The sequence below is a fragment of the Leptinotarsa decemlineata genome, unplaced genomic scaffold (assembly GCF_025532065.1).
Source record: "Leptinotarsa decemlineata unplaced genomic scaffold, Ldec_3_MD MMD2_tig00000505_RagTag_RagTag, whole genome shotgun sequence".
Lineage (NCBI taxonomy): Eukaryota > Metazoa > Arthropoda > Insecta > Coleoptera > Chrysomelidae > Leptinotarsa > Leptinotarsa decemlineata.
The window spans coordinates 10,314,638-11,403,970 of NW_027412549.1; the positions used below are offsets into that span (position 1 = coordinate 10,314,638).

A 1,089,333-nucleotide genomic window follows, 5' to 3' on the forward strand; every position below is an offset into this window, starting at 1 on the left:
GACCAATAATCTTAACTTCTATGTACTGCAGAAGATGAATATAATAGTGTTACTGGGTTAAAAATGGTAAATGTGATAAACATCGGTTCATTTGTTTTCATTTATGAATTTAAAAGGGTTTCGGCGATAAATTTTGATGACAAAGTGTCAACCTCAATTATTGAGGGATCATTTTCTTGAACCACAATCCTTGTGTAGATCAGACGGGTTTTTTTTGAATAATGTTAAAGAAAAACTGATTGAAATCTGTTTTGTCCGTTAACCAGCTGTCGCTACGAACGACAACTCTTGTGCGAGCTAAGGACTAACGAATTCTTATGTTTTAACGTGTGATTCCTAACACGGATTGGACGATAGCAAATGAAAATCGATCGTTCAGCCTGGGGCTTGAATCACCGACCAACATGGCGGTCGATTTGAGTGAGTGAATAAAGCACTCACGTCGAACTGACCGGCTTCCGAATCACTTTGGGATTCTGTGGTTTTCCGCAGCTGCACTTTCGGGCAACTAATGTTCATTCTGCATTATATTGAATGAATGAACTGCATTAAATTGAATGAACAGCAATTTTATTGGGTAATTGCACTGCATGATACGATAAAAAACATAAACTGCGTTTCAGGGCTCAGACGTAAATTAGGCGTAAATATGATAGAACTGGCTGATAATTGATTATAGCGTATCTATTAAAAATACACTTTTATGTGAAATTTCAATTTGATAGTATACGGATTTGTGTGTCCCGGTTTTGTGAACTGTCGAGTGGAAATCTGACATTGAAGTGTTTTTCAATACGACAGTAATTCTGTTTTATTCATATACATCTATTCAATAGTCATTCATTGTATATTACCGATGTTTTGTCTGAAAGCACCTCCAGCGGCGGCCTTACCCATTGCGAGGCTCCGGGCGGCAGGTCTTTGTGAGGCCCTTTGCCTCTCGTGGAAAGTATGTGATGCGAAAGTCGATTTGAACCAGACCGTCTGGTTGTTTGGTTTAGGTATTTGTCATGTCTAATGAAATGACGAGAAATGCTATATATATACAAATAAATAAAATTTGAGTTTTAAAATATTTTGTTTTCAAAGGTTTTCAAATTAATGAATACAGAAATTAAAATTGATGTTTGTGGCTTTTCCTAAGACTGAAATCTTCAATTAAAGCATAATAATCTAACGAATGAGCTACGTCATTTTTGATTGAAAGAATAGAAAGGGCTGAAAGCCGTTCTTGTGTCATCGAATTCCTCAAATATTTTTTGATAATTTTCAAGCCTCGAAAAACTACTTTCAGCAGACGGAACTGTTACAGGTGTGGTGGCAATAATTCTCAGAACTATTTCGATAGTCGGGTAAACTTCGGTTAATTTTTTTTCTATTATGTATTTCAACACCGTGATAATGTCATCGTTTTCTTCATATACGAGAATGAACATACTTAGTTCTTCGTACAATTCATGTCCGTCAATATCACATGATTCCCCTACTGTCATATATATTTGCAAGTCGTTGCATTTCTTCAAAAGTATACTATCACTAATTCCCTTTAATCTTTTTATATTATACATGAAACCAAATATGCTCTCATGATGTTTAAGTGCCTCAAACATAGCATGACAGCTTGCGCGCACATTGTCGACAATTACATAAAAATAGTTTATTTTAAAATTCTCTTCCGCATTCAATTCTTGAGCTTCATCTTCTCCTTTATAATCAGAATGCTTTTTTTACGTCGTCTTCTGACTTCTTTGAACTGTCTGTCAATATAATTTTCTTCGGCTATTTCTCTCGCTGATACAAGGGATGACTGAAAACCATTTTTTCGATAATTATCGAGCCAATTTGTGAATGCGTCTAGGTGTTGTTTAGCCACATCTAAGTGCATGTTTTCACTTTGCCACATTTTACTTATAACATTTACCTTTGTAAGAATGTCATACCATATGACAAGTGAAACTACAAATTCGTAGGTAGTTATTTTCTTTTCTATAGAGTGACATTCATTGATCAACTGACAATTTTCTGATAATTCCTTTAAAGCATCACATATTTCACTTAGTTGGTATTTAACGGCCTTCACCGATGCTACCCTGCACTCCCATCTAGTTTCAGAAAGTGGTTTTAGCGATAATGATATCACATGAGCATTTAAAATAGCCCACCTCTGACTTGAGCCGGCAAACGAAGTGTACAACCTTTGTAGCAAACCAAAGAAAGATTTTGCTTGGACACAAGACGATGCTGCATCTCCTAGGATGAGATTTCAGCTATGCTAGTGGCAGCTATCCTAGCTATGCAAGTGGGTTAATTTCAAGAATATGTTTTTGGACCCCACTTTTCTCACCACGCATATTGACATCATTATCATATCCTTGGCCTCTGCAGTTTTTCAATGATATACCCAACTGTTCTAATTCTGTGATTATATAGTTAGTTAAACTCTCAGCTGTAGTTTTTTCGACGTCTAAGAACCAATCAAATGATTTTCAATTTCAGCTGTATTTGTATTAAAGAATCTTATAATGATTGAAAGTCACTCAACGCGAGAAACGTCGCGAGTACAATCAAGAATAATAGAGTATTTTTTTTTTATTTAATATACTTTATTGTCTGAAGAATAAATTCTTATTGACAAAGCCTTGTGCGAAATATAAATAACATATACATGAAATCACAAAAGTAAAATCACTAAAAGTAGGTTATAACATGAACTGAAAAGAGACATGTAAATAATAACAAACGTTCAGGATATAAGAACATGGTCAACAAAATGTAAATAAATCAATTTAAACTAAATTGAATGAAATGAAATCAATAAAATACCGTAGATATTACAGTTAGTCTTCTCAATTAAAAATATCATCATAGAATTCTGCTAAGCTATAATAAGGTCTCCCAGAGAGCAAGTCTATTATTCATTATTTTTTTAATAATTTGAGTCTTCACGTGACTTGCCATCAATTGTATGAGCTCATTTTGAATATTTTTTCCAAGATACTGATCATGAATCGTCTTATCCTGTATTTGTTTCAGGTGAAGTCTCAGCACTGGATCAACTCGTGATATTAACTTAACTAAATCTATAAAGTTGCCGCTTATCTCACTCGAATCTGAGTCAGATGTTAACTTTTCTCTACGACCCCTGAAAGCAAAATTGTGGGATGCTAAAAAATTTACGATTGCGAGTAATCGTTCTGAAATATCTCTCCAACGTAGCCTTTCTTGTCAATTTTTGACTGATGCAAGGAGACAATAGTGGAACAGCTTTTTAAGCCATTCTCTAAATTAATCCATTTCAACATACAATCCTTGTGCTGTCGAGTAGATTCGTGAGACTTCAGGTAATCACCCAAGTGTTTCCAATCACATACTCATTCACTTGATGTATTTTCTCTCCCGAATATTCTACATGGAGAGCAGTAAACGGCATCCTTTGTTTGTGAATGAATCATCCAGCGCCTGTCAAGCTTTTCACCGTTAACTAATATCTTATTATAATGATATTCGCTGAATCGACTTCCATTACCATTTATGGGAAATAAATCAACTTGAACCCGGATTGGACCTTTTGATATAATCTCAGTTCGATCTACATCAGTAATTGTTATGGGCCACAAACCAGAGTCATTTTGATGATTCAGATCTTCCATTCCAGCAGTCATGACTGTAGACATAGACTCGGGCTCAGATTCGGGTTCTTGACTGTATAGCGTTGACGGCGGCACCGCTGACCTAAGAGACCTAAGAGAGTTAATTCCTCATCATCCTCGCTGTTTTTACTTGATGACGGCGGCGGCACCCATGATGATGTGGAAGGAATGCTTTCAGCTGGATGAGGATTAGAGTCAGAGTCACTTTCAGTTACTGAATGTTCTGTAGAGGTTTCTGTTTCTTGATCATCACTTTTTATATATTTATATGAAGATCCACGTAGATTTTCGTCGACGTAGGAACTCGATTACTTAAACTAACTAACAGGAAGATATTATAATAACTAACTTTGTTTCCCACCAAACTGTTTCAGGTAAACTATAGCAGGTATTGAAATTGGTAATTTAAGGGCCTAGGTAATATTAGTTATGGGAAATATTTATATTGTTAAACTCATATAAATGTTAGTTTATATTACTACATAATGAATTTTAGAATTATGTTTTGAATGAATTAATTAGTTAACTAACTTTATTTCAATCAGAATTTTTTTAAATTTACTTGGGTTGCTGCGCGAGGCCCCTCCAAGAGCGAGGCCCCGGGTGATTGCCCCGTTCGCCACCCCCTAAGGCCGCCTCTGAGCACCACCTTAACAACAGATTTGGAACTGGGTACGAGAATTTACGCCCAATCTCTGAAAGAACAATGGATGAATTTGCGAAATTTCAACAAAGATGTAGATTATATTTTCATCATCCGATGCCCTGCAACTCCTCATTGAACTTATCTACTGAACAAAATTTTAATCATGAAATATCATTTTCCAACGTCGGTATCTTCAGTTGTCACATCCATTTAAGTGTTTGAAAGCTTATGAACTAACTGAAAAATCTTCTAATTTGTTATCCATTGCTGATGTTTGATTCGAAGAAATGCGTAAATGAGAACTACAAAATGAGAATTTTTTTCAAATACACTGTCTGAAATCAAATTTTTTTTAATGCTAGTTCGATCTATGATTTTCAGAAAGTTTTTGTAGATCTTACTAATATTCTTCATTCTTCAGTAGCCTCCTCAATAATGACCAAAAACGAATACATTCGTCGAAAGTATGTACAGTGATCATTTCACTGATATAACTGATATAACTGAAATAGGAACGAAATTTAGTTTTCCCTCATGCAAGACCATGAATTGAAATTGACATGCAACATACTAGAATCTGAGAGAATTTCCCCAGTATTTGAATAAAATTTCCACTGGCACATTTATTAGAGAGCTAATGGATAATCAAACGCATGAACGAAAAGGACTCTAAACTCCCGATATATTTGGGATCAGCTCAAAACTCTCTTTGAATTGAAATATTCTTTACTCTGATTATTATTGTGTAGTATGCTTTATGTAGAATGAAACATGTTCTTCATTTCTAAGGTCTCACACTTAAGAACTGAATGAATTTTCAAAATATCATATGAAGAAAGCCAAGATGATTCTTTCTGTTTTTATACATGGAATCCTTCAAAACTTCCGATTGAATGAACTTCATCTGAACGAATATAAGGACATATGCTTTCACTGCCGGAGTCACTGTCAAATAGAACAAAACCTAGGCTAGTAGGCTGTGTTCGAATGGAAGTACTGGCTTCAGTCCTAGCTGAGCCTTCGATATATAACGTTCGCTCTCGCAGTCACTGATGAAACCGCAGTAGCAGACGAAATATTTGGTACTTTAAATTTCATTCGAACACACCCTTCTAGCCCTTTTTGTGTTTATTTTCATATCCCTATGATTCAGTCCTACTATTTAGCTTTTGCAAATAAACCAGAATCTTTCGAACACACGTTACAGATATATTCTTATTCATTCCATATAGAGAATAATAGTGACAATATCAATTATAATAATTGGTCAGACAGATGCAAAAACTGTTATTCTTGTCTCATTTCGCCTGCCTTGGGCAAATAAGTTTTAGACTCAATGATCGCTAACCTCACAGTTTGGGAAGTAGTCATTGATTGATGATGCTTGCGCACCCTCTAAATTTATTGAAGGGGCTAACCCAACCTTTTTGCTTTTTGCAGTTAACACAGTTAAAAATAAAATGCACGAATCTGATTTCATCAGATTCGTGATTTCGTCAGTATAGCTCAATGTGGATTAGGACCAAAGCTTCACATTGAATCATTTTCAATGTAGGAGGTGAAAAGATGAATTTCTAGATCAATCTTCTCTATTTTATAGATCTGTGAACTATTTCTGTACTGGTATATTTTCCCTCCTCCTTGAACCAAACACGGCTTGAGAAAGCTGTTATATAACGAAACATGTGTCACGGTTTTTATAAAACCGTTTACAGTGAAAATCATATAATGAACTGTATTAATTAGTTTTAATAATATGGATTTTCATCAAATTGTGTTCCAACCTGAAAATCAGATAATATGTGAATAAGGTGGGTGGATACTGATGAAATATGTAATGTAGATATCAACTATAGAATGAAATGAAATGCACTTTCATTCCACTGGAATTGTAGTCTGTTATAATTGAACCATCACAATTTTGTTTTTGTTTTCAACGAAATTTGTTCTGATTTAACGAATTTGACTCAAAACTTTCAATGTTACTGGGAGCATTTCGAAAAACTTTTGGAATGAAGAGACTTTGAACATTCTTTATCGATAAACTGACTCTTAGTCAACTGGATTGTTTTATGTGATATGCAATTCAAGTGGAATGAGACTTGCTGATTGTTCGTTTCTCAGGTTAACGGTCAGTTGAAGTCATTGAAAGTCAGTAACTTGTCCCTGATCGCACACCAAATAATGAACGCTATCCTTCACACGTGAAAATCAACTTTTTGTCGGGCACGCCTTCCTTCATGACGAAAACTTCAAATGAAAATTGGTGAATTGGCGCAGAGGTAGTGCGCCCGACTCAACTGGAAAGTCGTATGTTCGATCCCAACCTTGACCAGATATTTTTCTCGAGAGAATTTGTCTAGTTGAAGCTGGTATGATTTTACAACCTTACATGGCTGACGGACTGCAAATAGCCATGATTCTCCCTTAGTGGCTAGAAAAGCTATTAACATTACCTACCCAGGATACGAGGCTAATGACCAAAGTAGTCGATGCCGATGACACCTCGAAAACAAATAAAAAAAATGAATATGTGACACTTCATTTGACAGGTCTTTCAAACCTGTGATATCTTCGACATAACAACATTGAACAATGAAAAAAAAATGATAATTATGCAACACCTGTTGCATAATTATCAATGAATATAACAATGATGAATACATGCAGTGAAAATCTCCTATTCTAATTCACAATATCCTTAATTCCGTCAACCAGTTACTGCTGAAGTTGTTGATGTTTATTTCAATTCCACACTGAAGAAGTGACTATCAGTTCAGTTTTTTATCACTAGCAAAATGGTTCATATGCGGTAAGAGCGGATCGAAATAGTGCATTTGAACTACAAACATTCATAATCTGCAAGGGACATTGCTCGTGTTTTTAACAAATTACATCCGGGAAGAACTGTAAGATATACGTAAATATGTTTTGAAATTATTGCACAAATTCATTGAAACTAGTGACATTAATGACAGACAATATAACTCTTCCAAAATACTCAATAACGAAGGTGATGTTGCAATTTCAGACAACGTTGCATCGATGAAAATATACATAGTGCTCGACTAAGTTGTCAGAATTTTTTGCTAACACGATTTTTTTCCTTTCAAAATAAAAATGATTCATGAATTGAAGGAATATAAGTTTGATAGAGAAGTATATTTTGTGAAATCCTTTCAAAACGCGTCAACCGTGATGAACCTTTATTTCACACCACATACTTTTCAGATGAATGGATATGAATGAGCAAGTAAATCCAAATGTGAATTCCAATATAAAGGCCCAAATCCACAACCACCATCCCCGATAACTAAATATTTGGACAGGAATTTCAGGTAACCATAACATAGAAACATCATTTTTGGGACAATATCTAAATAGTGAAAGATGTTTCAATTTACTGAGGAATAAAATTGCCAAACGGTATCAGTGTCATCAAGTAATATCCTTCATTGCCAATGGCGGCCTCTTCCAACGAAACAGGGCTCCTTCTCCTTGCATACTACCAGTGTCTCAAAAATAACTTCCTGGATTCATGAATTGGCAGGAAAGATTCTACAAGTTTCCTCTTCAACATTTGACTCCACTGGATTATTTTCTACTGTGGATTATTAACGGAAAGCTTCTGAAGCTTTTCAGAATTATGAAAAAATCAATGCAGTCAGAGGTATGGGACGTAATACACCATTTTCAAATAACAACTATAGTTGCACACTAGTTGTTTATTGGATATATCAATGCGCACCTAAGCTTGCCACTTTGAAAGTTCTCAAAACTTCAATTTTCTTCTGACAGTTAGTAGGAAGATTTTTGCATTATGTTATTATTCATGGAAGCCTTCTGGATTTATTGAAACAGATTGATATGTAATTTTTCCACGGCATGAAGTTTCTGGTATAATGTAACTGATCGATCAAGAATCAAGCGTATGAAAAATGTCAAAAACATTTTTATTATACCGAACTTGAGCAGTTGGCAAGCAAAAACATTGTAATATACTTTGGCGAAGTCAATATTTTGCATAATTTGGCGAAGGTTTACAAATGTATGGAGATCATGGTGAAGGCACATCTATGTATGAGTACATTAAGATACATACAAATATTTTTATATCCCTATAGCATGTTATTTCATCCATCTCCTCTCCATCGTCTTGATTACGATTGAATTAGTGGAAGGCAAATAGCATCGATTTAACAAACTTTTCAGATAGTCGAGTTCTGATATTCCATTCGAAATATTCTAATAAGATGTCAACCTCTTTCGAGTGAAAAGTTCAACTCTCGTGTATCACGGAACAAGATCACATAATAACTATATCATCAACTCTTCTTATGCATACGTACTGAATGTATTCCTTTGAAGGAAGGATTATCCAATTCGTGAATATCATTTCTCTTCACCAACAATGAATTCATGTATCGATTTGATATGATTGTATATCACAATTGAGTTATTGTGACGTATTTCTGAATATTCCATGAACTTCAGAAAGAATGGACCGAAATTGTTAACGAACTCTGTTTTTGACATTCATTTGAGAAAATCCATTATGTGTTATTGTATTCAACGAGAGAAATTGTCAGGTTCACATTACGGCTCAATTCAATATTTATTATATTCAAATTTCTATGAACTGAAATGTAAGGAGAACGTGACATACTCAGTAATAAGGGAAGCAACCTAACTAAAGTGTAAATTATTCATATAAGAATCTTGGAAAAGTGAAAATACAAACTCTAGTGGGGGGTGAATTATCAAAAATATTTATTCGGCTTTCATAAATCCGGATATTACTTACGGCTAGGATATTTCAGAAAGAGTGGGATACGAAAATATGAAAAGTTTATATTTTATAAGAAGTGGCGTCTATATACGAATGTCATGAATTCATGTACGGCTTTCCATTAATCAGTGGGTTATTTCAAATATAATGCATAAATTAAGGGCGGTAAAGATGAAAAAAACCCTCACCGCAGAGTAAGGGGTTGAAGATCATTTATTCTTGTACAACATGAAGTCTATAATACCATTTGAAATGTGATATCTTCATAAAAAATGAGACAGTTTCAAGTATTTGTGTGATTTTGATTATTAATAGTGATCAGCTCCAAAAAAGTGTGAACCATAATTTCTTTTGTGAAATTGAGTTCAATGAGAAATTAATTTTAATTTGAATTTCATTGGATCTAACTTTTATTGTCTACTATAATATAATATGATTTGAAATCCCTGAAATAACCAATGAAATGAAAAATTGAAATGAATAACCTGAAATAACAATTATCTTGAGCAAAAAACCCTAAAATAGAAAAAAAGGTGCGTCATGGGACGCCCGACAAAAGTAATAACTCAATCTATTTCGAGTTGAACTATTTGATATTGGAATTGTTTAACTTCAGAAAAGCTAAGATTATTTTTTAAATTTTATGTATATCAATATGATAATGTAAGGTTATATATTGATGAAGTTTTTAATGATTAGGTAACGCGTTGGGTAACGAAGCGGTTTACCCTCCCATGAGAAGTTATCTCTCAAAAAATTGAGAATAAGCAAAGAATTGAAAATTTTACAATCCAAAATGGAATTAAAATTTGAAAATTCCATGTCGAGTTACTTCACGACTTTCGGATGTTAGTATCCGCAATGGTCTCTGGGTGATAACTGGACTATTCGTCTAAGATATGACTGATGACAGGTCATTCGAGTGCTTTCACCTATCTCCTATTTCCACTCTCCGCTTCACCGATTTAGCGGGAGATGACCGTTTAACGAGTTGGCCATTTTTCGCTTGATTATGGGTTTCCATACGTTGCGTATCTCTACGTTAGCTGAACTGAATGTGTCGTTGGTCAAAACATATGCAGTTCCTCAAATTTCCTTTTGAACCAGTGTTTCTTTGGGTGAATGATCTCAGTATGGAAAGACTTGATGTTCTGTATCTGTATCTGTAGAGTAAGGAGGGTGAGTGTAAGCCCACGCACTTAGGCCACATGTGACCCATTGTACATCCTCCCAAGGAGTTGTCCTCCCAGGTCGTCGTCCATCCTGTCCTTTCCAGGAAGGTGGACAGGTCGCTGGGAGACATCTCCTTTATATCGGCAGGTGTAGGCCAAGACTCGCCGAACACACACTCTCTTATTGACGATAACTCCGGGCACTCGCACAGGACATGCCTGACAGTCTCATCTTCCTGTTCACACATCCTGCATAGAGGTGTGTCCACTAGCCCCATATTATGTAGGTGTTTCCTTAGCTGACAGTGGCCAGTCAGAAATCCTACTGTAAGGCGTAGATTTTTCCTGGTCATCGCCAGATATTTCTTCGGCGCCAGCTTCCCAGGGTCGCCCAAGGTGATCCTGGCAAGATTACATCATTTGATTTCATCCCATCTCTTCAAAGATTGAGCATGGGTGTAATATTTGACTAGTTCCGCAATTGTCGAAGTCATCAGGCCGTGGGTGCCGCTTGGTCCTAAAATTCTTAGTCCAGCCGCTTCCTCGGCTAAAGAGTCGGCAATGCGATTACCTTTACTCCTTTCGTGCCCTTCAATCCACCTCAGGATAATGTTATTATCTACCGAGGCTTTGGCTGAATCTTGGTGGCACTCTAGTGCTAGCCCTGAAGTAACACGGTGTCTGTTCAAGGCTAATAGTGCTTGTCTGCTATCAGTGCACATTGTTATGTTTTTGCCCGAAATTCTTTTCTTGGTTATTTCTTTTGTGGCGATTGAGATACCAGCCAGCCACTTGATGTTATATTGATAAGTCAAGATTTGCTGGTTCCTCCTCTTTGTATGTTTCTCTTGTACTCGGCAATGCGGTTTACTGATGGCCTCTTAGTTTTACCGATATAGTATTTATCGCACTCCCAGGGTATCCGATGAATGCAATTCTTGGAATCGCAATACGCCTTTAATGGTCTGGTTTTCTTTAAGCTGCTACGGATGGTTTTTGTGAATCTAAAGCAAGTTCTGATGATGTACTTTGAGCCAATTCTACTTATCCTATTCGATAATCTTCTGATCTAGGGTTGACCTTCCCTGGTTGTGACAGCTCCTCTTCATTGCGAGGCTCTTGCTGTCTTCTAGCCAGAGTCTATTTCACCATCACTTCAGAGTAACCATTCCATTGAAGATATTTTGATGATGCCTAGTTCCTTCTCGAGACCTTCCTTAGGAGACCGAAGGCACAGTCTTCTAGAGTCTTGAGCCTCGCTTGGTAGAGAAGCCTTCACAACCTACATCAGAGAATAGTCGGAAATTAATGAGTCAAAGTACTCATCAGAACTTGCTTCAGATCTATAGGAACCTCACGAAAACCAGGCCACTCAACGCGAACTGTGATTCCAAGAATTGCATTTACTGGATACCTTGTCAGTGCAGAAATCCTATATCGGTAAAACTCAGAGCGCATTGAAAGTTTGCAGTGCTATTTGCTCCATAGCAAATAGAAATCTGCAAATCGGAAATAGCAGAGCATGTTTGGACTCATCAATATAACATCAAATGGTCCCAAGCTTAAATCATCCACAGAAAGGAACACTTGTTCGAGAGAAAAAAGCTGAATATATGTTATCCAACGACACATTCAGCCAAGCTGGCGTGGAGATACGCTACCATTGGAAACTCGTAATCAAGCGAAAAACGGTCAACTTCCGCCAAACGCTCATCTCCTGTTGAACCGGTGAAAGCAGTCGAATGACCTTTGATTACTCATCTTCCGAAGAAATAGTCCAGTCATCATCCGAAGACGACTGTGCATACTAACAATCGAAACGTCTTGAAGTGTTTTGGATTGAAATCTTCTAATTTTGATTTCAGTTTGGATTATTCAATTTTTATATTCCATTATTTTCCATTTCAGGGTTTTTGCTCAATATTATTGTTTTCAACAGCTATTCATTTCAGTTGTGTATTTTATTTGTTCTTTCAATGATTTCAGATCATAATACATCATATTAGATAATGGGAGTCAGAACCAATCAAATTCATAATGATACATTGTAAACCACCTTCAAACAACGTCAATTCTATTTATTGTAGGGTTTTCATGTTGACACATAAGTAGAAATATACTTATTGATGGATCCCTCTGATGCTGACTGTATGAACGATGTAGCTGTTACAGCTATGACATGACGAACAAATCTGATTACTTACCGCTTCATTCGCCACTTTGAAAAACTAGAATTTACACGAAAACAACCAATAATACTCATTGTTGGTGTCGAGTGAATGTTGAATTATTGTCAGGTCCAACTCATTCCGTGAATAAACGGTTTGATGGTATGATTTACGAAATTTGATAAATAAATTTGTAAAGACTTCATTATCGTCAGACAGTTGAATATTCTAAACGACGGAATGAGTTTTAAATGAGTTTTTATTTGATATTGTGTTTCTCGTTTTCAGATTCTGAACGAAATATAAAACTGCTAATTACTAGGGATCAGCTGGTCCAATCTTCAGAAATAAAAATATATTTGATAGAAGATCGAAACATGTATCATACAAGGTATAAAAAGATTTCTATTTGGAAAAGGATGATAGAGCCTCCTCGTCGACAAGTGACGTCATAATGTTATTTTTTCACCAAATTGTTCATATACATATTTCAAATTGTATCTCCAGATACATGAATTATTTCAGAATAGGTGACTGACTAAACTGATTCTGGACAGTGATTTTCATAAAAATACTCTAGAGTAAAAATGTAGTTTTTGATTTCTGCTATCTACACATTTCAAAATATAAGGCTTCTCAACAAGAGTCACGATTTCAGGAGAGAATAATGGGATATCTAGGTTTAATGAGGACTCAAATCACCATCCATATATGAGTCTTGGCTAGGGGTTGATCTTACGTTCACCTCCTCATGTACCAACAAGTTCGTACGGAAAGATGAAATAAAAGACCGTTGTTGATATAACGAATATAGAATATTCCATAAAACCTATACAAGATTCATTTATCGATGCACTTTCGAAAAAAAAATTTATATTTTTTTATGTTTTCCTGACTCATTTTTTTCCACCGCGTTTGGTGGGAAAATACACCAGTCGTGATGTAAAGAAGCTGTATGATACTTGAATTATTGTTTTCATTTCTAATGATATTAGACATAAGTTCATTTTCCACCACAGTATCATGAAAATCACGCATTTCCAGATCTTATTCATTTTTCAATAGATTGAGTAATTTCTCGATGATATTATTTTTCATCAAAAAGAACGAAATTCGATCAAGTGAGCTGTGGTCGAATGGAACCCAAAGTACCAATCGTTTCATCTGCTACTGCGGCTGATATCACCAGTGGTATGGTATAGCGTTAATTTCATTCTCAAAACTATAAACTTCATTGAAAAGCCTGATATTTCAATTTCAGAGGAGAAACTTTTTGGCTTATTAATGCTTCAGAAGAAATTATGCTCATGGAAAGAAAATGAGAAATAAGGTTAATTTTTGTCATGATTATTATTGGAGATTTATCCCAAACTCCAAACCGTTGTTTTAACACCTCGACATGTGTTTCGATCACCAAGTGATCAAGAGGAACATTAATCTTTCTTTCGAATACCGTTCTTTCAACACCTCGACAAGTGTTTGGATCACCAAATTTTTGAGAGGAAGATTATTTTTCCTTTTGTTTGAAGGTGGTTGACCATTTTTCATGGTGCATTTCATTAGTTTAGACTTCTATTGTCTAATATGATATAAATTGATTTGAAATTCTTAAAACGCAAACAAAACCTGAATTACAAGCAACAACTCAAAAATAAAAAAAAATGTAACTATCAACACGAGATGAAAATTTAAAGAATTAAAAAATCATTAAAAAGAAATGAAAATTGATAATTAAAAGGTTCCAAACAAAATTATCCCACGACGTTCCGATTGTTAGTATCCAGAATCGTCTTTAAGTGATAACTGGACGTATTTCTCAGAGATCTGACTATTTATAGTGGATGTAAGTGGATGTGTGTGGATGTGCATTGTGGATGATTTCAGCTTGAGCTCACTTGGTATTATATTGATGAGTCCAAACAGGCTCTGCTATTCCTGATTTGCTTGTTTCTCCTCGCTGTGTGTGTTTCTTATGCTTGCAAACTCTCAATTGCCTCATGATTTCCCGCACTCGCAGGGTATTCTTTACCGGATACTCTGCCAGTGCGAGAAATCTTGCAATTCTTGGAATCGCAGTCCACGTTTGTTGGCCTGGTTTTCGTGAGACTGCTACGGATAGTGTTCCCAGGTCTGAAACAGATTCTGATGTTATATTTGGACTCAATCTTTCTTATCCTTTCCAAAAATCCTCTGATGTAGGGAAGTACAAATATTGGTTGTGGTGGCTTCTCTTCCTTGTGGAGCTCTTGCTGTCTCCTAGCTAAAGCCTGTTCCATCATCACTTTGGATTATTCTTCCTCTTGAGGAAAATTAATCACTTGTTGATCAAAACTCGTGTCGAAGTGTTGAAATAATGGTTTGGTATTGGGATAAAACTCCAGTAATATTCATTACTATACCAAAGATTCCATAGAAAAGGTGATCTCAGTTCTATTCATTGAATCATGATCATTGAGAGACGATGGGTTTCCACTGCGTATAATCTGATTCATGCTGAAAATCGCACCTAAATCACAGAGGTTCAAAATTCTAAAAGTTGTTTTGTCAATGCGAACGATAGGTTTCCATTTTGCATCTGCTGTTTTCTTCCATCAGTTGATTTCTCAAAAATGATTACAGATGTTCAAATATATCCATTGTGAATATTCATTGAGAGAAGAAGTTCAAAGTGTTCAATAACAGTGATTTTTTCAGAATTATTTCACGCCAGAAATTTCAGTTTCACCCTCCATTACAGGGAAGAAGGCTAAAGCGGTAAGCGAACTTCTTATGGAATTGATTGCAGTGGATATTTTTCGGAGAATACATGCCGATGCAATCAATGCAACGGCATGAAGAACCTTGAAAATGTGGAAAAAATCGAAGCTGGAAATTTTTGTCTATTCCAAAATGTTCCAATCGTAGCAACATGTAATGTCGAGTAAAAAAATAGACGAAATTGCTAACTATCATTTCATAGACTCCTAAATATCGGTCTAGAGTCCTATCGTTATTCATTTCTTCTTGGATGTGTTGTGCTCGAAGTTTGTCCCTCCGGTCTCCAGGTATGCAAAATAAGGCGCATGTAGGAAATATTAAGGAAATAAATCCTTCCGAAACAAAAACTTTAAGTTACATGCAGACACATGAAATGGAATATGTACTGCGGCTCCGCCAGAATTCAAAATATTTGTTTACTTCGCCAGAACACGAAAATTCCGGCGTATTCGCCAAAATCAAAATTTGTAGCGATTAGCCGGGCATATGCCGCTATTCTTTAACTTCAAATGGTTTGATATTTATCTATTACATGTGTAGGAATGTTGAAGTAGGAAGATGTGTCAAATTAATTTGTTATGTTATGAATACTTTTGTTTTTCGATTATTCCTTCACAAAAAGTTGAAAATATATTTAAAACGCTCTTGTTAATACTTCGTGTTGAATTATGAAGGCTGATAAAACAATTAGATTGTGTATTCGGACACGAATATGGATAATGACTGATTGATCAATGTGTTTTTCCTTTGCATAGCTGAATGTTTTTATCATTTATATTCATTATGCATTACTTCACCTACTGCTTTTCAATTGACACAACCTTTGAATTCACACTCGATTCACCACTTCAATGGTACAGTCATCTTCTATCATTTTCTTTTTGCTTGTCATATTTTTTTCTTCTCCCAATATCAGGAGTATCGAGATCCATTGTGTTGGTATTTAGTATGTGATAGTTCATCCTCTATTCTAAGTGGAAAAGTTAGTGGTTTTAACTTCAATTGCATATCAATTTGAAGATAAAGTTACGATCTATATAATGTTGGTGTGAAAATAAACTTTAAGTGATCATATAAGGAAGACTCTTCGAGGAAACTTCCAGTCATTATAGATAAAATAAAACTTGGAATTAGAGAAAGTCTGAAAAAGTATCAGAGGATCAACTTTAAAATTCTTCCAGTCTTATCTCTCATATAGAGAGCAGGCAGTATACATAAATGGTAACTTATCAGATGAAAGGTCTATGAATAATGGAATACCTCAGGGATCCATCTTGGGTCGATCCCTCTTTGTAATCTATACAAATGATTTATTCTATTACCATTCACCCAGTACAGTAATCTGCTTTGCCGACGACACCACAATGTTACAATCAAATTCTGAGATCCCAAATTTACTTGCAAATGCCAAAGAAACCGAAGATGAAGCAGAATACTGGTTTACATCCAACAAACTGAAACTTAACAAGGAAAAAACTTTTCGTGTGCAGAAAAAAGTCATGAGAATTATAGCTGGACCTCCATTCGCCGCACACTGCCAACCACTTTTTAGAAAATTGGGAATAATGTCCTTGCCATGTTTGTTGATTTTCAACTCAGTGTTGGAAATACATAAAAACAAAATACTACTCTCCAAATACTCAGATCATCATAATCATGAAACTAGAAATGCGAAACAACTCAGACAGCCAAGATTCAGACTTGAAATGTCATTACGGAATTCTCTGGACATGAGAATTCCGTAATGATGAACTTCCATATAATGTCAATTTGTTTAAAAGGAAAATCAAAGAGTACCTACCTTATACGAAATTGTTTTTATTCTATACATGATTCCATGCTAATCAGACTGATTAGCCTTAATTTTTTATATTACTTCATTCAAGAATCTCTTTCTTTTTTATAATTCGATTCTTTATTAGTTAACTCTTTTTTAAATCATTTTCAAAATTTATATTTAATGATGCTTTAATGTTGTTCTCTATATTGTTCTCTCTATTTGCATACTAATTTGTATCAATTGCTATGACTTGTCACAAATGTATGTTCATAACGTGATTAAATAAAAATCTATATATCTATCAGTTATCAACGAAACGAAAACATTTCATACCATTAATATTCTTCGAAGCCCAACATATTTTTTGTTGCAGCTTTGATTTTAAAACTGATTTCCAAACGTTGTTATTTTCTCTTTAAGATGGCACTATTTTTGTAAGGTTTTGTAGTCCATCCATTTGATGATGGGCTCGGCGTAGGAGCAGTCATTTCAAGTTTCTCTCGAATATTTCTTCACTAGTTGATTTCAGCTAAAACTGTCAGAGAAACCTTCAAATATTCGATTTAATCTCTCCTGGTAGGTTGGATGAATCAATTTTTTCGCATTTGCTGCTATTTTTCCCTGGAGATCTAATTATGAATATTGTTTTTTTATATAACATGCTGAAAAGTTCAAAAATCCTGTGGAATTCATTCACATTTCTCCAAAATGAACAAAAATGATATGGTCAAACACAATGACGATGTGAAATCCCAATTTCAAAATTATTTCATCACTTAAAGTTCTTTAATAACGCTATTCAAGTAAGAAATGTTACATAAGTTGTATGAACCAATATCATTTATTGTTTTATCAACTTCCGAAAGCCTAATAAATCGTTGATGTTTATAGCAACCAGATCTACATAAAAGTACGATTAGGTAAATGGAAGAAAGTTCATTTCTTTCAAAACTCTGAATATTTTATTGATACCAGAAACAAAGGAAGGAATTTCATTAAATTGCTGTCTTGGGAATGTTCCATAGGTTTACACTGAATGGGCAATAGAGAGAATTTCTGATTTTGGTGATTCATGCAATTAAGTTCTAACAACCACCGTGATGAAATAGAAAACTGATGAATTTGTCTGTTGTTTCAGATTACTACTTATCAAAGTGTTTCATGTCAGAGAAAACGTATGAAGAACCCAAATATTCGATCTGAATACAGAAAGATTCGAAAACTTACCCTATCAGTCGTAATACACACCAAGAGCAAAAATGTTGGCAACACAACACATGTTAATATATCCTATACTGATTTTTGATCAAACCCAAAATCGAATCAAAAATTGTCAAATTTACAACTGCTGGGATTCCAACCTTCGCAACGATTTTCAATTACCGAAACGAATTATTGATTCAGTCTGGCTTGATATGAGAAATTTCTTTTCTGAAGCTACCGCAATCCATTCGAAACGAATTGTTTATTTTTACTTGAATGAATTCATTGTGTTCGGAAACAATAGTCAGACTGACCCAATTCTATTGATGTAAAAACAAATATTGAATATTCTTCTTTTTGGGAGCTATTTTTCTGTTATTATTATGTCATTGTAAAAAGTTTCGAACTAAAATATTGTATACTGTCAAATTCATCAATGGAATGTTAAACAATTGTCGATCAATAGCTTCTCCAAAGACTTTTTATATCCACGTTTTTCTCAATAGGGGGTCTTTCAACAGGGACTTTCGAAATTCTCTCATTTTACGGTCGCCATATTTTTCTAACTAGAGGACTCACTATTTGTAATGTGGTGAATGAGTTGGAGTCCACTAGTTCACTAAACGATCGACCAACACTCGTACGTCGACGAAACGCAAGATCTGCCAGAAACACCTTCGCTGCATGTGAGAGTGTGCAGGAGAATCCAAGACGGTCGATTTCACGTCGCTCACTAGAACTCGGTCTTCCGTAGAACAAAACTTGGCGAATTTCGCTCCATTACTTGGGCAAGCACTGGAACAAAATTCGACTGATTCAGAAACTGAGGGTACACGACCATAGACAACGATGTGTTTGCGATGAACCTAATTTTCATAAAAAAATCATCTTCAGTGATGAGGCCCATTTCTAGATGAGTACATAAACAATCAAAATTGTAGAATTTGGGACGAAACCAATTCACATGAGATTCAAGATCGTTTAATACATCCCGAAAAACTCACTGTATGGTGTGAATTTTGGGTTGGCGGCATCATCGGTCCATATTTTTTTCAGAACGGCGTTGGCCAGGCCATCACTGTCAACGGCGAGCACTATACGAGTAAGTCGATGATTACCAACTTCTTCTGGACTGAATTGAATGATCTGTATACAGACGGCATGTGGAGGTGATATGCAATTTAAGCACGTTAGACTCTTTCTTGCCCATGCCAGCGGTCAAATTCAGCCTGATCCATGCGCCAGAGTCATAACAAATTGAACGTTTTGAATGCTTCTCACCTAGGGAAGCCATAGCGAATATTTGAACGATATTACATTTTACACCTAATAGCATCAATAGGTCTTTGAAACGAATGGAAAATTTCGATAATATCCCATAAACACTTTATTTTATTCAAATTTAAAGATAGGAAGAGCTCCTTTGTATTCCCTCTCGAAGTTCTCAATACACTCCATTCATGAAATACTAAATTGAAGAGTCAATTATAGCCTTAGGTTTTGCCACCGATTGTTTGAACCCTCACTAGTTTTTCATGGAAAAATAGGTACTTGTATATTTCAACCCATTTCAATTGTAAGAAATACTTCGAACAACACAAGAACTACAGAAAAACTCCTTAATATGCCTTGAGAGCGATGTCAATGCAAAAGTAGCGATTCATTCGAATTCAGATTACTGTAGATTATATTCATCTGAAAAGAAAACAAATGTGTGACTTGGAAGAAAATACTCTCTAGATCCTCACAGGTAACCTGTACCTGTGAACCATCTTCTAGAATATTCTTCACGGTATCCATAACGGGGAAGTGGAAGAATTCCAGTTGATTGGTCATATTGAAATTACTAGATGTTCTAGGTGTACATTTTAGCTACAACGATACACAATCTGGAGGCTGGAAAGTGTGAATCATCGTTCGAACGTAAGCTCAGGAGAATTTTGTTTGGCAGACAGATTCATGAGTTGTCAAGCTCTCGAGAAGTGATTTGAAGATCGTTGTGGAGTACACTTTCTGTTCATTGAATGTCACCAATATTTCGAAACAAATGGAATTTATCCATGACAATTTTCACAATGTCCACATTTTTTTTTAATTTCTATACACCGTGGCTTCCTCGGTAGAAATTTCCATCAATGTCAGTCCATTCATAATATATACTTTTTTAAGATTCCCTTATTTATGGGAAGGATGATCTTTTTTTAATGGATTTGAAAGAAAACACAAACATTCTGAGGGCTGCATTCCAGAATGCGTCGAAAATATTTATCATTTTTTTTGTAATGAACAAATATGAAGCGTTTTCAAGACCCGCTCTAATTTTCATTTAATTCTTACCTCGCTAAAATTTTCACTTCTCATTTTTGAAACGAGATAGTTATAAATGGAACATTTATTTTGTTATCACTCATCAAGAGTTGTAGGTCTTCTGTTCTAGGTATAGATTGTTGAATTTTTTTATACAATACCAGCGATTCAATCGAATCCCTTTCGAGTCGAGATTTTTGTATCCATTAAACCAAGAGTCAGTAATGAGATGTTGCCAAAATTATTTGAGAAAAATTATCAGAATAGACTTGCTTAGGTAATTCTTGATCACAAGAACGGCAAGGAGATGGGGCCATTTTTAAAGAAAGTAGTGAAGGAGAATTTTGAAAGGGATTTTTGAGTGGTGAACCATGTTGTTCAATTTCAAGAATTTGAACGAACTAGTTTTGGATACAGTTACACATACAAAGTGTTTCAAATTCGATCCTCACCATTGGGATCTCGAAAACTACGAGAGATACGAAGATAGAAATTGGGGCAAAGTTGCGCATTCACGTGACTAACAATTTGCCGTTGAGAATGTTCAGAAATTCCGCGGACATCCGGAAATATCCAGAAAACACAGAAATTTTGGTAAATGGTTTTCTGGCTTCATTTTACGAAGGATTCGAAAATGGATTGCACTTTCACATTGCCACTTTCTTCCTGCTACATAATGGTATTTTCAGATTCGCTATCTGATGTTTCGTTTTCCGGCCACAATCATTAACTTTATTTTTTCCTATGGGCGCTACATTGGATTCTTTCTGTTTTGAATAGAACCAGATTGTACCTTTTCAATGATGTCTCGTAAGTGATGAAATTTCCGTTGTCGTAACACTGTTTCGATCGTATTTGTAATACATTTGTATCATCTGTCAGTTTTCTACATTCGTGAAAGCCATTTTTTGCCAAAAATTCAATGACTTGTACAATAACAAAATGTCATTAAGTGTAACGAATTGAAAGTAAAATTTAGAAATATCATGACGTGTAGATTTCCCGGGGTTCATGTTTATCTGCATATTATTTATTGTAATTGAGAAGGACACATTGTCTAACTTACCTCATACATACCTCATTTATCAAATTTTCTTTAGTTTTCTGGTCCATTCTGACTGCGTGTTTTTCCTCGGCTTTTCAAATGAACCAAACTCGGTGCGATTTTGATGCAATAACTCGAACATAATTCGATGTGGTTGTCGTCACTGTTTCTATCGTATTCATAACAAATTTGTATCATATCTCTTTTTTCTTCATTCGTAAAAGCCATTTTTCGCCAAAAATTCAATGACTTCTGAAATAACAAAATGTCATTGAGTGTAACAAATTGAAAGTCAAATTTAGAAACATCAAAGTCAAAGAATATTATGATAAGAATTAATTTTTTCGATATCTTCAATTTTTCGAAGAAGTATGATAACTTTTTATACATCATTGAAAAGGTAAAATCTGGTTCTATTCAAAACAGAAAGAATCCAATGTAGCGCCCTTCAGAGAAAGTAAGGTTAATGATGGTGTCCGAAAGACGAAATGTTGAATAACAACTCTGAGAACACAGCAGATTATATGTTGTGATTATATATTTTTTCAAATAAAGTTTGTGAAGATCAAATCGTGAGGTGTAGTTTTTGAAATTACTATGGATCTTCATCAAGTAACGGCCGAATTAATCAGAAAAATGAAAATAACAATAGTATGAACCTGAACTGAGTATACTCTGGTGAGGCAATGTTGTTACTATTCCTAACTATTATTTTTTCATTGATATTATTCTTATAAGTAATATTTTTCTTTTTTTTTTCTGGACTTTCCTCGGATAAGTTGAAGCGTAACTTCATCTATACTCAACATTGAGTCATTACAATTTTTACATACGAATAAATGACAAACTTGGAGCATATTTAGATTTTAATTTCTAGCCTTGTTCAATTTTGTAGTCAGTATTCTGTGAATACCAAGTATTTTCAGAATTTCCTACTTTCATTTTTTTACTTCATTGCTGTGATTTAATGAGCTTGATTCTAATAGTTTTGCTTACACAGTCGATCAGATCACATAATATTCATTTCATTGGCACTGTGATGCTATACAGAAAAAAAATTGATCGCTATAGCGGTGAATTGGCGCAGTGGTAGTGCGCCCGACTCACGACTGGAAGGTCGGGAGTTCTATCCCAACCTCCACCAGATATTTTTCTCGAAAGAATTCATCTAGTTGAAGTTGGGAAGATTCTACAACATTACATGGCTGACGGACTGTGAAAAGTCATAATACTCCCTAGATGGCTCGAAGAGTAATAACATTGACTACCTAGGACACGAGGCTAATGACCAATGTATTCGAAATCGATGACACCAAGAAAAAAAATATTTTTCTACGGATGCTACCATACGTTCAAAACGAGAGATTTCTCACGCAGTGAAAAATATCTGCTATTACAGTGAGAAATAATTTCTCACTGTAATCACGATAACTCAAGTCAGTCATGAATTATCACAAGTTAGATTTAAATGACACGTTCTCCATGTTGACAACGCTACGCCGACGATTCGCGTGCAATATCCAAGTAGCCCATTGTCGACGTTTCTAAAACATCAAAGTCGAAGCACTGCATAATTATTGCTGTCAACTTACCCAACGGAAATAGTTTATTTTTTATTGTTATGGTATAAACAGTTCATATTTATGAAATATTGAATATAACGGAATACGGAGATTTAGAGTTGGAATACATTGTTAGTTTATTTTGAAGAGATGTCAAGAAGATTGAAATCATCAATATTATGGTTTCAGTACTCGATGCTGAGGAGTATCTTAATCAATAAAAATTGTATTGATATATCAAAATACATAAAACTACGTGCATTTTCAAAACGCAAATCTGAAAAATATGCTTGAAAACAGTCAAAAACATTAAATTCTGAAAAAAACTCAACCATTTTCAAAAGATGCACCTGATGAAAAGTATTTGCTGATGAAGGTATGAATTGAAAATTTTCGAATTGTTATCAAAAGATGAATATATTGTGGTGTTTTCAGGCTGCTTTAGCTATTGGCCTTACAGGGGCATGCTGTTTTGATGAACTCCGAAAATTAAAAATTGATGACATGAAAGATCTTAATTCGACCCTTTCAATGAAAATACCCGATACTAAAACCAAGCTTCCTAGAAATTACACAATCAAAAGAGAATTCTACCAAATTTACAAAAAATATGTGAAGCTTCGACCATGCTCAAAAAAACACGTTTTTTCAAAATTACAAAGATAGCAAATGTACGAAACAGCCTGTGGGGATGAATGAATTTGGTACCATGGCGAAAGAAATAAGCGAAATTTTTGCAATCACCTAACCCTGAATTATATACTGGCCACTGTTTCCGAACGACATCTGCGACTATTTTAGTTAATGCAGGGGCAGATCACTGTTGATCACTATTTTAAATGGAATATAAAAATCAGTTGATGACATACAAGTATTATTATATATGTATTTTAATTTTCAATACTTGAAAAAAACGCAACCGTAGAAAAAATACAGTGTACAATTCGTAAGAAAATGACATATTTCCACTCGCTTGATTTGCACTCGAGAGAAATATGTCGGTTTTCGCACTTGTTTTACAATATACTATTGATTGCTGAAATTTCAGGATTTCGAAAAGTTTGTATTTTGAACGAAACCTATAGTGCGTACAGGCGAAGAGATGCTGTACGCATTGTGTCTGTCTTTCGGGTAAATCCATTATAATTTTTGTATTACATGAGAGATAAGGTCACATTATCAGTGCTAAATAGTATTATCAAAATATATCTATTGACTCCCGATGAAAATATACCAATACGAACTATTTTTGCACACAACATGGCACCGGACAGGACATTTCATTATGTCTTTTAGTATTTAGCCATTTTCTATAAATTTAATGTTGAATTCTTTTAATAAAAACCATGGGGAATAATACATCTTTTTCAGTTACGCAATGAGAGCGGTTTCAATTATATTTACTCCTCAAACTTGACGAAATGGAAAATTATTCTCACTTCAAACAGTCCAAGAAAGATGAAAATGGAACAATGGCATTCTGAATCATTTTCTTGATGAATGATAAAAAAGGCAAACTTTGTAAATTATTCTTGCTGAAACTTCAGTACAATATATTGATACAAGTGAGGAAAAGAAGTGAATCAAATATTTCAATGAAGCTGTTGAAAATTGAATGAACAAGTTCTACAACAGTATTACTTAATATCAGTCAGACGATATGTATTAAATTTGATCGATAATACCAAAACAAAGTAGAAATAGAGCACAAAATAAGTCAGTCTACGCTCAGGTGACTATTTCTGCCTCGTATTAGAAGTTGAATAAATCTGATCTGGTATCATTAAGTACTATACTAGACACACCTACTTCTTTATTGTCTGGAAACTGTGATCACATTTGAGCTACGTGAAAAAGTATCCGTATTCACCAAAGTAATGATTTCTAAAATTGAATATTTGCTCAACTTGATGAAATGTTTTTATTGTGAACAGTGTCTTACGAAGATTCTCGTTACCAACAGCATCAGGTTTCTTTGATTAAACCTTGTCCTTTTTATTGAACCGTCTCGATTGAAATTTAACTTTGGTACTTTACGCCATTTTTGTTTGATTTCATGAAACTTCAGCTTCAAGAGAGATGAAACAGAAGGGACAATAAATTTCATTTTGAACGAAACTCATTGTGATAAGTTTATTATCACTATCATGGACGGTGTTATACATTGTCATCAAGTAAAAACAGGGAAATTTGAATATTCAACCGGTAACTTGCACCCTCTCCCCAATTGTGAGTCATCGGTATAGCCAAGGATTCTTCTTCATCTGTGGATTGTAACATGTGTCTGTTTGGGGACTGTTCATAACCAAATTAAACTCCACAAAGTTCTATTTATTCGTGGGTTTCAATGTATTCAGTACAATGAATCCAGATATTTCATTTATCCACACAAACTGCACGGTTATATTTCAGTTGTCAGGGCGTTCCAATGAAAACTTGACTTCCCCTGTAAGTCAGAAACGGACTTACTTCAATGGAAAATTAATTTTTATTTCTAGGGGGACTAATTCTAATATGGAAATCATACCCGAAACTTCACGTCCCCTTATTTTTTCAATAGCGGAGGGTCAAGTGATACATCATTTGAAAGGTCTTTTGACCCTTCAATAATTTTATGATTTTTGTCGAAAGTGGTTCATTCGTTATTGAGAAATTGAATTTTGAACGTTTTATTTAAGAAAAAACAGAAAATTTGCTGTCGTTCATTTTAATGAGAAAATCACCAACAAATAATATCAGTGGAAAAAAATCTTTGGAAGAATTGTTCAAAATGACCTTCACTTACTTTCATACAGGCTTTCGAAAGCTTTCCGTAGATTATTCAAGTCTCAAGATGTCTCACCCGAACATCAAACTGTAGGGTTGCACAATCCTGCTGATATTTTATTTCATTTTCTACTCAATTGTCATCATTTTCTAGAATTTCTGTAACCATAGGATCAACACAGCCTTGAAATAGAATTGAGTATGTGTGTCCATTGAGATTACCTTCAAAGAAGAGTGGTTCAACAATATGATAACCAAGAATGCCGGCCCAGACAATTCAACTTTTGTAGAGTTTGTGACTGTGTTTCCATCACCAAATGTGGATTCATATCGCTCCAGTAACGACAATTATGTCTATTTACTTCACCATTCAACGTGAAAGTACATTCGTCTGAAAAACATGTATTGTATAATAGGTTTGGATTGTTGATCAATTTCTTGCTGAACACTTTACAAAACTGATGTCGACGATTAGGATCATCTTCGTTCAATTCCTGAACTAGCCTCACTTTGAATGGATGGAATTTGTAGACTTTCAAAATCGAAAATTCCTGCAGCAGCTTTAGCACATTTATTATTTCGATAATAGGTTGCAACAATTTCTATTCTTTCTTCATTAGAATAAACCATGTTGAAACACAGTGAACAAGGATCACTGAATAATAATTCGTGAAGAAGTGACAGTGGCCAACTATTTACTTTTTCTTCTGGAAGAACTAGATTCAACAAAAATTACCAGTGCAGAAAAAAAACTAACAGTGTCGTCCATTTCCAAACTTTTGCTACTAATTAAATACATTCTATATATCCAGAAGACCTGGAACAGAGAATTCTTCGGTAATGCCGATTTTTGACTCCGGACATCTTCAATAATGTAAGGAACTCTTTCGAAAGTAGACTGTAATATTGTATGGAACTAGATGGAGGTCATTTTGAACACTTTATCCGTTGATTATGTTACCATTGATATTACTTTTGTTGATTTCCTCAATAAAATGAGCGACAGAGAATTTTCTGTTTTTTCTTAAGTTTGGAAAAACCTTTCAAATGATGTATTACCCGACGCCCCATGTTATTGAAGGAAATAGGGGTGAAGTTTCGGGTATGATTTCCATATCAGAATTGGTCCCCTTAGTGATGAAAAATTGACGTGTTTCTTGAAATTTTCGATTACACTTCCGTTTCTGACTTACGAGGGGATCAAGTTTTCGTTGACACGCCCTGTTTGTTTAGATAAACAGAAAATTCTCTCAGATAAAAACTGAAAGAACATACCCTTCCGAAACATACTTCAACATGAACAGAGAAATCCTCTGAAGGTAAAATTTATTTCGAAACCACTACTTTTCCTATCCAATTTTTGCCAAAAATATTCGGTAAGAGTTCATAATGGGTATTATTCTTGAGAACGATCCACCGTTTTATAAAACATTACCAGATGAAGCACCTATTTCTCTCGTAACATTACATTATCTGAGAAAAAATTTGCTATTGTCACGAAGACAGTATGTGAACATATCCTTTTAGTTAGTTGATCATAGCCATAAATTCAATTCAAATTAAAAAAAAAGTATATTTTTTCAAGATATAATTGTTTTGTTTCCCAGTTGTACCATATTAATTAATTTTCCAAGAGTCTCATGAATATTGTTTGTTTCTATCTCATTTATGGGGAACCCTAACCTCAAGGAAAACTGAAAAGCATTGGAATGACCTAATCAATATTATTTATCGAAAGTACTCACATTTCATTTTGGACATTCAAGATCCAGAATAATCTTAAATGCTTGATATTTATGAAAAACCCCAATTAAGGGTAGTCAAATGATATATTTGACAACTTGGATACTAATTCAAATTCATGTTAGTGTCACTGGTTCATTTCGTCATGGATTCAAAATTTAACATGATTTCAACAAACAGATTCCACCAAAATTTTCACTATAAAATCTACGGTGATACAATTTTGGACTATGCATCAACAACTCCCACGTTGGTCATCAATTATGCATATTTTTTTCTGTTAATGATAGATGAATTGAATTTCACTCATGCAGTTTTCATTGAAATCGAAATGCTAATCCCCAATAGTGGAAACATGTAGATAGTATCATAAATTAGTCCTGTTACCAATGAGCGGTTTTCCCACCTCACCAAGGTCTGATCTAATACATGTTGTGGTTGTCAATGGAATCGAACTCATCAAATTATTTGTTGCCATTTCCTTGCTATCATGATATAATTCTGTTCTGTATTATCACCAGCTTTTATCGATCTGTGATTCTCATTGTGGAAAATTTAGGATAAATAGACAAAAGTGAACAAGAAAAGATTTGTCATCGAACTGAGTTATTCATGGAAATGTGAAAATTTTGAAGGCTTTCCATAGTGGCAAATGGTATGTGCGCAGTTGGACTTATATTGTGGCTGCTGGCCTTACAAAGGTGGGTGGCTGGCAGCGAATTTCCAGATCGAGAATGCTGTGACTTGCCTTCACCACAGCCTTCTACAACTTCTTATCCACCAACGGAAGCTTTTGTTACAGGACGTCCAGGTGAGTACTGTTGAAGAGCAGATCTTATTATATATGGTATCAGTGGATTATATCTGAAAAGTGAATTTCTCTTAACAAAATTGTCATGAAACAATTTTATCATTGATGTTTTCTTCTGAAAAATTATTTCTCCACTTGTCAAAAATAACTATCACTATAACTTCTCATCTATGTGTTGAATTAATTATGGAATTGAAATAAAAACTCATGTTTCATCTACACAATTCTGAATTGAGCCTGAAATATGACCAAAACGAGACATTTGATTGAAATGGACTCGCAATAAACATTCACACTAATATCAATAAACTTTCACTTTGATAGGGGAACATTCACATAAGTGATAACTACATGTGTAGGAAGGAGTACTCACTTCTTATCCTCCACAAATTTTTCTCCGAGTGATAACGATGGTCGTAACTTGACTTGAATACGGTTACACCGTAGAATACAAAGAATAGAATCAAATTTTTGCATAACTCAATTCTTTTTTCTGTACCTATACTGGTAGTTTTGACTGAACGTGCGATATTGTCAACTTACTTTCAGATCGATTTGATATTAAGTTTCAAAATTAGGAGACATTTTACATCACGAAATGAACATTTTACATTCGGAATTCTGAATAACTCTATTTGAAGCTTACTCCAGTTTATTCCAATGAATGTTCAAAATGTTGGAATACGTCTAGGGTAATTTCGTTATGAATGAGAGGTTCTCAGTTGTTACGACTGCGGCTGTGTCACAGATATTTTAGATTTCAGGAATCCCCACGAAAAATATAATGACGTCATATCATGTAATCTGGTGGGTTCTAAGGAATCACGTTTACCTATCAACTGGTTTGAATGATTGTCATCCATCCACTTTTGAACAAGCCTGTTATGATGGGGAGGTATCTCATCTTGCTGAAACGTAACGCCAGTCGAAAATACATCCAGTATTGTCAAATATCCAAACCAGTAGATGGGTAGATGTAGTTTCTCAAGGAAGCCTACTAGATCACCAGATATGATGCGTCTAGATGTTTTTTAGAGGGAAAGTTACAGCTGCAGTGCACAATACACAACCGCCATCGATTTCAGAATTCGTGGATGAAAAAAAGAAGTGATTGCCACGAAATTACTCCAAGATCATTCCAGAAAGTGAATGGTTACCATTTTCACATCCATTGGAATAGACTGGGATTATTTTCGTATACTAAAAACTATGATATCATTCATTCACAGATTCTTACTCGGGAACAGTTTTTTCGATTTGAAAAAAATTTTGAATATAGAATCGAAACACCCATCAAAAGACCTATCTTTCTAGTTTCCAAAAAGTTGGTAGTGCTCTCTCGGCGACGAGGTTTTCTTCATGAAATTACTGAAAATCATTGTTTCTCATGTAATTCTATTTGACCTCGATATTCTACCCCATTCAATATGAATATCAATTCCTAGGTGGAAAAAGTTCGAATTTCAAATATGAGCGAGCCTTTATACAACAAATTGCTGCACGATATGTCAAACTCTATCTCAACAATGTTCTAGTTTGAAGAAAAAGCAGAGTCGCTTAAGATTCTGTTAGGAATATGAAAAAATCTGCCATCTCTGAATAACGAGCTGAAATGAATGCATATCTAATAACCCACGAGGATTATCTTCTACATGATAACGAAATGCAAAATGAAATTATGAGCAGTTCTCAGGAAAAACCTGATACCTGGTATATGTTAGAAAAACAAAATATATTTCATCTACATAAATTAACAGTACCAAGCAAATTTCAATCATTTTTATTCATCCATTCCCTTTCCTGGAATAGAAAATATTATGTCAGTAAAAGTATGCACGTTACATGAAACACAAGAATTGTTTTTGTTGTCTACTGAAAATTTCAGGTATTAATATTGATGAGAAAATAATATCCAAATATGAACAAAAATTCATCGAAACCAGTAATTGACGTCAATAACTTCCACTGAAATGTAGTGATAAGTGACAACAGATTGGCCATCAGAAGAAAATATACATAAAACCGACTATAAAAATAGAATCTCCTGTTATGAACATGATCTCAGTCGATATTGTGTTTGTTCGAAAACTCTGGAACTGCGGAAGCAATAAAACGAAGAGGAAACAGAGTTAATGTATATTTTGAATGAAAATGTTTTGGCTCCATGAGTCACTTTGACCGTCGATTCGGTACTTCATCTTATATATTCATCAATTGGACTGATATTCTGACGGGGCGGAAAAATCAATCTGTAGAAAAAAATATGAATATCCTATTTTTTAGTTGAGAATAACTATAAGGTATAACATATTCATAGAAAGAGAATTATAAAAAAAATGAGAATCCTTGAAGACGTTTCATGATGAATTTCATTAGTTCGGACTTCCATTGTCTGATATTATATTGAATGATTTGGAATCCCTGAAAGAACTAACAAAAAAAAAAAGATTAAAAATGAATAGCTGAAAATTGAAATTATATTCAGAGCAAAAAAAAACCTGAAATGAAATACGAGTGAAAATGGAACAATTGAAAAAACAATAAGAATAAAAAAATAAAAAGTTAGGAGATTTCAAGTTAGGTTACTTCACGACGTTTCGATTGTTAGTATCCACAATCGTTATCTGGTGAGGCCTGAACTAATTTCTTTGAAAGATGACTATGGGTCATTCAAGTACTTTCGCTTATCTCTGCTTTTCTTTTTCGCTGCTTACGGTTTTCAAATAATAAGTACATTCAATCCACCAGAAGTGAGTTTCGTAAAATCAACCACCTCATCAAAATAATTCAGAAAGACGCCATCATTCTAAGAGAAATGATAGATATGTGATTCAAAAATATCACAAAACAAATTAACGAAAAAGAAGTATAAATATTTTCATTCACATAACAGAATACCATTCAAACGACATGGTTGACAGCCACGTCCTAAAAGTAATGACTAGCTATTGGAGAATAGCAAGGATAACGATGAAGCACAGGCAGGAAAATCAACTTCTTGGGTACCAAAGTAATCGGTTATTGAAGGAAATAGAGAGTAGAAAAGTGTTTATAACCATTCATTCGTACTTCTTTGATTGACGACTTGTTTATTTTGTGGAAATTCATGTTCACTGAGGATACACTTTACAGACACACGTTTGTCCATTTTTCAAGATAGTTTTATATTTGTTGACTAGTTTCGGTCATTACACCATTTTCAAGTCTAAGTCTTAGATCACAGGTCCAAAGACAGTAATCAACTACGGATGTCAAGGTTCTAGGTATACTCGTAAGTAGAAATGAAAGAAAGAAGTTCATTCATAGACTAACTACATGGTATCGAACATGTCAATTTATACTCATGAAATGATTATCCAAAGTGGTCATAATCAACAAAAAACAAAAGTTTTTATACAATTTGAATTGTTAATGCAGATTTGATAATAAATATGTGAAGAAACGTGTAAATATACATTAAATATAACATATGTATATATATATATATATATATATATATATGCATATATATATATATATATATATATATATATATATATATATATATATATATATATATATATATTATATATATATATATATATATATATATATATATATATATATATACAGTGTCACCATTAGAGTGCGCATCATATGGGAAACTTTTTTTTCGAAAAGTTTCAATGAAGTTTAACTTCGGCACTTGTTCGTGCTTTAAATTTAACTTAAAATGATGCGGCCAACTGCGACCCACTGACGTTCAGTGTTTGTAAAATTCAACTTTTTTTTTGGAAAAAATTTGAAAAGTGCATTTCTAGATCGAATTTAACAAAAAGTTACTCAAAAAAGTTGTGTCTACGGCAATTTTATATCCATATGCCAAATTTTATGCAACTAGGATAAAGTTAACGTTCTGCTTATTTTTGACAGATATCCCCTTTATTTTAAAAAACAAGTTCGGTTAATTGTCATCAATTCATGTATACATAACAAACTCTTTATGAACTTTTCTAATACATTTTTACTCATACGGACATTTTTAGAGAGAAATTAAAAATGTGCTATAAAAATTTTAACATGACTGGTGCAAAGTTTCAATCACTTGGCTATTTTCTGAAACAAACCTTTGATTTCGAAAAAGCAGAGGCAACTAAAAAAAATGCAAATAATTTCGATAGATAAAACAACAGTAATTATAGAAAATACAAATGGGTACAAAAAATTACTTATTGTTCTAAATGAGGTTGTCAAACATTTATAGACTACATTTTAGTATGTCGTCCTCCACGTTCAATACAAATTATGGTCCTTCTACTGACATCTGTAATAAATCGTGGTTTTATATTTTCACAGCACTCGCCAATGGTATTTTCCAGATGTTGTATGTCAGTAAATGGTCTACTTCGGTACACTTTTAGTTTCAAGTAACCCCACAAGAAAAAGTCTAAAGGCGTGAAATCGGGTGATCTAGGTGGCCAATAATGTTCCCAATTACGTCCAATAACTTTGCCTCTGAACATCTGTTGGAGAGACTATTCCACAGCAACCGTGTGATGTATTGGTGCGCCATCAAGCTGATACCATAGGTCGTATTTATTATTTAATGGCATATTATCTAAAACATCACTAACCTCATTATTTAGAAGGTTGAGATAACCGATGGATGATAAATTTTCCCTAAAGAAAAATGGCCCAATTATTTGGTCGTAAAGTATCCCACACTATACATTAGTTTTAAAGGAATATTGATCACCACTTCCAACTGTGAAATTGGGATTTTCTTGGGCCCACCATCGGTAATTTTGAGAACTTACCGTTCCATTTGAAGAGAACGTTGCCTCATCTGTCCATAAAATTTTATACGGAAACTTTACTTTTTTTTCTCTCTCCTTGAAACCAAAATGAAAACCCCAAACGGACATCAAAATCTCGTTCTTTTAATGTGTTGATAAGTTTTGGCTTGTAAGGCCAAAATTTATTCTTCAATTACATTTTTCTAATCGGTCTTTTTTATAATATCGGTTATGCTCGTTTGCCCGTGTTCCATGACTTTTAAACAAATGTTAAGTTGGGCCTCCTCATCATATTTACTAGGAGTGTGCTTTTTCTTGAATTGATTTGCTACGGATCCTGTGCCTCTGAATTTCGACATTATCCTTGATACAGTAGTATGTTGAACATTTTTTCCTGGATGCCCTTCATTAAAATGTTAGCTACTTGCCTGTATGGTGTATTCTCACCACATAGGTATTGAAACTATTTCTATTCTTTCCTGAAGAGACAACATAATTGCAATAATAACTGTTAAAAATTTGACAAGTAAATCAATAACTTGACAACACCATAACATGCAGTTTGTTTGTCAAGACCTACTTAAAAATTTTATTCAACGTGATTAAGCATCCTTACCGCCGTCGTTAGTGTTTATAATTAATCTGTAAATTAAGAATATTGAAATCTTAATGTAATTTCAACTCTAGTAATTTTATTAATACTCATTGCAGTTTTTGAGTTGTGTCTGCTTTTTCAAAATTGAAGGTACTGACGTTTGTTTAAGAAAATAGCCAAGTGATTGAAACTTTGCGTGTTAAAATTTTTATACCAAATTTTTAATTTCTCTATGAAAATGTCCGTATAAGTAAGTAAAGTTGAACTCCATGATGAGTTTGTTATGTATACATGAATTGATGATAATTAACCGAACTTGTTTTTTTAAATAAAGGGGATATCTGTCAAAAATGAGCAAAACATTAACTTTATCCTAGTTGCATAAAATTTGGCATATGGATATAAAATTGCCGTAGACACAACTTTTTCAAGTAACTTTTTGTTAAATTCGATCTAGAAATGCACTTTCTCAATTTTTTTTTTAAAGTTGAATTTGACAATCACTGAACGTCAGTGGGTCGCAGTTGGCCGCATCATTTTGAGTTGAATTCAAAGCACAAACAAGTGCCGAAGTTAAACTTCATTGAAACTTTTCGAAAAAAAAGTTTCCCATATGGTGTGCACTTTAATGGTGACACTATATATATATATATATATATATATATATATATATATATATATATATATATATATATATATATATATATATATATATATATATATATATATATATATATATGAAATCGAGAAAAATTAATGCAGTCAAGCTGCTGGAAAATAATTCCATGAAAATCAAAAGATAAATAGATTAGTACTTTTTGATCATTCCCATATTGATTTCAATTTAAGAGCCACTGGTATACAGCTGTTTCAGCCTATTGGGCATCGTCAGTACCGGGCAGGCGGTCCTCGATTGAAGACAAAATGAGAAAAAGCCAAGAAAGTATTAGATAAAAATAGCTGCGTAAACGCAAGCGAAACATAGGTGGTTCCACTTATGTTTCGCTTATTTTTCTGTTACTTCAAATGAATCCTTTATATTGTACTCATTGTCATAATCATATGCTTTGCTTTGTCATAATCATATACTTGTTGAAGGGAAGCAGTAGGTGCACCTATAGAGGCTACGATTGGTCTCACCGATAGTGTGGGTTTATGTATTTTGGGCAAAGCATAGAAACTTGGAGCGATACCATTATAGCGAGTAAGTTTCTTTTTTGTTGTTTCATCAATGTAATTACTATCTTTTAATTCTTGAATGGAGGCATTGCATTTTCTTTGGAGGTTGTTGGATCTTTGTTTAATTCTGTATATGATGTGTTATTGAGGATGATCTCATTTGACAGATTTATATACTGTTCTTCTTTCATAACAACTGTTATATTACGTTTGTCTGATGAGGATAAGAATAAATTTGGATTTTCTTACAAGAATATTTTTGACTTTAATAATAAATTTCGAAACACCGTTGAATGATGTGATGTGTTATGGATATGATTCGTAATAACGTTTGAAGCCCTTGCCATAGTGATATTTCTCTGAGACTGGTCTAGAATATTCGACATAATATAATCTGCATCAGCTGAAATGTTCTTGATAGGAATGTCCTTGCCTACTAATGATTCAATACTGAATTAGAGGCCTATAATGTCAGAAACTTCAATACCTCATCAGGTATGGGTATGTTAGAAATGTTCTTTATCCATTTCGGATTCGATTTCAATTTTAAATAAAAATTTTTTATCTAAATTTCTATCTAAATCCCATTCGGTTGATAAATAATATGTTGTTCAATACACATCAAGAAAACCTTAATTTGACAACCAATTCAAATACCCACTCTATCAATGGCAATATAACTAGTGATGCCCTAGTCCAATATATTTCCAAAACCTTACCCTTCATTAAGGAGATAACTTCCAAACTATCTAGAAATGTCTTACATTTTTAAAAATAACAATTGTATGAACAAAAGAACAGATAATATCACTTAACTGAAATTTATTCCTACTTATTGGATCTAGACAAGAACTTTCACAAGAACAATATCAATTCGAACAATTCCATTGTATACCAAATCTCAATTTTAATCCAATCATAAAATTTTTTGAACCAAACATAAATTTAACATTATCAACTAGAGTACACTTGGTACTCCTAGTGGAAATTTTAAGTTATCTATCACTTGTCAGAAGTCACTCTGTCATAATATTTCAAAGTTCTAACCTCAGACTAGTTCATTTGAATCCTGCACACACGAGGTGAATAACGGTCTGACAGAAATTATATGGTAAATATATATATATATATATATATATATATATATATATATATATATATATATATATATATATATATATATATATATATATATATTTCAACAAGTATATATATATATATATATATATATATATATATATATTTATATATATATATACTTGTTGAAATAAAAATGTAAAAATGTAAAATACGCATAGATGTACAAGTATATAAATATAAAATCAAAATATAAAAGAATGAGATTATTCACACATAGATATCCACAAAAATGCAATCATCGATACATTCTTGTAATATATAATAACCTTTAGCCAGTAAGAAATCTTTCAGTGATTTTTTGAATTCAAGAGTATTACAGGCCTTCAGGTCTGTGATACTCATATGCTTAATACATCTTATGCTGGTCTACAAGCCCTCAAAATATTTTTCAAATGCGGGTGTACTGTGAGTTATTGAAATGGTAGCGTTTCCTGTGCAATATTGATGGTGGTACTTGTTTTTCTTCAGCTCATTTTCACTTTTTTAATGTGCAAGCAACATTCATATATGTAAACGCAGCAGACTCTCAAAATCTTTTTACTTTTGAATATTTCCCTGCAAAAATCACGTGTCATGATGTTGAACATCAATGTAACAATCTGTTTTTGTGTAGTAAATATCCTATTCATTTCGGTAGCAATTCCCTATAACATAATGTGAAATGATAATGCAGAATATACTAATGCATAATAAACTTTGATAAATATAGAAAAATGAAAGCATATCAATGAAATGAATGAAGAAAATTCAGGTATCGTGAAAGAAAAATTATTCGACGCCACTATTAGCCGACTATGGTGATTAATAACGTCTAAGAAATCTAACTGAATGGTTCGTTTTCAATTCGACGTCTTAGTCCAATGATAGTCTGAACAAACACAGCTCTCAATATTCAAGGCGATATTCATTCGATATTAGCACGCTTGCAACGGAACGAAAGAAGCAATAACGACACCCTCGCCGATTGAGGAAATTCAGGTATTTTTGATCGAAGCATGTAGGATAGGATTCTCGATCCCTGAAGACACGTTTGTCATGAATGTGCGGGAATGACTTTCAATCACGAGTTCGAAGGTTGTTTACTGTTTTCTGTCGATTCGCTCAATTGTAAGATAATTGGCCTGCTGTTCGCATAAAAAACATTCAACATTCAACGACAGTAAATATATATATTTCGTAGAAGGAAAATGATCTGAAAAGTAATCATCAGTTCAAAACAAATTATGTGACTTTTCACTCAATCAGTATGATGACAAAAATATCATAATATCAGAATTTTTTGAGATTCAATATCATGGGAAATATTTACGTGCGGATTGAATATTCACAAACTATTTTGTTTTGTATAGTATTTTGTATAGTCTTTTTCAAATAAAATTACTTTTTAATTGATTGAAAACACAAAAATAGGTGAAAAGTCTGAGTATGGTATGTCCATACTGTAAAACTTCAAATACTTGGTTTTGGTATAGTATTATTCAAAATATAAATTGTATTTCATTGTAAAATGAAATACAATTTATGAAATTTGTATTTCATCTCTCCCAGAATGTTCATTGGGTACTTTGATGAGCTGTCGCGAATGATAGGTAGAGTTGTCAAGAACTATTACACTATTCGCATCCAAATTTGGGATGAATGTGTTTTCAAACCATTGCTCGAAAATATTAGTTTCCATGTTCTTCTGATAGTCAACATTGCAGTCCTCAAGTTTCTTTCCAAAAATTCGGAACCCATCCTTTACTTCATCCGTAATGCAAAATTAATTGTGATCTTTTGTTTGCAGACATGTTAGGTGTACACATTCTCGAACCATCAGTCAACCCTTTCGTAACTGTGTCGTGAGTGTCGTACCAAGTTTCGTCCAAATAAAAAAATTACTATTGTTCTGTCTATATTTAGTTATTTGTTCCAAGTATTTGTTACACAATTTCACTATTCTTCTGCTTTTCATAAGTGCTTGACGTTTGTTTCCAAATCCAAATCCCAGTTTCTTCATTCAATTCTGAGGAGTTTTGTCACAGCAGCTCACGTTATGGCCAGAAGTATTCAATTTCTTTCTTTTGATTTCAGTTGTAGGAAACTCATTGTTTTTGTAACAGCCGTATATTGTTTTTTGGTTTTTTGTGAGATGAACATCTAAAGGTTTCGGTAATCCTGTATCATTCGAATCCTGTTAACTGGTATCTCTTTTTCGCATTTTTCACCATCGCTATTGGAATCACTACACTGGAAAAAGTCTGCGTAGTTATCACACCCGTTATTACTATTAGTACTTGTCCAAGGACGCCACAGTTTGAACAGATAACAAAAATTCAAGGTGATTATAACTGCACCAATTTTGAATTTCAACACTCAAATAGCGATCAGTTTCTGAACTGAACACGATGGCGATTTTATGACTCTTCAGCCAATCATAAAACTCGGTTAGTAAAAATTATCTAATGCGAACTGCCAATTCTACAGTCCACGTGAACTATTTCGTAGCCGGTACATTTCCATGTATTAGTTTTTTTGGCCTATGAGAGTGCCGCCAACTTCAAGGATGCCCAACATCATTCACTTCGACTATACCTATGTGTAAAGACTTATTTTATCACTATCATACAAAAAAAATTATGTTTTTCATTGTTTGTGTCAATTGTACATCATTGTTGAATGATTATTATGTCTATGAATTTTGTTTTATTAGCTTGAAAAGTAATTTTTTTGAAAAACATTTTTCAAACTCCACTGTATAGACTAGTTGCGAGAGATAATTGTTCGAGAAATATCAGTCTTGTTGGAATATTTATATAGAGATGGACTTGAAGTTCAGAAAAGAAATATTTCCAAACTTCAAAATCTCCCCATATACTGCACATTCAACAAACTCTCATTCTCATCTAGACACTCTTCAACACGAACTAGAGCATTCTCCAAGGGGTGTCTGACTTCCTCAAGTGTATGGTGACACCCTTCACACTCGAAAATGAAACACGATATGAGAAGTGTCTACACCGGCATGAAAAATAGTCAATTTTCTGTGTGATTGAACTTATCATTGTCATAAATATCGCCAATCCATCGGTATTGTTAGTAGAAGGGGAGATAGAACACGTGAATAAGACGAACACTCGCTTGATTAACGGCAGAAGAAGCCTCCAAGGAAGATAAATTGCCAGCTAGTGGTCTGTTCGGATAGAATGCGGGTGTCTGTTCTAATTGTGATCGATGAATTTTCTCATTGGATCGAAACCATTCGGAATTGAGTATTGTTAATCGGTTGTAAGGATGAGAAACATAGGTTTAACAATAGAAAGCACCCTTCATGCTGTAAATGGAACAATGTCAAATCACGCTTTTTGATCAATGTGCTATTCATTGAAATTCATATCACCTCAGAACGGAGTGAAAATAATTGCGATTGACTCTGTTGAATCAGATTCGATGAACATAATAACTGATATTGGCGATTTTTTTATTCTCCTGAATTTCCCTTAGTCTTTCTAGGTTCGGAAAATATCAATTTATAATCGCAGTTTCGAAACAAGGAATTATTATAATGTTCATTCGCATTCATTCAGTAATATATAGACGAATAAGTTACAGTCTTTCTATAAATGAATAAATAAATAAATCTACGAGAAACAGAAAACAGATTTTTAAACAGATATCTATTCTCTGTATATCAACGATATATTCTCATTAGAAACAAATGGAAAATAATAAGGTTTGCTGACAGCTATTTTATGTACCGCTGAAACATGTGATGATCTAAAGAAGGTGACAGAAAAAGATCTTATCAATATATTTGATTGGTTTCAACACAAAAACCTCATAATCAACCTCGAAAAGACCAATTTTGTTCCATTTACTAGTTACGAAAGCAAACTGCCAAACTACCAAACACTATATCCGATCAAAAACACTCAAAAAATCCAAATACACACTAAGTTTAAGAACAATCTGTTCAAAATCTGTTTTTCCGTTAATCAGCTATCGCCCCCATACGAACGACAACTCTCAGAAGTTGAGAAACTTGTGCGAGCAGAGGACTAACGAGGTTTTACCTTTTAACGTGTGATTCCTAAAATGGTTGCAGAATCATCCCAGCTAAAAGATATTAGATATTACTCACTTCAAAATATTATATCATGCACTGGTAGAATCACGCTTGAGGTACGTTATCTTGTCTTTGGGGCTCAGTAACAAGAGTACACTTGAAAAATTTAGATGTTCTACAAAAACTAAATCTTAAAATAATTTATAATAAAGTATATACATATTCTTCCAATGACTTGTTCGAAGAAACAAAGGTATTCGACTTGAGACAGATATACATATACAATGTGATAATCTATACTTATAAAAACAAACAAATACTCCAGCAGAACAAATACTCCAGCATACAATACTCGCATTAAATCAAGGGAAGTCGTGAAAACAAATCTCGCCAGAAAACAAATAGGACAAAGAACGTATACTTACCTTGGCGTTAGAATGTATAATGAATTACCAGAAATATACAAAATCTATATCAACCGTATAAACTCCCACGAACTGATAAAAAAGATAATAAAAAGAAACTTGCATATGACATAGAGATATATAATACATTCACTTGTCGAAAATTGAATTTTGCTGTCTATTTTTTCTATTTCACTCTGTAAATATATATGTTACTATGTAAGTGTTTGTAAAAATATTTTCAAATTTCATAATTATTTCAAATCTTTAAATTACTGTTTAACTTAAATGTATTTATTTCTTTGGGAAACATTCTGTACAACAGACGAGAAATAATGACACCCAGAATTTTTTTATGCCATTATTGTAAACATTCTAATGTCTAGCAATCGAAACGTCGTGAACTTGGTTTGAAATCTCTTTTTTTGATTTTCTTGATTTTCACTTTTTTTTTTCACTCTGTCATTGTTTTAGTTTTTCATCTTGATTATTTTATTTTTTTTATTGTATTTTCAATTCACGTTTCACTGCTTAACTATTCATTCTGATTTTATTTGTTTTTCCATAGATTTCGAATCATATAAGACAAGTAAAATTCGTTTCATCTTGTTGTAGCAAAATGAATTTTGGGGACTTTTGACATCAAATTTTGTATGAAAGGAAGCAAATTATCTTTATATCTATCTGCAAGAAGTCGTGACGGTCAGCTATTATCGATATTTTGTCTAGTAAAGACAAGAAAAAGCCACAATAACGGGAAGTACCTAGTCATAGACTACTTTCAATCTCGATATTACACGGGATCGGTTGGTGCATTATTTATGTTCTGTAAGCGGGAAAGAAACGGTGAGGACGAGCATTCCACTTCTACCATTCAAAAATTATTTCATATTGGGAAACATTTTGACAGTGACAAATGACATTATCAAAATGTATTGCATTGTTAAATTCAAAGAGTTTCAAGATAACGTCGAAATTCTGATTTCTACTTGTATTTGAGTCAGGTAACTACCGCGGATACCTTATCCACAAATGCATCTTGGTGACGTCAACTTCACAGGGAACCGGGCGGAATTGTGCCATTCGAAAGATACCAAGATACCTACATACGATTATTGCAATTGATGCAGATGATGTGTCAAGATTAACATGAAAAATTGATGTCTAGAATTCCGTAGCAATCAGTTTAGACGAAATTGTTCTTTGACAGCTAATATTCGTGCATCCAACTGGAAAGAAGAGAAAATAGTGCTGTCGTCAATAAAGTGAAATATTCGCAGTACATTCGGCCAATATCTATTGCTGAGAAGAAACAGATGACAGTATCTGAGAGAGTCATGTCCCTAACTATTAGTGAACGACGATTTTTGAGAATAGCATTGCCTCCAATATAAGAACTTTTTGTTTCTTTTTTTATCTCCCCTTGCAAGGGAAGAGGGGGGATATTTTTCGTGAAATATCATTTCTTGACAAAACAGGAGTTTGGGTCATTTTTGTCGAGACGAGATATGACAAGAGAATCATTTTATGACGAGAGAGAGAAAGTGCCATTATAAAAAGTCACCTGATTTTTCAAGCATAGCTAAAGAGAGTTATTTTATTTGCATTCTTGATACAAATTTCCTATTTTGAATAAACATGTGTTGGGTATTCAAAGCAATTCATAATTCGAATTTGGGAAAAAAACAGTGGCGAAAATATAAATACACGAAGAATATCCTTCTTACTATTCACTATTTCTTCTTGAGTGATTTGTTCGATAATCGACTCTGCCACATTGATTGGAAGAGGCTGACAATTATCGGCGACTTTGCCTTCGATCAGGTGGGATGTGCATTGGTCTTCGGAAAAGTAATCTTCTGGACAGTAATACGTTTTCTCTAATACTGGGCATGGACTGACTTCGAACTGGATATTGTGGTTTGCTCGTGCCAAATATGGGTATTTTGGGATAAAAATACTGTGATTTTGGATGATAGGATAAAGGTGGAAAAATGTAAGAACTTCGTTTCCGACAATAGGAAGGTGTATTGCGAAAATTATTCTGTCATTCGAAAAACTTACTTGTGCACCGGAAAATTGATAATATGTCAACATAATTTCAAATTTCGGGATTTTTTTAATCAGAGTAGATGTTTCTTAAATAATTTATTATTTCTTTCAGTTCAGAACTAGGTATTATTGAATTATGTAAGGTATTTAACTTCGCAAATGTGAATCTTCTAGATTATCGATAAAAGTAATCATATTTTGGCAGTCAAGGGTTATTTGTGAAACAATTCCTTGAAAACTAATGTGATTCGTCAGGTCGCCAATGGTTTTTTGAACTGCAACTTGAAATGTTTTTAGACTGTTTTCTAATTTTTCTTGATTTGAATTCAAAATTTGGATAGTTTTATTATAGTGATTGATTAATTCTTTGGACAGAGATTTGCATGTTTACCTCATTAATCATATTTTCTTGGTTACGGTCTAATATAGCGATACTTTGGTCGTATCGTTTACCATCGTCAACATCAAGAGTACCGAATAACCAATTTTCGATTTTTCCAATAACATTTATCATACCTCTTTTAATACGGATATAGGGTTGGAGGTTTTCTAATTTCTTTTTTGTCATATCAATAAGATACTCGGTTCTGACTAACAGGCTGTATGCTAATCTATGACAGGAAATTGGGTTATTAATTTCCTTATCAAAATTATTTTTGATTATTTGGAAGTAGTCGTCTAGTTTGTTTAATTGTTTTATTATAGAGCTAAGTTGTATGTAATATAAAAATTTATGTTTGCTGTATTTAATTCTTGCATTTCCCAGCTGTATGGGAAGGATGGGGTTGGTTATAGGGGTTAATTGAATATCGTCACTTTGGACTCGTAGCACGTGAAGTAAAAGGTATAGCGGTACCAATACGTGTATCTTCATGTTCTTTTACTCCCTGTAACAATAGTTTTTTTGAAATTTCTGGTTTTCTGGCTATTGTTTTGTGGTAGGTGCCTTTATTTGTTTTAAGTTTTATATCGGTCTCTTCAATAATTTCAGTTTTCTTAAATTTCGGTCGATCTTTATTTCGCGCCTTTGTTCTAATATACGCAACTTGTTGATTTGCAAACTTTGGGGATTCATTTCGTTGGGTATTTCTGTTTTCAATGACTTTTTCTTTAGTGATTTGGTTGGAATTTTGAATAGATTGATACAGTTTTTTGACATTTTCTTTGTGTTTTTGAACGTAATCGGAAACAGTTATACGATCATCTAAATCAAATGGGTCTGTGTTATTAATATGACCTTCAATTACTTCGAAAGGTGTAAATTTGGTAACACTATGTATTGAATTATTATAGCCAAGGACAGCTCTTTTCATCAGCTGTTCAGGTGTGAACGATTTTCCTTCTTCCTTTAAGCATCGATAATGCTCAATCAGTGATGAATGAAATCTTTCAACTGGTGAATTAGAATTACTGTTTTTTAAGTTGTGTAATGCAGCTCAATGTTATAAATTTTAAAAAAATTTCTAGATCTTTATTTTTGAATTCGGTGCCTGAATCAGCGGTTATTTTGAGTGGTAAACCGTGATGGGTAATAAAATTGAGTAGATTTTCGACTACCAAAACTCCGGTTAAGGATTTTAATGGATATGCCTGACCGTATCGTGAAAATGTGTCGATAATTGTTGAAAAAGTTTCATTTGAAATTTTGGATGTATCTATGTGAACATGCTCAAATGGCTTAGACGTTGTAGGTAATAGGTTGAATTTAATTATAGGGGGATTCCGATCGTATTTGTTTTTCTGACATGTTTCGCCATTATTAATATAATTTTGTATATCTTCTACCGTTTTTGGCCAATAAAATCATGAACTGAGGGATGTCCTCATTTCATTTATACCTATATGGCATGTTTTCTCAATGTTTTAAGTTCCTCTTTCTGTTCTTTCAATGTTTCTACATCCTCTAAGAATGTTGGACAATGAACAATTTTGAATGAAGAATTCTTGAGTAAATTTTGGATTGTTGTATTGAACATTTGTGAGACTGCTGGGTTTTTAAAATGAAAGGCAAATGTTTTTTTGGATCGATATACTCTTTAATGAGTTTAACAATATTCTCGCTCAGATTTTTAGAGGGTATGGTGATATAAGACCGCAAATTCTCGAATACATTTTCTATTCTACATTTAGGTTTTTCTATGTCACCAATAGCTACAATTATTTGATTTTTATATCTTTTAACTGGTCTTTCTGAAATGGGAATTTGAAAGACAGGGTCTTCGAGAGAAGTGTGAACGGTTTGTGAATCCGATGTTTTTTCGATTTCATTTAATTTTGGGGGAACAATTTGAATTTCAGATAATATGTTAATTTGTTTTTTCGGTTCTTGCGGTTCCAGGACTTCATTGAGAACGTCGTTGTCTAAGACTGGAATATTATCATTATTCAAATAGATGTCGATAAGTTCGTTTATGTCTCCAGGATTATTTTGAACTGAAAGTGTTTCGATAGCATTGAAGTCATTTGTATGAGGATTTCTGGAAAAAGCATCCGCTGCTTGGTTGCATTTTCCTTTCTTTTATTTCACAACATAGTCGAATTCCTCTAATTTCAAACGCCATCGCACAAGTCTGGAATTAAGTTCCTCCAGTGAGAAAAGCCACTGAAGGGGTTTGTGGTCTGAATAAATTGTAAATTTTCTGCCGAAAAGGTATGGTCTGAAATATTTGCAACTCCATACAATCGAAAGAAGTTCTTTTTCGATAGTTGAGTAATTAATTTCAGATGGCGCCAAGGGCGTAATTTGAAGCATCAGTTGTGACTTCGAAGGGTTTTTCAAAATCGGGGTATGTGAGAACCGGTTCTGAAGTCAATACCGATTTACAAGTATTGAAACATTCGATAAATTCTTTAGTGTGTAACTTTTACGTTCTTTTTAAGACAACATGTGAGAGGTTTTGTTAGTTTTGCAAAGTTGTTTATAAATTTTCGATAGTATCCCAATAGTCCTAGGAATTACTTTATTTGGGATTGGAAAATTTTGAACAGCTCTGATTTTCTTTGGGTTTGGTTTTATGCCTTCGGGCTTGATAACATGACCCAAAAATTCTACCTCTTTTCTGAGAAACTTTGATTTATCCAGTTGGATCTTAAATTGTGCCTCTCGTAATTTAGAGAAGACCAATTTCAAGTTTTGGAGGTGTTCTTGGAGTCCAGTCCTGAAATAATTATGTCGTCCATGTGAATCATGCATACCTTATTCTGTAGGTCTTTCAGAACCTCGTCTAATACGCGCTGAAGACTTGATGGACCGTTCTCAAGGCCATACGGAAGTCTGAAATGCTCGTAGTGCATTGAAGTAGTGGATTGAATTTTCGGCCATCTCGATTTGATGAAAACTGCTTGCCAAATTGAGGGTGCTAAAGTACTGAGCTCGTCCCAGTTCATCTAAAATGTCGTTTATGTTTGGGAGTGGGTAACGATCACTAATGGTTTTATCATTAAGTTTTCGATAATCGACTACCACACGCCATTTTGGCTTCCCGGAAGCATCCATCTTTTTTGGAACTATCCAGACCGGGAAGACCAGGGACTACAGCTTGGTCGTATTATATTTTTTTCAAGCATGTCTTTTATTTGACGCTGAACTTCGCTCTTATGAACGTATGGATACCTGTTTGGTCTGGTATGTATGGGTATTTCGTCTGTGGTCTTGATTTCGTGTTTGACTTTGGAGGTGAATGTTAATTTATCTCCAGGTTTCAAAAATATGTCTGAAAATTCTTTGCAGAGTTTCAGTATAGCATTTGTTTCTTCCTTGTTCATGTGGTCTGTACGTATCAAATCAGCGATATTAATTTCGGTTGCCAGTTTAGGTGAGTCCGTCCCTGTATTTTCGTAAGAATACATTTCGAAAGTAGAGGATTGAAAGCTCTCTACAGGAAGTGGTTGTATCAATTTCACTGATATTGTTCTATCGGTGGGGTTTTGTACTTCCATAAGGGCGTAACCATTTTTTGAAGTTGTCAATATTTGCGGAATGAAAAGATCATTAAGTGTTCCCTCAAGGGTGAGAATTTCACCTTCAGGAACTGTGACAGGCAGATATTCAAGTACTCTTTCTTGTGGGTTGACAGAGAAAGAAAAACTCGTATCTGTAGACTGTCTGAACTTGAAAGGAATTTCAACATGATTTCCTATTAGTCTCTTATTTACAAGGTCTATATTCAGGTGCATATTTATCAAGTCTGATAAGCCTAAAACTCCGTCAAAGTAATCGTGAAAATGAAATAAAATAAAAGTAACTTAATAGTTTGTGTTGAACTCTGGAAAAGCAGGTATCGAGGCTTGGTACCTTACTTTCTGACTTCCTAAAGCCGTTTTGATAATAGTATTTGAGTGATAAATTTTGTTTGGGAATAATTTTTCATTAATAGATGGTTTAATAATCGATCTTGAACTTCCAGTATCGATTAGTAGTTTAATAATTTTATTTTTGTGACTAACTTCGACAATCTATGTCGCTTAAGTATTCATTCTGAAAATTTGTTTCGTTTTCTAAATGAACAGCATTTTCTGAAGAGTATGCTTCTTCACTGAGGCTCGGATTATCATAAAATTGTTGATCTGTGTCATTATATTGGAGAAATTCATCGTATTCGTTAGAAAATAATTCCTCAGATATAAAATTCGGTTTTTGACTTGCGGTAAACATTTTTTGAGGGTTTCGGTAATAATTAGGGTTCCTAAAAGTGCTGTTTTGTTGAGAAAAAGGTCTTTGAGACATTTTTGTTGGGTTTCTTGATGTAGTGGACATGGGTTCCGGTAATTGATTAGGTGGAATATTTTTTGGTTTGAAAACATTCTGAGGAGGTCCGAAAACTTCTCGGTTTGTGGGGTATCTTTGCGGTGGTATTTGTCTGGGTTGGATATTAATAGGTTGGCTTGGCCAATTAGGTCTAGTTGAGAATTGTGGATTGAAAAAATGTTGTTCATTTTTTGAAAAATAATTTGGGTTAGAGAAATTTTCGTTTTGACAATTTTGTCTTTGAGGTTGTATGAATCTAGGGCCATTTTGGTTGACATTTGGCATGATGGATTGTCTACCGAAAGTATTGAACTTTGGTTTATAATCATTTAACGAACCATACATTTTTTCAAAATTTTCGAACTCGTTTACGTATGCCATGGCATCTTCCAGTGAGGCCGGCTTTTTAAGATGCATATTATTTCTTAAAATACCAGGACAACCAGCAATGAAAGTACTGAGGACGTCTTTATCGTAGTGAGTTGTTTGGTAAAGTTTTTCTTCTGGAGTTAGGTCTGGGTTGTTACTGACTCTTTGAACTACATTACTTTTGGTTAATTGAATTCTACTACCGAAAGTCATTAGGTCTTTTCCCCTATGGGGTCGACTTCTTGTTAATTCTTGAACTAAACAGTGCAAATCTCTCCTATCCGAAAAACATTGTTTCAGAGCAGATTTTAAGGCGTCCCAAGTACTAAGTTCGGTTCTGTTATCAACCATATACTCGGCTTTACGTGTCAATTTTTCTTGAATACATTCAAGAACGTGTTCATTAAGTGAAGCATCATCAAACACATTGTACGCGTTAACTATAGCATCGCATCTACTGATAAATTTGTTCAATGTATTGCTATTACCATCAAAAGTTTTTGAATTGTTTATTCTAGATTTGGAAAGGTTCCAATTTATTTGAGTTGGTTGGGGCGGAACTGGTGGAACCACTGTAGGTTGAAAAGTATTATCAAAATGTTCAGTATTATTTGCTGAACTTTCTTGAAATGATAAATTATTCAATCGTGATAAAATATCTTCAATTTCACTCATAAATAAATAATTGTTTTTCTCAATAAATACTTACTTAAAATTACTCGTCTCGAATAGACAATTTGTTCGCAATGAACGATAGTATATACTATATACTATATACACAGGGTTCGTGAAGGAAATATTTAGCACTTACTTGTAAGTTCCAGTTCCTTCTCCGTTGATTCTTTGCAGCTTCCCTGGGGCTCTGTAGTCTCCTTGTCCGCTCGTTCTGGGTGGTCCTCGAAGGATTCTTGTTGAATTTGTGCTGAAGGGGTTGAAACTCCACGACGCAAATAGTTCGTTTTCACGCTGCAAAAATCCTACCGACTGCGCCAATTAAATGATTGGAACGGAAAAATAACTTTTTGAAAAGAATTTATTTTACAAACTAGAGACGACTGTCTCTTACGAGAGCTACAAACAGAATGATAATTAATATATTGTTAACTGGATGCTGACTGCATGTCGAGATGAGGGATTCCTGGAATATCTCTTACTCAGCTGAATCTCCGTGTGAATGGCCGTGTCGTGGGAACTATGACCACATAACTGATGAGTACTTTCTAACATCTTTTTAGAAATTTGAATTTGTAAAGCAATGGTCGAATATGTCTTGTGACTTCACTTATGTGAGTATTTCATCGCATATGTGAATCAATTGTTACTCCTAGGTATTTAATGTTATACTTGTGTGATTGGCCGCGATGGTAGTGCGCCCGACTCACGATCGAAAGGCGGTGGGTTCGATTCCTTCCTCGACCAGATATTTTTCTCGAGATAATTTATCTGGCTGAAGCTGGGATGATTCTGCAACCGTTTTAGGAATCACACGTTAAAAGGTAAGACCTCGTTAGTCCTCAGCTTGCACAAGTTTCTCAACTTCTGAGAGTTGTCGTTCGTATGGGGGCGACAGCTCATTAACGGAAAACAGATTTCAAGCAGATTTTTTTTAAACTTAGTGTGTATTTCGATTTTTTGAGTGTTTTTGATCAGATATAGTGTTTAGTAGTTTGGCAGTTTGCTTTCGTAACTAGTAAACGGAACATCAGATTGAGCAGCTAGGCTATTGAGTGTGTTGTACACAATGACATTCCAAAATCAGAAACTTTTGAATGGAATTTGAAGAGAATTTCACTCATGAATATTTCAATTCGATCTTTAAAAGTGAAGAGGGGGGTTGAAGTTCACTACTAAGTTGTTTTGGTTTCTACAAGTGTATTCGAAACCAGTTTGAGCGAACGTTTCTTTTCCACGTTAACAAATTACTTTCATTAGCAACTATCGTATTTGAACAAAATTATAAAATCATCAAAATGAGTGTTTCAGAAATGAGTTGCATTTATGTTACTCTGCCTTCAACAATGACCAACTGCCTTTTCTTCATACTTCAATCACAAAACAAAAGGCACAAGTAATAAACATTCGTAATATCTTCCGTTGAGGCCCTAAAGCGTCTAAACAATCAGTCAAATTCAACTTTCGATGATAAAGCGGTGCTCTACGTATTTGGAAACTTTCAACTTCTTTGCTGATGTTTGCTGCCTGCGGCACTTTGCAATCTTTCTTGTTCCACGAAAGAGCATAATAAAGTCAAAATAGCATCGTTAGCGGATCTCTGATTCTTTTGAAACCCCTTCAAGTATTCCAGTGTTCAAAAACTTTCATAAAATTAATATTCATAAAGGAATGATGAGGTAATAAAAATGGTTTTGTGGATAGCCTAAATTTCAGAAGAAACATTTTTGGTTTTCACCTTCCTAACAGCAATATTTTAATAGTTAACTTACGAATAATATTATACCATCAGCTTTACTACTACACCACAACTACAACTACAAATATATCAAATATATTGAATCCTGTTCTTGGGTTTTGGATTCTTTTGGAAAAATGAAAAAGTCTTTTATTAATATATCGAAACGTTTCAATCGTTTATTCAAAAAATTTTTTCATTTACATTGGACATTTGACGTGGTTTTCTGAAAAAAAAATACAATTTTTCTTTCTTTTGCCTTTCCTTTAAATTGATACATTTGTTGAATGTTTGTAACCTCTTATTTCGTACGTACCTTGCTTAAAATTATTGATAACTTCAGGATGTAAATAGTGCTGATATGTTGTTATTCGAATGATGATCGATAGTGAAAGTTTTGGTCATGTTTTTCTATGTTGTTGGTCTTTTTCTTTCAAATCTTTGTTTCCATGAAAATGGCAGGCGAAAGGATCTTCTGTGTGTGTAATTCCGGTGATTGATGGAGATGAGGACGGAAATGACTCATTGTTGTGTTGAAATTTGATTAGTTCAATATTAATTTTTTCGCACATGTGAATTTTTTTTTCACAATTTTTTGTGAAGGTTCAGTTCACAAGCTGAAATTTTGGTTTCTTCAAAATTAGGGTTGTGATCGTCTTGTGTGATATGTTCGTTAAACGCAGTACTTGATTTTTTTATATATTTGCGGCCATTTATTCTGTTTCCTAAAAGTTATGTCATACCAATACATTGTTCGTTACAGTCAATGCATGGAATGCTATATATAAGATTGAATTTTGTAAATTGCGGATCTCGCTTTTGAGAGGGGTGTAAAATTGTTTCGAAGTGTTATATGCTTTGAACCTGACATCACGATTGCGTTTATTAAGAATATTGTTTTTATGTTATCAAATAATTTTTCAATTTTCAATTTTACAGCCCTCGCAAAAGTAGAGATCTCCGATTTAAAAAATTCAACCCTATATTAAGTATTTCATGCAATGAGTGTAACGAACAATATATTGGTATGACATCACAACTTTCAGAGAACAGAATAAAGGGACATAAATATATTGAAAAATCAAATACTGCGTTAAACAAACATATCTTACAAGACGATCGCAACGATCGCAACAAATCAAAAATCAACACATGAATACATCATTTCTGTCCTCATCTTCATCAATCACAGAAATTACACACACAAAAGATCCTTTCGTCTGCCATTTTCAAGAAAATGACGGTTGTTCCAATTTCTCAAAAAAAAACATCATCAAAACTTTGATTTTCACATCTTCATGAATGCAGATTGTAGTAACTAAACAACATATCAACACTATTCATATTCTGTAGTTATCAATAATTTTAAGCAAGGTATGTACAAAAAAAGGTAATAAAGATTTGAAAAATGTACCAACTCAAAGGAAAAACAAAAGAAATAAAAATTGTATTCTATTTCAGAAAAACCACGTCAAATGTCCAATGTAAATAAAAAATGTTTTTGAATAAACAATTGGAAGAGCCCCTGGCCAGGGTTGAAACGTTGTGATAAATGAATGAAGAAAGACTTTTCCATTCTCCCAAAACCCGAGAACCACGTAACAACTTTACTAAACAGGATTCAAGAACCTACCTAAACCGAATACGATGCAAAAGTACCTACACAAATCCCAAATTTTTGAATTTCAAAATTCATCATATACAACCAGTAAGTACGTACCTTGCCAACAAATTTGGGAGGCCAAGGAAGTTATGGGAAGTTTCGGAACCGTGGGGCCATATGACGAAAATGTCATCTACGTATCGCAACCAGCAAGAGGGTTTGTGTTCGAACGTATCAATAGCCTTGGTTTCGAAGTATTAGATGAAAAGGTTAGCAAGAACTGGTGAAAGAGATAAACCCATGGGGGTGTCCTTTACTTGTTTGAGAAAGGTACCTTGAAAGAGGAAGTATGTGATGGGCATACAGTGAGGGATGAGGTCGAGATGCTTTTGGAAATTTCATGTCTGATAAGAGGATTTTGTAAATGAATACTAAACGTCGAAACTCACAAAGCTGTCAATTTTTTGGTTATCGAGGTTTTAGAGGATTTCAGTGAAGTGAAATGAATCTCGTACGTATGCCCAGCACTGTTCTGCAAGAGGTTGGAGAGTATCTGTAAGGTGTTCAGCAAGGTTGTGTTGGAAAACCGAAAGCACTGACAATGGGGCGAACATTGGGTTTGTGTATTGTCGGGAGACCATAGATGCGGGGGGTACGTGGGAATTTTTCGGAGAATAAGAGATTTCTTAGTTTCGGTAGAGAGATTGGAGTTATTGATAAGGGTCTTGGTTCTATTCTCAAGGTAGTTCGTTGGGTTGGTCTCTAGATTAATAGTTAACCAAGGTGTGATCATCAATATTAGAGTTTCAACTGAGAGCATGAATTATTTCAATAGTACCAGACGGAAAATATATAAATATCATACTTCATTCTGTATTAGAAATGAATTTGAATATGCTGAGTTTCATCGTTCACTTCTTCAATGGAATGTGGCTGCTACAAACTCCGTATCATTTTACTTCAGAAAAACTACCCTAAACTCAATGTAAAAATTAAAAAGGACCGATTATTGAATAGAGACTTTCCCAACCCATATTGTGATACTTTTCATTGTTCACTTTCACTGTTAAAATACAACTTCTTGAAGAAAGTACGTTGAAAATATATTGCAGCGAAAGTTTCGACTCTGGGACTATTCTATTCCTAACACGTTTGCGTGCAGACCTGACATACTAACCCTGGGTCTATGCCTTTTGATAGATTACTTGTCTGAGTTCGATACTGGTAACATGGGAAGTGAAACTAATTAATTTATTTCCGTCAGAACTCTTCAGATAGGAAGTTAATTCATATTTTATCGTAATGTTTATGGATTATGGTGGACTAACTGGATTGTATTCATTGAAAATGACTTCAACTGGATAATACAAAAAATTAATAGTACAGGATAACTGGGGACAGAAATCATTACCATTCTTTGTATAGAAGAAGAGAACATGAAAAGGCACATCACGTTATGCACATATAATTTTCCGGCTTCAATAATACACTTTGAACTCAAATAAAGAAACATCCCGATACACGAATTAATTAGACAAAAGCCACAAGAGTTAAAGAGATAAAATCATTGAAAATTTCGTCGTCGTTTGGAAAATTCAAGCCAGAACTGACAAAATGCAAATTAGTACCAGCTATAAAAAAATTAACATTTTGAAGCTCAGTATCATTGAATTATTCAATACATTGAGTGACCTTATTGTTAATAATTTGATTTATTCTATTCATCTACTTCATTAACGTAAATCTGCATAGTACCTCCATTCTAGTACCCCTCACTCAACTCTATATATTATCAGTTTTTCATTAGTAATATCAATAAAACTTCATTTCTGGGGAAGGAAAGTTTTGACTTTCTACTTCTTCATTTCAATAAAAAAGTGGGAATCTAGATTATGCAAAGAAGTAACCTTCAGACACAAACCAAAAGAAACAAACAACCCTCTCGAAACAAGCACTTCCATAAAAACTGTGGATTACACGGAAAAAAATATTTCGAAACAACTACTTTTATATGAACAATAAATTAAATACAACTCATATCATCGATGACAGGACATGATGACACTCATCCGCTTATTTTATTCAATCTCAACCACAGAAATCTTGTTCAAATTGGAAGGGACATGTTTTTAGAAGAGAATGAATGTCATTACGTACTGTTATTGATGACATAAGTGAATTCAATTCATTCGTGACATAAGGTCTTGATTTAATGAACGGATCAAGTGTTTTATTTTGTACTGTTCTGTTTTATTTCGAAACATGAATGTTTGCCATTGAGGATGACAGTGTTTCATGTAAGTAGAATATTACCTATTTCATATAATATATTGTGTAGCAATCCTCTGAATAAAATCTTAATCAATTCCATAACGAACGTTTGTAGTACAAACTGATTAGGACAAAGTGTTTTCAATAGAATTCAATGTTCATATGAAAGCAGTTGAATCGAAAGTATCCTTTGTTTCGTGTGAGTCAACGTTTATATGAAAGTAGTAGTTTCGAGAGGGCTTTTATTTCAGTTTGTGTCTGGAAGTTACTTCTTTGCATGATCGATACATCTTCGTAGAAAGTTCATCTTGAGATCAATTGTTTTCTTCTTTTCTTTGAAAACTTCATTTCAATAATTTATTTTGTTTCTCATTTTGGTAACACAGAATTGCCATTAATACAACATATCTGTGATTATGTGTATTTTAAATGTGATTGAATATGTTTTATTCATTCTCATGAATTGATCTCAACCACACACAGGAACAAATGGTCAGTAGAATTATAATAATTTATTCATCATTCAGATTCAGGAAAATTGTAAAAATTTCCGAAGGAAGAAGAAAAGATATAAACTTCAAGTTTCAACTGTATTCGACTACAGATATTGATTCTGCCTAAAAAAATATCTGTCTCATATGGAAATTGTGGAAAACTTCTAAAGAAAGAAAGAAATCAATCAGGTTCAGAATGAAGTCATTACAAATATATGTGAATCATGTATAATGGAAATAATAATTATAATTATTATTATAATACTATTAATAATAATTAAAATAATGAATAAGCATGGATGGCTACTAACACTCTTGACCTCTGGTGAGTTACGCTACCACTTACCCGAGCAACTGATGCAAAATGGGACCGGCAGCCTGCGCACCTAGGAAGGAGAACACTAGTATCCGTCCGGTGCCGGCCGTGAGTCCACACAGCAAACCACCCGGTAGACCCAAAACTCAATTCCTAGTAATCGAGGAAGGGACCCCCACAATATACCCGCTTGGAGGGGTCAGAGGCAAGGTGGTGGGGTCCATCACTATGATTTGCCTACCAATGCCAATCATGGCAATGAAAGCAGACGCTTCAGTGGACGCATGAGCTGAGAGATAGCCTTATGCATTGCTACCAAAGTAGTGAGTCCGCGCGTAAAGTGAACATGTCAGAAATTAATGATCTGTAATGTGGAACACATCCGATAATGCCGCTTTTTCCGCCCAGAATTTTAGAGATTACGTATCCTATCTTCGGCGGCAGGGCTATATAGCTCCTTCCCAGTCTACTGAAGTGGTAGAAGTGACAGTTTTACCACTCTTTGGCACGGCTGGGGAGGAGACTCGCATCATGTCACCAATGGAGTCAATCAGAACACGCAGGGCGCTCTACAGAATTAGGCCCATGAAGCCACAAGAACTGGCTTCTTTGGATGCGGAGGTTTATAGTGTTCTTAAAGAAGAGACTGACATCTGGAAAATCAACACCACCGTGTTTGTCGTCGTCCAATCGCTTTCCGAATCGGAAGGACAAAATCTCAGCCTTGCGATTCGAAAGATTGAACGGCGTGTACACAAGATGGAGGCTGAGACATCGGCGAGATAACATTAGTCTCGTATCCAATGTGTGATGGATTGCAGGGCGGCCAACAGGCCTTTCACGCTTGCAGTGCGTCGAATAGTCGTCAAACTACAATGTTGTAACTCTCCAAATTTTAAACTTTCAAAGGTGAAAACTCAAAGTTAAGAATATGGAAGTTATCACTTATGTGCTTATAAGCTGCTCAGATTGTTACGGGGAGAGTGTGAGTAAGTTTCAACAATGATTGGTAATAGTCGAAGGCAAATTGAAACTGACTACTACCAATATAACAAAGTTGACTTGACCGTCTCGATAAATGGGCGCCAGGTAGCAAATGAAAATTAAATAAAGATAATTACTACCAAAGAAATTCTCTATCTTGGCGGAGAAGGCAGAATAAACCAGCAGGAACAATTAACAACTTTAATTACTAATAAAAAAAAACAACAATAAGCTGAAGGCTATTCACAACCAAAAACTTGTAACGCTGAAGGCTATTTAAATTCAGAATATTTACAAGTTGTCAATCTGATTCAAAGATGGTCCTGGTTGGATAATACCTGGGTGGGTGGTTTGACGATGCTGGTCCTAGCGAAGTGCTGTTGGGCTGGAATCGACTGGGCTAACAGTACCTTGACGACGAGGACGACTCAATGGTCTCTATAAAGCAGGACAATGGTTGTTTCTGGTTAACTGAGCCTCTTCGATTATAAATTATCAGCAAGGGGACCTCCTGGTAACACCAATCCTCTACCCAGTATTTGGCCTCCTCAAGGTTATGCGAAACAAATGGAATTAATCAGAATTGAAAAAAACAATAGTTCAGGGAACGAAGGATATCCTTAGAACCTTAGAGTATATTCTGAATTTTATTAAACAAAATTTTACTTTCAAAACCAAGTAAAGGTTAATAATAAAATAAATTAAAAATATTGAACTAGAACAGCCAGTATTCTCCTAAGAAAATGGAGAATATTAACTTCCACTATAAGTGGTAGGCAATAAAATTGATAATTAAATGAATTCCTTATGGACTTTATTGAAAATCTAAATGAATCTAAATATAATGAAAAAATATCTTTGATAATTTGTAAGGATATCGTAAGGATATGCAATGCAAATTCAAGAGTAAGAAATAATGAAAAAGCGATAAGATAATAAGATACGCGATTCAAATAATTCTGAATCCAAAGGAAGATAAATTATGGGTGACAATTCCTAAATAAAATTTTGTCAGACAATTTTGGATTCAGAAAGAGCTACCTTTAACGCTGACAGGGGTGGCAGATACAAATGGTAAAGGCCAAAGATACTACCTGGTAGACCTGAGCAATGAGTTGTACAGACCAGAGATTGAATTTCCGAGAGAGGAAATTCCAATGCTAACTACTGCACAGCTCGGAAGAACAAAGAACAACTCTCTCAGGTTCGCATTTATTTCTCACAGAGATATCATTAACAATGAACAAATAAAGAGAAAATAAATGCTCACCTGAAGAATTCCCCTGTTGGCTCCTTGTCCGGCTGTACCAGCAGTCAGCACCGTACTTGTCCTCCAGTCGCCAGTCAGACCTCCTAACTGAGGATCAGTCCCCGGAACAATGATATTATTATCTGAAAAAGGTATTCTGAGTAGACACGGTTTCGATAGATTTGAAAAGTTGAACCTTGAAAGTTACCAAATTTCAGTGAATAACCAAAAATATCTTATCGATATTCTCCAATGGAATCTTCCTAAAAAGTAATTAGCACTGAAATTTGATTCCTTCCAATGATTCTTTAAATAAACGGAAATTTGGATTTTAACCTCAATCCTCGTGGTCTCGGAAAAAAACCGAAAATTGGAAACTGTAAATCAAAATAATTTACTCAACGAGTTATCTAAACGTTCAGTTCAATTCAATCTACTGTCTGCACAAATTAATAAAAGATAAATCAGATAATTAGGTCTTTTACCAGAAAAATGCCTTCTACCCACTTTTTCTGCACACCTGTTCACGTTCACGGTCGCTACCCTTCTTTTTCTCTTCTCTTGATATCCATCGATTTCTCCGATCTTTTTCCGCGCAAGCGGTCTTCACTCGAAATTGAAAGAGGGAGTGACTACTGTCCCGGCATTACTTCCATGCAAAATATTAAATATTAGAAATGGAACGAAATTTTCGTTACAATGTATCCATCACATTTTGAGTCGAATTGTGCTGCTGACCACCAAACAGCATTGCCTTGATAGGATACGAATGCTAGTCCTTAGGTTCCGCGAGAAACCTTCTCGCTTATTCCAAGAGCCTCCACATGTTATGGATAATCCGCCGAGAGCTGATCAGGAGGAATCCTTCTGGAAGGATCTCTATGAACAACTTAGACACTCCAGCCCTAGCGCAGTTCTAAGCTCCCAAAAGAGAGCTTCGACAGCCTGAGCTCAATGGACTGCACAACCCCATAACTCCAGGTCCAGATTGGCTCAAGAATTACAGACCGATAACATGCTTGAATTCGTGTTATAATTTGTTTACAAATATCTTATACACGTGAATACCGCGGTTGACCGAGTGTTTGATCATGTATATGAGCAGAGGGGGTCGATGAGAGGAGTCGTTGGATGTAGAGAGAACCTGCTCATCGATAGATGGATAACACAGGACTCGATACAATATAAGCGTAACATCTCTATGGCCTGGATCATTTACCGCAAGGCATTTGATACAACATCACATCTTGCTTGTGATCAGCTAACTTGCGATACCCGACAAAAAAGTGAGATATCTTGAACAACTGATACCACTCTGGCGAACTCGCCCTGAAATACACCAGTCGATGTATTTTAGGGCGATGCGGGGACTACGGAGAGGATGTGCAGCTTGTAGACGGAAGCATCCTACACCAATTGGATGCCGGAGAACCGTATACTTACCTCAGATTAGAAAAATCCACTCACAAGACGTATAGTTCAAGTAAACTATTTATTATACTGTTGCCGGGTTGAAACGCACTTATAGCCGAACAAAGCAAGCATAGAGCTAGTGGCGAGACTTGGGGGCAAGGGAGATTGCGACCACATACTCGAGTCATGTAAGTACAGTCCCAAGTGATTTTTGAAAATGGCTCCAAAGCAGGAGCTGAATCATCGAAAAGATGAAAATTATAGACGCGGTTCAACCCGGGCAACAGTACATATAATAAATATTTCGTTTATATAGGTGAGTGGGAAAATAGAGATTCAAATAACAATGTGGTAATTGAAAATACTACTTACTCATATACATATACAATCCATCGCTTCAAAAACATCAAGTTTCTTCAAAAGCTTCTGATGATTCCTCTGCCAAATTTTTATTTCTCACTATTACTGTCGTCAATTATGAATTTATTTTCACCATTTATATGGAAGTCTCCAATCTCCATATAGTCTTTTTCAAATAAAAATCCTTTCTTAATTTTTTTCTTTCAGTTTTCTTTGATAATATTAGATACTTCATCTTTAAGTAGCTCTATTACCTCTTTTTCAAATTTTGGAAAATTATTTTTGCGTCTGATGCTTTGTTTCTTTTTTCCCCAAATCAACTCGATGGGATTGGAAACATAAAAATAAGGGGGAAGTCTTAATATGGTTTGTCCATACATTTCTGTAATACCCTCAAGGGTATACACTTTCTCAAATATTTTTGTCTATAAAATCTCAAGTAGTTGGTTTAAGGTAAAGTTATCTTCAAAAAACAAATTGTTATCCATTAAAAAACGCAGTTATCCAGATGAAAAAATTCTCAAACAGTGGAGTTCCGAGGTGTACTAAGTTGAATACCAAAACAATGAGCAGCCACAGTCCATCTCGTATTTCTGACAGGTACCGCTCTTGAAGGAATCGAATGTGACAAGTCACATGAACACCTCCCGTGAAAGTATCTATAGAAGAGGGACAAATCTCCAAACTTTCTTTGATGTTCCAGGCTATCAAGGTTGCACGTGATATTCGCGTTCCCAATCAGGCGAGAACAATACTTCAAAGAAGGTCTGATTTGAGCTTTATAAAGCATCAAAAGTTGCATAGGTGTGTAAAGTTTTCTGGTTCGGAACATTGTACCAAGCTTTTTCAGAAGCAGCCTTTGTAATTCCAGCGACATGATTGTGCCAAAAATATTTTTTGATTTGAACGCCCTACAAACTTATCGAAGCAGATAGCGAAATTGTCTGACCTGACATAATTATATCTGGGTTTTTGTGACATTGAACTGATATTGGTTACTTCCACCCCAATTCGAAATTACTTCTAGATCTCCATTTAGATATGCAACCTCCTGCTGCTGGAGAAGATGTGCCTCCGCAGCCAATGTCCTGGAATCCAAATGGAATGAAGAAACTGCTGTCGTCAGCAAAGCAATTTATTGGAATCTTGGTTTTTTTCCAGTAAGTCGTTGATATATAATGAAAAGAGGATTGGACACAATATGAATCCCTTGGAAACACCAGCGTTGATGGTGAAAGTATTCGAGAGATCTACATTCACGACCACTTGCTGGGGACGTTCTCTCAGGAAGCTGGAGAGCCAAACACAGAAATGATCCGACAAGGCATAGCATCGAAATTTCACCAGCAAACTCTCATGCCACACACGGTCAAATGCCTTAGAAACATCAAGCGCAATAGCTCTTAATTCTCCATGTTTCTCGATTGCGTTATTCGGAATATGGGTAACATATGATAGAAGGTCACCTGTTGATCTTTGTTTCCGAAAGCCCATTCGATAATCGCTGAAGATTTCGAAGCCTTCCAAATATCGGAGGATATGGTGGTTAACGACTTTCTTCAGGATTTTTGATATCACTAATAGCAAAGCGACTGGTCTATGGTTATTTGGAAGATTTTCATTCTTTTCAGAAATAGGATGAACACAAACAATTTTCCAACAAGATGAAAAACCTCTTTCTTGTGAGATAGGTTGAAAAGTCTGCAAAATACTGGTGCGAGATCAGTTCCTCACTTTTCAAGTACGATGACTGGCACTTCATCAGGGCCAGACGCCTTGTTAATATTGAGCTGTTTCAAATTTCGACTAGACGCTGGTGAGAAGTAATTTCCGGCATTCTGGATCCGCTTATGTTAGTGATAGAGTTGTGGATTTCGTTGAGTTCTGATTAATAGCATTAGTTACCAACCAGAAGGATCTAGACCCGTTGGGATTGGCAAGCGGTTAAAAACTAATTCTCTGATTGTGAGGTTCTTTGCTTTCATTTAGCCTAAGTTTGCAGCTGATACGAGCATTAATAAACCTAGATCGGTATTCGGCACTGATATTTTTGCGCCACTGCCGGTAGGCGATATTTTTGGAGGCGACAGCTTGTTCGTAATTATTTTTCAACCAAGGTTTGCCGTCAGAAAATCGTTTCATTGAAAAAGAAACATATCCATCCATGGATGATAGAGTAACTTCCGTGAGTTCAGAAGTACAAGTGAGCCCACTGCATAAGATATGGAGACACAGTTCTTCAGATCGTATGAATTTCAGATATCTCATGAAGTTCTGGAGCAAATTTTCCAAACCTATGCTACGTTATGTACGATCATTCAATGTCTTATGGAAAGTCTTTTTCTTACTCAACGAGTATATTATCGTTTCTCCGCAAAAACTGATGGATCTCCATTTGGCGTGAACAATGAGATATCAATCATTCCACGATACGTAGACGAAGGGTTTTGAATTATAGAAAATACTGTTCAGTTAGCAATCAAAGTTTTTTATCATCTCGGGTAGGTGGGAATGAATTTTCAATTTAAGATATTGAAGTGGATTGATGGGGGTTCACTGTCTCTCTTCTCAATTAACCGTACCAATCAATATTCATTACGAGTTGGAGACCTTAATTTTCAAAGCCAACAAAAAATAACATCATAAAAACAATTTCATTGATGAATACTATATAGAAGTATTCCATAAGTACATTTTCTCTGGATTACTCATGTTGAATTAGCTAGGGAGCAAAGATAAGCTTCAATCAGAACTAAATTTTCGATTCAGAACCGCAAACTGAAATATTTCTGTCAATCAATTTTTTTTTTAATATTTTATTGAATTGAAGTGCGGATAATTTTTGGAGAGATTGGTTTTTGAGCAAAAAGTTTTTGACTTTCTGCTTCTTCATCTTCATATAAAAAATATGGAATACTTCTGAAGAAAGCAAAAAAGAGAATATCTTTACTGATATGCGTAAACTATGCAATACATATAAGCTGTTTTCAGATACAATATGAAACATCAAATTACACTACAAAAAAAAATCTTTTGAAAAAAGAAAAAAATCTTTTGAAAAAACTGCTTCCATATTAACATTGATTTACACGAAAATCACTATTTCCCATTCAGTCTGTACTTCAAAAATCCGTTATTTAATTGAAACATATTCCATTCACAGAAACGTGACAAAACGTTGAATAAGAAAGAGCATTGAAATCAAATTCACAATTACATGGAAATCTATCATCTCCGAGGTTTACTTCTCAAAATTTTGGGTCGAAAACACCGCCACATTAGCGCAACCCCTTCAACTTTTGAAGGCGAAAGATCACTATCTTGTATCACCGTCACGATGTCGATACGTTAAAACGATTATAAAATCATTTGTTCAATCCCAGCCATGGAAATTCAGTTTGAATTGCAAGTTTCCTACATGTCTTGTGAAGAGAGTAATAGAAAGCAAAAAACTGTTTCAGAAAATGATATTTTTTGGTTTGCTATTTGGTACCAACTTTTTATGATTGAATATTGATGGTAATATTTCCATTTGTAATTTTGGAAGTGATAACTTTTAATGGGAAGGTTAACCGCTTCGGCATCAGTCTGTCGGGGTTCCCTTTCTCTCACGCATACGGTAGAGGCAGGCAGGCTCCTCCTCTCATGTCGGACAGACGCTTCTCTCTACTCTTTTTGAGAGATAATTTTCAACTGTGATAGTATTTTCGAATGAAATCCTAATATTTTGAAAAGGTTTTAATTTTTTTTTTCAATTGTATTAGATAACATATTGATATGTGGGATAGAATAATGTTTAGAGGTTAAATCATTATCAATGGAAAAAGGAACATCTCGAAATTGGAAGAATATACTTCAAAAACTTCAATATTATATAGTTCAAGCATAGTTATTGGAATTTCTTGTGCGGATTGCAACCAAATCTACATATGACAAACCGGTAGACTCCTCTAAGACAAAATCATAGCAAACAAAAGTGATATCAAAAACAAAAAAAAAAGTTGCACACTTCGTTAACCACAAATCATCATATAATAATGTCAAGATATTAGACCAATGTAAAAACTTACGCAAAAGAATATTCCTAAAATGTCCAACATTTTTGTAAATCCCTCAGTATGAATTCTAGAAGGGATATAGAAGGGCTCAACATTATTTATACTTACTTGCTCCACCCAGAAAACCATAATAGATTTCACAATCATCCTGTCACTAATTGGAACAATCAACAAGTTAACCACAGTTTATCAATATCAAACGATATATGAATCAATTCAAATGTTTTCTTTTCAGGACAGGGCAACTGATTATTTATCTTTCAGAATCAAATTATGATAATTCGTACGCTATATACAAGGTGAGGACTTCAGTGGGATAACAAAAAATCATTGAATTGAATATAGGCCAATGAAGTGTAAAGAAAAATAGATGACCAATGTAGAAAAAATAAAAAAAATATTTTAATTTTACACACTTGAAGGGCTTTCCACTCTGAAACATATATCGAAGAATCGATTCTTAAAAAAAAGTCATGAAAAATTATCGTTTTCCTTCATTGAAACCATTAATACTTGTTTAATCTTCATTTCAAAATACAAAACCAACTCTCGATCTTATCATTTGTACTTAGACTATAACCCGAAAAATGAGTTACTTTTGCTGTTAGTGAAGTAAACATTTTGAAGTAATGAAAACAAAAACACATTTTGGATTTTATTTGCCACAAAGTGTTATATGGCTCTCAAAAATTCAAATGAACTACGACTGGCCACTTTTCAACAAACACCGTACAATTTAAAAGAAACAAGGAACTAGAACAAATTTTCAATTTTGGAAAAGTGACCTCTATATGTAAAATTAATAAAACAATCCTATTTCGCATTATTTGTTTTTCGTATCAAATGGTTCATTCATTTTGTAATGTCGATATCGTATAAATTTGTTAGTTTCTGTTATTTACTCAGCTCAACTGGGATTATTGTTTTCATTTTTCTAAGATTTTCACATTTATCACCTACTGACAGTATAAAGCTGAAATTCACTTTTTACTTCAGGACTAAAAAAATCATATATTCTCAGGAGGTATTATAAAACCTTATAAAAATTTTGCATGGACAATCGAAATCGGTTGAATAATGGAAGAAACAATATTCAGTATGATCAATGCATGTGCGCTTCTTCTGGGAATGTTGACCATATCCTGCAGGTTTGTAAGCCTGATATTTCACTTACGAATACGATAAATATCATCAATTGAGGCAACAGACGGAGGGTTCTGTTTTTCCTCAAAGCGAATTCTGACAATGCCTACCATTGTAGTAGACGAAATGTCAGACATAAAAACTATTGTTCATGTCGTACGTTCATAGGCTTGTCCTTTGGAGGACAGTTGACTGCAGCAATGCATTTTCAGTTTAGTGTAACACCACTGAAGAGAACTAGAGCGGGTCGAAACAGCGCTGCCGGTGTTGATTCATGAATGCGAAAAAAATTGGTTCAAAAGTACACAATCATTACATATTTCATAATGTTATACTCACTAATATTTCATGAATTTCACTAAAGAACATAAAATATTTTTGAATATTAGATAAATTATGTAAATTTTCATTCTACATTGCATGATATCTGTATAATTTGATGCTTTTTTGATTGAATTTACATGTTACAGTGAAATCGATATGATCCATACCCTTTTGTATATATTCCTTATCTTTGGCGATAATTTCTTTTCGAATAACTCATCCGAATATTTCGATTTTGTCAATGCTTTTCCAGAATTACCAATTCTACAAACACTGAAAACAATGATTTTCCTTATTGCATATATTATTTGAATCACTCCCTGTCAAAAATTACTGAGATGCATGCAAGAAATGTTGAGTTTTTTTTTTTCATATCATTAAAATAGTCATCAAACTATAACACGATGATTTTCAATTCCACTAACATCAAAGGTGATTCTTGAAATAATTTAATTGAATAATGTAAATGATTCCACTAATCAGACGAGTGGTTACATGAATTGTACATTACATACATATCAAACTGAAAGTCACTTCTGAATTATGAACATTTTCAACGTACTTTCACAAAATCAGACCCACTACAATGAAATTTCAATGGTGAATTTACATTATTCGTGTAATTTCATACAGTGAAATCCACACATCATCGAAATTTCAATACGATAATTCCATAAAACTCACCTAATTCTCACGTAATTCAATCAGTATTATCACTTAAATTATCATGTAATTAAATTTACATTAAGTGTGTATTATGTAAAAGTACCTTATATAACCTTGTCAACTAATTGCCAACGTTTTTTTATGTGAGGTCACATTTTTCTTTTTACTTATTTTACTGTGAGTTTCCAACTGGTTGCCTTAACGTGAAAGCTGCAGTGAAACACAGAAGACGAATCTCGCCGGCTGTCAAATTTGGCTTCGCAACAGGCTGCCTTGAGGAGCCTCGATTATCATTGATATTCGAGAATTGAGTTTTCTGTCGATCCCGTAGATTCGATCCCATTGATGACGTCGTCGTAAGGGTAGTTTTTTTGGCTCATCATTCAAGGACAGTAGAGTCCAGCAATTCAATTGTGATTCAGCCTAGCACCACTGATAAGATCTATGACGGATCGAAACAGCGCTGTCTGGTGTTGAATCATAAATGCGTTATGTTTGGTCTCTGATTTTCAACCCTTTCGTTATCATGGGTTTGTTTAATTTTTCCTCAATACTTGTCACATTTTATTTCTTGTAGTTCAACCCTTTCGCGACAAATGATGGATATATCCGGTATTTCATAATTTGGCTGTGGGACTGGTGTCGGATATACCCGACTTACATCAACATAATTCTCCAGACGGTTGTCTTTTAATTCCGACCTAATTCAAAATTATCTGTGTCTGTGGGACTATTGTCGAGTTAATCTGTGCTGACTAGCTTGACTAAGGGACGACTGTCGGTAAAATCCGATCCCGACGGAAATACACGGCCGTCGTCGAGCGAATACGTTAGTTAAGTAGGTATACGTGACTTTACTGGTTTCCAGTATTCCAGTACTGTTTAGAATGTCGTGCAATGAAAAAAGACTGACAGGGCGTCACTTTTCGTCATCAGTTCCAGCCACAGATAAGTCAAAAAGACCTATGAGGCGCTTTGTTGTATGTGCGCAGACAAGCGTTAGAGAGAAAAAAACAAAAGAGTCTCGATATATCTGTAAAAATTGTAATCTAGGTTTATGTACCGTCCCTTGCTTTTTTTTGTAATATGAACAATTAAGCTTGAGTTGCGTAGTTATTGGCTACGTTAAAATATTGAGAAATACACTTATTTCAATACATTGTTATGGATTCATTCTTAACTAGACGTTATAGTTAAAACATTCAACCCAGATCTGGAAACTGCAACCGTTTACCTTTGGAATGAATACGTTCCTCGATCCTTAGGCAACTTCAATAACAACTGAGTCACATCTAATTATCGATGTCTGAAAATGTACAACAATTCTTTATGCAAACAAATACATCGTAACCAACCTCTGGATAAATATTGAACATCAAACAATCACTCAAACTGGCTCCTAATCCGTCCAATCGATTATTCTCAATGAAAATAAACATAATTTTCCTCGACATTCTCACAAACTCGTTGTGATCATGAGTTTCGATAAAAACATGTTGGCTATAAATCGATATTTTTGGTACGGTAAATGTGACTTAGTGAAAATCATGGAATATTCAAGGGTAATAATACAACGTACACTATTCAGGTAATGATATGTTAAAAATAGGCGAATGTAATATGCTTTCATCATATTTTCAGCGAGGTTAGCTGATCGTTCACGTAACAAAAATTTTGTTCGTTTTAGGAAAAAAATTATATACATATGAAGAAATTGTTTCATTCAACTTCGAAGATTTGTTTTTGTAAATGACTGGAGTATGATTTGTATAATTTACTGTTAAAAATATTTTACTTCAAGTGTTTTTTTCAATCTTGCTTTGACCGAAATCGTTTTTCATATTTTTAGTAATTTTTCAGCACTTACGATTTTAACCTCAGTTTTTGCATAATGATTACTTAGGCAGTATGATTTTAAAACATGTAACAGTGTTACTTTAATATTACCATAGAGGTGAATTATAATGAAACAGGATGATTGAGGCGAGAGGGTCATGAAAAACACTGCCAGGCAATTTTTTTGACAAAAACTCGTTGAGTTCGCTTATGAACGAGACAAGTTTTGAACTCAAAGCTAATGTAAAACCTTCACACTTCTGATTGATACTTTATCGTAAAGAGGTTTCAACCTCCTATTCACTGTTGCTTGACTTCCGAAAAGGGGTATATTCGTTAGGAAATGCTAACAAACGTTTGTCGAGAAATATAGGACTTGAATCAATTTCAAATTGAAATATATCGTAATAAGCTGGATCTTGAGAATGAATTCCTTCTGAATAATTTATAGTGTTCACCAGAGTTTCGCTTAAGAATAGCTGTGAAGTGATTAGAAATTATCTCAAATCTTTCAAATTTACCAGTGTCCCCACATGGCTGCGTACAGGTTGCAGAAGTTATATGCATATTTTTGTGAAAAAAAGGTTTTGGCTTTCTACTTTCCCATCTCTACACAAATAAACAAAGTGGATGAAAGTAATTAATTTCAAGAAGAACCAAACCAGCAGAATTATTTCATTATTTTATGGTGCTGCTACAGTTTAATTTTGTTGGTATTCTATAATCACTTGCAAAATACTAATTGATTATATTAGACGAGCCGTGAACATAATTCAGTTGTGAGCAATGAAAGTGTTTTATAAATTTGTCGTAGAAAGGTGTATAAAATTAAATCAAAAATCCGTTATGAAATAGTCACGAAATTATTACAGAAACGTTTCTACAATCAACTTATAAAACATATTTTCCTATAAAAGTAAATCATGTCGTAGCAGTTCCATAGCACTTTTCTGAGTGAGGTTTTTATGCTATTTATAAAACTATTTCAAGATTTTTTGGGAAAGAAAGTTTTTGGCTTTCTACTACTCCATCTGATACAAAAAAATGGATGAGAGAATCTTCCAAAGAAAGGAAGGATTAATCAATTTGAAAATAAATAACTCTATACATGGATGTGTAGATCATGCAAAGAAGTAACTTTCAGACACAAACTGAAATAAAGTCCTCCTGAAACAGCTACTTTCATATAAACATTGAATTACACGAAAGAAAAAATTCTTTCGAAACAAATACTTCTATATGAACACTGAATTATACAGAAGATACTTTTCTCTATTCAGTTTGTATATCGAACAGTTGTGGAGGAATAAGAATCAGATATCATTCACATGAGTTCTACTTTGAATGAATGGTAATAAATTGTACTCACATGGAACACTGTCACCCTAACTGGTATACACGTGTTTCGCCTTAAGACACTTGCCCTAAGGCTCTTCAGTGCCAAATTGGATAACATTATAGAAAATACACACACTTCATTCATGAATTACGATTTTGAATGTCACGGAATAAGCTTGATCTGCTTATGTCATCGATGACATCGTAATGACATTCATTCACCTATTTGATTTAATCCCAGCCATGAGGAATCTTATTTGATTTGAAAGGGTTATATTTTTAGGAGTGATTAATTTTTTGGGAAAGAAAGTTTTTGGCTTTCTACTACTCCATCTGATACAAAAAAATGGATGAGAGAATCTTCCAAGATTATTTTATAACTGCTTTCTGTAGCTTTAATGAAATTATTTTAGTGAAATGCTTTCAAACACAAGTTTGTCTTCATTATCACATTGTCCCTTTAGTGATAATTTCCCAACTATTTCATAGTATGGTATATTTACTACAATTCCAAAATAATCAAATAACTGTTATAGAATCAAATCGTTGACGCCACGAATAAAATGCAGCATTTAAGAAGGACAAGCTGACATTGATTTTAAAGGTCGTGTAATGAAGTATAATTTGTCTGTTTTATTCGATCAGTGTCCCAATAGCTTTATACCTAACGTCTTGTAATATTGGTCATTGGAAAAATGTAAAAAAGTGGTTCTTTTCAAACGAATACTCACATAACGTAGTGCTTCAATTTTGTTCTTGGTAAAAACAGAAAAAGGTTATTTATGATTAAAATCCGTCGATTTAAGTGAAGCACCAATGTTTACATACACTCAAATGAATAGCTCAAAACTCCTTCGAGCTACAGCTTAAAAAAAATAGTCTGACTCTGCCGCAATACCATCACTCCTAGAACTAAGTGTTTCTTAACAGTTATATAGGAGTTATATATAAGCTAGAATACGTCAACACTCTTGCTATTGATAATAAATTATTTTATAGAACGACGTCATTTTGAAGTGATAGGAATTCGGAATAGTGAAATCAGATGAGATGAAAATATGAAATACTGCACAGATATTCATCTGTGCATGCATGCATAACATGGATATTTGAAGATTATATTATTCAGAACAAACCGAGTTAATTTGCGACTATAAAATGAATACGTCAACAGAGTGAATTTTTGTATAATTAATAATTTTTTCCAAAAATTTCAATAAAAGAGTGGCGCGCTTAAATTTTACTGAAGATGAGCTATATATTTGTCAATAAAATTTCATTTGCAGTTAAAATATCAACAATCTATGAAGCGCAAATAATGTCTTCAACACTTTTATAAGAATAAAAGAGGAATTATTGAAATGGCCCCTACCTTTCCATTTGTTAATCTTTAGTTGGTGACATATCTATTATATTTTCCTAGTGTCCAATACAAAATTGCTTCTTGCGCCTTTAAGAAAATACTTCGAACAATTTTCGTTCGTTCGTTTTAGGCTGTATTATATTTTATAAAGCCTACTTGGAATTACCAAAAAATTGTAATTCAATTATTCTATAAGATTCTTTCGAATAGGGTTAGAAAAATTTTATAGTAACTGCCGAATTGTTGATGAAACTGTTTTATAGTGTTTGTGAAAAGCCTTACAAAATATTAATAACCAACTTAATAACCAACTATTAATAGCCAACTTCCTTTTTGTAGCTGTTTTATAAACACGTTGAAAACATTTCTGGGAGAAATAAAGTTTTACAATTTGTTTCTCCGAAACATTTTCATAACCATTGAAAAATTTAAAATTTCTAGTTGGGTAACTCGGTACATTGATGGGTAGCTCATGTAAAGAAGTAACTTTCAAACACAAACTGGAAAAAAATTCTCTCGAAATAGCCACTTTTATAGAAACATTGAATTACATACATCAAAAAAAACTTTCGGAAAAAAAATTAATAATTTCTAGAAATATACCCCCTTTGATTCAATCAAGATTTCTATGGCTGAGATTCAATTAAATAAGCGAATAAATGTCATTACGTACTGAACTACTTCGTGACATTAAGTCGTGATTTCATGGTTGTGGTAGCGCTTTACTCCGTAATCATGAAGAAAGTTTCTTTTGCTCTCACCCGAAGAGCGTGCATTTGACGATATCGAGATCTAGAAATCTCTATAACAGTACAGAATATTTGAGAGTATTTGAGAGCTTTCCAAATCGTTCCAGAAGATACCGAAATATTCTGTAATGTTGTGGAATTTCTGGTCATTTTGGAATATTCCTGAATATTTTTTAACGCTGTGGAATGTTCTGGAACACTGAGAACAATTTGAAGTTTTTTTTTATAGATGAGGCTACCCATTGGTCGAAGTATAAATCAAGATTCCGCCACCTCTCATATTTTGAAGTTATTCTTTCATTCCAACTACATTTTAATCTCATATCAACTTCCTGAGCTATGCTGGGTACCCTAATTGGTCAATTCAATGAGTATGGATGAAATTATCTCAGAAAATTGGTCACTAATATGTGCGGCAGTCGTAGTTTCCCGAGAAAACCTCAGAAAGTAATTGAAACTTTTCCTCCTGGTAATGCTGACTGGAATGATTTGAGATAAAACTGAAACAGAATAACTTAAAAATACATCGTGATATCAACTATCAGATGAAAATATATATTCATCATGAACCAAGCAATATTCAAATAAAGATGCGAGTCCATAATTTCAGATGTCTTCGTATATTTGCATAATATCGGTCATACGATAGTTGTCGTAAGACATATGCAGATATAAATAAAAAAATAAGTTTGTAATGAGGCGTTCACAGAAATGACTTTGAAATCATGTTTTTATAATCGTCACCTGAATGACCTTTGTTGTAGGGCATGAAATATAATTTTTTTTAATTTACATATTACTACACACAGAAAATGAAGGAATAGTTGAAGATGAAAGTTAGAAGTAGGTAAGTATTGCAGACGCGATTACAGAATGCAGATAAAGCCAATTATTTTCATTCCTCATGAAACGTTTCATGTATGAATTGAGTATTTATGATTGGCATTTGAAAAACGATTGTTTTGAGATTTTTTCTGGTGTTCTGAATATTTGATAAAACACAAACTTTCATGGGTATATCTCATAACCTATGATTTTCAGTTAGCTGATGTAAATTCAATTTTTTTCATTAAATGGAATGTCTGTATTCCTGCCGATGTATTCCGAACGTTAAAAGATAATTTTGCGTTTCTGTATAATCGCAAACAGAAATTCTCCCAGAAAATTAACTAATATTTGGGAATGAAAGTTTTTGGTAATCCGAAATAATACAGTAGAGACTAATTATATGTTATATGCTCATGGCTGTCATCTAGGAGACATCTGTTTAGGGATATTATATGCACATTACTTCCATGCTTCAAATATTTAGTAATGGTACAACGTTATGGTGTTTTTCATTCAGAATATTTTCAAAAAAATAGGGCTCATTTATATTATAAGATCGGTAATGGTCCAACGAAAACAATAATTTTGATGATGAATGGTATATAATTGTTGAAGAAGACTCAATGAATCAGATTATCCTTGTGTTGCATCAAACGGATTTCAACTGGGCGACAGAGATGTGATCATCTCGTTTAGTGTCGAAAACTAGAATAAGTTCCTCAGCCGCCCAGAGCTACCTCTGAGAAAAAGGCTTCTATTACTGCTCTTTTATGATCATGGGCCATGTACAGAAGACGTTCCGAACTCCTTACAGACTCCATCCAAACCCCTCTGGAGATGGAGCATTTTTTGGATGCTCACGTCGAGTTGACACATCTTCTTCCGAGGTAACTTTATTACTCCACAGGAGTAGACTGAGATCGGAATGGCAAGAATATTCGTAGCAGCTAGTCTATTCTTTTCTGTTAGTTCCGATGACCAGATCTGTCAGAAATTGTGCTGATACATACCGCGGAAAGAGTTCCTTACTGAGGATACTTCTCGTAAGTGGTGTTAATCCACCTCTAAATAAGTATACGTATCTCCATCATCCAGATATGACATCCAGATACAAACAATTTTATTCAATCAGGCATGAATTATCGATCAAAAACAATATTTTATTGTGGAATCATAGAATTGTTATACCGGAAGGTCTTAAGAAACAAATATTATCACAGCTTCATTCCTCGCACATTGGTGTAATGAAAATGAAAAGTATTGCCAGGAATAATTTCTATTGGCACGGTATGAACGCTGATGTTGAAAGTGTGTCTAACTCATGTAAAAATTGTTCAGTTAATAAGTCAAGTCCACTCAAAAATAAATTACTTCCCTGAAAATGGCTCGATGAAATTTTTTATCGAATTCATTTAGATTATTTTGGTCCATTTCTGGATAATTATTAATTGACTATATTCGACGCACATACAAAGTGGATTGAAGTGATGTGAAGTCGGACAACGCAAAAAATTTCACAAGTGGTGAATTTCAAATATTTCTGAAAAGATATAATATTACGCATATTACATCTTCTTCATTCAATCCTCAATCAAATGGTGCCGCAGAAGTAACGGTAAAAACTGTTAAAAAATCCTTACAGAATGCTCTAGGTACAAATAAAAACATCGATATTTCTACAGCACATTTCAATATTAATGTTTGGCCGCGATATACGTAAAAAATTCGATTTATTGAAACCTCCTATAGACGATATCAAAAAAAGGATAGAAAAACAACAGGTAAAACAAATTGAACATTTTGTTGGGAAGGAAAGACCAACATTTAATATAAATGAAAATGTTATCGTAAAAGACTATCGTACAATAAACAAGGTAACTTGGATACCCGCTGTGGTTAAAACAATCGTTTATGGAATCGTCATACAAACCAGATATTAAATCAAATGTTGTCTCTCGTTTACCAATTTATGACGATGGTGAAGATGCAAAACAAGATCATAAAAAAATCGGAAAATCGACTTTTGTTGATGAATCAAGTACCACCGTGAATATTTCCAACTCGGTAAACCTGGGTACGACAAGTAGTACTAGTGAAAACTTTGAAAGACCAAAACGTGTTATTAAATCACCTGATAGGATATTTATATTTGTTTTACTTGCATAATTATAATTGTATTTTTCAAATTATATAACTTGATTAGAGAGGGAAAAGTGCTGTGTATCATACTGTAAAAGTTTCTTATTAGTCAGTGGGCTATGCTTGAAGACTGGCCGTAAACAAATCTAAAGTAAATGGAACTTCAAACGTTCAAGCCAGTCTCTATATACCTACACAGTAGGTTTAATGGACTGACGCCTATCAGAAAAGATGAGAGACGAATATTCTCGCAGGGAATATATAAGTATATTTCACATCAGAGTAATGAATAGTTTATAGTAGTGGTTGTTTATATTAACTACTCTCATCAACCCATAAAGAGCATATATTATATTTTTTTGAGCTGCCAGTATCATAATGATAGTTGGACACCGCTTTAGCTACTTTTATCATCTGTATAAATGAATTAATTATTGAGTACAAAAATCTTCATGAATTAATCAAAACGTTGTCAACATTCAACATTTATTTCACTGTCATTGCCGATTTCTAATGGAATTATACTTTCCGAGAAAATCACATACGTTCAAAGTTTCAGCAACTGATGTAATCGAATGAGAATTCATACCGTTGTACGAGTTTTCATTTCGCATTCACTGATGATGTTGAATGGTCGCTATGGAAGCAAAAGAAATCGAATACATTATGAATGTTATACCCGTAGCTGGAAATTTGCACTCACATATGAATGCATCGTTTACGAGCATTAAATTTCAGTTTTTCCTAGAAATAACCATGAAAGTCTCAGAACATAATGAAGAAAAAATCTCATTAAAATTAAAAAAGGAGTAATTATGTATATTTCCTTCATTCTTGTAACCCCTGTGGAGAAGTTTATTAGAATTGTAGCAACAAAAATAGAGAAGAAATGAAAGCAAAAGAGAAAGGGTTAATAGCCTAGTTCAAAACTGAACTGTTTCAGTGTGTTGTATGGAGTTTTTTGTCAGTCAACTGTTATCATTGTACAAACGCCATCCCTTGAAAACGAAAAAAAAATCAAAAGTTAGGGATCTACCAGATCTTCTCTTTCGGAGTGCAATTCCTAGTAAGAGTTGGACCATACTCAACAACATAGTTGAAATGGAACTGATAATGAAAATAATTGTGTTTGTATCAGTGTAAACTTACTAACCAATCGGTTATTGATTACAGGTACTTGTAAAAGTATTTCGAAGATTTTTGTTGGTAGGCGCACGAAATGATTCTGAATTTAATTGAAAACGATCTTTCAGCATACAAAAATGTAGATCAAAATTTTATTCCACTCACAATTCCAAATTTGGAGTCGGTAATCCAAACTTGAAATGAGGATTCGGAATTCAACGCTGGAATACTGACTTGAAAACTGAATTTCAAACTTAATCTTGATAGTCTGTATGTATGTATGTATGTATGTATATATGGTATCCATGGACTGTCCATTTAATTTTTTGAATCCTATTTGCACGATAGACCACAGTGTGTATCATTACATGGAATTTAATCGAATGTGAAATCTGTCAAAGATGATGTACCCCAAGGTTCTGCACTGGGGCCAATTTTGTTTATTCTATAGACAAATGACCTAAATTTCTATATATTTCCCAAAAAATGTTTTCTATTTACGGACGATACCACTTTGATGGAGTGTCACAGTGATGTGAATAATTTGACTATTTCTGCTAACGCCACCATGAAGTCTGCGAGTAACTGGTTTGTTTCAAATAGGCTTCTCCCCAACGAGGCTGAAAATCAAAATCTTATTATTTCCGCAAATACCAATTTAACCTCGGGTAAATGTGCTAAGCTATTTGGGATCCATATAGACTACAGATTAAACTGATCATGTCATGTCAAACTGGCCAAAAAATTATCAAATGTTATTTGTGTTATTTATGATTCGTAGACTAAAAGAATTCGCCGGTATCAGAGCGGTTAAATCTTCTTACTTCGGACTCTTCCATAGTCACATGTTATACGGCATAGTGTTAGTGTAGTCTTGTTATTCCAAAAAAATGTTCGTCTGATATCTAACGCAAACTTTAGAGATCATTGTCGCCCACTTTTTAATCATCTTAAAATTATGCCGTTTCCTTCAGCCTTTATATATGAAACATTGATTGAAATTCATAAAAATAGATCCAACTATATTTTACAATCGCAACAACATGAATATCCAACGAGATCAGGAAATCTGATAAGAACTGAGAGATTCAACAGAAAAAATTCATCGAATTTGAAATTTTATTTTAAATTACCATGTCACATAAAACAACTCAGTTTCTACAGTTTCAAGCAGGAACTGAAGTAATTTTTTTGAATCACAATTTTTATTCCACAGATAAATATATGTTATATAAAAAGATGATACGTATGATTTCGAGTAAGGATTGTTCTCATTTTCAACATTAGTTGTTTGATGTTTATTTGTATTTGGTATTGTGAACATTGTTCTGTTATAAAAGCATTGTGATATGTTAGTATGTTTGTATTGAATATATATTTTTCAATTGAATACTATGTTTTATTGACTTTGAATTGTAATAATTAAAATAATACATTTATTCGTTACAGTTGGAACTTAAAATTTTTATGCTAGTAAGAATATTCAGTTGAATTGAATATTTTACCTTTGTTTTCATTTGAATTAAATGTAGTAAATATTAGAGATATTGATTGCTGGAAATATTGCATTTGATTTCAATTATAACATCTGTTTATATTGAACAGAATAATAATAAATCATTATTATGAATTATGATATCTCAACTACAAATTACAACATAATCCTTATTATTTTCGCTATAGATTTCTTGCAATAATAAAATTAAAGTGAAAGTATTTTATTGAAGTTGGCCACCGAGCGCTAGAATTTGGTGTATTTTGCAAAAAATATGACAGTAGGAAGATGGTATCTATATGTCTAATACACTTGAAAATCCATACTCTATTCATTCAAATATATTATGACTACAATAAAAACTCAATTCAAATTGAAATTGAGAAAATTAACCTCAAAATAACCTCATGAAAATTTTTCTATTCTCCGACTGATAGACAAACAATAATTGTGATCGAGATCTTGCAGATATCAAAATAATGGAAAAACGCAACGTTCTTCAATACAAGAACTCCTATCATGTATTTCATAATTGGCACTTTGTCAAAGACGCTCTTTTCCCCCTTTTTGGAGAACAGGAGGTTGAGATAATGTTAGATAAAATGTCTCCGGGACGTGTTCTGTTTCGAAAAAGATCCGGTGTTAAGTGTCGATTACGTCTAAGTTACAAATGACGTGGAAAATAAGTTACGTGATGTGAGAAAAATAATTGAGTTGTGCAACGCTTGACTTGGGTGGGTTAACAGGCTTTGATGAGGATACGTTGGAAATCAACACTGTGATATTCAACCAAATTTAACTGGATGAAAAATACACAAGGAGTAGGCTATAACAAATATTTCGCAAGGCATACCAGTTTTTAGCAGAAAGTGTTTTTATTGGAACAAAATAAAATAAGAAGTGATAATGATCTGACAATATGGGAATGCTAACGATGGTATCTGTGTTCATATTTGAAATTTGCTTGTATATTTTCAAAAACTGACCTTGATTCCTAAAAATACCGATATTCTTTTGTATACGTAGAGGTAACGGCTGTATTTCGTTTTGAGAATGATGGATAACACAATGAATGACATCTTCAAAATAATTGTTTCTGGGCGTTGTATGTATATAATCATATTCGCGTTTCGGAAAGTACATACAAAATGGAATGAGAATTTTTACTATAGTAAACAGTGACATATTCATCATCATATGAAATATGCATGAAAATAAAAAAAATATGTCGATACACATCTGTTACTCACTTATGTTAGTTACCACTTTTATGTGTATAGGGCGTTGCAACGAAAACTTGACCCCCTGTAAGTCAGAAATGGATGTGTAATCGAAAATTTCAAAAAACAGGTCAATTTTTATTCCTAGAGGGACTAATTTTGATATGGCAATCATACCCGAAACTTCAGCCCCCTGCGGTCAGCCACTACTCCCTATTTTTTTAATAGAATGGGAGGTCGAGTGATACATCATTTGAAAGGTCTTTTGTCCCTCTATCACCTCTGTGATTTTTCCAGAAATTGATTAATACGTTATTGAGAAATTGAATGTTGAAGGTTTTTTTTTTCGCTGTCGTTCATTTTAATGAGGAAATCAACAACAAATAATATCAGTGGAAACAGAATCCATGGATAAATCATTCAAATTGACCTCCACCTAGTTCCATAAAATAATACAGTCTACTCTCGAAAGCGTTCCATACATTATTCAAGATGTCCGGAGTCAGCAATCGGCATTCTCGAACAGTTCTCTGTCGCAGGTCTTTTAGATTTGTAGCCTTAGTAAAGTACACTTTCGACCTCGGGTGTCCCCATAGAAAAAAGTCCATCGGTGTGAGATCAGGTGATCTAGCTGGCCACTCCACTGGACCCCTTCTGCCGATCCAGCGCATTGGAAAACGTTTGCCCAAAAACTGTACCTTCCGAACATCAAAATGTTGTGGTGCACCATCCTGCTGGAATCTTATTTCAGTTTTTTCTGAATTGTAATCATTTTCTGAAATTTGTGTAGTCATGGAATCTACATAGTCTTGTAGGGGAAATATTCAAGTATGTCTCCATTGAGAAGTTTTCCAATGAAGAATGATCTAACAATATGATTACCAAGAATTCTGGCCCAGACAATCAATTTTTATGGAGTTTGTGAATATGTTTCCATCACCAAATTAGGATTCACATCGCCCCAGTAACAAAAATTATATCTATTAACTTCACCCATTTAACATGAAAAAATTTTCCTCTGTAAAACATGTATTGTATAATATGTTTGAGTTATTGATCAATTTCTCGCTGAACACCTCACAAAACTGAAGTCGACAATCAGGATCATCTTCGTTTGATTCCTGAACTAGCCGTATTTTGGAAGGATGGAATTTGTAGGCTTCCAAAATCCGAAAAACACTAGTAGCTGATACATCAAACGCTCTAACTACTTGTCTGATAGATTGTCTATTATTCATTTGTTCATGTCCTAAAACTGCAACTTCAACTCCGTCCTTTCTGACATGACGGGATACTTCATGTTTTCTGTTGTGAACAGAACCTGATGTTCGAAACTTATCCATTAACTGTTTAACGTATTGATGGCTCACGTTGTGGTCTGGATGATTCGTATTATAAATTCTTGCAGCAGCTTTAGCACATACATCATTTCGATAATAGGTTGCAACAATTTATATACTCTCTTCGGTAGAATAAACCACGTTGGAACACAGTGAACATAGATGACTGAATAATAATTCCTGAAAAAGTGACGTTGGCCAACTATCTTTTTGTTCTGCAACAAATAGATTCAACAAAAACCACCAGTGCATAAAAACTGACAGCGTCGCCTGTTTCAAAACATTCACCATTAATTAAATAAATCCTACACATCTAGAAGACCTGCGACAGAGAATTGTTCGTGAATGCCGATTTCAGACTCCGGACATCTTCAATAATCTAAGAAATTAAGAAATGCTTTCGAAAGTAGACTGTATTATTATATGGAACTAGATGCAGGTCATTTTGAACATTTTATACGTTGATTGTGTTGCTATTGATATCACTTTTGTTAATTTCCTCCATAAAATGAGCGACAGCAAATTTTCTGTTTTTTTCTTGAATGAAATGTCAACATTCAATTTCTCAATAAGGAATGAACCAATTTCGAAACAAATTACAGAAGTAATAGAGGGACAAAATACCTTTCAAATGATGTATCACTTGATAGTTGCTGATCGCAGGGGGGGGTGAAGTTTTGGGTATGATTTCCATATCAGAATTAGTCCCTCTAAAAATGAAAATTGACATATTCTATTAAACGTCCGTTTCTGACTAACAGGAAGGGTTAAGTTTTCATTGAAACGCCCTATATATTATACACAACTTTCAATTCAATGCTTTCTGAAAGCATCTCATAAGAATTGATAAAAACACTCATCTTTTGAAATCTAGTTGATGATTGATGTTATGAGTGATAACAAATATTATCTACTATCATCGAAGTGCGAAACTAACATTTGAAGAATCCAAAAAAAATATCAATACCAATTCGTAATGCATATGACTTTTCAAAAATAAGGTGAATGTTCAAATATCTCGGGCTACGTACATATTATTAGCGAATTTAAAATATTTTCATGTTGGTACACACGTCTCAAATTATATGTTCACAATTTCAGCAGTTCAGCATGTTCAGTTTTTTGATGAGTATATTATAGTGAGTGAATTATATTATACACAGAAGGTCGAGAAGATGTGAATGACGACGCTCGCCCTGATCGTCCCAGGACAGCAACAAACGATGAAGATGTTGAGGAAGTGAAGAATATTGTTACGAAGAATCATTGAATCACTATTATAGAAGTTGCTGAGGATATCGGCATATCGATTGGCTCGTGCCATTCAACTTTCCCGAATATTTTGGACATGAAGCGTTTAGCAGCGAAGTTCGTTTCAAAATTGCTGAATTTTGACCAAAAAACCATCGCATAAGTATCGCTCAGGAATTGACTGACATCAAAGGCGATTCAGATCTGTTCAACAGGGTCATAACTGATGACGAATCATGGGTATATGGTTATGACATCGAAACCAAAGTCCGATTATCCCAATGAAAGAGCTCAGGAGAGACAAAGCAAAAAAAAACAAGCCCAGTACGATCAAATGTCAAGGTTTTGCTGACTGTTTTCTTTGATGATCGTAGCGTAGTGCAGCAACAGTTCTTACCACGTGGTCATACGGTGAATATGAAGTACCAAAACAACGAACTGAAATCTTTATTCATTTAAAAACTTTTAATTTTTGGTACAGAAACAACATACGTCATTCTAGAGGAAATTAGAAAACATTCATCATGATGTTCGAAAACTTCATCTGTCATTTGTGAATACTCTGTATGGAAATCATTCCGAGTTGAATGGAGAAATATCTTGGGAGAAAACTTTCGAACCAAGTTTCAGACATTTATTTTTTCACGACTGATTCAGTACGTATAGAAGAGGTTTTTTTCGAAAACACCAATTCTTCAAAAACCCGGTATAAATAATTCAAACAATAGCTTCGTTAATAACGGACTCAGAAAACATCTGATTATCAGAGGCAAGAAAGAAACAATTTTTTTCATAATTTCATTTTCAGGGAATAAATAAAAAGTGTTGCAATTTTTACCAACGTTCAATGAACAATCAGAACAATCAGAAGTTTCATTAAAACCCGAAATATAAGGAGCTATTGAAAGAATTAGTTTTTTTTGAATATACAACCACTCAGATTATAAGTACAGGATATTATACTCACATTCAAATGGGTATTTTTATATACTCTTACATACTGTGAAATCGACAATTATTTATTATAAGGTGTGGAAGTACCTGGCGGTTGATTAACAAAATCACTATTGGAATTAGTTCCAAAGTTATCTTTTGCATCTTAGTGAAGATTCATGAGATTGATGAATACAAAATATCCAACAGGTAACTTCATAGTATACTGATTTGGAAAAATCGTCATGAAACAATTGAAATTGCATTCATTTTCCTTACTGAAATTTTCCAATCTTGATAGATGTGGTTTTGATAATCGCAGATCATATCATAGTAGCGAAATAACGACTGACAGCTATTTGACATGACATTTGTTGATTTTTGAAAGTTTGCTAATTTGCAATCATCCCAATAAACTATAGAAAGTAGAAGCAATATTGAATTCGAAAATGTACCCCTCGAAATTTTCAATGCAGCAGGTGCTGCACTGCCTGAAAATATCCGAAAAATGTTAGTCCAGTTCCGAAAACGTCTATGACTTTTTCACGAAATGCAAAACAATTACAGAGGATGTAATTTAAGCTCATTTGACGCAAAAATCTGAAACTATCAACTCCTTTATCATGGAAATTACCATTTCAGAGAAGAAAAATGTAAAAATAGCCACATTCCCAAATGTTATCGGATTTCTTGAAAGGAAAAATGTTGGTTGTAGTGTGAATGAATTGGAAGCCTTGAACATAGTGAAAAATATCCATTACTGAATGTGCTGAACGTTACGATTGTAGGATATGAAAATATCAACATAATTTGCTTCAGTTTCAGGTATCAAAAATTATTGGGTTAGTCGATAGGTGCAGTTGAAAAGAAAATATTGAGAGAACTTTTAATGTAATTGGATCAGAGAACTTGCGTTCGTATAGGCAATTTTTATCTTCACGGCCATCCCATGACAGATTATTCGTGAATTCGTGATACAGCCTATTGATATCCACAGTTTAAGGGATCTCAAACTGAGAATCGCAGAATTTTCAAATTCGCTCAATCCTTGAACTAACAAGGCATAGGATTCGTCGTACTTTCGTGACGTTATTCACTAATGATGGAATCACAAATTTGAAGAGATCCGGTGGCTGAAAGTCTACCAATATCGCTGAAGGATATATAGACAATTCACCTGAAAAAAATCAAATTGCCAATAATGCTATCAAATAATTATCAAATGGAAACAATTTTACCTAGCCTAATACGGCTCGTTCTATAATTTTGTCTGTTTGCCAAAAAAACACAATTTTGTAGATTTCTGAGGTGGATTACTACTCTGGATCAGAATGGGTGAGTTTCACAGTAATATTTGATGTATATAAGATATTCTTCATGAAAGTTTTCGATTCTTTGGGAAGAGATACGTGAAGAAGACGTAACAGAAATTATTATTGTTGTATAACAATTAAAAAAAAACAATTTTCATATTGAATTATCGATGACCACATCATTTCGTTACCGAAACTGAGAGGCAATGTCACTCTTCTTGTGAGTGAGTACCTTTGCCAAAGGTCAAAATCAAATCAAACAATTTCCATTCTGAGTAATTTACTTCAGGAAGAACATCTGACAATTATTTTTCGCAGAAGTCCTTCATGATTCCGTCATGAAATTTATTCAAAGTTAAGAATCAACGAATATGTTATTCAATAGTAACATTCGACCCAGATTATTGGACTAACCGTTATTAAGAGTTTTTAAGCTGCCGAAAAATCAATCAAGGCATTTAAAATGACCTAAACTTTAAATATATATTCCTTTCTCCCTGAAAAAATATTCTGTCGTTGAATTTTAGTTTTTGGTTTTATAATTTTAATTTTTTTTTTCAATTTCTCAAGAGCTTGCATTGAACATTTTGGATTTTGATTTTTTACATGTTTAGAATTTGGTTGACTGGGATTCCATTGGATTTATTTACTTTTGCAATTCCATTTCATCAAATGGGCAGCTGCTGTAACTCGATACCACAAACATATTGGGTACAGATTTGAATCCTGACGATTATTTAACTTTAAAACTGAAAATTCGTTCCTGGGAATCTATAAAAGACTCATCTAGCATTCCTTAGAAGAATGTGTCATGTGATGACTAACCACACACAGCACTACAGCACTAGTTGTTTCATTTAGTGGGTGATGCTGTGGTTTGCTTTTCCATCTCATGAGTTCAAACACAGATTTTGTGATTTTGAAAGGTACTCTCCCGAGTTTCATTGAAGGAAAATGATGCTTCTCTCCTTCTCTAGTTTTGATTATTTATTATTTGGTATTTGGACACCTTGTTCAATTTTTATTTCTGCTTTCTCCATCACCATCATATTCTTGTTTATTTTATTGTCAGAGATATTCATCAGTCTTCAAGGTTTATATTTAGTATTCACCGTTTTTCATGAAAGTATATTTATTCAGATGAATGATTTTCTTTCATGTGATCTGTAGATAATCCTCTTGAAATAATTCTAATATTTTGGACGTTCATTATTTCAGACTATAAGATGAAGATTGAATAGAGGTGGTAAACCCCAAGAAGTATCAAATAAAAACCTTCAATATGAAGAGAATTTAGAATTGTCGAAAATTCATCCGAAAGTAAACATCCAAACAGCAAAATGAATCGAACATCAGGCTTGAAGGTGAATATATTTTGGAAAATAGGATGTGGAAAATATAAATCAATTTCTGATCACAGACAAATATATGAATTTTATATCGAAGCAATATAACTAGCTGGTTTGGTGATTCTTTGCCATCATTTATGTTTTATTTTGATTTTTTCTCGTCTTTTCATCATTTTGCAAAGTATATTGGTATCTCATTCTCAAAAATTTCGAACAGGTATTAATACCTTATAATTTACTGTTAACATGTAACCCCTTCTTATATATTCCATTTCATTGCATATCTCATATTGAATTTTTGTTAGCAATTCATTTCTTAACTGAACAAATTTGGTAATGTCGTCATTTTTTATATATCCTCGTTCATATGCCTTGTTTTCTGTATATTGGTTAAAACCCAATTATTCTGCTTATCAGATTTTGTTGACTCATATCAGCTTTTCACTGTACTACAAAGTATTTAATTTACTGATAGAAAGATAACCCTAAGAATGACACTTTTTTCTTATGGATACGTTATCAGTGTTTCTTCAGAAACAGTGTCTGTCTTGAAGAAAATGTTTGTCATTGATGTCGCAGAGATATTTGAGACAATGGCATTAATTTTGGGTCTGCTAAGATCCACTTACCAAGTTTATCGTTAATTGAGTTGTTGTTTGCAGTCGTCTCTAGATACTGTTTCTCTGAGGGGGTGCTTTATGATTCTACGTCCTGAATGCAGTCTCAAGAGAGTTTTGCGAAACATCGCTTTGGGAACTCACTATAGTTCTGTTTATCAATTTGGCAAATATACTTTGTGACCTATATTTCGAATATTGTATACAGAAGTCCTTTAAGGGATGTACACCAACTTTGTAATACTATATTTCATAATAGAGAATTTTTCTGTTGTTACTTAGCTGCAGTTTTTCAGAAATCAGTTGGTGCTCTATATTCCATATGAATTCTGACGCCTTCGGAAGGAAAACGAACAAGATTGTAATGAATTGATTTTATAATAATACTAATGATTATAATAATATAGTCGTTCTCGACCACCAGAGCAAAACGATATTTGTCGTGGAGTTTTCAACTCCTGGCGAGACGAATATCGTCAGAAAAGAAGAGGAAAAACGGATAAAATATCGAAATTTTCTCTTTGAATTCCGCAGACTCTATCCACTCTACGGTGAAAAAATGATAATAATAACAATAATAGGAAAAATGGATAACACATCCAGATTTTCACGAACTCCGCAGACTCTATCCAGATCACTCTGTCAAGATAGTTGTTCTGATTATTGGAGTCCTTGGTAGAATGATGCCCTCTCCAATCTCGAATCTCAAAATGATACCGGCTTGCCGCACTAAGGCAGAAATTTCAGCCGGACAGATGCAGGAGGCTGTCATTCTTGGCTCACTGCGCTTGCTCAGGACACATGATTCTTGGACCCAATGATCACTTACCTCACGGTGTGGGGAGTGGTCGTTGGTTGATAATGCTAGCGCGCCCTCCCGAATATATCGGGGCTTCGGGGGATAGGGCCTGACCAACGCACACTACGGTGAAGAAAAAATAATAATAATAATTTTTATCATCCTGTAAGACAATCAAAAAGGGACATTGTGTAGGATTAGTCAGAAAAGAGCTCAAAAGTAAAACTAATAATAAGATAATTCACTGAGAGTAATACATTCATTGAATTTTTCATTTTATTATTCAATCATTGCATGGCAATAATGTTAGTATTTCAAAATTTAAAAAAAAGCTTTCGCAGCTTGTACTTCTTGAGTCCCTGCTATACATCTTACAATCTTCTTCTGGGCGACAAAAACATCTTTGCATGAAGAGGAAGCTCCCCAGAAAGTGATACCACACCGACGACGCGATTCGTCGTGTACACCTGAAAACTCCACCGTAGAGCATGATGAAATTTTATCATCTTCAATTCTCAAGTTGAAACTGACAATTTCTTTTTGTTTAGCATGAAATCTTATTAAACGTGTTTTTTGATTATTCAAATGTAGGTAATTTTCCCTGAATCAGGTGTTCATTTTTTGCAGGATTGAGTTACCATTGGTTTGTAGATTTTGATCTATTTTATCTGATATAACCAGTGATGTCATCTGCATTTAGTGTAAAAAGAGCATGTGTAGAGATGAAATTCCATATTATTTACATATAATAAAAAAAGTATAGGGCCCAACACTGATCCCTGGGGGACACCTAAATCAATATCTACATAATTGGATGTATATAACTATCTCACATCATCATTATCATTGATGATACTGACATATTGCTTCCGTCTTGAGACAAACGTTTGCAACCAGTTAAGTGCATTTCCTTGTATGCCAATATTATGGAGATTTATGTAAAGATTTTCGTGATTAATACAATCGAATGCTTCACTGAGGTCGCAGAAGACCCCGATAGGGCACTCACCCCTGCGAGTGCGAGTGATTTTGGGATCTCTTATTTGAAAATATTTTTACTGCATCGGATAATCGAGAGGCGACTCTCATCACTGATCAGACGATACATAGTAATTATCCATTGTCTCATATAGATCGAGTCTGTATTCGCAATAGTGGTTCATTCAATGAGGAAAAGTATGGTAGATATTTCACATTCAATGAATACTGTAAATACTTTTTTTTCAATATCAACGATTTTATTTATTTGTAACTCATAATATAACGTTTTTGACTCAAAATGTTTTTTAATCTCATTCAAAGTTTTTGGTGTACCTCCTCTCCCAACTTTTCCTTTTTTTCATACTTTTTCTCCTTGACTTCATTTTTTTTCTTCTCAGCCTCGTTCTGAATCCTTTCATGTTCTTTTTCATACAATTCTCTCAATTTATCACCCCATCCTAACTTATCTGCCAGAAGTCCACAACCTTCATCACAATCTCCCAGTCATAACACATCTGTAAAGTTATCCTCAGAGTCAACGTACATTCCTCCACCAATACCAAGCAGAGCCATTACTCCGGAACGATGGCTGGCCTTTTCCCGGTTCATCAACAATCTGGGTATATTTGATGATACGCTGTCTGCTAAAGATACACATGGCTGAACAACTAGAGAAGATCCTAAAATAATAATAAACTTTTTGAAGTCTTCATCAAGTAGAGTGTGAAATTTAGTTGGTAAATATATTCTCCGAAAAACACTCTGGTTTTACAATTCCAGGGCATTTATCATGTAACATTTTTATGAAATAGTGGGAAATTATGGATTTGAATGTACCAGGATATAATACCTTAGCCAACAAAAAAAGATTTTGAATTTTCCAGGAAAAAATATAGCTCAAAAATTGCTTGTGGGTGAGGTAACTTATATTTCTGCAGATTGTGGTGGATCGAAAATCTGAAATACCAGCAGAAGTTGATATTCCAGCTCCAGCCATCGTGATGATGATTTTACAGTTTCTATTATTTATATAATCGATAACACCATCTACACTAACATTATCTAATACCTTCACTTTTTCTGAATCTGCCTGGTCTTCTTCTTTATCGTAAGACCCTAGCTTCTCGGCTAGGTATCGTCGTAAATGATCCATAGTCATTCCAGCTGTACTATCACTAGAACTAGAAATTGACCCAGCCAACGCATCATCCGCAACTTTATATCCTGAGGACATAGTGAAATTGAGTAATCATTTAATTCTAAGAAAAAAATGTGTTTATTCAATTCAACATTGACCCTAATTCATTTTACTCATTTTCCACCTTTATGTATATACAATATAGAAAAGAACGACTGTTCTGAAATTTTCCGAATGTGAACAAAAGGAGTTATTGAAAAAATTCAATACTTTGGAATGTAATTATTCATTTAATGTAGAAGCGTACAAGACAGGCCAATAATTCAGTCGATGTCATTATGTTTTTGAATTATCTTCCTGAACTCAAAGAAAACTAACAATTGTGTTGGAAAAAAATTGAGTGAAATCCTCCAGATATTTATTTGAATAATATATCATCATCAACAAGTTACTAACTACTATTAATTCAAATTGTTCGAATGTTATGTGAAATTTCAAGAAATAATTATGACGGTCATAACGTATGCATCCAGTCTTTGATTTGAAATAAAAAAATATTTTGAAGGTTGAAATGATGACACAATCTTCATTATATAATTGAAGTTTGAAATATTATCACAATTGGAACTTTTATGATAAAAAATATCATTAATAGAAATAATAATCATCAACATTGCCGTGCACCGAATTGTAGCAATGACATTTTTTTTCAAAACTAATATTCTTTGTTTATTGCAACGTGATTGTAGGCTCCTTTTAATTCAGCTCCAATTTGAACTTCCTAATTACATTTTAACGTTTTTTAATTGGTTTCAATAATGTATTCGTTGCCATTCTTCATTTAAATATAGAATATTGAGTTTTTGAATGATTTAACTGAAAAAACATTTTTTACTGGTACAACATTTATTTTTTCACATGAAATTTTAGCTACTCTCTTCTCATTGTTTCAATATGTTTAAATGATCCCATCCAGAATTGAGGTCACAAAATTTCGTGATATTAGATATTTCCATCACCTGATTTGATTGAATTTTATGATATAGTTGTTCATCAGTTAGAAGAATAGTATGAACGGTGTTACAGAACGATCTGGTGGAAATACGTCAAACACAGATCACATGAAAAATTACATAACTGACGTATGTTGGTGGCAGAAAAATACAACACATTAAAATTAATTTTACAGGGACAAAAAACAGTACTAATCGAGATATCCTAATATTCTTGAACATGCCTGAACATAAGCCCGTGAAGAAGTATTTTGAAATAGACTCTCATATATCGTGTGAAATCATATCCTGATAAATAATAAATCAAAGTTGAGGTTACAGTAAATTTAAAAAAAAATGAAGGAAGAGGAAACTCAAAACGAGATATAACAACGAGCAGCAATGTGATCGATAGGGTAAACATTCCAAGAACAACTGAAATGACTAAGACTCGTCTACAGAATGCCAAACGCAATGATTGATAGGAGTCAAACCAGTTAGCAGACGCAAAACATTAAGGTTCTAAAAATATGATGTCAATAAAAGAAGTGGAGCTGGAAAGGCGAAAAAAGTACAGGAATATTATCGGATATCTGATACACAGGGAAGGGCTCAAAATGAAACATCAAATTTGTGAAAAAATTATACAATCCCATATTAACTTTTTCATATGACAAACAGTAAACACTCTATATGCTATCTCAAACCACAAAGAAGTGAAAATGGAAGCTCTTACATAAAGAAGATAAATCATTATATTTTTTGAATCTAAAGTGTATACCATCGTAGTAACCCTGTAGCGCGCATATAATAACGACTGCGATGTAACAATCTGATAAATGAAAATAGGTTGAACAGATGAAACTGAAATCGAGTTATGAGGATAAAATGTAGTCAGGTTTTAACCTCGCATAACATACTCGATTTCAACAGTCACGCTCATCTTCTGAAAGCAGTAAATACAAAATGTAACCCGCAATGTAATTATTCCCAGAAAATCCAGACATTTATATCCAGTCAATTACAAGTTGAATCGAGTTGTAATTCAATAAGCTTGTGAATTTGATATACCCGAACAAACCGCAGTAACAAATTGAAATCGAAAAGTTCAGAGTTTATTGAGTCGAACGGTTTTGATATCCAGTATTTCTTCAATATCCTAAAAACATTTCCTGTTCAAAAGGATGGGGCTGGAGAAATCGTTAATGATTCATAGGGCGATTCAGAGAAGATATTGAATTGAAATAATTGGGAAGAATTTTCTCCACGTTTTGATAAAATCAAATGAACACGCTTTACTATTCCAAATGTACTGTTTGACTCATTGAAAACAAAATATAGTTATTTCAAAATGTGTATATGAAAACGCTTTAAATTAGAAACGGATCATCATGAAGTGATGAGAGATCCCTATCTTCAGACTTGAAACAGAGGCTTAGTGTGTACCAAACAAATAAGGGAGAGGACTGATACCCCTTGAAAAATTATTTTAATTATCTATTCTACTAGCATGAATTCAATAATTTTTATTTTTATTGTTGCAGATCAGTGATTAAGTTGGGCAGTGAATATGTTCAAATATTTAGGTTGATCAATAATATTTCCACTACACAATATCGTAATATCTAGATCCAGTTATTGCTGGAAAAAATATCATCTGACGTATTACGGACCTCATTTCCACCCAATCTCAATCATGAATGAATGGAATTTTTGCAAATTAAGCCCCTGCACAGGCTACCATTCATTATTTTGTTAGTCAAAAATGAAGAAAATTTCATAACTGGGATATTGAAATTTAGGTAATTGTTTTCACTTTTTTACAAGAGTACTTTTTGATAATTGTTCGTTTGTTAACAGAACAGATCTCATAATGACCAACTGATCGATAATTGATTTGGTAATATCCTAAGATAGTATATTGAGATAATACCGGCTTACTAACTTATTAGTCGCATAACCTTCAGATAATATTGTTTTGCAAATGGCAGAAATCTTAGGCTGATGAATATAGAAGGCTGTCATTCTTGGTTCGCTACGTCTGCTCAGAGCACAGGATTTTAGGGTCCAATGACAATTCATTTCAAAATTATTGAAAGTGGTCATTGGTTAAGGATACTAACACGCCCTCCGAATGGCTGGGAGCTTCGACTTCAGGGCCTGACCAGCAAACAAAAAGCTCGTTAATTATTGTGTCATTATTACATATAATATCATTGTATGTAAGTTAATGGTGATCAGTTTGAATATTTCATAAAATTGATTTTTCAGTTCAGTTTCACTTTCTGGTTCACAATGAATATTACTGGAGTTTTTTCCCAACACCAAATCGTTATTTTTAACACCTCGACACGTGTTTCAATCACCAAGTGATCATCTTCAAAGAGGAAGATTAAAACACTTTCAATACACGTGTCGAGGTGTTGAAAATAACGATTTGGTATTGGGAAAAAACTCCAGTAATATTCATTACTACACCAAAGGTCCCAAAGAGTGCATCATAAGTTCTGGTTCACAAATAAATATGAATTTACTCAAGAATTTTATATCGCTTGGCGTTCTAATATCAAAAATGATGGATACGTAATTGAAATATCTTTCAAATAAAGTGCTGTATTTGTGATTTTTGATATATGGGGTTTGATATATGGAAATTGAGAGAGATTGATATGGCTGAGAAAGGGTTTATTTTCACTTAAGAATGCTCGCAGCAGCTGCAAAGTTAGGATAAATGGAAGCAAAGAACTTCACAACCAGAGAATTGAGGATAAATTGCTTGCCAATTCCAACGGGTCTGGATCCTTCTGATCGGTGGCTAAAGCTGTTACTCAGAACTTCAGAAAATCAAACTAATACAAGCGGATTTTTCATTCGCAACAACATCCATAGTAAAAACAATCTACTAGCTGAACAATTTGCGTCCCACCCCACAGTCGATTCTCTGGGAAAGGCACCACCCACTATTTCCACACTAGAATCCACGATGCCTGAAATTACTTTTCGACATCTAGTCAGGCAAATTTTGAAAAAAGGCATCTGGTCCTGATGAAGTCCCCGTCATCGTTCTTCTACAATCTACTAGCTGAACAATTTGCGTTCCACTCCACAGTCGATTCTCTGGGAAAGGCACCACCCACTATTTCCACACTAGAATCCACGATGCCGGAAATTACTTTTCGACATCTAGTCAGGCGAATTTTGAAAAAAAGCATCTGGTCCTGATGAAGTCCCCGTCATCGTTCTTAAAAAGGGCGCAAATGAACTCGCACCAGTATTTTGCAGACTTTTCAACCTGTCTCACAAGAAAAGAATTATTCCTTCCTGTTTGAAAATTACTTGCGTTCATAATTTTCCCAAAAAGGGCAAGAAATATCTTTCAAATAACAGTAGACCAGTCGCTCCACTATCAGTGTCATCGAAAATCATGAAGAAAGTCGTGAACCACCATATCCTAAAATATTTGGGAGACTTCAACATCTTGAGCGGGAATCAATATGACTTTCGAAAACGAAGATCAACAGGCAACCTTCTATCTTATGACACCCATATTTGGAATAACGCAATCGAAAAACATGGAGAATCAAGAGCTTTTGCTCTTGATTCTCCATGTGTGTGCCTTGAGAATTTTCCTGTAGTGCTTGTGCTCTGTCTTCGAAAAAAATATCTAAAAACTGAAGTTAACGTGTTTCGCCATTCATATTCCCAATATCAAATTATTTTTTCATGGTGGTTTGTTTCAACTGGATTGGTCAGTATTGTTTGTTAATCTAATCGTCTTGAGATTTTTTTTCATGAAGTAGTATGTATTCACTTGTTTCACTTAAACGAATATATCAGTCCCAATATTATTGATTTTACGTTTCAGTCATTTCATGAGTCTGCTGTCCTATAAAACTGATCCTTGTTATTTCAAATTTCCAAGCAGATATTCAAGTATTGCAGAAATATTTCTTCTCTTTCCTCACGTAATTTTCTACTATTCACGTAATATTTGCGAATGGAACATTGAAATATAAATTCAAGGTGATCTACTTGACCGATTTCAGCATAGTCCTGCTGCTCGAAGAACTAAAAACATCTGCAAGATAAAATTCAATGTCCAGCGTGATATTATTGGTATATGCAGTGGATCCGCGTTGAAATCAATCGAGTACCAGGTACACTGCTGCTTGAGTCGGATCTTTCCTGCACTATTGAGAGAATCGGTCTGCAGGTGATCTATTCGGCTGATTTCAGTATGTTCCTGCTACTGGATGAATGAGAAACATCTGCCAGACTAATCTCTGCAAAACTAATGTCTGTCCGATATAATTCAATGTCCATCGTGGGGTTAACCGGGTAAGTAGTTGTTTTCCGGCAGGCATTTACCAGAACCAACGGTTTAGGTACTTTGGAACAGATGAATGTTTCAAAATTTGGAAATTTTGACATATTCATTTTCATAATGTTTTTTGTTGAATATTGACCTCTCGAACTTGACGTTTGATTCACTATATTGTCTGATACTCTTGTTCGAGGAACACACGAAACATATAGAATAATCACAAATGCTTTCGGTAGCATATAAAGTTACGAATCGATTACCGAGCTCGAGGTTATCCAATTTGAGGAAACGCCTGATTAATTTCGAATTAGTGCAAAAGATTCATACTAAGTCGAGGCCAATAGTTGCTTCCGCAGAAACTGCATCAAGACCCCATTAAACTGGCTAGACAGGAACATAGCAAAGGGCAAATATCCAATAAGAAAATAGTAATTAAGGAAATAACCCTTCCTTTCTAATTGGACTGAATTGTTTGAACTGAATTGTTCAACTTCGAATGCGAACCGATTCTAAATATGTATCTCAGGAAAAGTATAAACTGGGAAAATATCGCATTCTTCATCTATCCTAGCCCTAACATGTATAATATTCATTTATTTATTTTCAGTGAAATACAAAACGGAACAAACCCAAAAAGAGTATTCCTAAATGATGAGGTGAAAATAACAATAAATAATTCAATTGTTATAAAAATAATATGCAATATCGTGTTATGAAAAATTCAGTGCAGTGCATATTACAATAGTTAAATATGAAAATAGTGATAATATGACCGTTTGAGAGAGGCGGTGAAGGTTGCGAGGGAATTAAAAAAGATATGAGAAGATAAGATATCAGATAAGAAGAAGATATCAGATTGTGTTATATTTTAATTTGTGCTGGATTTTTGAGATTATTAAAAAAATTTCTATATATTTCTTCGTACCACGTTTGCTATTATAGATAAGACGAATATCTTTGTCACAAAAATATGACGCAGCAAATATATGAAAATATTGTGCCCTGCGGCAAAAGATGTATGTAAGTAACACAAGACCAAACATTTCATTTATGAATTTTTATTTTTTCTCGAAAACTTAGTTATCAAGCAATACCAAGGGATCAACCAGGGGATACAACCAAGAGTCAGTAGGAGGAGTGTATTTATTTATTGTTGGTTGTCCGATTGGTATTGCTCTAAAACAACAAATTTTGAGTTTGCAAAATTGTACCTTCATCTCAGAAAATTTTCAGGTCGAGTGGTATTTGTAAAAATTATTTTCTGAAATATTCTCAGCAGAGTTCATCGATATAAGAAAAAATATGAAATTTTCAACAAGAACATAAATTTTAAAGTACAATCATGAAATATTCAAGAAACATTACGTTGTGAGATTTTCCATAAATAGTTTCAAAAGAACGCATCAGATGTTTCGCTATACGAATACTTCTTCGGGCGTTTCTACACTTATAGTGTTTGTTGACTACCTTAATGATTTTCATCGAGTATAGGTCGATTTCATCAGAAATACAATTATCAAAGAATAAAGGATGAAGAAAATAACTTTTGTCTGATTTCTACTAAGTTTTTGATTTGTTTCGACCGGTTTCGATTTGTTAAACCATTCTCAAGACTTGAAACCGATACCTATATTCAATATAATCTCTACGAAATGAATGGGTCATCAATCAAGTTAGAGTTATTGAAGACACAATATTTGAATATATGAACAGGGCTCAACTCGTATTCCCCAATTGTTGAAATATATCGTGTTTTTAAATTAAAATAAACACATTTCAAGTAAATCCCTCATTAGAATATTATTTTTGTATAGGATTAAATAGTATTACCTAAAAATTTTTTTTATAACTTTTTTGTTCCATCTTTTATAATAAACGCTAGATAATCAAAAATATATAAGTAATGAATTGTTTATAGGTGTAACAACTTCTTTTATTTATCTGACAAAAAATACATGATACGGTTTTTATTTTTTATTAAGGAAGTGATAATTTAATATATTATCTATTAATATATTATAATACTACATTAGAGCAAAAAGGAACTACTTCATCCACTAAATATATTTCATATAATTTTTTTTGCATGAATGTAGAAAAATGAATTTGAAGGACTAATGTATTACTTTATTTAATTTTCGATTTTTTTCTATTATAAGAATTGTTTAAATTTTTTCTTTCAAGTGACCTATTTTCGTCGGCCTTTAATTTATTATATTTCTTTCCGTGTTAGGAATCACACGTTAAAAGGTGAGACCTCGTTAGTCCTTAGCTCGTACAAATTTCTCAACTTCTGAGAGTTGTCGTTCGTATGAGGGCGACAGCTGATTAACGGATAAACAGATTTGAAACAGATAGATTCTGATAAAATTGTTCTCAGTCTGAAAAATTCAGAAATAATATTTACAATTCTTTTTGGAAGAGTTTTCACAAGTCCCGGCCCTTTTCTAAATCCATTTAAATGATGTTTTTCGAAAAACTTGTTCTAACCAATTATCTGTGGGTTCAATAAGTTTAATCGCCCAAACCAGGTAGATCATTTTTATGCTTCTTAGCAAAGTATCCAGCAATATATTCTAAAGAGTCATCTGTTATTTCTGGAATATTTGTATTCGAAGTTGAAAGAATGTTTGTAGACATATCAGAACTACTAGATGAAAATGAGCTTCTGCAATTTGATCCTATTGTCTGCTCTAAAATCGTGTCTGCGTTAATTTCAATTTCATTTGAACCACTGCTTCTGATTTGAGAAAATCCATTTTTGAGAGTGAATTTATCCCCTCTTCTGCAGCGACGAATCCATTTTTTTTTGCAAAGTTGTGGAAACCATATCCTTAACAATAGGAAAAGAGTGAAATATTACATTAGTAACACCACTTTTCTTTAAAGTCAACTGATTGTTTCTGCAAGTTGACACTGCACAAATACGACAAGGCATTTTAACTGAAAATCACAAGGTTATTTAATGGTTAGACAATTATTACTATTATTTACAAAAATGTGGATATTGAAAAGAGAAATTGAATTTTCTATGTTGAAAGTGGTAGAAAACAGATATTTTCATTTCTCTCTTCATTATGATTTCCTACCACGTAGTAACGGCTACATCCATCAATTTAATGTGAATATTTCCAATTTTTACCTCAATTTAATTTAAAAATATTAAAAAAACAAAAAAAAGTTCCACAATGGCAAAAAACAAACCTCAAAACGAAAGAAAATAACAGTCCAGGGGCGTCTACTTGTTACACCAGTTTGAAAAATGTCCGAAAGCTCAAAAAAATATGACTTTCACAATAACAAACTCAATGTTTCAGAAACCTAATTGGTATAGTTCAATAAAAATTCAATCAAAATAAACAAAAACAATGTAATACTGTCCGAAAATAATCCTCAAAAAATGTTAAAATAACACACAGTCTTATGGCAGCTACTGAAAGTATCACCAGTGTTACTTCACATCTGCTCGGTGCTTCTTCAACGTGGCGATATATGTAAGTAAGCAATCTTGTATGTCCATTTTCGTTGGCTTCGCCCACTTGTCCAGCTATAACCAGCATACTGAAATTGCTGTCTGTTCGAATTCAAGGGAATTTCAGTTGACATCGAGCGGTGACAGAAAAATGTCTAGAACTACTAGTTCTGACGGAGAAGAAGTCATTATAGTGGCTGCATTATTGAATGAAGAAGAAATTAGTCACAAAAAGAAGTATGTGAGTACATCTCAATAATCAAAAGAGGGCAAATCTGGGAAAGTTTCATCATCTTTTCAACGACCTGAAAGAAGACGAGGAGAAATTTTGCCAGTATTTCAGAATGACTCCAGACAAATTTTCAGAACTTCTGGATATTCTAGAGCCTGCCTTAACAAGCAACTCAATTTTTACTTGTCCATTTTCATAGGTATCGTCTGACACTCTGCTGTCAACTGATGAAATAGCAAAACAGAGAGACAGAAACTTCCCAGACAGATTTGGACAAGTTGATGCTGGCCGGCGACGCGCTATTTGGCCAGTCCGTCACAGCCGCTGGAATCCTTTCCGGCGGCGGACTCTATTCATTTTCATTGTTCCAATCCTATCCGTATTTTGACGGAACGGGATAAGCCGTACTGTGCTATACCGGACAATTGGGCGACGAACTTTAAGGTGTTGTTACGGTCATAATTGAAATGTAAAATCAAACCTGTGAATTTATGTGAAAACATTTATGCAAAGTTTCAATATTCAGTCACAATATATTTGTGATACATTTGTTAGAGCCTTTGGTGTAGTAATGAATATTACTGCTGTTCTATCCCAACACCAAAGCGTTGTTTTCAACACCTTGACACGTGTTTCAATCACCAAGTGATCATCTTCAAGAGGAAGACAGAACTTGATCTACATACAATGTTGTCCTCATTTATGCCCTAGACACCTCTGCTAGGTACCCTGCTTCTTGATTTTCTTAAAGTCAATTTCACAATGTTGCCTTATCTACTAATTAGGTGAATCTGATAACTGAAATTATCATTTCAACAAGCTATTTGGTAGGAGATAATAGGCACAATGGGGACGTTAAGAAAAATGAACAATAAAAAATAATTTCTTTGATTACTTTTTGATTATTCATTTGGTACCGAATTTGATGAAGTAATGAATCAAATAATATTTTTAATTTTAATTTCACAAAATGTTCATGAACACTTCATCGTGTCCCGGGTAGGGGCAGTATATGGTAACCAATACGGGACAGTATGGATTACACTATTTTATTTGTCACAGAATAAGCAGATGTGGATTTCTTCTAAATCTGCCTCATCAATTCCTGCACAGAAAGACGCCCCGAAGACTTAACTGGGGGTTCGAGTCAACACAATAGATGCATAAGACAGTTGTTCAATTTCGACATACTCTTTGAATTGGAGATGGGAAAACGCTATTTTCGTCTTATATAGATGGTTTAGGCTGAGGCTCTGAGATAAGAGTTTTCTGATGTGAATGTTTCCATATTTTAGGAAAAATAGGTTCAAGAGGTACCCTTTCAAGGGGAGGCGACAGTGGTTGCTAAATTTCAGCAGTTGAAGAAGTTGTTTCAAGCTCATCATTTGTGAACGGTATGTCTGTTGTTGATGCAGCTAAATAATCACAGCTTGAATATAACCATATGCAAAAATTTCACTTATTTGGAAAGTTATTATTATTTGCCCTAGGTGCGACCGTAACCAGTTAGGACAAGCATGATCATAATAGTTTCATGAAGCCAACATTCAAGGGTTGGAGAGTGTGGGTGCAATGGGGGGGGCAAAGGCAAAGCATAACAACACTATTTTTACGTGCATTTTTAATTACCTCTATATTTTGCGTATGCGTTACGTACCCTTCGAGAAGTTACAAGACCAGATTAGGTATTTGGGCCCTATAATATTTGACGAACCGTTGCAACCAGCTCATGAAGGTTTTAGTTGTCATCAAGCCTCGAGCGTTGCATTCCGCCGTTTTCCCTGGGGGAGCTCGATCAAATAACTCCTGCTCCATTCTCTGTCGAGGAAATATCAGCATAGAAGGCATTAGTTTCAGCTGCATTGAAACATAATCCGACGGTAATCGTCTGCCATCGTTCTGCAGAAGAAAGGGAGCCTACTTGATTCCTTCCTTTTTCAGCAATGATTTTACTCTTTGTCCTGGAGACGTATGATATTCCAGTCTCGTCGCAGTTAAATTATACTTTTCATAAGCTTTCCCAAGCAACGAATAAAATTCATTCACGGCTATTTTGTTAGGCCTTGGAACCGATCTACGCCAGCAATTATTATAACATTGTTGAAAATGTGAGTCTTACCATTTTTTTCCTGCGAGCTGATAAGCTAGTTGTCGTAGGATGACAGTTGTTAATCCAAATAATTGTTTCTCCATATCTTTCACATACCTAACATTTTGGAAAATACGGGTTTAAAGTTACCTGGAGATGAATTGAGAGATAACTCGCTGTCCTTATTTTTGCGACGTGACGCTCCAATGTGATTTGTGGAACACCGTTCAATAGAGCTGCTTTCTGTAACCTGCTGATTTGCTTAAAACTGAATCAATTGCCTCTGGAACTTTTCTTTTCGTGAGTTCGTGCCATTTTTTAAAAACCTAAAACGAAATAAACAATATTATTATAATATTATCAAATGTACAGACCATTCAGGGGCATAATGGGAATGGGGCACAACGGGGTATCCCATTGTGCCCCATAGCCATTTCCCTATTATGCCCACATATCTAACAGACTTTTAAATGAACAAAAAAAAAATGAATGTTCAGAATTATTTTTCACAAGACATATCAATAGTTGATGTAAGTAGTAATACATATTAAAAAATATATAGTAGTAATCTGAATACATACCTTTTTAGACGCATTTTGATAACCGCTTAAAATTAAATAAAATATCACCGAAGAAAAGAATTGGTCGTCAAAAAAAAACGCTTGCACTCTAATCGCCGGTCACTGCCACACTTAAGGCCGATGCGAAATGCCCTCTTATTGGCTAAAACAGAACACGACTAATGTACGTAGTTACCTGTAAGTGTGGGTGGCCCCGTCGTGACTCGCGTCCCAGTTATGCCCCCACCCCTATTGGTCCACCATTGTTATTCATAATATTATTATGTTGACTTACTTCTAAGCTCTCCCAGGCATGTAGATGCCTGTTGTTGTTAGCTTGTCTGACTAATCTCAATGAACTAAATTCTATGGAATGGTTTTCATGCAAAACATGATGGGTTACTGCTGATTTTTGTGATCTTTCATATTTTAGGTGAGCTAAGTGTTCCTTATATCTTATTTCAATAGATCTTTCAGTCTGTCCATAATATTTTGCATCGCAGTTCCTGCATCTAATTCCGTAAAGACTCTGATGTATGAGTTGTAGTGTATCGGTGATATGGAACTGAGATATATTTATTTCGATTTTCGTCGTTCCTAAAGGTCGAGATTCCGTTCATTCTCAACCTAAACTTTTTCTTCCTTGATGAATTGATATATAATATATATAATAATAATATAATAATAATAATAATAATCTTTATACAAAATAGACATCCTAATATACAAATGGTAATATGATTGTGAATATTAAATAAAATTTTAGACGAAATATATAATATTATTAGATGTTAGATATAGTATTAGATATAACATGCGAAAATAAGAAAATGTACTAGTGGGAAAATGGACAATGAAAAGAAAACAATAGATGCAGATCTTAATCTAATAATTCTGTGATCGTATATATTCCATAAGGGAGTGTTTAAATTGTTGGAGTGAATTGCTTGATTAAGCTCTTTATTGGTGGCCTAGCCTTCAACTTTTTCATTATTTTATCGGTTTGAAGAGAAAAATCGCTGTTGAACTATATTTTGCGTTTAACCTTCATTTGTTCCATTTCATGGCTTCGGAGAAACATATCTAACCTAATACCTATCTAGGTTCAGCTCTGCTCGATTTCAAATTACCATCAAATAGTGTTAATGTTAATATCAATATCACAATAGTTTTATTCATCTCAGGTGCCATATTACATTTGATTTAAATAAATAATTTCAGGAATTTTCATTCGAATACTAGGATTTCAATCAGCTGTATTCATAATTGATGAAATGAAAGAACAAATACAGGATATTTTCGAAGAGAAAAAAATTATCATATGAAGACAAATCAAAATTCAAAATCTGGTGATTATATCTAATTTTGAAAAATATGTATGCATATTTTCAGGTGATGAACTGACATCTTGGAAATATTCAATGAATGGTATCCTAACCTACAGCATCAAAAATAATCTTTTATTTCACATTATTATGAACCTCTATAAAAATATCTTTCTGCGGCTATGTCGAATTTAGTTTGGGTTCTGTATTCTCATTCTAATCGAACAAAGTGTTTATTCATCATTCATATTAGAATCCATTACACTGATTCAGTTTTGTCATTGAAACACTATGTACAATGTGTTTTAATAACATTTCATAAAATACGTATATTTTTTAATCAACAATTTTGGCAGTCTCATCGCATACAAGCTCTGCTTTCGCGATGTTCTGTGTTGGTGTTTATTTGTGTTTATTTGTATATTATATAAAATATAATCGATGTAAATTAATTAGCATGTGAACAATTGACAAATAAACATATTATTATATTATTATTATTATTAATGTAGGGGTGCACCTGCCATTATTGTTTCGTGGCCACTTTTGAACTTTATATAATTAATCAGACTTCATGAGAAATCTGAACAGTCTGTTGATCGTACAGATACGCATGTTTAGAAAACATACATTTCTGATGATAATTTGTGAATGTATCAGGTTTGTCACACACTAGAATCTGGAGAACGCCTACAGAAAACAACTATTTTACCTTATACCATGACGGATATTGAAGTTTTCATTACTGGGGTAGGCGTTACAATGTTCTGTCTTATCTTGATCAACTACGTGGAAGAATGGAAATTCTCTGAACAGAAAAATCTATTGCACTTGGTCTTTTTTCTCAATTTCATTATACTTATTGAAATAATAAAACGTTCAGATCTAGTTCAGGTCAAAATATCCAACCTATCAGTCTTTATAGTTATCAGAACAAGTTCTTTAATGACTGTGGTTCAATTCACTCCACCACATTATTGTACTATTAAATGTAAGTGGATTGAATGAACTGAGTTTCCGTAGTCTAATAATAGACATAATATATTTGCTGTTATCACGATTCTCTATCTAGGTATATATTCAATTCACAGTTCACAATAGGGACAAATTAGAATTTTCCTTTTTCATTGTATTCTGCACTGCTTCTACACCATTTCGACACAAGGCAAGCTTCTACGAATCAATGTCTACGCAGGGGTCGGCAAGTAGTTTTAGGTGAGGTCCGGTAACTGTGGGAAAATTTTGACAAGGTCCAGAAAAAAACAACTGATAAAAATTAGGTGCTACCTATGAATTATTTTGGTTTCAAATAAAATTCTGAATTATGAAACACAACACCTAAAATGAATGTGAGAAAATACACCGACGGTCTTGCGCCAGTTTTTTATAGTTTGGTTCTCAATAGGAACAAATTCGAAGTATGTCTTCTAGGTGGTCCGTTAATTTCGAACGATATTTGTTTTCTGAAAAATTATTCTTTGAGAAATATGTTTCACATACATATGTCGAACCAAACATAGTGGCCAAATGTATAGCTAGTTTCTTGAAATTTTCATATTTTGCTTCAGTCCAAAATTTTTCAGTGGATACCGTTTTATATATTTGCAAAGACACATCTTCTTGCAAATCGATTATCTCTATTTGAAGTGATGCCGTTGGCAGCCACATCTGTCCATTCTGCTGCTACATCAATTTCAAACAACGATTCAAGAAACGGAGATAACTTGCCCTTTTCTGCAAAGTCTTGGAATCTTGTAGCAAATTCGTTCCCAAGATTGTACAGAAATTTTACATACACTGCAATGCCTTTTTCAGAGTTTTTTTATATTGAAGAGTCGTCGGAATATGAATTAATTCTTGTCTTGCAATATCTTTTCCAAAGATATCCAGCTTACGACGAAGAAAAGCAGACACGTTTTGTATCAGATATCATATTAATTTTCTATTTCCTTGTGATTCTGTGTTGACCGCATTTGAATATTTCAAAATATCTTTACAAATAACCACGACCAGCATATTACGCTTGTTTGTGCTTTCTGGCTGCCTCCGTATCTAAGTTCGCCAAGAAGGAGGTTACTTCTTCTTTAATCAGTCAGAAACTTTTAATAACTTGACCTTTATTTAGCCAACGAACATGTTGTCGTGTTGCAGTAAGTCAGAAAACGCTCTCAGAAAGATACTCTTCGAAATGTCGGTGCTAAAGAACAGAATAAGATATCATTAATCATTAATCAACTTGACCAAGCTGTTCATCACTTATTTCAGTGTAGCACTAAGTATTCCAAAAAGGCCTGCCTGGTGAGTTACGCACTGATACGATATTAGACCTGAGTTTTTATCCCTGATTCTCTTTACTACACTTTTTATTTTACCAATCATTTTAATAATAATAATAATAATATTCTGATTGATTCGGCCGTTACTTGATGAAGATCCATAGTAATTTCACAAACTACACTTAAACGATTTGATCTCCACTAACTTTAACTAACTAAAGTTAGTGGAGATCAAATCGTTTAAGTGTAGTTTGTGAAAATAATAATAATAGTTTATTAACCGTTTGTTGGTACATTAAGTACATATGGTAAGTCAATATTATATTATAATTTGTTACACTAAAAAATTAAAAAAATAAAAAATAAACGGACATATTTATAAATAAATAAAATCTTTCAATTCGTACATATGAATTGGAGAGTCAGTATATATAAAAAACAAACAATCAATATCGTTTACCATTTAAAAACTTAACAGTCATGTAAAATCTGTGTCTATCAAATTATCATTTATAAACTCTTGGTACCTATAATAGCACTTTCTGAGTAAAAAATTTTTAATTTTGTTTTGAAATACCTTATCATCGTCAATTTGTTTCAGCTGATTTGGTAACTTATTGTACGAACTGATTACATTGTACCGTGGGGAGTTCTCATATAATGAGGTTCTGTGCTGTGGAATTCTTAAAGAAGCTCCATGCCGTGTATTATGTTCGTGCTCAGATCCATTTGTCGCAAGAACCGATAAGTTATGTCTTGCGAACAAAACACATTTTAAAATATAAATGGATATGAGGGTTAAAATCTTTTTTTCTATAAAAATAGGCCGACAATTATCCCTGAAATTCAAATTAAATATAAGTCTAAGGATTCTTTTCTGAGCCACGAAAACTCTATTTAAGTCTCTTGCTCTTCCCCAAGCCATGATATTTAAACTAAGTCGAAAGTGAACCATTGCGTAGTAGATATTTAGTAAGCCTGCTTTATCTAAACTGGGCTTCATCTGCCGTATAGCATAAAAAGCTTTGTTCAGATTTGCACATACATGATTGATTTGTTTTGCCCAATTTAGGTTGGCGTCAAGATGAATACCCAGGAATTTAACTTCTGTGGACGTGTGCAAGTCTTCAATGTCGATAACGTTGTGGGGTCGCCATTTCCTGTAAAACTTCACAGCCACTGACTTCGAGGTGTTAAGGATTAGTTTGTTTCTCTGACACCAGGAGCTGAAATCATCGATCACGGTCTTCATGTTGGAAGCAAGTTGTTCAACAGTTGAACCTGATACGGTAATGGTAGTATCATCGGCAAACATTGTAACATAACCTGTTGTTTTATGTTGCGGCATGTCGTTAACGTATAGGAGAAAGAGTAGTGGTCCGATAACAGATCCTTGAGGTATACCAAGTTTTACGGCATGAGAATCAGAAAGTACATTATTACAAGGGACATATATAGTTCTTTCCGTCATGTAGGATTTGATCCAATTCATGATGTTAGATGAGAAATTACATTGTCTTATTTTTTTCAAAAGAAATTCTACGCACACCGTATCGAATGCCTTCGATAGGTCAAAGAATAGTGATAAGACGTAGTTATTTTTATCAATCTGAGTGTAAATGTAATCGAGAAGATGGTAGGAAGCTGTTTCAATGGATCTCTTTTTAACAAAACCGTGCTGAGAAGTTGAAAGTATGGCTGGGCTGGGGCCCCGCCAGTTGAAAGTGGCACCATTTTATCTTAACTGATGTTAGATTTAGTAATAAATTCATCAATGATCTTGAATAAATCTTCTCCTTGAGTGTAACCTTTCAACGGCAATATGGCTAGCAACTCTTCCCTAAAAATCTGACACTCAATATCAAGAAATCTTACGAAAATAGACATTTTTTCATCATCAACAATATCATATGAATTATCAAGTGTTATGACGTAGCAAGGTGCCATTTACAGAAGTCCAAGAAGAGTGTTTTCAATATCAGGAACAAAAATTTTCGTTTTTCGTGTATTACTTCTCGCTGATAATGGAATACTTTGAAATGCAGTTACATATTTTTTTCTTCAGAAAGTGCCGTGGCTACTAACGTATATTTTTTTACAATCTCAGATTCTGAAAATGGTTTTTGCTGTTTATTGAGCGTCCAGCACACACGTAGCGCTGTATCTGTGGATTTTTTTTGCTCGCTCATGCAACAAACTAGTAATTTTGTGCCTATTTTTTGTGAGAACTGAGATGCGCATGAAGTTTTTCTATACGAGCCTTATTGCCAAGAGGAAATTTTTTGTTGCTTTCCCTGCCCACACGCCCGCACCCCCGATTTTGATACTAGCTCGCGCTTGTTTCAACAAAACAAAATAGTGGCAAGCGCGCACAAACACACATACAGACAGGGTAAATAGGAAACTAATAAAACCATATCACTTGAAATAAAATAAGTACATACTTAGTTGAATTCTATGTGGCTCAAAAATATTACTCCATTTAATAAAGGTACAGTATACCTAATCCACGTATCGATTTTTAACTTTGTATATAACATATTACAAAATTTGGCGGTCCGATGTTCGACTTTTCGCGGTCCGCAAACGGACCGCGGTCTGCCTGTTGCCGACCGTTGGTCTACAGTGTTGGCAAATGCTTTCGGTTTACGGGGTGCCCGGCAATCACCGGTAACTAGAGGTAAGTCAACCATATTTCACTTATATGAACATTCGACCTCAGTTCTCCTTTTAATCAATTCAATATACTTAGTAGACTCTTCAAACGAAAATAATGATTTTGATACTTTTAAGGAAAAGTTGTTACGAAAAACTAATAAATTGATGACAATATAAATAAAATTTAGGGATTTCAATCGTGTCCACTCATACTGTTTTTTTTCCACCTGTAAAAAATGAAGAAGAGTTGTGCCGAGGTCAAATTTTTCATATGTACACAACTCAACAACAAATACACAGTGAAAAATTATTGAAACTAGAATTGAATGATTAGATCATGCTGATACACAATACATTGCGTCTGCTAAATCTCAGTAAGGCCTGTGATTACGTTTATCATGATTTGTTATATTATAGTATACGGGGATCACCTCCGAAACTTACCTTCTCATTCGGATCTATGCGACAGAAGACAATTGGTTTATGTTGATGATATTCTACAAGAAAACTGATAAGACACGAAAGTCCTACAAGGATCGACATCGAAAAAATAACAACAGATATTAAAAAACTATTCAAAACTATTCAAAAAACTAACTAGCAAACGTCTCATGACAGCAGAGAAAAGGAAAAAATTGTCATCAAGTATTGGTAGCTCCCCCATTTGGTCATTACGCTCTGGAATCGTAACAAAAAAGTATTCTCATAATTATTTTTACTCAGACCTCTCGGAAAAGTCCTACCATGAACACTTCTCTTTCGGAATACCATGCCCTAATACATTACATTCGCATTGAATAAACGGTATTACTCTATTACTCAATTGTCCAAATATTCATAGCACAAAAGTGGTCACTTCGAAAATTGCTCGAGTAGACCCAAGAGAACACGCTGTCAGCCTTCATTCGGTGCCATACCACTTTGTAACATATTTATCTTCCGTTCCTGTGGAAATAACTGTAAATATAGTACATTTCATAATATCTCTCGTTGTGTTTATCTGTTTATTTGAGCACGGGAAACTCAAAAACTACCGAACGGATTTTCATACGATTCTCACCAAAGCAGAGAATAATACAAAACGAAGATTTTTGTTCATGATTCATTGATATTTTGTGCGATATAACATATATTTTTGGAATGGAATGAAGAGTAACTTTGGGCTGAAGTAGGTATTTGGGTTTTGCAAATTTCCTGCCAAATAACTTTTAGTTATCACCTGCTCGAAGTAGTTAATGTCATAATAAAAATATCACTTTATTCACCAGAATAATAAAAATAATTAAAATGAAATATTCAAAGATTTGATGATTGAATCAAATGTAAAGGAGAATTTCAGGCACTGTCATTGTGACATTTTCAATCAATCAATCAATATATTCAATTCAATTATAAACATATAAAATAATTCATATTATATAATTCATTATGAATGAGTAAATGACACCTAGGCATACAGATGCATGTATTGTGCTTATTCTCTCATTCATGAACGAAATTTTAAGTGTAAAATAAATAATAATTTGACATTTAGTGATTAGTACACACTGATAGAAAATATATAAATTCAAAGAATACATAGAAAACATAGAAAGATATCGGGAAAAACATAGGAGACATCGGGAAAAAATCAATTGTTTTTCGAGGCAGTGTTAACAGGTATGTTGATTTCTTTTTAAAAAATATCAATTGTTACTGGAATTTGATAAGATATTGTTTTACGACAGTTTTGCATTCATTTATGTTATTGATATTCTTCAGGTTTATTGGAAGCATGTTGAATAGTTTTGGACCGAAGAGAAAGACTGTAAATTGGTATTTGAATATTTGAGTTTTATGAGAATCTTGTGGGTTTAGGTACATTGGTTATATATTCGAAATAGGTGTGTTAATGCTCACAACAGCTGCAAACTTGAGATAAATGAATGCAAAGATCTTAACAATCGGAGATTTATGGATAAACTGCTTTCCAATCCCAACGGGTCTAGATCCTTCTGGTCGGTAGCTGAAGCTGTTAATCAGAACTCCACAAAATCTACAATTACATTAATAACACAAGCAGATGGTTCAATTGCAACAACAGCCATAGAAAAAGCCAATCGACTAACCGAACAATTTGCGTCCCACTCCACAGTCGATTTTCTGGAAAAGGTACCACCCACTTTTTCCACATTAGAATCTACAATGCCAGAAATTACTTTTCGACAGCGTCTAGTCAGGCAAATTTTGAAACAGGTCAATATCAAAAAGGCGTCTGGTCCTGATGAAGTGCTTGTCATCGTACTTAAAAAGTGCGCAAATGAAGTCGTACCAGTATTTTGCAGACTTTTCAAGCTGTCTTAAAAGAAGGGGTTTTTTTCTTCTTATTGGAAGATCAACAGGCGATCTTTCATCTTATGTCACCCATATTTGGAATAACGCAATCAAGAAATATGGAAAGTCAAGAGCTGTTGCGCTTGATTTTTCTAAGGTCTTCGACCGTGTGTGGCATAAGGGTTTGCTGGCCAAACTTCGAGGCTATGGCTTGTCGGATCATTTTTGTGTATGACTCTTCAGCTTCCTGGAAGAACGTTCCCTGCAAGTGGCCGTCAACGAATACTTTTACTATCACCGCTAGTATTCCCCAGGGATCCATTTGTCTCCATATCCATATTGTTCATCAACGACTTATTGGAAAAACTAAGAATCCAAAAATTTTTCCCGCACAGGCACCGATCTAAGAGCGCCTTAAGGATTTTCCAGTTGTGCTTGTATTTTGTCCTCAAAAAAAGGTTTGAGAACATCCATGAAACTGGTAGCTGTATAGACATCTCACATTCAATAACTTTGTAAATATAGTACATTTCATAATATCTCTCGTTGTGTTTGTCTGTTTGTTTGAGCACGGGAAACTCAAAAACTACCGAACGGATTTTCATACGATTCTCACCAAAGCAGAGAATAATACAAAACGAAGGTTTTTGTTCATGATTCATTGATATTTTCTGCGATGACAAGTCATTGTGGTCGTACTACTATGCCGACAATTTCAATTTTATGTATTTGGAAGAGGCAATTCTTCTCCATATGCCCAGCGATCATAAATATGGCTTTCGTTAACAAAGATCAACAGGTGACCTTTTATCGTATGTCACCTTTATTTGGATTTTGATCGTGTGTCGCATGAGGATTTGCTGGCTAAATTTCGAGGCTATGGCTTGTCGGATCACGTTTGTGTATGGCTCTTCAGCTTCCTGAAAAAACGTTTCCTGCACGTGATCTCTCAAATACTTTTACCATCAACGATGTTTCGAACTGATAAATTATATCAACGATGGTGTTTCCCAGGTACCTATATTCTCTTCAAACCTTCTTTTTGTATATCAACGACTTATTGGGAAGAAGCAAGAATCCAAAATGTTGCTTTGCATACTTGTTCCGTCATTCCAGTTGAATTCCAGGATATCGGCGGGGATGCACGTGTTCAATGGCTGCATGAGGTTGCATATCTTAATGAGGATCTAGAAGTAATTTCGAATTGCTGTGGAAGTAACCAGGTTAAATTCGATGACACAAAAACCCAGCCATCGGTTTTCTCCAAGAAGATAAATGTCTCCGAACCAGATATAATAATGTCAGGTCGAACAATTCCGCTTCATGCTTCGATAAGTTTGTTAGGTTAAAATGGACATCAATATGTTTTTGCACAATCATGTCGCTGGAATTTCAAAAGCCGCTTCCCAAAAGCTTACAACACTGTTCTGACCTAGAAAACTGTACACACCTTAGTAACTTTTGATGCTTTATAAAGTTAAGATCAGACCTTCTTTGAAGTATTATTTTCATATATGGAGCTCCGCCTCTAAGAATACCCTAAAGCTCCTGGATTCCATTCAGAGAAAAGCCATCCGCCTGATTGGAGACGCGAACATCACTTGCAACCTCGATAGTCTGGAACATCGAAGAAAGGTTGGAGATTTGTATCTCTTCTATAGATACTTTCACGGAAAGTGTTCAACTGACTTGACACATTTGATTCCACTAAGAGCGGTTGGTACATATCAGAAATACGCAACGGACTGTGGCTGCTCGTCGTTTTTAAGTTCTTATCAGTACACCTTGAACTTTAGTCTAGCGATTCAAACCCAATGTGAATAACTAATTTCGCACAGGCGCCGCTCTTAGAGCACCTTAAAGATGTTCCTGTAGTGCTTGTGTTTTGTCTTCAAAAAAAAATGTTGATTTGATTCCAGCCATATGCATTTCATTTGATGATCAAAAACTATTTTTTCAATTGAATCTTTGTACATTAATAGAGACATTTTGAATAAAAAGAAATTATCAATTCTCTAATAACAGTCTCACTGCAACCAACACCGAACAGAATGTAGAATTAGAATATTAAAACTAATTGAAGTTTTTTATTATCAATTAGATTTTCAGTTAAACATTTGAAAATGATCAATGTTCATTCGATCAACTCTTAACATCCGCATCTCATTTTCCAAATCGGAACTTTCAGACCGTTTCGGTCAATGTGATTTATTTTACGATATTACACAGACCGGAAAACAATCTAGCAGGCAATAAAAGTCTTCGTCTTGTTTCCACACATCGAACTCTCAGCGAATGTAATTAATATCTTTTTGCTGTGAGATAATTAAAGTGCCGAAGTCTCTGATAAAATTGCATTACGGTAACAGTTTATTAGGATTTCGGGAAAGGCCATCAAAAACGTTTTATTGGAATTGCTCGCATGGCAGCAGTAAACTAACTTTTCGGGTGGAAAAGTAATGAAGTTATTGGTCTTTTTCAGTGATTCGGCTGACAGAAAAGTTATGCTGTATGTGTATAATACTTCTTGAATTTAACTAATTTGGACTTCCATTGTCTTATATGATTCAAAATCTATGGAAGAACAAATGAAAATTTGACGATTGGGTAGGTCTGAAGTTAGTGGGTTTAGTCGACCCTCCACCGCAACCCACAAGGGTTTATTGTGGCTCACACCTATTCACACTAGGCCAAATAAACCCAGCTTCTCAACGAAGCCGATTAGTTTGTATGGTGAGTGGTCTTTCAGGTCAGATGGTGAGAGTACGGATCTGCTGAACTCAAAGAACCTGATTCGGTCCCCAGCGGCGCAGGCATAAAGTATATGCTCTACTCTTTCATCATTTTTCAGACAGAGGCGACACACACTGTCTTCCGACAGTCCAAGTCTCTGCATATGATGATTCAAATGACAGTGACCTGTAAGAAGGTCTGTTATACATCGTAGTTCATCTCTACTGTAGTCCAACAACTGTTTGGACAAGCTTCGAAGGGTGAATAAACGCTTTGGAATGAGCCAATCCTGAAAGATTCTGCCAGAAGTCCATAAATCTTCCTACCATCCAGGTGTTCAGTGTTCGTTTGGCAAAGCCCAAAGCTTTGCCAATGACAGGTTCTGGCCCAATGAAGCCACTTGCAGCACCCTAATTTGCAAGAGAGTTAGCAGCTTCATTGCCTCCCAGGCCAGTATGGCCAGGAATCCAGACCAGAACCAATCTGTTAAGTCTTCCTATCAAGGAGAGACGTTTTTGGCAGTCTGCTACCAATTTAGACGTTGCTCGGTAGGAGCCAAGAGCTCCCAACGCCGCTTGACTGTCCGATAATATTTTTATTGACTTGTGAGTGAGGTTGGATTCACCCCGCACACAATTCAATGGCATACATTTTCGCTTGAAATACAATCGCATAAGTTCCTAGGCAGGAAGTAACTTGGTTTTGAATCTCCTCAACTCTTCAATGTTTTTTCTAATTTTTTTATATTTCCATACTCTTTTCACATATTTTCATTTGACGTTTAGTTACTCATACATAATTGATACTCTGGATATTCATTTCAATTTTTATTTGTTCCATCCATAGATTTCTATTCATATTGGAATCATATCATACAAAACCACCAAACTAGCAGAATTTACCATAAAATACTCCTTGTTACCCCAAATGCCCAAAATTGTTGATAAACAAAACGTTAGAAAATCACATACATTCAAAAATAACATATATTTTTCAAATTTTATCCTATTTTTGTGAATATATGGAATGAAGAGTAACTTTGGTACTCCTGCTCGAAGTAGTTAATGTCATAATAAAAATATCACTTTATTCACCAGAATAATAAAAATGATTAAAATGAAATATTCAAAGATTTGATGATTGAATCAAATGTAAAGGAGAATTTCAGGCACTGTCATTGTGGCATTTTCAATCAATCAATCAATCAATATATTCAATTCAATTATAAACATATAAAATAATTCATATTATATAATTCATTATGAATGAGTAAATGACACCTAGGCATACAGATGCATGTATTGTGCTTATTCTCTCATTCATGAACGAAATTTTAAGTGTAAAATAAATAATAATTTGACATTTAGTGATTAGTACACACTGATAGAAAATATATAAATTCAAAGAATACATTGAAAACATAGAAAGATATCGGGAAAAATATAGGAGACATCGGGAAAAAATCAATTGTTTTTCGAGGCAGTGTTAACAGGTATGTTGATTTCTTTTTAAAAAATATCAATTGTTACTGGAATTTGATAAGATATTGTTTTACGACAGTTTTGCATTCATTTATGTTATTGATATTCTTCAGGTTTATTGGAAGCATGTTGAATAGTTTTGGACCGAAGAGAAAGACTGTAAATTGGTATTTGAATATTTGAGTTTTATGAGAATCTTGTGGGTTTAGGTACATTGGTTATATATTCGAAATAGGTGTGTTAATGCTCACAACAGCTGCAAACTTGAGATAAATGAATGCAAAGATCTTAACAATCGGAGATTTATGGATAAACTGCTTTCCAATCCCAACGGGTCTAGATCCTTCTGGTCGGTAGCTGAAGCTGTTAATCAGAACTCCACAAAATCTACAATTACATCAATAACACAAGCGGATGGTTCAATTGCAACAACAGCCATAGAAAAAGCCAATCGATTAACCGAACAACTTGCGCCCCACTCCACAGTCGATTTTCTGGAAAAGATAACACCCACTTTTTCCACATTAGAATCTACAATGCTAGAAATTACTTTTCAACAGCGTCTAGTCAGGCAAATTTTGAAACAGGTCAATATCAACAAGGCGTCTGGTCCTGATGAAGTGCTTGTCATCGTACTTAAAAAGTGCGCAAATGAAGTCGTACCAGTACTTTGCAAGACTTTTCAACCTGTCTTTAAAGAAAGGGGTTTCTTCTTCTCATTGGAAGATCAACAGGCGATCTTTCATCTTATGTCACCCATATTTGGAATAACGCAATCGATAAATATGGAAAGTCAAGAGCTGTTGCGCTTGATATTTCTAAGGTCTTCGACTGTGTGTGGCATAAGGGTTTGCTGGCCAAACTTCAAGGCTATGGCTTGTCGGATCATTTTTGTGTATGGCTCTTCAGCTTCCTGGAAGAACGTTCCCTGCAAGTGGCCGTCAACGAATACTTTTACTATCACCGCTGGTATTCCCCAGGGATCCATATTGTCTCCATATCCATATTGTTCATCAACGACTTATTGGAAAAACCAAGACCCCAATAATTTTTTTCGCACAGGCACCGGTCTAAGAGCGCTTTAAGGATTTTCCAGTATTGCTTGTATTTTGTCCTCAAAAAAAGGTTTGAGAACATCCATAAAAGTGGTAGCTGTATAGACATCTTACATTCAATAACTTTGTTTTCTTGTAAAGTTTTTCCATTGAGAAGCGTCAATTTTTTCACTATTATTTTCAGTAGCATGTTTTGTACCGATTGTAATAAATGCAGCGTATTGTTGAAAGTACCACCCCAAAAATAATACAATATCAAATTGGTGATTCTGCTGGAGAGTTATATACTGTTAGCAAGTTTTTCTTGAAAGCATGTTTCGGAAGTTGTAAAATTTTTGCATGTGTCACTTGTTCATCCCATCTCGAATGGTGGTCAATAACTACACCCAGATATTTCATGAATGTTGTATTCTCAATAATGGAATAATTATATAATAACCGGTTTGTGCAACTAGGTTTATGTAGATACCATTCGATTTCGCTTGACTGATTACTCAAATTCAGTGAAAAAATCATGAATTTGGTTTGTTTGACATTGAAACTCACAGTAAATTATCATTTGTTTCACTTTCGAATATTAGGGCTGTGTCATCAGCTCAGCAACCTATGTGCCCCTGAAAATCTGGGCTCTCTGTAATACTGTTTATGTAAGCAAGGAACAGAATTGTTCCCAAAACTATTCGCTGAGGCTTATCAACAGATATATCCAACTGTTTACTGATTTCATCACCGATTTTTACTCTCCAGGTCCTCTGTGATGAGTAACTTTGCATCAATAGGACATGAGTATATTCATATAGATGTTACGAATGAGTGCTTCGGCTGTTATCATTCATAACGGAGCTGATTAATCAATGAGACAAGTATCGAAACTTGAAATACACAATAAAATATGATATTGTTTCATGTAACTGATATTTTATATCAAAACTGTTGTTATAACAAAACGTTGTTTAGCATTCCTATGAGTGATATTTGATTCAGTTCCATAACGAATGTTTGTATACTATAATTCCAAAATAAAAGACATCAAATTCTCAGAATGACTGATCTGTTTGCTTCAACCTGTCTCTTGCAGTGGCGTACGGAATCCATGCTAAACAGATGAGGAAAAATGACGATTAAGTATATAGAATCACAACCTTGACAACAATGTTTTCGTTTTGATGCAATAATATACTTACTTTTAGGTACCTACCTTTATGGAATAGTACTATAGTACGAACTGAATGAGAAAGGGATTTTTGCATAAATTGACGTTATGATGATTCATCTGATTCAATGCTCCTGTGAAAGTTTGTATGTGAAATAAACTTCTGTGAATGATGTACATATGCTTATGAAGATTTTTTCAAGGTATTCATTTTCTTTCTTTATGATGTTCGACTAAGAGAAGTTTTTGATAATACTGAAATGACTGTTCTCCCATGGAGTTGTTAACGATATTTCGTAAATGGTCACCATTAATACTATTTCTGATATTGAAGTAAACGAAACTATGAAGATCAATAACCATTATCTTACATTACTAAAACAAATTCAAATCCAAGATAGAGTGGATGTAAACATTGACATGCCCTACGTACGTGATTTTGAAAATCCCAAGAATTGGCCAGGGTCGTATTCATAACCAACATCTTGTTGATCGCAAATGCTATATCATACTTAGGAAAACTTTTTTATAATAACGAGTGAGATGTACAAGTTTTGCAGTTTAACGGGAAAATGCAGATAATATGTATAATATTTCATTAGATTTTTCACAGCGCACTCAAGCATTATATGAAAAGAGACGTTATTATTTCTTCATTGATAATTTTCATTTTATGTTAAATCAAAAGGAATATTAATCAAAATTATTCAACTGGATGAATTTGTCTCTTCATCAGTAGTGTCATCCACACCAATCTGAATTATCAGTGGCTCGATTTATGCCTCGACTTGTCTCGACTTCCGATATTACACACTTCTCCTATTTCTCCGCTGTGACTCTTTTCAAAGCCTCATAAAAAGTACTTTGAGATCTGCAAATTTGAACGTGGTCTTATGCTGAGCTACAAAATTCTTCACATCCGCCCATATTAACTCGATGGGATTGAGCTCGCAGTGGTATGGAGGCAGGCGAAGGACAATTTTGTTTTGACCTGCTGCCATCTCATCGACTATATATTTTTGGTATTCAAGCTTGCACTCCTTGACAATTTTCAGTAGCTGTACTCTTAGCATTGAGTCTTCAGAACTAATATTCTTTGTACGCAGCCAATTTTGGATTTCAACCTTCTTTGAAGACGTTGTTGGAATCTTCTCTAACCGTCGCGAATGATGAGGTGCATTGTTCATTACAATCACAGCGTTATCCTCCAGATGGTGTAGAACATTGGAAAACCACTGTTCGAAAGATTCACCGTTCATTTCTTCGTGATAATCTCCAGTTTTCTTCGACTCGAAACACCACAGCCTTCAGCAACAAACCCATCCTCATTGCCGATGTGACAAATAATAAGCCGTTTGCCTTTACGTGAAATTATGAAAAGGTATGTAAGTAAATGAAATAAATACGAGGGTTACTTTTTATATATTGAGATTGAGGCAGGTCTTAATATAAATATAAGTTTACCTGATGGATTTGTTAATCCGGTGGATAGTCCATCTAGAAAGGCCCTCCTAGATGAAGTCACAGTTTCATCGACCCATACTTTAGGGGTAGTATGGCCAGCATTAACCCAGGATTCATTCATATAATAAATTGTTCTCTGTTGTTTCATATAATATTTGATTTTGGTCAAATACTCTCTCCTCCATAACACAATTTCCTCTCTATCCAATAATACACCATTGCGCCCTCGTTTTTTCCATACAAAATTCAAATGTTTCAATACTTTATGGAATGTTGACCGCTCAAAACTAGGCAATAAAACATCTTCATTTATTTCTGTGAGTACTCTGTCTATCATGGGTATTTCATTTCTGAAAAAGTACTGATGCACTTTCCTCCTGATTGCATGTTTATCAGCATCATCTATTGATTTTATAATGGTTTGACAATGCTGATTTGTATTTGGTTTGGAAAATGTATGATTTTGTTTATATCCCCGTAAAACATTGTAAATCGAACCACAACACACTCCAATTTTATCGGAAACTTTCGATACAACTTCGTCGACAGTCGATGTCTTAATTTCTTCCATCTCTTTCTTGAACACATTTAAAATCACTTCTTTCATCTCAACACTCAAATGTCTTTTTTTTATCGTTTCCTGGCTGGACTCAGAGGATAGCTCACAGTGTCATCAGCAGTGTCTTCACTGGACATCTTGGAAAACAATTTTAAACAATATACTATAACGCACGCCACACAAACACGCAAACGACTGATTACAATCCTGTGCTGGTACCGAACTCATACCAAGAAGGCCAATTTACCAATGGACGCTGCCCCTTCTATCTGACACTGGGCAGTCACGTGAACATCACGCTTCGGTTTTGTTTTGTTGCACTCTATCTTGGATTTGGATAGACTTTAGAATATTATCAGTATCACCGTCCGCTGGCAATATAATCAAATTGGCTCTAACATACTAGAACAAATCTATTCACTTTTGAAAATAAATTCAATCACTCCAACCAAGTTTTGAAAACGTAGCAAGTGCTCTTATTTATCACTATCCAATTTGCAGTCAAACAAGAACCCCTTTGAGCAACGTATTTCACAGTTATTCGAATCGAGAAACAAGCTCTAATAAAAAACATGTGAATGACGTATTCGAACCATGTCATGTAAGTATCTATATTCGATACCATTCCAGCAAAGTGAAAATAAATTAGGTTTCGAGATTCAACTCGAAAAAGGGAGAATAGGTAGGTATGTGGACATTCTCTTCTAAAAATCGTATTACGTCTATCATTTTGTAGACGGTTCAATTTCGTTATGAAAGAAGATTCACTTCTAAATAAGATTTTCTACAAACCTCTCTCATTCGAAGAAAATAGTATTTGTTTTCTACGTAACATCTATAAATTTCTCTGAGATACAATCTAACATACAGTACGATGCAAATGTATGGAATCAATTGGATCTTTCAAAAATAGGCGTCTTTTGAAAGAAATCCAAAAACACGTCATCTTTTTGACGACCGTTTCGTTATCGGTGTTGACGTGATGACGTAATCACATTCAAATTGATGACCTTCAGCAATGATGGAATGTGAAAGCTGGGCAGTGAATTGCTTTCTGGAATTTTCGAGAATTTCGGAGGTTATTTGTGCAATATCCGTTATAATGCGTTCTCTCAGTCGTTTTAAATCATTAGGTGAACTCTGCTCTTCAAGTATCCTCATAAAAAAGTCAAACTCATAAACAGAGTCAAATCTGGAGACCTTGGTGGCCATTCGATCTGTCCTCTACTCACCTCGAAAAACAGTGTATTCAAGTGGGTTTCCATTTGGGAATCACTGATTCAGTTGTGATATCAGATAACCCCGAAGAAAGTGTAGATACCAAGCAGCAGTTACGCTTTCCACCAAAAAGTATGCCCCTATTATCTAGTTGTTTCAAATTCCAGCCAACATATTAACTTTTTGTGGATATTGTGTGCTATGCTGCTCAATCCAAAGTGGATTTTCTCTTGCCCAGTATCGACAGTCTGACGGTTTACATGACCGTTGAGCATGAAAGTAGCTTCATCTGAAAATATCACATTCTCCGATCTTTGTCAGAGCGTGATATGGTGATATGGTTTTTTTGGAAAACAAGTACCCCGTCAAGTTTTTGGGCTTCTGAAATTGATTTTCTACCACTTCTAGGGAGATCTTTAACATGATCCGTTTCCCGAAACAATTTTATTGTTTTCTTGTTGTTGTTGATTGATAAACGGGTTCTCGGTTGGGGTATTTATTATTCAATGAATCTCGAACTTCTGCTCGAGTCCTTACTTCATCTCCACAGCTAATTGTATTCATTTCCATTCGTTCGGTGTCTGTAAATTTCATTGCCACATTATAAGTGATTTAAAATTTTTTATAGAAATAATGTCAAACGCTCCAATGACACTACACTTCAATGACATCGACATCAAGTAGAGTATAGAACGCTTATCATTCAATGCATTTCTTGCCCGAATCAACAAAAAACAATAGTAGACACCACTCTATGTTTTATTTTCCGTGGCGGTCATTGGCATAATTCAGTTCAACGAATGAGTATTTATTGTAATTTCGTTTTCCTAAATACATAATTTTGGTTGACCCTGTGCTAATACATATTGGAATAATTATACCGTTGAATAGACCTTAAGTAGACCTCTTGAATGAGGTACCACATGACCCCTAATTACGTCATTACGCCATCACCGGCGACGAAACGTATCTCATATACTGGGCCGTCAAATATTGAAGTTGACGTTTTGATTTCCTTCCAAAAAATTCCATACATTTACATCGTACTGCATAAAAATCTCGTATCAAGCACTCCTCCGAAACGGACCGATCGATTTTTATTAAACTTTGTGGTGTCTTCTTGGTAGGTATGAATATAGGTAGTATTTTTCATAGCACTAGGTGATTAGGGTGATTCAGGGTGATTCAGAAATTTTTTCAATGTTTTTGAAGATTTTTTTTATATGATTTGATTTGGCAGCTAATTCATTCATATAAAAATATAAAAACATAAATATGAAAATGGAAAAGGAACGTATAGAAATAGTAACTTCAGTGTAGTATTTGGGATTTCAACTTGATAATTGCTCATCATTCGACAACCATTTCGAATATATTGAAAACAAGATTGCAAAAAAATATATACTTTTTCAAGAACCATCAGTAACTTATCAACAGATAAAAAAATTATGGTGAATAAATCAATAATCTAACCCCATTTTGACTATTGTACATCTATTTTATTCTCTTTTGATTTGAAAAAAGTGCAACAAATAAAAAAACTAGAAAATCGGGGAATGATAATAATTTTAAAATGTAATAGGTATACACTAATGTCTACCATGCTATCTGCTCTACAATGGCTCCCAATCTCCAAAAGATTATTCTATTGTTCCATGGTGTTCATTTATAAAATATTAAATAAAATGACCCCACCATATTTGCTATTATCATTAACTTCAAATAAGGACATTCATTACCGTTCTACCAGGCACAACAGTCACATTCATATGAATAGGACAAATACAAAAATTAGTATGAACAGTTTATTCTTCAAAGGTTTTATCTGATTCAATGATTCACCTGATTCAATTAAATCTACTCCATCATTGAAGATTTTCAAGAACGAACTGTTAAGATATATTCATGATGGAAATTGAATAATTCTTTTTGTTCACTTCAAATAATGTATGTATATAAAGTTGTATTATATTATATAAAAATTAAATTGAATATACTATATTTTAAGTTAGCTAAACCTGTATTTTAGGGAATCGTAATTCAATGAATTATTCTTGTTGATGATGAAATTTGATTGATTTGTTCAGTTCAGAATATTCCTAAGCTTTCAGAAATATTTTACTTCTCATCTCTTTTTTTCCACTTCCATTCAAGGCGACCAAAAATATCAGAATTTATTATTTCAACAGAAATCCTTTCAAAATAACTGGTGTCTAAGTATCGTTAGCGGAAATAATCCGTATTTAGAAGATGATACCTAACCAATAGTCGAATACGAAACAGTTTTCACGTGATAATGTTGTTTTGGCGAACAGGTAAGCATTTGGTATTTACTCGCAAAGTTATTCGATGGAATCATCTTATCATTAAGTGAGATTATTTCTGGTATTTCGAAATAATGATATAGATGAATGAGTCTGAGAAGTTATGACATAGATCGGTATGTTCTCAAAAAAAAAAAATTTGAGTCGTCACGGGACGCTTGATAGATGTGAAACATCGAAATTGTTTTGTACAAGTGATGTGCCTGAAAGAACAGATCTCGACGAGGACTAATATGGCATAATGTGGAAATGAAATATTGATTTTTTTTTCAGTTAGGTATTCAATATATTACTCAAGATCCTATATTACAAATATCAATAATAAATGTTTCAATATAAATTCAACTATCATTAGAAAATCAATTTATTGATTAATTATTTGATGTTCCTGTTAATAACAAATAAAAAAAATTGTGTGGTACTCGCTATCAGTTGACTTTGACCAGTTAGTCTTTATGAAATTTGTTCTCCAAGCAAGTTTTAGTAGGAATGGAATTAAACCTAATCAATAATTAATTTGAAAATATTATATGACATTGAAATTGTGTAAATTTTAATCTACCAAGAGAGTAGATTTTACATTTACTGACCTTTGAGACAGACAAAATATACATGTGCTAAATGCACAGATAAATGCACACTTTGATTATTAAATTAAAAATATGATCAACTTATGACTTGAGAGTATGTCGTTTCATTTCTGATAATTTTTGTTCAGTATTCATTTATTTAGTGAAACACAGGTTATGAATACTATAACAAATACAACTGTAAACAATATAAGTATCCGAGCTGAGTGTAGCAAGAGACATAGTGAAACGCCAAACCAGTCAGAAGAAAATCGCACAGTCGGTTGCGCATGGCGACTCATCGCCACGGCAGCAATCGGTTATACCTGCGGCTTTAGATGTTTCACATCGAAAAATCTACCATTATAATGATTTTCCCACATTTATGAGAAACTCGGTAACGCTTTTCCAGTTTCGATCTTCTCATCCTGAAATCTAGAAGCTGATAGGTAAAACAAATGAACATTCATACACATTCAATGTAGTAGGTATAATGTCTAAGCATAATTTCTCCACCATTCGAAGGCACTGTTCATATTTACTTGATATCATCAATAATTGAATTCTGCATAATAATATTACAATAGATAGATGCAGGGACAAACATTTGAATTTTTGTAACAATGATTCTCTGTGTATCAATTTCGATTTTCAAACGTAGATGTAACATACTCCGTGGTTTTACGAAATAGACACCACAGTGGGCAAATACAGGGCAAACGTAACAAGACTCCTTCTCAAATTTTGAACGGAACAAAATTTCAAGGTCGAACCAAATTTATATGAAAAGCATGATTCTCAAAAAAATTCTTTAAGAAAGGCCATAGTGTGGCCGCACTATGAAATAATAATGGGAAAATTCAATTGCAAGTACCTCTTTTTCTAACCACAAGTTGTAAAATGAATTTCACGTGTTTTTATCTTCCAGTTTGGATGATTTAAAAACTAAATTCTGTTTCAGCTGATGTTATGTTTCAGTATTACGGAGGGATAGTTAGGAAGTGGCTAGATGACAATTATCCAAACCGTTGGATATGCAAAATGATATCTCAGAATAGCCCGCTAGATCACCTCAGATAATACCATCAGATTTTCTGTGGAGATTCGTGGAATCTAAAATATACGTCATATTATTGTAATCTATTCGAGAGTTCACAGATAGAACTACCCTAGGAGCATCCCATAATTTATGGAAATCATTTGTGAACAAACTTCATTATCTGCGGAAAAGGAATGAAGAACATACAAAATCAGTTTTGAGTTTCCGTTCCCATTGAAGCGTACCAAATGAGATACTTTTTCACATGAATTTTGTGAGTCCTCAAAGTCTTGTCCCATTCAGAAGTTGAGAGACAGAAGAAGTCTTTCGAAGTCCGTACTTTGAGGCACTATTCCGTGTTCTCTCAAATTCAACACAAGCTGAATTTGAGGTTGATTCATGAAACTCTCCTATGTCGATGGAAGTTAATAGCAATTTTTGAATCTTCAGAATGGAAACTGGCATGAAAATTATGTTTCCATTGAAAATCGATGATCAAACTTCTCACGACTTGCGGCTATGAAGTTGAAACTGGCTCCGCATACCCTTCGTGTACTCCTGGATATTTCTGAACCGGCAGATCATGATAATTTCAGTATTCAAATTGCTACCGTTTTGTGAGTTCAGAAAATTCATGAGATAATTGAAAACTGATATACAACTTTGAAGGGAAATCCATTGTGTATGTAGAAAAATAAAAATAGAGCTCATTATGGTTAAAAACATAATATAGTTTTCGTCTTGTAATTTCATGAATACTGATCACTACGAAAAATTACCCATCTACTTTGAGCAAAAAGTTAATGATGGAAAATTCAAAATTTTTTTGATAAAATCATCAGAACGTTATGCAAGGACGGAATGAGAAATATATATATATATATATATATATATATATATATATATATATATATATATATATATATATATATATATATATATATATATATATATATATATATATAAATTCATGTACGTGATCTGTTCCATACTCACCGTACATTTTTCCAAGAGAAGAAAATGATAATAATGAGCAAAAAGCTCAAATCTTAAAATCATACCGGCTTGCCGCACCAAGTCAGAAATCTCAGCCGCAGAGATGTTGTCATTCTGGCTGTCATTGTTGGCTCACTGCGCTTGCTCAGGGTACATGATTCTTGGACCCAATGATTACTTACCCCACGGTGTGGACAGTGGTCGTTGGTTGATACTGCTGGCGCGCCCTCTCGGAAGTATCGGGGCTTCGGGAGCTAGGGCCGACCAGCGCACACTACGGTGAAAAAAAAATATCGAGATGTTCTCTTCGAACTCCTCAGACTGTATCCAGATCACTGTGTCAAGATGGTTGTTCTGATTATTGGAGTCCTTGGTGTAACGATGCCCTTTTTACTCTCGAATCTTAAAATTCAAACCAGCCTGCCGCACTAAGGCAGAAATCTCAGCCGGACAGATGCAGAAGGCTGTCATTCTTGGCTCACTGCGTTTGCTCAGGGCACATGATTCTCGGACCCAATGATCACTTACCCCACGGTGTGGGGTAGTCGTTGGTTGATAATGCTGGCGCGCCCTCCCGAATGTATCGGAGCTTTGGGGGATAGGGCCTGACCAGCGCATACTTCGGTAGAGAAAAATAATATAAAAGAAATGAAAAATAAATTAATAATAATAATGATCACTCGCACGAGATAACAGCAGTGAAAAACTCTATCCGCGGCAAGTATCTTCGACAGGTCTTGATCATCGGAACTGTCGGGGAAGAACAAAGTTGCTGCAACAAATATGCTTACTGTTCCAATCTTACTCTACTCGATTGGAGTAGTGGAGTGGACTCGGATGAAGACCCGTAACATGATGCATCTCTATAGGGATTTGCATCCCAAATGATCCATTCCACGGTTGTACTTACCCCGACAACAGGAAGGCCGTAAATTTCCGAGTTTGAAGTGTCACCATGACAGAATGGTACTGGATATAGCCTGTAAGAGAGAGCAGGAATTGAAGCATTTCTCTTTAGGGCAGCTGTCCGAGCAGCTGATGAACTCGGTTTAGTTTTCGACAGTGAACGAGGTGACCACAACTCTGTCACTGAGTTGGAATCCGTTCAGCAGAAAGTTCATATAAAAGCCGTAGAGATCACTTCACTTCTGCGGAAACACCGGGATAAGCCAATGCATGGGGTCTTCTTCAATAACATTTTAGACATTGGCTTATCAAAGCGTCTGACTTTCGCTTTCCTCAGGTCGAGTGGGCTGGAGTCGGAAACTGAGAGGTTCATCATGGCTTGCCAGAAAGGTGTCTTTAACACCTTTCTCTACCGCAGTCGCGTGATGGGTATAGAAGTTTTTGACACCAGGTACAGGGCCTTTCGCGAGGCGCCCGAGACCCTAATGCACTTGCTGTCAACATGTCCAGTATATGCGGTCTCGGCCTATATCCATCGACATAACGCGGCCCTGAGGGTGCTATATTACCATCTACGGCACTCTTATAGTATTTTTGAGGATTTTAAATCCGTTGTAGGGAGTTGACTTTTCAGCTCCTGGCGATAGAAATGTCGTCCGAAAAGAGGAGAAAAACGGATAAAATATCGAGATTTCCTCTTTGTACTCCGATGACTGTATCCAGACCACTCTGTCAAAATGATCGTTCTGATTATTGAAGTTCTTGGTGGAATGATGCCCTCTCTACTCTCGAATTTCAAAATCATACCGGTCTGCCACACTAAGGCAGAAATTTCAACCGGACAGATGCAGAAGGCTGCCATTCTTGGCTAACTGTGCTTGATCAGGGCACATGATTCTTGGACCCAATGATCATTTACCTCACAGTGCGGAGAGTGTTCGTTGGTTGATAATGCTGGCGCGCCCTCCCGAATGTATCGGGGCTCAGGGCCTGACCAGTGCATAATTCGGTAAAAAAAACACAAAAAAAAATATAATTCATTAAAACTTTTCATTTCCCACCCTCAGGCTCATGCAAGCCAATAAACCGAATGTAACTCTTCTCGGCCATCAAAAAAATACAATTTTCATCGTGTAGTTTTCAGTTCTCGATGAGACGAATATCGCCCGAAAAGAGAAAAAAAACTAGTGAAATATCGATATTTTCTTCTCAATTGTTAGGATTATTGATCTAATTATCGGAGTACTTAATGTAGTGATGCCCCCTCTACTCCAGAATTTCATGATCATACCGGCTTGACGCACGAAAGCAGATATTTCGGCCGGACAAATGCGAAAGGCTGAAATTTTTGGGTCATTGCGTTTGCCTAGGACACATAATTTTTGGACCCAATGATCATGGTGTGATGTATTGTCGTTGGTTGATAATACTGGCGCGCCCTCCCAAGTGTGTCGGATTTTCCTGAACAAACCCCTACCAGCTTAACTTTCGAGAAATATTGATAAAAATGATGATGATAATGATGATTCCATCTCGAACAAGAACAATACGGGAGTTAAGGAGGGAATGTATAGATCGTTGCAAGTATGAGAACCAACTCCGACATAATACGTCATCGGAACTATCAGGGAGAAATAAAGTTACTGCAACAAATATTCTTAACGCTTTGATATCACTCTACTCCTTAAGAAAAGTGAGGTGAATAATTTCGGCACTGAAATCACTTCATTTCTGCTGTTATACTAGGATAAAGCGTTATATGGGGTCTTGAAGATCTTATCTAAACATCTGACTTTTCCTTGCGGTAATTCGAGTAGGCGAAAGCTGTATAATGGGTTCATCATGGCCTGCCAGGATGTTGTCTTCAACACCTCTATTTATCATTGTTACGTGATTGGTCCTACACCCGGTGCAGAGCCTGCCGTGAGATCCATATGCATTTGTTAATGACATATCTAGCATACGTGGTTCCAGATGACATCCCTTGACGTAACGAGCCATTACGAAGAATGCATTCTCATCTTCGACACTCTTATGATTTTGAAGAGACGAACGTGTTACGTTTAGCTCCGGGGAGTATGAAACTGGTAATTCCTCATCTCCAGGTTCATACAAGCTAATAAGTCTGATGTCGTTCAGTTTTCAGCTACATTTGAGACGAATATCGTCCAAAAAAGAAAAACGGATGGTCTACCGAGATTTTTTCTTGGAACTGTGCAGACTCGATCAAGATCACACTGTTGAAATGGTTGTTGGGATAATTGGAATCCTTCATGGAATGAAGCTTTCTCTACTCTCGAATCTCAAGATCATGCCGGCTTATCGCACTAAGGCTGTACAAATGAAGGCTATCCTTCTTGGCTCATTACGTCTGCATAAGGCACATGAACCTAACCAAAGCCACCTTCCTGTTACTGCTAGGTACTGACCTCCTTTCTAGAGGGACTTGTTGTTTCGATTTTTTTTTTTCGATTTTTCCCATCTTTCTATTCAGTGTGGTACAGATTTCTGTATGCTGAAGCATTTCAATTTGATTTTTAGGAATTTCACTTCAAGAACATCGTTCAAAGTGAATTTTGTTTTGGAATTTGTTTTAGTGACTTTCATTTTGCTGCATTCTGATACGAGTATATAATTGTGATGCACTGTTTGGAACCTTTGGTGTAGTTATGAACATTACTAGGGTTTTTTTTCGACACCAAACCGTTATTTTAACATCTCAACACGTGTTTCGATCACCAAGTGATCATCTCCAAGAGGAAGATCAAACTGATCATACTTACAAAGCTTTTTTTATTTATACCATAGATACCTGTTCTAGGTACCTGCGTGTTAAGTGTCTTGAATCAATTTCACACTATTGCCTTATCTACTAGTTTGAAATCAATTTTACAATGTGTCCTTATGTGATGGTCAGGTAAATCTGATGATTGAATTATTGTAAGCTATATAAAATTAATTTCACAATATTTCCTCATCTACTAGTCTTAAATCAATTTTACAATGTATCCTCATATGTAATAGTCACGTAAATCTAATTATTAAAATAGTATTTCAACAAGTTATATGGTATACTATTAGGTATTGGTCCACTATGGTTATTCATAATATTATTATGTTTTCTTATTTCTACACTCTCTAGATGCCTGTTGTTGTTAATTTGTCTAACTGATATTGATAAACTGAAGTCTATGGAATGGTTTTGTTGCAAAATATGATGGGCGACTGCTGATTTTTCTGGTCTTTTATATTGTAAGTGTGCTAAGTGTTCCTTATATCTTATTTCGATAGATCTTTTTGTCTGTTTATAATATTTTGCATCACAGTCCTTACCTTTGATTTCGTAAATTCCAGACTTTTCCGAATTCACGACTTTTGTTTTCTGGACTTCCTAAAAGGCTCTGTAGTGTATGACTTGTTTCAAAACAGCCTCCATAGCTAGTTCCTTGAAAGTCTTCTCAAAGTTCTTCGTGATTGATGGTATGGAACTGAGATATATTTATCTTGGTTTTTGTTCTTTTTAAAAGTCGAGATTCCGTTCATCCCCAACGTAAACTTCGAGACATACACAACAGCTTGTTGAAATAATATTTCATTTATTAGATTCACCTGACTATTACACAAAGACACATTGTAAAATAAATTTAGAACTAGTAGATAAGGCAATATTGTGAAATCAATTTTATATAACTTATAGTATTTTAATATTGTTAGATTTACCTACTTATTACACAAGGACACATTGTAACAATAATTTGAGACCAATTTATAAGGCAATATTGTGGAATTAATTTTGTATGGCTCAATATATTTCAATTACCTGACTATCACATAATGACACATTGTAAAAATGATTCAAATCTAGTGATATGGCAATATTGTGAAATTAATTCAAGACACTTAAGGTAGCTTTGTAAGTATGATTAGATTGATCTTCCTCTCGAAGATGATCACTTGGTGATCGAAACACATGTCGAGGTGTCAAAATAAGGGTTTGATGTTGGGGAAAGACTCCAGTAATATTCACGAGTATATAAATTAGTCTAGTTATTCAATGACTCACTTACAGAAAATTCAGAAATTCAGTTAGGACCAGGATCAATGTCACTCATTTTTCCTTTTTGATGTTTCAATTTTAACATGGAAAACTGTTACCTAGCCTTGATGAATGTAATGGAATTCGAAAATTACTGTTTAACTGAGGAGATAAGGAGATGAATTATCAATCGAAGAGAATCTACAGTAAAATAGAAATTTGAGCTCACAACAGTATGATTCAAGTGGTAACTTTTGTTTCTATGCATATTGAGAAGGAAAAAACTAGTTTATAATTCAACTGAAATGCATTAAAGTTATATATATTTTTTTCGGTATTCAGATAATGGAACAACCTCTTTAAAATATTGAAGTAACGTTGTTTGGGAAACCGGAAGTATAAATTATTCCAGCCGGCAAACTTCATGCTAGCATGACCTTCTCGCTGAGTCTGGAAAACTCGAAAAATATCACGAGAGGCCTTATATCGGCATATTGAATAAAGAGGAGAATGAATATATTGTAAGAGTTTTCCCATTTTTTCCTATTTTCGCAGTATTCTTGTTGGATGAACCTCCTCGAGGAGGGTCACATGTGATCATTCATGTCCTTGATATTCTCCATGATTTTTTTCTCTTCATAATTTATCTCTGGAATTAAATTTCGCAAACCAACGTCGAACAATGCGTTCTTTATCACTATTATTGTCAAATGCCTGATTAATTTTTCGGGCTGTTTTGGCAGCGCTATGCAATTTGAATTGCATGATTAAAAAGTGAACAAAATTAAAACATGGAAAAAATTAACTGCATCAATGTATAGAGTACAAAATTCTCTATAGAACAGTATATACCACGACACAGTATAATAGTTATATATTGAGATATGGAGCTACAAAAACACATTGAAATGGACAAAAATTTTGAAACAACCTAATACAATAAAGCATGGTGAGGATACTTTTCTATATAGAATTAGTTCAACTGAAAAGAAAAAATGAAAGTAAGACATTCTGCATAATAGTCAATTTATGAATTGCATTATTTGAACTGAAAAGAAAAAATGAAAGTAAGACATTCTGCATAATAGTCAATTTATGAATTGCATTATTTGAACCTTTTTCTGGTTAATTTTATGCAGAAAAACAGAATGAGTATCTCATTAAATGGGTACAGTAAAAGTTTTTTTCTCAACTAGAACAATCGATAAAGATTTCATCTGTCAACCATTATGTGGAATTTTATATCCCGTTGAAAATTCACAAAAAAATATATACATGAATTTCAAATAACTTAATGCAATTTTTTTCACTATTCAAATTTTACATAGAACTCACAAAATGTTCGAATCAATTCACTGCAGATGAAGAAGAAATCGCAAGCGTGTTCACCTTTGCAATGTCTCTTTTTGCGGTACATCCCTTATTTCCGGTCTCGATCTACTCACTGTTCTGATATTTGAGATTCAATATATGATGGAAATTCAGTTTACTTTATATGTAAATTATTTAAAGACTATAAATATTGTAAATCTATCATGTATTTTTTTCAGGAGCAAAACACAAGCACTACAGGAAAATCCTTCAGGTGTTCTTAGAGCGATACCTGTGCGAAAAAAGTGATTCAAATTGATTTTGAATCACTGCAGATCAAAACCATTTGGAAAAACATTCTCAGGAAGTTTATTTCACATAAACGCCGTTCTGTGAATGAAAGAGTTTCTAAACAATGAACTTCGAGGTGTACTTAGTTGAATTTCGAAACAATGAGCAGCCACAGTCCGTTGCGTATTTCTGATATGATTCGCTCTTGGTGGAATCAAATGTGCCGGGTCACTTGAATACTTTTCGTGAAAGTATCTATAGGTGACAGACAAATCGCCAATCCTACTTTGATGTTCTAGGCTATCAAGGTTGCACGTGGTAATATAAGGGTGGAAATATAAGGAAAAATGAATTATGGCGCTCCTAGAGTCAAAAAACTCCGGAGGTAAAATAACTCCTCAATCGGATCTCCGGGTGGAGACTGTTTCAAGGGCATCATCCTGTAGACGTTATTCGAAAACCACTATTTCGGACAGTCAGCAGAGTCTTCCTAACATTAGTCCACAGGGAAATAGCATGGTAACTACAGTTGCGAAGATGCCCACTAGCAACTTCAAAATCGATTTCTGAAACATCAGAGAAGTCAACTCAAATATAACCTCAGTGCACCAACATCTGCAGTCAAATAGACCTCATATTCTTGCACTCACAAAAACCAAAGTCAGTGCTTCAACAAACCCCGTCAATTTTCTATATCCTAGCTATGATTTCCACTCCCGATTCAGATGTAACTCTGAAATATCTCTTTTCATCAGAAGCGATCTCTCCTGTCAACGAGAGGAAATGCTGGAACCCCGGAACTATGATGTTATGTGGTTCAAAATAATATCACAGAAGATCACCAAATTCATATGCTGCCTTTATCGACCACCTAACGATACACATTATAGGGCACTATTCTATTTACTTTGTTATTTTTTTCCCTGCTTCGTCTTTTTACAAAAGAGAAAACATGGCAAAGTAGCTCCGGCAGCTGTTCGTTGGCGGCATATGGAAGTGGATTGATTACTGTGATTCTGTCAAATGAAATAAGGATACAATAAAGGCGCCACCGTCTTTTTTTATAAGGTCTTATTTGAAAAAGATCAGAAACCTAAGGTAGAGATTACTTACAGCAGCTGAAATAGAAGAAAAACATACCCAATTTCATATTATTTAATGAGATGAATATCAAGTCGTACGGTACTATTATGCAATTATAACAAAGCTTGCGATCATATATATTGAATTAAATTCAAAATTCATAAAAAAAAAATGTATGCATGAATATATTGAAAAACTTGGCTGTCTATTCTTCAAATCTAATACGGAATGAAACAGTACATTCCAATATCAAATAGTTCTACAAAAACATCAACAATGAACACTTTTTTTTTTCGAAGTGCAACATAAAACATACGACGAATTTAAAAAAAAAACAAGAAGGCTACAACTGAGATTGTTGTCCCTCTTTAAATAAGATTTGTGAAGGATTTCAAAACATAACCATTCAATTATATTCACCAAGTATTACTGTAGTACTGAATATAACTCTGAGTCATACATTTTCAATTATTTCACTGTTTCTATCTAACTCTTATTTCATGAATTTCTACAAAAAAAATTAATAATGGAGAACACCACAGTAAAAAAAAGGAATCGAAAGCAATCGAAGCCCTGCACGTTGAGACGTCAGTGTTATTCCTTTTCCCTGTTTTGTCTTTTCACAAAAGAGAAAACATGGCAAAGTAGCTCCGGCAGCTGTTCGTCGGCGGCATATGAGAGTGGATTGATTACTGTGATTCTGTTCAATAAAATGAGAATACAATAAGGGCGCCACTGTCTTTTTTTACAAGGTATCATTTGGAAAAGATAGGAATAGGAACACTCTTGTGGCCCTGGTTGACGTTTCCAAATCTTTCGGGGTGCAGGATTATATTGAGAAAATTTTTCGTAGGAAAGGAAAACCCTCTGGTACCAAGAGGGTTGTTTTCTGCAAATGAATCGACAACTAGATTCTCCAAAAGACAATATTTTTAATATCAAACACAAAAGGGTACTGCCACTATACATCACATAACATGGATTCGCTTCTAATTAAAAGGGATGGGTACTCCTTATCTGAATTCAGTTTGTCGACTGCTTGTCGTTCTGAGAAATAATTCTGTCAAATTTGTGGGATCTCCATAGAGTTCACACACTAGAGACTATCGGAACTAAACGAAGTCTAACCGTTTATTAGAAGAAAAGAGAGATGGAATGCGAAAAGGTAAATTTGTCAACAAATAATATGTTTGCGAGTGTATAGGTGCTTCTTGACAATATACCATCAATATACGGCTTATAAAATAAACGTTGAACGAGTGAGCTCAAGATTATTCCAATAACTGTATACAACATTTATGATTATTTACATGGACGTAGACACTGTACATGTGTACATGGGAGGTAGGTTGATACGTTTTTATCAGATTTGGTGGTTTAGGAAAACTATTTGGTTAATATATTACTACCTTTTGCAGTTCCTAAACTGGTGCAATATACAGGGTGAAATATTGATCACCTTAAAACAAAAATATATGCAGTGAGTGGAAACGAAAACGTAACAACTTACAAACACCATTGACTTTCTGTACATCAGTCATCCCAGTGCCGAAATTTCATATTCGGTGACAATATCGAATAGCTCAAATCAACAACAAACAAGGTGGCGAAGCTGAGGCTTTGGCAATAAGTAGCGGACCAATCTGAATTCTTGACCGTGATGGAGAAAATACTAGTCTTCTGGATCTATACCTAACAACCAATCCAGGAATTAACAGTCACCGTAAGGTTTCCCTTGGCATCTTTCGACCACAAACTCATTTCAGTGTTGACTGAATTACCGATGAATGTTGAGGAACAATCTAAACCGCGCAAAGTTTGGTATCACAGATCAGCTGAATGGGAGGATCTCTAAGACCATTTTCGAAATTTCCCCTGGTTAGATGTTTGTTTCAGCTCTAAAGATCCATCAACTCGTGTTTCTGAAGTCACGAAAGTTATTCTATCATCCATGGATGCATATATTCATTTCTCAATGAAACGACCATTAAACAGCAAACCTGGTTTAACAAAAACTGTGAGCAAGCCGTCGCCTCCAAAAAATCTCGCTCACCGGCAATGGCGCAAAAATCCCGGTGCCGAAAACCGAACTAGGTTTGGTAATGCTCGCAACAGCTGCAAACTTATGATAAATAAAAGCAAAAAAACTTCACAATCACTGAATTAGGGATAAAGTGCTTGCCAATCACAACGGGTCTAGATCCTTCTGGTCGGTAGCTAAAGCTCTTGATTAGAACTTCACAAAATATAGAATTTCACCACTAACACAAGCGGATGGTTTAATTGCAACAACAGCCATAGAAAATGCAAATCTACTAGCTGAATAATTTGCATCCCACTTCACAGTCGATTTTCTGGGAGAAGCACCACCCATTATTTCCAAACTAGAATCCACTATGCCGGAAATTACTTTTCGACAGCATCTAGTTAGACTAATTCTGAAACAGCTCAATATCAACAAGGCGCCTGACCATGACGAATTACCTGTCATCGTACTTAAAAAGTGTGCAAATGAGCTCGCAGATTGCAGATTTTTCAACCTGTTTACAAGAAAGGGGTTTTCCTTCTGATTGAAAGATTACTCACGCTAAGCCTATTTCCAAAAAGGCAAAGAAAAATCTTCCAAATATTTATAGGTCAGTCGCTCTGCTATCAGAAATATCAAAAATCACGAAGAAACTCGTAAACCACTATATAATGAAGTATTTGGAAGGCTTCGACATCTTGAGCGATAACCTACATGGTTTCTTGAAACAGAGATCAACAGGCGTCCTTCTATCGTATGTCACCCATATTTGGAATAACGCAATCGAGAAACATGGAGAATCACGGGCTGTTGCGCTTGAAATTTATGAGGCCTTCGACCGTGTGTGGCATGCGTGTTTGCTGGCCGAACTTCAGCTTCCTGAAAGAACGTTTCCTGCAAGTGGCCGCCGATGGATATCTTTCGAATACTTTTACCACCAACGCTGGTGTTTCCTAGGGAACCATATTGTCTCCAACCCTCTTTTTATTGTATGTCAACGACATATTGAAAAAAAAACAAGAATCCAATATATTGCTTTGCTGACGACAGCACTTTTGTCTCGTCGGTGAAGAGGTACCTCCGGCTAGGGAGGTGAACAGGCAACAGGAGGTTGCATATCTAAATGAGGATATAAAAGTGATTTCGAATTGAGGTGAAAGTAACCAGGTTGTCACAATCATATCTCCGGAATAACAAAAGATACTTCTCAAAAGGTTGGAACACTCTTCCGAACCAGAAAACTGTACACACCTCAGCAACTTTCGACGCTTCATAACGCTCAGATCAGACCTTCTCATATATGGATATCTGCCCTCAAACATACCCTGAAGTTGCTGGATTCCATACAGAAAAGAGCCATTCGCTCGATTGATAGCCTGGAACATCAATAAAAGATTGGAAATTTATCTCTCTTCAATAGATACTTTCACGGAAGGTGTTCGAGTGACTTTGCACATTTGATTCCACCTAGAGCGGTACATATCAGAAATACGCGACGGACTGTGGCTGCATATCGGTTTGAGGTTCAACTCAGTACACCCCAAATTTCACTGAAGAACTGCGTTGGTGTGGAATAAACTTTCCGAGAATGTTTTTCCGAATGGATTTGATATCCAGCGATTCAAATCCAATATGAATCGCTACTTTCGCACAGATACCACTCTGAGGGCGCCTTAATTATTTTCCTGGAGTTCTTGTGTTTTATCCTTGGAAAGACAATGTGATGTTTGCGTCTCCAATCAGGCAGATACATAGGAACAATACTCCAAAGAAGGTCTGATCTGACCTTTATAAAGCACCAAAGGTTGCTGAGATTTGTACAGTTTTCTGGTTCGGAACAGTGTTTCAAACTTTGGAGAAGCAGCCTTTGCAATTCCAGCGACATGATTGTGCCAAGACATATTGGTGCCCATTTTAACCACCAACAAACTTGTCGAAGCAGGAAGCGGAGTTGTCTGTCCTGACATTATTATATTCAGTTCTGAAACATTTATCTTTTTGTGATCACTAATGTCATCTCCTGATGAAACAGTGACAGTATGTAAACATGAATTCATCCTCTGGGGTTTCATTTAATTTCAAATAATCAATAATTTTTCAGCGCTCGAATTATCCAGAAGATAACTAATTTTTCTATGTCCCAACATATGTTACACTACAAACATATGATATTTGTCTATCATTTATGAGACAGATAACATTTTGAATTAAATTTCTTTTTGAATATTCCATGTCGACCAAGAAAACATGAAATACTGGTGCAAACGATTTAATCTTCGTACTTTGAAGAAAAAACCTCCAACGAAGTAAGGAACGAGAAAAAAGTATCTTATGGTTGAGGATTGTGAATATAATTTTATATTGTCCTGTAAATGGGTAAGTGTGGAACAATAAAGCTATCATTATTTTTATTAGTATCTGAAATACGAGAAAATACCTATAGATTACGAGCAACGGATGATGAAGTAGCTAAATTGGAAAGTAACAGACAGAATATTCTGTGAAGATATCTTCTATGATTGTTCAATCTCACCAGAAGTTGAATGATTTGAGTAATTGCAATCGGGTAACAGATATTATTCAATGAATGACATTGTTGAAAGTAATCACATATTGTTGTTTACAATCCACAAAGAGGTAACAATGTTTAATTTGTTTTACGGCTGATGTAACCAGAAATGAAAATTTTCGAGCTTCAATGTAAAAACAAGTTCTGCTTATTAGTGATGATTTAAAAAAAAAAAACAAAATCAAGACGTGTTGCCTATGAGGCCGAAGCGAAAATCAGGTAATGCACGCTTTTTGTTCATTATATTTCACCATTCCATCAACAAGAGTTGTTCGAGATGACAAATAGGTCTGTACAAAATTTCAGAAGAATCAATTGTCTCCTGAAGCACACTGTATGATAAATATATTTCAATGATTCAAGTATAAGTTCCAAAAGTTTCGCTATTTCTCCACGTTCAAATGACTTGATGGTTGATGTTGATATCATTCCCAGTTTTGATTAACCCTCAGAGCCCCCAAGTTATTTTCTTTCATAAGAATTTGGCAGTTAATCAACGATCACTTCAGAGAACTTTCCACGTTTCTGATGCACCTTTGACGAATGAGAAACAATAGAGCGTTATTAGGCTTCAAAGATGTCGATTTAGCAAACTTTGATCTCAAATAATGCCAACGTTTTTTATCTGTTTCCTCGGATCTTATCGATCTCGGCAAAACTCCAGGGAACTGCTGACTTTCCGTGCAAGAACCTAGCAATTCTGGAAGAAGTATATCTGACGGTGAATGTTTGAAATACTTTCGTACGACAGAATAAAGGATGTAATTTTGAAGAACTCCGCTATGAGAAAAAGTTTCAGAAAGTTAATTCACAATTCTAATTTGAAATTATGATTCAGATGAACTGTTTCAAGTCTCTTTTTCACTATAAGAACATGAACTACATCAAACATTTTTCTTTTGGAGGAAACTAGGTGGATATGTTGTCTTGAGTTTGTTCGATGCTGAAGTGATAAGTTTCCTTGTTAATGTGAAGTGTTTTTTTTGTTGGTGTTTTCACTCCATATGGTATAATTGACGGAAAAAAATTTCATTATAATATTAAAGAATATATCGAAAATTATATCAACTGAGTTTTTCATCTGATCAAATCAAATCGAATAAATGTTTTCTTCTAGACAATATAACATTGTACAAGAACAGTAAGGTTTGTTAGGTAGATAAGAGACAATGAGATACCTACTTAGATATGTAGATACAGTACAAAGTCAGGTTAAAAATAACATTAAAATGCTATATATGAACAAAAGCAAATATAAATTACCACATATGAGATGACAAATCAGGTACATGGTTATTTAGTTGCTTGGAATTATTAATTCAAAAAGTTTGAACATTTCTCAAATAAATAAACTTTCAAATATTTTTTGAATACATTTTTATGTTCCAGACCTTTCAGGGTATAATAATTAAGAATTTCACTCAGAATATAATTGTAGATTTGGAGCTACTCAGTAGTTGTCATTTGAAGTGCAAACACAACATGTTAGATCCAGGATTATTAGATAAAATTGCACTCTACTCTTCAGGAATCATTCTCCACTACGATAGTTTGTGATAGCCTTGGATCATTTCACCTCTCTATATAAGAAATTATTCGCCGAAAATTTTCCATTCTCATGCGAGAAAATTAGATTACAGAAAACGGTGGAATATAGCAACTGTTATTCCAGTTACTCATATGAGATGATAGACCACCTGAAAACAATCAAAAATTACTCCTAATTTTTGGAAAGAAATCACCCCAAGTAGAAGCAGTGTGACTGAATAAAACTTCATCTTTGATCGTATAGCGGAAACTCCCCTCCAATTTTGTTGAAAATAATCATTATCAGAAATACAGTCCATGACTTTGAAGGTACCACGTCTACATCATTCCAGCAGAGCAATATATCCGGAAATATATTCTAAACTTCACGGATTTCACATTCCAACGTTGATCTGATAACACTAGTTCACAGCCAATTTACGACTGTAATGCCAAAGGCAGCTCTTTGTTAATTTTTGGTCCCTAAATGCAAAAATGATAGTCAAAATTTCCTAACACGTAAGATTTTTGAGTTATGATTTTTTCCACAAAAATGTAATGAACAAGATATTCCAAATTTGCTTTTTTCCTAAATTGAGGAAATTGTTTAAAACCTGGCAACACAGCGGCTCTGCCAAGTATTCGAATCTGCTTCCGCTGTATATGAGACTTGTAACACCGCTTCTCGAACTTCCGATACTCGAAGTTTCCATAAAATACCAGAAATACGGAACCGCTATAAAAGTAGCAGCTTGACAATCGGATCATCAAATTTAGTTTAACGCGAGTAGTGATGAGTCAGTATTAGAGAAGCGAGTTGAGCAAACACGCGAATATTAAGAGTATCATATTAGTGTTATCTTCGTGAATAAAATAACTCCTGTAAACGCAATATCACATATCTGAACTCGACGTACGCAACAGTACAAAAATGTCCAAAGTACAGAAACGTGACTGCGTTAGTCCCGCGGAAAGTTTTTGCTATATATGTGGTCAGTTTACTCCCAAATCGCAGAAACTGTCAAACCTGTGCAGCAAATCTAAGTAACTGGTTAAATGGCAAACGCTCTTCTATGCTTTTTGCGGTTCCAATGATTTGGCGAGAATCAACAAATCATTACAACGACTGTTACTTATGCATGACAAAAGTGTTCGGTTTTTCAAGAAAGAGCAAACACAAAATTGTATATTCAGATATTCCTTCTGCAAGAAGGCCGGTTCTTCATGGACAAGGTTTACCAGTTCCAGCACCCCCGGCAAATTAGGAGGAAGATTTGGAAGTGTATGATGGTCAGGTAGGTTCCCATGATGTGCCAGAAAAAGACGGTCCTTATTTTCCCTAAGGTGAAGGAAAAACAGCCCATTCAATCCAACAACCTGAATTGAATGACCTAGTTCGGGACTCTCACTTGCGCAAAGAAATGCTGAACTATTAGGGTCTAGATTACTTCAATGGAATTTACTAGCCCCTAAAACCAAAGTTACAATATTAGGAAAAAGTAACCATGAACTATCCTCGTTTTTTACTATGCAGGATAAAATGTGTGTTTGTGTGAATCCAAATGGTGTGATTGATAAATTAGGATTTGTGCATAACCCGGACGAATGGCGTTTATTCATTGATTTGTCTAAAACAAGTTTAAAAGCCGTCCTGCTCCGTAACGGTAACAAAAGACCCTCTATTCCTCTTGCACATGTAGTTGCAATGAAGGAAACACACAAAAGTATGCTACTTATTCTAAATGCAAAGAGTTATAATTCGTATAAGTGGCAAATATGAGGTGACCTGAAAGTCATAGGAATATTACTAGGTTTCAGGGCGGATTTACGAAGTTTTGCTGTTTTCTCTGCCTTTGGAACAATAGGGCAACATATATTTGTTGAACCACAAATTAGAAAACTACTAAGTGATCAACAGTTTGATCCAAGCAGTTAGCTGCGTGGAGTTCTTTCAAAAGAATTGTTTCGAAGTTTTCAGGGAACAAGGAAGCAGAAAATTACGAAGTACTTGTAGAAGAAATACTTGAAAACTACTGCAGAATGGTATGTTGCATGTCTCTCAAAATCCATTTCTTGCACTCCCATTTGAATTATTTCCCAGAAAGTTTGAGTGCTGTTAGTGACGTTCTCTATAATATGTGAAAATTTTCGTTTGAAATAAAAATAAATATAACTCAAAATTTTTGCGTGATGGAACATTTTTGATGTTGAAGTCGCAGGATGCTTTAAACTCTCATTATAATACTAGTCGCAATATTTTTTCTTATTTGTTGGCTAGTGTAATTGAAAGTAAAGACCAAAAGAAACGTAGAATTCAACTATCGTTAAAAAACAAGCAGGCATGGGCTTCTCCTTCTGAGAAGTCGTCACCTAAAAGATAAAAAAACCTGAATTTACGCTCACACAGGATAAACAAGTGGTCTGCTACAGAATCAAACATCGACATTTACCGCCGAATAGAAAATAGCTTTTTTTGCAGATTTCACTACAAGGTAACAAGATTAAATCAGCATTAGTAATTCAATAATATCAATGACGACAAACTACACTATGAATCAACAGGTATCTTTGAACTTGTTCATGCAGAATCAACAAGGGTCTACGTCGTGAGTCTTGTTTTTTGAGGACAGTTGAGAGGTTTAGTTTAGCACTTTTGATGAGGCCTGTGGCAGGTTGGAACAGCACTGTCTGATTTCTTACTATTGCATTTTTGGACCACTTTCAGATAAACCTGCAGAGAAAGACAACAAGGGTTTGGCCTTCGATATCGAAGCTTGGCTTTGCAACAGACCGTCGGCGTTGTAATCAGCTTCAATAATTCTAGTGTAGCTAATTCGTAACAAGAACATCAGGTTTTGGGATTGACGATATTTTTCCACAGAAAACTATTATCAGGTATGATTTATAAGAAAATATTTTTTTTTAATCTTTATGTACCTACAGACAGAGCGATCAGTTACCTTTTTATCATATGTATTAATTTTGAGCATTCTACTGATACAATGAATGATGAAATGAAGCCATAGAATGAATGTTTCGGATTATTTGGATTTGATTGTTGAATTCAACAGCTTGAATAAAATATACTTTATCTATACCAAAATTTGAATATGTTTTCTACCGTCAAACATTCGACCAGGTAGTCAATTTTTGGAAAAATAATCATTAGATTTTGGGAAAGGAAGGTTTTGACTTTCTACTTCTCCATCTTGATACAAAAAATGTGGAAATCTCTCGAAGAAAGGAAAAAGCAATCAATTTCTAAAATCACCTCTATACAAAGATGTATTGATCATGAAAGAATTGTGTATTTTGGCTTTATACTTCTCCATCTTGATACAAAAGAAACTAGGATCTTCCAAAGAAAGAAAGGAAGCAATAAATTTCAAAAATTAATAACGTCCATCAATAGGTATGAGGGCGACTATTTTGCAACCTTCACCATCATTTTATTATTTTTCCTATTACAGTTAGTCAACTAGCCGAAAAGTAACTGAACAGTCACTTGTGCTCAATTTTTCCCTTGATCTTGTACTCGTATAATCAAATTCTATCATGATTTCCCTACTTATATTTTGATTCCCCTAATTTATAGTTTCTGGTTTCCTTTATTATCGTTATTTTTCTGGTGCAAGTTTAGCTAGAACCTTTCGGAATGTATTTTTTCAAACATTTCATATAGGAGTAATTTCTGAAGGTGTTATTACAGGTGAAATAGATTACTTTTGTACTGCTGAAAAATTATTTGGTTCTGTTTGTTTCTCTTCCACTTTTTTTAGGATTGAAGAATTTCATAGTAATTTATGGCCCTTCTAGTTCACCTATTATTTCTGTAAATACTGATAGTATCAAATCAGAAGGACCATTACCTTCAGCATTATTTCATTCAACTACTTGAAAAATTATTGAATCCTCACCTATGCTCATCTTTTTTTTGTCTCTTTTGTACTCAAATATTTGAATTATATTGTTTAATTCATTTATGGTGTGAGTGGCCAATATTCGGATTCATTGAGATTGTTATTTTCATTTGTATTGGTAATTTGAGGAAATGATCAGAGTATCTGTTTAAATCTGTTTGAAATCTGTTCAAAATCTATTTTATTGTTGATCAGCTGTCGCCCCCATACGAACGACAACTCTCAGAAGTTAAGAAACTTGTGCGAGCTAAGGACTATCGAGGTCTTATCTTTCAACATGTGATTCCTAACACGGTATAGTCGGGAACTTTTGGCATTTTTGGCACCTGACGCTGAAATGAATAAATTTGACAAACTCACCCCTTCTTCACTGTAGTGAACAGGTATGCCCTGACTGTCATCATCACAGCCAACCAATTGTTTCCACAACGGTGGCTGGGAAGGGCCAAAATTCACTGAAATCCTCTTATGGCTAGATTCTTCTATAGAACTGGAGAAATGTGGGAAGAGAATATGATTCCGGAATAAAAAGCACATTGAGTACTAACGTGAAATAAAACTATTTTTTACAATTTTCTTTGATGACATTTCTGTAAGTTTTAAGGACAGAACACAAGCACTACAGAAAAATTATTAAGGCTCTCTCAGAGCGGTGCCTGTGCGAAAGAAACGATTCACATTGGATTTGAATCGCTGGAGATTGAGTCCATTTGGAAAAACGTTCTTAGGAAGTGAATTCCATATAAACGCAGTTCTCCAGTTGAAAGAGTTCTTAAACAGTGGAATTTGCGGTGTACTTAGTTGAACCTCAAAACGATGATCAGCCACAGTTCGACGCCTATTTCTGGCTCTCCTCTGGATGGAATCCAGCAACTTTAGGGTATGTTTGAGGGCAGATATCTATACATGAGAACATAGTACTCCAGAGAAGGTCTGATCTGAGTTATATGAAGCATCAAAAGTTGCTGAGGTATGTACAGTTTTCTGGTTCGGAACAGTGTTCCAAGCTCTTGAGAAGTAGCCTTTCCAATTTCAGCGACATGATTGTGTCAAGACTTATTGGTCTCCTTAACCCCCAACAAACTTATCAAAGTAGAAAGCGGAATTGTCTGACCTGACATTATTATATCTGATTTGGAGACATTCATCTTCTTGAAGCCCTTTTTACACTTACTGTACCTCAGGCAACAAACTAGAATTCAATTATGTTTCAAAAATTATGGAAAACAATGATTCGAAATATTCTTTCAACAGAAAACCATGAATCCAATTCGAATTCTTTATAACTAAGTCAATGTTGGGAAACTTTTCAGTCTGTCTTTACTGTTATATTCAGAAATATGTGTATTTCTCAGGTTCAGTATCGTAAATCATGGTAACAATGCGAACCGAATCATAAATCTGAAGGGATTATTTCCATATGTCTCAGCTCCTTCATTTTTATCATTCGCTTATACGGGGTAACATTCTGCTGATAAAGTTGAAAAATTTTGAACAACGTCGGAAATTATTCGTTCCAAACCATATTTCGTAAATGAATTCATAATTTCATATGGAGACTCGTGATATGTGATATCATCATACAGACAGTTGAAAATATGTTCTGTGCTTGATAGAATTTTTCAATTTGATTTTGATTCATTACGTGATCTGATGATTTGAAAATATTTTAGTTTGAAACCACTGTGATAAATATTTCAGAGGAAAAAACTGTCATCAGCCGTATACGACACATGAACTATTCCTGAAAATATACAATTTTTAATTTTATTGTCTAATATGATTCTAATGTGATTTGAAATCTCTGAAAAAACAAATAAAATTGAAGTGATCAGCTTTGAATATCAATTTTATTGAGCAATAAAAATTTTAAATGAAGTTACAATAAAATAGAAAGAAAAAATAAAAATAATAAGCAAATGAAAATCAAACAATTACAGGTGGAATTAAAAAAGGGTTGAAGTCAGTTCGTTTGAAAATTTCCGGTTTGAAACTTTTTTAACTTCTTCAATTTAATTTTTAACTGTTTTTTTTAATTTCTTTCCCTATATTCTTTATTGCAATTTATACCATTTTTAATTGAATGGGAGGGCATGTGTTGGTATTATTTTTGTCAATTTATAATATTTGAGAATATTTCTCTCAAGGTTTTGAATTTGTGTAGAATACATTGCAGCTTTTTGCAAATGAAGTTTATGTGCTCATTTCATTCAAGATGTGAATCATCAAGGTATTTTGTCAAAATTGTATTTGAAATCGAACGCTATCTGAACGAAATATTACCAGATCATCCACAATGTACTGTGCATAGGACTTTCCATTGGTATACCTGGATTCGTTCATACAATTTATTGGAATATAAAAAAACTTTAGATCCAGAAAGGAATTTCATTATATTTGAAAAGATTTGGTGATCAATTTTTTAAATACTCCTAATAGTTCTCCAGTGATTTCTAACAGTGCTATAAGCAAGGTCCAAAGTAGTATTTTAGAAGATAGTCTTGATATCAAGACAAATTATGATATAATTGTTGATAATGCAAAATTATGAAATAATTCGAAATTAATGTAATAACAGAATATTCAACAAAACAATTTTTGTCTTAGTTATATAGTCTCGTCAAAATGACCGTCACCAATTATGCTATACTTTATTAGAAATAATTTGTTATAGCTGTTTTATAAATTTCAGAGAATCCATTAAACTCATTAACAATGTAATTGTAAATTTTGAGCTGCTTACTTTGTTGCTGAGCTCATTTTTTCATATTCTCAAGATTTGAAATCATGCTAAGGATTAATGGGATCTCACCTTTCAACATGCGATTCTTTGCAGAGAAGAGTATGATAATGTAAATCGTCGAGAATATCAAAAGCTTATCGATTCTGATGGTCTGAATTCATGATACTGGTGGCATTCATCTTGTTAAAATAGATACTTCGAATTAAAGATTTTATGAATTTGTCTATCTCTGTTGTTATCTTGATGAAGATAATAATAACAAGGGGAGTTTAAGATTTTCAACAAGGTTACTGAGGTCAAAGTCTTCAAACTTTTGAAACTTTCATTTGATCTCCTTCAAGAACTCTTTACATTATGTTGTATAAGCAATAACACTTGCAGTTCAATGGCAAATCAATTGTTTCCCTTGAAACATCACTAAATGAAATGAGTACAAAAACACTTTCGGAATTCGAACACATGGTGGAGAAGTTGAACATAATCAAGAACACTTTAATTGAATACTGAATGAATAATATGCAACTGGAAAAATTGTCATGCCATTTGCAAAATCTTCCATGGAGAATAATTCAACCACCAAATGTCTTGTGGAAATTGTGAAATATGAAAATGCAAAAAAGTTACCATGGAATATGGAACTCATTCTGGAGAGTCAGTAGAGTAAATACCTTGGATTGAACTGAAGAGCATTTCTATATTATTTTTGATATCACTCTCTTCATCAGAAGTCTTCCGTTTTGACCTGTATCAATGTGGTTGAAATCTGCACAAGAATCGCATGAACTATGAATGGTAAATATGAAGTTGGTTTTTTGTCTTCAACTGTTGTGTACATGTGAATTGAAATAATAATGTTTTTGAAAATAATAGTAAAAGCTTTCGATATTGTTAGCTACAAACAGTTGTTACAGGCATTTAAAGATCTGGAAATCAGAGGAAAATCCTAAATTTTGTCTCGAAGTTATCTTCTAGGTGAAACGAACGTTACGAAAGTGAATGATACAATGAGCAACACCAAGGCACCACCAATATTGTTTCCAGTATACATAAATGACATACTGAATATCCAAAGAGAAGGAAAACTTTTCAGCTACCCTGATGATGTATACTGCGAACAACAGGACCGAACTGAAAAATGAAACCAAAACCAAGCTTACTGAGTTATTCAATATATTATGTCATAAATTACTTACAAATGAGTTCGATAAACACGTTTTCGTTTCTCATCGTTGCTATAAAAATAAACATCCACGTTATGATTAAATTGAAACTTAGATGAATCAGAATTTCATCAAATAATCAAAACAATTGAGAAAAATAATCATACTGAATATTTTGGTTTCATCATAGATTTACATCTTAAATGGGATTACCATACCAATTTCCTGAAGAATGTCTCCAGATGACTGCTGTATAATTTCAAACATGTTTCTTATCATACCACAGCTGAAAATCGTTTATTACGCTTTGGTTCAGTCGCGATTACAATATGCAATTTTGATATTAAGTGGCATTGCTTCTTGTTGGGGTACTCCAAAAAAATTATTTTTTTTTTTAAGGCAAAACAAAATACTCATCTATCGACAGATCTTTTTAGGGATCAAATATGTTTGATGGAAGGTAGCTATAGTACGGTCAATTTCATAAAGTACACCTCACTTTTTGATCTCTATTTGATCTATATTTTCCAAATAAAGTTTGTGGAGATCAAATCGTAAGGTGTAGTTCATGAAATTACTATGGATCTTCATCAAGTAACGGCCGAATCAATCAGAAAAAAAAATAGTACGGTCAACTTCAATATCCATATGAAACCACAATGGGTTATACCTCATAACATACCCTTACACGACTAGAAGGTCTCATGCGAAAATAGAAACAACTTTTTGCTCCAGATACCTTGGTCAGAAAAGACATATTTATTTGAGTGCAAAATTATTTAACCACCTTCCAGTAATTACAAACCTTCAACTATGAACAACTGTTTGAAAAACATCAAACACTATATTGACAACATGAAAAGAGAGATAGCACACTGTCTTGTTGTGAACATGATTTTTTTTTTATGATTTTCTCAACAATTTCAAATCATTCATCATCAGAAAGATAAATTAAAATTGCGCATTGCTTTAATGTTTGTATTGCTTGAATGTTTTTGATTGTATGCCTCAATTTTTGTTACCCATACGCAACTGAAAAAACTTTTTGCGGGTTTCAGGTATCCATCCATCCTGTATCAATGCTGAATGAATTGATACTTGAAATGTTATATTTGAGTAATTTTTTTTATATTTTTTCCCTCAATCTGATATTGTTCTAATAGTATTCATATTCATTCAGCTAAGATTGAAATTATGGTTCGAAACAATATTACATTCGTTGTTATATTGTACAGAATTAACGTTTTCGATATATCCCTTATCCATGCATCCTAACTCAGTGGGGTTTTCTCTGTTTTTGACGAAGAATGAGTTGAGGTCGTATCAATATCATTAAGTTATATTCATATTCGTAAATTGATCCAATGAAGGTATGCACCCCAACTCAGTGGGTTTTTTTTTCTGTTTTTGGCAAATACTAAGTTGAAGTAGTATCATTATCATTATCTTACATCTATATTCATGAATGGTCAAATGAAGGTATCATTATTACATTATAACACATTTTTGTTTGAGTGTTTTAATACGGAGAATCAAAATCATTTCAACTAGGATTTATCCTATCTTTGCTGTACTTTTATCACCAACAAATATATTTTTCACTTTTCACATTTCTCGGTACCAATAAATTGATAATCTCCACTCATCAGTGAAAACCTCATTCGAGGTAATAATTTGCTGTAAATTCCGTTCAATACTAATCGACGGATCATTTATACATGAATCTCCAATGTTACCGTGGAGAATACTAGACCCTCAGTTATTTGATAGAGAGTCAGAGATCGTACAGGGAAGCAATTAAACTTTATAAATATCCTAACAACTTCATCGACAGTATAAAATATGCAGGCAACTTCTGGAAGTAGAAACACACCATTCATTCCCATTAATAATTCAAGAATGGAAGACAGATGGTCCCTATTCCCTCCAAAACTTTCTTCAAGGGTATTAAAGACCCATCTGGGAATGAACAAACTATTTTATTTTTGACGATAAAGTTGTGTGATATTCATATCGAGTTCAATTAAGACAATATCCGAAAGAGCTCAAATAATTCTCTGACTATTTCAATCTGAAAAGTACTTCCCAATACATGAGTTTCATATAATTTCCATAGCGATTATCAATAAACGACAAACAAGAATAACTTGATTACATATGATAGAAATTCGTTCTCTGTATTGATTCACAGGCATATGTCCATATGAAGTATTCTCTATTTACTATTTTTCCCTATTTTTATAGTTATTATGGTATTCCTTTTTTTTTACAAACCACCAAAAAGATATCACTTCACTGAGATCTTAATCTACCTACTTCCACAAACACCGACAGTCATTCCACCGGTTCTAGTTAGGTCTTTATGTCTCTTGGCGAGAGATGGGGGAAAACGGTAGTGGGAAAGATGATGGAGTTGGTAGTGGAGACAGGTTTGTGACTCGTAGAAGCGAGGTGTGCAATGTTGAGATGTATAGCGTGATAGTAATGATATCCATGAATGTGGAATGTGGAATGAATGTTGAGGCAGTTGGGACGTTTTTCCATTTCAATAGAATCACGGATTATCCTGCTCTAAAGAGCTGTTTCATAATAATATTTGAAGAGGGGTGAGTCTGGATATGATTTACGACATCAAGCTCATGCATAGGCTGCGTTGAAGACTCTTCTATTGATCTGGCCGATGTAAGTTTTGGAGCAGCTGAAACATGGCATTCCATATATGAACTGTGCTTCATCGGATATTACATATTCAGATGTTCGTAGAAAAGTGGACATTTCATTGTTGGCTGTAAATACTGTTTTAATATCGAGCCTCTTCAGAATTGGGCTCAATTCCATAAATTTACGAAATAAAAGCTTTTGGGTGCCCCGTCTATTCATCCGTCTGTTTGGGACGTTAGATACGGGTTTCCTGAAGTTGGATGGATCTTTGGATTTGTGATTCGGGATAGTCGTTTTAGCGAGGGGCGAATTTGATTTCGTCTAGGTCTTGAATCTATTGTGACTATCAGTGAGTCTGATAGACCTGTGTATGAGATAATTTAGACCAGAATTTGATTAGGCAGGATGGCGATGGGACTAAGCATTGACCTAGCGCTTAGTGTGGGTGGTCGCTTCTAACGGATAGTCTGCTTGATGCCCTCGACAGAAGAAAAGTAGATCTGTAAACTAATGTAAATGACCTTGACATCTTGTCATCTTGGCAAGGTCTACGTCGGGAAGTGTACCTTGTAATATCCTTCAAATCATGATGGACGTTGTTCACAGAAGGTGTCTGAGGAAGTAGATGTCTGTCAACCCCCGCAAAACTGTGAGAATCCTCTCTACTTGGAGGAGAAAATTGGACGATTTGATGCCACTATCCCTCAATAGTGAGGTCATTTCATTCGAAATGGAGGTGAAATATCATGGTATCGTGAAAAACTCGCCTGAAACGCTCACTTGCAAAATGTTTCACACAAAGCCAGACTATCCCTATGGACATGTCATAAGATTTGTGATGAAACTTGGGGGTTTGGTCCCAAACAAATCCATTGGATTCATGTAATGATTGTCAGACCAATGATCACCTATTGTACAATCACCTGGTGGCCGAAGGCTTTTCAGAAAACGGCTCAAGTGAAGCTCTTTGGCTTACAGATACAAGCTCTCCACAATTTTCTGGAGAGAGAGGCTATATAGACTAAATACAGACTCGTGCACATTGCCAATTGCACAAATCAATTCAATGCAGAGCGTAACAGACTGTTGGTTAATGCTGAAAGACAAGACATTCTGGAAATGACCTCTTACTGTATGCCTCCAATTGTCAACTACGAACTGCCTTATGGAGTACTATTCCCGAGTAGAGAGGACTGGATCCTCCGGGAGAAGAAATATTAAGAGCAGATAGTTGTTGGTTCACAGATGGATAAAAAATACCTTCAGGTTCCGGTGCAGGTGTTTTCAGTCGCAGACGCAGGACAGAAATGTTAGCCTGCTTACTAACTTATGCGACTGTATTTCAAGCGGAAATTTACGCTATTGAATTATGTGCGGAGAGTCAAGCGGCGTTGAAAGCTCTTTGCTGCTACCGAGCCTGTAAGGCAATAAGGCTGCTGACTCCCTTGCGAAGGAGGGTGCTGCAAGCAGCTTCATCGGACCAGAACCTAACCTAATAGGTTGGGTTAGGTTAGGTGTGTTAGAAGGAATTATTGAATATTGTTATGGAAACGTCCAGAAATGAAAGTGAGTCATTATTTTCAACTTCCACTGTGAATTTCAGGTTGAAATTCATTTCAATATTCGTTAGAACAAGAATATGTCCGTTTCAGTAGCATTTCATCTGTCGCTTAAATAATTCACTCACGAGAAGTAAAGCAGGCGGAGAACGAGAACTGAGAAAATTCATAGAATAACATTTCATTTCACTGAACTACGACAGAAAATTCAGATGTGATGAATACAAAATGGGTTTTATTCATAATAGAGCAATGCCTCTACGAGTCAAGAAAATAGTGGAGGATTCATGATTCGTCTATCGAGAAATGGAAAATCTTTCAAATATTCATTATATTATTCGGTTTGGAATCGTGCCTGCGGTTGCTAGTGGCTCAGTGATTAATCGAGACTATAATTTGTGGTGATGCATTCCAGAATATGAGCTGTAGACGTGTTGCTTGAATCATTGAAGATAGTGAAATTGATTTTGTACAATCGAAATGTCTGGCTTTTTCTAATACCTGAAAAATTGTGAAAACTCCTCAAGCCTGAAAACTCCTCAAGATATACCTGTGGAGTTTTTCATGAAGAAAAGTTTGGATATTCATACATGTGTCTTTGATTTACAAACAGATGTTTGTTCTAAATTTAATGTTCCAAAGAAGTTTTCATTTATTATTGCAGAAATATTTGGTACATGGAAATTTGATATTATCGGCAATCAAACATAGGATCAACGTCAACCACCCAGATTTTCACGTTTCTCATGGCAGGTGTCGATAATCGAATATTCTGCGCGATTGAGAGAGGTTTTTAGAAACAGTGAAAATTAAGCCGTAGCGAACGAAGAATGCACGGAATCCGGTCGAAAGTTAGATAATACTGGCGATTTTCTCAATGAGAACATATACCGGGTGTTTGATTGCTGTTGATATATGTTAAAAAAAATTATTATAATATCAAAGAAGAAAGTACTACAAATCATGAAATTATGAAACAACAAAAATTAATTGGCGCTCCGGTGCGACTTCATTGGTTCCAGTGGGGCATCTGCTTTTTCAGCTGCAGAAAAACCCGGAAAAACCTGCAGCACCACATCATCTAAAAACCTTGATTTCCTAATGTCCTCTCTTTCGTTACATGAAATATATTATTATTATCATTGAATAAATGTTAGGTGGGATAGCCCTTGAAACATATTAGATTCAAAACAGAGAATGGAAAAAAAGATTGTGATAATGAAAAAACCAAATGAAAAGTTAGTTTTTACAATTCCAGTAATTGTCCGGAGAACTTTTGGAAGCATTATTTGATGATGCTTAGGGAGGCCATGCCAGTGGGAAAAAATACGATTACAGAGAAAATTTTGGCAGTACAGTTTCAGGAATCTTCCTATCACTATTTTGAATGCCTGTTTTCTCAGTCTTCCAAAATCACTTCGCACAAAAAAGTCCAAATTCACCGAGTAGTGTCTGTGAAGGATTTTTAATGTTTCAATTAGATCATCACATAATGGACGATTGGATATAGAGAATAATTCAAGTAATTCAAAACAACGATTAAATCGTGGGTCACGGATTTATGGGGACATCTTTGTGATACGCATTTGGGTTTTCTCCAGCGCTAAAATGTCCTTGGCCCTTGGCAAAGTAGGGATTCCAAACTTGCACAGCATATACATTTTGTGAAGTTTTGATAACAGTTCAGAAGAAATATTTTTTACAATAAGGTACAATAAGATTTCAGTGGAACGCTCTAGATAAAATAGTGCTCTTCTGGGTTATCAGAACTGAGATAAAGAATACTACACTTTTGCTCAATAAGACTCAGAAGACACATTTGACGCCTCTTTTCTACTCGCCTAAGGTCATTAGCCTTTGTATTTCTATGTCGGTTCAGGTTTGCATACAATTGTGTGTCATTAGCAAAAAGGAATATGTTGGTTCGGAAACCACATAAGATATTGCTAACAAATATATTGAAGAGCATTGGCCAGTTACGGATCAGAGGAAAACATCGCTTACTCAGTGAGGGATCAGTGATAATAAAATTCTTCAGTTCATTTACGAGGTCTGTTCATTAGATAAGATGAATTTTCATTTTTCCTGAAAAATATTCATTTATTTATCAATTTCTATTTTGTTCTCTGCGAATTATTTTCCCTCGTATATGATACACTTGTGCCAGCGTTTTTTCCAAACCTCAACGCAGATCTGATGTAAACTTTTTGGTGTGTCGGTTTTCATCAACTCAATTGTCGTAAAACGCCGTTCTTCTATAGGTCTCTACAACTTTGGGAACAGGAAAAAGTCGTAAGGTGACGAATCTGATGAATACGGTGGCTGAGGTATAAGTTGTTGTTTTTGGCCAAAAAATCACGAAAAAGTAATGCGCCTCGCAAGAGGCGCATGACCATTTTAGGCAAATTGCCGTTGACGTCATTCAACAATTCTAGAGCGATGTTCATGCGACGACTATTGTTTGGTCAAAATTCAGGAATTATGGAACCAACTTCGCTCCTACACTCTTCACGAAGAAATGCAAAAAATCACTTATCGAATGTAGATAACCCACGAAATTTTAATATTCACCTTATTTTTTGAACATATCTCGGGACTCTGTCAAATGATTTCACTGAAAACCAATGGTTGACAGAGTCTAGTAGATGTGAATCGACCACGGAGAAATCTATGTTGCTGGTTTTTGAGTACTTCAGTCTCTTAGAAAAAATAAATTAGTTCCTTGATTGATATTCTCTCCATCACATCGCATCACGTCACGTCACGTCACGTCGCGTCGCGTCACGTCACGTCACGTCACGTCACGTCACGTCACGTTACGTCACGTCACGTCACACATTACATCACATCAACACTCAAATATATGCGTTGTAATTCAGTTTGTTAACTTTTTTAATTTACAATGAAATCTTGTTCAATTTTTTTTTTTTCATTAGATATGAGATTTTGTTCCAGATATCTACAATAATGCAATTCGAAAAATAAATATAATTCAATATAACATTAAAATAGTTCAAAAATAACTTTTCAAAACGCTCAAAGGTGGGAACTCGTTTCCTCCTTTTCACATGAGGATGTATGCATCTCCACTTACAAGCGATTTCAGTAAAATTGGTTACACGTGTGAATCATTACATTTACTTACCATCATAAGTATGCACTTTGAAATTTATAACCTTTTTTTTACAAAGATTCATGAACTACTCACTTATCAATGAAAACTAGGTAATTATTTTTTCATCTCTATATAAAACATGCTAGGCTGAATTGTAAAACAGCCTCGGCTGAACTTCGCCCTTTCATCGAAAGGGCGAAGTAATCGAAAATTTCAAAGAACACGTCAAGTTTTATTTCTAGGGGGGAAAATACTTCACCTCACTGCGGTCAACAACAACTACCTCCCCTATTTTTTTCAATGGCATAGGGGGCCGAGTGATACATCATTTGGAAGGTCGTTTGTCCTTCTACCACCCTTGTGATTTTTTTTGAAATTGATCCATTCGTTATTGATAAATTGAATGTTGAACGTTTGTGAATGTGTTTCCATCACCAAATGAGAATTTACATCGCTCCAGTAACAATTATGTCTATTCACTTCACGATTCAACATGAAAGAACTTTCGTCTGAAAAACATGTATCGTTTAATAGGTTTGGGTTAGTGGTCAATTTCTCGCTGAGCACCTCTCAAAACTGAAGTCCAAGATCAGGATCATATTCGTTTAGTTCCTGAACCAGGAATTAAAGGATTTGAAAAGATGGAATTTGTAGGCTTTCAAAATCCGAAAAACTATAGTAGCTGATACACCAGACGCTCTAGATACTCGTCTGATATATTGTCGATTATCCATTTGTACATATCCTAAAACTGCAACTTCAATTCCTTCATTTCTGACAGGACGGTATACTTCCTGTTTTCTTTTGTGAGCAGAAACTGCTCACGTTGTAGTCTGGATGATTCGTATTATGAATTCTTGCAGCAGCTTCAGCACAATCATTATTTTGATAATAGGTTGCAACAATTTCATTCTCCACGTTGTAACACAGTGAACAAGGATGACTGAATAATAATTCCTGAAGAAGTGACAGGGACCAACTAACTACTTTTTGTTCTCCGACAACTAGAGTCAACACAAACCACCAGTGCAGAAAAAACTAACAGTGTCGTCTACTTCAAAATGTTTACTACTAATTGAATAAATTCTACAAATCTAAAAGGCCTGCGACAGATAATTGTTCGGGAATGCCGATTTCTGACTCCGGACATCTTCAATAATCGACGCTTTCAAAAGTAGACTGTATCATTGCATGGAATCGAACATGATGGAGGTCATTTTGAAGACTCTATCCGTTGATTGTGTTGCCATTGATATTACTTTCGTTGATTTCCTCAATAAAATGAGCGATAGCGAATTTTCTGTTTTTTTCCTAAATAAAACATTTAATTTCTCTTCAACGATTGAATCAATTTCGAAATAAAAACAGAAGTAATAGACGAAAAAAGACCTTTCAAATGATGTTTCAATCGACCTCCTATGCCATTGAAAGAAATATTGGGAGAAGTTGCTGACCGAAAGGGGGTGAAGTTTTGGGTATTATTTCTATATCAGAATTAGTCCCCCTAGAAATAAAAATTGACGTGTTCTTTGAAATACAGAATTCAACATAAGTACGTTAAATTATCCGAATGGAGTATCTTTGAGACATTTTAAAATAAAAAGCCTTCATGAACTTGTATCCGGAAATGCTTCTTTTCGGAGATACGTGGTGTTGAAATTGAATTTTTGTGTTCGTTTTTTAAAAGTAACTTGTGAAAGAAATAAGGTATTTGCACGAAATTTGGTACTATAATGTTTATTGATGTGAGAAATCATAGTATTGTAATCATTCTCACGTAACATCTGAAGGGCACTGCGAACGCTGTCATTATTTATTTCAAATTGCCCTAACTTTTTTACAGTGAACTATTGGTACTTCTCATGAATAAAACTTATTCCCACACCTTTTCGAAGTAAAAAAGTCACACTTCCTCAACACCGGTGGAGGTGATCGTTTTTGAGATATTTATTTACAATTTTCATGATTCATGATAGGCAGCACATATTTGAAATGCATAGTAACATTCACCATTATAATGCGAAAAATGCGGATCTCATTGCTCCTAAATTTGTACGATTAATTAAAAGCCAATATAAATTATCAAGCACCTAGTTTTCATAATAAGCTTTCTTTATATTCTGAGAAGTTATCCTATAATAATTTCAAAACAAAAATTAAACATATACCTATACAGAAAAATTATTACTCATCCAATGATATTTTATTTTTAATGCTAATATGGGTTGTTACTTAATGGAATTTGATTACCTGTATTTTGATAATTTGACCATAATTTCTCCATAGAGTTATGTACTTTTGATTCATTTTTAATTGTCATTTGTATGTTACTCCAAATGTATTTCATTCTGTTACGACATTCTTGACGTGGACGAAATCTCTATGATTGAAGGCACAAATAGCTATCTATCTATCCTTCTCGGTTTATACGAATTCGTCAAAAACAACTTCATAGCATTATTGATCCCATCATTCTTGGAACGACACTTTGCATGTTAGGTAATATGAGTAGGGTAAAAATACACCAAAGTGAATTGTTCGAAAGTTTTGTAACTTGAGTTCGCTTTTGGAAATTCTAATTGAATTCCGTCACCCATGATGTAGCATTTCAGAAGCGACTATAAATCACATGAAGATGAACTGAGGTCAATAATTTTATTTTGAAAGATGTTTTAAGTGAATGTAGTACGAGACACAATCGTGTTACTTGATGTTAGGTTAGTCAAATTTTATGAATGCGATAAGTTACTGACTAATTGGACTCTTCAAACATTCTTAATGCGCAGTAATTTTTTGAGGTGAACGTTTTAGTTTGACTTCTTTCGAATTCCGGAGAGCAGAAACTCAGAAAGTATCAAGAAAAATTGACTCTATCACATCAGTATTGAACGAAAGTTAATTTTTATGGGGAAGAATCAGTTTTGTATCGAGCTGACGTGGGTATTTTCACCTTCCACGATTTGAAAAATATGGAAATTGTACTGTTGGAGGTTTTCAACTCAAGACATCACCAGAAGATGGCAAATGGGAATTTGCCGAAACGTTTTGAGAATAATCCTTATGGGGATAAAATATATAGAACACGGAGCGAAACCCGAGAAAACAGCTCATCGTACTTTGTTCGTGAGAATCCTTCTAGTTAACATCTCAACTCAGGTATTTCAGGTACTTCTGGTAAATTTGCCTGTATTTGTACTGCATCAGGTACTATTCCTTGTGTTCGATCTTCTCTAGGAATGTGTATGGTTTTGTTTAATATATTGAATGTGAGTCTTGTTGTGTTTTGATTTGTACTTGTTCCTCGATAAGTGATTTATGACTGTTAAATTTATGAATGTTCAAGTTTTCCCAAATGTCCATGCGGTTTTCCTTGTTGACTTGTTTTATGAGTTTTATGTTGTCTGGTGGGGCAAATTATGTTTGTTTTGTATGGCGTGTGTTGCGAGGTTTGATTTATATACTATTGGATTTATGTATGCCTTTTTGTGCTCATTGTACCTTCGGATCAGTTTTTTCTTATATATATATATATATATATATATATATATATATTATATATATATATATAAAAAAGCATATCTGGAATAAAGCAATTCTACCTTTCTGCTTTCCAGCAACACGATTAGGAATTAAAATGAGGAAGTCGGCCATTTCGCATCGTCAAACAAAATGAGTGTCGAAATTAATTCCTGTAGCGCTACAGCTTCATAACAGTTTTAATTGATTAGTTCCTGATGCTGCAAATGATGTATTCCGGCAAACGTGATTGGTAACATTCACAGGATTAGTGCATTAAAATCGGATTGAATAATACAAAATATTTAATGGGCTAGTGTCGTGACCACCAGGGGCTAGCAGGGGCGCACGAAGGCTTTCACACGCAACCATATCAGAACGTTGTAATCACACATTAGGAAAGGTACAGGCCGGCAAATGAACAATTTCAGTAGCGCATCAGTGAAAGTGAGTTCAAAAATTATTTCAGTATGATTATGATAATAATATTGGTAATAATGATGATAATAGTAGTGTTGATAATAGTGGAACAAATGCAGAAGGCTTTTTTTTCGAGGACAAAACACAAGCACTACAGGAAAATCCTTAAGGCGATCTCAGAGCAGTGCCTATGAGAAGGTGTGATTCACATTGAATTTGAATCGCCAGAAATTGAATCCATTTAGTAAACTGTTCTCAAGAAATTCATTCCACATAAACGCAGTTCTCAAGATGAAAGAGTTCTTGAATAGTGGTGTACTGAAATGAACCTCAAAGCGATGAGTAGCCACAGTCCGTCGCGTATTTCGTACCGCTCTTGTTGGAATCAAATGTGCCAAGTCACTTGAACACTAATCCTGAAAGTATCTTTAAAAGAGGAACAAATCTTCAACCTTTCTTCGATGTTCAAGGTTGCACGTCATAATTGCGTCTCCAATCAAGCGGATGGTTTTTTTCTGGATGGAAGCAACTTCAGGGTGACTTTGTGGACTCCAAAGAAGGTCTGATCTGAGCATTGAGAAGCATCAAAATTTGCCGCGGTGTGTACAGTTTTCTGGTTCGGAACAGTGTACCAAGCTTTCGACTAGCAGCCTTTGCAATTCCAGTGAAATTTTTGTGCCAAGACATATTGGTGTCCATTTAAACCGCCAACAAACTGATCGAAGCAGAAAGCGGAATTGTTTTATCAGACATTATTATCATTTATCATTTATCTTCTTGGAAAGAACAGATGCCTGGGTTTTTGTGGCATTGAATTGAACCTAGTTACTTTCACCCTAATTTGAAATCACTTCTTAGATCCTCATTGAGATATTCCACCTTCTGTTGCTGGTGAAGATGTGCCTCCGTAGCCGATGTCCTGGAATCCAAATAGAATGACAAGACAAGTGTGCTGTCGTCATCAAAGCAATATATTGTATTCTTGATTTTTTTCAATAAGTCGTTGATAAACAATAAAAAGAGGTTTGGAGACAATATGGATTCCTGGGTAACACCAAGGTGAAAGTATTCAAAAGATATCTATCGACGGTCACTTGCAGGGAACGTTATTTCAGGAAGCTGAAGAGCCATACACAAAAATGATACGACAAGTGATAGCGTCAAACTTTGGCCAGCAAACCCTCATACCATACACGGTCAAAGGCTTAAGAAATATCAAGCGCAACAGCTCTTGATTCTTCATGTTTCTCGATTGCGTTATACCAAATGTGGTTGACATACGATAAAATGTCGCCTGTTGATCTTTGTTTCCGGAAGCCATATTGATGATCGCTCAAGATGTTGAAGCCTTCCAAGTATTCGATGATATGGTGGTTTACGACTTCCTCCATGATTTTTGATATCACTGATAACAAAGCGACTGGTCTATATTTATTTGAATTTGTTTTTTGCCATTTCTGGAAATGGGCTGAACGCGAGCAATCTTCCATCAAAAAAGAAAAACCCATTTCTTATAAGACATGTTCAAAAGTCTGAAAAATACTGGTGAGGGTTCATTTGCGCTATTTCAAAGTACGATGATGGGCACTTTATTAGGAAAAGAAGCCTTGTTGATATTGAGCTGTTCCAAAGTTCGCCTGACTAGACGTTGTCAAAAAGTAATTTCCGGCATTTTGAATTCTAGTGTGGGAATAGTGGGTGGTGCCTTTCCCAGAAAATCGACTGTGGAATGGGACGCTAATTGTTCAGCTAATTGATTTTTTTTTCTATGTCTGTTATTTTGATTGAACCATCCACTTGTATTAGTGGTAGAATTATGGATTTTGTAAAGTTCTGATCAACAGCTTTAGTTACCGACTGGAATGATCTAGACCCGTTGGGATTGGCAAGCAGTTTATTCCTAATTCTCTGATTGAGAAGTTATTTGCTTTCATTTATCCTAAGTTTGCAGCTGTTGTGAGAATTAACAAACCTAGTTAGGTTTTCGACACTGGGATTTTTGCGCCACTGCCAGTAGCCGATATTTATGGAGGCGACAGCTTGTCCTTTTCAAAAAGGAATATATTCATTTAAGGATGATAGAATAACTTCCGTTACTTCAGAAGCACAAGTTGATGAATCTTTAGAGCTGAAGAGCTGAAACAAACATCTAGCCAGGGAAAATTTCGGAAATGGTCTTGGAGATCATTCCATTCAGCCAATCTGTAGTGCCAAACTTTGTGCAGCTTAAATTATTCTACAACATGTACCGGTAATTCACTCAACACTGAAATGAGTTTGTGGTTAGAAGATCTCAATGGAGACCTAACGGTGACTGTGTGAATTTCTGTATTGGTATAGATCCAGAAGACTAGCATATTCTCCATTACAGTCAGGAATCCTGGTTGGCTCATTTATAATCTGAGTAAGTCCGCTGCTTATTGCAAAAGCCTTAGCTTTGCGACCTATTTCGTCGTTGATATTTGGAAATTTAGGCCATTCGATATTGTGGACATTGAAGTCACCAAATATGGAATATTTGGCACTGAAATGATTGATTTGCAGAGTCAATGGTGTTTGCGAGTGAAGAAAATAATGGCCTATATTGTGTATCGCTAGGTGGTCGATAAACGCAACATATGTTTTCAGTGATCTTCTGTGATATTATTTTGAATCACATAACATCAAAGTTTGTTCGCTGCATATTCTCAGGACACATGATTTTCGGGTCTAATGACCACATACTCTACATTGTGGAGAGTCGTCCTTATGCCATGTCATAATGCTGGCATACCATCCAATTGGGTCGGACCTTTGAATACAGGGTCTGACAACTACCGATCTGTAGAGTCAGAGGCAAGATGGTGACACCGGACATTTCGACCGAAGAAGCGAACTAAGAGCTTTGTTACAGGAGTAGCAAGCTCATGAGGAGAGAATACATGGCAAGAATGCATATTCCATGATATGAAATACAACCAGAACATATCGCCTTTCAGAAGAATTCAATTCAGAGGAATTATGTGTCCTATCTCTGTCGGCGAGGCTATGTTGCTTCTCCATAATTCGGTATACGTGGCAAGGCTTTCTCCGATGGAATTGCATGATGTTTGCAACATGCCACTGGAACACGCAAGGCTCTCCACGAAATAAGTCCCCTGAAGTCACAAGGACTGATTCGCGTAAATGCTGATACCGTGGAAATTAACATCGCCATGTTTATTTCCAAGTTGTCAGCATCTGCTGATTGCTAACTGCTGTGGACTCGAAAGAAGCTGTACCACCTTGTATGCATTAGTAATCTTCGTCGTTGATACAGTATTCCGAAGGATATGAGTGGGAAAGATCAGAGCATATCAAAACGGTATGAGCGTAACATCTCTATGATCTTGATCGATTACCGCAAGGCTTTTGATATAACGTCGAACGAACCTTGTCAATATCAGTATACGTCACATCTACTTATACATCCGAACATATATGGTGTTACGTTACGGTCCATTGTCTCATATGGATATGCGACTGAAAGTCGAACCATAATTGCATGAGGCGTTATTCCGTATCTCTTTTGCTAATGTCACCAAATTATTAATACGAACAAAATATTTCATCAAGAGAACACAATTATATATTTTTTTTATTTGTTTCTGCTCAGACTCCATTTCATATATTTTTCTGAAGGTATTCATTCAATATTTGTCAATTTTGTCCAACTCATCTCTCATTTCTACGAAGAACTCAACCTGATTTCGGTAGCCAGGCGGTTCGACGTGAGTGTTTTGTTCACTCACTCTAATTGACTGCCGTGTTGGTCGATGGTTCAATCCCTAGTCTGAACGATCGATTTTCACTTGCTATCGGCCAGCCCGTGTTAGAAATCACACGTTAAAAGGTATGACCTCGTTAATCCTTAGCTCGCACAAGTTTTGACTTCAGATGGTTGTCGTTCGTAGGGGTGCGACAGCTGGTTAACGGAAAAAACAGATTTTAGGCAGATTTTTTTTTGAGTACAGACCCAAGGACGGATACCTGATTCTGAATCTCATTTGACTGATCTTTGTGAAGTTGTATTCATACTCGTGATTCAATTCGTCGAGAATTCACTGCTATTTTTTGTGTACTTCACTGAAATATTTTCCAATAGAATGAAATTCGATAATGTCGATATACGAATGCATATTTCAAATATTCGAATATATCTAAACTCTGTATGAAAATTTCATATTGCCCAAACAAATTATAGATAGATTCACATATATATATATAGTTATTCATTGAAAATATTCGAATGAATTAGAATAATTGAATCGAAATGTATTTATACGTAATATATTTGAAGTCGGATATATTCTTTCCGTCATGATGAGTTGCCTTTGAAAAATCCTACCAATGAAGTTTGTAGGAATGAAAATATACTTTGAAATAGTCCAATACCGCTCAATGTGAAATAAACAAATAAATGTGCTGCTGGATGAGAAAAAATCTTGATATTTAGTGATTCCACCATGAGGGTTATGCCGGTTCTTTCATAACTCTAGATTCAAATAGTTAGTGTCTTGTAATTCAGAGAAAGTGTGGAAAACAATTGGGAATGTGGTTTTTTGTGGAAAATGGTTTTCAAAGGCAATACAGTTCTCGAAACTCAATTAGGTGTTGAAATATTTGATTTCGATTTTGACTCGATTGATTACATTTTTGAAAATTGCTATATTTAGCACCTTAAGAAAAAAATTTCGATATGAGCTTTTATTAAATATTTTCCATCACTACACTGAGATAATTTTTTTTCAGTCATATAGTTTGATCAGGTTACTTTACATTTTCATTTGTGATGAAAGTAAATCTCTCGCATCATTTTTTTTGGTTTTCATATTTCAAAAGGAATGATTTACTAATGCTATTTTTTTGAAAATCTGTTTTTTTCTTAACCAGGTGTCGCACCACTATACGAACGACAACACTCAAAATTGGAAATTTGTGTGAGCTGAGGACTAACGAGGTCTTACTTTTCAACGTGTGATTCCTAGCATGCGATCACATAGCGATCACACGTCCCACTACTGATGTTACTTCAGTGAAAGTTTTCACTGAAAACATCGAAGCTGCATACAGATATTTTTATCATTGTTGTTGTTGATCTGCACTCCAACAGAACAAATCTACTTTTTGGAGTACTTGTACTAAGTACTCAAATTATAATACTTCTTGTACTTTCTGAAATATTGGTATTGGAATAATTTCAATTAGTCTCGAAATGAAAGTACCAGTACTTGAATATTCAATGCTGGATAACTCGTATATTAATGATAATCTTAATTGGGGTGGAAGTAACCAGGTTCAATTCGATGCCACAAAAACCCAGGCATCGGTTTTCTCCAAAAAGATAAATGTCTCCAAACCGGATATAATAGTGTCAGGTCAGACAATTTTGCTTTCTGCTTCGATAAGTTTGTTGAGGGTTAAAATAGACACCAATATGTCTTGGCACAATCATGTCGCTAGAATTGCAAAGGCTGCTTCTCAAAAGCTTGGAACACTGTTCCGAAACAGAAAACTGTACACACGTCAGCAACTTTCGATGCTTTATGAAGCTCAGATTGGACCTTCTTTAGAGTATTGTTCTCATGTATGGAGCTCCGCCCCCACCCATACCCTGAAGTTGCTGGATTCCATCCAGAAAAGAGCCATCCGCCTGATTGGACTATCAAGGTTGAAAATCTGTCTCTCTTCCATAGACATTTTCACGGAAAGTGGTCAAGTGACATATTTGAATCACCAAGAGCGGTACATATCATAAATACACGACAGACTGTGGCTACTCATCGTTTTGAAGTTCACCTCAAACTTTACTGTTCAAGAACTCTTTCATCTGGAAAACGGCGTTTTGAGAACGGCGTTTATGTGGAATAAACTTCCTGAAAACGTTTTTCCAAGTGGATTCAATCTCCAGCGATTCAAATCCAATGTGAATCACTACTTTCGCACAGGCACCACTCTAAGAGCGCCTTGAAGATTTTTCTGTAGTGCTTGTGTGGTGTCCTTGAAAAAATCAGATTATTCGAGTATATGAAAACCGTATCAAGTATTTTAACGACTTTAAAATTAGAAATACTAGGTACCCCAATACCTTTGATTAAGTTTCATCAATAATTACAAGTATTTCTGTTGACTGTTATATAAAACTCGGTATAATTCAATATCATTAGTAGGAAGCTTATGTTGTGTGTTGTTGTGCGAAACTAAATTTTCTAGAGTGATTGTGAAAGCTTGATACTAATATTCTACTAATATTCTAAAGAATCAAAAATGATTGGTAATTGCGTTCTTCGAGAATATATTGAATACTTAGTTAATTGATGTAGCTTTGCACTCTAATTCATCTCAGATATTACGAAATATCAAAAATTTCTTTTAACGAAAATACATGCAGCCAATTTTTGTTATTCTCAACTATTTTCTATTCAACTCACATGGTATATCAAATTCAAATTTGAGTGATTTTTTCCATACTTGATCTGGAAAATATAATATTTGATGTCTGAGGATCAGGTGAAATTCATATTGAGTTAGGTTAGGTAAGGTTACTTCCAAAGTGAGTGGGTCTATTCGACCCTCCACCGCAACCCGCAAGTGTTTATTATGGCTCACACCTATTCACACTCGACCAAATAAACCCAGCTCCTCAACGAAACCGATTAGTTTGTATGGTGAGTGGTCTTTCAGGTCAGATAGTAGGAGTACGGCTCTGCCGTACTCAAAAACCTGATTCGGTCCCCACCGGGGCAGGTATAAAGTATATGCTCCGCTGTTTCATCATTTTCCAAACAGAGGCGACACACACTGTCTTCCAACAGTCTGAGTCTCTGCATAGGATGATTTGAATTACAGTAACCTGTAGGAAGGCCTGTTAGACATCGTAGTTCATCCCTACAGTAGTCCAACAACTGTTTGGTATCAAGGTGAATGAAGGCCTTGGAGTCAGCCAATCCTGGAAGATTCTGCTAGAAGTCCATAATCTCCTTGTCATCCAGGTGTTCAATGTTCGTTTGGCAAAGCCTGAAGCGATGTCAATGATAGGTTCTGGTCCGATGAAGCTGTTTGCAGCACCCTTGTTTGCAAGGGAGTCAGCAGACTCATTGCCTTTCAGGCCAGTATGGCCAGGAATCTAGACCAGGGACAATCTGTTAAGTCTTCCTATCGAGGAGAGTCGTTTTTTGCAATTTGCCACCAATTTAGAAGTTGCTCGGTAGAAGCCAAGAGCTTCCAACGCCGCTTGACTGCCCGAGAATATTTTCATTGACTTGTGTATGAGGTTGGATTTTTCCAATCTCTCCGCACACAATTCAATACCGTAGCGAAAAATTTCCGCTTGAAATGCAGTCGCATAGGTTCCTAGGTAGGTTAATATCTCTGTCCTGGGTCTGTGACTGAAAACACCTGCACCAGAAGCGGAAGGTGTTTTTGATCCATCTGTGAACTAACAACTATCCGCTCTTAATATTCATACTGAGTTGACCTTCACAACTAAATCTTCCACTTGTATTTTATATCTAGAGCATACCAAAAGTTTCGCCGGAATTCTTTGAAATCATACGTCTTTATCAAAAAGGGATGATTTTAGTTGATGTCTTTGGTCACCTGGTTATTCTTACGATAAACATAGAAAGCAATATTAATATCATTCTATCTTTCAAATTGTACCTCACAAAAAATTAGATTGATTTTTGAATGAGTCCCATCATCAATGTCAAAATTTCTGACAGTAGTAAAATTTGAGTTGGTAGTGGTAACATAATTGTTATGTTTTCAACAGTTTTATATATTTTTCATTTATCTTTTTTTTCATGACTGGAGAATGAGTCTATCAGAGGTTCGAGAAAATCACTATACAGGATATATTGAATATATTTTTGGCATCTAAATTTTTTTCAAACAGAAGCCGTTTCTGTTCGGAAATGTGCTGACCAAATATTTATGTTCAATCGTTTGTTTGAATATATTCGCATTTTTATAAAGTTTATTTTGATTTATATTATATAAAGTTGATGTGCTAGAAACATGAAATGTTTACTCGCTATAGTTCTTTTCCCTGCTCACTTTTATATAAAAGAGAAAGAAGTGAAATATTAGGATCTCCTTCAGCCAGCTTGCGTGCTTCATGGCTGCAGCGTGTCGCCATTCTCGACGGTCATTGTATCGAGGTAAAGTGTACAGGTCAACTTTTATGCGAAGATTAGGGTTCGGATAAGTACCGAGCAATTTCCCGAAATCATGCCATGAATACGCAGAGCACGAATGTACTTTGAATATGCTGACATACACTTTGAATGATTTGGTATTTGCCGTTTTTCAATTTCATCGTTCATCGATTGTTGTAGAGCGTGTTGCACAGTGGTACAATTAGTTCACATGTACAGTCGATTGTACTTTTTCTTATTCAATATAGTGCCTCGATGATAATAAAGTAATAATTGTACCTTGATGTGTTCTGAGTTTTTGATTTTTCACAATCTGAGAAAGCTATACATAAAATAAATGAATAACTGATCTCTCTGTTTGTCTGTTTTTGTGTACGTTTTTGCGCGCTATAATCTCAACTGATTCGGCTGCGGCCTTCACTAATCTGTTGTGGAAAACTTCATGTAACTTTTAGGGTTCAGTCTCCATTCGTTAAAGAGAAAATATAGTCGGTTTGTGGAACGATATTCTCATAAATTGAAAATAGGCAAAAACACGAGTACTTTTCAACAATTAGAAAATCGAGGGAAACCTATAAACTGATATCGAATTGGAGGGCAGTAGCTATACAAAATATATTGAACCTCTAAAAAATAATATGCGAAAATTTGATTTTTTAATTTCCACTGTAGAAGTTGATATAGAATATGAATAAATATGCTTACTCTTATTTATCGAAATAATATGCTCATCTGAGTATCATTGGAAATTTTAACAAGGGGTTTACACATTCAAAATTTGATTGATTGAAATTGAAAAAATTTATATATGATGGTATTGGACGATACTTGATGAAAATCCATAACTAACGTATTCAGAAAACACTTCATTGTGAGATTTTCACTGAACAACTTTACAAAAACGCAACACGTGTTTCTTTACTACAGTAAAGACACGCCCAAAGAAGCCATTGTATGCAAAACCCTTTTTGCGTTTTTGTAAAATTGTTTAGTGAAAATCTCACTATAAATTATTTTTTGAAGAAATTGATATGATATACAGATCCAAGATGAACAATTATTCCAAGGTTTCCGACATCTTCTACTCCAAAACTGTGATAAATACTATTTTTCGACACCATTTCCCACTCCGTTTCGGCTGACGCCGAAACGGATTGTGAAATCTGTTTTGTTCTAATTTCTAATTTGTCAATATAGAAAAAATATTGGATATCAGTATATTTCATTTGAGGTGTTGCTACTAAATGACTGTTCAAATATGTGAATTATCTGGTTGGTTGAATTAAACAATCTAATCATTCAAACAGGTTTTTCTTTCGTTATTTTTTTTATCAGTGGGATGCTCAAAATCAAAACATATAATGGATAAGTAAATAAATATAGAACATCGAACCAAAATCTGCCCAAGTAATATAAAGAACAATTACTGCAAATTATGAAAATGAACGTTTGTAACTTGAACGTTTTCATTCATTCCGTCCATGAATGAAATTAATTATTGAAAATATAAAAAAATCTTGAGATACAGATTTTTTGAAACAGCACTTCGTAAAATAGTACTTTTCCCTTCATTCCCTCCATTGCTTTTGTAAGCAAAATTTATAATTACAAATCACCGAATATTTCTCTTCGGAGGTTCTAATTATTCAGAAACTTTTAAGGGTGAGTTTTTCAGTTTGTTCATCATCACATTCAGGTAGATTCTCTAATGAACTGTGTTCATTCAAGTTTCAGATTATAAAATATTGAAGATTCAGAATGAAATTACAGACTCACATTTAATACCATCTCAATCATCCATTATAAATTGGTCCATTTCAATCGAAGTCTCTCACTCACTTTCTTCGCCTTGTGAGCCATGAAAACTGTGTCCAACCTGTCATGTTCTTCTCCTTGAAATTAATTTTCTAATGGCGTCTGCCTTGAAAAACAAAGGTCTCTTAACTTCTTTTCTTGGCGAGATTTGAGAAAAGCATGTGCTTTCAATAACATTTTGTGAATTTCTCAGCCAAAAGGGAAGAAAGACATTGGGTAATTCATCTTTCCAGAGATAGACACTCACATGAAATCATATTTGACAATTTTTTGAGGCTGTACATCTTCCGAAATGAAGGATTCATATTTTAGCTTTCATCACTGCTTCAGCCTCTATAAGCTGCTTCTTTTATGACTTCGTTACCCTCTAGGGGAGATAACTTTAAACCAGTTTGATTTAATCGGTGATTATTATGAACCAATTCAGTGAACAAGTGCAGTTGTAGGTAGCTGACCATTCATTCGTATATCATGGCTTGTTTGCACACTTCAATTTACAAGCCTCAAAAATACAAGAAATTGATACAAAATTTAGCTATATATAATATATTCACTTGCTTTGCATCTCATCGCCATATAACAAGCTTAGGTTAGGTTAGGTCCAAACTGAGTGGGTTTATTCGACCCTCCATCGCAACCCGCAAGGGTTTATTGTGGCTCACACTAATTCACACTCGACCAAATAAACCCAGCTTCTTTACGAAGCCTATTAGTTGGTATGATGAATGGTCTTTCAGGTCAGATGGTAAGAGTACGGCTCTGGCGAACTCTAAAAACCTGATTCGATGCCCAGCGGGACAGGCACAAAGTATATGCTCTGCTATTTCATCGTCAATGAGGTAGTCAGATAGCCAAGGTGCAAGGTTTCCGCACATCAGCTACACCTGACGATGCCTTAGATTCAACCGTGCAGGGCTTCTGGTTTTGGTGAATCATCACATGAGCGCAAACATTTCCTAACCTGCTCATGTGGGGTTTGTTCCTCCACTTGAGACAGATTCTGCGTACGCCGCTCAAGAATTTGGTGCCAGGCGGTTTCATAAGGTATCCCGCTCTTGAGGAGATGACTCAGTCGTTTCCTGACCGCACTACCAACCCTTTTTTTTTAGGTTCAGTTATTGGATCAGGAGTTGGAGGGTTGAGAAGCTCTCGCTCCTGATCTAAATTTACAGGGAGGTTAGTTGAAGTCGTAAGCTCGACATTCGTCTTCTCTGTAGACTCAGCGTCAGAAAGAACTTTCAAGTTTACTCTGAACATAAAAGTCCCACGAGTAGCTAGGGAAAGGAGTCTATCACGGCAGAGCCCCCCCGCATTTCCTTGACAAGGCGCATTTCGTTGATTTAATAATTGATTTTGTTTTCGTCTCTTGTATTTTCATTGTATGAAATACGAAAAAAGTATATGAACTTTTTTAATTGAATTTCATGAAGGTAACATTATACACTCATTTAATTTTTATTACGACTTTTCTTCACTTAGGGCCACCCTCATCAAATTTTTTTCAATTTTTATAACAAATACTGATGCGTCTTCCAATCTGCAGTCATCAATGCATAGAAAACTATTTTTTTTCATGTTGGGTTTCTTCATTCAGAAAAATAATAGTGAGATATATATATATATATATATATATATATATATATATATATATATATAAATATTTATATAAATATTTATATATATATATATATATATATATATATATATATATATATATACCGATATATAAATATGAATAAATAAATAAAATATAGTAAATATTCAATATGTCTACCTTCAGACATTACGCATGCGTCTAGACGTCGGTGCAATGAGCCACGTATTCGCTCAAATATTCCTGGAGTCTCTCTGATTACCCTGCATGCATCGATGATGCGGTTTCTTAAGTCCTCTACATCGCGAACAGGAGTACGGTAAACGAAATGCTGTAAATGGCTCCAAATAGAGAAATCGAGAGGATAGAGATCCGAGGATCGAGCGGGCCAGTTCTGTGGTCCTCCTCGACCTATCCACTGATTTGCATGTGTTTCAGTTAAATGCTGACGTGCTACTTGACTAAAATAGGCGGGAGCCCCATCATGCATAAAAACATATCCTTTCTGACGCCCAAAGGAACTTCCTCCAGCAGTACTGGATGCACTTCTCTTAAAATTAAATCATCCCCAATAACTCCGAGCCACACGTTAGGAGAAAATTGTTCTTGATGGTTATTTTCGACAATAGCGTGAGGGTTTTCATCAGCCCATATGTGGTAATTGTGAAAATTAATAATCTTGTCCCGAGAAAAACTACATTCGTCTGTGAATTTTATCATCTTTAGAAAGTCACAATTCTTTCTAATCATTTCCAGCATCCAATTGCAAAATTCAAGACGGTTCGGAAAGTCTCGCGGTAACAGTGCCTATACTCGTTGCAGATGGTAAGGGTATAAGAGTTGTTCCTTTAAAATTCGAAATACCGTCATATGATCAACATTTAGCTGGAAAGCAATCTTTCTAGTACTGGTATTAGGTTGTTCTTCAATCAAATTAAGTACTGCTTCCTCAAGTTGTGGTGTTCGTAGTTCTCGATGTCGACCACAATCCTGCGTTCTTTTGTCGAATGAACCATATTCTCGTAATCGTTAATGAAGTCGGGCAAATATTCTATGTGAAGAATGCTGCCGTTGAGGATACATTTCAGCATACCTTCTACAAACCTCTAACCCATTCCCCTGCGACAGACCGTAAACGTGATGCATGTCAACCATTTCCTTATTTGTGTGTGTCATTTTAATAACAAGTGAATTATTATAGTAACAAATTAAGAACAGAACAACAATACACAATCAGTATTAATTCAATTTCAAAAATTCACAAACTGACAGCGTCATACCAATTTAATTGTCACTATCGCTAATAGCGACCAACTAGATAGATTAGTTTCGTATTTTCGCATTTATGACGATGTATCTCTGTAGTTGTTCCTAAAGTAATTTTTTGCTGCGAACTGGTTTATTTTTGGCAAAAAACCCAAGGTACATTTTTTGTTTAGAATAAAATAGGCTATCGGAAACAAATTTTCAAATGGTAAACAGATAATAAGACAAAAAGTTACATTGGAAATAAATTTTAGAGGTTGCGTTTTCCACCCATTACAACCATGGGGTAAACCATGGCTGACTAAGTGTCTTTTTGATAGTACAAAACGTCAGGTTGATTTCAATATTGTAACTTCTTTAGTGCTTGTGAAAAAAATGTTATACGGGGCTGTATCTGATATTGAATTTAATATTGAAATACTCAAAATAAAGGAAAATTAGTTGCATATATATATATATATATATATATATATATATATATATATATATATATATATATATATATATATATATATATATATATATATATATATATATATATATATATATATATATGATGAGCTGTTTTCTCGGGTTTCGCTCCGTGTTCTGTGTATTTTCTCCCCATAAGGATTATTTTCACAACGTTTCGGCAAAGTCTCATTTGCCATCTTCTGGTGATGTCTGGTTTTTTTTCAACTAGACTGATTAATTCGAACTCTGTGTCTCAATTTATAGGGATGGATGTTTCCCTTTACCTGCGTTGCTGCCACTACCTGTGATTGCTCGACTACCTGTTTTGGTCTTATTACCTGAGCTGCCTCTCCTGTCTCTGTTATTGTACCTGTATTGTCCTGTACCGAGTTTTGCCTCTGGAGTTGAGCAGTCTGATTGCTTGTGCGAAGTGATAAAACGGATCTCCATGTTGATGGTAATCTTTGCGCATCATCCCTCTTGTTCATATTATTAGGTCGTTTTTCAATTTCGATTGCCTCTCTGATTGTTCGTGAGTAAAAGTTTTCGTTGCTTGCTAGCATTTTTGTGTTGTCGAAATTGATGTTTGAAGTACGTGTTGGAAGAGAGAAGACGTGGTGACTTTTCCCTTCACTGCTAGTTTGTGTTCATCTTTGAGCAATCTTACATACATACATTCATACATACATACATACAGGTGAAGCTAATATAAAGCGTGTAAAAAATATTTTTGGCTTTTCAGTTCGATGTTCTTCAAAAGCGTGTTTTTTTATTTTTTTTGAACTATATTTATTTTTTACTCTTAAGTCCGATTTATTGTCAAAAATACTTTTTTTTTAAGTTCTAGTCACTAGTATTATAAATCTTTAACAGACGGCGCACGAAGAAGGCGTAAAATTCCCTCAAAAAACATAATTGAGTTTGATTATTGGTTTGAAGTCTTAAATTCTATAGTAATAATGAGATGCAGCAAGTCTCCAATAGAGGGTGGACAGTTCTAAAATTTGTTTCGATGTTAAAAGAATAATTGCAGTAATAATTTCAAAAAACAATTCAGTCTTGATGTTTTGATTTTAAATTTCATTCAAAATTTTAATGGACTAAAAATATTTTTTCAGTGAATAATTTTAATTTTCAAATCAATCTTTTGATTCGATATGTATGTCAAGCACCTCAATTCTAATTTTTCGATTTTTTTGAAATATTTGAGTTACTGAATTTTTTAGGTGTACAATTTACGATAAGGTTTTCGTTCAAAACTTTTTTCTGTACTGAATCACGTGTAATTGAAAATATTTAAATATTTCATCTGTAGTACGAAATTTCGCTAATTATAATTCATAAAATATGTTTTTCATTTTGATTTTCTTTTGAACAACCTATCGAGGAGGTTACGTAAAGCGCCATCTGCCCGCGAATAACTCCAGCGAAGTTGCATTTCATTTTGTTTTTTTTATGACCATCAAAAAAAGCGTCAATTATGTAACCATTTCTTGTTGGGTAACTGAGCCAAATAATCCCTAACACACACCTTCGGAGTATGTCACAATTAATTACCTTCAGGGACATTCACATATGAGCAAATTAACAAATTTATAGATTATTTCCAATTGCAAGTGAAAATTTTTTACTTAGAAATTTCTTGAATAGATAATGAATAATTGAAATATAGACTCAAGAAAAAAAAAAGCAAAATTAGATTCACTACGACTCAAATAACTTAATGTTACACCAATTTGTAAGCTGTTTCTTGGAGTAGTTGTGAGAACACTGGACTTGAGTGTCTTTGGTCCTGAGTTCGTTTTTATCAACGATGAATTATTTTCAGTTTTCGTCCACTCAATATTTGAACTATTTGAAATTAATTTAAGATCAAAGTTTAAAAATATTTTTGAATGCTTCGCTTCACGAACGAATCTTATTTTGAGATATTTCTGTTATGAGTTTTATGAAAGGTATAGTATTTTACTCGAGAAAAATGGTCATAACTGTTAGAATGAGTGATGGCCACATTTATTGCTCTTTGAATAATAACATTTGTGAACATTCTTTTGTTTGAATGAATTTTATGAAAGGTGATTATTATAAGTGACAAGCAATATGACCGAAAATAAATTGAGGCATACATACTATGTTACCTGTCTGAAACAATAGGTAAATAATAAAGTTGTGGTGGCCCACCTTTACATGAAATATCAGTTCCAATAGATATGATTCGGTAATTATGTATGTAGCAATGCCTGCTTACCACATTTCAGCTATAAATTCTATACAGATAGTATCGAGTATATATCCAACAGGACCATAACCTTTAAATTTTGAAACGCGCCACCCGAATGAGTTTCAACCTAAAAATACGAAGGGTGTTCTATTTTGAGATCAAAGACAGATTCATTTTTCAGGGGAACTTAAAAAGGTACGAAGTAATTTTTCAATTTTCAATTTTTATTTCCTCAAAATTATAGTACTGAGTATCAAATCTTTACATATTGCTCTTTAGAATAAATTTCGAGATCGATTGCAATAGTCTAGGCAAAATTGCCTGTCTGCCATGTGCTCGATCAGATAAATTTTGAGTTAAATGTACATTGTGTGACATGGTGATATTGAATATTTTAGTTCCAGATGTGATCAACATAGGAAAGAGGATGTCAACACTTGGTATTTTTTTAGGTTGTTTTAGTATTCAGTATATCGTAAAATTTCTTAGAATAATTCGTAAAACTTTTTTTAATATTGTATTTCTCCATTTTTGGAATCTGTTTTGGGTCAATTGGTATGGCGTTGAAAAATTTGAGACCGAAAACACAGAATGTTCTTTGTGTTAATGATTTTTTTATAGCGTTGGATATTAACATTCATGCTTGTGGTAGACCTGTTTATCCTAGTATTTTTCTAGTTGAATTTCTCTTGATTTATGAATCCCCTCTTCAAACATTGGTGAAAGTATAATAGTTTAAAATTTAATATATTTGCTTCCTGATAAAGCTTATCGGTGGAAAAAAGGTAAATTGTTTTTTTCAGGCTCATTTCTAATAGTGTGTTTTGTGTTGTTTCTATAATGTTCAGTATGTTGTTGAAGACTCCACCCCATATGGTGATGCAGTAAGAAATAATTGATTCGGCTAGGGAGTTGTAGAGCATCATGAGGTTTTTTTCTGAAGAGAATGCCTTTTGAGAGAATAAAAATTGTGTATGAGTATATGTGTTTATCTAGGACTAACCCTAAATATTTAATCGACGTTATTGGGCAAATTTCAACTTTTTAACTTTCAACTACCTTGAGAGCAAACGGCCTGATATAACCACGAGTTCGTAATTCGAGTGATTTAATATGTTGCTGGTTGCTTGATTAGCGTTGCTCAAAAATACCAAAGTTTGAGTTCAAAACAATGGCCATTCATCTGAGAAAATTTCAGGATTGTGTGGTCGGCATTTGCAAATATATTTTTCTGAAATATTCCTAGCTGAACGCATCGATAAAAGAACGAATTATCAGTTCTCAAATAGTATCAATTTCATTACTTGAATAACAAGGCATTCCGAAATGCCTTGTTGTCATGGAAATGACTTTCCAATATCTGAACAGATTACGTAAATGACTGAACTCGTATTGTTCAACAATAGCCGACATAATCAACATGTACAGATGCTTCATCAATACGTCGCGTGTTTCATTCGAATTAAAAATGTTTTATCATACGAATTTCTTTCCTGAGTATCATAGATATATGAATTGTTGGTGTTCAAGGTGGAGTTCTTTTTGCAAGATTAATATTTTATTTTTGTGAGGTTACGTGAATCAGTAAAGTGTGACTTTTCGTTTTTTATTTCGGTCGCTTGCACCTGTTCATTGTACTGTTGAGTTATATTCGATTCACATACCTATTCATTCAAAATATCTCACTAATGTTGGGGTCTAGTCACTATCATAATCATAATATATCAAATTTGACCTGTGAATTTCTGTAGAAGCAAACATGCAAAGTTTCAATATTTAGTAACAATCATATTAGAATATTCAATTCCATTTATTCAATTTGATTAGGAGAGTGACAGTGATAGAAATTTTGAGAATGAGACATAATTAAGCCCTGAGAATCACATATGGTTCAAGAATATTGACACCTAGATGTCGCTGTTGGGAATAAGCGTTCTATCGCTTTTTGAAGAAAATAATCATCTAAAAACGCATTCAAGTTCATCCAAGAGTTTGTATTGCAATGAAGGACAATGCAGTATGAAAGTAGGTTCCATGTAATTTATGTTGGACATCGAAATTGTTCGAAATTCCCATTCCTTCTGCACGCTCGGTCGGGCATAAAGCAGTGTTAAAAGATGGTCAAACAAACCAGGAACAATCTATGAGATTTCCTGATGGTAATAGCCATTTAAATTCGGCCGTACATGTGGAAAGAGTTATGTTGGGAAATTCTGCAATTCGTTATTGGGAAAAGACTTTGGAAAATTGTTGAGACAGCAGGCGTTTTCAATCTATTTTTAATCGAACCGATCGTTGTTTCACCGTCACTTCGAATTTGTTCAGTTACAATAGTGCACTCTAGTGCCGCTCCCAGATATGTGCAACATGTTCAGACAACAAAAGGGAAACATGATATGAAATGTACGACAACCACTTCTCTTGTTCCCTCGTTATTGAACGATAATTGCTACATAGATATATATATATATATATATATATATATATCGATACTGAAATATGAACCAAGTTAACAATATTAGCCCAGGCCAAAGGTATACAGTGTGTGTAGTGAATCAGTTTGTTATAAAATGAGTTTTTGATGAAAGTTAGCAGTTAGCATCACCGCCTCGACTTCTTACGGAAAACATCTTTATATCTCAATCAATTCACATATCAATGATAATAATTATACAATTTCCACACTATACATTTCATTCGAGAGGCGTTTCATGAATGATAATTACATAATTTTTTATCATGGATAGTGCTATTGATTTTCATAAAGTAACGAGTTAGTTTATTCATAATTATTACATTTCACACATAAACCTTCCTTTCGATTCAATTCGGCGATTGGCCAAATAAAATCTTTTTAGTAGTTTTTCAATTTATCGCAATCGAACAGACATGCAGAGGAATAAATAAACTTGACAGAAGACTTCAATTCACTATACGCGTATGTAGTGATGCCACAGCAAAAACTAAAAAGAAAATGAATATTTCAACTATAAAGATCAAAAAATGTATCAAGAGTATGAGTACAATAAGTAAAATTTTATAAAGAGTATCTTCTAGTATATTCACGTTTGTTGTTTGATGAAATTCGAAGGAAGAGTTATATTTACCCACTCTATATGCTTATGTTCCATATATTATCTAGATTTCAAAATCACATCCTTCCCTTCAGATGTATCGTATTGCTCTTAGTTATCTCAAATAACTCTCTAGACCAGTAGTTCCGAAACTATGGGTCGCGATCCACTAGTTAGTGGGTCGCGGGATCAATTTGGGTGGGTCGCGGAAACAGATTAAAAACACCCAATACTTCAGAATTGTTTTTCCAATATGGATAAAGTCTAGGAGGAATATCGAGTTCTTTCGACCATAGTCTCAAAAGAGCACATGGGGTTTTCAAACACATATTTGTGTGAGAGGGCATTCTCCACTTCAGTATATTTAAAAAATGAATATAGAAATATGCTTTGTGTGGAAATTGACCAGCGTTTGAAGCTTCCAACTCTCAACCAAGATAAAGAATCTCTTGTAAATCTTTAGCATCATCTTCGCAAGTCACATTAATTACATTAGTCTCATTTTTTAATTTTTTGTAGTTGTTTAGTATTAAGATTTTGAATTAAAAGTTCCGTACTGTACTTTGTCTTCAATTATATCATCTTTACCAATTTCTTTCAGAGGTGTATTCTTCAATAGTCAATTTTCACGATTATAAATAATAATAAAAATACTATTAGCAATAATAATTACAATTAATATTATTCAATATGTGGGTCGTGAAAAAATCACAAATGAAGGTGGTTCCTCAGGCAAAAAAGATTGGGAAACGTTGCTCTAGACTTCTATATTGCGATCTGAAAATATACTGATTCCTCTCTTTTTTCAGTTTTCCTCACTTCATTATTTGATATTGAGGGAAAAATACTAAACAGCATTATGCAAATGAAATTATTTAATAATGCCTATAAAAGTTCTAACCCGTACTTTAAAGGTATTTCTCATTTCTTTCCTTTCATATTTTATACCGTTTCGCTAATTTGTCTTCGCCATATTTTCATGCCGTCTGCACAACGATATAGGTACTCATTTTAATGAACGGTGTTTTAATGAAGCGTAACCGAGCAAGAAGGAATCGCATACCTATGTGCGGGTTTTTTTTCGGTGAATTTTACCGCAGTGTTTCTACTTCACTTTTATTGATTTCGCAATTCGTCGTTTCTGAAAACTCTTGTGTACTCATTCCAAAGATAGAGAGAGAAAAAAGAAGTCAATCTCGCTTTTGAAATTTAAAATTGATTTTGTATTATTAGATACAATAAAACAAAATCCCTCCACCGCGTATGTATGTGTGACCGCGATAAACTCAAAAGCTACTAAGAATAATATCACACGGTTTTCATCAAGAATAATAAATACTCTCAAGCGACTGAAGAGTCTAGCCGTTCTGTATAAACATGTTGATAGATGATACTAGAATCGAATTCTGTATCATTGATTACATATATGGCGAAACATCTATGCTTTTTGAAAAGCTTCGAGTTTATCGAGTGAATGGATTCAATTATTACCATCCACCACATTCAGCAAAAATTGGCTTCAACTACTGGAAGTTGACAAAATTATTCATAACAACGTGAGCAATTTGATTCTTGTTTTGACATTTCCAATTAGTTATATGGGTAGTGCCAAATTTCCTATTGAACGCAGGAGTATTTTCCACAATTTTATTTCATTTCCACGTTCATTCCATTGTTTCCAATAACACAACACAACAAAAAAATATTTTTTGAATGTTTCCTACACTAAATTAGTCAATTTCTACTAATTTTGGGGTGATAAAAACGAAAATAATAATGAAAAATTTTTATTAGCTCTGGTTTTTGAGATACACAGTACTTAATCTTAAAGAGTAGTTATACTATACGTGAAAAGTGAAAGTACATAAAACAATATTGTTATGTTTCTTTTAGAATATTTTAAGTACAAAATTAATAAAAAAAAAACATTATTCTTAGTGTTTTGACAAATAAAAGAAGTTTGTACCACCAAATTTCAATTAAGTCCATCCGATTCATTGTAAGATCGCTGTCGTTTAGCTTGTCTTTTATAAAACACTTCTGGAGCATCCCTACACACAGACCAGCAGTAGTCTGCAAGCATTGCTTCATTCCAACGGCCCTGATATCTCTGTTCCATTAAGGCAATGTCTTGATGGAATCTTTCTCCATGTTCTTCACTCACAGCTCCACAGTTTTGTGGGAAGAAATTAAGATGAGAGTGAAGAAAATGAATTTTTAAGGACATGTTGCATCCAAGTTGGTGGTAAGCTTGAAGAAGCTCTTTAACCAATGCTGTGAAGTTATCATCTCTTTTGTTACCTAAAAACCCATGTACAACCCCCTTAAAGGCTGCCCAGGCTCTTTTTTCATTTCCTGTTAAAATCATGTCAAAAGCAGGATCATTTACGATTTCACGGATTTGAGGCCCAATAAAGATGCCTTCCTTGACTTTAGCATCACTAAACCTGGGAAACTTTGCTCTCAAGTACTTAAAAGCTTGTCCTTCCTGGTCCATGGCCTTCACAAAGTTTTTCATTAGTCCCAACTTAATATGTAATGGGGGAAGGAGAACATCCTTAGGATCTACAAAAGGCTCGTAAACTACATTTTTCTCATTAGGGTTTAGGTCTCGTGTAGGCCAGTTCATTTTTTTATAGTGAGATTTTCTATCCCGACTGTCCCACAGACACAAAAAACAACAGTACTTGGTGAACCCTAATTGCATTCCTAGGAGTATAGCAATGACTTTCAGATCACCACAGATGTGCCACTTGTGTTGTTCATATTTGATTGATTGGAGAAGTGTTTTCATATTTATATACGTTTCCTTCATGTGAACTGCATGACCTATAGGAATAGAGGGTAGCTGATTTCCATTATGCAGAAGTACAGCTTTTGAGCTTAGTTTTGAAGAGTCTATAAACAGTCTCCATTCAGATGGAGTGTGATCCAAATTCAAGCAGTCCATCAAACCAAACATCAGAACAAACTACGAGGTTTTCTTTTTTCTCAAAAAAAGGAAGCAAATCTTTTTGACGCTGTCTGTACTGATATATTTTCACATCATGTTTTAGAAGATTCCACTGTTGTAGTCTTGACCCTAACAGCTCAGCCTTTTCCTTAGACAAGCAAAGATCTCTTATAAGGTCACTCAACTCTGTTTGACTAATTCTGTGCGGATCACAAGACCTATCGCTTACCTCAAAATCAGGGTCATAGGATGTAAAAGGATGGGTTGCTCCTTCTAAACAGTCTTCATCACCTTCCTCTGAAATTTCATAGTTTTGGGGTGGAGAAGGGACTGGCAAATTGTCTGAGTGTGGTACAGGCCGAAGAGCAGATGGGAGATTAGGGTATTTAACCGTTCCTCTTTTCTTCATAGATAAACCTTGCTTAATGGGAGGAGTTAAGCAGAAATAACAGTCGTCTGTATGATTGGTAGGCTCACGCCAAACCATAGGTACTGCAAAAGCCATTGCCCGGTTTTTATTTTTCAGCCACTCTCGCAATATGACGGAACAAGAATTACAACATATATGAGGAGCCCATGATTTATCTTGGTCCCCAACTTTCACACCAAAATAATGTTCATAGGCTATCTTAACGGTAGGTGTCATTCTACGTTTCTGAGCCTTAAATGTTATTTCACCACATATATAGCAAAAGCTATCGACAGAATTCACACACTTTCGAGGCATTTCAGATCAGCACTTAAATTAATTTAAAAATCAACTTCACACGATAATTTCAATAGCAACCACGTGCGTACAATTGACAAACTCACATAGGTTATGTTTACTACTTAAGAACAGCTGATGAGAGGGGTGTTATGTAAACAAACATGTGTACCAACTGTTGGTGATGAAATATTTCATTTGTTGAAAACTCAATATACATATATATAATATAATGATACCATATCTTGAAAACAAGAGCTAATATATAATTTTTATGGTCACTTTCGGTTTTAACACGTGGAAATACATTAAAATCATCTAATTTCAACCCCGAAACAAAAACTTTGTTGTGTTGTGTAATTAGTTATTCAATTATCGTTTTTTGTCGTTATTTTTTATATAGCTGCAATATTTAGTTCATCAAAGTGAGTCATAGAAGTTATTTAATTTTTTGTGGAGAATATATTTTATGTATCAATTGATACTGACATTCATGGATCCCGAAATTCAGTTGACAATGGAGAAAAAGGAGGAACGGAGTATCACTTTTCTGGATGTATCAGTGAAAAGACGGGAAAGTGGCAAACTGGACCATACGGACCGATATTCGAACAAGCATTCCAATCATCATTCGCGACAAAGAGGTTATTGAAATTCTGGTAGAGGGGGAAAGACGTACTTGCGAACTGGAAGGGCTACAAGAAGAAATGTATCATCTGAAGAATGCGTTTCTGAGTAATGGATATAATAAGGTCGAAATCAATCGAGGCTTACTTATGACCCACACATAAACACTTCCCTGTGACATTGGGGCAAAAGGCCAATGCAAAAACTATTCAGCTCTACATAAGCGGTGTGACGAATCTGATTGGAAAGATCCTCGAAAAACATGGAGTTGGGGTCATTTTCAAGCCCATAAGATCTGAAGAGGCTAATCTGATGTCATCTAAAGACCCCATAGACCCTTTGAGTACTACAGGAGTATATTGAATACCACGTAGTTATGGTTCGTTCTACATCGAAACCACGAAAATAAGTTTCGAAACGCGCTTAACTGAACATAGAAGAAGTCACATGGCAGATTATTTGAATCGGTAGTTGTGGAACCCCCTACCTCAGAGGACATGGCTGCCATAGTAGCCAAAGGAATAATTTCAACCGTAAGGAAGAGAGCTCAAACATCAACAAGACATGGATACCCAAAATCCAAAATCCCAAAATACTTTATCAAGAATTGAAAATATCACATCTTCATGCCACTATTCATCACCTGAAGGGTGAATTGTGAAGGGATTCCTCTTCGTTATGGAAGTACCCTGACGGCCCCATTGACAGGAGGCGGTGGGGAACCGCATTCACCAAAAAATGCAGAATTCATTCGCCTGTATTACGCGTTTGCCTCCTGCAGAAGCACATGCAGGATGTTGAGATCGTTCAAAGATCATCACCGCTATGATAGTCAGGATTCGCCGGATAATCCTAGAAAAAGTTCATGAAAAAAACAGGACTGAACTATCGATGCGAGTTTTCAATGCTAGTTTCTTCATGAACTCACAGGCGGTTTTCTACTCGCCGTTCTTGAAAGATTTCCAAGAACACATAGATCAGTTCACCGTGTCGGCGGGGCTGATTTTGGTGAAATCTAATAATCGTGACTTCACTAGTTAGCGGGCTTTGATAGTGTCTGCCGGAGTAGCAGACTGAACGTCAGGTATGGAAACATGCAGTCCACGGTCGTGGAAGCCTACACACCATGATCATCATTGGTATATCAAGTTTCCAATGATTGAATGATGAAAAATATGTATTTCTGCTGTTGTATTCAAAACAAAAGGTTGCATTTCCATATAATTACAAACAGATAATGGGTGAAGAAGCAAGTAATTATTATTTCCAAAATATCGTTACCTTAAGGTCATATGGAAGAAATCGTTTCGAAATGCAAAGAGACCAGTTATTCCGATTTCTTATGAAACGCTTATATATTTTGTGTTCATCGATGACATAAGCAGATGCTATGCTTTAATATAACATAAATCTTACATATCTAATTCATTATAACATTAAAAACAACAGTACAAAAATAACATTTCAAAACGCTCAAATGTGCGAACTTCTTTCCTCTTTTTCATAAAAGAGGATGTATGCATGTCCACTCACAAGCGATTTTGTTGAAATTGGTTACACGTGTGAATCATTGTATTCATGCCACGTGCCAGTATAAGGATGTTTGCAAAGTGCTGTATAATGTCCGATGTAGGTAGATCCACTGTGATTCGAAAGTGCATATAGATTATAACGATAAGGAGTCACATTTTCTGATGCATAATTGTTCATCCATCTAGAGGAAATTCGATGGCAACATTTAACTTGCCTCTAAATCTTTCTGTTTCAGAAAATCTTTTAAAATGAATGACTAAGATGTAGAGAAACTTATGGATCGATAGAGACTTTGTGCATTTTCTTCTTTCCTTGCAACTTGAACACGTCGGTTTTTCATGTCCATCCAAAGTTTTCTCTCTTGTGAAAAAATCCAAGCACTGTGATGAACTCAATGGCCCAGTTCTTTGTGGTATGAGGAGTGCCAAATCCCAGAAAGGATCGAAGGTTACAGATGAGTCTCCACAATGTGTGCACTTCATCGTGGATTTTAATTGACCAACGAAATTATCTACAATCTTAGAGTTATATGTACCTACTCAAATAAATCAGCCATGACTCTTGCGCTTTTTCGCTGTCGTTCAATTTTTCGTTAATCTCCTTTAAGGTCGGTTTAGGTTTCTCAATAATTCTATTAACGTCATTATGTAAACCTTGTAAAAGATAATGAAGGAACTCATGGACGTCTTAATGCGCATGACCCATGAATAGAGGGGCGAAACTCTGAATCTGACTTCTTAAGGAGACTGTGTTCACTGTTCTATCAGATGAATCTTCTGACCACAATTCCTTGATAACTTCTGCGAAAGTTTTGATTAAAGCACCTTTTCCAAATATTCCAGTTACCATCTCGTATTTGGTAAACATTGGATTGCACTGTTCATGAAACAGGTCTTGCCAATATTTTTCAACCGATTAAGCCCAAGGGTTTTGACTGATTCAATTGAGTTGTAGCTGTTGGTGATACGTTCGCCACCACTGTTTTCATTCCAGTAATCACGGATGTAATGATTCATTCCGTTATTGAACCAACGAAATGAGGAATTTGAAGTTAATTTTCTTGAAATTGAATCAGGAATGCTCATGGTGGTTTTTTCGAATTTGTGAAAGAAAGATAATTCAAGAACTTGTTTATTTTCCTCTGCAACTTCTGAGACAATTGGGCAATGATCAATCTGCTGACTCCATTTTGCGTTGTTCATAGGAAATTTCGATTTGATTTGTGGCTTCAGGAATATTTCATCTAATTCTTTAGTAGACGGAAGAGTTCCCAATATAGATGTGGCATTACCCTTTGAATGGCGATACTGATTCTTCTAGTCAAAAATGAATAGGCTCGGTTGTCATTAGTAGAATTCATCATTCTTCTACCAATTCCTTTCAACAATTCATGAGCATGAGATCCAAAAACACCAAAGGTTTCAATAGCAACAGGAGAGAAACAGTAAGAATCTAGCAAAGTGGAGTATTTCCAAAATTTGGATTTCTCTGTAATCATAGCAGCCGCACCAGTGGAATTAGACGTAGGTGTGAAGCTGCAACAGTATCCACGCAGGTGGAATCCCAAACCAGAGATTTTACAATTTTCCAAGGAATTAGACTCATCTCGTCTGGATGCTCACCATCATCTCGACTAACACCAAGGAGTTCAAAAACTGAAGGAACCTCTGCAGTGGCTAGAGCTCTTTTTATAAGATCATTAGTGGAATGATGTCTTGAAAATCTACCAGAACTAAATTTACAACTCAGGCCATGGTAACCATTTTCTTTTACAGTGGATCTACATCTGCATTGACTAACACAAATAGAAGAACCTAACCGAAGACCTACCGAAATCCTAAAAAATGCATCATCTAAGAGGGTACCCAAAGAAGCCACGAGAAGAGTATTCAGCCAGGCACAGAACAGCTTTGAGTCTAGCCATTTCAATATCGAAACGTTCAGCTGACTCAAGAAGTTGAATATGAACCAAATTGATCATTGGATAATCCCAGGCTTGCTGACACTTATTATTTTTGTAAAGGTTATTTTTCGTTTAAGATAATCATTTATTTTTACCATTCAAGTAATACGCATCAGAAATTTAAGACAAAGATTTGGAAAGAATGCAGTTGATCAAATGACGAAAACTGTCATAAGAAGACAGAAATGCTGGAAGTGAGAGAGATGAGGCTAATCGAATACCTAAACCACCAGAGTTAACTGGGAGAGTAGCTTGACTCCAAGTGAAATCTTCGAATTTATTATTGGTAATTTCTTGTAAAGATTGGCGTAAGGTGGAATCGAATTTCTGTAACTCCTTTTGACATATCCAATTTGGACTGCATCTCACTCCAAGTGAAATCTTCGAATTTATTATTGGTAATTTCTTGTAAAGATTGGCGTAAGGTGGAATCGAATTTCTGTAACTCCTTTTGACATATCCAATTTGGACTGCATCTCAGGGTATACAATAATTTGAGGATTGCCAAACAGTATTTCAATGGAAAATATGCTATATGGGAAGGAAGACTATTGAGACGAGATGACATTAGAATTAGAGACTCTGTGATAAAGCCTCTACAGAGAGAGGAGCTCCCAATTAAGGCCAGTGTGTTTTGGGAACAATTTCAATTTGTGGAGAAATCATTGTGAAAGGATTTGTAAGCATCTGAAAAGGAGCAAAAATTTCACATTTGTCAAAATTTAATTCAAGTCCAACATCATTAGATAGATAAATTATTTTTTGAAATTCCTGTAGAACAGAATCTATATTACCACCAATTTAACCATCTTCTAGGTACCAACAATTGGAATCAGTGTTGATAGACTTTGTCAGTTCATTCAAAGTGAGGCAGAAAAGAGCAGGACCTAGAGGATTGCCTTGTTGAACCCCTCTCTGAGAAAAGATAGTATTTTTTCCAAAGTTCAAAAATGTTGAATTTCGGTACACAAGGAAGTCAAAGAAGACAAGAGCTTTTCACCTTTACAACCAGAACTCTTTGATGTCAAGTCTTGTAAATGGAAAGGTCTGAGGGAGTCTATTCCTCCTGCTGAACCAGTGCGAAATGATCTAATTGCTTTCAATACTTGTTTTGGCGTCAGACGCCAGATGAAGCCATTGTATGGCGAAACACGTGTTGCGTTTTTGTAAAACAATTTAGTGAAAATCTCACAATAAAGTGTTTTTGGAATACGTTCGACTCTCGAATTTGCGAATGGAAATTTCTGGACAGGTATTGGAAATGTTCTTCTTGATGAGAGAAGTGAGAGATTTCTTATGATTTTCTTTATGTGGTGGAAGACAAAAGCATCTGTATGCAAAACAAAGCAAATATTCCCAATGAACTAACGAATTGCTCTGAGCTTTGCTCAAAGCTTCTGCAGCACACATTCTTGCTCCTTTGGAAATTCTCTTCAATATGTGAGAATGGAGTTTGTATAGAGAAAGTCTATCATTGATAACTTTGGTAGAACTTGCACCAGATTTGGATTCGACATTCGGACTCATTGTACAGGTTTGGATGGAAGAGGAAAACGTTGTTGACTCAGATTTATGAATTTTTGAAAAGTGGATCCTCAAACCTTTTGTAGTTTTGAATTTCTTATTGCAATATTGACAAAACGAATATTTTATAGTTGTATCGTGTTCAGTTGTAGAAGATAGTTCTTCTGTGATCTGCGCATCATTACTGCTAGATAAAGTAAACTTTTCATCTCTGAGAATTGTATCCTGAACATTTTTCTCTACAGCAGGCCTTGTTATTTCAGGTGTAGTACATTGCATTTTCATTACTCCTTCGTCTTCTATCCAGTGTTCAACACATTTCTTCGATGGTTTTGACATCATTAGTGAATCTCTCACGAAAGATTTGTGCTGTTTGGTGATGGGGATTTTCATTTTCAACTATCAATAGAAAAATCGAGAAACAGGGACTCACGAATCGGAGAAGAATTGGTTTATAACGGAGTGCAAAAAACTAGTGTTCATGACGTCATCTGAAAGACGTTTAGTTTAGAATCAGCGACCCGCCTCGGCTCTGCACGGATGGAATGTTGATACTGAATATACTTTCGGCCTTTGACGCACTATTTATGGGTACGTGTTACCGGTTTCCCGGCCGGTACCGTCGCAACCGCTATGTCACTGAATTTTGGATTTGTAATATCTTCGAGAATATTCATTTAAATCACATGCTAAAAAGGGCCATATTGATCTATGATAAATGCACAATGTATTTGAGGAAATCGCTTCGTAAATAAGCCATTATTTCTCCAGGATAAGAAATGGTTATTGGGAGTTTTCCCAAAGAAATAGACATACACCATCACGAGATTTTTTGTAGACCTTTTTAAGGTCAACGGTACTGTTGTACATTTTTCAATCTATCTTGTAGGGTTCAGACAGCCTTTGCTGGCTGAATATTTGACAATTACACTTACTATAGTGATATTAAATATCACAATCTTTAAATTTCATAATGAAAGAAGCATTCGAAAAAACCTAAATCTAAATAAGTAATACTACCTTACCAAATTATGTATATTTTGAATTCACTTTCCATATTCGATCTCTCTAATAATATTTCATGCTTGAACACTTTTATACACTTTTCAATGTATCCAAGCGTTCTTTATAATCCAAAGACAATTCTGTTGTGTAGCTGGTTTGGTGTTTGCTGCATAATAGGTAGATCGTTGATACAAATCGCAGCGGAGTTCATTTTTCAGAAGTCTATTGCTTGATCACATTGTGTGTATACACAACCTTAGAATTTGTAATGCGTGAGAATTAGTGATGTAACTCCAATAACATATGTGAAGTAATATACATTCTTGTACATTTTGTATGCACATTTTCTATGATCCTGATATGACGATTTTTATCATATTGTGTACGTACTTTCCGAGACTTTAGGTTATTCAGGTCATTTAACGTTCGTACAAAACGGGAAATTCGGATTTATCTCTCCGAAAAATACGTATTATAAAACAATCATTATGATTCATCATTTCAAAAACAAAAATCAGACTTTCCTCTAACGAATCACGAATACAGGACGTTCTCCAATTACAGTAAAACATGTGAAAGTTCGTTCAGGAGCAAGTATCAGGGTCCGTGTCCAGAAATGCTTTATTTCCAAGATCTGTTTTTTTATTGTTACTGTAAATATCGCTTATTTTTTTTGGATTAAATTTGGCAATGTTTCCAATTTTATTTAGGTACAAATCGTTTCATTTTTTGATTTGCTTTCGTAGAATGCTTTGTTTTCCTGAACAAAATAAAAACGAAAAGCGGATGAACTAGTGTGCAATGCATTGAATAAGCACCATGCAATTGTTTGTGATGTTCGCCAAATTGATTTGATTGAAGTATTGAATTGTCTATTATTTTGATTGAAATACAATATCTCCGTATGGATTAGCCAAGGATAATGATTCTTGAGTATAACGCATATGCAGAGACAAATATTCCAATCGTCTAGAGCCTCATGCAGAAAATTTTTCGAAGTTTCGTGGGCGTCTCGATATTTTATACTGTTTTTTGGGGTGTATAACCTTCCACAATCCGAAAAAATGAAAGACATATCAATAAAGAATCTGCTGAAGTGTAGTAAAGAAAAAACTTAAAAGTTCACGCCGAAAAGTTACTGCGTAATATAAACTACTGGAAAGTCCAATTAGTCAATAAATTGTCGTATTCATAAAGTTTGCCTACAAATTGAAAAAAATCTATAGAAAAAATTTAATATTGATACTTATATTCACTATATTCACTATAAATTGATGAGATGCCGAATGTAATGAATCATTGTTAGTTTATTGTAGGTATAAGTTTGAAAATGTCCGTATAGGACGAAACTGCAGTAACGTTAGTTAAAAATAAAAGTGGTAAAAAACATAGAAAGTTTCATTTATCTTTTCTTCATTACATTCACTATGAAAATCTCGCCTCAAACTATAATATTTTCAATTGCTCTTGTCACAAGTCAAAAGAATGGAATGTACAGATGTCACATGCGACAGTCTACATGAACACACATACTAGATGTTCTCAAGAATTTAGTACAGTGGAGGTTTATATTTCCATTTTCAACCACTTTTTTTAGTAATAGCAACCGAAAAAATAGTATAAAAACACGAAATTCTCTATTGAGAATTTTTTTTATGATTGGATACCTGAACCACTTGTAGCACAAGTTTCTGGCGCGATGTCATTATGAATTTTCATGAAAAACACTCATCTTGTGACATTATGATTTGAGTATCAATTTTCCCCAAATATTTGGGTGGGAATTATCGAAGATTTGTTGATTGGGCATATTATCTTCCCCACATTTTCAAATGGAGGAATTGGACAAGTCACTTAACAACCTAATCAAGTTATCACGATAATGAGATGATTAAAACTACAGTTGTATCAATCATCTCGTGATGATGTTAACTTGGTTAGCGTTATTGTTCTGATGAGGAAAAAGGGTTTTCAATAGATCAATGATGTGAAATATGTTTTTAAAAAAGTTCAACACCTTATATTTTGGGAATAATAAATTTTCGGACTCATATTTATGCAAACTTTCTTCATAACATTATCTCCTATATACATTTCCGTAATGTAACTAGAGAACACCCTGTGTATCTCTATTTTCAATCACCTATTTTGTTGAAGAATTTCTCAAATTTCTGACTCTGAGTGGGATCTTCTGAAATGCAACGAATTCGAATTTTCATACACTCATCAGTCAACAATTTCTGGAACAGTATCATTTCGCAGTTTCTTTTAGTGAAATCAGCTCTTATAGAATATTGTATATTTTTAGGAAAGGAAGTTTTTGGCATTACTCCATCTTGATACAAAAAAGTATGGGTCGGTCGGTAGCCAGGCGTGGGTGCTTTGTTCAGTCACTCGAATTGGCACTGCCGTGTTGGTCGGAGGTTCAAGCCCTAGTCTGAACGATCGATTTTCACTTGCTATCATCCAACACGTGTTAGCAATCACACGTTGAAAGGTAAGACCTCGTTAATCCTCAGCTCGCACAAGTTTCTACTCCTGAGGGTTGTCGATCGTAGGGGTGCGACAGCTGGTTAACGGAGGAACAGATTTTCAAACAGATTTTCCAAACAGAATTATGGAAGCAATCAATTTCAGAAGAAGTAACTCTTCACATGGATGAATAGATCATGCGGAGTAGTAGCTTCCAAACACAAATTTGAAGAAAAAGCCCTCCTGAAACAGCTACTTCCGTATAAACATTGAGTTTCACGGAAATTGTTTTTTGAAACAAATACTTTTATATGAACACTGAATTATACGAAAATTACTTTTCTCTACTCAGTTTTTATTCCAAACTTTCGTTAAGGAGTTGAATCTGATATTATTCACAGGATTCCTACACAGTATAGCAAATAAAAGGTAAAAGTTTCACCTACATGGAACACTGTCATCCCCAGTGGTAGATATCGATGTTTTGCCATAAGACATTTGCTTTAGGGTTCTTCAGTACCAACCTAGATAACATTATAAGAAGAAACATACAATTCATTCTTATAATGTTATTCAGATTGGTACTGAAGAGCAAATATCTCACGGCAAAACATTCATTCAGTATATTGTATAGGGATCCTATGAATGATATCTGATTCAATTCCTTAACGAATGTTTGGGAAACAAACTGATTGGAAAAAAGTGTTTTTTTGTATAATTTTGTGTTGACATGAAAGTATTTGTTTATAAATAATTTTTCTATCTGTAATTCAATGTTTATATGAGAGTAACAGTTTCAGGAGGGCTTTTTCTTCCAGTTTGTGTTTAAAAGTTACTTCCTTGCATGATGATCACATCTATGTTTATGATCACTTCTTTCGAAATTGATCGCTTCCTTCCTTTCTTTAGGAGATTTCTACATTTTTTTATAACAAGATAGAGTAGTAAGAAGCCAAAAACTGTCTTTCTCAAACTTTCACTCTAAAAAATATAACCCTTTCAATTTATTGTAAATTCATTAAGTGGATTGAAAAATACATTCTCCTTTGATTTTTTTACAAATGGTTGTTGAAAAATTTCTTCAGCAACATATATAGTGATTCAAACATGAGAGTGATTTGAACTTACCTCAAATTACTGAATTCGTCTGAACCCCTGAATCTGCTTGATGAGCTAGTTCCACTGGAGCGAAACAGCATTCAATGATAGGTCGACGAAGTTCGATCTATACGCCCTTCCGCTACATCTTCTTCCAACGTTCGCTGAATAAAACATCAGGAACTTGATGCATTTTTAAAAGAGAGATGTTAGCAAAGTGATTATAATTGTTAGTTCAACTAATATACAACACATCTATGACTATAAATGAACTTTACTAATACTTTACTAATCATTCAACGACTCCAGTAAATGAAGAATGTCATGTAATCACGAAACAGACTCCAAATACCGTTTTCTATAATATTTAGCTCAATTCAAATCACTAATTTTTATTTCATATGAATCTATATCTATTGACACAATTTCAACAATTTTACTTGTGAAATGAATTTTCCAATCAATTTCAAATAAAATCTTCGGAAAACTATGGAAATTACTCTTGAAATAATTTTTTAATACATTTTGCTTAAGTGAAATTGGTAATTTTCATTTCATTGACCCATCGCTACCTATTGTCAATCATTAGGTTTTTTAACTTATAAAATATACTGCCTTTTACTCGCGACTTCGCTCGCATTTATGCCATTAAATACGTGTCATTGCAATAGAAATGAATCAATATGAGAACTATATTTTATTGCTTGGCTGGGATTATCAATTTTTAAAAATCATTACCTAACCTAACCTAACCTAACCTAACCTTTTTTTGGTGGGGTGGAAACTCTCATGGGCACTGATCGCTTGATGTCCATCGCGAATCAGTAGTGCCGGACTTTTACCGGCTGAAACCACCCCCGTGCCCTCTCCCGTACCCGAACTATCCGAAGGACATATCATCAGGTACAGGCGGCATTTCCCTGCCTTCACTCCCTATATTCTGCTTCAAACCTTCTCTCATGCTCCTTTTGCCTCATTATCTCTTCCAAGTACCTCTCTTCCACTGATTTTGACTGTTCATCATCTTTTTCTTCAGGTTGTCAGGATTTATTTCTCCTATTTCCATCTCTAGATTATTTCTCTTCCTTTCCCATCTAGAGCATACTAATAGAGTGTGCCCGGACGTATTATTACTCTCGGGACAGTAAGCGCATTTGCTGCCTGTTGTCTTTCCTATCTTCCATGTATATGCTCTAAAAGACCCATTTCCACTAAGGGCTTGAGTTATGAAGTCATTTGTCTTTTTAAACTCACACCTCCACCATATGCCTATATACGGGATCAGGCGCTTGGTCCATTGGGCTTTTACAATGTTGCTTTGCCATCTTTCCTGCCACTCTGCTATAGTTGTCTGCCTCTCCTTCCTCTTTGCGCTTTCATCTACGAACGGTCTAGCATCCAGCCTGATACGCTCCCTTATCAATAGGTCAATGGGTGGAATCGCCGCTATTACGTTTATTGCCTCTGCAGAGACCGTTCTGTAAGCCATTGCCACTCTCAGTGAAATTCTTCTCTGCGTCGAGGTTATCATCATCCTGTACCTCTGCACACGCATTACCCCACCCCATATAAGCACGGACTGAACTACCCCATACATCGCCCTTCTCTTTTGTACACCTGCTCCCCTTATATTTGGTAGAAGCTTGGTCAGAGCCGCAGTCTGTTTATCTGCTTCCTCGCATAGTTTCCTAACCTGCTCATTCCATATACCTTTGTCATCCAAATACGCGCCTAAATATTTAACATATTTTTTACACTCGACTTACGTTCCTTGCAGCCTGAAAAATACAACGTCTCTCTTTCTAGGACCCTTCAATATGATTGCCACAGTTTTGTGAGGTGTGAGTGCCAGTCCGTTTCCGTCCATCCAACAGTTTATGAGTTCCATCGCACCGTTTCCTTTCAGCATCAGATCCCGTTTATTTCTGGCTGTAATGACTACTGCAAGGTCATCTGCGTAAGCTACTGTGCCACACCCGTCCGGCATATTCAGCCTCAGCACTCCGTCGTACAGGACGTTCCACAGAGTTGGTCCGAGAACCGAGCCCTGCGGAACCCCCTGCGACATGTCTCGTATATATTTTCCCTTGTGGAGGGTTCTGTTGCTTAGATATGAGCTCATTACTGCCAGTAAATAGTTACCCCCAGATCTATCAATCTGTTCATTATCAAATGCCATTTTGCAGTATTAAATGCATTCTTGACGTCCAGCAATATGACAGCCCCCCACGACCTTGCGTCGCTCTTGATGTAACTTGGTTCATCGCTGTCACAACCGACCTGTTGGCTCTAAAACCGTACTGTGCCTCCGATATGCCTCCTTTACTTTCCAGCTCTATTTCCAGTCTGTTCTTGATCATGTATTCGTACAACTTTCCAAATCCATTTAGAAGACATATTGGCCTATATCCTGTACCTATACCCTTAGGTATAAGGACCACATTTGCTTTTTTCCAGTCGGGGGGAAATTTTTGCTCTATCAGCAACTGGTTCAGAACCCCAGAATCGGGTTAGGGATTTGACCCCACGGCCATCCTCACGCTTCCGGGAGTATGCCATCTGGGCCTGGCGCCTTTTGGGCTTCATCCTATCTGCAGCTACAAACAATTCTTCCAGAGTAAAAGGTGGTGGAAGCTCGGTTATCTCGTACGCGTTTACCTCAACCTGATCGTATGGCGGGAATAGTTCTTCAATGATCTCAATGCATGCTTCCTGTTCTAGGACATACGGTGTCCTGGGCTGTTTGAGTCCCTTTACCACCATCTTATATCCTTGACCCCAAGAGTACTCTTCCAGCCGATCACATAGGAGGTTCCATTGCTCTTTGTGGGATCTCTTGGTGGCATTGCGTAATTATCTTCTATTTTCTTTATATTCCTTCTCTAATCGTTCTATGATATCGGGTTGTGGTTGCCCTCCGCGAGCTCGACTCAGATTTCTCCTAGAACCATTGCACCTTGCCCTTAGTGCGGTAATCTCCTCGTTCCACCACACCGGTTGCCTCATGCATCCTTATCCATACTCACCTCTTACGCATTTTTCAGGGGGGCAGATCCCACTCTGAAGTGAGATCTTCCTTCACCTCCTTTACCAACTCCTCCGCATATGTCCGCTGACCCCCGTGAATCACAACAACCCGGAGTCTTTATTTATCCTCTTCCTGTCCCCCCCGTAGTTCTTGTTAGTGATAGGGGACATTATATACCACCCTTACCGTACTGCCGATGAGAGCACTTTCGATGATCTTCCTTACAACTTCTCTGTTCACTTTCTCTGGCGTGGCCAGATAAAGTATGTCTCTCCTTCCCTGTCTCCCTTCCCTGTCTCTCCGCTGCCTTCCTTAATCTCCTCATAGTGTTGTATAGCCCCTCCCAGTTATCTGGGCCTCTATATTTTGCCAGGAATATATATTTGTTTTTGACCGTGTCCCCCCCTTGCTCGTTTTTGTGTTTGTCTCATTTATAACGTACTCCACTTCCATTGTTTCCACAGTCCCCCTCAGTTCTGGGTATCTTTCCTTCATTCCCTTCAATTATTTCTCGTTTAGGGCTTCCTTTCCTATGAGGATAATGATATCCGACGAGTCACTGGCGTTCACCAAGCTCCCAAACTCCAACCTCGTATTCACGAAAAGGTGCTCCGGCCACGCTCTGTCTATGATCTTCATTGTATCTTCAAGACTGCCGATCATCTCTATACTGACCTCTCCTCCTCTGTCTTCATTCCGGCATCTATTTTATTTCTGCCCCGGGTACTTTCCATACACAGCTTCATTTCCTCGTGAATGGTATTCGAGATGGCACTGGCCTCCCATGCTGCTGTTTTTATATCCGGGTCAAGGTTTCCGTTCCACTAACCATTTCCGTAAGTTTTTTCAACTTCCTCTGCAACCTTTTGACAGCGGTTTCTAACGAGAACAACCCGTCCTTATTTTTTTCCTACTGTCCGGGCTTTCTTCAGGTCTTTTTCTCTTCCAAGATTCCTTGTCCTCCACGTCCCTCCAACTCAACTCCTCATCTGATCCAAGCAGCAACTCTAGCAGAGCACCACTCTTCTCTGCCGCCTCTCGTTCCTCCCATTTGCTGGTAGGGGTTCTTTGCAGTACCGTCCTCGTTCCGAATGGGTCTTCCTGCTCCTTCACCTGCTCATTCCCTGCAGTTTGCTCTTATTCTTCTCTATATATATTATTCATAAGTTTTTCTATTTCCCTCTCCCTTTTTAACTCAACAGCTTAAATATAGTTCTGCTAAGCAATTCCTCATCAATCATATATCCTGGATTGGGGCTTCCTTGTCCGGGTTTCGAGGCAACTACGATCTGCGTACCCTCGTGTTCGTTTCCTTCTCCCATTCATATTTGGTTATATTTTTTTTTCATATTGATTTCCACGAGCAGCTAGGAAAGTTCGGTCCGCCCCTGCAGAGCCCCGCGTGCAGGGGTGAGGCATTTGACACCGAGAGGTGCCATCTTCCCGTGGCTCCGTCCACGACCATATTCTGTCTGGTCATCCACCTCTCGGCACGGGTCGCATGACACCTTAGGTTACGGAATTTGGAAGGGTTTACTCCCTGGGCGAGGACAGACTTGAAAACAAAGATCCCTAGCCCTCGAATACTCTACTAGCATCGGGATAAAAAAAAAACAAGAGTTGATCCAGGGAAGTCGATAGCTCAAAGATAGAAAGGAGAAAGCAGATCCACCCAAGACAAGTTGAAAAAAGGGTGGAATCTGGGCTGGAGAAATCCCAGAGACGCCATGCCTGCACACCATATATGTGTCTCCAGGAGGATTTTTTCTCGAGTATCCCCCCCTCTAGATCCGTTGAGTTCTGTAAGAGACAGGTCCGCCACGAGTAAGCACTCAACGATCTTGCCGATGGAGAGGCTATTTGCTTCGCATCACATCGACCTGGAAAAGGAACGTATTGCTATTTTCCGCGGCGCCTTCACCTTTTTTATTCAGGCGGTGAGACCGCGCGAGTCCCTAGGACCCTACCTAACCTAACCTAACCTCACCTAACCTCACCTAACCTAACATAACCTAACCTACTCTACTCTACTCTACTTTACTCTACTCTAATCTAATCTTCTCTATTCTACTCTACTCTACTCTACTCTAACCTCACCTAACCCAACCTAACCTAACTAACTTAACCGAAACTAACCTAACAAACAATTTTTTTATCTAACATAAAAAAAACAATAAAAAGTATCCTATGTTACTTCTAATACCTCCAAGAACATATGTAAAAAATTTCATGATTATCGGTTGGGTAGTTTTCGCGTGAAACCGTAACAAACAAACTTACATTCGCATTTATAATATTAGTAGGGATGTTTGTATAGATTCGGCCAAATTGAACACTTTCAAAAGAAAACTCCTGGTTTTGAAACTAGATAAATGAAAACTGATGGTTGTGTCTGGGGGTCAAATTTTATTACAAACTTATCGATATCAATCATCGTTTCTGAGTTACAGCATTTTTTCGAAACTATGAATTTTGAAAAAGTTACTTTAACGTTTTTCCTGTCAGAAATTCCGTGTTTCTATGGAAACATTTCCAAGGCACTTTTCTACGTAGAATTCATGAAAACCAATTTTTTCAAAGACACATCCTGTATATTCCTACTTATTTTAATATAGCTTAAAAAACCTCAATCTAGCAACCTCAAATGTAGCACACTTAATATTTAGAGTCATCTTTGAAATATAGAGCTTTTGGGTTTTTTCATGTAGTCTTTGAAATTGTTCAGTAGAAGTAATCAAATGTGGAAAAAGCTTTTCATAGCAGTAAATAAAACGCACAGTTCCAATGAAACAGATTATAGTATATTTACTACCAGTAAATGAAACTTCAACAATGATAATAATAGTGATAAAGAACAAAGAATGAAATATATTTTCTCAGAGAAGGTGTTCGAAATATCTACCAGCATCTTCTATACACAGGCGACACCTCTGAACATTTTCTACCGTATCAATTAGTTCAACAGGAGTGAGAGAAGCAACACTTGGCATCGGTGCCACTTCCCATTCGTATCTAGAATTGGTCGACAATGTGAAAATGAGATTTTTCAACTTCCCCCAGAGGTGAAAATCCATAGGCGTTAGGTCCGGTGATCTGGCCGGCCAACGGTTGGGTTCTTGATTGGCTATCCAATTATTACCAAAATTGGCAGCCAAAATATTGATAACAATTGCAGTGTTGTGAGGCAAAGCCCCGACTTATTGAAAATGTATTTTTTTGAGCTACATTAGTGGCAATTCATCAACAAAGGGTTCAATATTTTGCCTTAAAATTTCTAAATAATTCTGAGATGTGCAGATGAACGGACTGATGATTCTATCCCAGAAAACCCCTGCCCACATATTAAACCCAAATCTTTCTTGACTTCTCTGCTCCACACAGTATTAAAGTCGTAGTGGTTGAAAATGCAAGCACGACTGCTCACATAAGCATCGTCTGTACGAATACAATTCAAAGAAAAATCACGCACTTGGTTACAACTTTCCAAGAATCACGGGCAAGAAGTCAGGCGGCGTTCAAAATCTCCTGGTTTGAGTTGATGAATTCTGCTGGTCCTGTATGTCTTGAATTTGTGTTTCAAAATCTTCCTAACGGTGATTCTTGATAGGCTTGTTAATATTTCAAAATTTCGCTTTGACGTTTTGGGATTATTGTCAAAAGCTCCTAAAATGACTATTTTTTTCAACTCATCCTTTTGTCTCTGAAAAGTTGTCTTTTCTCTAGATACCTTTCGTAATACAAATTGCTTGCTGCTACTGCATTTTCCCGGTTTGCATAAAATAGACTATCACATCTCCTTTTTCATAATTCTCATACTTCATTGCTAACGTTTTTGAAAATTGAACAAAAACCACTAATTGAAAACAGTCCTCACTGCCTAAATCAAAATTTGATAGTCACCAGTAAAGATTTGCATTCTGTTTTATCATCGCATCGTCCAAACCTTACTTGATCAAAGTGTGCGTTTCAAAGTCTACATCTCTTCATTTCAAAGTCTACATCTCTTCATTTCAAAGATGACTCTAGCAAAACATCAAGTGTTCTACATCTTTGTTGTGGAATTGGCCGCGGTGGTAGTGCGACTAACGTTCGGAAGGCCGTGGGTTCGATTTCCGCCTCGACCAGATATTTTTCCCGAGAAAATTTATCTGGTTGAAGCTGGAATGATTCTGCAAACGTGTTAGGAATCACACGTTGAAAAGTAAGATCTCGTTAGTCCTTAGCTCGCACAAGTTTCTCAACTTCTGAGAGTTGTCGTTCGTATGGGGGCGATAGCTGATTAAAGGAAAAACAGATTTTGAAAAGATTGTGAACAGGTCATTTTGAGCTGTATTGAAATATTCACGAATATATAGAGTTTCTTATCGAAAAAAAATTTTTCATCAATAACTATTGATATCTCATTTAAAAAAATGAGTTTTTCACGACATTGAATTCTACATAAAAAAGTGCTTCGAAAATGTTTTCATAGAAACAAAAAATTTTCGACAGGAAAAAAGTTACAGCAACTTTTGAAAAACGCACATTTTCGAAAACTCAGAAACGATGATATGTAATAATATGCGGTTTCCACCATTGAATTCGTCACAAAATTTGACCCTCAGATACATTCATCAGTTTTTATCTATCTGTTTAAAAACAGGATTTTCCCTTTTGAAGTGTCCCATTTGGCCCACTCTGTATCAACTTCAGTAAATGGAAGATATTAGAAAACTATAGAATACACTTCTATTTATATTTATTCGTATGTTTTGCTCGAGTGAAATCGGTACTATTTCTCCTGTCAAATAAAATTCGTGATTTAATTTATTTATGAAATATCATAAAGACAGAATGAAATGAAATACAATATAATACATGCCCCTCAGATGGCATAACACATATTATACAAACCAACAATGGAAAATAGATATCTGTTTAATCAATGCAATATTAAGGTTTCCAAGTGAATAATAATAATAATAATATTATATTGATCCATACCATTAGAATGAGCCTAAAAGAAGCAATTGGACAAGTCAGTACATATCAGATACATATATAAAATACAACTATAAAACAATCATATTCATATAACATGAGTTATTGAAACAAGTGAACAAAGCAGCAAAAATGAAAAATAATAGAAAATATGTTTTACTAATGTAAATAAGAAAAAAACTCTTCGATTGTACAGGGGCTAATTTCAAAAAGTAGTTGTTTCATTTTATGTTTGAATACTTGTTCCTTGGTTATAAGTTTGAAAAACTCCGGAAGTGCATTATATAATCTCAGCCCCAAAATCTCAAACGCGTTCAAACGTAGAGATAAACGTGTTTTGGGTATGTCAAAATATGTTTTGATGTGGGTATTATACTCATGGAAACGTTGGTTTTGTTTGAAAATTTCTTCATTTATATGGATGTACAATAAAACTTCCTGAATGTAGAGAGCAGGTAGAGGCAAAATGTTCATTTCTTTAAATAATGTTCTACACGATGATGTTCGTGATGCGTTCGCAATGGTTCTAATAATTATCTTTTGCAGTACAAAAACATCGTGTGCAGATGGAGAATTTCCTCAAACAATAATACCATATTCAATTCTTAATTGTATCTATCCATAGTAATATAAAAGTAGACCAGGGTAGTCTAGAATTCTTTTCAGGTTTTTTAACACTGCTTATTGAGTTGACAGTGTTATTATAAGAGTATAGGCTTTCACAGTCAGTGTCAATGTTTTGGTTGGTTTCTGGATTTTGCAGTGGTCTTCTTTGGTTACAATCCTCAAACATTCCAGCTGCAACTGCGGCAGTCATCTTTAGTGGCGTGTTCGAAATACTCTTCTTGACATATCAACTGAAATTATCAACAGTTGATACCGACTTGAAGCAATACTTCAAAAACATATTGTTGAGTGAGTGAAACATCGGAAGGCAGCGTACTTTACCCAAACAAGAGAATGGAAACCTAGAGTCGGACTATGGAACTATGGAGCATTGAAAAGAAGGGATCAAGTTATCATCACTCGCCTTCGATTAGGACACACCAAACTCACCCCCTAACACTTAATATCTCTAGCAGGTCAACCACAGTGCCACATTTGTGGAGTTGCACTAACCATACAAAATATCACAGTGCAGTGTCCAGTGTTTTAATCAGAAAGGGAAATGTGCAAAATACCGAAGGAAGCTCAAGAAACCATGGGCCATTTCACTTGTAGCAAAATTATGAATTACTCAAGTGCTCTGAACTTGTTCGACAAAGTATAATAGGTTATTGTAATGTAGTTACTGCTTATGAATATTTTTTCCACCGCCAACAAATACCCTGAAGAGGCATTAGCCTATAGCAGGGCCCCACACAAACATACCTAACAAATGAATTGTAATCAACTAAAAATTTTGAATAAACGATTTTCGTTCATTCATCCACCGCTAACAACCATAAACTTGATGCGAATCTTTTCAAATGAAGAAAGTATTGAAAATAATTACTTTCTTCTCCAGATTATGTTGTTGTGAATCAATTAATTGAGAAACAAAGAACTTATTCTGCGAATCGGATTAACAAAACTTTATTTATACATTAATATTTTACTAACTTCGGTATACGACAAGAGGTGAACTGTAATATTGTCTGAACTTAACTGTGTCTGTTATGACTGTGATTTTTATACTTTTCGATAACATGTTGTTGGACGTGTACGAATAAATAAACAAATTTGATAACATAAATGAGTTCAGTTGAGATTGAATACATAAATCCTTGAACCATTAGATATGAATGTAAAGCTATCAACTGAATTTCAAAATATTGATATATGAATGACAAATAATAATGATAGGAAGAAATACGGACTTTAGATTACAAAGTTGACCCTTACGTATACATAACAATCTATGATATGGAAAGGTATCCAACAATGTACTGAATTTTCCATCGCTACATAATACAAAAAGCTCAGAGGTAGAATCTTGGTCCTATTTTATTTCAATTTTCAAACGAGAAACTTTCATTTGTTTATTCGCAGAATTCTATTGACCATAACAATAGTGTGTAGCGTTTCCTTACTCCTCGATCTGAAGAAAGAAAGCGGTACCTTTGCCCAGTTGTAATGACTAGCTCGAGATTTGCAAAGGCAAGGGCGCAGGTCAGTTTTTAACTTTTTTATAGAACTTAAATAAGTGTTGAAAAAGGTTACTGAATTGAAATCTTATATTCGGACGCCATCTACGGAAGTTTCTATGACTGCTATATTCCTTTTCAACACTTGTCACTGTAGACCAACTCAGTTATACTGGGATAGCATACCAATAAATCATGGAATATGATTAACTTGGAAGTTTTATTAGGGTTTTGCATCCTCAACCTTGTAATGAATGAATTGACAAAAATACTAGATAATCTCTAATGAATCATCACTGTATTAAAACTCGGAGTGTCAATATTTTGTAATTATTTATTCTTCCCGATAGTTGCTTCAACAGGAAAAATAGCAGAAATTATAAACTTCGGATCGGTAACTTATGTCCTGAAACAATCAACGAAACTCAAGACTTTTTGTTCAACAGTCCTCCAAATAGACTCCTCTAATTCTTGAGGTCCGGGACACTGGCAGTCTCCAGTAGTAACCAGCTCAGACTTTTGTTTCACAGGGCAGCCAGACACGTCAAAGACGATCTCCTCATTGTGTCCAATTTATTTCTGTTTTCATGTTAGTAATGGCTCTTATATTTTTATTGGTTCTTATGCTCTTATATTCTAGATCATATGCTTTTCACGGTTTGCCTAGGGTTGCTGATGACTTCACGATTAGTTGAAATTGATCATTTCCAAATATGATATGATATAATCAACTTCCAAATTAATATCTGTTAATACCTCAAAAAGTTGGAATTCATTCTGATGAATGATTGTGAAAAATTTTACCCAAATCACCATCACGTGCTCTCTATATCAAGCGAGGCACGAAAGAGATTCATTCCTAATTTCATCTTTCATCATTAGTTCAGAACTCAGGCAATGTTACCACCTACTCCATCAGTCCCTTCAGAAACATACACGAAGCCCATCGGTTCTAAGTATAACATTACTGAAAGTAGATATCTATGTCCGTAACTCACTTCTCACTCTACGTTAATCAGTATGAAAAACAATTCTATGACTGATCAAAAAAAGAAGAAGAGTACTAGTTGTTGAAAGTATTTTCAAGTGTTCAGATTGTCTTTTGAACAGTATCAAATGAAATGTGGAAAAATGGAATGTCACGAGTGTAGACTGTATGTGATGGAATTGACCGATACTTGATGAAAATCCAGTTTACAAAACCGTCAACTGTCTAGTGAAAATCTCAAAATAAAGTGCTACTTGAATAACACTGGTGAACAAATTTGCTATATCAAAATTTAAAATACCTCCGTCTTTAGTTCTTATTCTTTCAAGTTTCTCATCGAAATAAATAGTATTCTCTTCGAAACTATTTATATTATTTTGACGAAGGATTTGAAACTAGAAAAAGGTGTTTCTGATATTGATTTCATATATGTATTTTCAGTGAACCATAAAAATGTGAGGAATTATTCTGATAGAGGTTTCGACTACGTTCTGATTCTGCCAATCCACTTTAGTATTTAATTACTATTCGTATGACTTTTTTTCCACTGATTTTGTTGATTATTCTCGTAACTTTTTATTATCGCCTTGTATTTTATTTCATCATTATTATTATTTGTTATCGAATCCAAGAATCATTGTGTCAAAGCTGATGTTGAAATGATTTTCACTTTCCTCTCTCCGCATGAACATAATTCAGAAAGTGAGATATTTTAAGTATTTTTATAACTCGATTCATACTAAAGGTATTTATTCCGAATCTTTTCGATTACCCTGAATGAATTTTCTGATGGCTAACTTTTTCACAATTCCTGAATCATGCAATTTAAGACATTCCATGTAGTGCGAAAGACCTTACAAGTGATTCCAAAAAGCGCTGTTTGTAAACCTTTGCCTACGCTCAACTCAGAATGGAATTCAAACTATTCCCGGCCTTCGTAGTTATTTCCTTTCCGACAATTTGAGCTTTCAAACTCGGCTTGTATCTTTCATGTTGGTCCCGGAAAACGTATCGATCCTTACCCTAGGTCATGAAAGTTTGAGGTCGTTAATAAGACGAAGCTATGCCGCACTGTGTGTTTATTCCTAGCTTCAGAGCTCTTAGCGTAGTTATGGGAAGGACCTCAGAATTATTTTGCTGCGTTCGCAACATAGCACAAAATCAATGGTTAATGCCATTCCGGAAATGGTTTTACAACTGATTTTAGGTAACCAAAGCATAAAGTTTTATTTCTTGATTGTATTTTTATACTGTGATATTTAAGAGTTGTGCGTAGATTCCATCTGTATTGATAACCGATTCCTTTATGACATTGGATGGAATGCTCAACTGAATAGCAAAATTTCGTTCTGTTAATTCTGTTACTAACCATGTTGTTCTTTGTCGAACTATGATAGATCAAAAAAAAGTGCTCTTACAGATTTCGAAAGCTACTCAGTCTGTTAACAGAAGTTCCATTAAGAAGTCTCACTAACTCATAGTTCACAAAATATTTGAGAAAAATACAATTATTTTAATTTTGCTCTAAATATCTCGTAAACAAAAAATATGATTGATTATCCGAAGAACATCTTTGTTGGTCTAAAAAAATCCATGAAAGATATTATATGTCCAGATAAACAAATGAGTGGTTTAGAAACCATTTGTATGAAATTCATGAACTAAATATCTCACTCAAGATATTTTTTTAACTACACATTGCTTCTGGAGTCGAAATTTACATTTTTCTAGTGACAATTTTTGTTCCACAGTATTTCATTGCGTATCTTCAGTTGATTTTCAGATATGCTCTAATATTCCTTCAAAACCCTCAGATGTAAAAAACGAACATCATGGCTGTATATGAAAGAGCATATATTTTGAAATCAACTGAAGATAACGATTCAAAATGAAGTGGTTCAAAAATTATCAGGAAGAAAACTCACAAAAATTGAGAAAACTCAAAGGGGCCAAATAAATTTCGAATCAACTCTGTGAAAAACCTGGTTGCGATTGCTAAGATTGAAGTTGAAAAATATGAATATGAAACTAAATTGTAGTAGTATTAATAAAAGATTAATATCTATCTATCAGAACAGTCAATTTTCTTATAAAGTAGAGTATAAACAGCAGCTAACTCGTTTCTTGAACTCATGTTTTTATTTTTCTCAATATGTCGTCGAAAAACAATTGGATTGATTTAAAACCCATTCAAATTTGTAATATTTGAGCAAAGCAGAACCAAAATAAACTGATCTCGAATCTGCCAATTCAACAATGAAATGGCAGCAGTAGCTCTCTGAAAAAAAATTGTAATTTTTCATGAAAAAAACGTGGATTTATTCGAAAAAAGTATAAAGCAAGGTGAAACAATGTGTGTAGGTAACGTGGTGAGACCACTCTCAGACCACTCAGTGTCACCAACGGAAGCTTCGAGTTACAGGGTGAGTGGTCTGAGTAGCCTTAGCTCCAGAGATTCAGCCACTCAGAGCTTGTAAAGATTTTCACTGCCAATAATTAAAGCATTGCAAGGTAAAACATCATCTTTTGTTTAAAATTCAAGGCATTTCGTTGAACTGCTAGGGGGAATCGAAGTGAAAGAGCAGGATCAACTGATCAGTTTCGACGTGGAAAGCCTCTACACCAACATTCCTGTCGAAAAAGCACTTCAAATCATACAGATGGAGCCATCTGAAGATGGGGACCTGATAGATAGAACAAACTTATCGATACAAGTAATCACGGAATTACTAGGATGCTGTGTACGAAACTGCTACTTCCAACTGAAAGACGAATTCTTTACGCAAGATGAGGGACAGCCAATGGGATCGCCACTTTCACCACCAGAGTTTCAAACCAGTTAGCTCTGACTCTGTGGGCTCTGACTGGCCAGTTTCAAACCACTCCGTGGTTTTAAACCGGCCAGTCAGAGCACACAAGAGCCTAGAACCCCACAAGAAGCCCCAAGTCTGGAGGAGATACATAGACGACACCTTCATAATATGGAACCATGGGAATGCGGAACTAGGCACTTTCCTGAAGCACATCAACAACGTAAGTCCTTCCATTTCTTTCACAATGGAGACGAAAGTCCACAACGAATTGCCTTTCTCAGACGTATTGGTAAAGTGGACCGACACTAAATGGAAAACATCTATATATCGAAAACCCACTCACACAGGATAGTATCTGAACCAGATATCCAATCACCATCAATCGACTAAGAGAGAAATCATCAAGGATCTACTAGACCGTGCTTTCGGGCTCTGTAATACAAAGGAAGATTTCGAAAAGAAACTAGGCATCATCAAAAATGACCTTCAACGGAATGGGTACTCCAGAGTGATGATAGCACAGGCTTCAGCTAGAAGACAGCAAGAGCTCCACAAGGAAGAGAAGCCGCCACAACCAGTACTTGTATTTCCCTACATCAGAGAATTATCGGGATAGATAAGAAGAATTAGATCCAAGTATAACATCAGGACCTGCTTCAGATCCGGAAACACTATCCGTAGCAGCCTCACGAAAACCAGGACACCAAACGCGGACTGCGATTCCAAAAATTGCATTTACCGGATACCCTGCGAGTGCGGAGAATCATACATCGGTGAAACAAAGAGGCCATTGAAAGTTCGCATTGCTGAGCACAAGTAACACACACAGCGAGGAGAAACCAGCAAATCCGGAATGGCAGATCATGTTTGGACTCATCAACATAATATCAAGTGGGCTCAAGTTGAAATCATCCAAAACACTGGTTTAGGAGAAAATTAAAAGAAGCCGCGTATATGTTGTCCGACAACGCATGTAGTCAAGCTACCGTCGAGATACGTAACATTTGGAAACCTCTAATCAAGCGAAAAACGACCAACTCCCGCCAGACGGTCATCTCCTGCTAAAACCATTGAAGTGGAGAGAGGGAAGAGGGGATAGGTGAAAGCACTCGAATGACCTATAAATAGTCACTCAAATGAAATAAACATAATAAACTTGATAATGGGATCAAACGCGAAACCGGTCGTGAAATAAAATTTTCCAGTGGTATTTAGACAAAAGGGTTTTTATTCATTTCATTTGAGTGATCATGAATTACCATAAAGTGAACAAGTCATCAATCACACATATATAAATAGTCAGATCTCGGGGGAATAAGTCCAGTTATCACCCGAAGACGATTGTGGATACTAACAATCGAAACATCGTGACGTAACTTGGTTTAGAATCTTTTGAATTTAATTTTTAATTTTTTTTAATAACGTTTTTTACTTTTCAGCTTCAATTAATATTTCTATTTTTAATTTTTTTGGTTGTTGTTTGAATGTTATTTCTTTGTAATTTCAGTTTCTTGTTTCATAAAATTGTTATTTTCGGTTGATCTTTTTGATTTTTTTTTCACGGATTTCAAATCAATTTATATTATATTTGACAATGGAAGTCCGAACTGATAAAATACACCACGAAACATTGTCAACCACCTTCAAACAAATGATAATGATGATAATAATAAATGGTTTCATTGGTTTCAGTAGATTTTCTTAGTAACTATATAAAACCATGGGTGTACGAACAAGAATAGTTCAGAGTGTAGTCAACGATTTGTATATGAATTTAAATAAATGTAATTTTCAAGTAATTAATATATTGAATTGAGATTTTTGAAACATCCCCCTCCACCAGTGTTCCTCCATAGTAGGTTTTGATAACTGCCTGTCAAACAACAACTAATTCCCTTGCCCACAAAGGACATTCAATTAAATCTACCAAACATGTGTGCAAGTTGTTCCGTTCGTTATTGAGTTTGTTTTTTGTTCCAGGGTGAGAAGATCACTGAATCTTAAAAAATTCGAGCCTTGTGATTGCGTTACATAAAAAAATCCCTAGTTGAACAGAAATATGAGAGAATGTAATTTGAACACTCTGAAAAAAACTGTATTGAAATATAAAGTCGATTATTGTAAAATGACATGAATGATCAAGCTTGAAATCTCATCAGACCTGCTATAACAATTCAACGTAAGGTGAATTCTAATTCAAAAAGAATTCAACTGAAAGAAAACTTCAAACAGTTGTTATAGCAACAAAATTGCGTTCAATGCTGCTGTCACAATCGTTTGAACTTCACGGACCAAACTTTTACAAATTACTTTAGTACCAATCAGTTTTCACATTTTACTGCTTTCTATACCCAGGAGTAACGCTTACGTTGATTCCAATTCAGGTTTTCGAAACAACTTTGAATAAATTCTTTCCTGCGTCTGCACACATCAGTTGATTAAGTACTCAAATTCATTACTTCTTCTTCCCGAATACCGACATAATCGCATCGGTAAAAGTATTTGAATGTGAGAAATAAATCAAGTTCAAGGTCTTTATCGGTTTTTTTTTCTTGATTTTCATAATGTGCCAGTCTGGATGATTGAAAACTGAGTAAACAATTAATAGGACAGTAAACATTGTGATAACACTACAATGATTCCACTTCAATATTTCCAAAAATTTACTCAAGACTATTAAATATTACTGGAGTTTTTCCCCACACCAAATCGTTATTTTTATTACCTCGACACATGTTTCAATCACCAAGTGATCATCTTCACAGAGTAAGACCAAACTAGTAACTCACGCGAAGCTAACGCTATTTATGCTATATAGGTCATGCCTTATCTAATAATAGATAAGACGAAATTGTAACTTAATTTAGGTTGGTATACCTGTATGGGCGGTACACCTGGATGGTTTACCTGTATGGGATAACTATATAGCATAAATAGCGTTAGCTTCGCGTGAGTTACTAGTTTAATCTTCCTCTTTGAAGATGATCACTTGGTGATCGAAACACGTGTCGAGGTGTTGAAAATAACGATTTGGTGTTGGGAAAAAACTCCAGTAATATTCATTACTACAGCAAAGGTTCCAAACAGTGCATCATAAGTACTCGAGACTCATTATCAATTAAATAACTTCACTTGAACAAAATAAGTTATCTGAAAATTAATAAACATCACTCAATTTAATATATAGGTGAAATGTGTTTTTCACGAGCTTACATATTTTGAAGCAGAATAATTTTCTAAATGTCGCTGTTATCAGACCAGTTCTTATTCATATTTGATAGATACGTTCAGAGTGATTCGTTTTCTACTATATTGTATGTAAATAAGAAAACAAGTTCAACATATTCAAATCATCTTGTAGAAATAAATCATATTTTCAACGAAAAGTTCGATGATTGATTTACTTGCTGATTTACCTGCAAACTATCGCTAATTGAGCAGTTCATTTTGAATATAAAAACAGTACCTACATCAATTGAGGTATTAGGTTTGCAAAAGCAATTAACTTTCAATTTTTTCACGTATATAATGGTTCATCGGTTCACGCTCATACAAAAAAACTAATTTTGAGCATAGCAAAAATATTTGACCCATCAGGTTTTCTTGTACGGCTAACAATTTTCACAAAATATGCCTGCGTTAATCAGATCATTTTTTTAATTTCCCCCTTTTTATTTTTTGAATGGGTCGACTCAAAAAATAGAAATTTGGGATAATGAAATGAATGCAAGAATACTTTATTTTGAAATGAAATTGACAGATGAAACTTTCAAGATGGCGACTGGGCGAATACTTCACAACCCTAGAATATGAAGTCAATATTACCTGAAGACAAACACGGTCGTTGGATTGGCTGTCGAGGTGCTTCAGAATGGCTAGTCCGCTCGCCAGACACCTTTGGACTTTTTTTATTGGGCTATTTGAAGCAAAAGGTGTATGAAACTGAACTTGCTTCAATATTGAATATACGGCAGAGAATAGTGAGTATTTGTAGAGATTTTCACGTTACTGTGTGCGAAAATGTTCGGCGTGAAATATCGGATAGGCTGTTCATATGTCAAAAAGTTCAAGGCAACCATTTCGAGCATCATCTGAACTGATTTCAAGCTTTTTACCTCATATTATGTAGTTAAATGTCAATGTATTCAGGCAATTATTAAAAGTTCCGCCATTTTGTAGTAGTTGAAGATATCAACATTATATTACAGGGTTGTGAAGCATTGTTTGAAAGCTTCAAAGAGATGTGTCATAAAACCCCCTTTCCATTTAATTTTTTTTCACAGATGGCGCACAGTCGCCACCTTGAAAATTTCATCTGTCAATTTCACTTCAAAATAAAGTATTCATGCATTAATTTCATTATCCCAAATTTAAATTTTTTGAGTTGACCCGTTCAAAAAATAAAAGAGGGGACATTAAAGAAATGCACTGAGCATTTTAGAGTTTAACAGATAAACTCTGATTTGATTCAAATTGTTTTTTTATGCGCTAAAAAGAGGATTGATCCCTTGGAATGAATGTCTATTCTGCGACTTCCACTTCAGTTTTACTGTCAGATTTATTTAGTTTTGGAAATATTCAAGAACAAAATCAAGATTTTACTTCCACAATTTGAAAAAATAAAAGCTAAATCAATAGAGAATCTGCTTGAGTGTAGTCAAGGATGAACTGAAAAGTTCACCCCGAGAAGTTACTGCGTAATATAAACTATTAGCACTGGCTCTAACACAATTCGGAAGAAATTAGAACTATCACAATTCGAGGCGAGAATTTTATAGTGAATTTCAGGTTCCGAACACGGAAAAGTATTGTTTTCCGGAACTTTAACCACTTAAGAAATCTGAGTATCGTTACTCAATTTGTAGGCAGAATTTTTGAATTCAAATCATTGAATAATTGAATTTTCCAGTAGTTTATTATATTGTGATGAACTTTTCAGTTTACCCTTTACTACTCCTTCACTACCCTTTATAAACACAAAAAATAGTGTAAGATATTGAGTCCTTTACCAAAAATATCGTTTGAAGACAAATAAAATTTTTGAAAATATCCGCCTACACATGCAAGATTATCATTCTATCACCTTGCATTGGATCTAATCGTCTCCACGTAGGTGAAGCACATTCAGAATTCAAGCACATACAGAATACAAGCAGATACAGAATAAAAATTTTCCAGAATTTGGTATCCTGAATCATCTGAAAATAATCCGTCAGATTGTGTATTGTGGATTGTGACGTCATGAAATAGTGGAAAATAATATGAAGTAACAAATTGCGTTGCATACTTTTCAAATTTGAATTTTGCTAAAAGTATTAACGAACTCTAACCTAAAAATTTTGTACCATGCACTTGTAGCGAGTCACCTAAACTACGGAATTACTTGTTGGGGAGGAACCTACCAAACGCACCTTCGCCCTCTTGAGGTGCTCCAGAACAGGTTCCTGAAATCAATACTGTCCAAACCGCCTTATTATCCAACGAAGTGAAAGTTTTTGATATTCGCCAGCTCTTTTATTATGATATTATCATCCATTACCGTAAGAACAAGAATTTCGCTCTAAAGACTCACTTGCACAAAACCCGCAGAAAAAATGATCATGTTATTTCCCAGACACAAAAATCAATTTTACAACACTCTTATACTTACCTGGCTCCGTTCCTATATAATACTATTCCTGAGGAGATTTGTACTTTCCGAATGATTCACTTGTTAAAAAAATAAAACTATTAATTTTTTCTCAACCTGGGATAGTAGTTTTCGATTTTGTTGACAGAAAAAATACTTGAATTCAATGTACTTGATTAGGTACTATCATTCCAATTAGGAAACCACACACTGCATCGTTTTATTTATATTATATACTTCATTATGTTCCAACTATTGTGCTATTTTCTTTCATTAGTATATAGGTATGTATTATTCTTTTCATTTATTTAAAAAATTCACTTTTATTTACATTGTATTTTACATTGTGTAACTGAAATTGCCACTAACGATAGTTATATCTTGAACCCTTATATATTCTTAATACTATCATTAACGTTATAGGATCAACTTTAATATTTATATATTATATATGTGTATTAATAAATTTTTGAAATTGTATTATTCCTGTTATATGAACCAAGTGCTTGTGCACGTATCGTCATTTTTCTTTATTCAACTATTTTTATTATTATTATGTTGTGTGAAACCTTCCGAATGAATGAATAAAGTTATTAGTAATATTATTATTTCAGGACTACAATGGCTTAAGCTACCGTAAGGACACTGGCTTCAAGTTATTATTGTTATTTATTCAACATTCAAAACTAACTTATAGTGAAAAACATCCAATGATTCTACCTGAAAATGATAAATCAACTCGCTTAGTTAATGAAGACTCTCACAGAAAAGTTTTGCACTCTGATGTGCAAACTCTTCAATTCTTGATTTCACAACAATTTTGGATTTTATCCGCGAAAAAACATATTGAAGCTATAATTTTCAATTGTTAGGAGTTTTGGTGTTTATTATCCAAATCTTACCAACCTCCTATAGGAGATTTTTTTAACTTCAGAGTTCCAAAAATGAAGTCTTTTCCAACTGTTAGGCTTGCCTATGCAGGTCCATTTTAAATCTCTTCTGGAAAATTACGCGGTGCGAAGCCTATACAGTGTGTAACAACGAAAACTTAACAGAGCCGTTTTTGAATATAAAAAGTAAGATTTAAAAAAAAAGCTCGGACACGTCGATTTCTACTTAAAAGAGGACACCTTTCAGACTAATCAGATTTTTTGTAGTATACACCCCCTCGGAGGGGTGCGTCCGACGACCCTTATTTAGATAGGGAAAGTAGGTCGAGTGGCACCTTGTTTTGAAGGTCTTTCGAATACCTTTACATTTCTGTTGAAAGAAAATTTTTGTAACGATTAGTTTTCGAGATAATTTGAAAATTTAAAGGTATTTTTATTGAGTTCATCTCTTTTTAAAATAAATCAAATTGTTTTTAAGGTACAATTCACGTTCAGAACTTTCATAAAAAAAATAAATTTTTGCTTTTTATGACAACCTGCTAATACGTGTCCATTTGATTTCGTAAAAAAGTAAGAAATATTTGTTTATTACGAGGAGATTTTTCCGGGGGATGGGGTTGATTACCACCCTTACATTTCAGGTAAATTGAGTGGCACCTCCTTATGAAGGTTGCCTTTTGACGTGGATATTTTATGCTTCTGATAAAAAAGTGATTCATACTAAAAACTTACCTACACAACGAATACAACCTGCTGATTTCCTTAAATGCTGATAACACAGAAAAATTTAAAAAACTGTTTTAGGGTTAATAAATCCCAGTAATTGTTTTTAAAGCACACACAAAAAAAGTAACACCTAATAAGGGTAACTCACATAGGAAATTTGGAGTGAATGTTCAAAATGTGCGCCATTTTGCTCCATGCAACAATAAAGATTCTGTTTGAATTTTGCTCTTACATTATTCAACATCTCAGGAGTTATAGTTCGGCATTCATCAATAATTCTACGTCTTAATTCATCCAAATTGGCTGGCTGTGTAGCATAAACTTTAGACTTTGAATATCCCCACAAAAAGTAGTCCAGTGGTGTTAAATCTGGTGATCGTGCTGGCCATTCAATTGGACCTCTTCTGCCAATCCATTGTCCTTCAAAATGATTATTCAAAAAATTTCGAACCTGCTGGGCATAATGGGGGTGGTGCACCGTCTTGTTGAAAATGAGTAAATTCATCTTGACATTTCGGATCCTGTTCAATTATTTCAACTATACTAGGTTGTATTGCCTCTTCAAGAAGTTGTAAATAAGAATCACCGGTTGAATTTCCATCAATGAAAAATGGACTTATAATATGATTGCCTAATATTCCGGCCCAGACATTCAACTTTTGGGGATGTTGGGTATGTATTTCTGCATATTGTCTTGGGTTTTCATCCGACAATAACGGCAATTGTGACTTTTTACGCAACCATTTAAATAAAATGAGCTTTCGTCCGAAAAACAGATGTTATAAAGCCCTCACAAAACTCCTGTCTTCGGTCAAAATCATCCCCACTGAGATCATGAACGAGTTTAATTTTGTAAGGATGGAATTTGTAGTTTTTAAGGATTCTCCATGCGCTCATATGACTTATTCCGGCCATTGCTGATAAATCTCTGGGATTGGCGATAACTTGACCAATCACTCCAATCGCATTGTCGTCATTCACTACCCTTCTATGAACATTTCTTTTCTTATTCAAAACCGAAGCCATCTCCCTGAATTTTGTGACCAAATCCAGAACGTGATTTCTGCTTAGGTGTTTACCAGGGTTTTGCTCGTGAAATAAAATTGATGTTCTATTAGCATTTTGGTCGTTGCAAAAAAATAAAGCAATAACTGAAACCCTTTCAGCAGTAGTGTAAGGCATTTTCAAACAAATAACAAAACACGACCCGTTTCAACAAAACAGTCGAACGATGTACTAATGAAAACTGGAAGAAGAGGAGTGGGTATTGATTTTAAAAAAAGGATTTTATTTAACAAAAAAGTGATAAAATGAACTGCACGAAATTTTTTTTATTTAGGCATACAAGTTACCGAGTGGTCTGTCTAATGTATTATTAACATGGCGATTTCAACTTCAAATTATTTCGAAAACTAATCGTTACAAAAATTTTCTTTCAACAGAGTTGTGAAGGTATTCAAAAGACCTTTAAAACAAGGTACCACTCGACCTACTTTGCCTATCTGAATGAGGGTCGTCGGACGAACCCCTCCGAGGGGGTGCGTACTACAAAAAATCCGATTAGTCTGAAAGGTGTCCCCTTCAATTGGAAATCGACGTGTTCGAGCTTTTTTTTAAAATCTTAATTTTTATATTAAAAAATGGCTCTGTTAAGTTTTCGTTGTTACACACTGTATATGTCTTTTTGTATGCATGGCCACAAAGTGTATTCAACAAGCGATGCATTTATGACTGCCTTTAAAAGATTTATTCAGTGTAGATAATGTAAATCGAAGAATTCTATACTTTGTTAACTCAATATAAAATTCGCGTTCTTTGTGTCAATCACCTACTGATCTTAAATAATTGCTATATCCAGATTCAACTCATTCCAATATTAACAAATTAAGTCGTTGGCAATTATTGCAAAATCTTCACCAGTATTTCTGGAAAACATGGCATTCACACTCTTCAGCAAAGGAGTGAATGATTTAGTTTCTAATCCCGGTTATAGGGAACTGATTGATTGGGCCGTTACTTGATGAAGATCCATAGTAATAATCATAAACTGCATCTCACGATTTGATCTCCACAAACTTTATTTGAAAAATATATCACGACATGTGAGGTTTGAATACTATATTCAAATCACTGTTGATGAAGCTACTGTGTTAGCGAAACATGTCGTGATATATTTTTCAAATAAAGTTTGTGGAGATCAAATCGTGCGGTGTAGTTTTTGAAATTATGGTATTGACTTGAAATGAACAAACCCCTACTTCAAAATGGTATTGTTGAAAATATGTTGCAAGAGTTGTCATAAAACATCAATGGATTATATACATGAACCAGCCTCTTGAATCACTGTGAATAGTCCTTTCGATAATTTTTAGTTTGTCACGCTTGAACAGACAGTTCATTGCATTAATGATTATTTTCAAAATAGCTCCTTGAATGGCATATATTGGGCAATAAATGATCGTTTAACGTTATATCAATTAGGTTTTCAGGTATCATTCATTACCAACATAAAAAAATGTTGGGCGAGGAGCATGATTTTGAATTTATTACATGTTAATAAGTTTTAATCATATATATTTGATTTGTTTCATTGCATTTTGAATGAAGAAAAGCTTTTAGTAGTATTGTTCGGTTTCTCAGACCTCATTCACTTTATTTGAATAATGAAATTTATAGAAAGCACTTCCCTGATTAGAACATCTTACAAAGTGATAAAACGAATTCAGAGGTGTGCTGAAAAGTGTTCGATCAGATCAACATCAGGCACAAAATAGTTATCCACCTGGCTAGAAATTGTTATAATGGTTGGTTCATAATCGTAACTAAGGAATTTCTGTAATTTCTTGAACACATAAATTCTGCTAGCTGTCAGAAGTGAGGAAGGAGTTGAAATACAGGAAAGTTTTTGAATTCCCAGTAGAAATTGCAGAAATGGAAGGAAAGCAACACTACATTTCCTACCACAAAAATGACATATTATCCAAATTGTGATGCTGGTGTATTTTTTTTAATTTCGTTAAAATGTTCTTCTTAGATTCCTTATGGTCGAAATATGCAATAGTATAAAAATCTTCAATGGTGAATGAACAATAATAACATTGCCAATTACCAACAATTTGGTCACCAGATTATTCCAAAATTTGATTCCGCATTTTGTTATTTCATCAACAAAAGATTCAATAACCTTTTCGTCGTTATGCATTAGTGGGCCAGAAATGTCACTTATTGCTCGCATGGAAATTATTAGAAACATTTGATTTAAATTCCAATTATCCTTATTTACGTTCAATTGAAAAATTGTCTCATATATTTGTAAACATATGTCTCTATTGGAAAAAACTATAACCCGTTACGGAAAGCCTGGCAGATCTAGAACATAATAATAATATCTAGAGCATAATAATATTTTGTGACCCCTATGATAATTTTTGAGTACTGAAACATTTATAAAAATATGTAATTGGATGAAAAAAATTTATTATGGCTACAATATTCTAGTAAACTCAATAATATCAGCTAGTTGTTGCAGTATATCATTAAAGATCCTTGATTATGAATGTCAATAATGGATTTGTCAATATAAATTCCACCATCATCAAAAAATTTTTCAAAAAATAAATTTTCTGATGTTTCTGTCAATAACAAATGAAGAAAACATTCGTGTGCTACTCAGCTAATTTTGGAATACAATTCTGTAAGTCTGTATGAAATTCATTCTTCAAATGCTTAAGTGCATTATTTTTCATAAAAATTAAATTCAAAGTAATTATTGAATATTGAAGAAAATTATATGCTAAGGAAATTGTGTGAATTGCAAAATACCAAGTGAGTAGATTACATTTACTGACCCTTGAGATGACCAAATATACACGGGCTCAATGCACAGATAAATGCACACTTCAATTATGAAATATTAATTAATCAATTGGAAAGAAAGTTTTTGGCTTTCTATTTCTCCATCTCGATAGAGAAAAATGTGGGGATCTTCCAAAGAAAAAAAGGAAGGAATCAATTTTAAAAGAATTAACTTTATACATAAATGTGTAGATCATGCAAAGAAGTAACTTTCAGACACACACTGAAAAAAAAGCCTTCCTGAAACAGCTACTCCCATATAAACATTGAATTACAGGAAAGAAAAATTCTTTCGAAACAACTACTTTTATAAGAATACTTTGCCAAAAGTATTCACTCCTAAAAAATATGTATACTTTAGTGAACACAACTGTATACACCATGAGTATTCGAGCTGAGTGTAGCGAGAGACATAGCGTGACGTGGGAAGAGGATCGCACAGTCGCTTGCGCTTGGCGCCATGGCATGTATCGCCACGCCGCCAGCAATCGGTTTTACGTGCGGCTATAGATGAATTTCAAAGTCAAAAATGCGTTATATATTTGTTTCTCGTTTCGCACATCTTAATGAGCGTCAAACATGCTATCAGTTCGACAACTTGAAATTTCGTTTATCATATGATCCAAAGTGACCACTGGTGTGCACTCTACTTTGATACAATAGGTATATGAAGTATTACATAGATCATAAATAAGAATATTTCAACCAAATTCTTGTAAAAATTTGTTATGATCAATAATATGTTTATGAAAAATCAATCGTTTATCACAAACTCTCAAATGAATACAATATGCAAAAGTTTTGCGAAAGCAAGTAATCCAATGTTGTTCTCAATTATGAATCTTATAAACAAAAATAATACTTCAAAGGAACCTTCAAAATGAAATTTTTTCATAATTCCGTTCGAGCTTGATACTGATTCAAACAGTTTTTCCATAAACGCTAAGTTACTGCAATAATGGACTGAAATACTTATTCTGTAATTATGAAAATCCTTTGCTGAAATTCAGCTACACAAAAACAAAAAATATAAATCATATTCCATTTGCTGCTTTCGAAGACTCGTTCATCATACCTGGAAATGACATCGCAGAGAGAAGTTAAATGCCCCACAGATACTTGATTATTATACCTTTTGACTGAGTAAAAACTGAGAGGGATTTTCCCCCGGACCACGGACAGAGGCAATTACCTCTTGATTTAGTGACTGTTCGCCTGTCTTTCAACCCTAATACATTAATCACCAGAGGAAAGAAGCAGAAAGGCACGTCTTGTAATGTGGTTGAATGTGAGTGGGTGTCATTTTCGGTTTTCTCTCGATAGTGTTTTCTTCTGGGGCGAGAAGCGTTTAATATTTCTCAGCGGAAAACCACTACGGGAAATATTTTTTTGCCATTGTAATATATTCCTGACAGCTTCGGATGTGAATCGGAATGTTAAAAGACTGTGAAGTTGCAAGAAATATTTTTCGATGTGAGAATTCAGTTAAATGTGACAGTTTTATAACCGTGACCGATACACGATATTCAACTGCTCTATATCCGTTCTTTTTTAGTATTTTTTTTTTGCTGATTGATGATTCATTTGCAGTTTTGAACTAGAGTTTCTCAAATAAACTGTTCCATTTAACTCAACCATAGCAAGAACCTCAACCTCAATCTTTTCATTCATAATGAAGATTTGTTTATGCTCTCAACTTTGATCTTGGTTAGAATGATTCTTCTACTACAGAAAATGCTGGTGGATTGAATGATGATGATTGAGATATCTCTGAGCATACAACTCAGAAGTATTTCTTTAATTTTCAAGGTATTCTTCGAATATAAGAAAAAATTTTCACTTTCTCACTCTTCGAACTGAAATTAGAATAAAATTGAGAAACTTCCGCTGTCTAATCATTTGCTGTCATTACCTCAGTTGTTTTATTTTCCAAAAAGATTGATGGAAATGACATATTCCACAGAATTGGATGACTCATTAAACAGTATTCCTCTTAATTATATCCCATTCATGTTTTTATTTTTAATTCGATTGCAAAAAGATTATTATCGTTAGATTCGCCAAAAACTGCATTGGAAGAACTCTCCTGTCCTCATAGCATTCATTAATACCGAATCTCATTTTGATACCTCTCTGAACACTCTGAAAGTTCTGAATGTCCAGAGTGATGATAATCAATTCAAATGGTAGCAACTCTTAGTAGCTGCCATTATTTTCATTTATCAATAGGTTATTGCAAATGTTCAATAATATCAACAAAAATTCAAATTAAAATTCGATTTGGGATGGTTTCAATTGTGTTTTGAGTAGGTAACCCTATTGCAGTTTAATTTTTTCAAAAGATGAAGAAATGAAGAAAAGACATTCAAACTTTTTATGTTTCTTTCCACTTTTATTTGTAAGTAACGTTACTGCAGTTTCGTTCTATAAGAACATTTTCAAACTTTGAATTGAAGGGGTTATATTTTTAGGAGTGAATAATTTTTGGGACAGAAAGTTTTTGGCTTTCTACTACTCCATCTTGATACAAAAAAAAAAGATGAGTGAATCTTCCAAAGAAAGGAAGGAAGTAATCATTTTAAAAATAAGTAACTCTATACATGGATGTGTAGATCATGCAAAGAAGTAACTTTCAGACACAAACCGAAAGAAAGTCCTCCTGAAACAGCTACTTTCATATAAACATTGAATTACACGAAAGAAAAAAATGCTTTCGAAGCAAATCTTTGGAAGATTCCCTCATCCTTTTTTTGTATCAAGATGGAAAAGTAGAAAGCCTAAAACTTTCTTTCCCAAAAATTTTCAAACTTATACTCCAAACTGAAAAAACTGAGTTTGAAAATGTTCTTATAGGGCGAAACTGCAGTAACGTTAGTTACAAATAAAAGTGGTAAAAACATAGAAAGTTTCAATTCTTTTTTCTTCATCAAAATGAGATAATTGGGAATGAATTCAACTCAATTCGGAATTATATTGTAGAATAGAACTGAATAATGGATTATTTCTCCTCATTCATAATATTGTTGATACATTTATTTATTTATTGAGAAAGTACACACAAGATTAGAAAATATTTTTATATACCTACTTGTAATTATCACCAATATCGTAGAGTCTGTTATTTAATGTAGTCGTAATATATTTCTCTATTGTGAAGTAGAGGGGTGAATATTTTGATTATTTTGACATTATGGTAACTCATGCAAGTACCGTTTCATTTCAATGAGAAAAATGACATCATGAGATTAATTGAAATTTACGGAAATCATTATTTCAAATTCGTGCACAAAAATGCATGAATTGTGGAGTTTCAAATCTTTAAATACTCCTTTCGATAAAAGACGCTACTTCTCTCTATGATATTGAATATACTCCTTTCGATAAACGACGCTACTTCTCTCTGCAATATTGAACATCGAACACTTCACTTTGCCTAACTCAATTATTTTCTGAATTGCCGATGAGAGATTTCCTTTTACTTGTTCCAACATTCAAGTCGGCCAGCGGTCAACACTTAATCACTTTCGAGTTACTTTTTGGCAGTGGAGTTGATTGCCAGAATTGAGAACGAATAAAGTGAAGTGGAAATATCCCATTCGTGATTAGAAGACTTAGTTCCGGAAAAGCTCTTATATGGGAGAATTGAGACCTTAGTACTATGGTTGCCTATCAAAATGTAATACAAGTCATGCGTGTCCAAACAATTGGCACTAGAAATCTTATTCAATAATACTTTTCTTTTGATTATCATCATTTCCAAATGATTACAGATTGGGAATTTTTCGGTGATTACTGTTTCATGATCAACCTGCAATTCGATTCATTTTAGTTATTTAGACTGAAACAATATCAAAAATTTGCAAAGAGTTGAAATAAGCCAATGCACCAGAGGTTTAAGATAAATCTATATCCTGCGTTTTTATAGTCTGCAGCCTCATGTGAGTTCTTGTCATCTCTTCATACCGTCTTATTTTCCGTACAAGGTCTCGGACAAGCTCTCTCTATCCCTTTGTTTACATTTTTCACAATCTAGTATATTTACCAGATCTCATCATGTTCATTATGGACTCATTTTCTCATCTGGTCTCGTACGAATATGTTTGAGACCCTTACAGTTTGTTCAGGACCCATATATATGGAGTAGGTACCGTGTTCAGTATGTACACTGGTCAGTCTTTTCATTGTCCGTAATTTCTGAGTGTCTTGACACCCAATATAGAGATACTCTATTGATGGTCATGTTGCATTCTACTTTGTAAGATCCTCCCTCAATATCCAAGAAAGAAACTTGAATCACTTTCTTGTTCTTGCAAGTGTAAGACCCAGCATAAAGCCGCTTCCGGTAACATACCTGTACGTAGATTGATGTGTTGGAAAACATATTCTCACTGTGCATATCAGAAAGTTTCATTAATATTTTATTCAAGGCTTCCGTCAAATCTCGTCCGCTTTTCACAGGTTTTGAAATTGAATAGACTCGTACTGAATATGTATCCCAGAGAAGATATGCCTCTAAAGGGAACAAAAGAAATAGTTCGTTCCTTTCTGCAGCATTTCTGGATAAATTATGTTCAGTCCTAGTGAATTATGTGACTAAATGGATTTAGAAACTTGTTACCGCTCCTCTACGAGTTACAATTGGTGGGCTGTTCACTATAGAAAAGAAGGGGTGAGTTCGGTGATTTATTTATTTGAGCGATAGGTAAACTGAAATTTCCAAAGTTCCCAATTATACTCAAACAAACGAAATGAAATAGAACAGACAAGCCACAATGAAATATTCAAGTCACAAGACAGAGAAAAAACCGTTGAGCATAGATGACTATTCAATTATTTTCTGAGTAGTTGAATAAAATGATGCTAGAAGTAGTAGTATAACTGATTCGATACTATCAGAAGTTCCAGGAATAATAGGTAAACTAGATGGCCCATAGATTAAAGTGAAATTCTCCAATCCTAAGAAAACTGAAAGGGCCACAAACAACCAAATAGTTCAAACGGATGGTTCGAACAGATGGAACAACCAACACATGGTGGTGCTCTGAACTGGAAAACCTCAGAAAGACAACGGGAACGACATTTAACAAGGCAAAACGTACAAGACTTGAAGATTACTGGTGTATATATCAAGCCAACCTCAGAGAGTTCGAAAACGTAAGCAGACAAAAACAAAGAGAAGCCTGGAGAGCCTATTGTGAGGCAGTCGAAGACTTTCCACTAGCTTATAGGCTACGAAAGGCACTCTTAAATGACCACCACAAGAGTATCGGCAACCTGACGAGGGTAAATGACGAAAGTGCAGTCAACCTCCAGGAGAGTGCTGAAGTTCTTATGGAAAGTCACTTCCCAGGTTCTGTCTTTCCTGAAACGACGAACTGTACGGATGTACCAACAACATCCTCACAATACGACTAGCAATCTGCTAGTGCAGTAATTGATGATGATAATATAAGATGGGCTATATCGGGGTTTTCCCCCTCCAAGTCACCAGGACCTGACGGTATAAGACCAGCCCTACTTCTGGGGACTGGGGACTGTACATTTTTATGCCGCATCTGTTTGGAATATTCAGAGCATCTCTAGCTTTGAGGTATATTCCCAGTAAGTGGAGGGAAGTAAGAGTAGTATTTATATCCAAACCAGGTAGGATGGACTACAGCCTACCAAAAGCATTCCGACCAATTAGTCTCACATCGTTTTTCTTAGAAACTATGGAGAGGCTATGTGAGCGGTACATAAAAGATGAAGTACTAGTTCACAACCCACTTCATCCAAATCAGCAAGCATTTACTCCGGAAAGGTCTACTGATTCGGCCCTTCACCATGTGGTTGGCAGAATCGAGAGATCATTGGACAACAAAGAATCCACCCTGGATATATTCATAGATATCGAGGGAGCGTTTGATAAAACAACCTTTCCAACAATTAACCAGCAACTACACTCCAGAAACATATCCCTGGTATAAGTAGAATGGATACTCAAGATGCTCTCTAGTAGAGCAATACGTATTAGTAATAAGTATTATTTCTTTACTGAGTGTACTCTCTAAAGTGATCGAAAAAATAATGACTATCAGACTTAACAACTATCCCAATAAATTCCACTTATTAACCCTTTCTCAACACGGTTTTAGAGAAAAATTCTTCACTGAAACTGCTACAATTGAACTGATACAATTTATTGATGATGAATTAAGTAGTAAAGATTTTGTTCCGTTCCGTTCCGTTCCGTTCCGTTCCGTTCCGTTCCGTTCCGTTCCGTTCCGTTCCGTTCCGTTCCGTTCCTTTCCATTCCAGTCCATTCCATTCCATTCCATTCCATTCCATTCCATTCCATTCTATTCCATTCTATTCTATTCTATTCTATTCTATTCTATTCTATCCTATCCTATCCTATCCTATCCTATCCTATCCTATCCTATCCTATCCTATCCTATCCTATCCTATCCTATCCTATCCTATCCTATCCTATCCTATCCTATCCTATCCTATCCTATCCTATCCTATCCTATCCTATCCTATCCTATCCTATCCTATCCTATCCTATCCTATCCTATCCTATCCTATCCTATCCTATCCTATCCTATCCTATCCTATCCTATCCTATCCTATCCTATCCTATCCTATCCTATCCTATCCTATCCTATCCTATCCTATCCTATCCTATCCTATCCTATCCTATCCTATCCTATCCTATCCTATCCTATCCTATCCTATCCTATCCTATCCTATCCTATCCTATCCTATCCTATCCTATCCTATCCTATCCTATCCTATCCTATCCTATCCTATCCTATCCTATCCTATCCTATCCTATCCTATCCTATCCTATCCTATCCTATCCTATCCTATCCTATCCTATCCTATCCTATCCTATCCTATCCTATCCTATCCTATCCTATCCTATCCTATCCTATCCTATCCTATTCTATTCTATTCTATTCTATTCTATGCAGGATGTGTGAACAGAAAGATGAGACTCTCAGGCATGTCCTATGCGAGTGCCCAGAGTTATAGTCAATAAGAGAGTGTGTGTTCGGCGAGTCTTGGCCTACACCTGCTGATATAAAGGAGATGTATCCCAGTGACCTGTCCACCTTCCTGGAAAGGACAGGATGGACGATGAACTAGGAGAACTCCTCGGGAGGATGTATAATGGATCACAGGTGGCCTAAGTGCTGTGGGCTTACACTCACACTCCCTACAGGAAAAATAATGATTATGTCAGGTCAGGTCAATGGCCGACTTAAAGAAGCCAGAAACAAAAGTGAGGGAATCATTTCACTGAAGAACTGACAAAAAAGTTTGAATACTGAAACGCAGTTTTATATGTCAGAAGCGGACATATAAAACCAATCATAACTCACGTTAACGATACTCAATTTCCGATTCTTTCTGACTGAATGTCTATCAATTTTTGTCGGAAAAAAAAATTCAATAATATTCACATATATAATTGAATATATTCACAACATGAGAAATATTAGTCTCTCATTTGAAACGATTGAGTGGAGATTCTCAACCGATGACTTGGAGTTGAAGTTCAGTGAAATTTTACTCACTACACTAGACTCAGGTAGCTGGTCAATAGGTGGCCCTAATAGTGGACAATTGGTACAATTTGACAAATTATTTCGATAATTTTACAAACAATTGTTAGATTTAGATAGATTGCTGCCTGAAAACAGGAAGTTGGCGTATTGCGGGCAATATAAATCAGAGCTGAGATCGTGACAGAGTGTTCGTTATTAATTATACATAGTTAAGTGTTTTTCTGAGCTTCAGTGTTTCTTGTGCTATTCAGGTGAGCTGGAGCTAAAATTTCAAAAGTGGTTTTTGAACACCAAATACCTTTGATGTGCTAAATCTGGTACAAATAAAAAATTTGACAGGTGTCAAATTCAGAAGAGGAATTTGACAGGTAGTGGTTTGTTCGATGGTTTCACAGGGTGATTTATGTATAGGTCTCAGTTTTAGTAGTAGTGATTAAGACAAACAAAATATTTGGTATACGCTCAGTTACGTCAGTTTGATTTGAATAAAATGAATACAAATCTAAGTGAATCTAATATAACGTATAATTTTCGCAGTCTCAACGATATTACTGAAGATATGAATAACGAGAAAATTCTTATTTCACGAATTGTTTGCCTTTATCAGCAGAAACAAGGAAAGTTTCGAAAGATTTCAGAAGAATAATGCAACTGAAAATTAATTCAGACTACAGCAGTAGTCAGTAGTCAACAGTGCAAAATAGAAATACGATGGTGGTATGTGGGAACAATTGAGGAAAAAAGATCAGAGGAAATTATTGCTTCATATTTTCATAACAAAATGAGACTATGTGGAAATTTGAATTTGACTTTCAGTGAAGGTGAAGTGGAAATTTGAAAAGGTTTGGTTCGAGCTAAAATAGAAGGGAGTTTAATAGTGAAAATTCACAATGATCAAGATGAATTATGGTCAGATGTTTCACTACTAAAGGAAAATTATGAAAAAAAATCACGAAAGAAATCAGGTTCAGAGAAAGTCATAGGAATGAAAATGATAGAGATAGAAGTAGTGACAAATGTTATAGTCTAGTACCAGCTGAAGCTCAATTCGTTGATATTATTTTGTATCCAACTTCCACTGAAGATGATTCTTTTGGTTAGAGTTACTAATTGCAACTTGGTAGAATCGAACGACAAACTTTAAATGAAACAATCTCCGTCATAGCTCAAGAGAGGGCTGTTGCCAACCAAACACACTCATGCTCATCAAATGCAGGGTTGCTAATGAAGTCGTAGTTCCAGTTGAGAATTCAGATGAACTCAGACTTGCCACAATAGAGAAACATCAGAAGTTGGAGAAAATATCATAACAGCTGACATGTTGAACATTGAACAAGAGACTGGTTAGAATATAATTGAAAGGGAGCTACGTTGTACGGATTTAATACAAATGGACATTGTTAATAATATCAAACCAATCACAAGCAAACCATATAGAGCTTTCAAAAGAGACAATCGAAAATATTATCCAAAATTGTAGTGGTAATGAAGTTGTTACAGACACTGAGAGTTCTTATGCAAGTCCAGTGATTTTAGTACCCAAAAAATCAGGTGAAACACGACTAGTGGTCGATTATAGACACTCAAATAAATAAACTGAAAAGTCCATATATCCTATTCCATTAGTTGGAATAGGATATATGGACTTATTTTACACCTAAGATCTTGCTCATGGTTATTCACAAGTACCATTGACTGTATATGAAGAAGCCAAAACTGCATTCATAACTCCATATAAACGAGGTAAGTTTGAAAGAATGTATTTTGGTCTATCCAATGCTCCATTTGGAATCTTCAAAGTCATGGTATTAGGTCCGCGAAGAAATAATGACTGACAAGGATTTCAGTGACGGTCAGTGAATAGAAGAATTTGTTGTATTGAGTGGGATCACTAAATTCTGTTAGGATAGGTCGAATATGATTTGAATAGCTTGTTGCCTGGAATTTGATGGGGGATTTGTGTCAATGTATATCAGAGTCAAGATCGTGGTAGAGTGAAGTGTTTTCGGAGCTTTAGTTTTCCTCGTGCCATCCAGGTGAGCAAAAGCTCCCACAAATGCGGTCGTCCAAGACTATCCGTGAAAACTCTACTGAGCTGAGGCTCCTTACGCCTTCTATCAATAATGATAGCTATTCTTTCATGAACTTGATGTGACAGTCTTACCTGGAAATAAATTAAATTCCCAACAGTGTCAACCTAAACAAAAATATACAGAGAAAAAAGAAACATTTGGAAAGGAGATGAAGTCAGACAACAACTGGACGAACATCAGCTAACGGGTGCATTGAAAATTATCATAATATATTTTTCAGGTCAAAAAGAACATACATCATAACTTTCCATTCATTTTCAGGCGGCCCACTCTCGCGATTGACAAAGATCGAGTCCGAGAGATATTGTTGGCTGGTTGCTAATCAGCTTCATGACAGATGACTGACAGGCAATACATATTTCGATAATTTTCTTCAATCAAGCTGATCCAATGATGAGTTCTTTCTGACTGATTTTCTCTGTTGTGACTACTCATATGTCTCTGGTACAACACTTGTTCAATGGCAAAACATATCACCGTTCTTATATATATCAAGAGTTCTGATATGGAAGCAACATCGAAATTATCGTGAAGTTCCCTTACCACATCGATTGGCTGTACTGCTCTCATTAGGAGTCAGATGTATAACTCCTGAAGTATTCCTCTTCGTGATCGTGCTCATGGTTTATTCAGTTCTCTAGAAAATTATCCACTTACATAGTGCCCACTATTTACATAAAAACATAGCTCTTCAACTGACTCTCACAAGATCAGTATCTGCCGTTTTTATGTTTGTTTTTTTCGGAACCCTCAGGTACCTGCGCTTTCATTATAACGGATCATTCATAGAAGAGAATGTTTTTATTTGCTTCACAGTCGCCATTCAATGCTAGTCTACCGTGAACACATTTCAAATGTAAAAGTCCACGTCTACGGGAAAAGTATATTCGTAGAACGAACAATTCGCTTATTGTGCTTATTCTAGCCGCGAAAAGCATTCTAAACTCATCTCCTGCGACTAGCGTTGTTCCATCCTGAAGAGAGTATGAGAGGAGGCAGGTGTGCTTCAATCTACCGGAAAACTGGAATTTACATACAGCTCATGATTGGAGAAACAATGGAGAAAATATAATTGAAACTTTCTATGTTTTTTACCACCTTTATCTGTAACTAACGTTACTGCCATTTTTGTCCTATAAGGACATTTTAAAACTTATACATTAAATTCATCTGTGGTAAAAAACATATAAAGTTTCAATTACCTTTTTTTCATTATGATTTCCTACCACGTAGAAACGGTTACTCCATCAATTTATTGATTGGAGAAACAGTGGCAGAATGGTCATCTGGTACAAAAATAACCTGCAAATACACCACATGAGCTCAGCTTGCATTTGCTCAGAAGCATTGCATATCACTTTAGTGAACCCGCTCCACTGAAACATCTAGTTATTCTATACTCGAAACGGAGTTGGTAACTTTGAGAACGGATGGGTTTTAGGACAATTTCCTCATCTTCAATTTGTTCATTATCGCTATTATTCGTTGGGCTTGGGAGTATAACTATGATATTCTCGTAGACTCAAAGCATTAGGTCACTTAGTTGTTTTGTGTGGACAACCCAAAAATGTATACTTCATACTCTAGAGAATATGGCCTATATTGGTCATTGGAGAACATTAGACACATGCTATCAAAATAGAAGTAGAAATATTGAAATCACTAAAAAATACACTCGGAATTAGCGTTTCAATAAACATTTTATCTAATAACGTTAGAAAGTGATTGGCATTACTTTTATTCCATCACAGTTTTTTTCTATTAAATCATAGTCTCTACCACTTATATATTATTCCAACATGATTGGTATGTACTATAGATGTAAGGTTTTTGAGAGCAATTGATACAGGTTGAACAAAATTTTAATGGAGTTACTGATCGAAAAAACTGTGAAAGAAGTGCCATTATCAGTTTCTTGATACTTGGTAGTTTTCCTTGCCACACGGAATATTTGAAAACATGTTTCATGTCTGCAAACGTGAAAACATACAGGCTGATTATGCTCTAACTCGGAATGAACGTTGTTCCTAAAATACCTTCGTTTTATGAAACGCTAAGGGTAAAACATTTTCGAAAGATAACAGATATCGATATTGTCCCTCTTTGTTTCTTCGGGCCATCTCAATTTCCCTTCTTCTCATCCTCCATTTCAAACGACTTCCCCTGTCCTAGATCCATGGTGAAACACTTCGGTACGTGTTTTTCCATCATTTTCGCGGGAAGTCCTTACTTTGATTATAATTAAAAGTACAGTTCGCTGTGAACGCCCGGAAGCTTTAGAATTTCGTATCAATTCCACATTAATTGGTTGTCTGTTACTTTCACACCGTCGTATTGCTAATTTTCCGAACGGGTGAATTCAAATCTCTGATGAGTTCAAGGGTCAGAGATGACTGAAAAAGGAGAAGTAATTTGTGTTGTTTCAGTATATTAAATGTATTTTCACATTATTCTTGGCATGGTGTTGTCCTTCTTCCACGATTCCGGATATGATATTAATTTTAAAGATGGCATGCACTGCCATCGGACTGTCCAAGCCATTTCATGAGCTACATTCGAGTTGACGCTCGATCGGGTGGGTGTTGCTTCCTATGTAACTAACAAACTAATTCATGAATCTGATTGCACCTTCCAAAAGGGTTTTTACTGGTATCTTCCTAATGATGTGGGAAATGCTGTTCCTCAGTGGTAGGATATAGTTTCGAAATGTAATAATGTCCTTGGAACACTTTATTAATCCCAACTTGAATTCAGCTATGATGATTCAAAGACAGTGAACCATAGAAAAATCAGTTAGACAATGTGTATCATTCCCGCTGAAATCTAACAACTGTCTAGTTACATTTTTCAATACATAAATAACTCAGATGAAATAAATACCAACATTCCTACGGAAAACGAACGTTGAAAAGATTTTGGAAAAACACAAACTCAAGCCATACAGGACCAGAAGAGGTCTTCAACTCAAGACCAGGAGGTTTTGAACGATAGCAGGAATCGAATATAAAAGATATAATTTCAATAAATTTTGGTTGGGATATATTGCACTTGCTTTCTATCCTAGGCCATATTATCTCAATACTGGCTATTATGAGCTCTAGAGGTATATTAGTGAAAAGAGACACTACGTCAAGACTCATTAGCTGAAAATCTGGTTGTGATTGTTTTTCGTTGAAGAAAGTAGAAAATTCAAATGAATCTTTGACGTAGTACTCGTTATTGAAATCATTCGCATCAGTTAGAATATCTGTAATCATTTTAGTTATTTTACTACTGGGTGCATTGAGAGATGATATTATGGGTCTAAGAGAACTAGTTGGCTTGTGAATTTTAGGAAGACCAAATATTTTGGGCATTGTGAATTGTAAATTTTAAATGACTTTGCCTCTTCTTCATTCAACATTTTCAATGATTCCAAGTTTCAGATGAGTTCGTTAGATTTTTGTTGAATAGTTGAAGTTGGATCTCTTTGTAAAATTTCATATGTATTACCATCTTCTAATAACTGATTGGATATCTCTAGGTATTTTTCTTTTTTCATAATTACAGTAACATTTCCTTTGTCAGATTTGGTTATGATGAGTTGATGATTTTTGAAAAATTATTTGGTTTTATTGAATATTTTGTCTGAAAAATGATGATTATTTTTGTTATTTTGAAAATGGTTGGTTATTAAATTTATGATTTGAGCTCTAAATAGATCATTATTTTTATTGGTTGTATCATATGATATGCTTCTACATCAGATAATAATTTTGGTATAGAAATATCAATTGTGTTAGGTTCTATACTGAATTTTGATTCCAATGCTAATGGAGAGAAAACGTCATCTGGTATTTCTGAATTTGATAAGTTTTTTATCCAATTATCTTTGATTTTTATTGAATTAAATTTTTTTGATTTCAAATTATTTAATTTATTGATATTTTTTCTTTTAATTATATTGAATAATTCATCGTAATGGAAAACTTGTCTCTCTGTGAAATCTAACCAAATATTTCTAGGAAATTTATTTGAAATTTGTAATGATAGATCTTTAATAGACTTCTCTAAAAAATGCAAATTATTATGTGTTAATTTAATTTCTAAATTCAACATCTTTTTCTTCAAATTTGAATTGAAATTATTAAATCACCGAAACTTTTACCATCATGTATCTCGATCAGCAAATTAATTTTTTTAGAGCGCCCGTACACGAACCACATTTTGCGGTCGGATCGACCACACAATTGCAGTCGCGTTCCAGCGAACTCAAGCCGCTCATAAGAAATACTGTACTACACGTACACAGGCGTCCACAAAAGTCTGCAGTCAACTTGCTGTTGATCTCCGCCGAGATGTCATCGCGACATCCGCCGTACACTAACCACAAACTTGCAGTCTTACCCAACCGCGTACACCGTGGTGTACTTTTTCTCATATTGGTCTCACAGCATTCAATTTTTGATGTCAGTTGCCTCAACTGCAAGCTCGATTTCTATGACCGCAAGTCGACCACAAAAATGTGGTTGGGTCAACCACGAAGTGCAGTCAACGTGACCACAATGTTGTGGTTGCCTCAACTGCAAATATGTGGTCAGTGTACGGCCGGACTTAGTGTTATTACTAATATGAGTGGGTATCACATTATGTTCTCCGCACTTTAGTAAAAATATTCTTCGGTTTCTGATAGCTGCAAATTTTTTATTTAGGTTGGTCCAAGACTTGAGATTTTTAACCATTTCTTTTCCAAAATGTCTTCTTATTTCTTGGAAAAAATAATTTCTTCAATTAGTAGGAATAAATTTCAGCGACTGTGAGTAGTTATGTTTTTTCTTTGGTTTCGTGGGTTCAGCAGTCAAATAATGTGAAAAAACTTTCGAAAAAACGGTTTTTATTTACAATATTTGCCAAGCTTTCGCTTCATTTTGAAGCTTCTTCACGGCTATCTAAAATACAATTTGGTTCAATTTTAACAGAAAAAAGGTTAATATTGATACTTACAGTAAATTTAAGAAAGAATATATAAGAACACTGTAAAAAATAATTGTAGAAAGTTTGTGAAAAATGTTTGTCAAAAGATTGAATTTAAATTGACTTATTACTTGTCAAAATTGATATAACTTTTGTTTAACAATTTTGAAAAACAAATAGTTGATGTTCATGGAAATATATAGTTATGTTTGATTTATAACACAAACATTGTAAATAAAAACCGTTTTTTCGAAAGTTTTTTCACATTATTTGACTGCTGAACCCAAGAAACTGGGGATGAGGGAGGCGCGTTTTATATTCAGTATCAGCATTGCACTCGTGCGGAGCAAGAGCGGATCGCTAGTCAACTTATATGTTTGATTCTTCATTTCATACATATTTTTACTAACCTTGGCCGCATCTGTTTGTCTGTATCCTATGTATTCAGAAACCACCGAATGAGGTTTCATACGATTTCCGGCAATTTGTTCGGTGCTTTTTTTATAGATGTGCTACGGAAGCCACAATATACTATTGCAGGTTACAAAAGAATACAATATTTACAAAAAATACATTGGAATTTTATATATATATATATATATATATATATATATATATATATATTTATATTTATATATATATATATATATATATATATATATATATATATATATATATATATATATGATGTGTTGTTCTTCCGGGTGTTCATCCGTTGGGTACTATTCGATAGTCGACGTTTCGCCATCATCTCAGATGGCATTATCAAGACGAGTTACTGCTTCGCTTCGAGAGGTGTAACTGCGAAGCAGTAACTCGTCTTGATAATGCCATCTGAGATGATGGCGAAACGTCGACTATCGAATAGTACCCAACGGATGAACACCCGGAAGAACAACACATCATATTCTACCATCCGTGAAAACCTACATTGTAATATATATATATATATATATATATATATATATATATATATATATATATATATATATATATATATATATATATATTTATATATATATATATATATATATATATATATATATATATATATATATATATATATATATATATATATATATATATATATATATATATATATCTTTGATATCAATTTTATATATCATAAATAATTCGATCAATGCTGAAATGAATGTGTTTGAATTTCCATAATTTTCACAGAAATGATCTATGGTCAACAGTTTTAATTTGGTTTTAAACTGTTTACTCATTATCGATTTCACATTATCCACCATCAAGCCATATTTCACCTTTCACTTTTGTGTATTATTCTAGCCATTAGCGATAATGGCAAGGAAATTACAATTACGCTCAAACTCTCCATTAGGGTACAGATGAATAAGCAAACTTACTATTCCAAGGTCAATCTATTGGGTGGAAATACATTGAAAGGTTCTGAACGTGTTTTGGATCCAATTCATTTTTTATATGAACAACTCAAACAGTTTTTAAGTATTGTCTTCTAATTATCCTGAGCAGAAATTTATACATTTTTTCTTCATATGCTAGGAATCGTATATCGCTGTTAATCTTGAGCTCGTTGAATATTGTCATTCGTGAAGGAGCGTCAGATGGTTTATGGAAAAACACATTTCCTCAAAAGACCTGACAACTGGTATGTTGTTTCACAAGTTACCTGGAACATACTTTTATTTAAAAATGTTAATATTTTACACATTTCAGTTATTGAATGAAGTCAATAAAGTTCCTCGAGGTACTGAATTGTTGAAATTTCACACAATTTACACGAATATATAAGTTTCCAGAACTTTTCGCCAGCAGACCGAAAGCTTCACAGAGGAAAGGAAAAAGTAAGTAAGTGAAGGTGGCATTGAATCAAATATTGTCCATTCGACTTCAGAAGTGCCAAAAAAAATTGTTTGGAACTATGAAGCTCATATATGAATGGAAAATTATCGAAAACACCACGCTGGTGTTATGGTCGAATATATTATTGAACATCTCACGTGATGATTGTGAAAAAACTGGGGTTGAAGAAGGATGCTACACCTAAAATTGAGAATCAAAATTCAAACAAAACCTAAATTCATTTCTGGAGTGAATTTGAAAGCTGACGTAAATACCTTAATGTTGTCAATAATGGCAATGCAATGAAGCAAGAAATAAATGTATCATTTAGCATCAGCATCATATCAGAGGACACATGGTACTCATTAGTAAAATTACAATGCACTTAGTTCAATGAGGAATATTGTCAAAAATGCAAATGGCCAAAAATTTAAATAATCTCCAAGACCGAATAACGAAGTTTGGTTTGTGGGACATTCATATCAGTTCTATTTGTTACCGCCATATATTGCCATCAATAAGCAGAAAGTGCGGAATATCAAAAAATTTCAAAATTAATTTTGTGTTTTTTTTGTTTCAATAACACATCTGGTTTAAAATGACCAGTAACGTATACATTGTTACATTTTGTTGAAGGAAAATCAAATAGACCCCAAGAGTGACTATTATTACTCCAGTTGAATACTTCGAATGAGCGAATGATGAATTCAACAAAATTGAGAGACTCACTTCAATCTCATTTTTTACCACTTTCACTCATGTCTGTTGTTGAAATCTTAGAATTCCACCCAACTCACACGAATTTGAAAATATTGACATTTGAAAACAATTCAGAATTGAATAAGGGTGATGACATCTCTCCTCACGAAGACGATACGGCACAAACGTGTCAGTGGTAAACTGGTAAACTTGGTAAACTGGAAAATAGTGAAGATGAAATTACACATCGATAAGAACAAGACAGTTTTTTTCAACAATGTTCGAAATTCATAATCTAGACTGTCATTCTTTCATCACCAATGAAAAATTGGAGATGTGGAGATGTAAAATATGTCTGTTCAAAATATGTTTTTCCGTTAATCAGCTGTCGCCCCCATACGAACGATAACCCTCAGAAGTCTAGAAACTTGTCGAGCTAAGGACTAACAAGGTCTTACCTTTTAACGTGTGACTCCTAACATCGAATGATGCTTCAATAAGCCCTACTTCTTCGCACTTAAAGGGCATATTTATGAAAAATCAACTTTCAGCCATTCCTCATCACAATAGAATGGATATTAACTAACGATACGTATTATCATGTTGTCCCAATTATAACAATTGATGGTAACTGCTCAAAAAGGATGCTCAGTACTATAGTCTATCCAGAAATGAGAGAAACTACAGCGTCATAAATAGATATTCCTTTGTATTGAAACGTTCGTTAAAGGCCATAGTAGAGGGGTTAGTCTTAGTCACAGTTATATTATTCAGAGCGCGTTTAATAAAAAGCTATTCAACATGGAAGCCAGTTGTTCAGGAAACGTGAAGTGTCCGAAACTGTCAGCATCAAACATAAATGATAAAACAAATTGTTATGAAGCTTCATAATTCTTTATCCGCCCAAAATGAAAAGTTAGGGGAAATAGTGCAAAAATTCGCGAGTATGACCGGTGTCAATAGATCCACAATTTTGGAATTATTGAGGAATTCAAGCAGCTTTCATTACTTACTAATTATCTTTCATAAATATACGAACAATCTCACACGACCTGAAACCAAATTTAGGCAAGCATAAATTAAAATACTCAGTTACGAAAGTGAAACTCTGTAATATGTATGTAATTGGAATTTCAACTCAAAAACATGTAGGCATTTTTATAAACTCAGGGGATCTAATATGAGAGAAATGAGGGAATTAAATTAGAATCGAATACAGATCTCAGTTTTTTGTATTAATTTACTTTCACATTAACTCTGCTTTGTTTGGTAGGAATTTGTTTCGAGAACCTGTAGCCTGAAGCCAAAATAAAACTTAACTCCTTCGGTTAACTTCTTTGCCAACAAACAATAACAAAACTGAGTTTGAGTTTGTATAAATCCTACGTAACCACGATTCCGTTCATTTCTGTTTTATTTCATCTGATCAAAATGGAAATATCCTGTTGAAATAAAATGAGGAAAGTTAGTTTTGTGTTGATTATACTTATCAAAATAAAAAGGGATTATTGTATTTCTTCGGATGCCTTTTCACAATATCCGCATTCATAATCTATTTTTGATGAGGAAGCCTGTATTATCATTGAGAATCTGTTAATATAGAACTTCTGAAAATGTCAATTTCAATCACCAAAATCACACAATTATTGAGATGTTACTTATTTCAAGAGCAAGTTTCATAGATATTATATTCTTGTTTATTTTCATAGATAAATCTCGCTACTTGTTTTTATATCATGTTCATTTCATAATTCAATGAATTGTGGGGGTTGATTTGATATGTTCTTGATTTTTTTCTTTCGAGCATGTTAATGAGTACATATGTTCAGAAATATTTTGTTCACTTGAATTTTTATTTCAGTTATCGCCAGACATGTTCCCCAGTCTCTTCATTTCATTGAATTCGTCATTGTTGCTAGATCAATCCCTACAACTTTCATTCAAGGATCACCCAACTGACCAGGTTATAACTATTTGAAACTGCTAGGGAGGTCATTCAGTTTTCGCCATTTCTAAAATTTTTAGGCCGTCTCAGACTGACATCCTTCTATTTTTTGTAATATCTTCCGTAAATCGTTTCATTTGATCCCCCTTTCATGGAAGTGTTAAAAAATAACTGGTCTGCCATATATGATCCAGAGTGACGTCAAGTTATATTTTGTATTCTTTTCAGCGAAAGCACATGTCACTTTGCTCATTGTGTTTCGTCCATCAATACCTTTTATTTGATACCCATCTGTATTTGTAGAGTAGGGAGGGTGAGTATAGGCCCACAGCACTCAGGCCACATGTGACCCATTGTACATCCTCCCGAGGAGTTGTCCTCCTAGGTCATCGTCCATCCTGCCCTTTCCATCGACAGATGTAGGCCAAGACTCGCCCAACACTTTCTTATTGACGATAACTCCGGGCACTCGCATAGGACAAGCCTGACAGTTTCATCTTCCTGTTCATATATCCTGCATAGAGGTGTGTCCACTAGCCCCATATTATGAAGGTCTTTCCTTAGTTGCCAGTGGCCAATCAGAAATTCTACTGTTAATCGTAGGTTTTTCCTGGTCATTGCCAGATATTTCTTCGACGCCAGCTTCCCAGGGTCTCTTAGAGTGATCCTGGCAAGACTGCATCCTTTGATGCCATCCTGTCTCTTTAGGGATTGAGCATGGGTGTGACATTTGACTAGTTCGGCAATTATGGAAGTCATCAGGCCGTAGGTATCACTGGGTCCTTAAATTCTTAGTCCAGCCGCTTTTTTGGATTGAAGGTCGGCCCCTCCTGTCATGCCCTTCAACCCACCTCGAAATGATGTTATTATCTACCAAGGCTTTGAATAAATCTTGGTGGCACTCTGGTACTAGCCCTTAGTTAACACGTTGTCTGTTCAAGGCTGATAGGTCTTGTCTACTATCAGTGCAGATTGTTATATCTCTTCAAGCCCATTTCATTCGATATCCATATCAGATACTGTGAAAACGATAAATCAACATTTCGTAACGTCCGCCATATAGGATTGAAAATAGCGACGTAATCGTGGATTGTCACAGGAACAAAACGTGTCTGTTCAATTTTACCTCATTCGAATGCTAGGGGTGGGTAAAATTTAACTTGCAAGATTACATACACCGGGAAAGGTGAAACTAAATGAAAGCTGGATAAAAATTGTGGGATCGAAATAATTCATTTTAATTTTTCATTTTGAGTAAAAGTTTTTCCAACAAATTTATGTGAGTGAGTTTAATCTTTCTCTTGAAGATGATCACTTGGTAATTGAAACACGTGTAGAGGTGTTGAAAATAACGGTTTGGTGTTGGGACTAAACTCCAGTAATATTCATTACTACACCAAAGGTTCCAAACACTGCATCACAAGTACTCAATATATCACATATCAGGTACAAGCTGAATTGTAATGGTGGCGGCTGACATAGAAACATTTTCTTGAAAATGAAATGATGATTTGACAAAACGTAAAAAAATTAAACCGTGTCATCCATATGGTCGAGTAGAGATCCCTTTTTTCTACTGTATTCTCAAAAATATTCAAGTATATTGATATGATGATACAGCCTAAATAATTCGCATCAAATGAAGATTCACCTAATTGAAAATGATTACTTTGTTACAGGTCCCAACACGAAAACAACGATAGCTATTTTGAACTGTCTTTTGGCAAGACAATTATGCTTTGAAGATGCATCTTGTTCGGCCATACTAGAAATAATTCCAAGAGTGTGTGGTCCGGAAGTAGGTGAGTTTATATCAGTATAAGACAATGAGGCCATGCTTCCAAACCATATTTTGGAATGTCGAAATCTGACAGTAGTGATTAAAATGTGAAATGATTCAATATAGGTAACCCATAGCCTTCATTCACTGTTGAAAGTTTCTTCAGTTACTCAAGTTTCCACTTCTCATATAATCAGTTGGAGCACTACAGTGAGCAATTCAGAACTTTTCATCGAGTCATCTTCCTCCTCCACATAATATTATAGATATTCGAAAAGTACTGTAAGCTTTCTGTTGACCGAAAATCCATTATATTAGATAATCAAAATGCAATTTCAACATTTACTATTAATTCTATTTCTGCGTTTGACACACGAAATTCAGACAATGTGAATTAAACAGTAGAATGCTCTGCCGCAGGGTTAACCAAACAGCGATATACTTCATAACATTTGAATTGTAATCGTGGTTAGCGGGTTATATGTTCGTATGCATTACCATAATATGGTACTAACCATACTTGTCAACAAAAGTTAATGGGATTTCTCATCGGATAATCGATCCTTATATAGCAGAAACTGTTTCGGAGTTCGGAGTTCTGAAAATTATCCTACCGAAAGAGATAAAAATAATCATTGTGGTTATATTGATTGTTAGGAGTACCTTCTTGTTCAATTATTGACCCATTAATTTCTTAAAATTCATATCGAACATACGATATGGAAAAATAACTGTTGTCTAATTTCTAATGAGATTTTTATCTCTGTTATGACTTATTAAATCATTCTCAAGTTTACCTGAATTCAATGAAAACTTTGTTGTTACGGCAGGGAAGGTGCTACGAAACACCACTAACAAGTGGTCATTGTAACAAAGTAGAAAAAAACTTTACTCCATCGCTCCACCACTTTTCAAACTGAAAAAAAGGAACCGAAACGTCATGATTGTTTGAGGAACTCACTACTACATTGTGATAATTGAACTTCATTTAATTTCAATTCATGGAAAATATCTGGAGGAAATATTCAATGTCAGCATAGGGGATGAAGAAGTGAAAAATGGTACAGATTGCTCTGACAGTATCGAATAAATAAATTATCAAGTGAGAGACATAATACCCATGCATTGATATAGCCATAAATATGAAAATTTCAGCTTTTTGACCACCTCAGATCTGTGTATTTCGTTTGGAATGATTTCTGTTTTCGGGAAGAATATAGATTCTAGAATACCAAAAACAAGATCTTGATATCCCGAGAGATACTTCGGTTAACACACCTAAATTAACACTACTGTCACTTCGAAAGAAACTGATTGATGACAAGGCACTAGAGCTACCAGAGGTAGCACTTCACTTCTGCATATGTGAAATACGGAAAAGAAGGAAGAGATGGGTCATAGGTCATAGTGAACTATGAAAACTGAGAAAATAAGTTCCATTCCAACATCACAGTAAACTAAGAGCTAGTGCAAAAGTAGCCTGTGAAGTAATGAGTACAAAAGAATGATATTCACAGTAGAAAGAAATAAAATTGAATTAAATATTGAATTCAACATAGTAATGAGGATGATGATAATAGTAATACTAATAATAACTCTCCGCGACAAGTATCAACACAAACTTCGAAATATGTGATCATCGAAACTGTCGGGAGAAAACAAAGTCGTTGCTTCGAATATGCTTGCCATTTCAATCTCACCCTATTCGTTTCGAGTAGTGGAATAGACTCGAGTGGAGCTATTTCAACTCGACGTAAACACTCCAAAAATGGTACATAGGATTTTGTATCCCAAATCATTGGTTCCACGGTTGCAGTTCCACCGATAATAGGGAGACCATGGACATCAAAGTTTGATGTGTACATGACAGAAGAAGTTCAGATCCTCATCTCTGCGTAGTCCTCGACCATGAGAGAGCAGAAATTTGAGCGTTTCCCTTCAGAGCAGCTCCCCGAGCGGCTGATGAACTCGGTTTGATTTTCAACACCGAACGAGGAAATTACAATTCTGTCGCGGAGTTTAAATCCATCTAGCAGAAAGCCCATATGATAGCTGCAGAGATCACTTCACTCCTGGGGTATTACAAAGCTAATGCTTCAATAACATTGAAGATCTCGGCTTATCAAAGCGCTTACCTCAGATCAATTGGGAAACTGAGGGCTTGCTCTCAACCTGCTAGGATGGTTTCTTCAATACTTCAGTCTACCGCAGTCGTGTGATGGGTATAGAGGTTCCTGACACTGCAAGACGCCTGAAGCCCCAATTCACTTGCTGTCAACAGCCCTGAGAGAGCTGAATAATCACCTTTCGCACTTCTTCGGTATTGACGAGACCTGATGTTGCTTAATGCTCTGAGAGATATTGGATCCGTTGTGGGAAATGGGAAATGCTGAATCTATTGAGAATTTTCAAATGTTTCAATTCAATTTGAACAAATCATTCAACAAGAACATACTAAAAGTAGTAAAATGAAAAAACATATTAGTCTATTTTTAAGTTTTTTTTTTTATATGTTTGAAATTCCTTTCCAACAGGAGAACCCAGTAACAGAAAATGCTATTATTACAGTATATATGAGTATATATGAAATAAATTTTAAAAATAATGGAATATAGAAATGTATAAAAGTAAGTGCTGAAATAAAGTATAAAATATTCAAATACGTAGAATTTCACAGATTTTTTCGAAGTTACTGCACAAAAAATTCAATGGTGATCGTAGCGTAACATTTGTGCGTGATGTTTCGCAATATAACTTCAGCTTGTGTCGACCTTCACTTCTTGGTACTGAGGAATTCATCTCCGGTGAGAGAACCGTACTGTCAATATTGTTGTTAAGTAATTTATTCAGGAATTTTATACCAAAAATAACTTTCCTATTTTCCAAAGATGCCATCAAATCCTATCAATGAAATGTTATGATCGATGCCTCATGTGGGGTATTGTCCATAAACTTTTAGACATAAGTATTTTAGGAACTTCCTCTGCACGCTCTCAATTGATGTTTTTGGTAGTCCTAAACTGGATTCCATAACACAGAGCCATATTCTAACTTAGATCTGGCAGACGCAAAATATAGCAATTGTCTCAGCAAGAATGGTGCGCCCTCAAATGAAATTAGTTCTCCTCAATTCGAGACAACCTCCGTCTTCTTTTTTCGGGTTGCCCTTAAATGAATACGCACCTCAAAGAAAGCTTTCCAAAATTCCACCTACACGACTATAAGTGGCCATATGTCGTTACAACGTGGTGCACGTTAGGCTTCGTAATGGAATATAGTGCCCTTATAGCATGTTAGCGATAGTTATCACTCGTTCGCTAAAAAGCCGCGTTCAGCGCCATGTTGGCGGCGGAAGGCTGCCAAGGGGGTGGTCAAAGGCCACGCGGGGCGAATGTCTGAAATCGATCGTTGCACGTAAGGGCAAGTAATACCTCTGCCATAAGATTTATTGATTGACCTGCGTGCATGTTTAACGGCGAATTATTCCTGAGACTATTCTTTAAATTAACCCAGCCATATTTGCGCTGCGCCCTGCACGATAAACGACTGTTTGAATAGCGGAGTTGCCAGGTTTCCTCTTTCAGTGAAATGAGATGCTGATTAGGGGAACTTCTTCGATGCACTTCGAAGTTTTCTTCAGAATGGATCGAAGTTCTCACTCGAGTAACTCCATTCAGAAATTACTGAGATAGATAGATAATAATTCTGACTTAATTTGCGTCACTGGCTAATTTTGATTATTCAGGTTGCAATTGCAACAAAGATGATATGAAGTGGAGTGATAGTAGGAAATTTAGTAATAATTTTAGAGGAAATGAATTGCATCTACCTAATAACTGAATATATTAATAATGATCATTATGATTGAATATTGTATTTGTCTTCGAATTATAGTTTTGAAAAACTTGTCGTGCAATATTCTCGTAGAAATAAGTACGGCTTATCAAATCTAGGAAAATACTTGAGAATTCCCAGACAAGGATGGTAACTAACACTCTTTAAGAAGTATTAGATTGATTCAAAAGTTCTATCTGTTTTATTGATATGTGTTTTTGTAGCTTCATATCTCAAAATATATTCATTTTACCGTGTCGTGGTATAGATTAATATAGAACTTTGTAATCTATACATTGATGCTGTTCATTTTTTTCTAAATTTTAATAGTTTGTCTCTTCTAAGCTTATTACCATATGATGTCGTTGCATGATTTTCAGCCAATTTTTCTTCACGAATTCAAATTGAAGCAAAATGCTACCAAAACAGCCAAAAGAATCAACCAGGCATTTGTCAGATAGTGTTGATGAACGCACTGTTCGACGTTGGTTTGCGAAATTTTGTTCCGGAGATTTTATCCTCGAAAATGAGCCTCGAAGATATTGACCTACAGTAATCCAAGACTCTGGTGAAGACTGACACATCACAAACGGTGGGTGGGATGGCGGCAGAACTAGGCATCAGCACTCATGCGGTTTATGTGGCTCATTACAAGGCGTTTATTCACCCTTCTAAGCTTGATACCGAACAGTTGTTGGACTACAGTATGAATGAACTACGATATCTAACAGGCCTTCTTACAGGTCACTGTCATTTGAAGCATCATATGCAGAGACTCGGACTATCGGAAGACAGTGTCTGTCGCCTCTGTTTGGAAAATGATGAAACAGCAGAGCACATATTTTGTGCCTGCCCCGCTGGGGACCGAATCAGGTTTTCAGAGTTCGAACTCTTACCGTCTGACCTGAAAGACTCACCATACAAACTAATCAGCCTCGTTAAGAAGCTGGGTTTATTTGATTGAGCGTGAATAGGTGTGAGCCACAATAAACCCTTGCGGGTTGCGTTGGAGGGTCGAATATACTCACTCACTTTGAACCTAACCTAACCTAACCTCATGCGGTTTTTGATGGATTTCAACGTAATGGAACGGTCAAAAAACTAGAAAATTGGATTCCCCACAATTTAAACGATCTACAGATCGTTTGAATCCTAAAGAAGAACAGACATTTCAAAGTCTCTTCTGCTTTGTTGCTTTTGCGCAACATATCAAACGATTGTTTTTCGGATCGTATCGTAACGTGTGATGGAAAATCGATTATCTACGACAACATAATACGTTCCCGCCAATAGTTGGACACCGATGATTCACCCAGGCACTTTCCAAAGGCAAAAAAGACTATAGTTACTGTATAATAGTCAGCGACTGGTGTGATACACTATAACTTTCTGCAACAAGGCTTGATCATCACAGCAGAGTCCAATTGAGAGCAAATATACCGAAAATTGCGTCAGCAGCAGCCAGCAATGATCAACAGTAGAAATCCGATCCTGCTCCACAACAACGCCCGTCCGCACGATTCACAAATCACCGTCTGAAAATTAAACGGAATGAGCGTCGAAGTTACTTACACTCCATAATAATCAAATCAATCAAAAATGTACTTCAATGTCGAAGAAATAAAATATTATTGACAAAGCGTAAATAAATAAATGGAAAAATACAAAGTCTAACGCTTACATGTAGACATGACATATGATTCTTCAAAGCAGTTGAAAATTGATTCACATCAACGTCTCAGTCGATATAACCTCAAAGATTCAGGATAGCTTAGGTCAGGTCCAAAGTGAGTGGATCTATTCGACCTTCCACCACAACCCGCAAGGGTTTATTGTGGCTCACACCTATTCACACACGAACCAATAAACCCAGCTACTTAACGGAGTCGATTAGTTTGTATAGTGAGTGCTCTTTCAGGTCAGATGGTGAAAACCTGATTCGATCCCCAGCGAGGCTGCTGTTTCATCATTTTCTAAACAGAGGCGCCACACACTGTCTTCTGACAGTCCGAGTTTGTAAGAAGGCCTGTTAGACGTCCTAGTTCATCCCTACTGTAGTCCAACAACTGTTTGGTGTCAAGTTTCGAAGGGTAAATGAACGCTTCGGAGTGAAGCGGAAGATTCTGCCAAAAGTCCATAAATCTTCTTGCCATCCAGGTGTTCAATCTTTGTTTAGCAGAGCCTGAAGCGATGCCAATGACAGTTTCTGATCCGATGAAGCTGCTTACAGCAACCTTCTTTGCAAGGAAGTCAGCAGTCACATTGCCTTCCAGGCCAGTATGGCCAGGAATCCAGACCAGAGGCAATATGTTGAGTCTTCCTATTGAGGAGAGTCGTTTTTGGCAATTTGCTACCAATTTAGACGTTTCTCGGCGGGAGCCAAGAGCTTCCAACGCCGCTTGACTGTCCAAGAATATTTTCATTGACTTGTATATGAGGTTAGATTATTCCAATCTCTCCGCACACAATTCAATAGCATAAATTTCCACTTGAAATACAGTCGCATGGGTTCCTAGGCAGGCTGATATCTCTTTCCTGGGTCCGCGACTGAAAACACCTGCACCAGAACCGGAAGGTGTTTTCAATCCATATGTGAACCGACAACTATCTGCTCTTGATATTAAAAAAGGTTCAGATACTCAAAATCTGTCTTCAAAATATTCTTCCAAGCTATAATATACTCTCGTAAGTAAAAGTTTCTTTACACGTTCTTGAAATTTTTTTGAGTCTGTTATACTTTTCATTAAATATCTTCCAATTCTCAAATATCAAATATTTGGGTAATATTGAAGTTGCTCTTGGCAGAGGTAAATTAGGATTTTGCCGGGTGTTATATATTCTGTCGGATTTTTTTTATCTGAATTAAGTCAAACTGTCTACAGAATGAAGATGCAGTAGATCGTTTGTATTCTACTCTTAATCAACACTGGTCTACAGTGGTCCGAATGATTGGCTCTAGATACCCTTTCTTTGAAAAACAAACACTGATTGCGTCAGCTACTTGCTACAGGAACCACAGAATGCGATACCATACTTCCCCATACCTGTCGCCAACCGATTATCATCTTTTCAAGCACTTGGATAACTTTCTCATCGGTAGAACCTTCGCCAATTAGGACCAGGCAAAAACGGCCTTCGTCGAATCCATCGAATCCCAAGCACACACATTCGATTCCGTAGGAATCAATCGACTTGTGTTACGTTGGTGAAAGTGCACTGATTAGAAAAAGGCTTATTTCGAATAAACTGAATGAGTACTCATGAAAACATTCAAAACTTTCGAAATAACCTATTACGTTTACCCGTAGGTTTATTAAATTCCAGATATAACGTAGTTACTTTTTGTTTTGGTTTAAGTACGGTCGGTTTAGTTACCAACTCGAAACATTCAACAGGGCCGTGGATCAAAGATGTTATTACCAATAAAATAAAAGATTTCTAATCAAAATGGGCGCCAAGTGATTTGGCCGGCTTTTATTACAAAAATCACTAAACTATACAAGATATAACTACAATATTCGATCCTAAACTAATACCCAGGGTGTGACCTAATATATATATGGATATATATATGGATATGATAAATCACGAAAAAAAAAAAACTTCAAGGTCACTGAGTCTTAATGTTCTACTCAACGATATAATGAGCCGATTCTTGCAAGAACTTCGGTGGGAAGAATTGAATGTGAACAGGCAACACATCAATCATTCAATTCTTCTTAACTATGAATACGGTTCCTAGTATAACATAAAATATAGGCATCGGTTTGTCCTTAATTAATTCACTTCACAAAACTATGATCTTTCAATTCTTATGTTTATTGCTTCCGTAACGATTTTTTTTTTAAAGAAAAAGAAAATCCTCTACGAGGTACTTATCCTTGTCGATTCTATTATCCAAGTCCGTTGCATATAATCACCAGGTAAAAAGGTGTAGCAATACCAAACTTTAAGTAGTCGCAATACTTCGGGAAGTAAAACAGGCTAAAACTTCCTTCTGGATACACAACAAGTGTAGGAAACTCATAAATATGGAACGTGGTCCGTGACAAATGAAACGTTTCCTCGTGTCGAGATCCCTAGCACAACAGGAGACGTTTCGAAATCAATGTATTATCTTAATCCAAACTCGTTTGAAACAAGGGTTGAATTCACTTTCAAATAACCCAAAAATGAACCAAACATTCAACCCTTAACAGCCTTTGAAATGTATATCCGCACTTTTGCGAAAATCCATCAATGATACTTAAAAACACATTTACTAGGCAGATATCTTCATGATTTTCTCCAGAAATCGCTATCTCATTTACGTCGTTTCCAATCAGTACCGAGCCCAAGAGTTTTTGTCGCATAGAAAAAAAATTTATGAAGAAGTGATTACTTTTATAGGGTGTTCGTGATACAGGAAATATATTCAATTGAAGTTGAATCGATGCAAGGAATTAATTAAATAGAAAATATCGTAACAAACCTTATACAATCTTCGGTACAAATAATGTTATCACATAAATTGTAGCTACTCGAAAGTTGCGATAATGAAAGTGTCATCTATGAAGACAAATTGTATTCAGCTACCTGAGATATTCAGAATAATTGAAAACAAGAGAAAGATTCTTAGACGAGTCATTTCATCGATTATTATTGAGATTTTTTTATTGATACTTGATATACATTGAGGAATTATACTTGCTATAACTGGATACTTCAGAAGGTACAATGTGATGATTAAAATGATTATAATGGAACAAATGAATATTTCCACAATCAAATTTTGAGGTTTGTTTGAACAAACAAACAAACAAACAAACGTTGAACACATGGACAGAATCAGCGACTTATACCAGAGATATGAGAGGATATGAAGCTTACCAGGGAGAAAACTCACTCCAATTTCTTGTGCAGAGCGAGAGAAAACAATATCATCCCCAAAGGTTTTCTGCTGAAATCGCCGGAGGTCAACTTTGATGCAGGATTTCAGAGAATGAATTGGAGAAATAAAAAGAAAGACCTTGAAAGAGGATCATGGACCAATATTTGCCAAGATTGAGAGTACGAACTTGAAGATTCACCAAAACATGGAGAATACCCACAAAAGGAAGTGGGGAAAGTTGGTGGGGAAACAATGCCCAGATGCAGACCGAAAACAGGACAACTACTGAACCGCCAACGACATCAATATCAGTTTCCGCCCGCTCTCGGACATAGAGGAATCTTTGTTGAAGAAAGGTCTGAACTTCACCATTGCGTCAACATCTGTGCCCACGTTGAAGATGATTACTGCAGTGGAATCCACCAGTTTCCTTATTCATCAGATCTAGGCAAAAAATTAGATGGATCGAGAACCAGTTCCAACATGTAACATCTGTTCGGAAAATGCTGAAACAGTAGCACATATACTTTGTGCCTGCCCCGCTGCGGACCGAATAAGGTTTTCAGAGTTTGGTAGAACCACACTCTTACCATCTGACCTGGAACATCACTCACCATATAAACTAATCGGCTTCGTCAAGAAGCTGGGTTTATTTGGTTGAATTTGAATAGGTGTGAGACACAATGAACCCTTACGGGTTGCTGTGGAGGGTTAAATAGATCCACTCACTTTTGTTCTAACTCAACCTTCTGTCATAGAATCAACTTTGATTGATTGATTCCTACAAAAACAATTGAAAGATATGGAATAACTGCTTCACGAAATTTCATGAAAAAAAAAACTTTTTCATAAACGATACAAGTTTCACATCTTTGGTCTTATTATGCCACATCGAATTGGGAAACTGTGAAGTGTCGCTCAATTTTAATGACCTAGTCATTACGTTTATTATTTTCCGTGTGGGAAATTTTCGGTTACGTGACCAAATATAAGTAAGAATACGAAAAACTTTTCAGCTTGATTGGCATTCACTCAAGGAGGCAGGTTGACACCCTTTAACGGAAAATTTAATAGTTTACGTAGAGAAAAATATATGTTTTCTTAGTTAATCAGCTATCGCACCCCTACGAACGACAACCCTCACAAGTCGAAACTTGTACGAGCTGAGGTACGTGTTATTCCTAACACGGGTTAGACGATGGCAAGTGAAAATCGGGCGTGCAGCTTGGGGCTTGAACCATCGACTCACACATCAGCCGATTGACATAGTGAACAAAGCACTCACGTTGAACCACCCGGCTACCTACCGACCAAATGGGATATAATGAATAGAATATATTTTTTACGAGAGATACGTTTTCAAGAAAAAAGTTTTTAGCTTTGTAACAAACTTCCAGAAAAAGAAAGAAAGCAATCAAGTTCACAAATAAGTAAAGATTATTCATAGAATTTACTTTCAGATACAAACTTGAAAAAAAAATGTTTTCAAAATCACTTCCACATGAACATTGAAATACATGAAAATAAATTATTTATTAGGTACAGAACATTTGGTATGGAATTGAAACAGATATCATTCAAATAACGCTACATATATATATATATATATATATATATATATATATATAATATATATATATATATATTATATATATATATTGCTTCTTTGCATGATCTACACATCCATGTATAGAGTTACTTCCTTCTTTTCTTTGGCAGACTTCATCCTTCTTTTTTTGTATCAAGATGGAGTAGTAGAAAGCCAAAACTTTCTTTCCCAATAAATATATATATATATATATATATATATATATATATATATTATATATATATATATATATATATATATATATATATATAATTGATAGTGTAACGACCGTATGTATGTATAGAATAGTAGTTTTTCGGGGATTCGGTCTGATTAGAATAAATATTTACTCTTTTTAGCTGCCCGAGCTTTCGCTAATGTTTATTAGCTTTATCGAGGGCTGTAATATAAAAAGGACATGATAAATATATATATATATATATATATATATATATATAAAACATAATAACGGATAAAACAGAATACCTGTGCTATTTGAGAATATTCAATTTGAAAATTTCAATTTTGAAAGAAGTCTTCAACATCAAAATGACAACTTTTTGACATTGAATAATGTGAAATACTTTTTCAAATTTTTATTATCGTTCATTATGGGGATTTATACTGTGTTACTATTACAGGATGTATTCAGATTTATATTTTTTGTTAGTAAAAATGAATAAATTTTGCTGAGGTTGTCGATGTCTGTCTTTTTGTTGATATTGTTTTCTTTAATTTTGATCCCAGCCATTTCCAGAAATTGCCTTTTATTTGAATCTGGTTCGAAATGGAGAATTTTGGTGTTAGTATAATTGGCTGAATGATCATTATCTAGAACATGTTGTGTTGTAAAAATTTAAAACGAAATTCTTGTGCACTCACACAACATGTTCTAGATAATGATCATTCAGCCAATTATACTAACACCAAAATTCTCCATTTCGAACCAGATTCAAATAAAAGGCAATTTCTGGAAATGGCTGAGATCAAAATTAAAGAAAACAATATCAACAAAAAGACAGACATCGACAACCTCAGCAAAATTTATTAATTTTTACTAACAAAAAATATAAATCTGAATACATCCTGTAATAGTGACACAGTATAAATCCCCATAATGAACGATAATAAAAATTTGAAAAAGTATATATATATATATATATATATATATATATATATATATATATTTATCATGTCCTTTTTATATTACAGCCCTCGATAAAGCTAATAAACATTAGCGAAAGCTCGGGCAGCTAAAAAGAGTAAATATTTATTCTAATCAGACCGAATCCCCGAAAAACTACTATTCTATATATATATATATATATATATATATATATATATATAATATATATATATATAATATATATATATATATATATATATATATATATATATATGTGTATATATGTATATGTATATATAGGTATATATATGTATATATATATATATATATATATATATATATATATATATATATATATATATACAGTGTGACCCATTTAAAATGGAACCACCCCTGTAGAATGTGCATTTTTCAATCAATCTCAATTTTTTTTTTATTGAAATATTAAGCATGAAAAACTGTATCTTGACACTAACTTTCACAATTCTAGTTTCATTTCCAAGGCACTCTATGGTTTTTTTTGTTTGTCAAAAACGGCAAAAGTTTATTAGGCAATTTTTGTTTTCAAATTTGACTACACCACTGGATTCGTAGTCGTTATAAATCAAAACTGTCAAATTTTCATTAAAAAATATTTGTTAACAACGAAGTTACAACAACTTCAATTTTGAAAACAAAGTATTTGTTTGTAATTTTTATTCAGATTATAGACATATTTGAGATCTGACAACACTGTCATCACCAAGTATAACACCAGTGAATTTGTACAGTGAAAATCCGAAGTCAACAGCTCAATGCGTTCTACAGTTATAACTCCTGAAAATATGGTAATGTGAGAGATTTGTGGTGCAAGCGTTTTGTAATAAAAATCTGACTACGCCACTGGATTTGTGGATAATATTCCCTTAAAATCATTCATTTGAGTGTAGGTTACGAGAAGTGTATTCTAGAATAACAGAAAATTAAAAATTCATTTTCAAGTTATGCAGTACTTAGTACATTCTTCCGCATAGCCGCTAAAATCAAATTGATTTAAAGCATGGAAATCATTTATTCAATAATAAAACAGAGAGCAGGACAAAAATTGTTCCCTGTAAATTCTTCATAACTCAGCTAAAACAATCTTTTAGAGGAGATATCAATAATTTGAGGAAGCTGAACTCATTATGCAAAGGTTTTATATCAAGAGTAGGCTGTGATTTTGACAGTTAATCATAAATAAAATAATAGTTGTTAGTTACGTGCATTTAATAATGGCTTTGCAATTATCATTAGAAGAAAGAATTGAAATTTTGAGAATTTCTGGGGACAATTATCATAGTGAAAGAGAAGCAGCTAGGATATTTAATCACAGACATCCAAATCGACTTCCCATTGACAGAAGCACCGTCAGTAAAATTAACAAAACATTTAAAGAAACCGGTGCAGTCAGCAAACATATTTTAAAAAATAATCACCGAAGAAGAAATTTAAACGAAGGTGCTGTTTTAGATTATTTTAGAAACCACCCAAACAGAAGTTTACGAGTCGGCAGTTTGGATTTAAACTTACCGAGAGAGACTATTCGACGATGTCTTAAACAAAAGAAAATGAGAGCATTTAAACCTAAATTTCTTCACTCTTTAAAGGCAGGTGATGAAGTGAAACGTATGGAATTTTGTTTGTGGGCACAAGGCGAGTACCTGAATACAAGAAATTTTTTAATGTTTAGTGATGAAGCTTCTTTCAGCACCAATGGGGTAGTTTCATCACAAAATGCTCGGTATTGGGCTACGGAAAATCCGCACTAGATCATAAATTGTAAAAGTCAATATTCCGAAAAAGTTAACGTTTGGTGTGGTATAGTACAAAATAGAATAATAGGTCCATATTTTTTTTATGGAAACATAAACGGGCAAAATTTTTTGGAATTTCTAAATAACCAATTATCGGACGAAATAGATGAAATGCCTCTTGCGGAACAAGTAAATTTATATTTTCAGCTCGACGGCTGTTCCGTGCACAATTCGAGGATTGTTAAAGAGTGGCTAAATAACCAGTTTCCAAATCATTGGATAGGACGAGGTAGTGACTTAATTGAATGGCCACCTAGATCGCCTGATCTAACAATATTAGACTTTTTTCTGTGGGGTATTCTGACACAAAAAGTATACAGAACAAGACCAACGAATCGAGCTGAACTCATGCAAAGGATACGACAAGCTTGTGCCGAAATTACAGTTCAACAAATAAGAAATAGTGTAAACAATATTCGGAAGAGATACGATAAATGTATTGAACTTAATGGAGGTTTGGTAGAAGCCACAAAAATTTGAATGTTTAGTTTTAAATCAATGTTTATTTTAGTATCAGTTTTTTCTTAATGGCAATTAATTGTTGAATAATTACTTTGAAACTTGTTTGTATACATTTTGTTTTCATCAGCTATAGAAGAAGGTAGAGTAAGTTCAGAATCTCATAAAATGTGATTTTCCAGGTGCGCTGTTACAAAAGTACTATTATTTATTATTGGGAAACTTCCAAAAAGCTTACAAGTATGACCATTAATACTTCAAGATTCTATCAAGATTTGGTAAAAGCGCAATTGGGAGATCCCATGACATGAGATTCTGAACTTGGTCTACTACTGCGTAACTTGAAAATGAACTTTTAATTTTCTGTTATTCAATTATTCAATTTTTATTTTAATTTTCACTTCTCGTAACCTACACTCAAATGAATGATTTTAAGGGAATATTATCCACAAATCCAGTGGCGTAGTCAGATTTTTATTACAAAACGCTTGCACCACAAATCTCTCACATTACCATATTTTCAGGAGTTATAACTGTAGAACGCATTGAGCTGTTGACTTCGGATTTTCACTGTACAAATTCACTGGTGTTCTACTTGGTGATGACAGTGTTGTCAGATCTCAAATATGTCTATAATCTGAATAAAAATTACAAACAAATACTTTGTTTCCAAAATTGAAGTTGTTGTAACTTCGTTGTTAACAAATATTTTTTAATGAAAATTTGACAGTTTTGATTTATAACGACTACGAATCCAGTGGTGTAGTCAAATTTGAAAACAAAAATTGCCTAATAAACTTTTGCCGTTTTTGACAAACAAAAAAAACCATAGAGTGCCTTGGAAATGAAACTAAAATTGTGAAAGTTAGTGTCAAGATACAGTTTTTCATGCTTAATATTTCAATAAAAAAAATTGAGATTGATTGAAAAATGCACATTCTACAGGGGTGGTTCCATTTTAAATGGGTCACACTGTATGTATATATATATATATATATATATATATATATATATATATATATATATATATATATATATTATATATTATTCAATAATGAATTCTACAAAAAGGATTTGAAGCTTTATATCTTCTATTGATTATGTGCGAGCGCTTTCGACAGTTGGTAGTACTGTCATCATCTGGCACTCCTCAAACTGTCTCAAAAGCAGCGTCTTACCTATCTTAGCAAATTTAGAATTGAAAATGCATTTGAAATGTCCTTTTTATCTATTATTTTATCTGCATCATTTTTTAATGATTCAATTTTATGTTTCTTTTTTTCTGAGCCAGTTAATTGTTTCACTACGCCCCAAAGTTTCTTGCTGTCTGCAAAGCAAGTGTCATCTGGATTCTTTTTGGTTTCGTTCGACATAAAAAACATGTACTCCAACATACCAGTCAACGAAAGTATAAACATCATATCTGATAAACTAAAACACCAAAACATAGACAGAACCTACATTAACCAAATGGAACACAGTCTGAATACAATACTCAATCAAAACTATTTCGAATCTGAAGGAAAAATTTATAAACAAACAGATGGACTGGCGATGGGATCCCTACTATCTAGCATTATATCCGAAATATACCTGCAAACTATAGATGAGAAAATCTTAACAATAATAAAAAACACATAATGAAAAAAGAGAATGGTTCAAATACATTGACGATGGACTGTACATATCACAAAACAATGGAATAAGAATAGATCAAATAAAAAAAGAAATTAACGAAATAAATGAAAAACTATGTTTCAGCATTGAGGAAGAACACAACTCAAAACTTAACTACCTGGACATAACCATCGGATATAACCACAACAAAACACAATTTCAAATGGCAATATACAGGTAACCTACACAAACAAGCTCCACCATACCCACAAGTTCAAACCATCACACAAAATGACTGCCTATAACGCATTCATATATAGAATGTTAAGGATACTACTAAGCAATGAAGCCCGAAACAAAGAACGGAATATCATATACCAAATAGCGAACGAGAACGGATACACCCAAAAGACAATAGATATATTAAAAAACAGAACAAACAAAAAATACAGAACAAGGATCAAGCCACCTCAACAGCCAAAACAACACAACGATGGACAGCATTTACGTACGTAGGACACCAAACCAAAAAACTAACAAACATCTTCAAACCATTGAACATCAACATCACATACAAGCCAAACACGAAAATTACACAAAAAAACAGCTATGAAAAAGAAGAAGAGAAAAACTAAAACGGGGCCTACAGCATACAATGCTCGGACTGCAACAATTTCTATATCGGCCAAACCATGAAAAAATTGATCCAAAGGTACGACGAGTACAAAAAGGCATACATAAACCCAATAGTACATAAATCAAACCTCGCAACACACGCTATACAAAACAAACAATTTCTCCCCACCAGAGAACATAAAACTCATAAAACAAGTCAATGAACCGTATGGACATTTGGGAAAACATCCATAAATTTAACAGTCATAAATCACTTATCGAGTAACAAGTACGAATCAAGGCACAACAAGATCCAACACAAAGAATAGTACCTGATGTAACCCAAATTCAGGCAAATTTACCTAAAGAACCTAGAGGCGTTTGGACCGTATAGAAGGACATACAAAAGGATTAGACGTTCAGTTTGAGTAGAGCCTGGATGATGATAGTACGACCAGCTATCGAAAGCACTCGCATATAATTAAATAGAAGTTATGGAGAATGTATATATATATATATATATATATATATATATATATATATATATATATATATACAGACAAAAGTAGTCTTTTTGCTGACTAGTCAGAAAATAAGTGAAACAATATTTGGGTATGCAGCAGGCCAAAAATTTACTGTACTCTTATAACACAGATTCCAAGCTTTCGATAATCTTTATTATCATCATCAGGGATGCTACAATAAGGATAAAAAACAGTCATATTTATAAAATAATAATTCAAGCCAACTTACAGTATATGTGAGGTTATGTGGCAGGTTGAAAGAAGTATATACGTAACATATATGAAAAATTACTAAGATGTCACTTACAGACAAACAATATATAGTAGATTCAATGATATATCATTATATCATTGAAAAGGAAACCACGTGCATGATTCAAAAAAATTAGCATGCGCTGTATACGCCAATTACGGGGCTCAAAACGAATTGACATTCGACATCAACAAAATTGTTTGATCTGTGGCATAAAACCTTAACATTTTTGCAAATTGATTTTCTGGCAATGTCTGGCTGTAGACATCGCATGTTTAGATTCCATTACATTTCAAAACCAAGTAATTTTTTATTTAAACAATATCTGGAACAATTTTTGAGTAAAACTTATCCTAATGGATTTTATATTAAACAGTAATAATGAGAAAGGATGATGATGTATTGTATATGGAAGATTCAATCTGTGAGAAGAATACCATTAGATGAGATTTGATGATTTCTTGTTTTGTGATTATCCATACAAATTAAATAAGAGTAAATTTCACTTAGGTGATTTAAGTCAGTTTTTTTTATTCATGGAGTTTTGTGAGTGTGCTATATGTACCATTTCTAGGAAAAGCCTCTTGGTAGTGTTTTTTTCGGTTGATAAATGTATGGATTATAATTCAATTAAAATTTTATCAGTTGTCGATTGATTGGTCAAACCACCAACACTGACATAAAAAACTTGGCAAGTTGACTTGGTTGTCACACCAATAGGTGGTTCCACTTATGCCTCGCTTACGTTAACGCAGTTATTTCTATTAAGAACTTTTCATGGTTTTTCACATTTTGTCTTCAATCGAGGACCGCCTGACCGGTACTGACGATGCCCAATAAGCTGAAACAGCTGTCCACCGGTGGCTCTTAAATTGAAATCAATATGGGAATGATCAAAATGGTACTCATTTATTCATTTTTTATATGTTCGTTAGTCATCACATGATCCTGATAAACTTTTCATTTTCTTTGAAACAACTGAGTAAGGTTATTGTAAGTTGTGTTGACGTTCGTTGACATAGTGAGATTATTTCAAAATGGAAATATACTTTTTGCTGGTAGTTAATAATTTTTTTTTGTTATGTTCGTCGCTATTTGGGTAATTTTTTGAGTACTGGCCGAAATATAGCGATATTGTTTTTGTGTGTGTGTTCCAAAAAATATGATACAACTGTAACGGTACATATGGTATCTAACGTAAAAACAATTCGCAAAATATTCAAGAATACAAGGTGAACCATGAAAAACCTGAACTGAACAAGAAAAAAAATACTTCAATGGTAATGAAAGGGCAATTTGAGTTTCTGAATTCAAATATACCTAAGAACAAAAAATACATATGATCTTTCGAGATACAAGCATAATCCATGTTTCACAATCAGCCAACCCCTCTACAGGGTGAATCTCCAAGAACTACATCGATCGATTTTGAATGGCGTCAATTTGAATAAAATATTTTGAAGATGTCAGCACTTTTGGTTATACCGGAAGTAGGTGTCAACTTCGTTATTTTGAAAGGAACACCTCATATATTATTACATTTTTGAATTATACATCAGAATCAGAATCTGAGTCTAACCGTTTTTGACAAATTTAAGTTTTTATATCAAAAGTGATGTTTGTATGCCCTACCATAATCATCATTTTTTTTATGAGGAAGTCTTGATTATCTTTATGATTTGGTCGGGTTTCTCGTAGAGCAGAACCGAATTTGATGGACTCTATATGATATTTCGTCTAAAATGACTCTTGTCAAATGGAAACCCTCCATTTCTGTGATTCAATCATATTGAGCATTGAAAATAAGGGTAACTTTGTTTGAGGTTACCTATTCCGAAAATTAGTAGTTTTTGAAATATCTGCAATTTGAAATTTTTCTATCGACAGAATACTTATATACGGTTTCTGAATTATGTCAGTTGGCTAATGTCCTTCTTTCGTGAAACAAAATGTAGGGCATCTCCAGAGGCTCCAATAAATTCAAGATATCGCCAGAACACTCACTGACACGACTATCGTCAAATTTCAACCAGTCTGTTTCGTCTCTGATCAATGCGTAATACTGGCCAAATTCAACGCCAGAACTACAGTGAACACTGACTGCATGAAGATCATAATAGTAATTGAAGTAAGTGTTCATTCATTTCGAACCTTCGTAAGAGTTTAATGCTTTCGTCAGAGGTTGAGTCATGTTTGAAGAACATTAGTGTTATTATTAGGTTGACTGGTGCTTCAGCTATACTTGTTTTTTTATATTAGTCAGTCAGTTTGGCGCATGTTCGGCAATACAGTTAATCATCACCCGTTAAAAGTTCAATTTTCAGGTGATTCAACAATAAGCTTTGCACGGACGGTTATAAGTTATATTAGGAAAGGCTAGTTGAAATTCCAGAAAATCACATTTGTTTTTGCTACCTCTTGAACTTTCACTACAAAGTAAACAAGTGAGGATTTTTCCAGCAAAAGATCTACAAACACAAGACGAGATAGACTGTACGGAATCATTCAATACAGAGCGAATTGGAAATTGATTGGACATATTCATTAAACTTTCACCTAGTGACCCTAGGCTTTCAGCTGGACATAAACACAGATGTAATACTGGAAAAAGCCCGCGTAGAATTCATCCTGAGTAGTCTGGCTCGATAGTTCTCACAGTTTTTTGTTAAATTCTGCAAATTTTCTTATTTTTATCATCAGACGGGTGCCATATCAAATAGCATGCTCACCTTTTTCTGTAGTTCTTTACAACATTTTGTTGAATACACATGAAGATTTGAAAGTGACATCAAGATATATATCCTCTGAGATGATATTAATAGATTCAGTATTTCATGAGAATTTGAACTTCCCTTCTTCACAGTCCACTGTGAAGAAGGGAAGTATTGTGTTATTCGAGATCTACTCAAGTGAGGTTCTAGTTACTAGTACTTCAGGCAAAACTCTTAATACATTTTTTCCGTACATATCGCTTCATGTACTTTTCTATGCCATTCTTGTTAATTTATAATCTATCTGTTGAATGAATCGAATTGGTTTAAGCACTCATTTCGAATAAAAGAGAATATATCGCAATACAAATAATTTCTCTCTCTCTCTATATATATATATATATATATATATATATATATATATATATATATATATATATATATATATATATGAGCCAATAATCGATCAGAAGCATGTATTCATTGTAACTCGGCATTCTTTTCATTGTTTGTTGTAATGAATCAACCAACGAAGTATATTGATTGACCTGAACTCGGAAAAATGTACCCCATCGATCATTTGAATTCCCAAGTAAATGAAAAATAAATCAACGCTTCGTTACTTGAACATTACATTTTATCCTCATAACCTCAGTTAACATTGAAACTTGAATTTGAAAAAGAGATACATACGGAAGAAGGTATCTTCAGTAACACTTTTTCATTTTCGTTGTCATTGAACTGAAAATTAAGTCGTAAGTTGAACTGATCTATACTCAGATATTCGAAGAAAATCCTTGATGGAACCATTTCAGTATAGTGTGATATATATCACACTATATATACATACATATATATTTATATACATACATAACATAACGACTTTATGTCACGGGAATGGGGTGTCTCTGCTCTTGTTGCGATGACTGTACGTAGAGTTGGGCTGATGAAAAAATGCGTATACGTCATTAATTTGTGCATCCGATTTAAATCTGGCACGAACTAATGAAAACGAAGCGATGTGGCTCGGAATGACCTAACTTTTCATTGAAAATTTGCTTTAATTTTTGAAATTCACTTACCTCACAAGGTTTAGTGAATTACCCCATACTATGATTTTGGGTTGGTTTCATCAAATTTTTCTGAGCTTCATTGATTTCAGTGTGAAATTTGAGAAAGAAAGTTTTTGGCTTTCTGCTACTTTGGCTTTCTGCTACCTTGATACAAAAATTATACAGAAAAAATGTTTCTCTACTCAGTTTGTATTCCAAACATTCGTTGTGGAATTGAATGGGTTTGATATACTTATATCATCGATGACATTGAAATGACATTCATTCGCGTATTTGATTGAATCCCTGCCAAAGGAATCTTGATTAAATTGAAAGGGTTATATTCTCAGAGATGATTGATTTTCAGTAAAGATATTTTTTGGTTTTCTACCTTTCATCTTGATACAACAGTGTGAGAAACTTCCAAAGAAAGAAAGGAACAATAAATTTGAAAAAATTACTCTACAGAGATATATAGATCATTCAATGAAGAAACTCTCAGACACAAACTGGAAAACAAAGTCCTCCTGAAACAGCTACTTTCATATAAATGTCGAAATAGACAAAATAAAAACTTTCGAAACAAATACTTTTATATGAACATTGAAATATATGAAAAACACTTTTCTCCATTCAACTTGTATTTCAAACTTTCATTATTGAATTGAATTAAATATCAATCACAGGATTGCTACACAATATACTAAATGAAAGATGTAAAATTTCACTTACATGAAACACTGTCATCCTCAGTGGTAGACATCCGATGGTTGACCGTGAGAATTAGGATTCTTCAGTACCAATCTGGATTCAATCACGAGTCATTCAAAAAATTACAATTGTATGTCATGGAATGAGTTTTATCTACTCATGTCATCGATGACATCCGCTTATTTAATTAAATCGCTGTCGAAGGATACTTGTTTCAATTGAAAGTGTTGTATTTCTTGATACAAAAAATGTGGGAATCTTTCAAAAAACAGGAAGAAAGCAATCAATTTGAAACTGATGACCTACCTCTCTACATAGATATCTACAGATACAAACTGGAAGAAAAATTCTTTCGAATAAAATACTTTTATATGAACACTGTACTCTTCAGTACCAAATCTGGATATCATTATAAGAAAAAACACACGAAAAATTCATAAAATTACGACTCCATGTCACGAACTCAGTTCAATCTACTCATGTCATCGATGACAATGCGTAATAACATTCATTTGCTTAGTTGAGTAAATCCCAGCTATAGCTATCTACTTCCTCGTATTGATACAAAAGAATATGGAAATATTTCAAAGGAAGGAAAGAAAAATCAATTTCAATCAAATCCAACAATAAATCTCCGCTAAAAATATACCCCTTTCAATTTCAACAAGATTCCTATGGCTGGGATTCAATCAATGTGTGTCATTACGTAGAATAAACTAGTTCCGTGACAAAAAGTCCTAATTTTATGAATGACCTATATTGCACTGTATTGTGTAACAATCCTAAATTTAAATCGATTCCATAACGATTGTTTGGAATACGAACCGAATAGGAATTTTTTTTATGTGTTTCTTATAGGCATTCAAATAAAAATACTTGTTTTGAAAGTTTTTATAACTCTTTCGAGAGGGCTGTTTCTTTCAGTTTTTGTCTGAAAATTACTTCTTTGCATGATCTTCACATCTTTGAATTGAATTTGAGCGTGCTTCCTTTTCTTCTTTGAAAGCTTATCACATTTTTTATATCAAAGTAGAGAAGTAGAAAGCCAAAACATTTCGTTTCCAATGAAATACTTAAATACTTCGTTCCATGAATTGATACAATAATTGCTTGCTTGAATCGAGAAGTAAAAAACTTTGGTGAATGAACGATTGATCAGATATGTGACTGTTTCAATAATAGATTTGACAAAATCGACTGCCAGATGATACATCTACACCACTGAAATTTTCAGAAATACACATCTGATGATGCCAATCAGCCTCATTATATCCCAATTTTAATTTTTACGTCGTGTTTATTCTGCCCCATAAGGGTGATCCCATCAATCAATGAATCAGTCAAGTAAACAAAGGCTTCTCGTCAGTTCAGGATAGATTCAACCAATTGTGCCCGGAATTTGTCTGTTTGAAAATGAATGAAATTTGACCGGTTTTACCGAGCACCATATATATGGTTACCGGAAATTGAGATTCCAGAAATTGTCATAGTGATGTTGACTAACTATTCCTAAAAAAATACACTCAATTGATGTAGACATACATGTAGACATAGAAATTCGAAAACAAAAATTCCTTAGAGACCTAAAAAAATATGGAATCGAATGACTTATTCATATTCTGGATGTTATATTTAAAAATATATTTTTAGTTGGCCACGCTCGGCTGAGTCACCCAGCATGCGAGAAAATAATTTTGAAAGATAGTATTTATTAATATGACTGCGAAACAAAATTGAGCAATTCGAACAATTGTTTTCCATGATAGCAGTGGACTAAGGGAATCTTGATGACTAACTGTGTATATTAGAAACAGAATATTTTCGGCAGAATCTAGAGAAATTTGATTTGGGAGTTCCTCAGTCGTTCATTAATAGATACTAATCAATATTATTTGACTTTTTTTATTTTCAATGGCGGTTGAACTAACTTAAGAGAATGGAATTGATTTTGGAAACATAACTTACCACCAGGATAATAAATAAACACTTGAAAGAATTCAGATCTGCATTTCGAAACGATATTATTTATACAAAGCCTTTTTATAATCATTCATATGATTTTTTCTGTTGGAGTTGGAGAGTAACCAATATGAATAGTAATTCAATTCATGAGATGAAGTGAATATGCAGTTGAGGCTTTCAACTCCACGTTTCAAATATCCCAATAAACAGCTGTATTCTACAAAAGGAAGTTTCCACTATTATTGGAGTGCATACTCAATATAATTGTAGTGGATTGTAGCAAAACTATTATAATGAGCAAATGAAATACGGAAGATAGTTACTTCGAAGTTTTCTCAAGATATTTTCCGAAAATCGATTTCGTGCCCGGAATCGTACGTTGAAAGGTAGGACCTCGTCAGTCTCAGTTGTATGAGTTAACGTTTTGGGACGACGCGACGGTTGCTTCTGTAGAAAATATCCATCGGCTTCGGGTTCACATATACTATTTTTCATTAATATAATGATAATATTATATATAATGCTTTGAAATCCCTGAACAAACCATTGAAAAAATTGAAAAAGCAACGAATATATTGAGCAGAAATTCCTGAAATTAAATTACAGTGAAATGCAATACAAGTAAAAATTGATCAATTGAACCAAAAATAAATATGGAAAATTGGGAGATTCCAAGGCAAATTACTTCACGAAGTTTCGATTGTTAGAATCTGAAATCGTCTTCGGGTGATGACTGTCATCACTGGCTTGAAATCTATTTTTCTTTAATTGTTCTATTCTTACTTGTATTTTATCTCACTGTAATTTCAGTTCAGGTTTTTTTTTGCTTGATATAATTGTTAATTTTTTTGTTGATTGTTACAGGGATTTCAAATCATTTTATATAATATTAGACAACGGAAGTCCGAACTGATGAAATTCATCATGAAACATTGTCAATCACCTTCAAACAAATATATCGTATCATTTGAAATTAGCTGTTGCCCACGACTGTGTACGCGAAGGCTTGGGATTTTGGGTTTTCTCAGATATTTTAAACAACGAAATGTTCTCAAATATATGTCTATCTTTGGTTCATGAGATAGGAATGGAAGCAATTAGAACAGAGGACCTAATGAAACATCGAAAGATGAATCGATTTCAGAAGATGGTTACAAAAGATTAAATACCTACAATATTCTGTTCACTCATCGTGGTTTATTTTGGTCCAGTAACCTCAATTTTTTGTTCTGAATATTTCACGTTATAGTCCAATTGATACTAACGGAAAGTGATGGACCTCATATTTCTAGAACTGATCAAGCATTTGAAGAAGGTATTTGAAATAGCTTGTGATCAAAATATACCTCACATTATATAATGGCGAAACATTTGTAATAAACAAGTTATATTTTTTGAGTAGCACTTTATTGTAAGATTTTCCACTGAACAGTTAACGGAATCGCGATACGTGTTTCACTATTCGAAAGCTTTTTCAGGTGTGTTCATACTAACTTTAAAAAATAAATTGATAGCTATCAAGTCACGAGCGATTCTGTTTTCTTATTTGCATATATTTCATCAGTATAAAAATAAAAAGTAACATATTTTCAGAACTCATTGAATTCATTGTAAGTTAGTATGAAAGATCACATTTCGTTTCAATGAAATGGCTCTGTAGAGCCATTCATTGAAATTTTCATATATCAAGATACTGTTACGAAGCTGACCCATCCAATGTACCGCCTCTGTATTGTGAGGTTGGCCATCGCCAATTCACAATGTATGTGATGAATGTATGGAATGTACGAGAATGTTCGATTGTGATATATATATATAATAGACTAATAGAGCAATGAGATGCAGAATCAGGCGATTTTTCATTCATGTTAGGAAAAGTATACCACCTTTCAACATACAATATTTTGTCGAGTAGAAAATAGGTTATTTCATTTTAAAAAGCCTGTATACCACAAAATCCCTAATATTGATACTCACTATACAATTCTTCAATCAATATATTTTTGCTCGAATATTGATATAAAATATATTCAATGAAATGAAAATATAATTGTTTAACTTTTTTATCCATACATCATGTCGTTCAAAAACCAAAATCTGTTTCTTTACGAATTTTTTTTCGAATCAACATAACGGATGTCTAACAGGTGAACTACTACATGTTGAAATGAAATAGCTAGGAATTCAAGAAGCATTTATCTGCTGTAGAAATTCCTGGACATCCTAATACAGCATTTCTCTATTTCGTACAAAAATCGCCTTATCACCAGAATGATTTGAAAAGTATAAGTAACTTTGATAACTATACTTTGAATATTATTAGATATTCTACAATTATTTTGAAGAAAATCCAGTTTTCTTTCAAAACTACAAACATTCTTTTTCATTTAAAAATCAATGTTTAAAAAAATGAGCACTTCAAACCAGTTAAACTTCCAGTGCATACTACAAGAACATGAAAGAAGTGAATTTCAAAGTTAAATATTATTTTCATCATAGCTCGTTCAGTTTCAATGCTAGGGACTATAAAAACGTATAGAAATGTTTACACTTCAAAAAGTGTTCTTTGATATTCCTCCGACTGATGCATATTATTTCAGTTATTTTACGTGGAAAACCGCCTAAAAACGTGAGTTTTAGTGAAATACTTTTCACCCTCGAAAAGGGGTGGTATTCACCCTCAGAGTGAAAATAACGCCGAGTACAGGATCAACTTTGAAGTAGAGGGTGAGTTGGAGGTAAATTCAAACTTGTTTCCCAGAAGATTCTTTCAGTTACAAACTGAAAAAAAAACTTTTTTTCCGAATCAGTTAGTACTGCAAACATTTGTGATGAAGAATCAACAGGAACGTTTCACACCGTAACATATGAAAATATCCATATAAAATGTCACTTACTTGGAAATTATTTAAATTCCTACTATACTTCAGAATAGAAGATCAGAAACTCTCCAGTAACCCTCGAATGTGATAGGTTTCATGTAGATGAAATTATAAATCAACAGTTTTCATATATTACGTTGGGTAGCTTTCTTGTGGATGAGATTGGTTTCAATCCCATCTGAAATTTTTGAAGTATTATCTAATAGAAAAAAGCGATTTCCGTATAGTTCGTATATTTGAAAGTTGTGGAAGAAGTTTTTCTTCGAATTTTTGTCTTAATTAAACTTCTCAGTTTGATCTCTTGGTTTTTGTAAGGGTGTTACAGATAGTGTTCCCGAATGTATTGAACGTTCTTCGTATCCTCTCTGACAATTCTGACTCAATTATTACTGCTACGGATATAATAGATTACTTTCTCTCTGTTTCACCTAAGCTCACAATGGGACCTGATGGGATAGCTTTATTTTTTATAAACAAATCTCTAAACACATTAGCAATCTCATTACGAAATATCTTCACTCAAACTTTTTCTCTAGACACCTTTCCAGATTATTGGAAACAACGCTTCCTGAAACCAATACATAAACTAGGAAATAAAAAAAGTATCAGGAATTATAGAGCAGTTTGCAATCAGTCAGAGATGTTTGATTCTATGCTCACATAGAAACTTTCTTGGGACTGTCAGTCTTTACTCAATTCCCAACAACACGGTAAATCCACTTGTACTGACCTTGCACTTAACACAAACTACTTAATTGAAATTTTTGAGAGGAAGCTACAGGTTGACTCTGTCTATACTGACTTTTCCAAAGCCTTTGACAGAGTCAACCACGGCCTAATTATATCTAAAATTCAAGCTTCTTAACTGGTAGAACTCTACCTGTGAAATACGGAGATACAACATCTACGATCATTCCGGTTTCATCAGGGGTACCGCAGGGATCCCACATAGGCCCACTGCTTTTCAAATTGTTTGTATGGGACATAGAGTTTGTTTTAAAATATTCACAATTTCCTATGTTTGCGAATGATCTAAAACTTTATCGAGCAATAACTTGCCGAAAAGATGCTGAATTAGTTTAAAAAGATCTTCAAGCTTTTTCCATGTAGTGTAGATATAATTTGTTACACATAAATATCGATAAGTGTCAAATTATTATGTTCGTTAAAATTAAAATTAAATATTCTTTAAATATGAATAGATTACTTTAGCTCTTAAAAGAGAAACATGTATTCGCGATCTATGGATTGAATTTGATAGCGAAATTCGTTTCAGAAATAGTGGCAAAAAGTCCCAAAATTCTATGTTTTGTGTTAAGAATTTCTACTGATTTTTCAATTGAAACAAAAAAGATTTCAAATTGTGCTTTATGTAAATATCGATTTGATTGGAAATGTTCAGAAAAATTTCTTGAGAAATTATGCTTTCCACTTTGGTATTCAACGAAATAAGTATGAGTACAGTAAGCTCTTAACTGAGTTGAATATAAAATCATTAAAAGATAGAAGAATTTCTATGAACTTGAGTTTCCTCTTCAAAATAGTAATCCTGACATTTTTCATATAAATTTTGTTCATACTAATTACATATGCTTTGAACAGTCCGATTCCTCATATTCTGAAGCTGGAAAATTAATTAATATCGAAAAGGCTATAACGTCTTCGAAGCTTTTCTTTACATTACCATTTATTGTAATTACCAGATTTGTTACATCTTTTTCCTTGTAAGTACCAGTTTTGTGTCATATTTTAGTAATGTAGTCACAGACATTAGGATTCGTTTGAAGGTGATTGAATTATTTCGGACTTCTATTGTCTGATATCATATAAAATGATTTGAAATCTCCGAAAAAACTAATAAAAAAAGAAGAATTAAAATGAATAGCTGAAACTAGCAATTATATTCAGCAAAATACTTGAAATGAAATGTTTGATTGTCACGTATTTTTGTTTCCGTGTATCCCAGTAAATATTCAATCTACTGTGTCATGGCATATACTGATCGATAGAAAATTGTGTACTATATATATTGATGCCTTGCATTTTTCCAAGTTTCAATTTTTTTCCTCTTTTCAGCTCATTACTATATGATGTCGTTGAGCTATTGTCGGCCAATTTTTTCAAACTAATTCAAATTCAACCAAAGCGCTGTCGAAACAGTCCCAAAAATCAACCCCAGATTTTGCAATAATGATGTTGATGGTTTGCAAAATTTTGTTTTGAAGATTTCAGCCGCTAAGATGAGCCCCGAGGTGGTCGACTTTTAGTAATCCAGGATGGTTTAAAACGTACTGGCTTTCAGTATCACTATTTTCTAAATCATGGATTCTTGGAATTTCTTTCTGACGTTTCGCTTCCGCGAATTGTTAGCTGTTGTAGATATTCTAGACTTCACCGTCGAACAAAAATTCCATCCTAAAGAAATAGCCATTAGGATTGGAATTCAGTGTAGTAACTTTTTATTGCTGCCAAACACACCATTTTCCTGTTTGAGTAAAGAAGATCGTCGTACCGCCTGTTACTTGGAGCGAAACATTCACGGATTGAGGTATTCCTCTGGCTTTGTGAAATATAATCAATTGGATGCCATCCTCATGGAAAATCTACAAGGTGTCGATGTCATTTATGTGCTAGGACATCAAAAACATGACTTTCTAACTGAAAAATTTCACGAGTTGAATATACCGACACGCGTTGTGAATTTGGAGGGATATGATAATACATGGATGGTTCACACATTCGACAACAACGAAGGTGTCTCACCCTGTATGCATCACATTCGCAAGCAAACCAACTACAGTTGCAGTCTCCGAAACGTAGATATTTTATACAAATGGCTTTGTGATATATTACCAAAATAAAAATGTTTAATAAATTCCCAAATCATTTCTTTTTTTTTATCTAACCTCACCGCCTTATGATCCTCTCAACAAAAAATAGAAAACGTGTGCAAATCGGTCGAAAGCGCACGAAAAACGATCGAAAGCGCACGAAAAACGACCGTAAACGCCCGTAAAACGGTCGAAAACGCACGAAAAACTATCGTAAACGCACGAAAAATGATCGAAAACGCACGGAAAACAACGTATTTTGAAATGTTATTGTCGAATACTTCGCTCTCCCATTGCCCTCACGTTGAGTCCACAACGCGTAACCCCTCAACACTTTTGGATCTCCTCTTTCTCCTGATGATACTAACTTGGTTAACATAGATACGAGACGTAGTGCCCTTTTGGCATGTTGGAATGCTAGACTTCTGTTGAACTGACATGTTTTTTCTTAAATATATTTTGACGCGCCCTGTACACTTCGACGTCATGTTTGTTTTCAATGATGTATTTTGAGATACCTTGTAACATTGAGGGATTACACTTTGAAACGATACAGCCTCATTAATCTGTAATGTTTTTTCTTAAATCTGATTCATTATTATCAATATATCACTTTCGCGCTTCCAATTTTCGTCGAGTAGTTCACGATTAATTCCAAAACCGGCAACGCTACATTGCCCCATAAACAATGATTTATTGTACTGGCAACGCCGAACCTGTCATGCTAACATGTATTGACATTTGACAGATGCAGTCTTATGAGTCTAGTGTTTACAGTGTCCTTCTTCAACCAATAGATAGTTCAGCTAGTGACTCATAGATGACTCTGTGTGTTCTATAACTTTTGTTGTTTCCATATACTTTTGTATCGATGAATCGAGCGCTTATCTTTGTGCGGTTACTGATAACAGGACATGAAACAATTCTGTACGATAAATTATTTAAATGAATCTCTCAATATACGCAAAGCCACGTAAATTTGTGCATCGATTACGTCACACGCGCCTCTCGCTCTTACACACACATACATGCACATCTTTACATGAAATATTAATTATTTCCCAAATCTAAGTATATTTTCCTATCTTCAATATGATAATGACGAATACATTCTACGGAAATCAAAACAAAAATGCTGTCAAGTATAATGAATGAGTCAATTTCGGTCCCGAAAAAACTAACGCTATAAATACCCAACATTCGCAATTAACTTAAATATCTTACGATGGTGTAGAGGCTAAGGATAATGTCTACCGCGCGGACGTCGTGGGTTCGAATCTCATAACTATTAACTTTTTTTAATTAAAATCACGTGACTGGAACGTGGCATGGGGGCTGAGGGAGCTGATAGGTTAGGTGGAGTACCAAGGGGGCCGATAGGTTAGGTGGAGTACCAAGGGGGCCAAAGGGCGGAGTTCCACGCTTAAATCGCTACGATACTCGTTCCATCCTGCGTCGATTTCGATGACGCTGATAGGTTAGCCCCACTCCCGTGAGCCAGAATCCGCCTTGTTCATCTACTTCAGAGGTTGATATTTCCTGAGTAAATATCTTCGATAACTAGATATTACGTCTGCGTAACGCGTATTCATATTGACTCCTGTGTGCTAATACCCGTACCTGGTTTGGGTGAATTACGTAAAGCGTGTTTATCTCAATTCAGTTAGTCTGATGTGATAATACCTGTAGCTGGATTTGGTAAATTATCAATAACATTCGTTGACACTTGTCTACCTGTCGTCGTGCTATTTGCTATTATGGAACTTATTTGAATAGGATTCCATATTCGACTAAGGATCACAACTTCTTTTTTTCTTTTAGAATTACCCGTGTGTTTGTGGATTTCTATTGCAGCTCATACCAGTCGTCGGCAATGAGTTCCGTGTTTTCAAACAGAATCCTGTGGTTTCCTCCACTGAGTGCGTGTTCTGCCACAGACGACTTGTCCGTTTGTAGTTCCAATGTATACCTTCCCACGAGTGCACTGATAGTGGGTTCTTTTGTCTTCAGCTGACCTGTGGCTTTGTTGCATCTTCTTGGTGGGTTTGAAAATCGTTCAAATGTTGTGTTTCCGCACGAGTTTACCAATTCTCTCTGTAATGAGGTAGATACGCGCGTGCAACTATCTGAGTCTTCTCCTTGTTCTGGAAACATGGAAATGACACTCTGAACCTTTTCCTAGACCACTTGTATGCTCAACATCCTTCATCAATTCCACCATGGAGACTGAAATGAAGCAGCCGATAGCATTCCTAGATGAACTAATTGAACGATATGGTGCTGAACTAACACATAAAGTGTACCGAAAACCCACGCACATGGAAGGTACTTGCATGCATCCTCGAACCACCATCCTAGTCAAAAAAGAGAAGTCATCTCCACTCTAACGGAACGAGCTGAAAGAGAATGTGGACTCGATCGTCCAGAGGAAAAACTAAACATCTTCAAGTGACCTTGAGATCGAATGGATACAGTGTACTCGAGATCAACAAAGTCACGAAGCTACGACTCAAAACGAAAATAACGCTCATATAGTTGCACGCACGTATCCACTCTAAATTCCTTGGTTCACAGACAGAATTAAAAAACTCTTGGGGAAACAAAATACTGAAACGATTCTCAAACCCAAAAAGAAGATACAACGAAGCCCCAGCTCGGCTAAAGGCAAAACGGACCCATTATCACAGCAGGAGTATATCGCATACCATGAACTTATGGGAAAGTATACATCGGAACCACCAACAGATCCAACGTGTTAAAGGAGCATGAAAGAAACTTCAGACTAGCCCAAACGGACGAGTCGGCTGTGACAGAACAGTGGTTGGATACCGGGAAGTGGTTGGATATTGGGAAGTGCCTAGATACCCAGGCCCCTACCAGAAGCAAAAACCCACCGAAAAAAATACCATGACTATCACATGGTGGTGAGGGGCTGGTGTGATCCATCATATCTTTCTGGAAGCGGGAAAACCATCACCGCGAAGACCTACTGTGAGAAAATCGACGAAGTATACCAAAAATTGCTTCAGCATCAGCCACCACTGATCAATAGAAGAGGTCCGATCCTGCTTCAATCAAGTATTGATTGAGAAGTTGACTCATAAAAATGAACAAAGCTTCCGAGACAATCCAATACTGAACCTTGCGGAACACCTGAATTCAGCTTTTTTAAATCAAATAGGCAGTTTAAGCTCCTTCTTAGATATGCTCACTTGGTGATCGGTATCAGGGTGTTGAAAATAACGGTTTGGTGTTGAGATAAAACTCCAGTATTGATAATTGCTACACCAAAGGTTCCAAACAGTGCATCACAAGCAGATAGGTAGTGATTATATTATACTCCCTGACGACAATTTTGTGAATATGATTCTAAAAGACCCAGAGCAACCCCTCTGATAAAATGAAAAAATTATTTTTCGAAATAGGTCACATGAGGAGCACAGTCGAAGGCATTAGACAATTTCAATGATAACGTTTCCTATTTAAATACAACACAACAAACAAATTTTTTTTTGGAAGAAATAAATGAATTGGTTAGGATAGGTTAGGTCCAAAGTGAGTGGGTCGGTCTTTTCGATTATCCACCGCAATCCGCAATGGTTCATTGTGGCTCACACCTATTCACACTCGACCACATAAACCCAGCTTCTTAACGAAGCCGATTAAACTAATCAGCTTTCGGCTCTGCCGAACTCTAAAAATCTGATTCGGTCTCCAGTGGGGCAGACACAAAGTATGTGCTCTGCTGTTTCATCATTTTCCAAACAGAGGCGACACAGGAATCACACGTTAAGAGGTAAGACCTCTTTAATCCTTAGCTCGCACAGATTTCGACTTCTGAGGGTTGTCGTTCGTAGGGGTGCGGCAGCTGGTTAACGGAAAAACAGATTTCAAACAGATTTTTTTTAAACACACTGTTTTCCGACAGTCCGAGGCTTTGCATATGATGATTCAAGTGACAGTGACCGATAAGAAGGCCTGTTAGACATCGTAGTTCATCCCTACTGTAGTCCAATAACTATTTGATATCAATCTTCGAAGAGTGAATAAACGCCTTGGAGTGAGCCAATTCTGGAAGATTCTGCCAGAAGTCCATGAATCTTCTTGCCATTCAGGTGTTCAATGTTCATTTGGCAAAGCCTAAAGCGATGCCAATGTCAGGTTCTGATTCGATGAAACTGCTTGCAGCACCCTCTTTTGCAAGGGAGTCAGCAGTTTCATTGCCTTCCAAACCAGTATGGCCAAGAATCCAGACCAGAGACAATTTGTTGAGTCTTCCTATCGAGGAGAGTCCTTTTTGGCAATTTTCTACCAATTCAGACGTTGCTCGGTAAGAGCCAAGAGCTTTCAACGCTGCTTGACTGTCCGAGAATATTTTTATTGACTTGTGTATGAGGTTGGGTTCTTCCAATATTTCCACACACAACTCAAAAACGTAAATTTCCGCTTGAAATACAGTCGCATACGTTCTACTCTACTCTACTCGGGAATAGTACTTCATAAGGAAGTTCGTAGTTGACAGTTGGATGCATAAAGTCAGAGGTCATTTCCAGAATGCTGTGACTTCCAAAGTCAACCAACAGTCTGTTGCACTCTGACTTGAATTGATTTGTGCAATTGGCAATGTGCACAAGTCTATATGCAGTCTAACTAGCCTCTCTCAAAAATGCGAAGAGGATGTAGATCCAAAAGAATATCCATGGCCGCTGACGGTGTGGTACTGATGGTAACACTGACGGCCGGACTAACCTCTATCTGTAAGCCAGAGAGCTTCACCTGGGCCGTTCCCTGTAAAACCTCCGGCCACCAGGCAATTGCACCATAAGTGATCATTGGTCCGACAATCATCACATAAATCCAATAGATTTTTTCGGGACCTTAACCCCAAGTTTCACCACAAATCCTTCGATATGTCCATAGGGGCACTCTGGCTTTGTGTAAAATTTTTTCCAAGTGAGCGTTCCAAATGAGTTTTTTTATCAAGGACAATGCCAAGTTATTTCACCTCCGTTTCAAATGGAATGACCTCACCATTGAGGAAAAGTGACGTGTGATGGCCTGATTGTCTCCTCCTGCTGGGGTTGCCTGCTCCCTCAGGCACCAACTGTGAACAACGTCCAACGTGCTTTGGATGCTATTACAAGCTACCCTTTCTGACGTGGATCTTGCCAAGATGACAAGGTCATCTGAATGAATTGGTACTGATACCCCGAAATGTAACTCTTGTGCTCACAGTAAACGCACATACCACTAATGATGTATACCAAAGTAGCAGATGAAACGTTGGGTATTCTAGGTTCGACAACTGCCTTTTAGCCCAGATTTTGTTGTCTCCAATCGTGATTCCGGCCGTGAAGGCCAATGTTCTTTTATTCAACAGATTCAATATTTTGCATTCCATTGCGTTATTGAAGACCTACAATAATGATTTTCCTCAATAATTATTCAAATTCAAAATCAATTGAACTCTTTCTTATATGTATTGTAGTTCGATACGTGAAAATTTTGAAAAACTGTTGAAGAAAATGTATTTAATTATAAAATTACACAGTTGAAATCAGAATGAACTTTTCATAAATTATTCACCAAATATTTCAATACATTTCAAATAGCTATTATAATTCGCAACAATGAATAAAGGTAATCAATTTCAGTCAAACCATTTGAAAAGTATTTTGGATGTTCCATCCAATGTTTGACATGATTAATTGAATTGACATAACTTTTTCATTCATGAACCGATTGAAATGAGTCAGTAAAACAGAAAATTCACCACCGAATTGAATAACCTGCTTTCGAAATTAGACCGCACAAGTTCACAGACAAAAAACAGATTTTGATTAGCTATATATTTATCACAGGTAATAACTGATTTGATAGAGAAAGTATTAGAATATGGTCAGTATAAAAAATCAGTTATGTATTCTACTCGTGGAAATATAATATCATCGATACCACTGAAAGTTCTTCAATTTCATCATACAATGAAATCAAATATACTACTATAAATATTTTTCCCATCATGCCTTTTTTTTTCAGTAACTTTCATCATGTTCTCGATGGGTTGTGCAATGACTTGGACATCGCCTGTATTACCAAAACTGATGTCAGATGATCCAGAAATAAATCCTTTCGGAAAAGCAGTCACCGCAATCGAAGTCTCTCTTTTGGCTGGATTGCCATCCTTGAGTGCTTTGATTGGAACTTTGAGCTTAGGACGGGTGTGTGATCGAATAGGCAGAAAGAAAACAATCCAATATGCAACTATCGTTTTGACATCATCAAACACACTGTTGGCTTTCGGAAGACATATATATGTTTATCACGTGGCCAGATCTCTATTCACATTTGCTATGGCAATTGTGGGTGTCGTAGTGCCTATTTATCGGAGCGAGGTATCTGAAGATCACAATAGAGGAAAGTATGGATGTATCTCTCTCCTATCTTCTAGGGCCAGTGACAACTGTACGCGATTTCACATTGCTCTGTACTCTTCCGCTGATATTATGTATTACACCTCTTAGTTCAATTCCAGAGTCGCCTGTTTACTTAGCAATGGTAGAGAATAAGGAAGGTTTTATACAAGTTTTGAAGAAGTTGAGGTTCAATGAGAATCCAGAGAAAATTGAGAGAGATTATGAAAATATAAAACTAACGCTGAATAAATCCGCAGAATCACAAACCAATGTTTGGTCTAACCTCTTCAGATCCAAAATACATGGAAAAGCTCTATTAATAGTATTAGGAACGAACATGGTACAGCAATTGTGTGGTGTACCAATAATTATGATCTATTTAGCATCTATTTTCAATGATGCTGAAACTCTGCTATCCGGAAACTCAGTAGCAATTGGTGTAGTCAAAATGTTCTCTTTATTGTTGACTGTCAACATCATTGATATATATGGCAAAAAACCTCTTTTACTATCTTCTGCTCTTCTTTCGACAATATCAATATTTTTGCTCGGACTGTATTTTTATTGGAAAAGTATAAATGTAGATTTTGTCGATACTATTCAAATTTTGCCCATTATTTTTGTCTTTATATTCATAATTGCATATGCGTTTGGCCTGAGCTCAATTCCTTTCATTTTAGTTGGTGACATGTTTCCAGGCGATGTTAAATCAGCTGCTTCTACTCTCACAATGCTTGTTATCGCTGGAACCATTGGTATCGTTTTATCCATTTACCCAATTGCTTCCGAACAGTTCGAGATATATAGTTGCTTTTGGTTCTTCAGTATGTGCACTTTCTTGGGTTTCATTTTCATTTATTAAAAATTACCTGAAACAAAGGGTAAAAGCTATCTGGATATTAAAAAAATGTTCAAGTAATGAAATTGAAGTGTTCAAAATATACCCTTCAAATGTTTTCAAAAACTGAAAAATTGGTGTCTCAACCAGGTGTCACGGTTGAGTTTCATCATTTGTACAACTCAGAAAAACATGCTTGTCTACACGTTGAAATAACATACGTTCTTTTGATCTCTTTCAATCTCGAAAATGATACCGGTCGATACTACAACAAATCATCACAAAACAACTTTTCCGATGACTCAGACGTCTATCTCCTCTATTTTTTCAAGTATCTGAAGTTAGTCTATCAAAATCGAAACATTCTGAAAGGCATCGAGGACCATTCCTTTAATTTAAATCCAGGAAACTCACTATCAATCAGGATGAGAAGTTCTGAATTTGAAAGCCTTCATTTGTGGACATCAAAACTTATAAGATGTAGTTTCGAATACGTATTTTTCGTTTTTTTTTTTTTCAGGATGAAGGTGAAGCCTCCAACCTACTATTTTTTTGTCGTTATAACAATGGCTGTTTCATCTTTCTCTATCGAAAAGTTTTTCAGTTATTGCTATGTTGAGGAGTTTGATATTCTCCGTAACATATTTCTAAAGACTGTGAAAATGTTCATTTCTTGCAATCATATTATATATTTCGAGACTTACTACAATACCTGAAAAAAATATGTGTGACTTTCTGATTTTTCCATGTCAATGAAATCTAACAGTTTTCTGAAATTTAAAAAAATTTAATTCGTTGAATGAAAGTCTGAAGGGGCATGATTCATGAATATTTGCTGGATATTGTTTGGCCCATTCCGATATTTCTGTTCATATTTGTTTCACAAAGCCTATTGGCTTTATGGAACCAGTTCTCGCAAATTCCAAATCAACTGCTGCTGATTGTTGTTTTCTATAATCAGCCTTTGACGACATTTATTCATGAGCTACCTGACTTTGCTAAATATTTTTCAATTTTCCATGCCCATGCCATGCCAACCTTCCTACCAATCTTCTATATTTTTTTCTATATCTTCTATATTTTCAAGAATTCTACAAAATTTGATAATATTTCCATTTTGTGGTATTGACCTCTTCCTCATATAAGGTTTTCGAATTTCAAAAATTGGTCAAGAGAAATAAGGAACGTTTGCGAAATTATATGATATTTTAGGTTTGTTCTGGTTCTAACATCCGAAACTCTTTGAAAAATGCGCAAGACATGATTCTCACAAACAAAAAATCTCAAACAGTCCAAAGTAGTCTCGGAAACTTGGTTAAACCAGGACGCCCTTCATTGTATATATAAAGAGATGAAGATGAGAAAATACTGTTGATCATGTCTATTTTTTATGTAGCGTATCCTTGTAGTCAGTTCAAATGTTATCTAACCTCAATCATCAATTATTCAAATCAAATGAATAAAAAAACATCCTAGAAAATAGCCAAACAGATTTCCACATGAATGCGCATGAGCTACAGGAACACTTCTCAACAGTTGAGCCTCGAGAGTAAGAAGGATTCAAGACAGTTTAGGATCATATTGCAGTCGAAACCAGAAAAGAGGATTTATTAATCCTAATTAATCCTCAATGAACCAGAACGCTCTATATCAACTGCGCATGATCCTGACGTCCTAGAACCCGAATTTCGTAGAAACATAACAAACCTATTGCAAGGCCAATATGTTAAATTCCTTGAAATCCGGAATTGTTCAATTTTGAAACATCGGGTTGATTCGGATGGATAGGTGTACCATTGCTCAATCGTCAAGGTGATAGATTCAAGTAGAAGATGTATAAACCTGTATAAGGTACAAGTTGAAGATATAACAATGACATGAATATCTTTCATCTTCAAAATCAAATGACCTTTAGCGGTGATTTTTTTGCAGTTATTTCATGATATTTTTATTGACGTCATAGAATGAAATATCAACTGCATCTTGGTGTTTCAACCAAAAAAATATCAAATGAAAGAAAAATTTGTTTTTCCTTTCTATTTTTGCTTTGCGATTTTTATTTTTGAGTGAAATATGTAGGTACAATCTCTCTAAGTGAAATGTATAACATTTTTTGATGAATTGGTAGGTAGACATCTGTGACAAACACACTCCTATTCTCTAATATACCATATAACTTGCCTGATGACGACATTCAGTCTACGGTTGATTTGATTCAAATGACCGTTCAATGGCGCAGTGTAAACTTATTGAAATTTTTTCAACTTGATTGAATTACAAATTGTGAAATGTAATAAATACTCTGTGAAAAGTTCTGTTTTCATTCAACAAGTACCGTCAAATATAAAAAATGATCGCCCAGCAAAATGTTTTCAAGAGATATTGAATATAGGTATAATAAAGAAGATAACTTTTGTCTAATTTCTACTGAGTATTATTTGTTACGACTGCTTCAGGTTTGTTAGACTATTTTCAAATTATTTGAAAAGGGTCCAATAATTTGAAAGGGTTATATTTTTAGGAGTGATTAATTTTTTGGGAAAAAAAGTTTTTGGCTTTCTACTACTCCATCTGATACAAAAAAATGGATGAGAGAATCTTCCAAAGAAAGGAAGGATTAATCAATTTGAAAATAAGTAACTTTATACATGGATGTGTAGATCATGCAAAGAAGTAACTTTCAAACAAGTACCGTCAAATATAAAAAAATGATCTTTGCCCAGCAAAATGTTTTCAAGAGATATTGAATATAGGTATAATAAAGAAGATAACTTTTGTCTAATTTCTACTGAGTATTATTTGTTACGACTGCTTTAGGTTTGTTAGACTATTTTCAAATTATTTGTATTTGTATAGAGTTACTTATTTTCAAATTGATTAATCCTTCCTTTCTTTGGAAGATTCTCTCATCCATTTTTTTGTATCAGATGGAGTAGTAGAGCGCCAAAAACAGTCTAATAATATTATAGTGATGGAGTACCCTAGCGTTAATTTCTCTAAATTATTGCACAAGCACATCTTTATAAAGTCATAACTTTATTTAATTCACATTTCGAATATTTTGATTCGAATAACCTTTTCGAATTCATGTACTTCAACAAACCAACAAAACAAATACTGATAATATGAAATTCCAGAGATAATATACGTACATCAATTTTATTCCATATTTACTTGCTGTGTCATTCACGTTTACAAATATTTGTATGACTTGAAAGAAGAAGAACGCCGACCATCATATTACTGGAAAATTTCAAATGGGATTCTAACGATGACATAGTGTAGGAGAACTTTACATTGGCAAAGTAATTTTATATGATATCCATGTCAAATGATAATACGCATCCCGTAAGACGTCACACAGTGCACATTGCGATTGATGATGTATCTATGGAAAACACTTTTTTTGCTCACACCTGAACAAAAATACTATCATCAGGAGGTGATCGAACTCTTAGTCATCATGGGTAAGAATGGATAAAGTTTTCTGCTCATTCTCATAACCCTTTAAAATCATCAAAATACTTTTGCGAGCTCTAATGCATTCCTCACCTTTCAACATGATATATTAGGTTGTTTAGTTATTTTTTTCGTTTCTATGAGTCTAATTTAAACTGTAATATCTCAGTGAATTGTTATTCAATTCAATCGAAATAAGGATTCGATGAAGTCAACGAAGTACGTTTCTACCTGGTCTTGTTTGGCGAAAGGTAAACCGGTGAGAAAATCATTGAAGTGCTTGAGAAGATAGTAGTTGGTTGGGAAAAGGTCTGAGCAGTATGATGAGGCAGAATTTCGTTGCTTAATTCGTTTAATTTTTGAACGGTGATTTGTGAAACGTGCAGGCGGTTTCGTAGAGAAAAATTGGACCTCTTCTGTTAGCCACTTCCGGCTGCTTTCGACGCAATTTTTCGTTACATATCGCCGATTTTCTCATAAATACACTCTGCTGTGATGGTTTGGACTGGTTGCAGAAAGCTTTAGTGGATCACACCAGCCGCTGACCACCATACAGTAACCGCAGTATTTTATGGTATGTTTTCGCGTTTGGAAAGTGCTTGGGCAGCTTTTAGGTATCCAACCACTGTCCTGAACGTCTTCTGTTGTCGCAGTGTATCTACTTTTTATCCCACATGACGATACGATAAAAAAAAGGATCGTTTTGGTTGGGCAAAAGCAAAGAAGAACAGATCTCGAAATGTGACAATTTTTGTTGATCGTTCAAATCGTAGGGCATTCACTTTTCGAGCTCTTTGACCTTTCCAGTGCATTTCAAACTATTGAAAACCATATGGGTGTTGACGCCCAGTTATTCTGCCAGTCTCCACCAGGGTCCCCAAATCCTTGTCCTCCCGAACAAAATTTCGCAAACCAACGTAGAAAATCGCCTTATGACGACATAAAGCAATAGGCTGAAAAGTAAAATTTGGAAAAGAAATGAACAGCATCAATGTATACAGTACAAAAATTCTCAATCGATCAGTATATATCACGACACTGTGGAATACATGTTTATTGAGATATGCAGGCACAAATATACATTATATTGTATCGTCCAAAACAACCAAAACAGATCATTATTGATAGATGAAATAAAAATGGAAAGATATGGAAGATTATATTTGAAATCAATTTGTTGTAGATGAACAGATGAATGGGTGACTGTTTATATGGGATATGTATTTTCCAAAATAGTCTTTCATGACAATATTTTACGATTATAAATAAAGCGCAGAGAGAAGATTACTATCTTCAACAAATATGTGTGGATATTCTTCACTTATCAATTCACAGCTTTTGAAGGAATAGTCGGGCGTATATTAAAAACTTTTTAGGGTTTTGATTTTTCCAGTACACCAACGAACTCATTCGTACGGCATGATTTCAGTCACGTCGAAATTTGATTATGAATTTAATTAGCAGTATATAGAGGTTCCCTGAATCTACTATTTACTTGTAGTCAGGCAGGATGACAGACTGATCTCAAGGTGAATAAGTCTGCATATGTTCTGGACACAGATTCTCGTTTTCTATAAATAAATAGCGATAGCTTATAAATATATAAATTGTTGAGGGTGATTTTAAAGTTTGCAGAAAATCCTCATATGAGTCTGTATACTCTGTATTGAAGTTGCACCTACAGATATGCTCAATTTGTAAGATACTGTAAAAGTAAGCATTGTAATTCGTATCCAAATCAGCGAGATATTTTTTTTCTTTGTCATCAAGAAAGAGTAATATGGCTTCAAGCCAATGAAGGATTTCATTCAAAATTTATTGTGAAAGGATTAGTATCGATTTCAAATCTTCATGATGAGCATGTGATTATCAAACAATCATTTTATAAGGAAGAGTTGAACCTTTTCAACAACGGTTTGAAATTTGGCATCCCGCCTTCCGAGAAAGTTCTTGAGGATATCGTTGATAGTGTTGAAAGTTCGATTCAATATATGCCCGATTCCTCGAAGGGACTAGTTCGAGAAAAGGTCAGGAATCAAATCTCCAAGAAAAAGATAACAGATTAACGGAAGCATTCAACAAACAACAATAAAAACCAAATGAAACTTATCAGACGATTGAGAGAAAAGGACGTTTTTTATTCGAAAGCCGACAAAGGTAACAAAGTAGTATTTCTGGATAAATCGGACTACTACGAAAGGGTCAATACTCTCATTACTAACGGACCGTATGCGAAATTGTCCAGGAACCCGTTACCAGAGTTGATTGCCGAAGTAAAAGACATCCTTAAGAAATGCGACAATATTTGGGTTTCCAACCCAACGGTGTCGAAACTATATTGCCTCCCAAAAATCCACAAACCGGGAAAATCAATGCGCCCCATCGTGGCAGCTATTGGAGCTCCTACCTACCCAATCCTAATATATGACCAGCAGGAGCATGCATCAGCAAGTTTTTTTACCCAAAGCACGGGATGCAGGCAGTGAAGTAGTGATGTCTCCTCTGTTACGTGAAAATTGCATAAACACCGAAATGTGTATACTACATCTGAATATTCAATGTTTGTCTAATAAGATGGATGCGGTTTCACATTTTTTGAGCGAAAATGAGTTTTCTATTGTCTGTTTGAGTGAACACTGGCTCCAGGAAAATACCCTTTCCACTTTAAGATTTGACCAATTTAATCTAGCAACGGAATATTGTAGAGAATACAATTTACACGGAGGTGTGGCAATTTTTGTGAGAACACACATTAAATTCAAACGCCTGAATTTAAATAAATATAATGTAGCATGTCATGCTGAGTTTTGCGGAATATTATTAACTGAACTTAACATCGTTTTAATAACTCTATACAGATCTTGTGCCCGTGGAGATGTTCATTTGTTCATGAGTAAACTTGAAGAGTTATTATCGGATCTATCAGACATATATAATCAAGTAATCGTTTCGGGCGATTTCAATATACACTTTGAAATCGATAACAGTATTTCGAGAGAAATTAGAAACCTTGCAACTTCTTTTGGGCTGGAAATAAGTATAAAAGAGTACACCAGAATTGATCCGAGAACCGATACCACTTCTTGCATTGACAACATTCTTACAAATCTCGACTCTTCATTGTACGATGTTGGGATATTAGAGACATGTTTATCTGATCACCGAGGTCAATATATTAAAATTATTGCACCTTCCAATGTTAGTCCTGAAAAAAATTTATTTCATCGAGTTACAACTCGTAACTTATCCAAATTCAAAGAATCAATCGAAAACTTGGATATGAATATATTTCATACTTGTACTGACGTCGACATCTCATCGCAATATTTAAATAGTTCCTTACAATATCAAGTTACAAAAAATTTTTCAATAAGGAAGACAGCCAACAATAACTGCAAATCACCATTGAATTTTTTCAATCAGGAACTGAAAGAAATCCGAAACACATTGAATGCATTGAAAGTAATAAGTGATTCTAGTAATTCGACACAGGACATTCTTAATTCGAATAATAGGGCCAGGGATACATGGAAAATTATTAACCAAGAAAGAGGAAAAAAAAGTTCAAATACCCACCCATCACCTAATTTGAACGCAGAAGAGTTTGTTAATTACTTCTCTACTATTGCCAAAATACTAGTTGATCAACTACCACAAACAACTCACTCAGCAAGAAACTATCTAAAATCAATACCTGCTAATACGAATTCATTCTTCTTAGCTCCAACCACACGCAACGAGGTCATAGAGGTAATAAATGACATGAAAAAATCGAATTGTTTCGATATTTATGAGCTGAATAGTGTGATGTTGAAAGAAATAGTGTATACTATCTCTGAACCCATTGCTATACTGTGCAATTTGTGTTTCAGTCAAGGATTTTTTCCTGATATTTTCAAAAAAAACGAAACTTATTCCAATTTTCAAAAAAGGTGACATTGACATGTTGGAAAATTATCGTCCAATATCGATTATTCCTATTATTGGCAAGGTGATTGAAATCATAGCTAAGAAAAGATTAACTGACTACTTTGAAAAATTCAAATACTTGAATGAACATCAATATGGATTTAGGAAAAACCGCTCAACTATACATGCTGTGTCGAGATTGGTGAATGATGTTGTGGATGCTTTTGAAAAAAGGAAATTCACGGCATCTACCTTTTGTGACTTGAGCAAGACATTTGATTGCATATCACATCAAGTTTTACTTGACAAACTTGAATACTATGGTGTAAGAGGAGTCACAAACACATTTTTCAAATCTTACCTCATAGGGCGTAGTCAAACAGTTCATCTGAACTCTGTACCCTCTTCATTTCGGGATATCACTTGTGGTGTACCTCAAGGGTCGGTTCTAGGACCACTTCTGTTCATTATTTATATCAATGATATATTTGATCACCTTAAGTTTGTGAAGGGGCTTTTATATGCAGATGATGCTACATTTCATTTCTCGGACTCGAATCTTGTCAATTTGAAACAGAAGGATGAAACCTTGATTGAAAAGATCGATGAATGGTTAATACCGAATGGTCTGACACAAAACCAATCAAAAACACAGAAATTGATATTTTCTTCCAATTTTTCATCTAACAGTAATCAGTCTGTGAAACTATTAGGTATTACTTTAGACCAGTCACTTAAATGGTCCCATCATATTGATATTCTTTCGAAGAAGCTGGCTTGTCAACTCTTTTTCATGAGAAGACTGAAAAGATCTGTCAGCACAGATATACTCATGATTTCCTACTTTTCTCTTGTCCATAGCCACGTGACTTATGGAATTTTACTTTGGGGTAACTCTATCCATACTTCCAGGATTTTTGTGATGCAGAAACGTGCGGTCAGAATCATTGTAGGATTGGGTCCTAGAGATTCATGCAAATCTCATTTTATAAGATTAGGAATTATGACAGTTCCCTCTATATTTATATTTCAATGTTTATTAGAGATCCATAAAAATTGCCACACTTTTTCCACAAATAGTTGAAACCATAATTATAACACTAGGCATGGCGATTCTCTATTGAATAGGAGGTTTAGACTAGGAATATCAAAAAAAAATTCGCTCGATTTGGATATATATAATAAACTACCAGCGGAAATTAAGAAACTAGGACCAGCAAACTTTAAAGCGACAATAAAAAATGTATTAATATAAAACTGTTTTTATTCGATTGACGAATATATGGGTACGCCAACTACTGAACTTTTGAAATGACTTGTATATTTTTTAAGTATTAGTTTTTGTTGTTTTACGACAGTGTATGTTTCTATATACATGTATATATGTGTGTATATGTGTATGTATATGTGTATATATGTGTATATATGTGTGTGTGGGTATATTTATATGAATTTTTCAAGAACACGAGTGTGAATGTGTTCCTATTTGACTTGCTACAAATATTTCATGTATATAACGTAGCCAATAAATATCTATCTACCAAATAGCAAAGTGGCTCTCTAAGGAATTTGAAACCTTGTCTATTGCGGAACCAAGTTTTAGTATAAAAAACTCTTTAGAGTTCATACAACATACAAAAAACCTGGTTCTGAAAGAAGGTGAGATTTTGGTTTCTTATGATGTTAGTTCCTTATTTCCTAGCGTCCCAATTCCACAGACCTTGCAATTCCTCAGGGAATTACTAGAGAAAAATAAGAGAAATCGATAAATTCGTTTCATTACTAATTTGTGTATGAAACAAAATCGGTTCCAGGTAGAAGGTTGCTTTTATGAACAACAGGAAGGAACGGTCATGGGAAACCCCTTGTCCCCCTACCTGGCAGACCTGTTCATGAGCAGATTCGAAATAGAAATCAACAAAAAGTCGAAGTATTTTCCTAGGATTCGGCTAAGGTATGTGGATGATATTTTCGCGATATTCGATACCAAAAAATCGAATATTGACGACTTTGTTTCCATTTTAAATAATAGATGTCCATCAATAAAATTCACATACGAGTTAGAAAATAAGGGACAACTACCATTTCTTGACGTTTTGGTAGTGAGGAGCCAATATGGAGGGTTAGAATACGATATATTCAGAAAAGAAACAAGCACGTACAGGTATATTCCTGACAGTTCACATCACTGTGGACAGCACAAACGTGCTGGGTTGAATTTTTTAGTGCATCGTCTTTTGACTTTCCCTCTAACATATAATAGGTTCACAAAAGAAAGACGTACAATACAGGAAATAGCAGCCACTAACGGTAACTCGAGGGGTATTGTAGATGACATAATAAGGAAAAAGAAGTTCAGGTTAAGAATGAACGAAATCTCGACTTTCAGAAAAGACAAAAACCAAGATAAATACATCTCAGTTCCATACCACTAATATACGAGGAACTTTGGAAAGATTTTCAAAGAACTAGGTATGAAGGTGGTTTTTAAAACAAGTCATACACTACAGATCCCTTCAGAAAATCCAAAATATATAGTCGAGATTTCAGAAAAGTCTGTAATTTTCGAAATTAAATGTAAGGACTGCGATGCAAAATATTATGGACAGACAAAAAGATCTATTAAAGTAAGATATGAGGAGCACATAGCACACTTAAAATATGGAAGACCTGAAAAATCGGCAGTCGCCCATCATATTTTGCAACAAAACCATTCTATAGACTTCAGTTCATTAAGATTAGTTAAACAAGTTAACAACAACAGGCAACTAGATGCCTATGAGAGTGTAGAAATAAGTAAACACAATAATATTATGAATAACGATGACGGACCTATACCAAAGAGCATACTATATATCTTGTTGAAATAAAATAAAATAATGTTGTTAGGTTTACTGATTACTACATAAGGACACATTGCAAAAATAAATTTGGATAGGCAATATTGTGAAATTAATTTTTATATAGCTGAAAATTGTTTTATATAAACATATATTGTGAAATAATAGATAAGGCAAAATTGTAAAATTAATTTAGGTTGGTATACCCGTATGGTTGGTACGCCTGGATGGTTCACCTGTATGGGTTACCTTTATAGCATAAATAGGATTAGCTCTCACTAGTTCCTAGTTTTAATCTTCCTCTTTGAAGATGATCACTTGGTGATCGAAACACGTGTCGCGGTGTTAAAAATAACGATTTGGTGTTGGGAAAAAACTCCAGTAATATTTATCATTCTTTTACGAAAAATTTGAGATATTGAAAAAAATCAATTCTTACCATAATAGGTTTTGCCTTTGATATTTCTGAATTTGACTTTCAATATGTTACACTCAATGATATTTTGTTATTGCACAAGTCATTGAATTTTTGGTGAAAAATGGCTTTCACGAATGAAGAAAAAAAAATGATTCAAATTCATTATAATTAAGATATGAACAGTGTTAGGATATCGGAAATGTATTCAAACTTGTATCTTGAAAGACGACAACCACATCGAAGTATGTTCAAGTTTTCGGATCGTAATCTCACCGAGTTTGGTTCATTTGAAAAGCCGAGGAAAGGACCAGGAAACTGAAAAAAATTTGATAAATGGGGTATGTAGAAGGTGAGTTAGTAAATCGCAGATAATCATGAACCCGGGGAAATCTACACGTCAAATTTCCTCCGAAATGAATATTTGTTATATAAGTGCTTGAAGATATCTAAAAAAAAGCGGTTCAATATGTTACAAAATATACTTATTTCAAAAACTGCATTCAGGTGATCCCGAAAAGCGATTAGAATTTTGTTATTGGCTAATTACAACCCCAGGCAGTTCCGAGAAATTCGACCACAAGTGCGATTTAGTATTAACGTGTGGGCAGGAATTTACGAAGATTGAATTCTATGTCCTCATTTATTTGACGGAATTCTGAATGGAGAAACCTATCACCAGGTTCTGATATCGATTTTCGGGATATTTAACCCAAATAACGAACATATTTGGAGCATACACAACCCCAGACAGTTCCGAGAAATTCAACCTCAAATGCGATTTAGTATTGACGTGTGGGCAGGAATCTACGAAGATAGAATTTTGAGTCTTCATTCATTTTAAAGAATTATGAATGGAGAAACGCATAACGCATGTTGATTTTCGAAGATTATTTGGATGATCTACCTTTTTCTAACACAGATAACAACATCTGGTTTCAACACGATGGTGCTCCACCGCACACTAGCGGACGAGTATCTACTTACCCGACTGAAACGTTTGGTGATAAATGGATAGGGAATAATGGGCCGGTGAGGTGGCCTGAAAAATAGAGTTCATGGTCAGAGGGAATATCAAAATATTGAAGATCTTCAACACAGCATTGTTAGAAGATTGAGGAGGAGGGAAATTGATCGTGCAGTGAATAATATTCGAAGAAGGGCACAGTTGTAATTATGGTTATTTGTTCTATTTTCATCTAAAAGAACACAATGTCTAATTCACCTCATCAGATTCTGTTTGTTGATTATGTCTCCGAATTTTTTCATTGGCTCTTCAAACGAACCAAACTTGGTAAGATTTTGATCCAATAACTCGAACATAGTTCGATGTGGTTGTCGTCTTTCGGGATACAAGTTTAAATACATTTTCGATGTCCTTACACTGTTTCTATCGTATTTGTAATAAATTTGTAACGTATTTTTTTTTTCTTCATTCTTGAAAGCCATTTTTCGCCAAAAATTCAATGACTTGTACAATAACAGAATGTCATTGAGTGTAACAAATTGAATGTCAAATTTAGAAACATCAAAGTTAAAGCCTATTATGATAAGAATTTTTTTTTAATATCTCCAATTTTTCGAAAAAGAATGATAACGTATGATACATTGGAAAGGTAAAATCTGTTTCTATTCAAAACAGAAATAATCCCATAAGCCCATAAGAAAGAATAAAGTAGATGATGGTGGTCGGAAGACGAAACGTCGGATAACAAATCTGAAAACACCGTTGTGTAGCAGGGAAAAGTGGTAATGTGTAAGTGCAATTTATTTTTGAATCTGTCGTAAAATGAAGCCAGAAAAAAACATTTTCCGATATTTCTGTTTTTCCGGATATCTCCGGATATACTCAGAATTTCAGAACTTTTTTAACGGCATATTATTGGCCATATAAATGCGCAACTTTGCCCTAATTTATCCATCTTCGTATCTCTCATAGTTTCCGAGATCCCAATGGTGAGGATCGAATTTGAAACACCCTGTATATTATTTTCAGCAGTTGACAAAATTTAAAATCACGAACAGAGATACAAATTGATTTATTTACAGGTATAAGAGGAATTTTGAAAAGAAATAATTTAATGTGTAATCGGAATTGGCGGAAAAGTTAGATATATTGAGCACCAGAATACAGATTTGTCAACTCCTCTGCTTGACAAAGGTTGAAACTCCCACATCGTGGTGACATTTGTATCATGTTATGCCAGTTCTTTTTAGATCAGAATGATGTTAGGAATAAAAAAAACATTATCCATCAATCAACATTAGTCACAAGGAACCGAAAACTTGAATGAGCTTTTAGAAAATATCAACATTCTAGCTGCCACTGAATCGAAAGCTTTAACAACCATTTCAATAGCTTCCTCATGTGTGAAATGAATTATCGGGGAAAATGAGAAATGACTCTGACGATGTCACAGATATTTTTTTGTGAACCTAAACCACCAATATTGACAACAACTGCAAGGACTGTTTTCACTAGATGAAATATGAATGTTCCAAAAATACATCGAAAAAACTGAAAACTCATTGTATGCCAGCAATTTGGAAATAGCTGTCATGAGCAATAATATGGGGTTAAAAGCTGATGTTATGTTAAAGAAAAAAACATTGGAGAATGAGTTTGAAGAAATCGCCTACATAATGATTAAGTATGCCTTCATGACTCCAATTTCGAAAAAAAATTTTTCGCCTTATAGGTTGTCATATTTTCAAATCATTTTCAACGAGTTTATAGATAATAGGCACTTTGACTTCACAGATCACTGTCGTCTGAATCATGATATGCAGAGGCTCCGACTGTCGAAAGAGAGTGTATGTCGCCTCTGTTTCAAAAAAATGATGAATCAGCAGAGCACATATTTTGTGCCTGCCCCGCTGCGGATCGAATCAGGTTTTCAGAGTCACACTCCTAGCATATGACCTGAAAGACTACTCACCAAATAAACTGATCGGCATCGTTAAGAAGCTGTGCTTATTTGATCGAGTATGAAGAGGTGTGAGCCACAATAAACCCTTGCGGGTTGCGGTGGAAGGTTGAATACATTCACTAAATTCTGACCCAACTCAACTCAAACTATGCACTTTGAATAATATATGTATCATTGCATGGAATAAACAACTTTTCATGGATTTTTTGGTATTATGAAACTCAATGTATGTTGCATAATGGTTTTTCCACATGGGGTAGAATATATTGCTTTTTTTGACATGACGTTCACAATTATAATCATTCATTAAGCGCCAGAGGTTCCAGTTCTACCTTCCATATTTGTTTTGTGCTCAAAAACAAAGTTTTCTACCAAAATTCATTTTGGTAGTGGAGGGTGGCAAAGAAAGAATTGTTAGTATGAATGAAAGAGGGTGATACTTTCATTATCCTGAAAGACACCAACAGATTCGAAAGCGATTAGAAGAAAAATTGAAATCAAATGAATGGAATATTAAAAATATTTGAAAATACTCAAGATAGCATCTGTTGCCGAGTGTCATCTTGGATTGTTTTATTAATGAAATAGAAACCTCATTAATGATTTCTACAAATTTTGTCTTCATCTGTGCGTTTGTGTTCACTGATCTCGAAAAAGACTTAAACGATTTGGGTGCAATTAGCTTCACGTAACATTTGGTGTTTGATTAATTTTGATCGATTCATTGATAAAAAAAATATGCCAATTTCAAAAATTATGTCAAATACTCATTACAATAAAAATACTGTTGAATTGATTTGGTAGAAACTTTGATTGACGAACTGAGTGGCGGACAATATTGTTCAACATATATTTTATTTCTATAGGGTATCAAATTTTATGCCAAATTAAAGAACATAAAAAAAATCGTCAAAGATATCTGGTTGAGGACACCCTCATACTGATGAAATTTCAAATCTATAATACCAATGAAAGAAGACCTATGCCATGTGATGAAGTAATCAGTGATTGATGTAGAATTCTCAAAGCTGTACTTGAGGAGCACCGAGAGGTTCACAGAAATCAAGTTCATTTCTTTCCTTCAAAACCACTTCCTCAACGACTCACAAATCTCAGTGTCGAATAAACAGTGTTGAGATTGGGAAATTCTAACTCAATCTCAGAAAGATGTGATTAAAATAACTGAGTGATTGGGACTGCATGAAGAGGAAGTTCCGATCGATGAAGTAACGAGCACATCTTACATGCGGAAAGCATTCCTTGGTATAATTAGGAATAGATTAATCCGATCCGGACACGCAACTGAATTTTCGAGATAACTACGAACATTATTTAATTTTCTTACGCTTCCCATCGTGTTTTCTGCTCCGAAATTCAGATGAACAACCGAACAACAAACATAGAACTGTATGTTTTACGAAGTTCCTTACGGAAAATATTGTTTGGAATTATTTCTATCGCAAATCATTTTCTACAAGAGGTTGAAAATACTCCAAAATTTTTTTGATGGATTACAAATCACTCTTCACGGGGCCATGTTGGCCTGCATAATATGAAGACCAATGTAAAACAACATGATCAAAGATACCCCCGGATCTTTTGAGTAAAATTTTGGCTTCCTGTAATCCAATCCCAAGTCCAGAATAATATCAATATTATATTATCTATGACGATAATCATACAATTTTTACAAATAGTTTCATTCATATCGTATTTCGCTACACTGTAGCTGTATCAGTTGGACTGGTGACGATTGTATACCATGCATCATATTCAATCTACGATAAAATATGGAATTATATGGAATTATATTCTGGGGAAACTCTGTTGATATCTATAGGATACTCATACTAAAAAAAATGTATCAGGTATATCTATAAGATGAAAGAAAACGGTAGCTGCAGAGAAGCTTTTATTAGGAGCAAAATTTTACCTTTGATGAATCTCTATATACAGGCCTATTCAAATTCGTTTCTGTACATGGGGATCTCGTGAACGATAAGAGATTGAGTGTCGATTAAAGTAACGCAAAGTTGCGTATTTCAGAGACCTATTCAATGATGTGAAGGAATCGAATATAGCTCTTTTGGTTCTAGAGATATACAGGAAAAACCAAAAAATCCCAAATTATTTTTTTGCCTATATCTTCTTTATTCGCAGACATATTAAAAATATGTACACATTTTGCTATTGGCACTTGATGTGGGCTCTCAGAATATATCCATGAATCTTCCATACAGGGTGTCATCTGACTTGGGCCACCCCTATCTTTGAATTTTTAAATACGGGCCTGTATTTTTTGTTGTAGTTTTTGGATCGTAGACGTTCACTTCATACTGAGAAATTAAATTATATTTTATATTTCGAGATGTTTCGGTAATATTCGATTATGATTGTGTGAATTATTCCCTTTTAAATTACGGCCCTGGAAATTGGTTGACTGAGTTGAATAAAAACACAACTTTTACGTCTCCCTATGTACCGTAGAGTTTTTCGAGAGTTATTTTTCATTTTTCTGGTACCTTTTCATATTGTTTCCATTGCTCTGAGCGTTTTCTATAATGAACTTCGAATAAGAAAACCTTTTATGATTATATCTGAAACATATATAGGTACAACAAAAATATATTATATGTGTTTTGATGAGCAGACAAAAAAAATGGTAGCAATAATAACACCCGAAACGAACACTATAATTATAATGAAAATTTAAATGAAGGAAGAAATTTATATACAAAAAACATTAATTGTGCAATAAATGTTCGAATTGGAGTCCTTCCATTTCGAGACAAATAATGGAACAATAAGATGGTCTGCAAGATCACCAGATCTTTCTATTTTAGACTATTCTCTATGGGGGACATTGGAAAATAGGATTTACGCTGGTAGAGAGATAGAAAATATGGAAGACTCGAGATTGAGGAATTTGAATGATTTCGCAACAATGCAAATGCAATGCAAATACGTGTATTAAGGGCAATGAATAATATGAAAAACCAAGTTGAAAATGTCTTGAAATGGAAGGACTCCAATTCGAACATTTATTGCGCCAATAATTTTTTTGGGTACCTATATAAATTACTTGATTTCAATGTTCATTACAATTATAGTATTCGTTTCGAATGTAATTATTGCTATCATTTCTTTTTCTGCTCATTAAAACACATATAATATGTTTTTGATGTAGATATGTTTCAAATAATCATAAAAGGTTTTCTTATTCGAAGTTCATTGTAGAAAACGCTTAGAGCTATGGAAAAATATGAATAGGTACCTAAAAATTTAAAAAAAATCTCAAAAAACTCTACGATACATAGGGAGACGTGAAAGTTGCTATTATGTTTATATTCAACTCGGTCAACCAATTTCCAGGGTCGTAATTTAAAAGGGAATAATTCACACAATTATAATCGAATATTACCGAACATCCCGAAATATTAAATTTATTTTAATTTCTCAATATGAAGTGAACGTCTAGGATCCAAAAACTACAACAAAAAATACAGGTCCGTATTTAAAAATTCAAAGATAAGGGTGGCCCAAGTCAGATGACATCCTGTATAAAAGATTCGTGGATATATTCTGAGAGCCCACATCAAGGGCCAATGGCAAAATGTGGACTGATTTTCAATATGTCTGCGAATAAAGAAGATATAGGCAAAAAAAATTATTTGGGGTTTTTTGATTTTTCCTGTATATTACCAGAAGAAAAAGAGTTATATTCGATTTCTTCACACCACTAAATAGGTTTCTAAAATACACAACCTTGCCACAATTCAACCGGTACTCTATCTCTTATCGTTTACGAGATCCCCATGTACAGAAACGGATTTGAATAGCCCTGTATATGAAGCAGTAGTATTTGTAACAGAAAATGCATCAGAACTTTTCATTAACTGTGAAAAGGATCACTCATAACAACACTAGAACAAAGAATGATCTGAGAAATGAGAAATGCAACTATACATACATACAGAAAAATATCAAATGTAGCGTTATAAATATTAACAATAAAATTCCACTCACTCTGAAAAATCTTCCTATTTCAACAATGAAATGTCGTTTGAAGATCTACCTCGTAGAAAAACCTTATTATAGCTTGCAGAAATTCTTAAATGAGAGTATGCTAACTATATGAATGTTATTTATGTTATCACTAGTTCGGACTTCCATTGTCTAATGTATGAACCAACTTGGCTTGGAATCTCTTAACTTTTTATTTTAATTTCATTTTTATTTCTTTATTTTTAGTTCAATTGTTCTATTTTTACTTGTATTTTATTTCACTATTATTTCATTTCAGGTTTTTATTTTTGTTGCTTAATATAATTGTTATTTTCAGCTATTCATTTTTAATTCTTACTTTTTTAGTTGTTTCAGGGATTCCAAATAAACACTCTTCGGAGTTTATATATGTACATTATATGTAATATGTAACCAAAGCAAATAAAGATATATCTATCTATCTATCTACTCATTGTCATGAATAGTGTTATTAATTTCCATGAAATAGCGAATCGGGATATCCATGATACTGATATTAATATTTTCTTTTTTCTTTCTTGAATGCCTATTTATACGTCACTTTATTTTTACTGCTTCATTGAAATCGACTTGTTAAACAAATTTTTCGTTTGTTGGGGAGTAAATGGTTGATCAATCCAATAAAAAACTATACAAACTAGTATCTTTCGAAATCTGATTTTCCATTAATCACATGTCTTTTCCCTACGAACGACAATCCTCAAAATTCAAAACTTGTGCGAGCTGTGGATTAATGAGGTGTTACAATGCGATTACTAGCAAGGGTTGGACGACGGGCAGTGAATCCTCTCGGATCGATCCATTGTTTCACCTGACGGTCGATTGAGTGATCTAAGATGACAAGAAAAGATGAAAAGAGAAATTAACAAAGCAGAAAAGAATCACTGGTGTATTGTTGTACATCCGAACTGTGGACAACGCAAGAGAATATATTTCGTTAATGTATTCTTATCATTGGCAAACAATTTGGAATATTGAAAAGGACAAGATCAGGAGCAGAATTGGGTGGCATTAAAGAATGGAACCTTAAGTACCAAACGTTTCTTCTGCTTTTCCGTCAGACATCATCACTGGTATTTGCGTTAACTGCTAGAATGAGGGTTATAACTAGAAGTTTCAGCGACGAAAGTGAGTCGTTGATGAGAGACTGTCTTAATTGGGAAATAAGACATGAATCATAACATATGGTATATGCTGGTATATGCATTACCTGCTAGGATGAGATTTATAACTAGAAGTTTCAGCGACGAAAGTCAGTCGTTGATGAGAGAGACTGTCTTAATTGGGAAATGAAACATTAATCATAACATTTGGTATATGCTGGTATATGCGTTAACTGCTAGGATGAGATTTATAACTAGAAGTTTCAGCGACGAAAGTCAGTCGTTGATGAGAGAGACTGTCTTAATTGGGAAATAAAACTTGAATCATAAGTATATGGTATATGCTGGTATATGTGTTAACTGCTAGGATGAGGGTTATAACTAGAAGTTTCAGCGACGAAAGTGAGTCGTTGATGAGAGACTGTCTTAATTGGGAAATAAGACATGAATCATAACATATGGTATATGCTGGTATATGCGTTACCTGCTAGGATGAGATTTATAACTAGAAGTTTCAGCGACGAAAGTCAGTCGTTGATGAGAGAGACTGTCTTAATTGGGAAATGAAACATTAATCATAACATTTGGTATATGCTGGTATATGCGTTAACTGCTAGGATGAGATTTATAACTAGAAGTTTCAGCGACGAAAGTCAGTCGTTGATGAGAGAGACTGTCTTAATTGGGAAATGAAACTTGAATCATAAGTATATGGTATATGCTGGTATATGCGTTAACTGCTAGGATAAGATTTATAACTAGAAGTTTCAGCGACGAAAGTGAGTCGTTGATGAGAGACTGTCTTAATTGGGAAATAAGACATGAATCATAACATATGGTATATGCTGGTATATGCGTTACCTGCTAGGATGAGATTTATAACTAGAAGTTTCAGCGACGAGAGTCAGTCGTCTGTCTTAATTGGGAAATGAAACATTAATCATAACATTTGGTATATGCTGGTATATGCGTTAACTGCTAGGATGAGATTTATAATTAGAAGTTTCAGCGACGAAAGTCAGTCGTTGATGAGAGAGACTGTCTTAATTGGGAAATAAAACTTGAATCATAACATATAGTATATGCTGGTATATGCGTTAACTGCTAGGATGAGGGTTATAACTAGAAGTTTCAGCGACGAAAGTCAGTCGTTGATGAGAAAGACTGTCTTAATTGGGAAATGAGACATGAATCATAACATATGGTATATGCTGGTATATGCGTTACCTGCTAGGATGAGATTTATAACTAGAAGTTTCAGCGACGAAAGTCAGTCGTTGATGAGAAAGACTGTCTTAATTGGGAAATGAAACATTAATCATAACATTTGGTATATGCTGGTATATGCGTTAACTGCTAGGATGAGATTTATAACTAGAAGTTTCAGCGACGAAAGTCAGTCGTTGATGTGAGAGACTGTCTTAATTGGGAAATAAAACTTGAATCATAAGTATATGGTATATGCTGGTATATGTGTTAACTGCTAGGATGAGGGTTATAACTAGAAGTTTCAGCGACGAAAGCCAGTCGTTGATGAGATAGACTGTCTCAATTGGGAAATAAAACATGAATCATAACATTTGGTATATGCTGGTATATGCGTTAACTGCTAGGATGAGATTTATAACTAGAAGTTTCAGCGACGAAAGTCAGTCGTTGATGAGAGAGACTGTCTTAATTGGGAAATAAAACATGAATCATAAGAATATGGTATATGCTGGTATATGCGTTAATTGCTAGGATGAGGGTTATAACTAGAAGTTTCAGCGAAGAAAGTCAGTTGTTGATGAGAGAGACTGTCTTAATTGGAAAATAAAACATGAATCATAAGTAATATAAAAAATAGTATCAAATGAAGAAGTTTGATAAGTTTTGAGGAATTGACAGAATACAATGAAGAACATGATATTGAACTATTCGAAAAGTAATAGGTGAATGTGACTATTTTCAGAAGCTGAAGAAAGTTTGTGAATTACGGGTGCTGTAGCATCCAGAAAGTTATATATTGTTTTATCTATGATGAAATTTCAAAGATTGTACGTAATATCATTGAATAATGAATACATATACATTATTGGAAAAGTTGTAACATTAGACGTTGAGACAATCAACGGAAAAATTCTTAAAGAAGCAGAATATTTGAGAATTTGCAAAGTTACAAACTATTAGAACTAAAATGGAAACATATTTGAGCTGTTGATGGATATGGACAGCTATAAAGGATGATACAGAAATCTTAAATATAATACTTGAAAGAACATGATATTGCTGACAGATAATAATGGACAATGGGCAAATTGAGAAATCAGATACAGGGAATCTAATGTATTTTCCGAAGTGTTGAAATTGTTCTCAGAGGAAAATGAAACAAAAACGAGTCAGAAACACTAGCCGGTCGGATTGACGTGGGGGCTTTGCTCTACTAACTCAATCGACCGCTGTGTGAATTGGTGATTCAAGCCACGGGCCGATCGATCGATGTTCAAGTGCTATCTTCCAACCTATGTTAGAAATCACACGTTGAATTTTTAGACCAGAAAATATCAGAAAATATCAAAGACTTCGTTTTTATGACTTATGAACGCCATTCATCAACATGATTTTTTTTCTGTAATAATTTCGGTTGATGAATTTACTAGGAGTATGTGGAATGTTTCAATAACACATATCAGGACAGTTATCGCAATCAACCCCTTCTGGAACAGCGTTTTATTTTTAAATAGTTACATCACAAGTCATTTTTCTACAGGCACAATTACAGTTATTTGATTTCTCATTAATTTGGAACATCAAATATTTGACAAACGTCAAAAAAATGTCTTCAGGATGTTTTCGTAGAATTTCAATTATGAAGGAAATATACCTTTTTCATCTGCAGTGTTTCTGAAACGTTGATCATCTCAAGAAACTTAAACATGAAGATTTATTTCTCATAGATTATTTCATTTGCAGACAAACTTCAAGAATACGACAAGTAATCAATTTACTAAACTCTTCTGTGGTTTACAATACGCAGGCATTTTTCGGGGTGAACTTTTCAGTTTGCCCTTTATCGTATTTCAATAGATTTTTCATTGGTTCAGCGGCTTTTAGTTTTCAGATTGAGGAAGGTTGATTATCCATAAAACAGCACATGTGAATTCGTTTCTACCGTTCAAATTCAAATATGAATAAACGATAGTATTAATGATATATGCCGGGATATACCTCCGAAGCTTTTTCAGTGCAGTGCAAACAACAATTGTTTTTCTAAGCGAATTGGCAAGGACCAAAAATGCCTACGGATAAGAGAATTAAATTACATTTCCAAGTAAAAGAATTCACCTTGAATGTGTATCACTGGCATTTACCCCTTCTATTACCGGGGATGGTAGACAAAACATTTAAATAAATTATGGAAAGTCAAGGCTGAGGCTCTGAAAGCCCTCGAGCGCCCAACTCGTTCTAAGTATTCAGAAAAGCCGATTTCAAACAACATTCTTCTGTTTTTGCCATTGTGTACTAGATGAATATAACTTATTCAATGCTAATTTCAATGAAACTTTGAGAAATGTTAATGAATCTCTTCGGAAAGCGAGACTGGAAGATTAACGATAAATCTTCTTTGCATAATACTGGTATAGTGGTTGAAATGGCTTCTCGAATTGATATTCACTTCCTGAGAGTCAAAGTTGTAACAATCTCCAAATAATGGATTTCAGGTAAACATAACGTTTATTTGCGATTGGCTGTGGCACGTGGACACATCTAGACTGATTCACTTGAACTCTGTTCCTCAATTCAAATGGGTAAAAAAAATTGTAAAACTTCAACATGTTGGAATTAGAGGAAATTTATTGTCTGGAATATAATCCTAGGGGAATAGCAGATCACTTTATGTCAGAGTCAGCGAGTCTACTTCTTCATCAGCAGTAGAGTTCCTCAGGGCTGTATTTCGATGCATTTCCAGGTTATAGACAGAATACATTAGCATATTTTCCGCATGACAATGATTCCAAATTCTTCGAGACGCCTCTAATTCCATGAGCTGTGATTGAAAATAATCTATATGCTCTATCGCAAGGTGCTGAGTGAAACAATTACAATCGAATGTTGAAAATATATTATTCTCTACATATACAGAAATGGGCCCATGAAAATGTTATTGAAAATACCAGTTGAAATAATCAACCCCTCAATATGTCACCTCATTTCATTTGCTTCAATCTGTAATTATTTTATCCAGTCACTTCAACATATCAGATATATAAAATAAAATACGATACTTTATTTTTCTGAGACTTTTTTACAAGCATGGAAATCGTCACATACACAAGTGAAGATTGGAGTGGAAAACTATCAATTGATCTCTCTCAGTCAAAAAATAGAAAATCAAAATTCTACTCTACTTTGCCAAGTTTTCGCTTCTAATGGGAAGCTTCTTCAGGGCCTATAATTTAGTGAGGTGTGAGTTTTTTCGCCATTGAATAACATGTTACGGTTTTATTTTCCCTTTCTAGATATTAAGGATTTTACACTAAAAAGGGAGGGAAGAAGGAGAAAATAAATAAAGGAATCGGATTGTCAACAAATCTATATTATATGTGGTCATGCCCTTACAGATAATCATTATTATTAAATATTATTTTTTTTTATTTCAATTCTTGTCAAATTTTCCTACTCTCACTATGTCTGGCAGTAAATTTGGTCTCCTCAGTCACTTAGATCATTAGAAATATAGCAGTTATTACAAAATAAATAAAATTTCAAAACATAACCTATACTTGTCATCATCATCATCCACTCAGATTGATTTATGTCTGTATTGAAATTCTTCTCTATGATTATGATTTCGTCCACATTTGGTACCATTAATTTGGTAAAGAGGTAACTAGAACTGACACAGATGTTAAGGAAAGAAAAAAACTGGAAAAAAAATTTAAGTCCTCCATTTTTGATGGTGATATTCAATTTACGCATTTTGCAGACTTATTCTGGAAATCTCGTTCAAAAGCACCTGATTATTGATAAGTTGGGTAATCTTAACCACCTTCACTCATTTGTGGATATATTTTCTGGAGTACTGAACATTCCAACCTTCTTCGACGTAAGTTCTACGTAATCACTTTCGAGGCCACACAACATCTAGGGTATGTTACCTTCTTCATTTTGACATTCACTACAATAGAATGTCATTAATACTGAATGTATTCATTGTTTTCAGGCCTGTTTCCTTCTTTTATTATCCTTGATTTGTTCTGCTTTATATATCAAGAAGTAGAGTAGTGGAGTATAGTGCTAAACCTGGCTTTTCATTCCTTCCTGCTTAATAATAGGGATTTGGAATCTGTCATAAGGCTTCACTGGTTGAGGGATTTGCTTCTGCTTCAATTGACCCAATGCACGAGTGATATTTAAACACCCCAACTCTTAGGATACTCTCATGAAGTGGATCAGGACTTGAAGGAGACACCGACGAAACAGATAAGCTTTTTTCATAACTGTGCTTTATTTCTATCATTTTATTGCTCAGCATGGTCGCTTTCACTGATTGTGCATGAATTACTACACAAATTGTTTTGTTTTCTTTCTTTATAGTTGTGCAGTTATCAAGTTGTGCTAGACCATTTGTTCAGTCACATCCCCATTTCCTGTAAAGAAAAAGCATATAAATAACAACTTTAAAAGAACCTATAGTGGGTCAAAATCAAACAACTTACCTCTAGCGTTAACAGTGTACACTTTCAGTATATATACTAAAAGGTTAAGGAATTTAGCGCATGTAACTAGTATATTTATGACGAATAATTGCCTGAAGAACATAATATTACCATACAATTTACAAGATTGCATTTTTGTATCTATTGCAATATTAACATGAAGATCGACCTTTGACCCCTGTTTACACCATAGTCCCTCTTTTTCTTTCTTTTCCTGTCACTCCTCTCACTCTTTTCCTTACTGAAATCAGGCTAGCCATCATTCATAATTGCGATTTTTCCAACTGTCAAACGTTTTTCATCAACGGACTCTTGTTTTGAGATATTTATCCAGCTCCGGTTCCACAACATTGTCACCCTGTCAATTGTCAACGACAAGCAATTAAGATTTATTTGATTTTGTTGAGGATTATCGAACTTGATAGGTTGTTTAATTTAATAATATAGTTGGTATAACTATTCGAGTTTTATTGATTTATTTTTTTGTTCGATAAAGAACCCCACCCGTCTCCAGTGAGCAATGGTATGTTCAGAAGGGATTAAATATTTTGCTGCTAACGGCCAACCAAGCATCGCAAATCGTTGTATTCCTTGGTTCCGAAGGTCCGCAGTAGCAAACAGTACAAATCATACTTACAGTAAAAATGAGTCGTAAACAATAAATTGAACATATAAATTGATGAAAAAAGTTAAACATGTATAGAATTAATTCGGGCTTCCATTGTCTAATATAATATAAATTGATTTGAAATCCCTGAAAAAAATTAAAAAGATTAACCGAAAATAACAATTTTATTAAACAAAAAAACTCAAATTACAAAGAATAGCATACAAGCAACAACCAAAAAAATTAAAAATTGTTGGACAACATATACGCAGCTTCTTTCAATTTTCTCCTAAACCAGTGTTCCTCTTTGTGGATAATTTCAGCTTGAGCCCTTTTGATATTATGTTGATGATGAGTCCAAACATGCTCTGCTATTCCGGATTTGCTGGTTTCTCCTCGCTGTGTGTGTTTCTTGTGCTCAGCAATGCGAACTTTCAATGGCCTCTTAGTTTCACCAATATAGGATTTTCCGCACACAGCACAATTCTTGGAATCGCAGTCCGCGTTTGGTGGCCTGGTTTTCGTGAGGCTGCTACGGATAGTATTCCCAGACCTGAAGCAGGTTCCGATGTTATACATGAACCCAATCCTTCTTATCATTTCCGATAATCCTCTGATGTAGGGAAGTACAAGTACTGGTTGTGGCGGCTTCTCTTCTTTGTGGAGCTCTTGCAGTCTTCTAGTTGAAGCCTGTTTTATCATCACTCTGGAGTAACCATTCCGTTGAAGGTCATTTCTGATGATGCCTAGTTCCTTTTCGAGACTTCCCTTTGTATTACAGAGCCCGAAGGCACGATCTAATAGAGTCTTGATGATTCCTCTTTTAGTCAATTGATGGTACTTGGATTTCTGTATCTGTATCTGTATCTGGTTTGGAATCTTTGAATTTTTATTTTTCATTTTTTGTTAATATTTTCTAATTTTCAGCTTTTATTAATGTTTCTATTTTTTATTTTTTGGTTGTTGCTTGTATATTATTCTTTGTAATTTCAGTTTTTCGTTTAATAAAATTGTTATTTTCGGTTAATCTTTTTAATTTTTTTCAGGGATTTCAAATCAATTTATATTATATTAGACAATGGAAGTCCGAACTGATGAAATACACCACGAAACATTGTCAACCACCTTTAAACATTTATTGGGGTTTGACAAATGTCATTCCTTCACATAAATGTGGGTATGATGATTTCATAATCTTTGACTCTAAAGAAAGAGTTATTGATTGATACAATTTTCATTATTATTATGTTTTCGATATAGTTCCTGTAAGTTACTGTATACACTGCTGAGATTATCAATATCAGTTTTCTTATTCATACAAACAGAAGACTTATTTCAACAATTTCAAGAAAAAGGCGGAAACGGTAGATCCTTTGTAGGATCCTACAAAGGATCTACCGTTTCTGCTCTATAATCTGGGTGAACTCATTTTCAATGCAACGTTTCGTTCATTGGATTCCATCATCAAAATATATATTTTTAAATACGGATCTGTATATTTGTTTATACATTTTCGTAGTAGAACAAAAAGTTCATTTGTCATTTTTTGATATTACTGGAAATTGAGGCGGTGGGGCAAAAAAATAAAATCTGTCATTTTCAGTTTTTTGAAAATTTCTCAGAAACCGTTGATGATTTCATGGAACTGAAAATACCATTCATTCCTAAAAAGGTAACTTTTGTTTTATTAAACCGTCCTTGTACGACCTATCATTTCCGAGATAGCAATAGTGATATCAGCTAAAAAAACAGCCTGTATATAAATCATTCTCATGGAATTATTTTCTGGCAGCGTGACTGCATTAACCTTTTTCAACTTTATACAGGGTGTCCCTGGACTTCCTCTTTTCCTCTCGGGAATGTATAGATGGGGTCAAAATATCACCAGTACTTCATATAACTTTTTTTCCTAAAATCCTTCGTTACCAAGTAACGGGCCCTCGAAGTTACAAAATGAAAAATGTTTTTCTTTGATAACTTTTCAAGTGAATATTCAAAATCATCCAAATTTTGGTAATTGACTAAACAAATGAATTCCTTCGATGAGCTTTCATGCAGGAGTCAGTTGTTTTGCTACAAAATCAGGAACGGACTACCCCCGATGGTCCACACCCCATAACTTTGAAATGACAGATATTTTTCAATATTTTTCAACAAATTAAGGTTACTTGGACAATTTTATGAATAAAAGTACTCGTGTGGAAAGTCGATCGGAGCAACGAGTCTTGATAAAAATGTAGTTTCACTCGACGACATCAAACCCGCTCGTCCACCATTATTTGAAATGAATGATTATCAAAGCAGAAATAATAATGATAACGTTAATTCAACAACATTTATCCTGAGATGTCTACCATTATTCGAAAATATTAGTTTTTAAGGAAAATGGAAATGATAGGTAAAATGTTCATAACGAATTTTTATAATGCAAACACGTTTAACTAACGAAACTCAAGAGCCTCAAGAGCAAACAGAAATGAAAAATCCGCTACAGAAACTGCTCGATATGACCACCTTCTCTCTCTATACATTTTCTTAGTCTGCGAAGACACCCTCTCTGTACTTGAAATAGCATTCCAGGGTCGTTTCGTATGGCTTCACAATGTAATGTTATTCTATTCAACAATGCATCTCTTGTGTGAATAGGTGTAGCGTAAACAAGGCTTTTTAGATGCCCCCACAGAAAGAAATCCAATGGATTTAAATCCGGAGACCGCGATGGCCATGAATATGGCCCACCTCTACCAATCCATCTATTGTGGAAAATATGGTTCAGATGGTCACGCACAATCAAACTAAAATGAGGAGGAGCGCCATCATGCATAAACCACATATCTCTTCGGGTTTGCAATGGAACATGTTCCAAAAGTTCATTCAAATCGTTCTGAATGAACTCCAAATAACGTTCTCCATTCAATCGGTCCTATAGAACGAATGGTCCTATAAGATGGTTTCCTATGATACCAGCCCAAACATTCACGTTGAATTTCCGTTGGTGTTTGGTTTGCAATATCCCATGGGGATTTTCTTCGGCCCATATATGGAGATTATGAGAGTTGATAACTCCATCTCTACTGAAATCTGCTTTATCAGTGAATAAAACTCGATTAATAAAAGTCATATCCTCTCTTTGCCTATCCATGAACCAATTGGCATATTCCAGTCGTGCTGGAGAATCTTGAGGTGTCATGGCATGTACCTTCTGGATGTGAAATGGGTGGAGCAGTTGTTCCCTAATTATTCTATGAATAGTGGACTTGGATGTATGGAACTGTTCTGATAGATTTCTGATGCTCATTGAAGGATCATCAGCGACGGCTTCCAAAATATTTTCCTCCAATACAACGGTACGTACAGTCCTAGGAGCGCCCTCACCACCTCGTTTTGGCAAAACTGTACCTACAATAATATCGAAATAAAACAACGTGCTCAAACTAATTATCAATTATTACATACCTGTCTCCCTCAAGCTGCGATCGACACGCTCGAATGTTTCTCTTGACGGTACCGTTCCATTGGGAAAATGCTCGGAATACAGACGACGAGCTTCTGCAGCATTACAAAATGCTCGTCCATAAAATACATGCATATCTGCATATTCATTGAATGTAAACTGTTCGGCCATATCAAAAAAATTCAAAATATCCTATAGAATATTGACAATACAATGATAGTCATATGACAACGCACCACTCAACAAAATAAAATCGCATTCCAGTTTCTTATTTTTTATCAAAACTTTCTAAAACGTTTTTTTGTCAACATCTGTGAAAGAAATGGAACATAATTATTCCCTGGATATTTTTCACCTGATCATGTGCAGCCGTTTTTGTAGTTCATTCGTTTGCTTTTTATTAGTATAGCAAATTTTTTTTCCGATGTGCGTTTTTTCAGCTAAATTTAGATTCGTGTTAAAGAATTTCTCCCATAAAATTATAATTATCAGTGAAACTCCTCAACAGTTTAGCTGTGAAGAAGAATTTGAAACATTCGAATGTTGAGTTTCATGAGATTCAGATAACTGATCAACACGAAACGTGATTATTCCTCACGTATTATGTACATACAAAATATGGAATGAATTCGATATTTCATAGTAGAGTAGCTTGTTAGTTTAAAAACACCACGTATCTACAGAACTTGATATTTCTTTTGAAAAAATATCTGCTATCACAATTGTGACTTAAACTTCCATATAGGTACTGTACTTTTTGTTTACGATTTCATTTTAGCATACTTTGTATTATTCCTGTTATAAATGTTGTTGAATTAACGTTATCATTATTATTTCTGCTTTGATAATTATTCATTTCAAATAATGGTGGACGAGCGGGTTTGATGTCGTCGAGTAGAACTACATTTTTATCAAGACTCGTTGCTCCGATCGACTTTCCACACGAGTACTTTTATTCATAAAATTGTCCAAGTAACCTTATTTTGTTGAAAAATATTGAAAAATATCTATCATTTCAAAGTTTTGGGGTGTGGACCATCGGGGGTAGTCCGTTCCTGACTTTGTAGCAAAACAACTGACTCCTGCATGAAAGCTCATCGACGGAATTCATTTGTTTAGTCAATTACCAAAATTTGGATGATTTTGAATATTCACTTGAAAAGTTATCAAAGAAAAATATTTTTCATTTTGTAACTTCGAGGGCCCGTAACTTGGTTACGAAGACTTTTAGGAAAAAAGTTATATGGAGTACTGGTGATATTTTGACCCCATCTATACATTCCCGAGAGGAAAAGAGGAATTCCAGGGACACCCTATATATATAATGAGAGTACATAAAAAATGAATCAATAGTAGATGTAGGAGATAATTATATGAAACATTAAAAAAACAGTATAACCAGTAGAATAGTAAACAAGCATACAATAGTGATGTCAAGTGGACAGATCAGTTTGGAAATATTCATCAAGTGAATAAAAAGGATTTTTGTAGAGAATACTTTCAACGCTATTTTTGAAATTCATGGGATTTGAAATTTTCTCAATGAATGTTGGAAGTTCATTAAATATGTTTATAGACATAATATGGGGTCCGTTTGATACAGATGTTAATTTGTGTACAGGAACTATCAAATCAAAATTTTGCAGATAGTATCCCTTTGCTGAAACTCATGGTAATGATCCCTAATGTAAGTGAGACAATTTAAAATATACGTGGATATCACTGTTAAAATTTGTAATTCAGTGAATAACAGCTTACAAGAATCGCCTTATTTTTTAAAACACATGGTTCTCAGTATCTTTTTTTTGAGCAATCAACAGATCATTCAATCTGCTGCAGTTGCCGTAGCAGACTAAGCAATAATTCAGACTTGAGTGAACATAGGCATAATAATAGCATAATAAAATATTAATCGGGACAGAATTTTTGAGATTCCAAATAACGAAATAATGTTTGATTAATTAGAAATGGAGTCAATATGATCATTCCAGGATAATTGGGAGTCGATGTTCAACCCTAAAAATTTGACTGTTTTTTTTTCTGTACAATAGATTGATCATCAGCTCTAATCAATATACTGCAGTATATTTCTTAATAAGAAACTGAACTGTACTGTAGTACAATGTTGTTGATTAATATTAGAGATGTCGTTGACGAATAAGAATTTGTTTCATATATGATTTCTTTGGCTCACCTAATTCTTTGAAATAAACTCCTCTATCGTGAGAAAATCTAAGCCGTATGAATACCTACCAGCCATAGAATATTTATTAGGGGAGATCTCATGATCTCCTGAAGATGATCTCTTAAATTGTAGATCTCAACTTTTTCATCACAGTTTTCAATCTATGTTTCAAAAGTGACGAATAAAATCTGGTATTGAAAAATTTCCATTCTACTTTCAGTCAACACTGCTGGCCCAATAAGGTGTTACCGACATCTAATGATCTTCCTCAAAATAGCGTCAGCACCTTCCATAAATACTTTTGAAAATCAACTAAACTACTCAGAACTTCGTGGCATAGTGAATTGTTTCATTGTGTAGTCAAAAACATTACGTACTCTTTCGAAATACTGATAGAATGTACAATGAGTGTTTGTTTTTGTTTCTACTCTCTCATTTAGGCAGGTAGGTTGGTAGCCGCCCAGTTCGACGTGGGTGCTTTGTTCAATGTGTGAGTAGGTGATTCAAACTGCAGGCTGAACGATCGATTTTCACTTGCTATCGTCAAACCCGTGTTGAAAATCACGCGTTGAAAGTTGAAACCTCGTTAGTCCTTAGCTCGCACAAGTTTAATTCTGAGGGTTGTCGATCGTAGAGGTGCGACAGCTGGTTAACAGGAAACATATTCTGAACATATTTGTATTTAGTTTTTTCTCTCCTTCTCTATAAAATAATTTCAAGGCTCATTATTACGATAATTAAGAGTGGTATATGTCTGTATCTCAGGGATAACCCACAATAACTATTTTTAATTCTTTACTTTTTTACGAAACGCCTTCAAGCAATATAGCATTAATCCTCATCCAATTGAGGACCTTGAATAGATTGTGCATTCAATATAGATGAAATGCAGAGACATAGCGGTTGCGGCGGTACCAGCCGTGAGGCCGGCGACGCGTGCCTTTAAATAGCGCATCGAAGGCCTCGCTTCGCCCTATAGCATTTTATGATTATTAGCGTTTATATGTATACAGGCCGTTTCTTTTATCATTTGGTAACATTGCTATATTCTAAACCGTAACAGATGGAAAAAAGTAACTGTCATCGAGAACAATACAATGGTCAAAGAAAATTTACGGGGACTCTCACCCTTCTCGAGTCACACGGGGAAAACCAAAAATGCTGTTTTTCGTTTTTCCGAATATAATTGTTGTTTCGGAGAATATCAAAAAATGGAAAAAAATGTTATTGTGTTCGAGGTGTACTATGACGATGTAATAATAAATATTCGATAAAACGTTTCGAGTCAAAATGGCAAGTTTAATTTTGAAATATGGAGCTGTCTTTTTCATTACAGATATTGATAAAGCGATAAATTTACAATCCAAGAGTATAACATATATGATATTTTTATAGCGTTTCATTTGAAATAACTACCATCATCAGTAACAACAATCAAACAGAAAAACAAATCATTTCATCATGAACTTTTACGAAAAATTAAACCAATACGAAAAATCGAAGCTACATGGCAATCTGCATCAAACGCTCGAATTGACGACCTCTTTGTTGAATGCACATAAGTTGTCGGTCCAGACAATTTCTGTGGCAATTTTATAGTCTAATAGGTGTAAAACTGATACACGCATCACTTATTTTTTGTCCGAAATGTACTATATCTGTACTTGGTGTTGAAAAAACTTTATCCTTCATGTATCACCCGACCAAAAATCTCAAGAGTTTGATCTGGGGATCGGGCTGGCTAGTTAATTGGCCATTGTTTCCAATCCATTTTCTTGGGAATATTGCATCTAAATAATTTCCCCTTACTATTATTGCTGCATTATGGGGAGTAGTGCCGTCCTGTTGAAAATATTGTATTTCAAGGCGGATATTTAGTGGCAATTCATCTAAGTAGCCATCGAATTCATTGAATAGAAAATGAAGATACATTTCACTATTCAGATGATCATCGTAGAAGAAAGGGCCAAGGAGTTTGTTTCCACAATTCCCAACCAATTTATTCCAATCCTTTCTTGGAAATTGGTTTCCCTATGTAAAAATTTTCATTTGTATTATTTCACTTACATTGAATACTTCTGTTGAACCAACTTTTGTTGGTGAGTTTTGATTCGTCCGTTCATATTATTTTTTAACAGATATTTCCAACTTCCCTATTTCTACGTCTCAACCACTTCGCAAATCGTACTCTCCTTCCGTAATCCCTCTGAATGAAGTGATGAACTTTGCGTATACTGCAGCAATTATATTTGTTCTTTTTCACAATAGCATATCAGTCCTTTCATCATTTGAATACATCTTTGATATGTTCATAAACATCTGACAGTTCTCAACAAATATCAACAACGCATTCATTTTTCCTGCCATAGAAACCAAGCAAAGCCTGCGCGTTTAAGATGGTAAATGATTTGAGATGCTATTTGATAGCACCAAATTATACAACAATCAAATTTTGAGAAAAAAAACCGATATTTTCCTTACTTCCAGGACTGAGAATTATAAAAATATTACGAATTATAATTGATTAGGGAGGAATAAGTCTTGAAAGAAGGATTACGGCGATACAATTTTCCCCTATGAAAGGCAGAAATATTTTTCGATTGGTTGATCCGACCAACCGATAGACCGGTTTCGGGTTGATTGCCCCATTATCAGTACCGAGCATAATGTCTTCAGAACGGTGTGAACCGTATGAAAATAATTCCAGCTAGTCATAGAATCTCTCTGCAGTTGATTCAGTGGGATGTCCACTTGCGACGAATCTTCCATATATATCTATGTGCATTATCCAAATCATCATCATTGTCAGAAGAATTATGTAAATATTTCTATTATCAAATAAATGAGGTGCATATTATTATTTTACTTTAAAGGGGGTGATGATTTTGACCCCTTCAACCCTCTCTTGTAACACCACTTGAATCTTCACTACTGAAGAAGCTCTGGATCAATACACCACCTTGAATAATTTACAAAAGCATTTTGACCTATAATATTCCGGAGTCTTGAACGTGTCGCTTCAACCCACTTCATTCCGTTGTTTAAATGGTATGGCCCTTGTATTTTCTTAGATCTCAACTTCCTTGCTGTTTTCTACCGCATTCAGACACATCTACCCAACTGGAACGTTTTCCTTCAGAGACATCGTTGATTTTTGTCAAAACTCTGCTCAGTCAACTACATAATTTTCGGCATAACGCACATGATCCTGTTTTCCTTAAATTGTGAGTGGGTTTGAAAGTCGAGATGATTTTGATAATGAAAATAAAATAACACCGAAGACTTTTGAACTTCTCCTGAATATTTTTTGTTGTGGAATCCCAATGATATGTTGACGTCTATTCCACAATTGAGACTGACATGAATCATAGTAATAATAATAATAATAATAATAACTTTATTCACAACAAATACAGATTAGAGTACAATTAAAACAAAAAATGTGAACAAAGTGGTTTGGCAATGAGAGCAGAGCTCTTGTTTCGCAAGAAGTTATAAAGAATATGAAAGTATATAAATATTTGTAAAAAATTGAGTATGACGTTCATGGAGGAGAAACTACGAAAAATTTGATTGAATTTTGTGTTACAGTTGAACAAATTATATTTTTGCTTGAGCTATTGAATTAAATAGGTACTAGACAAACAAAAAATAAGAAAAATATATGAAACCTTGGACAAATATTACACGTTCTATAAGAATACAATATTATTGCACAAATAGATAAAATTTCAGCCAATATGGATAAGATTAAGCTACTTACAATAGAGTATGACACAACTTTGGGATAAATTTGACTAAGACTAATTTATTTCACTTTAACATACCTGACAATGAATTTCAATTGAAACATAAATAGTTACATTGCAAATTCATGAAAATTTATGAAACAACTTGGGTTCTGCATAAATGAGTCTCCCAATTTTGTGGACCTTTGAGTCATGAATGAGAGATCAGACCGATTCAGTTTTTCACCCGTCAATCTGAATCATTGGAGTTTATTCATCAGATTTATCTTGGTCTTTCGGTAAAAATGAATGAAATAATGATAACTTTGTTTTCTTATTATTCAAATTGGGTGTGAACGTCTCTAGTAAAACTTCATGACTGTTCGCTTTATATTAGTTCATCGGTTAAAGATAGAGAGGAAGAAAGAGCAAAAAATGCTGAATATCCTATCAAAGTCTGGTAGACCATACTTTTCAGTGGAGAATAAATACTAACGAAGATTGGCACTTCCATTGAAATTTACGTGATATTTATTGATTCAGTGTAGATGCCCTGTAAATCATAAACGGACGTGTTATCGAAAATTTCAAAGAGCACATCAATTTCCATTTCTGAGGGAACTAATTCTTATACGGAAATCATACCCGAAACTTCACCCTCTTGAGGCCAGCAACTACCCTCTATTTTTTTTTCAATGGCATAGAGGGTCGAGTGATATATAATTTGAAAGGTGTTTCGTCCCTCTATTACTTTTTTTTCGCAATTGGTTCATTCGTTATTGAGAAATTAAATGTTGAACGTTTTATTAAAAAAAAATCAGAAAATTCGATGTCGCTCACTTTATTGAGGAAATCAACAAAAGTAATATCGATGGTAACACAATCAACGAATAAATTGTTCAAAATGACATTCATATAGTTCCGTACAACAATACAGTCCACTTCCGAAATCGTTTCTTACATTATTGAAGATGTCCTGAATCAGAAAGCGTCAATTCCCGAAGAATTCTCTGTCGCAGGTCTTCTAGCTTTGTAGAATTTATTTAATTAGTAGTAAACGTTTTGAAATGGACGACACTGTTTTTTCTGCACTGGTAGTTTTCGTTGAATCTAGCAGAACAAAAAGTTAATAGATGGCCACTGTCACTTTTTCACGAATTATTATTCAGTTATTCTTGTTCACTGTGTTCCAACATGATTTATTCTACTGAAGAAGGAATAGAAATTGTTGCAACCTATTATCGAAATAATGAATGTGTTAAAGCTGCTGTAAAAATGTATAATACGAATCATCCAGATCACAACGTGAGCCATCAATATGTTAAACAATTACTGGATACGTTCCAAACTCCAGATTCTGTTCACAACAGATAACATGAACTATCCCGTCAGAAATGATGAAGTTGAAGTTGCAGTTTCAGGACACTTACAAATGGATAATCGACAATCTATCAGATAATTAGCTAGAGCATCTGGTGTATCAACAACTTACTAGTGTTTTCCGAATTTTGAAAGCCTACAAATTCCATCTTTTCAAAATGAGGCTAGTTCAGGAAGTAAACGAAGATGATCCTGAACTTCAACATCGTTAAAATGAACGACAGCGAATTTTCTGTTTTTTTTTATAAATAAAACGTTTAACTTTGAATTTCTCAATAACGAATCAACCAATTTCTAAAAAAATTGCAGAGGTAATTGAGGGACATTTAAAAAAATAGTTGGTAGTAGTTGCTGATCGCAGAGAATGAATTTTCGGGTATGATTTTCATATCAGACATAGTGCCCCTAGAAATAAAAATTAACGTTTTTTTTGAAATTTTCGATTACATGTCCATTTCTGACTTACAGGGGATGTCAAGTTTTCGTAGAAACGCCCTTATAGAATTTGTTTACTAACAGTTTATTCAAATCTAAAGCAAATGGAACTTCAAACGTTCAAGCCAGTCTCTATATACCTACACAGTAGGTTTAATGGACTGACGCCTATCAGAAAACAACTACTCCCCTGGCAAATACCACGAAGGGCGTTGGATTATATCAGACAGGCGTCAGTGCAGGAATCTTCACAGAAAATGTCCTGCATATGCAATTGGCAATACAACTGAAAGAGTCGACCTTCAATTATGGAACGGGCACACTTGCAGACCGGTTTCGGGCTTATTAGCCACTCATCAGTGCAAGATAGTGACCATCATCGACCTAAAGTCAATGATATTTCACAATTGAAAATCGGAATTCTTTCAGAGTATTTCATTCCTCTTCCGAAGTTGGAGCGAACATCAAAATTGTCACTCCATCTAGTGGACGAGGTACTAACCAACTGCACATCCGTAATTTGCCCGATTCCTCTGAATAAGGAATAAAAACTTTCTTATTAGTCAATGGGCTATGCTTGAAGACTGGCAGTAAACAAATCTAAAGCAAATGGAACTTCAAACGTACAAGCCAGTCTCTATATACCTACACAGTAGGTTTAATGGACTGACGCCTATCAGAAAACAACTACTCCCCTGGCAAATACCACGAAGGGCGTTGGATTATATCAGACAGGCGTCAGTGCAGGAATCTTCTCAGAAAATGTCCTGCATATGCAATTGGCAATACAACTGAAAGAGTCGACCTTCAATTATGGAACGGGCACACTTGCAGACCGGTTTCGGGCTTATTAGCCACTCATCAGTGCAAGATAGTGACCATCATCGACCTAAAGTCAATGATATTCCACAATTGAAAATCGGAATTCTTTCAGAGTATTTCATTCCTCTTCCGAAGTTGGAGCGAACATCAAAATTGTCATTCCATCTAGTGGACGAGGTACTAACCAACTGCACATCCGTAATTTGCCCGATTCCTCTAAATAAGGAATAAAAACTTTCTTATTAGTCAATGGGCTATGCTTGAAGACTGGCAGTAAACAAATCTAAAGCAAATGGAACTTCAAACGTTCAAGCCAGTCTCTATATACCTACACAGTAGGTTTAATGGACTGACGCACTGACGCCTGTCTGATATAATCCAACGCCCTTCGTGGTATTTGCCAGGGGAGTAGTTGTTTTCTGATAGGCGTCAGTCCATTAAACCTACTGTGTAGGTATATAGAGACTGGCTTGAACGTTTGAAGTTCCATTTGCTTTAGATTTGTTTACTGCCAGTCTTCAAGCATAGCCCATTGACTAATAAGAAAGTTTTTATTCCTTATTTAGAGGAATCGGGCAAATTACGGATGTGCAGTTGGTTAGTACCTCGTCCACTAGATGGAGTGACAATTTTGATGTTCGCTCCAACTTCGGAAGAGGAATGAAATACTCTGAAAGAATTCCGATTTTCAATTGTGGAATATCATTGACTTTAGGTCGATGATGGTCACTATCTTGCACTGATGAGTGGCTAATAAGCCCGAAACCGGTCTGCAAGTGTGCCCGTTCCATAATTGAAGGTCGACTCTTTCAGTTGTATTGCCAATTGCATATGCAGGACATTTTCTGTGAAGATTCCTGCACTGACGCCTGTCTGATATAATCCAACACCCTTCGTGGTATTTGCCAGGGGAGTAGTTGTTTTCTGATAGGCGTCAGTCCATTAAACCTACTGTGTAGGTATATAGAGACTGGCTTGAACGTTTGAAGTTCCATTTGCTTTAGATTTGTTTACTGCCAGTCTTCAAGCATAGCCCATTGACTAAAAAAAAAAAAAAAAAAAAAAATAACAGTTTATTCGAAATTTGACTCTGCTTCCACTCATCAACCGAAAAAAACTGTATCGGCGTGATTCTCATTATCTCTCAATTTTTTGTTTTCCTGTAAATTGATAATTAAGATTAGCCTAATCTGTAATTCTGACAATGCGCATTTCAACACATTCTTCAGAGTAGAGCCGTAATAAATGTTTTTCCACACATCCGAAATGGAGGTATTAAAAATTAGACACAGGTGATGGCAAAGTTCATTTGTTTATGAACCCGCATAAGGCAACTTCGGGGAATATACATATTTTTTTAATATGCGTGAAAGTAAATACAATATAGTTCAACAACTCAAAAAAGTTAATTTTTACAAAAACAAATATGTCTAAATATTGAACGCATTTCAAATTCTACTATCAGTCAATAACAAACTATTTTGACTCTATTCAGTTATTGACCTATTTTCTTGATATTGAAATGGACACAAACTGCCTTTCGAAAAATATAAATTTCATAAAATTACTTGATGTGGGGTCAAAAATATACAATCTTAGACAAATAGGTTACCTGAGACCTATCGCGATTTCATAAAAAACACACATTCAATATAAAGAGAACGTGTCTGGAATGAAGTTTTGTCAAAACTGAGGGGATTTATGTAGATTGCGATTGTCATTTTGCGAAAGGGATTAATTAATTTCGACAAATAGTGCGGATCACATAACTACATTTTTTGATCATTTTTCATCTCGATCGAAGTAGAGATTGATGCCAAGTCGAATTGTAAATGAAACTATCGATAATAAAAATGTATACATATTGCAGACTTTACTGGTCATATTGATCATGTGAAACATTCATTTTTATTTTTATTTATTCGAAAATTATTCTGCCTTCAACCAAAATACTTACAATGACTCACCAAAGTGTCATCACATATTTTTCAATTTTTTTTCATGGGAGTCGAAATATTCAAAATTTACAATAGTGTATTGTGGAACGGTACACCAATATATTCCAGAATGATTTTCGTTTCCATCACTGAATATGATTCTCTTTGAAGTCATCAACCATGAGATACGATTAATTCATTACCACATTTGATTTGTATTGAAATTCCCAAATAAATAGTCTACAATATCGAATCCACGCCCATGAAAAGTATCTGTATCTGTAGAGAAGGGAGAGTGAGTGTAAGCCCACAGTACTTAGGTCACATGTGACCCATTGTACATCCTCCCGAGGAGTTGTCCACCTAGGTCATCGTCCATCCTGTCCTTTCCAGGAAGGTGGACAGGTCACTGGGAGACATCTCCTTTATATCGGCAGGTGTAGGCCAAGACTCGCCGAACACACACTCTCTCATTGACGATAACTCCGGGCACTCGCACAGGACAGTCTCATATTCCTGTTCACACATCTTGCATAGAGGTGTGTCCACCAGCCCCATATCATATAGGTGTTTCCTTAGTTGACAGTGACCAGTCAGAAATCCTAGTGTTAGGCGTAGATTTTTTCTGATCATTGCCAAATATTTCTTCGGCGCCAGCTTCCCAGGGTCACCCATGGTGATTCTGATAAAATTACATTCTTTGGTTCCGTCTCATCTCTTTAAGGATTGAGCATGGGTGTAACACTTGACTAGTTCCGCAATTGTCGAAGTCATCAGGCCGTAGGTGCCACTGGGTCCTAAAATTCTCAGTCCAGCCGCTTCATTGGCTGAAAAGTCGGCAATGCGATTACCTTTACTCCTGTCGTGCCCTCCAACCCACTTCAGGATAATGTTATCATCTACCAAGGCTTTGGCTAAATCTTGGTGATACTCTAGTACTAGCCCTGAGGCTAGAAGTTGTCTGTTCAAGGCTAATAGGGCTTGTCTGCTGTCAGTGCAGATTGTTATGTTTTTGCCAGAAATTCCTTTCTTGGTTAATTCTTTTGTGGCGATTGAGATACCAGCCAGTTCTGTTTGGACCACGCTGGTATTTATTCCCATTCCCCACTTAATTCTTAGGCTTAGTGATCTGGAGTACACTCCACACCCTGAGCCTTCTTTGGTTTTTGAGCCGTCTTTGTAAATCCGTATTGCATTTGTATCATCTGACTCCATGTCCTGCTTTATTTGTATTTTGTAGCGTTTATTAAACACAAACCTAGGTTCAATTGCATCGCTTGTTGCCTGCAGCAGAGGTTGCGCAGTAAGCGCTTTCCGCCACAGATCCAGCCTCAATTGACCCAATCCTACTTCGAGGTTTACACCAGCCGTGCGCAATCATACCATGGCCATCAACGCAACCTCCTCAACGTACAGATCAAGAGGGGTCAGATCCATGATTAATTCCATTGCCGCGGTTGGTGTTGTTCTCATGGCTCCATACGTTAACATAGGTACTATTATTGCAGTGTAGATCCAGGTTACCACACGGGGTGAAAGACCCCATGCGTGTCCCACTGTCCTCCGACATTGCTCATAAGCCACGTATGCTCACTGGGAATATAACTCAGAGCTAGAGAGACTCTGAATATTCCAACCAGATGCAGCATAAGAGTGTCCAGTCCCCACTGAAGTAGGGCTGGTCTTATACCGTCAGGTCCTGATGACTTGAAGGGGGAAAAGCCCGATAGAGCCCATTTTATTTTGTCCTCATCAATTACTGCACTAGCAGATAGCCAATAGTATTATGAGGATGTTGTTGGTACATCCGTCCAGTTCGTCGTTCCAAGAAAGACAGAACCTGGGAAGTGAGTTTCCATAAGAATCTCAGCACTCTCCTGGAGGTTGGCGGAGGTACCGTCAGGATGCCGATACTCTCATGGTGGTTATTTGAGAGTGCCTTTTGCAGCCTAGAAGCTAGTGGGAAGTCTTCGACTGCCTCACAATAGGCTCTCCAGACTTCTCTTTGCTTTCGTCTGCAGACTTTTTTTTTGCTTTGTTAAAGGTCGTTCTCGCTGTTTTCCTGAGATGTTCCAATTCAGGGCACCACCATATGTTGGTTGTGCCATCTGTTTAAATCATCCTCATCGGACAGGATTCCTTGTAGGCAGTGTCTATTTTTTGTGGATAGATACCGTGTACCTTTCCAGTTCTTCATTGTTGCCAGGAGTCAGGACCTCCATTGTCCGCAGAGCTCCTCTTAAGAGCTACATCAGTCCTCTTCGGGTCACGGGATTTTACAGTGGTCCTGAGATCCTGGTTTACCGAAGAGATCAGCCAGCGGTGGTCTGACATTGAGATATAGTCCGAGACTTGCCAGTTCTGGATTTTGTTTGATATTTTGGCTGTAGCTGTGGCTGTAAGCGTGATATCTATTAATGTTTGGCTACGGGCGTTAATAAATGTCGGCTCCGTGCATCTATTCAAGATTGTTACATCTTTCTTAATTATATATTCATATAGGGACTTACCTCGAGCATTGATATCCTTGCTGCCCCAGCTTAAGTGGTGAGAGTTTGAGTCGCAACCCAATATGAGCTCCACTCTCTGGTTAAGGCAGTGATCCACTAGTATCTCGATTTCTCTGGTCGGTGGTAGGGTGGCTGCTTCTGAAGAGAGGTACACCGATGCGAGTATCAACGCCATATATTTGCCTTTTCCAACTGGATATTCAACTTTAACCGGTGCTGAGGTCTGAGGTGTTGAATTGTGCCATCGGGAAGGTTCTGTATTTCCTAGGAACGTAGACAGCCGTCCTAGGTTTCTGATTGCTTGGTAAGCTGAAAATTTGACCAGTAAAGCTACTGAAACCAGTAATTTTGGTCTTTATTATCCACGGCTCCTGGATCAAAGCTATTGCCTCCTCCAATATATTAAGGTGGCGACATAGTGTTGCTGTTGCCGCCTTTTTGTGTTGGAGGCTGCATTGTATGATTTTCATCTTCTTTTCAACGTCCTTGCCCATGAGACAGTTGTTGGATTCAAGTTACCGTTAGAGGTCCATATGCTCCCCCACTACGGGGAAGGTGACCTCGCTGTTTTTGGGTGCCTCCTCCGTCAGGTCATCGACTGCCGACTGTCCATGAAAAGTAATTTAACTCATCTTTTTCTCCTAATTCGAATCTGTTCATATACAGATTAGCTATGGAGGAGGAGAGTGGGTAGGTTCCCATTACCGTGACTTCAAGCTGTTTGAATAGTCAGTTGTTGAACTGAAATTTTGCTGAATGTTGTTGTTGGTATGTAGTATCCGATTACTTCACCTCTGAGACCGTTGACCCTTAGAGGATCCCATTCGATAATTTCTGGTATAGGAACGCTTAAAAAAAAACGCGGACACATCAAATGATACTAAAATATATCCAATTCGCAACTTCACATCTTCAACTTTCCTCATGAAATCATGTGAAATAACAACACTCAAAATCATTTGTGTGATTGACAGAGCTTCAATCTGAATGGTACTGTATGGTCAACTATTTAGCAATTTTTTGAGTAGGACAATTCATAGTGAAGACAATTGAAACTAAAATGGAACGTAATAGCTGTGTAAAAACATCAGGAAGAGGAAGAAGAATATATTGGGGAATTTTGAATGAGTTAATATGTAGAATAGATAGAAAGTGGAAGTTTAATTTGAAAAAAAGACTGATGAGCTCAGAATAATTATATTTTGTTCATTTGACACTCCAGTAACAATCAACAAAAAGTAAATTAGTCAAATCTGTAAAATGAACTTTTGATTGAAGATAGACTTTCACACTATTTTTCTAATTTCCTGGTACTGAGTGGCAGACTTCATGAAACATGGAAATTTGTCAAAAATAAACAATCGCAGCTTTCATTACTCATTGGGGGTATCTTGAACTGATTAATATTGAATATAGCCTGGACTTGGATTGTAGAAAATCAACTGACTTTGGACGAACTTGAAATTCTGAGCGCTTCAGAAGAGTTTAAAAGTATAATCTTTTACTGAAGTAGTTTACAGTTTTTTTATCGTTTCCAAAAATGATTCTTGGGAAAAATATTTAGGTATGTGGTATATTTGTGAAGTAATGAAAAGTAAGTTTTGGAAACGTAGAATGAATCTTGAGAGTTTTTTCCCCAAATATGATATATTGTGGATCGCACGATGAAATATCAGACAATCGAATTCCTTTGCTCCTCGCACATAAACATAATCCCTAGAGAGTTACTCGTGAAAGGCTACTGGCTAAATACTATTTTAACATAATTGCTGGATATGTGTTAGAACAGAGTACTTGTTTTGTTTCAGCCGTTACAGCCAAAACCATTTCCACCTGAACGATTTCCAAATGTTCTCCAAATTCAGTTGAATGGGAGTCCCCTCCCCATAGAAGCCGGATGTAATTTTTCATCTGTTCAAGAACTGCGTTTTTAAATTAACAAACGTTATACAAATTTTCTGGAATCAGCTACAATCAGTCAGTAGTTAATTTCAAATTACTACTCACTTTTCAAAAATCAATGTGAAATGATGAGATGTATCATTCCATCCCTTAATCCTATCTCCTGATACGCCAAAGCTAATCCCCTTAACTTCTGCTTTTCTCTTTGGATTAGATGCCACCGTGCTCCGCTTGTAATGAATGAATTTGAAACGGGTTATAGACGGAGATAGAGCACAAGTGCCCTTCATTTATTTTGAAATATGATGTAACGACATGCTGAGCCAATTTTCGGAAAAAACAAAATTCAGATTTTATGTTAAATTGATATAAGGCCGCGAACATACCATAAAGAAGCAGACAAAACCTTACGATAGTTAAGAGTTACGAGAAGAAGTTATTAAAGAATAAATAATGAAAATGGGTTATACAGTTTTACGAATAGAAAACCTGAAGTTGATGTGAAAACTGAAGTAGAAGGTGGATCGATTCCTGGGAAATTGCGAATTTTCTCCGGAAGAGCGGACGATGCGGGAAGTATTGAATTACCGATTACGGAAACTGAATAGTAGGTTCGAAGTTTGATAATTGGGAATAGATAGGCATTCATTACACCGAATATTGAATCAGCATAAACTGAATATTCAGGTACAGAATCAGTTAGCGGAATAATTTCAACAAATTTGTTCATTTCGATAGAATGTTATTTTGATACATATGAAATAGTTTAGATCATTTTTCCCATAACGTGACCTTTCAGTTTAATATTCGATATATAGGGTCAGTAATAAATGTAAAATACATACCTTCCACCATTGTGTGAACATTTTTGTGTTTTCACGTATTCATTTCAATTTCAGTTGCGAATATTTCAGCAATTTTTGAAGAAGGACGTTATAATGAAGAAGTACAATGAGTTTCCATCATCTGAAGATCTATAATATTTTTCAAATGATTATAGTGAACTGAAACGATCAATTAACAATAAGAATATAGGAACAAGATTATGCTCAATCACAGGTATAAACGCAATGAACAAATAAATGGGCTCAACTCAATCTGAAGAAAAGTGTCATATGAATTCAGAAAGTACGGAAATGATAGGACCATAAGAAATTCAATGTACGGGATATGAAACTTCTAGAAAAGCTTAAAAAAATGCATATTCAGTATTGTCAATCAAGTTTCAATAAAACTTCACCAATCACAATCATGAAAACTCTGAATAACAAAAATAAAATCACTTTCAGAAACACACGTAATATGTTTCGGAATTGGTTTGGAGGTGCTTAAATAGTTCACAAGTTTATATTTATCAAGATAATTCATTGAACAAATTCAAATTTCTGTACCTTGCTCGAGATTTTTCAATATTAGTTTCACCAGATAATCCAAACATTATTCATAGTTCCATTAGAAATTGACAAATCCTTAATTGCTTTTGGAAAATTTGCTCCAGTTGAAAAAAATTCATATTTCAATAAATTGATGGATGTAGCCGTTACTACGTAGTAGGAGATCATGATGAAAAGTGAAATGAAAATTTCGATGTTTTTACCACTTCACCACATGAAAGTGGTAAAAAACAGAAATTCATATTTGATGACTGATTTCTCTATCCACAGCACTGGTTCGACAAAACTGTTGAGAAAATTTCAGAACACTTTGACTCTCAGTGAGAGCAATACTGCTATCTTTCGATAAAAACAAATTCAAATTCATTTAAAAGGAGCCACACTGAATAAATTTTGGTACAATGATTTGCAGGAAAAATGGAAAACACGTCAAGAATAGTATACAGGGATACATTTTGACATATTCACCCCCAAAGCACGTCACAATTATTTTCTAATGGATCACCCTATATTGTTTCACATTATCAGATGCTTCATAATGAGCAGATTGCAACAAAGTCTAAAATATATGGTGTGAAGCTAAGGGTTCGGGAGCTACAAATTATATGAGTTGAAAACGAGCCACCCTGAATAGCTTTTGAAACAATGATTTGCAGGAAAATAAAAAAAACACCTCAACAGTAGTACACAGGGGGGACACATTTTGACATATTCACATTTGATCTAGCTTTCATGAGATGATTTCAGATTTCGACAAAGTAGAATATATTATGGTCTGAAGCACATAGTTTGGAAGCTAAAAATTATTCGAGTTGAGATTGAGCAACCCTGAATGAACTTCTGTATAATATGTTACCTAGATTTCATAGGTGTTTTGTAAAGTATACTTCAAAAAAGTCTCATTTTGCCTAGTTCAGTCTGAATTCGATATTGTCTTCATTATGTATTTGTCTCATTCTACAATAACGATTACCTACCAGGTGAAGTTACAATTGATGTTTCTGTTTTTGTGAATTATTGAGAAGCAATAGTGTATACGCTTCGAAAACGGATTGAAATAGTGATTTTGTACTACCACAATAGAAATAGTGCTATAACTGTTGCCCGTATGTTCAATTATAATCATCCAGGAAGAAATGTACGACACAAATACGTTTTGGAATTATTGAACAAATTTATGGAAACTAGATCTGCTAACAATGAAAAGCATAACCTTTCAGGAGTTGTCAACGATGAAGCTGTGTGTACTGTAGTTTTAGAACACGTTGGAGTGATGGAAAATTCGCAATCTTGAGTTATCTCGAGAATCAGGAATCAGTCGTACAAATGTTTTCAGGATCCTTCATGAGTGCAAATTTCATTCACATAACATTAGACTAGTTCATGAATTGAACGAAGATTATTTCGATAGACTTATCAAGTTTTGTCAAAGTCTCACTGAACGAATCAACTTGCATCAGAATTTCTTGTTTAAAATTTGTTTTTCGGATGAATGTTCGTTTAATTCGAAAGGAGAGGTGAATCGGCCAAATTGACGATATTGGTTTGATACGAATCCTCATTTATACCGTCAAGTTCATACCCAACGACCTCAAAAACTGAATGTTTAGGCAGAAATTTCAGGTGACCACATCATAGGACTTTTTTTATCGATGATTATTTGACTAGTGATGAATATTTAGATATGTTGGAAAATCGAATAATAACGTGCATCAATAGGCAAATTGAGGAGGATATAAATTTATTCGAAAACGATATAGTCGCTGGATTAGCAGAAGAGGTCCTACATAATGGCCACCAAGGTCTCCGGATCTCACTCTTGTATATTTCTTTCTATGGGGTCATTTGAAGTCTAAAATTCATAAGATAGAATCAAAAACATGAGAAGATTTGAGAGAGAATATCATGAGGCATTGCAGAGAAATAACTCCCGAGATTTTCAACGATGTGGGGCGACAATATAAGCTCGTTTGTATCATTGTATGGAAGTTGGTGAAAACATTTTTGAACATATACTATAGAAATTTTTTTTGTTCTCATTGTCCAGTCATTAGATTTTGATTCAAGAATTGATGAAAATCTCTTTTCTGATTTATTGCATTCATATTCGTCTCTGGAACGAATATTCCTAAATATGGCCTGTATAATTGTTGACCTGTTTTTTTATTTTTCCTGCAAATCATTGTTTCAAAAGTATAATGCACTGTATAAGTAATAAAGAAAAAATAATATTCAGCAAATATTCGTGTGTACTCTACGAAACTGCCGTCAAGAATCGATTTCAATTTATTAGGTTGAATTATGAGTAATTGATATTCTTGGAAATTGGTAAAATTGTTGGTATTTTCTGTTCCATCAGCGGCGCCAGTTTTTAATCAGAATTTTAAAAAATGTGCTCAGAATGCAAAAGGCGTTTTTGTACATACATCACTGAATTCTCAGATATATTTCCATATACATTATATACACATTTTTACAGCCTTTTGTTCCACCAGTTCGTTACTTATATCGGTTTGAAGTCATCTTCTACACTGTTAATACATCTATCACAAAATCTTTCGATTCTCTTTTTCCAAAAGTGATTTTTTCACATGCCCTCATCTCATCATCTGAGACCTACGAACTGTTGTAATTTTTTGTCCCTGTAAAATTATTTTATTTCTTTGTTCGTTATTGTTCACCATTGTTCCATTTATTCATTTGTGATATCTAACTTCTAGAATCAATATTTACTCGGGATGTAAAACATACTATTATCTTTTAAGCATTTTTCACTATTGCACTTTTTGTCATCTCTCTGCGATACACTGGCTTCCAAAGTTATATTCCAAAGGTAATTGTGAAACCACGGTTTAATCGAAAGTAATATCACAAGATATCAAAATTTAATCGATAAATTTCCATCCGTATCTGCGGGCGGAGGACAAGTCATTTTATCTATTGCTGGTTGCTCGATTGGTATTGCTCAAAAATACCAAAGTTTGAGTTAAAAAAGATGTGCATTTATTTGGGAAAGTTTTTGTTTCGAGTGGTATTGGTAGAGATCTAAAAATAAAATATCAGTTCTCGCAGTTTCTACTAAGATATTGAAATTTCTGAATATCATATAAAAATTGTTGGTATTCAAGGTGGAGTTTGAATGTAAGGATTTATGCCTTATGTTCGTGAGGTTATGCAAATCTTTTTTTTTTCGGATCCTTCTATCTCTTCATAGTATTGGTTACTTCTATTTGATTTACATTTCATTTGAGTGGTCTCAGTGGATATTCTAGTAACTCATATACTCAAAGTGTCAAGTTGAACCTATGAATTTCTGTTGGAGTTTTCATGCAAAGTTTTGATATTCAGTCAAAATCATATTTGAATATTGTTTTCCAAAAGTCCAGTTTGATAAGGACAGTGACAGTGATTGAAATTGTAACAATAGTGCATAGTTAGGCCCCGAATATCACGTATGATTTGCTGTGAGGTAGAAGCGTTTTATCGTTGTAAAGCTCTGTCTCGGTGACGTAGTCTCAAATTTGTCATCATTTCATCGGTTCGAATGAAATAATTACTAAACAATTTCCAGTAGTGTCACTTATTGAAGATGATATTACTCTATTCACATTTCAGTGTGTGTAATTCCATAATATCGTTGTTTGATTGAAAATAACTACAACACGTGCTTAATAAACTGCATGTAACCCAAATTTATTTGCCTGGAGGTTCATACGTCAAGTGCATAGATGGTGATGAAGTCATATAACACTAATAGGTATTCGAAATTAGGAAACTACTAGGAAAATCCATTACGGCAGACAAAGAAGCCCTTCTGTGAGTTCGGCCATTGGTTTTCCGAGTGATCCCGGCCAAATACCCGTATCATAATTTGATTTTGGTACGATCGACTTCCAGTGTGTGTGCTTTGACCTATGAAACCCGAATGCACATTACAAGTCGAACACGGTTCGAAATTGGGTATACATAGGTGATTTTCAATTCGCATATCAATCAATATTCGAAATTGCTTGAAATATGTTTCGGTCATTATAGTATTCAGGGATATTGAAATTAGGAAGTGATTTTTATTATACTGAATATGGTTAGAGGAGCTTGCACAGAATTGGTTCTGTTTCTTTGAAACGATAGTATTCCACCAGTTTGAAAAAATAGCTCAATTACGAAAAGGATATCTACGAATGCTTGAACAGTTCAGAAACTTTTCACATACTTTATTTAGCTCTCTCCATCCATTGTTCAGTTCAAAACCAGTATGGTAACACATTTCTTTGAATATAGTATTATTCGGAAAATCGTAACATCCTAACAGGTGTTCCCCAAGGTGGTGTCCTGGGTCCTATTCTCTTTCTCTTATTCGTCAACGACATCTCTAATATCAATCAACAACATTGTACTCTACAGTATGCTGATGACACGCCCTTCTTATTGAATTCTTCTTCTTGTGAAGGGTTATCTGACCAGGATGATATTGCAGTTGCTAATATGCTTAATTACTGCGCCAATAACGGCCTTTTACTAAATAGCAATAAATCTAATACCATTGTTTTCTCGCTTAGAGAAATGGACTGCAGTATATTGGTTAGAGAAAAAATGAGTCAAATTCTAAGGGTTGAACATTGACTCCCAATTATCCTGGAATGATCATATTGACTTTATTTATGTTGAATCATATGTCTGGAATTCTGTCCCCATTAATATTTCATTAAGCTACTACTATGCCTATGTTCACTCAAGTTTAAATTATTGCTTAGTCTGCTACGGTAACTGCATGAAATTGAATGATCTGTTGATTGCTCAAAAAAGATACTAAGAACCATGTGTTTTAAAAAATATGGTGATTCTTGTGACCAGTTATTCAATGAGTTACAAATTTTAACTGTGATATCCATGTATATTTTGAATTATGTCACTTATATTAAGAATCATTACCATGAGTTTCAGTAAAGGGATACTATCCGCATAGCTGCTGGTTATACTCTCAGGCAAAATTATAATCTAATAGATAATATCTGTATCAAACGGACCTTATGTTATGCCTATAAAAATATTTAATAAACTTCTAACATTCATTACGAAAATTTCAAATCCCATGAATTTCAAAAATAGCGTTAAAAATATTCTCTACAAAAATGCCTTTTATTCGCTTGGTGAATATTTTCAAACTGATCTAGCTGCTTGACATCACGATTGTTTGCTTGTTTACTATTCTACTGTTTACACTATGGTTTTTTTATTGTTTTATATAATTATCTCCTACATTTGCTATTGATTCAATTTTTTTTATGTATATTCTATATTTTATCACTTGATATTTTTCAACTACAATCTTTACTGTATATATAACGATTTCCATGTTAGTAAAAAAGTCTCAGGAAAAATATTGTATTGTATCAGTAACAGAAAACTGAAATTAATTAGATGAATTATAAAGTATGACTGTATGATTCAAAAATATGAATATGAATGTGTTTTGTGATTTGATCAATAACATCACTACTTTTGCTGTTTCTTCGAATTGAAAAGTATTTGAAAATCAAAATTGTGTGTCAAGTTGAACAGACGAAAATAGTATTTCTATTACTAAATAACCATTGTCGCGTCTTCAGAAGCTGAAGTAGACTAATTCGAGTTCAAAAATTGTTTCAGGAGACAACATGAGGGCACGGCAATGGGAAACATAATATTTATTTTCCTTCATTGCTAATATGTTCAACAACAAGGTATTAGTATTAGTAATCGTGCCTGTAGAAAAATGACTTGTGATGTAACTATTTAAAAATAAAACGCTGTTACAGAAGGGGTTGATTGCGATAACTGTCCTGATATGTGTTATTGAAACATTCCACATACTCCTAGTAAATTCATCAACCGAAATTATTACAGAAAAAAAATCATGTTGATGAATGGCGTTCATAAGTCATCAAAACGAAGTCTTTGATATTTTCTAGAATATTCCGTAATTTTAATGATCAAATCTGTTTTTCTGTTAACAAGCTATAGCCTCCCTACGAACAACAACTTGTGCGAAATAAGGACTACCGGGGTCTTAAAATTCAACGTGTGATTCCTAACATGGGTTGGAAGATAGCACTTGAACATCGATCGATCGGTCCGTGGCTTGAATCACCAATTCAATTGAGTTAGTAGAGTTAGAGTTTCATTTTTCTCTGAGAACAATTTCAACACTTCGGAAAATACATTAGATTCCTTGTATCTGATTTCTCAATTTGCCCATTGTCCATTATTATCTGTCAGCAATATCATGTTCTTTCAAGTATTATATTTATAGCTGTCCATATCCATCAACAGCTCAAATATGTTTCCATTTTAGTTATAATAATTTGTAACTTTGCAAATTCTCAAATATTCTGCTTCTTTAAGAATTTTTTCGTTGATTGTCTCAACGTCTGATGTTACAACTTTTCCAATAATGTATATGTATTCATTATTCAATGATATTACGTACAATCTTTGAAATTTCATCACAGATAAAACAATATATAACTTTCTGGATGCTTCAGCACCCGTAATTCACAAACTTTTTTCAGCTTCTGAAAATAGTCACATTCACCTATTACTTTTCGAATAGTTCAATATCATGTTCTTCATTGTATTCTGTCAATTCCTCAAAACTTATCAAACTTCTTCATTTGATACTATTTTTTATATTACTTATGATTCATGTTTTATTTTCCAATTAAGACAGTCTCTCTCAACAACAACTGACTTTCTTCGCTGAAACTTCTAGTTATAACCCTCATCCTAGCAATTAACGCATATAGCAGCATATACCATATACTTATGATTCATGTTTTATTTCCCAATTAAGACAGTCTCTCTTATCAACGACTGACTTTCGTCGCTGAAACTTCTAGTTATAAATCTCATCCTAGCAGTTAACGCATATGCCAGCATATACCAAATGTTATGATTCATGTTTTATTTCCCAATTGAGACAGTCTCTCTCATCAACGACTGGCTTTCGTCGCTGAAACTTCTAGTTATAACCCTCATTCTAGCAGTTAACGCATATACTAGTGATGATGTCTGACGGAGTAGCAGAAGAAACGTTTGGTACTTTAGGTTCCATTCTATAATGCCACCCTATTCTGTTCCTGACCTTGTCTTTTTCAATGTTCCAAATTGTTTGCCAATGATAAGAATACATTAACGAAATATATTCTCTTGCGTTGTCCACAGTTCGGATGTACAACAATACACCAGTGATTCTTTTCTGCTTTGTTAATTCCTCTTTTCATCTTTTCTTGTCATCCTAGATCACTCAATTGACCGTCAGGTGAAACGATGGATCGATCCGAGAGTCCGGACGATCCATATTCACTGCCCGTCGTCCAACCCTTGCTAGTAATCGCATTGTAACACCTCATTAATCCACAGCTCGCACAAGTTTTGAATTTTGAGGATTGTCGTTCGTAGGGAAAAGACATGTGATTAACGGAAAAACAGATTTCGAAAGATACTAGTTTGTTTAGTTTTTTATTGGATTGATCAACCATTTACTCCCCAACAAACGAACAATTTGTTTAACAAGTCAATTTCAATGGAGCAGTAAAAATAAAATGACGTATAAATAGACATTCAAGAAAGAAAAAAGAAAATATTAATATCAGTATCATGGATATCCCGACCCGCTATTTCATGGAAATTAATAACACTATTCATGATAATGAGTAGATAGATAGATATATCTTTATTTGCTTTGGTTACATATTACATATAATGTACATATATAAACTCCGAAGAGTGTGGAACATGTCAGTAATAAATAACACGAGAAGTTTTAATATATATATATATATATATATATATATATATATATATATATATATATATATATATATATATATATATTTATTAATGTTTTTCTATCTGTTTTTGAACCATTTTATATTTTATTCTCACGTTATTGTCCTGACGAAGGTGTGAAATATACCGAAAGCTTGACATATAACAAAGAGTTCTCTTTGTAACTTTGTAACAGCCCAGCTATTGACTGCAACCTCACGAATTAAATCGATTTATAGTTAATCCAGTCACTAATTATTCTGTTATATATATATATATATATTATATATATATATATATATATATATATATATATATATATATATATATATATATATATATATATATATAACAATGGTGAATAAATAAAAGAAAGGAAGACCCACAAAAGTAAAACTTGTGCGTGGACAGAATATTAAAATGTGTAAAGTAAAACAATAATAATAATGATGATGCATATAGAGAACACTCCTAAGTTGGTCAATATTATATTAACAATGTAATAGTACTAATACTTATTGTTGTGAATATAAGTTTCTGTATCATTCTAAGTACAATAATGGATATCAGTTTCTTCGATGATTTCCATGAATAAACAGGGAGACCCACAGAAACCTAGGTTGTGCGTGGGGTTTTTTCCTGTTTATTCATAAATTTTGTTGTTTAATGTAGAGGTATTTTATAATTTTTCCAATATTGTAGTCAACATAGGGGAAATAACCCTTTAATTTCCAACTAATTGTTCTGTACTCTTAATATATCGTGAATTACTTTTCTGTCTAGATTAAATGTGTACGATTTTAGTTTTTTCCTGATTAGAGTGATAGAGTTGATGTGAGTGATGAGATCCTTTAAACTTGTATGTAAGAAGTTGAAAACCCGAGGTGCGAGGTAAGTATAACATCGTTGTCCTACCGATTTTTTTGAGGATTTCGTACGAATATCAGAATTGCTTTTTTGTCTTGTTGTGTATTTATGTTCTAGTGTTTTCAGTTCGTGTTTGTTTTTATATAGGTTAACTAAAATGCTATAAAAAAATGATTGTTTCAAATCGAAGCATTTCGATTCTTTAAATAATTCGTCTGTAGGATACCTATATGATCTCTTGAATATTATTTTTAGGAATCTTTTTTGCAAAATTTCAATTTTTTTTAGGTGGAAATCTGCTATGCCTCCCCACCCTAATATCCCATATTGTAATCTTGATTCTATTAATGCGTGGTACAGAACCTTCATATGGTGAGTATTTAATATTTTCACCAAATATTTGAATTTTGGGAGCATGTACTTTGGAGTATTAACGATATTCTGAGCGTGTATATCCCATCTCAAGTGTCGATCTAATGTTATTCCCAAATATTTAAAACTAATTGTGGAATGTATAAGTTCGATTGTATCATTTCTTTAAATTAAAATCGTTTCATACTGAGGTGAATTGTTTTTGTAGATGGCAAATGGCATAAACTTGGTGTTGTCATAGTTTACTGTGAGGTAATTCTGGTCAAACCATTTCAACACACTTTCAAAATCTAACTCGATTTTGCTTTTCAGGTTGTTCCATGAATCATCTTTGTATAACACAACTGTGTCGTCAGCAAAGCTGACACACTTCAGGGTAAATAGTTTATTTACATAAATAGTGAAGAGAATGGGTCCTAAGACGGTACCTTGTGGTACTCCACATGTGATTATCTGTTGAGTGCTCATTTTGTCTTTAATTTGTACTGACTGTTTCCTATTTGATAAGTAATTTCTGAATAATTTGAGCACGATACCCCTAAATCCTAATTCCTCCAAGGCACCTAGAAGCAGTTCATGATTGAATGTATCGAATGCCTTGGAGAGATCGAGAAATATACCAGTTGTCATTAATCCGTCTTCCATACCCTCGTATATTTTTGATGTGATTTTCGCTATTGCATCCTGAGTGGATTTTCCCTGTCTGAACCCATACTGTCTATCTGAGATCATTTGATATTCATCCAGATATTGTGTCATTCGCCCTTTTATTATTTTTTCAAAAATTTTTGTTATACTCGTTATGAGTGACACGGGTCTATAGTTCTCCGGTTTTGTCTTTTCTATTTTTTTGAAGAGAGGTTTTACAATGCTCTGTTTGAAGTGTGAAGGACAAACTCCAGTAGAGAATATTCTATTGATCAGATGTGCCAATGGAGTTGAGACTTCTTCTGATATTCTTTTGATCGTTTCGGCGGTGATCGAATTGTACCCGGAAGTTTTTCCATTTTTTAGTGAATCAATTGTTGTCTTGATTTCTTGTTCCGTAGTGGGTGTCAGAAAGAACGAATTTGGGACTGGTTCTCTTTCAGGTGTGGGTTCAAGTGAGGATGTTATATTTTCTGCTAGAGTTTTCCCTACATTCATGAAATAGTTGTTGAAGATTTCAGTCATCTCCTGTTCATTTTCGACTATATTTTTGTTTTTTGATTCAATTTTTGATATCTCTTGTTTTGGATGGGAGTTGTGTAGAGTTTTCACAGTGTTCCATAATGTTTTATATAAATTTTCTTTGGTATTTATAGATTTTACTAGGCCCTCTGTTATCCAAATTTTCCTTTTGATTATTTTCTCTTGATTTTTATTTTTTTAGTGTGTTTTTCTATTGTTCGAGTTAATTTTCCTGTGAAAAGTGTCATTGCTTCTTCAATTCTTGTTTCATTATATACGGTTAACCAGTTTGTTTCTCTCAGTTCCGATTTCAGTTCAGGATAGTTTATGTATTTCTTACAATCCACGCTTTGCTTTTTTTCAGTTATTTTCAAAGTCATTACTAACAATGTGTTAAAGTGGTCGGTGATTCCTGATTTGATAATAATTGGCAGGTATCTAAACAACTTGATGAATTATTTTGTTCTCTTGTGGGTTTGTTTATCATTGAGACGTAGTTATATTCAGATAGTACATTCAGATAATCGCTAGATATCTCTTGATCTTCCACAAGAATGTCGTTATATATACTATGAATATAAATATATATATATATAATATATATATATATATATATATATATATATATATATATATATATATATATATATATATATTCAATATTTCAATATTGAATTTTATAAAAAGGATTTGAAGCTTTATATCTTCTATTAATTATCTGCGAGCGCTTTCGACAGCTGGTCGTACTGTCATCTGAATCTGAATCTGAACTTGTCAATCCTGTCGTCTGCCTCTTTATACGGTCAGAACGTCTCAACTCAGGTATTTCAGGTACTTTAGGTAAATTTGCCTGTATTTGTACTGCATCAGGTACTCTTCTTTGTGTTAGATCTTCTCTAGGAATGTGTATGGTTTTGTTTATTACTGTATATCCCATTTCGGTCTTTGTTTTCTTCTTTTTCATAATTGTTTATTTTTTGTGTTATCTTCGTGTTTGGCTTGTATGTGATGTTGATGTTCAGTGGTTTGAAGACGTTTGTTAGTTTTTGGTTTGGTGTCCTACGTACGTAAATGCTGTCCATCGTTGTGTTGTTTTGTCTGTTGGGGTGGCTTCATCCTTGTTCTGTATTTTTTGTTTGATTCTGTTTTCTAGTTTATCTATTGTCTTTTGGGTGTATCCGTTTTCGATCCTTATTTGGTATATGACTTTCCGTTCTTTGTTTCGGGCTTCATTGCTGAGTGGTATCCTTAACTATATATGAATGCGTTATAGGCAGCCATTTTGTGTGATGGTAGATGGTTTGAGCTTGCGGGTATGGTGGAGCTTGTTTGTGTAGGTTTCCTGTATATCGCTATTTGAAATTGTGTTTTGTTGTGGTTATATCCTATGGTTATGTCCAGGTAGTTAAGTTTTTGGTTGTGTTCTTCCTCAATGCTGGAACATAGTTTTTGATTCATTTCGTTAATTTCTTTTTTTATTTGTTCTATTCTTATTCCATTGTTTTGTGATATGTACAGTCCATCGTCAACGTATCTGAACCATTTTCTTTTTTCATCGTGTGTTTTATTATTGTTAAGATTTTCTCATCTATGGTTTGCAGGTATATTTCGGATGAAATGCTAGATAGTGGGGATCCCATCGCTAGTCCATCTGTTTGTTTATAAATTTTCCCTTCAGATTTGAAATAATTTTGATTGAGTATTGTATTTAGAATGTGTTCCATTTCGTTAATGTAGGTTTTGTCTATGCTTTGGTGTTTTAGTTTCTCAGATATGATGTTTATACTTTCGTTGACTGGTATGTTGGAGTACATGTTTTTTATATCGAACGAGAACAGTTTAGTGTTCGGGTTGACATTTGTCGTTGAGATTCTGTCTGTGAATTCCATTGAATTTTTGATGCTGTGGTCGTTGTTCCTGTTGATTTTGTTTTTCAGTTCGTCGGCTATGATTTTTGAAATTTTGTATGAAGGTGCTTTGGTGAAATTGATAACCGGTGCAAGAATCCGTCGGACAATGAAAGACTTAAGCAAGTGGCACAAGAAAAAATGGATGTGTCTTATAATGTCAAGAACGTTAATGGATTTCTGCCAAGGATGCGAGTAGTTGGAATGACGGAGAACTTCTCATCAGAAGAACTGCGGAATTATTTTCTGAAATGTAATCGTGACATATTTCTAGATGACTCGATTTGTAAAATACTAAAAATATCCCAAACAAAGAAAAAAGTAGGAATCTGGCAAGTACTTGTAGAAGCAGTAGATGAATTTATTTACGATCGCGCTCTGAAAGCAGGTAACGTTTTTGTTGCTTATGATAGTTACGTGATTCACGATGCTACTGATATAAATCGCTGCTTCAATTGCAACGAATACAATCATTCATCTCGAAACTGCAAAAAACCAATTTCTTGCCCAATTTGCGGAGGAAATCATGACCTCAAGCAATGTGAATCCCAAGCGAAGAAATGTTGTAACTGTTGCAGTTTAATGAATAATACTTTCGCTGTTGATCATGCGGTCTGGGAGAAAGAGAAATATACGGCTTACACTGATAGCTTACGAAAATTCTCCCTCACCCCCGTAAGTGAAACTGATTCACAAACGAGGTCTATGAAACGTGATAAGTTGTATATAGATTATCAAAATACGAGAGGGCTACGAACAAAAACTAGACAAGTTTTTGATGCAGTCTCGATGAATAAGAATAAGATTTTTATGTTGACGGAAACCTGGCTTGACCCATCCATCAATAACTCGGAACTTTTTCCTGGTAATTTTAAAATATATAGGACAGACAGAAATTTCTCTGCTACCAATGTTAGTAGAGATGGCGGTGTGTTGATTGTTGTATATTTTCCAGTATCTGGCTTTATTGACATAGTAGTTGTGAAATTATCTTTATCCGATAAAGTCTCTTTCTAATATGCGTTTATATCCCCCCTAAAACAACGATAAATGAAATTGAAACATTCTGGGAAGCTGTAGAATCGCTTGACCCACTGTATGACCATGCAATTCTGATGGCTGGGGACTTCAATGTACCTGAATATGCGTCATATTCAAAAACAGATCATAGTAGCCCGCATACTACTTTGTTGAACAACATGTCAGAGTTTTTCGGCTTATCGCGAAATAACTTTGTTTTAAATGAGATGCACAGACTTTTGGACCTGGTGTTCTGCAATCACTTCTATCTCGTTGAAAAATCCCTAGATCCATTAGTGAAAGAGGATGGTCATCATCCTACTCTGGAAATGACATGCGAACTGAACTTCAAAACGAACTCGAAGAATAAATTTGCATCATGTTTCCAAGATGCATACAATTTTAAAAAAGCTAACTTTCCGCTCATGTATGAGCTGATCCTCAATCTCGATTGGACGTTTCTAAATGCATTCCGCAATGCAGATGATACCTGTCTTCACTTTTATGAACAATTATACAGTGTATTTGATCGCTGCGTGCCAAAATTCTCGATAAAATCTAAAAATAATTATCCAGCCTACTTTGATGGTGCATTGATAAAGAAAATTCGAACTAAAACAAAATGTTGGTGTAAATATAAAAAAACGGCGTCATTCACGCTTTTTATGAATTCAAACGTCTTCGGGAAATTAAAGCAGCCATTAGAATGGCTTATAGAAAATGCATTCAGAACACTGAGAGCGAGATTATCCATAACCCCAATAAACCCCAACACTCCGCGTACAAATATAATGAAAAAATCTCCAATTTATACAATATGCGATATCTCTAATTCTGTTAGGTCCTAGATATATTCAACTGCCAGATTATACAAATCGAAAGACATTTCTTAGCTAACTGACAGTTCTGTTTTTATTTTATTTTTTTTATAGATTCACAAATTATATTATGTAAGTACATATTTGTAAATGCCACTCTTACTATCTATTCTGAAATTGGGTTCATCCTGTAGAATAGTGTATGGAATAAATAAATAAATAAATATTTTTTGAATACCTTCGGTCTCTTCAAACCTAGAGTTGGAGGTTACAACAATGGATTTTCACAATATACTTTCAACTCAGAGATACCTCTCATAAATTTAGTTGACTGCAACTACGTTACAATATAATAGTGAGTTAGTAGTATCAAGATAGGTTACAGCTTAATATATAAATTCCTCAATCTTATATTTTAATCGTTGGTTTTTCTCAATTTCGAAAGTTCCATTCATTTATCCACATTGCAAATGATTGTGTTGCCTCGTTTTTTGGTATGAAAAAATTAACAGTTAAACGATCATTACTCTGAATGAGAACTGGAACTGAGTCGTAGGCTGAAACTGAAAGGGAGGTCAATCGCTTGAAATATCATAATATCTAAGAAAAATTGTCTCAGTATACTGAAACGACAATAATTTTAGTGGATGCTATATTTATTTAAGCAACATAGCGTTCTCAAATTCAACAGCATTCAATCATACACAATGATTGTCAGCGAGGAATAACTATAGTTGAATTGGAGTAATGAATAATCATTAACTCGCAAAAGGAATAACAGGTCAATTTTCCAATTATTATACCTCTGCGGCATCTCAAACTACCAGGTGAAGGAGCGTCTTCAGTTTATGGGCTGTATATGAAATACTTCAGAAAATAACGAGCTTGGTTATTCCGGAGATATCATCATGAATAAAGCACACAAGTTAGATGGAAATCACCTCCTTGAAGTTTTTATACGCTCATCTACATTTTGCTCACAGTATGGACATTGAAACATATTTACCTAAATTCTTTCATATTACCTCATCTATGATAAAGAGAATATATACTCGGGAAATACAAAATGGCCGACAAAACAGACTTATTTGTGCTGAACTAAATAAACTGGAAAAAATTAAGATATTGAATTTATTTGTGAATGAAATAGTGCCTGCCGATAATGTGACTAATGAATTAGTGAGTGTTCATCCGAGATCATTGTGAAAAATCAAAGGATGATTTAGGAACTCGCCAAGACTCGGACCTAACCTGAAATGAAGAGTGTCTTCGACGAAAATGCGTGAGCCAAAAACTTCAATATGAAACAGTAAGTCGAGAATGCCAAATACTAAGACAACTGTGGAATTGCCCGCGGTGGTAGTGCGCCCGACTTACGATCGGAAGATCGTGAGTTTGATTCCTGCCTCGACCGGATATTTTTCGAGAGAATTTATCTGGTTGTTGAAGCTGGGATGATTCTGCAACCGTCTTGGTAATCACACGTTAAAAGGTAAGACCTCGTTAGTGCTTAGCTCCCACAAGTTTCTCAACTTCTGAGAGTTGTCGTTCGTATGGGGGCGACAGCTGATTAACGGAAAAACAGATTTTAAACAGATTTTGAACTTGTTGAACATCTCGAAAAACGAATCCGCCATCAGGAAATTATTATTAATTTATTACAATATAAACAATCTCCCGAAAATATGCAGTCGAAATTTAACAGTGATACGAAAACTAAACTAAACTACAACATCAACCCAAAAGGGGATACTGTCGTTGACCCACGAGTTCCATCTACCAGCAATTCATATTCCAAAGTTCTCAAAACATCTGAGTCTGTATCAACATCGGATAATTCCACTAACAAAATAAATACAAATGTAAAAAACCAACAAAACTCTTCACCCGACAAAGGCAACAAAAAACAATAGAGTTTTAACGACCTACCAAAACAGCCAAAAACGAAAACAAAACATTGTCATAGGGAAAAACAGTTCAGGAGTAATTAAAACGGTACCAAAATTAGGTTATCTCCATGTATACAGGATGTCACTTGAAAATTCTGCCCCTATCATCAAGTTCACATGTGAGAAGCTAACAAAAAAAGATAATTCAACGTTATCATTCAAAGTGTCTTTTCCAATATCGAACGTGAAATATGTCTACGATCCTGAAATATGGCCTAACGAATGTGCAGTACGACGTTTCACATTTCCAAAAAACTTGGGTGCGAAAGCCAACTCAGCTCAACAGATACCAGCATAGACCACAACCCATTTCCAGGTGACCAAAAGGATATTCCATCTTCATTCAGTCTTTTAAGTATTAACATACATTAATTGAATGTTTTCTGAACGATCATAACTTCTTATCTTTGCTATTCAGTGAACATTGGCTTGGGAAACTAAATATTGAGAATATTTCAGTCAACAATTTCAAACTGATAAGTTACTTCAGTCGTAGTGATCATATACATGGTGGAGTCGCAATTTTCGGTAAGCTGTAAGCTCCATCAACAAATTTTCAGTTGAATTGATGATTGAAATTTCTGCTATATCGTTCCATAAAGAATACTGCGTCATAAATGTATATAGACCTCCATCAAACAATACGAATGACTTGAATATATTTTTCTGTCAACTTACAGAAGCTCTCTCAGCAGCAATAGAAAATTTCAGGTATGTGCTTTTATGTGGTGACCTCAACATTGACCAATTCAGTAATTGTATGAATTCGAAAATCCTATTCGATTCATTCAGCTCCAATGAAATGTCCTCGTTAATTACAGATTATACCCTTATATTCACAACAAAAACATTAACCATAGACTATGTAGTTGCAAATGTGACTGACCTTATAAAAACCAAAAATTTCAACCCTGGTCTCTCAGATCACTACGGACAAATAGCAGAGTGTCAGCTCACCTTAAGTGAAGAGAAACCAATTGAACCAATACGACACACCTATATAAAAATCACGGAAAACTCTCTGAACGCATTTAAATTCCATCTCTCCCACTCAGATTTTAAAATCGACTTCTCAGAAGATATAGATATTATGTTCGATAGCTTCTTGGAAAACTACTTGTGGTGTTTCAATTGTTCATTCGTGGAAAAAACGCATGTAGTAGAAAATAAATCAATAACTGATAAAAAAATTAAATTTTCAGAAAATCTGACTCAATACAGAAGAAACCTCCGTAACATAGATTGGCTATGCAAAAAGGTACCAGATGAACACATTAAAAATAAATATAAAGAGCTCAAAAAAAAGTTTGGGAACAGATCGCGGATGAAAAAAAAGCCTTTCATGGCAAAATCATAGAAGCATCACAAAACAAAAATAAAACGGTGTGGAATATAGTAAATTCGTTCAAAAGCAAACAATCGAAAATGTCAAACAAATAATCTATAATGGAAAAACCTTGACCCAACCGCTAGATATGGCCTCTGCCTTTGGCTACCATCTATCAACAACAGTTGAAGAAGAACTATCATTTTGCTCATTTTGGTTCAGAACTGTCAACGACCTGTACATTAGGACATAGCACATGCGAATCCATGTTTTTTGAACCTGTCACTGAGAGTGAACTTGCGGAAATAATTCATCATTTACAAAACAAGAAGTCTACCGGTCCGGATAAAATTCCAGTTTCAGTTAATAAAGAATCCGTATTTATTATTGCACCAACTTTAGCAGATATCATCAACTCCTCAATCACCCAAGGGAAATTCCCTTCGAGCTTGACGTTAGCCTCGGTGAATATGATTTATATAAAAGACGACCCATGCTGTATTGAAAACTACATAGCCATTGCTCTTCTTAATATTTTCTCCAAAATTATCGAGAAAGTGGTCTCAAATAAGATGACGCAAAATAAGGTGGACGCAAATAATTGGTAACCACACGGCTTCAGAAAAGGTCACTCAACAGAAACCGGGACAATAGACTGCGTTCAGTCTATATATGACAATATGGATGTTGGCAATATATAATTTCTATAATATTTGACCTACTAGAGCCTTTGATACTGTCAACAGTTCTTTTATTTCAGATAAACTGCATAGCCTAGGTATTCGAGGTAATATTAACAATTGGTTTACATCCTTCCTAGAACGAAGGAAACTCGTAGTAAAAATTGACGAGAACATTTCAGATGAATTTGACATTGACATAGGAACTCCACAAGGAAGCGTCCTTGGTCCTTTGATTTTTTTGATTTTTATGTATGATTTTTCTGATCACATATCATGGGGAAAGTTCTGATGTATGCCGACGACACATGTATACTTGTTTCAGATATATCCAAAAATAAACAAAACAAAAAATACAAATTATTCTTGGGGAATTCAACAGCTGGTGCTACAAGAAAAGACTAATTATCAATCATAGAAAGACTGCTTGCGTAGAGTATCACAACAAATATAGAACACCTTCAAATCCAGTTGTATCGTTTGGGGGGCAATATATTAACACATCCCGTGACACAAAATTTCTGGGTATAGTCCTTGATCAACATTTCTCTTGGGATAAACAAATAGACAATGTTTGTGGTAAACTTAATAAAACTTTCTATATAATAGGCTCTTTGAAAAATGTTCCAGATCGCAATCCCTTCTGAATGTGTATTATGCCTATTCAGCTATTTCGTATGGCATAGTAGTATGGGGACAAGCTTAGGATATCCAACGAATTCTCATTCTTCAAAAATGAATCGTACGGCGCATTAACAATCTTTCCTACCAGACTTCCTGCAGAGACACCTTCAGAAAAAATTATATTTTGACAGTTACGTGTATATACCTCATGAAGCTACTCACATATACTTTCATAAACAGGAATAACCTCATCAAACATAGTGACAAGCATGATTATAACACCAGAAATGAAGATAATTTATGGATAAGTGAATGTAAACATTCATTTCATAAAAAATTGTCAGTTTTGGCAGGTAGCTATTTCTACAATAAAATACCCACCTCATTGAAAAAAATTAAATCCTTGAGGATTTTCAAGAGTAAGCTGAGAGAGCTTTTGAAAGCAGAATGCTTCTATGACTTGAATAAATTCGCAACTTATTTCAAAGAGTGAAAGTGATGGTTATTCTCTTATACAACCCGTTTTCAATTTGTTTTCATGTTCATTCCTTTTTTTTAATTTTTTATGTATGTATTTCTGTGTTCATGTGATTTTACAATGTGTATTCTTTTCTTTATTTGAAGTGTCGTCTAATCTGTTGATGTTAACAGGAAGAATACTCAATAAAATTTGAATTTGAATTAACTAAAATGTACCTGAGCCTGTTATTTCTGAATGAATTTGTATCATTTCTCAAGTACCAAACGGACACATTTCTTCATTCTAATTCACGAAAGGTGTAAGAGCATTGTTTTGATTTTGTCTGCCGAACACAAGAACACAAAATGACTTGGTCGACTAGGTCATTCATTATAACAGTTTCAAAGTTTCGGAAAACAATTCATTTGAAGCTCACTTCAGCTTATATCAATAAATATACATTATTCAGTCCCTGACACTGTAAGGGAGTTTTCATAGAATATTTTCTTACATTGTTGTTGCCCACGGTTTCACCCGCCTAGAATTTGATTTGTCACATTTAGTTTCATTACAAACCATTTCTTAACAAATATTTACAATATTTTTTTATCATCCAAAATCTTCAGGTTACTAACTCCAAAACTGACAAAATTCGATTGTATTTGAACCCCTATTTTCCCCCTTTGGAGTGGAGAGATTCCTGATTCCCTTTCATGATGCTTATTTACGCTATACAAAAAACCTACTCGATTATTTTAAGGCATTTGATACTCTCAATGACAGAATATTACAAGTCACTTTTGACTTTGTAGGGATCAGCAGAAAAGCTACCAAACTTCTATTCTGCTATTCAAGCGATAGAACTCAGGCAGTACTATATGGTGGAGAAGTTTTAAAATAAAAAAAAATTATGAAGGATTACCACAAGGGTCAGTATTGGGGCCCCTACTCTTCAGTCTATATACTTGCAATTTTCTTAAGTCCTTCCTATCATGCACGCAGCCCTATTATGCTGATGACACACATTTATATTTGTCATTCAAACCTGAAGAATACTCTCAGGCTATTAGTGCTTTGGATTTTAATCTATATAATCTTGAGAAATTTTCTAATAATCATTGCCTAAAATTAAATTCAAATAAAATTGTTGCAATCGTTTTTGGTAGAAAGAATGCAAGAAAAGAATTTACTGCAAACCACTTTGTTGGCATTCAGATTGGAGGGAGACGTTTAACACTTTCTAAAAAAGTTGAGAATCTGGGTTTGAGGAGATTTTCTTATCATATCAGTACAAGTATACAAAAAGCATTCTGTAATCTCAAACTGATTTATCAAAATAGACAGTTCCAAAATAGCTCCAAAATAGTTGCTCAAGGTTAATCTATAGCATCAAAAAATACGATTGGATTTCATACCCACTGAAAACAAACAAATGGCTTAATATGAGTGATCGAAGGTTCCTTCACTCTGCCTGCTTCTTTTACTAAGTTTAAAAATACCAAAACCCCTCCTATTTGTACAATTAGATAACATTTCGCTCTGATGTACATAATATTAACATTAAACGAAAACGTTTGCTTTCTCTCCCAATGTTTTACACATAATTTTACAGACGCTCATTTTCCTCATCACATCACTAAATGTATGAATTAAATACCACCAGAGTTGTCGACTCGTTATCGACTTTCCGAACGCGTATCATGAAATTTCTCGATAGACAGTGAGTTCTATTTTTATTTTTTAAATTGTGTTTATTTTTCCCACTCTTCATCTTCAGTTCGATCTGAGAATTAATAATTAGTTCGATCTGAGAATTATTAATATACCACTTACAATGTTTAAATAAAATTATGTATGATTCTTTGACTAATCTTCACCTTCAATTTGAACTGTGATTTATTAATTTAGTGATGGCAATATTTATATTAGTTGTAACATAGGTTTTGTGTTTGTTCTGATTTGCCATTTAGTAGTCTGTTTTGGGTTATGTGGAAGAACAGATGTCAGTCTGTACCTACCGGTGCCGATTGCCATACTGAATTTCGCCCATTCAGTTTTTTTAGTTAACATGTATGAATATTACTGAAAATTAGTGAAAGATCTTTGTTATTATTTTTTTTTTTTCACCGTAGTGTGCGCTGGTCAGGCCCTATCCCCCGAAGCCCCGATACATTCAAGAGGGCGCGCCAGCATTATCAACCAATGACCACTCCCCACACCGTGGGGTAAGTGATCATTGGGTCCGAGAATCATGTGCCCTGAGCAAACGCAGTGAGCCAAGAAAGACAGCATTCTGCATCTGGGCGGCTAAGATTTCTGCCTTAGTGCGGCAAGTCGGTATGATTTTGAGATTCGAGAGTAGAGAAGACATCATTGCACCAAGAACCCCAATAATCAGAACGACCATCTTGACAGAGTGATCTGGATAGAGTCTGCGGAGTTCGAAGAGAAAATCTCGATATTTTATCATCCGTTTTTCCTCCTCTTTTCTGACGATATTCGTCTCGCCAGGAGCTGAAAACTCCACGACAAATATCGTTTTGGTCTGGTGGTCGAGAAGGACTACATCAGGCTTATTAGCTTGTATGAGCCTGAGGGTGGGGAACGAATAGTTCCAATAAATTCTGCACTTCTCGTTCTCCACAACGGATTCAATATCCCCCGGAGCGTAGGGCAACACCGGTGTCTTGTCAATACCGTAAGAGTGCCGTAGATGGTAATATACGGCTGGTAGGGCCGCGTTATGTCGATGGATATAGGCCGATACCGCATATGCTGGACATGCTGATAGCAAGTGCATTAGGGTCTCAGGCGCCTCGCGGCAGGCCCTGCACCTTTTGTCTATACCCATCACGCGACTGCGGTAGACTGAGGAGTTGAAGACACCATCCTGGCAAGCCATGATGAACCCCTCAGTTTCCGACTTCAGCCCACTCGACCTGAGAAAAGCGAACGTCAGGCGCTTTGATAAGCCAGGTCTTCAATGTTATTGAAGAAGACCCCATGCATTGGCTTATCCCTGTGTCTCCGCAGAAGTAAGGTGATCTCTGCGGCTTTTATCTGAGCTTTCTGCTGAACGGGTTCCAACTCGGTGACAGAGTTGTAGTCACCTCGTTCAGAGTCAAAAACTATACCGAGTTCATCAACTGCTCGAGCAGCTGCCCTAAGAAGAAATGCTCCAATTCCTGCTCTGTCATGGTCACGGACCATGCAGAGAAAGGGATCCGTACTCCTGACGACTTTACAGGCTGTATCCAGTACCATTCTGTCATGTAGAGACTCCAAACTCAAAAGTCCACGACCTCTCTGTTGTCGGGGGAAGTACAACCGTGGAACGGACGATTTGGGATGCAGACTCCTATAGAGATGCATCATTTTTCGGGTCCTTACGTTGAGTTGATACAGCTCCTCCCCAGTCCACTTCACTACTCCAAACGAGTAGAGTAAGATTGGAACGGCAAGCATATTTGTTGCAGCAATTTTGTTCTTCCCCGACAGTTCCGATGACCAGATCTGTCGAAGTTAAGTATACGTCTCTCCGGCATCCAGGTGGTGTAGGATGCTTCCATCTACGAGCTGCACATCCTCTCCGTAGTTCCCGCATCGTCCTCTTTTGAGATGAACCATTGCACATTTGTCTATCCAAAATTTCATACCGATAGCATGCGTGTACTCACCCACCACCCTCAAGGACTGATGGAGATCCTTCTCTCCAGAGGCATGAAGTTTAAGATCATCCATATAAAACAGATGGGTGACATTGTGCCTCCGGTTTCCGGGGGTGCCACAGTTATACCCTCGAGTATTTCTGAGCGCAACGGATAATGGCAATAGTGAGATGCAGAATAGAAGGGGACTGAGGCAATCACCCTGAAATACACCCTTTCTGGAAGTGACCCACCCTGTTTGGACTCTTGCTTGACCAGATGTTATGGTGAAGCGAGTTCGCCAAAGTGGTATCAGTTGTTCAATGCATCCCACTATGTTATCGGGTACCGCAAGGCATCTGAGCAAATGCAGAATGAGCTTATGCGAAATTGTATCAAATGCCTTACGGTAATCGATTCAGGCCATAGAGAGGTTACGATTATATTGTATCGAGTCCTGTGTTACACATCTATCGATGAGCAGGTTCTCTTTACATCCAGCGACTCCTCTCTTCGACCCTCTCTGCTCATATATCCGTTCGAACACTCGGTCAACTGCGGTGTGTATTCGTGTGTATGAGATGTTTGTAAACAACTTATAACACGAATTCAAGCATGTTATCGGTCTGCAATTCTTAGGAATCGACAAATCTGCGCTTTTGGGGATGAGAACGGTCCGCCCCTCAACAAACCAATCCGGAATCGGCTGCTCTCCGTCCAGCCATGAGTTGAAACCTCTGGCCAGATGGCGGTGGGTACTTGGTAGTTTTTTCCACCAATAAGTGTTCAGCCCATCTGGGCCTAGAGCAGCAAAGTTCTTGGAACCAACAAGGGCTCTTCGAACGTCATCCGGGGTTATCGGGTTGCGCAGTTTATTGAGCTCAGGCTGACGAAACTCTATGTTGAAAGCTTCGAACTGCGCTAGGGCTGGAGTGGAGTTTAAGTTAAGTGACTTCTTAGCAGCCACTAGCATTCGTATCCTATCAAGGCAGTGCTCTTTGGTGGTCAACAGCACGCCTTGGTTTAGAGTGTGATGGATATGTCGTAGATTGGCGGCTATTCGCCGCACTGCGGGCGTGAAAGGCGAATTGGCCGCCCTGTAGTCCATCACACATTGGATACGAGACGCGTGTTGTCTCGCCGACGTGATCTTAGCCTCCATCTTGTGTACACGCCGTTCAATCATCCGAACCGCAAGGCCGGGATTTCGTCCTTCCGATTCGGAAAGCGATTGGACAACGTTATACACGGCGGTGTTGATTTGCCAGATATCAGCCTCTTCTGTTAGAATACTGTAAACCTCCGCATCCAAACAAGCCAGTTCTTGTGGCTTCAGGGGCCTAATTCTGTGGAGCGCCCTGCGTGTTCTGATTGTCGTCTCCATTGGTGGTATGGTGCGAGTCTCGTCTCCAGCCGTGCCAACGGGTGGTAGAACTGCCACTTCTACCACTTCGTTAGCAGGAAAAGGCGGCATGCTCCGGATGTGTTTCACACCACAGAGCATGCAATCTCGCCATGTGTCCTCTTCGCGCGGGCTCACTATTCTCGTAGCAATAATAATAATGATTATCATTATTATTAGATTTTATGTTCAGTAGCTTCGGCTGAATGTTAATATAAAAGTCAAAAAGAGCTAGTAATTTATATTTTTACTTCAAAAATACAGTAAGTAGAAAAATATGCCAACTAATACATCTGTCAGCGACGTCTGCCCGCGTTCAGGTTATTCTCGGCGATGGCGCTTCATTGCTCAGACCGCCCTTCTACACTCGCGCATCGTCCTGTCGTCTTACAGTAGACGTGACGCGTCATGATAACTTTCAAACGATTCGTTCAAATTACTTAGTGTGTCCAAATCACAAAGTTCATATATATTGAATATTTGAAACACCGATTGTATCAATTTGTTTGAAGAATTTGACAGATATTTTGAAGGGTGTATTGTAAAAAAATTATCCAGTTCAATTGTATTCATGGCTCAGTATTCTGCTTATAGTGGCTACCACATAAGAAGTAGATATATACTATCTGGACTTTTATTTAGAACTATTCAAGATAAAGCTGTATGACGTAAGTGAGCCATATACATACGAACATCCATCCTCACAAACTTCCACATTTATATTAGTATAGATACCTAGATAGATATATTTCTGGTGTAAATTCATTGTGCTTGATAAAACTAGCATTCGTAATCAACACCGGACAGCTTACAGGCCAAGATTTTCATCAGTAGTGCTATGCTGAACCACGACTGCATTGCTGGAATCAACTGTCCTTAAAAAAAACCTTTAGAAGTTAATTAATGACTACATATACGAAGACGACATCTATGTAATAAACAGAAGACTCAATCTACGAATTTCATCGATTAACGAGACCCTCCCAAGGCGAAACTTCACAAGCCCAGTCTTTGACGTTGAGCACTGAACAAAATTCATCCATTGTCTTTCACTTCAGCTTTCCTTGCAAAACAACTAGGTGAAAGCATATTCATCAACTTTGCTGAACACAACTCTCATCAACGGACACGTCGATGACATCTCTAATTTCAGAGTCGTCATCTACGGGATTGACCGAAGATTCAATTCACAAATATCAAAGAAAAACAAACCTCCCCAAGGCGGTTCATTGCAAAGCTAAGCTTCGACATCGGCCGGTCTCTATTTGTCTCTGCTGTCGATGTGCTTGGCTTTGCAATGAATTCCTTCTTCTGAGTCGTCTTGAGTCATCTGTCGATTCCACAGATGGCGTCTATGGGAAAAAACTCGATAGGCGGTCGTTGTTGAAGCTTAGTTTTACAACGGATCGCCTTGAGGGAACCTCATTTATCTTTGACATTCGTGGATTGAGTTTTCAGTCAGTCTCATGATTGGCAATCTATTCGTTTTCAGCTTATCACCACTGATGAGACTTTGGCGAGTAAAACAGTTGTATCAAAAATCCTGTGTTTTTTGAGCAGGGTTTCATCTAGTTGCTCCGCTATGAAAGTAATGTGAAATACAGGACAAGAAACGCGTTCGGTGATCGATGTCGAAGCTTAGCTTCACAACAGATATTTGAATCTCCTGATGAAGGTCCAATCAGAAGCTCGCCAGAAGTTCCAATTCCACCTATCAAGTTAATAACCTTTTCGCAACATAACATATCATTATATCAAGATCAATTTTTCGAAGCGTTTTTATTTCTTCCTCTAATTATGAATTTCTCTGATTATCATTTCGATTCAAATGAAAACTGAAAAAGCTAGCAGCAAAACCTGATCCAAATGAGATGATTTTCAATATATTCGTCAGTATCAATCTAGCGATCGTTTCGCAAGCCCTCATGTCAAGAGCAGATATTGCTTCTGTTATGGGATGAAATTGAAGTGATATACTTGATTTTGCATAAATGATTGGAAATGTACAAACATATTCTGAATCATTGGAATTTATCGATATATTCGTTCAATATCTGGAATAGTTGAAATGTTTTGAACTGAAATACAATAAAGATTGATTTGAGTACGAGACTTGGATATCATAGATGATTATCGAAAACTCTCACATCCCGGGCAATTTCTCATTGCCCGGGATTGATTATCATACCATGAACGGTATGATAATCAAATAATATTTGTTATGAGGAAACTCCAACAACACTTAAAAAAAAGTTTTAAAACCATGAAAATGAGTGTTGTTCAACACTATACTCAGCTTATACAACTTCAAGTCTGAATAGCAGTTGAGCGTAAATTTCATTACACTTGCGAGCAAGAAGAGCCAGATCTGAATGCACTGATTGCCAATTTTCACCAAGTCAAATCAGCTTCCAGCTGAGTTGGAGGAAATCAATTGATGATATTTTTATCGATAACCTTCTGGATATCTGGATATCTTCTGGATATATTTGAAGACTAGCTGTGAATCAAATCAACTAAAAGAACAATTTGTTCAGGCCAGTCCCAACTTATCTACACTTTAGGTTGAGGGACTGACACCTATCATTAAACAAGTATTCTCCTGGCTAATACCACGAAGGACGTTGAAATATATCCAACAGAAATTTTGTTGGAAAGATGCTCTTTCAGTTAATTTGTTCTAGAGTAGCTCTTTCTTCCGAACTTCAAACTGAGTTAACTAAGGACTGTGAAATGTATGTGGAAGGAAATATATTTTTTTGGATAACTCTATTTTTATTGACAAATTCTGTATAAGGATTATGATAGAAATCATTTTATCTATATATTCTAACAGACCTTGTGATGAAGAAACGACTTCCTATCTAACTATCTAACTAATAATCTATATGCTCAAACCCCAGTAACATAATTTTCCACCTTCAATTCACTTGTTTAAAATATTTTTATTTTTCACTGTTATCGTTTTTGACATATTTTCATTGTAGGTATGTACGTTGCTATATACAGGTGGAAATTCCGGATTCATATGAATAATAATAATAACGAAGGTCTTAATTTTCAGTTATATTCATACATGAGAACTAAAGAAAAGGTGAACATTCCGCTTATAAATTCTCACCATGTTTCGGAGAACGTTTTTGAATAGCACATTGGATTTTGACAATCCTAATGAAAATGTTGGAAATATTTAGTATCATCACGATAGATATGATTTCATATCGTAAATATGTTCTTCAAAACAGATGGAATGGTAGACACGGTGGAATTGGATTATTCGTCTGTGTTCTCGGTTTCACCTCCCTTGGCTATTTCCACGAAATTATTCAAAATGTGAAGTTTGCCACAACAGATCGAATATAGAGATAGTAACAAAATTCATTAAACTAGACGGGAAACAAAGAATTTTCAGTAAAGCTTTCATCATTGGCAAAATAAAAAATTTGCTCATTTAGAACATTCAATTTGAGGTATTTTTTTTTCCTTGGTAACATTGAAACATTGTGAAATTTTTCAATAAAAAATTATTCTTTTTTCGAGTATTTGTCCTGGTTCTTCACAGTTAATCTTCATACCTGACCGGTATTGATAATGCCCAACAGGCCGAAACAGCTCTGTCTACCGGTGGCTCTCGAATTGAAATCAAATTGTGAATGATCGGAAAAGTACGCATTGATTCACCTTTTTCATTTCATCGAACCATTTTCCAGCAGCTCAACTGAATCAACCTTTTTTGAATTCACATAACTTCTAGAAACATGTTGATACATTTTCCGATGACATTCCATGAGAGTTTACCAAATTTCTGATAACGCAAAAGTAAGTTTCAAAGACTTGAATATTACTGGAGTTTTTTTCCCAACACCAAATCGTTATTTTTACACCTCGACACGTGTTTCGATCACCAAGTGATCATCTTCAAGAGGAAGATAAAACTAATAACTACTCAAAACTAAAGCTACTTATACTAATCAGGTACATCATACAGGTAGGTAATCAGTAATACCACCCATACAAGTGTACCACCCTAAATTAATTTTACAATTGGCCTTTCTATCATTTACAATATGTCCTTATGTATGTTTAAATGTTACAGCTATACCGGGTGTCTCACATTTTATGTGACAGGCAATATCTGGTTTGTTGAAGGAGATACACAAAAATGTTTCATACAAAAGTTTTAGGAGTTTATGAGAGCTATATTTTGATATAATTTTTAAATATACAGAGTGCCCTATATATCATTACATATTCAGATGCTACGTTAAATTCTGATATCATTTCATGTTTGGTTTTTGAAATTCGGTTACGGCGTTGTTGAGTTATTGCTTAAAATGTAAAGTCTTGAGAACGACTATTATTTTTAAAAATATCTCATACAATTATTCTCTCTGCATCAGATCACACAGTCAAAATTTTGGGTGTTCGAAGTAGTGGTTTCAATTTTGAGTTGTGGAATTCAGTCAGGAATTATTTTGAATATGAAACAATTGCGAAATTGAAAGAGGTGTATTCGAAAACAAATCTTTATTAATAACAATGTAAATAATATAACTTGATAAATCATTTCATAAGAATGGTAGGTACCTAGAAATAAGTCATTAAAATTGTTCAAAGTGATGCCCATTAGATATTATACAGGCTTCGAAACGTCGAATCACTTCTCTCGTACAAGTCGCTCTTATAATATCAGGCGTAATATCACTGCACGCTAGTCGAATTTTCATTTTCAGATCATCCACATTCAAAGGGGGAGTAGTGAAAACAATATCTTTTAAATAACCCCATAAGAAAAAATCAAGCGGTGATAAATCTGTGAAACGAGCTGGCCACCGAATTGGACCCTTATTACCAATCCATCTATTTGGGTACGTTCTATCCAGATATTCAGTAACAACCTGTGAATTGTGAGGAGGAGCACCATCTTGTTGCCACCAAATTCCTTGTCGTTCTGCTATGGGAATATCTTCCATCAACTAGATCAAATCATTTTATAGAAAATGTAAATATCGCAGTCCATTGAGATTTTCATTGAAAAAGTAAGTTCCTATGATGCGGTCATTGAACAATCCGCACCATACATTAATACCCCAAGTAGTTTGGAAATTACTTTCGCGGACCCAGTGGGGATTTTCTTGAGACCAATAGTGACTGTTATGTCGATTCACAACTCCATTATTGTGGAATCGCGATTCATCGTTCCACAAAATTTGACTGAATCTGTTAGGACTTTCATGTAATATTTCCTGAATACAAGCAATGAATTCAAGTCGTCGTTCAAAGTCCGTGGGTTTCAAACCTTGTACCAACTGAATTTTGAATGGGTGTTATTTATTTTCTTTCAGAATTCTCTGTACATTAGATTTACTCACACCGACTTCTTCTGCAAGAGTCCGGATAGAAACATGTGGATGAATAATAATATAAGCCGACACATTGATCTCTAAATCTTCAGTTCTAATATATCTCGTATGATGACGATGCTTTATAGTAGAAGGAAATGACCCAGTTCGCAATTTTTCTACAACTCTCGAAAAAGTCATTCGTGACGGAATGGGTCTGTCTGGAAAACGTTCTTGGTATAGACGTTGTGCTTGACGGCAGTTTTTCTGACATTCCCCAAAAATTAATAACATCACTTGGACTAAACGCGAAAGGCATACTGGAGTTTTCGCACAAAGAACACAGTTACTGTTTCGCAAAGAATCACTGAATCGAACTGACAAGTAGATACAATTCAACAACATTTGTTACTATGGCATCAACAAGTATAAGCTACTTGATGAAATTGTGCAATATAAAGCAATTCACCCTCAAGTTAGTCACATTCTCAAGAATTTCAATATTATATTCAACTGATATCGATATCGTAGAGGTGATAATAATGGTTAGTATTCAGTAGTAGTCTAGTTCGATTTAATAAAAGATATAGACTGGATTCGTGTACGAGTAAATAAGTTTTTTTGAAACTTTATATTTAAGGAAAAGTGCAATAACTCAACAACGCCGTAACCGAATTTCAAAAACCAAACATGAAATGATATCAGAATTTAACGTAGCATCTGAATATGTAATGATATACAGAGCATTCTATTTTAAAAAATGGAATTTTGGTCTGTAGCACCTACACCAAACACTCTGTATATTTAAAAGATATATCAAAAAATAGCTCTCATGAACTCCTGAAACTTTTGTATGAAACATTTTTGTGTATCTCCTTCAACAAACAAGATATTGCCTGTCACATAAAATGTGGGATACCCGGTATACAGAACAATTTTCAGCTATATAAAATTAGTTTTACAATATTGTCTATCTAAATATATTTACAATGTGTCTTTTTGTAGTAATCAGTAAACCCAACAATATTATTTCAACAAGTTATATAGTTATGCTATTTGGTATTGGTCCGTTGTCGTTATTCATAATATTATTATGTTTACTTATTTCCGCACTCTCATAGGCATCTAGTTGCCTGTTGTTATTGACTTGTCTAACTAATCTTAAAGAACTGAAGTCTATGGAATGATTTTGTTGCAAAATATGATGGCGACTGCTGATTTTTCAAATCTTCCATATTTCAAGTGTGCTATGTGTTCCTTATATCTCACTCTGATAGAACTTTTTGTCTGTCCATAATATTTTGCATCGCAGTCCTTACATTCAATTTCGTAAATTCCAGACTTTTCCGAATTCTCGACTTTGTCTTTTGGACTTCCCAAAGGTTCTGCAGTGTATGACTTGTTTTAAAAATCACCTTCATACCTAGTTCCTTGGAAATCTTTCCAAAGCTCTTCGTATATCGGTGGTATGGAACTGAGATGTATTTATCTTGGTTTTTGTCCTTTCTGAAAGTCGAGATTTCGTTCATTCTTAACCTAAACTTCTTTTTCCTAATTATGTCATCTACAATACCCCTCGGGAAACCGTTAGTGGCTGCTATTTCCTGTATTGTACGTTTTTCTTTTGTGAACCTATCATGTGTTAGAGGGAAAGTCAAAAGACGAGGCACCAAAAAATTCAACCCAGCACGTTTGTGCTGTCCACAGTGATGTGAACTGTCAGGAATATACCTATACGTGCTTGTTTCTTTTCTGAATATATCGTATTCTAACCCTCCATCTTTGCTCCTCATTACCAAAACGTCAAGAAATGGTAGTTGTCCCTCATTTTCTACTTCATACGTGAATTTTATTGATGGACATCTATTATTTGAAAAGGAAACAAAGTCCTCGATATTCGATTTTTTGGTATCGAATACCGCGAAAATATAATCCACATACCTTAGCCAAATCCTATGAAAATAATTTGACTTTTCTTCAGTTTCCATTTCGAATCTGCTCATGAACAGGTCTGTCAGGTAGGGGGACAGGGGATTTCCCATGGCCGTTCCTTCCTGTTGTTCATAAAAGCAACCTTCTACCTGGAAACGATTTTGTTTCATACACAAATTGGTAAGAGAAACGAATTCATCGATTTCGTTGTTATTGTTAAATACCCTAATCTCCCATCTGCTCTTCGCCATGTACCACACTCAGACAATTTGCCAGTCCCTTCCCCACCCCAAAACTATGATATTTAAGAGGAAGGTGATGAAGACTGTTTAGAAGGAGCAACCCATCCTTCTACATCCTATGACCCTGATTTTGAGGTAAGCGATAGGTCTAGTGATCCGCACAGAATTAGTCAAGCAGAGTTGAGTGACCTTATAAGAGATCTTCGCTTGTCTAAGGAAAAAGCTGACCTGTTAGGGTCAAGACTACAACAGTGGAATCTTCTAAAACATGATGTGAAAATATCTCAGTACAAACAGCGTCAAAAAGATTTGCTTCCTTTTTTTTGAGAAAAAAGAAAACCTCGTAGTTTGTTCTGATGTTGATGGTTTGATGGACTGCTTGAATTTGGATCACACTCCATCTGAATGGAGACTGTTTATAGACTCTTCAAAACTAAGCTTAAAAGCTGTACTTCTGCATAATGGAAATCAGCTACCCTCTATTCCTATAGTTCATGCAGTTCACATGAAGGAAACGTATATAAATATGAAAACACTTCTCCAATCAATCAAATATGAACAACACAAGTGGCACATCTGTGGTGATCTGAAAGTCATTGCTATACTCCTAGGAATGCAATTAGGGTTCACCAAGTACTGTTGTTTTTTGTGTCTGTGGGACAGTCGGGATAGAAAATCTCACTATAAAAAAATGAACTGGCCTACACGAGACCTGAACCCTAATGAGAAAAATGTAGTTTACGAGCCTCTTGTAGATCCTAAGGATGTTCTCCTTCCCCCATTACATATTAAGTTGGGACTAATGAAAAACTTTGGTGAAGGCCATGGACCAGGAAGGACAAGCTTTTAAGTACTTGAGAGCAAAGTTTCCCAGGTTGAGTGATGCTAAAGTCAAGGAAGGCATCTTTATTGGGCCTCAATTTTTGTTGTGCACAACAAAAAAATATTTTTTGAATGTTTCCTCTTTTGAGATGAACCATTGCACATTTGTCTATCACGAATTTCATACCGATAGCATGCATGTACTCTTCCACCACCCTCAAGGACTGATGGAGATCCTTCTCTCCAGAGGCATAAAGTTTAAGATCATCCATATAAAACAGATGGGTGACCTTGTGCCTCCGGTTTCCGGGGGTGCCACAGTTATACCCTCGAGAGTTTCTGAGCGCAACGGATAATGGCAATAGTGAGATGCAGAATAGAAGGGGACTGAGGGAATCACCCTGAAATACACCCCTTCTGAAAGTGACCCACCCCGTTTGGACTCTGCGCCCTGCGAGTCCTGATTGTCGTCTCCATTGGTGGTATGGTGCGAGTCTCGTCTCCAGCCGTGCCAACGGGTGGTAGAACTGCCACTTCTACCACTTCGTTAGCAGACTGGGGAGGAGCTATATAGCCCTGCCGCCGAAGATAGGATACGTAATCTCTAAGATTTTGGGCGGTAAAGGCGGCATGCTCCGGATGTGTTTCACACCACAGAGCATGCAATCTCGCCATGTATCCTCTTCGCGCGGGCTCACTACTCTCGTAGCAATGCATAAGGCTATCTCTCAGCTCATGCGTCCACTCAAAGCGTCCGTTGTCGTTGCCAGGGTTGTCGTCGGTAGGCAAATCATCGTTATGGGTCCCACCACCTTGCCTCTGACCCCTCTGAGTGGGGGCCTCTTCCTTGATTATTGGGAACCAAGTGTTGAGTCCACCGGGTGGTTAGCCCTGTGGACCCACAGGGTCCATTATTATTTTTATTATTATTATTATTTTCCTTCTTTTGTTTTTATATACTCACTAACCTTTTCAACCTTCCCTAGATTTCCACAAATAATTCAAAACCAAAATGAGCCAAATCGGTACAGTCGTTCTCTAGTTTAAGCGAGTCCCACGAACAGCAATTTATTTTTATATGTTAGACAAAAAGCTATAACTGTTCACTCTCAGTACAAAATTGACTATATTCCCATACGTAAACTATATCAATTTTATTTCAGTGGTTTCAGTAGGAATTTTTATGGTAACTTACAGGATACATTTTCATCAGTAATAGCCCAAGTGTAGGTAGGTAGATAGGTTTGAAGTGAGTGGGTCTATTCGACTCTCCACCGCAACCCATAAGGATTTATTGTGGCTCACTTCTATTCACACTCGGCCAAATAAACTCAGCTTCTTAACGAAGCCGATTAGTTTGTATGGTGAGTGGTCTTTCAGGTCAGATGGTGAGAGTACGGATCTGCCAAACTCAAAGAACCTGATACGGTCCCCAGCGGGGCAGGCACAAAGTATATGCTCTGCAGTTTCATCATTTTCCAGACAGAGGAGACACACACTGTCTTCCGACAGTCCAAGTCTCTCAGTGTGATGATTCAAATGACAGTGACCTGTAAGAAGGTCTGTTAGACATCGTAGTTCATCCCTAAACGCCTTGGAGTTAGCTAATCCAGGAAGATTCTGCCAGGAGTACATAACTCTTCTTGCCATCCAGGTGTTAAGTGTTTGTTTGGCAAAGCCCAAAGCGATGCCAATGACAGGTTCTGATCAAATGAAGCCGCTTGCAGCACCCTCCTTTGCAAGAGAGTCAGCAGCTTCATTGCCTTCCAGGCCAGGAATCCAGACCAGAGACAATCTGTTTAGTCTTCCTATCGAGGAGAGTCTTTTTTTGGCAGTTTGCTACCAATTTGGACGTTGCTTGGTGGGAGCCAAGAGCTTCCAACGCCGTTTGACTGTCCAAGAATAATTCGATTGACTTGTAAGTGAGGTTGGATTTATTCAATCTCTCTGCCCACAATTCACTAGCATAAATTTTCGCTTGAAAAAAAAGTCGCATAAGTTCCTAGGCAGGTAGATAACTCTTTCCTGGGTCTGCGACTGAAAACTCCTGCACCAGAACCGAAAGGTGTTTTTGATCCATCTGTGAACCAATAACTATCTGCTCTTGATATTTCCTTCTCTCGCAGGATCCAGTCCTCTCTACTCAAGAATAGTACTTTATGGGGCAGTTCGTGGTTGACAGTTGGAGGCATGAAGTCAGAGATCATTTCCAGAATGCTGTGACTTCCAATGTCAACCAACAGTCTGTTGCACTCTGCCTTGAATTGATTTGTGCAATTGGCGATGTGCACAAGTCTGTATGCAGTCCATATAGCCTTTCTTTCCAGAAAAATGTGGAGAGGAGGTAGATCTAGAAGAATTTCCATGGCCGCTGACGGTGTGGTACTGATGGTACCACTGATAGCCAGACAAGCCTGTCTCTGTAAACCAGAGAGCTTGGCTTGTGCCGTTTTCTGTGAAGCCTTCGGCCACCAAGCAATTGCACCATATGTAATCATTGATCTGACAATCATCACATAAATCCAATGGACATGTCCATAAAGACAGTCTGGCTTTGTGTAAAACTTTTTCCAAGTGAACGTTCCAGGTGAGTCTTTCATCAAGGACAATGCCAAAATATTTCACCTCCGTTCCAAATGGAATGACCACACCATTAAGGGAAAGTGGCGTGAGATTGGTCCAATTTCCTTCTCTTGGTGAAGGGGATCAGTTCTACTGGGGTTGACAGACATCTGCTTCCTCAGGCACCAACTGTGAACAACGTCCAACGCACTTTGGATGATATTACAAGCCAACCTTTCCGACGTCGACCTTGCCAGGATAACAAGGCCATCTGCATAAGCTTGCAGATCAACTTTTATTCTGTCGAGGTTATCAAGCAGATTATCCACCAGGAGCGACCACAGAAGGGGAGATAGTACCCCACCTCGAGGGCAGCCCCTGGTGATCCTGAACATAGCCTCGCCATGAAGAGTCGTAGTTGCAGTTCTGTTTACTAGCATGGCATTAATCCAGCCAATTATGGTCGATTTTATATCCTTTCTAGCCAGAGACAATCCTATAGATTTAGGTAGTGCATTCTCAAACGCTCCTTCAATATCAAGAAATGCAGCAGCCTCAATCTCCTTGTTGTCAAGGGATTGGGAGATTTTCTCAACAGGGCTGTTTATTGCTGAATCTGTCGATTTGCCGGTTTGATAAGCATACTGGTGGTTATTCAGTGGGGATGCATATAATGCTTCCCTCCTGATATGTCCGTCCAGTATCCTCTCAAGTCGTTCTAGCAGGAAGGATGTAAGGCTTTAGGTATATATACCACCCTAGCTGCCAATCAACTGGGTGGTATATAGTTCCACGCCAGACTAGCTCTATACAATTTTATGAGAATAGGTAAAATTATTTCCAGTCCGTTTTGAAGAAGAGCTGGAAATATACCACCCTCTCCAGGTGATTTGTAGGGCTGAAAAGACTTGATAGCCCATTCAACTGCCGGTGCTGAAACAACATTTTTGCGACGTCCCAGTCGTTCTTTTTTGGGCGTTTAGCGCCCTCGAAGATGGGTAGTTTTTTGTTATCATGAGTCAGATTTCCAGGAAAGTGGTTTTCTATCGAAAGCTCTAACGTTTCTTCACTAGAGGTCGTAAATGTTCCATCGGGTCGTTTAAGCGACCCAATTTCAGCAGTCGGCTCTCTAGAGAGAATCTTGTGAATTCTTGCACTGCGAGGTAAATCAGAGAAACTCTCACAGAACTTCCTCCAAGACTCCCGTTTTGCCTTTCTAATTTCCTTTTTGTATGACGTTATAGTGGTTCTATAAAGCTCCCAGTTACCTGACTCTTTAGCTCGATTGAATTGTCGTCGAACTTCTCTTCTTTTATTTTCAATGCTTTTGTTCCACCAAGAAGAGTTGCGATTATCTATTTTGACCTTCAGTGGACAGTTCTCATGATAGGATGAGATGACTGCTTCGCGAAATTACGTCGCTACTGTATCCATAGCATTGCAACTATGAATAGTACTGAATCCGTCCTCAAAGTACGATGGGAGGGAGTTTTTATACCCCCTTCAGTCGGTAGATTTTGAGTAACGATATTCCACTACTGGTCTTAGACCTGTTTCAATATTAAAAAAATATATCTATGGTCTGAACAAGAAGGTTCGGTAGATACAGACAAATGGTGTGTCTTGTTGCTCAGTGAATGTGAGCTGATAGTTAAATCTAATACCTCTTGCCTATTACTAGTGACAAAAGGTGGATCCGAGCCCTCATTAATTACAGACAGCCCTCCCTAGTATATAATCAAAGAGTAACTGACCCCTACGGTTTATATTCGTGCTACCCCACGCTGTATGGTGTGAATTGGCGTCACATCCCATCACATTTTGTAGTTTGTTCCTTTTGCTATAATCGATAAGTCGTCTAACAGCAAGAGGAGGTACAGTATCCGAATCTCCCGGAAAGTAGGTGGAGCAGGCGATAAGATTCGTCTTACCCTTCTTGCCCGATAGAGAAGTTTGGATGGCTACCACGTCTTGGGCGCAGAAGCCTGTAAGCAAAAAATGGTTAATACCTTTCCTGATGACCAGACATGCTCTGGGTTTCACCCCAGGGCACGCTATTACCTCACCAGGAATATTGCTCAGTCCGGTTACTCGGCCTCAGTCCGGTTACAGCGGCCTTGACATGTTGTAAGTTCTCCTGCAAACACTTGAACATAACAAGTGTTGCCGCAAACTTAGAATTCCTCGAACCTAGGAGAGAGAAGATGAGGGGTCCTTAAGGACACCTCCACCCTCCTCTCCCGGGATCGAGGGATGTTTAGGCTCAGATGATGAGGTGAGGACACCTGCTATCTCTGAGTTGTCTGCTGAATTATTGGATCTCTTTGACGAGACGAGTTTCGTCATCGCTTTCCAGAGAGCCACGTCCAGCCTTTTTTCCCAGTTCACTCGACGAGACGTTGGCCGTCTCCGTCTCCTAGAAACACCTGTTTTCCTGACCTTGGGCTGGTTGTGAGCCGGTGGTTTACCCCTATATTTGGATGGAGGTTTGGTTGAACCCCTCCTTATAGGTGGATTTCCACTCGGCCCCGCTTTATTTACTCTAATGGGTGCACTAGTGTGACTCGTTTGAGTAGTTTCCTGCTGGGAGGGTGTACGGGTTTTAGTGCGGAATAAGACCTGCCCAAAACCAAAATGTGGTCTGAAACCCGTCCTCGCCAGCATGGCCATGGATCCATCGTCTACAGCGCAGGTCCATGTTTGACCAGGGCCTGACTTTTCCTTGTGGAGGATCGTCCACTCCAAGGTTGATAGACCATGTTTCATTTTCCTCAATCTAGTGAGGAACTGTTAGGAGGTCAGTCTATGACTGCCTCCGTCAGGTAAGTGAGCAACACAGATGTGTGGCTTCGGAAGTTGGTACCCTGTGACGCATTTCAGGGAAGCGCTCTCATACGGTTGCAGGGTATCAACTACACCTGCAAGCCAGTCTGCGCTAACCTGATCCTCACAGACGACCTGTAACCATCCAGGCCGAAAGACGCAGCTCTGGAATTGTACCTGCGGCCCACCGTCTGGAATAACCTACACAGTCGACAAAATAGCCCCCTGAAGAGATTCCAGCTGATTGGCCGTTAATAAGGTAGTTCGATAATCAAGGTGCAAGATTTCCACCTTGATGCCCGCGACAACCTTCCCATATGAGGGTTTTTGCACTTCAGGTACACCTGACGATGCCTTAGATTCAACCGTGCACGGCTTTTTCGCCTCTGGTTTCGATGAATCATTGTTTGAGCGCGAACGTCTGCTAACCTGCTCAAGGGGCGTTTGTTCCCCCACCTGAGACAGAGTCTGCGTATGCCGCTCAAGAATTTGGTTCAAGGCGGTTTCATAAGGTACTCCGCTCTTGAGGAGAAAACTCAGTCGGTTTCTGGCTGCACCACTAAACCTTTTCCCAGTGTCGCCAGGACGGTACTTGGGGATGTCTGTTAAAAATGACATCCGGCTGGGCGTGGAGTCCTGAGACATCAGCAAGCCCCAGGCTGCCTGTCGCACCGAGACCAGAGCTGGTGGGTGCTAGTCCTCCAGATGATCTATTATTTGAGCCTCCATCAAAAAGGAAACTCGGCTCCAGCATCTCCGTTTCCCGAAGCTCCTTCTCCATCACCATTCGTTTAAGACCAACAGATCGGCTATATTATTAGTTTCCCTGCCTTCTACTCAACTAACTGCGCCGCGGGGGTGCAACTGGCCACCACGATGGCACTAGGCCGGACCAGAGGGTTCCCTACGATCCCTACTCCCTAACCGACACACACTCCGCACCTTGACCTACATAACTTCCCTATCCCCGAATGTGAGAACGGCCTCCGGAGGCACACGGGCGGTTTTAAGCCCCCAGACAGCAGTGCAATGGAGCAACTTACGTGAGCTACTCCGTAGTTGTACTGGGTCGGCGTACCTCCAGATGTATTCGGGCCTGGGTAGGTCGAATACGTCGAAGGAGGCCGGCTAGTTGGTCCCTCGATGACGAAGCGTTGGAATCGAATTCGTTTTATCAAAAAGTCCTGAAAAGGACAGGTTTGAACTGAAAAGTTCAGGTTTTCTTACTCTCTGCAACTCCTGGTATACTTTATCTCCGTCTTTCATTTACAGTACCACAGCAGTATCCACGTAGAAATGGTATGTACACATCCAATAACTCGGAGATGTTCTCCTTTGTAATTTTTATTGATCGCCTTTGTCTTGAAAAAGACAATTTTTCTGGCTTTGATAGATAAGCGAATCCACTTAGGGAAGTATCTTGGGGATTTTGTTTTGTACTCCCCTAATCTCTGACAAAAAAATTTGCAGCTGTAGACTTCTCTTACAATATTTCTACTGTTTAACCAACTTCCAATATTATAGTCTTTTGCTAATAATATTCTCTCGCGAAGATCACTCTATTAAGTCAGAGCCCGAGTCTCAGACTGAAGCTGTCTAGCCTGCGAAACGCGCTATATTTATTTATCCGCGGAGCGCGCGCTTAGGCTCCGCCCACCTACTGTTCATCATTCGTCCTAATCTGATTAGTCGATCGTCGAACTATATATTGGAGTTGGTAACACCCCCCCGCTCTAAGAAGTCGCTTGCAGTTTCTTTGATCAAAGACCGAGAAGTGTTCTTTATTAGGGTAAAAATCAACAAAATCTCAACAATTTTTACAATAGGTCCTTACTTACTAAAGTTACAATATTTCAACCCCTTACTTAATGCTCATCTAAACTATATAGAATACGTTGCTCAGTTTCCCTGCCTGTCTCTCCTTTCAGGCTCTACTGGGCAACCACATAACTACATGAGAGATCTTATCTAACTTAATTCTAAGCTAATTCTTCAATATTTACAAAACGCGGGTCAAGGTGCTCTTGACCTTCGCGCGACGATGGCGAAGGTCTCGAGTCATCCACGTGGATGACCGATCTATACCACCTTTATTTACGATTTAAGTGCTGGGGCCGAGTTGCCTCCGGACTTGACAAGGGGTGGTCCAAGTTGGGCCAAAATTCTTGCGAGCTTTGCGATCATAGTTTCTGCACAACACCCACTGGTCTGGTGCGAACGTGACAGTGGGCACCTTATCCCTGTCAGGAAATCGCTTGCCAACTCTTAAGGCTGTGAGACAGCTTCTTTGATGGCTTGAAAACTTTCCTGCGCTTCCTTGCTCCATGAAAACTTTCTCTTTTTATCTATAAGATCAGTTAATGGTGCGGCCATCTCTGCAAAATTTGGGATGTACTCTCTAAGCCATCCTGCTGTGCCCAGGAAGGCGCGCACTTGCTTAATATTCGTGGGAGCTGGGAAGTCCTCTACATTCAGCACGTGTTGCTCCTGCGGTCTATTACCATCTTTGGAGACCACTCGGACAAGATAATTGAGGGTACTGGACCCAAAATGGCATTTGGATGGGGACAACCAGAGCCCATGAAGCCGGAGTCGCTCTAGGATTAGCTGCAAATGGCCACAATGTTCCTGCAGGTCGTGCGAGTACACTATGATGTCGTCCAAGTAGACCTTGCAAAAACTGTCCACAAAGCCTACCAGGACTTCGGACATCAGCTTTTGAAACGCGGCAGGCCCGTTCTTGAGCCCAAAGCTGAGCACCTTAAACTCGTACACTGCTCCATCCGGTCCCCCGAATGCGGTGTATTTCCTAGACTCTTTGTCTAGCGGGGCCTGCCAGAATCCGTTTCTGAGATCCAATGTCGTAAAGATCGATGCCCTACCCATTTCGCGCACCGTCTCTTGTATGGGAGGTAAGTAGGGGGCCTCAGTTATAATTAATTTATTTATCTGCCGATAGTCTACACAAAATCGGAGTCTCCCCCCTTTCTTGGGGACCAACACCACCGGCGAGCAATAAGGGGAAGTGCTTCGGGCGGTCACTCCTGCCTCCAATAGTTTGGAGATTTCTTCGTGGACGATTGCCTTCCGCACTTTCGACATCTTCCCGTAACGGGATTGACGGAATGGCCTTTCCTCTTTTACTCGGATTTTGTGGACTATCGCTTTGATCTGAGGCTGACGGATCGTCTCCTCGAAGACGTCAGGGAATTTCTCTAGAATTGGTAAGAGCTTCTCTTTACTTTCAGGAGAAAATTGGGAGTCTTCCAGCTCCAGCGGGATACCTTTCTTTGGGAAAACCCTATGTGCCGGATTTATCTCAAAATAAATACACAGCCTTGGGACTTGTCCGAAATAAATCGACCCTCTACCCACATCTATGGTGGCTTCGGTCTTTTTTAGAAAGGGAAGACCCAATATTACTTGTTCTTGTAGTTGGGTCAGTACAGTGAATTTTATTTGAAACTCTCGCTCCTCAATTTCCACCGCTAGTGTAATTTGGCCTAAACTCTGGCTTATATTATTTCGCATCCCATAAAGATGTTAGCTGGGTTCCGGAGCCTAGTTAAATCGAGTTTGGCTATTACACTGGCTTGGATAAAGTTAATTGAGGCTCCAGTATCGATGAGGGCAGACATAACCATTGAATTAATGGTACAGGGAATTCTAGGGAGATTTCTCCCTATCAGCGGCCGTTCTTCGGCCAGTGACATATAGCACTCCAAGTCAAAAAAACTTGGGGCGTCTTTGCAGTGGTTCTCACTTATTCGGGCCTCCGGCTCTCCACTGCTAGGTGCTCCGGCCCCATTTAGTTTTCCACCTGCTCTGAGGTGATCGCTTCCGCCACATTGTTGTGACGTTCACGACGATTTGCTGTCTGTCGAGGTGCCGGCCTGTCGTGATCGGCAACCCTCTGTGGGGGACGATAAACTTCTGCAGAGTTATTTGGTCTGTTATTATTCCATCCGCTTTGATTGCGGGCTACATCATTCGAAGTCGGTCCTGTCTGAGTACGCTCAGCTAGAGGATTGATACCTCGGTATGCCTGCTTCGACAACCTCAAATCTTCCTCGATATTGCTGGCGTCTTGGATCAAAATCTCGATATCTACTAACGGCTTGCCTCTGAAAAAGCAGCGCAGTTCTGGCGAGAGCAATTGGGCTATAACTTGAAGAACCTCCCTTTCTGGTACACCAGGAAATAACCTCCTCGCTAATCCGAATTTTTGTATAATGAACACATCAGCCTTTGTGTTCCGATCTTGGCTCTCTCCATAAAATTTCGCAGTAAGTTGTGCAATCAATTCTGGGCTAGCATATTTCTGCCTGAGCCTTGCCACCATCATAGACCATGATATCTGGGTCTGCGAGTATATCGCTGCCCATTTGGAGGCATCCCCAGTGAGGTGGGCAAACAATATCTGTACCCAATCTCCTTCTGGAATGTCGCTCTTTACTAACTCCGCCGAAAGTCTGGAACTAAAAATTTCTGGATCCTCATTTTCATTCCCTGAAAACGTGGGAAGCGTGAATCTTTCCAGACGGCTATTATTAGGTTTCTGTGCTTGACAAATCACTTTGCACAGTATAGCCGACAGTCTGTCTATGGAATCATCCTGACTGCCGCGCTTTTCTGACTCCAACTTTTGAGGCTGAAAAGTCACACGTCTATCTGTTTCTGGGCGCCACTGGCTATTTTGTACAAGGCCTGCAGCCAGAGCAGGCTCCTCTCTCGGGAGACTCGTAGGTCCGCCGGATACCTTTGGAAGAGTCCATGTAGTTTGTAGTGAAATTGGGGATTCTATTTCACTAACCACCCGAAACGATGCGCCCTCTGCATCTCTAAAGGTGTGATCGATGCTCTCCTGAACGGTTTCTTCACCTTCTCCCTCGAAAGTTGAGGTAAGGTTCCTGAAGGGGGTCAGTAAACATCCCTTGTCGCTGAAACATTCCTTTTTCGACAAAGAACTTTGTTCTTCACTATGTGCCTCCTTCTGGAGACGCAAAAAAGGCCCCACGTTGGGCGCCATGTCGCCAGGACGGTACCTGGGGATGTCTGTTAAAAATGACACCCGGCTGGGCGTGGAGTCCTGAGACATCAGCAAGCCCCAGGCCGCCTGTCGCACCGAGACCAGAGCTGGTGGGTGCTAGTCCTCCAGATGATCTATTATTTGAGCCTCCTTCAAAAAGGAAACTCGGCTCCAGCATCTCCAGCATCCCGAAGCTCCTTCTCCATCACCATTCGTTTAAGACCAACAGATCGGCTATATTATTAGTTTTCCTGCCTTCTACTAAACTAACTGCGCCGCGGGGGTGCAACTGGCCACCACGATGGCACTAGGCCGGACCAGAGGGTTCCCTACGATCCCTACTCCCTAACCGACACACACTCCGCGCCTTGATCTACCTAACTTCCCTATCCCCGAATGTGAGAACGGCCTCCGGAGGCACACGGGCGGTTTTAAGCCCCCAGACAGCAGTGCAATGGAGCAACTTACGTCAGCTACTCCGTAGTTGTACTGGGTCGGCGTACCTCCAGATGTATTCGGGCCTGGGTAGGTCGAATACGTCGAAGGAGGCCGGCTAGTTGGTCCCTCGATGACGAAGCGTTGGAATCGAATTCGTTTTATCAAAAAGTCCTGAAAAGGACAGGTTTGAACTGAAAAGTTCAGGTTTTCTTACTCTCTGCAACTTTTGGTATACTTTATCTTCTGAACGGGACGATCCACATAACTCCGTCTTTCATTTACAGTACCACAGCAGTATCCACGTAGAAATGGAATGTACACATCCAATAACTCGGAGATGTTCTCCTTTGTAATTTTTATTGATCGCCTTTGTCTTGAAAAAGACAATTTTTCTGGCTTTGATAGATAAGCGAATCCACTTAGGGAAGTATCTTGAGGATTTTGTTTTGTCTAGCCTGCGAAACGCGCTATATTCATCTATCCGCGGAGCGCGCTCATAGGCTCCGCCCACCTATTGTTCATCATTCGTCCTAATCTGATTAGTCGATCATCGAACTATATATTGGAGTTGGTAACACCAGGTTCAGTTTTTGAAGCTGGAAAAAGCTCAACATCAATCTCCTCTGTAGACTCAGCGTCAGAAAAATATTTAAATTCACTCTGTCCATAAAAGTCCTACGAGTAGCTAGGAAAAGAAGGTCAATCACGGCAGAGCCCCGCATTACCGTTACAGGTTCCGTCAGAGACAGCTGAGTGAGAGAGGCTCAGTGTCATTCATCCTCTCGGCATGGATACACACACCTTAGGATTAAGCCATCGTTGGGATGCCATTCAGTTATGGAATAACAGAACCACAGGTGATTCTGTCATTCCCGTATCCTGCGGGGCTACGTGGAAGCAGGCATTCCATGGCCGGTTTGCTCAACCCCCACATCCTATGCCAAAACACTTGCCGAAAACAGCATGCCCAGTGGTAGAGGCAGTGAAAGATGAACAAGGACAGCCAACCCGCCTAGCCCAAGGGTACTATAATTCCCGATGGTCAGACAGTTGACTTCAGCAATCTGGCTGAAGGTGTTTATTGTCGCAACTCAGTACTCACTTGGCTATTAACGAGAGGATTTTATTCGCTGTTCCACCCATTCATTTATTCATCTAAAATAATGAAAGAACTCATTTAAAACTTAATTAAATATTTATTGTAAAAAAACGGATAAAATAATTTAAAAAAACTCACACCCAAATGTTAATGAGATAAATAAATACATTAAAACACCAAAAACTTACATTATACTGCCACCCAGCAGGAACGAAGAGGAGGAGATGTGCTGCGATACTCAAATGAAAATCTGAATACTGTCTCTTAATGATCTTGCCCTCCCTCGATATTTATAAAGAATTATACGCTGACATTGCAATTTGATCCAGTGACTGTACTAAGGTGTTCAGCATGCAATCTGTGCCAAGTTTGCGTATTTGGAGATATATATGTTTTATGTTCTATATTCTATATCCTGTGATCGGATCAATTTGGATGTCTATGAACTTGAAATATTAAGAGATAGAATTCTGAATACTGAGTGTTTTTGTGTTAAAATATTGAAGTGAGGTTGGAACATCTTTCAATTCATGTATTTAATAAAATGAATCTGAATTATTTGATGTTCATTTCCTATATTTGACATTATGACTACTCATGAAAAATGATTTTTATATTCTTCTTTCTATAATGAAAATTACCCAAACATGCTGCAGCTGACATTTGAACTTATCAGATGCTTACTTCACTGAACCACAAAGCCATTATACTTTGTGCAAATAATGTGAGGCACTGGATCACAAAAGTCAAACAATTCGTGGACAACCCAAATCATGTCCAAAAGAATATGATGTACATTCGGCAGGAAACCTGTATAAACTAGTGAAGGGCACAACATTCCAGGAATGGGTGACGTGAAAAATATGCGAAAAAAACGAAATAAGTCTATGAGGATGTAGTGTTTTCCTGAGACTTGGAATGAGTATACAAGTCAAACGGCTCCCAAGTGGCAGAAAAAAATTCATCGTCACTTCAAAGTCGATCTGTTATTTATCTCTTGCCATACCGTATACTCTTGACAGACGTCAAAGACAAATTTTTTTGAATATTGCTAGGTAACGAATAAATTTCCGGCGTTCGATTTTCCAGACAAAAATGTTTTTATCAAACAGTTTTTCAGTCCATTTGTTAACATATCATTGACATATCATTTGTTCTGTTCGAAAGATATTTATCCGTTAACTAGCTGCCACTCCTAAGGAAATACAACCGTGAGAAATCTGAATTTGTACGAGTTAAGGATAAACAAAGTCTAGCATTTCAAGATGCGATGAATACATGATTTTTTGGATACACGCTGTGTCCTATGATGTGATTTTCGTTAGATTCAGCTTTCAATGATTCTTTTTGTATAGTGCTCGACGCTTATAACCAGAGCGTAAGTAATAACCTATATTTTCATTTTGGCATTACTCCCATTGGCACCTTCGCCATATTCATAGGTAACTCCTTTCTCATGTCTATTAGTTATCCTTCATGTATGCCCTTTCAATCGTAGACTGCCTTACGTGGTTTTTTTCACAATCCTTTCTTGTTCTTCGGAGCCATGTTCTTCTGCAATCGTAGGGTAGAAAAAAAGTTCTTTTGTCTGTTTTCACTGAATGTTTTTTCCAGGTGCTTTACGTAATTGAGATGCCTCAGATTTTTGTTCATCTTAAAAGCATAAATCTTGTATGGAATGGACATTGGCTCTTTTCAGTTTGTGGTGGTTTCTATGCCCTGAGATTTTTCCTCATATCTGTCATTCCTTTAGCGGAATCAATTTTGTATTACCTACTTTTGAAATGGCAGCATCAATTCAGCCGTCCTTGTGGAACATATTTTCGAGCGGCAATATCAAATAAAGCTTTGAATAGAATTGAATATATAAGTGCTCCCAACTCTACAGCGCATCATATACACGAAGTAGGGTAATAATCTTTTTTTCATGATGATTTTTCTGGAATCGAAAGCTCTGAAAATTATAATGCACAAAAATTCAAATTGAGATGCCATGGATATTTCAGACGTATACGCGAATTCTATCAATACCTGGAGCTGTCTCTACAATAACTAGTCAAGCAAATCCTAACACGAGAGAATTTTATTTTCAACGTGAATGTTTGCTTTTATCTTTGTTGACACGTTGAAAACTTTGAATCAATAATTTCAGATATTTGCTATCCAGCGAATGAAGCAACATGTAAGATATTCGATTGAGAATTTCATTCTATTTCGTTCCTGTAAACAGGATTTTTTGATATTAATATGTAAAGCAGGGGTTTCTAACCTTTTTGCACCTGCGTACTACTTGACTTTTTGAGAAATATTGGCGTACCACCAGACCTAAATATTTCAATAAACGTATAATATTTACTCTTCTAAAAGTGTTCGAAGGCTTTTTTGATCAAATTTCTGAGAAAACTTCATATAGTTAGATATTTGTTTATTCATGACATGCTTATAATAAAGGAGGAATAAAAAGATTATAATTGTATTAATTCACAGTTTCATTTATTACCCATAGATCTAAAAACATACGAATAAAAATGTTTTAAAAAGTCTGCAAAAAATTAATCATCATACAAAATATACTTTTATAATCTTTAGTGCGAAACTTGTTGTTGTTTGCCTGTGATTGAAATGTCAACATTAGTTGTAATGGAACTCATCTTCACTCTTGAGTTCTCCTCAACACTTATTCTGCTTCTATATTTTTTTATGTACAAGAGTCCAGAAAATCCACTCTCACACAAGTAACTCGTAACAAATGGCATCAAAAATAGCACAGCTTGTCGGAAGAGTAAAAGGTACTCGGTTTTACATCCGATCTAGAAATTAGTTGAATATTTCTCTTTAAAATAATCTTTCATTGAACTATCTTCTGTAAGGTCGACAAAACTTTTGTTTAGTTCCAATTCATTGGGTGAGGTTCCCGAAAAAGGATTTCTGATCCAGTCCACTTTTGAATAATCTTCAGAGAAATACTTCAGAAAGCTTTTTTGAAAGCCTTCCAAGGGTACAATGATATCTGCAACCACATATGGCATTGTAGATATTTCATTTTCTTCAAAAATGGTGATAGAATGCAGATAAATTCTCTTGAAGGAGTTTTTTTTGTCACTGGCTGTGAAGGCTGTTGTGTTTGGTCACTGAAGTCCCAAGTTCAGTGTGTTGAGTTTGTCAAAAATGTCTTGAGAACCATTCTTCATCAGCAAACAATTTTTTCATGTCATGTTTTTTTTTCACTTAAAAACATGAAAACTTCTGATCCCAGTTCAAAAAGACGGTTCAAAATTTTCTCACGAGATAACCACCTCACTTCTGTATGCAGGAGTAAAGTTTTGAACTTGCCACCCATTTCTTCACTTATTAAGGAAAATAATCTTGTTTTTAGAGCCCTGGCCTTCATGAAGGTGATAATTTTCACAACATCTGATAGAACGGAGTTAAGATTTTCCGGCATACCTTTAGCAGCTATTGCTTCTCTATGGATGACACAATGCGTATTTTCACATTCAGGAGGAGTAACTCCCTTAATTTTTTCTGCTAGCCCTGTCAATTTTCCTGACATAGCTTCTGTCTCATCTGTACATGTGTATGAACATGTGTATGTACATTGTGTATGAAAAGGTGCAAACATGGGAAAAAATAATCACCTTGAACTCAGCATATCTAAAACCACGCTGATGAAATTCACAATGAGCAATGTTCAAGGATTTCTTTGTCATATACTTATAAAAACGAAGATCGACAAATTGAATCTTGTGCAACCACCAAAATGCTAGGTCTAACTCTTGATTATAAACTTACTTTGACTCCTCACATAGATTCTCTCTGTAATAAACCGATAAAAAATGTTATGCTCTCAGGTTTATGGCTAATTTCTGTAGTGAAAATGTCTTATTGAGTTTGTACTATGCGACTATAAACTGCCATATCTATATCAATGAGTTATGTAGTTATGTTTACATGAACAAACGTATATTTTCAACCCAGCAACATAGTTATATTACCCGTTATAAAGAATTTTGATGCCCAACAGCCACAGAACGACCTTATTCCAAAAAAGTTTCCTTTATCTCGGCCCGAAATTCTTCAATAAGCTGGATGACTCAATTAAAAACTCACCTACGTTGAAAAGCGTCAAGTATAGATTGAAAAAATTTTACTTGAAAAAAAATTGCAATATATATATATATATATATATATATATATATATATATATATATATATATATATATATATATATATATATACATATATATATACATATATATAACGTAGGGAATGAATCGGGTATAGCAGTCAGAGGCAGAAAGATTGTAAAACTCTTTTTTTTGTTCAAGCTTTCGAGGCGTTTATTGTCTCTTAATCGGGACCTCTACAATAATTATTGAATAAACAAACGGGTATGGACAACGTGTTCATACTTACGAAAGTTAGGTTTAAATGAAGTCAACACATAAGTAACAAAGATGATCCTCATATTTATATGTCAACTTTCAGTTGACTCTTTCAGTTGTATTGCCAATTGCATATGCAGGACATTTTCTGTGAAGATTCCTGCACTGACGCCTGTCTGATATAATCCAACGCCCTTCGTGGTATTAGCCAGGGGAGTAGTTGTTTTCTGATAGGCGTCAGTCCATTAAACCTACTGTGTAGGTATATAGAGACTGGCTTGAACGTTTGAAATTCCATTTGCTTTAGATATGTTTATTGCCAGTCTTCAAGCATAGCCCATTGACTAATAAGAAAGTTTTTATTCCTTATTTAGAGGAATCGGGCAAATTACGGATGTGCAGTTGGTTAGTTTCTCGTCCACTAGATGGAGTGACATTTTTGATGTTCGCTCCAACTTCGGAAGAGGAATGAAATACTCTGAAAGAATTCCGATTTTCAATTGTGGAATATCATTGACTTTAGGTCGATGATGGTCACTATCTTGCACTGATGAGTGGCTAATAAGCCCGAAACCGGTCTGCAAGTGTGCCCGTTCCATAATTGAAGGTCAACTCTTTCAGTTGTATTGCCAATTGCATATGCAGGACATTTTCTGTGAAGATTCCTGCACTGACGCCTGTCTGATATAATCCAACGCCCTTCGTGGTATTAGCCAGGGGAGTAGTTGTTTTCTGATAGGCGTCAGTCCATTAAACCTACTGTGTAGGTATATAGAGACTGGCTTGAACGTTTGAAGTTCCATTTGCTTTAGATATGTTTATTGCCAGTCTTCAAGCATAGCCCATTGACTAATAAGAAAGTTTTTATTCCTTATTTAGAGGAATCGGGCAAATTACGGATGTGCAGTTGATTAGTTCCTCGTCCACTAGATGGAGTGACATTTTTGATGTTCGCTCCAACTTCGGAAGAGGAGGAATGAAATACTCTGAAAGAATTCCGATTTTCAATTGTGGAATATCATTGACTTTAGGTCGATGATGGTCACTATCTTGCACTGATGAGTGGCTAATAAGCCCGAAACCGGTCTGCAAGTGTGCCCGTTCCATAATTGAAGGTCGACTCTTTCAGTTGTATTGCCAATTGCATATGCAGAACATTTTCTGTGAAGATTCCTGCACTGACGCCTGTCTGATATAATCCAACGCCCTTCGTGGTATTAGCCAGGGGAGTAGTTGTTTTCTGATAGGCGTCAGTCCATTAAACCTACTGTGTAGGTATATAGAGACTGGCTTGAACGTTTGAAGTTCCATTTGCTTTAGATATATGCATTATTCTTTTTTCTTTCCTTTGGTGGCTATTATTCCCATTTACTACGTTCTTGATAAATTGAAGCTGAGACTGCATTCGCGTTTTTTGTACAATGATACTTTTTTTTCGAAAGTGTATATTTTCTGGGAAGTATCACCGCTCCAATTCGTATATATTATAACTTTCAGTATATTTCAACTGAATAAGATGTAGGTTCAGAAAATCAGCTTTTTCTCACGAAATAGTACAAATTTTTTCTTGCGAATAAATTAACATTAGGATATTTCATATTATATTCATGAAACTGGAGAAACCATGATACAAATTTATGCGAAAATGAAAATTCCATTTCATAATAACTATTGGAGATTGATACTATTCATTTACTGTGAATAAATAAATTCTTTTATCAATTTGTCAATTTGAGAGCCTCATATTCAAGTTTTTGTGTGGAATGAATAAAATTCAAAATCATCGGGAATTTTTAAAATAAATTTATTGCTCTACAATAGCATAACAATCGCTTTCTCTCTATTATTACAAAATCGAGTTGGAACTCGAACAAACCATATATGCTAAAAAATGTTAGTAACTAATTTGATGTCTGATAAGGTAATTGTCTATAGATTACACTTCGAAAATTCATTGTGAATTTAGTTTCGTTTGTTTTTTATAATGTAGGTATCCAGTAGCTGTATTATTTCATTCAAGAATATTCATCATGTTCATTTCTCATGTACACGATTCTTAATCAGTTCAGTAATACAATTGGAATTAAAAAAAAAATAGAATGACTGGTGACAAGATGAATGTGTGATTGTGCTTCAGAGCTTGACGTGATACCAGCGAAGCTGATGAAAATTATTTATTAATACATTGTAAATACCTTAGTGAATATTATAATTGAAATATCCAAGACGGGTAATATTCTAGTCCAATGGAAGCAATCAGTAACTTCAGTTCATAAAGCAGGGAGTAAAAATAAATTTCAGAATTACCGACCCATCTCTGTAATGAATAATTTTGCCAAAATTTTTAAGCATACCTTACAAAATCGATTAGTCGAATTTTTCGAATTTCATCATATGATAACAAAAAAACAATTTGGTTTCATCAGTAACCGGAACACTGAAAAAGCTGTCATTTATTTCACAAAAACAGTAACTGACACGTTGGAAAATTTTGATGAGTGCCTTGCAGTTTTCCTAGACTTAGCTGAAGCTTCGACAAGGTAGCACATAACGAACTAATGGACAAACGATATAGGTACGGTATTCGTGGTCCAGCGTTGAACATTCTGTAAAATTATTTATCGCACAGAAAACATACCGTTAAAATTGGCAATGAACTCAGTTCTTCGAATAAAATCGTGATTGGTGTTCCACAAGGCACAGTATTGGGGCCGATTTTAATTCCAGTTCACATAAATAGTATTGGTTTTATAAAATTAGTTGATAACCTTTTTTTCCATATGCAAAAAAAAACATCGATTATTTTTTTCTGGAAGGGCAACAAGTATGGCAACAAGAGAAATTAAGTTGAATACCGCCTCCTTGTTTCTATCATGTGGTATTTTATACGTATTTCGAAAAAAAATTACATTATTATCATTTTTATTAATAAGTTCATCAAACAGCAGCAAATGCTTTGAAGGATATCCACATATGGCTGAACTACAATCTCCTCAGTTAGAATCTGCATAAAAACAAATTCGTTTGTTATACGATTCTCAAAAACGATTAACCGATTGATAATGTTCTCAAAATACATACCCCGTAATGTCGACAAGGAGAAGAATATGATTGCCCTTCGATAAAAAAATAATCGAAATGAAAAATATCTTGGTGTAATTGTGGATCAGCATATGAGATGGGACGAACATACCCTATATGTTACAAAGCAACTCCGCCAGCTCACTCACGAAATATATAATTTGAGAGGAATCATATACATGAAAAATCTAATGACGGTATATATATATATATATATATATATTTTAAGATCAAGATCTTCAGATGATGTGGTGCTGCAGGTTTTTCCGGGTTTTCCTGCAGCTGAAAAAGCAAATGCGCCACTGGAATCAATGAAGAAACAATATATATATATATATATATATATATATATATATATATATATATATATATATATATATATATATATATATATATATATATATATATATATATAGTCAGTAGTCAGTAGTGTTCGGTTTGTTTTTCAACTATACATTATCTGAACAATTTATTTGTAGATCATTTATTTTTTGACTAGTCTGCTAACTTTAATACACGTGTGTATGTATCATGTCATGTATAATGGCATGTATATGAATGCAGGTTGTCAATTTGAGAACTCTTCAGCCCTACAACTTCTTCCATAAACTTCCATAAACTTCTTCCATAAAAGATATGATAAAACAATTCACTACATATTGTTGTTCTGATACATGTCTACAGAAAAGTTCGCGATTGTATATGCTACTCCTTTGAAGATAATTTATTACCTTTACCAATTTTAGTCACATAAAATGTGATAATTGAATACGATGGTACGATGATATTCCCCATCAAATCAAATACTCAATCAACCCCTTGCAGGTTGCAGTTGTGTTGGTTTAGTTTTATGAAAGTTGAAGTCGAAATTTCATTTTCTTATTTCAAGATATGTTCAAACATCTTTCTGTTTCTTTTTAATCAATCAATCATGCTTTATTGTCCAAGAAATTCTCATTGACAAAACTAGTGAAACTTAATGAATTCAACAATGTTGATCTCAAAAAATATTGAAATTATTATAAACAATGAACAATCATTATAAGGTTATAAAATGTACATATACGAATACACATAAATTAAACAATATATAAACCATTAGAAATCACACATTGAAAAGTAAGACCACTTGCTCTCGTCTAACCCGTGTTAGGAATCACACATTAAAAGTTAAGAACTTGTTAGTCCTTAGCTCGCACAAGTTTCGACTTCTGAGGGTTGTCGTGCGTAGGGGTGCGATAGCTGGTTAACGAAAAAAAACATATTTTGAACATATTTTTCGAACATCTAGATCCTAGATCTAGTGCGGGATTCCCGGATCGCATATCAAAGAAGTGAAAAGAAGAAAATCGTTGGTTCCTTGATGGTTCTGAGAGATAGGATAACGATCAGGAGATTTAAGGTTCAATGCATCAAACCCTGGGGTAAACCTTTATATTATGTTACTGATCAGAATAATAACGTAAAAAATGGATGAGAAAAATAAAAATTGAAAGTCAAACCGCACCTTTTTCCGCACAGACTCAAGAGCTAGTCATTTCCACATGGGCAATAGTACTATTTTCCCAATGAAATCAGAAAATAGCAAGAGTACATCATAACAGCACGGATGGGCCCAGAATATCTACATGGTAAACGTCCAATTCAGACAACACCTGAAAAATTCAGGGCTACATTACGAGGCTACATTACCAGTTATTTACGAGTCGCAAATAATTCAATGTATGTGAGAAACTGGATCACCGGAAGCAAACAATTCATGGACGATTGAAATTAAATCCAGAATATGCAGCGGGTATTGCCAGAATGACGAGCATCAGTAGATGACTGTAAATGTAAAAAACTAATAAGTTCACAAACCAAACTATTTTTTTAATTTTCTTGATATCCTTGTTCAATTATGAGATATTCACATTGTCTCATTGAAATTCAATATTAGCATAATCTCTGATTCACCACACGATGATATCTCGTATGCTAATGATTACCATCCCAGGACTGGAGTAAACTTGAGTTTACTTCATATCCTAAAGATGCCAACTTGCTTAGTGAAATACGCGTCGTAAAAAGTATTGCAGTTGTGACGATTGATGGAAATTTTTGTTTTATATTCATTCCATACCAGCTGTTCCACTTCCACCTTTTGAAATAGTTTTCATTCGACTGATTTCACACCATCACTATCAACTTCAGCAAAAATTCCTGCGATTTAAGAACCCATATAGGCACAAGTCGAAACGACGGAAAACAGCCAGATGGTATGACACTTGTTCCATGGAAAAATGGGGAATCTGTTGTTAGGGACTTTCCTTGTGTAGATACATTAGCAGATTGCCATCTTCTTGCTACTCCTGCGAAAGCCGGTGCTGCTGCCTCTTTAGGAAAAAGTTCCAAACTACGGGAATATCAGAATTAGAGAAATAATTATATCTTTCACCCAATAGCTGTTGAAACTTCTGGTGTTTTTGGCTCGGAAGCCTTATCTTTCATCAATGAAATTGGAAAAAAAGTAACCGATGAAACCCACGAATCAAGAGACACATCTTTTCTCATTCAAAAAATTAGTTTAGCCATCCAAAGAGGAAATGCGGCTTCGCTTTTCGGTACTCTTCATGATTCCAAAAAACTTGATGAAATTTACATGTTTCCTGAATACAAAACTTTATAATGAAAGAGGTGTAATAACAAACCACTTAATGGAATCAAAACAAAAGCAAATGGAAAAAATACTGTCTCTCAGCAAAATTCTAAACTAGGTTTCGAAGATACTTCCAATTGTTCAGTGATAAATTCTTTAGTCAAAACCCTTGGGTTGAATGGTTCAAAAAATATTGGTAACACTTGTTTCATGAACAGCGTAATCCAATGTTTATCAATTACAAGATGGTCATTGAATTATTTGAAAAAAGATGAATTCATGAAAGATATCAACACTAGTATTTCTAGTATGGAGGGTGCTTTAGTCAAAGCGTTTGCAGAAGTCATCAAGGAGTTGTGGTCAGAAGATTCATTCGATAAAGTAGTAAATACAGCCTCCTCAAAAAATCAGATTCAAAGTTTTGCTCCTCGATTCATGGGTAATTCCCATCAAGACGCCCAGGAGTTTCTTCGTTATCTTTTATAAGGATTACATGAAGACGTTAATATAATTATTGAGAAACCTAAATCACTTTCAACGGAGATTGACGAAAAATTGAGTGACAGCGAAAATGCATAAGAGTCATGGCTCACATATTTGAGGATGCATAACTTTGAGATTGTAGATAATTTTGTTGGTTAATTGAAATCCACGATGAAATGCACATACTGTGGACACTCATCAGTAACCTTGTGGCAATGCTCGAATTCGTTTACAAGAGAAGAAACTTTGGATAGAAATGAAAAACCGACATGTTGGAGGCAAATTGAATGATATCATCGAATTTCCTCTAGTAGGATTGGATATGGACAATTATGCAGCAGTTGTTATAATCTATATGCACTTTTAAATCACAGTGGGACTACTTACATAGGGCATCATACAACATATTGCAGACACCCGTATACTGGCGCGTGGCACAAATACGACTCACACGTGTCACCAATTTCACCAAAATAGCTTGTGAGTGTTAGGAATCACGTCCACTTTCATGAAAAGGATAGATCAAAATCGCACCTTCCAAATAACTGAGGGAAAGTTATTTTATACAATTATTATTTATTTTTTGTTAAGTTCTTATATGTACCTGTTTCGTCAATATACTGTAGATTGTTTTTTTTACTTTCAACGGAATTTGGCCCACATAGAATAACTACTGTATTTCAGAAGTTCTGAAACGATTTTCTTTCCATAACATATTCTGTCATGATGTATTAAAAGAGGATCAAATGCCTTTATCGACAATAGATCACCTCTGACCTAACAACAAATCCGACCTTCCAACATGGAATCGAGAATTCCGATCCGTTACATTCCCGAACATCGGGGTTTAAATCAAGTGTACGATCGGCGCTTTTTACAAATCAATATTTCACAGGATATCCATGAACGCCGACAGATAACCTATTTCTTCTTTGTCCCTTCGAATATAGGGCAATTTCTTTTTTTTTTTCTCAAAATGGTAAAATGGGAATGTTGCAGATATTCGTTTGAAAGTTTCTCACGTGACAATCCGAGTGGGTATATTTTCGTTTCATGACACAGTTTTTTCAACAAGTCCCACTGCATAGTTGGTAAGAATTTTGTTATTTTCCACGATAAGTCTTCAAAATATGTGTTTCATAAGAGAAACACACTCATCTCCAATAAAATTAAATGGTCATGAAACAAAATCTTATATTAATCAAAATAATAATATTTTTATCATATATCACAGAAGATTGGTACAACTTCAAAGAAAAAATTGCTTCGAAAAAAAATTATGACTTCAAATTTCTATATTTCAATAAACAGGAGTTTATTAGGAGTTCCTCAGAAAGAAAAGTTCATGTACAATAAATATTTTTTAGGTTAATTCTACATTTTTTTCTTCATACCTATCTGAATGAGTTTTATAGTTTTCTCAAACTAATTTTGAAAAATAATTCTAAAATCCATACCTACTCTCTTTTATGCGTATCCGAGCTTGTATTATATTAAGTTTCATTTTCAATCCCGAAAAAATTCTTGCTTCTATGACAAACAATATTATAAAATTTTACATATGTATCAAGTCGGTGATATAACTTCTTGAATTTTGAATTCTTTGAACTAATTTAATCAAACTCAGATTTCACTTATTGGCTGCAGGTCAAGAATTTCACAACGAAAAGTACTCCCTTCTTTCATCTGTTTGAAGGTGTAAAAATTGAAACTTTGAATTCATCATACATTCAATTACACATTCGTCGAACTAACTGCTTCGAATTTATAATAAACTGTGAACATTTTTCTCTGAAGTAGTTATTCCAAAAGTACATGAACTAGTGAAATCTTTCATTTCCATATTTTTCATAATCCAAATAATCAAGTATTAACAATGTGATTCATACGATACATCTTTCTATTATCATTTATCAGAACTGAATTCACATTATTAATACCATCTTCTCACTGTTCTTTTGGGTATATAACCTTCCACAATCGGAATAAATATTTTGTGAGAAAAATGAAAATTCAACTAATGTTTTCTACAGAATGCGTATATATTCATCTAGACTATAGCATATGACATCTGGTTATTTTTTTACGTATATCAAAAAAAAAGCTATTCACAATTTGAGGCAAGTGAATTTCTGGTTTTGAAAGACTGTTTTCCGAAACGTCGAAAACAGAACTAAGTATGAATGCTTGATTTTTTCAATTTGTAGGCAAAATTCATACATACGAAAATCTACTGACTCTACAGTGGTTTATATGACACAGTAACATTTTGGGGTGAACCTCTCACACACTTCAGCATATTCTCTATTGATTAGGCCTTATTCATTTTTCAGATTGTTACATACCCAAATAAAATAATTTTAAAAAATCTTATGTTGAACGGTTTTATTGAAAAAAATAAGTAAACGTGATGTTGATAATGCACTAAAAACTAAAAAATATTTCGAATGGTCCTAGATAGCAGTCATCACACTGCTCTCCTCAGCAATCTACGGTATTGATCAGTTGAAAAGAAATCATTGGGCGTAGCGTAACCTGAGTGAATATGTAAACACTACACATAACGATTTTCTAATTCATTATCTGATCAATAGCGTAAATTGCCGAGGAGAGTGATATGATGACTGCTACCTGGGACCTTCCAAATCATTTTGTAGCTTCAAGTACATTATTTACATTATTTTCATGTTTTGTTTTCAATAAAACCGTTTTTCATACCAAAATTCGAATTATATTCAGTTTCCAATTTTATTACTCAATTCTTCTCAATTCGTTAAGGGCATTTAGTATCTCAGTATCACAATGTGATATGTAATTCGCCATTTCGTAGCTGCTCTCATCTTGATTAGCATCGTTTTCAGAGTGTACTACTGTTCTACCAGTCATTTGATACCCATACTGAGGTAGTTGTGGAAAAATATGTAATCCGCCATTTTGTAATGTGAATTTGCATATTTTCAAAAGTGAACTACTATTCTACTAGTCAAGTCTTGTCATTTGATACCCTTATTGAGGTAGTCGTGGAAAAATATGTAGTCCGCCATTTTGTAGCTTGAATTTACATATTTTCAAAAGTTTACTACTATTTTACTAGTCAAGTCTTGTCATTTGATACCCATATTGAGGTAGTCGTGGAAAAATATGTAATCCGCCATTTTGTAGCTTGAATTTGCATATTTTCAAAAGTATACTACTATTCTAGTGGTCAAGCCTTGTTTATCATTCAATACCCATATTGAGGTAGTTGTGGAAAAATACGTTATCCGCCATTTTTCAGCTTGAATTTGCACATTTTCAAAAGTGTACTACTATTCTACTAGTCAAGTCTTGTCATTTGATACCCATATTGAGGTAGTTGTGTAAAAATATGTGATCCGCCATTTTCTAGCTTGAATTTGCATATTTTGAAAAGTGTACTACTATTCTACTAGTCAAGCCTTGTTTGTCATTTGATACCCATATTGAGGTAGTCGTGGAAAAATATGTAATCCGCAATTTTGTACCTTGAATTTGCATATTTTCAAAAGTGTACTGCTATTCTACCAGTCAAGTCTTGTCATCTGATATCCATATTGAGGTAGTTGTGGAAAAATATGTTATCCACCTTTTTGTAGCTTCAATTTGCATATTTTCAAAAGTGTACTACTATTCTACTAGTAAAGTCTTGTCATTTGATACCTATATTGAGGTAGTTGGGGAAAAATACGTAATCCGCCATTTTGTAGTGTGAATTTGCATATTTTCAGAAGTGTACTGCTATTCTACCAGTCAAGTCTTGTCATTTGATATCCATATTGAGGTAGTTGTGGAAAAATATGTAATCCGCCATTTTGTAGCTCAAATTTACATATATTCAAAAGTTTACTACTATTCTACTAGTCAAGCCATGTCATTTGATACCCATATTGAGGTAGTTGTGGAAAAATACGTTATCCGCCATTTTTTAGCTTGAATTTGCATATTTTCAAAAGTGTACTACTATTCTACCAGTCAAGTCTTGTCATTTGATACCCATATTGAGGTAGTTGTGTAAAAATATGTGATCCGCCATTTTCTAGCTTGAATTTGCATATTTTGAAAAGTGTACTACTATTCTACTAGTCAAGCCTTGTTTGTCATTTGATACCCATATTGAGGTAGTTGTGGAAAAATATGTAATCCGCAATTTTGTAGCTTGAATTTGCATATTTTCAAAAGTGTACTGCTATTCTACCAGTCAAGTCTTGTCATCTGATATCCATATCGAGGTAGTTGTGGAAAAATATGTTATCCACCTTTTTGTAGCTTAAATTTGCATATTTTCAAAAGTGTACTACTATTCTACTAGTAAAGTCTTGTCATTTGATACCCATATTGAGGTAGTTGTGGAAAAATATGTAATCCGCCATTTTGTGGTGTGAATTTGCATATTTTCAAAAGTGTACTACTATTCTACCAGTCAAGTCTTGTCATTTGATATCCGTATTGAGGTAGTCGTGGAAAAATATGTTATCCCCCATTTTGTAGCTTGAATTTGCATATTTTCAAAAGTGTACTACTATTCTACTAGTCAAGTCTTGTCATTTGATACCCTTATTGGGGTAGTCGTGGAAAAATATGTAGTCCGCCTTTTTGTAGCTTGAATGTACATATTTTCAAAAGTTTACTACTATTCTACTAGTCAAGCCTTGTTTGTTATTTGATACCCATATTGAGGTAGTTGTGGAAAAATATGTAATCCGCCATTTTGTAGCTTGAATTTGCATATTTTGAAAAGTGTAATACTATTCTACTATTCAAGCCATGTCATTTGATACCCATATTGAGGTAGTCGTGGAAAAATATGTAATCCGCCATTTTGTAGCTCAAATTTACATATATTCAAAAGTGTACTACTATTCTACCAGTCAAGTCTTGTCATTTGATACCCATATTGAGGTAGTTGTGTAAAAATATGTGATCCGCCATTTTCTAGCTTGAATTTGCATATTTTGAACAGTGTACTACTATTCTACTAGTCAAGCCTTGTTTGTCATTTGATACCCATATTGAGGTAGTTGTGGAAAAATATGTAATCCGCCATTTTGTAGTGTGAATTTGCATATTTCCAAAAGTGTACTACTATTCTACCAGTCAAGTCTTGTCATTTGATATCCGTATTGAGGTAGTCGTGGAAAAATATGTTATCCGTCATATTGTAGCTTGAATTTGCATATTTTCAAAAGTGTACTACTATTCTACTAGTCAAGTCTTGTCATTTGATACCCTTATTGAGGTAGTCGTGGAAAAATATGTAGTCCGCCATTTTGTAGCTTGAATTTACATATTTTCAAAAGTTTACTACTATTCTACTAGTCAAGCCTTGTTTTTTATTTGATACCCATATTGAGGTAGTTGTGGAAAAATATGTAATCCGCCATTTTGTAGCTTGAATTTGCATATTTTGAAAAGTGTAATACTATTCTACTATTCAAGCCATGTCATTTGATACCCATATTGAGGTAGTTGTGGAAAAATATGTAATCCGCCATTTTGTAGCTTGAATTTGCATATTTTGAAAAGTGTAATACTATTCTACTATTCAAGCCATGTCATTTGATGCCCATATTGAGGTAGTTTGTGGAAAAATATGTAATCCGCCATTTTGTAGCTTGAATTTGCATATTTTGAAAAGTGTAATACTATTCTACTATTCAAGCCATTTCATTTGATGCCCATATTGAGGTAGTTGTGGAAAAATATGTAATCCGCCATTTTGTAGCTTGAATTTGCATATTTGAAAAAGTGTACTACTATTCTACTATTCAAGCCATGTCATTTGATACCCATATTGAGGTAGTTGTGGAAAAATATGCAATCCGTCATTTTGAATATATGGCCATCTTGAATTCACAATTATAAAGAATTAATAATATAATGTTGTCATCAGAACTAAATGTGTGTATCAAATTCCAGATCAATCTGTCAACAGGAACGGGAATGAAGTTCAATTACTGAATTTGACTTAAACAAATACACAGGGCAAGGTAAATTAAACCGCTTGAAAAACAAAGGAAATATTGAGTCCTCTACAGAAAATTATTTTTCAGATAATGAATACTCTCATTTTTAACTCTATATTTTCTATCAAAATAAAAACAACAACCGTATGAAATATACGAGATATACGTATATCTCTTTGTAATAGGAATCCATTATATGGTAAGTAAACTTTCAAGTCCATTGTATACCTAAAAACGGGGTAAACATTCATGAAATTGTATTCGCAAGATGTTTCATCAATATGGGATGTTTTATATTCGTAAAACTTCAAAACGTTTCAGAGCCCAGAGCGTTGAAAGCCTTTGTCATGGTGTATAGTTGATAGGAAGCAGTGGATAACAATACGTTTCGATTCAGGAACTTCTAGCAAGGAGTATAGTTGAAAAAATGGTGTATGGTATGATGGATAAATGATGATATTTGTATCTTCACTGGAATGGATGTTTATTCATAATAATGCTAATTTTGTAATTCTTCGGAAAAAAATGATTGATGAGCTTGCTGATTGTATTTTATCCAACCCTTATTCGCAAAATAAAACATACCGACAGGTGGAGTAGGAACCTCTGGATTGTAATGAATTCAATACAAATTTCCATTTCACATAAAAGAAGTGTATAACACTTTTTTCAACCAGCGTTTCACTAACTAAGTTGAAATCATCAGAAAATAACTTATACTGATTTCTGAAGTCTACCTCATCTTGTTCATATCAAATAGAATGAGCTTTCACTTTCAGAATTATATTAGTGATTTTCATATAATAAGTATCGATAAATTTCCCAATAATTTGCCCTTTACTCTCAGCTGGATCTCTGACAACATGTATCTCAACACCATATATTTCTCTGAAGAAAATGTAATGATTTCCTACCACGTAGTGACCGTTTCATCCATCAATTTATTGTAATGAGTCTGAGCAGTATGATCTTTCCATTTATCTCAAGAAACAATTATATTTTTTCAAAAATTTGAAGAATAACATTTATTATAGATATGAAACGCAAGAAAGAAAAGAATCATCAACAGGATAAAAATCGTTAGGAAGAGTGGAAAATATTGTGCTCATAAGAGGGAAAATGAATTAAAGTCGATCCACAGAATAGAATGGGGTGTATTATAGGGATGGAAAATGTTTACCTTTGAAATAAGACCTTCTATTGGGAAAAGTTGAATGGAAAAGCAATATGAATTATAAAGATTTACATTTTTTGTATGAACTAGTTTTACATGTAAAAATTGGAAGAAGGTATTTTGGTTTTCTTCTGCTAAAAATCATGATTCTCGGTGGATACTGTCTGGGCGCTGTGTTTAGTTTTTGAATTAGAATATTTTTTTATGTAGGAAGCCTTGTTTCAGCCTATAACACCCATTTAAGTACCTACTGAAAATAGTTTTCTTTTCAAATCAACAGTGGCACTTCTTCTATGCAAGAAAAGTAACAATAATATGGAATTGATGAACAAACCTGATTTTGGATTTTTTTCTCTTTCACATTTTCTGCCAAAGTATTTTATGATTATGTTACTTCTTTGTCCCGTTTGGAAGATGTTCCGAAGGAAATACTTCTATAATAATGATATTCTGATGAGGCATGTCTTAGGTTCAACTTCAGCATTGAATCCTTAATGTCACTCTCAGGTTCAACTTTATCATCGAATTTCACTAGTTCGGACTTCCATTGTCTACTATATGAAATGATTTGAAATCCCTGAAACAAGTAAAAAAGAATAATTAAAAAAGAATAGTTGAAAATAACAATTATATTAAGCAACAATAAACCTGAAATGAAATGATAGTGAAATAACCTACAAGTAAAAATATAATAATTGAATGAATAAAAAATTAAAGGAATGCAAAAAGAAAATAATAAAAAAAATAAATAAAAAAGTGTGGAGATTCCAAGTCACGTTAGTTCACGACGTTTCGATTGTTGGTATCTACAATCGTCTTCGGGTGATGACAGTCATCACCCGAAGACATATACATATATACATATATACATATACATATATATATATATATATATATTATATATATTTATATTATATATATATATATATATATATATATAATATATATATATATATTATATATATATATATATATATATATATATATTATATATATTATATATATATATATATATTATATATATATTATATATATATATATATGTGTGTATATATATATATATATATATATATATATAGAAATACGGAATAATGTTGGGGATGCAGTCAAAAATTGCTGGGCTGTTGTTTAAAGAATACTCTTTGTTATATGGTCGAGCTTTCGAGAATGTTTATTCCCTTTATCAAGACATCTACAATAAATTGATAACATTGAAGCAAAATTGTAAAACAATAGATAAAAAGTACTTACTAACTTGAGGTTATATTAAAAAGTCGAAAATTTCACTGAGAAACACAAAAAAGTCCTTTTCATTATGTAGAAAAGTGTCACACATTAAAATTTTTATGGTTTAAAGAAAATATATATATATAAACTTTATTCAGAAATAACATTTAGAGGATTTGAAATTTTAAATTTTATTTTAACGGCCATGCATGGCACTTACTAGTGGCGTGGTAGCAACTAGAAAGAAAGGAAACAGGAAATATCTGCAAATTGATAATTGACATTATGACATTTGAAGTTTAAAATTTGAAAATTGACAATATAACTAAACCAGGATTACCAAAAGGTATACCAAACAACAGTGATTACACTAGCAGTCTCAAAAAGTATCTGAAAATGGATACAGTGCTGCCAAGTGCTCATAAAAGAAGTGAGTAACAAGACTCAACACTACCTCCAAACTCACACACTATCTGTTACTTTGGGAACCTGGGGGAATCAGTTCCAATTTCAAGATATAATTATAAATATTACTAAGATTGTTAATCTCAGTCTTTTTGTTCATATTGTTTGTATTCCTTTTGATAAAGAACATTTCTTTAAACAGCCGTTTCTGTAAATTACTTTCAGTACACAATACTCTAACTTCGGTGTAATTCATTGTGTGTTTTGTGTTGATGACATGTTCAACCAATGCACAGGTAGCTTTGTTCATATTACAATCACTTTTATGTGACGTTATACGTCCTGATAAAATTCTAGATGTTTGACCAACATATGTCTTATCACATGTATGACAAGGAATTTCATATACTACATTAGACTTTTCTAGGGTTTTCAAAGGAGTTTTAATTTTGGAAAACAGACTATTCGTAGTAGTGACAATGTATTGAGCAAATTTAATATTTTCACTCTTGAAAACGTTCAAGAGCTTGGGTGTTAAAGACTGAAAATATGGTAAGGTTTTGAAAAATAATGAAGTTGGAGGTATATCTCCACTGTTTGATAAATTTAAATTATTATTATTTATGGGGTTAACTAAATTATTTGAAACAGTAGTCACTGTGGAAAAAGAGTTGAAAAGTAATTTATTCAAAAGTTTGCAAGGATATGAATTTTCAAGGAGAATACCTTTTAGTTCTTTTATACAATCATCTTTGAAAAGTGGATGTGTCAGATTGATCACCCTGTGTTTCATGGTGAGGACTAAATTTATTTTCATCTTTGTAGGATGGTATGAATGGTAGTTCAGTAACCTGTTGCTTGCGCATGGTTTCCTGTACCATCTTGTTCGTAGAACGTTATCTGTGTTTCTGCACACTCGCATATCCAAGAATGGTAAACTGTTGTTACCTTCCTCTTCAGCTGTGAATTGCAGATGTTCGTTGTAACTGTTTACAGAAACGGCTGTTTAAAGAAATGTTCTTTATCAAAAGGAATACAAACAATATGAACAAAAAGACTGAGATTAACAATCTTAGTAAGATTTATAATTATATCTTGAAATTGGAACTGATTCCCCCAGGTTCCCAAAGTAACAGATAGTGTGTGAGTTTGGAGGTAGTGTTGAGTCTTGTTACTCACTTCTTTTATGAGTACTTGGCAGCACTGTATCCATTTTCAGATACTTTTTGAGACTGCTAGTGTAATCACTGTTGTTTGGTATACCTTTTGGTAATCCTGGTTTAGTTATATTGTCAATTTTCAAATTTTAAACTTCAAATGTCATAATGTCAATTATCAATTTGCAGATATTTCCTGTTTCCTTTCTTTCTAGTTGCTACCACGCCACTAGCAAGTGCCATGCATGGCCGTTAAAATAAAATTTAAAATTTCAAATCCTCTAAATGTTATTTCTGAATAAAGTTTATATATATATTTTCTTTTAAACCATAAAAATTTTAATGTGTGACACTTTTCTACATAATGAAAAGGACTTTTTTGTGTTTCTCAGTGAAATTTTCGACTTTTTAATATAACCTCAAGTTAGTAAGTACTTTTTATCTATTGTTTTACAATTTTGCTTCAATGTTATCAATTTATTGTAGATGTCTTGATAAAGGGAATAAACATTCTTGAAAGCTCGACCATATAACAAAGAGTATTCTTTAAACAACAGCCCAGCAATTTTTGACTGCATCCCCAACATTATTCCGTATTTCTCCTTAACTAGTCAGTCAAGACTACCCATCGCTTCATATATATATATATATATATATATATATATATATATATATATATATATATATATATATATATATATATATATATATATATATATATATATATATATATATATATATAGTAGTCAGTTTCACAAGAGTAAGGTATCAGAAAATATAAAATTCTACAACATCATACAATACTTTTTCTAGAAAGAAATTTCAAAAAATTCATTTCTGAATAGAATATCTTTCAGATTCACATCTATTATATCTCTTATTTTATTGAAACATTTGATACCAATATGCTTTGGTAAATTTTCACAAACTGATAACCTTTCATAGGGTTATCGAAGTCTTTCTTTATTCCTAGTAACATACATCTGAGTGTCCCCATTCCTAATAAAATCATTTTGGTTTCTTTCAATGTACATAATCAGCTCAAGAATATACAAACATGGAAGAGTTAGTATTTGGAGATTATTGAATAATGGTTTACATGTTGTACTTGGATGTACATGGCACATTGTTCTCATTACCTTTTTTTCAGATACAAATTTCCTTCCAAAGTGATAAGAGAACCCCCAAAAGATCTCGCCATATTGCAAAGTAGACTAGATGTCTGCTGATACAGTATATCCCAGATATTTCATTATATAGCATGTAGTGCTTAGATTTGAACAGTGAATATGTGTGCTTACCCCTCATATCGTAGAGAGCAACTAAAATAATCTGATTTTTCAATTTATTCCTGGAAGGAAAATATTGAGGTTGGACAGTTGTCAATTTTTCTTCAAATACATCAACTGATACATCAAAAATAGTTATTTGTGTGTACTCAAATTATTAAAAGAAGTTATCTTTGCTGTTACGCCAAACGGGGTCAAGTGACATTTTCTTCGCATGAGCAGTCAACATATATTTCTCTGATTGTTGTTTTACAATATATTGTCAAAGTGGAATTAATATGACCGCATCCTAAAAACACTCGTTCATATTAGAATTTACAATTTTATGACTTATCTAAATCCTTTATTTCATTAAAAAGACGCAGTTTTTCATTTATGAACTATCAAAATAGCAGTCAACCCCTTCTTTCACAAACAATAAAGAGTTATTTTCGAAATAAAAACATCTACTGAACATTTAAAAATGAATATTATACCCAAAGCTCCATAAATGACTATATTAAAATTTCATAACGTTATTGGAACTTATGAAATAACCAAAAAGTATTAAAAACGCAAATTCTTTCTACATCATTCAGGAAATAAATCCCCGCTGAAATCAAAACATATATTTAACATTTCTAAATAAACATTTCGTTCAAAGCTCCATGAATGACTATTACAACAAGTTCATAATGTTTTGGGGTCTGTGGAATAGCCAAAAAGTCTTAAAAACGCAAATTCTTTGAACATTAGCTTGGAAATAACGCCTCGCTGGATTACTATAAATCCTTCCCTTCTGAAAGTTTGTATCTGTTTCAGTGGCATGCTCGACTGTGACCGTAACGAAATGCCAAGCAGCCCTTCGTACTCTACAAGCTTTCCCTTCTTCAAGCCGACTTGTCTCTGTCGAGAGCCTCACGTGGATCCCGACTGCAATTCCTTCAGGGACTTCCTTTTCGATCATCCTTGCGTGTTCGTTATGAAGAAAGGTTCGTACATCTCAAAGTCGAGTTATGGCCTTTAGTGTTAAATTTTGAGAGCGAGAGAATATGTATACGGATTGAAAACTGAAATACGTTGTAATGCGTCGAACAGTTCAAGTTAGATATCAATTTCTAGTTCCGAAAAACACTTATAGATTGGAAAAAAAGCAACTTTTGCAAAAGTTTGTTTCAAGGTTACAGCAACCATTATATATGTAATTATGTATACATGCAGTATACAGTAAATATTGATATGAAGTTTTTCCATAAATCTCTTTTTGTAATATAAAAAGATGGAGGTATAAACTGTAACCTATCCTAGCACATAATAAACACAGTTGATGAAAACAGAAATTTATAAAATGTTATAGAAATATTTGAGAAAGCGAAACACGTTTTGTGGTTTTGTTAACTGTTCCATGAAAATCACACAATAATGTGTTAGAGTGAATATGAAATATGTACCCTGAAAGATGAAATATTGCTTTGGCACATTTCAACGCTCGCAACATGAATTAATTCAATGTTACATTAAGGCTTATACATCTTTCTACTTCTTAACGTTAATTTTTCGAATTCTTCTGCATATATTGCAAAGTAATCTTGAGTTCTGTCATTTTGTCATCTCTGTCAGACAAAGCTCTCAATATTTCATCGATAATGAATTTTTTTCATCCTTTTATCGTTGCTACCCTCCAAAAAACTTCAATATTCCAAAAAAACTATAGTTCTGTACTCTGAGATTCAAATTATTGTCAAATATTGTGTGTCAATAACACGTGTTGAAGTGAATACGTGTATAACAAATATTTTTTCATTATGTTGCATGCAATGGGAATTTCTTCTAATGAAAATTCGATGATAATGTAATGCTGATTTGAACTTTTTTGCGACTTCGTTCTCATGAACTAAAAAAATACAAGATATGTTAAATAAATAACGGTATTTTTTTAATTTCACAGTATTGGAGAGCCCGATGTTTTTTTTTATTATTTTGGTATGCATACCCCAGAAATATGATGAATGAATGCCAAGCTGTATCCATTATTTACTTTGTCTTTTAATTGCTCGACGATTTATTTATTCGTTTGTTAAAACAAATGAGTCAAAGGATGTTTATCAAATTTTGCATAACAGATCAAATCAAGTGTAAGAAAGTGTATGAAATGTTAACGAAGACCTATGGTGAGTTTTCTGTAAGTGAAACAATAGTTTATCAGTGGTAAAAGCGTTTCCGAAATGACTATGAAGACGTTGAATATAACGTACGACTTCAAAACCCCAGTACATCAACAACCAATGAAAAAGAAAAATACATGGTTGAAAACGATCAGCTGATCACAATCAAAGGAGTTCTTGATGATGTCAACATATCGATTGGTTCTTGTCTTGAAATTTTTTCGGATGTTTTGGTAAGAAACGCGGGGCAGCAAAATCTGTTCCAAAATTGTTGAACTCGGAACAAAAACAGTGGGAAATGAAAGTCACTGAAAAAAGTTAACGACGATGCAGAGTCACTGGAACGTGTTGTAATAGATGAAAAAACATAGGTTTATTGACATGACGTCGACACTAAGGCTCAATGGTCCCAGTGGAGGCTCTCTGACTTGCCAAAACCGATTGTGGTGGCATAGTGCATCATGAATTTTTGCCACGAGGTCTAAAGGTCAAAAACGAGTACTACTTGCTTGAATGTCGAGAAAAACGTAGGTATTTTTGGAAGAATAGTAAAAGAGTTATCAAAATCTGTTCAGTAGTTACACAGATTATTGATTACAGCTATATCCCGCTGTAGATAGACAAAAAAGACTTCATTTAGACGACAAATTCAACATGAGAATAATTTCTAGCACAAACATCGTTTGTAGCGACCATTCGCCCTACAGGCTCTATAGCTGACCAAGTAAGATTATACTCACCTACGAATAGAATGTATCATTTATGGAAACCTTAGCCACCCTAGATAGCGGCTTGAAGATTTTCTGTGGAATGAACACGAATATTTGTGAAAAAAAATATGTATTCTCGAAAAAAACTAACTATCTCTTTATTTGCCCATCTTAAAAAACCGTATGGTAAACCTACAAAAAGTTATGAAAAAAAACTTCACTGGAAAGTCTTCATGAAAATACATAAAACATGCACAAAAGTTTTTTCCACTTTCTCTTTCGAAATAACTACTTTCACATAAACATCGAGTTCACAAAAATCATTTTTTCCATCAAGTTTGTAATCCAAAGTATATGAAATTCACAGATGTCGTTTACGGGAACGCCACACAACTCTTTTCTTTCAAATTGGTAACTGAAAGAAGATTCTGTGTATGATTCACTGTAACCACATGAGGTCAGTACTTACCATAGTCAGTACTTACATCATATCCAGTGTCAGCCCTCGTATCATTCATAACACATTGTCATCAGTGTTGCTCGACTTGCTGATTTCACTTCTTCGATTGACGACTTGTTTATTTTGTATAGTGGAAATATAGTGGAAAATAGACAAAAGTGTGTTTTTGTAGTGTATCCTAAATAAATTACAGTTCATAAAGGACTGTGATGTCATGGCACACTATATGATCTGACCAATAAGGAAAATGAGAACTACTTATACATTTAACATTGACAGAAAGTATAAGTTTGTAAACTTCAGCAACGAGGAACTAATGGAAAACATCAAGTGCTATATTTTGTTAGCGATCGTGTGCGTAATAGAATAATATTTCATGAGGAAAGTTGTTCGAATATGAACATATAATATAATCGAAGGGTTTCATACTCAGATTGTTCATTATCAAAACCAAAAGAAACCAAACTGTGTACATAGGGGGATCTGTTTACTCGCTTAGTCTGGATATGTATAGAAATGATGTATTCTGAACACTCAGAGACGTTAGCAGACTGATAACAGAGAGCTATTTTCTTCACATCCAACAAATGTTGTCCTATACTTTGTCGAATATCAAACAGAAATGTTTCCCAATGAAAGGAGTTGGTACGGAAGGGACAATGAACTAATAAAGTTTGAAGAAATATGTTTCATAGTACCAGTTGAAGAAGTCTCTAACTATGTACAACACATTTGCTTTAAAGTGGTTGACAATTTTTCATGATGAATTTTACTAGTTCGGACTTCCATTGTCGAATATGATATAGTATAATTTGAAATATTTGAAAAATCAAATAAAATCGAAAATCGTTCAGTTATATAAAGCAATTCCGTACACAGCATCCCAGTAAGTCTAACTGGAAGATGGTTTATTTTCGCAAGATGAAGGATCGCCAATGAGATTGATACTTTCACTAGTTATAGCCAACATACATATAGAGTGGTTTGAAACTCTGGCCGTTAAAGGAGCCCCGAGTCTGGTTGAGATACGTTGACGACACCTTCGTAGTATGGAACAATGAAAATATAGAACTAGACACCTTCCTGAAGCACATCAACAGCGTGAAAGCTTTCATTATTTCCACAATGGAGAAGGGGGTACACAACAAATTACAAATCTTAGACGTATTTGTGAAGAGGATTAACATTTTGTAAAAAACATCCGTATACTAATAACCCACTCGCACGGGAAAATATCTGAATCACGAATCCAACCACCATCAATCTACCAAATGGGGAATCATCAAGAATCTAGTGGATCATGCTCTCGCGCTCTGTCATGGTGGATCATGTTTTCGTGCTCTGGGTTGATGGAACAGATTATGGCTGGAAGACAGAAATATCCTCACAAGGAATAGAAGCCGTCATAACCAGTGCTTACCTTTTTCTACGTCAGAGAACTGTCGAAAAACATGAGAAGAATTTGGTCCAAGTGCAATACAAGAACCTGCTTCAGATCCAAAAACACCATCCGTAGAAGCCTCACGAAAACCAGGCCACCAAACAAAGACTGTGATTACAAAAATTGCATTTTTCGTATACCCTGTGAGTGCTGCAAATCCTATATTGGTAAAACTAGGATGCTGTTGGAAGTCTGCATTGCCGAACACAAAGAAAAACATACAGCAAGGAGAAACCAGCAAATCGGGCATTGCAGAGCATCAACATTACAACAAGCTGAGATCAATCACAGAAAGGAATACTGGTTCGAAAGGAAGTTCAAAGGAGCTGCATATATGTCGTTCAACGATGCATTCAATCAAGCTAGCATAGAGATACGCAACATATGGAAAACTTCGATCTATCGAAAAACGGTCAACTCCCACTGAACTGGTAATGCGGATAGAGGGAAGAGGATATCGGTGGATACATTCAGTTATCATCCGAAGACGATTGTGCATGTTAACGATCGAAACGTCGTCGTTGTTCAATTTTTAATTTTTTGCTTGTTTTCATCACTGTATTCATTGCTCAAGGTAATTGTTATTCTCAGTCATCAGACAATCATAATAAGTGAAAAATGGAGTGGATCCAGCACAAACACAGCTTCAACATACCAATTAAAGCTCACTCATCAACGCGCATTCCACATACTGAGATAGTGTCATCAAGAAATGAACTTTACTCATATAGTATAGTTCATCCTATACTGAATGATTCAGAAAATGTTCATCATCTTCCTTCAGTAAGACTTCTCGAATAATAAATCACAAAAAAGATCCGTTTCAAAAAGTCCAATCGGTTTTTCAGGGTCTGTTATGATGAAAAATTCAGGAAGCTGAAGGAGAATATATTACTCTTTCTCTGATATTGTACGACATATTTCTCCTTTGTCAGATGTAACGTAATATATGCATAACGGTTTATAAGAGTATTTCAGAATGCCTACCCTTGTTCTTCGTGGAGATTGTTCATTCATACATATCCAGGAAATTGGAATGAACTGACGGTAATTGAAAATTTTTAAAGAAATATGGAATGTGACGTAAAATAAATGAACGTTTCCTTCTGTTTAGCATTCATATGCCATTATCGAAGGTTGTTATCCAGTGAAATTCAACTAGTGTATGATCCGAATCCGTTTTTGCTTTCGAACATTCCAATTCTTCATAGAAAATTCATGAATATGTTGGAAGCATCACTTCCTAAAAAAGCTAAAGAATGAATAAGAAACATTTTTCTCCCAATAAAAAAAATACTGTTTCTCAACGTTAAAACTGAAGTAGATCCAAATTATTAGTGAAAGCGCTTTCCTCATACCAAAACAAAATACTGTGGTTTTCAATAGAGCAAGGACAGTAACAGAATCAATTTCAAAATGGTATCACTCCACTAATTGAATCTACCAATTTTTTTCAATTTCCTGTCCTGAAATATGGTCGAAAGATCGTTGTCGGGTAGTTAATTGGATAGAATGCATCTGGAAAATCCCAACTACCTACAATACATACAAACCAGAATGTGATGAAATGGTTAACATTTACAATCAGCGGAAAGGTCCTCATTTAACAAACTAAAATCCTATCACCATGTCACCTCCCGGGTTGAGTGCCCTGAGTTGAAATCTTCCCTACACGGTTAATGTGTGCAGAACATCCCATCTCGTCCATATCCACCCCCGCTCCTTCGTAGCGGTCGTCAACTTACTGGTGGGCACTTCAGATCGACATCTGACCTCCGTTGGTCGAAAGTCAGCCTCTAGGTGCTTTTATTTTCTGATCTGTTGTATTGTTTCATCTTGACTTTCCTAACTGAATTTTTGCATGGGGTCCCCAAAAACTAACCAGGGACTATTGTTTTGAAAGAAGTCGCGGTCGAGTGCTTCTCGTTGGACCTGAAAAGGAAGTGTTAGTTATCTGTTACAAAATTATACTTACCGGAGCTGCCTGACAGCGACTCTCGGGAAGTGGTCTTCAGTTCTACTTCAGTGGCCTCCTGTGTTTGTCCCTCTCTCGGAATCTGGGGTCATCCCTGTTCGGTGCGTTATGTAGGTCACTTATCGTTAGATCGAGTTCTGTGACTTATCAAATTCTGTCAAACATGTCCTTTGCGTGTTTTCTCATGGATGCGTCTACGTAGTGTAAGTTTAGGTCTAGATCCCGAAATATGTACCTATTCGGTACGTATCTTGGAGCATTTATGGCGGCCCTTACGCACGCGTTCATGAACGACTATATCTGTCTTATATATGTCGCTGCGCACTGGCCCCAGGCAGTGCAGGCATACAGGATTAGCGGTATCATCAGCAGCTTCACTTTCAATCCCATGTTGCTTCTTCGACCTATTATTGGTAATAGGTTTTGTCGTGCAGATCTCGCCATTTCTATCCTCTGCTGTACGTGAACCTGACCACAGGTTGGCTCATTCCTCTAATCTACCTGCCTGTTGCTGCAAGAATCTGGTGACGTGCGCTTGGCCTGTTGATTTCGCCAGCAGAGCTGTGTCGTCCGAGTATAGTGCCAACTTGTTAAAGTTTTTCTCCGGCTTGGGCATGTCTGCTGTGTATACCGAGAAAAGGTGTGGCGAAAGGACTGCACCTTGTGGGGCCCCTGCTTACAGTAATCGCATCGTTGAGAGTTCTTGTCCTACTCTGCAGCGACATCGCCTGTCAGCTAGAAAAGACTCAATTAATCTTACCATTGGTTTCGTGTAGCCAAAGTTGATCATTTTGGCCATCATGTCAATCATGTTGTATCTTTTGCCTAGGTTGAAGCCTTCTGTGGCAAAGTCTACTACCTACCCTCAGTACTTGCAACTCTGTCGAGTGTCCTGATATGAAACCGAACTGTTCGTGTGGTAGGATTCCTAGTTCGTTAGTTTGGTCCTATAATCCTTCCAGGATGACACGTTCTGCCACTTTGCCTGAGAAAGAGGTAAGCTGAGAAAGGGGTAAGCTCCTGTGGTTATCTGGGAATAGGTGAATTTCCATTGGCTTCAGAATATGGATAACCGTAGCCTCCTTAAACGTGTACGGGAAGTGCTGCAGTCTGAGTATAGCATTTATGATGTTTGTTATAGCTGCTATACCCTTTCTTGGTAGGACTTTCAGAGCCCGGTTTACTATCTGGTCTGGGCCTGGGGCTTTCCGAGTAGCTAGACGTCTTACGATATATTTCACTTCCTCGGGAGATGTTGGTGCCAGGGGTTGCGCGTTCTCTTCTTTGTCTTCTGACTCTACGTACCGTCGTTTTCACCTGTGTCTCTATTTTTTCTACTTCGTCCGTGAACGGAACGTCGTTCTCTCTACACTGCCTTTCAAAATTGTCCATGAATGCTTCCGCTTTCTTTCGGTCCCTGTAGACGATTCCTTGCTCGCCTTGTTTTGGCGGGCATGGCTTTCGAGGTCCCTTCCGAAGAGTTTTCTGCATTCTTCATGCAGATGATAATAATAATAATTCATTTTATTGATAGAAACAACATACAAATATATATATATATATATATATATATATATATATATATATTATATATATATATATATATATATATATTTGTATATGTATATATATATATATATATATATATATATATATATATATATATACAGTGTGTCAATTTGAAAACTTCCCACCCTCAATATCTCCCTTCCAGTACATAATATGAAAAAATGGTCAGACAGGTCAACTTTATTTGCAAGGGGGACACTCTGAATGAATATTTTCAACCCTCGGGGTTCAACCCCCTAGGAGGGGTGGATGTTACCCTCAGAATTTCAAATGGAAAGGGGGGTCAAGTGGCACATCATTTTGAAGGGCATTCAATTCTCTTGCCAATGATACCTTTTTCATTAGTTTTTGATGAGCAGTTTTTGAACAATAACGTTTCAAACGAACGGTGATTAGAAGTGAATAAGAATAAATGATTAAAACTCGCCCGCACTAGATGTTTGGTATTCAGGTTGGTATTCAAAACAAATGATTGTAATGGACTATTGGAAAAGGTGAGCATCGTACTAGGTAGCATCGTTCCAACCCTTGAGTAATATTCGAATTCGTGGATGTGAGAGGAATGTAGAACTACTTAGTTAACGAAATACGCATCGAGTGCAAACAAAAAATACTAAATTGCAAAAAACAAATTTCAACCATCTTGTTACGCTTTATCTGATAATATGTTCAAAATGTTGTCCATTCTGCTCTAAACAGTAATACAGTCTGTTTTCGAACTCCTCTCGAACATTTTGGAAAACTTCACCACTAATTGACCGGCATGCTGCTGTAATTCGTCCTTTGAGGTCATCCATATCAGTGGGCTGTGTTTTATAAACGACAGATTTGAGATATCCCCAAAGAAAAAAATCTAATGGAGTCAAATCCGGTGATCTCGGTGGCCACTCAATTGATCCCCTTCTGCCAATCCATCTCTCCCGGAATCGCTCGTTCAACCATTGTCGGACGGGGCGAAAATAATGAGGTGGCGCACCGTCCTGTTGGAAATGTAACAAATCTTCCTGCAACAGTAAATTACCGTGTGCATCAATTTGAGTTTCGAGCTCGTGAGTTATAAGTGGATCGATAGGTGCTTGAAGCATATCTAGGTACAGATCACCATTCAAGTTTTCTTCAAAAAATAAAGGTCCGATAATGGCATTTCCAAGAATACCAGCCCAAACATTAACTTTTTGTGGGTGTTGTGTATGTCCTTCTCGAAAATTGTGAGGGTTTTCGTCACTCCAATAGCGACAATTTTGCCTATTAACATTGCCATTCAGGAAAAATGAACATTCATCACTGAAACAGATATTGAACAGAAGATTAGGTAAAGCATTGATTCGAAGAGTCATGATTTCACAGAATTCTATTCTTCTGTCATAATCATCCTCATGGAGCTCATGGAGAATCTGCATTTTATATGGATGAAATTTGTGCATTTTCAGTGCTTTCCTTACAGTCTCGTGTGACATTCCCGTCTGTTCTGCTACTGATCGTAAGGAGCTAGTCGGCTCTGCAGCAAATGTTCCAACACCTCAATTTGAGCATCCTCATTCAGTACTCTGGGGTTATTCCTTTTTTTATTCTTCACCGAACCAGTTTCGGAAAACTTTGTCACCAAATCAAGCACATACCGGTGACTTATATTAAGATTTGGATTTCTTTCATTAAAAAGAGATGCCGCCCTTCGTGCGCACTTGCCCACCTCTCCATAAATAAAAATTATTTCAATTCGGTCTTGGATAGTTTAAACCATTCTTACAATTTATACACTTTCTAAGGTATCGCTGATCAGCTCAACAAATGAAACTGAAATGATAGTACTACCAAATGGCTTGAATGCGATGAACACCTTTTTTGCTCAAAAAACGATACTTTTTATAGCAGAAGTAACAAAAAAGGGATAAGAGTTTTAAATCCGATAATAAACCCAAATGAAAGTCACCGAAATCAGATAACTAATTAATGTAAATTTTTTGAGGCTTGTCTAATTTTACCCCTGATGGAAAGTTGAAAAGCTGACCCGTCATCACAAGTTTTACTTATAAGAGAGTCAATAAATTGTATTTCTTTGCATACTAACTTGATAACCAGGCATTTTAGTATAGGCCAATTCTAATTACTTCTATTAGTTTAGAACTACATTTTCGGATACTGCTGATCGGAAAATAATAAATGAGGGCACCGTCGGCAAGCGAATTGAATGCCCTTCAAAATGATGTGCCACTTGACCCCCCTTTCCATTTGAAATTCTGAGGGTAACATCCACCCCTCCTAGGGGGTTGAACCCCGAGGGTTGAAAATATTCATTCAGAGTGTCCCCTTGCAAATAAAGTTGACCTGTCTGACCATTTTTTCATATTATGTACTGGAAGGGAGATATTGAGGGTGGGAAGTTTTCAAATTGACACACTGTATATATATATATATATATATATATATATATATATATATATATATATATATTATATATATATATATATAATATCCATCCAACCAACAAAGATGTGTCTTCGGTGTTTAGTCTGTCTGTTTAGTCAATGGACAATCTGTCTGGAAGACAGATTGTCCATTGTTGATCTCGTAGTATTCTGCCGGCTCTTTGCATACACCTTCTGCTGATCTGTCAAAAGGTTTCCTAATACTTTCATTAGGTCGTTGCTGCTATCTGTTTTCGCTCTTGGTGGAGTCGTCTTCCTGGCTAACAGCTGCTGTCTAGACCTCTGACTCTCCGCTTGTCTAGGCCTCTGACTCTCCGCTTTTCGAGGCCAATTTCCTGCTGGTTGTGTGTGTCTGGGTTTGGGGAACATCTTTCACCCCCTGTAACTTGCCGAGTGCGCTCCCAAACAGTTCGCACATTTGGCTGGCATTTCTCTCTGCCTCTGACACTCCCTTGTATCGTGATTCTCGCCGCATTTTACGCAACGCGCGGTTCTGTGCGTGGCCGAAGAACTGGCATCGGTGGCACTGGGATATTACTTCTTTATTTATTCGCTGTGGCTCCGCCCGCACGATCAGGTTTACGCACATTCTTAGTGCAGATATTTTTCCTTTCTGTTCTGGTACTTTCACCAGGAAGAGTGGTAAGATCACTTTCGTACGCCTGGATGTCATTCGATGACATTCTAGGACTGTATAGCCTTGTTTGGCTAGATCGGTCGCGACGTCTGCCTCCTCCAAGTTCTCCGGTATTCCGCGGATTACTGCGTGGAGCGGTATTTCCTTCTGAGCTCTCTGCTGGCCTTTCAGAGGTTTTTGAGGCCTCTTTGCTATTCCCTTCTTCAGGGAGTTGTTTGTCGCTTACCTTGGTTTGTTAGGAGTCTCCTTTCGTTTCTTCTGGCATTTTGTCTGTGTGCCAGGTCCTACCTTTGCGAGTTTTTTCTTCTTCTCCCTGTCTTCCGTTGCGTTTGCTTGGTCTTTCATTGCCAGTTGCTTTTCCAATTCTTGGAGCCTTAAAGTCAATGCTCTCATTCCTCTAACTAGTCTCAAAATGTTCTTGTCCTGCTTTTCTTTTTTCATTTTCAGTTGGCGTTTTCGTCTTTCGTCTTCGTCTGGTACTGAGTATTGAGTGTTCCTAAAAAAGAATTTGAATCTGGAAAATTAGTATTTTGTGATAGATACACACAGATAGTCCTGATAGGAACTAGTTTCTGCTATTTCACAATTGTCACTGTTTTTAGGTTATTTTTTCGATAACGTTTACACATCTGAATGCTTCGGTGTCTCGATACGAACTCTCTATCACAGGATAACATTGTATTGTAGCTAAATTTTGCTGACCAGGCAAACTTCGTACCACCTCAGAATTCAATATATATTGTGTGAAGTTGGTGGTTGAATTATATTGTTGCTACTTCATTTCATGAATTCAGCCGAGAATCAATGGCGGCCTTAAGTTATGGAGAGCAGGGCAATCGCCCAAGGCTTCGTTCTTGCAGGTGACTCGCGCAGGGACCGCTGGTCATTTTAAAACTTCATTTCATTGTCAGATATCATTTGAAAAAATTAAATGAGTTTGACATCAATAGTAATCTACTATATAAAAATGGATGTTTGTTGGTTGGTTGGTTGGTTGGTAAGTGATAAACTTCTACATCGCTCAACCGATCGTGATGAAACTTGACATGTATGAGTAATTTCTCATCGAGAGGGTTGTTAGGCTATCATTTTTTTTGTAACTCGCCACTAGATGGCGCTGTAGAACAATTTTTCCCAAGTTCCTTGATTCTGATCCTGTCAAAATATTGGAACAGCAGCGATACAGCAACATAGTACTAGTGTTATATATTAGAATGAAATAAAATGTTTCCGGCTCACAACTACACATATATTCCCAATTCCAAAACCAAACAACAACTGAACTCCGTTTCCCACGAGTCGGTAGCTCATGTAAAAAATGTACAATAAAAACCTTTGTTTTTATACATGATCCGAAATCTAACAAGTAATATGACTCATATCAAATTACTCAAAATTAATTCTTATACAGTGCATTTTTTTAATGTCCCCCTCCTTTTAGTTCTTGAACGGGTCAACTCAAAAAATTGAAATTTGTGATAATGAAATTAATGCATGAATTCTTTATTTTGAAGTTGGATTGACAGATGAAACTCTCAATATGGTGACTGAGCGCCACCTGGAAAATAAATTAAATAGAAAGGAGGGTCTTGTGATTCATCTTTTTGAAGCTCCTGATAAATGCTTCACAACCCTATAATATTATGTCAATATGTTCAATAACTGCAAAATGGCGGAACTTTTAATAATTGCCTGAATACATTGACATTTAACTACATAATATGGGGTAATGAGCTTGAGGTCAGTTCAGAAAATGCTCGAAATGGTTGCCTTGAACCTCTTGACATATGAACAGCCTATCCGATATTTCACGCCGAACATTTTCGAACACAATAACGTTAATATCTCTACAAATATTTATTATTCTCTGCCGTATAACCAATATTGAAGCAGGTTCAGTTTCTTACACTTTTTGCTTCATACAGCTCTATAAAAAATTCTAAAGTTGTCAAATCTGGCGAGCAGGCTGGCCATTCTGTAGGACCTCGGTGGCCAATCCCACGATCAAGAAAAGTAGTATCCAAATAGTTTCTTACTTGTCTGGAGTAATGTGGTGGTGCTCCATCTTGTTGGAATACAATATGCATATCGAATTCATTAGGATTCGGTTCGATGATTTCAGTGATGAGAGGGTCAACAGTAGTTTCTAGCATATTCAAATATAGTTCCCCAGTTGAATTTTGATCAATAAATAGAGGTCATATAATATGGTTTCCCAATATTGATAGATTGTTGACGTGGTACCTTTCTACTAGTAAGACCGAAAGCTTAATGAGAATATTCTTACTGAACAATGATGTCCATTGTCGTACTGACATTTTTCGTCGTTTTTATAAACGAAAAATAACTTGACAAACCTTATCGGGTTGTTAGAATTGTCATATGACAGATAAAAAAAATATTTCTAGAAATATCGATATCAATGTGTTTGACTTCAGGAAATTATCAAATGTTCCGCCATTTTGTAGTAGTTGAAGATATTGACTTCACACTCTAGGGTTGTAAAGCATTTGTCAGGAGCTTCAAAAAGTTGTGTCACAAGACCCTCCTTTCCGTTTAATTTTTTTTCCCAGATGCCGCCCAGACGCCATCTTGAAAGTTTCAGCTGTCAATTTCACTTTGAATTAAAGTATTCATGCATTAATTCCATTATTCCAAATTTCAATTTTTGAGTCTACCCGTTCAAAAAATAAAAGGGGGGGAAACATTAAATAAATACACTGTATAGGTACTGAAACGTAGTTGGAAAACTCAACACGCAACAACTTTGATGCATTATAGTGTTTTGCCACTGTCATCGTATTCAATGTATCTGAAGAAAGGTTGGATGGGTAACAGGATCAATTTTTTCAAAAAAACAATTGTTTTTTGTTTTTTTTTAAGATTAATTCTGTTACCCAACCAAACTCTCTTCTGAAAAAATTTTGGATCACTAAACTAATTGATTGTATTCAATATTTTCCAATTCATAAGGAAACATAAGTAAAGTATACACACAAACCTTCCTGTTAAATCACTGCGTCTATTGGTGAAAACCGTATTTTTTCAAGGACAAAACACAAGCACTACAGGGATATAATTACGGCGCTCTAAGAACGGTGTTTGTGCGAAAGTAGTGATTCATGTATGAAAATCTGTCCGGTAGTTAGGAAAGACAGATCCGGTGCGGGACTTCATTACATACTGTGTATATTTTTGTAAATACTTCCCGATGTCTCAATAATGATTCCATATTTTATTCAACATATGTTTATTTTATCGCTTACGTCTCACATACATGTAGCTACCTTATATTAACTTATCCCAATATCATGAGGATATGTATGAAATAAGGCTACTGTTCTTATTATCATTATGACAAATGATCACTTGGTGATCGAAACACGTGTCAAGGTATAGGAAGAACGATTTGAATCATTTCATTAGTTCGGTCTTCCATTGTCTAGTATGATATAAATTGATTTGAAAACCCTATAAGAAACTGTGAAAAAAATTGAAAATAGAAAGGTTAGCTGACTATTTATAGTTAGATCTCTCATCCGAAGACGATTCTGAATACTAACAATCGAAACGTCGTGAATTAACTTGGTTTGAAATCTTTCAATTTGTAATTTGTCATTTCTTGTTGATAATTTTTTTTTATTTTCATTTCGTGTTAATATTACATTTTTTAATTTTTTTGGATTGTTACTTGTATTTCATTTCATTGTAATTTCAGTTTTTTTTCTTAATATAATTGTTATTTTTATACGCTAACCTTTTCATTTTTTATTTTTTCTACAGTTTCTTTCAGGGTTTTCAAATCAATTTATATCATACTAGACAATGGAAATCCGAAATAATGAAATGCACCATGAAACATTGTCAACCACCTTCAAACTAACAATTTGATGTTAAGATAAAACTTCAGTAATATGCATTACTACACCAAAGGTGCCAAACAGTGCATCAGTGTATCATTATAACACTTATTTGATGATAAAAAACCTACTATGTTCGAAATTTTTTTTTCGTTAACCAACTATCGCAGCCCTACGAACGACTGCCCTCAGAAGTCGAAGCTTGTGCGAGCTAAGGACTAACGAGGTCTTCAACGCGTGCTTCCTAACACGGCAAGTGAAAATCGAGCGTACAGCCTGACTCACACATCGGTATCGACCGATTACCTGAGTGAACAGATCACCCACGTCAAACCGCCCGTCTACCGACCGACACGGACATGGATAATTTCTTTCAAAAGAACACCCATAGTTTCAATCTGACAGATTTCAAACTTCTTAAAAAGATCAAGTTCAGTTATTTATGTTCTCGCTATTCCTTTTCCAAGGTCGTTTTATTCATCAATCAAACATTAGATTTGAGGCCGTCTTTCTCCATTTAGAGGGGTTCCTGAAAAGTATAGTTCGAAGTGTAATGAGTTGATTGTTTAAACGATGTGCCGCTATGGTTTGTTGGGTAAATCTGACATATCTTGGTAGAATCAAGTTGATGAAGATTTCAGTCTGTATCTTGCGCATGCTTACAGGCGGAGTTCTATATTCTAATGGAGTTGTAATGTGAGCTACTAATGCAATACGAGTTGTTCAGTCGTGTACAATTCCAATTCCAATCCCAACAAATTGATTAACGCAGCTAGCGAAATGCCTTCTCTGGTATAAGCATGCCTGGCACAGTGTCATTTCGTTTCTTAAAGAAAAGTAATAACTGGGTTTTCTTAATAGCATCAAATTCCTGGCGAACACTGGGTGAATGATTGATTAGTAAACCTTCGTACAAGAAATGGTCAAAGGACTTAAGAATAAGCAAGCGTAGCATTCCGAGACTCTCTATATTCCTTGATGTCATTATTCTAAATTTACAGTTTTCTCTATAATTTTCGATATTATTGCCAGCAAAGCATATTGTTCAATCATTTGGGAGATTTTCCTTGCCCCGTTCTGTATATATTCTTAATTCAAGAAATATCAGTGAAACAAGGAGAACCCCCTTTCTTAAGATTGAAAAGTCACAAAACACTGTTGCAGGTTCATAGACTTTTTCAATGTACAATGATATGTAATTTATTATATAAAAAATTTCGCTAATGGTGAGCTATTTGGAAATTTGTTTATTGAGATACTGCGAAAAATAGTACGATATACTCGTAAAATCAGGACCACCGAAACAAATTTGCGGACAAGTTTTCATCAATTACTTTTACAGAAAACTCCCAAATTATGAAGCAGTTTTGATGAATAAGGAAAAATTCAAAAAATTATTGGGAAATTGATACGTGCAATAATTAACACTATGCATATTCCAGCCAAATTTTATTCGAGAAGATATATGTCAATCAAGTAGCCAAAATAAATTAAATGTTGACGAAACATCAACTCCAAAATTATGAAAGTTATTTTTCACCAACTTTCCATTCAAATGATGAATATTAATCGACAATCACCAAAAGATGCCTTTCACCGCCATAAAAATATCACCTGCATGTTTACATTTTGTTTTTTTGTTTGTGTTCCATTCGCTCGGCGCGACCGGAAAGTTATCTTTTGTATCGTTCTGTTGAAACTTATTGCTGCATTCAGCACTTTTCTGTATACGAGCCATGTTTTACATTCGTTCTGGAAGCAAAAAATTAGTCGACGTTTCTGAAAGTCCGGTAAATTAAACAGTCAGTTGAATTATGTTTTCAACTGCAGTTTTCCACCCACTGTGAAAAATGCAATGTGAAATAACCGATATTCAACATGAGCTTCATATTTACTCTCGAAATTAATTTTATTCACCTGAAACATTGAATCTTGGGAAATACATCGTCATCGCCAATCGCATGGAACTATTTCTTTTCGTTTGTATTCGAATAGACAAGGATATATATTTTTCAGGAGAGATTATTATTCGGGAAAGGAACTTTTGGCGGTATGCTTCATCTGTACACAAAAATTGTGTGAAACTTCCAAAGAAAGAAAGAAATCGATTTCGTTTAGAATGAACTCTTTACGGAGATCTGTAGATCATACGTATGATTTACTTTCGAACACAAACTGGAAGATGAAGCTCTCTCGAAACAACTACTTTCACATGAACATTGAATCACACTTTAGAAAAAGTACTTCTCGAATAACTTTAAAATACGAAAATCACTTTTTTATACAACTGTCATTAGAAGTGGCATTGCTAATGGTTTTCAAGAGTATTGAAAGATGATGTTTTCAAAGTAGCGTATTGAAAAACACTAGTATTGAAAGTATTTTCAACAATATTATCTTCGATCAAATAGCAATGAACAAAACATAATTAATTATTCAATTTTCAAGGAAGTGTTTTCATGAACAACATATAAAGATACAATTGAAATCTGTTATATACATCAATTACATTAATATTATTATTTATGATCATTAATATAGAAAGTACAACTAGATCAACTGCTGATATCAATACCTTGCGATGTTGAAGAGCCTTGTGATATATTCGAACTAGCTGAGTTGACAATTTCATGGGCATCAACGTTTAATTCTTGAAAAGAAGAGGACGATGCTGTATCGCTGGAGCTAGCTGTTGGGATTTTATTCTTTCAGCAATAGCCTTTTCATAAGAAATAAATTGATCGATGTAACCTTCAGCTACTGTTGCAGACTTCCATCCACCATGTTCCTAAATACTCGTTATATTTGCCCCTGATTCTGCTAGCAAAGAAGCAGAAAACCTTCTGATACAATGACCTGTCTATTGCTTCGGTTTCAGGAGGTTCAGAAACTCAGCAGTGGTAGAGGGCATTTTCCCAAACGTGTATATACCAACTGGGTTGGCACTGCATTTATAATTTGAGTATTTCAGAAAAAAAAACGTTGATGATTGAAGGGCGTAATGCAACGTGTTTTTTTAATAGTCAATGTTCTTCCAACAATGCAGAAATAACGACCATTTTTTCGTTTTTGTATTTGGAATTTGAACAATCAATGAGTTATCCATTAATTTGATGTCTTTTTATTTGATAAATAACACAGCTCTTCACGCCGACAGGGTCCATATATTCCGAAAATAGTAGCAACTTTTATCATCAAATATTTTCCATCTGGTGCCTCATTCTTCAAACGTAAGATTTTTCGATTTTTTGGGCTCATAACTTTAATTTTTCCGCTTGAAGAATGCTATTACCTTGGAATATTTGCTTGTATTAACACCATTTTTAACGGGCGCATTCGACTTCATCATCGAAAATTTGTTCCACTAAGTTGGCGAATTCCATATTTTTGGTTTCTCTTCTAGATAGGGTGACATCTCTTGTCAGTTGAGTATTTTCTTGTTATTGCATTTGCTGTTGAAGTGGCTGTGTCAGATGACGCCTAATCATCTGGTTACCAGCAAATAGTATTGTTTACAGCTACTATGGCATTTGCTTTCGCAGATAAATCTAATGTGGTATCACTATCATCTAGATCCATCTTCTTGAAAATAACTTGAAATTGAAGCAACTACTAGCAAACACGCGGCGTGCCAAGAAACCGTTCCTATGTTTAGTAACGTCACTGCTGTAAAATTGTATTGGAAGAATTGATAACATTGAGGATGAAATGTATGGAAAAGAGAAGTATAATTCAGTTATTAAGGACTTATTTTTTTCAGATAGGAAAAATTTTCAAATAAGATTTCACTAAAAACTTTGAATAATACTTTCAAGACAACAGTCGTTCAAAAGCAATAACTTATAGCGACGAAAAACCACGTGAATGTAATGAAAGTATTTATTTTTAATATATTTCAGACGATGTGAATTCACATTCACGTTGTACAGAAAATGTTGTTTGTATTTCGTGCCAAAAATCGACACAAAAATAAATATTTGTATTCAGTTCAATCATTCTCGATCGTAGACTCAAAAGTTTTGGGGTAAATATTCGGTTTGAGAGCACCCGGCGATGGTATTCGCAAAATTTTCTTGACAACATTTTACCATACTGTCTTCAATTGGAATTTTATTCTTTCATTCTTTTCTATTTGTGAACTCAAACGTCACAATTTTTATATTGCCAATATTTGTTTTAGCGATCTTATTACAACAATAACAACAATTTTTAGCGGTCATTTCGCTAAGTACAAGTACAAAAAATGCAGGTAATAATTACATTTAAAAACACGGCAAGTGACGCATCAATTATTATGATGAAAATGTATCGACTATTTGATCATTATACATACCTGAAAAATAAAAGTTACACCTTGAGTCAATGCAAAACAGTCAACAGTAGCTCGTACTACACGTTCCTGAACATTTTGGGCCTCAGACTATGCCAGGTAGATGAAATGAAAAATTATATTCATTTATGCATGTGGTAACACGCCTGAATGAATTATTTTCTGATCGAATAATTACATTGGAATATTCAACTATTGGTATCCTGATTATCGGCTAGTATTTAGCCGCGTATAAAATACAAACATTACCACTTTACTGTCAATTTTGCTGTGATAATATTATTAATGAAAATGAAATTGTATCTACCACATTTCCGAATATGTGATTATTCTTAATTTATCTGTTAGATTTAAATGAAGATATTTCTCTCAGCAGAAATGTAATTCTCCTCTCCTCCCCACTAACCAAGATGATGGAAACGAATTCCTAACTCTAATAGTACGATAGAGTATCACTTACAGATAAACATCAATAATTTCGGTCAGGAATTTGGGGGATATTTTCTTGTGAAAGTTCCCACAAATACAAACAGAGTGATTCATAAAAAGGAATACAATGGGCTCATTGGGATGAGACCTTCACCACTGTTCATTGTTTTTATGAAACACTTCACTATTCCCAGACTTTCTAAAGCATCAAAAAATCTAGAATTTTGTCCCAATTTAAACAATTCAGGCAATTCTTATTTAATTTATGACATTAGGTTTTTTTAGTCTTCGAAATTGGATAAGTACTGCGTGTTCTTTGAAACGAGTACTGATAGCTCGCTCAGTCTGGCCGATATATTTTTCTTGTTACCGAGCTCACAGCTCATTTCATATATCCCCTACTTTTCATTTCACAATATTTCGTCTCTAGGGTTACCTAACAACAAAGTTCTATTAACTTATCAAGAATAACTGATGATAATGTACGAAAGAGAGAAAGATTGAAGATATTTTCTATCTGAAAACAGATAAAACCAATAAGGTTTTGAATTTGAACAAACAAATAAGATTCTTTTGAAAAAAAAAATATTGAGAACGGTCTCTATAATGAATGATCAAGGAAGTCATTGCCTAAGATGATTTCAAAAGTGCTGGCATTTGATCACACCTGCTTGGATTTGGAGTCTACAGATTTCTTATTCTATGGATCCTAAGATATACGGTCTACCAAGTCTCTATACCAAATAATATAAACTATTTGAGGGTGAATGGTCCCAGTGGAAAGACAATCGGAGACTATATATAATCAAAGACAATCTGCATGGAACAGAGTTGCTCCCAGTTCAATTTCTGTTTATAGAGACAGCATAAAGGCACGGCAATGGAAAACCCTGTCCCCTTTGTAGCTACTATGTTCATGAGCAAATCTAAATTGGAAGAAAAATATAAATAAGATCACATTTCACGGTCTTGGATCAGATATGTCGAATAATATTTTATACAAAGAAATCAAAAGAGAAATTTGTTTCAACTCTCAACAACAAAACCCCAAATATAAAATTCACATATGAAATTGAAACAATTGGATGTCTGAGTAATAAGAAGTAACCTGGGTCTAGAATTGTATGTGCACAGAAAGAATATCAGTACTTTCAAATATATCCTGACAGCTCACACCATTTTCCACAACAAATGGCAGATCTGCACTTTCTTGTCCATACGCTTGTTATGTTCCCTGTGACTGCAGAAAGGTACGATATCGAGAAAAGTGTTATTAGAGACATAGCTGAAATCAACGGGTATTTTTTATATGGTGTAGATAAGTTAATTTGGAGACGTAAATGTTGAGAAAATCTTCATGAATCTTTGACTTTTCGACTTTTTATTCATGTTCCAGAAAGTTGAACATGAAAGTAGCCCTCAAAACTCCTTGCTCACTTCACCAAATGTTAGGTAACCCTATGCACAAGAACACGAACATGAAGACCAGATTGATCCAAGGCGTCAAGGCGTGTTGCTTAACACGCCTTGGAGAACGACCATAAAATAAATTAAAACTATCCGAAATTGTTGATATCGGAATTTGACACTAGATGTTTGGATGCTTTGAAAAGTCCGAAAATATAATCAGTGAGAGAGGTCCGATTTCAAACATCCCATCATATTTCTTTTCATGGATTATTTCGTTTGTGGGAACTTTCACAAGAAAATCACTGATCGGAAAGTGAAAGTGTACCCTGTTGAACATAAATAGATACAAAGTCCACAGTGAGGATATCTCCTGATGATATCAACTTGGTAGGTGAAACACGTGTCGATAAAAGTATTGAAGTTCTTGTGATTAGGACAAGTGCTCATCTTGGATGTATCGTCGGCCAGAGGTTCCAGTTCCACTTTTTGATGTGAAACATATGTAGCCGCACGATTGCTGGCCTGGCGACAGGTCGCCACTTCATTTGATACTAGCTTCTACCCGCGGCTTCGCTCGCGGGTGACAGAAGAAACTAACAATGAATATAGAAAAATTCCAAACAGCTAAAACTATAGTCAACTGGATTGAATTGGATTGGATATTGTCGTGACTGTGAATAACATAGTGCGACGGTATTACAGTACTGAGGGTTGGAACTTCATTACTGGAATGCTAGATGACGTTAAAGTAGCTAGATTTTGAGATTTTTTTTGACAAACAATTTTTTTATGTTACATAAAAAATAATTGTTTTTTTTCAATAAAAATTATTGTATGTTACTTCTAATACCTCCAAGAACATATGTACAAAATTTCATGATGATCGATTGAGTAGTTTTCGCGTGAAACCGTAACAAACAAACTCACATTCGCATTCATTATATTAGTAGGGATAGGGATAGGCAAGTAGGGATGTCGTGACTGTGAATGATACAGTGCGACGGTAACACGGTACAAAAGGTTACAACATCATTACTGGAATGCTAGATGACGTTAAAGTAGCTAGATTTTGAGATTTTTTTGACAAACAATTTGTTTATCTTACATAAAAAATATTTTTTTTTTATTAAAAGTATCCTATGTTACTTCTAATACCTCCAAGAACATATGTACAAAATTTCATGATGATCAGTTGGGTAGTTTTCGCGTGAAACCATAACAAACAAACCTACATTCGCATTTATAATATTAGTAGTGATTGTACGAATTGATCACCCGATGAGGAATATTTTGTCGAGGCGTCACCGGTCATAGGATATCGAAAGGTTTTTGTTTTTTGAATGATTCAATGGAATATTATTAGGAAGATTATGCATTCATCATGTGAAAGGAAATAAAAGGTGGTATTCAAAGTGCGACCAGTGTTTGTTTCCTTCATCAGAATTGGGATTGTGCCTAGCGCTCACAGTGAACCAGAGAATTCTGTTGTTCAAACATTGAAAAATAATGTTGTATTACGATGCTTTCTGCAAACGAAAAATTCTTCACTAGGGTTGTTCTTTTCGTTTAGATGTTTGTGGATAATTGTGAAAATAACTTTCAAAGAGGAAGATTCGACTCGAACACTTTGAGCTGAACTGGTGAAAGCTTTGACGTCACAGCGATCTGGTGAACAGGTAGATTTGCCCTATTTTAGACCTGAGTCAAGTAGAATCTGGTGAAATTCAAATAGGCTGATCTGATGTTCAAACATTTTCAAGAATTCGTCGATTTTTACTAAACGACGCAAATGATGTTTTGAACGTTGGAACCTTCACAACAGAAAGTGAGCAACTTTTTGTATTCATTTCATCGAAGCTTTCTCACCAAAAAGAAACCTTGGTCGTAAGTCATAAGATGAAGTTGAATTCTCAAGTGCTTTCGTAAACAAGTGTGAATCAAAAAATGTACATGAAAAATCAGCTGAAGATTGTTATTGTTGAAGATTGTACGCACAAAATGGTGTGAGATTTACTTAGTAGAATTGATCCTTCATGGAATATCTAAACCTGAAACCCGCAATGCTGCTATGAAGGCTAATTGTCATACTACTTCTGAGTCATTGGTGTTTTTGTCTTTCTTTGTGAATCTTCCTCATACCAATGAGGAACAAGAAAAAATTGCTGGACGCGACACTTTTTCTCTTGAGAGAAAATACCCTTTTCCTGAGAAAAAAACAAGTGGATCTGCTGAAGGACCTATAAAATGTTACCAGTGTGGTAAAGTGGGATATGTGAAGGCAAAATGACGTGCCAAAAATCTAGAATCATCGTATGACAACCGAAGTTTCTCTACCAGTCAACATGAAGTGCCGAGTTCATCAAAAAGTTTCGAAACTTGTAGTTTTTGTACCAAGACACAATGCTTCACATTGTTTCACCAAAGCTGGAATTGAGAAACAGCGCAATATTGTTCTCTGTACAGCTGTTCAACGGTTCAACGAAAGTTAAACCATTGGAATTGCAAAGGCTGATTCTCAAAAACTTGGAACACTGTTCCGAACCAGCAAACTGTACACACCTCAGCAACTTTTGATGCTTCACAAAGCTCAGATCAGAGCTCCTTTGGAGTATTGTTCTCATGTATGGATCTCCGCCCCCATACATACCCTGAAGCTGCTGGATTCCATCCAGAAAAGAGCCATCCGCCTGATTAGAGACGCGAATATCACTTGTAACCTTGATGGTCTGAAACATCGAAGAAAGGTTGAAGATTCATCTCTCTTCTATTGATATTCTCACGGGAAGTGTTCAAATGAGTTGGCACATTTGATTCCACCAAGAGCGGTGCATGACAGAAATACGCGACGGACTGTGGCTGCTCATCGTTATGAGGTACAACTCAGTACACCACAAACTTTACTGTTTGAGAACTCTTTCATTTTGAGAACGCCGTTTATGTGGAGTGAACTTCCTGAGAACGTTTCTCCGAATGAATTCAATTTTCAGCAATTCAAATTCCATGTGAATCACTACTCTCGCACAGTCACTGCTCTAAGAGCGCCTTAAGGATATTCCTGTAGTCTTGTGTTTTGTCCTTTAAAGAAAAGCTTTAGTAAATTCAAAATCTACTCTCTTGGTAGACTGAAATTCACACAGTTTTCATGGAAAATAATATTTTCACATGAATTATTGATTAATTTTAATTTCATGCTTGTGAAAAATGATACACTGAAACACTTGCTCAAAGACTAAATTTGATAGGTACTGGCAAAATTGTATTTTAAAATCATCTTATAGGGAAGAGCGCACGAATGGTTTTGTTATTTGTTATTAACGGTAAAATCAAAAAATTAATTAGTCAGTTAATTTCCTAATGCTGGTAGAATTCTTATTGAAACATTTTTATTGATATTTATAATTTGAAAGCTTGAGTAATATATTCCAATAAGCTTAGTTTCTCACATGAGAGATTATTTCCTTACGTCACGGAGGTTCAATTACTTTTGAAACCAATTAAAAAAAACTACCATTGATTTTAGCTGGGGATGTCTGTAAATTTCACAAAACATGGATCAATACTAATAATTACGTTACTCTTAGAAAAATTTCAAATGAACAACAATCCAAGAGAACCTAATATCAGATATGGAACAATAGATGCTGTATTTATTAGATATTTTATCTTGATAATGTTATATCCATTACTTTTGTTACATACTTCAGTTATTATCGACCAATTATCATAGTAATACCACCAGAGGCATCATCGAATATAACCATTATTGAAGTCACTGATTGAAAAAATTATTTTATTTCAAATTCTGACAACTCAGATTTTGAAATAAAAAAATTTTTTATTGAATAAACAGTCATCATTTCTGGAAAAATATTTAATTTCCACATTATGCCATATTAGTTACTGTCATAATCTGTTTTTTCATGCAAATTAATTGTACAAAATAATTTGGATGTTTCACATCTGCCAGCCGTCCCGTGACGGCTCACAATTTTTATTATTTCCATTCAATCGTGTCATCACGTCATACAGTCGCAAATTTTCAGTTTCTGGAAATGAGTTTCGAGAGAAACATTCAAGTCTATCGAGTCTGATCTTAATTGGAGTAAATCCGCTGTGGAGAAATACTTTGGCGTGAACTGAGCTTTCAAAAAGATGTGGCGTATATACGAAAGTGACCTAAGAGAATAATCAACTCGTACTTGAAAATGTTTTCCAACACAAGATACTACATTGGCTATAATTACCCAGGGCTTGAGCAGACATTCATTGACAGAAAGAAAAGTGTTCATTTACACTCGAAGAGAATATTTATACCCAAAAACTTCGAATAAAATTCTTTCAACATTATCACACAAGCTACAGAATACTGACTCCATCGTACATTGTTCTCAGATATGGAGACCAAACACACCATTATGATGTTCATGCTACAATAATTAGACTTTATTGAAACTTTTCCAACATTCGTCCCTCCAAGTCGATTTTTGCCAAATTGAGAAGTTAGATAAAATTGAGTCACTTGTCAAACTTTCAGTGTTGCTGAAAAGATACATTTTTTATTTAAATGGAAAGACGGTCCAAGGGGATGTCTTTTACAAATCTGAGGTTCAACCAAGTATCACAGTTGTGTTGTGGAAGAGATAAATTACAACCAATAAGATTTCGGCAGTAGTTCCAGGTGATGTTGCGAAACTAGTGAAACTGAGAGATTAACGAAACCATGAGAAAAAATGTTTACAATTTTTGAAATGAGTTAAAAAAAATATATGCATTTTTTGGCTCTCTGCTTCTTCATCATTGAACAAAAATGTGAGAATCGAAAAAAATATTATTTACCTACTCTACATACCTTCGTAATGAGTATTTAGTACAGTTATTTTATTTTTCATATGGAAGTTTCCCATATTTTTCGTTGGGTGATGAAGAAGTAGAAAGCCAAAAACTATATGCTCAAAATACTTCCATCCACTAGCCGTTTCCATTAAAAAATGTGCTTTCACACACCTTTCTCTAACATCACTAGAAACCGTCCTTTCTCGATATAGCTTGATCTGATTGAGAATCACCATGGGTGTAGAAACCAAAGGAATGTGCATAAGTAAGATCATAATACAAGTGAAACCTGAAATGCGGTAAGGGATATTGGCGCCGAAGGCAGATCCGATTTAGTTCTAATACAAATATAGAGTCCGATGATTATAAGTGGATTTTATCTTAATAAAAATGAATATTTATTTGTCTTTTTTTTCAGTTAGTTTGTTTTACTATGAAGTTGAATCTAATATCTACATATCTCTTTCTCTCTATTTTGGATGGTCGTTGCTTCTTATTTTCAGGCGCATTTGACCAATGCTCCTCCTGTTGGTTAACAGGAGCTTCGTCGGGAGCGCAGCGGTCTTGCACGAAGCAATGCTGCCACTGATTTTTTTCCCAACTTTTTTTTTTATTATAAAAACAATTCTTTGAATAATAAAAACAATTTGGTTTTTATGGAGTCACCTCCTGCTTGGAAGACCTTTTGTTTTTTTTTTCACATATACGGCCCCATTTACGTGATTATTCGAACAACTCCGGCCTGGATACCTGCGTCAATAAAGGGATCCCTTTATTAATCAATTTTTTCGTGATTAACATAATGGACTAGCGCAACACAAAAACGAATCCCCACGATAGCACATGGCATCCACGTACCTTCTTTGTGGGCGGACGTTATCAGTACGTCTGTCCACTACCACGGCCACCACGGAACTCTACAAAAAAACACAAATATCTTCATATATTTTTCAGGAATAGCTCTTATCAATTCTGATTTGTGGTTTGTCTCAGGAGAGTTATTTAATTGATGAGTTCATATATCAAAAAAATCCAACATTTGTTCATTCAGATCTTTCGTAATTTTTCCCCACACAAGTTTAGGAAATTATTTTTCCACATAATTCGCAAATTTCAACGACACTTTCAGAGGGATGCATTGAATTACCTTTGTCCTTGACCCATATTGAAGTTGGAGTTGGTTTCATAAGAAAACAAACTATCAATGCACTAATGACAATGTAAATGTTTTAAGAAACTTTTCACTACAAATACCGGTATATGAGTAATAACTTGCTTGCCAACTTCAGACAAAATCGGACAATTAAAACTAACTGAAATCTCTGATTGTCTATATCATATCTAATATTATTCATGATATTTATGCCATCAGTTTTTTCCGAAATTCTGGATATGAAGCATGTGTCAGCGAAGTTCGTTCAGAAATTGATGAATTTTTACCAAAAAACCGTCGCATGAGCATCGCTCAGGAATTGTTGAAAGGGTCATGACTTTTGAACAAAAGTCCAAGCGTCACAATGGAAGAGCCCAGGAGTTCCTGCCACATGGTTCTATGGTCAATAAGGAGTATTCTCTTGAAGTTATGCACCGCTTGCGAGACGCAATGCCAAGAAAACGTCCGGTGTTGTGGAGAACAATTCATGGCTTTAGCATCACGATAATACTCTTGCTCACTCGTCATTGCTTGTTCATGATTATTTGGCCAAAAACAATATCGTAATCATGTCTTAACCACCGTATTGAGTAGATTCGTTCCCTTGCGATTTTTCCTGTTTCCAAGATTGAAGATACCCATGAAAGAACGGCGTTAGCGACGATTGAGAATACAAAAACAGAATAGAATAGAAGTCCCTTTCATTTTGGTGCAAGTGAAAGGGACTTTTCATGGCATCGAACGTAAACATACGAATATTTTATTAACTTACGTATGAAATGTTACAACGAAAAAAGCTTTATTTTTGTTTGCACTATTATTTAAACACACTAAAACAGAACATTGAACCATTTTGATTTCGAAAACCAAACGTTGAATGCCTTTTCAAAACGGGTGAACTCGTATACTGAATCACGACTAATACGCTTCGATTTATCTTACCATAAGTTTACCACACTTCAGTTGTTACTTGGCGATTCAAATGCCTATTTCTTTGGTTTCTACTTCTCTAACATAAGCTAGTTTCAAAAATTGCATATAACAGTTACTTAAAAAACTCTCGAATTGTGAAAAATAAGACATCCTTTAGACAACTATTTATTGCTTGTCGGGAGCCAATATTTACCGTCCACACATTCGGTACACCAACAATTACTTCTCTCTACTAAATCGTTTTGTCGTCCAACACCACGCAATTGCCAAACAACCCCTATTAACACCTAAGCAAGTGAAGACATAAACAAAAGAGATATCTTGGCTTTGTTACAGAGAAAGATCCTTATCCCGTAGATGCGCTGCCAACATGTAATCACGCCCTCTCGGTCTGCCAACAGGAACATAAATGTATCAAACTGTACGAGGATTTCAAAGCCAACTGCAAAGTGCGAGATAACAGATGTCGCATGGACGACAGGTGAGCCTAGACGTTAAGTAGCTTTTCTGTGTGTAGATAAAATTAGAAGATAGAGATACGCTGACTTGTCCGTTTTATTGTTTCGAAGAGCCTAGTTGGGTTGCATTTTCAACGCGTTGCTCGTTGAGTATTTGTGATAGTCAGAAGCGAAGTCATGTATAAACAGCATATGAAACGGTGATCCAAATAAAATTGATAATATGAATATTATCTTCATTATATATATTTATCCGTTACATCAACTGTTACAGGTCTATTGATGAACTAGAATTATTGATGAAATCATGTCAATCAATCACTGGCATACCACGTCAATATTTTTTGTTTCCTGAAATATTTTGCTACTTACTACTGTCAATTTTTTTGCGAGCATGCGAAAAGGTATCCAGAGTTATGAGTGAATGTTGCGACTTCCTATAGATGATCTGGCCAGCGAGTTCACCCAGGAATAGAATAAAGTATCCCTCACACCAAAGCGAAAATAATCGCGAAGCGAATTTGCTACTAATAAATTCGCATCGGGAAAATCGCTTTCCTTCATTTACATAGCGACAAGTGGGGGTATACCTACAGAGGCGAAGTTCCGCCATTTCATGCAACGTTTCTTCCATCGCAACCTCAGTTCGCTGCTGACCACGTTTTAATTCGCTTCGCTTTCAATTCGCTCCAATTTGCCTTTGTTCCTTGATCATAATGTAAACTGAGGAATTCATTTATTTATTCAATGGTCGTGGAAGATACAAACAGACACTAGGTTCACTAGAGTATCTACATCTACATATCTACATATCTTCTTAGTAGTAGGTATAAAACTCTAGAATAATATATGAGTATATAATACTTAATAAGTTGATTAGTTGTAAAACTCCTGACTTCAAAGTAACAATTTAACTTTGACTCAAACCTTAATAATATTCCCAAACCAATCAAGGTGACAAAAACAAATAACAGTTCATTAAAATCGTCAGAATTAACTGATTCAGGCAAAACTACTACATTTTGGAATCGAATATAATGCCTATGTCCCTAATCTTACTCCAGTTATTTGATCATTTTCGATCGTTCATTTTTGCTTTGGTGTGGTGTGGAGAGGAGATAGGTGAAAGCAGTCGAATGACCTATAAATAGTCAGATCTCGAAGAAATAAGTCCAGTTATCACCCGAAGACGATTGTGGATACCAACAATCGATACGTCGTGAAGTAACTTGGAATCTTTTAATTTTCATTTCTTGTTAATAATTTTTTAATTTTTCAGTTCGTGTTGATAGTTCAATTTTTGTTTTTCAGTTTCAGTTTTCAGGAGGAAATATTTCTATGTAAAAATCAATCCCACACCTCATAATATACCACATGTCGAAAATTTCAGATGAGAAAAATAATTAAGGGACACTTTTTCTGAAAATAATTTCAATAGTGGTTCCAACATTGTACTAATTTTGACATTACAATGATTCCGAATTAGAAAGTGAAACCGAAAATGATACTTAATCAAATTTCAATTGGGTACTATTAACTTGCATATAATGGTATGAACGAGCATCTGATTAATCCATTACATTCTGAAAACTATCAAGTATTAGTAGTCTGGTAATTTATTCCTGTACACTAATTGGCTCAGTTTCATAGACCTTTGATTTCAACCTTTCCTATGCAAACTCTTCTTCCAACCCAACGACTCGGAAGTTATTATCAAGGAATGGTCGTACTGGTAATACGGCATAAGGAAAAGCCTCATATTGTTGGAGAACTAACCCCATTCTGCCAAACAGAATATAACTGTGGAATTTTGAACCCCTGGCGTGAAATCTATTGAACACCTCTTCTTCACTTCTGCTCTCCTCACTTCTCGTGAGGTACATGTGTTTTCAATGAATAACTTGATTATTTGTCGAATTGAAATATCCATCAACATTTAAGTTTGCTTTCAAAAAGAATAATCCTATAATATAAATACCCGAAATTCCTGCCCAAACATTGAGTTTTTGGGTTTTTGGATGTACATCTGACGTGACATATTGGGATTCGAATCACAATACCAAAAAATTTTGACCACTTATTTGCTTTATTATATAATTGTCTCAGTTCAATTTATAAATCATTTTCATTTTGTGAATGGTAGAATTTCTATCGATGAAATATTCTGAAATCGTTTTTACGACCAACTTCCAATGCTTTGCAGGACCTAGTAAATAACTGTATTTTCCATCGAGATAACGTAAACTAGAACTGCAACGTTAATGCCTCCGTTATCTACTATTCCTGAACTGCCACGTTGTCTGCAATTACCGTTACCAGTTTTCATGAATCCATTCAACAATTTCGGTATATATTTAGATTCTTTATTTCTGTTTGGATGATTTTACATTAGTGTCCAAACCGTTTTTTTATAAAACAAACGATAACAATCGAAATGATATCTCGAGTTCAAACAGGGCAAAAATAGAGAACTCTAATGATAAAACTGTGTTATAAGTCACTATTTCGAAAGTTGCACATAAATATTAAACTTCAGCAGTAATTGGGTGATGAAATTCACGACTATTGTGTGCAGTTTGAAAATGAAGTTGAGTTTTCAGGTTGACCTACTTTGGAATTGTTTAAATTTAAAGAAGAATTTTATTTTTTCTGGCATAATGATAAGAGAGAAAAACGATGAGTAATGGCAAATGGCAGAAACAAAATTCAAAAACCTTCCAAATGAAGAGTTATTGTTGACGTGGGAAAGGGGTGGCTCCAAGGTGTTGATTTTCACGTAAAAATGTGTCCTCCTGAGAAAAAGTAAGTTGACATAATTCAGTGTGGCTAGTTTTAACTGAAATACACTGTATTTGGTTTGGAGGTTACAAATTGTTATGTTTGTTATGTTTGTCTTGTTTTTCAAACTCGAACTGTATTTTTTGTTGTTTATGTCATCAAGCATATCAGAATTTTGATGATCTGGGTTGACTAAAACGTACCAAGCCATTCTAGGAAATATCATGACTAATTTCAAGCTCACTATCAGATAATTCAGAAAAATTATCTCATCTTCAAGGAAATACATTTTTGAGAGAAAATTATTTGATCGAAGAGTGATTAGAACTTTGCATCTGTAGATCGTATGAACGCGTTGTTTGCAGGCTCTGGTTTCATATGAAACAGCATCAACATAAATACCTCTTTTGGAGGTGTACTTCAAAGTTTTGGGTCAAAAAGCTTGACTTCAGCACCTTTTTTGAATAGCTTCCAAAAACAATTCAATAGAAACTTATGACTTCAAGTGTGGAACAGACTTTTCTACTCTTATCACGATGAGGGTTTCTTGAAACATATTCATTTAACTAACAGCAATAGAAAATTCGTTCAATTGAAGGGCGTGATATTTTGAAGAAAGTGATGTATCTCCTTTTTCATCATTATACAGTGTATTTTATTCAAAACGAGTCACCCTGAATGAATTTTGGTACAATGATTTGTAGGAAATATAAAAAACACGTAAACCATGGTATGGAGATGGATACATTTTGAAATATTCACCCCCAGAGCACGTCACAATTATTATATGAATTGAAAACCAGCCACCCTGAATAACTTTTGGAGGAAAGAAGTTCAGTAAAAATAAAAAACACCTCAACAAGAGTATTCAGGGAGACACATTTTGACATATCCACTTTTGATCTAACTTTCCCTATCGCACCCCAGAGCATGTCTAATGGTGACATTGCTTCTCAAGAATTCACAAAAACAGAAAGACCAATTGTAACTTCACCTGGTAGGTAATCGTTATGGTAATATGAGACAAATACAAAATGAAGAAAATATCGGCGAATTAACACTTCAGGGTGGCTCGTTTTCAACTAAAATAATTTTTAGCTTCCAAACTAAGAGATTCAGACCATAATGTATTTTATTCTGTTGCAATCTGTTCATCATGGAGCATCTGATAATGCGAAACAATATAGGGTGATCCATTAAAAAAAATTGGTGACCTGATGGTGGTGCGATAGGGGAAGTAAAATGAAATGTGAATATGTCAAAATGTATCCCCCAGTATACTATAGTTAACGTGTTTTTTATTTTCTCTGAAAATCATTGAAGCAAAATTTATTCAGGTTGGCACGTTTTAAATGGAATTCACTGTATATGTTGATTGAATTAGAGGGAAAGAAGAATATTCTTCAGTGACTTGAGGTTGTGATATTCCATGTAATTCTCAATGAATTATCTACAGAATTTTTTTAAAGATGCAAATGAGAAGTCGAAATGTTTTCGACCGAAACTTCGAAGTTAAATATTTGACCAGTAAATGTTTCTCTTATGAGTGAAATTTTTTATCGATACTCTTTCATATTCAACGTTATGGAGCATTTCTGTAGAAATGACATCTGTTTCAACAGTACAAATGTTTGGAGGTTTTGAATCTGTTCTAAAATCTGTTTTTCCATTAATCAGCTGTCACCCCCGTACGAAAGACAAGTCTCAGAAGTTGAGAAACTTGTGCGAGCTAAGGACTAACGAGGTCTTACCTTTTGACGTGTGATTCCTAACGTGTGATTCCTAACACCTAACAGGTGAAAGAAAAAAAGTTATAAACGTGTTATTCAATGTTTATATGTTTAGAAGTAGGACTTTTTCCTCCAGTTTGTATCTGACAGAAACTTCTGTGCTTGATCTACACATCTTAGGAAAAATTTTCAACTGGTTTGTTCGATTTTTCTTTTTTTTTTTTGTTAGTTTTCCACTTTTTTATTATCACGGAGTAGTGGAAAATCGAACGTTTTTTTTTTTCGAAAACTGATTTCTCCTGAGAAAAATTTCTCCCTTCACAACCATTTTGAAATATTTTCAATCAAATTAAGCTCATAGTACTAATTTTCACCATTCATTTCCAGGGATCTCTGTTACCAAGCGTGGACGAACCTCAGAAAATCCCCGATGTTCGGATGTATATGTCCGAATAATCAGATGAAAAAAAGATGTGACCGTATTTTCAGCATGGTGAACCACAATCCTTGCGTAGGTGAGTTCAAAATTCCATCGGCGCTCTCAACTGTAATCCTGCCATTTTCCCGAAAATCCATTGCCAGTCGATTTATGGCGCGAACGTATAAAACCTAATAAAAACTTGAATTAATCCTCGATCGAACTTCATTGGCTGTTGTTACGCGATCAAAATAAAGTATTATTAAATCTTTTGTTCGTTTATACAACGTGATGATGCATGATAGGTCGAGATTCATTGGGTTTTTATTTCTTTCGATTACTGCATGAACGAGCAGGTTTATCGGGTTCATAAATTTGCGGCACTTCTTCACTGGGATATCTAACGAATGATTACTCTCTATTATTGAAGGGAAAATATCAGAGAAGAGCTCATTTTCTTTAATACTGATGGAAATGAGTAGATAAATAGGCGGAAATGTCATTTAATCTGTAAATAATATTAGCTATTACTCATGACGATATACGATATAGTAATACGTCTGAGTAATAAACATTTGAATTTGATAACTATAATGATATTTCTGAAGTTCAGGTGGATTTTAATCCATTACGTGTGTACAAATTTCAATTTTCAAAAGATTCGAGACAAAATAAATTTGTTTTCAGATTACTCAAAAAATATATTCAGGGCATTGAACATATACAGGAGGGACAAGGCTTTCGCGGCCAAGGTGTTAAGTGTCACTATATTTTGGGTTTGAAGGCCGTCAATTTTTGGAATTTCTTTCTGACGTTTCGCTGGCGCGAGTGGCTAGCCTCTTCAGAGGTTTATACATCCTGGATTAATATCCAATGACTTCACAGATTCATGTATCCTGCGCCAGCGAAACGTCAGAAAGAAATTTGAAAAATTGATGGCCTTCATACCCGAAAAAAACTGATACTGAATACAGGAGGTTTGATCAAAAGACTTTTGAGGGCTTTTGAATTTCTTTCATTAGTATAAAGTTGGTGTGTATGAAAAACCACTCTTTAAAAGAACGTGACAATCAGTCACGAATGATTTTCTCATATATTTACTTTGTGCAGATTTTACAATGAAAGCACAATGGATCTGAAGCTTTTCAGTTCTCAATTCTTGATTCTGTCAACAAACTTAGGAGTCTAGGTAGTGCAGCTAGGAAGTGACTCATCGCCTCCTCATAAGAAGCAAAATAGAAATCTAAATCTGGGGAGAAAACAAACTTCCCTTGAGCAAATCAGCAAACGCTTATGTTCAAATGATGATTCATTCAAACCAGAGACAAAAAAGGCCTGCATGACTCAATCTTATATATCGTCAGGTATAACTAACTCACTCCAATGTCAACTAATCAACTGAAATCTCTTCATTATGCCATTAGAGGATTTTTCAAGAGATCGTCCACAGATATGATTCCAAAGCTGTCATGGTCTGTCAACCATGGAATGGGTTATACATGAAGAAATCAAATTTCTTCATGTATAACCATCATCAGCAGATGCATACTTTGTTCCTGCTTCGCCGCAGACCATATCAGATATTTAGCGTTCGGCAGAGTCCTATTATTTCTAACTGATCTGAAAATCACTCCCAGGAGAAAACCATATGCACTTCATGATAAGTCATCATTAGTACGAAGAAGAAAATATTAAACAAAAATGTTTATGAATTGATTGAAAAATAAGTTGAATGAAATCAAAAGAATGAATCTCATATCATTTGCATTGACCACATCACAAAAATTATTTGATAGGCATATTGGGGACATATAATAGCAATTGCAATATGACAAGATTGCACGCAGGTTATATATGTCGAAGGAAAAGGAAGAATTGGTATACAAAACCATTATTGGAGAAACGACAATAAAACCGTTAGCAAGGGTATGTCTATCCTCAGATCTTCCTTACCTGGTGAAGACGTGATACATTTTTAACATTCTAATGGAAATCGCATACTGGGCATGCAGTCGTCCCAGTTCAATAAAAATATAATGATGTAGAAAATATATAACAAAATCCATCGAGAAGAAATAACTCAGCATAAGCTCATCCAAAATCAGTCTGGTTCACATGTACGTTGTTTTTGCTTATTTTTGTGAAATTTTACAGACTGGTCCAAAAATTACGACCAAGGTGTCATTGGATTCATATTTATACCTAGAAAGTTTAAGGAAAGGTCAGAAAAGGCGCTGAAAGGTATTACAAAAGTTATAAACAATTAAGTGAACAAAAATGGGGCTTTAGTTTTTTTAATATCTCGAAAAATTTTCAAAATTTTGGAAATTTGAAAAAAGATCTGAAAAGATCAATAAAATTGCGTGAAGAACGTATTGACTCCCGAAACTGTATCTCAATTATTTATAATTTTTACAGAGCCTTGAAAATAGAGCCAAAAATGGGTAGTCTGGCTTCCGCGCGCATTCCGTCACTCTGACATGAAAAGAAAAAAAAAATATTTAAACATATCAAATGTGAATATTAAGAAATGAAAATATTCATGTGATGTTGGGATACATCAATAAACAATAATCGGCAGTCAAAAAATGTTTACCTCAATTTTAACATTAATTATGTTTTTGTTAATAAATAACTTTTTTTAATTGAAAGTTGATAAAAAACCCCTATATATATTTAATTAAAACCCTGGCATTTTTTCTTCTGGTGATGTTATTCTTAATAGGCTTAAAAACAGACTACTATTGTCAAAATAAAAACATTGTTATTTTCTACTTTTTTATTAACAAATGAAAATCATGAATTAAAAAAAAATATAATTTTTATTGTCTCATGTCTCATGGTTAAAAACTACTCAATAATTTTTTTTACTGCTATTGTTAATGAATTTATTATAAACAAATACATTGTTCATGAGCAATTCGATTTTTTTTTGCATTATGTCAATTTAAAAAAAATCAGGATTGAAAAAATGGTTCCTTAAAACTTTTGATATTGTGATACCTTGATACTTGTCTTCTTCATCCGCTTCTCCGTTTTAATAATTATAATAACTTCTGAACTATTCCGGATATGACCAATATGCTTGAAGTCTTTTTTGTCAATCATGAATTTGATAATAATTCAAGCCTGTCACTAGAGTTGTAGCCCTATTATCTATTATTTATTTATATATTGATTGTTATTTATATAAAAAAAGATTTTTTTTAAGTTTTCAGGGAATTTACAAAATCAAAAAACTACTGAAAGTTATTTTGAAATTCATTAAATCATGCTTAGTACAGTAAAAAGTTTTTAATAATTTTTATTTTTTTTTGTGATCTTTTAAATCGTTTTAGTGGCGGTGGCTCATCATCTGTGGTTTCTTCTGTATTTTCTTGTCTTGATGTTCCTTGAATCTCCCCCTCTTCGACTTCTTCAAGTATCGGTTCACAGTATTCTTGAACTACTATTGGTGACAAAAAACGATTGTTAATTAACAAAACGCATTTTTTGAAGACATTTTTTTGAGTAACCATTTTTTCGATTTATTAAAAGTGATATTATATAAAATTTATGACATTAAAAATAAAATAAATACAACAATAAAAATTAATTGGCGCTCCGGGGCGACTTCATTGATTCCAGTGGCGCATTTGCTTTTTCAGCTGCAGGAAAACCCGGAAAAACCTGCAGCACCACATCATCTGAAGATCTTGATCCAACAATGTCCTCTCTCTCATAAAACAAAATGTAGGGTGTCTCCAGAGGCTCTAATAAATTCAATGCATCGCGAGAACACTTTGTGACACGACTATCGTCAAACTTAAACCAGTCCGTTTCTTCTTTGACCAAGGCGTAATAATGACCACATTCAACGCCAGAACCACAGTGAATAATGACTGCATGAATATTATAACAGTGGTCTGCTAGCTTGAAATGTTCATCTATTTCGAACCTTCCAAAGAGTTTCTTGCTTCCGTTAGAGGTTGAGTCTTGTTTGAATATCATCAGTGTTATTATTAGATTGACTGTTGCCTCAGATATACTTGTTTCCTTATAACAGTCAGTTAGTTTGGCGCATGTTTGACAATACAATTGATCATCACCTGTTAAAAATTCCATTTTCAGATGATTTAACAATAAGCTTTGCACGGACTGGTAATTAGTCGTATTAGGAAAAGCTAGATGAAGTTCCAGAAATTCACATAAGTTTTCAGTACTTCTTGAACATTTACCACAAAGTAAACAAGTGAGGATTTTTCCAGCAAAAGATTTACAAACACAAGACGAGATGGGTTGTACGGAATCATTCAGTCCAGAGCGGCTGGGAGTATTGATTTTGCTATTGTTTTGCTCACGAAGAGTATTCAAGAAGAACCCCAAGAATTCGGAACAATCCTCTTGTTGTCCTAACGAGTATCTAGTGGACTTCAAAGACTCCAGGAAATCGGTTGGAGGGAAAGATGATACCTTCTTACGAAACTGCAGCTGCATGAACAGTTGTTTGAGTTTGATGAATAAGCAGGAAACATTCTCGTTCTCGTTCATCATTAAAACTTTGTTCATGAAATTCTTCGTCATGAACAACACTTGTAAAATGCTATTCATGTAACAAGTGTTTCCTAAATTATCCAATCCAATTTTCTTCTCTAGATTTTCAGGACAACTCTCTACTGATTCGTAAGGAAGAACACGTTTCACAGAATCTCCATAAGAACCATTTCTCAAGCTGCGATCGATCCTTCCAAGTGAAAAAGGGTTTCGTAGAGGGATCGATTCGGCTCTTGCTTCAAGAAGAGCTTCCACTGAAATGGTACCAATTCTACGAGGAATGCAACTCATTTTTTGGGGCCAAGAATGACCTGAGTCCACTGACCGCACTGAAAAAGAAGAAGGTGGATCAATCACTTGTGAATTAACCTTGATAGGAGACTGATAAATATCCACATATTTTGGCTTGTTTCGAAGAGGTTTCAGTTCCGTACTGAAATTAGGGCAATGCATGATCTCATCAAAATTATGTGAAGGAGGAATAGTTCTAAGTACTGAAGCAGCATTGCCACGTTGAATAGCAATACTAATTCTTTCTAACAAAAAAGAGGTAGAACGGTGATCTTTCGTTGCTTGGCCTATTCTCCTTCCGAGTTCATGAACGAATAACAGAGACTCCGGGCCATAAACACCAAAAATTTCAACCGCTACTGGATGGAACAGATAGTTGTTTCCAAGATTTTGGTATTTTTTCCTTTTCAATTTCTCGCCAGACAATGCTGCAGTTCCAGCAGACTTGGAACTTTCGGCTAGATGGGAAGCCGCGACCGTGTCAACGCAAGTAAAGTCCCATACCACAGGTTTACCGTATTTCCACGGTATGAGAGACATGCCATCTGGTCGTTTACCATCATCTCGACTGGTACCTAAGGGTTCCAGAATTGCAGGAACATCCGCTGACAACATAGCTCTTTTCAATATGTCGTTCACTTGGTGATGTCGGGATATACGCCCTGCACTTCTCCTGCAACTCAAACCATGTGTACCTTTCTCATCAACTATACTACCGCAAACACAAGTATGAGAAACACAAATAGATGAACCCATCCTAAGTCCTACTGCTATTCTGAAAGATTCATCGTCTAATAGTGTTCCAAGAGTTGCAACAGGTAAAGCATTCAGCCAAGCACCCGATTCCTTGATCATTGCTGCTTTCAGACGAGCCTTATCGTATACACTTGTAGATTTCAGAAGTTTATCAGTTATAATGTTCAGGAGAGGTCGGTCCCATACACTTTGTATTTTCTTTTTATCTGTAGGAGGAGCAATATTAGTTGCAGCATGCCAAAGTGATTCACCTTCAGAATAAAAAACGTCTTTGATATTGATAAATATGGAAGGAAGGATGGAATCGATAAGATCGGAAACACTATTGACTGATGACAGAAACGCTGGTAAAGCTAAGGAAGAAGCCGAACGTAGCCCTAATCCGCCAAGGTTCACAGGAAGAGTTGCTTGGAGCCATGAATCATTATTGAAATGATTGTTTGTAACATATTCCGTCGTGTGGCGGAGTAAATTATCAAATTCGTCAAGCTCTAACTGACTTGACCAAGTGGGGGAACATCTGAGGGCGTACATGAGTTTTGGAATCGCCAAACATTTTTTTAAAAGAAAAAATGCAACGTGTTTTGGAAGTTCATTCATTTTTTTTATTATTATCATGATTTTTTCAATTAACATACTGCAAAAAAAATTTCGAGTTGCTCATAAACGATGTATTTGTTTATAATTAATTTATTTACAATAACAGTAAAAAATCCAAAAGAATATAATGAAATAGTTTTCAACCATGAGACATTCAAACAATAGAAATTTTAAAAAAAAATCATGTGTTTTTTTTTAATTTATAATTTTCGATTGTTAATAAAAAAGTAGAAAATAACAATTTCTTTATTTTGGCAACGGTAATCTTTTATTAATAATTTTTTAGCCTATTAAGAATAACTTCACCAAATAATTTTTGTTTTCATCTTCAAAAGTAATGTATTTCCAGGTTCATGTGAAGTAGTTGCTTCGAAATAGGTTTTTCTTTGAATTACATACTTAGTTACTTTTCCCACGTTTTTTTTTGTAGGGACATGGGAAAGAAGATAGCCAAAAAGCATTTTTTCTAAATGAATCAACATACAACGTTGAATTTGTTAATTATCAAGCTTGTTTAACTTTTACTTCATCTCTAATCTGTAGAATTTTTTCTTCGGTTTCTCTGTATACTTCCAGGAAGAACATTTTATAGAGAGTCTATAGTCACTGCTAGTATACATAAATAAATCCATCATTGAATGTTGATTACGATGCGAACAAAATGAAACCCAAAAATACAAAATTTTTATCTAATCTTTATATTCGTGTCATAGATAATATACATTTATCAAAAATGACCGGTTTCAATTTGTTGTTCAGATCTAGTGAGTTTTTGATGCTTTGTTCACCATTATGATACCATGTTTGACCAGTAGTTTTCTTCCACTAGATTACTGAAATATCCAATGTTGTTGTTATCTCAGTTCCAGTTGTGAAAATATAGTTATCTTTTAAATACAGAAAGTTTTTTGAGACCCGTACTTCTAGTACCCTTTGATAATTGTCGGTTCGAGTCAATGAATATAGGTATTCGCCAAATTTTTTAACCACCAGATTTTTTTTGACCCGCGTTCTCCAGTATATTCAAAATGAAGTTATGTAGTTTTTTCTCAAACTTAATTGAGTTGAAATACTGATGATTACTTCAACGCTAATCCTGAAAACGTAGATATACTATTGAAGCATCTTATCGATTGCAAAATATACTATTTCATATAATAGTAAATCTCTTAGTGAAAAAATATTTCCCACTCACTCATTTGTGGCAATTCATATCCTCTTCTGTTTATAAAAATAATCCTCCAATCATGCTTCTGTTCGCATTAGTAAATTCTGATAACAATAGAAACATTGTTGCCATTGTAGCATGGGTGAGTTTCAATAAACACTTCTTATGATACAATATATTTTTTGGGAAAAAAGCTCTTGGCTTTCTACTCCTCCATCTTCATACAAAAAATGTAAGAATCTATCGAAGAAAGCAATCAATTGAATAAAATTAACTTTTCAAAAAGATGTGTAGATCATTCAAAGAAGTAATTTTCAGGCACAAACTAGAAGACGACCCTACTCGAAACACCTACTTTCATATGAACATTGAATTGCACGAAAAAAAAATACTTTCAAACCGAATGCTTTTTCATGAACACTGAATTGAACGAAAAACACTTTTCTCTATTCCGTTTGTATTTCAATAATTCGCATAGGAATCGAATCATATATCATTCACAGGATTGCTACACAGTTTAGTAAATGAAAGGGGTAAAATTTCACGTACATGGAACACTAATGGACATCCGATGTTTCGGCATGAGACACTTGCCTTATCGTCTCTTCAGCACCGAATCTGAATAACAATAATAACATTATACTCAAGGTACTTAATTCATTCATAAAATCGCGACTTTATGTCAGGAATGAAATCAATCTACTCATGTTATAGATGATAGTACGTAGACATTCATTCACTCATTTGATTAAGTCCCAGCCATAGGTATCTTGTTTAAATATTTATTTATTAAAATCACAGTATACAAAACAAAAGTTTTTCTAATTTGAGTAGAATTCTAATTCAAAATTTTCATCCTAAATCTTTATTGAATACACTAATTTTTTGTGAAAGAACAGTTTCTCCAACCTCCCAAAATGGGCTTGATAATCTAGTACAGCCCTTTATCAATAAATCATCAGCTTATTCTCAAGAACTAACACCAAAATTAATTGACGGGAAGTCTCTTCAGTTTTGCGGATGATACGGCCATTATGTACCAGGGAGAATCCTGGTCTGACCTGACCTATATATATATATATATATATATATATATATATATATATATATATATATATATATATATATATATAGAGAGAGAGAGAGAGAGGAGAAGGTAATCGTTGCTGACTAGTTAGGAATGGAACCAACAAATAATGGGGCTAAGCAGCAAATGAAAGAGTACTCTTTAAAGTTTGTCCAAGCTTTCAGAAATTTAATAAATTGTTTCCATCATCAGGGATGCTACAATTTGAGGGTGTAAGTAATATTAATATATAATTATGAATGGTTAGACTTACAACTTTTTGAGGATGTTTCATACGATGGTTATGTAAAATATTGGACACAACATGATGGATGAACATTGATACAATACATTCATAAAACTGGTTAAAGGATGTCTAATATTGGATAAAATATTTGTGAAAAACGTTACAGTTTAAAATTAATTTGAAGAAAGAATAATGTCACATGTCGAAATTTCACAAAACATTAATTTGGAGGGATTGACAGATAGTTGACATGACATATGTCAGTGGTTCTAGTGATAAAAGCTGTTACCAACTTTGACTTGTAAAGAATTATTTTTGGAAATTTCTACCTGTGCAGCTTTTATTAAAGTAAATGTAAGATAATAACATTTGGATTAAAGTATAAAGTACATTATTCTATTAATGCTAGATTGGGTGAATTCATTGAAACATTGTTATATGGATTTTTATCTAACGTCAAAAGATAGGAATATATCTCACTAAGATGAATAATATCTGTTTTTTTGTTGATGCAATTTTTATTTTCAGCAATGAAGGCCATTTCAAGAAAGGACCTTTTTATTAAATGTGTTTCACTAGCTAAGACCTTAGTGGCATCAAAATTCATATGGTGGTCAAACTTATTGACATGTTCAGCTAGAGCACATCTTTCAGGATGGTGTCTACAATCGCTTTTGTGAGAAGTTATTCTGGAACTTGAAGTTCTTGACGTTTGACCAATATAGATTTTGTTGCAAGATTGACATGGAATACTATATATTACATTTATTCGAGAAGTAATGAGGGGTTTATCTTTAACTCTGGTGTGTAAAGTTCTAATCGTGAGAACTGCTTTGGTGGCTATTTTAATATTGGGCAATTCATTGAAAATTCTAGAGAGTTTGGGGGTGATCTCCTTAATGAAGGGTAAAGTACTATAAAAAACTGGGGTTGGAGCAATATTAATTCCATTGTTTTCAATTATATTTGGATTTGGTGGTAAGGTTACATTAATGTCTGATATGGATGAGGAATTAAACAAAATATATTTTAACATACTCAAAGGATATGAATTATCCAGAAAAAGTTTTTTTCACAAAAAAAATCTTGATATTTTGCTTAAACTTTTTCTGGATAATTCATATCCTTTGAGTATGTTAAAAAATATTTTGTTTAATTCCTCATCCATATCAGACATTAATATAACCTTACCACCAAATCCAAATATAATTGAAAACAATGGAATTAATATTGCTCCAACCCCAGTTTTTTATAGTACTTTACCCTTCATTAAGGAGATCACACCCAAACTCTCTAGAATTTTCAATGAATTGCCCAATATTAAAATAGCCACCAAAGCAGTTCTCACGATTAGAACTTTACACACCAGAGTTAAAGATAAACCCCTCATTACTTCTCGAATAAATGTAATATATAGTATTCCATGTCAATCTTGCAACAAAATCTATGTTGGTCAAACGTCAAGAACTTTAAGTTCCAGAATAACTTCTCACAAAAGCGATTGTAGACACCATCCTGAAAGATGTGCTCTAGCTGAACATGTCAATAAGTTTGACCACCATATGAATTTTGATGCCACTAAGGTCTTAGCTAGTGAAACACATTTAATAAAACGGTCCTTTCTTGAAATGGCCTTCATTGCTGAAAATAAAAATTGCATCAACAAAAAAACAGATATTAATCATCTTAGTGAGATATATTCCTATCTTTTGACGTTAGATAAAAAATCCATATAACAATGTTCCAATGAATTCACCCAATCTAGCATTAATAGAATAATGTACTTTATACTTTATTCCAAATGTTATTATCTTACATTCACTTTAATAAAAGCTGCACAGGTAGAAATTTCCAAAAATAATTCTTTACAAGTCAAAGTTGGTAACAGCTTTTATCACTAGAACCACTGACATATGTCATGTCAACTATCTGTCAATCCCTCCAAATTAATGTTTTGTGAAATTTCGACATGTGATATTATTCTTCCTTCAAATTAATTTTAAACTGTAACGTTTTTCACAAATATTTTATCCAATATTAGACATCCTTTAACCAGTTTTATAAATGTATTGTATCAATGTTCATCCATCATGTTGTGTCCAATATTTTACATAACCATCGTATGAAACATCCTCAAAAAGTTGTAAGTCTAACCATTCATAATTATATATTAATATTACTTACACCCTCAAATTGTAGCATCCCTGATGATGGAAACAATTTATTAAATTTCCGAAAGCTTGGACAAACTTTAAAGAGTACTCTTTCATTTGCTGCTTAGCCCCATTATTTGTTGGTTCCATTCCTATAGGTACCTGCGCGACATCCGGGTACAGGATATAAATACAAATAGAGATTTTATCGAGTGTGTATTATATCAATCAAAAATGGAACAATTCTTGGACACAACAAATATAAAATGAACAAGGAAATTGATTCCAAAATATTTCTTGGAATGACAAATTTCTGATTGAAAAAGTTTTCCGTTTCCAGAAGAGAAATTGATAACTTGCCTAATATGAATAATTTGAAAACGTAAAGTGTTTAAGTATAAAATACCAGAAAGCCATGAGTGTGGCAGAAAAAAGTAAATTACCCTAATCAATCGTTGATATTTTCCAGGAATATTTCACATGTATACACATGTACGTCGATTTGAATTTTTTGTGAAATATACCTTCTTTGCATAAAACTGGAATTTCGAACTATTTAACAAACTCAAAGTTCTGCACATAGATTCACTTCAATGGAATATATTCCATACTTCTCAGTAGCGTTCCGCTTGCATGGGAGAAAAGTAAGTGTTAAATTATACGGACTCATTTCTGTGCAATATAGACTATTTCCTAGGAGGAAATTGAAAGTGCAAATTGATATTCCTGAAATGAAGAACATATTTTCAATTTTTTTTTTCTGTTCATTTTTATAGAAAGAAACAGAATATTGGAAACAAACAATTCAAACATCAAAAATAGATATATTACGAATGATAAAGATTCACAATGGCGTTCATTCGATATAAGTTTCAATCTCCAGAGCCTAGATAATTTTTTCGCTGACACCTCAATTTGTTTCGTTCCTTTGAGAAAGTGGTCCGTAGTGATACCATATTCCACATTATCATGTCGATTTGGAGTACAAATAAAAGTAAGTACTCGTTGATATCTAGCAAAATTTTTGAACCTTTCACAATTCATGGAATTTGAACTGCAGTTATAAAAAGTAGCATCGTCTGCAAATAAAACATCATTTATTTCATAAAAATGTTCAAAGAGACGATTGATTTACATAATGAAAAGAATGGCCGTAGAACTAAATATTGTGGTACACCACAAGTAATGTTCTGATGCAGGGAACCATGATGAACCGCATGGCCAAATTGAAACAAATTACAGAAATATGTAAGAACAACAATAAAATTTGTATTATTTGTAGTAACATCTAATGCAATCGAAAGATTAGCTAAAATCGCACAGCATATAATAGATACAGTGTATTTACCTCATCCGAAAGCATCATGTTGAGGTGTTTCTTTATTTTTCCTGCAAATCATTGTTTCAAAAGTCATTTAGGGTGGCTCGTTTTCAACTCAAATATTTTGTAGCTCACGACATAAGCTTCAGACCATATGTTTTATACTTTGTTGAAATCTGCTCATCATAGAGCATCTGATAATGCGAAACAATATAGGATGATCCATTTAAAAAAAATTGGTGACATGCTTAGGGGGTGCGATATGATGTTACTTCCCTGATTACTTTATAGAACTGAAGTTCTACAAAGTAATTAGTCATTGAAAGACATACCACATTATATTTCCTAATAAAAGTCTCCTCCTGTAGAATTTGAACAAATTGATTAATTTTGTGGACCCCAATATATATAATGGATTTGAAGTACATGATATGTTTGCCTGAACTTGGTTATTCTAGGATTAATAAAATATTCCCAGCTCAATGATTTTACCTGCTCACGTTTTGCTAATATAATTTCGGATTTAATCATCGTTAGATATCCCGATTAATTACACACAGCACACTATGCATGAACCATCCAATTTCCCTCAAACCTAGCAGCAAAATCATAAAATATTTTCAAAACTGAATTTCACTTCCTCATTTTCACGTAATTCTTTTACAGATCAATAAGTTTCTGATTCATTCCAATAAAATTTTCTGAAGGGTCACTTATTTGGGATGAATCGTAATAGGTTAATCAAAAGAAAATATATCAGTCTTCGAATTATCTGAAATGAAATACAGAATATTTATTTGTTATTGATGGAATACAAAATATTCTAGAGAAATATCAGATTTTCCAGGCCCATCATCAATGTATTGACTAATCTGAATCTGAAATAATCTCAACTATATAACTTGTACTCTGTGGAATGTTTCTCATACAAAGAACGCTAATGTTGAGATCAATTTAACAGATTCATTTTGTGTAGCTATTAAAACTTTTCGATATATTCAACACGATTTGGCAACTTGATGTCATATATGATAAATAACCTCACAGGGACAGTCCAGGACTTAGAAACTACTCAAGTAATGGTGACCTACATACATCAATTGACTTGAATTTGATAATACAATTTATACTTCCGATATGGCAGGTGTGCACCAGATAATTTCTAATTCTGTGCGTGAAATCGAAACTTCAGCACTAGAATCAATTAAACTATATTTTCTTATATCTATACTGATATTAAAAATGTGAAAGTTTGTCAGGATGGATAAATGTATGCGTGCATGTTTCCTGCTCTTTCACAACTAATCGACTGAACGGATTCAGATGAAACTTTACATAAGTACAGCTTATACACCAAAATAACATATAAGTTACAATTTACGAAGGTATTGTGTGATGTTGATCACAATGTAACGATAAGAATTATATATATATATATATATATATAATATATATATATATATATATATATATATATATATATATATATATATATATATATATATATATATATATATATATATAGATCGCTTCAAAAACACTTCACTAACTTTTTTGAAAGCTTCTGATAATTCTTCTTCCATATTATTTGTTTCACAATTACTGTCATCATTCAAATCAATAATGAATTTATTTCATTAATATGAAAGTTTCCAATCTACATATAGTCTTTTTCAACTAAAATTACTTTTTAATTGATTGAAAACATAAAAATAGGGGAAAAGTCTGAGTATGGTATGTCCATACTGTAAAACTTCAAATAGTTGGTTTTGGTATAGTATTCTTCAAAATACAAATTGTTATCCATCAAAAACCTTTGTATTTCATCTCTCCCCGAATGTTTATTGGGTACTTTGATGAGCTGTCGCGAATGATAGGTAGAGTTGTCAAGAACTATTACACTATTCGCATCCAAATTTGGGATCAATATGTTTTCAAACCATTCCTCGAAAATATTACCTTCCACGTTCTTATGATAGTCAACAATGCAGTCTTCAAGTACTTCCTCTGCATTGCAGATATGTTAGGCGCACACATTCTCGAACCATCAGTCCACCGTTTCGTAACTGTGTCATACAAAGTTTCGTCCAAATAGGAAATTTTCCGTTGTTCCTGTCTATATTTAGTTATATATTCTAAGTATTTGTTACACAATTTCACTATTCTTCCGCTTTCCATAACTGCTTGATGTTTATTTATTATTTCAAATGTAAATCATAGTTTCTTTATCCAATTCTGAGGAGTTTTTCCACAGCAGATCACGTTATGGCCGAAAGTATTCAATTTCTTCTTCATGATTTCAGTTGTAGGAATCTCATTGCTTTTTTAACAGTCGTATATTGGTTTTTTCAATGATTTTATCAGATGAACTTCTGCAAATTTTGGTAATCCTTGTATCACATCGCGTCTCGCGTTCATAAAGTTTGTTTTTGGCTATTTTTCATTCAGTTGAGAAATGAATTTCGATCAAATCTGATGTTTCTCGTAATAGTTTGTTTCCCTCGAAACCAAACTATAGATGTAGATTCTTATATACATTGAAACACTATCTGTGTTTCAATATTCAAATGCATCCGAATCTTATTCACCGGTAACTCTTTTTCGCATTGTTCATCATCGCTATTGGAATCACTACACTGGAAAAAGTCTGCGTTGTTATCACACTCGTTATTACTATTAGTACTTGTCCAAAGAAGGCCACATTTTTAACAGGTAACAAAAATCTCAAGTAATTCAAACTGCACCAATATCGAATTTCAACACTCATATTGCGATAAATTCCTAAATTGAACACGACGGCGATAGTCTCCCCCGATAGAAATCGGAGGAGGTTATCGCCGTTGTTATCGAGTTGTCAACGTAACATAACTTCAAATTTGATTTTATGACTCTTCAGCCAATCATAAAACTCGTTTAGTAAAAATTATCCAATACGAACCGTCAATTCTACAGTCCGCGTGGACTAGTTCGCAGCCGGTTCATTTCTATGTATTGGTTTTTTTGGCCTTTGAGAGTGCTGCAAACTTCAAATGTACATATTATTGTTTACTTCGACTATACCCACTCCGGTTGTCAGGCGCATGGCCTTTTTTTGAGACCTAAACATTTTTGCAGCATGGCAGGAATTACCGCAACCAACTTGTACTATTTTGTCAACCTGTTATCAGAGAGAAAGAATGCACTTCTCGAAATTCATTATTTTTAACGTCTGGTTAAATCAATCTTAATTTTACATGAATTTCATATTTGTTATTTTCATAAATTTATCTAGTAATTGAAATTTGCAACACATCTCAATATATATATTGATTCATTCAGACAATAATATTAATAAACATGAAAGAATGGAAAATAGACTCGTCCATGAAATTAGTTATCCACTTCTCTACCAAATTGAAAACATTGAAATTATAAGATGAAATTGGCCAATATTTGATTAAAGTATTCCGTGTGAGGAATCACACGTTGAAAGGTAAGACCTCGTTAGTCCTTAGCTCGCACAAGTTTCCCAACACTTATTTCATTATACAATGGCTTCCTCAGGCGTTTTCAAACTGTATGAACACGCCTAATGAGAGATTCGTTAGATAAATAATAGTTTGTGAATACTATATGGTGCGTGTATGAAAGTGTCCACCACATGCAGACTCGTGACGTCAAATAAAATCCAGAATTTAATAAAGATTCTGTGAATTTCATTCTCTTTCACGGAGTAAAAACAGTTTGTTGAAATTAAGTTTCGAATTTACCAGGGTTTGTTACACTCCTAATGTTGAAACATTGCAGTTTCATATATGTTACTGCGTAACTCAGGAAAAATATGTCGTTCGGGGTCTGCGTTTCCTGAAAAATATCCTCCAACTACCTGCCATTTTCGAACTACCGCTATCCAAAATCAATTGGAATCCGTCATAAATATTCCTTTTTTTTTCATTTGATACGGTTTTGGTATCGATTTCCCGTTCCTTGGGAACATTTCAGCCATTGAACAATAAAACCAATCCAATTCCACCTTAACAAGATTTGCTTCTTGTTTCCGGGCCCGCATACGATAGCGAAAACCGTCGCAGCAAGTTCGGAGATAACCTTTTGGTATTGACCGTTACATAAGTTTATTTTTTATTTGTCGCGACAATGGCAGTCCTCTTATCTCTGGCGCATCGCCAAATAGGCCAGTCCGCAGGTATGGAAAGATTCGGATCGCAAGTTCATGGAGAATCTCGATTCAAGGATTTACGGATGGAGTTATGACGGAAGTTATCCGTTAATAAAGACAAATGAATGAATTGACAAATGAATTGTAGGCAGGAATAATGAATGCCCAGAAAATCTCAAGAGTATATATGTGGTACTCCCGAGAATCGATGATATAAGATTACCCATTTGTTTCATATACAGGGCTATTGTAATTCGTTTCTGTTCATGAGGATCTCGTAAACGATAAGAAATAGAGTGTCTGTTAAATTGTGGCAAAGTTGTGTATTTTAGATGTAAAGAAATCGAATATAGCTCTTTTGGTTCTGGAAATATACAGAAAAAAAAATCACAAATTATATTTTTGCCTATATCTTCTTTATTCGCAGCCATATTGAAAATCTGTCCACATTTTGCTGTTGGCACTTGATGTGGCCTCTCAGAATATATCCATGAATCTTTTATACAGGGTGTCATCTGACTTGGGCCACCCCCATCTTTGAATTTTTAAATACGGACCTGTGTTTTTCATTGTAGTTTTTGGATCGTAGACGTTCACTTCATACTGAGAAATTGAATTCAATTTTATATTTCAGGATGTTTCGGTAATATTCGATTATAATTGTGTGAATTATTCCCTTTTGAATCACGGCCCTGGAAATTGGTTGACTGAGTTAAATAAAAACATAATAGCAACTTTCACATCTCCCTATGTATGGTAGAGTTTTTCGAAAGTTTTTTTTCATTTTTAGGTACCTATTCATATTTTTTCCATTGCTCTGAGCGTTTTCTACAATGAACTTCGAATAAGAAAACCTTTTATGATTATTTGAAACATATCTACATCAAATATATATTATATGTGTTTTAATAAGCAGAAAAAGAAATGATAGCAATAATAACACCCCAAACGAACACTATAATTGTAATGAAAATTGAAATGAAGTAATTTATATAGGTACCAAAAAAAATTATTGACACAATAAATGTTCAAATTGGAGTCCATCCATTTCGAGACATCCATTATTGCCCTTAATACACTTATTTGCTGCATTGTTGCGAAATCATTCAAAATCCTCAATCTCGAGTCTTCTATATTTTCTATCTCTCTGCCAGCGTAAATCCTATTTTTCAATGTCCCCCATAGAAAATAGTCCAAAATAGTAAGATCTGGTGATCTTGCAGACCATCTTATTGTCCCATTATTTGTATCGAAAAGGAAGGACTCCTATTCGAACATTTATTGCACAATTAATTTTTTTGTGTATATGAATTACTTACTTTATTTCAATTTTCATTAAAATTATAGTGTTCGTTTCGGATGTTATTATTGCTACCATTTTTTTTTCTGCTCATCAAAACACATACAGGCTGATTCACGATGGATGGCACATTAGACGTTTCTGGTGAACCAGACAACGTATCACTTTGAAAATTCAATGGAGGACATATTCGGACATTCTCTAGCCAACTAAAATATTTTCGACAATGCGGTGTTGCCGCTTCTATTAGAAAGCAGTAGCAACTTAGATTTTTCAAAAGGAACACTCTGTATATAATATTATTTTTGAAATCTCCAACAATTGCCCGAAAACTTTTTTTGATATTTCCCTATACCTATCTGTTACCGTTTTCGAAATAAAAATTAATTTCAATTTTTTTCTTCGAAAATCATGACTTCTAAAAATGCCGATATCTTTTAGTTAAGAAGAAGTGTTAGGTGATACATGGACACTTCCCACACGTCCGCCTAATCTCCGTTACTTCAATACAGGGTGGTAAAAAAATACAGTTTTTTCGTTTGCTTGAAAAAGTTGCTGAAATTTGATTATTTTAAATGGAACACCCTCTTTATTATTAAAAATTCGGAAAGCTGCTGAAATTTGCTTCCTTTCTATGTATATCATACCTATACCTAACTAGTCAAGTTTCGGACTTATGAACATTTATTTGTGAAATTGTCCCTTCAGAATGGTATTTCCATTCGGTATTTGGTAAGCAGGCCATGATTACTATTTGACAGTAGCGTTGTGACATTCTCCTAATAATATCGACATTTTCGTCACTTCAGAAGTTGCAAATACCTTCAAAACGATGGAACAAAACTATTCAAACGAAGTTCTTATGAATTTGTTTATTATTTTTGGACAATGTGACAAAATTATCAGCAGAACATGTAGAAAGTTCAATGAAATGTATCCGAATCTACCGCCAATGAACCTCAAGAAATTTATACGAATTCAGAACAATTTCAATGCATTTGGATCAACTTTAAAAGCACCAAGAAACTTGCCTCGACCCGTAACTTTCGAAGACAACCAGATTAATGTCTTAGCATATTTTCACGCATTTCCCGTGTCATCGATAAGAAGTGCTGAAGAAGATTTGCGTATAAAATATTCATCGGTTCAAAGAATCTTGCGAAGACATAAAATGCATGATTATAAATTCACCAAAATTCAAGCAATGAAGCCTCAAGATCCTCAACAGAGAGTAGAATTTTGTGAAATGTTGTTGACACGCATTCAAGAAGATCCACTTTTTTTAAATAAAATTATTTGGACTGATGAATCGAAATTTTCGAGAGAAGGGATTTTCAATAGAAAAAATCGTCATTATTGGTCCAGTGAAAATCCTCACGTCACAAAAGGATCCGGTTTTCAAGAAAAATTTAGTTTTAATGTCTTCTGCATGTTGATGGACAACAAATTGAGGTACGTGATATACGAGGAGTCATTAACATCCAGAAGCTACCTGAATATTTTGGAGAATACTGTAGACAGTTTCGTGGATAATCTGCCACTCGAAGATTATCGAAAATGTTGGTACCAACTAGACGGAGCTCCTGCACATTGCACAAGAGAAGTGAACGCAGAACTGGATAGACTATTTTACGATCGGTGGATGAGGCGCTTGGGACCATGGAATTGGCCAGCGAGATCACCCGATCTTAATCCATTAGATTTTTATTTGTGGGGAATGTTTAAAGAAAAAGTTCACAAAATACCCGTGCGTTCGAGAGATGAATTGTTAGAAAGGATTGCCCAAACATTTGAAGATTTGGATCCCAATGAAATCAGATCTGCCACCACGAAAGCAGTCAACACCCGCATTTTAAAGTGCTTGGAAGTGAACGGCCAGCGATTCGAACATATTTTGAAATATTCCACATGATTGTTTTACTTTTTTATAATTATTCATATCAATATTTCCAATTTCAAGTTTCTTGGTGCTTTTTTAAAGTTTATCCAAACATATTGAAATTGTTCTGAATTCGTATAAATTTCTTTAGGTTCATTGGCGGTAGATTCGGATACATTTCATTGAACTTTCTACATGTTCTGCTGATAATTTTGTCACACGCTCCAAAAATAATAAACAAATTCATAAGAACTTCGTTGAATAGTTTTGCTCCATCGTTTTGAAGGTATTTGCAACTTCTGAAGTGACGAAAATGTCGATATTATTAGGAGAATGTCACAACGCTACTGTCAAATAGTAATCATGGCCTGCTTACCAAATACCGAATGGAAATACCATTCTGAAGGGAAATTTTCACAAATAAATGTTCATAAGTCCGAAACTTGACTAGTTAGGTATAGGTATGATATACATAGAAAGGAAGCAAATTTCAGCAGCTTTCCGAATTTTCAATAATATACAGGGTGTTCTATTAAAAATAATCAAATTTCAGCAACTTTTTCAAGCAAACGAAAAAACTGTATTTTTTTACCACCCTTTATTGAAGTAACGGAGATTAGGCTGACGTGTTGGAAGTGTCCAAGTATCTCCTAACTCCAAACTAAATTTCGATATCATAGTACTTCTTAACTAAAAGATATCGGCATTTTTAGAAGTCATGATTTTCGAAGAAAAAAATTGAAATTAATTTTTATTTCGAAAACGGTAACAGATAGGTATAGGGAAATATCAAAAAAAGTTTTCGGGCAATTGTTGGAGATTTCAAAAATAATATTATATACAGAGTGTTCCTTTTGAAAAATCTAAGTTGCTACTGCTTTCTAATAGAAGCGGCAACACCGCATTGTCGAAAATATTTTAGTTGGCTAGAGAATGTCCGAATATGCCCTCCATTAAATTTTCAAAGTGATCCGTTGTCTGGTTCACCAGAAACGTCTAATGTGCCATCCACCGTGAATCAGCCTGTATAATATATATTTTTGTTGTAGATATGTTTCAGATAATCATAAAATCATAAAAGGTTCTCTTATTCGAAGTTCATTGTAGAAAACGCTCAGAGCAATAGAAAAAATATGAATAGGTACCTAAAAATGAAAAAAAACTCTCAAAAAACTCTACATAGGTAGAGACGTGAAAGTTGCTATTGTGTTTTTATTCAACTCAGTCAACCAATTTCCAGGGCCGTAATTTAAAAGGGAATAATTCACACAATTATAATCGAATATTACCGAAAAATCTCGAAATATAAAATTGAATTTGATTTCTCAGTATGGAGTGAACGTCTACAATCCAAAAACTACAACAAAAAATACAGGTCCGTATTTAAAAATTCAAAAATGGGGGTGGCCCAAGTCAGATGACACCCTGTATAAAAGATTCATGGATATATTCTGAGAGCCCACATCAAGTGCCTACAGCAAAATGTGGACAGATTTCCAATATGTCCGCGAATAAAGAAGATATAGGTGAAAAAATTATTTGGGATTTTTTTGTTTTTCCTGTATATCTCCAGAACCAAAAGAGCTATATTCGATTCCTTTACATCATTGAATAGGCCTCTAAAATACGCAACTTTGCCATAAAAAACCGACCCTTTATCTCTTATCGTTTACTAGATCCCCATGTACAGAAACGAATAGCCCTGTAGATGTCTCTAGAGAGAAGGATGTCTATCAGTCCTCAAAGGTTGTGGAAGATTACTACTACAAATATGCACGACGTTTCGATCACACACGTCGCCTTTGGAGTACTTAATCTCCTTTAGAGTCGTAGAGTGGACTCGAAAGTAGTATCAACTGAAAGTAAACATTTAAATCAGCATGAAAGGAGATATTTTGAAATATTTCTTCTCAAAGCTGAGCAGATAATTAACTTGGTCAAGTTTTCGGCACTGAACAAGTTGATCCCAACTTTGTCGTCCAGTTAGAACCCATTCAACAGAAGATCCTTATCAAAACCACATAAATTATTTCTCTCCTGCGACTACACATGAGGTTTTCTACGGCAACTTTTGGGACCTCGGCTCATTCAAGCACCTGAAAAACCTGAAAATTACAGCTTCAATTGGGGGATTCCTTGGTAGTTGGTACTGAGCTAACCTCTAATGGCAAGATTCTCCCTATCAAAAAAATTGAAGGCAAACATTGTTTTCTCACAAATATCCCAATATATCAAGCTTTTGAAAAACATGTTGAGAAGTAACATACAGGGTGATTCAAATTCGATCCTCACCATTGGGATCTGGGAAACTATGAGAGATGGGAAGATGGTTGAATTAGAGCAAAGTTGCACATTTACCTGATATGCCGTTGGTAAATTTCTGGATTTCCGAGTATATCCGGAGATATCCGGAAAAAACAGAAATTTCGGAAAATGATTTTTATTTTTTTTTTGGCTTTATTTTCCGAAAGATTCGAAAATAAATTGCACTCCTACATTACCACTCTTTTCCTGCTACGTAACGGTGTTTTCAGATTTGCTATCCAACGTTTCGTCTTGCGGCCACCATCATCAACTTTATTTTTTCTCATAGGTGCTATATTGGATACTTTCTGTTTTGAATAGAACCAGATTTCAATGATATATCATAAGTTATTGTTCTTTTTCGAAAAAATGGAGATATTGAAAAAACTAATTCCTATCATAATAGGTTTCGACTTTGATGTTTCTAAATTTGAGTTTCAATTGGTTACACTCAATGACATTTTGTCATTGTACAAGTCGTTGAATTTTTGGCGAAACATGGCTTTCACGAATGAAGAAAAAAGAGATATGATACAAATTTATTACAAATACAATAGAAACAGTGTTAGGACATCGAAAATGTATATAAACTTTTATTCAGGAAGATGACAACCACCTCGTTATTGGATCAAAATCTCACCGAGTTTGGTTCGTTTGAAAAGCCAATGCAAAAATGCAATGCAACGCCAATGCAAAATTTGATGGACGAGGTGTGTATGAGGTAAATTAGACATTGTGCCCTTTTCAATGAAAATAGAACTTTGAACAAATAACAATGTTTGAAATGTAAAAACGAAAGTTAATCACAGCAAATGCTCAAAATGCTGGCCTTGTTCATGATAACTCAACTGTGCCCTTCTTCGAATATTATTCACTGCACGAATAATTTCCCTCCTCACCAATCTTCCGAAATCTCTAACAATGATGGTCCTCAATATTTTGATATTCCCTCTGAAACCAGATGGTGTTATAGTTAGCCAAAGGTAAGTCATCCAAATAGTCTTCGAAAATCAACATTAAAAACTGGTGATGGGTTTCTCCATTCAGAATTTTTCAAAATAAATGAAGACTCAAAATACTATCTTTGTACATTCCTGCCCACACGTTAATACTAAGTCGCATTTGAGGTCGAATTTCTCGGAACTGTCTGGGGTTGTCTATGCTCCAAATATGTTCGTTATTTAGGTTGAATATCCCACAATTTGTAAAAGTGCTTTCTTTCATCTGTCCAAATTACACTTTCCAGAAAAACAGGACAACCAGGTCTTCTTATTAGGTAATTACAAAACTCTAATCGCCTTTAGGAATCACCTGGATGTAATTTTTGTGATATGTGTATTTTGTAAAATTCAAAACCTTTTTTTTTTAGATGTCTTCAAGCACTTTTACGACAAATAATGATTTCGGAGGAAATTTGACGTGTAGATTTCCCCGGGTTCATGTTTATCTGCACATTATTAATTTTTATTGAAAAAGACACAATTCTAACTCATACATACCTCATTTATCAAATTTTCTTTACTTTCCTGGTCCATTCAGTCTCCGTATTTTTTCCTCGTCGTTTGAAATGAACTAAACTCGGTGAAATTTTGATCCAATAACTTGCACATAGTTCTATGTGGTTGTCGTCTTTCGAGATACAAGTTTAAATACATTTCCGATGTCCTAGCACTGTTCTATCGTATTTGTAATAATATTGTATTATATCTCATTTTTCTCTTCATTCGTGAAAGCCATTTTTCGCCAATAATTTAATGATTTGTACAATAACAAAATGTCATTGGAGTGTAACAAATTGAAAGTCAAATCAAAGCCTATAATGATAAGAATAAATTTTTCGAAGAAGAATGATAACTTACTATACATCATTGAAAAAGTAAAATCTGGTTCTATTCAAAACAGAAGCAATCCAATGTAGCACCCCATAGGAAAAAATAAAGTTGATGATGGTGGCCGGAAGACGAAACGTCGGATGGCAAATCTGAAAACTCCACCATGTAGCAGGGAAAAACTGGTGACAAGAATGTGCAATTTATTTTCGAATCCTTCGAAAAGTAAAGCCAGAAAAAAATAAAATCCATTTTCCGAAATTTTTTTTTTTCCGGATATACTCGGAATTTCATAACTTTCTCAACGGCATATTGTTAGACAGCTAAATGGGCAACTTTGCCCCTGTTCAACCATCTCCGTATCTCTCATGGTTTCCGAGATGTCAATGGTGAGGATTGAATTTGAAACACTCTGTATAATGGTTATTTCATGATCAGAACTATGATTCGAAGGGCCACCTTCACACAGCTATGAATGTGATATAAATGTCTATTGTGCTTCAAATTTGTATGATCAAACGAGCAAAAACACTCTTCATTTTCAAAAAAAATTATATGCGTCATTGAGAGCTTCAAATCTTTCAACAATACGTAACAGAACACTATTGTGATGAAAGCGCAGATCCTGACGGGGCCAATCGTATCATGATCAAATCTCTTCAGATACGAAGTCAAAGTATTCGAAAGTATTTCTTGAATCGATAGTATTTCAAGATTCGTCTAATATTCAGAATGAAAGTTGAGTTGCCAGATCCATCAACCCTGATTAATTACCTAATCACTCCTTTCACGCTTTGCACCGGTAGTATATTGCGGGAAGAAAGAAAGAGAGGATAACTAATTTTTATTCAGACGAAACCTGACAAATCAAAGAAGAGAAACAATATTTTCATCTATCTTTCATATGTTTCTGGTAAATTATCATGGCCCATGCAGTGATGATTCTAAATTGTTGAAAAATTATCTTCCCAGTAATGATTTATGAACATGTTTAACTTCTTCAACGTCGAGAATGACTGAAAATAAATATATCTAATTCAATTAAATACTTTGAAACTCCTAATTTTACAATTTTAATAAAGTAATAATTGATTTTCACTTGCTATCGTCTAACCCGTGTTACGAATCACACGTTGAAAGGTGAGACCTCGTTAATCCTTAGCTCGCTCAAGTTTTCACTTCTGAGGGTTGTCGTTCGTAGGAGTGCGACAGCTGGTTAAGAGAAAAACAGAAACAGAAATTAGGTTTATTTTCACTTGATATTATTGAGGCTATATGAATTCAAATCATTAGTTTCCATTTTCAAATCTAGATGGAATATTTCCATCAAAATACGTTTCATTGACATTCTACTTGAAAGATAGTTACAACACTCCGGGTCAGAAATCCTCATATATCACTTCGTTCAATTTCAAATGAAAATATTGTTTTTGTCAAGGTAGATATTATTCATATTAAATTTCACAATACCACAATGAACTGCAATGAACTCCCATTGAATCAGTGTTTCCTATCTTCTTAGAATTCATAATGTATCTTCATAAGAGGTCGAATTTAAATATGTGTTCACCTTCCTTTGATGGTTTAAATTGATATTCTTGCAGAGTATTTCATTTGTAAGTCGCGGAAATTTTATGGTCAACTTGTAGTTCCTCGAATCTTCACTTGATATAACCAAGTGACAAAAAGTTCAAATTTTGTAAAATATTTTGTTGTTTTAGCACTAAATCAGTTGAAGATAGTTTTCGTATTTCGTTTTATCTGGGTATATTTCATAAATTACTAGATATATTCGAACCCAATCGTTCATATGATACTTGATATGATACTTTGTGTTGACATATTCATCCCAGTTATAACATATATATGCAGCCGTGCTGTATTTCAGGGGATCTGTCGATGCTGACTCTGACGTACGGATAGAGCACAAAAGAGATAAAAAATCCCCTTTGTGCGTATACAGAAAAAGTTGTTCTCTATAAAAAATTGTTTCTGATCTCAAATAAATCTTCTAGGCATTTATTTTATCCTTGAATATTGCTAGAGGGTTTATAAATTTCGATAAATTTTTGATTAGGTATCAGAAATTTCCCAATGCTTTCAATGCAATGGTGAAAATTATCATCTGGCTAGATGAGAGGAGAACAATCATTTAAGGAAAATTTTTTCTTAAAATATTTCTTACCGTTCAGGTCTCATCGGTATAAGACAATTCAACAGGTGCGACAGTTTGTTTCTGAACTTTTCAGTTTCATTTCTCTCTTTGAAGAGAAAGTTCAAATATAAAGAAGTCAAATGAAATTTTCACTAATTAAAAATATTCAACAGTACCATGCGATTGGTAAAAATGTTCATTCGGTCATGGTGACGTTCTCAATGTCATCACTCTGAAATAAATTTTTACAATACATTTAAAACTTTCATTAGGTTCAGAAATGGAAGTACTATTGGCTCAATCACAAGTTCATGTTGAATATACATGGTACTGGGATATCGTAGAGTGCTTACATAAAGTAGCAGATCATGTTCATCGGTGAAAATCGGTACTGAACCCGTGTTGGGGATCACACGTTGAAAGGTAAGACCTCGTTAGTTCTTAGCTTGCATCAGTTTCGACTTTCGACAGCTGGTTACCGGAAAAACAGATTTTAACAAAAGGATTTTCAGCAGATCGGCGAAAGGTAAACCTACATGAAGAAACAGGCATTTCTGTTACAATGGAACTTATATTTTTGTCCCATACAATATATATATCACTGGGTAGTCAGCACCGACAAGTTTCAACCTGTTTCTTCATAAGTGATCCCATTAAATGAAATTGAACTATTTTATCTGCACCAAACGTCTAACGTGTTCTCGGATAGAAAATATTTTAAACTGAGCAGACTTATTAATGTGCATGAAAAAAATTCTAGAAGATACAGATCTGGTAATCGTATAAGCCATACTATTTTTTAGGTCATTTGACATTTGGTGATCATAACAGCAGCCAAATCGGAAGAATTATCTGTTACAATTATTTTTTACAAAAACCTGGTAGTAATATTTTCACAAGTTTCGGACAAAATGGTCCTGATAGTCCTACACTATTACAAAAACTGGTCACTTATGAGTAAACAACCTCCAAGTCCTGGACTGAAAGTATATAAATATGAAATACTGTAGGATGAAAATAACGGTTTCTTATCTTCCCAAAACGTATTTGAAAGCATATCCTATAGTCATACTTTCCGCATGTACTAGCACAGATAGTGTAAGCAGCACCGGCACCAGCTCAATCCTAGGCACAAACACAAGCGTAGTCGGCACAGTGTTTGACTCTCACTTGGTAGAAGGATATCTCGTCCCTTCTACGCCGACATCTTCAGAGATCGACGAAACGGAAAGTATGGGTGAGAGTGCTTTTCTGATGATGTACACCAATCTAACTCAGGTATTGTGGGCACTAATTCATCCATTTATTTATTTTCTTGATAATTTATTTTTTTAATTATCTATTGAGAAAATACAGGAATGTAGGAGCAAGAGCCCCTTAATTGCCAGTGGTCAGGATCGTTTCCAGAGTAAATCAAATATAGCAGTTTCACAAGACAGCAGTTTATTGTTTCATGAACAGCAAAACTTCTTCACTAATTCAAAGCTTTGATGATGTATTGAAACAAAACAATAAATTGATTGTATGATCAAAAATGAGATGTCATATTTGTTGGAGTATATAAATGAAGAGAATGAGTTTGAAAAAAATGGTCAAACCTTCCTCTATTTAAAGAAGACTTCAGTTCAACCTATCGCAACTTTGAGATTTATATTGAATAATCCCTATTCTCTCATATTTCATGATAGGTGACATATCTGAGGAAATAGATTCAAAAATAGAAAAGAGAAATGAAAATGTCTGTTTCTGTAAATAACGTTACTGCAGTTTCGTACTATACAATACAATACAATAATGTATAATGTATAAGTTTGAAAATGTCCGTATAGGACGAAACTGTAGTAACATTAGTTACAAATAAAAGTGGTAAAAAACATAGATTTCCTACTACGAAGTAACGGCTACATCCAGCAGTTAATTCAAAATAGATTTTGATGATTTTTTATTGTAAATTTCATAGCTTTATGGATAAATGAATCCTCAAAACAATTAACCAGAAGTTGCTCATTCTTATGTGTAATCCCCTCCATCCCGTATTCCAGATGAAAACCAATGGAATGTTCTCTCTCTCCAAGAGTGCAGAGTGAAACAGTAATCAATAAATATAATACGCACACAAGTTATGGGATATGAGAAAAACGGATCATATCTCTTAATAGTGATGGATTGTTATTTAAGATATTTGAGATGGTCTCAGCTTGGTATTATTTTTTCCTTTTTCTAGAAAAAGGAAAGCAAGAGTAATTATCCGACATTTCAATGTGATGGAATGTCAGAAATCCTTATGAAGAACATTGTGAAAAATATTTTTTAGACATCTTCCTAACTGATTGATTATTACAATTTTCTTGCTGTCACCAAACTAATTTTTTACATAATCCATCCATTTGCAATAATTCGATGATATGAGTTTGTTCAATCATGTTGTGTACTTTGGGACTCACCATTAGATATAAATATTACCTGGGAGGAAAAGTCAACGCCAATAACGCGTACAAAGTTTAAGGTATGTGGTGGAATAGATACATACGTGGAAATCTATAACGTATTTGAGTAACTCTCCAGTGTGGAATTTCTATCTAACAGTGAACAAAATCGATACACGTGTTTCACTATAGAATAGCTTCTTCAGGCGTGTTCTTACTGAACCAATTCTACCCCATTAGAGTTTTGTATGAATCAACAATTTGAATGATATGATTTTATACCTATTTGATGACTGATAATTTTTCCTGAGTTCAGGTAAAGATTGATTACGAAATCAAGCAACAAAAAATGTTTACAAACGAACCCATAGGTAATAAAATTACCCGAGTTTATATATCAATTCATTACCTAATTCAACATTAGAGAATAGAAGAGGTTATCAATCAATTTTGTTTTCTTTCAATTAATGAATGTTCCGAATTCTTGAATTTGTTGATTTATAAGCATTCTAAAAGAATTATCGAATGTAACACTTCATAGTCTTGTGATGCACCGTTTGGAGCCATTGGTGTAGTAATGAATATCACTGTAGTTTGTTCCCAACACCAAACTATTATTTTACCACCTTGACACTTGTTTCGATTACCAAATGATCATCTTCAAGAAGGAGATCAAACTCAACATACTTAACAATGTTGTTCTTATTTATACCATAGATACCTCTTCTAGGTACGTGCGTCTCAATGTCTTAAACTGATTTCACAATATTGCCTTATCTACAAGTCTTTAATCAATTTCACAATGTGTCCTTATGTAATAGTGTAAATGTAAGTATTGGAATATTATTTTAACAAGATATTCAGTATACTATCAGGTATTGGTTCACCATCGTTATTCATGAATTTAACTGGAGTTTTTTCCCAACATCAAACCGTGATTTCAACACCTCGACACATGTTTCAATCACCAAGTGATCATCTTCTAGAAGTGCTGGAAAAAAACTCCAATAATATTCATTACTACACCAAGGGTTCCAAACAGTGCATCACATCGTTATTCATAATAATATTATCGTTCATACTATCGTTATTCATAATAATATTATGAATAACGATAGTGGACCAATACCTAATAGTGCAGTATTTAGTTTGTTAAAATAAAAATTAATTATTAGATTTACCTGACTATTACACAAGGAAACATTGTAAAATTAATTAAAGACTAGTAGATAGGACAATATTGTGAAATTAATTCAAGACACTCAAAACGCGGGTACCTAGAAAAGGTAACTATGGTATAAATAAAGATAACATTATGAGTATGTTTAGTTTGATCTGCCTCTTAAAAATGATCACTTGGTGATCAAAACACGTGCCAAGTCTTAAAATAACGGTTTGGTATTGGAGAAAGATTCCAGTAAGCTTCATAACCTTGATTGAAAGCTTGCCCTCTGCCAAGAAATTGTTTGTAAATGTAAAATTGCCTTCACATTTAAGAAACTTCTCTTATGATATTTTATTATTTGTAAAAAAGTTCTTCCTGTTAGGCCAATATGAGGTATTGTCCAAGAACCAAAAGTCAATTAATATACTCCTGAATCGACCGACATTGACATTTTGTTTTTATTGTTTCTAATAAATTTTCTTACATTCTAACTTGTTCTGCGAGCCACATCTATTTTTTTAAGGAGTGATTTCTTTGGTGCGAATGTTCTACAGGGTCGAACTTGAGAAATTTGAATAATATTTTGCATAATATAGGAAATATACAAGTGATTCACTTAAATGTCACAATTATATTCCACCACAGTGCCACTCTAAGTCGGGAAAGTATTTTTTCTGCGCACGCTCGATTTGAGTTGCTGCCACATAAGCTCTATGAGAATGAACACGCAGTAGTAGGGAGGTAGTCGTAACACTTTATGTGCCAATTCTGCTGCAGTTGTACCACGAACATACGTTTTCTTTGAAGAAAATGACTCCAGCACTTGTAATGATTATTTTTTTGTGGACTTTTTGTGGACTTGAGTTTGGAGTGTCTACATGACAGAATGGTACTGGAGATGGCCTGTAAAGATTGGCGAGAAGTTATCCACAGATTTCTGGCCACACATGCTGACGTAGAGGAAAATAAAAATCTGTGGTTGGGATACGAAATTATTAGCACCCGCACTAATATTTGTGGCTTGAAATACCTATCACTATAGGTTAAACGTGGAATTCTTAAGACTATTTGGTGTATAACTTTTTTATAGAATCTCGAGTAGATTGACGCGTTGATAACAGTTTTCTCATTAACAATACAGATTTAGGGAATAATATTAGAAATATCAGACTTACTTTTCAAAATCATACAACTTCCATAGTTTCTTGGGTAGATCAACGTAATGAAAATTGTTTTTCTTGTCACACATACAGATTTTGAGAATAAAATGGTTGCAATAATCAAACTAACTTTTTAAAACCCCTTTTAGAATTGGAACCAGATGATGTGCGTGCATCAAAATCGAACAAGTCTCATGGAATCTTGGGCAGATTGACGACAGTTATTTTGTCACCCATATAGATTTCGAGAAAAAAATGTTGAAACAGTCAGACTCACTTTTTAAAACTCCTTGTAGAATTGGAACCAGGTGATGTGCATGCATTAAAAATCGAACAAGATGATGTGCGTTCATGAAAATAACTGAACTTTTGAATCTTGAGTAGATCAACATAGTGAAAACCGTTTTCTTGTCACACATACAAATTTTTTCATAAACTACACCTGGTGAGGTGTAGTTTATGAAATTACTATGGATCTTCAACAAGTAACGGCCGAATCAATCAGAAAAAAACACATACAAATTTCGAGAATAAAATTGTTTAAACAATCAGACTAACTTTTCAAAACCCCTTGTAGAATTGGAAACAGATGATGTGCTTGCATAAAATTCGAACAAGTCTTATGGAATCTTGAGTAGATTGACGTAGTGATAACAGTTTTCTTGTAACTCAAAGAGATTTTTAAAAAAATTTGTTGAAATAATCAGACTCATTTTTTGAGATTCCTTGTAGAATTGGAACCAGATGATGTGCGTTCATGAAAATCACACAACTCTTATAGAATATTGGGTAGATCCACATAGTGAGAACTGTTTTCTTGTCACCGATACAGATTCCTGGAAAAAAATTACTGAAAATGTCAGATTTATACTTTCCAATACCCCTCGTAGAATTCAAACCCGATGATTTGCGTTCATCAGAATCTCACAATTTCTCAAGTAGATCAATGTTGTCAATGTCATCCATACAGATTTCGAAAAAATTATTTTTTAAAATGTAATACGAATGACTCAAAATATTGATTCTCTTCTAAAAGAGTTAACTGTCTCAAACAAATTTATTTCCAACAATATTCCACTGATCACAAACTAATTCATTTACAACACTTAGCAACTAACGCTTAATTTATTTCCACTATTGAAATTTCTTGTTTAGCCGCACGATTCACTTTCTGAACTGTCCTCTTGGGTCGGGAATCCGGGCTTATATAATATAACGGTTTGATGTCATGTGTTTGATACATGATGTAGCCGGCATACTGGTCAGGGGCGGCTTCAGATTCGTTACAGTATTCTCGAAATCTGTTATTTGTATATTGAAAATTTCATAAAGTGAACTGGGGTTAGGGATCATCTGGTTCCAATCCTACAAGAAATCGCAAAAAATTAGTCTGATTGTTTCAACATTTTTTTTTAATCTGTTTGGGTGGCAAGAAAACTGTTATAACTACGTCGATCTACTCAAGACTCCATAAGACTTGTTCGATTCTTAATGCATGCACATCATCTGGTTCCAATTCTACAAGGAGTTTTGAAAATTTAGTATGATTGTTGCAACAATTTTTTCTCGAAATCTGTTTGGGTGACAAGAAAACTGTTCTCGTTACGTCAATCTACCCAAAATTCTATAACAGTTATGTAATTTTCATGAACGCACATCATCTGGCACTAATTATACAAGGAATCTCAAAAAATGAGTCTGATTGTTTCAAAAATTTTTTTATCTAAATCTGTTTGGGTGACAAAATAACTGTTATAACTACGTTGATATACCAAAGATTCCATAAGACTTGTTCGATTTTCATGTACGCACATCATCTAGTTCCAATTCCACAAGGGGTTTAAAAAAGTTAGTCTGATCGTTTCAACAATTTTATTCTCGAAATATGCATGGGTGGCAAGAAAACAGTTTCCACTATGTTGATCTACCCAAGATTCTATAATAGTTGTGTGATTTTCATGAACGCACATCATCTGGTTCCAATTCCACAAGGGGTTTAAAAAAGTTAGTCTAATCGTTTCAACAATTTTATTCTCGAAATATGTATGGGTGAGAAGAAAACAATTTTCACTATGTTGATCTACCCAAGATTCTATAATAGTTGTGTGATTTTCATGAACGCACATCATCTGGTTCCAATTCTACAAGGTGTTTTAAAAAGTGAGTCTGATTTCTACAACATTTTTTCCTGGAAATCTGTAAGGGTAACAAGATAACTGTTATCACTATGTTAATCTACTCGAGATTCCATAAGACTTGTTCGATTTTTATGCACGCACATCATCTGGTTCCAATTCCACAAAACGTTTAAAAAAGTTAGTCTGATCGTTTCAAAAATGTTATTCTCGAAATCTGTATGGGTGACAAGAAAACGATTTTCGTTTTGTTGATCTACCCAAGATTCTATAACAGTTTTGTGATTTTCATGAACGCACATCATCTGGTTCCAATTCTACAAGGTGTTTTAAAAAGTGAGTCTGATTTTTACAACATTTTTTACTAGAAATCTATATGGGTGACAAGATAACTGTTATCACTTCGTTAATTCATTCGAGATTCCATAAGACTTGTTCGATTATTATGCACTCACATCATCTGGTTTCAATTCCACAAGGGGTTTAAAAAAGTTAGTCTGATCGTTTCAAAAATGTTATTCTCGAAATCTGTATGGGTGACAAAAAAACAGTTTTCACTATTTTGATCTACTCAAGATTCTATGAGAGTTATGTGATTTTCATGAACGCACATCATCTGGTTCCAATTCTACAAGATGTTTTAAAAAGTGATTCTGATTTTTACAACATTTTTTCCTGGAAATCTGTATGGGTGACAAGATAACTGTTATCACTATGTTGATCTTCCCAAGTTTCTATAATAGTTGTGTGATTTTCATGAACGCATATCATCTGGTTCCAATTCTACAAGGTGTTTTGAAAAGTGAGTCTGATTTTTACAACATTTTTTCCTGGATATCTGTATGGGTGACAAGAAAACTGTTATCACTATGTTGATCTTCCCAAGTTTCTATAATAGTTGTGTGATTTTCATGAACGCATATCATCTGGTTCCAATTCTCCAAGGTGTTTTAAAAAGTGAGTCTGATTTCTACAACATTTTTTCCTGGAAATCTGTATGGGTGACAAGATAACTGTTATCACTATGTTAATCTACTCGAGATTCCACAAGACTTGTTCGATTTCCATGCACGCACATCATTCCAATTCCACAAGGGGTTTAAAATAGTTAGTCTGATCGTTTCAACAATTTCATTCTCGAAATCTGTATGGGTGACAAGATAACTGTTTTCACGATGTTGATCTTCCCAAGTTTCTATAATAGTTGTGTGATTTTCATGAACGCATATCATCTGGTTCCAATTCTACAAGGTGTTTTAAAAAGTGAGTCTGATTTCTACAACATTTTTTCCTGGAAATCTGTATGGGTGACAAGATAACTGTTATCACTATGTTAATCTACTCGAGATTCCACAAGACTTGTTCGATTTACATGCACGCACATCATTCCAATTCCACAAGGGGTTTAAAATAGTTAGTCTGATCGTTTCAACAATTTCATTCTCGAAATATGTATGGGTGACAAGAAAACAATTTTCACTATGTTGATCTACCCAAGATTCTATAATAGTTGTGAGATGTTCATGAACGCATATCATCTGGTTCCAATTCTACAAGGTGTTTTAAAAAGTGAGTCTGATTTCTACAACATTTTTTCCTGAAAATCTGTATGGGTGACAAGATAACTGTTATTACTATGTTAATCTACTCGAGATTCCACAAGACTTGTTCGATTTCCATGCACGCACATCATCTAGTTCCAATTCCACAAGGGATTTAAAATAGTTAGTCTGATCGTTTCAACAATTTCATTCTCGAAATCTGTATGGGTGACAAGAAAACAGTTTTCACGATGTTGATCTACTCAAGATTCTATGAGAGTTGTGTGATTTTCATGAACGCACATCATCTGGTTCCAATTCTACAAGATGTTTTAAAAAGTGACTCTGATTTTTACAACATTTTTTCCTGGAAATCTGTTTGGGTGACAATTTAACTGTTATCACTACGTTAATCTACCCGAGATTCCATAAGACTAGTTCGATTTTTACGCATGCACATCATCTGGTTCCAATTCCACAAGGGGTTCAAAAAAGTTAGTCTGATCGTTTCAAAATTGTTATTCTCGAAATCTGTATGGGTGACAAGAAAACAGTTTTCACTTTGTTGATCTACCCATGATTCCATTAGACTTGTGTGATTTCCATGAACGCACATCATCTGGTTCCAATTCTACAAGGTGTTTTAAAAAAGTGAATCTGATTTTTACACCATTTTCCTGGAAAACTGTATGGGAGACAAGATAACTGTTTTCACTATATTAATCTACTCGGGATTCCACAAGACTTTTCGATTTTTATGCACGCACATCATCTAGTTCCAATTCCACAAGGGGTTTAAAAAAGTTAGTCTAATCGTTTCGACAATTTTATTCTCGAAATATGTATGGGTGATGTGGCAGCGTACCGACACCACTGCTTTGGAATGAATCATGGAAAGGTTGGATAATCAAAGGCGACTGGGGGAGTATGAATCAAGCACCGAGCGAGTGCAGATCTCGGGGATTAAGTTGGGATTTTGATTGTTAGTTTTGGGAAGTGAATAAAGTGTTAAGTGAAGTGTTGCCTTATCATTACACACCGTGGGTCAGCACAACTGGCGACAGAGGTAAATACTAATTCCATTTAATGAAGTACAGGCAAAGAAAAAGTGGTATGGAAATATTCGGTATTCAAAATCGCAAGAAAGCTATTTCTATAGGGACGGTTGTTTGTTTAACAAAGACTAACGTATATTTACTGAGTGGATTCATCGGAATTATTTTATGCACATTATAAAACAAGATACACACTCAGAAATATCAATCATGGGAAACAAATGCTTTTAGTCAGTTTTTTTTTTTTCTCATTTTCTGAATTCAAGACAGCAATAAAGCCAACGTAAAAGCATCTGTTATACATTATTTATCAACCAAGTGATGGCATGCGAGGGGTGATGAACATATTGTTTACATTTAATTGTATGTTTATTACAGTACTGAATTCAATTTGAAGAGTGTTACATCCAATTGTAACTAGTCTACAAGTTAAAATCGAGCTGGAAAGTGTTACATTTGATTGTAACTCGTCCACAAACCAAATTGGAGTTGGAGAGTGTTAAATTCAATTGTAAGTCGTCCACAAATCAAAAGCGAGTTGGAGAGTGTTACATTCAATTGTAACTCGTCCACAAATCAAATTCAAGTTGGAGAGTGTTACATTCAATTGTAACTCGTCCACAAATCGAAACAGAGTTGGAGAGTGTTACATTCAATTGTAACTCGTCCACAAATCAAATTCAAGTTGGAGAGTGTTACATTCAATTGTAACTCGTCCACAAATCGAAACAGAGTTGGAGAGTGTTACATTCAATTGTAACTCGTCCACAAATCAAATTCAACTTGGAGAGTGTTACATTCAATTGTAACTCGTCCACAAATCGAAATCGAGTTAAAGAGTTTTACATTCAATTGTAACTTGTCCACAAATCAAATTCAAGTGGAGAGTGTTATATTTGATTGTAACTTGCCCATGTTGAAGAACGTATTATACAGGAGAATCGTTTTGGGTTACAGCATAGCAATATGTCAGATCAGTCCGGAATCAGGCCATTTCTGTGCGATACTATTGAGAAAGCTTCCATCAGAACGGAATGGCAGAAGTGGGTAAGGGCTTTCCAGTTGTATCTGGATTCTGAAAATATTCAGAAAAGCTCCAGGAAAAGAAACAAACTATTGCATCTGGGAGGAGTTCAATTACAAGAAGTAGCTTATAACATACCTGGGGCAGTTGCTGAGCACAATGAGGATGAAAATAATGATGTGTTCAAAATATTGGTGGATGCCTTGACAAAATATTTCTCGCCACTTCAAAATTCAACCTTCGAAAGACATACCTTCAGGAACATCAAACCCGGGGAGGGGGAGACCCTCAATAAATTCCTCATTCGATTGAGACAGCAGGCGACGAAATGTTCTTTTGGGAACACGGCAGATGAAGCAACGGAGATAAACATCAAGGACAAAATAATCGACCACTGGGCTCCTTTAGAACTAAAAAAGAAACTTTTAGAGAAGGAAAGAACATTGGAGGAAATTATTGACCTTTGTCAAGTCCACGAGCAAATAACAGACCAATCTAGAGCCATGGACGCTGGCACGATAAATTTGCCGGGTACATCTGTCAACAAGATATCGGTACGTGACCAAGGAATACAAGAATGTTTCCGTTGCAGGGGAAACCACCTTGGGACAAGTTCCAATTGCCCAGCAAAGAACTCAAGGTGTCACAAATGTGACCTCGTAGGTCACTTCGCAAGCAAATGCAAGACGAAGCAGAGAAAAAGGCCTTACAGTGGGGGTAATAACGGATTCAAAAGAAAAAGGGGAACATCATCACGTGTGAATTACCTAGATCAGCAAACGTCTGATGAGGAAAACCAGCGTGAGGGGAATAACCCTAGGAGTTATGAATGTTTCGAAATCGACAACGTTAGACACCCTAAAAGCCTATTTAAACAGGATGAGCTAATTGAATGTAAAGTGGGAGGAGTGTCGATAACCCTCCTCATAGACTCTGGTTCGAAGGCAAATATTATTAATGGACGTGATTGGAAACTACTCACAAACAAAAAAGCAGTTGTCTGGAATATTGATTTCCAAACAAGGAACACCCTCAAATCGTACGCAGCACAACAATCTTTGGAAATTCAACTTCAGTTTCAAACAACGGTAGGCACAACGGATAAACGGGAAATAGTTACTTCTTTCTTTGTAGTTGATAGAGGAGAAATGTCAATCTTGGGAAAAGATGCAGCTAAACGGCTGGGCGTGTTGAGGTTGGGACTAGGGGTGAATCAAATAGAGCATATATTACCTTTTCCAAAAATAAGGAATGTAAAAGTATCACTGACTATTGACAAATCGGTAAAACCAGTACAACAGCCACTAAGACGCGTGCCTGTTGCAGTTGAAGCACTAGTGGAAACTAAACTTAAAGAAGCTCTACAACGTGACATCATCGAGTCCGTAGAAGGACATAGCCCATGGATCTCACCCATTGTCATAACTTACAAGTCGAACGGTGACATCAGACTTTGTGTAGATATGCGCAGAGCAAATCGAGCGATTCTTCGAGAGAATTACCAGTTGCCGGTATTCGATTCCATCATGACAAAACTTCGAAATGCCAAGTATTTCTCGCGGTTGGACTTAGAATGGGCCTACCACCAGATCGAACTTGATGAAGAAAGTCGTCCCATTACAACATTCATAACACATAAGGGAATGTTCAGATATAAGCGTCTGATGTTTGGGGTCACATCAGCGCCTGAAATTTTCCAGAGGATTTTTGAAAATGTATTATCCAAATGCGAAAATTGTATCAATTATCTAGATGATATTATCGTTTATGGAACTACGGAACAGGAACACGACTTCGTTCTAAATAAGGTTATGGAGACGTTCCGGAAAAATAACGTATTGTTGAACAAAACAAAATGCATCACGAAGGTTCAGCAGCTACATTTCCTAGGACATAAATTATCACATAAAGGAATAGATGCGGACCAAAATAAGATCAAAGCGATATTACAATTCAGACCCCCTTCGTCAAAAGAAGAAGTACGCAGCTTCTTAGGACTGGTTACTTATCTTGGAAAATTCATACCAGATTTAGCGACTACAACTGAACCACTCCGGCAACTCACTAGGCGGGATACCAAATTTATTTGGTCGAAGGAGCATCACAGTAACTTCGAAAAACTCAAAAAAGCCTTGACGAGGCCTCCTACTCTGAGTTATTTCGATCCATTGAAGAGAACCCGATTAATAGCGGATGCCAGTCCTTTCGCATTAGGTGCAGTGCTTCTCCAATTCGAAGGCGACATACCAAGAGTTGTTTCATTCGCAAGCAAGGGTCTATCGGACACGGAACGCCGCTACTCTCAGACGGAGAAAGAAAGTCTCGCGTTGGTTTGGGCGGTCGAACGATTCTATTATTTTTTAACAGGCCTAGAATTTGAATTGGTTACCGACCACAAACCACTAGAAGCGATATTCAAACCGACATCGAAGCCTCCAGCTCGCATTGAACGCTGGGTACTACGACTACAGTCTTTTAGATTCAAAATCATTTACCAAGCAGGAAAAGAAAACATCGCGGACTCCGTTTCTAGACTATGTCAGGTAAATAATATGGGAACGACCGATGAAGAAAGTGACCACCATATATTCTCAATTATCGAACAGAGCACCCCAAGGGCAATGTCAATTACAGAAATCACAGCGGAAAGTCTGATAGATCCAGAGTTAGCAGACGCAGTGAACAAAGTCAAGGATGATAGCTGGGAATCGGCGGATAAGAATGTTTTTTTCCCTTTCCGTTTTGAATTGACTACCCTCGGACCAATTCTCCTCAGGAACAATAAAATCGTTATACCAGCGTCGAAGAGGCCCCAAGTACTTAATCTGGCACATGAAGGCCACCCAGGTGAAACAATTATGAAACGTCGACTTAGGGCCAAGGTATGGTGGCCCTTAATTGACAAGCAGGTCGAACAATTTGTGAAACGATGCAGGGATTGTCTGTTGGTTAGCCGACCTGAAAAACCCCCACCAATGACTCGGCACATGTTCCCTAACGGTCCCTGGGAATACCTGGCCATTGATCTCATGGGACCGCTACCGAACCAAGAACAAGTTCTGGTTGTAATTGATTATTTCTCACGATACCAAAGCGTTAAGTTTCTGAAAACAACAACGTCTGCTGTTATTATCAATCATCTAGAAGAAATATTTTGTCAACTTGGAATCCCGAAGTCCATTCGAGCAGACAATGGTAGACAGTTCTCTAGTAAGGAATTTCAGAAGTTTTGCGAAGAAAACAATATCCAGCTAGAACACACACCACCGTATTGGCCACAAGCTAATGGAGAAGTTGAGAACATGAATAAATCCTTGCTCAAAAGGTTACAAATAAGTTATAATAATAGACGAGACTATAAAAGCGAAATCAGGAAATTTATCATGATGCATAATGTAACTCCCCATGGAACAACTGGGAAATCACCGTCGGAATTGATATTCAACAGGAGGATAAGGGACAAAATCCCTTCGGTAATTGACCTCGTTGGAGAAGAAATCGACCAAGAAGCCCAGGATAATGACTTGATCAACAAAGAAAAAGGTAAAAGGAAAGAAGATGGAAGACGGCAAGCAAAGAATAGTGACATAAAAATAGGGGACAAGGTTGTTACACAAAATATGGTGATTCCTCATAAGCTCACTTCCAGGTACAACCCCATAGAATACGTAGTTACACAACGGGTTGGAAATGAAGTAACCCTTGTTGGAGATGGGAAGACAATGAAACGGCATGTACACCACGTAAAAAAGATTCCTTCGTATGAAAATGCTGAAACAGGAAGTATACACACCACGTCATGAACCCTCAATAATACTAATTATATATTTATGATTTTCAGCCACCGGACAAGATGAAAGGCCGGAACAAATGACTACCGCCAACAGTGAGCCCGGACAACTAGAGCCACCAAACGGTCATCCACTAGTCCAGCAGTTACCCCCTAGGATAGAGCCATTGAAGCTGATGAAAAGGGACGGAATGTGGCAGCGTACCGACACCACTGCTTTGGAATGAATCATGGAAAGGTTGGATAATCAAAGGCGACTGGGGGAGTATGAATCAAGCACCGAGCGAGTGCAGATCTCGGGGATTAAGTTGGGATTTTGATTGTTAGTTTTGGGAAGTGAATAAAGTGTTAAGTGAAGTGTTGCCTTATCATTACACACCGTGGGTCAGCACAGGTGACAAGAAAACAATTTTCACTATGTAGATCTACCCATGATTCTATAATAGTTGTGTGATTTTCATGAACGCATATCATCTGGTTCCAATTCTACAAGGTGTTTTAAATAGTGAGTCTGATTTCTACAACATTTTTTCCTGGAAATCTGTATGGGAGACAAGATAACTGTTATCACTATGTTAATCTACTCAAAATTCCATAAGACTTGTTCGATTTTTATCCACGCAAATCATCTGGTTCCAATTCCACAAAGGGTTTAAAAAAGTTAGTCATTATATTTTCATTTTCGACGCCCAACCTTCAAATATTCTCAGCCAACGTTGGTATGAATCTTAACAAGAAAGTTGTTTTTCGAAAATTTCAATTTACAATAAACTCATTTCATCTACTCCACCTATCATTTCATTTCAGCTCAGATCTGAAGGGGTAATGCGGGTACCATTTTCTATCCTTCCGTTTGAATGATTCGAAACTCGAATATCTTGAAACAATGATATTCATTTAAGTGAAGACGGAAAACTGTTCGTAAATGGCGGGCTGCATAGCTCTAATTGCTACTCGGCAATTTTAATGGTATTCAGAATCGAGTTAGTGTAGCAGAAGTACTCATCTCTTTCATTCAAATGTTTGTATTCAGAGATTTCATGAAAATTTTATTTGAAATATTATACTCAGTTGTTTTCCTTGTTCCTGATGAATTATATTCCAATTGCCAAAAAGTCACACAATGTGAATTACAGACTTCGGTTTTGAACAGCGTAGGAGAGCACTGAGTTACAATAATTTTTAAAAGATACTTGAATCCTATAAAGTAAGATGAAGATTTAAGAAAATACAAGTTCTGGAGAAAATGTGATTTCAACACACAAAAAAATCAATTGATTATTTCTCGTCTGGAAAATGGTTAAGAATAGTATAATACAATTTTTTTTCAAGCGAACATTTTCTTCTGATAATGGTCGTGGAATTATGAAACATTCATTGCAAGAGGAGGCTAGCAATCCAAAAACAGTTTTGAAGAGATATTGAAAGAAGTTGAAAAATCCATTAATGAAAAAATGGAAGGCACAGGTCCAATATTTACCCAAAGGAAAAAGTGTATGCAAGAAAACAATATTCTTCTATAACGCATAAGTGAAAGAGTACTGATTTATAAAAAAGGAGACGCTAATGTACTTTAGTACATAGGAAGATAACCTGAAAGAAAAGGACTTCAGCTTTACATCAAAAAAACTTTGAAAACACCGTATTCCTATTGAAAGACGTCTAAGAAAGGGCCTTCAAGGAAAATCAAGAAATACATTCAGGCTGTACAGATATGGAAACGCATTCAATCAAATGTAGAACACTAATGAAGACTGAACAAAACTCGTACTAGAAAACAGAAAATAATGTCAGAAGAAAACAGGTAACATTTAAAATAGCTGAGACAATCTTGATTGGTTCCTAAGTTACGTATTGTTTGCAATAGTTTTGAATGAAGTGATAAAAGGAGGTGTGAAATTACGAATTGGAAATGGAAATTTCAGACCTTTGCTGTGCCAGTGTCCTGGATATCTTAGCAGAGAATGAGGCAACTTCAAATTAAAACTTAAAAATATAACAGCAAGTCATTAATCTGGTTAAGCATCACTAGTTAGAAGATGCAACATTTTGACTAGGAAAAGATGGACAACACACCAAAATTGTTTCTCAGCGGTGCTTTTTCTGATACCAAGTTCTGTTATTGGAAAATGTTGATATATTCCACTGAAAGCTTGATCATTAATTACATTTTCTTCAGTTCAAGTTAATGCTATTGCTATTGGTCAAAATTCGAAGTTTTACCTCACGAAATTCCATATGTGGTGGCTGTGCTATTAGAAAAAATGTGGTCGTTGGTTGTTTGGTATCTGTGATGTTGCTATGGTTTTGACGTCATTCGCATAAAGACATCCTAACTCAATTTTCCCTTTACTGCTAACGGAGGCATTTACCCTTGTTGGAATTGGAATTATTAAAAAAATAATGAATTTTAATGTGTGCAAGTGTAATATATCATTCATGTAACAAATGTGAGAGATTGTGAATACTCCCTAATCGAGCACTTGATCTCAAGCGAGCTATTATAAATGATTGAATTTTCAGTTTCTGAATTACCGAAAACTCTAATATTTGAGAAAATGGTTTAGGCTTTCGCGACCGAGGTTTTCAGTGTCACTATTTTTCGGGTTTGGATTCCGTCGATTTTTCAAATTCTTCCTTGCTCGCTGGCGCGGATGGCTAGCTTCTTCAGAGGTTTATACATCCTGGTTACTGGATATTACGACTGCATTGCGCGTATTTATGTTGACTCAGGTAGTTTAGTGTGCTAATAACTGTACCTGGATGATATTCATCGACTCTTTTCTACCTGCCGTCATGATATTTGCTATTCTTGAACTGCTTAGAATGGGATTCCATATTCGGTTGAGATTCACAGCTCCTTTTTTTCTGTTGAAATCATCCGCGAGTTTGTAAATCTCTTCTGCCTCCCGTACTAGTCGGCTATGGTAACCCTGGTTGGGGACAATGAGTTTCTTGTTTTCAAACAGAATCCTGTGGTTTCCTTCACTGAGTGCGTGCTTCGCCACAGCTGACTTGTTCGTTTTGCCTAGTCTGCAGTTTCTTTCATACTCTTTTTGGTGGTTCCAAAGGTGTACCTTTCCACAAGTGCACGGTATGCAATATACTCCTGTTGCTGGATAGTGGGTCTCTTTTGTCTTGGGCCGACCTGATACTTTGTTGTATCTTCTTGGTGGATTTGACCGTTTTAATGTTGTGTTCTCCCAAGAGTTTTTCAATTCTGTCTGTGACCATAAGGATATATGGTAGATACGCATGTACAACCGTCTGAGTCTCCTCCCCGTTTTGAACCGTGAAACTCTTCAGTTTGATGGGCATGTTGATCTCGGGTACACTATATCCTTTCGAACTAAAGGTTACTTGAAGACGTTCCAGTTCTTTCTCCAGATGCTCTGGTTTCTTCGAGCTCGTTCACTCAAAGTAGAGATGACCCCTCGCTTTTGACTAGTATGGTGGTTTGATAGTGCGTGCAGGTATCTATCAGTGTTCATGGGTTCATGATACACTTTGTAGATCAGTCTAAGCGAAAAACAATATTAAAACGGTTCTCAAGAGGGCACAACAAAGTATCAGGTCGACTAAAGACAAAAGAGATTCACTATCAGCAGCAGTGGCATATGGCACATCGTGCACTTGTGGGAAGGTATACATCGGAACCACCGAAGAATCCATGGGAACAAGGCTGAGGGCGCATGAAAGAAACTGCAGACTAGGCCAAACAGACACGCCAGATGCTAGCAAAACACGCACTCAGTGAAAGATTCCATAGGTTTCTGTTTGAAAACACAAAACTTATTGTCTCCAACCAGGGATACCATCGCCCACCGGTACGGAAGAAATAGAGATCCACAAACACATTCCAACAAAAAGAACACGTCGTGAACCTCAACCGAATACGGAAACCCATTCTGAGAAGTTCAAGAATAGCAAACAGCATGACGGCAGGTACCTAATCCAGCTACAGGTATTAGCACACCAAACTACCTGAGTCGACATAAATACGCCTTACGTAGCCGTAATATCCAGTCATCCAATAATAAACCTCTGAAGAAGCTAGCCACTCGCATTAGCAAAACGACAGAAAGAAATTCCGAGAATCGGCGGCCTTCAAACCCGGAAAATAGTGACATTAACGCTAGTATCCATTTATACAATGCAGACGTGAAAAATTTTCCCTCAACTTTTCAACGGAACCAGATATCAAGGTCGAGCAAAGTTTTCATCAAAAGTCCATTTTCAGTACTCAGTATTGATGAGAAAAACAATATCGTGGCATCACTCATCACCGAGAGGGCGCAATAAACTTTTTTTTACAATAGAAAAGGGAGCTTGGTGATAATTCGATTGATATATTTTCAGTTCTCTATCCAATACTATTCCATTTTTGAAAATCATACCACTTTCCAGTGGATCATCCGTTTCAAATATCTACAAACAATACGATATTATATCAATGGACATTTCAAAATTCACTCCAGTTCACCTCAATAAAACTACAGAATGTTATCAATTCACTCCCTGGCAGTAATGAAGTCTGTTAACAAATTCATTCCGTACATCATACGTGTCTATACTTCAAATTTCACGAATTCTCACAAAAATCGAAGGGTGTCATAACAGGTGATCTAGTGGTTATTTGTTCTGAAGAGACACGTCTGGAAAATTGTCCCTCATTCATGAGTTCTGGATCAGACTGTGGCTATATAACGTATATTATGAGTAGACTAACCCGTTACTTAATGAAAATCAATATCTTTATCCATAAATGATTAAACGAAGTGGTAACGATCGCAGTGCCCGGGTTGGTGCTCCCATTGTTCCGAATGCATTAACCACGATGCTAGTAATTGATTCTGGTTTTATATTATTATTAGTGGGCGTGGCTTGGTTTCTTTCAATTGGATTACCTAACACTCAGAAACAAGGTTGGGTAATCCAGATGAGAGAAACAAAGCCACGCCCACTAATAGTAATATCAAATCAGAGTCAAACACTTACATCGTAGTTAATGCGTTTGGAACAACGAGAGCACCAACTGTGGCCATTACCACATCGCATTCGAAAATGTCTTCCGCAGTAGTAGACGAAACTTCAGGCATGAAAACCTGCGGATAACGGTCAAAAAAACCAGCAAAAAGCTTTCACACAATATAACGTAAAATTTGGAGTTTGGGAATTTCCACAAAAAATCTAAGGGCAGGTGATATGTCGTACTATTCTCAAGAACCACCTATACCTGTGATAATTAGTAGGTACCATATCTTGCTGAAGCGAACAATTAGTTGAAAACTTTTTTAAATTGCTCATTTATTCATAAATAGGCAGACATAGTTCCTCAGAATGGTTCTCAAGGGGATACGTGAAATCCAGGGTGGACGCTAATAACCGTAGTCCTATTCAGAACTCATGGATAGAATAAAGTACTCGCCTAGTGTAAGGAATAAATTCATAAACACACTTCAAAATTGTTAGGAAATGAATGCTGAATAACTTTTACAGATCTTGAGAGAATATAAAATTTTCAATTATGAATAATTTATATAATTTTATATAATTTGGAATAAGACTAATTTGAAATGCGTATATAATAGAGTTGCACAATACAAGTTACAATCACTCAAGTGCTAATATTGTATTATCGCTTCATTAAGGTAATCAGAGAATTATTATATTATTATTTCATTTCACTGTAGTATACGCTGGTCAGGCCCTAATCCCCCGAAGCCCCGATACATTCGGGAGGGCGCGCCAGCTTTATCAACCAACGGCCACTCTTCACACCGTGGGGTAAGTGGTCATTGGGTCCGAGAGTCATGTGCCCTGAGCAAGCACAGTGAGCCAAAAATGATAGCCTTCTGCATCTGCCGGCTGAGATTTCTGCCTTAGTGTGGCAAATCGGTATGATTTTAAGATTTGAGAGTAGAGAGGGGATCATTCCATCATATTATTATTATTATATTATATTAAATATAAAATATTTACAAATATTAATTCACATTTGACATATCTCTTTTTATACTTCACAATACATATTGTAATAGACTCCATGTTATATTTTATTCAATTAAGGCTAGTCCGAATTCCAGGAATGAACCAAAGTTGGATAGACGCCTTTTCTATTGAATAAACCTGTTGGTGAATGATTTCACAGTAAGTTTTTTTAATTGAAAAGTACTGATAATGATACGTTAACTTTGATATGCTGTACCGTTCAAAAGTATATGTACCTATATTTTTGTTTCTTGTCTTTCTTTCAGGAAAAAGTTGGCTTATTTTAGTAAGTATCTGAGTTCAAAAAAAATTGGTAAGCGATTGGTGTACATCTAAGATGCCTTAAATGTTAGATAATATTTCCATCAGTCGGGCGGTATCTGAGTAACGGTCATTTCAGCTTCAGACAATACGTCTGCCTCGTATGCCGACGATCTAGGCAATGCCATAGTCGAAAACCCGCTAGTGGACGCGGTTAATGGTCAAGAGGCTCACGCTGGCTACGACCACGTAAGCGTGAGCGTCTTAAAGAACAAAGAGAAATCTTCTATGAGTCATAATGTCCACCGTCTTTACCCGGAAGAGGCCGAAAATGCACTCGTAGAGCCTTCTGTTATTCACCAAAAGTATCCAAGTAGGTATCTATATGTGTCCCATTTTGGGGTTGTGCATGTTTTTTAGTTTCTTTTATTTTATTGTGTGAACGTAAAAAATTTGATGTCTACATTATCAGTTAGAAATATACCAACAGTTTTATTTTTTATTTTGATTAGGTACATGATGATGTTTCTACTTTTCAACAAATCAAAAAGTACACTGGTTATTACTGTAAAATGTTTGTTGAATGTCCTAACAAAAAGCCAAGAAATACAAAATCCTAAAAAATAAGCAATGCTTTCGAAGTTATGAATATATTTTGAAATGCCAGAACATGATTTGCAAAAATTAAAATATTTTGAAATAAATTATCTTTTTCTTCTCTTGCGAAAAGTGAAAACATGCAAATATCAAAAATAATGTCAAGTGGATTGAAATGAGCAAAAAATCAAGTACTCCACAGGAGCTCTCTGAAAAAATATCCGTGAATCATAAATTGGCATGAGGAGTGGATGAAATGAAAAGTTATAGGAATTGAGAGAAAAATGTGAACTTCATTAGTTCGGACTTCCATTGTCTAATCTAATCTGATGATATAAATTGACTGGAAAACCCTGAAAGAATCTATAAAAAATAAAAAGAGTATCTGAAAATATAACAATTATATTAAGCAAAAAGAAACTGAAATTACAATGAAATAAAATACAACCAACTTGTCAAGATGCGTCTTAACAACATGCTATGAAAGCCAACTTCATCTCCATAAACTCTCATAAAGTAACTTTACAAATAAGAAACATTATGCCTGCAAATTATGCTCAAAAGTCGTCGTTTTTTTTTTGAATATTTTTTTTTACACGAAATGACTTATTGTAGTTTATTTCAATATATATATATATATATATATATATATATATATATATATATATATAAAATGAAACAATTCGTGGACACAACACTCCAAAAAGGGGGGCAAACCGCGGACACCTCTTTCTGGCTATTGGCCTCATCAGCGCGAATTTTTTCATTTTTGATTTATATCATGCCCACTCGATAAAATCTTCATTTATATATATATATATATATATATATATATATATATATATATATATATATATATATATATATATATATATATATATATATATATATATATATATATATATATAACAGAATAATAAGTGACTGGATTAGCTATAAATCGATTCAATTAGTGAGGTTGCAGTCAATGCTGGGCTATTGACAACTACAATAATAAGATTATATTTTACAAATTATATATGTTGTAAAAAATATATAAATATGGAGAACTTACTAACGTGAGAATAAAATATTAAAAAGTTCAAAAACAGATAGAAAAACATGAAATAATGACAGTTGATAAAAATTTTGGCTGACAATGTCAAGTGGGAAAATTCTGAATGATACTCGAATTACTAGATCTTTTATTTTCTTTATCATATTTCAGTAGGTACATAGACGAAATGTTAATTCTTGTGCATTAACAGAACATGTTAATATGGAGGATCATAAAATGAATTTTGAAAACCCAAATATTTTAGATAGAGAAACCAATACAACTAAAAGGATATTTTTGGAAATGATACATATTAATAACGAAGAACATTCAATGAATATACAAACTGGTATTGATAGTCTCAGCAAAATTTACACGTACCTACTGAAATATGATAATGAAAATAAAATATCTAGTAATTCGAGTATCATTCAGAATTTTCCCACATGACATTGTCAGCCAAAATTTTTATCAACTGTCATTATTTCATGTTTTTCTATCTGTTTTTGAACCTTTTTATATTTTATTCTCACGTTAGTAAGTTCTCTATATTTATATATGTTTTACAAGATATATAATCTTATTATTGTAGTTGTTCTGACGAAGGTGTGAAATATACCGAAAGCTTGACATATAACTAAGAGTTTTTTTTGTAACAGCCCAGCTATTGACTTCAACCTATATATATATATATATATATATATATATATATATATATATATATATATATATATATATATATATATATATTGTTATGATATTTATTGTTTATAAGAATCTTGACCAATGAGACTCGTTAATAAGTTTGTTCGTTTGAAACATTGGTTAGATACGTTACCTTTAGATACGTTACCTTAGTTAGAAATTTCTTATCTTTTGTTCTCAGTATAATGGTTACGCACACAATGTAACAACTGAATCATTCCTTAGTTGGTTTCCATTGAAATTCAAATGTCACAATCCAGTATTGAAAAGATCAGTCACCAGATATATATTTTCCTGAAACACAATAACAAATCAATAAAACCATTTAGATCAATATTAGCAAACAAAACAACATTACAATTTATTCAAATTATCCAAATCAATATTTTGAAAGAGTTTCAATTTGTGAAAGGAAAAACACTCAGTATATGAAAAAACCATGTAGCTAAAATATTGTCTAGCCTACTAGGTGAGAGAATTAGAGAGGAGCTCATGAATTTTGTCAAATGCAAATTTCAAAAATTAATTTTGTAAAATACAGAACATGAATTGTTATAAGACAACCAATATTGTAAATATTAGATATTAGAGTTTGTTTATGAGTACAAATGGTTAATAAACTAAGTGTAGTTTGAGTGAAGTGCCAAAATTTACAAATTAGAAGGTTTTGACAGCATCTAGAATTTTCAAAAATTGGTTGCCAAGGAGATTGGGAGTTTGTTGAAAGGGGAAGCCAAAGGAGTCGATGATCAACGCTGGAACGAGAAGCACGTACAATTTTTGAAAGTTTTGAGAATTGAATTAAAATTGAGAATTGAAGAATCAAACCTATGAAAATACATATAGATTCGTATTCCAAAAACACTTTATTGTGAGATTTTCACTAAATTGTTTTACAAAAACGCAACACGTGTTTCGCCATACAATGGCTTCATCTGGCGTGTCTTTCAACTAATTCTACACATTCAATACTAAATATATATATAGTTTATGGAGTACCTGAAATCAAAGTACCTGTAAACGAAGTACCTGAATTTTAAGTAGCTGATATTTTACCTGAGTTTCTAACGAATTAAATTACCTGCACTTATGTTTCATTTTCACATTTGAAAAAATATATTCAGTAACGGAGAGTTATTGAGTTCTAATTGATCATTCAGTAAATTACCCGAATTCCTGAATCTATTGATTTCTAAATATTCTAGATGATTAAGTTTCAAACTCTTCTCTTCTAAATGTAACACCTCGTACTCATGATTGAACTCGTGTCCTTCTGCTAAAAGATGGTTTGCAAATGTGGAATTGGTCTTTCTATTTACAAAACTACTCCTATGTTCTTTAATTCGTTAGAAAAATGTTCTTCCTGTTTGCCCAATATACAGTTTTGGACAGGAGCCAAAAGTAGGAAATAGTAGGTAATATAAGCACACATTTTAGACAAGAGATTTTTGAAATTATTAATATGTACGAAAATAAAACAATGGATAGGCTTTGTGAATATTTGCTAAGATTAGAAAGAACATTGGCATATAGGAGTAATAATACAAATCAATTTAATAATCAAAACAATAATAATCAAAATTTTAATAACAGAACTAATAATAATAGATATAATAATAATACACAATTCAATAACAGAAACTATAATAACTATCCACAAAGAAATAATAACAGTAATAATAATAGATATAATGAATATAATAATAATAACAATTACAGATACTATAACAACAATAATAATACATACAGACACAGAGCTAATAGTACAGACAGACAAAATTACAGAGACAATAGGGATTACAATGACGAAAGAAATGATGTTATGTACAGACATAGGAGAAGTAGAAGCGTAGAAGAAATTAGACAGCTAAACAATATACAACGCACACACTCTACGAATGAGGTACAGAGTAATAATAATGAGGTATAAATTACAAAATTAACAAAATTCGTAGAAGAGATAGGCAAACCAGAACAGGTTATCCTAGATAATGCAACATATTTCAATAATGACAAAAACACGAAATTTACAGATAATTTAGGTATACAATTGAATTTTACAAGTATTAGACATCCAGCATCTAATCCAACAGAAAGATATATAAGAGAAGTAATAAAATATTTAAGAATAATGTCACAGGACAACCATAGAACTTGGGATGAAAAGTTAAATGATGTAGAGCGATATTTAAATGGAGTACCCAGTACAGTGACAGAAGAATGTCCAGAATATATTATGAATAGTAGAATGCCTGAGAGAGAATGGATAAGGAATGAGAAAGATTTGAATGAAATAATGGAAAAAGTTAATTCAAAAATAAAAAGAAATGCAAATAGATATTTGAAAAGAGAGAATAGACGTAGAGGTAAAAAAGTGAGGTTTAAGAATGGTGATTTAGTAATTGTCGAATCTATGAGAGTTCCTGATAATAGAAGGAACAAATGTGCAAAATTGCTATTGCCATTTGAAGGTCCCTATATAATAGAAACAGAAGAGCCAAAGAATAGCTATATTTTGAAAGAGTTTCAATTTGTGAAAGGAAAAACACTCAGTATATGAAAAAACCATGTAGCTAAAATATTGTCTAGCCTACTAGGTAGGAGAATTGGAGAGGAGCTCATGAATTTTGCCAAATGCAAATTTCAAAAATTATGAGAACGATAACCATTTGTAAAATTGATATTAATGATTAATTTATGAACATTCACTGAGCAGCCATTTTAGTAATCTGTCATAAGGCAGAGAACGTTGTAGCATTTTAATTTCAACAAGGTTATACCACGGAACACCAATTATTATAAAGTGGTACCTTTCTGTGTAATCCATTCAGGATTTAAATTTTAAGATATTTTTTGCAGGTGTAGGTAGGTTAAGGTTAATTGTATTAGTGCCATAATTTTTGAATTCAATATTATATTTATAATCTTTTTTTTAAAATTTGTTTGGCACAATATTTTTGAAAACAAACAAGACTTTTCCAAGAACTTTACCTGTAGAGAGAGAGGGCGCTGCATGCTCATATAAATCCGACTGAGCTAATCAAGGTAAGAAATATCTGTGAGATAAGGTATCTACCTGAAGTATATTTATCAAATGTGATTAAACAAACAATAAAAATCAAAACTCCAAGCTGTTTCAGCTGTTTCAGCTATTGGGCATCGTCAGTACCGGGCAGGCGGTCCTCGATTGAAGACAAAATGAGAAAAAACCAAGAAAGTACTTGATAAAAATAGCTGCGTAAACGCAAGCGAAACATAAGTGGAACCACCTATTGCAAGTTGACTTGGGTGTCACACCAATAGGTGGTTCCACTTATGTTTCGCTTGCGTTTACGCAGCTATTTTTATCAAGTACTTTCTTGGTTTTTTCTCATTTTGTCTTCAATCGAGGACCGCCTGCCCGGTACTGACGATGCCCAATAGGCTGAAACAGCTGTATACCGGTGGCTCTTAAATTGAAATCAATATGGGAATGATCAAAGAGTACTTATCTATTTATTTTTTGATTTTCATGGAATTATTTTCCAGCAGCTTGACTGCATTAACCTTTCTAGATTTTATATATATATATATATATATATATATATATATATATATATATATATATATATATATATATATATATATATATCTCCATCAGGTTGTGCTTTGAAAATGATGCCAAATGACATGCATGTGAATGATCAAGTGATTTTTCTTCCCTGTCAAATTTGACATTTTTTCCAAAAAATGTTCAGAAAAGCAGTTGTTGCTCGAAATTTCAAAAATCGGTAAAGAGAAAAGATGATTGTTTTTTCATTTTTTACCCGTATACCAATTTTTAGCTCTCTAGTACAAATTTAGTTTTCTTACAGTTTTTCGAAAATTTGACATTTGTCGATTTCTCAAATTTAGCCAAACCTCAACAAGCTTAGTGCTTCATGCCTAACTTATCTTTCCAACGCATTTTTATTACCAATTGCAATTCTAAATACAACTTATTTCGCAAAAATTTAAACCACCAGAAAAAATTATGCCAAAAATGATGCAAAGTTGATACAGTTTTTGAAAACAGATAAATATTTCACTTCATTTCCACTTTTTGCGAAATAGCTTGATACATAAGCATAATTATAAAACAATATCAATGAAAAGTCAATAAATTATTCTTTATTGCACTTTTCAAACAGTTAATCTTTGATTTACTAATTACGAAAATTAAATTTTTGCGAAATAAGTTGTATTTAGAATTGCAATTGGTAATAAAAATGCGTTGGAAAATTTGAGAAATCGTCAAATGTCAAATTTTCGAAAAACTGTAAAAAAACTAAATTTGTACTAGAGAGCTAAAAATTGGTATATGGGTAAAAAATGAAAAAAGAATCATCTTTTCTCTTCACCGATTTTCGAAATTTCGAGCAATAACTGCTTTTCTGAACATTTATTGGAAAAAATGTCAAATTGGACAGGGAAGAAAAATCACTTGATCGGTCATATGCATGTCATTTGGCATCATTTTTAAAGCACAACCTAATGGAGATATCAAAAGTTGCTTGAAGAGAAAGTCTAGGGATATTTTTAAAAATGGCAATAATTTTTTTTTAGATCGCTTTAGGGAAAAAAAAGTTGACGGGTAATTATTAAACGAATGTAACTTACAACAAAATTTATTAAATGGTCAAAAATACTGAGTGCGCATATAAGCAAAACTAAAAAAAAAATGGCTCTTCTTTGGCACCCCGAAAAAAAATCATAATACAAAAAAAATTGGAATCAGTTCAAAGTATGGCCCCCACGCTGGTTTATTACGGCCCTACATCTATCGTGCATCGACAAAATGAGATTGTCAATGTCTTGTTGAGGTACATTTGCCCATTCAGCGATTTAAAGCTCTCTTAATTGAAACGTTGTGTGAATGTTCCCCATATGCGGAGTAATTCTTCGTTGAAGCATGTCCCACACATGCTCGATGGGATTCAGGTCCGGTGATTGTGCTGGCCATGGCAATATATCAACTCCTTCGTTGGTGAGCCAGTCAGTCACTAGACGCGCGACATGTGGACGAGCATTATCGTGCATTAGGTGGAAGTTTTCACCAACAGCACCAGCAAACGGACGGACGATAGGTAGAAGAATGGTGTCGAGGTACTGTCGAGCTGTGAGGGAGCGATTTGGAAAAACGAGATCGGTTCTGCCGCCGATCATGATTCCGCACCATAGCATTACTGTACCACCTCTGTATGTGTGGACTTCCTGGACGTGTCTCAAACGTTCATTATTTCCAGGTCGTCTTCACAGTCTTACTCCACGAGAATCTGGATGAAATCCAAATCTGGATTCGTCTGTAAACAAAACTGTGGCCCAATCATTTGCATTCCAGTTTTGATGTTCTTGACACCACTCTAATCTTCTACCGCGATTGCCTCTCGACAAAGGTGGACATCTAAGTGGCCTTCTGTTGTGGAGATCTGCTTCATGCAGTCGATTTCTGACAGTATCACGACCAATGGTTACCTGGTGCGTCTGCTGCAATACGTTAACCAACTCAGGTGTTGTGATTGTCGGTTGTCTTCTTGCCGTTAAGACCAAAAATCGGTCTTGAACTGCAGTTGTAGCGCGTCCTCGCCTTGGATGTTGTTCGGCTGAACTGCCAGTTTCACGGAAACGCCACCACAATCGACTGATAACACTTTGGGAGACCCCCAAATGAAGAGCTACATCATTTTGTCGCATGCCACCTTGAAGAAGCCCTACAGCTCTATTCATCTCAGCCAATGGTAAGTGATGGCGTTCCATGTTAAAGCACAATATTTACAGTTTAATTGCTGAGCAAGAACTGCATAGAATGTACAAACTCGACACTTTCAGATCATTCATTTTAGCCGAAAACCTACAGTTTGTAAAAAACTTGATAAAATATTAGTAACCGTTTTTGCAGGCTTTGTTCAACCCATAGAAATCGACAGGGTGGTCGAGTGTATCAATTCAATCGAAATTAAACGACCCCATGCATTTATTTTTATGATATTTAGTATGTTATAAAAATATCCCTAGAGTTTTCCGATGTGTGTATATATATATATATATATATATATATATATATATATATATAATATATATATATATATATATATATATATATACACACACATCGGAAAACTCTAGGGATATTTTTATAACATACTAAATATCATAAAAATAAATGCATGGGGTCGTTTAATTTCGATTGAATTGATACACTCGACCACCCTGTCGATTTCTATGGGTTGAACAAAGCCTGCAAAAACGGTTACTAATATTTTATCAAGTTTTTTACAAACTGTAGGTTTTCGGCTAAAATGAATGATCTGAAAGTGTCGAGTTTGTACATTCTATGCAGTTCTTGCTCAGCAATTAAACTGTAAATATTGTGCTTTAACATGGAACGCCATCACTTACCATTGGCTGAGATGAATAGAGCTGTAGGGCTTCTTCAAGGTGGCATGCGACAAAATGATGTAGCTCTTCATTTGGGGGTCTCCCAAAGTGTTATCAGTCGATTGTGGTGGCGTTTCCGTGAAACTGGCAGTTCAGCCGAACAACATCCAAGGCGAGGACGCGCTACAACTGCAGTTCAAGACCGATTTTTGGTCTTAACGGCAAGAAGACAACCGACAATCACAACACCTGAGTTGGTTAACGTATTGCAGCAGACGCACCAGGTAACCATTGGTCGTGATACTGTCAGAAATCGACTGCATGAAGCAGATCTCCACAACAGAAGGCCACTTAGATGTCCACCTTTGTCGAGAGGCAATCGCAGTAGAAGATTAGAGTGGTGTCAAGAACATCAAAACTGGAATGCAAATGATTGGGCCACAGTTTTGTTTACAGACGAATCCAGATTTGGATTTCATCCAGATTCTCGTGGAGTAAGACTGTGAAGACGACCTGGAAATAATGAACGTTTGAGACACGTCCAGGAAGTCCACACATACAGAGGTGGTACAGTAATGCTATGGGGCGGAATCATGATCGGCGGCAGAACCGATCTCGTTTTTCCAAATCGCTCCCTCACAGCTCGACAGTACCTCGACACCATTCTTCTACCTATCGTCCGTCCGTTTGCTGGTGCTGTTGGTGAAAACTTCCACCTAATGCACGATAATGCTCGTCCACATGTCGCGCGTCTAGTGACTGACTGGCTCACCAACGAAGGAGTTGATATATTGCCATGGCCAGCACAATCACCGGACCTGAATCCCATCGAGCATGTGTGGGACATGCTTCAACGAAGAATTACTCCGCATATGGGGAACATTCACACAACGTTTCAATTAAGAGAGCTTTTAATCGCTGAATGGGCAAATGTACCTCAACAAGACATTGACAATCTCATTTTGTCGATGCACGATAGATGTAGGGCCGTAATAAACCAGCGTGGAGGCCATACTTTGAACTGATTCCAATTTTTTTTGTATTATGATTTTTTTTCGGGGTGCCAAAGAAGAGCCATTTTTTTTTTTAGTTTTGCTTATATGCGCACTCAGTATTTTTGACCATTTAATAAATTTTGTTGTAAGTTATATTCGTTTAATAATTACCCGTCAACTTTTTCTTCCCTAAAGCGATCTAAAAAAAAATTATTGCCATTTTTAAAAATATCCCTAGACTTTCTCTTCAAGCAACTTTTGATATCTCCATTAGGTTGTGCTTTAAAAATGATGCCAAATGACATGCATATGACCGATCAAGTGATTTTTCTTCCCTGTCCAATTTGACATTTTTTCCAATAAATGTTCAGAAAAGCAGTTATTGCTCGAAATTTCGAAAATCGGTGAAGAGAAAAGATGATTCTTTTTTCATTTTTTACCCATATACCAATTTTTAGCTCTCTAGTACAAATTTAGTTTTTTTACAGTTTTTCGAAAATTTGACATTTGACGATTTCTCAAATTTTCCAACGCATTTTTATTACCAATTGCAATTCTAAATACAACTTATTTCGCAAAAATTTAAAACACCAGAAAATATTATGCCAAAAATGATGCAAAGTTGATACAGTTTTTGAAAACAGATAAATATTTCACTTCATTCCACTTTTTGCGAAATAGCTTGATACATAAGCATAATTAAAAAACAATATCAATGAAAAGTCAATAAATTATTCTTTATTGCACTTTTCAAACAGTTAATCTTTGATTTACTAATTACGAAAAATTACAACGAAATTAAACTAAGGGTATTGCGGAAACAATTGAACTGAACTGAATAAGCAAAATATTTTATTGTCATATGACATTTGTTGAATAACTCAAAATAGTGTTTATCAACTTTAGATTTAAAATAGTTGATTCGTTATCTAGTATGTTGTTAAAAATGCTGAATCTGAAAATTTAAATCGTCTTAATATGCGGCGAGAATACCGGTTACCGACAAGTAGCTGATATTTTCAATGCCAGACACCCTGCAAGAAATATTCATCAGTCAACAGTTAGTAGGATAATAGCTAAGTTTAAATCTAGTAAGAGTAATTTTAGAAAAGCACATCAGCCTTCTAGACATACTGAATAAGTGGAATTTGAAATATATTTGGATGTCGTAGAACATAAAAAAACAGGTATTCAAGATATTGCAGATAGAACAGATGTTAACCGAGAGAGTGTACGACGTATTTTACACAAAAATAAATTTACGCCTTATAAACCGAAATTTATCAATACATTAAAAGAAAGGGACTTCCATATGCGCTTGTATTTTTCTTTTTGGTTTCAAGGGGAAAAGAAGAAAATTATCATTTTCCTTATCAAATTTTATGGACAGATGAAGCGACCTTCCCTTCAAATGGCGTTGTGAGCTCGCAAAACTGCAGGTGGTGGACAAAAGAAAACCCACATTTCGTAATCGAATGTCGAGATCAATATTCGTTTAAGACGAATGTATGGTGTGGCATATTAAACGATCAAATTGTAGGACCATACTTTTTTAGACATAATTTAAATTCTGCGGACTACCTACACTTTGTGAATACCGAACTTTCTGAAGTTTTGGATAATATGCCCCTTCAAGTAAGAAATGTTGTGTGGTATCAGTGTGATGGTGCACCTATTCATACTACAAGGGTGATTAAAGAGCGTCTTCTGGAAATATTTAGGGGCAAAGTAATCAGTCGCAATATGGAACACTTTTGGCCGCCTAGATCTCTGATATAACCCCACTAGATTTCTTCTTGTGGGGTTACTTAAAACAAAAGGTGTATAAGCAAAGACTTTTTCGAGATATAAACCATTTAGAGGCAGTTATTCGAGAATGTGTTGTAAGCACGAAACCCCGTAGTATAAAGAATGCAGTTAAAGATGTTTTAAAAAGGACAATTGATTGCATTGAACGTGGTGGAAGGCACACCGAAATGTGACTTTTTATTTTTTATTTCTATTGGTATTTACATGGTTTAGGCACATGTTTCGATTTGATTTAGTGTTCTTAATTTAAATTATAACTTTATTTTAACAGATGTTTGTTAGAATTTTTTACGGTTTAGTTTTCTAGGCAACAAAATCTAAATTGATTTCTGAAGTAATTTTGTTCATTCATACCTCATGAAAGATATTTAGTAAATGTGGAAATACTTTCGTATAATTCCTTCCCTTAGTTTAATTGCGTTGTAATTTTTCGTAATTAGTAAATCAAAGTTTAACTGTTTGAAAAGTGCAGTAAAGAATAAATTATTGACTTTTCATTGATATTGTTTTTTAATTATGCTTATGTATCAAGCTATTTCGCAAAAAGTAGAAATATAGTGAAATATTTATCTGTTTTTAAAAACTGTATCAACTTTGCATCATTTTTGGCATAATTTTTTCTGGTGGTTTAAATTTTTGCGAAATAAGTTGTATTTAGAATTGCAATTGGTAATAAAAATGCGTTGGAAAGATAAGTTAGGCATGAAGCACTAAGCTTGTTGAGGTTTGGCTGAATTTGAGAAATCGACAAATGTCAAATTTTCGAAAAACTGTAAGAAAACTAAATTTGTACTAGAGAGCTAAAAATTGGTATACGGGTAAAAAATGAAAAAACAATCATCTTTTCTCTTTACCGATTTTTGAAATTTCGAGCAACAACTGCTTTTCTGAACATTTTTTGGAAAAAATGTCAAATTTGACAGGGAAGAAAAATCACTTGATCATTCACATGCATGTCATTTGGCATCATTTTCAAAGCACAACCTGATGGAGATATATATATATATATATATATATATATATATTATATATATATATATATATATATATATATATAATATATATATATATATATATATATATATATATATATAATTATATATATATATATATATATATATTTTTATATATATATATATATATATATATATTTTTATATATATATATATATATATATATATTTTTATATATATATATATATATATATATATATATAGTCGAAGTACTCTTCTTAGCGTATCAACTGAAAGAGTTTGAAGATTGTAACCAAAGGAGACACGTGAAAATCCGAAAACCAACCAAAACATTGACGCCAGCCGTGAAAGCCTACTAGAATCCAATATATTAGATATATTATATATCTAATATATTTATATATAATACAGATATTATATATCTAATATAGGATATAGTGTCGTAAACTTTTTTCAGATTCAATGGAATCCAATATATGAGTATTACATGATACTTACAGTTGGGACGATGAAAGAATGCGCATACATAATCAATTTGTGCATCCTATGTAAGTCTACAACGTGAAACAAGCTGATGAAAAAAGGATAATGTGGCTACTACTCCGAGCAACCTGAAATTTCAATGAAAAATTGCTTCAATTTCAAAATATCACTAATATGATAGCTTCATGTTGGAATTTTGGTTGTTCGTATCATATAATTCAACAGAAATTTATAGATTATTCTGTAAAAACATAGTTTATATTTCATTTTTCGACTCCAATATCTGGCAATTTGAATTTTCCACTATGTAGAACATTATACAGAGACACGATATGAAATTTTCCCAATGTGAAATATGGAGTGCCTACAGTTCATCAATTACAAAAACAACAAATCGTGTAATATAATTGAATCCATTGAAATTTTTCAGTAAACAACATACAATATGAAAAAGCCAAAAGAAATAAATTCATTATTTCGGTAACGGTACATATCTTAACAAAATCCCGAAACACGTCAAATTTGAATTACAATTTGACATCTTCAACGGAAAAATTCTAGCCCTACCTTCAACCCCGTCGACAGATACAACCCCCAGTTTTTTAAATGTGAAGTATAGGCTTGTGATATATTGTTTGAAAGATCTTTTCATTCTTCATTCAAAAATGTTATCGCTTTCAGATGTATTGCAACAATTAAGATGAAATAAATTAAAATAATGTGGTTACCGAAATTTTATTAAATACACTCAAAACTTATTTCATGTTGAAGTATTGATAATAAAAAAGTAAGCAAAAACCATAGCAATGTTTTCTTAAGATGTTATAGTTCAAAAAACTATAAATAATTTCCGTCGCAACGTTAGTTTGGAACGCCTTGTCAACTTGTTCTGTATGTTACAACATTAGTTGTCAGTATTTTGATCTAAGTTCAAAGTTCGTTAACTTCAAGTCTGACAAATGGTTAGATTAACGGAAATGCATAAAATAACAGTTTCACAAATGATGAATTTGTGAAAAATACGTCATTTTGATTAAAAAAAGAGAATTGAAACTTTCTATGTTTCTTACCACTTTTATTTGTAACTGGCGTTACTGCAGTTTCATCCTATAAGGACATTTTCAAACTTATACATGATTTTATATAAACTTATACATGAGTTCAATGTATAAGTTTGAAAATGTCCTTATTGGACGAAACTGCAGTAACGTCAGCTACAAATAAAAGTGATGAAAAACATAAAAAGTTCCAATTCTCTTTCCTTCATTATGATTTCCTACCACGTCGCTTACATCCATCAATTTATTGACGTTACGTTTTCTAATGACTCTATCTACTTTGTCTCTTATTGGTCATGCTAATCGGCAAAATTGCCGCTACTGATCAACGGAAACTCCTCACTGGATGAGAAAAGAATACACGCAATACCTTGAAAAGGTTAATGTTTGGACAGGGATTGTAGGAAACCGTATCATTGGTCCTTTTTTCATTGAGGGCAACTTGAATGTCGATAATTATTTGGCACTGCTTCATGCAGTGTCATTCCAAGTTTAGCAAATTTATATACTGATCCAAGAAACCCTCAAGTTCAAGTGAATACGATACGGTTTCATCAGGATGGAGCACCACCACATTACCAAGTTGATGTCTGGCAATACCTCGATACAATATTTCCCAATCAGTCGATAGGGAGGCGAGGATCGATTGAATGGCCAGCGCGATCACCTGATCTTTCATCATTAGATTTCTTTTCATGAGGATATGTAAAGAGCAATGTGTACAAAACTGAACTTTCAGATTTGAATGTGAATACCCAAATAAATGTGAAACTTCGGATGTGATTTCCGACAAATCTATAGAATTTGAAAAATAATTTCGAAAGCTCTCTATTTTTCGCCCAACTAATACCATGTTATTCAATAGTTTTGGGTTGTTATCACTCTCTATCATGCTTTCTCAAAATGTTAAATCTGTCTGTGATAATGGCTCTATTACATTTTCCTTCGACTACAATCTGTTTTTTTAATCAGTTTTGAATTCATGATTGTCTATGCTTTACATAATTTCTTTCCAATTCATATCATTAGGCTTCATTTTTTTGCACCAACCAATCTGATTATTAATGCCAACGTTTAATCATTTCATCTAATCCCATTTTTATTGGAAAATACAGCTGTAGACTTGTAAATGCAAACTTTTTTTAATTATCTCAAATAAAATATTTTTTATCTGAAACGTATCGATATCGAAAGCCACTCAACCAATTAAATATTCAATGAATTCGTGAAGTGGAAATGAAAATTCTTCCTCAAATCATGCCAACCAACAAAAAGCTTTCACTGTGAACAAAACTGATATTGAATTGGTAATGGATGATTCTGAAAATGGATAGCGGGAAAATATTCTGAATCTGGAGTATCGATGTGAACTATTTTTATGAGCTTTCCACTCGTGTCGCCTCCACGAGTTAACATATTACGAATATTAGTTGTTTTCCCTTAGTTTTGTTATCGATTTAACCATAATAGTTAGTTAAACATTGATTTACGATTCAAGCCATTTAAAAAAACGTGTTGAAGAAATAGGTTTCCACGATTGTGTAGAACACAAAAAATGCAATAATTGTTATCAACAAATTATGATAAAGATAACAAGGCATTCAGTTCTTCGTCAACACTTAAAAAATGAAAATGAAATATGCTAGGAGGGGAAAAAATTCTCAATGAAAAAGTATCAACTTCTGGAACTCCACCTCCATGATATATAATTTAAATTCAATGCCGAAAATAGAGCTCGGCCTAAACGCATGGCCGCTGAAGACAGTATACCACATGAAATATATTTTTTCAGAATTATCTAACCCTTCAAAGAATAAAACTTCGTGGAGAAGAACTTGTATTTATTCAATGTTCAAAAGCTTTCAAGAGTTATATAACAAATTTTTCCGCTCTCATTTTTATCAACGGTGTCATAAAAATTCAAGTAATCGGCTTGAAAGTTAGTCGTTTCTTCCGATACTTATTTTGCTAATTACAATTTTTTCAAATAGAAAAAGATTTGAATATGCATTAATGATGTTGATATTTTTTTACAAATGTTATATCATTACCGCATTTTGCAGTTAACAACTGCGATAATTGATACTAGATACAACTTTTTCATATCATTCATTATTAATTAATTCTCAAACAAACAAACAAATAATTTTATTATATGAAAAAATGTATGAACAGTCATGTACGTATACATCTGAGGAAGTTATTGTGTAGTGAAGCACGTATTGCGGATCCATGAACTTTTCATTGAAAAATGTAACGTTATGAATTTTCATCCAGTATCAGCTAATTCAATCACATGAATGAATACATATTTTATGAAATTTTGGAGAATTTTTGAGAATAAAACACAACCACTATAGGAAAATCATCAAGGCGACCTAAGAGTGGTGCTTTTGGGAAAGTAGCGATTCACATTGGATTTGAATCGCTGGCGATTAAATCAATTTGGAAAAACGTTCTCAGGAAGCTTATTCTACATAAACTCTGTTCTCCAAATGGAAGATTTATTTAACAGTGAAGTTTGAGGTGTACTGATTTTAACTTCGAAGCGATGAGCAGCAAAAGTACATCGCTTATTTTTTATATGTGGTATGTACCGCTCTTGGTGGAATCAAACACTTGAAATACTTGAAAGTATCAATAGAAGAGAGACAAATCTCCAACCTTTCTTTCACGTTCCAGAGTATCAAGGTTGCAAATGATGTACATGAGAACAATACTCCAAAGAAGGTCTGATCTGAGCTTTATAAAGCATCGAAAGTTTCTGAGGTGTGTACAGTTCTCTGGTTTGGAACAGTGTTTCAAGCTTTTGAAAAGCGGCCTTTGCAATTCCAGCGACATGATTGTGCCAAGACATATTGGTGTCTATTTCAACCCCTAACAAACTTATCAAGGCAGAAAGCTGAATTGCCTATCCTGATATTGTTATATTCGGTTCTGAGATATTTATCTTTTTGGAAAAAACCGATGTCTGGGTTTTTGTGGCAATGAATTGAACCTGGTTACTTTCACCTCAATTAGAAACCACTTATAGATCCTCATTAAAGTTTGCAACCTCCTGCTGCCGGTGAAGATGTGCATCCGCAGCCGATGTCCTGGAATCCAAATGGAATCACATGTGGAAGTGTGCTGTCTTCAGAAATAAGGCGTTCATATACAATTAGAACAGGGTAGGGGACAATATGGATATCTGGGGAACACCAGCATTGATTGTGAAAGTATTCGAGATATATCAATCGACAGTTACTTGCGGGGGCCGTTCTTTCAGGAAGCTGAAGAGTCATACACAAACATGATCCCACAAGCCATATCATCGAAATTCAGCCAGCAAACCGTCATGCCACACAAGGTCAAAGGTATTAGGAATATCAAGCTCAACAGCTCTTCACTCACCATGTTTCTCGATTGCATTATTCCAAATATGAGTGACATGCGGTAGAAGGTCGCCTGTTGATCTTTGTTTCCGAAAGCCATATTGATTATCGCTCGAATTGTTAAAGCTTTCCAAAAATTCAAGGATATGGTGGTTTATTGTTTTCTCCATAATTTTTTATAGTATTTATAGCAAAGCGACTAGTCTATAGTTATTTGGAAAATTTGTCTTGCCCCTTTTGGAAATAGGCTAGACGCGAGCAATATATCAACAAGAAAAAAAAACCTTTCTCAGAACATGGACACTTCATCAGGACCAGAAGCTTTAATGGTATTGAGCTTTTTCGAAATTGGCCTGACTAGACGTTGTCAAAAAGTAATTTCCGGCCTTGTAAATCCTAGTGTGGAATTAGTGGGTGGTGATCTTCCCAGAAAATTGACTGTTTAGTGGGGTGCAAATTGTTCAGCTAGTGGATTTGCTTTTTCTATGTTATGATTGATTACCGGGTTTTGCCGTGGTCTTCTTTGGTTATGATTTCCAAACGTTTCAACTGCAGCTGCAGCAGTCATCTTCAGTGACGTGGTCGAAGTACTCTTCTTAACTTGTCAACTGGAACTGAAGCTCCCATTTTTGCCGTGCCATTTATAGTGCTTATTTTTCGCGCACTTTCTGTAATGGCGGTTTCGCGAGTACTTTCCGAGCGATTTGGTTGACTTGGCTTCACTTTGGCGTTTTTCAAAGTTATGTGCCAGATCTTTGGTAGATACTTTCTCTCTCCCTTTCTGTTGAAGTTTTTTTAGTGTTTGTGTATTTCAATGGCTTCTAAATGCATTCTTGTTGAATAATGATTTGAAGTTGCTAGCCTCTCGATATTTTCGAACAGGATCTTGTATTCTCCGTTGGACAGTGCATGTTCAGCGACTGTAGACTTCTCGGGTTTTCCCAATCGGCAACTCCGCTTGTGCTCAACTAGGCGGGAACCAATGCTTCTTTTCTTCTAACCGATATAGACTTTACCACAGTTACATGGGATCCTGTAAACTCCCGACGTTTTGAGTGAATCTCTGCTGTCTTCTGCTGATCTCAGATACTCAGATATTTACTTATGATGCACTGTTTGGAACCTTTGGTGTAGTAATGAATATTACTGGAGTTCTTTCCCAACACCAAATCGTTATTTTTAACACCTCGATACGTGTTTCGATCACCAAGTGATCATCTCCAAGAGGAGGATTAAACTCGTTTTGGGAAAAAACTTCAGTAATACTCAGATATTTTCTTAGTTGATTTGAAGGCGGTGTTAATTTTCTCCTTTTTTGAAATTTTCTCGATTTGATTCGTGACACCTTCTATGTATGGCAAATAGACAGTGCCTTGGGGTTTATCTTCACTGGCGTTTCTCTTCTTTTCCTACACGTTTCCTTCTTTTCCTTTTCTACACGCGATTGACGCCAGCTGTTAGAACCTGCATTTCTATGCTTCTTCTATGGCTATTGTTGAACCATTCGCTTGTGTTATTAGTGGAATTGTGGATTTTGTAAAGTTCTAATCAACAGCTTCAGCTACCAATCACAAGGATCTAGAACCGTTGGATTGGCAAGCAGTTTGTTCCTTATTATCTGATTGTGAGTTTTAAGCTTTCATTTATTTTTAGTTTGGAGCTGTTGCGAGCATTAACAAACCTTGTTCGGTTTTCAGCACTGGTTTTTGGCGCCACCGCCAGCAGGCGTAATTTTTGGAGGCATTTCATTGTAAAAGGAACATATGCATCCATGGATGATAGAATAACTTCCGTGACTTCACAAGATGCACAAGTTGATGGATCATTAGATCTGCAACGAACATCTAGTCAGGGAAAATTTAGACTATGACCTTGAGATCCTTCCACTCACAAACTTTGCCAAACTTTGCGCGGGTTAAATTTTTCCCCAACATTCATTGGTGATTCACTCAACACTGGTCAGAAGATGGAAATGGAGATCTTACGGTGACTGTAAATTTCTGGATTGGTTATTAGGTATAGATCCAGGAGACTAGCATATTCTCCATCACGGTCAGTCAGTTGCTTATTGCAAAATCCTCAGTTCGCGACCTCATTCGTCGTTGATATTTGGAAATGTTGGCACAGAGATGATTGATTTGCAGAAAGTCGATGGTGTTTGCAAGTGAAGAGAAAAGTGTACTATATTGTGTATCGCTAGGTGGTCGATAAACGCATTTTGATTTTGAACCACATAACATCAAAGTTTTTGGGTAACAGCATTTCCTCTCGTTGACAGAAGATATCTCTTCTGATTTCGAAGTTACGTCTGAATCGGGAGTGGAAATCATAGAATATAGAAAATTGGCGAGGTTTGTCGAAGCACTGACTTTGGTTTCTGTGAGTGCAAGAATATGAGGACTATTTGTTTGAAGATGTTGATGCACTGAGTTTATATTTGAGTTGAGGCCACTGATGTTGCAGAAATCGATTTTGAAGTTGCTTAGAGTTTTGAATTTTTTATTTATTTTCAAAATGAAATCAGCAGCACTTTCATATAAAAGCTTTCATTACTCCGTATATCATATAGATATAACTGAAAAATAATTCACAAGGTATTTCATCACTAAACAAAGTCTTCGAAGATATATTACCATATTTTCATTATTCAACTAACTATAAAAAAATTTAAGTTCGTCAATATTTTCAAACAAATTGCTATCGCAGCTGATCCATCGTAGCAGCCGATTTGCCCACAACCCATGTCAACAACTAATTGATGATTTATTTTTTTAATATTTTTTGTTACATATGGCTATGTCCAAATTTCGATTACTTTCTGGAAAAAACTAAATTTTAGTCATACTTTTTTAAATTGAACTTCAACTTGGTAAACAGTTAAGATGATTATGAAAAAAATGTTTTGGTTTGGTTTGATTTGTTGAGAAACACCAAATATGATATATGAAGAAAAATAAGTTATCAACTAATCATTTGAATCACTATAAAATGAAGATACTAGAGATGTATTCCATGGAGAAATCCTTATTTTGAAAATGATATTTTTTTGACAAAATAGTTAGAAAATCTGCTCACCGAAAAAATTGTACCTAGCGTCAATTACTGAAGATATTTGTTGCAAAAACAGTAATAACATTACAATTGTGAAAGAAATGTCAACATCGTTGTGGGTTATTTCAATAATTTCTAACTTTTGAAAATTTTGACTTTAAACGTGGAAGTATGGAGTGTTGATGAAACCGTTATTCACGCAAATTTTCAAAATGATATTCAATAATAAAAAATATATATTCAATAGTGGTATCTTTCATAGGAATATTTTCACAAATTGTTAATAAACTCAGTAACATAACTTTTCATTTGATCGGTGGAAAACAATTTATCTAATTCCATATGATATATCATATCGAACGATTCCATTCTGGAAATTCGATCTGGAAATTCGATTTTTTCTTTTCAAGATAAGTGTCTTTGAATTTGGTTTCTATTTTCTAATCTGGAATGTTAGCTGGTCAGAATGGGATATTCATTTCAGAAATTGTTCATTCTTTACTTCTCAAACATAGAATTCAGAGAGATGTAATTCGAAAACACCTTGTTCATTTCAAAGAATCGAACAAGATTGCAATTGAGTGCATTATTGTTTATTTAAGTGAAATCGATGAACTGATTGTCAGCTGAAATAAAACGAAACATAACAGTCAAGTTTTTTTTTACTTATGATAGCAATCATAAGTAATCATAAGTTATCAGAATTATTTCTTCTCAGTTAAATGGCTTCGAAAATTGTATCATATACCCAAGAAAAATAATTCACGATTTCTTTGTCACTTCTTTTGTCAAATTTTGACACAGACAAATAATACTTGATAAAATTTCTTCACTATACGAACAATATATGCGTAATAACTTATTTCAACTAAATACTGACAAATATTCCAGTATCAGATACAAGGTGGGACACATATCAAAATGAGTGAAATGAAGCATGTAATGTACTTCAAAAGTACATGTTTTATTTTTTAGTTTCAGCATGCTATGTTTGTTATGAAAAATCTTAACTCAGTGTTCACAAAAATAATCTGTATGAAACTTTATAGTATATTTGAAATCATACGACTACTAGGTAGAATTTGTGGCTCTACCTTAATGAAATATTCATATAACCAATTGATTTGGATATATCGTGAGTATTCTAATGTCATTATATTTCTTGTCATTTAAAAATGATCCAAATGTGAAATCAATATAAACGAGAGGTAGTTAACAAGACCTCGAAAACCACCACATAGCTTTTCTTTCTTTGTTTTTTCATTAATGTCAGTTTTCTCACGAATCGTATTCTTCTATTGAGTTCTTCTGCAGTTAATTTCATAACACTTACAATTTCTTTGTTACCCTTTGATAAACTATCCTGAATAAATCAACAGAAGTGAAAAAAGTTTGAAGTATGTAAGTATTAACAAAATGTAGGCTTGTAAGCTATAGTGGAAAAGAACCTGACTGACACAGCATTTCGTCTGCGGCAAACATCATCAGCAAATTCGTGGTATAAGTTTTCATTGAGGATGTCTGCCGCAGTAGCAAACGAAACTTTTGGTATATCGGGTTACGACCGTGAAAACCTGTTCTCAAGGTATATAATAAAATAAAATTGCTTTGTTCATTTCTCAAATGTATTTGAGCCATAATTATACTAAAACTTCACCGTGAAGAAAAGTGATTTCAAAATGAAACTGAAAATGATAATAATATACAGTGCATTTCGTTAATTTCCCCTCAACTTTATTTTTTGAACGGATCAACTCAAAAAATTTAAATTTGGGATAATGAAATCAGGGCATGGATAGTTTATTTTGAAGTGAAATTGGCAGATGAAACTTTCAAGATGGCAACTGAGCGCCTTCTGAAAAAAAAAAAAAAAAGGAAACGGGGGTCTTGTGTCACGTCATTTTGAAGCTCCTGGCAAATACTTCACAACCCTGGAATATGATGTCAATATCTTCAACTACTACAAAATGGCGAAACTTTTAATAATTGCCTGAATAAATTGACATTTAACTACATAATATGAGGTAATAAGCTTGAGGTCAGTTCAGAAGATGCTCGAAATGATTACCTTGAACTTCTTGACATATAAACAGTCATATTGAATTCATTAGGATTCGCTTCGACGATTTCAGTGATGAGAGGGCAACAGTAATTTCCAGCATATTCAAATACAGTTCCTCTGTTGAATTTTGATAAATGAATAGAGGTCCTACAATATGGTTTTGCAATATTCCTACTCAAACGTTAATTTTTTCTAGATATTGGGTATGTGTTTCCTGGAAAACGTGAGGGTTGGTATCACTCCAATAACGGTAATTTTGTCTGTGAACATTGCCGTTAAAAAAATGTACATTCGTCACTAAAACAAATATTGCGGAGATAGGTAGTATGCCTTGCAATGGTTTCCGTCATGATTTCGCAGAATTCTGTTCTTCGATCAGGGTCATCTTCAGTTATTTGGTGTTCCATATTAATTTTGTATGGATGATCATATTAATTTTGTATGGATGATACCTATTCCTCTTCAAAAGTCTCCTCACAGTAGAAGGAGACACCTCACAAACATTCGCGACGGAATAAGTAGACTTTTGAGGATTTACTACCATATTACCAATTATTTGCACTTGCTGTTCTTCTGGAATGGAGTGATGACCTGGGGGCTTTTTGTTATGTACACTGCCGGTAGTTGTGAATTTGGATACAAGTTCTCTCAAATATTTTCTACAGATAGGACGATTTGAAAAACGTTCTTCGAAAATGCTTCAGGTCTCGTGAAAATTACGCGTCGCACCGTAAATAAAAATTGCTTCAATTTTTTCTTCCAATGGACGAGAATTGACCATTCTATTAGTAAAACCGAAAACTGAATGAGAATATTCTGACTGAACAATGATGTTCATTGTCATACTGACATTTTTTGTCCTTTTTATAAACCTTATCAGGTTTTTGGAATTGCCATATGGCAGATAAAAAGGAATATTTCTAGAAATATCGATATTAATGTATTTGTCTTCAGGAAATCATTAAATGTTCCGCCATTTTGTAGTAGGTGAAGATAGTGACTTCATATTCTAGAATTGTGCAATATTCGTCAAGAGCTTCGAAATGATGTGTCACAAGACCCCCCTTTTCATTTAATTTTTTTTCAGATGGCGCCCAGTTGTCATCTTGAAAGTTTCATCTGTCAATTTCACTTCAAAATAAAGAACTCATGCATCAATTTCATTATATCAAATTTCAATTTTTCAAGTTAACCCATTCAAAAATAAAAGGGGGGAGGGACATTAAAGAAATGCACTGTATCATTCAGTAGAATACTCATGTTATCATCAGAAACAATACTCAATACGCTTGATATTTTATTTTTTTAAATTCGAACAGAAAACTCAAATACAGAACTACTATAAACAAAATAATTTTTGATAAATACCGAATAAACCTTTTAAGTTCTTTTAGAAAGTATTCACATACCCAGAAGGTTCTGTAATCAATTCCTTCTATTTATAGTAAATGTTCTCAAGATCATTTTTGACATTTCCAGGTCCAGAAGATTTCAATGAAGTGGAAAAAATGGTGTTCCAGAGCACTTGCCACACTGCTATGCAGAGCTGCAACAATCATTATCACTGCAGAATGCTGCTCGCTCCTATTTTGCACCACTGCGAAATGTCTCGTTGTAACAGAAACTCCTGCATGGAAGCCCTTCAGACATTTTACGGAAAACCAGATTTTCCATGGAACCTCGAAATTGCCTTTTGTTTGTGCAAGTGAGTAGTATTCTCAGTATTGTTATTTTTAAAATTCCTGAAGCACGGTTATACTAAGCTGGTTTGTAAGTTAAAATTAGCATACAATCACCAACATGATCAGGAAATGTATACGTATTTCTCTCCATTTATCAAATTACGTGGTATGATTGGAAGTTTGAATAGATAATTTGTCAATTCTCAAGCTAAATTCTGTAATATATATGATGGAATTGATCGAACCTTGATGAAAATCCCGAATTCCTAAATCTTTTCATTTTCAAACATTCTGACAGAATGTTCAGCAGAAATACGATGTGTAACATAAAATATTTAGAATTGAATGAATCAAAAAACATATAATTTCAGGCTTTTTCATTCAATACAAACTCAGTTACGAGTACACATAAAACATTGATTGGATATGTAAAGTCAGGTAGTTGAAATTTAGATACTTCAAATTATAAAATATGTAGGGTTTTTCCTACAACTATTTAGTTTAGAAACATTTCATTTCCTTATTGATTTTTATTTTTTGTATTATAAATTCTTCTTAGGAAATTAACTTCTCATAACTCTATTATCGAGCAGTCGTACAAAATATCCATCTGCTTGAGTTTCTTTATGTGAAATCCTTTCTTTTTACTTTTACTCAGTATCTTTGTATTTTTTCATGGCAAATCATTGAAATATTCTCTTCTCTGGAACCGAAGTTTATTGCCGAAAAACTCATGGATATTTTAGAATGACAGACGCCACTTTATGACCCCGACCATATTGTCACTGGCGATTATTTTCGAAAGTGACTTGAGAAACATTTTTTGAACCGAGGCATTCGATTCTGCGATTTCGGTCGGGCTAATCCTAATTTTTATTCTCCTCGTTTTCTTGGTGTTGTTAATAAATTTTATTATTTGTAAACGCTTCGTCCGATTAATTGATAATTCACCTATCACTCTGTCCCAACAAGTATCTAAGTAAAACACTTCAGCTTGAAATTCTACTCTTCTTTGTTTTGTTCAATATCTAGATTGGCAAATTCAAATAGGAAGCATGAAAACAATTTGGTATCAAGGGCAACAAAGACAATGAATCATCTTTGTTCAGAAATCGGCAGAGACTGTAGTGGTATTATCAGGTATTAGGAAATCTCTTCATTTCATGTTTATATATTGGAATCCTTTCCTTTTGCCCAAACTATCTTTGTAGGCAATTATTCCAAAATCATCTTTTCCCAACCATTTAAATTGATGGCCATCAGTGTCCTTATCCCTCAATATCAAAGTTCCTTCAAAAGGAAAGGAAATTCAAAAAAATCGGTAGATTTCATTTCAACACCTTCAAATTGTTTTCTATTGGATTTTATCACTTGCATCCAATCTCGTGGATGATTATTCTTTAATTCTGTTTTTTCTTTTTTTATGATATAATTGTCAGTGTCAACTCCCAAATAGCTATGACCTGGAATCATAAACTTGTGGTCTATTGTATCAATATCGGTTTTTTGTAATAACCAAGTGAACACTGAACTGAAATGGGAGTTCGGTTGTGCTCTCCACAAGTATCTGAGTATAGTAGAACATGTCTCGTATTTACAGGTGTTTAGTTTAACAAGTGTTTATAAATGCACAATGCGATCTGGTCCATAGCTGCCGTTTATAGAAAGCTACTGATAAGGTTGAAGATGGTGTTGGTTAACATTGCTGCAAATCACAAGTGAACACTCGTACACTCTCATCGTCAGCACATGAATGCGAGTCTAGATTCTTTTCCTCATAAGCTTGATCTGCTAATCACTAGTTTACAGCCAATTTACGACTGTGATGTCGAGGGCGGTTCATTGTTAATTTTTGGTCCCTAAATGCGAAAATGATAGTAAAATTTTCCTAACACGTAAGATTTTTGAGTAATAATTTTTTCATAAAAATTTAATAAACACGACATTCCAAATTTGCTTCATCCCTAAATTGAGAAAATTTAGGAATGAAGCAAATGGTAACAAAAGACCCTCTTTTCCTCTAGCACATGCAGTTGCCATGAAGGAAACACACGAAAGTATGTCATTTATTCTAAATACAATAAGTTATAATGTACGTATAAGTGGCAAACATGTGGTGACCTAAAAATCATACGACTATTACTAGGTCTTCAAGGCGGATTTGCGAAGTTTTGCTGTTTTCTTTTCCTCGGAACAGTAGGGTGACACAGAGCCATTATCAAGTAAAAGAATGGCCTCCGAGAGATAAATATATTCCAGGTCAAGCTAACGTCAAGAATATACCTCTTGTAAATCCCAAAAACGTTTCGTTACCTCCATTACACATTGAACTGGGGTTAATGAAAAATTTTGTAAAAGCATTAGACAATGAAGGTGATGCGTTTAAATATCTTAAACACGTTTTTTCAAAATTAAGTGATGTATATTTGTTGGACCACAAATTAGAAAACTAGTAAGTGATCAATAGTTTGATAAAAAAAAATTAGCTGCGTGGAGTTCTTTCAAAAGAATTGTTTCGCAGTTTTTAGGGAACAAGAAAGTAGAGAATTACGAAACACTTGTAGAAGAACTACTTGTAAACTACTGCAGAATGAGATGTCGCATGTCTCTTAAAATCCATTTCTTGCACTCCCAGTTGAATTTTTTCCCAGAAAATTTGGGTGCTGTCAGTGACGAACAAGGGGAAAGGTTCCACCAAGACATACTGACAATGGAGCAACGTTACCAAGGCAGATGGGATGCAGCAATGATGGGAGAGTATTGTTGGTGCTTTATGAGGGAAAACGAATAAACATAAACGAAAGTCAACATTTGCAGAAAGGTTATGCACAAAAGACTTCATTTGAATGTTTTTCATATTTATTGTAAATGAAGTCTGTTATCCTCAAAATATATTGTTTTTTCTTGTTTTGATCTCCCTATAATATGTTAGATTGTTCGTCTCATATAGAAATTACTCAAAAATTTTACGTGATGGAACATTTTTGATGTTGAAGTCGCTGTCAGGATGCTTCAAACTCTCATGTATAGCCATTATAATATTAGTCGCAATTTTGTTTTCTTATTTGTTGGCTAGTGTAACGTATGTTCATTATGATGTGTACCTAACTTTGCTCCAATATTTTCATCATCGGCAAATTGTGTTTTCATGCGAAACTTGTTTGTCACTGGTGAAACAATTGTCCACTCTTGATATCATTCACAGGATTTTCACACAGTATACTAAAACTTGAAAAATTTCAATTGCATGGAAAGTGTTCTTGGTATAATTCAGTGTTCATATGAAAGCATTTGTTTCGAAAGAATTTTTCTTTCGTGTAATTCAATGTTTATATGAAAGTAGCTGTTTCAGGAGGGCTATTTCTTCCAGATTATGTCTGAAAGTTACTTCTTCGCATGATCTACACATTTATGTATGGAGTTACTTCTTTTGAAATCGATGGTTAAGTTTTCCTCATTTTTTTCATTTCGAAATGGAGTAGTAAAAAGCCAGAAACTTTCTTATCCAAAAATTTAGTCACTCCAAAAATATACCCCTTCATTTCAAAAACACCTTTTTCAAACTGAACCACATGACAGCTGTCAGTGTCAATTGTTTTGTTGTCTCTCTCTTTGGTCATCCACGATATGGCTTTTACCAATGAACTATAATTTCAAAACAACGATTTTCATTAAGAAAATTCGAATAATCTTCTGTATATTTGTTAGGAGTCAATCTCTTTGATATGGAGACTTGTTTTATTATATTGACATGTTTCAATTGTTCAAATGTAACATTCTTTTCGTTACGGCCATCCCCACCAGCAGTACGTTGAGCCTTTTGTGATAATTTCATATTGTTCTATCATCATACAACCTTTGTAGCTTTTCCTTGAAGATAATAATGAATTTTTTCGAAATATTGGAATAACTTGTGTTATGAGAGTACACTTTCGTTCTGCTGAACACCCAAAGATATTTTCCAAGAATTTTTTGACAGATGTCACTGCCATATTTCTTGTTTCTCTCTTTAGATTCAAACACACATGGTTTCACACAGTTATTTTATAAAGCAAGTTGAAATGTTTCGATGACAAATTTACAAGTAATTGTTATGCTTCGGTGAGGCAATAAGTTATTTTATCTTGGTGAATTGTCCAACTGACCTGCTTCAATTTTATAAATTTCACATGATTTTTTATGCAGCCCACCTCAAAAACAGTAGGTCTCAACTTGTTTTATTATGATGACATGTTTCAATTGTTTAAATGTAACATTCTTTTCGACATGGCCACCTCAATAGGGCAAAATTGCGAACATGTGTTTCTTCTGTTCAGGAGACCTATCATGTATAGGCACAAAAACCAACCCGACCACGTAGGCAGCTATAGCTACCTGCGTGACATCCGGGTCCAAAATATAAATATTATAAATACACAGAAATATTTTACCAAATGTATTTGATACAAAAAACTACTTTTCGAGCCCTGAAGAAGAATTTATTTGAATTCGGCAAGAATACAATTGTTTTTTTTAAGAAAAAATTTATCCTGTTACCCAATCAACTCCTTCTTCAGAAAAATTATTGGATCATCAAACTAGTTAACTGAGTATCTGATATATATCAAAAATGGGTGAATTAGCGGACACAACATGCGGGTATGCCCTATTTCCGAGTATTGTATCTGTCTGCTTATGTCTACTGTCTACTATGATTCAATGCCGGGGTCTCAATCTGCCTTCTTTCCAGGTTTCATCGCTGGTCTTCGCGAGGGTCCCAATCTCCCAATCCCAATCTTTAATTTTCAAGCGTCCACAGTGGATAATGATTTCCATTTATAAGATAATTTATGTGATTCATCTCGAGGTTTTCGACTGTTGTATCCGCTAATTCACCTCCTTTTGATATGGAGAGGCAAACCGCGGACACGTGGTGTTGCCAAGTGCAAAGATGGGTAACACTTGGTTGCCGAAAACGGGAAAACAGTACAAACGAATGGATTACCAACAGGAGCCCAGCGCACATTTGTGGTTTCAGTTAGGAGACCTATAATTACTGGGATGCACCTAAAATCACCATGAAGGCAGTTGACAACCAAGTGTTCCATTTTCTAGTGTGCTATCACGTCCTATCTATCATGACCTTAGTCATAAACACTCGACAACACTTTTTTTATTATATTCATATCCTGGGCCTGGAAGTCACGCTGTTTTTTTCGAAAATATACCCTTTCATCTCTCTATGCAGTTTGTCACTCACTTGCATTCATAACTAACTATATTATCAAAGTTATTCATTGGATCAACGTAACAAAAGTTCCATAAAACCAAAAAACTGTCGAAATATCGTTTATCATCAGTTCTATTAATCATTGATAACCTTTGCTGCAATCCATGTGGGATGAGAAATGTGGGATTATATATACGTCGAATCATTTCAGGAGGTTCTGAATGTCAACATTTCAGCTGCTGAAATTTGTGTGCATAAAAATTTTACCATATATCGGCATCGTGACATTGTACTCATAACTTATACTTTTTCGATACCAAATAATCCTTTCAATTCATAAGCTGGGGTATTTGTGTATCCTGAATACGATTTATAGGGGATATGTTTCATTTAACGTTGAAACGGAGCTCAACTTGGTATGATAACTGTATTGTAGAATCTATCATTTTGTTGAAAATATTCAGAATTGATAAACGCAAAATAGTTTCGAATTGAAATCAAGTCTACAAAAACTCTACAATCCATCGTTACATCACATTATAAGTTGACAAAGTAACATTTGAAAAATGTGAAAGACTTGAATGTGATGTTTCATCATCGTTGGAGCATGAAATCTTGTCAGTTATTTTTTAAAATGACTCAAAATTGCCGTTCATCTAACAAATAAATCATCTGATATTGAGCAAAAGTCATTTGTTGTAGAAGAAATCAGAATTTTCTACTGTTCGGTGAAAATATATTGCCGATTTTCTTGAGAAGACTTTTTTTGTGTGACAGTCAATATTTCTTACTATTTTTTGTGTTTATAACCTTTCATTATTTGAAAAATGAATTTCAGCAAATCTTCCATTAATTTAGCTTCGTTTATTTCTTGGATTTTGAAAATGTATCGACTCAAAAAACAGTAAGAAACGTTGACGATGTTTTTGTTATTTCCAATAAGAGTCATCATAATCTGAATGCTTTTTGAATCTTCTATACGAACAAAAACCGACAATAAAGTTCACAACAGACGATGAATAATATGGTCAACTTTCATTGTTTGGTCTGTTGAATGAGTCGTCAGATCATATTGATACAAAGTTTCATTGAAAGATAACACATAACTCTTTACATCAACCGTTCGAACAACCGTTTTGAAAGTGTCAAGATTTCGACATGCTAATATCAGAGAAAACATTTTACTAGTTCAACGAATATTTCAAAAAGCAGTCAACAACATTGACATATTTCACATTCCATAGCTCCTTCGACAGTTGTTGGTTTGAGAATGAAAAGAAACGAGGAAAAAACTGGAAGTTATATTGTTTTGTTTTTCAATTATGTAGACGAAGGCAGATTAAGGCCTCCGCAATGTCGAGATAAGTATTTGCAGTTTCTCACCATTTTTGAAGGGAAAAATTATCAAATACGGTAAATTGATGACGGATAGCATATTTTTGTTTCTAAAAAAATTAAGGTGAACTTGAAGTTTTTCCTTTCTTCACCTGTTCAAAGTCCTTCATTAAAAATTGTATTTCTCTCAGATTGTGTGTTGTGAAAATATCCAGGAAGGTTAACAAAAGTATCTTTCTGTTGAAGTTAGAGGCTTTTTCAAAGTCACTGTTGATTACGGACCGGCGATGACACTTAAAGCTTCAGTTTGTTTCAGGTACAGATCCTTAAAAGTTTGTTTGAACATAAACTTTCATATTTCTGATGAATTCATGAATTACTAGATCTTTTTAAATGAAAAATGTGGAAAAGATACAAAGTACCGCAGTGTTGAAAACGAATGTGAAGTGCAGATTGAATAATCCTTTTTTGCGGTTGAATTCGTCTTTGTATTTTTCATCGCCTTTGTGATTGCATTCTTCGAAGGCACATTCTGTAGAGTTCCTAACACATGATAGTATTCAATTTTTATGCATTAAAATCATCCAAAATTTCGAAGGTGATTGATTGTTCCTTTAACCTAAGCGGTCTTCCCAATCAAACTCCTCATAAGTTCCTAAATATTTCAATGCGGATTTCTTTAGAAATGTCATTCAGCAAAGTACAATTCCAGATCCGATTTTTGATATGATATCCTCGTATAGTACCTCTGTTAGAGTTATTGCAAAATTTTCACCTTCTGCCGAGTATGCTCAAACTCATCTTCCGATATTATGCGATCAGTGAAGTACTACATAATTTTTTATAATACTGATGAACTTTCTCGGCTCTCGCTCTGACTTTCGCATTTCATAGTCCGTTGTTAGACATTGGCTATATTGAATACCCCAGATAATTATTCTACACAATTCAAATGTACAATCCATCTATATTGCTGAGTTTAATACAGAACATATCAGAGTCTCTCCTGTTGGAGGCGTGATAATTTAAAATATAAATTCAAAATAGTCAATTCTGTGGAGTTCAGAGACTACTACTACGCTATTACTAAATCTAGTACTCGTATGAATAGCGTTAATCATTTACGCTAATCTTAACGGCTGGTTCAATTAGCAAAAATTGTGATCCAGCGTTTCCGTTTACGACGTCCTGTTTTCTTCTTAACCTGAATATTATTTCAAAACGATGACTACATGTTCTGACATGATCACTGGCTCAATGATGCAATGAATTGTGTCTTGTCTGGTGTAGATATGAAACATTTCTTTCTGTTTCCTTTCATATCAATCGAATATTTTGGAGCTCAGAGTTTGCTATGCTATCATCTCATAAAGTGCCCTTAGGAGTACTGGGAAGCACTTATGCTAATCTTAATAGCTAGTTCTCCCAGCAAAAAATATGTTTTGGCGTTTCTGTTCCAGACTTTAAAAGAATAGAGCTCAAATGTATACCAAAACGATAGCCATATTTTCTGACCAGTAACTGACAGAACTTCTGTCGTATCTGGTGTAGATGTGAAGCATCTCATTCTGTAATCTCTCACATCAATGGGGTATTTATGAAACTGCAGAATACTTGAAAAGCATTCAAAATCAAAATCGCTGATCTCAATACTTTGTGAATGAGCAACTTGTGCTTGCAGTTTCTTGCAATTAGTGGGTTACCTAAATTCAACCATAGCGCTTTCGTAGGATCGCCCTGAGAATTCGAGAATATATCCAGGTAAACTACAAGATATCGAGTGCTACTCAGTCTGTCAACACTTTTTTGTTCAATCCGTACTAACCCGAAAAGTTGCATTTCTTCAAAGGGTTAACCATTTCGGTTACGGTAGGATAGATCTCAACTTTCTTTATTTTTATGTACAGCACAACTTGCCGATACAAATGATTCTTGCTACTATCCAGGTCATCAGAATGGAATATCATCAAAAGTCCATCAGATCACCTAATCAAAATTGTATGAATTTGATATCAAGTTCAATATTCAGAATGAATCAACATTCGAATCCATTTATAGACATATCGAATTTCACTTATTTTATCATTTATTATGGAAAATGATATAACAGGGTAAATAGGTTTTCAATCCATTGACGAACAGATTTCAATTCCGACCAATAGTAGCATCAAATTCATTACAGTAACTCATTATTTGTATCAAATCTATCATAGAAACACCAGTGTCTGAAGAAAATATTAAAATCACCATCGATCAATCTGAATATGATTGATGGTTTGTTTAGTGCATATAGATAGAATCTTGTTAAGTGGTTATATTTATCGAACCTTAAGTTCCTTTGTATATTTTCGAAACGACTGATATTTTCAATTACCATGAAAGTAGGCAGTATTATGCGAGTATTAATATTTTCACTCGTTACTGTAATGGTTTCTTTTCTTTTCTTTCTAATCTTTCCTTTCAATGAAGGTACTATTTGAAGTAAACAGAAAATGCTAGAAAATAGACATTCATTTATGCAGTTACAATTCATTATTTCCTTTTAGTTTTGATTTTCAAATTTTTACTGTTTGGTAAAACACCTCAGAAAACTCGTACAGTCCAAGACCAGAAACTGTATTGAACAGTGTGTAAGACGTTCAAGTCTGATTATTGCATTTTCTTTCATTTCAAATTCGAAATACGGAACAGGTATTTTTTCAATTTTGTAAAAATAACTTGAAAGCCACCAATGAAATCGTAGACCTGTTTGAGAATCACATAGAGAATTTTGATATCCTCAAATAGATAGTTTCATGTAGAATGCGAAAACAATCTAACATATAGAGTGTTTTATAATAAAAAAGCGCATAAACTCAAATGAAAAAAAATTAAAATCGAATTTAAATTGAAAAATGGTGTATGAAAATGAATACTCCGCGGTCAGTTTACCAAACAAAATTTGGCTTTTGGAATGAACAGCTCATTATTTTCATTCTATTCAGAGGCTGTATCACTCCCTAATTATTTTTTAAATAAATAACTTGACAAGGGTACATTGAAGCTTGGAAAAATTCAGTATTGAGAAGAGAAAAGTCTGAATGATGAAATGGTTATTTCTGGAATCAAAAAACTCCAGCATTCTGTGCCCCGGAAATATTTTTTGGTATAGGTCAAGTAAACGATATAGTGCAACCTACCTTCCAACAGCTCCCCTTTAATAATATAGTTGGGGAGCTAACTAATTTCGTTATTCAATAATCATAGCTAATTATATAAGAATCACAATAACTATCAATATGGAAGTGTCCAATCTCCTATAGTCCATATTGTCCATATAGTCTCCATATATCATCAACCAATGAGCAATTTCGTCAACGTGAGATAAGTGGACATTGGGTCTAAAAATCATGTGCCCCAAACGGACGCAATGAGCCAAAATGATAACCTTCTGCTGTCTGCGATTAAGATTTATGCTTTGGAGCAGCCAGTCAGTATGATCTTGAGATTTGAAAAATTACGCTTATACCATATCGAACCTTGCGTTACACATATACCGATGTGCAGGTACTCTTTACATCTAGCTACTCCTCCCTTTCGCTCTTTTCGCTCATTCATCGGTTCGAGTATTCTGTCAACTGAGATGACTATTCGTTTTATTCATTATTTTCATCATTATCTTTATTTTCTCTGCGAACTCATTTTGGGTCTTTCGTTGAACGGCTTACAATTTGGTGATAGAGTTGCTGTTGAAAACAGTTACTCGTGTCGCTGCAGTGAAAAAAAAATAATTTAGATCCTGCGCTGTTGTTGTCGCAGATCATTTAGAGGAGGAAATCGGAACTCTTGACGAATTTACGGGCTCCATCAAGTACCATTCTCTCAAAGTCTAGAGTCTTTCTATTGTATGATCAGGGAGCAGATGATTTTTGGGGGCAAACTCCTTTGGAGATATATAATTTTCTGTTTTTCACGTCGATTTGATACACATGCGCCCGAGCCCCCTTCACCACCCTGCCACTTCACAACTGCAGTGACAGTATTTCAATGACGTTACCTCTTGTGAATAGCTTTTTTCCACTTCGCAATGGGTGGATCTGAAGTGAGTGGGTCTATTCGAAGCTCCATTCTAACCCGCGAGAGTTTATTGTGTCTCAAACCCAACTCAACCAAATAAATGCAGCTCCTTCACGAAGCTGATTTATTTTTTCGGTGAGTGATCTTTAAGATCAATTGGCAATAGTGGAATACTGATATGAAACCTGATATGAATCGCGGCGGGACAGGTACAGAGTACGTGCTTTGCTACCAGGGCCTAAATTTCCTAGAGAAGAATAATCCTTTCCATCATTATAAATCATGTTACATTTTCCATAATCTAGAGGACCTCCTAAGTTAGTTCAAGTGTTGGAGAATTGTGGAACTTTCTCTTTCAAACCGATATTATAAAGAAGATTCTTGGGGTCGTTTGATAAACCAGCATCTCCTCCGTAAACTCAATTCAAAATTTGGAGAGTATGACTCTATATTATGGAATCCAGTTTACGACTACCAAAAAACATCAACCAAAAGCGTGCAGACGAAGTTCCTAAAATATTAATGTCTACCCCAGACAATATCCCAGAAGAGGCATTGATCATAACATTCTGTTGACACGACTTGATATAAAATATTTGGAAAATAGAAGAGTTATCCTAGGTATAAAACTCCTGCATAAATCACTAAACGATAATACTGACAGTACGGTTCCTTTACCCGAGATCAATTTCTTAGTACCAAGAAGCGGAGGTCGACACAATCTGAAGTTCTATTGCGAAGCATCACGCACAAATATCATGCTACCATCACCATTGAATTTTATGTCCAGTAGCTTCAATAAATTGCGATATTCATTTCGAATCTCTAAACGGCTTGGTATCATATATCCACAATCACTCTTTATGATACTATAATGTTTGTGTCAGTACTGTTACATTGCATGATTTGTAGCTTTTTGTGTTATATACTTAATTTTTCATTCCTCTTTCAAAATTCTACTTATATGAATATTTTATATATACTTCGTCTTAGCAGATTCTGCTTTCACTGCAGAAGAATTTGGTGCAAAGCAGATTCATGAAATATCTTGCTCTGAAGAAGGCGATACATCCTTTACACGCTGCACCACCTAGCACTCTAGATTCGTTCAAAAGTTGGGTCATTGAGAAACTCCTGCTCTTGATTCGATGTTTCAGGTTGGGGAAAGATTATTTCCTCTCCTGATACAGTTTCAGCTTCTGCTTTTCAGGAAAATAATGCAAGGTAGATTCATGAAATATCCTTCCTTTCGAAGAGGTAATAAAGTCACTTCCTGACTGCACTACCTAGCCTTCTGGGTTTGTTCAATATTTGGAGAACTGAGGATATGTTATAGGAATGACTGTGGCATCCAACCTACATGTTGCTATGCGGAAAAGCCGGAGATCCTTCGTTACAGGAACTACAATTGTGATCGTTTAGTTGACTTCTATTCTTTCCGTAGACTTAGGTTAGAGGTTTTGATTACTTCATGGTCTATAAGGGAGTAGCTAGAAAAATAAAGTATTTCACGGTATAGCCCTGCATTAACATACAGGATACAGGGACAGGGTGCCCAGTATCTCTAATGTTCCGTTAGTGACCCTGAGTGGACTCAGACTCATACATTATTTCGGTACGAATCCATACCACAGGATGAGGCGTCATCCTGGAGGGTCATTATTCTCCTTGAAAAATACTTTGAATTTACGCAGTTACTCATCGAGGTGAACGAAAAAGTTTTCTTTTTTACACCTGTAGAAAATTTATTACAATTTCAATATTTCTCAGATCGTTGAAGGTGGTAAAACCCAGAAAATGGGATTAAATACTATGATTGCTCCTTCAAAAATATTACTTCCGTTCGCACAACATACCTTATATGTGGAAAAACCAAAACACTAAACATTCTTACTTTGAAATACTAATAAGATAAGAAGCGTACCAGTGTTTGCAAGTTGAAAGCAATATAACGACTTCTACAAATAAAAAATCAATAGGGATAACAACTTTTGTAATTGTTATCATATTTTCATCGGTTTCAATTCGAATCATAGCCAGTTTCGTTAGAGCATATCAGAATCATTTATTCATCTCAAAAGAATACACATTGTATGGTGAAAACTACAGAATATGTAACTTATCGGACTAGTCAAAAAATATATTTGTATATAAAATAGAAAGAAATTTGTTGATATTCTTGTCATAACTGCTGACTTGCTAACGCTCATATCTATTAGATTTTTCATCTTATTGAAATATTTCACACCGACATATTTTAGGGAATTTTGACCAATGAAAAGCCTGGAAAAGGGCATATGAATATTTTTCTTATTCCTTGTATCATGTGCATGTACTTGGTCATTCTTCAGAAATATTTCGTCATTGTCCTTTATGAAAAATATCAGGTTCAATTTGTGAAGGCAGAGTAGCGTTAGTATTTTAGAATTTCGAAATAGTGGCTCACAAGATTCTGAAGTGTGAGTTTTATTCATAGCTCTGATGATTTTTTTGGGAGTTGAGGATCCTCAAAATATTATCCCATATTGCATAGCTTACTGTGCCAATCCATCCATCCATCATGGATTCATATCTTATATAAATTCGGTAACGAGGATTAACTCTGGTACTTGTATAGATCATTGTTTCGTAAAAGATACCTCAAATAACTACATATACAATTCATTCGTCCTTGAAACAGATATAACTGATCACTTCTCTATTGCACTACAAATCATTTCACCTGAAACAAAGAAAACATCCTTTGATTTATTGAAATATAAAAAATGTATTGATAACAAAAAACTAAAACAGAACATTTGCGAGGAAAATTGGCTGGATTTATACTCGACAGATGACATTGAACTTGCTACTCAAATATTGATTCAAAAATCAACAATATCGTTTAAAAAAAGCATAAACACAATTCAAGTTATTAGGAAAAACATGAAAAGCAATCCGTGGATTACTGATGATATACTGAAGTCCATTGAAGTGAAAGCTAATCTTTATAATACATTGAAAGGAAACCCAACAGAAATAAATAAAATAAAATATTAACAGTACAAAAATAGACTAAAAAAATAACAGAGGAAGCCAAAATAAGTTTTTATCGAAACAAAATTGAAAATAATAAAGGAGAATCCTCTAAACTGTGGAAAACTAATAATGAAATGACGAATAAAGGGAGTAACGAGAATACAATAAAATAAATTCAATCTAATCATGGTTCTATGATTACTGACCAGAAAAAAATTGCTAACAAATTTGTTAACACTATAGCGGAATTGGTAAAGTCTTGGCGGATAAAATACAAAAAAGACCAAATTATAAAAAAAATAAACCAAAAACCAAAATTATGAATTATTTTCACCTAGAAAATACTGATGAACGTGAAGTCTTGCAAGTTATTCAGAACTTGAAGAATAAAAAATCCCCGGAATTGACACTCTTAGAGCTGAAACTATTGAACTGATAGCAAAAGAACTAGCAATTCTATTGACATACATAATAAACTGGTCATTCAGTAGTGGAATATGTCCAGCTCCATTCAAGTGTGCTGTTATTTCACCAATATTCAAGTCTGGAAATAAACTCAAAGTGGATAACTATCGCCCAATATCCGTAATTACAAACTTTGCGAAAATATTCGAAACCATCTTGAAATCACGCATTGAAAAATACATGACTTGAAGAAAGCATTTGATAGAGTTAGCCCAGATCAACTTCTAGAGGTACTTGAGAGTATTGAATTCAGAGGAACATCCCACCCACTCCTCTATAGTTATCTCCATGGAAGGAACCAATGTGTGGAAATCAAAGACAATCTCAGTGAATCTCGAAAAGTACAATATGATGTACCCCAAGGGACAGTTCTGGGTCCAATTCTCTTCAATATCTATCTGAACGATCTTTTTATGCTAGATGTGGAAAATTTCAAAGCTATAATTTAATAATTTGAAAGTAAACTACTGACTATTAATATAGCTAAAATATCTAACATTACCTTTACATCTTATGCTAGCCATTTACCAAGTTTCAAATGCTCATGTTATACTATACCTTGTTTGAAACTCACCTCTCCTATGGGATAGTTGCCTGGGGAGCAGCAAGTAATTCTCATATAAAAATCCTAGAACAAATTCAAAAATCAACTCTGAAAATAAACACAAATAAAAAAAGAACTTACCCCCACAGAAGCGCTATATAAGGAAATATTAACTTTAGACATAAGACTTCTTCAAAACTGTTATATGGCAACACAAAAATAAACATGACCTTAGAACAATTGTACACCATTATGCAACTCGCCACAAAATGAATTCAACCTATGTACCAAAATCAGAGAAAAATACTTTACAAAATTGTTATACTTACTTAGCTCCTCGGCTGTATAATCTTTTTCCAGCACATATCAAAACTATCTTTGGCATTAATATGTTAAAAAATAAGCTTTAAGCTTGGATCTCAGGTTTGCCTACAGCACAGATACACCAATATGTTGATATGAAAAATACATATCACTACAATGTATAAATGTCTGTAGAAGATGTATGTGATTAGGGTTATGTAATCTGTAGGTCAACACACCATGGTTTGTTTGTTTTTTTCATGTAAAAAAATACGGTATTTGTTTGATTGATGTGTGAGTGATGTTCGATGTAATTTATCTATAGCCATTGTTTCATTATAGGTATAACCTAAATGTTTTATTTATGTTTACTATAATATAGTGCTTTTTTTGTTCATGCTAAATATTTCTATTTATATTGACTATATATGATTTTAATGTAATATCTGTATACAATTTTTCTAGTACTTTTTTTTCATACCGAAAGAAACTTCATTTTTCATATTTCATTCATTATAATCTATTGTATATAATATAATCTATTATTATAACAAATAAATATTATTATTATTATAATAAAGAATTCTCAGTACTTCAGTTGATACTGTATTCCTCAGATTTCTAATAATGTATGTGACTGTGCTGAGTTTTGTTTAGGTGTTGTGCTATCAAGCACAACACCTAAAAACTTCATACTCTTTTCTGTTTTCTTTTGATTCTCCATTAATTTTTAAGTAGAGATCATTGTCAGGATTTGTTTGAAGGTGATTGACAATGTTTCGTGATGAATTTCACTAGTTCGGACTTCCATTGTCTACCATATAAAATGATTTGAAATCCCTGAAACAAGTAAAAAAGAATAATTAAAAAAGAATAGTTGAAAATAACAATTATATTAAGCAACAATAAACCTGAAATGAAATGATAGTGAAATAACCTACAAGTAAAAATATAATAATTGAATAAATAAATATTAAAGGAATGAAAAAAGAAAATAATAAAAAAATAAAAAGGTGTAGAGATTCCAAGTCACGTTAGTTCACTACGTTTCGATTGTTGGTATCTACAATCGTCTTCGGGTGATGACGGGGTGAATCTCTACACCTTTTTATTTTTTTATTATTTTCTTTTTTCATTCCTTTAATATTTATTCATTCAATTATTATATTTTTACTTGTAGGTTATTTCACTATCATTTCATTTCAGGTTTATTGTTGCTTAATATAATTGTTATTTTCAACTATTCTTTTTTGATTAGTCTTTTTTACTTGTTTCAGGGATTTCGAATCATTTTATATAGTAGACAATGGAAGTCCGAACTAGTGAAATTCATTGTCAGGATTCATATTTTTTTGGTAAGAATCGAATATGATAGATAAGTCTTAGCAGTGTTTAGTGCTAGTCCATTTTCACTACAATAGTCACTGATTTACTTTGATACCTTATACTGGACATTGAAATATTCGTATCATCTGCATAAAGAATGATTTGATCTGCAGCAACACAGGTGTTCTTTATGTCACTTGTGAATATCAATGAAGACGACACTAATTTCTCAGTAGATTTGCGCATTTTTTTTATAATTCGGTTCGATTTGATCATTCTATAAAATGGTATTTCCAGAAACTTCTGCCTAACGAAGATGAAGTTTTGACTGTTGATTTTACCCTCGGCTGACAATCGAATTTCCAATGTGCCCTCTTGTTGCAGAAAAACAGACAATAGACAAGACGCCTGTTTGATTGCCCAGGAAAAACTCCACCCGGTGTGCGCTCAGAGAGTTGAAGACTCTCCCCAACCCACCTGCTTGCATCTGGCTGAAGTTTGTCGGGAGAACAAAGACTGTCGGTGAGTTTCAAACTTGCGAGGGAGACTCAGCGGTCCATCATAAAATAGGAACAAAGCATAGAACAATACTCCCATTGAACTATAGAAATTTGAATTTTTCATTTGAGTATGGATTCACTTGATGTATCAAAATTAATAATCGTACAGCATCAAGAACTCCTCATGTAGTTGAATTGAAGAATAATATCCAAAGAATAATATTTGAAATAGGAATGAATTGATATTTTTCCTTCCAAAATATGTCATTTGAAAAATTTAACAAATATACAATTTTTCTTCGCAGTACTTCCATCAAGAAAATTTCTGATCAATCTTTGTTTGTAGTTCTCTTCCATTTTATACCTATTCATTTATAGAATCTTATTATTTCGAAATATTGAATAACTGACTGAGGAAATTTGTTTATTTTTCATCGAATACTGAGAATAATATGGTAATCAAATTCATGAAGTATTATAATTTGAAATGATCGAAATACTATTCATTCAATTCAGGAAGGAAACATGTCATAATGTATACTCCAAAGCTGTCACCCATCTTCTGCACATAATCAATTCATATTTACCAGCAAGCCATATTTCTCACAAACTAGAATATAAAAAACTTCTAAGAGGAAAGAACCTTCCAAAAATGATCTCATCTGCCATATTGCGTAAACGACTTTCATGATACAGTGCAGATTGTTTCATGATCCCTATTGAATTCATTGAAGTTTCTTCCTCCAATTTCAGTTTATGAAACCCGGTGCAGAAGATATCAATCTATAATTTCTGTTTCCTACTTAAGAATTCATATACCACCTCAAACTTCATTGAGGTCTACAATATCTTTATTCGATAACATTATCATAACCTACAAATATTTTAGTCAATTTTCCATGAAATTATAATGCCTCATTATAATTTCGATATGGATCTTGTCTTGGAAAGACTTCTACCCGATGTAATGAAAACTTTTCTAACAAATACCATATTAAATAAGGGCAATAAACAAAATTACAAATTCCTTTTATAATTATATATTTTCAAAGTAACAACTGGAGAAAATTGTTTTATCAATAACATCATACACAATATACCAAAAATCATGGAATACGATAGAAATAATCATTTCATGAATCACCAATTCTGTTCGATATTTTTTTTCAATATTATATAACATTGATATTATAATCAACACTCTCATGTATCATTAAAGAAACACTAATTTTACGCAATTGATACAAAAATAACCATTTTATACAAGTGTCAAAAAACTTGACATTCCAGCATCTCTGTTGATACGTAAGTGATTACATTTTTTACCGTGAAAATATTTTTTTCACGGTGGAAAAAAAACTGTTTTTACAGCTAAAATAATTCACAAAATAAATGTGAAATATTACTTTTTTGTACAGCTGTCAGAGACTCTTGATATTTCTGCACCTCTATCGATGCGTAAATGTTTACTTTTTTTCACTGCCAAAACAATTCTCCGAATGAACATGAAATATTACTTTTTGAAGGATTTATTTCAACCACACTGTTGATTATTGGTTGATTATTCATCATAAAATAAATGAAATATTTATTGGAATAATAATTGATAGTAGAGTTTGAACAATTACTTTCAACATAAATTCCCGAAGATGATCCATGTTGCTGCTGATCTGAAACATTAGATATTTCTTGAAGAGTGGATTCTACAATTTTATCAGATATTTTAATTCATTTGGAAGAAGATAAACAATTCAATATTTCGTTAGAAATCTCAATTTTGTTATCGAACTATCTTATATATTTGCTTCTGCTACGGAGGCAGATTTCCAGCAACGTTTTATGGATGTGATGTTGCTGCATTGGCCATAAGAGTTACAGAGCTTCTCTGAAACACTGACCTATGTAGCTCTCATACATGTCTTTTCCAAGTTATTTTGCAATCAAGCTGGGAATTTCTCCTATTTTATTTATTCCCACATTTTGGTTACTACATTTCCCTCTCGAATATTTTAAAAATAATCTGTTGATTTTTGTATTGGGCGTTATATCTCAATATAATCAGAATTTGAAACAGTAAACGTTCTTAAGCAATAGGCCATCGTTTCAGGTATTATAACAATCAATATAGAACCAGTATATTCAATGGCATCAATAGTTATAAGTAATAATTCTTAACGGCGACAAGCACCGCTGGTACCCAAAATTAGGACAACCTATAAATAAACATATTGAAATTACTACTAATCTTACAAAATTATGATATCTGTACGTTATAAAGTAAATTCGTTTCGTTATCAGCATTGTTGCTTCATTAGATAAGTAGACTGTGGTATAATATAGGATTGTATGATTTGAGGAAAAAAGCGAGAGAGATTACGTGGCTGTGGTTGTCACCTGAGTGTATGTCGGCTCTAGTAGGGGCTTATAGAGAGACTTCTGGTTCCAGGAGGATGATCGTAAGAACCCATTAGATCACACGACACTAGATGGCCAGCAACTTTCTTAATTCATTGAGTAGGTTGTTAAATCACCTGAGATGCTTTCTGTAGCGAGTCTATGTATCGAATCCCTGTTGTTCTGCTGCTGTTTTAGCGACCGACCAAATATATTGATACGAGGAGCGCTCCATATATTTAATCAGAACAAGAAACGCAGCCGAATTTCGCGTTGAATACAAATTTTGCAAATTGAGTGAAAAACATCGAAAGACAAATACAGAAAGAGAAAAATGAAAATAAAAGAGAACTGGTGAAGGCGGAACAAGCATCTTGAATACATTTATCGATATCATCCCTTGATAAAACATTAGATTTCTTTACTTGGTATCCGACGCTTTTGTTCTCAATGAGCGGGATTAATTTTGAAAACTTCCCTTCATCAATATTTTTCCTACATTCAATGTGCTTTTTAACAATGAATATACACTCCATAACATAGAAGGTTTTATGATTTTTTATTTCTCCTCAAAATAACATACAAGCACATTTTTAGAAACCTTTTTCACATGTTTCTTGTCGCACCATTCACGAAATTGGTCATATGTTTTCTCATATGTATATTAACTTGGATTTGGCTGGTAACATAATAGATACTATTGCATTTTCTTTCTCAGATATATCTAATGGGGTAGGTATCACATCCGCAATCAACATCCATCATTTTGTAAATAAATTGGAATTGAAGCAACTACTAGGAAACACGCGGCGTGCCAACAAACCGTTTCTATAATAACGACACAGAAAGACCACTGGATGCTATGAATTTGTATTGGAAGTATCAATAACATTAAGGATAATATGTATAGAAAATAGAAGTAATATTCAGTTATGTTGGACTTAATTTTTTTAGACAGGAAAAATTTTTCAACATGGTTTTACTGAAAACATTTTCAAGACTACAATCGTTTAGAAACAATAACTTATCAGGACAAAAAACTACGTCAAGATGTATTGGAAGTATTTTCAATATATTTCAGACGATGTTAATTCACATTTACAGTTGTACAAAAAATGCTGCCAAAAGCTAATATCCTCATGTGACAATTAAAAACACTCATTTTACGCACTTAATATAAAAATAAATATTTGCTGTTCTGTCACCGGCAGAAATACCCTATCTTTCCTAGTCCCTTTGTAACCCTCAAGAGCCCTTTCTCCGACGTCGATAATACAAATTTTGTGATATATCTTCCGATTCCTTCTCGAACATATTTTCCCTTAGCTCAACAACATATTGGCATTTGATTTCAGGATGAAACTGGAACATTATGAGCAATCGTGTGCAGTTGATAGCGTAACAAAAAAATGTGCCGGATCGCCAATAGAATGCCGATCAGCAATCTTGGGAATTCTCGGAACGGATTTGAGGACGACGTGTGCCTGCAAAGGGACGGATATGACCCAGTTGTATGAATGTCTCGGATGGCAGAGGCTACTTTGGGTCAATCCATGTGTTGGTAAGTATCGACAAACGTACTGCTTGGCAAAAATAGCTTCGCCTCTGAGACGCGCCAACGATAAAGAGAGATGGTGACTGTTCACTACCCACTTTTATCAGTTTGTTTAATCGGGAAAATAATTCTGGCTCAAATAATTTCGGCAAGTGTTGACAACTACACATATACCAGTAGGGAACGGAAACCCCAGTTCTTCCTTTTATGCAGGTGGAAAATAAATGAAAAATAATCAGATATAATTGCAAATAATAGATTCCTACATTCTCATAGGAGATAAGTGAATTAAGAGAAAATGGATGAACTAACCGATAATTGATAGATAATTGAATGCCTAGTTACTGGAAAGGGAACATAGCAGGTAGACAATCTACAAAACAATGCTTGCAATATTGATAATAGCATACAACTTCATACATGAATATAATCATATAATTCATATAAGATTGGTTGCCTAAAGATTAATTATAACATGATTCGTCATTTTAAACATGAGAAGATTAGTCATAACATGAATCGATATTATTACAAAATTATAAACATGTACTACTCGCTAATAACCACTAGGTTGATGCGACTTTGCTTAAAAAAAAAATAAAAAAAAAATGATTCATCGTCCACGATGGTTATCGTCAGGAAGTGTTTCGATTCCGGAAAGATTACCATGTTCATCCACTGAAACGTCACCCCCATATTGCTATTTCGATGCGGTGTTGCTGTACTCATCATGTGAATTAATAATCAGATCATTCAGGATGATGTCTTCCATGAGTTCATTTGACATGAAATCGTCCGAAAACTTCTTTTCTCGTTCACCACAAGATTTCCAATATTGCATGATATCGTTGAAATCGAAACGAACACTCTTATTTGTCATGTAATCTTCCAGCTCGGCTCAAACTAACCTAATTGAATTCAAGTCCTGGTGATACGGCGGTAATCGTACAATGTTGTGATTTGCTGCTAAAACGAGCTAATCTATTTCCTATCGTACGAATTTTGGCTTCTAGTTGTTCAAGAGGTCATATTAATTCAGATTTCAGGATGTTTTATCCAAATGAAATATTTCTCTTTGATGATTGCATATCGACTTTTTTGGTAGTATCGTTGGAATTTTGTCGATTATGATTCATCTACGTAAAATGTCAAATAACCATCACAATTTCGTAACTTTTGATACATTTCTTTTTATTTGGTGTTGAAGATGTTGTTCCCGTTTTTATATCTGATTTGATTTTTTGTACTGTTCGCATGAAAACTCCTGTGGCCTCAGCTACTCGTTCTTGAACATTCGAAGTTAAAATACAATACTGCCATTGCTTCCGCTTGCATAGGTAAATCTCAATACGTCGTTCCCAATTTCTTTACTTTCTCAACTGAGCACCTTATTTTTTAGATTACTGTTCGAAAGCATTTTCACAGTTCACCAAACAGAATAATTACTCTACTTACCGAACTAATAGAATGTTCACTATTGGAGTTTCTTGGTGTTAATGAGTTCTCGCCTCACTCAGCTGGCTGATCTACTACGCATCGAATATTCAAAGGCACAGCTAGACTTGCTGAGATGTACATCCAAGAAAACTGATAATTAATGGTTCATACTAATTCCATTGTGAAATAACAGTATATTATTCAACGAGAGAGAAATGTGGTAATTATTTACGAGAATGAAAGTTGTCATAACGAAAAGACACCCGAAAAGCATTCAAAAATACCTTTTATAATTGTTATTTCATTCAATTCAAATAAATTTCGAAATAGATGGTTGAATATATTGAAAAATTGGTTTTGTCTAGTTGAATTTTAACCCAAAATTTTGGTTTTGAGTCCCGTGTTTTTTTAAGGGACAAAACACACGTACTACAAGAAAATCCTCATGGCGCTCTAAGAGCGGTGCCTGTATGAAAGTAGCGATTCGAATTGGATTTGAATCACTGAACTCAGGACGTTTATTCCACACGAACGCTGTTCTCTAAAGATGTATAGAAACCAGTGTGAAACTATTCTCATTTTGTTATTTTGTGACGAACTTTCAAAATGTAACATTTCTCGACACAGATATTTCTGGTGAAGTTCACTCATTTTACTTTTCGAGATCATGTTTTTTTCTTGTTTTTCGGTGGAAACTAAACCAAAACGAAATATCGATTCAATGATGAAGTTTGATATTTGAGAACAGTTTTTGTAATAAATTCCTACAGCTTACTCACGATTGAAAATAATCGAAACGCTACTGTAAAGATATGAATTTGTTCGTCTGTGATTGGCTTTGAAAGTAGTAAGCTAATCTGGTCAACTGTGATTAGTTTGAAGATGTAAGTTACGAGATCATTGTGACCCGAAGGTCAATTTTCATAGATGTAGATAGATGTACAACGATAAGTCGAGACTATTTTAATTTTGACGAACCTTTCGATGTTTTCATTGAATCATGATTATACGTGCTGAAAGAGTAATTTGGGAAAGTCTACTGATTGAAATATCTTTCGTTTCACGCCTAACGACTGAACGGATTTGGATGAAACTCTATATAAATACAGCTTTTATAGCCTTCGTACAATTCACATTAGTTTTGTGTATTTTTGGTCATAATATAACGATAAGTATATCAGAGGGTACAGATTTTTGAAACGACCCTCGATCTTTGTCTTCACGGTTGTGATGTGCGGGTTCCAGGTGAGCCTACGGCCTATACTCGCGCTTGCCAGTCGATCTTCCTTCCAGAGATCGTCTGGGAGAGAGCACGGCCCCCTGTGGCACTCCAGCGAGGGTCTTTCTGTTGTTAAACAGAGAGCCCTCTACCCTAACCTGAAATGTTCTGTCTTTCAGGAAAGACCCAATCCACCGGATTAGCTCCAAAGCAGGTCGAACGACACTAGCTTATGCAGAAGACCTTCGTGCCATACGCGGTCGAAATGTCCAAAAGAACGACATGAACTTTACGATTATGATTTAGCTCTGTGACGGTATTTTCGACCAGTCTCAGTGCCTGTAGCTCAGTGGAGTGTTCTCTCCTGAAGCCGAATTGTTCGTCAGGCAGAACATTTCGGTCCTCAACTTCTTTGTTGCAGAACGACTCTTTCAACCAGCTTACCTGTTTTGTGATCATGACAACGATCACATGTTTCCACTTTCTGAGGGCCAACGAACTGTTTACGATCTGAAGTAGATTTTCGACGCACGTGTCAGAAAGCCTCTTCAACAACTTATTGGTTATTGAATCGACCCCCAGAGATTTCTTGGCCTTTGCGGTCCTGTTATAACGCTTCAGCTCTTCCACAGAAGCTGGGCGGAATTATCGTCGTCATCTCCTCTGACAATACGTACTATATAATACAACTAGCGTAACGCTAGTTGCACACACACCGATTTTGGACGGCTAGTATAAAATCGGCCGACATTTTATTGGTAGCGGGTGCTTGCACACTCACCGGATTTTTATCGGTCAAACAATCAGTTGCTTTGTTGTCGTAATTAGCACGTACTACCAAAACGAAGTTAATGCGTAGTAACTAAAATTTCACCGAGCATTCGAGACTGGAATGGTCGGTAAAAAACCGGTGAGTATGCAAGAGTGTATTTAGTCATGTACGCCACTACTTCCCGGTACTGCCAGCGATACAGTGGCAGTGGACGGCTTCTCACCGGTATTTTACCGGCGACGATCACCGGTCGGCGTGTGTGCCAGGTCCCGTTCCCACATGTGGTTTACTATTGGAATTTGGACGACCGGTACAAAGTTGGCCGTCTAAAATCGGTGTGTGTGCAACTAGCGTTACTAAGGCTATCCATTCAGAGCTTTTTTTTATCTCACTACGGAAGCTTCTCTAGTTTCAAGCGTCTTTGTTCTAGGAAAGGAAAGTCCCTTGAGTTTTTTTCTAAAAACGGCATGAACTTTGTTGGTGCCGATGGTGAATCAGCCATTGAGAAGTGCAAACTTCTAATCCTGACTCAGCGTATATAGAATGTGATAACAACTGTCAAAAATATTTCTTATTACGAACATAACAGACTTGTTTTTACATAGAAAACGGAAAATAGCATGACGTCACTCCAAATCCAATATGGCGGACTATCCAAAATGGCGACCTAGTTTTTCATGCACATTCATGATATGTGTATCATCATATTACATTATTTATATGTTATAAAAGTTCGTCGCAAGATTTATCTGTGCAGATAAGTAATAATACAATATTATTCAATGTCAACATACACACACACACACACATTCAATCTCAACGTAAGTAATTATAGAAAAAAAATCATATATTTTTCTCTAAAGTAGATAGATGTCGCGACAAACTTTCACAACATATAAATTGAGTGAGCTAAATCAATTCAAACTGTATTATCTTCCTTCTAGAGAACGTTAATTAAAAATCTTTTCTGCCATCAATTCGTTCTTCAATTTTACATGTTGTACTTTATTCATATCAAATTTCATCAGAATCAATAAAAATGTACACTTACCCAACACCAACTTATTTCAATCGAAAATAAAAAGTGAAACTCGCAATTTTTTTCAGTCGAATCACAGAAGAATTTTCACATGAGTCGGGCGATAGATCACCTGAAATCCACAGCCCAAACACCATTAAAAACTTCGGCCCCTCTAATAAGACATCGTAACACTCCTGTTCCCCATATACCCGCCTTGACTGCCACAGATTTTCCTCCTCAAACAAAGGTGAATACCATCGCCGAATTCATTCCACCGCCTCTAGCATTCGTCCCCATCAGCACAACCACAACGAGCGTAGCTACCACTACCACTACTAGAACAACTACGAAACTAACAACTACAACCACAACAACGAGAAGAACACGTCCAACAACGCCAACCACAACGTTGCCTCCAAGTAAGTTGACTCAATAAAGGAATATTCCATTTGGTTTGGTTCATTTCACCCGAGATGTTCATATTTAGAATCAACAACTTACAAAATAGGGGTATATTTGACCTGTGTATCCTTCATAATGAATTTTTAAATAGCCTTTGGGATCATTTTGTTCGATTCGAATGATGTTAGCTACTGAAAAAAATACTTCACACAAAAACTTAATGAGTCACCTTAAACTTTTTCATTTTGTTAAAATTAGTAAAGATTGACTACCTTATGTCAGAAGTTACCAAAAATGAGAAAGAATAATCTAGGCTTTTAGATACTTCCGAAATGTTGGCGACTCCTCAGTTCTTTCCCTCCACAATTCGGCAAGTTTATTTTATATATTTGCCTTTTTTCACTTTCCTCTCTTCTCAAATCATTCGAACATTCCACCACTATATTTCAAATTATATCAATTTTCCAGGTAATGTCACCTAAATTTCTGCTAAATACCTACTCTTCATTTTCTACCTGATTATACATTTATAATAGATTTTTCATTAAATCGATAGAAATTGGATATTTACAACTTCCTAAACATTTGGTAGATGCCCAAAATAATCTATAACTCCAATATTAATCATTATCTGAAAATATATTACTTCCTTTTCAAACTTGTATATAATACAGTTGCCATAAATACCCGTATCAACAATGCTTTTGGACCTATTGGATATAAATTATAACTTCCTTTTCTCAAAACATATGCCACACATAATTGTTGGTATGTTTTGCACACCAAATCCAAGCCACAAACGGACATTGTTTGGCCTTGTGACTCTATAATCATTGCAATTGCCAATCTGATTGGAAATTGCACACGTTCAAGATGAATTGGCACATATGTAGGTGTAATACGGATTTGTGCAATCAATATATTTTCAACTCGGAACTTACCAGTGGAAATGCTGACTTCGAAAACGTTTTTCATTGACTTTTCAGTGATAAATCACGTGCCGTAGCACAGCCGTGGTGGATTTGTGTAAATTATGCAGTGGCATGCCTGGCAAATCCAATGAATTCAAAAACTCGGTTGGATAATACACAGCTTCAGTGGCATCGCAAACTGTATCTCCGCTCGATGGATAAACAATAACAGTGGCTGAAAACTGTGTAGGAAGTGAAAAAAGGTTTAATGTGTGAGAGAGATAGAAGACCGGCTTCGTTCTCATCCTAACTCCGTGCTGTTTACTGAGTTAGAAGTGACACCAGTAGACGCCTAGCGGGAATAACTGATCTATGATTGAATTACTAAAATGGCTTTTAAAAAATTAGGGTTCGTGATAGAAGGGTAAAAATTGAGGGTTATATATATTTTTCAATGCCACAAAAAATTTTGTCTGGAGAATTTGAAAAATATTTGGGGTGGAGCACCCTTACCACTAAGGGGTATGGAAAAATAGATTACAAAATTACAACCTATTCTCAAAGATACCGAATATACATATAAAATTTCATAAAAATCGGTCAAGCGGTTTTCGAGGAGTATGGCCACCAACACTGTGACTCCTAGATATGTATAGTGATAATGTGTATTATACATACCTTGATTTTTTAAGAAGACTTCACATTATTGTTTTGCAGCATTTTCACATATTAACCTATTTATTAATTTCAGAATCGTGTATTGTACAAAGGCCACAATTTCCCAATCATTTCATTCCAGAAGGGTCTTTCAAGAGGGTAAGTGTATACGAATAACAATTGCGTACACTGCAAAAATACTGAGCTAGTCAATAAAATCGATAACTATTCCATTCATACACCACTGATTACATTAAATAGAAAATAATGTCCGACCTCCAAGAGTTTTGAACTTTTTATCAAAGAAAGGAAAAAAGAAAACTCAATTAATTATATAACTTCAGTCATTGCAATATCTGTCAGACAGCCGAAGTAAAATTATAAAGTACAAAAAAAAGAAAAAAAGTATAAAAATTGGAAGTAGAAAACTATCACTCCATTTGTTTCACCAAAAAAATGTGAAAAAAAGAAATGAAAATCATTTTATCTTTCAGAAAGTAAATATGATTTTTCCAGGTGAAAATTCATAATAACCAGCTTCAGACATTTTGACAGATTTGCAAAAAGAATTGTATTAAATGGTGAGGAGAAAAAAAAACATTCAACATTTCCAAATCACATATTCATTTTTTGTTTGAAGGTGATTGACAATATTTCATGAAGAATTTCACTAGTTCGGACTTCCATTGTCTAATATATAAAATGATTTGAAATCCCTGAAACAACTAAAAAAGGAGAATTAAAAATTAATAGCTGAAAATAACAATTATATTAAACAAAAATAACATGAAATTGAAGAAAAATGACATAAAATACAAGTAACAATAGAACGATTGAACAAAAAATATAAAATAAAGTGTAAAAATTATGAAGAAATGAAATTAAAATAAAAATAAAAAATTAAGAGATTCCAAGCCACGTTAGTTCACGACGTTTCGATTGTTAGTATCTACAATCGTCTTCAGGTGATGACTGGTATTTTATTTCACTATTCTATAATTTCAGATTATTTTTGCTTAATATAATTATTATTTTCAGCTATTAATTTTTAATTCTCCTTTTTTAGTTGTTCCAGGGATTTCAAATGATTTTATATATTAGACAATGGAAGTTCGAACTAGTGAAATTCACATATTCATTCTCTGAGACTCATCATTTAAGATTCAATAGCATGCAAATAAAGAAGAATTGACCGAATGCATAGAAATACTCTGCAATTTAGAAACCTTTTCTCATTTGGCCGCATTCTGTTAAAGACGTGAACACATTCGTAATACGTTAATCCATTCAGAAACGGATTCAAAAATAATTCAATCTTCTGCACAGTCGGAATAACTGGTTTAACAAAGTAAAGGTTAATTCGAATTTCAACGCCATCCCAATCTCTAATACACAAAGGGGTAAATTAACTCAAGATATGACCCACATTTGGTACGCAGCTTTACTGAGGTGAACATTGGGAATGACGTTTTGTGTTTCAATACTTAGTATTAAATTATATTAGGTATAACACTGAGAACAGTAATGGAAACAAAATTGACTCATAGATATTAATATATAATTAGAAATGATCAAAAGATGGGGAACCTTGCAGTTCTTGATGAAGTTTTGATAAAATATATCGATTTCAGTTTTGAGAGTTTGGGGTCACTTTCAACCCCTATCAGAGGTGGGCTGCTACCTCTAAATCTTCAATAGAAAGAGGGGTCAAGTAATACATCGTTTGGAAATACACAAAATTATCATTCTGATGATACCTACCAATTAATATTTTCTCGAATAGATTTTAATGTTGTTCTTAATGCCCTTTGAGTGAATATAGCCTTCCAGAATTTGAAAAATCTGAAGGTAACTAAAAAGTTACTGCGTAAACAAACTACTATGAAGTCCAATTAGTCATCAATTTGTCGTATTCATTAATTTTTCCTACAAATTGAATAATCAATAGAAAAAGTAAAATTTTTATACTTGACTTTCTTCATATGGTTGACTCCTTGATGTAAAAAATTAACGCCAACGATGATGTTTACCTCAAAATCACAAAATGGGGGATCTATCACCAAAAAGCAGCTACGTAAAAAGGCTGAAAAGCTCAACATATCAGCACATATAAATCAGAAATGAAGCAATTAGTGGACACAACACTCCAAAAGTGGGTATATATATATATATATATATATATATATATATATATATATATATATATATATATATATATATATATATATATATATATATATATATATATATATATATATATATACCGGAAAAACCAGTTAAGCATATATATATATATATATATATATATATATATATATATATATATATATATATGTCAGAAGTTTGGGATTTGAAACATGTTCGAAGCAGTAACTCGTCTTGATAATGCCATCTGAGATGATGGCGAAACGTCGACTATCGAATAGTACACAACGGATGAACACCCGGAAGAGCAACACATCATATTCTACCATCCGTGAAAACCTAAATTGTAATATATATATATATTTATATATATATATATATATATATATATATATATATATATATATATATATATATATATATATATATATAGACATGTTTCAAAACATTTAGATATGAATGTGAAATTTTCAGTTCCACTTACGAAAAAGTAAATCAACTTTACCCAATAATACAATCTCGAAACAATACAGTTCCAGGAAGTCATCATCAAATATGTTTCCTCAAAGTTTTACATTTTATAATAAAATAATCCCAAACTTCTGACACCTCATATACCAAATTCACGAAGAGTTAGTTGAATATGTCTTGTTGTAATTATTGAAGTTAGGGACGGGTTTTATGAAGGTAGAGTTGTAATTAGTCTTTATTCGTGTAAATACTGAGAAGATGGTTGATGTTAGAACCTTGTTTGTTGGAATGGATGTTATATGCCTACTCATGTTCACGTACTCATGTTTTTCTCCATCCCACTTGTTGCAGTTGATAGTAGCATTTCCACTCCACATTCAACTAAGGAAAATGCAAATCTGGACCGATGATACAAATTCTGAAATGGGTTTTTATCGGTTCAAACATAATGCTTGAGTTATATAATTTCCACCATTCTTTTTTTTAGATATATCATGAGGATGAATTCGAATGCTCCGATGTGTGCGAGTGCGAAATAGGAGAAAAATTGACATGTAGGACGATATGTATAGATCGTATGCCCTGTAAAACGGAATTTGCCTACTATAATCATGCTGCACCGGCCTATCAAGCTTTCAGAGGCAGATGTTTGTGTTACTCCGGAAGATTCATCTGTATGAAACCAATGCCAAGCGATTATGCACTACCCCAGGGCATTTACCTCTTTCTGGGTTACAGTGAGGTGGATGAAAGGGAACTCAATAAAAATCATACGGTGATTGTTGTACAAGATATTGTCAGAGTCTTGCAGAATTTCATTGAAGAGGAGGCTGTCAACGGAGTTAGTATATATGCCATTCTATTTAAAAATCATCACTTTCCTATATTTTGATACATATGTCAAATAAATCGTTGTAGGTGCATTTTTAAGCTCATTGATTCAAGTTCCTTCATATTTTAGCATTTTCAATTCTAGTTATCAGTTTTCACATGAAAACATGAAAAATTAATGAAACAAGATCAATCGAAAATATGTACTGTAAGTGGCAAACTGGAAATATGGTTCCACAATCACTTAATAACTTTGCAATTGGAAATTATTAAATATACTATAAAAGGTATTGAATACCTCAATAATAGTATATGTTACACTAATAGCTTATCTACAATTTGTACTTTGGTACTATGATAAAGGAGAACTTTATTCTTGCTGTATTAAAGAATTAGTTTTTTTAGCTGTAAGTTTACTCAAAATATCCAATGAGTACCTTGAATTTTTAAGTTTCTGTCTATTATAAAAATTGGAACAGAATAAAATTTTCATACTTAGATCTATTAGAAAGCCGGGGTTTCAGAAATGTATCTTCTCGTTTCCATTTCTTTCAAATCAAATTAACCTCGAATGAAAATATTAAGATAGTTCTGACAAAAATTTATAAATTGGGGTTTTTGATGAATGTTGATGAATATAACAATACTATTGTTACAAAGTCTACCATATATATATATATATATATATATATATATATATATATATATATATATATATATATATATATATATATATATATATAAATATTTGTTTTCTCTTTGCAGACATTCTGTTCGTTGGAGTTCTATAACGCTACGAAGGAGAACGTTATTTTAGCAGGAAAATTGTCTGAAAACATTGAATACGTGAAATTTCCTCCAGGCGAACTACTCAATAAAGAAAAGGCAAGTATAGTGACATATCCCAAGTTCAACTGCAAAGAATTATACTTTGTAATGCACATGAAGAAGTATAACATTTAGAGCTTCTCAATTTGAATCGAAGCGAGAAAATCTCGTGAACGGTAACAGAATAGGTAGAGAATAGGTTAAAGTAAAGTTGCCTATATCTGCCAAATGATTTAGAATTATCAATTATAGTTTTTTCGTATGCGAAAATACACGAGAAAATCAGAAAATGTCGAAATTCAAATTTTTACTGTATCTTCTTCATTGCAGAAATATTGGAAAACTGTTCAAACTTCGCCATAGACTATCAGAACGAAATAAAGAACTCTCTATTCAGGATATTGTTCGACTTTTTTTAAATAGGGACCTGTATTTTTCGTAACGATTTCTCAATCAGTTGTGTTCCAATAATATCAAGAAATTGAAAGTTTTTCGTTGTTTCCGAAAATTTTGATGATTTGATAACCATCAAATAAATCTTTCGAAAACACTTTCCCAACACCAGTTGGGACTCGATCTGTAAATCATTTGAATATTACTGGAGTTTTATCCCAATACCAAACCGTTATGATATGATAATGATATTATAAGCAAGGAAGAGTTTAGGTTAGGAATTAACGAAATCTTGACTTTTAGAAACGACGAAAACCAAGATAAATATATCTCACTTCCAAACCAGCAATACACGAAGTACTTTGAAAAGATTTTCAAAAAACTAGGCATGAAGGTGGTATTTTTTAAGGAAAAAACACAAGCACTACAGAAAAATCCTTAAGGCGCTCCTAGAGCAGTGCCTATGCGAAAGTAGTGATTCAGATTGGATTTGAATTGCTGAAGATTAAATTCATTTGAAAAAACGTTCTCAAAAAGTTTATACCACATACACTGAGCTGAACCTCATAACGATGAGCAGCCACAGTCCGTCGCGTATTTCTGATATGGGCCGCTCTTGGTGGAATCAAATGCGCCAAGTCAGTTGAACACTTCCCGTGAATGTATCTATAGAAAAGAGCATCAGAAGATGCTGTTCAGTTTCCTGATTCGAAACAGTGTTCCAAGCTTTTGAAAAGCGGCTTTTGCAATTCCAGCGACATGATTGTGCCAAGACATATTGGTGTCCATTTTAACCCCCCAAAACTTATCGAAGCAGAAGGTTGAATTTTCTGACCTGACATTATTATATCCGGTTCGAAGACATTTAGTTTTTTTGGAGAAAACCAATGCCTGGGTTTTTGTGGCACTGATTACTGAAACTGATTACCCCAATTCGAAGTGTGTTGTCAGCAAATCAATATATTGGATTCTTGATTTTTTTCAATGAGTCGTTGATATACAATAGAAAGGGGGTTGGAGACAATATGAATCCCTGGAAACACCAGCTTTTATGGTGAAAGTATTCAAAAGATATCCGTCGACGGCCACGTGCAAGGAACATTTTTTCAGGAAGCTGGAAAGCCATACACAAAAATGATCCGACAAGCAATAGCATCGAAGTTTGACCAGCAAACCCTCATGCCACACACGGCCAAAGGCGAGATTTTTGGAGGCGCCAGCTTGCTCGCAATTTTTGTTGAACCAAGGTTTTCGTTAGAAGTTCGTTTCATTGAAAAAGAAATATATGCAACCGTGAATGATAGAATGAGTTCCGTCACTTCAGAAGCACAAATCGATGGATCTTCAGAGCTGAAACAAACATCTAGCCAGAGAAAATTTTGGAAATGGATTCGAAAATTGTCCCACTCAGCAGATCTGTAATGCCAAACTTTGCGCGGCTCATATTGTTCCCCAACATTTATCGGTAATTCACCCAATACTGAAATGAGTGTGTGATCAGAATATCCCAATGGAGACCTTACGGTGACTGTGTGAATTTCTTGATTGGTAGTTAGATATAGATTTAGTAGACCAGCATATTCTCCATCACGGTAAGGAATCCTGAATTTAGTGATTTTCTGTGATATTATTTTTGTAGTTGAATGACCATCTGGTGATTAAATTCCCTATATATGGTATTTTGAGATATAAAGTAGAAAAGAGTAATGTACCTGTATACAAAAAGTAGAAAATATAATGACTGGAGAATCATTTCGATATTTTTTTACAATTCTGAACCACATGACATCAAAGTTTTGGGGTTCCATCTTTTCCTCTCGTTGACAGGAGAGACCGCTTCTGATAAAAAAAATATTCCAAAGTTACATCTGAATCGGGACTGGAAATTAAAGCCACGATATATAAAATTAGCGGGGTTTGTTGAAGCACTGACTTTTTTGTGAGTGTAAGAATATGAGGACTATTTGTTTGCAGATGTTGGTGCACTAAGTTCATATTTGAGTTGAGTCCTCTGAAATCAAATTCGAAGCCGCTAGTGGGCCTCTTAGCAACTGCAGTTACCATGCTATTTCCCTGTGGACTGATGTTGGGAAAACCCTGTTGACTGTCAGAAATAGTGTTTTTAGAATAACTTCCGCAGGATGATGCCCTCGAATCAGCCCGCACCCGGAGATCCGACTTTTTTGCGCTTTGGTTCCGAGCAGTAACCTTGCAATGAAAACTGCAAAGAAAAACAGAAAACGACCTCTCATTTGGCGATCAAACCTCAACATGGCAAGGGATACTTTCTAAGAAACTGAAAATTATCTGCGATAAGTAACTTTTGAGTGAGACTCCCCTCACTCAAAAGTTGAGTCCATCAAGGCCTTCGTCTGGTACCACTGATAAGATATGTGATAGTTTGAGGCAACGCTATCTGATATTGGATCACAAATGCTTTTTTCGAAAGCTGAGCCGTCGTTTGAAAAGAATGAACTGGTGTCGTTTTCGTTCTGTAATTTATGTTTTTCCGTATTTGAAGCTAATATATACAAACCTCCTGAGAAGTTTAGAATATCATTGAGAAAATTCACCAAAATGAAAGATACATCCATAGGTTCTTTCTTCTCGTATCTGTCGAAACTGAAATATTCATTATCAGTTTTTGGAAAATCCAATATTCACCCAATATCTAGATCCAAATCTACGAAAATACGAATAATAAATGTGGTAGAAAGTGACGGCATATTCCTTAAAATGTTTCTGTTGTATTACTCACACCCATTATAACTTTCATTTTTAGTGAATAAAGTTTGATCTTTCTCTTGAAGATGATCATTTGGTGATCGAAACACGTGTCAAAGTGTTGAAATAATGGTTTTGTGTTCGAAAAAAACTCCAGTAATATTCATATTCAATAAATGTATAGAAAATGCAATTCATCCAAATATATGGAAAAAATCACTAGTAGGTACTTCCTATCAATGAAATATCCAAACCGGAAACATTCAGTGACTTAAGACCAATTAATATTTCACCGTCACTCTCTGAGGTGAACGAAAAGGTAGTTTATGGAGAAACGTATACCTCTGTTTATAATAACCGTATTTATCTATCACGTAGCTTCAGACAAAATTATGGTGTCACGCTCAATTTTTTTTCAAATCTTTACTCAGTAATCGAACACAGCGTGTTATTATCAATCATAACACATCATCAGAACTAAACGTAATACATGGTATGGTGCACCTCAGGGCTCTATACTTACACCTCTCCTATTCATTTATACCCCTGATGAATTTTTGAATGCATAGCTATGCTGATGACATCTATCTGATTTTCAATCGCTGAACATTTTTCCAATAATCATGTGGATGACTAATTGAAAATATCAAGAAATCAGTGTTTGAATATCAACCCAAATAAATCATTAGCCATGATTTTTGGTAATAAGAGAGACCTGAATAGAGTCATAATTTATCAATAATCACAAATTGGAATCAAGCGAGGAAATAAAATGCTCAGGGTTGATAATAAATTGCCATGAAAAATGAGAACCACCAAATTGAGATTTATTAGACACATTAACTCTCTAATTCCGAAAGCATATGGTATACATCTATACCCTGACAGACATCACATGACTAAACATCTGAAGATTCAACTATATGATACACCTATTTCATCAATTTTAAACTACGGTGATATTGTCTATAGCGCTGTAACCGAATATAACTTTTATCCTGACGAATTAAAATTGCTATCTTTTCCGCGCTAAACTAAAGCCATCCTCTTCGGAAAACAATGAATCTGACTATATTATTTTGAATCAAATTACTTCAACATATTCTTTACATTTTTTTACAACTTACCTCTTTACAACTTACCTACATGTACTTCTGTTATATAACGCAAAAACCTAGATAAGGTCCTAGTTTTCAGTTGTGATATTGTATAAAAATAATCTTAGTTGAGTGGTAGAATAGCATAAACTGAACTCCGCCAAGTTAAAAATATAAACAATTTATTGTTATTATTATACCTCGTATATTTAGTACTGATTGTCTTTTAAATGAACACTGAAAATATAAAATCTTTGTGCTATCACGTTTGATATTTGATAGAGTTTTGGAAATCAACTGATCAGTTCCGAATATATTCTAAAACATTCGAAATTCACCAATTTCGATTTACATAATTATTTTTTGACGATATTTAAGGAGTTAGTTTTAAAAAGCCACACAAATGTATCGCATGTGTATCACATGTGTCACACATAATCGAACTCTTCAAAACGTCACTTCAACTTTTTACTAATTTAACCGACTTTGTATATCTTCTGGTTTCTGATTTTTCCATATTGACCTTCCTAACTCGCTGTATAATCAATCAATTCTCATATTTTTTGCAGGAAGAATGTGTAGAGTTGCTAGAGCTGATCAGCGACAGGATAAACTCAAGGAATCCCGATTTCTCTTCGCATTTATTGCTGTCAATATTCAAAATGGCCGAAGTAGAAATCATTCAAATTGAGCCAACGTCATCCTCTCAGCAACTCCTTTCTAAAGTGCATGTAGTATTGCTCTCAGTTTTGATAACAGTTTTTTTTCAATTGATAACTTTTACACCATCGTGACAATGAGACTGAAACTATAAATTCAAATATACATATCATATGCCGATACGCTAAAATGGTGATCTTAAAAGAGCTAGGTTAGGTCAAGAACGGATTCACAGTAGAATGTGGCAAAATCAACACAACGGGAATATTTCATTATTGTAGAACATTTCTCTTTGAATGTGTACACTCTGTTGATGATTTTATATATTACTCATTTCACTGCTGAAACTGGAATCATTTCAAATTAACATTTCAAATTTCGCCCATAACATGGGCAAAAAAACAATGAGATCAATATCACTCTGATCGAATAATTATCACTTCCCTTGTCATAGAGATCTATTGTTGTCAATTAGCGAAGGTTTTTACGGGGTGTCAAGTTTTTGATAGTTCATCATTCATAACTTCAACGAAAAAATTGAATCATTTTTCATTTTCATCAGTACTAAATATAATTGAAAGTGCATTCTTCCTTGTCACATTGGAATCAACAATCATTAAAGATACTATTCGATATGAACAAAATTTTGATGCCCTTGTGTTTCAGTAAAGTAGGCATCTGATTAGTTGAGATTATGTGTTCAAATATCAGCTGAAGCACGTTCTGTTAATTTTCATTTTAGACAGTAGAATATGACCATTATTTTCCATGAATATGAATTGCAGCTTATTTCCTGATAAATACTCTCAAATACCTTCAGTCAGACTGCTGAAGGCAACTGACTGACCATCGGGAATTGTAGTACCCTTGGGCTATCACTAATGAAAATATAGATTGCAAATTACCATAGAAGTTCCTACTAGAATCACTAACATTAAATCAATACAGTAACCGTATGTGGAAAGGGTGAATTTTTAGTGAGCGTAAACAGTTATAAATTGTTGATAAATAAAGTTTTATCTTTTTGTATTTCAGAAACAAAAGTTTGGGAAAAATAACTGATCGAAAAGCTACTTTCTAATAACTATATCTGAACATTCTTAGAACTTTTGAGTAGTGAACAGTTGTTGTACATACGCATATACCTTGGTTTGAGATGTGAAAATGGAGCTGAAACCCCTGGAGAAATAATTACGTCATACTGTTCATCCATTAATGATCATTTTCATGAAAAATAATGGTTACGTGATACTGGTGCCTTTCATGGACTGGAATAGATGCCAATTTCAATTTTGAATATTGTGAGTTGCGTGGTATGTATCAAAATTGCTTGCATACTAAGAAATGCCACTATTGACAAGGATAACTCATAAACCATATCAAAAATAAGTAGCAGATAAAGTAGAGTCGCGGTTTTGTTACAAACCAATCCTCTACATGAATTTACTGCACACGAAAATTACATAAGAGGGAGCAACTATACAAAAACTCCAAATTGGTCAGGAAAAGAAATATATTTGGTGCAATGCAAACGGAGATGTGATTAGCTCAGAGAGCTGGTAAGTAAAAACTGTGAAACTACACTTGCAAACTCAATTCATCACTTGAACGAGTCAGGAAACTCCCCTGTCAGCAATCTCTCATATGTCATAAATTATTTGAAACATTCACAAGAGGTGGGGCATAGTGAACTGTTCTGTCCATTATATCTTGCTCAAGGATATAGTACTGAAGGAAAATTCTTATTTGGAGACAGTAATTTGAACGTTGATTCAAATACTTTATTTCCATGAAAGAATAACAGATGAGCAACAGGAAACTACAGTACTCCATTATAGAAAACACACGCCTTGCCACATTTGAAATGTTGGCAACATTTGAAATGTTGGCAGCCCATATTATTAATTTTTAGGAAATCGACAGTAAGTGAAAATGTAAAGAGTTGTACCAATCATCTTCAATTTTTGCTACCATATTTCTTATCGTACCGTTGGTTATAACGATGTACTACAACAACTATGACAAGTCTTAATGATCCGCAAGAAAATTCAAGTATTGTTGAATCAACCTCACCACTATTAACACGTTTAAAGAGAATGGTCTACTCAATCAATCAAATTGAACAAATATTATCAACCACATTCGAATGAACTTTATAGGTGAATCTAACGAAATCTCGTGAACCTATTTGAAAGCATTTTCAATACAGCGCAATAGAAGTCTGACAACTCAGCTCTTTTAGTCATCAAATAAATTGATAAACACTTTGTACATATCATTGTTGACTATTATTGTTACTGTTAAGAATAGACTAAATTAGTCACAGACTGTCGTTTTTTAAGGCATTGCTCAGATCTTTAGATACAAAATGTCCATGAGGATCAACTCTTTATACTTTTATTAACTATGTTCGACTAGTAGTGGAAATGGTGTAGGTACTATAATTTTGTAACTGCTTTTGATGTAGAGTCAGTTAGATCAGGAGACGTCTTCCTAAATGTGAGTTATTGACATCTTGGTTCTGCCTTTTGGAAACAGCACAAAATATCTAGTAATAATAAGATTACTGAAAAATATTTCTCCCACTATCGAATGAACCTTTGGCTTGGTCGCTACGCCCTCGATAGTTGACAATCGTTTTCCAAGAACTGGGAAATCATATTCTGATGCCAATACTCGATTATGTCACAAAAATATGAAGGTTTTTTTTTAAATTCATTCAGGAAGTTCAGTTTCGAAACACTTCTGAATGTTCCAATGTTCTGAAGGATTCAAATGTCTGATATTTTTCTAAATCTCTCTGAAAATGGAAACATCAGTACTCGAATGGCTGTTCTCAAATTTTCAGTTCAGGAATTTGCGCTCACATTTTGATATTTCATCTTCCATAGTCTACATTGCATCCAGCAGTTGTACCAATGAGCAAAGATGTGAAATTGTATTTTATGATATCATTACACTGCGTTACCCATTGTGAGAGTACAGTTTTGGTGATCTAGATTGTTTTGGAAGTAAAAGGTTCATTCTTTCAAGTCACCGAGATCCGTGTTGCAGTTTTTCCTCATACCTCTATAACATCAATTCTCATAATCGTGTTTGCTGTACTATTTTAAACAAAACTCCATCTAAAAGTTTGATATATCAAGCTATGCCCTTCTATAAATTGCTTAGTCATTTGATTCGATGCCTCATATTTGCATAAGACATCGCTTTCTCTGTATTTCTGTTGCTTTTTCCAGCCAAAGTATCTGATATAATGCTTTTTAATGCTAAAGAGTCCTCCAAATGAACGATGTTCAGTAAGTAGATCTATAATTATTCTGAGGTATGTTTAAGCATTTCATGAGTTATTTTTTCAGACCTTATGGTCAAGTCCTCTGAGGTTACTCTGGAAAAAGAAGGAGCAGAAAATAATTTCATTTCAGTTTTCAGCTTTGCATTTTCACATATCATTTTTGAATTTGTCATTTTCATGTGAGCCATGAAAAATATTGAAAGGGGACTTTTTTTTCATCATAATTCTACACATTCTTATCTCGTGAAATAGTGTAATTCTACCAATTTCTTCCGTTTCACGTGTAGATTTTTTCATTTAACAAAAATTCAACATAGTTTACTCACTCAATTCTGAAGTGAAGCAATTTTCCGTTTCTCCTCTCTCATCTCTTCAAAGTATCTAATATTTTCATTATCCTCTTAAATGTCACCTGAGACCTTCAAAATTCCACCTATGATTTCTTGGTTTGATCTTCCATTCCGTGCTGCTTTTCCTGTTTACATTAGTTAGCCCTTTTTTTCTTTCATCCCAAATGAACTATGAGACTGTTCGAACTTCAATAATAATATTTTGCGCTCGACAAAATGATTTCCCAAAATGTGCTTACTAACTTGAAAGTGGAGAGAATATTTTTCAGAAACCTAAATAAACTCGTCTCAAAACGCGAACAATTATACCTGCATCAGTATTGAAAATTATCTCAAGCAGTTCTAAAGAGGCAAGTCCCATCTGAACTCGATCATTTTCATAGAGCAACACCATGCTTTCAATTTCCAAAATGTCAAGGCTTACGTGTAACAAATACATATCATAATAGCTTTAAAACGATGTTAATCATTAAACAAAATCGTGTTGATTGAAGAACTCTTTCATTTGAATGAATTTTCTGATTTTAAATCACTTCTTTTTGTTTTTTGTTAGTTATAGGATACAGGGTAGTGAATTGCGATTTTATATACTTTTCATCAATGCGGAACTGACAATTCAAAAAAAAAAAAAGTTGCTCTCTCTTTCTTGAAAAAATTCATTTTATCATCATCGTAATGCAATTTTGGTAGGATTTGAGAATATTTCAATGTTTCAGTTTCAACATTTTCAAGACAATATTTACATTCTTCTCAGAAATGTAGGTGCATATAAGTGTCTAGAGTAAAACCTAGACTTCTCCAAGAATAATATTAAGGGGAAAACTCTCCACGTAAAAAGGATTATGTAGATAATCGATGAGTATTTCTTTCAAATACAGTGTGAATGAAAAAATTAACAGGCTATCTACAACAACTTCTCCTTTTGAAAAAATAAATTTTCCTATTTCATTTTGTCTATTAAACATTTATATGAAAACTGAAACAGATAGATATTTATGACAACACTAATCCACCAATCGATCAAAAATTATGTAATCGACTTCCTGACTTCCAACCATATATTTTTTCAAAGTGGTCCTGTGGTGAACACATTCTCAGTGTCTAAAAATGGAAATGAAACATATACCAATTTTTTTTTTCAAATGGAAATGAAACATGTACCAAAATTTGTTTTCAAAAAGATCTAAGATATTTTCTCAATTCTTGGTAAGGAACGATGGAGCAACTGTTTTTCGTTCACAGGCCACAATCGCTGATATATCTCAACCAGATAATATGTACAATTCAAATGCTTTGTGTGTGTTCTATGGTTATATGTTGATTATAGAATATAGGTTATACACAAATACGTATACATACTAGATCATTCAGCACTGTCATCGGTAAATATAATATTTGTTTTCAAATGCTTCACTCCAGAAGATCTACGTATAATTGTAGATAGCTTTAGCACCCTAGTCACTATTCCGCCCTCTTCAACTTGTAAATAGCAATTATTTTTGGTGACATTGCCCAGTGAGTCAGTGGTAATTTTTTTGTTTATAGTTTAATTTTGGTAATAAAAGTTCTGAAATTATATGTTGCTTTATTCACCTTCATCTAAGTGAATGTAAAAATAACTGAGTATAGTTTTCTAGAATTTAAATTTCAATAAATCTCAGCCTCAACAACTCTCAAGAGCAACCATTCTATTAAATCTCTACCTAGTTGACTAGAAACAATTGATGACAAGGTATTCTTCAATAATAAGTTTTCATAAAGTTTTCTTGAATTTAATTGATGCACTGAGTTCCAATAAAAGAGGGAAAACGACAGCATCATTTGTCAACGTTCGGTTGGCTCACCCCAAGGCGTTTATTCACCCTTCCAAGCTTGATACCAAACAGATGTTGGACTATAGTAGGGATGAACTACGATGTCTAACAGGCCTTCTTACAGGTCACTGTCATTTCAATCATCATATGCAGAGACTTGAACTGTCGGAAGACAGTGTTTGGAAAATGGTGAAACAGCAGAGCATATACTTTATGCCTACCCCACTGGGGACCGAATCAGGTTCTTAGAGTTCGGCAGAGCCGTACTCTTACCATCTGACCTGAAAGATCACTCACCATACAAACTAATCGGCTTCGTTAAGAAGCTGGATTTATTTGGCCGAGTGTGAAAAGGTGTGAGCCACAATAAACCCTTGCGGGTTGCGGTGGAGGATCGAATAGACCCACCCACTTTAGACCTAACCTAACCTAACCAACGTTCCAAACGTGAACTTTTCGAGAATAATCTTCTACCATCATAGTCACATCATTCAGTTCTAATATACATAATTCTACTTTAAAAATATGATAGAACTGGCCGATTCTTGATAAAAATCCATTATAACGTATTCAACAAACACACTTTAATGCGGGATTTCCACTTGAAAGTTTACAAAACCGCGACACGTGTTTGGCTATGCAATAGCGTCTTCGGGCGACACAATGCTACTTTTTCAAATTGTTGTCAGGTCACCTCTTGACTCCATAAAGATGTTGCTGGGTCAAAATCCTTTTGGTTTCAAGAAATCAACTATACCAGTGTAGTTTGGATGAAAGAATTCATGAAAATTTTTTATTTTTCCAAATATGCACTTTCCGGAGCATTTTGAAAAATAAAATTGTATTTCGATGTTTTGAATATGTTTAATGGGGAATTCTGCAGTTTTCGGCATAAGGAGTTAACTGTTCCTTATTTTCAAAAAATCATAATCTACTTTCCAGTAATGTGCAAGTGGGAAATCAACTTGAGTTAAATTTTACTGGAAGGATGGAAACCAGTTCAGAATATTTAAAAAATAAGTTAGAAATTAGACTATATGTTTTCTCGAAATGAAATGGTTGTATGAAGTGAATAGCTTTTGCAGCCAGATAATTTGTATGTAGGAATGATGAGATTTTTTTTTCAATGTCTGTAAACAAATACACAGCTTTTCAATCTTATATGGACATTTTTACCTTTCCCAATATGAACAAAAAATTTGAGTGCAGAATGTATACATAAAGATAAAACGTCTGGTCTATCGAAGTGTGAACGTCGTTATTTATATATTTTTTCACCCATTCATATTTTTTGTGACTGTTGTTTTTGTTCCCAATTCACCATCGTTTTTACCACGACACTTCCCATGAGCCATGTTTTTCTTCAAAAATATCTTCTTCTTTTTCTGACTGATCTTGTTGCAAATACTTATTTAACAATCGTTTACTTTCTCCTACATTTTTCTCTACAGAACTTGTTTTCAAGTCCTATTTTCAATACTGGTCATTTCAGGTTCGGAATGAACTTATTGCATAAAGTTATTTTATGTTTCGAAAGACCTTTTTTCCATCTAATTCAATTTCATTTGAAATTAGTTGTACAACAGTTAGTTGAAACTAACAGTTAGTTGAAAGTAACATGATTTACACGTCTTTGTAAAGAGTTCATTTTGAACAAAATTGCCTTCTTCTTTACTTCGGAGGATTCTCACTTTTTCTGTATAAAGTTGGGAGTAGGAAGTCAGAAGTTATTCTCTCGTAAGAAAATTTGTCATTTCAAATTTAGTTTCATTTCACTTTCTGAATGTCTCCACTTCATATTCACAAATTGCACTAATCACACACTCGATACATTTCATACTATCATTTACCTTTTCCCCTTCTGTTTCCTTCCTTCACATCTTTCATATTAGTGCACATTTTTTCAGGTTTCCTTGGAAAGTTGCCTTTCCAAATTTTTGACTCCAAAAATTTCTGATTTTTTACTCATTTGCCAACTTATATCCAGAACTATTGTAAATAATAGGAGGTTATAAATATAGATCTAAATTGTTTGGAATTTCGGTTCTGTATTGGAAATTTTCAAAGTCTCTCCCTGTTTAATTCCTTGTTTGAATCGCTATAATAAAACATGAATCAAGAAGAGCTCTCGTTCAATTCAACGACATCACCAGACATCCTGTGATTGTTATCAGCAAAATGTGTAAAGAGGCATTCCTAAATTTGTATTATGGTGACGCTGAGAACGTAGCTATTTTCGTTCTTCATCAGTCACCAGGCCGCAAACGTGAACATTTTATGCGTTTCCGCTTATCATCCTCAATATTCTAGTCAAGAATGCTGCATACACACACGAAACGACATAATGAATATTCAAAGGAAAGATTTCAATTTTTTATTCTCGAACAGCTTCCATTAGGTCACCCGAATCATCGTTTATTCATCAAAGTATACCTAGAGGATTAACTTCACGACAAACCTTGGTTTATGGTAATTTCACGCTAAATTTATTTCAAGATTTGATTGCACCCATTATGAGGTTTCGTAGACTACCGTCATCTAATATCTCCATGTTCATTTATGGTGAACTTGACCCTGAAACAGCCCGGTAGTGTTTTTACAACAAAAGTCAAGGTAACCAATTTTCTTTCGCACGTAAACAACCAACTCATATACCGATTGAAGGCGAAGTGTCATGTCGAAGAACAATTTGTTTTTACATAATTTCCAATTCAAAATGAAAAACGTTACGAAATTGCAATTTATTATTTTCTTAATAACCAGTATAACAAGGATATCAACTAAAAAATGAAATCATTGTTGGACCGGGTTGAATGGAGGGCTAATTTTATGCACACGCATGATGTAGGTACCAAATGATAAAAAAAATACGAAAATTAGCTTGACGTCACGTTGAATCCAATATGATGCGCTCATTCGATGATTGTTTCAAAAAGCGAACAGAATTGTCTGTGGATTTCAATTCTCAAACGGAAAAAAAACAGTAGCTCGGAAGCCTGAACAGGAGATCAGAAACAGTGGGCCGGGCAACACTGAAAACGACGGTCATCTCGTGCGATTTCTTCTTCATCTGTTGTGGACTGATTCAGCTGTTTGCATTACGGCTTCATTGTGAACGATTCGATCTTTTCGCATTGTGAATCACATTGTGATGTATATTGCTGACTCTGTTTCTATTGCGTGTACAATCACAAATGTCATAACCTCAATCGTTTTTGCGCGCACTTTGATAACTGTAATGTAATAAATGTGATCACATTTGTCATCATCTGGCGATGATGAGATTTTGTCGAAACATTGCGAAATTCATTCCCACCGAGGATGAAAATACACCACACGGAACAAACCCAAATAATCATTTCAACATATGCCTGTCCGTGAAAACCTTCGATCTAACATAGTTCGACGTGGTTGTCGTCTTTCAGGATACAAGTTTAAATGCATTTTCGATGTCCTAACACTGTTTCTATCATATTTGTGATAAATTTGTATCATATCTCTTTTGTCTTCATTCGTGAAAGCCATTTTACGCCAAAAATTAAATGACTTGTATAATAACAAAATGTCATTGAGTGTTACAAATTGAAAGTCAAATTTATAAACATCAAAGTCAAAGACTATTATGATAAGAATAATTTTTTTTCAATAGCTCCAATTTTTCGAAAAAGTATGATAACTTATGATACACCATTGAAAAGGTTAAATCTGGTTGTATTCAAAACAGAAAGAATCCAATGTAGAACCCATAAGAAAAAATAAAGTTGATGATGGCCGTAAGACGAAACGTCGTATGGCAAATCTGGAAACCCAATTATGTATAGAAGAAAAATGGCAGTGTGCAATTTATTTTCGAATCTTCTTCCAAAAATGAAGCCAGAAAAAATAAAAACCATTTTCTGAAATTTCTGTTTTTTTTTCGGATATCTCCAGATATACTCGGACTTTCAGAACTTTTTCAACGGTATATTGTTAGTCAGGTAACTGCGCAACTTTGCCCGAATTCAACCATCTTCGTATCTCTCATAGTTTCCGAGATTCCCATGGTGAGGATCGAATTTGAAACACCCTGTATGTGAATCATCTCATATGTTGAGACATTCATCAAATTCAATGTCTTCGCGGTTTATCCGAGCCTGGAAAGTTTTTTCGGCGACAATGGTCGATGTTTGAAGAGGCTGGATCTGATTTCCGGTCACCAAGATCATATTCATAGGCTCTATTAGCGACTTTTCTGTTGGTCTGGCCGATGTAAGTTCTGGAGCAGGTGGAACATAGTATTTCGTATATGCTCTGTGCTTCATTGGGTATTGTGATCTCAGGTGTTCGTAGAAAAGTGGAGATTTAATTATTCTCTGTGAATACTGTCCGGCTCACTTTGTCGGTAACTCCATGAATAAAAGAAAGAAAAGCTTTTTGATAGTCCATCTTTGGATTTGTGATTTGGGATAGTTGTTTTGGCGAAGGGCGGAGTCGAGTCAGTCTAGTTCCTTGGATGTATTATGGCATAGAAGGTCTCAATACAATCTATACTTACTTGCTTCACCTTGATGACAACAATAAATTTCAAAATCCTCCTGTCACAAATTGAAATAATTGATTTATCAACTAGTTTTATACAATGATCATTATTCGATTCATTTTCTTACTTTTCCAATTTTAGTTCAGATGTGCCCTATGTTCTACATGTAGTACACCTGAAACTTGTCAATTCTTGTCTGTACTTGAAATGAAAACATCCAATATTGTTATCCTTTCATTAGTATACGTTTGCTTCCGTTAACTTTTTCTATGAAATTTTCTCTACATGAAGATTTGGCAATGAAAGAAGATTTACAAGCTGATACATAACCCTGTTTCCACCCAGTAATGCTTGTGGTGATATCACCGATAAAGATTCTGGAGAGGACGACAACTTCAAATAAATAATTTGCCTGCTTCACAAATGCAAAGTGAAAGTGAGGTGTCATCTACACATCACTATGATTATGACCGAAATTCAGATGATGAAATATCATTGTCGGAAACGAAAGAAAATCTGAAAAATATATACCCCAATCGGGAAAAACGAACATCAAAGGATAGGAGAAGATGAAAAGAGTTCATCAATATGTAAAAGAAGTTAGTCATAGCCATAATGATATTTTAGAAGAGCCCCAAAGTGTGAATGCTATTCGTTCACAATTGTTTTCACTTTTCTCTGATTAAATAGTTTTTGGAAACATCACCGATGAAGCAAATCGTTATGCATCTCAGAAAACAGATTTATGCGGGTAGGAATTCGTGAAGTGAAAATTTTCATTGGAGTCCTCTTGAGTGACTACGTTCAACTTCCCAGAAGGAGACTGTTTGGGAAACGACCACAAGATACTAATAGTGCTCTAGTTTCCCAAACAATATCTAGGAACAAATTTCGACAAAGTACCTCAAATATTCATTTAAAAAATAATAATACTTTGGAACAATCATACAAGTTTGCCAAAGTCATACCTATTTCCATATATTTGAAGAAGATGTTTCTGAGTAGACCATAACATTGATGACATGGCTGTGAACAATATATCCATGGAAAGTCCATTTGATATGGTTTCAAGTTATGGATCGGAACCAACTCCATTCGATATAATTTCAAGTTATGGGTCGAAACCACTCGTCAGGGATGTATAAATTGGTTTGGGCAGAATAGATATCGAGTAGGGTGTTGGAACCTCGGTGGTACTTGAATATGCTGATACTATTCAGTCAAAATGGAAAGATTTGGAATCTATATTTTGACAATTCATTCACATTTATTGCTTTAATAGAACATCCTACTCAGAAGAAGCTACATGGTAGTACTCAAAAGTACTAAAGAAAACTTCACGTGGAACATATGACTACAATGAAATCAATGATTAAAACATAATATTCGTTAAATGGTACGATAATAATATTGGTTACATTCACTTCTAATGAAGTTGGAGTAAACCCGTTATTATCGTTTGACGATACTCCCAAAAAGAAAAAAAGGTAAGTGAGAAAAGTATGTAAGTAAAGAAGTAAGTAAGTGAGGAAAAAGTGAGAGAAGAAATTAATCAACCTCATGTCGTCAAAATGTGTAATAAAGTATGGGCGGAGTTGATCGTTGAGATCAAAACATAAGTTTATATCGCACATATCTATATAAAAAATAAAATGGTTCCCCATTGCATCGACATGCCAGTAAATGATGCATGAAAACTCTTGAGAAGTAATGGATCAGCTGTTCTTCAGAAGAAGTATAGCCTATATCCTACTCACCCAAAATAAAAAAGATTGTATTTACCTGAGAGGACATTGTTCCAAAAGTATGAATTTAGAGTTGGGATTTGATAGAATGGACCATTCAGTCATGCCCAAAAAAAACAAACTAGATGTGGTTCTCACCACAAAAAAGTACGTGCCACCCAGTGTCAAAAGTTTTATAAGATAACACACTAAATAAATAGTTACTGTTCCAAAATATTCACAGTATAGCCCATTGCACCGAAATTTATGAACTACTTTTCATGTTGAATTACTACTTCATAACCGCATGCCGCACATTTGTGATTTCAGTTAAAAAACCTAGCATTCTTAGGCTAGGTCATCTAACATGACCACGTAGGCAGCTATAGCTACAGTTATATGAACATTTTATCGTATGTGGCTTCAAAGCAGAAGACAAAATGCCGAACAGATGAAAACTACAGACGCGGTTAATCCCGGACCATTTATTTATTTATTTATGAATGAATATACATATTTCATCCGCCAACTTAGGGGACGTTGATAAAATTGATTTTCAAAGTCATTTCGGGACTGAATTTGTTTCGGAGCACCAAACAGTATTTTTTTATAAATGTCGAATCGAAATGAGCTCATCTTGCGTTCTAGGAGTGTACATTGGGTGAGAAAAAATTCTGAATGATGAAAACATTTCCATTTTCGTCAAATCATGTGAGCATTTCACATCAAATCCACCTTCAAAATACTAGATAGTTTATGAATCATTCGTCTTATGCATTATTAACGCCTTGAATTGATTTTAGTTTTGAGAACTATTTCTTTGGTGGTGAAAATTGCCTCACTTGGAAATAATATATCCTGATAGTGAATACATGATATATCGATATATTGATGTTCAATAAAACTGGAACGTGGTGTCGCAAAATTATTTCACAGTGAATAATAGCTTTTCAACATTTTTTTTAATGTATTTCAGTCTTTTCCAACCAACTCAGAGTTCCAGTATTGAGATTATGGTAACCAAACCGTCATTTTAACTGAACACAAACATTTCAATTCGCAGCTTTCCAACAAAAAATCCATATCATAAACATTTTTCTGTACATTAGTCACATGCCCGAAAGAGAATCCCACATTCATGAAAACGAAAATACATTAAAAACTTTCAAAGATAAAACACTCAACACGCGGCTTTCAAAAATGATGTCACATAACATTTTCTGTACATTTATATAGTGTCATCCCCAAAGTATGCACCATATGGGAAACTTATTTATTGAATTTTTTGACAAAAAGTTATTCCTGATAAAAGTTTGTCCCCTAAAACTGAACATGCACCAACAAAATACAGGACAACACACGTAATATACGAGGAGCCTTCAAATATTTGATTTTGTGACAGGAGTAAAGTAATCTTACTTTGAAAAATCTCTGGAAATGTTATTTCAAGAAGTTGTTCAGCATTGAAAAATAACTCTAGATTTGAAGTCATGGCCATATAAGTGAAGTTTGATTTTTTCCATTTTTTGAATGGGGACTATGAAAGAAAAATTTGCTAAAACGATAAATACAGCATCCTGTATACGACGATTCATTTTATAAGCCTGTAATATTACAAATTACACAACTATGGTTAACCATAAATTAATTTTCAAAGTTTTTGGTGCAAAGTTATTTTTATTTTTTTTCAACACTAAAAATTACTCAACATTATACAGTATTGTAACTAGAACATAATATTCAATAATAGCAAATCACAAAACATCAAAATAAAATAGATATTTCGGAACAAACTCATTGATTTTCTGGAGATTCAACTTAAAACACTTAAAAGAAAATCTTCAGGAAATCAATGGGTTTGTTCCAAAATGTCTATTATATTTTGATGTTTTGTGATTTGTTATCATTGAATATCAAGTTCTTGTTACAATACTGTACAATTTTGAGTAATTTTCGGTGTTAACACAAAATATAAATAACTTTGAACCAAAAACTTTGAAAATTAATTTACTTTTCATTCAAAAAAATTGACTGTGGTTAGTACCATAGTTGTGTAATTTGTAATATTACAGCCTTTCAAAATAAACAGTGGTATACAGCATGCTGTCTATTTATCGTTTTAGCTAATTTTTTTTTCGTAGTCCCCATTTAAAAAAATTAGTACAAAAATAAAACTTCACTTAGATGGCCATGACTCCAAATCTAGATGTATTTTTTAATGCTGATCAACTTTTTCAAATAATATTTCCCGCGATTTTTCAAAATAAGAGTAATTTACTCCTGTCACAAAATCAAATATTTGAAGGCTGCTCGTATATTACGTGTGTTGTCCTGTATTTCGTTGGTTAAGTTTTAGGGAATGCACAAATTTTTATCAAGAATAACTTTTTGTCGAAAACTCCTTAATAAATAAGTTTCCCATATGGTACATACTTTGGGAATGACACTGTACTTGTATCTATACCTACTTATACTTCTAATGTGAAAGTCACTCACTTAACACTCACTCATTCGTCTCGTCATTTTATCCCTACGGAGCCCTCCGTAGGGATAAAATGGGAGCAATTACGTATGAAAACTACTTTTTTATCACTGGTTCTCCGTACCGTTATATTTTCGGAGGCTGAAATTTTGCGTGTACTTTCATTTCATGTTGCAAATATGCAATAATAAAGAATTTTCAAATATTCCAACTAATGTGCCAGCCGCGGGAAAAAAGGGGAAGTTAACATATGAAAATTACTTTTTCATCACTGTTTTTTCGTTCCCCTATATTTTCGGAGGCTGAAATTTTGTATCTAGATTCGTTTTATATGGAAGATGTGCAATAAGAAAGGAACTTTGAATATTCCAACAAGGGCGCCAGCCGCGGGGAAAAAAGGAGCGTTCATGGTATAAAGTTACCTCTATAACTATTTTATATTATAACTATTTCTTTGGAATGATCTGTCACGAAACTTAATATGACAAATCAAATTCTACGCGGGCGGAGCCGCGGGCAACAACTAGTGAGTCATATGTCCGAAAGAGTAGCCCGCATTCATAAAGACAAAAACATAAAAATTAAAATACTCTCCAGGAAGTATTTTCTATCCTCAAAACCATCACATCATTAGAATTGCAATATGATGTTATATACAAGAATAGTTATTGCCAGCGGCCTCGCCCGCCTAAAATTCGGTTTGTCACATTGAGTTTCTTGACAGACAATTGTGAACAAATAGCTACAATATTTTTCTATCAGCCCAAAACTTCAGGTTCCCAACTTCAAAACTGACGAAATTAAATACAATATTTGAACCGCTCTTCCCCACCCCCTCGGGAGGTGGAAATTATTGATTCCCTTTCTTGATGCTTATTAACGCTATACAAAGAAGCTACCTGTATATTTCAAGGTTCAGTAGCTTCAGGTGTACGTTAATATCAGGGCGTGCAACAGCTAGTAATTTATATTTTAACTTTAAAAATACAGTTTCTAAAAAAGTATGCCAACTATACTAAGTAGTGAATAGATTCGAAAAGCGAATTATGTTACCAATAAAAAAATTCGCAAAACTAACACAACCGTCAATGACGACTGCCCTCATGTGGCTGCCCGCGTTTGGATCGCGTTCTTGGCGATGGCACTTCATTGTTTAGAAGGCCCATCTACCCCCGCGCATAGTCTCCCGTCATCTTACAGTAGACGCGACGCGTAATGGCTCACTGCGTTGCGTCAAGTTGATATTATCGTGATGACTTTTAAACGATTCGTCCAAAATACATAGTATGAAAGACAAAGTTTATCTATATCAAATACTCAAAACGGAAATTGTATCAATATCTACAATGTAAAAGTATTCAATTCAAGAAAAGTAGCCTTATGTGAAACAACATTTTCAAAAAACTCTTTACTGTGAGAATTTCTTTTGAATGATTTTCAATTTAGGATATCTACCCATTGATAACGACTGGGTCCGTTTATAAAAAAATCGGAGATGTTCTAATAATCAAACAAATTCTAAATGTATAGCCAGCAAGACAATTGCTTCAAGAAACGAATTTTCTATGAAGTATTTCTCATGAATGATTTTCAATTTATAGATATCTACCCTTTGATAATAGCTGGGCCCGTTTATAAAAAAAATCGAAGATATTCTAATCATCAGATAAATTCTAAATTTATAGCCAGCAAAACAATTGCTTCAAGAAAAGAATTTTCTATAAAGCATTTTTCATGGATGATTTTCAATTCATAGATATCTACCCTTTGATAACGGCTGGGTCAGTTTATAAAAAAAATCGGAGATATTCTAATAATCAACCAAATACTAAATTTATAGCCAGCAAGACAATTGCTTCAAGAAAAAAGGGAAAAATTATCCAATGTACATTTATTTTCTGACAATAGCCAAAACGAACTAAAGTAACTTCCATTTATTGTAAATTTTTTATATATATGAACTGAATGATTATGATCACCCATGATTATAGTTCAATAATAAACCGAAACGTCGGGTTGAATTTGACTGATCTCTGATCTTTCCACCACTCTCATCCTTGAAAATATAAAATTGGATTACCAAAAAGCAGCCCATATTTTTGTAAATGAAAAATCGAATGACTTTCCAGAATGGAAGTCTATTAAACTGTTACATCTCTTTTCAAATTCTAGAAGTCGTAGTTGTTCCACAAATTTTTCAAAAAGTAACGGTCTATATTTTTTCAGCAACTCTGTATGAATTTAAAATCGTGGATGCGAAGGTTTTACACCGCAGGTGTCCCAAATATCATTTTTTTTCCACAGTTTGCGTGTAACCATCAATACGATGTTAAAAAATTCACTTTAGGAGTTCTTCACATCAACGTCCTTCAGTTAGAACACAAAAAAATTATTAACAGAAAATTTCTTTCCTTCTTGCTTTGAACCATCAATGTTATCCACTAGTTTCTCATTCGTTCATGAGTAATTTCTTTGAGTAATATATTCCTGAATACTAATAGGTTCCTATTTGAGATTCATAACTACGACATAATTGTACTATTACGTTCAGTTCATCGTTGATTGTACATTCAGAAGCTTCTTGGTAGTGCTTGGGGTGATACAAAATGTGGAAATACTATGTCCATTGTGTTTTAGTTATACAATTAGTAGTTAGTGACAGTTATGGTGTTTATTTTATCAGTCCTGATGAATTGGTGAGTCAAGTGTATGAAAAATATACTAATTCCGAAATTTTGTTCAAAATAAGTTCAAAATGAGTAAAATGGTCAATTAAAATATTAGAGACTCCTTGAGATAGTTTGTAGCAATTGAGCTCTTTTGAAGAAATATTTCTACAGGAAAATTTGGAAGATTTGCTATTTGCTACTAATCATTCGAAAACAATTCTTCTCGAGTCATAAAATAATCATCTGTGAGTTATCTGGGTGATTGATAAAAACTGATTGAATCTAACTCTCAAAAGAGTGAATCGTTTTCAGTAACATCTGAATTTGTAAAAAAACTTCATTTTTAACATCCCTTATAAGTTGTTTTCAAAAACTTCAGCTGCAAAGATCGTCAAACATATATTTTTTATCGATGCACTATCAATGACTATGGTTTGACAGTAGATAAGTATAGTTCTTATTAATTTTACAATAACTCTCAACAGGTTGCAGATTTGAATTCCGCTCCCATTGAAAAAATCAAAATGGCAGTAAAAATAGCACCATGAAACCTCTCATAATTACTAAGGGAAATTATTTCAAAGACTTCACAATGAAAATAAATTCTTAGTTCTGTTTACTTTCAAAGTATAGTTTCTCAACCTAATAATGGAAATGTAATGGAATGGTAATAATGGAAAGATATCCTATTTGATCAATTCAGTTACTTTGATTTTCATAACGCCGAAGGTGTTTCATATCGGAATTAGCTGATATAAATGTTCTATCCAAGAATTTTTGTAAGCCGATTAGTAAATAATAGTTTAGTAGGGGTTTTTTTGGTTATCATGGAAGCTGGCGATCTCGCAAAGTTTTGAAAATTTATAAAAGGTTTTCAATTTTCTGATTGATTTGGCCGTTACTTTCATAAACTACACCTTATGATTTGATCTTCACAAACTTTATTTTCAAATAATACAGGCTGAAAATTTAATGGAGGGCATATTCGGACATTCTCTATACAACTAAAATATTTTCGACAATGCGGTGTTGCCGCTTCTATTAGAAAGCAGAAGCAACTTTGATTTTTCAAATAGAACACTCTGTATATAATATTATTTTTGGAATCTCCAACAATTGCCCGACAACTTTTCTGGATATTTCCCTATACCTGTCTGTTACCGTTTTCGAAATAAAAATTAATTTCAATTTTTTTCTTCGAAAATCATGACTTCTAAAAAATGCCGATATCTTTTAGTTAAGAAGTACTATGATATCGAAATTTGGTTTGGAGTTAGGTGATACTTGGACACTTCCCACACGTCTGCCTAATCTCCGTTACTTCAATACAGGGTGGTAAAAAAATATAGTTTTTTCGTTTGCTTGAAAAAGTTGCTGAAATTTGATTATTTTTAATAGAACACCCTGTATATTATTGGAAATTCGGAAAGCTGCTGAAATTTGCTTTCTTTCTATGTATATCATACCTATACGTAACTAGTCAAGTTTCGGACTTATGAACATTATTTGTGAAAATGTCCCTTCAGAATGGTATTTCCATTCGGTATTTGGTAAGCAGGCCATGATTACTATTTGACAGTAGCGTTGTGACATTCTCCTAATAATATCGACATTTTCGTCACTTCAGAAGTTGCAAATACCTTCAAAACGATGGAACAAAACTATTCAAACGATGTTCTTATGAATTTGTTTATTATTTTTGGACAGTGTGACAAAATTATCAGCAGAACATGTAGAAAGTTCAATGAAATGTATCCGAATCTACCGCCAATGAACCTCAAGAAATTTATACGAATTCAGAACAATTTCAATATGTTTGGATAAACTTTAAAAAAGCACCAAGAAACTTGAAATTGGAAATATTGATATGAATAATTATAAAAAAGTAAAACAATCATGTGGAATATTTCAAAATATGTTCGAGTCGCTGGCCGTTCACTCCCAAGCACTTCAAAATGCGGGTGTTGACTGCTTTCGTGGTGGCAGATCTGATTTCATTGGGATCCAAATCTTCAAATGTTTGGGCAATCCTTTCTAGCAATTCATCTCTCGAACGCACGGGTATTTTGTAAACTTTTTCTTTAAACATTCCCCACAAATAAAAATCTAATAGATTAAGATCGGGTGATCTCGCTGGCCAATTCCATGGTCCCAAGCGCCTCATCCACCGATCGTCAAATAGTCTATCCAGTTCTGCGCTCACTTCTCTTGTGCAATGTGCAGGATCTCCGTCTAGTTGGTACCAACAGTTTCGATAATCTTCGAGTGGCAGATTATCCACGAAACTGTCTACAGTATTCTCCAAAATATTCAGGTAGCTTCTGGATGTTAATGACTCCTCGTATATCACGTACCTCAATTTGTTGTCCATCAACATGCAGAAGACATTAAAACTAAATTTTTCTTGAAATCTGGCTTCTTTTGTGACGTGATGATTTTCACTGGACCAATAATGACGATTTTTTCTATTGAAAATCCCTTCTCTCGAAAATTTCGATTCATCAGTCCAAATAATTTTATTTAAAAAAAGTGGATCTTCTTGAATGCGTGTCAACAACATTTCACAAAATTCAACTCTCTGTTGAGGATCTTGAGGCTTCATTGCTTGAATTTTGGTGAATTTATAATCATGCATTTTATGTCTTCGCAAGATTCTTTGAACCGATGAATATTTTATACCCAAATCTTCTTCAGCACTTCTCATCGATGACTCGGGAAATGCGTGAAAATATGCTAAGACATTAATCTGGTTGTCTTCGAAAGTTACGGGTCGAGGCAAGTTTCTTGTTGCTTTTAAAGTTGATACAAATGCATCGAAATTGTTCTGAATTCGTATAAATTTCTTGAGGTTCATTGGCGGTAGATTCGGATACATTTCATTGAACTTTCTACATGTTCTGCTGATAATTTTGTCACACTGTCCAAAAATAATAAACAAATTCATAAGAACTTCGTTTGAATAGTTTTGTTCCATCGTTTTGAAGTTATTTGCAACTTCTGAAGTGACGAAAATGTCGATATTATTAGGAGAATGTCACAACGCTACTGTCAAATAGTAATCATGGCCTGCTTACCAAATACCGAATGGAAATACCATTCTGAAGGGACATTTTCACAAATAAATGTTCATAAGTCCGAAACTTGACTAGTTAGGTATAGGTATGATATACATAGAAAGAAAGCAAATTTCAGCAGCTTTCCGAATTTTCAATAATATACAGGGTGTTCCATTTAAAATAATCAAATTTCAGCAACTTTTTCAAGCAAACGAAAAAACTGTATTTTTTTACCACCCTGTATTGAAGTAACGGAGATTAGGCAGACGTGTGGGAAGTGTCCAAGTATCACCTAACTCCAAACCAAATTTCGATATCATAGTACTTCTTAACTAAAAGATATCGGCATTTTTAGAAGTCATGATTTTCGAAGAAAAAAATTGAAATTAATTTTTATTTCCAAAACGGTAACAGATAGGTATAGGAAAATATCAAGAAAAGTTGTCGGGCAATTGTTGTAGATTCCAGAAATAATATTATATACAGAGTGTTCTATTTGAAAAATCAAAGTTGCTACTGCTTTCTAATAGAAGCGGCAACACCGCATTGTCGAAAATATTTTAGTTAGAATGTCCGAATATGCCCTCCATCAAATTTTCAAAGTGATCCGTTGTCTGGTTCACCAGAAACGTCTAATGTGCCATCCACCGTGAATCAGCCTGTATATCACGACTTGTTTCGCTATCCCAGTAGCTACGAAAAAGCTCTTGTGTCAGTCACTACTACTGTGTCACTTGTCAGTGCAATTTGAAAATATTTCGTCAATGGCTGAAGCTGTACTGGGTGTTTCTCTAGTTAGTCAACTCACTATATGTCTCATGTTATAATATCTGAAGACATTACACAGATTTTTAAATTCATCATCAAAATTATCATAACAAAGAATATTGAAATCATTACAAATTAACATATATTAATTTAGGCTGGTACACTTGTATGGGTGGTATTACTGATTACCTACCTGTATGATGTACCTGAATAGCATAAATAGCTTTAGTTTTGAGTAGTTTCTACTTTCATCTTCCTCTTGAAGATGATCACTTGGTGATCGAAACACGTGTCGAGGTGTAAAAATAACGATTTGGTGTTGGGAAAAACTTCAGTAATATTCATTACTACACCAAAGGTTCCAAATAGTACATCATAAGTACTTGTTGCCATGTTAGGCAATATTAAGATAATATTTTATTCGTCACTCAAACAGAATATGCCATTCAACCACAATGTGTTTTACAAAATAACCGGTTTTTATAACAAGAAAGACAAGATTTTATATGAAAAAGTTCATGGACAATCATGGTTATAAATTCCAATTAATTTTTTTTGTCCATGCGGAATTACTGTATGCATGATTTCTCTGTCAGACGACTGCGGTGGATATTATCATCTATGGGGCAATGAATGAAATGTTCTAATTGTCCGCCAAGCAGAATTTAAAATTGTTTCGTATTTTGTTTTATTCCATTGGTGGTCGGCGTAGCTTCGTTTCTATTGATAGAAGTGAATGTCCTGATACGAAAGCAATTATTCTCAGGTGGCCAGATTTCAGTGATGTTCATTTCCTCTCGATTTTCATTGAAATTATTCTCGAGTTACTGAATTTCTATCGTCTCCTTATATAGTACTGGATAGTTACCCTGACCTCTATAAAGGACTTGAGTCTTTTCAAAGGCGATAACGCCTTTAAGTTCATTTTCCGTTGCTGCTGATTTGTCGATATGCCCCAAGCAAAAATGTTTCTTGTGTTCAGAAAACCGGGTACTTACACTTCTATTCGTGACTCCATTGTCAACAAAGCGACGGGTTAAGACGTATACATTGAAAGAAACCATAAGACTTACACTGTTTCCATCATCGGCTTGGATATCGGAGTCAAATTTTGTTTCTCCAGAACTCTCACCATGGGGCAGGTAACATTCTTCACGTATGACAGGAAACCTTTTTCATCGACAGGTCTATTTTGAGTTGCCTTGGCATTCTCTTTTTTTAAAGATAAAACACAGGCAATACAGAAAAATCATTAAGGCGCTCTAAGAGCGGTGCCTATGCAAAAGTAGTGATTCACATTGGATTTTAATTGCTGGCCATTGAATCCATTAGAAAAAATGTTCCCAGGAAGTTTATTCCACATAAACGCAGATCTACAAATGTACTGAGATGAACTGAGATGTACTGAGTTGAACCTCAAAACGATGAACAGCCACAGTCCGTCGCGCATTTCTGATTTGTACCGCTGTTGGTGGAATCAAATGTACCAAAACACTTGAACACTTCCCGTTAAAAAATCTATAGAAGAGAGACATATCTCCAACATTTCTTCGATGTTCCAGACTATCAAGATTGCAAGTGATGTTCGCGTCTCTAATCAGGCGGATGACTCTTTTCTGGATGGAATCCAGCAGTTTCAGGGTATGCTTAAGGGCGGAGCTCCATACATGAGAACAATACTACAAAGAAGGTCTAATCTGAGCTTGAGGTGTGTACAGTTTTCTGGTTCGAAACAGTGATCCAAGCTTATGAGAAACGGCTTTTGTGATTCCAGCGTGTCACCTCACAAACCACGAGAGGAGACTAAATCATCTGTCGGTAACAAATAAGACAGATGGGTATCCGCGGCTAAGCTAAACAGTGGAGACGGGAGTGGGTTAAACAACTTAGCAAATTTCAAATAGATCTTAATGGGCGCCAGGTAAATTTAATCCTCCAGATACCCTAAGTGACTCACAATATAAATAACTTACCAATTGATATTGGAAATAAAAGATAAAGATCCTCAATAAGATTTATTCAGTAATCCTAACTTACATGGATTAACCAACAACGCTTCTAAGACAACAATGCGATACTCACACTATTACGCGATGTTCAAATGTCAATACAAGAGCGCGGTGTATATAACCACGAATTCAATCAGCCATAAATTACGGTAGTAACGACGCTTAAAAAAACTACAATACGTCGAGTAAAACTACCACGAAAATTGAGTAGGTGAAATCGTAAATACTAGTATCGGAAGGTAAGACAAACTCGTTTGCGTCGCGTGAGCTCAGGCGTAGGCGCATCGGTGTCAATCAACAATCGTGAAGGAAGAATATACCTCAATATCCATTTCACAGATGAATCACTATATCAATCTGGTATCAATAAACAAACTCTTTATCAATAAACGATAAACAAACACTATATCAACAGGTATCAATGAACATAAGGGCAACAATTATTCAACTAACTCAGTATATCACAAATATTCAATTAAATCAATTATAACTTGCGTGCTCCTTTTGGGCCACCCGGTATATGGTGTTAGGCTACCCCGTGGTTCGACGGAAGTGGATCACCCTGTAGTACGGCGGAGATGGATCACCCTGTAGCACCACCAAGATAGATCACCCTGTAGGGCACAACAAGCTGGTAATGGATCACCAAATAAGACCCAAGAAGAAAATAGGAAAAAAACCCTTAAAGAAGAAAAAAACCCTACGGAAGAAAATTCTAAATCAGAATCAGATAAAAACAAGGTGAGATTCAACCCCCATTCAATAGGGACTCTTTGACTAATCAATACCCCTGGTATATTGGGTGCCCTGTATAACCATATAACCCGTAAAAAAATCAAGAAAATTGAATGAGTGTTGAAACCTCTCTTCAATACTAATATTCAGTTGAGATATAACGGTGGAATCAGAAATTACTAAAATCATCAAAAACACATTTAATGGTAAAATTGTTACCCTGGCCAAGGGGTTTTCTATATGTTTCTTCGTGTGCGGTGCTCTGCACGGAAGTCCTACTGGGACTTGATGAGTGACTAAGGGCCTTCTGTTTCTTATGAATCTAGAGAAGACGAGAAACGAAGGTTGTAGAATTGAAGAGGTGATATCATAGCTAAGACCACATGAGAGATGCGACAGTGATTCAGACATACCTAATTTCGGAAATCCTTCCACCTGGCACGAGTTCGGTAACCACCACAAATCCTCAAAAGAGATTAAGTTTCAAGACTGCAAATATCCACACCAAAATGACCAATCAGTCTTCCACTATACAATCCTGACTTGTAGAAATAATCCCCGTGAAGGATGGCACAAATACAACCATATATATATCCTACAATCAGTCTGATGGTACGTTTGAACTCCGAACCAAGCTCATCGAAGGCCAACTTCCGAATACTAAGAGACTGCCACATCTGACAGCTAACCAGTTGTTGCCACAGTGCGTCCAATCTACACTACAAGCACCAAGGGGGCGCTGTGCACAACATCATAAATCTATCAATTCCTCCACAGCCACTTGAGACATCATCAACAAGTCCATGACCCATCAAAACTCCTTCTCAAAGCAATGCAACCCTAAACAACCCTTGACAATTTGAGTAACCGATCAATCCTCCACCCGTGAACAACTGTAGAACTAGTTCGGTGTAGTTCGTCGGAACGACACTACGAAAGTTCGGCGGATGTCAACCAACAGCTGTCTCACCTTGTAATAGAATGTTTACAAAAATATTCACTCCAACCTATTTTCAACTATTTACCAATCCTCATTTATGCGATGGAATAGAAACATATAAGGTAAGTCGTCACATCTTCCCCATTCAGTACGAATATTTGAACATTCATTTTATGCAGAATATTTACCGAAAATATCAAACAGTATTCAGAAACCAGAGCTAACTAATATTGTTTTTCAGGCGATATGGCTCTAATATGTCAGTTAACCTTCTGGAAGTGATGAATAACAATCTATGTAAGAAATATTCTCGGAAAGGTATAGAGAATAAGGCAGGCAACGGCTGAAAAATGATAGGCGAAGTAAACTGAGAAACAAACAATAACAACTATTTCAACCTAGCGAGGAATTTTCGGATCTCCAACGTCGATTGGCAAGAGGAGAATGTGTAAGTACTGGTCAAAGCAGTTAGTCAGGGAGCATACATATATTCTTGTACATTTCAGGTATAGTTTTCTATGGAACGGAAGATTTCCATTACTATGATGTTAAATGAATAAAATCTACTTGTAACTTAATTACATTGTTAATATCCTTTGAAGAAAGATCTTATAAGATAACGTAGTGTTTTGAAAGGTCACATAAGAGCAGTTTGATCTAGTGCTAAATTGAAACGTAACAAGCGACATGATTGTTCCAAGACATATTGCTGTCCATTTATTATTTTGGAGAAATTTATATTGTTGGGTGGCATTTTCTGCTTGAATTCTGCATCGCTGTACACATTCCCTTCGAAAACATTTTCATAAAATTTAATTTTCTGGGTAGACTCGCAGGTTCACAGATTCGTCGGGCACTAATTACTAAATTTACCCCCCTTTCCGTCGTGGCTGATAGTTGGAAATTTCATTCAGAAACATTTCTGTATGCGTTGATTTCTTGTGAATTTTATGAGCTAATGTTCCATCTTTACGTCTGTTCAGTTCAGTGCTACATCTAAGAAGGCGACGGCGATGGTTCCTTGGGTTTCCCGTTTCATTATGAATTGTATTTTAGGAATGAGGGAGTTCAAATATGGAAGGAATCCGTTCATTTGCTCTCCACCTTATGCCATACCTCATCAACGTAACCACGAAATAATACAGTTTCACTTCCGCTCAATCTAATGTACATTCTTATCAGTCAGTGGGCTATGCTTGAAGACTGGCATTGAACAAATCTAAAAAAATGAACTTTAAACGTTCAAGCCCGTCTCGGATATACCTACACAGTTGGTTGAATGGACTGACACCTATCGGAAAACACCTACTCCCTTGGCTAATACCACGAAGGGCGTTGGATTATATCCGACACGCGTCAGTGCAGGAATCTTCACGAAAATTCCCTTCATATACAATTGGCAATACAACTAAAAGAGTCGACCTTCAATTTTGGAACGGGCACACTTGCAGACCGGCTTCGGGCTCGTTAACCACTAGTCAGTGCAAGATAGTGGCCATCATCGACCTAAAGTCCATGATAATCCATAATTGAAAATTGGAATTCTTTCAGAGTATTTCATTCCTCTTCCTAAGTTTGAGCGAACAACAAAATGTCACTCCATCTAGTGGACGAGATACTAACCAACTTCGTATTCAGAATTTGCCCGATTCCTCTGAATAAGGAAAAAAATCTTTCTTATCAGTCAGTGGCTATGCTTGAAGACTGGTAGTAAACAAATCTAAAGATTTGTTGTTGATGACATTTTGTTGTTAACTCCAACTTAGGAAGAGGAATGAAATACTCTGAAAGAATTCCAATTTTCAATTATGGAATATCATTGATTACCGAGGATACCGATACCGAGGATATTTTGCTGATTAGCTGAATAGTATCTTTGAGCGGAGCCATTGAGTACAAGGAGACCACATCGTGACTCACTATTATGTCTCCTGGACCTATTCTCTTCACTATCATCTTTTCCATGAAATGTAGGGGAGAGTTTCCTTGAAGTGGACAACCCATGAAACGGACACATCGGTTTATGCATGTTTGGTTGCATACTTACCTATTTGTAATGCTTACTGTATATTAGTTGACCATATAACACGTGTTGGTGTTAGTATCGGTGCGTCGGCGTTATCGTTTGGTATTAGTACACTCAGTGAAATATTGGTGGCAAGCAAAGTAAATATTTACCTGTTTCAACAATTTATTTAGACTGGCTATTTTTGAAGATATCCGAAAGATTTTTGGGTTGATTGTTTGCTTACCAGGTCTAGTTTCACCCAGGTATGTTGATCTCATTTATATTTTAAACCATAAAAGTAAAAATACGGATTCACTTTAAAGTAAATAACAAAAAATCGTTGGTGTCCATGAATTGGACACCAACGATATCCATGAATAGGACGTCCGATTCATGGGAACCGGAGTGTCCGATTCAAGGAATAAAGTTCTGAGTAAAATAGTTGACCGACTTTTTTCTTTTAGGCTTGACTTATTATGTCAAAGCAAACAAGAAAGGCTGACGAAGAAATTCGTAAAGCTGTAGATGCAGTGCAGATTCGGAGTGCAGCTTAAAACTCCGGCATTTCAAAGTCTTTATTAGCTGTCCTTGTAAAAAAAGCGAAAAGTGCGCCTGGCAATGAACTTGTTTACAACCGCAATATTGGAAACAGAAAAACGTTTTCATAACAATTATTAGTTTCTTACCTTAAAACAACATCGAAAATGTGTCATGGCTTAACTATCACGCAAACAAGAGAGCTTGCATACCAGTTTGCATTGGCGAACAACATATCTATTCCACCAGAATGGAACAAAAATTCTAAAGCTGGAATTCACTGGCTTCATGGGTTTATGAAACGCAATAAGGATTTGTGGCTCCGTCAGCCAGAAAATACGTCTCTAAGCAGAGCATCTAGTTTTAATAAATCAAACGTAGGCACCTTTTTTTTACAAATTAGAAAGCTTATACAAGAAATATGGTTTTCAGCCAACATGATTTGGAACCTGGATGAAACCGGTTGTATGACAGTTACAAAATCACCAAAAGTTATAGCAGTAGGGGGTTCCAAACAGGTTGGTCAAATTGCATCTGCCGAAAGAGGAACGCTTATCACCACACTTTTTTTTATAAATGCTGCCGGCAGATCACTGCCACCTGTATTCGTGTTTCCTCGGGTTTATTTTAAGGACATTATGGTTAAACATGCACCGACAGGGTCTGAAGGGTTTGCAAATCCATCTGGGTGGATTACAGAAGAAATATTTGTAGAGTCTCTAAAGCATTTTGTTAACCATGTTAAACCCACGAGTGAAGATGAAGCTTTGATTATTATGGATAACCACATTACTCATGTGAATATACAAGTAATTGATTTTGCAAGGAAAAATAATATAATCATTTTAACACTCCCTCCCCACTGCAGTCACCGTATGCAACCACTTGATGTGGCAGTTTACGGTCCTTTTAAGGCAAAGTACAAAGTGGCATTAAATAATTGGCTTGTCTCAAATCCTGGCAAAACCGTTAGTCTATACGAAGTTGCAGGATTTGTTAATGTTGCATATAGTGAATCTTTTCCAATAAACAATATTTGTAAAAGCTTTCTGAAAATAGGAATATATCCATTTAATTCATCAATATTTACTGAAGACGACTTTCTGGCATCATCTGTAACCGACTGGCCAAATCCTTGCAACAAAGAAATCCAAGAACAAGATATTCAAGACAAGAAGTCCAATGATTTATCTGAAGTTGGAGGATTGGACATAGTTTCTCAGTCAACTTCCAACTTGAACACTACAAATTCCTGTGAGCAGACCGCCAAGTTTAACAGCACCTGTTTGGAATTTATCCCCTCAACTAGCTCTGACCATTCAAGACCTTGCTGTTCTAGAAGTGTGGAGAACTTAAATCGATCAATTACATTACAAGGTCGAGCTGAACTAAATCTAATTTCACCTGAAGTTCTTAGACACTATCCAAAAGTAATGCCACGGAAATCGGTCCGAAGTAAAAGAAAAAAAGGAAAAAGTGCTGTTATAACTGACACTCCCGAAAAAGATGAACTTATGAGAGCATTTGAGGAAAAGGCGAAGAAACGAAAAACAAATAGAGGCTCTCAAAAGCAAAAGTATCATCAAAGAAAACTAAAATGAATATGAAGTTACCAAAAGTTGCTAAAAATGATTACGATTCTGATACTGATATATCCTCGGAAATATCACTACACGGTGAGTCTCCGACACCTGCTAACCTAGAAGAATTTTATGAAGAAATGGTGGAAAAAAATAAAGATGATTCATGTGATCGAGAAGGTGAAAAGGAAAATTCGGTTTGTCCAATCTGTCAAGGTGAATAACAAAACAGCAAAGAAGAATGGCTCCAGTGCACACTTTGCACGAAATGGGCTCACAATTCTTGTGGATTTCTGGGAAAGTTAATTTTTTTCTGTTGCAAATGTTTTTAAATTTTTGTACCTACTGTATTGTAATCGGTTAATTATGAAAACCGTATAAAAATCGTCTAGTGTCCATTTCATGGAAATAACCGTCCGCTTCATAGAAACCTGTTCATGAATCGGACACTTGGTAAACAATAAGAAAAATAAAATTTTAAACATCTTGACTTATCTTTTTATAACTTTTAAGTGTAGAAATATAAAGCCTGATTTTCTGACGTGTTGATATAAATATTTCAATTCCTAAATGATGAATTGTTTAGCCGCTAGAGCCATTCCAATAAAAATGTCCAGTTCAAGGGAACTCTCCCCTACCAAGTCATCAATAAATTATTCCGTTTTTCCCGTGTGCGGCTGCAGACGGATCGTTGAGTGTTTGGTCAGCTCATAAGTAGGCGAACTTATCCCATTCACGATAGGACTCAGTGGCACACTCTCTTCGTGAACTTTTGACAAGCCATATATAGACATTACGAAAGGATTTATGTTTTTTGAGATAGTTTTTTCGTATCATCGAGATCTGATGAATGGACAAAATGATTTTTTCTTCTCAAAAACCTGGTGGTCAGATACAATTGTTTCCTACAGTCCCTGAGCGGCAGGGAAACCATATCATTGGCTGCATTCCGTTGATAACATTTTCTAGAAATAAAAAGAGGAGAAGAGCAACTAAACTAATTTGATAACACTTGATAACATTTTCTAGAAATAAAAAGCGGAGAAGAGAAACTAAACTAATTTTCTCAAACAAAAAATTCAATTCACGATGAATCGCAAAAATCCAAAGATTCATCGCATTCAATTCAAAAGATTCAATGTAGCTGTGGACCGGCTAAAATTGAAAACATGGTGAATACCAACAAATTAACAGAAGCGAATAATGAACATAATCGCATTTGGAAAGACCACCGTCCACGATTGAACTATCCAATACTCTATAGGGAGGCGATAGAAATTAAGAAACAATTCCAACCTGAAGAGGAAGGAAAGAATTCAAACAATGGAAACAAAAAAATGTGCAATTCTATAGTATTTCCTTTGACAACTAGGACTTCGAAGAAAGAAAAAAAGAAATTAGGTTCAAAGTAAACTTTTTTCAAAGGCCTGTAGATCATGCATAAAAGTTACTTTCAAATGAAAAATGGGAGAAATAGCCCCCCCAAAAAAACTACTTCCACATGAACATTGAATTACACTAAAGAAAGAGTAATTTCGAAACAACGACTTCCATATGAACATTGAATTATACAAGAATCACGTTTTCCTATTTTGTTTGTACTCCACGCATTCGTTGTAGAATTGAATCAGATATCATTAGAGAGTTACAATTCAACACTATCAATAATGGTTGACCTCGAAGTTTCGGTATAAGATCTTATTACCTCTTAAGCATCATTCTGGATAATTTTACAAAATAAGTCCTCATTTATTCCATAACATCACGACTCCATGTCACGGAAGGGACAAATTTACTCAGTACGTAAAGACATCCATACGCTTATTTGATTCAATCTCGGCATAGGAATCTTGTTTGAAATGAGAGGCCATCAAACTTTTTCTCGAGTGAATATTGAACATTCGTTCTTTATTGTACCGTCCTGGTGATGGTTAAATCAATATCAATATTCAAAATAAAGTAAACAAAAATATTTCGTACTTTCGAAACCCTCCATTCACTTAACAAGAATAAATTTATCTCAAAGTCATTTCCTCATTGACAGACTCCGGGTCATCTCGTTACTATTCAAATTCGTTGATGCTAAAAGCATCCTAATTATATAAACAGGCGCACCTTTCGTTGCAATACTGATGATAATGAATTAACGTTATTTATTTCGAAGGATTTGCTTTGAGACTTTTTAAAAAACTTTATTTGTACATTTAATAAAAATGAATACAATTGAATGAATTAAATAAGAAAACAAGGTGTATAAATAAGATCGCATATGACGTAATGCTGAGTAACCAGGCTGGATCGGCCAACGACTTGGTCTGTGAACATGCATCTGTAAGTTAAACCGGTGTACTATCTGTTCCTGATATAACTTCACCCTCCTCGAATTTCGACTTCGGGCTGGAACAAGACTTAAGGCGAATTTTCAAGTTTTTTTCCTTCAAATTTCACTTTCAATTCGGAGTTTGGTTTCTTCCGTGGTTTTTGAATTTTCCGAAAAGTGTAGTAGGCCAAAATAAGTAAAATAAAGCAGATAATTGTCCATAGAATCGGTTGATTGGTAATAATCGATGCCTTCTAATGATAGTTGATTTCTCGCATCGATATGTCTCTGAATATTACCAGAGTTTTTTCCCAACACCAAATCGTTATTTTTACACCTCGACACGTGTTTCGATCACCAAGTGATCATCTTCAAGAGGAAGATAAAACTAATAACTACTCAAAACTAAAGCTACTTATACTAATCAGGTACATCATACAGGTAGGTAATCAGTAATACCACCCATACAAGTGTACCACCCTAAATTAATTTTACAATTGGCCTTTCTATTATTTACAATTTATCCTTATGTATGTTCAAATGTTACAGCTATATATAGAACAGTTTTCAGCTATATAAAATTAGTTTCACAATATTGCCTATCTAAATATATTTACAATGTGTCTTTTTGTAGTCATCAGTAAACCCAACAATATTATTTCAACAAGCTATATATATATATACAATTTCAAGAGTTCTTCGACAGTTTCGTCATTGAATTATCGGCCACTATCTACAGTTATATTTTGAGGGGTGCCAAAAGAAGCAAAATACCTTACCAAAGCATTACAAATGTGAATGGCTGACTTGCTAGCTATTGGTATCGCTTGAGCGAATTTGAAAAAATAGTCAATAATCGTCAAATATATTTGGGCGTCATTTGGGCGTCGAAAAAGAAAGCTTCGATGTGAATTAATTGAAATGGTTTTGAAGGAGTTTCTGTCAAAACTAAAGCTACACATGGGTTTTTCCTAGAATACTTTGTTCTTCGACCAATATCATATGAATTAATTCAATTTGTAATGGTTTGTTCCATATTGATCCAATAATAATTTCTTTTTAGATATTGTAAATTTTCTCGATTCCACAATGATTTGTTTTTTCTTCGTGATGATTTTTCATCAAGAGGATTTGTTCGTCCTGACCTTTTATAATGTTGAAAAGTTTTGTACACCTGAATAGCTTCAGAGTCAGTTTACTGAAATTTTCAAAGTACACTTTGGTGAGATGTTTCACGAGTTGAGATTTTTCAAAATATATGAAGTAATTAATATTCGGTTTCAAATAATCTTTCATGAAATTAAAAATCAAGAGTTCATTCTATTCTGAAAGTAGTTTTGCTGTTGGAATTTTATGAATATCATATGTTTCTTGTTGAACAGATATGTTGTTTTGTGTATTTTTCAAAACGTGAATTGGACATCATATTTGATTATTGATTATAATCACGAATAGGAATTTCATCATTGGCTACTTCTTGTGATAAAGAATGGCGAGAGATAAGTAGCTGATCGATCTGATTAGTGAGTTCATTGGGGGGATGGATTTGGATATCTGAAATAATATTGATTTTTGCTGGTTTTTACAAATTATTATTAGATATATCTGATTTTGGATTATCTATTGGATTTTCTGCCAGTTCTTTGAGAAAATCTAGAGTTTCTTGGTCAATATCACCAGTGACGCCTATCGAATATAATCCAACGCCCTTCGTGGTATTAGCCAGGGGAGTAGTTATTTTCTGATAGGCGTCAGTCCATTCAACCTACTGTTTAGGTATATTCGAGACTGGATTGTATGTTTGAAGTTCATTTCTTTAGATTCATCAAAAATAAGTGGAAGTTGGTTTATAGGAGTAATCAGTAATTTTTTATGGATATCGACTTCTGCTTTTAATTGCTTTAATAGATCCATTCCTATAAGTCCGTCATATTTCTCATTAAAATTAAAAGTATAGAATTTGTAACATTCCTCAATGTAGAAAATTTTAAATATTGGAATAACAGCCACTTCGTTGTGAAAAGAAATACTATGAAAGGTATGAATATTGAAATTTTCATTAAAACTATAATTTTGGAAAATTTTATTTTCCAAATTTGAACTCCCAACTTGGGAACAAATATATATGGTATTTTCTCATTGATTCGGCCGTTACTTGATGAAGATCCATAATAATTTCAAAAACTATAACTCACGATTTGATCGCCACAAACTTAATTTGAAAAACATATCACAATATGTTTCGCTAGAACGGTAGCTTTCGCAAGTGATTTGAATACTTCAACTTGTTCTTACATTAATATTTATATATTACAGGTAACCATAATTGAGACTACCTCCAAAAAATTACATAAACCTCTACCAAACGTACCTGTTCAATCATGATCACCTGAAGCATATTATCTCACATCTACATCAAATATATATGGCAAATTGTTCCGTAAATGATTGAGGTCTATATTTGTTATGTTGTTTCATTGTTGTTCTGGTTCGAAGTATAGGGAAAATTTTCTTCAAAAGTAAAATTCTCGTTTTTGTTAACATTTTCATAAGGGCACTGGTTGAATACAATGTCCTGAAAGTTTTCAAAATTGTCGTTATGAATATTTTGGTTATTTTGTTGATTTATAACAGCTGAACATTCAGGAACATTTAGGTAGTAATTTCAAAAACTACACCTCAACGATTTGATCTCCACAAACTTCATTTGAAAAATATATCACAACATGTTTCGCTAAGACATTAGCTTTTTCTAGTGATTTGTAGGTACAAATCACATATTTTTCAAATGAAGTTTGTGAAGATCAAATCGTTGAGGTGTAGTTTTTGAAAATACTATGGATCTTCATCAAGTAACGGCCGAATCAATCAGAAAATTTAGGTAGTATCTAGTCTCTATATTATGAAGTTCCTCTGACATGAAATTTCTTGGACCGGAATTTTGAAAATAATTTCTATTAGGATTACGATTTTGTTGTATCGTGGGGTTACGATTGTTGACATCGGTTCTTGTTTATTTTGTATAACTTGTCCGGAAGGTTTGAAAACGTACGGGGTGTTCCAAAGACTTGTTGGTTAGTAAAGTATTATGGAGGGGGCGTATTTTGTCTCGGTTGTAACTGGATTGGTTGAGATGGAAATTGGTATCTCAAGTTCTCAATCGGTGGTTGGTTTTTATTTTTGAAATTCTGGATATTGAAATTTGGTCTTTGAAAATTTGGAACTTGCATTTGTTGTCGAAAATTTGAAATTGGTTGTTGCGGTTTGAATTGATTAGATGATTTCGGTCTTGGATGCATTATTTTATTTTGTTGAAGAGGATTTTGAAAGTAATTATTTCGTTTTTGATTGAAAATGATTTTTTTTTCTTCTAGAATATAAGAAATGGTTAGTTGAAGAGTTTGGATTTCGTAATCTAACCATTTCTTGTATTCTTCCTATTAAAACACGGATAAAGGTTTTTAAAGAAAGTTTATCGTAATTTCGCAATTCGAAATTTCGTTCTTCCACACTATTGTTCATTGAAACTAATTTTGAAGCAATTGTACTCCTACTTTTTGAATTCTCTGACCGAAAGGGAAGAAAGTTTCATTTCGAAGAGGTTTCATTATCATCATTTCTTGAACAAGGCAATCTAGTTTTCTTTGGTCTCCGAAACTAAGCCTAAGCAGATTCTTCAAACTATCCCAATCTCTAATTTCTGGTCTACTCCCAACTAACATTAATGCATTTCCTGATAATTTCCCAATAATAGCTCCGATTAAAAATGTATTGATTGGATCTTCAACATTTTGAATACTTTTGTAGGTAGAAATCAAATATTCACAATGTTCAATAAATACTTCCAAGGTACATTCATTATCACTATTAAAATTTGGCATAGTAATAGACAACTTTGCCACAAAATTTAAAAAAAAGTAGAGGAAAAATGGATGGCTCACCTATTCCTGGATTTTTTCCACTTTTCTAGCTCACTGTGTTTTTCTGGGTCTCTGTCTCGTTCTTAAAATTTTCGGTTTCTTGTCCGTTAAGAGTTGGGACTCACAAACGAATTCGCGATGAGATGTTTTCGAACAATCCTACGACTGCGCCAATTATTTCGAAGAATTTGCTTCGAGGCTTTTTGAAAAGCTTTATTTGTACATTTAAGACAAATGAATACAATTGAATGAATTAAATAAGAAAACAAGGTATATAAATAAGTTCGCATATGAGGCAATGCCGAGTAAGCAGGCTAGATCGGCTAACGACCTGGTCTGGGAACATGCATCTGTAATGTTATACCGGTGTACTATTAGTTTCTGATATAATTCGTTAGAAATAAATTCCGAATTTCCATTTCACTGAATTATTTCACTACATTCAAACTGAAGACATGCATGTGGAGAGATGTTCACTGAGAATGTGTTAGGATTTGAAAGTATGAAATTCACAACCTCACTGATGAGTTGAGGAATAATTATCGTTTCGAAGAAATGTTCGTCATGAAAACAGATTAAGACATGGATAAATAAACTCCATTGTCAAAAATATCTGGACCAATTATTCAACTCGATATGATCTTTCCAGGACAGTCAGTTGTTGGTTCGCACAAATAATGGGATCCTTCAAGGACGAACTAGTCACACATACACTGAAAAACAATATTGGGCATATGAAGGAATTCCGTATGCAAAACCACCAACTGGCCATCTACGATTCCAGGTGAGTTGTGATAATTTTTTTTAGGTGTGGATTGATTTTGAACATTTTGCAGGCCCCAGAGCCCTTTGAACCCTGGTCAGGAGTCTTAGATGCTACTAAAGAAGGTCTCACTTGTATAGAAACGTATCCTGATGAAACGGGAGTTATAACCAGGGGAGGTGAAGATTGTTTATTTGTGAATGTGTATACCCCACAGGTGAATATATTTCAGAAATTACTACTACTGTCATTGAAATCTCTTTGATATACGTCAGATTATGAGAGTTATTGATCTATGAAACAATATGATAATGATATAAGTGAGTGATCTCGAATATTATGATTTCAACACATTCCTCTTCAATTTTCAACCAAACCAGCTCGTTAGCTTTTATTATTTCAATTTCCAATATCACCGGTCGTGAGCTCCACGATTCTTCAAAAAAAAAAAACAATCTGTTCAAAGTTATGTGTTACGAAATCATTTAGCGACGCTACGTTTCAAATAACGGGCCCATGATACAGTTCATCTTGAAATATGAAGTATTTTCTGACCGAAAGTTCAATAATAAAATAAGAGTCCACTCTCAAAACGGATACAGTGTGTGTGTGTGTGTGCATGCATACCTCAAAGTCCAAATAGACGTAGATGCTGCCTTTGCCAGTTTCTTCACGACCTCGACTTCGTCAACTATCCAGATAGATTTTCACCTGACAGAGGTATTTACGACCTACGTGAACAGACCTGCAAATGCATATCAAGTCGTCTTTCTCGAGGACTCTTGACACCTGCCCCTTACTTATGCAACCTTATTTGGCAGTGTTTCATTGACTGGGAATGATCACTGACTATGTGACCATTACCATTGATGGGGGGGCCGTTTCAAGCTCTAATAGGAATGGATGGTCTGGCTTATGAGATGCAAATTTTTCCTTACATTTGTAAATGAGTAACTACAAGACTTACTGAATAAATACTTCTTCGAAATGACTACTCTTCCAATAGAAAAGGTCATACCACAGCACAGAATACTTATAAGAGGATGGTCGGTTGATATATTTTTAGAAAAATCTGCTAGTCAGTTGTGTCCGAATATACCACTCATTCCTGTCGTTTTGTTACCCCCTTCCAAGAATGTTGTCAAAACTGTAACCAACCAACTGTAATCAATGAACTGATTTCAATACATGGCAAAAATTGTATTGATGGAATGAAATCGAAATCGTATCAAATGAAATACACTCACTAGTACTTGTGGTGGACTGTTTGGAACCTTTGGTGTAGTATTACTGGAGTTTTTTCCCAACACCTAACCGTTATTCCAACACTTCGACACGTGTTTCGATCACCAAGTGATCATCTTCAAGAGGAAGATCAAACTTTTTAATCTTACACACTAGTGTTTAGATCATATTTCAATTCAATTTCCTAATTTCAATCCGTTGAAAATTTTCATGTTGGGTACGTTGGTACGTTGAAAAATTAAACCTTATTGTTCGTAATGGTATGAAGGTGGTTCAAATATAAATGCATTTCAACACACTCCATTTTGTAAAAAAAAATGTTTTTTCATTTTTCGATTCAGTAATCTGCATCCACTAGTTTTCTCCATACGCGCTGTTTTCAAGTGCTATGAAAATATACACTGTGTCCAAGATAAGAATGAACAGCATGGGGATATCGGAAACGGTAAATGGTACGGGGTTAATTGAATTAAAGAAAAGTAGCGCATTAATGTGCCCAATAATATGCCATTCAGGAATTTTTAATTCAGGAATTTAATTTAATTTTAATAATATCCGAGAAAACCGAAATTTGAGAATTTCGTTTTTATTTTCTTCTAGCTTTATTTTCGAAGGAAATGTAAAACGAATAGCTCTTTTTCGTGACACTTGTTATGGACTACACGATAACGTAAGCAGAATTTTTCTGCGACGTTTTGTCTTTTAGAAAACATCATGGGTCGAAACTATGATTTAATTAACCATTTCTCGCACAAAATGAAAAGTAATTACTTAACCTGCTTTTCTTCAATTTTAGATAGTATCCGATGGAAAAATGTCATATTTTGATACATGAAGTAAATTGATTAGTCTTATTTATAATAGATTTTAACTTACCTCTTGCCGGAATATTTGCGTTGTTGAAGATGAGTCGCAATATCAAACGTTTAGTTTATAAAATGTAATTGTAATGTAACAGGAGTTCTGTGGTGGCCGTGGTAGTGAACGGACGTGCTGATAACGTCCGCCCACAAAGAAGACACGTAGATACCATGTGCTATCGTGGGGCTCCTTTTTTGTGTTGTGTTAGTCAATTGTGATAATGACTGAAATGTGTGAGTAAAAAAAAAGTGATGAATGAAGGGCCTCCTTCATTTACGCCGGTATCCAGGCCGGGGTGGTTCGGATAGGGAGCTATATTTGTGGAAAAAAACCAAAAGGTCTCCCAAGCAGGAGGCTACGAGTAGTCGTCCGTTTAAATTTTGATAGAAAAAAATGGCTCGATAATATTTTCGTTCAGGATACCACACCACACATTAACTTTCTGAGATATTTGGTCTCTACAATTCACCACCCAATTTGGATTTTGTTCATTCATAATTTCCCTGCATCCATAAACAATACTCCATACGGCGGATTTTATCTCCTTCGTGCAAAGTATGTAAAAGTTTGGATTTGAACGCATTTTATGCCTCTTTAAACACCTCCATATTTTACTGCGGCTCATATTGAGTTGACGCGATAAGTTTCTCAAGCTAATTCTATGATCAGCTTGATGAGCCGCCAATATCGTATGATCATCAATATGATGTTTTACAATTACTTGGCCGGTGCTCACGAATAGATTATATATATTTTATCTACAGTTCTAGGGTGTACAGCTACCTCTAGCGGGTGTCTTCTATCAGATTCAGCGGCCGCTTCACGATAAGACCTCACCCCTTCACCAACAATTAAAACAATTTCAATTTTTGCTTGAAATAACAGACGTGCCATGTTGAACTTTGTCAATCAAAATGAACTGATATCAGTTAAAATGGGAACTTCAGAAATATTAAAATATGAACAGGAACTCACGAACAGAAAACAACTGGAACACAGGAACAATATCCAACACAAATACAGGAACAATAAACACAATGGGAACAAAAACACGTCAGAAACAACGGTGATTCAAAGAACAACAATACTAGAAACAACAAATGCAATTAAAACTGGTCTGGGGGTTAATACAACAAGATCTTTCAACAATATTGGCAGGTTGACAGTAAATATCAAATAGCAACTGTTTTCCATGGTGATTTCAGGGCACCGCATGATTCGATGAAACTGATGTAATTCAATCCCTTCAAATGATTTCAGACAACAATTCAGTAAGTAGGTAAAATAATCTAAATTCTACCTGTTCACCGAGTGCGATTTTTTCATTAAAAATTAACAGTTGTTTCGGTGTTGCAATGAATATGAAGATTAATTTTGTTTCGGATGGTAAAATGTTTCCTCAATATTTTGATAAAGGACCCCGCACATTTCTTATGAGAAATGGCTTGCCTTAAATTCTACCGAAATTTTGATATGTTGTATTTCTTGATGTGCTGATTGAAAGTGTTCACAGTCAAAGCTCAGTTTTCGAGATGTGAACATTTGAATAGAGATTTTTTCCATTTTTTGCAGTTTTTGCTCATCAATCGAGAGCTCTCCCTTCTGGTTGGGATACAATTTGGATGTTCAGCAACCAGAATTAGTTTCACGAATAATCTTCAGTTATAATAGATGCCGCCATCGATAATTTCTCATACACTGCTTCACACTATCTCGATAATCTGAGAATGTGGTACTGTAACATGAGATAGGCTCAAAATAAATGAAAGCATCTCACAGAATCTGTAACTTTCATACCTGAGAGTACTCTCCAGATAGAATGAAGGGGTTCAGGTATTGGAAGCGAACTATTTTGCGCCGTAATATGTTTTACCTAAAAATGGGGTGTTCCATGGCGAGTGGCGGACAGTGTATATCATTTTGGCCAACCACATTCAGGTGAAAGGTGCGTTTTGAGCATTTCCATCAGTCCTGAGAGTTTCATCGTTCTACCTCGAATATTATGGAAGATACTGGGGTGTTTCCATGAGAAGTGAGACACACTGTATATCTCAGTTCCATACCACCAATACACGAAGAAATTTGGAAAGATTATCAAGGAACTAGGTATGAAGGTGGTTTTTTAAATAAGTCATACACTACAGAGCCCTTCAGGAAATCCAAAAGACATAGTCGAGAATTCGGAAAAGTCTGGAAATATTATGTAAATGTAAAATATTGTAAAATATTATGTAAAATATTATGGACAGACGAAACGATCTATCAAAATAAGATATTAGGAACACTTAGCACACCTAAAATATGGGAGACCAAAACAATCAGCAGTCGCCCATTATATTTTGCAACAAAACCATTCCATAGACTTTAGTTCATTGAGATTAGTTCGACAAGTTAACAACAGGCATCTAGATGCCTATGAGAGTGTAGAAATAAGTAAACATATAAATGTTATGAATAACGATGGTGGACCAATACCCAATAGTATACTATACGGCTTGTTAAAATAACATAGGACACATAGTAAAATTAATTTAGGATTGGTAGATGAGGCAATATTGAGAAATTAATTTAAGACGCAGGTACCTAGAAGAGGTATTTATGGTATGAATAAGGATAACATTGTAAGTATATTTAGTTTATTCTTCCTCTTGAAGATGAGGTGATCGAAACACGTGTCGAGGTGTTAAAATAATGGTTTGGTGTTGGGGAAAAAACTCCAGTAATATTCAGATACCAACGATTACCAAACGATCAGCTACTGTAGTTTTGTGGAAGTATAACAATATATATTATGTAAAAATAAATGATTGCAAACGAAAGTAGGAGAATACTACGTTCTCTTCAAATTTAGAAAATATTCCTTTCCAGACCCACTGTCCTGAATCGTGAATTTTCTCCTTCAATGAACTTGTCCCAAAAAAGCATGAATTTTTCGAAAGCCAGAAATACTCATAACTTTACTTTCGCCTAGGACTACAGAAATGTTTCTAATCGTGTGGGTCGCCTGAATCTAACACTCAAGAAGGACAAGGCTGACCGTGAAAACCCAAAAATTTCGAACATTACCATCTTAAACATATATAATGGAGTCGGTTGAAACATAAAAAATATAGTATTTATTCGAAACGATCAATGTTGTTGCATGATTTATTATAACAAATCTCTCATACTTGTATGTATAGTATGGGGTAAGTAACAAAAATATGGAACACACGCATTAATATTCAACAGATTTTTTTTCTAACTGAAAACCCAAAATTGTATCAACTTTTGAATTTTGATTGGAATATTTGATACTTTCTATAAAAATCACTTTTCAATGTATCACATATCTGCACAGCTTGCCTGATTTAATCAGGCACATCTCAGATATTTTCAATTTTTGTTTGAAAAGAGGATGCCGTCATGGTTCGATCCGATCCAATAGAACTTTTATTAGGTATTGTATTACTTGAAGAACATGAATAAACGATAAAGTCTTTGTGTAATAATTGGTGCTGTTATAAGTACATTATAGTTCGTGTGTGAATCAAAATGGTCACTATATAGAATGAAGAATATTTCGACCAACTATTAGACACCATTTCACCTGACTCTGTGAAAAAATTGTAAAAAATTGAGAAAATACCAACTAACGCATGGAGAAAAGTACCGACAAAAAACATGGAAGTATTGTTCATGGTATATTCAATTGAAGCTTGTTTCATGGAATATGTAGTCGACACGATGCCACAGAACCGAAATATTATTTTGTATCTGCCTCCTCATCATTTCAAACTTAATCACATTGAACTCGTTTGGGCTCCAGTTGAGGGTATCATTGCAAAAAGAAACACGATATTTGAAATCAAAGATGCTTCAAGAAATCCTTAAAAATGTTGATTTGGAAAGATGAGAAAGATAATAATATATTGAACATGTTATGAAAGAAGAGGGCAACATGTGGAAATTGGATCATTCAGTTGAAGGAATTGTAGAACTTTCAATTATAACAATCGACGAAGATTAATCGGATTTATCCAATGATAACACACCATAATTTTTGGTTATACTCAATATCTCCTTGAATGAACATATCTATTTATTATTATGTACAATATTGATTGTATATGAATGAATGAACATATTTATCAGTTTTAACGAGTGTTGTTGATCGAGTATCCAAACGTACGCCACATAAACCTATATAAACGACCTTTTGTTTGAAACCGTTTGCGATACAAAAATAGGGTGGATCTGGTAAAGTATTATAAACCTTCCTATAACAGCAGGTGGCAAATCATAACGAAATCGCAAAAATTTGTTTGAGCACCATCGTCTATAATGAGCATTTATTCCTTTCAACTATCTGGAAACAGAATATTAAAACGATATTTGTAGTAAACTTGCAAATGTATCTAGCATAGTATCTAGCATAATGGGTTCATTTCAGTAGGATCAGATTTTTGCGTCATCTCATACACTCTGTCCAAGATAAGAATGAACAGCATGGGAATATCGGAAACGGTAATAATATGCCATTTAGAAAGTTTTAATATTCCGAGTAAAACGAATAGGACATTGCCATGACCACTTTGTAAGGACTACACGATAAAAAAGTAGAATTTTTCTGCGATGTTTCGTCTTTCAGAAAACATCAACTTTATATTTTTATATCGGCTGAAACTAAAGTTTACCCTGTATACGACTCTATTTTTCATTGTGAATACAGCAACGTATCACACGATACAATTTCATAACCATTTCTCGCGCTAAACGAAAAGTGATTACTCAACCTGCTTTTTTTCAATTTTAGGTAGTAAGCGCTGGAAAAATTACACATAATGTTCTGTTTTCATAATCTACTCCTGTTTGGAGAAATTTTTGACATATTTAGAAATCTGTTTAAAATCTGTTTTTCCGTTAATCAGCTGTCGCCCTCATACGAACGACAACTCTCCGAAGTTGAGAAACTTGTGCGAGCTAAGGACTAACGAGGTCTTACCTTTCAACGTATGATTCCTAACACTTTTACCGTTCCTACTTCTATATCTTGTTACCAACCTAATTTTTGTTGAAAATGAAAAAAGGCAGCTTTTCGAATACTGAAATTGTGTTAATGCTGCACGTGCGTACTCTAATGAATATCCTGAGAGGCGACAAATTCATTACAAGTTTTCAAATAACCCGCTGTTATTTTCTAAGCACAAGTACGCTAATCCACAGACGAATTTAAAACTTGAGTTAACATATTCGGAACAATATTGTTAAAGGATGCAGTAACCAATCTCAGCAAATCTCCTTCATTTTGACAATTATGAGAGTTAATTTCATTCTTGATATATACCCAAAGGAAAAAGTCTAGTGGGGTTAGGTTGGAGGAACTTGCATGGCCAGGATGTATCACTACTTATAGTGATACTTTTTCCAATCTACTGTCCTGGGAAACGACGGTTCAAATAATCACAAACAATTCTAGCGTTATGTGCTGGAGCATCATCTTGTTGAAACGAGCAGCTGTATGTAACCGCTAAAGGCAAATTATATGTTGCGTCTTCCAAATCATTTACTAACAAATTTATATATTTGGTAAATTGTTTTGATAGATAAAAGGCCCAATGACATTCGTAGCGAAAATCCCAACCCTAAATATTGATTTACCAGGTTGTTGCCTCTCTGGATATTCATTAGAGTACACCCGTGCAGCATTAACACAATTTCAGTATTCGAAAAGTCGCCTTTTTCATTTTCAACAAAAATTAGGTTGGTAACAAGATATAGAAGTAGGAACGGTGAAAGTGTTAGGAATCACACGTTAAAAGGTAAGACCTCGTTAGTCCTTAACTCGCACAAGTTTCTCAACTTCGGAGAGTTGTCGTTCGTATGGGGGCGACAGCTGATTAACGGAAAAACAGATTTTAAACAGATTTCTAAATATGTCAAAAATTTCACCAAACAACAGTAGATTATGACAACAGAACATTATGTGTCATTTTTTCCAGCGCTTACTATCTAAAATTGAAAAAAGCAAGTTGAGTAATCACTTTTCGTTTAGCGCGAGAAATGATTATGAAATTGTATCGTGTGATACGTTGCTGTATTCACAATGAAAAATAGAGTCGTATACAGGGTATACTTTAATTTCGGCCCATATAAAAATATAAAGTTAATCTTTTCTGAAAGACGAAACATCGCAGAAAAATTCTACTTTTTTTATCGTGTAGTCCTTACAAAGTGGCCATGGCAATGTCCTATTCGTTTTACATTTCCTTTGACAATAAAGCTAGGAGAAGATAAAAAACGGAATTTTCAAATTTCGGTTTTTCTCGGATATCTCCGAAACTACTCGGAATATTAAAATTTTCTAAATGGCAAATTACTAATGTTTCCGATATTCCCATGCTGTTCATTCTTATCTTGGACACAGTGTATAAGATGACGCAAAAATCTGATTTTACTGAAATGAACCCATTATGCTAGATACATTTGCAAGTTTACTACAAATATCGTTTTAATATTCTGTTTCCTGATAGTTAAAAGCAATAAATGCTCATTATAGACGATGGTGCTCAAACAAATTTTTGCGATTTCGTTATCAGTTGCCACCTGCTGGTATAGGAAGGTTTATAATACTTTACCAGATCCGCCCTATTTTTGTAACGCAAACATTTCGCAAACAAAAGGTTGTTTATATAGGTTTATGTGGCGTACGTTTGGATACTCGATCAACAACGCTCTTTAAAACTGATAAATATGTTCATTCTGTTTATCTATTCAAATCTGTTCAAATCTGTTTTTTCGTTAATCAGCTGCCGCCCTCATACGAACGACAACTCTTGAGAGTTGAGAAACTTGTGCGAGCTAAGGACTAACAAGGTCTTACCTTTTAACGTGTGATTCCTAACACGATACATTCCTAACATTCATATACAATCAATATTGTACATAATAATAAATAGATATGTTCATTCAAGGAGATATTGAGTATAACCAAAAATTATGGTGTGTTATCATTGGATAAATCCGATTAATCTTCGTCGAACGTTATAATTGAAAGTTCTACAATTTCTTCAACTGAATGATCCAATTTCCACATGTTGCCCTCTTCTTTCATAACATGTTCGATATATTATTATCTTTCTCATCTTTCCGAATCAATATTTTCAAGGACTTCTTAAAGCATCTTTGATTTCAAATATCGTGTTTCTTTTTGCAATGAAACCCTCGACTGGAGCCCAAACGAGTTCAATGTGATTAAGTTTGAAATGATGAGGAGGCAGACGCAAAATAATATTTCGGTTCTGTGGCATCGTGTCGACTACATATTCCATGAAACAAGCTCCAATTGAATATACCATGAACAATACTTGCATGTTTTTTGTCGCTACTTTTCTCTATGCGTTAGTTGGTATTTTCTCAATTTTTCACAATTTTTTCACAGAGTCAGGTGAAATGGTGAAATGGTCGAAATATTCTTCAATAATACAGTACCTAATAAAAGTTCGATTGGATCGGATCGAACTATGACGGCATCCTCTTTTCAAACAAAAATTGAAAATATCTGAGATGTGTCTGATTAAATCAGGCAAGCTGTGCAGATATGTGATACATTGAAAAGTGATTTTTATAGAAAGTATCAAATATTTCAATGGGTATTCAGTTAGAAAAAAATTCTGTTGAATATTAATGCGTGTGTTCCATATTTTTGTTACTTACCCCATACTATACATACAAGTATGAGAGATTTGTTATAACAAATCATGCAACAACATTCATTGTTCCGAATTAATACTATATTTTTCATGTTTCAACCGACTCCATTATATATGTTTAAGAAAGTGATGTTCGAAATTTTTGGGTGGATGCTTTTGAGTTTTCACGGTCAGCCTTGTCCTTCCTGAGTGTTAGATTCAGGAGACCCACACGATTAGAAACATTTCTGTAGTCCTAGGCGAAAGTAAAGTTATGAGTATTTCTGGCTTTCGAAAAATATATGCTTTTTTGGGACAAGTTCATTGAAGGAGAAAATTCACGATTCAGTTTCTAATGGACAGTGGGTCTGGAAAGGAATATTTTCTTGTTCTTTGAATCACCGTGGTTTCTGTTGTTTCTGTCGTGTTTTTGTTCCCATTGTGTTAATTGTTCCTGTATTTGTGTTGGATATTGTTCCTGTGTTCCAGTTGTTTTCTGTTCGTGAGTTCCTGTTCATATTTTAATATTTCTGAAGTTCCCATTTTAACTGATATCAGCTCATTTTGATTGACAAAGTTCAACATGGCACGTCTGACACTTCAAGCAAATATTGAAATTGTTTTAATTGTTGGTGAAGGGGTGAGGTCTTATCGTGAAGCGGCCGCTGAATCTAATAGACGACACCCGCTAGAGGTAGCTGTACACCCTGGAACTGTACATAAAATACATATCACGGTCCTTTTGGTTTTTTTTCCACAAATACAGCTCCCTTTACGTGGTTATCCGAACCACCCGGCCTGTATACCGGCATAAATGAAGGGGGCGCTTTATTCATCACTTTTTTTTTACTCACACATTTCAGTAATTAACACAATGGACTAACACAACACAAAAAAGGAGCCCCACGATAGCACATGGTATCTGCGTGCCTTCTTTGTGGGCGGACGTTATCAGCACAGAACTCCTGTTACATTACAATTACATTTTATAAACTAAACTTTTGATATTGCGACTCATCTTTGTATTCAACAACGCAAATATTCCGGCAAGTGGTAAGTTAAAATTTATTGTAAATAAGACTAATCAATTTACTTCATGTATCAAAATATGACATTTTTCCAACGGGTACTATCTAAAATTGAAGAAAAGCAGGTTAAGTAATCACTTTTCATTTTATGCGAGAAATGGTCAAATAAATCATAGTTTCGACCCATATAAAAATACATAGTTGATGATGTTTTCTAAAAGACGAAACGTCGCAGAAAAATTCTGCTTACGTTATCGTGTAGTCTACCTTTGGATGTGAGACACAGCATGATTTTTCAGTTAGATGGTTCACCAGTTCACAATAGTGGCATAACAAGGATTTGGTTGAATAGGAATCTACCTATGAAATGGATTGGATCCAATAGCCCTCTCGTAGTATGGCCACCACGATCCCCAGATTCAACTCCACTGGATTTTTGTTCATGGGGAAACTTGGAAAATAAAGTTTATGAGGATAGGCCAACAAATAAGGAAGATCTCCGTGCAAGAATTATACAAGCGTGTAGAGAAATCACACCTATAGAACTAAGGAGAGTTGGAGGAAATAAGTCGCATAGAAAAATGTGTTCGATTGGAGGGAAATTTCATAGAAGGCACGAAGATATAAAATTGTCAACAGTTGAATCATTTGAAATTGATTGTTTTGTTTTTTAATTGAAAATGTGACTTTGAAAGTAGTACTTAGAAAGAATTTTGAACTACATAACATTTTTCGCCACAAAATATCCTTGTTTTTTTTTAAATAATGGGAAAATGAGAATATGAACTAACATTAACTATCCTAAAACCTCACTGATTACATGTTTCTGTTCCTCTTACAAAATTACCATTTTGAAAGTTTTTGAAAGTCAAGATTTCGATCATTCTTGACCTAAACGTTTTCTTCCTCATTATATCATCTACAATACCCCTACTGGGTATTGTAGATGATATTGGCTGCTATTTTCTGTATTGTGCGTTTTTTTTTGTGAATCTCTTATGTGTGAGAGGAAAAGTCAAAAGACGATGCACTAGAGAATTCAGCCCAGCACGTTTGTGCTGTCCACAGTGATGTGAACTGTCAGGAATACACCTGTACGTGCTTGTTTCCTTTCTAAATACAACTCATACGTGAATTTTCTTGATGGAAATCTGTTATTTGAAAGAAAAACATAGTCCTCAATATTCGATTTTTTCTTATGGAATATCGCGAGAACATCATCCTTAGCCATATCCTAGGAAAATACTCCGACTTTTCTTTGGTTTCCATTTCGAATCTGCTCATGAACAGGTTTGCCAGGTAGGGGACAAGAGGTTACCCATAGCCTTCCCCTCCTGTTGTTCATAAAAAACCTTCTACCTGGAAAAGGTTTTGTTCCACACACAAATTAGTAAGAGAAACGAATTCATCAATTTCGTTATTATTGAATTTAGTTTTCTCTAGTAATTCCCTGAGGTATTGTAAAGTCCGTGGAATTGGGATGCTAGGAAATAAGAAACTAAAATCAAAGGAAAACAAAATATCACCTTCTTGCAGAAAGATGTTTTCTGTATGTTGTATGAACTCTAAAGAGTTTTTTATACCAAAATCTGATTCCGCAATAGGCAAGCCTTCAAACTCCTTAGTGAGCCACTTTGCTATTTGGTAGATAGGAGATCCAATAGCATTGGTTTTCCTGGTTTGTAGATTTTTAAGAGGCAATATAGTTTTGACACCGATGGGTTGGAAACTTGTAAGTTCAATTTCAGTTGTGGGGTAAGTATGTACGTGCAGGTATATTGGACAGCAGAAATGTGCTGGGCTGAATTGTCTAGTACATCGTCTTTTGACTTTTCCTCTCACATATGAGAGGTTCCCAAAAGAATAACATACAATACAGGAAATAGCACCCAGTTACGGTTTCTCGAGGGGTGTTGTAGATGATATAATAATAGGTTCAGAATTATCGAAATCTCGACTTTTAAAAACGACGAAAACCATGGTATATTTCTCAGTTCCATACCATCAATAAACGAAGAACTTTGGAAAGATTTTCAAGGAACTAGGTATGAAGGTGGCACTTAAAACAAGTCATACACTACAGAGAATACAAAGTCGAGAATTCGGAAAAATATGGAACTTTTGAAATTGAATGTAAAGACTACGATGCGAAATATTATGGACAGACAAAAATATCTATTAAAATAAGATATGAAGAACACTTAGCACACCTAAAATATGGAAGACCAAAAAAATCAGCAGTCGCCCATAATATTCTACAACAAAACCATTTCACAGACATCAGTTCATCAAGATTAGTTAGACAAGTTAACAACAACAGGCATCTAGATACCTTTGAAAGTGTAGAAATAAGTAAACATAATATTATGAATAACGTTGGTGGACCAATACATAATAGCATACTACATAACTTGTTAAAATAATATTTTAACTATTAGATTTATCCGACTATTACAAAAGGACACATTGCAAAACTAATTTAAGACTAGTAGAGAAGGCAATATTGTGAAATTAATTCAAGACACTCAAGGCGCAGGTACCTAGAAGAGGTATATATGGTATAACTAAGGATAACATTGTTAGTATATTTAGTTTAATCTTTCTCTTGAAGATTATTACGAGGTCTTAAAATAACGGTTTGGTGTCAGAAAAAACTCCAGTAATATTCATTACTACACCAAAAGTTCGAAATAGTGCATCACAAGAACTTGGTATCTACAGATCGTGAAGAGAGATGAGTTGATTGATCAACTCAACCTCTTCTTGTTTCAGGTATTCAGATGATCAAATTGATCTTTTTTCATAAGTAGAAGTAGAAATAAATTAGAATTAGTGAACTTTCTTGACGGTATGTTGAAAACTATTTGGATTCAACGGCTATTATTCGCCTTGTAATGTTTTATGTGGAGTTCTTCTACAGGTCATTGTAACGTTTATTAATTGATTGTTTTACGGTTAATCACTCCCACTGAATGCACAGTGTCAACCATCAAAACACTTAAGCATATGTGCACACAAAAATCACTTTTAGCTTTCAGGAGAGTTTGATACTAGGGGACTCCCCAGTAGTAAACTCGAGGACCGTATTAATACTGTTTCATTACAATTCGAAGTGGTGCAACTCTAACGTCTTCAATGGATTGCAACTTATATGAAATGTGTGGTTGAAATATAGTAACATGAAGAATAATGAACAACTGTTCTATTTTAGCATACATACTATTTTTCAAAAGTAAATATGTTTTCCAAAAATACTTGTTGAGATCTCATAAAAATTTTAGTTTTGAACTCCAGATTCAAATTTCCATTTTTTCAGAATCCACAGACTATCAAAGAACTGTTGCCAGTATTAGTTTGGATATATGGAGGAGCATTTCTTCATGGCAATTCTTCAGCAAAGTTCTACGGTGGTGATAATTTTATAGATCAAGATATCATTGTGGTAACATTTAATTATAGAGTGGGTTTATTTGGTGAGTCAAATTGTTAAGTATCAATAACATAGTTAGTGAATTGATTCGCATTATATTATTTAGATATAAATTTGATCACCCCTACCATAAGAAATCAAATCTTTTTCACTATTTGTACTCCTACTAAATGATTCTCTGTTACACTAGTAACTCCCTCAACATCCACAAATTGGAAATCATCAGCGTCTACTACTTGGAAATATCTTTTTCATCTGATATTTTACGGTTCAATCAAATATTTCAAATGAATGAATGCATTTTTGTAACTGGGTTTTTTTCATCTGTTTGAGGTATCTCAAAACATGTACACTAAAAGCATAGTCGTGTGTTTTGATGGTATGTAAGAACCGAAATATATATTTCATTCTCATCGTAAATTAACTTTTTCAGGTTTTCTCAGCACAGAAGACATGGCCAGTCCTGGAAACTACGGACTCAAAGATCAGAACCTTGCGCTGCGCTGGGTCCAACGAAACATCAAAAAATTTGGTGGTGATAGGAATCGTGTGACAATTTTTGGTCAAAGTGCAGGAGCTGCCTCTGTCCTTTATCAAGTGTCTTCTCCCAAAAGTAAAGGTCTCTTCCGAGCAGCCATTTCAAGCAGTGGCAGCCCTCTGTGTCAGTGGGCATTCCAAAAAAATCCCAGAAAACTTGCTGTTGACGTTGGTATTGCAGTTGGTGTAAATACAATAAATACCAGAGATTTAATTGAGGTACTCCGCAAGGTGGATGTGGAGCAACTGAAACATGCTTCGAAACTAATTGTTCTTGTGGTAATTATTAGGCAATATATTTACGTTTGTTCTTGAATTTTCCATTTTCTTACCGATTTCAGAAATGAAATTGATTTTTTTGTGAAAAATTGAAGTCTTCTAGTTCTACACAGACAGTGGATTGAAGTGAAATTGAATATTTTTGGGAGCCTATCAGAACATAGGACAGTATGGTAACAATAATTCAACTTCTGGAACCGTGGAGAATGTCTTTGTTAAGTTCTTAGTAAATTTGATTTTTGGTTGGTTCCAGTGGATTTTTTATTCCTTTATATTTCAGTTGGATTTTCTCAATTCAATCTAGGAAAAGATACTTCATCTTGATCTTTTCTTCCAAATAGATATGTTCAGAACTAGACCAAATTCAGCAAATTTAAATATCTCTAATATTTCAATGATAAAACAATATGAATCACTAGAGCTCTTTACTTTTCACTCATTTACATTTCAAAAAGCTCCCAGGTAATTTGAATAAATTTTGGTATTTCTTTCTAGATGATCATGTTAGTGTAGGTAGTGCCTTTGAGATGAAGGCTACCAAATGGTTGCCCCCATTGAGGCTTTGTTCACGAGATGGAGCTATTACTAGGTAACAATCTTTCTCTTAGTCGAGCCGCATTGAAATTAATTGAGTCTTGGGCGTAATGCTGTTTGAGAGGGATCTTCACTGCGCTGACGAGTGGAATTACCTCGAAACTGGTCTGTAGGTGATCTATTCGAATGATTCCAGCAAGTCCAGCTGCTGGATGAACGAGACACATCTGCGAGACTAACCTCTCTGAGATATCTTGCCTAAATGTCTGTCGGATATAATCCACTGTCCAGCATGGTTTTAGCCGGGAAAGAAGTTGTTTTCCAGCAGACATTTGTTTGAACTGTTTATGATTCTGAAATTCACTGGATATTTCAATAGTGAATCAGTGCGGAATGGAAGCAAAACAAGAGAAGAAATGAGATATTCAATATAGAGCGTATGAAACTGAAATTGATTATTATGAGAAAGGCAAAGCAAAGATCGAAAACAACAATACCGAATGAATGAGAATGCTTACATTATTCGCCAGGAGAGGAAAGGACAGTAACAATAATTCAAGAGAAGAATTAGAAAACGATAGTTACCTCCTAATGATGCCAACCTACTGGTCATTTTTTTCATTCAATTTGTGAGATAACATCTGTCAATATCAGTAAACGTGTGATCTATTTTTCATACCCCAAATAAAGAAGTGATAGTAATCGTGTTGTATCCAAAAATTCTATACCGAATTTGAACAGACTTTCCATTTTCAATCTTTTGTATGGCATTGTTGGTGAAACATTTATCATCGATCTGATTTCCCTAATATTTTCAGTCCATACCCCAAGCAGAAAGAGAAGGATTTCCATTCAGCCCCACAATTGAACCCCACCACAAAGGAGCCTTTTTATCACAAAATGTGTACAAAATATTAGAAAATGGAGATTTCAATAGAGTGCCAATTCTCATGGCGAAAACTCCTTAGAGTCATTGTTGTTTGCTGAAGGTAAGTCATGATAAAATTCAAAAAACAAACAATTTTTCACATATCCATGTTTACAAATATGCTCTTTCCAGATGAAAACGACATCGATCAAAAAATTACTGTTCATTCGTTGTAAGAAACAGATTTGATTTTTAGTAATGTACATGTTGTTTTTGAGAAAATTATATTATTTCAGTCATCAATATACTTCGGCCATTGAATATTATATATGATATAAGCCCTGGATCATTACCACCCCTTGCCATGAATATCAAAACTGCAGAACAGAGAACCGCCGTTGGAATGAAAATTCTGAAACATTATTTTACAAGGTCGTATCTAGATGCCAGCAGGAAGGATATCTTATATGTGAGTATATATCTTGAAAATTCGGACACAAATACCCATATTCCAATGGGATAATTTTTATTCGACATCAAACTCATTATTTCACTCAGAATATTGGGATAAATCTTTTTGTAAGGAGAAAATAAATGAAAAATATACAAACAAAGGTATACAATAAAATAGCTAAAGATGATCAGTAAATGGTCAGTTCCGTTCACTACTGCTGGGCTCTGCGTAGGTTTTAATACTGACCAATTCGGGAGATTTTGAATATATTCAGCTTGGCTTGATTGACTTTTATGGCATGCGTAAGTAGATGTCTTCTGAACCGCAAAATTGGTGAGATTATTTCTTCATTGTACTGAATTCGCATCCTTAGCAGTAATTAATTCAGCGAGTACTCAAATATCACGCATATTTTTCCCCGAAAATTAATATCGCGTAGAAGTAATGAATTTCATTAGTTCGGACTTCCATTGTCTACTATATAAAATGATTTGAAATCCCTGAAACAAGTAAAAAAAGAATAATTAAAAAAGAATAGTTGAAAATAACAATTATATTAAGCAACAATGAACCTGAAATGAAATGATAGTGAAATAACCTACAAGTAAAAATATAATAATAATATAAAAATAATTCGGGTGATGACATCACCCGAAGACGATTGTAGATACCAACAATCGAAACGTCGTGAACTAACGTGACTTGAAATCTCTACACTTTTTTATTTTTTTATTATTTTCTTTTTGCATTTCTTTAATTTTTATTTATTCAATTATTATATTTTTACTTGTAGGTTACTTCACTATCATTTCATTTCAGGTTTATTGTTGCTTAATATAATTGTTATTTTCAACTATTCTTTTTTAATTATTCTTTTTTTACTTGTTTCAGGGATTTCAAATCATTTTATATAGTAGACAATGGAAGTCCGAACTAGTGAAATTCATCACGAAACATTGTCAATCACCTTCAAACAAGCGTAGAAGTAACTCAGCGTTTTTTAGGTTATGTTATTGATTTGGGCAGTTTTGCGATGACTATTTTGCTCGATAATGTTTTTCGCAAAGTAGTATAAGCGCTGAACATTGCGGTTTATTTTTCGCTATGAAGATAAGGATCCCTGTATGATAGGTAATTGAACAATCAATTCTGAGTATTGTTTCTAATCGAACCAACACGTCTGAACGTTACACATAATCTGAACAACTAGTGAAGCTGTTTCTTATAGAAGGTAATTTATAATATTGTCATTGTCAAATTCATTACAATATCTCTTAAGGGAAATAAACTATATATTAACCACAAGCCATTCACAGTAGATGAACTGAAAGCGATAGAATATCAAGAAACCGTGAAAGCAAACAGTGCTCCAAGTACGCCAACAGCCCAGAGAAGTGAAGAAGTCTTCGGCAACACCGAAAAATGCAACGATGAACTATTCGCAGAAGAAACAAGACAAAATGCAAAAGAAATCATAGGACCGAAAAATACGCCTAAAATAACGAAGAAAACACTAGAACGAGATGTTATTGTACCACCCGTAAAAGTAAAAACACGATCAAATAGATAAACATCCAGATATCGTAGCTTCACTTTAAGCAGATTGTTTCACTGCAGTTTCAGTAGATTACAATAATTTTTCGAAATTCAATTGTTTAAATTGCTCATAAATTTTTTTTTGTCAAGTGTTCGTTTCTATCTCTGATACATATAAATATTGTTTAAATTATATAAATTCTAATTGACATCCCTATGGATCAGTATATACGCGATTTCGTCGCTGATTTTTATAAATATAATAATGTTCTAAGAATTAATAATAACAATCCAAATTTTAAAATCTTACACAAAAATATCAGAGGCTTGAATTAAAACTTGAGCTACAGTGTTACTTGGAACAACTTACACAACTACCCGAATGCATTGTATTAACAGAAACGAGGGAGTTGGTTGATCTGAATGTGTATAACCTAGCAGAGTATGACCTAATTTATAATAATAGCTGCTATAACCAAAATGATGGTACAGTAATATACATCAAGTATGACTTGCATTACTCATATGAGGCTGTGGAATTTTCTAATAACTTAAAATTTCTCTCGTTAAAATTAAAGCATATGACCAAAACGATTCACGTGATAGCAGGATATAGACCACCAAACTACTGTATAGACATGTTCTTAGAGAACATATGAAATATGTTGGAAAACATTATCATAAATTCGGATTATACCATATTTCTTGGCGACATCAATATTAACATCAAAGACGACAGCATAATGAAAACGGAATACATAACTATCATGCAGGAGTATGGTTTTGTGTCGACCATTAATAAATATACTCGAGTAACAACTCAAAGTGAATCATGCCTAGACCATATATTTGTGAAAACATATGCAGACTCCGAACTTCTCCTACGATTTATAATCAAAACAAATGCGATCGATTATTACACGACATTCCTACAAATTATATATGAAAATAATATAAATAGCAATCCCACAAACAAATTCTCTAGTCATAACAAAATCAATTATAATCAACTAACAGAGAAACTACAAAATGTCCGCTGGAATGCCTTTTGTGAAACGGAAGATGCAGAAACTGCAACAAATATTTTCATGGATATTCTAAATACTGAAATAGTAAACTGCACAACTTCGCACAGATATAAAATCCAAAAACGTAAAACATGGATTACCAATGGACTCATAAAATCTATCAATAGACGAGATAAAATGTATCAGCAACTTTTTAATGAACCTGAAAATGTGGAATTGAAACAAAACTATACTCGGTACAAAAATCAATTGAGACAGCTTTTGAGAATAACAAAATCCAACTATTATCGCAACAAAATCGAACAGAATGCTGAAAATAGTAAAAATGTATGGACCACTATCAATGAACTCTATCAAACATAACGGAGAAAAAATTACAGATACCAAATCTATTGCTGATATTTTCAACGAAGTTTACATACAAATTGGTGGAAAACTTGCAAATACAATTGACAGGGATCCTAATTTTCAACCTCCTGAGAAAAATAATCCATTGTCCTCAATGTTCTTGAACGCTACCAATGCTGATGAAATAAATGATATTATTTTATCGATCAAATACAAGAAAGCACCTGGTATTGATGTAATGAAAGCAGAAACAATAAAATTAATATCACCGATGATCAAAAAACCGCTGTCTCACATATTCAATAAGTGCCTTCAGCAAGGACATTTCCCAAGCATCTTCAAAAAGTCAATGATCAAACCAATTTTCAAAACAGGTAATAGGGAGGATGTCATAAACTATAGACCAACCGCTATTGCTAAAATACTGGAAAAAATCATAAAAATAAGACGTACCAAATATCTTAATGAAAAAAAATTATCTCCGCCAACCAATACGGGTTCAAAGAAGGAGTATCAACCCAAGATGCAATCCTCGCCCTTACAACAAAGATGTATAATGCCTTAGATACAGGAAAACCCTCTCTATGTGTATTTATAGACCTTTCAAAGGCATTCGATACGGTCAGTCATGACTTGCTTCTGGAATGCTTGGAAAACATCGGCATAAGGGGAGTGGCCTTAACATTATTCGAAAGTTATCTTTCAAATAGATTTCAATGTGTTGAACTGAAGATGGTGAGGAGCAATTTTCAAAGGATAGAATATGGTGTACCCCAAGGAACTGTTTTGGGACCACTTCTGTTCAATAAATATTTGAATGATATCTATTCAGAATGAACACAAGTGGTCAAATTATTACTTATGCGGATGATACTGCAATTTTCTACAGTCCTGAAGACTGGCTATCACTTAAAATTCAAGTAGAAAGCGATATCCGTAATATTCAAGCCTTTGAACAATCAACTTCAAAAAAACATTTTTTCTACACATACATATTGATAAGAGAAGTACTCCTTCTTATGATAGTCTGCAAATCACTGAAGATATCCCAATATGCAGCTGTAATAAGATCAAATACCTTGGTGTTATGATAGACAATAACCTGAAATGGAATAAACAAATCGAATACATCACTAAGAAAATACAGTTTTTAATTCGTAAACTCAGAAATGTTAAATATTTTCTAGATTTCAAAGCAATGAGAACGATATATCAGACGTTAGTGGAACCACATATTGTGTATGGAATATTAGCAAGGGGAGGGTTAAGTAAGTCTCACCTCGAAAAATTAATCATTGTTTAAAAGCGCCTACTTAAAATTATATTCAATAAAGATATAAAATATCCATCAGATAGACTATTCAATGAAACTAATATTATGGATCCAAGGCAACTATTCTTTTTACGTAGCAACATCAAACAGCATAATTCTGAGGACGAATTGAAGAACCTGGAACATCAATACAATTACAAGGAACAGACAACTCACATACTTGACTCCTTTTATGAGAAAATCAAAAGGACAAAAAAGTCTGACATATTTGAGTCCCAAACTATACCAATTTCTACCAGCTGAAATTCAAAATATTTCAAGGCCAACTACATTCAAGTATCACCTGAAATTGATTTTCTCATTGCCCAGAACAACAATTCACAGTCTTATTGACTAATCATGCCATACAAAAGAAAAACCTGATACTTACCTTATATTTTAATATACCTCATTGAATATGTACACATCTTTTATATCTATCTACCTTTACATTTATATTACATATTCATTTTGGTTTTCATATTCTTATACACACACATATATATATATATATATATATATATATATATATATATATATATATATATATATATATATATATATATATATATATATGTAACCCCATTTCATCCACGCACAGGCCCCGCCTATAGTGGTTTTTTCACATGTTTATTTACTGCTGACTGCTTATGTTTATGTACCTTTCATTTCATTTCTAATAAATATGTATTATTATTATTTTTATCTATAGACTGCAAACAGCTGCTGGCAAATGCATAGCTTATTTTCATTTGATAATATGGTGGGATTAAGTTTCCCCTTTCACTTTGAAAAAATGCCAATCGATTTTAGGTACTTCATTTGCTACCATAATAAAAAAAGTCCCAGAAAGAGATGTTTCGTAAATTTTCAAAATGAGAAATCTCTACAGATGAAGAGTCAATATTATGGGAAAGACAATGTTGATATATATTTCTTTCCACATTCAGGTCCTTATTGAAAAATCCAGAGCCTGAGATGTCTCAAAGAATAGAGCATCCTGTAAAATACCTTCTTCAATATATTTTCTGAACCCACTGCAATGACAAAGTGCAAACAATTTTCAGAAATCCATTATAATTAACTAGATCGAAATTTGAGAAATGTCTTTTGGCATTTCATTTCTAAAAGAACGAAGGGTAACTCAGATTCTTCAATATTGTAATAATAACGGGCTTCATAATATATTTTCTAGAATGTCTTGCATCCTCTAGCATTCCACTCGGCCGAAATAACCAAATTTTTGTGTATCATTGTCTGAAAAACATTAGCGTGACAGTTTATCAACTCAAGATATTGAACATTTTCCGGTAAGAATCAATAGTATTTATTGTTAGCTAATGAAAACGTTCACAAAAAAGTAGTTTTTGTTTATATATTTTGGCGAATGACCTGGTGATTGCTATTTCATATTATGCGGGAGCGCAAATGTTTCATGGAATGCAAAATGTTATGTAGATATGGTTTTTGTGATGTTTGGGATATCACGTTGAAAATTAAGTCCCCTCTCTTTCTCTGGTTGTATAGATCTCGAAAACACTTTTGATGTTATTTGAAAAGGGGCAACTGATGGACGGTCAAATCGATTTCAAAAGGTTTCACTAAAATACAGGGTATACTTGTAATGACCTGTTTGGAACCTTTGGTGTAGTAATGAATATTACTGGAGTTAGTTATTTGTGTTAGGAACGTTCATCCATACAGGATTTAAATAGTACACCAAATAACTGAAGATGACCCTGATCGAAGAAGAGAACTCTGCCAAATCATGACGGAAGCCATTGCAAGGCATCCTACCTATCTCCACGATATTTGTTTCAGTGAAGAATATAAATTTTTTCAAACGGCAATATTTACAGACAAAATTGACGTTATTTTAGTGACACCAACCCTCACGTTTTCCGGGAAACACATACCCAGAAAAAATTAACGTTTAGGCAGGAATATTGGGAAACTATTTTGTAGGACCTCCAGTTATTGATCAAAATCTAACTCGGGAACTGTATTTGAATATGCTGGAAACTACTGTTGACCCTCTCATCACTGAAACTGTCGAAACGAATCCTAATGAATTCGATATGGATATTGTATTCCAATAAGATGGAGCATCACCACATTTCTTCAGACAAGTAAAAAACTATTTGGATACTACTTTTCCCGGTCATTGGATTGGCCGTCGAGGTCCTACAGAATGGCCAGTCCTCTCGCCAGATTTGACACCTTTGGACTTTTTTATGGGATATTTTGAAGCAAAAGGTGTACGAAAATGAACCTGCTTCAATATTGGATATACGACAGAACATAATAAATATTTATAGAGATATTGACGTTACTGTGTTCGAAAATGTTCGGCGTGAAGCATCTTCTAAACTGACCTCAAGCTCATTATCTCATATAATGTCAATGTATTTTGTAGTAGTCGAATATATTGACATATGATATTGTTAAGCATTTGTCAGAAAAGATGTGTCTGTCACAAGACCCCTTTTTCTATTAATTTTTTTCCAGATGGTGCCCAGTCGCCATCTTGAAAATTTCATCTGTCAATTTAACTTCAAAATAAAGTATTCATGCATTTATTTCATTAACCCAAATTTCCATTTTTCAAGTTTACCCGTTCAAAAAATAAAAGGGGGGGGGTACATTGAAGAAAAGCACGGTATAAGGGATATGTTCAAATTACTGTTTTTTTTAAGGTTATGATTTGTTATTACGACAATTTTGATGGCTCTCAGTTATCACCTCAATTTTTGCTTTCCAGTATTTTCTGAATTTTTTACATCATCATTTCAGTATTTGTCTGATGTCCAATTCATTCGACCTCTAAGAAAAACTGTTCAGTTGGCAGCAAAACATACGAAACTGTATTATTACCTCTTTTCATATGTTAGTGATTATGGTCTGAGAGGACTAGATGGAATTTTGAAATACAGACCTGCAGAAGGTAAGCATTTCAAGGATGTAAGCTACTATGAGAAAAATCTATATTATATTCACATAATTGTATAAACTCAATTCCACAGATCAGGACAAAAAAATAATATGTATTTCTGCTATATAAAAAGTATATTTTGCCATTCACTAATCAAAATTCGAAATCTTAAAACATAATCCACTCAATATTTGAAGTTATACTCGTATCTATGTCTTATCTATGAAATTAATAGTTTTTCAATTGAAAATTCTTCACTTTTGTTATTATTTGCGCTAATGAATTTTGTTATTCATAGTCAATAGGTACGAGATAATTTCATTTAAATTTTTAAAAAGAATAAATTCTAATAAAATAATAAATTTCCCCAATGTCTTCTTCGGAAAATAAGCACAAGTTGGACATGGATGTGTATATCAATAGATCACAAATTATTCTACCGATACAAATTAACATGTAATTTTCACGAAGAAATTTAATAATTCAGTTCCATTTATTATGGATTATGATCGAGTCAAAATTATGCAAAAACTATCGAGGTTATAATTCACCTGAGAAATATGTCAATGTGGTGTTGATCTTATCAGTTTGTTTTGCATATGCGTTATTATAATTGAATTTTTTGAATAGTTGTGTCATTCCACTCTACTTTCTTGTACTATACAGGCCGTTTCTTTCATCATATGGTAACATTTCTATATTCTAAACCGTAACAGATACGAAGACGATAAAATGGGAAAAAAATAACTGTCATCGGGAACAATACAATGGTGGAAGAAAATTTACGAGGACTCCCGCCTTTCTCGAGTTACACGGGGATATACAAAAATGCTGTTTTTCGTTCTTGTCCAATGTAATTGTTATTTCGGAGAATATCAAAAAGTAGAAAAGGAAAATGTTATTGTATTCGAAGTGTAGTATGACGATGTAATAATACATATTCGATAAAACGTTTCGTGTCAACGTGGCCACCATCAACTTTTTTTTTAAATACGGCCCTGTCTTTTTTGTTATAGATACTGATGAAGCGATCCAAGGCTATATCACATTTGATGTTTTCATAGCCTTTTCATTCAAAATGAGCACCATCATCAGTGACAACAATCAAACAGAAAAACAATTTATTATATCATGAACTTTTGGGAAAAATGAAACCAATACGAAAAATCAGACCTACCTGGCAATCTACATCAAATTTTCGAATTGACGACCTCTTTGTTGAATGTACATAAGTTGTCGGTCCAGACAATTTCTATGGCAATCGTTCGGTAGCCGGGCGGTTCGATGTGGGTGCTTTGTTCACTCAGTCAATCGGCCGATATGTTAGTGAATGGTTCAAGCCCCAGGCTGAACGCTCGATTTTGACTTGCTATCGTCCAACCCGTGTTAGGAATCACACGTTGAAAGGTCCTTAGCTCGCACAAGTTTCGACTTCTTAGGGTTGTCGTTCGTAGGGGTGAGATAACTGGTTAACGAAAAAAACAGATTTTGAACATATTTCAATACTAATACATGCATCTCTTATTTTTTGTTTGAGATATCTGTACTTGGGGTTGAAAAAACTGTATCCTTTATGTATCCCCAGACGAGAAATCTAAAGGAGTAAGATCTGGGGATCAAGCCGGCGAGTTGATTGGTTCATTGTTTCCAATACATTTTCTTGGGAATATTGCATCTAAATGTTCCCTTTCATAGAAAATGAAGATACATTTCACTATTCAAATGATCATCCTAAAAGGAAGGACCAAGGATGTTTGTTCCCACAATTCCCAACCAAACATTTAATCCGAACCTTTTTTGGAAATTGGTTTCTCTATGTAAATGTTCATTTGTGTTATTCCAGCTATAATGGATATATTTGTTACACCAACCATTGCTGGTGAATTTTGATTCGTCCGTCCATATCATTTTTTTTTTTACAAATATTTCCAACTTCCTTATTTCTACGTATTAACCACTTCGCAAATCGTACTCTCCTTACGTAATCCCTTTCATTGAGGTGATGAAATTTGCATTGCATTAATATTTGTTTTTTTTTAAATAGTTCTGGTGGATTTTTTTTCTTTCTGTCAAATGCACCATATTCCTTCGAATTTGTTTCTAATCGTCCAAACATTTGGATGTTTGGAATACGACAATTCGACTATAGCTCAACATACATATTACTTGCCAAAGGAGGACTTCTATTCGATTTTGCATAACTAAATACCATATCAGTCCTTTCATCATTTAAATACATCTTTGATATGCTCATAAAAGTCTGACTGTTCTCAACAGATATCAACATCGCATTCATTTTTCCTGCAATAGAAACTAAGCAAAGCCTACGCGTTTAGGATGGTACATGAATTGAGACGCTATTTGATCATACCAAATCATACAACAATCGAATTTTGACAAAAAACTGATATTTCAGTTACTTCCAGGATTGAAAATTATAAAAATATTTCGAATAATAATTGATTAGGGAGAAATAAGCCTTGAAAGAAGGATTATGGCAATACAAAAAATTACAAAAAAAAAGTACAAAGTTTCATTGTGTTAGCTATCTGTCGAATTTATTGGGTTATCTGAATTATATTTTGGAAAAATCGAAACAATTTACAAAAAAAATAACGACAGGACCATAATTTAAAATTGTTGTCACTGATGATGGTAGTTATTTCAAATAAACACTATAAAAATATCAAATGTGACATACCCTTGGATTGTGAATTTATTGCTTTATCAATATGTGTAATAAAAAAGACAGGTCCTTAAATTGGTGGCTATGTTGCCATGAAACGTTTTATCAAATATTTATCATTTCATCGTCATAGTACACTTCGAATACAATAATTTTTTTTCCATTTTTTGATATTCTCCGAAATAACAATTCCATTCGAAAAAACGAAAAACAATATTTTTGGTTTTTCCCGTATAACTCGAGAAAGGCGAGAGTCCTCGTAAATTTTTTTCGATCACAGTTATCTTTTTTCTCATATAATCGTCTTCGTATCTGTTACGGTTTAGAATATAGCAATGTTACCACATGACAAAAGAAACGGCCTGTATTTTCTTCATGAAAATATCAAATATTGGAAATCAACAAAAAATACACGTTACAATGTTGTACAATGCTTTTTCTACAGGTGTTTCACACCTTGAAGAACAATGGTACATGTGGAAAAAAAATAATTTATCGCCTCCCACAGGATTGGACCAACTTGTTTCTCAGAGGATGATTAGAATGTGGAGTAACTTCATCAAGAGTGGGTCAGTATATTTGCAGGATAATTCAAAACTCTCGAATCCAATCAATAATATTCACCATTATGAATTATGTTAGAGACTAATATTTACATATAATGACCGAAATGTTTCTCAAGGTAGTGATTTTCACATTTTCAGTACATTCAAGTCTACATATACTCGGAAAAAACCTGCAAATCTACAATTTTGGTTGTTCAAGTGTAGTAGTACCATTAATTTCCTCAAATCCTCTCAATTTGTTCAGATGATTATTCCCAAAAAAATCATTCAAAAAATGTTTCATGAATCTATGTTGAATTCGATAGTTAACTTCATCTCAAGAGTTCTCTTTCCCCTCATTTCCGAAATTTTATATTATTTCAACGAAGGATAGGTTGCAATCATACTTAAATTTGAATAGATCCTTCTGCTTTCAATTGGAGGAACATTTATATTTAATTTTTCATTCTAACTCATTACGAAAAAAGATATTTTTACATTTTTTACGAATTATTCGAAAATGCCACACTATTGAAAGAAAAAATTTTCTATGAAATGGCCGAACAGTTGGGGTAAATATAATAATTCATCCGTTAGATCCGACTAACTAACGGTAGTTCAAGAATCCATTATACACTTATCAAAGTTTTATTTAATTCCATTCTGAACAAATTCAATAATTAAATCGATATAATGTCAAACTTCTACATAAACAAGATACTAAGATGGTTGCAATTTTTGATATTATAATGAATCTGAGGCCGCCCCTGACCGACACAACTTCATCAACACGCAACAGGGTCTTCCCCAGTGCGATTTTTCGTCCAATTTTCTCGTCATGTATCTTGGGCTCGAACATTATCACATTCCCGATGCTCGCACCACCGTCCAAGCGAGCCTCTAGTATGTTTTCAGCCCTCTCAGGTACGCACACGTCTTCGGCCAACAGGACTCTAATCATCTCTTCGCTTCTTCCATGAAGCACCAGCTCTTCTTCGCCGACACGTAGGACGCCGTCTTGAAAATTCAGCTCAAACCCTCTGGAATTCATTATGTCCATTCCAATGATCGCATCGTCCTCGATGTCCGCCACCAATGCACGATGTTTCAATTTTGTGCTGCCCAACACCAATTCAATTGGTAGTTCTCCAAGTACATTGACTGGCTCCCCTGTTGCAGTGCGTAACTTCCAGCTTGACGGTTCAATTTTTGCCGGTGTTTTAGCAAAGGTTGGCCCAAGAATGGTTCCCGTCGCACCTGTATCTAGCAGCATGGTGCAAGGCTCGTTGTTGATGAGGCCGTCTACGAACACACCTTTGTCTTGTCGTTGGAGAACGGCAACATATGCGTGTTTTTTATGGGGGCTTGCTGAGTACAGGTCGACGATTGCCCCTTCTCATCGACCTCCTCTAGTTTTCCTGATTTGGTGTCGATTCTTTGAAAGCTGGACATTTGCTACGCACATGTCCAATTTCCCCACAGTTCCAGCATCTTATATTTTTCCTCTCAGGCAAAACTCCTTTCATTACTTTTCTTATGGTGGCCCCAATATCTGCAGGCACTTCCTCGATAGCTCAAACTTTGCTCTGGCTCTTGCAGGATTGTTTTGTAGCCTCAAACTCCAGAGCGCTTGCCAGTGCATCCACGAGATGTTTGGGATGAGCTAGCGTCAAGGCCTGTCTCGTTTCTTGGTCGCGAAGTCCATCCAAGAATGTCTGAACTGCTAACTGCTCCATTACATTTTCGGGATATGCCAGACGGCCCAATCGAGCTATGTCGGCTTCAAACTCCTGTAGGGATTCTCCTGATTTCTGGCAGCGGTTCTTCAGCTGTGAATGATAAACGTGCTCTAGGTGGGCCTGTCCATACCACAGTTCAAGATGCTTTACAAGTTGGTCATAGTCTTCCTGTTCCTGGGCCGTGAGGGTTTGCAGGATACTCGTTGCTTCTCCACGCAACGCCAATATTAATGCTACCGCCTTTTCTCCTGCATTCCAGCCATTCTCTCTGGCCGCAGCTTCAAATTGTGGGCGGTAATTTGCCCAAGGAGTTTTTCCGTCGAACTGAGACGGCTTCATGGAGATCTTTCCTGGTTCAGAACTGAGTTTGACATCTTTCAGTTCCGGAATTGAGTTTTCAGTAACCGTTTCTGTGGGGTGAGGAGAATTAACAATTTGGTTTTGCAACTTGCTAATTGTTTCCTTTATCTCGCTGATTTATGCCTGAACTCCGCCTTTGATTTCCTCTACTTCTGTGTTCATTTCCTTCCTGATTCTATCTATCTCTGTCTCAATGGTTCCTATCCTTTCTTCGAGTAGGCTCACCACACTACAAAGCTTTTTCTTCGAGCCTTTTGCATTCTCAAGAAGTTCTTCCTTCAAGCTATTCGAAGTCTCTAGAAATTTATCTTCCAAACTTTTCGAATTTTCCAGAAGCTTCTTCTCCAGGCACTTCGAATTTTGTTGAAGATCATCTTTTAAACTCATCGAATTTTCTTGAAGTTCATCTTTCAGCGATTTGGTGTTCTCCTCGAGTTTGCTCATTATTGAACTCCAATCACCCCCAGAAACTTCGAATAAATATGTTTCGGAATCTTCTCCTGATTCAATCAAGTTGTCCCATAGTCTCTTCTGGAGTACTGATTTTTTTCCGGAAGAATCTAGTTCTCTCTCCTCCAATTCTTGCTTCAATTCGGCGACTTTCAAGTCCACTAGGCGCACTTTTCTTGTACACATTTTAACTCTTACTGTCTATTTTACTCAAAACTGAATATGTCCACTTATTTAATGGAGTCCAAAACACCTTTTTATTTTCACAAGTCTATTTTTCGCGAGAAAGGTCTATCAGTTAATGTTTCCGTCGTCCTGTACTGTCCGCTGTGCGAAAGTGCGAAAGTTTTATAGTCAACTTCACCGTAATACAAAAATTGTCCACCTAGCCCTCACAAATTTATTTCAAAAAATCCACTTCTGATCACCAATTGTAACGAATTAAAGAATTAACTGTCTTAACAATATTTCACTAACACAACTAATTTATAAACAACACTAACGATTAATTTATCTTCACAGTTAGATTCCTTTCTTTAAACGCACGATTCACTTTCTAAGTACAGACTACTCCCTCTAGGGACGGAAGGCCGGCTTATATAGCAGCAACAATCACTGCAGATCTCTTCTCGTCATTTCGGCACTAATCTAGAATTGTCTTTGCGTTTCGCGATGTGTCATATGTTTGGTGTCTGAGATAACGGTCAGGGCCGGCCTCAGATTCATTACAATATGAATGTCATATTTTGCAGATCGTCTCCATATAACCCTGATTTTTCGAAATACATTATTTTGGCCGCAAACAAAAATTTTCGAAAAGTATAATAATTTCGAGAGATCCTCAGATTTCAAACGACTGAATAGTGAATCTAAATCCTTTTAAAATCAATGTTTACTATTTTATATTTGGAACTTGTGACTTGAAAAGATAACCGAATTGAAGAAATATTTATGATTAATTGCAAGGTAATTCAAAACACATATATGATGGCAACTGTCTGTTCATATTGCTGGCAGAGCAGACTGTTATTAAAATATCAATTTTCATCTTGACATAGTGTTGAATGTCTTCCAAAGAGTAGCAAAAGTAATTAGAGTTCCAAATTAGTCAAGAATACAACCACGCCTTCATCTACAAATAAATATAAATGAGCAACTTCGTCAATGTGATTAGTTTTCAGGCAGAAAACTTAGCGGAAGGCCTGCCAGGATGCTGTCTGTAACACCTCAGTCTACCACAGTCGCGTGATCGCTAAAAAGTTCGTGACGTAAGGTGCAGGGCCTGCCGCGAGGCGTCTGAGACCCTTGACCTATATCTTCTGACATCACAGGTCCGAAGAGTGATTATTACCACCTATGATATTGACGAGATACCGATATTGCCCTTCGCTCCGGGGGATATTGAATCCGTTGTGGGGATTGAAAGTACCAAATATTTTGGAACTATCTATTCCCCACCCTCAGCCTCATACAAGCTTATAAGCCTAATGTAGTTCTTTTCGACCAACAGAGCAAGACGATAATCTTCGTGGAGTTTTCAGCTCCCGGTGAGGCGAATATCGTCAGAAAAGAGAAGGAAAAACGGATGAAATATCAAGAACTCTGCAGTATCTATCCAGACCTCTCTGTTGACATGGTTGTTCTAATTATCTGAATTCTTAGTGGAATTATGTCATCTCCAATCTTAAGATCATGCCCACTTGATGCGTTAAAACAAAAATCTCAGTCACACAAATGCAGAAGGCCGTTAATCATTCTTGACTCATTACTTCTGCTTAGAGCACACGACTCTCAGACCTAATGACCACTCACCCACACCATACTGATTATCGGTTGATAATGCTGGCGCGCCTTCCCGAGCATTGTCGGAGCATTGAGGATAGGGTCCGACCAACTTATCATTCGGTGATGATAATAATAATAACGATAATAATAATATCAAAGCGCCTGGAGTTCGCTTTTCTCAGGTCGAGTGGGCTGGAACGGAAAGTGAGGAATTAATCATGGCTTGCCGGGATGGTGTCTTCAACACCTTAGTCTACCGCAGTCGCGTGATGCAGGGCCTGCCGCGAGGCGCCCGAGACCCTAATGCACTTGCTATCAGTATGTCCAGCATATGCGGTCTCGGCCTATATCAATTAACATAACGCGGCCCTATGAGTGCTATATTACCATCAACGGCATTCTCATGGTATTGACGAGACACCGGTGTTGCCCTACGCTCCGGGGCATATTGAATCCGTTGTGGAGAACGAGAACTGCCGAATGTATTGGAACTACTCGTTTCCCACCCTCAGGCTCATACAAGCTAATAAGCCTGATGTAGTCCTTCTCGACCACCGGAGCAAAAAGATATTTGTAGTGGAGTTTTCAGCTCCTCTCGAATCTTAAAATCATACCGGCTTACCGCATTAGGGCAGAAATCTTAGCCGCACAGATGCAGAAGGCTGCCACTCTCGACTCACTGCGCTTGCTCAGGGCACATGATTCTCTGACTCAATGCCCACGGTGTGGGGAGTGGTCATTGGTTGATAATGCTGGCGCTCCCTCCCGAATGTATCAGGGGATAGGGCCTGACCAGCGCATAATTCGGTAAAAAATAATAATAATAATAAATAACTGTTTCGAAAGGTTACTCAGTACAAGATGAACGAACCTAACCTAACAAATGGCAGACTCCAACATCTGCATATGGTAAGTCAGAGTACAGATTCATTTTCCATTCAACCAGCAACTCATATTAATTCAAAATATTTTGCAATCATATTCGAAATAATAAAGAAAAGAAGAGAAGAAAGGAAAGGGAGGTGACACTTGAGAATTTTATCCTTTGATTTATTCTCCAAGAAATTTGATATGATTGAAGAGTTTCAATGATCATTTAGATAATTTCGGTATTATCCGCATATTTATTGTAAATGAATATGAAATATAGGTATCAACTGATTAATGTCATAAAAGTAAAGAACCGAATTGAATCATATACTAGGGGGGTCTGAAAAGTTTCCAGCCTAACGAATACAACACATTTTCTCTTTTTTTTTTCATTTTTCAACATGGTCTCATTTTACCGCCAGACACTTCTCCCAGCAATGCTTCCGTCTGTGTAACCCGTCCAAATAGAACTCAGCGGTTTCTTTGCAAAATAATTGTTCACGAAGGTGATTGCCTCTTCATTTGACGAAAATATCTGTCATCCGAGCGCAATTTCCAGGTAAGGAAACAAAAAGATTTCGCTAGGGGCTAGATCCGGTGAGAAATTCGGATGGTCAAGCAGTTAAAATCGTAATTCGTGGATTTTCGCTATGGCAACCGCAAAGGTGTGAGACGAAGCGTTGTCTTGGTAACACAGGATTTTTGTTCTGCAAATATCGGTGTTTTTCCACAAGTGTTGCCCACTGTTTGTCAAGTAATGATGCGTAATATGCTCCTGTAGCGGTTGTTTCGTTCTCAAGATAATATATTGAAATAACCCCATGACTATCCCAAAAAACAGTCACCATCACTGTCCCAGCCAAAGAAACAGTTTCAGTTTTCTTTGAAGCCGGTTCCCCCTTTGCAGTCCACTGTTTGAACTGCTTTTTTGTTTCAGGCATATGATTGGTGTATCCAAGTTTCATTTACAGTAATCAATCGGCGCCATAACTCAAATTTATCGCGCTTAAGCTGCGCCAACAGAGCGTTGAAAATGTTCATTCGATTACGTTGATGGTCTAACATGGGCAAACGCGACACCCAACGCGCGGACAGTTTTCTCATACCTAAATATTGATTACATATGTGACAAACCCATTCTTTTGACATGTTCCTAGCCTCTGCTATCTTTCTCACTTAAATTCGGCTGTCGTCTAGCACGATTTGATGAGCTTTTGCGATGTTTTCGTCGGTAGTTGCAGTTTTTGGACGTCCCGAACGTTCACTGTCTCCCAAGCTCTTACAGCCACGTTCAAATTCAGCTGGCCAAAATTTCGCTGTGGTAAATGATGGTGCAGAGTCCCCATACACAGAATCGAGCTCATCTTTGATTTGCGTGGGCGTATTTCCTTTCAAAGGCAAATATTCAATGACAGTTCGTTACTCGATTTTGTCCATTCTCATAAAAACACTCACATCAACTCACTCAAACTACTGTTACATAACAACTGCGCATCCAAAATGTCTCAAACTTTGGTGAGTACCCATCAACAGATGAACAACGAAATTCACTATTCATTCAGGAGTGCTGCTATCTTCATAGTGAGATCAAAAACGTTTTAGACCACCTTCGTATCTCTTCAGATTTTTGTTGAAACTGGATGGTAGTAGTGATTTAAATTTGATGGTTAGCCTGCGATGTTATTAAAGAAGCCTTGAAAAAAAAAATTCTGTTTAGGTGCAGACCCAAATTTATCGGTTCTGAAACACACTTTAGCGAATGAGTGAGCAGTAAATATGTAGTAGATATCCTATAAGGTGATATCATCCATGTTCAGTCACTCAAATTATCCCAAGTTTTAAGACACATTCTCACGTTTCCTTACGTCTGTGAGGAGAAGTATCATGCATGAATTCTGTAGTTTTTGAAATACCCGTCAGATTTCAAGAGTCATAGACCATTAGCTGCATCTGCATAATCTGGGATAATACCAGTGCAACACAGAGTAAAATTCTATGTTTTTCTTTAAAGATTTCCACCCGAGTATACTAGTTTAAGATTCATATAACCCTTTGGTAATTGAACCCCATCGATGGAAATGGTAATCAATTCGCTAAAACGATTTTTTGCAGTTAGCATATCGAAGAGCATGACGTAACATTCAGATCCATTTACAGAGAGACAATATTCAGTTGATTTAGCTTTCAGAGAGGGCAGATCATAACTTATTTGATCGAGCACGGTATTGAATGAATTTTCATTGAACTTCCATGAGTCGAAATGTGTCACAATTGTGCCTAAGTTATATATTTGTTAGTTGTTGGTTGTTGATGTCTGCTTCGTAGTTCATTCGGGTAGACTTCATTCAAATATTGCTGTCCACAGATAAATTTCAGAGATACCACAATAATCGCCAGATACTCAGCCACTACTCCAATCTAGTTTATAGTTTAGTTTGATGATGATAATTATATTGAGTACTTATCATATAGCACATAATGATGTTCAGTATCTATTATCAATCAAATATTAGAAGAATGTTGGCGTCTTGTAAATTCATGTAAAAATCTCACGAATAGATCAAAACTAATGTTTTTCTGAAAGTGTTGCATTTCATCATTAGTAATAATTCGCAGGAACCCCACACCAACAGAGGATGATCTATTACAACGAACGGTTTGGCCAACTGTGACATCAGCAAGGAATATTACGTACCTTGAGATAGGAAGTGAACTGTCACTGAAACAAAATTACCGACAAAAGGATATGCAGTTTTGGGATCAACTCTATTACAACTACGGACACGCACCATATATGACCTATTGAAATCTTGTACTGCATATTGGTGTCATTCCTAGACATCATGATCATCCCAGCCAGCCGTAGTGAAAATTGGCGTTTGTTGATGAAACATCGCTAAAGTAAATGTTGCCATATCAATTTGTAGTCTGCGTTGTGAATATAATAGTTCTAATGTGATATTAAGAGTATTTAAGGTTCGATATATCAGTATTTTCAAATTAGAATATGATTATTTAATTTATTAGCATCTTTTTTCTCATGTAGGTAATAAAATCATCTGAAATTGTGAAAAGTTCTGAAAAAACACTGTCCCCACACACTAGAAATGTAACACTTTTCTTGGCTCGCAATTCACCAACCAAGTTGATGGCATCAAGAGATGATCTGAATGATTATTAATTCGACCACTAAGAAAAGTATCACACTTCTAATATGTAGAGAAAATATTTTCGTGGATTGATGTTTTCTTCTTCCTGTATGTGAAACATTAGTTTGATCGATTTTCAGAGTCATTGAAATATATTATTTCGAAAACTAGCTCCAGCGTATTTCTTTGAGTAACCCCGATTTGAATGTTATAATTTTTTTCGCAAATTTAATTTTCAATATTTTATTTTGAATATTCCAAATAACGTATTTGATACTATCCACCTCAATTGTAATGCCTTGAAGGGAATTTAAACACCATTATATTTACCTCGGCAAAATTTAATAGTAATGCTGTGCGAGTAAACGAAATGATTTTATATTTGAAACAATCGAGAAAACGTATATTACAGACATTCAAAGTATTTCAATCATCAAACATATTCAGAAACCAGTTGAAACACTTGAATCGTCACTGGGAAATTCAAGATACCACTAAAAAACAGAGGAGTGAGTGACTATGAAACCGGATTTTCATCATATAGTTTTTTTTTCGAAGACGCTTCCCAACCTTCTATTGGTGTACTCAGTATTCACAGACTAATTCTGGAAATAATAAATCATCCGTAGCGGAGCTACGTCTACTTTGGCACTTTTTTGGGCATGTGATTTCCGATAATGAAGTTTGAGATTGTTATTGGCAATTCTACGATTGAATCAACTTTTTTGTCACTGTTATGCGGTGTTTGTGTTTGCCATTCCAGTACAGTAATTGTACCAAGATACATTGATATTTCATTCGCAAGCGATATTTCAAAGGAGATGTAAAATTATTCCACTCAGAATTATGGTTTTCTGAATAATTTCTTCTACTTCTTAGCGAGATTCACAACAACCTTGAAATTCTTAATATTTGAATACTCCAATATATCACCAGAGACCGCTTCAATGATCAAAAATTAATTATGGGGTGGGTGAGGGCAATAATTTTTTCTGATTTCCAATAAAATTTATTTGATCATATCTTGGAAAATGTATGTTTTATGTATAGTACACCCCCGATTGGAAAGCTTCCCGAAGTGTAGAGCCTATCAAATATAAAACAGCCAATCGGTAAAAAACAAATTTCATAAATACAAATTTGTTCACAATGAAGACATTTGAATATTATGATTCAAGATTTCGACGAACGTGGATAGCCGCGAAGTTAGTCAAGAATGCGGCGTCCTCTTGGTCTCCCATTTTATAGGATCAGGAACTGCGTTTCTTCGAATGTTCTAGAAAAACCTTGGAAATGTGCTGAATATGCTGAGTCATTTCCTGGGTAACTGCGTAGTGGCTGATGCAATACTTTGTTATTGTGGTGCAATTCATAGACGAAGGGTGAATTGATTTTTCTAATATAACATATTCAACCTGCTAATATAATACAGTTTCACTAGTTCGGACTTCCATTGTCAAATATGAAATAATATGATTTGCAATCTCTGAAAGAACAAATAAAATTATAAATTGATGGATGTAGCCCTTACTACTTGGTAGGAAATCATAATGAAGAAAAGAGAAATGAAACTTTTTATGTTTTTCACCACTTTTATTTGTAACTAACGTTACTGCAGTTTGAAAATGTCCGTATAGGACGATCCTGCAGTAACGTTAGTTATAAATGAAAGTGGTAAAAAACATAGAAAATAACATTATTATTCAGAATGAATAGCCAAAAATAACAATTATATCAAGCAATAAACCATGAATTGAAATTGTAATAAAATCAAAATTAACAAAAAGGAATTTGAAAATTGAAAAGTTGCTCCACTTGAAGTACCTTGCTTTGTTAACATTTCAATTTTTCATTTCATTTGTAATTAAATTTGACGGTTTGAGGCTCAATATAATTGTTATTTTGAGATATTCATTTCAATTTCATTTGTTTTTTCAGAGATGTCAAATCATATTATACCATATTAGACACTGGAAGTCCGAACTAGTGCAATAGGCGAATCGACTCATAATGAATTGCTGAGCACTGTTACTATGGAAGGAATACCTAACTGAAACTAAATCAACTAATCACTACCTAGCATAAAACAAAGTCGCTTTCCGCTGTATGCTTAGATCTTTGAAACTATGCAACGGATTTTGATGTGGGTATTTTAATAGAAAGTGATTCAAGACGAAGGTTTATAAGTATATAACATGCATAATGTAGTAGAAAAACACTGATCATTTCGAAGGTTTCTAATGTGATGTAAACACATTTTTGCGCTTATATTGCAAAAGCTGGCGGAGCACCACAAGATTGAAAAATGTACTACAGTATTGTACACCTTAAAAAAGTCTACAAAAAGTCTGCGATGGTATATGTCTATCTCTCAACCCGGTGACATAGTTCGCGATTTCTGAGCGGTTTTTTTCAGCGCGGTTTCCGAGCGGTTTTTTATTTTTATGCCAACACCTACATTTGAATGGAATATGACTGTGTTTGCGATTTTTAACAGCGGCGATTTCTTACAGCCGACCGGTCATCGGATTCCGAGCGACATACGGCAGGCAAAGGCGACCAAGTAGAAAGAGAACCCAAATAGCCGCAAATAGCCAACACTGTTGGCTATTTGCGAGCGGTTTTTCAGTTGCGAGCGTGGAAGTGAAAACTTTGATTCGTGGCGTAGAAAATCACCCTTGTTTGTGGGACAAAAGCGAGTATGTACTACAAATATATATTTTGATTTGATTTATTTTTCAGTTTCCCATACGATATTTGTTGATCATGTCTACCGCTAGAAGAAATATGTGATCAATACAATATTTTATAAACTTGAACTAACCTCAATGTAACAGTAAGCCTCTCTGCAACTCTGATAGGTACTCTTCAAGTGCAATTTTTCTGTAGCGAAGGTCGAACAATTGCCACAAGTTCATCGAACCACTTTATGGACATTAGCTGATAGGTAAAAAACTCTTTTGGTGGTACGAGTGTACGTTGTACCCCTTTGGGTGGCGTCTCCTGCTTCCAAAGCGCAAAGAGATACCATCATTTGATGGTAGTATCCAGCAGCAGCAGCAGGCTTCAAGATGGTTGCTTTGAAGGCTCGAACGACACTAGAGGACGACAAGGGAATATTTCCCCTCCAGTCAGAAACTCGGACTGCCAGGAAATTGCTCGGAAATCGTGAACACTGTCAGGTACTAAAGCAGTACGATGAAATGATGATTGCCTACTTCCAGGCCTAATTATTTCGGTAATCGATCATTTTATTTAGTTGTTCGATGATAGGTGTGAACTCGTGATTTTTAGAAACTTCTGTACAAATTTCGACTGGGTTTCTCATTTGGCACAGATAAGGGTGCATCACCTCTCCTAAATTGTACACAAATTTGAATTCATTTATTAATTTCCCACAAAAATACCAATAATTCGAACCCCGTACTCCCAACGAAACTGACCAACAGTCGTTCCGTTACAGTACTCACTGGAGCGATTTTTACCCAGCAATTTCGGCTCGGAAACCGCGCTGGAAAAAAACCGCTCGGAAATTGCGAAGTATGTCGCCGGTCTCAGGGATAATCCACAGTAACCAATGTTTTATTCTCGAGAAATAATGGTACGAATCGATTTCAAGCAATACAGCATCAATCCTCATCCAATAAAGTACCTTCAATACATTGTGCAATATGGTCCTTTACAGCATTTAATTCGAATAAATATTTTCGAAGATACTACGAATTTAAAATGCAGCTGGTGTCGTGAAACAAAACTGTTTGCTTTGTTTCCCGAGCCTCAGTGCAAGCTCCGCTCACTCTGAGGAAACTTGGAAAATTATGCTTTCATGATATTTTCAGCTTAGTATAGGTTACTCTGCATTGAAATATCATCTCCTGAGTGTTAGGAAATCTTTTGCAAGATTAATAGCATTCGTTTATTTTACATTAGGCGAAACCGGTCAGTTTCATGGAAATGCCGTTTTCACTTAGCTAGATAGGGAAATCGTGTTTTCTTCTAAGAGACATCGATAGAACTTTTAATTAGCTTTCGTTTGATACCAGAACGATTTCTGTAGCGTGTCTGGTTCAGATTTTATTTAGATTTTAGTCAGATTTCGAATTTGAAGTACCGGAGGAATCAATCCCGGTCGCTTCTAACGAAATCTTGGACTTAGAATTTCAAATGCATTTCACAGCCAAAAGTAATAGAAGGAATAGAGATATCGAAAAAATTTCATCAATAGTTTCGTTTCGAATTGTTGAATACTATTCGAATATGAAGTTGAATTTTTTCAGAGAAAAAGTTGAATAATCGCTAATTTCCGTTAAAATCCCGTTAGGCAAGTTGTTTGTTTGCAACGATCTTCGCCTCAGGGCATACTCACCCCACCGGCTAGCAGGTTTCTGATTGGCTGGAAGGAATGGTGTGATTGTTGACTTTCTCATGCATCGATATGGATGTGATTTTTTGAGGTCTGTGATTGGGCGATTAGAGTTCGTCCGCGAATGTATAAATATGCAGAGTTTTGCATTCTTCGTTCAGATACTTTTCAGATCGAGATTACGTTACATTGAGATTCGAAAAGACTTCTTATTGCGATTATTTGACTGGCGATTGATACACTATTCTTTGGCGAGCATTTGAAAGCGATTGCATTATTGGATTGTTGGATATTCTGAGGAATAATTCAAAGGAATTCATTGCGATTTGTTAGTTCTTTTTAGAACTGGGAGAATTCGACGTTTTTATTAGTTCTTATTAGAACTAAACAGGAATTCGTAAATACTAATATAATTTTTCCGATTTCAGGTGGTTTTTGAGTCAAATAGAATTCGTATAATTTCTCTGGCTCTTTTCAGACCCAAATAGAGAAATACTTTCTTCGTTTTAGGGTTCATCGAATGAATTCGTAGTCTCGGGTTCTTTTCAGAACTGTTAAGAGACACTTAAGGATAGGAGTAAAAAGTCAATAGGACTTAGTTCAGGATAGTGAGGATTTTCTGGAGGATTTTAGATTCGGGTTAGGATTTTTCAAAAAGAATTCGTACTCTGGTCCTTTTCAGGACTTAACAGAGATAGTTTTCGATAGGGATTTTCAGGAGGATTTTCTAGGAGTTGTTATAGGAATTCCCTCCGTATTCCGACGCCGTGGTGGTTTGACGTGAGCAGACTTGGAGGTGCTGCGTTCCCAGAGTCAAGTGGACTCAGATCTGGTCGGATTGGTGGCCGGAATTTTTTTTGTTCCAGAGCACGGTTCCTTACGCCACGCCAGGGGAAGCAGTCCAAAATCCTACAAAGGAAGAGTAGGTCTCCACTAAAGTTGTCCGGGCTCAGTCCACCCGATCACCTAGCGGTGTTAAACGATCGAGGTGTTTAGAGCTTAAATTCGGAGGAGTCAAGCCATCATTAGACTAGCCTCTGGGCTGTCGACTCAACGTTACCGTTGGGACCCTCCAGGACTACGATACCTCTTTTCCAAACTTCCTGCGGACGGCCCTCATCCTAGGGTGCGGTTCAACAGTTAGGCTCCTTGATCCTTATTATTTAGCTCAGTTCACTCTGTAGGCCTTGTTAGGGAACTTAGCTTTCGCGAACAAGAGTGAACTTAGAATATTTAGCTTTCCGTGAATCCTTCCCTCTGTCTATCTCCAAGCCAGAGTCATATTAGGGAATTTTTCACAAACCGAACATGCAGACTAGGGCACAACACGCGCGAGCGCAACTCGCAAACGTTACGACGGTGCAACAGCGCGAGGTCACACCCTTCGACCAAACTTTCGAAAATTCAGACACTTTTAATCGCCTGAGTGCGATTTCTACAGAGATGCAGCAAATCCCCCAGGAATCTGTGTTCAGAGGACACAGTATTCCACGAACTCCGGCGGAGATGGCTAGTCTGAGGCTGTCTTCCGCCAGACGTCTCAGTTTTGAACAAGAGGACGTAAGTCCCTCTACCGTGGTCGCAGAGCGACAAAACCTTGGCACCTTCGGCACGTCTGTGAGTCGTTTAGATAGAACCGAATTGTCACAAAGGACTCAGTCCTCAACTCGCGTTAATACACCGGCATTTCAATCTGTGTTAAACCGAATTAGGGATTCTAAAACCCCAAAGACGACAAACATCCACAACTTGTTCGAAGAGAACGAAGAGGCTGAAGATAGGCCACAAAGTGCACCTCAATTGGAGTACCGCACAGAAAGACAAAGGAAAGTCGAATATTATATGCCGAGATTGGCGCAATCAGAATGTCGAGATACGACACAAATACCTCCTAGAATGAGAGCTGTGCCTGTGCAGATGCCGAGATGGCAAAGACAGGAAGTGTTTCCAACTTATTTGGAAACACCACGCGTTGAGATACACAGGGTGTACAGCCATCCTGTGTTGCATGAAACCCAATACACAACACCATTGTTGGCTACGAACAAGAGTGACTGCTCAAGGAGAAACGGACAAGAAGTCCAGAACCTAAGAAGGATGGAGGTTAGATCTGGTCGATTAGACTTAGATCTGGATCGCCGGCGGGCGTTAAACGTAGAAAGGCTGTCCGAAACACAGGGTGTTTCGGAAGCAAGGGAGACATCTTCAGATCGCCGGCGGGCGTTAAACGTAGAAAGAGAGTGGAGATTTGGTCTAGAGGACGCAAATCTGGGTCGCCGGCGGGCGTTAAACGCAGAAGAGGAAAGAGGTCAAGCAAACGAAGAGGTCGTTCAACGCCAGGCGTTGCGACGCCTACAGGGACAAACCCTTAGCGGTTTGGTAGGCGAATGGGTAGAGCCACGCGCAGGAGCGTCGCTCTGCTCAGAGAAATGCACGTCTGACGGCCCAGCGGAGCTGGGGGGTGGTGAAAGTCAGGGGGGTGTCTCGAAGCAGTTTGGAGCTTGGGGAGACCCTCATGGCGGGACAGGTGTGCCACATCATCAAGAGTTTGACCAAGTACCTGTGTCGAGAAGAGTAGAGCTACGCCAGGCACAGGACCAGCCTCACGTCGCACTCGGACAGAGTCTGGGTCCCGAAATCCTGGGACTCAGGTCCGGGAGGCCAGGTGGCCGTTGCGGCGTCCTGAATACGCGGAAGCGGATGTCGGAGCGCATGCGCACGCCACCGCAAGCACCCGCGCTATTAAAAGAGGACACTGGGGGGCCAGCGGCGCGTGCCTGTAACCAGCGCTTTCCTGTCGCCTTGTAGCAATTTCATGATTAGCAGCGATCACACGCGTTAATATATATATTTCATATCAGCATTGCACCCGTGCGGAGCCGGGGCGTGTTGGCTTTGTCTCCGCTCGGAATAGCAGAATAACTATTAATATTTCAACAATTGAAATAAAATCAAGATCAAACAAATTGACAACGTTCAGTTTGTTATATTAGGATAGTTGCATGGTGCGCGTAAAAGATAACTGAGGTTGTGACGTTTATTTTCATGCGCGCATGAGTAATTGTTATGTCATAATAGAAGCAAAGACACCAATATACATCACAGTATTTTATGACAAGAGATGATCAATTTTTTCACAACGAAGCTGTATGCAATCAGACAGCGGAATATTGCGAATCCATTCCCTGAAAATTGAGAAATCGCTAGAGGGAAGATGTCTTCAGTTTTTGTAGTAGATTTTCGAGTCTGACTCTCGAACTACTGTTCAACTGTTTGAAAGTTAAAATCCACTGACGACTCAGTATATCAATAGTTATCAAATGACAATGAATAGTAGAGATTGCCGTGTATAAAGTTTGTATTTAAAAATATAATTTCTTCTGTTTTCTTGGATCTCAGATCCACAAAGATTATTAGTAGTGAAACCTAACAGTTCTTACCTTGGGATCAGTGCTTCCTACGAGTTATACTTCGTAAACAACCATATAATATATAAAATCACTTTTCATCGCAATTTATGAGACAGTGTTCTAGATTATATATTTTTACTGTGAATTACATGCTATATATACAATTTACAATCCAAAAAGCCTAGAAACATCACTCAGTGGATATATTCTGAAAATTTCATCAAATTAAGTCTACCAAATCACCACTGGAAAAGTAAGCTGAAAAATATTGACAACAAAGTAGACAGTATGCTCCATAATGTATAAGACTTCGTAATTTTAAAATGGACTGAAGCTGAAGAAGAAATTAGATTTTTTGCATATTTGGTACTCTGGAATACTGCCATTTGATTAGTTTCATTACAATTCGCTTGTTTAGTTAACACCCCAATGAGATTATTGCCACACATCAGTGAACTGCCGGTGCTGATCTGCAAAAAAGCATAATTTGGCATTTTAAAAATCAGGCTTTCTTATTTTCTCCACAATCTCACATATTATTTATATTACCATCAACTATATGAGAAAATATTGATTTCAAGGTAATAACTAAAAATTTGTTGAAAAATGAAAAATATTCGGCCGATACTTGATGAAAATATGTATTCAAATATTCAATTATACCTAATTAATACTTGACATAAATTAATACGAAAAAATGATTCATATCAAGGTATGATCACTTGTCACATCAATATCGTTTCTACATACCTTCGAAACGATAATAAAATTATTTTAAATTATTCACTGTCAATCGTTGTGATAGAAAGATCAGCAGACCTCCTTATTATATTTAATATAAGTTGGAGAACAGTCATTACATAAAAAATCATCATAAAAAAACCTTCGAAACACATGAACAAAAATCTTAATATAGATGGTATGTAAGTAAAACGTTTGATAATATTTTTCATTGTAGATCATTTTGACGAAGTTTCGGCCTAGTCTCATTTGCCATCTTCTGGTGATGTCTGGATTTTCAACCTATAAACTACATTGTGAGAACTACTCATCGTCTTCATAAAAAATACGTGAATCGATATTTCCAAATTTTGATGATAATTTTGACTTTGAATCAAAGGAATTCACAAGAGGAATTGACTAGTCCGAACAACGAGAGATACAAAACAAGTACATGTTTTAATACTCGTATGATAAAATGTTTTGGCGTGTCTCCCAATTAATCTATTGTACAGCTTCATATTCGAATTACCATAATAACACTGACTAAATTAGGTGTCATACAATAACCTAATTGTGTTTTCTTCCTCGAATACTCATTTGAGGAATTGTCATTTTGGATAATTCGCGAAATCATATATGATAAAGATAATCAATTCTTATGATGAAGATAATCAATCGTCAATTATTTCAGATCCAAGATCAATATTTCCTGGTAGTAATGATATAATAAAAAAAATGGAAGAATATCAGATTTTTGTTTTTTCTTGAATAACCAAGGAACCGTAAAACAGTTGTCAGATGTTCACAAGTGCCCAGTGTTCTGGTTTCAGACTTTCAAGTGCAGTAATACCCATCCGCGATCGAAAAAAAAATGGGTTTTTTAATAATTCCTTGAATTTCAATATATCAACTTCTCATTGAAGCTTGTCTTGGATATATACTACTGACAACTGAACAGGATGAGTACCCGTTAAATCGTTCATATGTTGTAAATTCCAACGAAGAATCTCAAGGACATCCACAATTCCTGGCATATTTATAAAAGGGGGAAATCGGGTAACAAATGCATCATCAATATGTAAAAGTCTACCAAATTACTAGCATCCATCATTGAAACCGTACCCTGGGAAATTTTAAAAATTGACTTTAACTGTTTCGTGACTCTACGATCTATTTTGTACTCGTTATTAGATCAGTTACGTTTGCACCGCTGGTATATAGCTGAGACACTAGCCTCATGTAACGGTGTTATATGATAGTTAAGAGCAAGTTCTTGAAACAATGCAGTTGACTCTTGATATTGTCTAGCAATAACCACAATATCTTCTTCTTGGAATCAAGCTCTCATTCCATCTCTCAACTCAATGTTATTTTCTTTACTTGCGTTGTGTTTGTATCCTCAATACATTCTTTCCTTTTGAGAGTGTGCTACAACAAGATGCTGATAATTAGTTGAAAAATGACATTTGCCAAATGTATCCAATAGAGTGGGAATACCTTATGCAATACACTATCAGAAGTAATCATTCATTACATGTTCTCTCAAATGAGTTTGTAAAATTTCTTGACTCAGTGATCAGTTTATAACTAAACTCAAGTGAAATCATTAGTCTCTGAGTAGATTAAAGTTGACATGACTCAAATCGTTATCTAATATAAAGCGCAAAGCATGTAAAATGTACTTAGTATAAATATGCTATAGTATGCATTTCATTAGTTCGGACTTCCATAGTCTAATATGATATAAATTGATTTGAAATACCTGAAAAAATCTGTAAAAAATTAAAAAAAGATTAGGTGAAAAAACAATTATATTAAGCGAAAAAACTGAAATGACAATGATATAAAATACAAGCAACAACCAAAAAATCAAAAAGAAAATTAAACTGTTGATACGAGATGAAATTAATAATTATTAACAAGAAATTAAAATTAAAAATTACAAAGATTCACAACCAAGTTAATTCACGACGTTTCGATTGTTGGTATCCACAATCGTCTTCGGGTGATAACTGAACTTATTTCTCCGAGATCTGACTATTTATAGGTCATTCGAGTGCTTTCACCTATCCCCTCTTCCCTATCTCGCTTCATCGGTTTTACCGTAAGTTGACCGTTTGGCGGGAGTTCGTCGTGTTCAATCAATCAATCAATCAATCAAAATATGCTTTATTATCAAAGAATAACATCTTGTTGACGAAGCCTGTATAAATAAGATAAATTAAATTAAATTAAATGAATAACATTTAGATAATTATTTACTTAGTATACATAGTATACGTAGTCACTACTTTATAAAATTGAATTGTTAAAAAGCAATCAGTCACTCATTTAAAATTTAAAATATAACAAACAATAGTAGATATGTGATATCAAAATGTAAAGTTTTGGTATATTTATTATTAGTCTATTATATCTGCATGAAATTCTTCCAAACTATATATGATCTGGTGGTTGATAGAAATATCAGATACTGTGCATTTGAAGGACACTATCTTGGTTTTTAATATATTGAAGGATAAACGGTTTGAGTCGCACCACTCTTTAGCCTTTATTATATCTGAATTGATGACCTGTTGAAGATCGGCTTCCTTATCTTTATGCCATAGTATGGTGGTATCATCGGCGAATTGTGTGAAACTCCCTGAAATGTCAAGCATCGTCAAGTCATTGACATACAGTAAAAACAAAATCGGACCTAAGACTGATGGAACACCACATTGTATATTACGTAAGCTTGACATTGTTTTTGTTTTTACTACTTGTGTGCGGCCAGATAAATATGTCGTAAACCATGAATGTGCCTTATTTCTGAATCCGTAATGGTGAAGCTTCCGCAGCAGTTCACACAGTTCACACAGTCAAAAGCTTTCGATAAATTACAAAACACAGCCGCCGCAACTTCCCCATCATTGATTCCAGTATATATTTCATATAAAAGTGAAAAAATTGCATCATTTGTGTTCTTATTGCACTGAAATCCAAACTGTTTGATGCTCAATATATCACACGCCTGCAAAAAGTCAAACATTCTATTCTTAACGAGTCTTCCGATGATTTTGGCTAACGTAGGAATGAGTGAAATGGGCCTAAAATTCCTAGGAGAGCTAACTTCACCACCTTTATAGATCGGTATGACAATTGATGTTTTGAGAAACTGTGGAAATATGCCTTCTTTGAAGGATCCAGTTATCAGAGATACTAGATGGTTCAGAGCATTATCTGGAAGATTTTCAAAGATCCTAACAGAAATGTCATCAAATCCTGTTGCGGTTTTATTTTTAATTGTATGTAACATTTCTTTCAATTCATCAATTAGTGTCATACAAGATTAGGTTTTCATCAACATTGAAGTTTGCTAGATTTATTAGTGGATCATAAGCTACGGGTATATTTTTTGTCAATTCATCTGCAACTGAAGTATATTACTCATTTAATGTGTTCGGATTCAACTCCAAATCTACTTTCTTTTTGGGTTTTTTTCCTACAAGATCATTTACTATCTTCCAACTCTTGATTGTTGGTGGAACTGTCGACGCGATTTTTATAATAATTTTCCTGTGCTAACTTTATCAACTTTCGATATACTGATCTGTACATATTGTAGTAGTTATGGAAAGAATCTGTATTTGTATATTTTCTGATATAATACAGAGATCTCATATTTCTTGCAGAATTCTTTAATCCTTTTGTAAGCCATTGTTTCTTATGTTTGTTTTTAATCTTTCGAATTGGAAAAGTATAATTGAACATTTCAAGAAGTTCTTTTGTGGAAAACTAAAAATCTTTCTTTTAATGTTGTAGGTGATTCCCAATTCGTTTGCTGACATTTCAAATAGAACCTATCATAGTTGGATATAGTATATAGCCTACCATATTTATATTTTTCACTTTTACATTTTGAATCAAACAGCCTCATGATCAGAGAGACCTGCAGATACAGTCGAACATGTGACTTGATTTGAATCTAAGTTACTGCATATGTAATCTATAGCAGTGCTACTGTATTGTGATTTTCTGGTGTCCGATTTCACATGTACTGTCAAATCAAAAGCAGTCAAGAAGTTAATTAGTGACTGTGTGATATAACTCTCTCTATCATTGAAATTGATATTGAAATCACCTGTTAATATTATTTTGCATTTCATAGGGAGATCGTTCAAAATTGACTACAATTCGTTTATAAGAATATGAGGGTCTGATAACGGTGACCTGAAACGGTGACCTGAAATTCGAATGCTTTTTCTTGTAGTCTATAATCAAATTTGGTGATGTTGGTAAAATGTAATTTATCATTTAAAGAGGTTTTTCCCAGTGTCAAAGTTCCGCCATGAGTTGCTGTTTTTCTACTATATTTCGAAATAACGTTATAGTTTGGTAAATAAATAGGCTCATCATTTTTGAGCCAGTGTTCAGTTGATATTAGTATTTGTGGAAAGTCCAAACTTTCTAGGAATATATACAACTCATCCAATTTATTTCGGAAAGATTGAATGTTCAGTAAAACAATAGACAGCGCGCTGTCACCTAATAATTTAGTTTGTCTAAAAAACGTTTTCGATGGGAAAGTTCTGGTACCTCGATATCGGTTTTGTAGTTTTGTAATTCTTCAAGGAAGGGTATTGGACGTTCTTCGTCAGACGCTGCTACTGGCGAGGATTCGAGGGATGATATCTGTATCAATCCGCTTGATTTAGTGGTTTTCATATGGATTAGTGATTTCCGCAAGGTGTTTCAAATCAATTTATATCATATCATACAATGGAAGTCCGAACTAATAAAATGCACCTAGAAACATTGTCAACTACCTTCAAACAAACACGTTATTGTACAGTGTGTCAATTTTAAATTTTACAATGGGTTATATCTCACGAACGGAAGCTGATATCGATAGTAAGGGGTAGCTAACGTGACATGGAAGAGAACTCACCCCCATCAAACTTCTAGGCCCCACCCACCATAACACAAAAAGTTTGTATTGCAAACCCCTACTTGTGATACATCATTGAAAAGACTATAAAAAATGCTATCCAATGGTATAAATAATAATTGTACATGGTGAATAAATAATTGTGAAACTTTGGCTTAAATGTAATATTTATTGAGGTTTTTGTTGAACTGCAAATTCATTAAAAATGACAATTAAGTAAATGTTCAAAGTGGGTTCCGTTGTTTTGTAAACAAAAATACAGCCTATTTTCAAATTCTGCACGAACTTTGGCAAATGTTGTTCTAGTAATGGCGCGACAAGGTTGCGTAATTCTTTCTCGCAATTCCCCAAGTGACGCAGGTTGAGTTTTATAAACAACTGACTTGAGGTGACCCCACAGAAAAAAGTCAAGTGGCGCCAAGTCTGGTGACCTCGATGGCTACTCAATGGGACCTCTCCTTCCAACCCAGTTGTTCGGATAATTATTATCCAACCAGTGCCTAACTTGAGCTGTATAGTGATTAGGTGCTCCATCTTGTTGGAAGTGCAGCAAATCTTCGTCTACAGCTAGGTTGCCTTGGTCGTTCCTTTGGTTCTCTAATTCATGCACAATTAAAGGTTCGATGGTGTTCTCCAGCATATCGAGATAAATGACGCCACTTAAATTGTCTGGTATGAACAAGAGACCAATTATAGCATCGCCTAATATTCCTGCTCAAACATTCAGTTTTTCAGGAAATTGAGTGTGACCTTGTCTGAACTGATGCGGGTTCGCATCACTTCAGTACCGACAGTTTCGTTTATTTACATTACCATTCAGCATAAAAGTACATTCACCACTGAATCGAATATTTTTTAACATTCTCGGTTCAACGCGAATTCTTTCAGACATGAGTTCACACAACTCAATTCGTCGGTCCGGATCATCATCACCTAGTCCTTGAAGAATTTGTGTTTTGTACAGGTGAAACTGATGTAATTTCAACACCTTTCTAACCGACTCATGTGAAAGTCCTGTCACTGCAAATACCTACTTGACGTGCTGATGCAGTAGGCTCAATTGCAAAATTTCCAAGGAACTCAATTTGGGTTGCTTCATTCAGTAATGTTGGGGCATTTTTTTTATTTTGCACACGTGACTTACATTTTTGTCTGGATGCTTTTCATGAAATATTGGAGCTGTTTTTAAATAACACTGGTTCTGGAAGGCAAATATGAAAATTATCTCCACACGCTCAGGTATACTGTAAACCATCGTGATAACTACCGCTGAATGACAGTACAGATCGTACAAATGATGAAAACTAATGACATTTAAAAGTCTCAAACAAACCAAAAATTATTGACTCTGACAGAACCCAAAAAACGGATATTTCCAACTTGTTTTGCAAAAACGGCAAATTAGGTTTTTATTTAACAAAAAAAAAGTATCGACGGACACTTATCACTTAAAATAATAGTCCGGGGGTAGTATTACAAATAAAAAAGTCAAAGTAAGCCGGCTGATATTGAAGTTCGTGCAGACTTTGACAATAAACAAAACAACGGAACCCACTTTGAACATTTACTTAATTGACATTTTTAATAAATTTGCAGCTTAACAAAAACCTCATTAAATATTCCACTTAAGCCAAAGTTTCACCATTATTGCTTCACCCTGTGCGATTATTATTTATACCATTGGATAGCGTTTTTTTATAGTATTTTCAATAATGTATCACAAATAGGGGTTTGCAATTTAAACTTTTTGAATTTTGGTGGGTGGGGCCTAGGGGGTTGAAGGGAGTGAGTTCTCTTTCATGTCACTTCAGTTCCCCCTTACTATCCTAGAAACATTTTCAAACATTTTTCGATATCAGCTTTTGTTCGTGAGATATAGCCCATTGTAAGTTTTAAAATTGACACACTGTATAGTAAAACACGTAATGGGGTTTTGTAAAGTGCTCAGTAAAAGTCCCCCAATAAAGTAAGTTCTACTTGATTACTTTGTTTCACGAATGTTCAATATTTCATAGTCTCTCATAAAACACCAATGCAAAACTTACTTCTCTACTTCAACATCCTGTATCTCAAAAACTAGTCTGGCGTTTTCGTTGCACCAATCGTCACTTTTGTTGAGAAGAACAAAATTCATAACATAGCAAAAAATCAGTCCATGTATCACACAAAAGTATAATTTATTGATTTGCTGTGCATGGTAATATACAGGGTGTCAATTTGAAAACTTCCCACCCTTGATATCTTCCTCCAAGTAAACAATATGAGGAATAAAAAAACAGGTCAGTTTTATTGTCAAGGGGAACACTGTCAAGGACTATTTGTAGTCCTCGTGGTTCAACCCCCTAGTAGGGGTAGATGTGGCACATCATTACGATTGACATTCAATTCTACTTCCAATGGTACCCTGACTTATTATTTTCCAAAAAATAGCATTCCTAACTAACAAAAGTTATTATTAGTACGCCTATACTGAGATACATGGTTTGACCAGAACTGGTAAGAATATTAGGTGATACCGTTCCAACCCTTCATTGGGGGTAACATTAGCCATCAGCTCTAAAAGTAATCTGATAGTGAAACGTAGATGGTAGTAAAGCTGTATTTGGTAAATGCTGAATTTTTAATTCTCATAGGAAGTGTACAGATAGCCGTCCTTTTTTGCTACTTCTGCTGTGAAAAGTTTCGGCTTTTAGACAAAGAATTGGTTCGCAAATTTGAACGATTTGGTAGTATTGTGCATACCTGTTGACAATTTATCCATTGAAAATGCAAAAATTTCATCATTATAAAATGCAGAATCTTCAAGAGCTCCACGAAGAGGTTTTTGATACAAGAATAGTTTTGTTAAGTCATGTCTCATCAAGTCAATACCATCCCTAATCTTCGGTTGTATATGTGTTTCTGCGATGACTGTTTATTTCTTCTGAATGGCAATGTCAATACAAGAATGCATCTCAGAACAGGCAAATTCTAATTACATATGTGAGTTTAGAACGCTATTTTTCGGAAACTGCTTATCAAAAAATAAAACGTCATGGTATCATTGGAAACAAAATTGCACGTCAATCAAAATGATGTGCCACTTGACACCCCTTCTCATTTAAGATTCCTAGGGTAACATCTACTCCTCCTTGGGGATTGAACCACGAAGGCTACAAATATTCCTTGAAAGTGTCCTCCTTAACTATAAAATTGACATGTTTTTTCAATTCCTCAGATTATTTACTGGAAGGAAGATATTAAGGGTGGGAAGTTTTCAAATTGACACCCTGTATAACATCAGGGAAGATGAAAGTTTGTTTACGTGTATTAAAATATTTTATTCTGAATCATTATTGAATGACCAAGGACTTCTGGCAGTTTTTCTTGATTCAAAGTGATATTTTCATTGAAGTGTGCAGTGTTTTGAAATTTATCCTATGTTATTTCAACTAATAAAAAAGGAAGAACGTGAATTTTTCAAAACTAATGTTATTGTATACTTAGATACATATTATACCTAAATTTGAGCTTCACTTTTGAATTTGAATGTTTCGTTATTACTTCAACACCAATAAATGTATTTTCTTGGAAGTAGTTACCTTTGTGATGACCTTTTGGTCAGCACCCGAAGACTGTCGTGTTCGATTTTAAATTTTTTGCTTATTGTCATTTTAGTGTATTTATTGCTCGATATAATCGTTATTTTCAGCTATTCATTTCAATTTCCAATTATATTTGTTCTGTCATAGATTTCAAATCATATTATAGCATACCCAGTCATCACCCGAAGACAGTTGTGGATAGGGTGTGGATTTTTATTCCATTTTCAATTAGTCAATTATTATATACTTATATACTATACTTACTTTCATTTTATGGTATTCATTGATCAATATAATTGTTATTTTAGCTATTCATTTCAATTTTTAATTTCATTTATTATTTCAGAGACTTCAAATCATACTATATCATATTAGACAATGGAAGTCCGAACTGGTGAAATTCACCATGAAAAATTGTCAACCACTTCCAAACATATTGTAACTAGGTAATTTCATGAGACTTTTTTCAACAAATTATAAATTTGTCACTTCTGACTTAAAACGATTATTCCTTCCCTGGAATATAATTCTTTTTCAATTCGAACAAGACGAGTCTAAACACACATAGTACTCACAAGAGGGTAGTTCAATAAAGCAAATGTCAGTATCATGTATACTGAACCCCTCATATTATCCATACTTACCACACAAAGATTAACATTTTCCACTTTCTTTTGCACACAGAAATTTTCCATATCATTCGAATATATATAGCTGCATTCCATTATCACCACTGGTAATTCTACAAGATCATAAGTCTCCTGAAACGAGCATTGTTATGTAATTGGATATTTTATGTACATATTTGAAAAAAAAGTCTGATAATCACTCAGGAATTTTCATGAAAAACAATTATTGTTATCATAAACTATGTTTCTGTGGAGAAGGCATGAAAGAAAATGTTTCACAAATCATTTTAGCTCAAATCAAATTGAAAAATGGGAACACTTTTTTGAAATTAATGAAAAACCTTTTATTTAACAAACAGAATAAACTCGCACAACTGTCTACAGTCTGTCTGTTATAAGCAGACTAATGCAATACCAGAACTACATAGATTTGTAGTTACCCAGAAGAAAAAATGTTTCCGGCCTGCATTCATTCAAAAAATCCTACAGTGTAAGATTATCTACTGACACTGATATAATATTTCCTTTTTGAATGAAGATGAATGATAAAATATTATTTACTTAGTGAAGGTGTGAAAAAAAGTTGTCAAAATATTTTTTGTCTAATTTATAGTTTGCTCATCAAGATAAGGTAAAAGGTATTCAACGAAAGTCATTTTTTGTGGAGAAAAAATCAGTTTTTTATCGACCTTTTCTGGGTATTTGTTACCTTCCACAATCTGAAAAATATAAAAATTATACCGAAGAACTTTATTCAAGTGTAGAAGGGCAAACTTTTTAGTTTACCCCGATAAATTACTGCGTAAAAATCAAAGTATTTTTCGTATTGAACAATTTTGAAAAGAATTGTTAAGATATAATACAATACTCATCTTAACGTTTCGTAGGCCAAAATCTGCCTCCGTCTTCAGAAATGGACAAAAAAATTCTAATATATTGGCAGTTATTCCTTTATATTTATTCCTTTACTTCTTCAACAGAAGTCAAAGGAGTTTTGAAATATGAAATTATGTCAATGTTGTTTTTATAATTTTTATATTTTTCAGATTGTGCAAGGTAACAAATACCAAAAGCCGATAAAAAAAGGTAAAAGGATATATACCGTCTTGTTATCGAAGAAGTGGTTCAAATTATTCAGGTCATTGAAAAAACACAAACAATACTTCCATACTAGAGAATCATTTAGAGCTTTTCTCATAACGATAGCAGCATGGTTCCTATTGTTGAAGAATCCCAAATTGAATTGATGTTTCTTGGGTGAAAAAAAGGAACAGGAACGGTGAAACACAATCGGTGATTGAAAATATTCATAGGATCACTACAGATACAGCTGTGAGAATAACTGTTATGGCGATACTTAGACAACACTGCCAAATAAAAGCCGCTAGCCAGAAGATGAATATTCCATTTTGTAACTATTGTAATCATTAATTCAATTTTTTTATTCGTTTTAGTCAGAACGTGAAGTTGAAAGTAGTAATTCGGTCCATTTTCAGTATAAAAATATTCAGTCAGTATGTAAGTTATGGAAGTGTTCCTGATACCAATAGATAGATGTCAGGTATCCAATCAAGAGAGCGACTCAAAGAAAGGTGTAGCTGATTAGGGATTCTCGAATATGACTGAAATTAGCGATTATATGCAGACAAAATAAGCGAGATTATGGCGAAGGTAGAGGGCGTTCTATATTTGAAGACCAAAGTATTCGTTATTGAAGTTACTAGTAATAATAATATAACTCATTTATGGAAATATAAGCCACTAGAGAATTATAGTTCAGAAATTCAATGTCATTGTATTTTACCAAATAGATGGGATTTTGAGATGAGTTTCTATATCCAATATTATTTACAGAGAAGCACTAAGCCACCAAACTGCAGAGGTTCATGTTTGGATAAAGTAGAAATAGTGGCTACAAAAATTTTAATACAAGAAATTCATTTCGATTCATCTTTCTATCTATCTAACCATACGAAGTCGTGATAGGTCGCTAAAATCGATATTCTATGAAACTATTTAGGAAATTATTCAACTGTCAGAAAGCTGCTTTATTCAGTAACATTGGGTTACGTGAATTAGTCATTATGAATACACTGTAGTATAATTATCATGGTTAGTGAATTACAGTGGATACGCCATGGACTAGAACTATGTTTCACTGAATTACACCCGTGCAGAGCATGGACGGGTCGCGAGAAGAGTGTATAATTCTGAGTAGAACTCATTTTTTTCGTTCAGTTTGAAAATATATTGAACATTCAAATCTAAATATTTACGAATGAAAATTGGGCGATACAAATCATCTACAGATAGGAACACTGGTTTTCAAATAGTTGAAATAAGACGCTCAGATATCCACCAACGGAGATGTATGGAAACCTTCAATAAAGCAAGGTGTAGTACATTAATAAACCTAGAACCAAGAAACGATTGTGAATGCCAACAAGTTTCCCAGGTTGAAGTTATTCCATGTATAATTCTTGTTCTGTTCCAACTTTCACTATAGTTTTTTTTCTTGTTTCATTTCCACTCGTCAATCCATATTAGTGAATTACTGATTCATTCAATGATTGCACTACTGTGTTTTTCAATAAATAGTATACTTGATAATTGAATATTTTATCCAAAAGTTCAAATGTACCACTTCTAAATATTCACTAATTATTACTTAAAATACTCCAACTACTATTACAAGTATTTCATTGGTTTACTTCGCAAGCTGTGGCTGCCGAATCTTACAGTTAACTGCTTCTTCGAAGCCTTGGAAAAAACCCAACCACAATAAAGTTTTTGAAGCTTTTCCCACTTCTATCCTTTCACGACCTTGTTTTTTTTTCGAATTGTAGCGCTTCCCAGCCAGAATAGAAATTCTAGTGGGAATACTTCCCTCATTCTCCAACCTATCTGACCTTTGTTTCAAATACCCTAGCATGATCTTTTACAACTTATTTCGATTATAATTATCTGGAGTATCTCGTATACATATCAGTGCTTTCACAGAAATTCCTAGAACATTATGCGATCAGTTTTTTATTATTCACAAAATATCCATATCAACCATATTACAATTATTAGCAGGGTACATGAAGTATATATATGTATTTGATTTATAGTTTCCGGTCGGAATATTTTTCTGTTTTTTGACATATTTGTGATACGTCTTTCCGGGTGGAATATTGGAAAGTTTACTAGTTAATACTCCACACTGAAACCTACGTCACATATGATACACTTTTTACTATTCTTCATAAGATGTTGGTGTGTCAGTTTCATGTGGTCAATTCCAAACGATCTAGTGTCTTCTCTTAATCCCCCTATATTGTAGAATATCAACACAGGAATTCATTTTGAATGATCTAAAACAAGTACTATGCCCAAACATTATTTGTGAGAACTGTTACAGAACTGTTATCTGTAATTGTTGTGTTCTGTGCATTGATTCTGCGTTAATTCGTAACGGTTCTCTACTAATTCGAAATACAAAATCAAAACAAATTTCATATCTAACATATTTCTTTCTCAGGGGCATATCAGTGATTGTCCACCATAACATCAAATGGCAGTTATAAACTTCCTTCCCCCTGAGTAAAGAAAGAAGAAAATGAGAAAAAAATCAGGAACTCACCTAAAAGTAAAGGGTATTCTCCAAATGTAGCAGATAAGTTAATTAGGAAATATGAATTTACGCAGAATCTTCGTAAATCTTCGACTTTTCGACGAAACATAGTTGTCCTTTCTTATGAGTGAAGGTACACTAACAGATTAGATTGCATTTTGAAAAAGTAAAAATATGCTTTGAAACTTCTTGCTCACTGCAACAAATGTTAGATGGCTTTAAAACAAGATATTCGAAAGGAAATGTCGAAGTTATGTGAAATGTTCAGCTCAACATGCCTTTGGAGAACTGCCATATGATCGATGAAACGAGACAAACGTCTCGTTCCAAACAGCCTGTTATTTTCCTTTATATGAATCGCTCTGTTAAAATCACCGAAAACTTTCCCGAAAAACTGCACCGTGAGTTTCTACCCGTTGTATGCCTGAGAGTAGAAGTGAAAATGTGCCCTGTTAGATATGAATAGAGACCAGTTTTGAAGATAGGAAATACTATGCTTCATCTTCCGAAGAAGAGAAATTGTTTGATCGAACCTGCATCGAGAAGAGTCTTGCAATTCTTGTGTTTGAAAACAGATCGTGTGTTAGATTTCAATAATTCATTCATGTTCGCTGTCCCCTGCTATCTTTGCACCAACATATGCAAACAAATAGTCCTCATAATCTTGCTCCTACAGAAACCAAAGTCAGTGTTTCAACAAACCCCATCAATCTTCTATATCCCATTTATGATTTCCACTCCCGATTCAGACTTAACTTCTTTGAAATATGTCTTTTCATCCGGAACGATCTCTCCTGTCAACGAGAGGAAATGCTGGAACAACAAAACTTTGATGTTTTGTGGTTTAAAATAATATCATAGAAGATCACTGAATCAAACATCCCAGTGCCGAAATTTCCATATTCAGTGACCTCAATGTCCACAATATAGAATGGCTCAAATTTTTAAATATTAACGACGAACAAGGTCGCGAAGCTCAGACTTTGCAATGAGCAGCGGACTCACTCAGATTATAAACGACTAACCAGGATTCCTGACCGAGATGGAGAATATGCTAGTGGATCTAAACCTAACAACTAATCCAGAAATTTACACAGTCACCAAAAGGATCCATTGGGATCACTATTCCCACAGAAGAATCCACAATACCAGAAATTACTTTTCGACAAAGTCTGGTCAGGCGAATTTCGAAACAGCTCAATATCAACAAGGCGTCTGGTTCTGATGGAGTGCTCGTCATCGTACTTGATTGCCACCAATATTTTGCAAAATTTTCAACCTGTCCTACAACAAAGAGGTTTTTCTTTCTTGTTGGAAGACATGAGGCTGCTCATGTTCAGCCTATTCCCAAAAAAGGCAAGAAATATCTTCAAATAACTATAGACCAGTGGCTTTGCTATCAGTGATAACAAAAATTATGGAGAAAGCCTAAACCACCATATCCTCAAATATTTGGAAGGTATCAACATGGAAAGTCAAGAGCTGTTGCGGTTGATATTTCTGAGGCCTTCGTGACCAGGCATCGGTTTTCTCCAAGAAGATGAATGTCTCCGAACCGGATATAATAATGTCAGAATAGACAATTCCGCTAAGTTTCTTGGTGGTTAAAATAGACACCAACATGTCTTGGCAAAAAGTTGGGAATTTCTCTTTCTCCTATAGATACACTTTCACAGAAAGTGTTCAAGTAACTTGGCACATTTGATTTCACGAAGAGCAGTACACATCAAAAATAATTCGCGACGGACTGTGGCTGCTCATCGTTTTAAGATTCAACTCAGTACACCTCGAACTTCACAGTTTGAGAACTCTTTCACTTGGAGAACTGTGTTCATGTGTAATGAACTTCCTGAGAACGTTTTTCCAAATGGATTTAATCTCCAGCGATTCAAATCCAATGTGAATCGCTACTTGCGCACAGGCACCGATCTTAGTACGCCTTGAGAACTTTTCTGTATTGCTTGTGTTTTTTCTTAAAAAATACTTCAGTACACTTCTTAATGTTTCAGACAATGCTTTTTGAGGTAAATGATACGAAGTTTTCCATCGAACACCATACCAAAAATTTGTATTTTTTCACAAATTTCAACTGGCTAACTTCAGAACTGGATATGATGTAGGTTTGTTTAATAAATAACATACATTTAATCTTTGTATTCGGGAATTTTTGATTACTTTCCATACTTCAATTTTCCAGCTCAGCAATAACTTTTTGAAGAAGTTTTGCTGCAGAATAAATATTAACACTACCAACATATATTAAAAGATCGTCAGCGTAAATAAAGCCCCATTGATTGGCAACCCAATATTTTCTGCAACATTGTTGATTGCTACAAGAAAAAGTGTTGAACCCTGAAATGACGGTTGTGGAGTACCACTGTTCTAATCTTTGCGATCAGTTATTGAGTGGCTTATAGCTTGTGAAAGAAGTAATCGAAATAAAAAGAATTGATTTATGACATAAACTATTTAAATTTGTTACATTGAGTGTTCCCTTATCTCCTAGCCTCTTTTCTCAGGTAATTCTAAATTTGGTCACTTAAACGTTAAATGCTAAAATTTCAGATCTCAAAGAACTCTAAGTTTATGAAAATTGAGAAATGTTTTAATACCACATGTATTTATAACTAACGACGAAACCGCAGGAACGTTACTTACAAATACAAGTGGTATAAAAACAGATTTCCCAAATTCAATAATAATAATAATGTGTGGGGAGTGGTCGTTGGTTGATAATGCTGGCGCGCCCTCCCGAATGTATCGGGGCTTCGGCCCCGCTTCAGGCCCAGCACACACCGTAGTGTGTGCTGGGCCTGACCAGCACACACTACGGTAAAAAAATGCTTTTATTTAAAGGTTACTCGGTACAAGAGATACTAATGTAACATAACAAATGGCAGAATTCAACGTCTACGCATGATAAATCAAGGCAGAAATTGCTCTTGCGTCCAACCAGTAATAGATAACTTATATTAATACACATTATTTGCAATCGAACTTAATGAAAAATAGAAAAAAATAGAGAAAAGAAGGGAGAGAAGCAGTAGAAAAAAAAAGAAGAAAAAGAAAGAAAAAGAGAAAGTAGGGTTAAAAAACGAATAAATGAGAAATTTGATGTCTCATATGTGAAAAATCATGCCACAAACATAACGATAAATTTGATGATTTCTACATATTTATGATGAAAACATTATGTATAGGTGTCAACTGATCAATGTTATAAAAGAAGAGAACCGGATTGTAGCATAAATTTCTTCAGATTTTTCTTGAAACTAAGTGGTGGTAGGGATTTCAATACAATGGGTAGCCGATTATATAAGCGTGCAATTTTGTAACAAAAAGATCCTCGAAAACGAGAGATTTTATGTTTAGGTGCAGTCAAAAGATGTTTAAATCTCAAATAATATATCATGATGATCTCCCACCACGTGGTTATCGGCTGCATCCATCAATTTACTCTAAAGTTTGAATTATTCAAAAATTGTTCACTCAAAGGCGTTGTGTTGCTCTTCTTTTTCAGAATGATGAAATTTGATTTATGTAAAAAAATAACTCACCTCATTCCATCCTGTTATATAGCAAACTTCATAAGAAGTTATATCATCTATAAATTTTCCTGTAATACTAGTTCTGTTCCAAACGTTGAAAGGAAACTGTCCATCAATCTAAGAGAAGAAATGTATATTAGTTTTTTGAGATGCTTCAAGAAGATGTTGACATTCTGAATGTGCGATATGCACGAAAGAATAAAAGTTATTCACAGATAATATCAGTTCACTCCAATCGAAAGAATCATATTTATTTGAATCATATAGTTAGTACAAAAGCAAAATAACGACTTGGCTATATAGCCCAGCATTTCGAAGTTCAACTAAATTAGAGTTACTTTCAATGTATTACCTATGATTTAAATACAGAAATTTTTAACAAATTTTTATTTATTGAAGTTGTCACTTTGTTTTAAATAACAGTTTCATGAATGTGTCTGAACACTCGTCGAAATTGCTTGAATTAAAAGGCAACTATTGAAATAATGGTGAAAAATACAATAAATCTCTTTTATTTCTGACCGGGATATTATAAGCTTATATCGTCATAGTTACGCTATCAATAAAGAGGGTCATAACTCCCTTGGGACATTATAGATTTTATAATTCCCTCTACCTTTCACAAGTAAAAATAAATAGAAATGAAAACTGAACCATATTTTATTTATTCACGTCATTACAAATAATAAATGTACAATTTTGAAATGTTCCCTGAAAATTACTTCAGCCACTGGAAACAATTTCTTCTTTTGTACGGCTGGAGCTTCTGTTCGCTACAGTCGAGGTACCTGCTTCTTCTGATGACAAAGTAGACAACATACGCGCCGTTTTATTTCTCAATTCGATGCTATCCTCCAAATACCCCTCCGCCACCGTGGAACTTTTCCAACCTCCGTGTCTTTTTAAGTTAGTCATAGTTGCTCCTGCATTGGCTAGAGCAGTAGCAGAAGTGTGACGAAGGCAATGTCCGATATAGGAAGATGAGTTTGGCAATCCTAAATACATTGCGATTTTGCTGGGGATTTTTCCAAACATGTTTTTTCCAATTGGCTGAGATGTACATTTATTTTGTCGGAAGCTCAAAAAAAATCGTTCAATACCTTTAGGACGCAAAGACATATAAAGTCTTAATAAAGGCAAAGCGGAGAACTCTTTTTCATCCACAACTGTAAATTTCTTCGATACACCAGTTTTACTTTCCGGTACGTTCATTACCATAACGGAATCCCGGTCCTCTATATCCGATATCTTCATATTCAAAAGTTCCTGACTTCTGCATCCTCCAAAATAACCCATAATCAAAACAACCTATAACAAAAAAAAGGAAATAAATACACACAAAAAGGAAAATAAGAAAAAAATTACCTTATGCAATAAATGAATATCATTAGGGGCGTCCTTTAGGAATCTGATAACATCTTTAGGAGATAAAACAGCAGACTTTTTCGGCTTATAACTCTTACTCTTCCGTTTCAAAAAAGCCTCTAGTTCATTGAACTTGGTGATATCTCGTTTCTCATGTATAGTCACCATCGATTTTAGCATTGACCATTTAGTCCATAAAGAATTCGGACTATACGTTTCTGACTGAAACGAATAAACACAATTACTACCAAATCTACCGAAAAACATAGAAAATTCCTTACCAGTTCTTGAAAATATGCCAGATATACAGTTTCAGTGACATCTTTTGGCATAACATTTTTCCGTGTCAGCCAGTCCAGATATATCTTGTATTCTTTTTGGTATACGGTTTCACTTTTCGATGGAATTAATGATTCTCTTGCTTGTTCAGCTTTTTTCAAAATATCCTCCATTATATTTGGGGTAGAAAACACGTTTTCACCGCAAACACAGCTTGATAACAAAGTTCTGTTTATAAACAAGTAACATAGCAACAACCTAGCAACAAGAAAACTCTACTATAATCAACGGTACCTGATTCAAATATACCGGGAAGGTAATGAATTGGTACATTTTTCCGTTTCAAAAATGAACAAAATTTTATTGAAATCGGTCAGAAATAAAATTATCTATGTACCACGGGAATTAATGAGCCTTAATAACCTCAGGCAATTGCTGTCCCTCGGGCCAGAGGCCCTCGGGACGCAAACTTTGCCATCGGTAATTAAGGCCCTCCTAATTCCCTTGATACATAAATAACTATTATCCTTACGTTTGTTTGAAGGTGATTGACAATGTTTCGTGATGAATTTCACTAGTTCGGACTTCCATTGTCTACTATATAAAATGATTTGAAATCCCTGAAACAAGTAAAAAAGAATAATTAAAAAAGAATAGTTGTTATTTTCAACTATTCTTTTTTAATTATTCTTTTTTACTTGTTTCAGGGATTTCAAATCATTTTATATAGTAGACAATGGAAGTCCGAACTAGTGAAAAACTATTATCCTACTCAAACATCGTAATTTACTTTTCCAAAATTCAATAACTATCAAAGCAGGCGACTAATACAAAAAAATATGAGCAATCCAGAGAAGTACTTTAAATATTTCCATATGTTTGAAGTAGATATTTGTTATACATTTTTAGATAAAATCATTGAAAAATCCTTAAATTTCAATACAAAAATACGTTCAAAATTATTAAATTTAAATATTCTTTTGAAAAGTAAGGTTCTTGCTTTGTCATCATTTATTTTTTCAGAAACCCCATTTGTTCATCAATACCAATTGAAAAAATGTAGGATTTTGACAATTTCATTCAACTCTACGCATGAAGGTACCTAAGTAGGCATGAATATCAACGTTATAAGAAAACGAGTTCAGCATGCTTGTCGAAAGTGGGAATTTTGGCATAACTTCAGCCAAAGTAGGGGACACCGGGGTTTGTGATGCCATTATTTCTTCAATTTTTTATAAATGAAGTCAAAGTGGCCGTTCATTTTAACATTTATTCTATAATGTTTTGGCAACTTAAAAATGCTGAAACAATAAACTGTTGCCAATACTTTTACGGAAGTATTGCGACTGTCACAACTAACCCTATCACAACCAACCTCGGTGTCCCCTACCCTATGAAGCCATCATTGCGAATGTTGAATCATGGATTCGTTATTTGCCAAACGACCAAACGTCGAGGCCAATTGGAAGTAAGAAGAAAGTGGGGCGCAAAAGAGTCAGAATAACAACCCTACCGTGATGAACACCAGATAATACAAGAAGAAAATCAACACCGTACTTCAACCGCAAGGAAAACACCATCAGCGTAGTATTCCCGGCAATCGTAACCCCTCTGTTCGTTCATTATACATCATAGAATTTCCAGTGGTACGGTGTGTTTTCTGTGAACATACAGATGGCACCGCAATAAGTATAACGTGGCAAACTATAACAATGTTATGGGAAATTCAAAAAACAAGTGTCCTCTTGGAATTATGAAAACCATCACAGAGGGTTTAAGAACAGCTGAGGACACCAAAGGTCCTCCACCTGACCCCTTGCAACTGTAGATCGGTCTACATTGGAAACACGGAGATAACTGTGAGTACTACGGAAGCTTGAAAATGAAAAAGCTATAGAAATTCAAAAACACTAACAATATCAAGCCATAGAGAGAAGAAAAAAGATTAACAATACTTGGCAATGTTCACTTGATAGTAAATCCATCTTCTCACCGAACTGATGACTTTATTTAGTGAATAATCTTTAAGATCACCTAGCAAGAGAGGTACCAACTGGATCTACTAGCCAGGAGATACTCTTTGACCCACAAATACGATTCCAAAGCCAAGATTCGGAAAATCATCAACGACAGTCATAATGAAGAGATACCAGTTGATTGGTCGCTATCGAAATTGTTGGATATTCAAGGTGCAAGATTCCCATCTCAATGACCGCAAAAACCTTTCCATATAAAGATATCTGTGAATCAGCTATAGTAGACGCAATACTAGGTTCAATCATTCAGGACTTTCCCGATTCTGGTTTGGGTGAATCTGCTCAGAAAAGATTGTTTTCTCTTTTGATGTAGAATTTGCTGAGCAAGAATTTGGTGTAAAACAGATTCATGAGATAGCCAGTTATTGGGCAGACGATAAATCGCTCTCAGATTGAACCACCCAGCCTTCTAGGTTTGTTAGCAGAATTCAGAGTTGGAGAGCTGAGAAGATATTACAAGGAGGGATGTCATTTATTCGATGTCCATCTCATATGTAGACTCAGGTTCGAATCCTTGGGCTTCTTCCTGTCCATAATGAATCCCTAGCTAGGGAAAGGAGTTTCGCATTACCGTGAAAAGGTTTTCCACGACTAGAGGGCTCCCGGTATCTCAAGGTTTAGGGTGACATTGAATGGGCTGTGAGTCATATATCCATCTGGCACAGAAACAAACATATTTCCCACTGCAGGACGGGGGGCGTTAAAATTCTCTCCCTATACGTTTTCCATGAATCTGGAAAACCATTTTCATTTCACTAAGAAATGTGAATTGAAAATAATGTATTTCCGTCTCCAAATATAAAATCAAATCACTGATAACACGTTTTTTGTCATACATTTACGTCTCCGGATATATTTTAGAGATGGTATACGAACCTCAATCACTGCTAAATCATAATCTAGCGTTCCTTTGTTAAATGATGGATGAAATGTAACATTTTTCGCTCCAAAGGTAAAAGAAGCATTTCCAATTAGATTATTTCTGCCACCCTTTACTGAGATTATTATTGGGGGTAACACTCCACCCCAGTTGTAGAAAAGTCGATGAGCCACGGTGAGTATGTGAGTGGCGTCTACAATGGTTCCTCCGCAAATAAATTCATCATCATAAGAAGTATGAAGAGAAACCTAAAAATAGAGTTCAATCAGAGAAAATGTCAAAATGGAATAGTTCATACAATTAGGGAATTAACATCCACAAATGACCTACAGAATTGTTTATCCATGCTTATTTTTCAGACTAGATTTTTGAAACCGAAAGAAAACTGCTTTTATTTAAAAATTATACGAAAATGTTTTTGAAATGAAGTAATACATACACAAAATGTGTAAAAACAGAAATACAATTATTTGTATATAAACACAAAAATATGAACTGTCTGATACAAATGTTGCTTTTGATCAAAGAACATATTGCTGTTGAACCACTGTATTTCTGTGAATAATTCAAAAAAAGTAAAATAAAGTAATTGTTCGAATTCAAACTGACAACCTCACCCGCGAAAAACGTATGTGGTTACGTGAATCGGTGACGTCGGCCTTTTGACAAATATGAACACTATAGTGTGCATTAGTGGCTATCTGTCAAATTCTATCGTTCCGTACTATCATGTTTCATAGTTTAATTTTCATTATTATTCTCGTTTCGTTGCGCATTTCAATTTTCAGTTATCCCGTAGGTATTCAATAAATTCAAAGTTGTGTGATTTCGTTGTTTCTGTGTTTACAAATACTGTACGGAAGTACCAACGAGTCTATGCTAAAAAAGTGTAAATACCAAAAGCATACTTATGTATTCAACCAATCAGAAAGCGTTTCGATGTGACGTAGAGTTTATCGGAATTAAAAGTAAAATATTTTCACAGTACAATGGATTGAAAATGATTGTAGTGATTAATAGAAGGGTGTGATTCATCGGACTTATATCAATTCCATGAAATTTTACTCAACAAAAATTATTCAACTCACCTGATAAGAAATATTGTTCGTCTCTACCTCGGAGCGGTATTTTTGGACCGTTGCAACGTCTACATCTCCACGTACTAAAACACAAGAAAACCTCAACAATTGCACACTCGTTGACCTCGGTTTGTCATGATACCTACGATATAGAAAAGACGATGCAAAAGGTTCCATTCATGGTCTTTCTAAATTCAAAAGTTTTTTTTTGTTGGAGGAATTTCAACCAACTGATATCAGATCCATATTACAAAGTGAAGTCAGGATGTTAACTTTGCTGACTTTGGTCAACAAAACATGGTACTTGGTTTTGTTTTTAGCAATACCTGAAGGTATTCAATAACCTTGTATTGCGATTTTTTTTAAACGGTTCACGAATCCGATACACGTATTTCACCATACTATTGTTGTAAATGGGATGTATTCTTATTATTTCATCGTTATAAAAATAGGTTTCGACTTTTCTCGTAATGATTTTACATTAATATTTTAACAACTGAACAACTGGATACAATAGTTAGAAAACAAATCAGAAAACAAAATTATTCATATAAGGATAGAAAATATTAACATCAAAATAATATCATGAACAATTCCAACCGTCTCCTCCCATTTGGCATTCTAATTGCAAAATTATTCCAACCCAAAACGCTTCGGTATCTTCAATCTTCCTCCAGATCTTGTGATGAAGCCGTCACATCTTGGTGTCTTCTTTCATATTTATTTTCTCCCTCTTCATCTTCTCCTTGCTGTGTTACATTTTCATTGTAGATGCTATTTTTTTCTCCGTCTTGATTTTCTGGTATCTCGTTAGTATCCACTTCTCTAGACTTTTCTAATTGGTTCGCCGTGTCTGTCCCAATTTCTAATGGAAACAATCGCTGCAGAGGACGAATTAGTTGCCCTCGTTCTGTTTTAACTCGTGCTACTCTTTCTATTCCATCTCTTCCTGGAAACAGTTGTAAAATTTTCCCCAATGACCAGTTTACTCGTTTTTTATTGTCACTTCCAATGAGTACAATATCTCCAATTTAGAATGAAGTTACCCTTTCTTGACCAGTATGGACTAATTCTGCCAGATATTCCTTCCTAAATCAACTACGAAGGCCCTCTCGGAGTTTTTTCAGATACTTGTAACTTTTCAGTAGATGACCTCTGTCAACCTTATCCAACTCGGGAGTATCGGTGCTCGAGTTTGAATTTATAAACATCAAAGGTGTTAATGGAATCAGATCCACACATGAAGATAACAATCCAAGATTTCTCGCCTCCATTAAGAAAAAGCCAAATCCACACCTGTTACTTGAAATGGTAACAGGTGTGGAAATTCTCCAAAAACACCTTGTACAATATTTTCCCGACGATCACTATCCAATCGTAATTCAGCTGCACATTGACGTGAAATATATGATCTTTGCGATCCTGAATCAAGTAACGTTCTAATCAATTTTTGTTTGTCATTATTGACAATTTTGACAACAACCGTTTGCAATAAAGTTTCTTTCAAAAAATTGTTAGTTGAAGACATTTTCAACCTTATTGCTTCGATTTTTATCATCTTGATCAGTGATACCTTTCTTCACATGCAAATCAGGACATGAAATGTGGTAATGTTTCTTTGAACATATCAAACACCTAATTACAGCTCAACAAGTGTTACTAGTGTGATTCAATTTTAACCAAGAAAAACATCCATGTTATTTCATTATCCTACATTTTCTTTCACCAATTGAAAGACTTTGAGCTTTTGAACAATCATTACTTGTATGTGAATTCAAATCGCAGAATAAACAATTATTTCGCTTATCTTTTAGATAATCTTTGGGATTAGCTGTGTACAAAGCAGCTGCTGTGTATAATTCGGGCTCACCTTGTTTTGGAAAATATTTATCCTTACTGGCATTATATTTGTTGTGCTCGTGTCCTTTTCCAAATCCTTTTTATGCCAAATTTATCCGTTCTTCTGACTCAACCTTAATTTTCAAAAAACCTAATAACATATTCAAATAATTAGTACCTTTTAAATTTTCATTATCATCCTTCTTATTTCGTTGATAAAAAAAATTACGATATCTTTCCCAAGTTCTTAAAACTTCTGCAGGCAAAGCCGATTCTACAAGAGGGAAAAGCATAGCCGCATATTTTTCGCTGGTAACTCCTAGGGATTCCAAAGCTCTTAACTGGATTTCAAGTTTATTATACAGATTGGAAAGAGACATACCTGTTTTAGCTTTTGAAGCTTGTTGATAGTACAAGTTGTAATAGTTCCCTTACGTAAACTTCGATTAGAAATTCGTCCCTGGCAAAACGAGTCTCCAACTGGTCAATGGCTTTAATGTAATTGGGCCAAAAAGGGGGGGTAACTTTCTACTGAATCTCGGGCAACTGAACCATTTTCCGTCGCTTGTAAAATATACTGAAATTTGTCTTCTTCATCTATTTCTGGATCGTTGTGAATCTTCTTGAATTGTCCCCAGAACCCAATCCAGTTCTTCATGTTCCTATCGAATTTCTTCAGTTCTAATCTTGGTAAATAAAATTTTCTTTGAATTTTCTCCGTTGTTGAGAAATTGGAACAGCTCAAACGATCTTCCTGGGTCTCATTTGTATCTATATTTTATCAGCTCGTCTCTTAATATTCTACCTCATCGTTCTCCTCTTCTAATTGAATATCATCGCTGCCTTCTAATGACAATTTTTCTTTCATCTGCCTCGAATAATCTGCTACTCTTATCCTCCGATTATCTCAGTAGAAACAGTAAATCCTCCAGTCGAATCCTTCAGCTTCAAATCTCCATCAAGCACATCGACAGATTTTTTGAAAATTCTCCTCAACTGCTGCTTATTTTTCTTCAAACTATCCATCTTTTATGTCCTGTCACGGTCGCCAAATGTTGTAAATGGAATGGATTCTTATTATTTTATCGTTATAAAAATAGGTTTTGACTTTTCTCGTAATGACTTTTTATTAGTATTTTAACAACTGAACAACTGGATACAATAGTTACGAAACAAATCAGAAAACAAAATCATTCATATAGGGAGAGAAAATATTAACATCAAAATAATATCATGAACATTTCCAACAACTATAACGTTCAGTTTATTGAACTCAACTAGTGAAATAGCGTGTTTAATGATCAGGTTCAGATTAATATTAGACAAACCTGAAGAAGTGAAAAACGTGTTGCGGTTTTGTAGACTGTTTTGTAATTCAATTACATATTTTCTTAAAGAGTTTTCATTGAATTCCATTGATAGGTTCTTCATTTTTTGAGTTTGCTTATTTAATTGGAAAAGCAAAAATATATAAAAATGAATTTATTTTTCATTGTTTTTTTTTATAGTAATATTTACTTAAATACTGTTGACCAACTAGAAGATGGGTTGTGGAATTGGACCATCTAAATACTACACACATCATGAATTCCTCAGCCCTTTCAGTACTTTCAACTCTTCATTTGAAAATACCAATGATTTTCATTACTGAGAAAAAAACACATGATTCCAAACAAAAGTATCAAAAATCAGAAGACAAAATATCAAAAAAAATTTGTCCAAACTGCTCATTTTCTAAAATATGAAGTAGTGAAAGTTAACCAACTTATCAACCAAGAAATGAAACAAATAACACCAAGCATTTTTGCAATTTTCATTACGAACAGATAACTAGATATTATTAGAACGTAAAAGGGGCTTCCGTTCATTTTGTGCACATAATTTGAGTTTTTCCATCCCTTAGATAGTCTCAGAAATAAGAATCGTCATACCATTTTCTTGCATAAGATTTTTCTTGTTAAAGACAGACAAGTTCAAATGTTGCATTTGTCACCCAGCCGAATGCATCTGATAAAATCTCTGGCAGTTTAAAAATGCACTGTCTAAGGTTCCATCATCTATGCAACCCTTTTGGGATCTTCAATTATCTTTGATGAATGAAGGTTCAAAATCTTCTGTATATCTCGTAGATGTTGTCTTCGTAATGGTAATTGCCAAGCCCACCATTCAGATCTATGATAGATCTAGAAATTGCAATCTGGTATTCACACGTCATTTTGAAATTCACACATCTCCAGCAGTAGCAGAATTCATAGTTTCATGTTAATTCTATGATACAAATTATTATCAGTAATTTTTATTATCGGATCCAATTATTTTCATTTATGAAATTTCCATAATGTTTTCGTATATTCGAAAATCAAATATGGTAATATGCTTCATGTTCCATAATGAAATATGCCAACATAAAATCGCTTCTTCAAAACCAGGTATCTTTCTTTCGGAAATTTGAAAATCTCATCTCAGAATCATTTTTTATTTCATACACTATAAGAAAAGAGTCACTACAGTTTATCATTATTTCCATTCAGTAGGAATATTCATTGTAATGTATTGATCACTTTCAAAATAGAACACTGATATACAGTGCATTTCTTTAATGTCCCCTGTCCCTTTTATTTTTTGAACGGTTCAACTCAAAAAATTCAAATTTGGGATAATGAAATTAATACATGAATATTTTATTTTGAAGGGAAATTGACAAATAAAACTTTCAAGATGGCGACTGGGCGCCATCTGAAAAAAAAATGGAAAGGGGGATCTTGAACACATCATTTGAAGCTCCTGATGAATACTTCACAACCTAGAATATGAAGTCATATGAAGTCTTCACCTACTACAAAATGGCGGAACATTTAATAATTTCCTGAAAACAAACACATTAATATCGATATTTCTAGAAATATTCCTGTTTATCTACCATGTGGCAATTCCAATAACCCGATAAGGTTTGTTAAGTTATTTTTGTTTATAAAAACGTCAAAAAATTTCAGTACGCCAATTAACATTATTGTTACGTTAGAATATTTTCATTTAGATTTCGATTTTACTAGTAGAAAGGTACCACGTCAACAATCTCTATAATGGTCAATTCTCGTCCATTGGAAGGAAAAATTGAAGCGATTTTTATTTACGGTGCGACGCGTAACTTTCACGAGATCGAAAGAATTCTCAATGAACGTTTTCCAAATCATCCTATCTGTAGAAAATATTTGAGGAAACTTGTATCCAAATTCACAACTACCGGTATTATACATATCAAAAAACCCCCAGGTCATCCGTCCATTCCGGAAGAACAGCAAGTGCAAATAATTGGTGAGATGGTAGTAAATCCTGAACAGTCTACTTATTCCGTCGCGAATGTTTGTGAGGGGTCTCCTACTACTCTGAGAAGACTTTTGAAGAGGAATAGGTATCATCCATACAAAATTAAAATGGTACATTCTAGGGTTGTGAAGCATTTGTCAGGAGATTCAAAAATTTGTGTCACAAGAGCCTCCTTTCCATTCAATTTTTTCCCAGATGGCTCCCAGTCGCCATTTTGAAAGTTTAATCTGTCAATTTCACTTCAAAATAAAGTATTCATGCATTAATTTCATTATTCCAAATTTCAATTTTTTGAGTTGATCCGTTCCAAAAATAAAAGGGGGGGGGGCATTAAAGAAATGCACTTTATAGATAATCATGAATGGACCGATGCGTTATTTGATGAAAATTATCCAAATTAGCCACTATCCATGAAGATGATCAAACAATTTTCAAAAAATACACACATCGGAAAAGTCTAGGGATATTTTTATAACATACTAAATATCATAAAAATAAATGCATGAGGTCGTTTAATTTCGATTAAATTGGTACACTCGACCACCCTGTAGATTTCTATGGGTTGAACAAAGCCTGCAAAAACGGTAACTAATCTTTCATCAAGTTTTTTACAAACTGTAGGTTTTCGGCTAAAATGAATAATCTGAAAGTGTCGAGTTTGTACATTCTATGCAGTTCTTGCTCAGCAATTAAACTGGAAATATTGTGCTTCAACATGGAACGCCATCACTTACCATTGGCTGAGATGAATAGAGCTGTAGGGCTTCTTCAAGGTAGCATGCGACAAAATGATGTAGCTCTTCGTTTGGGGGCCTCCCAAAGTGTTATCAGTCGATTGTGGCGGCGTTTTCGTGAAAATGGCAGTCCAGCCGAACAACATCCAGGGCGAGTAAGCGCTACAACTGCAGTTCAAGACCGATTTTTGGTCTTAACCGCAAGAAGACAACCGACAATCACAGCACCTGAGTTGGTTAACGTGTTGCAGACGCACCAGGTAACCATTGGTCGTGATACTGTCAGAAATCGACTGCATGAAGCAGATCTACACAACAGAAGGCCACTTAGATGTCCACCTTTGTCGAGAGGCAATCGCGGTAGAAGATTAGACTGGTGTCAAGAACATCAAAACTGGGATGCAAATGATTGGGCCACAGTTTTGTTTACAGACGAATCCAGATTTGGATTTCATCCAGATTCTCATCGAGTAAGACTGTGAAGACGACCTGGAAATAATGAACGTTTGAGACACGTCCAGGAAGTCCACACATACAGAGGTGGTACAGTAATGCTATGGGCGGAATCATGATCGGCGGCAGAACCGATCTCGTTTTTCCAAATCGCTCCCTCACAGCTCGACAGTACCTCGACACCATTCTTCTACCTATCGTCCGTCCGTTTGCTGGGGCTGTTGGTGAAAACTTCCACCTAATGCACGATAATGCTCGTCCACATGTCGCGCGTCTAGTGACTGACTGGCTCACCAACGAAGGAGTTGATGTATTGCCATGGCCAGCACAATCACCGGACCTGAATCCCATCGAGCATGTGTGGGAAATGCTTCAACGAAGAATTACTCCGCATATGGGGAACATTCACACAACGTTTCAATTGAGAGACTTTTAATCGCTGAATGGGCAAATGTACCTCAACAAGACATTGACAATCTCATTTTGTCGATGCACGATAGATGTAGGGCCGTAATAAACCAGCGTGGAGGTCATACTCTGTACTGATTCCAATTTTTTTTGTATTATGATTTTTTTTCGGGGTGCCAAAGAAGAGCCATATTTTTTTCAGTTTTGCTTATATGCGCACTCAGTATTTTTGACCATTCAATAAATTTTGTTGTAAGTTACATTCGTTTAATAATCACCCGTCAACTTTTTTTCCCTAAAGCGATCTAAAAAAAAATTATTGCCATTTTTAAAAATATCCCTAGACTTTTCCGATGTGTGTATTTTTCAATTGTAGACGCGTATCGGAAACACCATTTTACTAACATTACTACCGATGAAGCGACTGTTAACGAGACGCGCATAGAATTAATAAAATATCAATAAAATTGTTTGATTATAGTATCATGGATACTAATGTATAAGTACCTTCATGAGAAATAATTGTTAAGGATAAGAAAATAGCGTAAATGTTTCTGCTCATAGTAGATAGTTAAGTGTCCATAATCACGTTTTCTCACCAAACTTCAAATCACTACTAGTTCGTTATTTTATTATTACCAACCTTTTGTTGAATACGTAAATGAGATTAACGTAGGTCGTAAAGTATATAATATTATCTCTAGAGAGATTAAACACTTTGTTATCTAATTCAATATATTAGTCACGTGGAGATACTGGTGAATTTCTATATTTTGTTGCAAAACACTAATGGTTTGTTCCGTAAGTTAAACACACAAAAAATTTTAATTCAATGACAAATTCACAATGGGTATCGTCAGAATCGAAAAAATATTTCTTGGCTGTTCATTATATCGAATGAATTTCTCAACGCTAGCCGGCATCGATTTGCCTAATGTTTCTTTTTCCTTGTGTTCACCGTTCTTTCATGAATCCAATATATAGGGTATTTTGAAGTTGAGTCATTCATTTTAACATTTAGAACTCTTCAAAATGAGTTGATATATCTAAAATCACTTATATAAAGATTGCATAATGAAATAGTTATAGCTACATTATTACAATTATTATTGAAAAAATCCACATGAAAAATGGGAATTGAAACTTTCTATGTTTTTATACTACTTTTATTCGTAACTGATAAGGGAAAGTATGTAGTCTCAATCTTATTTGATCTAGTGAAAGCCTTTGATTCAGTAAGAAATTAAATTATGATCAGTAAATTGTACAACATAGCTATCAGAGGATTCGTACTTGAATGGATTTTATCTGACAGAAAAATGGTTGTGGCTCTGAACAACACTGCATCACATATACAAGATATTATGCTTGGTGTACCACAAGGTTCAATATTAGGACCGCTGCTGTTTTCAATCTATATAAATGATCTCCCGAAATATATCAAACATGGTTACACCGTAATGTTCGCAGATGACACTACCATATCAATATCTGGTAACACAATAGATGAGTTAGAATTCAATATAAACTCAGTCATGGACGTTATGGTTTCTTGGTGTGACAGAAACCAACTGAAACTGAATGCAAATGAAATAATTCACTTGGGTTACTCCCAAGAAAGACATTGAATCTTAACAACGTCCAACTATCAGATACAGCCAAACTCCTAGGTATGTACTTAGATAAAATCTTGTTTTGGGAGCCTCACATTAAATCATGTGCGTAAAAAATCAAATCAGGCAATATTTGGAATACGCCAGAGAAGCTAGACGCAGATGGTATCAAGACGGTCTTTTATTATTTGGCATATTCTCACATGGCTCAAAATATTCTAATGTGGGAAACTTCTGCTGCCGCAAGACGTGTATTTATTCTACAAAAAAAATCATGAGAATCATATTTGACATTGCACCGAAATATAGCTGTAGAGCTTTATTTTCAGAGTATAAAATATTAACTTTACTCTGTATCTATATTTATAAAGCTCTGCTTCATGTGAGATACAACATAGTTCATTTCAATCACGAGTTAGTCACTCATAATTATGCAACACGAACTAAAGACTTGACCATCCCAAAACACAAAACTTCGATATTCAAGGAATCTCTTAGGTAAAATGGCATCATACTTTTCAATTCATTGCCACAGGATGTCAAGGACCTACACTCAGTAAGTTTCAAGAACCATATCAAATAATTATTGGCGAACGAGGGTTGTTATAGCTTAGATGAGTTCCTGCAAAAAGGTGTCTTGACATAACTTGTTCTCACTGCTTTTCCTTTCTATTTTAATGTCAAACCTTTCAATTGTATATAATTATATTATGTTGTTTTATAATAATTTGTCTATGATTGAAAATTTGCATCAGTATGTCGGTTGTAGTGTTTTGTATAGTGCCTGTTTTAATTAATAGGTATATATTTATTTATTTATATTTATATATTTATTTATTGTTATTTTCATTACTGACATGTCTAATATCATAATGATCTGAAAGATGAATAAATACAACAACAACAACAACATAAATGTTGCCTCTTTATATACATTGTTAGTTTATTGTTTGGAATAAAGTATTCGCTGTATATTCTGCTCCAGATATCCTTTCGCTTCCCCAAAGTTTTTTCTAGATATTTCAATTATTTCTTGTTCGCGAATTCTCCTAGTCTGTTCCGACTTTGTTTTATGAATCCTATCTATTGGTCTGGATGGTGATTAGACTTCATTTGAATATCGAACCGTATGTGTCAACTTGCAGTATACTCTATCAGACTTTCCTTCTTACTGGTAAAGAATACACTAAGTAAAACTATTTTTTTATTTTTGGGAAAGAAAGTTTTTGGCTTTCTACTACTCCATCTTGATACAAAAAAATGTGGGAATCTTTCAAAGAAAGGAAGGAAGTAGTCAATTAACTAAAGTAATAGAGTAACTGTATACATACATGTGTAGATCATGCAAAGAAGTAACTTTCTGACACAATCTGAAAGAAAAAGCCCTCCTGAAACAGTTACTTTCATATAAACATTGAATTACACGAAAGAACATTTTTTTCGAAACAAATACTTTTATATGAACACTGAATTATACAGAAAACACTTTTTTTATTTAGTTTGTAGTCCGAACATCCGTTATGAAATTAAATCAGATATCATTTCTACACTATATACTGAATGAAAATAAAAATTTCACTTATATGGAACACTGTCATGTTCATTGGTAGACATCGATGTTTCGCCGTAAGACACTTGCCTTAGGGCTCTTCAGTACCAATCTGGATAACATTATAATGTTCATACAGTGTGTCAATTTTAAAACTTACAATGGACTATATCTCACGAATGAAAGCTGATATCGAAAAATGCTCAAAACCGTGAAAGAGAACAGACATGAAAGAGAACTCACCCCTATCAACTTCCTAGGCCCCACCCACCAAAACTCAAAAAGTTTAAATTGCAAACCCCTACTTGTGATACATCATTGGAAAGACTATAAAAAATGCTATCCAATGGTAAAAATAATAATTGTACAGGGTGAAGCAATAATTGTGAAACTTTGGCTTAAATGGAATATTTAATGAGATTTTTGTTGAACTACAAATTTATTAAAAATGACAATTAAGTAAATGTTCAAAGTGAGTTCTGTTGTTTTGTAAACAATAATACAGCGTATTGTCAAAGTCTGCATGAACTTTAATATCAGCCGGCTCACTATGACATTTTTATTTGTAATACTACCTCCCGGACTATTACTATTATTAAATAATAAGTATCCGTCGATACTTTTTTCGTTACATAAAAACTAAATTTGCCGTTTTTGCAAAACAAGTTGGAAAGATCTGTTTTTGGGTTCTGTCAGTCAATACTTTTTGGTTTGTTTGAGACTTTTAAATGTCACTAGTTTTCACAATTTGTACGATCTGTACTGACATTCAGCTGTAGTTGTCACGATGGTTTACAGTATACCTGAGCTCGTGGAGATAATTTTCATATTTGCCTCCCAGAACCAGTGTTATTTAAAAACAGCTCAAATATTTCATGAAAAGCATCCGGACAAAAATGTAAGTCTCGTGTACCTCCGCGATTTAGTTCAGAGAAACGGGATCAGTGTAAAATAAAAAAAGGAATGCCCCAAAATTGCTGAATGAAGCAACCCAAATTGAGGTCCTTAGAAATTTTGCAATGGAGCCTACTGCATCAACACGTCAACAGTGAACTCATGACTGAAATAATTCGCGTTGAACTAAGAATGTTAAAAAATATTTGTTTCAGTGATGAATATACTGTTATGCTGAATGCTAATGTAAATAAACAAAACTGTTGGTATTGGAGTGATGCGAACCCGCATCGATTCAGAGAAGGTCACACTCAATATCCTGAGAAACTGAATATTTGGGCAGGAATATTAGGCGATATTATAATTGGTCCCTTGTTCATACCAGGCAATTTAAGTGGCGACATTTATCTCAATATGCTGGAAATCACCATCGAACCTTTAATTGTGTATGAATTAGAGAACAAAAGAGACGACCAAGGCAACCTAGCTGTAGACGAAGATTTACTATACTTCCAACAAGAAGGAGCACCTCCTCACTATGCAGCTCCAGTTAGACACTGGTTGGATACTAATTATCCGAACAAATGGACTGGAAGGAGAGGTCCCATTGAGTGGCCACCGAGGTCACCAGACTTGGCGCCGCCTGACTTTTTTCTATGGGGTCACCTCAAGTCAGTTATTTATAAAACTCAACCTGCGGGAATTGCGAGAAAGAATTACGCAAGCATGTCGCGCCATTACTAGAACAACATTTGCCAAAGTTCGTGCAGAAATTGAAAATAGGCTGTATTATTGTTTACAAAACAACGGAACCCACTTCGTACATTTACATAATTGACATTTTTGATATATTTGCATTTCAACAAAAACCTCATTAAATATTCCATTTGAGCCAGAATTTCACAATTATTGCTTCACCCTGTACAATTATTATTTATACCATTGGATATCATTTTTATAGTCTTTTCAATGATGTATCACAAATAGGGGTTTGCAATTTAAACTTTTTGTGTTTTGGTGGGTGGGGCCTAGGGGGTTGATGTGGGTGAGTTCTTTTTCATGTCACTCCAGTTCCCCCTCGCTATCCTAGAAACGGTTTCAAACATTTTTCGATATCAGCTTTCCTTCGTGAGATCGTGAGATATAGCCCATTATAAGTTTTAAAATTGACACACTGTATAAAAGTGTTCATATAAAAGTATTTTTTTCGAAAAAAAATTTATTTCGTTTAATTCAATGTTTATATGAAAGTAGCTGTTTCAGGAAGGCTTTTTTCTTGCAGATCTATGTATACAGTTACTTCTTTCAAAATCTATTACTTCCTTCCTTTCTTTGGAAGATTCCCACATTTTTTTGTAACAAGATGAAGTAGTAGAAAGCCAATAATTTTTTATCCTTCTGAACTCTCAGGATGACTTAAATTGCCAATCAGGTAAAAGCAGATAGCAGCAGATATACTGTGAATTTTCAATTCAAATGAAATATATTTCGATGTATATCCATCGAAAATTAAAAAAAGTACTTCAACAATTAGCCTGAAGAACTGCTGTAAATTTCCTATGTAATCTATTCAGATTTTGGCATTGTTTCAAGTTTTTTAATAAAGATGAACAGCGATAATGGATTCCGGTCATTCATGGATTTGATTAATCGCCCCTACGGCTGAGACGTTGGCACCACTAGCGGATTTATCTTCAAAAGTGATTAAAACTCATTAATACAGTTTATTGTATGATTTTCACTATGAAGGGTTTGACAAAAACCACAGCAGTGTTTGTAAAACCGGTTTTGTAAAGCTGTTTTTGTAAAACTCTTTAAGAATATTACTGGAGTTTAGTCCCAACACCAAACCGTTATTTCTAACACCTCGACACGTGTAATCACCAAGTAATCATCTTCAAGAGAAAGATTAAACAGTTTCATCTTCCTCTTTAGGATGATCACTTGGTGATTGAAACACTTGTCGAGGTATTGAAAATAACGGTTTGGTGTTGGGATAGAGCTCCAGTAATATTTATTACTACACTAATATTTTACACTACACTAATATTTATTACTACACCAAAAGTTCCAAACAGTGAATCACAAGTAAAACCCTTTACAGTGAAAATCATACAAAAAATTGTTTATTGTATGATTTTCACTATAACAGGTTTTACAAAAACCCCAGTGGTTTTGTAAAGCGGTTTTTGTAAAACCCTTTATAGTAAAAATCATACAATCAACTCCATTAATGCGTTTCAATATGGATTTTCATCATGTATCGGCCAGTTATATTCAGTTATCAATGTGATTGTTGACGTATATACCTTCAATCATCGGTTTCGATATTTCAATCAATGTATTTCCATTCTGTTATGACATGTCAATTTTGATGTGTTATTCTGCAGTTCTGGCGGATAAACTGTTAGTTGAAATTTTTTTCAAAACGAAATGCGCAAAGACTAATTTGGTAATTTCAAATGTCAAAAAGTAACATGTTGCATTTGTTAACTTTTCTTCTTATTCAGCTACATTCGAGTTGATGCCCAGGATAGTCGTGACATACTCTTAATGGTTTGTTCCGAGTTTCTTTGTTCTCTTAGTAAGCCGGGTGACGACCACAGATCATCATCAGTATTTTAGATTTTCGTTATTTGAAAATTAATATATTTCGTCAGGATAAAAATAATAGGTAATGAGTAATTTTTGACTATTAAGAATTGAAAAATATTTTATTTACACTTACTCCCACTTACCTCTGAACGCGATGTCACGTTCCAGTTTTGAAAATATGTTTACCTTCTTTGGAACGTCCTATATATATATATATATATATATATATATATATATATATATATATATATATATTTTTTGGGTGTTGAATCTACGAATTATTTTCCTTCTTGATTTGTATATATATATATATATATATATATATATATATATATATATATATATATATATATATATATATATATATATATATGTTTCCTTCGAAAAATCCTTGCGAAAACAACTACGTTTCTTTTTGCTTCGGCGAGCGATCTTCTGTGCCAGTATGAAAACCGAGGATTCGAGAGGATTGGTAGGACACACTTCGTTTGATGAGTTCAAATTGAATTATTTTTGTACCAATAAATAATTTATTGTAGATACGTTTCGATTATAAGTCATCTATATTGGCTGGTGGATTTTATATGAAAAAAATATACCTCACTTGTTAGATTGGGAATTTTACCTATCGATAAAGTGATTTGATTGTGTTTTTTTCGAGCCTCTGCAACATTCTCTAAATAGTGTTAGGGTTGAAGAAAAAGGGAAGAATATACCAGGACAGAACTAGTTTATCCATCTATCAAATAACAGAGGAGATTGCTCAAAATTGTCAGGTGCATCCTTTTTTTATTTTGCTAACATAAATATACTATTTTTATAAGTTTTTTTGGGCAGCCATATGTGCTACAATTTCCATCTTTGAATTGATTTTTCTTGTTTTTATGTGATTTAAAAAAAAAGGAATACTTCAATCAATTAATTGTAAAAGCAATAAAATTGCAATCCTTTTATTTCAATACAAATATTAGAATTTGAAAATTTCAATTCACCTCTATGAGATACTTTTATCAGGGTAGTTTTTGTAGTATCTACCTCATTGAATAATCTTCGAAGTAAAAAATTATGTGACGCCCATTTTATTGCTCTAACACCTACTAACACATCCAAGCAGAAGATAACAGAAAAAACATTTCTTTCTCGCTGATTTCTAGCCGTTGTATTGTGCTTATTTTCTTTCTGGATTCCGGCACTTTCGTCTCGGTAAAAAAACGTAACGAAATAAATTTTGGCGTCCAACTTGGGGAGCCGTTTGTGTTTGAAATTGAAACTTTCAAATGTTCATGTGAAAGTATTTGTTTAGAAAGTATTTTTCTTTCGTGTAATTCTATGTTTATCTGAAAATAACTGTTTCGAGAGGACTTGTTTTCCAGTGTGTGTCTGAAAGTTACTTCTTTGAATGATCTACACATCTATGTATGGAATTACTTCTTTTGTAATTGATTACTTCCTTCCTTTCTCTGGAAGATTCCCACATTTTTTTGTATAGAGATAGAGAAGTAGAAAACCAAAAGCTTTCTTTCCCAAAAATCAATACCCCTTTCAATTTGATATCTTTAACTTTTGCTTGGATATCTTATCATATCCCTACTAATATTATAAATGCGAATGTAAGTTTGTTTGTTACGGTTTCACGCGAAAACTACTCAACAGATCATCATGAAATTTTGTACATATGTTCTTGGAGGTACTTGAAGTAACATAGGATCCTTATTATTGAAAAAAATATTTTTTATGTAAGATAAAAAAATTGTTTTTCAAAAAAGTTTCGAAATCTAGCTACTTTAACGTCATCTAGCATTCCAGTAATGAAGTTCCAACCCTTTGTACCGTAATACCGTTGCACTGTATTATTCACAGTCAGGACAATATCCAATCCAATTGACTATAGTTTCAGCTGTGTAGAATTATTCTATATTTATTGTTATTTCCTTTTTTATTTTTGGGTTAGGTTAGGTCAGGTTAGGCTAGGTAAGGTTATCTTTTTAAATTGTAACAATTGAAAATTATTTATTTTTGTTACAGTGGAATATATTTTAAATTTTTTTGTTTCAATTCAATAAAGCATATTTTACATTCTCGAAACTTCATCGTATGTAATAGTTTTTAAAAATTGATAATCCCAGCTAAGCAATAAAATATGGTTCTCATATTGATTCTTTCCTATTGTACTGACACTTAATTAATGGCATAAATGCGAGCGAAGCCGCCAGTAAAAGCTAGTAGGTATTTTATAAATATGCGTATGAGGTTCATTTGTGTATCATTGTGGATTTTTTATGTTTTTTTTTTTCTGTGCTCCATTTTTTTGTGTTTCTATTGTGCTTATTGTTTTATGACTTGGGAATAAAGCATAAAATGATTGAATAGAACTCCATATTAAAACTCGTTAATACAGTTTATTTTATGATTTTCAGTATAAACGGTTTTACAAAAATTGCGACACACTCCCGGATAATGCCAAATTGATTTCATTCGATGTAAAGAATCTGTTTCCCAGTATCCCAGAATCTATTGGACTAAAGGTATATCAATCCTGTAGTGAAACAGAACATATTGGATTGCTTACGGTATGTTTGTTACAGAATTACTTCCAATTCAACGAAAATCTTTACTCATCCTTCAAAGGTCTCATAATGGAAAACCCACTCATTCCCATTCTGGCAGAAATTTCCATGAACGATTTGGAGCGAAAAATAAACAGTAACCCACTGGTGAGAAGTTTCGTGTACACATTCACCATGGAGATGGAAAAGGACGACTCTATAAATTTTTCGGACTTGGCAATAACGAAAGTTGACAATAAACATGATTTTTCAATTTATCGTAAACCAGCACATACAGATATTATCATTCATAATTCGTCCACCCACCCACATCAGCACAAAGTAGCAGCATTCAACAGTATGAACCACATACTGATAAATGTTCCCTTGTCAAATGCGAATTTCAATAAAAAATTGAGCATAGTAAAACCAATAGCCGTCAACAATGATAACGATAGCAGTCTAATACATTCTCCATTATCAAAAAAGTTATACAGCCAAGCTTTGAAGGAAGTTTACCAATTCAAAGAAATGAGGATGCAAGTTATAGAATATTAACCTACTTAGGCCAATCCACTACGAATATTTCCAATTTTCTGCACAACAATATTACTTTCGAAACCAACAGCAACAGCCGCGTTTACACCGGAGTTAAGAACACGAGTTTTTAACATTTTTGTTATTAACTGATGTTAATAACAAAAGTCAGTAACATATGTTAATAACATTTTCTTTTGGCTGCCAGTTGTGTTATCAACAAAAGTTAAAAGTTACTCCGCCATCTTCAATCAACGATCATGCACAGCCAGCATTTCTAGGTGAGATAATAGTGCGAGAGGATGGCGTGGTGCTCGCTGCAGCTGCGTGCGTTGTTTTGGCTACCGCTGCTCAAAGGAGACATAGAAGATACTGGGTGAAACAGTCACTCAGAGCAAGGACTGTGTACAGTGGGAGTGATATGTTAAATGATCTGCAAGAAGACGATCGTGACCCTCTTTCAGGCGAGCTACGGTGCGACGGAAGCATCAAGAATTTTCTCCGCATGACCAGCTGTGATGTTGAGTGGTTGATCGGACAACTGGGGCACAGAATTGGGAAAAAGGACACCAACTACAGAAAAGACATTCCAGTGAAAGAAAGACTTGCGGTCACGTTGCGGTTTTTAGCTACAGAGGACTCGTTTGCATCTAGTCCACAAGTACTAGATGGTTTGATTGATTGCTTCGAAGAAAATGTACAGGTAAGTGAATTTCATACCAGAATATTAAAATGAAAGTACTGTCACTTTGCATAATGCATCAAACTGTCGTTTTGCATATTAGTTTGAAACATGCAAAAAACATAAGTTTCAAAACCGTCATTATTCATAACGCGGAAACTATTTTATCGACCTAGTTAGTCTACTCACCTATAGGTGTCGCAACTGCGCACTTACTAATAACTTGCTGATTTGCTGATAATTGCTACATGGTACTACTTAATTGCATCAAACAACCCAAAAGCCTTGTTCTTTCATATTTATGTTAACTTAAAACAAGTGTACAACATTCATAAGTACATGTAAACAATGTATTTGAACAGAAAGAAACGTTTAAATCAAGTATTTAGAGTTGGGTAAAGTTAAGCAGGCTACAGAAATCGCTTGTAGTGAGGATGTTCGTTGCATTGAGCTGAGTACTTTCAGGGTCCGCGTCATGCGGGCTCACGGATGAATACATGCTTGGCGTGGGGCTATTTGTTGCTTCTAGCAAACTTCCAGGGTTAGAAGTTGCGTCCGACGGTTGGAACTCAGACATACCAATTTCAAACAAAACTTGATTGATTCGATGTTTCGCAACCATTTGCAAACGACGGTCTTTTATTTGACGAAGCTGGCAAGCTACGTTCCCCCCGAATACCTGTAAAAAAGGAATTATTGTGTTTATCCTTCTTAGGGTAAGTGTAGGGCATGTTATGACTGTGTATTGAAAACGATTTCATAACTATAACGTCAATATTCCTACCTCACAGTGATCTCTTTCTCCGATCTTCTTCTCAAGCCGATTCATAACGCCATATGCCTCCTCAGCCATCATTTGGTTTGTTTTCCGTTTTTTTGGTTGGGCTGCTTTCGGAGCTTAGGGTGGTGCCATAGCATGCTTAGCTGCTAGGGCTTGTGAGGCGCCGACTAGGGGAGGCGGGGCTGGGGTGATTTCTGTTTCCTCATCTTCTGTTTCCCGATTGTCCTCATCTTCCTCTGCATGCTGAAAAACTTAAAATAATTCAAAAATTCAACTAATCATTTAAAATAATCCATTTGAATGAATAATTTAAAATAATCCAAGATGTCTTTTTCAGGTACTATCCACGCCTGAGGAATGGCTACACCATGCAAAAGAATATCTCCGACTCTGGAACTTTCCTCACTGCATTGGAGCCATGGACGGCAAGCATGTAATGCTCCAAGCTCCAATACATACAAGTAGTGATTACTTTAACTACAAAGAATTCTTCAGTATCGTCCTGCTAGCTTTGGTCGATGCTAATTGAACGAGTTCTTGGAAAGCAATACAATAAATCTACCTAACGCCACCCCTTTACCGAGAAGAACCCTACCCGACCCATACGTTATCGTCGCGGATGACGCATTTCCATTAAAACGAACCATTATGAAAACATATCCTGGGCTGTATGAGAAAGGTAGTGAAAAACGGGTGTTTAACTATCGGCACTGTCGGTGTAGAAGAGTGGTGGAAAATGCGTTCGAAATTATATCAGTCGTGTTCAGGGTACTAAGAAAACCTTTGTTGCTCTAACCTTATCGTGCAAAAAAGGTTGCGTTGGCTTGTATCCATCTACACAACTTCCTGAGACGAAGCAAGTCGTCAAACGGGACATACACCCCTTCAGGCACGTTTGATCAAGAGGACCCTTCAACAGGACAACTAATTCCTGGACAGTGGCGAATTGTTGGTTTGCCATCAGAAAATCTACTTAGATTAAAGAAAATACCGAAAAAATCATCTGACATCGCAAAACTAGTAAGGAATGAATTTTGTGCGTATCTTAACAGCCCTGAGGGTTCAGTGCCTTGGCAAAAGCAGTATAAAGAAGTAGAAAAGTGTGTCTTGTTGTATAAAACGTAGCATTGAATTATATATATCGAGATAATTATTTGTGTTATTTTACTTACCTCGTTTCTCTCCAAGCCCACCTCGCTCGTTGATCTGGGCACGGTTTTGTCCCTCAAAAACAATAGATGTTCGTAACCAAACCACTTCACTTTTGCGTTGGTTCGAGACCCACTTTTTTGTTTCTTGCTCTCTCATTGAAATTGTCCTATCCCCCCTGGTGACCCTGAACCTAATGGCCTCTCCTTGAAGTGTCGTAGTTGCAATTCTGTTTACCAGCATGGCATAGATCCAGCCATTTATGGTCGATTCTATACATTTCCTAGCCAGAGACAATCCAGTAGATTTAGGTAGTGCATTGTCAAATGCTCCTTCAATATCAAGAAATACAGCAACCGCAATCTCCTTGTTGTCAAGGGATTGGGAGATTTTCTCAACAAGGTTGTTTAATGCTGAATCTGTCAATTTGCCGGTTTGATAAGCATACTGGTGGTTACTCACGGGGGATGCATATAATTTAACCCTCCTGATGTCTCCATCCAGTATCCTCTCGAGTCCTTTCAACAGGAAGGATGTAAGGCTGATTGGTCGTACCAATTTAGGGTGTGGGTCTCTCTGACCCACTTTAGGTATATAGAACCCTTGCTGCCAACCAACTGGGTGGTATACAGTATATCCTCTTATTCGAAATTAAATCGACCAAGAAATATTCTGATTCGCGAGAAGCTAAATTTAATGAAAACAAATTGAATTTACAATATATTTTATCTAAGGTTGATTAAAATGAGTGTCCTTATATGAAAGTTTCTATATATGGCAAATAATTCCATGGACTTTTGGATTCTGGGGCTAGTCAAGTTTTCATTAACAATTAAGGGTTGTCAGTTTCATACTCCATGAGAGTTGAACTGAATACGTCAAAAATATCTTCATGTACTGTTGCCAATTCTACTAGTAGTCAATATATAGGTACAGGTTCAATACCGATCAACTAGAAATTGAATTTTATGTTATACCAAAGATGACACATAGGTACTTTAGTATTACGAGTTTCTTTATGGGTCAATATGGAAGTAGTACTTCTGAGTTGAATTGTAATTTAGGTGATATGGATGAATCTAGAGTGACTTGAGTTCAGATCAATATCAATATTGAATGAAGTTGTTAGTTCTCATTTACCACTCAAATATAGTTCAGAATGAATTGTCAGTAACATGCATTGACACTTTTCTACCTGCCGTCATATGCTATTGGCTATCCTTGAACTTCTCAGAATGGGATTCCATATTCGATTGAGGTTCACCGCTTCTTCTCTTCTGTTGAAAACGGGGAGAAGAATCAGGTGTTTGCACTCGCGTATCTACCATATATCCCTGGGGACACAGAGAGAATTGGAAAACTATTGAGGAAACACGACATTGAAACACTTTTCAAACCCACTAAGAATATACAATAAAGCTTCAGGTTGCCTAAAAACGCTACTTTCCCTGTTTCTACTAACTCCGGTGGAGTCAGAGAAAACTTGGAATTAGACATTTTTCAAAATAACTACTGACCACTGAGTTCGCAATTTTTAAATCAAATCACAGAATTAAATTGACAAATATTTGATTTTCTATAATCCGTTTATATTGAATATTACAATAAATAATGAAATTTGGAACAATCATGAAATACAAATCAATTAAAAGAACTAAGATTATAAAAAAAAGGAAAGAAGAAAAAAAATATCAAAGATGCTGCTTCGTTCCCTCCTGTTCATAAATTGCTTTTCTATTGATTGGTTTCCTAGCAAAGCTATAAGTACAACAGCCTATCTGTTTAAAAATTCAAATTTCACATCGATACTTTTCTGACTTTAACATATTGTAATAATATGTTTTTTTCAATATTAAATCTTGGTTTTTCCCGTCACAGAAAAAAAATGTGTATTATACACGGAAAAAATATTAGATTTTAGCTCTCGGTTTTTTGTCTCCCTCCGCTTCGCATCGGGAGACAACACAACTTCGAGCTAAAATCTAATACTTTTTTCCCTTGTTAAATAAATAACTAGGTATTTATACTAATAAATAATTTTATGCACGACCAGTCGTAAAGTAGCAATTTATCGCCCAGATTTGCGGGCGTAAAGAAGCACTTCAGCATCCGGAGAGCAATAAAGTCGTTGAGTAGGCACTAAAGTGAATTTTAATCTCATATCGATAGAAATCTATGTTCCAATGGTTTCAATAAATGCAAAATTATTGAAACATATATCTAAATTATATATAGGAGTGCACATTACGAGTCGATAATCCATCAACCACCATCATCAGACTATCAATATATCTGTTGTACTTGTAGGTAACTCATAAAAAGCTATCAATCTGGTGTATATATCTACTGATATCTCTATTATCATATACATTTGAAGCAGCTTTCAGCATGGAATAATATGACCACATGGAAGAGGGCTCACGATATTTAGATTTTTCCAGAAAATAGGCAAGTGTGTAGTTCTTATTTTTTACATTATTCCCGTTACACCATCTCACGAATTCTTTATACACTTTGTCGTATATTTTCTTGGATTTCGTTGGCAATAAATACAATTTCGCATCCTCGGCTGCTTTATTTATTTCTGGTGGGGTACAATTCACACTTTCTTCGTCGCTTGAATCCATTTCAAAATTACTAATAAATTACCTGTGATCACAAAAATTGACAGCAAATGTGGCTACTAGCCTATGTAAACTTATTTCGAAAATTTGACTGAGTTGCCATGGTAACAATCATTCCATCATTCCTTGATTTATTCTGTTTCCGATATGATATGAATGTACAGCCTCACGGTAGCTCTAGATATAAAGAGGTACCTATTTACATGACATAAAATATACCGGTGGTGCATAAAATGTTGTAAGTATTTCGGGCGTAATTTGCTTTTATGGACCTAGGCGTTTTAATAGCCCTCGCCATTGCTCGTGCTATTACTAACACGCGTGGTCCATAAAAGCCTATTTCACGCCCTTGATACATAAATAACTATATTGTCCATACGTTTTGATTGTATGGTGGATTTTGCATGAAACTAAAAAGGGATTTGGTTGTGTTTTCTTGGAGCCTCTGCAACATTCTCGAGGTGGTTTTCCTCAACATATCTTTTGAAAAATTGAAAGAGTTGAAGTTCTATTCCATTTGGATAAACCGTATGTCACTGGGTAAGATACTTAAACTCCTACAGAATTTATCAAGTCGTGTTTGGTTAGAGAAGAAGGGAAAAATATACCAATATCCTTCTATCAGATATAGAGGAGATTCATTCTTTCGTTATTTTTCTAACATCAATATAGTTTAATAATTTTTTTGCATCCATATGCCCTATAATTTCCATCTTTGAATAGATTTTTCTTATTTTTGAGCCATTTTGTGATTTGACTAAAAAATAGAATGCTTCAATTAATTAATTGTACAAGCAATAAATTTGTAATCCATCCAAGTGGGAATTTTATTACAAATATTTGAATTTGAAAATTTCAATTTACTATCATAGGCTACTCTCATCAGTGTAGTTTTTGTAGTTTCTACATCTATAATAATGTTCAAAAAAAATTACGTGGCGCCCATTTTATTGTTATGACACCCACTTACATATCCAAGCAGCTAACAAAAAACCCATTCCGAATTTGCTCGGCCATGCCCGTACTTGGACGAGAATTTTTCACATTACACTAGTACTCGGATCAGTCACTAACTCGAACAAGTGTATTAGCATGTGTAAATGAGCCCTAATGTGTTTACAAATCTATCCCTAGTTCTCTCAGCCTAGTCACTAAACTAGCATGTGTGAATGGGCTTTTGATCATTTGCTGTTTGAATGTTATTATCCTTGTGTTCAATTTATCGCCTATGAATTTTTGTCGAAACTGCCTATTCTGTGGATTCATCATTAATGTCAGTTGTGATATGTATTTGAAGTACAACTAACAGTACAACTGGTATTTTTATTTAATCAATTTATAAAAGTGAAATGGTTATGAAATATCTATGGTCGCCTATAGATTGAGTGATGTTCCATCTCAGTGATTCAGAAAGTGGTCGAGATGGACCCCCAAGGGGTCCACTAGAGACTTGACAGGGGTCTACGTATACGTGTCGAGACTTGCAAAGCACCACCGCCGCCCGTAACGCTTGTTAAGACGTGCAAAGGGAAGAACAAAGTGTGTGTGCTTGCAAACTTGCATTAACTTGTTCGATTCTTCACCAATATAAATACTAATATTTCATTTTTACCACACCGAATGGGTATTTGTTTGAAGGTGGTTGACAATTTTTCGTGATGTATTTCATCAGTTCAGACTTCCATTGTCTAATATAATATAAATTGATTTCAAATCCCTGAAAAAAAATTAAGAAGATTAACCAAAAATAACAATTTTATCAAACAAAAAACTGAAATTACAAAGAAATAACATACAAGCAACAACCAAAAAAATAAAAAATTGAAATATTAATAAAAGCTGAAAATTAAAAAAATATTATCAACAAAAAATGAAAAAAAAATTAAAAGACTTCAACCAAGTTATGTCACGACGTTTCGATTGTTAGTATCCACAATCGTCTTCGGGTGATGACTGGACTTATTCCTCCGAGATCCAACTATTTATAGGCCATTCGAGTGCTTTCACCTGTCCCCTCTTCTCTCTCTCCGCTTCATTGGTTTTTAGCGGGAGATGACCGTTTGGCGGGAGTTGGTCGTTTTTCGTTTGATTATAGGTTTCCATATGTTACGTATATATCAACGCTAGCTTGACTAAATGCGTTGTTGGACAACATATATGCGGCTTCTTTGAATTTTCTCCTAAACCAGTGTTCCTCTTTGTGGATGATTTCAGCTTGAGCCCACTTGATATTATGTTGATGAGCCCAAACATGCTTTGCTATTCCGGATTTGCTGGTTTATCCTCGCTGTGTGTGTTCTTGTGCTCAGCAATGCGAACTTTCAATGGCCTCTTAGTTTCACCAATGTATGATTCTCCGCACTCGCAGGGTATCCGGTAAATGCAATTCTTGGAATCGCAGTCCGCGTTTGGTGGCCCGGTTCTCGTGAGACTGCTACGGACCCAATCCTTCCTAACATTTCCGATAATCCTCTGATGTAGGGAAGTACAAGTACTGGTTGTGGCGGTTTCTCTTTCTTGTTGACTCTTACTGTCTTCTAGCTAAAGAATTTTCTACCATCACTCTGGAGTAACCATTCCGTTAAAGGTCATTTTTGATGTTGCCTAGTTCCTTTTCGAAACCTTTCTTAGTATTACAGAGCCCGAAGGCACGGTCTAGTAGATGATGATTCCTCTCTTAGTCGATTGATGGTGGTTGGATTTCTGTTTCAGATACTGTCCTGTGTGAATGGGTTTTCTATATACAAATGTTTCCCATTTAGTGTGACGTAACTTGGTTTGGAATCTTTCAATTTTAATTTTTCATTTGTTAATAATAATAATAATAAGTTGATATTTTTTAATTTCTCAAGTTTCAGCTTTTTTCAATATTTCAATTTTTTATTTTTTTGATTGTTGCTTGTATGTTATTTCTTTGAAATTTCAGTTTTTTGTTTAATAAAATTGTTATTTTCGGTTAATCTTTTAAATTTTTTTTTAGGGATTGCAAATCAATTTATATTATATTAGACAATGAAAGTCCAAACTGATGAAATACACCGAACAGGTATACTATAGTATAGCAGTAGTATAACAGTATAGCTTTTCATTCATCGGAAAACTGTTAATTCGTGGTTGGAATGCAGCCGCAACGCAAATTTCCATACTTAGATCTAATCTTCACATTTTTTTGTCGTGTTTTGGGAATAAAATATAGCTGCAGGGGGTCCACCGGAACCAGCAAAATTTTGAAAATGATCTATGATCAAAAATATGTACGAACCTCTGCTCTAACTGATCTAAATGAAATAATTGAAATTTCAGAGTTAGTAAATTTTGAAATAATTTGAAGATTAGCAATTCTTAGGGTACACTACACCCCTATTGAAGAGATAGTTTACGGTATATGACAAACAACTTTGTCAACTTTTGAAAAATTAAACATTCACTATTATACCTGAATCTAATAAGATGTAATGAGCTCAAAAACAAATACGGATCAAATTCAAATTTATGATATCATTTATTTATTGAAAGCAATTTAAACAAGCTCATGGCATTACATTATATGAATTGACATCAAATGTACTCACATTGAACAAGTCTTTTCCTACATGACTAAATCCACCAATACTCAAAATTAGATTCATTCAAAGTATTTTCGGAGAAAGAATCTTTTCGGGGAAATAATGTCACAACAGATAAACATATAATTCATTAACTGCATTACCTGCAGCCAAAGTCTCTGTTGAGCCCTATTGAGCTCAGGTGTCCTCTCAATGGACAGTATCCAGTGAATAGCCCTGTAATTGTTCTGAGCCGATCCCTGCTCTGTTGAAATAGTTCTCAGTTCTCTTCTCCTTCATGAAGGCTTTCCCGTGCGTGTTCCTAGGTATGTTTTCCCAGTACTGGTTCTTTACCAAATTTTTTGGAACCCCCTCAGCTGATTCAAGACCTGAAGGAGTTGATGGTCCTTGGCTGGCACACTCTTCAGCTTTTTCGTTGATTGTGATTGTTTTCAGCATTTCCAAACCAGTATCGGAGTCACTTTCGGGTTCATTGGGTGCCCCAAGTGCAGCCTGGCTGTGATCAGCTCATTTTATTGGACTGATACGTACTGACCTAGTGAGTCACTGGAATGAAGGTTTCTCTCGGATGTTTCTGCCAAGCATGACAAGAAAATTCACTCCCCACTCTTTCGGTATGTAACGGATGTAACGACCTTAGCAGTCGTTGCTTCAAACAGCAACACCAAACCAACAACCACTAAGTCAACAATTGTTTCAGTTTCCGCCACCAGACCATAGATGCGTATATTATCATGGGTTCATTTACCATGATGGAAAGCCAATACATCAAGTCGTGTTTCAGCCCTCGTGTTTTTCCGCAGGTGCATCTGGGCAGCATAAGTGCCACCTCCGCCCTTCTTTTCACTCTTTTCTAGATGTATTCCAAATCAACCTGGAATCTAGTATCCCTTTCAAATATTTGTCCTCTCCCGAAAGATGTATCTATTCACCTCGAAGTTTTAGAGGTCTTAGGCCCTCTTGGTGAATGCTACTGTGGTCGATTATGTTCAGCACATCTTCTTCGGTCCATCTAATTCTAATGTTTTGGGCCTGCTGCGTTCAGGTACAGAATTATATTTGCCCTAGACTAGGGTTACTAAGTCGTCTGCGTAGCCCGGTACTTTGTGTTCGTTATGGTCCTGAAGACGTAGTAACTCGTTCTTTACAAGGGTCCATAACAATAGTAACAAACCCCTGAATACATACTCTCACTACTCTTTTAATTAGAAATATTGAGACTGTAATTGAATGAAGAAAAAACCTGTGAATGCTTCCTTTCTTCAATTTGTCTATTGAGTTTTTTTTTTCAAATAGTACTCAAAATTACTGCCATCTTTGATCAATAAATCTGTCAAACTTATACTCCAAGAAAAATACGGGTTCCAGAAGGAGAGGCGTTTTCTTGACTGAATGCAGTGAATAAGAATTCATGCTTTCCATGAATTACCTACTACTAAAAACAAAAATATATGCACATACATGAATGTTGCCATTGAAAATGAAGAATAAAACTGCTTACAATTAACCCTCAGTGGCTGTCTGCCACTGAACGTGACCAATTATCATAAAAATTTTACTAGTCTTCGATCCTAATTGATGTAAATAATGGTAAAGGTTTCATAAAAAAATTATACAAATACATTCAAATAGTTTTCACTTTCCTTTTCTAGCCTGTCAAATTTTGATGAGATTTTCAGTATCAGTTATTTTATTCTTTATATATATATTACAGACAATAACAATAACATAACAATAATTCACTGAATAAATAAAATACAATCCATTAAATGAAAAAAAACGTACACTTAGTAATTAAATAAAATCAATTTCATATTGAATGAAAACACAAGTAAAATGTAAAAATCATGTTACAATGTCAGTAGTCAATCAATATACCATATCACTCATTTGTTCAGCCTTTGCTGTCTAATGACTCAATCAGCTTCGCTAAAGTTTTTCCTACAAAACAAACACTTTCTAGTTTCTATCAAGAATTAAGGATTAAAAAAATCAAAGGAAGGCAGGAACCAGCAGAGAAGAAGTTCAAATAACATTTATAATTGATTGAACGCTGATGAAATATCGAATTTATATAACCTCATTTGCTTTGGTATCTTGGCTTTCCTTTTCATAAGAATACTGTATTTCTGTGGATTACGTGTTGTTGAACACACACACAAATCAAGAGTCAGTTCCTAACCACCAATTGATTTTTCAAAGCAAAATTTTTCTTCTCTATTTAATTGTCCACTGTATGAACCTGTGGCCTAAGATAAAAAATATATTTTAATGAAAACAGTTCCACACTTTTGTTATCTATGCAACCCACATCAATTGAGTGAAATAAAATTTTCGGCTGCCGACAGCCAGATATCAACCGATTGAGTGTGTATGGGGTAAGGAGGGGGAATCCACTCACTGGGTAATGGCACTCCCCTCTGTAACTTTGTCACGTTGCCTGAAATGTGACGGGAGGAGGGGTCTAACAGCTATGCAAACAAACAGTCAGCTCGCGTCATGCGACCGTGAAGTGCGTTTTTTCGTTTGCGGCCGCACTAATCCAATTTTTGATTAGGTGTTTTATCGGTTAGTCCAAAACTTCAATGCTTATTCAATCATTAATTTTACTTTCCTGGCAATAGAACTATTCTATTTTGTGATAATGCAATCAATTTTCAACAATTGTGTATATTTTTTTATTTATTTTTTTATCAGAAAATATTTTATTTGATTTCAAATTAATTACGTTATATCGGTTATATCGCTCATCTGAGCGCCATTACCCCTTGGTGACTCGAATTTTTATTTTTGTAGATATGCCAAGATAAACCTTGGATAAACTTGGATAAACTTTGGATAAACTTCTAGAACTGCGTTCTAGAGGTTTATCCAAAAGTAAAGCCGCAAAACAATATAACATTCACTACTTCGAAAAATATTAACGACCCAATACTAGATCGCAAGCCGTTTTCACGCAAGAAACTGAAATTGCTGAACAAGTTGAGTTGCTGGGTTCCTTATACAATGGACTAAATGTCGCAGATTTGCATTAATTTGTTTTTCAATATGCTGAGCTCAACAATATCAAAAACAATTTTTATCAAAGCAGCAAAACAGCTGGTTTGGATTGGGTACACGCCTTTATAAGACGCAATCCTTCAGTTTCTATACGCAAAGCTGGAGCGACAAGCTTAAATAGAATTGCTGCTTTCAACAAAGAAGAAATAACACATTTCTACGAAAATTACGAAAAACATACATTCACAATGCTTACGAAACTGGTATCATCACGGTGACAGTCCCAGGAAAAGTGCTCGCTGAAAAAGGACAAAGAAGAGTCGGATCTGTTATAAGCGGCCAACGAAAAAGTAACGTAACAGTTTTGTGTGCAATGAGTGCAGCCGGAAACTTCATACCGCCCCAGTTTATTTTTGCCGAACAGAGATTGACGCCTTCATTAGAAAAAGATGGACCAGCTGGTGCATTATATACCCACTATAAAAATGTCTGAATAATCGAAGACCTATTTGTCACTTGGCTCAAACATTTCGCAGCATTTGCAAAGCCTACCTAAGAATCACCTGTGTTGTTAATTCTGGACAATAACAGCAGTCGCATTTCCCTCCAAACTTTGTATTTTTGGAAGGAAATCACATCGCAATGCTTTCCATAACCTCACACAGTTCTCACAGAACACAACCGCTGAATTTGTCTTTTTATGGGCCACTGAAAGCAGCTCATAGGCATGAATGCAAGAGGCACATGAAAACACATTTAATGTTTGAAATAACTCCATACGACGTTGCAGCATACGTCAGAGTGGGCCAAGTTGGACACTTTTAAAGGAAAACTCCTGTTTTCAAACTAGATAGATAAAAACTGATGACTGTGTCTGACAGTCATAGTTTATGACAAACTGAATGGTGATCACCATATATTGATATCTATCATCGTTTCTGAGTTACAGCATGTTTTTCTATGATGTGCATTTTCGGAATGTGGCTGTAAGTTTTATCTATCGAAAATTTCTTGTTTACATGAAAACATTTCCAAAACACTTTTTTTGAAGAATTCAGTGATGTAAAAAACTTATTTTATCAAATGACATATGAAAAGTTATTGATGAAAAACTATTTTTTTCAATGAGACACCATTGTCATTCGGCTCTGCCGAACTCTAAAAACCTGACTCAGCCCCCAGTGGGGCAGGCACAAAGTATATGCTCTGCTGTTTCATCATTTTCCAAACATAAGCGACAAACACTGTCTTCCGACAGTCCGAGTCTCTGCATATGATGATTAAAGTGACAGTGACCTGTAAGAAGACCTGTTGGACATCGTAGTTCGTCCCTACTGTAGTCCAACAACTGTTTGGTATCAAGTTTCAGAGGGTGAATAAACGCCTTGGAGTGAGCCAATCCTGGAAGATTTTGCCAGAGGTCCATAAATCTTCTTGCCATCTAGGTGTTCAATCTTTGTTTGGCAAAGCCTAAAACGATGCCAATGACGGGTTCTGGTCCGATGAAGCTGCTTGCAGCACCCTCTTTTGCAAAGGATTCAGCAGCCTCATTGCCATCCAGGTCAGTATGGCCAGGAATCCAGACCAAAGACAATCCGTTAAGTGTTCCTATAGAGAACAGTCGTTTTTGGCAATTTGCTACCAATTTAGACATTTCTCGGTAGGATCCAAGAGCTTCCAACGCCGCTTGACTGTCCAAGAATATTTTTATTGACTTGTGTGAGGTTGGATTCTTCCAATCTCTCCGCACACAATTCAATAGCGTAAAATTTCCACTTGAAATACAGTCGCATAGGTTCCTAGGCAGGTTGATATCTCTGTCCTGGGTATGTGACTGAACACACTTGTTCCAGAACCGAAAGGTGTTTTTGATTCATCTGTGAACCAACAAATATCTGTCCTTAATATTTCCTTCTTCCGGAGGATCCAGTCCTCTCTACTCGAAAACAGTACTTTATAAGGCAGGTCATAGTTGACAGTTGAAGGCATAAAGTCAGAGGTCGTTTTCAGAATGCTGTGACTTCTAGTGTCAACCAACAGTATGTTGCATGGACAAGTCAGACAGCTCCCAAGGTACAAAAAAATAGTCTGTTGCACTCTGCATTAAATTGATTTGGCAATTTAATGCAATGTTGCACTCTGCATTAAATTAATTTGGCACAAGTTTAGATGCATTCCTTCCAGCCTCTCTCTCCAGAAAATTGTGGAGAGGAGGTAGATCTATACTGATGGCATCAATGATGGCCAGACAAGCCAGTCTCTGTAAGCCAGAGAGCTACGCCTGGGCCTTTTTCTGTAAAGCCTTCGACCACCAGGTAATTGCACCATAAGTGATCATTGGTCTGACAATCATCACATAAATCCAATGAATTTGTTTGGGACCTAAATCCCAAGTTTTACCACAAATCCTTCGACATGTTCATAGGGAAAGTCTGGCTTCGCGTAAAGTTTTTCTCAGTGATTTGTAGTTTTGACTTATGCATGTCATCATGAACATGTAAAATGACCATAGTTAAAGACGTGTACCTGGACGGTCTTAAAATAATTGTCACACATACATCGGTTTCCCAGGCCCCAGTCGAAACGAAATATGAAATACTCGATTGTCTAGTATAAGTTCAATGAATTCAAGAAAGGATCACAAAATCTCCTAAAAAAAAATTCCGAGTTTAAAATTCAAATTCAATTAAATTTGTTGAATTGAACCAAATGATAGTCATCACTGAATTAAGATTTCCATCTTGAAAGTTTTTGTTATATTCAGATTCCAAATTCAAAATTTTAATGAATTCAAAATTTGTTCTTGAAATTTTTTTCACAAAATTTGTGGTGACAGTAGCAAGTATTTAGTACCACATAGCAACCGAGATTTTATCAAAAGAAAAACTTTACAAGTATTGAAAGTGATATGATTTCTCTTCTGAATAAAGAATTTTTTATTTTCGACCAGTATCAAGAAACCAAAGTTGGTATAGTTGTGATAGCATCAAAAAGTTAGCATTCACTCAAAAAAATCAATCAGAACAAAATATAGAAATGCCGATGTGGGTTGCAGTCAGAATGTGTACAAGAAGCATGCATGTAGTAAGTAATATATCATACCGTATTCAAAATTCTTCAAATATCATGTCCACTGTCTCCGCACATATTCAGTAAAGATGCCAAGTTTTCTAACCGTTTTCTCATTAATAGATTTGTTCTTTTAGAAACCATGCTCAATATTTCTGCTTTTGGTTTTCCAGTTTTTTTCAAACAATCATCATTTGTCATTGTGATTATATTTTCGAATCCAAAATCTCCACATATCTGAAAAATACATCATTTCATATCAGTTTACACCAATACCTATTGTAAGATATATCAATAGTATAAATTCTGCAAGTATTCCCAAAAACTGTTCATATTTATTTTGTGTATATATTTGAATAAATGAGAAATTATGTTCCTCCTTTTCAATTTCTTTGGGGGAAGGATCATTTGTTCCTCTATGCATCAGACAAGTATATATTTAGAAGGTTTGCTAAGAGTTGATGATACTGTGGCATACATCCGGGCATGAGGTCGAGCAAGAGAATTTCAATTTCAATTTGAGTATTAAAAAGGGTAATTCATCAGTTGGACTGATGTCTAGGGAAACGTACCTTAAATAAAATAGTGTGAAAATTGGACAATATTCCATTTTATCAATTAATTCATTTCATGGATAATATTTCATTGTATTAATATACGAATGATTGTACTGATATGTTCAGAAAAATCAATTATAAATATTACTGGAGTTTTTTCCCAACACCAGTTCCTTTTGAAGATGATCACTTGGTGATCGAAACATGTGTCAAGGTGTTAAAATAATGGTTTGGTGTTGGGAAAAAACTTCAGTAATATTCATTACTACACCAAAGGTTCCAAACAGTGCATCGTAAGTCAATCAATTATACTTACATAATATCCTCTTAAAACAGTAGCGTCAATGGAATGGGTATTTTCGAAATCAACTTCAGTTTCAATTTTTATATTAATCTTGAATGTCTCTGGGACTGGTTGTAGTAAAGCAGAAAATAGGCTGAAAATAATTTATTAAATAAAAAATTTAATGGAACTAGGGCTTTACTTACTCTTGCAAAAAATCAATGACTACTGCAATATTAGAAAATCTCAATAACTTCTCTTCGGATGGCCAGGAAACATCAATTTCTCCAAAAAAATGTCTGTATGCTCCTAGATACCCAAAATGTGGAATATTGCTCGTTATGTACAAATTAAATTCTTCTGGTTTTTTGAGAGGAGCATTAAGTATTAATATTTGTTCCCTATTATACATAATGACCTTATGTGGCAAAATTTCTACGGATGTATGTTTCTTCCAATAATTCAGTACTTTTGATGCAATATCATTTCTGCCATCCTTTTTGGTAAGGTCCATAATTTCAATAATCGACTTTTTTATTGGATGTCCCTTTTTTGAGTTAGGCGGTTCAATCAACCAATGTCCACATTTGTATTCTTTCTTCCCATTAAAATGTTCTGCCGATATATGATCCATATTCACAAACGCAACATCATTGCCTGTATAATGTTTAAAGTAGGGACCAATGAAAATTTTATCAACATAACTTGGGTCAAAATATATACCAAATTCCACATGATCATATCCCCTTTTCAAAGTACCAATAGTTCCTTTCACAGTGCATTTGTTATTTTCAGCAATTTCTCCTATCCTTTTCAAATCTGTATAGTTTATTGAATAGCCTACACTAACCAAGTAAAGGTACATGAAGTCGGAATTCAGGTGAATCATACGCCACTTACAAAGAGGGTTGATTTTGGGTAAAGCAGCCCACATATATAACTTATCCTTACCATCCGACATCCCTCCCAAATGCCCTGTCGATTCTTCAACTAGTTCTTGGAGCTGGTAATTTTTTTTGAAAATATTCAGAAGTTGATAATTACCATTTATGTTCCTATGTATGAAAATTTCATCTTTTGGATTATCAATTTTTTTTTCCTCTTCCATTCCTCTACTAGAAATATTTCTAGTGCAAACACCACATATTTCGTAATATTTTTTGGTCTCTTGTAAAATGAACAAAAAGTTATCTGGTTGATAACACTCAGGAAGTCTTCCATTCAAAATCCATGAAATCACATCCTCGGTTCGTTCATCTGTTGTTTGTTCAGCTGCAGTTTTTTTCAATGTTTTAATATTAACATAATTTTTCGGAGCTCTCTTGTTACTGTTGCCAATGTAGAGACTTTTCGGTCGATTCATCATACTCCAGATATTTATTTTGCCAGTTGTAAAACTTTCAATGAGAACTTTCCATGGCAACAATCGTGCAGATCCAGATTTAACAGTTTTTGGTCCTATTTTTGTCAATAACCCTAAACGGTTTCTATCAGCAATAATTTCACCATTGAATACTGACTTCACATTTACAATTCCTGATGAAACTAAAGACAACTTTCTGCATTGAATAACTCCATTTTCATTAAAGGGGGCCAATGATGTAGATGTAATAGTGTTATCCTCTCTGCATTCTCTAAGCAGCTGTTTACGTTTTCTTGCGATCTTATCAACCAATACATTTCGCATACGTTGCTCTATAGAAATTCTGTTCAAAATAGCCTCCTCAAGCATTTTCAGATCTTCAATAGCATATTGAATTTTTGTCTTACATACATCAAACTTTTTGGCATTGGAACATAATTCATTATTCTGTTCATTCAAACTATTAGTTTTAGTTTTTGGGCACTTCCATGGTAATGCTCTTGTCCTTGCACACCCATCTAATTCTTCCTTACGGGGCATTTTTTCCTTATTATTCTTATCATACTCTTGTTTTCTTTTATTTCTCACTGGCTTCTTGGAGCCAGATAAAGTATTTTTTGATTCTACATGAGAATTAATACTACCCCTTATGTTATGAGAACAGTCATTGGGGCTGAAATTTTTCATCTCGTTGGAAATTTTGGATACTTTTTTAATTTTTCTCTCTGCATGATTAGGTCCTATTTCACATTTTTTCCTTCTATTACCTCTACATTTTTTCAAATGTTGTTTTGCAGTAACTGCAGATACTTCTTTTACTGACCCAATTTTTTTTTGTTCTTTGTCATTTATTTCTTCAGTGAATTTTTCGAAAATTTTCAAGTGATCATCACTCCCGTCTTTCGAAAGTATATCATCCTTCATAGACATATTTGGAATGGAAAGGGAAGTTCCTTGACAGTAACAATCGTACTGATTATGAGTTAAACAATATGGTATTATCTGAGATAAATTCAGTTTTGGCAAACTCACTGTACATTTTCCTGAAAAGTTACTTCCCGGTAGTTGAGTAAAGAAAATGTCAGAATCACTATTTACTTTATCAGAATATATAACAGGAGTCTTTGTATTTCTTCTCAATTTACTTCTTCTACCTGAGCCAACAACTATTGTTTCATTTTTCATTTTAATAACAGTTTGAGTAAATTGTCGCTCTACTCTAGCCAACTTTTTTTTCGCTATATTTTCAATACAATTCAGAGTATCGGGTGATAATAATGTACCAGCTGGAGATGTGAGAGCATTTTCATTCATAAAATCGTTTTCTTTTGGACAAGTACAATTAAACATACACTGAACCAATTGACAATGATGAATGAATATATTTCCACCATTCAAACTTCCACATACACACCCCATATGACAGTGAGGCTTTTCACATTTTCTTTCTGATTGGTTTTCTTCTAGCTCAACATTCACTACTTTACAGTTGAGTCTCAATAACTCGTTTTCACCTTTGGATTTCTTTATACGTGGCTTTTTTGAAATACTCACATTACTGTCAATAATAGGTGTTAATTTTTCAATCAACCTCCCTTCATTCTTTGTTCGAGATTCATCATCCTTTATAAGTGACGGAGCAATTTCCCTAATTTCAACATATCTAATCAAGTCATCGATAACAGTTGCAACAGTATCTCTGGAACTTTCATTCTCATTGGCAGAACAGCTATCTGCAAGACACACAGAGGTTGACTTTTGTTTTCTAACGATATTTTTTTCTTGTTCGTTGTGGTATTTCAATTCATTGTCATTTTTCCCCTCCATCAAATTTCTACATTCAATTTTTGCAATGCATTCATCATTCAACCTACTCTTTACCCTCAATTTTTCATTATTGAAAAGTACGAAACTTTGATTATATAATTGTTCTTTTTTCAATGTGACAGACTTCTCTTTCTTCGCTGATGAATTAGTCTTTTTCAACTTTTCTGGTTTTTTCAGTTCTCGCATTTTTTCTTTCTCCAAAAGTTTTCTTTTTTGGGCAACAGTTTTGGCTTTTAGTGATCTGAGTTTTCTAGGTTTTTCATCAGAAATTGTTCTAAGTTTACAAACCTGCTTTAATGGAAGAGGACCATCATCTAGGAAATTTTCTTTCAATCCTTCTTCAACATCATATCCATGAACCTTATAACTAATGTTCAATTTGAAATTTTCTATCAAAAACTCATCTAAAGTGTCACTAACAAATGGAGATTTATTCTCAAGTACGCTATTTTCATTTTGGAATGAAAGTTGAGAACTGTCAATAAATGGCGCAATTTTGGTGTCATCTTTTCTCATTACATGTGAACGTACCTTAGAATTTTCCAACTTTGTTTTCAATTTGTCATCATTCAGAGTGAACGAAGATTCCTCTTTATACGTGAGTTTTCCAATTTGATCAAAAACAACGAGCTGATCGTCCTCTATATTGTTGCTACTAGGAATTGCATTTTTGTCTTCTAGCTTGTTGATGATTGCATCATTGTCTTTTTTGTCAAACTTCACACCACCTTGAATATCTGATATAATAAATCCCAACTCGTTAGTTTGTGTAAAGAGAGGATTTTCTTTCATCAACTCTCTTGAACTATTAACTCTTTCATTGCCGGATTTCTCCATATCGTTTAATAGCTTCTTATTGTACTCAGAACAGTTAACAATTTTTGTTTGTAGTTGTATAAATGGTCCTTTTCTTCTTGCTCTGAGAGAACTTATTTGGAGCTTCAACTTATTTCGAATATTTTCTACATTTTCTAAAGAAGCAGTTTCGTCTCCAATCAAAATTTCATCAGTGAGTAAAGAAACAGGAGATTTTTTATCACTGTTATGCTCATCAATTTCATCATTTCTTGAAATGATTGCGGTTTGTTTCGTGCATTTTTTTAATCTTAAGTTGACATCTTCAATTATTTGAGGTTCAATTTGTTTGTTTGGTTTTATCTCAGATAGCTCAAAAAGATGTAACTGTTTCTCGTTTTCAGTTTCGAAAAAATCTGGTTCTTGACAAAGTAATTCGATACATTTCAGAGGATATGTCTCATTATATTCAATTTTTCCAGAATTACTTTCAAAATAGCTTGTTTTTCCTGACGGTGTTTTGGAACCAATAAATGTTTTTTCCCGACAAAAACTATTTCGAGGATACGTTTCTATATAAGGTAAACCATCGGAAGATTCCTCTTGGAAATCATCAATTTCATTGTTAATTACTTCTATTACTTTAACTTCCATTATTTCAAAATTTTCATTCGTTTCTTGGGTTTGTGATGGAGATCTATCACGATATTCGCACTGAATGTTCTCTGTATCTATCATTTCCTTGATTATGGAATGTTTCGTAATGTGCGATTCCCCTCTTCATCGTCAGAAAATAATTCAGCATTTATTGGAAGTAAAAGAGGTTTATTTCCTCTTTCAATATCTACTCCAGATTTAAATTTTTGACGCTCTTCCAAAAAATCATCAATTGGCCATTCGGTATTCTTTAATTCTTGAATTGTATCTTTCAATGGCATATTTCTAAAATAAAACAAATTCTAATGAATATTTTCTTAATCTGAATTTGTTAGATTCCCCAAAGGTGGCAAACAATTTCATTTCTACCTAACTTTGTTGACTCTTTCATTATCGTAAGTTGACAAATATACCTGACACATAACAACAGATCTGTTTTCAAAAACGATATTTAACTAAGTGGCATCTTTCCGTATAATTTTATCATACCACTAGATGAAAACAGAGCTCAAAAATAACACCAGACAACGCTGTTTCAACCTACCATACGTATTTTCAGTAGTGCTAGACTAAACGACAAATGCATTGTTGAACTCCTTTGTTTTAAGATGACAATCTTGCCATGTATGAACTCAAGAAATTCAAACTGTATCAGGTGAAAAGGGTTCCTCACGAATTATGGATTATATTTTGTAAATTTTTCTTTACGTCAGTGGAGCCCAAAAATACATTGTAGCTCAACTTAGCACCACGGATGAAATTAATTTCAAATATCTACATAGGAATACATGTAGATGATACTTTGGGGAAACCTCGCTCTTTCTGTATATTGCAGTGGTCACCAAATGGTCGGTATTACCATTAACAACGTGGAATTTGCGTTTGGAAAACTAGGAAGCACAATACCACAGAAGAGCCTGAGGAGCCTCAGTTCTCGCTTTGGAGTAGGTAGACTGAGACACTTGCGAGGATCTGTAACGAGACGGAAATGGGCAAATTCAAACCTTGGCGTCAAATCACAAAACCCTTAAAGTTTGCCACTATCTGAAGAATAGGAAAATTTGTGACATCGGTATAGCGATACTTTTCCTTTTCAGTTCTTGAAAATGTCTTCGAAATGGAATCCAAAACGTCAAACAACTCAAAACTTCAGACTCGATCCAACCTGAATTTCAGGCAGAGATTGCTAACCGCAGAAACATATCCGAACGTGCGCGCGCGTACACATGCAAACACACTCTTGTTGTTCTTGCGGCCTCTTGAAACTAACGTCTGAATTAGTGTTACTCGCCCTACAGATGATATCTGTTCAAAATCTGTTTTTCCGTTAACCAGCTGTCGCACCCCTACGAACTACAATCCTCAGAAGTCGAAACTTGTGAGAGGTAAGGATTAACGAGGTCTTACCTTTTAACGTGTGATTCCTAACTCGGGTTGGACGATAGCAAGTGAAAATTGATCGTTCAGACTAGGGTTTGAACCACCGACCAACACGGCAATCAATTCGAGTGAGTGAACAAAGCACCCACGTCAAACCGCCTGGCTACCGACCGAACTGATTCGAACCACTTGTATTTGAGAGTCAAGATGTGGATTTGCTGGTTTATCTTCGTTAGGTGATAGCCGATCCAGATATTCAATGAATTTTTAGCTTCTCTGATATAGGATTCGAAACATTCACAAGAAATCTAGTAGGCGCATTTCTTGAAGTCGCTGTTTGTTGGTGGTTTGGTATTCGTAAGGTTATTGCAGATTATATATCAAGACCTGAAGCTGGTTCTAAGGTTGAATTCAAATACAATTCTTCTATTCTTCTCTGATAGTCGCTTTATATAAGAAAGCTAAATCACTCATTGCGACGGCAACGACCACAAAAAAACAGGCCCCTAATTTGTTTCGTACATACTTGCTATCATTCTGTTGCTTAATTTCGTGTATATTAAAATATCACTTCATACCTTTGAGTTAATTTCTTTTTGAAGTCGATTCGTTATTTTTTTCATCATTTTCTGAAGTGTCTCAGATCTTCAACTTGTAGAAATATGTGTTCTCGACAAAGATAGCGCTCTCTGTTTCTGTAGATAGAATAAGTAGACGGCATTTGATGTTGGTTGTCATATGAAATATGGAGGTGTGCTGCCATCAGTCGTGCACAGTGCATCGAAGGGTTATCAGTTGTTAAATGGAAGATGGCGGTCTCTGTTTTAGAAAAATAGTAACAAAAACTGAGATTGATCTGAGTCTCAACAACTATCCATAGTATATTTTTACTCTGAAATAGAAAATAGAAATAAACAAACAAAAGATAATTTTATTCTATTATGTACAATTTTACAAAATATTCAATTGCATCAATACAATAAATATCCCATGTTACTTATGAACTAAAACAGTTTCCTGGCTGAGAGCATCGATCCCATAACGCCTTAATCGTCTTTCACTTCAGATATCCATTATAGAACAATGATTCCAAAGTAAGGTTTCATACGATCCAGGTATCAAACTTCTTTCATCATCGAATTCATCTAAAACATTTGTTTGAGTGATAGTATACCTACAGCTGATACTCGCTCAGCTCGAATGAGGTTTTCGGTAACAACATTCTTCACAAAACTCTCTAAACAATCTTTATAATCTTGTAATGTTTATTCTCCTATAGTTTTTTTCACACGTTTTGCCTTCTTGGTTATACCAGTATGATTCATTACTTCTTCATTTTCGTCAGATTCGTATTCGTCCGTTTTCAAGTTCTTTCCTCAGAGTTCATTTTTATCAGTTTGTGACTTCTTCCATAATGACACCATTATTTTCATCTTTCATCATTTCAAGCAGTTTCTATTGACTTGAGAGATACCATAACTATTGTTTTCAGGATAATCCGTCGTATCGCTTTAGGATCTCTGTCAGGATTTCTTATACTAAACTGTCGGTATCTGTATACGCCATAGAACAATCATCTCCAAATTCTGTTTTCATGTATTGATATTGAAAGTCATAAATATTTGTTTTCGTCAGATCCAGAATCGCCATCCCAACATATACAGGGTAGTCGAAATTAAGTCAGCACCATTGCCAACTCCGTTAATATTGATGCTACGAATTCGGTTGAATAGGCAAACTAGTAGCATTTCCAATGGCCTTTTCGATGCCAAAAACAAAAAAAAATTGACACAAGCATTTTCAAAATATTTCATAAAATGATATTTTTTTAATGGAACACCCTATATTTTATCATGCATTTCGATTCATAAAAACATTCTCAAAACAAAGCTCATATCAATTTTCTTCCTAAAGTTGAAAATGAGCAACTAATGTGAAAATATTCATTTATTTTAGTAGTACAAAAAATTTCTTTGTTTTGACAAACCTCATGATTGTCCAAACATCCAATTTTATGAATGACAATATTTTGTTGTTAACAGCAAAAAATAATTTCACCAGGATTTGAACTCGTGAAACCTGTGATCATCATGTCGTACCAGTCACTTGACACTACTGAGATATTTGGTATTAATTTACAAAACGATAATTTCCATCTCAAAGCCGTTCCACTAGCCGTATTCATTTTGTGAATCAAAATATGTCTGATTATAATAACATTGAAGGCGTTTTTGTACAGGACAAAAAATACTGGAGCGTCGTATTAATGCTGTTGAAAAAAAATGTGTTCGATTCGATAATACAGAATTATTATGAGTAATTATAATATAAATTGCCTTGAAACTTTGGTGAAATACTATTTGTCAAATATTCTCAAGTATATCATGACAATGTTATGAATTATTGTAACTGTCAACTACTGTTCGAATGATATGTCAGAATCCTACTTGGTTTGTCAGAAAAGTAGCTTAAGAGCACTACAATACTACAGAAATTCGTTTCCCGATCGTGAATTACCTAATCGGCGTTTTTTTGCTGTGCTTCATCGTCGATTCAGAAACAAGGAAAAAATGTTTGACAAGAACTAAAAAACGGTTTGTCATATCTGAAGATACAGAAATTGACGTTTTATCCTACTTTGAGCTAAATCCAAATCATTCCATCAGAGATTTATCTAGAGAAATAGCTGTTCCATCGTCTGTTATTCAACGAATTCTGAAGAAACATAAGATTTTTTCTTATAAGTAAGACCAGTACAAACACCAGAACATGGTGACCCTGAGATACGATTGGGGTGTTGTCGGTGGTTTATGAATAAATGCAGACAATATCCAAACTTACCTATATTAAAATATTATATGGAGCGATTAGGCTAATCTTTCAAATTGTGGGATGTATAGTAGAAAGAATTTTCATTGTTGGAGTAAACATAATCCATTTCTAGTCCATCCCCACATATTCATAATGAAACTCTTTCAGTCAGCTTTTAATTGAAAATAAGACGGTTGAATAGATCAACTTTTTGGACTTATTCTTGAATCGCTCGGCATACACCCATACGAAACTATATTTTTTGAAAGTACTTTCTTGACGGAATTCGAATATGGAAAGTAAAAGCTTTAGACCACACGACTGAAAAAAACTTCTTCAGCTCCATCTTTAGGGACCTTTTTAAACGTTTAAAATTGTACTTCGACTGAATTATGAAGGAAAACAGCACCAGAAATAATGTATTCTAATGATTCATTAGTTTATAGATAGTATTGCCTTTACTGTACAAAACTGAAAGAAACTTTCAACTATCACTTTTTCAATATGTCACAAGTGTGCTTTTCATATGATAAACAATACTATATTGGCGGACAAAAAAGCGAGTGTGTTTTAGACCACTACTTTCGCGACTGGAGAAATATTGATCGAAAATTCTTATCCCAGGAAACTTCTCAATATAATAATTTTCAATACTGGTAGTAATACAAATTCTGATGTAATCACCAGAAATTTATGTAATGATAGTTCACCTATCAACTTTTCTTATAAATCTATACCTAATTTCGGAAATTTATAAATTGATGGATGTAGAAAATCATCATGAAAAATGAGAATTGAAACTTTCTATGTTTTTTACCACTTTTATTTGTAACTAACGGTTCTTATAGGGCGAAACTGCATTAACGTTTGTTACAAATGAAAGTGGTAAAAACATGGAAAGTTTGAATTCTCATTTTTCATTGGTAATTTATTTTCAAATATCATAAAACTTTTTCGTAACGAACACACTACCAAAATATGCCGAAAAATATTAAAACTATAAAGAATTTGAATACTAAATTGAAAGATGAAACGGATACTACAAAAAAGTCAAATGTGATCTGTAACATTCCTTGTAACAATTATTGTAACTTGGATTATATTGGAACAACATCTTGAATTCTCAATGATGAAATAACATCACATAAAAGTGGTATAAAGCTTAATAAGAAATCATGTGCATGAGCACATGATTTCTTTCATAGAAACAGGACATAAATCAAATTACTCTAAGATCAAAGTTTTACGTACAAAAAAAATATTTCCAAACGCCTTTTTCTTGAAATGGTCAAGATTAATAAGTCTTCTGATTGAATGAATAAGAAAACTGACATTGATAATCTCAGCAGTATATACATTAACTTACTGGAACTACACCAAAAACACAATAATAATGAAAATCGTATCAATCAATAACTCTCGCTTTAGAGTAGAAGATTATCAAATCATTATGCCCATTGAAAATTGACATTTATGTGAAAGTATGACATTTGTCAAACCAAAAAAATCAAATCCAACTTTCTTTCATCAATTTATACGTATAATCAAGAAAGGGTAATGCAGTCAAGATGCTGGAAAATAATTCCATGAAATTCAAAAGATGAAGATGATTTTATATCATTTTCAGAAACATGTAGATTCGTTTTCCGATGATATTCTAGGAAAGCTTTCCAAATATTTGCCAATGAAGTTGTCAGTTGATTGGTCAAACCACCAACGCCGACATAAAAACTTGGCCAGCTAATTTGGATGTCACACCAATAGGTGGTTCTCGCTTGCTTTTCTATAAATTCTATTAGAGTCCCTGATAAGAAGTCCAAGTATAATTCTCCGGTCAGACATGTTTCAAAAAAGTGGGGACCAAAAATTTTATTCTCGAGAACACCAAGCCATACGTTAACACCATATCTGTTTTGAAAATTAGTAACTATTATATTTTATAAGCTTTGTCAACTGCGTTGATATACAATTTGTTTAGTAGCTAGGTGATAGTAGTTGATGTAAGATAGTTGAATTAATAAACAGTTTTGGTTTGGTTCATTCTACTCTTTCTTCCACAGTTTATTGGATATTTCCAAAAGGTTATGGGCCCAGATCACGAATGAGTAACTGTTCTTGAAGTTAATAATAGAAGAAAACGTTCCAGAAAAAGCCAACATTCCTGTATTAAATTTGGAGAAAATTGTGACTCTTCTAGTTGTCATTGTCACATTGGTTTTACTTCCTGAGGAAAAAGTAAAGTTCAGGTACAGTAAGGAATAAAATGGACAAGTTTAGAAGTCTCAGTATCCAAAAGTTTGATGGCAACAATTTCCAGTTATGGAAATTTCAAATGGAAATAATCTTCAGAGCTGAGGGTTTAATTGCCTTAGTTAATGGAACCAACCAACGTCCAAGTGAATTAGTTTGCGAGGAGAGAAAGGATTGGGATGATCTCAATGCGAAAGCAATGCTTCTGATATCTACATCGATGGAATTCTCCCAACTCCAAACTATAATAATGTCTTGTGAAACTGCTTCAGAAATGTGGACAAGAATCAAACTCATACACGAGCAAAGATCTTCTGTCAACAAAGTTATGCTAAAGCAGCATTTTTTTAATTATCAAATGTCCGAAACAGATACGATTGCTCAGCATATAAGCAAGGTTGAATCAATGGCCCAAGCATTATCGGACGTAGAAGAAAAGGTGTCAGATCTTGATAAAGTTGCAAAAGTTTTGGGTAGTCTACCTCATAAATATAGCGCGTTTGTTACTGCATGGGACTCTTATGATGAGGACAAACAAACGTTTGATAACTTGACGGCTAGACTTTTGAAGGAAGAGCTGAGGTTAAGTCAAATGGAAGAAACTTCAAATGCATTTGCTGCTGTGAAAATTCCACCATAAGAGAAACAATTCAAGTGTCGATACAAGTAATTCCTCCAAAGCTAAGAACAAACAAAACATTGTGTGCTTCTATTGTAGGAAAAGAGGACACCTGAAGTCAGAATGCAGAAAAAGAATCAACAAATATGGTGAAAATAGTCGTGATAGTAATCAGGAATATAAAATTAATATTAACAATCGAGAACACAATCAAGCACTAAATGCCGAAGAGAAGAATATTATAGCCCATGGATGTGAAGATATTTGGCTTGCTGATAGTGCTGCCTCCAGACACATGACCTCTCATATAGAATAGTTTAATGAGCTAAAACCCCTTGATTTCGAAATTGCCATTCAGATAGGAGATAACTCAGTCATTTATGCTGATGGAATAGGTTCGATAGAACTAATAGCCTTAGTCAATGGTCGTCGAGAGTTTCGTACATTAGAAAACACGTTGTACGTGCCAGAACTGAAGAAGAATCAATTTTCAGTGGGAGCTGTAGCCAATAAAAACTTCGAAGTTATTTTCGATAAATCTAAAATCGAAGTAAGAAATGAGAAAGGTTTAATTGTCTCAGGAATCAAACAGACCAATCAGTGCTTCAGAATGTTATTTGATGTTCCAGAAAGTCAACAGAGTAATTCGGCACAAATACAGTCTGCAATGATGTGGCATGATCGACTAGGTCACTTTAACTTTCGTTCACTGAAGGAAATGGCTGATAAAGGTCAATTACCAGATACAAGAATAAAAAGTACAGATGTTCTATTCTGTAGCAGTTTTGTCATTTTGGGAAACAACAGCGAAGGCTTTTCATGACAAGTCATCATGTTCCAATTTGGAAACCAGGAGAATACATTCATACTGATGTATGTGGCAAAATATCATGTACATCATTTGGAGGTGCAAATTACTTCATTCTCTTCAAGGACGAGTGTACATCGTATCGCTTTGTATATTTTGTCAAACACAAAAGTGATGTTTTCTCAAAATTCCTCGAATTCCAACAAATGATCAGAAGACAAACCAAAAATGAAATCAAGATCGTCAGAAGTGACAACGGGACAGAATATGTCAATCAGTCATTCAAAGATCATTTTAATAAAAAAGGAATTATTCATGAAACTAGTGCGCCATACACTCCTGAACAGAACGGGAAGGCAGAACGAGATCTCAGATCAATTGTTGAAAGTGCAAGAACCATGTTGATCAAAAGTAAACTTCCTATGGATTTATGGGCAGAAGCAGTGAATATGGCTGTGTATCTATTGAATCGTAGAATTTCCAGAACTGATTACAAATCGTCATATGAAAAGTGGACAGGAAAGCAACCCAATCTCAGTCATTTACGAACATTTGGATCAGAAGCATATATTCACATTCCGAAACAGTTTAGACGTAAGTTTAACAAGAAATCCAATCAACATTATCTTGTTGGATATGATGGATATGGTCCAAACTACAGAGTTTATGATCCACATTCAAGAAAAGTCATTGTGGCGAGGGACGTAAGTTTCAATGAAGGTGTTTTCGTCAAAGAACTTCCAAAGAACTTCAGTCCACTGAAGATGAAACTCTTCTAGAAAATGTCTCTGGAAACATAGACACCGATTCCAACTTGCAAAATCAAAATAAACGATACCAGTTGAGAAATCGGGACCTATTACAAAAACCACTAGAATTCAGTGAAGTACTATGTGCGGCTATTATCGATGAACCGCAAACTTACAAAGAAGCAATTGAAAGCGAAGAAAAAGAAAAATGGCAGGAAGCAATGGAGGATGAAATAAAGTTCCTTGATGATAATGAAACATGGGTTCTAGAACCATTACCTCCCAATCGCCAAGCTGTCGGTTGTAAGTGGGTTTACAAGGTGAAATTGAAATCAAATGGACAAATTGATAGATATAAAGCACGGCTCTGTGCTAAAGGATACTCGCAAACCCCTGGAATAGATTTCAATGAAACATTTTCTTCAGTAATCAGGTTTGAATCTATCAGAATACTTTTGACGTTAGCAGCTGTCAGAAATTTGGAAATTCGTCAGTTTGACATCAAAACTGCGTTTTTGAATGGAACTTTATCAGAAAATATATTCATGAAACAACCTGAAGGTTTCGAAAGGTTTTGCAAACTGAAGAAAAGTATTTATGGGTTGAAGCAGTCGCCACGATGCTGGAACATGGAATTCACAAAAGTCCTTGCTGAATTTTCGTTCAAACAATTGGAAGCGGATAAATGCGTTTTTTATGGTAAAATTGAAAACGTAGATATATTTTTGGCATTGTACGTTGATGATGGACTAGTTCTGTGTGAATCAGTTCAGTCAATAGATATTTTTATTGACAAACTGACAGCCAAATTTAAGTTGACAACATCAGATGCAGAATACTACATGGGAATTGAAATCAAAAGAAACCGGGATGAACGGAAAATTTATTTGAGTCAGAAGGGTTATATAAGCAGAATTCTGAAGAAATTTAACATGAAAAACTGTAATCCCAATGCAATCCCTGCTGATCCCAATGCACCACTTTATTCGAAAGATATAAACAATGAAGAAGATTGCAGTGCACCATATCGAGAGGCTGTTGGCTGTTTAATGTTTTTGGCAGTTGTGTCACGTCCAGACATAATGTTTGCTGTCAGTCAAGTGAGTCGATTCCTGTCTAATCCAAAAAGAAATCACTGGAATGCTGTCAAGCGTATTTTCAAATATCTTAAAGGTACTGAAAATGTAGGACTACTATACACTGGAAAAGAAGAAACTTTGATTGCTTATTCAGATACTGACTTTGCCGGTGATTTGGATACCAGAAAATCAACAACCGGGTACTTAACAAGTATAGCTGGAGCTCCCGTGACATGGTCTTCTCAAATTCAAAAATGTGTTTCATGGTCCACTACAGAATCCGAATACATTGCCGCCTCGGAAACATATCAAGAAGTTATGTGGCTTCGAATATTTTTACAAGAACTTGGCTTTTTAACTGAAGTTCCTAACAAGCTTTTTGTAGATAATCATAGTGCAATACAGTTAGTTAAAAACACCGAATATCATAAACGAACTAAGCATATCGATGTAAAGTATCACTACATACGTGAATGTGTAGAAAATGGTTCTCTTACTGTCTGCCACGTCCCTTCGGAAGATCAGCTAGCCGATATTCTCACAAAGTCCCTTCCAAAAGAGAAATTTGTGAAGAACAGAGAAACCCTTTTTATCGTATAAAACACAGTTATCAAAGAGTGAGAGTATTATATTTTATAAGCTTTGTCAACTGCGTTGATATACAATTTGTTTAGTAGCTAGGTGATAGTAGTTGATGTGAGATAGTTGAATTAATAAACAATTTTGGTTTGGTTCATTCTTCTCATTCTTCCAGAGTTTATTGGGTATTTCCAAAAGTAACTCTATTCAAATATTCATTTTCTTGTGGCCAGTGATAATGTATATTCCTGTTGAATCATCCGTTATTGATAAATATACTTTCATCACACCACAATTTTTTTTTGAAAATTTCATTATATTGGCAAAATTTTCTAATGAGCCATCACCAAAAAACTTTCCTCCAGTCGAAGTCCGTCAAACGCAAATGATGAACTTTCCTGACTCGATGAAGCTACAATTTATTTTTCTTTAAAATTTTTCGTACAGACGTAGAGGATATGACTGAATTCCTTGTTTTCAATTTTTTTTATTTTCGACAAATCCTAAGTGAAATGAATGTCACTTTATCATTATTGTGAATCTTTTTTCACCTAAAACGCTGATTTAATTATTGCCACCACATTCAGTAACCTTACATTTTCGTTTGGAGGGTTTTTCACAGGATCCATAATTTCTTAAACTATTTTCGATACGTTGACAATATCTATGATCAGGTTGTCATCGTTCAGAATACAATTCCTGATACATTGCCAGAGATTTGGTAGCATTTCTCAAACATCTCGAATAAACGAAAAGCATATCCACTTTTTCGTCATTGGAAAAATTCATGTTTTCTCCTAAAATCGCTCACCAAATTGAATAACTGTTTTTGTGTAATATATTTAACTATTTCATGACTTTCTTCTAAAAAAAATTATCGCTTATTATGTTTCTCTTGAACATCATCTATGACATTTTTGATACAGTATTTTCATTAGTTAATTTCTGTAGATATACGCATTTTCTGAACAGGAATATTTGGGTAGCCACAAATTTTCAAGAGGCATTTGGAAATTATGAATGGCTGGTATTGGTACAAAGATTATTGATCTCTTTTTTTCAAGACAACCCTGACAGAAATCTATTTTAGGGTCTCAATGAATGGCATTACCGATGGCAGTCTGTTTGAATTTCAGTAACTTTCAGATATTCGAGCTCTTGATAAAAATGATAGAATATTGAAGATGATACAATATATTGATGATGATAAGGTCTGTATTTAAAAAAATATATTGATGATGGATTTCAATGAACGAAACGTCGCATTCACAGGTGAATTAACCAGATTATGAAAAATGAAATGAATCAAAAAGTTCCTCTGTCATTTTTTTTAATTGGTCATTTTCAGTTTTTTGCAAATATCTCAGAAACGATTGGTAATTTTATCGATCTGAGAATACCATTATGTTGCATTCCTAAAAAGGCAACTTCTGTTCCATTCAACCGACCGGTTTCGAGATAGCTTAAAAAAACGGCATTTATATGTATAATATACACATTTATATACATATACTAATACATACATACATATATTAACTTCTACAAATATTTTAATTTATTATGAGTTTTATTTGATGAATTGCCATTTTTGAATAGACTTTCATAATTTTTATTTATTATTTTCATTATCGGATACATCAGTAATTAGTGTGGTTGATTATAAGACCGAGACAATGTGCTTATGGCCTGAGAACTAAGATACATTTGTTTTAGAATGAAAATTTGAAAGATATCTAGAGAGAACCGCATCGATTGTTGTTCCATGACTTGTGGTAGGCTCATTTCAATTAATATTCATTTCTAGTTTTAATTTATATTGTGGAAAAATTACCAAAAGTTGTGCATTTTCGGACACGAAATTAACATTGGAATCTCCTATTAAAGTTAATGGCAACGTATGATAGTTTTCTCCTAATTCTTCAGAGCCTACTCGACCGTAAATGTGTGCTCGCCCATGTTTCTCTCTTACCCCTACAGTAATATACAATACTTATATAAGTTAGTGAAGATAGAAAGAGAGAGTTACGTTTCGTATATCAACGATATGTTATTATAAATTTTGTTCAAATTTTTATTTCTGATTTTTTGTTATGGTTCACATTAAGCGTATTTTTATTATTTACCTTTCTAGAGTTATGACTCCATATGTCAGCTTTTTGGCCAAAAATTTGATTTTTTCCAAACTTTGAGCGACGAGCGGCACTAGTTAACGTCGTTAAATCGAGCTCAAATTTCGGCTATCTCAGTATCTGGAAAGGGTAATCGTTTCGTGGCGTCCAGACGAAAAAAATTCCGACATTTTTTCACCTCTTTGAGATCCGGTCACGCTATTGTGTATAGTGTTTATTAACGAATGTTTCACAGGAGAGTTGGAATCTGTTCCTAGTGCAAGCTTTGCCGAACCTTATTCAGAAGGTATTCTTTTTTTAAAGGTGTTATTCAATTTTCAATTTGCAATATAAGCATTGATTCATTTGTGGATTATTCTTTACTATGTTATTTTCCGTGTGCAATCTTATACCACATACAAGGTTTGCAACAACTAGGTTCATTTATTGTATAACAAAATGTAACATTTTGTACTTATATTTTTATATGTATTCAAAAGGTGTATTTGTAGCAAATAAAATCATATATTTTCATCACGGGTTTAATGAATAAATAAATGAATTGAATTGTTGTGCTATTTTCTGTATGCCATCATATGCCACATACAAGGTGTGCAAAAACTTGGTCCATGTATTGTAAATAAAAATGTAATAGTTTATACTTATATTCCCTCTCTTGCCCCTACTGTAATATACGAAACGTAACTCTCTTTTCCATCTTCACTAACTTATAACTCCCTCTCAACATCCGTTCGCCTCGCCCGATCACACTTTTCACAACGCTCTCTGACGCATTAACCAGCTTACTCCCCAAGTCAAGTGTGCGTAAAGAAGTTTTGCCCCAAAAATCCTTGTGCAATGTTCCTCAGAGAACATGCATCAAGTTACAAGGGCATCCTAGCTAAAACCAACTAGCAGAACTTTGTTTTGATACGGGCAGGGTGCCCAACTGCAGGAAAATCTGGCATCTATTTGTGCAATGTTCTTCAAGGAGAACACTTGCAGTGGTACTTGTAAAAAAGCAATAAGTATTATCCTTAATTCAATTGAGAATAACCACATGACTACATTTATTTTCAATATTGTTACATCTCAAGAGGACCGGCTAGGTTGGACAAGCAAATCAATTCTTTCCATTCGTTACAAACCCTCCGACACGCTTTCCGAACTTTATTCGATTTTATACGTTTTATTTATTCATATAATATGCAAAAATATTGCATTTTATGAAGTTCTGAGCTGTTTGAAGTTGCAAGTTCCTTAATCCTCGATAACATATTTTCAAATGACTGCAAAATTTGAACCAAACAGACAAGGAGCGAGTAAAAACGTGAAACAATTTTAATAAAGAATTCAAAGCGTTTCATAATATTCTACATTACTACAAATCACTCATTCAATTTTCCATGATTTTTTTTTACTGTAGAGCAGTTTCTATCTAAGGGAAGGTGGGGGAATCACGGCCATGGGGTAATCGCGGACGTGTATGTTTCACTACGTTAGAAAAGAATGAAAAATATTCCGAGTGATGCAATCGTGAGTCCATCCCAGACGTAGTGCCGCGCAATGAGTGGTGAAGTGACGACACTCGTTTTACAAGGTATGTTTATTTGAACATTTATCAACAATTTCATATATATTTTTTACAAAAATTGAATAGGTATATAATATTTTAGGTATTACATAGAAATATCACATTATTTTTTCGTGTATCATTTAACAATGTTTTAAGGAGTAACCGCGTGCACCACGCTATTCTAACCTCAAATAAAAATATTGATTTGTGGTATTGTGTATGTCGGCTAATGATGGATGAGTTTGGGCGGGTAATCCCGGCCATCCGCAATCACCCCTACACACAGTTTAGTTCATATAGTTTACTTTATATCCTTTTTTTTTATTATATATCCTTGTTTTCTGCCCTGTATCTATATGAAATTGTTAATGATGTATTTTAAAATATACTTATATTTAACTGACTATATTTTAGATGCCACAAAATTACGAAAGAAAGACTGAAACCAAATAATTTGTATTAGAAAAGGCTATTCAGGATATTAAAAGTAAAACACTTTACTTGGTAAAGCCGCTGCTATTTATTCTGTTCCGCAAAGTACTATACACGACTATCTCAAGAAAGAAGTTATAAAGGAGCCAAAAACTGGCAAAAAGGCTATATTTTCTGAAAAACAAGAAAGGGAGTTAGAGGACTATACCATGCAATGCATTAAATTAATTTATGGTTTAACTATAGAAATGGTACGAAAAATAACATTCAAATTTGCCGAAGTAAATAATTTAAAGCACAATTTTGATAAAACATCTGGAATGGCAGCAAACAATAGTTCTATGGATTTCAGAAAAGGCATCCTAATATTTCACTACGTAAACCTGAGTTTACCTCTATCAAAAGAATTACGGGTTTTAATGAAACAGAAGTGAAAATTTTCTTCAATAATTTGGAAATTTTACAAACCAAACACTACTTTGATGTCAAACGAATATACAATGTGGACGAGACAGGTATATCCAATGTCCAAAAAAATTCAAGGATTTTAGCACCAAAAGGCCAGAAACAAGGCAGTATGGCAACAAGTGTTGAAAGAGGTACTACAACGACAGTTGTCTGCGCTTGTAGTGCTTCAGGAAAGTATATTCCTCCATTTTTTCAAGAGGAAGCGTATGAATGCTCAGTTGTTACGTGGAGGCAATCCTGATATGATATCAGCCGTAAGTGATTCAGGTTGGTTCAACAAGAACTTATTTGTAGATTGGTTACACCACTTCATATCTTTCGCTAAGCCAACAGTTGCAAAACCAATCTTACTTATTCTGGACCATCATGAAATTAGCCTTGCCTGCTATCTGCTTTGTCGCCAGAACGGAATAATATTGTTATCCCTTCCACCGCACACATCTCATCGTATGCAACCACTGGACTTAACATATTTTGGACCATCCGCAATTACCCCACGTGTTGTGGGGTAATCCCGGACTCCAATGTTTTGTTTTTATATTAATATTTCATTTTATATGGAACATTTATCTACGTTGATTATGAGAACATAAAATTGATTACTTATGGTTAACTTTTAGTAATAAATAGTATTCATAACCTCAACTGGTTTTGTTTAATTTCAGTTCTTCCTTAGGTGTTCGCAATTACCCCACTCTCCCCTATTATTCACTTGTTGAGCAGTGTATAAATGGTGAACGCTGACAAATCCACTCCGAGCGGTGGATTATGAATGCGCAGTAGTCCAAAAAAAATGAAATTGTGAGACAAACATCAGAGGTTCCGACGAGAGTGGGACTATTGGTTTAGGCTCTACTGTGGCACTGCCTTGTAATTGAGATTCGAAAGAACTAAGGTTTCACATACATTTTACCAACTTCATTCCGTAAATCAGTCGGAGGTTGCAGAAGGCTCGCCCAATAACTAAACTGAAGTAAGCAGTAAAGTTTGAAAATTAGTCAAGTATGATTCTCAAGTTCTTTGCATTGTCGGTTGGACATAAGGAGGTACCTTCAAATACAATGTTTAGGCCATTCCAAGATCGAGTGCGGACCTATTTCCTACCAAAAAGCATTGCCACGGACTTACTAGGATTCATGGAAAGACAGAACTTGTCTGAAATAGGGTAGACCGGGTACAAAAGTAACAGCGGGTCGAAAGTAACAAATGCTCCCTAGATTGATCCAATAGACGAACACCGCTTTACCGCCGTCAGATGATGGCCAGAAGCGCCCCCCTCAATTGAACTCAGTCGCCGCGTGCGTCATGCGTCGTTAGGCTGTGTGACAGGACATTATGTGTTTTCACAAATCAAAATTAAGTTTTAAGACGTATTCTTATTGAATGTTTACGAAGTCTGAAAAGGATGATAGTAATCTGAATATTTGCATATCCATTCTTGATTAGAGTGATTATATATTGCTTTAATTCATTTTTGTATAGCACGTTCCGTTTAAAGGTTATGTTGGACGTTTTGACAAAAATGTGGACGGGTACAAAAGTAACATAGCCCTAAGGGTACAAAAGTAACATGTTACTTTTGTCCCCATAATGATTTATCTATCATATTTTTATGTGTGTCTTTACTTCAACAGAATGCCACGACAGCGCATAAGAACTACTGAACGAGGAACTACCGACACGGAAGTGTATCGAAAAGCGGCTGAAGAGCATTTTAAAGATGGTACAAAAATTAGAGGCCTGGCAAAAAATATAATGTTTGCCATGTAACATTATATATAGATTTATAAAAAAACTAAAAGCAGGAAATACTAGCGCAGTTGTGGGCTACCGTTGCGTCAACCGAGTTTTTACTAATAATGAGGAAAGTAATCTACGCGACTATTTAATTGAGTGTTCTGCAGTGTATTTTGGGCTATCTCCATCTGAAGTTCGTAAACTGGCCTACGAGTTAGCGATTAAAAATGGAAAAACATTTCCTGAAAAGTGGCACGATAGTCGAATGGCGGGTAAGGAATGGTTGACAGGATTTTTAAAACGACACCCGAGCCTGTCTTTGAGATGTCCTCAAGCAACAAGTCTGTCGCGGGCTTTAAGTTTCAACAAGCATAAGTGAGTGAATTTTTTGATAATATTGCTGAGGTAATGGATAGGTACCAATTCGAGCCAAAAGATATCTGGAATATGGACGAGACAGGGGTGAGCACTGTTCAAAAACCTAGCAAAATTGTAGCTCAAAAAGGAATTGAACAAGTGGGTACAGTAGAGCGTGGAAGATCAGTAACTGTTGCTGTTGCCATCAATGCTCAAGGAGGACATATCCCGCCTTTTTTCGTATTCCCACTGAAACGATTCCAAGACCACATGATACGCGAGAGTCCTGTTGGTTGTGCTGGAGCTGGCAATGCTAGTGGATGGATGCAGGAGATGCAGAATTTTTACTGTTTCTACAAGACAAGTCAAGCCCACAGTTGATCAGAAATGCTTGTTACTGCTCGACAACCATGCATCGCATATATCGATTAATGCTCTAGATTTTTGTAAAGGAAATGGAATAGTACTGCTATCGTTCCCACCCCATTGCACACACAAACTTCAACCTTTGGATAGAGCAGTATTTGGGCCATTTGAGAAAATGATAAACACCGTTACAGATAACTGGAATCATCCTGGTCGAACGATGACTATTCATTACATTCCTGGAATTGTTAGAGAAGCATTTCCTCTTTCTGTAACTAATAGAAATGCAATTGCTGGATTCACCTGTACTGTCATAAGTCCATTTAATAGAAATATTTTTACTGCTGTTGACTACGCGCTATCATCTGTGACTTACCAGCCGTTACAAGTTAACAGACAAATTCTGCCAAATGATGTGTTTACTAGTTCTGACGCAATATCATCCATTCAAGTTGATCTCTAGCTGGTGATCTTCCAACATCAATTGACCTATCTGTTCACCATATAGATAGCAATGATTTGTCAAACAATAATGACCAACCACCGGCTGATCAAAATATACCGGACCCGATCTCTGCTGACACTGATCCTGTGTTAGCTAACTCAATTTTTGATAAAAAATCCAAATCACCAGTGGCAGGACCTAATAGCGAGCTGCATTTTACAAATTCTATCCAGCCGTTTAATTTATCACCTAAAGATCTCAGACCTTTACCACAAGCAGGTCCGAGGACTGAAACAAATAAAGGTCGTAAAAAACGTAAGACTGCCATTCTGACGGATACTCCCAAAAAAAACTAAATTGAACAAGAACACCAACAACGAAATAAAGCCAAGAAAATGGTACTGCAAACTGATACTGGAGAAGGTAAAAGAAAATTGATATGTGCAAAAGAAAAGGGAAAAGGAAAAAAGACAAAGAAGGCACCAAAAGAAAATGAAAATAAATCTGACGACAAAGATTGCTTCTGTTTTGTCTGTTTAGAAACTTTTGGCAATAGTCGACCAAATGAACAGTGGATACAATGTATCGAATGTAAAATGTGTGCCATAATTGCGATTCTGAGTGAGAGAATAATGACTGAGTTATAAAAGTCTGATTATAAAAAAATGATTAACATCATACTAAATTGATCTCATTACTTGAACTAAGAATACTTTTTATTGATTTGTTTTTTTAATATATAATTTTTGAACATTTAAAATACAGAAGTTGATTTGTGTTATTATTACGAAGTCTTCAAATAAATAATTTGTTGATTCATCACGTAGAATATTGTATTCATTACCAATCCCTGATCTTGTTACTTTCGACCCACAACGTGTTACTTTCGACCTGCCTACGTGGTCGAAAGTAACAACTAACACCCAGCCAGAAATCGAAGTGAAAGTACAAAGTGTTACTTTTGTACCCGGTCTCCCCTAGATATAATTGATTCCACATCAGTATTCAAATGTATGTGATGAAATCGGCCGATACTAGATGAAAATTCATAACGTATTCAAAAAACACTTCACTGTGAGAATTTCACTACTTCACACTTTTACAAAAACGCAACACATTTTTCGCTATACAATAGCTTCTTCAGGCGTGCAAGCTATCGTATAGCGTTTTTGCTGCTATTGTTACGTTTTTGTAAAACTGTTCAGTGAAAATCTCACAATAAAGTGTTTCTTGAATCAGTATTCAAATGCACATTAGCTGTGTTTAGGTCTGCTTCTTTGAAAGACAAGTAAAATTGTGTGTCATCTGCATAAAAGTGGCACTTGCTGAAATGTATGTGCTTGTGGAGTTCATGTGTACAGAGAGTAAATTAATTGACTTTGAGAAATTTCGAAATTTCCCTATCTGTCCTGACAGCTTGCATTCGGTTCGACTAATAATCTTCCAAAAAAAAATAATGAACCTCCAGAAAATCTGATTAAATATAAAACGGCTAAGAGTAGCTGATGCTTGATGCTCAACTTGTTGAATCAAGATAAAAGAGACTAAAATCCGGTCTGGTGTGCCGTGGTCAAAGGGAACCTGAAGTACCAAACGTTTCGTCTGCTACTGCGGCCAAGGTCAATAGTAGTATGTAAAATTGTTGCCGAGTCTTCGAGATATGACCTTTCTCCTCGCAGTCAGCGCATACAGGGTGTTTCAAATTCAATCCTCACCATTGGGATCTCGGAATCTATGAGAGATACGAAGATGATTAAATTGGGGCAAAGTTGCGCATTTACCTGACTAACAATATGCCGTTTAGAAAGTTCTGAAATTCCGAGTATATCCGGAGATATCCGGAAAAAACAGAAATTTCGGAAAATGGTTTTTATTTTTTTCTGGCTTAATTTTTCGAAGGATTCGAAAATGAATTGCATTTCCACATTGCCACTTTTTTCCTGCTACATAATGGTGTTTTCAGATTTGCTATCCGACGTTTTGTTTTCCGGCTACCATCATCACTTTTTTTCTTATGGGCGCTATATTGGATTCTTTCTATTTTGAATAGAACCAGATTTAACCTTTTCAATGATGTATCATAAGTTATCATTCTTTTTCGAAAAATTAGAGATATTGAAAAAAAAAATGATTCTTATCATAATAGGCTTTAACTTTGATGTTTCTAAATTTGATTTTCAATTTGTTATTGTACAAGTCATTAAATTTTTGGTGAAAAATGGCTTTCACGAATTAAGAAAAAAAATTATAATACAAATTTATTACAAATACGATAGAAACAGTGTTAGGACATCGAAAATATATTTAAACTTGTATCCCGAAAGACGACAATCATATCGAACTATGTTCAAGTTATTGGATGAAAATCTCACCGAGTTTGGTTCGTTTGAAAAACCAATGAAAATATATGGAGACAGAATCAACAATCAAAATTTGATAAATGAGGTGTGTATGAGGTAAATTAGACATTGTGTCCTTTTCAATGGAAATAGAACTTTAAACAAATAACAATAATTACCTAAAATGTGAAGACAAAAGAAAATCACAGCAAATGCTCAAAATGCTGGCCTTATTCATGAAAACACAACTGTACCCTTCTTTGAATATTATTCACTGCACAATTAATTTCCCTCCACCTCGATTTTCCGAACTCTCTAACAATGCTGTGTTGAAGTTCCTCAATATTTTGATATTCTCTCTGACCATAAACTCTACTTTTCAGTGTACCTCATAAGAATGTATCAATAACACTTAAGTCTGGAGACCTTGCTGACCACCTCACCGGCCCATTATTCCCTATCCAGTTATCACCAAACCTTCCAGTCAGGTAATTAGATACTCGTCTGATAGTGTGCGATGGAGCACCGTCATGTTGAAACCAGATGTCATAGTAAGCTAAAGGTAGATCATCCAAATAATCTTCGAAAATCGACACAAAAAACTGGTTATATAAGAGAAACATGTATTATTTTAAAACCAAAATCAAGTGTCCCTTCAAATAATAAATGAATTATCTTCGGCATTCAAACTGATTTATTTTCTGATCAACACAGCACAGTCCACACGCGCGTCTCGCTAGACAACTAAATCTTACAGCTAATTGCACGTGAAAGGTTCTATTAGACAGACCACAGTATAGAAGTAAACACCAGTAAGTTCACTCTCCGCCATATTTGGGTCAAGATTCCATGCGCGGCCGAACTACAGCGCAACTGACTGAATCTGAGGCGTTTACCAAGTGAGCCAAATCCAGGCATGGAATATTATATCAGAGTGGGTCGTTGTAAGTGGTGGTTTTGTATTTGTGAAAAATTTGTGTCTAGTTTGAAAATGAGCAAGTGTCAAGCTGTGGTTTGCTGTAATTTGCAGGGTTATGTCGGCATTCATTTTTTTCGATTTCCAATTGACGAGAAAAGATATGTTTTTCTATTATTTATCATGTAAGTTTTTGTCCTAAATTGTATAATCTTACTATATAAAATATACGTTTATTTCACCACCTTGTCTTATTTTTTATCAATTCCTAAACAATTCACAATCATATGAGACATTTATTAGAAACTCCTCGTAGCAATGATGAAGTAAGATCATGGTCACATATTTTTTGATCGAACCTCGTGCAGAGGTGCACAACAGCTCTTAGCCGACACCCTCCTCCCCCGCCACATGCCAGCAAAAAATAAAATCTCGACCCGAAACATCAAAGAGACCGACGCGAGTGAATTTACTTCTGTTTACTTATGTACGGTGGACAGACGAAGGTGCCTAGCTACGTGGCAAATAGTCTAGTTCATAAGTGCCATTACGCCAAATTTGAGTTTTCCTTCACAGAAAGTTACTCGGAAAATAATGATAGACGTACCATTCGATTCGTAATTGCACACAGATTATTTATCGATTTAGTCTAAGTCGCACAAATAAATAATTTAAAAAATAAAAACAATTTAGTGACACATTGAAGAGGGTTTCGCTTTTGTGAATATTTCAAAAACTATTTCATGAGCGATAAGAACAAGTAGGTGATGGATGGTTGAATTAACAATCTAAAAGCAAATAAAATGTATATCGTAATTTTCGTAAATAAGCTTTCGTAATTTTTTGGTTGAAGAATCACATAATGCTGATAATTCTTAAAATTGGAGCCTGACATTTTATTCCTTTTTTAGGAAAGAATTTGGCTAGAAAAATTCACAAAAAAAATTCAATAATTTTATTTTCATTAACTCCATTTATTCAATAAATTGATGGATGTAGCCATTACTATGTGGTAGATCATCATGAAAAATGAGAAATAAAACTTTCTGTTTTTTACCACTACAAGTGGTGAAAAAACATAGAAAGTTTCATTTCTCATTTTTACAATTTAATTAATTTTTCATTTTTTCATGAACAATCAGTGATTTGAGTGAAGAAAACATAAATGAGAGGTTGACATTTTTTTCAAATATTCTAATAGTTTTGTTTTGTCATTGATAAAAATCATTATCAGCATTAATTACAATTTAAAAAAAAATTATAAATAATACATTTGTTCATTACAATTTTTATAAAAAAGTGACATTTTAAAATTATATTTATTCATGTATCTTTTATGATAAAAGAATAAAAGAATCTGGATATTTGAAAAGGATTTCAATGCTTTATTTATACATTAGCTTTATTTATCGAAAAGAGAAAATGAAGTAAATAAACATTAATCCCCACCCTTGACGAAAGAAATATGTCTTATTGTTTTACGCATTGTTTAACTAGTTATATGTCTAGGAAAGTGTTCCAATTGTTTTGGTATGTCAAAAGCAAATTGTTTGAACTAATAGATGTAATGGCCGCTATATGAAACGATGCCCAAGCACTTGTGATGCACTGTTTGGAACCTTCGGTGTAGTAATGAATATTACTGGAGTTTAGCCCAACAACAAACTGTTATTTTCAACACCTCGGGACATGTTTCAATCATCAAGTGATCATCTTCAAGAGGAAAATTAAACTAAATATACATACCATAGTTACCTCTGATAGGTACCTGCGCCTCATTTATCTTAAATTAATTTTACAATGTTGTCCTATCTAATAGTCAGGTAAGTCTGATAAATGACTTATTATTTCAACAAGCTATATATAGTATACTAATAGGTATTGGTCCACCATCGTTGGTCATTATATTATTATGTTTACTTATTTCTACACTCTAATAGCCATCTAGATGCCTGTTGCTGTTAACTTGTTGTCTAACTAATCTTAATGAACTAATTAAAGTCAATGGAATGGTCTTGTTACAAAATATGATGGGCTACTGCTGATTTTTCTGGTCTTCCATATTTTTGGTGTGCTAATTTCGTAAATGCCAGACTTTTCCAAATCCTCGACTTTGTCCTTCAGATTTCCTGAAAGGTTATGTGGGGTATGACTTGTTTTAAATACCACCTTCATACCTAGTTCCCTGAAAATCTTTCCAAAGTTCTTCATGTTTTGGTGGTATGGAACTGAAATAAATTTATCTTGGTTTTCGTCGTTTCTAAATGTCGTGATTTCATATTATAGATTTCGGTATTATAAATGATATTATAAGGAATAAAAAGTTTAGGTTAAGAATGAACGAAATCTCGACGTTCAAAAACGACGAAAACCAATACACGAAAAACTTTGGAAAGATGTTCAAGGAACTAGGTATGAAGGTGGTGTTTAAAACAAGTCATACACTACAGAGCCTATTAGGAAATCCAAAGGACAAAGTCGAGAATTCGGAAGAGTCTGGAATTCACAAAATTAAATATAAGGACTGCGCTGCAAAATATTATGGTCAGACTGTAAGATCTATCAAAATAAGTTATAAGGAACACTTAGCACACCTAAAATATGGAAGACCAGAAAAATCAGCAGTCGCCCATCATATTTTGCAACAAAACCATTCCACAGACCTTAGTTCAATAAGACTAGTTAGACAAAGTAACAGCAAAAGGCATCTAGATGCCTATGAGAGTATAGAAATAAGTAAACATAATAATATTATGAATAACGATGGTGGACCAATACCTAATAATAGTATACTATATAGCTTGTTGAAATATTTTATTTATCAGATTTACCTGACTATTAGATAAGGCAACATTTTAAAAGTAATTCAAGACTAGTAGATAAGGCAACATTGTGAAATTAATTTAAGACAATCAGGACGCGGGTACCTAACAGAGGTATCTATGGTATAAATAAGGAGAACATTGTATGTATATTTAGTTTAATCTTCCTCTTGAATATGATCACTTGGTAATTGAAACACCTGTCGAGGTGTTAAAAATAACGATTTGGTGTTGTGATAAAACTCTAGTGATATTGATGCCCAAGGGGCAGAGCGGCAGAGAGTGGCCACTCGGACTGATGAAAACCTGCCCGCGCAGCCAGCCGTCTTTCTCTAATAACTCCCATTTGGTTTGGGATTGAATTCCCATTCACGAGTCGGTGGTTCACAGCGCTGCTAGCATACTTGGCTAGCCTTCTCCGTCTAATAGGGCCCTTACCCATAACAAAGAACTGGCATCTGAGGAAGTTTGAAATCACCTGTATTAATGTAAAAAGTACTCACCGAGTTGCCATTATTCCCATATAAAAAATGATAACAAACTCCTTTTGAATATATTTGTAATATTTTAAATCACACTATTTTCGGGAGATAACAATATGGCGGACCACGCTAAATGATGGGGTTTGTGTTAGTGTCGTTGGTTTCCTTCATAGTTACCAACACAGTATTGTTTTCCCCTAGTATATTATAGAAAAGTTTAAAATTAATTTTTCGGGATGAAATATATATATATATATATATATATATATATATATATATATATGGTAAAATTGATTAACAGGGTCTTTCAGTCAAAAAATCAAAAATCGAACTCTGCTTTACTTTGTTCGCTTCTAATAGGAAGCTTCTTCAGGGCCTATAATTTAATGATTTTTGAATATTTTCGCCTTTGAATAACATTACAAATCATACTTACAGTAAAAATGAGTGAAAAACAATAAATTGAAGATATAAATTGACGTAAAAGTTAACATGTATACGATTTTTTTTGGGTTTGACAAATGTCATTCCTTCACATAAATGTCATTTTTCAATGGGTATAATGATTTGATAATTTTTTACTGTAAAGAAAGAGTTATTGATTGATACATCTTTCATTATTATTATGTTTTTGATGTAGTTCTAGTAAATTACTATATATACTGCTGAGATTATCAATGTCAGTTTTCTTATTCATACAATCAGAAGACTTATTAATTTCCACCATTTCAAGAAAATTGCGTTTGTAAATATTTTTTTCTGTATGTAAAACTTTGATATTAGAGTATAATTTGGTTTATGACCTGTTTCTATAGAGGGTTGTGCTAATGCACATGATTTTTTATTGAGCTTTATATCACTTTTATGTGAAGTTACTCTATCATTAAGAATTCTAGATGTTGTTTCAATATCATTCAAGTTACAATTGTTACAAGGAATGTTATAAATCACATTTGACTTTTTCCTTGTAACAATTGTAACTTGAATTATATTGGAACAACATCTAGAATTCTTAATGATAGAGTAACTTCACATAAAAGTGATATAAAGCTCATGTGCATTAGCACAACACTCTATAGAAACAGGCCATAAACCAAATTACTCTAATATCAAAGTTTTAAATACAGAAAAAAATATTTCCAAACGCCTTTTTCTTGAAATGGTGGAAATTAATAAGTCTTCTGATTGTATGAATAAGAAAACTGACATTGATAATCTCAGCAGTATATATAGTAATTTACTAAAACTACATCAAAAACATAATAATAATGAAAGATTTATCAATCAATAACTCTTTCTTTACAGTAAAAAATTATCAAATCATCATACCCATTGAAAAATGACATTTATGTGAAGGTATGACATTTGTCAAACCCACAAAAAAATCGTATACATGTTAACTTTTACGTCAATTTATATCTTCAATTTATTGTTTTTCACCCATTTTTACTGTAAGTATATGATTTGTAATGTTATTCAAAGGCGAAAATATTCAAAAATCATTAAATTATAGGCCCTGAAGAAGCTTCCCATTAGAAGCGAAAGCTTCTAGCAGAGTTTGATTTTTTGACTGAGAGACCCTGTTAATCCATTTTACCATACATTTCTCCAGTCGCTAAGATTTTCCACTTCCACTTATTCCATAAGGATTCGAGAAAGTTAAAAGAGTTGATTCCTGAAACGTCATCCAAAAGGAGTATATCTTCATTTAACATCCATATATCCATTCTTTCTCAATATTTATTCAAACACAGTAACATTTCTTGGCAAATTCAATTTGGCCTTCTTTTTTGGTATTTTTTTTTATTCCAGGGAAATGAAAACCACAAATGCCGGTAATATATTTCGAGGAAGATTTTTTGGAGCACTTTTTCTTTGATCTAACCAAAGCATTTGATACCATCAACCTAACAATTATTCAAAGCAAACTGTACTTGTTGGGGTTTAGAATGGCTTTCATTTTACTCACAGGCTAGGAGAATATATGTAAAAAAAAAGAAAATGATCAGTCATACACATACAGTTCTCCAGGGCTCAATCCACGGTCCTCTCATTTTATTGTTCGTTAATGATCTACCGTTATATCGAAATACTGAAAATATCACACTTTTCGCAGAAAATACAACATTGGTCACTGATTCAAATTCCTCTGAGGAACTCCATATCTCGAATTAAATATATCATCTGATGAATTCTGAATATTGATTAATACATCTTTAAAACCTCTATTTTTTAAACAAGGTATAATTCCCCTTCACTCTGTTAATTTTCAATGTGTTACAGGTTGTTCACGTATCCTCTATCACTCTCTGGACTCAAAATGATTGATATTCACATCTACAACACTAGAAGCCCTATGCTGTATGTGTCTCAAAAAATAAATTAACTCTCAATCTGTACAACATATTTCCTCAGCATATATTTTCCATTTCATCAATCTTCCCTACTCATTCCTATTTTCAAAATGTTCAAATTTTCAATTGTCTATTGCTGTCATTTCATTTATAACTTTTATAGGAAGCATTATTAATCCTTTTGTTTTATTGACCAGCTACAAATATAATGCCATTACTTGATGTAGATAGTATTTGTATTTCTATTCAGCAGATGATGTGCTAGAAACTCTTTGATTACAGTAACTCTGAATCAGTATGTAAGCAATTTTCCACACAACCTACAAATATAATAAATGATTTCCATGTAAAAATTAATAACGACATAATCGGTTTGTCTGAAACAGCAAAACTTTTAGGGTCATATTTCAATAATAACCTACAATGTAATACTATGAGGCAATACTAACTATGCCCAGAAATTATTCATCCATCTGTCGAAAGAAAATTATTAGATTGATATTTAGACTTGACAAAAGGAATGAATTAGTTTACCTTAACATTCAACGACACTATGAAGACAGTCCATTATACATGGGCATAGGACTTTTCATTTATCTTACCATCCAAATAAAAAAATTAAAAACGCATTTGGTATACTTTATATAAAACTGATCGTTAATCATTTTCATTTTGTATATACTATTATTAATTAGTTAATTATTATTAATTAGCTTTATTATTCACAAATGAATATGTTAACATATGAAAGCTTCTAAGTACATATACTTGGAATCTTTGGAGTATTTGATCTATACAAGATTTATTATTATTATTGTTTAGATAATGCAAAATATAAATTTCTCATGTCTTTTTGAATGTAACAGTTATTCATCCTTCATTAGAAACATCATACTCCAGAAACAACAAAGAAAAATGCATTTTGAAAAAATTGATTTGGAAATTCCAGGTCCCAAGTCTATTGGAACCATTGGCAGTAGGAAAAACCATGAAAAATTGTCATTTTTCAAGTTATCCCCAAGGTTTCAAATGTATTACATCAAAATACTCAAATTACATATGTAAATTATTTTTTGAGTCACTGGTTCCACAGTTAGGAAGGCGTTCTAATATATAGTAAAAGAAGCATATTAGGAATAGACTATGTATATTCATCAAGTACCGGTCAAATCAATCAAAAAGTAGCATATACTAACTACATGGGCTGAAAAGTCTCGGGCCTAACACATAGATAACGCTAGTCTTATTGCATTCACCACTTTTTCAGTAAGTCCCAACTTTCAAAAAAAAGCTATTGAAATTTCATATTCTACTCATTAGTTAATATGAGTTATTGTGCTGAGTGACACTGTTATTTTCAAAACAATGGTTCAAAAACAATTTCGTGTTTTAATTTTAAACTGCTTCTTGATAAGAAAAAACGCCGTTAAAACGATGCAATGGCTTGAAAAGTGTTATAAGGACTCCACTCTATCAGAAACAACAAATAAACGTTGGTTTGTTGCCTTCAAACATGGTCGTTGAGACACTGATGATGCAGAACGCAGAGGACGTCCAAATGAGGCAGTACCACCAGAAAACAAAAAAAAATACAAAAGCTGGTTTCAAATGATCGAAAAGTTAAGTTGCATGAGTTAGTTGACATTATAAAGATATCAAAAGAACGTGTTGGCTTTATATTGCATAAGCATTTGACTATGAGAATGTCTTGATGATTCTGGGCAGTTGGCCATGTTTAAACATAACAAACCGGAATTTTTGCGTCGATATTTGACTATGGATGAAACATGGATCCATCACTTCACTTCGGAATCAAAACGTTCGTCATCCGAGTGTAGAGCAACGTGAACCTTGTCCAAAGCGCCCGAAGGCACAACAATCGCCTGGAAAGGTTATGGCTTCGGTATTTTGGGATGTGCTTGATGTAATATTCATCGACTATCTTGAGAAGGGAAATACCATCAACAGTGAATATATAGCGTTATTGGAGACTTTGACGGCCGAAATTGCAAAGAAATGACGGCATATGGCAAAGAAAACAAAATTATTTCAGTCAGGACAACACAACATGTCACAAGACGATCAAAAGAATGGCAAAACTGTATGTATTGAACTTCGAATCGCTCCAAAACATCCACAGTTTTCGCCAGATTTGGCTCCGAGCGCCTACTGGCTGTTCGCAGACTTCAAAAAAACGCTCACCGGTGAGAAATTTCGTTTGAATGAAGAGAGTTTATTGCTAAAACTGAGGCCTATTTTGAGGCAAAAGATGAATTATTCTACAAAAGCGGTATTGAAATGTTGGAGCAGAGCTCTTGATGGAGATAAAAACAATTTTGAACAAAAAAAACGCATCTTCTTTCTTAGGCCCGGGACTTTTTCAGCCTAGGTGTTAAACGAAAAAATATACAATCAGAAGAAAATGGTAAATAAATAATTGAAAAGGAATTCCACTGAATCTGTCTTGAAGTTCAAAAATCAGTATTACTTCAGATATTCTGTTCTGGGGTATACTCATTTTCTTACAGTGAAAAATAAACTTCAATAGAAAACTCCTCTTGATAAATTTTGAAAATTAGAAATATCTTGAAAATTACATTATGATATCTTGAACGGCAGAAAAGTTATCTACGATCTACTCATGAAAATCGACAATGTTTATTATGAAATAAAATTAAATTTGCCATAGTGAAGATATTTGCGAATCACCTGCGTTCAAATAATGAAATCATTTCTTACAGGAATATCGAACAGCCAGTTTTAAAATTTTGAAAATGAAGGTACCTAACTATTTTCAATTTTACTATATTTTTTCATGTATTCATGAATTGACTGTAGAAATTATTACATGAATGGTATATTAATTTTCTCTGCTTTAACCATTTGTCTTAAAAAAAAATTAAATTTCAGAAATCATACACTAAATAAACATTATACATGCTTTCAATTGAAGTTGGGTGAAAACCATTTTATGAACAAAAAATGTTTTTCGGAAATTATAAAAGTTGAGATTGCCTTCTTTTGATTTTATTTTGAAAAATTTTACTCAAAATTACTAAAATCCTTTTATTGTGCATGCCAAGTTTGGGTTCTCACAATTTCATTGGTTTAAGAAGAAAGAAATAATTATGATTGTTCAATTTTTCACTGAATACTGTGAAAAATCTGAATTTTAATCCAATTTTCAGAAAAGCATTCATTTAATTTTTTCTCTCACTTTATGTGCGACATATTCAAAAATTTTCCATAGTAAAAATTTCGACTGTCCTCTGGCGAAGAAGCCCATAACAGACATACAATATATGAAAAAAATTAAATTTATTTTCTAATTATACAAAATGGCATTGGCATCAACAAATATGCTGTAACATAAAATATACATAAAGTTTGGTTTCCAAACATGTAAATAATTTTGTACAAATATTTTTCAGAGTCCAACTTAAAATTATATTGAACATTCATATACAAGTAAATACTAAATTGATGAGTTATTATACTTTTATGGAAAGACAAATATATATAGAAATAATTAAAAATAAAAAACAATATACAATAAATATCAAATACGTGAGATTACTAGGGCTGGTAGTTACCATTTGAACCTAGGGATGTAACAATTTATCAGTATTTTAACATATCTAATCAAGGAATACAATTCATCATAACTGATTGTTTGTGACTTTATGACCATTGGGTGTCCCAACGAAAACTTCCGAAACAGACGTAAATGTCTAAAATCACCTAGCCCTGCAACTGGAAAAGTTTTTACTGGGCACATTTTCATGCCCATGCGACATTGAACTTCAACCTTTTCGAATGGCTTCATAACTTTATTCACAGGTGTTAATGATTTTTTAACATTTTTATTTGTTTCTGAAATATTGAGACTGGGGAGCTTTTTGTTGGGAAGCCTTGTATAACCATGTACAATATAATCAACTATACACCTTTTATACTGAAATGATAAACATATCGTATTCAACAATAAAAAACTAAAATATTTATAGGATTGTGAAACAATCTTTCTACGACATATTTTAAAATGACTCCTACGAGATTAATACAAAATAAACAATATAATCCTTGGACGAAATAACTTAAAATGTGAATCGAGATTAATATATCAAAATATATATATATATATATATATATATATATATATATATATATATATAATTTGTGTTCCTCAACACATCTCAAATTTACCTTAGTAACACACGTTTACAAAGTTGAGGCTTCAGAGGCCAGATTTCATAAAATTTTTGTTTTTCGGGATTGTTGTCGTTTACTCACTAAAAATTAACGACAAATATCACACATTCTTAATTATACCTAGTGAAAGGAATATAATCGACATCACTCATTGAGAAACACTAAATCATCATCAGAGTTGTTTGAACAAGTGTTATTTATTTCAGCAGATTCTCCATGGTAACTGTTTTCCGCTTTTATAGCTTTTGAGACGTCTTCAAGAGAAGTTTGGGTAATATTTTTGGTATTCACAAACTGAGAGTTTATCAAGTTCGCATTTTGAAAGTTTTCCTCGGTATCTGAAAGAATATCATCTTCGATGATAGTTATAACTTCGCTAGTATCTGAATTTTCATATTGCCCAGATGTTCTAATTTCCATCTTTTCGTTTGTTCCGTCATAACAGTTACTGGTAGTCTTTAATAATGATTTTATGTCGTTCTGAATCAATATGTTGTCAATTTCATTATTTGCATCTAAATCTATTAACAAAGTGTCATTTGCGTTCAGAGAATCAAGATCAGTGTCACCGTCCATAACTTGACAAGCGACCAACTTATTTGAAACAACCTTCAAGCCTTCTCCGTTAACCTTTCTGAGTTTCCTGGCCTGAACTTCCTCTGATTGGAACCTTTTCAATGACTTTATTTTGTTATTTTGAATAATAACTTTGGTGCCAGAAACCAACGCAGGTTTCGAACAAATTTTAGTAGACTGTGGTGATTCATCTGGCACTAATACAAAATTCCCAGAACTAGATTTCACGAGTTTGACCCCAGATATGTATTGAGCGGTTTTCAGTTTTGGATTCATGATCAATGGTTGTTCTTGTATAATGTTTGCAAGTGGAGTATCCACTGGTCCTCTTGCTAATAAGGATGTGTCACGGTTAATTGGCACTCTGACCAAGGGCTTCAACACTGATGTTTGTTTTGTTTTATTTGCACTGGTACTGGCTTTTGAGGAATAAATTACCTGCGAAAAAATTACTACATTAAATTTTTGAATTCAGAGATACGATTTTTAGATGATAACAATTTTTTAGGGTATTGCAGTTTAGACCCTCTATTGATCTATTTATTAATGAAGTAAGTAATGCTCTAGCTGCCAAACGATCATATTTTTAATATTTACTATTAGCAAGGTGGATTAAAAGGGATAAAACTATACATACATAAAACGCCAATTTCACTCAAATGGAACATTGTCATTCTCAGTGGCGGACATCCGATGTTTCGAAATAATACTATTTATTACCCTTTTCAATTTGAATAACATTACAATATGAAGCACTCAATTCATATATAAAATTGCGGGCTTATGTCACGAATGAGTTGAATCTTCTCATGTCATCAATGACAGTACGAAATGACATTCATGTGCTCATTTAATTTAATCCCAGCCGTAGGAATCCCACTTAAATTGAAAAGGTTATATTTTCAGGAGAGATTAAGGTTTTGGGAAAGAATCTTCCAAAGAAAGGAAGAACGTAATTAACGTCAAAACTTTTCACAAAGATGGAAGATCATTCAAAGAAGTGACTTTCAGATACAAACTTGAAGAAAGAATCAATCGCTTTCTTCCTTTCTTTGGAAGATTTTCATATTTTTTTGTATAAAGATGGTGAAGTAGAAAGCCAAAACCTTTCTTTCTCAATATTTATATTTCAGGATTTTGATGACATCAAAGTTGGCATTTGTGACTTTCCCTTTTACAACTGGTTTAAAAAATCAAAACAAAAATGTCAACCTATAGAGGTAAAGAATAAATTATTAAAAATACTTTTGGTTATAATTTATTTTTTCTGGAATCCAGACTAAGGACTGGTCAGGTGACAATGGAACAGATGGCAACCTACCTGGCAACAGATAATACCTCACAAATTACATATGTGACCAAGTATGGCATAATAAGAAAGATTTACTGAACTAATAAAGAATAATGGCATTGAAATAAGAAGACCCCTATTGCCTTAATGGATAATCAAGTAGCCCCTACATATGCAATCATCAGTAAAAATAGAACAAATAATGACTCAATACCCATGAGAAAACAGAAGTATGAGTTGAATATGAGGATTATAAGTATAAATATGATAGTTGTAGAACTAGAGAATCGACAATAGCAAGAATATGTAAAGGAATCAAGAAAAGATGGAGAGGATGAATAGAGTGAGAATGATATAACTGAAGCAACACAAACAGCTCGTCGTCTCTGCAGTTTTCTGAGGCGACGATAAGAAAATTCTTGGAGTCATCTGTATTTCACAGACAGCCAGGCTACACTTGGGGCACTCGTGAGCTCTATGACATCGATAGTGGGCTAAGTATACCATATAGAACTATGGAAACTGGCAGATGGGAATAGGTTGACTCTATACTAATTACCAGGTCACAGAGGTCTCACAGGCAACGAAAAAGCTGATGAGTGTACCAGACACAGATCATCGACTCCATATATAGGTTCTGAACCAGTTGAGGAGGTACCCAAATGGTAGTTACGGAACCAGATTGGAAAATGGGTCTATAAGAAACATAACATAGAGGGAATACAATCGGAAAACCTTTATAAAGGAACCGTCCTATAGAAAAACAGAATCATTACAGATCTATTTATTGGACACTGTTTATTGAGAGAATCCCTGAACAAAGTAAGTCTTCATAACGGAGACTTTATCTGTAGGCAATGTAACAAAGGATCAAAGACAGCTCGTCATGAGGCATCAAATCACAGGAGGTAAACAAATTCATCAACAACCCAAATTATGTCCAGAAGAAAATGATAAATATGCAACAAGGAATCTGTACAACATTGTTGTAATGGATGTCATGAAAAAGAACGCAATAAGCCTAGGGGGCTACAATGTTTTCGGGGTATAGGGGAAAATTAGACAGCTCCCAAGTAGCAGCCAGTAAATTAAATGTGCGAAATTCTTTGTTAACATTTAAATCTAACTGTAACGGAGTGAGATATAAAATTAAGAAAAATAATTTAATGAATGTATAATGACAATGATATATATATATATATATATATATATATATATATATATATATATATATATATATATATATATATTTGAATGATGCAACTAATTTTCCTTTATTTTCAGTAGGTATTTTAATATTAAATTTCACAAAAAAGCTTGAAGCTTTATATCTTCTATTGATTATCTACGAGCGCTTTTGACAGCTGGTGGTACTGTCATCTTCTAGGCCTAGAAGATGACAGTACCAAACCATGAATACATGGTTTATTTCCATTTAGAAAAACAGTCAATTCATTCTAGCACTTACCAAATTATTCTGCTTGGGATTTGGTGGTGAAGGTAAAACCGGTTGTTTTTTAGCCTGAAATATATAATATTTGATCGTAAATACAATAGAATATGACTACTGTTTGTAAAATGTTTATTATCATGGATAATATTTTTACTGTTTACTTCTTGTAAGTTCAATATACCTTTTAAAACTTCACGATTTGAAAATAGTGTTAATAGTGAAAATTATGACTAATGAGAAAGATCAGTTTGATCTTCCTCTTGAAGATAATCACTTGGTGATCGAAACACGCGTCGAGGTGTTAAAATAACGGTTTGGTGTTGGGGAAAAAACTCCAGTAATATTTATTACTATACCAAAGGTTCCAAACAGTGCATCGCAAGTATAAATACTGCAACTCGCATTCAAAACTTCTATGCAACACAAAGCAACACACTCTCATAATAATTTATATGGACTCAAAATTGAAATACAATTTATTCAAACCCCACACACTAGTATTTGTGGGGAGACATTCTATATTCTAATCAATTTACTACAGTGATTTTCTCTGTTAGATTGACTACTGTCAATGAATCCTCAAAATTCAATTTTAATTGCACAAACATATTTTAATAGTTTATGAAATTTTATATTGTTCATGTTTGCCTATGATGAACTTTAACAGCGACTTTGGGTTTGATGAATTTTAAATTCAGTTTGTACAATCCTCTATATATATTTCTTGTTCTAACTAAAATAGTGTTCCAGAAAATTGTATTTGACATTTTTCAGCACTTGGGATGAATAGTTCTTATCTTGCACTAATAAAATAGAGAAAATACTTTTATTTATTTGTGGAACATACGTTTGTCGTGGTGAAAATCTGTTTTCTTACATTTCTACTACAAGCTTTCACTCCCAAATTACCTTAACCTAGAGCTATGATTGAGTTTCCATTGACTGTTCTGACTTTGTATTTATTTTCGAAACATATCACTTTGATTGGTAATATGGTTCGTAGCACCATTATCGACATACCAAACGTCTATCACACATAGAATATAACACAGAGTTTGTTTCTGCTACGGCAGAAGTCAAAACACTTTACTCAGTATTGGCTACTTGAGATAAACATTCCTCACAGAGACATACAAGTCTACCTATATACACATTGAAAAGACATAATAACAATTTCACAGGTGTTTCATCCAGATATAAAACCACACAAAACGATATCCAGTTGGCTGCCCAGACCGAAAGAGAGAATTCCCCTAGAAAACCAAGGAGTATATAGCATCACATGCGAGGACTGTGGACAACAATATATCGGTCAGACCAACAGACGTATATCTGCCAGGACCCAGGAGCACAAAAACTCGATAAAAACAAAACAAACCTCCTCTGCCCTCTCAACACCATCTACAAACAGGTCACAAGATTAATTTTGAGTCCACAAAACAGATAGCACAGGTGCAAAACCCAAGAATACGACAAATCAGGGAAGCTATCGAAATCGAAAAGCAAGGCCTCATCAACAAAAGGGATGACTCACTAAACATCCCAAGGATTTGGAAAACAATAATTAAAAACAACCACCAAAGACAACCACAAATTGATATTGAACCATCGCAGGTAGGAGAACCGCCAGAAGCCATTAACAACCCTCAGGTAGAAAAACAGGTAGGAGAACTACCAAAAGCCATCAACAACCCTCAGGTAGAAAAACAGGTAACAAATCCATACAACTTACGCAAGCGAAACCATATAAAAACACCACAAGAAGAACCTGACATCAGTTACACCTCTCGAAGCGAAGCAGTAACTCGTCTTGATAATGCCATCTGAGATGATGGCGAAACGTCGACTATCGAATAGTACACAACGGATGAACACCCGGAAAAACAACACATCATATTCTACCATCCGTGAAAACCTACATTGTAATATATATATATATATATATATATATATATATATATATATATATATATATATATATATATATATATATATATATATATATACAGGGTCCTGCAACAGTGGCGCGGTGTTCCATATCTCTATATAGGAAGCAGATAGGAATCTAATTTTCTATAATATTACCTTATTGCTCGAGCTCGACAAAATAAAAATATTGGCGGTCACACAGGGTGTTCGATTTTTTCTGGGCGGATCCCAACTGTGTCTTTTTAAATGGCAACCTATATTTTTTATCGCTTTTTCGGTTTCTTCATAGAAAATAAAATAAACTTTATGTATATCTGCACTTCGAAAATATTGACGGTTTTCGAGATATCTAGCATGACAGGTTTTTTTTTCCAATATTCGTCACTCAGAATATTTGAAATTCCAAGTCCAAGTCCAGTTGAAATTTTTTTTGGTCGAATATTCTACATTGGTAACTCTCTCAAACGATATATCTGAAATCGACCTGTGATATACAGGGTATGAAAAACCGCTTGCCAAATATTGTAAATGAAAATTTGCAAAATCTTCCTTAGATTAAATGGAACACCCTGTATATTATTGATCCATAAGAAGCGCCAACGAAACCTCTACAAATTTCATTAAGTATTCCCTATGGCTAAGTTCAATAGTTTTTCTTAAATGAGCATTTCTTTCGAAAAATGGTCATATATATATATATATATATATATATATATATAATAAACATATAACATATAAATAAACAATAAAATCCTTGGACGAAATAACTTAAAATGTGAATCGAGATTAATATATCAAAATATATATATATATATATATATATATATATATATATATATATATATATATATGTCTCAGGCAAGCAAATAATACAAAAAATGGAGATTGCAAACACTCGGCAGAAAATCCAAATCAAGGCAATCGAATTAGTCAAAGTGATCCAATAATCACAGAGGAAATATTTCTCAAAGAGGAAAACAAACTTCTAAGATCTATAATCCGGGATAAAGATACAATCATAAGTGACAACGCACCACAAACAAAACCCTATCAATGAATCAGAGGTAACTAAGAACAACTTAAAAACAGGAAATTCCCAACTACAGGGTGATCCAACTTTCAAAATTGATCAGATTGCACCTAAAATAATGCAAATTCAAACTGAGCAGAAATGGAATGAAATTATAATGCTGGCAAAAAGGGACGAACAGAAACAGGACTACCAAGATGTAACAAACAGAAAAAGAAGATACAACATGAGAAACGGTGATGGAAACGAAGATTTTCATGGAAAAGAGAAAAATAAAAACAAGAAGATATGGCTGTTTGTATCACGAGTGCCTGACACAGTTAACGAGAAAAACATAGAGAAGTATATCAAAGAACATACAAAAACAGATAATGTGTACATCAAAAAACTGAAAACACAAAACACTCGAAAGGATAACCAGTCATTTATGATTGGATTGGAGCCCCACCTCAAAGAAATGGTATACGAACCAAACTTTTGGCCCAGGAAGATACTATATATCAATTTCAAGATAGGACAACAGTTTCTGGATGATCAACGAAATGATGAAGAAGTTCACTAATCAAGGACTTTTTTATGAATAGAGCCGAAATCTACCTATCAAATCTGACTAGATTCAAAAATATCTAAGGATACTTCTGACAACAGAAACCTCAAACTAAGTGACACCACCAGAACAAGGGACTGAAACTTAAGTATCTTTCATCTCAATGTACAGTGTCTTAGTAACAAATTAGATGACTTATCTATGTTCTTATCAGGCAACCCGTACTCTGTGACATGTTTTAGTGAAATATAGCTGACAAGTGAACAGCTTCAGTCCGTCGGTATAAGTAATTACAAATTGGTAAATTATTTCTGCAAACAGAAATTTAAACATGGAGGTGTTGCAATTTTTGTACAAGAAAATCTATTCGCTATGGAAATCAAAGTAAGTCATTTCTGTAATGAATTGGACGCTGAGTTCACAGCTATACTTATTCAAAATACTGTCATAGCAACAATCTATAGATCGAACCATGGCAACTTCGATATATTTTTGAATTCTTTGGATAATCTGCTAAAATCCCTCACTAGAAAATACCCAAAAATTATTCTGCTAGGAGATTTTAATGTCAATTTCTTGCAGACAATAATGAAAAAAACAGTGTCAATAATACTCTCCTTTCTTATAACTTTGAAACTCTTTTATGTGAACCAACGAGAGTTACTCAATATTCTTCCACATGTATCGACAACATATGCACTAACTTCAACTATAAAAAAATTGGAATTGTTAAAGAAGATATTTCTGACCACTATGGTCAATTTATCGAAATCGAGATAAAAAATGGTTCGAACCAGGGTAAAAATGCGCCCAAACAAGTTAGACATATTAGTGAATTGGGTAGAGCTGAATTTGTTCAATGTATAAACAGAATAGATTGGACAAGCTACTATTTAGCTAACCATCCAAACATCCTCTCTGAATTTATATGTGAAAATATCACATATGCCATAGAAACATCTTTTCCTTTGAAAAATATAAATCAAAAAGCTCTAAAACCTAAGTGGTATACTGAGGAACTGAAAGTTATGAGGGAGGATGTGAGACGAATAAAACGCCAATACATAAACACAAGAGACTCCGAAATAAAACGTATGTGTCAAACCAAAAAAAAATATTATACAGAAAATGTGAAGAAAGCAAAAAGGAGTATGTATGATAACGTTATCACAAACAGTAAGAACCCGGCAAAAACAGTTTGGAAGATCGTAAATGAAATACAGGGTAAGTCAGGTAAAAGTAACAACCACAATACCTGCCTTACTGCAAATGATTTCTGTGAATTCAGCTCCACAATGATCGATAACAATATTAAAAAAATACCTCTCACGGATGAATCTGGGGATGATCTCTTTAAAATAACTGTGAAAGATTCAGTATTCTTGAGTCCCACAAATGAAAAAGAAATAACAGGTGTGATAAAAACACTCAAAAATAGTTCAACTACGGATGCATATAACATAAGCTCCAAAATAATCAAACTCATACCGGAAATTCTAAGCACACCACTCGCACACCTAGTTAATACATGCATGGAGAAGGGAGAATTTCCATCATATCTGAAACTGTGTAGAGCAACCCCAATTATGAAAAAAGGTGATATAAATAACTGTGATAATTATAGATATATAACAATTACTCCAATAATATCAAAAATAATTGAAGTAATTATCAAAGACAGAATAACGAGTTTTTTGGAAAACGGAAAACATCTCGATGACCACCGATATGGATTTCGATCGCTAAGATCAACTCCACAAGCTGTAAATGAGATAGTTCACTCAATAGCAAAAAATCTAGACGTAGGAGTACATACACGTGCAATCCTATGCGACTTGTTGAAAGCCTTCGACAGTGTCTCACATGGCATCCTATTAGAAAAGCTCCATAAATACGGGATACGTGGACCAGCTCTTCGACTCATTGAAACATTCATTACGGACAGACAACAATACATATCCTACAATAATGTGACCTCCAGGACCATACAAATCAAACATGATGTACCTCAGGGTTCAGTCCTGGGCCACTCTTGTTTATAATCTATATGAATGATCTGCCAACCTTCTTAGACATCGCAGATGTATTTATGTACGCAGATGACTCAACTTTTTTAAGAAGCAGGAATTTAGAAGAGATCGATAGAATGTCAAGAGAGACACTGTCACGAGGTGAAGCTTACTTCAACGCAAATATTTTATCTTTGAATAAAAACAAAACTAAAGAAATAACTTTCTCAAAAAATACAGCAAATGATTCATCAGTCAAAATACTAGGATTTCACATAGATTTCAACCTGAACTGGAAAGAACACATTCAGGAATTGCAAAAAAGCTGTCCAGAAATCAATTTTCATTTAGAAATCTCAGAGAAATAGTATCAATAATTGAAGTGCTGAAAACTGTATATTACGGTATGGTTCACTGCCACTTAATGTATGGGATTTTATTATGGGGCACAAGCTCAGCGTGCCACCAGTTATCAATAAATCAAAAAAAATTGTTAGAACTATGGCTAAGGCTGGACCAAGGGAACATGCCAAACCATTGTTCATCAAAATGCAAATTTTAACACTTCCATGTATATATATTACAGAAGCCATCTTGTGGATACAGCAAAACAAAAATGCAAACACTACGGGGAGTGAAATTCATAAGTACAATACCCGCAATAAAGAATTGTATAGACTACCTCGAGTGAACACTAAAACAATGAAGCAGACTGACTATCTACCAATTAAACTATATAACCTTATACCGGTGGATTGGAAGACATTCACTATAAAAAAATTGAAACACTACTTAAAACAATCACTTCTTGTAAATCCACTTTATAATATTGAAGATGTTTTTTCCCATATATGGACTTAATATTTAGTACTGTCTATTTAACGTACTACCTTACATAAAGCCTAGTTTCTGGGATTATCTCAGTTTTACAGCTTCACAAATTTTATTTACATAGCTTTACAAATTTTATATACATTTTTATATCTACACCTCAGTCTTGACGTACCTACACAATTATGTTGTGAATTTATCACATATCCTCAAACTGCAGTTTGAGGAGTGCCAGATGATGACAGTACTACCAACTGTCGAAAGCGATCGCAGATAATTAATAGAAGATATAAAGCTTCAAATCCTTTTTGTAGAATTTAATATTGAAATATATATATATATATATATATTATATATCATCAATCTTTCAACCAAGTGAAGTATCACAGTTTTACAAGTCAATTGTTCAGCCACACTTTGACTACTGTTTCTCTATCCTATATCTATACAATCAGAATACATTATCTCAACTCCAAAAACTTTATAATTGTGGTATGTGGATCATTTTGAAGTGCCGTGTTTTAAATTGGCAATCCATTTCACAAACACTATTATATTTCACAATGATTTTTGTATACAAAATATTAACAATTTAGGACCATCTTATTTCGAAATAATAATAATTTATGTATAAACAGAACAAAAAACAAAAACACCATGTATTCTTTATTTTTTAAAGGTTGTTTTCAATATACAAATATGATATGTATTATGTGTTTTTGTTACCTGTAGCTACAATTTTTTTTCTTGAGAAATTATCTTTCCTATCTTATTGATCAACTTTAAAATGTATTCATTTAATGTTTGTCATATATTTTAAATCATTCCAGTTGGTAACAATTCAATTTTTTTTTCACTCATTTTTACTGTAAGTATGATTTGTAATGTTATTCAATGGCGAAAAAATTCACAACTCCTTAAATTATAGGCCCTGAGAAGAAGCTTCCCATTAGAAGTGAAAGCATGGCAAAGTAGAGTAGAGATTGATTTTTGATTTTTTGACTGAGAGACCCCGTTATTCCATTTTATTGTACAATTTCTCCAGTCGCTAAGATTATATATATAGAAGAAAAAGGTTAATGCAGTCAAGCTGCTGGAATATAATGCCATGAAAATCAAAAGATAAATAGATAAGTACCATTCTGATCATGTCTCGCTTGCGTTTACGCAGTTATTTTTATCAAGTACTTTTCTTGGTGTTTCACATATTGTCTTCAATCGAGGACCCCTGCCCGATACTGACGATGCCCAATAGACTGAAATATCTGTCAAATGGTGGCTCTTAAACTTAAATCAGTATTCTTGAAAATGAAATCTTCATTTATCTGTTCGAACTGGCAAGGATTGTAAAGAAAACAACAGTCAAGGTAGTAGATATACCAAGGGAATGGAAATAATCAAAGGTATCAAATTCAACTCACCTTCAGAACATCTGTGTTCGAAGACTCACTTGGACTTGTTTTAGTCAAGTTTTGATTCTGCAATATAAACACGGGAATTATTCTTTCAAATCGACTAATATTTAAAATATCTTCCATCTTTTTATGATCATTCAACAAATTAGGGCTATGAAATGCAAAAAATCAATTGTTTTTTTTTTCATGTTGAAATAGTCCCAGTGGTTATGATTGATTGATTTTCATACATTCTTTCATTTATTATGAAACATAAAGATATACTCTGATAGTCCGATACTCATTTGAAACAGACTGATATCACCATCCCAAGAACCACTCTCCATTGCTTTGTGCAAGCATGATGTGGATCCTACCAAACTGTCAAAAACGTTTGACTCTCCTGCACCCCTTCTAACGGTGACCTGTTCGATTTGGATATTAGCATGACGAGATTATGAACCAAGTCCTTCAGAGCAGTTCAATTGTTTGATGCCTTCCGCTACTTTGCAAAGGCAACTGAACAAATGCTTGAAATTCTCAATTGCCCTAACTCAGATTGTCGATGCAAGGTTATGCTTATACTGCAGAGTCCTATAGAACAACTAACATGTTGGTTCTCGCTGAAGCCCATTAAAAATCTCTCTAGTACGCTCTGTTCGAATATCCGCTCAATTATTGAGATAATTGTGGGAGACTATTCCATTACTATTCTTGTAGATAGCTTATGTAAACACAAACCATACAACAGAAGTATTAATATAGAGATGGATAGTTGTTAGTTCACAGATGGATCAAAAACACACCTTCCGGTTCTGGCGCAGGTGTTTTCAGTCACTGACCTAGGACAGAGATATCAACCTGCCTAGGAACCTATGCGACTGTATTTCAAGCGGAAATTCACGCTATTCAATTGTGTGCGGAGAAATTGGAAAAATCCAACCTCATAGAAAAGTCAATAAAAATATTCTCGGGGAGTCAAGCGGCGTTCGAAGCTCTTGGCTCCTACCGAACAACTTCTAAATTGGTAGCAAATTGGCAAAAACGACTCTCCTCGATAGGAAGACTTAACAGATTATATTTGGTCTGGATTTCTGGCCATACTGGCCTGGAAGGCAATGAGGCTGCTGACTCCCTTGCAAAGGAGGGTGCTGCAAGCAGCTTCATCGGACCAGAACCTGTCATTGGCATCGCTTTAGGCTTTGCCAAACAAACATTGAACACCTGGATGGCTAACTCCAAGGCGTTTATTCACCCTTCGAAGCTTGATACCAAACAGTTGTTGGACTACAGTAGGGACGAACTACGATGTCTAACAGGCCTTTTTACAGGTCACTGTCATTTGAATCAGCATATGCAGAGACTCGAATTGTCGGGATACAGTGTGTCGCTTCTGTTTGGAAAATGATGAAGCAGCAGAGCACATACTGTGTGCCTGCCCCGCTGGGGACCGAATCAGGTTTTTAGAGTTCAGCAGAGCCATACTCTTACCATCTGACCTGAAAGACCACTCACCATACAAACTAATCGGCTTCGTTAAGAAGCTGGGTTTATTTGGTCGAGTGTGAATAGGTGTGAGCCACAATAGCAATGATATAATGAGATAATTACTAACTCAAAAAGACATCATGTTGAAAAAATATTGTGAAATATTATTCAAGAACAGACTTTAAGACGAATGGGAAGAATGGCGAGAACCAGTGGAGCAGAAGTTGAAATTAAAAAAAATACAATTTTATAACCTTTGTTTGTGAATCTCGGCTTTCCTCTTCATCAGAATCCTGTATTTCTATGGGTTCCGTTTTGTTGAGCACACTTCGAAATTTCAAGCTTTCAATATTTCTTTGTAAATGTGGTAACTTCTTAATCAAACCAAATAACTGAATAGCTCTACTTCGCTTCATGACCAACAATTCATGTTTCAAGGCGATATTTTGCTTTTCTTGATTCATCAGTGCGTGAATTTCTTCGGTGGCCTAGGATGAAAAATACATTTTATTGAAATCAGTTTGATAACTTTTATTAAAAATGTTGTACTGAATGGTAAATTTTATACTTCTATTTTCTGAACAGATTCAAAATATACAAGTATAGGGTTCAAAACAGGTATTTGCTCTAGCCAGGTCTTATTCCCAACATACAAACAACTCTCAAAAGTCGAAACACACGAGAACACCCAAGTTACACATCAAATACACAATCAAAAGAAAAATAAAATACCCACTTGCTGACAGCCAGATCTGAATCAAATACTACTACAACTATACAATGGCCTGGCTAGGCAACAACTTACTCCACCGAGGTCTTAGTATAATTTAAGAAAAAAGAGTTTCACAGAGGTGTATGATACATTTCTTTTAAAACAGTAAATGTTGAGGAATGCATATTCAAAAAATGTTTGTATCTTCAATAACAATAAGTAATAATAGTCTGAGATCCCAAGTAAGAACGAACTTCACCAATTTGATAACTAGGTGAAAATTATATTTTAATAAAAATATATGTTTGTGAACGTGTACCAATAGGGTTGCCGTAAAAAAATGTTCATGGCTACAATGAATTAAAATTATAAAAATTTTTTCTAATTCGACTGTTTTGGTTGCCAAACGACTCAAAGTCTAATCGAAAGTATATAACATTCACTATATACTATATGCAGTTGATTGATTGCTTATCTTTTTTTGTTTTCTGATACCTGGTAGCCACAAACGAACAGGTAAATTGATATTAGTAATTGTGCTCATCTGCTTACCAGAATGAATATAAAAGAAAATGTAGGTAATTTTATTGCGAGTAGAGTAGTATGAGGTTGGGTGTGAAAATACGTCCATAGGTAATGGTAGCCAGGCTTTGAAGTTTAAAAAATCGAACAAAAAAGTGCTTTTTATGTGGATTGAAAAATTTTGTTATTGATTTCAATTACACAACATTTCATCATTGATATTCAGAGTTATCATACCGACGATCTAAAGTACGAGGAGATACAGTTGAACAAAGTTTTATCAGAGTTTGTAGTAGTAGTAGTAGACTTTATTTTAGGAATCCTAATATACAATATATAGTTATGCATACAGTGTCACCGATAAAGTCCGCATCAAATGGGAAACTTTTTTATTTATCGTTTTATGTGAAATTTGATTTTGGCAGTCGATTTTGCTTAAGAAATGATGTCAAATGGCGTCTACAAAATAGGTCACGTGATTTCCTTAACCTGTCAAAATTGACATTTAAAAAAAGAAACATCGAAAAATGACATTATTCTTCAAAATATCCAAAAATATCAAAGGATAAAAACATTTTCTTTTGTAATTTTATACCCACACATCAAGTTTCAAACCCATAATAAGTATTTTATATTTTCACTATTTTTCCGCATTCCTGCTTTTTCTACTTATCAAAATTTAAGCACACCTGTACTAAATCATTTATTTTAACTAAACTCGTCACCGAATTTCTTTTTTTGTAATATAATAATATTTTAAGAGCCTCTCTGATGTTAAAAACAAATTTTGAAAAATAAAAGTTGTCAAACTTGATGCAAAGTTCATCTAGTTTCAACGGGGCTTTCCAAACTATACAGTACTTGAGTTTTTTAATTAGCAAATGGCCTCACAATATGAATTAGAACAAAACGGAACATTAGGAAACAATATCTTAGAGTGTTTATTGTTTTTTTAACAAAAAATACAGTGGAATTTAATCTTAATTAAAAGGAACTGAAAATAAACATGTACCTATACCTAATAGCAAAAAAACACGAAAAAAAGACTCACGACATTAAATACACTACATTTCTGTATGTCTTCCATCGCGTTCTATGCAGATAATTGTCCTTCTTGATACATCTTTTATTGAGTTGCTGAAACTCACAGGGTTTATGTTTAAAATAGAGTTTCTAATAACAGTTTCTAGGTGATTCACGTCACGAAAAGGTCTTTGTTTATAAACGATTTGTTTTAAGTAACCCCACAAGAAAAAATCTAGTGGGGTTAAATCTGGCGACCTAGGCGGCCATATTTGCTCCATATTTCGCCCAATAACTTTGCCCCTAAACATTTCTAATAGTTTATCTTTGACTTGTCTCGAACTATGAATAGGATCCCCGTCACATTGATACCACAGACTGTATCTTATTTCAACCGGCATATTGTCCACTATATCACTGATATCAGTATTTAGAAATTGCAAATAATCCTGAGAAGTTAAATTGTGTCTAAAAAAGAATGGTCCCATTACCTGATTATTTAAAACACCGCACCACACATTTGTTTTAAATGAATATTGGTCCCGACATTCTATCACAAAATGAGGATTTTCCTGAGCCCACCACCTACAATTCTGGGAACTGACTACGCCGTTCGATGTGAACATTAGTGTTATTAGTGTCATGTTATTATGTCATGTTATTAGTGCCATCCACATTTTATTATAATGTTCTCAGTTTTAACCAGTGATCCAGTATCATGAGTGTTCATAAATCATCGCATTTTCAAAGTGTTTTAAGAAAACAATTCTTCTCATGCTTGCTTCATATACATAACCTCAACTTTCGTAAGTAATGTACAACAAATTTTGACAATTGTTAATTTTCATCTTATCATCTAGAGTTCCTGAAGAAGAGTCAATAAAGTCTCGAAAGCTTGAACAGAAAAAAGAGTTCTCGTTTTTCTCTGTCTCCGACTGCACACCTGTATATATATATATATATATATATATATATATATATATATATATATATATATATATATATATATATATATATATATATATAGAGTATAGCTGCTACTATCACATCGAATTACATTACAATTATCTATGTATATTTCAGCATTGCTAACATCTGGAGTTGTTCTCGCTTCACTTAAAACTATCAGTGCTGGATTATAACTTACAATATCTAGAATAATATCAGTCTTATGAGCTACTAAACTTCCCACATTTACATAGACAATATCCTGGTTGAATTGTACATTAGGAATCACAGGTTTTTTTTCATCACTTCCATTGTGTCATTCTATTATTGTAGGGATAAAGTTAATGTACTTGATAGTTTTCGAGTTGTCTCCTGTTTCAATAATTTCTTGAAGTCTTTTTTTCACTACTTTATAATATTCCCTTTGTTTCACCGTTTGATCCCCAAATATATTTACTGTGTGCAGTGATTTACTTGAGTATTTCCTTTGCATCGGCTGGGTTTTTGAATGTTACTTTCAGAAGTCTACATTTATCTTTTGAGAACTTGCCGATTCTTTGCAGTCTTATGTTGGTGTCAGTCAGACTAACATCTTTGAGAATATTCATTACAGTTTCTTTCTCCTCGTTTAATCTTTCTATATGGTTGCTTTTGAACGATTCCTTAATATTTGCTATCATAACATTAACATAGGTTAATTATCACTCCTCGTGTTACAAATAAGTGACTGTTTCAAAACAAAAATTCATTGAAGATTATAATGCATTAAAACTAATCAATACAGTTTAATACAATAAAAAAAAACTGTTTCAAATCTGTTTTTCCGTTAATCAGCTGTCGCCCCCATACGAACGACAACTCTCAGAATTGAGAACTTGTGCGAGCTGAAGACTAACGAGGTCTAACCTTTTAACGTGTGATTCCTACACTGTATTAATTAGTTTTAATATAGATTTTCATCGAGTGTCGGCCAGTTTTATTCAATTATAATGCATTTGTTAAAAATCTATATGTAAGTAAATAATTAATCCGCTTTTGTTTATTATAATAGATTGGTTTGAAATGTTATTCATGAGAATTTTGTCAATGATTCAACTTCAATTTATTGTTAATCGTTCTTTCATTACTTCAAAAACTATTATTTTTCAAGGCTAGAATTACATAAACATTTTAAACGTTATTATTTTATTCAATCAAATAAATTATATAATCAGGTGCAACCCAGTACTTCTTCAGCTATTGAATATGCAAGTTCACCACAAAAGAAAGTAGAATGATGAAAATTGCAATTGGTTTTTCGATGGTCATTTGAAACCAAGATTTGATGGAGATCACCCTTGAAAGTAGAAAATATTTTGCAAATAACAAAAACTTTTTCTGACTTAGAAGATAAAGATATAACTTCCGACGATTCCGATCCGGAATAATTTACAATTATGACACTGACATTTAATCACTTTTTTATGTAAATATTGCTTGACAATAAAGTTTTTTTAGTTTCATATTATAAATGTGTAAGTTAATTCATTTTTGAAAAATGATTTTCCTTTTTTTTATTTTGAGGACGTTTTTTTATTACACTCCAAAATGGCTCTCTATAGTATATTTTTTTCCTTGTGTATACTATGAATAGGAAACATGCACACTCTCTCATATTTTACAGGCCAGTAGCGCGCAGCTGCTATGCTATGTCCTCTTTTATCGCATGCAACAAAGCCTGGCTACTGTTACCTGTGAACATATGTTCATGTGCCTCATACCTCATTACCTCATACTACTCTACTTGCAATAAAATTATCTACATTTTAATTTATATTTATCTTGGTAAGCAGATGAGCGCAATTACTAATATCAATTCACCTGTTTGTATGTGGCTACCAACTATTAGGGAACAAAAAAAGATAAGCAATCGATCAACTGTATATAGCGAATGTTGTATCCTTTCGATTTAATTTCGAGTCGTTTGGCAACCAAGACAGTCAAATTTGAAAAAATTATTATGTTTTATAATTATAATTATTCCTTGCCATGAACAATTTTCAACGGCAACCCTATTGGTACACGTTCACAAACATATTTTACTTATTGAAATATTATATTCACCTGGTTATCAAATTAGTGAAGATCGATCTTACTTGGGATCCTCTACTATATGATTGAAGAGAATTAAATTGAGGCTAGTAGGACGTGGTTGAATGGAATGTGAAGCACCAAAAGTTTCGTCTGCTACTACGGCAGACATCATTCTTGGTATGTGCGTTTCCTCAAGGACGAATGCTATATATCGACTAAATGGCGAGCTATGTGTTCACTCGAATTTATGATTCAAGAGGGTGGTGGGAATTCTGGAGAGGGCGATGGCGGGGTGTCTACCCCACATACATACCACTTATTATGTCTGCCGCAGTAATAGACGAAACGGTTGGTCCTTCAAGTTTCATTCGACCACGGCCTACCAGCCTGAATTTTCTTCTCTTCAAGCGTGACTCCGGCCGTGAATGTATATGCTCTTATATAATAATTTGATTTCTATAAAGAAACAAATTTTTTTAAAATGACGTTTTTCCAAAAATAAATAAGGGATGCTCACATTCGACCATTATTAAGAAAGTAAATTTGATGGATGCTGATGTTAAACATTCGCATAAAAAATTATAGAAAATAAATTTTGAAGTGCCAACATGGGTAACTATCAGGATTTGTACATCTACCATGCATGCAAGTTATATTTATCTAACCGTTTTCAATATTTTGGAAATATCATATCCACTGTTTCCACCCATGTTCAGTAAAGATGCCAAGCTTTCTATTCGTTTTCCCAAAAATAGTTTAGCTCGTTTGGAAAACATACTCAATATGTCATCTCTCGACTTTCCCAATTTTTTCAAACAATCATCATTTGTCATTGTTGTTATATTTTCGAATCCAAAATCTCCACATATCTGAAAAATACATCAGGTTAGTCAATCTACACCTATGCTATGAGTCATTTGCTTGATAAAATATATATCAATCTATATTATTTTACTCATCTATCTATATGGGTAATTGTTTTATATATGGATAATTTTCTAATTAAATATGTAGGTGTGCATATGTACATTTTATAATTTGAATCGATCTTATGTAACGTGAAGATGTTAACCTACTTTATAAATTATATAACCCTTTTATAGGCATCGCTTATTGTAGTTAATTTATTATAACAATTTTAATTACCAGAGGAACTTGAGCTCAACAGTATTGCATTCATGATCTAATAGATACACGACAGACCTGTTTCAATCTGCCACAGCTAGAGATATTATAGTGGGGCATGAAAGCAACGTTTGTATTCCGTTGTCCTTAACAAGAACAGTAGGCGTGAACACTTCCTTACAAAGTTGTTATCTATGGAATTGAGCAAACTTAAGCCAAACCCAAATTATAAATCGCCTTTTGTTTCTCTGAAGCTTTCATTGTATTAGATGACAAATTTTGAGTTATTTTAGATCACATACCCACTTGACATGTCTATTGCTACACAATACATGATCATAATAGTAATTTGTGTCTACAAAAGTCAACATGAATATTTACAAATTGAACTTTGATATTAATATTAAAAATAACCATTCATATACATTTCAGTGATTTCAATGACGATTTTTAAATCCAGATAGACTCCAAGAACATAGGGTCTCGAAGCGAATGAATAGTTGAAAACTACTTTTTCAAAACCAATCTTTAAGGGAAAGTGATCAAGTAGTTAAAGGTTTGTGTATGAAAAAATAAAAATGTTTATGCCGCGGAGGCTTCATAGTATAAGGAAAATTTTCACTTTTAAGACCTAAATGAAAATATACAGACCAAGTGTTGAATATGTGAAAAAAAATTAATTTTAACATTTCACCTCTATTTTTTCAATGCATACATAAATACGCGCACTCACGCCACCAGGCGCACGCAGACATACACAGGTATATATTAGTCTAATGACCAGTGTTCAGCCATAAAAAATGCATTTCAAATGTTTTTTTTTCTAAAATATTAGAATGAGTTGTTGAGGAGAGAAAAATCATCTTCTAATGCATTTTTAATTCTGTAATAGTGTAAGTTATCAACTTGAGAAGATAACTATTATGTTTATTTGAAAACATATCTATATTTTTCATTTAATTTAGGTATATACCAACAATAGTGCTGATATGGTCACTCAAATAAATCATACTTACATAATGTCCACTCAAAACTGAAGCATCAATAGGATGGGTATTTAGGAAATCAATTTGAGTTACAGTAATTATATTTATCTTGAATGTTTCTGGGACTGGTTGTAGTAAAGCAGAAAATCGCCTGAAAATGGTTTATTAAATAAAAACTTCAAGAGAGGTAATCCTTTACTTACTCTTGCAGAAAATCAACAGCTACTGAGGTATTAGAAAACCTCAATAACTTCTCTTCGAATGGCCATGAAACGTCAATTTTTCCAGAAGAATGTTTGTATGCTCCAAGATACCCAAGATGTGGAATATTGCTAATTATATACAGATTAAAATCTTCTGGTTTTCTTGGCGGAGCATCAAGTATCAATATTTGTTCTTCGTTGTGCATAATGACCATGTGTGGCAAATCTTCATTAGACGTGCGTTTCTTTGAATTATTTAGTACTTTTGATGCAGCATTACTTCTATCATCCTCACTGGTCAGGTCGACAGTTGAAATATTCAATTCCTTTTCTGGATATCGCTTTCTTGAATAGGGTCGTTCAATCAACCAATGTCCACATTTGTAGTCGTTTTTTCCAGTCATTTTATTAAAATCTTCTGTAGATGTGAGAGACTTATTCACATACCGATAAGTTTCAACATCATTGCCTGTATACTGCTTGAAATAGGGACCAATGAAAATCCTATCGATATAGCTTTGGTCAAAATATATCCCAAATTCAACATGATCATATCCACTTTTTAAAGGATCATTAGTAACTTTCACTGTACATTTATTATCTCTAGCAATCCTTCCTATCCGAACCAAATCAGTATATCTTATTGAATAATCTATACTAACAAAGTAGAGGTAGGTAAAGTCAGAATTTAGGTAAATCATACGCCATTTACAAACAGGATAAATTTCTGGCAAAGCAGCCCACATATATAACTTATCCTTATCAACCGACATCTCTCCTAAATGACCAGTAGATTCTTCAACTAATTCTTGAAGCTTGTAATTATTTTTGAAAATATTGAGAGTTTGATAATCACCATTCAAGTCTCTATGATCGAAAATATCTTTTTTCTTTGAATTATCAACAGACTTGTCTTCCATTTCTCTACTCGCCAGATCTTCTTTGTTAAATTTTCTAGTGCAAACACCACATATTTCAAAATTATTTTTGATCTCTTTTAAAATGAATGAAACGCTGTCTATTGGATAACAGTCAGGAAGTCTACCGTGCAAAATCCATGAAATCACATCCTCTGTTCTTTCTTCTGTTATATATTTACTCATTGTTCGTTCCAATGTTTTAATGTTAACATAATTTTTGGGAGCTTTCTTATTACTTTTGTTAATGAGGAGGCGTGAAGGTCGATTTACAATACTCCAGATATTAATTTTGCCAGTTTCAAAACTTTTAATGAGAACTTTCCATGGTATTAATCGTGCGTAGCCATCCTGAACAGTTTTTGGTCCTATTTTTTTCAATAACTCTAAATTTTTTTTATCAACAATAATTTCGCCATCAAACACTGGTTTGACTTTCACTTCTCCTGGTGGAAATGATGAGAACTTGTTTCTGCGTTGAAGAGCACCATTTTCATTGAAGAGTGCTAATGATGTAGATGTAGAAGTGCTATTCTCTCTACGTTCACTGAGCGTTTGTTTACGTTTACTTTTGACTTTATCAAATAGTATATTTCCCATACATTGCTCAATTAATTTTTTTTTCAAAATATCCGCCTCGAAAATTTTTAGATCTTTATCCATGTACTGAATTTTTGCCTTATATATATCAGATTCTTTGATGTTGTAAGAGAAATCATTTTTCTGTTCATTCACACCAACAGTTTTAGTTTTTGGATACTCTGATGGTAATCCTCTTGTCCTTGCACAGTCATCTAGTTCTACCTCATGAAGTATTTCATCGGAATATTCAATATAATTTTTATCATATTTTTTTTTCCTTTTTATTCTCATTGGTCTTTTAGAATTGGACGAAATATTGGTACCCACATGAGAACTAATACTGTCTGATGTATTATGAGAATCGTCATTAGGCTTGAAATCTTCAACTTCGTTGAAAAGTTTGGACAATTTCTCACTTCTTTTTTCTGCATAATTATCATTCGATTCACTTTCTTCTCTTCCACCACGTCTGTGTTTCTTAAAATTCAGTTTTCTGGTATGTTTACATAATTCTTTTATTGATTCTATTTTGTTTTGTTCTTCATCGTCTATTCTTCCAGTAAACTTACCATGAACTTTTAGATCGTCACACCTCTGTTCTGAAATTATATTGCCCTTCATTGACTTATATGGAATGAATGGTGATTTTCCCTCACAATAACAATCGTACAGATTATGCATTAAGCAATATGGTATTATTTGTGATAAATTTAGTCTTGGCAAACTCACTGTACATTTTCTTGAGAAGTCATTGTCCGGTATTTGAGTAAAGAAAGTATCAGAACCACTATCTACGAAATCTGAATATTTAGCAGGAGTTTTCGTATTTCTTCTCAATTTACTTCTCCTACCCAAGCCAACCACTATTGTTTCATTTTTTGTATGAATGACAGTTTGAGTAAATTCTCGCTCTTCTTTAGCCAAATTTTTTTTTGCTTCATCTTCAATACGGTTAACTGTATGAGATGACAATAAATCTGTACCAGCTGGTAAAGTGAGACTATGTTCATAAATCAAATCTTTTTCTTTTGGACAAGTACAATTGAACATACATTGAACCAATTGACAGTGGTAATTCAATATATTCTCACATTTCAAACTTTTACACACACACCCCAAGTGGCAGTGTGGCTTTTCACAGTTTTTTTCTGTCTGATTTTCTTCTACCTCAACATTCACTAGTTTACAGTTAAGTCTCAGTAACTCGTGTTCAACCTTAGTCTTCTTTTTATGTGGTTTTTTGAAAATACTCACATTACTGTCAATAATAGGTGATAACTTTTCAACCAACTTTCCTTCATCCTTTATTTGAGATTCATCATCTTTTATAAGTGTAGGAGCAATTTCCCTAATTTCAACATATCTAATTAAGTCATCAATAACAGCTGCAACAGTATCTCTGGAATTTTCATGTTTATTTACAAAACTTTCTGTATCATAAACTGTGTTTGACTTTCTTTTCCTAACAATAACTTTTTCCTGTTCGTTATGATATTTTAGAGGAAATTTGAACGACTTCGGCGCACTCAAATTATTTTTATTTTTAGTTTTCAAAACAGACAATGCAAATTCAATTTGCCCACTATCTAATTGTCCATCAAATATTTTCAACCTATTTATAATATGATCAGGAAAGGGAAGCCCAGTTGTTGGTACTACCTCCAATGATATTTCAGGTAGAATTTTGAAATGTGTTTCCCAGTCATCATGGCCAGTTATCTGAAGTTCACTCTTTTTACATAAAGGTCCTGGACGATACTTCACCCCTGCATTGATTTTTTTCTCTCCTTCTAGTAAAGAAAATTTTCTTCTAGTGTTGATAGGTGAGCTATCCTTCATCAAATTTTTACATCCAATATTTGCTATGCATTTGTCATGTACTTTACTCTTAACCCACAACTTTTTATTGTCAAAAAGTACAAAACTTCGATTGAATTTTTTATTCAATTCAACAGACTGTTCCTTCGGAAATAGGTTGGTCTTTTTCAACTTTTCTAGTTTTTTCAGTTCTCGTTTTTTTTCTCTCTCCAATAATTTTCTTTTCTGAGCAACAGTTTTAGCTTTTAGTGATTGTGGTTTTTGAGTTTTTTCTCCAGAAAGTGTTTCAAGTTTACAAACCTTTTTTAACAAAAGAGGACCTTCATCTAAAATATTTTCTTTCAAACCCTCTTCAGCACCACATTTGGGAACCATATAACTTATGTTCAATTTAGAATCTCCTACTAAAAACTCATCTAAACTGTCACTGACAAACGGAGATTTTTTCTCAAATTCGCTAGTTTTATCTCGAAATGAAGGTTGAGAATTTCCATTAAATGGTGCAATTTTGTTGTCTTTTCTCCCTGAATCTATATGAACTTGATAACTGTCCGAATTTGATTTCAATTCGTCATCATCGCGTTTGAGAGAACATTTCTGTTTATTTATAATTTTTCTAATTTGATCTAGCACAATATGCTGATTATCATCTATATCTTTTTCAAAATTGTTGCTGCTGCATACTGAATTTTCTTCTGGTTGTTTGATGACTAAGTTTTTTTCAGTATTTTCTTTTTCGTCAAACTCTACACCACCTTGAACATCTGATATAACAAATCCTAACTCGTTAGTTTGTAAAAACAGGTGATTTTCTTTCATCAAGTGTTTTGAACTGCTTATTTTTCCACCTACAGCTTTCTTTGTACCACCGTCTTTTGCCATTATATTTAATAATTTTGTATTGCACTCAATACTATCCACTATCTTTGTTTGGGGTTGCAGAAATTGTTCTTTTTTTCTTGTTCTGAGGGAACTTAATTGTAGTTTCAAATTATTTCGAATGTTTTCTACATTTTCTAAACTAACAGTTTCGTCTCCAGTCAAACTTTCATTATCAAATGAAGGAGCAAAATAATTCTCATCACTAATATCTTCATGACTTTCATCACCACTTTCATTTTCATTTTTTGATACTTCTTTATAGTCCGAATCAGATGAAGTCTCAAGAGCCATAGTTTCCGGATGATTAATATTTGTGAGTTGAATTTGATCTTGTAATTGAACAATACTTGGAATTGTCGTGTTATCATTAAAGCCATTTTCAACTTCGGCAGATTTTTCATATATTCCTTCGATTTCTCTTGAAATATTATCTGTTTGTTTATTGCCTTGTAATTGAAAGGGTATGCATCTTGGGTTGTCATCTTTAGTTAATGGAACTTCAGTTAATTCATTTGATTCTGTCTCATGTATCTCAGTATGGTGTACTTGTTTCTCACTTTCAGATTCAGAAATTTCTTTTTCAAGACAAAGTACTTTGATACGTTTCCGAGGATATGTCTCGACATATTCAATTTCCCCAGAATTTCTCTCGAAGTCGTTTGTTTCTGACGGTCTTTTGGAACCAATAACTGATTTTTCCTGACAAAAACTTTTTCGAGGATACGTTTCCAAATACTGAAAGTTGTCTGAAGATACTTTGGTACTATATTCCTCTTCGAAGTCATCATCTTCCTCATTATTTACTTCTATTACTCTAACTTCCATTATTTCAGAAGTTTCATTATCATTCGTTTCTCGAGCTTCTGTTGGAAGTACATCATCAGAGTTACACCGAGTATTCACTGTACATATGTCATCTATTATTTCATTTATTATGGAGTTATTTGTAACATGCGCTTCTTCCTCTTCGTCATCAGTATCCGAAAATGGTTCAGCATTTATTTGTTGCAAGATAGGTTTATTTCCTTCTTCAATGTTTTCTTCGGATCTCAATTTTATTAATTTTTCCAATAAAGCATCACGCGACCAGCCCGTATTCTTTAAAAATTCTTGAATTGGATCTTTCTCTGCTTCTTGAATTGGATCTTTCTCTGCCATGGTGCTGAAAGAAAAGTATTTTTTTTAATCAGATATTTTTTGAATGGAACACATTTTTTATCAAAAAGGAAAATAAGTAGATACTCAGCGGCACATTTTTTTTTTCGTAATGAATAGTATGCAATGAGTACAACTAGAAATTGAAAAATATACCACGATATCAAAATTATATTGAAGATAGATAAGTTCTTCAATACTCTGAGCAATTAGAAGAAAAAAATACAAAACCGGGATGCCATGGTCATTTGAATTTGTATCGATACACCATTCTTCGCACCTATTATACCGCTTCCTTTTATTTAGAAAGAGAGTGAATCACAAGCAACAGATATTTGTTATTAGTCTTGAAAATTGCGAAATGAAACTTTCTATGTTTTTTACCACTAACTAACGTTCCTGCAGTTTCGTCCTATACGGACATTTTCAAACGACTATATAAACTCGTTTGAAAATATCCATGAAAGGACGAAACTGCAGTAAAGTGGTTAAAAAACATAGGAAGTTGTATTTCAAAGTTTTTATAATGATTTTCTAACACGTAGTAACGGCTACATCCATCAATTTATTAGTGGTGTTACTTCTTTGAGTGTCGTAATCAGCAGTTGGTAATATCTGTATCATTTCTTAGCCTGATGATTGTTCAGAACTAGTCCAAAATGAAGGTCTCTAGCCAGGGGAGTTTGTCTTCAACGGAAGTCTCTAGCATATGACAAGTACGTCAACGTCGTATCCTCTTGACGTTTACAAAACTTCCAATCGCATTCCAACATTTATCTTACATAGAGATTGTCACCATTATGACTTGTCGTACATATTGAAAAACTTAGAATTGACGAATATATGTATGCTTCGGACTGAATATACTTTCTCCGACCAACTTCATTTCTTATTTCGTTTGACACATACATGCTCCAGTTACTCATATAACTCTCTTCATCACAAATAAATCATTCAAGACGAGCCCTTTTTCTACGTCAGACTTTATCTGTCAGATATTTCTTTCTCTACGGCTGTCATATTTCGATCAACTCTATATCCACTTTTCTAATAGACTCATACAAGCGGATGTATCGATTCAATAACAAGTATATTTTTTTTAAGGACATTTAAGGAGAGAATACAAACACTACAGGAAATTCCTTATGGCGTTCTAAGAGCGGTGGTTGTGCGAAAGTAGCGATTCACGTTGGATTTGAATTGCTGGATTAAATTCATTCGGAAAAACGTTCTCAGAAAGTTTATTCCACATACACGCAGTTCTCCGAATGAAAGAGTTCTTAAGCAGTGAAGTTAGAGGTGTACTGAGTTGAACCTCAAAACGATGAGCAGCCGCAGTCCGTCGCGTATTTCTAATATGTACATCACTTGTGTGGAATCAAATGTGCCAAGTCACTTGAACACCTCCCGTGAAAGTATCTATAAAAGAGGTATCTCCAACCTTTCTTCGATGTTCCACTATCAAGGTTGCAAGTGATGTTCGAATCTCCAATAAGGCGGATGGCTTTTTTCTGGATGGATCCAAGCACTTCATGGTATGCTTTTGGGCGGAGCTCCATATATGAGAACAATAATCAAAAGAAGGTCTCATCTGAGCTTTATAAAGCATCAAAATTTGCTGAGGTGTGTGCAGTTTTCTGGTTCGGAACAGTGTTCCAAGCTTTTGAGAAACATTTGCAATTCCAGCGATATGATTTTGTCAAGACATATTGGTATCCATTTCAACCCTGAACAAACATATCGAAGCAGAAACTGAAATTGTCCTGACATTATTATATCCGGTTCAGAGACATTTATCTTTTTTAAAAGAAACCTGTTTACTTTCGCCTCAATTCGAAATCACCTCTAGATCCTCATCAAGATATGCAACCTCCTGGTGCCATATTGAACATGTGCATCTGGAGCCGATGTCCTGGAATCCAAATAGAATGACGAGACAAGTGTGCTGTCGTCAACAAAGCAATATATTGGATTCTTGGTTTTTTTCCAGTCAGTCAATGACCTACAATAAAAAAAGGGGTTGGAGACGGCCACTTGCAGGAAACGTTCTTTCAGAAAGCTGGAGAGCCATACACAAAAATGATCCGACAAGCTATAGCATTGAAGCTTGGACAGCAAACCCTTATGCCACACACAGTCAAAGGCTTCAGAAATAGCAAGCGCAACTAACATCTCTTGACTCTCCATGTTCCTCGATTGCGTTATTCCAAATATGGGTGACATACGATAGAAGGTCGCCTGTTGATCTTTGTTGCCGAAATCCGTGTTGATAATCGCTCAAGATGTTGAAGCTCTCCAAATATTGAGGGATATAGTGGTTTACGTATTTCTCTATGATTTTTGATATCACTGATAGCAAAGCGGATATGATGTGAAAGTCCATCGGAAGTATCTCACACAGTAAAAGGTAAGACCTCGTTAGTCCTTAGCTCGCACAAGTTTCTCAACGTATGAGAGTTGTCATTCATATGGAGGCGACAGCTGATTAACAGAAAAACAGATTTTTTTAAACAGAAACAGATTATTATAGAGATTTTCTGAAAATAAAGTCCAGAATAACATTCACATTCTGGCCGCAAATCAATATTTTTCTTGCATTCGTCGCTAGGTCTGCAACATTAAATTGAGATGGTAACCAATGTCATTGCGATTCATTGGAATTTTTTACATGCAAGTACATGGAATGTTTTTTTGATTCACTTGGGCAGCTTTAAATTTTGCTTCTGAAAATGAAATGTGGACTCTACCATCTTCAAAAAGACCACTGCTGCATATGCCTTTTCATCTGTGTCGTAAATAAATACAAATCAACTTTGTTGATTAACGGTGAATTAGGGAAGTAGTATCTGTGGATATTGGCAGGAGTGAAATATTGCAATTGGGTCAATTATTTCAGCTAGGCGCAGAAGAGGTTTTCTGTTACAGCTTGATCCCAATCAATGTGACGTCTCCATATATTTGTTGATTAAACATTTTAGCACACTTGATTCACTGCGAAGAATTTTCGTGGTTTTCTAGAAGCAGTAGTATCTAAAGAAACGATTTGTGCATGCCCTTCGTTGTGAGTTATTTCATTAGTCCATTGGAACCTAAGTGGAACAACGGGTCCTGGAAATTGTAATCTATGAACTAAGTCTTTCTCAATCATGGTGAAAGTAAATCCATCATCAGAGAGTGCTTAAGTTGGACCATCTCCAACTGGTCCTGGTAGAAACACAGGTGCGAATCGTAATTGTACGTAATTAGCACATACGTTTTGGTTTGATTCACTATATTGTTCAGCCTATGCATTACATTTTGTAGAAGATGCAGTAGAGAATATCTGCCTCCAAAGTTAGCCTCACATCTCGATTTCAAAAAACATTTATTTGACATTTGCCAAGATTTATCCAGGTTCAGAACATTATTTCTTCTTTCATTTACTGGCAACTCAAAGCATTTAGTTTATTTTACCATTACATGTATTAGTTTCCTACTGGTTTGATTTTGCAAAGAGCTACCTTTTTAGGAAAACATGGTAGTTCCCATTCTGATATGATTCTCATACAGACTACTTCTTTGAAAGCGGTCATCGACTTGAATTATTCTTCAAACCAATCAGAAAAATCTATTATTGACGTTTGGATTACCTTCAATTCGCGCTAATATTTGAAAACTTCTGTTTGTTAGGAAGTTATTTCAACAAATTTGCTCGTAGCTCCGGGTTGTAGAAATATACCTAGATGAAAACTGATGTTTTTAATGATGGTTACCAAGTTATATTAATGGCTCCCATTAGACTCCTTTGATTAACTTTACTAACTTTTTTCACCTTTTTTATCAGTGACAAACTAATCCACTCGGGTCCATTTCTTGGAAACATAAAAAGAGCTTCCACATTTTCTCTTGTTTCGTGATTCAAACTATCTCCATCAAATAACTCAAATCGGTTTATACATCATTCAATAGACCACTCACTTAAATCAGCAGAGAACTGAGTTGAGTCCTTCATTCTTTGTTGCAATAGAATTTTATTTACGGTCTTCTCATTTTGTGCACATTGTTTAGCAATATCTAAAAGTAACTGTTTATTCTATCCACTTGGAACATGAATACTCTGTCTTAACTATGTTACCCAATTATCGATAACAATTGAATTAGCATGAAAATGTTGAAAATAAGATGAGGACACCTCATTTCTCAATTTATCAAACTACTTGTTTCGCTTTTATCTTTCCTCGTATTTCACCTTCTTCCCATGAAAACTAATATTTCAATTCTGAAGCTTTGAGCTTTTCCTGAGGTTCTTCTTCATCAAATTTTTTGTTATCAACTCCATTTGTATATCAACAGTTCGGACAACACAAACTTCATCAATTTGTGCAACTGATATAAATCAACAAAGTAATGAAAACCAAACGATGTGGCTTCTGCTCCAAGCTTGATATAATAATGAAGAATTGCTTTAATTTTTAAAATTCACTAAAAAATAAGCCCATGTTAAAATTTTGAGTCAATGTTTTCAAATTGATCAGCATTTTATTAATTATTCTGTGAAAACACTACTTTTTATATTTTATTTTTCAACTATGATATCTGGCAATTCAAATATTCCATGCGGAACATTAGACAGAGCTATTTCCAATATGAAATGGTCACGGTTGAAATTTTTTTTTTGTGTAGTATAGAAGAAACGGATTATTGTTATTGAGCTGCAGCAATTTAAGTTGAAAAGGTTTTTAACGATGTTATAACATCATCTATAGCTGATAACATTTCAACCAATTTGGTTCAAATAGAAAGAAATATGTTACATATTAGATAAAGCTAGAGTTCGTTAAAATAATTAGATAACTTTATTTTAGTGGTAAACAATTGCACTCTTTTGAAAATAAAACATATGGCATAAGATTTACAATCAATTTTGTAAAATTTTTGTTACTTCAACTATCTAATGAATTTCCCTCGAAACTATTCTTCCATAAGAGGAACCTTGTTTCGGCAATATAGAAAGGTAGATAGTTAAATAAGCTTGTGTTAACATGCCAACTCTTGAAAAGTATGTAAATATAACGAGCATAAATGCATTACACAAAATCACATAGATAAGGAATAATATGTACCACACATATTTTGACAATAACATTTTAATATTTAATGAATGAAATAATGAACAAAACCACCCTTGATGCAATCTATCAAGAAAAATGCATCCATGTAAAGAGGATTTACTGACAAACTCATCGATGGTATAAAAACATCATTTCATTATTTTTCAATCTTTCACATGAGTTATTTTTCATTTTTTTATAGGCGACTAAGCTACTCAGTCTAAGCCAAGCTACTTGACAAATGACAAGTGTAACATGCCATCTGGTCAAAGTTATGATTGAAAAATCTATTCAAATTTGACAATTTAGTTGTTGTATTACTGTTAATTTATATTCCTCATATTGATTGCTGTATTAAAATGAAATGAAATCAAATTACAAAAAAAACAAAAAATATGTATTCTGCTGATTAAACAATATAATAAACCTACTTGTTACAAACGGACCTATAAAATGATTTATCATTAAGCTGCCCGTTACAAACAAGTACGTTACGCGCCTTATTTATGCTAATAACCAGGATTTGAATCTTTTTAAAATGTTTATATCTATTTCATGATAGTTTGCAAAATCCATAAAAAATGTTTCACTTCATATAAATACCTGCATATTTACCCACTTACCTATCTCTTATAAGAATTTTTCACATATTATTCACCAAAATATGTCTGTTAAACAGAAAATATATTTTACCACGTGGGCATGAGTTCATGAATCATAAAAGTAAACAAAATGTCGCCCATTCAGTATTCAGACTTGTATAAAAACATTGAACTGTCAAAGACAACCAACCACGCCTTTGACGCCATAGTTTTGTGCAGTTTTACCAACTCGAAATTCAAGTTATCAGTTAAGACAAAAGAAAATCAAGTTTTCAAACAATGTTTTGATTTTGTTAAAGTTCTCGACCTTGAATATTCTACATTGCATTTTATCTGTTTACTGTACCTATAACCACATAAAAACGTATGATACCTACCGTTTATTCCAATTAATAAAAGTTTCAGCTGATGGAATGAATTATTTCAGTAACTTGTCCGCTTGTTGAATAATAATGAAGTTTTTTTGGAATCCCGATACGTGAAGGTAACAGGAAAAATATTTCTCAAAAATGCAGTTATGCAACAAGACAATGAACAAATCTTGGTCTGCATAGGATCCCGGCAACCGGATATTTTACTAGAGGTTAGAAATATTTTTCGTGGCTGTTCATGATATTCTTTACAAAATATAAGCTTCGATATGTTATGTGTTCATTCTGCTAAATCGAAACTTTCAAACACAGGCAACAATTCCTTAGAAAGGAGGAGACATGTAGTTGAAGTGGAGAAAACCAAACAGGCAATTGAGATAAAAACATTGAAAAATCAACTTGAACTTTTGGAATTGGAAAATAAAGTGCCAGGGGGTGAGAATGCCAGGCGCTATATATATATATATACATATATATATATATATATATATATATATATATATATATATATATATATATATATATACAAATCCCAGGCTACAGGGAATTCTAGGTCTTCTAACTGGAACCACAAATGTGCGATTGGCTCCTATTGTTGACTCCGTGCGTTTGTGTTGTTTCCTGATTTCGGCAAACAAGGAATTCCCATCTTTACACTTGGCTGCACCGCGCTGATGAGGCCAATAGCCAGAAACACGTGTCCGCGGTTTGCCCCCTTTTTTGAGTGTTGTGTCCACAAATTGTTTAATTTTTGATTTATATCATGCACACTCGATAAAATCTCTATTTGCATTTATCCTGGACCCGGATGTCACGCAGGTAGCTATAGCTGCCTCCGTGGTCATGTTAGATGTAGCCTGGGAATTCTAGGTCTTCTAACTGGAACCACAAATATGCGGTTGGCTCCTGTTGTTGACTCCGTGCGTTTGTGTTGTTTCCTGATTTCGGCAAACAAGTGTTTCCCATCTTTACACTTGGCTGCACCGCGCTGATGAGGCCAATAGCCAGAAACACGTGTCCGCGGTTTGCCCCCCTCTTTTGAGTGTTGTGTCCACAAATTATATAATACTAAGCGAAAAATGTTATGATTATAAACCTTCAAAACGACAAATTCTTAAGACAGTTATGTCATTATTCAATCCTTTAAGACATATTGCAAATTTCACAAAAGACTAATTCACTAATTTCTAGACAATACATTTGGCGAGTTGGAATTGGTGGGGACGACAGCATGGATGAAGACGTATACTCAAGATGGAAACTATGGCATAATGACTTGAAGCAGATAGAAAGCATTTCCATACCAAGATGTTATTCTTCAAATATTGCTGATCCAGAGTGAATAGAGCTGCACATCTTTTGTGATGCCACTAACAAAAATATGCTGTAGTGTCTTACCTTACCAAAAAATCAGGTAGATGTGTATCTAATCATGGCTTGAGCGAGGGTAGCACCTACAAAGATTATTTCCATCCCACGTTTAAAGTTAGGTTATGTTAGGTCCAAAGTGAGTGGTTCTATTCGACCATCCACCGCAACAAGCAAGGGTTTATTGTGGCTCACACCTATTCACACTCGACCAAATAAAACCCACTTCTTAACGAAGCCGATTAGTTTGTATGGTGGGTTGTCTTTCAGTTCAGATGGTAAGAGTACGCCTCTGCGTAACCCTAAAACCTAATTCGGTCCCCAGCGGGGCAGGCACAAAGTATATGCTCTGCTGTTTCATCATTAATGAGGTTAGTCGGATAGTAAAGGTGCAAAATTCCCACCTTGATACCCGCGACAACCTTCCCATATGAGGGTTTTTGCACGTTAACTACACCTGACGATGCCTTAGATTCAACCGTGCAGGGCTTTTTCGCCTGGTGAATCATCACTTGAGCGCAAACCTGCTCATGGCGGGTTTGTTCCTGCATTTGAGACAGATTCTGCGTACGCCGCTCAAGAACGTTTGAAATTACAGGCTACAGTAATGAGAAGTAAATTCTTCAAAACTATCCGAGACACGTTGAAAATATTTTAATAGTCTGACTCAACCACTGTTCAGATGATTGGAATTAGGTTTCGTCAAGGCTTAATTCTGCTGATATTGCCCCTCGATCTTATCATACTGAGGATGGCAATGTGATGAACTACTCAAACTGATATAGAGAATCTGAAATGCCGAAAATTTTCTAGCAAAATGCTGTGAACGAACGAACATTATATCATCATTATATCAAACGATTTTTTTCCCGTTTGATACGTACCACTGCCTGGATATTCAGTTTTGTAGACGTTTTCCAGTGCAGATCCAAAAGATCTGATACCAAATGGGGTCCCAAGGAATTCACGAATTACCATGTGACACGACTTACATCGGCCAGACGAACAGGCGAATCAACATACGCAAGGATGAACACAATTTATTATTAGTGGGACAGGACACATCAATTTCGAGAACATAAAAACACTAGCAAAAAATGAAAACTTCTACTCTCGAACAATCATGGAGGATATCGAAATAGAAAAACGACCTGGTAGTATGAACAAGAGGGATGACGCGCAAACATTACCAGCAACGTGGAGATCCAGAAGTGTATTCTTATAACACAAGTTATTCCAATATTTCGATAAAATGTATTATCATCTTCAAGGAAAAGCTACAAAATTTGTATAAAGGTGATACAATATAGAAATTATTATGAAAGGTCTCAAACTTACTGTTAGTGAGGTTGGCCGTGTCGAAAAGAATGTTACATTTAAACAATTGAAACATGTCAATACAATAAACAAGTCACTACATTAAAAGAGGTTGACTCATCACTGGATACAAAGAAGAATATTGAATTAAAATTTACTAAAAATCGGTATTTGTTTTAAAATTATGGATTACCGGTAGAAGCCATGTGGTTGAAGAACAAAGAGAGAGACAAAAACCAATTGACAATGACAGCTGTCATGTAATTCAGTTTGAGAAAGTGTGTTAGTTTGTCGATGATAAAACAATGGAACAAAAGAGAACTATTATGGTGCAAGTGTGATCAGAGACATCTGCTGTTCTATAAGTAAATCAATGAGAAAACCCAATGATAATTCCGGTTTTTCATCATTTACTTTCATTTAACAACACCTCTTCACTTGTTTTCCTCAAGACCAATGAGGGTGTTGTACATTAATTAACATATTCGCTACATGCAGAAAGGCAGCGAACATCGTACATTTGCGCTCTTAGCTACGTCACAATTGGTGTATGGCTACCAGTGGCGGCCGGCGTTATTTTCTTTAGGGCATGATTTACAACACAACTCCCTGAGGTTGTTCGCCCTGAACAACAAGGAGACATGTAAGGACTCAGCCTTACTTCTCAGGCTTACTTCTGGGTAACAATTGGATTCTATACACCAGAACGTTTATCTGTTTGGTTACCAGGTAAGGTCTTTGCCATGGTCTCTGCAATTTGGGACAAAAAACTTTCCGACGTTGGGGTTGGTAAGGTTGGGTAAGGCTACTACATCAGGCCATTTGGAAAAGTAGTTCATCACAACCATAAAGTACTTTTACCGGATGTGGTCATAGGGAGTGGTCCCAGAATGTCGACTGCGATTCTCTCAAAAGGGCACCCACTGAGGTACTGTTTCAAGTTTCCTCTTTGCCTTGTCTTCGGACCCTTTTTCGAATAGCACAAGTCACGCACTCTCGCTAGAGTTGTATTCACTCCGAAATGCCCTCCAGTGCGACCATCGTGAAGCTGTTCAAGTATATTCGGATACACGTTTTAGGAAGAATTATCTGGAATTTCATGGTTCTTCCATTCGGGCTTTCACATTTCCGAATGAGTAGGTCGTGTCGAATGCAAATGGAGTCCCATTGGACCCAGTATCCATTTTCCTGCTGGCCGACTTGGAGATCTCTTGCCATTCTGGCCTCACTCCTTTGTCAATCCATTCTCGTACAGTTTTCAAGACCGGATCCTCTTTCTGCGCTACGATGATCTCATGCCTCGTCATGAAGGTACTGACACCCTAAAAGTTTGTTAATGACCTTACCACACCATGATCAGGTGATTCCTCAGGTTTCCTGTCCGTATCCCTGGACAAGGGACCCTTACAGGTTGCTACCCTCCGGGTCAGAGGGAACCCGAAGCGGCGGGCGGTAAGGGAGTTTATCTCCCTATCACAGCTGTCCATGAAGAAGTCTCTGCCCGCTACCTTATCACGTCTGGAACGCTTTGCAGCGGTCTGGCAGTTTTCCCAAGGTCCTTCACGAAACGCCGGTAGTAGCTGCAGAATCCAAGGAAGCTTCTTACGTCATGCTTGCTCTTCGGTGTTGGCCACTCTTGCACTGCCTTGATTTTCTCTGGATCCGTTTCAACTCCTCTCAATCTTCTCATCGACTGTTTTTTCCAATCCTTCCTTTGTTTCCTGAAATACTTTTTGACATTTTTCTTGAATAAATTCCGGTACCTCTCCTTTACTTACTTGAGTAATTTTTAAATCTTCAAATAAATGAAGGTACATATCATTGTCTTTTTTCTGTTTTTCCTGGATGCCTATTAATAATTCACGATCTTTCTTTCGCCGTAATCGTTCTTCCTCCCTCCTTCGTTCATCTTCCTCTCTTCTACGATTATCATTCTCCACCAAGCCTGCCTGCAAAGCCTCAAACATTTTAAGTCAATTATTTCACTTCCAACACCAAATGTTACGTTTTTCTCCGTGGGTAACCAATAATTGAATACACTGAACAATAATCAAACTTCACTTTATTTCACTTCAAAGACAACAAACACTTCAACTGAAACTTCAACTATTATTTGAATGTCTATCGCCTTACTAGACCGCTTTGTGTACACGCACTGTAACTTCCACTTGACTCTCCCGATGGGCGAGTGGATGGCACTTATATTTGGCAATCGAAGGCACTGGAACATTCCTCGGAATTCTATCGAAGACAGTAGCATTATACTCGCTACATCTAGAAAGACAGCTGACATCGTACATTCGCGCGCTTTAGCTACGTCACAATCGGTTTATGGCTACCAGTGGCGACCGGCGTTATTTTCTTTAGGGTATGATTTACAACGATACATATAAATGAGTCTACAATTACCTCAAGAATTAAACAAAAAAAGAATCCATGATTTTTTCTTTGCTTCCGCAGTATTTTCAAAATATTCATTGAATAAAATCTGGGTATAGGGCTATTTAACGGATCAAATTTGCAAATAATTTGGATATGATAATACAAAATCCACCAAATATTGTAACACATCAATTTTTCAAACACAAAATTAATGGAAGGACAACAAAAGGATTCTAAACGATTTTCTTTTCATAATCAAATTTTCTTTAAATCGACTTTTTCCATAGTCAACCTTTTTTTCATTTTCCAAGTAGATTCAATGAAGACATTTAAAAAGAATTAACATTTTGAATAGGTAATAAATATGTGACATAAAAAATGAGAGGGAAATATAAGCAAAAACCACAGCAGTGGAACAACGGAAGCTACAGTAAAAGAGTATTTTCTTTTGCAATTTTAGCGCCCTGAGGAGGTTGTTTGTCCAATTCTGAATCATCCTGTATAATAGAAGTGTTCACTTATGACCTAGACATGTACAAACCTTTCACCCACACTCGTAGGATCTTAATAGGGCACAATCACAAACGAAACGAGAACTTTTTGAGTGACTCTTTTCATTGGCAATGAAAGCCACAAGTCAAACTACAACACAGGACGGGAGCTTCAGCGGTCCTTACAAAAGTTATGGGAAAGTTTGATTTTGCTCTCATACAAAAACCAAGGTTCAACTGGCAAAAGATCATGGGATTGGGAGAGATTCGGAAAGAATTGATTCACAACAGCACCTCGAAGTCTCCAAGAACATGCATAATTATCCGAAAAAAATCAAATATACTACCGTTGAGTAACTTTTGCACGAGTGACTTGGCAGTGGTCAAGCTAAAGTTTGCTGGTAAGGCAGGACCTCGGAAAATTGTGATTGGATCAGCGTACCTTCCTTACGATAGTCAGGGACCGCCACCAACCAGGGATGTAGACGAACTAGTGAGAGCCTGCTAAACAGACAGATCACAGCTCATATTTGGTTGTGATGTCAATGCACACCACTTAACCTGGGGGAGCACTGACACCAATGAAAGAGGTGACCACTTACTACAGTTGATCATAGCAAACAATTTTGACATTTTAAACATAGACAATAAACATACCTTTGTTAACTCGAGGTGTAGGAAAGTGATAGACTTAACATTAGATACTACATTTATAAGTAACTATGTTGAGAAATGGAATGTGTCTGATGAGGAAAGTTGTTCAGATCATCTGATAATATCATACCTTGATTAAATCTCATGAAAACTCCCAGAAAACAAACTAGGAAGCCTTGAAGGCAGACCTGGAAATTTGTTTAGAACCGATGGGTTTTTTAAGAAGAGATTCAACAGACTTACAGTTAACAGCAGACCGACTACTGGAAGCTACTATCTCTACGACATCGAACATTGTCCCACCGTCAACCAGAGATCAAACAGGAATGTTTTCTGGTGAAATGACACCAGGCTGCAGGTGAAAATACTGCACAACCATCACGGAACAGATACTAGTGGCACGGGTAGCAAGATGTTGTCCTCAGGGGATGTTGTCCTCAAGGGATGTTGTCCCCTCTTTTATAAAACCTTCTAATGAACGAGTTACTACGTCTCTGGAAGATGATGGACACAAAGTACTGGACTATACAGCCGACTAAGTCATAATGTTTCGGGGCAAATATATAATAAAGTGAAGGGACACATGCAGCAGGCCCTGAATATTATAACTAAACCGATGAAGGAGGGATGAACATAATCCCAATTAAATCGACCATAGTAACAAGAAGACCAAAACAGATGGACTACGACCTCTGAAACTTCAAGGTGAAGAGATAAATCTGTCAAAGATCAAATATCTGGTAGTGTTACTAGGCTACCTGGAATAATCAGGTACAAGAAAAGTCAGCTGTCTGACACCGAGTCTTTTTATAAGTTTAAATGCGCCAGGACAATTATTAGTTTGCGCATCGCAGCATCGCTAGATCACTGTTACCGCATCGCCTTTGATAATATATGTCTCAGTAGCAAACGAAACGTCAGGTATAAAAACCTGCAGACCATGTTTAATAAAACCGGAAACATCGGACAATCTGTTAGACACCGGGAGCCAAGTTACAACTGTCGCGAGACGCTCCATCATTTTTCGTCAGATATCAAAATGTCGAACCATTTCACGTAATACCTATTACAATTGATAACTTAAAATTTTTCTTCCATATAATTCTGCCAGGCATGCAAGGTGAGGTTGATTATTCATTAGAATTACCTTATTTTTGTGTAAAATTCTGTTTACCTTGAAAAATTTACCTTGAAATAAGAAATTTTATAGAAGAAACACATAGGTATAGTGTAAAAAAAATATCGAGCGAATGTTCTTCCATACAATGAATGAATATTATCACGCATTCGAACTGATATAGGTTTCATGTTGGTATCAGGCCCTCCATTCTATACGTATAAGTTTACTTTCTGATTAATATCTGCAAACACATTTTCGAAAATTATAAAAATAGAATATATTTTTCCATATAGGTAGTCAAAATGTAAAAATACACAATAATAATATGAAGATACTAAAATCGTAGGACCCTGACACTTATTCCCATGTTGGATTCTATTCCGTGTGATCCTGACAAAAAATAAACGGATTCAAGGTTCAAGGTTACTTTTCGAATATTCCCAAACTCAATTTCTGAGGTTTATATATGTTTAGAAAATATTATTCAACTGATTGGAACAACTAACCGTTGCTAAGGACCGGCATCTGAAGACGGTGGAAATTTTCAAACCGAAACACTTGCATTGTATATATCTTAATTTAAAAAAACTTACCGAGTCTCCATGATTCCAATATAAAAGAAATGAAACTATGCTCCTATTCAGTTAAAATATTTGTTAAATATACATACTTATCAGAATCAATGTGAAATCACACTGCTTGTTTCTCAACTAAGTATTTTCATCAAATAACAAGATGGCTACCAATGATGATAGCGTGGTAGTGTTGTTAGTTTGCACCGGTGTTACCAACTTAATATTGCTTGTAATGGTTTATGTTAAGATTTTTTGAACATATTTTCGGAAAATGTATATTTATTCAACATATTGTCAATTATTTCATCATCACCTCAAATGACATCAAGACGTGTCACCTGAGATGAAGATATATTATATTACGAGACGAAGCATAAGAAAACCCATATTAGACCAAAAAAACACTATATTTTCACCTTTGAATGAGTAGGTACACTATTTTTCCTAGTTTTTAATGTTGATGATCATTTTTCTGGCTAGAATCTTCGTTGGAGAAAGTCAGCATTCTGCATTCATTTCAAAAGTAATTGAATAGAGCAACTAGCCAAAGAATCAAAATAAAATTTTACATTACTTTCATTACGTTGGTAAAGCCCCAAAAGAACCACCTTTTATTTGTCATGTAGAGTATGCAATATATATACAGATATTTTTATAGTCACATTTAATATCGATAAAAATGAAATAACTTACCTATGAAGCAAAGTAAAAGGTACGTAGAGAATAAATCCATATATTTTTCACTTTATTAATAAATATTTTATTAGTAGTGGACACTTCCCATTTCTCAAGTGATGGCGGATCGGATGTTCCGGCTTCACACAAAACAAATTCGCTTCACCCTTCCCGACCTCTACAGTTTTTAAATATGGCGTTTCAAAAAGTGATTTTTTTTAGAAGTTGTTTTTTAACACATATTGTATGTGTTTTCAGTCGACTTATAACTGCCTGATTTTTAATTAAAGCTATACACACAAAAGTTTATCATGTTGAGTTCCTAACCTCAGATCTCAAAAAATGCAATTTCCTCCAGGTAATTTGTGGGTTCAGTAAGAAGTAATATAAATATACCTAGTTGTTTTATTTTCAGATTTTGTTTGTACTGAATGCAGTCATGAATTTGATTCGGCAGCATCATTACTGCAACATTTTGCAAGGCATGTTATTCTATATGAATCAGAGTTTGAAAATGACAAAAGTAGTGACTCTGGAATTGAAGATGTTAATCCTCTAAAATTCTGCTCAGTTACAATAGATGAAAATCAAGAGTCCAATGGAGAGATTTATGATAACATATTCTATCCCCTAACTCAAATCAATAAACCTGAGCCATGTTTAATGAAAAAACATCAGTGCTCTTTTTGTCACAAAAAATTTGGTTGGCCCACAGATTTGAAACGACACATTATGATACATACAGGTAATCATTTTGAACATTTTCCATTGCTAAAATTAGTCACTAATGGCTAAAATTTTCATGTTACATTTTTTGAATGAGTTTCAAACTCTCCCTACCTCTTTATGTAAATGAGAAAAAAGTTGTTGAAGATGATAAAAAAATCTTGATATGTATATTGTATGGAAAATACTACAAGAACGTCCTAAGTATATCTTTTGAATAATTTTTCTGATAAAATAATATTTATTTAAAAAATTCAAATAATTATTGATCTTCTTTTTCATCATCAAAGATATTTGCAAAAGATAAATGCAGCTTATCAATTTGAAGCATATTAGATATCACTAAATAAACTCACTGTCCTCAAAGTTCCATTGATATCTCACTGGTATATGATTAGTGGAAATTGTATTCTTTCAGTGCATAACTAGTTTTAACAATGGAAAGTGCTATAAATCATCATACATATAGGTACCTAGTCTATCTCTATATTGTTTAAAGATGTAGAAAATTAGATATGCAAAGTTCAGTATGTTTTGCAAAATATACATTTTTCAGGTGAACGTCCTTTTAAATGTAACCATTGTAATTCGTCCTTCACTAGAAATTTCCTGCTTCTGAAACACCAAAGAAAAATACATTTTGATGAAATTAAACTGAAAATTCCAGATCTCAAACCTATTGGAACTGTTGAAGGCAGTAGCAAAACCTATGAAAATTCTCATTTTTCTAGATAATCCTTAAGTTTCTTATGTATTAAGCCAAAACACTTGAGTTCTATGTGCACAGTTATTAATTAAGATACATTAGTTCTACAGGAAGAGCAGTTCATAATCATAGACGCATGATGAAGTTTTGCAAAATGAAAAACAAATAATTGGATCCATATGACCCCATGTTAAATTTTCCAAATCAATAATAATCCACATACCCCATTTTTGAATACACTCATTTGAGTAAGATTTATTATTTAGTATTTCCTTACAGTAAAAAGTAAACTTCAATAGAAAATTTATTTCTGGTATCTTCAAAAGTACAGCTTGTCAAATCTAGGAAGAGAATTCTCTCTCTTATGCTCTCATAGTCTTCTATCGAATGCACATCTAGTGGGGAGACCATAAAGGAATTCAGAAAGCTCTTCCTACATTTGTCAAACTGTACCAGTCAACATATGTAAATCTTCGTCATATAATGTCTACTTGTGATGCACTGTTTGGAACCTTTGGTCTAGTAATGAATATTACTGAAGTTCTATCCCAACACCAAACCGTTATTTTCAACACTTCGACACGTGTTTCAATCACCAAGTGATCATATTCATCAATTTAATCTTCCTCTTGAAGATGATAACTCGGTGATTGAAACACGTGTCGAAGTGTTATAAATAACGGTTTGCTGTTGGGACAGAACTCCAGTAATATTGATATAATGTCTAGTATGAATACTCGGAATAAATTCTGGTTTTATCAAAAGTTTTACCTTCCCTTCATTCTCGAATGAAATGTGGTATTTAATAATGATAAAATACAAGGTATGATTGATACATCATCATTAAAAATATAATGAAAATACTTTTCCCACATACCAAATCAGTGTTCCGATAATCAAGTTGGCATCATCAGGAAATAAGGGAAACCTATTTATCCAAATAACACATTAGGTATCCAGCAAGAGATTATCTGAATTCAAGGTGTTTATTGGGATTTTTTTAAACTTTTCAGTATTATTTCATAATATATAATTTTGAACAGTCTAGAAAAAATAGGCTGTAAATTTGTAGTTACATGGAATATAAATTCGATGTAAAAATGTTCGTGAGTATATATACTGTAAGTTATTTCTACTTATATAAATTTTCATTCAAGTATTGGAGTATGTGGAAATTTCTTTGCTTGCTTTCTGCTTTCAAGGAGCAAGATATTCAGGATCTCCATTAAACTTCCATTTTCTACCATATCTTCTACTTACTTTTTAATTTTCATTTATTAATATAAAGGAGAGAATATGAAATAATGCAGTATTATACATTTCCTTAGTAAAATTCAGTCTGAATAATTAATGTTAAGAAATAATTCAGAATAGAAAATACCTTCGCTTTAGTTCATCAGTGTTATTTCATATAGAAACTGGAATGTACAATTCCCCTGTTATGTTTAAATTCCATGTGCCACTACAGTACATACTTACCACCAAGTAAAATGAAGGTTGGTAGTTTTGCTATACAACTTACAGACTGTTGATCTTATTGAATTTAAAAAATCTGCGCCCTCCAATACCGGAGGAAAAGAACCATAATTTCAATACAGTGTTATTATCAAAGAAACGAAAACCTTTATTTGAAAATGAACTAAATTGAAATTGAAAGGGATATACTTTTAGGAGAGATTAATTTTTTGGAAAGAAAGGTTTTGGCTTTCTACTTCTTCATTTTTATACAAAAAATGTAGGAATCTTCCAAAGGAAGGAAGACATCAATTTCAATGAGTTAAATTTATATAGAGATGTGTAAATCATGCAAAGAAATAGCTTTTACACAAATTGGAAGAAAAGCCGTCTTGAAGCAGTTACTTTAGTGGTAACATTGAATTACACGAAAGAAAAATACTTTTGAAACAAATTCTTTTATATGAACACTGAATTTTACAAAAAACGCATTTATCTATTCAGTTTGTATTCCAAACATTCGTTATAGAATTGAATCAGATATCATTCACATGATTGCAACACAATATAGTAAATGAAAGAGGTGAAATTTCACTTAAATGGAAAATTGTCATCCTCACTGGTGGACATCTGATGTTTATGTTTGAGACTTTTGCCTTATCGCCTCTTCAGCACGAAATCTGGATAACATTATAAGATGAAGCACTCAATTAATTCATAAATATACAACTTTATGCCATGAATGAGTTTAATCTACTCATATTATCGATGACAGTTCGTAATGGCATTCATTTGCTTATTTAATTAAATCTCAGTTCAGATTGAAAGGCGTATATTTTACGAAGAGGTTAATTTTTTGGAAAAAAGTTTTCGGTTTTCTACTTCTTCATTTTTATACAAAAAACTGTAAGAATATTCCAAAGAAAGGAAGAAAGCAATCAGTTTTGAAAAAATAACTCTATACAAAGATGGAAGATTCCCACATTTTTTTTATTGCACCAGTCCAAAAAAAGAAGGAATTGTTTAATGGTTAATTTTGGGCCCTCTTTGGCACTGGTGAAGGCACATTTTTCCATCGCCTAACTAAGATCCTACCAGTTGCAAACTTGTCGATAGTTTTTATGGTATCAACAGGAAAAAAGTGGTCCACTCTTGTGAACTGAAAACGTTTATTAGGAAGTAGATTTTTATTTATTATACATAACTAATTATTATAATACTCTACTCTAAAATATCTGTGAATTTGCGGGTATATGGATTAAAGTCATTTTTGTAGGAATTTTTTAAAACTCTTTTCAAAAATGCTGAAAATCGTATTGAAAGCTATTTAAATTTTTTTTGTGTTTTAAAATTCGTCAGTAGATTGACTATCAAAATTATCTGTCATATAAAGGGTATATACATTTTTCTCTGCGAGTATTACTGAGAATTTTTAGAAATTATAGAACAATTATCAAGTTTCTCTTATAGAAAGTACCAACTTCCATCATATCTTGATGTTGAAACTGCATTTATTTCATACTTTTTTATTCAACATTAAATTTGCAAGGGCGTCCAGACGGAAGCTGTTAACCCGCAGCCTTCCATATCTTAAAAAATTCAGTTGTCAATTGAATAATTTCAGAATTGGATACATATCTACTGAAACAGCCCCTTCTAAAACAAAACCTGGGTGTGCCTTTGCAAAAGGAAAATTATATATACCCACCACTATATTTTATAGTGTGCCTATTGTAGTTGTTTCGAATCATAATAAAACACAAATCATTTCTGATTACAAGAAATCTACATTATTACTTCTTTTCACTGCCAAAAGTTCAATATGGTCTTCTCAACTGTCAAATTTAATAACTGTGATCATCATTTCCATTTAGTATTACTTCATTTCCCTTCAAACCCTTAATATTTGTGATAGCAAAATAACACTCTGCTCAATTATTATAGCTTGAACGTTCAAAGTTCATTTCTTTAGATATTAAAGTTTTCATGAAACACAACCATTTTGTCAATTTTTTCATAAACTTAATAGATCAATTTCCAAAATTGACATATTTTTCATTCTAAAATGCATAATATTGAAATGATGAAGAATTTTTGCACTCATTTTCAAAAATGGTCTTCAATATGTGTGCCTTGAGAGATTAAGTACGAATATTAATTATACAAGATGATATGTATATTAAATATTCTATTTTGAAATGTTTCAAATTTTTTAGGGTGTTTTTTTAGATAATAGGAAACTCTTGTCATATTTTATTATTATATTAGGGTGTAGGCGCATAATGCAACTAGTCACAAGGCCAAAATACTTATCAGTTCATAAAATATGCAATGTGACATTTTGACATGGAAAGTATTATATACATAATTTCAGGTTTTAGTGAATTTTGCCAAAGAATACTGAACCAAAAATAAAATATATTGTAGAGATTAAAAGGAGATATATGTATTTGTATAAATTATATATTTTTATTTGAGATCCTTTCCTAAAGTAAATTACTTTTATATTTAATGGAAATAATAGATTATAGGCGTATAATATAAGGAAAGATTGTAATAATTCATTTTTGAGAAATAACAGGTAATAAAATTAATTTAGTGTATTTATTTTTCACTCAACCTTCAATTGCAATTCCTCCAGTAAGTTGTACAAAAAATACTGATTTGAAAACAAAAAAATATCGCAATGTAAATTCAAATTTACATGAACTCTCTAAATGCCAATCAATGCTAAACCTAAGGAAATTTTCCTTCCCGCTTTTGTAGTGTCATCTATTTTCTCAATAATGTCAAGCAGTGACACTTTCTACTGTATGTCAGTGATTTACCTAATCATATTTATTAATTTCATTTATTGTATATATTTATAAACAAACAACTTAAGGCTACACATTTAATATAGAATATGTGAAATTGAATAAAATGAACAAGGCCACGCTATTGGCTCCATCAGTGCGGTCAAGCCAAATGCAAAGATGAGCAACACACCTGGTTACCAAACATGGGAAACTTCACATATGCACGGAGTCACCAACAGGAGCCAAGGGGCAGATTTGATTCAATAATTCTGGATAGTTGATCAGTCCATGAAAATATTTAGTCATTGGTGAATAACAAATAATCTTAAAAATAGTTATAGTGCACAATGCCTTGAGGGGCTCCTAAAAACCATCTCTCATCTCGGAGGTGTAAGAACTTACTTCAATTCTCTGCCTATGACCAGTTAAAATAAGTTGTGGTCCATCCATACATCCCATAGCCTTATATCCCTATGTAAGGCTATGGAGAAATCAGTATTTATGCAGTTAATCTACAACTTATTCTCCACCAACAATATGGTTTAATAATTCATAGTTGAAACATTCAGTTATACAAATGTGCATAATAATTACAAAAAATTAAGGAACATATAGTTCTAACAGCAATTACCTTAAAAGAGTCGAAAGTACAGCTACTAAGAGAATCAAGTTGACTTCCCGACCTGATAGGATTTCAACTTCTTGAAAAATGTATATGATTGCTAATGAATCCATTACCGATGCTTCATACCAAATCATCAGAAACAAGCATTTTTCTAGAATATTTACATACACCAAGATAGAAAATTATAAAGGGGTAGATATTTAGAATCCAATCCTAAATTGGCCAATCGGCCAATACTTGAAAATCCATAACTTATTCAAGAAACACTTAATTGTAAAATTTTACAAAACCTGTCAGGTTCGAAAGTTAACTTGTTTCTCTTAGCTGAGAGCTTTGTACTATTTATAATTACATTTTAAGGTTCATTATTAAGTATGTCATTACTATTTTCATAATTCCTAACATATAACTCATGATGATGTGATTTGGTGAACTGTAGTTAGAATTTTTTCATTCATAAATTTACAAAAAGACTGAGTAGGTATGCATGTTATTTTCGACTTTTTTAAGATAATCACTATTAGAAACAATCAATAATTTTTTGTAATTTTCATGCACTTTTATAATAATAATGTTCATTTAAAAAAATGTATAAAAAGATGAAAGATGAACATATAACAAGCACAGAAATAAACATGAGAAGTCACTGAAGCTCATAGAGCTTGTGCATGACATTTATTGAGTTTACAAATCTATACAAAAATACAATTTAAAATTATAGAAAAATACAATTGGAAATTAAAAAATTTTTTCTGAATGTTTGCGGTTATGATGAAGTGAATGAATACAGTTGAAGTAGTTTCTGAATGAATATAGGAATATAACTGCCTGAGTGATGAAATTATCAACATCGGTTTAGTGATGTCAATTTTGAGAAGTTTGTTTTTATCAGGAAATATGTCAGAATTAGGGAAAATTAAAAACTCGGTTGGATAATGTCAATTTCGGGAAGTTTTTATGAAAATGTTAAATTTAGTTCCTTTTTTTCTTATAATTCATACAAATAAATATTTGGTCTGATGTATGTTACTCGTAAGTTAGCGTAGTAGTTTTAAGTCTATCTGTACATTTCAACCACTTTTTCACATGGAGTTTGTAGGATTTATATGATTCAACCTTTTTTATTTCATCAGGAAGTAGATTATAAACTTTTGGTGCTAAAAATTCCACTGACCTTTCTGTGGATATTGATAAGTGAAGATTTGTCTTATATTAAAAATGCCATTTTCCAGAAATAATGAATCACTGGAATAAGTAATATTTTTCCTGTAAATTATCCTCAAAATCCACTTTTGCATAACGTTTAAATTATGCAGATTACATGGAGCTACGCCACCCCATCCTAATATTTCATATGATAACTGGAAGTATATTAGTGCGAGATATAATGTTTTCAAGTTATCTGTACTCAAAAAGTCAGCGTGATATCTAAATTTGATAAGCAATCCCCTTAGCTTATTTTTAACATGATTAACGTGAAGGTCCCATCTTAAGTGCCTGTCTATAATTATTCCTAAGTACTTCGACCTATCTTTTTCTAGAATGTGTGTTATATTGCTCACCACCAAAGGACCTAATGCTGGTAAATAGTTGGAATATGAAGTGAATGGTAAATAGTATGATTTTTCCTCATTCATTGTTAAACTGTTGAATATGAACCAGTCACATATACCATGTAAGTCTTGTTCGGCTTTATTTTTTACATCTGTCCAAGTTTTGTCCTCATAAAGTATTGCCATATCATCAGCAAAACTGATGATTTTACCTGTAGATCAATATGTCATGAGACTTTTTATGTAAAGAATGAATAATAGAGGTCCAAGAAACGTTCCCTGTAGAACTCCATAAGAAACTGCCCTTGGGGAACTCACTATTCCATCGATTTCTGTAACTTGTTTTCGTTCTGACAGATAGCTTTCCATTAGTTGGTATGCGGGTCCTCTTATCCCATGGGATTGAAGTTTTTGGAGAAGGCGTTTGTGACACACTGTATCGAAGGCCTTTGATAAATCTACAAAAACGCAAATGAATGGAATTTTTTTGTACATGACATTATAGATATCCGTGGTTGAAGCATACATCGCATCCTCTGTACTTCGACCTTCCCTAAATCCAAACTCTAAATTTTTCAAAAAATGCATACATTTGTGTCTTCTCGATTTTCTCAAAAATTTTAGAAAACACTGGCAACAAAGAGACTGGCCGGGAGGTTTCGATTTTTGCCCTATTTCCATTCTTGTACAAGGGCTTGATGATTCCTAACTTCAAGGAATTTGGAAATTTACCTTGATGTAAACACGTGTTTATTACAAATTTCAGAGGAGCCGTAATGACATTTTTTAGTTTTTTTACTGTTTCAGATCTAATAGAATCCCATCCATGTGATTTTTTTTGTTTTCAAATTACTCATCACGTCCATTACTTCTCCTTCACTCACAGGTTTCAGGAATATGCTATTACCTAGATTGTCGATATTTTCCGAAAAATTTGGTGGTGCCGTTATTTTTGACGCATATTTGTGTCCCAGTTCACTATAATATATGTTGAGTTGATTTGCAATTTCATGTTTAGAATTTAGGATTGTGTCATTAACCTCTATAGATTGTATTTTTGTTTTAGAATTTGGTTTTGCACAGATTTCGTTAATCGCATTCCATAATATGCTAGAAGTATTGGGACTTCTGAAAATGATTTCATTCATGTAATTTTTTTTGAAGTTCTGATTTTTCTACTGAGATTATTCTTGAGAATACTGTACCTCTCTTTCAGGAGTATGAATTCAACCATGTTGAGAAGGTTGAGGTTTTATAAAGTTTGCATGGAACAAATAGGGCTATGGCTAAATCCATAATATGGTAAAAGTTGTTAGTAGCTACACTGATAGGTAATGTTTAGATCTAAACACTGACCATTCGATTAAAGCCAGGAAATTTTCAATCTGAATAGTCTGCATTCTTGAGATCATAGTAGACTTTACAATAATTTATATTATTTGTATTACTGAAGCCTATGTGTAGTTCAAATGAATGAACTTTGTGATTAATGGAATTAGAAAACAAAACAGTAATTGATTGAGTTACTATCAATTATACAACGTTAGAAAATAAGTTTCAACAAGAATTTTGTATGTTAAAATGTTGGAAACAATTGAGAAAGGGTAATTATACCAGAAGTTTTTTGGCCTAAATTATGATTGGTGCATGAGGTATCGGGTAAATTGGGTAACTAGATCTTAGATCTTCAACGACATGTAGGTACGTGTGATAGATACCTACTTCTCGTCCGAGGACTGAGGTGGAATAATAACTCTTTTTGTAGTTGCATGAACACAAAATAAATAGTTGCTCCATATCTTCATTCTATAAGCTTAACTGACTTGCCTTCAAATACTTTTTTTACGACGATTAATACACCACTCGTCTTTTTCACTTGTTTTATCATTCCTATCATATCTAACGTATTGAAAGAGTCCAAATTTAATCCACAGTTTGATATAAGCTTTCAGTAGAAACTATTAGGTCCCGATAAATCGATAATATACAATCTAATTGAAATAAATTACGTTCCTTTATTATAAAGGTGAGAATAGGTTAGTTCTAGTTTTCTAGTTCTAATTTTTATTTTCTATTTACTTATATTTATATCTATGATTATTTAGGTTTTTCCTTTTGCTTTCCCAAAAAGGGAAGAAAAATCTTCCAAACAACTACAGACCAGTAGCTTTGCTATCAGTGAAATAAAAAATTATAGAGAAAGCCGTAAACCACCATATCCTCAAATATTTGGAAGGATTCAACATCTTGAGCAATCATCAATATGGCTTTCGGAAACAAAGATCAACAGGCGATCGTGTATCGTATGTCACCCATATTTGAAATAACGCAATTGAGAAACATGGAGTCAAGAGCTGTCGCACTTGAAAGTATAAAATTCTGATAGAAGTAGCATTATTCATACTGGAAACTGCATGCCTGATAAAACACATTCACAGCTTTGAAGCAATCTAATCAAATTATAGTACTTGGCAGGTATATATTTATAATGGTTGTAAAATATATAACAATCTACTAGTGGAAATAAGAGAACTTAAAAACTCAACCATCTATAAATAGGCATTGAAAACTTTAGTCAGTGAGAAACCATACTACTGTGTTGCTGACCTTTTTAATAAAACATTTTAAATCAGATTCAATTACAATATTGAAGTCACCTTGTGTTACCCTGGTTTGGTGTAGCATTCGATTTGATGTACCTTCATTCATAACTTTCTAACCAATTAATGTTTTTTATATGTCTCGTTTTAAATTATGCAGGTTTATCTTCTTACTGATATGTGTTTTTATTGTGTCTATTTTTTAAGCTACTAACACAAGATACAGTTTGTCAATAATAACACAGGCCAATAAAAAAAATGTGAAAACTTTTTGAACAGATTTACGTAAATCTTATTCATTTTTATATGTTGAAACCATATTTCATCGCAGTTTTTTTTATCACCCACCATTCTTTCGCAATATGATATGATTTTTTTTAATATGATATGATGATGATATTACTTCAAAAAAAATTAGGGAAGTTTGATATATAGGTACAAAATCAGTAAAACATATTTTTATAAATTGGTTATATTTTCGCTTACAATAATATTTAATTACTTAAATTGATAATATAACATGCTTGAATTGTAATATTTTTTATATTTTCTCTCCCCTTTCTCCGTAAAATTTCCTGCGAAGCTTTTTTGCCTATGAATTGTGTTTTGTTCTCTGTGAAGTGACCAACAGTAATAACCCATCATTTTGATATTCCACCGTCCCTGGTATCGTAAAATCTCCATCTCTTATATGTCTTTATGAAGTCGTTTCCCTTGCTTTTCACTCATATCACCTAAGTTTTTAGGAAAAAAGTCAAGATGATTGTGTAAAAAATGGACTTTAAGGCTCATCAGTCAACCAAGAGTTTTAAACTTGTTTGTCATGTTAGCCGCAAGTTTATAGTTCGGGTCTTTGGTATCACCCAAAAACTTAATCACAACTTCTTTAAATGATATCCAAACCTTCTGTTCCTTCTCATTCATTGTTGCTTCGAAGTTTGAATTGAACATTAATTTATGGATATCAGGCTCGACGAAAATCCCTTCTTTCAAACTTTGATGAATGAGGAAAATTCACACAAATTTTAAAACAATCACCATCTTCAGGCAAAGCTTTATCAAATTGTTTCATTAAACACAACTTTATGTGCTGCCCAGGGAGAAAATGTTCTTGAGTTTCGTGTAAAATGTTGATATCTGCTTCATGAGCAGTATAGTTGATTTTCTCCTTCCTTCATATGAATTGAATGTGCCACAGGCACTGAAGCAGAAGTATGTCCGTTATTTAATAAAACACCTTTCAAGCTTGTTTTGATGAGTTAATAAAAAGTCTCCTTTCTCTGTCTCTCTCGCTAAATATGAATAGAGTGTATTATACCATTTTAGGCGATATTTTTTTTCATTTATTGATTCGACAATTTCAATTTATCATGGAAAAGTTATTAACAGATAAGTTCTTCAAACAAATACCAGAGATGAATGATACATTTTTTGACGCTGCTTCTGAAATTTTTTTATTGATTGTTTTATATTCCGATAAATGTTTAAAACATTCTTAATCTTATCGCGGAACTTGAATTGACAAAGACGCACAATACCATGCTTATACATACATAATGTTATAAAAATTACAAAAATTGTAGTAATAATAATGGCAATAAGAATGATAAATTATTTAGAGTACACAAATATTTTGACAAACAGTTTGGAAAAAACACGTCGAAAACAGTGCTCAAATTAGTCGACTTCATAACTGAAGCTTTTGAAAACAAAGAATCAACACTTGGCATATTCCTTGATCTGAGCAAGGCGTTCAACTGCGTCTCTACTGACATTCTATTAGAAAAACTTAGATACTATGGCTTTGTAGGTATAGCACATAATCTACTGTCATCATATCTAAGTGAGAGAAAGCAATGTGTATTATATAATGAAAAACTCAGTAGCTTACAAACGATCTTGAATATTGTTCCACAAGGTAGTGTGCTTGGGCTAGTACTTTTTTTTTATTTATATCAATGACCTGCCAAATTCAATGACAATGTTCACAATGCTATTCGCCGATGACACTTCCTTCGCCATTCGGAAAAAAATATTGAAGAGCCATCAGAATTAGAAAAGCGAGTTATTCAGGAAGCTACGGACTGGTTCATTGTGAATAGCCTATGTGTGAATGAAAGCAAGACCCAAACAGTTATGTTCTCGCTGTCTCATAATCCCCCAGTTAATGTAAAATGTCTTGGTATAACTATTGCAACTCCAGCGAGATGATTGCCAAGACATATTGTTGTTCATTTCAACCATCAATAAACTTATCGAAACAGAGAGCGGAATTGTCTGTCGTGACCATTATTTTATTATTTCGGAGACATTTATCTTTTTGGAGAAAACCGATGCCTGGGTTTTCGTGGCATTGTATTGAACCTGGTTGCTTTCACCTCAATTCAAAATCACTTCTAGATCCTCATTAAGATTTGCAACCTCCTACTGCCGGTGAAAATGTGTCCGCAGCCGATGTCCTGGAATCCAAATGGAATGACGAGACAAGTGTGCTGTCGTCAGCAAAACTATATATTGGGTTCTTGGTTTTATCCAACGAGTCGTTTATATACAATAAAAAAAGGGTTAGAGACAATATGGGTCCCTAGGAAACACCAACGTTGATGGTAAAAGTATTCGAAAGATATCCATAGACGGTCACTTGCAGGGAACGTTCTTTCAGAAAGCTGGAGAGCCATATACAAAAATGATCCGACAAGCCATAACATCGAAATTTGGCCAGCAAACCTTCATGCCACACACGGTCAAAGTAATGTCAAGCGCAACAGCTGCATGTTTCTCGATTTCGATTGCGTTATTTCAAATATGGGTGACATACTGTTGGAGTTCGAGAGTTGCAGCATCGTTTGTGATTTTATTACATGCTGTATATTTTATGTCAATTTGAGTTTGTTAGTTACAAGTTTGTTTACACATATGATAGGACAATTGTTTTTGAGATAGTAAAAATAAAACTGTAAAAGTCCAAAAAATACCTCAGTTCTTCTATATAATTCTCCACACTCAATATAAAATGCCGACCGTGACAGGACAATACGTGGAGAATCCATCAAGGTTGAAGAAAGAACGAGGTATCTTGAGGAAAATGTTTAAAAAATTATGTAACGAACTGGAACTGAATGCCCAGCCGATAGCAAAGCCTGGTATACTGGCCCTCTTAACACAGATTGAAGGTAAAGGGTCCAGATTATTCATCATTGATGAGCAAATCCAAATGGTGACAACAGATGATGAAGAGTTCGAGAAGGAGTATGAAGCGAATGAAAAGTTTCGTGAGAATTTGATAATGCATAGGTCGAAGTGCGAGTTTGCCCTAGTAAATATACCGAATCAAGATATAGGAAATGCCATTACAATTGGAACATCAAATGTCAAGCGACATTTCAAATTGCCAAAAATTCGACGGGGATGTTCGAAAATGGATTGGATTCTGGGGGCAATTTCGAAAAATCCATGAAGACACTGAGCTTGATAATGAAGACAAATTCCAATATTTAGTGCAGTCCATGGAACCAGGTAGTGTAGCAAAAGCTTTAGTTGACAGTTTTCCCCCATCTACAACCAACTACGAAAAAGCCGTTGATCAACTGAAAGCCAGGTTTACACGAGACGAATTTCTTATAGAGGTTTACGTCAGGGAACTGTTGAATTTGGTATTGAAACAGGCCACCAATAACAAATCAGGTATGTCATTAGCTTCTTTATTCGACAAATTAGAGACACAATTGAGAGCTTTAGTCATTAGGAGTAACTAGTGATGAATATGCTGCTATGTTGTTTTCACTAGCCGAATTTGACCTTCCAGAAGATTTTCTAAGAGCTTGGGAGAAACACAGGAGCAATATCAAAGCCAATAATTTGGGTTCTAGTACAGATGAATCTATTAATTATTTAAATACTTTATTAAATTTTCTCCGTTCCGAAGTGGAAAGTGAAGAACGCATTAGCCTAGCCAAAACCAGTTTTGCTGTTGAAAAGGACACAAAGAATTGGACGAAAAGTAAGCTATGTACTGAGAAAATTAAATACACCGGAGGTGAGCCTAGTCTTTACACAACTGCCACAATTTTTCCGACAGAAAAACATGGTAAGAAAGTTCCATTTTGTTTATTTTGTGAAGGTAAATCTCATTCAAGACAAGATTACATCAAAGCTAGGTCATTTTTTGTTAAAGAAAGAAAAGAAATTGTTTTAAAAAAGAAAGTTTTTAAGGGGTGGGAAAAGTTAGGAATATTGAACAAATACATACTGATATACAGAATAAAGGAGAACATTATATTCCGCATCATTCAGTTATGAAAGATTCAAGTTTCACAACAAAAATTAGACCTGTGTTTGATGCATCATCTAAAGATAAAAACGGAAATTCTTTAAATAGTTGTCTAATGAAGGGACCAAACATGATTGAACTCATTCCAATAATTCTTCTCAAATTCAGACTTGGGATGATTGGAGTCATTTCTGACATCAAAAAGGCATTTTTGCAAATAAGTATAGCTGAAGAAGATAGAAATATGCTTAGATTTTTCTGGTGGGAAGATTCTTCATTAAAAATAATGAAAGTTTATCGCCACACTAGAGTAGTTTTTGGTATATCATCAAGTCCATTTTTGCTAGCAGCTACACTATCTTATATCTTACCATTTAAAAATGTCTCCTGAAAATTTAAAAGAGACAGCTTTGAAACTCATGGACTTTTTTTATATAGATAATTGTGTAACTAGTGTCAATACTAGAGAGGAATCAGAAGCTAGAATATTGATGTCATCTGGTGAATTTGATTTAAGGGGATGGGTTCACAATGGCCCACAGATTTTTCTAGAAAATGATGAAGAATTACCCATAAAAGGGAAGATAACTTCGGTACTGGGGTTACAATGGAATTTCAAAAATGATACGTTGTCATGCGATGTCCATGTATTAAATGAATCAATAAACATTCCAACTACAAAGCGGGGTTTATTATCAGCAGCACAACGCATCTTTGACCCAATTGGGTTCACTTGCCGTGTAACTTTGGTTCCAAAGTTACTATTACAAGAAACGTGGAAATTAAAAATAAATTGGGATTCTAAACCATCTGAGGAAATTATTGAAAGTTTTAGAAAATGACTCAAAGAAATCCAATTAATGCATTTCTGTAGCATACCACGTGCCCTATTCAAACTGAATCAATCCCAGCGAAATGCTTTATTGCATATTTTTTGTGATGCAAGTAAGTTGGCGTATGCCCCTTGCATTTTTTTACGTATAGAAGAAAATGGAAACATTCACAGTCATCTATTACAAGCTAAATCGAGAATATAAAAAGTGGCTCTTTACCACGATTGGAATTATTAGCAGCATTGATAGGAAATAGGCTATATATCAATTCGTAATTCAGGTTGAATTCTTATTTTTGGAGCGATTCTACAGTTGTTCTCACATGGATGAAAACAAAGTCAAATTGGACCACCTTTGTTATAAATCGAGTAAATGAAATAAGAGCAAGCACAAATATTAATCAGTGGAATCATATTCCGGGAGATATGAATGCCGCTGATCTCCCATCCCGAGGATGTAGTTGTAAGCGTCTATTAGAATCCAGATGGTGGGAGGGTCCTGAGTGGCTCAATAAAGATATGCAGTTTTGGCCAGCATTAAATCAACAATTTTCGGATGAAAAGGCATATGAGTAGTGCAGAAGAAATATAATTTCACAATTAGTTAGCCAAAACGATGTGACTTCTGCTTCATTCAATTATTTCTCAAGTATTCGATAATAGTCAGAATGGTTGCATGGATGATTCGTTTCTCTGAAAGATGTCGTAGAGTGAAAATGCATCATGATGAGTTGTTGAATGATGAAGTTTGTTAAGGCGGAAATTTGTCTACCTAAAATTATTCAAAATGAAAGTTTTGGAAGTACAACTACTGTAGAAATACCCAATATCAATGTTTTTAAGGATGAAAGTGGATTAATTAGAGTAAAAACCAAACTTTATTTTTCTGAAGATGTCCAGTGTTCCAAGTTTCCTATTATTTTGCCTTACAAACATATCATTGTAAGAAAATTAATTAAATTATTTCTCGTCATTGTTGAGTGCAAGTGCTTCTACAAACAATTCGTGAGAAATTTTGGATAATTGGGGCTAGAGGAATGGTCAAAGATGTTATTTCAAAGTGTGTTGTATGCAAAAGGTACAGAGTCAAGTCATTAGAAACTCCGTTTGCTCCACTTCCTAGGGATAGATTGAAAATTTCCGCAGCTTTCGAGTTAACCGGTACAGAGATTTTGCAGGACCTCTGTATTTGAAAAATGGTGAAAAGGCTTGGATTTTTACTTGTTCCGTTTATCGAGCATGCCATTTTGAATTAGTGCAGTCTCTTTCAACTGAAGCTTTTCTACAGGCACTAAGACGATTTATTGCTAGGAGGGAAAGAGTATTCCGATAACGGAACCAAATTCGTGGGAGCCAATAACCAAATGAAAAACTTAGATTGGAAAGAAATTTTGAAACACTCATCAGTTCAACGAATTACCTGGAAATTCAACGTCCCTTCAGCACCCTGGTGGGGTGGATGGTGGGAGCGTATCGTGAGAAAAATCAAGGAACTTTTGAGAATAAATCTAGGAAAGAAAACCGTCGATTATGAAGAACTTCTGACACTGCTTTATTGTAATTGCGATTCGATTATAAATTCAAGGCCACTCACATACATTTCGGACAATACAGATGAACTAATTCCCGTAACACCGTCATCTTTTCTACAGAGCATCCCAACCTCAGAAGTACCAGATTTAGATCAAATTGGAAGAACAAGCATCAAGAAGAGATTCCGATATTTGCAGAAAATTCGAGAAAATCTTCGTGAGAGATTCAGGAATAAATATCTGGCAATGAAAATGTAATAAGTTGAAGAGAATTAGTTGGCCGATGGGAAGAATAATAGAAATTTACCCTGGAAAGGACAAGATTGCCAGAATAGCTCGAATCAAATTAGCTACAGGTGAATTAATACGCCCGTTTCAACGAATCTACCCACCAGAAATTTCAAACTCTAATGGAGAACCAGAAATACTAGGCAAACTCGTAAAATTGCCCATTTCAAATTCCAAAGTAACTCCGTATGAAGACGAAATAACCAAAGAAGATCATCCAAATCAGGAAAGCAAACAATCTTCAACTACAGGAGAAGAAAGGGTTTCAGAAAAAGCCGTCCCTGTGTGTACTAGGTCAGGACGATTGGTCAAGATTCCTGATCGATATATGAGTTAGCTGTTTTGCAATTCAACATTGCAAAAGGTGGGAGAATGTTGGAGTTCGAGAGTTGCAGCATCGTTTGTGATTTTATTACATGCTGTATTTTTTATGTCAATTTGAGTTTGTTAGTTACAAGTTTGTTTACACATATGATAGGACAATTGTTTTTGAGATAGAAAAATAAAACTGTAAAAGTCCAAAAAATATCTCAGTTTTTCTATATAATTCTCCACACTCAATACATACGATAGAAGGTCTCCTATTGATCTTTGTTAATACATACGATAGAAGGTCTCCTATTGATCTTTGTTTCCGAAAGTCATACTGATAATCGCTCAAGATGTTAAACCCTTTAAAATATTCAAGGATATCATAATTGTTTACGAGTTTCTCCATGATTTTTGATATCACTGATAGCAAAGCGACTGGTCTATAATTATTTGGAAGATTTATTTGCTTTTTTTGGGAATAGACTGAGCGCGAGCAATCTTCCAACAAGAAGAAAAAAACCTCTTTCTTGTAAGACAGGTTGAAAAGTCTGCAAAATATCTACTGGTGCGAATTCATTGGCGCACATTTTAAGTACGATGGCGGGCACTCCGTCAGAACCAGACGCCTTGTTGATATTAAGCTGTTTCAAAATTCGCCTGATCAGACGTCGAAAAGTAATTTCCGGCATTGTGGATTCTAGTGTGGGAATAGTGGAAGGTGTTTTTTCCCAGAAAATCGACTGTGGAGTGGGACGCAAATTGTTTAGAGTAGATTTGATTTTTCTATGGCTGTTGTTGCAAAATTAAACCATCCGCTTCTGTTAGTGTTGGAATTGTGGATTTTGTAAAGTTTTGATTAACTACTGATTCAGCTACCGACCAGATAGATCTAGACCCGTTGGGATTGGCAACCAGTTTATGCCTATTAATCTGATTGTGAAGTTTTTTGCTTTCATTTAATCTACGTTTGCAGCTATTGCGAACAATAACAAACCTTTAAAAGCTTCAAAAAGATGTGTCACAAAACCCCCCTTTCCATTTAATTTTTTTTCCAGAAGGCCCCCAGTCGCCATCTTGAAAGTTTCATCTGTCAATTTCACTTCAAAATAAAGTATTCATGCATTAATTTCATCATCCCAAATTTCAATTTTTTGAGTTGACCCCTTAAAATTATTAAAGGGGGAGGGACGTTAAAGATATGCACTGTATTTACCACCCCAGAATGCTATTCTATATCTGTATATGTATATCTATAATTGCATAGTCTGTACTTCTGAAACCCTAGTTCATTTAAAACTGTCCTGAGACTATAACATTCAAAGGCAAATTTTTGTTGAGCGGGATCTCATATTACTCAAATTTTAGTGTTTCATATATCTGGAGACCCAAGAATTTCATAGATAAGCTACCATCAATAGGCTGAAAGCTGCTCGGACAAACTGCATTCAAAAGTAGTGAGTATTTTGGCTACAAGATTGGCATCGCACCACAGTTTGACTGTCTAAAGATTACACTCTAGTTTTATATTTTGTTCATGTCAAAGAAATTTGTGTTATCATCGGCGAACATTGTGAATCTTTGTTTGTGTAGGGGATAGAATGGGGCACACAATTGATCCTTAGAGTACTCTTACATTCAGTCTAATACATATGGAGTTTGTTAATTTCCCAACAAACCGATTTCTTCCAATTTTGTAAGAGTATATATATCCAATTTTATTCTACACTTCTGAATCCATGATGGTGGATTCAATGATTGACCCAGTCAAAAGCTCAGGACAGATTGCAAGATACCACAGCCAGAGATTCGCCATCATCAATGTTATTATAGATCTTTTCAAAAAACTGAATACTGCATCATTTGTGTTCTTTCAATCTTTAAAACCAAATTGATGAGCGTTAATTTTATTTGTTTAGAATTCAAAAATTGTATTATTCTGTACTTGAAAAGCTTTTCAATCATGTCACAAATTACTTAGGTCTCCATGATACCTCTCCACCGACATTTTGAAAATCGGGGGAAACTCCTTGTTGAAAACAAGAAGTGTATGAGAGTGGCTAGGACCTTCGAAGCATTGTGTGATAAATTTTCAAAAACATACTACTTATTGTTGAAGCTTCTTATAGTGTGTTTTTCTGGGCAATACTTTTTAGTATTATCTTTTTAGATGAAAAATTGGAGAAACTTTTGCCGATTTCTCATAAGGATCTTTTGAAAAATCCAATTTATTTTCTATAGAGAAATTTTGAAGAATATGACAAAGTACTTTCTAAATATAGAAGTTTACAATATGTAAATATGAATAGGCTTGATCCCCTTAGTTCATGAATAATATCAACTTCACTGCATCATAATTTTTCACCATCATAAGTGGTTCTGGTTCACTTTGAAATTATTTGTAATGATAACCCTTCAAGGCTACATAAAATTTTCCACATAACCAAATTTCATAATTTTTCTAGACTGAACCTCAACAAGAATGGTATTGAGTGTCAACCACATTCAAAAAACTTTACAGGATACTATTGTTAGTAATCAATGTCTTTTAATGGATCAATTTACATTATAAGAAACGGGTTCAGATAAATACATTTTATTGAATTTACGGACAAAAAGAAATAAAAGAATTCTGGTATAATCAACACTATGTAATTACAAACGAAGGTTTCATTATAGAACACCATTCCAATAATTTAATTTTTCGAGAAGAAATAATATTTTATTGCGACGTTCACATAATGTCATTAGTAGTAATAAATTCTAAAACATAACGATGCTTTGTAGACAAAAATATGTTTATTGTGAATTTAAAGAAAAAAGTATCACATACAGTCCAAAGTTGCAAAAATCTATGTACACTAATCAACCAAGAGTTGGTCGAAAATAAAACTAATACCTAATCAAGGTAAATAATTTGTGGTACAAAAATATTTGTAAAAACTTGATTCAGACTACACAAACATTGAAGATTTTTGCTATGAAATTTCAATTATATAAAAATAATTTATTATAGCTCTAACTTTCAATTCAACTCTTGAGATTATTAAAAAATTATGTTAAAACAATAACTTAATTATTTTCTTCAACTAAGAGGAAGGAGGCGTGTGTAAAGCAATATGCAAGGCCTGCTGTAATTCAGGTGCCAAAGATTGTACCACGCTTTGGAAAAATGATTCGTTTGATTGAACCTGTCTAACAATATTGACCAATCTGAATCCTTCTGGTTTACTTGCTTCTATTGCCTCTCTGAAGAATGCTTCTGCTATTATATTAATTATCCTTGGAATATTCGAATTATTGGCTCCTGAAAATGGAAAGTAAATAAGAAATGTTAATGATGTTACGTTCACAATCAGGATATGTTTCCACTGCAAAAACGTTTTTGTATCAAGAGTAGGTGAATCCACGCATGGTAGCATTAAAAAAATGCTTTCAACATAATCCTTTATTGAAGCACAAAAATCCCAGAAAGTCATTTACTTTTCATTATAAATTTTTCAAAGTTTAACATAGGTAAAAATTGTAAAAAAATTACTTTCCGATATTTCTATAGTTAAAGAAATCAACATTTTCACAAAATATTTGTTTTTTTGTGTAAAATTGCTCAAAATCTAAACATGATTGTTTCTGCCCAAAATCTAAACATGATTTTTTCGCCGTAGACAGTTATGACAGTGTCAACAACTAAAGTTTTGCTCTATCTTCACTGAATTGTGAGTGTCCCCCCATATAGTGTAGCTATTTGTCGAGTATTTCATTTTGATCTGGGTCTATTAGGGACAACCTTGAAATATCATTTCTTCAAATTTGGAGCTCGTTATTCAAGTAGTGAATATTTGATTACATAAGTTCCTCAATATTTTCACGATAAGTTATGAAAAGTCATAAAAAGTCACTTTGAAAATGCAGGAAAGGTTATTAAATTTTTCAAGTTTCTACCAACACGAACTATTACCAAATTACTCAAATGTGAAAAGTTTATCCTAAGTAAATGGAAAAAAGTTGAGATGTACATACCATCCACATTTTAGGGGAAAATTCAGAATTATGAACACTAATAACATGAATTATTTTCGATCTTTTTCTCAGAAATCAAATTATGTTGAATTAAATCAATTCAACTGAAGTTTTCAAAATGTTCACCATAATAATTATTGGAGCAACAGGTTCTAGTTTTATTATCGAACATGACATGGAGTTCACAGCCTTCAGATTTTTTTTATAAGAATACCATAGAAACACGACGTCACAGTTTTCAAGGCAGGTACCAAAATGCCAAATACATTCAGTTTTCATTCTTTATACTTCAAACTGTTTGGATGGCAATAATTATTGTCATAGAGAAAATGATTTTTTTGTTACAAAACCCTAGTACTTATCAAGACAATTTGCTTAGCAAAATAATTACAAAAATTGTTTGAATAAAAGAATTTTGGCTTTTTATTTCTTTATCTTCAAACATATAATGCGAGAATCCTTCAAAGAAAGGAAGAGAGAAATAACAAAAAAAGGAAGCAAGAAATAACAAAAAAATATAGAAAATGTCACATGGAGTCACGTCTAGCAAATATGTAGACAGAGGCATCTTTACAATATTTTATTGGCTGAGAATTCACAAACGAGCAATGAAGTGTGAAGCAGGTACATTATTGTGGTGTGAAATCCATGAATTGTTTATCCACAAATCTAGTCTTTTTTTTGGGTTGCTTCACGCAAATAGTGTTGACCTCGTAGTAAGAATGCATGGTGTATTAACGCTATTAAAATCGAAGAATACACAACACTTTCATGTTTGACGGCACTTGTCGAGACTTTTACAGTCTTTGAGAATCAGAATCCCTTCAGTGGGACGATTAATCCCTAGTTTCGATTACATATTCGTAAATCCATATTTTGTCACCTGTCCATTTGTCTTGATGATCTTAGTGACTGCCACAGAACAAAAAAATAATAAATACAAATAAACATTTCATGATACTTCAGCGGTATGTACATCAAGATAAAAAAATTATTACAATCGTATTCTCTAAACCCATGAAATAAAAAAAATCCCTTTAATTTCTGAACATACCTCGTATTCAATAGCAGCCTTAGGAATTTTGTCTGAATTGAAATTAGTTATTTCAAAAGAACTTTCTCTTTTGTGAATTTTAATGTTCATAGTTGTTTCGAAAGGGTCTTTCTTTCTAGTTTTTATCTGAAAGAAACTTATGTGCATAATCTACTAATTTTTGAAAAGAATTCATTTTCAAGATGATATGCTTTTTCCTTCTTCGGAAGATTTCCACATTTGTAGTTTCAAAATGGAAATTATTAATCTAAGGTACTCAGTGACAAGTTGATATTATTCAACTGACAACACACAACATTGCTTGGAGCAGGTAGGAGGGCTTGGCTTAATATTAACGGAAACAGGTGGTGGCTTCTCTAGTGTATTAGTTTAGCAAACCTGATGGAAAAAATTATGAGATTTAAAAATACTTTACCTAGTACATGTTGATTATTCTGTTCAATAAGATCACATAAATATCCATAAACGTGGGGAGCCTCATCCGAATCCTCAATGACTGGGAGCCAAGAAAACCATAAAGGTATAATTTCATCCAAATTTATCTGTGAATTGTTATATTTCATAATTTTGGTAACAGCTGAGATAGCATTTTCAGTCGCATTGATATTTCTGGGATCTTTTGATTCAGAATCGTTTATAACTTCAACAAGGACAGGAATAATTTTAGCCAATTCTCCGGCAAACTGTTCGCCTCCAAACTGGGCCAAAACACCCCACCCATAAGCTGCAGCTTGTCGAACCTCACAGCTCTTGTCTTTAACATACATAGCTAGAGGTGCTAGGAAATATGCTTGGTATTTGGCACAAGCTGGACCGCTGAATTCAATAACATCGTCGAATACGCAAATACCCCACTGTCGGTCTGCCCAGCTTCGATTTGGTGTAAGCAGATTTACAAAATGACTACACACTTGATCAAAGAACGGCAGGAAATTTTCTCGGTAAACTAAAAACATTGAATGAATCACATCCGTTATTTTACTGAGCACATAAATATCATCTGATTCTTCATCTTCCAACTGTTCTTGTACTTCCTGTAAAAAAGTATATTTCAAAAGTGACCAACCCATTTCATTTAGAATTCAAGTTACCTCATCGTAATCCTCATCCAAATGTTTTTTGTGCCTATCATTGGCCCTTTCGAAATGCTCCTTCATTAACCTATCAATTATCCTCAAAATTTCAGTCATGGATTCTTGGTCGATGTAAGAGGGCCCAAGTTTTTGGATGCATTTTGCCAAGGCATCGAGCATTATCATCAGAACTTCACTCTCTGGCTCCGTATCTATAGCCTTGAGGAGTTCGGGGCAGATGAATCTCCACATGTCTCCAACAAAAGCAGGCCCCTTGCAAGTCGCACACTCAAGCAGCCAAGATAAAGACTCGGCGGCGGCGTTTCGAACTCCATCATGGAAGTAAAATTTAAGCATAGGTACCATCAGTTTGACAACTTCTTCGGCATAATTCGAAAAGCTTTCTTTCAGTTCCCTTGCATAACATACGAGCATACTACAAGCTGCCGCCTTGTCCTCCAAACCTTTAAACATGAATTCCTCAGTTACCCAAAAAACTATTTCAGTTTATGTTAGCGAAATAAAATGTATATTCAACGTGAACTGAACTGAAAAAACATAATTAGAAAAAATCTCATAAATGGTTAAATTAGAGACAATTGTTTTTATATCGAATTCAGAAAATAGGTTTTCAAATATTTTTGACATAAGTAGTCAGTCATTTCTAATTTTTGTTCAATTATGAGGAAGTGAATTGTATGTGTTCATTCCATTATATAAACAAAAAATTCATCCAAAATTAGTTTTAACATTGGGGATATCGAGGAAGTATTTGGAAGTGTATTGTGTTCATGAACGCCATTTACCTCACTAAAATTAAAATTGGGAGGCGTTAGTTTATTTCTAAGGAAATGAATGAATTCACAGACTTTCATTTATGAATAGTCTATACCAAAAAAAGGATTACGTTTATATAAATTGTGAGATACCTATGTAATTATTCATGATTTTTTCAATTTCCAGAATGTCTGCTGGTTTTGAAAACAAAGACATGAAACAATAGGTCTTCATACATAAAAATCGATTCACACAACACAATCATAATCATTCAAGAATATCTTACCAGCTGTCCGAATACCAAAATTCTTCTGTTCTCCCAAAGAAACGAACTGCCAGTCCTCATCACTCTCCACACCTTGCATGTCATCATTATCTAATAATGCTACATCAGGTTTCATAGCAGCCGTTCTCATTACTGGTCCCATAACTAAAGGAAGATATTGTTCAAAGTTCTTGCCAAGAACCTGAAAACAACATTCACAATTAAAATACTTTGAAAATTCCTTATTAATTTATGGTACAGAAATTAACATGACTTCCGGCGGGAAGTCATATGAAGATCTCTCTGAAAAATCTTGTTCACGTTGTGCAAAACAAAGAGTTAAAATTACAGTGTGCATTATTCATGGAATGTGTGACAAACTATAATAATAGACATTATTTGTTGTGAAAATAGTGATATGTTACCTCAAGCTGGAAGTAAGTCTTTATAAACTAAAAATATTCCAAATTAATTATTGATGAAATCATCAGACATGACAGAAAAAAATAATCTTCTGAAGTCAATCATTCAAGAAAAAGATGAAAAAATGCCATTATTATTAACAGAATGAAAAATGTGTTTACTGATGGATAAAAACACCATAAACAACAAAAAATATGTGGAATGCTCGCAAAATCAGAAGATAAGACTAGGGATGTTACGGATATGAAATTTTGGATCTGGATATAGAAACAAAATTTTATCGGTTTCAGATAGGGGTAGGGATATGTATTTATTTCGGATTATCCGTTAGTTTTGGTTAGAGATATTAGATGAAAGTAAAATAAAAATGGTATGTTTTTTGTTTGATTTATGACTTATTTATCTTATGAAAAATTCATATTAGATATAGAATAGTTGTTAGGAAATTACTAGGCATCCCTTGGAGGGAATCATGCAAGACATTTTTCGTTAGTCATCAAATTTTAACCTTTCCCTGCATCTATATCTTTAAAATACTTTTATATGTTCGCGAATGTATAACAGACTACTAAGAACTCATTCTATCATAGCTACCCAACTCGATATGCAGAGGAGTTGAGCATTCCTAAACATAAAACTATAAAATTCGAACATTCTCCCAAATATATGGGAATAAAATTTTTCAATCGGTTACCAGACCATTTCAAACAGATGAACACTGTAGCATTTGAAAAAGCAGTTAAAACATTGCTTCTTTCTAAGGCCTACTATAGTATTGGCGAATTTCTCTCTTCTACTGATCTACAATTTTATCGTTTGATGTGATTTTTATCTGCTTAATACTGACCTATCCTATACGTTTGTCAACGTCTTTGAGGATGAATAAATATTATTATTATTATTATAGAGAAAATATCTTTTGTCTAATTTCTACTAAGATTTTTACTTGTTATGACCGGTTTCGGTTTATTGAATCATTCTCAAGCAAACTAATGCAGCTGGACCAATTTCTTTTTGTTTTGCATTACTTTCATCCCAGGTACTATTATTTCTTGTAGACTCTGTTATTGACAATAATCTTGTGAAGGTGTCAGCTGTTTGGGTGTATGTGGTTCTTGCTGGTTAATTTGTTCCAGCAACAAAAGTTCTTTGTACTTTTCAAGGTGTATTGATTTGGGATGAAGTTTCAGTAAAGTGCCACCCCTTTCCGCGAAAAGTTTTAATTATACTGTTTACATTTTGGAGAATCTACATTAAATTAATTAAAAAATGTCAAAATTAAACTCGAGTTTGGACGCATTTTGTCCATATAAATCAATTCAGTACATAACACAACACTTTTTCTTTGATAAATTGATTGATTTTGCCGTTACTATACGGTAGGCGAGAATCATGAAAAATGAGAAATGAAACTTTCTATGTTATTTACCACTTTTATTCGTAACTTATCATCACTGCAGTTTTGTCCTATATGGACATTTTCAAACTAATATAATAAAACTTATTGTATTAGTTTGAAAAAGTCCATATAGGACGATAGTTACAATTAAAAGTGGTAAAAAACATAGAAAGTTTCATTTCTCATGACTGCTTTCACTGTATTGAATTGAGTACCTACTTCTAAATACAAAGAAGATTATACTTGAAAAACTGTGGATCTTAGTGAAATACCAAAGTTGAAGTAGAACTTCAATAAACTTGAGAAATATAAAATTACACGTGACAGTCAAACTGTTGCAATTCAGTTCATATTCCAACAGTTATGGATGAGGTTATGTTATGACTAGAAATAACAAACAAACTATGCAAGATTCAGGGGGCGTGTGAGCGGTGAATCGACAACCTATTGCAACATGTTTTATTTAGACTCCGTCCTTATTCTCTTCATAAGGTTCATATTTTAGTTTATTCTCATATATATATATATATATATATATATATATATATATATATATAATATATATATATATATATATATATATATATATATATATATAATATATATATATATATATATATAATATATATATATATATATATATAATATATATATATATATATAATATATATATAAATATATATATATTATACTATTATATATTATATATATAGATATATATATTATATATATAAATATATATATATATATATATATTTATTATTATAGGGAGGCGATAGAAATTTTTAAACAAACAATTCCAATTGACACAGGGAATGAAACTAAATAAAATCTAGTTACCTGTTCTAAAAAAGTCATTTATTCTAACCAATGGGAATGAAGCAACTCCCACCACTGATGGAATAAAATCAAAGAAACAACATAAAAATTTAGATCTGTTGTAAGGACAACTAGAGCACTTCATCCTTTGCCTCATCACCTTCAATAATATCAAGCACAGTCATAAATGTTTAAGTATAGACCAAGCTGGCGTCATAGTACATTTCCTGATAACACCAATTTGATTGATGGTGAAAAGCGTGTCGAGAGGATTATTGTAATACTGGTGTGTAGGAGGAATATTTGCATTGGATTGAGTATATGTTAATTAAGCGGTAAGCACAGATGAAGAAACAAGTATAGGGATGTCCAATAATATCTAATTCTGTTTTTTCACTTACAAATTGAAAAACAAATTAGTAATAATACAAATGATTTGCTGTAGAATTGGAAGAGATGTATGTACCTGTGTTTGATATAAAAGGAGCCCTTCCGAAACATGTCTTGAAAAATAACTTACTTTTCAAAATTTCAAATTTCTTAGGATATTTCTATGTGTAAAAGCATTCCTGGTATGATAACAGTAACTTATATGTTAAATTTCATTAGTTTAGATTTTCATTGTCCAATATGAAATAAAATTATTTGAAATATCTGAAAGAACCAATTGAATTCAAAATCGTCTTCATCTCATATCATATTAGACAATGGAAGCCCGAACTAATGAAATTCATCTTGAAACATTGTCAATCACATTCAAAGATACAGAAACTTACTTTGCAAATCCTTGACCAAGCAGAAATAAGATAACTTGTTTGTGGATCATCATCTGGTAATTCAGCACCTTCTCCATGAGTCTTGAGCAACATGTCCATAACCTCTGTAGCATCAGCACTGAACTTCTCGGAACCTACAGCCATTCCAATTAAAGTAACACATTCAATTGCCTTCCCTCGTAGTAATTTCAACTCGTCTTTATTAGCATTTTGTATGATATATTTCAGGCATGGCATCAGTCGATCATAGTATGCTATGAATTCAGTTTCTGCTGTATCAGCTACACTAGCAATTGTTGTTACTACTTGTTCCAAAACCAGTTTTGTACCTTTCTCTACCAACTCCTTGAATTTAGCCGTCAAAATACCTTCGAGTTTACCCATGAGAGCCTCAAGGTACCCGCTAAGGATATGTTTCGGACAATCTTCAGCAAAATTGACGAGAGCAGCACCTAAACCGAACATTGATCAACATCTCTATCATCATTTCAAAATAAACAGCATTACCAGCATGTGCTTGAACTCTTGGATTGGCATTGTCATCCAAAAGCATGAGTAAACCTGGCACAACCCGATCGTGAAATTTCTTTTCAAATACAGGAGCAAAATCTGTAGACATTTGTCCAACAGCATTACAAGCTGCGTACCTAACCCTAGGATGGGGATCTTGTAGATACCGAAGTACTCCATCCATAACACCAGGTACTCCGTCCATGATCTGGGGTAACATACTTTCCATTTGTTTGTGACACCCCTCTCCAATTGCACTCAAAGCCATAAGTGCTGCATGCCTTTGTTTCCAATCGGGACTTGCTAACATACTGGGAATACTGTGTGTAACAAGGGGAAGAATAATCTTCCCACCTGAAATAACATAGACAATCTAAGTAATTTTGTAGAAATGGACATAATGATTGTTATAATAATCATATTTTCTCATATAAAAGTTTAATCAGAATAGATTCATTAATTGGATCCATTTTTATAATCATAGACAATATACAAATGTGGTGATATTAAAAAAACGAAGTAAAAATTGTCAGTATCTGAAGTCGTAATTTTTTGTCAATGATAAAATGAGGATCATGCAGTGAACATAATTCATTATTCTTTCCCTGAAATCAAGTTGAGATTGAAATTCATTACTAATCAAGAGATAGTTGCGATCGCGCAGTGTGAAGACTATGAGAAAGACGATGTGGTATTTATGTTTCGAAAGTGCCAATAACAGTAAAAAAGTATTTGAACTGAAGAGATTAAAAAAGCAGTTGGAATTGGAAGACTGAATATTTTTTCAGTAGTTTTTTTATCACTACTTATTCATCAGCAATCATTAGCGAAAGCCAACAAGTTGTTAATGAAGCAAGAAATTTGAAATTCCAAACGAAGGTAAAGTTCATTGAAGTCTAATGAAAAAACAATTGAAAATCTATTTTGATTTGACCAGAAATGAACCCAGGTCAAGAATTTCAAATAGAACCATTTAATACAATAGAAAATTCCCTTTTTAACATTATAACACATGCTTTCAAAATAGTACCATAGGAGCCATTCTCTCTAAATTCAACATGGATGGTACTCACTATAACGTCATTTATTGAAATATTTTCAAACAACCTGATATAATAAATAACTCGGTTTATGAATGAATATTTAGGAAATGAAATTTTTCATCAATTCTTTCAATAATGCCATTTCTTGCTTCAGTTGTTTTTGAAATTCTTAATGAAAAATGGCTCCTGAGGCGCCATTTTGAAAAGAATGGTGTCTCTGTTATATCGCTGAAAAGAGAATTTCATTTTTTATCAATTGGTTTAAAAAATATACAGAATTCTCTTCAAAATGTTTGAGTCGAGTTCATTTCCAATAAACTGAAATATATTTTCAGTTGTTTTTTCATTAGAAATATCGGCTCTGATGAATTAAAGCTTTTTTTATGTTGAAAGGACCAGGCACAAATCTTATGGTTAATGGCTTTCAGTGAGTTCTGCAGATTGTTTGGTACAATGAACTTTTCAATGTTCTGATCATAGATCTCCACGGGCACAACGAAAAATAACGAAAAGTTTTTGTGAAAATTATTGCTCAAAGTCGGCAAAATGGAGAATTTGGTAGTAAAAAGGGAGAAATAGGCAGTGTTATTTTGCAACTTCATGCCTCTTGGAAATTGTAGCATGCGCCTTAGCAATCCTTTAATGGGTCTTGGTGTCTTTGCAGCACAGTTTGCCCATTTGAAATTACCATATTGTGTATTGCCGTGAAGGATATTTGAAAATGACATTCAAAAAGTCGCCGGAGAGCCCTTATTTAAGTTTGCACAAAAAAGCCAAGAGATCTTTTCTATAAATATATTTGTCTCCATCTTCTACTGGTATAGTAGTGGGTATAGATATTGCAGAACTGATCCTTATTCATTGAAATCATCGATTTGAATTCTTCATCTGTGAAACTCTCTTCATCCTGGTATTCCCATTGTGGCATGTTCATACATTCCCAAGTTATTGCAACAAAATACCAAATTACTTTTTTTTCATTCTACATTATCAAAAACTGAAGTGCATCCCTGAAAGAATTTGTCTCAGGAAAAAACCGTTTTCACTCAGATTTAACCGATTTAGATTGAGTCTAGCGTTACACACTACACACGATTCACTGAAAGTTTGTTTTGAAAATATTCAGCTTGAGAAACATCAAGTCATCTTCCAAAGCAGTTATCTCTTCCACTTCTGCCCTATTACAATTCAGGCACAGTCTTGTGAAGTTGTCGATGGGAATATCTGGTAGTCCTGATTCTTCCCTTTGTTGAATAGCAATCTCCCGTTTTTCTTCATTATTCACCCCACCTAATTTATCAGTTCGTTGTATATGGAGAATATTGTTGTACATTCAACAATATTTTCCATCGGAGAGGTATGAAATATCAAATAAACAGGCAAAAGATTCAAACTTTAGAAAAATCTTTCATTTACCTTGTATACATTACATGAGTACATTACTAATATCATCATGTCAACCAATAGACAATTGGCAACTTGATCAAAAAAACATGACACCTGTTGAAATATCAGTTCTGTAGCGGATGAAGTAGATATTACTGTGATAATATAGGAATGCTATTATGGAATAGTTGGTTCAATTATATGATAAATAAAAATGAATGTGGGATTATTTTAAATGTTATTCTTCAATAAATCTTGCTATAAGTTTTTTCTTAGATTTTTACAGAGTTGTAATTTGTAACCTTATCAATATACCCATTTTTTTAACTTCCATTTTTTTTGACTTCCATTATTTTTCCACGTATAAGCCCCTATACCGTGTGACACAGACTCATGGTACACCCCCCTTTTCTACTTTAATTCTTTAGCAATATTTCTGAAACTCGGAACATTAAATATACTCACTAGACGGCCTTTTTCAACATATTTGTAAAACAAATTCAACTTCCGGTTTCTCCTAAAGTGATAATTTTCGATTTTCAAATGGGACATCCTGTATATTATTACAAGATCGGTTAGGGATGATCATGAGGAATCAAACGATAATAGGTTTGATGGTGTTATCTCTAATGACTACGGAGATATCACCATTTATTTTATACATAAGCTCAATGAGTAGGACAGAGATACTTTTTCTGGAGGGTCCAACCAACTCTCTCTCCCACTCATTGAGCTTATGGATAAAATAAATGGTGATATCTCCCTAACCCTAACCGATCATGTAATTGATCATTTGAAAATAAATTTGATGTCATTTTCGAAAAAAAACGGAAGTTGAATTTGTTTTACAAATATATAAAAAGTGCCGTCTATTGAGCATATTCGATGTTATCAGAAATATAGCCAGAGAAACAAAGGAGAAAAGGGGCCGTACCATGAATACGTGTCACACGGTATATCAATTGAATCATCTTCTATATAACCACCATTGACTAACTTTCTCACAATCTATTGTTTTTATGTTATAAAAATTATTTTTTCATTTCTCAGTTCATGGCTTTATACGTCAATTATTGGCAAACGGTGGTGTGAAGACTGACTCATGACTCATAAAAGAATTGCTAAAGTGCATGCTACAATTTCCGAGAGGCATGAAGTTGCAAAATAACACTGCCTATTTCTCCCATTTTGCTACAAAATTCCCCATTTTCCCGACTTTGTGAAAATTTTTTCTCAAAAACTGTCTATTATTTTTTGTTGAGCCCGTGGTGACTTTTGATCAGGACATTAAAAAGTTCATCATACAAAAAAATCAGCAAAATTCACTGAAAGCCATTTTTCATAAGGTTTGTACGTGTCCTTTCTTGCTTTAGAAACTGGGCGGTGCCATGTACAAAGATTTTGTTGTCAATTCAGTGTCCCCATTTTCATGAATCAACCCCCTAATAATCTTTGTTGTTTAGTATGCATTCCCAATTTGAAATGTTGGTGTATATGCAAAATTCCTTCATATTGACTAGAGATAAATTTATGTTTCTGCTATTTTACAGGGGATAATAGGGTCAATTATTCACAAAAAGTATATTCGGACTTTTAGAAGTAACTATAAATGAAAATTGTTTTCAAATTCAGCATCCAAACTCCTAGATACAAAATAGATTTTGAAGAGCCCAAAAACTTGTTTTTTACTATTAATAAAAAACTTATCGCTTATGCCACTGAACATTAAAAATATACATGTGATTTTATTTTGATTCATGCCATTGGTAAGATAGCGGGTTTAGGAGTTATTACTTTCATTTGTAAAAAAACACTATTTCCAACCTTTTTTCATTATTTTGAAAATTGTTTCATAAGTAGGTATTTTTGGGGGGTTCTAAATTCGAAATTTCATTTATGTTGACTCCTTAAATACTTTTCGTGAATAATGGATCCTGTTGACATAAACAATTGACTGTATCAGAATGATTTTACTTTTGAATTTTTCACAATATATTTATAATTTTACTTTACATTTATATGCTCATTTATTGAAGGGCCAAGTATTAGTTTGTGACTGCTTTGTCTATAAAAATTATTTTCACGGGGGCTCTATTAGCCCCTGTGAAACAGCACCCTTACAAGAATGAGTTTTACTCTGGTTAATATGAGGGATTTTAAATACACGATGATATTCACATTTTTCAAATTTCGCTTGTTTTTTATTGTTTTAGATAATACCAATTAGGTAAACAGCTAATGATGTAGAAAAAATGAAATTTCCAATATCAATTGAAAATAATTAAAAATTCACCTAATCCGCAAGCCAATCGATCAAGAGCAGCTTCGGCAACAACATTGTTGCAGTCATTATCTTCATCCAAAAGTTCGTCCGATTCAGCCCAACCATCTTCTTCTTCAAGATCAGCCATAAATTGTAAAATCAAAGGGATAAGTTGTTCCATGTACTTGCTTGCATTTTTACGTACCATCGCTGGAGCCATTTCAGCAAGAGTTACCATTACCTATATTTGAAAATATAAAAATTTTCCGTTGAATTTTTCAACATTTGTAAAAACTTGTGATGAGAAAAATATTTTGCAGAGTCAGATTCTGTTACATTTGTTGTTTTTAGGATTTATATGTACTCCTAAAGATGCCAAGACTCGTGTTGCTGCATTATTGGAAATCACTCAAAATGAAGCAGTCAATAATCTCAAAAAATTAAATATAAAAATTTACATTCAATTATTCAACAAATAAACTTTTTTCCAAATTAGTAAATAAAATAGAATTGTTTTTCAATATACCATATATGAAAAAATTCAGAACAGACTATAAAAACCTCACCTCTAATGCCAGTTGCCTCCAACTATCCAAAGCTCCAGAATCGCTGAAAATCTTCATGCACATTTCATAAATGGGCAATAACTGTGGTCTCAAATATTTTGGAGCATTCTCAGATAAATCAATCAAAACTTTCAAGAGAGTATCATCTTCTTGTTGATGTACACTTTCTGCTATGACATGTAACACAGGCGCCAGCAAATCTGCATAATGTTTCAAAATTTGAGTTTCCTTATCATTGATCAGAATGAATGCTCCGACAGCTCTTACTGCCTGAAAACGAACTTCGTAGGCTTCAGTAGGTTGAAGACTCTGCAGAAGCATTTGCTTGATAAGGTCCAAGTAGTTGTTTTGTTGATTCCCAAACACACCAGGTACGCTTGTGAACATTTGAAGAGCTGCTTCTTTGAGAACTGGATTTGGATCATTTGCACAGTGAAAGAGAAACTATAAAAAAAAATTATAAATGGAAACACTAATTACAGTTACTGTGATTTGATAAAAGTTTACTGAATTTTATTTTACGGACCCAAATTTTTAATTATAATTTTTGTGGCATACTTTTGGAACAATAACACCACTACAAGTTGCAGTTACTTATTTTGAAGTAAGATTATCGATTTCAAATTAGAGAATCAATTATTTCTACCAAAATAAAGTATCAGATCTTGAACTTATTGAAGTTTTTTCTTGAGTTCTAGATTTGCAATGAATATCATATTGAGAGACTTCAAGGATAATTTAAAAAATAAAATCGATAAATTGTTGGAACATTTATTATTATCAAATTATACTAAATAATGGCTTCATATATCCTAATATAAGATAATTAGATTAGTACAACTGTAACTTTTATTTTGTTTAGCTGTTATTTTCCTATACTTTTTTTTTTTTACTTCTTTTCGAAAGTTATTATTGATGTGAAACACCTGTTGATTCTCAAATACATAAATGTTGAAAAATATATAATGATTATAGTTAAAATGTTATACTAAGACAGAGAATGCACTATTTTTGAATCAAAACTTTCTGAACAAAAAACTTGGTCCATAGTTTCATTAGGGGTTATTGGCCCAGAGTATCATCAGAGGCATCTCAGAACTTTAATTCAAGATATCTTGCAGATCATTTCTTCTCAGACATGGTTCTATAATGTATCCTCTATTGAATTATAATAATAAAACCATTATTTTCAGTGAAAATGATAAGTTGCTCATTCTTATGTATACTTCACCCTTTTAAAAACTTTTTGGGATAATTTGTACAGTTTTTATAACACTGACAAATAACAGAGTGACGAAAAAATCAACAATAAAATTATTAAAATAAATAAAACCATAAGGTTTGTTCTGGTTCTAACATCCGAAACTGTTTGGAATCTGCGCAAGACAAGCAAAAAATCTCAAACAGTCCGAAATAGTCTCGAACACTTAGTTAAACCAGAACGCATTTTGATGAGACCACTGTGCCACCTATCGTATATATGAAGAGATGAAGACTAGAAAATACTGTTGATCATGTCCATTTTGTTATGTAATATATCCTTGTAGTCAGTTCAAATGTTATCTAACCTCAATCATCAATTATTTAAATCAACGTGTTAGGAATCACACGTTAAAAGGTAAGACCTCGTTAGTCCTTAGCTCGCACAAGTTTTTCAACTTCTGAGCATTGTCGTTCGTATGGGGGCAACAGCTGATTCATGGAAAAACAGATTTTTTTTAAACAGAAATAACATCCTAGAAAATAGCCCAAACAAATTTCCACATGAATGCGCATGAGCAATGGGAACAGTTCAGCCTCGAGAACAAGAACGATTCAGGACGGTTCATGACAGCTTCGGATAATTTTCCAGTCAAAACCAGAACTGGAGATTCATCAATCAGAAATTATCCCCAATAAATCAGAACGCTCTATATCAACTGCGTATGATCCTGAGGTCCTAGAACCTGAATTTAGTAGAACCAGAACAAACCTAATATCAAACATTACCTTGAGACAAAATGATTGCAAGAGAAAATACAACTCAAAAATCTATTTGGAATGGTAGCTCTCAATTAATAGCAAGTGAAAAAGCTTGTCTATTTAGAACTCAAAATGCTCTTCAAATTCATAAACTAATACTAAAAAGTAGTTTCAAGTCCTTAATTGGTATCACAAAAATTCAAATTTCAAGAATATTCACATTAATTTGAATCTCGTGGAAGATGTTCGAATAATCAAAGTATATTATGAACAATTATTATTATTGTCTATATTGACGCTATTTTTCGGGCTCGAAGGATATGGATTTTCAGAATTACTTCGCTGATGTGAGTGGCTAACTTCTTCAAAGGTTTATACATCCTGGAGTAATATTTGATGACTCATGATGATATTAATTCAGGATGTATAAACCTTTTTCATTTCACTTCATTTTAATTTGTCTCAAGAAAATTTTACATTTTATAGACACGTCCAAACCTTAACCCAAATAACGAAAGATTGATGATAGAATAATTTGTAGTCCTGGGAATATAATCGAGGTTGACAATGATTGTGATATGGGATATTGAAGAATAAAAACATATATGATCTACATACAAGATAAATAAATATGAATACATAAAATGTAAAATATATGAATTATATATAAACCGTAAATGTATAAAATATATGAAGTATGATGTATAAAAAATATATACATAATGTGAAATGTATAGAATGTCAAATGAATGAAGTATAGATAAATGTATGAATATATACGGTAACAATAAATTGGAAAATTATATTCAATCACTGTTATTATCCATGAACAAATGCCGATTTTCAGCGATCAACTGAGTAAATTCTTGGAAGTTGTAAATACAGTTAATAGATAAGATACATTTCAATTTGGATTTGAATTTTTTTGGAGGTAAATCTCGAAATTGAGATGGTAAGTTGTTATAGAGTCCCATATCAATTTTGGTGGTTTTTTGAAGCCTTGTTTTTGGTTCAACTATTCTGGGTTTGAACCTTGTATCATATTCATGTATCTCTTTATGAGTTTCATAGCATTCAATATTATTTTTAATATATATTAGTTTGTGGTATATAATTAAGGGATAAACAGTCATTATTCCTAGAGCCGGAAATAAAGGCCTACAACTAGCCTCCCAATTTGACTTTGTAATACATCTTATTGCAGACTTTTGTAAAATTAGTAGTTCAACTATGTGTGTTTGAGCTGCATTACTCCAAGATAAACTAGTATACTGAATGTGTGAATGGAATAGGCAGTAACAAGAAGTTAATAATGCTGTTTGATTTACAAGGTTTCGAATTTTTTAATAGCAGAAACAGCCTTGGAGAGTTCAGTACACAAAAAACTCGTTGTGAACAGTGGAGGTGACTGTCAATTTGTACACCTAGAAATTTCACATTTCCATAAATTTCTTCCTGAAGAAGCTAGCGCTGCACTCGCGGCAGCGAAACGTCAGGAAGAAATTCGAAAATCCACTGCCTTTGAACACAAAAAATAGAGGCACTGAAAACCTTGGCCGCGAAAGCCTTAACCATTTTGTCAATTGATATTGTAGTCAAATCATACTTACTTGAAGAAATTCTGGCCACTGATTATTTCCATCGTCGTCTATTAAATTTCTTGCAACCTCTGCTACGACTTCACATACTTTATGTCGTAATTGTTCAGTCTGTACTTGTTGCACAGCCATCAAAACCTGTTCTTTCAGTTGGTTTTGACTCTCAGGTGGTATTTTTGGATAAAAATCCATGAAGTCATTGGAAAAAACTCTACGGAGCAGAACGGCAGACATCTGCCTAGCCTCATCGCCCAAATTGGCATTGTGAATTGCCCCTAACAAATGACTCACTTTTGTTTCTATAGGCAAGTTAGAATATGCTTCCTAAGAATATAAAAATTGAGATTCAAATTATGCACATATGATATAAAATTATACAAAGAACAGCGTATAAAATATATTATATATTGAACAATGAATAAAATTGTGTGTAATATTGGCGCTTTTTTTTGGCATGCACTAAAGTTAAATTCAAAACCATCCATTAAAAAGTAATTCAATTTAATCAATATTTCTGGTTATTACACCAATTACTTGAAAAAAGGCATGATCCAATTCCTCAAGAATGAATCATTGCAATTCAACGCCTAGAGAAAGCATGCTCTTCTAAGATGATCAAGTACACGTTGTGACTGAGAAATATTTCAGAAAATCTGAGATTTTAATCAATGGTTCCTTCAGATTTTCACTTTAAAACATAGGTAATTGTTTTATTCAATATTAAACTCACCTCTGCTTGCGTTCTGATATTATTATCGGTGGACAAAAGAGTTGTCAAGATTTGGAAAAACTGTTCCTGTTCGGCGGCCATGGCGCCTTCTCATGAAAGAAGGATAACATGAAACTCATGTCCAGCAACTTGTCAATTCAAAATTATCAAGAAACATTAAAATTTGACATTTTCAATTCTAGGCAAATTTTAACAATAAGAAAATAACATTTTCAACGAAACCCATGCCTCAATATATTCTTTTTAATTGTTCTTCATTTCTCTTTAATTCAACAAGAAAATCTGGATGAGAAATTGAATAACTATCAATATTCTCAACCTTTTATAGAGATTCGGAAAATCTAGAAAATCTTAGTCCCTCGAATAATATCTTCAATGACATCACATTTGTCAAAAATTGAAATTATTTTAAAATCATATTCTAGGGCTTTTCCAGAGGATAAGTGATAGGGCTTTTCCAGTGGATAAGAGGATAAGGATACCGCAGTGATGTCATCAGTTTTGCCGAGCAAACATAATAATTTTATCATAATGTAGAATGATTTTTATATGTGTTCTCTTTCAGTACTTACCTAATTTTTCTTCCAATTCTATTTGACGCGAGAATGAGATTGTCCCAAAATTGTTGATATGGTGCAAGAATCGAAATCAGTCGCGTGTATTTTGTTCAGATCTTCACTTCATGAACCATAATGTGAAAAAATCTTTTACCTAATACCGATAAATTTCAGAATATAAACAACATTAAAAATTGAAGTTTTTTCTAACATTGTAAAGTTGCTTCACTCGAGTTGTACTCAGCACCTCTGTGAACGAAATGCTGAATTTTATTGTATCTCTTTATTTGGTTTTCATCAAGAATGCCGTAGGTTTTCGACAAAATATTTCACAATGGAAAGAAATAGGGGAAGATATAAATCATGCTACATGATTTGTATGTGTGTACTTCCGCGACAACAATAGCAATACTTTTTTTCATTTTCAATCTTGAATAAAGTGGTGAGAGTGAAGATATACTTTGAAAATGAAAATTTTCGAAATAGGATGTTTGATGACGTTGTATTCTGAAGCATGCAACGAGATCCTAGCGAGAACATATGAGCGCTGCATTCAAGTTGACACCCAGTATTATTGATATAGTCTTTTATGATCCTTATCACACCTTTTAAGTTATTAAAATATCCTGGCAATAGGCGGACAAAGCTTCAAACATCATGGGAAGGATGCCAGTAAGAATATTATTTTAGAGTGCAATAATTTCCATAGAATATACTGTATAAAATGATGTAAGAAGAACATCCCGCTCGATTTGGCATCAACTTGAAGCAGCTTTCAGAAGAGTTCTCAAAATCAACAGTAAAATAATGATGCCCCCTTCCAGGTTAACTGCCCCGGGATAAAAACTTCGCCCCACAAAATAAATGTTGTTAAAAAAACTTAATATCCCATTCCTTCCACCCGCGCTCTTACGTGAGTGATCCTCAATTCTTACACTTCAGCAAGATTGACATCTGACCTCCTTCGGTCGAAAGTGAGCCTTCAGGTGCTTTTACTTTTTAGTCTGATGTTTTGTTTTATTTTGGCTTTCCTAACTGAATTTTTGTATGGGGTGCCCAAAAACTAACCGGGGACTATTGTTTAAAAAGAGATCGCGGTCGATTGTTTCTCGTTGAACCTGAAAAGGAAGTATTTACTTTTTCGGAGCCGCCTGACAGCAACTGTCGGAGGTGGACGTTGGTTCTGCTTGGTTGGCCTTCTATGTTTCTTCCCAACACCAAATCGTTATTTTAACACCTCGACACGTGTTTCGATCACCAAGTGATCATCTTCAAGGGAAAGATTAAACTCTCCATTTTAACGATTTGGTGTTGGGAAGAAACTCCAGTAATATCACTACTACACCATAGGTTCCAAACAGTGTATCACAAGTGCGTAGTGTATGTTCAGGTCTAGATCCCGGAATATGTACCTATTCGGTATATATCTTGAAGCGTTTATGGCGGCCCTTACCCACGCGTTCATAAAAGACTAGATCTGTCTTCTGTATGTCGCTGCGCACTGGCGTCAGGCAGTTTATTATTAGTTAATCTTATTAGTTATTAGTTTAATCTTCCTCTTGGAAAAGATCACTTGGTGATTGAAACATGTGTTGACGTATTGAAAATGACTGTTTGGTGTTAGGATATAGAACTCTAGTAATATTAATTACTATACCAAAGGTTCCAAACAGTGCATCACAAATAGAAAGATAGATGTAGAAGGAACGGAAACATTTTCTGTGAATAATTATAGCCACGACAGCTCAAAAATATATGGTAGGTATGTGCTCTCATAAACTGTGCCGTTTCAGGGCTCAGATTTTTTCTTTTCTTTCAGTTTTTCTTTTTTTGGGGTATAACGGAAAAGTATTCATGGACTTTATGTTTCCACTGCTGACTTAAGTGGACCCTCGTCTTCAAAATTTTTTCTAATGATGTATTGGAACCAGAAAGTATAGTGTTCTGCAAAATTGAAGCTTTCTTAACTGTAGTTGGTTCAACAATGTGTTTTCTGCAAGAAGTGTTCGCACTGCTTAAATATCAAGTATCTGTTAAATAAGAGCAGTATGAATACAAATTGTGCCAACGTTAAAATGATAAAAAATATAGTAGAACTATAACGATATTTTTGAGTTCACAAAATATCTCGTCTGTTTGAAAAATGTATTGAAATCTGTCTTTCTCGTTGACCAGCTGTCGCCCCCTATATCCCTTGGAAGTGAAAACTTGTGCGAAATTAGTACTAACGAGGTTTTATTTTTTAACTTGTGATTCCTAGATTTTAATTATCAACAAAACATTTCAAGAAATGTAGGTATGATACCTGTTGAATATCTTTGTCAACCTACTAACCTTCAAAGCACATGAAGAAAAAGACACACAATACTAAGAAATGGACAAATTGAATAGAAGAACTGAACAAATTTAATGGGTTGTTCATCAGCTTAGCTCAGATAAAGACAACCACACGTATTGAGCTGGACCCAATTGCGCCGGAATAGGAAGCAGCGGCCAATAAAGAAAGAAGAAGAAGAAGGTCATTTCATAGTGGTTATACAAACATAACCTAGCTTTTCTGTCATTAAGTCACTAACGTGCTCCAACAGATAAATTTGATTCAGTCGTATAAATAAAATAAAAACAAAATGCCTAAAGTTAGATCTACAACGGGACCCCCTCGTAAGCAGGGTTTCAACAAATCAAATCATTCTATGAATCCTGAGAGACCTACAGAAGGGCTCAAAGGAGTAGGCAAAGTAAGAAGTAAGGGAACTATCAAAAGGCTGCAGATGTATAGAAACTTCAAAGCCAAAAGAGACAAAACAGGAAAGATCCTCACTCCAGCCCCATTTCAGGTAAATCTATTATCACCCATTTTTTTTTTATTGGAAAATCGAAAATATCCAATCTGAATCTTAGAGCATTGAAGAAAGAATCTGTTTGAAAATAATGTTTTTCCGTTAACCAGCTAACCAGCTGTCGCACCCCTACGAATGACGACCCTCAGAAGTCGAAATTTGTGTGAGCTAAGGATTAACGAGGTCTTTCCTTTGAACGTGTGATTCCTAACACGGGTTGGACGATAGCAAGTGAAAATCGATCGTTCAGACTGGTGCTTGAACCACCGATTTTCACTTGCTATCGGAATGGTGGTAACTATCAAAACAACATAAAACAAATATCTGAAACTACTTCAGTTCTTAAAGATATTGATGTCGCTAGAAATTGAAGTCAATTTTGTATTGCAGTGGCACTAATTGTAGGCGAGTCAGATTCAAATAAAGATATGTACTGAATTATTATTATATTTTATTCATTTAATTATTTAGTATATAATATATGGTTGTTAAAACTCATATCAAAGTTATTAAAGAGGGTAATTATTTTGAGCTCGAGGATCCAGATACCTGACTTCTCTTGTTTTTGACAAGCTCATTGATGTCAGGTATCATATTCATTGTAATTATTTTAAGAATTGATTGGAGATGTTCATTCGTTAGTCTAGTGCGATGTTTGTTTTTATTTATCTGCTCAAATAAATAGATACTACCAAACATTCAGAGAATACATGCTGCATGTTTTTTCAATTCCAGGCAGTTATCCAAACTCTTGAAATATTGTGTATAAAATGTAAGAGCGTTAACATCTTTGAATTTTTTTTCAAAATACTGTTCAATTGAAGATCTATCAACTCCATTTGCAAATGAACTGGTGCTTGTGAAGCTTCAAAATTGAATGGATTGTTGAAAATTGGGAATTCCGTTTCATTCATTTTTTGTAAGTCTCCAAAACGATTGTTGAATTCTGTGATCAGATTTTTCTGAAGTTGAGAATATTGATCCATGTTTTTTTTGGTTCAATGCGCCAAATGATTTTAAATGAGGGAAATGATCCAAAGTTTGATTTTTTACCCGATTTTCCCACAGCCTCAACTTGGTTTCAAAGGCTTGAATACATGAATACATTTGAGTGTTAATCTGATTTTTACCCTGTAAATTTATATTCAGATCAGTCAGAAAGTCAGAAATCAAGTGCCAGAAAGGCACAATCAACCCACTAGTCATTGTCATAATCAATTGGGTTGCCTTTTTCTAACATGAAAGCTTGAATGGGAACACGTAATGCAACAAATCTTTGTAAAACTACTCTTCGATTGAAATAAGGGTCATCAGAAAACTTTTCGTCCAAATCTTGTGAAAACTGCCTGAACTGTCGGTGATTTAATCCTCTGCTCCTTATAAAATTTACTATTTTAATTGAAGGTTGCATGACGTGGTTCATTTTTAAATTTTTGCATGCCAATTATTCCTGATGAATTATACAGTGAAATTCCTTGATGTTTTATGTTTTAATTTAGTTACAACGCCCGAATGTTTGCTAGTCGTGGCATTAGCGCCATTCGTAGTTGTGTTGCTAATTTAATTGAAATTGAGGTCATATTCTGCTATCAAATGCTCAATTGCACAATAAATATTACTTGCTGTTGAAGTACCTGTCAATGAAACGCACTTCAATAGTTCTTCAGCTATTTCAAAGTTACTGTTAATACCTCATGTAAAAACAGCAAGTGCTGTATCAGTGCTCTCGTTAACAGCCAGTGAAAAGTTTGAAAATTCCTTAATTTTCTTCCTTGGTTGAACAACCAAATTTTGAGATAAATCATTTATTCTTTAAGCAACAGTGTAACATTGATTGTTGACTTAGATTTGAAAGATGACAATGTGTTCCTTCCTAATTTTTCAGTGTAACAATCCAATTTTTATTTATGATTCGTATCACAGTGTCTCTTCAAGTTACACTCCTTAGTGTTAGACTGAAACACTCTGCACTCATTATCAACTTCAAGTTTTTGTGACATTATGCCAAAATCTTAACAATTATGGAACTCGACACAATTATAGATATCGCACGAGGACGACACAAACAAACGCACACTAAAATCCTTCTCCGACCGTATCGCTTCGATTGCTCGACTCAACAGACTCAAGTTGCACCAAAGCATTCCTTTTATATCGATAAGTAAGTCTTTAGTCTAGACTTGAAGCGTGTGGAAGATTCTATTGTTCTCAACAAAAATAATAGGGCATTTCCGATTATTGCTAAGAGATGGCGCTACCGTCAATGATTGAGTTGTTCACTAGAACTAAATAGGTACCTAACTAACACTCTCTTGCTTGTTCAGGCAAGTGATTCTTCCTGTGACACCTTGCGATCGCGGGCCGTATCTTTGACATGACTGGTTCAATTGGTATATCGAAGAATAGTAGATATTTTCAATGCTCTTTTCAAGCAGAACAATGTAAGTCACTGGTCAACCAATCATTTATCCAAAATATTGGAGTTCTAATTAATTTCAATAGACAGATGTATGGGAAAAAGTTGAAAATCACAATAGAGCATAGTTAGGAAGATAGGAATTTGATGTTTTATAGTGGAAACACTGCCTTTTCAAACCGGATTTTCGGACCAGTTATAGAATAAAGTGCAATCCATCTTTAACAGTTGAAGTTGTTAACAGTGAAATGAACCTTATACCCTAAAGTTACGAAACAATTGCAACATGTGGAATTGAAAAATAAAACTAAGGAACGAAACCCAATATATAAAACATTCAAAAATAATTACAACTCAACTCAACGAGATCAATTTTGGGAAAACTATAAAATTGTTAGAAATCAGTATTTTAATATGTTATAAAATAAAAAAACACTTCTTTATGAACAACAAATTGACGCAAATCGTAATAATCCAAGACAAATGTGGAAACATCTTAAATCAATAGTGAATCCGGCTTACAATAATAAAATGAATAAAATCATCTTTCGTGAAAGAAATTCAATAGCAATTAGTATAAATGAACATGAGATAGCTGAGAATTTCAATAATTACTTTGTTGATAGTATTTCAAATATCTCTAATATGTGTCTAAAATAAAGTATCTGAGAGTTATTGTAGACAACACTCCGAGTTTGAACAGTCATCCTGAATTTGTTATAAAAAATATTTCAAAAAAATTATATTTTTTTTTTGTAGGATAGCAAATAATTTGACTGATAACTCCAGAATATTAATATATAATTGTATAATTAAACCTCATTTTGAGTACTGTCCAACTTTAATGCATTTAATAAACCAAAATAGGGTTTCCCAACTTCAAAAACTCCAAAATAGGGACATGAGAATTATCTTAAGATGCAGTCGTTATACTTTCATTGATCACATGTTAAATATGCTGCAATGGCTATCGATCTCCTATCAATTATTCTTTTTAACAATGGTTTTTATATTTAAAATAACCAAAGGTCTCCAACCAACATATTTCAACGAATTTTTTGTTTTCAATAATCAAATAAGCGAACATGAGACAAGATCTTAAGCTAATTTTTATATATATAACTCACGCTGGTGGCGGTCTGAAAACCTTATTCTACAAAATACTACGGGAGTTTAACAATATACCAAATGCCATTAAAGAGGCAAATACTGTAACAGGGTTTAAAAATAAATTATTGGAATATCTAGAGCGTCAGTTGATTGGAAAATATGGATATATGTATGTGTTGTTACTATATCAATATTTGTTTTTAACATTGGTTCATATAAATTGTTTATTTTTTTATGTTTTTATCTATTTTATCTTTATTATTGTTATTATCTACATACACATTTGAATGTTATTAATATTTTTGGTACTGTGTGGAAATTTAAATTGTTATTAGTTATTATATCTTGTAAGATTAGGATATATCCCATAATAAAGATTACTACTTTCTTGATTGATGAATACACGAAACAAAATATATCCAAGTTGTTATTCACTTTTTGAAACATTCAATGTAGTACAAGGTGTTCTCAAATATAAATCTCTTTCAATTCTGCCACTTTCCATTTTTTTTTTCAAATCAGTCTGAATCATTTCTAAAGAGATTTTTGAAATACACATCTCTCCTTAGCATAGCGTTTACACCTTAGCATATGGTGCATTTCATCTTATTCCATTCAACTCCATGGTCACCAGTGGATTTAATAATATGTTCTACAATTTTGATCCTGTCAGTTGTCTCTCCTGATGTAATTTCAGCGATATATCTTTTACCGTTAGAACATGATATGTTAATCAATTCAGCAAGAGAAAACAATGATATACTGTTGATCCAAGATAAGTAAACTGTAAGAGATACAAAGTCGGTAGAATTAGGAAAATGTTGCCCATTTTAGTGCTCTTTGGGGATATTTTAAAATTTAGAAAAGTCCAATTATGTGTGATACATCAGCGAGGCTAACTAATAATGGGTGATTATTTTTTCCGTTTTATATAAAAAATTAAAATTAGTAATGGTTTCTTGGAGATGAAAGTCGCGCTAAAAATTTTAGATATTATCTAGTACAGCTTGAAAAAAAAGTGGCAAAGAGAACATGTCATTTGTTTTTTAATATCTAACATCAGAAATAAATCAACATGAAATCTACAAATATTTCAACATCAATTGAATAAGCTCCAAAAAAACTTTTTACTATTTCAACCGACTTTCTATCTTTCATGGTTAGCGATTTTCTTATCTTGGACAGACAGTATATTTCATTTTTTCAATTTGGAGAAGGTGGCGGATTTTTATCCTCCGAAATGTTAAGATAAGTGACAATGAAATTCTTAGCTCTGTTTCTATAAACATAATTTATAAAATATGACAGGTTACTGATGAACAGAATATTTTTCTTTGTCAAAAATATTTTGAATTTACACAGTAACTTATCAAGGTGAACAAAAAAATTGTCCTGAATTATCCATTAACGTTTTACTTTTTCAGATAGTGAAAAGTGGAAATAAACAAAAAAGTGGATTAAAAGAAAAAAGTACCCTCTTGAATATATAGAATGACTCCCAATACCCATAGAGCTACCAAGCTTACCAATAATTTTAGATTTAGTTCTTCCTGTTATTGCTTAAACTTCAGACATGCAAAACGTGTTCTAATGAAATAGTACCGCATTCTGATTTTAATATATGTTTTTACCACAAAATTGAGAAAGCTGATAGTGTTCAGTTGGTACCTTTTTAAAATGTATGATTTCCATAGTCCTGAAGTTCGGCTTATGCTGTCAGTTGTAGGTGGTGCATGTGAAAATCTTGGAAATGTGAAAACAACCTAAGTGGGGGAATAATTATTCAAAAGTTCTTGTATGTTTTTCATAGATTCGGGTACTTGTGGAATTGGCCGCGGTGCTAGTGCGTCCGACTCACGATCGGAAGATCGTGGGTTCGATTCCCGCCTCGACCAGATATTTTTCTCGAGAGAATTTATCTGGTTGAAGCGGAGATGATTCTGCAACCGTGTTAGGAATCACACGTTAAAAGGTAAGACCTCGTTAGTCCTTAGCTCGCACAAGTTTCTCAACTTCTGAGAGTTGTCGTTCGTTTGGGGGCGACAGCTGATTAACGGAAAAACAGATTTTTAAACTGGAATCTTTCCCAATCAAGCCCCATACAAAAAAATGGGATGAATTTCTTTACGGCTTTTGTATTTTTTTTTGTACCAAAAACTGTCATTTATATGGTCATGCCTTATAAATTCGTGAGTTCATGGGATGGTAAGTGTAAAATCAGCCCTCCACCCTGGAATTAGGATTCAATGTCATTTATTCTTGATCTTAAGGTTACCGCCTCGAGTACTTGGTTGGTAGATGATACTCTATGAAAACTTTTGAGGAAGCCGTTGTCTAGCGAAATACATGTTGCGGTGTTGTGAATTATTCAGTGGAAATCTCACGCTAAAGTGTTACTTTAATAAGTTATGGATTTATAATAATAATAATGAGACGTTTATTAATCCGAATTCACAATTACATGAACTGCTGATTAACGGAAAAACAGATTTTAAACAGAAATAGAACCTATTGTCAGCTTTCTGATACGAGATCAGGTGCTGTTGAGGCCCAGAGGGAAAATGCATATATATAAGTAAATGGTAATCAACTAAGATTATTATATTTCGAATATTATGAAAACTGCCAGTTGGGTACTAAATATATTAATGTTGAGATAGCTTATCTTTTATTATTCTTTTGAATGACGCCATCGATTTTGTGAAGTCAGTGATCCGGAATTTATTCAGAAGATTTGCCATGCAATATGTGAAGGAACGTTTGAATATCTCTTTCTTATGGGAGGGTATAGTTATAATTCGTCTTCTACGAATATTGACATTATGAACATGGCTTCTAAAGATGATTTTTTTGTGTAAATAAGGCGGTTTTTCGTATTTTAAAATTTTATAGAAGAAACAGGTTGTATGAATTAGTCTTCGATTATACAGATTCATCCAGTTTATTTCCTTCAGTTTATGCGATACTCTCTGTCTTCGCCTAATACCAAATATCAACCTCAAACAAGAATTTTGTAATTTCTGAATGCATCCTGAATCTCTATTATCTAAACACGGCCCATATATACTATTACAGAAGTTCATGTGTGAGAGAACAATTGAATCACATAGTTCTTTCTTTGTGCTTTGATTTAGAAATTTTCTCTGGGGGTAGATCATTTTCAAATTACCATAGCCAATTCTCAACTTTGACGTGACGAGCAGCGTGAATTTGAGTTTATTGTCAATTATCAAACCCAGATTTCTAGCGGATGAAAGAAATAATCTCATTAGCCATACTAATGTTCAAAGATGCCTGCAATTCTTTTCTGATTCTATCACTACAAAAAAGTATAGCCATGGATTTTTTTTGATTGATTTTCAATAAATGTTCATTTGATATTTCAAAAAGTTTTTGCAGATCATAGTTGAGGGAATATTCTGCTGCTGCAGTAGTATTTGATGGGTTAAAGGAAAATTATATTTGCGTGTCGTCTGCGTATAGATGATACTTGCAACTAGTTAATGACTTTACTATGTAGTATAAATTGCATAAAATAATGGACCCAAAATACTCTCTTGAGGTACACCAGTGGTGACAGTAGTCGCCGTCGATGTCTCATTTTTATACACCACTTGCTGTAATCTGTTCGTTAGGAATTTTATCAAATCGCAAGCTCGCACAGAAAAGCTGATATGATTTAGAATTGTCAATAGAATTCTATGATTCAACATATCGAACGCTTTTGTGTTGTCTAGGAGTACCAGGATCGTTGCCTTACTTTTGCCCATTCCCCTCAGAACATCATCTGACACATCAGTCAATGCCGAGCTACAGCTGTAACCTGGCCGAAAACCTGATTGTTTCGCTGGTAGATAATTTATCGAGTTGATAAATGGTACTATTTGAGACTCAATGGCTCTTTCGAGCACTTTTGAAAGAACACGTAGAATCGATTTCCAAGATATATGATCTTCTTAAAATTTACCACACTGCTGCAGTCTTCAAAGTTGTTGCCTGATGGTTATGATGAATACACAATTTAATACACAGTGAAACATGATACTTTTCAGTGTATTTTATAGGACAAATACACTACACAGAATGGGGAAGATACTTATGACCGGCCATGGTTCTCTCTGTGTACTGTAAATGAAAATATATTTTTTATAATGATAAATGCGTTCAAAACAAAATTGTATTTTATATATTTATTGCTAATCTCAATTTTCTAAAACTGCCAATTGGCACTTCAAGCTTTTTGTTTATGTGTGAAATGGTTTTTAAACGGCTACTAAAAGTATTTTCCAATGTGTTTCTAATCTCGTGATCATAGTCTGCTCCATCAGCAAAAGTAAATTTATGACCGCAACTATAAACAGTTCTTTCACTTTTTCTTTTGGCATTGCATTATATATCTTTTCACGTCATACTGTGTAACGGTATGTTCCAATATATAGGAACATTAATATGTCTATTTTTTTATACTTTTTAAGATGGAAAAGCAAGTTTTTTTTCTGTACTAGGTATTTTGATCTTGTTTTTATGCTAAGGAATATACCTCAAGATAAATCAGAATTAGGGTTTATTAAAGTGTGCATTACATTTTTCATACAGAGTACGTTATCATTGAACATTTATTATTTCAGGGCTGGCTACCTTCTGGAACTGTAGCTAGGGTAGAACCAAATCAAAAGTGGTTTGGCAATAGTCGCGTTATATCACAAAATGCACTTCAAAAATTCCAAACTGAGTTGGGAGCTGCAATAAAAAACCCTTACCAAGTCATCATGAAACCCACAACTCTGCCCATAACATTACTCAATGAAAAGGCTAAAAATGCCAGGGTTCATTTGCTAGACACCGAGAGTTTTGACAGTGTTTTTGGACCCAAAAAAATCAGAAAAAGGCCCAATTTACCTGTAAAGGGGTTAGACGAATTGACACAGCTCGCTGACAAGAAAGCTGACGAGTACAGCCTTGAAAAAGATTCCAATATTGTGAAAGATGATGGTGGAGTACGGGATATGCCTCGAGATTGGGTAATGGCAGCAGGGCAGTCAAGAAGAATATGGAATGAACTTTATAAAGTAGTAGACAGTTCAGACGTCCTGTTACAAGTATTAGATGCAAGAGACCCTATGGGAACTAGATCGTCTTATTTGGAAAAATATTTGAAGACTGAGAAACCTCATAAACACCTCATCTTCATTCTAAACAAAGTAGATCTTGTTCCCTGTTGGGTGACTCAGAGATGGGTTGCTATCCTGAGTAAGGAATATCCGACTGTGGCTTTCCATGCCAGCATAACACATCCCTTTGGAAAAGGTTCCCTCATCAATCTATTTCGACAATTTGGTAAGTGATTTACTAGTAAAGTGAATTTATACATTATAAAATTAGAGACATATTTTGAAAAACAATCTTTTCCTTTATAGGTAAACTGCACATAGACAAAAAACAAATATCAGTTGGATTAATAGGATATCCAAACGTAGGCAAGTCATCTATAATCAATACTCTTCAAGGAAAGAAGGTGTGTAAAGTAGCTCCGATTGCAGGAGAAACTAAGGTGTGGCAATATATCACTCTCATGAAAAGAATTTACCTAATTGATTGCCCTGGAGTAGTATATCCTTCTGCTGAAACTGACGTGGAAAAAGTTTTGAAAGGCGTTGTGCGTGTTGAATTGGTGAACAATCCCGAGGATTATATTGCTACTGTTTTGGAAAGAGTGAAACCACAGTACATTGAAAAAACTTATAAAGTAGATTCCTGGAAAGATCACATAGACTTTTTGGAGAAGATGGCTCAAAGGTCAGGTAAACTACTCAAAAAGGGTGAACCAGATATCACTAGTGTCGCAAAGATGGTTTTGAATGACTGGCAGCGGGGCAAATTACCATTTTACTGTTCACCTCCTGGATATGAACAACCTTTGCAAAATTCCAAGGAGTCTGTACAAGACGAACCTCTTAGCGTAGTTCAAGATTTCAGAAAGATTCATGTTGGGTTTACTTTTGAAGGCGAAGACATTAAAGAACTGGAACCTATCAAAGACATAGAGAAAGCTGTTATTGAATATTCAGAAGACAAATCAGAAACTAGTACCAATTTGGATGAGAGTGAAACGAATAAGGACTTAGATAAAAGTATCACAAATTCTGAACAGGATGAAGATGACTCTGATTCTGACATCAGCTTCTACTCAGATATGGATACTAGTGAAAGTAAAAGCAAAGTATATGCTGAATGTACCAGTGGGACATTTGAAGTGGAGGATTTATCAATGGAAGCAATTGAGCAGAATACAAGGCAACATAAACAATCAGGTGACAAAAAGTTGACAAGTAAGCAGAAACGAGCAACAGAGAGGGCTCAAAAAAGGAAGAAAATTGGGAGCAATTTCTATGAAGTCACAAATGTTAAAAACAGAAATAGAAACAAGAAAAAGAAAGTTGTTTGAATATATAGTCTTTTATATAATGTACATAAATATATATAATTTTGTAGAAGAGTTATCATTTGTTTCAAGCCAACACTAGATGAAGTGAAACACAGAATTGAATGTAGAATGAATGTAAAAACACTAGAACTGTAACACTTTTTCTTATGTACGTTTTAACAACTAAATGACATCAGCAGATTATACAAGATCTTATTGCCAGACCCATGTCTTTTTACCAAAGTTAATATGTTGACAATACATGAGTATCAAATCAGAATATACTTTATTGTCCGAAGATTTGCATCTTATTGACAAAGTCCAAGAAATACAATATTAATATAGAAAAAGTACTAAAAAAGAACAAATGTAGATATAAAAAAGTTCCAAAAATGTATAAATGTAAATATAAAAAAGTTCTAAAAATGTATAAATAAAATACCACCTTGTATAAAGTGATAGTACAAATAATAAATTGCTAATATATTGTTGAAACAATTCGCTAAAATACTCTTCCAAACTATAATAGGGTCTGCCAACAAGTAGGTTCTTCACTGCCTTTTTGAAATGAGTGTTGCTTAAATTTACAGATCTCATTTCTAATGGTAAATGATCGAACAATTTACCATCATTATAGTATATGGAATCCTTGATTAAATTCGAAGTTGGGATGGGAAGTCTAAAGGTATAATTGCTATTTTGAGTAGCATAAGGAGTAGAAGCAAAGTTGAACTTCGATTCATGTTTATAAAAAAGGCAAACCATCTCTAAGATAAAAAGTGCGATGACTGTTAACATTTTATTGGCAGTGAACAAATTCTTGCACGATTCTCTGGGTTTGACTTTACAGAAACATCTTAGTGCCCTCTTCTATAATATCAATACAAAAGAGATGAGTTGCATGCTCCCCCAGACTAACAGAAAATAATTGAAGATAAAAATGGAAAAATACTGTCAGAAAAGTTTGATACAGAATACTTTTCGAGATGAAACTTATAGCTTGGATAATGAATTATTAAACTTGAAGAAATTGTGGCAAAAATGTGTATACCTTAGCATAACTTTCATCCAGAAGTGATGTACTTTTTATTGTGAAACATCCTGGACTTAAAGTTTGAGGTAGTAATGCAAAATGCTGGGTGGTAAGGTAAAAAAAGGCAAACATTGGAAATTTTCCAAAATTCTTGTTGGAGAGTCTCAAGTCTGTCAACCCCAACGTAACATTGAGAATCATTTATTTCGCTTCTATTATTTTTCAATTCTATGGTGTGCACCAGAATGTATGCTCTAAATTACCACCTAAAAATGAATATAAAAAATGTCTGATTCAATGGCCACAGGTGCAGAAAGTATAGAAAAAAAAAGTCAAAAATGGTTTATTCAAAAAAACAGTACAAATTTCATAGAAAATATCACTTTTGATTTCTTACAATCAGTAACAAGAGAAAATGCAAAAGGCGCATTTTCCATGTCTGTTTCCATATAATAAAATTGGATACTCCTAGACAGACTACTTAGAACTAAGTGTTCTAGAAAACTTGGAACACATAAATAAATAATAATTACTAACTAAAAAATTGTTTCAAACTCATTGACCGAAGGCAATAAGCCAATTAACAGGCATTCCAGATTCCAAAACGCCAAACAATTTTTCAACTCTTGTATGATTAAAGATACATCTAAAGTTAAATTTGAATAATATCAATTCCTTTCTGTTTCCCCTAAAAAATTTTAATTTTCCCTGATAATCGGCTTATAAATCAGAAATGGTTACAGTCAGAGTTAAACCCACTTTGTACAAACTCGAGGACAAATTACTTTATCAGTCTTGAGTTAACATAAGTAAGAAAAGTAGCACAGAACAATTATTCAATGTTAAATTGCGACACATAGGAACAAATCGCAAAATTCATAATGTCAGATCAATTTCATTTGTTAATAAATACACAATAAAATGTTTTGCTGAATGTGAAATGATAAAGGTTAGATAGACACCCACCCTCATCAACAGAAATAAAAGACACTTATTTATACAACTCTTCACATAACAACACTTGGCCTAGAGCAGCTGATTAAATTGGTTTAGGTGTTGTAAGTAAAAAAAACGTGTGAAGTTTTATATTTGTCAATACTTTTCCAACTAACAAATAAGCTAATTAACTCAAACAATGATTTGTCAACTGAAGAATGAAGCAAAAAACAGGAAAATAAGTAAATGAGCAAAACTATTTTCCCATCGTCATCAACAAAATAATTATCAATCATTGAATGTATTTGTTCCATGCTACTTTGAAATATCACATTTCATAATGCTTTGATTCCATGAGATTTCAGCAATTCTCTTAAATGCATAATCTCTTCGTCTTTTTGTGCAAGTTGCACCTTCAATTGTTCCACTTGTTGAGTTTCTGTTGATTTTAAAGTGTTCAGCAGTGTTGTTGTATCAGGTCTTTTTTCAGGATCTCTAACTACCAACTCACTAATAACTTGTGTTATATCAGGATACTTGACAGAGAGATTTGACGGAATATGCCCTTTTCTGAGATCAGTTATTTTGAGAACACGTTCCATATCCGTTCCAAAATTTTCAACCAATTCAAACAGAACGATTCCCAGAGAATATATGTCGCTCTAAAAATAATGTTTTCATTAAAACAAATTAAAATATGATGAAAATGTGAATACACTTCATTTTATCTTATGTTGAATATAGTGAAAATATTTATATTACTATAATTCCATTTTTGGACAAAGCATTCAAATAGGCAAACAACCATGGATAAATATTAGGAATTTGTTGCCTCTTGTCAATATAGTGTAGCCAAGAACATGAATGGGCGATACTTGGTTGCACAAAACACATACAAGCAGATTCAGCAACAAAAGATGAATTTTCTTATAAATGTATAGCAGTAACTCCTTACTGATTTTTATTTTCATCTAAGGCTATCAATTTTGGCAAGTCTTAATTTTAATCATAATTAGTAAATATCTGATAGTCTAAAATGTGTATGTAGTCCAATTAGATGTCAGGTGTAACTGTAGAGTTTGTCTTACTTTGAAAACAAATCCAAAGAGTCAATTATCTGAGTTCATATGAATCAATAAAGACCGTTATTCTAAGGGGGCTAGTAGCTAACAGGTTAGCATAAATGAGATGAATGCAGGGTTTCGTGATGAGGAGATTTTACATGACAGCATGCATGAAAGGAATATATTTCAATTTTGTGACGGTTTTTCTTTTGCTGGAATTTCATTTTTGATGTAGGGGATAAATGGGTTATGAAAAATAAATAACTTTTTTGGTTCTAGAGACGGAAAATTTGAAATTTTAATTTAGAATATGTTGAGTTTTTATAAAGGATATCAGAGATCAAACCGTGACTGAAGACTATCGAGGAGAGGTACATACTATAAACTAATTCTTGGTATACCAATGGGAGTTCCTATTATAGCTCGGTATGTAATGGACGATATTTTTGAAAATACACTTCTCAAACTAAGTTTTGAAAGTTCATTTTCAAAAAAATACTTTGACGATGTCATTTGTGCAATACTATATGACAAATCTCATGAAATTCTTGATGTTACCCATAGATATGATAAAAAATTACAATTCACAATTCACTATCGAAATAGATAATAACATTCTTCCTGTTCTTGATACAAGAGGTATCTGTAGAACTGATAATTCCTTGATCACTAATTGGTATATTTTATAGTACACCCTTCCCTCAAGCAAAAAAAAACAGACTTCTTAGAGACATATTGATCGAAAATTCTTATTCCCAGAAAACTTCTCAATAAAATAATTTTCAATACTAGGACTAATACAAATTCTGAATATAATCAACAGAAATTTATGTAATGATAATTCACCTATCAATTTTTCTTGAGTCTATACCTAATCTAGGAAATTTATTTTCAAATATCATAAAACTTTTTCATAATAAACAAAATATCATGATATACCAAAAAAATATTAAAACTATGAAGAATTTGAATACTTAATTGAAAAAAAAACTGATAATATAAAAAAGTCAAATATAAGAAGTTTAATTCGTAAGTTTGAAAATGTCCTTATAGGACAAAACTACAGTAACTTTAGTTACATATAAAATTGGTAAAAAACAGAAATTTTCATTTTTCATGATGATCTCGTACCTTGTAAAAACGGATATATCCATCAATTTATCTAATGACTTTTATAACATTCCTTGAAACAATAATTGTAACTTGGATTATATTCTAACATCTAGAATTCTTAATGATAGCATAACATCACATAAAAGTGATATAAAACTAATTAAGAAATCATGTGTGTTAGCACAACACTCTACAGAAACAGGACATTAACAAAATTACCTAATATCTAAGTTTTACCTTGGTACAGAAAAAAAATATTTCCAAACGCCTTTTTTAAAATGATCGAAATCAATATGTCTTCTGATTGTATCAATAAACAAACTGACATTGATAATGTCAGCAACATAAATAGTAACTTTTGTAACGTTATTCAAAGAAAAAAATCCACATCTTAATAAATTATACGCCCATTAGAAGAGATAGCTTGACCAAGTCAAGCAGAGTTATGATTTTTATTTTTGACATGACCCCTTGCCCACATGAGAGTCAAGGGGTAAGGTGTTTTTTCACCCCGAAACAGGTCTATCGGTTGGTCGTACCAACCAAATGAAATAAATGTCTGCTTTTCATATGCCGGAATTAACTTGCGAGGAATCTTCCAAATGGAAAACGTTACACAGGTGCCTGATGATTTTACTTAAACCTCCCGCGCAGCATTAGCTGGGTTAGTTGTTGTTTTTTTGTCGGGCATCTGCCACACGTAACTACAAAGTCGTAGGTCCACATGAGAGTCGAGGGGTGAGGTGTTTTTCACGTGAACTTAGGCATGTCATATGCACCTCTCCATTTTATATTTTATTTTCACGTTATTGTCCTGACGAACGAATAAAATATACCGAAAGCTTGACATTTAACAAAGTTTTTTTTTCACATTCAGTCAGTGGGCATACTTGAAGCCTGGCTATAAATTATATAATCTAAAGGAACAATTCGTTCAGGCCAGTCTCAACTTCCTACACTGTAGGTTAATGGATTGATACCTATCAGAAAACAACTAATCACAGACAGATGGGGCGATGACAAACATGTTGTTTGTTGTCCGATTCAGCCTAGTTCGAGGAATGATACTCTGAAGGAATTCGATTTTTAATTATCGGAAATCATCGTTCCAATAATTTAAAATCTATTGCGGCAATTGTATCGCCAACAGCAAATGCAGGAATAACTTCAGTGAAGAATCCTGTGCTGACATCTGTCGGATAAAATCTAACGCCCTTCGTGGTATTAGCCAGGGGAGTAGTTGTTTTCTGATAGGTGTCAGTCCATTAACCTACAGTGTAGGGAGCTGAGACTGGCCTGAAGAATGAATTGTTCCTTTAGATGATTTGAAAGATTTTTTTTTTAACAGATGATTTGAAACATTTTTTTTATCAGCCCAGCTATTGACTACAACCTCACAAATAAATATATAGGTACATAGTGATAGGTACATAAAACACACTTCTCAATTCGTATTTTAATGCTGAATTAATATTCTCTTGCATTCTTGCTTTGAGTGAAAATTGTATTGCAACATTGCATTGCAAAGAACTTCATGTAAAACTCTATTCAAACTTTTGGAAAAAGCACTACATAAATATAACCGATTAAGCAAATATTAAAATAAAAAATTGCCAACAAGTAATAAAATTAGATGAATTCATGAAAGGTAAAATTGGAACCTCTGGCGTAGAATAAATCTAATACACTGTTTTCCCATTCACAAAAAATGTAAGACACTTCTCGAGATGAAGAAAACTAGGTGGAGTGTCGAGAAGATTATTGCATTTCTGGTGAAAAAGTGCTTGTTTATTAGATAAACCAAGATTAAGATACAGTTGGATTGACGACAAAATACATATGAATCACCAAATTGTGCATCCGATATGTGTCGACAAACTAATGAAAACAAAATGGTGTGACTAACGCTTCAAACAACCCCACCTTTCAATGAAAGAAAGCTTTTTTTTAATTAATACATTAATAGTGAAAATCCATGTTACGATTTTTGATAAATTTCATAAAATTCATTAGCATTTTAGTATCATTACTTTATATTCCATTTTTCTACTTCGATATCTGGAAATTTAAAAATTCCCATATGTGGAATATAAGACAGAGATATTCCTGGGTTGAAACTTATAACTACAATATAAAATTTACTCGCTATGAAATATGAAGTGCCTACAATTTATATATTGTGAATACAACAATTTATGTAATAAATATAAAAGAATTGAAATCATAAAAACTTTTTAATAAAAACTATGTAAACAATTCAAAGTGCCAAATGATATTAATGTCATCAAATGGTCTCAAAATCCAAGAAAATTGTTTATTTACTCATTCATTAATGTAAATCCTCCAGTTCACACAATATTGGGTAAAATATACATATATAATAAACCCTAATATGGCTGAAACTAAGAGAAACACGCTAACAAGAAAAAACAATGATTGGGAGACCTGGCAAACACAACTTGGTCTGAAACTTCAATAATTCAAAGGACACAACTTAGTATAGAGTCATTGCAGACCAGAAAACCAACATGGAGATTCAGCGATATACAGGCTGATTCACGGTGGGTGCCACATTAGACGTTTCTGGTGACCAGACAGCAGATCACTTTCCAAATGGAGTACATATTCGGACATTCTCTACCCAACTTAAATATTTTCAGAAGTGCGGTGTTGCCACTCCCATTAGAAGGTAGTAGCAACTTCGATTTTTCAAATGAAACACCCTGTATATAATTTTATTTTTGGAATCTACAACAATTACCCAACAACTTTTCTCGATATTTCCCTATACCTATCTGTTACCGTTTTTGAAATATTGTAACCTTTTTTTTATCAAAAGGTACACTTGCACAGAGCTCTTAGTCAGGAAGCTTCTTTGGGTCGTGAGTAGGAGGAAACTAAAAAAAATTGATTTCGAATCGGGCGTCACCGGATTTAAAACAGTAGTATTTCAGAATTTTGCCAACCACGGAAAACAAAATTCATATTATATGACGTAAAAAAAAACTATCCAATGACTACATAAAATATTCCACTATCTCTGTTGAAAAACGAAAACAACATTAAAATAAAATATCATTTGATAATTAGAACATTCAAATAATCAAATGTTTAGGAGGATCTAAGTTAGATATGATCAATATTTATATTATATAACTCGCCTGTTCATAGTACTATGTTCAGCGTTTTTTTTAAAGCAAATGAAATTATAAAAAAACTGCACTAAAAAAACTTACCCCAGTAAAGGAAGGTTTCTATTCCAAATAGGTATAAAACCTACTATTAAGTGATCTACAAAGTGATGAAAAAGCAATGGCCATACAGCATAACAAATCCAATCAAGAAATAATGCATAAACGCAATTTGCTGAGGCAGAGAGAGGCAAAGCCGCTTATCATATCACATCACCATCATCCATTTCTGTCCTTTCAGAGGACAGAAATGGAGTTTGGGATGCGGAAGAGTGAATCACCTAACTCCAAACCGAATTTCGGTACCATAGTATTTCTTTAATAAAAGATATATAAGTATTTTCTGAGGTCATGATTTCCAAAGAAAAAAAATTAATTAATTCATATTTCGAAAATGGTAACAGATAGATGTAGGAAAATATCAAGACAATTGTCGAGTAATTGTTGTAGATTCCAAAATTAATATTATATACAGAGTGTTCCATTGGAAAAATCAAAGTTGCTACTACTGTCTAATGGAAGTTGCAACACCGCATTGTCGAAAATATTTTAGTAAGGTTGAGAATGTCCGAATATGCTCTTCATTGACGATATGTACTACATTGAGGACATATTCTGCAAGATAAATAGGACAAAGATAACATAGTTTCAATCTATAGGGTCCCCTCTAGTAATGTATAACTGTTTGGAAACAAATTTCAATGTATGTTAGATATTTTATACAAAAAAATATTTAATTATTCCAGGAGATTTTAATATAGACACAGCTGGTCTTGAAAGTCGGGCTTGCAGGGACTTCAGGAATATGTTAGCTACCTACAATTCCACTTTAACAATAACTGAACTGATTGGGGTCATTATAATTCTAAATAAGTAAGTGATTTCTATATACAACTTATACTAAAACCAATAATGATCGAGAGTAGAAGTAAGCCCAGTTGATAGCAAATTGGGGGCGTGCTTATTAATTTTTGAGAGGGTTAAGGATGAAAGAAAAATTCTTAGTACAATTAGTTAAAATATTCATACACATTTTTTATTTGTTTCATTAAAACTTTGCAATATCGTAATTTACCTAATCGTTGTAGTCATTAGGTGGGCCTTATGAAAACGGAGTAATAATCGTGGTAATTATAGTAGGTACCAAATAAATTAACAATATTAATAAAAAACACAATATATATATATATATATATATATATATATATATATATATATATATATATATATATATATATATATATAACTTTTTTTCACTATTGGGTTGCAGCAATCGATAAGTGAACTCTTTATAACTATTCTCAAGCTTTCGAGTAACTTAAACTCATCGTCAGGGGTACTAGAAAATACAAATTACAAATTTTTGATAACAGAATATAATATAAATGTAAATGTACAAATTTTCGTCTAATCTTCAACCTCAGATTCGTCACTGTTGCTATCGCTATCATCAAAGTGAATTATTTTCAATATTGTGTTCAATACGGTTGCCTACGTCCCACATTTTTGCTCCTCTTTTAAAACATGCTGCATGCATTTCTTCCAGTCTTCTGCAGAAACAGTTCGAATAGCTTCTTGTAGGTGATGTTGCACGTCCACTAATTTAAATGTTCTGTTTTCTCGTGCCACATATCCTTTTATTTGCGCCCAGATTAATTCTATTGGGTTTAATTCGCAGTGGTATGGTGGTAACCTTAAAACTGTAATTCCACGACTTAACGCCATTTCATCCACTGCGAATTTTTTATATTTGTCTGTGTGTAATTTTGTTAGCTGAAGTAGTTCTGCCTTTAAACTATCTTTGTTATATTGGATGTTCTTATTAATTAACCATTCTTGAATTGCTGTTTTTTTCCATGATTGTTTCGGTAATGGTTCCGCAAGTTGAATGATGCCTTCAAACCATTTTTCAAACACCTTCGCATTCATCTCTTCATGATAGTCGCCTGTTTTCTTAGATTTAAATATTAATTCACCATTTGGTAAAAATCCACTGTCGCTTCCTATAAGTATGCGTAACTATCAGACGACTACCTTTTCCAGATGGCTGTTTTAACCCAACTGACAAATCTTCAATAAAGGCTTGTCGTGCACTTGTTATATTACCATCCTGCCATACTTTTTTGACCGTATGTCCTTGGTTAACCCATGTCTCGTCCATGAAGTACAATTTTTTTTGAGCTTCCGAAATTCGTCAATTTTTCTTAGATAGTTTCTTCTCCATGCTATTATTTCTTGACGTTCAATGAGAATGCTTTTCCTGTCAACTTTTCCGTACGTAAATTTCATTTCGTGTACAAGTTTCCTAAAAGTTTCTTTACCCATTTTTGGGACCAATTCATGATCGCTAAGTGCCTCCAGAACTGTTTGTAGTGTGGGCAGCTCATTTCTGAAAAAGAAACTGTGAATAGTTCTGCGTATACTGGTTTTGGCTTCTTCATCAACTGTGATTTTTTTCTTCCGCTACTAGTTTTTGGCGTTTGTACGTCCCCATGAATTTCTGCTTCTCTTAGTATTTTGTAAATTGATGATTTTGGTACACCGGTATAATCAGAGCACATATAAACTAATTTATCTTTTGTAATTGTGGAACTTAATGATGTAGAAATGCCCGGTTGGTTATTCGGAGGTACACACGTAGAATTACAGCACATATGCACAAAGTCATCTTTTGGTGGCTGATGATCTCTTTCAAGACAGTGAAATACTCGCAGTACAATTTGTTTTTCTCTTACTGACCGAGACTCCGACCGTTTTACCTATTTCGACGTGGAAGGCCCGACCATGTCTCCCATTTTTTGAGTAGTTTGAGAACGGTGTAGAAATATAATTATGTAACGGTTAAATACTTATTAGCACTATTATTTTCACCAATTGTTATCACAACACGTCGATTGCTGACTAACTTAACTGTAAAACGTACAATTCACGCTGTATAATTCACAAACCAATGATAGGCTCATGGCTGCAAGTACATTAGTGAGGACTGCAACGATGAGATGGAAGTTACGGTAAAGTGACAAAGACAGAAATATCGTTGCGTACAGCGTTGCCACTAGTTGTAATAAATATCTAACACTATACAGAAAATAATGAATTTTAACTGATCGTAATCAGGAAATGTATAAGTATTACTCATTACAAGCTCCTTACTGATTTTTGTCATAAATAATACCTTTTAATCGTACTAGAATTGTGTATTATCTATAATTTGCCACAACCTACAACTCTACTGCTTACTATATTTTGATTCTGCTATAAACTGGTAACATAAAATTTAGATATGACAACACGCTTTACTCTCAATCATTATTGGTTTTACTATAGGTGTGAAAACTGGTCAGCTGTTTACACCGCGGGAAATTTGAATGATGCTTTTTTACACCTTAGTTCAACTTTCGGTTTTTATTTTGAGTTGCACTTTCCAAACACAAAAAAAAACAAATTAAAGTCTCATAAAAGACTTCTCATTTGCCCTGAAATTACACAAAGAAAATAAATATTATTTGATTTTTTACTAATCCATCTCTAAAACTGACCCAAAACTATAAAGCAATGTACAATGAGCAAAAAAAGAATTAAAATAACCTTTTAGAAAAGAAAACTACACAAACAAAATAGGTTAGGTTAGGTCTAAAGTTAGTGGGTCTATTCGACCCTCCACCGCAACCCGCAAGGGTTTATTGTGGCTCACACCTATTCACACTCGGCCAAATAAACCCAGCTTCTTAACGAATCCAATTAGGTTTGTATGGTGATTGGTCTTTCAGGTCAGATGGTAAGAGTACGGATCTGCCGAACTCTAAGAACCTGATTCGGTCCCTAGCGGAGCAGGCACAAAGTATATGCTCTGCTGTTTCATCATTTTCCAAACAGAGGCGACACACATTGTCTTCCGACAGTCCATGTCTCTGCATATGATGATTCAAATGACAGTGACCAGTAAGAAGGCCTGTTAGACATCGTAGTTCATCCCTACTGTAGTTTAACATCTGTTTGGTATCAAGCTTAGAAGGGTGGATAAACGCCTTGACGCCTTGGAGTGAGCCAATCCTGGAAGATTCTGCCAGAAGTCCATAAATCTTCTTGTCATCCAGGTGTTCAATATTTCTTTGGCAAGGCACAGAGCGATGCCAATGACAGGTTCTGGTCCGATTAAGCTGCTTGCAGCACCCTCCTTTGCAAGAGAGTCAACAGTTTCATTACCTTCCAGGCCAGTATGGCCAGGAATCCAGCTTAGTCAGACAATAAATCCAAAGCAATGTGGCAGGTTATCAAAGAAGTAAAAGAGTCACCTCAAAATGGACAGTTTGAACCCAATAATCCCCATGAGGTTGCAAATTTTTTCAAGGAATACTTTATAAATGCGGCCCATGAACTCTTGACAATAAAAAAAATAGGTATGGTAAGTGGATTTGAAACATGGATATCTGAAAAATAGGTTGATTGAAACAGCTCTGGTTCACTTCAACAATTAAATTGTAGAATCAATGGAAAGGGAAGATCTGGCCTGCGGGATTTTTCTGGATTTATCCAAGGCCTTTGATTGTATAGATCACAATATTTTGCTGCAAAAACTTTTTATATATGGTATATGAGGTAACACTTATAATTGGTTTTTCTCAAAAACAGAAAGCAGATAGAAGAACCCAACCATAAAAGCAAAAAAAGTTAGATCAGCGGCCTTGGCCACATCAGTAGGAGTCCCGCAGTCCCTCTCGGCCCAATACTTTTCTTTTTTTTAATAATGACATGAGCAAGGCTACAAAAAATGTAAATTGTGCTCATCTGATCAACTATGCTGATGAAACCAATCTCCTCCTGACTGACTGACTGGTGCCACTTTACCATATATTTATAATCAAGAACGGATGTGACATAAGCAAACAATGCAATGAATATTTTCTTGAGATAAAGTTGATTCTAAATAAAAGAAAAACCGACTGCCTTATATTCAAAACCAACACAGTTTAGAAACGCCACATCACGTAACACTTGATAATGAAGTTTTTGGACATCAACGTTGATGATAGAAAATATATGGGATAAGAGTACAAAATATGTTGATCTCGAAGTATTATTAACAGTACACTATGCAAATTTCCACTCTATCATGAGGCTAGAAATAACAGTTTAGGATTCAAGTAATGAATTATGTATAGTTTTTCTGTCAAAAAAGAGTGAAACAAGTACTTTTCAATAGAAGTTCTAGGGATTCCTGTAGGGAAATCTTTAGGTCAAATAAGTGGCTTACTGCACCATCAGTTTATATTTCTGAAACAATAAAATGTCTAACTATTTACCCAAATCTTTTCAAAAAACACAGTAAAACCCACTTTTATGAAACAAGACATACAAATGATTTTGCGTTTCCCATTCACATAAATATTCTGTATGAGCGTAGCACCCTCTACCAAGCCATGAAATTCTATAACAGAATTCCCCAAAATACACGCAACATTGATGTATACTGATTTCTGAAGTCTTTGAAGGAATTCTTTCTCATCAGGAGTTTCATTTAAATCAATTTTTTTTTCATTGAAAAATTTTAGTCAGTGTGTGATGTATGACGTTTTCCTCTTTTTCATTTGTACTTCTGCTCTTGTGGTTATACAAATCAATCTGAGTAAATAAAGAGATTATTATTATTATTATTATTATTTAAAAAGTCTGATGTATTTCAGTTTTTCAGCATCAACATATATATACTTATTTTTCAAAGTTCCTTCTGCTAATTTCTTACCTATACAGTCCATATTCCCGAGATGTATGTAGATTTGAGTCTTGTATTTTGTGATGTACTTTTACAGACAAGATTTTCTGCCACTGTTTTTATGTAGGGCTACAAATACTCCGTGAAGTGAATAAACATATCTATCTATCTATCTAACAATACTGAATCATTACAGGTTTTCAAGAAATTGTTGAAGAATCAAGTTTGTAAAGCTATTTCAATTTACTAAGAACAAGCTATATCCAAATGAAAGCTCTCACTGATTAAACACAAATGTTGACTGCTTTGTTTTTCTTTTTACTTGTAAGTAAAGTATGACATATAAAAATATGTATTTTTAGGTCGTATTTTACTGATGACACATGTGTATTTTTCGTCTATCCAACTGCAACTAGACTTGGATTGAAAAAAATGAATTGTAAATAAAAATTTGACTATCATTTTATGGTAAAACTCACTTTGAAATTACATTTTCCAGCGATTTGCTCAGGTGCAGCATACAATTTTGTTCCTAAAGCCAAACTGTGTCGGGCACTTTGTAGGGGACAAGCCAATCCAAAATCACCTAACTGTATCAGTAAATCATCGTGCTCAATTTGAACGAATATGTTACTAGGCTTGATATCGTGATGAACAACACCTTTAGAATGAATGTACTCCAATCCTGAAAGATGAACAAACATAACAATCATTTTTATAAAAATATATCACTAGTTTTGAACGGTATTGAACAAAAACCAATTTTGAGTTTTATGACGTCATAGTTATTTTCCGCATATTTTCTGAAATGAGACATGTTTGGCACAGAGAATAAACCATGATCGGTTATAAGTACTGCCCTCTAATTGCTTGCAAAATTCGTATCGTTTAGAACCCTTGATTGCATTCTATCTCTGTTTTTCAAAACTGGTATCTTCGTCTCCTGACTTTTTTTGGGTATTTTAATCTTTCATAATCTGAAAAAATATAAATATATAATGGTCTAGAAAAGGTTAACTTTTCATGAAAAATGAAACTTATGTTTTTTTACCACTTATATTTGTAACTAACGTTACTGCAATTTGTCCTATAAAGATATTTTGAAGCAATTACAATAAACAGTTTATTGTAATTGTTTGAAAAAGTCCTTATAGAACGAAACTGCAGTAATGTTAATTACAAACACAAGTAGTGAAAAACATAGAAAATTTTATTTCTCATTTTTCATGATGATCTCCTACCACGTAGTAACAGCTAGATCCATCGATTTTTTGTTTCAACTTTTTCACCCCAATAAGTTACTGTATGAATTAAAAGTATTTTGAACAAAAAAAAAAAAGTTTTATTCATCAGTACTTAACTTGTCGTAAACCTATTTACTGTTGTTAAGATAAGTTTATATATATATTCATATATATAATTTCTCAGCACTTTTTTTTATAGGCAAAATTATTGAATACAAAAGTTGCTGATGAATATAATACTTTCCTTGTAAAAAATACTTTGAATATAAGCAGTGAGTTATCGGGGTGAGCTAAAAAGTTTGCCGTTTGTAGACCTGTTGAAAGCTCTCTATTATAATTTTTTTTCATACTGCATGAGGTGCCAAAAATACCCAAAAAAGGTCGATAAGAAATTTATTATTAGTGGTATCACTCACCTGTAAGAAGCTGCTTTAATATATTATTAATGGTACTCCTAAAAGCCTGCTCATTTACAGGGACTAATGCTTTTTCAGGTTGACTAACAGAATTTCTTTTCTCCAACCACTGCTTCAAAGTCGAATGACACAAAGCCATTTGGATGTAAAGTGTAGCCCATTTTACTTTTGATCTATTTATTAACTTTATCCTCTGTATTTCTTTCAAATTCAATTTGCAGGGAGAATTTGTCGATTCTCCTTCTGATAAACTTTTTTTTCTTAGTTTTGTAAGTGTGGCTGGGGCATTACAACATGCTCCAGTTAAGCTATTCTCAAAATCAATTTGGAAATCACTTTGATCTTCCTTATCTTCTTCTGTGAAGGAGTATGAATCTCTACGGTAGATATATTCTGTTTTACGAGTTTGAGTTGAGTTGTAAGAGGCAGTACTTTGGGTTTTAGAGTGCCTATCTGTCAATGATTTGTTAATGGTTGGAGCACCGATTTGCAGCCAAGCACCTTTGTATTGAACAATGTTGGGATGGTTCATACTGGCAAAAGTTTTAACTTCTGACAAATAATTTTTCACTGACTTGATCCCTTCAGATCTTATTGGAATTTTTTTGATTGCATATTCTGTTCCATCTAATTTATGTTTCACTCTAAAAACCTGAGAGAAAAAAAAGATGAACAATTTCTAGTATCAACAAGATACAAATATTTATAGAATTTTCAAAGAACTGAATCATTTTATTTTCTGAATTGAGTAAAAATGAGAATATGCCAAAATAAAATAATAAACTTGGAATATTAATAGATTTTTTTCTTTTTGAACACCAAGAAAAATGTTTCCTTTCAAACCGTAATATTTGCTGCAAATAAAAAACCCTGGTCACAAAATATTTACTGTTACTGAAGTTTGTTTTCAATTTTTTTTAGGACAAAACACAAGCACTACAGAAAAAGCCTTAAGACGTTCTAAGAGCAGTGCCTGTAAGAAAGTAGCGATTGGGTGATTAAATTCATTTGGAAAAACGTTCTCAGGAAATTTATTCCACATAAACGCAGTTCTCCAAATGAAAGTGTTCTTAAACAGTGAGGTTCAAGGTGTACTGTGTTGAACCTCGAAACAATGAGCAGCCACAGTCCATCACGTTTTTTTGTTATGCACTACGTTTTTTTGTTATGCACTACTCTTGGTGGAATCAAATGTGCCAAGTCATTTGAACACCTCCCATGGAAGTATCTATAAAAGAAAGACAAATCTCCAACCTTTCTTTGATGAAAGTATAAACTTCCCCAAAAAATAGTTTCCTAGCTATAAGTTTACAGTAATTCAGACAGTATATTTGTCATTTTTGTAAATAGTGTTAAAGCAATTACTTTTTTACTAACCACTATATATGAACTAATTTGAATCATTTTGTTTTATTATTTTTAAAAATTTTGTAATAAGATCAGGAACACTAGAAAAGTGAAATGAATTAACATAAGAAAATGATTATCATTTTCATATGAATGGAGAATCATGATTGTAACTACAGATAAAAATATGAATGGTACCTGTCCAAATCCTCCTCCAGCTATGAACTCTACTTCCTCAAATTCCAGGTGATAGTGAGAATGTACTTCAACTTTCGGCCACATGGGACTCAACAGTAGAGAATTGTCCCCCTTTTTGAAAGCAGTCAGAAGATGAATGAAAACTCTTTGATACTCATTACGAATTCCTTCGAATTCACTCATTGTGTAACTTTCTCCAAGAAGGTTCATGTTGTACAATTTATCACACATAACTTTGTACATCATTGATGATTGCTTTGGATCAGACTCATAAATTGCTATTAATTTTTTTATTAATGATTCTATAAGTATACTAGCAGGAATTGGCACAGCATGTTTGGACTTTAAACATAAAGACTGGGATTGTGACTCTTCAGTATTTGATATTTCATCCTCGCAAGGTACATCCGACAATTTTTGATCATCAGTATTAATTGCATCACTTTGGGCCTGGGACATGTCAGAACCTCTTTGTTTTTCAAATGCAAATATTCTAGAATATTCATAAAAGTTCCAGTTACAATAAATCGTTCAGAGTAACTTCTTAATTTTCAATACTAGTCCTCTATATATAACACTAAAAAGAAGTGCAATAAAAACTTTTCAGTAGCAAAAAATTTAAAAACTTTAAAAAATGTGAAAAACTAAATAGACCTCAGAACTTCTTCTTCTCTTTTTTATGGTATTTGCTTCTCTTACGGCGCAGTAGACCAGTCTCCTCCCATTGCTACGCGGATGTTATGCAATAGTCGCTTCGTCCGGTGCTCAGAGTAATAATAAGACATAGAGTTGCCATGTCTATGTCTATGTGTTTTGAAACGGGTATCGTACTATCCTTTTCTGTACAACTTCTGGGCGAGGGGGGTGGAGGGTAATGAGTGGTTATGGAGTGTTTGTTTACATTTGAAGTAAGTTGGACTATAAGACAGTGGCGGTTGGTTTAGTTGATAATCGGAGGGATATTATATATTTATAAAATAAAACATTTCAGGTGAAAATGTATTCTGTTTAAATAGTTCCTACAGGAAATCTGATTTATTATTAATGATTATGGAAATGAGGCCAGTTTTTCTACCACCTACTAGATTTTTATTTATGTATGGCTTTATAATAGAGGGCGTGGTTCACTGGGTTAAAATTAAATTATTTCAAATGAACTAATTCATAATAATGATAAATGTTAATTTTAAAAGTAAAGAACTTTGATTCATATAATCAGATGAAGAAATTTGTGATTTATTCTCAGATTTGATGAACAAGCGGTACGGTTTGTGAGGTCCGTTTATAAAAAAAATTTGATTAGAAATCATGAATATTTATAATTACGATTGAGGTTTGATATTATTATTTGATTTCATTCAAAATTGGTATCTAGGGGTCTTTATAGACCGACATTATGTTTTTTTTTTCAATATAATTCATGCTGCCGAATTCTATAATTACGAAAAATCATTAATGTAAATGGAAAAACTGTATTCAAAAATGAAAAATATGTTTTTCATATGTGTGCCATAGGTCATATTCATTCTGTGATCAACAGATTAAAAAGCTTTCTGCTCAATGTTCAGTTTGTATACTAAATAGTTATTCTTGTGCAACCGGTGTTAAATCTGTTATTGCTCACTTAACAACTAACTTACGTCACACAGAAAATATGATTTCCGTTTTGGTTTTTCTTTCTTTGCACGAGGCTTTCGCGTTGAATATAGACAATATTCAATAAGAAATGACGTTTGTCATTTTTTCAACCTTTTTTTGGTTGGGATATGTCAAATAATGAAATAATATAAACCTAGTTTCAAAAACTTCATTTATAAGAATAAGATCATAAAAATGATCTTCAAAAACATCAAAAAGGTCCCCTTTCATAATGTCGGTCCTTAGATACTAATTTTGAATGAAATCATGATTTCTAATCGAAAATTCTTTATATCAGACCTCACAAACCGTACCGCTTGTTTATCAAATCTGAGAATAAATCACAAATTTCTTCATCTGATTTTATGAAGCAAAGTTCATTACTTTTGAAATTAACATTTATCATCGTTATGAATTAGTTCATATGAAATAATTTTATTTTAACCCAGTAAACCACGCGCTTTATTATAATGCCATACATAAATAAAAATCTAGTAGGTGGTAGAAAAACTGGCCTCATTTCCATAGTCATTAATAATAAATCAGATTTTCTGTAGAAACTATTTAAACAGAATATATTTCCACCTGAAATGTTTTATTTTATAAATATATAATGTCCCTCCGATTATCAACTGAACTGAACCAACCGCCGCTATTTTATGGTCCAACTTACTTCCCGTAAACAAACAAAGTTATGCTGTCTTCAATATAAGGATGGAAAAGGCCACTTTATTGTCTTTCGTTACTTTGAGGTCCGGTGTGTCTTGGAAAATTCTTCACACAATGACAAGCAGAAATTAATTTCGTTTGGTCGATCAGACCAACCGATAGACCGGTTTCGGGGTGTTTGCCCCATCATCAGTACCGGACATGGTCTCTTCAGAACGGTGTGAACCGTCTTAGTATCACGACTAAACAAATATAATTCCAGCTAGTCATGATATCTGCGGAATATTAATCATAATTCCGACTCCCACTCCAGAGTATGCTTGTGGAGTTGGTTCCTGGCTATATTTGCAGGTGGCGCATTGGACATCCCACTGAATCAACTGCTGATACATTCCCCTTTCATTTGACGTGCTGCACGCGGCGATATCCAACTATTGTTATCGAAGATACTGCTTAGTGCCCTTCTGACATGCCATTCCTCGGTATGAATGCCTACTCCAGTTCCAGTTCCAAATTTACTGAAAGTCCCTGACGCATTCAATAATAATTTTACAGTTGTTTCAAGTCCTAATGTTCTTTTCCTTTGTTTGTGTTTTACAATTGTCATTATAAGTTCAGTTACATGCAGGTCCGTAGCGAAAAGAAAAACCTGGGGGGGGAGGGAATCCAAATTTTCCCAACCTCACCAGCAAAATTTCCCAACTTTCGAAGAAATGAAAGCCGAGGGATTATTTACTACTATAATATATTAATTTTAGGGTATGCACAAATAAAAATAAATTTTGGTGATTATAAAAATAATAATGGGAATTATTCTACTTTGGACCAAGGTCCTTGGTCTTCCACCATACCCACCATGTATAGGAATATTCAATACAAATGAAAGGAAACAACACTTAAATAATATTGTGCTTATTGTTTTCTACTATTATTTTTTCTATCTTCACGGCCCGAACTTTCCCAACTTTTCCAAGTCGAAAAAACAGCGAAGAGTTGGGAATTTTGTAAAATTGTCACTTCAAAATTTGTGGATTGTTCAGGACGGTTTTCTTACTTGGGAGCAATTAAAATTTTTTGAAGATTTCAAACGACTCAAAATTCTCTTCAAGTTATGTATGTTGGGAAATCCCAACCTTCTCCTGGTTCTTTCCCTTTTTTATTACCTCTCCTTTTTTTTCTCTCATTTTTATTTTTTTAATTTTCATTCATTTTTTTACTATTATTTTTTTCTATCTTCATGGCCCAAAACTTCCCAACTTTTCCCAAATGTTTCCCAAGTCGAAAAAGCAGGGGAGGAGGCTCCCCCCATCCCCCTCATGGCGACGGTCCTGGTTACATGTAATACAACCACCCAAACGTTACTTGCTCACTTCATCCTGGTTACCGATTGCCTACCTCACCGACCAGTTCAAAGACCTTAAAAGGACTGAGTTTTTGCAAAAGGAGCTACTCCGTAAGAAAAAGCATGGGATTTGGTCCTAGAACCAGCATAGTTCCTTTATTGGTGTCGGTTATTTTCTTTCAATAATAAAAAACCACAATTCAAATTGTCGCTTTATTCCACGCCGAAGAAAGTTTATTCATTATATTGAGCATCATATGTTATTATATTCGTTAGGATTATGTATCCTCATCTCCCTGATAAGGTTGTGGTAACCTTTATTCCTGTATTCTCATTTTTTAAATTTTACGAAGACTCAACATTTTTTTAATTTCTATAGAAAATTTCAATAGTTTTTAAAGATGAAATCTTTGAAAAATTTGAAATAAATTATATCAGGCATCGTTATCTGAAACCTAAGTAAATTAAAAATGGCAGGTACCTATTCCATATATAAGCTCTATGATTTCACGATTCATCCGATTTGCATCTATTTATATGGAAATCTACTCTATTTCCAGAGGAATAATTGTGGATGTTATGATTGAAAATTACAAATTCATTGAAATACTCAGGTTGACCTCCCTATGGTATCTTGTATATGAATGTCATAGTTATATAAAACAATCTGCTTGCAACTGGTTACCATTTCAGTGCATCCAGCATTAAAGCTATAGGTGTTAATTTATTACATCCCAGAATTACCTTCATCCCTCTATTTTGCATTTTTTGTAACTTTGTAATTTGAGAAATTGATAATGAGAAATTATAATAATGAGCTGCAAAATAATCAGAATGTGGTTGAAACATTTTTTTTTGATAATTTATTTTTGATGTACTGGGCATGCTCATGAAGAATCAGATTATTATCAACAATGCATCCAAAGTATTTATATTCTCTTTTAATTTGTAGCGGAGTATTTTCTATTTTTAATTCGGTGTCATTTATATGTTTATATGATCATATTTATTTTAATTTGCTATTATCATTGCTTTTGTTTTTTTTTGAACATTCAATTTCAGTTTGTTTATTTTTAAAAATATGTCCAAAATTTTCAATGTTATATTCATTTTTGTATTGTTTGAATTTAGATCGATATCACTTTCAAAAATTTGTGTGTCTTCTGCAAAAATATTTATGAATTCACTCTGTATCACTCAAGCATATGTCATTCAAATACAAAATGAATGAAAGAGGCCCCAACACACTACCCTGCGGTACACCAGATTGAATTGTCATTTCCTGAGAAAATATTCACTCACTTTGATCCGCTACCTAAACCATGTCCTAGAACTTTACCAGACCAACCCAATATTTCTAACAACACAGCACACAGGGTTAGTTGCCAACTGCTCCAGAGCCCATTCGTTGTCTTTGGTCGTTCACCTCCAGTTCCTAAGTCACGAAGTCACGCGAAATCGATTGCCTCGGATTCTTCTGAACACTCTAACAGACAGCAGTGGACTCAAAAATGTATCCACCAAATTGTGTATAGTCCTCTCGGTAGGATGATTTCAGCGACCATAACTAATTTGACAGATGTAGCTTCAACAAGATGGCCGTTATCAAATGTTAAAGTTCAGAAATTCCTGTTGAAAGACTAAATATGATAATGTGATATTGCAGCGATATGATGGCAAAGTTTTGTTATCTCTTAGCCCAGCTCGGTCATGAAATTTCATTCTACGAATTGGAGGTAAATGGTCTAGTCAATCCTTCACTGCAACCTGCGAGGGGTATATTGTGTACAAAAAAAATTAAACATCAAAACTTTTCATTCATCTATATTTTTCATTTTCATATCTTTTATGAGGCAACTGGCAATCCCTGCATGACTTGGCTAACACACATAAAGGAATAAACTTTTAAGAAGAAGAATAAGTCAAAATGTCAAAAGTGAAATATTTGTTATGAAAGTCATAATAATTGTCAAAGTCAAAAATCATAACATAAAAATGTTTATTCGAAGAAAATTTCTTTCAACTTGAAATAACGATATAAGTCATGTTATAATGGAAAAATCATCGCTCAAGGTTGTACTATAAAAGTTTTTGCTCAGATTGACAATATGCGACCCCAAATAATAAATTACTCCCTGACCGAAATAGTGATATGTTTTATTGTGGTTGGATATGCGGCTGTTGACTTGGTTCCTTGTGATAAAACTAGAAGGGTATTTCAGTCTTCGTGGGGTATCATAAGTGATGGACCTGTGGGATCAAACTACACCCAAGATAGCCATTGCGAATGGCTGATCAAGGCCAATGACAGCAAAAAATATATTACTCTGAGCTTTCGTAGTATGGGCACCGAATGTTCTTTTGATTATGTGTTCGTCTACGATGGAGATTCTTTTAATGCCCCACTTCTTGGTAGCTTCAGTGGCAAGACTGAGCCTCAGCAAGTTATTGCAACTTCTGGGTATATGTTAGTATTATTATACAGTGATACAAACTATGTGTTGGATGGTTTTCGAGCAGAATTCTCCATTACAGACTGCCCAAATAATTGTTCAAATCATGGCGTGTGTTATGACCATCAGTGTGCGTGCGAAACTGATTGGGGTGGTTACGACTGCTCAAGACAGTTGTGTCCTGATAACTGCGGAAGATATCAAAGCCGTGGTCATTGCGATCAAAGCCAGTGTGTTTGCCGTTCGGGATTTTCTGGACAGTCCTGTAATTTAAATGAACATGATTCTGTGGGAAACAAATGGCACTGGTTATCTCATTCGGAAGGAGGTTTACAGCCTCGTGCTGCACATTCTGCAGTATACATGAAGTTGACTGATGCTCTGTATGTGTTCGGAGGATACAATCTCAATACTGTCTTAGGAAATTTGGAAGTTTATAATTTTCAAACAAGTACATGGAGAGATGAGAATGGTGACTTGTTACCAGATAAGGGTCTCATTAGTTCTATTGAACCCAGTTCAATAGCAAAATTAATAGAACATGCCGGCCCTGATTGGGAACAGAAATGGGGCATAAACAGTAGGACTTCCTTTTTGAAGAATCTTCTTTATTCAATCAGTGAGAATGCAACACATATTCGAAGAAGACAACGTCATTCCAGAGTAACGGAGGAGCACAAGCCACTTCCTAGATATGGACATTCAGCTTGTGCATTGGATAAAGGATTTGTACTTTTTGGTGGAAAATTACAGAATGGTAGTCTTGCGAATGATCTGTGGTACTATAATGTTCAAACAAGAATTTGGCAGCTAAGGGGAAGACTTTCAACATTACAACCACCTCCGCTTACAAGACATACTTTGACTTGTGCCAATAATGTGATATTTTTGTTTGGAGGCAGCAAGGAGAATGGAGAGTTTTCATCTACATTATATAGTATCCAACTAGCTCCAGATCTAGATGAAAATTGGGAGGAAATCAAACCTAGAGGTGGGAAGCAGTTAGATATACGAGTTGTAGCTCATAGTACTGTCTTTCATCCATCAACTAATTCACTGATAGTTTATGGAGGAATTGTACCAGGTGTTGCCAGATTCTCCAAATTATCAGATAGGATGTTTGTTTTTCAATTGGACTATCGATATTGGACTGAAATACATTATACCAGAGAACATTTGAGGGAAAAATTTGTTCCTAGAGAAAGAGCATTTCATACTGCCAATATTTTTGGAAATTATTTGGTTATATTCGGAGGATATTCCCATAGACACAATAAAGAAGAAATTTGTTATGACAATCAGATGTATTTGTATCATCTTGGGTGCCATACTTGGGTAAATCCTGATATACTGGGAAAGACTAATGAATCTCAGTATCCTAAACAGCAAGGTATGCTAGGATCTAATTCATTATTTCATGTTATATACCGTATTATCATCCATATTCAAATTATAAATACTGTATCGAGGAGAAATACCTAAATATTTTGAAATAAATTCTTGAAATATTAATATCTCCCAACTTACACAGAGTAGTTACCATCCCATGTACCACTTTAGCAGAAAATTCCTCGATACAGTTCAAAATTGTTTTGAATGTGTTTGTGTGTGACTCAGAAGGTGTTTATAATTGTAATGCAGTAAATAGTCACCAAAATGTTACTTCAACAGCAAAAGTTCTTAGAAGAATCCTCAAGCTCTCAAAATTTCACACAGATCTGCAATGTGTTTCACACTCATTTAAATTTCTTAAAATACCTAATAGTCATCTGAAGACAACTTACCTGTACCCACAGTAAAATAATGAAAAATCTTCATAATTTTCCATGTCATCAACATAATTATTTCTACATATAATAAACATCTATATCTACTATTTATTGTCAAATATGAAGAATTGACTCTAAAATTTAATTTAACTTAAATTCACCAAATTTATGGATATGAGGTCAGTAACTAAAATAAGCTCATCGCAACACAAATAAAAAAAAAACAACAAAAAGGGATTTTCTTAGAGAGAACCATTGTACACAATGAACTGACAGATAATGTGAAAATACTGGATTTTTTCAACCAGCTGTTGTCTCCTTATGAATGACGATCCTATGAAGTCAACTTGTATGAGCTAAGGATAAATAATATCTTACCTTTTAAGCTGCGAGTGTTAGCACATGTCGCACGATACGGAGTGAACATCTATTGTCTCAGAGTTGAGATCGAACTAACTCTCACAATATCACTGGTTTCATCACTGGACTGACTAACTAACTGGCTACCTTCTGATTTTCAACTGAAAAATTTTTTAATTAAAAAAGGAAATAAATTTGTTTTTTGTGACCATTAGAATAGTTATAACACATTCATCACACACATTCATCACACATCAGTCAAACAAGTAAAACATTCTAAATGACTTCAAGTGTGAAACCTGGTGAAAGATGAGAGAAATTAATCAGATATTTTTTGTAAGGGTAGTTCATTGTCTCAAATTTTGTGGTTCAAAAAATGTTAATGATAATTAATTACCTCTTCAATAAGTTGATATATATATGCAGCGCGATGCAGTCAAGTGTGAAGATGGGCAACACTTGCTTGCCGAAAGCAGGAAACAACACATACGCACGGAGTCAACAACAGAAGCCAACCGCACATTTGTGGTTCCAGTTAGAAGACCTAGAATTCCCAGGCTACATCTAACATGACCACGTTGGCAGCTATAGCTACCTGCGTGATATCCGTGTTCAGGATATAAATACAAATAGAGATTTTATCGAGTGGTCATGATACAAATCAAAAATTAAATAATTCGTGAACACAACACTCCAAAAAAGGGGGGCAAACCGCGGACACGTGTTTCTGGCTATTGGCCTCATCAGCGCGGTGCAGCCAAGTGTAAAGATGGGCAACACTTGTTTTCCGACAACAACTCCCTTTTTTGGAGTGTTGTGTCCACGAATTTTTTCATCTTTGATTTATATATATATATATATATATATATATATATATATATATATATATGATGTGTTGTTTTTCCGGGTGTTCATCCGTTGTGTACTATTCGATAGTCGACGTTTCGCCATCATCTCAGATGGCATTATCAAGACGAGTTACTGCTTCGCTTCGAGAGGTGTAACTGATGTCAGGTTCTTCTTGTGGTGTTTTTATATGGTTTCGCTTGCGTAAGTTGTATGGATTTGTTACCTGTTTTTCTACCTGAGGGTTGTTAATGGCTTCTGGCGGTTCTCCTACCTGCGATGGTTCATTATCAATTTGTGGTTGTCTTTGGTGGTTGTTTTTAATTATTGTTTTCCAAATCCTTGGGATGTTTAGTGAGTCATCCCTTTTGTTGATGAGGCCTTGCTTTTCGATTTCGATAGCTTCCCTGATTTGTCGTATTCTTGGGTTTTGCACCTGTGCTATCTGTTTTGTGGACTCAAAATTAATCTTGTGACCTGTTTGTAGATGGTGTTGAAAGAGGGCAGAGGAGGTTTGTTTTGTTCTTATCGAGTTTTTGTGCTCCTGGGTTCTGGCAGATATACGTCTGTTGGTCTGACCGATATATTGTTGTCCACAGTCCTCGCATGTGATGCTATGTACTCCTTGGTTTTCTAGGGAAATTCTCTCTTTCGGTCTGGGCAGCCAACTGGATATCGTTTTGTGTGGTTTGTAGGTTGTCCGAATGTTTTTACGTCTTAGTATTCTCCGGATTTTGTCGGTCACACCTTTGATATAAGGTAGTGTCACAGATGTCTGTCATGTGGAGAGTCTTCTGTCGATCTAGTGGATGTTTTGTTGCTTCATATATATATATATATATATATATATATATATATATATATATATATATATATATATATATATATATGAAGCTGAGTTGAACCTCATGGCTTTTACCAGTAATCCATAATTTTGAAACAATTAACGATTTTTAGTAAAATTTTAATGTAATATTCTTCTTTGTATCCTGTGAGGAGGTAACCTCTTTTATTTAGTGACTTGTTTATTGTATTGACATGTTTCAATTGTTTAAATGTAACATTCTTTCCGACACGGCCAACCTCACCGAAATATCGGAACAACTTGTGTTATAAGAGTACACTTCGGTTCTGCTGATCACCTAAAGAAAATTCCAAAGTTTTATATATATATATATATATATATATATATATATATATATATATATATATATATATATATTAATCAGATGGTATCTTGAGGTTGCAGTCAAGGTCAATGATAAAAACTCTTTGCTAGTTTGTCAAGCTTTCGGAAATGTTTATTTCCTTCTTCAGGACAACTGAAAAGATGATTGTAAAAATAAATGTATAAAACGTTACAGGTATAACTTTATAACTTACTCAACATGAGATTAATATAAAAAATTAGCAGCAAATCACTTTCAAATTTCAATTCAAATTCCAATGTATTTCTATTAGCGCAATAGAAGTCTTTCCTCTGATATTCTGCTGACATTTGAATTGAGTGAATTAACTTTAAAGGAGAAAACATTCATTTTAACAGATAACCTATTATTGCTTTCTGTGAAATTTGATTCTTTTGATTGGCAGAAATTCTTCTTGTATGTAACTTTTTGAATAAAACATACTACTTAATGATTTTTTTGAACTTCAGGTGTATTTGCTCATGCTTCTGCTGTAAGAAATGGTAACACTTTAGTCCTAATTGGTGGATATCATGGTAATGTTAATGGAGACCTACTTGCCTATACAGTTCCTCCAATGATTGCTACCAGAACTGGAGAAATATATGATCCAGAGGCAGCGTGTGTAAGACATAGAAACTATGGAGAATGCTCCTCTGATCCAGAATGTGGTTGGTGTTCTGCAGATGAACAATGCTATGGAAGAACAATAGGTTCAAATTGTACTACAAATTTGCAAACCACAAGATGTCCTGGGGTGTGTCCAGCCCTAGGAGACTGCCATTCTTGCCTTATACATGGTCATATATTACCACAACATACTCCCATGATCTCAGCTGCCCGTAAACTTGGTAATGTTTTTTGTTGTTTGTTTTTTTTAAATCCATAATATAATAACCTCTCTAGGTTTGGAAGAATGCACTTGGTGTGTGCAGAATGCCAGATGCCATCACAAAGATGACAATTACGGAGTTTGTGGTTTACAAGAAGATAGTCCTAGTCAAATACCAGGATGGTGGGGTCCAAAGGGAACAGAAGTGGTGAAACCAGAACAATGCCGAGAACTTGATAGGCGACCTGGTTTGACCTTTGTGAAGTATCACTATCCTGTTAATTACTCTCAGCCAGACAATGTTGCCATAATCAATGCCACAACTGTAAGAAAATGTGTCGTTATTGAATCAAGTCCATAGTTGTATTTTGTTTTATTCAATAGAGTTTGTCCTTTGTTTTCTGAATCATATGTATTTCAAGGATGTTTCTTTGATAATAGTTGTTACAGGTGGATTTTATCAGTCCTACAAGTTCGCTTCCCCGTGGAGATTTTTCAAGTGGAGGAGAGATGGTTGCTCGACTTTTAGGTTTTCTTAGGCTTCCCCCTAGCTGGCAGGAGATGCTTAATGTGTGTGTCAGTTTTTGCTCTGCAACTTTAACAGTTTCGGATACTTTGGTGGCCAATGTAACACCAGAAGCCAAAGAGTGCATGGGCGTAAAATGGCCAGATAATATAACTTTAGATAGAATATCTGTTGATTTTATGTCTAAGAAAATGATCAACATGGGTTACAACACTTATATGCAACAGAGCAAAATGGAGCTGCAGCATTTCAAAGAGTCTGATGATACCCCCAAAGTGAGTAGTAATATAATAAAATAAATAAATTTGTTGTGATATAACAGAGAATTCACTTAACATGCATTACAATGTAACATTGCATAGGGCAGTGTGGTGGGTGAATATATGACATTTTCATAATAAATATTATTTTCTGAAGCGCTATAATAAATATAATTTTCTGAAGTGATAAGTGTCTATACAATTTCTCAGCTCTTTTTTGATAAATAGAACATTTGTGTTTGTGAAAAATACTTGGAATTTACGCAGTAGCTTCTCGGGGGGAAATAAAAAGTTTGAAGTTCTCCATAACAATTTTCATATTGTATAAGGTGAAAATATCTAAAGAAGGTCGATACAAATAAAATTGATATAATTTTGGTATGAATAATTCCTAAAAACAGTTAAAGCTTTCGTGGCCGAGGTTTTCTTCCAAAAATCTACGACCTTTAAACCTGGAAAATAGTGACACTGGATTCTTGAAAACATGCAAAATATTTTTTTGATTGTTGAATAAAACACCAGTGAATCCTTCTGTTTTTATGAAGATATTGAAGAAAGATTATTTCTCTCATCTATAGAAAAATGTTTTTGTATATGTCATGCAGATTGCTTCTTTCCTTGCATTTTGCAGGTTTTTACATTCGAATATCTGGAACCCTTTGCCAACAGCTCTTGTGATCAATACAAAAACTGCCTTCACTGCCTAACAGACTCGCAATGTGGTTGGTGTGAGCTTACTAATTCTTGCCAGTCTCGAACAGAAGACGAAAATATCAGCTGCTCTCTCGACAAAGACTGGCAATATCTAACACTGCAACCCAGCAGCTGTTCCAACTGTTCAAATTATATAACATGCGACACTTGCATCAACTCCAATTTGTGTGAATGGTGGATAGAAGAGGCCCGTTGTCAAAGAATCGGACAAAGGAATGAGGCTGCAGTATCCTTAGATCAGTGTCCTATGCCATGTTACAAAAGGTTAGATTGTGGGTCGTGCCTGGATCAGAAAGGAAGATGTGTTTGGTGTCAGGCAACAAAGCAATGTTTTAGTTTTTCTGTTTATACAAGCGAGTATCAGTTTGGATTGTGTAGAGAATGGTTGGATCAAGTTTTCCCCTTAGCAGGGAGACAGGATAATAATATGTTATCTGTTATAAAACCCCAAGAACAGTGCAAAACATGTTCTATGCACGTCAACTGTTCTACATGTCTTAGCTCGCTTAGTTGTGGATGGTGTTACAATAATTCAAATCCCATGAGCGGTAAGTAGAATTTTTTTTTCTATTTCCAGTAAGTATTTTTGATTAAAAAAAAAATAATTGTATTCTTGTTGCTTCTCAATAAGAATGGCTCTCTGTCAAATAAATGGAATAATAAAATAATAATTTCATGATTCGCAACATGTACGATATAAACCACAGTCAGTTGTTGCTGAGACTTATATGCAACCTTCGTCTTTGCAGTCAACACATATACTACTGATGATGTCTGCTGTAGTAGCAGTTGAAAAAGTTTGGTACTTCAGGTACCATTCGACCTTTTATACATAATACATATTATGTTACGTTTTCCCTGTGTGTTTACCAATTAAATTACTGTACAATTAAACTTAACTTTTTTTCACTGTTCACTAACAATACAACCAAACACTTCAACTAAAACTTCAAACCAATATTCAAATACTATACCCTTATTAGATCACTTCATACCGCACTGTCAACTAGATTTCCTGATATGCGAGTGGATTGTGTTTATATAAGCCAATGGAAGTCTTAAGAAGCAGATAGATTTATTCTTGAAGTGACGCGACACCTAGAACGATCTAAAAACAAGTAGAGTTGAGCGCGACCTTGGCCATGTCACAGTCGATTGACGACGACCACTGGCGGACGTCGTTTTCTTTTCAGACTTCTCCCTTCCCTGAGGTTATTCACCCCAAACAACATTCCAAGAGAGAAACATCACGACCCATGTAAGGACTCTGTTTCTCTATGGGGACAACTTTAGACTTGCTTCTGGGAGACAATTGCATTCTGTATACCAGATCGTTTACCTTTTTGGTTACCAAGTAAGGTCCTTGCCATGGTCTCTGCAAGTTAGTTACCAATTAAGGTCGTTGCCATGGTCTCTACAATTTGGGACACAAACCTTTCCGACGTTGGAGTTGGTAGAGCTACATTGCATTGCTCTCCTTGAAGCTCACCGACAGCGACTTTTTTTCAAAAATTATCTTCATCTTGTCGCTAGAAAGCTTTGATTTGGATCTGGCAAATTTGTGTACAATTTCCAGTTTCTGCTTCCGATCCTTCACATAATCTGAAAGGAGTACCTCTTGAGATTCATCGGATGGGCACACATTACGTCTATCGGTAGCTTCAGTTCTGGACCAGTTAACAACATGGATGGTATGTAACTGGTCGCGTCATGTTGGGAGCTCTTGTATGCCAACAGAAAGAGAGGAACTGGTTTATCCCAGCCTCTTTGATTTTCGGAGACAAACATTGAAAGGTAGTTATTAATGGTGCGATTATGCCTCTTGACCAATCCATCGGACTGTGGGTGAAGAGCGGTTGTTCTGGTCTTCTTTATTCACAACAAAGTCATTATTTCCTTTCATAAATCCGATTCGAAGTTGCGGCCTTGATCCGAGTATAATTCCTGGGGTAATTACGTTCTGCAGCAGAGCTTCTGCCACCGTTTTAGACCCTTGGCTACTATTTCAGGCCATTTTGAGAAATAATCCATCACAACCATAAGGTACTTGTTACCGGATGTGGTCATAGGAAGTGGTTCCCGAATGTCTACTGCGATTCTCTCAAAAGGGCACCCACTGAGGTATTGCTTCAACCTTCCTCTTTACCTTGTCTTCGGACCCTTTCTCGAAGAGCACAGGTCACAGCGCTTACACCACTCCTCCACATCTCGGCAGCAATTGACCCAGTATGTACTTTTCACTCCGAAATGCTCTCCAGTGCGACCATCGTGGAGCTGTTTGTTTGAGTATTTTCGGGATACACGTCTTTGGAAGGATCATCTGGAATTTATGAGTTCTTTCATCCGAACTTTCCCATTTCCGAGTGAGGTCATTTCGAATACACATGGAGTTCCATTGGAGCCAGTAACCCTTTTCCTGCTGGCTGTGTTCTTGCCCAGTCATGAAACTGTCAACGACCGTACCACACCATGGTCAGATGCTTCCTCACCTTTTCTGTCCGTATTCCTGGACAAGGGACTTTTACAGGTTGCTACCCTACGGGTCATAGGGAACCCGGGAGGTAGAGGAGCTTATCTCCCTATCAGAGCTGTCCATAAAGGAGTCTCTGCCCGCTACCTTGTCACGTCTGATGGAAACTTCTTCTGGTATATGGGTAACTTTGTCCTCCTGGCGTTGACAAAATTTGCATCCGGATGTCAGGCATGGTCTTCTGGAGATGCTATCTGTGTTTCCGTGACTCTATTCTTCACGATATCGAATTTCAAAATCTTAAGTTTGTATATTTTCGATACACCTGGTTATTTGTCCTTCTGGGGGTTTTAAAGTTGAAGAGCCACCAAAGTGCTGAGTGGTCTGACCTGATCAAGAATTTATGGTCATATAAAAAGAAGTGGTAGTGATACACCGCTTTGACTACTGAGAGGAGCTACTTTCTTGTGATGACTTCGTTTTCTTCTTGTACCTAAGAGAGAACTGCATCCGTGTCAAGAATAAACAAGCTCTTCTCCTTTGGGCATGCCGAAACTGTTCCACCGGTCAAGTGCCTCTTCAGGGCAGCAAATGCTTGCTGCCCTGAAGAGGGCAGCAAACGAAGGGGGGAGTCCAAGGAAGCTTCTTACGTCGTGCTGGCTCTTCGGTGTTGGTCCTCCTTTGGGTATGCCAAGACTGGTGCACTGGTCAAATGCCTTTTCAGGGCACTATAATGTCTTGAAGATAGACCAAGCATATTTTCTAGGTGAGTCCTCTCAGCACTAACTCCATCAAGCGTTCAAATGTTGCGGGTGCGTTGCATAATCCGAATGGCATAAACTTAAACTTATATAATCTATTGCCGGTGGAAAAGGCAGTCTTCTCTTTATCCTCGGGGCGAACGGCCAACTGCCACTATCCGCTTTTCACATCTAATGTTGAGAATCATCTGCATTCAGTCAAGATGTTCAGGGTGTCATCTGTTCTGGTAAGAGGGTAGCTGTCCTTTCTGGTGATCTGGTGATCAGTTCTCCTGTAGTCTACGTAGAATCTCGTCGATCCAACTTGTTTAGTCACCAACACAACTGGTGACGACCAGGGGCTGATTGCGAAGGGAAGTCCACTGGGTAATTATTAAGAAATCCGTTGTCAACTAAGATGTTACTATTGCGTCCTATCGTGAAAATCGAATACCTGGGGGCTTGGGATGCCGCAGCAAGTGTAACACCATAACACTGACTGAATTTAGTTTTCCGAACCCCGACGCTCTAGTTCGGGTGATCCCGAACGCCTGCCTCTTCTTTCATCGGATGCTGAACGTGATCGACAGTCCCGCATTTATAGAATTTAGGCCGCAGTTATAGTATTTAGATCACTCTCTTGTCTTGGGTGCAGTTCCGTTCATCAAACATGTCATCAAGAGTTCTTCTAGACCTACCATGAGTCTATCTTCCTTTTCGTTGATGGCCCTCACTAGAACTTTTCGTTGTTGTCGCGAAGCATTCTTGGCAGCTTCAAATTCTAGGGCATAAATGATGGCTTCATTCAACTTTTTATGACGTGCCATTCTCAGCAATATCTGCAGCTTCGTATCACGAACTGCTTCGATGAAACAGTGGATACTAATACAGTGAGTGAAATTGTAAGGTGCTTTTGGGAAGGCGAGTCTTACTAACCTTTCGACTTCGGCCCCAAACCCCTGCAGAATCTCGGATGGACCTTGAGTTTTCATCTTCAATTGAGCTTGAGAGACTTGTTGAAGGAGCTCACAACTAAATCTGACATCCAAAGCATCCTTCTGCTTTTTCACTGGAATATTTTGCAGAATTTCGGACGCCTTTACTCGAAGCGACAGTATAAAAGCTGTTGCTTTCTCCTCATTTTTCCACCCATTATTTTCCGCAGTAGCCTCAAATTGTCTTCGATAAATTGACTGTGAAGATTTGCCATCGAAGGTTGGAGTTTTAATGAAACTACTGCTAGAAGGGAGAGAAGTTATTTCTGATTTGCATTTTTCCACAGCGATCCTCTTAGGCTCCGGTTATTCTTTCCAAAGTTTCCGGAAAACCTCCGACCCTTCCAGCTCCCTTTCAAATTTCCTTCCAATTCCTTCAAGATCCTTAAAATTTGCTTTCAACCCCCTAAAGCTTCTCACCGACAATTTTTTTCAATCTCTCCTTTGTTTCCTGAAATACTTTTTCAAATTCTTCCTGAATCAAGTCCTGTACTTCTTCTTTACTCGCTCGGGAAGATTTTAAATCTTCAAATGAATGAAGGTACATCTGATTGACTTTTCCATGTGTAGTAGTTTACGATTTTTTAAACTTAACTTTATTAACAATACAACCAACCAAAACTTCAAACTAAAATTCAAATGTCATTGTATTTTTTGGTTCGACAAATTAAAATTCAGTTATCTTTCATTTCATTTTGGGGTTTCCTATACCTAACCTAAATAGTTTTTCAGATATTGGCTTTTTCAAATAGTAGTTCTTGTATCAATGCATTATTTGAATCAAGATAGCTTTGAAACAAAATTTTTTCAACTTGTTGAAAGAATTCTCATTGACAGTTATTGTGTTTTACGTTATTCAAAACATTCACTGAATCATTACCGGTGAAAATGAAAACTTATCCCATTCAAAATCGGATAGATATCATTTTAGCGATTGGTTAGTGTTTAAAGAATTGCCTTTTGGCGTCGAAAGTGTATGCTCAAAAATATCCAGACCGAAATCATCCAAACAAGTTGGTTTTCAAACGATTGCTACATGAATTTCGTAGGACTGTAAGTGTAGCTTATGAAAAGGCAAATAGACCAAAACCTATCATTGGAAATGAGGAAAATGAATTCCTTATTATTTTCATTTATTTATTCAACGGGTAACCCCCAATTTATATACAATATCAACCTTAGAAAGTTATATATAGTATCTATATATAGTATCTATATATCTAATAAATCAACCTACATAGATAAAATTAAAATAAAATTGTGATAAAAATAAATAGTCTTATAAATCTATACCAGGTAAGTATATCTAAGAGTGCTCTGAGAGATGTGAAAAAAATCAATATTGGTCCCATTGGCATTAGATAGAATTCTGGACAAAGGAGAATGTTTTCTATAATTACACTTATGAAAGTCGAGGCTGAAAGTTTGGTTGTTACGTGTCCTTCTCGGGGGAACATGCAGATTGACTTGACAGAGAAGAGTTGGGCAATTAATTTCGTTGTTCAACAATTTTTGTAGGAATATTATGTCTGCATGTACCCGTCTTGTACTGAGTTTAAGGAATCCAATAGTAGAGCGAATGACTTCTAGCTGGCATGTTCATTTTATAGGCAACATATCTAAGAAATTTATTCTGAACTTTCTCAATATCATAACTGTGATTGAAGTAAGTTGGAGACCAGATAAAAGTGCAATACTCAATCACTGATCTAAACAACGCAAAGTATTTTAATAGAAAAAAAATTTGGTAAAATCTTTAGTTGATCTGTAAATGAATCCCAATATTTTCATCGCTTTGTTAGATATGTGTTCATACTGTAAATGAAAGTCCATCTTGTCATCCATCATAACACCCAGATCTCGTATAGATTGTACACGTTCCAACTTCCTCCCTGCAATACTATAACCAGCTGTATAAAAGTTTAATGACTTTGAAAAGGAAATACTTTTACATTTTGCCACATTGACATCCATATAATTCATCTTACACCAATCAGAAAAAGATTTAAGGTCCATTTGAATTTTCGCACAATCCTGCAACGAATCTATTGCTATAAAAAATTTTAGATCGTCTGCAAACATCAGTATTTCACTGTGAGTATTTTTTTCTTTGATATCATTTACAAAGATATTGAAGAGAAAAGGTCCCAAGTGACTCCCTTGAGGTACTCCTGAGGTAACAGATATCTCGTGAGAGATAAATCCTTTAATTTTCACAAACTGTGATATTATCATAAAGATAACTTGAGAACCAGTCTAACGAACTCCCAGAAAAGCCAATTGCCTTTAATTTTTCACAAAGAACTTTATGGTTCACGATGTCAAATGCTTTTGAAAAATCGATGTAAATTACGACCTTATTATGGGATCAATCATAGAAAATCCTCATACTAGTCAACGTAAGATCGAAAAAGATACCGGGGAAAAGCAGATAGAGTATTTCTAGGGCAATAAAAAATACAAATTTCATCCGTACCGTATTCAGATGCACCAGGAATTATATGAAGTAGACTTCCATCGGCGAATCGAGTTTTGTCTACGGGTTTTGGACAAGTTTAGTGAGGATGAACATTTTTTATATTACATTTTATTTTCTGATGAATCTAGACACAACTTTTATTATTATACTAATCTGAATCCTCATTTTTTCCGCACTCGTGAATCACCAGAATAGATGGTGTCTGTTAACGTGTGGGGAGGAATTATAGGTACACAAGTTAGAGGACCATACATTTTTTATGGAAACTTGAATGGTCAATTTTTTTTACAATTTTTACGAGATGATCTGTTTGAGCTTCTACCGCTCAATATCAGACAACGGATTTGGTTAAAATTGGATGGAGCTCCGGCACATTTTAAATTAAGTGTCAGTTTTTAATATGTGCTTTCCGAATAAATGGATTGGTAGGGAAGGACCACAATATTGGCCAGCGAGATCACTAGATTTGACTTGCCTCGATTTTTTTTCTATAGGGATACTTGAAGAATGAGGTTTACAACACTCCTCCAACCACACTGAAAAATATGGAGGAGAAAATAACGGTTGCTTTTCGAAGAGTGACGCATCAGATGTTATTAAATGTTATGAAGTCTTTTATTGAGAGATTGGATCTTTGTATTCAACAGGATGGTCGTCATTTCGAGCACCTAGGTATTATAAAAAAGTGATTTTTTAACACTGTATAATCTGAAAAAAGGTTGGTTTGGTAACAGGACAAATTCGTTTGTTTCATGTCGTTTTGTGTTGGTGTTGTCAATTGTCCCTCTGCTAGCTGGCCATCCACTGAAAGCGGTGCTGTGCGAGGCTGAGCTGTGCTATGCTAGGCTGTGCTGGTTCAAAGCTGTAGCAGTCCGTCCACCAAATGCTAGTCGTGCGGTGTTGTAGCTACTAGCAGAATATTGACATTAAAATGTTCAATAATTTAGAAATCAAAAAGTATCTTTTGGACGCAAGTTCTGAGGAAAATGATTCCGAAGACGAGCACAGAAGCGATTTATTAAGTCTTATTATACTGATGGCGGAGACGAGAAAACATAGATTCTGGATATCAAACCATTTAGTAGAAAGAAAACAATTTGGCGAGTTTCATAAATTGATTCCAGTATTAAGTGATCAACAGTTTAAATTACTTTAGGCTTTCTAGATCACAATTTATGGAAATTCATGAATTCATACGATTTGAAATTATAAAGCTAAACACTAACTACCGAGAAAGTATCACCACAGAGGAGCGTTTGGCTGTATGTTTAAGGTAATTTTGTTTTATTACATATACACTGTTTAGTTCTCAACGCAAATTTATTTTACCATATGGAAATAAAAATAACTGCAATATTTCTGTAATAACAAAAACAACCAAATTAATTATAATAAATTCATACTTTAGTTGCCTACATTCCATCCTCCAAAATAGCTTGCGACTGTTTCATCGCCTGATGATTGGGTAGAGGGCAGCGGGGTAGAAATAGATTGATTATAAACAGGGTTCGATTGTTGTGGCGGCTGTAGTGTAAATACGTTATGGTGGTAACCATTGGCAGTGCTTTCTCTGTTGGCATGACTACCTAAATTAGTCACATGTGTAGTATGAGATACATTCATTTCAGCCTCACTAACAGCATCAAATATTTTTCTCTTAATCATAATTTGAAAACGTTGAGGCATAGAAGCTGTTGTTAAATACATACTATTAAAAAATTCTTTAAGGGGATCGTTGGATTGTAATTTTTGTTCCAGTTCTTTTCTTTGGCTGTTTCTCTCAGCAGTCCTAGCCTCTCTTTTCTCCACTTGTTTCATTAACGATACAACATTGTCTTGCCATTGACATTTTTTTTTCTTTGCAGGCTCCACAAATTCATAATTATGTTCCAACGGTGTTTCTTGATCTTTATTTTCTTCTAAATCAATGTGGGACAGGTCCTCTTGGGTTTGTAGATGGTCGTCTTGGCCTGTTTCTATAACATTTTCGTTTACTTGTGTGTCAACTATGTTGGAACATCTGCTTCGGTTGGCCATGTATGGAACTAGAAATTCCATTTGTTTCTGGTATATCCATGATCGTTTTATACGAGCTGCGTCTCCACTTTTACAATCATTTTGTCGTTTTGGAGCGTCCCTCAATGAATCCCTTAATTTTTTCCATTGACGTTTAGCCTCGTTTCCTAAAGAAAAAAAACAGTGCAAATTTTAAAATCTCAATATTAATAAATTTTTTTATACACTGTAATAAAAATGTTTTCTTATGTTTTTTAGATTCCTGGCGACAGGTGATTCATATAGAACAATTGGATACAGTTTTCGTTTAGGAGAAAGAACTGTCTCAAAAATTGTTCACGAAGTTTGTTCATCGCCCTGGTTCCAATTACAACCAACATTCCTGAAAATGCCCGACGAGAAGTCTTGGAACGCGTATGAATTGGAATTTAGAGAGCGATGGCAATTTCCAAAATGTATCGTCGGTGCTATAGACGGCAAACATGTGATTATAAAAGCTCCACCGAATTCTGGTTCATCATATTTTAACTACAAGAAAACTTTTTCTGTAGTATTGATGGCCATAGCAAGTGCCAATTATCAATTGATAGCCGTCGACATTGGGTCAGCAGGCAGATTTAGTGACGGAGGAATATTTGCCAATAGTCCTATTGGACGTAGGTTAAAAACAAATTCATTTCATTTACCCGAACCTAGTCCTAAGGAAAATTATAATGATAATAATTTTCCATTCGAATAGTTGGAGATGAAGCATTTCCGCTTATGGTAAATCTAATGAGACCATTTCCAAGACGTTCTTTAAATAAAGAAAATCGTGTTTTCAATTATCGCCTGAGCAGAGCTAGACGAGTTATAGAAAATACGTTTGGTATATTGGCAGCAAGATTTCGAATTTATAAACGTCCATTAGAATGCAAATTAGAAAGTATAGATAGCATAATCAAAGCCACTTGTATTCTCCATAATTATTCAGGCACTAGGGAGGGGAGATGCCCTAATATAAATGAGGAACTATTGGAAAAAGGCAACTTTAACAATCAGTGGTTGCCATTAGCACATAGAGGATCAAGAGCAACGACTGAATCTTTTGTTATAAGGCAGAATTTTTGTAACTATTTTAACTCTAACATAGGCAGGATTCCGTGGCAGGATAAAATTGTATAAATAAAATTTTGTATTTATAAATAAAAAGGCAAAATAAATAAAAATATGAAGTCTTTCGCCGGTTTATGTATTTTTTGTTTTTGTTTTAATTCAGACCAGACTTGTAGTATATTTTAACTCATATATCTTCATTTACTTATTATTATAAACGCAAAATATAAATTAGTTTTTTAAATAATCCAGAAAGCATATTTAACTTACCGTCTTTTATATTGCACTTTTTTGAGATATCTTCCCAGAGACTATCACGTAAGTCTTTATTTTTATAGTTTTTCTCATCTACTTTCCAAAGGCATGGATTTAATCTAACAATTTCCATAAATTCTTCCATTATTCAAATAATTTATTAATATTTGTACGGCTCAGCACAGCTTCAATCGAACACAAAGTGAAGTGATGCGAGTCCCGCAAGTCGCAGCTCGTCTTGCCGTACGCCGTCTAGCTTAGTGGACGGTACTTCATAAGAATACATTGGTAAACCAGCGCCGCTTAACCCAGCTCAACTCCGCTCCGCTCAGCACAGCACAGCATCGCTCTCGGTGGACGGCCAGCTTTATAGAATACAGAAATATAAATTTTAAAAGATATTTCACCTGGGTAGTTCTCAGATCTAGAATATATAAAATTTCATTAAATTTTCGTATGTTTATGTGTATATACCCTATTTTACAATTAGGTGATAACATTTCTTTCATTCCATGATGGTATCTCAAGGTTCCATTTTGGGACTGATATGTTATTGAGTTGCCTTTGATCGTATTCGATTCCTTTATTACATTGTATAGTATATAGATGACTCAACATTACTTTTTACAAAGTATTACTCCGAAATTCTGTAACGAAATCAATTTCACAATTTACAATTTCTTTTTGGTTCATAACTATTTATATAACATCAATAAAGACTGTGTGGATATATCGGAAGAGTTATACGAAGAATGTAAACTTTCGCGGCCGGAGATGACTGTATGAAGACTATTTTCCGGGTTTTCTGACCGCGGTTTGCAGGTTTTTATGCCTGACGTTTCGTCTACTGCTGCGGTTGACATTTTCAAGCCGATGTGGTAACGGTCGCAATACCCGAGCTGGTGCTCTGGTTCTTGTTCCTGTTGTATCCAACACATCAACTACTATTTCCGTACTGGGCGCTCTATTTATTTCGTTCTTTATTGTATTATCTGTTCGTGTTCATGTAACTCTCAGGACAGGTAGCCAGCTTTTTTGAGAGCATTTCGGCCATAGCCGACTTGTCGGTTTGTCCGAGGCGACAGTTTCTCTCGGTTCAGAGAGACGTGTGCCTGTACTTCGTTTCGTGGTTCCGATATAGACCGATCCGCAGTTACACGGAATCCGGTATACCCCTGGCGTTGCTAGAGATTCTCTAGGGTCTTTTGCTGACCTGGCCTAAATATTGGTTTCACGTCGTGTTTCACTAAAATTCTACCAATCCGGTCTGTGACATTTTTGGAAAGGGAAGGGAAGAAAAACTTTTCCTAGACTGGCCTAGCTGGGGTTGCTTTGGTGTTCTTTCTCCTGAGTCGTTTGGCCCGTTGAAATTCTCATTTGCTGTACCCATTACGTTTGAATGCATTTTTCAGGTGATTTAGTTCTTTAGGCAGTCCCTCAGGTTTACAGATTCGTCTTGCTCTCTCAACCAACGTTTTTAATTACCCTTTTCTTCTGTTATAGTTGGTGGTTCGAGTTTTTGTTCAAGTATCTGTCAGTGCGCGTTGGTTTTCTGTACACTCGGTGGCCCAATGTACGTCTGTTCACAAGAACATCCAGGAAGGCTAAAGTCCCTTGGGTTTCTCGTTCCATTGTGAATTGGATTTTTGGGTTGAGTGTTTCAAGTTAAAGTTTTAGATACCAATGCATCAGGCTTTTTTGAAATAGTCTGCAATATACTCGAACAGTATACCCAGTAGAAGTGTGGCGTATCAAATTTAGATGTTTTTAATGAAATGTGATTTATTGCTTCTCACATAAGAATACTGCCAGCAAACCCAGGAAAGTACTTTTAAAAATTATAAAATTGTATTGGTATATACCGAGCAGTACAGAACTTATGCCAAAAGTAATGTAAAAAGTTGATCTGTTGAACATTTGAAATCGGTTTTGTTAGGTACTTGAAAATAATTTTTTTTTGATATTTCAAATGGGACACTCAATATTTCAATAAAATGTGATTTCTTCTTGAAAACCTCTTTTTTTAAATATGAGGTTGTATAGGTGAATACCTAGCGGTTCAAAAGTTTCAACAAAAATAGTTTCGAAAAATATATTATTTTCAACATTGAATTTCTCCAGCAAAAATTTTGAAAAAGAAATTGCGGGTGAAATGAATTTGACACAAATTAAAAGATCTTCAGATTGATCTCCTCTCAGGAATATGAAAAGAGGATATTTTTGTTTGACAGTTTATTTAGGAGGCTCAATCTTGATAACATAAAGGAGTTAGTGAACACAACAAAATCATGAGAATTAATGAAAACCCTCATAGGTTTATTCATGATCAATGGGAGGAAAAAATTTGGGCCCAGATTTCCTATAAAATCACAAACCTCCTATTCGATTCCCCCTAGTATTGGTAGTAAGTGTTTGGTGAAACTAATTACTATTCGATAAATAACAAACTACAACTTTGAAATATCTTCATAGTAAAATATACTTTTCAAATAAGATTTCATTGAACATGAGAATGGTTGAATGGATCCATTTTTGACGTTATATGCCAATTTGTTCAAAAAAATCTGACAGATACATCACGATTCTACATTTTCTAATTGCATTTATTTCAACAATCGGTTCATAATTGATTACTTATTTTTAAAATTTTCAGTATTCCTTTATAATATTTTTATATTACTAATTACATATTAGTCTAACTTGGAATTGTGTTCAATTTTATTCATTATTTTCCAGGTGTTTGTGTCCAAGGGGACTTCAACAATCCTCATGTCAACTGCTCTCTTGCACTAGGTTCTGCCGAGTCTAAATGGGCCTATGCCCAATGTCCAGACGTAGACGAATGTGGTTTGGGATTGCACGATTGTCATGAACAAGCTATTTGTACCAACACTGATGGGTCCTTCAGTTGCCATTGCAAAAAAGGCTATATTGGTGATGGTAGGAAAAATTGTCACAGAACTTGTTTCAATGTATGCATTCATGGAGTGTGTCAAGGAGAACCTGATTATTCATGCAAATGTGATATTGGGTGGTACGGAGATGATTGTTCAAAAAATTGTGGGTGTAATAACCATTCTGCTTGCCCTCAGGGGGAAGGAATTTGTGAGGAGTGTGTCGACAATACTATGGGAGATTTTTGTGAATACTGTAGACCCGGCAGTTATGGGAATGCTACCACTGAACTGGGTGAGTTAGAAGAGGAAGAAGTTTTTATGCCACTGAACAGCAAGCTATAAAAAGTTATCTTGATGAAATTTTTGAGTAGCATTATAAATTTAATCTTGAAATTGGAGCAAATTTTTTGTTGTGAATGTCACAATTATAAAATAAATAAAATGAAACTACCACAAACCCCTGAATGGTCTCGTAGAATTTTATAAAAATAATTGTTTGATATCAGGACACCCATTTCAATTCTCCGAAGTTGATGATTTGTTTGTGTATGAAACAATTTGTAATATTAAAACTAATGCGAAAGTATATGATAAATTGAACTTGAGTTTAATTAAGATTTGCTGCCCTTATATTATTGAACATATAACTCTATATTAGGACCACTTCTGTTTTCTTTATATACTTCAACAAAATATTTTACTGGTCACTGCTATGCCAACAATACACAGATTTATTACAGTTTTTATCCAGGGGATGCGGAAACGGCCTGTTATTTCATTAACGAATATCTTCAAACATTCATTAATAGAAGGATGTGTAATGCTAATACTTCGATAAGGTCGATAATGTTTGGATAATTTTTGGGATTGAGTGGAAGAACGTTTCAGTGGAGGTCTTGTTTCCAAATGAAACGAACTACACCATTTTGTCCTGTTTATTTGTTTTTGGTCACAAATATAAAGTAAACAATTTATGTGAGAAATAAACCGATTATTATTATTATTGATGATAGTTATTAGAATATTTTAATAGTATTGATTTTGTATATGGTATATACTTTTCGCAGGTTAAGTGATTCAGAGTCAATTGTACTGGCAATAGTTTCGAAAATTCAACTTCAATTACATTCAAATAATGTTTGTGGCATGTTATTACTTGATTTGCAAAATGATTTCAATACAGTAAATCATTCTTCTACGGAGGTTAAACTTTCATTTTTTACATGGTTTTAAAATTATCTTGGTAACAGAAGGCAGGAAAAGAAGAGTTCATTAAAAATCATCAATTGTGGAATTCCACAAAATTCTTTTTCCAATTTCTAATTTATTTTAAATCTATTACAGGGCTGAATGTCTGTGGTTCCATCAGTCTTTTTACTGATGATATAATACTCACTTCTTTTGTGAATATATCAGTATATGAAAAATAAATTTCAGAAAATTCAAAATTGATCTATTTAGTTGGGATCTTATTTAAATTTTGATAAATCCTCCTATACGATTATATCCAGAACGAATTCAAATAACAACACTTTTTTCTTCAATTTCAGCAATAATTTGATAGAATTCAAGAAAGAAATATAATTTTTAGGCTCATATTTAGATCAGAATTCATTGTGGAATTCAGATATCAGTCAACTCAGAAAGAAAATTTCACTTCTTGTTATATATTTTATAAAATTCAATTTAAATATTTTTTTGCTGTTAGTTCATTTATTATGTTAAAAATAATGAAAAACATTCAGTACTGTGTTTTTAATTCACAAACATAATACATGAAAAATAAATAATATAGTTTCATAACAAGGCAAAAGCAAATTTCATCAAAAGCATTTTTTTATGATGGATTTATTCATATAATAAAATTTCTAATGATATCAAAAATCAATTTCATCAAATTTAAGACAGAACTAAAAGAATATATTTTAAATTAGATTGACAATTTTGTAAATTTGAAATTAAACCTTTTTTTTCTTCACATCATTTCATAAATTGTAATTTTTGAAATTTAATTCAATTTTTCAACACTAACTTAATTCCTTTATTTATTACAAGAAATAAATCTGTTTATATTAGAGATTTCAACAGAAATGATAACTCATTTAAGATAATTTAAATATCTAATGAAATATTTTGATTTATACTTATAAATTTATAGTCAGTTCCATCTGGAAAATTTATAAATACATTTCATTACTTTGTTTTGCAATCTATTCAAAGGTTCAATCTACTAGTTTTTTCATTTTTTTAAAACACATGTTGCATACATACTTTTCCACAAAACTATATTATTCAGAGAGAAATAAGAACCCTGGATAAAAGATGAAAACGTTGATTACATTTGTTATAATCTGATTGATATAGCATCAGTTTTTGAATATGGGGAACTGCTTCCATGGCTATTGGCCATTCTATTTTCTGTGTGAAAACACAGGAAAAATGTTTTTGGTGATTGCCAAGTTCTGAAACTATCAAGATTAAAGATTAATATTAGTATTTTTTTCCCCAAAGGTTGTAAAAAGTGTGATTGTAATGGACATGGAAATAAAGACCAAGGCGAATGCGACATAGATACTGGAATTTGCTTTTGTGAAGATAACACTGAAGGTGATCATTGCGAACGTTGTAAGATAAATTATTTTGGGGACCCCAAAAATGGAAATCAATGCTATTATCAGTGTGAAGCTAGAGGATTGTTGAGAGATCCACAAGGGCAAGGTATCACTTCCATGCAATCCTATATTCCTCCTTGGGGAGGAACTCCTGCAAGAGAATGTTTATGGATAATAAAACCTTACATAAACAGCGGATCAGCCATTATTCAACTTGAGGTATTTTTCAACAAGAATTCTGCACTAGCAATTTTTTTACACATTTGAAGTTATTGTTACATATTAGATTACACGATCAATTTATTTCTCTTCAAGGTAAAATCCTCACAACTCAATGTAAGCTGCGGAGAAAATGCTGTTTATGTTTATGATGGTTTACCAGAGCTGGTTGACATGGGTAGTCAGAGTGCTCTTTCGGCTGTGTTTTGTACAGAGGAAGCCCTTCCAATCAATGTTGTAGAATCTAGAACAGGTATGTGGAAATACAGGATTGCTGGGATTGCAATAATTTTCCTTACAGTACATTTCAAAATCAAATGGAGTTTAGAGTAGTAACCTGAAGCACTGTTATTTTGTAATCACGATTTTGACCTGAATGGGACAATATATTTTTTGTTAATTGTTTATTAATTTCAAATCTGGAAACCCTCATTTTATTCCATGGGGACAATAGAAAGAAAATAAATTAGATTTTGAGCTTTTCTTTGAGCTATTCAATTTTTGTACACGAAGTTTTGCACTAACTATGGAAATAGAAACCAAGCGAATAAGCACTCAAATCGCCGAGTGATGACTGAAGTATGTTAAACTTATGGTAAGATACAACTATTCACATGTGTCACCAATTTCACCAAAATCGCTTGTGAGTGGAGAAGCATACGTCCTCTTTCATGAAGGGGATGGAACAAAATCGCACCATTGAGACAACTGAGGGAAAGTTTCTTTGTGCAATTATTATTTATTTGTTGTTTGATCATTTCAAACAAATATTGAAAAAAAATCAATTAGATAACTTCCCGAAGACAAACCACATATCAGAATTATTAAGAGCTATTTCTGAAAAATATGCAGAGTATATCATCGTTAGGTGGGTAGACGATAGCTGCTTTCCTGAGAGAGATACAAAATAATTGTTACCAATACAGGGTTTCCAATAAATGTGTGACAGGCCAAACATATGTATTTTCAGATAGAATGATATCGTGTTAGGAATCACACGTTAAAAGGTAAGGCCTCGTTAGTCCTTAGCTCGCACCAGTTACTACTTCTGAGGGTTGTCGTTCCTAGGGGTGCGATAGCTGGTTAAAGAAAAAACCATATTTTGAACATATATTTTTTAAAACTTGATTGAATTTCTTATGCAGAGCGCTTCTCAAAAATATAGGATTGTTTGGGTTTATACCGAGTGGTTCAGAAGTTATGGTGTAATTTATGTCAAAAAAATGGGTTGATTCAAAACCAATTATCTTCTACTCAGTCAAATAGAATGAGGAAATTTTTTAACAAAATACCCTTGATGTTAGTGAATTTTCATTTCGTCTCCATACGTTTATAGAACGGCGTTTTTTCTATACAGGGGTAATAATAATACTTTATTTCCGTGTAGACAATATACATTGTATAGGAATAGTCAATAAAAGAAATAAAAATAAACATAAAAACATAGTATAAGAAACATACAAGTTGAAACAACACCTTAAAACTAAAATAATACTCTACTTATCTAATCTAAAAAATTCATTCAATGAATAAAAACATTGTTCAATTAGAAAACTCTTTAAATTTCTCTTAAACATCACATAATTATGTTCTTCCCTTAAATGATCGGGCAGTTTGTCGAATATTTTTATTCCAATGTATTCTGGTGCAAATGAAGTTATTCTTAGTCTTGCATATGGCACATGAAATCTATTTTTTGTTCTAGTGTCATAGTGATGAACATTTTTATTCATTTTGAAATGTGTTTTGTTTTTGAATATGTAGCTGCATATTTCAAATATATAAACAGATGTGACTGTTATGATGTGATGATTTTTGAAAATTTGCGTTTTTGAGCAATGAATACGTTATGAGTCATGGATGACCCACCCCAGAAGCAGACACCATACCTTAGTCTTGAATCAACTTGAGCATAATAAATGTTCATTAGTTGAGTGGTAGTTAAAACTGTCCGCAGATTCATAAATAGAAATTTCATTGAATTAAGCTTAGAAATTAGATGCTGGCAATGAGCATTCCCGTTCAAGTTTTCATCAAGAAGAATACCCAGGAATTTAACACTTTTATTCGATTTTGAGTATGTCACATTATCAGCACTGAAACTGAAGTATTTCATCCTATTTTGTCTATTATGAAAACGAATAATATTTGTTTTATCCGAATTGAAAAATAAATCATGATAATTGAAAAATTCTGATATATGTTCAACTGCAGAAACACATTTGTCTTTCAATATTTCATCAAAACAAAACTTGTCATCACTTTTTTCTCAGTTTTTTCAAATAGCACACCCTGTGCGTAGGGCCATCCCACACTATGATCTTTCATAAAATGTAGGGATTCACTACCTGATTTCCATCGGAAATGTATGTAGTTCTTGGGGAAATAATGAAAAAGTAATTGATTAAATCTGACTAGAATTTTTCCTCAGACTTCGATAATTGCTTATACTGTAATATGACCAAAAACTTCTTTGAATCAATCTATTTTCCTTCTAATTTTTTCAGTTTTTCGCAGTAGGGGAATCCCTCAACAAAATAATAGAAACTCACGTTTTTTTACTCCTTGTGCTCATTCTCTCTGTTTTCGGAAACATCCCTTTTGAAAACTATGGAATCGTATATTCATTGTATCACGATATCGTACTGCAAATTATGTTACTGGCTGAGAGCAGCTTATGTAACATCTACTCGGAATGTAGATCATTTCAATTATATCAAATCACCCTTGGAAAATTTTAATGTCGTAGGTATGGGCTTGTTTTATGCTATGGAAAATGATATTGGTTTGCTTATAGACTGATTGAGTTAGGGGTATATTATACTTATCAAGACTAATCGGTCCCAAAATCTCTTAATGTTTGTAGAAAAAAAATAATTCGAAAAGCAAGAATTTAAATTGGCCGCGTGTCTGTTGACCAATAAAATTGATTGTGTCTAGAACGGAGTTGCCAAGTGTATTGGTTTTTAATATCCAATCATAGATCTGATAATCCAATTTGACAGACGCCATTTTTGTTGTTATTGTTGTCAACTCGGTGTGTATACAACTGTTACAATTATATAATTAAAGAATTTTTTTTGTAAAAGGTAGGTCTCGGCAGGTGCCTATTTTGCTGCATATTCCGTGTCATTAGTTTACATTCCGAAAAATATTTTTTCAGGTTATTTTTGGATTGATATGTTCTAGCTAGAGTAGCTACATTTCACTGTACATATTTTTGCTTCTCTTTTCAGTCACCATACTGCTCCTTGGCCGAGAAAAATAAAAATTAAATCAAAACTTTCCATCCTTCGATAAAAGACAGAGTCTGAAATGAATGTCATATAAATAAAAGGGATCTACTAAATATACCACCTACCGTTTCAATTTTTCATTCTTCATTTCGGTACCAAAGTATTGCAAATTTTTCAAGTAAAATTCATCGATCATTTCAAAATCGACTTTTGGTAAAGTGTCGGGAATCAACTTTAACAAAACTAGGCTCAACATTAATTTTGAAATTATTTTAACATTGTCAACAAACTTGACATTTATTGAGAAAGTGAATTTATAATTGAAATTTACTATTTTCTTTCCTCGAAATGAAATTGTCTACTGAAGAAATGATCTACATTCTGGGTGAATGTGACAGAAATTGTTTATTAGCCAGTAGGATGTATGCTGTTTGATATCGAAACTCAAGGTCTATACAACCAGAGAGTTTTTGGAGGTTTAAACAGACAGTGTCAAGCATTATAAAAAGTATGTAGTAAATAAAATTGCAAGAAATAGGGAAATGAAGTAGCGATGATGTTTTCAACAGTTGAAAATCCTCATGTAAGTATGAAGAGAGTTTAATTTAAGTCGTACTTCCGTGAACAAAATGTTCATCAAAAATAAAGTTTATCCATACCGAATTTCATTACGTCAAGAACTTTATAAAACAGATTGTGATACCAGAGTTCGGTATTGCGAACATTTTTCGAATTCAATAAGCGAAGAACCGATTATTTTGAAATATGTTTTGTTGTCTGACGAGTCCACATTTGAAAGTAGTGTCATGGTACTACTCAATAGAGAACCCTATTGGATGAGAGAAGTCAATTACCAAAACAAATGGTCATAACTGTTTGGGGAGGCATAATTGGGGATTAGGTCACAGGACCCTATTTCTTTGATGGGTCTCTGAATGGAGAAATTTATAAAGATTTCCTCTGAAATAATTTATCAAATTTATTGGTGGATGTACCGATTGACTAGGCATAGGTCATATTATCATGATGGCTCGCTTCCCCACAACCAAAATTGGGTGAGGAGGTTTTCAAACAGGTGGCGTAGGAATAAATGGATTAGAAGAAATGAACCCATTCACTGATTTTTTTCTATGGAGAAATATGTTGAAGGAGAAGTCTATTGAGGGAAACTAACGATACCAGAATATATGAATAATAGGATTAGAGAAGTTTTTCGTTCTATCTAAAGATCAACTTCAATTGAAGTTCGAAGGGAAATTGTTGATGGACTGTATTTATGCATATCTCAAAATGAAAGATTGTTCGAACGTCTATTGTAAATTTGTGTGTTCAAATTTTTTTAAATTTTGTTACTTGTTTTGTTGAGCACTGAACAAAAAAACATTATTGGTTTTATTTAGTGACTTTGTCATACTTTCTTCAAGAATCAGATACATTTCCGATGGAAATAAAGAAGATATTCCCTACATTTTCTGAAAGCTCTCAGTGTGGAATATTCTAGGATGTTTCCATGAACGGAGTGTATCATTTGAAAAAACTGAGGAAAAAAGTGATCCTGAGTTTTGTTCATCCCTGTATAGAAAAAGCGACGTTTGGTAAACTTATGAAGATGAAATCCAAATACACTGTTCTCAAGGATATTTGGTTGAAAAATTTCCTCATTCCATTTGATCGAGTAGGAGAAATTTGGTGTTGAATGAACCCATTTTTTGACATAAATTTCATTATAACTTCTGAACCACCCGGTATAAACCCGTACGATTCTATATATTTGGAAAGCATTCTGCCCAAAAACTTCAATCTAGTAAAAATATCTGTAGTATTCTATTTTGAAACATAAGTTCGGTTTGTCACATATTTATTAGACACCCTCTATATTAGTTATAATTATTGAAACATGGCTTTCATTGATCTCTACAACTTCTTCCTGAAACATTTTTTGCATCTCTAATAGAGAGACAGCTATTGTTTACCCATTTATCGTTGATTAATCCTGTATAGGTATTAAATTCTATTTTATAGCAAAGCAAACTAATTTTAAAGAAACAAAAGCCACCTCCATAATACGTTAATAATTTTCAAGGGACAATAAATTTTTACATTTGTTTATTTGTAAATATTTATTATAATGAATATAAAACCTATTTTTACCATTTACTTTAGATATGCATCGATAAAAATTAATTAGAGGTGTTATTGTCTTGATATAATGTTTATTTGAATTCAATCCATAACTATTTATAGGATTTTATATTTATATTTAAACTTAAATTTAGTACGGATCTGTCTTTGGCGCCAATACCCCTTATCGCACTGGCTTCATTTGCACGCGTCGATAGTCCTACTTATGCACATTCCCTTGGTTTCTACTTCCACGGCACTAATGGTGGTGATATATGTTTATGACTATAAAATTCATTATGTGTAATTTTAGGCCAACTTACAGTTCATTACAAGCAAGGCCTGTCAGGTGAAAGCTTCAGCGCTATGTATAAAGTGATGAGCTGTGATAATTGCCTACCTCCTCGGGAATGTCGCAATGGTCAGTGTGTTTGTCAAGATGGCTTGGTAGGGTTTGGTTGTGAAGAGGCAATATGTCCAAAAAACTGCAGCCATGATATTGGCCGGGGTTCATGCGACAAATCATATGGCAGGTGTCTCTGTACAGAGGGATGGACTGGGCCTTCATGTGAAACAAAGTACGTAAAGTTAAAAATATTTCAACAACTATAATCGGTTTCACAAATTTTACGAAAGGTACACATGTTCTTTAGAGTTATTCAAAATCAGTTTTTTTGAAGCCAGTAACTTATGATGAGATAGAAGGTATAATTAATGATTTGAGTAAGGAAAAGGCAAAATTAGTTGAATCGGAATTCACACCTCTGCTTCGAAAACTTTTTATTATGTTGTTTGATTCTGGTAAAATTCCTCAAAAATTGAAAATTGCCAAGGTATTACCAATTTTCAAAAAAAAGAAAAAAGATGATTTTAACATCTGTTTTACCAATTATATCCAAAACTCTTGAGAGAGCAATGAATAACAGATTATTGAAATATTTGGAATCCATTTATTTCTTGTATCCAAATGAATATATCTTTTGAAGATCTGGTGTTACAGTGTGTGATGATTTGAATATGATCTCTAATATTCAGGTAGAATTAGATGTGCAAAAAAAATGTGACCTTGTTTCATTGATACTGTGAATCATGATTTTTTTTGACAAATTATTTAATATCGGTATTAGAGGTAATGCATTTTTATGGTTTCATAATTTTTTGAGTTATAGGAAGCAATGTGTGTTTTTGAAAAATAAGTAGAGTGCGTTAAAGAAAATTGTTTGCGGAGTACCGAAGGAAACTATACTCTTTCTCATTCATATAAATTCCATTTCGGAATTACGACTTTTTGGAAAATTTGTAATATTTGCTGATGACACAAATTTGATCTATTTCAATGAAGATTCACAATTTGATACACCCACAAATGGAAGCTGATTTAAAACAAATTGATATTTGGCTTAATATACACAAATAACTTTGAATTCTGAACAATCTTCATTTATGTTTAGTTAGTGTTAGAACTCAATGAAATTGAAAGGTCCACTAGTGTCCAATTTTTAGGTTGACATACAGATAAAACTCTTTCTTAGAATATCCAGATCAATGTATTTTGAAGAAAAAAAATTGAACCAATCAATGGGATTCTATATAAAATATGAAACTATATTTCTTTGAAACATCTAAAGCTAATTAATTTACTTCTCACTCATTCATTCAAAATTACAGTATTTAATTAGTATATGGGGAACTGCTTCAAATACAACTTTGATACCATTGGGGAGTTTACAAAATAAAACTCTAAAATGCATTTTTCATCTACCTTTATTAAAACCAACTAAAAATCTATATAAACAGAAGCTATTACCCAATGTCAATTCTTTTTATAAATCGAAAGAATGCACGTGCCTGCAGTCTTTTTTAAAGAATAAAAAACATTCCACTATGAAATTTATAGAACATAGAAATGTACATGGTCATCAAACAAGATAGTTCAATAAATCTCTTAACAAAAAATGTCAAATCCACATTTTCCAGAAAATCTATATTTCACTAAGGAACTCTCACAATTTTTTTTTGTTGGAGAAATGAACTCTTACTATTGAAGATTTAAGATTTTGTTTTGTCATTAATTAATTTTGTCTATCTGTGGCTGGTAGGTCCTACAAGAACGGTTAAGTGGAACAAAATTTGCCTTTCAGGGATGTAAAATAATGAATGGTATTCTCAGATCGATAAAATCACCAACCGTTTCTGAGATATTTGCAAAAAACTGAAAATGACAGATTTTGTTTTTTGTACTACCGCCTCCAGTTTCAGTAATGTAAAAAAATGACAAAGGAACTTTTTGCTTTATTTCATGTTTTTCATAATCTGGATCAACCCATTTTTCAATGCGACGTTTCGTTCATTGAAATCCATCATCGATATATTGTTTTTTTATACGAACCTGTATATTTTTATTATACATTGTAATTACAAATTCATTGACATATTACAACATATGTATTTCTCGACGTTTCTTCCATAAAACACCACCAAAATTTCATCATTTAACTTTTTTTTCAATGAGAAATCAAATTTCTGAATATCGTTGTAAACACATAGTTAATAGTATCGTAATACACTACATTGAAAACGAAGCAGTTGCGAAAGTAATAAAATAATAAATCGTAGAAAATGAACATCATGAAGGAATGCCTCACGTTACATTTTCAAAGTTACCGTCTTACGCGTTATTGCATCAAATGTTCAAATTGTCTTCCATCATCTCCCAAACAAATAATAGTTCTAGAAATAGTGTGCTTGTGGCAGTTCTCTCACACCTGTGGAGTGATAGCCATACAGGCACTACTGATTGAATCTTTCAATTCCTCAATATTTTCAAAACTTGTTCTGAATACTTGAAGCCCCACAACGAGAAACGTGGTGATTATTCAATAGGACCGTTATATCCTATCCATCTTCCTGGCATAGTTGTATTGAGGAAATCTCTGCACATTCTCCAGCGATGTGGTGGAGCTCCGTCGTGTTGGAAATACTCGTATTTTTTCATCAGGCTGAGTGGAAAATCTTCAAGAAACTCAATTAGAGTCCCTGTTAAGAAGTTCAAGTATGATTCCCCGGTCAGAGAGGTTTAAAAAAAGTGGGGTCCAATAATTTTATTATCAAGAATACCAAGGCATACATTAACACCATATCTCTCTTGAAAATTGGTAACTCTATGTATATATTTATTTTCTTGTCGCCAATAATAATGTATATTCCTGTTGAACCATCCGTTACTGGTAAATATACGTTCATCACACCACAAATTGTTTTTGCAAATTTCATTATTTTGGCGAAAATTTCTAATGAACCATCTACAAAAACTTTTCTCCTGGTGAAGTCCGTCAAACGCAAATGATAGACTTTCCTGACTCGATAAGGATTGAATTTATTTTTCTTTAAAATTTTCTGTACAGCATAGTGGATACGGACGAATTATGAGCAATCTCCCCCAGGGATACTTCCTTGTTATCAATTTTTTTATTTTCCACAAATACTGAATCAAATAATGAATATCACTTTATCATTATTGTGAATCTTTTTTCAACGCACCTAAACCACCGATTTCATTATCGCCAGCATATTCAGTAACCGTACATTTTCTTTTGGGGGTTTTTCAAAGGATCCATAATTTCTTAAACTATTTTCAATATGTTGAAAATATCTATGATTAGGTTGTCGTCGTTCAGGATACAATTCCTGATACATTGCCAGAGATTTGGTAGCATTTCTCAAACATCTTGAATAAAGAATCCATAATTTCGTAAACTATTTTCAATATGTTGAAAATATCTATGATTAGGTTGTCGTCGTTCAGGATACAATTCCTGATACATTGCCAGATATTTGGTAGCATTTCTTAAACATCTTGAATAAACAAAAAGCAAATCAACTTTTTGTCATTGGAAAAACTCATGTTTTTCGTTCAAAATCGCTCACCAAATTGAATAACTGTGTTTTATTTTGTGTTTGACATTCACATTCATGTATTTCATGGCTAACTTTAAAAAAAGAAATTATCGCTTTTCATGTTTCTCCTGAATATCATCTATGACTTTTTTGATACAGTATTTTTATTAGTTGATTCTTGTTGATATACTCATTTTCTGAACAGGCAGCTACAAATTTTCAAGAGATATCGGAAAATTATGAATGGTGATATTGATACAGAGATTTTTGGTCTCTCTTTTTCAAGACTACCGTGACAGAAATCTATTTGGATCTCTGTGAATATAAATATTTAGGATCTCAATGAACATCACCGACGGGAGAACTCTTATTTGGATTTCATCGATCTGAGAATACCATTATGTTGCATTCCTAAAAAGGCAGTTTTCAGTTCATTTAACCGTCCTTGTAGGACCTACCGTTTCCGAAATAGCAATAGTCGTATCAGCTAAAAAACGGCCATAAATTGGGAAATTTGAAGATTCTGCAAAACACCTGGGAACTCTCGAATTCGTCACTTGAAATATTTGGCAATTCAACCTAATTAATTTCCCGTTATCTTGTGACATATTAACTTATCTTCAATAACTCTCAGCCTAATACCATACCTTCATATGGAATTCAATTTTCCAGAGTCTGTAGTAATTATTTCATATTTAATTTTGTTTTAGGCAAACAAAAACCCAACTTATATTCACCGAATTATTCAATACTGTTAGTTTGGCAGATAGTTTGGAACACCTTCGGAAAACCCTCCCTCGTTTTGGCCATTCGCTTGTTTCAGATCGTAGAGGAGCACTGTGGATGTTTGGAGGTTATTCTTTATCGCATGGACCTCTCAACGACATCAGACAGTTCGATACTAAAAATCTAACTTGGATGCAAGTGACGGTTGAGTCCACACCTGACGCCAGAATGCCAATGGGGAGATATTTCCATGGTTCAGATATTGTCCATACCCAAACCATTTATGTTTATGGTGGATTGACCAAGAAAGTAAAAAATTTCAACAACAGGACACTGGACGATTTCTGGCAATTTGATATACAAAATCAACGCTGGAATGAAATAGAGAAAGGAGACTTGTGGCCTCCCGCTGTAGCTGGTCACACTTTGACTTATCACAAAAGTCAAGACTGCTTATTATTGATTGGAGGGGTATCACCGCAAAGTGGTTTTTTGAATTTTGTGTGGGAATATAGGCTGGAAAAGAAGCAATGGCAACCTATGAATACAAAAGGAAAAGGACCTCCTGGAATCTTTGGGCATACTACGGTTTATCACGCACAAAGTAACAATGTTTATGTTTTTGGTGGTGTGTTATTTGAAAAACAGTTGGCAACTGTTTCTAATAATCTTTTCATGTTCAATTATGATAATAAGACTTGGACTAAACTGAATAGTCTTGATGGTGCAGATCACTGGGTAAGTATATTCAGAAAAATTTTGAAATTTCCAAATTACTAATGGTCATCTTCATTATATCATTATCAATAATAAAACCTTTACACCTATCAACAATCAAAACCTTATTTTGTAACGTTTGGTAAAAAAATTGATGAATAGAAAATCCATAGGAACATGTGTGAATTTTAAAATTTTATTGAGTTTATAAACATTTTCATTGGTTCTTTTGATTCAAATCTTCAAATAATGTGTGGTAAACTTATGAAGTAAATCAGACCAATTTATTAAAAGATTGTTATAATAAAATTCTATATATTCATAAAAATGATATAAAGTATAGTTCACATATCCTCAATACTAGGAAAAAAATTAAATCATGTCAAAATCAAAAGTTTGCAAATCTTGTTAAAAAAATTATTCCATTCATTTATGATTTTCAATCGAGCGAAATTTCTTACCGGTGAGTATTTATTTGAGGTCTGCGAACAGAAAAAAGTCGTTTGTCTTGTAACATGGTGCGTTGTCTTGATGAAGCAAAATGTTTTCCTTTGCCATATGCGGTAATATTTTTGCAATCTCGACCTTCAAACGCCCCAATAATGCTATATAATATTCACAGTTGATGGTATTTCCCTTCTCAAGATAGTCGATAAATATTACACCACGCACATCTCAAACTACCGAGGCCATAAACTTTCCAGCCGATTGTTGTGCTTTCGGTCGCCTTGGACGAGGTTTGCCAGTTAGTCTCCACTCAGATGACGATTGTGTTGATTTCGGAGTGAAGTGATGGATCCATGTTTCATCCTTTATCACATATCAACTCAAAAATTCCGGTTTGTTATATTCAAACATGGCCAAACACTTGTCAGAATCATAAAGACGTTATTGTTTTTGGTCAATAGTAAGCTCGGGCGGCTCCCGTTGAAAAGAGCTTTTTCATAGTCAAAGTCTCGATGAAATTTTCTTTAGCCCACTAAACTGGTATGATACTACGGATTTTTCCCCAGCCTCTTGTGTTGAAAATTATCCAAACGTTAATGAGAGTAAATCAGACTTCAGTTCTAAAAAAATTGTAGAAGAGGACTTAACAGGCAAATTCAACACTAGCAGTTTCAACATCATAAAAGGACAAATGCAGAAGAGAAAAAATGTTCAAATCCATGAAAATTTTGCAGTGATTCCGCAAACTTCCGAATCTCCACCTTTTGCCAACAACCCGCACACTATGATCTTCCCGACGATGAACCACCGTCATTCGCCTATGTCTGAACCCGTCAACAATTTTGACGAAATCGCTACTGACCAGGATGCCGAAAATGTGTTCCACGATAATTTTCCCTTATGCCCCTTCAAGCTCTCCAGAAGGTCCCACCATTTTGTAGATCCAGACTGTTATAAGATGGGCATGTTTCTATCTACATATATGATCGACGGTAGGGCAGTGAACTTGCAGCCAAAGGGTCTGCTCAATCAAAACAATCACTGTTATGTCAACTCTATTTTGCAAGCCCTGATCGCACCACTCTACAACTTACTAAACAGTCTGAGTAAATACATCTCTTCGAACGAGAGAATGTCATCTACCCCGGTTATATTTGGAATGTGCCGTTTTGTGGAACAGTTTGTTCACCTACCTTCCTACTGTTTGACGAAAGACGGGAGAGTAGATAAAAATTCCAAGAATGGCCAAAAAGTTTCAATCAACACTGGCATCCCATTCGGACCGACTTGGATTTACAAAATGTTGCATAACATGCGGACTGACTGGATCGATGGTAGACAACAAGATGCAGAAGAGTTTCTAGGTTTTCTTTCGAATGAACTCAATGATGAAATGTTTGAGCTGAATGAGTTGGTTAAAAATTATATTAAAGATGAAAAACCTCTCGTTGACTCTGCTTTGAGCAATGATTCAAATAATTTATGGAACATAATAGAATCGAAAAATAAAGGACATTCAACCAGAAGGATCGACTTCACTAATACACCGATAAGTGACATCTTCGGGGGGCAACTAAAGTCGAGCATTTATCGCAACGTGGACCACATTACTGAGAATACCCAGCCTTTCCTCACCCTGCCACTCAACATTGAGAAAGTGAAGACCGTCAGAGAAGCGCTTAAGGTACTTGTCTCCAAGAACATTTTAGAGGGAGTGACTTCGTCGAAAACAAACGAGAAGGTCGAAGCGTGGGAACAAATTACGCTCTGCAAACTTCCCGTTATCCTTATTTTGCATCTGAAGTTTTTCAAATACATTAACTACCGTTGCACGAAGATTATCAAGGCTTTTGATTTTGAATTCGACTTGAAGTTTGATTCGACTTTGATATCGTCGGAAACACAGTCTCCAACAGAGAGACATTACAAGCTATTCGCCGTCGTTTACCATGAAGGCAAAAATGCCAACATTGGACACTACGTGACCGATGCTTTCCACGTCGGCTACAATTGCTGGATTAGGTATGACGATTCTTCGGTCAAGACCGTGCAAAATGAAGACGTATTGAAACCCCAGGGAACGCGAGTTCCTTATTTGCTGTTCTACAGGAAAAGCGATATTTTCCTATCTAAATAAGGTTGCGTCTGGAATCTTACGGAATTTCTCGTTTAAATTTTTATTGAAATTGATATTTTTTTTTGGTTTTAATGAATTATTTTATTCTTTCATTAGTGATAGGTATTGTTCAATTTTTAATGTTATATGTATATTTGATTTCGTTGGAACTAATTATAATTAATACTTATGCAATATAAATCCAATGTTACTGTCTCATTTGGACGTCCACTGGGTTCTGCATCATCGGTGTCTCTAATACCACGTTTGAAGTCGGCAAACCAACGTTCAATTGTTGTTAATTATGGAGAGGATTCCTTAGAACACTTTTCAAGGTATTGCTTCGCTCGAACGGTATTTTCTCCCATCAAGAAGCAGTGCAAAATTAAAACGAAATGTTTTTTGATCCACTCTTAGCACAAAAACTCACAAAGTTATGAGTAGGATATCATGAAATTTCAACATCTTTCTTTTGAAAGTTGGTACTAACTGAAAAAGCGGTGATTGCAATAAAACTAGCGCCATCTATATGTTAGACCCAAGATATTTCAGCCCAGGTAGTAACATTCAGATATTATAAAGAAACTTACCATTGTAATAAAATATATATTTGATTTATTTTGTAATATATGATTTTTATTGCCGCTCCCATGATCTAAATTAGCTATTAGACATCTCTGTGAGGGAAGTTGTTGTCGCCACTTGCCCAGGATTGTTCTTATTAAGAACAGGAGTAGACATGTTCAATCCATAACCCAGCTTAAGACCGTTGATGGAGTGTAAAATTATCAAATCGTTAATGTTCTCACTTTATATTTCTGAAAGATAATAACGTTACATTTATAACCTAGCTACTACAGCTGATGAGATCTGTGGCAGATCGAAACAGCGGTGTCTGGTATGTGATTTGTCAATCGTCATTTTGTCAATTCTCATTGTGTTATCGGAAGTGTTTGTCTTCATCAAAATAAAAAATGAACTTAAACTGTTAAACAACATGGGTGACAAATACAAGTCCTCTGGAAACCTCCATTCACTACATTATCTTTAAAAGTGAGGTCTGCATATCTCATCAACTTTCAAATTCAAGAAATCAGTGAAAAATCTGCCTGTCGATATATCCTATTATATATATTTTATCGAATATTTTTAATACTCTGGGTATAGTTTTTTGCTATATTTGTAATAATATCTGTCTTTATATCTTTTGTATTTGTTGTTTTTATCACATGATTTTATCGTTATATTTATATTTTTTTGGACTTTGTTGTCAATAAGATGCAAATTTTCAGATGATAAAGTATACATACTACATACATTGATTTGATTGTAAGACATGATATAAGAGATTGATAAATTGATATGTCTATTATATCATGGATGCAACACTTTTTACCTCTGGTATCATGTAATTAAGGGACAGTTGCAATGCTGATTAAGGAATACAGTATTATTAAATCATCTCCAATATTCCCTTGCCTTCAGTTCATGCTTCTTGAAAAAATAATGAAAATTAACTTGAAGTATAATGTGTTAATTAAGTGTTTACCATTTTAGCCTCGTCCAAGATATTTCCATTCAGCTGTTACCACAGACGACTACATGATGCTATTTGGAGGAAGGATGTACCCGTGGAACATAACTGATACTTTATATGTTTATTCCTATAACTGCAATAAATGGATGAACTTGATGTCAGATGGTATGTTTTGAGTAAATAAAATTTTATTCTCAAAATAGAAAACAAGTGAACGGTCTCAAATATGTTCATTTATATCACTGTACACTTCTTTTTAGTGTTTCATTAAGTTTCTGTATCAATCAAACCATTTCATTTCAGCTGTAGAGAAGGTGGGGCCTCCTCCAACTCAAACATATGCCCAAGCCATGACTGTCGAACCAGACGGTGATGCTATATATACAATTGGAGGTTGGGGAATTGATACTCAAAGTACTGTTTTGAGGATGGAGCTCCCAGCCGATTTGTGTAACTTGTTACCAAAGAAATTTAACTGCCTTCACATGGCTGGTTGCGGTTATTGTGCGAACGGAATCGCCGGAGATGTTGTTAGTGAACAGTGCCACACAAATACCAAAGAATGCTCTTTGGAAACTTTAACGAATGGTAAGTTGCATTATTTTGGAATATATTTTTTATGCTATTGACTTCGAAAGATTTTGACCAAAAATCCAACTGCTTTTAAACTTGCCTGATAACTAGAACTTTTTTTAAGCGTCTCTAATAACAAACCAAGGAGAAATATGTACGATGTACAACTTCCAAACTTCTGCAAATAACTGTTCAATATCTCAGGATTGTACTTCTTGCCTGCAAAATAATTGTTACTGGTGTCAGGAAAAATGTATCAGTAATAATAGTACTTGCGTGACCTTGGAGAAATGTCCGTACAACCAATGTGTCGCTACAGATTGCATTCAGTGTAACCAGATTCCTGGATGCGATTGGAACTTTTCCAGCCGTCAATGTGTATCAGGTGAGTTGAATGCTTCAAATATTTGTTCATTTTTGGAAAGTAAATTACCCATTAAATCCAATATGAATTTCAATTCATTTAAAAATTATCATATTATGTAAAAGGTCAATCGTTATAACTGGAGTTTTGGTAAATCACATATATTTATATATAGTTACAAAACTTTCTTTTGCATTGGTTTCACGACTGTTACCAAATACAAAGTGTCACATACACTAAGAGTAAAAATGGAAAGCCTTACAAATTTATGGATACAAAAAATGTTTAAATTTTTTTGACATTTTTCTCAGGTTATTGAAGTCATGTAAGACAATCAAAAGACTTAACCAAAAATATTTCATCTCTGTAAAACTAATTATTACAACTTTTTAAAAAGTTTTTATTTTATTTTGATCATTTTAGAAACTCAAAAGGTACATCTGTTTTGACAAATTTGCTTGTACTCTTACAAGAACATCTTTTAGAAACTGTTAGTAAGTTTAAACAATTGTTTATCCAAGAAATCCAAGATCTTATATGATTGAAACTTCATAATTCAGAACCAAACTTGGTAATCAAAATGTGCATAACCATGTAATAAAATAAATATGTGTCGACGGATTTAAAATCTATGAGAAGAAAAAAATTAATGAGATATTCAAAATCTAAACATACCAGGAACACAAAGTTAGAATGAGTTAGTTAAAAAGGAAAAAAAAATAATAAAGAAAACAAGTCATTGTGACATGAAATAAAAATTAATTAATCAATGAATTAAGCAATGAATGAAATATCAATAATATGTAAACAATGTGAATAAAAATATAATAATGAAGATGAGTTATGAAAAATTGCAGCAAAATGTAAAAAGAGGCAAAACCATGGTTTGATAATGAAAGAGCATGATAACCATTTAAAAAAAAATATCTCAATTCGAATTATTGAAAAATACAGCCATTAAGGATTTTCCTGTAGTGCTTGTGTTTTGTCCTTGAAAAAATACAGCATCCAGTCACACGTGTCCAAAACTCGCACCTATCACAGTGAAATATTTATTTGTAGGCATATTCAGTGCACGCAATATCAAATTGACTCGTGTGACCCCCCATGCCCCCTCCCGGGTTGAGTGCCCTGAAGTAGAAGCTTCCCTTCCCAGCGATTTAGCGAGGAGAACCTACTACCCCACTCCATCCACCCCCGCTCTCCGAGCGATCCTCAACTTGCTGATGGGCACTTCAGCAAGATTGACATCTGACCTCTTTTGGTCGAAAGTCAGCCTTTAGGTGCTTTTACTTTCTTATCGAATCGTTGTTTTATCTGACTATTCCTAACTGAATTCAAGCATGGGGGCCCCCAAAAACTAACCGGCGGCTTTGTGTTAATGCATCGAGCGTTTCTCAGTGCATCCAAGAAAAATTTTTAGAGTCGCGATCGCGGTCGAAGTGTTCTTCGCTGAACCTACCTGGAAGAGAGTGTATCTGGTTAGTGTTATACTTACCTAAGTCGCCTGACGGCGACTAACGGGGGCGGTCTGTTATTCTGTTTAGTCGGCCTGGGATGTTTGTCCCTTTCTCGGAATCTGGGGTCATCCATATTTAACGCATCGTGTAGATCGCGGAACGCTGGATTTGAGTGCTTTCTGCATGTTCTCTCATATACACGTCCACATATTGCGTGTCCAGGTCTATGTCTCTGTATATAAATCTATTGGGTATATAATAAAGTGCGTTTACAGCGGCCCTCACGCTCGCATTCATAAACGATTGGATCTTCTTCCTGTATGTCTGCGCACACTGGCCCCAGGCAGTTCATGCATACAGTATTATTGGCATTAGAATCGTTCTGATCATTAGTAACTTGACTTTCAATGCCATGTTACTACTTCTTCCTATGATCGGCGCCAGACGTCGTCTGGCCATTCCTATTCTCTGCTGTTCGTGGGCCTGGAATGTTAGTTTCCTGTCAAGGATGACCCCAAGGTATGTCGCTTTGTTTGTCCACGGAACCTCTTGTCCGTTGGAGGTGACGTTGCCTTCCGGTTGTACGAACCTGCGAGTGAACAGTATCGCCTGACTCTTGTCAGGGTTGATACTGATCTTCCACAGGTTAGCCCACTCCTCCAATCTGTCTACCTGTTGTTGAAGGTATCTCGTAATGTGTGCTTGACTCGTAGATCTCGCCAGCAGGGCCGTGTCGTCCACGTAGAGCGCCAACTTGTTAAAAGTTGTTCTCTGGCTTGGGCACGTCTGCCGTGTATACGGAGTGAAGTGTGGCGAAAGGACTGCACCTTGCGGGACTTCTGCCTCCAGTAGTCGAACTGTTGATAATTCGTCTCCTACTTTGCAGCGGCATCGCCTGTCAGCTAGAAAAGACTGAATTAATCTTATCATTGGTTTTGAGTATCCAAAATCGCTCATCTTGGCCAGTAGCCCGTCATGCCAAACTCTGTCAAACGCCTTGGAGACGTCTAAGAAGATAACTCCGGTGTTGTATCCTTTGCCAAGGTTGAAGCCTTCTGTCGCAAAGTCCACTACCCTCAAGACTTGTAGCTCTGTTGAGTGTTCTGATCTAAAACCGAATTGTTCGCCGGGGAGGATCCCTAACTTTCTAGTTTGTTCTTCCAGTATCTTCAGGATGACATGCTCCGCCACTTTGCTTACAGATGGCATTAAGCTAATTGACCGGTGGTTCGCTGGAAACAGGTGGTTCTTCTTGGGCTTCGGTATGTGGATTACCGTTGCCTCTTTGAACGGGTACGGGAAGTGTTGCAATCTGAGTATAGCATTTATGATGTTGGTTATGGCTGCCATACCCTTTCGCGGCAGCACTTTCAGTGCTCGATTTGTTATATTGTCTGGGCCTGGTGCTTTCCGAGTGGCAAGACGTCTCAGAATGTCCTTCACTTCCTCAGGCGATGTCGGGGCCAGGGGTTGCGCATTATCTGTCTCTATTTCGTCTACCTCGTCTGTGAACGGGACGTCATTCTCTCTGCACTGCCTTTCGAAGTTGTCCGCGAATGCTTCCGCCTTCTCCTGGTCAGTGTAGACAATTCCTTGCTCGCCGTGTATCCGTGGGCAGGGTCGTCGAGGTCCATTTCTGAGTTTTTTCTGCATATGCCATGCAGATCGATCTTCAGTGCTCAGTTCTTCCAGACGGGTGGTCCATTGTCTTTCTCGGATCGCTTTCAGCTCTTCTTTCAGTATCCTATTTGCTCTCTGCATGCACCTTTTGTCCATAGGTGCACGTGTCCTTTGGTACTGTCTTTTCAGGCGTCTTCTTATTCTGTTCTTATTAGTTCCATCGTTTCTGGTGGAAGATGCTCTTGGAAGTTATAGCGCGTGGCTGGGACTTCCCGCGCGCTTCTTTCCGTTGTTTGTATGATCGCCTGCTGAAGCTGGTTCGTGGCGTTCTCCAGATCTGTTTTTGTCTCGATGCGTGGTATCTCACCCAGCGCATCGTGTATGGCTCGCTGGAATCTTGTCCAGTCTATGACTCGCCATGTTGGATTATCTGTTTCCACTTCACCCCTTCCTATTGAATAGGATGGGGTTGTTGACTCGTGTGAGTGAGTGACCCCTCTCTTTTATATGTTCTGTCAAAGGGTGGGGATGGGAAAGATTGCATATGCGCCCTCAAATCCAATTCAGTAAAGGCATACTCGTATGATATTGCAGAAGGTCACTCAAAGTCAAACGAAAAATGCACTCTAAAAGCATCTTCGTCCATGCAACTGAAGGTCGTTCAAAGTCAAATCCTCAAATCTTCGACATTGCCGCGTGACATGGCCCAAGTTCATTCAAGGTCAAAGCCATCTTGTAAAAAATATGATTCTAGAAGAAAACTTGTCCACGGAGAAGTTCATTACATGTCAAATCCTTAATTATATTTTCATAATTACTTTTCAGTTGGTCAAGAACAAGAAGTAAACCATGTATCATCGTGTCCACAGCCTTGCATAAACTATTCAACCTGTAGTTCTTGCCTGGAAACACCTGATTGCCGCTGGTCTACGCAGCTGGATGAATGTGTTTCTGCCTTTTACCAAGATGTTTATTGTGCGGGAGGAGTATGTGGTCTAGTTCTTCAGTCAGATGAAAGACAGCACTGTCCAGAACCATGCAACTCGTTTACTCAGTGTTCTAGTTGCTTGAAGCATGCCCATTGTGGGTGGTGTGCTCTTCCTGGTCTCGGTGGAGAAGGCATTTGCACAGAAGGTTCTAGTGAGAGACCAATGTCTGGAACTTGTGATGAAGTTTACTTTGAGACAAACCATAAACTACTGGTAAATATAAATACTCATGAATATTTTGGTCAGTCATAAAATTGAGTTGATTTCTTCATGAATTACTTACAGGAGATTTCTAGAAATCACATTTGGGATTTTTTCCATCGTAATTTTAACTGCAATCTCATTGCTCATTGTTCAAATTATCCCAAGAAACTCATATTCATTCAGGGATAAATGAAAATACAGTAGGAGGAACTGCAATCTCATTGCTTATTGTTCAAATTATCCCAAGAAACTCATATTCATTCAGGGATAAATGAAAATACAGTAGGATGAAAAATGAATTAGTTAGATGTAAAACAATACTTGTTAATAAATTTACTGATGTAGCCGTTAAGATGTGGTGGAAGTTCATCATGAAAAATTAGAAATGAAATTTGAGTTTCATGGTATTAGTTTGAAAATGTCCATATAGGAAGAAACTTCAGTAACGATAGTTACAAACAAAAGTGGTAAAAAACATAGAAAGTTTCATTTCTCATTTTTTATAATACTTGTTAACTGTTGAGACATTACTTTCTTTTGATGAAAAGGATTTTTTGAATATTTTATTTTTTCCGTTTCTTTTGGCAAATTATTTTGAATGACAACTCAATTATTAAGAAGGTATTTCTGACTGGATCTTTGCCAAATCAAAATCATCAATGTGGAGTATGGGTTCCAGAAAATGTTATCCAAAATATCACTCAAGTTATCTATTTTGCTGTATAGATTATCCTTAAATATTTTTGTGGTACGTGATTGCTTATTCTATATAAAACCCCAATAATTGCCGAAATTGTTTTTGTAGAATATGATCTGACAAAGTCGTATCAACTTCCACACAGTGTGTGTTGAGTGGATAATCCCACACACTAAATATATTTGCTTTATTTCATTTTCTTTTCTTCAAATTTTATTTCTTTAAACACACTTTTTATTAAAGATCTCTTGAATTCATTTTGAGTTCATTTTGACATTAATCTTAGTTTAATGAATTTGTAACTTAAAATCATATTACAACATCACAATTAATATTCCATACTATTTTTTTCTCAAATAACATAACTTTCAAATATAATGAATTACTTCAGTAATGAGGTCTTTCTAATCTAGTCAAATATTAAGAAGTGAAGGTATTGATCATATATAAGTGAAACATACTGGGTTCAAAAATTTCAAATTTCAAACTAACATATTTATTTGGAGCTGATATTTTCAATTAAAAAATAATAAAAAACCTATTTCAGTTTCACCTGAAATGAACACAAGTCAATTATTTGAAACAGAACCTTGTATATTTCAAGACCATTTGAAAGAATATAAAATTCACTTTTTAGCAATATAATATAAGTATCTATTGTTTTAAACTATAATATTGAAGTATACCTCTTGCACCACAAATAAATGTCAAATTTAGATACTGTGTATTTCATTTTTATGTGCCACAGAAAAACTGCATTTTTTATTTTTGACATAAGCAATTTCATAAATAGATAAAGTGGAGGGAGCTGTGAAACTTTCACAGTTTTTTACTGACACAGACAAATAAACCTCATAGTATCTCCTGACATTTTTTAGTACAAGTTCAAAAAATACTCCCTATCAAGATTTTTCAAATAATTGAAGTGAAATATATCATTCAAAAACGTTTTTGAAAAGTATGTGAATTGGTTCTCTGTTTCTCACAACAAGTTGTTTGACGAACATAGAACCATAGATGACATCACAGTGCCGCCATATTGATGTTGGATAAAAGGGCACTTACAGCATAAGAATTTTGAATAGAATATTTTTTTTAACCATTAGATAGAATATATAATTCTCATTTTATATAATTGAAAATAGAATTTTATATTCTATCGAATAATCTAGAAAAATGTACATGTTTCTATTTCAAATTCTTGATTTAAGTTAATTTCCGATTAAACTGAAATAGGTTATTTTCATTAGAAATTTAGGCTCCAAGGAACTATATGTTCGTTTTGAACTTCAAATATCTTACCCCAAAAACAACTAGATGGCGTCTTGTATAATGAGTTGTTACTATCTGGTGTTATTTAGTAAATCTTTCCATTTTTTTTCAGTTGTTAGCCTGAATCTTTTGAACAGATTATCTCTGTTGAATGGTCTGTCTCCTTATTATCTCTAGAAATTATAACAATAATTGCCAATGTCAAAGAATACATAATGGTACTATCTTGGAAAGTTGTTCTTAACCATTATACATTGCTTTGTGAATTTCATGGAACATAAAAAATGGTCAATTTTTGTTATTGGGAAGTTTCAGTGATCAACATTCTGAATGTATTGAAATTCCACATATGCTTTTTTATTTGTGTTTCTATAAATACACTCATTATTATATAATTTACTAGGAAAAAGATGAATCACTTCTGAATATCAGTATAACATACGAATGGCATTATGTAAAATGCCCGCCTGAAAATGAATGCAATAACGGTCATCACAGTTGTGTTGAAGAATCTGAAATATGTGTAGACCTTGAAGAAGGTTTCGAATGTCGATGTGGTCCTGGATACAAAGCTGGTCTGAATGGATGTGAACCTATTTGTTCCTTGGGTAAGTTCTTGCATTGTAATTCTTACTTGAGATCCATTTTTCTTTCATCACAAGTTTTTTCCTGTTAAATTACTAATTACTTACTTACTCCAGACAACTTTCAAATAATATTTTTGATTTTGACTAGGACTTGAAATAATACTAATCAGCTATAAAAAAACATAATACCTGAAAATTGTATCTCATGAGTTTATCATTAAATAACATTCTGCATTTATTTTCTATGAATAGGTGTGTAATCTAAACAATTTTAGTTTAATATAATATCAAAATAGGATGAACCAAAGAAAACAAAAAATATAACTATCACTGGAGTAAAATAAATCATTGGGCATGCATACTTTTAAAATTTTTTTCTCATCAACTTGCTGAGTAGAGTTACTGGTATTTCTAAAATTTTAAATGGCAGTCGTGATTGACAAACACATTTTGTATAATAATTCTTGTTTGATTGATGATCTATTCATTTTGTAGCAATTCATATTGAATATAGGATAAAGAAAATAACTTAATAAGATATTTGTTATTCTCTGAGTTTTCTTTTGGTTGTAATCTGGTAAAATTGAGAGACCATTATGTGAAGTGTAAAATTACATTTTTATTCAATTGGTCTACGTATTTTTGTCATATATATTTTTGTATTTGGAATATAGCAGACAATATTCTTCAAGAGAACTGCTTTTTATAATATCATATTAATATTTAGCAAGCCTACTGTCAATAATTCAAGGTAGAGCTTCATTTTCTACCAGTTTTCCTGATTCGATGTTATTGTTTGCCAAATCGGCGTTTTTTACAATGCCAGATCAAACTTTTGAAGCTGAAACTTCATCTTGTGATTTGAGCTACATCGAATTATCTGTTGATTTTCTAATACATTTCACAATATTTTTGTGGGTTTCTAGCAGAATCACCAGACATTCTTTGTCCTGTTTGCGAAAGAAAATTCATATACAGGGTGTTCCATCTCAGACGAGCCACCCCGTATATTTCTTATTCCATAGTAAGTGGAAAAATTTCCCGAATGATTTTGTTTGGGGGACATCTTTTGACGTACATTTTAGGCTTGAACGAGCAACCCCTTAATAGGGGGCTATTCAACCCCTCAAACTTGAATAGGGGAGAGGGGTTGAGTGATACTTTATTTGAAAGGTCTTGGAAGCCTCTTTACAACGGTGTATGAAAAACGTAAATTTGCTGAACCGTTTTCGACAAAAATCAATTTTGCAGCTGTAATTTCCCGAATATTTTCAAGTAAGAACTGAAACCGAAAAATGTAAATTTCGTTAGTTCAGACTTCCATTTTTTATTATGATATGATTTAAAAACTTTGAAATAACAAATGAAAGTTTAAATCAAAAAGAATTGCTGAAAATAATAATTATATCAAACAAAAAAAAACTGGAAACAAATTATAAAAATGAGAATTAGAATAAGAATTGAGAGTTAGAAGATTTCAAACCAAGTTACTTTACCCAGTTTCACCCATTTTCTTCTGTTAGTTGGTATAATTTGTTATGAAGTGCCTAATTCACACATATTGTTCGGATTGGCTTCTTGTTGAGGTGATACCTCAGGTGTCTAATTTATTATCAAAAGAAAGCTGTTGAAATTTACTTTAGAGTTTACGTTCTGGTGATGACATCTCCCCCAACGTAAACGCCATCTATGTGATCGACCGAAGAATCAATCCACGAATATCAAAGATGAACGAGGCTCTCCAAAGTGGTCTGCTGCAAAGCAAGCTTTGACGTCAACCGCCAAACGAGATTCGTCTTCTGTCTTTCATTACAGCTTTTACTGCATGGCAACTAGATGAAAACGGCGCTGTCTGGTGTTGGATCAGGCATGATTTATCTTTGGGTTCTAGTATTATCTAGTTACCTCTCAGCGTAAGACAGAATAAATCTTGTTTGGCGGTCAAATTCAAAGCTTGGCCTTACAATAGCCGCCTTGAGAAGCCTAGTTAATTTTTGATATTCGTGGATTGAGTCCTCTGTCGATTCCATAGATGGCATGTTTGTAATAAGATGTTTTACACCTGTAACAATAAATTTCAACCATGTGAGTTGTTTTTTTTTTCAATTGTCATAACTTCGCCTCTATTGATCCCATTGAAATTAATTGTAAAGTGACTACGTATATTGATTGAATATTGCCTTAATGCAGTTCGAATTGTTAGAAATGAGATGGACATATTGTTAACGAATATTATTTGAAAATTATAGTACCAATCAGATTGTTTTAACAAAATAGAGTTTTTGCTTACTCTGAACAATAGATTTCTTGGTCACTGAATTGGGCGAAGAGATGCTCAGTATCTTTGATACTAGGTGTTCAAATTTCAAAACCGAACTGTACTGAAATCTAATTGGAAATAAAATATAATAAAACAATAAAAACAAAATCAAAATAAACAAAAACAATTGAAGACCTTGTTCTCCAGAAGGTGGCACATTCGCTTTTCAGCTACAAGCATCATCTTGGAGAGAGTCTTCACTGTACAAGGTATCTATATTTTCTAGCACAGAAGTGATTATACAAAAATTTTATTTCTGATTGCTATATTGCCATTTCAAATTTTATGAATGCCAGTCACCTCTCAGGAGTTGAAATTATGAAAAGATGAGAGGTGTGAAAATGTGCACAACCAGCCGATTCCTCTTTTCAATAATACTAAATCGTTTCTTAAAATGATGTTAAAGACGCCCTGTATTAGGCATCGAAACCACGTGTTATTATTTAGTCAAACTGCAGTATAGATGATCTGATTTATTTGTTTGGATCATGTATGAAATACATTCATTTCGTTAAATGGATATTCAGAGTTTACTTGGATTATTTTCTTTTGAATTTTTTTAAATTTTACCATTTTACTTATGTAAAATCATTGACAGCAACTCTTCAGCAGCTTATCAGATATATTATGATGGTGTTAGAAAGTTCCATTTGCTGGAAAAGGTTTGTTTCGTTTGTCTCAACTCACCACAGTAGTGTCTTTCTACAGGTTGTTTACCGCCTTATAATCATAATTTGAGATTTTGCCGTTTAATTACAAAAGTGAATCTATATATCATGGTGACATAAAGACATGGCAACGGCGGATGTCTAAAAAGTCCCTTTTAACGATTTGCAAATCTAACATGTCCATCGCTCTATTATAATAATAATAATAAAACGTCTTTATTCACCTGAAGTAAGAAAATACAGAATATACAAAAAAAATATTGGGGTGAATGGGCGGAGTGTCAGCAAAGCTGTTTTTAAACTCAACCTTCGAGAAAAAAATGAAATTTGAAGTGAATAAATGAAAATTACAGTAAATACAAACAATTTCAAAAAAAAATTATTATTCAGTCACCAAATCTTTTGTGTAAACGCATGAGCCACGGTCAGCACGAGGAAAGTGAACTAATCAAATAAACGCTCTTTGAGTGTTTTTTTAAAGTTTTTCAACGTGTAGCATCTGAATTCACTGGGCAGGAGATTGTAGAATTTAGCTGCGTTGTATGAGAAGCTGCGAGTAAAAACAGAAGACCTGTGTTCAGGAATGACCAGCACCGACCTGTTTCTAGTGGAAAAGCTGTTAATATTAGAGAAAGAATTCAGTTCAATTGGAAATTATTTAACTCTAGTGATTATTCTCTGCTTGTATTTCCACAAAATGTCGATATATTCAATATTTAACGAGAATAAGCAAAAAACTCTGCATGGTCAAGGCAAAGCTAGTTTTAAAAATCTTCGAATTTCAGATTAACCAATTGTAGTTTTTCATGCAAGTTGAGAATCTTAGCGACTGGAAAAATGTACAGTAAAATGGATTAACGGGGTCTCTCAGTTAATAGATATGATAAAAAATTGCAATTCACTATCGAAATAAAAAATAATCAGACCCTTCCTTTTCTTGATACAAGAGTTATTCTTGAAACTGATAATTCCTTGATCACTGATTGGTATGTCAAACCTACTAATTCAGGAAGATATATATATATATATTACTAATCTTTTCATAAATCAATTCAATACTGTGTTTGAAAAAAAGAATGTACACCCTTCTCTCAAACAAAAAAATCTTCTTAGAGACATTGATCGAAAATTCCTATCCCAGAAAACTTCTCAATAAAATAATTTTCAATACTGGCAGTAATACAAATTCCGATGTAATCAACAGAAATTTATGTAATACTAGTTAACCTATCAATTTTTCTTATAAATTTATACCTAATCTTGGAAATTCATCTTCAAATATCATAAAACTTTTTCATAATAAACAAAATATGCCAAAAAAATATTAAAACTATAAAGGTCTACTCAAACTGTTTGTATTAGTTGCGTATTTTAGAGACCTATTCAATGATGTAAAGAAATCGAATATAGCTCTTTTGGTTCTGGAGATATACAGGAAAAACAAAAAAATTCCAAATTATTTTTTTGACTATATCTTCTTTATTCGCAGACATATTGAAAATCTGTCCACATTTTGCTATTGGCACTTGATGTGGGCTCTCAGAATATATCCATGAATCTTTTATACAGGGTGTCATCTGACTTGTGCCACCCCCATCTTTGAATTTTTAAATACGGACCTGTATTTTTTGTTGTAGTTTTTGGATCGTAGACGTTCACTTCATACTGAGAAATTAAATTGAATTTTATATTTCGAGATTTTTCGGTAATATTCGATTATAATTGTGTGAATTATTCCCTTTTAAATTACGGCCCTGGAAATTGGTTGACTGAGTTGAATAAAAACATAATAGCAACTTTTACGTCTCCTTATGTACCGTAGAGTTTTTCGAGAGTATTTTTTCATTTTTAGGTACCTATTCATATTTTTTCCATTGCTCTGAGAGTTTTCTACAATGAACTTCCAATAAGAAAACCTTTTATGATTATCTGAAACATCTACAACAAAAATATATATGTATTTTGATGAGCAGAAAAAAAAAATGGTAGCAATAATAACATCTGAAACGAACACATTAATTATAATGAAAATTGAAATGAAGTAAGTAATTTATATACACAAAAAAATTTATTGTGCAATAAATGTTCGAATTGGAGTCCTTCCATTTCGAGAAAAATAATGGGACAATAAGATGGTCTGCAAGATCATCAGATCCTTGGACTATTTTCTATGGGGGACATTGAAAAATAGGATTTACACAGAAAGATAGAAAATGTGGAAGACTCGAGATTGAGGATTTTGAATGATTTCGCAACAATGCAGCAAATAAGTGTATTAATGGCAATAAATAATATGAAAAACTGAGTTTAAAAATGTCTCGAAATGAAAAGACTCCAATTCTAACATTTACTGCGCCAATAATTTTTTTGGGTACCAATATAAATTACTTCATTTTAATTTTCATTACAATTATAGTGTTCGTTTCGAATGTTATTATTGCTATCATTTCTGCTTATTAAAACACATATTATATATTTTTGATGTAGATATGCTTCAAATAATCATAAAGGGTTTTCTTATTCAAAGTTCATTGTAGAAAACGCTCGGAGCAATGGAAAAAATATAAATGGGTACCTAAAAATGAAAAAAAAACTCTCGAAAAACTCTGCGGTACATAGGGAGACGTGAAAGTTGCTGTTATATATTTATTCAACTCAGTCAACTCAGTCAACCAATTTCCAGGGCCGTAATTTAAAAGGGAATAATTTACACAATTATAATCGAATATTACCGAAACATCCCGAAATATAAAATTTAATTTAATTTCTCAGTATGAAGTGAACGTCTACGATCCAAAAACTACAACAAAAAATACAGGTCCGTATTTAAAAATTCAAAGATGGGGGTGGCCCAAGTCAGATGACACCCTGTATAAAAGATTCATGGATATATTCTGAGAGCCCACATCAAGTGCCAATAGCAAAATGTGGACAGATTTTCAATATGCCTGCGAATAAAGAAAATATAGGCAAAAAAATAATTTGGGATTTTTTGTTTTTCCTGTATATCTCCAGAATCAAAAGGGCTTTATTCGATTTCTATATATATATATATATATATATATATATATATATATATATATATATATATATATATATATATGAAATCTGAAGTTTTCACGGATAGGAATATGCTGAACTGGTTTTTCCGGGTATTTGATCCGTGTATGTGATATTATCTCTAATTTCACCGACGTTTCGACAAAATCTCATTTGTCATTATCAAGGTGTGCTGTTACGTGTTCAGAAGTTTGTTGACCTTGCTCAACTCACTTCTTACTATAATGGTAAAATGGTATTCGTTACGTGTTCAGAGATAGAGTAGTCCATAAACCCTCTGGTAAAAACCCCAGGTAAAACTCAACAACATTTAAATAGTAGGTAGTAGAGGGTTTATGGACTACTCTATCTCTGAACACGTAACGAATACCATTTTACCATTATAGTAAGAAGTGAGTTGAGCAAGGTCAACAAACTTCTGAACACGTAACAGCACACCTTGATAATGACAAATGAGATTTTGTCGAAACGTCGGTGAAATTAGAGATAATATCACATACACGGATCAAATACCCGGAGAAAAACCAGTTCAGCATATATATATATATATATATATATATATATATATATATATATATATATATATATATATATATATATATATATATATATATATATATATATATATATATATATATATATATATATATATGTATATGTATGTATTCCGATCACCTCGAGATGGCAGTAATAATTGCATATAAAAAGGCTAGCGGCGCAACTGCGAGTTAGTCTGCATAGGAAAGGCGAAGGAAGCGAAACTGTCTATCGTGAAATAAAGTAACACCCGTCAATAAAAGTATTTTGATTTGACTTATTGTTTTTATGTGTGATTTGTTAGTATGGAGAAGCGAAAAATCGACAGTGAATGCAGAACGTTCCAAGAAAAATTGAACTTTCAGTATTTTGTGATTGAGTCCAGTAATAAGGCGCTATGTTTAATTTGTAATGAAACGATAGCTGTTCTCAAAGACTATAACATTAAACGACACTATGAATCGAAACATCTTCAAAGTTACTCCAAGTATACAGGAAGTTTGCTGAAGGAAAAATTTGGAGCTTTGAAACGCGGACTCAAATCGCAGCAATCTTTGTTTACCAAAGCGAATACTGAACAAGAGTCTGCAACTCGCGCCAGCTTTCGTGTGGCTATTGAAATCGGAAAACGTGGCAAACCATTCACCGATGGAGAAATGATAAAAGAATGCTTGATTGCAGTAGCCGAAGAAATATGCCCCGAGAAGGTAAATTTATTTAAAAATGTCAGTTTGTCAGCAAACACCGTGGCTCGGAGGGTGCAAGACATCGCAGAAAATATATCATCTCAACTGTCTGACAAAAATGGACATCATGAGTGGTTTTCTCTAGCATTGGATGAGTCAACGGATGTGTCAGATACTGCTCAGGTGTTGATTTTTATTCGCGGAGTAGATAAAAGCTATGAAGTGTATGAAGAACTTCTTGATATTGATAGTATTCACGGCACGACAACTGGGACAAATATTTTTAAGGGAGTTGAAAATGCCATTAATAAAAAGAACCTTTGATGGAGAAATTTGAAATCTATAACAACTGGTGGAGGCAAAAATATGTATGGTAAAAATAAAGGAGTGGTTGCACTTGTGTCAAAGGCTGTAGAAAATGATGGTCGTTCAAAACCATTAGTCTTACATTGTATCATTCATCAACAGTCCTTGTGCGGAAAATGTTTGGATATGTCTGAAGTTCTAAAACCAGTCATATCAGTTGTTAACTTCATCAAATCCACTGGGCTGAATCACCGACAATTCCGCGAGTTTATTCAAAAGATTGGAGAAAATGATTTACCTTATCATACTGCCGTACGCTGGCTTAGTTGCGGAAAAGTCCTTAAACGCTTTTTTGAACTTCGAGCAGAGATCGAATTTTTTTAAAATGAGAAGCAGCGCCCTTTTGCCGATTTACAAAATAGTGAATGGATGTGGAAGTTAGCCTTCTATGTCGATTTGACAAATGATATAAACGAACTGAATTTGAGATTGCAAGGAGAAAATCAACTCCTCCCTGATTTGTACACCAATATCAAATCCTTCAGGCAGAAAATAATACTATTTCAATCGCAATTACGTAAAAAATGTTGCACACATTTTGAAACATGTGAAATATTCAGCCACACTACATAGACCGAATTTCCCGTCAATTTTGCAATCGAAACTTTGAGTGCTTTGAAGATAAATTTTGATACTCGTTTTTCAGATTTTGATGTCATTGCGAATGAAATTAAGCTTTTTCAAAATCCTTTTGATTGTGACATTGAAACCCTGGCTCTGGAAGTCCAAATGGAAATTATTGATTTACGGTGCAGTGATATGCTTAAAAACAAATATCAAAATTCATCTTTGTTGGAATTTTATAAGAGTCTTCCACTGGAACAATTTTATAATTTGCATAAATTTGCTCGTGGGTTGTTTTCTTTTTTTGGTACTACTTACTTGTGTGAGAAAACGTTTTCCAAGATGAAGTACATAAAGAATGTTTACAGATCTCAATTAACCGATGAGCATCTTAAATCTCTTTTGATAATTGGTACAAGTAAAATTGATCCACAACTACAAAGTATTGTCGGTGGAAAATCACAATTACATGAATCTCATTAGTGTTTTTGTTTTACTGTGATTCATTACAATTATTTGTTAGTTATTAATATGCTTACACTTAGATACTTAAGTTAACTTTTCTTTGTCATCATTTCTGTCGTTAAGTTTTACCTTTCAAGTAAATAAAACCGAGTAATTATCATTCTGTGTTTTCTTCTTCAACTTATCACAGCAATAGTAACAACAATTAGGTAATCATTGGCTGTCGCGGGCCAGATTGATGACAGTAAATCATTGGCTGTCGCGGGCCGGATTGATGACACTGGCGGGCCGGATTTGTCCCGCGGGCCGTAGTTTGGAGATCCCTGCACAAAATTAGTCATGATAACTGATATTTTTCAGACAAGCAAGCATAAGAATCATATAAAATTACCTTCTATTGACATAGTAGGATGCGAGCGATTTTTCTCATATTATTGACACTCAACACAGCTAGCTGTTGGCTGATCATTGTCACTACCCCAAACTTCACCAACAAACAGGCGAACGTTATTACACAACCAGACGGGTACATCTGTGTAATTAGGACATAAAGGTGGTAAACAACTTGAATATGAAAAGATTTCTAAAAAAATTGGAGATTTATCTAAAAATTAAAAACCCATCATAAACTATGAACTTGAACAAACCTAATGCCATTTATAAATGATTGAAGATTAAGCCCGAATTACATTAAATAATATTTGCCATTTTCAAAACAGTATTTTATGTTGAAATACTGAAAATATTTACCATGTCATTCTTTAAATACTATCATCCTTTGAACTGTAAATATGAAAGTTTTGAATGGAATCGATTACATGTTTTTTTGAATCAAAAATAGTAAAAAAGCTTGTACATTCACTAGTAGCTACATTAAGAAATTGCAACTTTTCTGTAACAAACATATATAGGAAATAATATTACTGGAGTTTTATCCCAACATCAAACCGTTATTTTTAACACTTCAACACGTGTTTCAATCACCAAGTGATCATCTTCAAGGTGTTTAAATAATGGTTTGGTAAAACTCCAGTAATATTTATTACTACACCAAAGGTTCCAAACAGTGCATCACAAGTAAATATAGTTATGGATGGTTTGTTATTCATATGAATTCCAATTTCAGAACCAAGTGCGGCTAGTGGTCCTATTAAATTTTGTGTGTTTCTCCACGAAAATAACATCAGTTACCCAGAAAACATTGCCAATTTTAATTGTTGATTATAAGAAATAATATTATTAGTATATAATTGACTTTTGTACAGTAATCGAATCTATTCATTATTTATTTTGTGATTATTTCATCTCATTAATGTTTGTATCGTTGATTGCTTGCTTTGCTAGGCTGTGTCCGTGGTCAGTGTGTCCAACCTAATAAGTGTCTATGCGACTTTGGCTATGTTGGTGCTAATTGCAGTATCCAATGTCAGTGCAATGGCCATGCTAACTGTGAAGGCCCCGACAAATTGGATAAGTGCTTGTCTTGCCATAATAACACCATGGTGAGTTTCTCACCTGTTCTGTAGAAACCACTCAATATATTTCATTATGTTTCAGGGAGAGCAGTGCGAAAAATGTAAGCCATTATTCGTTGGAGACCCAGCAGACGGGGGTTTGTGTGTTCCTTGTGTAGAGTATTGCCATGGTCACAGTTCGTTCTGCGTTGATAATAGCACTGATCTGGATCCAGATGATTATATTGACTATGAATATCTTAATGAAAATTTAAAAGAAGGTCCTAAAGCAAATGCCCGCTGTTTGAGGTGTGCCAACTTAACTTCAGGCCCTCGTTGTGATGAGTGCATTATTGGTGAGTTACCTTTAATTTCTGATCAAAAACTGATTTTCATGTGATCAAATCATTGTTTTATTTTCATACTCTGGTTGTGATTGTAGAAGTTTTTAAGTTTATATGTTGTCAAAAATTCATTCATCTTTGAAAATAATCGATATTCATTGCTATTTTCTATAACAAATAATGAAACTCAGCTTTTTCAAAACTTTGTATTACAGTTCAATTCATTTACATCCACCTTGTCTAATAATTATATTAAGATTGGCAAGTAACCTTATTTTCAAATCCTTGTTTTTATAGAATAAATCATATATGCTTTTTCTGATTGATTCGGCCGTTACTTGATGAAGATCCATAATAATTTCAAAAACTACACCTTACGATTTGATCTCCACAAACTTTATTTTGAAAAGTATATCACAAAATGTTTCGCTAGCACAGTAGCTTTTTCAAGTGATTTATACTTCAAGTTGTTCTTACATTAATATTTATATACTACAGGTAACCAACAATTGAAACTACCTCAAAAAAACTACCTAAACCTCTACCTAAGGTACCTGTTCAATTATGATTACCCGAAGCATATTACCTCACATCTACATCGATAATAATTCTTTCTCGGTTTTTAAGAAAACAAGTTCAATCATGACCTATTCAAATTCAGTTGGTCATTCATTTGAATGTTTGAATTTTTAAGTTTATTAATTTCCATTGCTTCCAAATGATTCAGTTTCAAACCTTTATTTTCTATGTGCAAAATTTCGAACTCTTCATCAAAGATATGATTTTCTTCTAGAAGATGATTTGAATGTGTTGAATTTGTTTTTTTTTTACATAGCTCATATGATGTTCTTGGATTCGATTCCTGAATGTCCTGCCCGTTTGACCAATATATACCTTAGGGCACGTTCCACACTTTTATTTATATACTTTTGATTCCTCGAATTTGGATGTTTTGCCTTTATTATTTTTAACTAACTTTCCCAACGTATTACTTGTTCTATATGTAATTTTAATATCTCGTTTCCTCAAAAATGAAGCCACTTTTTCCGTTGGTTGTCCAAAATACGTTAAAGCTCTATAATTTCGATTATCTACTTTATCAATAGGAAAAACGTCTCGAATCGCTTTTGCGTAGACTTTCTTGACAAGTATTTTCTTTATTAGTTTGGCTTTAAACCCATTGTTAACCGCAATTTGTTTGATGATATTGAGTTCTTTATTGAAATTATCTATTGAAAGAGGAACATAGTATAAGCTGTTACTTTTTGTTGATAAGAATGGGTAGAATCGTGATGTATAGTAATATCCATATAGGACCATTTGTGATACATTGAAAAATCATGTTTGTTGTTCATTCTACTAATTGGTAGGTCCAAGAAATTGATTGAGTTGTCTGCTTCTATTTCAATAGTGAATTTAATGTTTTTATGAATTTTGTTAATATCCCTATGAAAAGAATCTAGCAGATAATCAAAATTATAGAGCTTTAACGTATTTTGGAGAACCAACGGAAAAAGTGGCTTCATTTTTGAGGAAACGAGATAATAAAATTGCATATAGAACAAGTAATACGTTGGGAAAGTTAGTTGAAAATAATAAAGACAAAACATCCAAATTCGAGAAATCAGGAGTATATGAATTGAGTGTGGAACGTGCCCTAAGGTATATATTGGTCAAACGGGCAGGACATTCAGAAATCGAATCCAGGACCATCATACGAGCTATGCAAATAAGAAAACAAATTCAGCATATTCAAATCATCTTCTAGAAGAAAATCATATCGTTGATGAAAAGTTCGAAATTTTGCACATAGAAAATGAAGGTTTGAAACTGAATCATTTGAAAGCAATGGAAATTAATATACTTGAAAATTCAAACATTCTAATGAATGATCAACTGGATTTGAATAGATCACCATTATTGAACTTGTTTGATTATTTGCCTAGTCAGAGTTGTTAAAGGAGTTCCTATTTTTGAACAGAAGACAAATCGTTTCAAATATACACAAGGGGACTATTATTGGGATTCTGTTAGAAATAAAAAGAGGTCGACAAGAGTCCCGAGGCTTGCCTTTACATATGCAGTGTATTGCACGTTTTTGTAACACTAGTACTAATTGAAAGCATGTGATAAAACAGAAGCAAATACTATTTAAAAAGGTGGGATTCAGTAACAAACCATTCTAGCTACTGTCGATCCAAGCTCTGTTGCAGATACTCGTAATGCTATTTCCAGAGGAGAGTTTGGATTTCAGGCTAATCACATGATTGTCAAACTTTAAATTATTATCAATGAACAAGTCAAGGAATTCAGAGTTGGATACATTATCAGTTAGAATATAAATATTGTTAATTAAGCTCAAGAGGTTCCACTCAAATCAGTGTTTCACTCTCTTGATGTTACTCTCAATAGCTTTATACAGCCGACTACTATTAGGTGTATGCTAAAAATTGTGTTGTCATCAGCAAATAAAATAAAATATCTTGGATGTTGATGTATGTTGAATCAATAATCCATACTATGAGTGAAAGTGGGCCCAAGACCGAACCTTGGAGGACTCCACAAGTAATTTTCCCTTCATTGCAAATAATTTTGCCTTAATGTGGGTATGAAGTGGTTTTGACAATCTGAGTGTGATGGTATGACTCAAACCACTGGCACCGAGACTTACACTATATCTACTAAGTTTCCGTAAAATAATTTTTCATGATTCATATCATCAAATGCTTTGGAAAAATCACAGAAAAGAGCTGCCACTATTTCTTTGTTGTTTATATTATTATAAACATTGCATGGAAATGCAAATATGGCACCATTTGTTTATTTCTGTTTCTGGAAACCGAACTAGCAATCATTTATAATTTGTTTCCATTCAGAAAACAAAGAAGTCTTGTTTCAACTAATTTTTCAACAATGTAGCCATTGTAGAGATTAGATAAATCAGGCGATCTCTCCGGCCTTTGGAAGTGGTAGTACGATCCACTTTTTCAAAAAGCTGGGAAAAATCTTTTAAACAAATCATTCATTACACAAACTAAGATATAGTACTCTTATAGTAATATTCACTAAGTTTTTTTGATATATTACTGAATTTATCCATCCTATTTTTGTAAAATTTGCGTTTGGATAGTTTGATAACATTTCTGTAAATGGTTCAGTGATGAAGAAAGTAATGAATAAACAATGGAGCAGATGTAAATTTCCTGATGTAATGTAGCACTCTTAGGTATTTTGTCAACCAATTTTCTTTCTCAAATTCAAAAATGGGATATCAGAAAGTTCTTCATAATTTCATTCAGAGGACGGACACATTTAAGGGAACTGACTGTATTTAATCATTTAAATTATACAATCTTACATTTTGATTTATCTGCATTAAAATTGAAAAGCGCCTTAGAAAAAACTGCTTCATGATCTGACAATCCAGAAGGAAGAACATCACAAGAAACTAAGTCGAAATCTAAGTTGGTAAAAAAATAATCTATGTTGGAATCTGTAAATTATGATAGGTGTATAGAAGATCATACATGCATTTCCTACTTCTAAGTTTTCAATGAATAAATTAACATTTGGGTTTTTTGATTCTCGGTTTGTATAATTATAATGAATGAATTTCATTACGATGTCATCGATGACATAAGCAGATCAAGCTTATTCCGTGACATTCAAAATCGTAATTCATGAATGAAGTGTGTGTATTTTCTATAATGTTATCCAATTTGGTACTGAAGAGCCTTAGGGCAAGTGTCTTAAGGCGAAACACGTGTATACCAGTTAGGGTGACAGTGTTCCATGTGAGTACAATTTATTACCATTCATTCAAAGTAGAACTCATGTGAATGATATCTGATTCTTATTCCTCCACGAATGTTCGATATACAAACTGAATAGAGAAAAGTATCTTCTGTATAATTCAGTGTTCATATAGAAGTATTTGTTTCGAAAGAATTTTTTCTTTCGTGTAATTCAATGCTTATATGAAAGTAGCTGTTTCAGGAGGACTTTCTTTCAGTTTGTGTCTGAAAGTTACTTCTTTGCATGATCTACACATCCATGTATAGAGTTACTTATTTTCAAATTGATTAATCCTTCCTTTCTTTGGAAGATTCTCTCATCCATTTTTTTTGTATCAGATGGAGTAGTAGAAAGCCAAAAACTTTCTTTCCCAAAAAATTAATCACTCCTAAAAATATAACCCTTTCAAATCAATATTTAAGTCTCCAGTTGAATTGACTTATACTTTTGGAGATAATTTACAGAGAATAGACTCCAGTCCGTTGAATAATGTATGTATGCCTTTAATTTAGTATAGTAAATTGTCGAAAATTCATATACCCTATCTTTCAGAAAATTATTAAATTTATCTACTACAATAAATTTCAATATATTCTGTAAATACTATCTTACTAAAAAAAATTGTTGTTCCTCGAAGAGAGGATGTTCTACAGAGTTTGGATTCAACATTGTACTTTAAGACACGCACAGGTTCATCTATCTTCACTAATTTTCAACAAGTATTCAGATATAGATCCTGAATAGACAAATTATCTAATGAAATGAAAATATCAGAGAATTTATTCTCCAGCGATTGAATATTCCGTTACGTTTTTACCGTTCAACTATATAGTTAAACTTCAGTACTACACTGACACAAAAACTTTAACTGAACTTCAGACTAATAGTCAAATGTCTATCGTCTTATTAGCTCACTTCGTGACTAGTCCCATCTATCTGTTGGTAGTGCTTATATATCCCAATGGAAGTCTTCGGAAGCTGATAGAAATATTCTCGAATCAACGCAACACTTAGAACGATAGAGCGATAGTTGCGTTGTGAGCGACCTCGGTCAAGTCACAGTTTTTTGGGTAGAAACAGCAGTCTGTCTTTAGTTTGGCTGTTATCTACTGTGAAATTGTCGGCTAATATTAAAGAACCAAATTTCACAGTTTCCTAGGTAAAGTTTTGAAATCTATTAAAAAATTGCTTTACTTTCTTCTGTATCATTAACATTTGGGGGTTTAAATGTTGGACTCGTATTTAAATTTACATTTTCTGAAGTTGTCCTGAAAAGAAATTCAAGGGACACTATTAAGTATACGAGGTAGGTTAGAGAGATTTAAATCGTTATAAGCCACGACTTTTAGATTAGTGCATTTGCGACGATGTTTTTCAAATGTCAGTTTTTGTAAATGTAAGTGTTTAAATCAAATAAATTCGGCTTGTTTGACAATTTTAAAAACTATTCCGTTTTGGAATATTAGTTGTATCTGTCACTCAATAATTTCGAAATTTTACGACACAAACGATTTTAGGCAATTTCCGAGGTTCTGAAGATCATAAAGATCCATGCCGTCCATGTGATTGCCACGGGCATGGTGATACTTGCGATCCTATTCATGGAGACAAATGCAACTGCCAAAATAATACCGAAAGTGACGTTTGCCGAGGAGTAGCGGACAAAAACTCTGCCCATCCCTGCTGGATGGTTCAGTGCTCTAAATGTAAGGATGGTTATTTGGGAACGCCCACTTCAGGTCATCAGTGTTATAAACAAATGCACGTTGACAACAAGATGTGTTTTGATGCCAAACCAATGGGTGAGTTAATTTTTTTCCACTACAAAGTCATCATTCTTATTTAAATTAACAAGCGCAATTGGTCCTCTATGTTTAATTGTTGAAAATAGGAAATGGAGGGACTTGATATGATAATATTTATAAATTTGATATGAATATTTTTTGGCAATATGTAATTGAATTTATGGTACTGAAAATAATAAGTAAGTAAGCAGTAAACGGTAAGCAGTAAGCAGTAACTTTGGTATTTTTTGCTTTGATCTACTTAAATAAAAGAGAATATTTCAATTTTTATCGACAAGTAGGTCCTTTTATGCTTTTGTGGTATTTTGAACTTGTTTGAGGAATTTCTAAACCCTTTTCAAAATGTTTTATTTTTCCCTGAATATTTTTTAGATGATTAATGACTTTAACAATTTGCATGAGTTTCACGAAATGTATCTGCCTAAGAATAATATGTACTTTGACCTTGATTTTGAAAAATTTAATACTAGTTATGATTTCTTGAATTTAAATTTCAGATGAATGTAAAATGAAACCAAAACCTTTACACCCTGGAGATGTGGTATTTTTTGTGATACAACCTCGATTTATGAATGTTGATATCAGAATAATAATAGATGTGACCCAAGGCAAATTGAACGTTTTCATGAGCACCCATGATGATACTTACATTGCCTACCCGAACTCTACAACAGGCCTTATTGACATCGATGTCGATGGTCAATATGGACACTGGGAAAATGGCAGTCTTAAAGCGAAAGATTCTTATTTTGAAAAATATGCAATGGGATTGAGGACATATATTACTATTACACAGCCTAAAACAATATTGCTTGTGAAACATTTGCAGGATAGACTAGTTATCACACTACCTGAGGTAAGAATTTTAAAATCATTGTGTGAATACTTGCGAATTCAATAGTATCTATCTACTATTTTTTAGTTCCTGAAAAAATTGACCAGTTTGTACATTTATTTTTAGTAAACATTTTTTTTGTATATTGTTAAAAGTAAACTTTCTAATAGGGAAAAATATAAATTCACATTATTATTTTTCATAGAATTGTGAAATAATACTGAAAACTGATGAGAAATATTCGTAACTTTAAGATAATTTTTCTATATTAATTACAACAAATTATGAAATTTCTATGAAATCTAATACCGGCATTTTTTTCTCATTTATTTGCAATGCCCGTCAAAAACTTTGAAAAACTCTCGATTGAAAAAACTTCTTAACAGTTAAATGGATTGTTTAAACCTGAAATACATTAGTTAATTTCAAATTTCCATTATACATTCTGGAATCATTTTTGAGTTTACACTTTTTCAAATACTATTTATTACGATTTCTTTGGTAACATCTAAAAAACTTCATTAGCTGCCTCCTTGATATTTAGATTTAATACATTTTCATTGTTTTCGGTATTATTACATATTATAACTTATTTTTTTATTCTATATTATTGACGTTCAGTCTCAAAATACAGATTAAAACATGTTGTTACATAATAATTATTAAACACATCATTTATTTTAAGGAGTATCACAGTTTGGAGACGACACGCTTCTTCTTGGTTCTACAAGCCTTGGAGCCTACCGATACAGACAAGAAAGTATCTTATGGCATCGTATTTTCTCGCCAGGATCAACTTCATATCGATTTGTTCGTTTTCTTCTCGGTGTTTTTCTCGTGTTTCTTCCTTTTCTTAGCCGCCTGCGTAGTTGCTTGGAAAGCAAAGCAAGCCGCCGACGTAAGAAGGGCCCGCAGAAGGCACGTCGTTGAAATGTTACACATGGCAAAACGTCCATTCGCCAGTGTAACATTGAACTTGAGTTGCCGACCTAAACCTAAAAAGTCGGCACATTATGACCTCCGGCCAGTAGCGGTGGAACCAACTGGTAAGGTTTTATCTATTTATAAGGATTAGATAACAATCGCGTCGATTCACTTATAATCTGAGTATGTAGGAATGTAGGTTTTTCACGGCTGGCGTCAATGTTTTGATTGGCTTCCGGATTTTGCCGTGGTCTTTTTTGGTTATAATCTCCAAACGTTTCAACTGCAACGTTTCAATTGACACATCAACTGCAAAATGCGGCAGTGGCGTGGTCGAAATACTCTTCTTGACGTGTCAACTCTTCCTGATGCGTCAACTCTTCTTGACGTGTCATTTGACATGTCAAGAAGAGTACTTCGACGACGCCATTGAAGATGACTGCCCCAGTTGCAGTTAAAACGTTTGAATTATATAATATTAATTATAATATTATATTATGTAATATATAGCAAAATGCTTTCTGAAAACTCCAATTTCGTAAAACATTCAAACAAAGATATATTTCTCAATATTTTAATGTTAGCAAATACTTTTAATCAGTTCATATGCACCACAGTAGTTAATTATATCTAAATGGTATTCTTCATTTGTCAAATTATTCACAAATGCTTGTATCTCAATTGTAAATTGAAATGCAAGCTTAAATTAATGTGAAACATTTTCCTTCAACACAGAAAATTATTACAATATGCGTAATAATTCATTCAGCTAACCTTTTTGGTAGTTTCTTCACCTGAAATCAAAACAGTTGAATTATTATTTTGTAAGTAAAACTCACAAGAGTATTTTTGACTCTTTTTTTTTTTAAATTAAACTAAACGGACAAACTTACGTTATGTTGAAATAAAAGCTATGATATTTATACTTAACCATTCAATGGACTTTTCATTTTGATATGGAAATAATATCTATCTTCTCCTTGCCAAAACATCAGCGGGTATTGCAACGTGTCATACAAACGATGTGTTTCAGATATTCGTTGCAGTTGCCTAGCATCGCGATGTTTATGCACAATATCGCGTTTTTCCAAGTTTTCACCAACAATGAGACATTCACGATGTTTCGAATCCTAAGTGCAAAACGGCTTTGTCGGGAAAAATTAGATCTTCCCGGTGGCGGCATTATTTTTAATAATAACTTCACAATAAAATTTATATTAAAATAATTCTGAACAAAACAAACCCATTATTAGTCAACTTTGCGATAATTCAAAACAAACCATAGACATAGATAAGATTACGTGAACTGTCAGTTGCATTTTGTTATAACAAATAACATGTCACTATTATCACTGATGTTTTGCCTTATTTATTATTATTATTTTTAATGAATTGATTCATGTTGCCATTACTATGTGGTAGGAGATCATCACGAAAAATGAGAAATGAAACTCTATGCTTTTTATACTTTTATAAAAGTGGTAAAAAACATAGAAAGTTTCATTTCCCATTTTTATTTTTATTGATAATATATCATATTTCAATACATACTATCCAATTCCCGAGAAAGACAAATCCAAAAACACAAAGTTCATCAAAAATGGGTCTAACCCTTCTGGAGTTCTTATATTATTATTATTGTTATTGATAAAATATTATATTTCAATACTTATTATTCCATCCTGACGAAGACAAATCCAAAAAAAACAAAAACCATAAAAAGTTAAGCAATTGATTGTAAACAGCATACTCAAGTACTTTCTCAATGGGCGGCAACGTATTAATAGGTCTAAATTCCTCAGCTCTTATAGTTTTATTTACCTTAGCAATAATATGAAGCAATAATATCATGTAATTCTCCTAATGAAACCATTTTGAATTTAGTTATAGGCAAGTAAATGTTAGAATCGCAATTATACCACACTTAATCACTTTGAATGCTCTCGATTATCTGGTTAATACTATTAACAAAATAATTGTTGAAATGTTCAACTAAGGATGTCTCTTCCTTGACAATGTACGAGTCTCCATTATAATCAAATTGTACCTGACTGAACGAGTTTTCATTACTACTTTTTACAAGGACTTTTAATGTTTTCCACATCATCTGAGAATTGTTTCTATATCTGTCAATTTTATACCAGTAATACTTTTCTTTTTTAACATGTTCACAACTTAATTTCTGTGTATTTTAAAGCTATCCCATTTGAGTACTTTTTCAGTTGGTGAAGATTCAATAAATGATTTATAGGCTTTATCTCTTTCCTTGATTTTACTATTTACTTCATTATCAAACCATGGTACACTATTTTTAAATTGACATATTCTTACTGGTGCTATATTGTTGATAACTGCAAAACAATTATCAATGATTTCTTGATAAATAAAATTTATATCTACTGAACTCAATGCCCATTCACAAGAAATTAAATTAGTTTTGATTTTATCAAGATTACTCTCACAAAAATTTCTTCTATATTTTTTTGTAATATTGTTTTGTTTCAATGGCTTTAATAGGAAGTTGACTGATATTACCATATGATCTGTGATATTGGGGGATAAGTGAACGTTGGTTATAATATCATTTTGATTTGATATAACATATTCAATTAATGTTTCAGATTCTAATGTGATACGTGTTGGTTCGGTTACAAATTGCTTCAATCCATATGTTGAGAATAAAGTCTCAAGTTTATTTACATAGAATGCATTTTCTGAGAAATTCAAATTAAAATCTTCCTTTCACGTATAGTCAGTGGGCACAAGTGCACAAGTACAAGTATGCCCACTGACTATACGTGCAAGATTTCTTTCTTTATACGAGGAATTGGACAAATTTCGGATATGCAGTTGGTTACCTCGTTCACAGGCAGATAGGGCGACGACAAACCTGTTGTTTGTTGTAGTCTTCAGCTTAGTTCGAGGAATGATGCTCTGACGGAATTCGATTTTCAATTATCGGAAATCATCGACTTTATGTTGATGATATACACTACCTTGCACTGACGAGTGGCCAAACAGCCCGAAACCGGTCTGCAAGTGTGTTCCAATAATTGAAAATTTATTGCGGCAGTTGTATCGCCAACAGCATATGCAGGAATAACTTCAGTGAAGAATCCTGCACTGACACCTGTCGGATTTAATTCAATGCCCTTCGTGGTATTAGCCAGGAGAGTTGTTGTTTTCTAATAGGTGTCAGTCCATTAACCTACTGTGTAGGGTGTTGAGACTGGCCTGAACGAATTGTTCTTTTAGATGATTTAAAATCTTCCGCTAGTAAAAAACGATTATTTGCTAACATAATGTCATCAAAGATCTCTTCAAGATGTTCCAAAAAAATAGCATCTGAACTCGACCAGGAATGATATAAATAACCAATAAACCATTTTGAAGATTTGAAATCAATTTTTAGGATTGTACACCAAAAATTACCATCAAGCACAAACGATTTATAACTAGAAAAATTAATATTTCTTTGAATATATAGAATTACTCCTCCAGTGTAACGACTATTTGAGTCACAACGCACACAATTATACTGATCAATTATTATTTCTGAATCTTCAATATCCAGTGTCGTTCTAGTTTCACTTAGCAGTAATACTTTAGGTTTGTATCGGAACAATACATCATGAATTTCATCCTTGTGTTTGATTATACTTTGTGCATTCATGTAAATAACATCAGAGCTTAACTGTAAATCAGGATTTCTTTCAAGTTTTTTTTGAATTGAATACTATTTTTACCGACAATTGTTGGCTTATTATTTATAAATTTAATAGTTTTTGTATTACCTACACTTGCAACAAAGTTTCCAGTTTTGTTTTGATTTTAAAGTAATAATCTCTTTGGGAAATGGTTTGGTATCCAGAAATCTTGATGTTAGAATTGCTCATCAATTTTCTATTTTTGAGGACGTGTTTAGCGATATCTGGTGATTCCAGAATAACCTTTATGTGCCTGTTCTTGTTAGGCATGGATTTACCCAAAAGTTTTATGTTATCCATGTTCAAGTTAAAATTTTGAAGCACATTAGTGATTATTTTCTTCTCCTAGGCAATTCTTTTATCCTTATTTTGTAAGGAGCATTCTTCGACGTTATAGAGAATAATATTTTTGGTTTTGTCTGTCTATCATTTCGCAAATTATATCTTCTTTTTCAAGTCCTGTGAAATCTATCTCCTTAGATTTAAGTGTTTCGACTTCTTCTTTCAGTTTTGTTATTTCACCTTCATGTAGGGAAATTTTTCTTAATAATTGTGGTACTTGTTTGAAGGAAGTTGTACAATCATCACAGAAAAAGAACATAGACCGTTTTTGCAACTCAAGAACTTTTAATTCCGAAGCAGTTAGTTTGGAGCAAGTTTTAGTCATATGAAAAGTAATTCTGCAACTATCGCATCGAAGAAAATCATCATTTTCATAGTCAATTGAACTTTTACATGTAGAACAGGAGACTACCATTATGGAAATAGTATCCTTCTCTAAAATTCTCAGGTGAACTACTGTTTGCTGTTTTTATTTCCTTACTTCCAATCACTGATGTTTTTACTTGGTCACTTTTTTCAGACCTTACCACTGGAATGTTTCAATTGTTATACTTTAATAACCGAACCGAAAGCGTAGCTCGTTAGTTTTCTATTTCACCTGTTCTCATAGATTAATATATTTTCTAACGTTCATGAAGATAGTCAATAAATATGACCTCAGATTTCTGTCGTTTTTGAAAAAGGACTTCTTTGGGATTTCATTTTGGGAAGGGTACTCAAAGGAAAAAATCCTACTACTTTTTACACTGTTCTGGAGGTGATGACATTTTTTCTAGAAATTAGTGTTCTCATGATATTTTCTGTGAGGTCACAGGAAATTTTGGGGATAGTGAAATATTTGAAAATTAAATTCATGTTATGGACAAAACTTGTTATGTTCCCAAGATCAAAGTCAGTGCCTAATATATGGCTATATATTTTATATGACTGAAATATGAGTTACTATATTTAGCCAATGAATATATAATAAGATTTATAAAAAAGATGAGATTTCATTTTGGGAAAAGTACTTGAAGGAAGAAATCCTACCACTTTTTCACTGTTCTGGTGGTGATGGCATTTGTTCTAGGAATTAGTGTTCTCTTCATATTTATGTGAGATCACAGGACATTTTGGGGACAGTGAAATATTTGAAAATTAAATTAATGTTTTTTTATATTTTAATTTGCTGTTGCATTTTCCATTCGGAAATAATTTGTTAATAGTTATTAATTTAAGTTATTGATATTTTTCTATGAACAATAAATATCAAATTTCAATCTCAACTATTTACTATGAACCAAACTGCTATTGTATACATACAGTATCCACTAAAAGGGCTGCACTATATGGAATTATTTTTAAAATTTCTCTGGAAAATATAATATTACAAAATATTGGTGTTAGCATTATCATGTCTATCCTAATAATAAATGAGTAGTATGCTGCTTATTCAAATAATAAATTGATTTAATGATTTAACAACACAACAGAACTACTTTTTATTATGGAATTTATTTTTCAGGCGATGGGATAGCAGCAGTGGCAACTGTCTTTGTTAGTTTACCAGGAGGCCAAAGCACGTCAGTCAAGCTAGCATTAGCTTCTTCACTGATTCTGCTTGCTAGACAATTTCCCACAGGTGGAAGAATATTCTTGAGGCGAAGATCAATACACGCTGCCCCTCCAATATAGATTTGTTTCAGTTTTTAAAACTTTATTGTCATTTTGTTACCTATTATTTATGAAATAAAATTTTTAGTATAAAAAAAATCAATATTTTTCTAATGATGGAAATTGATTAAGAAATAGAGATGACATCTCCCCTTATGAAGATTCTATCTATCCACAGCATCGATAAAAAACTCAACTGAAAATAACAAATGAGTCTCGACGGTGGTCCATTGCAAATCCAAACTTCGGCATTGACAAAAAAACATTGATGTCTTTTGCATACTTATCAGCATAGATGCTTTCTTTTTGACACTAATCACTTCGCTTTTCTTCATGAATCATATTTTTTTCACGTGCACATTTACAATGTACAAAACATGTTCTCTTGAACATTAATTATGAACAAAACTTCCCTGACTTTGATCTCAAGATCAAAGTCAGTGGCTAATATGTGGCTACATATTTTATATGACTGAAATATGAGTTACTATATTTAGTCAATGAATATATAATATTATTTATAAAAAAGATGAATGAAAATGAAAATCTGCTGGTATTGAAGAAGATTCAGGAACTTTCAAAACTTTATCAGTGTTCAATCGTTTCTCAAGTTTCCAACGGAAAACTCTTTCACTTGGTATGAATACTATTAAATCTGTGAATTCCTAAGAGTCCTCATAAAGAAGACGTCTATGGTATTGACAAAAGTCTCAATCAACATTGCATTCATGGTCCAGCCTAGCACCACTAATTAGATCTATAGTGGGTCAAAATAGGGGTGTCAGGTGTTGAATCAATAATACTTTGCTTTCGGGCTCTGGTTTAATCTAGTTTTCTTGCAGTGAAAGCTGCAGTAAAAAACCGAGAACAAATATAATTCGGCAGATACTAAATCCCAATTTCGTACAAATATTTCTTAAGAGCTTTGTAGACTATGGTTTTCTCTATAATATGTATGTATTCCCAATATTGAAAAACAAAAGGTTTATAATAAATTATTCATTATTTACAAAAAGGTTGAACCAAAACTTCTGGCATAAAATTAATGAATTCCAAACACTGAACACCCAAATTGAACCGCAAATTGACGCGTATTCCAACCAAGTTAGCGTCATCCGGAGATGTAAATAATAATCTCGACTCGTGTCGAGAAAAGTGTTGCAGTTCTGATATGTGGGAACAGTGTTTGTTAGTTTCATTCTTTATAATTTTGACAAAAAGTTCATCTACGGCGGCCGCTTTTTGAAACCAATTTAACAAAAAATCTTCAGATACCCTCGTTCAAGATTTTTTTTTCATGTTCCTCGACTTTTCCTTTCGAAACACGTGTCTATGGTTTTGAGTAAAATGTAATTTTTCTAGCGGAAAGCTCAATGTGTATTATTTTTCATTGTAAAAAGATATTTTAATTATAAAAGTATATCTTTTTGAAAAGTTGAAAAAAAACCGAAATAATGGCTAGAGTAGTTATAGAGAAAGAAGTTATTAATCGGACATAGCACTCAAGAATGTGTCAAACCATAGACACGTGTTGCTCATCCATACACTTGGCTGCACAATAATGATGATGGGCCAAAAGCCCGAAACACGTGTCTATGGTTTTGAGTAAAATGTCATTTTTCTAGTGGAAAGCTCAATATGTATTATTTTTCATTGTAAAAAGATATTTTAATTATAAAAGCATATCTTTTTAAAAAGTTGAAAAAAAACCGAAATAATGGCTAGAGTAGTTATAGATAAAGAAGTTATTAATCGGACATAGCACTCAAGAATGTGTCAAACCATAGACACGTGTTGCCCATCCTTACACTTGGCTGCACAATAATGATGATGGGCCAAAAGCCCGAAACACGTGTCTATGGTTTTGAGTAAAATGTCATTTTTCTAGTGGAAAGCTCAATATGTATTATTTTTCATTGTAAAAAGATATTTTAATTATAAAAGCATATCTTTTCAAAAAGTTAAAAAAAAAACGAATTAATGGCTAGAGTAGTTAACTTTTTTGTATGACAATTCAACAATTTTATACAGTAGTCAAAAGAAGGAAAATCAGGTGCATCAGCAGAAAATTTTTATCTAGTTTATTTAGTAAAATATTGTGAGAATTTTGAGAGTGTGGAATAAACGTTATGGCACATTATCTAGCTATTGCCCTACTCGACACGAGTGGAAATATTTCGGAGATATGGAACTTTGGGATAAAAAAGTTCAATAATTATCTCAAAGCAGCAGAATCAGGTAATAAAGGAAAATCTACAGTTTAGTCAATTAACGAATTTGAACCTTTGATAAAAAATTTCAAGAGCATTTCCAACTGAAAAAAAATTCATCTTGGAAAGGTACAAATTCATCAATAGGAAGCAATTGAATGAAGAAACAGTGTAAAAGTATGTACCCAACTGAACTTAAGAATAGGGCAAAAACTGTAAGTTGGGAGACGTAGAAAAAAGTTCAATGTTAAACAGTGTGGACTGATATCTATCGGTTGAGTTGAAACAGCGATTGTTAGAAGATGATTTGGAATTGAAAAAAGCAGTTCAAATATGAATCAGTTGAAGAGTTCTCAAGGAACACACATTTTTAATCATCACCAGACAAGACGGCAACCAATGAGATATCAAATTCAACATCAGATTGCAGGATTAGTCAGTCTTTAAGACAGCAGAGCTCCGGCGTGCCAAGCCAGCTAAGAGTTTACTGCTACAGGTGTGGGTCACAACTTATAAGAGGTCAACAGTATCCGCTCATAAGTAAACAATGCAGTTTGGAAAGTTTATTCTGAAAACTATAATGGGCAAATTATTGAAATAGGTGAAAACTTGACTTATATAATGTGTTTATTGAAATGGTAATTGATACTCTTGCTATTCCGTGTCAACAACGGAAAGTAGAAGTTTTTATAAATAATGTAGCCAGTATCAATTTTGAGCTAGATTAAAAAATATATTCACCGATTGACAAAATAAAAGAAACAATGTAAAATTAGGATGTATTCAAATAAAAAATCGATTTTCTGAACGATAATCACAACTCTTTATTAGAAAAATATTTTCTTCTTCTTGAAGGCATGGGTGTCTTGGAATTTATCCCGATCCTAGAGATTTGAACAAGAGCATATCATGGGAATATTTTCCTTCACCTACTTTCGAAAAAATTGCTTCCAAGCTAAGTGGTGCAAATATTTCTCTACTCTGGATGCAATGCCCCGATTCTGACAAATGTCATTAGATTCTTTGAGTTCACATCTTAGCATTTTTTCCACTTCCTTCGGGAGATAAGACTTCCGTATGGGGTCAGTTGTGTATCTGAGATTGTTCATCTGGGAAATTTTAAATTTTTATGGAGTGGAAATTTATGTAGACGTTGTAATTGTATGGAGAAGAAACATACAAGAACATGTTGAAAACTTTGATAGAGCATTGAGAATGGAAGAGTTAAATAATATCCGATTTAATAAAAAAAAAAAATGTAAATTCGTAGTAACGGAAATCAACTACTCAGAACACAAAATGGATTCAGCCCAGATGATTATAAGATCAGTGTCATCAGGAGATGCCTGTACAAAAAAATTAAATAGTGTTGCAGCGCCTTCTTAGGCATTATAACATTTGGGAAAATGGGGAATGTTCCTCAATTTGGGTTATTACAGCAAATGCAAGTTTGAACAAAATAAAGTTGAGTTTAATTCATGAGTTTTTCAAATTCACTTCGAATAGTATTCAAATTGATGTTTCAAATGTTGGGTTTTGATTTTTAAAGGGATTTGTTTCTAATTCACATATTGGCAACAGCGCCTATATCAAGTTGAAATAATTTATACGTACCTAGATATTCTACTTTAAAAAAGAAAAATTATCTTTATAAATCAAAAATTAAGGCAAAATATAAATTATAGTTCAATACCACCTCTACAAGCCACAAAAACAACAGTTGTTTTGTTATTTATTTATATAGAGGAAGATAGGTTAGGTGCACAAATCGTCATATGTCACAGAATGTCTTGGAACTCGAAACATAAGTAAACAGAACAGCACGCCTCTGAAATATGTCATCTTTGTTTGTCTCATACAGGTAACAGATTCATTGTCCTTTATTAGCTATAACCGATGTCGCCAAATGGTGAAATAGAATCGAATCGCTTTAAATGTTGAATGCATTATTTCATTCCTCTTTTTTAAGTATTTAAATAATTTTTGGAAGAAAAAGGTTGAAATGATAATTTTAAAATGCGTTGTTTTAAAGCTTTTTTATGAAAACTACTTGATTTTCGTCAGGAGGAACATTCCCCATTGGTTGAAAATCTAGCAGAAATAACATCTGCTCTCCGAATATATTAGGTAGGTACTTGAAAAAATGTTGGTTGATCTTGGAATCAAATTCATGAAAATTTCTTCAGAAAATTGAAAAAAATATTGGTTAAAACCTATTTCACGATATGATAATCAAAATTAACTTATTGTTTCATCAGCCGATTCATCTCAAAATGGGGTGGGGGCCGTGTTGTTGCAAAGCAAATTCAACGTCTCAAGAGTTCTATCGAAAATGATATGCATAGATTGAGAAAGTGCTATATGCTCTATGTTTCGAAAAGGATAGGTTCCATCAGTATATTTATGGTAAATCGATAAATCTGGAAACTAATCACAAACGTCTTGTCTAAATTTCCAACAAAACATTCAATGATTGTCGCCCTAGGCTACAAAGAATGTTTATACGTCTACAAAGGTATGATATTTGTCTCAAACATGAACCTGGTAAAAAAACTCCACATTGCCAATACTTTGTCCCGGTGATTTGTAGAGAATTCAGCAGAAGTTGGAGAGTTTAAGAAAAAAAAAGAAGCACAAATTTGTATGCTCCGGTTGAATTTGCCGAATCGCCCAATTAAAAGAAACCACAGAAAACTATTGAAGTTATTGAAATATATAAGAGATGGCTGGAAAGAAAAAAATAAGGAGGTTTTCTCATAAATTTAAACACGAAATAACTAAGGCAAATAGTCTTTTGCATAAAAGTAAAAAGTTGATTGATCCTTTGAAAATGCACAAAGAAATGCAATCTAGCCTTCGTTATGAGCACTAAAGGCACTAAAAACAATGCAAGAGGCATATTTTTCTGACTAAGCATGACGAAAAAAATTGAAAATTATGTTCAGTACTGTCAAATCTGAGCAAAATTCGCAAAAAATAAATGCTTCTCCACGGGAAAAAGTGGCTTCTGATTCATTATTTTTGAACAATGAAACGTATTTATTAGTGGTCGATTAACTTTCAAAATATAATGAATTGACAAAAAGCGTTGACAGCTCAATGTCAACACTGAGAATTATAAAAATTTTGAACAATGATGGAGGTCCGCAATTTGCAAATTATAAGAATCTACCGTTATACTCGGATTTCACCCATGGCGAAAACATTAATTTTGAAACCCTCATGAGCAGTAGATTGAAGGATGATTTACCTACTCAAGTTCTTGCACAATTTTGAATTTCCAATTTATACATCTGTCTGTTGAAATCTGTTTTTCTATTAACCACCAAGAAAATGATAATTGTTAAAGTAGTTCCTAAGTCGACTATTTCTTATATTTATTATGCAGTGGCATTTTCTTGATGTGCAAAAATAGAGTGAACATTACACCTTTACACTAATTATCCCTCCATATTAAATATTACCCCAATCCTATGAAGCTGCTGAAATTTTTTAAATATGAACCCCTGTGTAATAAATTTGAATATAATACTATTAGGCAAGAGAATATAGCAACCTTTGAATCACAGTTTCTTTTTTATGATTCAATTGTTTTTTATAAATTGACATTCCTTTCATTCCAGTTATCGAAGATCGGAGTGCGAGGTGTAGCGAGGTCTTGATGTGTAATTGGTGTAATAGATACGTAATTACAAAATATTTAATAACAAATCAATTTCACTGTAATTAAGAGACATATTCATATAAATTGAATTATTAATAACTTTGAAAAACAATTGAAAATGTTAGTTGATTTGTGAAGTGTGTAATATTTGAAGGTGAATTGAATCTTATTGGAATGCGGATATGATTGTAAGTACAAAATACTATAACATTCATGAAAGAAGTTATTGAAATGAAAAATTCAAGATTCTAAATACAGAAAAAATATGCCACAAAGTTAAACGCGAAATGAGCCTTTTTCCTGAGAATAGTACAGCGAACGTGTCACGAGAGGCATCACTAGTATTAGGGACAAAAATAAACTATTCACATCTAAACAGCGTTATTTACGTAATATTAATAATTTTTTTAAAAATTATTTTGTGCTAGTATAATGCCAACAAATCATTGCTGTTTTGCGAATTGTACGTCGGATAATCGATATCTTGAAGAAAATATGTTTTTTATACATTATTTATAAAACCTCATATTAATGAGGTTAGATGTAAGAAATGGATACATGCTTCGAGGAGAGTGGATTTAACAGTGCATGATCTAAACATGAAATAATAGTAAATTTTTCATAGTTAATAATTACCATTGATTAGAATGAGAAATAACCTCAATCATTAATTAAATTATATTCATTTATTATATTTGATTAAATTTATTTCATTACCATCTGTAGGTATTTGATTTTTATTTCACTTGGAAATAAATCTGAAATTCATAATTATTTTAAATTTCTTTTATTACAGTTTGAATCTACCGCTACTTTTTTACTAGAGTCTGTATATTAACCTGTCTATTAATTCACTTTTTTCCAGTTACTTTCAAATTAGGTACCGCATGCAAGCCAAAGTTTTAATGTTACAACATTGTTATTCTTTACAATTGAAAATTTTAGTTTTGCTCCAGGAACATTTTCTTCTGTTAAAAACATTCTTTTTTAATTGTACTCTACCATATGTTTATATGAGGATTAGGCAGTGTTTGTCCCTACCGAACTACTAGCGTTGCTAGTGAGTGATTTTTTGTACTTCAGGAAAAAGGTTCATTAGCTCTTTGGAGTCTATCGGGACATACGTGTCCCATCCATGTATTTCGTGCGCCTAGTATGGTACAAATAGATCCCGTTTTTCCATTATACATAAATATATTAGTCTTTAAACACACACTATACAAGTATTTGTTTACAAGTCACATAACCTCACAGTTTGCCGGTGAAGTCCGTCTAGCCAACACGTGCTTTGCGTTCCACTATATCCTGAAAAATTTGCAAGTGTATTATTGCCCCAACTGTATTGTGTCTGCTCTCTAAGGTTAGTAATAACCAATGCACTAGTTTTCAATGATCGTGTACTGATAAAACCTGTTGAATTTCATTACTTTAGACTGTGGGACACCTGGGTCCCAGCAGGCATTTTGAACGGGACATTTGTCCCGGTGGTTCTGTACAACAATGAGTAAAAGAATATTGACACAAAGAGAACTTGAAGAAGAAGCTAATAGAATTATAGAAGATGGCTTGAGTGATGACGATTATGACCCATTTCATTGTGAAGACTCATCAGATGAAAATTATTGCTCCTCAGAGAGCGATAATAGTGAAGATGATGAAAATTATTGTTCCTGAGAAAGCAACAATAAGGAAAATGAAATTATCGCTGATGATATAAATAATGATGATGAAATTAGTCAAGAAGGTAATGAGACAATCGGAAGTGAAAACGTAGTGGCACCAGATGGAGTAGTATTTTGGAGTAGCAGCAGTCAACAATTTTCTCCCAGATTCTGTATACCTGACGAAGCAGCAGCTACTTCTTGCCTGCCGAGACAAATGAAGGAAGTTGAAATTTTCTTGAAGATTTTTCCTAGAAGCCTACTAATGCAGATTGCTGAATAGATCTAACCGATCAATATGCGGGCTTATACGACTTCGACAGAAGATCAAATAAGTGGTGGAAAAAAGTTTTTTTCAAACTCCTTATGATAGCTGCAAGAAATGCTCATATTCTCTACGATGATGTAAGATGCACAAAAACTTTATTCCTGCCATTCCTAATTACAATAGCAGAAGATTTGATTGCGTTGGGACGAAGTGGGGCAAGTGTGAAGAGAAAATCAGCAACATCTTTAGGGCGACGTAGTTCGAAAAAACGAAAACATCAAAATGTGGGCGATCATTTACCTATTGAGGGCCCCACAAGACGTCGCTGCTGCAGATGCGCATAGATGCAAAAAGAAGTAAGAACAAAAACATTGTGTCAAATGTGCAATAAACCTCTGTGCAAAAATTGCTTCACTCCTTACCATCTGCAATAATGTTCTATATGTTGTCCAATATAATTTGAATGGAAATACATTTTTTTTCGAGACTACTGGGTTTAATATGTCCCACCTAAAATGTCTAATGGGACACATATGTCCCGGCCCTTAGCGAAAAAAGGGCGTAACCTGCATTCATAAAACTAACATTTCCTGATATAGTATCCACATTTACATAAAATTTGACCTCAGATATATTACAAGTATAAGAAAAATAAATCAGACTCCAAAGGGTTAGGTAGGTATCAACGCTTACTCAACTTCACAAATGTTAGGTAACCTTGAAAAAAAGATGTTGAGAAATAAAAATAACGAGGATATATGAAATAAGCTATGAAAATGTATTGTTCTAAATAAGCGGGATATTAGCACGTGTTTCAAAGAACATGGGGGTCCGGAAAAATCTAGTGTCGCTTAACCCCTCAAGTTACAGAAGTCTAAGAAACATTTTAACTGGTCATTTACTAGTGCTTTCCAATGAACTGCAATTTACTAGAAATAAAATATTTTTTTCTCTTCTGGTTAATTTTTTTAGAGGTGGGAAATTATTATCCCAAAGAACTTTTAGTGAGGCGACTATTTCTACAAGTTTACTGGGAGAATAATTTCCCATCTACATGAAATAGAAAACATATTCTCATCTAGAGTGTTACTAATGCTTTTTTTATTATAAAAGTATAAAATGTTTACTAAATACTAAATTGAACCCTTATTTTTACATAAAAGTATGAAATAACTTTTATAATACTTATATAATATATAATAAAAGTAAAGTACTAGACTAAGGTGAACTAAGACTTAAAAAAATTTTCACACAGACCGACATTATAGGTTGAGCAAATAATGTTGTTTCGTTTCTCTTCGGCTTTGTTGCTACACCGAGCGCGCCTTCATGCCATCAGGAATAGGTGACTGCTTTCTTTGATGACGTTTGCGTCGTGAAAAACTGGTATTTTATGTAGATGTAAATGGCATATTTAATATTTCTGGAGAGGGAACTGGAACCAAATTTGAGCTGCTTGTACGTTTTGCCAACCGAGGTGACGCTTCAGGAGATGAAGTTGACGTCCTGAAGTCGCACCCTCAGAAGAGTGTTGCAGTGGTGGTGTCTGGGAACAGTGATTGTTTTGTACTTATTCCACGCCACAGGTTCCAGTTCTACCAATAATAAAATATTTCGATTATATTCACTAATTTTACGTAAATACTACTGATCTATAAAAATAATATTATTGCACAATTAAGTGTATTTCTATTTGTTTTAAGTGTATAATCGAACGCATGATCAAAATAAACTTATTCTAAAAATTCCAACCTATAACATACACAACAGATGAATACAATGCATCGGGTTACAAGCAGAATACATTAAGTTGCATTGCATTGTATTCTGTTGCAGAAATGCAACATACCGTTCAATCAGTTGTAAGTTTCTATTCCAATAAGCAGAAGTATTCGTGCACATTGTAACATATCTGTAACAATATCTGGTAGGGAATTTTGTACCTCAAAAAGCCTTTGAACGGCCCTGGTTTTAGTTTGAAATGTCTTTCCGTTGAGAGTGTGAGGTTAGAATTTCACTACCTGTTTATGGTGATATTTGATTTCTCTCCTAGCGTTCAAGAATACGAATAAATTACCAAACCATCAGGTAAGACACATTTTATGACATCCATAAATCGCAGGCTGTTTTTTCACATAATTTTTATCGTTATGTTGCTCATCGAATGGAAAGAAAACAAATCGAAAAGGACAGCAGAAGGAAAAAGAAAATATTATTTGGAAGAAAAAAAATCTCATACTGAATGAAACCCAGATGAAATTTCTTGGGAATTCGAGTCTTCAAGCTAGTATCATGGAATTGAATACTCCTTATCAATTCTTCACTTTTTCATTCACCGATGATATAGTCAGTAATATTGTAGAACAGTCAAATCTATATGGAATACAGAAGGATCCCAGTAGACCTGTTAATATAACCTTTACAGAGGTGAGACAATATATTGGAATTTGCTTCTACATGTCATTGTTTCATAATACGAACACCCGATCCTATTGTGCTGAGAACTTGGGATTTGATGCAATAAAAAAAACAATGTCGGTGAATCGTTTTGAAAAGATAAAACAATTGCTTCATTTCAACAATAATGAAGCAAACAAGCCACATTCTGACAGACTGCATAAAATAAGACCTCTTTATGATGCACTGAACAGAAACTTCTCAAAAGTTCCAATGCAGCAGTACCTATCCCTTGATGAGCAAATTTGTTCTACAAAAGCAAGACATTTTCTGAAGCAATATTTACCACTCAAACCTCATAAGTGGGGGTTCAAACTCTTCGTTCTATCCTCCGTATCAGGATTTGTTCATAGAATTGAAATTTAAGCAGAACAAGAAAATGGCAATTACTCAACAGAAGTTCCTGATTTGGGTGCTAACAGCAATGTCGTGGTTCGTTTGGCACAAATGATTCCAGACAACCTGAATCACAGAATTTACTTCGATAATTATTATACCTCGATTCCGTTGATATCATACTTAGCTGGAAGAGGAATACTAAGCCTGGGTATATGTTGCCTCATATAAGGGCACAGAAATTTCAAATGTTGCCTGGAAAGACAATACAACTGTAACACTCCTATCGAATTTTGCTGGAGAAAAACCTCTGAGTAAAGTTCAGCGTTTTTATAGAAAGAGAAAGGAAATAATCGTAGTGGATTGCCCATACATTGTGCAGGAATACAACCGGCACATGGGCGGTGTTGACTTGTTGGACAGTTATTTGGCACGGCACAAAATATTACTACGCAGTGAAAAGTGGTATTTCAGACTGTTCTATCATCTGTTAGATTTGGCAGTGGTCAATTCTTGGGTACTTCATAAGCAGGCTTTGGTTTAGCGTTCAAGTACTGACAAATTGCCAACTTTGTCTGAGTTCAAAACAGAAATAGCAGAATGTATGTGTAGAATTGGTGCACAGCGGAAAAGAGAAAAAAGAGGTAGACCGTCCTTATCCATTGAAACAGACATTCAAAAGAAAAAAATGAGGAGTCCCGCCCAACATGTACCTCCCAAAGACGTGAGACAAGATTCAATTGGGCATTGGCCCATTTGGACAGAGAAGAGAGTAAGATGTAAAGTTCCAAACTGTACAGGAATTTCACAAACAACTTGTTCCAAGTGTGGCGTTGGACTTTGTTACAACAAAAAAAAAATTGTTTTCTTCAGTTTCATACCACCTAAATATTGATAGCGTACACATGGTGTTGCATTTCTACAACACAATATATTTTACACATATATTTTACATAATTAATTTTACACATGTATGGAGTAATAAGACTGGATAAGTAGTTTAATTTAACCTTTTAAAATTATTTCATTCGAGGTTATTAGTAAACAATGCACTGACTTAATGTACTTTACATGTAAGGGTAGACTTAGTGTATTTAACGTGTAATTTCTAAAAAAAAAATAATAGACTCATACTTATTTTAATTTATGTATTATCAAAAGTAAAAATACATATCATTGGAGGATAAGTAATAATGAATGGTAATAAAAACAAACTTAAAGCCGAAATCCTTAACCCTATTTTAAATAAAATTGAACTAGTTCATGTTTCAATCTTCTTGGTCAGTATCATTTTCAACTGGTTTGGTTGTTACATCCAAAACAGAAGATGAACAAAGCAAATTTTTGTATCAGTCACGTAGTGTCGGCGGAATAACGTTTCTATCGCAAAACTTGAGAAGATCTTTTTTCTAAGCAGCCGAGATCGGTAATTGTCTTTGACATAATCGCGGAATAATTATATCTTCAAAGTTATTTTCTTTAGTTTTGCGATTTGAAGCTCGTTTGGTGAATCCAATATTGATTTGTTCATATTCATCGCTAAAATCATACTTATACTGAACTATGTTTGGGAACTGCTTATCATATTTGAAGCATTTCACTTTCAACCAGTTCACAATATTCCCACTCTGGTCCTCATTTTTGTTATAATTATAGTAGGTTGAACCAATTTTTTCAAATCCAAAAACTCGTCGAATTGCAATTCTCGTGTTTTATAAGGGGATATTCCACGTTTTCTACCAGCCCTTGCCATTTTGAACACATTTTCATATTCATGCACACTGAAGATATCAATATGCCGTTTAGCTGACTCAGTTGAGCTGTACATCGAGTCCACCTCCATATAAGAATGTCCACTTTCCAAACTTTTGTTCGATAACACAAAGTGTTGGGTGTACTCTCACAATAATGTGCAAGAGTAGAGCTGTGATTTGCACATTTCTATTTTGACCTCCACATGTGTCCGAAAAAATAGTTAAATGTTTCACCTCTGGAGATAATGAATTTAAGTATAATGATAAGCAGGTACCAATTTCCCAGCTTCCACGCTTTCCATTTACTTCTGTCCAAAAATAATAAAAGGCCTCGTTTGGTGGAGTTGATTCATAAATGGTGAAATTATACAAGTTCAGTTTACGAAGATAGTATAATAAATTAACTTGTGATGTCGGGATTTGAAATACACTCTGCATATCACATGTTGTAGATTCAAAACTTCTATCACCAGTTGCCTTTTTTTTATCTTTTTCTTTCATAGACTCTTCTTTCCTTCTTAAGTGTTCCTGGTACTTTAATTAATTCTAACTTTTCTTTATCCACAGCCTGTTGATATTCATTGCAAGTGGAACATTGGTGTTTTTTTGGTTTAAAAAAGGACAGATTGTATTGGGAGCAAAATATTTTTCTATTGGTAATTAGACCTACTCCTGGCCATTGATTTTTTTACATTCTTCCATAAATGAATCAAACATTTTCTTAATATTAAGATTATGATCTGAATAGAGCCGTTTAGCGGACTTGCTTGTGTAATGGGTTTCAACTCTCAATGTGCCAAAATGTCTTGCACAATACCTTATCTTCAGAAAAATGTTTCGTACATTTATAACGGCACTTCTCACAATCCACTGGCTTGGGAACTTTGAGATTTTGTATTTTTCCTGCTACACTTTTATAGGGTTGACCTTGGATTCTTTTTTTCTTTTCAATAGTTCTCTTCCAACTTGAAGGTCTTGCAGTGCTCCATCTACTTTTTTTAAGCTCGTTTCTTTTACCATTTCAGTTCTTAACTCTTAATCTTTGTTGTTTTCTTCACTTGTTGTTGAACTGCCATCATCATTTTCTGGTTTATAGTCCTTATCTTTTAAAGAATCGTCCGAGTCTACCAAATCTGAGCTATATCCTGCTAGTTGGCAATTGCTAGGTCCAGGTACATCTGATTTTGAGCAGAGTTAAGGTTGCTTTGGTTACTAAAACACTGATCATTTAAGCCATCCACATCTAAACCAAATTCCATTGACGGGATATTGATTGGGACAGGTATATCTGCTACATTTCGACAGTCTGTGTTTGAAGATACTTTATATTTATGATAAGAACTTTATGGAGACTTTTTATAATTTTTATTTCTGGTAAAATATAACAACTGAACTTGACAATATATAACAACACACAACCATAGAAACATCGAATCAAAAACATATAAATATAATGTGGCTCAAGTTCATTTTTGTTGTTAATCTCCAACACCCCTTCTCAACAATAATGAATTTTCTGTCTTCAATCCAATCAAACTTCTTAATGTTGACAACTTTTCAGGCCCAAGTGGTTTTGTCAGAAAATCAGCCAACATCGAACTGGTCGGACAATACTGAAAATTAATTTTGTTTTTCTGCTTCAGATCTTTGATAAAATTGTATTTCGTTTCTATATGTTTTGTCCTGTCACTCATTTTGCCACTGTCAATCATTTTAAGACATGATTGATTGTCTTCGAAAATAATCGTCTCTGAGATCTCGATTTGAAAATCTTGAAAAAGTCCTGTCAAATATATGGTCTGTTGACAAGCTTCTGACAGGGAGATGAATTCGGCCTCGGTAGATGAAAGTGCCACACAAGTTTGCTTTTTACATCGCCAATCGAACATCGCTCCCATGTATTTGAATAAATATCCACTATTTGACTTTCTGTCAGTTTTATCTCCAGCCCAGTCAGCGTCGCAAAAACCGTATAAAATATTATTTCCTTCTGAAAGATTTCCCAACTTAATTTCTATATTCAGAGTTCCTTTAAGATATTTCATGATCCGTTTTACTTCTGTCCAGTCATATTTATGAGGATTACTAACATTTCTTCCAAGAATTGACGTAGCGATACATATATCTGGCCTCGTATTCACAGAAAGATACAATAGTGCTCCTATTGCGCTTCTATAAACATCTTCATTATGAAATTTTTCATCAGTGGAAAATCTATTTTTGTAGTATCCTGTATCCAAAGGAATGCTAGCTGGTTTGGCAGATTCCATATTGAAATTTTTTAATAGTTTTGAAATATATTTCTGTTGATGAATATAATAAATTCCATCACTATTTCTTCTTACTTGTATTCCAAGATAATTTTCAATGTTTCCCAAACTTGTCATTTTGAAAGTTTTTTGTATCAATTTGGCTGTTTTCTCGATAATGGTGATGTTTTCACAAGCTATTAGAATATCATCCACATATATCAGTATGTATATGAAATTATCTTCCTCTTTTTTAGTGTAGAGACATTGATCATAATCACCCCTTCTAAAACCGATATCAATGAGAACTTTGTATATTGTTGAATTCCATATTCGAGCTGATTGTTTTAATCCATATATAGTTTTATTCAATTTGCAGACCAAATGTTCTTGTTCTTCTTCAATATAGCCTTGGGGTTGTTTCAGGTATATTACTTCATTCAAATCCGCATTTAGGAAAGCCTTTTGAAATAATAATGATGAACGTGCATTTTCTTCCTCCCAGCAATGGTTAAGAGAAGACGAAATGTTGTTTGTTTGACAACTGGAGCAAAAACTTCGTCATAATCAAGACCATATTTTTGAGAAAAACCCTGAGCAACAATCCTTGCTTTATATCTGGATATATTGCCTTGATTATCGGTTTTTAATTTAAAAATCCATTTGCTTCCAATTGCCGTTTTATCTGGTGGTAATTCAGTCAATGTCCAAGTATTATTATCTTTCATGGAACGTATTTCTTCGTCCATAGCCTCGATCCATTTGTTCGCATCTCTCCTCTGTAGAGCTTCATTTCTACACTTTGGCTCGGTTTGAATGTTTTCCACTGAAAATTCTTCAGAATATTTCTTGGCTGGAACACCTTTATTTATTCTTTGTGATCTTCTCAAACCGTGAACTTCATCTTGGATTTCCGCATTACTTTCTTTCGAGGTTAAACTTTCTTCAACTTTCTGGATACCAGTCTCTTCATCAGTCATTTCTGCAGAGTATTCTTCAATATTTTCTGTTGAAAATTCGGCGTTTACATGAATATTTCCATCAGAAGTTGTAGATTTTTGACAAAATGATATTTCAACTTCACTGCTGTCATTTTGACATTCACAATCACTTCTATTTTTAGTGTTTTGAAACTCGTTCATTTGATGAAATCCGCTATGAGCTTCTTCTAAAATATGTACATCTCTGCTAATGGTGATTTTTCCAGTGGTTCTGTCAAGAAGTCTATATGCTTTGGAACCAGCTTCGTAACCAACTAATACGAATTTCTTTGCCTTTTCACTTAATTTATGGCGTTTTTCTTTAGGAATATGTGCATAAACAATACTGCCAAAGGTTTTGATGTGATTTACATTTGGTTTCTTCCCGTGCCATACTTCAAAGGGGATCCTATTGGTTGACCTTGTCAGAACCAAATTTTCAAGTAAATTTGCTGTCATGGTTGCTTCGCCCCAATAAGTATTTGGTAGATCAGCATCAATTAACATGCACCTGACCATCTCTGTTAAATATCTATTTTTCCGTTCAGCTACACCATTCTGCTGACTTGAATATGGCGCCGTGAGTTGCATTTCTATGCCTTCATTTTTCAGGAAATTCCTAACTTCTGTGTTCATATACTCGCCTCCTCTGTCAGATCTGATGATTTTTGGTTTTCTGTCGAATTTATTTTCGACCATTCTGACGTAATCTTGAAGTTTCTCTGATACTTCGGATTTCTGACTGAGAAGATAAATAATGGAATATCTACTATAATCGTCTATGAAGGTGAGTATATACTTCTTTCCTCCAGGAGTTATAGTACGCATGGGACCACAAACATCAGTATGCACCAAATCCAATACTTCAGTAGATTTTGTCAAAGATTTCTTTGGGAATGATTTTCTTGACAGTTTACCTTTAATGCAAGTTTCACATGTCAATAAACGTCCACAATTTTTGATTTTCATTCCATTCACCATGTTTTTATTTGTAATTTCTCGTATAATGGTAGAATCACGGTGGCCAAACCTTTTGTGCCATAAATGAATGAAGCCGTCATTACAGCCTTCCCATACAGTCATTGCTGAATTGTACTGATTTAGTTTATATAAATTACCAACCAGCGTTCCTTGAGCAACAACTGTATTATTTGATTTGATGAAACAATGCTGCTTATCAAATTCGACTTTGAATCCAAGAAGTGTTAATTTCTTGACCGAAAGTAAACTTGTACCGAGCTCGGGTACATAAAGGGTGTCCTTCACTGTTATTTCTGTTTTCTTATTGTCATCCAGAATACAAGTTAACTGTCCAGTTCCTACACCATAAGAACGAACTTTTCTACAGTCGGCTAATTCAACTTCACTCAGCGAATCCTTGAAATGCTTGAAAAAATCCTTATTGTTTGTCATATGACTACTTGCTCCGGAGTCTATATACCATTCATGAGCTTGAGCTTTATCACTAACGTTAAAACAAACATGAGTGTTTTCTTCAGTTTCTTCATTATCTGTAGAAACTACATTGGCTGTATTTGATTGTCTTTTCGATTTCTTATAATGAAAACAATCTTTCTTCATATGTCCCATTTTCTTACAGAAATGACATATCACATTTTTCGAGTTGCAGTGCTCGAATGCCTTTTTACCAGACCCTTTCTTGTAAACTTTTAGAGCCATTTCACTAGTTGATGTGGAATTCTCCTTCCGCCTATGATACTCCTGTACTAATTTGCCTTTTACCATTTCCAGAGTCAGATCACACTCTGCCCTTCCTTCTAATGCTGTTACCAGATTTTCATAGCTTTCTGGGAGACTGCATAAAAGTAGTGCTACTTGTAGATTCTCTGCTAGATTTTCTCCCAATGTGACTAACTGATCGATAATGCTCATCATATTAGCTATGTGCTTTTCCATGTCACCATTTTCAGGTAATGTTGTTTTACATAACCGCTTCAGCAGAAAAACTTTATTGGTGAGAGTTGGTTTTTCATATTGTTTTCTTAAATTCTCCCAAGCTTCTTTGGCTGTTTTACAATTCTTAACATGTATCACTTGTGAATCTTCGATTAGTAAACCAATTGTAGCTCTCGCTTTACCATCTTTTGCATCCCAATCACTGTTCTTTTGTTCAGGTGGGTTTTGATTGACTATTCTCCATAGTTCTTCTTTCAGTAGAAGCATTTCAACCTTGTATTTCCATATTTGATAATTTGTGCTATTCAGCCTGACTATGTTGAATTTTGTCACATCCATATCAACAACAGTTTTACTTATATATGCCAGTTTTATTGAAACGTGCCTGGGCCCATAACCTGTTTGAAGATACTTTATATTTATGATAAGAACTTTATGGAGACTTTTTATAATTTTTATTTCTGGTAAAATATAACAACTGAACTTGACAATATATAACAACACACAACCATAGAAACATCGAATCAAAAACATATAAATATAATGTGGCTCAAATTCATTTTTGTTGTTAATCTCCAACAGTCTGAAGATACGCTATTCTGTAACGAGATAATATGGCATCGTCAGCTGTACGCTCAAGCCTTGATTCTAAAGGAATAACTTGCGGTGATTGTCCTGGACGCAGGACAACATTATAACATTATAAAAACATTATAAAATAACGATTTTTTTTATAGTTTTGTTAAAAGCACGCATCATTGTCATTCTCGAAAGTACTTTGAATAATTTGAAAAGTTTAAAACGGCGAAAGTACATATTACAAGAAATATCAAATAAACTAAGTCACAATGCACTAGTTTTTCCAATACCTATATAATAAATATTAATTTTTTACCTTGAAAAGAATCATCTGCCTTCACAGGAGTTAATGTGGTGAAAGTTCTGTTATCTGATTCTGCTTGATGCACTTGTGCAGTGGAGTCTGCAAAGAGAAGATGAATAAATAAAATAGAGCAGTTTATTATTATTAATTAGAACATCTGACTTTTGGTATATATAACAACCTACTTACCCCTGACACTTCGCTGAGGTAATTTTTGTAATTGCCCTTCATTTTTTTGAGTACAAAACACAAGAACTATAGGAAAATCCTTAAGGCGCTCTAAGAGCGGTGCCTGTGCGAAAGTAGCGATTCACATTGGATTTGAATCGCTTTACATTGAATCCATTTGGAAAAACGTTCTCAGGAAGATTATTCCAGATAAACGCAGCCCTCCAAATGAAAGAGTTCTTGAACAGTGGAGTTCGAGATATACTGAGTTGAACCTCAAAACGATGAGCAGCTACATGCCGTTGCGTATTTCTGATATGTACCACTCTTGGTGGAATCAAATGTGCCAAGTCACTGGAACACTTCCCATGAAAGTATCTATAAAACAGACAAATCCCAACATTTCTTTGATGTTCCAGACTATCAAAGTTGCAAGTGATGTTCGCGTTTGATCTGAGCTTTATAAAGCATCAAGAGTTGCTGAGTTGTGTACAATTTTCTGGTTCGAAATAGGGTTCCAAGTTTTTGAGAAACAGCCTTTTCGAATTCAGCGACATGATTGTGTCAAGACATATTGGTGTTCATTTAAACTTCCAACGGACTTATCGAAGCAGGAAGCGAAATTGTCAGATCTGATTATTATATCCAGTTCGGAGACATTTATCTTTTTGAAGAAAACCGATGCCTGGGTTTTTGTGGCATTGAATTGAACCTGGTTACTTTCAACCCAATTTAAAATCCCTTCTAGATCCTCATCAAGATATGCAACCTCTTGCTACCGGTGAAGATGTGCATCCGCAGCTGATGTCCTGGAATCCAAATGAAATGACGAGACGAGTGTGCTGCCCTCAGCAAAGTAATATATTGGATACTTCTTTTTTTCCAATAAGTCGTTGATATACAATAAAAAGAGGGTTGGAGACAATATAGATCCCTGGGAAACACCAGCGTTGATGGTGAAAGTATTCGAGATATATCCACCGATGGCCACTTGCAGGGAACGTTCTTTTGGGAAGCGGGAGATTCATACACAAAAATGATCTGACAAGCCATAGCATCGAAGTTTGGCCAGCAAACCCTTATGCCACTCACGGTCAAAGGCCTTAGAAATATCAAGCGCAACAGCTTTTGACTCTCCATGTTTCTCGATTGCGTTATTCCAAATATGGATGACATACGATAGAAGATCGATCTTTGTTTCCGAAAGCCATATTGATGATCGCTCAAGATGTTAAAGCATTCCAAATACTTAAGAATATGGTGATTTACGATTTTTGATATCACTCATAGCAAAGCAACTGGTCAATAGTTATTTGGAAGATTTTTTTTGTTCTTTTTGAAAACAGACTGAACGCGAGCAATCTTCCAACAAGAAGGATAACCTGTAAGACAGGTTGAAAACTCTCATTGGCGAGTTCATTGGCGCACATTTTATGTACGATAACGGGCAATTCATCAGGACCAGACGCCTTGTTGATATTGAGCTGTTTCAGAATTCGCCTGACTAGACGTTGTCGAAAAGTAATTCCGGCGTTGTGGATCCTAGTGTGGGAATAGTGGGAGGTGCCTTTCCCAGAAAATCGACTGTGTAATGGGACGCAAATTGTTTAGCTAGTAGATTTTTTTATTAATGGCTGTCGTTGCAATTGAACCATCCGCTTGTTTGTAGTGGATTTGTGGATTTTGTTAAGTTTTTATTAACAGCTTTAGCTCAGCCAACGATTTTTTTGGTAGGAAATGAAATGCATTCATTTGCTTGTCCCTATGCTAAATCAGCCGTGATGAAGTGTAGTAGGATTATTTTGTGAGCTAGACACGCCTAGAGTGCTAGTTTCGTTTTTATCAACATAAACAATTTTGACAATCCTCTAGATATTATTTACGTTATAAAAACTTGTTCACTAAATAAAACATGGTAGATACATTTTACATATGAAGCGAGGCGATTGTAGCGCTTCCCAAATAGAATGGTTTCTTATGCTCGAACGATTTCAAGCACCCACAAAAGATTATGTGAAACAGGACGTTTGGAACCAAATCATCACTTGTGAGGAACACATGTGGGGAACAAATCGGGCTCACTTGAAAAAATCCTGAAATGAGTTCAAGGCAACTTGTCAATAATTTGAATATCACCCATATTGAGGATTCTGCATTATTATTTATTATATCGCTATCACATTCAACAGGTTTAGGCTATACTTTCTCGAAACTTACCCTTACGAGTGAATTTTTGCCAATGGTTTCTCCAAAAAAGTTACCAAAAATCCTTTGACACGGAAAATTTACTCTAGGACGATGTATTGGGCTGGAATTATTGGATATTACCTATCGTAGAGCCGATTTCTTGAAAATAATTTGCCAATTCTGTTAGAAGATGTCCCTGTTTTGATGCGAGTATGCATGTGGTTTATGCATGACGGGACCTGCTCACTTTACTGCTCTGGCATGTGAATATTTGAACCACAACTTCTATAATCCCCAGACGTTGACAGTCTTGATTATATTCTTTGAGGACCTCTTAAGGCTTTGGTGTACAGTTAACCAATTCAAACTACTGAGGAAAAATTGTGAAACCATGTAATATTTTCCTGTGAAGTAATATGGAATCCTCCAGGAGAACTGAAGTTTGCATACTTGCAACATCTTTAACATCTTGAACGAACATTTTGAGCAGTTATTTGATTTTTTGTTTCTAATGCTTTTGTTTTTGAAAATGAAAAAATATCATGCGTAGTCATTACATAAACTGAAAAATTCATAAGAAGTATGAAAATTTTGAATGAAAATTTAGATTGGTTACCACAATTGTGAAATGAGGAATAAGAGAATAATCGAATAGGGACAAGCAAATAAATGCATTTTATTTTCTATCTCAAAAACCGTTTGCCAGATAAAAAAAAGGAAGAGACCATTGTCATGAGAAGAGAGCAATAACAAAAATAACATTTTTTTGGAAAAAGAACAGTGGCGTATCATGATTGTGATAAAAAATATAACAGGGCATGTCACCAGGGATGCCACTCATGAATATTAAGGAAACCATCACCATGAATACAATGTATTTTTATGGGTACCTACTTTGCATGTATCAAAATTTTTAAAAAGAGCCAAAGCGGTTTCAGAGATATTAGGGAAGAATTTTTTTTTTTAAATTTTAACATCCTGTATCTCAGAAATGAAGCGAGGAAAAGATGGGATTCTATTAAAGAGTTATGTCCATACCCAAAATAAAAATGAAAACATTTCCTTGAAAGATTGTTGAAGTCGAACCATTACAGAAAGAAGAAATGTATCAAGAAAGGTATCAAAATCATACTGAAAATCGAAGCCAATGAAGTAAAGAGTTATAATTAAGAAGTGTTGAATTCAGGAAGAAGTTTGTGCTTCCTCAAAACGGAGTTGATGATACTAAAAGGATTGATGAATGTGCTACAAGAACGATATACCCCAGAATATCTTTATATACAACGTTTACAGCCTTTTTGCCAGTAGACAATGCAAACATGTTTTGTTTAGAGGTTACTCTTTTGAAAGAGCGACATATAAACACACTGTGAGATGGAACAACTACTATACTACGAATTGGACTTGACTTGAGACTTTCCATAAAATTCACATTGAAAAAGAAATTCAAAAGTGAATTTCTGGAGTTGAGAAATTACTGTCAATAGCAAACTAAATCACACAGGACATCATATCAATTACAAAAGCAATAATTGCCAACCTACCAAGAGAATAATCATTAAGACCCTGATTGATCGCGATTTTAATATCTGTAACACGGAGGAAAGAACTAGGCTAGGCAACAAAATTATTTCTCCAAAAACTTTGACTAGAAAAAAGAAGAGCCCTACAGGGAATAGAAGCCGTCATATCGGATGCTATCCCTTCATCACGTCGGAGGATATCGGAAGAGATGAGATAAATTGATACAACATTAGAACTTGCTTCATATCCGGGAATACCATCCGTAGCAACCTCACAAAAATCAAGCCACCAAACGCAGAAAGTATAACTCCAAGAATTGCATTAACAGAATATCATATGAATGCGGCAATTACTTTATTGTTGAAAACGATGAAAGTCCGTATTGGCAAGCAAAAAAAACACTCAGGTGAAACCAGTAGAACGGGAATGGTGGATTATTAACAAATGTTTAGACTTGGACAGAAAACGGCAAAAGCCCCACAAGGAAGAGAAAAACTAGTATTGAAGTACAGTATTGAAATCTGTTGGAGTAGATCACTCGTAACAAGATGACAAAAACCAAGCCACCAAAAGTAGATAACAATTACAAAAATTGTATTTACGTGGCTGTAAAAGCATACACTTTATAATTCTTATGGAAGTTGGAAATGAGACTACGTGGCAAAACGTGAATGGCGATTTTGAAAACAAAAAAACCCTGATGGTAATTAGGATAGGTACATTTTCATGAATGACGACCTATGTTTCGCCATATTTTGTTGTTATAGGGTTTCTGTTTCATTAATCTCGCCACATTAATAATGAAATAAAACTAAGAAATTATAATAATGATTGGACAGCTGGTTAACGGAAAATCAGAAAACAGATTAATTTTTGAATTTTATTTATTGAATTAGGATTCCCAATAAACAGGTTAGCTAACTTAAAATATAATATAATCAACAATTTATATAAATAATACAACTTCATATACATACATAATTTGAACTGAACAAAAAGGAATTTTTCAATTTCCATCATAAATATATTTTAACAGTTCGCTCTTGAAAATCTTTAATGATAGAGTAGATTTAATTGAATCGGGTAAATCATTGAATTGGACAAAACCTGTAAAAAATAAACTGCTCATACTATTTCTTGTATTTGTTCTATTTTTATGAATGTAACTGTTGTGCCTAGTAGAATGGTGATGAATGTCCTTATTGAAAGTTATTAATGATAGCAAGTATGGTGGGGTCATTTTATTTAATATTTTATAAATGAAAACCATGGAACAGTAGAATAATCTTTTGGATACTGATAGCATGGTAGAAATTGGTGTATACCTATTACATTTTAAAATTATTCTCATTCTCGATTTTGTAGTTTTTGTATTTGTTGCACTTTGTTCAAATTAAAAGAGAATAAAATAGATGCACATTAGTCAAAATGGGGTTGGATTATTGATTTATATACCATGGTTTTTGTATCTGTTGATGAGTTATTGGCGATTTTCGAGAAGAAATATAATTTTTTTGCAATCTTTTTTTCAATATATTTGAAATATTCCTATACGTTCATCTTCAATTTTTATATTTATGTTGTTTGTATTTATTTGATTATATTCGAATTTAGTAGTAATTATCATTGTTTTTGTTTTTTTAACATTAACTTTCATTTTATTGGTTTTCAGATATTCTTCTACTTTCTTTAGAACTTTATTCATTCTGCCAACAGTTTCTTCTAAATTTACTCCAGTACAGGCCAATAAGGTATCATCTGCAAATAAGTTGATGAACTCACAGTCTGTAAATAATTGAATATCATTCAGATACAGAATGAATAATAGGGGACCAAGCACACTACCTTGTGGCACTTCTGTGTGATTTGTTATATATGATGAGAAATAATCGTTCACACGTACTCTCTGTTTTCTATTTGATAAATAATTACTTATCCATTCATAAACCATCCCCTCAAGCCCATATCTTCTCAGCTTCTGAAGCAAAATATTTCTATCAATCGTTTCAAAGGCCTTTTTGAAATCTAAAAAGACAGCTACGACATATTTACCTTTATCTGATTCATTGGTACATTTAGTTAATGATAACTGTAGTGCTGTTTCACAAGAATGGAAGGAATGATGGAACATTTTTGAGTAATCACCAATTCATTTAATATTAATTGGAATTCAAACTGCTGACAAAATTTTAATTCAGACATTATGGATTGTACGCAAGAATTTATTCTTCGACATTTTTTTCTTGCTTCCAATTTTACATAGTGTTATCAATATTTTTTCTGAAATTGGTCTTGTGACGAACTAAAGTTAAGTTTATGTGAATATAACGACAATCTTAACCGATATGAAGTAAGTAAGGTGGGAATAAATCGAGTAAAAACAATCTCGATCGGAACATCGACAAAAAATTAGCAGATAATTTGTTCAACTGTAACACTCAGCTCGTGATTGCCATCAATATCTTCATTTATCTATTGGAAATTGCCCAAAGTGAAACTTGATATAATAGCTATAAAATGATAAAAGGGTACAGTATTTCATAGAGTAACACATTCATCTCGAACACAATCATTATTATTTGGTATGACGTGTGCATTGAGCAGTGCGTTATCATGAATAAACCAATCCAACAACCGCTTTCTCATTCATCCTACAAGTTATATTTATTGAAGCTATTTTCTCGAATCGCACTCGAATAATAATACTTCAGCAGGGTGAAAGGAGGGTGTGAAATGAGCCATTCTGACCTTCCACTGTTGGAAAGGAGTTACTGAACTTTGATTGCTCGGCACTCACATGTTCTCTACTCGGGTATTAGAGTGTGATAAGTTGAAGAGAATTCGACTTTTTTCGTAGAGTTCGAAATTGAGTTTTGCTTTCTGTTACAACATGAACGTTACGTTGGAGTTATACTGTGTGACCAAACTTGTAACTGAGATTACTGGTATACATTTATAATTTGTACTCACACTCGTTTATTACAGTCGTAAATAAATGCTCTTTGTTGAGATACATTTATTCAACCAACGATATGGTGGGACTACGATGTCTGTAGGTTTGTTTCTAGTATATCTTGTCTTTTTGATAATTTGATACCATCGAATGCGACTTGCTTGGCTTTTTCCATAGAAAAAAAAATAAAAAAAATTAAATTTTTTTCTGTTGGCAGTTTGACGGCCATGGAAGAGGGGTTAGTCGTGATATTCTTCAGTTTACTTCGAGAGCGCGTTGCAGCAAAAGCTATACAACATCGACTACATTGGTCATTAGCCTCGTGTCCTGAGTATGCAATGTTAATAACTCCCCGAGCCACCTAGGGGTCATCATAGCTATTCGCAGTCCGTCAGCCATGTAACATTGCAGAATCATCCCAGCTTCAACTAGATACATTCTCTCGAGAAAAATATCTGGTCGAGGTTAGGATCGAACTCACGACCTTCTGGTGGTGAGTCAGGCGCACTACCACTGCACCAATTCACCGCTAAAACAATTGTTATGAATGTTTATAATTATTTAAGAATATAATATTCGCCCGAAATAAAAAGTAAGGAGGAAGTAGGAACTCAAGAAAAACAACAGCTTTTTGGAGCCGAAAGTATCCACTGTCAGAAAGTGCTTGGTTATCGACGAAGAAATCAAGAATTCTATTAGGAAAACAGTACACTCTTTTTACATGAAAAACGAAATACCCACATTGAACAAACTTTTGTCAGTTATTCCTGAAGGCAGTTTTTTCCTGATATAAGAAGAACTAGATTATGGAAGATTTTACAAGAGATGAACTTCACTTTTGGAAAACAAGACAGAAAAAGCCTGTTAATAAAAAAATTAGAGATTGTAGAGTGGATGAGAAACTATTTGAGAGAAATGAAGAAAACCAGAACACTGGGTAGATCAATTTTTTTCGTGGATGAAACATGGGCCAGTGAGGGTCATACCGTCTCGAAGGCTTGGCAAGACCATAACCAATAAATATATTGTTCCAGAGCAGCATGGTTTTATGGCTAACAAATCAATTAGATCTAATCTATTTCTGTTCAGTAATTTTGTCTCTGAATGTTTTGGAAACAAGTCTCAATTGGATATAGTGTATACTGATTTCAGGAAAGCATTTGATCAGGTGAATCACGATGTATTACTGTATAAATTGCGAAAGTATGGAGTAATAGGAGGGACATTGCAGTTATTATCAAATTACCTACAAAATAGATTCTTCATGGCACAATCAAAATATATCGTCAAAGTTTCCTATAACTTCCGGAGTCCCACAAGGCTCTAATTTGGGGCCTCTATTGTTTTCATTGTTTATTAATGATCTATCTTCAGTGCTGAATTATTCATCCGGTTTGCTTTTCGCAGACGATTTTAGAGTTTTTAAAAATGTAAAAACGGTGAGGGACTGTATACTCCTACAGAAAGATGTAAACAATATAGTGAAATGGAGTAACGACAACAAACTTTCATTCAACATAAATAAATGCCATGTCTTAACTATACATAGGATCAAGCACCCAGTTATTTTTGATTACACAATGGACAATGAAGCATTGGAGCGTGTAGAGGAAGTTAAAGATTTGGGGGTAACCTATAATAACACATTTTCATTTGCCAACCATATCTACAATGTCATCAAATCTGCTAATCGAATGTTAGGATATATAATTAGAGAAAGTAGACATTTCAACAGTATTAAAACTATTAAATTACTTCATTATACCTTAGTTCGGCCCAAACTTGAGTATGCATCCGAAGTTTGGTCAAACGAGAATGCAACGCTATTAGGTGATATAGAAAAAGTGCAAAATAAATTGCTGAGATATCTGTATTTCAAAAAATATCATAAATGGCCGGATTATAGAACGGTGCGAACATCAACACTTAGAGCAGAATTTAAAATATTATCTCTACAGCAAAGACGTTGTTTGAATATTATGATATTTTTGTATAAAATCTTAAACAATAGAATAAATTGTCCGGAAATTCTATCGTTGATACCTTTTAATGTACCGCTGCGACGCACACGTTCATCATTTGAATTTAACTATCCTGTAAATTTATATGGATCTAGATCTTCTCTTGTATACATGCTCCGATTGGCTAATCAAACAGGTGTTTTAATATCATTGGACTGGACTTTATCGCAAAACAGTTTTCGCCAATTGATATTAAATTATTTGGTTAGTATTTCTGAATAACGTCTCCCTGTCATTCTGGTATATTGGCAGTTAAGGTTGTGTAAACATTATGTTGCTATTTTTAGTATTAATTTTATTGTATATGTATTAGTATTGAACTAAAATTTTTGTTTTTTTTTGTTATATCCATGTAATTAGGCTAATCAGCCTGTTTGGATGAAGAAATAAATAAATAAATAAATCAAACGTGGATGACAAGCCTTCATGGAAGGTTGGTCCACTGGTTTGAAAATTCCAGTCTGATCATCACTCATATAGGCTCACATAGGCAGCAGTGAGAGATTCGTGAAAGATGGATTGATGCTGTTTGAATCGAAGAAAAATGGGGATTATTACCAAGAAATAGATGCCACAGTACTCGAAGAATGGTTAAAAAACATACTTGTGAAACTTCCGCAGGGATCCGTTGTAGTAATAGATAACGCAAGTTATCACAGTAGACGTATCGAGAAGCTACCGACATCGTGTTGGAGGAAGGCAGATATTACTGAGTGGTTACAAATGAAAGCTATTTCTTTCAAATCAACCATGTTGAAACCGAGGCTCCTCAACTTGACTAAAAGTCAAAATTCGTCAGGTATGTCACTGATGAAATGGCGAAGACTAAATAAATGTCGGTTTTTCGGTTGCCGCCTTATCACTGTGAATTGAATCCCATATAGTTGGTTAGGGCTCAAGTTAAAGGATTCATCGAAAAGAATAATAAGACTTTCAAACTGTGTGAAGTAAAGAAATGCCTATACAGTGCTCTGGAAATAGTCGACCAAGAAGCTTGGGAAAAATGTGTCTACAAAACAATCAGAATCGAAGCAGAGATGTGGGATCTGGATGATCGCATAGACTCAGTTTCAGAAAAAATAATTCCAGTTGTCAATCCTAATGAAACTGATTCATCCAGTGACAAATCACTCAACGAATCCCTGTAGACTTTTTTCTGGTTACAAATTAACGCAATATTTTATTCGATGTAAGTATTCCCATTGAATCTATATTGCGAAATTTGAAAGTTCACTAAGTTACATATCAATAAACTCAGTGTTCAAGAAAGAGTATTGTTTCCCATGGTGTGAAGGCTTTCATGGTCATATCTAACAGATTATTAACCATTTTCGGGTTTATCCATGAACGAAAAAATGGACACAGCAAACCATTGTGTACGATACACATTGTGTTAAAGTCGCTTAATTCGATGTCGCGCGGTTTACGGGGAAAGAGGAGATTTGCGATAGACGGTGACTACCCCTCAACCGACAGTGGCGCACACAATATAATCAATTGCGCGATGATGAAAACATAATATGTGAAATTTGATATATTTATGGAAATTGATGGAGATAGTTGCAATATATTCATTACATATATGGTTAATAATAAGTTTATATAAAATCCAAATATCAATTTCAGAAAATATTCATTGTATTCGAAGAAAATACTAAGACTGAAACGTTTCTGTGAGGAAACTGCCGGGCTTGACTCTTATTTCAGGAAAATTTTTTTCTATTATTGTACATATAAAATATCAACATTTGGCATTGTGAAATAAAAACATTAGAAGAGTAATGTGATGGTTACATGAACAAAAAAATTAGGCTTCAGATGCTTGTTTCAGAAAGAAATGTTTTTTATTACTTTTTTGAAAGATACTTTCATGTCCACTAAATTTTTGAGTCGATTATGAAAAAAAAAGGATTATTTTGAAGCAGTGGAAGTTGACAAAAAATATCGCACTTTTAGTACAAGAGAGTTTTATTGAACAATAGAACAACGTTTCCATTCGAGTATTTTGATAAGATTTTAGTTTTTTTTTATTTCGGGAAAGCAAAATTACAAATCATCATAAAATTGCACTTTTCCAAACAACTGTGACTCTACTTGCTTGAAGGCATAATGGCTTTACTGATTACATCTTGATGAAATTCATTTTGAAAAAAAATCGGAAATGCATCATTCCATAAAAAATGAACATATGTACTACAAGGATGGTTTGGGAGAGAAACATAAATTTTTTATATGGCCAATTCAACAACATGCATGGCGAGTTATTTTTTTTCAACAATCCCAGTATAATTCACTATATGAATTGCTTCTATCTGTGCTGAATTCCTAAAATTACTACTTCTGCTACTGAAACCGGTATTAGGTGAATTTATACACCGTATCTATTCTTCTGTATTTTTAAATTTCACACTTACAGTTGAGTAATAGGAGAAGCATAGTATTTGGCTCCCGAACAATAAATACATTTCTCATTCCTTGATTTATGTAAGTACTATGATTTTATTGTTTACAAAAAAAACATGTTTTGTTAAAATGCTCTCCACTTTGATTATGTATCTATTTTACTGGATATCTCATAATGGATCCTGATTTTGAAATGTTATTCAAAATTAGTTTCAACAACTTTAATGAATGACCACCTATAGGTAAGGTCTTCATCATATAAATTATTGTTTATAAAAATTCAATACCCACTGTCACGCCAATGAGCAACAAACTTTGTTGTGTTGATACTCACTTATGAATGTTCGAATTTTGGTTGAAACAATTGGATTGTTTATAAACCTAACAGTAAGTCACCATTATTACTCTTTATTATTCTTTCAAATTAAACTAGAAAATCACTATTTCGATAAATATTAAACACGAACAACAATATAGTAATGTAGGCTTTCACGGTTGGCGCCAATGTAGATTGAAAAGAAGAACTTCAGAACTTCCTAAATCATATGAATAGGTTTCATCCAAAAATCCAGTTCACCATGGAATTAGAAGAAAACCTCTAAATCCCGTTTCTTGATGTTTTAGTCATCAAGAAAGGTAATCAACTGGGGCATAATTTGTACAGGAAGAAAACATACACAGATCGATACCTTCATAATGGATCCAACAATCATCCAAAACAGAAAAGAACCATCATCAACACCCTAGTGAACAGAGCTTTGAGAATATGTGAAGACAGGAAGGTCGACGACAAAATAAAACACCTAACAACTGTGTTACAAGCGAACGGCTACGACAGAAAAGACATAATCTGCGCTACGCGTCCAAATAAGAAGAAGAGAAACACCAGTAAAGATAAACCCCAAGGCATTGTCTATCTACCGTACATAGAAGGTGTTACCAACCGAATTGGGAAAATTCCAAAGAAGGACAAAATTAACCCCTTCTTCAAACCAACTAATAGAAATAATCGAAGTGTCTGAGATCAGCAAAAGACCACAGACAGACCAAGAAGCCTTCAGTCGCTGAACATGCACTGTCCGACGGGGAACACGAGATCCTATTCGAAAATACAGAGAGGCTAGCAACGTCGAACCATTATTTCAACAAGAATGTAGGTATATAGAAGCCATAGAAATACATAAACACCGAAAGAACTTCAACAGAAAGGAAAAGAGAATATATCTACCAAAGATTTGGCACACATCATTGAAAAGCGCCAAAACGAAGCCGAGTCAACCAAATCGCGCGCGAAGTACGCGCGAACCAGCCGTTACAGAAATGCGCGAAAAATCAGTACTATAAATGACACGGTAGAAATGAGAGCTTCAGTTTCAGTAGACACATCAAGAAGAGTACTTCGACCTCTTCACTGAAGATGACTGCCGCAGTTGCAGTCGAAATGTTTGGAAATGATAACGGAAGATCACGGCAAAACCCGGAAATCAACCAAAACACGAACAATAATGGCAACATCAACTGGTGAAATTTGTAAACAGTAGAAAACGATCACACAGGTATTCCTTCAACACCGTTGTTAAAGCACATTGCACTAGTTTAGATTCTGGAATGTTTGATACTGATTTTTATTCAATGAAAAAGGTCGTCATTTTAAGTTATTGAATGGAACTCGTTGGCGATAAAGTTTGGTCCAATGCTGGTGGATATTGAAGAATTACTACGGGTTCTATATCATAACGCCCACCTCGATAGCATGACCTTAGATCGTAGATTGTTCTCGATTCAAATGAGGTGAATTACTGCGTCCATTTCATTTTTACGTTCGTGGGTTCATCAGCTGTGGCCTGACGTTACGTCTGCTACTGCGGCAACTATTACCAAACGCGATTCGGCAACGGTCCAAGTGATATTGACGCGTTTGAATTTATAATGGGTCTGGATGTCAGACGCTCCTTGTTTCCGTTCCTGTTTGGTTCGATTTTTATTTTATTCGGATAATCTGTGTGTTCTAAAGTGAGGGTTAGTGGTGCACCTGGGGCGTTAAACACGTTCAAACCTCAGATATCTCCAAGATAGAATGAAATGAAACGAATTCACCGGGAATACGTGCCGGGAGTCGCACGTTAAAAAATAAGATTTCGTTAATCCTTAGCTCGCACAAGTTCAGACTTTTGAGGGTTGTCATTCGTAGGGAGGCGACAACTGGTTAACGGGAGAAACATATTTCCACAGGTTTTGTTTTGTTTTGTAAATAATATGAATAAAAATGTCCACCTATTGAGAAGTTGTGCATTTGATATTGAAAAAAAAGGATGATTGCAATAAGTTGAATTATTTACAAAATATTTGTTCATTCAAATAGTTTAATTTTTTTTTAATCATACATTGTTTCAAGTTTGTCTATTTGAATAATTTGTGCAGTAGGTATTAAAGTAACTGTTTTTCCTGCACTGTGAGCATAATCCACTTTTCCGACATCCGCATTCAGCTCCACATACCTTTTTGTAATTGCAAAACAGCCTTTTTGAGTGAACTATCTGGGACAGGTAATTGGTTCATAGTTATTAAGTATAGAAGGGTATTACTGGAATAGTTCCATCCCCAATTTTTGATAATTAAATCATTCCCTCGCCATATCTGGATTTTAAGGTAAATCCGTCTTAGGTGTCGTGAGTTAATTTTATTCTTGACATATTCATTAGTCGACTTTAGGTAAATATTATTTAACAAAAATGTATCTTGAACAGCCTTTCGGCTGATTTCATATTGTTCTTTCTATATCCACCATAATAACGAAGAAACTAGGACACAAAAAATAATTTTAGGTAAACTCTGTAGTGTAGAGTATAAAAAATAAAATCTCGTTATTTACTTGTAAATTCTTTCATTCTTGTATATAGAGATTCGAGGTCAAAATCATTAAGCGCTCCACTAATCCATGTTTTATTGATATTTAAGCTCTCGTCATTGCGGTTAAAATTATTTTTATGTTTATGATTTTCAGTAGCGTCCTCTGCGAATCACGGATAATACCCTTGTTTTATCTAAGGCCCGTGTTCTGTTCGTTCGAAGATGTTACGAATAGGTACCTTGTGAGAGAATGTGTTCCGCAACAGCCGATCTGTCTGTTTGGTGATAGCGACAACTTCTTTTATGTTGTGACAAGCGCTTTCTGATGCTTCTTTACATGGTTCCCATTCAGAAATAGCCATAACTACAAGGCATTCTGATTACTCCTGGTATATTTGATGGATTCTTGGGGTCTTCAGCTGACCTGAAACTGTTTTCTGTTGTTTTATAATAGTGGGCTTGAAAATGACTCCATATTTTCCAAGGATCCTTCCAATACGTTTGTCGCATAGCTTATGGCAGGTAGAAAAGTTAACTAACTTAGTTGGTGAAACATGCGTCAAGAAAAGTGTCCTAAATCTGAATTGTTGGAAGTGTTTAATTGGGATCACTTCTCATCAGAGGTTATAATTTCACTATCCGAAAGACTGGCGATATTGCAATAGATCCACATTTCGATGTAGTATGTCGTTGAAATTCCCATTAGAAAATGTTTGGAAAATGAAATATTCAAAAATTAAAATTACACGGTGGGATAAGGTTCACATTTCAGCATTCAACTGAAAGGTTTGTTTTTGTTAAAAATCCTGTCAGTTACAATATATCTGTTTTTCATATACTCTGAAGAAAATAGGCTTACTGGCAGAATTTTTTACCAAAAATCTCATTTTCATGGTAGTACTTTAGAAATGAAAGTAAAATATTGTTGTAATTTTTTTATGCTTGGGAGAAAATTCAGTTGACTGCACTGCCCCATTTTTTAGCTATATCTGACAAATAAGTCCCCCGGTCCGAAACTCATACAGACTAGTAGTAGCTGTCTCCCAAAAATAACGCTGGCTTTTGAAATAATTTTTAGGCAAAAAAACAAAGATATACTTTTTTCTTGTTTGATAAACTTTCTTATAGTTGAGATATAACGAAGTTATAGTTTTGATAAAAATTCTGAGATGTTTTGAAAATGTATTCCATACTCGAAAAAATTATGAGCCATCACGGGATGCCTGACAGATGTGAATCATCGAAATTATTTTGTACAGGTAATATGCATAAAAGGACAGATTAGGACAGGAAGTAATATGGCATAATGTAAAAATAAAATAGTAAGAATTTTTTCCAGAAATCATAAAAAAATGATATATTGTGATTGTTAGCTGTGTGAGTTTTCGAATTTTTGAGTTGTCATAACTTTGTTAATAATGAATATTTTTTCATGAAATTTTGGTCACACCTGTTTAGAGGCACTCTGAATCCAGAGGCGTAGTGATTTTTTCAATAAAAAAATCGCTAATAAAAAATCCCGATTTTCGTCTAAGAATACTACGATATTTTATCGTAGTATGCCCTGAAACTTTAATGAACATTTCAAATTCTGTCCCAAGGTAGACCTTTTAGTACTTGCCATTTCAAAAAAAATTATCAAAATCGGTTCACAACTTCAAATTTGGGGGGTGTTTCCATTAAAAATGGTTCACACTGTATATTTGTGGTTCCACACATTTGTGGTTCCACTCAGAACACCCAGAATTCCCAGGTCTTCTGACTGGAACCACAAATGTGCGGTTGGCTCCGTACGTATGTGTTGCTTTCTATTTTCGGCAAACAAGTGTTGCCCATCTTTGCACTTGGCTGCACCGCGCTGATGAGGCCAATAGCCAGAAACACGTGTCCGCGGTTTGCCTACTATTTTGGAGAGTTGTGTCCATGAATTTTCATTTTTGATTTATACCATACACACTCAATAACATCTATATCTTTATATATATATATATATATATATATATATATATATATATATATATATATATATATATATATATATATATATATATAACAGAATAATTAGTGACTGGATTAACTATAAATCGGTTTAATTCGTGAGGTTGCAGTCAATAGCTGGGCTGTTACACAAAGAAAACTCTTTGTTATATGTCAAGCTTTCGGTATATTTCACACCTTCGTCAGGACAACTACAATAATAAGATTATATATCAGTTTCTAATTTGGTACTGAAGAGCCTTGGGGCAAGTGTCTTAAGGCGAAACATCGGTGTATACCAGTGAGGGTGACAGTGTTCTATGTGAGTACAATTTATTACCATTCATTCAAAGTAGAACTCATGTGAATGATATCTGATTCTTATTCCACAACACATGTTTGAAATACAAACTGAGTAGAGAAAAGTATCTTCTGTATAATTCAGTGTTCATATAGAAGTATTTGTTTCGAAAGAATTATTTTCTTTCGTGTAATTCAATGTTTATATGAAAGTAGCTGTTTCAGGAGGACTTTCTTTCAGTTTGTGTCTGAAAGTTACTTCTTTGCACGATCTACACATTCATGTATAGAGTTTCAAATTGATTACTTCCTTCCTTTCTTTGGAAGATTCTCTCATCCCTTTTTTTTGTATCAGATGGAGCAGTAGAAAGCCAAAAACTTTCTTTCCCAAAAAATTAATCACTCCTAAAAATATAACCCCTTCAATTCAAATAAGATTCCTCTTGGCTGGGATTAAATGAAATAGGTGAATGAATGTCATTACGATGTCATCGATGACATAAGCAGATCAAGCTTATTCCGTGACATTCAAAATCGTAATTCATGAATGAAGTGTGTGTATTTTCTATAATGTTATCCAATTTGGTACTGAAAAGCCTTGGGGCAAGTGTCTTAAGGCGAAACATCGGTGTATACCAGTGAGGGTGACAGTGTTCTATGTGAGTACAATTTATTACCATTCATTCAAAGTAGAACTCATGTGAATGATATCTGATTCTTATTCCACAACAAATGTTTGAAATACAAACTGAGTAGAGAAAATTATCTTCTGTATAATTCAGTGTTCATATAGAAGTATTTGTTTCGAAAGAATTTTTTTCTTTCGTGTAATTCAATGTTTATATAAAAGTAGCTGTTTCAGGAGGACTTTCTTTCAGTTTGTGTCTGAAAGTTACTTCTTTGCATGATCTACACATTCATGTATAGAGTTTCAAATTGATTACTTCCTTCCTTTCTTTGGAAGATTCACTCATCCCTTTTTTTGTATCAGATGAAATATGATAAAGAAAATAAAAGATCTAGTAATTCGAGTATCATTCAGAATTTTCCCACTTGACATTGTCAGCCAAAATTTCTATCAACTGTCATTTATTAATGTTTTTCTATCTGTTTTTGAACCATTTTATATTTTATTCTCACGTTAGTAAGTTCTCCATATTTATATATTTTTTACAAGATATATAATAAATATACCGAAAGCTTGACATATAACAAAGAGTTTTCTTTGTAACAGCCCAGCTATTGACTGCAACCTCACGAATTAAACCGATACATATATATATACATATATATATATATATATATATATATATATATATATATATATATATATAAAACTTGGGAATTTTCCTTGGGTGATTAGCAGAACGGAAGTGTACTCTTATAACACAAGTTGTCCCAATATTTCGATAAAATTTATTATCATCTTCAGGGAAAAGCTACAAATTTTGTATGATGGTAATACACTATAAAAAATGTATTAATATGAAAGGTCACACTTACTGTTAGTGAGGTTGGCCGTGTCGAAAAGAATGTTACATTTAAACAATTGAAACATGTCAATACAATAAACAAGTCACTAATTGAAAGAGGTTGACTCCTCACAGGATACAAAGAAGAATATTACATTACAATTTTACTAAAAATCGTTAATTGTTTCAAAATTATGGATTATCGGTAAAATCCATGAGGTTGAAGAACAAAGACAGAGACACAAAACAATTGACACTGTCAGCTGTCATGTAATTCAGTTTGAAAAGCTGTGTTTGTAGATGATAAGCCATGGAACAAAAGAAGTAAGTAACTCAAGGAGAAAATTCAAAAATCAAATATGTTAATTGATTGAACAACATCCTCATTAGTCTTTAGGAGAAAACAAGTGAAGAGGTGTTGTTAAATGAAAGTAAAACCCTGCCTAAGGGAGGTTGGTACTTTTTGTTGAATGAAAATGATTGAAACTTATGAAAATTATATTAATGAAAAACTAGAATTATTGTTGGTTTGGAATTCATGTAGATTTTTGTCAATGTCTAATAAAAAGGCATAGATTTCACTGAGGTGATCAATGTCTGATCTTTTGTTGAGGCAATTATTAGATTGTAAATAACATTTCCAAAAACAATCTTTTAGATGTGTTTCTTTCAGTTGATAAAATTTTTGTTGAATTATAGTTCATTTTATGACCAAGAAGGTCATAAAATGGATATGGCCGGTTAACGGAAAAACACATTCCACCCAGTTTTTTCAATTAACCTGAATTATTTACTGACGTGACCATTAATTCAATAAAAAAAAAACACTTCATTGAGAGTTTTTGGGATAGTTACTCCTTTTGCAGCTCAATTGGCTAGGTATATCATTCAAATCACTTGACAAAGCTACTGTGCTAGCGAAACATGTGATATATTTTTCAAATAAAGTTTGTGAAGACCAAATCGTGATGTATAGTTTTTGAAAGTATATCATTCAGTTATTTTTCTGATAAAAAATAAATGAAGAATTTGTTATTAAATTCCCACTGATAGGAAAAGGCCGCTTCACTGACTTGTGTACTGAGAATTTTGTTTTCATTTCAATCCATGAGATTCAGAACAACTTGAAATATTACAAAGCTCGCATTTGAGTTGAGTTTAACAATGACGTTGGAGGTACCGAAGAATTCGTCTCAATTGTAGCGAAATCATCAAAGTATGTGATTGAATTTCTGAGAAAAAAAATTCAAGACACAAAATTATCACAGTGCCTAATTCATTTCAAAGATCAATTCGTCAAAGTTATACAAAACTCGATCCCTTCCTACAGAAAATCCGCAGTACCTATATTATTCAACTAGGCAAACTCTTCCGGCGTAAGGACAGCGGTTTATATTTATATCGCACGCATTTCTCCCACTATTATCATATTATCTACCTTCTTTTTTTAATTATATCGCGATCAATTGATAAGAATCATGAAATATGTATTTCCGTTTCCTGAAGATCAGAAATGTGTTTGAAAGACATTTCACAACCTACTACCTAAATCTTTGAACTGGGTAGATTATTTTTCTATTCCTTATTAGGGCCTAATCTACCGGGCAAGTGGGAATTTAATTTTTGTAATTACTTTTTTTGTTCGGTATACCTATTCACTTGATTGGAAACACTGTACCGCAACAGTGCTATACAATAACACACGAATTCATAATGAACTGAGTGAACAATGTTATAAAACATTTTCTGAACAGATTGGTTTTTCATTTCACTTATGTGTTTCCCTAAATAATAATTGAATAAACCTTCGAGTAATTACATCATCATTGGGACGATAGTTCGTTGGGTTGACATAAGTGGTCTGCTCCACTCATTCAATCGACCGCTGTGTGAGCCGGTGATTCGAACAGAGGGCCGAAAGATCGATTTTCACTTCCAATCGTCGAATCCGTGTTAGGAATCGTACGGTAAAAAATATGAGCTTGTTAATCCTTTGCTCTCACAATTTTCTACTTTTGAGGTGTGTTGTTCGTAGGGGGTTAACTGCTGGTTAACGAAAAAACAGATTTCAACAGACAGTCTCAAGTTGTTTCAAGAACAGTAGCAATAATTCCAAAGAAACAAAATAATAAATGAAGAAGAAAATAAAAAAACCAAAAAACAAACAAGACAAACAAATTTTAATAATATAGCGGCTATTTTCAGAACCTTCCATGTAACATAATTACTTCATTTAAGCTATTGCTCTTATCATTCTGTACTATTTTACCTAATTTCATACTAGTTAACACTGTTTTTCTAAACATTGGTCAATTTATCACATACAAAATGTATTTTGCGTTCAACCGTCAATAACTATTGTCGCTGAACTATTATAAATATTAGCCCGATAGTAAACACTATTTTATAATTCAGACTTATTTTAATAATTTGTAACAATAATTTTATATTACTTCTTATGATGAATTTCAACTTATCACATATGTACTTATTTTTTTATTATTTACTGATATGGCTATATCACGTACAAGGAACACCCCTTCGGCGATGCTCCTTCTGTGATGCCGTTGTTTATTTACTTTTTTATATTCTTATTTACTTTTTTATATTCGAGCCTATCGAATTTTTCACTTCGAACGTTTTCGAACACAGTAACGTCAATATCTCTTCAAACATTTATTATTCTCTGCCGTATATCCAATATTGAAGCAGGTTCAGTTTCGTACATCTTTTGCTTCAAATAGCCCCAAAAAAAATCCAAAGGGGTCAAGTCTGGCGAGCGGGCTGGCCATTCTGTAGGGCCTCGACGGCCAATACAACGACGGGGAAAATTAGTATCCAAATAGTTTCTTGCTTATCGGGAGTAATGTAGTGGTGCCCCATCTTGTTGGAATACAATATCCATATCGAATTCATTAGGATTCGCTTCGGCGATTTCAGTGATGAGAGGGTCAACAGTAGTTTTCAGCATATTCATATACAGTTCCCCTGTTAAGTTTTGATCAATAGATAGAGGTTCTACAATATGGTTTTCCAATATTCCGGTCCAAACGTTAATTTTTTCTGAATATTGGGTATGTTTACATTCGTCACTAAAACAAATATTGTGGAGGTAGGTAGGATGCCTTGCAATGGTTTCCGTCATGATTTCGCAGAATTCTTTTCTTCGATCAGGGTCATCTTCAGTTAATTGCTGTACTATTTTAATTTTGTATGGATGATACCTATTCCTCTTCAAAAGTCTCCACACAGTAGAAGGAGACAGCTCACAAACATTCGCGACGGAATAAGTAGACTGTTTAGGATTTACTACCATCTCACCAATTATTTGTACTTGCTGTTCTTCCGGAATAGAAGGATGACCTGGGGGCCTTTTGGTATGTACACTACCGGTGGTTGTGAATTTGGATACAAGTTCCCTCAAATGTTTTCAATAGATAGGACGATTCGGAAAATGTTCATTGAAAACCTTTCGGTCTCGTAAAAGTTACGCGTCGCACTGTAAATGAAAATCGCTTCAATTTTTTCTACCAATAGACGAAAATTGACCATTTTAGAGATTGTTGTCGTGGTAACTTTCTACTAGTAAAACCGAAAACTAAATCAGAATATTCTAACTGAACAATGATGTTCATTGTCGTACTGACATTTTTTATCGTTTTCATAAACAAAAAATAATTTAACAAACTTTATCGGGTTGTTGGAATTGCCATAAGACAGATAAAAAGGAATATTTTCAGAAATATCCATATTAATGTGTTTGTCTTCAGGAAATTAGTAAATGTTTTGCCATTTTGTAGTTGGTGAAGATATTGACTTCATATTCTAGAGTTGTGAAGTATTCGTCAGGAGCTTCAAAGTAATGTGTCACAAGACCCTCCTTTCCTTTCACTTTTTTTTCCCAGATGGCGCCCAGTCGCCATCTTGAAAGTTTCATCTGTAAATTTCACTTCAAAATAAAGTATTCATGCATTAATTTCATGATCCCAAATTTCAATTTTTTGAGTTGGCCGTTTCAAAAAATAAAAGGGGGGAGGGAGATTAAAGAAATGCACTGTATCTATACTTATTATAGAAATCATAGTTTTCATTATCTGTCATATTATTATGTCATATTGTATTTTGTTGATTAAATCTAATTTCTAGTTTCCTTATAAAAGAAGTCATTACTCATCGACAGTGCGGCACAGGTCTAAGCATGACAGTTGAACTCCACCAACGAAACCTTCGTTAACAAAATCCCAAGATGGAAAGAAGCATCCCATATCGAAACTGTAACAGAAATCAGAGTCATTCCAATGACTATGTCGAGAAGAGATACATACGATTTCAAATAAAATCGGTATAAATGTTCACTATGAGGAAACTGGCACGAATATCTGTCCGATATAATTCAGCATCCGTCGTGATATCAACCAGGAAAATATAAATTGGCCAGATCCTGTTAAGTAGGAATATTAGGAGAGCCAAATTTTTCGAATTTGATTTGAAATATTTTTTTAATAGGTATATTTGCCTGGAATTAAATCGAAAGTTATCATAATGAAATTGGTTTTCAATACCTTCATCTGAAAATGAGACGATTGAATTTTGATCACGATTAGTATTGGCAATATAATGTGGACTTAACAAGAGTTAAGCAAATTATTCCATGAAATGAGTCGTGAAACCATTTGAGTGCACAATATACCGCGACACGTGTTTTGGTCGAAAAAGCTATGTATGGCGAGATATTTGTTGCTGTTTCATAAACCTCCTATAGTGAAAATCAAAATTCAACGGTTTTTTCCGAGTACACAATGAAGCATTGCAATATTATCATTTTATTTGTGTACTACTAGGTATTTTGATTTATGATCAAACCATCATTTACACAACTTCTTCCACCTATAAAAACACAAAACTCCCATAATCTCAGATGACAATGAAAGTAGATTTCGAGAACCGATTGATCCCTGATTGCAAATCTGATTTTAAAATTTATTCTTAATTTATTTAGTTAACTCAGTCAAAGATCTTATCAGACAAAAAAACATTCATTCAGTTATGGATGTTTAGAAAAAAAATAATAATTTCTTGATACTGCAAGTAGTTTCGAAGGAAACCCTCTTCCATTCGCGTGTAATTTCCCATCTCCTTTTGTAAAACAAAGCCGTAACGCAAATATATATATTTAGCCATTCTTATGCGTGTATCATTGTGCACATAATAGAGAATAACGTGAATCTTCTACTGAAGTGATTTATATCACGAATGTCTGGACTACTCCGAAGATTTTAGGAATTGAGGTGGAATTGATTTGCAACTTTTGAAGGAGTGCACTATTCCGTATTGAAAAGATGAATGGCCATATGTATAAGAGAACTGATTTGTTTGAGAGTTATATATTTATACTGAATGAAGTCAAATGCTGGATAAAACAATTATATTTCTTAACTAGCGGTACGTCCCGGCCTCGCCCGTCTTCGCAAAGATAGTATCGGCATCGTCATATTTTCATATTTCAAACATTTCACTTCAACAATAATGAAATGAAATGAAAGTAACCAGATTCGATTCAATGTAACAAAAACCCAACGCTCAGATCAGACATTCTGTGGAGTATGGTTCTCATGTATGGAGCTCCGCTCACAAGCATAACTTGAAGCTGCAGGATTCCATCCAGAAAGAGCTATCCGCCTGATTGAAGACTCGAACATCATTTGCAACCTTGATAGTCCGGAACATCGAAGAAAGGTTGATTTGTTTCTCTTTTATAGATACACGGGAGGTGTTCAAGTGACTTGGCACATTTGATTCCACAAAGAGCGGTACATATTAGAAATACTCGACAGACTGTGGCTGCTCATCGTTTTAATGTTCAACCCAATACACCTCGAACTTCACTGCTTAAGAACTCTTCCATTTGGAGATCTGCGTATATGTGGAATAAACTTCCTGAGAACGTTTTCCAAATGGATGTAATCTCCAGCTACATTCGCACAGGCACCGCTCTTAGATCACCCTGAGAATTTTTTTGTACTGCTTGTGCTCTGGCTTAAAAAATACATATGAATCTTCCATTTGAATTACTCCGTTCATTGATGAAAAACGTGTGAAAATTAATTCGGTAGTTTTTAAGTTTATTACGTTCAGACAAAAAGACAGACAGACAGGAGTGGCGTGATACTTCGTTTTATAAACCGAATGTCAAAAAAAGGTATTCAATGGTGTAATCAGATTTGACCTATACCATAATGTTCATATTGAAGTCAAGGAAATTTCATTGATGGAAACCTATATTTTTGGTCACGGACTTGAAAAGAGTGGAAAATTTCAGTATGGATATGGTTTTGACAACCTTTTCAATTATAACCTTGACCTTGATCCTGGAACCCGTTATGAAGTGAACTGACCTAGATATACGACCATTGAGGTTAAGTATGGTTATCCAATTGAATACATTTTTTTCCTAAAATGCATATCTTAAAAGTTATTATCCTATTTCTATACTTTTGGGATATCCGTTATTAACATATAGATACACAATAATTCTTCTTGCATAAACCATTCCCGTTTGGACATCAAAAGTTACCCAATTTTTAGCCACGTATTTTTTGTTGTAATAACTGATTTTGTATACTTACAAAATCCACAATTCCACCACTAACACAAGCGGATTAGTTCAGTTGCAACAACAGCCATAGAAAAAGCAAATCTACTAGCTGAACGATTTGCGTCCCACTACATAGTCGGTTTTCTGGAAAAGTCACCACCCACTATTCCCACACTGGAATTCACAATGCCGGAAATTACTTCACAACAGCTTCTAGTCAGACGAATTTTTTTGTCACGTATTACTTGTTATAATTACTGATTTTTATACTTCCATGAACATCTCTAGTCCAAAATATGATAACCTGGTGAGATAGGTATTGAGGCCGATTTTTCGTTTTCTTCTGGAAAGAGGAGTTGATGTTCCTTCTGTTTATGTTATACCTCTTTTAATCGATATACTGAGAAATTTCTGTATTTCTTAGTTTCAGGAAAATTCAAACTTTTCCAAGCATGAATTTCTAACTGAGTGAATGTGTGGGATCTTATTTTAGAGATGTTGACGTTTTTTAAGTTGTTCTGTTCCATCCATAATCGAACAATATCTCTTCAGCTCAATCAGAATCTTCTTGTATCTTTGGTCACTACCTAATAGTTGAGATTTAACGTTTGATGTGGTTGAAGAATTTCTAATTATTGTCAATGAATATTACTGGAGTTTTTTCCCAACACAAGATCTTCCTCTTGAAGATGATCACTTGGTGATCGGAACACATGTCGAGGTGTTAAAATAACGGTTTTGTGTTGGGAAAAAACTCCAGTAATATTTACTTATGATGCACTGTTTGGAACCTTTGGTGTAGTAATGAATATTACTGGAGTTTTTTTCCAACACCAAATCGTTATTTTTAACACCTCGACACGTGTTTCGATCACCAAGTGAAAACTCAGTTTTAATCTTCCTCTTTGAAGATGATCGCTTGGTGATCGAAACACGTGCCGAGGTGTTGAAAATAACGATTTGGTGTTGGGAAAAAACTCCAGTAATATCCAGTAATATCCATTACTACACCAAAGGTTCCAAACAGTGCATCAAAAGTACAATATTGCTAATGCCTTTTCTTTGACTGACTTGGTCTGGTGGTGTTAGCGATTATAGATAAAATGCCTTGAGTTCTTCATGGAGTAAATCCCACCAAATTGTATATAGCTGAATTTTGAAAAAGATGTAGTTGATATTCCTCCTGAATTTGTTACACTTATTTTTTGATTCCATGTTTCGGGCTTTTATTAAATATGATAAAATTCTCGAGACCTGAAAGATAAAAACCAAAAGCTAATTTGGGAAGAAACCAGCTATTGTGACTTATTGTGAGGAAATGAAAATTAAGATAAGTTAGAGCTAGAGACAATAGAAAATTCCATTAGGGCTGAATATTGAATCAATTACAATGACATAAATAAGCGGGTCAGTTATAGTGAATTGATTTTGTGAAAATTTTGGAATTCCACTTCATAATTGAAAATATTAGGATTTTTACATTCAATAACAGCTCTCTTTCAATATTCTTCTTATCTCCTCACTCCATGAAATATACCATCTTTCAATAACAAATTATAATATTTTCTGAATAAATGTTCTGGACTACGGATAAAATTAAAAAACCCATCGACGAATAATACTTCAAACGCAGACGCAGCAGCTATTCGCCCAATGATATTGTGAGGAATGTTATTTATGAGTAATAAAAATGCATTGTTCTAAATTTAATCTTTTGATAAAACCGGCCCTGTAATTGGGTTTGATGAGACCGAACCGAGGTGTAAGATGGAACGCTAACACCTGTGCGAGCCCCTGGGGGTTTTACGTGCTGGCACGTTGAGAAAACTTAACCTGGCACTGCATCATCTCCGTATGAGGCGGTAAGCATGAAAAGAAGTTCATAACCATATGTCACAACAGCCATCTCTAGTCACAGTCACCGAAGTTAATTAAAAGTCAATTGAATTCAACATTTACGAAAAGTCGAATTGATAAATATTTTATAGCACTTCTCTAATATTGGAATTACATTAAAACAATTTGAGAGCATCGTCAAAATCCATTTTGAAATGACACATCTCGCTATTGTCTAGTTTAGGAGACTGATTCGAAAAGGAAGATTCTCACACTGGGATGGAGAAGTAGAAACCAAAACCTTTCTTTTCCAAAGAAACACCTATTGTTTCACGTCAGTGGGCATACTTGAAGATTGGCTATAAATCAAATCATCTAAAAGAACAATTCGTTCAGGCCAGTCTCAACACCCTACACAGTAGGTTAATGGACTGACACCTATCAGAAAACAACTACTCCCCTGGCTAATACCACGAAGGGCGTTGGATTATATCCGACAGGTGTCAGTGCAGGATTCTTCACTGAAGTTATTCCTGCATATGCTGTTGGCGATACAACTGCCGCAATAGATTTTCAATCATTGGAACACACTTGCAGACCGGTTTCGGGCTGTTTGGCCACTCGTCAGTGCAAGGTAGTGTATATCATCAACATAAAGCCAAACAGCCCGAAACCGGTCTGCAAGTGTGTTCCAATGATTGAAAATCTATTGCGGCAGTTGTATCGCCAACAGCATATGCAGGAATAACTTCAGTGAAGAATCCTGCACTGACACCTGTCGGATATAATCCAACGCCCTTCGTGGTATTAGCCAGGGGAGTAGTTGTTTTCTGATAGGTGTCAGTCCATTAACCTACTGTGTAGGGTGTTGAGACTGGCCTGAACGAATTGTTCTTTTAGATGATTTGATTTATAGCCAGTCTTCAAGTATGCCCACTGACTATACGTGAAAGATTTCTTTCCTTTTACGAGGAATTGGGCAAATTTGGATATGCAGTTGGTTACCTCGTTCACAGGCAGATGGAGCGACGACAAACCTGTTGTTTGTTGTAGTCTTCAGCTTAGTTCGAGGAATGATACTCTGACGGAATTCGATTTTCAATTATCGGAAATCATCGACTTTATGTTGATGATATACACTACCTTGCACTGACGAGTGGCCAAACAGCCCGAAACCGGTCTGCAAGTGTGTTCCAATGATTGAAAATCTATTGCGGCAGTTGTATCGCCAACAGCATATGCAGGAATAACTTCAGTGAAGAATCCTGCACTGACACCTGTCGGATATAATCCAACGCCCTTCGTGGTATTAGCCAGGGGAGTAGTTGTTTTCTGATAGGTGTCAGTCCATTAACCTACTGTGTAGGGTGTTGAGACTGGCCTGAACGAATTGTTCTTTTAGATGATTTGAACACCTATTGTTATTTCTCTATCTCCAGCAGTCTTTTACTATCAAATATGTTTTCTTTCCCACACTCGTATGCTTTGCTCAAGTTTTAATTCGTGAAAGAAGTTACTAAATATTTTGTTGATCAAACAAATCAGCCCTTCTTTAATTTTCCTGATTTTATTTCATTTCATGATTACTAATTTGTCACCTTTAATAACTCGCACTGAATTTATTCACTATTATTTCAGTCACTATTATTGATATTGTTAGGATACATACACTCTAGATCAACAAAATACTTTTTGTGTAAAGCTGTACGCCAACATAACAGAAATCAATTTGATTTAGGAACATTATGTTATATTAAATGCAGACCAAAGACAGATAGTATCTCTAGCTGACAACTGCTGATATGTCAGCCAAGTACCAGCTCAAGGCCAAGCAAGCTTCTGGTCAAACTAAATATTATGTAACCCATGACTCCACAAATATTTGTTCCAAAAAGTTTTGTAATGTGGAACAACATATTGGAACTCATTTTAATTTAGCTCGTTACAACGGTATAGAACGTCATCAAATAAAACGAGAGTCTTAAAAACTACTCACAACAATAATTTCAAGAGAAGTTGAGAAATGACAGAGATAATAATCTCCATTCTGTAACGACTCAAAAAAGTTCTGCCCCGACATTCTGTTATATCAAATGCTGTCCAACGTCAGCATATTAAATGCTGTTCAAAGTCAGCATATCAAATGCTGACCAAATTCAGCATATTAAATGCTGACCGAAGTCACCTGACAACTTCCGATATGTACATCAAGCACCAGCTCAAGGCCAAGCAAGCTTCTGATCAAACTGAATATCATGTAATCCACGACTTCACATATGTTTGTTCCAAAAAGTTTTGACATGTGATCGTTCGAGGTTTTTTATACAATCATACTTCAATCTGCTGATTAATGCAAAAAATAAAAATGTATTTCGATAATTGTATATAGTAGTATCTACATTTTCCAGAAAAATCCATTCCATATCCGTTCATCCTATCTACCAAATATTGTAACCAATCTTCCCAAGATATGTGATGGAATAATCTCTCCAAATTCAATTGTGATGCACTGTTTGGAACCTTTGGTGTAGTAATGAATATTACTGGGGTTCTATTGCCAAACCAAACCTTTATTTTTAACACCTTGACAAATGTTTCGATCACCAAGTGATCATCTTCAAGAGCAAGATTAAACTAAATAAACATACAATACTGTCCTCATTTATACCATAGATACCTCTGTTAGGTACCTACGTTTTACTTGACTTAAATTTTATTATACAATGTGGTCTCATCTAATAGTCAGATAAATCTGATAATTAAAATATTATTTCAATAAGCTATATAGTATACTATTAGGTATTGGTCCACCACCGTTTTCCATAATATTATTATTTTTACTCATTTCTACATTCTCGTAGGCATATAGATGCATGTTGTTGTTAACTTGTCCAACTAATCTTAATGAACTAAATACTATGGAATGGTTTTGTTGCAAAATATGACGGGCGACTGTTGATTTTTCTGGCATTCCATATTTAAGGTGTGCCAAGTGTTCCTTATACCTAATTTTGATAGATCTTTAAGTCTGTCCATAATATTTTGCATCGCAGTCCTTACATTTAATTTCGTAAATTCCAGACTTTTCCGAATTCCCGAGATTGTCCTTTGGATTTCTTAAAAGGTTCTGTAGTATATGTTTTGTTTTAAATAGCACCTTCATACCTAGTTCCTTGAAAATCTTTCCAAAATTCATCGTGTATTGGTGGTACGGAACTGAGATATATTTATCTTGGTTTTCGTCGTTTTTAAAAGTATAGATTTCGTTCATTCTCAACCTAACCTCTACAATACCTTTCGAAAAACCTTAAGGACTGATATTTCCTGTATTGCCTGTTTTTTTGTGAACCTCTCATGTGTAAGAGGAAAAATCAAAAGACGATGCACTAAAAAATTCAGCACATCACATTTTGCAACAAAACCATTCAACAGACTTTAGTTTATTGAAAATAGTTAGTTAAAGTTAACAACAACAGGCATCTAGATGCCTATGAGAGTGTAGAAATGAGTAAACACAATGATGTTATGAATAACGATGGTGGACTAATACCTAATAGTATACTATATAGCTTGTTGAAATAATGTTTCAATTATCAGATTTACCCGACTACATTGTAAAATAATTTAAGTCAATTAAGACGTAGCAGAAGGACAATATTGTGCGTACCTATATGCAGTTTATTATTCTTCTCGAAACACGTGTCGAGGTGTTGAAAATAACGGTTGGGTGTTAGCATAAAACTCCAGTAAAATTCTCCAAATTCAGTTATGAGTGCAAGCTAATTCAGCTTAACATAGTAGATTACTTAGTCCACATATTGGCGTAATGAGTACAAAATAATACCTTTCAGTTCACTTGCAAAGACTCTTCCACCATGAGATGTCAATCTACTAATACTACCACATCACTCAAATATTGTTGAATAATGGTTGCTGTTATCACACCGGTAACTTAAAAAATAAACGATAGTTATTCACATGCATAAAAAGATATAAAGTTCGACAGAAATCGAGAATTACAGACAAATACCATTACTGTGTTACATATCCAAACTTTTTGAAAAATTGTGATTTCTGCATGAATAACAAATCATTTGGCATGTATATTGTGTAATTGGTTGTAATTGTATTGTGTAATTGGTATAATTGTGTATTGGCATGGTTTTCGAGACAACTTCTCCTTTACATAGTCACATTTCATATGATGAAATTAATAACCGTGGCCTGCAGGTTTTAATGTCTGACGTTTCGTCTACTTCTGTGGTAGAATAATGAGCTTTTTGGAAAGCGGAAAACATCTCGATGACCACCAATATGGATTTCGATCGATGAGATAAACTTCACAAGCTGTTACTGATATAGTTCACTCAATAGCAAAAAATGTAGACGTAGGGATACATACACGTGCAATGCTATTCTATGCCATGTCTCACATGGCATCCTATTAGAAAAGCTCCATAAATACGGGATACGTGGACCAGCTCTTCGACTCTTCGAAATATGCATTACGGACAGAGAACAATACATATCCTACAATAATGTGATCTCTAGGACCATACAAATCAAACATGGTGTACCTCAAGGTTCAGTCCAGGGGCCACTATTGTTTATTATCTATATCAATGATCTGCCAACCTTCTTAGACATCGCCGATGTATTTATTTACGCAGACGACTCATCTTTTTTAATCAGAAACAGGAATTTAGAAGAGATCGATAGAATGTCAGGTGAGACACGACTGTCACGAGGTGAAGCTTATTTCAAGGCAAATATTTTATCCTTGAATAAAAACAGAACTAAAGGAATAACTTTCTGAAAAAATACAAAAGATTCATCAGTCAAAATACTAGGATTTCACATAGATTCCAACCTGAACTGGAAAGAACATGTTCAGGAATTGCAAAAAAAGTTGTCCAGAAGTCAATTTTTATTTAGAAATCTCAGAGAAATATTATCAATTGAAGTGCTGAAAAATGTATATTACGGTATGGTTCACTGCCATTATTAAGGAGTTATTAAGGGGCACAAGCTCAGCGTGCCACCAGTTATTAATAAATAAAAAAAAATTATTTGAACTATGGCTAAGGTTTGACCAAGGGAACATGCTAAACCATTGTTCATCAAAATGCAAATTTTAACACTTCCATGTGTATATATGTATATGTATATATATATATATATATATATATATATATATATATATATATATATATATCTATATATATATATATATATATATATATATAGATATATATATATATATATATATATATATATATATATATATATATATATATATATATATATATATCTATATATATATATATATATATATATATATATATCCATATATACAAGGTCCTGCAACAGTGGCTCGGTGTTCCATATCTCTATTTAGGAAACAGATCTAAATTTCTATAATATTACCTATGGCTAGGTTCAATAGTTTTTTTTAAGAAAGCATTTTTTTCGAAAAATGATCGTTCTTCCTATTTCTACGCCATAAACTCGATGAAAGATTTTTTTCAAAGCGAAATCCATTTGACGACTGATAAGAATGTACGAAAGATATCTTGTTTCAGTTTTGTACATTATAGCGTGTCCTATAGTTTTTCTTATTTTTTATTTTTTTTCTAAAAACGACAACTCTCTATTGTATCGCCATAATATCAATGATTTTTTTACTGTGAAATCCATATGTGACGGCTGTGATCGATATATATATATATTATGTTTATAACACATTCATTCTCTAAATAGAACACCGTGCAATTTCTTCATTTGATGCATAGTTTTTGTCTTTCCTTAAAATATCGCTCCATGCCTAAAATTACCAGTTGCTAGATAAACAAGTTTTGAATTACACCTCAAAATGTACGTTGTTGAATAATTAGAATAATTTCAATAATCTCGAAGTTTGTGCCATATTTTTTCGGTCTAAAACAACCTTTAGCGAATAAAATAAAATTAAAGATTTGTTGAAATTGGATGTATCAATTATTCTAAACATGAGCGCATCAAGCCAGATACTAATGAAGATAATGAATTGCAAGTTCTTCTTGCCGTTGAAGAAGAGCCTAGTAGGAGTCAACGACAAATTGGTGAAATAGTGGATATAAGTGAGAGATCAGTGCAACAAGTTTTGAAGAAACATCGCTTTCATCCATCTCATACTACTGTATACCGATTTTGAGAAAAGAGTGAGATTTTGCAATTGGGCCTTGGGAAAAATTCGTCGAAACGAATATTTTTTCAATAACATTTTATGGTCGGATGAATCGACATTCCATTAAAATGGATTTGTGAATCGACATAATTACCATTATTATTCGACAGAAAATCCCCACTTATTGAGACAGGTGGACTATCAATATAGGTGGTCGATAAATGTCTGGGGAGGCATCATTGGAGAATATGTAATAGGTCCATACTTTTTTCAGGTACATATGAATGGAACAACATTAATGGTTGCACAACTGCGAACAGTTGTTTTCCGCTTGTATATTCAAGTTTTAAATATGGAATTGCTGTATGGGATAGTTCCTAGAGTCATTTACCAAAAGTTAAAGTTATTTATTCATTGTTTAGTCTCTGTTTACGATATTTGTGAATTGTGGCGAAAGCGCTAGGTATTGCATTTAAGGCGGATTTTCGGTTGGTTTTGTAGAATATGTTCAGGAGTCACTAGATTTTATTAAGGACAAAACACAAGCACTACAGGAAAATTCTCAAGGCGCTCTGAGAGAGGTGTCTGTACGAAACTAGCGATTCACATTGGATTTTAATCGCTTTCATCGATGTTCCAAACTATCAAGGATGCAAGTGATGTGCGTCTCCAGTGAGGCGAATATCTTTTTTCTGGATGGAATCCAACAGCTTCAGGGTATGCTCAGGGGCGGAGCTCCGTACATGAAAACAACACTCCAAAGTAGGTCTGATCTGAGCTTCATAAAGCATCAAAAGTTGCTGTGATGTGTACAGTTTTCTGGTTCGGAACAGTGTTTCAAGATTTTGAGAAGCAGCCTTCGGAATTCCAGCGACATGATTGTGCCAAAACATATTGGTGTCCATTTTAACCACCAACAAACTTATCGAAGCAGAAAACGGAATTATCTGTCCTGACATTATTATATTCAGTTCTGAGACATTTATTTTTTTGGGAAAACCGATGCCTGCGTTTTTGTAGCATTGAATTAAACGTGGTATCTCATTAAGATAGGCAACCTCTTGCTGCGGGTGAATATGTGCATCCGCAGCCGATGTTTTGGAATCCAAATGAAATGACGAGACATCCGTGCTGTCGTCCGCAGAACAATATAATGGTTTCTTTGTTTTTCCCAATAAGTCGTTGATATACAATAAAAAGAGGGTTGGAGATAATATAGATCCTTGGGGAACACCAGCGTTGAAGGAAAAAGTATTCGAGAGATATCCATCGACGGCCACTGGCAGGGAATATTCTTTCAGGAAGCTGGAGAACCATACACAAAAATGATCCGACAAGCCGTAGCATCGAAGTTTGGTCAGCAAACCCTCATGCCACACACGGTCAAATGCCTTAGAAATATCGAGCGCTACAGCTCTTGACTCTCCATGTTTCTCGATTGCGTTATTTTAAATATGGGTGACATACAATAGAAGGTCGTCTGTGGATCTTTGTTTCCGAAAGTCATATTGATGATTGTTCAAGATGTTAAAGCCTTCCAAATATTTAAATGTGGTTTGGAGGTCCGAAAATAGCCACTACTCAGAAGCCGTGGGATACGAAATTTGGTTTGAAATATTGGAAAGGACTTTTGGAATATGTTGTGATCAACTAAAAATATCGAGAGTATGTTTTCGGAAAACACATTGCAACTAACTCTCAGAAAAATCAGAAGATAATCTTCAAAAGAATGATAGATTATCAAATTACTCAAGGTGACAGCTGTTTTCCATATAAAAGTAGACGAAGGCAACAGGTTGCCATGAGAGTTGTAATAAACTGCCTCAGATAATTTCAGATGTGGGAAAGTACTGAAAAAAATGTTAGGTTTAATTACATCGGATTTGGATAGGAATCTATGAGTTTTCAATCCTGCAGTATCTGATTGTATGGTTTTGCCAATAATTCAAAAATTTGGTATATCGGTGTATCCAACATAAGTTACCTACTGATAAAATTGCCAAATCAATACTCATAATGAAATCATAACTGATTGCTATCTTCACCTAAGTGAAAGATATTTCAGAAAAATCAATTGACGCTATAGAACTTGTAATAATGCTTTTTCGAATTTTTCAGTGTTTGTCTGTTTTTACAAACTAATATTAAAAAAGTCTAACTGATTTGGCGGTTTTCAGTAATAGTATAGTAATACTGATAGTTTACATAAATTTGAATAGACCAGAATTGCAGTTCAACACCTGTTTCTACAGATAACACGAAGGAAAGACAATGGGAAAATTATTTGGGCACTACTGAAGTACTCCAATTCAAACGAGAGTAGATGATTCCGCAGTGCAGTAATTAGTCATAAACCATAATGCTTAACAATTTTTTCAATTTGTCACAAAGTCAACAATAACCCCATGTTAGTGTGTGATTTATAGTGAGTCAAGCATTCTTGTTGTTGGGCAGGATCCTTATTTTCGAATATACTGAACGAATCATTTGTAATTTACAGTAAGAACTTGATCAGTACTGTTTCACTAACAAGTGACAGCTGATTTTCCTTCACTATTCCCGGGCAGATGCAGTTTTTTTCGCAAGTATTATCGTACTGTCTACTTTAATGAGATCGTTTGAATCGTCAGTATATGCAGTTAATGCACAATTATTATACCATGAAGATATTTGATTGAATGGTTTGTATGTGTTGAAAAAAGCAGTGGTCCCATTATAGATTCTTGGGGAACGTCCTAATTGACCGTTGACGAATGACTCTCTGTATTTTGGATGATAACATTTTGTTTTCTGTTCCCAGGATATGATTTTATCAAGTCTTGATGAAATTGAAGGCTCTCAAAAAATCTTTGAATTTTTCCAGTCAAGAGCAGCAACAAGACAAGACAATCATATTGAGGTGTTCTCCTTTTATATTTATTTTGAGTTCAACTGATTTTGATATAATGTCTAGTTTTTATTCCTCTATAATTATCCTCCTCCGAAACGAGCGTAACTAATGCTACTTTGAAATTTTCTGGAAATACACCATGTCCCACAAATAAATTTATTGAATAGATGAGAGGAAAGCATAATTCCTGGGCACATTTTTCAAAGAGATAATTTGAGGTATCGACTATGTTAGTAGAATCTGAATTTTTGAGTTTATTCACCAAGTCAAAGTAATTATGTTCTGTTATGGAGTGAAATAATACGGAGGATGATAGCACATGGGCTGAAAACTTCCTGGCCTAAGAAGGAAAACGCGTTTTTTTGTTCAAAATTTTCTTCATTTACCGACGTAATCTCCATCAAGAGCCACACAATCGTTCCAGCGCCGCTCTAACATTTCAATACCACATTTGTAAAACGATTATCTTTTGCCTCAGTTTCTTACCTGTGAGCATTTTTTTCAAGTTTGCCAACAGCTAGTAGTCATTGGGAGTCAAATCTGGTGAATACGGTGGATGTGGGAGCATTTCGAAGTTCAATTCATGTAGTTTTGTCATTGTTTCAATTGACTTGTGACACGGTACATTGTCTTGGTGGAATAACATTTTCTTTGCCTTCAAACTCCAATAACGCTATATAGGTAATATTCTTAAGATGAATATTAAACCATGTACATTCCAAAATACCGAGGCCATAACCTTTCCAGTCGATTGTTCTGCAGTCGATCTCCACTCAAATGACGATCTGATTCTGGAGTGAAGTGAGGGATCCACGTTTCATCCATTGTCACATATCGACGCGAAAATTACAGTCAGTCAACCAACGTTTAATTGTTGTTTCTGGTGAAGCGGAGTCCTTTTAACACTTTTCAAGCCATTGCTTCGCTTGAACAGGTTTTTTCCCACCCAGAAAAAGTGTAAAATTAAAACACGATATTGTTTTTGATCCATTGTTTTGAAAATAACAAAAGTAGTGTCACTCTTAGCACACTAACTCACAAACTTATGAGAAGAACATTATGAAATTTCAACAGCTTTCATTTGAAGGTTAGTACTAACTGAAAAAGCGGTGGATGCCATAAAACTATCGCCATCTATATATTAGGTCCAAGATTTTTCAGTCTTCTCAATATTAATTTTGGACAGCTACCAATTCATCTCTTTAGAAAAAAGGACGAACTGCTGTACAACCAAGTACATATTGTAGTTGATAATATAACACCTCAAAAGTTTTTTGATGAATTTTCATTTTCTGACGAGAATTTGGAAATTCAGCAATACCATGATAGAAAGCAGGATGATAAAACCACTAATCCGTAAGATGAATGGTTTTATATATTGATGGTTGCTCAATTAATGTTGCCAAAAACGACGAAGTTTGACTTTGAAAATATGGACATTCATCTTAGCAAATTTTCAGATCCACTAATATTTTTTCCTGAAATATTCTCAGCTGAATATATTGAATATAAGAGTTAAATCGAGTAATTTTAATAATAACACATTATTGTTAATTTCCTGGTTGCACTGCCAATTTTATCGCTGTTCAAAGGAAACGTTTTATTACTGTGAAATTCTGTTTTGGTGGCCTAGCCGTTAGTTTTTTCATCAGTTTATCACTCTGAAGGAAAAAATCGCAAATGAATTTCACGGTATTTATAGATTTCAGTAACGTCAAAACCTTACACTTTACTGTGCACAGCAAGGGAAAATCTCATATTAAATTTCCCAATACAAATACAACTCAATTTGTAAAATTTATAATATGAAAAATTGCTTGATCAACTGAAAGTAATTGCACTTAAAGTATGGAAATGATTTGTATAGTTTGTATATTATTGTATTGATTTTGTTACTTTTATTCGTTTTTTGTTTGGATTATGTTTATATTATTGTTATCATTATTAGTGTTTTCATTTCATGAATTTACTACACGGTGAATCTAATAGGACAATAAACAATTTATAGTTATGTCTTTTCATGAAATCCAGATCAGTATCATCATTTGAATTGAAAGGGTTATATTTTTAGGAGTGATTAATTTTTGGGAAAGAAAGTTTTTGGCTTTCTACTACTCCATCTGATACAAAAAAATGGAGGAGAGAATCTTCCAAAGAAAGGAAGGAAGTAATCAATTTGAAAATAAGTAACGCTATACATGGATGTGTAGATCATGCAAAGAAGTAACTTTCAGACACAAACTGAAAGAAAGTCCTCCTGAAACAGCTACTTTTATATAAACATTGAATTACACGAAAGAAAAAAATTCTTTCGAAACAAATACTTCTATATGAACACTGAATTATACAGAAGATACTTTTCTCTATTCAGTTTGTATATCAAACATTTGTTGAGGAATAAGAATCAGATATCATTCACAGGAGTTCTACTTTGAATGAATGGTAATAAATTGTACTCACATGGAACACTGTCACCCTAACTGGTATACACCGGTGTTTCGCCTCAAGACACTTGCCCTAAGGCTCTTCAGTACCAAATTGTTATATTATAATGTTATCCAATTTGGTACTGAAGAGCCTTAGGGCAAGTGTCTTAAGGCGAAACACCGGTGTATACCAGTTAGGGTGACAGTGTTCCATGTGAGTACAATGTATTACCATTCATTCAAAGTAGAACTCCTGTGAATGATATCTGATTCTTATTCCTCAACAAATGTTTGATATACAAACTGAATAGAGAAAAGTATCTTCTGTATAATTCAGTGTTCATATAGAAGTATTTGTTTCGAAAGAATTTTTTTCTTTCGTGTAATTCAATGTTTATATAAAAGTAGCTGTTTCAGGAGGACTTTCTTTCAGTTTGTGTCTGAAAGTTACTTCTTTGCATGATCTACACATCCATGTATAGCGTTACTTATTTTCAAATTGATTACTTCCTTCCTTTCTTTGAAAGATTCTCTCCTCCATTTTTTTGTATCAGATGGAGTAGTAGAAAGCCAAAAACTTTCTTTTCCAAAAAAGTATCATCATGTCGTGAAATTCGAGAAAAATATTTATCAACATCATTTGGCATATCAATTCTAGATATTTCATTCTCTCCTTCGTCGATTATAATGGATTACAACTTTCTTGTATTTGTTATTTAATTTTTTGATTCTATTAATTGTTTGACATGTATTTTTTGATTCATTCCTGGCATTGTTGATTTTTTCATTATTTTTACACATAATTTATTCAAGTAACACTTTATTGTGAGATTTTCACCGAACAGTTTACAAAACCGCAACACGTGTTTCGCTATTCAATAGCTTCCTCAAGCGTTTTTATACTGCGGTTTTGTAAACTGTCCAGTAAAAATCTCACGAAACAGTGTTACTTGAATGAGTTATGGATTTTCATCAAGTATCAGTCAATTCCACCACATATTTTCCATATAGGTTTGGGTTAATTGTTGGAATGGTTCCGGTTAAATTTTCTAATAAACACTGTTGTGTGTATGTAGTTAAATAACTTTGTAATTATGAATATGTTTATTGACAGAGGCAATTCTACAAATCATAAATCATAACTAAGTCAGATAATAGGTATTCATCTCGAACGAGGACACCAATGCCCACTACATTGTACGTACAAAAAGGCAAACTCGACAATGAACTACGCGTCAAACATATTTGTATAGCGGATATTATTAATTATAGTTAGTTATTAGATTCATTTTTTACACAATGCGAAGAATGGACTCAGTATCCAGACAAAAGATAATTTATCGTTCGAGGCGGACAACAATTTGATGCTTTAACGTGTAATTTATAAATGATTTTGTTTTATAACGCCTTTGTGTGTATTTTGAAGTCATCACAGCTATGGTGCAGCAAATATAATCGACTCGAACACTAGAGAGAGAGTAGGCAGGCAATTTACCACATGATATGTTTGCTTAGAGGCAAGGCTCTTCGCCGACAGTCTGAGACGGACGTCCTTGTTTCTACCGTATGAGCGTCAGAGAGAGACGGTGATATCGCCGGTACGTCGTAACTTGCGAGCTGGTCGGTGCGGCATAATACAGAAACGACTTGGCCCTATAATTAAAGGAAACTCATTTGTGTTGGACTGACACCTTAAAGATAGGCATTTAGTCAGCTGTCAGCGGCAGCCTTTGTAGCCAGGTATACCAGACGCGCGAACTCACTCACCTATCGGCACATTGGCGGATGAACCAAAAAATTATATTGGGAATTTTTGTGATCATTGGAACGAAGATATGCATTACATAAAAAGATCGTCATTGGATTTACGGGACATCAATGCGCAACTTTGTAGATTCATTATATATTTTTCAGGATTTCAGGAAAGTGGTGACGAATTCCTTCACCAATTCCTTCACCGAAAAGAAGGACCAGAAAACTAACTAGAGGGTGATTTTTACTGTTAATTTTGTGCCATAAAAACTATTTTATTTCTGTCGAATCAAACTTTGGAAATAATTTCGTTTCAATGTAAGTAATAATTACGGTGAGTTTTGAATGAACTACCACTACAGTGAACACCGCGAGAGTAGAAATAAATAAAAATCAAGTCTTGTTACATTTCGCAGGTTGTGGGATGTTGAAAAAACCGCCGGAAAAAATTTCATAAAATCCACTGATATACTTCTCCCGGAAGTATTAACAAAAAATAATGTTTCCAGCTCTTCTGCTCTAATTTACAGTTTTTAGAGATAGTATTGCAGGATCAGCAATGAGACGAATTGTTCTCTTGCAATATTCCACTTCTGTAACTGAAAAAAAAGCCAAGTTTTTATGATGCTGCTGTGATGATTTTCCAATATTATCACTATGAGAAAGGACTGCAGCTAGTCACTCCTAGCATGAATACTGTTAACTCTTAAGTGGAATAGCTACACAAAGCAGACATGACGCATAGATTTTCTATTTTTTATGTTGAAAAGCAATGCACTCCACAATATTGATGGAGGGCATATTCGGACATTCTCTAAGAAAATAAAATATTTTCTACAATGCAGTGTTGCCACTTCCATTAAAAAATAATAGCAACTTTGTTTTTTCAGATGGAATCTACAACAACTACCCGACAACTTTTTCGATATTTTACTCTACCTATCTGTTGCCGTTTTCTGAACATGAATTAATTTCAATTTTTTTTCTTCGGAAATCATGACCTCTGAAAATGCTGATATCTTTGAGTTAACGAATACTATGGTACCGAAATTTGGTTTGGAGTTAGGTGATACTAGGAGGCTTTCCACACTTCAGAGTATTCTCCGTTACCATACAGGGTGGTACAAAAGCCCAATAGAACACCCCGTGTATTATATATAAATTCAGTATGCTGTTAAAATTACCTTCCTGTCTACCTAACTAGTAAAGTTTCGGACTTTATGAGCATTTATTTGTGAAATTGTTGTTTCAAAATGGTATTTACATTCGGTATTTTGTAAGCAGGCTATGATTACTATTTGACAGTAACTTTGTGATATTTTCCTGATAATATTGACATTTTCGTCACTTCAGAAGTTTCAAATACCTTCAAAACGATGGAACAAAAATATTCAAATAAAGTTCTTATGAATTTGTTTATTATTTTTGGACAGTTTTGGACAATTTCAATGCATTTGGATCAACTTCAAAAAGATCAAGAAACTTGCTTCAACTCGAAACTCCTGAAGACAACCAGATTAATGACTAAGCATATTTTCACGCATTTCCTGAGTCGTCGATGAGAAGTGCTGAAGAAGATTTGGGTAAGAAATATTCATCGGTTCAAACAATCTTGCGAAGACATAAAATGCATAATTATAAATTCACCAAAATTCAAGCAATGATGCCTCAAGATCCTGAACAGTGAGTTTTTTTTTGTGGACTAATGAATCGAAATTTTCGAAAGAAGAATTATCAATAGAAAAAATTGTCATTATTGGTCCAGTGAAAATCCTCACGTCACAAAAGAAGCCGGGGTTCAAGAAAAATTTAGTTTTAATGTCTTCTGCATGTTAATGGACAACAAATTGAGGTACGCGGAGGTAGACGGAGTTCCTGTACATTGTACAAGAGAAGTCAGCGTGGAACTGGACAGAATTTTTGATGATCGGTGGTTAAGGAGCTTGGGACCATGTAATTGGCCAGCAATATCAATACATTATATTTTTATCTGTGGGGAATGTTTAAAGAGTAAGTTTACAAAACACCCGTGCGTTCGAGGGATATATTGTCAGAAAGAATTACCCAAACATTTGAAGATTTGGATCCCAATGAAATCAGATCTGCCACGACGAAAGTAGTCAACACCCACATTTTGAAGTGCTTGGAAGTGAACTGCCAGCTATTCGAATATATTTTGGAATATTCCACATGCTGGTTTCACTTTTTCATAAATGACTATTTATATCAATATTTTCAGTTTTAAGTTTTTTCGTGTTTTTGACTAGTTAGTTTTTGTGATGCATTGTTTGAAACCTTTGGTGTGGTAATGAACATTACTGGAGTTTAATCCCAGTACCAAACCTTTATTTACAACTCCTCGAGACGTATCACCAAGTGATCATCTTCAAGAGGAAGATTGTGTTGGGATTACACTCCAGTAATATTCATTGACTAGTTAGGTATACGCAAGATATGCATAGACAAAAAGCAAATTTCAATAGCTCTCTGAATTCGTAATAATACACAGGGTGTGCTATTTGAAATAATCAACTTTTGGTCACTTTTTCAAACAAACGAAAAAACTGTATTTTTTTACTACCCTGTATTGAATTAACGGAGATCACGCTGAAGTGTGGGAAGCCTCCAAGTATCACCTAACTACAAACCAAATTTCGGTACTAGTATTCCTTAACTCGAAGATATCAGCAGTTTTAGGGGTCATGATGTATACATATTCCAGAGTTCCAGAATTGGTATAGACACGCCTGACGAAGATATTGTATAGCGAAATACGTGTTGCGTTTTGATAAAATTGTGAAAATCTCACAATGATGTGTTTCTGGAATATGAAATGTATTCAATAAATATGGCCTTCATGGTCACGAGATTATTTGTTGATCTTTGATGATATTGGATGGACAACAGAGAGTTGAACATATTAATAACGGTACTCGTTTTCCGTAAATTGTTGCAGTCAGTTCAAACGTTATCTAACCTCAATCATCAATTATTTAAATCAAATAAATAAAGAAACATCCTAGATAATAGTCCAATCCAATTTCCACATGAATGCACATGAGCAACGGGAACAATTCTCAACAGTTCAGTCTCGAAATCAAGTACGATTCGGAACGGTCCAAGACAGTTTAGGATCATTTCGCAGTCGAAACCAGAACATAGGATTCATCAATCCGAACTTATCCTCAATAAATCAGACCGCTCTATCAACTGCGCATGATCCTGACGTCCTAGAACCTGAATTTCGTAGAACCATTATATATAGTATGACCCACTTGAAAACGGGACACCTTCCAAAAATTTTCATCTTTTCTCCGATTTCAAAGGACTTAATTTGAATTGATTTGAATTGTAGAGCTCAAAAAATTGTACTTTAGGACTAACAAATTATTCTTGACAGAAACAGGAATGAACGTTCATAAAATTTTTGTTGTTTCAAACAATTTGCCATTTATTGCAATACACTTTGTCACCCTTCTTCTAATATTCTATATAACTTTTCTCAGTTATTCTGTTGCAATTTCTGCACAAGTTGCAGATGTTTTGATGCGTAGTTCTTCTACTGACTGCGGTCTGGACTTGTGAACTTTTTGCTTCACAGTACCCCAAAGAAAAAATGTAGCCAAGTCAAGTCAAATCATGCTTTATTGTCTAAGCTTGGTTAAAATAATTAAGTAGAAAAAAACAAACAAACAAAATTGCACATATTAGCTATCGTTACTTAGTCATATAAAACTATAAACTATAAAATAATATACATTTTCAAGTAGGTACTGAATATATGTATATGTAACAAAATAGGACAAAAGAAGATAACACTTTAGGAAAATAGCCAGTGATAATGTATTTTAATAATTTCCAATATTGATTACATGAACTGTATTGAGAGTCAGACACAAGTCAATCAATCAATCAATCATGCTTTATTGCCTAAGAAATCCCTATTGACAAACCTAGTGAAACTTCATGAAGTCAACAATGTTGAATTTTTAAAAAATATTAAAATTATGATATACAGTGAACAATCATTATAGGGTTAAAAAATGTACATAAACGAATCTACATAAAAATAAAATATAAACCATTACAGATAATAAATAAATGAATCATTATACAGATATGTAAGCATCTGTAATATTAAGAGTTGGAAATACCTACATCATCGTAATATTCCTTTAAGCCATAGTAGGCTTTTTGCAGAAGTACTCCTTTTTTTGTAGAACGAATACTGCTGGCTACAAAAGCCCCAAAAAGGCAATTCCATATCTGAAGTGCGACTCTGTCAAAAAAAATACACAGTTCTGGAGGATTGATTGAGTTCGTTAGGAACAACTCGAACTGCATAGCAGTCAGATGCTATTTTTCTGCATAAATTTGTTATATGCTTATCAAATTTTAATTTATCATATATAAATACCCCTAAAATTGCGTGTGAGTTTTGTTAACTATAGCGTGATTTTCTATAAGTCGTCAAAATTGAGTTTGAAGCAAACTATGTTTGTTTCATTTGTGTTGAAACATGAGAAGTTTAAATCGCACCACTGTTTGGCCCTATAGAGATCCAGAGTTATGATGTCTCTGAGATTATCTTCATTTGTCCCATGCCAAAGGATCGTGGTGTCATCCGCAAAAAGTGTGAACTTCCCTTTAATGTCAATGGTTACCATTTCATACAGATAAAGCAGAAAAAGGATAGGACCCACAACCGAACCTTGTGGTACACCTGATGTGTTATTCTCAATATGCGATGTATTTTCTTGGAGTTTTACTAACTGCTTCCTGCATGTTAGATAACTGTAAAGCCAGTTATATAACAATCCTCTAAAGCCATAGCACTAAAGTTTAAAAATAGTGTTTCATGTTTCACGCAGTCGAAAAAAAGATTGCATCGCCTGTGTTTTTATGATTTTGGAATAAGCGGAGTCAGGTCTGGTGATCTTGGCGACCTCTCAATATAAGGACTATTTCGACCTATCCATTAATTTATCCATTATTATTATTCAGTCATTCTCTTTCAATAGCTGCATTAGGTACAGAACACCCATCTAATTGAAACTTCAAATTCAGGCGATCCTGCATTGATAATTTGTGTATTGCGTCCCAGAATTCATTTCTCAAAACATCTAAAAATATAATTCCATTCAGAATAATTTTGAAGAAAAACGGACCGATAATCTTATTATGGATTATTCCACACCACACATTTAGTATCATCCGCAGATCAGTACCTACCTTGAATTTTGGGACGAGACTACTACATTCGTAGTGAACGTAGCTTCATCACTTAACAAAATTGTTTTGAAGACCTTTATACAATTATTCAAATATTCTCTTTGAGCCCGCAGACAGAATTGTAACCTTCTTCCGCTTCCACAGTGTGTAAAATTTTTGGCATGAATGGTTTAATTTTATTTCTTACAAGGCATCTCCTGATATTTTCTTTAGGAATATTCAAGTTCAAACTAGCCGTTCCTAAGCTTGAATGAGGATTATTACAAAAATATTGCAATATTCTCACGATATGGGTTGTTTCTGTTTTTGAGCATATGCCTAGATACATAACCTATTTCGTTAAAAATAAGAATTTATAAGTTTCACCGTGCTGCTGCTCACTGAAAGTTTATCATGATGTCTGATATGAAATTTTCTGGCAGCTTCTCTTGCCGAAAGAGCATTATCTTCGACAAGGCGCAAAAGTTCAATTTTATCTCGCACTCTCCCATGATAAATCGCTAATTCCTATCCGTTGTAAGCATCGCGTACGCGCCACTATGTGTTGGAAAGTGATGTTGGTGTGTTGCGATTTTGAGAAGGAAGTGTTTTATGTGTCTGTAGGCAGTCAATTTCTTTCCGATTATTTTGTATCTACCATAATGGAACAGATTTTACAAGAACGGGGACATGCACAGTTGAAATATATTTTCATGGGTAAGTATTACAATTGGATAAAACTCCGCTATATCAGTAAGTACCGCGTTTTATACGTAGTACCATAGAGAAAGTGGTAAACTTTGTCGGCAACTCTCAATTTTGCCCTCATTTTGCGAAAATTATACCAATGCTCCGTAATTTTTCACACATGCATTATTACATTTGCCGAGCTCTGCAAGTGTATATTGATTTAAACTGAAAATTACTCCACGTTGATTCAAATTTGCCAATATCTTGTTTTGTACATACATTTTATCTTGTTCTCTAAATAAAATTTGATTTTCTCTTAGACCGAATTCATTTTTTATTGAAAGATAGAAGTACTTATAGTTTCGAAAATAAATTATAATACAAAAAATACCAAAATAGGCACCAGTAGATATAAAAAGCTTCTTTATTGAAACATTTTATATTTTTCATTGATCCTCTAATAATTATTTTGAAAGGCAATTTTTCTGTATAGACTTCTGTCCACTTCGAAGGGATTTGAGGTACGTCTTTTGAATTGATTATTTATTTCTGATCAAATAATGTTAAAGCACCTTTTAACTTGCTAGGAATCGTATGTTTAATAATAAGACCTCAGACAAGTTTAAAATTTTGAGGGTTGTCAGTCGCATGCGAACAACAATTGGGTTGGTTAACGAAATAAACCCACTTAAACAGTGTTTTATTGAAAAAAAATGTTTTTTTTTTGATTAAGTGGCTGCTGTTTTCATATTTTTACCTTTCTATATATTTGAAATAGTGGCTAAGGATGATGTGCTGATTTCTTCTTTCGTTTCAGAATCCAAGTGATGTTTCGGCAATTGTGGACAAACAAAAGCAGAATGCAGAACTTGTCTAAGTTGTAATGTTGTTTATAGGCTTCGATTTTATTTTATTCGTTAATTTGCAATTTGTTAAGAATATGTCCTTTTTTTATATATGTTTTCTTATTGAATATTTATTTCTGTTATTTCTATAACTGTATGATCTCTCAAAAGTGCGCGGTTGGAATATGATATTTAAGCAAAGATTAGCAAAGAAAATTTAGTTCTCTATTATGTTTTGTTTTTCATCACATGCTTTTTCAGGATAATATTTATGAATTGTAATTGCTTCAAATAAACCAATTATAATATGTAAGGTATTATTTAGTTTCTTACCTTACCACTTATAGCTGTTGATATTACAGATGAGATACTTTGGATTCAAGTAAGTAAATACATCCAAATGAGAGGGACAGTTTATCATCTTCGATGAAGTAAATGAGTTTATTTGATTTATACGAATAGAAACGTTTCAATGAAAAATGCTTCTCTTCAAAGGAAAACAATTAATTTCTCATGCTGAGACATTTAAATAATATTCCAAGTAAACGTATCTTTCTTTCAAAACCCAAAACAGTTTTGCTTCGAGATTAAATTTTGCTCAGACTAAAGAATGCATACTTACTTCTCTTGAGCTAATGTGATTATTTCTATTGAAATGTATGCACAATCTTGGTGGAATATTTTTTTTACTTAAAAGAAACGTTTATTCAGTCTATTTGAAATAATGATTCAAATTCTGCTTGAGAGAATATGTTTCTCAGTTTAAAAAAATATTTCTTTATGAATATAGGAGAGCAAGATTTATTTAAATCGAGATAGTGTTCTTCACTTTGAGATTTTTTTTACTGTGCATTCTATCATAATACAATGTGAATGTTGACTCGACCACAGAACTATTATTATTGCATATTTTTCATGAAATTTGGTATACCGCCATTTGATAGGGTGTCCAGTCTAACGGTGATTTTGAATTTTTCTTAAAACAATCGGTAAAACGATTTTTTGTATTAAAACCTGTAGAAATATTCGTAGCAGGCCTTGGTTTTTGTAGAAAGAAAATGATACTTGGTCCCAAAATACAATTTTTCGAACTCTACAATTCAAAATAAAGTTTTTCGAAATCGGAGAAAAGATGCAAATTTTAGGAAGGTGTCCCGCTTTTATGTCTGTTCTGAGATTAAAAACAGAGTCGATTGTTTTAAAACAGCTTGTCAAGGTCGCCGTACCCCTGAATTTCCCTCAAGATGCGCTCGTGGACATCTACCTGCAGTAAAACAATTCAGCGGTTAACAAACTGCTGGATTTAACATTAAGGGCGGGGTCGATATTTTCAGAGGCGAGAGAGATAACACTCTTAACTGTTCCGCCCCTTGTGTGGGGGCGTTGGGTCTGTCGATGCGATACGCCGGCTACGACGCTATGCGTCACGTCGCGCACTTGCTCATGAACTCCCTAATAGCGCATTCATCCTGGAAGTTTATGTACCGAAAATTCTAAAAGACATAAAGCGTATTGAATATACAGCCAATAAATTTTATGGTTATGTTATATTTCAATTTTCTGATATGAGGGACGCCTAAATGGGGGGAGTCTGATTATCCTAAACACGATTAAAGGTAATTTGATAAAATTGGAACCTGTGACGTAAAATCAGATGTAATGAAAACTCTTTTACCTGTTCTTCGACGCGCGTTTCACTAACAAAGTTGAAGTCATCATCAGGAGATGACTAAAACTAAATCCTCATAACTATGCTTTTTATGCAAATCGTAGGGACTTTCTCATGAAACCTCAGTATTTTACATGTATTAGTTACTAGAGTAGCAACTTACAAACAAAGAAAATGTATGTTTCATATGGGTAGAGGAAGTCTCCTGATATGGAGTAGTTTTTTTCAAAACACCATAATAAAAAAACGGAGGTAGTTTTAAGCATTATTTCCATATTTCCTGTTGGATATACTATCAATTGATGATAATCAATTTTCTTCTCCTGAGGATGCTAACTTTGTTGGCGAAACGCGCGTCGAGTGCAAAAATATCAGTTTGGTGTTAGGGAAATTGATCTAGAAAAAATTTATTCAACTTCCACACCGAAGGTTCCAATCTCATCGTTATTCATCGTTATACTATCAATCATTTGATAAGAAGAAAGGTGTTTTTAAAAAAAAGCAGATGAAAATATGCAGAATTTAAAAAAAGTGCACTACCCCATATTAGGGGCATATGATATCCTAATATGGGGTACGTTCGCAATTTGGGGTGTCCAATTTAATATGTAAAATTTGAAAATAAGTAAAATTGTTTTGTTTTTTTTTGAAAAATATTTATTTATGGAAATGCAAAAAGTATATTTAATGAAAAGTTTCGTCCCTTATGAACATAAAAAAATTCTCATCTAGAAAGAACATACAACAAATTATTTAGAAATGCAAAAGTCACGAATATACGGATTTCTTTCACAATTAGCACATTCAACTAGAAGCCCATTTGAAGCAGCTTTGACACATTACCCAGTCTTCGCCTCTGACATCTTCGGAGTACCTTCCTATGGATGGATGGAGTGTATGGAGTGCTAGTTACAACGGCAGCTTTTCCACATGTTGTACTCTGTTTTTTTAATAATAAATTTTGAAGCAGTTGGAACAGGCATCAAGTTTGCAGGGGTAATCTGTTTCTCAGAGGAACTTGGAGGGGGGATTTGTCTTTCAGGGATTTTTCCTTTTGGCTCGTTGTTATCTAATTGTTTTTCCTCTAGTGTGTCTTCCTCTACCTTTTCTTCATTAATGGTTTCTGTTTCTACTCTTTCTTCATCAATTGCTCCTTGCATTTCTACCACCAAATCATTTGCTTTGAATGCGTTTCTATCAGGAGGAAACATTCCAGTTTTTCTAAACCCGTTTATAGCTGTATCCATGGTGGCCGCTCTTATATAGGCTTCCCCATAAAGTTCTCCCACCAGATAGCCTGATACAACCTGATATGATATTCCTTGGGGCGTTCTCAATGACAATTCTTTATGCCTTGCAATAAATCCAGAAAACCATTTCTTCCCAGCATTTTCTTTTGCTACTAAATGGATTTTTCATATTATTAGCCTTGCATAAGCTGTATGCCAATCTTTTTGAGTAATTCCAAAAAAAAATCTTTCCATCTCTAAGCAGTGATTTGCGAGCATTGACTCCATTTCTTTTGGAAAGACTATCTTTCGTCCTAACGAAGAATTCACAATGTCTTCAGGCGCTCCCTTCATCTTTACGTACCTTTTTAAGGTCGTTTGAGGTATAGCGTGGGTCTTGCGCACTCTTCTTGTCCCATTTCGCCTTGCCAAACAGCTAAAATTGCTGAAATCATTTGTTCTTCATTCCAAACTTTTCGTTTTTTAGGCATCTGAAAGAAAATACTTCAGTTTTATATGGAAAAGTACACAGTCCCCTAATATGGGGTACCCCAAATTAGGAATTGATAGGTACCCCATATTACGAGCAGATTAGATTTTTGAAAGGGGAATGTTTGTGAAAAAACTGTGATGTTTTCTTAAAAAACCAAATCCATTTTCATAAACTACGCCAAATTCTGTATTGAATGATATTATTAAGTTTTTAAAAACTTACCTTTAAGTTTCCTTAAATATCTGAAATGCAACAGTCACCAGAAATTTTTATTCATACACAAAATTATCATAAACTAAATCGTCGAAACGGAACACGAGTTTGCTCCAAAACGTGAATGGGCGCTTTCTAGGAAGTCGGTGGTTAGTTTTTAATGTTCACAATAGATGTCGGAACAAGTATTTGCTTAAAATTGAACTACCCCATATTAGGCACTAGCCCTATATTATGCGACTTCACCTACGATACTAATAGCATTATCAGCTAGAAGGGTAAGGGAGATGGGCTCCAACCTGATTGAAATGAAGACGCTGGGTCAGCGATACGAATAGCAGCTATAATTCCATCATAAAATGAATGAATATCTAGCCAAAAATTTCATGAGAACACGTTTTAATTTACATACTCTGAAAATAAATAATAAACTTTGCATTGAATGAAACCCCTTGATTCATTATACCTATCACACAATTTATATGATATAAAAGCTTGTAGATAACTAGATTTAACTAAGTATGTACCTACTTTATCAAGATCAATCACGCGACAAGCTTTCACATCATGTATATAGTGTTCTCGAAATAACTTTTCAATATTGATTTATTTTTTAATTATATCTTCAGTTATTTAGTCTATTATTTTTCATTTAATGCGTCATAGTTGCATAGTCGGTCCCTACATGGTCGAACATTTCTTCAAATACCTACAACTTATCCCTATATCCTTTGCCGAGTTGAAGCTCATTTTGCACTTGGTATGGCGACCATCTTGTTTTCAGCCATTTCAAATTTGTTTTCCTTCAAATCTTTCATTTCATTTCCATATCATAGGGTTGCATAAAAACAGTCTACTACTGGATTCAGAATGGTCATTTCATTTTTTGTATTCTTTTCGGCAAGCATGTGGTACATGAAAACACTTGTCCGCTATTTTGAATTTTCCATCACATTGGATTGTGACAAATCCAGTGGCGTAGTCAGATTTTTATTACAAAACGTTTGCACCACAAATCTCTCACATTACCATATTTTCAGGAGTTATAACTGTAGAACGCATTGAGCTGTTGACTTCGGATTTTCACTGTACAAATTCACTGGTGTTCTACTTGGTGATGACAGTGTTGTCAGATCTCAAATATGTCTATAATCTGAATAAAAATTACAAACAAATACTTTGTTTCCAAAATTGAAGTTGTTGTAACTTCGTTGTTAACAAATATTTTTTAATGAAAATTTGACAGTTTTGATTTATAACGACTACGAATCCAGTGGTGTAGTCAAATTTGAAAACAAAAATTGCCTAATAAACTTTTGCCGTTTTTGACAAACAAAAAAAACCATAGAGTGCCTTGGAAATGAAACTAAAATTGTGAAAGTTAGTGTCAAGATACAGTTTTTCATGCTTAATATTTCAATTTAAAAAAAATTGAGATTGATTGAAAAATGCACATTCTACAGGGGTGGTTCCTTTTTAAATGGGTCACACTGTATATATATATATATATATATATATATATATATATATATATATATATATATATATATATATATATATATATAGCACTCAAGATAGTGGCAAACCATAGACACGTGTTTCGGGCTTTTGGCACATCATCAGTATGGTGCAGCCAAGTGTAGCCAAGGTTACTAAAAGAAAGAAATACAAATGCACGGAGCCACCAGCAGGAGCCAGTCGCAAATGTTTGGTATCAGTTAATAGATCTTGTGTTTACAAAAAAAAACTATCAAAATCACCACGGAGGCAGCTATAGCAACCTGCATGATATCCGGGTCCAGGAAATAATACAAATATGAAAGTTATTGAGTGACTTGATATTGAGTTATTGAGTGTCAAGACACTCAATAACTTTCATATTTGTATTATTTCCTGGACCCGGATGTCATGCAGGTAGCTATAGCTGCCTCCGTGTTGACTTTGAATAGTTTTCTTGTAAATACAAGATCTATCAACTGAAACCACAAATGTGCGGCTGTCTCCTCCTGGCTCTTAAGGATAAGGTTGTTTTTCTTTGACCAAATCTGAGTATTTTTGCAGGTTCACTATCTGTTCGAATGTGGTTAAAAATTATATTTTTATTTTCAACAACAGAAATATGGAAGTGGGATGCAAAATTTCTGGAAAAAAGCCATAAGTCCAATCAAATTGCATCAGGCGGACTCACAAGCTAGGCAAAATTGACAACTTTTTATTATTTTGAATACATTGACCAGTGAAATCAGTGACCAGTGAAAATCAAGTAACCAGTCCAACTGAGGATGCAACTATGTAGTGAAACGCATATTGGAAATAAAATCTATAGTTTCAAAATTTAGTATTATTATCATGAATACACTGTTAGAAATGTCTGTAAAATTACAAATGTATTACAAAACAAATGATCAGTTAAATTACAAATCACTGTGTTGCCAATACAATATTCAATACGATTTGAGTAATTTCCAAAAAAATATTTGGAATCCTAGTCAACTGAGTCGTGATTTTACAATCATCATCAAATAACTCTAAACTTATTGTAATTTTACCAAACCGTAAGTCAGTTCAGAAAGAAATATTTTTGAATTTACAAATATTATTTATGAATTGATTCACTTCAATTTTTTGTAAAATTATGAAAAAGTTGGAACTGGAATTGAAATGAAGTCATGAGAATTTTACAAAAACATTTAGTATTTTTAAAATTTCCGTTTAGAAATTATATAGTGCTTTGTAACTTGGCCAATAGTTTTCATTTTTCTCACAAATATTGTAATTATACTGAACCGTTATTAAATTTTTCATAAAAAGTTTTCGAAACGTACGAATGTTATTTGCAAATTAGATCACTTAAATTTTTTGTGAATTGAAAAATATTTTTATAACTGGAATATCTATGAAGTCATCAAAATTTTACAAATACTTTCAGTATTTTAACAACTTTTGTTTGCAAATTATAAAGTGCTTTGTAATTTGGCCAATAATTTTCATTTTTCTCACACGTATTGTAATTATACTGAACCGTTATTGAATTTTCCATGAAAAGTTTTCGAAATGTACAAATATCATTTGCTAATTAAATCACTTTTAAGTTTTTTGTGAATTAATAAAACATTTTTGTAACTGGAATAACTATGAAGGCATCAAAATTTTACAAACACTTTCAGTATTTTAACAACTTTTGTTTGCAAATAATATAGTGCTTTGTAATTTGGCCAAAAATTTTAATTTTTCCCACACTTGTTGTAATTATACTGGACCGTTATTGATTTTTTCATAAAACGTTTTCGAAATTTACAAATATCATTTGTAAATTAATTCACTGTAATTTTTTGATAATTGATAAAATATTTTTTTAACAGGAATAACTATGAAGTAATTAAAATTTTACAAATACTTTCAGTATTTTCACAACTTTTGTTTGCCAATTATATAGTGCTTTGTTATTTGACCAAAAATTTTCATTTTTCTCAAACGTATTGTAGTTATACTAAGCCATTAGTCAATTTTCCGTAAAAAGTTTTCTCAATTCACAAATTTTATTTGTAGAATTATTAAAGTTGATTGTTTGTAAAATTATGAAATATTTTTGAAACTGAGATTATACTATGAAATAACTTGAATTTTACAAATATTTTTAGTCATTTTACAACTTTCGTATGTAACTTTCGTATTGCTTTATATCGACTAAAAATGTTTATTTGTCTCACACGTATTGTAATTATACTAAACCATTTAGCATTTTTTATGATAAGTTTTCAAAGTATACATCGTATGTGATGTATACTATGTTATAAACATTTTACTAATGTTTTCATTACAATTTTCAGATTGTAAAAAAGTATATATCATTGTACTTATTGGTCACAATGCGATAATCAGAGTTGTAATAGTGTAATTTTTAGTACAGAAATGTGAGTTAGTGAAAGTTAGTGATATAAGTGGTTGATCACTAATGATTTTCGGTGTCAATTGAATCATGTATACTCGTATAAATAGAAATTCGGTTCTAACTCAAAACAAATGAATATTTACGAATTCTAGGAAATTTCCACTAATTCATGCGTTTATATATCAGAAAAAAATATCGCGAATTTGATCACTAACAATCATTTAAGGAAATTGATACGATGAATGAAAGTTCAGCCTCGAATTAAAGTTTTGAATATGAGTTTCCAACATCAATCGTTGCTACATTGCGATAGCAATGTCGCAACTATATTTTTTTTTGTATTGAAAATCATTCGATCATAATATCTATCATTGTTGATGAAGCAATTTTTGTTCCATCCATTGGATTGTAATCATTTTCTTTAAACTTTACTATCTTCAGTAATCAATTCTGATTTTCTAGAACGAACTAGATATCTCCCCATTTCTGATCAATAATTCAGTGTATTGTTTTATGTTAACATACTTCTTAACGCATTTTAATAATCACAAAATAGGGCACTGCGTACGCTGTCATGATTTATTTCAAATTACCCCTTCATTGTACTTCAGTGTACCCACAGTACACTTTTGGTACCGAAAAAACCTAATTCTCAAACCTTTTCCAAGTAAAAAAGGTACACTTCCTCAACAACGCTGGTGGTGATCGTTTTCTAAATATTTACAATTTTATATATCGATGCATATTACTTAGCTTCAAGGGCGCTAAGTGAAGTTGCTGGCAACATTACAAAAACTATGAGTATGTGGTGGATCTCGTCAAAATAAACAATTTTTTCCTATAAAATTTTTATGGAAAAATCATTCGTTTTTTTGCAATTTTAGTTATTTTCATCAAACTTTATAGGCAGTATACCCGGACAGACTTCTTCTAAACTAATCATTATTGAAATGCCTAATAAATCCAAACTGAAAAGAAATTCCAGATTTAATTATTCAATTAGAAAGTACTTCATTTCGGAGTTTGTGAAAATAACAATTCAATATATATATATACATATATATATATATTATATATATATATATATATATATATATATATATATATATATATATATATATATATATATATGTTATGAAATGTGTTTCATAAAATCATTTATAACCATAATAATTAAATAACAATCAATAATCATTTCTATTATTATCATCATCATTGTTATTATACTCAGGGTAATTATTCACTAAACACATATATCCTGTAAAAATCGTTGTACCTAGGCCCAATTAATATTTCAAGTCGATTGGATGTCAATACTGTTTTGTTTTGGCGGTTAGGCGTCCAGCCCCGCTAGAAATTGTCTAGACACTTTTTTTTACATTTTAGGAGTACAGGAGTAGGTATGTATTATAACATATTCAGTGTCAAGTGTATCAGTGCCGAGAGAGGAAGGATCCAGACACATATAAGTCGAAGTAGTTAGCATTGCTTGAAGAATTACATTTATTTGATTTTTGTGAATTAAAACTGTCTCTTTTGTTTTCCCGTGAATAGTGCGTGTGAACCTTTTACTCAAGTAAAGTATCGATTATAATCAATAGTTGGTAAACATTTGAATCAATAAAATATAAAACTCTTCAAGATCTTTTAGAAATAAAGTCATTCCATGTAATTATTTAATAATATGTTTCAGATTGTTATGGTATCCATCATTTTTCAATTTTAACGTAAGTTTACTAACTTAAGTTACAAATACTACACTTTATGTTAACAAATTGATTAATTTTCTGGGCAGGAGGAATTAACTGATGATGAGTTACTCGAGAAGGTAGGTACCTGTTTCCCGTATTGATGGTAAGAGAAGCGTAACAATTCCATATTTCTATAAAGTTAGTTCCTTTTAACTATCGAGTAAGTTTTATCAAAATTAATGTATGTTCGAAGGTGTTTCACAATGTTTCATTGTGAATTTCATCCATTCGGACTTCCACTGTGTAATATGATATAAAATGATTTGAAATCCCTGAAAGAACAAATAAAATGAAAATTAAAATAAATAGCTGAAAATAACAATTATATTAAGCAAAAAACCCTGGAATGGAATTACAATAAAATAAAATACAAGGAACAATTTGAAATTGAACCATCAAAATGAAATGAAAAATTCAAAGATTTCAAGCCAAGTTAAATCACGACGTTTCGAATGTCAGTATCCACAATCAATTTCGGCTGATTAGTCATCACCCAAAGACGATTGTTGATACCAATAATCGAAACTTCGTGAAGTAACTTGGCTTGATATATTTTAATTTTAATTTTTTCAATTTTCAATTTTTTGCTTAATTTTTTTATTGTAATCTGCTTTCAGGGTTTTTTGCTCAATATAATTGTTATTTCCATCTATATATTTTAATTTTCATTTTTATTTGTTCTTTCAGGGATTTCAAATAATTTTATATCATTTCAGACAATGGAAGTATGAAGTAATGAAATTCAAAATTATTGTACTTGATATTTCAGAAAATTCACCTATCTCCAGAAAAAAATTTGTACATGAAGAAGTTGAATTCATTTGATTAAAAATAATAAATAACAATGATAGTTTGAAATATTTTATATATATTTATCAAATATTTTTTTAGGAAAAGATTTACATGCCAGTTGAAATGTATACATGTGGTATTTGATGAAGAAATAAAAATACATGCTCCATCTTTTCTTGATGGACTATTAGCTACATTTCTGTGCTGCCACGCCTTTGGCTTCGCATATCTCCCATAAAATGGGGGAATACTTGAAGAAATTCAACGGTGAGTGTTAAAAACTGTGCTATTCTCTAGATTTTTGATAATTCCAATACTCTCTTTTGTAAACAGTTTCAGAAGTTGGAAATCAGTTTTATTTTTCATTTTTCCATTAATGAAACTCTACATTTAAAAGACGTCGCCCCGGAGCGCCAATTTAAATGATCTTACTGTTGACAATTGATTTTAAAGATAATCATTTTCGCTATCTGAATAATTGAAATTTCCAATCTTAAGCGATTCATAATTTGTTGTACATATTTCTTGCAAAAAAGCTTTACATAAGACTTTATAGATACTGCACTGATAAAAATCTTCACTTGAATCATGTTAATTTTGTCTCAGGATAATTCATATTATTCAATTTTTTTTATCTTTTGCTTCCGATTAATTTGTAAATGACTTTAAATTTCAGATTCTTGTTTGAAATTTGTCCTCTCAAACGTACAAAGTGGGACGGAAAAAGAAAAGCAACCAATATCCATCCTAAAGTCAGCAAGCTGAGAAAAGCAATCGATCCATATATTGCTGATGAATCGCATTAAATTGTTATTTTAACATAATTGTGTACTTTTTATGTTATACGTACATACTACATAATTATCATTCATTAATATGATGTGATTTCTATTTTGTATAATACTCGTTATAATCTTTTATTTTTTACTATGTTTATTGTAACTATTTGACTGCATTACTCACTTAATTTTTACTTTGTATCTAATGTATATTACGTTGAGTTTGAATTATAATATAATATACTCAAGTATAAGTTTTATTTATATAATGTAGACTAATTATCCTACATTGAATAAAATTCCATTTGTTAATTTTAAAATGATTTTATTCAATAAACTATTTTGTTGATCAAGAAAATGATAAATTATTGTTTGGTACCTTGATAAGAAGCCTATAAATCGCACTTCTCATTCAACACCTAAATTATTTGCAATATTATATTGCCAAGTAAAAACTTTGGATGTATCCAGTAATAATAAACATCTCCAATTAAATTGTTCAAGATCTTTAATTAGAGCACTACTATAAGATCTGCTTCATTTGTAAATCAATAGAGAAATAAAAAAAAACTTATTTTAGAAAATCAGTGTTCATATTTAATGAATTCGCAATGCAGCATTTTAAAATTACAAATATTTCCACTGAATTTGTTTAACAAAATCACAAAGTTTCTATTGTGATATTACTAAACAAACGTTCCATATATATTTACTAAAAATGCAACCGATGTTTTATAATTTTTCAAAACTAAGTTGAATTGAATGCGTAGTAAATTTGGGATACAGTATTTTAAAATTACAAATCAATTTTCACCGAATTTGCTTAACAAATTCACAAATATTGTGTTGTAATAATAGAAAACAAACTCCCATCAAATGTTTACATAAAAGCAACAAATTTTTTGTAATTTTCTAAAACTGTGTTTGACTGAATGCGTAGTAGATTTGCAATGCAGTTTCTTGAAATTACAAATCAACTTTTTCGAAATTTGTTTTAACAAATTTACAAAGATTGTGTTGTATTAATACAAAACAATTGTCCACCAAATGTTTCCAAAAAAAACAACAAATATATTGTAATTTTCTAAAACAAAGTTGAACTGATTTCGGTAGTAAATTTACAATGCAACATCTTGAAATTTAAAATCATTCTCTACCAAATTTGCTTCACAAAAATACATAGTTTGTTTTGTAATATAACAATACAAACGTCAGGTGTAAGTTTACTAAAAATTCAAAATTTTTTGTAATTTTTCTAAATTGAGTTGAAATAAATCGTGTAGTAAATTTACAAAATGCGATTCTATTATTCAAAAAAATGTTATGCGTTAAAACTTCCAAAGCATTTTTTGTAAAATTAGCATAGAAATTTTTAACAGTGTAACTTTATATAAGTTATCACAAACAAGGAAGCACCACCATTATGCAACGTTTGGGAGTGAGATTCTCCTTAAGACAAGCAAACACTGAGGTGGCTCCTATAAAAAATGGGGATCATCTAGGAAATGTTCACGAGAGTGAACATTATTAGTAGGTATACCAATTTGTTCTACCAAAATTCCTATCCGAATCGTTTTCTGAAGATATTTTTCGCTTTCCAATCAATTGAAAACACATTGACCCGCATTTGTTGTACCCAAATTTTATACACGGTAAAGATACAATAGATAAAAATACAATAAATACAATTAAAAAAATTCTCTGTTGCGTAGTTTTAAAGATCTAAGCATACATAAATGTCTGGTTGCGACTGTGGATTCTACGCAATCCCATTTCCCATTAACCCTGCTGTTCAAAGGAAATGTTGAAAATCAATCAATTCTATTGTTCCCTGTGTTGCTATATCTTGAATACGATATATTCATCTGGAATTATTATTCAGTAGGCATACACATTATGGCACTAACAAAAACACAATTAATATGTAGGAGTTGTCTATAACACCTGTGAAGTCTGTAATCAGTTATTATCCAAATTAAACTCGACCTAGTCACACTGATGGTTATTAACAATTGGATATCCCGTACTTATCTATTAGAGTCTTGTTTTAATTAACAAATAAATTAAGTCAGATCTTAACTCACGTAATCGTCGATTGGGAAACACAGATACTTTTTTATAGTGTGCCAGTGAAATAATCATCGGAACAACTTCTGATTAAAGATAATTTTGACGTTCGTATTGTAATTGAAACCATCTTGTGTTTGATATGTTCGGCTACGGTGTAGAAAGGCAAAGTAACGAGGAAATCATTATTCAAAAACAAGAAAGTAATTATGGTAATCTTGAGTTTGTTAAATATAGTGTAAGATGGTTTGGTTTTTTCGTATAAAATACCTTTGGTAAATTATACCTATTTGTTATACATGTTCGGGTGACTTTGGGTAATTTCGGACAAATCAAATTATCCTGAGTTACTTTATAGGATCCATTCACGAATTGCATGCGTTTCCTAGCGATTGGATTGCAACATTCATCTATCCAATAAACACTCTCACGATTATTCATGATAGTGCAGTATGTCATTGATTTTACATGGGGCTAATCGTAAGATGAAGAATTTCGCAATGCTAGTTCAAGGATACTGACTGATATGAATATATGTTTCTAGGTGTTTATTGTACTGGATAATATACCTAGAACTGTGTTCACTTCATAGGTTTAATAGCGTCTTATCCGGCTTCGCACGGGTAGTAAAGTATCGGATCAGCTTGTAGCTCCCTACCTCTGATAAAATTCACTCAAGCAAAAGTTTTTGTTATAACTATTAATTTCAATTTTGAAATAGATAACTATCCATCCATCTAAAGACAACACCAACAAAAATGCAACCAACCTTCAAAAATAGTCACTTTGCAAAAAAAACATCAACTAGATAATTGCAACCTTTCTTCATCACGTGTCGCTATGGTTTGTGAACCCCTTAACCCAAAAATTCAATTCATAATGGAACGGAAAACAAAAAAAACGCCTTTTCGAATGTAGTGATGAACAGAAAGTTAGGTCATAGATATATACAGTGTGTTTCACTTCTCGTAATTTCACTTCGTAATAATCGAGGTAGAATGATGAAATTCCCAGGACTGATGGATATGCTCAAATTGCACCTACCACCTGAAAGAGATTGGCCAAAGTGATATACACTTCCCGCCACTCGCGATGGAACACCCCCTTTTTACGGTAAAACATATTAGAATGCAAAATATGCTCAAAATTCCTTCAGATTCGTGATCAGGACTACCGAGTTACTACGAATACACTTTTTTCCTGAAAAAATTTCAGTCCTGAAAAATCCTAATTTGTCTCACTTCTCATGGAAACACCTCCATATCTTCCGTAATAATTCCGCAATAATTGAGAAATTCTCCGGACTGATGGAATGTTCAAAATGCACCTACCACCTGAATGGGGTTGGCCGAAGTGATATACACTGCCCGCCACTCCCGATGGAACAACCTATTTTTACGGTAAAACATACTAGGGGGCAAAATAGTTCGCTTCCAACACCTGCACCCCTTTATTCTATCTGGAAAGTACTCTCAGGTATCAAAGATGCAGACATTTTCACGGATTGAAAATGTGATCTCAACACATTCTCAAATTATGGAGATAGTGCGGGCTGTGTATGAAAAATTATCGATGGCGGCATCTAATATAACTGAGGAAAACACTTTCAATCAGCACATCAAAAACTACAACATATCAAAATTTCGCCAAAAATTCACGGCAAGCCATATCTCATAAAAAATGTGCGGGGCCCTTTATTGAAATATTGAGGAAACATTTTGCCAACCCAAACAAAATTAAACAGCTATAATTTAGATTATTTTACCTCTTTACTGAATTGTTGTCTGAAAAATCATTTGAAGGGATTGAATTACATCACTAAATAAAAGTCATGTGGTGCTCTGAGATTACCATCAATAACAGTTGCACATTGATATTTACTATCAACTTCACAATATTGTTGAAAGATCTTGTTGTATTAACCCTCAGACCAGTTTTCATTGCATTTGTTGTTTCTAGTATTGTTGTTCCTTGTGTCACTGTTGTTTCTGCGTGTTTTTGTTCCCATTGTGTTCATTTTTCCTATGTTTGTGTAGGGTATTGTTCCTGTGTTCCCGTTGTTCTGTTCTCTGTTCGTAAGTTCCCGTTCATATTTTAATATTTCTGAACTTCTTATTTTAACTGATATCAGCTTATTTTGATTCACAAAGTATATATATATATATATATATATATATATATATATATATATATATATATATATATATATATATATATATACAAATATGGAAGTTATTGAGTGTCTTGATATTGAAACAGAAGTTAATATCGGACATAGCACTCATGAGTGCTATGTCCGATATTAACTTCTGTTTCTATATATATATCTATATATCTGTGTGTGTGTGTGTGTTCGGATAGATTTCCGCGGTCAGTAATTTGATATACTGTTGTCCGGGTTGAACCGCGTCTGTAATTTTCATCGTTTCGACGTTTCGGCTCCTGCTTTGGAGCCATTCTCAATAATCACTCAGATTTGTACTTACATGACTCGAGGACGAAATCGTAATCTCCCTTGTCCCCAAGTGTCGTTACTAGTTCTATGTTTGCTGTGTTCCACTCTAAGTTCGTACTGGTCACTCTGTTGTATCTGCGAATCATCTCGCTTGCTAAGGCAGTTGGGGCGTTTTTAAATTTCGATTGCTTTCCGAATTATGCTGGCCTGAATATGTTTCTCCGCAGCAATGGTCTTGGTGTTTTCGAAGCTTATTTTTGTGGCCTGTTTCCTGGTGGTGTTTGAAGAGAGATGATGCTGGATCTGATTTGCGAACAGTTAGTTCATGTTCATAGGCTCTGTTGGAAATTCTTCTATTGGTCTGGCCGATGTAAGTTCTGGGGCAGTTTGAACATGGTATTTCGTATATGCCCTGTGCTTCATTGGGTATCGTGTCCTTGCGTGTTCTTAACATAGTGGAGATTTGGTTGTTGGCTGTGAAGACTGTCTTTACGTTATGTTTCTTCAGAATTTGGCTCACTTCGTCAGTGAATCCATGGATCTAGGGAAGAAAAGCTTTTGTCTGGTTGGTCTGTTCCTTGGGTAAGTCGTGGGGTGGGGTTTGTGTTTGCTGTCGTTGGATGGATCTTTGTATTTGGGATAGTCGTTTTGGTGAAGGGTGGCTGTGGATCTATTGGATCTATTGTGGTTGTCAGTGAGTCTTATAGAACGATGTATGAGGAAATTCAGAACCGAATTCATTTGGGCAGGATGATGATGGGATTTCGCATTGAGGTAGCGGTTAGTATGAGTAGGTTTTCCGTAGACCATGTGTGAGAAGGAGTTGTTGGACTTTATGATGAGAACGTCCAGAAAAGGGAATGAGTTATTATTTTCAAATTCTATTGTTTACTTTAGGTCGGGATATAAGGAGTTGATGTGGTTCTGGAATGCATGAAGATCTTCGGATCCATGGGGCCATATGACGAAGACATCATCCACGTATCGGAGCCAACACGTGAGTTTGAGATGAGACGTGCCAATGGTTCTGGTTTCGAAGTCCTCCATGTAGGGGATTGCAAGGACTGGAGAGAGAGGAGAACCCATTGGGGCGCCTTTGAATTGTATGTAGAATTTGTCCTGGAAACGGAAATATGTGCTGGACATGCAGGGGCTGATGAGGTTGATCGTATCAAAATATTTGTCAATCAAAACAAACAAGTTCAGAGTCTGAAGAATACGATGGCAGATTGGGCATTCAAAAGATTCTGTTCTATTTTGATATTTTTGATTTTTTTGGGATTTGTTTACATATACGAAGGGTAGTTATTTAGTTATGTTTGCTGATGGGGTCAGTAGCCATTGTTATTGGACTTATTCCAGAAAATTAACGACTGGAACCCATATCGTTACCAGTCAGTGGGTTTTAGTAAGGTTATATGGATATAATTGACCTAATTTCAATACTTCAAAGTAAGTATCATTGAAACTCTACAACAAAAAATTGTATTGCAGATAAAATGATGTCTAATTGATATGGTATAAAGGGGTATTTCTAAACTTTTTTTTTAGTTTAACCACTTTGCAGTTCAACACATTAGGTATTTAATAATTATTTAATTTGCAATAATGAAAATGGTTACAAGGCTAGTCGTTCTGCAAATAAAAATCTGGCGATAATCCACATATTTTCTTGAAGATATTTGATTTATTATTTTTTTGTAGAAAGTTTTCCAATGCAATATTATTGAAGGAGTAGAAAACGACATTAATGACGATAATACACTACTGAAGAGTTGGTTCCATACCATACATCATAAGCATTGGAAAGAAGTATTATATTATAATTACTTTTCAAATACCGATAATTACTAAAGTAAAATTCAACAGACTAATGTTGACGAATTTAATTTGTGAATACATTTCGTAGATCAAATTAATCGAAAAATCATTTCAAACTTTGATAAATGACTTGCCATCACCTTCTTGCTGTCCAACTATTTGTTGACACATTTTGGTAATCGTTTTCTGAAGTAGAAAATTGTTATTATTATTTTATCGCAACTTTTGGAGATAGACGAAGAGTTCCTTTTCACACTTATATATTCTCTTAAACGAAGTCTAGTTTTTGTATTTATGGAAGATTTTAATAATTGAAAATAACTCAGAAAACTAACTGAAAAATATCTCCTACAAACCATATCCTCAGGAACGGTCACTAAAAAAAAGGTTAGAATACTAGAACTGAAAAATGAGAAATGTTAAATTTAGAAGAATAACCTGAACCTACGACAGGAAGAGATAAACAAACTTAGAAATTAACGTTTTTGAACAATACAATGAGAAGAAGAAATCTATAGAAAATGCAGAAAATGATTCTTGTTGATAGTTAACAGATATGATGATGATGAACATTAACAGAAATATAAAAAATCAGTGGTTGCACGACAACCTAACAAAAACAAAAATGTGCCTAGAATAAAACAGACATAGAACATGGAAGTAAAGCGGATAACGGTATATCAACTGGTAAATTAACAAGATAAAAAAATCACCTTATAGAAATGACATATATCAGGAATACAGCGGGAATTACCAAGTGGCAAGATGTATCAACAGTATAAAAAAATAGAGAAAGTCAACTAGTATGGAATGAAAATCTAGTAAAAACAGTGGTGTTAGACTGACAAGAGTATCGCATATGAAAAGGTCAAAGCAACTCAGAAGAGGTTTATAAAAATGTTTAAATTTTCATATAACATTTGAAAGAAAAATAATTGAAAAGATTAACCAGTGACAAAAAATGATGGAAATTAATCAATGAAAATGCCAATCCGATACCTGATAGAGCATTGAAAAGAGAGAAAGGTGATTATTGATAATTATTCATGAATCGATTTGAATTAGATTGTAATAGTTAGTCTGATGCCATTGTATTATTTGGAGCTGATCTAATTGATGAAATGGAATAATGTTACATTCGTTCTCCATGAAACACGATAGTATTTGTTCAATATCAATTATCACACGCCCCAGCAATATTCAATTGACTCCATTATTGTTTATAGCATTTTGAAATTTTCCTCAAACAAAAAAATAATTAATTGATCCAGAGATGTAGTTAACACAAGACGAAAGGTGTAATAAAATTACGATGTCACAGCTTTTAATCCAGCGGAACTCGTTGGAGAGTGAGGTTATCGCCGCAATTATACTTTTAATGGCTTGTTTTCACCATTGGCGGATCCAGAAGAACTACAAGAAGGGTAACACGAGTGAAAATTATTCATCTGCATTGAACTGTGGTGAACCTTGAACTGAGGAAATGCTATTCATTTATATTAAAAAAAAGCAAATAAGCAGACAATCTAGGAGGTAACCCCAAAAACCCTTTAGAAAAGTTGATTGTTTTAAAGAATTAATTCACATTGAATTTTTATTTGTTTTTGACTCATGCATACTGCGCATGAATGTAAAATATATAATAACGAAGAAGATATATATTTAAACGACCTTTTTGAAATGAATGTAGAAGGAAATGTGATGAGCTTTGCTGATGACACAGCAGTATTCTACAAAACCAAAACTTGGGAAGAATTGAAAACTGTAGTAGAACGGAACTTCGGAACTATGATAAAACAGTAATCCAAAATACTTACCCAAGGCCAAATGAAAATATTATATTATGCGGTGACCGAGAGTCACCTAAATTATGGGATCATTGCTTGGAGTGCAGCCAATAAAACGTTTTTCAAAAACCTGGAAAAAATGCAGAAAATTATTCCTAAAGTCATTTTATTGAAACCATATACTTACCCAACTGAACAACTTCTTAATGAATCGAGATTCTAGATATTTGACAATTATATTGTATGGGCACTGTAGCCCACCATCATAAATACAAAGCAAATTTACAAGCCGTCAGTTATCTGTACCTAACACGGCAAAAATCGAACATGTCGCAAGTAGCAAGACCATCAAAAAACATATTGCAAAGAAGTTTTCTTTACTTAGGCCCAAAGCTTTACTACTACTACTAGTAGTACTAAACTGTAGTTTAGTCTTCCTTTTGAAGATGATCACTTGGTGATCAAAACACGTGTCGAGGTGTTGAAAATAACGGTTTGGTGTTGGGATAAAATTCCAGTAATATTCAACAATTAGTTAATTGAAACTTTACAATGTCCTGTAGTACATAATCGTTTATATTTACCCAGGGTCAACTTTGTTGTATTTCTAGCAGCATATCGTCTTCGCAATGTCCTCGATGGAATTCCAAATTGTCGGGATATTTTGTTTATCCTCATGGTTTTCTGGTCCATTTCATCGATAGCTGACTGTAGGTTTTCTGTGGTCCGCGAACATACTCGAGCTCGCACTCCTTCCTTTCCTATATTCGTGGCATAATTCTGCTGCAATCATAAATGACAGTTTATGGAGGGATAGATGCCCCTATAAGGGCACCTATACCTAGAAAAATCAGGACAACTATCCTTTCTGATATAGAGATAGATTCACAAGTATTTATTTGCACCTAGATGTAGACTCAATGAACCAGTATATTGACCTAATAAAAAATATAACGGAATTTATTACTAATTATAAAGTTATAGAACGCAAAATACTAACCTTTGAATCTTTGACGTGTTTCTGAATGTTGTCGCAGAGATAAATACACGCACAAGGTAATTGAGGTACGGGGTGACTGCGGCGCTTACTTATAGAATTAATTCTTAGTCGCGAGTTCGGGAAGTCAGCTTTTTAGGATATGAGACATCTATCCCGCTGGGCATCTATCCCGGTTTTACCCTATTAGAAAATTGGGAGTAGGCATAAATAGACGACTTATGATCACCTCTACACCGAATTACTGTATTTTTTGTTAGTAATTGATTTGCTTAAATTATTATACATTTTATGAACTATATACCAATCAGTTCTTCAGTGCAGTGACTTGAGGAATAGGAGTAAGTGAAACTTACCTAGAGAATAAAATCTATAAATTTTCAATTGATGTTATATGATGGAATATAATGAATATGGTAAATACCTTACTCTGTTTAACTAGTAAGCAATTAGGTGAATTTATTGACTTTTATCAATTTCATTCATCTCCGTTCATCTCATGATAACAAAAATCTAAGAAACAAACTATTATATTTGGACATTGTCAAATATCATTTTTCGACACATTAATATCACCATAAAGAAGCAGCATAAAATGATATTGAATATCCCTCTTCCAGAGGATAATTTTCGAAAAGAATTGAATTTCACGAAACATGTGTCCTCTAAAACAGAATAAAGAGGATAAAAGCAGTGTGAATAAGGATATCCTATCAACATTTGCGAACTTCTTTTGACCGAGGGGCATCAGTTCAGTTATGACTAGGTATATTTATTATATAATTTCACTTATTTTTTTCCTAATATTATTATATTTAATTTTTCATTAGCCATCGACGTGCTTTGTTTTACTTGTTGATAATTCAAATGTTTTTTGTATTATAAAAAAAAAGTGTTACATACCATGTGCAACTTACATTTTAATTTTGTTATATAAAATAATTTTATCTTATTTGACATGTGCTATTTAGTGAACATCAATTTGAACATGACTAACCTCACTAACAGTAAGTTATGCCTATTGTCATAAGAGTACACTTCCGTTCTGCTGCTTTCCTAAAATAATGTCATACCGGGCAGGCGGTCCTCGATTGAAGACAAAATGTGTTATGAAACTGAACCTCATTATTGCTTCCATTGATGCTTCAAATAGTAAAATTTACCAAATTTACCAATATAAAATTCTTACTGATGCTTATAATTTTGAAAATGATTTCAATATTGCCGATTCTTTTGATTCATCCAATTTTATAAACGAAAAATCATTACCACCAGGTTATATTCTGATCAGCCTTGATGTGATTTCACTTTTCAGCAATATACCTATGAATTTAGCAGAGAAAAGTAGGTATCATCAGAAGATGGAATGATATGAATTAAAAATGTTAAATCAACTAAAAGAAACTATTAAAATAATTATTTTCATCTTCAACTAAAGTTATTTCTCTTCTAAAGGTAAATACTATAACTAAACAAAATCTTGGTACACCAATGGGAGCCAGTATTTCTCTTATTATCGCTCAATACTTAATGGACGCTTTTTAATCTACGTTTATAAATTCGTTTTTCGAAGAAATACGTAGACGATGTCATTTCTGCAATACCGTATGACAAATCTCATGAAATTCTTGATGATAGATATGAAAAATTACAATTCATTATAGAATACTATAGTAAATATTACTAAGGAATAATAATAACACCCTTCCCTTTCTTGATACCAGTGGACGGATAATTCCTTGATTACTGATTGGTATATCAGACCTACTAATTCTGAAGATATATCAATTACTCTTCTTTTCCTCAATAGACCAGTGTCGATAATTTCTGAAAGTAAAAAAAAAATAACAGTTGGATACAACCCATTAGAAAAAGAGGGGAATATGATAAAAATGAAAGGAAAAATAAATTACGGGCGATCTGATTTCGGGAAGTGGGAGAGGGTGAGCTTTCAAAAATAAAAAATGGTTTATTTCGATTTCCCGTAAAACTACAAGTCCTATGGAAAAAAGTCAGGAGGCAAAGTGGTAGGAAATAAAAATATTTGAAAATTTTGTATTCATAATTTTTTCACATAACCTCAAAATTTATGTGAAAAAATTAAATATTCAAGTTTTTGATTTTATATTTTTATCTTTTTCAAAAACAAATTTTTTTCTACAAAATTTGGTGAAAACTTACCTTTTTCTGTCATAAATTCACTGTGCTTGATTTGATTTGAAATATTTATTTTTTCACTTCATTTTAACTTAATATCAAAAAAGCACCCTAATTTTCAATCGAAAATTCTTGAATCAAAATATCAGCTTTTTTCAAAAAGTTGGTGTGCTCTTTGTTCATTGAAATCTCTACTTTTTGATGGTGTCAAAAAAATACATTACTATAGTAAATGTTCTCAGAAAATGCAAAAAATCGAAAAAAACTCGATCGGTTTTTTTTCTCAATCATTATGTATAATTTCATGAAAAAAATGTGATTGCTGTAATTTTATTCAGTAACAAAGTTTATTCATCAAGTTTTAATTACATTCATGTCATAGAAAATCTCATAAAATATAAATAAACATATAAATCGTACTATTGAATTTAGATACTTCATTCTGATTACGTTATTAATTATAATATTTTTAAAACGTTATTCGTGTTATTTATAAAAACCTTATCATGAATTTTAATCACTTATTCATTAGTTTTTTGTCTCTTTCATGGCATTTCTTCATCGTTAGATTCGACAAACCTTTCCAATTCTAGTTGATTTTCGAAATCTTCAAGACCATCACCTTCTTCGTCTCCAATGTTATTTCCAGTCTGCATTGGTTAATTCATCCAAAATTTCACCTCGTCGGTTTTTTCTTCCATATTGAAGCAATTTTCAGAACCATGACAATTTGAGCATAAATTTGTGCATTTCAAACCATGTTTTCGACAGCCACATTTTCAACTGTTGCATTCAGTTTCACAGCTACAGCAAATAGTTTTAAGTGATACTTCCGGAATTAATTCCCTTTCTGTAAATTTGGGCATGCCACGTTGATGTTGCTTCCAGTCCCAAATATATTGCTGTCAGTATGATACCCAACAAAGTTTGAAGCTGATAATATGCCCTGTAACAATGTTGTTCTGCTGCTCCTTTTGTGGGTGGGAGGTTTGCCAAAATGAAAGATGATTTAATTTTTACCAATTGATATTTTAGAAATCTTAATTATTTGTGTTATTTTTTCATTTTTATATTTATAAATAGAAATGCAACAATATTTTTGAAGGATTTATGTTTGAAACTATTAGACGTGAAAATAGATCTTTTACATTTCCAGATAGGTTCGATGTGTATCAGTTCAGTTCACAAAACCTTAATATCGTAATGAATGCTTTCTATTTGAGTTTGACCGGTTGCCTGACTCCATATCTCATAAAGGTTACCAATATTTCATCATTTAACGGTTGGTAGCACTGTGAACCAGGCCTTAAATAGAAGTACTGTAAGTCATATGTTATCATTGTCACCAAAACTTTGTCTGTTAATACGAATTTGAGAAGCATAGATTGAGGACAGTTGGCCTGATTAACTTCAACAGGTTAGTAACTAAGGCACGCAACATTATTTTGGGTTATTCGTAAGCACAAACAAAATTGAAAAATATTTTCTGTTTCCTTCCACGATTTTCAGGTTATCGAGGTGAATAGGATCAAGAGTTGGGGTCAATAGGATCAAGGGCTGGGGTTAATAGAATCAAGGGCTGGGGTGAATAGGATCAAAATGCCTAGAGAATATAAACCAAAAGCAGGACGAAAACGTTACAAGAAACCTGATCCAAACATCATTGAAGAGGCTAAAAATGATGTTAATAACAAGGGGTATAGTATTCGACAAGCAGCCATAAAATACAAAATTGCTTACACTGTTCTTCAAAGACATCTCAAAAATGTGAATGTTAAAAGACAAGGAGGTCAAACAGTGCCGAAGCCGAAGAAAAATGTATTGCGGAAAAATTACTTACATGCAGTGAGTGGTGCTACCCCTTAGATACCTATGATTTAAAAATGGTCATCCAACAATATTTAAATAGAGCTGGTAGGATGGTGCCCCGTATTGAGGACAATCTTCCTGGTAAAGAGTTCGCATATAGCTTTTTGAAAGGACATTCGGATATGCTGTCGGAGAGAATGTGCCAAAATATAAAACGAGCCCGGGCTGGTGTTACGAGGGTAACAATTACAGAGTATTTCAAACACCTTTCTGCAGAACTAGAAGGTACTCCAGCCAGCAATATCATAAACTACGATGAAACCAACCTTTGCGATGATCCAGGAAGAAAAAAAATAATTGCAAAGAGGGGATGCAAATATCCGGAGCGAATTATGAACCACAGTAAGTCGTCAACTTCAATCATGTTCGCTGCTACTTCCATGCTATGTCGTCTACAAAGCCGTGAACATGTATGACTCTTGGACTACTGGAGGGCCAATCCGTACTAGATATAATCGTAGTAAATCGGGATGGTTCGACAACTATCGTTTCGAAGATTGGGTACATTCAATCGCCACACCATACTTGAAGAAGTTACCTGGCAAAAAGATATTATTTGGTGATAATTAATCGTCGCACCTATCAGTACAATCGATACAAGAGTGCTCAGATAACAATATTAGTTTTATATTTTTACCCAGCAAATCCACCCACTTGACGCAACCCTTAGATGTTGCCTTTTTCAAGCCATTGAAGATGGCATGGAGAAAGATAGTTGAATTCTATAAAAAAGGATCTGGAAGAAAGGAATCTGGTATTCCTAAAAACGTCTTTCCAGGTTTATTGAGGAAGCTATTAGAATTGCATGAAGACTGTTGTCTTCATACCAAAAAATATAATGGCCGGATTCGATAAATGCGGCATTGTACCTTTGAATCGTGATAGGGTATTGAACATGCTGCCTGTGGAGAATCCAACGAATGATAGGGAAGATGACATCACCACTTCATTTGTTCACATTTTGAAGTCGATGCGGTATGATGAGAATTAACTTGAACAACGAAAGAAAAAACTCCATGTACCTGCTGGAAAAAGCGTAGCAGTTGATAATTTTGAGTCTTCTGGCGAAAGTAGCCAACATTTTAGCACTCACGATTCAAATTCAGATATAGATCCCATGTCCGACTTTGAAGAGGAAATTGATAGAAATTCTGATGGTGCTGATGAAGAAGACAGTTTTCTGCCATCTGCTGACCCTCACATCTCGAATAATTCACCCCAACCAACAATCTCAGATGGTCTCGTTACCAAGAATGACATTGATATTGGTGACTGGTTACTCATAAACTCACCTTATTTCTCCAATAGCAAAGTACAAAGTACGTCCAAGGCCTTTACCAAAAAATATATAGCTCCAGTTGTAAAAATAAACAAGGACGGGTACGAAGGAAACTTCTTACGCGAAAAAACTACAAGAGACTATTCAGGATATGTTTACACTTTTCCGCATGTGAAAGACGAGTATGAGTTCAGTTTCCAACAAATTGCTGGAAAAATTAATCCTACGAAAAGATATGGAAGAGGTCTTCTTAGATTTGAAATTCGTTTATGTGAATATAATAAACAATTTAAATAGATTTTGATGTTAGATAATAGATATACCTGCCAACATGTACTTGTAACAATAAAAAATGCGTTTGATCCCTGTTTTTTAATGAAAATACAAACTGTAGAGTTCACATACAACATTTCTTGAATCCTACACACCCCACAAGAAGGTGAATACGATAAGGCATAATAAAATCATGGCCGATCCTATTTACCACAATGGCAGGTGAATAGGTTCAGCCAACAAAAAAAAATATACATAGACAATAAGTCGGCATAAAAAATATTGGGACTCAAAATGAATAGCCCAGGTATAGACTGATGTTTTAATATGTATATCAAAATTTTCTCTCTATTACTTTGGGAGAGGCACCGCTTCAAAATATAAAAGTGATCCTATTCACCCCATTCTACGGAACCTGGTTTGAGAAAATAAATGTCATGATAATTTGAATTTGATTGATTCAAAAGGACCAAAAGATCAATATCATAACCCAAAACAATGACAGTTTTATCAGTATCTGGCAATTTCTATCGAGGTCTTAATTATGTCAGCATCAGCGTCTTCTTGTACTTGTGTATAGTCTATCCATTCCCAATTGGAACGGCAGTAAAAATAAGAGTACAGTCATAAACATTTCTTGCCTGTGGTCCTTAGTCGCCCAGATAGTTAGTAAACGTGCTTTCAAATGTAGTTGAGGAATATAGGCTCGGCTAGCTGGACTGGCTGAATACTAATTTTTTGTTCATTTAACAATATTTCTTTATCAGTGCCATGTGTTCGTGGGGTTAGGTGAGGTAGTGAGTGGTTTTGCAAATCGATTTTTGAAAACTTTTTCTAGCATCAAACTGATATTTTTGCACTCGACGCGCGTTTCGCTGACAAGGTTAGCATCTTCAGGAGAATCAAATTGATCCTGAATCTAAAGACAAGGGTTAGCTGTTTATATACCTAAAGTTTTTTGGTCCCATGTGGACTTTGTTTGTTAAATGATATTATCCTAATTCATTTTTCGGTAATTAACTAGTGGAACCACTACCTGCAAATTAATTTGTCCGCTTTCTCTGTCTGTAGAGTAGGGAGGGTGAGTGTAAGCCCACAGTACTTAGGCCACATGTGACCCATTGTACATCCTCCCGAGGAGTCGTCCTCCTAGATCATCGTCCTTCCTGTCCTATCCAGGAAGGTGGACAGGTCACTGGGAACATCTTCTTTATATCGGTAGGTGTAGGCCAAGACTCGCCGAACACACACTCTCTTATTGACGATAACTCCGGGCACTCGCACTAGTTCCGCAATTGTCGAAGTCATCAGGCCGTAGGTGCCACTGGCTCCTAAAATCTTAGTCCAGCCACTTCCTTGGTTAAAAAGTCGGCAATGCGATTACCTTTACCCCTGTCGTGCCCTTTAACCCACCTCAGGATAATGTTATTATCTACCGAGGCTTTGGCTAAATCTTGGTGGCACTCTAGTGCTAACCCTGAAGTAACACGGTGTCTGTTCAAGGCTAATAGTGCTTGTCTGCTATCAGTGCAGATTGTTATGTTTTTGCCAGAAATTCTTTTCTTGGTTATTTCTTTTGTGGCGATTGAGATACCAGTTCTGTTTGGACCACGCTGGTATTTCTTCCCATTTCCCACTTAATCCTTAGGCTTAGTGATCTGGATCTGACTCTGTGTTCTGCTTAATTTGTATTTTGTAGGGTTTATTAAACACAAACCTCCCTCAAACGCTCCCTCAATATCTATGAATATACCTACGGTGTATTCTTTGTTGTTCAATGATCTCTCGATTCTGCCAACCACATGGTGAAGGGCCGAATCAGTGGACCATCCCGGGGTATATGCATGCTGATTTGGATGAAGTGTGTTGTTAACACGTACTTCATCTCTTATGTACCGCTCACATAGCCTCTCCATGGTTTTTAAGAAAAACGATGTGAGACTAATTGGTCGGAATGCTTTTGGTAGGGTGTAGTCTATCCTACCTGGTTTGGGTATAAATACTACTTTTACTTCTCTCCACTTACTGGGAATATCCCTCAGAGCCAGAGAGGCTCTGAATATTACAACCAGGTGCGGCATAAGAGTGTCCAGTTCCCACTGAAGTAGGGCTGGTCTTATACCGTCAGGTCCTGGTGACTTCAAGGGGGAAAAGCCCGATATAGCCCATCTTGTTTTGTCCACATCAATTACTGCACTAGCAGATAGCCAGTCGTATTGTGAGGGTGTTGTTGGTACATCCGTCCAGTTCGTCGTTCCAGGAACCTGGGAAGTGAGTTTCCATAAGAATCTCAGCACTCTCCTGGAGGTTGGCGGCTTTGTCGCCATTTTCCCTCGTTTGGATGCCGATACTCTTATGGTGGTCATTTGAGAGTGCCTTCTGTAGCCTAGAAGCTAATGGGAAGTCTTCGACTGCCTCACAATAGGCTCTCCAAGCTTCTCTTTGCTTTCGTCTGCAGACTTTTTTGAACTCTCTGAGGTTGGCTTGATATATATCCCAGTCCTCTTCGAGTCTTGTGCGTTTTGCCTTGTTAAAGGTCGTTCTCGCTGTCTTCCTGAGGTGTTCCAATTCAGGGCACCACCATGTGTTGGTTGTGCCATCTGTTTGAACCATCCTCTTCGGACAGGGTTCCTTGTTGACAATGTCTATTTTGTTGTAGATAGATATCGTGTACCTTTCCAGTTCTTCATTGTTGTCAGGAGTCAGGACCTCTGTTTCCCGCAGAGCTCCTCTTAAGAGTCGATTGTAGAGAGCTAAATCCGTCCTCTTCGGGTCACGGGATTTTACAGTGGTCCTGAGATCCTGGTTTACCGAATAGGTCAGCCAGCGGTGGTCTGACATTGAGATATGGTCCGAGACTTGCCAGTCTTGGATTTTGTTCGATATTTTGGCTGTAGTAAGCGTGATATCTATTAATGTTTGGCTACAGGCGTTAATAAATGTCGGCTCCGTGCCTATTCAAGATTGTTAGATCTTTCTTAATTATATACTCATATAGGGACTTACCTCGAGCGTTGATATCCTTGATGCCCCAGCTTAAGTGGTGAGAGTTTGAGTCGTAACCCAATATGAGCTCTACTCTCTGGTTGAGTGGTTGATCCACTAGTACCTCCATTTCTCTGGTCGGTGGTAGGATGGCTGCATCTGAAGGGATGTACACCGATGCGAGTATCAATGCCATATATTTGCCTTTTCCAACTGGACATTCAACTTTAACCGCAGTGAGGTCTGAGGTGCTGAATTAAGCCATCGGAAAGGCTCTGTATTTCCTAGGAACGTAGACAGTCGTCCTAGGTTGCTGATTGCTTAGTAAGCTGAAAGTTTGACCAGTTAGGCTACTGAAACCAGTAATTTTGGTCTTTATCATCCACGGCCCCTGAATGAAAGCTATTGCCTCCTCCAACACATCAAGGTGGCGACATAGTGTTGCTGTTGCCGCCTTCTCGTGTATGATTTTTATCTTTTTTCCAACGTCCTTGCCCATGAGACAGTTGTTGGATACAAGTTATCTTAAGAGGTCCATCTGCTCCCCCACTACGGGGAAGGTGGCCTCGCTGTTTTTGGGTGCCTCCTCCGTCAGGTCATCGACTGTAATCTGTTCAGATGGTTCGACTTCCTTTTCGGGACCCATGGTGGCCTTGGGGTCAATATCCACTTTAGGTGGCTCAACTTCCAAGGACCTTGAGTCTCCAGAGGTGCCCTCTGCTTCTTTTTTTGTTACCCTAATAGTCAGTGAGGTAGCTTAACCTCATCGACTTCTTCTTTAGGACAGCCATATCATCGTCTCCGACCCCGAAGACAAAGAGGTGCCCTTGTGGGTTCATCTTAGCCTCATGATGGAAAGTGCACCATCTTGCTACCGTCAGGTCAGGGTTCTGCGCCTTCAGCCGACCCAGCACCCTCTCCTTTTCACTGGATGTCGTCTTGTAGACGTCCTCCGGGATTCAGAGTGAGGCTTTGCTAAGCTTTGGAAGCTTATCCACACTGACGACCGCAAGTGATACCTCCTCCCACGGCTTAATATTCATCGTGGCTTTCTTCAGCCACTCCAGCGTCACGTCGTCGTCGCAGACCACTCTGATGATTTCACTAGAGTATGTCCACGACTTGAACGTGGGCGGTTTGCTGTTGTTGCCGGAGGCGGAGAAGATGATCTTGTCCAGCTCTTCCAACAGTTGTTTTGTGATGAGACTCTCTCGTTCTGCGGTAACCTTACCGTACGGGTTTGTCACAGTCATAAACATTTCTTGTCAGGGGCCCCTAGTCGCCCAGATAGTTAGTAAACGTGCTATCAAATGTAATTGAGGAATAAAGGCTCGGCTAGTTGGACTGGAGGTTTGGGGGATTTGAAATAACTTCGGAGTCCATTCAATTGCGCCTCTTTTGCCAATCTGTCTATAGGGAAACCCCTTGTTCATAGTTAAATGGCAAGAAAAAATAGTAAATCAGGATACGATTGAGATTTCAAGTTGTTATTTTTTGAAACTGTTTCATTAGAAAGTAAACTAAGCTTAATTTCGATTTTTCATACTATTTCCTGGAAGAAAGCTTTTAAAAGTGACGAGTTTGGGTTCACCGATAAACATTCTGTTTTCTAGTTTAATTTTGACAGTAACTTCATTTCATACATCCTAAAATTTCTTCAATATTAATATAAAGTATTTTATGATTCAACTTTCATACTGTCAATATAAGTACTTCTTTTACTAACCGAATAACGTTGAAATTTTGTACACTTTGTCTGACCTTAACCAATTTTTTAGAGCTAAGTTTAACTCTCAGATTATAAATTATTATTCAAGTGCTCAGCATTTTATTCTTATTTTCTAGTGTGTACCATTTTTTGGTTCTTTCATACTGAAATTTATGAAGTAATGAATAAGTAATGAATACTTTATCATTTGCTGAAAGTTTTCTGTGAAATCTAAAAAAAAATAAAATAGAACGGTACAAGTTTCTCTGCCATGTACCAGCTAAAATAATGAAGGACAAAACATCATATATTTTGTTATTCTACCTAAATTATTTTTCGTTGTGGGCATTACCTCCTAAACTCAGCCATCGCCATCGTTGGAATTATAATAACAATAATGTCTCTATAGATGAGTGCGTACCAACCACAACAATACACGAATTGGAGGAAATCAAAGAGACATTAGTAACAGAACGCAGGAAGTTTCGAATTTGACATGTAAAAAACCGGAACAACAATAAAATTGTCATTAAGACGAATGCCGTATAAAAAGTTCCATGATGAGGGCGTGTCGAATTCCTACTTATTTTAATGATAGCCATTTAATTTGCCATTTAGGGGGCACTTAGTAAATACGAATGCAGTCACAATTCCCTGTTATTATGATGGTTAATATGATACCTTAGCATATGTTGTTCAACGGAAATAATAGTACGCTTTAATATTTCTGAATGGAAATGATGTCTTTTCTCGATCTGATTAGGATTGCGGTTATAGATATTCAGTTTTCGGATAAATGATTTGGGAAATATCAAGAAGTTTAATTACATGTTGAATATTTCGTTGGGAGATTGCAGTTCTTTACCCATTTTCCTTTTCAAAAAGGGAATCGGATAAAGCATTTTTTGAATGAGCCATGTCAACTAAAAATAGTTATTATAGCAAAATTGGGCGATACTTGATGAAAATACATAATAAAATATTTAAAAAACAACTTATTATGAAATTTCCACTCACCATAACAAGTATTTTAATAGCTATTTCAGGCATGTTCTGCAGAAATTTAGTATGGAATACGCCTGAAGAAGCTATACTGCATAGTGAAACACGTGTTGTCGTTTCGCAAACTGTTAAGGCTTCAATCGGGAAAAATTACATGAAGAAGGGCTCGCGATTATGCATGATTTCCATGTCATCTACGCCTATAAAACAAAAACGTATCCTAAATTAGATATACGCTTGACTGAGATGCAATAAATCTCTTACTCCAATCTTACCAATACGACTACTTGTAGAGTAGAAATCAGAATGGTATCTGCGATAATTGAAATTATTTACACTATCGAATGGATGATTTATTACGAAAAGAAACAACCTTTCACGGCAATGATGAACGCGGAATGAACATGAGAAAAATCGTGAAAGAATCAGGTACCGAAAACTTTTCCAGAAGAATATTTTTTGAGATGCAATACAATACAATACAATACAATACAATACAATACAATACAATACAATACAATACAATACAATACAATACAATACAATACTTTATTTTTACTGAGACTTTTTTACAAGCATGGAAATCGTCATATACACAGTAAAGATTGGAGTTGAAAAATATCAAGTGATAAAATATGGAACATACATAAAAAATAATTAAAGCAATGGTAGATATAGGAGATAATTATATAAAACAATTAAAAAAAATACCTAGTATAAACAGTAGAATAGTAAACAAGCAAACAATAGCGATGTCAAGCAGCCTGATCAGTGTGAAAATATTCATCAAGTGAATAAAAGGCATTTTTGTAGACTTCTATTGTCTACTACGATATAAATTGATTTGAAATCCCTGAAAGAATCTGTAAAAATCAAAAAAGTTTTCTGAAAATAACAATTATATTAAGCAAAAAAAAACTGAAATTACAATGAAATAGAATACAAGCAAAAACCAAAAAAATCCAAAAAAAAATTAACTATTAACACGAGATGAACATTAAAAAATAATTAACCAGGAATGAAAATTAAAAATCTAAAGATTACAAACCAAGTTACTTCACGACGTTTCGATTGCTAGTATCCACAATCGTCTTCGGGTTATAACTGGACTTATTCCTCAGAGATCTGACTATTCATAGGTCATTCGAGTGCTTTTACCTATCTCATCTTTCCTCTCTCCTCTTCATCGGTTTTAGCGGAAGCTGACCGTTTGGCGGGAGTTGGTGGTGTTCCGCATATATGTTGTTGGACAATGTTGTTGGACAACATATATGCGGCTTCTTTGATTTTTTTTCCTAAACCAGTGTTCCTCGTTGTGGATGATTACAGCTTGAGCCAACTTGAAGTTATGTTGATGAGTCCAAACATGCTCTGCTATTCCTGATTTGCTGGTTTCTCTTCGATGTGTGTGTTTCTTGTGCTCGGCAATGCGAACTATTTTTTGGCCTCTTAGTTTCACCGATGTATGATTCTTGGTACCTACTTGGTACATGGTTTCGGAACAAGACACATTTCTTTTCATCTAATCAGCATTGTTTTGGATAACATTACAAGATAGAGTATTAATTTATTTCATAACATCACTACAGCTGCCGGACTGAGTCATGGCCGGTGAGAAGCGTCTCCCTCAAGATGTGCTTTAGATGTGTAAAAATCTGTTATGTTTGTTAGATTATTCGAGCCGTAAACATCCAAATTCCGCACCGTATTCAGTTACTGATCGTTTTGAAGTAAATTGCATAAACATATGTCATATACCGACCAAAACTTTACGCAGATACGATTTCTTCCACCGGCCATGATTCAGTCCGGTAGCTGTACATAGTATAAAACAAAGTCGCTTTACGCTCTATGTCCCTTATATATGCTTAGATCTTCAAAACTACGCAACGGATTTTGATGCGGGTTTTTTAATAGATAGGGTGAATCATCATTAATATGTATATAAAATGCATAATATTGTAGAGAAACACTGATAATTTTAGAGGTTTCTAATGTGATGTCGTTAATAAACACATTTTTTGCACTTGCATTGCAAATGCTGCGCTGGATGAACTCTACAAGATAGATCAAAATATTGTACTGCAGTATTGTACACCTCACATATTTAAAATGAAGGGACATAGCGGTTGCGGCGGTAACGCCGCCGGCCCCAGGTCGGTGGCCCCGATTAGCAGCAATCGCACGCGTTTATATGTATATTTAGTATCAGCATTGCACCTGTGCAGAGCCGGAGCGGATCGCTAGTTACATATATATTTGTATCTTGAGATATATGTACCTATACATACAGATGAACTTGCTGACTTGGCAATAGACGGCAAGTGTTCTCCTATATCGTAAGTTATTGCAATGTTTTAACAATGTTTATCAACATCTTCAGGAAAAAGCAACGAAGATTGTTATGAAAATACAAAATAAAATTTCATTAGAAGCATAAAACTCACCATTAGTCAGGTTGTCCGTACCGAATGAGATGTGAGAATTATATGAATAATACTTGTCAATGAGGATGAAGATGTGTCTTTAAGATAGAACAGTTAATTTGATACACGATATTTTTTTTATTGTTTTGTATTTTATGAGTGACTGACTGTACTATGTACAATTACTGAAACTGAATTATGACATAGGAAGTATGTCATAGAATTCAAAATGTATTTTTTGTCAAGGATGAAACATGGAACAAATATTGATACTATGGTTCAAGTGTGATGATAGAGATCTGATGTGGGAGTATGACTTCAAATTTATGAATTCAATATGGTTAATGATATGCAAAAAAGTACATGTATTTATTTCTTTCAATTTTAAATTCACTAATAATACTACATCATAATGCTATGCTGAACAAATGAATAATTTTTTAGGGTTTCAATCATGTGGCCAGAAATTAAGAAATATTCTTTGTCGTTTGTCGAGATCAATGCAGCCTATTTTTAAAAGGAACTGAAGGGTTTTTCTAGTAGAAAAAAGTCATATTGTTCAATAATATTCGATCCAACCAATACTCTATGAGCACTTACCCCACGGTGTGTGGAGTGGTCATTGGTTGATAATGATGGCGCGCTCTCCCGATTGTATGGCCTTTTCAGGGGATAGGGCCCGACTAATGAAACCTTAGTAAAATAATAATGTAAATAATAGCTGTGTAGGGCAGCTACCCGAGCGACTGATGAACTCGGTTTAGTTTTCGACACTGAAAGAGGTGATCACAATGAGTTGGAACTCGTTCTGCGAAAGGCATACATAAAAGCCGCAGAGATCACTTCACTGCTGCGGCAACATAAGGATAAGCCTATGCATGGGTCTTGAAGACCTCTGCTTATCAAAGCACTTGACTTTCACTCTCCTCAGGTCGAGTGGGCTAAAGCCGGAAACTGAGTGGTACATCATGACCTGCCAGAAAGGTGTCTTGAACACCTTAGGTTACCGCAATCGCGTGATATGTATAGTGTTTCTCCACCCTCGAGTTCATACAAGTTCCTTCCGACCATCAGAGCAAGACAATATTCGTCGTTGCGTTTAATGCCCCAGGTTAGACGAATACCGTTCGAAAAGAGGAAAAAAAACGGATAAAATATCTCAGATTTTCCCTTCGAACTCCGCGGCTCTATTTAGACTACTCTGTTAAGATGGTTTAGCATTCAAGGAATAAACTTATTGAACTGAACATATAATAATTACCAAAACTCAGCCATTGAGCAATAATTCTGAATTTTCAGATCTATTTCATATTTCAAAGCGTTCCAAAAGATTAATTTTTTTCAAATTTCATAAGTCGTAATCATGATCGAATACATGCCACACTGTCAAAAGATCGATAATAAATGTTGAATTGATCTCATCATTCAAAAATGTACCTTAATTTTCTTTTATTATATTTTGAATAAAATCCTCTCAGTTTGGCCAATGTAAATGTTGGGTCAATTTGTATTTATCATATGTCCAGTTCAGTGAGTTTGTTCCTAAAATAGTAAAAGTTGATTTACTATTTAGAAATTTTTCAGAAAGTGATAAGATTCGAATACACGAGTAGAGTAGAACTTGTTTGTATTGAACTTGCCTCAAGAAGTTATTATCTAGTGAATGAACACGTGTTGTGGTTTTGTAAACAATTTCCATTTCAGCTCACGGTATTATTTATGTATAGATTATTTTTATAGTTCTAGTGGTTTTGCATTACTCGTAATCATAATTGAACTCATGCACCTCTGTCAAAAGATCGATGTTAAATGTTGAATTGATTTCTCTATTCAAAAATCTACCTCTATGTTCTTTTATTATTATTTTGCGTAAAATTATACTATATGTCTTATAGAAATACTTTTCATATTAATTCACTTAATATTATTCCACTTCACTTTTTCATCAATCATATTCTTGGAATACAAATCTGTTGATAATTCTTTTGAAATTTATGTACAGAATATTATTGATATAGACGCTTTGTAAGTGCATTTTGAGTGTTAATATCATCGTGACAAATCGTGGATGGAATTCCAGAATGTTCACAACGTTCATGAACGGTTCGAAAAAAAATATGCACTGAAGTTTAATCCTGAAAATTGATTCAATATTTTTTTTTGAATGTATGAAAATTTTGTTTGCAAGAGAAAATCTATAAAGTATTATTCCATCATATAGAGGAGCATTGATATGTATGGCCGCTATGTGTCGAATCCATCAACTCAATTTGAAAGAGTGATTGGTTTGTTGCTAACGGATGTTACCTTCGGATTATTAGTCATGTTCTTTGATGCTTCATAAATGGAGTGCCTCATGACCTTATCAAAACCCATCGTCGCTTTCTCTTTTGGCTAAGTTTTAATTATAGATAAACTCGACAATCAATCAATCAATCGAGAGCACAGATTGATTTCTGAATAGTGAATGTAGTACTTACCGATGTAATAAAGTCGGTGAATATAATCATAAATATCGTTCCATCATACTCGTTTATCAAGAATTTCTTGGCAACGTCAACATTCGTCAACAGGTCTTCCCACATGCATGCGCATATGCACTCCGAACCACTTCAAACAAAATGATAAAATATTAGCCATCAAAGCAGAGGTGTCTGAGAATAGAATAGCATACAATATAAGTTTTATATACAGGCTTATAAGCATGACTGGTCGGTCATTATAAAGTCAAAGTAGCACGTTAAGCCCGTGATTAAGGTGGTTAAAGTTGCCGCTTAATTGCTGTTTACTGAGCCCATTCGCGCGTTTGATCTGTTGAGATCAGCTCCGACCGCATATCCAGTTCTGTGATTATTGCCGGAGCCGACAAAACATTCTCGGTCCTAGCTACCAATTGAAGCCTTCACAGCTTCGGGATAAATATCGTCCGAACTATGGCCGGTCCAATTATATTTCTACCCCGCATTACCGATAATCAGTTTTATTCGAGCTGCGAAAGAAAATATTTATTTTGTCTATGATTGAAAGATAAATAGCTTTCCTGTAAACAAAGGACGATTAGGTGTTAGAAAAACGTTAATGGCAGACAGAATTGGTTCAGCAGCGGATTCGATGAAAACACGAATATAATGTTTCGTGATTGAGGTGTGGGTTAAAATTAGGGATCGTGTTTTATTCTAGACCGTTTCGGAGATAATGTTTCATAGGAAATCTTCTGATATTTATGCCTCTGAAAATAAATCCTCAAATAACGATTTTCTTCTCCTTTTCTAAATTTGAAACATAATTTTCACTGAAATTTTAGTAGTGACATCAAAAAAGTATTCATGTATAGATAGACCATACACGTATTTATCCTAATCAAATGAAGGACTTACCTGGGCCAGTTAGTCTTTTTGTAAAAAGTTCTAACATTCTTACTTATCCTTTGATCCTTCAGAATTTCAAAATAAAAATATTGTCGTATAAAAACAACCCCCAATATATTGATCTGATGGAATAATCAATGTTTTTTTGGTATTTTTTCTCAATGTTGATTATTCACATACTTATGTGATGTAATATTATTGATATTCTTCAATTCACTTGAATTTTTCAAATAAATTATACACCCGTCGCGTCGCTTCGGTTTAGATGATGAAATATCAATAGTCATTGCAAAAATAATCATATGCCCTGGTTCTAGTTTTCATTCTTGGTGCCTGATCTGTCTATTTTTCCGTTAAACAGCCGTTAATCACAACCCTCGAGAGTTGAAACTAGGGTGAGCTAAGGATTAACGAGGTCTTACCTTTTAACTTACGATTCTTAGCACGAGTTGGACGACAGGCAGTGAAAATCGATCGTTCGGCAGTTGACTGAATGAGTGGAACAAACCACCCACGCTAACCTAACCAGCTACCGTCCCGCTATTGATAGAAGGGCTATTTCTTATTATTTTAAACTTTTTCGTTAATAAGCGCGATTGAGCAATTGGTTAATCCCATTTCTTTGCTATTTCCGACATTATCTCAATGATACATTTGGATCTATCAGAAAAACATTTATGAGAAGCAATCAGTTTAACCAGTTATTTACTTCACATAAATATTTCTGAGTGTTATAAAAATATGATTTTTTTTCGTTTCGAAAACAACGTCATCAAAAATGTCACAAAAAACATGAAGAGTTTAATAACATGGTTCACACATTGAAATTATCTAAATGCAAATATCACTAAACTCTGTCCATACAACAAACAAATTAACCCAAACAATGTTAGTTGCGTAGGTATTCTCGGGTTGCGTTATCAAAGAATTATCACCATGGACATCTATTGGGTAAAATAAACAAGCCTTCTTACGCTAACCAATCAGATTTAACTGCAATCGGCTGACGGAATTTATTCAGGTATATCGCTACAGGGTCGGAATGGTGAGTTATGTTTCAACGCCTATGGTGCGTACATGTACGGCATTTTGAAGTTCAAAACTTTAAAAATGTTAATATTCGTATAAATATACACATTATATGAACTTCTATCCCAATTCATACTTATATACAATACAATATATACATAATAAGTATACATATACGAGTATAAACTTTTGTAATTGAAATATTTTGGTTTACTGTAGTAACAATTCTCTTGCGAATATCTTCTCAATATTTATTTGAACATGTTTTGGTTTTATAATTTTCTCAGGTATGCGGGAATGTTATTGAAAAATGTTGTGCCACTATAAGAGTTGCTTTTGAAGGAAAGTGAGGAGTTGTAGGTATGCAGGAAAGATTTATGATACATTTAGATGTGTTGAATAAATAAATTACTTTATGCATCTGAAAATATAATTACATGCAGGATTTTTTTATTTCTGGAAATATATGCATCATAACTTATTCGGTTTGACAATATAAGTCAAATTATTTCTTTTTTCAAGGAGACGCATTTTCATGTAGAATTCAACTCCTTGTCAGCTACTCCTTTCCAAAACAATACAAAAAAGTTTAGAGGCGTCAAATCATGGAATCTGCATGGCTATTCTGTTGAACATCTTCTTCCAATCCATCGACCGAAAAGTTATTACCGAAAAACATTTGTTCTTCGCAATGTGAAGGGGCCCAATAGAAGACCCATGGGTGGCGTTGTTAGTGCTTGGCATAACTTGATTATTCAGTAAATTCAAATATCCTTCACCATTTAGATACGCTTCCAAAAATAATGCTCTTATAATATGGTTACCCAAGATTTCTTCCCAAACATTTAGTATTTGGAGATATTGGGTGTGAATTTAGATTGTTGTAATGGAATTTGAATCACTCCAGTATCGAAAATTTTGACGATTTACTTGTTCATTCAGATACAACATTACGAATGGGTTATGGAATTGAAATAGATATCATTTATAGGAACGTTAAATAATGTGATATATGAAAGAGCATTGACATCAAGTATCACTATCATCCTCAATGGTGTACTTCGAAGTTTCTGGATAAGACACTTATCACCTCATTATCACCATTATAGACTCAACATGAAAACTTACTTATTTTTTTTTCTGGTAAAAACAAACCTGCTCTTGTCATGATTAGATACGTAGGTATATACACACACATATGGATAGTTAATCCCAGTCATAGGAATTTTATTTGAATTAAAAAGGGTATTTTTTTGAGGAGAGAGTAATTTTCTGGATAAAATTCCAATGAAAACTCTTCATAAAAATTTATAAAGCATACACAGACGTTCCTTTCAGATAAATACTGAAAAGAAAGAGTTTCCGACATTTTTTGATCAATGATGAAGAAGTAGAATGTTAAAAATATTTTTTTCTAAAACTTTAGTCTCTTCTGGATATTTAATTTTCAATTTAAATGTTTGACGTGCTCCGAAAGGATCACTCAAATCTACTGTCCAAGTCATCCTCGTTCAGTATATGAATAATTTTTATTTTGTAAGAGTGGAACTTGTGTCTGAAGAATTTTCAATTATTCCTTCTGAGTACATAGAACATTATTGCATTTGTTAAGGACTATTTCTGAACGATCATGTTATCTTTTATCAACGTTACCACTTTCCGTGAGTTCATGTAACAATTCCAATACATAACTAGCATATCATCGGGGTGATTATCGTTAATAACACGAAGAGTGATCCTTGTAGATTTTACATGTTCGTAGTACAAACCAATTATTCCAATCCTCTCTTGAAGTGTATATTGAACCATTTTTTATAGAACGAAAGATAATGAATGAAATGATAACTCGAATACAAACAGAGTAGAAATCTTTAATAATAAAACTAAGTTGACAGTCACTTTTTTGGAATAATTTCGACATAAACATCAACAACATTTTGTTCTACAGTTGGGTAGGATGAAAATAATACACAATTCACCCAATAACACTATTCAATGCTAAGAGTTGTTTCGACACACTGTGTCATCTTCTGAGCGAATTATAAACTAACCTAAGTAAGTATATGTCATCTGCTTTAATACTGAAAGTTGCATTGGTAGGTAAAGAGAGGTATCAAGGGGCATTTGGGAAATTACTACACTAATAACATTATTGATGATTGGAAATTATAAATATCTATCTGATCATTCAGAGACATCTTGCTACTAAAACAACATTGTTACCACTTCCATATTCAATTTTTCAAAAATTTGAACCAATCCGTTGCTGTATTTTAGTTCGTATGGAAGAAATATACATGTCTTTTTGAAAAGTCGAGGATTTTTGAAGATACTTTGTAAATGTTTTCGTTCTTATTGACTACTATGATTAAAGAATACACATTACTCTCATCTATCTCCTTGTTAATTTCCTTCTCGATATCACATTTTGTTTCTCTCAATGGGAAAGTGACCAGCCTATGGACAAGAACATTTTTTGTTGTAGGCAATGATTTGAGCTGTCTAGGATAAATGTGAAAATGCTAGTATTGTGAGTAGTAAATTCCAAACCCTTATCGGCGGACTTTATAATTGAAACATTCAAGAATGGTAACGCTTTGTTAATCTTATGTGAAGTTTATATTTAGGGATCTGTTGATTGGACAAATCATAAAATCCTTCACATTGCTCCTGCTAATGTCGAAAATTACAAATACATCATCCACGTATCGGTTCCAAGTTCTACTTTAAATATGCCCATGAACAGATCAACCATGAAAAGAGACCCGTACTCTCATGTTTTTGGTGAAAATATAGTTGTGAACTGAAAGCAATTTTGTCCCATGCAAATTTGAGTGAGCTCAATATACTCCTTGACTACTTTACCTCGTAGTTATTCTGCTTCTAAAAAGTCTAAAAGATCCGATTGTTTTTGATATCAAAAACAATTAGAATTACTTCCAGTACGCTTATTGGTATCACAAGCAGTTTGAGGGTACGACAATGGGCAAGCCATTGTCCCCTCTCACTGCTAATCAGTTCATGAGCAGATTGTTAGGGAGAGGAGAGTTGGATGTCATATTACTTTCCACGAACTACTACATTTTTATGTCCATCGACCGGTCATGTTTCCCTTGAGCAAAGAAACATATGACATTGAGAAGAAAGTTACCAAGGAGATAGCTAAAAGAAACGGGTATTCCTCAAATGTAGTGGATGAGTTGATTAGGTAGAGAGTTGATTAGGTAGAGAGTTGATTAGGTAGAGAAAAATTAGAGTGTCTTGGTAAATCTTGGACTTTTCAAAAATGCAAAAATTCAAAATTAAGGTACTGTTGGGTAATAAGGTCAGGTTAAGGAAAAAATCAATTTATTTCGTAAACTATAAGCATATCTAAACTTTGGCTTATACGAATAGGTAACTAAACATAGATTCTATAATATTATAATAATAGAGGAACTTCAAAATAAACGTTCACACTCAAGAGGAATGGAAAGGAAAAAAGTGAAAGTTATCCTTATTACCAGCACGAGCAGGTTATAAGGCCAAGAGTAAATAACCAAGGCAGGTAATAAGGCCAAACAGTCAAAATAGCATGGCACGCATTCTGGGCGGGTAAAGTCTTCTGTCATCTTTTGAGAGATCAACACATTTCTCATGCACTCAGGTATCACATGATACACAGGATCTCATATTAGCTACATAATCATTGTCGCAAACTGAACACATCCAGACTTCTGTAGCCGCTAGTGGTCGGCAAATCAGCTGACTTCTTATTCTTCTTTGACGAAGTAGGAATTTCCTTAGAGCTGTTGTCCTTGAATTCATTTCTTTTTATTTCTTGTTCTCGATAATTCAATGCCTTTTAACGTACGGTAGTTTCAGTAGGCTGCATGTCCGGGGTAAGCAGAATTTCCGAAAAAGAATTGTTATTTTCGTTGTGGGCTTCTTTATCAATTAACTGCGCTAGTGGGATTTCATATTCCTAATTCCATTGATATTCCATATTTAAATCTTTCCTGACATCATCATGGATATTGGGACCATGGTTCTCAATATTTTCATGCTGGTAACGTTGTGTAGGAACACTAGGCGCGAAAGCGTGTTCCGGAATAGCATTTTTATTAAAGGGGTATATGCCTGTCGATCTAAATCCACTACATATGTTGCTGATAGTCATACTCCTTCTCCAAACTGGAGTGAAGACATCAAAAAACCTCTCCTTGTTTAGTTTTTATCAGGATGTTGATCCCAATAATCCAGGAGTTCTTGATCCCATTGAGATTCAAACGAACGAAATACGGACTTATCCATTGGCTGAAGTTCGTCGGTAGTGTTGATAGGTAAACACAAAAGTTCAATTTGAGGAGATTCTGCTTTATCAGCGATAGTAATATCTAAATGGCTAGATGCGCCATCGAAAATAATGATCGTTGGAGGAGGAGACTGAAGTTTGAAAAATGGTCCAACCATTTATTGAAAATCTCCGTTGTCATGCTCCGTTTTGGTGTCATGTGCACAACATAACCTGCTGGAAGTCCATCCGCAAAAGTGGATTTTAACCTCTGCCCTTTAAATAGAATCATAGGTGGTATTACGTGACCGAGTGCACTGGCACAGGCAACGATCATTACATTTTCCCCGTGTTCTGATCCCACCAAATGCACCCTTTTGGATCCTTTTTCAGCCAACACTCGCTGCTGATGGTGTAGCATAAGCCTACAACCCTTTTCATAGATGTTATATATGTTCCCAGAAACAGGGCAGTTCGCTCCAAAAGATTATTCAACGTTTTAAAATAATCATCAACAATAAAATGATTCAATTTCTGGGCACGCGCTGGGTTGAACTGCTGTGCTTTTCGCTGAGAAATATTAGGGTGACGTTTCATAAATGATCGGTACCATTCCTTTCCCGGTAATTGTTTTTCTCTGTTAAATTTATGGGATATATTGAGCATTTAACAAAATTTGTACCCTAGGAGTAAGCAAAATTCCTTTTTGTGCGAATTTAATTATTTTTTCCACCAAGTATTTTTCTTATCGTTTGCTTAGGATGGATTTTGCTCTTAACACTCGTTTTTTCGAGCCAGTTTTTAGGTGGTTTCTCAATGTCCGACGAGGGATAACACTTCGCTTTGACACATAGTTTTGGGAATGGCCTAGCCTTAACAGTTGTAAGGCTTCCTCCATCATGTCTTCTGACCACTTAGACCTAATTCCTTGATTTTTCTTACCCATATCTGAAAATAAAAAAATAATATAAATTTTTAGGATAGGTCTCAGTACCAGATACAAGTAAATACTTATGCCGGGTAATAAAGCAGGGCCTCAATGTTTGTCTAGGCAGGTAATGAGGCCCAAGCCTTATTACACGTCTAACACGTTTACACTTTTCAAGGTTATCAGAAAGTATCAATCAACAAATATCTTCAAATAATAGTATACATCAATTGTTAATATCAACATGAACATACGTACCCAAATACAGATAACAATTATGTGTAATATTAAAAATATGACTCAACTCTTTGTAGCTAATTTTATAAGTCGATAAATAAAAATCCAGGAAATCGGTTGACAGCGTGCAGCCAGCTATCGCAAACGCTACTGCGCCTAATCAATGTTTTATTCAGGTCATTTGGAAGCTTCCTTCATACAGATGGCGCTAGGAGCATAGATAAATGATTCTGTTGTGACTTTGAATGATATGGCCTTACAACCTGTCTGGCCTTATTACCCAACGGTACCTTAATTGTTCTTTCATACTAACCGAAACACACCAACGGATTGATTCAAAATTTTGGAAAATTGAAAATGAAATTGGTTTTCAAAACTGCTCTTACAATTTATCAAGAGCTGGGCAACCCGAATGACAAGACGACGGAAAAGGAATAGTCTGGGATTTACAAATTGCTACAAGGAACTTGTTTCACATATTCGGTTTCATAGACCAAAGAAGTCCAGTGTTGAGTAAGTGCGGGATGCTTGAAAATGTTGAACGTTATATGACAAAAAAGGTTTAGATAACTTCGAGAGTTTAGAAATCGAAAAATGTCTTAAACAAATTTATTTCCAATAATATTTCACTAATCATAAACTAATTTATTTCCACTATTTGAATTTCTTGTTTAGCCGCTCGATTCATTTTCTGAACTGCCCTCTTGGGTCGGGAAGCCGTGCTTATGTCGGTAAAGGTCCTAGAAATCTGTAGTCGGTTCGGTTCTAGAGTTTTATCGGCGAGATTCTCGACTGTTTTCTTACGCGGTGATGTCATGTGTTTGTTCGCCGAGTCGGTCGGCATATCGGTCAGGGGCGGCTTCTGATTCGTTACAGTATGAAAATAATGGCATTATTATCAAAAGAGTGGTCTCAATCATCTCCTGATGATGCTAACTTGGTTAGCGAAATGCGCGTCGACATACAGCATTTTTATTTTGGTGAGGGTAAAATTTCGAGAATAGAGTCGAAATTTCGAGATTAAAGTCGGATTGCAGCTCGAAAACAAACATGGCTGCGCTAATGTGGGTAATATTCCTTCACACGAAAAAAGCTGGGACCGACGGCATATTCCTATGAACTGATTAGGAGCTTGTACATAAAACAATTTTTCAATGAATTTTTGGAAAATGATCAAATTAAGATGAAAATTGAAGACTAAAATCTTCATATTCATGATGTATCAAACGATACTTGGTTCTGCGAAGCCCTCCGAAAAACTATTAATTTTGTTCAAAATGATTGAGTGAAACGGATATCATTTATGAGTATTTTATATACAAATGAACCGAATTTCAAGTTTAGAGCTTTAACACTACTTGTATGAGACAAACTATCGAACACTGTAGGCTCACTTTCATTATACTTCAACATTGTTGCATTTTTCATATTTTATTTTCAGAATGGAATCCACATCTTTGATCACAATGGAACAATTTATGACAGGAATAAACCAAACAGACCCATCATTCAGAATTATGTTTTTTCCACCGCAACACTTCGAAGACATCAACTTATGAGCTTCTTTTGTGTCCACTAATCGAAAAATAATTCCGAGAACGGCATTTGTGAAGAAAAATAAACATAGAGGTTCTCTTCTCCAGCTAATTTAACTGTTAAGCATCCAAATATTTATAGAACATTTGGCACTCTAAATATGTTATTAATATACACTTCTAACACCTTTTTAATTTGCCTTCCTATAGTTATAGGCAATTATTACAGGTGGAAAAACTACCTGAGCACTACTTATCTCCTATGGTTTTCATCCGAAATTATAATGGTTTTGAAATCGAACCTGCCGCATATAAATGCACCTGGCGTATGATTTTACCTTTTAATTTCTGATGCTAATTTAATTTTTTAATAATTTATAGTTATTAAATTGAACAGTTTTTACAGTCAACACGCATTCAAATGCACTTCTCAAGGGCTCTTCTTCTTATACATAATATTTCACTTTCAGAATAATTCCTTGAAATTATGTCGAAATTATAGCTGCGGTTGGATTTCGAACTGATAAACCATTGATACAAAATGGTACTTTAATATTTTGTATTTAAATGTTTTTGGTTGGGTGATCGGTATTTTTAAATTCGAAACAGCTGAAGATGCGAATCTAAATGGAGGCGGGACCGTTCACATGCCCCAAAAACTTTGTAACATAGTTTCGATAATCTTCATTTATTGTGAGTGAGTCCATTTAAAAACAGGTTTGTTATTGGTTATGAAACGGTACTGTCTTCAGTATGAGAGAAAAAAATCAGATGATTATATTCATTTATGAATTGAAAATTTTAGTCTTTCAAATATATGTGGGTTTATTTTGTAGAAAAAATAATGTTGGTAGAAAATGGGCACATTACTGTATTTTATTCACTGTTTTCAAGTGTTTCAAGCTAGGAAAATTAATTTAATCAACAAAAAATATATTTTTCATATGAGGTCACAGGCGGCTTTCACGGCCGGATTCATGATTAGAGAGAACAAAATCCGGGCTGGGAGGCGGTGGTAGAATGGAACTTATAGTATCCTTCGTTTCGTCTGCTACTGCGGCAGACATCATCAGTGGTATATGCGTTGACTACGAGGACGAAGGTTATATCTCGAAGTCTCAGCAATGACTGACTGGCCGCAGTTATACTTACTTTACTCATTCAGTCAATGATGTAAGCATAGACAAACTGGTATACATTAACTTTTCATTGAATTGAAGTTCTCAAATCTCGTTTCACGCAAAAATCGAATTTTTCTGGTTAAACACTTCAGTGGTATTACAAATTCAAATATATGACGGAGATTCGATTGAACTAATGATGAGTCACAGAGGAGCATTGGTTCGTGTATGTTTCGTAAACCTCAGAAATGTTGTGCTTAATTGTAGTAAGAAACGAGCTGCGCGTGTTCTGGTTTTGTGCGAATAGCTTTGTGTTTTGATAGTGTTCTGTATATTTTTAATTCCTTAGGGTAGGTAGGGTTATTTAAAATTTTTGCATAAGTGTCTAACAGTTATGAATAAATTTAAAGGGTTATATTTTTAGGAGCATTGATTTTTGGGAAAGAAAGTTTTTGGCTTTCTAATACTTCATCTTGATACAAAAAATGTGGGAATCTTCCAAAGAAAGGGAGAAAGCAATCAATTTCAAAAAAGTAACTCTATACTTAGATGTGTAGATCATGCAAAGAAGTAATAACTTTCAGACAGAAATTGGAAGAAAAAGCCATCCTGAAACAGCTGAAATATTGAAGTACACTAAAGAAAAGAAAAAAACACTTTTTTCCACTCAGTTTGTATTCCAAACATTCGTGATGGAATTGAATCAGATATCATTCACAGGATTTCCACACAATACACTAAATGAATGATAAAAAATTCACTTATATGGAACACTGTCATCCTCACTGGTAGACATCGATGTTTCGCCGAAAGACACTTGCCTTAAGGTTTTCAGTACTAATCTGGATAACATTATGAGAAAAAACACACGTCAATGTATAGAGTTACTTTTTTTAAAATTGATTACTTCCTTCATTGCTTTGAAAGATTCCCATATTTCGTATCAAGACCCATGGATTAGTTGAAAGCCAAAAACTTTATTTCCAAAAGTTTTGTATAAGTTTTGATGAATATACATTTGCTAACTTACTTTCATACTAGTTTTTATTCATGATTTAAAAAAAAAGATTTGTGAAAGCGTTTGTTGGTTCCCAGATTCTTCTTCGAAGTATTAAAATAAGTGAATTCCAAAGGATGAAGATTGAAAGAAACAATACTTAAATATGAAACTCTTTGATGTAATATGTAATTTAATTGATATCATTTAGTGAAGTTGATGACATTTCGTTTTGATGAGACAGAAGACTCAATCCCTGAATATTAAATATGAACGAAGCTCCCTAAAACAGTCCATTGCAAATAAAGGCTATAAGATCGATCGCCGAATAATATACGCTATCTGGCTTTCACCACTTCTTCCACTACAAGGTAACTAATTGGAACCAGTACTCAAAAATTAAACAATCGTGATTCAACACCAGACATGACGCCATATGTCTTATCATTGGTGTTTGGCTGAACCATGAAAACATTCCTTGCACACACCACTTCTCAAAGGACGAGCCTGAGTAAGAGAACGTGATGTAATGTACTTTCATACAGGCACCATCTGTGGAACTGACAAAAGGCTCAGCCTATAAATATCGAAGAGACTTCCAAGGCCAAACTTCGACATCGACTCCCAAAAGAGATTCGTCCTTTGTCTTCCTTTTCAACTTTCACTGCAACAGAGTAAATAGTTGAAATCAGAGCCAAAAACAAGGCATGTTTTTATCAACACCAGACAGCGCTCAATTTTGATACGCCAACTGTCTTTGAAAGACAAGTCTGAGTGAGTAAATATGGTGACACATTTCCCTTGGTTTTTCTTCTACTTGGGTAGTGTATAACTTGCCCATTTCTCCCAAGTCTCCAAAAAACACGGCAGCCTTATTGCGTTATTTTCCCATCTTTTTCATGACAACCAAACAATCGTCCTTTCTGTACTAATTCGTACACGAAATACGAAGTATTTCATATCCTTCTGGACATAATTTGGGTTGTTCATATTTTGTATGCCTCCTGTGGTCCAATGCCTCATGTTCGCATAAAATATGACGAGTTGTACGTGTCATTTTGTTGCATTCCCTGCAGATAAGGTTTCCGTTGTCACTTTTGGGTTCATCAGTGCCCCAGCAGCTTGAAAGACTGTTGTGTACTGACTGAGTGGGTAACTGAAATGAAGATTTGTCTCCTCACAATAAATTTCAACTCCCGTCCCATGTTCGCTTTTCAACCTGTCTATATATCAGCTGTTTCTACCGAGAATATTCTCGGAACGACTGTTAATTCTTTACTTTTCACGTTTTATGACATTAACTGCGAAGTTAGCGTCGAACATATAGTTTGAGAATATGTTTCGTGTTCATTTCTTCACATATTCTGAAATTTCTGTTTTGCCTGATCATATATTACTCGGTTTTTCCCAGTCTAAATTGGCCCTTCCTTGCTTTCCACATTATTACAAGATGTGAAGGAGGAAAATTTGAAGGAGGAAAATTTGAAAGCTGTCGGAGAGGTTTTCATTGCTTTCGTTTTTCCCAAACATGCAAGTTCTTGCACTCTGCTTAATTTGACGAAAGCGGTCATTTCTTTCATTTTTTGCCAGACCATAAATGGATATGTAATCATGGATTTGAGCGCCATGATGTAGAGTCGCCATCAGTGCTACCTTCGCCTTTTTTTTTTTATTCAAATGTTGGCTCCAGGTCAGCCTAGGATCTAGTTTCATTCCCCCAACAGATTTATCTTTTTACCTCGAAGTTTCAGAGCTTCTAAGTCCTCTGTTTTGGTCAACTCGGTAATCGCTACTATAATACGCGTCGCATAATACCACCGGAATGAAATCCCGTTTCAGTTGACTTTCACGAAAGAAAGTAAGTGATACCGCAAACTCATTCTAACTTCTGGTGCTGCAGGAAGAGGTACCATTCTCCGTTTTGATGGTCTTCCGGGTTTTGCCGGGGTCTTCTTTGGTTACAATCTCTAAATGTTTCAACTGTAACTGCGGCAGTCATCTTCAGTGGCGTGGTCGAAGTATTCAACTGAACACGTTGACAGGTCAAGAAGAGTATTCCTACCACGTCACTGAAGATGACTGCCGCATAACCAAAGAAAACCACGGCAAAACCCGGAAGCCAATCAAAACACTGACGCCAGCTTTGAAAGACTACCTTCCTCTATGGTACCATTCTTCGTCTGACTTTTGTCCCTCGACTCGTCCAGCTCAAGAAGCTCTACCTGTAGCTGAACTACAACTACCACCGACGTGACTTCAGGAATCATAAAGTTACGCAAGCCCCACCTTCACGTCAATGTGAAGAACCATCGATGGGGATATCTCCCCTTGCGAAGCGCGCTATCTATGGGATCGACAGAAAACTCAATCCACGAATATGAAAGATAAACGAAGCTCTCAAGGCGGTATATTGCAAAAACATGCTTCCACCTAGACTTCCAAACGAGATTAGTTCCCTGTTTCTCGCCACCGCTTTTGTTACAAGCAACAAGTTGAAACCAGAACCCAAAAATTATGCATTTATGTTCCGATACCAGAGAGCGCTGTTTCAAACCGCCATGGGTCAGTGGTACCAGGCTAAACTTCGAATCCATTACCTGGTTTCTAGTAGAACCCATTTCATTCATTTCTTCAAAACTATGGCATATTTCGTCAGGATTTTTTGCAGATATGTTTAGTATTGGTTACATAAATCTATTTTAACAATATTCTTTTCCGAATTTCATGAGGGAGATTACCCCTCTTGACACACATTCATGAAGTTATAAACTACCACCCCAAACAAAAGTAGTAATTAATTTTCGTTTCATGATCATAGGAACATTCTAAAGACACTTAATAAGCGTATAAATGAAAACAAATCTCAAATTATATATAGGTTTCTCTGAGATACAAAAACGACCATCAATTTGAGATCTTTTTTTTTAATGATTGACTGGGTTTATTTCAAAAACATTTTTTTCGTTGATAATCACGGTCCTTGGATATTATCTGTAATTGCTATAAAACTTGGAACCTGTTGTGGATGTAAGTGCTGCTGGGGCATTTCCTTTTTACCGCTGTGCAATCCATTCATAAAAATGTGCTGCTGAAGGTATCATTTCCTAAAAAAAATACGTAAAATGGCATAGCATGCGAGGAAGTAATGAATGTTTGAATATTCACGTTGTGATTCGGGTTGTAATTCAAATAACAAAGCGAATTTTAAATCTTAAACTAATAATGAATCATATATCGGATTTATCTTGACGTGCATCTGACATTGCACGCAACCTTTAGAAAATGAGAGTGCTCGCGAGTCGGAGAGCCTGTTTTCTTTAGCACTTCCATAACACTTACATTACATTATTCAGGTTCTGTTAGTATTGGGATCCAAAAATTTCGTATTTTTATAGCCAGGGAGCGGTTTTTTAAAGAAATGCGAGAAAAATGATAAATCACTGAATGACACAAAAACTCATGAAACAGTTATTGGAAAAACTTATTTACTTATCACAAAGCCATAGCAGACATGTCAACAAACTGATAGATATGTGTTACTACAAATTAACCGAAATGTAATTCTTTGTTATGTGCGATTGATGACATATGTGTGATTGATGACTTGTTTACTTTATGGTAATTCATAATCACTAAAATGAAATTAATAAAAAACACTTTTGTCTAAATACCATTATTAGATTTTATTTATACGACCGGTTTAGGGTTTGACCCCATTTACAAGTGTATATACTATAGTTTTTGTCGGTTTTTTATTCATTTCATTTAAGTAATTCTTCTTTGAAATTATCGAATTGTCTCGATTTGTATACATTCATCTAAAAAACGAATATTTCGATAAATTTCAAAATAAAAAAATAAAAATAATTTTGACTTCAGTAAACTCGGTTTAGTGAAAATCGAAAAATTTCAATACCTGTAGATATTCTTTATGTTTATTCATTTAATAATAATTCGTAAAACACATTTACAATTTTTCAATAATAATTATAGAAATAGTGTATTGTCAATACACTGCAGAGACACTAGATCTGTTAACACTGACCATGGCGCTCCTCTCATGCGATTTCCTCTACATCTGCACTGATTCATTTTCAATATTCCGAAGTCATATTTGCTACTATTGCTACTTTGCTTCTATTATGACACAACAATTATTTATACGCGCATAATCACAAATATCATAAACTGAATGATTTTCTTTATGTGCACCGTGATAACTTAACAAACTGAACGTTGTCAATTAGTTTGATCTTAATGTTTCTCTTGATTTTCAATAGTTATTCTGCTATTTCGTACGGAGACAAATTTGACAAACAAAAAATCATGAATTTTGGTTGATTTGTTATACGAGTATATGTTGTCCTAACTAATACGATTTTTTGACTTCATTTTATGTATCAGAAGACATTGAAAATTGCTAAAATATTCTTTCGTTGAACATTATAGATTTCAGCTGTTTTGTTAACTACATCCATAACACTTTAATGCATTATTCAGGTTCTCCTAATATTGAAAATCCAACAACTTTGTTTTTTCTTAGGTTTTATTTTTTTAAAATATATGATATGAGAAAAATGATGAGTCACTGAATAGCACAGAAAATTAGGAAATTCACTTATCAAAAAATCATAACAAATATGCCAACAAACTGATAGATGAATGTCACCTCTAATTAACTGTAATTTTTATTACATTCATCAAAAAATTCACTCAATAAATGAAAATGAATTCGACTTCTTCAAATATTCTCAGTGAGAATCAGCAAATTCCAACAGATATACTTTTCATTCATAATATTTTATAAAATATATTCTCGTATGAGCATTTTGTCAAATTCACATGAGTGCCTTCTGAAATGAACTTCTTTGATGGAGACTGGAAGAGTTCGCAAAGATTTGAAATAAGTAGAACGACTTCATTCGAAAAAGATATGAAAACTAATGAATGTTCAGATTTTCGACTAATCTAGCCTACCACCTTCGGAAAATATATTAAAGAGAGTAGTATATCAACAAGGGGTTCAATATTTTGATAAAAATTGATTATTATTTGAATACAAATTAGGTTTCGGAGGAAAATATTCCACTGACACCGTGCTCAAAGTTACGATAACAGAATAGAAGCTAAACATGGAATGGCAAAAATTGACAGTAGCAAAATTCCTTGATTTGAAGAAAGTTTTTGGAATGAAAGATAGAAAAATATGACTTGAAAAAGTGAAACAATATTCAATTAGAGGAAAAGTATTTAACAAATTATCTGAGTGAATGTGAACAAGAAACAAAAATTTTCAATAATAGTAAAACATGGTATTCGTGAAGGTAGTATATTGGTCCCACTATTATTTCTCATATACATTAATTTCATTCAAAACGATTATATATGTCATTATATGATCATTTGCTCAAAATACACTACTATCTAGTTTGTTATGGAAATTTTGCCAATGTTATAAACAAAACGAACGTGGTTAAATGAACTCACCGAAATTAAATATACAGAAAACACTATGCATGGTTATTATTATTAAATACGTAATATATACATAATTGCTCAGGTTACGCCTCGCCCAACGATTTTTTAATTTTTCTGTCTGATCAATCCGTAGATTGCTGAGGAGAGTGGTGTGATGATTGCTACTTAGGATCTTTCGAATTAAATTTCAGTTCATTACCCACATCATAATTATCTTTTTTTTTTTTAATAAAACCGTTCGACATAATTTTTTTTACTTATTCAATTTTCAAGTTTTCCGTTTCTAATTGTGTTCTTCAATTCTTCTCATTCTGTTTAGTTCATTTAGTGACTCAGTGTTACAAGGTAATATGTAATTCGCCATCTGCGGCCATCTTGAATTTGCAATTTTTGCAAAGTGTACTACTTTTCTACTAGTTAAGTCCTGTCATTTGATACCCATATTGAGATAGTTGTGAAAAAATATGTAAGAAATCTGCTATTTTGTAACTGTGGCCATTTTGAATTTGCTTCTTTTTCAAAGTGTACTACAATCTATTAGTCAAGCCCTGTCATTTGATACCCATTATGAGGTAGTTGTCAAAAACTATGTAATCCGCCATTTTGTAACTGCGGCCATCTTGAATTTGCATCTTTTTCAAAGTGTACTACTGTTCTACTAGTCAAGCCCTGTCATTTGATACCCATATTGAGGTAGTTGTCAAAAAATATGTAATTCGTTATTTTGTAGCTGCGGCCATCTTAGATTTACAATGAACAGAATGTATTAAATTGTATTGTGATTAAAACTAAATGTGTGTACTGAATATCAGATCAATTAGGAAGGGGGTTAAACCGTTCAATTAATAAACATTATTATACGAGTACTTTTTCGATCTGAATATTGCAAAGATATTGAAATCGTGGGGCGAGAATTCTTTTGAGGTGTAACCAATACATGCATGCTACGGTTATCTGTGGAAAACATATTGCTTCACTAATTTATAAAATGATGAATGAGCTTTTACCAAAATAATGTGATAATCACCATAGTACATCATCGTCAAATATGTGAAAACTTTACAATCGAAACATTCACGTTTGTTAGGTAGAATGTGACTGTACCAATAAAGATGTTGTACATTTTTCTTTAAGAGAAATTTTACCCAATACTGTGAGGATTAAAACAAATATGAACAACTTTTATATTATCTGATGATGATATTATTCGCGAAATTCGGCTGTGTTTCCTATTCTGATTAAATATATGGAGCGCTCCTCGTATCAATATATTAGGTCGGTCGCTGAAACAGCAGCAGAACAACAGGGATTCGATAAATAGACTCGCTACAGAAAGTATCTCAGGTGATTTGACAACCTACTCAATAAATTAAGAAAGTTGCTGGCCAGCTAGTGTTGTGTGATCCAACAGGTTCTTACTATTATTCTTCTGGAACCAGAAGTCTCTCTCTACAAGCCGCTACTAGAGCCGACATACACTCAGATGAGAACCACAGCCACGTCATCTTTCTCGCTCTTTTTTTGTGTCCTGAACAAAATTCTATTGGGAACTTCCTCAAACCATACAATCCTGTTATACTACAGTCCACTTATCTAATGAAGCTACATGTTTTTGGTCCATCGACCACGGATATTCTTTTGTGATTTGAAAAAGTGCTCAAGGAATTTTGAAATATATTTTAAATATATTATAGACAAATACATAGTTTATCTCGTTTTATTATGATGGTTATTTCGTATTGAAATGTGACAACCCTCTCTCTATCTATATTTTCTATAAAATAATACGTATTATTATTATTGCTTCTCGTACCTCAAATCTCATATTTTTTGCCTCTTATTCATGATCATATCATATACCTGAAATTACTTAGTTAATGAACACCGTTATATTCGAATTTAGTTCGTTTGATTTAATTCATTATTACTTCCAATAAAAAATAATTCATTCCTTATCGACGATTTGTTTCTTGAACCTTTTTTGTCTGGGTTTGCTGGAAACTTTTTTATTGGTTCGTAAATCGTTAAATATACCAGGAGTGCACATTATTTAGTAGACTTATAAAAATGGAAATTTTATGTATTTTCAATATCTGGTGTTTTCATATTTTGAAAACAAATAGGTATATATACGGGGTGCTCTCGAATATACAAAACTCTCTCACATACTAGTGGAAATTAAACAGTATAAAGAACTACGCCAAATATGGTTGGACCGCATGGCCGATTTGTGTGCAATTACTAATTCGTCTAAAACTTGACATTCACCCGTGACATTTACTCCCAATTCAACGCCAGCTCATTCAGAGTCAATTTATCAGGATTTTGAAAATTATAATGCTGCCCTCATTCCGCTTATGATTACCACTGAAACTTATAATAATAATGAACATAAAGCGTTATTGCAGGCATTTTATCATGATTATTATGAGGCAAAATCCATTCATGATGAATTATTTGGTGTCGAAAATCTTGCTCATAATGTACTAGCTAACAACAGTTATGTTAAGTTACCAAAAATTGAACTAGTGAAATTTGATGGCCATCTTGAATTTGCATCTTTTTCAAAGTGTACTACTGTTCCACTAGTAAAGCCCTGTCATTTGATACTCATATTGAGGTAGTCAAAAAATATGTAATTCGTATTAATTGTAATATGTATTAAATTGTATTGTGATCAAAACTAAATGTGTGTACTAAAGATGAGATCAATATCTCATTAGGAAGGTGGTTAAACAGTTCAATTAATAAACATCATTATACGAGTACTTCTTCGATCTGAATATTGCAAAGATATTGAAGTCGTGGTGCGGGAATTTTTTTGAAGTGTAACCAATACATGCATGCTACGTTATTGGTTATCTGAGGAAAACATATTGCTTCACTAATTTATAAAATGATGAATGAGCTTTTACCAAAATAATTTGATAACCACCATAGCACATCATCGTCAAATATGTGAAAACTTTACAATCAAAACATTCGCGTTCTTAGGTAGAATGTGACTATACCAATAAGGATGTTGTACATTTTTCTTTAAGAGAAATTTTACCCAATATTGTGAGTAGTAAAACAAATATAAACAACTTTTATATTATCTGATGAAAAACTTTTGTTTATGATACTGTTCCGTCTTCACCAGTTTTCTGTAACTATATGCCAAGCCAATCTATTGAGATAGGTTTTTGGTCTCATATCTATGGCTGAAAACTCACTGATCCTCATTTTAACTTGCCTGCTGAAATTGAAATTTTTCTTGGTGCAGATATTTTCTCTCTTGCTTTGAAAGCAGGAAGAGTGGTTCGCAACTCGAACGAATCTTTAGCTATTAACACTGTGTTCGATTTGATAATATAACTCTCTCTCTACAAGGAGTTAGCTTTATGAATTCTACTACTACCAAAGCAGTCTCTTCACAAATACGATCTTGCTACAACCCTGAACCAACTATTATCAAGGTCGTCGTTCTATCGAAGATCTGTAACTATATGCCAAGCCAATCTATTGAAATGGGTTCTTGGTCTCATATCTATGACTGAAAACTCACTGATCCGCATTTTAACGTGCCTGCTGAAATTGAAATTTTTCTTGGCGCAGATATTTTCTCTCTTGCTTTGAAAGCAGGAAGAGTGGTTCGCAACTAGAACGAATCTTTAGCTATTAACATTGTGTTCGATTTGATAATATAACTCTCTCTCTAGAAGGAGTTAGCTTTATGAATTCTACTACTGTCAAAGCAGTCTCTTCACAAATACGATCTTGCTACAACCCTGAACCAACTCTTCTCAAGGTCGTCGTTCTATCGAAGGTCTGTAACTATATGCCAAGCCAATCTATTGAGATAGGTTCTTGGTCTCATATCTATGGCTGAAAACTCACTAATCCTCATTTTAACGTGCCTGCTGAAATTGAAATCTTTCTTGGTACAGATATTTTCTCTCTTGCTTTGAAAGCAGGAAGAGTGGTTGGCAACTCGAACGAACCTTTAGCTATTAACACTGTGTTCGGTTGGGTCTTAATGGGTACGGTTCGAAGTATTACCGCTCCATCTCCTCTAAGCTCATTGCACTGCTCTTGTGAACCTCCTTTTGACATGTGGTATCGGCTGGGATGAACAACTACCCCAAGATATCGATAATGCTTGGACTACTTTCAAATCCGACCTACCTGCCATCTCTAAAATCAGTGTTCTCGCTACCTATTTCACCCATCAGTTACCAATTACACCTTACATGGATTCTCTGATGTCAGTGAGAAAGGATACTCAGCAGTGATATATTTTAGAATTGAGGAAGATGGAATAGTTCATGTTCGCCTGGTTTGTGCTAAAGCTAAAGTATCTCCCCTCAAAACCATCTCGATTCCAAGGTTAGAACTGTGTGGAGCTGTACTTCTTTCTGATTTGTTTGCTTTTGTTAAATCCTCTTTTGACCAAGAAGTTCCTATCGACAAGATTGTAGCTTGGTCACACTCTTCTACGGCTCTGGATTGGATTCGTTCGCCTCCTCATATATGGCAAACCTTCGTAAGTAATCGTGTCAGCTATATTCAAGAACGACTTTCGCCAGATTTGTGGTATTATGTGCCCTCCAAGGATAACCCAGCGGATTGTTCTTCAAGGGGTTTACTTCCTTCCCAGCTTGTCAATCACTCGTTATGGTGGGCGGGTCCACCGTGGCTATCACAATCAGCTGAATTTTGGCCTTCTGCCTCCATTCAACTTCCATCACGCTCTAAGGCTATCTCCGAAGAAAAGAAGATTTCTCTTATAGTCCAAACTGAGGACAACTTCCTAAATGGTTTGTTAGAAAATCATACTTCGTTACCTAGAATTCAACGTGTTCTTTCTTATGTCCTTCGCTTCATACACAACGCTCGATTACCTAAAACTCAACGTTCTTTTTCTCATCTCACCTCGATTGAAACTCACCAATTTCTGCTTAGAATAGTGAAATATGTTCAATCCCAAGTATTTTGTAAAGAACTTTCGAATTTGGCGAACAACGCACCTTTGTGTAAATCATTCCGCAAGCTAAATCTCTTTGTTGATGAAGGTGGTCTCATGAGGGTGGGCGGTCGACTCATTCACTCTGGTCTCATCTACGATAAAAAAACACCCAATTCTTCGGCCTAGTCGGCACCGACTCCCAGATCTAATAATTGAAAACACTCATAAACAATACCTACATCCTGGTATGCAGAACATCCACTTCCTTCTTTTTGGAAATTTTTGGATTTTTGTCGATGTCTCAGTAAGTGCCTCATGTTGGCGAACACATCCCACAGAAATTCAACCTCCCATGAGTAACCTACCTCTTCTCAGGGTGTCTAAACTTAAACCATTCTCTTGCGTGGGTATAGATTATGGAGGTCCATTCACGATATCTTTGGGAAGATATCAAGGAGCTAAAATTCATAAGGCCTATATCTGTTTATTTGTATGCTTTGCGACTAAAGCACTGCACATTGAGTTGGTGTCTGATCTTTCCACGGATACATTTATAGCAGCCCTAAAACGATTCATGTCCCGTCGCGGTCGAGTGTCATATATATTTAGTGACAATGCGACAAATTTTGTCGGTGCTTTTCGGATCTTCATGGATCTCATGAAAGTTGCGATACAAGAAGAGCAAATTGAATGGAAATTTATTCCACCATCTAGTCCGCACTTCGGAGGGTTATGGGAAGGTGGGATTGAATCGGTAAAGTTTCACCTTTGTAGAATTCTTGGCGACCAAATACTTACTTATGAGGAGTTCAACACTTTACTGATTCAAATAGAAGCTATTTTAAATTCAAGACCACTGTGTCCTACCAGCTCCGATCCCAACGATCATCTAGCTCTTACTCCAGGTCACTTCGTGACCTTGGAGCCGTTAAATTGTCGTCCTGATGATGACCTCTCACAATTAGCTCTAAATCGTTTGTCTCGTTGGCAATTAATTCAGAGACTCCAACAAGACTTTTGGTCTCGATGGAGTAAAGAGTATCTTCATACTCAACAATTACTTACCGAGGTAAAAAAAGATCTGGAATCCTATAATATTAGAATATCACAAGTGGAGCAAGAAACTGTTACCTTGAGGAACAAAGTGTTGAAGTTAGACACTCATTCAAGGAAAAATAATATAATCATTTTTGGAGTGAAAATCCCTGACAAATTGAAGGCGTTGGAACATATAAGCACCATACTTAACATTGAACTCACTCTGGCAGACTTGAACAATATCTATTATATTGCCACTAATACTGAGAAATCCATCCTTAAAATTGAATTTCTGTCCTATCTTAAACAGGTCTATCCATTACCAACGATCTGAGTGCGGAAGAACAAGCTACACACAAAGCTCTGCGTCCCTATTTAAATCTGGCAAAAAAACGGACAGACAGCATCTATCAGACAAACTCGTTTGATAGTGGATGATAAAAAATTTACACTGCAGAATCTGAAATCTGATCCCCATTCATTCTCCTTCCAACAGGATCGTGCTAATAAAAGAAAAGAAATCAGCTTTCCCGAAGTAACCCTGCCAAGGAAACCATCCAGAGAAAATCCTCCAAGAAACGTCAAAAATTCTTCACATACATAGTTAAATATTCTTTTTTATTTTTCTTTTCATAACTCTATTCAATTGAAATTTTCATAATTTTTTTTACATTTTTTAATTATTGTACTGTGCTCCAGCGTAATGGATAACTTCATTCAAAATTTTCATTATCAACCTATAATAACCAATGAAATATCTGATATTACTGAATTCAATAAAACTGTAGATTCTTACGAATATTGCAAATCCTTGAAAGTATTTCACCAAAACATAAGAAGTATAAATAAAAATATTGATGAGATGAAAATACTCTTGAGTCAAATAAATCAAGATTTTGATTGCATAATACTATCAGAAACGTTTAAAGTGGATGACATTTCTTTCATCCAACTAAACAATTACGACCTATTGTACAACGAAGGAGATATAAATAAGAATGATGGAGTGGTTATGTATGTGAAAAAGTCTTTGAGTTATACATGTGAAGTCGTATCTATTTACAGATGTAGGGTACTAGAAATAAATATTCAAATTAATAAAAACGAAAAAAAATTTAATAACTGCCATTTATAAGCCACCATCAATAGATCCTGATCAATTTATTCAAGAATTAAAAATTTACCTGAATAGAACTAGAACTTTTCAAGTTGAAAATCATTTAATAGTTGGTGATATGAACATAGATATTAAGGTAGATAATGATGAGGTTAATTCATATCTTGACAATTTTAGTGAATTTGGTTTCAGGGCACTAATAAATAGCTACACGCATATACAGGGTGTGTCTGCAAGTTGTATAGATCATATTTTCATTAAGAGCAAAAGAAACGATTTTGAAAAGAAATGTTTATCAATTGTCCTGAAAACACTCATAACTGATCACAAGGCAATAGTAGCGGTCATACCACTTTTAGAAAAGAATGAGCACTTACCTCAAGATGTCAAAAGCATAATCAATTACCAAAAATGTATTGAGGACTTAAGTGCCCACGAATTCAGTAGTTTCTATCAGTTACAAAATCCTAATGTACTACTCAAATATCTTACCGATGTAATAAAAGGCACTCTCGAAAAAAATACCAAAACAATTAAACTAAATAGTAAAAATAGAAAAAGAAAGGAATGGATCACAGTGGGGCTTGTGAATTCTATAAACAGAAAAAACTTTCTTCATAGAAAGCACAAGTTTCATGCTGAAAGTATAGAAATCAAAAATGAGTTCTTTGCATTTCAAAGGTATGTTAGTAAATTAATAAGGATTAGAAAAGCTGAGTTTTATAAGACAAAAATCTTGAAAAATAAAAACGACTCTAGAAAAATATGGCAAATAATCAATGAAATGAAAAATCAAAAAAATGAAAGAAGAATTGACCAAATAGTAATATCAAAAGATACAGTGCTCACAAATGCAAATGATATAGCAAATGAATTCAACCAAGTTTTTGTAGGTGTAGGAGAGTCTCTTGCAAAACAAATAAGGATACCAAAAACAAAGAAACCAATAAGAAAAAAATCAGCAACTCCTTTTATTTGTCACCAACAACTAGATCTGAAATAGAATTACTAATAAGCGAACTTAAGAGTGGAAAGGCTCTTGGTTGGGATGGAATAACTGCAGAGTTTCTAAAGAGAATAAACACCACTTGTACATCTGATAAATTGCATTTTCCACACTGGTATATGCCCTGATGGATTCAAAAGAGCGTTAGTTACACCGATTTTTAAAAAGGGTGATAGAAAATGTATTTCTAACTACAAGTCCATTTCATTAATTACGAATTTTGCAAAAATTTTCGAAAGAACTCTCAAAAATCGACTTACAAAATTTATGAATAAATTTAATATAATATCCGAACAGCAGCTCGGATTTAAAGAAGGCATATCTACCAATGATGCAATATCAGCTCTAACTGAAAATATCTATTCAAACGTCGATTATAGTATGCCCACTATCTGTATGTTTCTTGATTTGGCCAAGGATTTCGACACTGTGAACCATTCTCAGTTGTTGGAAGTCTTGGAAGATGTGGGAGTTCGTGGAAGGTCACTAGATATAATGGCGAGTTATGTATCTCATCGCATGCAGGCAGTTGAAGTTAATAAATATATCAGCGCAGAAAAAGTGAATCAACATGGAGTACCTCAGGGATCAGTGCTGGGACCGTTGCTGTTCTCTGTTTACATAAATGGCCTATTAACTCTAAATTCTTCTGGAAAAATTTACAGTTTCGCTGATGATACAGCAATCTTATACTTTGCAAATTCGTGGGAGAAAGTGAAGCAAAAATGTGAAAATAATACAGCATCTATACTAAATTGGTTCAACCATATGCAACTCACCGTCAACTTTGAAAAAACATTCTTTATGCCATTTGCATCTTATACGTCGTCGCTACCGTTATACCGAACATTGACAATTGACAATCATGGTGTTATGATCGATATCGGTACTGCAAATTATATCAGATACCTAGGAATAATGATTGACAAACATTTGAGATGGGATGAACATGTCACCAGTATAACTAAAACCTTGAGGTACATGCTATTAAAATTCAAGCAAATAAGAACTTTCTTAGATCCAGAACAGCTGCGAACAGTATATTACGCTTTAGTTGAAACACGAATTCACTATGCTATTCTCAGTTGGGGTGGTATTTTACCATCACATTTGAGAAAATTAGACATTCTTCATAAAAGAATAATAAAAATAATGCTCTTCAAACCTTTTAGTTACCCCTCTGTAGAATTATTTCGTGATGCAAATATACTGAGCATTAGAAAATTGTATTTATATAATATCATAGCATATCTTTATAAAATTAGACGAACATTACCAAAAATCGATCATAACTATGACACAAGAACAAAGTGTAACGAATATGTCAAAATAAACAAAATCAAAAAATCAATGGGACAGAGATGTTTCACACACATATCACTCAAGGTTTTTAATTAACTTCCAGAGATGTACAAAATATACATTCACTCCATAAATTCTTACCGTCTCCTCAAAAAAAGTTTCAAACCCGTTTTATTGAGCACAGATTCTGAAGTGATAAATTAATTGTTTTGATTTACTATAATGAAATTGTTGATCACCTGATATAACAGGTAAATGCTATAATTATTATCTTAATTATTTTGTTTTCCTCTCTTTCTGTTTTGCTTTGTATTCGGCTCAGACTCTGAAAACAAAAACTATGTCAACTCATACAATCAACCTGGTTAATATAAGGTTTCTATGTTTATAGTATCTGAATTGTAATGTATCTACCAGTTTCTTCATAATAAACATATTATTATTATTATTATTATTTCAGCGAGTAAAGTGAACAGAACCATCTGAAAATATTGAGCTCGAGTCAATGGTTCTAATTAAAAATGAAGCTATGTCACCTATGCGTTGGCAACTAGGACGAGTCATTGATACCCATCCGGGCCCTGACGATATAGTACGGGTTGTCACCCTTCGTACTACCCAAGGTACATTCAAGCGTCCAGTGGTAAAGATTTGCCCTTTGCCTCTGGATAACTCAGATTAAAATGCCAATGCATTTTGGTGGGCGGTTATGTTCCGTCTTCACCAGTTTCCTTTTTTTTATTTTATTCTTTATTTTTCTCTTTGTGTATTTGTCTATTGATGATTTTCACTCAATTTGCAAAATTTGTATTAATCGCGAAATTCGGCTGTGTTTCCTATTCTGATTAAATATATGGAGCGCTCCTCGTATCACTATTTGGTTGGTCGCTGAAAAAGTAGCAGAATAACAGGGATTCGATATATAGACTCGCTACAGAAACCATCTCAGGTGATTCGACAACCTACTCAATAAATTAAGAAAGTTGCTGGCCAGCTAGTGTTGTGTGATCCAACGGGTTCTTACGATCATTCTCCTGGAACCAGAAGTCTCTCTACAAGCCGCTACTAGAGCCGACATGCACTCAGATGAGAACCACAGCCACGTAATCTCTCTCGTTCTGTTTTTGTGTCCGGAATAAAATTCTATTGGAAACTTCCTCAAAATATACAATCATATGTTATACTACAGTCCACTTATCTAATGAAGCTACAGATACATACTGTAATTTTTATTCATATCAATATTTCATTAATGAGAGCAAAAAATTTTAATTCAATTTTCATGAAAGATTTCTTATTTGAAAAAAAATATCACTATATGGAGATAGTAAAGAAGAAAGTAATACAAATCATGAAATTATGAAACAACAAAAATTAATTGGCACTCCGGGGCGACTTGATTGATTCCAGTGGCGCATTTGCTTTCTCAGCTGCCTCTCAGATCTTGATCTGTCATTATCCCCTCTTTCATAGAATAAAATGTAGGGTGTCTCCAGAGGCTCCAATAATTTCAATATATCGCTCGAATATTTAGTGACACGACTATCGTTAAACTTAAACTAGTCAGTTTCGTCTTTGACCAATGCGTAATAATGACCAGATTCAACGCCAGAACCACAGTGAACAATGACTGAAAGAAGATTATAATAGTGGTCTGCTAGATTGAAGTGTTCATCTATTTCGAACCTTCGTAAGTGTTTGGTGCTCCCGTCAGAGGTTGAGTCATGTTGAAGATCATCAGTATTTATGATGCACTGTTTGGAACCTTTGGTGTAGTAATGAATATTATTGGAGTTTTTTCCCAACACTAAATCGTTTTTTTCAACACCTCGACACGTGTTTCGATCACTAAGTGATCATCTTCAAAGAGGAAAATTAAACAGTTTAATCTTCCTCTTTGAAGATGATCACTTGGTGATCGAAACACGTGTCGAGGTGTTAAAAATAACGATTTGGTGTTGGGAAAATTAAACAGTTTAATCTTCCTCTTTGAAGATGATCACTTGGTGATCGAAACACGTGTCGAGGTGGGAAAAAACTCCAGTAATAATCATCAGTATTATTATCGTTAAATTGACTAATGCCTCAGCTATACTTGTTGTCTTATAATAATCAGTTAGTTTGGCGCATTTTTGGCAATACAGTTGATCATCTCTCGTTGAAAGTTACATTTTCATATGATTTAACAATAAGCTTTGCACGGACTAGGAAACGCTAGTTGAAGTTCCAGAAAGTCACATACGTTATTGCTACCTCTTGAACATTTACTACAAAGTTAACAAATGTGGATCTTTTCGGCAAAAGATCTACAAACGCAAGACGAGGTAGAATATACGGAATCATTCAATCCAGAGCGGTCATAAGTATTGATTCTGCTATTGTTTTGCTCACGAAGAGTATCCAACAAAACATTAAGAATTCGGAACAATCCTCTTGTTGTCCTTACTAGTATCAAGTGGATTTCAGAGACTCTAGGAAATCGGTTGGTGGAATAAATGATACATTCTTACGAAACTGCGACTGCATGAACAATTGTTTGAGTTTGGTGAATAAGTAGGAAAAATTCTCGTTCTCGTTCATTGTTAAAACCTCGTTCTTGAAATTATTCGTCGTGAACAACAATTGTAAAATGCTATCCATGTAGCTGTTTCCTAAAGTATCTAATCCAATTTTCTTCGCAAGATTTTCAGGACAACTCTCTACTGAAGCTCAGCCACTGAAAGGGAACCAGAACTTCGGGGGCAAGCAAGAGCTAAGTCCATTGATCGCACTGAAAAAAAAGAAGGTGGATCAATCACTTGCGAATTAACCTTGATAGGAGACTGATGAATATACACATATCTCAGTTGTTTCGAAAATATTTTAGTTGCGTACTGAAATTAGGGCAATGCATGATCTCATCAAAATTATGTGAAGGAGGAATAGTTCCAAGGACCGAAGCAGCATTATCACGTTAAATAGCAATACTAATTCTTTCTATCAAAAAAGAGGTAGAACGGTGATCTTTCGTTGCTTGGCGTATTCTCCTTCCGAGTTCATGTAACGATTTTCTGTACAGTAAACCTCAAGATGCAAACAATAGGTGAATTACTGAAAATCAAAATATTTTCATTTGTGAAGATAGCAGTGAGATATAGAGGTGAACTATAAATCCAACTTGTATTACGATCATCAGAGTGTTTTAAGGATTTTCCTGCAGAGCTAGTGCATCTCCATGAAAAAATAGAAAGTTTGTATTAAATTAACACATTCTGTACAAGACAGATTCTAATTATGAGTATCACATAAGTTTAAACAATTTTTCTGTTCTCAAGTAAGTACATCCCACATACTAATAATTACATGGGCGTGTCTTGGGAGTTTGCGTGTGCATGGTTGACAGTTCAGTTGCTCGACTGGTCTGCAAAGCCATAGTCCACTTGTTTACTCTAGAAAATCAATATAATTTACGTGAAACTTAATTTCAGTGGGAGCTTAGGAATACTCCACGATTTACTTGGAAATAATTGTATTCTTCTTGAAACGTATTTGATGCCTCGAGACATGTTTAACTTCGGTTGAAAGAAATTACAACACCTAGTAGGAATAGTAGTTTACTTTCATTTCAAACCGTGAAACTGATTTAGTTTATAATCGTGATCACTAAGTTTTCAGGCTCTTTCAGAAAATTATTCAATTATTTATTTGACAAAAATTTCGTACGGAGAAAAATCAAAACATTACAAGTTTCAAGATTCGGCAAATATTATATTGGTGAGAGATTCAAAAACTGATAAACTTGATTTGTGACGTCGTACAAGAAAAGTTTTTTTTATTTTTAAATAACCGCATCAGCCGCAAGGGGATATTAGCGGTGGAACAATCAGATATAATTATATTTTATCCAATATATGAATGGATTTAAAAAAAGTTGATAGAGAGTTAACGCAGAACTGATATCACTGGGAAGTCTTAACTCTTGTCTTTCATATTCAAAAACTGGATGCTCTACGACTACCAGAGACATCAAATATTCTCTCTTAGTCCAGTCATTTAAGCTTAAATTAGGTAAGAATCTCGGAATTCGAGACCCAGCTGTAAGTCTGTAAATACTTGTATATTGACACCCTAAAAGTTGTCTGAAAACCTACATATTGTAGGGTGTACGCAACTATTAAATTTCAAGGTAAGAGGTCACAAAAATCGGTTTTTTGCGCTTTTTTTGTAAATATCTCATTTCCTATGGGTTTTTTGCCATTTGTATTTTTTATCAATATTGTAGAATACAAAATTCTCTACAAATTTTGTTTGAAAAAATTTTTCATACGGTGAACCGTTTTTGAGATAGAGGGCGGAGAGCGCGCGGTCACAGGATCACTTTAGGTCAACTTTCAATATGAATTGAGTCCGTATCGAACAGCTCTATTTGATAATGATGGCATGAGAAAAACAACAAAATCGTCATTGTATGACAACATGAGTCCAATTGATTTTGTTCTCAATGAAAATAATGTGACGTTCATTATTGATGGCGGATTTCTTCTTCATCATGTTGTATGGAGCAGAGAAGATACTTTTTCTATTATTTTTGATAAATACATGAATTATATTTACAAAGGCATTACAGTTCCAAAATAATTGTTGTATTTGACGGATATTCAGACTACAGTAAAAACGTAAACGCTATGGAGCAGCAGAGAAGAACTGCTGCACTTTCAAAAACGTATGTAGTCTGTTTCGATGAAACAATGGTTGTACCAGTTACTCAAGAAAAATTCATTAATATGTTAATTGGAAAATTACAAGCTGCAAATATTACTACTAAACAAGCAAGAGATGATGCGGATGTTATTGTTGAAACTGCAATTGAAGAATCAAAGTCTGAAAAAACTGCAGTTATAATAGGACAAGATATTGATTTACTTGTCATTTTAATTGGGCGTACACTGTCTTACGAACAAGAAATTTTCTTCAAAAAAGTTGGGAAAGGAAATGTAAAAACGGAGATATACTCGGCTTAAAGTTTTGATAATTATCCTCATTCCAAAACACATATTTTATTTCTGCACGCATTAAGTGGCTGTGACACAACTTCTGCGCTTTTTAAAAAGGAAAAAAAATAATTTTCGAAAGTTTTTGAGAAACTAACAAATTTGGATGAACTAGCTGCAGCATTTGAGGAAGAAAATTGTTCGGCCCAGAGATTATTAGAGACTGGAACTCAAACCTTATTGGTAGTCTATAATGCTCCGAAATCTGTGAAAAGTCCCGATCATCTTCGTTATATGCATTACGTCAAGTCTGCAAAACTTAATAAACTTGTGCAGCTTTCAAATATTCCACCAACAAGTGCAGCTGCTCATCAACATTTCAAACGTGTATATTATCAAGTTCAAACTTGGTTAGGGCATTATTTAGAAACCCAGGTATGGGGTTGGGCAATGCGAAACGATTTTCTGAAGCCTATCATGACAATTTTATCACCTGCTCCAGAAGATTTGCTAAATACAATTTTCTGCAACTGCAAGAGTGGTTGTGGTTCGCGATGCAGATGCAGAAAAGCGGGCTTGCAATGCTCTTTAGCTTATGGCCAATGTAATGAGCAAGCTTGTCTCAATGCTCTACCATATCAGAGCGACATTAACGAAGATGCAACCTTTGACTCCGAAATCATGGAAGAACTTGAGACAAATGTCGTTAAAGACGATAATGAAGACCAGTTTGAAATTTACTAGCAGCCGGAAGACGACGATGAAGAGGAAGAAGATGATTAAAAGTATAAATTGTAGTTTTTGTACCTTTATTCCATTTTTTTACTTCCAATAAAACTAAATGTATTGAATATTTTTTAATGAAAAGATTAATTCATAATTTATTTGTTTTTTTTCCATCATATAAAAAGTTATTAATTAACAATTCTGCAATTACATGGGCAGGTAAGTGTTGTTGAATAAATTAATACTGAATAAAAAGTGGATAGGTTAGGAAAAAAATTATAAAATATAATATAATAGTTTATAAAAATTGACAAATATTTATAATCATTGATTTATCGATAGTTCATCGACTATATATGGCGCGTTTTCGACCGGAGGCACCGGTTGACCTGAAGTGATCCTGTGACCGCGCGCTCTCCGCCCTTTATTTCAAAAACGGTTCACCGTATGAAACATTTTTTTGAACTAAATTTGTAGACAATTTTGTATTCTACAATATTGATAATGAATACAAATGGCAAAAAACCAATAGGAAATGAGATATTTCCAAAAAAAGCGCAAGAAACCGATTTTTGTGAGCTTTGACCTTGAAATTTAATAGTTGTTTACACCCTACCATATGTAGGTTTTCAGACAACTTTTAGGGTGTCAATATACAAGTATTTACAGACTTACAGCTGGGTATCTCGAATTCCGAGGTGAACTTACTATAATGACTGGACTATCTTCATAAGGTGTTGGTGGGTTTGTCTTGTGTGTCCGATTCTAAGACGAGTAAGAATGACTTGATGTCTTCTTTGGGTCGATTGGTAGTTCTGGGAACGCATGTCGGGATGTATCCCTCGTAATGTTTGTTAGTAGTTTTCTTAATGTATTGAAGTAATCTGTGTGGGGAATTTGTTCAAATAGAGTTACGGAAGGAGTAACGGTAATATTGCGAGCGACTGCATCGGCTTTCTCGTTGCCACTGATTTCAGTTTGGGTAGGTATTCAGACTAGTTCAATACAGTTTGATTCTGCATTAGCTTGGTTAACCCTTCCTTAATACGAACAAGCAGTGCATTGCTTGGGTATAGCTGCCTTGGGTATAGTTACCTTTCAGTCTTTCACAATGTACTACGGCTTGGGCTATGGCGTACAATTCACGTGTATACACTATAGATTGACGGCAGACGATAAGCATGCTTCATATCTCTTGTGACGACAGCTGTTCCCATACACTTAGAAGATTTCGAGGCATCTGTGTATAAGTGATTGTATTCCTTGTAGTGGGAGATTAATTCAGAGAAAACTTTCTGAATAAGAATTGGTGGTGAAGAGCAGAAACCTGGTGATATGACGTTTTTAGAAACTACAGGATTATTATGAATTTTTGACATTTTTGCAAAGAAAGGTAATGCAACTTTATCATTTTGATCAAAAAGATGGGGGAATTTGTTATTGAAGGTATAATGATAGGCGGAGATTCTTGCAACATAAGTCATGTATTCACGGAGAAGATCAAGAGGCTGTTCTCCTGCTTCAATGAGTTAAACTTTTCACTGGACTATTACGGAATGCTCCTAGGGCGATCCTGATGGCGGCCTGTCGAATAACGTAACATTGCAGTAGAGTAGGCAATACACCCATAGTGTAATCTGGATCTCAGAGCCCGATAGATGGTTAACAAGGTATTGGAGTTTGCTCCCCAGGTGTGATAGGACAAAACCTTCATCAGATTCACACATTCTAGAGTTCTTGATATTCCGAATATGGATGTTCCAATTTAGTTTATGGTAGAATGTCATTCCAAGAAACTCAGTTTCCCCAACGTATTCTGAATGTTGGCCATTGAGGGTAAAGTTTGGAAAAGTAGTTGCTAGGTGATTGGAAATTGGAGGCATTCGATCATCGTTGATGAGAATTGGAATCCTGTATTGAGAAACCATGATTAAAGACTTGAAATCGCCTCCTGAAGAAGTGACTCCAATGTGTTTATATTTCTGCCACTGACAAATAGGACTAGGTCGTCCGCGTATAATAATCTTTTGACAGGGGATGGCTATAAGGAAAAGGGTACCGCTCAATGATGATCTCTGATAGGTTCCGTTCTTGAGATATCTTTGCTACGAGTCTATGCCATTAGCTCTCACAGAAAATGATCTGTTTTTCTAGAAATGTTCCATGAAAACAAGTAGGTTTCCTTGGATATCCCACTTTTTCATCTGTTCCAATAAGTTGCGAGTCTAAACTGTATTAAATGCTCGACGAATATCAAAAAGCTGGCTATTACCAGCGATTTGCGAAAGACTCGTGATGGCTGATTATAGTATAACCAGGTTGTCTGTTAAAATACTTTTTGTTGAGGAATTATCAGGTAACTCTGCTCTAGAAGGAACTGTAGTTTGGCGGAGATGAGGAAAATAGGTCTCTATGAATTGGGATCAGATGGGGATTCATTTTGTTTCAAAGGAGGCAGCACCATAGAGTTAGATTAAGATGTTGGAAATTGTCGTGTGTGTTGTGAATTCCTAGGAGATAATATTTGCCACATTGTGGGAGTTCCGTGAGAAATATATAAAAAATACCATCAGACCCCGAAGTATGGCTTTTCACTATGTACAATGCCTCTTCGACATTTACTGAATTTTCATCGTCATCTTCGATTGAAAAAAGTTTGGCGTCTATGACTTTCCTCATTTCCCAAAAGTTATTGTCGGAGTTGACATCACTGGACTGTTGGAAATTATCAGCTAGAATGTTAGCAATTCCACGACTGTTTGATGTGATAATTATGTGATTTTTTTCAACTTTTTGATCCTATTAACTTCTCCCCATACTTCGTCCATTGAAGTGTGTTGGTTCAAACTGTTTACATAATTTTTCCAAGTTTCTCGTTTGCTTTGCTTCATAAAAATGCTGGCGAGCTCTCACTCTATTGAATTCGACTTTGTTCTCGTTTCAATCTATCGAAAGAACGTTCACACTCAATTGTTGCTGCTTAACATTTTTCGTTCCACCATGATGGTTCTGGATAGTAATGTGCTAATTGTGAATTTTTCCCTATGGCAGTGGATGCTGATTCAATTATAATTTTGGTGAATTTCTTCACATCATCGAAATTTGAGGAAGAAATATTTGATAACTTGGTTTCAATAAGATTCTCATATTGAATCTATTTGTCATGATGTACACTCATGAGTTCCCAAGTGGGATGAAATATTGGCGTCTGATTTGAGATTTCGTTACTTTTAATCAGGATTAGGAGATGATACTTCTTTCAGTTACAGCTGAGAATGTTTTTGTTAATATACCCATGACAGAATGCACATTGTCAGTATATTCACGTGCTATACTGAGGATCGGATAACCAATATGTATTTTCCAAAAAAACTCACCATTTGATTGAAGTCTAGAGGAATGGGTGGTGATTCTTCATCAAATATCCGTTACGCTGGAAAAAGGAGTGCAACTGTAGTGTTCAATGTGGATTTCTTCGATTTTTTATGAATTTGCGATGGCTGGATAAACTCACGCTCAGGGGGTGGATTGGAGTCGGTGTTCGCGATCGTTGGGCTAGCTACCTCCGATATTTAATGTTTTTGTGCTGTGATGCTGGTTGATGTTGGTATTACAATAGGTTCATTTTTCCTTTGGTCTTCTGTACTAGCGGTGGCAGGGATCTTATTAGCTGTTTCAGTGCAGGAGCCGGCTACACGATTTCTTTCCTACATTTGCAGCAGGTCAACTTGTCTTCGGAGAGAAAGATACGAAATGGAGTGTTTTCGAACATAATGACAATTGATTCTGGGAAGGTAGAGGTGTCAGACTGAACGTAGACTGAACGGAAACTTAATATATGGCTGAATTCCGGTTGTGAAATACCAATTCTGAAAAAGGTAATAGGGGACATAAGGTTCAAACCTGAGTCTTTAAGGCTAATATTCTCAATCAGGGTGTGAGGAATTGACGAGAATACATTTAATAGAGGAGTTATTAACCTCCGTGCTTTCAGTAGTTGTTGGTTCACCTTTATTTCACCACCTTGTTGAAGGAAAGTATCTACAACTGTAAGACTGGAGAGGTATATATAAACTGTGTTATTGGATATTCTAGAGGAGAAGATTACATTTTTAGGCTGCACTTTGGTTTCGATGGCAATGATGTACTCCTGAGTTTCAACATCTTCGATAGAATTGAAGAGTATGGCTTGCTCTCTGGATGGAAATTTGAAGTTTTGGACTGCAGTAGAGCATAAGTTGGATTGAATATTAGATTGACTACTTCGAGTGTCCCTGTAGTCTGAAACACTCGGCATGTTAATGATACTCATGGTGGTATCACTTGTGGAATTTATAAGCGGACACTATACAACGACGGATTTTCAGAGTCGACTGTCACAAAACTATCCTATAAAAAATGATATTTCACAGTAGGTAACTGAAAACTGTACAGAATTTCATTAAAATAGATATCGAAACATTTTTTGTTATTTTGTGATCAGTTGTTCAGATTTTCGCAATTTGTTGAACTCCAGAATACCAACAGAACTTATTGCAATATTCAGTTACGAATAAATGTGGAAGTGAACTTCTAGGAATTTATATTTGTGATACTGTCAGTTTCTCTTGAGGAAATTACATATATAATTTCGGTCGGTCGTCATTCTAGTTGTTAGTCTCGAACTGCTATTAGATTTTTGGGAAATAGATTATCTCGATTATAACTTGTATCTTTTGTGAATACTCTGCGTACACATATATGGGAATTCGTTCTATTGTATTTTTTGGAATAAGTGACTACATTCTGATGGAGATAAAATCCACTGAAATCTCCACAACCCTATTTTGAGATTACGTCTCTTGTAGAAGGAAAATTTTCCGTTCAGGTTTCTGAAACCCAACTCGCTATCAGTTCCAATGAATGATCCTAGTAGTTCAAGTTCCTATCAATTTTAGCTTTTGATGAAGTTATCACGGAGAAGCTGTTCTGATCAATTAGTATTTAATACTAGTTCAGTTGTTTCCCTATTTCTCTAATCTCGTCTAGAACCAAATCTTTAAGATATTTGTAATGTTTTCTACATATTTCATTAGGGCTCAGGATATCAACTTCTGAGCTTGATTTAATACTTTCTGCTTTTTTTCGAAATTTATGATTATGTATACATTGACCCGTTACTTCATGAAAATGAATAATACTATCCATGATAATAGTTAAGCAATTTTCACAAATACAATTTTTATTCTAAACGTGTTTCGCTAATACCAATGAAGTTACCGATGAAGTATACGGTGTTAGCGAAATGCGTCTCGAATAAACATTTTATTTTCGAAAATTGCTTGATTATTATCATGGATAGAAATCTATCATGATTATGGCTAATTTCGAGAAACAACACTTTTACATTTTTGGAAATTTCTGTTGACCTTGACCTTGAGCTGTTCAAGTTGAGTAATCACTTCACTCGGCGGCTTCGCGGCCGAGATTTCCAAACTACCAGCATCAGTACTAGTACCAGTCTGATTTTCACTCAATGGAACAGATCTATGGATGATATTAAATTCAAAAAAAGTACATTCAAGTCGAAAATGGTTTTGATCATACCACCTAAACTACAGAATGAAGGAATAGCCTATCATAACCATCAGAAAATATTATCAATTCCACATAAACTGAATATATTTCAGTAGTGAATAAATATTTGTTATTCTCCATTCTGCACAATCATAATACAATGTCTACGAATACTCTTATCAAGCATATAATAGTCCTATTTCGATTCGAAGAAAGGAGATATCATCTTCGCCTTCAACAACCATGAATAGAATAATTTATCAGGCAATATCTCATATGAAAACAAATTCTCTCTTCAGTTTGTGAGTACCGAGTGTTATCGCCTTTTTTCAAGTCATCAGTTAATTTTACGATCTCTTACACTCAAGAGCTTCAGCAACGAACAATTGCTGAAACTTTGGTCATCACAGTAAAAGCATAGCACTGATGATGTCTGCCGCAGTTTGGTACTTCAGGTTTCATTCGACCACGACCCGGATTTTCTCCTCTTCAATTGTAGGCATAAATATTATGTTCTGTTACCAGTGCGAAGCCGCGTCGGGTCTCTAGTTTGTCTATGAGAGTCAGTAACTTTCGGTATGTATGCCGTAGTCTTAACTAACTTCACAACTAACAGAAGTTATTAAAAAAAAGATACGATATACGATGTGCTTCAAAACCTGGCAATATTTCAATTTCTCAAATGAACAAACCTCATCATAAACGGTTCGCAAGTAGTCAAGATGACTGATGAAATTTCTATCTTGGTCTGCAATCTTATTGAAACCACATCTCTTTTTTATGATGTTTCCATTATGTGAGTTGAGGCGGTATCAATATAGCCCTTCAAAAATTCTGTACATTTGTATTTGTATTATTAACAATAATAAGAGTATTGTTATCACCAATACCACCTACAGTAGTGTCAGTTCACATTGTAGAAGCAAATATTCAATGCATTCGGATGATTCAATGAATCTCTTGAAAGGATTTAATTTCTTTGTCGCAAAACAAGCAATCTTTTGCATTTATTTCATGCCGCAGAGCTTCCTGTTTCATTTTCCAGTTTTGGGAGACATTATGCGATTAAAAAATTGAGGGGCAGGTGGGGGTCTGCGGCGGTTAAGTTACGTGTTCATTTGAAACCTTGAGTAACGGGTCGTGGGGCTTTCTGATATTCACTTTCCGCGAATAATCAAGGTACAGTTACAGCCCCCGTGTTAGGAGATAATGAAATGAACTGAAATTCTCAGGAAATATTTTACTCGACAAAACCTTTTGGCCACTATTAATACCTAGAGAAGGGTAAGACTTGTATTTTTATGAACCTTGCATGTTTCTTTCTGCTGTTTTCAGAAAAGGAAAATATTGGGAAAAAGTTTTCGTAAACCATTACGACACTGAATGAAGATGTAAACGTCAAATTTAGTGCCAAGTATATAAATAATCATTTGATCCAGGTGAATGTATACTAATAATAATAATAGTAGGTGAATGAAAAAAAATGGCGATGAGTGCAACAGCACTTGCATCGCATAACAGGAACGATAATACTGTTATGTTTTTCCCCGTGGGTTGACCAATAATTGACTATACCGAACAATAATCAAACGTAACTTTATTTCACTTCAAATACAACAAACACTTCAACTAAAACTTCAACTATTATTCGAATGTCTATCGCCTTACTAGATCGCTTCGCACACCGCACTGTAATTTATACTTGACTGTGTCGATATGCTCGTGGCTACCATTTATATATCGTAATCAAATGCGGTAGAAAATTCGCCTGAATTCTTTCGAAGTCGGTAGCATTATTCTCGCTACATCTAGAGCGGCAGCGAACATCGTACATTCACGCGCTTTTAACTACATCACAATTGGTTTATGGCTGTCAGTGGTGGCTGGCGTTATTTCTTTTAGGGCATGAATTACAACAATACAATTTCAAGAATTTGGTAGGGGAGTTTTTGGGTAAGATGGGAGGACAGGTAGTATAACCGTGTTTTCTGTTTTAAAATCTGTTAATGGGGTTAAACCCGAAACCGGTCGTATGAATGATAGCTCCATGCTGAACGATCGATTTTCACGTTAAAAGGTAAGACCTTGTTAATCCTTAACTTGCACAAGTTTCGACTTCTGAGGGTTGTCGTTCGTAGGGGTGCGACAGCTGGTTAACGGAAAAACAGATTTTAAACAGAGACATACAGACTGTTCTTGACTTGAAAAATATGCGAAACAACTACCAAGTAAACGATTAAAATACAATACAATACATCTCATAGGAATTTCATTTCCAGTCTCTGCATAAATATCGGCATCTCATTGTTTTCAGCTAAACAAGCAGGTATATGAAAACAGTTTAATATAATTCGTGATGAACCTGATTTATGAATAATTTTTCTATCACTGAAATTCGGAATTGAGAATCTGAAAATGATTCGGGTATCATCTACACGTTTCAATCTATCACTCCATAATTGCCAATAGGAGAATATTAAAAACCAAAACAAAGTGTTTTCATGCTGTAATGTATTCTTCCTTAATTTGAGGGTGATGTCATTACTCCAAATTAAACACAATTATTTCTGAATTGTAGGGGTTATATTTTTAGGAGTGATTAATTTTTGGGAAAGTTTTTGGCTTTCTACTACTGATAGAAAAAAAAGGGATGAGAGAATCTTCCAAAGAAAGGAAGGAAGTAATCAATTTGAAAATAAGTAACTCTATACATGGATGTGTAGATCATGCAAAGAAATTGGTACTAAATTATCCAATTAGGTACTGGAGAGCCTTGGGGCGAGTGTCTTAAACACCGGTGTATACCAGTGAGGGTGACAGTTGTTCCATGTGCAATTTATTACCATTCATTCAAAGTAGAATTCATGTGAATGATATCTGATTTTTATTCTACAACGAATGTTTGAAATACAAACTGAGTGGAGAAAAGTATCTTCTGTATAATTCAGAGTTCATATAGAAGTATTTGTTTCGAAAGAATTTTTTTCTTTCGTATAATTCAATGTTTTAGTCCTCCTGAAACAGCTACTTCCAGTAGCTGTTTCAGGAGGACTTTCTTTCAGTTTGTGTCTGAAAGTTACTTCTTTGCATGATCTACACATCCATGTATAGAGTTACTTATTTTCAAATTGATTACTTCCTTCCTTCCTTTGGAAGATTCCCTCATCCCTTTTTTTTGTATCAAGATGGAGTAGTAGAAAGCCAAAAACTTTCTTTCCCAAAAAACAATTATTTTTGTATCTACGTTTATTTCCCAACTACCATAAAATATATAAAACAATCCGTTGCTCTTAGAGCCTTCTGTACATAAAAAAACATCAGTATATAAAAACTTAAACTATTCATTCTTGACTTATGGGATGATTCACACTAATATCCTACAGTTCCCCTTTTAAACGAACAAGTATAATATCTGAAAGCCTTGAAAGTTAAGTATAATTGAATCGATCTATGATTTTAACAATTCTTTTAGGTCTTGTAGGTATAAATTCATCGATCGAAGTTGTAGAAACGTCATTTGAATCCTTTCCTACATTTTCTGAGCTAATCAGTAGAGATGGCAACTCAGAATATCTTACATGAAACTTTTTAATCTGATTCAAATGTCTTTTCCACTCAATGTTACCTAATTCTGGAATTTTTACTACATAAATAACATTTGCTATTTTTTTTTGACTATGATTGCTCTGATCCATCCAACGACACCTTTCTTCCTGTAATCACGAACGATTACATGTTCACCTGGTTGAAAAACTAAAAATCTCTTACCTCTAGAATACATTTTTTGTTTCTCTTGAACTGCTGAACGTGATTTTTCAAATTCGTTCTGTTACCTGGTATAAGATTATCGAAGCGTGTATGCAAATTTCTATTGAACATTAATTTTGCTGGACTTATCTTGGTGGTTGAGTGTGGTGTGGAACGATAATCAAATAAAAAATTATTTAAAATCAAATTTCAATTCCCATTTTTATTTTTCCCAATGCATTTTCAACGCATTTTTTATGGTTTTTACCGCGTTTCCGTCGCCCCAGATGATGGGTGAAAAGGTGGAGAAGTGATATGCAAGATATTATTATTTTTCAAAAATGTTTCGAATTCGTCAGAACAGGGGTAAACCAAATCGTGCAAAAACATGATCTCAAAATCTCTATTGTGAAATTCGATGCAATTGATTTCATAGAAAATACCATTTACTGTGCGCATCCACAATTATAAGAAAATATCTATCATGGAATGGACCTATAAAATCCAAATGAAGTCTACTCCACGGTTGTTCTGGCCAAGGTCATGGGTGTCAAATTGATTTTTCTGGACATATTTTATTTCTGAGACAATTTGGGCATTCTCTACAAATTTCCTCTATTTGTTTTCCCAAACCAGGCCACCAAAAATAAGAACGCGATAAATTTTTCATTTTAACTACCCCCATGTGTGTCGAATGTAACTTTGTCAAAATTGCTTCTCTCAAAACTTGAGGAATAAAGATACGGGTTATCCCACATTGAAAATTCAGATTCAATCCATAATTCTTGTTGAATTTTATAGAAATATTTTGAATTTATATCTTTGTAAAACGTTTTCGAATTCGGCCAACCTTTTTTAACAAAATTCAACCCTATATGCAAAATTCTATCATTAGCTGTCTCCTTTCTAATTGATTCCAAATTTATTACTGAAAAGTGTTCAGCATTCGCTAAATATTCAACAAAATTCAACAACATGTTCCTCTGAATTGTCCTCAATTGATTGCGGAAGTCTAGACAAAGTATCTGCTGGGTTATCTTCTGATTTCACAACTTCAATGTCATATTGATAACTCGACAAAATAATTGACCATCTTCGCAATCTATTTGCAGCATATTCAGGGAGTTTTTTATTTGGATGAAATATACAGGGTGTTCCTTAAACACATGCTAATATTCAAGGAGGTAATTCTTAGACCCATTTTAAGGAAAAAACGTCCTATGGACGTATGTCCTAAACGTCTTAACTTTTGAGATACAGGGTGGCAAAGTTTTCAAAAATAATCAATTTTTTAATAATAACTGAGATAATTTTGTAGACATCTTTGGCATATTTGGTAGATATGTATGTTCCATGCCTCGAGGTGCATTTTCTGATGTACAATTTTCTTAATTTTCTCTGCCAGTGGCGTACGTACGAGTTTTGAAATGTATATTTTTGGCGAAAAAAATACTAAGCCACTGCTTTATCTTGAATTAAAAATTATTTTTAAAATCTCCATACATTTTTGAGCACATTTGATTTGCTGGGTTTTCTTTGTCCGGCGCATGGTTTTCGCTCAAAAAATTTAAAATCGCTTTACTTAAGGATAAATTCCTTAAAATTCTGATGCGGTATCGTGCATCGACTAAAAGCAAACTAAGAGATCAGATTTGTTGCAAAATAATTGAGGATCTAAAAGGTATTTGTTTGTTGTCAGATGCACTGTTCTGAATTAAAATTACGTCAGAACGCAGCACCGCTTAATAATTTTTGAAAACATAAATTTAGTTATCCTGGAATAAATGACGTGTAGCAGAATTTATTTACTGCACCTCTTGGAAATATGGAGTTTGTCGATATGTGATTTCTTTTAAAGATTAAAAGCAGAAAAAACAGCGTACCCACCATAGCAATAAAAAACGAATTCTCTGTATGTACAAACGTCAGTAGCTAATATCGATGTTGGTTTAAAGTAAGGTGTTGGTGTTAAAAACTGTCACAGCGCGTTTTGATTGATTTTGTAGTGTTATTGAAGTTATTTTGGTAGTCCGCTGTTTTTCTGAATATCAGTAAATATGGTAAATTATACGAATGCGGAAATGGCGCAAATGCATTACGTATATGGCCTTGCCGATGGTAATGCAACAGAAGCCAGGCGCATTTATCAGGAAAGATATCCTATTCGTGCCTTAACAGATAGGCGAACCTTTTCAAAAATTCATCGTCGACTTGGGGAAACTGGTAGTTTCAGGAAAGGGATTCCGGAAGGTAGACCTCGTGGAGTAAGAACTCCTGAAATTGAGGAAGCGGTGCTGCAAGAAATTGAGGAACATCCTGAGACGAGTACGAGGAAGATCGCTAGAACTCTGGATATTTGTCATCCAATTGTTTGGCGTATTTTGGTTGATTTTTTGTTATACCCATACCATATTTCAAGAGGGAAGGCATTACTCCCCAGAGATTTTCCACAGCGTGTGAACTTCAATCAGTGGTATCTACAAAGTATTGCACTAAATCCGCAGTTTGAGACACAAATTTTGTTCACAGACGAAGCAAATTTTTCTCGGAATGCCATTCAAAATTTCCATAACAATCATATGTGGGCTGAAGAAAATCCCCATGCAATAACCGAAACCCATTTCCAACACCAATTTTCGGTTAATGTATGGGCAGGAATTATAGGTGATCATCTAATAGGCCCATTTTTTCTACCAGGACGCCTTGATGGTCGTTCTCATTTACACTTTCTCGAAGAAGACTTACCTGGGTTATTGGAAGATGTGCCACTTGCGTTAAGGAATCGAATATGGTACATGCACGATTGTTCGAAACCATTTAAATACAGTTTATCCTAATCGTTGGATAGGTCGCGGACGACCTCAGCAATGGCCAGCAAGATCTCCCGATCTCAACAGTTTAGATTTTTTTTATGGGGTCACCTTGAAACTCTTGTGTATAAAACTCCCGTTAATACTTTAGAAGATTTAAGAGAGCGAATAGTTGCCTCGTGTGAAACTATACGAAATACGCGGCAATATTTGAACGGGTGCGTAGTTCCAGGCGTAGAAGGGCGGAAGCATGCATACTAAGTTCAGGTGGCCAAATTTTATAATAAGTTTTGGTATTATTACTAATTAACAAATTTGTGCTATTCGTTTAGACTTACTGTCACAAAATAAAATAAAACTCGTTTTTGTGAAAAATTTATTATTTTGCAGATTATGTTTTCAAATATTATTAGGGAATTGGTAATGCGTTATGAAGCAATTTTCAGATTCTCATTCATTTTAGAATTGATCTAATTTCTTAATTTGCTTTCTGTCGATTTTTATTTTTTTGAGTGAAAATCATGCGTCGGACAAAGAAATACCAGGAGATCAAATTTTCTCAAAAATAAATGAGGATTTTAAAAATGATTTTATTTTGAAAAGAAAGCATTGGCGTAGTACTTTTTCCCCAAAAATATTCAATGCGAAACCCGTAGGGATGCCACTGTTTCAAAAAATACAAATTTGTGTACATCAGAAAATGCGCCTTGAGGCATGGATCATATGTACCAAATATGCCAAAGATGTCTACAAAATTATCTCATTTATTATTAAAAAACTAATTATTTTTGAAAACTTTGCCAAACTGTATCTCAAAAGTTAAGGCGTTTAGGACATACGTCTATAGGAAGTTTTTTTCTTAAAATGGGTCTAAGAATTACCTTCTTAAATATTAGCATGTGTTTAAGGAACACCCTGTATATGATAAAGGTTCATTATCGGTTACCAATATATTTTTTTTCCAAAATAATTGCTAGAGCTTCTTTCTCTAAAATACAATTTTTTTTCTCTCTTTCTAAAAGAGAGCTGCAACCCTTTCTATGCCATTAGGCAATGTATGGGGTATTAACGCTCCAATTCCATGATCACAAGCGTCAATAACTAACTTTATTGGTGTTCTGGGTTAAAATGAACTGAAACAGGAGGAGTCATTAATTTTTTTTCCACTTCCTCAAAAGCTTTTTGACAACAATTTGTCCATTTCCATACCGTATTTTTTTTTCAGTAAATTGTAAAGAGGTTGTAACAAAATGGAAATATTTTCTATAAACTTGCTATAGTAGTTCACTAAACCTAAAAAAGATTGTAATGAAGTTACATTGAATAGAATTAGTGCATTAATAATAGCGGAAATTTTAGAATCAGAAGCTTGCAAACCTTCTTTACTAATGTCATGTCTAAGATACGATATTTTGGATAAAAAAAACTACATTTGTTAAAAGATAATTTAAGTCCCGCCTTTTGTGAGCATGAAAGCACTGTTTCTAAATGAAAAAGATGTTCTTCTCTGGTTTATCCCGTGATAAGAATGTCGTCAAAAAAACAGACCACTCTTTCCAAATCTACTAATAGAGAATCTAACAATTTTTGGAATTTGGATGGCATACTTGAAATACCAAATGGAGCACGATTATATCGATACAAACCTTTCTGTGTCGAAATTGTAACTTTTTCGAAGTCTCATCTGAACAAATCTGCAGATGAGCATTGGAAATGCCTAGTTCAGTAAAGTGAACACCACCAGCTAGTTTACTGAATACATTTTCAATCTTTGGTAATGGATAAGGGTCAATTTCTATGAAAGGATTTATCGTAACTTTGAAGTCCCCGCAAATGCGTACTGAACCGTAAGGGCACAATAGTTGTACTCCATTCAGAGAAATCGACTGGCTCTATAACTTGTAAATTTTTAAATCGATCTAACTCCTTTTCCACCTTCTCTTTCATCGAAAATGGTAGAGGCCGTGCTGCGGACTCACCTCCATACCTGATTTCAGTCTAATTGATATTGTCCCTTTGTTAAATTTACCTATGCCTGGAGCAAACAAATTCTCATATTTATATCCCAAATAACTCAAATCTAAAGGTAATTTTGATGAATTCTCCATATTAAAAATTGTCAGATCGAACGAATTGAAAAAATCACGGCCCAGTAAAGGAGGTCCGCCATTTTTAATAACATAAAAATTCAAGTTGCCCAGTTTTCCCTTATATTCAGTTTCACAATTAATAAATTACAGAGGTATAATCTTATCGCCATTATATAAACTAAAAATTTTGTTTGTTGTCTGCAAGGTCTTTTCATCGAAATTTAATTTATGAAATGATTTCGACATTACAGAAAAACTAGCTCCCGTATCAAAAGTAAAAGTGTACTTTTTTTATCCACAGAAAAATTTATTGAAACCGAATTAGTTTTGTTATTCAAGGTAAATAATGAATATTCCTCAGAATCTAGAAAATTGTTTTTATGAAAATTCCCATTTTTACTACCTGAATTTTTATTTGGGAACATTGGTCCCAAATGACCCTTTTTATTGCAAAAATGGCAAAAACAGTCACGATATGAACATTTATCTACCGTGTGGTTTTTTTTCCGAAAACTGAACACTGTGTTTGGTTTTTTCCTCCACCGTTGTTTCTTCTGGAACAGTTGCTTCGTGACCTCGATGCCACAGAAGTTGACGGGTGTGGCTGGTTACCTTTTAGGTGAATTTGCGCCGGCGAAATGAATCCCCGGTTCTTGCTTAAATTCGGTTGAAAGAAAGGTGCGGTTGGCCGATTTGGAGGATGCATTCCCAATTTCTTTGGAAAACTTGACTCCTGCATTCTCTTCATAAAGTCAGTCTTTCACTTCGCCTTTGTCATAACCGATAATTAATTGATTGACTAATGCTTTTTCAATCTCGGAAGAATCATCAAATTGACAAACGGCCACTAAACTGCGTAGCCGTGCTGCCCAGCCTTTCGGATTTTCATTCGCCATTTTTCTTGATCCAAAAATTTGTCTCGGTTGAAAAACACTGATTTTAATCGTTTGAAATGTTCATCCATTAAGGAAATCTTATCCCCATATTTAACTGTTTTCATTTCATTTGGTTTACACATATTACTCACAAACTCAACAGTATTGCTCGTTTCCTACTTTCATCGTCAATGCTGTTCGCCGTGAAATAATCTCTTGAAGATGATCACTTGGTGATCGAAACACGTGTCAAGGTGTTGAAATAACGGTTTGGTGTTGGGAAAACCTCCAGTAAAAACGTCCTTTTCTCTACGAATGTGACTCGTCGTTGGAAACCTTCAGATAAACTGAAAAATACATGCTCCTCATTTGTAGGACCCCCGATTCACGACAGTGTAGTGTTGCCACTGAAGTCGGATATGCCTTTATGCATGACCGCGACCTCCCAATCCACTTCACACCCCTCGCCATTATATTTTCGTGTTTTGTGTTCCGAAAGATTCATTTTCATTTACCGCACAGTGAACTTCTCTCATTATGCTTTCGAAGCACATATAACACCGCCTTTTCAGAGATCGGACCCGCGGGCCCGCTTGTCGAAGAATCTCTGTGATAAATTACATTATTTTGATTTAATGTCGCATGAAATTTGAAGAGGCGCAGCCCATGTCGGCACAACAATGCATACACAGCTGATCATATCAGCCGGTGATTGAGCGTAAAACCATATAATTTATCTATTAACTAGTTGATGGAGCGAACAACAATGCCATCCATTGTCTAAGGCTTGGATCTTGCCGAGCGCTCTCAAGGTTCTCGAGGATTCTATGCACCAGAAAAAAGCTGTTGCTCCTTAAACACTCTGTTAGTGTAAATCCGCCAGAAAATTGTATTATTTATAAAAAGCGGGTATCTTCGAGAACTGGCTTTCGCTGTAGGTCTTTTAAACCGTTTAATAGATTTAGTTGTGTAAAAGGTACAAAAATCAATTTCATCGAGTTGTTTGGTATGTCACACCATTATTCGAGAGATTATTTTTTCTTTTGTGTGCAGTGGGATTGAATACCGCCGAGGTTCAAACAACATAATAAACAATGGACGGGAAAGCAATCATTTTATTTGCTGTCGGATAATGGATATTTATTCAATTAGTTACAGTGGAAATTGCGTTTTTTATTCCCAACAAATATTTTCTTAGGAGGTGAAGACGCACTTAAATCGAGATGATTGAATTACAATAACAATTTCCATATGTATTTATGACCAGACTTAGAAACTCTAATTAAATAGTTAATACCAACAAATTTTATGATTGATTAAATTGGAAGACCATCCTATATGATTTTATACATATTGTTATAACGAACTGTAGAATTCTATTAGGTGTACGTGCGAAACAAATGAAAAAACAGTATCGTAAGTAACCCAAACATTTTCAACTACAGTACACCCCTCACCTCTTTTCCTCTATATTTTAAGGTCATAAGCAAACAAGAGATAATCACAGTACCTGAGAACATTTAGCACATTTACAGTCCTCCTGTAAATGTGCTAGTCTAATGGAGACAGTTCACATCACCACCACGCGAGATGACCATTCCCTCAAATCGCTCATGCAGAATATCCAATGTGGCATGAACTGTGTGGCACGTATCGCCGTCCTATTGAAACCACATGTAGTTGGTTTCCAGATCATCCAATTAAGACTAAAAGAAGATGAATATCATTGACCTATAGTGCTCGCCGATGGCTGGGCAAAGTCGTTCTGAAACAAACATGGACCGATTATGCTGATTAGCGTCAGTTGCCAACTGCTCCAGAGCTCATTCAGCGAACACATCTCGTTATATTTGATCGTTCACCTTCAATTCCTGGGTCAGTTGAATTGTGTATGGGTGCAAGCCCAAGTCACGACGCAAAATTTGCCAAGTTGTGGAGTGTGGAAGGCCGAGTTCTTGTGAGCGACGCGAAATCGACTGCCTCTGATTCTCCTGCACAGCCTCACAGACAGCGGCAATGTTTTCGGCAGATCTTGCGTTTCGCCGACGTTGCGTTGGTCGATCGTTTACTGAACTGATGAAACAATTTTTACATTTGTACGTGTTGTTGAATGTTATATTCGTTCATGGTGATTTGGCAAAAACAGACTGAATAAATGACCACTAATTTGACAGACATATCTTCAACACGATGGCTGTTATCAATTGTCATAGTTCGGAAGTCCCTCTTGGAAGACCCGCTACATATTTTAATGCAAATTGTTCAAAAATGTATCATGGTGATATAGGTCTAAAATATTAAATGTGCATTTTCCCACCAGACTCACTAATAGATGAACTTTAATAACTATTTCTATCCATCCTAAAATATCTTTGACTTAAAAAATCTATCAAAAATATGTGAAAAAGGTTTTATCAACCATTCGCCACAGCCTTTTAGTAGATACGTACCTACGGTGGAATATCATATGTATGGGCACATTTTTTTAATTTCAATGTCTTTCTTGCGTTATCATACTCAGTAATATCATTAAATTGGAATGTCTCATTTTTGACTTAAATAAAATTATGTGTATACATTAGCTCATTTGTAATTACATGAGTTTCTAATTTTTTATTTGTGAAAAAAAAAATGTGGGAAACTTCCGAACACAGGAAGAAAGTAACTATGTTCAAAATAATTTTTTACAACGGTATATATATATACCGGTCTGAGTCATGACCTGCGGGAGAAATCGTATCTGCGTAAAGTTTAGGTCGGTATTTATGCAGTTTACTTTTAAACTCCATCACAAACTGAATACGGTCCTGAATTTGGATGTTTACGGCTCGAAAAATCTAACAGACTGATAACAGATTTCTACACATCTACTGCACATCTTGAGGGAGGGGCTTCTCACCGGCCATGACTCAGTCCGGCAGCTGTAGATCATGTTACAAAAAAAATCTTTTTCTTCCGCTGGCATAAAGTCGTAACCTTGTGTGAGACATTTATGTGTTCTAGTGTTCAGAAGATAGAATAAGTAAAAATTGAAACGGGTATATAGTCAGGGAACAATATTCCCTAGAAAAGGGATTGGAAACAATGGACCAATTAACTGGTCAGCTCCGGATTTTACTCCTTTAGGTTTTTTGTCTGGAGATACATGAAGGATAAAGTTTTTTCAACACCAAGTACAGATATCAATCATCTCAAACAAAAAATAAGAGATGCATGTATTAGTACAACTTATGTGCATTCAACAAAGAGGTCGTCAATTCGAGCATTTAATAGTACCATGTTGTTTTGATTTTCCGTATTGGTTTCAATTTTCCCTAAAGTTCATGATGAAATAAATTATTTTTCTGTTTGATTGTTGTCACTGATGATGGTGGTTATTTCAAATAAGCGCTATAAAAATATCAAATGTGATATCCCCATGGATTGTGAATTTGTCGCTTCATCAATATCTGTAATGGGTGGGCATACCCAATTTGATTTACACCCAGTTTTCAAGTATGCCCACTGAATATATGTGGAGGTTTTTTTCCTTATACGAGGAATTGGGCGAATTTTGGATATGCGGTTGGTTTGTACCTTGTTTACCAGATGGAGCGATGACAAATTTGTTGTTTATCGTTTGCTTCAGCTTGGTTAGAGGAATGATACTCTGAATGGAACTCGATTTTTAAATATGGAATATCATCAACTTCAGGATGCACTGACGAGAGGCCCAATAACCCGAAACCGGTTTTCTTTTTTTCTTTGGAAGATTCCCATATTTTTTTACAAAGATGAAGAAGTATTAGCAAGCCAGAACCTTCCCTTCCTAAAAATTAGAATAAGTATATGAGTGTTTTCAACTTGATTCTTAGACGAAATACACCTCGATGATGATCAAGAATTTCATATCAATGCTCTTGCATATATTACGTTTCGTAGCGTAAATGCTATTTATTTGAAATTCTTAACGACTGTTTGGAGTACAAATTGATTGAATACAATTATTTTCATGTAAATCAATGTTCATATCAAAATCAGTTGTTTTGAAAGAAAAATAGTGTTATTCAGCGTTCATGTGGAACGTTCAGTTCGTATGTGAAAGAAACTTCAACGTATAATCTACATATCTTTGTAAAGATTTTATCCTCAACTTGGTTGCTTTCTTTCTTTTCTCTAAAGTTTTTCACATTTTTTCATTCAAAGATAGAGACGCTGGAAGCCAGAAAGCCTTTTTACAATGTTCATGTGATATGCGAAATGTTTGAATGTTGTAACAGTGCCTGACTTGTCAAAAAGATTTATATTGTATTTAAAATAGTCGATAAATTACTCTATTCTATTCTAATAACTTGAACATAATTAAGTGGATGTTGATTTTCCAGCAAAATCATCCTGAACGATGAAGCACATTTACATCTCAATGGCTTTTTCAATCGCTAAAATTGACGAATGAACTCACATTGAAGTATATGATTTTCTAATCAATATTATATCACTCTTTGATGCGGATCTAGCACTTGTCACATCATCGGATCATACTTGTTCAAAATGAGACTGTGAATCAGTGACTGTTACTGATGCATTAACTATATTGCTATATGATTACACAGTTTTTGCCGAAATTAGATGATATTGATGTGGTTATTATGTGGCACATTCTATACACCCTGTGAAACAATTCAGTTACTACATGAGACATTTTCTGGTCACGTATACCATCTCGTTACGGTGATTAGAATTGCCCCCCCAGACTTTTTTTTCTGGGACTGATTGATGCCAAAGGTCTATGTCAACAAACCCAGAACGAACCGTTTATTAAAGGAGGAGGAAATTAAACTATGCATCAAGGAAATTCAGTTACGTTTATGATTAATTCTCATGGAAAATTTCGATAAAAAAATTAGCATGTGTCAGTTTAGCCATGAAGGCCATTTGCTCGATGTACAATTCCATAAATAATCCTATTCAATGATTCAATGAAATAATCTTCTGAAGACTAAAAACCTGTTTTCATTAAATTCAAATCTCGCGATTACCCTTTACTTCCTCATTTCATACTCATTGTTTATTTATTCTCGTTTCAATAATACATCTAAATATCACAGTGTTACTATAATATTTATAATAAAAAAGAAAGATTTTGGCTATCTACTATACCATCTAGATACAAAAAATATGGGAATCCTTCAAAGAAAGGCAGGAACCGATCAATTTGAAAAAAGTAACTCTATATATAGATGTGTAGGTCATGCATAGAAAAAACCCTCTCGAAAGTAGAAAGCAAAAACCGTTCCTTCCCAAAAAACCAACCTCTCCTTAAAATATACCCCTTTCAACTTAATATTCATAATGTTCCATTCATTAATGTTCTTTCAAATTTTCAATATTTTTAAACAGTGGAAGGCCAAACCTCTGCGCTATGGACTAAACCTATAACCTCTTAGAGTTTGTAAAAAGAGAAAGTCTCTCATGAGTGAAAAATAACCAAATTGATATAAGCGTAATGAAAAATCTCGTTTTTAACTCATTCCACTCCAATTCCTTGAAATTCAAATGTTGCCAGCAAAATATATCTCTTATGCGTTTGCACTCCACGATGTCATATTTGCGTCATTACATTTTAAAATTGAGTAATTTATTATCGTTTCCCTTTTCGGCGTTTCCTTTTATTGTCATATTAAGGAACATGAGGCCCCTAACAATCCCCTTCGACAGGATATACGTATATCACTCGGAACCATTACGAACAATGGAATTAATAGCGCTGAAACCGCAGAAGGCAAATTGCCAGAGAACGTATACAATTCCTGAAGACGAAGTTGGATTCTGAAGTCCGTTAGTGTTCATTCTCTCTCCCAAAAAATGCCAAATTTAAAAAAATCATGTTAGTCAAAAGTGTATCAATAAAATTCTAAGTAACTCTACTACTCTACACAATTTGCACTGTTCGATTCGAAATTGAAAATTAGATCAGAAGCACACGACACAATCCAAACACTTGGCTATAACTTTTTGAAAAATCATTGAACAAACTTGGAAATAACACTACTCGAGGGGCAAGTACCCCAAAACCGGTCTATCGGTGGTCGTCCCGACCAAATGAAATTCATTTCTGTTTTTCATATACCTATAGGAAGTTATTTGCGACGAATCTTCCAAATGGAAGACGTTGTTGTTTTTCCGTCGGGTATCTATCATACGTTTCTATAAAGTCGTAGGTACCACAGTTTCGGGTCATAAAAGAAGAAATGAAACAAGTTTGGCGACCTATCGGACTTTTGTATTTTGATTTTCAAATAATTTCATTTATTTAGAAAGTTTGAACGTTCTAGACACATCTTTCCATATTTTAGATGACTAAAACTGTTTTAGTCGTCTATTATTGATGCTAATGTGAATAGTTAATGGCAAGAAAGTTCGATTTTGGAAAAAGTATATTATACAACAGATTTAAAACACCACATTTTCACACGATCGTGATAGTTTGTCATAACTCAAATCACATGATTGTCAAAAATATTTTTCAAACGATTCTTACACTATAACGACCGATTTCATAAAGAAACATAAAGGTTACTTTGAAGGATACTTCTATAAATATTTTTGATTTCTCTACTTCAACTCGCTAAAGTGTCATTTAACGACAATATAACCTCAATTTTTATAATTGTGATTTTTTGTGCTACTCGCTACGTTTGCTAGTTTTAAGTTCGTTTAGTCGTTGATCATAACAATATGAATAATTTTGAAACGTCTAGCTCAAGTTCATCTGATGAAGATACTAGAAGACCAAAAGTGTTTAGGAAACGATCAGACTGTTTTGAAAAATAAGATTGGATTGACTTTTACCATTTACCATTAAAAAAAACAAATAGCCCGACAACACATTCGCATGTATTTTATGAAGTAGCTTCATTTCCCACGACCATTGAAGCAATTGAGTGCACATTATTTTGCACATTATTTTTTACACTCAAATCAGGAAGAGCAATTATAAGCGATATACAGGAAGAATAATTGAAATCCAAAACTGCGTCTTTTAATAATCACCTAGGAACATGTCCCTTCGCAAGAAAAATATCGAACTGAAGCCTTCTCTTTGAAAAGAATCGTTCTTGGTTTGACCAATCGAATCGGATATAAGTTCATAGGACAAATGAAAAAAAGTAATAGATTCAAAATTCCGCATAAATTGGGAGCTGGCAACTAATCATACACATAGAGTCTGAACCGTACAAAAATATTCACACAGGTGTAAGAAAATAGTCACTTTCAGGACTCATTTCTCGTGTATTCATTGTTGATTACATATCAGTCGTAAAAAATGCTTAAATTAGACAAACAGGATCTTCGATTGAAAGTAAATTCCAGGGTTTTTCATTTATTTCTACAAAATTTTTATTCCAACAATTAACTTGACAGACAAATAAGTATAGATCAAGTTAATTTCAATATTAGAACTAATTTAGAACTAATCACTTACTTTTATTGACGTCACTTGATACGGTAATGAACATCCAGTGAAACTAGAATGTTCTAAAGAGACGAAAACACTATCATCATTTTAAGAAATAATGAAGAATCAGTTTCCAGTAAGGAGAGTTATAACCAATGTTCGTTATATCATGGAAAGAATGAAGACATTCGACAAACAAATAGACAAAATAATAAGCAAATAATCAAACCAAATCAAAGAAACGCAGCGGGTAATATCATAGCCTTCATCAACTTCATATCAACTGACCACAATAGCTGACTACAATTAAAAATTTGTATTGTTATTTGAATATAACATGATAGCTGTCTGTTACGGTATCCCGCATGAGATTTTCTTATTCACGTTAGTGACACGCTGCCATTTCATAGAATAGGGGAATAATCCAATAATTACGCCTTTTATCAATGGGACGAATAGATAAATTATAGTAATGCTTATTAGGGTTGATCCAACGTCATTACCCATTCAAAGAGCAAGGCTCTTATGAAAGAATATTTCGAAGAAAAAAACATCTTGACATTCTACTTCTACATAAAGTGTATTGATATATACATACTTTTTGTTATAAATAGCTTTATTTGCCTTTTGATTTCAGCATCAATCTCTACTCTAGAGATGAAAAATAACCCATTTGTCAAATTTATAGATATATTCACAAAACACAGGTGAGATTAATTCTCAAAATATGGAAACAAGTTTTTGAAAAAAGTATACATAAGATGATTTTGTATTTTTTCTTTTTTTGTGTGGAGGGCACCTCTGTTGCGATATAAGACTCTTCATAAAACTCTGTAGTGCTTTATTCCAGACACTTTTTATTTGAAGTAGCACCATAATAATTTTTTTTGAACAAAATCAACATCAGTCTATTGAAAATTGGATACGAGTGATGCAAAGTTTATTGGTTTTTAAACCTGTATAATAGTATTTCTATTTTTAAAATGGTAGTTTGTGTCTAAAAATGGTACACTCAATGATAATTCACTAGAATAGAGTTAAATTTCCTGATTCTATTCAGTTGAACTATTTTCTTAAAATTGTTTATAATTTTTTTTGCATGCCAACTTCCTTTCTAAAATTAGATGGTTCTTGAAGTTATCCTATACGGGTACAAAAACCAATAAACTTTGCATGACTCGTTATCAATTTTAAATGAACCTAACACATGAACCTCCGTCCATTGGTGAAAATCATTTGGAAATCCATTCGGTAGTGTTTTTGAGTTTATCGTGTTCAAATAGATAGACGCGATGGGAAGAAGACTTGGTTTTATAATATGTAGTAATAGTGATATTTGTCCTAGATTATATTGAAAGGTTTGTATTTTTAAGAGTGATTAATTTTTGGGAAAGAAAAACTTGTCCTAGATATTTCAATATCAATGAAAAACGACTACAAAATTGAGAGATCAAAAGAACTATATGAGATTGAAATTCATTTCATGATAAAAAAATAAAAGATTCAATTAGGAAAAAAAGTTCATTAGGTAACTGAATGGAGAACTCAGAAAGTTTTAAACTGGGTTACGCAATTGAAAGGCTCTTTGTGATAGATCTTTATTACCATTTTGGGGAAAAATCCTTAGTGGTCCCAGTATTTAGAGTAGGTACATAAATCTCAGAAATATGGTGTTCGTTAAATAAAAACCAGAAGAACTGGGCAGAACTGTAAAGCTCATATTTTCATTATTTTCAATGGATCACTCTTTGTTTTACGTCTGATATTTGGTTTTCATTATTGTGAACGCCTGCGTTCTGCTCATATGGAGAGATTTGTCTCGGGTAGACTAGAAACATGAAAATGAACTACATTGTGGCAAATTAATTGATTGGAATCTTTGATGTAGAATGAATCTGAAGGAAACACTTCTCTGAAACCAGAACAAAAACACTTTCTCTCGATGCGCATTTTGCTAACCAAGTTAGCATCATCAGGGGATGATATGACCTGAGTATTACTTCTAAATGAGGACAATTTCATGCATCATCATCTCAGGTAATGAGGGTTATTAAATGAGGTTCAATAAATTCATTCCTTCATTTTACGATAGTTTCATTCTTGATTTATACGTTACTGGATACCTGTCATCAATCTAATATTTGCCTTGTTCCTAATCCTAATTATTAGGCATCTAAAAAACAGTTGTCACGTACAGATCTCAAAAATTTTAAACATTTTTTACTCATTTCGAGACCGTTCCGTTGAGCGATATTAGATTTCTGGTCTACAAAACTGAATATGTGAAAACATGTTTCCTGAAACGCGTTGTTATAGTTCTCTCAGTTTGACCCACATACATGTTGTCGCAATCCTTACAGTTAAATTTCGTAAATCCCACCTCTTCCGTTATCTTCCTTCGGTTTGTCCAACAGCAGTTTTGAAAGCCATATTTATGTTCACTTGAAAAACAATAAATCAATTCTTTGGTGTATTTAGGTTCATATAGAGGAATTACGAATTTCTGAAAAGTCAAAGAATTATGAAGACGTTCACTCTAAATTTTTCCTTTCTAATTAACTTATCCACTATGTTTGTAGGATACACGTTACTCTCAGCCATTTCATTGATAATTTTTTCTCGATGTCGTACCTTTTCTTGCTTAAGGGGGATGTGAAAAGCCTATGGACAAGAAAATGTAGCCCCGCCTCAGTGTGGACATTGGTGAGAGCTATCAGAAATATATCTGAAAGTGCTAGTATTCTTTCTATGTACATCAAATTCCTGACCATAGTGAGCATTTTTTATTTTCAATTTATTGCGTAAACATGAGTATTATTTGATACGTGAACTGAATAAGACATGAACTTCTTTACCTCACTCCCATTTGAATCGAAACTGGTAAAGACACCATGTGCGTATCGTATTCAAGTCCCTGAAAAATATATAATATATAATAATTCTTCACTGGTTTCAAATCTGCTCATGAACACATTAGTCATGAAAAGACACAATGGCGAATCTATTTTCGTTCTGATATGATTTTGAAAAGCCATAATAATATTGAAAATAATTTTACGAGTACCTTTTCCATATAGTTTTACGAGTATACCAAATAGGGTCTGCATATGATTTTCAAACATAATACTCGTATAAGTTTGTATTTATAAGCGATAGGTGTTTATTAATGGGACATTCTGTAATTTCATCAAGAGAAGCCCACGAACATACCATAGAAAATAATGCTAGATTCCTACATCTACGTATTTTGCCATTAAATCAACAAAACAATATTCATAAAATACATCTTGTTCATTTCAATTAGTAACACTGCTTCGATGGAATATGAACGAGCAGTAATGTCGGTCCACACTCATTTATGAATGCACGAGAAGACAATAACGTGTAATATCGGGTTGTCGGATGTAATTAGTTTTACGACTAAAAGAATGTTCTTGCTTGTGATTTAATATGTGTATATGTCTCGAGGAAGAAGCTGAGAAAGGTTTTTTTCTTCAGGTATTTTTCCACTTAGTCGATTATGTTTCTAATGCAATAAGAGTTACTGACCATTTTGTTGACAGATTTTTCGAATTAATATAAATAATTATGTGCGTTTGTGAGGTGAATATAAAAGAGTAGATTTGCGATATACAGAATGTAATGAGATTCATGTCATGAAATCCTGACTAAAATTAAAATAACTAGACTAAAATAATAATTTAATTTTCGCATGCATGACGTTGACTTGTCAAGTTTACCATAATTAACACATTTTATACTTTTCGCACTAACACACGATGCAGAATACTTGAAGCTGTAGGGGAAAGTGTGTATGAAAGAGCAAATTTTGAAAAACATCAAAAAAGTTAACGTCAGGTTAACAATGACAGAAATAAGTAATATGGCAACTTAAAAAAAAGGTAAATCGGCTCTTTCAAAGCAACATGTCTATGGAAGAGCTGGGTGTGTGCTATGAAAGAGCCGGGTTCCTCTTTACAAAAAAGAACAGTCTTTCAGCAAATAAAAATCACTTAATAAACTATTTATCTGTTATATAAATCTCTCAAAACTATAAAATTGCCTATTTTTATGAAAATCAGTTTATTATCAGTCTGTAATCGCAATCTTCGAACAATCCTAAGCAATATAATTAATATTTTTCAATAATCAGTCTCCATTATGAAATAATCAATTGACTAGAATACTTGTAATACCACAAGGATCCTCTTTACAAAAAAAAACAGTTTTTCAGCAATAACAATGTATTAATGAACTATTTATCTATTATAAACATCTTATCAAAATTGAACATTGCTTATTTTTATTAAAATCTCAGTTATTTATCAGTTTCAAATCACAATCTCACAATATTCTTGAGCATCTAAATATAATTATAATTTCTTCAAATAAACAGTTCCCAACACCAACTTTTCCAGGTTTATTTTTCTTCTCTTTTTCCTCGTTTTTTTTCGGAGTATCAGTAATAACAGCTGATGACATTTTACGATTATTTGATTTTAAACACTTTCTGGGGCCTGATTTAAGAAAACCTCTTACAATTTCGGGGCATGCGATTTGTGATGTTGACAGAAGTAACTTGTCCAATTTGTTTTGACCTTTGTTCAGCGATGATTCTGGGAGAAGCTGAAACGGTGCTGCATCCTGTTTCGTCTGGATTAAAAATCATATGTGGTTGGAAATTATGCTTTTCGTAAAGGTCGGTCAGTTTAAAAAAAATGTGCTAACGTTTGTCTTGTTGAAGCTTGTCACTCTGGACAAAGAAGTGCTCTCAGGCTTTCTGATGCTCAAGTCTTTGTGCCTCATCATGAATACTCAAAACCATTCCACGGATGCAATTTTGTTAACATTTCATTTTGCCGGACAGATAGCATTCGCCACAGCATTCTGGAGTATGCCAAAGGTTAATGCCGTTTTATTTATAGATTGGTTTTCGACAAGAACCTCTCTAACAGCCTCTTCTATTGCGGCAGTTGTAGGCCATTTGTCTCTTATCCCTTCTAAATGCTTGTGTGGACATGTTCTTTCAGCCAGAAATAAATAAAATATTAAAAAGACGGCAATTCAAAACTAAAAGTTTGTAATGCATTGAAAGAGCCAGTTTTCGTGCCATGAAGGAGCCGGTTTTTTCAAAGTCTCCACAAGTGGCTCTTTCAAAACATTTTGTCATTTCAATTGTAACCTCAAAATACAGCTATTTCGCGTGAACATTATGACATCAATATTATCGTAAAATAATGCTAAATATATGCGTAACAATACACCATATCAATTTTATCAACTCATACTGCACTTTTCATTGTGAAACAAATTAAGTAAACGCAAAAAACTTACTTTTTGGTCCTAAATTTTTTGATGTGGTCTACCGACGCCATTCGTTTTCTCAGAACTGTCAAATGTTTGTGAATGACAGCTATTCAGTGACTGAATTAAGGATGTGATTTGCCGGCCATTCTACTTGGTGGTTTCGATGGCGTAGTTGGTTAATGAGACCGTCTACCGAGTCGGGTTTGAGTCCCGATATTATGGTGAGTGGAAGGTTCGAACGTGACTAAAAGATTTGTTTGAAGGTGATTGACAATGTTTCGTGATGAATTTCACTAGTTCGGACTTCCATTGTCTACTATATAAAATGATTTGAAATCCCTGAAACAAGTAAAAAAAAATAATTAAAAAAGAATAGTTGAAAATAACAATTATATTAAGCAACAATAAACCTGAAATGAAATGATAGTGAAATAACCTACAAGTAAAAATATAATAATTGAATAAATAAAAATGAAAGGAATGAAAAAAGAAAATAATAAAAAATAAAAAAGTGTAGAGATTCCAAGTCACGTTAGTTCACGACGTTTCGATTGTTGGTATCTACAATCGTCTTCGGGTGATGACTGGACTGATTTCTCCGAGAGCTAACTATTTTATAGGTCGTTGAAATACTTTCACTTTCTCTACTTTCCATTTTCCGCTTCACTGATTCCGTGAGAGATGACCGTTTTGGCGGGAGTTGGTCATTTTTCGTTTGATGATTGGTTTCCATATGTTTCGTATATCTACGCTGGCCTGGCTGAATACGTTGTTGGACAACATGTATGCGGCTTCCTTAAATTTTCTCCTGAACCAATGTTCCTCTCTGTGCAAGATCTCAGCTTGGGACCACTCGATGTTGTGTTGATGGGTCCAAACATGGTCTGCTATTCCTGATTTGCTGGTTTCTCCTCGTTGTGTGTGCTTCTTGTGCTCGGCAATGCGAACATTCAATGGCCTCTTTGTTTCACCAATATAGGATTTTCCGCACTCACAGGGTATCCGGTAAATGCAATTCTTGGAATCGCAGTTCGCGTTTGGGGGCCTGGTTTTCGTGAGGCTGCTACGGATAGTGTTACCGGATCTGAAACAGGTTATAATGTTGTACTTGGAACCAATTCTTCTTATCCTCTCCGATAATCCTCTGATGTAGGGAAGTGCAAGCACTGGTAGTGACGGCTTCTCTTCCTTACGAGGCTCCTGCTGTCTTTTAGCCAAAGTCTTTTCTGCCATCGCTTTGGAGTATCCATTCCGCTGAAGATCATTTTTGATGATGTCTAGTTCCTTCTCGAGACCTTCCTTTGTATTACAGAGCCCAAAAGCACGGTCTAATAGAGTCTTGATGATTCCTCTTTTTGTCGATTGATGGTGGTTGGATTCGTGGTTCAGATACTGTCCCGTATGAGTGGGTTTTCGGTGGGAAACATCTGTATACCGAAAACCCACTCATACGGGACAGTATCTGAACCACGAATCCAACCACCATCAATCGACAAAAAGAGGAATCATCAAGACTCTATTAGACCGTGCTTTTGGAGGTCTCGAGAAGGAACTAGACATCAACAAAAATGATCTTCAGCGGAATGGATACTCCAAAGCGATGGTAGAAAAGACTTTGGCTAAAAGACAGCAGGAGCCTCGTAAGGAAGAGAAGCCGTCACTACCAGTGCTTGCACTTCCCTACATCAGAGGATTATCGGAGAGGATAAGAAGAATTGGTTCCAAGTACAACATTAGAACCTGTTTCAGATCCGGTAACACTATCCGTAGCAGCCTCACGAAAACCAGGCCCCCAAACGCGAACTGCGATTCCAAGAATTGCATTTACCGGATACCCTGTGAGTGCGGAAAATCCTATATTGGTGAAACAAAGAGGCCATTGAATGTTCGCATTGCCGAGCACAAGAAGCACACACAACGAGGAGAAACCAGCAAATCAGGAATAGCAGACCATGTTTGGACCCATCAACACAACATCGAGTGGTCCCAAGCTGAGATCTTGCACAGAGAGGAACATTGGTTCAGGAAAAAATTTAAGGAAGCCGCATACATGTTGTCCAACAACGTATTCAGCCAGGCCAGCGTAGATATACGAAACATATGGAAACCCATCATCAAACGAAAAATGACCAACTTTCGCCAAAACGGTCATCTCTCACGGAATCAGTGAAGCGGAAAATGGAAAGTAGAGAAAGTGAAAGTATTTCAACGACCTATAAAATAGTCATCTCTCGGAGGAATCAGTCCAGTCATCACCCGAAGACGATTGTAGATACCAACAATCGAAACGTCGTGAACTAACGTGACTTGGAATCTCTACACTTTTTTATTTTTATTATTTTCTTTTTTCATTCCTTTAATTTTTATTTATTCAATTATTATATTTTTACTTGTAGGTTATTTCACTATCATTTCATTTCAGGTTTATTGTTGCTTAATATAATTGTTATTTTCAACTATTCTTTTTTAATTATTCTTTTTTACTTGTTTCAGGGATTTCAAATCATTTTACATAGTAGACAATGGAAGTCCGAACTAGTGAAATTCGTGACTAAAAGATGTATTGATATAAGTAGAATAGAGCAAATATAGAACTGAAATATTAGGATTAGTCGGTTAGAAGAGGGATGAAAAAAAAATTAAGAAGAAATAAAATAAGTAAAATAAGTGAAATTCCTGAAAAAATATTAAAAAGATTAACCGAAAATAACAATTTCATTTGAACGAAAAAACTGAAATTACAATGAAATAACATCAAACCAAACAACAACCAAAAAAATAAAAATTGAAATATTAGTAAAAGCTGGAAATTAAAAATTATTATTAACGAAAAATGAAAAATAAAAATAAAAATTAAAAGATTTCAAACCAAGTTGTCACCACGTTTTGATTGTTAGTATCTACAAGTGATAACAGTTATCACCCGAAGACGTCTGTGGATACTAACAAACTTGGTTTGAAATCTTTTAATTTTTATTTTCAATTTTTTGTTAATAATAATTTTTGATTTTCAGCTTTTATTAATATTTCAATTTTTATTTTTTTGGTTGTTGTTTGGTTTTATGTTATTTCTTTTCAATTTCAGTTTTTTTGTTCAAATAAAATTGTTATTTTCGGTTAATCTTTTTAATATTTTTTCAGGAATTTCAAATCAATTTATATTATATTAAACAATGGAAGTCCGAACTGATGAAATAAAAACTCAAAATAATGTAGTCTGACTTTGAAACTAAATATTTTTTAATCATTGTATTAGTACAAAAATTTGCATATATTTGTAAGATTATGTTTAATGTTGATACTTTCATTTCGAATAAAATGTTTTGACGTGAAAATTTGTTTATGTTTGGAGTTTCCACTGGCCTCTTCACTCGTGTGAAGTGAATATACAGATTTCAATGAATCATTGTCGGTTACCTACACCAAACTAAGAAAGGCAAATAAGAGTTATAACATTATTGAACACTTCACAAGATTCACAAGATATTATTTGCTCACCTGATTGTTATGAAGGAATTGATTTGTAACTAGATTATCACAAAAGTTTTCAATTGAAATTAATTTGACTTCATATTGATGACCTCACTGCAAAATGTAGTATTTCAAAAAGTGCTACTTTTAATTTATTACTGCTAGGATTTCATTTCTCTTTCCTACTGGACAATTCTGTCCCTTCTGTTGACATATGATAATATTGTGTTATCGTGGCAGGTGATTGAAGGATTGAAGCAGCATGTTGGCGGCTAAATTTAAACGACAGCTTTAAATTATTCCAATTCACAACATCATCCACGAGGCTCGAAAGTTCTTTTCAATGAAGTATAACTACCCCCTTTTCACATTCAACAAGAACTGAGGGTTAGTTCCTGCACTAATAGTTCCAATGTATTTCCATTTTTCATAATCTACCGTATTTGAATGCTTTTTTACTTAACTGAATATTGAACCAAGACGAAAAGTTTGAAATAAAACAAAATATTCTTCTACACTAGTCCGCTATTTAAGTTTGATTTATATTATTCCAAGTTGTTCTTCAGGTCCTTCTGAGTATTGTATAAGATTATATAAAGGAAAATTGAGTTCACTGCGTCTTCCAGGCCTTGGTACTTCTAAAAAAAAATCAATGAGTCTTTATGTAATCTAGTATAATACAGCAGGCCACACGAAACTGATTGATTTTCTGTATTTTATTCTTTCCCGGTGAATATCATCGGTTTTTAGTTTTTGTCAATATTGATGAATCCCAGTAGTGGGATTCAATACTGCATTAATAGAATAGATATATCGATGATCTGAAACAAAACTGAAGATATACAGTGTGCACATAAAAACTCCTAGATTTTATCTTTTGGGCCGGACAAGGTGTCACGATGGGACAAAATCACGTAGTACCTTTTAATGAGATTTTTTTTTGATATTTTCAGAAATTGAATCAGCCATTCCTGGCCATTTTTCTTGAAATTATGATATATATTCATCGTTTTTCTAAATGAAACTGCTGATCGGCTGATTCGGTTTCCATGAATTAAAAAACGTTGAACAGAGAATGGACATACCTACCAAAAGATATATCAAAAGACACCTAATTTCAATCTGAAAAAGGCGGTAGCACCCTCTTGACGACTTGTGATACAACACTATTGTCATTCTTTCCGAAAAGTACTCAAAATGATATATTTTCGATATCATGCCCTGTTCAAATGTTAAGAGGGAAGGGGGAATATTTACGCATGCAAATAGATAGTTACTCATATAAGTTGATAGTATCCACAATCGAATTCTGGTGATAACTGATATTCACGTTATAGATGATTGCAGGTAGTTCTGGAAAGCGGGGTGTCAGTCTTCTGTTTTAACCCATTCATGCTCTTTGAATGGTATATAATTGATTTATTTACACTTCCGTCAGTGCTACATTGATGAAACCATTCTTGATATTTGCCAGTGCTTTGTTCTCAGATATTATTCTTGCAATGAAATTTCCTGATATTCAGTGAACTCTTGGTTCACTGGTGGTATTTGTTTGGTATCTTGTACCTAGTTGTTGTTTTCACCTGGTCGCTTGGTCTTAATAACGTTAACAATTATTCTGTTTCCAGGTCCACTTCACATACCGATAACAATGCAAGAGATAATAATGATTGCGACCCGATTCCACCCTTTTTGAACTGAAGGAATAGTCTGATCAACAAGTTCAAAAACATGAAAAATAGAGATAAAGGTCCTAAAAATATTAGCGATAGCTCATTCGATTCGGAATCACCTCTAGAAAAATGTTCTTGAAGAATTTTGGTGCAGGTAAAAATGTGCAATTGTTATTAACAAAATGAGATTAAAAAAATGGTATTTAGTTTTTCGTTAATAACTCAAAAAATATCATTATTTAAGCAATTTTGAAAAAAGTTCGTTAAAGACGAGGGAATTTCCGATAACAAAGTCCCGACTCCCGAAACTCTATCTCCATTATTTATAATTTTAATTTGACGTTGAAAATAGGGTTCCGCGCGGATATTACGGTATGAGCGCGCTGCAGCTAAAGATAATTTATCAATAGAAATAATTTCTTTTCAACAGAAAATGTCATTTAAAAAATTCGAAAAAAATCTAGTATCTTCTTTACACTTGAATGAATCGAGTCCCGTAGAAAAAAAGTTTCATCACCATTTTTTAAAAAGTTATTCAATTGTTAAATAACAAATTTTTTCCCAATTTCCGTTGGCATAAATAATGGGATGAAAGGTATAAATAATTGGCCTATAAATTTTAAATTTCGTGAAGCCCTTTTGATATAAATATATACTTCATACGATCCTGCGATAAAAGTTCATAAAAATGTATTAATTTGTTAATTATGATTTTTTATAACTATGGCAAAATGAAATATCAAAAAATTGTTGATACATTTTTTTTTCAATTGATATTCAACTATGTCTGTTTTCACATTAAACAATGGCAGTTATTAACATAGGATATGAATCTTCTACGTAATTTGTTCGTTGAATTGTTTTAAACAAATAGAGAAATTCAATATTTTTGACAATTTTTTTTGCTATTTCATTGTCTAGAGATAATTATGATTAAAAAAAATGTTTTCTCAATTTAAATTTTTAATTATTCAAAATAATTTTTTTATGTTTCGATCGTTTAAATAATTAGTAAGGAAATAATTTTGCTTTTGAAAATCATAATTTACACTTTTGAATAGTTTGGCAAAAAATATATTATTCAATTGTTTATCAGTTTTAAAATTTGTTGTAAACAAAAATTGACCAACGTCATATTTTTTCCCGAAGCAGAAAAAATTATAAAAACAGCTATATATAAAAAAGTGCCATAAAAAATTATATTATAATAAATAAAAAAAAATTATAAAAATAGCTATATATAAAAAAGGGCCATAAAAATTATATTATAATAAATAAAAAAAATGATGGCACTTTTTTATATATAGCTGTTCTTATTATTTTTTTTCTGCTTCAGAAAAAAAGTATAACGTTGGTCAATATTTGTTTATAACAAATTGTTGAACTAATAAACATTTAAATACTAAATTAAAATTTTTTTTGCCAAATCATTTAAAAAAGTGTAAATTATGATTTTTAAAAGCAAAATTATTCCTTAACTAATTATTTGAACAATCGAAATATAACAAAATCGATTTTAAACAATTAAAAATTAAAATTGGAAATAATTTTTTTTTGAATCATAATTATCTCTGGACAACATATCAAAAAAAAATTTTCAAAAATATTGAATTTCTCTATTTGTTTAAAACAATTTAATAAACAAATTACGTGAAAAATTCATATTCTTTGTTAATAACTGCCATTGTTTAATGTGAAAACAGACATAGCTGAATATCAATTGAAAAAAAAGTTATCAACAATTTTCAGATATTTCATTTTGCAATAGTTATAAAAAAATCATAATTGACAAATTGATACATTTTTATGAACTTTTATCGCAGTATCGTATGAAGTTTATATGTCAAAAGGGTTCCACAGAGTTTAAAATTTATAGGCCAATTATTCATACTTTTTATCCCATTATTCATGACTACGTAGATTGGGAAAAAATTTGTTAGTTAACAATTGAACAACTTTTTGAAAAATGGTGATAAAACTTTTTTCTCTACGGGACTCGATTTATTCAAGTGAAGATACTAGATTTCTTTCAAATTTTTTAAATGAAATTTCATGTTATAAAAAAATTATTTCTTTTGATAAACTCGCTCTAGTGGCAGCGCGCTCATGCTGTAACAGCCGCGCGGAACCCTATTTTCAACGTCAAATTAAAATTATGAATAATGGAGATAGAGTTTCGGGAATCGAAACTTTTTTATTGGAAATTTCCTCCTCTTCAACGAGTTCTTTTTCAAAATTGCTTAAATATTAATATTTTTTGAGATATTAACGAAAAAGTAAATACCATTTTTTTAAATCTTATTTTGTTAATAACAATTGCAATTTTTCACCTGCACCAATATCCTTCAAAAACATTTTTCTAGAGGTGATTCCGAATCAAATGAGCTGTCGCTCATATTTTTAGGACCTTTATCTCTATGTTTCATGTTTTTGAACTTGTTGATTAGACCAGAAGGAATAATAATTCAGGTACTGTTCAATGTGAGAATGTTCTGTTGGTCAATATTCTCCACGTGTCAGCTCTCTGTGTTTTGTAGTTCTATATTATAAGTGTATATTACAGCCGTCTCATAACTTGATTCAGGGTTACTTATGAGCTTCTTCAATTATATTGTCGGGCTGATAATGGTTATCCTACCAGTTGTCTTTGGACAGTTCTGATTAATTCTTCAACTTAAATAATAGAGCAAAAGTTTTCTACTTCGAATTGATGTTGAGAGGTTCCTACATTTTTCGTCAAGTTGTTCCTGAAAACTGTATCAAGGAGAGATACATACGTATATGAAAATAATTTGAGGGTGGTGTAATAATTTCAGCATGGTCCTGCTGCTAGATGAACGAGAAACATCTGTGAGACTAACATCTGTGAGTTATCTTGCATAAATACCTGTCGAGTATAAAATAATCAGCGTGGTATTAGCCGGGGAAGTAGATGTTTTCGATAGTTTATATGTGTGTTTAATAGTTTATATTGCTGTGTTGCCGTGCTTACCATAATCTATTTTCATCTAATAATATGCATATTTTTTCTTATCGATAGGGTAGAATCTAATAGAACTGTTTACCTAGTTGGACAATTCAGAATAAAATTCCGCTCTAGCATTTGAAGAGCTCCAATAAAGGTTTGATTTTGACTGTGATCTCTAATGAGCGTCTGATATTGTAAACGTATTCTAAAATGAAAATAAACTCAGTCAAACCTAAAACTATTCAGTTAAAGTGAGGCAGTGTAAGCAACGATTTTAATTTCACTAGTAGAATAGTCCCGAAGGTTGAGAATTCTGTTTTGAACAAAAAAAAAATCAGCTACATCGCCATCTTACAGAAACATCAGGGAGTGAATAAAAGCTTTCTAGTTGTCTGCCGCAGTAGCAGACGAAACGTTTGGCACTTTAGATACTATTCGACCACGGTCTATAAGGGAGCATATAAGAGAAATATTTCAATTCTGCTCTTGTAGCAAATATATTCGAATATTCTAACGAAAGTAATGGAACATACAAATGGCACAATTGCTCACATATACCTATCTTAAATTTTCTTAAGTTTCAATCTGATAACAGACTCTCGCGAATTAATATATACGTTATAGAATGCTTTGCCTAATTTATAATTTTTGCCTCTCTTTTATATTAACTTCTTCATTCTGTACTTGATCCTGATATGTGTCTGAGAATATATTCAGTTTCTTTAAATTGATGGATATGGCCATTACTTGTATACTACAAGTTCCAATTCTCATTTTTCAATTCAGTTTCTTTATAGATATATCTGATATGTGTGAGGAAGATACATGATTTTTCGATTCGTCTAAATCTAAAGTTATAAAAGTATTTGGAAAATTCAATCATTTTTGCATTATTCAAACAAATCACTAATGCCACTAATATATTATTTTTTAAACGATTACAAGCAGTGTTGTAATTTCTCTGTTCACAATTACAAAGTACCTCATCGTTAGCCTGAAATTAACTGGGTTGTTATGCTTTTTGAGTTTATTGTTTGATACAAATACCTACTAGTAATGATTACAACTGCGTTTTCATTAATTTTCATTAACTGCCTTGAAGTTATTTATTGATAATTGAAAAGTGTAAAAATACATTCGTACAACAGGTAATTTTGTGTGACGAGTTCCTGTGAACAAAAATAAAACACCTCATTTTCGAATATTGCATACTATCGTAAATTCAGAATAGAGAAACGTTCAGAACTTTATACTTCAGAGTAATAATAAATAATCAACAATATACATTTATAGATGATACAACGAAAAACAAATGTAGGAAAGAGGTGATTTCAGGTCTTTTCTCATTTTTTATAAGACTAATTTAAAGTAGGTAGTTTTGGAGCAATATAGGAAAAATATGATAATGTGATACGAATCAACTCCTAAATTTTTCGTGTGAACCCTTTAGGAATGCATTTCTTCGAAAACTCGACATCAGTAAATGTCTTCATCTCACAAGCGTCTTCCACTTTTTGTATTTTGGTGGCATCTATAATTTCAAAATGATGAAATATGCCAAGCATACAATTGAGTCAAAGTCAGGTCATTGTGTTGATATAAAAGACATTCTTTATCAAACATTTTGTAAAACCAAACTACGCCTGAACTATATTGTGTTTCCTCCTTTGGATAACTGAATAATATAATATGTTTTTTTTTTTGAAAACACGTTCGCCTCACCAGAACACACATGGTGTCTCCAAATGCGCATTTCGCAAACCAAGTTTGCATCATCTGGAGATGATTAGTACTATTTTTGTTTAAAGGTGGTTAACAATGTTTCGTGGTGCATTTCATCAGTTCAGACTTCCATTGTATAATATGATATAAATTGATTTGAAATTTCTGAAAGAATCTATAAAAAATTAAAAAAGATCAGCTGAAAAAGAAACAATTATATTAAACAAAAAAACTGAAATTACAATGAAATAAAATACAAGCAACAACCAAAAAAAATGGAATATTTACACAAGATGAAAAAAATTATTAACAAGAATGAAAGAAACAAATTAAAAGATTCCAAACCAAGTGAAGTGGAAGTGACAGTGCGGTACGCTGAGCGATCTATTAAGGTGATAGACATTCGAATAATAGTTTAAGTTTTAATTAAAGTGTTTGTTGTATTCTAAAGTGAAATAAAGTTAAGTTTGATTAGTGCTCAGTGTATTCAATTAGTGGTCAACCCACAGTAAAAAATGTTACATTTGGTGTCGGAAGTGGAATAAATGACTGAAAATGTTCTGTTTTGTGATGAAAACAAGGAGTGTCGAAAAAGATTAATCTTGCTCTTGAAAATGATCACTTGGTGATCGAAACACGTGTCGTTATAAAACTCCAGTAATATTCAATCGTATTAATTAATTTTTGAATTTCATATCCATCATGTTGCGGAAGATGAATGTTTATAATTACTTTGTTTTTCGTTGGTTTAATATCATTTGATTCAATTCCTTTGTATGTTGCATTTTGATAAAAAGTCACTTGACTGTCAAATACAAACTATAACTTGAGCAGTGTCAGTCACTACAAAAATACAATTTTATATAGAATAGTGGGTCTATATAATAAAAATATAACTTATATGAGTATTTGGACTCACAATACAACTTCTGTGAACATTTGGGTTTACACACCATATTCACAGTATAATGATCCACTATGCCATCCTATTTTCTTTTGTAAAAAAAATTGTCACCATTTGTATTGAAAGATATTTTAGAAACATATTGTTATATTATGAATTAGATATAAAGCTATTAGTATTTAGTATCACCTCACCATGTTTCATATTGTTAAAGGGATCTCTGTAATCTTTGTAGGATACTGTTTCGGGTTCCGTCCTGTTGGAATAAATAAATAAATAATTAAATGATGGTAGAAAACACTACAAGTCCGAGAAAATGTTGACTTCAACTCCAAATTAAAAATGTGTAGGTACATCCGTTTCACCATCCTCAATCGTGAACGTAACGTAGGTATAGGAATTTCATAAACTATTTTTAACCGAATTTATTAGCTTCACCCCAGTAATCTCGGAAATACTTGGAAAATCTGTTCTGTGATTGGTTTTGGTATAGATGAAAGAATTTTAATAGAATGGAATCCACCTACTTCCATGAATGCATGTTTATTCGTGCACTAGGCGTTCATTTCTAATGGTTCAATAGGTGACATGTTGTAAACGCATCGAGGCATTAACGATAACATTGATTAATGCTTTGTTATATCGTGCTCTATTATGCGGTTTTGTTTTGTATTATGAGGCACACAATTCTCTCACAATGCCTTATTAATGATCCGTCTTGTAGTCTTACAGGGCATGAAACGAAAATTTCGTGATAAGAGGGTACGAATTGGTGTAAGTGTTGCTCATTTTATATTTTCATAGCATAAATTTCACTTAACGAAACTGAAAATCATGTACCTATGTTTTTGTTAAGACCGCCATTGTGAGTTTTTTTGAAAATGTGTTATAGTTCAGTCACACAGGGTATCAAATTGACATCTTTCCACCTTCAATATATGAATTCGTTTCACTTTCAGAGTCTCAATGGAAAAGGGTCGAGTGATAGTTATTTTAAAGGACCTTGGTTTTTTCCAAAGACGTCCCAATTCATTGATTTTTTAATAGCAGTTTTCGAAAAATTGCATCTGAGAGTTACAGAAGAATTAGAACCAGCACTGGAGAATACCTTTTCGATAGAAAATATTGTATTGATTCTTCTTTGAGTGAAAATGGACGAAATAATGAAATTACCTTCAAAAATTCTACACCAAAAAGTAATGTAATGGTAAAATTTCAAAAAAATTCCATTTGCGTTAACTAAATAGCAGATTTCTCTCCTAAAAATATACTCCTTTCGAGTTGACACTTTTTGTTATATATAAAGAGCTAGTGTTTTCTGAAAAAAAAAATCATTGTTTTCGAAATATTATCAGATACTGAACAAACAATATTTTTCTAATGCCAAACCTTATCATTCAACTGTGAGAAAATTGCCTTCAGTTTGAAAACTGTTCTGAACATTTAAATCCATTTCAGCGGTTTTTAAATTTCTATTGTATTTTTCCAGAGGAAATAACAATAAATTTAAAACTCAAGTCAACATAACGAAAGATTCGGTTCGTTAAATATAACGGAGATTTGTACGTAATATTGAAATCGATCTTGGCAGTAAGCTGGTTCATATATCTGGACAGTTAATCAACGGATCGGTAATGGTTTCATAAATTCGTTTCAAGAACAGGTAACAGTGAGCAATCCGATGATAAGGGAACTACTGATGTAGTAATTACGGCTTTACAAGAGTTGCGCTAAAAATTGATTGAAATATTTTATAAAGCTACGGCTTTCTTATCAGCTACCTCTGCATAATTTTCGCATTTTCATGCAAATTCTGTATGCTATTCTAAACTGAATTAGTTGAAAGATTTGTCTATGTTAATTTATATCAATATCATGCCACTACTTCTGCTTGTTAGAGTAAATCTTTGAAAAAATACAAAAAACGAGAAATTATTGAATTGAAAATAAAAATAGATACAAAAAAATGGATGAGAGAATCTTCCAAAGAAAGGAAGGATTAATCAATTTGAAAATAAGTAACTTTATACATGGATGTGTAGATCACAGTGTTCCATGTGAGTACAATTTATTACTATTCATTCAAAGTAGAACTCATGTGAATGATATCTGATTCTTATTCCTCCACAAATGTTCCATATACAAACTGAATAGAGAAAAGTATCATCTGTATAATTCAGTGTTCATATAGAAGTATTTGTTTCGAAAGAATTTTTTTCTTTCGTGTAATTCAATGTTTATATGAAAGTAGCTGTTTCAGGAGGACTTTCTTTCAGTTTGTGTCTGAAAGTTACTTCTTTGCATGATCTACACATCCATGTATAAAGTTACTTATTTTCAAATTGATTAATCCTTCCTTTCTTTGGAAGATTCTCTCATCCATTTTTTTGTATCAGATGGAGTAGTAGAAAGCCAAAAACTTTCTTTCCCAAAAAATTAATCACTCCTGAAAATATAACCCTTTCAAATCAAAAATAGATAGTTATTCTATTATTAAATGAAAAATATTTGGAATAGAGGAGTCATGAAGATGTCGGTCAGATGTTACCAAACTTTCGAAATATGTAAAATACAGCCGAAGAAGAATTCTATTGAGAAGAACAAATAACGAATTGTAAACATTTTGAGTTCAATTTGAGCTTGAAAACGATTCAAGTGTGTATTCATAATATTGTGTACAGTTTTCCCTTGAAAGTTAACTGCTTTATATTGAACGGATCAATATTTACGAATGACATCGAGTCTGGTCTGGAAATCTATTCAAAACACTTTCACCATACCAGAACTAAAATACTGTCATACATACATAAGGACACATTGCAAAAATAAATTTGGATAGGCAATATTGTGAAATTAATTTTTATATAGCTGAAATTTTTTCTATATAAACATATATTGTAAAATGATAGATAAGGCAAAATTGTAAAATTAATTTAGGTTGGTATACCTGAATGGTTAGTACGCCTGGATGGTTTACTTGAATGGGTTACCTATATAGCATAAATAGAGTTACCTCGCATTAGTTTCTAGTTTTAATCTTCCTCTTTGAAGATGATCACTTGGTGATCGAAACATGTGTCGAAGTGTTAAAAATAACGATTTGGTGTTGGGAACAAACTCCAGTAATATTCATCAGAAATTTTATGTCACGTTTTCACGAGTTACGAAACCCTTAATTTGAGCCCAGATCAACTCGCAATGGTAAAGAGAAAGTCTCAAAATGGTGATGACTTCAGCACGAGCTATTGTATCCACCACATGCTGGCGATATCTGTCACGATGCTGTTCAATGACACTCATAAGCTCGGTCTTAATCATGTCGTCATTAAATGGAATTCCTTTTTGTCCTAACCAACTCTGCATGTCTGCTTTTCTGGTGGTCGTAGTTGGCAGCTGTTCTACTAATCGGCTGTGATAAGAAGCGTTATCCATTACTATTACGGAATTTGGCTCGACTCGTGAATGTCTTCGTGATAATCCCCTGTTTTTTTGGATAAAAAAATTAGTGCACTATCGTCTAAAAAGCCACTCACGCTACCTCTATGGGCGACAATTAGTCGTTGCCCTTTACCCGTTGCTCCGCGTAACCCTGTTGATAAACCATCCACAAATGCTTGACGATAACTAGTTACAGGAGTATCTTGCCAGATCTTAGATACTGTGTGACCAGCATTCACTCACGTTTCGTCCAGATAATAAATCTTTTTGTGAGCAGAACGCATTTCTCTAATAGAACGAATATATCTCCGTCGCCATGTGACTATAACTTCTCTTTCTATTAAGACCGATTTACGGGATCGTTTGGTATATATACATTTCAAATCTTCTTTTATTATTTTCCTTAACTTCTCTTTGCTCATTTTTGGAATGAGATCATTATCCATTACCTTTGTCCTAATGGATTCGAGGGTTGGCGCTTTTATTCTCAAAAAATAATGAATGAATGGTATAACGTACAAAATTTTTCTGGTATCCGTTCAATTAAATGTTTTTATTACCACGACAATGTACTTTTGGAGCTTGCACAATCCCAGTTACCTTTTTTTCACATACAATTCATTCAATTGTCGACACGGATATTCCCGTTAAAAATGAACACTGGGCTACAGCTTCCACTGTACGGACTGTATTTTTTAAATTTTCGTACACTCTACAGACAATCTGTTTTTCTTCTAACGACATAAACTTCCCTTTCTTTGTACATTACTTGGACCTGCTACGGCATCAATCTTAATACTATAAAAATGATTAAATTCCATGATATTATTCAGCTATTTGTCAGTTGTTTACTTACCTCAAAAACCATTTTAAAGTTGATGTATTTTGAAAAACACTTTATTGTGAGATTTTCACTAGAACAGATTAACAAATCCGCAACACGTGTTTCGCTGCACAGTAGCTTTTTCAAGCGTGTTCACTAACAAACTGAATTCTAATTCTAATAATATTCTAGGAACTAATTAATGACAGTTATACCTGAGTTTAACGAAACATGAGTTTAATGACTAGGTCAACTAATTATCTCACAATAAAGTATGAATGTGATGAAAATCTATATAATGTAAACAAGTATCGGCCAATTCTATCTTATATTTTGAAGTTGATAAATATAACAGTCTATTTAATAAATAAAATAAAATATATTTAATAAATACACCTTCATAAGAAACAGAACACACTACTCCTATGCGAAACCTAATGACTAGTTATGACATTTTAAAGACGCAAATATAATAGACCTGCGAAGTCTTGATCAGTTTACCGATGTTTCAAAGTATTTAACGAACTGGTTCACCTATTTGCCCGTACATCCTATCGGTATGCAGAAGCTATCTTGTTACGGGGGGCAAATTTTATGGAATCATCTTACTTTTCAATTATTTACAATGGCGATGCATAGACAATAAAAATGACCCCGTTAAGAATTTAGTTCTAACATTTAACATTGTTGCCGTTAGGTCTCAGTTCAATTTGTATATGAGTTACCTTCAATTGAAAATTGTTATTCTATAAATTCTTCATTACATTTACTAATTATAATAATGAGTGATGAAACTCGCCTTGTTTTTGTAGAAGCTGTGTATATGTAACTTTGAAGAGCTCAAATTTTCATGGATAACACACGTTACAAATAAAACAGTAAAATGTTGATAGCACTTATCTGGAACGACCTACAAACTATAGAATATCTCGTTGTCATTGAGGAGGTATGTTTCATTGACTGCAGCGCCTCAAACGACCTTCCTGCTATTTACTATAGTGGCGCGAAACTGTTTTTTCAAAACTGGACAAAGCTACCCCAGAGGACAAAGTATTGAGGGTATTCGTTTGAAAATGTCATTATAAGACGAAACTGCAATAACGTTAGTTACAAATACAAGTGGTATAAAAACTTCTCAGTCCTCATGATTATCTCCTATCACGTAGTAACAAGTACATCTATCAATATAATAAATATACTTTCGAAAAAAATACTTATGTGAACACTGAATTATACAAAAAAAACATATTTATTTATTCAGTTTGTTTGCCAAACATTCGTTATGAAATTGAATCAGATACCATTCACAGGATTGCTAGAAAGAGGTAAAATATCACTTATATGGAACACTGTCATACTCAGTGGTTGGATATCTGATGAAGAAGTAGAAAGCCAACACTTTTTCTTTCAAAAATCTGTCATTAAACGATACACCTTTCAATTTAAAAAGGGTATATCTATAATTTTCAATCATCTCATCACGAAAGTAGAACAACTTTGATTCTCCAACATTATGAAAACTATTATTAGATACCAATATTTTGGTAATACAATATTTACCGAGTATATTCAACGAATGAAAGTTATCCACACCGGTCCTGCACTAGGCGGTATATCAAACACCTCGAACGCTGCGGGGTTTTTATTGTGTGACTCAAAAGTACATGCCTCCCGCTTAGATCATAATATGCTTTAAACCGACACCTAACCAGCGGAACTTTACAAAAGCACAAAATATATTTTATAGCTTATAAATAGTCATGTTGACTTAAGCGTTTTCGATTTCGAGGTGTCACAAATTAAATCTTCACAATATCATAAATTTATTTATTTGTATAGTAAAATGGGCAGGAAAAATTTGGAATTTCAATTTGTTTTTTTATTCTTTCAGAACTGGATATGCTGCATCCAACGAGCCAAGGTGAGCACGAACAATGATTATTTAAATGTTGTCAACTCCTTATACCAAATTATTAACGTCGTAAAAGCATGTTAACATTTATTTTATGGCCCGGTATATCGGTGCCGAAAGAAGTGGGATATCCGAAAGGTACTTAACCGAAACACATTTGCATATCATTGGTAAAAATGGAAATACAAAAAATACTGCTCTTGATTTTTTATGGTGATTACGACTTTCAATATGGTGAAATCATAAAGAGGAGAAACGAGAACGATTTTGTTTAAAATCCAGCACAGTTTTTTTAATGAAAACTATTTTTCGACTCCGGAACTGAAGCACTGTCTCTCGATGTGCGTTTGGCTAACCAACTTGCATCATCAGGAGATGACTAAAACTGAATCTTTCAAGGATTGATGTTGATATAATGGTAACGCGAATGGAGAGAAGGTGTATTTTCAAAATATCGGTAATATGATGGTTTTCGTGAGATGTTTGATAATAGATCAAAATAATGAGAGGTTGAACTGGAACCTCTAGCGTAGAATGAATCGAAAGCAAGCAATGTTGTTTTGGATAAATTAAATCAAAGTATTTTAATTACATAATAATTAGATGACCATAGAAATTATTTACAAATTATGTTCACATGATCGTCACCATCTAGAAGTTCGTTATTGGATGTCATACTAGTATATACATTTTTTATGATTGAAATATTTGGTAAAGCATTGAGCTTCAAAAATGCGTTTCACATCAAATCATTTTTTAAAGGTGATAAAAATGTGTAAGTATTTTCTCAGTCAACAAAAATCTGTATTTCTGCTGATGAATCATGAAACAGTTTACAACATCGCAACACGTGTTTCAATATACAATAGCTTTTCTGGCGTATTCATATTGAGTGTGAACACTTCATGTGTGTTTTTCACTGACCGTATAAACACGCCTGTTGAAGCTATTATATAATGAAACTCGTGTTGCGGTTTTATAAATTGTTCAGTGAAAATCTCATAATGAAGTATTAGTTGAATACGTTATGAATTTTCATGAAGTATCACGTAATATTTATTTTAAATTGAAACTAAATTTTTTGGGAATATTTTTAGGTTTCAAACATATGAAAATAATATATGATTAATTTATTGAAACTAGGATCATGTACGGGATAGTTTGGAGAGGACTTTCAAATATTCACTTGAGACCTCTGGAAGTGATGCAGAAAAATTTTTCAGAGTAATGCTGAAACAAATCTACTTATTTATCTGATGATCTTTATAGAGGATTTCAAACACCTGTTACAAATTATCGATCATGATGATGATACAAAAAACAAAGCTGATATGCAGGTTAGAACAACATTAGCCAAAAAAACACAGGGACAAAAGAATTAGGTACAATTTTCTTTCAACAAGATTGTATGATAGCCTTTCTTAAAATATAGGAATTTTGAATTCCTTCAAATGATTCAAAAGTGAATCTTAGAAATTTGTAAAAGAATAGAAAAAATGCAGGAATAATTTTCAATGAAGGGAGTGTATATTGATGCATAGAGGTATATGTTTATATATAAATGTAGGTTATATTTGTTGTGTACGTTTGTATATATTTGTGTTTTGGTAACATGATTTGGTTGATATGATTAAATGGAAAAAAAATCTGTATGAGACAATGATGTAATTATATTCAAGAAATTCTAGAATATATTTCCCACGTACAGTAACTTTTGTGGGACTATAGTGTATTCATTTTCAAAATGATTATTATAGGTATTGTTGTGTTATTAGTATATTTATCAGTTTAAGCAAATGAACATTATTATTAAAGACATAAGTTATTAGTAATTCAAAATAACCTTATATCAATTCCAATTTAAGGACACCATTTCAGGATTTTAAGAAAGACCAATTATTTTGATCTTTTTTGAAATGGCTTATAAATGATGTATTCATGACAGTCACGTCAAAGACGTTGGTTTTGGGATGTTACATACATATTTTTTTTCAATATTGAAAATACTTCTATATCCCATGATTGTTTTCAAGATGATGAAAATGCGTATTATTTCAGTGGATGAAAAATCTGTCTTTCCACTGACGTATTCAAAATGGTGTAAAGAGAATGTTTCATTTCCATATGAAGTAAGTAATCTATTTGGGACATCATTTTTTGTAAATACCAAACAAGACCCATTTTTTTTATTTATATTAAAATAGCTCTTATATTTTGTGATTATGTCCGCCATAATAACGATATTGATAGAAATTGAACAAATATTCGACAACAAGAGTTATTTTAGTGATATTATGTAAATATAACATCTTGCAAGACCAAAAACAAGCACTTTTCCCAATCAGCAGAAATGCAATTTTATTCCAGACTTGCGTTTCACCAACCAAGTTGGTATCTTCAGGAGATGAAAAAATCCATTTCTTCTTTATAAGAATTTGAAATGAAAACAATAACAAAAATATGTTTAAAATCTGTTTAAAATCTGTTTTTCAGTTAACTAGCTGTCGCCCCCATATGAACGACAACTCTCAGAAGTTGAGAAACTTGTGCGAGCTAAGGACTAATGAGGTCTTACCTTTTAACGTGTGATTCCTAACACGGTTGCAGAATCATCCCAGCTTCAACCAGATAAATTATCTCGAGGAAATATATGGTCGAGGCGGGAAATGAACCCACGGCCTTCCGATCGTGAGTCGGGCGCACTACCACCGCGGCCAATTCCACAACTGAACATCAACTGATAACTGAAGATATAGAATTATCTACAATATTTTGATGAACATTTCATTGGTAAATTTGTGAATCAGAAAGTATACATGAATGTACTAGATAAAACTGAAGATTTCGAAGATATGATTGAATGGAAAATTTAGCAAATTACTCCAGAAATAATACAACTAGTTCTCAGGGAATTTGAAGACCCACTCTATTACTTTTTAGACACAAATGGAATACAATTTGAGCATTTATTCAAAATTAATCAGAAAACTTCGTCCCAAATTCGACTAATGACCCAAAGGGTTGATGCGGTTTATTTAAATAAAAAAAAACTAGTTTGTTCACGTACCCTTTCATCCAGAAATGGGTCTCATCGCTGATGATATTTTTTGATGAAAATCAGGGTCAGTTGCCAACTGCTCTAGATCCCATTCAGCAAACACGCGTCGTTGTCTATGGTCGTTTACCTTCAGTTCCTGAGTCAGTTGAATTTTGTACGTAGGCCAAAGTCATGAAGCAAAATTCGCCAAGTTGTGGTCTGCGAAAGGCCGAGTTTTTGTAACCGATGCGATATCGACTGCGTCGGATTTTTGTGCACGGTCTCACAGACATCGGCGATGTTTTCGGCAGATCTTGCGTTTTGTTGATGTACGGGTGTTGGTGGATCGTTTACTGAATCAGTAGACTCAAATTTATCCACCACATTACAAATAGTCCACTCGATAGAATGATGACGTTTTCATAAAATGGGCGAAGATTCAACAAGATTGCCGTTATCAATTGTCAAATTTCGGAAGTCCCTGTTGAATGACCCTAAATATGACAAAATCTGATTACTCTGAATTCAATTTTTCTCATGAATAAACGAACGCATTGGAGTAAAAACATATGACTATATGAAAATTCTCCAATTTACTGCAAATTCAAAGATAGAGTTGGGAATGAAGTATTTTGATGTTGAAGAGTACACGGAGTCGAATATTTCAAAATTTTTCCTATTCTTTGGTCTGCACTTATGCTTCTTATGATGTATTCGTATAGTGACAATAGTATTGAAGGCTTGAAGAAACAAATGGAACTTTTGAACCAGGTATAATATTTCATCCATTTTAAGTTTTGATTCCAATTCCGAAAGTTGGACCAAATATAGCCAAAAACGTGTCAATAGACACGAAGAAGATTATGGCACAATGAAACAAACATTTCATTACTTATGATGCACTCTTTGGAACCTTTGATGTAGTAATGAATATTACTGGTGTTTTTCCCAACACTAAACCGTTATTTTAACAACTCGACACGTGTTTCGATCACCAAGTGATCATCTTCAAGAGGAAGATCTTCCTCTTGAAGATGATCACTTGGAGATGAAAACACGTGTCGAGAAGTTAAAATAACGGTTTGGTGTTGTCAAGATGAACACTTGGTGATCGAAACACGTGTCAAGGTGTTGAAATAACGGTTTGGTGTTGGAAAAAACTCCAGTATTATTCAAACATTTTATTGTAAACTAAGTGAATAAAATCAAAATTAATCAAACCCGAGTGAATTGAACAATTTTCTGGTTAAGTTACTCTGAATAGATCGATGTATCTCAGCGTTCCGAGAAATGCTCGTATTCTCGTTATAGCTGAAAATTTTTCACATTAGTATCCTTCAGTCAAGGTAGGTGAGTACGGCCCACGCTTGACTTGAGGTTCTAGCATGAAATTTTTATTTAATGATTTCGCAAAGTTGTTCGTACCACAATAGGTATACAAAAGAACGTTCACACTATGGTAACTATACACAAAATAAAAACACTATTATGTTGTACGAAGCTGCAAGCCGCTAAAAGGCAACAAGAGCTAAAAGACACAATGAATCCATTAAAACTGAAATTGTGGTTGTTTATTAGAAATTAAATTGAATTTCCAATGATAAACGGTGTAATGATTTTATCGAGAATAACATTCCATTGTTCAATTGTCAACACTGATGCGTGTTGATAGTTTCAACATTCGGTTCCGGTTTTATGTCACTGGACAATCAAAATTGAGGAAATTGATTTACCGAATTCACAATTATCTTTGATTGTTGGTTTTATACATTAGAACAAGTTCGTCAGGAACATATAATGCCGGATTGAACAAATCATTTTATTCCGTGAAAAACGTAAACAAATAGTGACAATAATAATTTCGATAAAATATTAGTTGGAACAAATATCAAGAAAAGTCACACGCCATGGCTTATGAGATTTCTGTCATTTTGTAGCACATTTTTCAAAACTAAAAGGTTTACAAAAGCGCGATACGTATTATGATATATAATTGCTTTCTCAAGAAGCATTTGCATAACTAATTTCAGATTGACACATTCCATTCCATTGTTTAATGCCCCCCCTTTATTTTTTGAACGGGTCAACTCCAAAAATTGAAATTTGGGATAATGAAATAAATGCATGAATAATTTATTTTAAAGTGGAATTGACAGATTAAACTTTCAAGATGGCGACTGGGTGTTTCACATCTTTTTGAAGCTGGCAAATACTTCACAACCCTAAAATACAATATCAAAATCTGCAACTAATACAAAATGACGGTACTTTCAATAATTGCTTGAATACATTGACATTTAACTATATGAGGTGATAAGCTTGAAGTCAGTTCAGAAGATGCTCGAAATGGTTGCCTTGAACTTTTTAAAATATGAACAGCCTATCCAATATTTCTCGCCGAACATTTTTGAACACAGTAACGTAAATATCTCTACAAATATTCATTATTCTCTGGAGTATATCCAATATTGAAGCAGGTTCAGTTTCGTACACCTTTTGCTTTAGATAGCCTCATAAAAAAAGTCCAAAGGTGTCAAATCTGGCGAGCGGGCTGGCCATTCTGTAGGACCTCTACGGTCAATCCAACGACCGGGAAAAGTAGTATCCAAATAGTTTCTTACTTGTCCGGAATAATGTGGTGAATTCACTTACTTCTTACTTGTCCGGAATAATGTGGTGAATTCGCTTCGACGATTTCAGTGATGAGAGAGTCAACAGCATATTCAAATGCCCTGGTAAATTTTGATCAATATATAGGTCCTACAATATGGTTTCCCAATATTCCTGCCCAAAAGTTATTTTTTTCTGGATATTGGGTATGTGTTTCCCGGAAAACGTGAGGGTTGGTGTCACTCCAATAACAGCAATTTTGTCTGTGAACATTGCCGTTTAAAAAAATATGTGCATTTTCGTTATGATTTCGCAGAATTCTCTTCTTTGTTCAGGGCCATCTTCAGTTAATTGGTGCATTATTTTAATTTTGTATGGATGATACATATTCCTCTTCAAAAGTAGAACAGTAGAAGGAGACAGTGGAAGGAGACATCTCACAAACATTCGCGACGGAATAAGTAGACTGTTCAGGATTTACCACCATCTCACCAATTATTTGCACTCGGTGTTCTTCCGGAATGGACGGTAGTTGTGAATTTGGATACAAGTTCTCTCAAATATTTTTTAAAGATAGGATGATTCGGAAAAAGTTTATTGAAAATCCTTTCGGTCTCGAGAAAGTTACGCGTCGCACCGTAAATAAAAATCGCTTCAATGTTTTCTTCCGTTGGTCGAGAATTGACCAGTTTAGAGATTGTTGACGTGGTACCTTTCTATAACACCGAAAACTAAATGAGAATATTCTTACTGAACAATGATGTTCATTTTCGTACTGACATTTTTTGTCGTTTTTATAAACAAAAAATTACTCAACAAACCTTATCGGGTTGTTGGAATTGCTATATGGCAGATAAAAAGGAATATTTCTGGAAATATCGATATTAATGTGTTTGTCTTCAGGAAATTATTAAATGTTCATGGATTAAAATAAAATACTATCAGAGAGATGAATTATATATTTGTTTATTGATATCGAATACAGTAATTTTATTTTGTTTAAATTTTTTAAGGTTAGATTTTCCTTTAATTTTAGAATTCAACTTTTTTCTTCAAATTCAAATAACATTGTGGTTCATTTCAACAGATGTTCTAAACAAGAAAATATTCTTTTTTTGCATACCACTATTTGTAGCTTTCTGTATGGAGTCAGGAATCAAATTATTAAAAGCTCTCAGAACCCTTCATTTCATGTTTTCTTAATCACTCACAGGATCCGCATAAACATTTTCTTTGATATAAGTCCAGTGGCGTCAGGTATGGAGAGCGAGGAGTAAATTTAAATGACCCATTGTAGCAAAGCCATAGATCTTCGAACATCCCATTCAACAACCCAGCAATGGTATCAGTACTATGTGCAGGGGCTCCATCCATCTGATACCATAACTTGAAACGGTATTGTTCAGAAACATGCCTTATGGATTCACCAACCACATTCCTAATTATATGCGAATATCTATCCCTATACAAATTCTCTTCATAAAGATATAAACATAAAATTCGGTCTTCCTTTATAGCGCAAAAAACATTAAAACTCCATGAATCCTGGAAGTTGCGCTGTGGCGAACGAGCTTTGGATTTCCTGCTGCCCAAAAATGACTATTATGGCGGTTGTACATACCATTTTTGGCAAATTTGGCTTCATCTGTCCATATCATGTTCTTCATGAACTCAGGGTTCTCCTGTATCTTGATAAGAAACCATTCGCAGAATTCCACTCGTGCAGGTAAGTCGTGAGGGATCAGATTTTGAAACTGATGATATTTAAAGGGACGCAACTTATGTTTGATTAAAAGCCGATTTATCGACGAACATGAAATTCTAAGTGACTTTTCTGCGTCTTTTAACGAATTTTCTGGATAGGCTGTGAAGTAGGCCAAAACTACAATTTCGATGTCCTCATTGTTTATGAGTGTTTTTTTTTGTTGATGACAGACGAAAAAGATCCGAAATCCCGGCCGTTTCTTAGAAGTCTTCTCAGAATATTTTTATTGGGTCTGTGTAGATTTGGAAATCTTTCTGCAAAAACACGACAAGTTCTGTCCATTGTCTTATTGCATTCACCATAAATGATTATTAAATTCAGGAAATCTTCATAAGAATACCCCAAACGAGACATTTTGCACACAAATAGGAAACTACGAAATACACGTCAATTATATCGCATCAAATTTTGACATATTTGTTCTAACTTCATTTGTTTTCAAAGCTTTCTTGGTTTGGTATTACTTTGAATGATTTACATTTCAAATATTTCCCAAAATAGGATATATCTTACCAGAGGTGTATTTTAGGTAAAGGAAATTCTTCATGAATTTGATATCTTTTTTCGTGGTATCCAAAAATAATAGAATAATGTATGGTTTCTATTTGAAAAAAACGTGTTTCATCAGTTTTCTCGATGTTATGTTTTGGGTGGAAATTTCGACCACCCTGTAAATTATTTTCGAAAATTCGGTAGACCTGTTCATGACTCGATGCTTAAGGTGTGATTATGTGAAATTCAACATTTTCAACTCTTACTGTCTATGAGTTATGATTTTTTCGAAGTGGTGCTGTAACTTTCAAATTTTTCAAAAAAAAATTAATATCTCGAAAACTAACAAAAATGTAATAAAATACAGGTGTTCTATTTGAAATAAGGAAGTTGCCCGCAACTTACGGTATAATGGAAAGAGACCGAAAGTTGAAAATATTTAAGTTGAGAAGGCCATTTGGAAAATCCACAACCACAAAATTTCAAGTTTTTATTTTGAATCGTTCTCCATATATTCCTAACAAACGCTCGTCGTGAAAGACCCTGTATATGGTGATAATTGATTTCTGTTAACTTTTATGAGTAAAATTGTGTAACGGAACATTGCTTTTGACTGATAGAATTCCACTTTTTCATAAAATATTATAAAATACATTGAAATTCCAACTTTCAACTGATCATAAATCAATAAGAGTACTTCGACCATGCCACTGAAGATGACTGCCGCAGTTGAAACGTTTCGAGATTGTAAACAAAGAAGACAATGGCAAAACCCGGAAACCAACCAAAACATTGATGCCAGCCATTAAAGCTTACATTCCAAAATTAGAAATGTTTTGCGTGTTCAACGATTTTGTGCTATCGAAAAAAATAGATTAAAGGATTTGCATCAAATTTTGTGTAAAAATGCAATTGAGTGCTCAAAAACACATGAAATATTGACAGTGGCATACGGTTATTGTGCTCTGAGTCAGAAAAAAAATTTATAAGTGGTATAAACTTTTCACAGAAGGTCGAGAAGATGGACGTTCTCTCTGGACGCCCCATCACTTCAACAACCGATGGAAATGTTGAGAAAGTGAGGAAAATTGTTATGGAGAATCATCAAATTACTATTGGAGAAGTTACTGAGGACGTCGGCATATCGGTTGGCTCGTGCCAACCATGGATTTTTCTCGGAAATTTGGGGCATGAAGCGTGTGGCCATAAGTGCTGAATTTTGATAAACAAAAAACGTCGTAAAGCATCGCTCAGGAATTGTAGAATGACGTCAACGGTAATCCATGGTATATGGTTAAGACATCGAAACCAAAGTGCAGTCGTCCCAATGGAAGAACCCATTAGAGCCAAGACTAAAAAAGCACGCCAAGTTTGATCGAATACCAAGGTTTTGTTCACTGTTTTTTTTATTACCGTGGCGTAGTGCATCAGGATTTCTTGCCACATGGTAAATTTTTGGCCAAAAGCATCACCATAATCATGCCTCAGCTACTGTATTCACTAGATTTGGCCCATTGCGACTCATTCTTGTTCCCATGATTGAAGAGACCCATGAGTGGACGGCGCGGCGTTTTGCGATGGAGAAGATAAAAACCGAATCGCTGAGAGAGGATATACTAAAACGTGCATATCAGAACTGTTTAGAGGATTGGAAATGACGCTGGCACAACTGTATTATATCTGAGGGAGACTTATTTGAAGGGGACAAAATGGAAATTGATGAATGAATAAGTATTTTTTTTTAAATAATAATTCACCATATTTTTTGAACAAACCACGTACATGTAACTTTTAATTCACGTTACACTCATCGGCTTGTTGATGCCAATCCTCCATGCAATTTTGGCTTTTCAATCCCTGCATGGGTACAATCGATAGCTGATGGAAATTCAAATTTTCCCTGGTACCCGCACATTTTGGCCCTCTTACGTACCTACTTCAACTAACTCTCCTCATACACTTTTTCGAAATTTTGGGTAAATAAAATACCGCAGACATATTTTCATTTTGTGGATTGGCGATTATGCTCTTCCACGGCGTTCTTCATTTCTGCCAGAAAAATAATTCAATAGCCACTTTTAATAATTGAAATAATATTTTACTTTTCGTGAACTCACCCATTGCAATAGAATTTTCTAAAATTTTAGCAACATTCAAAACAACTCGTTAATGAATCCAGAGCTCAAAAATCAATATCCGATAACACTGTTTCCATTCGCCAAGGTCTTATTAGTGGAGCTAGGCTGAACGACGAATGCATTGCTGCACTCAACTGACTTGGTAACGCCTTTAGTCCAGCAATATAATCGTGCTTCAGGTTATAACCGCTGATGAGATCTTGGCAAGTAGAAACAGCGATGTCGGGTGTTGGGTCACTAATATTCTGTTTTTGGGCTTTGATTTCTACTAGTTTCCTTGAAGTGAGAGAGAAGACAAATCTTGTTCGGAGATCGATTTCGAAGTTTGGCTTCGCAACTGACCTTCTTGGGTAAGCCTCGTTTATTTTTGATATTCATGGAATCAGTCTTCTGTCGTTTTCATAGGTGGCGTCTCTGAGAGTTGAGAAGTAGGGTGGGTAATAATTAACTTAAATTTTTCTCTTGATACTACTTTGAATGAAATTGAGAGTATATACCTGAATAGCATTGAATTCGAAATGTATAAATCACTAATGGTCAATTCCTGTGAAAAGTATAAAAAATCAGAACCACTTCGTGTTGTCGCCTGTTTCCTTATGAATATTTAAATGGATACAAATTAAATTAAACACTCAGGAATTGTATAGATGCATTGTAATACTCAAAAACAAAATGAAAACAATTATTCCAAAGATACATAACTTTCAATATGGAGTGTGTTACAGATTGATTTCAATTTTGTCGATGACAAATATTTTCAGTTGCATTGCCTTACTGTTAAAATAACGAAATATATATACTGGGTTACTGGCTGATATGAAATCGAATTATCTGTCTAATTCGAGAAGTAGCTTTCGACCTCATTAAAACTATCTCATAAATAGAACTCAAAAAGTTGAAATCGGTCAAGTTTTAAGCAATGAATTTATTGTAGAGACCGGAGTACTTCAAGCGACAGTACTAGGCCCAATACTGTTCCATATTTATGTAAATAGTTTGTCAGAAATCAGAGACTTTCAAGAGACACCTTATTTGTTATTCTGACGATACCGCTTTGATCTTCACAGGTAAAAATTGGAATGAAGTCAAAACTTTTGCAGAAAATGATTTGTAGAAGGTGCGACTGTGGATGAATGACAATTCATTGAGCTTTAACGTACCTAAAATAAAATGCATAACATTTACTCCAACTATTGTCGATCAACCTTCAGAACTCCTTCTAAAATTACATAATCATGTAATAATATGAATTGTAAATGTCCAAATATACAAAAAGTTGATAATATAAAATATTCAGGTGTTATAAACGAATATTTAAGACGGAATGATCACTTAACGTATATTACAAAAAAAATCGAAAATCATTTCATAAATTATATTCCTTGAGAGATATTCTTTCGAATAAAATGCTTGTGATGTTATATAACGCACTGGTCGAATCAATTATAACATATTACATACCAGCTTGGGGTGGAGCATTTAAAGCTATACTTCAAAATCTTCAAACTGTTCAAAATATGTTACAGAAATTGATCTTCAGGAAAAAATGGACTAATTCCACTATTTCATTACACAAAGAGGTGAATTTCATGAAATTAAAAAGATGTTTTTTCAAAATAACACTTTTGAAAATCATAACAGTAGAATAACCACATCAAAATCTACCCAAAATATCTATTCACAACTTCACAACTACAATGCCCTTCCAGTTGAACTGAAATCTACAAAAAAATTATTAAATACAAGCAAGACATAAACAAATTCATAATAAGTCATCCCGAAAAATTCGATATTCTGTTTCAATAAACTGTCTTTCCCCTCCTCTCATCCTCCTGACTTTCATTCTGTCTGTTTACTCTGAAACACTCGTTGAAATCAACATTTATTGTACAATTATATGAAGAAATCAGTTGAGATTGGGTCGTAGTACAGGCATTTCATACCTAAATGCCCTTGTCTCTTACTGGAGTCTCTTTGCTTATAATAATTTATAATATTTGATAAACATACACTACACTAAATAAATTAAAATTGTAATTGAATTCGATACTTCCTATATGCATGTCGCTGTAGCAGACAAAACGTTTGTTACTTTGGGTTCCATTCGACCATGATGTGCCAAACCGAATTTTATTGTCATTATTCTTCAGGGTTTTCGAAAATACTACTCTCAAGAATTTTTCACTAACGCTTATTCATTATTCAACAACTTAATTTCCATCATGTATCAGAAGACTGCATACAGAAAACTCTGTATGATTTGAAATCAAATGCCTAGGGTTCAGACGGTATCAACTGGAAATTTCATACTCCTAATGTGCTGTCCATTCATTATTCCAATTGTTGGGCATATTATACATTTTTGTCTCAGTCACAGTGCAAATAGAAACATGCACTAGTCCAATCATATGCCAAGAAACAAAATATAAAAGAATTGAAAGATCTCCGACGTATTAAGTGGTCTACCCATGCTCTCCAATATAATGGAAAGACAGATTGACACACAGTTGTGAGATTATGTTTGTCAGTTTGGTGAATTTCCTGCGGTACAGTCTGGGTTCAGAAAACATTCAGCTGTGAAACCACTTTATTAAATATCATAGATGATATTTTGAGAGGAATTGATAAAAACAGGTTACAGTTTTAATTTTGCTGGATTATTCAAAACCATTTGGCACCTTGAATCATGAAATAAATAGGGTCATCTATAAAAGCAATTTTATTTTTCAGAAATTATTTATTCCTTAGGAGTCAAAGTATAAAAATCAAAAAGAAATATAATTTCCAGTACAGTTATCTACAGGCGTACCGCAGGGTTCTAAACTGGGTCCATTGATATTCGCATTTTATACTTTCGATTTCGAAAATGCAGTCAAACATTGCAACATAAACATTTACGCCGACCATACGCAATTACATCATTCATTCTTCCCAGAGAACATCGGTAATGAACTTGAGAAAATACACCCCAACTTGATTACTAGATATAAAAGTCACTGTTTGAATATAAACGCAGATGAAAGAACGGTATTGGTTTTTGGTAGTAAACACCACAGAAGAAAAGAGAAAACGTAAAAATATGCGTCGAAAATCAAGAAATCTCACAGGTAAGATGCTCCCGCAATTTGGGATTATTTATGGATGATAAACTGAGATTCTAATCCCATATTTGTCATATTCGTCAAATATCATTCATGAATTTGAAGAAAATAGGTATAGGTATGCTAATAGGTAATTCTTCAATCTGAAAATGAAATCAATTCTTTGCGATTCATTGATGTTAGCTTGGTTCAATTATTATGACTCGGTAAATGGTCCATCTTCAGGTGCTGAAGATATCCGTCGTTTACAAGTAATACAAAATTCGTATTTGCGACTAATATATGGGATAAGACGGCGACAAAATATATTCCTCAAACGGAATGAGCATAAATGAGCAAGCAATATTATCAGCTCCTTATCTCTCGAACAAAATTTCTTTCAGAGAGGATATCCATAATATAAAATTTCATTTCAAAGGAATTATCACACTTCCAATTTATAGAACAACCATATATGAAAGATCCTTTTTTTATCAAGTATGGAAGGTTTATAATTCACTTCCACATGATTGTAAGATTTTGTGTATACAAGCTTTCAAAAATGAATGAAAACTCATCCCCTTGTTGAACAATCAAATACAAATATAAATTAGATTGATGAACTGTGCTGTTCTCGAAAAATTATATACCTATGTGTTTGTAGGAAGATGTGAGTAGATATACATAGATATATACTTGTATGCATTTTTCTCCCTGTATTTTCTTTATTATATTTACTAGTCTCACTATTAAATCACCTCACGCTTAGGAAAAGTAACAGAGGTCTGTCTATCCCAATGCTCCCAGTATCCCAATATCTCAATTTGTTCTTTTTTTTGATAAACTTTATTTATTTGTATTATCTATTGAAAATAAAGACCTATATTATTATTATCTCCATGAAACACTTCCTTGCATTTCTCTATTAACTGGTGTTTCAAAAACAATCCAATTTGGATACCAAATATGGTGCTTAAACAACACCCTGGAAAAACCTTTACTGAAGGACCATCAGAAATAAGAACAAAAAAACTGCTTCAATGAGGCAAGGATCGACTCAGAACAATTACTGTCCATTGAGAGGACACCTGAATAAAATAAGGTTGTATAACGGACACATCAAATGCAGATGAGGGTCAGAAACAGATCGTTATATTTCACGTAAATGTAAGAGACATATGAGACAAATAATTTATGGATGTCCCAAAATATGTCCAGCTGAATATGACGAACATCTAACAAGAGACCCGTACAAATTATTATATGTAACCAGTTTGATGGAATGAGGCGGCAGTGTTTTCCGGAGACTTGGAAGAAATGGAGAATTCAGACGGGTCCTAAGAATATAGAAAAAACATCGTTAATATAGCACCTCAAAAAATTATCTTAGCATCCCACCAAATCAGAGAAGAAGCTCGGGTCTCACAGTACGGCAACGTCGGGGAAGGTTCTTCTCGCGGGGCGTTCTGTTCGTAACTCGACCGTCGAAGAGAACCTAATGTTGTCTTTTGCGGTGTCTTGTACACCTGGTCGATCAGGAAACCTACATTTACCTGCTCCCCGCCGAGCGAAACAATAGCCCGACTCTTAATAAATCACCTAGAGCCGAGAAAGAATTTGTAAAACTCGGCTACGGTGATGATTAAAAGAGCGGCACCGAGAGCAAACAGAGAGAAGTGTGTAGATTTCTAAATGGCACGCCAAATTATATCGATAATTGTTTAGATTTTCGAACCTTATTCTCGGTATTTGCCCGGGGGTTTTTCAATCTCTAGCTTATTATGAGGAAAATTGGCTCCTCTGCGTCTCGGGAATTTGGAACTTTTACAGGGTAAAAATTTGAAACTATTACCTAGTTACTCCGTCAACGCTTACCGACGACATTGAAATCGTAAACTGTAGTATTAGGCGTTGATTAAATTAATAATTGAAAAAATTAAATTAAATTACTTTCTACCTATTTATGAGACATTTACTTCACGCGATCCCCGTTAACACTTTTTTCATACTAAGTAGTTTGCAGTTTGATAGTTCTTGTTATGTGGCTGATAGTAGATAGGATATTTTTTTATTTATGAACATTTTGACACTTCTGAAGTCATCTCAGGGTTTGTTCGAAATTTAGTCTGTTCATTAATTCACAGGTGTGTTAACTAGAATTGTCATTATTGAGTGGGTGAATGAGGCCACCATCGGCGAGGCCGTCAGAGGGCGCTGGAGAAAAAACAAACTCAATAAAAATTTTGTGACTTGAAAAAAGAGATAGTTTTTAAAAATTAGACAAAAAACGAAGAATGATTATGGAATAAAAAAAGTATAGAAACACAAATTCGTGATGAAAACAAATTATTAAGACATGAAATCAAAAGAAATGAATCAATTAATCCAATAATGAGTTTGGTTCAATAATATTTAAACACTAATAATAAAAATAAACCAGTTATCAACCGTATGAGATTGTGGGTACTAACAATGAAACGTTGAAATATTAATTCTCATTTTTTTTCTGCACCTTTTTTCATCATACATCTTCATTATTTTATCTCAATTTCTGTTGTTTACATATTATTTGTCTTTTAATTCTTTTAATATTTTCTTTTTTACCCAGCTCATCGAAATATTTCTGTTCTGGTATTTTCAATATATCTAACCTTCCATTCACACATTTTTTATTTTCAGTGCCCGCATAGATTTAAAAAATGTAACACCTGTAACATTCTCAACTATTTCTGTATAATAATAATAATACATGGTCTTTATTTTTATCTTGGCGGAGTTTATCTTACGCTATTCTACCACTCAACCAAGAATATTTTTATACATGAGTGTATTGATAGTAAAAACTTGATGTAAAATGCATTAGATAATTAATTTAGGTTTAATTTAATTCAATTTGACTCAATTCATGCAGATTCATTGTTTACCGAAAAGGATAGCTTTCGTTTTATTTTTAAATGCAGAAAAAGATAGTGATTTCAGTTCGTCAGGATATGAGTTGTACTCCGTTACAGCGCTATAAGAGAAAGAACGTTCAAAAAAAGATAGAGTGACGCTGGAGGGTAAGCATATTGATGTTACGAAGGATTCTAGAGTGGTACTTGTGACGAGGAGTAATTTTGGAGTAGAGGTAATCTGGACATTGATTTCTCAAAAACTTATGAACGAAGCATACAAGGTGATGTTTCCTTCTATTTAACATTTTCAGCCACCCAAGATTGTTTAAAAATGTTGTTACATGATCTCTTCGTTTCAGCGAAAATATTAATCGGAAACAGGCATTCTGAACTTTTTGGATCCTGGAAGAAGTTTCTCGATCCAGGCACGGGCCATAGACAATATCACCGTAGTTGAAAATTGATAAAATAAGTGTATCACATAGTTGAATTTTCAAATGTTTATTCAAGTAGTGTCTGTGTGGGTATAGATGTTTTAGTAAACCATATGCTCTCGGAATCAGAGAGTTAATATGACTAGTGAATCTCAAATTGCAATCTTATGTTAACCCCAAGCATTTTATTTTATCGCTATATTCCAATTTGTGATTATTGATAAAAATTGAGGAATTATCTATGGCCCTATTCCTGTCCCTCTTATTGCCAAAAATTATGGCTGATGATTTATTTGGGTTGATGTTCAAACAGTGATTTCTTGATATTTTCAAAAGGTCATCTATATCATTATTCAAAAAGTGTTCAACGGATAAAAATTCATTAATTTTCGCGGAAAAAATCAGATTGGTATGGACACATAAAAAATCAGCTCTGACTAGGCTGCAGAATTTGTCATTTCACTGCTTTATACCTTCGGCCATAGTATCATTTCAAACCACCCATCTTTAAAAGATTCAACTCTTTGTCGCATAGTTTGAATGAATGCATTTCATCCATATAATGTAAATAACAAAGAAACCACAAGAACTGACATCACACCCTTCAGCATCCTCTCAGGGCAGAAATTTTCGTGGTTCAGTATTCTTCATCTCCTGAAGACACCAACCAAGTTGTTGAGTTGAGAAGAGTATTACATTTCTGATGATAGGGAAAAGTGCTTGTTTTGATCAGGAGATCAAAAAAACTCAATCTCCTGAAAACGCCAACTTGGTTAGCAAAACAGGCATCGAGAAGAGTTTTTGTCGACAAAGCGACGGTAAAACATTCGACTGAGACTCTCTTGTGGAATGCCCATAAGTAAGTTTCAAATATCTTCGACCATCTTACCAGAAAGATTAAAATTGATTATGCTGGAAAGAGAGATCATGAAAGTTAATCTTTGAAAACTCTAGCATTGATCAGTAAGTAACCGTAGAATATTAATGGAGAGAATTGAAACATCTTGCTGAAATGAAATATTTTATTAATTTATAAACTTTTTCAGATGAAACTATATGACAATCACGAGGAAACTTATGAGAAATAGCTTTTTAACACTTAGATCTTCGGACACTTCAATTCTAAAAAGGTAATGGAAATAAGTCTAACTAAAGAAGAAACATTACCATCTGCCACACCAACTTACAGATATATTCACAAATTCGGTTAAATTCTATCTTGAGACGAAATTTCAATAAATTCAGCTGAATTTTGTTTAACAAAACTCCTTATGAGGAAACAATAAAAATTCCTACCAAGCTTCAACTCTATTATATCTAATAACGTTTCTGAAAAAATCCAGTTAGCAGCTCAGAATAGCCAAAAGTTTTTTGGAACAATTTTCATACTATAACGATGGGTTTTGAATAAAAACAGCCTAGACAGCATAATCAAAAAAATAAACATCACTGGAATTAGGGTTAAATTTGATTTTTTTGTTAACCCATTGTTAACCCATTGTTCTGAAGGATTCATTACAAAAACTGAAATAAAAAATAAATTAATAATCATGGATATGATTTATAATACGAGTACTTACCAGGAATACACAAATGGGGAATTGTGCCAACAGTCCTTGAAATAACTTCGTACAGGGCCAACTTTTTCAGAATGATAGGAAATAGGTCTTCAGACTCTCAATGTAGGAGAAAAACGCCATGTGAATATTACGAAAAAAAATTTGCGTCATCACTATCTTTATATTATACACAACCTTTGAATGAATTAAAACTATTGAAAATATCACACAAGCACTACAGGAAATCCCTTAAGGCGCTCTAAGAGCGGTGCCTGTGCGAAACTAGTGATTCACATTGGATTTGAATCCCTGGAGATTAAATCCATTTGGAAAAATGTTCTGAAAAATAAACAATACGGCGTCTTGAATCTACGGCCTATCTATTGCGAAGCGGTTGCTGAACGACCTAGGCCACAGACTTGAATAGTATGTATCTAAAGTGTGTATCTAAAGCTTAGTTGATAGTGATTTATAATATCACTCATAATAATAAATTGATGGATATAGTGTTACTACGTGGTAGGAAATCATAATGAAAAATGAGAATTGAAACTTTCCATGTTTTTTCAAACTTTCATTTATATCTAAAATTACTGCCAGTTTCATCCTGTAAGGAGATTTTCAAACTTATACATTAAACTAAAAATGATTGATTATATTAGCCCTTATATAACACCACTTTAGGTAATAACAGAGGTACTTAACTTAATTGAGTACCTGAATTTTGTTTACATGTGACAATGTGGATAAGCTAATTTGAGAACCCATGACTAAATTAGATCGATTTAATTTTAACAGATTGCACCCGCAATGTTTATGAATTTTCAAGGATTCCAAATAATTGAATTTGCAACCTTGCATAGTGCGAAATATCCGTATCGTTCAGATTCGGGAACTTGTGGTTGCATCCCAAGGAATGGTTTGAAAACGTCGAATCAAAAATTACCTATTCTGAAGGACCTTTCATGTTCAACATGTTGATTGAGAAATTTCGACCAGATTGTCCCACATAAACACTATCACACTCCGGACACTTAAACTTATCCAACTTGTCCACTTTATCTTTGGCATTGGCATGTGGTCTGAATGCCACTTCCAAATTGTTTTTTCTAAAGAAACCCGCAATTATCTCTGTTTTTTACCAAAATATGTTAGAGTTACCCATTTCTTGATTCTTGATAAAAGAACGGAGATAATTGCGGGTTTCTTCAAGAAAAACAATGTGGAAGTAGCATTCAGACCACATGCCAGGTTATCTGATTTCCTTTTCAATGACAAAGATAAAGTGGACAAGTTGGAGAAATCCGGAGTTGACAAGCTTAAGTGTCCGGAGTGTAATAGTGTTTATGTGGGATAATTTGGTCGAAATTTCTCAAAACGGTATGCTGAACAGATCAGGTAAAAATATGATTCTACGTTTTCAAACCATTCTTTGGGATGCAACCACAAGTTTCCGAATCTAAACGATACGTTAATTCTGCACTATGCAAGGAAGGGTTGCAAACTCAATTATTGGAATCCTTGAAAATTCATAACCATAAAAATTGCCGGTGCAACCTGTTAAATGATCAAATCGATTTAGTTTACTCATCGGTTTTCAAATTAGGGTATCCTCATTGTCACAGGTAAACAAAATACAGGTTTCTACTCAATTAAGTACCTCTGTTATTACCTATAGTGGTGTTATATGAGGGCGCTAATGTAATCAATCATTTTTAGTTTAATGTATAAGTTTGAAAATGTCCTTATATAGGACGAAACTGCAGTAACATTAGTAACAAATAAAAGTGGTAAAAAACATAGAAAGTTTCAACTTCCATTTTTCATTACTCATAATTTTTACCATCAACTGTTATTTCTATTTCAATTATTACCATCATGGAAACGAAATTTCCTGAATTGGAAAATAACGTATTTTTACCAACTCACAGGAGATCGTGTCATAAAAAATATGCTTGCTATGCAATATGTATTACCAAATATACGAACGTTACTGTTTATATAGATATTTTGGTCTTTCTGCAGACGTCTTACGAAAACTTTCATATATCCGTCATTTTGCAAATACAATGTTCACCTGGTTAGCCTCCAAAACATCGAGAGAGAAAAATCTCATTTTTTTGACACAATTTTGTGGGCTCAAGCATCTTTCTAAAAATATCATCAATTGTGAAGTCGACCTATAAAAGTGTGCAACATTTTCTTGAAACAATTCTTAATTTTTCTCCTTTGTGTATCCAAATGGGGCTTGTCTCAAAACCAGAGGAATTCCATCCGGTATGGCATCACGGCACTCTGAGCAGGCCATTCCTTGCACCGTAACCAATTAAAATTTTGTGATCAAAGCTTGACCCAACCCAGCGTTTAACATATTCTGGCCCGGCTTTAGACGAGATTTTTCTCTTTTATGAGCTCGTAAGCCGCAAATTGACTTTTTATGGAAGGTGATGTGTTTTATTCCGAACGGCATTATGTAGTATAATATTATTAAGCTACCTACAAATTGGAACGTACCTTATTAATTGAGTGGTGCTTTTGGGTGCAAACACCGGCAATAAATAATGTTTTTTTCTGTGGATTGCACATTTTGCACCTGTCAACTTCGAAGAGTAATTGAAACCGACTGAGAATAACCGAGTGTAGCCTGATGACATCATCAAGTTTATATATTTATTTTCATATACATTATCAAATCACTGCAGTTATTTCAAAATCATTCCGGATGCACTATGGTTGTGATTTGGTTCTCTAATAATTTTTTTTTTCGAGCATTGAACTAATATTGATTCGACGGTTTTGTATATGTTTTGTTTTTTCTTTCATTTGAACTATTTTTCACGTTTTATGATTTTTTTTATGATTGTAGACTATCTACTTACTCTTTCTAATACATACTTCCACAGGCAACACAGGTAACACTGTCATTGTATCTTCTTGATACTGAGATTGTTTTTTTATAAAGGCGACCATCAGTTTATCTACTCTTTAACTATAGATGAGTTTGGTACGACAAGTCATAGTATCTTCATTGTGATGAGAGCCAATACAATTTGATTTGATATTGTATTCAGTGGCTAAGGCTGAAAGTAAAAATTATCCAAAACTCGTAGTTTCACTTACCAGTAGGAGTGCATGAATGTAAAAAGATCAACACGACTGATTATTCATCAGGGACAAACACAACTACAAACCACATATCCACATGTAGTAGTAAATTGTAGAGAATTCACAAAATCTCTAAGAAAAACCATTCTCATCTACTAATTCTATAGTGGAAAAATATAATACACTGTGGGTACTCAATAAATATATAAGTAAGTATTTCAAGTTGAAAACACTCGACAGTTGCTTCCATTCATTATACAGGGTGTTTCAAATTCTATCCTCACCATTGGAATCTCGGAAACTAAGAGAGATACGAATATTGTTAAATTAGGGCAAAGTTACGCATTTAGCTGAATAACAATATGCCGTTGAGGAAGTTCTGAGATTCCGAGAATATCCGGAGATATCCAGAAAAAAACAGAAATTTCGGAAAATGGTTTTTATTTTTTCTGGCTTAATTTTTCGAGGGAATCGAAAATAAATTGCACTTTCACGTTGCCACTTCTTCCCTGCTACATAATGGTGTTTTCAGATTTGCTATTCGACGTTTCGTCTTCCAGCCACCATCATTAACTTTATTCTTTTTCGAAAAATTGGAGATATTGAAAAAATAATCCTTATCATGATAGGCTTTGACTTCGATGTTTCTAAATTTGACTTTCAATTTGTTACACTCAAAAACAGTTTGTTATTGTACAAGTCATTGAATTTTTGGCGAAAAATGGCTTTCACGAATGAAAAAAAAAAGAGATATGATACAAATTTATTACAAATATGATAGAACCAGTGTTAGAACATCTGAAATATATTTAAACTTGCATCCAGAATGAGGACAACCACATCGAACTATGTTCTCACCGAACCAAATTCACCGAGTTGGGTTCGTTTGAAAAGCCAATGAAAAAATACGGAGACAGAATCAACAATCAAAATTTGATAAATGAGTTCTGTATGAGGTAAAATAGACATTGTGTCCTTTTCAATGAAAATAGAACTTTGAACAAATAACAATAATCAACGAAAATGTTAATACAAAAGTAGATCACAGCAAATGCTCAAAATGATGGCCATGTTCATAATAACACAACTGTGTCCTTCTTCGAATATTATCCACTGCACGAATAATTTCCATTCTCCACAATCTTCCGAACTCTCTAACAATGCTGTGTTGAAGGTCCTCAATATTTTGATATTTCCTCTGATCATAAACTTTATTTTTCAATGTACCCCATGAGAAGAGAGAGCTGGAGACCTTCTTGGCCACCGCACCGGCCCATTATTCCCTATCAATTTATCACCAAACCTTTCATTTAGGTAATTAGATACTCGTCTGGTAGTGTGCAGTGGAGCACCATCATGTAGAAACCAAATGTTATAGTTAGCCAAAGGTAAATCATCCAAATAGTTTTCGAAAGTCGACATTGAAAACTGGTGATAGGTTTCTCCATTCAAATTTTCGTCAAATAAATGAGGACCCAACATCCTATCTTTGTAAATTCCTGCCACACATTGTTACTGAATTGCACTTGAGATCGAATTTCTCGGAACTACCTGGGGTTTTGTGTTTGTTATTTCGGTTGAATATCCTACTATTCGTAAAAGTGCTTTCATCTGTCCAAATTACATTTTCCAGAAAAACAGGAAAATCAGGTCTTCTTATTAGCCAATTACAAAATTCTAATCGTCTTTCGGGATCACCTATATGCAAATTTTGAGATATGATATGATATGAATTTTGTAACATTTTTAACCGTTTTTTTTTGAGATGTCTCCAAGCACTTGTATGACAAACATTCATCAACTCAACCCAGAATCTATATGAAGTCCTAAAAATTTTGTGGTTTCCGACGGATAGATAGTGGCATTATTTATATCAACCTGTATAGCTGTTTTCGGTTGAAGAATTCAACTAACACTGTTTTGTCGGCATTGACTATGAGTTTATTTGTGTGACACCATTTCGTAAATTTACGACTTATTGTGTTCAGTTTCGACTGTAATTCCGCAGGACTATCAGCTCCTTCTAAGACTGCAGTATCATCGGCAAAAAGTGATATTGATTTTGTACCTAGATGTTGAGGTAAATCATTGATATAAATCAGAAAAATCAGTGGTCCCAAAACTGAGTCCTGTGGAACTCCAATGTCTACGTGGAATGTTACAGAGTTCGTATCATCCCATGTCACATATAATTTCCTGAACTTCATATATGATATTACCCATGCAAGAAATGTCCCTCTAATACCTATTGCATATAATTTGTTTGTAAGTATATCAAAATCTATGGAGTCAAATGCCTTGGATAAGTAAAAGAAAAGCGCAGCTACAAATTTACATTTGTCAATACTATTATAAATATGCTCCAGGAAAGTTGCAGCCGCTCTTTCCGTCGACTTACCGGGGCAGTATCCATGTTGATAGTTACTGATTATATTGTGTTTCATCAAAAAAGGAAATGATTTGTTACAGATACTTTTTTCAACTTCCCTAGCCAATACACTGGGAATGGTTACTGGTCTATACTTATCGATTATAAGGGGGTCATTTTTCTTGTATAAGGGAATGATTTTTACAATTTTTAGAGGGTCTGGAAAGTTCAGTCGTCAAAAGATTCATTGATTATGAATGCCAGTGGTTCACAAATGAATTCAGTTATAGATTTGATTATTTTTGTTGTAAGGCAGTCCATTCCGGTGGAATTTTTATTCTCAATTTCAGTAATGACGTTGAAAACCTCAGTTGGTGTAACAGGATTGAAATAAAAACTATGCATGTTAACGTTAGAATCCGTTGTACCTAATGAAATTAAATTTTTGAATTGATTTTGTAAATCAATTGGAAACATAGTTTCATAATATCTGGAAAGAGACTCAGCAATTATTTTTTTATTTTCGACCAGTTTATTGTCAATGTACATTTCCTGTGTGTGTTCTTTCAATGTTCGTTTTCTGAACAGTGTCTTAACAGTTTTCCATTTTCGCTTCTGTTTATTCTGTATACTGTCTGATGCCTCTATTATGTTTTGATAACACAGGTCTGCAAAAAAAACTTTGAAAAAATTGTTTTGATTTCGTTAACTGATCTTTACGTAGTTTTTCGCGCTGATTTCAAAAATGACATTTGTTTTTATCTATCACGTAAGGTTTGCCTACAAAATAAGGATGAAATAATTGAAAAAGTACAAAAAAACGAAGAACTGTGGATTTATTTTTATTATTTTAACATGAAGTAAAAGCAAAAAAAAAACAATGCTACATAGCTAAACCATGCATAATAGTGATAAACAAGTGTTTGCAAAGTGATTATAAGTCTTTGTAAAAACGTTTTCTTTTTCCGTCAAAGCTTTTTGTGGTACTTTGTCGGCTGTCCCTTTTTAACATCCAACAGTAGTCTGCCATCATGTTTACATTCCACCAACCTTGGTATCTGCGTTCCATTTCTTTTATGTCTTGATGGAACCGTTCTCCTTGTTCCTCAATTACAGCCCCTAGATTTTCAGGAAATTAGTCCAGATGTGAGTGAAGGAAATGAACTTTGACACTCATGTTGCAGCCCAACATTTTGTAGTTTTGTATCAATTCAGCAACCAAAGTTTTGTAATTTGAGTCTTTTTTGTTTCCGAGAAAGCCTGTTATAACAAGTTTAAATGAATTCCAGGTATTTTTTCTTTAATTTCCATTTTAGTGACAAAGCTTTCATCTTTTAAAAGTTTTCTTATGTCAGGCCCAACGAAAACTTCTTCATTTAGTTTAGCATCGGATAGACCAGGAAACATTTCAGAAAGATACTTGAAACAATCTCCTTCTTTGTCTAATGCTTTCACAAACTGTTTCATCAATCCCAATTTGATATGGAGTGGTGGAAGTAAGATTTTTTAGGATCCACTAAACTTTGTTTTACAAAATTTTCAACTCCAGGAATAAGACACTTTCTTATTGGCCACACCTGCTTGACATATTGTTGTTTCCTGCCACGGCTATCCCATTCACATAGGAAACTTGGAAACTAAGTGTAACCACTTTGTTGACTTAGTAACATTGAAATAACTTTCAAGTCTCCACAACTGGTCCACTTATGATCAGAGTAGCTGAGCTTATTAAGAACAAATTCAAGGTTTTCGTTGCATTCTTTCAAATGGACTGTGTCCAACAGGCACAGAAGCATATTGGTTCCCATTGTGAAGAAGTACAGCTTCCAAACTTCTTTTTGATGAATCGATGAAAAGTCTTAATTTTTCTGGTTCATACGTTATGTTGAACCTTTCTATGACGCCGGGTACATTGTTGCAGAAAACTGGGTCACGCTCTTGTGTAAAAGAGGGACAAATTTCCTTTTTCTAAATCGGTATCATGAAATTCATAATTCAGACTCAATTTACCGCTTATATAAGCTATATAATATAGAAACATCGAACCCATACCGAACCTAAAAACCCATTCAACAAGAAAACTTCAGGGGAAATTTGTGATTTATCTATAGGTCATAGAATTTTTGTACAATTTTTTCCGTAATCTGCACACAAAATATTGTTAAAATCACTAGTGAAATATCGTACAATTTTTTCATCGCAGACCTGTGTAGTGTATTCGTTTACCTTCTTTGATATTTTTCTATGTTGTTTTTTCATCGTACGGTACAAATCTAGCAGATTTTGATCATGGCCACCTTTGATTAAACAACAAATTTTCGTCAATGGTCTACCTTCTGCCTTGAGTTCCTTTGTTATCCATTCATTTTTGATGGATTGCGTATCAACCTCAACGACGCTGTAAGTAAAAAAAACTTTGAACTCTTTTTTAATTCAAATTTATATTCATATTGTTTTTGTAGTTTCTCCCTGAAGAAGACAGTATACACTTGCCTTATCGCTTCTTCAGCACCAAAACTGTATAACACTATAAGATGAAGCACAATTTTTGTATAAAGATGGAGGAGTAGAAACTCAAAATCTGTCTTGCCCACAGTTTTATACTTGGATCACCAAATATGATTGCTGAAAGTCACGTTTTGTTTTATTACATTTTTTCTACAGTTGGAACAAGTTTCGAATCGAAACGAATGTCATTCACTGCTCTCCTGCAAACATGACACCACTGAAACAGTTAGACATTTATTTGATAGGAAGAACACTAAGTGGGACTTTCATTCCAAACGTTACCCTTTCAAATGGTACTATAATGGTACTGCTTCAAAATATCAACAATTCACTCTTGTGGTATTTCAGACAAATGTTAGAATGGAAGAAATAATAAATTTCATTTACATTCAATGACAATATAAAAATAAGGAAGGAACAAAAAGTTCAATTTCAAATTGCCCCCTCGTTAATGAATGTGGTGATAGCTTTCGATTGGAATGTCAGTAAAAAATATATCACTGAGGAATATGGAGCCAAATATTTGTTGTAAAATTTTATTTTTGGGTTCGTCAAGATTTACTAATGTGTATTCACTGCATTATTATAAAAAATAAATAACCAATATTTTTTAAAGTGATAACAAATAGTTTAGTACTTAATGAATATCCGATATTTCGAACTCCCTTCTTTTACCGTACTTTTTCATGATCTGTGAGTTTTTATAACTACTTCACTTACACACTAATTATTATTGAATCGATTCAATGTGATATTTTTTATTTTCGTGTTATCAGGGACTTTTGAATAAAATCGTAAGAATACTTGGAAAGTTTTTGAAATATTGTCCACTTGAGAATACAAATAGAATAGAATAACAGTTTTTGCATTTATGAGTGACAAAGAGATTCGGGCATACAGATCTCTCCAAATTCGAGACCTCGTAAATAGTAGGTATAATCAACCTATACCAAAAAATTGCTCGACTCTACTTCTTTTGTATCCGAAGATAAAAGAAAAAAACCGAAAAATTTTAAATTCTAGATTCAGCTGCATCTTCTTTATTTCCCGAAATATTGAAAATGTGTCCAGACTATGTTACGATCTTTCTCATTTGAATAAATGAAGCACGAAATACCTTTCTGAAATGTGTTGATATCAAAATCCTTCAGGAAATGTTGCCAGTGATGTTTCCCCACATTGTCAACCTCCAGACATGGTAACACCTCACTGGAAGTAGGGGGTTGGAATATCAAAACTTGTTATGTACTTGGTGATTTTTCAAGAATTCTATTCCAGAATACTTTATGTACTTTGTCGATCAAAAATTTGCTTATAAAAATATAGATCCGTATTTAAAACGGCATCCTTCAAACTCGAATTTGCCTAGGCCTATATAACAAGTTTTTTTTTCATTTTGGGCATATATCGTTCCAAAAATGAGAATTGCTTATTTACAAAATAAACTAGATTGAACAATATCTTCATGATTTGAATTCAAGAAAGCCCGGTATAAAATTCAGACAAAGAGGAGAATTAGTGAAGAAAAAGAAAGAGTTAAACGATTCCTCCACAAAATAACAAAACGATTGTTCCACGAAATAACCAAACAAATATTTGTAACTTACCGCAGGATTTTTTGTAATTCAGCATTCGAATTATAGAAGTATCTGTTTAATCTTGTGGTGGGTCATATCGATGAATAGAAAGTTCAGTCTATATAGGAGGAGCCTATTGCTCGACAGGCATCAATAAATGCCTCGAATAATATTTGTCTTGATACACAATAACAGTCGTTTCGTTCTGATGCTATTTGTAATCTGTAAAAAGCGTTTTGTTGCCTCACTCTTTATGTTTATTTCACGGTTATCAAACATTTTAGAAAAACGTATTGTCCGCTACCGCAAACGCACTGGAAGGAAACTAATGTTCCCATATGGAAGATCGTGACTAACCACAACACTGTATTAGTTTTCAATGAAAGTCCATAACGCATCAATTAGTGACGCGTAATGCTCAATTGTTGTTATTAATAGAATATAATTCAGGCTAATATTTTGTCAACTAAGCACAAGGGAGTGTCACAGCCTCCCCTATGTTGCATAAATCACTGGAAAGGTTATGCGGAACAACGAAAACGCAAGTAAAGTTGAAAGTCGTGTCACCTCCTCTGTTTTTCGTTTTATGGGCTAGGCTTTGTGTTACCTAATTGTACTCAGTTTGATTCGGAGAAATGAAGTGTTAGTTGTTATATATATTCTATTCTACACGGCGCGTTGTTCCAACAACTTGTTCATCCTTGTAACTCAGAAACGGATGTATGATCAAAAACTTCAAAAAACATGTCAATTTTTGTCTCGAGAGGGTTCAGTTCATTTGTCGTTGGTATTTTTGGAATTGGATCTTCTCTCGATCCCATAGATGACGTCTTCGCAAAGGACGTCATTGCTAGTACTTAATGTACATAACACCAACCCAGAGATTGCGGCCATCTGAGATATGCCAACTGTTTTTATTTATATTCCTGTCAACATTCGCTTTCAGATGACGTTGGATTTATTCTTTTAACGTGAAGCAGCAATTTCCTCCGAGAAAATTAAATTACAGGTATTTTTAAGACATCCTAGTAGCATTGTATAACACTCATGCAACTTCCATTCATCAAATATATGAAGAAGTAACACGGAGAAACAGTGATGAGAAAGTAATTTTCAAATGTAAACGCGCCACTTTTACCCCCACCGGAGGCGCCCCAGTTGTAATATTAGAAAATCGGTTCTAAGTGCATATCTAGAACCTAAGAAGCACCTATATAAAATTTAGCTTTCTAGGACTTGCCAGTACGGGGAAACAGAGATGAATGAGTGTTGAGGTGTCCTTTTGCATTTATAACTATACATTCCATTCAACTGGATTAAATATATATATGTATATATATATATATATATATATATATATATATATATATATATATATATATATATATATATATATATATATATATATATATATATATATATAGGAATAACGAAGGGAATGAATCGGGTATAGCAGTCAGAGGCCGAAAGATTGTAAAACTCTTTTTTCTGTTCAAGCTTTCGAGGCGTTTATTGTCTCTTCATCGGGAACTCTACAATAATTATTGAATAAACAAACGGGTATGGATAACGTGTTCATACTTACGAAAGTGAGGTTAAAATGAAGTTAACAAATAAGTAACAAAGAGGATCCTTATATATGTATGTCAAGATTAAAATTGGTTAAAAACATGTAATATTCAGTCAGAATTTTGCAATAATGTGAGATGATTGCACGAATAATATGAAACAATGAATTTGAAAATTGAACTCAACAGGTAGTCAGACATGATTGACACGAAACATTAAGTTTGGCAGAATTTCTTGTTCTGACCAATGCATTGCTGCCAATGAGATTTCACAGAACTTAGCCAGTCGAGCTAACCTTTCCTTCTATATATATATATATATATATATATATATATATATATATATATATATATATATATATATATATATATACAGTGTGTCAATTTGAAAACTTCCCACCCTCAATATCTCCCTTCCAGTACATAATATGAAAAAATGGTCAGACAGGTCAACTTTATTTGCAAGGGGGACACTCTGAATGAATATTTTCAACCCTCGGGGTTCAACCCCCTAGGAGGGGTGGATGTTACCCTCAGAATTTCAAATGGAAAGGGGGGTCAAGTGGCACATCATTTTGAAGGGCATTCAATTCTCTTGCCAATGATACCTTTTTCATTAGTTTTTGATGAGCAGTTTTTGAACAATAACGTTCCAAACGAACGGTGATTAGAAGTGAATAAGAATAAATGATTAAAACTCGCCCGCACTAGATGTTTGGTATTCAGGTTGGTATTCAAAACAAATGATTGTAATGGACTATTGGAAAAGGTGAGCATCGTACTAGGTAGCATCGTTCCAACCCTTGAGTAATATTCGAATTCGTGGATGTGAGAGGAATGTAGAACTACTTAGTTAACGAAATACGCATCGAGTGCAAACAAAAAATACTAAATTGCAAAAAACAAATTTCAACCATCTTGTTACGCTTTATCTGATAATATGTTCAAAATGTTGTCCATTCTGCTCTAAACAGTAATACAGTCTGTTTTCGAACTCCTCTCGAACATTTTGGAAAACTTCACCACTAATTGACCGGCATGCTGCTGTAATTCGTCCTTTGAGGTCATCCATCATATCAGTGGGCTGTGTTTTATAAACGACAGATTTGAGATATCCCCAAAGAAAAAAATCTAATGGAGTCAAATCCGGTGATCTCGGTGGCCACTCAATTGATCCCCTTCTGCCAATCCATCTCTCCCGGAATCGCTCGTTCAACCATTGTCGGACGGGGCGAAAATAATGAGGTGGCGCACCGTCCTGTTGGAAATGTAACAAATCTTCCTGCAACAGTAAATTACCGTGTGCATCAATTTGAGTTTCGAGCTCGTGAGTTATAAGTGGATCGATAGGTGCTTGAAGCATATCTAGGTACAGATCACCATTCAAGTTTTCTTCAAAAAATAAAGGTCCGATAATGGCATTTCCAAGAATACCAGCCCAAACATTAACTTTTTGTGGGTGTTGTGTATGTCCTTCTCGAAAATTGTGAGGGTTTTCGTCACTCCAATAGCGACAATTTTGCCTATTAACATTGCCATTCAGGAAAAATGAACATTCATCACTGAAACAGATATTGAACAGAAGATTAGGTAAAGCATTGATTCGAAGAGTCATGATTTCACAGAATTCTATTCTTCTGTCATAATCATCCTCATGGAGCTCGTGGAGAATCTGCATTTTATATGGATGAAATTTGTGCATTTTCAGTGCTTTCCTTACAGTCTCGTGTGACATTCCCGTCTGTTCTGCTACTGATCGTAAGAAGCTAGTCGGCTCTGCAGCAAATGTTCCCAACACCTCAATTTGAGCATCCTCATTCAGTACTCTGGGGTTATTCCTTTTTTTATTCTTCACCGAACCAGTTTCGGAAAACTTTGTCACCAAATCAAGCACATACCGGTGACTTATATTAAGATTTGGATTTCTTTCATTAAAAAGAGATGCCGCCCTTCGTGCGCACTTGCCCACCTCTCCATAAATAAAAATTATTTCAATTCGGTCTTGGATAGTGTAAACCATTCTTACAATTTATACACTTTCTAAGGTATCGCTGATCAGCTCAACAAATGAAACTGAAATGATAGTACTACCAAATGGCTTGAATGCGATGAACACCTTTTTTGCTCAAAAAACGATACTTTTTATAGCAGAAGTAACAAAAAAGGGATAAGAGTTTTAAATCCGATAATAAACCCAAATGAAAGTCACCGAAATCAGATAACTAATTAATGTAAATTTTTTGAGGCTTGTCTAATTTTACCCCTGATGGAAAGTTGAAAAGCTGACCCGTCATCACAAGTTTTACTTATAAGAGAGTCAATAAATTGTATTTCTTTGCATACTAACTTGATAACCAGGCATTTTAGTATAGGCCAATTCTAATTACTTCTATTAGTTTAGAACTACATTTTCGGATACTGCTGATCGGAAAATAATAAATGAGGGCACCGTCGGCAAGCGAATTGAATGCCCTTCAAAATGATGTGCCACTTGACCCCCCTTTCCATTTGAAATTCTGAGGGTAACATCCACCCCTCCTAGGGGGTTGAACCCCGAGGGTTGAAAATATTCATTCAGAGTGTCCCCCTTGCAAATAAAGTTGACCTGTCTGACCATTTTTTCATATTATGTACTGGAAGGGAGATATTGAGGGTGGGAAGTTTTCAAATTGACACACTGTATATATATATATATATATATATATATAGGGTAAAATTGATTAACAGGGTCTCTCAGTCACAAAATCAAAAATCAAACTCTGCTTTACTTAGCCAAGATTTCGCTTCTAATGGGAAGCTTCTTCAGGGCCTATAATTTAATGAGTTGAGAATAACATTACAAATCATACTTACAGTAAAAATGAGCGAAAAACAATAAATTGAACATTATGTGTTTGACAAATGTCATACCTTCACATAAATGTCATTTTTCAATGGGTATGATGATTTCATAATTTTTTGATATATATATATATATATATATATATATATATATATATATATATATATATATATATATATATTCTAGAAAGGTTAATGCAGTCAAGCTGCTGGAAAATAATTCCATGAAAATCAAAAAACTAATGGATAAGTACTCTTTGATCATTTCCATATTGATTTCAATTTAAGAGCTACCACAAACGCATTAAAAGTTACTATAACTCAGGCAATAACTAACACAACATTTATTGCGAAGTCGGGGTGGCGGTGTTACCCGTGCGAATTCGGTGAGCTTTCATAGAAAACGCTGTCTAATCCCTTTGAGACATAGAACAATACACTACACTGTCAAAAATATCTATAGAATTACAAATGTATTACAAAACAAATGATCAGTTAAATCACAACAAATCAGTGTGTTGCCGATACAATATATATATATATATATATATATATATATATATATATATATATATATATATATATATATATATATATATATATATACAATTCCTTGGAGTTATTTGGGATAGCAGCGAAGCGCAAGTGTACTCTTATAACATTATATTTCCAATATTTCGACAATGGTTATTGTCATCATCAGGGAGCTAAGATGATAGATTTTGAATTAATTCAGAACTAAGTTAACAGACGGATACTTACAATGTTAGTGAGATTGGTCGCATGTGAGTTGAGTTAAAATTAAAATATGAAAGTTGTGATCATGATAAAAACACATAACAACTGTAAAATTACAAGACATATGAAGTAAGTGAAAGCTACAAATATAAAAGTTAAATGAGGAATATTCATAAAATGTTTTTTTTTTTTTAATTTGAGAAAGAACGTGGTGATCTTAGGTTAGAAACACATCACTTGTCAATTTATTAAATTTTGAAGAAGAAGTAGACTTGGCATTTGCCGCTGGTGCAATTAATCAAAGAGTTACAGTTGCCTCCAGAAGAAAGAGTTTTGTTGTATAATTTTTGTTAATAAGTTGATAAATGAATTTAAGTAATGTCAAATGAGTTGTCTTTGAAGGAATTCCAATTTTTGTCTATAAAAAGTAAATAGGAATATATTTCACTTAAATGTTGTAAGTCTGTTTTTTTATTCAGACAATTTTGTGATTGCGAAATGTAAGTCATTTCAAGGAATAATCTTTTAGAAACATTCCTCTCTTTGGTCAAAATTTTTACTGAGTTAAAGTCCATTACATGTCCATTATTGTAAACATGTTCACTAAGGGCACACCTTTCTGGATGAAGTCTACAGTCACTTTTGTGTGCAGAAATTCTGTCTTTTAATAATCTGGCAGTCTGACCAATGTATTCAGCACTGCAACTTGTACAAGGGATACTATAAACCACTTGAGATTGAAATTTTTTTGGGATTTTATCTTTTAAGTTTGAAAAAAGGGAATTAATTGTTAAAATAGGTTTGTGTGCAATTTTTATGTTATCAATATTTTTGAAAATTCGTGTGAGTTTTGGTGTAATTTCACTGGTATATGGTAAGGAAGTGAAAAGATAATTATTTATCTGAATTTCATTATTATTATTATTGATATCATTGTCCTGACTTGAAGAGATTGAAGGACGAACGTTATGATCTATTTCATTTGGGGACGTGTTAAACAATATCTTGTTTAATAAGGTTTTTGGATATGAATTTTGTACAAAGAGGTTTAGAAGGATTTTGAAATTTTTTAAGTGAAAGGATGAGTCCGAAATTCTGATAACACGTTGTTTCATCTGTTTGACCAAGTTGACTTTTGTTGATTGTTTATGTAGTGACCAATAGTTCATGTATCTACCTGAACTTATTGGTTTTCTGTACCAGTCAATAAGTACGGTATTAGTGGAAGTACGAATGAGTCTAGTGTCTAGAAATGGAACACTTTGTTCATCGTCTTCATTTTCGATGGTAAATTTTATATAGGGGTCATAACTATTAAAGATTTCAACGATTTCTGTGACTCCTGTATAGGGAAGGGCGAGAATTATGTCATCGACATATTTTTTTAAGAAAAAAACATGGTAAGGAAGGACATTTAGGACATTGTCTAACAGGTCATCCATTACATAGTTAGCTAGAATGGGGCTTATTTTGGCTCCCATTGGTGTACCAAAATTTTGTTTATATATTTTGTTATTAAAAGAAAAATATGTATTATTGAACAGGAAGGTCAGAAGATGCATGAAGTCATCTTCATGAATATTACAAAAATTACTGATACGATTCCAATTATTATGAATGGCTCTAAGGCAAATATCAAGGTAAACATTACTGAACAGTGAAACCACATCCAAACTGGCTAACACATAATTTTCTGGAAGTTGAATTCTATTGAATTTTGAAGAGACTTCAAAAGAGTCTTTAATGTAATATGGATTGTCATAATCATAAGCCTTTGTCAAAATATCCGTCAAAAAAGATGCCAAAGATTCTGTAGGATTGTTTATAGAGGCAATGATGGGCCTTAAAGATAAAGTAGGTTTATGAATTTTGGGAAGAGCATAAAATTTTGGAATGATACCTGTGTAAGAGGTAAGTTTTTTTTTAGTAATTTCATCTATTTGATTAGTGGTAAAGAGGTTTTTTATAAGGGAATTAGATTTATTTTGGATTTTGAGAGTGGGATCTCTTTGGATGAGTTCATAAGAATTACCATTTTCTATTAGTTCGGAGGATAACTGTATGTATTGTTCTTTTTCCATTATGACAGTGACATTTCCTTTATCGGATCTAGAGACAATTAAATTAGGATTATTTTTTTAGAAAAAGTTTTGTTTTTGAATATAAATTGTGGAAAAAAGATGGAGAGGAATGTTTAGAAAAGTTTACATAATTTGTAATGACATTAGTAGAACGTGCAATGGTAAGTTGACGTTCTTGTGGATCAGAAATATTTGAAGTTATATTATCAACATCAGCTAATAAGTTTTTTAATGAAAAATGTTAATGTTATAAGAGTACACTTGCGCTTCGCTGCTATCCCAAATAACTCCAAGGAATTGTTCGTAACTAGTCAGCAAAGACTACCTCTCTCTCTCTCTCTCTCTCTATATATATATATATATATATATATATATATATATATATATATATATATATATATATATTTATATAGCCGCGTGCAAAAACTAATGATTTGATAATTTAGTGACATAAGAAAGTTGAATTTGTTTTCAAAACAAGTAATGCGAAACAGAAACGATGACCTGGAATAAAAATGAGACGTCGATGCGTGCGTAATGTAATAAGGAAAATGCAAGTGATAACTCAATTAGACAAGAAATTATTTAGAGTAAGGAAATATTTTCCATTCAGTAGTGTCCAAACACTAAACTTACTGTTTAAAACTGACAAACATATACATTTCCAACATAAGGATCAATTCGTAATAGATAGAGGAGTTTTTGATTTTATCGTGAGCAAAGTATGAATTTGAAACAAGTACATATTTACAAATTTTTCCCACAAAATATATCATAGCACAAATACAAACCATAAAATGATATAGTTTCAAAAAAAAGTCATTACAAAAAGTATTTTCTCATTTCTATTCGTATTATAGAAAAAAATTGTCAGCCGTCACGGGACCCCTGGCAGATGTGGAACATATATAGTAATATTTTGTGACCACTGTGATGATTGATGGGTAGGTACTGAAATATTTATAAAAAATATGTAGTTGAAATATACATGAAAAAATTTTCAATATAGATTCAATATACTAGTATAAACTCAAGAATCTTAGCTAGTAATTGCAATATATTACTGAATCTCTTGAATTATAAATGTTTCAATATAAATTCCATCATCATTAGAAAATTAATTGATTATCTCCTTTTAATAACATGTTGCTGTTAATGAAAAATGAGAAAAACATTCGTGCGCTACTCGATATTACCTGATTTTGATATACAATTTTGTCAATCTTTATGAAATTTATTCTTCAAACAAGCGTTTAAGTGCATCATTTTTCATGAGAGTTAAATTAAAATTGATTTTAAAATATTATATGCTATGAAAATTGTGTAAATTTTAATCTACCAAGAGGGTAGATTTTAAATTTACTGACCTTCAAGGCAGACCAAATATACGCGGACTCAGTGCAGAGATGAATGCCTACTTCAATGATGAAATATAAAAATATAATCAACTTACTGATGACTTGATAATGTGCCTTAGTTTGAGTTTGCTTTGTTTGCAGGAGGCTGCCTACTTTCTAAATTATCACTGTCAGTCATATTTTATTTTTAATTATTTTTGAAAATTATTCATTAAGTTAAATACAGGTTATGTGGGAAAGAAAGTTTTTGGCTTTCTACTTCTCCATCTTGATACAAAACAATGTTCGTATTTGCTTCGAGAGTAGTTTTCTTTCGTGTAATTCAATGTTTATATAAATGTAGTTGTTTCGAGAGGGATTTTTCTTCCAGTTTGTATCTGCAAGTTACTTCCTTGCATGGTCTACACATTTTTTTATAGAGTTACTTTTTTGAAATTGATCGTTGCCTTCCTTTCTTTGGAAGATTCCCACAATTATTTGTATCGAAATGGAGAAGTAGAAAGTCAAAAGCTTTCTTTCCCAAAAATTATTCTCTGCTAAAAAATATACCCCTTTCAACTCAAAAAGGTTATGGATTTTGTAATAAACACAACTGTTCATACTATAGGTATCCGAGCGAGAGAGACAGTGTAACGCCTAACCAATGGGAAGTGAATTGCATAGTCGCTTGCGCATACGGATCCGTCGCCATGGCATGCGTCGCCATGCCAGCAATCGGTTTTGCGTGCGGCTATAGATATTTCACATCAAAAAATATAAAAAATTCAATAAAGTCACTGCTATATTGAACTGAAGATTATTTTTTCAGAACACAATAACACGTGTCTGCTCATAAAATAATGGAATAATTTACCGTCACCGTGTGATATATGTGAAATCATTTGTTTAAAGTATATCGACTTCTCGTGATCATTATTTTACACGCAACCATGTGTTATTGTGTTCAGGAAAAAATATTTCGAATTGATATATTGTTTAATATTTTTTTTAATTACTAATGATTGTCAATAATTATACAACTAAAGAATATTACTGGAGTTTTTTCCCTACACCAAACCGTTATTTTAATACCTCGACACGTGTTTTGATCACCAATTGATCATTTTCAAGAGGAAGATTAAATTGGAAGAAGTTTTGATTTTTAAGGATTGTTGTTTGTAAGGTGATGATAGGTGATAACCAAGAAAACAGATCATAAACAAATTCAAAAATATTCTAAAACAAAGTTTCCTTGTCGCGTTTGTCTGTCTGAACGCAATGAACCCAAAAACTTACAAACGAATTTCCAAACGGTTTTCTCCGATGGATGGAGTGATGTTCATATGTTTTTTATGACTATTGAAAGAAGCATCAATTCTGTGACTGTTTCCTGTTGGCTAATGAGGCCAAATGATCCAAAACTCAGACCTTCGATCCAATCACAGTTGACCAGATTCATAACTCAGTATATTCAACACAGATGAGCACGGAATAGCAGAATAATTATTGAAACTTTTGAAAAACTTAGAATAGAATCGAGGAATGAATTGAAGATTGAATAAATTGACGCGAAAATACATTTGAGTATATGATATTTGCGACTGCGCGCGCATGAATAGAAGCAAATCCAGCAACAACCAACACTTTTTTTAATTACAATGACATCAGGGAGAAAAACGAATCTTCCACAATGAAGTCGTAATGCAATTAGACCACGGAATAATGTGAATCAATCTACTGCAGACTAAAAAGTGCCGACCGTTATACTGTTATTGTAGTAGTCGAGTTACTATTCTTCTGTTTGACTGTTAAAATCTACTATTGACTGCATATAGTGAAAATTATCATGCATATAGTACCTATATATTTATACAATATATTTTTCTACTGCTTTTTTCTGGCACAAAATGTACTGCTAGGCATGACAGTTACTTGACAACATAGGCGGTGTTATTATGGCCCAATTTCTTGCTTCACAAACGCATTTAAAGTTACTATAACTCAGGCAATAACTTAACACAACATTTATTGCGAAGTCGGGGTGGCGGTGTAACCCGTGCGAATTCGGTGAGCTTCCATAGAAAACGCTGTCTAATCCCTTTGAGACATAGAACAATACACTACACTGTCAAAAATGTCTCTAAAATTACAAATGTATTACAAAACAAATGATCAGTTAAATCACAAATCAGTGTGTTGCCAATACAATATTCATTACCATTTGAGTAACTTACCAAAACATATTTGTAATCCTACTAAACCGAGTCGTAATTTTTTCATCATATCATTAAATAACCGTAAACTAATTGTATTTTCACCGAATCGTTAGTGAGTTACAATAGAAAGTTTCTTAAATTCAGAAACATTATTTGTAAAATAAGTCACTTAAATTTTTTGATAAATTATTGAAAAAATTGGAACTGGAATTACAATAAAGTCATAAAAATTTTACAAAAACTTTTTGAATTTTTAAAATTTTCATTTTTAAGATATATAATGCTGTGAAATTTGGCCAAAAATTTTCATTTTTTCCATAAAAAGTTTTCGAAATTAAAAAATTCATTTGTAAATGTATTATTCACTTAAATTTTTTGTACAATAATGAAATATATTTTTAACTGAAATTACTATGAAGTCATTGAAATTTTACAAATACTTTCAGTAATCTAACAGTATTGTTTGCAAATCATGAAGTGCTTTGTAATTTATCCAAAAATTATAATTTTTTACGAAAAATTTTCAATGTTTACAAATTTCATTTGCTGATTAATTTACTTTAATTTTCTGTAAAATCATAAAATATTCTTGAAAGTGAAATTATACCATAGTATAATACCATAGTATATACCGTAGTATAATTATTTCATAAAGCCATTTAAATTTTACAAATACTTTTGGTAATTTCACAACATTCGTTTGCAAATTTCATAGTGTTTTGCAATTCGGCTAAAAATGTTTTGTTTGTCTCACACGTATTATAATCATACTAAACCATTGAGCAATTTTTTATGAGAAATTTTCTAAATGTGCAAAAATTGTTTGTGAATTAACATATTTCAATATTTTCTAAAATTGTAATAAATGGAAAGTACTACTCATGAAGCTATCAACAATTTATTAATGATTTTATCAATTTCACAACTTCAATTGAAAAATTACATGTTATATTGTAATTAAACTAAAAGTTTTTATAATTTTTTCAAACGTTATAAAATTATTCTCTACATTACAACGGGCAAGACTATTGATATATTACTGGAGTTTTTTCCCAACACCAAACGGTTATTTTGACACCTCGACACGTGTTTCGATCACCAAGGGATCATCTTCAAGAGGAAGATCAAACAATGAGTTGGTGTTGGGAAAAAACTCCGGTAACATTCATTATTACACCAAAGGTTCCAAACAGTGCATCACAAATTGATGTATTAGTATTAATATAAATTTTTCACATTCGCATAAGGAAGGCATGTTAATTAACTGATCAAAAACCAAAATTCAGCTATGTTCATAATAACGGTCATAATATGTAGATTGGAGAAACCGTAATATTAGGCGCGGTATTATGTATTAGAAAAAACGTCTATAAATAATCGCAGACTATATCACGCAAATACGATGCAGTATGAAATTTCAAAGTGAAATTGCACACTAAACAATATGTAGTAGTCATGCACTTTTACCGCTTGTTAGAGCGGATGTACTTGAGATTTATCATAATAATATAGTATTTGTCTTTATAAATACACGGTGAAATCTTTGTAATTCGTAATTAACCATACGCTTTACTTCATGTTCTTGTACTCACAATCATTATTTGCAGACCAGTTTCCAATGAGTTAT

At 34.4% G+C, this 1,089,333-nt stretch overlaps 16 protein-coding genes, 2 long non-coding RNA genes and 1 pseudogene across 26 annotated transcripts; 9 read left to right on the top strand and 10 right to left on the bottom strand.

The window, feature by feature from the left end:
• Positions 1–27,545: 27,545 nt before the first annotated feature.
• Gfrl (Glial cell line-derived neurotrophic family receptor-like) lies at positions 27,546–525,608 on the top strand. Its single transcript, XM_074173921.1, is given in 16 exon segments — positions 27,546–28,399; positions 232,754–232,876; positions 380,694–380,747; positions 380,750–380,863; positions 408,539–408,683; positions 413,556–413,683; positions 440,438–440,581; positions 460,032–460,265; positions 483,912–484,137; positions 500,755–500,892; positions 504,620–504,825; positions 509,355–509,687; positions 511,333–511,397; positions 514,342–514,695; positions 515,451–515,574; positions 520,301–525,608. Coding segments are annotated over 16 exon segments (2,763 nt in total). The 5' UTR covers positions 27,546–28,245; the 3' UTR covers positions 520,522–525,608.
• Positions 80,988–83,714, top strand: LOC141481904 (uncharacterized). Its single transcript, XR_012465233.1, has 3 exons — positions 80,988–81,379; positions 81,433–81,948; positions 83,145–83,714. It is a non-coding gene; the product is annotated as an uncharacterized lncRNA (long non-coding RNA).
• On the bottom strand, positions 85,988–86,906 carry LOC111506375 (NAD-dependent protein deacetylase sirtuin-2-like; annotated as a pseudogene).
• An 11,502-nt stretch (positions 525,609–537,110) lies between the features above and the next one.
• Positions 537,111–591,693, top strand: LOC111507722 (juvenile hormone esterase). The gene is given in 11 exon segments (XM_074173922.1): positions 537,111–537,267; positions 555,763–555,897; positions 555,950–556,093; positions 569,997–570,153; positions 570,544–570,926; positions 572,279–572,408; positions 572,411–572,449; positions 572,625–572,797; positions 579,800–579,950; positions 583,070–583,193; positions 590,990–591,693. Coding segments are annotated over 11 exon segments (1,716 nt in total). The 5' UTR covers positions 537,111–537,177; the 3' UTR covers positions 591,180–591,693.
• Positions 591,694–599,408: 7,715 nt separating this feature from the next.
• Positions 599,409–629,381, bottom strand: LOC111515668 (trypsin-3). Its single transcript, XM_074173924.1, has 6 exons — positions 629,233–629,381; positions 621,974–622,047; positions 620,882–621,133; positions 616,335–616,442; positions 609,177–609,293; positions 599,409–599,765 (listed from the first exon to the last, which is right to left on the bottom strand). The coding sequence occupies exons 1-6, from the start codon at positions 629,285–629,287 to the stop codon at positions 599,535–599,537; spliced, it is 837 nt and encodes a 278-aa protein (XP_074030025.1). The 5' UTR covers positions 629,288–629,381; the 3' UTR covers positions 599,409–599,534.
• On the bottom strand, positions 616,840–618,490 carry LOC141481770 (uncharacterized). The gene is made up of 3 exons (XM_074173923.1): positions 617,972–618,490; positions 617,691–617,912; positions 616,840–617,633 (listed from the first exon to the last, which is right to left on the bottom strand). The coding sequence occupies exons 1-3, from the start codon at positions 618,140–618,142 to the stop codon at positions 617,049–617,051; spliced, it is 978 nt and encodes a 325-aa protein (XP_074030024.1). The 5' UTR covers positions 618,143–618,490; the 3' UTR covers positions 616,840–617,048.
• A 9,179-nt stretch (positions 629,382–638,560) lies between the features above and the next one.
• LOC141481771 (uncharacterized) lies at positions 638,561–641,229 on the top strand. The gene is made up of 2 exons (XM_074173926.1): positions 638,561–639,162; positions 640,260–641,229. The coding sequence occupies exons 1-2, from the start codon at positions 638,638–638,640 to the stop codon at positions 640,449–640,451; spliced, it is 717 nt and encodes a 238-aa protein (XP_074030027.1). The 5' UTR covers positions 638,561–638,637; the 3' UTR covers positions 640,452–641,229.
• On the bottom strand, positions 639,381–641,182 carry LOC141481772 (uncharacterized). The gene is made up of 3 exons (XM_074173927.1): positions 641,095–641,182; positions 639,926–640,173; positions 639,381–639,820 (listed from the first exon to the last, which is right to left on the bottom strand). The coding sequence occupies exons 2-3, from the start codon at positions 639,995–639,997 to the stop codon at positions 639,527–639,529; spliced, it is 366 nt and encodes a 121-aa protein (XP_074030028.1). The 5' UTR covers positions 639,998–640,173; positions 641,095–641,182; the 3' UTR covers positions 639,381–639,526.
• A 7,864-nt stretch (positions 641,230–649,093) lies between the features above and the next one.
• On the bottom strand, positions 649,094–683,292 carry LOC111504866 (uncharacterized). 2 transcript variants are annotated; one of them, XM_023159577.2, is made up of 5 exons: positions 683,157–683,292; positions 654,377–659,097; positions 654,204–654,324; positions 653,364–653,567; positions 649,094–649,510 (listed from the first exon to the last, which is right to left on the bottom strand). In XM_023159577.2, exons 2-4 carry the CDS (start codon positions 658,891–658,893, stop codon positions 653,379–653,381), a joined length of 4,827 nt encoding a protein of 1,608 aa, XP_023015345.2. In that variant the 5' UTR covers positions 658,894–659,097; positions 683,157–683,292; the 3' UTR covers positions 649,094–649,510; positions 653,364–653,378. The 2 variants fall into 2 exon arrangements, with proteins under 2 accessions (XP_023015345.2, XP_074030029.1); XM_074173928.1 differs by lacking the exon at positions 683,157–683,292 and adding an exon at positions 668,978–669,098.
• Positions 683,293–689,668: 6,376 nt separating this feature from the next.
• Positions 689,669–729,997, bottom strand: LOC111504869 (uncharacterized). 7 transcript variants are annotated; one of them, XM_074173930.1, is made up of 8 exons: positions 729,859–729,997; positions 709,842–715,202; positions 709,669–709,789; positions 708,193–708,396; positions 702,504–702,737; positions 700,789–700,845; positions 693,037–693,090; positions 689,669–690,715 (listed from the first exon to the last, which is right to left on the bottom strand). In XM_074173930.1, the coding sequence occupies exons 2-8, from the start codon at positions 715,196–715,198 to the stop codon at positions 689,846–689,848; spliced, it is 6,897 nt and encodes a 2,298-aa protein (XP_074030031.1). In that variant the 5' UTR covers positions 715,199–715,202; positions 729,859–729,997; the 3' UTR covers positions 689,669–689,845. The 7 variants fall into 7 exon arrangements, with proteins under 7 accessions (XP_074030031.1, XP_074030030.1, XP_074030033.1 ...); XM_074173929.1 differs by lacking the exon at positions 729,859–729,997 and adding an exon at positions 729,184–729,342; XM_074173932.1 differs by lacking the exon at positions 729,859–729,997 and adding an exon at positions 729,261–729,338.
• A 61-nt stretch (positions 729,998–730,058) lies between these two features.
• LOC111504865 (zinc finger X-chromosomal protein) lies at positions 730,059–735,330 on the top strand. The gene is made up of 3 exons (XM_023159576.2): positions 730,059–730,198; positions 730,256–730,585; positions 731,123–735,330. Exons 1-3 carry the CDS (start codon positions 730,183–730,185, stop codon positions 731,299–731,301), a joined length of 525 nt encoding a protein of 174 aa, XP_023015344.1. The 5' UTR covers positions 730,059–730,182; the 3' UTR covers positions 731,302–735,330.
• Positions 735,331–740,747: 5,417 nt separating this feature from the next.
• LOC111504864 (uncharacterized) lies at positions 740,748–750,691 on the top strand. The gene is made up of 2 exons (XM_023159573.2): positions 740,748–743,987; positions 744,109–750,691. Exons 1-2 carry the CDS (start codon positions 743,648–743,650, stop codon positions 744,600–744,602), a joined length of 834 nt encoding a protein of 277 aa, XP_023015341.1. The 5' UTR covers positions 740,748–743,647; the 3' UTR covers positions 744,603–750,691.
• Positions 750,171–768,351, bottom strand: Karybeta3 (Karyopherin beta 3). The gene is made up of 10 exons (XM_023159572.2): positions 768,199–768,351; positions 767,481–767,792; positions 763,909–764,352; positions 763,373–763,583; positions 758,648–759,004; positions 758,141–758,592; positions 754,745–754,925; positions 753,700–754,145; positions 753,024–753,642; positions 750,171–750,841 (listed from the first exon to the last, which is right to left on the bottom strand). The coding sequence occupies exons 1-10, from the start codon at positions 768,277–768,279 to the stop codon at positions 750,624–750,626; spliced, it is 3,321 nt and encodes a 1,106-aa protein (XP_023015340.1). The 5' UTR covers positions 768,280–768,351; the 3' UTR covers positions 750,171–750,623.
• Positions 768,352–771,280: 2,929 nt separating this feature from the next.
• On the top strand, positions 771,281–781,615 carry Ns2 (Nucleostemin 2). The gene is made up of 3 exons (XM_023159571.2): positions 771,281–771,592; positions 779,750–780,458; positions 780,539–781,615. The coding sequence occupies exons 1-3, from the start codon at positions 771,383–771,385 to the stop codon at positions 781,564–781,566; spliced, it is 1,947 nt and encodes a 648-aa protein (XP_023015339.2). The 5' UTR covers positions 771,281–771,382; the 3' UTR covers positions 781,567–781,615.
• A 1,291-nt stretch (positions 781,616–782,906) lies between these two features.
• Positions 782,907–798,592, bottom strand: LOC111504868 (eukaryotic translation initiation factor 2-alpha kinase 1). The gene is made up of 4 exons (XM_074173935.1): positions 797,801–798,592; positions 796,256–796,907; positions 795,075–795,280; positions 782,907–784,176 (listed from the first exon to the last, which is right to left on the bottom strand). Exons 1-4 carry the CDS (start codon positions 798,257–798,259, stop codon positions 783,850–783,852), a joined length of 1,644 nt encoding a protein of 547 aa, XP_074030036.1. The 5' UTR covers positions 798,260–798,592; the 3' UTR covers positions 782,907–783,849.
• A 4,793-nt stretch (positions 798,593–803,385) lies between these two features.
• Megf8 (Multiple EGF like domains 8) lies at positions 803,386–872,361 on the top strand. Of its 2 annotated transcripts, XM_074173936.1 has the most exons (21): positions 803,389–805,292; positions 808,535–808,915; positions 808,971–809,221; positions 809,347–809,697; positions 810,314–810,944; positions 823,183–823,635; positions 825,855–826,174; positions 826,271–826,427; positions 831,845–832,109; positions 836,139–836,892; positions 840,992–841,136; positions 841,275–841,559; positions 841,669–841,929; positions 845,814–846,190; positions 848,554–848,758; positions 858,748–858,905; positions 858,961–859,213; positions 864,514–864,798; positions 865,299–865,657; positions 866,322–866,682; positions 872,114–872,361. In XM_074173936.1, the coding sequence occupies exons 1-21, from the start codon at positions 803,558–803,560 to the stop codon at positions 872,281–872,283; spliced, it is 8,157 nt and encodes a 2,718-aa protein (XP_074030037.1). In that variant the 5' UTR covers positions 803,389–803,557; the 3' UTR covers positions 872,284–872,361. The 2 variants fall into 2 exon arrangements, with proteins under 2 accessions (XP_074030038.1, XP_074030037.1); XM_074173937.1 differs by lacking the exons at positions 858,748–858,905; positions 864,514–864,798; positions 865,299–865,657; positions 866,322–866,682; positions 872,114–872,361 and having other exon boundaries at positions 803,386–805,292; positions 858,961–859,127.
• On the top strand, positions 836,929–840,983 carry LOC111503296 (ubiquitin carboxyl-terminal hydrolase 10-like). The gene has a single exon (XM_023157566.2). The coding sequence runs from the start codon at positions 838,010–838,012 to the stop codon at positions 839,453–839,455; it is 1,446 nt and encodes a 481-aa protein (XP_023013334.2). The 5' UTR covers positions 836,929–838,009; the 3' UTR covers positions 839,456–840,983.
• Positions 872,362–885,647: 13,286 nt separating the features above from the next.
• On the bottom strand, positions 885,648–886,882 carry LOC141481883 (uncharacterized). Its single transcript, XM_074174224.1, has 2 exons — positions 886,486–886,882; positions 885,648–885,790 (listed from the first exon to the last, which is right to left on the bottom strand). The coding sequence occupies exons 1-2, from the start codon at positions 886,880–886,882 to the stop codon at positions 885,648–885,650; spliced, it is 540 nt and encodes a 179-aa protein (XP_074030325.1).
• A 100,074-nt stretch (positions 886,883–986,956) lies between these two features.
• LOC141481905 (uncharacterized) lies at positions 986,957–987,362 on the bottom strand. Its single transcript, XR_012465234.1, has 2 exons — positions 987,205–987,362; positions 986,957–987,143 (listed from the first exon to the last, which is right to left on the bottom strand). It is a non-coding gene; the product is annotated as an uncharacterized lncRNA (long non-coding RNA).
• Between the last annotated feature and the right edge of the window lie 101,971 nt (positions 987,363–1,089,333).

Excerpts from the sequence above, each read along its gene's own strand:
- LOC111515668 (XM_074173924.1), bottom strand. The coding sequence starts at position 629,287 with ATGAGCAGAAACATTTACGCTATTTTCTTATCCTTAACAATTATTTCT. Across the intron at positions 622,048-629,232 it reads AACAATTATTTCTCATGAAG|TACGTGGAGATGTAGACGTT; the intron begins GTACTTATACAT and ends CTTGTGTTTTAG. Across the intron at positions 621,134-621,973 it reads CGAACAATATTTCTTATCAG|GTTTCTCTTCATACTTCTTA; the intron begins GTGAGTTGAATA and ends CTCTATTTTTAG.
- LOC111503296 (XM_023157566.2), top strand. The coding sequence starts at position 838,010 with ATGCAGAAGAGAAAAAATGTTCAAATCCATGAAAATTTTGCAGTGATT.
- LOC111504866 (XM_023159577.2), bottom strand. The coding sequence starts at position 658,893 with ATGATAGATACAGAGAACATTCAGTGCGAATATCGTGATAGATCTCCA. Across the intron at positions 654,325-654,376 it reads GTCATTGATTTTTTGCAAGA|CCTATTTTCTGCTTTACTAC; the intron begins GTAAGTAAAGCC and ends AATTATTTTCAG. Across the intron at positions 653,568-654,203 it reads CTGTTTTAAGAGGATATTAT|ATATGTGGAGATTTTGGATT; the intron begins GTAAGTATAATT and ends TGTATTTTTCAG.
- Megf8 (XM_074173936.1), top strand. The coding sequence starts at position 803,558 with ATGCGACCCCAAATAATAAATTACTCCCTGACCGAAATAGTGATATGT. Across the intron at positions 809,222-809,346 it reads CCATAATCAATGCCACAACT|GTGGATTTTATCAGTCCTAC; the intron begins GTAAGAAAATGT and ends TAGTTGTTACAG. Across the intron at positions 841,560-841,668 it reads TTTGGAAACTTTAACGAATG|CGTCTCTAATAACAAACCAA; the intron begins GTAAGTTGCATT and ends ACTTTTTTTAAG.
- LOC141481770 (XM_074173923.1), bottom strand. The coding sequence starts at position 618,142 with ATGGAGGATATTTTGAAAAAAGCTGAACAAGCAAGAGAATCATTAATT. Across the intron at positions 617,913-617,971 it reads TGGCATATTTTCAAGAACTG|TCAGAAACGTATAGTCCGAA; the intron begins GTAAGGAATTTT and ends TATTCGTTTCAG. Across the intron at positions 617,634-617,690 it reads ATATTCATTTATTGCATAAG|GTTGTTTTGATTATGGGTTA; the intron begins GTAATTTTTTTC and ends TTTTTGTTATAG.
- LOC141481771 (XM_074173926.1), top strand. The coding sequence starts at position 638,638 with ATGTTAATAACATTTTCTTTTGGCTGCCAGTTGTGTTATCAACAAAAG. Across the intron at positions 639,163-640,259 it reads GCTTCGAAGAAAATGTACAG|GTACTATCCACGCCTGAGGA; the intron begins GTAAGTGAATTT and ends TGTCTTTTTCAG.
- LOC111504868 (XM_074173935.1), bottom strand. The coding sequence starts at position 798,259 with ATGTCCCAGGCCCAAAGTGATGCAATTAATACTGATGATCAAAAATTG. Across the intron at positions 795,281-796,255 it reads ATTAAAGCAGCTTCTTACAG|GATTGGAGTACATTCATTCT; the intron begins GTGAGTGATACC and ends TTCATCTTTCAG. Across the intron at positions 784,177-795,074 it reads CTGGAAAATGTAATTTCAAA|AGCGACATATATTCTCTGGG; the intron begins GTGAGTTTTACC and ends CATTATTTTTAG.
- LOC111504864 (XM_023159573.2), top strand. The coding sequence starts at position 743,648 with ATGCCATTACAATTGGAACATCAAATGTCAAGCGACATTTCAAATTGC. Across the intron at positions 743,988-744,108 it reads GGCCACCAATAACAAATCAG|AAGATTTTCTAAGAGCTTGG; the intron begins GTATGTCATTAG and ends TTGACCTTCCAG.
- LOC141481772 (XM_074173927.1), bottom strand. The coding sequence starts at position 639,997 with ATGATGGCTGAGGAGGCATATGGCGTTATGAATCGGCTTGAGAAGAAG. Across the intron at positions 639,821-639,925 it reads GAGAAAGAGATCACTGTGAG|GTATTCGGGGGGAACGTAGC; the intron begins GTAGGAATATTG and ends CCTTTTTTACAG.
- Ns2 (XM_023159571.2), top strand. The coding sequence starts at position 771,383 with ATGCCTAAAGTTAGATCTACAACGGGACCCCCTCGTAAGCAGGGTTTC. Across the intron at positions 771,593-779,749 it reads TCACTCCAGCCCCATTTCAG|GGCTGGCTACCTTCTGGAAC; the intron begins GTAAATCTATTA and ends TTATTATTTCAG. Across the intron at positions 780,459-780,538 it reads CAATCTATTTCGACAATTTG|GTAAACTGCACATAGACAAA; the intron begins GTAAGTGATTTA and ends TTTCCTTTATAG.
- LOC111504869 (XM_074173929.1), bottom strand. Across the intron at positions 709,790-709,841 it reads GCTGTTGATTTTCTGCAAGA|GCGATTTTCTGCTTTACTAC; the intron begins GTAAGTAAAGGA and ends AACCATTTTCAG. Across the intron at positions 693,091-700,788 it reads CGAACACAGATGTTCTGAAG|GCTAAAAAACAACCGGTTTT; the intron begins GTGAGTTGAATT and ends TATATATTTCAG.
- Karybeta3 (XM_023159572.2), bottom strand. The coding sequence starts at position 768,279 with ATGGCCGCCGAACAGGAACAGTTTTTCCAAATCTTGACAACTCTTTTG. Across the intron at positions 754,146-754,744 it reads TTTTGGTATTCGGACAGCTG|GTTTGGAGGACAAGGCGGCA; the intron begins GTAAGATATTCT and ends TCATGTTTAAAG. Across the intron at positions 753,643-753,699 it reads TGGATGAGGATTACGATGAG|GAAGTACAAGAACAGTTGGA; the intron begins GTAACTTGAATT and ends ACTTTTTTACAG.
- LOC111504865 (XM_023159576.2), top strand. Across the intron at positions 730,586-731,122 it reads ACACATTATGATACATACAG|GTGAACGTCCTTTTAAATGT; the intron begins GTAATCATTTTG and ends TACATTTTTCAG.
- LOC141481883 (XM_074174224.1), bottom strand. The coding sequence starts at position 886,882 with ATGGAATCTGCCAAACCAGCTAGCATTCCTTTGGATACAGGATACTAC. Across the intron at positions 885,791-886,485 it reads AGCGATGTTCGATTGGCGAT|ATGTACCTGGACCTAGCAAT; the intron begins GTAAAAAGCAAA and ends GCTCAAAATCAG.